Source organism: Panthera pardus, unplaced genomic scaffold, assembly GCF_024362965.1.
Source record: "Panthera pardus isolate Hobbes unplaced genomic scaffold, ASM2436296v1 HiC_scaffold_2, whole genome shotgun sequence".
NCBI lineage: Eukaryota > Metazoa > Chordata > Mammalia > Carnivora > Felidae > Panthera > Panthera pardus.
Window position 1 is genome coordinate 47,390,629 of NW_026526765.1, and position 1,153,433 is coordinate 48,544,061.

Genomic DNA, 1,153,433 nt, shown 5'->3' on the forward strand with positions numbered 1-1,153,433 from the left:
ATGATCTGTCCCCCCTAATAAGCAACCCCAGGTTTCATCTCCACAGTACATTCTCCCAACTCCTGCTGATATGTGTTGGCTATCATGTTGATTATGATTCTTTAATCTGTGCCTATTTTATCCTGTTATGTATCAAATTACCAGATGTTATAAACCATAATCTCTCCAAGTCTCAGCTTTCCATCTATAAAATAAAGTATATTCTTCATGATATTGATTTGAAAATAACAGAACTCCCATGCTAACTAATTTTGGCGGAAAAAGGATTTGCTAAAAGACAGAGTCTTTATGGAGGGCAGACACCCATGCTTGGAGATGATACATCTGAGAAAAATGCCTGAATGACTATGCCTCCTAGTAGAGACTCCTGTGCTGCCACAGTGGCTAGAAACAGATACTAAATCTAGTATCACAGATGATGTGTATGATGCAACCCATGAACCACTGTCTCTGCCTTCAGCCCTCATTTATTCTTCAGGCTCACAAAGTAGATTCCACATGCCTATCCCTACACATTGCTCCCTTCTGAACAGAGTCCCAAGAGAGCATGACTGATTGAAGAAGCTTAGATGAAACGCCTGTGTCCTAGTTGCTAGAGAGTCTGGAAAAAGTGGTTCTGGCTTCTACCTTGTAAAGGAAAGATTCAGAATGTGGGAAAGCCCACAAGCAAAGGAAGGCTTTAAATGACGCTAGGTGGCCACACATATGACAGAAGTGTACTAGAAAAGGAGATCTATAAACAGTAGAAACCTAATACTCAAATAGAGTAAGTAATCAAGATAATCTCTAAGCAGCCCCCAGCTCTTACATTCATTGCTTCTATGATCCTGATGAGAACATGTCTTTGCATTTAGAACATGTGGACGCATAAAATTATGATATTTGTAAAACTCTCTGATATGATTTTATAAATTTTGCTGTCTAATTCCATTTAGTATCAAATGCATGTCACACACACACACACACACACACACACACACACACACAACTAACCTGGTTTATCTGATTTTAAAGCTAACGAAAAAAACTCACTCCCCACTTCCTAATGAGAAACTTTAGATCACCACAAGTAAGATTATTTAAATATGGTAATTTGTAAGGTGAAACAATTCTAGTCTCAATGATTTTTTTCAGACATCTTCTTAAAACCTCTTTCTACCTAGTCAATTAAATGATTTGGAGATTGTTCAAGGAATTTAACCTTTAGGTTACCCTTTTTTTTTTTTTTTTTTTTTTTTTTTACTTACGGTCACTCAAATTTCAGCTCAACATATCTGATCAGTTATCTTGTCTCTGCACTAAAATACCTAAAGATTATGATTTCTTTCTATAAGCAACAAACATTCACTAAAAATACAGTTCTTAACTGGGGAGGGGCCATGCCCACCAGTTGAAAACCATATTTTCACCCATCCTACTTCTTCATCCTTTAGCAGCTTGGCAAATGGGCTTTGGCTTGGCATGGGCTTTGCATCTAGGGCAGACTACACAATATCCATTCTCCCTTTCTTCCTCCTGTTAGATTCTGGAAGCAAAGTGCCCAGCCCCCTTTGTAGCTGGAGGTAGACAAAGCAGGTGGAAGTTTGAAAGTGGAGCTTCTAAGAAGATATCTTAAAAGGAACTGACTTATCTGGGAGGTTTATCCTTTTATATCTTGGCCACCTTCTTTTCTTTTCTCTCTGGGATTTGGAGGTGAGAGCTGGAAGTCTTGCATCCATCTGTGTCCTTGAAGATGAAGGCAGCACCATGGATAGCTAAACAGAAAGGTAGAAAGATTCTGGGTCCATGACAACTTCCTGGAACTGCTGTAATAGTACCATGTAGCTTACCTCTGGACTTTTGTTTTTTTTCTATGAGAGTAAACCACTACTCTTTAAAACAAACAAACAAACAAACAAACAAAAAACCTTTTTTTAAAGGCTACTGTGAAATAAGTCATACAGAAAAAGACAGATACCCTATGTTTTCACTCTTACGTGGATCCTGAGAAACTTACCAGAAGACCATGGGGGAGGGGAAGGAAAAAAAATAGTTAGAGAGGGAGGGAGCCAAACCATACGAGACTCTTAAAAACTGAGAATAAACTGAGAGTTGATGGGGGGTGGGAGGGAGGGGAAAGTGGGTGATGGGCATTGAGGAGGGCACCTGTTGGGATGAGCACTGAGTGTTGTATGGAAATCAATTTGATAGTAAATTTCATATTTAAAAAAATAAAAATAAAAAAATAAAATCTACTGTCTGTATTACTATCAGCCAAACACATTTTTTAAACAATAAAAATCAGATTCAACTTGGTTCAAATCTCTTGGTGCTATGCCTCTCTAGCTATAGAGTTCTGAGTCTGTCATTCACCTCTCTGAGATTCATTTTCATTATGCAGAAAATAAAGATGCCTGTTTTATTGTGTTGCTCTGAGATTCCAATGAGCTAATATGTGGGAAGTACCCTACCCGGTTTCTTGTACAAAGTTGATTCCCAATGAATGTTAATTTCTTCTGACTTTCTCTTTGTAGTTTTTCTCTTAGTGGTAACTTTGGGGGCAATAAAATCTTCCTAAGGGGTTACTGAATCACAGGACAAAAAGAAATTGTATATTATAAAGTCCTATGGGGAGTGTATTTTGTTTAATTTAAAATAGTTGAAAAATTAGTTGTTTTTATACAGGTTGTATTTAAACTTTCTATTAACTAGACTAACCAGACTACCTTTTTAGTTAAGAAACATGACATTGCTAAAAGAATAATAAGTTCTCTGAGACTGAAGGGCCTCAACGGAAGGCAGCTGACCAGGGACCTAATTTAAGCTTGTAGGAGGAATTAAAATTTCAGACCTGGGTTTTACTATACTACTTAGCTTTTCAAAATGTGTGCATCCTAGTGTTTTTCCTCATTTTATCTTCTGTATTCCTTTTACCAACCACAAAAACTTTGCTGACTTTCACTGACCATCAATTGTACTAAACATTATAAGAATAATAAGTATATACACTTATATAGGAATTTATTTCCAGTATAGTACAAGATTAAGAACACAGGTTTGGTGTTAATGAATCTGGATTAATTAGAGATTACTAGATATACACATCTTAAACCACACATATAAATTCTTCTTAAGTTTTTTTAATGTCTATTTATTTTTGAGAAAGGCATAGCATGAGCAGGGGAGGGGCAGAGAGAGAAGGAGACACAGAATCCGAAGCAGACTCCAGGCTCTGAGTTCTCAGCACGGAGTCCGACGCAGGGCTCGAACCCACAAACCATGAGAATATGACCTGAACCGAAGTTGGACCCTTAACTGACTGAGCCACCCAGGTGCCCCACACTGATAAATTTCTAATGGCGAACTATTGGGCAAGGTGGTAAGACCAGTTAAGATACAGAGAACACAACCCGCATTATATCTTTATATAGCAGAGGGCTAGGTTCTAGTACCTTTGTGGGGATTGAGGTTCTGGAGTCTGCTGGAGCCTCCAACTCCTTGTCCTTCACTGAGTAAAAGAACAAATTTAGTAATAGTAGCAGCAGAAACAGCATCAAGGGGAATGGTAACCATCATCATAATACGTTTCTTTAACATTTTCAAAATCCGTTCACTGTGGCCGCTATGGAGACATACCCCCCCACATCCCCCTTCACAGGAGAACCTTCTGTTTGGAGTACAATAAACTGACAGCTTCCAGCCACATACCTTGCAGGATCTGCACACAGCGGTAGAGCCAGGCCATTCCTGCCCAATGGGGCACTTCTCTAACAGGCAGTCTATGCTCCCAGTTCTCCATGGGCCTGCCTGAGACTTTCTCGGAACTGCACTGCAGGACAAGGCTCTTTCTACCCAAGCAGCCTTTCTTCTGTCTTCCCATTTATGGATGTCAGACTTGCACTGTGGCCTGAGGGTTCTCGTTGACCACTCACGTTCTCTTTCTGCTTTATCCTTTTGTATTCGTTTGCAAAGTATCACAGACGGAGTGGCTTATACAACACAAGTTTGTTCTTCCACCAGCCTGGAGAAGAGAAGTCTGAGATCCAGGCGTTGACGGGATTGGTTTCTTCTCAAGTTTCTCAAGTTTCCTCAAGTTTCTTCCTTCTGTGTGCGTGTCTGGGTCCTGATCTCCTCCTCTTCCTCTCAGGACAGCAGCCACCTTGGATTAGGGCCCACGCTAATGACCTTAATCAGTTCTTCAAAGAGCCTATCTCCAAATTCAGTCACATTCTGAGCTCCTGGGATTCAGAGTTCAACAGATGAATTTGGGAGGACTCTAGTTCAGCCCGTAGCATCACCACCAGAATGTCTTTCAATAACTCTCTTGTGCTTCTCATTCGGTCATGCATCTGTTTCCCAAGACCTCAAGTGACCAGTGCCCAAAGGTTATTTCCCCTAATCGCCTGAACAAGCCTGTTTTAGAAGTGAAAGGTGAAATAAGTTCACCAAGCCATCATTACCAGTACACGTGGTGGCCAGAATCTACATCTTCCCTCAGCTGGATGCAATTTTGTCTACGTCTTGCTGGAGTAAACTGTTTGTTTCACATAGTTGAGCTAAGATGCAAAAATTTCCCTCCAGGCCTTCTTACACTGAATTGGCCATAACACTATACAGTTTGGTGCGTCTTTAACAAACTCACGTTTGTTTATCATTTTCTCTGCTTTAATTACTAGTAGCCTTTCCCTTTTTTTTTTTTTTTTTTTTTTTTTTTTTGTTGCAAATGAATCCCATTTCCAGACTCCTGTTTTGAAGGCTGGGATTTTGTTCTTTTTCCTCTCTGTTCTCCTACAGCGCCCAGGGTAGACACTGACTCTGTTCCCCTACAGTATCTAGTAGAGTGACTTCACACAGTAGATGCTCAGTGAAGACAGCTTGTTTGAACAACCACTGCGTGTGCTCGGGTGCCTGTTCTGACCTGCATTCCTAACGCCTAACCCCACACCTAGCGTATGCTACTTCTCAATATAAATGTATTACGTGAAAAATTTGTTACTATTTCCTGAGCAATTACCGTGTGCTAGACGTAGCATTTTCTCACTTAAAACCTGTAACAGTCCCTTAACAGGTGGTACTGCTATTATCTCCATGATTCGGATGTGATCTGAGGAGGTTCTATTGCTTGTTAATGTCACAGAGTTAGTGACAGATCTAGAATGCAAACCAAGGCTGTTCGATTTTCAATTTAACAACTGCTTCACACTGCAGAGTATCTTCAGTTGGTCGATGGCTTTCCCAACACAAAGCTGTAGAAGAAAACGAATTAGAGAGAACTCATTACCTTTCAAAACCTTGAAACTACTCCTTGGCCTCTATTTTCCAGTCATACAAAGTATCATGACTCATTAACAGCAGGAGTCCTGTTGTTGTGTTTGCAGGATTACAGTGTTGTAAGGTATCCTTGAGAGAAACTAAAAATAGTTCTTTAAGACTTTCAGTGGGGGAAAACTTTGGGGAAGGATTTTTAGGAGTCAAAGTTGACCTTTAATACTTTGTTTTTGTTTTGTTTTGTTTGTCATGGATCATTTGATTTGACAACTGATAGACAATTAAAACTATGGTCAGATTTCAAGTTTTTCACTATAAAAGTTACCTTCTCGTGGGCATTGTGAAATAGGACTCTGCCACAGCCGAAAGTAGGAGAGGCAATGTGTTTCATTCAAAATATTTTTTTTTTTGAAGATCTAACTGAAAAGATACAGTGTGGGAGTTAGTGAGAGTCCAAAAAGGAATCACTTAAGAGTCACTATCTTCCAGGAGTTTGAGGTCTTGTGGGAAAGACTGACATGTAAATTAAACATCCAAGCTCTTCCAAAGCATAAGAGACTCTTAAAAACTGAGAACAAACTGAGGGTTGATGGGGGGTGGGAGGGAGGGGAGGTTGGGTGATGGGTATTGAGGAGGGCACCTGTTGGGATGAGCACTGGGTGTTGTATGGAAACCAATTTGACAATAAATTTCATATATTGAAAAAAAAAATAAATGCATTATCCAAGGAAAAACAAAACAAAACAAAACAAAAAACATCCAAGCTCTTTTCTGAGTGCCCTCTGTTTCAGACACTGTGCTAAGTAGGGCAAGGACTAGGGTGAGACAAGTACTCATCTTGGATGTATAATTTACAAGGACAACGCCCCAAACTCAGTATTCAAGATAAATAATATGTCATATTTTAAATAATTTTAAATCAAAGTAAATGCAAGCAAATCCATGATGGGAAAAAAAACAAATTTAAAATAAAGACGGGATCAGTATTACTGATTTTTCCTTTTGCCTCAGGCTCAGCATGGCGCTGGAACTAAGCACTTGACATATACATCAAATGCATATGTTTCTGCCATCCAAACCACTTGCCTCCAATTAATTTCTCAGGCAGATGACTGGAAATTTGGAGAAAGAAGGTTTTCCTTTAATGTAATGGTTAAGAACACAGGTTTCTGGCTCAGGCCCACCTGAGTTCGAAGCTCGTCTCTGATGTTGATTCATTATGCCCTTGGGTGAGGCACTTCATCATCCTAAGCCCTTGATTCCCTTTCTCTAAAATGGAGCTAATAGTACTCAGCTCCTGGAGTTGTTGTTTTAAATGACCTAATACAGAGGCGCCTGGGTGGCTCAGTTGGTTGAGCATCCAACTTCAGATCAGGTCATGATCTCAGGGCTCGTGGGTTCGAGCCCCACGTAGGACTTTGCGCTGACGATGCAGAGCCTGCCTCAGATTCTCTTTCTCTCTCTGCTCTTCCCCCGCTTGTGTGCACGCAGGCCCTCAAAAATAAATAAACATAAAAAAATTACAAAATAAATGAGCTAATACATGTAGAATGCCTAACTAATGTGTTTGATAAATGTTACCTACGACTCTCATATAATAAATGACAGGATGTAGTAAGATATTAGCGATGCAAATATTATGCATCGGGATTGTAAAATTGAGAGTCATTTGTACCAGGGGGTGGGGAGTGGGGTATTATTAAGGGTTTAACAGAGAAAGTTATGTTGAGTCTTGAAGAAACGTGAAGTAAAAATTTAACAAGTGAGGGAATGCATTTGAGACCAAGTCTCTATTATAAGAGAAGCATGAAATCATGAACGTAAACGGCAAATTGTGAGTAGAGCATGTAGTCTACAGAGGATGATAGGAGGGAATAGAGATTAGCCCTCGGAGTTCTGTCTACCATCTATTTAATGGGAAGTGCTAGAAGGTTTTTGAGGAGGGGAGCGCCATATACTGACCTGACTTTTAAAAAGATGACTGGCCCCAGGACGAAAGACTGATGGCTGAGTTGACGTTTTCAGCAGTAATAAAACTTCATATACATGGATATAGAGACTGTTTCATGGATTACATGAAAGAAGAAACTGGTTTGCAGTTACATTTACAGCAAGTGATATTTTTGAATGTCCCACTGAGGAGAATAGTAGATCATATTTTCAAAATGTAATCCTAACTGGAGAATTCAGGAAGACTCAAAAGTCCTGTTGCAAAGAGCTCCGCTGTATCTTGAGGAAGATATGGTACTGGAGATGTCCTGTAATTAACCTGGATCCTACAACCCAGGGCTCAAGCAATGATTCTTCCTAAAGCAATCAGTTTGTGGGCACGTCGTAATTTGTTTTACTGCACTTGTATTTTTCAAGTCTTAGTTATTCTTAAAATAAGGTTGTAGCAAAATTAAGCAAAGTGTGAAGAAAATTAGCCATAGTCTCACCATTCTGATACAACTGTTTTATTCTCCGGGCTTCCTGCTGGTTCATTTGTATGTATGTGAATTTTCACTCAGTGTAATCAAAGCACATGTATAATTTTGCAGTCTTTTTTTGAAGCCTAATGTTAGAGTACCATTTTCATTATTCTTTTGCCAAAATGTACACCATTCAATAATAATCCACTCCCTCCTCACTAAAAGATGGAGAGTCTATCATAGGAAAGAGAAGAGGTTAAAACACCTGAGATTAGAGTCGTAGAAATTAGGGTTGGAAACCTAGCTCACTTCTTCTAGATGGCTGAATTTGGCAAAGTTATTTACGCCTCAGTTTCTTTGTCTGTAATGTAAGTAATGGCACATTTTGCACGTGCTGGGAGGTAGAAATGAGGCGTAAGGTTCATAAAGTGTACATATGTAAACATAAGTTAAATACTCAATAAAAGGTAGCAACACTTATTATTCCTGTCAGTCACTATACCAGTAGTCTGGTATATTTTTTTTATTAAAAAAAAAAAAAAGTTTGTTAAAGACTTACTCTATACTAGATACTGTGCTGATCGCTGTGGTGCAAAACTCAGGGTCCCTGCTTTCTAGGGGCTCTCAGTTGAGTAGGGGTGATAGTTCTGTAAATGGATGACTGCAATGAAGCCTGTTAAGTTTATTTTTTGTATCTCTGTCCTGCTTCACAGGTACTAACATCCCGGTTTTTGTGTTGTCTTCACTATGAGCTGCTGGGTCTTTCTAAATCCCTTTGCAAATTTCTTAGTCGGATTAGCATGGGTCCAGGGCCTACCGGCCTTACCCCGAGCACTTTCTGTGAGTGGGGCTGCTCCAGAAGGTAGCTCTGTGACCAGAAAAGTAGGCACGACCGTCAGACAATCAGCTTGCGAACGCCAGCTTGGCCACGTGTGAGACTTTGAGAGAATTCCCTAACCTCTCTGAGTCTCAGTTTCCCCAAGTGCTCATTGAATGGGGGTAATGCCTGCCTCGAGGGGTAATTGTGAGTATTAAGTGAGATAATATTTGTGATGCTCTTAGCTCATGCCTGGCCCATAGTCAGCACTGTGTAAATGGAAGCTCTTATAATCAGTGTTTATCTTGTAGCTCTGTGAACCATCATTGGCTTCACCTCATCTGTACTTTGCTGACTCATGAAATGCCAGTGCCTTGAGAGGTAATGAGAGAGGTCCAACCAAACCCCAAAAAAGACATCTGACACCCACTGTGTTTGGCAAATACTACCTTAACTACCTTAACTTGACTTCCTCCATGATTTCCTGTTTATAACCTGTATCTTTCTCAAATTTATGCTTCTTCACATGATTAGCTGTCCCTCCATCCTCTCCACCTGTCCACTGTCCCTCTGGTCAAAATCTGATATCTGTGGGTCTGCTAAGCAACTCCATCTACAGTCTGGCCAAATCTGCCATTGGCTTCGCAGAGCACACTGGATATTCTGGATGCACGTCTCAGATTCCACACATGGTCCATGCACCCACCAGAGCCTCTTCTTGGCCTGACAGGCCCTCTCAATACCATCTGCTTCTCTGCCTGACGGAGGTTGCTTTCTTATTTCTACTTTTGATGTTTTAGGTGGCAAAGAAAAACTGAGTGGCAGAGTATCAATAGGGAGTTGGTTCTCCTAGGAAAAAAAACAAAAACAGCTCTTTTTCTCAGTATTCTTTTGCCTGTACAGTGTCTACTCTTTCTGTTTGCTAATCCCCTCTACTCTTCACATGAACACTATTTGTTACAATTGGACAAGGCTGGTGGTTCAGTGTACAGGTGCTTTGTAACATGCTTCCTCGTGATATGCATGCACACGTATACATTTGTGTTGATATTAAATTCATGTAACATGCCATTCACCATTGTAACCATTTCCAAATCTATAATCCAATGACTTTTAGTTCATCCACAATGTTGGGCAACCATCACCACTATCAGGTTCTAGAACATTTCTACCTCCCACAGGAAGAAATCACTTCCCATTTCTCACTTGCTCCAGTCCCTCCAAACCACTATCTGCTTTACATCTCCATGAATTTGCCTATTCTGGACATTTTAAGTAAATGGAATCGTACAATATATGACCTTTTAAGTCTGACTTCTTTCTTTTTTTCCTTTTTTATTTTTTTAATGTTGATTTACTTTTGAGAGAGAAAGAGCAAGAGAGAGAGAGAGAGAGAGAGAGAGAGAGAGAGAGAAAGTGGGGGAGGGGCAGAGAGAGAGAGGAAGACACAGAATCCGAAGCAGGCTCCAGGCTCTGAGCTGTCAGCACAGAGCCCGACGCGGGGCTCGAATTCACAAACCGTGAGATCATGACTTGAGCCAAAGTCAGACTCAACCAACTGAGCTGGCCAGGCTCCCCCTGACTTCTTTCATTTAGCATTATGTTTTCAAGGCTCATTCATGCTGTAGCATGTATCACTCCTTTTATGGAAGAATAATATTCCATTTTATAGATATACCACATTTTGTTTATGCACTCATCAATTGGTGAACATCTGAGTTGATGTCACCTTTTGGCTACAGGGAACAGTGCTGCTGTGAACATTCCCGTATACATTTTTGTTTCAATACCAGTTTGGGGATGTATAGCTACAAATGGAATTGCTGGGTCATACTTTATGCAATTTCACTTCAATATTTTGTCACAATTAATCAGGTTTGCTAAAGTCACAAAGTTCATATCTTATTACATATATAATTTAATCTCATGAGATTCCAGGGTACTAAAGTAAATATTTGGTTCTATTGGTATGCTGGGTCTCAAATTTTCATTCTGGAAAAATTTTCCGGGAGAGTCAATATCTTGCATTGAAGTAATATTTGTGTTACTCAAAACTACAACAACAACAAAAAGAACTCACATAAAACATGCTTTCCAAAGAAAATACTGTATGGAGAAAGCATTGGTGAAAAAAATTATACAGCTTTGGAAGCCCAAAAGAATAGTTCAGTTCTGCCTGGTTTGCCATAGAGGGTGAATAATGAAATACAGAATCCTTTCTTTTAGTAATTTGGAACTGGCTGGCAATCTTCATTTTGCTGTTCTCTCCTCCAAAAGCCAATGAATAGATGAGGAAAATGGATGGAAATGAGGATTTGAATCACCTCCTAATTGTTTTACTCCGTTCAAATGGCCACAGTTACCATCCACACATTTTTGTCTACTAAGGAATCACCAGATGATAGAAAACAGTCATCTTTTTAAAGGATTCCCTTATTCCCTCTATTTTTGTCCCATATATAAACTGGCACACAGTCTTCTAAATGCACACTTGCACTTTGTTATTGGTATCTAAACCTAAATCAAACTCTCCTCATCAAGTTTGATTTTATCCGCTTCATTGAGATTGAATCTAATAGCCACCGAATACATGCTGTGGGCAAAATAACATTAATGTGCACCGAGGCAAATGCCTATGCAATGAAGGGACATTTTAATAGTGGCATGCTGAATAATCAATTCCACTTTAAGACACAGATCAATATTATCTTTGAGATGTCTAAATAGCCATCAAATATGAACAGAACAGGTCTAGAAAGCAGAAAAATGAGAAAGAAGATTGTTTTTGACAACAACATGAGGCTTCTAATGATTTTGAATAGGGCAATTGGCTTGTCTGGAAAATTAACTGTTATATTTTTCCCATTGACGAGTCTAAATTAGTTAAGTTTTGTTTTCATTTTTGTTTTCGTTTTGGATTTTTTTTTTTATGCTTTAAATATTTTATTATGTGAGAAAAGGATACTATGTATTTCCTGTAGCCTATCTCCTGGGGCTTTACATTTGTTTTCGGTTGTTGTTGTTGTTGTTTAATTTTTTGAAAAGCTTGTTTACTTTTCAATAGTTTTAGATTTATAAAATCTATACAATTTATACAATTACCAAACTAGTAAGAGAGTTCCCATATACTTGTATACATCATACCTACTTCCCCCTATTATTAGATCTTAATTAGTATGGTAGCCTTGTCACAATTAATGAGTCAATACATTATGGTTAACTAAGGCCCATTTTGTTCATACATCTTAGTTTTTAAGTTAATGCCCTTTTTCTGTCTCAAGATTGCATTAGGGTATACATTGCATTTAGTTGTCATGTTTCCTTAGATGCATCTTGGCTGTGATAGCTACTCAAACTTTCTGTGTTTGATCATTTTTGACAGTGTTAGGTGCACTGCTCAGTATTTTGCAGAATATCCCTCAAATGGGATTTGTTTGCTGTTTTCCTCATGATTACACTGTGGTTGTGGGTCCTTGGGAAGAAGATTATAGATGTAAAATGCTGTTCTCATCACATCATATCAAAAGTACATATCCTCAACATGACATCACTGCTGATCTTAACCTTGATCGCTTGGCTGAGGCAGGGTTTTTCAGCCTTCTCCATTGTAAAGTTCCTCTTTTATCCCACTTTGCATACTGTGCTCTTGGAAGGAAGTGACAACACCCATCCCACACTTACAGGAGGAAGAGTTAGGCTTCATCTCCTTGAGGGAGGTATGTACATAAAACATTTGGAATTCTTCCATATGGGATATTTGTTCTTATTTATTTATTCAGCCAGTTGTTTACTTATATCAGTGTGGACGTCTTAATATTTATTTTAGACATAGACCTATGTCTAAAGGAGTCTTGGCTCCTTTGTCCATTTGACATATTCCCCTAATACTGTGTGTGTGTGTGTGTGTGTGTGTGTGTGCGCGCACATGTGCGCATGTTGAGTACATCCTTGCTTTCTGGCACTACAAGATGATCCAGGCTCATTTTGTACATTTCCCACCCTAATTGTAGGATAAGCCATTTCTCTAAGATGCTGTGGGTTTTTTAAAATGGAAAATGGTATTAGAAACTAGGATCTGGGTGCTAGGTATACTCATTTTTACTGTGTCATTGCTTTTAGGCCCTCTAAGATGACAGAACAAGGAAATATACATGTGTATACTAATCTGTATGTGTTCACGTATCTGTAATGATTTCTGTATGTATCCATCTGATCTGTATGTTCAAACTGATCTCTCCAACTCTAATCCGTTACCACATGGATTGTTCTAACCTTCGCTCATTGCTTATCTGAAATCTCCCACTCCAAGGGTGAGAAACCAGACTCCCACTATCATTCCTTTACATAATTGTTCAATTCCAGCAGACATGGATGGTGGTTTCATAATTGTTAACGTGCACCTGCACAAGAAACAACCTGATCAGCCAGGAAACAGTGCATATGTACATTTCCTTTACCTTTGGTCTTACAGACTCCACTCATTTTTAGTTATTTAGGTCAACAACTTCTTCCTTCGCTTCTTCCAGTGACAGTGTTTCATATATTTGTAATGTGATTAAGAGTCTCTTGTCAGAGTCTGCATTCCTTCCTGAGATTGCGTAAATGATTCCTTACATTTGCATACATTAAGGTTTACTCTTTGTGCTGTAATGTTCTATGGATTTTGACAAACGCACAGTGTCATATCCTACACAATAGTTTTGCCACCCTGAAAAATCCTCTGTGCTTCACTCTTCAGCCCTCCTTCCACCAAAGCCCCTGGCAACTACTTATGTTTACCCCCTCTCTAGTTTTGCCTTCTCTGGAGTGTTCCACAAATGGAATCGTATAGGAAGTAGCCCTTTCAAGCTATCTTCTTTCACTTCTCAATACGCATTTAAGATTCTTCCATGCCTTTGCATAAATGGGTAGCTCATTCTTTTTCATTGATGAATACCATTGTATCATATATATCATATGCATATACTACAGTTTATCCATTTCCTTATTGAAAGACATTTTGGTTGCTTCCAGTTTGGGGCGATGAATAAAACTGTAATAAACATACGCCTGCAGGTTTTTGTGTGGACATTTCTTCAAATTAATTGGGTAAATACCTAAGAGTGCAATTTCTCAGTCGCATGGTAACACTATGTTTAGCTTTTAAGGAACTGCCAGACTATCTTCGTTTTTTTTTAATTTTTTTTATGTTTATTTTTGACAGAGAGAGAGAGAGAGAGAGAGAGACAGAGCATGAGCAGGGGAGGGGCAGAGAGAGAGAGGGAGACACAGAATCTGAAACAGGCTCCAGGCTCTGAGCTGTCAGCACAGAGCCCGACGCGGGGCTCAAACTCACAGACCGCTAGATCATGACCTGAGCCGCAGTCGGTCGCTCAACTGACTGAGCCACCCAGGTGCCCCCAGACTATCTTCTAAGTGGCTGTACCATTCTGCATTTCCATTAGCAATAAATGGACATTCTTGTCACTTAGCACCTTCACCAATAATTGGTATTGTTATTTAAAAATCCATTTTAGGAGTGCCTGGGTGGCTCAGTCGGTTGAGCGTCTGACTTCGGCTCAGGTCATGATCTCACAGCTCATAGGTTCGAGCCCTGCATCAGGCTCTGTGCTGACTTTTCAGAGCCTGGAGTCTGCTTTGGATTCTGTGTCTCCTTATCTCTCTGCCTCTCCTCCACTCATGCTCTGTCTTTCTCTGTCTCTCAAAAATAAGTAAAATGTAAAAAAATAAAATAAATCCATTTTAGGGCCACGTGGGTGGCTCAGACTCTTGGTTTTGGCTCGAGTCATGACCCCAGAGTCATGGGATTGAGCCCCTGCCTTGGACTCTGTGCTAAGCGTGGAGTCTGCTTGGGGTTCTCTATTTTTCTCTCCTTGCCCCCTCCCCTGCTCATGTTCACTCTCTCTCTCTCTCAAAACAAACAAATAAAAAACAAAAATCTATTTTAATAGGTGTGTTGTCATCAAAGTACTTAAATTTTGTTTAGTGACCATATATTCATCAGAAAAATATACACATCAAAAATGTATGTGGATTTATGACTGGATAGTTTTGATTGTTAGAGGCTTCCTTTTTTTTTATTTTAAAGAGAGGATGTGAGTGGGAGAGAGGGATGGGGAGGGAGGGAAGGAGGGAGAGAGAGAGAGAGAGAGAGAGAGAGAGAGAGAGAGAGAATCTTAAGCAGGCTGCATGCTCAGCACGGAGCCCAACAAGGGGCTTGATCCCACAACCCTGGAATCATGACCTGAGCCGAAATCAAGAGTCAGATATTCAACCAACTGAGCCACCCAGCTGCCCTGAGGCTTCCCTTTTTATAATACGTTTTGCACCACCAAAACTTTACATTTATCTCACATTTCTTCCTGAGGATATAAAATGCAGAATAGTGTAGTAGTTACTTACTTTAACTTTGGAATGAAGTAAATCAAATTTTAATCTGGACTCTCCGACTTAGTACTTCTGAGACTGTGGGTAACTATTAACTTGCTCTGCTTCAGTTTTCTCTTTCTAAACCAGAGACAAAAATGGAACTCAGCTAAGAAGGTTATATGAATTTAATGAGCAAATGCGTGGAAAGCATTTAGCACAAGGCCTAGAACATGGCAACCATATGGTTATCATGGTCATTGCTGTATTGCCGCTGTAACTATTCCTACTACTGCTACTGAAAGCTCAAGTTATTTCTTAAAAACTGTACACTTTCAATCCTTCACTTTTGAGCTGCACTGATCTTTTTCACCCAACCATGGCTCATAAAAATAGAATAAACACACTTCACATTCATTACATTTCTTGCAGCATGATTTTTTTTCTACTCCAAAGAGCATGGTGGAATAGATATTTGCAAAGGTAACCTAAGTGTTACAACTCATTGGCTTCCTGTTATTTCTTGTATTACTAATAATCTCTTACATTTTCTCAGTGCTTGAGATTTTACATAGTGTTAGCTTCACAGATATTATCTCATTTGCTTCTTGAAGAGCTTTCTGAGGTAGGCAGGGTATGCTTGTTAACCCCCAGTGAGGTAACTTGTCTAACAGGTAGGCGCAGAGCCTGGGTTTGAATCAGGGTTCTCTGATTCCTGACTTAGTGTACTTCCCGGTAAACTAAAATGAATCCAAATGAATTGAAACATTAATATCCAGATCAATGTGCCTGGGACAGTCATTGGTTCCCATTAATTTTGGCTCATCTGTACAGGATCATGGGTGGCAAGGATCTTTAAAATAGTCTCCATTGCATTTTGGGCTTAAATCAGTGGTAACATCACTAGATCTCATGTCCCGCTAGTGATCTCCTACATACAATCTAGTGTGTGCATACTGAGATCCCTCACACCATTTCTAAAGCACTTGACTGTTCATGTTAAGTGTAGTAGTCTGGGGCGCCTGGGTGGGTCGGTGGGTTAAGCTAAGCATTTGACTTCAGCTCAGGTCATGATCTCAAGTCATGAGATCAAGCCCTGCAATGGGCTCTCTACTGTCAGCACAGATCCTGCTTTGAATTCCCTGTCACCCCTCTCTCTTTGCTCCTCCCCACTCTCTCTCTTTCTCAAAAATAAATAAACATTTAAAAAAATTTTTAAAAAAGGAGTGTCATAGCCACATTTCTGCATTCTGTCTGGGATTGATTCTAACCTACCTTCTCCACTTCATATCTGAATCACAGGGCTAAGCTCCTAGCAGCTTTGTTACTGTTATGAGTACATCCTCCTGGTTCTGTCTGATGGACCACAGGTGAACATTTGACCAATGAGATACCCTCTCCTGAGGGAGATCCAGAGACAAGTCAAGAAATGCATGGGATGGATATTATCTTGTACAGGAGCAGAGAAGCAGTCAGGTCTTTTGCAGGAAGGGAAGAAAGGAGAAGCAGAGCAAGACAATGAGATGAAAAAGAGATACAGAGAGAGAGAGGGGGGGGGAGAGAGAGAGAGAGAGAGAGAGAGAGAGAGAGAGAGAGAGAGAATATATGCGTTCTAGCAGGATTCTATTCTCACTTTCCAGTCCCTTCCAGAGGTCTTGCTTCATTACTTTCCATGGATTTCTTGAGTCCCTTGATTCTTTAAAGTCAGTTTCCTGCCCCACGCCTCAATCTAGCTTAGGTTGGTGTCTGTTACTCCAAACAACAGAAGAGCACTAATTTACACTGGGAGTGAAATTCCCCTGATGCACAAACTTCCTTTTGAGTTTCAGCCAAAGCAGCTTTCAACAGCAGCATTAACTTTCAAGTGTAATGGACCACCACTGAGTCAGTTTGTGGATTCTGCACAGCGGGGGGTACTCAAAGTACTTAATAGTATTTCCACCTTGGTGTGAACAACCTTTCAAAGCATCCCAGAATCTCAGCACAAGGGGCCCCCTTTCAAGTCAGCCATTCAGTCCTTTGCCCCAATCAGAACTCTGTCCTTCCATCTTCCAGCCAGTTTTTGCTGGAAATCTTCCGTGGCGGGGCTGCAAAGCGCAAGAAAAGAGGGAGAACGGATTTGGGAGTAACACAGGCTTTTGTTCAAAACCTGATCTGGAACTTTGTAACCTTAAAATCTTAGGCAGATTATTTACCCTTCTGGATGATCCTGCCTTTCCTCACTTGCAAAATGGAGATTAAAACCTCCTACTTCATGGATTTTTGTGAAAGGGGATTTTATGAAATTCAAGCATGAGAAATAGCAGCTCCAGTGCCTAGTCCATAGTAGATACTCAATAAATATATCCACTCCAGCCTTTTCAGGTAACTCATTGATCATTTTCACCTTGAGATTCCTTAGAGATTCCTTAGAGAATCTTTCACCTTAGAGATTCCTCCCGTGTCATCTGTGGCATTCCTGTGTAAAATATATATGCCTGCGTTTGAAAGTCCGAGATGAAATACTTCAGCTATAGCTTTCTTAGATATCTCATGATAAGGAACTCTGTGATAACTTCCACAGATTCCTTTAAAATTTTTTTTAATGTTTTTAAATTTATTTTTGAGACAGAGAGAGACAGAGCATGAGCAGGGGAGGGACAGAGAGAGGGAGACACAGAAGCCGAAGCAGGCTCCAGGCTGTCAGCACAGAGCCCGATGTGGGGCTCGAACTCACAGAGTGTGAGATCATGACCTAAGCCAAAGTCAGAAGCAAACTGACTGAGCCACCCAGGCACCCCGTATGGATTCCTTTAAAATAGGGGGTTGAACTGGTGGACACTTGAGATGTCTATACCACGAGATACTGTAACTCTACTGTGCACATTTTAGGTTATGATTTCATTTATATGAAATAAATCATAATACTCTCCACTCCGTCTAAGAACAGCAAGCACTTCTTCATTCTCTGTGGTCTCTTTCCTGTGGCAGGGAAATGATTGCCTCCAAAAGAATCTATTTCGTTTTGGAAAGATATCATTGCCAAGCATCTCTGTGTATTCGAACAAAATCCACTCCCAGTTATTTTCTTCTCTTTGTCAGAGACCCTGGTCCCAGGACGACAAGACCATGTGAAGCTTCCCTCTTTTCATGTCAGGTTTGTACGGATATGTCTTCCTCATTTCCCCATTTCTTTTCCTTTTCTAAGATTCTGTGTTCGCTACTCAGCTTCTTTCCCTCCTACTCAAGTCCCCAACGTTTCGAATTTTGTGAAGCAACAAAGGTGAACACCATTGGCAAAGAAGATTCTGGCCAACAGTGGAGCATTTGGAATGCATGACTGTTTTAGAAATGACCTTCTGTGCTCATAGTCCATTGATATTGCTTTAGGGAACTGGAGTTTTGGGTAAATATTTTCCTGGCTTAGGTTCTTCTACACTCCAAGCTTTGTTCTCTTCTTCCCTCGGCTTGCCCCCAGTCCCTGGCTTCCATCGGTTTATGCATTAATGGATTCACTCATTGAATAGTTATTGAGTTGCTACCTCATACAGAACCCTCCGTTAACTCTGATCTATAGTTCAATGATAAAAAATCTGAACATTGCCTCAAGGAATTCACTGTCTAATGGAGGAGATAAGATACACACACATGCAAACAAAACCCAAGATAAAATAATTGATAGCATGGCTCAATATTTCTCAAGCCCCAAATTACAGCTCTTTAGCAGGTCATGGAATCTATTAGTAGGGCATGGCCAGCGTTTTTTTTTTTTTTTCTTTAATGAAATAAATTGAATAGAAAATATTGAAGTGAACTGTACGTTAAAGATATGTGTTGTTTTATGAAACATTTACTTAAATTATAAGTAAGTGTGTGTGCGTGTGTGTGTGTCGCTGTGGTGTAATATATGGCTTTTGAAAAAACATGCATCACACTCAAAAGTTTGAAGAACACTAGCTTAGGAGAGGAACAGATAGAGAAAGGAATCTTAATGTATCAGCTAGGAATCTTAAGACAAAAATTCTGATTGATTGGGAATCAGAGGGTGGGACCTCCGATTCTGTGCCTGGTAAGCCTGAGATGCTGTTGGTGCTGGTCCACATCGTGGGTTGCTGCACAGAGAAACTATTTCCACTGGAAGAACCCGAGGAGGCCCTTGAAGTCATTCATTTGTGACTTCAAGAGCCTCCAAGGAATAAAAGAAAACACGATTTCCCCTTCCCTTTCTGGTTTTCTGTTTTGGTTGATTGATAGAAATCCTAACTTAGCCCATTCTTCTCTAAAGGCTGTTGCTGTTCAGCTCCCCAGTGTTGAATGTTAAAACTAAGGGACCAGATAAGCTTCAGATCAGTTTCAGTACTGTGAAAAGCTCCACTTCAGTCTCTGAGGGTTGGCGCCCAGTTTTCCATTGTATCTCAAACACATGCCCCTTTCCATACAGTGTCCCCTGCAATTAACAGCAGAGTACTTCCTATAAAGGAGGCTTAAAAGAACAGAGTTAGGAAGTTTCATTGATTTCAGCTTTACCTGCCACCACATTTCATCAGGCTTCTACCACTTGCATCTGGATAGCTGCCTTGACCTCCTAATGGTTCTCTCTGCCTGCAATTCCTTCGCTTTCCACCTGCCCCCCCACTCCGTCTCCTTCCTCCTCCCTCATCTCTTCCCCCCCCCACTTTTTTTTTTTTTTATCCATTCTGTACAGGACGTATAGATTATCATAAAATGAAGCTCTCATTTTCTTTTACTGCTTAAAACCCTTCAGTGGCTCCCATCACCCAGGCAAGCTCTCTGCTCCTGCCAAACTTGTTTGCTGCTCTTGTAACACGTCCTTCTTCATCTTTCATTGTGACCTCTCTCCCTCCCCTTGCATGGTCTGGCTTTTCCAGATATCTGAATCCTGCCTACTGTTTAGGGTTTAGCTTAAATCCCAACACTTTTACGAAGCCTTTTTTTTTTTTTGGAAACCCAGAGGAAACAAACGTCTCCCCCTTTTTGCTGATGTCTCCTCACAATACTGCTGAGTATAATCTGTGTCCTGGTGTGTGGCAGAGAAAGCACTGGTTTGCCAGTAGAAGACCAGACTAACCAAATTGGATTATGTGTGACCTTGGACAAGCCATTTGTCTTTTCTGAGCTTCAATGTTTCCGCTTAAATAATGACAAGATTGGAGACAAAGATCTCTAAGTAACTGCACATGTGCCCAATAATAGGTGCATTTTGCTAGTTTTTGTTTCCCTAGAGATCTATTTTGTAACTTTATAAAAAAATAATCACGTTTCTTGTTAATATCAAATTATTTATTACATATCTTTTGAAGTGTCTTCTAATTTAAAATTTCTCACAGGTATTTGTTTTGTCTTTCTTACTCCAATGAGGAAGGAGCCTCATTTTCTGGTTGGAGCCAGGAGGCCCAGGGAGGGCCTGCTAAAGGGCGCGCAGAACAGAGAACACAACTTGAAACCCGGGAGGGCCCGACGATTCAGGACACTGCCCGGGCATCACTCAAAGTGAGTGCTCAGTAATTATTTGTCACTTGATTGGAGGTTGTCAGGCCCATCTTGCAAGACAACTCCTTTCTCCCGGGAAGGAGGAGCCCCTTGGAGTCTGTTGGTTAACGGGAAAAGTGCTCACTCTGGGAGGAAGGCGGGGCCAGCCGGAACAAGCTCTCTCTGGGAACCCGCATATTCTCTCACTCGGTGTTTCTGAACCCTATTCTTCTCCCCGGAGAGGTGAGGGGGTTCAAGGATACTTGGAACCCGTCCCTTTGGTGGAGACACGTAGCCGCCTCCGGCCGCGGCTCCCGGCTGATCCTGCGGAGTGGAGCGCCCCCCCCCCCCCCCACACCTCCCGCCCCGGGTTTAGCTCAGGCTCCCTCCGTTCTGCAAACGGAGGGGGGAGCTGGGGGAACCTTGCACACCAGTCTTCCCGGAGCTGCAGACCAGAAGCCCTGCGCCCCAGGGAGCCTCTCGGCGGCTTCCCCTCCGCTGCGCGGGTGTGCAGGCTCTCCCCGCCACCCCCACCCGCGGCTCGCCCCAGCTCCCTCCCTCCAGCCCGGCCGGCCGGAGCGCGCACACCGGGGCTCCGGCACGTGGGCGCGCGGGAGGCGGCGGCCGCTGCTGCCGCTGCCGGAGCCCAAGCCCGAGCCCGAGCCCGAGCCCTAGCCGGCGAGATCGCCCTCCATGCTGCGGGCTCTGCGGTCGCCTTCCACTCAGCCTCTGGCCCAAGCCCAGCCCCGCGAGCCCTGCGAGCTGGTGAAACAGCGGAGGGGAGGAGGACTCGGGCAGGAGGAGGGGCGCGGCGGGCTGGGGCGAGCCGGGCTCTGAGCTAGGGGCGCCCGCAACCGGGAGGAGGCAGCCCGGCTCTCTCGCTCGCTCTGTGCTCCAGCCGCTGCTGGGGGTTCCAGGCGGTGCGATGCCGCTGTGCTCCTTCTAGGCGGCGGCCAGCGGAGGCTTCCTGCAGCCTCACGGCCCACGCCTGCCCCCATTCCACCGGCGAGTCCCTTGTCTATCCCAGAGGACGCGCTCGGCCGCTCGAGCCGAAGCGAGCGCGAAGTCCGAAGTCCACCCTCAGCGCCGCCAACTTCCCCGGGAGCCCCTCTCCCCACTGCAGCCTGCGCCAGCCCTGGGAGCGATGCGCCCCCAGCCGGGCGGCGCGCCCTCTGCCAACTCGCCACCCATGGGATCGACTGCCCTCGGCTGCCCCGCTTGGAGCGCGTAGCCTTCGCCGCGTGGCCCGGGAGACGAGCGAGACACCCAGGCGTTCCACGGATTCCACGCGCGTCAGTCTGTTGGGGTCCCCTGCGGGGGCAGCGTTCATACCCAGGGGTGAGTAGCCCGTTCGTGGCGGCGAACCTTTCCCCCCAGCTAGTTGCTTGCAGGGAAGGCAGGGAGACACCAGAAAGTTGAGCCCCTTTGCACCTATCCTGGGATTTGGCTGCGAAACGCAACATTGTTTCCCCCAATCCGATTGCCTTCGGGGTTTCCCCGAATGCCTTCATTTCTGAACTGAGGAAGGAGACCCCTTCCGGTTCCCTAGGAGCAAGGGGGCTCCCTAGAGCAGGCCACGGACTGTTCCCCCTCGATGTGCCATTTGGGGCTTTTCTGCCGCCCGCGCATTAAGCAGACACCCAGCTAAGCGCTTGGAGATCCGCTGCCGCCTGGGCGCGCTCGGAGATCACGGGCAACCCGGGCCCCTAGGGGAGGCTAAGCGCGCTTCATTAAAGAGTAGTGACTGATGGAATATTAAGGAAGTGTGTATGTGTGTGATTGGGAGCAGGAAAGATAGCCATAGGAGGAGGGCGCAAGTGAATTTTTCTGTTGCTGATGGATTGGGTACCTTGGAAGCCCTGCTCCTCAGTGCGGGTTTGAGGGCGCAAGATCTAGGGCGGCCGGACAGAGTCCAACAGGTGGCCTGCACGGGCTTCCTGTGGCCAGGCACGCGGGAAGGGAACCGCAACTGAACCGCATCCAGGGGCGCATCTGAACATGGGTAAGGAAATGCGCTCTGCTCTCAGGCCCGATTTGGGCTGAGTGTGTGAGGCATCCAAATGCCTCCTGTCGGAAAACAGCGGCCTCATTGTGTGCCTGACTGAGGTTTCAACTTGCAGGCAACTGAGGGGCCATTCAGCTGGGGCGACGCGGACTTGGCTGGTCCTCGGACGCGAGCCCCTGCCTTCTGCGGTCCCTGGTGGCGGGTATTCCTGCTCCCTTGGCTGGGCAGCGGGCCAAACCTCAGCATTTTGCCCCTCTATACTCCACCAAGGGGAGGGGGGAGTTGCGGGAGCATTAGGAGCCATGGCCTGAGTTTATTCTTCTTTACCGGCCTGGCCTCCTACACTTTCATCCTAAGACCCAGGGAGAGGGCTCAGGGTCGGGGAAAGCGCGTGTACAGGTGATGGGCGCGGATTAGCGTGCGGACCCGTCGAGTTTGAGAGCTGCACCGGAAGAAACTAGGAACGAAGTTCTGCCCCTGCTGACGGAGATTCACATTGAGAGAGGCTGTGGTTCAGCCTTGAAAAAAGTTTCTTCTGAATTCACCATCCTCTGGTGTTTTCCAGTATGCAAAATACTCTGGGTCCTGATAGCAGCGGCACTCCAGAGGAACATCTTCTGGAGCCTGCTGTGCAACTTCTCTGTCCCTCAATTTGCCTAACTGCAGATCCGGAAAGTTACCCCTGCTCCTGGCAGGAGCTCTGGTATGTCTATAAAAGAGGTGCTTAGAGATGGGTTAGGGTTGGTAGATGGAGGGGCAGCTGAGGGGTTGTAGGGGGTTGTAGCGTGGTCTGGAGGCTACATGCAAAGCGGACACACAATTTTTATTTAGAGTTTGTGTTTTGAGGAGGTTAGTGGGCTCTGAGAAGACTGATAGAAATTTTAAGAGGCTGAAGCTTTCCCAACCACCCCCTTGGCACCCCCACTGCACTGCCTGCCCTCGTGAGTATCTTGGAAATGAAGTGATAGACAAACCAAACTGCAGAAGAACCCTCCACTGCTAGGCTTGGCCCTGTGACTTCCCGTGCGGGAGACACTCCAGGTACTAGAGCCGTCGGGCCCTCCTGTTTCTACTCCGTAGTTGCTGCTGCATCTTCCCGGCCCAGATTTCCTTTCTATTCCTTTGAAGGACCCTCCTCAGTGGGGGTCTCTGGCAGCAGATATCCAAGAACTTGTAAGTAGACCGAACCTCTTATAGAGGGCGCTGGCTGACTTAGCATGGGGCACAGGGTTGCCTGCCCAGAAGTGTGCCCCCTGGAGGCTCCTTGGTGAGAGGGGAGCCAAGAGCCAGGCATCAAGTGGAGGAAGGGGCAATGAGGTATTGTGTGTGATAGAAAGACAGGGAGAGGCCCACAGACAGAGGCACAACAGGAGGGGAATCAGAGAGAGACACACATATACCCCTGGGGCAAAACGAGAGAGAGAAAGAGGCAAAAGAGAGAAGGAAAACTGCAGGGTAGAGGGGGCAAACATAGGAGAGAGGAGTGGAAGGAAGGGAGAAAAAATAAATCTGAACAAAAGAGCCTGAGCACAGAAAGCATAAAGGGAAAGCAGTGGAAACAGGGGTGAAGTCAGTGGGGGAGGAAAGACAGGGTGGGAGAGCAGAGCAGAGGAAGGGGAAGGCAGAGGAAGTGGAGAGGCACTCACTGCTTGTATTTAATTTTTACAAACCATGCTGCCATTCTAAGGAAGTTGACATAATCCACATCCATAAGTAGCCAGCCCTTGGCTAGTGTTTGTTTCTCTGGGGAGTTGTGAATTATGCACAAATTGGACACTTGCTTGGAACCCAGCTGCACTGGAGATGACAAGAATGTAAGAAGTTTAGATTCTTGGTAAATGCACAGATGCACAAGTTCATTTGCCTTCACTGTGTTGTTCCCCCCTCCCCCCACCCGGGTAAACACAGGACTGGAGAATTAGGGGGAGGATTTTTTTCATCAACTATATTTGCCAGTGATCCTCCAACTCCTGTGTAGCTCGTGAGAAAAACAGATTGCTGGACCCACCCTCTTGGGAGTCTGATCCAGTAGGGACAGGAATAGGCTTCTTTAATGACTGCCAGGTTGGTTCTACAGCACATCATCCCTGAACCACACTTTGATAAACATGGTATAGATTGTATAATGCCTTTCTCAAATTTGTTCCCACGTTTCCTCTTAAGAGGCGTGACTTAATGCCCTCCCTCCAATATCCCACCCTTTCCCAAAAAGCTCATTTCCTTTGAATTTCTCTTGATAAAAGGACAAGACCAAGGATTGTGCAGCCAGGGTTACCTTTACCTGAACCTCATTAATCACAGTAGCTCCAGGGGACAGCAGGAAGCTCTTCTGGCTGACCTTGGCAGGGGTATCCACAACTAACAGCTATTGAGCACTCAGCAGGGCACTGTCCTGGGCACTCTTCATGCACTGCCTATTTCACACAAAACTATTTAATCACAAAAAACTATGCCGTAAGTGCTGTTTTTTTTTTATCATCAGTATTTAAAAAAAAATCTTTTTAAATGTTTGTTTATTTTTGAGACAGAAAGAGACAGAGCATGAGCAGAGGAGGAGTAGAGAGAGAGGGAGACACAGAATCTGAAGCAGCCTCCAGGCTCTGAGCTGTCAGCATGGGGCTATAACTCACAAGCTGTGAAATCATGACCTGAGCCGAAGTCGGGAGCTTAACCGACTGAGCCACCCAGGTGCCCCTATCATTGGGATTTTATACTTACAGTTGAGGAAACCTAGAGTTAGAAATTATATTACTTGTCCTGGAGAAATGATAGAAGTTGTCCGGCAACTGGAGAGCAGCAGTGCTGAAACGGGGACCAAGGTTCGGTACCTTGAGGGTCTAAGGTCCTAATTATGCTCCGTGGTGGCCCCTAACCCCTACACTATGTTCGAGACTGATGGAGCGAGAGATCCTTGGAGATCTTTCCCACGGACTCTCTCTCCCCCGCCTTATCAATTGAGGGAAAGGAGAAGTGGCTGAAAAAACAAAGAAGTGACTTCCCAGAGATCCCACACCCAGGAGGTACCAGAACTGGGACTAGCACCCTGATAGCTTGAGTCTCAGTCCAGCCTTTTCCCCATCAGACCAGTGCTCATTGCACCTGGCTGATCATCAAGGTCACATGAGCATCTCAATCGGAACTCAAGCTCTTGGAACCCAACAGAGGCTTACTGAATCCAAACCTTGGGGCAAAGAGCCCATTTCATCGGTGCCCCAAGTCTGCATCTGCACATTACCATTTGCCCCAGTTATTCCGTAGCTCCTGGATTCTGACTTTCAAATGGCTTCAAGAGCTCTCCAAGTCCCTCCCCCTTCCAGCAAAGCGGACACACAAAAAGTAGTATCCTCTGTGTGTTCTGCAGCTCTTGCTAATGTTCCATGGGTAAGGAAACAAGCTGGTCAACCCAGAGGCAACTTTGAAAGCTCTTTGAGAGGTATAGCAATCACATTGATGTTTGTTACACTTGGTTTTTCTTGTGCCAAGTCGGAAACCATTTAAGGAAACATCAAATGCTCCTTCAATGCATCAGTGTCGGTATTTGTACTAATACTTGACACAAAATGACACCATGAGCCAGGCCAATGTGCTGCTGTGTCAAAAAGTGTCAAGCTCCGTCTCCCAATTTAGTGGATCTAGCTGTGGTGTAAGAAAAACCCCTTTCCTCCTCTTCATTATTACGCTTTTGACTGCCTCAGACTATGTCAGTGTCTCCTGCAGGTGAAAAGGAGCCATCACACACACTGTGTCTCTTTCTGGCCCACTTAAATTGTTTTCTCAGTGACCTCAACATCTTTTCCCTTCCATTTCATTGAAAAGTGGCCAAAGGGGCCAGACATCTTGTCCAGCAAACTGTTTTGTCATCTTTCCCTTTTCAGATCCAGATTTATCCTCTGGATCTGTTGCTTTTAACCCTGACCTCTTATTGAAGAATCCTAATGGAGACTCAGGTGGCTTTGATAAGCAATTGTCTGATAACATGTGTTTTAAATAATGGCAGGCAGGCGTTTGAATAGAACACAGACCAAGGAATATACAGGTAGTTACTGTGTCTTTAATACACTGGGAATATTTTGTCATTTCAGTGGGGAAAACCTACTTTTCTGGCATGGCTGGCAACGGAGAAGTAGAAGGTAGAAACGCCGTTAGTGGTTAAGACTGGGGCTTAGAATGCAGACAACTAGGGATTAAGGCTTGCCTCCAACTTGCTGGCTGTCGTGACCTCCATCGGCTTATAGAATTTCCCTAAGCCTCTGTCTCTTCCCCTGGACATTGAAGACAGTAACGGGATGCTCCTTCTGTGCATGCTGCTAGGACTTATCTTCGTCAGGGACTGAAGTGTTGAGCGCAGCATCTGGCATGTGGTAAGGACTCATCTATTAGGTGGTACTTGTTAAACATTTGTCCTGTGCCAGGCTCCATTTAACTGTGGATGAAACCGACAACACAGAGGTTAAGCAACTTGCCCATGTCACCCAGATCCTGAGTAACAGACGGAGACTTGAAATCCAGATCTGTCCTTTTAAACTTCCCCGGAGTCTTACTGTTACATTGGTTTGAGTCCCTGTTGTTTTCTTACATGTTAAGAAATGATGCTGTGTATGCAACATATTCTGGTTTGTATTTTAATTAAATCCATTACATAGAACATGATGTAGAACAGTTCTAGGTGGGGATCTTTTGAATTGGGGGGGATAACTTTTAGGTAGTTACTTTACCTCCCCAAATTTTCTTGTGCTTTTCCAGGAATTGGTACGAGTTTCATGGATTAGTAAGAGTTCCCTGACTCCTCAACGGCTGGGTTACGAGTCTTTATAATGTGTTCCTCTACTTAAACTGTAGTGTATGTACATTTCTCTTTACTTTTCTCTATATGCTACTTAGTCTATGTATAGGCTTCTTGAGTTCAGGAATCTTGTCTTAATTGAAGTTGTATCTACAGGGGCCAGGACAGTACATGACATACAGAAAACTCACACAATACTTTTGAATGATCAATTGTAACTTCGAGCTAATTCTTGGTGGCCCAGAAAAAGTGACCATTGTGTTTAAACTCTAAAAGACAAACATCCAACCACTGGAACTGCAAACCATAAAGTAGAATATGTTCCCAGAGGCAGCAGTTCTTCAGATAGAAGGAGTGTAATGGTATCAGAGTTGTTGATTAACTATGTTGGTAGCTCTGGGCAAGTTCCATTGTGATGTTGCTGAAGATATAATTAGAAGGGACATTCTGATATATAAGTTAACATGATTTTATCTGTACAGTTAATTAGCTGCTCAGAAAAACACTTTTGTTTCTCAGCCCAAAAGTTTGAAAAATAGACTTCTGGGGTTAGAACCAAAGATAGAGATAATCTAGTTCTACCAGCTTGTAGGAGAGAAAACTGAGGCCCGGAGAAGGAAAGGACTTTTCTGAGGTTATCCAGCAAATAGGTGCTAGAGCCATCGTGAGCTCCAGAGGCTTCTGGTTGCTAGCTCAGGACTCTTAATGCACAGCTGAGAGTCGTTAACACATCTGTGGTAAGCTACTTGTTTGCTTCGAAGGCATTCTTGCAAGCCGTCTGCACAGACACAGCCTGGCCTCTGCAGAATTCCAAGATCAAGCCCATGCTGGAAAGGAGGAAAGCAAGATTGAGGTAGTGTGTAGCTAGGACAAACCCCAAGTTTCAGAGAAGTTTGCAGGAGAGCATGGTAGCAGGCCCTGTGTTGCCAAGGTCATATGGGCTTCTGGGATTCCCAGTCTGCTTTTCAAACAAGGAAATGAGGCTTGACAGGGATCTTCCTCTGATGTTCAAACATAATATTTCAGGGAGATTTAAGGATATGTGGAAGTGCATTGCCAAACCCCTGGCTGAGGGTTGCTGGCAAAATAGTGGTTCAGATAAGGCTCCTCTTTCTTCTTGACTGTTTTTTTTTTTTTTTTTTTTTTTAAATGTGGGATGTAGTCACCTTAGGACCTCTGTGTCTCCCTCCAGGATGCTTTGGTGTCTGACTAAATGGACCAGCCTAAATACATCCACAGGCACAGAAGTGTGGGCAGTTACTCTGACATTGTTAACACACAGATCTTTATCACATGGTGTCAATATCATGGAGACAGTAAGACACAGATCATTGGTGCGATGTATTGTGGATGATCTTTTGGAAACATTATAATCAGTGCTGACAAGGCAGCAGAAATCTCTCAACATAGCACCTTCCCCGCATCCCAAAGTGTTTGCCCAAACCAACCAAAAGTAACAAAATTGTGATTATTCAAGGAGAGAAGGTCGTCGTTAAGAATTCTCTTTCCTCTCAACCGCAATCAGTCTGAGATGATTGGTGCTATTTATGATTTGGTCTTCAAGGACTGGGTGCAAGGGAGAGGCATCTTTCTTTGTATCCCTACCACCAGAATGAATTACTCTCTTCCCTACCTTGTCTGGATTCCTAAAGTCCCTCCATGAAGGAGTAATTCCTATGGTATTTGTCTTTCTCTGACTGATTTCATTTAGCATAGTACACTCTAGTTCCATCCACGTCATTGCAAATGGTACGATTTCACTACCATATGATTTTACTCATGTGGAATTTAGGAAACACAACAGATGAACATAGGGGAAGAGAAGGGAAGGAAAAATAAAATAACCTAGAGGGTGGTAAGCCATAAGAGACTATTAATTACAGAGGGCAAACTGATATTGCTGGAGGGAAGGTGGGTGGGAGATGTGCTAAATGGGTGATGGGCATTAAGGAGGGCACTTGTTGTGATGAGCATGGGGTGTTATATGAAAGTGATGAATCACTAGATTCTACTCCTGAAATGAACGCTACACTCTATGTTAACCAACTTGGATTTAAATACAATCTTGGAAGAAAAAAAAAGTAATTACTTTGGGATTCAAATAATTTGGAATATTTTGTGGTCCTCTATTAAAATGTAAAACTTTTTGAGCAGGATATCATTTAGTTACTTCATCCGTTTAGACCTACTATCTCATCCATATGTCTGACCCTACTGGAGGCATTTTGATAGCCATTAAGGATAAACTCGATCATTACTACCACCACCACCTGTTACTATGGCTTCTAATTCCACTATTACTCTTGCCATTTATTGAGGTCCTACTATGTACTGAGGTGGTCCTAAGTTCCTTCCATGTTTTTTTTTTTTTTTTTTCCTCATTTCATATGCCCAGTAGCCCAGTGTTGTAGTTACAGGTACGGGACTCGCGATGTTACCATAGATTGACAGATATACCCCCAAATTGGGCAGGAGCTGCCTAGAATTGTAAGAAAGAAAGTAGTAGTCTGAGCAGGAAAATATTGGGGAGCAGCAATGCAAAAGGGCAGGAGGGAACGTGATCTCTTCCTATTCCCGGGCCTCACGGGGATCCCTATTCCTGTCTCCAAGTGGGATCTTCAGAGAAAGCTAAGGAAGCTGACACTTGAAAGGTTAATGTGCACCAAATCGTCACCACTGACAGTGTAGAACAGGGCTTTGAACCCAGGCTTTTCTTAGGTTCGAAGTTCACTAGGTCATACTGTCTCCAGTTGACTTAGAAAATTCCTAGCTTGAAAGGAGCTTAGAGAATATCTGTCTTGTCCTGTGGCTTTCAAATGACTATAATGTACATGAAGAAACATTTTACATCCTTATCTAGTATATAGCCACACACAACGGACACAGAGGTTTTTAAAAAAAAAAATAACACTTACCTTGACTGTGTTTATTTTGTGGTATTTCCTGCTCTATTACTGTGCACATATCCACATACAGATATACTCACAAATATACACAAAACAAAAGTTTCAAAAAATGATACTTACCCTTAACATGGGTGATATACTCTGATGCTTACCATTCTATTCTAGTTAATTTTTTAAAAAAAATTTGCTGTGACCCATAAAATTGATTTCACAACTAATGGTGTGAAACCCACTATCTGAAAACTGCTTACCTAATCAGCCACTATAGATTTTTAGAGGTGGAGAAAGTGAGGCCCGGGGAAGGATAACCATTTTCCCTGGTCCAAGGTACCATGACAAGCTAGTACAGAGCCAGTGTTAGACCTGGTCTCCCGGTGCCCACTCACACCTATGAGTAAAGGCATCTTTGATTGTGGGTGCTGGACCATAATTTAGCATCAGTCTGATAGTGGATTTTTGTCATTGATTGCTCATGATATCTGCCTTCTGACTTAGCCTTGACTCACTCCCTTCGTTTAGAGACTTTTTGTGAGATTTGAGTGACAGTTGATCTGTGATGCATGAGTTTGGTGGTGGGTGTTTGTGGCTTAAAGGGTCTTTGGAGAGGCAGAGAGCTGGTGGTGGCTCCTCCGTGGACCTCCACAGACGTATTGATCATATGATTAAGGCTATGATACTGGAGGATGGAAGAAGCATTAATGCCACCTAAGAGGTCCTCTCTCCCTATACCCCTCTCTCTCTGGCCACTCCCCCTTCTCAACTCAGAGGCCATTACTCTTAGGTTTAAAGACATTAATACGAAGAGCTTATGAGAGCCTGGCTTTGCTGTTCTTGGTGTACAAAGAACTCTTTCTGGAAGCTCTGATGAGTCCTGGGATGGGGGGCAGACCTTTTAAAAAATGGTAAGTTTTAACTTAACACTGTGTGCAAATGGTAAAATGCTAACCTATACAAATTGGCAAAAAGGAAGCATTCTCCCATTTCTGATCCCAAGTCCTCAGTTCCCTCTTTCTTGGTACAACCATGATTCTAGTGTGTTCTGCATTTTCCCTACTACATCTGGGGACAATATGCACATGATTTTCCTCTTTCATGTGAATGACAGCCTAAAACAGACTTTGTTTTTTAAAATTTAAATGGTACATCTTGGTGAATGTTGACATATGTTTGTATTGAACTGCCTTTTTATTTTTCTGAGCTGTATAATGGATGTGCTGGGATTTGTTTAGCTGTGGTCAACTGTAGTGATAAAGGGCCTAAAGTCTGGAGTGAACCTGCTTGTGTGTGTGTGTGGCGGGGGGTGGGGGTGGGGTGGGGGTGGGGAGTGAAGCCAGGGAAGGCCCCAGTGAATTGAGCTGAATTTGCACATGTTTTTAAGAAACGATGAGGCACCTGGGTGGCTCAGTTGGTTAAGCATCCAACTCTTCATCTGGGTTGAGATTGTGATCTCATGAATTCTGAGATCAAGCCCTGCATTGGGCTCTGTGCTGACCGCATGGAGCCTGCTTGGGATTCTCTCTCTCTCTCTCTCTCTCTGTCTCTGTCTCTGTCTCTGTCTCTGTCTCTCTGCCTCTCCCCTGCTCTCTCTCTCTTAAAACAAAAGAAAAAGTTTTCACTATTGTATGAACTTTTTTAACACCATGAAACTATGGACAATTATTTGTTGAGGATATTGGCATCCTCTTGTTGAGGATTTGTCTCTGGGATCCTGGGAAGATAGCAGATAAAGACAGACAGTGCTTCTAGTCCTTGATGAATCTGTAAATGGCATTTACTTACTCAAAACAGGTGGAGAATGATAAACAATTGTGTGTTATTGAGACGTAAGCCAGATGTTATCTAGGAGTTATCTGCTAAAAGAACCTTCCAAGCAGAGGGAGAGTGAGTACACAAGCCCTGAGGAGGGATTGTGAGTTTCACAAAAGAGAACCTGCAAGGAAGCTAGTGGTACTTGAAGTAGAAACTATAGTAGTTCATCTCGGTTCCTAGGAAAGAGGTGCATTAGGCCAATGGATAGGTGTGCTGCACCAATAGAAATGTTCCAACTAGGGTTCTCTAGAAGGTTTGAAGAAGGCTCTACATGGCGATTTCTCAATTATAAGAAAATAGATTTTCCTATCTATGAATATATTAGAGTTCAGGAGTTTTCAGTGAAACTCTTGCCTATAGTTCTGGCGAGTTCAAAGGAAACAGCAAAGGACCCAGTAAATGTTCAGTGAAGGAACATACACTTGAATAAATGAATGAATCAGAAAGCAAACTCACTAGGTTGGCTAGTGTGAAAATAACGGGGCAGCTCCCTCCTAATGGGCGTGCAGAGAACTCAGTGAAATTTGTAAAACAGCCAGTTTTAAGGGAATTTCCATACCAGCCAAAGGAGGGAGGAATTTTTACTTTGTATTCAAAGTTGTGAGGTTTTTGTCAGCTTTAAGATCTGTTGTTTTGAATGAAATAGAATGAAATGAAATAGCCCAGAGTTAATACCAGCCAGTTCTTCTGTCCCCACCCTGCCTTAATGTGTTCCTTCCATGCTACCCCCACCAGCTCAAAAGACAGAGATAAAAGCAGACTGTATCAAAATGCTTGAAATGTGTTAATATATTTTTATTGAAGGACACACATTTTTAACAGCAAAAATATCTCAACTCTTAGCAAGATTTTTATTTTTATACATCCCAGGGAAGAGTGTTATGGAAATATATATATAGGACTACTTGATTTTGAGAAAATATTTATATTGGATGTTTACTGTGCATTTATTTCTGTTAAGAAAATAACATAGCCGTGAAAAACACTATCAGTCCGGTGGTTCCTTTTCAGATGCAAAATCCCTCAAACTGAAAACCCTTTTGTACTCAAATTGAACCTGCCAGCTTTAAAAGAGGGCAGTCGGGAGAATATGATAAACTGGCCCTTGCGTTCAATCTTAGCTCATCAAGGCTGCGCCAGAATTGACATTTTCGTACAGTATGGCTTGATGCTCTGATTACAAATTGAACCCGAGTAGCTAGACTCTTTGTAATTTTATTCACTAAGGGATTGTGCTTGTATCATTAGGTCTGTTTTGGTTGTTCCTCTTGGAGGAGGAAATAGATTTCTGCTTCCCATCACTTGTTTAAGAATGTGATAGAGAGGGAGATTCATACAGAAACAAATGCAATTTATTATGTGCAAAGTTAAGAGTTTCATTTTCCCTCAAGGCATTGGTGGTACCCTTTCCCCTCCCACCTCCTCCAGGAAGTTTTGCTGTGAACAGTTTAAATTGTAGTTTTAAGAAGGGGGCTGGGTATTTATATTTCTCATCATTGATTTTACTTGTGATAAATGGATGAATTATTTTGGAAAAGAGAAGATCTGTAATTGTGTCTCTTTTGTGCTTGTTTTCAAGAATTCTATTTTTAACTCAATTGTGTGAACTTTTCTTTTTTAACACATGAAATTACCAACAATTATTTTTTGGTCAAAGAACTTTTGTCCTTGAGGTCCTGAGAGAATAGAAGACAAGTAAAGACCATGCTTTCTGTCTTTGGAGAACTTAGAGATTGCATACACTTACCCAGAGCATATTGAGAACGATAAACTATTGTTTATAGTTAAGACTTAAACTGGATGCTTGTAGACAGTGAATTCTCTAGGATCCAAAGAAGGAAGTGATTAGGTAGGAGTGACATAATTGGATGGCATTTCTAATGTGTCATCAGAGAGCCACCATATAATGGATAGTGAACAGTTTTATATGACCCGGATTATATCAACTGAACTCTTACAACAGTAAATTAAAAAGTTATTTTATGCTTTCACTTGGCAGACTGTCTCAAAGGGTCTAAGTATAAAATACCTAGATCATGGTTAAACCTAGGTTTAATGCACTGCTAGATTTGGAGTAAGGGAAATCCCTAACCCTCCAAATACCCAACCACCACCCCAAAGAAAACAAACACAAAGCTTGAGCAGAAATTCAAGTAGAACGTACTGAGCAAGGAACAAGTGAGGATGACGAGAATTGTTCTGAGGCAAATACCCATAAAGCTCTGTATCTGAGGATCAGCCTTGAGTAAGCCGGTTGGAAACAAGAAATGAGAACTTGACCCCTGCATGAAATCAGGACCAGAAGGGGACCAAATGGTCCTAGGTTGGTAGCCTCCTGCGGCTTTCAGCAAAAGCAACCGCAAATCCTCTCTAAGGAAAGCATGCCTTATTTGAGACTACAGGAATCCCACGGGTAAAGATAAAGAAGTGATCCGACAATCAAAGATGATAAAAATACACAAGAAAACCAGCCATTATCAGAGATATCATAAAACAAAGCAGAAAATACCCCCCCCCTTTTTTAGTTATTGGAATTAGCACATGTAGAATATAAAATAAAGAGAGATGAATCCTCAAAGGAATAAAGGCAGTTATTTATTTATTTATTTCAAGAGAGACAGAGATAGAGAGCAAGCAAGGGAGGGGCAGAGAGAGAGGGAGACAGAGAATCCCAAGCACTGACAGCGTGGAACCCCACGTAGGCTCAATCCCATGAATCGTGAGATCATGACCTGAGCTGAAACCAAGAGATGCTTAACAGACTGAGCCACCCGGGGAACCCCTAAAGGCAGTTATTTAAAATGGTAGCCTGCAACAACAGACTAAATTTGTTATATGCTTAATCGGAGCCCCAGAAAAGGAACAAAATGGAGGAGAGACACATTTGAAGAGATAATGTCTGAGAATTTTCTAAAACCGATGGATGATGTCAATCCCCAGATACAGAAAGGACAAGCAAGGAAAATAAAGAATGAGTCCATACCAAGACATGTTGTGGTGAAATTGCAAAACATAGCGAAACGTAAACATACAAATGGTAGAAGGTTTTAGAAGCATCTAGAGAGCAAAGACAGGTCATCTACAAAGGAACCACAATCAACATGGACGGGAGGCTGTTCCTTGACAGCAGCAGAAGAGGAAGACCTGGAAGGGTCTCTTCAAACACCTGAGAGAAAATAAGCCATCAAGCAAGACTTGTTACCCTTTTAATAATAAGAACAAAATGAACGACATTTCTAGACAAATAGAGCTTCACTATGGAAACTGTACAAAGGAAAAGCATCCTAGAAAGAAGGTATGATACAGAGAAGGTGGAATGGGAGGTAAAATAAATTGGTAAATTTTAAACAAGGTTAAATAATAGGCTGTTTTTCCTCACCTGTGTATTTTTTGAAGAAAATAAACAAAATACTAGACAATAGGAATGTGTGTCTAATCAACCACAGAATCAAACTCCCAGACAGCTTTATAATCTGCCTTCCATCTTCCTCTCTCCTGCCCCCCTCCCTCATGGATCCCATTAGCTGCTTACCAGTTTTATTAGACATTGCAAAAGAAACCATTGACTTTATAGTTCCTTTGTTTTATATTACTTCAAATATATGTAAAGTGAGGAGATCAGCCACAAACTGGAAAGTTGTTATTTTTTATTTTCTTGCAACACATGTAAATGATGAAGAAGTAGTGAATAGCATATGTAAAAAGCTACTACAAAAGAATAAGATAACCTAATGGCAAAATGGCCAAAGGACTTTAGTAGGAGGTACTCTGAAAAGGAAGGACATATGGTAAATTTTTTTTTACATTTATTTATTTTTTGAGAGACATAGAGACAGTGTACAAGTTGGGGAGGGGCAGAGAGGGAAGGAGACACAGACTCTGAAACCGGCTCCAGACTCTGGGCTACCAGCACAGAGCCCCATGCAGGGCTTGAACTCACAAACCATGAGATCATGACCTGAGCCGAAGTCGGACGCCCAACTGACTGAGCCACCCAGGCGCCCCAGGAAGGACATATGATAACAAATGTATGAAAAGTTGCAAAACCTCATTAGTAACTGGGGGAATGAAAAATGAGACATCAATAAAATGTTGTTTATGCTTGCTTGATTAGAACAGATAAAGATGCCTTAACATATGAAGCCTTGGGGAGGACTTTAATACATTGCTTTGAGTGTATCATCGGCCATCATTTAGAAATGTGGCATTTTCTTGTGAAGTTAGACATTGGTGTCCTCTCTGACCCAGCGGTTCTGCTACTCTGTGTATGTTTTCTAGATATTCTTGCTTATGTGCTGCAGCTAACACATACCAGAATATTCATGCAAGCATTATTTATAATAGTAAAAAAATGGAAATAACCAAACTGCCCATCATTAGGAGGGTGAATAAATAAGTTGTAGAATATTTATGCAGTGGATGACATGGCAGAGAAAACACGTGAGTTGTGACTACATACGCTAACCTAGAGATGAGTAGTGAGATCAAAACATTGAATAATAATTACATTATTTATGGGGTGCCTGCGTGGCTCAGTTGGTTGAGCATCCAGCTCTTGATTTCAGCTCAGGTCATGATCCCAGGGTCATGGGATTGAGTCCATCGTTGGGCTCTGAGCCGAGCATGAAGCCTGCTTGGGATTCTCTCTCTCTCCCTCTGCCCCTCCCCTGCTCATGCATGTGTGCACACTCTCTTTCAAAAATAAAAAAAGAAATACATTATTTATGGTATGATATTTATAATAACATTTTTGCATTTTGCTCGAGAATAAGCACCCCTGAATTGCTTATATGTGTATAATATATTTGAGAGGAAGGAAAATAAATGAAGTTCAAAGTCGTGTATGATCGCGGTCTTCTTGAGGGAGAGGCAGGGAATGCATTAGGAGAGGTGCATGGCCAGTGGGGTCCAGAGATTACCTGGCTTTGAGAAGCAGAGGGTTTAGGTAGTTGGCTACCCTTTATCTGAGAAAGTGTGGTTATTGGAGTTGATTGATGTTGGGAAGGGGAGACTCTCACTGATTAGCTGGCTTTTAAATTTTGCTTGCTTAATTTGTATGAGTTTCAAACCAGTTCCTTCTAATGACGGATGCAGAATAGTCAGTCTTTTCCTTCCTTTTATTCTCACTTGTGAAGTCTGAATCTTTCCATTTTGAAGGTGTTGTGGTTAACTACTAGCTTGAGTTACCAGGTACGAAATGGCGGAGCTGGGATTTGAACCTCCGTATTCTGGCTTCACAGTCTACCATAACATAAGGTAGTTATATCTAAATTATAGCACTTATCATATTCTGTGTTACAAGCTTATAACAAGATTATTCTTATCCAAAGTCTTAGAGTTTTTCCCTAGCTTAGTGTTGCTACTCTCCACTTCTCTATCTCGGTAAAATGGCTCCAGTTAGGCAAATCAAAAACCCAGGCTTCTCCCGGACATTTCTCAGAATTTCTCCCTACCTCTAATTAACTAGAGTCTTAACATTCCTAAACACTGTACAACCTGACCATTTATTGCTGTGGTAAAGAAAAGGCAAATCTGATCCTGTCACTTTTGGCTACCTTAACATTATTCTGTTCTTTTTATTTTGTCTTCGGGTAAGAATCAAATCCTTCCCCTACTTCTTCATCTTGTCTCACACCTGTCTCTCCCCCTCACTGGTTGTGCTGGCCTTTGTTTTTTTTTTTTTTTCCAACCTCTTGTTCTTTCTGAGGATAGGGCCTTTCTATGTGCTGTTTGATTTAAAGTTTGAACCCTTGACTATTACCAGCTACCGTCCCTGGGTATGGTAGTTCACAGATCCCCAGGTCATGGCTCTTAAATTCTTAAAGATTTTAGATCCTGGTTGGCTCACTGTCTTTCCTCAAAACACCTCCGGTTATAGTTCTTGATGATTGCAGTTTCTACGCAGAAAATTCTACTCTGTAGCTCACTTCCTTCTAGTAGCTTCACTCCAGTGATTCTCTGACAATCCCCATCTCTAATCAGATATAAGAAAATGGAGAGTTTTGTAATGATCCAGTGCATGTGATGTATGCAGCAATTAGCATGAGTCATTCAGGAGTGGTGTTATTTTCTCGGTGTCAAGTTTGTTTGAAATTTCCGGAAATTGTCACAGTGTTCTGCCTGCCTTTCTCCATGTATATTAGTCTAACTTAAAAAAAAAAAAAGTCAAGTTGTTAAGCTCCTGTAGGCAAAGTGGTATAAAGCAGATACTAAATACATTAATAAACTTTGTTCAACTTAAAGATGTGAAACACACACACACACACACACACACACAATTTACTGCAGGATTTTTATTGTTTTCATCAGGCCTTCTAGTAATTTCATCTAGGTCCTTTCACATCATAGGTATTTCAGATATTTATCAAATCTGTTTTTATTTTAAGAAAATATCTAAAGCCATATCATTCTGTTCCTGAAATGAATAAGGAAGCCATCTGTGTGTTTGGTGATAGTATCTTACATTGATAAGCGCTGTGGTGTTGCTTGGGGAAATGATTTCATATCATTCTTAACTGCAATCCTATGAGATGGTGGGGAAACGCATCGTACCCCTATTAGAAAAACACAGACTGGAGGACTCCAGCAGCCTGTCCAGGGACACAAACTCAGTCAATTTGGACAACATATGGACCTTCTGGTTCAAAATCCAGAGTTCTTCCCATTTGGATTACAGAATCGTGCTGGGTCAAGAAGATCCAGAGATCATTTAATTTAGGAGTCCCAAGGAGATATGAAAGCAAATGGCATCAGCCACAGAGTATGATAAAGACCATCAAAATCAGACTCCAGCTGATTGTCACGGTCTGGCTATGAGTATTGCCTCATCTTCTGATTTTCAAAGGAAGCTGGAAGTATGGAGTTTTACTTATATGTTTTAAATTTAAATATGTTTACACAACTCATCTTAGGAGGAAAATAGCATGGAGGGCCAAACTGAACATAATCTGATCTGTCTGTGGGGGTGTTTGGTTGAAACCTGTGATCTAAAATTATATTGTGGGTGGGAGGTATTCGTTCTACAACAGTCTTAGCATGTGGTAGTTTGGCCTTTGCTCAGATATTTCTAGTGATGTAGAATTTTCTAGAACTTAATGTGCTTGGTTCCATTCTTGGTCACCTCACTGTTCTTAGGTTACTTATCCAGAGCTCCTTCCTCCTGCTTATAGCCTGTGTTCAGCTATTCATGATTCCACAGGGAATCCTTTCAGACATTTTGAGAGAGTGCCCTTTTTTCCTCAATTCTTCCCTACCCCAACCAGGCTTCATAAGTTGTACATTCATAGCCTTTAAACTATTCATCCTAAGATATGGTGTTTAGAGCCTTTATAATCCCAGCTACCTTCTTCTGAATGTTCTCTAAATTAAATGTTCTCCCAATGTTAAATTTCACCTGATCAGAGTAGCCCAAAGTGTTCCAAAATAATATCTCTTACCCAATAGATAAAAATTAAGTTTTAATTCACTGTAACATCACTCAGACCCACATAGATTTCTGACATATTTTTGAGGTTATGTTGGGAACAATACGACCAAAAATGTGGTCTATGTCATAATATTAAATTCATTCTTCCAAGTACCCCTACATGATAAAGGTCAAGAGGCATATGTGATCATCCACTGAGAAAGTCTTGCCATACTTCCTGAGCCCTCATGAGCAGAGAAAATAAACCGTTCTAAAGAAGGGCCCTACATTAAAAGGTTCAGAAATTCTAGACATGACTTGTGATAGAACTGGTCCCCACAAGGGCCAGGGTCTCTGGGGCTTGCTGCAGATACTGGAATCTGGAGTCGAGAGTCAGGAACTTTGGGGATGTTTTAATGACATGCTTATGAGTGATTCTCCCAGATAACGTTGTAAGGCCAACTAGTTCATAATGGGAGCCATAGTTTATTAGACACCCGCTCTGTGCCAAACACTGTAACAGAAGACAGATTAATGTGATAGTGCCTGTAATTAATGATTCAACTAGGTGATAGATGCTATTATCATTATTATTAATATCCCTAGTATGTTCACTATGTTATTTAGTCATTATTCTTTAAGCAATAATTATTATCGCCATTTGATAGAGAAGGAAACTGACTTAAGTGAAGTTCGGGGAACACCTAGCTTGCAAGCCTCACAGCTGGGGGGTCTTAAACTCTGCCCCACATGTTCCTCCTTCCCCCTCATGCTGCCTTCTCCCTTGCAGCCTAAGATGGGCTTGGATCCATGTGTAACCCTCCGTTCCTTCTGAGTAATTATCCAATTATTTCTCTGTGTGATGATTTGGCAATGGATTTAATTTTGAGCTCGGATGTAGAAATAGGCGTTTACCTTATCAAGCATTTATTTGTGGTATTGGCCCTGTATTCTAATCTATTTAGATCACTTTGATACTCCAAAATTTTAATCATTTTATGAAACTTGTGCCATGCATACATTTGACAAGCAGGATTGGACTTCTAGGACTTTTTCCTACTCTTTAATTAAAAGATTTTTTAAAGTTTATGTTGAGAGAGAGAGAGAGCACAAGAGTGTGCACATGTCCACTTGTGCGGGAGAGGGGCAGACGCGGGGTGGGGGAGGGAAGAGAGAATCCTAAGCAGGCTTATGCTGTCCGTGCAGAGCCTGACGCAGGGCTCAATCCTATGAACTGAACCGTGAGATCATGACCTGAGCCAAAATCAAGAGTCGGATTTTTAAGTGACTGAGTCACCCAGGTGCCCCAAAAGATTTTTTAAAGAGGATGCACAATAGGGGGAGGCAGCAAAACAGAGTCTTGGGGCACACTCTGAGAGATGCTTTCATTCTTGTAAGCTCTGATCTTTGTATTAGTCATAAATTGAAGTTCTTTGTCTATGGTGGGTTGACCTGATATACATTTACCACCCTAATCTTATCATAATCTACCCTACGTTTTTTCCTTCTTGTCCGTAAATTTATCACAAAGTATTTTGGCAGCTTTGTTACCAAAACCTATAGATTTCACAATTATGGAATTCTATTACTCTGCAAGACAAGTAAGCTTATTTAAAATTCAGGTGACTTTGGCATGAATTGTTTTTGTTGAAATTATAATGACTTTAGTTATTGCTGCTTTTTGATATTGATTCATGCTTGTTTGGACTGAGAGAGTAACATTTCTTTCACTTAAAGATTCTAAAATGATTCCAGCTTTTAAACTGACTTTGGGAAGAAGAGGGCTAGGAACCTGAAAAGTTTTGAAGCAAACCATCATTGTTACAATTAGAATCTGGGTGCTTGTAATGATTTTGTATAATCACATGCCATCAAAATGAACGTACAGATGTACTGCAAATAGAAAAGATATTTTTTACATGATTTAGATAAATAATAGTTTTGGTGTGGGAGGATTGTTCCAAGAATGTACAGAAAATAAATGTATTACTCATTCCTTTACATCTTGTCCCACCATAGGGCAGAGAGTTTATTTAAACATAGACCAGAGCTGGCATGTTCCACATGTAATTTTCCCATATCTGCTAGATGGTAAAAGGAAACCACCCTGGAGAGATGCATTAAAGGCTGCATTTCGTTCAGGAGGAAAAAAAAATAACCCATATTTGTCCCTTTTAATTAATGTATGAAGAACAGTATTTCTCTAAAGATTCCGTTTCTAGTCTGTATTTATAGAACAGCATCTTAAAATGACAGTTTTCTTGAAGAATGAGAATTTTAAAACAGCTTCATACTTTACATTACAAAATACATTTTAAAAGATACTGCGCTTAATGGTTTGTGAACAGTGAAGGATTCTTCTCAGTTTAACACCTTGGTGTTCGTGGGCTACTTTTGGCCCTTGGCCAGAGTTACATGTAAGTCCGAGAAGCTGTTCAGCGGAGGGAAGTGTGTTTCAGTGAAACGGGATTGCCCTTTAGGTGGGACGTGTGCTCACTGGCTTATAACAGCCCTTACTCCTCCAGACTGTTGTATACATTTGCTGTCCCTGATGGGGCTCTGTAAGCATTTGAATTTGTAACCTCTCAGGTAAAAGGAACAGGGGTGGTCTTGTGAATGTAGTTGAGATGATGTAATTGAGATGTAATTGAGATGGTAACACCTTTGTGGATTAACTAAAACCCTTTCACATTTAGAATTTTCTCTTTCTTTCTTTCTTTCTCCCTCCCTCCCTTCCTTTCTCTCTCTCTCTCTTTCTTTCTTTCTTTCTTTCTTTCTTTCTTTCTTTCTTTCTTTCTTTCTTTCTTTCTTTCTTTCTTTCTCTTTCTTTCTTTTCTTTCTTCCAAAGTGGTTCTTTGATAGTTTTAGACCTGCTTAGCACCTCACTATGTAAATTCAACTACAAAATGTCTTGATAAAATGCACACAAAATTAGGGGGCACCTGGGTGGCTCAGTCTGTTAAGTGTCTGACTTTTGGTTTCTGCTCAGGTCATGATCCCACAGCTTCGTGGGTTCGAGCCCTGCAGCGGGCTCTGTGCTGGCAGCACGGAGCCTGCTTGGGATTCTCTCTCTCCCTGTCTCTCTGATCTTCCCCCACTTGTGCTGTCTCTGTCTCTCTCAAAATCAAGAAATAAAAACGTAAAAAAATGTACACAAAATTAAATCATGGCTACATTTATTTTCAATGATGATAATAAGAAACCATTGCATGGTTTTAGGGAAGTGGGTGGTAAAAATATTCACCAACAGGAGTTCTACATTTTTGAATTTGACAAATTGTCAGTGGATAGGAGTGCACATGTTTTGTTTTGTTTTTGGTACTCTTTGATCTATGTACATGAGCACCCTGACAGCTTCTGTCTCAAAATTGCTATGTAACTTTGAAATGACTATATTTTTTTGTGATACAGATCAAGGCTCTAAAATTAAAAAAAAAACAAAAAACATTCTTTTCAAATAAAAGCCAAGATTCAACCCTTTCTTATATTTTTTAAGTTTTATTTTTATTTATTTTGAGAGAGAGGGTACTTGAGAGAGAGATTGAGAGCAAGTGGGGGAGGGGCAGACAGACAGAGGGACAGACCCCCAAGCAGGCCCCATATATCAGCACAGAGCCCGATGTGGGGCTCAAACTCACAAACCGTGAGAACATGACCTGATCTGAAATCAAGAGTTGGATGCTTAACCGAGTGAGCCACCCAGGCGCCCTTCTTATGTTACAGTTTTGACTCACTTGGTGCCATCTTCTAAGGCATTACTACCTTTATTTTGTAGCCTGCCTGTCCAAAGGCAATTTGGGATAGTACAGAGTACTTTGAAGTCAAGCCTATGGGCAACCATTTGACCCCGAGCAAACCACATGATCTCTTCAAGATCTTGTTTTCTCTATACTTAATGAGACTAGTGGTCTTCCCTACTGAGATTTTATGAGGATTAAATGAGATAATGCATGTAATATCTGTAACAGCAATAATAACAAGGGTTATTTAAGTAACACTAAGCCCTATTCCGCTTACTTCATCTCATTGCCAAGACTATAGCCTAAAGGACCACTTGTTATTATCTGGTGGAACATAATGTCCATTTAACTTCCCGCCCCCCCCCCCCCCCCCATGCCTAATTCTCCACATGCCATATAGCTAGAGTGATAGATTTCTGAAGTTAATAGGATCTGACCAGGTCCAAGGCTCTTCATTGCTCATACTCCAGGGCGCCTGGGTGGCTCAGTCATTTGAACGTCTGACTTTAGCTCAGGTCATGATCTCGTGGCTGTGAGTTCGAGCCCCGCGTCCAACTCTGTGCTGACAGCTCAGAGCCTGGACCCTGCTTCAGATTCTGTGTGTGTCTCTCTCTGTGCCCTGCCCACCCCCCACTCTCTCTCTCAAAAATAAACATACAAAAAAGCAATAGTCCACAGGTTTCTGCGTGGTGTGGTCTCTGCTACCTAACCTCAGTATTATCAGCCATGCTCCCCATGGCTTGCATCACTCAAGTATTCTAACTTTGTTATAATTTATGTGTCCTGCTCTGACTCACTGTCTCCCAGGGGACCCTCACTGAGGCTGTGTTTCTGCTCAGTCTTTTCTCCTGTTCCCAACTGATGAATGCCTACTCATTTTTCAGATTTCTCCTGCTCTCCAGCTACTTCCTTTTTTTAATCGTTAAAGAAATGTTTTTAAAGTTTATTTATTTTTGAGAGAAACAGAGACAGTGTGAGCAGAGGAGGGGCAGAGAGAGAGGGAGAGAGAGAATCCCAAACAGGCTCTGCATTGTCAGCACAGAATCCAATGCGGGGCTTGAACTCATGAACCCGTGAGATCATGACCTGAGCCCAAACCAAGAGTCGGACACGTAACCGACTGAGCCACCCAGGTACCCTCAGCTATTTCCTTTTTTTCCCTGACCCTTAGCCTCCCCAGTCAGGTCTGATTCCCCCACCCCCAACCTCATAGGGCCATAAATGTCTCCCTCAAAACACTTATCACGGTTATAATTTTGTATTGATTTGTGTGATTATTTAATCAATCTCCATCTGATCTGCTGGAATGAAAACTGCATGAGGTCAAGGACTAGCCCTGTATCCTCTGCACCTAGTAGTTGCCTTAAGATCATAGACGCTCCATCAATATTTGCTGAATGAATTAAATCATGAATGAAGGGAACACTTACTCTACACTGAATCCTTGTGATGGCACTGTGAGGTGGGCATCATTATTCCTTTCTTATGGAAGAGGAAAATGAGGCGCGGAGCATTTTTAGAGCCTTTGCTTACTATAACGCAGCACATTGGAACCGGTGCCGTAATTTGCATTCAGGTTTCCTCGCCTCTAATACCATGCCCTTAACCTCTAGCCTTTGCTGCATCTTGAAGAACCTACAATAAGTGCTCAGTGTCGTCGCTCCTCTTACAGCCAGAAACCGTCTCATCTTAACTACCTCTCTTCCTTTTGTTTGTTTGCCTTCAGAGGACTTGAGTTTTATCGAAACCTTCTGTAATTCACGGTCAAACATTATTGAGTGCCAGGAAGGCTTTATGCTAAGGTAAGTTTAGAAGCAAAATCGCTACACAGTTTCTCTTGCATTGCACACAGAATTATTTCTCATGCCAGGGTGTGCAAAGGGCTAGGAGAGTTCCGAAGAAAACCTGCCTAACTCTGACTGGGAGGAGTTGAAGAGTGGCTTCCCTGAGGGGGTGATGTTTTGATGGGTCTGCCCATCATTTCTCAGTAGACTGTGAAGCCTCAAGACCAAGGACAGGTTTCCTATTGGGAATTCATTTCTCAGTTGTTGGAGGAATATGGTTCCCAGGTGTGCCTCTGTGTGCATTGGGAGCTTTTATTCCTTAGATACGTACTGACAAATACGTATAATGCAGGAATCACCACCGCCTGCTCAAGGTCCAGATTTACGGCCACTTCTACCCATCCTTAAGTGTGTTGTCTTTTGACCCATATCCTATTTAAAATTGTTTTGAATTGGCATGCTTTTTTAGACAGAGTTCTCCCCAAATGCTTACCACTTTGCCACAGTCCCCACCATTCCCTGCTGTCTTGCACCGATATGATTCAGTCATAATATTCACTCATATTCATTACTTGAGTTTACAGACAATGCGTGAAGTACCAGGGTAAAACACTTCTTGAATTACGAGGCACGCAACATATTCTAGAAAAAACTGAACTGGCATCTTCAATCCCAAGCTTGCTGTTCACCTAACATGGCCTTGAGTGCTCCTCTCATCTTCTGTCCCCTCATCTCTAAACTGAGAATCATAATCTCTGCCCTGTCTTTCTCATGGAGATGTTGTGAAAGCCAGATGAGATCATGGACAATGAGAACATTGAGTAAATGGAGAAAGGTTCAAGTAAAAGGGACTATAATTAAGTGTGAGTTTGGCTTGAGACAGAGCAAGCTGGCCATGGACAGCCTGCCCTACAATTTTTGACACCCACCACAGAAAGAGGACTAATTAAACGGGCAAGAGTTGCAGAGTTAAGACACAGGCACAGAGGGAGGAGATCCCCTGCTTCCAATCACCAGCATGAGGGAGTAGGAGAGAGGAGGGAACATGAGTTTGAACGGAGTCCCAGAGAACTATACAATTATGCAAATGATCACACTGCAGTGTATTGTGTTGGCTCTGGAGCAGTGTATGTTACGACATCAGTTATAAAGTGGACCATTAAACACTCTATTTTTAAACCACTTCTTAGCGTTAAAAAACTTTGTTCAAAAGCGAGCTTCATTTATGCTTTTCAACAGACAGGCGAGAGGCAATGGAGTTTTTCTAGCCTTAATTGATAACTGAAAGTTTATCAATAATGCGTTTCATTGCATACGGCTTAATTTCATGCTTAGTAGTAGTTGTAATTATTTCTAACCTTCTACTTACAATTCTCCCTCGACTTTCTGCATTTGATGTCTTTCTAGATAGGATTTTTGGCTTACTGTCAGTCCAGTTTTGCAGCCATGACAGCTGGATAGAATCCAGAGAAGTGGGCGACATACAGCCACCTACCTCTGAACTGTGATGAGAACACACGTTAACCTTTGTGTCCTCGAGGTGAGAGACTGGCAGGGTGCACGAGGCTCCTGTTGGTACCTTTCCATACAACTCAGTGCATTTTCCTTGTGACTCACCACGAGATGTTATCATAGCTCATGGAGAAATGTTATTAACTTTAATTTACCAAAATTGAGTGCTCTATGAGACATTGAATCAAGCTGCATTCTCCTAGCTGGTAAACACATTTATTAAAACATAAAGATTAGCAACTTACCGTGCCCTACCTGGGCGGATTCACATAAACTATGAAAATAACATTCTCATATCCTGGGACTCGATACTTTATTTCATTTCTGTTTGTACTGTTCTGAGACCTATTCTATGAGACTAATAGAAGAATCAGACCTCTCCAATCTAACATCATGAAACACATTATCATGAAGTCACTTAATTTGTGGGGAAAACATATACTTGGCCCTTCTCTGTAAGACAGGAGATCATCCAACGTGTTGTCCTAGCTGAGGATGCTGTAGCTAATGCATAGTGATGGGTAAATTAAAAAAGGACTATCTCTTATGGTTCTTTTTTATGGCTAGACTTGCACTGAGCCTTTCTTTTCCTTCTGTGTTCATGGGCATGCCTGGGGGGTAGGCCAGGTCTTTCTGTGTTCTTGTAACCCTGACAAGATTTCTGAGAACACACTGATTTCCTTTTATATAACTTTTTTTTTACAGCGATTTATCCACCTCCAGACTGTGAATTACTCAGGAGCTGGCACTTGGTTTGTTAATGTTTATGGTCCTGATATGAGCAGAGTGCTGGGTAGATATTTGGTGCACAATTGATGGTGGTTAAACACATGAATGATATTTGCATCTTTCCTTTTCATAGTCACGGCGGAAAAAAACCCCAAAAAACAATAGAACTACAGTTTGGTGATTTAAACTTAGGAATAATTTTCACCACCTGGCTGGTATTCACATCTTGCCATTTGTTCAATTACAGAGTGTGTATCTAATGATGAAGAGTGTGGGCTCTGGAGTCAACCACCCCGGGGTTCGGGTGCTCCTTCTGGCACTTACCAGCTATGTGGCCTTGTGAACTTCCTGCCTCAGTGTTTCATTTATAAAGTGGGGGGCAGCAATAATAAAGAATGCTGATCTCACTTATATAAAACAACGCTGGCCATTCTTAGATCTGCACGCAGAAGCGTGTGTGGACTGAGGCATTTTCCTGAGAAATGCGGTGCACCCATTGAGACACATGTGAAGGTCACCTGGAGGTCCGGAAAGGGGGAGGGGAGTTTGAGCTGTACTTGGAATGAGACTTACTATTTTTTTTGTTTGTTTGTTTAATGTTTATTCAGTTTTGAGAGAGAGAGAGCACGAGCAGGGGAGGGGCAGAGAGAGTGGGAGACAGAGGATCCGAAGCAGGCTCTGTGCTGTCAGTGCAGTGCCTGATGTGGGGCTCGAATTCACAAAGGGTGAGATCATGACCTGAGCCAAAGTCAGACCATTAACCGACTGAGCCACCCAGGTGCCCTGAGACTTATTTTTATTATAAAAAGCTCTTGCCTTGTTGCTAGGTGATAGTCTTTTATTGCACAGGTTGGTCTTTTCTCCTCTTCCCATGGCCCCCTGGGTGGAAACCCCCCATGGTGGGGGGAAGAACCCCACACCCCACAAAAATTGTTGATATGTTGGTCAATAAAAAGTCCTGCAAATGTCACTTGAAGCCTGGTAAGTTTCAGCACCGGCTCCCTCGAGTTGGTGTAGGGATTGAGTGTGATTATGTTGAAAATAAAGTTTCTGGCCCACAATTAACCATTCAGTAAGGATTAGCTATTGTTTTGATCACTGTGGCCCATCTACTATTGCAGCTGTATGTGATGAGAATTAGTCTAAAACATTACCGGTTTATGAGAAACGCCGAGCATTTTTTAAGTATAGCTCATTAATATTGAGCACGTCCTGGAGCAGCTGTCCAAGAAATGGCATTTACCTCACCCCGAAGCTTTTGCCTGAGATAGGCGTGAGTTGCACACACTGGTGTGGTGAGCTGTCAACCACAAAGGTGGCACGGGTGTAGCATCAACCTGACCCTTCCTCAAAGCGTCTCAAACCTCAATTACATCTCAGGTTTCCGGGGTAAATGCCAGAACTGGATGTGTGTGTCTGTCCGTCCTTTTCCACAGGAAGTGGTGCCCGATACCAGGGCTGTCCGTCAGCTGTGGACTGCAGGCTGCGATGGAAGGCCTTGTGCAGGGGTAGGTGGGAAGCTGGTCCTCAGCACCTCACTGGGGCTTCTGACTTGGGGTTGTGTGTTCTGACTCAGTTTCTAAGCAGGGTGGGAGCCAACATTCTGGGCTGGGAGACAGGAAACCCAGGTTGAAGTTTAAGTAACAAGAAACAAAGGTTACCTAATCATGGAAGGCTTAGAGCCTTGTACAGTTAGTTCTCATTGTATTATAGCAGTTCTTCTAATACTTAGTTCTTTATTCTATTTTCAACTTGGTAGCAGCCATGTGTATTTCTTTAGGCCTCAGGAGCACCCCGGGTAGGTGAGTGAGATTCCATGTCAAGGGCTTGTTATGTCTATATAGTAACAATGAGCTAGTATTTATTGAGTATCTACTATAGGGTAGGCACTGCATTACAACTTATTTAATTCTTACAATAGCCCCACAAATTAAGCAGTCTTTTATCTGTCTTCCTATGTGCCAGATCCATGCTGAAGGTTTTGTATAAATTACCCCATTTAATCTTGATAACTGTCAGTGGGGCTCGTGATAGTAAATTCGGAAATGGAAAGGTCTCAGATCTTGGAGATCTCAGATGCCTCATTTAGCCACAAGCAGTTTCTAAATGGCAAAGCCGGGTGGCGAAATCAAGTATCTCTGAGAGCAAAAGGTGAACACTGCTGTTTCTTGTCTCATCCTTTGCTTACTGTGGTTGACAACAATAGCTGTAAGGAACCTGCCCCAAATTGTACAGGGTGTTGGGTGCATCTTCTTTAGGATCTGAGTTCTTTCTCTGTTCTCAAACTCTCCAGTAGATTTGTATGACCTCTACAGCCCATCCAGCTCTGGTCTGGTGTTGTGTGTCTGCTTCTCATTCAGCTGTTGAGTCTCCTACGTGAACACCTTGAAGTTCCCCATCATGTTTAGGTTGGTTCTGAGTTACATGTAGGGCCAGGATAGAACATCGGTGGCAAAGTGACTTTCCTCATTGCTAATCACCTCTGTAGATGTGTGCTCACCCCTAAATTTACTGTTTCCTCCGCTGTTGGCAGGGGAAGGACAGTCTTTGTATCCAACTTTGATACATCTTGATGATTGAAGTCATCGAGAGTTTTGTCATTACATGAGTAAAATTTGCAGAAAGATAATTTGCCAAGTGTAGTTTCTCATTTCATGTGGTCTAGAGTGATTGTGGCTTTTTCCCCCCTCTCTCCTTATGAATATGATCCATTCTGAAAGGCTAATAGCCTTCTATTTTACGCTTTCATTGTCTTCAGGGAGTTGGTGGTCCATTTACTGTGGTATTTGGTCATGGAACTATGGCTGAGAAACTTTTCAAGATGTGACGTAGCCTCCAATTTGTCCCAAACTTTCTTGTACTGAATTTGCATGGTACTATTTAGACATCAACCTTGGCAGAGAAAATATTTTTTGTATCATAGCCAAGGGGCTGAAATTAATATTTTATTTATGTCTAATACAGAACATTACTGTGTTACAAGTGATTCATATCACCTCTCTCTCTATCCCGTCTCCTGCCTCTTTTTCTCTCCAGTGCTTATTTGTTTTACTTTTTCTGTTTTCTTCTTCCTTCCAGAGTGTAACACATTCTTCACAGGCTATAATGATGCAAAATAATGATGCTTGTCTTTATTAATTACTTAGGACTTTCTGTGTACAGGAGTGCATGTGGACAAGGGTGTCCTATTCTTTGAATCCATGAGTCAGCAGTGTGCATATTTCACTGACAAGAGTAATTATGGTGAGATGTTCACCATCAGGAAGTAAATGATCAGATGTATTATTAACTAGTGAAGTACTATGTTTTAACACACACTTTTGCCTTTCTTATCTTCTCTTGAACCCACTGGAGAGGTCACTGGGTTTCAACTCCCAGCCCTTTGTTGATCTCCAGATCTTAGTTGCCATCAATTACTCCTCAGCTATTATCAAATTCATTGGGTCAAACAGCTTCCAGCTTTTCTGCCAGGACCAGGAAACTTTTTTGTGAGGTAACTGCTATCCTGTCTGTGTACATGAATTTTATTAATCTGCCTTAAGACAAAGCAACTTCTGGGAAGAGACCCACGAGCAGTTTCCACTGTTCTCCTTAGCCTCCTCCCTGTTAGCCTCTCTATGATCCTCTCCATCACCACCGGCATCATAATGGTCATCGTGCCTGCCAATTGCTGAGCCCTCATTATATAGCACACATGAGACACCTGAGTCTCAGGAAAGTGAAATTAACTTGGCCAAGTCCAAGTCCAAACAGTCACTAAATGGCCGAGCTGGGGTGGGGGCATCTCTTGTGTCTGGCTCTGAAGCCTGGTCAAGGTGTCACTATACAACTATACTCCTCCTGACTGGCTCCTTCCCTTTCCTGGGCACACCCAAGCTGGTTGGGGATGGACAAAACAAATCCAGGGCCTGACCACTGTGAAAGATTACCACGTAGCTCAAGCGCTGACCAGCTGGTGGCGATGTACAAGTCACATCTGGACTTTAGGTTTACCCAGATGGAAAAAAAAAAAGAAAAAAAAAAGACATTTGAATGAAATGAAGCTTAATGTCCCTTCCCATAAAAATTTCGGTGATTTTTCTGACCTGTCTGCTAACCCACTATAAAAAACACTAACATCTTTGATTTTCACAAAATTGCTCTCTCTTAATAATAAAGTTATCATCTATGGTACTTTACAGTTTGCAGAATAATAATAATAGTAGTAATCATAATACTAGGTATCTGCTATTTAGCACTTACCATGTGCCGGGGGCTCATTTAATCTTTATGGTGGCTCTAAAGGTTTTTGTTAAGCTGTATCACTTTTTTTAAAATTTATTTATTTTTTAACATTTATTTACTCTTGAGAGAGAGAGAGAGAGGTGTGAGTGGGGGAGGGACAGAGAGAGGGAGACACAGAATCTGAAGCAGGCTCTAGGCTCTGAGCTGTCAGCACAGAGCCCAGTGCAAGGACCCTGAACTCACAAACTGTGAGATCATGACCTGAGCTGAAGTCTGTGGCTTAACCATGGACTGAGCCTCCCAGGCGCCCCCAGCTGTATCACAGTCTTGAAACATACCTGTGTATTGTGATAAAGTTCATTGTATTACAGAAGTTCTCCCAATACTTAGTTCTTCATTCTATTTTCAGCTTGGTAGCAGCCATGTGTATTTCTTTAGGCGTCAGGAGCACCCCGGGTAGGTGAGTGAGATTCATGTTGTCAGGAGCAGAGCAAAGGTGAAGAGACAGTTGATTTGCAGTTTCTCCTTTCCCCTCCTCCCTGCAGACACTGCCGGTAGAGGAGCTGAATTGGCACCCAGAGCTTGCTCACTGGTGTTGAAAAGATAACATGCCCAGAGCAGAAATCTGCCTCACGTGTGCTTAGAATTGATTCTTTGTTCTTTTTACTTAGTTTTGTTTGGGGTCATTTAATTCTTCAGTTAAACTCTCTTGTTATTGGGATTAAAACCATTGTAGCTGGCCCTGGTGTTTTGATCACGGTGCTCTTTGAAGAGGAGGGAGTACAGGACTTTCTAATCTCTGGGCTGAAGGAATTACAATGGAACCTGATGTTTCCCAGTAGCAATTCTCAACCAGGGAGGCTGGCTTTTTAGAGGGTTAGAGGGAGGAGGGGCTGCCAATGGATGAAAAGACTCATATGCAATATTCTGAAAATAATATTATAGCTAAGAAATGAGAAATAATGAATATTGTTAACCAAGCTATAGAGAGTTAAGCCTTGTAAAATCTTCTCAACTGGTAGGGCACAAAAGTTAGATATTCCCAACAAGATGTGTTCCTCCTCTCTCCAGGCCAGAGTTTCAGAATGTCACTGGTGTGATGGGCTATATCTCCGTTCAGGAGAAATATGCAAGGTTGTTTTCAGAAGCATCATTTGTAATAACAGAACCAAATAGAACTGGAAAAAAAAAAGACTCATTAAAGGCAGAGTGGCTGAATTAAGTCAGTGGGGTACGTTGTGCCATTGATGTGAACAAACAGCAGTGTGGATATTGGAAGATCTCCAACATATATTTCAAGTTAAAACAACAACAACATGAAGGGCACAGCGAATAGTGTTAAAAAGAAAACCACAAAGCCCCAAATGGTGTCACTTTAAGGCCTCAAGTTAGTAAACCAATTAATACCTAACCTGACTGCAGTTTCAGCCCCCCAGAAATGTAACCTTTACCCAGTCGACCTGGGAATTTCCTGGTCAGCGCTAGGAAATTTACTCATAGACCCCTTCCGTTTCCCTTAGGGTGACCTTGCCTAAAACAATGGATTCTTTGTTAATAATTTCCTTTTTTCACTCCCTCTTTCACTTTAAAACCCTTTCCTTTTCTGTAGCCCTTTGGAGCTCCCCTCTCCTTGCTAGACAGGCTTGCTGTTCAATTCATGAATTGATTAATAAAGCCAATTAGATCTTTAAAATTTACTCAGTTGCATTTTTGTTATTTAACAATAGTGTGATCCCGTTAGTATGGAAACAGCCCCCGAAACCTTATAAAAACAATAAACATCCCTCTCTCTCAATTATGACCCCCTCCCCCTCTCCCTTGTGCTTATATATGTACATAGACTTTTCTTTTCTCCTGGAAGGATACCTAAAAATTATTCTAGAAAGGCTACCTTGGGGAGAGAAACCACAGGAAGGGAGACTTAAACTTTCACTTAGTACTTACTGGTTTTTAAAGTTGCATAACTAATCATCCAGTCATTTATTCCACAAATATTTTTTGAAAGGTTACTATGCCGGGCAATGTAATGCTCTCTATAAGAATGGCAAGATCCCAACTTTCAGAAAGCGAAGTCTACTGAAGAAACGTAAAGTAATAAGAAAACACAGAAAAGAAAACACCAGAGAGTTCTAAGAGCTAAAAAAAAAATAACAAAATGAGTTAAAGATTAATAGAGGGAAGACCATTTTAGATAGCATAACCATCAACTCTTGCCCCTTAAATGCTCCGTACAATAAACAAAACAAAACCAAAACACCCTAAATGATGCCTTAACACAAGCATTTATCCTGTTGTTCAATTCTGCTAGTCAACTGTGACTCAGCAGATCTAGGCTGGGCATGGCTGGGAAGTTGTGGGTCAGTCATCTGGGTTTGCAGGTTGCAGATTGCACTCAAGTCTGCTCTGTATTTGTTCATTCTGGGTCCCAGGTGGAAAGCACAACAGCTCTTCTGGGAGACTCTTTTCATGATAAATCACTAGAGTGCAAAAGAGCCAAGCCCAACTGTGCAAGCCCGGTGAAGGCCTTTGTTTGCATCATTGTCTGCTCATGTCCCACAGCCAAAGCAAGTCCTGTGGCCAAGCCAAGTGAACAGTGGGGTGGAGAGTTATATTCGATGCCTGGGGACAGTGCATGCAAGTGAATATGTGCTACAAAATAACTGACACTATAAGTCAAGGCCACTCTGATAGTTGAGCTGGAAACTGAACAGCAGTGAGCCCAGACATGCTTAAAACCATGCTAAGACCTAGGAGTGAGGGTGAAGGGATCATTCCAGGGAGAGAAAACAATAAGTGCATAGAGTTAGTATCTAAGCCATCAACTAGAATGGACTGATCAGATCATAGGCCATTTTTTTCTTTAAACTTTCCCTTAAAAGTAAATGCAAATAAATGTTCATTCATAAAGGAGTGGTCTGAGTTGAAAAAACTCTAAGAAACACTGGCTGAATCTGGAGCCTTATAGGCTATCTAATTTTCTATATAGAAGAACTTTTGTGGTCATGAATGTAACAGGACATGAAATTCACCAATTCTGAGGCACCAAGATGCAACAGGGGCAAAGGAGGCGCTGGTCCATATGCAGGATTCCAAAGTGGATAACCCAAAATCAGTTGGATGGCCATTACACCCCCCACTCACAAGGGGGGTTAATATAAAAAACAATAAAAAGATATTTTTGTAAGGGTTTCTTTGAAAATGTTGTGCTGAGATTCCCGGCTCCTGCCTACCACCAAGTGGGAGTGACAGAGAATGTCTCCCTCTCACCTCAAGTCCAGCAGGAAGGTCATCAGTGGTACCACTTTGGGCAGAGGTCTGGAGCCAGACCCACATCTAAGAAAACTCAAGCAGCCTGTGGAGAAGGGGGCTGCTCTTGGGTGTGTCTGCCCTCCCCTCTCATGGGGTCCAAGGGGTGCAAAGTCCTGGAGAGATATATAGAACTTGTGGCATGCCTATTGGCAGGGGTCATTTTAAAGGGTTCCTGCTTAAGAGGGCAGCATGCCAGGGTGAGGGCTCTGCGCTACTGGAAGAGGCTGGGATGCTTCCCCAGGGGCAAAAGCTCAGCCACCCAAGAGAAGTCGTAGTGGAGGCACCTAGCAGGGAGAACCCATGACCTTACGCATGAGAGAGAGAGAGAGAGAGAGGGAGTGCTTTAAAAATCTGCCTGGTGCAGGCAACAGGAAACCATCAAAGGACAGTAGGATCCATGAAAGAGTTTTCATCCCTCTTAATTCTCCAACCCCTCCCACATGGACTTTAAACAGGTCACACACAGCAGCTACCTAGAGGGGAAGGAGGTAAGCAAGAGAGAGAAGCCTCGGGGAACCACAACCCATTGTCAAAGGCAGATGTCAAAGGCAAAGGCTGTGGCTTGTGTGGGAGGGGAGAGAGGCCCTGCCTTGAAGAGAAGAATGTTGTGTGTTTTGCCTGGTCGAGTGGACTTGCTGATTTCTCAGTAAGGAGTTAGAGTGACGGCAAAGCTTTCTAAGAGTGGTGAGAAATATCACTGGAACTGTTTACATTTTTATCCAGGATAGGGCTTCAGCTAAACCATGGCAGATTTTAGGGACAGTGGCAGTCAAAATGGATTTGCTTTTATGATGACGTCTTTTGAATCTTGTCCAGGCTACTAGCTGCATGAACATTTATTGAAAGGTAGAGATTGAAGCATTGTGTTGAGTTTTGTAGATATTAACTCGTTCCTGCAAACTCTGTAAGGCAATTATCATTATGCCCATTTTACAGATATGCAGTTTGAAGCCAAGGGGAGGTTGAGTGATGGTCCATCTTATGGCATGGTTTCAGTCTTTACCCATCCTGCTCACTCTCATGACCTTATTCCCATGAGTCATGTGTAGCCTCTCTGCATGTGGGAATACTAAAAATTGTATTTGATCACATGTGTGTCACTTGGCTGATGCTTCAGCTCCTGACCAACAGCAGTTGCACGGAGGTAGGCTAGGGCCTGATGGATGCACTTTGCACAGGGTCTCCTGCTGTGATTTTCACCAGGGTGACTGAGGCACACACCCTCCATGTGGCAGTCCTTAGAAGGCATAGCGATTACCTCTTTATATAGATCTCCAGTTCCTTGAGTTTTATGAGATGCAGTGAGAATCTGATAGTGGCAGAGCATTAAAGCAACAACAACAGCAGCTCTCTTTCCCCCTAAATGCTTTCTAATAATACTGGAAATAGTTTTACTGTGTGGCCTCTCATGTATTCACTCACTTATACATTTGTCCAAGCGTTCATTCATACAGTAGATGCTTATTGAGAGTTTACTCTGCATTAGACACTGAGATACAGTAATGGGTAAGGCAGGGTCCCTGTTCCTGGGAAGCTCAGAATCTAGACTGGGAAGTGGGTAAATAAATCAATTGTCATGCTCTGGTGGGAAAAGTACTAAGTTGAGGTGTGAACCAAACACTGCAAGAGCACCCAGGAGCAGGTAACTAGGATCGTTCGGGAATGTCACACAGTGTTAGTCATGGTGTTGGGCCTAAATTAGAAAACCAAAAAAAAAAAAAAAAGAAAAAAAGAAAAACTCTGAGAGGTCTTTCTTTCAAGTTCTGGCTTTATTTTACAGAAAACTGTTCATCTTCTGAAGGGCTGGGGTGACAAATGCTGTATCTTTTGTACAGAAAGACCTATTTGACCTTGCAGTGAATCACCCCAGATATTCCTCTTGATTTGCATGTTATCCTCTCATAAAGGAAGGCCTGAGTTGCTGGGCCCCAGGCTGTGTCCCTGATGCCCTTCTTAATTCTGCTGACCCTCCTGTAAGTGCTTTCCAGAAAAGTGGACCCATTCACTACTTCTGCTATGTGCTTGCAGAAATGAACAAAACAGCTGCACAAAGATGTATATTCAAGGGTGTTCCCTGAGGTATTGCTTACAATAGTAACAAATGAAAGTATCTTAAAGAGCCCCCAGTAGGAGACTGACTGAATGTATTAAAGGCCATACCACAATGAAAGACCAAATTGCTGCCTTAAAAAGATGAGTAGGATCTCTATATATATTCACAATACACAAATATATATATATATATATGTATATGTATATGTATATGTGTATATATATATGTATACATATATATATATACACATATACATATACATATACATATATATATATATATATATATATATATGATGGGTATATATATTCTGGGCTGTGAATGGAGGTTTTATAAATTTTATAAATTATTTTTATAAATATATTTTTATAAATATACATATTTTATAAAAAACTAAATGCATATTCAATTACAGAAAGAAAAAAAGAATAACGTAGAAGAGAGAGTTGTATAGCAGAATGAGAACATGGCTGCAGGTAACAAACTCATGGAGTCTGGCTCTTCTGTTTGGCTTTAAATGGTAGCCAGGGTTGAACTCACTGTCTCCCTTATCTAACCCAGAACCTTCACTCTTTCCAGATTTTCCCGTTTTCAACCTTGGCATAGCCCGGGAGGACCTACTTCTTCTTCTCTTGCTTTCTGTTGTCTAATCAATTGCAAAGGTTCTTTTGTGTAGTTTCACTTTTTCCTTTGACCCTTTTTTTTAAAATTAAAAAATTTTACAGTTTAATTTTGAGAGAGAGACAGAGTATGAGCAGGGGAGGGGCAGAGAAAGAGGAAGACACAGAATCCAAAGCAGGGTCAAGGCTCTGAGCTGTCAGCACAGAGCGTGACGTGGGGCTTGAACCCATGAACAGTGAGATCATGACCTGAGCTGAAGTCGGCCGCTTAAATGACCGAGCCACCCAGGAACCCCTGGTCTGACTCTTTTATTCTTCTGTGATACACTGGCCTGGCCTATTGGTATGACTCTCTTCTGGTCTCTATCCTTCATACATTTGTACCGACGATAAGACAGATTCTTCTAAAGCACAGATGTAACAATTTTACTCTCCTTATCAGAAACTTTAAACAAATCCCCATTACTCATGGAATAAATACAGATTCCCTTGTTTAGCCCTCAAGACTGTACAAGATGCAGTCTCACCAGCTATGTCGTTTCGCATACCTCACGGAAGACCGAACTTGCGCTTTTCTCTTTCGTGATTTTGCTTGAAACACCTGCTTCTCATTTTTTTCCTACCCTGTAAACACTTAATATATACTCCCTGATGTTACAGCTATTGCATTTCTGTGAATCTTCTTTTTTCATTCACTCATTAATTCTGTAAATCTTCATGGCGTGACTCCTGTGTATCTGGTACTGTGCTGGGGACTGAAGGTACGGCAGTGGATAAAACAGACCTCCACACCCCTGCCCCCTCCCCACACCCGGGCAGAGCCAAAGGAGACAAGCAGATACAAGTACCACTTGGGGAAAGCCATGGTAAGAGAACGAACACGGGGCTGAGAAAGAGAATAACAGTGATGACGGTGGGGTGCAGGAGGAGAGAGGGTGTGATTGGGAAAAAGTCGCCTTTACTTCCCACCTCACGAACAGGAGGGAAGGAGCCAGCCAGCCATGGCGCGAGTGGGAGTAGAACATTCCAGGCAGATGGAATATCAAGTAGGAGTATATTCAAAGTTCCTGAAGCAAGAAAGTGCTTGGCTGTACTGGGATCTGAAATAGGACTTGGGAGGAGGGAGGTTGAGGGAGAGAGTGGCAGAAGATGCTCGGAAGGTGGGAGTCTTCAAAGTCAGGCCTTAAAGGTCATGTAACGAACGTGGATTTCCATCCAAGTGCAATGCTGTTGTCGGGGGAGGGGGGACTCTAAGCAGGGAGGTGAGATTATAAATCCAGTTTATCCCTTCCTGCCTTCCCCTCAGCACCTGTCACAGTGTCCTGTATATAATTGTTGCTCAGTGAGTACTTGTTGCCATATTGAAGGATGCGGCTGTGATTGATTATAGAATTAGCCACACTTCAGCAGGGGATGAATTTAGTTCTCTTTATCGGTTTTTATCCAGCAAGCTAGATAAGTTCATAAAAAGGTAACTTTCCTGGTAATCTCCTATTTTCGGTTCATTAATCATATACTGAATGATGGCTCTGGTTTTGCCTTAAAAAAACTGTGAAATGATCTCTTAAGCATTCGGGATATTTGAACTTTCATTTAAATCCCGTGGAGAAGTTCTTTCATTTTTCTTTACTAAAAGACATTTAAATTTTCGACGTTAAAAAAAAAGTTCTGGAAGTGCTGCTGTATTCTGAACCACACAATATATGTTTGTTGGTAGTTTAGAACATAGACGGATCCTGGCATCTTCTGGATGAAAAAACAAGGTCCAGAGGGTCAAAGTCCCTTGTCTGAAGGCATCCTTTAACATTCGGATTTCCTGGATTCCTGCCATGCTCTGCCATGTTGCTACTCTTATTATATGGAAGTGTTTGTCTTTCTCCAGATTCATCTGTAATGCAGTATAATGTTTGTAAGCACAAGGCCTGATAAATATTCGTACTATGCTCCTTAAAAAATAGCTTGAGAAACCTATTCATTTGAGTGTTGTGAAGAAATAATTTGAGGGATTTGCTCCTCTTTACTTTGTGGTGAAGGACGTTAGTCAGGAATCTCTTTGTTCCAAGAGACAGAAACCAAATTCAGAAGCAGGAATATATTGATGTACGTTGGTAAGCCGTGGGAGATAGAGTGGGCCTCAGGTCCCACAGGGTCCCCCACACTTCAGAACCTGCCCTTTCTGGCTCTTGCTTCTGCCTGGGACAAGGCAACACCTCCTGTTTGTTTGGACCAATGAATAGGGAGGGAGAGGGGAGCTATTAACTGCCCCAGAATCAGAAGGTGCTGCTTCCAGGGGAAGGAAGGGCATTGACAGAGTAAGTTGGCTACCCCATATTATAAAGACTGGCTATTTGGGCTAGCCATCATGGTAGCAACTATCTGTGTTACACTTTGATATTTCCAAATGCTTTTGTGCCTATTATCTCATTTTATCTTCAGGAAAACCTGGTAGGTTTCCAGGAGGGGCAACACTTTGGAGGCAAGTAAATGAGGGAAAGAGATGAAGTCAAAAGGATGTAAGAAGAGTCAGGTCATGGAGGCTGTGGCAGAGGTGGATTGAGTGGGGGTCTGTCTAAGTCCGGAAGCCAAGCTTTTAGTCACACACCGTTTTGTAGATTCTCCACTGTGGCAACTTTTTCTCAAGCATACGTTTTTTAGAAACAAATGTTTTTTGGAGTCAAGTCTTGAAGATATACAGTAGACAATGGAGATAGGTGTAAGTTATTGAGACTGGTTTCCTGACGTTGCTACATTGATGCTTTGATTTCTTTAACCAACATTTGTCACGCCCATTATGTGCCAGGCACAGTGGTGAGCATTTAGGATTCAGAGAGGAATAGGGGCATAGTCATTGCCCAGGAGAGGCCTCCAGGTAGTTGGGGGAACAGATGCATAGACAAGTAATCAGAACAGTGGCATAGCTCCTAATGATACTCTGTCCCAAGATGGCACGTGGAGCAAAAAGCAGGGAGCTGGTCTAGGGCTTAGAGTCAAAGAAACCTAATGAAGGAGACAAGATTTGAATTGAGTCTTAAAAATATATATATAAAATTGAATGCCTTTTACTAGGTCTTGGGGTTAATAAATGGAAGAGGGACACCGCAAGCGAGGAAACAGCATGTGCAAAGGCAGGCAGTGGAAAAGGTGATCATGTGACCTATGCATGGGATATGGGTGGAGAGGTGACGGTGGTCCAGAAATAGTAGAATGAGTGTGTTCCTGTCTCCTCACTCCAGAGTCGACTTTAAAGATTACAACAGGCACGTGGATGATGGACTTCTAGAGTGCTTCGTAAAAAATTGGACTCCTTTATGATTATGTATTACCTCTCCAGTTCTCAACTTAGGTTTGGAATGCATTTTCTTATAAAGTTAACATGTAAGAATGGAGACAATGAGAAAATTTCTTTCAGCTTGAGGATGTTGGATTTTAACTTTGCTCAAAATCCTGGGTCACTTCCAAGATATTTTTGTGCTTTTGGAAGTTAGCCTTTTAGCTTTTTTTTTTTTTTTTAGGAAATTGTTGTGGTAGAAAGCTCTTCTCAGAATTTTCACCCAGTTGCTACCCATCTGTAAATGAACTCTCAGTTGGGAGTCATCTGGGTGCTTTGTAACATTCTTTCTCATTAAAAATAAGAGCCGAAATCAAAGAACAGGGGTCACTTTTTCCTGTCTCTGTTGTCATTTCCTGCGGCTGTTTTAAGGAATCATCAGAAACTTAGTGGGTTACCCAATACAAGTTTACTTTATTAACAGTTCTGGAGGTCAGAAGTCCAAATGCAGTTTCACTGAGCTAAAGTCAAGGTGTCAGTGGGGCTAGTTCCTTCTAGACACTCAAAGGGAAGAATTTGATTACTTGCAATTACTTGCACATCTAGTCGTCACCTGTATTTCTTGGCGTATGTTCTCTTCCTCCATTCAAGACACATCACTGTAATCACTGCTTCTATTATCACATGGTCTTCTCTCTCTGTCTGTCTTTTAAAGTTGTATTTATTTATTTTTGAGAGAGAGAAAGTGTGAGAGAGAATGTGGGAGTGGAGAAGGGGCAGAGGGGCAGGGAAGACTGAGAATCCCAAGCAGCCTCCATGCTGTCAATGCAGAGCCCAACACTGGGCTCAATCTCCTGATGAGATCAAGCCTTGAGCTGAAATTAAGAGTCAGACACTCAAAAGACTCAGCCACCCGGTAGGCACCCCTATGGCTTTCTCTTTTGACTCCTGTGTTTATCGTATAAGCGCCCCTGTGATTCTATCAGGCCCCCCCTAGATGATCCACGATAATCTCCCCATCTCTAGATCCTTAACTTGATCACATATGCAAAATCACATATGCAAAAATATTTGCCATGTAAGGTAATATTCACAGACTCCAGAGATTAGATGAAGGACATTTTTGGAGGCTATTATTTCACCCTGCCAAGGTCCCCTGGCAGTTTATGAATCCTTTGATGGTAGCAGCAATTTGAAGACAAGTCAATGAGGAAAAAGAATAATAGGAGATGAAGTCAAAAGGATATAAGAACAAGATCACTTAGGCAGAGATGTCCATATTGAAGCCATGCACGTATTTTTTTTTTTTTTTTAGTTTGTATACAGTTTTTCTAATTTCCATCTAAATGCTTTTGGGTTTACTATATAGAACAATGTCAATAGGAGATTCAGTGGTTGAAGCTTAATATCATTGTTTCTAAGAGTTTCTTATGACTTGCTTGATGATGAAGATACTACTTTGTATGAAGATACTTTAGTAACTTCAGAAAGAGAAAAATGTTTACTTTTAAAGGACTAGAGAGAGCCACTACTGGGAATTTACCCAAAGAAAATGAAAACACTAATTCAAAAAAATGTATGTACTTCTATGTTTATTGCAGTGTTATTTACAATATCCAAAATATGGAAGCAACCCAGAGTTCCCCTGATAGATGAATAAAGAAAATGTGGTATATAAGTACACAGTGGAATATTACTCAGCCATTAAAATAATGAGATCTTTCCATTTGTGACAATGTGGATGGACCTAGAGGGTATTTTTCTAAGTGAAGTGAGTCAAACAGATAAAGACAAATACTGTATCATTTCACTTGTATGTGGAATCTAAAACAAACAAATGAACAACAGCAACAAAAAACAGAAACAGACTCATAAATAAAGAGAACAAACTGGTGGTTCCCAGAGCAGGCAGGGTGGGGGTGGGGTGGATGAAATAGGTGATGGGGATTAAAAGGTACAAACTACCAGTTATGAAATAAATAAGTCATGGGGATAAAAAGTACAGAATAGGGAACACAGTCCATGATATTATAACAACATTGCGTGGTAACAGATGGTAACTAATACTCATCCTGGTGAGCGTAGCATAATGTATAGAATTGTTGAATCACTATGTTGTGTATCTGAAACTAACGTAATATTGCACATCAACTATAATAATTATTAAAAATTTTTAAAATGTTTGTTTATTTTTGAGACAGGGAGAGAGACAGAGCATGAACAGGGGAGGGTCAGAGAGAGGGAGGCACAGAATCTGAAACAGGCTCCAGGCTCTGAGCTGTCAGCACAGAGCCCGATGCGGGGCTCGAACTCAGACTGTGAGATCATGACCTGAGCCAAAGTCTGACGCTTAACCGACTGAGCCACTCAGGCGCCCCTATAATAATAATTTTTTTAAGGTAATACATTAAAAAAGGCAGAAAAAAAAACTGGCGTGATTGACTTCTCATGATCCTCTGTGACGTCTTATAGCACTTCATAGCTCTTTTAGGGCACCCACTTTGTCTTATGTTCAAGTTGTTTATATACATGATTTGTCTTCTTTTTTTTTTTTTTTAATTTTTGTTTTAACGTTTATTTATTTTTGAGACAGAGAGAGACAGAGCATGAACAGGGGAGGGTCAGAGAGAGGGAGGCACAGAATCTGAAACAGGCTCCAGGCTCTGAGCTGTCAGCACAGAGCCCGACGCGGGGCTTGAACTCACGGACCGCGAGATCATGACCTGAGCCGAAGTCGGACGCTTAACTGACTGAGCCACCCAGGCGCCCCCATGATTTGTCTTCTTACTAGACTGTAAGCTTCTTTTTTTAAAAAAAAATTTTTTTAATATTTTATTTATTTTTAAGACAGAGACAGAGCATGAGTGGGGATGGGGCAGAGAGAGAGGGAGACAGAATCTGGAGCAGGCTCCAGGCTCTGAGCTGTCAGCACAGAGCCTGACGCAGGGCTCGAACTCGCGAACTGTGAGATCATGACCTGAACCGGAGTCGGATGCTTAACCAACTGAGCCACCCAGGTGCCCCTAGACTGTAAGTTTCTTGGGGACAGAATCCTTTTTTGCTTTATCAGTGTATCTGATAGAGCACATAGCATACCTAAAATATAATTAAGGTGCTTTGAATGTGTTAACTTTTTTAATGCTCACAAAACCCTGAGACAGGCTCAGAGAAGATATATAAACTTGTTTCAAATTAGGCAGCTACTAAGATACAGTGCTACTATTCCAGTCCACTCTGACTTCTGCACCCATGCTTTTATCAACTCCATTATGTTCCTCTTTACTAGGGCACCAAAGTATATGCTGAATGAATAATAATTATTGCTTCAGAGCTAACACAGCACTTTCACATGCATTAGATTATGAGATCCCCATTAAAAAAAAGGCAGGCAACAATCACCTGCTTTTTTATTTTAGAGATGAGCAAACAGGCTCTGAGTGGTCCAGTGTTCACTCATTCAGTCTTCATTTGTTAAACATACATTCACTGAACCTTCATGAGGCGCTAATGCTGGGCGAGGTCTTGGGAAATTGTGGTAAACAGACAAAAATCTCTACCCTCAAGGAATTTATGGTGCTCTGGGGAATCCAGAACCATTACCTGTGCCATGACTTCTCCACAAGAGAAGTAGAGTGTTTTGTAGAACAGATAATAGGGGAGTGTCGGATCTGTGGCATTGCAAAAGGCGTCTCTGAGCAGCATATATTAATCAATGCACTTTTGGTTTCCCAGTAACAGAAACTCTATTTAAAATAGCTAAAACTTTTAGGTACATATTGGCTCAGGTTGCTAAAAAAAAATCTCCGCATATAAACTAGCTTCTAAATTAGCTCCGGAAATTTCTATGATGTTATTAAAACTCTGTGTTGGATTTATTCTTCATTCCTGGTTACAAAGATGGCTGCTAGGCAGTGAGATGTTTTTGTTTTTCTTACTGTTAGAGACCCAGAAGAAATAAGGACAGTTCTTTTCTGGTAGCTCCAGGAAACATAGTTCTTTAGGAGGACTCCATTTGGCTCTATTTGGACCTCATGTTCAAATATGATGATGGCCCAGGGTTCAAGGTACTCTGGTTGGCTGGATGGGGTCATGTGTCTCTTTCTACTGTGGAGAAATCAAATTTCATGCCTGATATTGGGGAAGTGACAGTTTTTTGAATGGCAGATTTATTCAGTAGATCAAATTAACAGGTATTCCCTGCATGGTGACATAGGGGGTCACATACAGGCAGTTATGCAATAATATGAAATACAAAACAATATGAACTCACAATAACCACACTATGCAAATTTAAACAATAAAAGTCATGGGCTTATGGTAAAAATGGGGTTAGGGGCATCACAAGCAAAGGGTAGAAACATAACAAAAACGGCAGCACAGCCATGTCCACAAATACTTCAGTAAATATGGCACTTTATCTTGAAAAAGATCTGGAATTTGCTTTTGAAGATGGACGACGAATGGGTTCCTCCTGATGAGTTATTGTGAAGTGGTTTAAGGAGGGTAATACACATTTGCTATCTTTTACAGCCTTACATCCTGGAGCATATTTTTCTGCTGTTGAGACTAGGGCCTTAGAGGCATATGTTTATAACTGATAACTTGTTTCATCAGATCAAAAATTGATCCGATGGATAGCTTTATTCTGTAATTAATTTTGGTAGCACTGCTACAAATTTTTACAGCGTTTTTGTCTTCACTTGTGGTTTCACCCAACAGCTGACAGTTTTGGAAATTTGTAGAGATGTTTGAGGCCACCACACCTGCCACTACTAGTGCTAAAATGAGCCATTTGTGCTGGATTTGGCAATTTCTGTTTTAGCTTAAGGTCTTCTTAGATAGATGGTGCTTTCTCTTTGATCATGAAAAGGGTTGTTTCTGATTTTTTTTCCTGTTTGTTATTTGCTGTATTTGCTCAATATTCTCTTCATCTACTTCTGTGTCCTTATGAATTCACAACAGTTGAATTGTTCTATCTGTAGAGTTTTCCGCCCCCTCACATTGATTCTGATGGTCTGCAATCCTGATTTATTCATGCCCATTACTCAGGAGAGCAACATGTTCCCTTGCTTTCAAAATTATTATTTCGAGTTTAAAAAAAAAAATTAATGTTTATTTCTTTTTGAGGGAGGGAGGGGGAGAGAGAGAAAGAGAGAGAGTAGGGAAGGGGCAGAGAGAGAGGCAGACACAGAATCCGAAGCAGGCTCCAGGCTCTGAATTGTCAGCACAGAGCCTGATGTGGGGCTCGAACCTATGAACTGTAAGATCGCGACCTGAGCTAAAGTTGGACATTTAATGGGCTGAGCCACCCAGATGCCTCAAAATTTTTATTTCAAGTTTTTTCTCAAGATTTAAGACTTACCTTCTGCATATACTTTGTGGCATTTTTGAATCCGGATACTTTGACATAAATAGGACATTGAAAGAGTGTTTTTTCATACAGGCAAGTTCACAGTTACCAAAGAACAGTGAAACACAGCATTGTGGGATAATGCACACAGTGAACTAGTTGCTGTTAGATATTTGAGATGCGTGCCTTTTGTGTCTTCTTGTATGGCTGCGTTCACCTGGATGGAGTTTCTATGTTTACCTAGTATAGTGTTTCTGGTGGACAAAATTGTGCCTATGCAAATGCAAAACTTGTGTTACATGCAAATTGTTTTCTAACGTATCAATTACATTACAACACATCTGCAGAAGCAGAATAAGCATTATAGAAGAACTTACTATAATTAGAAGAGAAGAGAATATAACCGAGACCTTCAAGCTTTGCCACTTTTTGCTCTACGCAGCAGTGTTATTAGATCTAGCAGTTGTGTGAACACTCTTGAGTTTTCAAATATAATGAAGTTAACACAGAAATACCAGAGCCTAAGTGTCTAATCTTGTTACCTTAGATGTTAGGTCTTTACATTTATTTTTAGGCTGTTGCAGCCATTGTTTAAAATGAATTTGGAACAATTTTGCTTTTGCCTTTGCCTGTAGAGCCATTTCATGGCATATTAAGAAATCATTTTCACTGTTTTATTACCAAGTCTCTATCAAGTATCCCTACTTGATCATTATTTTTTTTCTCTGTCTGATTGTGAAACACATTGCCAAAATAGAGTTTATGAGAATACTCTATAAAGCCTAAAGAACTGCGCTCATAGAAGTTGTTATTTTATGGCTTGGCAATACTTACCAAAACATGAACTACATCTTTCAAATATAAGCTTTGCCACCATTGAGGATTTCCAAAATAAAGTGCCAGAGACTTTGAAGGTAGTTCCAAAAGAGGAGCTCTTAAAATGAATTGAGCTGTGCTGGGAAAAGTTGTATGGCAAGCTTAGTTTGAATAAGCTTTCTTGATCTCTACTGTAATGTATGTGTACTTTCACCGTTTTATAATCTCTGCATAGATTTCTGAGTTTTTTAAAACCCAGCGAAACCAAAGTGACAGAACTTGAGGAGTGGGTTCATATTTTAATCCTTTGTCCAATCTGGTATCTCGTACACGTGAGTACACAACTGACGATCGCCTGTGGGCTAGTTTGTCGATGCCTTTCTAGTAGTGTCCTATGCCTAGAAGTTACTCAATGAGGATTTGATGCTCTGAATTTTTTGTTTTACTCTTAATGTTGACTATGGTATTTCATAAGTAGGAAGGATTAATTTAAGTGAAACGATCAGCGGCATAGAAGAAACTTTTTATTATTATTTTTTTGTTTCCTCCTTTGGAATCTTGATTGCAGAAATGTGAGCTTATAACACGCCTCAACACATAGTGAATTTCTGTTATTGGGCCCAACAACTCCTGTCACTTGTGTTAGTATGTTATTTCCTTTCAGCTCCAAACCCCAGGCTTATTCTCTTCCTCCTGAAGATTCTATGTATCTCTACATTTACAGGTATTCTTATGAAATGCATAGTACTGCTTTGGAGGCTGTAGGCTTTTAATTTATATAAAAATCATGTGCTATTATTTATCTTGTTTTGTGTTTCTTTTTTTCAACTCAGCAATGTTTTTGATGTCTGTCCAAGTTATTGTTAGAAACCGAGTGTGTTGTTTCTGAATTATATTCTATACAGAGTTTTCCACAGCTTCAGTTATCCACTTGCTTACTGATAGACCTCTAGCTTGTCTCCAGATCACTGTTGCCACAGAAGTGCTGCCTTTGTTGAGTATCCTTGTATATGTCCCCTTATAAGCCTCTTAGGAATCAATGTGAGATATTCTATGGGCCAGATATTTAAATATGAGACTTCTGACCCATAGTGAATATTCATGCTTAATTTATCTAGAAATGACCAGATTGACTTTGGATATAGCTGTTCCAATTTACACTCTCCAAATCAGTGCTTGTCCTCTCACATCCTTGCCAATGCTTGGTATGATCTGATTTTCCATATTTGCCTCTATAGTGGGTATGAAGGGATATCATATTCATGATTTTTAAATTTTTTTAAGTTTTGCATTTATTAGAGAGAGAGAGAGAGAGAGAGAGAGAGAGAGAATGAGCGGGGGAGGGGCAGAGAGAGACAGGGGGACAGAGGATCCAAAGCAGGCTCCATGCTGACAGCAGAGAGCCTGTTGTAGGGCTCAAACTCATGAACCATGAAATCATGGCCGAAGCCAAATGCTAAACTGACTGAGCCACACAGGTGTCCCTATATTAATTATTTTAGTATTTTAGTATGCACTTTTCTGACTAAGGGTAAACCTGAGTACTTTCTCATAGGTAGCGGACACTCATGTTTTCCCTTTTGTGAATTTTGTATTCATGTGTTTTGGGGAAGTTTTTAAGCATTTTTAAAGGGCATACATTAATTCACTGGAAAAAAAAATGCTACTCTTAGATTTGCAGGGATTCAGACCCTGAAATAAAATATAGGTAATCTCTTAGTAGATTTGGGTCATTATATTCACTTTTTTTCTAGATGCACAGCAACAGTATAGATAAATTCTGGATTCCTGGTTTCTCTGTCTGATTACGGCATGAAGGGTTATCTGATTGTGCGACACTTAGGTCCTTCCCCTAAACAACTTGGTAGTGTCACTTTCTGAAAAGACACTTGGGAAGCATTGTGGCATTCAGAGTCATATTGTGTGGTCTACACAACTGAGTACATTTTATGCATCCTGGCAGGATTTGATTTCAAATGGTTAGAAAATGCTCTCTTTGTGGAGCCAATTAAAATAGTGACATGGATAGTGCATTATTTTTCTTCCTCTGGAGTGGAACTTCTGTCAGAGTTCCTGTATCTTAATTGGCTCTATTTGAAAGGAAAATTTGAAATCCCCCACTGCACTATAAATGTACTTATTTTTCCCATGAATTTCCATCTGGTGCCTTTACAATGATTGTTGACAATTACTTGTCTTGCTACTCCTTTGGGGAATGAGGTACAGCGTCATTTGAATGCAGGAGAGCACTCCCGCCTCAGACGAGGTTGTGTTCCGTAATGGTGGGAGGTGACATGTGGTTCCACTAGGTACAAAGGTGAAAACGTGATTTCTAGAAATGCACATTTCAGTATGAATTCACAGTAAATGGTTAACATTGATGTATAGCAGTGATTCTCAAACTTGTTGTGTTCACAAGGAACTATGAAATATTTTTTGCCCCCGCGTTTGAAGAGAATAAAAGACCCCAAAGGACTTGGATCAAGATAACAGTATGTGAAATCATCAGACTTATCAAAGTGTTTCACAGACTTTCTCAGGCACCTAGAGTTAGCACAGTACTGACTTGGCCATTCTTCTGACCAGCGCTATAGTTTGAGTATTAAGGTTCACATACTTCTGGCTTGTCTATTTATTTACTTATTTATTTTTGAGAGAGAGAGAGAGAGAGAGAGAGAGAGAGAGAGAGACGACGGGAGGGGCAGAGAGGGAGGAGAACAGAGGATCTGAAGTGGGCTCCATGCTGACAGCAGGGAGACTGAGGTGGGGCTTGAGCTCACGAACTGTGAGATCATGACCTGAGCCAAAGTCCCATGCTTAACTGACTGAGCCACCCAGGCAACCCTGTCTGTATATTTAAAATAAAATCATGGAATGACTTCAGCTTTTATTGTGTATTCAGCTTCCTTGAGAGGTAAAGTCTAACTTTCAATTTGATTAAATGATGAACTGTTAGTTGTAGAAATGGCCCTATTCATCATCTAGCTTGATCGTGTTTGAGATGAGGAAACTGAGACTCAGAGAAATCCTATTCTTAAGTTTTAGGAACCTCTCAAAAGAGAAATCTCTCCTCTCTCTGTTGTTTTTTTTTTTTTTTTTTTTTTTTTTTTTTTGGAGACTTTCCTGATAAATAGGTCATGGAGTCATACGGGTCTTTTTATCTCAGGTTCTTTGGTAATTTTCATCCATCATAGAGCCCAACAAACTCTCCAGTGAAAGAACATGGCAATAAATGGCTCTTTCGAGTGATTTTTAGTTTGTTGATGTCCAGATAGGTTATAAACTGACTGATAAACTAATAGATATTTTTGATGAATTATCCTAAATGTTTGTATTCCTTAGATTACTTGATCATTAGACTCAGTCCAGCACATCTGCCTAGAGAAAGATGAAAAGAGTATTAGTAGTTAGTGGCTTGTACCCACATACCATGAAGCCCAGAGATTCCTTGTTTGTTACTTGAAATGGAGGTCTTATGGGAAGGAAGGGCTAAGTGGATGGAGAGGGGGTGTCTTAGAGATGAACTCCAGATGTTTCACATTCGTTTCAGTCAGAGCCATAGCATTTTATCTTTTTTTTTTTTTTTCTTAATGTGCATTTGGGTTTCGTTTTTCACAAAGGGTTTGCCTGCCACAGAATGTTTGAAAAATCACTGCTAAAGCTCATTTAGGGAGACGGTAAGTTAAACAAGCAGAGACTAGTTCATTATTAGTAGTAATTTTAGCAACTGACTGAGGTGAGTATGGATCTCTTGCATGGCAAGAGCTCTTGTGCACAAGAGGGTCTTGTTCCTGAATGTTCTAAGGGATAAAATAAAGCCTAACGTCTCATTTTTTTTTTTTTGGAAAAACAGTACACAGGGAAATAGATTCCAGCTCCATATATGTAATAATTGTCTAAAATCACAGGATTCATCCCAGAGTTAGAAGGAGTAGACAGTAAAGGAGAGACGGAGGGAGGGCAGCAAGAAGGGGGTTGGAAAGGGAGAGAACTTGACGTCTCCGAGCCTCAGGTCTGTCATCTGAAAATTTAAAGATGGGCATCTGCTCTTGTGAGATGTTCTGAAGATGAAATGATACAGTGTATGTGAATCATGTCTGGAAGTACTGGTATGAGTGGAAGGGAACTTCCATCAGTGCAAATGCTCTTGGTGGGAAATTAAAAACACCACTTCCTATCCTGTGAAAGCTTGAAGAGGCGCGCAAGGACAAATGAAAGAAATGCCAACATTTTAAACATTTTAAAGTGATATGGAGCTAAACTATAAAAAAAGTTGAAGGGCAGTTTATATGAATTCATAAATGAATATTGAGCTCTTAAGTGATACTACAGTCATATTCCTGATTCCAGTGACCTTTGGTGTTGCTGTTTAGGACAGAAAATCTAGCTGCTTGGTGACTGGTTTGGCCAATTACAGAATTGCTATATTTTTAAAAGTTAAGAAATGCAATCAAAGAAATGCAAATCAAAACCACAATGAGAGGGGTGCCCGGGTGGCTCAGTTGGTTAAGCATTCAACTGTTGATTTTGGCTCAGGTCATGATCTTGTGGTTCATGAGATTAAGCCCTGAGCTGACAGGGCGCTGAGGCTCTGAGATGACAGCATGGAGCCTGCTTGGGATCCTCTCTGTCCCTTCCTTTCTGTTCCCTCCCCTGCTTTCTCTCTCTCTCTCAAAAGAAATACATAAACTTAAAAAAACCCCAACACAATGAGATGCCACCTCAAAACTATCAGATGGCTAAAATTGATGGCTTAGGAAACAACAGATGTTGGCAAGGACACAGAGAAAGGGGATCCCTTTTGCACCGTTGGTGGGAATGCACACTTATACAGCCACTCTGGCCAACGGTATGGAGGTTCCTCAAAAAATTAAAAATAGGACTTCCCTCCAGCCCAGCATTTGTACTATTAGGTATTTATCAAAAGCATACGAAAATGAAGGGGGCACATGCACTCTAACAATGTTTATAGCAGCACTAGCCGAAGTATGGAAGGAGTCCAAATGTCTATTGGCTGACAAGTGGGTAAAGAAGATGTGATGTACACGCATGCATGCACGCACGCACTGGAATATTACTCAGCTCTAACAAAAAATGAAATCTTGCGATTTGCAACAACGCGGATGGAACTAGAGGGTATTATGCTAAGCGAAATAAGTCAGAGAATGACAAATACCATATGATTTCATTCATATGTGGAACTTAAAAAACAAAACAGATAAACATAGGGGAAAGGAAGGCAAAATAAGATGAAAACAGAGAGGGACGCAAACCCCAAGAGAGGCTTAAATACAAAGAACAAACAGGTTGCTGGAGGGGAGGTAGGTGGGGAGATGGGCTAAATGGGTGATGGGCATTAAGGAGGGCACTTTTCAGCATGAGCATTGGATGTTATATGTAAGTGATGAATTCTAAATTCTCCTGAAACCAATAAAAATTTAAAAACTAAGTGAGAAAAAAGGATCTGGAAGGGATTTTTTTTTCATGGACTCTAAAAGCAGAGTCACTGAAAGCATCCTGTATTTGTCACAGTGGAAACTAGTAGCACATGATAAAACCAAGCAACCTAGAATAGGACTGATTAATTGCCCCAGATTAATAACAACACTTGTTCAGTCTAGAATTAATTCATGCTGAAAATAACATTGCAACAATATCAAGCATCTCCCTCTCCAGACCTCAAATACCAGGGAAGCTAGGCTAAAACATTCTATCCCCTGTGTGGAAATGAAGAGTATGAATTATTTTGAATACAATGTATGATAGCAACAAAGCTACAGGAATAATCTGCAGCTGTATCTATGACAAACCGAAGAAACAAGAAAAGTAGAACACAAAAGAGATAAAATCGAGTTAGCAACTTTGTTTGGTCTTGCTTTCTCATGATGTCCCTTCTCTGGCTCAGGCTATCATGAGTATGATAGTGGTGAGTTAACCAGCCTGGGTTCCTGCTCTAGAAAGGCTCCCAATCCAGTGGGGAGAAATATACAGATGAGGCAAGTGTGCTCTTGTAAGGACTAGGTGCCAGGCTTGCTGGAGTAGAGTGCTCTGTGTGCCTTTGACATGCCCCCCCTTTCCATATTTGGGGAGTTGTAGTAGGTTTTCTGGAAGGAGTCCTAGCTAAGCTGTAAACTCAAAAAGGGAATAGAAGTTAGCCTGGAGCAAGTAGATAGAAGTGGACAGGGAGACATTTCCAGGCAGGTCTGAAGACCTGTGAGGAAAAAGCAGAACTAATAGCTATTGAGTAATGTTGGAGCGAGGAGAGTTTCAGGGTCAGGGCAAGAGGTGATGCTAGGAAGGTAAATGTGGCAGGCAGACAGTATCCAGCAATGTTAAAAGGATTTGGATTGAGTGGGTAGTTAGGTGTTTGAAGCAGAGGAGAGTCATGATCCAACTGGATTAGAAGGACCACCGGCTGTAGCTGGGAGAGACCAGTTAGAAGGTGGTTGTGGTTGGGGTGCCTGGGTGGCTCCATCGGTTCCAACTTGGCTCAGGTCATGATCTTGCCGTTTGCAAGTTTGAGCCCCATGTTGGGCTTTGTGCTGACAGCTCAGAGCCTGGAGCCTGTTTCGGATTCTGTGTCTCCCTCTCTCTCTCTCTGCCCCTCCCCTGCTCTCTTTGTCTAAAATAAATAAACACTAAAAAAAAAAAAAAAAAAAAGAAGAAGAAGAAGGTGGTTGTGGTAATCTGGGCTAGGAACATGATGTGACGGTATTTTTGTGGGGCAATGTTGATCCTGGCTATAAAATAAGATGTTAGAGACCATTTTTTATTTATGTTTTTTATCCTTTTTCCTGATCCCTTATTTCTAGCATCTACAAAAAAGTCGTATGTTAAAAGTTGTTTGAAAATTATAAAGATATACACAAATATCAGCTATTAACAAGAAAGGATGAAATGGGCCAGGTTATACATAGTGCTTTTAAGTCAGGTATTCCTAATTCTTTCACTGTTGTGAGATTTTTCACATGAATTTATTTTCTTTTTGTTTATTCACATAGGATTCTATTTTTCTCAATTGTCAGGATATTCAAATTGCTGGTGGGAATATAAAATGGGTCTGTCCAGTTTGTAGACCAATCTGTTATGACATAATGAATTTGAAGTTGTATATGGCTCCTATATCCACTTCTGGCTATATGCTTCAGAGAAATTCTCACACAGGTTGCATATAAGGGATGTGTGTATTACTGGGGTATTCATCATAATACTGTTCTAATGAATGATTGATGAATGAAAACACCTAACAGGCCATTATAGAGAAACTGATAAATTGTGATTTATTTGTATAATGAAATGCCTAAGAAATCTTGAAGTGAAATATATATTTATGTATATAAGTCATATATAATTTATTAATATAAATCATATATATATATGATTTATTTGTGTACAGGGACAAATTAAAAAAATTAATTCAGGCCAACAAAGGGAAGTTGTAAAAGGATATACTATGATACCATGAATGTAGATTTTAAAACTCATAAACCATTATACCTTATTACTTCTGCATGTGTACATATGTGGTAAAATACACACAAAGGCATAAGAAAACTCAGACCGACTTCACCAGTCTCTTTAAAAACATCCTGATAGTCTTTAGGATATTTATCTATAAATAGCAAGATAAGTTCCACCGTAAGATCAATAGAGCTGTAAATTAAGCCTTTCTCAGTATAAATAACCTGAGTGTTCCAGATATTACTATGATTGCTGCTAGTTTCCATTTATTTAGTGCTTCCCATATACTTTTCCATTTATGTGCTGGACTGGCCCTTTGGGAGTTAACTGATGTTACCTTGGGGGATGTGAAAGCAATATTTGTCATTGATGACAACATCTGTTTGGAGTATGTGATCATATTTTCTCTCTTTCTCTATACGTGTACTACTTAGGAAATGTTCAATAAAGAAAAAGGAGGACGGATAGTGGTGCTCTTCTGAAGAAAACACTTTGTTCCATTTGCAATAATGTCTCTTTTTAGTTTGGACTCATTCTGTTGCAAATGTCAGAAACTGGAGTCCCCCTAGCTTAAGACAAAATGAGGATTATGGGCTTGACTCCCAAAAGCCTGGGTGATGTTTCGTTAGGCATGGCTAGACCTAGACACTTTCACCTTTTTTGTGAGCTCTGTTCCTCTGTTTGGCAGTGCTCCCAGGCAGACAGCCCCAGACTCACTCACTCCCGGCATAGCCACCTAACCAGCCAGAGAACATCTCTCCTGCAGGAGAGTCTTGAGGAGGCTTTGGATTGGTTTGCCTCGGCTCACAAGCCCCTTTCTGAAACAATCACTGTGGTGCAGAAATTAGTTGGTGTATTTGGTTCCGGCAAAGGAAGTGTGAGACACCAGGTAGAAGGAATAAGGAAGGAGTATTTCATTAAAGGGACTGTGGGGTGATGTTGCCAGGGGCCAGGTCCAGAGGGCATGCTAAAACTGGAGATGCCATAGAACACCTTCGATTCTCTTCTTTCATATTTCTCTCTCACACACCTAAAAGAAAATGCATAAGAAATAGGCTATGCAGGCTTTAAGCACTCTTGAATTTTGCTGAAGCATAATTGACTCCTAAGAATGAATGGCCTTTCCTCAGGTGAAACTCTCCTTTCCCACCCTAATATTCCTCATCAGTAGCATCTGGCTGAGTGAAAATGAGGGAAGCTCCTCTAAGAGATGTACCAGAAATTGCCTTGTTCAGCGATAGGCTCAAAGATGAAACCCGTGCTTTCCCACTTTGAGAACATTAGCGATTGGAGCTAGTTCATTAGCTGCCTTAATTTGTCCCGATCCTGATGGAAGACGGGAGGACCCACCTTCATCAGAATGCTGCCAGAGTGTGATCTGAGTGAGCGCGAGTGAGCTTTTGCTATTAAAGGCCCAGTAATGACTTGTGTCGGTTTATGCAGATTTGCACTGCTGGGTTACTCTGTGCCCGGCACTTGGCAATGCCCAGATAACATTTAAATCAGGCACTAAGTGTAATTAAGTACTACCCTCAGCACAGCTCTCCTTTTAAGACATTTTTATTCACCATGATTTAGAACATGACAATTGGGTGAGATTAAAGCAGCAAATTGTGCCTATAAAACAAACCCCTGAAAATAGCAAGGGACTATAAAATTTTATAAAGGGAATACTGCACATGCCTCCAATCCGATAAAACTTTTGTGAGCTGCGAGATTAACTGTGAAATAAAAGTAAGCCCATACAGTATGTGCCACATCCAGACTATAAATCGCATATTATTGTTTAGTATAACTTTTATATTCCCTCCCCAAATGACGCCTTAGCATCTCGAGAATACCCCAGACAGCAAGCAGTTAATTAACCTTCAAGGGAATCAACTCAAGAGACAGGGGGCCATTCTGTGAGTGTAAGGAATCTGGGTGACAGTGTTGTAATGCGATGGTATTTGGTCTTTGGGGGATTTCTGTGGTTCTTGCAGTTGCTACTTTGGTTTCCTTATTTACTTGGTTCATGTTTATATCCTGTCTTGTTGTAAAGGATGGAACTGATTTCCGAGGCTCTTGAAGGCTATCTGCTTTTTGCTTAGAGTTCCAGGGTTTTATGGCTTCATGGCTCGTGAGCGCTCATCTACCCAAGCACCTCTTTTTAAAAATGAAGAGGCTGAGGTTGCAAGCATCAAATGGCTTTTAGGTTCACATAGTAAGGTAGGGGGACACTGGATTCTCCTTCCGGGATAATCATGCCCCGTTCTTTTTGCGTGAGACTTTGAAGGTTTTCTTTCGTTAAATGGAAATAATGTATAGGCATTTTTTCCTGATTGTAATAACAGAAGACTCTTTTTTTTATGACATTGAGAAAGTCCAGAAAATATTTTGAATTAAAAAAAAATTCACCTGTAATCTAACCAACCAAAGATAACTGCTTGTATATTGTTCATCACATTCTATTGTGTATTCTTCTAGCTTTTTATCTATGTACATGAAGGCAGAAATATAGGTAAAACTGTTTACTCAGAAAAGTAAGGAATATTCTGTTTTATTCACTTAATACATTTCTTGGGAAGATATTTCAAAAGCATGATTTTTGGTAATTTTATGTTACCTCAAAGTTATATGGCTAAATAACACTTTGTTTAGTTACTGCACTGTTGTTTTATTGCTGGTCCCTTTTTCCCCTGGGTCCAGGTACTAGAGACTTTTGAAAATAAAAAATGACTTGGAGACACATGAAAAATGACAGATTATTGATGGAACATAAATCTTTTTAATGGTTCGTATCCACAGTAGTTTTATGTGAACAATTGAATCAAGTTTTATGTGATAATATCCAAGATATTCATACCAGATAAGATTGGATAATATTATTTCTACATCAGGATAGATTTATAAGTTAGGTAGATTTTTTTTTTTATAATTTGAATTTGCTCTCCTGCCAAGTGTATGCTAGCTTATAGGTATCAATCTGTAGAACTTTAAAATACTGTGTCTGTCACTTGGCCTTCTGTAGGATCTAGCCATTCATTGATTCATTCATCCATTTTTTGCTTTCACATCCTTGCCTTTTAAGGATATGCCAAATTCTAGCGTGCCATGGACAATAGGAAGATGAATATGGCATTGTTTTTGTCTTTAGGGAGTTTATACTTTAGTTGAAGAGGCAGGTACGTGAATAATTTACCATTACTAGGCCGAACATTCGGTGGAATGATGGCAAGGCATGGCTTCACAGCCCGAAGATGAGGGAGGGTTTTGGTGGACATTGGACAGTCCAGGCCAAGAGAATAGCAAAGACACAGAAGAGGCAAGCTTCCTGGAGTGCTCAAGAAATGCTGGTGTATTTGGGGAAGGGGGAATGTGGAAGGGGAGAAACGAGGTGTCAGGCCATAAAGATATGCTTCTTTTATTTTCCGTATTTAGATACATTTAAATACAAGGAGATAAATATCTTTTTACCTGATTCTCTTCGTGTCCGTAATTCAGGTGGGCTGGGCATTGAGGGATTATCAAGACTGTAAAATGAGCTGGAGACCAGGGAGTTGTAAGTTCTAGTCTCTTCATGTTACTCAATATTATATAGTGATGTTTCTTGAACTTAACCTTCTTTTTTTTAAACATAGGCTGTTTCTCGAGTGTGAAATGGAAATTGCAGAATATAGCATAAAGCATGTCCATAATATTTAGATATTGTCACCAAAGAGAGTGTCAGTAACTATTGGAATTTGCACTGAACTTATGTCACAAATGTAGGCTTTCCTCTCTCACAATCAGAAAGCATACAATTTAGAGTAATACTTCAGTTAGTTGGATTAATGGAGACTCTTTGAAATTATTATTGAAAGAGAAATGCAGCTTTATTACTTTCATATACATAATTTGAATTAAGCTAATAAAGAATTGCTTAATAGATGCCCTGATGAACCTGCTTTAATGAATACATGAAAATAATTTGTAATTAGAATAATAATTTTATGCAAACGAAAGCTGGCAAGGTTTTCAAGTGCCTGAAGATAGTTTGTTTTCTGAAATAGGATAAAAATACCTCTTAGAGTTACACAAATACTGATTCTTAAACATTTGCATAGTGCTTTCTCATTTTCAAGTATAATACTTTAAAAAACACCTTCTCAGGGCGCCTGGGTGGCTCAGTCGGTTAAGTGGCTGACTTCAGGTCAGGTCACGATCTTGTGGTCTGTGAGTTCGAGCCCCGCGTCGGGCTCTGGGCTGATGGCTCAGAGCCCGGAGCCTGCTTCCGATTCTGTGTCTCCCTCTCTCTCTGCCCCTCCCCCGTTCATGCTCTGTCTCTCTCTGTCTCAAAAATAAATAAACGTTTAAAAAAATAAATAAATAAATAAAAAATAAAAAACACCTTCTCGTTTGGTCCTCACAACAACTATGATCCCCATAAAATATGTTAGGAATTTTTAAGCCTCATTTTATAGATAAGAAGTCGTGGAGCTACAGAAGTTAAATGATTTGCTGGAGCTAACAAAATTAGTAATTGATAGAACCAGGCCTAGAGCCTAGGGCCTTTGATAATTAGTCTATGGTTCTATATCTCAGTTTATGCTATTAATTTTCTTAGTATTTCCTCATTTTCCTGCTGTAGTATAGATGACCATCAGTACCATATGTTTTGGACTTTGCATAAATTCAGAAATCCATAAGCATCAAGGAACCTCGCTCATATTTCTAGAAGCAAAACGTATGGTATGATGTTCCTTATGACTGCCTCAGTAATTTGAAACAAACCCATAAAATCCAAACTCTAGAAACAATGTTTTACTCCTATGTTTTTAAGTTGAAATTCTCCAGTTTTAGAGGCTATCACCATTGATCTTCAGTTACTAGCAAGATGGGAACTCTTTAATTATATAATAAAGACTGGGTCTTTTGAAAAGTTGGAAGGTCATCCCAGATATCACGTTTGTTAAGAATATATCCCAGAAAGAAAGAGATAACTTTATATTCTTACTTTACATTGGCTGCTTTCATGAATGAATATGGAAAAGTTAAACTTTGAAGTTGCAAAAATTTCCAGGCTTTCATTTAGATACTAGTATGGGGACTGATGAGATCCATTATGGCAAGATTAAGTAATAAGATATAAGAATAGGCACTTCAAATGGAATGGTTTTTAAAGAATTTCGTACATATAAGGACAGTTATATCAAAGTGATTTTACATGTTTTAGGAAAAATATTGCTGTCATCTTCTAAGTATATAGATCCCAAAGAAAAAGCAAATCCATACCCCCAAAAACATGAACAACATGGAACATCACTGTGTCATTTCCTTGTTATATTATAGAATTGCTGTAACACACCTCTTCCTTCAGGGCTATGCATCAAGATTTGCTGCTGGAAATAAGAGGTATATTGCTTGTTCTTCTTTGTCTTTTATATAAAATCTGGTGACATGCATACTCATTGCGGCGTTATGCTTAGGCTGCAATACAGTGATTTTGCAGTATTCTAAGTAGCATTTTAAATTCCTTTGCACTGTACAAAGCTCTTCTCAGCTACTTAATATAATACTTCCCCATCTGTCTGTCTTCCATGACAACTTTTGAAGGGACTGGTGGAATTTATTTTACAATGAACAAAAATATGACTAGGGTTCTGGATAGGGTGGAGTGACTTGGGGGGTAGAATATTACTGTTGTTTGTAACAACTGGAAAATATGGATAACCGTGTAAAAAGTTAAGCTTAAATGCATCAGAGAATTTTTGATCTAATGAGAACTAGAATGGCTAAAATTTCAGAGATGGTAACAACCATGGAAATATGAGCTGATGATTGATAGATACCTTTTCTCTGGGGAAATGCCCTACTTTTGGCGATGGGTAGGAAGTAAAGAATAAAAACTCAAAAAAAAAAAATCAAAACAACAACAAAACCAGGCTTAAGGAAGTAGAGAATAGGGCCTCTGCCCAGGTAGAGGCTGCTGTTACTATAAAAAGAAATGTACAGAATTTTGGTCATCTCAAAGGAGTGGAGTAAAAAATTAAAAACAAAAAAGTGATTCAAAACACAGCCTACTTTTTCCTTATTACCTTTGTTAAATTCTGAAAATGAATGAAGGGCTGGGGCGGGGGGAGGGAAACAAAACAAAAACAAAGTCAAGAGCTTCTGGGAAGCAGCATTGAAGCAACAAAGATTAGTGTTCAAGAACTATTGGGATAATGATCCTGGTGATCATATTAGCTATTCAGTTGGAAGCGTACAAGACTGCACCCTAGGGGGAGTAAACTTCTAGAGGTTCATTGAGCCTTAGTAAAACTACAGCCCAGCCTCCAAGCAGATTATTCCTTGGTTGGATAAGGATGATCAACTCTGACTCTATCTGCCTAGCAGAAAAAAGGGCAATTTTTCTCTGGAGGAAGATAATGTAATCTGGAACCTCTACAATTTTTAACACAGTGCCTGACATTCATTTAACTCTAATTGGCCGAAAAATATATATCGGGACAAAAAAAAAAAAAAAGGTCAATAGAACATATTCACAGGTGATAACAATTGATGTTATAAGACAAATATTTAAAAATGGCTATGATTAGTGTATTCAAGAAGATAGAGAAACTGAGTAGCAATGGATAAAAAACATGGATACTTTTACCACAGAAGTACCATCTATAAAAGGAATCAAATGGACATTGTAGAACGGAACAATATGATATCTTAAGTTAATTACTTAGTAAGTGTATTTGACAGTTGAATGCAGGAACAATAATCTGGTAGACAGCTCAACAGAACCTGTCCAACTGAAGCACAGAGAGGAAATAAAAGAATGTATAATAGGTACAGGAAGGATAAGAATTGTAGAATATAATGTAAATGTCTAACATACAAGTAATTGGAGTATCAGAATTAAAGCAAAGAGTTCAAGATGGTGGCATAGAAGGATCCTGAACTCACCTCCTCCCATGAACACAACAAATCTACAGCTACATATGGAACAGTTCCCTCTGAAAATGACCTGAAATCTAGCTGAACAGCACCTCTACAACAAAGGACAAAAGGACCACATCAAGACAGGTAGGAGAAGCAGACACATGGTCTTGGAAGAAACCACACGAGGTGTAGTGACCCACATTTGGGAGGGATTTTGTAATATGGAGCTTGCCCCTGAAGAATGAGGTGTTTGTGCCCCACACAGGCACCCCAGTCATTGGGAACTGCATTGGAGAGATGAGATGGCCTTGAAAACCAGCAGGGCTTACTTTAAGAAGAACTATATGATTATAGGGAATGGAAAATCTACACTTAAAGGCATCCTGTGTAGACCCACTCACCCCATGACCTAGCCCGGAAGCAATAGTTTGAAAGGCACGTGGCCCATATGAGAAGGAGACTCATTTGTTAATCTTAAAGTGTCTGCCTGGAAGGCAGGAACCTGTTAGGACTCTTGCCAGGGATGGAGGTGCTGGTAGGCACCATTTTTGCATTCTTTTCTTGCCTAAGGGGGTTTTCAACCCCCTCTTTCTAGCCTGTGGCTCTGGTGGGAGCACCCCACCCTGCAGTGTCATAGCCACAGCCTGCCCCACCACAGCTGGTGGGCTTGTACAGCCTACCCCCAGGAATGCTCCTTGAGTGCCCAGCCCTGGTGGCCAGGGGAGATTGTGTTTCGGGGACCCATGGGTTTGAAACACTTGAAGAAATAGTCCTTGGCAGGCTACCACCTCCAGGCACTGCACAAATATCAGACTGAAACATCCCCCCATTCTTTATTTCTTCATTAATTTCTTGTCCTGGAGCTTTAGCCTGAGGGACAGGCTTCAGGTTTGCCACAAATCCCAGAGGTTACAGAGTTGCCCCCAGGGAACGTGGGCAGGGAGACACCACATTAGTACCCTCCCTTAGCCTTTCCATAGCTCACTGATATTTCCAAGAAAGAAGCTTACATCTAAAGCCATGATTTTTGCAACGGTTACTCAGGAGATGCCTTCAGATCTCCTTGTCTGAGGCCAGCAGGGTTTATGATAGTAGACTCCTATGACTCTATATATTTACATGCCTTAAAAGCTTCTGCCTGCAGATCTGACTTACAGCTAAACTAGGCATTATCTGTTCCTTTGTGATACTGACTCATCTTGGCACACCTTCAACAACTTGGATCTATCAAGAACAAATCAGGGGGCACCTGGGTGGCTTAGTCAGTTAAATGTCTTAGACTTAGGTCATGATTTTGTGGTTTGTGAATTTGAGCTTTGCTCTGGACTCTGTTGACAGCTCAGAGCCTGGAGCCTGCTTTGGATTCTGTGTCTCCCTCTCTCTCTGCCCCTCCTCTACTCATGTGCGTGCATTCTCTCTCTCTCTCTCTGTCTCTCTCAAAAATAAATGTTAAAAATTAAAAAAAAAAGAAGAAATCAGGCTACTTAGAAAATCACAAAGGTTTGAGAAACAACAAGAATAGGGCAAAGTTGAATGATAAGGTCCATCTCCTACACAAGTCCACTCCTTTAAGACTGGGAGAAATAGCTGTTTTGCCTAATACATAGAAACAAACACAGAGATGTGGGTTCGGCTTTCAGCTTTGTCCAGAAAAGCTGAGGACTGCAGAAAGGATTACTCAAGACTCCGCGCAAGTCAAGAGAGGTGAGAGGGAGGCTAAGGGAACTCTCCCCGAGCTGTTCTCAAGCTCCCATATTTATTGAGAATACATTCAGGGAAACATTATACAATATATCAGTGGGCTACATGACAGTCAGAATGTATATAAAGCATGAAAAACAAGACAGGATAAAATATTCCATTCGATAACATGGTCTAAGGAATTTATGAGCATAGGCAGGACCTAACCCCTAGATACACATTAACTAAATAAGCAAAACGTGGCCTGCTGTTTTAAGCAAGACCAGAAAGCAATGTTCTGCTTTGCAGTGAGTTCCCTATAATCTCCTAACCCAGGACATAGCTATTTGATTTCCCACACAGAGAGCCACTCAAAATGAGGACACAGTGATATGTTCCAAATGAAAGAAAAAGACAGAAACTCAGAAAATAACCTTATGATATGGAGATAAATAATGTACCTGATAAAGAGTTCAAAGTAATGGTCATAAAGATGCTCACTGAACTTTAGTGAAGACAGGATGAACACAGTGAAAACTTCAACAGAGACAGAACATATGAGAAAGTACCAAACTGAAGTCAGAGCTGAAGAATACAGTAACTGAACTGAAAAATACACTAGAGAGTTTCCGCAGGAGATGAGATGCAGTAGAAGAATGGATTAGCAACTTGGAAGACAGGGCAGTAGAAATCACACAGAGCAGAAAAAAAAAAGTGAAGATAGTTTAAGGACTTGTAGGACATCAAGCAGAATAACATTTATATTATAGGGGTGCCAGAAAAAAAAATAAGAGAAAGGAGTAGGAAACTTGTTTGAAGAAATAATGGCTGGAAACTTTTCTAACCCAGGTAGGAAAACAGACATCCAGATCCAGAAAGCACAGAGAATTCTAAATAACATGAACTCAAAGAGATCCACACCAAGACATATTATACTTAAAATTTAAACCAAGAGTATTAAAAGCAGAAGGAGAGAAACAACTTGTTATGTACAAGGGAATTGCCATATGGCTATCAGTTGATTTTTCAGCAGAAATTGTGCAGGCATAAGGGAAAGGTATGATATACTGAAAGTGCTGAGAGGAAAAAGTCCAAGAATACTATACTCAGCAAGGTTATCATTCAGAATTAAAGAAGAGATAAAAAGTTTTCCAGTCAAGCAAAAGTAAAGAAGTTTATCACCACTTGGGGCGCCTGGGTGGCTCAGTCGGTTGAGCGTCAGACTTCAGCTCAGGTCACCATCTCGCGGTCCGCGAGTTCGAGCCCCGCGTTGGGCTCTGGGCTGATGGCTCAGAGCCTGGAGCCTGCTTCCCATTCTGTGTCTCCCTCTCTCTCTGCCCCTCCCCCGTTCATGCTCTGTCTCTCTCTGTCTCAAAAATAAATAAATGTTAAAAAAAAATTAAAAAAAAAAAAGTTTATCACCACTAAACCAGCCCTCAAGAAATGTTAAAGTGACTTCATTAAGCTGAAAAGAAATGGCACTGGCTAGTAACAAGAAAATATGTACAAATAAAAATCTTACTATAAATGCAAATATGTAGTTAAGGTAGTATATTATTCACTTATAAAGCTAATATGAAGGTTAAAATAAAAGTAGTAAAGTTAGGGTGCCTGGGTGGCTCAGTTGGTTAAATGCTCGACTTCAGCTCAGGTCATGATCTCATGGTTCATGAGTTCGAGCCCCACATCAGGCTCTGTGCTGACAGCTCAGAGCCTGTACCCTGCTAAGGATTCTGTGTCTCCCTCTGTCTCTGCCCCTCCCTTGCTCATGCTCTGTCTCTCTCTTAAACATTAAAAAATTTTAAAAAAGTAGTAAAGTTAACAATAACATAGTAATTAAAATAAAACATAATTAAATAATTAAACAAAAAATAAAAAGATGTAAAATATGACATCAAAACCACAACATTTTCAGGGGGAATAAATATGTAGTGGTGTACAGTGTGCTCAAATGTAAGTTATTATCAACTTAAAATAGACTTCTGTATATACAATATTATATATGAATCCCATGGTAACCACAAGCAAAAATCTATAGAGGAACATGAACGTAACACTGAAGAAAATTACCAAACCAGAAGCGAAGTGATCAAGAGAAGAAGAAAGGAACAGAGAGGAACTATTGAAAATAAGCAGAAAACAATCAAGAAAATGGCAATAAGGGCATATCTCTCAATAGTTACTTTAAATGTAAGTGGACTAAGTTCTCCAAAAGACGTAGAGTGGCTGAATGGATAAAAAAAATGCAACTCACTTATATGGTGTCTTGAAGAGACTCACTTCAGAACTGAGGACACACTAAGAGTGACAGTAAAGGGATGGAAAAAGATACTCCATGCAAATGGGGAATCAAAAAGAAAGCTGGTGTAGCTATACTTACATCAGACAAAATAGACCTTAAAGCAGAGACTCTAATAAAAGACAAAGAAGAACATTACATAATGATAAAGAGAATATAACAAAAGGATACAATAAAAGGATATAAACAATTATGTATATTTATGCACCCACCATAAAAGCACCTAAATATATAAAGCAAATATTAACAGACCTAAAGGAAGAAATTGGGAGCAATACAATAGTAGTAGGAGAACTTAATACCCCTTGTACATCAATGGATATGGATGGATCATCTAGACAGAAAATCAATAAGGGAACATTGGGCTTAAATTGCACATTAGACCAAATGGATTTAATAGATATAGATAGAACATTCCATCCAAAAGCAGCAGAAAATACATATTCTTCTCTAGTGTACATGGAACATTCTCAAGGATAGATCACGTTAGGCCATAAAACAAGTCTCAGTAAATTTAAGAAGATTGAAATCCTATCTAGCATCTTTTCCAATCACAATTATATGAAACTAGAAATCAATTTTGGGAATAAAACTGGAAAAATAAAAAAAATATGTAGAGATTAAACAACATGCTACTGAGAAACCGATGGGTCAATGAAGAAATCAAAAGATAAATCAACCCCCCCCCACACACACACAAAAAGACTTGAAAATGGAAATACAAAAGTCTCAAATCTATGGGATGAGCAAAAGCATTTTTTTTTCAGTAAAGTTGTAGGATACAAAATCAGTTTACAGAACTCTCTTGCATTTCTGTAAACTAATGATCAGAAATTAAGAAAACAATCCAATTTACAATTGCATAAAAAAGAATAGAATACCTATGAATAAATTCAATGAATGAGGTGAAATATCTGTAAATTGAAAACTACAAGACCCTGGTAAAGAAGACACAAATAAAGTGAATGATATTCCATTCTCATGGGTTAGAAGAATTAACATTGTTAAAATGCTCACACTGCTCAAAGCAATCTACACATTCATTGCGGTCCCTATTAAAATCCCAAAGGCGTTTTTCACAGAACTAGAACAGATAATTCTAGTAATTATATGGAACCACAAAAGACCCTGGATCACAAAAGTGATCTTGAGAAAGAACAAAACTAGAGGCATCACTCTTTCTGATTTCAAAGAATACTACTAAGAGCTAGTCATCAAAAAAGTGTGGTATTGGCATAAAAACAGACCCATACATCCATGGAACAGACTGGAGAGTCCAGAAATAAACCCAGACATTTATGGTCAATTGATTTATGACAAAAGAGTCAGGAATATACATTGGTGAAAAACAGTCTTCAGTAACTCAAAATTAACTCAAAATGAATTAAAGACTGGCATGTCAGACCTGAAGTCATAATACTCCTAGAAGAAAATATAGGCAGTAAGCTTCTTGACATTGGTCTTAGTGATATTTTTTTGGATCTGACTTCAAAGGCAAGAGAAACACAAATAAACAAGGGACTATGTCAAATTAAAAAGCCTCTACATAGTGAAGAAAGCATCAACCAAATGAAAGAACAATCCTGAATGGGAGATTTATGTAAATCATGTATCTGATAAAGGGTTAATATCCAAAATATATAAAAAACTCCTGCACCTCAACAACAACAAAAAACAAACAATCCAATTAAATAGGCAGAGGACCTGAGTAAACATTTCCCCAAAGAAGGTACAGATTCAATAGGCACAAGAAAAGATGTTCAACATCACTAAATATCAGGTACATGCAAATCAAAACCACAATGAGATATCACTTCACACCTGTTAGAATGGCTATTCTCAAAAAAACAAACAAAAAAACAAGTGTTGGAGAGGATGTGGAGAAAAGAAAACTCTTAGACACTTTTGGTGGGAATGTAAATTGGTGTAGCTAAAATAATTGTGGAGGGCTAAATAAATTGTATGTATGATATATATATACATACATACATACATGTATACATATATACATACATATATACATACATATATATATACACATACATACACACACATATATACACACATGCATAGCATTTATATATACACATACACATGTTTATATGTATGTATTAACCATAAAAAGGAGGAAATCTTGCTATTTGCAACAACATGGATGGGCCTTGATGGTATTATGCTAAGTGAAAGAACTCAGATGGAAAAAAATGCCATGTGATTTCACTTATATGTGGAACCAAAAAACCTCCCCACAAATGAACAAATAAAACAGAACTGATGAATATTCATAATCTTTTCTAGATAAAAGGAAAAGAAGGTATATTATCTTTATTTCATGATTCTTTATTTTTTTTTTTTTACATTTACTTATCTTTGATAGAGACAGAGCACAAGTGGGGGAGGGGCAGAGAGAGAAGGAGACACAGAATCGGAAGCAGGTTCCAGGCTCCGAGCCGTCAGCACAGAGCCCGGTGCGGGGCTCGCACCCACAAACCGCGAGATCATGACCTGAGCCGAAGTCGGACACTCAACCGAGCCACCCAGGCGCCCCTTATTTCATGATTTCTTTAATGCAAAGATTACAAGAAGTTTAATAAAGTCAGAAACCTAGGTATTATAGTGTGTTATAAAATAATTCAAGAGGTGTTTCAGTCCTTATAACAATCTTTATTAGAATAATAAAAATTATTCCATATATGTATTAGAAATGCATAATCATACTACTCAAGACTGATTTGTAAGTGTCTATCATCTTCAAAAAGAGGCCAATATAATTGTTATTGGATGTGGTCAGCAGTACAGAGCTGTACTTCCATTGAGTTTTATGATTTAAAGATCTTTTGATGATAAATGTCTAACAGTGCAAAGTAAATTGGTTTGGGATTTAGAAGAACTAGGTAAAAATTTTGTTGCAAACTGCTTGTGACCTTAGACAAATAAGCTAATATCTCACAGCCAAATTGTTTCTTCATCTGTCCAATGAAGGCTTTGGGCTTGAAAATCTTAAAGACTCTTGGCAAATCTGATGAAATCTGAGTTGTCTTTCCTTTCTACCCTATTGAGAAAGGCAAGTGGCAAGACGTAGAGATTTTTTAGGCATTGACTTGCCACAATTTTTACACCCCGTGAAAGTTATCCCAGGGGTGAGTGATACCACTGATTTCCTCTGTACAGGGATGCTGACAAGTGGGCCTTGTGTGACTGTGTGAGTTCACAAACTCTGGGTTTATTTACCCGGTTGTTACTAAGCCCTTGGGAAAACAAGCAGGCACCAGAGGTAACACATTCTCTAGGTCACAATCTCAAGGCACCTGCTCTGACTTAAACCCTTCTCTGTATGTTCTAAGACATTTTTCTCTGCCCATATACCGCCCCCCCCCCATACTCCCATACACAGTTCTTTTTCTTTTGTTGTCATAAGAATGTCAAAACTATTGAGTCTCTTCATTTTTATTATGCCAGTGTCTCCAAGTAACTTGCTGTTGGCCACCTGTTATAACTGACTAATGTTCCCTGATTTCAGATATTTTATTTTGAACTAAGTGACACAAAAGATTTCCAAACATACCCGAACCACGTGGTTATGCATTCTCCTTAATGATACCTCAAACCAAAAATATTTCATAGACTATTTAACAATACTTTTTCCAACTTCAGGACAATAGGTTTGCATCCAACCAGTACCGTCTTTCACACTATTTCCATGGAAAAAAATTGCACAAATTTTACTATCAGTCTTTTTAAACAGTAGTAATTGTGTGTGTTTTGACTCATTTTACCAGGTTACACTAGAGTCTCTTCCATAATCGGAATGCACATTACTAACGTGCTTTCCTTAGACACATTTTCTTTTCTAATGACACATGTCATGGAGGCACTGTTTTCGTGAATGATCTCAGCCTCTGTCTGTAGGAGGTGATAGACACAGAGATGCCAAAAACATCTGTGTGAGGGATGTTTTCAGAGGAGTACATTTAAAGCTAAGGAAATGAGACGATTTTGGCTCTGCCCTTTTCCTGGGGGATTTCTAGGGGAAAACAGTCGGTTTCACCATAGTTCCTAAGTCATTGCAGTGACATGCATGTGATACAGATGTTCATTCCAGATGCATATTAAATGATCTGTAGAGGAAACCTAGGGAAGAAATGCATGCATGTATGTAAACATTAGTTTGTCCTTTTATTTGTTTTCTAGGTAATTCCTGAGTGATTTTTAGATGTTACTTTACTGCAACAATATATTCAGGACATATTCACTGGACAATTCATCACTACAGTCTGTATCTCATCACTGTTCAAGGGACACAAGCCTCTCTCTTTGGCCAAATATCTGTCCGTGTACCTTGTAAAGATACATTTAATAAGCAGTCCATAATTCACATATCTGTTTGATATGCATTTTACACTAAAAGGAATCAAACTGAGATTCGAACAATTGTCTTATTGACATGGAGGTTCAACTGTCATCCGATAATAATTACAAGTCCCCTTTTTGCTGGTTCACACATAGATGACTGCTATTCCTTGGTAGCAAAATACAGTCCCACCCACAGTACATTTTTTTTTCTTCATTATCATCATAATTTTACTCCCTTTCTACTTCCCTGTTACTTCCCACAAAGGATAATAATGTTTATTTCCACATCTTCTTCCATATATGCAACATGTATGCCTTTGATGCATGCAGTATAATGCTTTCCAAATGTTTTTATCTTCTTCTTATTTCTACCTCCTGCTTCTTTTTAATCCCCCCCCCCGCCCCCCCCCCCCCAAGAGTTTAAGAAAATGTATCTCTAAGTGTCTGTTGTGTTTCAAATATCCCTCCCTGGTACTCATATTACACGTGCCCACTGAATTACAATTCAGTGCTCACTGGTGTATCCCCTTTAGTGTATCCTCCCTTCTATATATTTTTTTAAACTCAGCTTGGGCTCATTTGTTGTTTGTTTAGGATACTTTTTTTCAGGTATTTCAGATTAGGCATGCATATGATATGCTTTCTCAGTTACTGCAAGCCCTAGATGTTCTTTCTTCCACTCTGATTGGTGAATTATATCTTGGCTGGTAGAAGGTTCTTGAGTTGCAGACCTTTTATGAATGTGGTCTATAGGTGCTTTAGCTTCTAATACTGCAGATGAAAAGTCTGATACCTGTCTGTGTTTTGTTTTCTTTTTAGGTCGACTTTTTTTTTTTTTTTTTTGTCTGACAGTTTAACCATTTGTTTTAATCCTAAAACTTCATACATTGTATCAAAATAAGACTGGGACCCCCCCCCCCCCCCCCATCAGCACAGCCTGGAACTCACAAGCCCTTTCAGTTTCAGATTCAGATCTTTGCCCAGTTCAGGGAAGTACTTTTTGTTTTTGTCTTTGTATTGTTAAAAATTTCTTTTAATGTTTATTTATTTTTGAGAGAGAGACAGAGCACCAGCAGGGGAGAGGCAGAGAGAGAGACAGAATCTGAAGCAGGCTTCAGGCTCTGAGCTGTCAGCACAGAGCCTGACACAGGGCTAGAACTCACAAGCCTTGATATCATTACCCTATCATGACCTGAGCGGAAGTCAGATGCCTAACTGGGCCACCCAGGCACCCCTTTGTCTTTGTATTGTTTTTCCTAGTATTGGTTTCTAGGCATTAATCACTATTATTGCCTTTATGCCATCTGTTTCTTTTTCTCCATTTGTATTATGTTGCATCTGTCATCTTAATTTCTTAGTCTTTTCCTTTGTGATTTCCTTGTTTTTTTCTTTTCTTTTTGTTTTGTGCCTTGAGAGATATTTCCTATATTCAATCTTTTGGGCCACTGATTATTATCTCAGGAGTCAACCTATTCTCATTTTTAATTCTTTTACTGAATTTTATCGTTCAAAATCATATATTTAAGTTCCAGGAAGTCTATTAAGGTTTGCACTCGAATCTCTCTGGAACCTTTATTATTTTACATTCGGGTGCACCCCTCTCTTCCAGGAGTGCACGTTTACCTGGCCCACTTCTTTGCTTGCTTGGCCTCCCAAGAAGGTAAGGTATTTTCCTCTGTTGACTCCCTGGGACTCAAGTTTAGTTGTGAGGATATTCTTAACTGTAGATACCCTGTATTTGGTGGGGGCAGGAAAAAGAGATTTCTTGCCTTGTGGGTAAGGGGCTTAGGACTGTTAAATTCCTTTTACCACAGTAGATAAGCACAGTAGAAAGTCACTTTCTGATCTGATCTCCCTCCACACTCTAAACCATGGGAATAGGGAAGATGTGTTATGTTCATTTAGTTCCCTCCTGGACATTGAAGGCTCGGGGAGACCGTATTCTCAAAATGGATGAAGTTGAACTTCCCTTACCCTACTCTGCCGAGCTCTGTGGACGTGGCATTACCATGCTTTATTTAGGGCTCTGAGGCTCTCTGGCGCTTGCACAGAATTTGTTCCAAGTTCTTGCCACAGGTATTTCACTAGATTCTGAGTCCTACTAAACATCTCATAGCAGCTGCTGCCTTTAGAGAGGCAGATGGCTGAGCTGATGGAGGTAGACAAATAGTATAGGTGATGATTTTGGAACACTTGCTTGTTCCTTTAGAATTATGGTTATTTGTAAGTTTATGCTTTTATGCCACTTTGGTATAAAAATAATAAGTAATAGTGGTGGTAGTGGTAGCAGTAGGCTCTCACTTTCCATATTTTGCCTGCTACAGATTATATGATATAGGTGTTAACTTAGAATTGAGGAGAAAGAATTCTGGAGTCTGGAGTGGCTCAGACATTAATCAACTGTGAGATATTGGACAAGTGATTTAACCCCTCTGTGCCTGTTTCTTTTCTGAAAATTCACAATAATTATAATAATGCCCTTTTGTATTGTTTTTGGGGTTGATATGCTTAAGGGGTGCCTACTTATCCCATTCCTCTCTTCTTCCCTTCAACCTCGTCTCTTAGAACTGCTTTGCCAACAGGGCTAGTCTAGCAGTCCTACTCATACTAAATGACCTTGTTTCCCCAGGAGTGGCTGAGGGAGTCTGCTGACCTTGGACCCACGCTGTGTCAGATGAAAGTGATTTGCCTTGAATTGGGGATTTAGAGAATCCTTAGTCCCATCAGGGCCACCTGAACCAAGGACAGGCTAACATAGATGCTGAGGATAGCATTGTGGGGTGGCCAGCCATCTCAGCCATACATAAAGAGAAGCCAGAGAGTCCACTGGCACGCAGATGAGAGCAGATAAATCGTAGATGGAGAGAGAATGACATAGGAAGAATATTTCCTTGGTTCCTGATGATTTTCTAGTTCTTGGCTTTATTCTTCCTCCATAGGCTTGCCTGAAGTTTTTCTCCTTGGAACTCATGAGTTTGCTTCTAGATTAGTAACAAATTCTGCCCATTTTCTGTGTCATTCAGTTAGTTTGGGTGAGTATCTGTTCCTAAGAACTAGAGGATTCCTAAGGCACTTATCATTGTAACTGACCAAGTATACATAGAAAATGATAATGGAAAGATGGGTTGGGAAATAAGCAGATTCAGGAAGACAACTTCTTGCTCTCCTGGCCAAATATGTTCATGTATCAATAATTTAGATAACTTCTGGATATTTTTATTCATTTATTTTTTATTTGTATGTGTTTTTACAGCTTCTACACTTTATTTTTATTTATTATTTATTTATTTATTATTTTATTTATTAAAAATCTTTTTTTAATGTTTATTTATTATTGAGAGAGAGAGAGAGCGAGCGAGCACAAGCAGGGGAAAAGCAGAGAGAGGGACACACAATTTGAAGCAGGCTCCAGGCTCTGAGCTATCAGCACAGAGCTGGATGCGGGGCTCGAACTCACCAACTATGAGATCATGACCTGAACGAAAGTGGGATGCTCAACCGACTGAGCCACTCAGACACCCTAGCTTCTACACTTTAAATTAGGGCTGTTAGTCTTGTATCTAAGGTATTTCAGTCAGAAGTTGGAGCATTTTTTAGCACTAATTGGGGTGGATTTTGGTCACATTTTGGAATCAGTCTCCTTTTTCTTTCTCCTGTATTTCTAGAGTTGGAGTGAAAGTGGGGGAAAGAAATAAGCCAATATGCTGTCTCTTTGAAGTCCAGCCTCCATCTACTACTCACAGAGATTTCCTGTCTGAGGAATCAGTCTCCTTTGGGGAAATGGTGAATTTTTCCACAAAGGAAAGCATGTCCATGAGGAGAAAAGTAGTTTCAGCTTTGACAGTTTCTTCTACACTTATATCCCTAGGAGATAAAACATCACAAAATTCATGTTTCCTTTAGAGTCACTGCATTATGAGGCACCTGGGTGGCTTGGTTGGTTAGGCATCTGACTTCAGCTCAGGTCATGATCTCACTGTTCATAGGTTCGAGTACTGCTTTGGGCTCTGTGCTGACAGCTCAGAGCCTGGAGCCTGCTTCAGATTATGTGTCTCCCTCTCTCTCTGCCCCACCCCTGCTCATCCTCTGTCTCTCCTTCTCTCTCTCAAAAAACAGACATTAAAAAAAAAACAAAACAAAAAACAAGAGTCACTATATTACTTCTCCATAAGCAATGAAAAAAAAAATGTCAGAAATAATCTGTTCCTCTAACTACTCTTTTCAGTCATTCATCCAAGGTAAAAATAGGAAAAAAGACATCATTCCTATCTTTGTGTCTGTCAGTGTCCAATCAGGAAAACAGAAACTCCTCAGTGTATTTCAACAGAAGGGATTTAATGGTGCAGAAAATTCATTACATAGGTGACAGAAAAGTTGAAAGAGAAACCAGGGGCATGAGGCCATGTAGAGAGTAAGAAGAGGCTTGAAGAGACCAGAGGAGGGAGTATTATCAAAGCCCCAAGGCCAGAGTTCACAGGGGCAGGAACATGGGCAGGGCTACCCTTGCAGGAATTTGGCCTATGGAGAGAAGGGCTCTTGGATCCAGGAGGACTGGTGCCTTCTAGAGAAGGGACACTACACAAGGCAGAGTAAGAAAACACTCTGACTTCTCTCCTTTTCCCACATGACAGTACCTTTCATTGGATGAACCCACCTAGAAGGCAGCTGGCCAAAGAGCTCTGGGGATGTCATTCCTTGAGATACAGAGCATGAGAAGGAGGGGAAATGGATCTGGGAGCTAGCAGGCAAAGTCTACCATATAGCTCATGGAACTCCTGAAATACCAGTCCTCTCTGAGCATTCCTGTTTATTTTTTTCAAGCTTACATCTAGGAGGGAGATTTTAGCCATGGAAATAGTTTTTAGCAGCTGATAGTACTACTGCCTTTATAGGGAACATGGGAAACATATAAGGACATTTTGTTGTTGGGGGAGGGGAAAGTGGGTGATGGGCATTGAGGAGGGCACCTGTTGGGATGAGCACTGGGGGTTGTATGGAAACCAATTTGACAATAAATTTCATATGAAAAATAATAAAATAAATAAAATACCTAGATTGTACAGTAAAAAAAAAAGACATTTTGTTGTTTCTACAGTGATTTTGTGTGTGTGTGTGTGTGTGTGTGTGTGTGCGCACATGCATGTGCACAAGCTACTGGTATCTAGAGGGCTGGAGATGCTCCATGTCCTGTAATACATGGGACAGCACAGTATCATAAAAAAAAAAAAAATGCCACATCCATGTGCTAATAGTGAGTGTCTCATGGAGAAACATTGTGATTTTATGTTAGAGTCATCTGCCATGGAAAGAATTGCCTCAAGAAGCAGTAAGTTCATGGTCATTAAATGATGTCAATTAGAGACTGAGCAATCCTTGGCAAGAATATTGTAAAGAGGATAAGGAAAGGGGCGCCTCGGTGGCTCATTCGGTTAAGCGTCCGATTTCAGCTCAGGTCACGATCTCACGGTTCGTGGGTTTGAGCCCCATGTTGGGCTCTGTGCTGACAGCTCAGAGCCTGGAGCCTGCTTCGATTCTGTCTCTCTCTCTCCTCTCTCTCTCTGCCCCTCCCCCACTCCTGTTCTGTCTCTCGCTCTCTCAAAAATAAATAAACATTAAAAAAATAAGTGAGAGAGTGAAGACAGAAGATAGGGTTGGAGTTGGATTGACCTCTTGGTCTCTTCTGTCTTTAAAGATTACTTTTGATAATTATGAAAATAGCAATATTTATTCATTGCCTGTTAGGTATGTTTCTGTTGAGCGCATCATACATTATCTCATAATCTCTTCAATAAAACAGTGAGGAAGGTAAATATTACCGTTACCCACATTTTATAGATAAGGAAACTAAAGTTCAAAGGAGTCAACTGACTTGCCCAAATTACCTGATTAGAAAATGACAGGAGGAACAGGAGCCCAGACTTGTCTGACTCTAAAATCTGTGTCCGTAGCCAGTCAGTATGCTCTGAGGCTTTCCTGTTCTAGTTTCTATGTCCCCGTTGTCTCTCCAGAGTTTGAATTTTCCCCTTGGGATCTGTGTGCATTATAATTGTATCATCTATATCGTTGCTGTCGCAGGATTCAGCTGTTCCAGGAAGCCAGTCAGGATAGACTCAGTCTGGGCAACTGTCACTTGGCTTCTGGAATGTTAATTTTCTGACATATGACCCTTCTGTTTGTCCTGATGCCCTGGATTTTATTCATTACTCACCCTGACCATATTTTGCCACTCTTGACTGAAAACTCTCTGTGCTGACCAGTAGCAAACTGCAATTTTCAGAGCCTTTCAGTCTTGGCTTTGCTTTTATTTTTTCATGCAAATAGACCAAATGGAAGTTAGCACCCCCAGGATCCCTGTACCTTAATTCATTCATGTAAATATTTATGGAATACCCACTGTGTACCAGGCATGTGTATGAATATAGATATAGCCCCTCACTCTCTTGAATTTCTAGTCTAGATGCTGTGCTGCTCAGTGGAACCTTCTACACTTTCCAGTACGGTAGCTACTAGGCACATGTGTCTATTGAGCTGTAATGTGGCTAGTGGAACTGAAAAACAGAATTTTCAATTTTGTGAAATTTAAATTTAAATACTGTATTTGGGCAGTGCAGGTCTAGAGGGAAAAGTAGAATATTATGAGAAGGGATGTACACTCATTTAACATTTATGGAGTATCTACAGCAGGCAAATCAAGGGGTAGAAAGAAGAATAAGACTTGGCGGATTGGAGTTCACAGAAGGGGAAGATACAAACACTGAAGTAGATATCTAGTATATGTGTAGGTTGAAACATAGCTTAAGCAAATTGGGTTGGGAGAGAGTGAGGGAGTTACTGGCAACCTGGAAAATCAGGGGCTGTTTCAAGGACAAGGTGAATTCTGAGTTGGACCTTGACAAATTGAGGAGTTGGCTGGCTGGAGGGAAGTCCTTTCTGGTAGGACAGAGTCCTTCAATATGGATACTACTTTAGGCTAGGTTATATTTAGTAATAGATATTTGGGGCTGGATAGTTCTTTTCCATGGGTGACTGTCCTCTGTGCATTGCAGAGTGTTTAGCAGCAGCCGTGGCCTCTACCCACTAGATGCCAATGGCACTATCACACTCCTTTGTGATACTCCAAAATGCCTCCGGTCATTGTGAAATAGTGTCTGGAGAACAGACTAACCACTGGCTGAGAACCTCTGATGGAGAGGAAACACTGTGTGAAAACCACAGGTGTTCAATACGGGGATGTGAGTCACTTAAGGGGGGAGCATGGGTAGGGAGGATGGTGCTAATGAGAAGGAGCACATTGATGGGGGTGGGGCCAAATATGAAGCGCTTCAGACAGCATCCGTGGAGTGAGAGGGATTTCATAAGCAACAGAAAGCCAGTGGAGACTTTTATGGTAGAAGAGGGAGAGGATCAATTTCGTTATTTTGGAAGGCAAACCTGAAGTGGGGTGTTCTCCCGCACATTGTGCTGAGTGGGAAACCAGCCAGGTTGGGGAGCCATTGGAAGCAGACCATATCAGGGCTGATGTCACGGCTTGTGCCAGCACATAGCAAGGGCTTGACCAAAGGCTGTGATAGTTTTCAACTATCAGCCACTCAACAACATTTAAATAAATCAAGTCTTCCACTGCGTACAAACTCACAAATACATTTTTGGAAGGACAGATTTTGAGAAAATTTATGTGATTTTTTTTTTTTGTAATTCCATGCTTTTTGCATTTTGTATTTTCATTAGAAATGGAATTCTTTTCTTCTTAAAAAATTTATTTTTTAAAAACTTATTTCAAGAGATAGAGAGTGAGCGGGGGAGGAGCAGAGAGAGAGAGAGAGAGAGAGAGAGAGAGAGAGAATCCCAAGCAGGCTCCATGATGTCAGTGCAGAGCCTGATGTGGGGCTCGAACTCACCAACAATGAGATCATGACCTGAGCTGACACCAAGAGTTGGATGGGTAAGCGACTCAGCCAGCCAGGTGCCCCAGAAATGAAAGTTTTCTAGAATGATTTTACATGTAGATTTTTTGAATGAAGTGTCAGAAAATGTTATTTTCCTATTTTCATTTTTATTGTGATATTGAGATAGGGAAGGTAAGAATATGATTTTCATCTTCATTTATAATAAATTCTGAATAATTTGAATATATTAAATATATATGTATTTATATATTGTGATATGTGGGTATGGTAAGATAAATGTTAGCTATTTTTATGAGCAGTTTGAGTATTAGGGATTAACACTTATAATTACTTGATATAAATGTCTTGAATCAGAGAAGACAGCAATGAAAGAATAGAAATGTTGTGGTTTTTAGGTCACTGCTTCTTTTAGACAGCACTTTGCTATTGTATTAATTTCACTTGTAAGTCATGTGATTAGTTCATTTAAACAATCTACTGTATTTAGAACATAGAGTAATTAGCACAGAAGGGCTTTATAAGTTGAGGTTCTGAATATGCAGGGCTAGATTGATCTCGAGGGAACATACTATCGAGATCAGGATTGAGACTAGCAGTGAATGGGCAAGAGGACGGATAAATAAAAACAATGTGCCTAGTGTACAGATACATACATATACAAACCAAACTGTCTGCCTGATTTTCTTACGTTAAGTGCGGGAAAGAAATGCCCCTAGAGATGTTTCTCTTTTCCAAGACTTCATGTTTAATGGTAGATGCTTTTAAGAGCATGTTTAATGCTCTTAAGGGTTTAAGAGCAGCCCTCCCTGACTGAATTCCTATTATTTTCCCATTAGTCCAGTGGTTTAGCTCTTAATTTATTCTATCTTGTATATTTAAATCCTTGTGAGATTAAACCATGTACTGTATACATGAGCACATGAGAAGTTGTGTTTGGGACCATTGTTTCCCTTATTTGGATTTTGCTTCTACACTAAGAGAGTAAGCTCCTTGAAGGCAGGGACCAGATCCAATATGTTTTTATACAAACTTTGTAGAAATAAATTGGGATTCATTTGTGTTTCAATTCCTCTAATGACCCAGCTTGTGGTTAATATACTTCAGTGTTGGTCCAGCCAGTAGGTTCTGTGTGTAGAAGTTAAAACAAACCCAAATACCAAACCGTCATTAAATTGTGTGTGTGTGTGTGTGTGTGTGTGTGTGTGTGTGTGTGTGTGTTTAATGGTAGAACTATGACCTGTTGATTGAGATAAGTCCATAAACCCCATAAAGCATTCCCTTTGAGCTTTCTTAGATTATTTTAGTGCAGCCCATAAAATATTTCTTGGTCATTTCCATTATTTCTGTTCAAAAGAAAGTTTTCCTTGTTTTATGATATAAAGCATTTGGTATATTTTTGTGGGAAACTGGAGTTTATCTGTTTGTTTGTTTGTTTGTTTGTTTGTAGCAGAAGATGTTTCAGAACGTTTGGAATGCCAGATGCGACTCCAAGAAGACTCCTTTTATTGAGAGAGGATAGTTTGTTTGTTTGTTTGTTTATTTATTTATTTATTTTTGTTTTTGTTTTTGTTTTTGTTTTTACCTTTGAGGCTTGGAGTTGGGTGGGTAGGGTCCCATGGGCCAAACATAGCTAGTTAGGAAAGAAAGCTGGATTTATTACCAGAGGCAAAAATAGTACCTTATATTAGTAATATGTTGGCTCCTTTGGATGTATTTAACTAAAGTTGCTATGTCAGCCACCTGATAAAAAATGGGATGAATAAAAATTGAGATTTGGGTGAATGAACTTGCACTGGCACTTAAAGGCCCCTGTAGGAGTTCTGAGGGTTCTGTCCTGCTTTTATTTCATTTCCCTGGCTTGTTTACAGCTAGGCCACATATCCCATGGGCTTCCTTGTTTCTACTCAGAACAAGAACTTAGAGTTGGTATCTTGCCACTTTGTGGTTTAATCCCCCCCCCGCCTTGTTCTGGCATTTAACAAATTTCCATTTATTTCCAAATCTTTCTCGCCACTGAAAAGCAGCACCCACCAGAATACTGTTCTAAAAGGTGCTTGTGTAGCATAAACGGTTGATGGACAGAAAATCAACCTGGTTGCATTTTGTTTTCATTAAACCTTTGCCCCCACCCCTGTTGGTAGGTAGAGTGGAGAAGACTCATGTGAGGCAGACAGAGGCACAGACACTGTGCTGTTGGGGAGAATCTGTTCTCTTCATGTAGTAGTTACCGAGTCACTTTTCTATCCCGTAAGTTCCTCCGGCTCAGGAAAATCCAGTGGAGATTAGATGATGCTGAGCAAGCTATCCCATCTGTGAGAAATAGATAAAACACAGAGTCATTTATTTGAAAATGAAAAAAGCATAGAGATTATCCAGCTCCTGGGTTATCATTTTGATTTCAGTAGAACTCTTGAGTGGGTAAAATCTTTCATAAAGTAGTGATGTTTGAGACAATAATGATAATGATAGAAAAATTTATCAAGTGCTGTCCAACACCATGGGTGTTCTCACAAGAAACTGGAGGGTATGAGAAATTACGTATATGCTAAAGTCACACAGTTACTAAGAGACAGCTCTGGGTCCTTGCTGTCCTAGAGCCACAGTCACCCACCCTGACACTCTGTACTTGTAGACTTCTTTATAAGGAGGTTGATGGCATGTTTTTATTGCATTAGCTGTTGCCACTCAGATATCTTATATGAGCTGAATACCTCTTAAGTATGTTTCAAGAGAACTCAGCTACCTAGTTGTGGACTCACAAGTCTAGAGCTGATAATTGCCTTTTACCTGCAAGTCTCTGAACTATTTCTGAGGGTCAGCCAGGCACAGTGCTAGGAGCTGAGGTACATCTCTGCCAGTCTCAGGAAATTCATAGACTGGTACCAGGGACGATGTGATACATTTTGACTAGAGTGGTTACACTAGGAAATAAGAGAGACAGTATGTAGAGGAGTGTTTGTCTACATCATTGTGATTAGTCTGTTCAGGCTTCTATAACAAAATATCACAGACTGGGCGGCTGGTAAACAAGTTTATTTCTCACAGTTCTGGAGGCTGGGAAGTTCAAGATCATGGTGCCTGCAGAGATGGTGTCAGATGAGAGCCTGTTTTCTGGTTCATAGATGGCTGTCTTCTCTCTGTGTCCTCACATGGGGGAAGGGGCAGGGGAGCTCTCTGGGGTCCCTTTTATAAGGGCACTAATTCCATTCATGAGGGCTCTACCCTCGTGATCAAATTACCTCCTGAAGAACCCACCTCCTGATATCATCATGTTGGGCATTAGGTTTAAACATAGCAATTTTGGAGGGGCATGAACATTCAGTCTGTAGCACACTGTTAACTGTAAATGAAAAGAACTTGGTTGTGTATTTAAAATTATTGAGAAGAACCAAAAGATGATGAATGTAGTGTGTTTAGTAGGAAACTAGTGTGTTCCGAGATATTCTTGCCTAAAGTTTGAGGTTAATATCTCCAGCCGTTTTCAACAAGGGTCTTCGTATTGCTGTTGCCTTGAGTAGGTGAACAATCTTGCTGACTTGCTCACCTTCCTAGTGCCTGAATGTATGATTGTAAGTTCTCGGTTGGCAGACAGAAAGAATGGGGAGTGGGAGGGAACAGAGGAATAGAGCCGGGGAAAAGAAAAGTGAAGATAGAGAGGGGAGAGGAAGGAGGAGGGTGGAAGAAAGGGCTACCATCTTTAGGAAGGATAAGGATCTTGTGGAGAATACATAAGTGGTAAAAGAAAAGAGTCAACATTTTGGGCCCTGAATGAACGTCAATGCATACGCATGGCAACAGATAGTTAGGATTACTTCATGAAAGCATTATCTGTCCTTCCTGAAGACTTTATCAATGAACACAGAACTCTGTAATAGCCATATGATGGATGACTTTCTGGAATGTGTGATCCTGGCAAGTGAATAGACGTCTTTGGACCTCAGTTGTCTCTTGTGTAAAATGAAAGAGGATAATAAAATGAACCTCCCTTTTCAGTGCAAATATTCTCTTCTGTTTTCTTCCTATTGGCTTAAAGGTTGGTCATTTATTGCTGGAACAGTTAATTTATCCAGGGTTATTACTTTCATTAGATGTAATTAACAAAGAATGCATATACTTTGATGTTTTTATTTTCACTAAAGATAATGGGGATATTAATTTAAGACTGTGCAATCTCCAATAAAATAAGCCATTATAAATTTTAATGCCGTTGCTTTAAACTAACTAAACCATGTGTTCCTGTACTTAATTTTTTTTCTTGTCAGATGCTCTTTCCGTATGTTCCTTTATTTCTGTGCAGAAGCCAGCACACCTTTTAATAATTTGAGCTTTTGTCTTGCTCTTTAAAAACAAACCTGTAGCTTTGCAAGATATTTTGCTTTTAGAAGGTTGTATTTGTTATTTCATTGTTGTTTTCCTCTTATTCCAAACATCAAGCCAATTTTTGAGAGCATTTTTAAGTGTTATAGATGTCTTTATCTGTCTATCCCTGTATCTACCTATCTAATAATAGTGTAGGTATCTCCCTTTGATTGCATCAGTTATGTTAGTTTACTTTCATACAGTTACAGTTAACCTTCCTAACTTCAATAAAGATAAAATGAAGAACTAAATGTTGATTAAGTCCATAAAAAATGTTGGGAATGGGAAAACAATCATTCGATGAAAATTAGATCTACGAAAAGTTTTGCAGTAAAGCGTGGATAAAAAGATTTGCCTTAAAAAGATCAATCGTGACTTTGTGGAGCAAAGGGGTTTTCTCTCAGTAATTTTCCTTTAATGTCTGCTTTTTACTGATAAATTCCATTCCATGCTAGATTCTTGGTCCCACGGAACTACCAATAAATCATTATGTTTTCCAGAAATACTCTTTTCTGTTGTCATTTAGGCTGATGCTGGATAAAATAATCATCTGTGAAAGTATGGCGTAGGATGTCTATTTCACAGAACCAGAAACAATGGCAGGATTTTAAAACTAGCCCCCAGTTCCATGGCTGGAAATTGGCAGACCCTCAAAAAGGTATTTGTGTAATAAACCTGGATTCTTATGAAGAGACATGTCCCTTAGAGAATAAATTGGGCCAAGAAGGAAGTACTAATCCATGGTCTATTGTTCAGAATGCCGCTCCAATGTCAGTCTGACCTCACCCTGATAATTTCTTATTGAAGGCATTAAGCTGGGAACGAGCATCCTCAGATCATGAAAAACCAAATAAACCACCATACATTTAATACTCTAAAGTTATTGTCAGTTCCTAATTTCCTTCAAAAATTCCTATCACCAGAAACAGGTACTCAGCTGAATTCTTCCATTAGCATGTCAATAGAGAAATATAATGAATTAGAAGAGCAGTCTGTTTGAAATGTAGGAAGTCCACCTCAACACTGCAGAAACACTGAAGTATTTATTTCTCAAAGTATTTCTCCAAGTATCACTTTAGGACCATTGAAATCAGAACCAGGTCTGGTGCTTGTTATCGGGTGGATTCCCCGGATCCACCAGACTATTTCAACACAGTATTTTGAAGCCCGCTCAGGAATCTGCGTGTTTAACTAGTTTTCCCAGGACGTCTTCAACTGCTTCAATTAAATCATCTTCCCCATGGAGTACCATTACTGTGGCTTTAGTTGTGCAGCCATCCTGGGAACAAACCAGGAATCATCATGATTGTACTTGGTACAAGAAAGTAATATTTTCACTGGGAGAACTGGAAAGTTTGTTTTTGTTCTAGATGCCCATGACTCCTGTGTCTTTAGGCATCTTGACTTGCATTGCAGAGGTAACTGATGGTGGGATTAAAAGAAAATGAAAGGAAGAAACAAAGGAAGGACATCAGGATGCTTGAGACTGGTTGTCTTTGTCATTGCATCTAATAAGCAGAACAGTGGTTTGATCATGGTGAATATGTAGAGGGGAAGTGAGAAGGGGTTAGAGAAGCATGTGGGGCATGTAGGAGGTATGGGATGTCATGTGGCAGGCTTAGAAGTTTTTATTCTATTCTTCAGGGCATGGTGAGCCACTGAAGGTGGGGCAGGGCGGAGCGGGGTGGGGGTGAGATGATCAAAGCTTGTTTTCAAAAAGCAAAGAAAGAAAGGCAAACTATCAAGTGGACTGCAAGGGAGAGGGCAGTGCGTTTGAAACTGCAAGAGATTTTTGTTTGCATGCTTGAAAAGAAAAGACCTGTTCATGCATGAATTCAGCGGAGAGCAAAGGGCTAGCTAGAGAATAAAAACAAAGCATCCCCAGGTCAGAAGAACACCCTGTGAGCAGGTCCTAATCAAAGCCCCCAGTCTCATCACTTCACATCACCCTCCCAGGTCACTGTTGGAGGACAGTTTTCCTCTAGGTATTTTCTGTGTTGTTGAGCTGGCATCCTCTTTGGGATTCTTCTGAAGGCTTGTTGGTTGACTCCGTAACCTCAGAACATTTGCTTGTGATTTGATAGTTTTCCAGGGAGACTTTGTTAGGGTCCTGCCCTGACCAGACTTTGGCTTTGATTATGGAGCAGTTCACTTGTCTGGTAGCCTCTTATCCCATTCGTTTAGACATCAGTTGCACTGGATGTATTTTTAAATGCCACTGTGAGAGGATAGGCAGGGAAACAGTAGTGGCTGGAGTCTTCCCTCCCGCCACCCTCGTTAAATCTTCCTCAGTAACTCAGAATCTCTTAATTCTTTGAGGAGAGGCAGAAGATCATTCGTTCATTCTTCAGTCCTCCAACAAACATTGAATGCCCACTGTGTGTCAGGTGCTCCCCAAGATTCTGGGACTATGGGATTATGAAACAAGAACATTCGCTGTCACATGTGGAGGGACAGGCATTTACATGCCTCAGTATTAGTTACTATTATTCTTAGGGTAATGTCACACATTCTTCATCTGGCTTCTCAGGCCCTGTGCCTTCTGTCCCCTACATAGTTTCCAGGTACATCTTGCTCTACTCTTTTCATGTTAAATGTGCCAGCCAAACTTCTCTTGTTTGCACCAGCACCCCGTGCCTGCCAAGATCCTCTCCACCTCGGAGCTTGCCCGTTTGCCCGTTCTGCTTCCAGGAGTGTTCTTCTAGCTCCCATTTGTCTGGCCAGATTCCAGTCATCCTTCAGCATTTGACTGTAAACCGTTACTTTTCCCTTCTTTGTCCTTCAAGACCAGATGTTTATCTCTTGCTGTATATTCTCATCACTCCCTCATCACAAATACCTTTTCTTTTTTACAGCACTTATCAGCAATATAACTGATTGTTTGCACGATGCTAAATTTCTATTTCTTATTCTAGACTCTAAGCTTCATGCGAGAAGGCATGGAGGTTAAGTCATTCATTGCGGTAACGTCAACACATTGTCTGGGCCATAAATGGCACTCCGTGAACATTGTTTGGATAACTGAATGAATGAATGAATGAATGAATATAAGGTGGTAAGAGCAATCACTGCATATGCACGGAACATAGGAGGGACATACTAAACTCAGTTTTGGAAGGATCAGGGAAAACCCTGAGGCCAATACTTTAAACCTAATATATACTTACCATACAAAATAATGCCCTGTTTCTCTTTAAGATCCCAAATCATCCACCACAAACTAAACCCTATTTCTTGACTCTACTTCCTAAGATGGTAAAAGCCACACTGTTTTAGAAAGAGAATCCATGACAGTTAAACCCAAATGGTTTTTCATGTAAGTCTTAATTATAAGAAAATAAAATAACGAAAAGGCTTTCAGTCAGTGGATATTTCCTAGAGAGTAAACACAATGATCAATGATTGTTTCTTGTGGCTCATCAATGTAATCCTTTCTGATATTAAGTAAACTGTCTACTACCCAGTTTAATAAGTTTAACACAATTCTTAGAGATTGGTGTTATTATTTGCTTCATTTAATCTTAATTTTATATTAGTACACCTGTACTAATTTGTATTAGTAACTTATGTATCTCACTTATTAAAATTTTTTTTATGTTTATTTATTTTTGAGACAGAAACAGAGAATGAGTGGGGGAGGACAGAGAGAGAGGGAGACACAGAATACGAAGCAGGCTCCAGGCGCTGAGCTGTCAGCATAGAGCCCTATGCGGGGCTTGAACCCACCAACCATGAGATCATGACCTGACCCAAAGTCGGATGCTTACCCGACTGAGCCACCCAGGCGCCCCTGTATCTCATTTATTTTAAAAATTTTAAACGTATCTGTGTTATTGTCCACCAGTTCAAATCATATTTTAACCAGACTCTATATTTGAAGCTCCTGTGTTCGTTCGTTCTCTCTCTTTCTTTCTTTCTTTCTTTCTTTCTTTCTTTCTTTCTTTCTTTCTTTCTTATTTAAATTCTAGTTAACATACAGTGCAGTATTGGTTTCAGGAGTAGAATTCGGTGATTCATCACTCACATACAACACCCAGTAGTTATCACAAGTGCCCTCCTTAATACCCATCACCCATCCAGCCCATCTCTCATTCACCTCCCTGGATCAACTCTCGGTTCTCTATCAGTAAGAATATTTTGTGGTTTGTTTCCCTCTCTTCTCTCCCCCGCTTCCCCGCCCTTACCATAGGTTCTTCTGTTTTGTTTCTTTCTCATTTTTTAATGTTTACTTATTTATTTTTGACAGAGAGAAAGAGAAACCCAACACAAACAAGGAGGGGAGGGGCAGAAAGACAGGGACACAAAGAATCTGAAGCAGGCTCCAGGCTCTGAGCTGTCAGCACAGAGCCTAACATGGGGCTTGAACCCATGAACTGTGAGATCATGACCTGAGCTGAAGTTGGACGGTTAACAGGCTGAGCCACCCAGGCACTCCTTGTTTCTTAAATTGTTAATAGTCTTTGTCATTTTTGTTCTTTACTAATTTTTGCCTGTTTGTTATACATCCATGAAAGTAGTTCATAGAGAAAATTGTAACTCACATTCATGAAGTGGAGACATATTTGCTGCTCTCAACATAAAGTTAGAATCCATGGGATCTATCTAGAATATTAGTTGGACAAAGTATGAAGCCATATACATGATATATAATAAAAGCAAATTCATTTGAACCATTATTCTGAGTTATCACAGACATGTCCATAATTAATAAAAATTGGCAATAAGTAAAGACTGAGAGGCAAAGAGAGAAGGCAAGGGTAGACAGATTTAGCACACTGGAAAACATTTATTGATGGTTGTATTTATAATACAACTGCTATAATACAATGGCTAACTGACTAGCTATTTTGAAGTTGAAAACTTAGGGTTCCATTCATTGAGCAAATTTGCTGAGTATTCCCTGTGTAAAAACCTTTTTCCTGGGCTTAATTGGAACTAGTGAAAAAAAAAAATGGATGAGGACTGGTTTTTTCTTTTGAGAACCTGAAAATTGTGTAGAAAGGTAAAAACACATATCATCTAGCAATTGGTGGATGCTTAGAACATGATGTAGTAACTAATGAAAATAATTGTCACAAAGATAGTGGGTAAATGACTCTGTGAGAAATCACTGAAGGAAAGCTTCCTAGAGATGAGTTTTGGGCAAAATGTTGAAATTGTAGAGCTTATAGATTTGTAGGCACAAGGCAGGTCCATGACTTCCTTGAACATGCCTTTCATGGAATAATTCATATACAGGTCTCAGTGAGCATATTAGCTTAGCTAATAAGGTCACAGTGGAGAAAAATTATGTGAGTGGGCTGAACAAATGGTTGATGTAAAAGTAGGATGGATAATAAAAATTACTAATTTTTAAGAAGTTCTGAGGATTTATACATTTTAAAAAAGCAAGTCCCTTATTTACTTCATGCCTGAACACAACTATTGTGGACCTGTTTCCATTTTTATATATTGCTTTCCAAATTTTCGCTGCATCTGTATATTTTACGTTGTTGCTCTCATAGTGCATACAGCATTTTGTATTTTGCATTTCTCATTTAACTGTGCATCGTAAACATTTTCTACATTTCCTTCTAGTTACAATAATTTTAACAGTATACAATTTCATCATGTTGATCTATTGCAATTTACTAAATCATTGCCTTATTGTTGCATACTTAGATTGCCTGCTGGTTTTCTTTTATTTTTAGTAATGCTGCAATAAATACTGTTGTGCATACACTATTTTTCCTTCCATTCAATTATTTTTAGAGTACATATTCACAAAAATAGATTTATTGGATCTGAAGGTTAGAACATTTTTATAGCACTTGCTTTTTACCATTCTGATTTTGGAAGGATGCTACCAATTTTACGCAGCTGCAAACAACGTATATAGGAACTGCTTGTCCTCGGGTCTGTGTCAACAATAAGTTTAATCATGAGAAATGTTTTTGTTAATTTTATAGGCTTAAAATTACACTTTAAGATTGATTTAATTATGGTTTCTTTCTTCCTTGTGAAGATGGTAATTTTCTTAATTTGTTTGCTTATTATTTGTATTTTCATTCATGTAAATTATGTATTCCTATCATTTGGCCTTTTAGCTAATGAACTCTTTTTTTCCCCCAGATATGAGAATTATTTATAGGACATGAGATTTTATATAGAGCCATTATTAGCTCAAGGTCAGAACAGGAAAACGTCTTTGTTCTTCCCATATGAAGCCTGAGCATATCTAAATAAATAAATAAATAAATAAGCAAGCTAATGCCATATCTGGTTGAAAGGCTGGTATTGGGTCCACTTTCTTGGACTTCTCATTCTCTTGGCTACAGAAGCACCTCAGAAGATTGAGCATTAACATTATTTCAAAAAACTTTAAAATAGAACTACCCTACGGCCTAGTAGTTGCACCACTAGGAATTTATCTGAAGGATACAAAGATGCTGATTTGAAGAGGCCCATGCACCTTCGAGGCACGTGGGCATGCTATCAATGATAGCCCAAATGTCCATCAACTGATGAATGGATAAAAAAAGATGTGGTCTATATATACAATGCAATACTACTCAGCAATGAAAAAGAACAAAATCTTGTCATTTGCAATAACATGGTTGGAGCTAGAGGGTATTATGCTAAGTGAAATCAGTCAGAGAAAGATACCATATGATTTCACTCATGTGGAATTTGAGAAACTCAACAGATGAACGTAGGGGAAGGGTAGAAAGAATAAGATAAAAACGAAGAGGGAGGCAAACCATAAAAGACTCTTAAACACAAAGGACAAACTGAGGTTGTTGGAGGGGGTGTAGTAGGGGGATGGGTTAAATGGGTGATGGGCATTAAGGAGCATACTTTTCGGGATAAACCCTGGGTGTCATATGTAGGAGATGAAGCCAAGACTACCTTGTATGTTAACTAACTTGAATTTAAATTAAAAAAATAAAAAATACAATGTTAATTTATAGTAGGAAATGCACGTATTGGAAAAAACAGCCCATGACTGGCATTCAGATCACAAGTTATGGTAAAGATGTTTTAGAATTGAGAGGCTATAAAGAAAGTTTTACTGTAGACTTTCTGAAGAGTCAGGCATGCAGAATATATTTTTCCTTATTCAGTTCAGTAAACACTTCATAAAGAGAACATGCTGATTGCTGGGAAGAATACAAAAATGAACCAGGTTATGATTGAACCCTGTCTCTAACTGGACAACAAGTACATTTCATTTTTATGTACAAAAGCAAGATAATTACTTTTGTGAGGTTGCGTGGGGCGTGGAGCAGAGGTTATCTCAAAGTGTTAATGAGATGTCAGTAGGGAAAATACGGAGTTGGAAGGAGGGTATTCCAAGAAGAAAGGAAGAGGCAAGAGGCAGGTTGTGGCTACAGATAGAGGAGGGGAGTTGGAAGGGATGGGCGGAGTTCAGATTAGGTTGAACATCCTCCGGGGAGAGGGACAAGGCAGGAACAGTCATAGCGAGGCAGAGGGGGGCATGCTTAGGAATTTTATACTCCTTACTTTGGGAATAAACGTATTTAAGGAGGAGGGTGCCAAGATCAGAGCTGTCTTTACACCACTTCTAGCTTTTTTTTTTTTTTTTGAGATAATGGATTTTCCTTTTGCAGCTTCCGTATTTACACAGTTTCTCAAGAATGTTCTGTAAATTGTTAATAGACAGGAGAATAACATGATGTAGTAGAAAGAGAACTACACAGAGAGTCGTGAAGCTGGATTATAATCACAGCATACTGCAGCCTTAGGGGTAGGTAACCCCATCCCTCTGGGGTTGAGCTTTTCAACATGTATTGTACACTTCATTTATTTATTTAAAGTAGGCTCCACATCCAATGTGGGGCTTGAACACATGACCCTGAGATCAAGAGTTGCATGTTCTACTGACTGAGCCAGTCAGGCACTCTCAGCTTTTTCACGTGTTCAAGGGAAGAAAAGACTGTATATTTTCAAAGTTCCTTATAACATGAATGTTCTAAAATCCCAGATATGCTTCAAGAAACCTTAAAGACCTGTTTTCTTTAAATTCCTTCCTTCCTTCCCTCCCTCCCTCCTTCCTTCCTTCATTTTCTTCCTTTTCTTCTACCCTTTCTTCTTCCCTTTCTTTTCTATCAATCACATGTATCTTCATTTGTATGTATATACACCTGAAATTTTATCTCGAGAGTTTAATTTCATTGTATTTCAGCTTCTCAGTATTCACTAGTTTTCTCCCCATGTGCAAACAACACAGGGGTAATATACCAAATCAGTTGGTTATTATGAGTTCAGAAGGATTTAATTATATCAACTATTCTCTCACTTGACAGCTGGAGGAGTAGGGATGTGTCATGTGAGAAGGGACTGGTGACTGGAGGGAATAATAAACAAAGAAACACTTACATGGTATTACCATGTGCATTTCCATTTATTAAATTGCTTAATCACAACAATCCTACAACATCTATACTATTAAAATCTTTATTACAAGATGAGGATGCTGAGGCATGGAGACTTTATTATTTCCTTAAAGGCACACAGCTCATTAGTGGCCGAGCCAGGATTTGAACCCAGGAATTCTGAGTCCACACTTCTAGCCACCATATGCCACTTCTTCTTGAGGGTCTGTGGAGAGAAACATCTGTGGATCTGGATTCTGTCCATGGAAAGCACAAAGATCTCAGTCTCCATGGGAAATGGGGAGACGAGTTTTGAAAAGGGAGATAGAAATGTGCCAGTGATACTCCTGTGACTTCAACATTTTGCTCAGGAATGTCGCGATCAGGAGTTTAAATAACTGATGAAGACAGTGTAAGCCTTTCCCTTCCCTGAATGTATTTTAAAATGTAGATTCATGGTCATACAATTGTAGCCTGCATTGATTTCACTTAGATCTGTGATTGCACAGATTTGGTTGTTTTCTTGAGCAAGGCTAGAATGTCCAAGCACCATGGCTGTGAGAATGAGCCACATCAGTTGGTTTTGAAGTTCCTGGGTCATATTCAGGGGCCAGTGCTCCGTTATGTATTTCCCAGCACTGGGTCTTTGAAAGGTCAAGCTGTAATCAAACCTCCTAGTCTTTTGCCAGTTCCCTCTAAGTAACAGTTTTGCCACAGACTCCCTGAGAAATACTATTTTGCTTTTGTTTTCTTTGAGTTTGGCTCTTCAGCGTATCATAGATAGGTAACAATGGAAAGAAAGGTCTAGTCTTCGATATATAGGGGTGATTTGGTCATCAGTTAAAATAATGCATGTGGATGTGCTTTGTGTCCTATAAACTGCCATACAGATAAAAGGGTTATAGTTATAGCAGCCTTAGTATTTATATTGCAAGTGACCGTTACTTGTGAGTTTCCTCTGTTAAAAGGTGCTGGTTGAGTGGTCAAGGTCACAGCTTTGACAAGGAACAGACCAAAGCTTCAGTTCCTAGCTTTATTCTTAACATTTGTGTGGTCGTCATGGACAAAATGGCTTGTTGTAAAGCTTAAATGGGATAGTGCATGCAAATTGCTGAGCCCAGCCCCACGTGAGGACTCCATGCATCTTGGCTTTTAATGGTAGTGGTAGTGATAGTAATAGAAATATTATTCTAAAGCAAAAGTCAGAAAAAAAGCAGTAGAACAAATTGAGTGTATAACCCAGAACACACCTGAAATCTAAACCTATCACTTTTAAGCAGAAAACACATACAAGATAAATTTTCAGAAAACAGATTTGTGTCCCGAGTCTTTAGAAGCTCATTCTCTTTGACCCAGTTTTTTCCCCCCACATCTAGGACTCTGTTCTCAGTTAATAATCAGGGATTAAGGCAAAGGCTTATATACTAAAAGAGTCATTGGAAGTTATTTTTAACAGTGAAAATTATAGTCTAAATGTCCATCCATAGGAGAATGCTTTAATACTTTGATATGATAGGATATTTTGTAGAATATTAAAAAAGTTATAATTCAAGAGAATATGTAATGACAAGTAACAATGTTTATTTACTATTTCAGAGAAAAGGCAAGATCATATTGTAATACTATTAAATATATTAATATCAATTAATATGCAAAATAAACATATTTAAATACATTTTTGTTCTTCAGCTGGAAATGGGGCTAAAATAGTAATGGTATTGCCTATATTTTAGGGATTTTGTAAGGACTATATGATGATTACTACATGCCTGATATATCTATCATATCATATACATATCATATACATATCATATACATATATCATATACATATACATACATATATATGTATCATTAGATGTTGACTAAGTTAAATTTTCCAAATTTTACTTAAATGTCATGTGTATTAACCATCTTTTACTGAGAATCTATTATGTTCCAACCACTGAAAAAGATGCTGGCAATACAGAAATGGTTAAATGAAGCTCACATTCCAGTAAGGAGGGAGAGGTATATAAATAAAGGACCAGTGGACTTATATCTAACTATTTAAATTTATAAAGTCAGCTTCTAAAGTAGCCCCTTTCTGGACAAATGAATTGCAAAAAGGTACCTTTTCATCCCAGCTGAATCAGCTAAACAGTAAGGAACAGGTGGGTTTAAGCCCCCTTGCCCTCTCAGGGTGCTGGTTTCAACCTGCTTAAGTTTACACAGAGGCCCCTGAAAATAACCTTGAAATGTCCTGAAATTGACCATGAAGCACAGTAAATAAGATTTGGTGTCTATAACCCTGGACAATGATTATTTTGCACATTGAGGTTTGAGAAATCCTGAACTAGATTAAATAATGGAACAAAGAAAAAATCTATAGGCAGTTGTCTGGATAATCCCTAGCACTGAGTGAGTGATGGATGCAGAATTCTAAAATGTTTCTGCTCTACTGTAGGATTTTATCCGTTATGTTTTAGTATTCAGTCTCTGTAACAATGCACACTGATATTTTTACTTGTCCTTATGAGAATTGCATAAAATAACATGTAGGAAAGCATGTAGCTCAGGGACTGGCACATAGTAGATGTTTACTAAATATTAATTGATCTATATATCAAACTTGCTTGATCATATCTGAAACACATTGTCCTTTGAAAACTTCTGGAGTGGAGATTTCCTCCTGCTTTTTGTCTTTCCTCACTGATGTCCTGCTAAATAACTCTGAGTAGCAGTCCCTCCCAAACACGTGGCCATCTGTCTCCCCCTTTTTCCAAAGTTAGGGAATCAACCCATGAGCTAAATGGTGTGTGGAGTGATTCCCCTGAGATACAATGGATGTTAGCACAGGGTTCCGGACAGAAGTCTAAGGTGCCCAGAAGAGAGGCAGAATCTTTCCTGATAGCTAGCTGCACATTCACTCTTTTGCTCTAAATTAAAAAATGTAAGCAGTGGCTGCAAACAATAGGCTTCAGAATGCTGAAGAAGTATCACCTGGTGCTTGTTTCTTCGGGCATCATTACTACCATTTTGCCTGTATCTGACCATTTCTACCTGGGAGTTCGGAACTCTTCAGCTGCGAATTCATAGTTGATGTTTCTGTTCTAATCCCAGATTACCACACCAGGACAACTGGAACGGACTGAAATCGAGAAACTCTTAGGGGGAAGGAAATCATTAGCCTGTCGTGAGTCACCAGGACTGATGAAAAGTCAGATTAGGAAGGGTTTAAACTGCTATGGAAAGCCTACGATAGGCTGCCGGAGTATTAATCTTGAATATTTCCATTCTGCTAAACTTGCCTGGAAGTATTTTTAACATTTATCAGAGACATAGGTATCCCCTGTTCAAGAATTGATACCTTTCTATAAACAAAAACAAAAACAAAAACAAAAACAAAAACAAAACCTGGATTATGTGAAGACTGATTTTCAGTATGCGCTATAGGCCTGTATAGTAGTTAAATGTGGGCAGGGATCAAGGCTGTCTGGATTCACATCCTAACATTTCACCTGACAAGTTACCGTCACCTCTCTGTGCCTCTATTTGCTTATTTGTTAACTGGAGACTATGGTAACACCTGCCTTCTAGAGATTTTGGAGAATTAATGAGTTAACACTTAAAACACAGTCTTGCAAAGGCTAAACACTTAATAACTGTGTTGTTATTATTGTCATTATTATCGTAGGTTGAGAGCTTTCCAGTACTGGTGGGTTTAATTAGTATCAAATCTCCGATTATTAAAGCTTTTCTACTATTAAATACTTGAGAAATGTTTTTAACAGGCAAGTTACTTGTAGGGAAAATAAATCCAGTTTATTTTATATGCGTCATCATTTGCTTGTTTGAATTTTATTTTGTTTTTAAAATTTATAATGATCTGTTATAAAATTTATAGTTTATAAAATACCTTCACAGGCATTACTCTCTAAGTCCTTGTAAGGATGCTGAAGCCGAGGCCCTGGGAAATTGGGTTCTTTGATTAAATAACCTCTAAAGAGATTATTTAATCTCTGAAGATCGTGAGGGGTTAAGACTTGAATCCATGTTTTCGGACCCCATGTTCATCTCTCTGTTATGCTGAGTGGAGGGGAGCCTGAGAGAGCAGAAGTGCACAGGCTTTGGGGCTGTTAGAATCTTGCTTTGAATTGTAGCACGGCACTCGCTATAGGTTGTGGTCCACAAATTGCCTGGTTTCACTGAGCCTCGCTTTCCTTATCTGCAAGAGTTAGAGGACCATACCTTCTCTAAACTTGCCGTGCAGATTGAAAACCAACCAGCTCACATGTAGGAAAGGCCCAGGTCCATGGCCATGACATGGTTGAAGACAGTTTTTGAAAAAATAAATAAAGAGGAATTCTGCCTTTACTTCTTGAGCATTGATAACGTACTGGGTACAGCGCTGAACTCATTTGTTTTTGTAACCAAATATGTATTTCATCAGTGAGGGCCTGTGTCAGAGTTTGATTCTAGTTGCACCAAGACATCCTGTGATCCATATGATTCCATTTCCAGCCACTCATGATGATTAATGCACTTCTGTGAAAAAGGAGAAGGGACAGGAGGGGAATGAAGGTAAGAGGGAGCAGAGAAAGAAAAGCCGGCCTCCTCTAGGCTTAGGGAACTTGTAAAATTCATTAGCAGCTAAGCAGCAAGGGGAAAGGTCCCTAAACAGTGGCTTCATCTCTTTGCTCCTGTGAACTAGGTGTTCCAGACTTCCAAATAGAGGGAAGGCGAGAACCGTGTGCTCGGTGGGTAAATGGTGTACTGTGTTACACCATCCGGGTCATGTTTTCTAATTATTCAGAATTAACATTTGAAGGTGAAACACGTGCTTGGTCTAAGGGGTCTTTGGATTTGATGGTGTGCTCCTGGTTCTTCATTAGCGTATGGTGCTAGGATTCGAAGGTGAAATGATAGAAAAAGCAGGAGGATGTTATAGTTGCCACAAACATGTCAGACAGGTGCAAGGTATTGCCTCTTCATACAGTGGAGATGATTCTGTACATTGATTTTTGGGGAGGGTCCGTACCGGGTCAAAAAAAGCAAGTAAATTATTTCTCAGATGCTTGATTTCGAAAAATATCCCAGTGAAGTTTGAAGGAAGCTCCACTGAACAGATCCATAAATACAGAGAACAAACGGTTGCCAGAGGGGATGGGGGCAAGGGGATGGGCAGAATGGGGGAAGGGGAGTGGGAGGTACAGGCTTCCAGTGATGGAATGAGCAAATCATAGGGCTGAGAGGCACTGCGTGTAGTCAGCGGTATTATAATAGTATGGTGACAATGATGGGTTGTGGTGAGCATAGCATGACATGTGGAAAGTTGAATCACTGTGTTGTACACCTGAAACTAATGTGACATATTGTGTGTCAATCATCCTCCCCCCGCCAAAAAAAAAAAAAAAAAAAAAAAAGGAAAAAGATAATGGAAGCTCCACTGAAAAGGTGAATCCTGTTGCTGGTGCAAAATGCCATCCATTAGCCAGTCAAGCGATTATAGCTCTAAAATGTCCCCCAGATCTGCCTGTCCCTCTCCAAGTTGGGTGCTGCCACACCATGGCAGCCATCTTTGTTTCTTAACTGGATTACAGCATTGGGCTCCCAACCGAACTCCTCGTGGCCGCTCTTTTAGCCTCATAATTCATTTTCTACCCAGCAATTGGAGTGATTTTTTTTTTAAAGCATAGATCTTATTCTCTGCTTTAGAATCTTCCATTGGCTTCCTATTTTACTTATTGCACTTAAAATAAAATCTAAATCTACTGTCATGGTCTATAGGATCTGATAGAATCAGACCCTTCTATCTTTCTGACTTCTCTCTTACTATCCTCACCCTTGCTCCAGGCATTTCTCTCTCTGTTTAGTTTTCTTTCTGATCCTAGAATCAGCCAGATTTCCTCCTGGCTTGTGTCTTTACATTTGCTGTGCTCTGGATGAATCACTGGGTCTTTCTTGGCATGCAGCTCTCACTCTCTAGATAACACCTCTTCAGATAGATTTCCCTTTCTGCTGCTCAGTGTCCAGAACTTTATCTGAAGAATCCTAGGTGAATTTATGTTGTTCATTTATTCACTTTTGTATTCTCTCTCTCTCTCTCTCTCTCTCTCTCCCTTGACCACAATGCAAGCTCCATAGGAGTAAGAATGATGTTCATTTCTTGCTGTTGTCATACCTGGTATGTAGAAGGAACTCTTAAGAATGTTTGCTGACTGGCTGATTGAATGAATGAATGAATGAATGAATACAACTAGACAATGGGGATCTGTGAATGAATGAATAAATATGACTCCAGAGCGCAGGATCCATGGATGAATGAGTGAATGAAACTATATTTAATGAATGAATCAGTGAATGAATAAGCCATGAATAAGTGAGTGCATGAATGAATGAATGAGTGAATGAATATAATCCTCAGGATCCTCAGGGCCAGCAGTGGGCCTTGTCTTTTTTCCTCTATACTGTTTTGCATGTAGGTACTCAGTATCTGTTGAATTGGATTCAACCAAAAAATTTATCTTCCTGTTCAGTGAGAAAAAGTGTAAGATGAAATTTAAAAACATGTTTTGATAGTACTCTTCAGGGAGGAAACCTGCTTTTTGGATAACTAACCATCCAACCATCCCAGTTTGCCTGGAATTGATTTCCAGGATGCAGGGTTAGTAGGTTACCCTATGTGCTTTCCCTGGCTTTAGAATCAGAAAGACCTAACATATCAATGAGGCATTGTACTTAGCTGCTCATAACAGAAGCCAGAAGTGACATTATTTTACACAGGAAGAGTTATTCTTTCACATAAAATGAATTCAAATGTGGGCACACCAGGGCTGTATGGCAGCGTGAAGGTCATCGGTGACCCAGGTTCCTTGAGTCTTGGAGCTTCACCATCCCTAGTACATGGCGTTCATTCTCAGAGCAAGCTTGCGTGCTATCACGGCAGCTTGGAGCCTTCAGCTCTCACATCTACAATCCACACAGGCACTGTGCCCACTATCTGGCCTCTTAAGGAGACTTTCTGTGTGTTCCATCTAAACTCTTGTGTTTGCATTTCACTGGCTCTCTGTAGCTAAAAGAGAGGCTGAATAATATGAGATGATCTTTCAGCTGCGCAGATTGCCTCTCTGAATAATTTTTAGTAACATGTTACTGAGAGAGACTGGTTAATGAGTAATAGACACTTAGCACTTAGCCACTCCTGCCATATCTGGATTCATCACTTTATTGATATTGTGACCTCATGAAGGCTGCTTCATTTCTCTGTGCCTATTTCTAGGTCTACCCTATGGTCATGAAAATAATGGTAGTAACGTCTATCTACATATTGGATTCTGGTACTTGTCAGGCAATGTATATACAGAATGGTCTGTTCTGCAAGGGGTGTGTTATTCTCATTTAGATGAGAAGAGTGAGGTTAGCTGGTGGAGATAAATCTGGAATACAACCCAGAGCAGTTTGACTCAACATCCATTCTTTCTGTTATACTTCACGTTCTACCTCATTGGCTGTAGAGATTAAATGAGAAAATGAATATGAACTGAAGTGCTTGACATGTAAATTTTTGATATAAACCAAAGCAATATCTCCGTAAAGAAGATACTTGTGAGTTTTCTACAAGAGAATGTCTATGGTAGATGCATATGGAAAACGTTTTGATGTCATCTCTAAACCAAGTGAATCTGATGAACAACCCCTCACCCTCGTCACCCACCACCCCATCCTTTCTCCACCCCAGCCTCTTCTGGTGTTAAAGAACTCTCCCTACAGGAAGTGCTTCTTGTAGTCAGTACAGATTGTTTTTTTTTGTTTGTTTTGTTTTTTGTTTGTTTGTTTGTGGTTTTTTTTTTTTTTTTTTTAGTTCTGTCTCCAGTGGAAAGCTGGAAGACCTGGCCACGATTTTTGAAATGCCACTTGAGGGGAATGATCAAGTCATTTTTCACTCTCTTTCAATGTAATTTAGAGGCGAAAGAAGTCTCTGAACTGGTCAAAGGAGATGATAATCCCCTGGTACTAGGGGTGGATGACCATATCCTTCCTTAGCACTGGCAGTAAACATTTAGGTAATGCAGTGTATTCCTTTGGCATTCGTGTGCCTCTGAGCCTGTAGCCTAGCAAAAGGCCCCGCCCCTCACCATTGCTCTTTGTTCAACGGGGTCAAATTTTTTGAAAATGCATGAAGTTTTAAAATAGCTTTTTCCCCCCTGAAACTGGCTATAGGCATTATTCTCCCTAATAATGTCTTGTCAATAGCTGATGTCTGATTTCCCTAAATTGCACTAGACTTTTCTCATCCCAAAACCCTTACAAGGGATCTCCCCCCAGACACATTTCAGAGTGTGATGGCTGTCTGTGTTTCCAGGGAATAATAAATGAGAAGAGAGCAGGGAGACTATATACATTCTTGGGCCTCAAAGGAGGCTGCTAACAAGCAAAATAAAGACACCTGGTTTTGGAAAGCTAACTCAGCCAGTTTGGGAGGCCACTATGGAGGAAATTGAATAGGAGATTTAGAAGCCAAAGTAGCAATTTATTTACCTTGTCATTTCTCATCATTTTACCCTTTTTTTTTTTTTAACTGTCTTGGTTTAGGAAAAAATGTGGATGGCACATAATCCTAGGGGTAAAATTTCATGCAAGAGTAGTAGATGAGTGAGTGAGAAGAGCCCTGGATTGGAAACTTAAGTTGTATTAGTGATTCTGAATCACAAGAATCATAATTCAGGTTAATACTTATCAAGGGCTTCTACATGCCTGACATTGTTGCTAAGATCTTTAAATGCGTTCTTACACTGAATTCTCCAAGTAGCCAAAATAATGATGTGTACTGGACGGTGACATCATCTCTCTTCACAGATGAGGGAATGGGAGGCCTGGAGTGGCTTCATATTTTGCCCCAAGTCACTCCATTAGCAAGCGGTTGAGCCTGAATTTAGACCCACTTTTGTCTGTCAGGGATTGTAGTATATTAATCTGCCAGGACTGTCATAACACGAAATACCGGAGACTGGGTCACTGCGACAACAGAAATTTATTTTCTTACAGTTCGGGAGGAACCAGGAGCAAGGTGAAGTGGTGAGTTTCTCCCGTGGCCTCTCTCCTTGATTGCAGATGGCCACCTTCTCACTCTGTCCTCACGTGGCCTTTTCTGTGGGCACGTGCGCTCTCTCTTCCTCTCCTCATAAGGACACCAACCCTATTAGATTAGGGCACCACTGCTATGACCCTGTTTAATCTTAATTACCTTCTTAAAGGCCCCATTTCCAAATACAGTCACACGGGGAATTAAGGCTTCGATATATGAATTTTGGTGGCAGTGGGGACCCAATTCACTCCATAACTAGAGCCCATGAACTTAACTAGTGTCCTCAGCTATTCTGATAATAGGACTTTGCTCAAAATCATTATAACTTCTCTGGCTGCAAGTCTGTCATAGATTTAAAAAAAAAAGTCCTTATTTTTTGAAAATAACTTTGTTGAGGTATTATTGATATACAATAAAAACTGCACTGATTATTCAGTTTTTAAAGACTTCTCCCACTCTAAAAAAGCTTATGATTAAGAAATAAATAGCATATAATTCATCAGCAAATCGAGGCATTATTGGCATAAAATTAAAATGGGGCCATTCTCATGGTGTAACTCTTGTGAAGGTGGGGAAGTATTGCGACTTTCTTTGGGGCCATGTCGTTACTTCAGTCTATTATTACCATCTTCCTATCGTGTTATTGGCTATCCTTTTTTTCAAACACAAAAGAATTCAGTTTCTCTTCTTGCTTCTTTATGACTTTCCCCAGCAAACAATTATTGCTAGTTTGGTGTATGCTAGGCTTTCTTTTTTCAAGCTTAAGCTCACTGAATGCTTGTTATATGTGAGACACTCTTTGAAGGCCATATGCTCCTTGTGTCTGATTTAGTCTTTGAATAAGCCTGGAGGGTGGCACAGGTGGGGAAATTGAACCTTTTGGTGCTTAAATAATTTCCCTGAGGTCAGTCAGCTAGAAATGGGAGAGCTGGTATTTGACTTCAGGTCTGATTCACAAGCCTGGGTCTTTAGCTCTTAAGCCACTGAGATGAACAGCCTCTTGTGCTCTTGTAAGACTCTTACGCTTTTACTGGCTCTTGTGGCTTTGATTTTTGTTCCTATTGACTGCCTCTTCTGGGTACCCCTTCTTTCCCCCTTACTGCCCCCTCCTAGTTCATTTTATCTTGGATGGTGTACACAATATGAATGAGGGAGTTCTGCCTCTGTTTCACTCCCAAGTTTAATTGCATTGCCTGCTTTAACCTCTTGCTGATTAAGTAGTGGCAAATGTAGAAACCATTGTCAGATTTATAGGAGAAAGCAGGTTGAGAAGTGCCCTTGCTTTTTGAAGGATGCTTTCTTTTTTCACTGACATTACCTGGACTTTTGTATGCAATTGTTTTGTGCCTTCCATTATTTTTAATTTCAGTTTACAATTAGAGCTTGCAAATTGAATTGCTTTCTCCAAGGAGCAACGATTTCTCTATTTGGCAAGTACCAGTGTTCCCCCCGACTCCTCTCTTGCTCAGCTGAAATTAACATGGTTGATTTTGTTTCCTTGTACTGCAAACCCGCCTGATCAGTAGAATCATGACCGCACTTAGTAATTGCTTCCACGGAGTCTATGGGGAGATTAGATATCAGCAGTGCTCGGTCTGATGAGGAGAACGGAGGTTCTTGAGGGAAGTACACAAGGAGCTTTAGGCAATGATCTTGGGGATTAGAGAGAGCTGTTCCTTTTCAGTTGCGCTCAGAAGTCTTGTGGCGTTTACAAAAGCCATGAAGGGCCCTGCTGTTGGAGGCGTCTTCTTCAGAGTCAGAATAAATTCAGAGACTTGGTTATTTACTGTGGCTCACAGATGCTGCAAAGGGGGCCACATCAACCCTGGATATTCTAGCTCACCCTCAGCTCAGCTCTGATTATATTTATTCGTGAAAATTTAATATCTAGCCAATTCTTCAGGACTTCGTGTTTCATCTCAAAAAAGTTGAACTGATTTTAGTTCCAGGAGTGAGAGGGGGATTAAGTGTATACCGAGAGACCACAGGGTGCAAAATGAGAGCCGGGATAGCTGTGTGGGTGGTCAGTGCTGGGTTCCTGAAAGTGCTCTGGAATCTAGACGCAGATGACCTGTAATATCCTTTCAGCTCCTGAGATTCGAGATCCACCCCCTACTCTGAGCCTTACCTCTCAACATGCCCCATAGGGTAGCACCCCGTATCTCTGTAATAGTTATGAACCTGGTAGTCCCTTAATACCCCAGGCATTTTTATGTCTCTGTGCCTTTGTACCTCTTCTTACCTATTTCTGGGAAACTGTTTTCTCTGGTCTCCTGCATGGTTGATTCCTAGCTCGTCTTCAGAATACAATCCGAGCATTACCACCTTTCTGTATATGAACATCTATCTCGAGGATTGAGTATAGGCTCTGTTCTGCACCCCTTCGTACTGCCCCTGTAGTCCTGGGCACATTGTTTTGTAAGTGTTGGCTGACATACTCTTCTCCCCTTATTGAGATCCATGACAATGCCGTATTTATTTTGTAAATCACAGGTTGAAGATGTAACAGACTTGCGAAAAATGTTGTTGAATAGGTGAATGAAACACAATAGCAACGATGTTTTGGTGTATATGGAACCGTAGATTTTTATTTTTATTTTTTAAAATATCTTTCTAACGTTTATTTATTTTTGAGAGAGAGAGAGAGAGAGAGAAGACAGAGAGAGAGAGACAAGAGTGTGAGCAGGCAGGGCAGAGAGAGAGGCAGACACAGAATCCAAAGCAGGCTCCAAGCTCTGAGCTGTCAGCAGAGAGCCTGATGCAGGGCTCAAACTCACGAGCTGAGAGATCATGACCTGAGCTGGAGTCGGACACCCAGCCGATGGAGCCACCCAGGCACCCCACGAACTGTAGATTTTTAAAAGACGTTATTTTTGTTAACATTGAAAAATATATTTTATTTCATTAGTTTTTTTAGTGAGAGAGAGCATGTGCAAGAGGGGCAGCAGGAGAAAGAGAAAGAGAGGGAGAGAGAATCTTAAACAGTCTCCACACTCAGCACGGAGCTGATGCGGGGCCCATTCCCATGACCCTACGATCGTGACCTGAGCTGAAATCAAGGGTCAGATGCTCAACTGACTGAGCCAGTGCGGGGCCCCTCAAAATTTCAATGAGACTATTTTTTATCCTTACAGTACCTAGTTTTCTCTTTTACGTACTTCGTAGGAATTATATATATATTTTGTGGGGTGTTGTCAGTGAGCATGTATATCAGTTTTTAAGAAAGTCACAAGGCACTGAACTAAAATTTAATAGTTAATATAAAGAAATAACCATTATGTAACGCTTATTTCTGTAGAAAGAAACAGATTTTGTGTTTGTACTATCAAATACAATGGGTAAGGAAATCTCTTCACTGGTGAATGGTTTGATGAATCCAATGGAGCAACTCCCCCTTTTTATTTGCAAATTGGAGAGGTTTTTCTGGTAATCCTGGGCATTCAGGAGACCTCCTTTCCAATAGAGGGCGCTGCTACTCCACAAGCTATGATGGACCCCAACGGATGAAGACATCAAAAGAATTGTTCTAAATGCATCACAGCTGGCTACTTGAAATTATGATTTATGTTCAGCTGGAGCCCAATTTGAAGAATTTTTAACCAAGGGGGAAAATGTCTACCTGCTCATTTTGCAAGCTCCAGTCTTGTTACACTCTATGTTTCGGCACTTTTCAGGTTCACTGGGGAAACCACAGTGAGTCTCATGAAGCCATGTTTAAGAGCCTCCCACGTCGCCTCTGCATGATGTACGAGCACCTCTACCTTTCAAGGAACCCATGTGTGCTGAACGCATTTCTACTTCACTTTCTCTTTCTAATAAATTTAGGCTAGGTCTGCCTACTTGGCCTCTGGCTACAGGAGGAAAGTGAATATGGGATGCACATGATTAATAACCTCAATGAAGAGTGTAGAGAATGCATTTTCTTAGAGATCTGGTGCTGAGATGTGGAAGGACCTCAGCCTTTCTTTCATGCTTCCTCACTTTCGTTCACGCTGTTCTCTTAGCCTTGACTGCCCTTGCCCCTTCTCTGCCTGCTACATCCTCACCGTTCTCTGACAGCCAGCCCAAACACCCGGGTAGAATTCAATACTCATACTCATGTACCACCCACCCCAGCTACTTTCTTGTAATTATGAGTGGCACTTGCTTCATTTTGCCTTATATGATTATTAGCTGTTTATGTATTTGTCTCTCCTCTAAGACTGTAAATGCCCCATGGCCGGAGCTGGGTTGTATTCATCTCTGCACCTCGGGCACCAATAGACTGCACAGCATAGTGCCCAACAAACATTTGTTGATTTGAAATACGTGTTTCTGAGGTCTGTATTACATGCAAACACTGAATTTACAGTAATGAATGGTCACAGCTTTATGGAATTTCTAGAAGTGTGGCTGTCTATATGTATTGATAAAAAATAAAAAGGGGCGCCTGGGTGGCTCAGTCACTTGAGCGTCTGACTTCAGTTCAGGTCATGATTTCATGGTGTGTAAATTCAAGCCCTGCATTGGGCTCACTGCTCTCAGTGCAGAGCCGGCTTGGGATCCCTCAGGGATCCTCCTCTCTCTGCCACTCTCCTGCTCTTGCTTTCTCTCTCTCTCTCTCTCTGTCTCTCTCTCTGTCTCAAAAACGAATAAACATTTATTAAAAAAATAAATAAAAAGGATAAAAAAGCATATGATGGATGAAATACGACGAATTGTGTGGTGCGGATACAGATGATACTGCAATTTAGGAAGGAGATGGTCTTTTGTAGACTTTGGCTACAGTGGCACTCGGGGGTTTTCCTTTTTACTATATTTTCTGTTTTCATGAAAAATCCGTCTTTAGATGATTCCTAGAAAGGCAGTGCTGTGACATGTGATACACCCCAGATAGCTCTTGCCAAGTACTTTTGACATTTCTTTAATGTTTTTACGCAGTTACACCTTTTCTTCCTTGTGACGTGAACAGTCACCCAGGTCTCCCTTTTCCTCATGTCTGACACCATGTTTACAATGAAGCCACAGTGTCACACGGTGAACACATGAGGGAAGATGCCCCGCCGGTTGTCCACAGAACTGTTTGTGAGAACCTTTGGCTTCCGTCGTTGTTTCTTACAAACCAGAAACCTTTATCACAGGACTAACGTGCTTGATGTGAAAAACGGAAATAATTTCTACAAGTACAAATGGCATGAAAAGTGAGATTCTCTTCCTTCATGTGTTCTCCAAACTCTATTCTGACCCCCAAAGAACCACAGTTTCTAGTCACTTATATGTTTATACACACACACACACACACACACACACACACAATTTTTCTTTAGAGGTACTATTTTGATTTCCCATTTTACCTAGTGACAGACAATAGGATTCTAGCCAATCCTAGCAAGACTCTTCTTACAAGTTTAAGTTCTGATAGTTCTGTTTGCCTGTCTTTTTCCCCCATGGCTTATCTAAATGCTGGGCACTTAAGGAGGGTCATGGCTTCTGGAGTGAAAAAACAGCTGGACTCTATGGGGTATGTTCACCTTAGAATTTTCTGTGGCATGTATTGTCCTCCCTGGTTCCTGGTTCCCTGAGCACCCAGTAAGGTATTGGCATTCCTATTTGGTCCTTGGCTGCACTGTGTATGTCACTACCTTCTGGTCTGTATAAGAGCCCTTCAGGCGTATAGACTTTCTTCTGTGCTGATGAGGAACAGTTCTTCAAGATACGGGGAGCAAGGTGGGGCTTCCTTTACCTTTCACATTCCCCTTCCCCGTACAAGCATCCCAGGCATCTTTCCTGAGTGAGTGAGAGCCCTCTTTGGAAGTGCTTGCCCCAGGGAAAACAGGCAGCAGGCATCTCTGCTATGAAACCCTGTATATAGCAGAAGGTTCTGTTTCTCCCATACCCTTGAAGCTAACCTTGGGGGAGAGAGCAGAAGTATCTCTCCCTTCTTCTACTACCCAGGGAGAGGTATTCCGCCCACCCACGTCTTCTAGGATAGGAAACAAACAAAGAAATGGTGTTGCAAGTGTTGTACACATGGATCTCAGCTTTTAAAAACTGAAATGTCAGGAGTTGGATGTCTTTTTCTATCTGCAGTTCTGCAGTGACATCTTTATCTTAACAAGCGACGGAGTACCCGAAGTGGGGTTACAGTGCAAAAAGGAGTTTGGGGGAAAGTGTACTCATTCACTGGTCCCAGAATCACCCAGACCCCCATAAGACACACATGCACACCTGCATAGTTGTTTTACCGTTTCCTTTCTGTTGGTCCTTTACGTAAATGGGATCATACTTCACATATTGTCTGTGATGTGCTCTTTTTTTTTTTTTCTTTAGTGATATATCCTGCACATATTTTAATTGCTGCATAGTGTCTCTTAGTGTATTAGCCTAATCTGGTGGCCATAAAAAAATCCTGTATTTCTTGTGGTTAAAACCACAGGAGTTTATCTCTCACAGTTCTGGAGGCTGGAAGCCAGATCAAGGTGCAGCAGGGTTTGATTTCTGGTGAGATCCCTTTTGCTGACTTTCACATAGTCACTTGGCCTTTCTTGAGTGCACATAGAGGGGGAGTTCTCCGGTGTCTCTTCTTTTAAGGACACTAATCCTACTGGATCAAGACCCCACCCTTAAGGCCCCATGTAACTTTTATTACCTCTTTATAGGCCCTATCTCCAAATACAGTCACATTGTGTATTAGGCCTTCAATATATGAATTTTGGGGAGACACAGTTCAGTCCATAGCACTTAATGTGATGATAAATGCATTCTATAGGAGGAATATTAACCATTGGTTACATATATTTTAATAGTTTTCTAATCTTTCACTTGATTAAAACATTGTGGTAGTTTTCATTCCATAAACTTTTCAAATATATAATTTTTGATTTGGTAGGGGCATCATAAAATGTTCTCATAATCCAGTGCTTCCCACAATTTACACAAGGAGAGACCTAGTCATGGCATTCATAGTTCTTCTTCTCTCCGTGCACCCCCCATCCTCACAGTGCCCGCCCCCCCCACCAGGTCACACCTCCTGGACTGTGGTACAGAGAAGAAATGCTTAGAGTGCCTGTTGTCATAAAAACCATCAGGATAAAAGCAAAGTGAATGTAATTCAGCCCGCTTTCCTTATGCAGAAATCAGCAAAAACCGTCTTACGTCTCCTTGAATTGTCATTTCTGAGTTAGTGACTCTTTTGTGGGCCGTTGAACTGTCTCAGCTCTCATTTAGAATTGCATTTGGAGACTTCTAAAAGGCATTTGGCCCACTGAGCACCGAGTTCCAGTGGACATATCCGGAGAAGTCATCTTATTTGTTTGTTTCTTTCTTTCTTTTTTTCTTATTTTTTTTTTATGAAAAAATAGAAACACAAAAAATTAGGAAAATAGTGTTATGAGATTTGTGACCTCAAGGCCTAGCCTTGGCTCCCCCTGACCTTCTCTCCTCCATTTCATTGGATTCTTTTGAAGCAGGTCCAAGTGTTGCATTATTTTATCTACAACTGTTTCGTCCTGTAGTTGCCCATATTCTGTATTTTGCTGGCACTCTCCCTATGGTGTCATTTAACATGTTCCTCCGTATATCTTGTAAATGGGCTGTCAGTTCTAGAGCAGCAATTCTCAAAGGGTGGTCTGGGGTCACGTGGCAGGGGGTTTCTGAGGCACTCTCAAGGGATGTATGGGATCTAGACTGTTTTTGCAATAATACTAAGGTGCAAATTGTCTTTTTTTAAAGTTTATTTACTTATTTTGAGAGAGAGAGAGACAGAGCCAGTGTTGGGGTCGGGGAGAGGGAGAGAGAGAACTGACACAGAGCCTGATATGGAGCCCAAACTCATAAACTGTGAGGTCATGACCTGAGCTGAAATCAAATCCAGAGTCAGACGCTTAACTGACTGAGCTGCTCAGGTGCCCGTTGCTACGTGATTCTTTAGGCTCATGTATTTCCTGCCTCAAGTTTGCGGTCAGCCATTTCTCCTAGGAGCTCTGGTTCCTTTTATTGGAGAATAATATTAAAAACCACAATCTGGGTGCTAGGTATGCTCATTGTTACTCAGATGCTGTTTCTTTCAGATATCAGCTAAGTGAGCATAGAAATATGTATCTAACCTGTGTACACATGTAACTCAATATTTCTTCATATAACCATCTGCACCTATATTAATCTAAATATGAGTTTATACCCGTGTCTCCAATTGTGTTCCCACGTGGATCATTCTAGCCTCTACCCCTTGCTTATCTGTAAATTTCCACTGTTAACAGTGAGAAACGTGGCTTCTAACATCCACCATCCACTTACTTAATTGTTCTGTTCTAGTATACATGTGTAGCTGTATCAGAATTAACCCATAGTCTCTTGGGAAACAACGTTATCAACTAGAATACAGTGTGTTACCTGCAGTTCCTTTGACCTTTAGTCAGCACTTTTCCCCTCCCCCGAAGTTCCCTTCTCCCCAGTTGTATTTGTGATACAGTTAGATTCTCCTCACAGAATACATTGTTTCCTGGGATCCCCCTAGGTCCTAAATGAGTTTTGGAAATTTATATACATTAAGGTTTGCTCTCTGTGCAGTAAAATTTTGTGGATTTTGATAAATGTATTCACCATGGTAAAAATCCCCTATGCTTCACCTATTCAACCTTTGCCACCTTTTATTTATCACATATATAGTTTGCAAATATTTTCCCCAAGCTTTTGAACTGCTCTTTGATTTTTTTTAACAATGTCTTTCACAGAGTAGAAGATTTTAAGTGCTATAAAGGCTGAGTTATCAGTCTTTTCTTTCATGGATTATGCTTTGGGTGTTGTATCTAAAAACTCATTGCCAAACCCAAGATCATGTAGAGTTTCTCCTATGTTTTCTCCTAAAAATTTTAAAATATTGCATTTTATATTTGGGGATATGATCCATTTTGAGTTAACTCTTTGTGAAAGGTGGAAGGTCTGAGTGTAGATTCAGAGTTTTATATACCACATCCAGTTGTTTTAGCCCCTTTTGTTGAAAAGACTATCTTTGTTCTTTGCTCTTCTGTCAAAGATCCGTTGGCTATATTTGTGGGTTACCTATTTCTGGGCTTTCTATTATATTCTGTTGATTTGTGCATCGATACTGTGCTGTCTTGATTATGGTAGCTTCAAGTAACTCTTGAAGTTGGGTTGTGTCAGTCTTCCAATTTTGTTCTTCAGTATTGTGTTAGAACTGGATCTTTTGACTTTCCATATAAACCGTAGAATCAAAATAGCTTTCTATTTCAAGATTATGTTTTGTAATTAAAAAAAAGAATTATAGAACATTCATGTGATGCAAAAGTCAAATCTACAAAATGCCCATTTTTGTCCTCTCCATTCTTTTTGCTACATGCCCTAGTAGATATATTTAAATACACACACCTGTGTATGTACATCTATTGCATATGTACATGTGTGTGTGTGTGTGTGTGAGTCTGTTTCCTCACTACTTTGCCAATATCCTTTTCAAACTTGTGGATTTTTTCTAATTTGATAGGTGAGAAACAGCATCTCAGTGTAGTTGTAATTCACACATTTCTTATGAGCAAGGTTCAACATCTTTTCAAATGTTTAAAATCCATTTGTATTTGATTTTTTGTGAATTCTCTGCTCATGTCTCTGCTCATTTTTCTATGTTGATGGTTTCATTCTTTTTTATTTTATAAGCTCTTTCTTTATTAGGGACATCAACCATTTGCCAGTCAGGTGTATTGCAAATATTTTTTCATAGTGTGTCACTTCTGAAAGTTTATCTTGAAGTTTCCAGAAAGCATGATATTTTTTTTCATTCCATAAGTCCTGTGGGAGAACTATCTCTTCGTCACTTTATAATAGTCATGTTTAGTTGATGTGGTTTGGGAGTATGTGACTACCCTTTCTTCCCCAAATGTCCAGGGGAAGAAAGAAAACCCAGAGGTGGTTGTGTGATTTCTGTCCTTCTGGGCTGTCAGGTAGCACATCCTTCTAGACACATTAGTTTTTCTGGCAATGGAGTCCGGCATGGTCCAACCAAGACCAACAGGAATGCTTTTTTGGGTTTGTGAAATGCTGTTGGAAAGGCCTCCCTGATTTTATCATCATGAGTGTGGGCTGCTGGGAGAAAATGTCTTCTGTCTTTTTGAAAGAGTAGACTTGAAAATGACGCCAAAATAGAGAAGAGAAGAGAGACAGGTGAAGAAAGAGAGAGAGATGCCTGAAGATAATGAACCTCTGCACCTAGCTGGGCCTCCATTTCGGCCACTTTATCGTATGAGCAAGAGAATTACTTATTTTTGTTTAAACTAGTTTGAGATTGTTTTTTCTTAATAACCAAACTATGACCAACTACTACAAAGTTGCTTGTTTTCAAGGGATGCTTGTTGCTATCTAGTGGTTCTAGGTAATATCAGTTCAGAGAAGCAACTGTGTAATCATGGAAACTGACACATAGAATTTTAATAAAATTAACACAGCGTTACAAAAAGTCTTCCAGTTAGTGGGTAGAAGTGTCTAATTATGTTTGTCATTAATTCAGCTTTCTGGGAAGTATAAAAGTAAAACAAAAACAAAATAGAAATCTCCAAACTACTTGCCTGTTCTTCTGTAAAAATGATTAATTATAAATATCAGGGCATCGTTTATCTTCTGCTAACACTTTGATTGTAATGATGTCTGATCAGTTGTTATATGAATCTTTTTACCAAACTGACTCCAAATTTATAAACTCCCCATAAAAGCTTCCAGTTTCCCAGAGTCCATGTTCTTTGTAGTCACCTTGAAAGCTGTGTCTTTATTGCTTCCTCCCTCCAGTTTTCAAATAATCAACTTCTGTCCTCAAGAACGGGTCTGGTAGAAGAGAGATGTTTGTACAAAGATATTATGTCTTAAGTGAGGATTATGTTAGAAAGTCTACACATAAGACAAAAAACACATATGCTCATAGTTGACCTTGAAAAACAAAGAGGAAGTTTGCATTGGGAAAATAGCAAATTGCCCATCACTGTGTTGGGCATAGCCACTTTTTCCTTCGGTTTTGCATCCGGTGGCTATTTCTTCAATTAGATAATGTACTTGGCCTTGGTCTAAGGGGCATTTTTTAGGGAAAATTTGTATCTTTAAATACTAGAATAGCACTTACACAGCAAGATACTCCACTGAGGTGACAGAAGATTTGTGTTTTCCAAATCATGCACACACTAGGAATATGTTCACTGAGTCCGTCAGCAGACAGAATCCTCAGTTTCAAAATCATTTATCTTTCTCTCAAGTGTGTGCATTGAAGTCTCAAATTTATATGCACAATGGATTGAATGTTTGTGAGGTCCCCCACCCCAAATCATGTATGTTCAAGCCCTGACCGCCTTCCTCCCCGCCCCCCCCCCCACCATGTCCTGGCATTTGGAAATGGGACCTTTGAAGGTGATTAGGGGTTAGATTACTTCTAACTTCCACCCTCATGATGGGATTAGTGGCCTTAAGGGGAAGAGAGTGAGGGAGAGCCCTATACATACACTGAGGAGAGGCCATGTGAGTACACAGAGATAAGGTGACAGTCCACAAGGCAGGAAGGAAGCTCTTGCCAGAACACAAGCATGTTTGTACCCTCATCTCAGACTTCCAACCCCAGAATGGTGAAGCATGTTCTTTAGTCCACCTAGTCTATTGTTATTTTTTTGTGACAATCCAAGTGATAGGAGTTAATTGAAGTATGTGACCCGTTCCTTCTACCCAGGGCAAGACCAAAATAGAACAGGAGAGGTGACTTCTGACTCAAAGCAAGACAGTCTGATTCTCTTTCTTGTAAGTGTAGAACTCAGATTCACAAGGGAGATACTGACTGGGGATGCTCCAGCTAGGACATGATGTGGCCCCAAGGTTCACCTGTACCTTTGACTCTCAGTGGCTTCCTACTGCTCTGTCCAAGTCTCTCACAAAGCACAAAGCATTTCTTCTCCTGACTCCATCTCAGTGGACACATGTAGACCCTTCTAATAAATTCTGCACCATCAACTCTTCTCCCAAACACGTAGTTCGGCTCAATCTACCTTGAAGTGAGTTTCCGTTATGTACCAAAGTCCTTGATTTATGGAGTGCTACACTTACAACAAACACAACCCATTATTCTTACGGTGGTGTGAATAACTTATAGTAGGGCTGATACTTTGAAACTCAGAATTCATTTCCTCTGCAATTTAGAATGAATGTCAATAATATGAATTCAAAAAACACAGCTCACGAAGGCCTTGTGTATTGAGCTTGAGTTTGTGTTTCCCTTGATTTTACATTCCTTCTTTGCACGTAGCCCTGCCCCTTCAACTGGCTATGGCAGCTTCCCACTTTACTGGATTTCTAAAATCTTGTATTTTTTTTAACGACAATATGTTGTCCTATATTTCCCTTCTTCATTGTAAATTCTCCATCTTCCTTAATTAGGTTCTTCCCACACTTACTGCATAAAAACTCATCTTAAGCAAGTTTGTTAATTGCCAGAGGGTGTTGCTAAGACTTAGAATGTGGTTTTATTTTTATAAATAAGGCTGTTTATAACATATTAGAATAAAGTTGTGACTCAGGGATCCTGGAAAGAGGCATCATTCATTAATAGAAGCCTTCTTACGATGATGGAGGGAAAGAGGAGATTCTATAGTAAATGTAAAGGAAAGACGGCAATAACCATACAGCACTGTCATCTACTTCCTCTTAATTGTTACTTACCAAAACTTAATTGAGGAAGCTTCGTGCTGTCATCCTCGTGTTGTTAGTGCTGGCAATGGAACAGAGCATAAAGGTAGTGACTCACCTAAGTTCACCTGCTCAGTTAAAATCAGCATCATAAGGAGCAGTTTGATGACTCTTAAGAGTATTATAGGAAGGGTGGAAGCCGTGTCCTCCGATCCATGCTACTTGATGACTAGGTGACATTGGTTATTTCACCTTTCTGTGTTTCCATCATCTTATCATCAAAATGTACTAACTCGTCTTGGTTTCAATGAGACAATATGTAGGAAACGCTTGCTACACAGTCTTAAAACTGTTACCAAATTTCAATCAGCCAATTGCACATCCTGCTGCCTTCCACACTGTCTTTGTGGCTGAGTAATTTGATAATTATAGTAGAAAGGTGTGGGATATGTGCCTTCTTCTCGATGGAGTTTGAAGAAAAATTAAAGGGCCGAGTTGTAAGGCCCATACCTGGTTTTACACATTATCTTCCCTCACGTTTAATTTTGCCCAAATAAGGCCATAACAATGAACAATTTTATTACAACTCCTTTCTCCATAAATGTGTAACGTCTCCACCCTACTTAACTTCCCACTGAAAAATAGAGCTCAGAAATATTTCATGGATGTAATCATAGTGGCGATAAGGTGGGAGACTTATAGGAAGACACCAGATAACTTTTTATGTGTCATACAGCCTCCCAGACGTTGGAGGCTCAGAGTCCCTGGCAAAGCTAATTCACGGTCTGCAAACCCATTTTTTGTGTGTGCAAACCTAGGGTTCACAGAGGACCAGGAAAGACTCCTGTAGGAATTATGCTGACTCTTCAGAACATTGCTGCCTCTCTCTTATCTTGGATGTTCTCCTATCTGGAATCTTCACTTTCCTTTTAATTTTTTGTAATACTTTATTAATTGTTTTAATGTTTATTTTTCTGAGAGGGAGAGAGTGCAAGCAGCGGGGTATGCAGAGAAAGAGGGAGACACAATCCGAAGCAGGCTCCAGGCTCTGAGCTGTCAGCACAGAGCCCGATGTGGGGCTCAAACCCACGACCTGTGAGATCATGACCTGAACCGAAGTTGGACACCTAACCGACTGAGCCACCCAGATGCCCCTTTCTTATTTTAATTCCAGTGTAGTTAGCATACAGTATTATGTTAGTTTCAGGTGTACGTATAGTGACTCAGCAATTCTATACATTATTCAGTGCTCATCATGGTAAGTGTACTCTTAATCCCCTTCAACTGTTTCAACCATCCCCTCCCCACCTTGAAACCATCAGTTTGTTCTTTATAGTTAAGTGTCTGTTTCTTGGTTTGTCTCTTTTTCTCTTTGTTCATTTGTTTTGTTTCTTTAATTCCACATGAGTGAAATTATATGGTATTTGTCTTTCTCTGACTGACTTATTTTACTTAGCATTGTACTCTTTAGCTCTGTCCATGTTATTGCAAATGGCAGGATTTCATTCTTTCTTAGGGATGAGTAATATTCCATTGAATATATGTACCACTTCTTGTATATCCATTCATCTATGATGGATACTTGGGCTGCTTGCACAATTTGCTATTGTGAATCATGCTGCAGTAAACACAGGGGCCCATGTATCTTTCAATTAGGAATAATTGCAGCTCGGATAAACCTCATTGGCTTCGATACTACCACTGCACAAGGCTGCATGTATCTTTTCAGATTAGTGTTTTCCTATTCTTTGGGAAAATATCCAATACTGGATCATCTGGTAATTCTGTTTTTAATGTTTTGGACCAGTTTGCATTCCCACCAACAAACAGTGCACACGTATTGTTTTCTGTGTTTTTTGATTTTAGTCAGTCTGACAGGTGTGAGGTGATAGCTCATTGTTGTTTTGATTTGTATTTCCCTAATGATTATTGACGTTGAGCATCTTTGCATGTGTCTGCCTGCCATCTGTATGTCTTTTTGGTGAAATGTCTTCTGCCATTAAAATATCCATTTAATTGGATTATTTGTGTGTGTGTGTGTGTGTGTGTGTGTGTGTGTGTGTGTTGAGTTGTATAAGTTCTTTGTATATTTTGGATACTAAGCCTTTATCCAATTTGTCATCTGCAAATATCTTCTCCCACTCAGTAGATTGTCTTTGAGTTTTGTTGATTTTTTTTATTTTTATGCTGTGCAGAAGCTTTTTAATTTGATGTAGTCCTAATAGTTTATTTTTGCTTTTGTTTCCCTTGCCTCAGGAGACATATCCAGAAAAATGTTGGTATGACCAATGTCAGAGAAATTATTGCCCGTGCTCTCTTCTAGGATTTTTATGGTTTGGGTCTGACATTTAGGTCCTTAATCCATCTTGAGTTTATTTTTGTGTATTCTGTAAGAGAGTGGTCCAGTTTCATTCTTTTGCATATAGCTGTCCAGTTTTCCCAAAACCCTTTGTTGAACAGACTTTTTCCCATTGTATACTCTTTCCTCCTTTGTTGAAGATTAATTGGCCGTATAATCAGGGGTTTGTTTTTGGACTTTCTATTGTGTTCCATTGATCTATGTGTCTGTTTTTCTGCCACTACCAAACTGTTTTGGTTACTACAGATTTGTAGTATATCCTGAAATCTGAGATTGTGATATCCCCAGTTCAGTCCTTCCTTTTCAAGATTGCTTTGGATATTTAGGATCTTTTATGGTTCCGTACAGATTTTAGGATTATTTATACTAGTTCTGTGAAAAGTGCTCTTGGTATTTTGATAAGAATTGCATTAAATCTGTAGATTGCTTTGGGTAGCATAGACATTTTAACAATATTTGTTCTTCCAGTTCTTGAGCATAGGATATCTTTCCATTTGTTTGAGTGGTCTTGACTTTCTTTTATCAGTGTTTTATACTTTTCAGAGTATAGGTCTTTCACTACTTTGGTTAGGTTTATTCCTTAGTATCTTATTATTTTTGGTATAGTTGTAAATGGGATTGTTTTCTTAATTTCCCTTTCTGCCACTTTGTTATTAGTGTATAGAAATGCAAGATATTTCTGTACATCGATTTTGTATCCTATGACCTTACTGAATTCATTTATGAGTTCTGGGAGTTTCTGGTGGGGTCTTTAGGACTATATATATGTACATATATATGTACATATGTCTCTATATATGTAAATATATATATGTATATATATGTATAATCACATCATTTGCAAATAGTGAATATTTTTTTCTTCTTCCTTACTAATTTGGATGTCTTCGTTGTTGTCTGATTGCTGTGACAAGGGCTTCTAGTACTGTGTTGAATAAAAGTGGTGAGAGTGGACATCTTTGTCTTATTCCCAATCTTAAGGGAAAAGCTCTCAGTTTTTCCCCATTGAGTATGATATTAGCTGTGGCTTTTTAATATATGGGCTTTATTATGTTGAGGTGTGTTCCCTCTAAACTTCCTTTGCTGAGGGTTTTTATCTTGAATGGATGCTATACTTTGTTAAATGCTTTTCTGCATCTATTTAAATGACCCTATGGCTTTTAATCCTTTGTCTTGTTGGTGTGATATATCAATCACCTTGATTGATTTGCGAATATCGAACCACCCTTGCATCCTGGGAATAAATTTGGCTTGATCATGGTAAGTGATTTTTTTTAAGTTTATTTATTTATTTTGTGAGGGGTGGGGAGGGGCAGAGAGAGAGAGGGAGAGAGAGAATCCAAAGCAGGCTTCATGCTCAGCACAAGTCCAAAAAGAGGTTCAGCCTTGTGACTGCAGGATCATGACCTGAGCCGAAAGCAAGAGTCAGATGCTTAACTGACTGAGCCACCCAGGTGACCCATTGTGGGAAATGATTTTTTAAATGTATTGTTGGATTTTGTTTGCTAATATTTTGTTGATATTTGCTAACACTTGCATCTGTGTTCATCAGAGATATTGGCCTATAGTTTTCTTTTTTTGTAGTGTCTTTATCTGGTTTTGGTATCAGGATAATGCTGGCTTCAGAGAATGAATTTTGAAGTGTTCCCTTCTCTTCTAATTGTTGGAATAGTTTGAGAAGAATAGGTACTAGCTCTTCTTTAAATGTTTGATGGAATTCACCTGTGAAGTCATCTGGTCCTAGACTTTTGTTTATTGGGAGTTAGTTTTTTTTTTTTAATTAATTAATTAATTAATTAATTTCTGATTCCATTTCATTGCTGTTCAGATTTTCTATTTCTTCCTGATTCCGTTTTAGGAGGTTATGTGTTTCTAGGAATTTATCCATGTCTTTGGAATTCTCACTTTTCTTGGCCTCTTGCCCACATGCTTTGGTCTGAATAGGTTTGCTTTTTTAATTTCACATACAAACCTGAGAAGAGCTGAACAAGTTTTCTTGGTTGGGAAAACAATTCTCTTTGTAGCTTCCCATGAAAGATAATGCCCATGGGCAGTATGGGAATTCTCATTGTCATCTCCGGCAGGAAGTAATGACCGGAACTTTGCATCCTCTCTTAAGAATTTTATTGATGATAACTTTTAGTGACTTGAGGAAATCAGAGTATTTTTCATGAAGGTAAGAATTTGATGTTGTATGGGAACCAATTTGTCAATAAATTATGTTTAAAAAAACAGCTTTACCCTCCAAAAAGGGGAAAAAAAGAATTTGGTGATGTTAATTTTATTATAATTTCACTTAGAGTACATACTAGATAATCGGTCAACCTATTTGCCTGGATACACCATTCAGCCTACAAATCAGAAATCAGCCACTTTGTAGTGGTTTCCTTTAGATTTTTGGTAATATAGATTTTTAAGTGAGTAAAGTTCTAAAATGAAGGGCTTATACTTTATTGCTCTTTGAGTGCCTTATGGGTTTGTTGTAGTAACAGATATAAATTGAGTGGAGCCTTTTCTGCTATACCTTCTCTGTGTTTCACCCATTGTCTGTCCTTGTGGTTAGTGAAGGACCTCCCTCCATGTTGTTATGTTCTGATTCCCTGTAAACCTTGAAGGTGATTTTTAAGAGTCATTTGTCTGATTCACCATATTTCTCTTTGGTTCTAACAGTTTATACTCTGACCACAAACCCACAACTGCCATCTAATTGTGCCAGATTTTTTTTTTATCTCTTAAAGAATTGGCTCAGAATCTCTGCATAATATAAACTGCTATGGGAAATAATATTTTGCTTTAATGTTACTGCCTTCTGAGATCTATTTTATTTCTTCTAGGGCCCTGTGATTTAGACTAGTAATTATTTTCTTGCCTCTTAATGTTTTTTATTTTTTATTTTTTTAAATTTTCTGTTTAACCTTCAACCTCTCCTTCTTGAGCTGCTGGTAACTCAGTTTAATTTTTTTTTTAATTTTTTAATGTTTTATTTATTTTTGAGAGAGAGAGAGAGAGAGAGAGACAGAGGGTGAGCAGGGGAGGGGCAGAGAGAGAGGGAGACTCAGAATCCGAAGGAGGCTCCAGGCTCTGAGCTGTCAGCACAGAGCCCGATGCGGGGCTCGAACCCACAAACCGTGAGATCATGACCTGAGCTGAAGTCAGACACTTAACCGACTGAGCCACCCAGGCACCCCAACTCAGTTTGATTTTTTGCTCAAAAGGAATGTCCACTGTTTTCTGTCATCTTTGTAGATGTGATTACTTCAAAAGCACATATTTGAAAATATGAAATATAAAATTATGGAGACATGAAATGGTCATATTTACTCAATTGTACCATTGTTAATGAGAATAGCAACTAACCTTCCCCGAGTGTCTGCCATGTCCCAATGCCTGGGCCAGGTGTCTGCTCTGTGTGTGTGCATACTCCTCTGTGGGTGTGTATGTATGTGTCTGCAAGTGCCTGTGGGTGTTTGTGTGTTGAATGAAATCTCATTTAATTATTAAAAATCAGAGGCGCCTGGGTGGCTCAGTTGGTTAAGCGTGCGACTTTGGCTCAGGTCATGATCTCGCGGTCTGTGAGTTCGAGCCCCGCGTCAGCTCTGGGCTGACAGCTCAGAGCCTGGAACCTGTTGCAGATTCTGTGTCTTCCTCTCTGTACTACCCACCCCCCACCCCCCGCCCGCCATCTCTCTCTCTCTCTCTCAAAAAATAAAATAAACATTAAAAAATTTAAAAAATTCATCCATCTGGGTAGAAGTATTAGCCTCCCTTTTCAGAGGAGAAAACAAAAATTCGGAGTGGCTAAGTCGCTTATCCAGTGTCACATTCCTAGGATACAGTGGAATCAGGACTGAAAACCATGTCTGTGAGACAACCAAGTCTTGCTTTTGATGACAGCATGTTGCTGTGTTGGTGCTTTGTATTTTACCTCATGGCACAGTAATTTGGGATTCGGCTTGGCTCACTGCAAATTCTTTGACACTTTTCCCATTGAGGGATGGGTCTCTTTCCCCTTTCCTCCAGCTTGGACTGTGACTTTGTGGACAAATGGAGGGTGATGGAATTGATGCTAGGGCAGTTCTGGCCTCACCTTTAAGAGGATTGGCAGGTTCCACTTTGATCTCCAGGGACCATGAGCCAGTGTTAGAGATCCAAGTACCCTGAGGCGTCCTTGCTGTAAGGAAGCTCAAGCCACGCAAATGGAAAGGCCATATGGACAGGGAAAGCTGCCCAGTCAGCCCTCAGTTGTTCAGACCCTGGCTGCATAAACCATTTTAGCTCAGATCCCAGACTTCAATGGAGGAGAAATGAGCTTATTCCTGCTATGGTCTGTCTTAATTCTTCTTTTTTAGTTTAAAAAAAAATTTAATATTTATGTATTTTTGAGAGAGAGAGAGTGCGAGCAGGGGAGGGTCAGAGAGAGAGGGAGACACAGAATCTGAAGCAGAATCTGAGCTGTCAGCACAGAGCCCAATGCAGGACTCGAACTCACAAACTGCAGGATCATGACTTGAGCCCAAGTCGGACGCTTAACCTACTGAGCCACCCAGGCGCCCCAGGTCTGTCCTAATTCTTGACCAGTAGAATTATGAAATATAATCATAATAGGTTGTACCAAGCCATTACGTTTTGGAGTAGATCGTTACAGAAGAATAGATAATTGAACGCCCACCTTTGTGAATGACATCCTCTTTCAAAGCAGGGATGCCGTCTCATCCATCTTTATACTTCTAATTTCTAGTACAGGTTCATTCTTGGAGTTGTGGCTCAATTCATTTTAGTTGATTAAATGAGAAAATGAATGGATGGAAGGAAGCGACAGGGAAGACAAGCACACCGGTCCCCTGGAGCTTCTGTTCCAGATAGTGTGGAGGGAGACAGACGGACAAAGAGATACTCTGAGGTGGTGGGTATGCTGTGAAGACAAATAAGGTAGAATAAGAGGACATTTCTGCAGAAATGTGCCTGCAGTGAGTCAGACACTACCTGTATGCCACCGAGCCTGTGGCTCTGGGGTCAAAACATCAAGGATTTGGCATCAGTGTTCTCGGTTTCCACACACACTGCCACTGTTGGCAACCTCACACCTCAGGGCCTGAAAGGCGGAAGGTGCCAGAACAAAAAGGAAGTCTGGGTGGAAAAAGTGCCAATTAGGATATCGCTCAACAAAATCGCTCCCTGAGCGTGTACAGCCTCCACTTCCAAGCCCTTGCAGATGTAGTCCTTCACATGGAATGTTCTTTGCTGTTGAAAGCCGTCTCCTTTTTTTCTGGTCAAGTTCAGTGTTCCATTCTCAGACACCGAAATCTCTTCTTCTACTGCATTGCAGATCTTTGCTTTGACAGCACCTTTCGCTAATGCTTGCTCACCCTCCCTAATGTAAAAGCTGTTTATGTAGTGTTTCCCCCAGTTGTTTGAGAAATCAGTTAGAGCAAGGAATGTCTTGCATCATATCCGCCATAGTGCTTGCCCTAGTGTTTTGCCATAGAAGCTGCTTAATAAAATGCTTGTTCAAAGCAAGAAAAAGAGGAGAGAAATAAGGGGGAAAAAGGCCTGCCTCCTTATTTATGTAAGGTCTGGGCATAGAATGTATTCAATAAATAATTGATGAATGAATGAATGAATGAGTGAATGAGTTTGTGAATGCATTAATTAGTGCATGGCTAACATAACGCCATTTTCAGTATTTTTAATCACGAACGAGTTCATTTTTTTGTCATAAAACATCCCCTATTGAATTATTAATGGCAAACATATGTCTGTAAATGTTTTTGTAATGGATGAGAAAAACCGCAGATCATCCAGCGATGTGAAAAAATGGTCACCAGACCATGTCCTCAAGTTTTGTCCATTTACTTTAATTAATGTTGTAACGGAAATCAGATTTTTCCAATGTGAAAGCTGTTCCTGGGAAGTAATAGGAATTTTGAGAAGCCTAATGCCCCCCCACCCCCCTTTCTCATGTCCACCATCAGGGCGTAACTTACAACTATTTAAGTCCATTAACTAAAATACTACTGAGCAGAAAATGCCATTTTTAATACTAAGATGCCCAATTTATATCTAGGAAACACTTTATGGAGTGAGATGCCTTAATGTGCTGTATCTTATCTATCTATCTTATTTAGATATAAGATATAAGATATCTTATTAGATATAAGATATAATAAGATATAAGATATCTTATTTGAATAGCAAATTGGATTACATAGCATAAGGGAGTATGGTAAGAGTATGGTAAAGTAAGAGTATCGTAAAATAAGAGTATGGTAAAAAGATATTAGCTATGTTGTTTTGCATTAAAATGGAAATGGACTTTGTTTATGTCATTCCATTATGTCAGGTAGAATTGAATGGTTTAGATATATTAGCAGACACCCCAAATGCCACCTCTCCTTTTAAACATCATAACTGGCCAAAGCACACATCTTAGTGAAAGTACAAATATCTGATTCAGTGGGAGAAAATGACCTTGAATGAGTTGACAGAGTTAAAAAAAAAAAAAAAGATTCTGATTCAATACATTTGAAGAATTAAGCCAGAAACTTTAAGCTGGGACATTAGAATGAATGACCATATCATTTGCTATACAAATATCAGGAATGGAATGCTTGTTATTTGCTGTTTGCTTAATTGGTTGGTTTCTGGCTGTAAAGAGAGTGTTGGGCTCATCCTAATTGATTAAATACCTTGTTTCCCCATATTCTTTAATTTTGGATTCAAGGCTTGTATGTAATCCATTTGATGGTTTTATTTGCTTTTTTCTCTAGTGCAACTTTGCTGACTAGGAATTGGTTTACTCTTTCATGTCTGAAAGCTCTGATCAATTGAGGAGCTTGGGCAGACAGCTCTTTTATCCGAGAGCCCTTACTGGGCTGGTGATATTGCTGAAACCTGTCTTGACTTAAGAGCCTGCAGGGAGGAAGAAACAAGGGAAATTTTTTGCAATGACCTTAAGAAAAAAAAATACAAAACAAAACCAGAATTCACTCATGCAGCAGTCTGTGCCAAAGTAAGAGGGTGAGAGTAGGCCTCCTTTTGTTCTGCTTTGGCTGATGAAAGGATGGTGAATTGATAAAATGATCAAAAGTGACATTGCAGGCCAACTAAGAAATATCAAAGGAGACTATACGCCGACCAGTCACGGGACTCGAGTCCACCAGGGAACAGCCCCACAAACGTTTGCTGAGTGATTATGTAGAAACCGTAGTAGGTGATGTGGCAGGTACAGCGATAACACTCCCTAGGTCTGTCGTCCCCTTGCTGCTCTTGCCTTTTCTGTTGACTTTGCCCCTCACCCTGCCCTTCTCCCTCCTTTTGCATGGACATCAGACCCATTCTGGGGGTTCCAGAGATGCATGTGACACAGTTCCTGCCTTCAAGGAAGTCTCAGTCTGTTGGAAGAGATGGGAGTAGAACTAGAAATGATTATCTGAACTTTTGTTTTGCTTGAAAGCAGCTTCTGATAAAATCACAGGAAATCAGTGGGGTGTGGAGGCCTTGTTACATTAATAAATGAGCTGTGATTTTTATGATTGTCAGAGGATATATATTGTATCTGATTTCTTCTATTTTTAGAGTGCCAGTTAATTAGAAGCTTTACTAATTACAGTTCCAAGCAGCTGGTATCTTTCTTTCTGAGAAATTCATTTTCCATCCCGTCTTTTGCCTGTGTTAGTCATACATATCAACTTTAGGCTATGACTTACAAATCTGACATGAATATGGCAAAACACAGTGTGTTCTTTGGGATTAATCTGTAATATTTTCAAGATCCACATCAGTTGAATGATCTGAGCTTATGAAAAGACTGTATCTTCCAGCTTTCCAGAGGAACACAAGAATACCTGGGGAGCTCATTGTGTTCTTGGATGAAAGAGAAAGGAGTTTGTTGTCAGGATCAAGCAAAAAAAGCAGTTTCAATTGTGAGCTGATACTTTTTCTTTCTTCCCCCCCCCCCCCCCCCCCCCCGGCTGCTTTGAGCAATTCATCATTAGAGGGTCCAGCAGTGCCTTTGGTCTTTCTTGTGATGGAACAGTGGAACAGTGGAGGAATACAATGTTAATGACCAATGCTAATGGTCAGTGCTGACTTCTGCTAGTTTTGACGTTCTGGTGCTGGCTGTCTACCTGCATGTCAGTGCCAAGTGGCCCCAGTGCTACTGTTGCAGAAGCACAGTTCATTATAAAATGCTCTCCCTTTGTCTATAAAGGTCTGCCCTACATATTCTATGTGAATAAATCATTCTGGCTTCCCGGACATCTGCTGATTTTGCCTGCCTAGAAGCTATCCCTTTTTCCTGTACCACCATCTTGATTTTACTTTGGAGAGCTGCTTCTTCCTTCCTTAGTGTGAATCTATGGGAAACAGCGTCACGTGGTGTTGAACTGGGTGGTGTCTAGAGGCACCGTCCAGGGTTTGTATCCCACCTAGGGTTTGGATCCTAGCCCCGTCCACAATACTCCCCAGGTATCCTGTTCATATGCCCATCATCCATTGTGACCACACTCATTCGCTCTTATTGATCTACCTGGATCTGCTCCCAAATGACTGAGAATCTCGGGAGCTCTTTGAGTTGTCATTTTCATTTGGACAACCTCAGCTACTCGCCCAAAGCCTGGGTCAGGATAGGAGCTCAGAGCACTAAATGCAAGAGCTCCTGTCCTGGATAATGACATGACTTGTGGCAGAGCGTGCGTGGCATTGTTCGTGCTCCGTCTAGACTCTTCAGAGTTGAATGAAAAAATATTTTCAGAGTTTGATGTTTAAAGAACTATGTCTTCTTCCACTTAAAAATAATCCTGTTATTTCTCAAGTTGCTTTTTCCCTGTGTTATCTTTTCCCCAAACATGCTGTAACTTGGCGTCAGATCATTGAATGAATGGAGAGTGTTTAAGGTAGTCCACTCTTTAGAAATTGTTAATAGGCTTGACCATGTGGTGATTATTGTCTTGTTATTAATTTGATGTTTTTGTTCAGTGTAGTGAAGGTCTTTTTGAAAAGCTGAAGATGTATGAACTCATGTGCTTCGTGTTTTTTGGCGTATTTGTGATGGGGACTTCTTGAAGGTATTAGAACTTTCATCATGACTTCTCTTATTGTAATACAATTGCAGTGAGATCTTATTGTAAATAAGATTATTTTAAAGAAGTATTTTTCCCCTTCACCAATGAAGGATTACGGTCAAAGACAAAGGAGAATGGAACAGATTTGGATGTGAATTTTTCCTGCAGGAGAAAAGTTAACATGTAGTTCATTGAAAGCTGTTGTGGTCAAATGCATGGATGTTGTCTTTGGGGAAGAAGAAAGTAAGGGAGAAAGAAATTCAGAAAAATGTTAATTCACCCCTTTACACTTGTAGAATAGTAAACTTTCTGCATACCTCTTTTCATTGTTGTTTATAGGCCTTGATGTGCTGATGTCTTACATCACAGATGCTAAATCACAACTTGGTGCAGTATTATGGACTCGTGTCAGAGTTGCCCAGGTAATGGGGGAAGAGTTCCAGTTCATAGGTTCTGAATCTTGATTTCAGAATAACACTTTGCTTCTTACTGTTATTTACATTTTGTAGGAATTGACAGATGCTTTTAGTAATTCTTCTCTGACTTGCATCTGTTGATTTCATCTTGGGTTTTGGTATGCTAAATGTCCAAACCTTAAGATTGGAATAATTCCAGTGATAGTGTAATGAATAGAAACATCAGGGAAATGAAAACGGTTTTAGTGCTGTTATTTAAGAGTTTATTATTAGCATGCATTAACATATATTTAGTAAATTGAAAACTCAGTGTGCTTACATGCTTGGGTCTCATCTTATTTAGCTTGTTTAGGGAAGAAAATGTGTTTTCAGCTCTTTAGTTTTGCTACAACTGTGCTGTAACAAAGCAATTTTAGTAGAAAAAATGGATTTGGATCACAGTTTCTTGTGGAGTTGGGTGGAATTTGTCAGTTAGAAAAAAAATTGCCTTGCTGAAAATGCGTTTGCTTCTCTGCTTACATGTTCTAATCTTGGTTCTGATGTTATTTGAACAATTGTTGACAAGCCTCTTTACCTTCCAATAGTTGGAAGTAAAAACACTCATTCTCAATTTTTATTTTGTTCTTGTACCTTTAAAACTTGATTAAAAGTCGGCAGGTTGCTCAGAGTTCTAAGTGAATAGGCATTGTCATTAGCTCTTTGATAATGTTCTCTGTGTTCTATAAACCAAGTAATCAGGTTTAGCTTGTACTTGTTGTGTTAAAGTTCCCAGAGGGTTTGCTAATGAAAACAAAAAGGCAATGCATGTTGTTGTAATAAACCGTCATTTCGCTTAAAATAATTTGTAAAAGAAAATTTTAGCCCCATGTGCCATAGCTTTGACCTTAGAAATCCCTGCGTTCTTCTCTGTCATCATTTTAGCTATTACAAGTTGGGGTGAATTAACCAAGGTCATGTCTATACCAACATTGTAATTACCTGGCTTTGTGGATGGCTTGTTGAAATTGCTTTCATCTGGCAGGTTGAAACACAACAAATTTATGGTAGGGAGAGCTGCTCAGGGTTCAAGGCTTCTTGATGTGTGCTTCTTGTCATAGGAAGCCTTTTTTTTAACATTTAAAAAATATACAATATTTTATGATTTAAGAAAACACTTACGTATCAGAAGTGTTTATTGTTTCGAGACTCCAGTGATTTATGGCATTACTATGTAAACTGTAAATCAGGATTCCTCAAAGTGGGCACAGCCTTCGTTGTGGGGGGCTGTTTGTATTGTGGGGTGTTTGACGACATCTCTGGCCTTTTGTCACTAGATGCCAGTAGCATAATACAACCCCTCCCGAATTCTGACAGTAAACTGTCACCAGACACTGCCAAATGTCCTCTGGGGAGGTGGGAACAAAAAAATCATCCTAGATTGAGAGCCACGCCTCAGAATTATCATTTTATCCAGATTTTATGTTATTATTTTACTTCACTTTTGTAACCCATTGGTGTGCTTCTATGGCAGAGACAGTCAAGATTTACATAGTTTTCCCCTAAGAAGTGATTTTTTTCCTTGGATAAAAAAAAAAAATAAGTTTAATCTTTATAGATAGTTTGCCTTGGAGTATAGCTCCTTATATTTTATTTAACTTGATTTGATTATAGGTAGATTTTACAGATTCAAATTTTTGGAAAGCGTGTTTTTGCTATTAAGAACAAAACAATACATTATTTCTATATGGTGAAAACTTTTGTGTAGCACTTTCGGTAACATTGGAATTGAAACCCAGAATAAAGATGCTCTAGTGAGACCTTCCCATATTGATACCCCGTTACCTCCTAATGTGAATAGCATGCATCATAAAAAATTCACAATTTGGTGGGCGCCTGGGTGGCTCAGTCAGTTGAGCATCTGACTCTTGGTTTCGGCTCATATCATGATCTCTGTCATGAGAGTGAGATCTAGTGCCACATCAGGCTCTGCACTGATAGCACGGAGCCTGCTTGGGGTTCTCTCTCTCCGTCTCACTGCCCCTCAACACCCACCCCCCTCAAAATAAATAAATAAACTTAAAAAATTCACATTTTAGGTATAGTATTAATAGAAATTATTATAATAGTGGCTGGCATTGATTGTGCCAGGCACTGTGATAAAGCTTTACTTACAGTGAGTCTTAAAATGCTTGTAAGTACCCTGAGGGTCAGTATTGCTGTTGTCATTATTCCCTGTAGAGAGAAAAGCTTTAGAAAAGTTTAGTTACTAGACCAGTGTAAACTATTGTTCAGGGTTGGCACTAGGGCTTGAACCAAGGGTTTCTGATTCTTAAAGATCTTGCTCTCAACTTCTGTGCTGTTATGCCCACCACTTTCTTTTTTTTTTTAAATATAATTTTTTTGTCAAATTGGCTTCCATATAACACCCAGTGCTCATCCCAACAAGTGCCCTCCTCCCTGTCCATCATCCACTTTCCCCTCTCCCCCACCCCCCATCTACTCTTAGTTTGTTCTCGGTCCTTAAGAGTCTCTTATGGTTTGCCTCCCTCCCTCTCTGTAACCTTTTTTTTCCCCCTTTCCCTCCCCCATGGTCTTCTATTAAGTTTCTCAAGATCCACCACTTTCTTTTCTCTGCACCACCTCGGGCTTACTGTTGTAAAACCCTCTGGACTGCCTTTAACTGCTAATATCTACGTCTTGGCTTGAGGGTCTGCCTTGCTTCCTCTGGGACTATCCTATCCATACTGGAAGCAAGAAGTTTCGGTGAATTAACACCCATGCTCCTTTAGCAACTCTCAGTTAATGACTGGTGGGAGTGGTTGTATACATATACATACCCTAGGTCTCTGACCCTAAAACGAGATAGCTCTGAGACTGCTACACTGGGCTCCAGAGTTTCCCAGGACCATTAAGCCCATGTTGACAGTGTATTTGCTGGCTAATATACCCGTTATTAGCTGCCTTCCCCTTCCCTATAGTGCTCCTTTCCTCCCCTACCAGTGGTTCACTTCCCAGGTAAACTACTTGCCCTTGAAATCTTGCCTCAAGGTTGATTTCTGGGGAAACCCAAGCTAAGTTGGTTATCTTTCCCAAAATTTGCTTTGATGGAGAAGATGATACATGATTGGTGTTGAATCCACACTAGAGTTCAACATTAATGGAAGAAAAACTTGTACATTTATATAGTGGTAGAGCAGCAGTTGAGATATTTTCAGCTGATGTATCGCAATGTGTTTCTTATGTTATAATATATTTATATATTACATTGAAATTTAATCTCCTGAAGTGTATAGCCATATGTTGAGCTTAAATAATATGCCATATGGAGACTCAGTCTCATTAACAATCAGTTTCTCAACTTCCAGAAGGTCTTTGGTGACTTTGACATTTTTTATGAGCTTTATTTATATCCTATTTCAATCTATAGTATCTGAATACATTGTATGTTTTCAACTAATTCATTCAAGGACTATGCTGGGTGTTGTGGGCTTCTTACCCTTAAGAAGCTTGCAGCCAATTACAGGAAACAAAATTTGTACTCTTGAAGCAAATTGAAGAACAATATAAATAATAACATAAAATTTCGAAGTTTTACAATTTACAAAGCACACAGAGTATTAGAGAAGACAACTGTATAATGGAAAGACTCTTGGACAGCAACCTGGCATATTAGTTTTCTAGGGATGCCATAACAAAATACCACAAATTTGGTGGTTTAAAGACAATAATTTCTTGCCTCACAGTTTTGGAGGCTAGAAGTCCAAAATCACAGTATTGGCAGGGCTATACTCTCTCTTAAGGCTCTAGGGGAGAATCCTTTCTTGCCTCTTCCTAGCTTCTGGTGGTTTGCCAGCAGTCTTGGCTTATAGATGTATCACTCCAATCCTTTATTGCCAAATGGCATTCTCTTTGTGTCCTTGACCTCAAACGGCCCTCTTCTTCTAAGGACACTAGCTGTATTGGGTCAAGGGCTAATTTTACTCTATAAACTTCATCTTAACTAATTGCAGCATTTTGTCCAAAGAAGGTCACATTTTCAAGTAGTGAGGGCTAGGACTTCAATACATCTTCTTTTGGGGGACATAGTTCCACCCATAGCGCCTGGGTTGTGGTTTTGGTTCTGTTTTTTTTTTTTTTTTTTTTTTTTTTTTTTAACGTTTATTTATTTTTGAGACAGAGAGAGACAGAGCATGAACAGGGGAGGAGCAGAGAGAGAGGGAGACACAGAATCCGAAAGAGGCTCCAGGCTCTGAGCTGTCAGCACAGAGCCCGACGCAGGGCTCGAACTCACAGACTGCGAGATCGTGACCTGAGCCAAAGTCGGCCACTTAACCGACTGAGCCACCCAGGCGCCCCTTGGTTCTGTTTTTAAACAGCCATGAATTGCCTTGGAAAAATCCATTACCTCTCTGACCTCAGTTTCATCATCTATCAGAGAAGAGGCATAATTAGAAGTCTCTGCTCTGAGATTCTTATTTCTCCTAACCATCTTGATTTGTAAGCAGAAAAATTATTGTTTTGCTACTTTACACACTCAGACTCAAGAAAGTCAAGTGACTTGACCAATGCCACACTACTTCTTGATTGCAGATGGTGGATTAGAGCCCACCAGTACTCTTGCCCAATAACAAATAATTTCTCTATATGACAATCTACTTTCCGTGTCCATGATACAAATATTAATAACTCTCATTCACTGAGCACCTACTAAGATCTGAGTCTGTAAATCTCAACTCTGAAAGTATGTCCAAATCACCTGGGGACCTTTCTAAAAAGCCCCAATGTCAGGGCTAGTCATCAGGGACTATAATTCAAATGGTTTGAGGTAGGGCTCAGGCACTGAAACATCTTTTTAAGGTTCTCTAGGGGATGCTAAGATGCAACCACAGCTGGGAACCACTGATCTAGTCACTGTGCTAGACTTTTGTATTTGAATTAAATATAATCTTGGCAAAAAATCTTGATATATGTTAGTTTAAAATCTTTCACCTGACATAATCCACAATAGTTGATGGAACAATCAAACATGCTGTATTGATACATTAAATATTTTAATTTAATTTGACACATATATATGTACATATACTTACCATTCTTTAGATACACAGTCAGGGCCTTTTCTTTGAGGATATGTCTGTTTATCGGGCACAGTGTTTTTGTTTTTTTTTTTCTTTTTCTTGCTTGTATTATATCCATAATGAATCATCTGCCATGTTCGTCTTTGGTGTCTTAAAGTATAGCAAAAAATTAAGACATTTACAAAGACTTCCAATACCAGCCAAGATGGAGTAACAAGAATGAGATTTACTCTCCCATTTGAAACAACTAAGGGAACATACAAAATGTATGAAACGGGTTTTTAAGATGTTGGACCTTGCGCCATGAGTGATGATTATCCCTGAGGAACAGGAAACAAGTAAGCCAGCCCCACGTGTGCCCCAGGTTACTACCTGGAGTGAATTTCCAGGCTGAAGTTCACGGAGGGAAAAACTAGGCAGAGTAAGTGTGGGGAGATAGAGCCCGGAGCCCAGTGAGGCCAAGGCAGCTCAAATTTGCAGGGTAGAGTACAGGACAGAAGAAAGCTGCACAGAGAGGGAAAAACTCCAGGGATCTTCAGTAGATTAGTACATTAAAACAATTTTAACTGTATTCCATATATTCAAGAGGCAAGAGAAAAGATTGATCATATCAAAATATGGAAAAGATTAAGGGTGCCTGTGTGGCTCAGTGGGTTGAACATCTGACTCTTGATTTCTGCTCAGGTCATGATCCCAGAGTCATGGGATCCAGCCTTCAATCCAAACTGTCCCTGTCTCTCCTTCTGCCTCTCTCCCCGATTTGTGCTCTCTCTCTATCGGAATGATATGGACAAGATTTTGTAAATCTATAATATCTATAATATCTATTAATATATATTGTATATTATATACATTATGTTATATATTATACAATTAATAATGTATTATAATATAATACATAATAATAACATTATATTATGTTATATATATAATATAGCCAAAACTTGGAGACAAGGAAATTAAAATGTTGGAGACGCAAAATGTAATAGATGGGATTAGCAATAGTTTAAACATGGCAGAAAAAAATTTAATGAACTTGAAAATAAAAATAAAAACTATCTAAAATGAAACAGAAAATAAACTAAATAAGAAATCAAAACAACACCCAAAAATGTATATAGACACTATACATCTTAAAGAAACAACTAAAATATCTCAGGTTACAGTTAAGAAGACAACACAAGATCATATAGAATCATCACAAACATTATCCACCCCCCCCCAAAAAAAAAACAGAGAAAAAGGGAAAGAATAACAAAGAAAGGATGACACAAATATTAAGAAGGTATACTTAGACTCAACCATATAAATAATCATATTAAATGTAAAGTGTCTAAAAACTCCAAAGATATTGTTAAGTTTCGGTTTATAAAGTAGGATCCAGGGATGCCTGGGTGGCTCAGTTGGTTGAGCTTCTGACTCTTGATTTTGGCTTAGGTCATGATCCCAGGGTCCTGGGACTGAGCTCTGCATCAGTGTGGAGCCCTCTTGAGAATCTCTGCCTCTGTCTCTCTGTCTCTGTCTCTGTCTCTCTCTCTCTCTCTCTCTCTCTCTCTCTCTCTCTGAGACCTCACTCCCCTGCTCATGCTCTCAGTCTCTCTAGGAAAAAAAAAAAAGATCCAATTGCATACTGCCTGCAGGAAAACCACTTTAAATATAAAGACACAAAAGGAAGAAAACCCAAAAAAGGAAGAAAGAGATACATTAGACTTTATCATAATTAAGAACTTCTCCTGTTTGAAAGACACCGTTAATTAAGAAAGCATAAAAACAAGCCTTAAGTGGGAGAAAACATTTGTAAATTGCATCTGTGCTAAAGGACCTGTATCCAGAGTATATAAAAATCTCTTAAATCTTGGTAAAACACTCAGGTAAAAAAAATGGGTGCAAAATTTAAACAGACATTTCACCAAAAAAAAAAAAACGCATAAAAGAAGCAAGAAGGATATGAAAAGATTATTAGATTGGTCCTTAGAGAATTACAAATTAAAGCCATGAGATACCTCTACACACATATTAGAGTGGCAAAAATTTTATTTTATTTTATTTTTAACGTTACTTATTTTTGAGACAGAGAGAGACAGAGCATGAACGGGGGAGGGTCAGAGAGAGGGGGAGACACAGAATCTGAAACAGGCTCCAGGCTCCGAGCTGTCAGCACAGAGCCTGACGCGGGGCTCGAACTCACAGACTGTGAGATCATGACCTGAGCTGAAGTCGGCCGCTTAACCAACTAAGCCACCCAGGCGCCCCATAGAGTGGCAGAAATTTTAAAAAGAATGTGCCAATGTTTGTCAAGGACATATAGCAACACAACTTTCATACACTGTCAGTAAAATATAAAATGGTGCAACCACTTTGGAAAACAGCTTGGCAGTTTTGAAAGAAGTTAAACATGTATCCACTATGTGACTCAGTCGTTCAACTCCAGAGCGTTTAGTCAGAGGGAATCAAAATATATGTTAATGGAAATGGTTGTACAGAAACGTTAATGGCAGCTTCTTTGTTATGTACAGAAATTGGAAACAAGTCAATGTCTATCAGCAGGTAAGTAGATAAAATGTGGCATATCCATGGGAATATCAATCAGCAATAAAAGGAATGAAATCTTACACAGGAAAACACAGATGAATCTCAACATAATTATGCTGAAAGAAGACAGCACCTCAAAAAGAACATATATTTTATGATTACATTTAGAAAAGAAATCTAGAAAATGCAATCTATCCACTGGGTTTTGCTAGGGAGTAGAAGAGATGGGACCTGGGAGGTAGAGGCAGGAGGGCGAGATTACAGAGAGACACAAGGAAACACTGGTGTAGGACAGGTAGGTTCGTTATGCCTGTGATGATGGTTTCAAGCATATCTGCATTTGCAAAACTCATCTAATGGTACTATTTAAATATCTGTACTGTATTTAATGTCAGTTATACTTCTACATTTATATAATCTTTTATCGTTGTCCACACAACATCGAGAGTACTGGTTTTATAAACTCACCCTTACTGAGTCTTTACAAAGCACCCAGCTTTTGGCATTTCAGCTCTTTTCACTCTCAAAATACATTGTGTTATGTAATATTTAATTGTATTATCTAATTAAGATAGCAAGCAAAATTTAAGATATGCTAGCAAAATCGGCATTCGCTGTGTAGGGAACGAACATGATGACTGGTAAAGCAGTCAACGTTTCTGTTAGCAGGAGAAGCTGTGGGTCTTTTATAGCCTTGTTCAATGTCTGCCCATGGACCAGCAACATCAATGTCCCCTTGGAGCTTTTTAGAAATGCAGAATCTCAGGCCCCAGCCTTAATTACCTAGGTGATACCTATGCATATGAAAGGTTGACAAGTGTTCCATTTGGGAATAACCCTGTAGCTTGGAGAATTCAATATGGTCTGACTATCAGGCAATACATTTTTTCTTTTATGGAAATGGAGGACTTTTTTTTTTTTTGTTTATTTTATTTTGAGAGCTACAGAGCCCGAGTGGGGCAAAGGCAGAGAGAGAGGGAGACACAGAAACAGAAGCAGGCTCCAGGCTCTGAGCTGTCAGCACAGAGCCTGACGTGGGGCTCGAACGCATGAACCGTGAGATCATGACCTGGGCCGAGGTCGGACGCTTAACCGACTACTGAACCACCCAGGCGCCCCGAAATGGAGGGCTTTAATTCCAAGTATTAGTTAAATAGAGAGTGATTTGCTTACTTTCTGTGGTTATAATTTTTATTATTTTCAGATCAGGCCTTAATGAGGAATAGTTTACATTCATTAATGGTCAACAAGTCTGAGTTTTGAAAAGTATATATGGTCCACAATTTCCACAGTCAGAATATAAATATTTCCATTTCCTCACAAGGTCTCCTTGGGCCCCTTTGAAGTCAGTCCTCTCCCCTTAATCCTTGGCCTTTGGAATCACTGATCTGCTTTTCTACTATTAGAGTTTTGCCTTTTCTAGAATTTCATGGACATGAAATGACCTAGTATTTAATGTTTTTTTTTTTTCCCCACTTAGCCTGTGCTTTTGAGATTCATCCCTGCTGTTGGATCAATAGTATATACCTTTTATTGCTGAGTAGTATTCCATTGTGTGGATGTATCTTAAAACTGGCGGTAGGAGGCAGGCGTGAGCCCAGTGGTCAGGGAACCCAGAGAGAGCCATGGGACCGACCCTGTGTGGCTGCCGAGGCTGTAATGGTTATGGTCTGAGAAATGAGCACGCCCCTCCCACTGAGCCCAAAAGTTGGAAACGTGGGTGTACACATTTGGCCCTGTCCGAAAAATCCAGGTGATATCCACATCTCAGAAGTGGGAGCTGGTCAGGCCATCCATTCATCACAGGGCTCTGAGAATCCAGAAGTTTCTCTGAAAATTATGAAATCCTCTTGTCTCTGGCCACTGAGAGATCGCTCCAGGTACAGCCCTTCTCTCCATACATTTAATGCCCTTTGGAGAGGAAGATGAGGCGGGGGAGGGACAGAACAATTTACTTGAAGTGCTGAACTTAGTGTTATGTACTGTGTAGCATTATGTGCGTAGAGGTATGTGTTGGAGACTGGGCCAGTTGGTAAGGAAACAAAGATGTGTTGTTTTCTTAGGAAACTTGTCACCCAGTGTAAATTTTGGACCGATTTGCTTCTAAGTGCTTCTCATAGAAGTTATTTGAGAAGGTTAGCCTGGAGACTCAACTGGTTATTTCCTGCTTTTAACTGACAATCCTGACATGTAAACATTTTTATAGTGTTGGTAACATTTGATCATTTTAGAAAAGTTGCATCTTGGTTTCATCATGATTTTCAGTTGAGAAACTGAGTCAAACCTCAATTCAGGTTCACTGAAGTCTTTTTTTTTTTTTTTAAAGAGCAGATGTTTATTTATTTTGAGAAAGAGAGAGAGAGAGAGAGAGAGAGAGAGTGAGAGAGAGAGTGAGTGTGGGCAGGGGGAGGGGCAGAGAGAGAGGGAGAGATAATCCCAACCAGGCTCTGTGCTGACAGCCCCCTGCCCACACATGGGCTTGATCCCACGAACTGGGAGATTGTGACCTGAGCAGAAGTCAAGAGTTGGACACTTAACCGACTGAGCCACCCAGGCGCTCCAACTTCACTAACATACTTTCCCAAGCACCCTCTTGTAGTGATAATAATTAGCCACTAGACAACCCCAGCAGAAGTACAAGATTAGTGCTGAAACAAGAAAGGTGAAAATAATCAGAGGATTTGCAAACAACTGAGACACTGAATTTGAGGTCTGTCTTTGAAAGATTTGCTTCCTTTTGCAAGCTGTTGATATCTCACTTCCCTAGATGTCTTGCAAAGTATTCTTGATGAAATGCATGCTTCACAGAAATCATTTTCCCTGTGTTTGGGAATACCCATTTTGATATTTTGGAATGCCCTGTATTTGAGAGCCCACTTTGAGACTCTCAAGCGATTCACTTAAGATTTTCAAGATTTCTGCTTTAGTTATTTTTAAAGAGTAAAATAAAATCCAGGGAATATAGCTTTTGATGTGGAAAGTCTGAAACAAAAACAATTTGATAACTGTCACAGACAAAGCAGCAAAACCCTAAAGTAGAATTCAAGGTTTTTATCAACTCCAAGTTATAGGTTATTCTTTGGCAAATAAAATGAGTTCTGAGTCTAGAAATGGTTTAATTTGAAAACTTAAGTTGAGGAAAAGAGCAGAGAATCTGCACATTCATATAGCTAAGATATACATACACTTTTCAGTATATGCATATACAGAACGATCATTTATCATTTATCCAACAAATGTTTGTCACGCACCTCTATTTTTTTTTTTAATCTTATTTATTTTGAGAGAGGGAGAGAAATAGAGAGCAAGCAAGCACAGGGAAGGGGCGGAGAGAGAGGGAGAGAGAGAATCCCAAACAGGCTCTGCACTGTCAGCGCAGAGCCCATTGTGGGGCTTGAAACCATGAACCACGAGATCCTGACTTGAGCCAAAATCAAGAGTCAGACACTTAACTGACTGAGCCACCCAGGCACCCTGTCATGTACCTTTAATGTGCCAAACTTAGTCCTTGCTCTTGTTGAACTTACAGGGTAGTGGGAAAGACTTACAATAAACAAGTAATCGGAACAAGTGCCTGCTGGTACAGGAACATATATCGGGAGGAAATAGCTTAGTTGAGTCAAAAAAGTCCTCCTTCAAGAAGTGATGTTTATATATATTGTTTCCATATAACATCTTCATCTTATTTAACTTCTGACCCCTTGGAGAGGGGGGAGGGTCATTCAGGGCTCTGTTTCCCATTCCTCTGGGACCTGTGGGCCATGGAGAACTCCTAGCCCTGCCTCTCTGTGTGTGGTCTTTCTGGCTTATTCTTCGATTCTGTGGGATCTGAGAGCTAGAGGATTTTACCAGCAGGTGGGGGTATCCTATTTAAGTTCTCTGATGGAATCCATAGTTTTGTTGTCTCTCCTGATTATTTTCCCGCTAGTAGAAGACTTGCTAGTTGGCTCCCACAGACCCCATGAATTCTTCTGTGGCAACCCCTCCCCCAGCCTTATGTTAAGTAGTTAAATAATCGGAAACTAATTAATAACGATGGCCAGCCCGTGGAGTGTTTGCTTTGTACCAGCCACGAAAGCTGTGCATGTGACACAAGAGTCCCATGGTTATGTGCTTTTAGCAGTATTTACTTGTTCTCCTCCCCATCTCTTCCCAGGAGAAGGAGACAGCAAGAAATAAAAACATAAGCAACTTGGGTAATGCTGCTAGTGATTCCTCTCAGTGAGCCATGGTCCAGAGAGACCTGTCTTAAGTGACTTGGCACATGTCCCGTGGCACCTGCATAGTTTGAGCATCTTGCTGAGAACTGTGTGTGACTTCTAGGGTGCAAATGGTATTTTGACCTATGCATACATTCACCTCATTCACCCACACTGGAACACAGCCCTAGTTGTTCACACCCCACTCCCTGCCTTATTTCAGTGAATTCTTCCAGCAATTCTATAAGATAGAGACACATATGATCTCTCTTCTGAGGGTCGGTGGAAATACAGCAGAGAGGGAAATAACTTGTCTATAAACCTAGTAAGTGGCAGGGGCAAGATTTACGCCCCACAGATCCCCAAGGTGTGCCTCCTGTGATGCTACCTTCTTACTGTCAGCAGTTTGTTCAGAAGCCTGGAGACATTTGTTTGGGACTCTAATACTGCCTTTCACAACAGTGGAGAGAGAAGACCCAGAGGTGTCCTTTGGTACCATTTTAAAAAATGTTATCAGGGAAGCAGGGAGCTCTATCTTTGCTGAACCAGGGACGTTTTGAAAGAACCGTCGAGAGGTCTGAATGTATTTTGGAGTGGACAACGGGTGTCCTCTGACTTGACTGACAGAGAGGCGGGGGAGTTGCCACCTGAAGCCAGCAGCCAGATGACTTATAACAATATTGGACCCTAGTCATCCCCCCAGGGCATGGCTGCTCCATCCAGATGTAGAGCTGTCTTCATGGCCGCTTCCTACAGCCCGACTCCCACCTGGCTGCAGTTTGATGCAGCAGGTTCTCATTATGCTTTAATTTTTTAAAAATGTGTTCTTGAAATTGAATTAAAGTTGCTTCCTTCATGGTGTGTGTTGATTTTGAAATGACTTCCTGGTGGGTTTTCTTCAAGATCTTCAGCCGCAATGCAAAGGTTCTCAGGGTAAAATGAGAGATCCAACCGGATGAGAAAACAATGTATGATTTTCTTACCTTTAAGTTTAACTCAAAGATGCTGCGTTTTGACCAATCACAGTCTTTATTTCCTCAAGTGTTTTTGCTTTCCCTGCTGGGATGGCCTAAGTCAATTACCCTTCTCTCCCTGAGGTGTTGTTAGACCTCATTCGCAGAACAAAAAAATTCCTACTCTCCTCCAACAAAATTGCCAATCTTCTTGAAACGATTGCATTTTCCATGGATACTGAAATTCTCTCTCCATGGGAGATTTGGAGATGAGGGTCAGGATCCCCTTTCAGTGTATCCCAGGGATCATGTTCATAAAAATGCCTTCTTCCCTTAAATTCTCGAGAAAGCCTCAGAATCAATAAGGCCTAAATAGCTGTCATTTGTTTATGCATTCATTTCTCCATTCAACAAATACGGGATGGAGCGTATACTGTGTGTCAGGTGCATAATAGGAAAAACAGACAAAAATCCTTCCCTCAATGAAATTGTGCATCAACGGAGAGACAGTCACCAAACAGATAATCAAACAAGTATGTTAGCCAGAGGAAATTGCCAAAGAGAATAATAATACATGCACAGAGGGAAGGGGAGTGGGGGCGGTCAGGTGGGATGTGGGTGTGTGGGAAAGGGGGCTGCTGGCTAATGGCAATTTCAGTTAGGTATCCAGGGAGAGTTTCCCTGAAAAAAAGTGAGGGCTCCCTGTAGGAACATTTTCCGGAGGTGAAAATAATAAGTGGATGGAGGTCTGGTGTGTCAGGAGAATAGCCCGGAGACTGGGGGGCCAGAGCAGAGTGGCCTGATCAGGAAGGGGCACAGTAGGAGGTGAGCTCAGAGAGGAGGTGGGAGCAAGATGTGGGTGTCACAGCAAGGACACTGGTTGTGCTGTGAGCTGGATGGCGGTGCTACAGGGGAGGTGCTCCTAGCTAATGGCTGTAGTACAAAGCTGTAGAAAAATTTTGTGCAGAGTAGAGGCATGATCTCAGTTCTGTTTTATTTTTATAAAGGTTATTTATGTCTCGGAGAAACCGAGACAGCACGAGGAAGGGAAGGGCAGAGAGAGGGAGAGAGAGAATCCTAAGCAGGCTCTGTCCTGGCAGTGAGAGCCTGATGTGGGGCTTGAACCCACGAAACTTTGAGATCATGCCCTGAGCCTAAACCAAAAGTCTGATGCTTGACCGACTGAGCCACCCAGATGCCCCTCAGTTCTGTTTCAACAGGACGGCTCTGGCTGCTATGTTGCTAATTCTAAAGGGTGGCAAGGGTGAGGACAGGGAGGTCTTTCAGTAGAGGGTTGAAGTAATCCTGGCCAGAGATGGGTTTGGCTTGGATTGGTAAACAGAAAAGTGGTTTCCAGGGCTGGGTTATTGGAGTGATTGGAAGTATTATCTTTAAAGGTAAATGAAAATGTTTCAAATGCAGAGGCATTTGAAATTTACTATTGCAATCTTGATGAATGACATTTTTAAAAATGGAATTTGAGGGGCACCTGAGTGGCTCAGCTGGTTAAGCGTCTGACTTCGGCTCAGGTCATGATCTCACGGTTCGTGGGTTCAAGCCCTGTGTCAGGCTCTATGCTGACAACTCAGAGCCTGGAGCCTACTTCAGATTCTGTGTCTCCCTCTCTCTCTGCTCCTCCCCTGCTCGCTCTCTCTCTCTCTCTCTCTCTCTCTCTCTCCCCCTCTCTCTCTCTCAAAAATAAATAAACATTAAAAAATATTAAACCAAATAAGATTTAAAAAAATGGAATTTGAATACAGCTTTAGCCACCGAAATAGTTAATGAAGCACTTACTAAATAAAACCCAGCTAAATAAATGGTAGGATTCCTGATCTTCTCCCGAACAAGTTACTTTAATCTCGTTGGATAAACTACAAAAACATGTGAACATATGTTCTGGTATAAATTATGCTTAAATGTTTGCGAGAAACCTAATGTTACTGAGTGCCCACCATCTACCAGAGTTAGTGCTGGGATTTTTCCTTAAGCAAGCACATTTAAACCTTCAAAACAACCTGTGCCAGCAATTTTCAAAAATCTTGGTTCCAGGACCTCTTTAGACTTTTAAAAATCACTGTGATGCTGGGGCACCTGGGTGACTCCATCATTAAGCACCCAAATCTTGATTTTGGCTCAGGTACTCATCTCATTGTGGTGAGATCAAGCCCCACTTCAGGCTGTCAGGCTCGTGCTGGGTGTTGAAACTTAAGATTCTCTCATTTGCCTTCTCTCCCTCTGCCCCTCCCCAGCCTGGGCGTGCTCTCTCTCCCCCTAAGAAAAAAACGTTGAGACCCCGAAAGAGCTTTTGTTTATGTGGGTTACAGATATTGATGTTTAATTGCTATATTAAGAATTAATGAGGAGGGGCGCCTGGGTGGCTCAGTCAGTTAAGTGTCCAACTTCAGCTCAGGTCATGATCTCGCGGTCCGTGAGTTCGAGCCCCGCGTTGGGCTCCGTGCTGACCGCTCAGAGCCTGGAGCCTGCTTCAGATTCTGTGTCTCCCCCTTCTCTCTGCCCCTCCCCTGCTCATGCTCTGTCTCTCTCTGTCTCAAAAATAAATAAAAACATTAAAAAAAATAAAAAAGAATTAATGAAGGGAATTAAAACTATTAAGATTTAAAACCAAAACATTTAACAATGATTAATTTAAAATAATACCCTTTGTATGTTAACAGATAACATACATTTCATGAAAATACTATCATTTACAAAGTTTTAAAATGTGGAAGGAATGGCACTGATGTACTTTTTTGCATGTCTCTTTCACGTCTAGCTTGATAGAAGATGTCTGAATTGTCACATTTGTCTCTTGTGATGTATGGTTGTGGTTAAAGTATATGAAGAGAATCTGACCTCACACACATATAGAGTGGAAAAGGAAGGCGTTCTTTAATATTCTTTTTAGATCATTGTGGATATTGTCCTTGGATACTAAACTAAAACTCAACAAGTGGAGGCTTCTAGAAAGTGAGTTGTAATGGGGAATCTGAGGTAATATTAGCTGTTTTATTCTGGTAACTTAACATCCACTGATCACTTTGCATGTTACCCAGGCACAATGTTGTAACATCGTACATTTGTCATTTGGAAAATACTGACTCCCTGAATGATGCAGATATCCAACTGCTGACATATTTTATTAGCTAGTTTTTAAATGTCACCTGTGTTAGTATTGCCACCTGTCTCATCAGAGAAGTCTTTCTGTTTTAGGAAGCTCTCAAGCCATTAGAGTGTCAAATGCAGGTTTTCCAAAATCGGTGATGAATGTTGTCGATTGTTTTCCTTGAAGGGACAGGCTTGCTTCTTTCATTTTTAAGAAAATGTCTACCACGTATCCAGGTCCCGGTAACCACAGTATGCATGTCGCTACTTCAAGTGAACAGGAGGCTGTGTGGCCAAGACTGCCAGTTTAACTTCACAACTCAAACCGTTGCCCAGACGCTTTTCCTTGGGACGGTCATAGTGCTTCACTGAGCGAAGGAAGTGCCTTCTGTAACATCCAGCTGGTCACAGAGCATATTAAAAGATGAGCATCCAAGGGCCCAGGTTTAATATTATCAATCATATTTACTACTTCATCAAGGCAGTATGTGCAAGAAAACTTTGCTCTTCTCTCTCTCTCTCTCTTGCTCTCTCGCTCTCCTGCTCTGTCTGTTGGCACTGAGTGGTGATGAGTACAATGATTGCTATGCTACTTTCATGCCACTGCTTATGTTGCTGTGTTACTTTTGGTGTCCAGGCTGAAGTGCCAGCAGTTTTCTCTTCCGTTACTTTTGCACCATCAGGGCGAGTGTCAAAGCAGGGACAAAAGCCAACATCTTAGTGTTATTATACAGAGGTTTTTTTCACTGCAGACTCCTTGAGAGGATCTGGGGACACGGAGCCCATCTCCTACCCCAGCCTGATGGGTCTGTGGGCCACAATTTGAGAACCGCTGCCGCTTGCAATGTGTGTTTCCTGGATGAAGCAAGATGAGCCGCAGAGAAGTGAGGCAGCTTGTCTCGGATCACATGGGTTTGTTGGAAGCACAATCAGGACTCCAACACAGGCCTGTCAGACCCAAAGTTGTCTGGAAAGTTGGTCTCCCCTGCGCCCCGCCCTCTCCTGGCACACATGAGAGTAGAATTTGTGTAGAACTCGGAAGGGAGTATGAACTGGATTGTTCGGAAGGACACAGGGGTCTGGATGAGAAGACTAAAAAAGTGCAACAGTGAGGACTGGAATGGGCACAGTTTATGTGGTGGATAAAGGAAAGACGGAGCCTAAAGCAGAGCACCCATTGGTCATCTCTAAAGACGGTTTTGGATGGGAGGATGGGATGAATGGATTGAGGAGCTGAATGTCAGAGTGAGGAGCCTGACCTTAACTCATAAAGAAGCTTTTAAGTTCTTAAACAGCACCGGTGATGAAAGTAACATGAAACCGGCCTTGGTGGTGGATGTTTTACCAAAGAAAAGAGGACAGAGTCAGAGAAAGTCTTGAAGGTCATTGTGGTTCATCAGCACGTGGTAGTTGTTTGAACCACCATCAAAGGGAAAGAAGAATAATAAAAAAAAAAAAAAAAATAGAGCCAAGATAAAGCATCCAGAGTGTAGTCATTGGTGATGGGGGAATGCAGAGGAAAATGATCTCCCTGGATTCCCAGCTTTCAAGTGTGAGCCTTCAAGGGAGACGTGATATTTCTCAGAGATTGGTGGTGAATATGTGGACAGTTTATGGTGAGCTGGTGGTGGTGATATCAGTGTAGCCGACCGAAGACATTCCGAAAATAGTTTTTTGTGCCTCACGTCAAGGTTATGGTAGACGCAAAGATGGATTCCCTGAGAGTGGGTGGCTGAGGGCTTATAATGGAAGATGCCTTCCCTTAGGATGGAATGAAGAAGAGCCAACTTAGGAGAAGGAGCTTGTGACTTGAGAGGTGGAAGCACATCAACGGCCACCGTAGCTGTCGCTGTCATCATCAGCCTACGTTAGTGATAGTAATAATGGTGGTGGCTGACATGTACCGAGATCTTATCATGTGCCGGGCTTGTCATGCAGTGGGTGATTGGATTCTCAGAACAATTTAATGAATGAGAATAGGTTTTAGTCCCAGTTTGGGGGATGGAGACAATAGGGTTTAGAAACATTAAACATCTGTCCAGGGTCGCACGGCTAGGGAGCTGGTTCAGCTGGTCTTAGACTCCCGCTCTCTCGGACTCCAGCACCCCTCGTCCACCTGAATGCAGTCTTAGGGAATTCAAGGAGCGGAATGTGCTCAAAAAGGTCTATGTAAAATTGCCAAGCGAAGTTGGAGATGATGAAAACTGAAGAAGACCGTCATCGGACTTTATGCGAGGTGTCAGTAGAGTGGTGATGTTGGAAGCAAATGACAGGACGTGGTGACAGTAACTATGAGAGTACAGAAAGTGGACGGCTTGTGGGAGAGGTTTGTGCATAAAAGAAGGAAAAAAAAACCTAAAATAGCTTAAAGTTGGCATGGATTTTTAACTGAGGTGACTGAAGGTGTACGTGAGAGGAGGCTGAAGTTCGTGGAAGGTGCATGGGAATGATGTGTCAGATGATAAAGAGGTTGTTGGTAGGAGGGGAGACAGGTTTGGGAGAAGCAGACTCGGGGGAATAGGATGCAGGGTGCAGGGAGCAACTTTGGCAGGGAGGGGGGCCCTTCTCCCGAAACAGCACGAAGAGTAATTATTATAGAAAGTAGAATTTGCCACAATGAGTAAAAGTCATCTGGTAACCCTAAACAGGCGGTCTCAGAATTAAGGAAACATAGAGGTTATCTGTTCTCTTGAGGCTTAACACAGAGCTATAAATCTCAGGGTTGGAGGGGACTTTGGATGTTAATACTTTAGATTGTCTCTCTCTACTGTAATTAATCATTTCATCGTACACGTTTAAGGGATCTGCTAGTTAAGAAACATGACTTTCATGTCCCTTTCAGTCTTGTCTTTGTAGGCCAGAAGGAGCCCTGCAACAAGACAGAGACCCCACTGATTGTTTCTGGGCACCGTTGAGCACCTAGCACCCAGGCTGTTGCCTGGTGCAGAGTAGGGGCTCAAAAATAGTTGTTGCATGAATGAATGGATGTGGTCTCAGTCATCTGATGCTTCCTTTACCTTTGTTACTTCATTCTTTCTTCACGTTTGGGTAAAGCTCTGCAATTTCTAAAATGAGTTTACTCTTTTCAGTCACGATAATGATACTGTGTTAGGAACACTGTTAGCATTCCCGTTTGATAGATGTGGACACTGACTGTCCTGTCTAAGGTTACAGCACATTGTAGCTGTTTGGAGCCTGGACTTTGGAGTCAGACCTGGTCTGAGAACCACTCTGCCATTTATAAGCTATATTCCTTTGGCAATTTTCTTTACCTCTCCTAGTCTTAGTGTTCTTATCTATAAAAAGGAGGCATACAACTGTCTTGTACAGTGATTGAAAAGATTAAATAACATAGTGCCTATAAACTGAGTTATAACACAAAACTAGGTAGGTATGTGCAGTGGTTAAAAGCACAGACTGTGAAGTCAGACAGCCTGGGCTTGAACCTGAGCTCTTGAGTTTACTGCTGTGTGATCTTGGGCAAGTTATCTATCCTTTCTGTGTCTCAGTTTTCTCATCTGCAAAATGGGGGTAATGAAGGGTCACAGTATCAGGGAATTGTCCCCTAATTTCTTCTGACCAATCACTGCTGGATCACAGTTAACTCTCCAAATCGTATTATCTTATTTTTTTGAATGTTTATTTTTGAGAAAGAGAGAGACAGAGCGAAAATGGGGGAGGAACAGAGAGAGAGGGAGACACAGAATCCGAAGCAGGCTCCAGGCTCCAAGCTGTCAGCACAGAGCCCGACACAGAGCTTGAACCTGTGAACTGTGAGATCATGACCGGAGCCAAAGTTGGACGCCTAACTGACTGAGCCCCAGGCACCCCATCCAAATCTTATGATCTTATTTATGTTATTTGCCTTTGCCTCATCCCTTGCCAAATACTCTAAGAGGATCTGTTATTTACTAAACATGGCTTTCATCCCCCTTTCTTCCTTCCTTCCTTTCTTCCATGCCCAGCATGGAACCCAACATGGGGCTTGAACTTACAACCTTGAGATCAAGAACTGAACTGAGATCAAGAGTCATACGCTTAACCAACTGAGCTACCCAGGGGCCCCTCATGTCCCTTTCTTTTTCTTTCTTTCTTTCTTTCTTTCTTTCTTTCTTTCTTTCTTTCTTTCTTTCTTTCTTTCTTTTTACTTTGTTTGCCAGAATGAGCCCCAAAATACCTAATGATGGACAGAAAAGGAGAAATATCCAGGATTTTAATATTCTGATGATTATGTCATCTGCCCTGTCCTTGTAAAGGATACCTTAAAATGATATTTACCCCAAATCACACTTTATTAGACCCCTTCTCCACCTGCCCTGAATTCTTCCTACTGAGAAACCCACCCTGTGGGTGTCCTGCTCCCATGTTGGAAACAAAAGAAAAACCCAAAAGTGGTTTCGGAGGAGACATCTGAAAACATCCTGTTGAAATGTTCTCAAGACGATGCCTTTTTTTGTAGGTGACCCTTGTTCCATCTCTGCTGCTTCAACCAAGAGGTTGCTGTACCCGATTATTATTTTAGCTTATCACTATCAACAAAATGAATAGAGTCCATTTGCACAATTGTTGCTTTCAAAATAAATTACTCAGGATGAAAATCTTTGCAGGGTCAGAAAAATAGATAAATATTCTCAGCAGGATGTAAATAAAGGTGGGGATGGAGTATCCCAGACTGTTGATTAGCTTTGCAACTTGTGCAGAGGCTCTGGGAAGCAAAATGTCTGGATTCAGAGAGGGGACCCAACAGAGGCATTTGTTGGGAACTCCTACTACATCATACGAGAGACTGTTCCTGCTAATCAAAATGACATTCCCCCTTGATTTTTGGAGCCCTCATTTACAGAATTATAGCATTTTGGTGCTAAAATCTTTTAGTGGAATAAATCTCTCCTGGACAAATGAGATGTCCATTGTCATAGACCATTGCTGAAACTGCAGGGCTCGAGCACGTCCAGAATGTGGTCCGGGAAACTCAAGGCCTGTGTTTGTGTCTTTAGGGTGTGCTACCTGTCTGCCAAAGTCCTTATTTCTTCAGAAAACTTTTGCTAGGGACTGTGGTATGCTGGATGTCATGCCAGGCCATGAGATGGTAAGAAATGCCCGGGTGGGTATCTCGGTCTGCCTGGGGAGCCAGATAAATGAGCAACTGTGATTTAAAGGTGTGTTAGGTCGGGGCGCCTGGGTGGCTCGGTCGGTTAAGCGTCCGACTTCGGCTCAGGTCATGATCTCACGGTCCGTGAGTTCGAGCCCCGCATTGGGCTCTGTGCTGACCGCTCAGAGCCTGGAGCCTGTTTCAGATTCTGTGTCTCCCTCTCTCTGCCCCTCCCCTGTTCATGCTCTGTCTCTCTCTGTCTCAAAAATAAATAAACGTTAAAAAAATATATTTAAAAAAAATAAAGGTGTGTTAGGTCATAAACAAAATGCTGTGGGAACACGTGCAAAAAGGTAAGAAGAGAAATTGCTGTTCTGAGCATGTGCCGTGAGCCAGGCATGGTGCCGTTCAGTGGCGGGACCAAGAGGAAGGTAGGGAACTGGGCATTTGGGAGGTAGGGAGGCTGTGATGGAAAATTTCACCTGGAGGTGAACATGTCCAAGAATGACTGGCCAGGCCATGGGTTGTTGAGGGAGGGCTGGTAGCGACGGGCTGGAGGTGAAGCTGAGAACACTTTGGGGATTATTCTGCCTGTAAGTGGGAACCACCCACGTCTCAAACACGGAAGAAGTACATCATTAGATTCGTGATCTTAAAGCTCTGAGGGTAGCGTGTAGGATGAGGTGGAGAGCAAGCGCCCGAGTTAGAAAGTCTTGTTAGGAGAAGATGACAGTTGCCAAGGCAAGAAATAATGAGAGCTGGACAGTTGTGTTAGGGGAGAGAAAGGCAAGAGATCCAGTGGATTGGAGCAGTGGGACCTGTGACAGAATCACAACAGCTCCTGGAAAGGGGGAGGGCCATCTGCCTTTTCTAGCACCTCTTACTTCATGTATGTTACTTAAGATGACGCTAAGGAAGGAGAAGGGGAACTTAATAAGTTGCTACATCCTGGGGGAGTGGGTGCCTGTAGTATTAACTTCCATCCCTACAAGGAGTATGAGAATGTCTACGGCCAAGATGGTAGTGAGGATTAAATGAGAAAATTTATGTGGAATCTTCAGCATAATGCCCAGGACATAACACCTCATAATAAGTATCGTCTCCTCAAATTCTCTGTCTCATGCACACACATACACACATATACACACACAGAAAACTCCATAGCCTATTGACATCTTTAAAATCTTGCCCCATATGTAATCATATTTTTAATCCTTACAACATAATTTTTAAAGTCCAAAAGCATTGCTGTTAAAATCGAGAGGCAGCCAGCATACATGTGACCTTGAACGGAATTCTTTCCCAGAATATTGTAAAGGTTGCTATGTGTTTGTAAGAAAAAGGTTAATGTACATCATGTGCATTCCTTTTGCCCACTACTGAGTAGTTTGTCCTAAGTTTTTTTTTAAGAGGTACTTCTCTGAGTGCCATGTAATGCCAGATGCTGTCCCAAGAGAATCAACTGCTATGGCTGTGAAATTTCTTTCCTGCTCTGGTAGCGGACTGCCATTAACATGGAAAATATAGCCAGTCTGGTGTGGGCAAGATGTAGGTTGATAATGCATAATCCAGGAAAACGATGAGATCCAGCATCTGTCGTTACTTGAAGTGTTCTTATAATTAGAGCAACACACCCATATCAAAACTTTATGGGTACAAAAAGAAACCTGTTGTGAAAAACCCTGGGCGTCTTTTTCAAAACTAAGTAGATATCCCCTTCCTAGAAGCCAGTGTCTGGGCAGGTCTCCAAGAGGTTACAGCTTCCCAAGAGCCTGTCCTTACCCTGGTCAAGGGAACGGTGCACTGAATACTCCTCCGGGTGCCTGAGCAAAGGCTACATGCCTCTAGGGCACCTTCTTTGGTTTCAGCTGTCCTACATGGGGCCCTCCCTCCCCAAGAGAATGCTAAGCTTCACTTGGTGGATGTCCAAGCCAGTTACCATCATTTCAACGTGCTTCACTTTAGCCAAGGTTTCCATTAGCAGTCTTGCTTCTCCACTCAGGAATGTTAGTGCCCCTCTCTTCCCCCTGGGACTTCTCTCTTAGCACCTGATATTGCCTGTGTAATCAGGATCTCATGGAAATGAAAATTGGAGTGCCATGATAATAAATTCTTTAGGAGTCATAAAAGCTGAATTATAATGAGACTTATTAGCTGTGTGACCTTGGGCAAGGCAAACCCCTCTGAATCCTCGTTTGATTACCTCTAAAATGTGGATAATGATGCCTAATACTCAAGATTGTTGGGAAATTTAAATGAGATACTGTATATATGAGCTCCTAGGACAATGCCTGGCACATGTAATTGCTCAACAAATGTTGATTCACAAAGAGTTAAAAAAAAATCCCTATTTAAGGATTTGCATGTTAGAGAATCAAGGTGAAAATTCTTTGTGAGCTTCCTACGTTATGAATGTCAGACTTCTTTGGAAAGAAGCCTGAATTCTGAGTTAACAGATCGTTTGGAATGGAGACTTCTAAATATTCATTCACAGTTGTCCTTTGGGCTTCAAAAATTTTAACTTGCAAAATACCATGCTAGTGAGGCAAAATGCCTTATTATGGCAACAAATTCAGTAGTGCAAATACTTGGCAGTTTATCCATCAATAAATGTTCTTAAAAGTAGCATGCATGAGAGTTATAGCAACTGCCAGTTTTGAGAGCTTTTTCTGCTTTAGGGATGGTGCTAAACTCTGCGTACAACTTCCTACTTAATCTTTGCAACACGCTGAGAAGGACGTTCCTCTCCTAGTTTTACAGCTCAGAGAGGCTGATTAAATTACTCAAAGTCATATAGATAACACAAGTAAAATTTGAACATCAAGATGTGTGATCCTTTCTGACCTATTGAGCCTCTGCCTTGTACCCAGAACTGCAGAGAGAGGTACCCACAGGGCAGGGGACGCTCTGTATAGAAATTCAGCCTGGGTTAGACTGTAGTTGCTATTGGGGCCTGGGTAGTGGTTGAATGAGGCCAGATGCTGTATGAGACTTGGGAAGGATGGCTGAATGGAAGACAGATGTGGCTAGTATTGCTCTCAAGGCCTCTGTGCGTATGTTATGCCCAGGGATATTGTATGAAGGGGTGAGCGGTGTTGAGTCCTATTTGCACTCTGTTTACTAGGTTGGGCACCTGCAGGGCTGTGGCTGCCATGGCGATGGGAAGCATTTCCTCACTGGCACAGAGGCACCAAATGGGCTGACAGCAACCCGGCATCAGCTCATTTCCCATCCACGCCAGCCAGTGCTCCATCAGCGCAAAGGGCCTGCAGTCCCAAGAAGTGGGAGGGAAGAAGGCTGGAGAGGGAACATAGACCCATTCCTTAGCAAGTGGAGTTCAAAGGAAGGTCACGATAAAACAAAACATTTTGGAAAGAAGAATCAAAGGCAATTAGATGTCTGCAAGGACTATAAACCCACTGCGTAGAATATTGATCTATTATTTGAAAGGTCCATGACAAAGCTGGGGGGGAAATTGCCCCTTACAGTAGAAACGTGCTCAGATACCCAGTAAGTAACCACCAGCATATGAGAAACTGTAAATATTAATGAAGTGACAGGGCCAGCATTTTAAAAGGAGCTTTTTGCTCTGAGTATCTTTTGTACAGGGGGAAACAGATCTTTAAACTTTAAAGGGATGAATTTTCTCTACTGTATACTGGAGTTTTATAAAGCACTGCCTCCTGCCAGACTCTCTACCGTGGACTTTATATTCTTTTGGAGAGAGGCATTTGAGAACCTGTAAAGGCAGGTCAGGCCTACAGCGTTAGGAATTTATAGTAACAAAGGAAAGAAAAAAGAGACCAAGTGAGACAATAGAAGAAGATGAGTTAAGACTACCTTATTTTGTGGCATGATGGGATTATCAGGAAAAAATGAAAGAGCAGTAGGCTGATGTTCGGGGACACTGAGCGTAAGGCAGGGTCTTGTGAATGAAGACCTAATCACAAGGGGAAGATCGAATTCATGTTTTGACTTCTCCTGCTTGTGAAAAATAATCTGCACACAGGAGTGGTTCTTAAGAAAACATTCTAGGTAATTAGCTAAGTAAATCTTTGTTTAAATCTTTATTTCTATATATTTAAAAAAATATTTATATGCCTTGACCCTTATTCTAGCGTTGAAAATAATTAACTGTGCGATTGCCTACAAGTCAACTTGCAGTACCAATGATTTCCTTATATTTATTGAATAAATAGGCATCCAAGTGTTTGAGCTTCAGGTTTATTACCTGTTAAATGGCAACAATCGTATAATGATATAAGTCTGCTTTCTCTTTGGGGTTGTTGTGCAATTAAATGGCACCGTGAACTCGTGAAATGTTAGAGCTAGGAGAGACCTTTTGGACTATTACGTCCATGTTCTATGTTGGAAGCACGATCCAAGGGTGAGGCACTTTTGTTTATCCTCGTCTCGTGGCACGGCCGTGCTCTTACACGTTGGCAAATCAGAGTAGTAAGTGGTACGTGGTTTCAAGGTAGGGCTCACTAGTTTCTGAGCCGCGTTTGGGCATTTCGTGGTAGTGGTTCTTTTGCAAAACGTGTCACTGGGAGATGATTGGAAACAGGCAGACCTACCTAATGATACAGGTCCCGATGGGACGGGGGGAATAAAAAACCAAACACCTGCTGCTAAGCATGTTAACTTATCTTGCAATATAGCAAATTAAGATTAATTCACATACCACGTACAGTTCACTTACTTAAATAGTGTGGAGTTCAGTGGTGTATAGGATATTTATAGCTGCACAGTTTTAGAACATTTTCATTGCTTAAAAAAGAAACCCTGTACCCATTAGCCATCAGTCCCCATTTCCTCCCCCGCTCCAAGCCCATGGCAACCACTCATCTCCTTTATATCTCTACGGATTTGCCTGTTCTGGATATTCTGTATACATGGAATCATATAATATGTGATCTTTTACAAAAAGCTTCTTTTACTTAGCATGATGTTTTCGAGGTTCATATATGTCTTAACAGGTATCAGTACTTTGTTCTTTGTCATGGCTGAACAATGTTCTATCATATAGATATACCGTATTTCATTTAGCCACTTATGAGTTGATCGACATTAGTTTGTTTCCACTTTTGCCTGTTACGAATAATGCTGTTATGAACATTTGTATACAGGTTTTTGTGTGGGCATGTTTTCATTTCTCTTGGGTGTATACCTAGGGTTACAGTCGCAGGGTCATATGATAACTCTGCTTTCAACTTTTTAAGAAACCGATTGACTTCTTTTTCAAGCGGTAGCACCATTTTGCATTCACACTAACGTCATCTGCTTTCTGCTTTATTAATTTTCATCCTCTTAAAATTTATCTTCTTTCTATTTTCTTTCTTCTGTTTGATTTGGGTATTATTGCTCTGCTTTTTTAGTTTATAATGATGGGAGTTGGGAGCATTGATTTGAGACCTTTTTTGTTTTCTAATGTAGGGGTTTTGTGCTATAGATTTCCCTCTCAGTATTTTAAATGCATCCCACAAATTTTGCCACATGGGTTTTCATTTTCATCTGGTTAGAACTACTTTTTAAATTTCTTTTTAGATTTCTTTTTCATTTAATCAAGCATTATTTAGAAGTATATAATTTGGTTTCCAAATATTTGGGGAATTTTTACTTATCTGTTATTCATTTATAATTGAATTCTGTATTAGGCAGAAAATGTACTTGGTATGACATGAATCGCTTTAAGTTTATTCAGACTTTTTAATGGCCCATATATAGTCTATCTTGGTACATACTTTGTGCACACTTGAGAAGGAAGTGTATCCTCCTATTCTTGGGTGGAATGTTCTATAAATACTAATTAGGTCAGGTTAGTTGATAGTGTTGTTCATGTCTTCTGTAGCATTACCGATTTCTGCCTGTTTTGTCATTTATTGAGAGGGAGTGTTGAATTCTCTGGCTGTAATTGTGGATTGAATACTAGCATTTTAAAGGTACAGATAACGTTCATTTCTGCAGTACCTCATAGTGCTAATTGCTGGAGATGCAAAGATGAATAAGAGACGTGTGGCTCCTGTAATCATGGAGTGAAAAACAGAGTGCATCCTTAAAATAGCTTGGATTCACTTTTTTTTTTTTTTTAATTCTATTTCCACTGGTCCTTTCTAACCTGGTCTCTCTTCATTTTATACTCAAGTTCCTGCAGATAGTTCTTTGCTTTATTCCTAACTGTCTCTGAGCCATTTTTTCCCTACTAGGTCTGGCTTAATCTTCTAAGGACAATTGTCATTGTATTCCTTCATCCTTGTTGATGTGGGCTGTAGCACAGTGACTCATGGAATGTGTCATGATGCTCGGTTATCATTGACACCTTGCATCTGATAAAAGAGTTTTCTATTTGGTCCCTTTGTCTTTTTCTAGTACTTCATGTCCAAACTCCTCCTTGTTACTTTTTGAGGTAATCCTTAAACTAGCTATGCTCTATTAATCCTAACTTTCCAACACTTCTTGATATAAAAGATTTGTCTGTTCCCTCTAGATGCAAATCATTTCCCCACTTCCTAATCTTTGCATTAGGTGTGGTGTACCTGAGGTTAACATCCTTCCAACTAATAAGACACCTGTAGGAAGTTAATATTTTTAGGGGCAGACTTCATTAATCATTTGGTTTTTTATCTCCTCGGGGCCACCACTGGTGGTTTGCTCATCACTTGGTTATGACCATAGTAGGAAAACCAATAACATTTTCATTGAGTTTAATTGAGATACTGTTCTTTCTGATTTTTAAATTGTGTGCCACCATTTTGCTTCGAAAAGCCATTACCAAAAGAATACACACATAATATTTATATTTCAGTAAGAGCATACCTCTTAAAAAGTTAAAAAAGCACACCATTTTGCAGTTATAATTTTATGACTCACCAGGGGAAAAAAGTACTTCTAAAAGGAAGAGATGAAGCCACTCATCCAAGGTTTTAAATTAGTCGGTCTTCAGTTTTAAACACCATCTCAGAAAATTTAACATGGCATCTATTTTTCGTTTTTAAAATCGTTCTTTTCAGCCGGGATCAATTTTTATATCATCCTCCCCCACTACAAGGAAACAGTTCGCTATACCGTAGGCTTTTTTGAACATTTACATCATTGCTCATATCAGCGGGAGGCTTCTTGGAATTCCACAGCAATTTTTGTGACCATATATGCTTTGTACAGTGTTGCACATTTTTTTCTTCTTATTCTGCCGTCGGTTTTCAAAACCTGCCTTAGGTTTTGTATATACAAAATGAGCATCACCCTCTGGCCTAACTCAATTGCAGGGAACACATTTTCACGATGTGACGAGAAAAAGAACATTTTTTACAGTTTACCACAGTGTGAGTACAGATGTATATTAAAAATAATAGCAACAACAACAAATCTATGGGATTTCTAGAAACTTCTTGAAACAGGACAAAAAGCTTAGTGACTTTGGGTTTGTCAAAGATTTTTAATATGACACAAAAAAGTAAAAAAGTTTAAGATTAAAAAAATTACGTTTGCTTTTTTGAAAAAGCGTGGTTAAGAAAATGAAAAGGCAGGGCACAGGCTGAGAGAAAATATTTGCACGACAGCCATCAAACAAAGGAGTTGTATCTAGACTATATAAAGAACTTTTATAATTCAATAATAATAAGAAAAGCAAACGAATGCACATGGGACAAAGATTTAAACATGGTACTAGAGAACATATGCAAATGGAAAATAAACTTATGAAAAAAATGCTCAACATTGCTAGTCATTAGGGACATGCACATTTAAGCCACAAGGAGCAATCATTACACATCCCTAGAAAGGCTAAAGTTAAATAAGAACAACCATGGACATACCAGGTGTTTTTGAATATGTGAAGCAACCGGAAGTCTCATTCATAACTGGTGGGACTGCAAAATGGTCCCGCTGCTTTGGGAAAGAGCTTAACAGTTTCCTAAGAAGCTAAACATACAACCATTTAACATATGGCCCAGCCATTGTACTGCTAGGTATTTACCCAAGAGTAAAGAAAGCATCTGTCCACACAAAAGAACTACACATGAATATTCACTGGAGCTTTATTTCTAGTAGCCAAAAACTGCAAAAAATGTCTAACAAGAAATGAATGGATAAGCAAATTGTGATATATACGTACAATGGAGAGCTTCTTGGCAAAGAACAGACTCTTGGTGGATGCGACACCATGGATGAAAATCAAAATGCTATGGTGAGTGTTCTTTGCCAGGCAAATAGATGAGTGCCTACCGTGGGATTCCACTGATATAAAATGTCAGAAAATGCAAGTTATATAGTGATTGTGTAATTCATGTCATTATTGCCTGGTTTGGAAGAGGGTGATTGGAGAGAGGTAGGAAAGGGAGATGACAGAGGGATACATGGAAATTACTGGGTCTGATGGATATGTTCATCTTCCTCATTGTAGAAATATTTCCATAGCATGAATATATGCCCCGAATTACCAAACTTTACTCTTGGAATATATGTGGTTTAATTTATGTCAATTATAACTCAAGAGATCTTTGAAAAAAAAAACCCACAAAACAATATAAAGATGAAAGAAATGAGCACCTTGTAGAACCTTTTACTTGGGAAACTTCTATCAAACTTAACAACCTTGTACATTTGCTCTTAAGGACTCTTGCAAAACTTGTGATATTTCTCTAGGTCTCCATCTGCCTTCTACCAAGCTGCAGCAATTTAAAGATGTTTCTATATTCTCAGAAACTGATGTATTATTTTTAACCAGAGTTTAGAATTTAGTCAAGATGGCTTGACTTTTTTTTTTTAAGTGGTTAATGGCTTTTTTTTTTTTTTTAACTTTCCTTTCAAAGCCATGATGGCATCTTCCCCGGGCCAGAGGCAAGGATGTCTGGCAGTCCTGTGACAGTTCTGTCACAACCTTCTAAGGAGTGGGCAGAATCTCCTAACACCCCCTGCTGTCTGTTATAAATTGATGGCACTTTGGGTGGCCTGATGGAGTTGGAGAGATGTGGCTAATAAAGAATTCACATCATTGCAATGTTCCAAGAATTGATGAGCGAATAAAAATTGAAAGCATGTTAAACATCATCTGAGAGGGGCACCTGGGTGGCTCAGTCGGTTTAGCGTCTGACTTTGGCTCAGGTCACAATCTCACAATTTGTGCGTTTGAGCCCCACATTGAGCTCTGTGCTGACCGCAGGAAACCTGATGCCTGCTTCAGGTTCTGTGTCTCCCTCTCCATGTGCCCCTCTCCTGCTCATGCTCTGTCTCTCTCTCTCAAAAATAAGTAAACATTAAAAATATTTTTAAAAATCTGCAAACTAGCTTTGATCATCTCCACCCCTTCTGTAGCATCCAGCTTGATTTTCAAAAATGTTTTGAGACTGACATGGATAAGAACACTTCATTTCTCTCTACATTTGGAGTGACATCAGTATAAGAACATCTGTATATCTTCCCATTTTGGGGAACAGTATCACACTTTTTAAAAATAAAAAAAAATGCAAAACACATTGGAAAGCACCACACGAATGGAGGTGGTTGTGTTATAGTTAATAAAATGTACCTTCCTTTTGAAGTGCCTTAATAACAACACTTCGTGTGAAAGAACTTTTTAGAATTTAATTTGAAAAGTAATACACTTCTTAAGCCAAGCCTTTTGACCTTTGAAGAAAATTTACATAATTTGTTTTGAAGCGTTGTAAGTTATAATTTTAAGTGTTTTTGTCTACAACTTAGCTGTCTTTCTTAATGTCCTCCTTTTGTGATGATAGAAATACTTGGGCAGATACCCCTCTCCATGGTGTGTGGTTATGTAGGCTACTTTAGAATATTAAAATGACATTTCATCATTTGATTGCTAGTCAAAGGACAAGAGGCTATTAAAAAAAATTAAGGCCTTTTACCTCTTTCGTTAGTTTTATTTCTAGGTATCTTAATTGGTTTTGGTTCAATTGTAAATGGGGTCGATTCCTGGATTTCTTTTTCTGCTGCTTCCTTATGGTGTATAGAAATGCAGCAGATTTCTGTATGTTAATTTTTTTATCCTGCAATTTGCTAAATTCATGTAGTAGTTCTAGTAATTTTGGGGGGGGGGAGTCTTTCAGGTTTTCCACATAGACTATCATGTTGTCTGGATATAGTGAAAGTTTGACTTCTTCCTTGCCAGTTTGGATGCCTTTCATTTCTTTTTGTTGTCTCATTACTGAGGCTAGGACTTCTAGTACTATGTTAAATAAAGGTAGGGGCGCCTGGGTGGCTCAGTCAGTTGAGCCTGTGACTCTTGATTTCGGCTCAGGTCATGATCTCAGTTTTGTGAGTTTAGACCCTGCGCCGGGCTCTGTGCTGACATTGTGGAACCTGCTTGAGATTCTCCCTTTCACTCTGTCCCTCCCCCACTCACGCTGTCTCTCTCAAAATAAATAAACTTAAAAAAAATAAAAACAAATAATGGTGGAAGTGGACATCCCTGTCTCGTTCTTGACTGCAGAGGAAAAACTCTCAGTTTTTCCCCACTGAGGATGATATTAGCTGTGGGTCTTTCATATATGGCCTTTGTGAGGTTGAGGTATGTTCCTCAACCATTTTGTTGAGGGTTTTTATCAAGAATGGATGCTGCATCTTGTCAAATGCTTTTTCTGCATCTACTGAAAACTATAGGACACTTATGAAAGACATTGAAGAGGACACAGAGAAAAGGAAAAACATTCCATGCTCACAGGTTGGAAGAACAAACATTGTTAAATATACTGCCCAAAGCTATGTACACATTTAATGCAATCTCTATAAAAATACCACCAGCATTTTTCACAGAACAAACAATCCTAAAATTTATGTGGAATCACGAAAGACCCTGAATAGCCAAAGCAATCCTGAAGAAGAGAAGCAAAGCTGGAGGCGTCATGATTTCAGACTTGAAGCTATATTACCAAACTGTCGTCATCAAGACAGTATGGCACTGGCACAAAAACAGACACATAGATCAGGAGAGCAGAATAGAAAACCCAGAAATGGACCCACAACTGTATGATTAACTAATCTTCGACAAAGCAGGAAGGAATATCCAGTGGAAAAAAGACAGTCTCTTCAACAAATGATGTTGGGAAAACTAAACAGCGACATGTAAGAAGTGAAATTGGATTACTTTCTTACACCAAACATAAACGTAAATCTGAAATGGATGAAAACCTACATGTGAAACAGGAAACCACCAAAATCTTAGAGGAGAACACAGGCTACAACTTCTTTGACCTTGGCCACAGCAGCTTCTTACTAGACCGTCTCTGGAGGCAAGGGAAACAAAAGCAAACATGAACTCTTGGGACTTCATCAAGATAAAATCTTCTGAACAGCAAAGGAAACAATTAACAAAACTGACAGACAAACTATGGAATGGGAGAAGATATTTACAAATGACATATCTGATAAAGGGTAAGTATCCACAATCATTAAAGGACTTCTCAAACTCAACACCCCTCCCCCTCCAAGTAATCCAGTTAAGAAATGGGCAGAAGACATGAACAGACGTTTTTCTAAAGAAGACATCTAGATGGCTAACAGACAAATCAAAAGATGCTCAACATCATGCATCATCAGGGAAATATAAATCAAAACCACAATGAGATACAACCTCAAAACTTTCAGAATGTCTAAAACTAACAACACAGGAAACAACAGATGTTGGCCAGGATGTGGAGGAACGGGAGCCCTCTTAGGCTGTTGGTGGGAGTACAGACTGGTGCAGCCACTTCGAGAACAGTCTGGAGGTTCCTCAAAAAGTTAAAAATAGAACTACCCTATGTCCCAGCAGTTGCACTACTAGGTATTTACCCAAAGGATACAAGCATATTGATTCAAAGGGGCACTTGCAACCTGATGTTTATAGCGTGTTATCAGCAATAGCCTAACTATGGAGAGAGCCCGAATGTTCATTCACTGATGAATGAATAAAGAAGAAGATACCATTCAGCCATCAAAGAGAATGAAATCTTGCTGTTTGCGATGATGTGGATGGAGCTAGAGTGTATTACTCTAAGTGAAATAAGTCAGAAAAAGACAGATACCACATGATTTTGCTCTTATGTGGAAGTTAAGAAACAAAACAGATGAAAATATGTGAAGGGGAAAAAAAAGCAAGACAAAAGAGAGAGGGAATCAAACCAGAAGAGACTCTTAACTGTAGAGAACAAACTGAGTGTTGATGGAGGAAGTTGGGTGGGGGATGGGCCAGATGGGTGATGGATATTAAGGAGGGTGCTTATGATGATGAGCACTGGGTGTGGTATGTAAGTGATGGGTCACTAAATTCTACACCTGAAGCCAAATTTACCACGTCTGTTAACTAACTAGAATTTAAACAAAAACTTAAAACAATCTGGGGCGCCTGGGTGGTTCAGTCAGTTGAGCGTCCGACTTCGGCTCAGGTCACCATCTCACGGTTCGTGAGTTCAAGCCCCGCGTCAGGCTCTGGGCTGATGGCTCAGAGCCTGGAGCCTGCTTCCGATTCTGTGTCCCCCTCTCTCTCTGCCCCTCCCCCATTCATGCTCTGTCTCTCTCTGTCTCAAAAATAAACATTAAAAAAAAAATTAAAAAAAAAACCTTAAAACAATCAAAAGCAAAAAAAAAAGTAAGGTGTTTTAAGGACACAGATATTCTGCCTTTGTATGATCTGCACTGTACTTAAATAAGAAGATATATTTCTACATGACAATTAAGTGAAAATACTAAGTAAAGGCTATACTAGTTTGATAGATTCTAAGAAAAAACGTGGGACAGTAGAAACTAACAGACAGATTTAACTTGTATGACTACTATATACTCTGTATTTTGGAATACCTTCATTGTCTTCAAGAAACTTATGGCTGTGTTGAGATGCTCAGAAAACCTTCTCAACTTCAATAATCTTTTATTTGTGAGTGATCTGTCAACGTCTTATGGGCTTAAAAAAATTAAAGCCTAAAGAATCCCAAAGGATTTCTGCAAATGCAAATGTTGTTAAGAAGAAGGCTGTGGCTGTTTGTGCCAGGATTAAATTAAATCCAACTGTGTCTTTAAATAGAAGTGTCTCCAGATCATATCAACACTACTGCATCCTGAAGCCATCAACCTAGGTTTTAAAATGCTCACTGACACTCAGCACCCACATAGCATTCTGGTGAGGTTTGCCAAGTTACTCACGGCCAATTTCAGTCAGTATGAAGAGTGCATGTCTAGCAATAGAATCTGGCTAGTAGTTTTAAGTGTAGGATGAAGTTCTTTTCAGGAACTGTGAAGAGTGTGAGTCATCTAAATCACAGCATAACAGGGCCCATTGTCTTTCTGGGCCTCCCTTTTCTCATCTGTTAAGTGGGTTTAAAATTTTTTACCATTTTATTTATTTATTTATTTATTTATTTATTTATTTATTTATTTATTTAATTATTTTTTTTTGAGAGACGGAGAGAAACAGAGTACGAGCAGGGGAGGGGCAGAGAGACAGGGAGACACAGAATCCGAAGCAGGCTCCAGGCTCTAGGCTCTGAGCTGTCAGCACAGAGCCTGACGTGGAGTTCGAACCTGTGAATAGCAGACCATGACCTGGGCGGAAGTCAGACACTCAACCCACTGAGCCACCAGGCACCCTGGTTAAGTTATAACAATAGTATCTGCAATTGATGAGTTAAAGGGTTTTCTGACAGCACTCAGTCCAGAGTAAGCATTCAATAATTGTGAGCTATTCTCACTTAAAAATGGTTTTTACTGCAAATAGACAAGCTTAAATGGTGAAGTTTCTTCAATACATTTTGTTCCAATGTACTTGTTTAAAAATTCTTGGGGTTAAGTTAATGCTTCTCAAAGTATGTTTGGAAAAACATTCATCCTCCTGGATTAATTAATATATTTTAGGCGCGAAAAAAGGGTTCTGTGATTAGATAAGCTTGGGAAACAAACCCCTGATTAAGCACAATAAAGTTAATTAGGTTTTATTGCTGCAAGACTTCTTAGAGTGTTGAATATGATAGTAAGCAGTATGACTCAAAAGGGTTGTTATGGAGAACTTATGTATTAAGGTCAAACTCTTTCGGATACTATTTTTCTTGCTACCTTAGTAAACTAAGAATCACATTTTATTTAGCAGACAAGGGACGATTTCTAAAATCACCATATCTTCAATGTCCACATATTTTCCCCAGTCCTGTAACGCAGAGGAAGCCATTAATATGAGTGACTCCGAATTTATTTGAGACTGTGTGCTCAGCAGTGGGCTTATGGCAGAAGTGGCATTTTTGGTGTTCAGGTGGAAGTTTGTAGCAATTCACGTACTCTTGGATGCAAGTAATAGAAACCCATAATCAAAAATGGCAAACTGCAAGAATATTTATTATCTCATAAGCAGTCTAGAGATAGGTTCCAAAATTGGTTAATCCAGCAGTAAGTGACTTTTCATGGACCCAGGTTTTTCCCTTTTTTTTCTCTCTACCATCCTCAGAATGTTGGCTGGTAGTCTTACATGGACTACCAAGTTCAAAGCGGTTCAAAACATGCGAAAGAAAGAGAGAAAAGAAAAGAAAAGAAAAAAGAAAACAGTGGCCAATAGAACACTGGAGCATCTGGTATTTTTTCTTTATTCCAAGTAAAAAGATATTTCCAGAAATCCTCAAACAGATGTTGCCTTACATTTTTTGGTCAATGTTGGGTAACAAGTCCACACCAAAAACAATTTCTTTGCTAGGAGACTAAAATATGCATTTTGCTAACCCATATGATATTATGCATCACAAAATAAGCATTTTGTTAACCCATATGACATTATGGGTGCTATTTTCAGATCCAGTAGAATTAAAATAGTCACATGAGAATATGCAAAAGTGGAGTCTGTCACATTTGAAAAGGTATGAAGCAAGTTCAATACTGGGGCCTCATGTTATACTTTATTTTTTTATTTTATTTTTTATTTTTTTGTATATATTGTATTTTATTTTTTCTTTTATATATGAAATTTATTGTCAAATGGGTTTCCATACAACACCCAGTGCTCATCCTAACAGGTTTCCTCCTCAATACCCATCACCCATCAACCCTCTGTTCTCAGTTGTTGAGAGTCTGTTATGTTTTGGCTCCCTCCCTCTCTAACCTCTTTTTTTTTTCTTCCCCTCCCCCCATGGTCTTCTGTTAAGTTTCTCAGGATCCACATAAGAGTGAAAACATATGGTATCTGTCTTTCTCTGTGTGACTTATTTCACTTAGCATAACACTCTCCGGTTCCATCCACGTTGCTACAAAAGGCCATATTTCATTCTTTCTCATTGCCGCGTAGTATTCCATTATGTATATAAACCACAGTTTCTTTATCCATTTGTCAGTTGATGGACTTTTAGGCTCCCCATGTTATACTTTAAACCGAAGTACATGTTCTTACTTTTTGCTCCTTCGAGCAAGTTTGACTGGGTTTTGGTTTATTAGTGACTACTGGCAAATAAAACTGAGTTTGCATTTTTTTAATTGAGTTGAAGATGTGTAAGTTCTGCATTTCACCCCACACAGCCAAACCCACTCAATACACTAAAGGAGATAGCTGTGGTCACCAGGCACTACATCTGCAACTTAGAAAAAGTATTTGGGGCTGGAGGTAAGACAAATTGAATTTACTCATCTTTCATCCCCTGCTATAAAAATAACATGGCTTGGGGCGCCTGGGTGGCGCAGTCGGTTAAGCGTCCGACTTCAGCCAGGTCACGATCTTGCGGTCCGTGAGTTCGAGCCCCGCGTCAGGCTCTGGGCTGATGGCTCGGAGCCTGGAGCCTGTTTCCGATTCTGTGTCTCCCTCTCTCTCTGCCCCTCCCCCGTTCATGCTCTGTCTCTCTCTGTCCCAAAAATAAATAAAAAACGTTGAAAAAAAAATTAAAAAAAAAAAATAACATGGCTTTTAGCCAATACCTATATACTTTTCATTCTAAGCATCAAATGTCCTAGCATGTATAAACTGCAAAGTTAGAACTCACGGATGTGGCATGTATTTAATTAAGCACATAAAACAGCAAACTGTATTTATGAAACTGTAACCTGCTCATTTTGTACATCAGAATGATTTTTCTGTGGGTGCAGCTGGATTCTTCATGCTTCCTATCGGTGAAGCAGGTATGAAGGCTCAGAATTAGGCGTTGCTGGTTGTCTCACCGTCTGGGTCAAAACGATGCTAACTGAAAGCTTTTTTGACAGCTTCTGCCGATAACTGTTGTCCCCTCCAAGTTTACCCCTCAGAGATGCGTGATTGAGACAATTGAATCATCACAGAATTTCCTTTGGATGCAAATGTTCTTTCTTGCAAAAACACCCTTTCTGGCTTCTGACGTTCCTTATCATATGCAGTACAGTTTTGGAGGAGGATATTTTTTAAATAAAATATAGGAATACAGGATTCTTTTTTTGAATTTCCAACCACTACATTTTATCTTATTATGTTCAAATGATGATGGAAATAATGAAAACAAATTGTCTATAGGTTTTCAATTTTCCCAAGAATTTTCACATTAAAAAAAATGTCATCCTCACCACAACTCTGTATACTAAGGCAGTTGTTTTAACAAATTGGTAGATTAGAAGACCCAGGCATGAAAACAGAAACAGTCTTGCCACTACTCTCATAGGCATTGCATAGTTTGGCTTAATTTAAAATTTTATTTATTTACTTATTTATTTTTAATACTTTATTTATTTTTGGGAAAGTGCAAGTGGAGGAGAGGCAGAGAGAGGGGGGCAGAGGATGTGATATGGGCTCTGCCCTGACAGGCTGACAGCAGTGAGCCTGATGTGGGGCTAGAACTCTCGAACCATGAGATCATGACCTGAGTCAAAGTCGGACACTCAAATGACTGAGGCACCTAGGTGCCCCTACTTTTATTTTTTTTTTAATTTTATTTAAATCAAAGCTAGTTAAAATATAGTGATTCATGCCTTACATACAACATCCAGTGCTCATCCCAGCAAGTGCCCTTCTTATCCACTTAGCCCCATCCCCCGCCTACCTCCCCTCCAGCAACGCTTAGTTTGTTCTCTGGATTTGAGTCTCTTACAGTTCACTCTTTTCTCTGTTTTTATCTTATTTGTCCTTCCCTTCCTCTATGTTCATCTGTTTTGGTTTTATATTTTATGTTGTCCTTTATAGTAAGAAAGACAAAGAGGTTATACTGTCATTTTTTGCTACCCATTTTCTGGCTGGAAAAGCTGAATTGGGGAGTTTTGCAGTAACTTATCCAAATTTGTATAGCAACTAAATAGCAGAACTGTAGGAACTCTAAGAGAGCAGCAACTATGTGGTAGTGAAGACCTCTGAAATCAGCCACACCTCAGTTCAAAAGCCAACCGGGCTGTTAAATGTATGTGCGTCCTGGGGCAAAGAACTTAACAACGCTGAGTTTCAGTTTCCTTAACCGTTAAAATAGGAGTAAGGTCATACAACCCTCTAGACGATTGAGGATTTAATGAGAACGTGCCTAGCACGCGCGCACACACACACACACACACACACACACACACTGGTAGGCGCACACACACACACACACACACACACACGCACACACTGGTGGGCACACGTGCAAGCCATGTTATAGAAGAGGAGATGGTGGGATAAAGGGGTGTTTATGCCTGATTTTGTGCCCATGCATGTCTTCCAGCCGCTCTGACCTTGTGACTCTCCACAGCTCTGACTCCAGCCAGCAAACCTGCATTTGCATTTGCATTCCCACCAGGAATGTTGTGGGAATGTGTTTTTTTTGTTTTTTTTTTTTTTCTGATTCCTTCTCTAAAAAATCCAGACTGTACATTTCCCCTGCGGATAAGGACATAGATTTGTTAGTCTTGTCAGAACCTGATCTATCCTTCTGCTGTTTTTATTTCAGAATTTTACTTGTATTCAACTCCTGGGGAAGCAGAAAAAATTCCTTATTGGAGGTGAAATGATCACCCGTGGTATTTTCGAAAGTTAATATTCTGAGATTCAGAAATGCAGAGTCAAAGACCTCTGCAGCTAAAAGCAGTGTTGGAGACTGTCTAATGAGACGTCTTATTTTAGAGATGGGGAAACTGAGGCTCGTGGGGGAGAGGGGAGAGAATCCTCAGTTGAGTAGTCAGACTAAATAACAGCCAGGTGTTCTGACTTTCAATCTACCAGAAATCCCATAAATAAAATGCTTCCACCTGTAGTCAATACCAGTTAAAAATTAAGAATTTAAGGGTTCATCGGCTAAGTATTTATTTGATAAATGGAGACATGAAGGCTCATAGCATTTCAGCACAATCCTACAGGATAGTTAGTGGCAGAACTGGGAAACGAGTCCAGATTTCTAGACTCCCGTTTCAGTGCTCTCTCCAATCACATGGTTTGTGCCAATATGCCCATAATGGGAATTCACTCTCACCAATGGTTTTGAATGCTGTTACTGCCCTATTCTTCTTGGCTTTTTGTATCTCTGATATAAGCCATCCTGCACACAACTGAAAACCTCTGTTATGGCCCAGGTGACACCTAAAGATGATGAATCCTTTACCAAGGTGATTCATAGCTCTTTTGTGCGAGGTGAGGGAGCTTGAGAGACCTGCTTTCGTTTACTTTCAAGCCACTTGTTTGTCTTTCTGTGTCTCTGGAAGAGTCCACAGTAGTCACTCTGCTGATTTATGATCTGATTAGTGGTTCTGGGGCTGCTGCTCTCCTCAGGAACAATAAATTCCACACAAGTCCTGCCCCATTCCCTGTCGTGATGCCTGGGAGCCTTCCAATGTAACCTTTGGCAGTAAATTCGGCTCATCATCAAGCTTTCAACTATTATAAAAACTGTTTACCATTATTTAAGGGCTTTTCTTAAGAAAGATTACTTCCAACTGTTATAATTTCATAATCTGTGTACATGCCTTATGCCTAAGTAAGGATTCTCAGGTTGAAATACTCCGAAACATAGCAAGGGTTTTCTTCTTTAAAAAAATTTTTTTTTTGAGAAAGAGAGAGAGGGGGAAAGAGAGAGAACCCCTAGCAGACTCCACTCTGTCAGCACAGAGCCCGATGTGGGGCTTGAACTTATACACTGTGAGATCATGACCTGAGCAGAAACCAAGAGCTGGGCACTTAATTGAGCCACCCAGGCACCCCAGCAATTTTCTTTATCAGGCCTCATTGTTCTATCCCTTCACTATACAATTAGTGCCCTTCAAATTGGTATCATTGTCTCTGGCATCTAGTTAGTATTAACTGTAGAGACTGGCCAACTTGAGTTCAAAACTCTGTTCTGCCACTTATTAGCTGGGTGGCCTGGAGCAAATTACTTAAAACTTTGTGGACCCCAGCTTCTCAACCGGTAAAGTGGGAATAGTTAAGAGCACCTAGCTGGTAAAGGCTTCTGATCATGAAATGAGATAATGCATGTACAGAACTTAACATAATACCTGATATATAATAAGGGATTGAATGATAGGCTGCTTCTGCTGACAATAGGTCTGACAGGTTTCAAAGGATATAAACTTTCAGTTGTGGGAAGAGTAAGTTCTGGAGACCTAATGTACAACATGGTGACTGTCTTGAGTAGTAATGTATTATATAACTAAAATCTGCCAAGAGAGGAGATTTCAAGTGTTGTCAGCATATACCTATGTGCAGAGGCATAGCTATGTGAGGTGATGGCTTGTGGTAATCATTTTACATTGTATGCCTTAAATATATATAATTTTTATTTGCCAATCATATCTCAGTAATGCAGGAAACATAGTCATGACATGTTTTATAGAAGTACTTTCTCTCTAGCCTCCATCAAATTAATAATGTCTTATGCTTTTTTTAAAAGTTTATTTATTTATTTTGAGAGAGAGAGAGAGAGAGACCGAGCGAGCGCACAAGCAGGGGAGGAGCAGAGAGAGGAAGAGACAGAATCCCAAGCAGAATCTTGGGGAAGAGGAAGAGATAGAATGCGCTGACAGCTCAGAGCCTGACCCTGGGCTTGAATTCATGAACCGTGAGATCATGACCTGAACTGAGATGGAGAGTTGGACAGTTAACTAACTGAGCCACCCAGGTGCCCCTATCTTATGCTTTTTTCTCCATCCTTCTCCTCCCCCTAGCACTTAGCCTAGATGTATATCATGAGTGAAAGATCATGTACTTAATTAGTAAACACGAATTTACACCCATAGAGTCCAAAGTGACATGCTTCTGGGATACATATAGTTTATTTGGGTGGATAATATATGCCCACTTTTTACCATACAATGGTAGTTAATAATTGCTTACGTACTAGAGATTGTACTAGGTGTTGAGAATACAAAGGACAAAATTTCCTGCCCTTAATAAGTTCCCAGCCTAGTGTAGCTAAACAGGTGTTAATGCAACATAATATTTGTTGACATAGAGGCAAGCATAAAAATTCAGATGTTATGAAAGCCCAGAGAAGCGAGATAGGAGGTGGTAAGGGAAGGGCAGTCGGTAGGTGGAGAGAAACCACTTGAAAACATACCAGATTATTAAGTTAGGAGATACAGCATTATGTCTGGATAGGACCAAAGTAAAAAATAATAGTAATAATAGGGTGCATACATTCTCATGTTCTTGCAAATGTTATGAACAAAATGCTTATTTTTTGTATTTTGAATTTTGTGCAGCCACTAATCTGCATATTAAATGCAAGCTTGGGTGTTTGACAACATGAACAACTGCTCTCTAAACGGAAAACTTGAATGTGTATCATTTTCTCTGTAAGCAAGTCCCAGGGAATTTAATTTTCTCTGTTACTCTCTTTAATTTTCTCTGTTTTTTTTTTATTAAAATTTTTTTTAATGTTTGTTTATTTTTGGGAGAAAGAGAGAAAGAGAGAGAGAGAGAGAGAATGAGCAGGGGAGGAGCAGAGAGAGAGGGAGACACAGAATCTGAAGCAGGCTCCAGGCTCTGAGCCATCTGCATAGAGCCCAATGCAGGGCTCAAACTCATGAACCATGAGATCATGACTTGAGCCAAAGTCAGACGCTTAGCAGACTGAGCCACCCAGGAACCCCTCTCTGTTACTTTCAAGAAGAGAAAAGAGTAAGTGATGATTAGCCTTTTATAATCAGTGATCTGTCCATCTCAAAAATAGTATAAATCTTCAAACCGCTTATTCCAAACATGGGTACATTGGAGATCCAAGAATGCAGAAAAGTTAGAACAGATGTTGATGTTTCCTTATGTTTTAGTTTCTCCATCTATGAGTAGGGTCTGAAATGCCACACCAACAGTCATGATTAAATAACACACTATTGGGGTGACTGGGTGGCTCAGTCTGTTGAGCGTCCGACTTCAGCTCAGGTCATGATCTCGCGGTTCGTGGGTTCGAGCCCCACGTCAGGCTCTGTGCTGACAGCTTGGAGCCTGGAGCCTGCCTCAGATTCTGTGCCTCCCTCTCTCTCTGCCTCTTGCCTGCTCACACTCTGTCTCTCTCTCTCAAAAATAAATAAATATAAAAAAATTTAACACACTATTTGTAGGCCTACTTTGAGAAAAACACTGTTTATTATCATTATTATTTTTCTTACAAATTTATTACAGAGAGAAAGTCCTTGCTTCTGCCTTATCTTGGGCTTCTGGAGAGTGAAATTTCCAGCAATATTTGCATTGATATAAAATTCCTTTGCTGCATGTCTTAGTGGAGGCTTTTAAGTTATAAGTAACAAGTACTTGTTTTAACTAACCAAATCCCAGAAGAGGTAATTTTTTTGAAAAAATACAGGGGTATTTCGGGCAGTTTAAAAGAAGGAAGTTCAGTGAGGCCTTGGAAGGGGCTGGATGACCATCTGTAGCTCCCACGTGTCCACTCCCTGCTTCTTGCTACACTGGAAAGGTGCTCCCCCAAACGCTGCCCTTGGCTCCCAGCTCATATTAGCACACACCATCCAGAGATTCCAAATTCCCAAATGAGAGAATCTGATTGATGTACCTTGAGTCATTTGTCTGTCCTTGGTTCAATGAGAACCAGAAGGATGGGTTCATTCCACACAAACACGATGGCAGAGGCGCGTGTGTGTGTGTGCGCGCGCCCATGTGTGTGCGTGTGCATAGGCCCATGTATTACATGCATGTGAACAGCCGTAGAACGAGTGAATAAGTCATGGGACCGGCAGATTACACAGATATTGTCTACTCTAGAGGAAAGTATTCTGAATACCAGGCATAGTTACAAAAGGATGTTCCTGCACTGAAGATGGAAAGAAAATACATGGGCTTTAAAGAGTAAAGACACGTTCATGGTGGGTAGGGATTTATTTAGGCAAGCTTCCAGGACTAGCAGCTGAGATTCCTACTTCCCTGCAGCCTTCTGTGACTGCTCTGTCAGGGAGTGTGCCCAGGGGCCAAATCACTCAGTAGGAAGCCTCACTGATTCGGATGTTCTCCTCAGAAGCAGCTGCGGAGTTAGCTCTGTCATTCAGAACCAGATAGAACATACAGGCTGCAGATTTCCCAAAAGCCTCTGGTGGAGCTCTTGGCGGAGAAACCACAACCTTCCTTTCTCTTGCCATCGAAAATCTCCTGATGGGCAGTCCCAACAGGAAAATTCCTGGCTTCCCTTTTATTTCACTGAGACAGCCCTGCTCACGGATCAACACTAGGGCTCTAACCGCATATCACGGTTGACGCTGGGAATGCAAGCATTGGGAGGATGGCGTCATAAAGATACTTCTCTCCTCACACATGGGTTGCTTCCTGAGAAGTCGCACAGAAATCAAACTTGTGTTACTCGAGTGGTATTTTCTCTCTGCCTTGCAAAGCGATTTTTGAGACACTTTTGCATTTCTGATTAATCTTCTGCTAGCAATAGTTCTTCATGCTTTCCTGTCTCAGGTTCTCTGTTACTTGGTCTTTCTTTTGAGTAGAAAAATGATTTATGAACACACCACATTTCCAACTCCACTACTCTAGTCCATTTTAGTGTCTCTGAGCTTGTTAAACGAATGATACCTTTCTCCCCTTACCAAGGTACCTTTGCCCTATCCCAGAACTTCCCTTGCCTTCTGAGAGTGTTGGTGTTCAGACTCTATGTTCCTTTACTTATTAGCTATGTCACTCAAGCTACTTCTTTGCGCTTCAGTTTTTACAGCTGTAAATGTGAATAATGATATCTGGGTTTCTTACAAGTACTAAAAGAGATCATGTATATGAACCTCCCAGAATACTGGTGGCATTTGGTAAACTCTGAATAAGTGTTACTTTTTCAATTAATAGTGTATTTCTGTCTTTTAATTTTTTTATTATTATTTATTTTTGAAAGAGAGAGAGAGAGAGACAGACAGAGTGTGAGTCGGGGAGGGACAGAGGAAGAGAGGAAGACACAGAATCTGAAGCAGGCTCCAGGCGCTGAGCCCAATGTGGAGCTCGAACTCAGGAACTGCGAGATCATGACCTAAGCTGAAGTCGGATGCTTAACCAACTGAGCCATCCAAGGTGCCCTGATTAGTAGCATATTTCAGTCAATAGCATTGTCATTAGAAGACTCCCAAGCTAGACGGTTATTTCTGTTTCTCTTCCCTGCCATCTCCCATGAATTATTCATTACATATTTGTAGTAATAATGGTAGTAATAGTGTCACTGTTCAGGGAGCATTGAGCATTTAATATGTGCTTTAATTTATACTAAGTGCTTTACACCGTTAGCTTATTTGGTCCTCTCAATTGCACTGTCTTTCTTCCTTTCTCTCCTTCATTCTTTCTTTAATGTTTATTTTTGAGAGAGAGAGAGAGAGAGAGAGAGAGACCAAGACCACACACATGTGTGAGCGGGAGAGGAGCAGAGAGTGAGGCCCGTGATGACAGCAGAGAGCCTGATGCGGGGTTCGAACTCATGAACTGTGAGAGCATGACCTGAGCCGAAGTCGGACGCTTAACTGACTGAGCCACCCAGGATCCCCAACACTGTCTATATTTTAAAGATGAGAAAGGGGAGGCTCGGAGAGATGGGATGACTTGTGTGATGTTGTATGGCTAGTGAGTGGCAGAGCTTCAGCTTATAATCAGGTTAGTCTTATTCCCAAACTCATGCTATTGACACCTACAAGTCTCTTTAACCAAATACAGCCCATTTTGGTTCTGAAATATTTCTGGAATGGTTTGCTCCTCTCCATCCCAGCTTCTACAGATTTCTCTTCTGATCATAAGGCAGTTTTCTGTCTCCCATCCTGCCCCCAACTTCTCCTTCCACAAACCATCCTCCAGCCTCCTCTCAAAGTTATTTTTCTAAAACATTTAGTAGATATGAGCTTTCAGTGGGTGTCCATTTATGAAACATGCCGGTCCTTCATAATCCGTAATCCCAGTTCCACCATGGTGGTCCAGTCTTACCATATTGCCATTGATTCTTCTAATGTCTGTGGTGTCCTTAGTTTCTGTTCTTCTACACAGGCTGTTGGGTCTGTCTTAAATGGCCTCCACTCTCCTCACTGGGTTAACTTGCTGGCCTATCAGACGCTTCTCAGATTCCTGTCTTTTCTCTTCCCCACTCCTCTCAGAACAAATTGACTGGTTTCTTTCCTCTACTCTTATAACTCTATATTCATACACCTGTACAGGAATTCTCATAGTGTATTTTTTCCTCTTTTTCGGTATCTGTCTCCACCACTGGACTCTGGGTTCTTCAAAAGCAAGGAGCATGTGTCCATCATCTCCTGTCCTAGGTTCCCAAAAGTTTTGTATGCAGAAGGAAGCCAGTAACTGAACTCACCTACAAAGAGACTGATTAAGTAAACTCCCAGGCACAACTATATGTTTTTGGTAGACTAATTTTTAAAAATAAGAAGGTTTCCTTTCCCATTTGTAATCTTTGTAAGTTTGGGCACTTGGGTCATATGTTTCCTTAAAAATAGGATCTAGTCTAATAACGTAAGACCTAATGTTCCTATGAAGAAGTTTAGGGCCCTACATGAAAGCATTATCATTCTCTGGGAGGTAGGGTTTTTTGTGTTTTCACTGCATAGAAGATTCAGGAGGTGGTAATTAAAGTGATTAACAAAAGAATATGGGTGTTTAAGTAATCAGCCTAACAATTATTCATTAGAGGTCTGTAACTCCTAGGTAGGAGAATTGTTAATTTAAACACCTTTCATTATATCTTGGATCTTATTGTCAAAAGATGAATAATGTCAGAGAGACCTTGTAAATGGAGGGTGGTCAGAGGCAAAAAGTACTGGAAAGTTAGCCAGAAACCTGCTTTCTTAATCAGGGGTCTTGCAACATCAAATACGTTGTCCAACACTCATAGCCTTTTATGAGTAAAACCGTACCACCGATCCTATATCAGGGATGGCTCCAAGTGGACCTTGTGACCTTGTCACACCCCCATATCCCCATCACTTGGCCAGTTGGGCAGAGAGTAGTCACCTAAACTATTCCATAGACTGGTTAAACCAGGCATGTGAAGAAGACTGGGGTCAAATAGCCTTTTTCTCTCAGAAACGTGAACTAAGAAATATTCAGACAAGAAAGTCAGCCTAGTAGGAGCAAATGCTGAGAGTTTATGATACAGAGCATCATATTTAGTTTTTTAATGTTTTTGTTTATTTTTGAGAGAGAGAGAGAGAGAGAGAGAGAGAGAGAGAGCAAGCAGGGGAAGGGCAGAGAGAGAAGGAGACACAGAATGTCGAGCACGCTCCAGGCTCTGATCTGTCAGCACAGAGCCTGAAGCGGAGCTTGAACCCACGGACCATGAGATCATGACCTGGGCCAAAGTTGGACACTTAACCAACTGAGCCACCCAGGATCCCCCAGAGCAGCATATTTAGAGACTACCTGCACCAGAATTAACTGGAACTCTTATTAAAATGCAGATTCTCAGGCCCCATCTCCAGATTTCAGATTCATGGATGACACAGATGGGAAAGAATGTTTAAGAAACACTCTATCTTACTTACATTAAGGTTTACCAATCAAGGCTGTATAGTGAAGCTTGGAAAACCATGATGAGCCATGGGCAAGCTAAAGTTGCTGAAGAACAAGTGTCAAGAATAAAAGAGAAGCTCTGTGGAGACAGACACATATCCTTTATAATTTGTTGATGTAGGTTCTTCGGATATAGGAAATCTGTTATGGCCAAACTTAAAGAGTCCATTGGAAGGATATAAAATAGTTCACAGATTATAAGGGGAGGGTGGAAAATGAGGCTCAGAAAAGGAAAGGACACAGAGAAGTTATGGAGTAGCCTTGGGATAGCATTAACTAATTACCTTAATAAGACTGGTTTCACTGGAATGAGCTCCAACCTATATTTTCCCATCTTTGTGTCACTCAGCTCAAGATTCATCATATGGAGTGGTGGTGCTGGTAGAGTATGACTTCATGTTGGCCAAGCTTAGGTCATATGCCCATCCCACAGTCAAGCGAGGGCAGAACAACCTGATTATCAGCCTTATTATGTTTATCTACCAGGCAGGATAGGCCTTCCAAAAAAAAGATTGGGGTATCCCAAAAGCATAAGAAAAAGGTTGCTAAATATCTCCTAAAATAATAAATATCCTGTGGAGGATCAAAACCCATATTGAGGGGTGCCTGGTTTGTTCAGTCTCTTGAGCGCCTGACTCTTGATTTTGGCTCAGGTCATGATCTCATGGCCTTGGAATAGAGCCCTGAGTCGTGCTCTGTGCTAGATGTGGAACCTGCTTGGGTTGGGATTCTCTCTCTCTCTCTCTCTCTCTCTCATCCTGCCCCTCTCTCCAAGCACCCCCTCTCTAAAAGTAAAATAAAATCGTGGGGTGCCTGGGTGGCTTAGTTGGTTGAGCATCCGACTTCAGCTCAGGTCATGACCCTGTGATTCGTGAGTTCGAGCCCCGCATCAGGCTCCGTGATGGCAGCTCACAGCCTGGAGCCTACTTCAGATTCTGTGTCTCCCTCTCTCTCTGCCCCTCCCTTGCTTGCACTCTATCTCTCTAAAAAATAAATAGACATTAAAAAAATAAAATAAAATCTTAAACAACACAACACAAAATAAAACCCCTCATATTGAAAGAGAAAAGAGAAAGGCCAATATATAAAGAATAATATAAATGAAGAAAAGTCTTCAAACTCCTACTGCTCATATTCCTAGATAGATTCTGGATATAGAACCACCTCTGGGGGCCTACTGTTCTAGAGGCCCAGTTGTTGAGCTTTTCCTTATTTCTCATTTATGTGTCTCATTCTCGTCACCACTCACTCAGCCCAAGTGTGTCTTTCAATTTATTTGTGGCTAAAAGTGAAATAAAACTTTTGAGCTCTTTTTTTAAATTTTTTTTAATGTTTATTTATTTCTGAGACAGAGAGAGACAGAGCATGGGTGGGGGAGGGGCAGAGAGAGGAGGAGACACAGAATCAGAAGCAGGCTCCAGGCTGTGAGCTGTCAGCACAGAGCCGGAGGCGGGGCTCAAACTCACAAACCGTGAGATCATGACCTGAGCTGAAGTCGCTCAACCTACTGAGCCACCCAGGCACCCCCTTTTGAGCTCTGTCTTAAAGAGCTAAGTGGTCCTGGGCAGTAAATGCCTCTCTCCTTGGGCCTCAGTTTTTTCCATTTATAAAATGAGGAGGTGGGCTTATTAAGCAGTTTTTCTAATCTCTGCAACAATAATACTCATCTCCCCTCCCTCCCCATCCTTCTATTCCTGATGAATATAAACGTGGTAAAGGAGTTGTCAAATTCAAGAGGAAAATAATTTTAAGAGTGTTTTGTTTTGAATATGCATTACCTGGTTACACTCTCAATTTGTCCTTCAAAATAGAAATGAAAACAATACGGCAGTGCTCCACGCTGACCTTAAGTACTCTGGCACATATATTCCATGTCTGGCCGATAAGTGACATTCATGTTGGATGTCAATGCTTACAGAATTCCCATGTTGGAGAAATCTTAGGAATTAAAACCCCCAATTAGCCACCCCAGTGTTAAGGCACAATCTAATTATACAATGCTTACTTGTATTTTTCTAGTTGAGAGAAAGATCCTTAAACGTGTTTTCCCCTGCTTTTAGTGGCAACAGAATTGAGACCTGTATCTGTTTCTTGAGTTTCTCTTGAGAATTATAAAAATAATCTATGAAATGAGATAATACTCTAGTGTGTATTATTTCCACTGCAAAAAGTACACTTTCTTCGGGGACTGAAAGATTACTTAGCTCTGTTATGTTTTTGGACATAGGTTATTGCTTTTTTTGAACTGTATTTTGATCTTTTTGGAGGAACAAAACAGTCATGGAATCTATCCTGTGTCTAAGGCAGGGATTATAAACTTTGATGCTTACAGTGGCTAGGCATGTCCTGCCTGGGACATGAAAGAATGACTTAGTTGGTTCTATAGGGAATGGACAGATCTGTGGAGGACACATACCCCATGTAAAGGCATACCTGGGGGTTCAGTGCTAGTCAATTCTTGCCCTTTGAAAATGCAGGTTTTTGTATCGCCCCATCTTCTGATTTTTCAAGATGACTTAGAATTTGGGATATTTGTATAAATTCTTATGATTTTTAAATGTTGGCAACTATTTTACTTAAAAAGGGAAATATTTAGGTCAAATAATACGCATCCACAGTGTGGATGTCACCAATTGCAAACTCTATTCTAAAGGATCCCTAACATGTGGAGTAGAATAATGAAAAAAATCTTGGTCTTCCAAGTGTTGACATAAACTGTGTTAAAACTTGACTCATGGGAATTAAGAATACACTTACCTTGATGAGCACTGAGCAATGTATAGAATTATTGAATCATGTTGTAACCTGAAACTAATTAACACTATATGTTAATTATACTTGAATTAAAAAAAAAAACTGAACTATTTCTCATTATCCGGATATTCAGCATGATTCAGTTGAATTATATGAATGGTTGACTATTTTTTTTGTGTGTGTGCGTTTGATTATTAAGACCAGTTGTCAGAGAAAGGCATGATGAAAGAGAGACATAGATTGGCCTTTATAGTCCCAAGGCCAGTATTTGAGTCCCAGCAGATGGTAAATTACCCAGATAAACAAGGGTAACTTACATGACTTCATTAATTTTTTTTCTTTCTTTATAAAATGTGACAGTAGTTCAAACACCCTGGATTTAGGTAAATATTAAATGAGGTAATGTACATGCAACGTGTATGTCATTTGAACTTTTTTTGCCCTTGGCCTGACTCCGTTTCTAAAGCTTGGGCCAACTCAAAGCCCACCCCAATTCTTTTCAGATTAGGATTGTCAGACCTCACTTGTGCTTTCATTCCAACAGATTGTAGTCCCCCTGGCCTTTTCTCTCTTAGACTCGCACTGTGCCCCGAAACAGAACCTGGTACTAATGTATTTTCCTTAAAAATCCATTCACACTTAATATTCTATAGACTGGTAACTTTGATTCAGATACTTGGAGGTCCCAGGCCAAGGCTCCCATGTATTTCCCTGTTCCTTTGTCTCTCTCTTACTCTCCATCTCATCTCCCTCCTTGAGTCCTTGCATTTTACCCTTGACTCACCCCACCATGTACAGATCCTGCGCAGGATTCCTGTAGTATAATCCCTCCTCCTCTTCTGTTTTTTGTTTTGTATTGTGTTGTGTTGTTGTGTTGTGTTTTAACACAGAAAGTGGCCTTGCTTGGCTAGTCTGCCTTCCCTGTCCCCTCTGGAACTCTGATGATGAAAATGTTTCTCCACCTGACTGCTCACTATTCCTACAAGGTTCTATACACATTATGTCCTCTCTCTACCTCTCTGCATTTCTTTGAGCTGATAATTGCTGGGATCTCTGATTATTCCCTTTTCCCCTGAGACATGCTTGGAAGCTTAATTGTGGGGCTCACTTCCCGATTGATCTCATCAGTTTTGAGGTTTTAATTATAGGTCTCCATACTGGTTACTCCCCAGTATTGATTTCCAGATTGTACTCATGTCCTGCACTCCATGTTGTTTACATAACATCTCCCTTTGGATATCTAATAATATGCATCTCAAATTTTAGATGTCCAAAGCTGAACTGAACTTCAGAAGTTTCTCACAAAAACTTTTCAGTGTTTCCAGTTAGACAGGATGTCAGATAGTGTCAAATGCTGATAATAGGTCAAGATACATGATGACAGAGAACAGACTCTTGGATTTACCAATGTGGGTGGCATTAACCAGTGGGGAAACCATCTAAAGCCTGATTGGATTTAAGAGAAAATAGGATTGAAGAAGGATTGGAGACAATGGTAGTGACAGCTTTTAAGAGTTTTGCAGTAAAGGGAAGTAGTCACTGGGAAGAGAAGTGGGCTCAAGCAATTTTTTTTTAAGAGATTACTAATGATAACATGTTTGTATGCTGATGGAATCGATCCAATAGGGAGGAATAAATTTGAGGGAGGAGAACTGCTGGAGTTGTGTCTTTGAGTAGGTGGGAGGGGGCTGGGTCTAGTACACAAGCCGAATGTGTTGGCCTTAGGTAGACGTACAAGTAGTGCATGTATCGCCACAGGCAATAAAATAAAATAAAGCATACAGACCACGTACAAGTGGTATGAGATTAGAGATAGATGGGAAACTGAGGTGGCTCTTTGGAAATTCTCTTCCAGTTGCTTTGGTTTTTCCATGTAGGTCGGAGGAAAGGTCTATCAGCTAAGAGTGAGGGTAGAGGAAGAGGTGTTGAAGGTGAAGAGAGAGAAGTGTTAAGAATTAAATAGCTGTCTAAGAAGGTGAAAGAATAATCAAGAAGGGAAATACAGAATAGTTGCCTTGTGGTGTTGAGGGCCCCTTGAGTTTTCTACACAACAATTGACACTACGGTTGTATGCTTGTCTGCATCCACAGCAACCTGGGACATATGGTCACCCTACTTATAGGGATTAAAATATGGAGGTGAGGAGATGCTGGGAATATGGGGGTTCCTTGTGATGACACGTAATCGGGGATAAAAGGCATAATGAGATTTGTATCTGGGCTTGAGTCAGATGGAGGTGGATGAAAGTCTGAGTGCTGGGAGGACCAGGGCCAGCCTTCCAGCTTGAGCCCTAAAAATGGAAGCTGGGGCAGGGAACTCTGAGGCTAAGGGCTTCTGTCTTGACTCCTGTTGATGGTGTGAAGGGCCTGGGGAGTTGTAATCTCAGGCACTGAGTTCACCAGTTGGAGGCAAGATAGTCAGAGGAAGGTGGGTCTTATGCAAGTGCATGGATTTTCTCCTGAAAATCCATGGAGGCATGCCAATGGAGGCAAACAGAGGCCATGGGACTTTGAAGCTTCACAGGAAAACAGTCTTCCTGCCTCCACACAATAAGGTGCAAGAATGCCACATCCACATGACTTTGTTCCCTCCACAAGTAGGATTGACATGTTGGGTTCAGTTCTCAGGTGGCCAACAATCTGGGGGAGGTTTGAGATCTGGTTAACAAAGTGCTGCCTGATTGGGTCGTTGGTCTTCAGATACATTTGAAAACCTGTTCCTAGCGTATGTTTTTCTTTCACCCTTTAATGTGTTTGCTAAGTGAATTAAACTGAGTTCTTTGAATGGCTGGAAGGGAGATTGTAGTTGAAAGTCCTCTTTAATGGGTTCATATTTGAAGCTAAAATATTTGAGCATGGTGGTTCATAGTTAGGGGTTCGGGCAATAACAATAGTACAGACATCACACCCTGCTGTCATCTTTCAGCCTTCACTAATGTCCTGCTGGTAAGTGACACCTTGCATTTAAATAAATACATTTGGACCTAAGTTCTGCCTGTCACGCTGTGAAAGAACTGTCAAATTCGAAGTGTAATGACTGTATGATTTCTTGTGATGGCACCAAAAAAACCGCCCTGAAAAACAGATTTGAATGTCATCTAAGTAAATTCTCTGTGGGATGCAGACCCATTTAGAGATTACTTTGCCTTTTGGCTTTTATACAACAAAGCAGGAGCACATTGCAAGGATATGGGTAGAAAGTGGTATCTCAGGGAGTAATATGCAGAGTGAAGCCTTACAGTGCCCGGAAAATTAAAATCGTTGATATTATTTTACTTGAACTACCCCATTTCCATAAGAGAACTGACCCACAGTGTTATCTGAGATGTATGGCCTTTGGCTTAAATGAATTCTCTCTCTTACACTTTGACTTACCTGGTGAAACAACCAGAAATCCTCAATTTTCCCAAACGGATTGGTTTTCCTGTGTTCTACTCCATTTTCCCTGTGGTATCTTAGTATGTTCTAGAAATTCTAATGTTTTAACATCCATACAAGATCATTGGTCCTTCATCAGATCTCTCTTGGCTTTCATATTCAGTAAGTCAGTTGAACATGGAATAGAAGAGAATGTGCTGGAATGGAGAGGCAAAGGATCTGAGTTCTAATACCAGCTTAGAGGTGTTAAGTGGAACATCTTAAACTTTTGGACTTTATTTTCCTCCCTCTTAAAATGAAGGAGTTGGAATAAATTAGGCAATTTTCAAACTGTGCTCCCTGGAGTCCCTGGGTTTTTTCTGAGACAGCCCAGCAGTCACCATGGGGTTTGCCAGCCTAACAGGCAGGGTCTTATGCCCAGTCATGGCACAAGTTTGTGTTTGGACAAAAACCCTCCAAAACTTAAAGTTTGAAATCAGTATCTTGGATAATCTGTGAGAATTTCTTCTAAGTTAACATCACATGGGTGTGATTCTTTGTTTTTTCATAAAAAACAATTTCAGCAAAAGCACACACTGTTATTCAGGTGTGTATTTGTGTGACGTGTTGACGACGTTGCATGGTGCATTTCCTAGGAGGCGATGAGATACTTGCAATGACTTATTCCTTCTATTCTGTAAGGTCCATGAGGGCAAGGCTCATGTCTACCTCAATCATACTAAATTGCTAGCATGTAGTCCCTGCCGTGATACACAGCAGATGCTTAGTAAGTTCTGGATGGGTGAAGGAATAGGTAGATGAATGAACACCTGAGCCCCTTTCTGATACTTTTGGTTTGAATTCTTATATTCAACTTTGAAGCCACTTCCATTGGCACTTATATCAGCCCCTTTTCCTTCTGCTCTCTTCTCAGTTGGTAACTTCTAAGAATTGTGCCTGGGATACTTTGAGCAGTTGCCTTGTGGGTGAACTGTCCTGATGTCCCAGGTGAATATCAGAAGACTTTGGAACCACTGTAAGCTACCATTTGGGGAACACTTTTCTTTAATAGCAGATATGAAAAAAAAATAATAGAGAAGTAAATGTGCCAAGAATAGCACCAAGTACTTTTCTTATGTCTCTGTATATGTTTATTAATTTATCTATTCACTTATTCATTCATATTCTCACTTAATAGACTTGTATTTTCTTCTCTGTGCTTAATCCTATGCTAGGGAATGGAGAGTTCGCAGTCTTTGTTTTTAAATTTATTTCTGTTGAGATATAATTGCTGAACAACATTGAGGAATTTCAAGGTGTACAATGTATTGATTTGGTACACTTTTGTGTGGCAATATGATTACCACTGTGGTGGAGCTAACACCTCTCTCACATCACATAGTTATCGTTTCCTTTTTGTGGTGTGAACAATTAAGGTCTAGTCTCTAAGTAGCTTTAAAATTTATAATATAGTATTGTTATCTATAATCACCATGCTGTACATTGTATCTCCAGGATTTATTTATTTACTAGTTGCAAGTTTTTACCCTTAAAAAACATATCCCCATTTCCCCCAGCCACCAGACCCTGGTAACCACCATTCTACTCTCTGGTTTTATGAGTCAGCTTTTTAAGATTCCATATATGAGTGGTATCATACAGCATTTGTTTTTCTCTAACTTATTTCACTTAGCATAATGCCCTCAAGGTCTACCCATTTGTTGTCACAAAAGGCAGGGGTCCTGCTTTTTCATGGCTGAATAATATTCCTCTGTGTGTGTGTGTGTGTGTGTGTGTGTGTGTGCACAAAACAATGTCTTTATTCATTCATCCATTGATCATCCATTGATGCATACTAATGTTGTTTCCATATCTTGGCAATTGTGAATAATGCTATAAGGAACATGGGAGTGCAGATATCTCTTCACTATCCTGTTTTCATTTCCTTTAGATGTATACCCAGAAGTGAAATTCCTGGATATATGATAGTTCTATTTTTAATTTTTTGGGGAACCACCGTCATGTTTTCCATAGTGGCTGTGCCAATTTACATTCCTACCAACAGTGTGCAAGGGCTCTGTTACCTTCACATACTTGCCAACACTTGTTTTCCCTTCAGTCTTTTAAATGAGCCATATATTTGTGAAGATATTGTACCAATATGAATAGATGCCTTTAGAAAGATATCATAAGAATGTTTTGGGAGCCACATGGGTGAGTATTCCCCCCTGGCTAGGAATATCTGTAAGATGCTCTGAAAAGCAGTTAACCAATAATACTTAAACAATTCCAGCCTTTATAGTAGGCATTCCAGGGTTGGTACAGTATCCGCCGTGATATCCTAAACAGGCATTTCCCCAATTCTTCCTCTTGGGTGCCAGCCTCACGACCTCAGCAGTCTCTTCTCGCAGTTGTGGAATGCTCCAGAGCTCAGGAATACCAGGCTTTCTGAGGTTGCTTTTGAAGGAGACAAAGCAGCCACGGTGGTGAACAGAAGCAGTTCTCTTGACACACTTCTTAATCAGGATGGGTAGTTATTCCTAGAGACCTCTAAGCAGATACCTCATACCTCATTGGTTAGAACTGGGTCACATGACTACCTCAAGCTGCAGTGGAAACTGGGAAACTAAGTATCTAACTTTCAGCTTCTTAAATGGAGGCCAGCAAGGAAGGAAGAGATTAGGAATGACTATTGAGCAGACCACCGCTAGAATCTGACAAATTAGAGGAGTCAGGGAAGATATTACCAGAAAAGGCGCTACTGGATTTGTTGTGAAGGACTTACTAGAGCTTGCCTGGAGGAAAATGGGGGAAGCTTCTAGGCAGAGAAATGGAAAGACTTGCAAGGAGATGGGGCTATAGAAAGTGTCCATGTGTTTGAGAACGGGAGGAAAGTTAAGTGTGGCTATGGGAAGTTGTCGTGGGGAAGAAGGCATGAAAGAACACTGAAAAAAGAGAGACGTGTAGATTTGTATACTGTGCTAATGACTTTATAGGCCATTGTGCTTATAACTTCAAAGTGAAGTCTGTTCCTGTTGATAACCCTAGGAAAACACGGGGGGAATTATGTGGATGAAAAACCATCACAGCTTGCCCCCCTAGAAATCGATTTTGATGAGAGATAAATGAATTAGTTGAAACGCGAATACACATAAATAATATCTGCGTAACATGATTTTATTTTAACCAATCAGCATATTTTTAGCTCAAATCCTAGGGCTTTGAGAAAGTTAACTAACATGAAAGAGCATTGTTTCAAAAATCCTCTATTTTTAGAAATGCTATTAGCGAAACCATCAGCTCTAACCTTTTCCTTGTTCTCTCTATGTCATGCACATTAATTAACACTTCCACCCGAAAAGAATGTGTTTCTTTCATGCACTGGGCATGATATTTGAGAAGAATGCTTTAGATTAGAAACCTCAAGAAAAATAAATAAGGATCATTTAAAAATGTTCTTTGCTGCACGTAATTTCCTGTTTAGATTTTTTTTCTTCAGATCATGACTAGTTAGAATTTATGATCTGCTTTATGGAGGGCAATGAGGTTGAAACTTAACTTTTGCAAGATCTTTGAAAAATAATTTCCTTTTATCATTTAACCAATTAAATGGTACACAAAAATGTAGGAGAACTATCATAAATACCAAGACGAATAAAGTTTTAAACATTTTGGAAATTCTTTTTTTGCAGGCAATTTACATGGAATATAGAGAGAATTCTTAGCTGTTAGAAAATCAGAATTATCAAAAAATCCTGTCAAGGAAAAATATAGCATGGTTAAAAGGCTGTTTATACTTGAAACGATGACTCTTCTTTGTAAGATTCCTGTTCTACTCTACTAATTTAGGTTTGCTTTTCCTAAGTTGGTCAAAAGATGGTATCTGTTTCCTTCTTACCCACACATAAACTGCTAAAAGTTAATTTGCTTTGTTCATTTGGGGTCTTCCATGATATTGGAGATTTTGGTTTTCTATTCATATTGCAGAATAATCAAACTACTGTAAATTTTTCCCATTCTTTGAATGCCTGAAACTAAACTTTTCTAGAAGATTCTTGCGATTGAGAGCTGGTAAATGCCCCCTCTTCATACCAATTAATAATGGCTTCATAAACTACAATACAGAGAAAGCTGATTTAAACAACAGCAGAAATAAGATAACTAACCATTGCTCTTCCATCAATGACCCGCCACACAATTTCTTATCTTTTTGCAAGCAGACTTTTGAGTGGATGTTAGGGTCTGTTCTAGGTAATAGTTCAAAAGGCAGAAATAAGATTTTTGCTAGGGTGTTTTACAAGAGCATACTAAACTCTTTGAAAATAATGGTAACTCAATTATGTTTTCACTTTTCAAGAAAGGGCTTAAGGAACTATTTAGCACTCTGTTTTGTTACCAAATGCTGGAATTTGGGGCTACAACCCATGTTTCAAAAGTTGGTATAAAATACAAAAGGAAACCAGAAGCTGAGTTGGTTTTAAGTGGCTAGATGGATATGACAATCAAAAAGTGACAACATAAATGACATTGCTAGGGTTTCTGGGACCTCTGAAATTGAGATTCAGAAATTGCATCTGAAATTCTGGGCTGGAAGCAGACCAGCTCTGACCCGGGAAAACGCAGCCCGGAGAAGCTCAGTGATTCACCCCTGTTCCTTGAATCACAAGTGGCACACGTGGATCATGTATGGAGCACTCTGAATATGGTGAGAAAGTTAACTAAGTTCAGTGCTCTTTGTATAAAGCCACCTGGTAAGGGAATAAATTCACATTTAGTTTTTCAAACAGGCCTGACCTCACACATCTGAAAGCTTCAGGAAGGAGTCTCTTATTTGGCACCTAGCCAGGAGGATGAACCTTTTAGAACGTTGAAAAAGAAACCCTTGCATTTGTATTGAACTCTGACTCTCAAATGGCTTCCATATCTCCTTTAACATTTAACCTTCTTACTTCTGAACCTTATTACCTACTTGTAGCTGGTAGTTTATCCCTGCTTTTATGGATCTGGGAACAGAAATGAGACAGTAATGGCTTAGTGGGATTTTACCCAAAATAACAGATTTCTCATTTACAACTATTTGTAGATTTCCTAGAATCTTTCCTCCCTCTCTCTTGGTTCATAGATTGGTATTAAAAAAATAATCTGATACTAAAGATTTAACCAACCTGAAATTGTATACCCACAGTTTTTATCTTCTCTGTCAAGGTCGAATATTTTGATTTGAGACTTCCTGCGTTGAAGCCACTGCTATCACTTACTTTGTGCCTTTTAAGCAAGTCACTTTTCCTAAGGATTAATTCCTACAGTTGGGAAAAGGGACTGGTAGCAGTAACTATCTTATAAGTGTAAGGATTAAATATGATAATATGTTTACTAAGGCTAGTATTTTTTTTTTATTCATTCAGCTGATATTTAATTGGACACCTACTGGGTGTGAAACTGTGCTCATAGAGAGGGCTTATATAAATGTTAGTTGGTATTGGTAATAATACTCCCTTTCCAAACTTAAAAGTTATTTATTTGAAAAATAGCATTTTCAAGCCAGAAGCAATTTTGGTCATTATCTATGCCAATACTCTCATTTTACAGATGAGGAAGCACAGGGTGGTTAATTGGTTTCTCAGGATCATACAGTACGTAATTGGCAGATGACGATAACAATTAAAATATAGTCCTTATAGACATGCCAACCTGGTCAGGATCCCCAGCTTGGCCCCTTAGTTGTTCTGTGACCTGGGCTGCTGACCTTCAGTATTCTTATTTGCAGTTTGGAGACAATTATGGTTCCCATGGAATTATTATCAAGATCAAATTTGACAATTTAGCATAGTGCTCAGTAGACATTAACTATTACTCTGCTCTTCCTGAGTTTTCTTGAAATTAAGCGTATTATAATTGTTCATTCATAAGCATTTGTAGCAATAGAATTCTCCACATAGGTGCCCAGATCTGTTTTGTTCTCCATACTAGCGCATAAGAGAGGTCTATTCAATGTCAGGCTATTTGATGACGTTTTGTAGAGAAGAGTTATTTACAGGCAATCTCATTTCTCTGGAGCCCTGTCTGTACTTCCAAGTATTTTCAAACCAAATCTTTGGACTATGATTATGTATGTAGTTGAACTAGCTAAGCATTACTGAAAAATGAAAAATGAAGATTAGAATTTTTCTCACAATCAGGTTTTGTTAATCGTGTGAATTCAGGTATTCTGTGCTGTAAGAAACAGAGAAGGGCTTTCTGTAAGGATGTGGGCCCGGCTCTTCCCAAGCATGCTGCAACTATGTTTCTCTGTGCCTTCTTCCCATGGGTTATTCTGGGTTCTCAGCCATTCTCTCTCTTTCTCTTTCTCTCCTGCAATGTCTTCAGCTTCTCCTTTATTGTTTTATTAACAACTGGCTGGTTCCCTCCGTATACCCTTATACAGACTCCACAGGAGAAAATCTTTTTTGGGCCAGATAATTACCACTGTTTTCATGGAACAGAGTTTTTTGTTGTTTTGTTGCATTTCCACGTTCTCCTTGTAGGTCTCTAAACTTCCTGTCTTATGGTTGCCCTTGAATGAGTTAAACTCCAGTGGTTCTGCCAGGGTCCACCCATTGTTCGGAGTAACAGTGTAGAAGAAGCCTAAGTGCTTCTTCTTCTTTTTTTTTTTTTTCCAAAATTTTTAAGTTTATTTATTTGTTTTGAGAGAGAGAGAGAGAGAGCGAGAGCGACAGCGAGCGCACAGTCGGGGGAAAGTCAGAGAGAAGGAGAGACAGGATCCCAGGCAGGCTCTGCACCATCAGTGCGAAGCCCGATGTGGGGCTTGAACTCACAAACTGCGAGATCCTGACCTGAGCCGAGATCAAGAGTTGGACGCTCAACCAATGCACCGCCCAGGTGCCCCATAAAAGCCCAGTTGCTTCTTTACTAAGCAGGAGTCTCTGAGTGAAGCAGCTTCCTACCCTTGAGACATTGAGTAAAGTTGGGGCTCTGATAGGTATGAATTACATATTTGTATATTTTAAAAAAACCTCTTTTGGACTAGCCAGTCGATTATGAACTAATTTCTAATGGTTGATAATGGTAGAATACAATCGAATAAATAGGTGGCAAAACACCTATTATGTGTGGGGTTCAGGGCTACAAAGGAGTTGTAGAGAAATATGAATTCTGGGCACAGTGTATTCGTTTCTCTTAATTCAGTTTCAGTTAAATATGTACTTTCTCCTTGGCTCGAATAGAAAACAACTTTCAACTCACTGTGGATCTTCTCTTAGAACCAAAGGGCTTTGGGAGCTTCAGCAGCACAAAGACCTCAGCAGGGCTTTGGAACTTGAGCTTTGTGTCATAAGGACTTTTGCCGCTGACTTCATTCCAGCCTTGACTCACCGGCTCTCAGAGAGGTGATGGCCTGATTGCTCCCAGTGAATTTCTCCCTCTGACACATGTGAGTGCTAATGTGGGACTGTGCACGTGTGTGAGAACGTGTAAAAATCTGTATGTGCGTGTGCCTTTAGAAAGAATGTCCTTCCTTGTTTCCTGTGACCTGGTTTAAATTAAAAGAAGAAAGGGTTTTGGGAAATATTCCTGATATATTTCTGTAGCTGTTGAATATTTTCTTCCAATGAGGACCCAGTTTCCTTGGTAACCATGTTGTAAGTCACTTATGGCCTTGCCCAATCTTGATAGAATAGAACTCACTGCTAACAAGTGTCATAGGCTTAGTTGAAGAATTTTAGCCTCCTCTTTTTTATTGTGGTAAAATTCATATAAAATTACCCAGTTTAACCATTTAAATGTGTACAATTCTGGGGCACCTGGGTGGCTCAGTCAGTTAGGTGTCCGAATCTTGGTTTCGGCCTAGGTCATGATCTCATACTTCATGGGTTTGAGCCCCGAGTCGGACTCCATGCCGACAGCACAGAGCCTGCTTGGGATTCTCTCTCTCCCTCTCTCTCTGCCTTTCCCCAGCTTGTGTTCTCTCTCTCTCTTAAAATAATAAAAAAAAAGTGTACAATCCAGCGATATTTAGAATATTTACTTTATTATACAACCATCAATACTATACCCTTTAACATTTTTTTAATGTTTATTTAGTTTTGAGAGAGAGAGAGAGAGAGAGAAGGGGAGGGGCAGAGAAAGAGAAGAAGGCACAGAATCTGAAGCAAGCTCCAGGCTCTGAGCTGTCAGCACAGAGCCCGACGTGGGGCTCGAACTCACAAACCCCGAGATCATGACCTGAGCTGAAGTCAGACATTTAACTGACTGAGCCACCCAGGTGCCCCCTATACCCTTGTTTTTAATGATTAAAAAAACACACTTTATTTACCTATATATTTTGTTTATTCATATGTTTTACTTTTATATGTATTGTGGAATATCTTTTAAACAGAGTAATACCTCCTCCATAACCTTAAATGCTTATGTAGAATGTAGGTGAAAGAGTTTTTTAAACATTTTTTTAATGTAAATGGTTGTACTGTGACCTACTAAGATGAGAGAGAAGGGGAGAAAAAGAGAGAGAGCAAGCAAGCTGTTTACTGTGGACTTGCTTTTTGATTTGTGATTTTTATAATTTTAGGGTTTTTTTTAACTAAACCATATTATCAAAGAAGTAGCATGGAATGTAGCCTTTTATTTTGACCTAATATACTTCACTTATGTGTTAAATACCACTAACTGTTTTAATTGTAACTATACAATGTTTAATCTTCTTGGGCAAAAAGCAGCAGTTAGGGATCTCTGCCACCTACTGATTTGACAACCTTGAGTATGACAGTTTCTTTCTCTGAGTTTTCAGTTTCCTCATCTATAAAAGGAATGAGTTTTAGCCACTCAACAAAGATCTGACTCTGTCCCTGGCACTGTGTCATACATTGGAGATAATGGAAAAATAACGGCACTTACGCTGTCTTCTCAAAGGGTTGTGGAGAAAATGGTGTTATAATGAAAGAATTTCTTCATAATATAGCATTGTGCTGATTCAAAATATACCCCTGATCATCACCCTCATCATTATTCCCTTGTGAGTTTCAAGGTGAAAAAGAGAAAAACAACAACAACAACAATTTGCCCAAGACGATAGAGATGATAGTCTTTACTCTGACCACCTAGAATATGTGTATAGGGATAAACATGGTCATATGACCTTCACGCCCCCTAGGATGGCTATCTTCAAAAAGACAGGTGATAGCAAGTGTTGGTGAATATGTGAAGATACTAGAACCTTGAGCACTCTTGGTGGGGATGTAAAAAAGAAATGAAATACTGATATATACTATAACATGGATGAGCTTTGAAAACATGCTGAAGGAAAGAAGCCAGACACAAGGTCTATAAATTGTATTATTTCATGTATATGAAATATCCAAGAGAGGCAAATATATAGAGACAGAAAGCAGGTTGATGGTAGCCATGAGTTGAAGGGATGGAGAAATGAGGAGTGACTGCCAGTAGATACAGGGTTTTTTGGGGGCGGTGATGGAAATATCCTAGAGTTAGATATCTTGATAGTTTCACAACTTCGTAAATGTATGAAAACCCATGGTGTTGTGCAGTTTAAAAGGGAACTTCTATGGTATGTGAGTTATGTCTTAATAAAAATATTCTAAAAACCAATAAAGGAATGGGATTCATCACAGTGGTTTTACCCTTCATCCATCTTTGCAGGAACTTTGAAAAGATGGCACCTACCCTTAGAGGAAGGTTTTGAAATGAACACTATGTCAATCAGAATTCAATGAGAGAAGCAGAAACCCTAGCCAAGATGGATAAGATTTATAGAGAGATTCCTCTTTCACAGTTTTAAGGGTTGGTTACCTGGGAAGCTGTTGTTTTGGTGTCTTATATTGGAGTCTGAGTTGGCTAAGTGGGAGTCAGCAAGGAAAGATGGATGTGAATTGGGGAAGTGAGGACAATCTAGAGCCTGCAGGATGGGCCAGAGTCCATGAGAGCAGATGGACCCAGGTAGGTTTCTCATTGCTTCTATCTCTCGGGTGAGACGTCTCATGTAGCCCGTACTGCGGGAATGAGAGTTCTAGGTGGCATAATTCTGGTTTACCTTACCTGGTGCACAAAGAAATATACCACAATAATAACTGAATTAAAGAAAACAGGTGGAAAAATTATGTTAGGGAGAAGGCCTCATCCCTAGCCAGAGTGAAGTCATTTTATCCAGCACGTGGTATATGCTTAGTAATTATTAACTAGTATTAGCTTTTTGAATATGCATGTTGAGTGCAGCTCTCAGTCAGAAGGGACATTGTACAACAAAAGAGTCTTAAAAATGAATCACAGAGGGGAACTCAACAGGACCCAACCTGCTTACTTGATAGGTAACCCCTCTGACTACACCTGGCTGTGTGAAGCAGGCAGCTAATTCCCCTTTTACTAATGGATGACAACTTTCTCTTTATTTCTCATATATACATATGAGAAATAAAGAACATACATGAAACATATATACATATATACATGAAACATATATATATATATGCTTATGTATGTGTGTATATATGTGTGTATACATACATATACATGTGTATATGTATGTATACACATATACATATATTTACATGTGTATGTGTGTGTGTGTATATATATGAAGCATATATATATATGCTTATGTATGTGGGTATATATATGTATGTGTATACATATTTAATGTTTATTTATTTTGGGGAGGGAGAGAGAGAGAGACAAAGCATGAGCAGGGAAGGGGCAGAAAAAGAGGGAGACACAGAATCTGAAGTAGGCTCCAGTCTCTGAGCTGTCAGCACAGAGCCCTATGTGGGGCTCGAACTCACGCACCATGAGATCATGACCTGAGCCAAATTTGGATGCTTAACCAACTGAGCTACCCAGGAGCCCCTCTATTTCACTTCACTTGTCTCCAAAAGCCCATTTGATTCATTCACTGCTGTATCTGCTCTGTTTAGTATGATATCTGGTACGTAGTGTGTGCTCAGTACATATTTACTGAGTTAATAAGTAATAAATGCCATTTAAAGTTTATTTCACTTAATAGCAACAATTTTATGGAGTAGGTTTTGATTCATTGAGGATCTAAGAGTTTGCTAAACTTGCACAAAGTCAGGGAGCAAGTGACAGATTTTGAACCTTTTTTCACATAATTCTGAAGAGCACATTGATTGGAATACACTTTACAAATCCTTGGTCCACTTTGCAGTCATTTTTCTTACTTGTTTATGCATCAATTTCTTGTGAGCTTTACTTCTTTAAGTCAGCATCAACAAGAACCGATATATCTAGGAATTAGGCAGTATCATTTCTAAACTTCTTTGGGCTGAGAGTCCGACCGCCAACTGTGACAACTTCAGCAAATTAATTACCTTGTGGGTATGTCTGTCTCCTTTGTCAGGCAGCAGCTTTCCATCTTTAAACTTCAAAAGATGCAGTTTATCTTGTATCATAGTAGGTGATCAAGAAATTCTTGTGAAATGAAGGAAGGAATGGGTAGATAACTTACTTTCCAAATGTGTTATAATAGAACACATGTCCTACTGCTGATAAATCATTAGTGGCTTCTTCATTCATGAAGGACACAGGAAGCATGATTTCATTTTTTAAATCATTGATTACCTTGAGGCTAATCATCTGGTGACTAGTAGGCTCTGAGAAGGTGCAAGATAATCTTTCTGCAATTGTGTGCAATTCTCCTCCAGATGCTCCAAACAGGTCCCCTGCTGAACTCTTTTAAGGAACAAAGTGTATCTTCCTTCTCTCGTCTCTAAAAGGAAGTCTAGTTTCAGCCTGTGAATCATTAAGTGCCTTTTATGCCATAGCTATCTTATTCCAATAAACCTTAAAAACAGTTGGTTTGCTTAGTAAATATTCACAAGATAGAAAGTGTGCATTTTCCGGGGGATCTTCTTTATTACTTGGTGATAAGTGGGGTCCTGATGGAACAGGGCTGTAAATATCTCTATAAATAACTGTCATTTTCTCCTTTATTCGCTGCTATTGCACAATGCCTTTATGTGGAGAACATTCTCATGTTATTGAAGAAGAGCTTTATCTGGTAGTTAAGAATCTGTCTGCAGATCACCAGAATGCCCCTTCTAGGATGGCATGCATTTGAAAAATAAGATTATAAGAACTAAAGCAGAGATTATAAAGTCTTTTTGACTGGGATGAATAAATAATAGCAGTTGCTTCCACGGACATCAGAGTATGTCTTTTTAGAGAGATCAGCTCTTCAGCTTCCAAGAATCACTGTGTACTTCCTCCAGGTTTCCCCAGGCCCTTAACAAAGTGAGAGGCACTTGAACTTTGTCTTAAATCTTTTGTAGTGGACTGCAGGCGAAAATATTAAAATTCTTAGCAGTATTGAGTGCATTCCATTTTTTCAACAGTTTAGCAAATGAAGGCAACATTTTTCCAAATTTTAGGATTTTTCCCCCCAGGGTATTTTGGATAAAAATCTCACAATTTACAGTTTACTCCTAGAGATGAATATTGTTGGGATTAAATCACAATATGTTTTAATAGTCTAAGAACAAAAGGTAATCAACAGCCATATTTATAGCCCATTGGTGATATCAGGTGTAACTCATTTTCCCCCCAAATGGAATATATTCAACCATTTTCAATTTAAATATTCTTTAAAATGGAAAGTTGTGTAATGTTGTGAGTTAATGGTTTTCAAATTTTGTACTCTGGAAGATACAGAAGGTGGTAGTTGGGTGAGGAGGAGAAATATCTTGTGGATGGTGGTCTAGACCCATTATCACCATCTTTTACTATTTTGTAGACTGGGGTTCTGCCCAGTATGTCATTAACGAGCATGAAGTTTCTTCCACTCAGCAAGGAAGTTTAAAAACCAGTGATGAAGAGAAAAATGCAAGAGACTTAAATCTTCCTTTCTCATTTTTTGGTAATAGGGTTGCAGGATTCTAGTGACAGATTTCAGTAAAAGAAGAAGTGTAAGAAATCCAGCAGTGAGAAGTTAGATGACAGACAAGTGAAATTAGGGAAGAAAGCCAGTCTTGGGCTTTGGTCCCAAGAAGGTCATTAGATCCCCCAGCACAGAGAGTTTTAGCCAAGATAGTAGCTTGGTGATTACATATCATGTCAATTCTCATAGTGAAAAATATCCACAGAGGGCCCTGAAGAAGCACAACACTAGGATGACAAATTTACGTGAGTCTGTGCAAAAGAACCGACGGAAAGGTTGGCTATACTCTGGCCTCTGAGAGAATTATTTTTTCTCCTCGAGGAAAAGAGGAATAAATGGTAACTAATCTGTCACTTGGTAATAGAGAAGAGAAAATGAATCATGTACATAGAGTTTTCCCAATTTTAGGGGAGTATGCTGTCAAAATGGAAGATACCCTGCAACCTGATGGTATATTTGCTTTCTGTTCATTCCTTCAATTGCTTTATGACCTGCTACATAAATATTTGGGCTTTGTTGTTCAGAAGAAAGAGCTGTACATCTTCTGCATGGAAATTGTGGGAGGATGATTTCAGGGTCTAATTTGGCATTTAGATGTCCGTTCCATCACAGAGCAGGCTTCGCTGGCTGTCTTTCCAAGGTATGTTAGGATGAATGCCGGCTGGAGAGGGATGCGTTATTTGTAATTACCTGTATGATCACAGACATGATGTCGCTGTTTTCAGAAGGGCCATGGCCCATCTCAGTCTATAAAATCGGAGATTTATAGGGCCTCAGAATATCCAGGTTCTTGAATTTTAACTGCCATCTTTAAATGTTGTTTATTGCATGTGAATTTCCAAATCTTTTCCAACTGCTTCATTTCTAGATTTAATTTTTTTTTAATTTATTGAAGATAATCTTATTTATATGAGAATATCACGTCTCTTCTCCCAGAGGAATTCTTTAGCAGGGCCTACCTAAGATTACCAAATCATAAGCAAAGAAAAATGGAATGAAATCTAAACATCTTGACTTTAATAGCCTCTGGGTACAAATAAGTTCACAATGGGATTTGCATTTCATGCTTTATGATTCCTGCTCATAACTCTACTGTCCACTGGAAAGTCTTTTCCTGAGAGTTCTAAAAGTGCTTCAATGGCTTCTTAGCCAGCTACATTCATGATGTGGTAGCCGCCTTGTTTTTCTTCTTTTTCTCCTATTCTGGTATTAGTGTCCTTTGCTTGTGAATTCACTTGTTGTTGCCTCTGTCCTCCTGCTAGCATCCACCATGGGAACATGAAATGTTACAAAGTGATGTGTCCTGAAACTCTGGAAGTATCTTGTCAAGGGATTAGATCAGAGCTGTATGGCATGAAAAAATAGAATGGCCCTCTCCTCCAATCAGTGTCACTTCTGTCCACTTCTGTCACTTGGGAGCTACACCTGCTCTGTTGTGTGTTCTGTATCTCTCAGGGCCTCATGTGAGAACAACCTCTTTTGCTACTGCCCACAGCCTTCTCCCTAAAGGAGTAGCCCCAGTCTGGGGAGCTAGACAGACTTCACCACACTTCCTCCTCAATCTCTGGCCCAAGGACTTTGTGCATAAAAACTTCCTTTATTCCAAGTGTCTTTCTTGCCCATGAGTTGGACTTAGATGGAAAGTGTGGACAGTGGCTTCACTTACTCATTCTCACCTTTGATGGAACTGATACCTTCTTTGTCTCTGGAATTTCACAAGTAGTATGTGATAGGAGAGCTCTTGGATATTGGAGGGCTGAAAAGACACCACACCCGGGTGAATCCCCAGGTGTGCTCATGCATGCCATCTCCACAGAGGGAGTTGGAGAGGGATTCAGGACACTTGGGATACTTGAGGAAGGGAAGAGGTGGGAAGAGTACCGCTTGTGTTTATCACTGTGCTTTGTTAGCTTTTTGCCCACCTTTTAAGTATTTCTCGTGCTGGCAGCACCATTGAGAAATTACACACCAACATGGCAACTGCCTTCAAGATTTTTCTTTTAACGATTTGTGCTTCTTGTTGGGGCATGAACACCTTGGGTTCTGTCCAAATGGTGTTCAGATCAAGTTTCTTCAAATAGTACCAGGATGAAGCTGTACAACCTGCTCTGTGCACAGGAACCACACAGTAAGTCATTTTGTTCCAATTCACGTGGCTTTCGTGGCTATATTTTAAACACAACTTGGAAGTGAGGTTGTTGTATTGGAAGTATTTTTCCCGTCACACTAATTTTCTTTGGGAGACTGTGTGACAGCCAATTTAACTTTGTCTTGACTGGCATGCGTTCCTCCCTCCCTCCTTGCTGTTTCCCACAGTCTTTCTTTCTTTCTAATAGTGTCCTTCTTCCCTAGATTCTTTCCATCCCATTTCCCTCCCTAACATCTTTATTGCTAACGTCCTCAATTCCTTACGTATTTCTTCCCAAATTCCTTGCTTCCTAATTTTATTCCTTCCACTTTCCATTTGTTCTTGACACTTACTTTTAGAAAAATAATTTCTAAGAATTTTCTTTTTAAGGATTTTTATACGTCTGAATCTATACTCTTAGTCATGAATTTCTTCATGCTATTGTATTGTGATATTTTCTGCAGTGGTGACATGGTAAATACCTTTCCAAACTTCTCTTTTTAACAAGATTCCTGACGGTCTTTCCTACTCCTGAGTTATTCAAGTTTAGGTTAATCACATCAAAGAGGCTTAGGAAAGAGGGCTGCCTTTTGAACAGGGACAGGGATGGGGAGTGGGGCTGGAATGGGTACAGACTAAACAAAGTCACGTGAGGGAAATGGTAGAAGGAACTGGGAATAATTGCCCAGGTGAAGACAGAGGGTGAGCTGAGCCCTGCCTGTAAGTGACTTAAAATGTTTCAATTGGAAGAGGAATCTACTTGATCTGTGGGACTCCAGAAAATAGACTATGGAAAGAAGAGCAAAAGAAAAGTCAGCTTTAGGTCACCACAAGGCAAACTGTGTAATAAGAATGGATGAGTGAGACAGAAATGGACTGTCTAATGTAATGAACTGTTGGCTTCTCCGTCTGTAGCAACATTTATCTGGATAATGCTGCTAAATGGTAACGCAGCTCGATGGTATAGGGAGGTGAAATGCTCTACGGAGAATGGTTAAGTTACGTCTCAGGCCCCTTGCAGTCCAGGATGCTATGCTTCCAAAGCACTGCCTCCTTCACTGAACCTCTTGGGAATTCCATGAACATTGACCAATCTCTGCCCATTTTGACCACTCTTAGCTCTAGTTATCGGCACATTATATTTTTGCTGTTGAGCACATTCAGTAAAAAAGTTGAATACATATTATTTCTTGTTGTTATTTGTTATATATGCCTACTTTTTTTTTCTTCAGTAATTCTAAGCACCTGGAGAATCAGGAAATTATCATTCCTTTCCTCAGGCAAAACTTGGACTTGTTATACTGAGTTACATTTGAAGTAGGGTTCCTTTTGTTTTTTTAAAAAATAGACCAAAGGCCATAATACTGTGGAAATGTGGTTGAGTTTAGTAGGCCTCCCCTGATGAGTGGAAGATTCTTGCACAGTCTGTGCTCACCATGCAAAATTCAAAAGCAGAGATATTAAGACTGTTGAAAGAGTTTCCTTGATGCTAACCTTTTTGGGCACAGGAATATAAGCTATAAATTCAAACCCAGCATGGGCTATGAGAAATTGCTGGTGAACTTTTATTGAGCATAAAACTCACACAGTTTTACGGTTAAAATGATGGCCTTTTGGTATCACTTGTCCAGGGCCTTCAGTGTATGAATGGGGAAGTCAAGGTACAGGGACACAAGCAACTTTCCCAAAGTGTCAATGCGAGAAAATGGAGGAAAACCCTGAACTCGTATCTTCTCATTACCTTCCCATTGTTGTGCCTTATTTTACTGTTATGGTTTTCATGGTGTACTGCCAGCCCTTCACAGGTTTGCCATCAAATTTTGATGAAGTTGTAAATGTATGTCTGTAATGAAGGGGGATGTATACTGTCATCACAATGGGTATTTGGTTGTCTTTGAGCATGACCAAGAACTTATCTTACATCCATTTAACAAATAACTCATTTTCACTTCTCTGTGCTACCCGCTAGACCAGGTGCTGAGAGCCCAGTGTTCTAGATGACTTTAAGGTATGCCTCTTGGCTCTTTCACTCATAGTTGCCAGTGCTAGATGTATCATAAAGTCTATTCAGATCAGTATTCCAAATGACAGAAAACCAAGCCACAGTGATAACCATTCCGTTGATCACAGGCAATATAGAGGAATGAATATGATAATTTAATGACCAAAATATGCCCTGCTGGTTGACTTTATGTATAACAGTTAAACAGATTTTTTTTCAAACATCTCCAAACTTGCTATGTACATATCTGTATATAGTTGTATATTATGTATGTAATTAAATGTACACATATAATTGTTATATATTAAGTTCCTGCAAGTATGCTCCAACAGATTCTAGCGTACAAATTCATTTTATTGGAGAGAAGTGTTCCTACAGACTTCACATAATTTGTTCCCTACAAAAGATGGAGAGAATTTCTATGCCCACAATGCTACCACCTGGCAGTAAACACAATTAACAATGCACTTGCCTTGCCAGATTTGAAATCAGGCAATTCTTGGCAAATTTTTAATTTGAAGAAATTTGCATTATTTCACATTTTGAACCCTGGGTGTTTATTATGACATGTTTTCAAATTTGCATAATTTAGAGTTGCATAAAATTAGACCACAGTGTTTTCCCAGGAGGGTGAAAACCAAAAATTGTTAGGAACTTTGAGCAGGTGGTGTAAACATTCAGAAGTAGAAGATATAATCCTTGTTCTTATATAGCTTCAACTTTGTTAGGAAAACCAAATGAATACATATAAAGCATATGAAAACAATCCAAAGCAATGTCTTTATGCCATTAGCACCCCTTCTAAAGAACCTTTTTAGACTTTTATTGTAATTGCCCTTCTACCCCCTGAAAATGTGTACCACACATATACTGTATCTCTGCTTATGTACTGTGTGTATATATATCTGTGCTTCACTCATAATTAGATTTTCATTTTCCAAGAACCCGTTTTCATCCCCATAGGAGAATTATTTCCATATTGAGAATGTATGATTTAACATAATCCCTGCTTATCTATTTGGCAATACAAGACAGATTTATGATATACAAGACCCTGAAAGATCAGAGTAATAGACCCAGGGCCTGAAAGAAAAAAATTTAGATCAATGGCTATGGAATGGAAGATGCAAAATCAAAATTCATCAATATTTAACTAAATATCTATAAAACATTGTATCAATTTCAATTTTAAGCTCTTAAAAATTGGGTTACATTTGAAAACAATTTGTAGGTTGGGTTTTTTTTTTTTCACTTCTTACTAATCCCTGAGCCTGAATCAGATCCTTAAGCACATCAAATGAGTTACTCATAACCAGCGAAGTTCAGAAGCTAAATTATTTAAACACTTCAAAAACTTTCTAGCAAACATATATTTAAAGTGGTGTATGGGTACATTTAATATGTGTGAGATCATGTTGGGTGGCACTTCTAAAAATAGTCTCAGGAAGATTTCCTGATAAAAATGAAATTTGAATCACACCTTGACTGCCCAGAAATGACATGTAGATGAGAAAGAAGGTAATAGGATAAAAAGCAAAAAGGTGGCAGTTCCCTTTGGTGCTTAAGTGGTTGTTATCTTTATATATATGTAAAAGAAAAATACTTGACAGGATTAATTGTCTTCAGTTAAGCAGCTCTTTTTACAATCCCCGCCGCCCCCCCCCCCCCACCGCCAAAGGCCATATGCTCATTGCAGAAACTGAGTTCTTAGCAAGCCTGAAACATACTAAGATGTACACACAGACCTAACCACCATGCCAGCAAGGAAAATAAGGAAGTCTTGTTGATGTTTCCCAGCAGAAGCCTGTTGCTTCTCACAAGCCCTATTAAAGGAGGTTTTTCATTAGGGGGAGTTTTGGGGAAAAGTATAAAATCTTATGATTTATAAGAAAGGATAAAACAAAAACTGGATGTAATATAATTTCTTTCAGAAATAACCCTTGGCTTTATTCTGTGTATAATTTAGTGGATTAGTTTAGTGTCTGTTTTAAAGTTCCTAAAAATCGTAAGTTATGATTTTTAGGGCAGTTTGATGTGAAGTCTCTGATCTTGAGTTTCTCCCAGAGATTGGTCCAGCATCCTCGTCACCATGGCTGGTGATGATCATGGTTTTGACAGGTGGGGGGTGGGAGTTGTCCCAAATTGAACTTGGTTTGAGTATGAACGTCGGGTCGGTATTGATCTTCGTTTTAACAATCTCATTTTTTATTTCTTTGAAGTTGTTTCTGGGCTGACTGTAGTATTATAGCTAAAGTACAAAGGATACATTGTGTTTGAGAAAAGCGTAGGAAGTTTGCTGCGATTATTTTTGAAGTTTACTATCCTAGAATTTCAGGTAAATGAAGTTGAACTGAATTAGAGGGATGGTAATAATTATGGCTTGCAGTTACAAGTCAGGCTTTTTCAAATTCTTTCGGGATTATTATCTCCTATGAATCTTGCAGATGCCCCCAGGAATGGAAAAGGCAAGGAGTAATATGTGAATTCTACACCCAGTGAAGAGTAAACATGGAGGTGAAGTAACTTGCTCAAGTTACTTGGCTGGCTTGTTTCTTGAATTCATTCCCTTTGCTTTTTCCTGAACTATGACTTTATCTCCCATATTTCTCCTTGTCCTCTTAAAAAGTACATTTATACTGAGTATGCCCAAGGGTGATATAATGAAAGCAAAATCAGTCATTTACATAAAAGGTGGCTTGTATTTGAATTTGACATTTGGCCCTAACCTCATCTTTCAACCCACGGATATGCACCACTCTTAAATTTCCAGCGATCCTTTGTTGCCTTTCTCACCTCTAATTCCATTTGATCAGGGCCAGATGGAGAACTTTTCACTTACTACTACCCGAGAGGGACAACTTTAGCACCCTCCAGGCAAGTGGTGGAACATACATGAGGGTCAGCCTAGATTGCCGCAGTGTGAAATGAGGTTGACTGTGGTATATACCGACCTCATAGGACTGTTGTAAAGAGTGAAAGGAAAGTTTGCATGTAAAACACCTAAAATGGGGTCTGGCCCATAGGAAGTAAGCAATTTAATGCTAGCTATTCTCAGTAGGCATTACTGGAACATAGAATAGTGTTACTAAGCAAAATTGAGAATCGTGTTTTGAGAATTAAAGAATGAGTTTTCAGTGGAAACATCACCTGTAGCCTAGTCACCTGGAAAGAAACCTTTTCTAGATAGCAAACAGAATGTCCTTAGGAACTTGGCTCCTAGACCAAGATGCCAGTCTCAAAGGAGAGGACTCACCCTGCTCTTAAAGCAGAGAACCTGCACTGGTGGAAAGATGGCCAAGAATGTGCACCTCTACAGATGTTAGCTGTGATCCGCATCTATTCCCAAAGAAGGATCTGTCTTTCTAAAGGGTTAGGACTGTTCGAATGTGACCACAAGAAGACTTTTTCAAAGAGCCCTGGGGCTTATTTCAGTGGATCTGGTCACAGAGGAGAATTACCTAGAAGTAGGAATTAATGGTTTCATTTCATTCGTTAGGAATAACGTATGTTTGTGTTATATGTTCTGTCTCCATTTCTCTTGATCTCTAACTCATACTGTGCTTTCTGATCTCTAATGCCCTGGGACATTTGCTAAATGGCCAAATATTACAAATGGTCTGATTTTTTTAAATTTCTTTTTTACATTTATTTATTTTTGAGAGACAGAGAGACAGGGCACAAGTGGGGAGGGGCAGAGAGAGAAGGAGACAGAATCCAAAGCAGGCTCCAGGCTCTGAGCTGTCAGCACAGAGCCAGATGTGGGGCTCAAACTCACGAACTGTGAAATCATGACCTGAGCCGTAGTCAGACCCTAAACCAACTGAGCCACCCAGGTGTCCCTGGTCTGATTTTTTAATCAGGTGATTTTCTTTCAGAGTCTACCTGCCTCAAAAGAATGGAGAATGTATCAGCCCATGTTACTAAAACTCTGATATGAATGTCCCTCTCCTTTAAACAAGAGGAAAAGAAAATAGCAGTAATGGGTCTCCTGAAAAGACCAAGAATGGGTCTCCTACATCCAATTAATGTAGATCACCAGAATAGAGTTTAAAAGTGTGTGAAGTGATATAATACTTCCAGGATATCGTGGCACCACATACTTCTAGAACATCAGACTTGCCTTCATACCTCATCATATATTTTTTCTTCTCCTAATTTAAGCAAGGTAGTGGGAGAGAGGCGAATTATTGGATAGATCCACTTAGTGCTGGCCAGTAGTCCTTGGATTGCCATTTCTGATCCAGTTTCTCGGACTTTTCTGTGCGATTTCCAGCAACTCAGCAGTTGCCTAAATTTCCATGTTTTGTCTTCTCCCTCCTCCTCCTCTTCCGTAGGTCGACTTGGTAAATAAGTATGTATGTTTGCTCATTATCTCTTTCCTATTTAAAGCACATATAAAAGGTGAAGAAGAACAAGGCTGAAAATGGTTCTGTAGAATGCTTTCAGCTTGCTGACGTGCATTGTTTTCGCGGAGTAGTTTCCTGGTTTCTGTTTTAAAGTTTATTTTTGGCTAAGTCTAATAAAAAATAGCCAGTTTGAATTCATTTTCCAGTTTGCGGAACACACTGGATTGACAGACATTGAGAAAGTTAAAAATAACATAGGACAGAATGGAATAGAATTTGAGAGCTAGAAGTGGACATGAGCACCAACAAGTCCAGTCCTTTATCCCTACAGACAGAGAAGTACAAGTTCACAGGAGTTAAGTGCCTAACCCAAGGTCACACCACTAGTTTGTGATTGAGCTAGGAGATGAACACTTATTTTTCCACTTGTTGACTCTGTTTTTCCAGTATCGAAAATAATTATAATGGAACAGGCAGGACGGGTGGTATAAAACTTCCATTCCAGAGAAAGATTTGCTTGCTTAGCCATTCTAGTCCTGTCCTCCACCTACTTATTCCTCCATAATTATTATCATCAATTAGTATTTATTGATTTTTCTCTGTTGAGTAAACTACTTCATTGCACAGACTGGTATTATAAGCCCTCTTGGAGATTACAAATTAAAAGGTACAAAATGGGAAAATGTAGCTATAATTTAAAACCTTGTTCTTCAGAACTTTACCAACATTCCTCTTACCTTCTAACGTAGATCATTTATCATGACAATCAATTCAACACCAGGTACTAGACTCTTGGAAGGATGAAAAACTGGTTTCTTTTCCTTTCCCTTTCTTGTTTTCATTATTGCCTCCTTTCCTTTCCCTTTGATTCATTACTTCTTATGGACTGATTGATGAGTTTTTTGATTTATTCAACAAATACATGGTGAGTGTCAACTATATGTCAGTCTTAGGCTAAACACTGGGAAGTGGAAAGACAGGAAATACAGAGTCCCCATCTTCAAAGAACTTAACCACCTAGCACAGCAAAGGGGAGACACTCAGCAGGGTGACCAATTGGGACCTTATAGCAATAGCAGTGTTTTCTGTGTTTTTCACAGTGTGACATACCCAGGCAATGATAATATTGAATGACAAATTGTAAGACCCCAGTAGTAATTCGGAATCCTGGATGAGGTTATTCTTGCATACAGGCAAATAAATGGTCTGTCCTGGCTGCCTTGGCTCCATACAGCCACCCTCGGGATGAGATAATTAACTGGTTGGGCTGCACTGAAATGACTGGGGAGAGGAGACATCTTCCTGAACTGGGGAAATTATAGTAAAAGTAGAGAAAAGATTAACCTGGAAGATATTTGGGAAGAAGAATTGACACGACTCGGTGAGTGGCTGATATGTAGGGGAAAAGTATGTGTCCTAAGCAACTGGGTGGATGACGGTGCCATTTACTGAGATGGTGAATATTGGAGGAGGAGGGAAAGGAGGAGAAAGAAACCATGACTACCCTTGGACTAGGTCCTCGGGAAGAGTGCAGCCTGTTTGTAACCAACAAAACTGGAGCCAGAATATGGATAGCATAGGGTGTGGCCATAGTTTGAGTTGGTCTGGCTTGGTTTAAACTCTCCTCAAGTCTGACAAGTTAAGGAAAATCCAGCTCTTTTGGGATTTCTGCCTTTGCCTCTGAGTCCTAATGTGTTCATTTTTTATAGAGTTGATAATTAAAGAATAAAGTTTTAAATAAGTAAAAAAAAGTTTTTATAAATTCATAGAGGAGTGTGATGAGTTTTCTTTTGATGTAGACTGTGGTTCCCTAACCTAGAGAGTTGGATACTGAAGATGTATTGGGGAGTTCTCATAGGAGATACCCCTATAGGGGAGTAATAAATGGAGGAATGAGCCAAGAGACAAGGTGAGAAATGGGGTTGCAACTGAGATGTCAGCCAGCTATGCCCTGAGCTGAGGGTCTGGTCTTTTTATCCCCACTGACTGGTCATTTACTGTGGGCTTCCTGCTTGGAGAAAATGTGACTGAGGGACACAGCTGTGAACAGTCAGCAGCTGATACCCCTGGCAGTCATGAAGAAGAGATCTAGGGAGAGCACTGGAGTATCCACCACTCTGGTAAGTGAAGCTATCTGGGAGGCAGTTTACATATGAGTCTGGAGGTAAGAAGAAAAGCTTGGGGTTGGAGAAGTGAACTTGGCATTCATTACAGTGTAGAAGATGGTTGGAGTCCTGGATAACCGTGAAGAGAGAAGGACTAGACCAGAACCTTGGGCAATACCAAAACTTAGTGGGTAAGGTGAAGAAAAGGAGCCCTGAGGATGAAGAAAAAGTGTCTACAGAGGTTGGAAACCCAAGGGAGATTGGTTCTAGAAGCCAGGAAGAAAGGTACATCTCTGGGGTCCAGTGTTGCAGAAAGGGCTTGAAAATGTCTGCTGGATTTAGCCACCAAGAGAGTCATTGTGATTTGAGGGAGACCAGCTTTTGTAGAACTCTGGAGGCAGAAACCAGGTTGTAGTAGAGAGAAAAGAGAAAAGAAAAGAGAAGACGAGAAAGTGCCACCCAGTGTATGCAGACAGCCCTCTTCCGAAGTTTAGCTCTTGAAGGAAGGAGATGGGGTGAAGTGGAGGGAGTGCACACGATGGAAGGTTCTGTCTAGTTTTATTTTGAGAAAGGAAAGATTTGAGCATGTGAGAGTGCTCATAGGGAGTAGTGGTAGTGGGGTGGCGGGTTGAGAATCTGAAAAGAGACGGGCCAGATGAGGAGGCTGAAGAGGGTGGGTATCAGATTGAAAACACAAGTGGAGCGTGTGGCCTCTGAAGATTTTGGCTGCTTAAAATTAGGAAGAAACCTGAACTCACGTAGCGAGCAGCTCTTTTGAGACCTGCATGGTAAACATTGGGTATATCGGCAGATGGAGCTTGATTCACATCTCCATAATCAGAAACAGTGCTGAAAAATACTCCAGATATGCAAACCTCTTTGAAGCCATTGGAAAATACTTAGAAAATGTTTTGAGCTTCAAGAAGCAGTCCTAAGAATGACACCTGTAGTTGCTCGCAAAAGTCATCCTTCAGCTGGAATAATTCAGTTTGTTTTAGCAAGCATGCTTTATGTGCCTACTGTGTGCGAAGGCTAGAGACATGTGTTGCAGAAAGGATGGTGGGCTTGTACTTGGGACACAGGGTTCAGTTCCAGATATATCGAGGACTCTCAGAGAAAATTCTTTTCTTTTGTGAAGCAGTTTTTCTCCTCGAGTAAGAATCATTTCTGGTGTTTAAAAATACTAGCTCTCTGAGTTTGGTAAATCATCCTTTCTGACGCTCTGTTTTGTTATCTTCAGAATGTTGTTTGATGATCTATAGGCCTCCCTTTTTTGAAATCTTTTTTTTAAAAAAACATTGAGGTATTGTCGACACACAATATTAGTTTCAGGTGTACAACAGAGTGAGTCCACAACTCTCCAAGTTATGCTTCGCTTGTGATAAATATACCTGCTACCATTTGTTATCATACAACCTCTTATGGTACATTTCACTATATTCCCTATGCTGGCCCTTTCATCCTTGTGATTTACTTATTCCATACCTGGAAGCCTGGACCTTCCACTCTCCTTTTCCAGGCCTTCTTTGAGTTCTCATGCTCTGGATTTACAGGATGAGATCTTTCAAGTGTGATTTAGAAGGCAGGGTGTTGGCACATGTGAATGGTCCCTGGTTTTCATCATAGGAATTGATATCATTAGATGAGGTTCAGAGAAGTTAAGTGACTTGCCAAAGTCTCATAGGTGGACAGTGGGCAACATGGTGGGGACTTGGTGGATCCCAACCCCCAGCCTTTACTTTTCAGTTGTTGTAACTGGGCCAGCATAATCCTGAATATAATAGGAACACCCACAGCAGCAGGGTAAACATGGACCATCTCCTGGAAGGCATCCATTTATGTGGTTTTCCTGATTTTAAAACATTATTTTCGCATTAAAATTTAAAAAAAATGGCTCAATAAAGAAAAGAAGAGACAATTCAAGTAAAAAAGAACCTTGAAGAAATTGTGCAATTTACAAAATTGCATTTGGTGAGTATTTTCTAATGAATGGCTTCAGAGAAGGTGTAGAGGTGGGTTGGTATTTTGCAGCACTGCCTTTCAGGTTACGATTCCAGACTGTGAGGACATTTATTTCCTCTCTCCTGCTAGAGCAGATATTTCAGTGCAAAAGCTTGCCAGTACTTTCAGTAAAACTGCAATATTGCCAGCCCCCAAAGAAAAGTAAGTTGTAGAGGAAGAGGGCATGTGAGGTTGACTGTTCCATCTGGGAAGACCAATAAATCACCAGCGGCTCCAGCCCAATCAATGCCTACTGAAAAATTTGGACATCAGACAATGCCCCGAGTGCTCCAGTGGGTAATGAACAAACACGTACAATGGCGAATAGATCGATTTCTAGATGAGACCTATTAACATAACCATATAGCATGAGACATAGTTATTATTTGGGACAGGACAGGGCACAAACAGATAATTCTCATCACTATTGACAGTTTATCTCCTTAATCTGATAGAATTATAGTCTTCAAAGTGGGGTTTTCACACTGGATTGAAAGTCAGCAAGACTGTTCAGATGCTGGAGGAAAACATTAACGTTTTATATTTATATTTTTACTTTCATCCATTTAACTTTTTGTGTGTTTTTTAAAATATATGATATATAAATATAATGGAACGTATGGATTTACCAGAAAGTACACATACATGAATTAGGAGTATGTCACAAATTTACTTTACACGTGATAATGTCTAATGGCTGCATTATCAGAACACTTTAGGGACATATCTCTGGAAAAACTTTCTGTGCTTTGACAATAAATTAGTGGAACTCCAATCTTTTGTATGGTACTAATGGTTAAAATCAAAAGTTGTTACCCTAAGCCATGAGTATTCATTTCTTACTTTAACAAAGAGAACTACGATATGGAAAATATGGACATTGATAATTATCTATTTTGTGCTCTTTATATAGTAGGCTTCTCGTGAATGGCCATTTCCACACAAGGCCCTTGGAAAAACCATCACTTGATCGATATGTTATTGTGACAGGCCCTCCAAACTGAGGAATGTCATTGCATTTTCAATTAGAGTTTCAGAGAAGCAAGAAAGGGAATCAAGGAAATTGGACAAACAGATTTGGCTAATGCAAGCAATATTTCTTTACCAGGAACACTTAGTATTTGTTTTGTGCCTTTTACTTTAGGGTTGTTGTTTTGGTTTGGTTTTGTTTTTCTTCATATAACACCTTACAGTTTATAAACACATATATTTCATCCTTACAAACACCCTATTAGGTAAATAGGCTCAATTTGAAATTCCCACACTGTGAATAGACAGACTGAGTCTTAGAAAAATTAAGAACCATATTCCAACTTAAACCGAGGTCTTTAGTGCTCTTGCCTGGGGTGTTTTCTGAAATATGTTGTACTGCAGGGAAAGAGCAGTACAAAGTAGATGATTGAGAAAGTGCTATCTGGTGAGACAAAACAAAAACAAAAACAAAAACAAAAACACCTCCATTCTACTCCCTCGCTCATTCCATCCCTTACCTTTGCCTTTTTGTTTTGTCTTCCTTTTGCTGTAGAAAGGCAACATTATAGTTTTAAAAAGTCCAGAACAACTTTACGATTTTAATCCAACCCAAACGTATCCAGCCACAGCAAACGTGGGAGGAAATACTAATCACTGAAAGCAAAAGGGAAGATAAAACAAGAAAGAGGCTGTCCACAAAGGATCGCGTTGGGGTGGGGGTGGGGGAGAGGGGTCTGATTCAGTTAAAGAGATCACCTTAAGGATGAAGGACGATGCTTCCTACCTGTAGCAGGAGAACTACCCATCACAGATGAAAATAAGCCGCTGCCTGTTTCTTCTCTTCCACATGTGTTGAACAGACGGGCACTGATTGCTTAGCCAGAAGGAGAACCTTGGAAGGATGGCCTTGGACCTCTAAGAGCTTAGCCTTGGGTTGGGGAGGTAAAACACAAAAACGGAAGCCAGGAGAAAACCAACCAAGGCAAAGAATAGCAGAGGAAAGAACTGTAAGTTGGAAGTTAACGGTTATGGTTTCAATCAGTACTAGCTTTGCTACACTGGTTGAGTAGTCACATGTAAGTCTTCCTGCTCCCTGAGCCTCGGCATCTCTTTAGGTTATAGGAACAGATTGAATTGGCATCTCCAGAATTTGTTTCAGGTTCAGATTTTTATGATTTACTCTCTACTAAACCTAAATTGCTTGTACATGTGGAAATATTAAGAAAATGCAAGAGAGTACATTTGATTTCTAGAGAATGTTTGCAGAATGCTGGTGTTTCCTGAGTCCCTTCCTGTGTGCATGGTGATGACGCTCCATAGGGGAGACTGTGAAGGTTGTTGCACTTGTGAATAGACTAGAATTGGCAAGGGTTTAATGAACCCAGGGTGGAATTGTGCTGATCCCTGACTGGATTTTTACCAGTCTTTGGCAAAATGAGGACAGTAAGAAATTATACACATCCTATTTACATTTTGATAATCATCTGAAATTATTGCCAACCTACATTGGTATTAAAATACTCTTGCCTTTATACAATGACAGTGATGGTAATAAACACACACATACACATACCTGCACACATATAACCATTCTTCTGATACCGACAGCTTCCTGCTAAATTTCCCTCGGTGGCTTTTCAGGGACAGAGTAAAGGCCACATCCTGATCCTGGGGTATTAGCTTCCTCAAGCTGCTGCAACAAAGTACCACAAACTGGGGGCCTTACAGCAGCACAGACTGATTTGCTCACAGTTCTGGAGGCCAGAAGTCTGAAAGCTGTCAGTAGGGCCATGTTCCTTCTGCAGACTCGAGGGCAGGACCCTCCCTTCCCACTTCCTAACTGCTGGTGGTTGCTGGCCATCCTTGGTGTAGCTTGGCTTGTGGCAGTGTCTTTGCCTCTGTTCTCACACGGCCTTCTCTGCGTGTGTGTCTGTCCTTGCACTTTCCCTGTGAGCCCAAATTTCCCTCTTATGAGGACGTTTTTCACTGGATTATGCCCCCTCCTCCAATCCAGTATGACCTCATCTTAACTTAATTACATCCACAGAGATCCTATTTCTATATAAGTTCGCGTTCTGAAGTTCTGGGTAGACATGAATTTTGGGGAACTGTCTTCAACCCAGTACATCTGGCATGGGAGATTCTTCACAAGTTTGTTGTTCACAGTCTCATCCCATTCATCCCATATTTTTGTTACCTGCGGTGGCTTTTAAGTATGGATGCTGGATTTCTGGCTCCAAATATGATGCTGTCTGAATATAGCAAAGATTGAGATACATGTATTTCAGCAAAAGGATACAAATGAAACAGGTTGTTCAGAGAGTTGGAAAAGAAACCTGTATCTTGTTTAATTATATTAGTGGAACAAATTGGTGAATAAAAAGAATGTAAAGGGCTGCCACTTTTTGAAAGTAATAAAAAGAAAAATAAAGATCCCCTGTAGTCCAATAATTCCTTTTCCTAATAATTGAGTCGAAGGAGAAAAGTTAGAGGAATTGAAAATAATTTGTGTGCAAAGTTGTTCCTTAGGGAATTATTTAAACAGCAAAAACATTGAAAACAAATGAAATAGTCCATGGTAGGGAATCTGTAAATATATTGTGGTGTAAATATATTTCTGTACCTGTTAAGATTTATGATTTCAGAATTTAAAAAGTATATTAACAGTGGGAAAACAGAATAAAACCTCAAGTGAAAAAAACCTGGAAATAAAATGATGCACAGTATCATCCCAATCATTTAAAGCAATGGTTCTCAACTGGGGCAATTTTGTCTCCAGGGCACTTTTGAGATGTCTCGAGATACTTTTGGTTATTTTAGCTGAGGGAGAGGGGGACATGACTCTGGCAGCTAATGGGTGGAAGTCACGGGTGCTGCTCAACTTCCCGTAATGTACGTGACCATTCCCCACAACAAAAACATATCCAGCCCCAAATATGCCATGGTTGAGAATCCTTGATTTAAAATGCAACTTCTTAATCTTTCCATTTCTGCCTGTCACCGCTAAAAAAGAAATAATCCTACCCACTTCATAGGGTTAAGATGACAGTTGTTGGACAATGTAGGTAAAGCACGAGAACAGTGACTGAAACGCCGTTAATCATTTAGTGTGTGTTAGTTGTTCACTATTATCTGTCACAGTGCAAGGCAAGAAGAGATCCAGCAGAGTGTGACGGTGACAGCACTGTAGGTCTCGTCAGTGCCTTCCAGCCAAAGACTTTTGGGGACATTTCAATAGTTGAACAAGTTAGAGCTGGGGAGGACACAAGCCATGGAAAATCATGGGGTGTCTTGGGAGAAGCGTGTTAGAAAGGACCCATTATAGAATTTGGGCTTTAGTTGAGTGACTTGTGGAAGGTTATAAGGCAGCAAGGGGTTCACTCTGGGTATTACCAGAAAGCGGGGGTAGTTCTGTGATTAGGCATCCTGATCGATCTTACCTCTAGGGAGAGAGCAGACTGGGGTGAGTACAGAGCTGTAACTGGTAAAGAAGTCACTGTCATACATTTTTGGCTGAGAGAGGGAGTGCTTGATTTTTTGTGGGAGGTACAGTGACCTTGTAATAGTCAATGCCTGCACAAAACTCTGAAGTGGCCTGCTTTGTGTCATTTTCTTGTGGTCTCAGAGTAATCATGTGTGAGGTTGGTATTCTGTAAGGTGGCTTAGATCCAGCAGGAGAATAACACGGCCACCTGTGAGTGGCAGGCCAGCTTCTGAAAGTCAGAGGCTACTCTTCCTTTTCTTTCTGAGTCCATTTAATTTTCTTACCACCTTTTGGTATTTTTTGAATCTTTGTACTTTGAATTCATATTACTTTTGTGGTAAGAACAAATACATGTTAATTAAAAAATAATAAAAGGCATGCTCACAGAAAAAGGAGTCAGGTCTGCAATATGATAGAATGAAATCTCATCTCTGCAATACGGGCAAAAGAAGACCATTGTAAATAATTCTCTCTCTTCCCAATAATATGTCATGACCTTTGCTATTAAGGAACTTGGAGAAAAGAAGAAAGAAATGTAGCTACTGTTTCATACCCACTCCTTAGGTGACTCTCTTTATGTAACATAGAAGCAGTAGGAAAGGTTCTTTGTGGTGATGGCTTTTTAAATGAATTACACATACAGAAATTGACTTGCTTCTTCAAAGAGGGATATAAGGTTTGGATGGCATTCTGTATCAATCAATCAAATCTTGATTTATAGAAAACAAAATGTGTTTTGCCTTTATTCTTTTAAAGAAAAGAGAAAAACACAGTGCTTATAAAAGAATATGAATGTCTTCAGGGTCTCACATTCAATAACAAGCAAAGAAAAAAATTGGATTTTCTCTCTTTCAAAGTTTTCAGTAACATTCAGGGCAAGCAAATTAAATTAAGCATATTTATGCAACAACCCAAAGTGAGAATCTTCAAGGGCATCTTTAAAATATACATGAATTCTCTTTATATTTTGAATCCTTTTGAAATTGGGTTTGGGGGCCTATTGAACTTTGTATTTTTAGTTACTTTTTAATCTTTATTGAATTTTTAAATGTTAAAAATAATATTTCCCCATTATAGTAATTTCAAACAGTCCAAAGGGCATAAAGTGTATGGCAAATCTTTTTTTTTTCTTCTAATTTTAATCCCCACAGTAATTCCAGTTCTAATCTAATCTAATTTTATTTTACTGTATTTTATTAAATTTTCATTTATTTTTGAGAGAGAGAGAGAGAGAGAGAGTGCATGTGCAAGTGGGGAGGGGCAGACAGAGAGGGAGACACAGAATCTGAAGCAGGCTTCAGGCTCCCAGCTGTCATCACAGAGCCTGATGTGAGGCTCAAACTCAAACCGCAAGATCGTGACCTGAGCCAAAGTCAAATACTTAACCAACTGAGCCACCAAACTCCCCTAATCTAATGTTAAACTATTACAGGCTTTATAGATTTTTGTCTGGTTTTAACCAGTGTGAATACATTTACTTCCATACTTGAAGTATTGGTCTTCAGTTTGACGTGAGAAGGTGATATGTTTCATGAGGCCAGGATTATGCTGGCTTTCTGTCCCCAATGGGTCATCTCTGCTTCCTAGCGCCATATGTACCTGCTCAGAAGTTTCTATTTTTATTAAAAAAAATTCTTTTTTCAGTTTATTTATTTTAGGAGAGAGAGAAAGAGTCCCAAGCAGGCTCCACCCTGTCATAGTGTGGAGCCTGATGTGGGCCTTGAACTCACGAACTGTGAGATCATGACCTGAGCCGAAATTGAGAGTTGGTCAGTTAACCAACTGAGTCACCCAGGCACCCACAGAAGTTTCAGTGAGAGGCACCTTCAATGGAATTGCAGGGATTTCTTATCTCAGTGAACGCTTTTGTATGAACCTGATATTCAGAAAAGAAACATGTTGTATTCTCCCTTATCCTTTCATAGAGACTTTGCGATTTACTGCCATATTCTCTTCCAAATACCTTCTTTTTTTTTCTTCTATCACTGGTCTATTACACTTACTCATCATATTTAATCTCAATTCTTCAAGTAGCTCAGCCCTTGAGATAGTCTCTCTCCCTAATCTCTTATCCTGCAACCAGTCCCACAGTTTTTTCCCTCAGTTATTTTCTAAAATATGAATCTAGATCATCCTGCCCCTTGTCAAAACTTCAGACTCTCACTGCTCCCCAGATGCCGTCCTTACGTTGCAGCACAGACTTGAAAGCTCTTCTGCACTGACTCTCAAACTCTTTTCCTGGTTTTCTTCACCCTCCTTCACGCCTCCACAGCCTTTACCCTAATAATCATTCATTCAGCCCTTCGTTTTTGTGTGCCTACTGTGCTGCCTGATTACGTGGCATTTCCACTCCATTTCCCGCATCCACTGCCTGCTTATATTCCACTGATTTTTCTCCCTCTTCATGATGTCATTCTCTCTGGTCTCCCTTGGGAAAAGACCTATGTGCCCTTTAAAGCCCAAAGGTCCTCCCTATGCAAAATGTCTAGGGTTCTCCAGATTGACTTCCTTGCTCTGGTTTCTTTGTGCTGATAGTATTTGGCTTACACCACAGTATATGTTCTCCCCCTGCTTTGAAGGTATGGCATACATACATCTTCCCTGTGCCCTTGTGATTCCCCTCCCTTTCTTGCCAAAGAAAACTCGAATGTAAGAGATTCTTTAATTCTTCTGTTCGTCTTCATATTTCTCATGCCACATATCATGATCCCTGGAATGTCCGGATCCCTGGAATGCCCCTGTGTACAACTGGAGAAGGCTTTCACACAGAAAAATGATCACACACGTTCTGTGTCAGTGGGGTACACTTAGAGGATGTGCAAGAGATGGCGAACGTCTGAGATAAATGAGTTGAACAACTTCAGCTACTGAGGCAGAAGGACTTTGCTAATCCATTGGGCATGCTGTAGAGGCAAAGTGTGTTTCCAGTGTCTGCAGGCTAGAGAGGGAGGAAGAGAGAATATTAGACAGCAGAGCACATACTAGGTTCTGTGATATTGTTGGAGCACTGTGGTCAATGGAAACGGTCTTTTGAATATCCTTCCATGGGTCATTGTGCCCCATCCTTGGAGAGTGGGGTAGAAGCAGGTGTGGAGGCCTCCACGGAGGGCCAGAAGTAGTCTCACTCTGGCTCATGGACTTTTCATAACGAACAAATTATGTCCTACATGTATTCTGATGGTCTAAAAATAGCACTAGCCAAATATCATTAATTAGGACGTAGGAAGAGATGACCCAAAGTGTCCCTTCCAATTCAGAAATTCTGCAATCCGATACTTATTTACATTGGTAACTGTTGACAGCTATTGAAAACTTAAGGCTTAAGATATGCTTGCCCTCGTTAGTTGAAATGATTTTGAGGTGAAAGGTCACATTTGAACGAGAACCATCAGAATAAACATAATCCCTGACAGTTCCATCAGGTTTAATGTTAAGCTGTATATAATCTTGTTTTGAAGTTATGAGTCCAGGGCTACTCATTTTTATTTTCCTCTTTTCTGCTTATTTAATGTTGTCAAAGTACTATGATCTTCCATGATTGTTAGAATAGCTTAACATTTGCAAATGGTTGCATATGGATGTTTCTCGTATGCTGCTGGAATATGTTACTAAACTGAATAATCATATGGTATTTGAGACCAGTCACATGAAAAGTAAAATCACTAAGCATCAAGGAAAAATCTCGTTTCATTCTTTATAGTTTTCTTAAAGCTTTTAAAATCAGAAGGCCTTTTTTGGTTAGTTTTAATGGATAAGTTTTATTATATGCTCTGTATTCTGAGTTTCATGGGGAGTTATAAGAAATTAGAAGAAAGTAGAAAACATTCAAATAACTATTTTGTGAAAAATTGCTTCAACACCTTAATGGATTGTTTTTTCTATTTCTTTTGTATTATAAACACTCATCTGTGAATATACTTCAACCTAAACAGACTCAGTTACACATGCACCAGAAGTATTCCAAAGTCTTTGTAGTTCTCTTCATTTAATGTCATTTATGTAATTATTTCTATATGAGGCATAAAAGTTGTGGGTTTTTGCTTTTTAATAGCTTAGGAGCTACTGAAGAGATAAGCAAGATTATCCAGTTGTGTTGAGCCGGTGTTTCTAGTATCCCAGCAAATAATACATTTTCTTAGTTGACATAAAGAAGTATTGTTAGTATTTTGGCACTGAATTCCAGGTTACTATTCAGTCTGGAAGTATGTCAGCTATTCTTAGCATTTCATTTGGTAAGATAATGTATAGCTTCAAAACCAGAAAACCTGGGTTCAGATTTGCTTTCAACCACTTACTGTCTGTTGTTAATGCAGTTCACTTCCTTTCCACAATGTGATAGCTTCATCAGCTTATCACGGACTTCCTTGACACTATCTACTTTATTGTAGCATTTTCCAGACTGTGACTCATATACTTAATTAATTACTTCCCGACCATTGGTTTTCTCTAGAATGTAAGTTTCTTGAAGTAATGAATAGATTTTTTTTGAGCTTTTACATACTGGGTCTAGACATTGTCTGTGCCTTGAACTTATCAGATTGTTGTCCTCCCAAGGTATTCTCCTGGGCCTATTTTACGTAACTAGGGATGCTCATAAGAAATGTGTTTAGGTTCATTTTCCATTATGTATGTGACCGACCGAATTTCATGTATTATTTTGTCTTGTTGTGGTTCAAAGATGATTTGACCCATTCACATCCAAAATAGCTCGTTCTGGGAGCTGTTTCTCTGGAAGATTCAGTAAAATGTAAGCGCTTAATAAATACCTCACCCTGGACCTTCATCAGATTAAAATGTTGCGTCAGAGTGGTGGGCATTTCACTGATTTCCAAAATGTTTCTAATTTCCTTGCTGCAAATGTCAGGGGCATTTGGCTTATCTCCTTCTATTTAATGGATGATGAAACAAACATGTTATCAGATGGGCCTACAATATTTGGAAAGAGTAATTTTATCTATAAACCCTCACATTGACTCACACACAAAGAGATGGAGATGTTCAAGGTGACCACCAGGTGAGGCTGGATTCATTATTCAGTTTTTGTCTTTCCTGTCATCCATTGTGTTCTCTATCTCACCACAGAATGCCAGGGCTAGGAAAGACCTTTCAGGTCCCCTGCTCCTGCGTCTCCATTCTCTTTTTTACAAACCAGGAAACAACCCTGGCAGGGTTAGTGAGTTTCCTGAGGACACACCACTGTTAGAGATAGGACGACCATTGGAAGCCCAACTCCGAAGTTCCCATGGCATCTGGATTCTTCCTGTCAACCTGACTTCAGTTTCCACTCATCTATCCTCTCTCAACTTACTGTAGCCATACAAGCCTTGTGTCTTGTGCACCTTATGCTCACTCCTCCCCCAAGGATGATAGCACTTGACATTTGTGTCTGTCTCAAATGTTCTGTGCCAGGTGTTAGCATGGCTCCGAACTGTTTCACCACACATTAATACCACTTCGGTCCCAGTCTGTTACCTTAGCCCTTAGTCTCCTGCTTGGGAAATGTCTAGTCAATAATTATTGAATGAATGAATGAACGAGTGAATGAATGAATCCCGTTCTTATCATCTAGTGCATAGGAGTCAAGTGCATGGACTTTGGCTTAAGATGGAATGGGTCGTGTAGCCACTCCCATGAGTGTATCCTTGGCTAGGAAGTTAACCTGTGTAAGTTGCAACTTTCTCAACTGCAAGATGGATATAAAATGAGTATCTACTTTGAAGGTTTTGTGAAGGCTAAAATGATATGGTGCTTATAAAGCATTTGCCCCAAAGCCTGCAACATAAAAAGTATTTAATTAAACTTTAATCATTAATTTAATCGTCTTCAGGTTATCTCCAGATGAGACTGTAATTTAAAGCTCATTGTGAGATGACATCAGCAAAATGGCAGAAAAGGAGTTTTCTATTGTCTTCCTCCTTGAAGTAAACTGATTTTGATAATCACCCAAAGATAAAAATGCCTTTGGAAAATTCTAAGAATTCAGCAAAGAAGTCCTAGCACACTGTTGGAATAAAAAAAAAAAAAATCCAAGATTGGACACAGTGAAAAGGGTACGAGGAATAATTTTACTTTACCTCTGTCACCTCTCCCTCAAGTGGCATAGCTCATTCTTTGGCAAGAGAAACCTTCTTGGCCCATACTGTCTCCCATGGGCAAAACTTAGTGAATGCCTGGCTTCCCAACCTGTGTGAGATGCTGCCAGAGAGGCTCATTTTGGTTTTGTCTCATCCAGAAAACAGAGATGTGATACACAACTGGAAGGTAGGGTAGGACTGGGAGGACAACAGCCAGGGCTCTGGGAGGGCATCATAGGGACGCTGGTTCGTGCTAACCAGTTTGCAGACTCCAATCAGGAAGCCCATCCATGAGCCCCTGGGGACATCTCATCTGTGGGTCACTCCAGCCAGCACAAAGGCTCCTCCTGTGCTCCTCATGCCTCATCCTACAACTCCCTTCCCCTTGGCTGACACCCTGTGTGTGCCCCCAGTGGTAGCAAGTGCCAGCCTTTGCAGATGACTGACTGGTCAACATGTACAGAGAGCTCCCCTACTGTGTGGGATTGAGTGAAAACACAGCCACTTGAGCATCATCCTAGGGAAAGCAAATGGGAGGTGGTCAGCACCTAGAGTGACTTTGCAGGATAGAGAGCCAGCAAAAAGAGAGAGAGAGAGAGAGAGAGAGAGAGAGTCTGAGAAGACCCCAGAATCTCTATTTTGAAGCCTACATTGAGAAAAAAGAGAGTTCTCAAGAAAACGACCTAATTTTATACCTTAAGTCCTTAAGGAACAAAAAAAAAAAAGAGGAAACTAGCCCAAAGTTAGCAGTAGAAATAAATGAAATGGAGAGTAGGAAAGCAATAGAAAAGACCAGTGAAAGTAAGTGTTGGGTTTTTGAAAATATAAACAAAATTGACAAACTTTTAACTAATCTTACCAAGAAAAATAGAGATCAGATAAAGAAAATCATAAACAAATGAGGAGACATTACAACTGATACCACAAAGATACCAAAGATCATAAGAGACGACTGTGAACAATTATACACCAACAGATTGGATAACTAGAAGAAATGAATAAATTCCTAGAATCATACAACCTAATAAGACTGAATCGTGGAGAAATAGAAAATCTGAACAGACCAATAATGCATGAAGAGATTGAACGTGTAACAAAAAATCTTCTGACACAGAAAAGGCAAGGAGCAGATGGCATCACTAGTGAATTTTACCAAACATTAAGTAACTAATGCTAATCCTTCTTAAAATCTTTAAAAAAAAACCCTGAAGACAAGAGAACATTCCCAAAATCATTTAATGAGTCCAGTGTTACCCATATATCAAAGCTAGGTGAGGATACTACAGGGAAAGAAGACTGAAAACCCATGTCCCTGGTGAATATGGATGCAAACATTCTCCACAAAATACTAGCAAACTGAATTAAACAGTGATTTAAGAAGATCATATACCATCATCAAATGGGACTTATCCCCAAGGATGGTTCAACAGCTACAAATCAATAAATGTGACACACCGTATATTAGAATAAAACTTAAAACCATATGGACATCCCAATAGATGCATAAAAAGTATTTGAAAATTCAGCACCTTTTCATGATTAAAAACTCAACACATTGGATGCAGAAGGAATGTACCTCAACATAACAAAGGCCACATATATCCAGCCCACAGCTAACATCATTTGTAACAGTGAAAGGTTGAAAGCATTTCCTCCAGGATCAGAAAGAAGGCAAGGATGCCTCTCTCCATTCCTACTCAACATAGTAGCCAGAGAAGTAGGCAAGAAAAAAAAATACAGGGCAGGTGAATCAGAGAGGAAGAAATAAAATGGTCTATGTTTGCAAATGATATGATCTTATATATGGAAAGCCCTAAAGACTTCAGCAAAAGAAAAGCTGTTAGAACTAATAAAGGAATTTAGTAAAGGTGTAGGACACAAAATCAGCATGCACAAATCAGTTACATTTTTACAGACTGACAATGAATTATTCAAAAAGGAAATAAAACAATCCCATTTATAACAGCATCAAAAACAAACAAACAAACAAAACCAATCCATGCTTAGGAGTAAATTTAACCAAGGAGATGAAAGATCTGTATACTGAAAACTATAAGACATTGAAGAAAGAAGTTGAAGGCACATCTAAATGGATTGGAATAATTAGTATCGTTAAAATGTCCATAGTACCCAAAGCTGTAGATGTGGTGTGATCCCTATCAAAATTCCAATGGAATTTTTCTCAGAAATAGAAAAAATAATCCTAAAATTTATATGGAGCCACACAAGCACCTGCATAGCCAAGGCAATCCTGAGAAAAGAAATAGAAATCTAGAAGCATCACACTTCCTGATTTCAAACTATATTGCCAAGTGATAGTAGTTGAAACAGTATGTTACAACAACACATAGACCAGTGGAACAGAATTGAGAGCCCAGAAAGAAATCCATGCATGGATGGTCAACTAATATTTGACAAGGAACCATATCTATTTAATGGAGAAAAGACAGTCTCTTCTTCACTAAATGGTGCTGGAGAAATTAGACCCTTACCTTACACCATTCATAAAAATAACTAGAAATGTATTAAAGACTTAAATGTAAGACTGGAAGCCATAAAACCCCTAGAAGTAAACTTAGGGAAAAAGCTCCTGGACATTGGAATAGGCAATAAGTTTTTACATATGACACCAAAAACAAGCAGCAAATGCAAAAATAAACAAATGGGACTACATCAATTTAGAAAGCTTCAGTACAGCAAAAGAAACCATCAACAAAGTGAAAAGGCACCTTACAGAATGTAAGAAACTATTTACAAGCCATACATCTGATAAGGGTTTAATATCCAAAATATATTAAAGAACTCAGATAACTCAATAGCAGAAAAACAATCAAGATTAAAAAAACGAGCAAAGGACCTGAGTAGACTATTTTTCCAAAGAAGATAGACCAGTAGCCAACAGATACATGAAAAGATATGCAACGTCACTAATCATCAGGGAAATGAAAATCAAAACCAAAGTGAAATAACACCTCATACCTGTTAAAGTAGCTATTATCAAAACGATGAAAAGTAATAAGTGCTGGTGAGAATGTGGAGAAAAGAATGTGCTTCTGTACTGTTGGTAGGAATGTAAATTGGTCTAATTGCTATGAAGAACAGTATGGAGTTTGTCAAAAATTACATCAGATGGTCCATTAATTCCCTCTTCTGGTTATATATTCAAAGAAAATAAAATCACTCTATCAAACAGATATCTGCCTCCCCCTATTCATGTTCATGTAATGCACACACACACACACACACACACACATGCACATTCACTAGTGGAATATTATTCAGCCATAAAAAAACAATGAAATTCTGCCATTTGCAGCAACATGGATGAGATTTGACAGCAGTATGCTAAGTGAAATATGTCAGACAGAGAAAGACAAATACTGTATGATCTCACTTATATGTGGAATCTAAAAAAGCTAAACTCATATAAACAGAGTAGAATGGTGGTTGCCAGCGCTGGGGATAGGAATTTGGAAAGATGATATTTAAGGGTGCAAACTTGGGAGTTACAAGATGAATGAGTTTTGGAGATTCTGATGTCTACCATTAACTATAGTTAATGATATTCTATTGTATACTTGGAAGTTGTTAAGACAGTATATTTGGATGTTTTCAACATACACACACACACACACACACACACACACACACACACACACATTGTTTAAAGCAATAGAATCTGATGATATCTATGAAAAACTCACAGAATTAAGGAAAGCTAAGCACCGGCGTCAAAAAAACAATGGGAATTTGAATGAAACCACGATCTAGGTACCAGGATATTTAGGGAGCGCCATCTCCCATTTTGTTGTTGTTGTATTTCTAGGATATCTGTCAAGATTCACATTCCAGGGAGACTGACTCAAATTGATCAAGTTTGGTTAGGAGTAGCTGGGCGTCTTGATGCATAGTTGCATCAAGTCTGTATCAGATAGGACTGGGCATACCGAAACTAACTCACGTTAGAGAATGTTGCAGAGTTCAGAGCCCCATGAAGTCAGCAGGTGCCTCAGTAAAGAGCCTTTGACATCTGCATTTTTGGAAAACAGTTGAAGGTTCTTTCCGTGGTGAGCAGCAGGCCACAAAAATGGCCTGGCGTCTTTGGGAGCAAGCTTGCATCCCCAGAGCTGTGGCGGAGAGAAACCTCTTTAATGATTTTGCGTGTGTGCTGTGTATAGCACCGAACTATGTAGGACAAGAGTTCCCTCAAATCAATACGCAAGCACATTTAATATCCAGCTAGTTGACAAACTGAATAACTCATGAAGACGTTGCAAAGTGTGTGTTTCCAACTTGGTCCCGCTTTAGAGAATTAAGCAGTAGGTTTTTCTGTGCCTTCCCCTTTTCAAAAAATTGACTGTCAGTTGCTTGCTAAAAGGGAAGCTCTTGGTAATCGGATTGTTTTGTGGTTAATATTTATTGAGCATTGTAATGGAAATTTGTCGTCACTGTTGACTGTTCAGCGTCTGAACCTCATTCCTGTGTTTGGAAAACTCACTTGCTTATTCAAGGTGGGAGTGATAGCCTTTCTTCCATTACAGAAGCTGAAATTGTTGGCCACTTGCTTTCTCCACACCCTAGTAATAGGGTGGGCATCTGGCCTACAGTCTGCCAGTTGGCTACACCTGCTGCAGACTTGGACTGTGAGCTGATGACTTGATGCTGGGGCCCAGGGACTGTTGTGGGGACAGCGTTTGTGCCCAGAGGATTCCCGGATCAACAGTGTCAGCACCTGCGTTCACCGCCGCTACCGCTCCCAACCATTAGACGTTCCTGTGGCACAAGCTGCCTTGTCTGGTGCCTGGGGGCAGTCGTAGCAGTGATGTTCTTACCACATCATTCTGTGACTGGATTTGGGTTGTAAATACTTGGTTTTCAGCCTGTAGCAGATTCTGAATCCTCCCGGGAATTCTTTGAATTAACTAATACCCTTCAATCAAATCCTTTTTGTGCTTAGATCAGCCACAGTTGGTTTCTCTTGCTTGTAACTGGGAACCCTGGCTGACGCAAGACCACGTTTTCACTTTTTTGTTGTTGTTACTTAATCTTTACTGTACTCTAGTGACTTTTGTTCATTCATTCATTTACTTATGAATTCATTTGTTGCTTCATTCATGTATTCAAATCTATTTGGTGAAAGGACAGTTATTTGCCAGGCACTGTCCTCGGGGCTGGGCTACTGTGGTTAACAAGATGAGAGAGGTAACTGTCCTCATGGAACTTCTCTGTTGCAGGGGGAGACTGAGGCTAAACAAGTAAGCAGATGAGATCATATTATCCAGCAGTTAAGTGCCATGGAGGTAACTTAAAAGGATAATGGGATCGTGAGTGATGGGTATGGGCTCAGGGAAAGCCTCGCTGAGGAGTTGTGTTTGACCTGAACCTTCAGAAAGAGACTGCCAGGAAAAGATTCAGGTGAAGGGCATTGCAGGCCTGGAACACTAAGTGCAAACTAGCTTTCCATCAAGGTCCTAGACAGAGAGGGCCAATGTGTCCAACATCTTGCCCAAGGTCTTACATCTAGGAAGTGCCGGGCCCAGGCTTAAATCCAGGTAATCTCCTATGAAGGTTTATTTTCTCAAAAACTACAATCTGGAAAATACGGAAACAGAACCAGGGAAGCCAAAAGGTTAAACTGATTTCCACAAAAAAAGGTCAGGGGGATACGTGATGGAGAAAAGCCTGGGTCTGTAAAAGAAGAGGAGTGAGAAAGGAAAAAAAAAAAAAAAAAACAACAGCAAGGGATGAGTTTTGGAGAAAGGTCTTTGGGGAGTCTGGAGCACATGGAATGAAATATTTGGGGATGAACAGACTTAGGGGAGATGAATGTGCAAGGCAGATTGGCTTTGACAAGAAAGATGCAGTCTCAGCTCTCATGGAGTTGATAATTTAGTGGGAAGATAGGCATTGAGTTCATAAGTAATCAGCACTTATCTAATTACAAGTGTGATGTGAACACCATGCAAGGTGTTATTCAACTATATTATAAGGGGATTGAAACTGGTCTGGGAGTGGGGCTGATCAGGGAATGATTCTCTGAGGAAATGGCATTTAACTGCTCAGCACGCAGAAAGGAGATGAGAAGGATGCAAGCTGAGGTTCGCAAGATTAATGACTTACCCTTGGCCCCATCACTCATCAGTGGCCAAGTCAGCATTGGAACCCAGCTTTCCTGTGCTCCAGATCCTGTGCTCTTTCTTTGAGCCATGGCGTTGGGAACCATCTCCAGTCACACACACACACACAGGTCTGTATATATGGACACCCAGGGGCTACATTCTCTGTTGCCTTCTTGGCCCATGGGGTGCTTTCTACAGGGGAAGCAGTGATTGCTAATGACATTCTTGGTGCCTGTGATACTTAGATCACTTTATCAATCAAATGTGGCATTTGGTGGCAGCCCTGCCACCTGTCTCTTTTCATCAGTGTCAGAGAGTATTTCACTGCAGGCCACAGGTGCCAGCTGTCAGCCTGAAATAAAGTGGGGTCTGCCCCAGGATCAGTGTGCCTAGGGAATCGCTTCAGATTGAATTTCTCATCTGACAGTGCTTTCTGAGTTTGGGACTCAAAAAGGAAAAGTAAACAAATTATGGATGAGTAAACAAACATGTGGTTGTTTATGAGGCATCAGGCTGGCTGTTTCTGGGGCTTCATTAATCACTCTGCCTTTTTCTCTCCTCCATTGGCCCTGGTATCATGTATGGGCTATTGAAATATACATGAATTTAATAGGCATTAGCGTAATTGGGCCACTAACCAGAGTGCTGATACTCTGGCAATGATTTTTCTCATAAGGCAGTAGCTGTTCCCTGTAGGGGATGTTTTGATTTGAGAACTTTAGAAAGAAGGGGAAGGGGAAGGAAATTGAACAGTTTTGTTCCCTCACAATGCTGGGCACCCTATTAGGTGCATGATATATCTCTGTACTATCTCATTTAATCCTACCGATATACCTGTGAAGTAGACATTATTATTCCCGTTTCACAGATGAGAAAACGATCCCAATGAGAGTTTAAATAGTTTGTCTAAGGACCCGACTAATAAGTGTCAAAATTAGCATTTAAACGTGAAATCCTCTTATTTTCTCCCCTTTCTCATCGTGCCTCATGGTTCTTGTTATCTGTTTTACAGTCAGAGTCGCCATCACCACCCAGATGAAGCTGCACTGGTTTGAGAGTCAATGTCAGTATGGTATCATGTTTAGCAGAGACAAAAATATCTCATGCCCCAAACTAAAAAAAAAAAAAAAAAAAAAAAGAAAAAATTTAAAGCGACCTAAGTCTTTATCTCAGGTCAAAACAAAGCATGTTGCACGGCAACATAGCTAAAGGTATACATTCCATCCATCTTCCCCAAATCTGTTCATCCCCAGAGTTCTCAGCTGAGTGCCTCAGACTCCAGAGATCTTGCTCCAAAATTCATCCCTTTCCAGACTTTCCTTTTTGCCTCCTCCTCTCTTACAGATCCAAGTTTTTCTCCATCAGGTGGTCCCCTGTTTCTTTTAGAGTAAATTATTTTGACCTTTTTGTTTTCCTCAGTTCTGTTTCTTTACTCTTCAGATTACAATTGTTGAGAAAGCTGATCTTGGTAACACATTCCCTGGATTCATATCTTGCCTCCAGCCCTTTCTAACTGTTTAATTTTGGGCAAAATATTTGACCAATCTGAGTCTCAATTTCCTCTTTGGTAAAAAAAAAAAAAAAAAAAAAAAAGTGGTAATAATGGCAGTATCATGATACTGATTTGAGGAATAAACAAGTTTCTATGTATAAAGTGCTTAGAACAGTACCTGATATAGCAATGCTCTAGAAAATAAGGTAGTGTTGGAAAATTAGCTCTCATTCTTACTGATTTTATCTTTATCAGTTCATTAGGAGCCAGATACAGGAACCAGGAACCTAATAAGCAGACACATTTTCCTTACAAGGTGGAGGAAGAGACTCATGAATAGTCTCATGAATAGAGACTATGAATAGTCTCATGTAATTTGGGGTGGCATACTCCTATTACAGTTAGAGTACCATTAATAATCAGTGATATTATTTAAATCACCAAAGTTAGAGTTACATTGGCATTAGTAGTTATTAATAATTTAAAAATAAACAATATTAGTATCATATCAAGTTTTTATGAATGCCTGTATATTCATTATCTCACATATTACCTACCATTACCTACATTATCTTATTTAATCCTTAAAATACTACTATTTCGGGTAGATATCATTATTATCCCTATTTGATGGGAAAAAGTCAGGCTGTAAAGAGGTAAAAGGTAGAGTAGCTTTGTTTAAGATGGTGTTTTTAAATCTTTTCCATGGTATGGCACACTTAGAAAATGAAAATGCTGTATATTGGGCTAAACTGTGGTGGAGATAAATGGCTGTAAGTGCTGAGAAGTCACTCATAATCCATTATCAGCACCATGGTTAGAACGCTCTAAGGGAAAGTCAGGGCAGTGACTCGAGTCTGCCAGACCTCAAAGTGTATAAACTTTGTGGACACAATGGAGAGTGACCTGAAGAAGGCAGAAATGGGCTGGGAGTTGACACTTGGAAGAAGAGAATGGCACTGGGTGAGTGTCCTGTTTTTATGACTTTTACTTAATGGTTTCTTACTGCTGTGTGAGCTAAAACCTGTAGTCTTATTGGTATGAGGAATTGGAAGAAAGAATTTGAGGCTACTTGAGAAGCTGGAAAGTGAAGAAGAGAATCTAGAAGGGAGAGCACCCCAAGGGGAAGCCTTGTAATAAGCTCTGCCCAAATCACTAGATGATCCCTGAGCTATGCAAGTGTGAAAGCTACAAGAATCAAACAGGATTCAGCTGATGCCATAACACAGGCAGAATTTGGACTCTAAGTCCAGCTGAATGTCTGCTAAAATAAGCAGATGGCACCAACTATAAACACACCTATTCAGAGGAACATAATAGAAGCCAGCACAAACTGTCATGCACAATATCCAGGATACTATCCCAAATTACTGGATATAAATGTGAGGAAATAGAAAAAAATGTAGACATACTCAAGGCAATAAACAGAGGTAACCCCAAGGTGACCCAGCTGTTAGAACTGGCAGATTTCAAAGCAAATATTATAATTATTATCAAGTGTGTAGAGTAAAATGTGCTAATAATGAATAAACACAGCCCATGCTCTGTATCATGCTATGCCGTCTCCCAGATTTTTCTTAGTATACTGTTGTCACATGACAAATGTGAAAAATAAAGGGTAGAGAAGTACCTTGCCTAAATTTTTCACACAGCTGTGACAGAGGTGACACCAACATCCAGGTATTATTATTAGACTCTCAGTAGAATTTTCCATAGAAGTGAAGAGCTCACATGCTGTAGTTGATCTGCCTTGATGTGAATCGCTTCCTAGATATATAACCTTGGTAAATCATTTAATTCATCTAAGCCTCATTTTCCTTAAATAGTTGCTGTGAGAATTATTCATGCTATTACAAATAAAAAGCTTAATGAAGTGCTTGACACATAGTACATGCTTAATAACATTTTAGTTATCATTACTGTCGTTATGATCATTCCACCACTACCGATTCCTATATGGAATTCTGCCCTACTGATGTAATTACTACATCAAGCAGTCAAAAGGGAAAATTCTCTCATAGAAATGTGCTCCTATATTGCTTCGTGTATTTATTCAACATTTACTAAGCACCTACTTCGTACAAGAAGCTGTGTTTGCTATAGAGGAAAAAGAGCCCTATGTGAGACATAGTCCTTGCCTTCAATAAACTGTCATATGTAATTTTGAACGTTACATAATTTGTATAGAGGGAGAACCAAGAAACTCTGGAACTGTACTTTTTTTTTTTCTAATTTTTCATATTTGCTATAGATGAGATGATGAAGATTTTTCAAGAGTACATGAATCCCCTTGCTCTCTGGAATGATACGTAGTTATCCTGTCCCTGCGAGTGCTTCTTTATTTTGGGGCCACTGAATCTTACAGGAAGTTGAAGCAAGTTACGGAACTGCTCCTCTGAAAAATGTCTACACGCACACCGTTTTGAACTTACTGTTAGGGATTCACTGACCCCTGAAATTTATTCACAGACTCTCTTTTGCAGAGATCTCTGTTTCTCTGATGTCAAACTGGCTACCTCAAAGCAGCTCATTTTTCTGTTGAATAGCTCAAAGGTGGGAAAGAACTTTTCCTCACTGCAGTTGGCTGACATTTGCATCTTGAGCCTTCTGTTCATTCAGTGATCCTCATTCTTCCCTGCAGAGGGCACTCGGCTGCTTCCTGCATACCGACAGCCCTCCAAGAGTTTGAAGGCAGTTATTGTGTTCTGCCTTGGCCTTCTCTAGGCCGAATGTCTCCATTTCTTTGTGGTTATTCCTTTCCCATGGTATCCAGACCCTTTATCAGCCTGATCACTTTGCTCTCCATAATAACTCTGTAAGTTGTTTCTTTTAATCACAGAAGTAATATATACTTATTGTAAATTAAGGTAAAACCAAATCAAAATCCAGACAAATCCAAAACCGTACAGTTTGGTATGAAATGAAAAGTAAATGTGTTTGTGTGCCCCACTTAGGCAAATCAATTCCTACAAACACCTACCTGTTAAGGGTTTGTGGATATCAGACAATGTGTAGGCATATGCTGTGCATCTATCTCTGGGCACATATGTGTTTTTTCCCCATTCTCAAATGGAATCACACTATGTGTACTGTTTTATAACTTAAAAAGAAACAATCTATTTTAGATATTATTCTATCTCAAGATACTGATTACCTCATTTGCCCACATGACATCAAAAGTTAGAGTCCAGAATAAAACACAGGTTTTCGTTGTTCAACTTGAAAAAAGAAAGCTACTGTAATAGCCATCATTGTTGCATTTGTTCAACAACTTTGTATTGAGGGCATTCTGTACTAAGTGCTAGGCCAAGACATACACTATGAAGATATAAACTTACCCTCAAGAAACTCATGTTTTAGTGGCAAAGATGGATAGTCTAACCAAAAATTACAAGAGTATGATGAATCTATGATTGTAGATTTGTAAATTTGTCCCTAAGTTTCAGTTATATTTGCCTCTCCTATTTTCTGTCTTTGCAGGCTGATAGTTAACATACATTTATGACATCAGGGTAATTTTTTAAATAGATTTCCTTTTGTCTGCCTTTGGTCATGCTATTGAAGATGTAGGAACCACGAAGCGGAGGATGAATCTCACCATATTGGTGGTAGCCCGAGGTAGCAAACACATACCAAGAGTTTTGTAAACATCAATGGTTTTATTCTGATTTTGAGTGCAAAACTTAAGCCACATGTACAAATGAATAGAAGCTGCATAGAGATAAATTTTATAAAGTTCTTGTTTTGAAAAAGAGCTATCAGAACTGTCCCCACAAGAAGATTTGGGGGAGTAATGAGGTACATGTTACTGGAAATATTCAGAGCTTGGAAAAGAATGTTAAGAGCAAGCAATGGAGTAACTGGCATATTGTGAATATTTAGTAAATATTTGTAGAAGGTTGAGAGGGAAGGACATCAGGGAAAGGAAGAAAAGAAAGGGAGAGAATCATCACTGATTCAAAAATATTTATTGAGCGGTATCTGGTGCCCCTCATTCATTTAAGTGTCTGACTTTTTTTTTAAGTTTATTTGTTTACTGTGAGAGAGAGAAAGAAGGGGAGGGGCAGAGAGAGAGGGAGAGGGAATCCCAAGCAGGCTCCATACTGCCATCACACAGCCCGATATGGGGCTCAAACTCATGAACTGTGAGATCATGACCTGAGCTAAAATGAAGAGTCAGGCACTTAACCAACTGACCCGCCCAGGTTCCCCAAGTGTCTTACTCTTGATCCCAGCTCAGGTCTTGATCTCAAGGTGGTGAGCTCAAGCCTTGCACTGGGCTCCCTGCTGGGTGTGAATCCTAGTTTAAAAAAAAAAAAAAAAAGAATTAAACAAATATTTATTGAACACCTACTCTGGGCCTCGCTCTATACTAGTTACCAGAAAAACGACAGTAAGAACAGAAATGATCCCATCTGCCCACTGAATTTATAAATTTTAGTGCGAGGCCTGTGCAAGCAAAGCATCACACCAGTGTTTAAGTGCAAGTGATTGTAGGTTGTAAGGAAAAGCCTGAGAAGCCATGAAAGCATGTGCAGAGGGCTGACTCAACCTCAGGTGTCAGGAGTGACTTCCCTTAGGAGTAGAGGTATATGGGGGCCCCTGGGTTGCTCAGTCGGTTAAGAATCTGACTTTGGCTCCGGTCATAATCTCCCAGTTTGTGAGTTCAAGCCCCACACCAGGCTCTGTGCTGACAGCTCAGAGTCTGGAGCCTGCTTTGGATTCTATGTCTCCCTCTCTCTCTCTGCTCCTTTCCACCTTGTGCTCTTTCTCTCTCTCTCTTAAAAAGAAATAAACATAAAAAAAAAGAATAGAGGTATATATACATGCTGGTAAGGGGAGTATTCAAGCATCAGTACCAATCGTGTGGCTGGAGAGCACCAGGAACCCTCCAGGCATACAAGAAAGGCCAGTGTTACCAAAACCCAGAGGACAAGGTGGATGGTGAGTTAAGATGGAGCTGAAGACATGGCCAGGGGCCAGCTCAGGCAGAGCCTTGAAGATCACAGTGAGAAATTTGGTCACATCCTAGGTGTATGAGGGAACCCAGAGGGCTGAATGGCAAGGAGGGACATGTGGGGATTTGCTTTTTAAAAGATCATTTTGGATGTTTTGTGGAGAGTCAACTGGAGGGGAGACAGAGACAGATGTGAAGAGGCCAGTTCAGGTGGGATAATACAGTTCAGATCGACAGGGTGGGAGCATGAAGAGTGACAGTGGAAATGGATCGAAGGGGGCTGCATTCGAGAAATTGAAGAGGTAAGCAGATGAGAAGGGGGATGTTATAAGCAGTAGGAGGGTGATGAGGAAATCTAAGGCTTTTGGTTGGTGCATCTGAGTGACTGCTGATGTCCACTGAGGCAGAAAACACTGGAATGCAAACCGCTGGTTTGTAGAAGAAAACAATTCTTATTTCTGTTTAGGGTATGTTGACTTTGAGGTACTGTGAGTCATAGGCACTGTTAGATGCTTTGCATATTTTATTTCATTCATCATCATAATCATCTTGTAAGTTAGTTCTCATTATACTCGTGTTCTAATTGAGGATATCAAGATACTAAAGATTAGATTAATGACCCAAAATCATCCAGTGACTTAGGGCAGAGCTGGGATTTGAAGCCAGGTGTAGCCAGCTTCCAAGTCTCTGATGTTTCTATTGTATTTTTCTTGCTGAGAGAGTTTAATCAAATGTTTGCCAAGTAGTTAGACTTTTGATAAATATGAAAGCTCTTTTCCTAATAGTATTTTGAAACCTTAAAAAATACAACATTATTTTAGTACTAATAGGGTTATGCCCTCCCTGATTTCTTCTTTTTCAATCTTTCTAGAGATTTAAATAGAGCTTGATACTTCTAGCTTAAACAGAGCACGTTTTAATATCCAGACAATACAGCCTTGGTGGCTTGAAAGTTACTGTTTATATAACCACAGTGAAATCATCAGCCACTGCCCAGACTAGTTACAGCTTTTTAAAATTTACAAAAAAAAATTTTAATGCTTATTTATTTTTGAGAGAGAGACAGAGCATGTGCAGGGGAGGGGCAGAGAGAGGCAGAATCGGAAGCAGGCTCCAGGCTCTGGGCTGTCAGCACAGAGCCTGACATGGGACTTGAACTCATGGACTGTGAGATCATGACCGGAGCCAAAGTCAGCTGCTTAACCGACTGAGCCACCCAGGCACCCCTAATTATAGCTTTCTTTGGAATATGTGGTCACCCAAACCAGCTGAATCATGAGGACAGAACTGCACATGATTTTGCCCCTTGCCTGGTGCTCTGGGAAACTGAAGGTAGTGGTAACCTAGGGTGATGGAGTACTAGGGCAATGATGAACTTGTATGGAGTCTGAGAATATTGGGCATTTTAGGGATGATCCAGCAAAACCCTTCATTTTATGGATGGGGGCCACAGAGCCTGGCAGAGATGACTAGAGCAGTAGATCTGGTAATGGAGGTGGGCCAGGAAACCAGCTTTCCACACCATTGCCTTTTCATTCTGTCAGCAAACATATGCGATGGATGGATAGTGAGAAGGAGAGGTAGATGTGTGGGGAGTGGGTGGACACAGATGGAAAGATAGACAGGCTTCTTTTTAATAGCCATTAGAGTACTGATGGTTTAATTATTTCCTTATTTAATCCTTCTAACAACCTAGTAGTATTGGTATTGTTAGCCACATTTAGCAGATGAAGAAACTGAGGCTCAGATTATTAGCTTAATATTAGCATAAACCCCTAAACTATATATATATAGTTTACATAGGCATACATTTTTAAGGATCTCGGAAATGATTTATAATGTGTATTTATTTTTATATAGTTGTTTCCAAGAAGATGGAACTTTCTATATAAGAATGGGGATACACGGGCACCTGGGTAGTTTAGTCAATTAAGTGTCTGATTCCTGATTTCGGCTCAGGTCATGATTTCACAGTTCATGGGACTGAGTCCCGCATTGGGCTCTGTGATGACAGTGTGGAACCTGCTTGGGATTCTCTCTCTCCCTCTCTCAGAATAAATAAATAAACATTAAAAAAAAGAATGGGGATACAGAGGGAACCTTTATGACTTTCCTCAAAGTCTTAGAATCTTAGAAATACTGTGATCTTTGGACCCAGATCTAGGTAGCAATAGAGCTCATTCGTCCACTACTTTGGGACTTTGAGCAAGTTACTTTACCTCCCCCAGGCTTACTTTCTTCATCTGTAAAATGGGTATAAGAGTATTCAGCTCCCAGAGGGAGAGAAACTACTTACAGAGGTACTTTGGAAAATTAATGCAATCAAGATTAAGTTAAAGAATAGCATGTGAGACATAGAGGTGGAAGAGAGCAGGAAGGACCAATTTTTAACTGACTGCCTACTACCCCCCGCTGGCACCTGTTGGTTTGGAACACAGTGCTGTTGTTCACTGCGACCCCAAGAGTGGGCAAAGAGATATGCAGGAGAGATGGAGAGGAGAGTACAGGCTCCCCAGCTCTAGGAACTTGAGCGAGAGCATGATCTTTCTGAGCCTGACCTTTATTACCTGTAAAGCTGGGAAAATGGGACCTACCTCATAGGGTAATTGTAAAGATTTCCTAAGACAATACATTGCAAGTTCTAGTGCAGTTCCTGACATGCATACTCAATAAAGACATGCTGCTTACCTGGTGACTGCCTGCCTGAGAGGCAAGAGTTTGAGAAAAATATACACCTTCAATTGTAGGTGCATTGCTATTAATATGGATCCCAGTCTTTTGCCTTAACAAATTTATTCAACCAAATTACACTGTTTTTTGTTTGCACCCCTCAAGCAAAAGCAAACTGTCATTGGTTTCCCTGTAGCCTGGACCAGAGAAATCAAACTGGCTTGGTGCCCTCTTATACAATGAGCCGCAAACCTTCTCTAAGTCGTCTCATTAGCTCCCCTGTGATATTTATGAAGATTGGGATTTGCTAATGATCTTAAACGGGGTTAGGATCTTTAGTGTGTGCTGGAGAGAATCAGAGGACCTTAAGAGACCTTAAATGCAAATCTTTACTGAACCATTTTTTGGTTATCAGTTACCCAGTGGGGTGTCTGACAAACAGAGTATGGGGTCTTATTCCCCATCATCTGTGTGATGGGGTACCATCTGGGCTCATAGAAAGAGACATAGTCTCTAAGATTTGGCTGAACTAATTAGTCAATGAATAAATTATCTAAACTGACGAATGCAGTTCAAACCAGAAGTGACCGTGGGTTTTAAAATTTTTATTAGCTCAGCTGAGTCTCTGCGAAAGAATTTTTTTCTAAAGAAATGCATGACGTAGGACTGGAAGCAGGGTACCCTCTTCTCACACACACACAAAAAATTATGACCTCTTTTTTTAAAAAACAGTGAGCGCAGAGGCTCCTGGGTGGCTTAGTTGGTTAAGCGTCTGACTTGGTTTCGGCTCAGGTCATGATCTTACGGTTCCTGAATTTGAGCCCTGTGTCAGGCTTGTATTGTCAGTGCAGAGCCTGCTTGGGATTCTCTCTCTCTTTCTCCCTCTCTCTGCCCCTCTCCTGTTCTCTCTCTCTCTCTTTCTGTCTGTCTCTCAAAATAACTAAATAAACAAACAAAACACACACACACACACACACACACACACACACACACACACACACACACTGAATATTGCACTGAAATGAAAAGCAACATGCTAATAAACATCTGCATTCCCTAAACTAGAAATGCACCTTATGAGTTACCTTAAATAGGTCCTTACTTTCTCATCTGTCCTTCTGACAATTTGCTAAGGATTCCTTTTTAAAAAAAATGTTTATTTATTTATTTTGAGAGAGAGGGGACATGAATCAGGGAGGGGGAGAGAGAGATGGAGAGAGAGAATCCCAAGCAGGCTACTTGCTGTCAGCACATGAAGCCCAATGTGGGGATCTCGATCCCATGAACCCTGAGATCATGACCTGAGCCCATATCAAGTGTCATTCGCTTAACCAACTGAGCTTACCCAGGCACCCCATTGCTAAGCATTTCTGTATGCATTAGATTATTTTATTCTTGGAACAAATTTATGGGTTATGACCTATAATGGTCCCTATCGTTTCAATGAAGTTACAGGCTTAGAGAGATTAAGTAATTTGTCCAGTGTTAGGTACCTAACATATGGTCGAAGAAGAATATGAATATAGAAGTTTTGTGTTCTCTCTACCTCAGGGGTCCACAAATTATGGCCCATGAGCTAAGGATGATTCTGCACTTTCAAATGATTGAAGAAACCAAAATGAGGGCAGTACCTCGTGGCATGTGGCAGTTATGTGAAATTCAAGTCTAGTGTCCATCAATGAAGCTTCACTGGAATGTGCTCATTTGTTTACGTATTGACTGTGGCTGGTTTCATACCACAGTGGCAGAGCTGAGTAGTTGTGACACAAGTCATCTGGCCTGCAAAACTGAAAATATTTACAAACACAACAATTTTTGCTGACGTCTGATCTGTCTTAATCCAACGCAAAATACAGTCTCCCACCTTGCTGTGGTGCCTTTCTTGACTTGGGTTTGCCCACAGATCCTCCTTTACTGCCTTCATCCTACTGTGCTTACTCTTGGAACACGATTTCATGCCAGCTCTACCTGTCGAATGCCTCTTATCCTTTCCACGTCCAGATCAGCCCTTGCTTATTTCACTTTGTGGAAGTTTAGGTTGCAAGCAAGTCAAAAACCAAACTCAAATTGGATTTTTAAAAAGAGGATCCACAGGGTGCCTGAGGTGGCTCAGTAGGTTAAATGTGCGACTTGATTTCAGCTCAGGTCATGATCTCATGGTTCATGGGGTTGAGCCCCATGTCTGGCTCTGCACTGACAATGTGGAGCCTGCTTGGGATTCTCTCTCACCCTCCCTCTCTGCCTGTCCCCCATTTATGCTCTCTCTCCTCCTTCCCTCCCTCTCTCCCTCTCTGTCTCTCTGTCTCTCTCTCTCTCAAAATAAGTGAATAAACTTAAAAAATAACAAAAAGAGGGTCTATTAACCTGTGTAAGACACATCTGGAAATTCGTCTTACATCACTTACAGTTCCGTCTGAGACAAAAACGATATTATCAGAACATGATTCATGCCCCTCCTGCCATATCCAACTTTTCTCTCCAAAGCTTCTATTTCACACCACTTAGGCCAGAATGGAGTAGTATAGGAGTCTGTGCTTTAACCTTCACCAAAAAGACTGCACGTCACAGTGATTGAATTATCTTACTAGGTCATGTGTCCTACTGGCCTCAGGCTAATGTCTGTGACCAAGAGAAGGAATTCTGTGGATTGGTTTGGAAGTGGATTAAACACATCTCTGAACCAGTAACTAGGCTACAAACATGAGATATCCTGGTTGGATTAAGTCAGTCTGTGTCCACCCTTAAAGCCAGCGATTGGTTAAGTACCACTGTAATCACTAGATGAGAAATTTGGGATGTGATTCAGAAAGAAAGGGAGAATCATTGCTAAGAAGCCCTGACAAATGCTCACTGCATCTCCCTGCCCCAAAGCCTTTCACCCTTCTGTCTCCCTGAGCCTGCTCCTGGCAGGCAGAATTTATCTTTTTTTCCTCTCTATTTCTATAGCCTTTCCTGTCTGAGGGCTTGAATTATAGGGAGTTGTATATATTCTCTCTCTTTTAACAACTGCTAGCACATGATACTCTTCAAATTGTCAGAGTCTGTTGTAATTATTGATTCTTGTGCCGGAGGCAGGAAACCCTCTTACCTAAAATTTCTTCTTTAAGGAATCCTTACGTGGTTTTGAAAGCATATTTTGTTCTCTCTTTTAGGTGGGTGATTTAATATTGTATGTGATCTGCCAGGCTTCTTAAGTGTTCATTTCTGTGTATTTCTCCTCAGTCTCAGCCCCTTGAACTAGACAGGATCGTGGGGGACAGGGACGGACTTGAGGATGGACCATGTAAACCAGGAATGTCTCCTTCATACATTAGCCTAAACAAAAGAAGGGGATGTCGCATTTTAACAGGACAAATTTGACATTGCCCTGTCAAAATGCCATGCCACCATGTTTTTTCCCACATCAAAGTGGCAAATCAAAATCTGCCACGCTCACCAAAAGGCATGGCAAGCACTATTTTTGAAAGCCCAAAGCGGGAAATAACCCAAGCTACCACCAGTAGTAGAATAGATGAATACATTGTGGTATATTCACATAATGGTAATCTATTCAGCGACAAGGAAGATCCGGCTACAGTTAGACTAAATGATATGCATAAATCTCACAAACTTAATTTGGGCCCAAAGAATCCAGACATAATAGGCTATACTATATGATTCCATTTGTGCAAGAATACAAGCCGTGCAAAACTACCTTATTTGTTCGAAGTCAGGGCAGTGGTCATCCTTAAAGAGGGTATGAGGGTAACTTCTGGTGCTAAAGTAATTATATGATTTTTTTTTTCCCTAGTTGTTTGCTACACAGGTATATTCATGGTGATCATGATGTGTGCACTTTTGTGTAGGTATATTGTATTTCATTATAATTGAAATTAAATGGAAAAAAAAACCATGTGAGGCAGGCTATATCAAAACATCCTACTGTGCTCTAGTTTTTCCCCTTGTCTGTGAGGTGGGATGGTACTCTGAACTGAATGCCACATTTGGGGTAGTGTTCCATCTGCCTAGGTCTGCAGGCAGCCTGGCTAAGGATGAGCGTCCTTCCTGTATGAGGAATAGAATGAGGACGTTAGCCTATTGTAGAGTGACGCCTTTGCTGAGCTAACCAGCTCTGGTTCCAGAACTAGTGAACTTCCCTGGTCAGAAGCTCTTGGTTGAGAGATCCACACGCACTCTGGCCGCAGATCTAAAAGCGTCTGCAACCTTGAACTTTGTGGAGACCCTAAACCTCAGCATGCTGTTGGTGGTGCTTTCACAGGGTGAAATGCTTTCCCCGAAATCCTGAAGTTAAGCTTTTCTTCTCTCCCTGATGGTAAAGAGTGAACTAACTCTTTTAGTATGTACCACTCTCTCCCATTTGGACTATTATTGCTTTTCACTTTGGGGTCTGTAGATTCATAAAATGTGTGCTGCGCCTTGTTCTTCCAAGGTGAAAGACCCACGTGACTGGGAATGCAGTGCTTCTGAGAGTTTCTGTGGACCCTAGGAGGAAGATGCTGATTTCCATTAAGGTCACTTTCATTCTCTTACTGGGCACACCCCCAACATACATTATGCTGTCTCAACGGGGGGTGTTTTCTGATTCCTGAGAATATTTTTTTTTTTTAACATACTTTAATTTGCCTGTGAATGCTTTATGTTAATCGGCCTTTAGGTGTTCCTATTCCTATCTTTGAACAGGTCAGTCCCTCCTAGCTTTTCATCATTTTCTTGGCCACACTGTAAATGTCCTCCATTTATCAATGCCTGCCTTGGTCTTGCCGGTCCAGAGGATGCATCCTGGTTCAAAATGTGGTTTCAGTGATGCTGAAAAAGGAAACGGGGATGGCTGTTTGCTTTCTGCTATTTGGTATTTTCACTTCCGTTTGCATCCTGGTGCTGTAATGAAGTATCATGTAGAGTTCCTATAGGGCTGATAAGCCACCCTCAGCCCCTAAAGATAGCTCTGTCTGTGCATCACTGCTTTCCAAGAAAATCCCTGTCATTATGCAGAGTGTTATGCATTTCCTTTCAAACCTAGTCATTTGCATTTTTCGCCTTTGAAAAGGCAAATTTGCTTTGAAAAGTGTAATGAAATGTGCCCAAATGAAAAATGGGCCCTGAGGATGGCTGGTGCCAGCATGGGGCTTTAATTAAATGATTAGATGGCAATTTGATATGACCAGCTTTTGAACTGCATCATGTTATCATTTAGCTTTGGGAGGGGAAACGCAGCTCGACCTTTAGAAATACCGAAAGATAATATGAACTTGGCTTCGAACCACCACAGAGCTATGTGCAGAAAGGCTTTTTCTAAATCTCTGCTCATTTTTCTCTGACCCCATTCTCCCAGTTCTCATGGTACCTCACTCTTCTGGAACAAGCCGTGTCCTTTAACGCTTCCATGACTTTGCCCTGTCATTCCCACTGCCAGGAGGTACCTTTTCTCTTTTCCCTTCTGACTTTCTAGGGAGCCTTGTTTCTTCAAAGCACTGCTCACTTAGCAACCCCTCCCCCCTCCCGGTTTTAGTGAAGCTCTTCTTAATTCCCCAAGGCTGTGAGTTACTTGCTTCTTCCACTACCCAGGGATCTTCAAACTGCAGCCTGCCGGTCTCCTGTTTTTGCAAGTAAAGCTTTATTGGAATGCAGGCATGCTTTTTGTTTACATATTGTCTGGAGCTTCCTTGTGTTACAGTGGCAAAGTAGAATATTGCATCAGAGACCACTGCCTCCAAAACCTAAAATATTCACTCTCCGGCTCTTGACCGACAAAGCTTGCCCAGATAAGCATTTCATCCAATTGGTCGTTACCGATTAGTTACTGACTAGAAATTCTATAAGACCAGGAGCTCCTAATTTTACTCATCACTGACATGTGGCACCAAACACGGGCCTGGATCACAGAAGCTATTCAGACAAACATCAGCTGCACATTGTGGCTATGAGAATGAGGTGTGCTGATTGAGCTGTGTTGTCTGTGACGTGCCTGATACAGACTGGACACCTAGTAAGTGTTCATTTGCTGAATATCTGTGCTCCCACCCTGATACCCAGGTGACCAAGTCATCTTGTACTGTGGATTCACAAAATGGGTGCTGTGTTTTCATCTTTCAAGGCGAAAGGTACAAGTAATTCATGTTTTTCCTGTCTGCCAGGCTTAATATTAATTTTGCACATATGCCTTAAATTGATGCCTGAGTTTAGCCGCATTATCTCTGTTCATCATTTTTACCTAATACCTAGTGAGGGCTTTGTCTGGTCTAGGTATTGTGCCCAGAACTTTCTATCTGTTACTTCACCAGATTGCTAGTGCCTTTGGAGGCAAATATTCTTTTTTTTTTTTTTAACGTTTATTTATTTTTGAGACAGAGAGAGACAGAGCATGAATGGGGGAGGGGCAGAGAGAGAGGGAGGCACATAATCCGAAGCAGGCTCCAGGCTCTGAGCCATCAGCCCAGAGCCCGACGCGGGGCTCGAACTCACGGACCGCGAGATCGTGACCTGAACTGAAGTCGGACGCTTAACCTACTGAGCCACCCAGGCGCCCCAGCAAATATTCTTTTTATCCCCACTTTGCAGGTCAGAAATGGAGGCACCATTGGGGTAAGCAGATAGGCCAGTTTCACAAGTCTGGTCAAACTGAGACCTAAAACTGTGACTGCTGACGGCCAAACCTTCATACTTCTCTACCATATGGACTATGGACATCCCGCCCGACTCTTCTGTCTGTGAAAGATAACAAAGCATTATTTCAAAGAGTGTTTGAAAGTATCTCTGGCTCATCAGTAATTTTAGACTGTTTTTTGGTTGAAGTTTATTGCTTCTTAAACTTTAACTCCTGAAGAAAAGGCCCACTTTTGCTTCCTACCTACCTTGTAACACCACATTTGACTGAACTTGCAGAAGGAAGTGTACTTATATGGCACACGCACATGCAGATGTGTATCCACACAGCATGTGTTTGCTAAACCGAGGAGACATGAATCAATAAAATCAGAGATTAAAATGGACCTTGCTAAGATGTACTAGGTTAATGTGATAGCAACTGGAATCCACTTGGTTACTGACCCAGGTCTGGCGTTAAGGCAATTCTTTGTGTCCTATTTGTAAAACAGGGATAAAAAAAACTGTTAGTAGGGCTATATTACGGTTCTCCTTTCAGATTCAGTGATAGATTGTAAAGCCTCTGAGACATGGATTTTGTTTGACTAAATTTCTAAGTTTCCCTTGGCTCAGTCAAGTTGACATAAAATTAACCATCACAAACTCCATAAATATTTGATGATTTAATAAATAAGTGAGTTCAATGAACATAAGGCATTTAGAACTATGGCTGAACCAGAATAACCACTAAATTAACATTATTATTATGAATTTTCTTAAAATTTTTTGAAGTATTCTGAAGCCAGGGTTGGCTTATAACTAATTATACACAGTGCAATGTGTAATATTTCAGATTGGGACACTTGAATATTTTGGTTCTAATATTATCTGTGCAAACACTCCATTGTCTGTTATATTGAAGATATTTTCATCTTTCTTGTTCTCCTTTGTGAAAAATAATTACCTAACATATTACTAGAACTCTCAGATATGATGATAGTTGTTATCAGAACTGCTTTGGGGTCAAATGCTTCTGCTTCATGTTAGCATGTGTGTGTTGGGGTATCTGCTGTGTAGACACACGTATATGAACATGCTACCTATATATATGTATTTTTTAGATCTACTGATACACTGACATAGCAATGCTTCAACATTCATTAGGAAGAATAGTTATAATATTGGGGTGGAAGCTTATGACTAGGAAAATAAAGTTAAAAATCAATTAATAGCTATCTCTTAATTATCTCCTCTTTTTACTCAGCCCTGAAAAGAAACTGGGGATATAAGAAAGGAAAATAGGAGATAGTCTCTAGACTAAAACAGCTCACAGGGTGAGTTATAAAGACAGTTGTGTAACAATTAACTGGCAGGTGTAAAACTATAGGGAATTAAGTATAAAATGTGTTAAGTTGATGGTGAGCACCAACATAATTCAAAAGAGAAGGAATCAGTATTACTTGTAATACTGGAGAAGGCAAACATTGAAATAATTGCATTTCCACTTTAAAAATTAATAATGTTGTTTTCAGTATCCCACTGAAATTGCCTCCTTGCTATTCTTTCCTTACGTCTTCTGCCTTCCACGGCCTTGGCATTCCCTCTGGTTCATCTAGGGTGGGCGTGCTATAGGCTGAAGTGTTTGTGTTCATGATTTAGACCCTTCTTGCTGCTTCTTGTAAATCTATCACAGATATTACCAGCTTGCAAGAGGTGATTTTATTGACTTGGCATCTGGCTTGTTTAACACTAGGTTATTTTTGAAGTTAGGAACCTCTATGACCAATGGAACACTGAGTTAAAAAAAAAGGATTTAATCAACTCTGAGGAAAAGAAATCAAAACTCTACATGGAGATTCTCCTCTGACAGGTGATGGCAGCCTGTATCTTGAGCTTGCACAGAAGATAATGAGCTTCCTTTTTCTTGATCCCTGGAATATTTACTGTATTTGTTTCCTAAGGCTGCCATAATAAATTATGACAAACTGGATTGTTTAAAACAAGAAATTTAGGGGTGCCTGGGTGGCTCAGTCGGTTGGGCATCCGACTCCTGATTTCAGCTCAGGTCATGATCTCATGATTCATGAGATCAAGCCCCGCATTAGGCTGTGTGCTGACAGCTCAGAGTGTGGAGCCTACTTTGGATTATGTTCCTCCCTCTCTTTCTGCCCCTCCCACACTTGTGCTCTATTTTTCTCTCTCTCAAAAATAAATAAACATTAAAAGCATTAAAAAAAAACCCAGAAATTTATTCTTCCATAGTTCTAGAGGCCAGAAATCAAGAAGTAAGGTGTCTGCATGGCTGTCCTCCCTTGCCTCTTTTAGCTTACGTGGCTTCCAAACATTCCTTGGCTGTGGCACCGTAAACTCCGTCTCAGCCTCTGTCTTCAGTTGGCTTTCTCTGTGTGTTTCTGTGCTTCTCCTCAGGGAGTCCTCAGCCTCAGAAGATACATCGTGTCTTTTCTTCTTTTTATAAGGACGTTTGTCACTGGAGTCAGGGTCCATCTCATTAATCCAGGATGATCTCACCTTGAGATTTTCCACTTAATTACATCTGTAAAGACCCCTCTTCCAAATTAGGTCACATTCACAGGTGCCAAGGCTTAGGACTTGGACAAATATTTGGGGAGCTGCAATTGAACCCTGTTCACTTATTCTCCCTGCTTCTTGGTCCATGCGGGCTTTGGAGAAGAGCTGCTGTGTCGCTAGCACAGCCTTGCTGAAACCTGGAGGTTAAGTGGCATCCGTGGGATGAAATGGAGGGGCTTGACTAAGTAATTTGCCGAATAGCTTTAAAAACTTATGTTAGTTGTTCCTCTCTTGCTAGGGAAGGTCTGGGTAAAGGCCACAGTGAACATAAGAAGGAAAAACATTTTCTAGTTTTTATAATTCAAGTCACTTCTGGGAAATTAACATTTTATCAAGATAGTCACTGACTTTTTACTTTTGCCAAAATACTAGTTCTCTCCATTACTTGAGATACCATGTAGAACACGAGCTGTGCAATGTTTATTTTTTTCCCTCCACTAGATATCAAATCTTAAGAGGAAGTTTGATTTCCAATCAATAGCGTTCTTCCATTTGATACACACAGATCTTCTTGCCTAGGTATATATTATAGGACAAGGCTGTCAGAAGTCCAGGAGGTGACAGACATGTCTACTTTATTTCATCAACTGTATCTCCAGAGCTCGGCTCAGTACCGGATATATAACTGATTACTCAGGGGCACCTGGATGGCTCAGGCGGTTAAGTACCTGCCTATTGGTTTTGGCTCAGGTCATGATCTCATGGTTTCATGAGTTTGAGCCCCGCATCGGGCTCTGTGCTGACAGCTTGGAGTCTGCTTGGGATTCTCTCTCCCCCTCTTTCTGTTGCTGCCTCTCCCCCATTCACGCTGTCTCTTCCTCAAAAATTAATTTAAAAAATTAAATAAAAATAACTGATACTCAGCACTTTTGTTGCATGAATAATGTTCTGTGATGATCACATTTTAAAATGGATTAAATGGTATGTTTTGAGTCAAAATGTGGTTACTCATTATTGATTATACCCCAGTGTTGTTTCCCTCTCCCCAGTGATTTCACTCTTTATTCAGAAATCTACCAGGCCATCCTGATCAATTCTACATCTTTGATTTTGTTCTTCACAATATACGAAGAGAGATCAGGGAGGATGTCTTGTTGTTCAGCAAAATTTTAGAGCACTAGGCATAGAGTCGAAAAACTCTGATTGATGTCCAGAATCTTGCTAGTTTTTCACACTTATTTGTGACCTTGGGCAAGTACTCAGTGTCTCTCATCCTGTGTGATCTCCTAGCTCTCCTCCATTCATTCAACAAATATTTATTGAGTTTTTTCCAGAGGCCAGGTACTATTCTGAGGGCTGGGCATAAAACAGTGAATAATACAGGCAAGAGTCCTTGCCCTTGGAGATTTCAACCTAATGTAAGGAAGGAGATTATAAATATAAAAATAATAAACTATTGAAGTGCATCAGATGAGTGCTCTGGGGAAAACAGATCAGGAAGGGGATGGAGAACTTTGGAGTGGAAAGGTGATGCGTTTTGAGTAAGGTGGTCAAGAAAGGCATCACTCAGCAGTGATATCTGATAAAGTCTGAAAGGGTTGAATATAGGAGCTTACATGTATCTGGAGGGCAGCATTTCAGGTAGAGGAAAGGATGGTGGGAGGTGCCTGTAGTGGATGCTGTGATGTGCTGTGCCGAGGGACTCATCCCCAAAGCTTCTGGCTACTCCACTGAATCCTCTGGAAAATGCCCTTGACCTAGGAGTGCTGCCTTCTCCAAGGTCACGCTGCCTTCCTGGGGCAGCCTGCATGTAAGGATTAGTTCATATGAGGTTATAAAGCTGGGTTCCCTTGCCTCAAGGCAGGACTACGTTTCTGGAGGTCAGATGTCTGGAACGGGATTCCATGGGCCAAAATTGAGGTGTCAGCAGTGCTGTGTTCCTTTCTGGGTGCTCCAGGGGAGAATCCAGTTCCTTCTGTTTTCCAGCTTTGATGACTGCCCTCCTTCCTTCGTGGTGGCCCTCTTCTTTCATCTTCAAGGACGGTGACCGTGGGGCCAGTCCTTCTGCCATCAGATCACTCCCACCTGTCTCTTCTGCCTCCCCATTTCCTATTTTTAAGGACCCTTGTGATTACACTGGCTCTGCCCAGGTAATCAAGAATCATCTCCCTGTTGTAAGATCAGCTCAATGATAACCTTAACTCCATCTGCTCGTTTAGCTCCCCTTTGTCACGTAATACAACATATTCACAGGGCCTGGTGTGGGATGAGGCCAGTATTCTGCCTACCACAGATGGGCACACGAACACTTCATCCGTGCCAATGCGGAAGGCAAGAACGGGCACAGATGAGTGGAGGTAGGTAAATTCAATACTGGGAACTTGTAGAAGTTCTTTTCTGATGACTTCACTTTTCCTGGTAAAGTAGTAATGGAGGTCAATAGCTGAGAGGTACCAAGGGCTTGAGCAGAGACGTTATGAGAGTCCTCTAAGAGTGGGGCATGAGTTTGCCAGGATAGTGACATCGCTAGGCTCCTACCTGCCTCACAGGATTGTGGTGAGGGCTGCAGTGAACAGCGTGGATAGAAGCAGTCTTTAAACACTTGGCACAAAAGCTAACATCCAATGGCTGCTTATCCTGGGTGGCTACTTCCTGGTCCATGTATTATACATGTATGAGCTAAACTAATCCTCACAAAACAAAAGGAGCTAGGTATTGTTATTATTGCCATCCCCATTTTACAGATGGAATGACTGAGGCCTTAAAGGAATGAAATGCCCAAGGTCCCACAGCTGGGGAAAGGCAGAGTCAGGGAATAAACCCAGGCAGAAACTCAGACATTCCACGCCTCACCATTGCTCCCTTCTGCCGTCCACTTCTTGTATCTGATTCCCAGCCAGAGTTTGTGTTCCCCTAGGAGTAAGACCCGCGTCTTCCACTCATAAGGAAATGCTGTTACTTACCGCACTTAACATAGGCAGACAGTGAATATCGAGGAATGTGTATAAGCATGGTGACAATAATAAAAATAGTTAAAAACATATATCTTGAGAGCACCATTTGAGTCCCGCTCCAACCATCTACTAGAAATACTGTGCACTTAGCAAGTCTAAGCCCAGATGTCTTCCTCTGTGAGATGGAGATCATATCTGCCCCAGGGATTGCTGTGAGGTTGAAAGGAAACCACACCCAGAGGACCCCTGTGCCTGTGGCTAAGAAAGCACTCATAAGCAGAAAGGGCTATTTCCATACATAAATGCCGTGTTGAGAAGGAGGAGGTCTCTCATCCTAATGCCAAACAAAACTCTTCACACAGTCCTATGCCAGGACCTTGCTTGTCCTCAGGGCCCCCATAGTTTGGGAGTATATTCCCCAAGACCAAATCCTTCACTCTTCCTTCTCTCTGCCCTTTATCTTCCACAACAGAACTCCAGTGAGTGTAATTCGAGGTCGGCCAAACTACAAGTTTGCTGCAAACGCTGGACGTCGTATTGTACCACTTAGCTACGGTGAGGTCATTTATGGGTCCCTGGCCTCATTTCTCAGTTTAATGGGACATAGCTTAGCACATTCATCAGCCTCTCTCAGTCACCTGTAGTTTTTCTTCTCATCCCTTCGTTCATTCGTTTATCTCGCTTACATTTATGAGCCAGGACCTTCTCCAGGTGCCCTGAGCCAGCGCTGTGTCTTTCATCCTTATTCTCAGCTCCTGCCCTGGGGTTTCTCCAAGTTTTAATTCCAAGTTCCGCCTGGAGAGCGTGCCAGTGGCCTTGCTTGGTGTGTTCCAGATGTCATGCACCTTATACAGGGGGGATCCGGGACGTACTTCCCTTGGTGGAATGCTCCTCTTTGTCTGGATGTTCTGTATTGTCTTGAGACAGTCCGCCTTTACGGTGTACAGAGACTTATATTTTGTTTCCTTGTTTTGGTTTTTGAGAAGATTTTGTGGGGCTGCCCTTAGAGTAACTTTCGGGTGCTAGAATTTAAGGAACTGATGAATAACATTTTCCATATGCGATCAGTGTTTTCGGAGATATTTTTTAAAATACGGTTGGAAGGTGTTAAATAGCATTCTTGTCATAGAGATATTTCCTAATTAGCACCACGTACTAGCTATGTGTCAGACAGGACGCTTAGCATGGTATATATTGACTTGCCTAACTCTCCTAACAGCTCCAAGGAAAATGGATTTATTATCTTTTTTTTTGTTTGTTTTTCATTTGAGGAAACTGAAACTTAGATGAACAGATCACATCAAGGTCGTACAGTAGTCAGTTTCAGAAGGCTCCCATCTACACTTTCAAACTGACATTTGACGCCCAAGTCCTTGCCCTAACCCCAGGATTAGAGAGAGAGAGAGAAACCCATTATAGTAGAAAACAAACAAAAGTCAGCAATTGTGGATCAGAAGCAATGATTTTGTGGTAGAGTTTCCCAGGGCATAATATATGATCTGGTTTTCTCTTCCCCTACCCTCTCCACCCCTCCCACCTCTACCTTCCCTTCTCCTTTTTCTTCTCCTTCTTCCTTCTTTTCTCTCCCTTACCCCCTCCCTCCTATCCCCTCCCTCTCTCTCCCTGCCTCCTTCTCTCTCCTCTTTTCTTTCCAATTCCCCTTTGTTGCTTCCACAACCAATAGTGCTAACATCCATTTCCTTGAGGGGATCCCAGCCCCGGCCACTCTCTTGACCTGGTCTGTCAAGGCCCAGGGGAGGCCCTCACAGGAGCTGACAGAACATTTACTCACTTCTGAGTTCTTGCTTATGTCAGGGGTAGGACACCAAGAGTCTTGACCCTGGCCAGGCACCAAGGCTAGGCACTTCCCAGCATGCGGTGAAGAGAGTTCAGACCTGTGTCTTTCTCCTGTCAGGCTCCAGCTTCATGATCTCCTCTGAGAAAATCCTCTGACAAAAATAGTAAAAGCCTACACATATCCCCTACCTCACCCCAAACAATAATTTTCAAGGTAGTCTGGTGAAAATTCATAGAAGAAAATTAAATGTGGCCAGAAGGGGAGAGCCCTAAGGAAGATGAACCCATTTCTGACAAAGATGAACCCGTTTTCTTTCACTAGGCTGAAAACCTGACATCTTAGGGGCACCTGTGCTTGGGTTGCTCCCCAGATTTAAGACTTCTGCAAGAATAGCAAGACTTCTGCAAGAACAGTATATCTACTTATCTAAATGGGCTCACATAAGAGCTTCCCTACAGGGCAGAATCGCAGTCTCCCCAAGGAAGCTCCAGTTTCTCTCCCCAAAGGCTGAAACTGACACACATAAGGAGTAGTAGTAGTTTTCCACTTCTGCTCTGGGTCTGGGGCCCCTGTTCTTAAGTCTACCCTGGAACTCCACATCTCGCGTGGGAGAACTCAAGCGTTTTGAATATGTGATGATGGGAGAAATACGACGAGGGCTAACAATGGCTTTGGAGAAAAGGGAAGTAAGAAATGCATCCAGGATTATTGGTAATACACTTCTTTCCATCAGTTTCCCGATCTGAAATTTCTGACGTTCTATTCATGTGTCAGGATCATCAAATAACAACCCAGTTTTCCTTTTGCTTGCTTTGGCTTCCTCCTGCTTCTGTTGGTAACTAGCTAATATTTGGAGAATTTTGCCTTGCTTAAAGACACAGATAAATATGCTCCCCTTTATTTGCTTTAAAATTTATCTTCATTTTCTATTTTATTATTCTGTATATTTTATTTTAATTTTTGAGCAATTACATCTCAATTAGTCTTTAAAAATGATCTTCCACAGCTGATGAGTATTTACGTTTCTTATTTTAATTCAGCGGCAGCTTTAATTTGTATACTTTTTATGGGAAATAATTTAAAATGTTTCCCTGAAAATAAAGTGTGACTCTCACTATAAATAGCCAGGTAACAGTTGCTCCCTTTGGCCTTTAATTGGCTGGCAATTTAACATGGTAGCCGACAAATAGACATTGCTGGATATGGGTTGCTGAAGACTAGTGAAGATTAAAAATCCAATCAGCCATCCTATATGTTGCTCACCTGCTGTCCCCTGGCAAGCTTTAATCTCCATTGGCTAGAAATGAAAACTAAGAGTTATCAGTTCCTTCCTAAAGTAGGCAAGTACGGCATTTATTAAACCAAATGTCGGTGTTTTGTTTGGGTGTTTTTAGGTCTATTGCAGAATCATTTTTTAAAACCTTTAATCCCAGCCTTTTTGGAAAAGTACAGGTTTTCAATGAGAAGAGTAAGTTGTTTTCTTTTTTTAATACATGGAAACAATGGCATTTGGTATGGTAGAGGTTTTCTGCACATACATTGGTAAGTATGTATTTCTTATGAAGAAAAACATGCAGTTTAACAGATTGATAGAAAAGGGGATAAGCAAATACTTATGGTCTGAATACTTTCTTTTTTTAAATTTTTTAACATTTATTTATTTTCAAGAGACAGAGAGTGCAAGTGGGGGATGGGCAGAGAGAGGGAGACACAGAATCCGAAGCAGGCTCCAGGCTCTGAGCTGTCAGTGCAGAGCCCGATGCAGGGCTCAAACCGACTAACCGTGAGATCATGACCTGAGCTGAAGTTGGACGCTCAACCAACTGAGCCACCCAGGCGCCCCCTGAAAACTTTCTAATCAATAATAATAACTACAACTATTTTTACATGGTTACTATGTGTCAGATGCTTTATTGCATTTTTATCATTGCGACATCTAATGAGTTAGGGACTATTAGAATCCCTACGTTATAGATAAGAAAACTGAGGCTCTCAGAGATATATGATCTGTATCTGGTGACATAGCAATCAGAGGGTAGAGTCACACTTTAACCCAAAATCTGTCTAAGAGATTATTTTTTTAATCATGATATTTACTGACTATAAACCCACTATGCCTATGGAGCTTGGGTAAATCATTCTGTCAGCGTCTGTGAGAACCTAGAAAGTGTATTTACCTTTGGAAATGTACGTGAGTCATTCCCTCCAGAGCCCTCATGTTTTTGCTAATCTAGGGTATATGTAGGCTTTGGCATTCAGATGGCCCTGACATAACTCTTCCTGTCCTTCCACTAAACTGAATCATAGTCAGGACTCTCAGTGCCCTCTACTAGATACTACTAGAAACTCTACTGGTTTCTTTACAACGACTGTACCTCGAAGGAGCCCTGCAAGCTCGCATCATAGGAAGCCTTTGGAGGTAGTAGGGGGAAGAGCAGGAAATACAATTTTAGCAGAAAGCAGTGGGTTATGCTTCAGTTGAGTGTGGCAAGACTGAAATGAGAAAGTGTCCTGAACCATCTAGAGAAATTAGGGGGGCAAAGGCGTGGGTCACCACCTAGGGACATCTTTCACAGTTGGTAGAATAGGTGCTTGATTGAGCTTGCACCGTGTCTGCAAAGCCGTACTAAGTGACACAGGAAGACGCAAAGGGACAGGAAATCTTGGCTCTGCTGCAGGGAGTGTTTTAAGAGACTGATTTCTGACAAAACCACCGGGTCTTACATATTGAAATCATAATGCTGTCTTTTTCAAAGTAGTCACCTTAGTGAACCATGCACTCATTTCAGCAATGCTGCCAATGCTCCATTGCAAAGCCCTTTGAAAATTACTTTCAGAATTATATGGAGGCATACAAGGAAATCTGACTCCACTCAGAGCAAGCCTCAGTTTTATTACCCAGCTTAGTCACCTGCCTAGACTTGGCCCTGAACCAATTTGGTCTGTTTCCAATAATCAGTGCTAACATTCAAGGACAAAGGCTTTCTGCCATCATGGGTATGGACAAGAGTGCCTTACGTACCATGAGGCAATGCCTAAGCTTGTCTTGGTATCCTCTGTAGTGATGAGCTCATCAGCCAGCTTCTCATACATATTCAACAAAAGTTTATTGACTTGAACTGGAAAATAAACCAAAAAAATTTTTTTTGAAATGCTGGTATTATCTCTGGAATAACTTAGTATCTGAAGACACATGCTTTTCATCAACAAGCTTTGAAATTTATGTTTATAATTTTATTATATCAGTTATTTGATATCTCCCTGCATTGGTTATCTCATTATAACTATACCTGATTAAAATTAGGCAAAAAGTCTTTAAAGCCCCTGTACTATGAATATCTCCCTGAGTCTTTTTTTGTGCTTAAGAGTTGCCCTTGTTGGCTCCCAAGATGATCTTATAAACCCTGGTGGTGATGATGACATTTTTTGAGCACTTACTTCATACTAGGCCTTGTTCTAATTATTTTTTTAAATTCTTAAAGTTTTATTAATATATTCATTTTGAGAGAGAGGAAGAGAGAGAGGAGTGGGGGGCAGAGAGAGGGAGAGAATCCCAAGCAGGCTATGCAGTAGTAGTACAGAGCCTAATGTGGGGCTCGACCTCAAGAACAGTGAGATCATTACCTGAGCTGAGGCCAAGAGTCGGATGCTTAACTGACTGAGCCCCCCAGGTGCCCTGGCCTTGTTCTCATCATATGCCATGTATTGTCTCATTCAATCTACACAACTACTGTTATGATGAAAAACATCATAATTCTTCTCTTCTCATTTTGGAGATAGAAAAATTGAGACTCCAGGAGTGGCCTGTATAAAATTCTGTGACTGAGTGATCTGTTACCCAGGGAGAACCCCGGCCTTCCTTATTCTTCTCGTGGCTGTAGCAATGATGTAGGTGCTCTGTTAAAAACAAACAAATAAGCAAACAGACAAAAACCAAAAAAGAAAACCCTAAAAGTTTAGTGTTTTATTCTATTTTCGTAAATAATTCATATCCCTCATATCAGAAAGTGAGCCTAAAACTCGCCTGAAATTGAAGCACCAGAAAGTTGATGCTTTGGGGCACGTCATTTCAGGGACTTAGTTTTTGTTCGTATTTCATGCCCCACAACATTCATGGAGCTTGTCCTGATTGCCACAGAATCTGTCCATGAAGATATCTGTAAAAGCAAATGGCTTCTCTCATAGTTACCCATTACTATCGTCAGAGAAAACTGCCTGCACAAGTTCTAGATCTATTTTGCTTTCCTGTGATTTTACGACCAGGGTGGTGTTGCTTCTTAAGACTTATGGGCATTTCCTTTTGGCCTAAACATGCCTCCTCATCTTTTTCACCACAAAGGAGAGAAGGGGAGGAAAGAAGACAAACCCACTTTTCTTGGCATCTATGATGGGCTGGCTTTTGCATTCAGTGATAAATACAGATTCGTTCATCTCATCCATAAACAGCCTATTACAATTCCTCATGGCATAGATCAGAGTGCTGGGCCTCCAAGAAGGGAACTAAGAATGCGGAGAATCTGTGACAGAGCTCAGATGGTATGCTAAAAGTTATGACTCCAAACCCCAATTCCCCTACATCTTGTGGCTAGGACTCCTGCATTTCTGCTGATGAGCCAATATCTGGGATATTGGCCCAACTCCACTAAATAAATTCAACCCCCACCTGTATGCTCAACTTTCCCCAGCTACTCATACAGGTGAGTATCAGTGCAGATTTAGCATTCCTTCCGGGTCCCAAGACACCCAACCCTAGGGCACTGTAGTGGACCTCTCTGGCCAAAAAAGTAAGTTCCAGAATTGTTCAAGGCTGCCTGAGTGCAAGACATGAAAACTCTTGGAAGCAGCTTTCAGGGAACGGGCCCAGAGTCCCCGTTACCGACTCTCACAGTGTTCAGACACTCCATTTGGTGCACCTCTGCTCCATATGACAGGAAAAGTTGAGTGTGGTGGTCCTAAATTCTTTCTGATTTCTGCAAGTGTAAAGTTAGACCTTGCTTCAAAATCCTTCCCTTTGTCTTCAGCAGACTTCCATGGTATACAGTGCTGCTCAGAACCAGATACTTCACAGTTCCTTCCTCTAATGCTTTCTAGCCCTTAGCCTTCTTCATGAGTACCGGAAGCACTTGGTCCATCACCCTGGCCCACCCCCAGCAGAAGAGAGAGCTCCCTGCTAAGGATGGCCTTGTCCTCTACATCTGCCACAGTTCAGTTCCTGCCTGTGGCTGATGCTGTACTGTCGATAACATCCCCCAACCATCAAAATAGGGAAGTTCTTCCTTATGTCTCATGCTAATTCTCTTTGTACGTCTCTTAGTTAATTTTAATAAATATGAGTAGTAGGACTTGAGGAAAAGGGAATTTCTCTGCCTGGTGCTTTCTGTTCATTTATTCTTTGAATAAAACCATTAAAAAAAATCATTAGGGCCACCTAGGTGGCTCAGTCGGTTAAGTGTCCAACTCTTGATTTTGGCTCAGGTCATGATCTCACAGTGAATTTGCACTCCAAGTGAGCCTGCTTAGGATTCTCTGTCTCTCTCTCTTTCTGCCCCCTCCTCAAAAATAAAGAAATATTTAAAAAATCATCATTAAACACTTCCAAATCTTATAAACCTCTTAAAACACAGCATGTACTCACTTCAAACACAGACCTCAACAAATTTCTTGATGCCAAGAGAAATATCTGGAAATCCTGCCTTTCCATAAATTCTTGTCAAATCCAAATAGAATCACCACTCTTTTAATAAGTGCTCACTGTGTCCATGTGAGTCCAACTTGATTTCAGCCTCCTGAATGGCAACATGCATCGCAGTCTTAGAGCTACAGGGAAAGCAAATTTTGGTGTCCAGCTCCGAGTTCAAGTTTTGTATCTCCCCTTGTCAGTTGTGCAGCTTCGTGCAAGTCTCTTGACTGATTTGAGTCTCAGTGTCCTCATCTATGAAATGAGGATAAACCCTTTCTGACTGTAAAATTTGAAATAATAAACTACTAAGGCAATGCGTGGGATAGTACTTTATAAACGTTGGGCAGAAGCCAAAAGTTTCCATGAGAACATTTTGAAAAGAGTCCTTTGAGCCACGTCTGCAGGTTGCAGGAGACTGTGGGGTGCTCAGACTCTGGATCACTCTGTCAGGGTCTGAACTGCCTGCTCAACCTCTGACCAGCTGTGTGACTTTGTGTGGTCTGAAACCTCTCTGAAACTCATTTCTCACATTTCGAACACAGGGGTGACAATAATGGTTCTCAACTCCTGGAATTATGAGAATTCAGTGTAGTTGGTTAGCACAGGGTGAGTGCTCACTCAGAATTGCCCAGTATAAGTATTAATATCAGTCTTAACTCGGGGGTTTGCATCAAATAGCATCAGAATGTAGCAGGTCACTGAGTGTTAACTTCCTATTCTTCTGTCTACTGAGCAAATTTTAATCCATGGTTGCCTTGAGCAGTTTTGTATTCTATTTTCAGTTCTTTTATAAGGGACAGTTTCTAATTGTCTATATATCGATATCTACATCTGTAATACATTTTGTGCAGTTCTGCCTTTATTGTCTTATGTATTGGAGATTGCGATAATCGGTGGGCACTTTTTCCCGGAGAACTTCTTCTAGAATACTCGATCGCTTCACACACACCATTGAGAGAGTAAGAACTTGCCGCTAGCCTGGGCACCCAGTGGGTATCGGGCTGCCTGGGGAACCGAGACTGAGTTGCCCGTTGTCTGCGATGAGTGTCTCTGTCCATGTAAAGTCCACTTCTTGTCTTGAGCCCTGGACTTAGCCAGGGAAGAGTTGCTGCGCTGGGAGGGAAGTTTCCTATGTCATAGGCAAAGGGAGAGGAGCATGTTGTGAAACCAGCTGCCATGAAATTGAATTACAGGTGTCGTATTCTTCCAGCCTTAAATTGCTCCATTTTACCAAGGGCCTTTCTGTTTGTTTGGAACAAATAACTGCAATTTACTAGGATGCTAAGAGATGAGGGGAGAAGCAGTCAGAGGTTGTTTAAGGTTTCTATAATGATGGAAAATTACCCCTATCCATTTCAAGTATGGTTTCTCTCCCAGGCCACCACATTTAAATGTGAAGAGAGGAAATGCCTCACTTTTTAATTCTCTTCTCTCAGCACAACACTCTTTAAAGGCGCTCCAGGTTTCTCTAATGTTCTTAACCACACACATCCAATCAGTTTTATTTATTATCCCATGGAATACGTTCAGTAATGACTTCTGAGGCGGCCAGGAGTGAATGGACAATTTGCTTTCACTGCCTCCATCTCCTCAACCCATTTCCTCTTAATTTGGTGGAGATGGTGTGGAGCTTCTGGAAATAGGAGGCACACAGACACTTTAAGGAGGAAAACGCTAAGACACCTTTTTTCTTCCTCATAATTGAACATTGTCAGAAGTGATTTCTGTGTCTCGCCTTCTTCCTTCAGTGCATTTTAGCTTTCCAGGGAGTGTTCTTGCTTTCTTTTCAGGCAGGAATGTAAATAATTGTAATTTGTTTACCTGGGACTGTTCTCAAACGGGTAACTGCCTCAGCGTTATGGGATGGTGGGCTGAGGTGGTGGAGGTGATGGTGATCGTTTTCGTGTGATACAGTCATGAAAGTGATCATCATTTTCTCAAAGCCGAGCCGAGGCAGTGTGGGAAGTTGATCAAAATGTGTATTTTGTGTGGTGGTTCTAAATTTAAATTGTTGAGTTTCCTAAATGGAAACAGTCTGTCAGTAGTATTTGAGACATTTCTAATGGAAGGACACTTGCAATTAGGTGGGGGGGGGGGGAGGGGGGGGTTGGTATTTGCTTCAGTTGCAAGGCTCAGCGGGTTGATGCTTTTGGAATCTATTCTTGGGATACTAATGGTTTCAGTAATTTCTTTTGCTATACAAATGTAAATGAACCCATTCTTTTTGTAAAATTCCCATAATAAAGAGCAGAGGGATTTTATGCTTTCATCTCCACCCTTCAACCTATTTCTTGCCCCATTATTACTAGTTAGGCGTGTGTGTGTGTGTGTGTGTGTGTGTGTGTGTGTGTCTTCCAGATGTTTTTGCATGAATGCACGTATGTAAATTAGTGCAGAGAGTAATACATAGTTTTGCTTTGTGATTACTTGAAGTAAATGGGGCATATTTTATTGTTTTTTAAAATCATTTTGTTGTTGCTGTTGTTTTTTACTTAACACCATATTTTGTAGCTTTATCCTCATCTGTACATATAGATCTAGGTCATTCTTTCTAAGAGCTGATAAGTCTTTCATGTTATGGATATACCACAATTTATTTAACATATTGATGGATACTTAAATTACATTATTTTACATTCACAAAAAAGACGTTGCTATGAACATCTGTGTATGTGTCTTTTTTTCAAAATTTTTTAAATGTTTATTTTTGCCAGAGAAGAAAGCAGGAAAGAAAGCAGACTGGACAGATGCGCCCCCTGCAGTTGGGCTGATCAGTGTCCCCAGGCTGCCCTTTGGTATGAGGAAGACTGAGGCAGCGAGCGTTTAGCTCTTACAATCTCTCTAGTGGAAGAAAGTAAGGAACAAAGTGGAAGGGAGTGCTGGCTTCGTGTTTACTCTGCTGTGAGTTACATCCCCAGTGGCACAGCTCTGGTAAACCAGGTCTGTCTGGCAGCAAAGTTTTATTTATTTATTTTTTAATCTCTCTTTGTCTGATTCCTTTGGAGTGGTCATTGTCTCTTACAGGATCTAAAGGAGGTGACTAATGTCAGTGACAGCTCCTTCCAAAACACTAGCAGCAGCACCAACGGTGGCTGTGTGGCTAATATTGGTACTATCCCTCTCTGTTCTTTCAAGTATAATTTCCAGGCGTTGGAATTTGTCGGGCTCAACTTTTCCTCTGATCAATCTGTTGTTTCATAAGAGTTTTCCTACAATTGATGCAGTTTGTTGCAAATCCAGAGACCAAAACCATGCTTGCAGGTGCGATGTAGATACTGGATTACAGGAAAAGTATTTAATTTATCTTCTGAAGAAACACTGCTATATTATTACTTGGGTGTTGTCCAGAGTCACAGAACCCTTCATACATGTTGAGGGTCCTCCACTTTACATGTATTTTTTTTTTTACCTGCATTGATTCATCTGCTTTGCATAGCTTTCCTGGGAATAATGCAGGAATCCTTATTGCCATTCTTATGTGGGTAAAGGGATACCTAGAAAAAAACCAAAAGACTTCAGGTGTTAAAACAAAGTTAATATTTCCTAGTCATGTGCTCCTCACTCTTATAAACAAATAAACAAGAGAAAACATTCTACTAAAGCAGATTCAGTTACCTCCCTTCAAACAGATGACTGCCTCGAATTCCGTCCTATATAGCAATTCTGAACTTGCCTCGGTTAGGTACAGAATCATCATTTTGCAATGTACATGTAATCATTGGCTCTACCCTACTCATGAAGCCCTTTGAAGTGAATGATTAGATCATAAAGTCTTAAAAATACTTTCTGGCATTTCCTAATTGGAGGAAAGAATAATACGTGTTAATTGCCAAAGATACAAACAATACAGAAATGTTTACACGACACAGTGAAATTTCTCTTTAGTCCTAACTCCAAAAGATAACTACCGTTAGAGATGAGTTTATATCCTTTCAAACGTTTTTCAGTAACTGTTTGCAGTGGTTATTATTTTTGTAATTATTATTGTTGTCATTATTAATGGAATGTAATAATGTGTTACTTCTGTTGCCTAGCACTATAAATGAAAATATATTGTGATCTTTTCATACCAGTATATCTACACGTACCTAATTATTTTTAACAGGTAGTATTATTTAAGAATGAATTACAATTCTTACAGCCCACCCCCCAATAAGGGCCACTTCATCTTTTCCCGAAATGTTTAATATTATAATAGACATTCTTAAGAACTGCCTGTATCTTTAAGCAGATATTTAGTATTTCCATAAGAATACCACCCAGACATGGTCCCGATTGATGAGAAGGTAGGCATACTGGATATTTTTATAGATATTACAAAATTACCCTCCACCAGCCGTGTCGGAGTGCCTGTTTCCTTACATTCTCACCAGCACTAGGTAGCATGCATTTTTAGTTCTCATTAATCTGAAAGACGAAACAATTACATGTTTGTTTTAATTTGCATTTATTGGATAAGCAGTGATTTCAGGAATCTTTCCTATGGTTGTTGGTCACTCTTTCTTTTGTTGTCTTTATGATTTTGCCCACTTTTCAATTAGGTTGTTTCATTTTTGGATGGATTTTTTAGATATTTTAGGTATTAACCCTACATGGGCACCTGTGTTGTCAATCCGCTCTTCTCTGTCCTTTGTCTTTTGACTGTGTTTGTGGTCTCTTGACATCCCAATTTAAAAATATTTCTGCAGTCAAATGTGTCCTCTTTTTCTTTCTTAGTTTCTGGCCTTATTGCAGTGAAAAGTCAGAAACAGTCTGAGTATACAGAATTTCAAGTTGGAAATCTACTTGGCAGGGAGCTTTGACTGTGTGGGGCCTCGTCAGACTTGAGTAATTATCATTACGCAGCTGATATTTACCCACACCCATTTGCAGTATAGTCCAAACCAGGATTTAATAACCCATAGCATATTTGCACAGACTTTCTCATTTTCTAACCATTTAAAATTAGTTCTGAGAAATGAATGACTTATTTTTTAATATAGTCCCCTTTGAATCCAGCTATACCCTGAGAAGGTTTTTAAGAGAGAGCCTGTGGCTAGGTTACAACAGCACAGGTGTAACTTAACTTCTGTGAAAGTTTCTGGCTTTTGTTTTGCCCAGATGTTCTCTCTAATGAATGCAATTGTAGGTGCAACCCAAACTTGTCAATGGTGATGGGTTTTGTAAATGAAGGGGATTGGAATGAAAATGATCAGGAGAGAGAAAAAAGAAATGCTTTGGTATTTGGCCATTCAACTAAATCAGCAAGTTACCCACACAATATGGCTATAAATGGCACATGCAACGTGTAGAGTAAATGTATAGAGTTTGTACCTGGATATTCTCTGATTATGAGTGTGGTCTTTGAAATCCTGAAGGCCCGGCCCTGAATTCTGGCTTCTCCACTTAATATTTATGGAGGACAAGTTATTTGACTTCTCAAAGCTTGGATAAGGATAAAGCTTTATCCAAGAAACAAGGGTCATATCTGTAATGGCCCTTTCCTTAAGATCACTTATTTTATCATTTCTGATGTGCATTTCACTGTTGATTATAAAAATCTGGGTGATCTGTTTTAATGTCAGTGTGCTTTGGCCTCAGGTGTAGGCACTATTTAAAAATCATAGCAGATGAAAGTAAGAGAGGTGAATAAAAACTGAGCCAAACTGCCATTAATTTGGCATTTTATAAGCAAGTTCTCTGTGGCGCTCAATTCATACTGTCTGCTAAAGTAGCCCAACTTCTCATTTTTATTTTATTTTTTACATCTCAATCTTTCGTGACTTAAAACTGATGACATCTGAATATTTCTCAAGCAGTTACTACATATTTATGAAGAACAGTTAATCTGTGCAAAAGTAGAGGGAGAGGAATCATAAAATTTTAGAACTGAGTAATTTCAGGCTCACATACAGTAGAGGAAATTGAGACTCAGTCAAGTTACGTTACTTGCCCAGCATCAAATATGAGTAATAATGATAAAAAGTAACTTCTACAAAATTGTAGTGTAACATGGGAGTCTTGGGTTGGTTCCTGTCTATTGCATCCAATGGTGAGGCATGGGTGCTAGATGATTTTTTCTTCCACACACTCTTTTTCTCCAGGTGTCAAGGGCCATCAAGGTGTCCAGGAAAGGTGTTCCCACAGGTCACAATACATGGGTTATCCAACAAGGTCCAGTGTGCAACAGTATTCCCCTGGCCAGCCAGCAGTGGTGAGTGCATGGTGTGCTGAAAGTAGATATGGCATTCCCTCCCTGCTGGACCCAGTCTGGGAGCCCAGCTTCTAGAAGCCTCAGTGAGATGATAAGCACTATTTATGGTAACAGAGTAGATGGGATGTGGGAGCTCACCTCTTCTCATGTGTGGGGGGGACAGAGTACCCCTGATGGGATGCCCCCCAGAAGACAGGAGGCCTCTGGAGGTAGCCCCTTCCCCTTTGGCATGTGCCCTTCAAGTCTGATCCTCCTATTTAGGACCCCTCTGACTTCTAATCCTCCTGGGAACACCCATCTCTTCTTTTCAGCCCAGGATGTCAGTTCTAGACCACAGTGGGAAATTTGTATGTTTGCAGATACTTTCTTAAATCCATGAGATCCTACCTATTCTAATCCATGAGATATCTAATCCCATATCCAATCCATAAGATACCACCCATTCCTGGGGCTGGCAGTTGACTCCTCATCATTGTCTCTGTGCATTTCTGCTGTCATCCCTTCTGGAGGAAATGACTGCAGAAGGCCTCAGTGATGAATGAAGAGGGCCCAAGAGAAAGAAGAGAATCCTGAGAATGAAAAACACATTTGTGTGTATTTCAACAACATTCTCATGTCCTCATCGACGTTGACATCCCCACCATCACCACAACCACCATCAGCCAAGTGTACTTACTGACATCTTATTGTGAAATTGCTAGCCAGTATGATAAATGCATTATATCGTGTTATTGCAGATTCCTATAGCGTTGCTCCTATTATTTTCTCCATTTTGTAAGGGATAAAACTGAATCTTACACGGATTAATAACTTGCCTAACACAGTGGTTCTCAATCAAGGGATATTTTGTCCCTAGCGGACATTTGACAATGTCTGGAGACATTTTTGATTGTAAGGAATAGGAGGGTACTACAGGCTAAACATTCTACCGTAACACATAGCCCCCACAACAAGGAATTTTCTAGCCCCAAATATCAGTCATGCCCAGGTTAAGAAACCCTGGCCTAACATAATACATTAGCAAGTTGAAGAGAGTTTTATTATGAATGGGTAGGGAAGTATTTATCAAATACTTGTGCTATATCCAGATAAGCATGTGTCATATCCTTAGTAATCTGTTTATGTGATAAATTCTATCCATAGAATTTTAAATGTTAAAATTATTCTTTCATTCCTGGGATAAATCCTATCTAAGTCCAGTATGATGTGATTTATGTGAAATTTTTAAGCAAACAAAAAAAAAATACCATGTATATTTTGTGGACATTTACATATGTAGTACAAGTATTGAAAACCTGTAGGAGAGAGATACACACATTGTAGAATAATGGTCACTTCTTGTGAAGGAAAGAAATGGAAATGGAGAGAGTTCTTTAATTGGATCTTACACCATTTTATTTCTTTAAAATTAGGTCTGAAACACCTTGTAAACATTTGTTAAATCTAGGAGTGTGCACGGGATGCCTGACACTTTATTTTCTATATTGGATTGATTGAAATATTTTATATTTGGAAAAAGAAATGAAAAACAAACCCAGAGCTACAAAGAAATTTTCAGAAAGTAGAGATAAAGTGATAGAAATGGCTAAACAGTAAATAGAAACTAAATGCCAGATCCAGGATTCATAGTTAGATATAAATGTCTCTAGAGCCCCCACTCTGAATTAGCATACCTGGCTATTCTACAGCGTGAGCCAGTGTGAGACTAGGTTGTAGTGACTGGAGCCTGTCGTCTTCCAGGTACTGTTCTCTGTAACTGATGTGTTTTAACTCATTTAATCCACCCTCAAATCCCACACAATAAACACAGACCGTCCCGAATTTGTGATGTTTCAATTTATGATCTTTTGACTCCACAATGGCGTGAAAGTGATACTCATTCAGTAGATACCATACTTCAGATGGTGAGTTTTGATCTTTACCAGGCTGGTGATACATGCTGTATGATCCTCTCTCATGCTGTGGGGATGGGGCAGTGGCCGCTCGTGGCCGGCCACAAGGGTCCACAACCCATAGGCTTCCAACCATTCTGCACCCATATAACCATTCTGGTTTTCACCTTCAGTACGGTGTTCAGTAAATTACATGAGGCATTCAACACTTTATTATAAAATAAGCTATGTGTTAGATGCTTTTGCCCAACTGTGGGCTAATCTAATGTCCTGAGCATGTTTAAGGTAGGCTAGACTAAGCTCTGGTGTTCAGCAGGTTAGGTGTTTTAAATGCATTTTTGACTTATGATATCTTCAACTTATGCTGGGCTTATTGGGACAGAACCCCATTCTAAGTCCAGAAGGATCCATACTCTTATTTTCTTCTTGTTGTAGACAAAGACAGCAAGACCCGTGCAGAGCGCATGCCATTTGGAGGGTGTGCACTCAGTGCCATGTCTTCCTCCCCTTCTCCAGAGGAGAGACCATGAATCAGGATTCACAAGGGCCAAGGGAAGAGTGCTACGTGCATTCTCTGGGCATCCTCCTCAACACTGCCTCCTCGTCTCATATTTTTCTCAAGCACCAAATTTTCCTGAGTCCTCAAAGTACCCACCTCTCTCCCCCTCCCCCTCCACTTTCGTCATCTCATCTCCTCAGCATCTTACTGTTCCTCGTTTGTTTCTTGACAGCTCCCCTTTTTGCTCTTCCCATTTGTCTTCCATGCCCAACCAGAGTGTTTGAAATGCAGTTTGGAATTCCTAACTCCCCTTCTCAGAGCTTTGCACGGTTCTTAGAGTAAGAAGACAATCTTCAGTGTAAAGATCAAGTATGATCTTAGGATATGAGCCCCTTTCTTGTCCTTGTCTTAGCTTTCCAGCCATTTCGCTGAGCACCTTTATACCTCAGGGTCTTGACACACGGCCTCCCATGCATTGCCTTGGCATTGCCTCTGGCCCCACGCCATCCACATCTCATGCCCCTGGCCAAGATATTGATGCCTGCTCGCTGTATAATGTCCATGTCAAGTATTATTTCCTCAAGGGCTTTCCTGTCTCTTCCAAATCTAGGTAGATTCACTGATGTATGTCCCCCATAGAACGTCATAATTATTCTTCAGAGCTCTCACAAGTTTAAATATACAACCCATTACATAATCACTTTAAAGTTTGTTCAAATATAACCCTGTAACATGAATTCTAAGCCTGTTTTTATTTGTTTATTTTTTAATTGCTGTATCCTCAGGACATAGTATAGTTCCTGGCATGTAATTGGTGTATGTTGAATTACTATATGTTGAATAAGAGAAGGAGTAAATGAGTGAGTGAATGAATGCATTTTTCTCTATTGATGTTGTCACAGGGCTGGGACAGGACTCAGCTCTTCCATTATCTGTGGCCTCAGTTTGTCTGTTACCTGTGTCATGGTGCATGGATCTGAGGGATGAAAAACTATTCTGGAGTGGCCACCAGGAAAGGGACTGTCAGGCTGCTGTTAGGAGTCAAGTTATGGAGCCCAATGGACCAGGAAACCAAGGAGTTAAACGATGAAGGGTTACAGGTGAAGGAGGAGGTCTTCACGGGTGGGGCCGCCCCACAGAAAGTGGTCAGAATGCACACATCTATGAGAAGACCAGAAGGTGGCATAGTTCATTTGTATTTGGGGGTTCCAACTGTGATTTCACTTGTCAGAACAACTAATTCCAGACATTATGGCGCATAACGATCCCATTGTGCTTGCTAAAAATTCAGATTCTTGAGCGTCTCTAGAAACAGATTCTGAATCCGAAGGATCAGACCAGATCCCAAGTGTCTGCAGGAGAATAGTAAATTAGAGAGTTGGGTTGGCAGGGCGTGGAGTGAGGGTGTTGGGAGGTGATGGGGTGTGGAGTAAAGGAAAAACAGTTCAAAACTTCCTGGCCATTTACGCTTTTTTGAACTAATGAAAACACAAGTCATGGTGAACGTGACATCGTGGCAGCTATGTCAATGGAGTCCCTTTAAGCAGGAAGGATGATGCAGTTCTCGCACCAATGAAATGTGTTCTCCTGTTGTGCATGGTGGTTCCTGCTTTTAACTCATCCACGACCGAGATTAATGTTGATTTTGCTCCCCTTGTCTAGACTCGGGGCCCACAAGATATCAGTAGCACCCCTGGATTCGCATGCTGACCCCTTCTTAATTAAGATCTTAATTAAGATTTAATATCTCTTAACAACGAGATATTGTTAGTATGCAAACCTGTAAATATAAGCATTTTGTGTTATTTTTACTAAATTAATCTTCAGGAGCAGAACTGTTTCTTTAGAGATAATATGAGGGGAGAAAACGTTGGAGTTAAAAAAACTGAGTTAAAGTAAAAAATGATAGAGCTACCCAGCTGCCTTAAAAAAGGCAGTGTATTTACAGCAAGAAAATCACTATTTAAAGACCTGGTTAAAAAAACCAGCCTCTCAGATGACCAATTAGACCATAAAGCTGGCCTCTTCCTGATTTCATTAGCATGTAGCACAGGGTGTCTCCGAGGGGACTTGTATTTTCTTAGTCAGCCAGTGCTTCACAGCTGGGCTGGAAATGCTGCCACATTATTTTTGAATGCAAGAAACTTGTGATTCCAGACTCTCCCAGGATTTTAACTCTCTTGCCTGAACAGATTGACACAACAACAGATGGTCCACGTTGAATCATTGCAACTACCTTGGATATTAAAGATCAAACTCTTTGGAATAACAACTAGTGCATTCGGCTTTGTAGATGAGTGTGTAGTATATGTTCACCTGTGAAAAAGACTGCTTTCTAGAGGAGACCTGCAGACTTCTTACGGGGACCCAGTGCCCAGCACACAGCAGTGCTCAATAAGTGGGAGAATCTGCATTACAGATCCAACAGTCTCTGGGTAGGGTAGCTCAGGTTTCAGGAAACAGACCCCGAGGTGGCAAATTAGCATGTGGGACTTCTACTCAAGAGGGCTGTGGAATCATTACCTGTACAAGAGAGCAGCAAGGGCTGTGCGTTGAAAGGATTGCAAGGAGAAGCTGGGACAGACTGCCATTTGCAAGAAGCCTCTGCAGATCCCATGGAGAGTTGTAAAGCGGGGATGCTTCACTGCAATTATCCCTAGTTGAGATGAGGAAACTGGGCCTTACTACCCCTGCCTGGAAGAGGCATTGGATGTAGGGTAGCTCACAAGGACAATTCTTAGAGAGGATATATAGCCGAGGGCTGTCTGCTGGCCTCAGTCTTGGCAGCTAGAGGAATCAGTACTCTTCCTAAAAGGGGATCTGGTAGTGCTGATTGCTCTGTGCTCTGTGCTGGTACTGAGGTACCCACTGGGGCTGGCTCAGATGAGAGTGTATAAGGCTGTAATGTGTACTCCTGGTGATCATGGCTGATGTAGACCTCTCAAGATTCTTATCAACTGCACAGACACCTCTCAAAGGCTACTCGGTGCATGGAGTATGAGCGTGATCACTCTTTTCATAATTCCTTTTAGCCTGTTTTAAAACTTACTCAGATTTGAAAAAAAAACTTAATTATATTTGGATGGAGGGTGCAGAAATAATTCTCGCAAAGGAACACAGAAACAAAATTACATCAGCAGAAGGTATCAGTACCACGTATTGGGTACGCTGGGATCCGGATGGTCTCCGAGCTGAGAAGGAAGAATGGTCAGCTGCAGGGAAGCAACCATTAAGGATGGTACCACATGAGAAACCAGTGGTCCAACTCACAAAATCCACAGGTGCAGAGCAAACTCAGGCTCGCTCTGGATTCTTGTCTATCTCTGGAGGATTCTGTCTGGCTCGGAAGGGAGGTGTAGCAGCGGGAGGCGGGATCACTATAGTCCAGTGGGTGGAGGAGAGGGAATCCAGTTGGAAGGGCTCCAGCCCACCAGGGAAAGGGTTGGATCTGAGCAGAGAGATTGCAAGAGCCGGGGAGGGGCTGTGTGTCCCAGCCCAAGTGGAGCACGCTCAATGCTGGGTTTGTGGTCAGTGGAAGCCTGGAGAACCTGGGGAACCTGGTCATTAGTTGGTGCTCTGTTATATGCTCTTTGGCACTGTTTATCAGTGTTTCACATGCACATAGGCTTTGCTGCCCTGCTGAAATTAAAAAAAAATTTTTTTTTAGAAGGCAAGGACAAGGTTTCACTTCTTTTACACCCTCCTTAGTACCTAAAAGAGATGGGTTATTCTCAACCCATGGTGGGCTGCCTGGCTGGCTGGATGCATGGAAGGAAAGACAGAAAGAAGGAAAGTAAGGGAAATGGGGACCCTGAAACCATTCCTGCTCCTGGAATGCTTCTCTACTCTTTCTTCATATACTGAATGTCTATTTTGCTGTAGTCCAAAGCTTAAATATCCCCTCCTTTCACTTTCTCTCCCAATCCAGATGATGTCCTCTGCCCCAAACCTGTATGTCTCCCCTACCACCTTATTCTTTTCCTTTAAGACGCTTACCACAATTCATCATGACCGTTTGATGTGTGTGTTTTTGCTTGTTTTCTGTTTTTCTTCCAAGTGTCAGTGGTGTGAGGGCAGAGCTTAGTCTATTTCTCCAGGCTGGGTTTTGTGTCTGATGGGTGTCCTTTTCCAGTAAATGCTTAAACGAGTGAGTGAAATGCAAGCAGACTGTAAAGAATTTCTTGTCTTGGTGAGTAAGTGCATCAAATCTTCGAAAGTTCTCGGTTGCTGGTTCTGTAGTATATTTCGGCTTCCTGTGAATGAACCCAACATGCCTCTACTTGGACCCTGAAAACACTCTTTTCTGATCCCAGCAGACTCACGTGCACTTGTGGGGCTGGTAGGGTTGGGTGTACACAGAGACCAGCTCTGGACGCGGCTGCTCGCTGCCCTTCCTCTGGCCATCTCTCTCCAGGTTACCGCTGGCCTCCCAGTGTATCTGCTCTGTCATTTCATGTGCAATTAATGCTCCCATGATAAGAATTTCTTTGACAGGTTTCCCAGTCAGTTGAGTAAATTTAGAGACCTAATTACCACATGCCTGAATTCTGGGCTTTGCTTTGAGGCCTCAGCTATGATACTGTGGATGAATGACTCGGTCTGCTCTGCTTTCTTGGGGTAAGTCTTTTTGGAAATTATGATGACTCCTGTCTCCAAAGTATTTCAAATGCCAACAATCGAGATTGATCTCTGAAGCACGGATGTTCTGCTGTCTGTACTTAATGCAGCCCCGAGTTTGGCTCTTTCATTGCTGCCTGGGAGAGCCACCCTCTTCAGCCCCCCAGTAAAGCTCAGCTAGGAAATCTTCTGTAGGATGATTTCTGTTGTTTTTGCTTTTGTTTTTCTATTTTACTGGTAGGGAGAAAAGACATAGGCTGTGGAACAATTAGTGAGATACTAATTGCATTTGTGAAATACTGTCTTTTTGTCTTAAAGCGATTTGAGCTTTCAGAGTGTCACAGGAGACACGGATTGATAGTGATAATAGGATTTGCCAAATAGTTTTATGCAGTAGGCATGCACAAAGCTCAAGCATGCGTGTTAGGTCATCCTACTGTTCCTATTTTGCTGATGGGCAAACTGAGTCGTAATGGTGAAGTAACTTCCCTACTGTCAGCCAGGGCTGTGATGAAACACAGTTCTCTTGGGACTTCAAAGCTCAGGCTTCCAACACTGTGATGTTCTCTCTGTGATAGGGAACTATGTAGGCTCTAATTCCCGGCCAGAATTAAGAGCTCGGAAAGAGAGCCCCCAGAGAAACAAAATGCTCTCAAGTTTCCAAGGAAGGATTCTGGCAGACATGGAAACATTATGTTTTAAAAGAATGTCAAATTTGTACCGATTGCAATTTTTGGCAGATTTGACTCTAATGATAACCACATGTTGCGTTAGTAGCCCGTAGAGTTACTGGGCCCTTGTTCTAGTTAGAGCAGGTTTACCTAGAAACCTAGGACTCAGGAAACCTCGCCTGGTCTAATTCCTGTTCCCTCTGCCGACCTCCCCCTAATCTGCTGCTGGCCACTGGCGGCTATTCCAGGCATGAGTGCTTGAACATTCTATGACCTTCTTCACTGACCTGTTCCTTTCATTTGTCAGTTACTCTTATTTCTCTTTAGAAGCATAAGCCATCTTTCCTTTTTGAAGACATTGTTGGATTAATAGTATTAGTATTCACATTTGTGAAACATACTCCACTTTACAAAGCACATTCACATACTTGGTTTTCGTTTGATCCTGAGTCAAGCAGGGCAGGAATTTATTTACCTAGCTTCTCAGCAAGTATTTATTGTGTCTCCTATTTGCATTAAAATACCATTTCCATTCTGTAGGTGAGTAAATTGAGCCTTAGAGAGAATAAATCACTTTTTATACATCTCTGTCTCATAATGCCAAGTTTAGGGCTTTTTCTAAACCTGTCGGAGATCTGATGTTTAAAGGTCATGCCCTTGGGCCACCGGGTGGCTCAGTCAATTGAGTGTCTGCCTCTTGATTTCAACTCAGGTCATGATCCCAGGATCGTGGGCTCAAGCCCTGTGTCTAGTTTCAAATTAAGCATGGAGCCTGCTTGAGATTTTCTCTCTCTCTCTCTCCTTCTGCCCCTCCCTTGCTTGCACTTTCTCTAAAAATAAAGTAATAAAAATAAAAAATTTAAAGGTCACTCCCTGTACTCCATTTCCTAAGCTACGGATTACAACCTTGAAAGCCTGTAGCTCACAGGGACAGCCTGAGTATCATTTCATGTATGTAACAGTTTCTATAATTCTATAATCATTAATCAGTGAGACATTCCTTTGCTTAATGCAATTTTAAGCAAAGGAATTTTGCGTTAAATTTTGTTAAAATTTATTTATTTTGAGAGAGAGAGAGCGCACGGTGGTGAGAGGGTGGGGGAGGGGCAGAGAGAGAGAGAGAGAGAGAGAGAGGGAGGGAGAGAATCCCAAGCAGGTTTTGCACTGTCAGCATGGATCCCAGCGCGGGCTCGAACCCACAAACTGTGAGACTGTGACCTGAGCCGAAATCAAGAGTTGGACGCTTAACTGACTGAGCCACCTAGGCGCCCCTAGTGCTTAAAAAAAAACCCAAAAAACAACAAACATGATGCATGTTTTTATTTTCTTTATGGAAAATCCTTAGAAAGCAGTCACAATTTCACCATTGTCTGTCTCTTCAGCCCAAACTGCTAGCCCAGCATTTTCACTGTCTCACACTCCTCATGTTCCCTCTTGCTTCAACATCTCTGCTGGTCTTTCTGCCCCCAAATCCCTGCACCTTCACATCCTTCCTACCTATACTGCAGATCTCTGTTTCACTGTCAAGAGTGAAGGGAAGTCTTCATTAGCACACCCCCACCGGAACCCCTGATATAGGCTCTCCTCGCACCGGGCACCTCCTCTCCATTTTATCCGTCACAGTCTAATATGACATCTGTATTTATGTGAATGTTGTTTAATATTAATGTCCCCAGCTGGCATGAAAGCACTGGAGGGGAGACCTGTTTTTGCTCGTCACTGTGAGCTTACCTGTTACAAGAGTTTCCACCACGTATCTGACCAGAGGAGGTGAGTTGCTCCAAAAAGAGATCCTTGGGTGGGTGAATCAACTAATGTTAACCAATGTTGAAATTTTAATATCCTTAGGTTACTTGAACAAATCCTGTATTATTGTTCTAGGGCCTCTATAACAAATTCGCATAAATTCGATGGCCTAAAATAGCATCCATTTCCTATCCCACTGTTTCTATGGATCATGAAGCCTGGGCACTGGGTGACTCCGTTGAGTTCTCTGCTTAAGTTTCACGAGATCAAAGTCAAGGCATCAGTAGGTCTGGGCTATTTATTATCTGTGGGAGAATCTGCGTCGAGGCTTATTCAGGTTACTGGCAGAATTCAGTTCTGTGGCTGCTGGCTGTTGACCCGAGGCCACTCTCAGCTCTTGGAGCGGGCATTCCTCAGCCCACGATGAGATTCCTCTCTGTGCTTATCTCTTGCCTTCCCCTTCTGCCTCATGTCTCTGATTTCTTTGTCTCCTTTTCTGCTTTTCAGAGCTTGTGTGATTGCATTGGATTTACCAGGACACTCTGGGATAATCTCAACATGTTGCTATATGCTAGGATTTAGGACATGGACATATTTGGGGAACCATTTTTCTGCCTACCATAAATCCCAAGTGCCTATAAATTTGTGTGATTTATCATAATGAAGAGCATGGCATTTGAGATAGAAAGGCATTTGTGTAGATTTCCCCCCACTTCTGTGATGCCAGAGAATTTGGTAGATAGGTTCCTAAGAAATAGAGCTAATGAAATTGGGGACTGCATGGCCTCAAACAATTTAAAATAATGGTATTCTCACTCCATTACTTTTGAGTGGTAGCACTCCACATTAACGCACTCGTTTTTGTGGAGCAGGAGTGCTGAGTGAATCAGATTTACAAAATGGACAAAGGAGAAGAGTGTATTTTCTGGCAGACAGCTGCCAGCCCCAATAGATGGCTGTCCCTTTGGAGCTGTCCCTTACTTACTTTTTTTTTTTAAGTTTATTTAATTATTTTGGGAAAGACACAGCATGAGTAGAGGAAGGGCAGAGAGAGAGGGGAAGAGAGAGAATCCCAAGCGGGCTCAATGCTCCCAGCACAGAGCCCGACCTGGGTCTCAAACTCACGAAACCATCAGATCATGACCTGAGCCAAAACCAAGAGTTGTACGCTTAACCCACTGAGCCACCCAGGCACCCCTGTCCCTTACTTGCAAATGCTTTCTCTCTTTTGTGTGACCACTTCCTGAGCTGTTTTTGTCCAATGCAATACTTTTTCTCTAAAAGGGAATCTCCTTACTTTCGACATCTCAGAATTTCCCCACGGGGAAATAATTTTCAGAGAAAACATATTGGTAATTCGTTCATTCCATTGATTTTGTTAATTTCATTCATTCATGCATTTTCTATATGAAATCTTAGGGCCAAAGATTTGAAAATACTCTTTCCTTTGTTCTTTTGTTTATCCATCCTGGAGATGGTGCATTCACCTGGATAATGGATAATATCATTATCAGGTCAGTGTTGGAAATATTATAAAGGTTCTTCTGCTTCTGATTATTTTCAGTGCATGGTAATGTATCAAAAGGATCAGCTGTTTACCAAACTTATTTCTCTATGATCACACCACCCTAACCTGTGTGACACCTAATTAACATGTATGGAACCAGGGCTCTAGGGAGCACGTGGGCCATGGTGGGTGAGAACACGGACCAAGTGAAGTTAAGGATACCAAAAAGTATAGGAGGAGTCCTGGCAGCCAGGGAGGAGCACAGCATCAAACCTGCTAGGGCCGATGCATGGAGCACATGCCCTGGAACAACTTGCAACACTAATGCACCATTTTGAGGGATGGGAAGGATACGAATTGTAACGAGCAAGCAAAGCCTGGTCAAAGATTGAGAACTGACCATGGGTTGTTGGTCAGAGACACTGAAAAAGTTTAGGGCTCAGGCCAGAGAATGCCATATTTTATCTCTATGATGCTGTAGCCAAATCACCAAGAGCCTAGATTCACGCAAATAGCTCCATGCCCTAACGTCTAAGACTCCTTCCACAGTGGTCTCTTTGGAGCATCCACAATGATCATCAAAGACTTTAAGTGGCCCCTTAAGGAGTTTGATTTCACATCAGATCAAAGGAATAGCCACTTTTGGGGCACTTACATTTGCAAGGTCCTACTTTGGGCGTGGCGGCAGCGGGCTGCTGGGGTGGATAATAGGAAAATTGAACCATGTATCCTGACTGCAAAATCTTCATGGAATTGTTGGTGAAGAGGCTGGAAGTTCTATTTCTCATCAGTGTGCATTCACAACTGTTTTATGATGGCTTTTTAAGAACAGAACACAGCCATTCCTTATTCCTGTGGTCTGATGTCCCTAGAGACAGCAGGCCTGGGTGGTGTTGAAGGAGAATTAGGTGAGACTTTAGTAAGGACTTGACAGAAACAGTGAACTTCCAGAAAGACCATATTATAATTTGAACTTTCGTTTATTAGTACACTTCCTGAATATTCCTATCTCTGGTAATAGCATTTAATGGGCTCTCAACCCTCCAATCAGAACAACTCAGAGTCTACTTTGAGTCTTTAATTTTTGTACCCTTCCAAAGCTCACCGATCCTTTTTCTCCCTCCAAAATGTCTCTCCAAACTACCCTCCTCCACCTTCTCTGGCAACGCTACCCTAGTTTGGTTCCTCATTATTCTGTGGCTGGTTTATAGAAATACCTTCTAATGGTTCTTGTTACTTATACTTTCTACCAACTCCAGCCCAAACTCCCATTCTGCTGCCAGTTATCCACCTGAGAGACCTGATTATGTCACTTCCTTGCTTACAACCCTTCAGAGACTTCTTGCTTGTGGGATGAAGCACCGGACTCAGTGTGGTATTTATGAGGCCCTTCACGATCTGGCTCCAGCCTGGACTTTCCTTCCCATCACCTGCCAGCTCTTAAGGCTCACCACGGTCTTTATTCCATCTGCCACTTCTGCCAAACTCTCCCCTTAAGGCAGTTATCTATGCCCCAAACGTTCTGCTTTCCCTCTGATTTCTTCTCCAGCAAACTCCTAAGCATCTTCCCAGACAGCCTTCTCTGGTTCATGCCGGCCCTCCTCTACCACTTCTCCTTCCCTCACCAGTATTTAAATATATGTTGTTTACACCTCTGTGTGCTGCTGATAATAATAATGGCAACTTCTGTTAATTGGCTGTGTGTCCTGTGTGTTTGATTGCACTGTCTTGAACAGCCTTCCACAGTGTATGATAGCAGAAATGATCCCTGGCAGTTAGACTTTCTGGTGCAAATGACTCTTGGCCTTTCTGAATTCTAAGGTTTTCTTTGCCACAAGCGTGTATAACAGTGCCTGGTCCATAGTAATAAGATTCTTAGAGGTTTTTTTTTTTTTTTTTGAGTGAGAGAATGAAGGAACAAATGCATGACTGTTAGAATTTACTGAAGGCTTAGCTGGGTTACATATAGAGTTTATATATTTATTGTTATGAAATATCATATGAATTTGAGTTTTTGTGTGTGTTGGGAGCCATGCATCCAGGAAATAGGATGGACTGAATGCAGAGATGAGCTCAATGTATGTTGCCTTATTGTGTATCTCTGTCAGTTAGGAATGGCTACAAGTAATGACTATGTGAAGGAATGTGAGGATGGCAATTGCCGTCATTGGTTCCAGAGCAGCCTCTCTACAATTCTTTGTTTTACTCCTGTGTATGTTGCCTCATGATTACAAAATGACTGCTCTAACACCAGACATCACATCTACTTTTAAAGCACGGAGACAGAGAAAACAGGAGTGGTTCCAGTTATATCTTTGACTTTTATAAGGAAAAAGGGTTTTCTAAGAGCCCCCGGCAACTCTTTCATGGGCCTGCCTGCCTTTCCTTGGCCAGAATCATGTTCTAGAGTCACTCTGGCTGTCAGGGAGATCTGTATCCCACCTGGGACTAGGTGCAATGAAGGTGAATGACTTCTTTGCCACCTTGAATGAAGTCAAGTTCTGTGAACAGAAACTGAGAGGAGCTAGGTACTAAGTGGACCGCTACTTGGGCCAGCCACAGCATGTATTGCCATTCTTCTCAAGTGGTCCGATTGACTTCCTGCTTCAGATGCCCTCATGGTGTACTTACTTACGCGTTTTCTAGCGTCCAACAAGAAAGGAGATATTCAAAATCAGAAGCAATGGAACGAGCAATAATTTGAAGATTTGATCATGTTTGTGGGGGGTGTGAATGAGCCCTAAATCATTAAGTAGACAGGTTATGTAAACTCCTTAAACTCCGGTGTCCTCCTCCTTAAAATGGGAATGATGACAGTGACACCAGAAGGTTCATGTCAGGATTCAGAGAAATAATGCACATTCACTCGGAACACTGGAGGCATTCAGTTATCTTAGCTGTTGCTGTGCAATTATTGTAGTTTTTGAAGTTTAACAGTGAAAGATAGAACCAGCAGACCTAGCCTCTCCTTCCCATTGTTAACTGCGTAAGAATGTTGAGTATTTACTTATTGACTGTCTGCCAAGATGCTCCTTTTTTTCTTCTAGAGGGATTTTGAACTGTTGTCAGTTTTGTTGATTCACTAATCCTAAGCAAAATACCCATCTAGGGGCTTGTAGTTAGAGTTGAGCCCACTGAAGTCAGTTTCTATTCATTTATCAGTGTTGGCAAACTTTCTCTATAAACAGCCAAATAGCAAATATCCTAGGCTTTATGGAGGCGGTCCTGTCTCTGTCGTTGTAACCTCAAAAAGCCATAGACAATATGTATACATATGTCTTATGGACATTGAAATGTGAATTTCATGTAATTTACATTTACATGTTATGTAATGTTACATGTTACATGTTATGAAGTATTATTCTTAGATTTTTTTAAAAGCATTTAAAAATATGAAAACCACTCGTAGCTCATGGGCCATATGAAAATCCATGGCTAGGTGAGTTTGGGCTGTGGGCCGTTGTTCACCACCCCTAGTTTTACTTAATGTCATTGCCATCTTTTCTGTCATATTAGGTTAAAGCTATCATCTTCTCTGTCACCCTGGAACCCACTTCCTAATTAAGTACTGTGACTTTTAATATTGCCAAGTGCAATTTTAATGCACAAAGTACTAGCTCCTATTACTGGAATGATAGTACACAATTCAAAAGCATTGAAATTTATTTTGTCTTCTGTAAGTAGATAAGGCAGCTTTGAACAAATATAACTCAGCATAATGAGAATGTTCTTAGTTTATGAGGAAGCAAGAAATAACATCACACCCTCAAACAGGTGATGATCAAGATTCGTCTGATTAGCCATAGCCACGCGTCCACCTCATCTCTTGTGTTGTTAGGCTGGGCCTGTAGAATTCAGGACTAAAATACCCTTGCATATTTGGTCACATGAAAAATCACGGTTTGACTTGTAAAATTCCACCGGGAGTAAATAAATGCCAGCCTGGTAGCTCGAGAATAAAAATGAGACCACGTTTGTTCCTTCCTTTTGTTCAATTCCTTTACTCTTTCAATCCAATTACTCAGGCCCCACCACTACTTCTGGGCAGCAGCCTTGAAGTCTTGAAACTCATTATGTCAGGTTGAAAATGAGAGACAACAGGTGTCAGAGCCAGCGTTTGATGCCTTTGACTTGTTTCCTTGTAGCAAAAAAAAAAAAAAAACAAAAAAAAAACAAAACGTGCTTGCAAAGTGTACAATTGAGAGGATTCACCATTTCTTAAGCTAAGGGTTCTGAGCAACTCTCAGCCTTGCTTTCCCCTAAGCTGTTTTGCACAAAAACATACCTGTTTTATTTTTCCAGTGTGTTTAATATCAATAGGGTACTGAAACAAGGCAGCCACAGAATTTCTGAATAGGACATAGAAAGATTTGAAAAATAGCAGTGCTTTTGTAAAGATGTAAAGATATATCAATGTTTATTCTTCCATCTGTATTAGAGAAGGAAAGTGCATGTGCGAACTTATATAGTATTATTATAGGTAATTTGATGTTTCTGGGGTAGAGTGGGATTTCCACATGGATCAAGTATGAAAGTAAGACTGACGGCAGTGGGTGCCTGCATTATCATTTTATTTATTTGTAGGCTTTATCCTTTTTTCAGTCACATATAGTTTTAGAACTTTTCTGCCCTCTTGGCCATAAGGCCTTTCTGAATCTCTGGCCTCTGTGTTTAAGGGACCTGCCCCATTCAACACTTGTAACATTTATTGAACACTACACTAAGCACTTTATGAATCTCACCGGTTAATTCTTGCAACAACCTTTTGTGATAATAATTGTTCCCATTTTTAAGATGGGGGAACTGAGACAATGTCAGTGAATAATTTGCTGAAGTAAACAGAGGAGCCAGGTGTCAACCCCAGCTCTCAGTGACCATTTTCAAGGAAGACATCCAGATGGCCAACCGACACATGAAAAGAGGCTCAACATCACTCATCATCAGGGAGACACAAATCAAAACCACAATGAGACACCACCTGACACCTGTCAGAATGGCTACCATTAACAACTCAGGCAACGACAGATGTTGGCGAGGATGTGGAGAAAGAGGATCTCTTTTGCACTGTTGGTGGGAATGCAAGCTGGTGCAGCCACTCTGGAAAACAGGATGGAGGCTCCTCAAAAAAACTAAAAATAGAACTACCCTACGACCCAGCAATTGCACTACTAGGCATTTTCTGCACTCTTAACCACCACTGTACTAAATCTTCTATGCTTTTCTCTCAAGATAGCACTTCTCAAACTTGAGAATGTCTCAGAATCACATGGAGGACTTATATATACACTTAGAAACTCCAAAGTTTGTGATTTAGTAGTTCTGGCCTAGGACCCAGGGATATGCATTTCTAATAAGTTCCTGGATGATGCTGATGTTTCTGCCTCTAGGCCCACACTTTGAGAACAGCAGTTTAAGTCACCTCTCAAGTCAACGGCATTATTCTCTTTGTCCGTTGTCTAACATCTGTGCAAAGGCTTTGAAGATATAACGTGCTACCTTAATGCAAAAAAGCACTATGTTCTTTAGAGCATTATATGAGCCAAGCAAGTGCCATATATATATATTGCATTCCCATATATATCTGCATAAACACACACAAGTATAAATTGTTTGATACTTCAAAGTTCTGTTGAAAGGCTTTCGCTGCTTTGTACAGCTCGTCTGCCCCGGGTGAGTATGAGGCATCTTCCTGGGATTGGCAGGTTAATCTCTTAAGGACCAAGCTGTTTTTTGGAAACAGCATAATGAGGTGCAGGGCCCTGAGTGTGAATTCAGACTCAAAGAGATCACACTGAAGGGAGTTCACAGCCAGCAGCGGGTGGCCGCTGCAGAAGATTGCTGTTTCACGGGTGGAACCCTCAGCTCGGGAGGGAGCAGGAAGTGTGATCAAGATGCTTAAAAAAGATTACATGATATGCTAAAGGGGGAAAAAAAAGCAGTAGCTAGAAAGAAACACTTTTGAATAAAGATTATTTTTCACAGATGATGTTCAATGTGTGATGATAAGCATTCTTTTAGACTCTCTCTTCATGTATAACTATCATCTACCTTCCTTCGGAAACTTTTTTTTATATCCAGTTATAGAATTCTAGAAATACTTGCAAGGTGATAAAAAGAAAAAGGTGATTATGTGCCTCATTGCTTTTCAGTCTTGCTGCATACATTGAAAATATTAAGGGGGCGCCTGGCTGGCTCAGTCAGTTGAGCGTCTGACTTTGGCTTACTTAGGTCATGATCTCACGGCTTGTGAGTTCGAGCCCTGAGACAGGCTCTGTGCTGACAGCTCAGGGCCTGGACCCTGCTTGGATTCTTTGTCCCTCTCTCACTCTGCCACTCCCTTGCTCATGCTCTCTCTCTCTCTCTCTCTGTCAAGGATAAATAAAACATTAAAAAATATATATTGTCAGCCAAGGCAGACAATTATTTTGACTTTCTTATTTATTTGTTTGTTTGTTTATTTATGAAGTATACCTGACATACACTGTTATATAAGTTTCAGGTGTAAAACATAATAGACTCCACAATTCTGTGCATTATGCTGTGCTCACCACGATAGGTATAGTTGCCGTCTGTCAGCATACAAAGTTACTATGGTATTATTGACTGTATTCCAAATGCTGTATGTTACATCCTCATGACTCATTTTATAACTGAAAGTTTGTACCTTTTAATACTTTCAACAATTTCTCTCATCCCCCAACCCTCTCCCCTCTGGCAACTACCAGTTCTCTGTATTGAAGAGTCTATTTCTGTTTTTTTGTTTGGTTGGTTTTTTTGGATTCCACAAAAAAAATGAATTGATATGGTATTGGTCTTTGTCTATCTGACTTACTTCACTTAGCTTAATGCCTTCTAGGTTCATCTTCGTTGTCACAAATGGCAAGATTTCATTCTTTTTTATGGCTGGGTAATAGTCCCCTGTGTGTGTGTGTGTGTGTGTGTGTGTGTGTGTGTGTGTACTATATCATCTTTATTCATTCATCTGTTGATGGACATTTAGGTTTCATCCATGTCCTGGCTATTGTAAATAATGCTGCAACAAACATAGCGGTTCGTGTATCTTTTCGAGTTAGTGTTTTCATTTTCCCACTATTTCCAGTAGTGGAATTATTGGATCATATGGTATTTCTATTTTTAACTTTTTGAGGAATCTTCATACCATTTTCCACAGTGGCTGTACCAGTTTACATTCCCACCAACAGTACAAGAAGCTTCCTTTTTCTCTACATCCTTGCCAACACTTGTTATTTACTGTTGTTTTGTTTTGTTTTGAATACTAGCCATTCTGACAGTTGTAAGGTGATATCCCATTGTGGTTCTGATTTGCATTTCCCTGATGATGAGTGATGTCAAGCATCTTTTCATGTGACTGTTGGCCATCTGGACATTTTTGGAAAAATGCCTACTGAGTCCTCATCTCATTTTTAAAACAGATTATTATTATTTTTTTTTTGGTGTTGAGTTGTGGGAGTTCTTTATATATTTTGGATATTAACCCCTTATTGGAAATGTCATTTGCAAATATCTTCTTTCATTTCGTAGGTCATCTTTTGGTTTCCTTTATGGTTTCCTTTGCTGTGTAAAAGCTTTTTAGTTTGATGGTTTTGACTTTTGACACTTTACATGTTTATGTTAAAATATCAGTCTTGTTTCCTCATTGCCTCCAGCATAGAGAATGTAGTTAATAATATTATAACAACTTCACATGGTGACAGACGGAAACTGGATTATTGTGGTAAACATTTTATAATGTATATAAATGTTGAATCACTATGTTACATACCTGAAATGAATACAAATACTGTATGTCCCTTGTTCTTCAATTGAAAACAATTGAAACTACTGTGTTAGGTATACCAGACATATATTGAGCTCTTACCAAGATGTCAGGGATTATGGCAGGCACTGCCCTTAAATAGATACGTTACATTCTTTTCCTGTACTTATGGTCTCAACCTAGAGGACTTGAGGTTTTACATAGGGGATTGTTAATAAAAGTTTTCCAGAGAAGACAGAATTTGAACTCAGTGTGGAAAGTAAGTGATGTGGCACAAGAAGAAGTGATTTTCATGTTTGCTTTCCATATTTACTAAGCATCTACTAGGAGGCTAGGTGCTCTTTCCATTGCTGGGATGAGTACGTTATAAGCCATGGCATCTGCCATTTTGGAGTTCAGGGTTTGTTGGAGGACAGAAGATTCCACAAATAATTACTCTATTCCCATAACAATATGAGATGGATAAAAAGGAAATGCAGGGCCTGATGACAACATAGCACAGTGAGAGGATGACATAATCTCTGAGGTCAGAAAGGGTCTGCCCCCAGCCAAGACCTGAAGAAAGGGAACAGTCGACTGGATCATGGATGAAAGAAGAGGCTCCAGAATGAGCAAAGCCTTACGATTTGAAAGAGCTTAGTGCTTTGGGAGAAGTAAAAGGAGGCCTGTGTTGCTAGAGGAAAAGGGCATGAGGCTGACAGGCAGGCGGGGCCGAATTGGGCACGGGGGGCAAAGAGAGCTAGGTACAAATTTTAAGGAAGATGAAAAATAAATGTGGTCAGTGGTCCTCAGAGGCATTTTAGGTATGGGATAATCTGAAAGTTCTGTTTTTATTTATTTTTGTCAGCTTTATTGAGATATAATTGACATATAACATTCTGTAAGTTTAAGGTATACCACATGTTGATATATATATATATATATATATATATATATATATATATATATATACATACATATATATGTTTATATATACATATATATAAAATTTTATTTATTGTATATAAAATAAATATATTTATTTTACTTATTATATATGTGTGTGTATGTGTGTGTGTGTATATATATATATGTGTATATATATATACATATATATGTGTGTATATGTATATGTATATGTATATGTATATATACATATATATAAATATATATATATATATATATATATATATATATATATATATATAAAATATATGTAGCAACATGATTACCACTATAACATTAGTTACCTCTTCCTTCCATCTCATCATATAATTATCATTTCTTTTTGGAAGTGAGAATATTTAAGATCTACTCTCTTAGCACCATTTGAGTGTATAAGGCAGTATTATTAGCTATAATCACCATGCCAAAACGTTCTTTTTTTAATCCAAATTTTGCTGCTATTATTATTATCATTATTAATTTGGTTTTCTCTTGATATAGAAGAACATTGTTCTGAAAATTAGAGCTTGTCTCATCTGTACTGAGGGGAACCAGTATCTTTCTATACATCCCTTTCCGTAGGATTTCCTGATGATCCAGATGGCCTATCTGAGAATCACTGGACCTAAATACTTTTGTCACATGGCAGAGTCTGTGTTTGAGTCTGTGAATGAACAAACTGACCGATTGTTCTTGGATGGCTCTGTCGGCACAGGAGTAGCATACACTCGAGGAAGCCTGCCTGTGTTGAAGCGAAGTGCCCATCATTTTGCAGCGCCATGTATAATGGTAGGCGTGACTATTGTAAATGTGGATAAAGTCAAAAACACTTTGCAGGCTTCTCTGACTCATACTTTTATATTCTGAACCCCCAAACAACTTCTGGATTTCAGGACCAAAAATACTGCTAACCATGAGGTAGTATATTGTTGGGATCCAGTAGGAGTTGCACATTGTTCTATACCTGCCATTACTTGGTGGCTGGGGCCTGGAAAACCTGTGACTGGCATCACTTTCAGTCCACTCCATAAGGAGGTTTTTTCCTATCATGTTAAGTTTCCCTTTCATTTTTGTCTTCATGTTACTTATTTTTGAGAGAGAGCGAGAGCGAGAGCGAGCATGAGCAGGGGAGGGTCAGAGAGAGAGGGAGACACAGAATCCAAAGCAGCCCCCAGGCTCCAAGCTGTCAGAACAGAGCCCCATGTGGGGCTCGAACTCACAGACTGGGCTCGATCTCACGGACCGCGAGATCATGACCTGAACTGAAGTTGGCCGCTTAACCGAGCCACCCACACACTCCTTAATTTTCCTTTTCAAAAGGGGATTGTATTCTGAACTGTACAGAGGCATGCTTTTGGACAAGGTTGAGGGAAGAGACATCCAACTTTCTCTCATTTTTCCCTTCTCATTTCTGTCTGTATATTAACATGGACATTGTTGTATCATTCCTCCACCTCCCTTGTAGTTGAACCTTCAAAGCCCTCAGAGACTCCTTTCAAATTGGTACATGCCTTTGAATTTTAATTTTTATCATCTTCCCACGAAATATGTGAGGTTTTTTTTCCCCTCATTTGGGTTGGATGCTACTTTCAAATTAAGATCAGACTAGTTCTGTCATTATAAAAAGCAAACTGAATCGGCAGGAAATAGACCTCTTGGAACCCTGCTTGTCCCTTTCTTCTTGTTCTGTGCACGCTCTGGAGAAGTGATCCTTTTGGCTGGGTACAAGTTACATCCATAAAAAGGGAACTTCCTATGAGAAGCAATATTATACATATCCCAGCCTTCTTGAGGTTAAAGAATTTCAAAATCTTTAAATGTTAGCTTTGCACCCAACATTTACTAGATAAATACAAATCAAAACCAAAATGAAATATCACCTTACACCTGTCACAATGGCTAAAATCAACAACATAGGAAGCAACAAGTGTTGGTGAGGATGCAGAGAAAAAGCAACTCTAGTGTAGTGTTGGTGGGAATGTAAATTGGTGCAGCCACTGTGGAAAACAGTGTGGAGGTGCCTCAAAAAATAAAAAATAGGAATACCATGTGATCTAGTAATTCTGCTACTGAGTATTTACCCAAAGAAAAGAAAAACATTAATTTTAAAAGGTATCTGCACCCTTATGTTTATCACAGCAATATTTACAATAGTCAAGATATGGAAGCAATCGAAGGTACCTTGAGACACACACACGCACACACACTGGATTATTACTCAGCCATAAAAAAAAACGAGATCTTGCCATTGCCAACAATATGATGGACCCAGAGTATATTGAGTAGGGCTCAATAAGTCAGACTGAGAAAGACAAATATGAATTCACTTACATGCGGAATCTAAAGAACAAAACAAATGAGCCAACAAAAGGTAGAAACAGACCCATGAACACAGAGAACTGGTGGTAAGCAGAAGAGGGATAGGGAGACTGGCAAAATGCGTAAAGGGGAAGCCTATACAGGCTTTCAGTTTTGGGATGTTGAAGCCATGGAATGAAAGGTACAATATAGGGTATATGGTCCATGATATTATAATAATGTGAAATCGTGACAGACGGTAGCGACACGTATAGTGAGCACAGCATAACATATAGAGTCGTCCATGCACTGTGTTGCACACCTGAACTGATGTAACATTGCATGTCAACTCTACTTCAGTAAAAAAAGAGAGATTGGGGCATCTGAGTACACTAAAAATAATAAAGTTTTCATGTGTCAATTATACCTCAGTAAAGCTGGGGAAGAAGTTTTCTCATGCAAGAAAAAATATAAACAAAGTCAAAATGCAAATAAAAAATTAGGAGAAAGTATTTGCAAAAATACTCCTATTACTATTTTTTTACCAATTTTTTAAGTTTGTTTATTTATTTATTTATTTATTTATTTATTTATTTATTTATTTTGTGAGAGAGAGAGAGAGAGAGACAGTGCATGCAAGTTCACGCAGACACATGCTGCTGGGGAGAGGGGCAGAGAGAGAGGAGGGAGAGAGAATCCCAAGCTGGATTCTGGGCTCTATCTCACAAGCCATGACATGACCTGAGCCAAAATTAAGAATTGGGAGCTTAACTAACTGAGCCACCCAGGCACCCCTAACATGTGTAATTTTCAAACATCGAGGAAATACTAATATTTATTTAAAGTGTCAGTGTTCTGGGGTGCCTGGGTGGCTTGGTCAGTTAAGCGTCCGACTTCAGCTCAGGTCATGATCTCACAGTTCGTGAGTTCAAGCCCCGCATCGGGCTCTGTGCTGACGGCTCAGAGCCTGGAGCCTGCTTCAGATTCTGTGTCTCCCTCTCTCTCAGACCCTCCCCCACTTGTGCTCTGTCTCTCTCCCTCTCAAAACTAAATAAAACATTAAAAAAATAAAATAAAAATATAAATAAAGTGTCAGTGTTCATTTGGGAAAAAAATAGAGAATATTTCTTTTTTATTGGAAAATTAGATTATCTCTCAACTAAACTTATGAAAGAAAAGATGAGGAAATGAAAAAACAAATATTTTATAGAAAAGGCAAAAGATATTTTACAAAAGAATTCAAAATGATTTTTAAACATATGAAAAGATTTCAATTTCACTTTTAAGTAAGAGAAATGCAAACTTCTCAACCATAATTCAAAGATTCAAAGTGTAACCATATAGTGTGTTGGTAAGGCCATGGGAAAATAGTCACTCTCATATACTGATGGTGGAACCTTGAAGGTACCACCCCAACAGAAGAGAATGTGCACATGTCTTATAACCTCTACATGCTTTTATTATTTGATACACCAATCACATATCTGAAAATATACCTGAACAAACCTCTTCCAACCATACGAAAGCATATATTTACAAGGTCAAGGTCATTCACTACAACAGCATGTGTAACTACAAAATATTGATAATAATCTTAAGTGCCCATAAAGGTGATTAGTTGAATCAACTATAGTATATATACAAATGGGGAACACAGTACCCATAAGGAAGACGAAGGAAGGTCTCTGTGCACTGATATAGAATAATTATCAAGATGTATTTCAGCAAACAGAGCAAAGTAAAAGAGATTATAAATAATACGCTACCTTTGTGTAATAAACAAAGGAAAATAAGAAAACCTATGTACGTCTGCTTATTTTTCAAAAAAAAATAGAGGAAAAATAAATCAGAAACCAGTCAAACTGGTTACCAATCCAGGATGGGGGAGAGGCTACAGATAACAAGAGATAACGGATGGAGAGACCCTTTTCTGGTAGCTTTGACTTTTAGAATCATGGTAATATTCTACATATGAAAACAATAATATTAAAGCAGCAAGAATAGAAATAAAACACTAAAACTAAATATAGACAGAAATAAATGAACCCCAACTGCATTTTAAATGAATAACAACAGAAAAGGAAAGAAAGAAAACAAATCCAGGTAACTTTTAAACACAGTATTTTGACATATATCTTCAGTCTAGTGAAAAAAAAAAAGAACTAATATCAAATCTTGAACTCTTTTTAGACAGTTTGGTTTTTAGAGAGGTATGGTGAAACTTTTATACATGGATTGTAGAACTGGGCAAATGAGTGAATGTGTTAACGATGGGATCAGGATTCTCACTGTGAAAGAAGGGAGATTAAAATACTGAAATATGAAAGTGTTATTAGTTTCCCTTTTTGTTTCAAAAATCAGTTTATTGTACCAAAAGACGTCAGTGATTTGTTGAAGTAAGAAACCTTTGGGACTGAATTGGTTTTGAATAGGCTTGGAACCAATAATGCCCTACAACCACCTAGAAGCCAGATTTTTTTGCTAAATACCATTCCCCACGAAAAGAACCAGAGTACTCTTTGAAGAAACATCTAACTCCAGAGCTGGAACATCTGGTTAATGTAGAATGTGAGAAAATACATTCTCTGATTACAAAAAAATTCATGGAAATAAAGAAATAAAATTTAATCAACTTTGTTATCCCAAACTAGGTAGGATTACATATCTCTTTCTATAGTACCAGTATCATTAACTACTTGTTTTTCAGTGAAGATTACCCATACATATTTTTTTCACAAGTGTAATTACCATCTGATACCATACAATGCTATTATTATACCATTGATTGTATTTCGTAAGCTGTGTCTTTTAACCCGTAACTTATGTGAATACCCATACTTTTAATAAGATAAATTCTACATTTTCCCAATTTCTGGGATCAGCCTATAGTACAAAACTTTGTTATGAAGTACTTGATTGGACAATTAACTATTACAGAATAGAATATATATGCTTTCACAAGTGTAATTTATGTTTTTTTCCTAGAAGTTGACATTCATATGGTTGAAAATAATTTTACAATACAGATACAGTATAAAAATCTCACCACCACCACCTTTGTCTTCAGTGGTTATTTTGTCTGCTACCTGTGGGTAACCACTTTCTATATTCTTGGGTATTATACAGAAAATCCTTATGAAGAAATAAGCAAATATATATATTATTTTTTCCATTTTCTTCACAATGGTAGAATACTATATATATATATATTTTTTTTTTTTTTCCGTACCTTGCTTTCTTTCACTTAGCAATGTATCATGAAGGTTTTTAACAATCACCATACACATATCTACCTCATTAAGAAAAAATACATGCTCAAAGGGTGACAGAGACATAACAAAAAGACACAAGAATCACCTTCAACTGATTCCAACTGGGTGAATCTGGGACAGATTTAGTGTCAACATGGTTAAGATCACTAAGATATTTTAATCTACAGAATAAATAAGAATCCATGGGTCCATATCGAAAATAAATGTGTAAATCAATCAATACGTAAGAGAAGAGTCAGGGCTCACCCTTATGTTAGAGTACCAGCTAATAAATATGGAGAAGAGGGAGTTAAAAAACCACCACTTTGCAACCAAGTGAGGGTTGGTTCATACCATAACTATCAAAAATAGAGGTTTTGAAGTGTCTCCTTGAAGAATGCTTCTTAGTTGCAAGGGAAAAAGTAGAATACGTAGTAGAGAAATGGACAGTACCCTGACTGGTGCCACAATAAACATTATCCATTGAAGGTCAGGTACACATCATGTGCCCCTGATGTGATGTGCTGGAAAGCACACATTACTTACATAGTATTCTGACTAGAAATGTGACATGAATCTTATGAGAGACCATCTTCAAACCTCAAATGTAGAACACTATAGAAAGTAACTGATCTTTACTTGTTAAAAAATGTCAATATCATGAAAGCCAAAGAAAGGTTGAGAAATTGTCCTAGACTGAAGAAGACTAAGCAGACAGGACAAATGTAACGATCCAGACTAGATTCTCTACTGGAGGGAAAAAAATGCCATAAAGGAAATTATTGGGATAATATTGGGCAAATTGGGACAAATCTGAATATGGACTGTAGATTAGATAAAAACATTGTGTATTAATTTCTTGAAGTTGATAAATTATTTACTATGATTATAAAAGAATATCCTCATTCTTAGAAAGGAAACACTGAAATATTAAGTTTTAACATATACAGTCTACCTTAAGTAAAAATTATAAATAATAAAAATACATCATTTTCTCAAATGAAAAAAATAAATACATACATGTGGATAATAGAGTAAATATGGGAAATGCTAAAGAAAATTAAATCTTATATATACTTCTTTGTATTATTCTTGTAAGTTTCTAGAGATTTAAAATGATTTCAAATAAAAGAAAAGATTCTATATTTCACTGGAAGAAATAAATAGTAAGACAAGCCAAGGAACCTTTGAAAGAATAGAGTAACAAGGAGAGTCATACTCTACCAGTATTGAATCTCATTAGAAAGTTCTAAAATATTAGTCTTATGCTAGTCTAAGGATTGACGAATAGGTAGAAGAAAGAGATCTAAAGGCCCCAAAAGAGACACTAGAAATACATATGTTAAAGTTGGAATTTCTATGTCTTGGCAAAGGACTCATATTTCTAATAAGTTAATGCTGGAACAACTTTATAACAGTTTGAGAAAAAAAATCAAATTCAATCTTTATCTCAAAAATAACCAAAACATGCATGAGGTACAAATAAGCAGAAACAAATGAAAACCCACACACATGCAATGGAAGAAAAATGCCAAAGAATAACTATCTAATTTAAGAATGAGCAGTGCCTTTTAAAGAATAAAGACAGGGGCGCCTGGGTGGCGCAGTCGGTTAAGCGTCCGACTTCAGCCAGGTCACGATCTCGCGGTCCGTGAGTTCGAGCCCCGCGTCAGGCTCTGGGCCGATGGCTCGGAGCCTGGAGCCTGTTTCCGATTCTGTGTCTCCCTCTCTCTCTGCCCCTCCCCCGTTCATGCTCTGTCTCTCTCTGTCCCAAAAATAAATAAAAAACGTTGAAAAAAAAAATTTAAAGAATAAAGACAAATGAGAGAACAATTAAGGAAAATGTTAATATGATATAGAAATGAGAGATTGCTATATGTAAAAGAAATACCGTAAATAAAAATAAGGACAAATAAAAAATCAAAAAATATATCTGTTGTGGCCTATAAAAGTTTAACCAAGAGTGATACAATTTTTCATTGTTAAATTTGCAAAAATTTATTTTTTATTTTTTTTATTTTTTTATTTTTTTGTTTTTTTTTTTTGTTTTTTTTTAATATGAAATTTATTGTCAAATTGGTTTCCATACAACACCCGGTGCTCATCCCAACAGGTGCCCTCCTCAATGCCCATCACCCGCCCTACCCTCCCTCCCACCCCCCATCAACCCTCAGTTTGTTCTCAGTTTTTAAGAGTCTCTTGTGTTTTGGCTTCCTCCCTCTAACCTCTTTTTTTTTTTTTTTCCTTCCTCTCCCCCATGGTCTTCTGTTAAGTTTCTCAGGATCCACATAAGAGTGAAAACATATGGTATCTGTCTTTCTCTGTATGACTTATTTCACTTAGCATAACACTCTCCAGTTCCATCCACGTTGCTACAAAAGGCCATATTTCATTCTTTCTCATTGCCATGTAGTATTCCATTGTGTATATAAACCACAGTTTCTTTATCCATTCATCAGTTGATGGACATTTAGGCTCTTTCCATAATTTGGCTATTGTTGAAAGTGCTGCTATAAACATTGGGGTACAAGTGCCCCTATGCATCAGCACTCCTGTATTCCTTGGGTAAATTCCTAGCAGTGCTATTGCTGGGTCATAGGGTAGATCTGTTTTTAATTTTTTGAGGAACCTCCACACTGTTTTCCAGAGCGGCTGCACCAGTTTGCATTCCCACCGACAGTGCAAGAGGGTTCCCCTTTCTCCACATCCTCACCAGCATCTATAGTCTCCTGATTTGTTCATTTTGGCCACTCTGACTGGCGTGAGGTGGTATCTCAGTGTGGTTTTGATTTGTATTTCCCTGATGAGGAGTGATGTTGAGCATCTTCTCATGTGCCTGTTGGCCATCTGGATGTCTTCTTTAGAGAAGTGTCTATTCATGTTTTCTTCCCATTTCTTCACTGGATTATTTGTTTTTTGGGTGTGGAGTTTGGTGAGTTCTTTATAGATTTTGGATACTAGCCCTTTGTCCGATATGTCATTTGCAAACATCTTTTCCCATTCCATTGGTTGCCTTTTAGTTTTGTTGATTGTTTCCTTTGCAGGGCAGAAGCTTTTTATCTTCATGAGGTTCCAATAGTTCATTTTGCTTCTAATTCCCTTGCCTTTGGGGATGTGTCAAGTAAGAAATTGCTGCAGCTGATGTCAGAGAGGTTTTTTCCTGCTTTCTCCTCTAGGGTTTTGATGGTTTCCTGTCTCACATTCAGGTCCTTCATCCATTTTGAGTTTATTTTTGTAAATGGTGTGAGAAAGTGGTCTAGTTTCATTCTTCTGCATGTTGCTGTCCAGTTCTCCCAGAACCATTTGTTAAAGGGACTGTCTCTTTTCCATTGGATATTCTTTCCTGCTTTGTCAAAGATTAGTTGGCCATACTTTTGTGGGTCTAATTGTGGGGTTTCTATTCTATTCCATTGGTCTATGTGTCTGTTTTTGTGCCAATACCATGCTGTCTTGATGATTAGAGCTTCGTAGTAGAGGCTAAAGTCTGGGATTGTGATGCTAAATTCACAAAAATTTAAAAGAAAAACTGGTAGTGTCCCACTTCTAACAAACTAATGCAAGAATAAGTTGACATGAAGTCTTTTGAGTAAAATTTGGTATGCTTATTAATAGGCTTAAAATATTTCTTTTTTAAAAATTTTAATGTTTACTTATTTTTGAGAGAGAGGGAGACAGAGTGCAAATGGGAGAGGGTCAGAGAGAGAGGGAGACACAGAATGTGAAGCAGGCTCCAGGCCCTTGAGTTGTCAGCACAGAGCCCGAAGCAAGGCTCAAAGCCATGAACAGTGAGATCATGACCTGAGCTGAAGTCAGATACTTTACCAACTAAGCCACCCAGGCACCCCAATAGCCTTAAATTTTTCTAATCTCACTTTGATTTTAAATCAGACATGAAGGAAGACAGCAACACGTGAAAAACACATAAATGTCCAGCTATAGGGCAATGGAAAAGCACTGCATGGCCTTAGATATGAGGGAATGCTATGAACCCATTAAAAGTGAAGCCTTCCTGGATACTGAATGATAATGGAAAATGCTCATGATCTGTTTTCAACTACAAGTATAAAACTCTTTCTTTTAGATAATAGGTAGATAAATAATAATCTATACTTTGTTGATTTAAAAATGATTATCTGCTAAAACAGTATATAACATCTGGAGAACCATAGTAAAAGGAGCAAATAGAAAACAGATACAAATGTATAATTAATAGTATGAAATACATACAGTTTTTATGACATATACAGTTGATAGTGACATATCTCTCATCCCTCAAGTTCTTTAAATTTTTTTTTTCATGTTTATTTTTGAGAGAGAGACAGAGAGAGCACGAGCAGGGGAGGAACAGAGAGAGAGGAAGACACAGAATCTGAAACAGGCTCCAGGCTCTGAGCCATCAGCACAGAGCCTGACGCGGGGCTCGAACTCACAAACCGTGAGATCATGATCTGAGAAGAAGCCAGACGCTCAACCGACTGAGCCACCCAGGCGCCCCTCACCCCTCAAGTTCTTAATATGGTATTCAGTAAACACTAAATAATTAAGCTCCACCTCCTTGTAAGGTTAAATATATTTGAGAGGGATATGTTTTTGTATCTACAATTGGAATGGAACCTATCCAGGGGTAGAGGTAGAGTTTATTATAAATGGGGGCAATATTTTCAAAGTTATTAATGTGTTTTTTTTGTCCTTTGCCTTTCTGTGTATGTGACCTTGGTCCAAAGCAAGTACCTGGTAAAGAATCCAGATTTACAAAAAGAAATCTAGAGAAGTAACTAAGTGTTAGTCATATTTTACAATTAAAAATAGAATTATGATGGGGCACCTAGGTAACTCAGTTGGTTGCGCATCCGACTCTTGATTTCTGCTCAGGTCATGATCCCAAGGGTTGTGGGATGGACTCTGCATCAGGCTCTGTGCTGAGTATAGAGCCTGCTTGAGATTCTCTCTCTCTCTCTCTCTCTCTCTCTCAATCTCTCTCTCTTCTTCTTCTCTCCCTCCCTCCCTCACTCCCTCTTCCCCACTCACATGATCTCACTCTCTAAATTAAAAAAAAATTAATAGAATTATTCAGATGAGTTCTCATTGAATCTATCAAACACTACATCAAGAAAACTCAACTTATACATGCCCCCATGGTATGGAGCAGTGTAGGCACCTCTTCCTTAAAGGTCCAGGTGGTGAATATTTTGGTTTATAGGACACAGTCTCTGACATAACTATTCAATTCTGCACCTTGAGATGTGGAGGTATTTTAGGTAAGTTGAGATCTGCGGAGGGTGGAGGGGCAGGGGGCTCTGGCATCCACACCCAGTATGATACACTTGAAAGAGGTCCCTTGCAATTTCCCTCTCAAATCCTGAAATGTAGTTACATAATATTAAACGTGGCTCATTGTGCTCAGATGGAAGTTTTAGTATGCCAACACAGAGCACCTTCAGTTCTTGAATGGCATGGATTCCCAGTTGAGAGTCAGTGAGAGTTAGTTGATAAGAGGCAGCATGCAGGCCTGAGGGTCTTTAGCAAATAAGAGCCCACATGGGCCCATCCAGCCATAAAGGTTCATGAAATTGTTACCAAGGCAGCATACGGAGACCAGGATACGGATTATACTAATCAAAGACTCTAACACCAAACCCAGGTGACTCTAATACCAAGCCCACCACAGCAAATTGATAAATGAGGAATTCTGCCTTGGAGACGAAAGGAATAGAGGACTTCTACTTTGACCTAATCTTCATTCAGTCACCTAAGCCATTGATACTCAAAATGTGGGTCCATGGACCTGTAGCATCACCTGGGAGCTTGTGAGAAATGCACCATCTCAGGTTTGTCCCACACCTACTGACCTATTTAATGCATTTTAACAGGATCCCAGAAGATTTGTAAGCATCTTAAAATTTGAGTACTGAATGAGGGCACACCCTCAACTCCTACCTCAAGGCACTATCTCAGAAAGAGAAATGTGGGGCAGGGTGATGAGATACAGACTACTATAACCCAGGAATGATCAGAGCCATTCCTGGTTCGCTGGGGAAATTATTAACTAAATGTCTAATCTAATTTAAAGCCTAGGCCGTAATTTCAAGAATCTATTCATGCCCATGTATCTGTGTGTTCTTCCAGGGTTGGTGTGTCAGCAAGAAAGGCACAGAGTGTGGTGGGGCACATGCAGGCCAGGTCATCAGCAGGATCAGAGGAAATGAGCAAGACCTTGCACAATACTGAGCTTGTACACCTTGCTGAATCCCCTGGGGAAGCCTGAGTGAAGGCTGGATTTGCTTAGCAACTCAGGGCCATAAGAGCATGGTGCTGGTAGAAACTTAATTCTCCTTCTGCATCCTGAAGGACATTTACAAAAAGAGACCATGGAAATCAAGTGGAGACCCTCACTTGAACAAGATCTAGGTTCCAATTCTTGTTCCACTGTTTATGAGCCATGTGACCAAAGTACAAGTCACTGGAGTTGTCTCAGCCACACTTTCCTGATCTATGTGTGTGGGTAATACAAATCCACATGCCATAGTCCATGATTCTGAAATCAAAAGCTCAAAAACTAAAAGGTTTTCAGAATGTATTTGGTAGCAAACCTGACCTGACATGAACTCATCTAACTGTAAAATGTGATCTGAACCAACATGGGACCAAGGATTGCCTTTATTTATTCCATTTGGCTTATGTGTCACATGTTTTGTTGCCATCAAAAAAGTGCATGTTCAATGTACAGGTTTCTAAACAAACAAATCTAAATTTCAAAACACATCCGGCTTGAATGATTTGGATAAGTGATTGAAGATGGCAAGCCATTATAGGGATTTAATTTGTGAAGTGTCTAGGCTACTTCAATATCTAGATGAGAATAGAGGCCCCAAATAAATTAATTTCCTTCTCTCTCTTTCTTCGTTCCTAAATATCTTACTTAAAAAAGAAAGAAAAAAGTCACCATGATAAAGATACATAAATATGGATATTTTAAGTTTATACTTTTAATGTCTTTCTCTAAGGTATGTAGGGTAACCATGATTGTGTTTTGTAAAGAACTGAAACACAGCAAAATGAAACTCAGTGAATGAGCATAAAATCAGCCATAGCAATATATATCATGAGTAGCATTTTCTGGAAAGGGCAGGGATTAGTGGTAGTTAAGAACATGAGATTTGGTATCAGGCAACTCTGGGGTCAAGTCCAGGCTTTGTTTCAGACCACCTTCATGAAATAGCGTGTTACTTGGATAACTAGGTTGACTTCACAGACCCTCAGTTTTCCAAACTATAAAATAGGTATTAAACCTTTACCTCCGTCCTAGGTTTATGCCAAAGATTATATATATATATATATATATATATATATATATATATATATATATACATATATATATATATATTTTTTTTAATTTATTTATGAGATGTATGTAGATCACTTAGCACATAAACTTAGGTTTATGCCAAAGATTATATATATATATATATATATATTTATGAGATGTATGTAGATCACTTAGCACAATGCCTGTCAAATTCCTATTTGGTAATAGTAATAACTTAATAATTGAAACAATTATTATTATAGATTAAAGCTACAGTTGACTAGATACTAAATCACCTAGATTCATTAGACATCAAAAGTCTGAAAAATTATTTCAGTTCCACATTTGATTATGCATTCGGTAAAAATATATTTAAAGTTAATTTATACATTAATTGGGTTTTAACACTAACAAACAGGTTGTATGAGCTGCCTAACATGTTTTGACATGCTAACAGCTACAGGGCATATTCTCACACTAAATTATAATTTTGTAAATATTTAGTTTGTCAAAGCCACAAAATAATTACTGCATGAGACTTCTAACTGTTAAATCTTACCCTGAAGATTAATATACTATGTAATAAACAGAATCTAATTGCTACTGTGTGTAGAATTTCTATAACACCCCCAAAGTTATGGTAAGTACCATTAATTCACTCCATCTGAACTTGGGAAAAATTAAGAAACCATTGACGCACAGTTGATTTTACACATTAGCACATTTTAATTAAATCTCTCAGAGTCTATAACAATATATGTGGGTCTCATTAACTAACTCATCAAGCTTCTAAGTGGACAAAAGAGTAAAATATTTGAACTTAGGCAAAATCATTAAAGAGGAAAATTTGCCAAAACTGGTTTAAGTCTATAAAGAAAACTGGCCTTTTAGTCTATGCTGATTCTTGGCTTTCTGCAAATATGCATTCCTAGGGAAGCATGAGGGCATTCATTTCAAAGGTAGTAGGTTAACAATTCAGACAGTTGTTAGCCTACGAGCAGACTCTGATTCAAAAGTTCAAAGAGGTATCAGAGCCATAATTCTAGACTGGGCCAGTTTAAGAGAGCATTAAAAGCCTGGCCAGGAGAAGCTGAAAATTCTTAAAGATCTATGTCAAAGATAAGAGTCTGAAGGAGCAAGGGGATTACTGGCAGCATCTGGGCCAACTGTAACCTGCTTACTCCTTTATTCAAATAGTTGTTGTGTCTCTAATGTGTGCTGAACACTGTACTAGCAATGAATATCTAGGAGGCCTGGCTACAGGGAATATGAGACCAAAGAGGCAAAGAACACAAGGATTAACATCCCTAAAGATCGGATCTAGGATGACTATGACTAAATTCAATCATGAGAAGTGTAGTCCAGCAGCAGGGAAATAGGCTGAGACACCTACCTAAGATCTCACATGTGTGCAGGTAGTTATCATAGAAGAGATCAAGCTAAGTCAGCATCCCCAGCCATGGGGACTGGTGGGTTGACAGGGTGATTTGGCAAGGCATTACAATTTGTGAACTAGATTATTTGGATCCCACAGGGTTATTTTGCTTGTGAAAAAGTCCACAAACATGAATATCCCATGATAAAACTCATGTCATAATCTAACAATGGTGTTACAGAACCTTCCCTGTGTTTGTAAGTGTTTTATAGGTAGGGGAAGGTATGTGGTGTCAGGGGACATATCTTCTACTTCCTGCTGAACTGACCTGACAGTGGGGTTGGAGACATCTCTTCCTTTTCTCCAGTCGCTGGTCAAGATCCAATATCCACAGACTTTCTAGCTGATCTCACACATGTCCTTTATTCCAACATCCTCATTAGCCTCCAAAGACAGTCAGAGCATAGTTTCCAAAATGTTAAAGACATGATTCTAATATATATAAGCATAGGATTAACATATACTAAAGGCATTATTTAACTCATTAATGACAGGACAAGCAAGATGGTTGCTATGGGTTGTTTCGCCCAAAATGATATGTTGAAATCCAAATGCTGAGTACTTCAGGATGCGGACTTCCTGGGAAACAGGGTCATTGCAGATGTGATGAGTTAAAGTGAGACCATTCTGGAATAGAGTGAGCCCTTAATGCATGGTGACCACTGTCCTTACAAGAGACAATCTGAAGACACAGGCAGATGCCGAGTGACAATGGAGGCAAAGATCGGAGTGATACAGCTCAAGCCAAGAAACACCAAAGACCACTGTGCAACCCCCAGAAGCCATCAAGGGGCAAGGAAGGCCGCCCTCAACAGGTTTCAGAGGGAGCATGACTCTGCCAACACCCGGATTTGAGATGAGAAGACATGATTTTAGACTCCAGACCATGACAGGTCTCCTGTTCTCCAGTTCTGCTGCCGTAAGCCACCAAAGTTGTGGTCATTTGTTATGGCAACTCTAGGAAACTATCCCCTGGGTAAACCTGGCTCAAATAGCATTTGAGAAGTTGGGTATATACTGTCATTTTGGAAAAAAAAATCTTAGAATAGCCTTGTTAAAGACACAAAACTGATTTATATCCTAGAGAGCAGCCAAATCATTATCTTGGAGGAGAGAAACTACCTCTCCTGGACAAATGTCTACAAGCTATCACATAACACCACAAAGCCTGAGCTTTTAGTGAAATGTGCATGGTAAGTCAAACAAAAGTATGTCCCTTAGATAATTCAAAACCCCATGGGTAGCCCATTAAATAAAGTTCCAATAGGACGTATTAAAAGGGCTTATTCCCCACTTCCAGCCCTTTTGCATGATCCCCAAGATTTGTATCTTTTTTTTTTTTTTTTTCCGACAAGTCCCCTACTCATATGTCTGCCCACTTGAATTTGTTGTTTTACTAGCATGCTTACCTGGCCATGCCCCACCTACTTGCCGAATGTTTGCAAATGAAGTTTGTCATCCTGTCCACTACTCTAGAACTCTGTTTTTGTTCCAGTTCTGATAATTATCAAGCTCCTCCCATTTTAATACACCAGCGCTTGAATGAGTCTGTTCCACTAAGCCAGACTAGAGGCTTAGTGAGATGCAGCTCACTTCAGTAGAAAACAAACAAGTTCCTCTGGCAAAAATCTCAAAGGAGGTTCAGACAACTTTCATATGAAAACTTAACTCCTTTGTTCTTTGATGCACTAGAAAGGAGAAATGAAATAGTTTTCATCACCTTCTAGGAGGGTTTGAAGATTACGCCCACCCTGCTCTCTAAGAAAGGAAACAGAGATCCTATCTTGCTAAGAACTTGGACTCAAGGTTTAATAGGCCAGAAAGGTCTTCGTAAGAGAAGAAGAAACTGGGGTGAGGTATAATCAACCTAGGTACCACCACCTAGCTCCCAAGCCCAACCTCACCTTCCATCACAGGGAAGGACCACAGCCCCGCCAAAGTGCCTCCTCTCTCTTGCCTCCATAGTATGCATGTGCTACTACCTCAGTTTGGAACACTTTTCTCTCTCCCCCTCAAGACTCTGGCCCCTCTTCTCAGAAAGGTTTCTTAGAAGGGTTGCCAAGAGAACTTCCCAAGCAGAATGGAATTGGTGGTACAGAACTGAAGCAGAGTCTGGAGGTCTCCTGCCCTGCCAGGGGTCAACACTTCAGTTAAAGGATTGGTGGAGGGAGGGAAGGGGATCCTGGGAAAGAGATCAGGCAGTGGAAGGGGCACTTGAAGGGGGTGGGTTCTTGAATAGAGGCTATTGATTATTTCAACAGATCTAAAAATGGACCGCTGGATCCGCATGCACCTGCAAAGTATCAGCCCTGAAAAAGATAAAAGTTGAACAGAAAGAGGAAAACAAAATGACTTGATGAAACTAAGAAGGAAGAAAGGACAGCCTTCCTGCATTCCTCCAGGACAGCCAAGAATCCAAGGAAGGTATTAGAGCCCTTGACTTGTGCGGGGAGGGAGTCAGAACTCCCCCTCAATCCACATCGTTCTGGTGGTTGGACAGTGCGAGTTGGAGAACACTCCAGCTGGAAGAATGTTAAATGACACCCTAGTACAGATTTCCATTTTAGGACCTAAAATAAAATTGAATCCATTCATTTGTCATCCCCTTCCCCCCTACCAGGTGATGCAACCCAAATTGAAGGGTGAAAACCTAGGAAACGTGTTTATATTTTATCTCAGGGTGGTGGAAGTTAGGGAGAATGATTTCTCCTTTCTAGCATCAAGTGAACAGAACCAGATTTTTTCTGGCTCTCAGCTATGGTAAATGATTGGATACATGGCCTGGCTCAGTAAAGTGGTGCCGTTTCATTTCCTGAAAGGAAGAGAGGTTTAAATCCGCCAGACAACTCATTTGTAACAAGCTTGCAAGTGCCTGTGAGAATGCAGTAACCATCAGCCCTGCTTGAACGAGTCAGTGAATGAAACAAAGGCTTTTGACCGCCAATGAAAAAAAATTAAAGGGATTTGTCACTTGGATTTTGGTTCTGAATTCAAAATCAGTGCCAAGGTAGAAAACGCCATAACACATAGAAATGCTGCCGGTGACCTTCTTTAGAAAATGGGGTGAAATATTAGCAGTCACTGGATGAATGTGGGTCCTACACACGATCAATAGGGGTCCTTCATTCCAACAGCAACAACAACAACAACACCAGCTCACGTCGATTGAATGTACCCTCTGTGCCAGAGATGTGCTAAGGGATAAATCTGAACTCTCTGAAATTGATTTTCACAATAGCCACCCAAAGTCCTTATCATGCCTACCCTGGTTTACAGAGGAGGAAAGTGCAGCTATGAGAGGTTATGCAACTCTCCATCAATAAATGGAGAAGCTGGAATTCAAACCCAGGCCCATCTGACACTAGAGCCCGTGAGCTTAAATACAATGGTGCCATCATATCACCTAATAGCCCAGAAAAAAAAGTGGGGCGCCTAGGTGGCTCAGTGAGTTAAGTGTCCAACTCTTGATTTGGGCTCAGGTGATGACCTCGTGGTTCGTGGTTTCGCGCCCCACATCAGACTCCAGTGCAGAGCCACCTTGGAGGCTCTCCTTCTCTCTCCTTCTCTCTCTGCCCCTCCCCTGCTTGTCCTCTCACGCTCAAAATAAACGTGGGGGAAGGGGCACCCAATGATGCATCCTGGACTCTGAGTCCAAGAGACTTTGTGCACCAGAGAAGCTGCCCCTGGGGATTAAAACAAACAAACAACAACAGCCACAACAAAAATAGCAACCAGAAAAGAAAATAGAAGACTATTCTTGAAAGCTACCTAACTTTTGTTTTAGTATGATTTGATTTCCTTCCTTGAGATATTTCTTAATTCTGTTAGAATACCTTCCGTGAAATACAGACTGGGAAGAAACTGCCCTAATGCAAGCTAGAAAGCAAGATCAATCAGAAGGCCATTAGAAGAAGAATGAGGGCAAGTGGCTGAACACAGCCAATGCCAAGAGGATATCAGGATCCTTCTGAAATGTTTCAGATGTCTTCAATGTCAGTTGCTTCCTGAAATGCTATAACTCTGGAGTCAATTTCCCATTATCCACCTGTGAATTCCCCACTCTGCAGATTTATATTGAGGCCTTTGAAGCTTTATGCCTAAAGTGACTCTAATCTCCATGTAACTGACTTCGGAGGTGTGACTCCCACCTGCCAGTGAGGGCTCACCCCTGGGTGGAATGCCAGCTAACTGGGCTGTGGTTCCTTCCCCTAGTACCCCAGTTATTCCTCAGCTGCCAACAATGGCCTTTCTTTTATCTCTGTGTAGGTGACTGCCGCGAGTGCTCCTGGAACGGGAAGTAGGAATGGGCACAATCTGGGGAACAGGAATTGATTCAATTTGGCTGGAGGCAAGAATGTATGTATTTTAGTGTAAGAGGTGGATTCACTCACCCAGCTAATAGAGCATTTGTATTACATAAAAATGGTTTAAAATCCTCTGAAAAGAAGGGGTGCCTGAGTGGCTCAGTCAGTTAAGCATCCAACTTCGGCTCAGGTCAGGATCTCACGGTTTGTGAGTTCCAGCCCTGCCTCCGGCTCTGGGCTGACAGCTCTGAGCCTGGAGCCCCCTTCAGATAAGGGGCGTCTGGGTGGCTCAGTTGGTTAGGCGTCCCACTTCGGCTCAGGTCATGGTCTCGCGGTTTGTGGGTTCGAGCCCCGCATCAGGACTCTGTGCTGACAGCCTGGAGCCTGCTTCGGATTCTGTGCCCCCCACCCCTTCTCTGCTCCTCCCCGACTCGTGCTCTGTCTGTCTCTCTTTCTCTCTCTCTCTCAAAATGTTTTTTCAAAACATTGAAAAAATATTTAAAATCCTCTGAAAAGGTAGTATGACAGAAAAGTATAAAAGAAGATCAGACACCAAGCTTTGCTTTATGTAAATGTTGTTACCTGCCTTTCCTATTAAAGACATCCTGGAGGACTTGAAGGAGCTTGACCTTTCTACTGAAGCTAATCTGGGCGTGAGTTGAGGGTCCATCGCTCATTGGCTGGGTGACCTTGGGCAAATTACTACTTCTTTCTGCCACTCTCTTAGTGTGCAAGAGGGACAGTGATGGTGCTGATCTTAGGGTTGTTTTGATTATACGAGCACCTCATACAAGACTAGGAACACTGTCGTTTTGAGTTGGTTGGAGGGCTCATCGTTCTCATGGTCATAAATAGCAGTAAAAGCACCAGGATTACTAGTGGTAGGAGCATTTTCGGTCATAGAAATACCAGTAGTAGTAGTAGAAGTATTAACAGGGTAGCAGCAGCACCGTTGTAGAAAGGAGCAACTTACAAGTGTTGGATACGTTTCGAATACGAGTTACCCCCAAAACACAAATATTATGTTTAAGAACCACACATATTTGTGTTTTTTAAAATGCCTTGCCTCTAGCTATGAGTATCAAATAACATCTCACCCCGCAATAAGTACTGGCATAACAAATTAAGATGCTTTCCATTATTCTTTGAAGATATTAATTCAAGAGAATTGCTTAATCTTCCTCTTTCTTAATCTATTTAAGCATGCAAAACATAAATGGACTTCCCTGAGACCCTAATAACATGAAATAGAAGATAAGGCCACTTGCTTTCAAATTAAAACAAAATCTATGTTTCTATCTTTGTTCCTAATACAGTGACTAATGGAGCCCTAACACTTTGATCTTACACTTGAAAAATATCAAAACGTCTTTACTGTGCAAATCAAGGCAAGAGCTTGTGGGGTCATCTTCAGCAGGTTTTTCCCCCTTATAATAGTAACTGGAAAACCTGTGGGTCCCTGAGGATCATTATTTTAAAAATAATTCTACCTCTAGCAAAAATCCACTAGCTTATCCTTAGTCACATTCTGAAATGAAATTTAGATATTAAATAGTATTGATCTCCATTCAAAAGCTGCTTTGACCACCTCTATATCAATCCCACTGACTTGGAATGAGAATTGGTGGAAATCATTAAGTCATTTATCTTGTCAAAAATCTTGGCAATGTGCCCAGATGTATCAAACACTGGACAAGGCTACTTCTAGTCCCCATTTCTGCAGGGTAACTGACTTCCCATAAGCCCTTCAGTCAGCCTCTTCCCAGGTCAGACAGCTCTGGGGAGGAGGGAAAGGGAATTTGAAAATACACATCATCAGAACTGATGACACGGACCTTTTAAGATGGATGGGAGGTGGGGGTGAGCATCACATATCCTTCCAAGCGATATGATGACCTCCAAAGCCCTTGTTCACACTCCCTGGGGTTTTCAACACATACTTCTTCCTTTCTCCATTCAGCAAACACTCATGTAGCTTTTATCTTGTGCTGGGCATGCTACTTGCTGCTGGATGACAGCAATGAACCCACACAAAACAAAGCCCTGTAGAGCTTATAGGCTATTGGGGGAGGCAGGAAGTAAATAATCATTTGTGCAAATAAATCCACAAGTGTACATTATGATACCTTCTAGGAGGAAAATAATAACAGAGTGCTGTAAAAGGGAGGAATACGAGAACTGATGAGAGGAGAGGAAATGACATTTAAGCTAAATTATGGGGTAAGTGGGATTTGGCCGGGAAGGAAAACCATTCTAGGCAGAAGGAACCCGTATGGCAACAGATTGGAAGTCAGGAGAGGGTAGCTTCAGTGATTCCACAGGGATGATATCACCCCATGATTTCGGTGTTTGGGTATAGACTCTTCTGCTGAACTGTCTTTGGCATGGCAAAGATGGAGTTTATACTAAGTGCAATGGAATGATTTTAAGCAGGGAGGTAACATAAGTGAAATAAACATAATTAAAATCTAATGAAAGTGTACAAGAGTGTCCCATTTTTTTTTGTTTTGTTTTGTTTTGTTTCCCTGGAAAATCTCTAGGATTCAGCTTTTCCTCTTGCTTAGGGTGGTCTAAGGCAGTTATTAATCAAGAGCGGTTCCCCTACATCTCCTGCAGAGTCGACCAAGGGGGTTGTTAAAAGTGTAGAAGAACCTCACTGCAGACCTACTGGATCAGAATCTTTGGGTACAAGTCTAGGAATCTGCTTCTTCAAGTATCATTCTTATTCCAGTGTCCTGTGCACCAGCATGGGCCCGGCAGGTGCGCCACGGGGAGGGCAGAGAGGAGTTAGTGTCATCACAGGGATGACATGACAGAGACCAGACAAGTACTAGAAGAGGGGCCTGAATGGGAGAGCTGTGTCTCTGGTCAGTGAGCATGGAAGGAGCACAGGACATTTCATCCCCAAAACACAACCTCTAGGAGACCTGTCTGTATTAGTTTGCTAGGGCAGTAATAACCAAGTGCCACAGGTGGCTTGAAGAGCAGAAAATTACTGTCTTACAATTCTAGAGACTAGAAGTCCAAGATCAAGGTGTCTGCAGGGTTGGCCTCTCCTGAGGCTCCTCTCCTTGGCTTGTAGATGCCACCTTCTCCCTGTGCCCTCACATGGTCTTCCCTCCATATGTGTCTGTGTCCTGATCTCTTCTTCTAATAAAGAAGAGATTTTTTTTTCTTTTCTTATTCTTTTTTTTAAAGAGTATTAAGGGAGGGGGGGGGGAGAGAGGGAGAGAGAGAGAGAGAGAGGGAGAGAGAGAGAGAGAGAGAGAGAGAGAGAGAGAGAGAGAGAGAGAGAAAGGGATGCACTAGGGAGAACGCGGTCCTTTCTTCAGCATTAAGTGACAGTGGATGGTCTGGATTCACTTCTTGGCCGGAACAAACTTGGGCTGTGGCTTCAGTGTCAATTCATACCACACCAGTGCTTTTCCACTTATACCAGATCAGGATCCAACCTAATTCTCCTCATTTTAACTAAATTAGCTCTTTAAAGACCCAGTCTCCAAATGCAGTCACACTCTTTAGTACTGGGGTTAGGATTTCAACAGAGGAATGTGGGGTGGGGTCAGAGGGGCGTAATTTTGCCCACAACACCACCATGTTACTCTTTTTTCACTTCATGGCCAGTTTAGAGCCCACAGAGCAAGAGAATCTTTCTCTGTCTCTTTCAGCTTGGGGTCTCATTGTCAAGTACACCAGTCATATTTTCTGACTTACCATAGGCTCCTCACAAGTACAGAGCTGTAAAGAGCCTGCCAGGCTTCCTGGGAGTGTTTCTGGCCGGTACCTTCCTCCTCAGTGGATCCTCTGGATCAGCCATGAGGACGGAGCTATGCTTGAGTTTCCATCCTCATGTACATGCATGTATTTGTTTCTACTTTTAGTCAAATAAACCAGTTGCTTCTGTTCTTTCTTTACTAATAATTCCTCAACTCGATACATTGCACTTAAAAATGTAATTGCTGGCCAAAGCAATATGTTTATATACTAGGAACATAATACTCAGCTGAAGCAAATTTAATGTTCAATAATACCTCTTACAGAACATAAGTATTTGGAAATTGGATGGTTAATTACCAAGAATATTCTTTAAATGTTAGGAGTTCAAAATTGGGAATATGAGGTAGAGATACACTATTCAGACCCCAAGTTGCTCTCAACAGTATGAAAGTAAAATATAATTATAACATTTTTCAATGAATTGATAGAATATAAAACACATCTTTCTAACTAAAAATAAAATTTTAATGAATCATTGGCAAGATTTTGAAATTCAGCCAGGTTCCCCATAAATTAGTCTCTATTTCTTGACTTAGAAAGTAGTGACAAAAAGCTTTCTCCCTGTTCAAGTGCATTTCATTCTGAAGATTTTGTTTTCTAATCTTAAAAGAATTTATTTAAACAGCTGTTTCAGATGTTTTATTCTAAATGCAGAATGTGCTGGCCTTTTCCAACTGCCACACATAACCATTTATATAATCAGCTCCCACTCTGTGTCACTGGCATCGAGAAGCAAGATGATGAGAAGACAATTATTGCAAATACCAACCAAATAGTAGGCCTTGCAGTTTGCCCAACACAGCCCTCTCCTATTTTATTATTCTACATGACATGTAAATCTTAGGCATCATTTGGTGGTTCCAGTGAAAGACAACAAGCCCCAAAAGTTTTCATGGGAATTAGCACGAACAGGATTCTGAGTCATCATTTCTGATCCAGTGGTCCTCAAAGTCTGGTCTCTGGATCAGCAGCCTTATCAGTGCCTGGGAATTTATTAGAAATGCAAATTCTCAGGCTCCCCATCCCATATTTTCTGAAATGGAAACTCTAGGAGTGGGAAGGGCGGCCATCTGTGTTTTAATCAGCCCTCTAGTAGAATCTGATTCCCGTTCAAGTTTCAGAACCACTGGTCTAGTCCAAAGTCAGAGCCCTAATGTTCCTCAAAGGCACATCTGACATTGAGTATGGGGATGGGGTGGGAATAAGGAGAGTGGGGAGAGATATAGAAAGGGAAGAGGGAAGGCAGAATGTGAACCCAAAGAAGAAAACCAGTCAGGGCTCATTTTAAGCTTCAGGTACTGACATCAATATAAGTACCTTTCTCTTACCTGTTTCATATATAGCTTTGTTGAAAATATCATTTTTATGCTAATTTTTTTTTGTATTTAAAAACCTTGTTCCAGGAAGAATTCCCTTAGAACACAGAAAGAGGTGCCTCGTGCTATAGACATCCTATGCTCAGCCCTCTTCCAGTGACCTCCCTTTTCACAGGGACATGGGAACATGCCAACCTGGGGCCCAAGACCTTCCAGACTCTGCTCTGCCTTTGAGGTCCCAGAACTGCCTGCCCAAATATGCCCAAGTCCATTTCCCAGACCTGTGTTGCTGGCCTCTTGCCCAGGACCATCTTCTGGAAGGTGAACTGTGCCACCTGTGTGCACTGTAGTCCCAAGAAGTCATGTATTGTAAATAATTTTTAAATCTGTTTTTATTTTTTAAGTATTCTATATATTATGGTATTTTGACATCTTAAAAAAAAAAACAAAACTTCTGGCTGGAGGGAGACTGTCTCTACTGAGGCAAGCCAGTTTCTACAGAAAACAAAGGACCCAACCCTTTGCACACCTTTGACATGCAAACAAACCAATCTTGAGTTTATACTCCAAACACTTCCTTATCTAACTCTTACACACTACACCCTAAATCATCCCAGGGCCAGGTGCCAAGTGACTGGAGACAATTTCTGTAGCTTAGAGCCCTCAGAAATTCTTCAAAATAGCCAATCCCAAACTGTTAACCCAGTCCTGGGTCCTGCCTTCACTTTCCTGAGAAAACTCCAATAAAGGCCATGATTATTAGTCTAAGCTCTCCCTCTCATTCTCGTATTCTGCTTCCTGACCACCCTGGTGTTTTCCCCTGTGGCCCTGCACACCATGCAGTGACTCCCTCTTTGGGCTGTGAGAGAATAATAAACCCTGCAAGCCTCACTCTCATAATCTCCTGCGGCTCCACCAACTTGACCTTGCAACAGCCAACACATGCATTCTTAAAACAGGGCACCAAATAGCAGCTGTGTAGATGGAAGAGGGGTGGTGGTGCACAGGGCTGGCAGAGCCTAGAAATGTTGACTTGGGTGTTCACCCATGGGTATACAAAAGTCCCTCACAGTGTGGGATGTGCCCAAGCTGGAAAGAGAAGCCTGTGGCCCCAGGTTGAAGCAACATGGATGTCCATGGTCCAGACTCCAAACTCCAAGGAGTCCAAGAAACTTAAATTTAGAGCTGGCCCTTCAAGTCATTATGAAGGTATATTTGTCAAGATAGAAAGATAAAACCAACTCTAATTAACAGTTTGTTTACTTGATTTATAACTTTAAATTTTTATACACTCCATTTGTACTTTTTTCAAGTACCCAAAGGTCAAGAGAGAACCTGGTTACAGGGTAGGAAAAGTAAATGTGTTTTGCTTGGGTGGGTGGTTGCTTGCAATGCAACTAAAACTAAAATTTATCTTATCTTATCTATCTTATCTTATCTTATCTCATCTCATCTTACCTGTTTATTTTATGCAGTAGCTTCTGGAAAAGAAGTTTTCCCATCTATCTTGAGGAAGAGTGAATATCTAGAGGAAATGAAAACATTTCTGTATTCCACCTGTGCCATTTTACTTCTAAGGAAGAGTAAAACTACTTTTGTGTTGTCAAGGATTTAAAGTCGAGTTCTAATGAATTAATCAGTTCTTCAGAGGGACCTGTGTGGGATTCCATTATTGGGATAGGAATTTTGTCTTGTTTATCACTGTGTCCTTAGTGTCTACCCAAAAGCCTGGCACAGAATATGTTCTTTCTTCCCCTCCTAATCCATTGTAATTATTATTATTATTATTATTATTATTATTATTATTATATTCTTATTATTATTCAAATCATTTTTAAGATACAACTTACAGGTAAAAACCTATATATATACATACAACTCATGAGCTTATGAATAAGTATACACCCTACACACATGAAACCATCACTACCATCAAGGTTGTAAACCTGTCACCTCCAAAAGCTTCCTTCCACCCGCTTATCTTATTATTTATGAGTATGTGGTAAGAATATTGAACATAAGATCTGCTGTCTTAGCAGATTTTAAGTATACAGTAGAGTATTGTTCCCTAGGTACTTCTCCAGACTTATTTTTCTTGTGTAACTGAAAATCTGTACCCTTTGACCATCACCTTCCCATATTACCCCTCCCCCCAAGCCCTGGAAACCACATTCTATTCTATGTTTCTATGAGTCTGATTATTTTTTAAAAATTTTTAATGCTTTATTTATTTTTGAGACAGAGAGAATATGAGCAGGGGAGGGGCAGAGAAAGAGGGAGACACAGAATCTGAAGCAGGCTCTAGACTCTGAGCTATCAGCACAGAGCCCGACCTGGGGCTCAAATTCACGAACCACAAGATCATGACATGAGCTGAAGTCAGATTCTTAACTGACTGAGCCACCCAGGCACCCCAAGTTTGATTATTTTAGATTCCACATAGTAGTAAGTTCATACAGTATTTGTTTTTCTGTGTCTGGCTTATTTCACTTAGAATAATACTTCCCTGGTCTATGCATATTGCTGCAAATAGTAGGATTTCTTTCTATTTTACGGTTGAATAATATTCCATTCCATGTATATATCATATTATCTTTATTCATCCAGTGATGGACACTTAGGTTGTTTTCATATCTTGGTTATCATGAATAATATTGCAGGCATCTCTTTGAGATCTGGATATATATATCCAGGAGTGGCGTTGCTGAATCATATAGTAGTTCTGTTTAATTTTTCGAGGACCCTCCATACTGTTTTCCCCAATGGCTGTATCAGTTTACATGCCCTTTTCTCCACATCCTTGCCAGCACTTGTTATCTCTTGTTTTTGTCGTTATTGTTCTTGTTCTTGTTGTTAATAATAGTCACCCTAACAGGTGTGAAATGATAGCTCATTGACATTTTGATTTGCATTTCCATGATGATTAGTGATATTCCTGATAAATGTTTGTTGAAAAAATGAAAGAAAAACAAATCACTGAAGGAACCAGTTTTAAAAAATCCAACTTTCCAAAGTATATTAAGTGTACCTTAACAATCATTTATTGGCCCCCTGCTGTATGCTGGGCAGGAGACACCAAGATATGGAGGGCATCAAACCCATCCTTGAAGAATTTACAGTTTGGGGGAGACAAATACACAAACCAATGATTTCCGCAGGAGCTGGCAAAGGCATAACTGTTCATCTTGTCTTTGCAGGGCAACTTTTTATCAGAGTTTTTGTATTTAAAATTCACCGAAAACCCTGTGGTAACACCTCCAAGGGGACTAAGCGGGCAGAGCCCCTGAATGTTGGCAAACTAGTCATAGACACTAAGGTTTCTCTTATCCAGAAGTCTCAGTTCATTTGCTCACTTTGGGTGTGGGGCGAGGATGTTAGTTGCAGGTGAAGGTATCATAAAAACAGAGATGCCACATCTCTACACACAGGTCTTATTTCACATTGTTCACTTGCTTCATGTCAGAGTGTGATCCCACAGCTGCAAATAAGACAGGGTCGCTGCTCAGACATTTACTTCTAATGAGATCATCAAAGTGAAACTAACAAAGAATGTCTATACTTTGTCCATTTTACAGTCATCTTCCATTGTATGCCCTGTCATTAGGGGATCCCAGCAAGGAAGTCATGAACAGTGTGAGCTGGTGTTGTACTAAGCTTTCTGCAAAATTCCAGGACTTAACAAGCCTGATAGGATAGAAAGGCATTTTCTATACACTGGCTTGTACACCACAGGTGTTTTCCTGCATGAAACCCTGCAAGGTGCAGTTATCCAAAGGGCAAGACCTGCAATTTAAGGTCTATAAGACGGATCAACACCACAGAGTAAGATGTGCCACCAACAGATGATGAAATAAGTGGATCATGTTTTGTGGCAATGCCATCAATGAAAATTCTTCACATTTTTCTGATTACAATGTAGACCAATAGAAGAAGCCAGCAAGCAGAGGGAACTTGCCCTAGTCAGCAAATTTCTCAGGAAACACCCACACAGAATTTTAAATCAGCTTTGAATTCAACAAAAAATTGCCTTTTCCTAAGTTACTTCCTTGCTGACAATGAAAGGTATTTTTTAAATTATTTTAAAAATAAGACTATGTGTAGGTAACATGACCAGATTTGTCAGACCAGACGGCATAGCTGATTAGCTGACATTGGAGTTCTACATTTGGCCAACCCCTGTTGATTTTCTAAAATGGAGAAAGTTTTATAAAGCTTTGCTTATTATGTTAAACTGCAATAACTTTATCACTTTTTAAAATTATTATGCTACATGGATCCTCCTATTTATGAAAAGCATCCAGCATCTTCAATGCCTGAGGCAATGACTGTCATCATAATACATATGAAAATCTAGTCCTACATAGAGGCAGCCCCTGACACATGCACATTCAGTGCTTATAAGTTTCCTTCTGAACCATATATTCTAAGATTTTACATTTTTAAGTGATCTGTACTGTGCATGGGCAATAGGAAAGTTCAAATTCAATGTTAAGACACCATGAATGTCAATAGTGGAAAGATTGACCTAATGGTAGTTCTGTTTAATTTTTCGAGGACCCTCCATACTGTTTTCCTCAATGGCTGTATCAATTTACATTCCCTTTTCTCCACATCCTTGCCAACACTTGGTATTTCTGTAATGGGGTTCTCTGTAATGGAACTGTAGAATCAACAATGGGAGCCTGGGTGTCTCAGTCAGTTAAGTGTCCAACTCTTGGTTTTGGCTCAGGTCATCTCACAACTCATGACTTCGAGCCCCACATCGGACTCTGTGCTGACAGCACAAAGCCTGCTTAGGATTCTGTCTCCCTCTCTTTCTGCCTCTCCCCTGCTCACACTCTTTCTCTGTCTCGAAAGTAAATAAATAAACATTTAAAAACAAAGATTCAACAATACATTGGTAGTTTGAAGAGCACTTCTCCACAGTGTCCCCCTATGTTACCAGGGAAGGTAGCTGCGTTCTAGGTATCCATAATTAGGGATTATAATATTCTCCCCATGGGGAAATGTCTTCTAAGACTCAAACAAATGACATATATTTTGGAACACAATGTATCTGTACCTAGGTTAAAGAAGTTCCAGTAGGGTTAGGACTTCTTTGGAAGTATACACAACGGCCTTTCTGGCAGAAAGAGTAAATTCTCTGGTAAGAGCTGAGAGGACCCACTTAAAATGAAGACAGAAACAAATTCCCATACAGTCTACTTTTTGTTGTTGTTGAAGTATGTTTCATGTTGAATGGCATGCTCCACAATGAAAAGATTCACTTATAGGAACATTGCTCTAACTCCTGTATCAGGAGCCAAACAGGCTGATGATAAAAATCTGAGGGATGCCAAAGTCACTCAAGCAAGTGTCCCAAACTTAACAGCCAAATGCAGAACATCCCTAACTCTTGCTTAGAATGGATAAAATACCCTAGCCCTTTCACTATACCAGGAGTCAGCATAGACTAGTGAAAAGAAACGGACTATAAGCTCTACCCCTTAATAGCTGTGTGACCTTCAGCTTTTTTTTAAGTTTATTTATTTATTTTGAGAGAGAGAGAGAGAGAGAGAGAGAGAGAGCATGCAGGGGAGGGGCAGAGAGAGAGGGAGAGAGAATCCCAAGCAGGATTTGTACCGTCAGCATGGAGCCCAGCATGGGGCTCAAACCCACAAATCATGACCTGAGCCGAAACCAAGAGTTGGACTTTAATCGACTTAGCCACCCATGTGCCCCTGACCTTTAGCTTTCTTGCTGTGAAGTGGGATTAATAATAGTAAATATCTCCTTGGGTTGTTGTAAGAATTAAGTTAGTCATTACTTGCATTGTGCTTAGCATGGTACCGAACACACAGTCAACATTCAATAATGGCTCATCAATTACTATTATATTTATAGGATTATTTTCCCATGTAATCATTGTCCTAACACAATCTCTCAACCAGAAAGACCGACGAGTTATAAATTTTAACTCCTTCCAAAATCATGGATAAAAATAACTTCGCTTGCTGTTAAAAAAATGGAAACATAACATTAAGGCAAATCTGTACATATATATATATACACGTATATATGTATATATATATATACACACGTATATACGTATATATATACATATATATACATATATATATGTATGTATGTACATACATATACATATATATACACATATATACATATGTATACATACGTATATATACATATATACGTATATATATACATATATATGTATATGCATATATATACGTATACATATACATACATACACCTCTGATTTACCTTTTGGCAGCCTTTGCTTTTCCAGTGCCCCTTAAATAAAATTAAACCCATTCATTAAATAAACACAGAAGACAGGACACACTGCTGGCTTTGAATCCATTTTATCACTGAATGCTAACATAGAGGGACAGATCATGGCTTGCTGTCATGCAAATAAAGCTAGTTAAGAAATCAGCAGACCCCACACCCTTGTCAGGCTGCTGTAAAGGAATGTGCTCCTGATCTCCTTCTCTGGTGCAGAAAGGGCATTCTGGAGTTCTTTCTTTATGAAGGAGGCGTTCTCACTCTCCATGTGCTGCCAGATTGCTTTTAGGTAATAGGGATGGACAACGTCCACAGAGCCTAACTCTTGCCAATGCAAGTACCTGTAAGAAGCCTGGATGAGGACCAGCATCAGTGTGGCTTTTCAGGACCAGAGGCTCCGGTGCAGAGGATGAAATGTGGGCTATTGGGTCAGAGGGCTTGAATTCAAATTCAGGCTCTATCCCTTAAGGCTGTGTGGCCTTTGATAAGTTACTCTCCGTGCCCCAGCATTCCCATCTAATATACAGCTGTGAATGGAAATGGCACCCACAGTCAACCTGAATCTAGGGAAGTGCTCAGCACAGCGGCTGCTACCTAGTTGGTGTTGAAACAAGCTCTGAGGTCTCAACTGCACTTGTTGTTGTCAGCCTTGTTGACCCTGTGGTCAACCAAGATTCCCATGACAGGCTGCATTCACATAATTATAATGCGGTTACAGAACCGTTCACAAATTATATCCAGCTTCAAAGTTCATTTGAGGACAGAAGGACAGGGAAGCAATTATTGATCATGTCTTATAGATAAAGAAACCAGGTGGTTGGCTATCTGAGGCCTCAAAGCTATTTGACAGTAGGGCTAGAACTTGATTCCAAGCATCGTGACCAGAACGTTTCCCGCTCAAAACCTGTAACTTATCACGTCTTCAACAAATATGACTTTGCTTCCTGCCATTTGTGGTGAGAGTGGCGTCTCATTGTCTTTCAAAGTGCAAGTCCTAGAAGAGGGAAGATACAGATGCAGAGTCCCCCAGCACAATAAGAACAGGGTTCACTTGCCTGTGTTAGATGTGACTTAGTGCTTTACATGGGAGGTCATATTTCATGTTCAAGGATTCTTGTCCAAAATATATTAGATCTTTCATGCCTCCAGTGTGTGGTGGTCCTTTCTGGTCTCCTCTCACTAGTATGGTCTCCATTACTTCTCAGGAAAGATACATGCAATATCTTGGGGCAGAGTGTGTTTTCCAAATAGGATCACCATCGTATCTCTCATTCCACATTTTGCTTTTTTCAATGTGACCTGATACTTTTCCCATTTAGGGGTGGAACCTCTGTTCCCTCCACTTGAACCCGGGTGGACCTTGTGTCTGATTCAACCAGAAGTAGCATCGTGGCAGAAGTGATGCTGTGGTACTTCCGTGGCTAGATCAGAAAATGTCGTGTACTTCTGCCTTGTTCTATGAAGAAGCTTGCTCTAGGGACTCAGCCACCATGCTGCAAGACAATCCAAACTGGCACATGCATTGCAACCACAGACGGTCCGTGGGCAAGATATTCTGACCTACAGCCAATATCAACCACTAGACATGAAAGGGAAGCTACATTGAGTTTGCTTTAAAATGTATGCAAGATTTGTTTTAGCCGAGTATGGTATGACACACAGACATGAAAGTGACTGTCACCAAGGAAGAAGCTTGCACTCACAAATCCCTAGAAACAGGAGGCATGGCCACACCATGCTGGAGGACCACACAGGGAAGCTTCAGCGTTGCTCAGGAGGCAGAGAGAATAAGAAGAAAATGTGAGCAAGAACCTTTATTGTGGCTTCTACAGAGGGAACAGGCATGGTGGGCTTAGAATTGTCTAGTTTGAAAAACTTCAGTGGGCTCAGGGGTATGAGTATTGTCTCTCGTTGTCTGGTACCCACACCTGAGGTGATTAGGGCAGGCTAGTGGCCAGGGGTAGGAGAGTCTGATAGACCAGATGGTTGGGGTAATGCCTCTGGATTGCTTAGTTTGCATATGAAAGGGGCACTCTTGGGTGGGACAAGTGTCAGCTATCTCTACAAATGAGCTAAGACAGGCAGTCCCCCAGTATCAGGAAGGCCTTGGATGTCAAAGCATCACAAATATGGAAATTAAAAAGGCATGAGTCCCACAGATTATTCCAGCCCCAGCCATCAATTCAACCCCCGAATTATAGTCTTTCCAGCTGAGGCTCCGGACAGCTTATAGCAGAGAAAATCCATTCTTACTATGCTCTGTCCGAATTCAGAACCATAAGTAGAGTCACCACCTGGTTGCTTTATGCCACTGTGTTTTAGACTGGCTTGTTATGCAGCGGTAGATGACTAATACAAAGTTTTGGCTTACATGGTGATAATTCCGATCAACCCTAGTTTATTTTACCATGTAGAAGGGGGAATCCCTGATCATTCTGTGTCTCTTGACATTACATTTTCACCAATTAGTGCTTATGAATGATATGGAACTGTGTTTAGGTTATGTTTCCCTCTGTCTAAAGAAAGGGCTAGCTGAGATGAGCGATGCTAATTTTTCAATGTCCTCGTGAAATTTCTCCTTATTAAGAGACAAGCTGCGATTCCTAAATCTGTACCACCCGAGGCTGCCCCCGTGAAAAACACACACACTGCCCTTTGTTGGCAAAAAGAATAAAGTTGCTGTCATTTGTATAGTACTTCAGCATTCATACACAGATGTTTATTTTTTTTCTCACCAAGGCACCGATGGCAATTTCCCTAGTGGTAACAGATAAATAGAAAACTTAAATCTTCGCAGTTGATGCTACATAATATTTCCAAGTCTTTCATCGAGCTGTAACCATGTAATTTCATTTACCTATAATTCAAAGGTTCATTGTCTTTTTTGCGGAAAAAAATCTGCCAGACAGGGAAATACATAATGTCCACAGAGAGACATTAAATTTTTCACTGGAAAGACACAATTCCTGCCATTAATCTATCACCTATTTCCCTAGCTCATCCTTATTTGACATATTTAATGAAAATCACTGATGGCTCCTAGTATCATTAACTAATCTCTAAAATAAAGCAGAGAAGTTGCATATTTCACATTGGAAGAAGGATGAAAACTTCACTTGAGACATTTATTTTGTGATTTCAATAAGCATAGTTAAAATGTTAGCGATGGAGCAGGAAATCACCATATGCACTGTTACTTCTAGGCTTGGACTCAGAACCTTGGATGTTGACAGAATTAACATATTAATTTGAGCTTTTCCTGGATGTTTCAGTTTGACTTTTGATATTTTTTTTCCCCAAAGACTTAAAAAAAGCCTTTCATTTAAAATGCATTACTTAGGGAACTATTTTAATGATCTCACTTCCTTTCCTTAAATGGGCAAAATCACATTTCTTTGAAATATGATATCTGCCCAGAATTTGATTATTGAATGGAGATCAGTAATTTGGGGATGTGTGGAACATCTGTCAGGAATTTTGGAAAGGAATTGCCAGCTCCATTCATGTGACATTTCTTATGAAAGCAGCAAAAACATTCTATCAGGAAGTAAAATTGGAGCTGTATCAATATGGCAGCTATAAAATGCAGAGGGAAAAACTGGACAACTTGTGGTAGCAGCCTAAATGCCTACTCGTGCTTTGCCCCCTCCACCCCTTAGCACATACTCCTCCACATGACCAGCCCTCATGTGCAACTCTGATCTTATCATTCCTTTCTTCACAAATCTTTCTAATTTTCCAACACCTACCAGGCAAAGTCCAGAGGCCTAGATCTGCCATTTAAAATCCTGCGCAAGCAGCCTGACTCTTGTCTGGCATCTCACATCTCACGTCTGTGCACTTTCCGTGACTCTTTGTCTCTCTAGTAGCTGCAAACTCCCACCTCTCCCCGGGCAAGCCCACCTCCAAGCCCGCGTGCCTGCGTGGCCCTGCTTTCCTTAGCCTGCAATTAATTCCCTTCTCAAGTTTTCCATCTCGAATTTCCCAAATCCCTTGTAAAATAGTCCCTGATTTTTCCGACTAGATACACCTACTATGTGTGCTCATTTTTATATTTTTTATAGACTCAAGAGGATTTATGTTGTACATACTGCGTTATTCTTTATCTTTCCTTTTAATGATGTTTAAATATCAACTGAGCACGTATACCTCTTTTTCATTTTTAATATGCGTGTCTTTATTCAATGATTTTCAAGAATAAATGAGGAATGCTGTTCCTTTTTTCTCCTTAATTAAAGATGAAACTAAAGCCTTAAGAGAAAATTGAGGGAGCTGAGAAGAGGGCTGCTCTGTGCCTTAGTTTTTAAAGAGTTGGCTTCATACTTTAACAGCCACATTTTATCACATCGCATGGGCACTCCATAATTTAATTAACCGATCCTATTGTAATGGATATGTCAGTTGTTTCTAGTTGAATTTTTTTAATCTATTAAAAAATAGCATCTATTATAAACACTCTTTTTAAATTTTTTAAATGTTTTTATTTTATTTTTGAGAGACAGTGTGAGTGGGGGAGGGGCAGAGAGAAAGGGAGACAGAATCTGAAGCAGGCTCCCGCTCTGAGCTGTCAGCACAGAGCCCTATGCGGGGCTTGAACCCACGAACTGCGATATCATGACCTGAGCTGAAGTCAGACCCTTAACCGACTGAGCCACCCCAGGCACCCCATATTATAAACACTCTTAAATGTTTATATTGGAGAGCTCTTGCAAGAGTTATCAGTGGGATTAATTCATAGCAGTAAAATTGTTTCCTATCTTGAATTATAATGGTTTATAGTGAGGCCTCTTCACTGTATCCTCTTCTGGAGGCTATTGGTTTCCTGATTGTAGAATGAACCATCATCATTATGTATTTATTGATCAGGCTTTATGCAGAGTACTTTATTTTTATTATTATTTTTAATGTTTATTTTTGAGAGAGAGAGAGAGAGAGAGCAGGGGAAGGACAGAGATAGAGGGAGACACAACATTTGAAGCAGGCTCCAGCCTCTGAGCTGTCAGTGCAGAGCCTAACTGGGGACTCGAGCTCAGGAACCATGAGATCATGACCTGAACCTAAGTCGGATGCTTAACCTCCTGAGCCACCCAGTTGCCCCTAGGCAGAGTGCTTTATAGATATATGCCATTTAGTCCTCAGACCAACCCTCTGGTGCTGGGTATTGTTATTTTAATTCCACAGATGAGGAAACTGAAGCTAAAGTCAAGTAACTTGCAAAAGCAGGTTGTATTTGCACTCCATTTAGGAGGCTGTGTGCAAGCTGACTCCTAACCACCCTGCACTCCCACAGGCAGCTGATCCTCTGAGATATTTGCTCAGTGGTTATGCCTGGAACAAAGCAAAAGGCAGACTTGCCCAGAAAAGAAAACAAAAGTTGTTTAAAGAAAAAGGGTTTCTTCCTTAGGCCACAAATTGTTCTAGCAATTCTATTGGGTATTTTCCTTGAGGGCATTTATCTTCTGGAAGAAATCACTTAAAAAAAAAAAATCTGTTTTGTGTTTGGTTAATAGCCATGGTTCCATTCGTACTTCCCTGAATCGACAGTTTATTTGCAAGTTTTTAAGAGAAATTCTAACTATATTTCTTTGCTAGAAAAACAGACAGGGAAAAGGAAGCCTTTTGTGATAAAAAAAAAAGTTTGACAAAAAATTCGTTCATTTCTAAAATTTGTATCAAGCTTGTACTGTATGCCCGCTGTTGTGCTACCAGCTAGAGGGACAAGCAGGATCAAAACCCCTGAAAAAATTCAAAGTTTAAACAAATGTGTGGATGTATAAGGGGATCATGTGTGATTTTCAGAGATTATTCTGGAGGGTCAGGGGAGGCTTCCTTTGGCCACATGAGAGGGGCAATCTGACAAGAGTGAGAGTTAACCAGGTCGGGCTGACATGTGGTGGGTTAGAGGTAGCAGCAGAGGTGGAAGGGGGAGGCTGGACGTTGGCGGCGGCATGAACAGCAGGTTCAAAGGCCTGGTGTGGGGTCCTGGCACGTCTGGTCTCAGGAGCCAGAGGAAGCCGTGTGATCTCAGTGCTAAGAAAGAGAAGAGCAGTTCAAAGAGAGGCTGTCTTTGGACACTGCTGGTAATGATTCTTCATAGGGTAGCTTTATTGACCCCTAATTCACATACTATGTAGTTTACTCATTTACAATGTACAATTCAGGCATGCCTGGGGGGCTCAGTCCGTTAAGCATCTGACTCTTGGTTTTGGCTCAGGTCACCATCTTGCGGTTTTGTGAGTTTGAGCCCTTCGCTGGGCTCTGCACTGACAGTGTGGTGCCTGCTTGGGATTCTCTCTCTCTCTCTCTCTCTCTCTCTCTGCCCCCCATTCTCTCAAAATAAATAAATCAACTTTAAAATTATGTAATACACGGTTTGCAGAGTTGTGCAACCATCACCTCAGTGAATTCCAGAATATTTTTATTACTCCCCAAGAAACCCAGTACTCATCATCCTCTATTTCCACGTACTCACTCCCCCATCCCCTTGCAACCACTGATATACTTTCTTCCTCTATGGATTTGCCTCTGTTGGACATTTCATATACATGGAATCATACAGCATGTGACCTTTATTTCTGGCTTCTTTCACGTAGCGTGATGTTTTCAAGATCCAGCCATGATATAGCTTGTATCAGTACTTCTTGCCTTTTTATTTTTGCCAAATACTTCTTGAATTTTAGTGCTGAGTAAATTGTTCGTGATGTTTTATCTTTGTTGTTGTGTAGCGATTTTAGCAGCGTCTAAAATACCTCAGAGATTTGAAGTCCTAAAACAAGCTCACCTTGAAGACAGTAGAAACATGAAATTATATCCTGGTTATTAATTGTTATTCTTAAAACATATAACTATCATGCAATAGCATTTTTGCAAATGGCCAACTGTGACCTCTAAAATAGGATAGTATGTATTTTCTCCTTTGAAGAAATAAGAACTCCAGCATTTTTAGTGCCTAATTTTTTGCAATGCAATATTATGAGAGCATGTAAACATGACACATTTTATAATTTCAATTAAAGAACAAGGGCTTATATAGATTTCTTATACTTTCCCAATAATGGATAGAAATTTGTTTGAGGGATGGTATGTAGGGAATTTTTTTGTGTGGAAACGTTTGAACATAGTTATTCCTATTGGAAGAAATCAGTGGAATAACATTACCTTCCAGCAAATGTTTTAATTGTTTTAGAACATAATACTGTAATACTATAATAATCTTGCCAGGTTTGTTCTACCCTCTTTTTTTTTTTTTTCCAGTCATGCCAAAATAAAAAGATAGAAGTAGAATCAGATAGTAATTACTTTTCTTCCCTTGCTATATGAGAAACTCACTCTGGAAAATAATCTTCTGCTGTCAGATTACTATGAATCGCCCCGCAAAAAGATAGTACAACAATGTACCTTGCCACCTCAGCTGTCACTTCTTTGTTCCTTGGCTAAAAAGCTCATCCTGTTTTTTTTTCCCTAAGTGTAGAACAGTGGGATGAGCATAGACTTAGAAAGAGCCAGGGAAAAACGAAATTTGAATTGGGACTCCATGCCCACACACTGCGAGGCTTTGGGCAAGTTACTTAGACTCTCTGAGCCTCTACTTCCTCATGGGTGAATTAGGAATGATGACATCTCTATCATGGGGTTCTTGGAAGGACTGAATTAGATAGCATCTGTAAGCAAGCAGTAGTGTGCCTGGCACACAGGAGAAGCTCATGAAGTGGCAGTTATTAAATAAGGAGGATTTTTAAAAATTTATTTATTTAAGTTCAAGTTAGTTAACAGTGCAGTACTGCTTTCAGGAGTAGAACCCAGTGACTCGTCTCTTACATACACCCCCCCAGTGCTCATCCCAACGAGTGTCCTCCTTAATGCCCATCGCCCATTTAGCCCATATCTCCACCCAGCACCCCTCTAGCAACCCCCAGTTTGTTCCCTGTATTTAAGAGACTCTTATGGTTTGCCTCTCTCTCTGTTTTTGTCTTATTTTCCTTCCCTTCCCCTATGTTCATCTGTTTTGTTTCTTAAATTCCATATATGAGTGAAGTCATATGGTATTTGTCTTTCTCTGACTTATTCTCTTAGCATAATACACTCTAGTTCCATCCACATTGTTGTAAATGGCAAGAGTTCATCTTTTTCATCACCAAGTAATATTCCTATATATATATATATATATATATATATATATATATATATATGTATATGTATATACCACATCTTCTGTATCCATTCATCAGTCAATGGATATTTGGGTTCTTTCCATAATTTGGCTATAGGGCTGTTACAATTTATATATAGTGCTGTTATAAACATTGGGGTGCTTGTGCCCCCTTCAAATCAGCATTTTTATATCCTTTGGATAAATAGTAGTGCACATGCTGGGTCGTAGGGTAGTTCTATTTGTAATTTTTTGAGGAACCTCCATACTGTTTTCCAGAGTGGCTGACCAGCTTGCATTCCCACCAGCAGTGCAAAAGAGATCCTCTTTCTCCACATCCTCACCAACATCTGTTGTTGCCTGAGTTGTTAATGTGAGCCATTCTGACAGGTGTGAGGTGGTATCTCATTGTGGGTTTGAATTGTATTTCCCTGATGATGAGTGATGTTGAGCATCTTTTCATGTGCCTGTTGGCCATCTGGGTATCTTCTTTGGAAAAGTGTCTATTGATGTCTTCTGCCCATTTCTTCACTGGATTATTTACTTTTGTGTGTTGAGTTTAACAAGTTCTTTATAGATTTTGGATATTAACCCTTTATCTGATAAGTAATTTTGATTCCACAGGACACAAATGGTCCTTTAGTTGTTTTAGGTCTTGGCTTCCATGTTAATGTAGTGTCCCTATGTTGCCAAGAGTTACACTTACTATTCTTGTCATCCAACCAACCATTAAAAATAAAGTTAAAATTAAAATTAAAGTATTGCAATTAGAATTAGAATTAGAATTAGAATTAGAATTAGAATTAGAATTAGAATATGAGCTCCAAGAGGCCAAGAACTTTTCTGCCTTGTTAAATGCTGCCTGCAGCTGAGGTATGAGTAGGTGTCTCATTAAATATTACAGAAATTAATAAGTTGTGCATCTTCTAGGTCCCAGACTCTATGGTTAGCACTATGGAGGATGTAATAAAATACATGAGCACCCGGTCATTGTTCTCAAGCAATGTGGAATATGAGTTTGAGTAGTATTCGCTAAGTTCCTTCAGGGATTGAGATAGGCCGAGTTACATAGAGGAAGTGTGAGAACATTCAGGCAGCTGTCAGAGCTGCCCAGTAAGGGGCCATGGAGACCTGGACCACCATTCAGGATGCACGATAGCCTTATTGACCCTGTGTGTCTTTAGCTCTCTAACAAGGCTAACATTGCAATAGACTTTGCCATTCTCACGTCTTCTGTCTTCATCTCAGCTTCCACTCTGATCACAATTGGTTCTTCTTCTTCTTTTTTAATATTTACTTATTTATTTATTATGAGAGAGAGAGAGGGTGAGAGTGTGAGCATACATATGAGTAGGGGAGGGGTAGAGAGAGAGGGAAATAGAGAATCCCAAACAGGCTCCATGTTCAGCATCAAGACTGACGCAGGGCTCGATCTCACAACTGTGAGCTCATGACCAGAGCCGAAATCAAGAGTCTGACGCTTAAACGACTGAACCACCCAGGTGCCCCACAATTGTTTCTTCTATTGATACAGCTTATTGGGCTACCCTTCTGACTTTGAAGCCTCTCCAGAGAGAAGGTCTAGCTAACTTTCTGGTTGGAATCCAGTTTAGAATATTCCTATAGGAAGGCTTTTTGGGACCAATCTTCTGTGGTTTGTTGCTGCTACCTTTGGCTTCCCCAGTGATCATGATTCCATCAGCTGTGGCCAATGCCAGGGATTATTGGTTACAAGCATGGCAACCTGAGTATTGGGAAGTGTAGGAAACCTAGACATTTCCAGCCTTTTCTCTGCAGAAGTGAATGGATAGCTATCAATAAAGGGTCGTTTGAACTAAATGTCAAGAGACAGAGACAGACAATGCAAACCTTGTAGAGAAGATAGCCCACCAGGGTGAGTAATCAGGGTAGAAGGAGGTAGAGTGTAAATCACAAACCGCATCTCATGCTATTTGGTGCCCTCAGGATACATTCAGTAAATGTTTACTAAGTGATTTATTGAAGGAAGAGATATTTGGGCTATAATATTGAGAGAGTTAGTAGAGGAGAAAGAAGCACAAAGAACTGTGATTTTTAGTACCTGTCTTCCACTTTTGAATTGGCTCTCTGGATTCTCCCTCTGTCTTTCTTGCAGATTCAGGTATATTTATTTGTTTACAGAATCTCAAAATGCTGCAGCCAGGGTTCCTGGGAAAACTATTTTAGATGGCATAGGGATCCCCCAAGTGTTTCCCTGTAAGAAGTTTTCTGTATGATATTTATTATTTTTATGAGAACAAGGAACTCTATGCTCAAATGAATTTAGAAAAAATGCTAGGATAGACCATGCAGTGGTAACAAGTTAGTCCCCAAATATCAGTGGCTAAACTTGGAAAATATTTCTTTCTTGCTTTTGAAAAGTCCTACGTACCTGGAGAACTTTCTGGGGAAGTTAGCTTTTATGTGTTGACTTAGAGGTCCATGGCACCCCCCTCACATGGTTCTGACATTATCATAGCATGGTATTCATGATCTCCTCATAAGAATTGAGAAAGCTGGAAGATGACCCAGGAACTTTTCCCTGCCTCCCCTGGAAGTCACACCCAGGCACATTTCATTGGTTGGAACTAGTCCTAAGGCATTGCCTAATGGCAAGGGCTGAGAATCTTTCTTTGTCCAGTAGCGGTAGGATAACCCAGATGTGAAAGAAGGCTAGCAATCTCCACTACTCTGAGTCAAATTGTATCATATTTTCATAACTGCAGGGAAGTTTTCCATTTTTTTTTTCCTTTTTTGGAGGTTTGAAGTGGTAACATACTTTACCCATCTTCAAGATGGGTTAATTTTTTGCAGTTTTTCCCAAATTCGTTTGTACATAGAACTCTTCCTTCAAGGAGCACCTTGCACCACTACTATTCCATGGAACATACTTTGATCAATATCGCAATAGGTAATTTATACATCTCCTTTGTCACTGCTGCTATAAGCATCAATTCTCATCTCCCTGGTGGCCGTCTTCCTTGTAAACCTTTATTTTCACGGAAATTGCTCTAAGTGTGCTACTTGCCACTACAATTTATAGCCTGATCTCAATATCTGCAAAGAGCACATGCTAGAAAGGCAAAGCAAACAGACTGTTGGAATATAGCAGAAGTGATTACTGGGTGATGAGGAAAGGCTTGCCAGTCTACTGGTAGTTTTGTTTGTGTTGTTTTAACAGCCCACTGGCCCTTTATTTTAGAAGGATGGGAGATGAAAATATTATCACTCATGTGAAATAACAGCTGCCACCAAGTTTCTTTGAACTGCTAAATGACATCATCATCTATAAAGTAAGTAAGTAGCACAGACAGTGGCTCTAGTCAGCTGTTGTTAGATCAAATTTGGTTGGCTTTCAATTCCTACAAGAAACAGGTGCTGAATTCCTGTTAAATGGAAGTTCGAATGCTGGGCTCTGAGGTCAAAGAAGTATGCAGCCTAGTATTGTGTGGGAAAAGCAGCAGTGAATACTTACTACTACATAGATAATAAGCATCAGTCAACAAATACTTATTGAAGATATACTCTGTGCCCCCAAACTATAGTAAACTCTAGGAATATGTCAGGGAGACAGAAATAGACATAGTAGTGGTAATTCTCATAAAGGTTACAGTTTATTAGAGACAAATGTTAATCAAATAATCACAAGTGTATAAAATAACTTGAGATGAATATTCTGGGTGAAAGGGATGTATGAATTTCCCAAACCAGCCTGATGGAATATAGGGGTGCAATATGTAGTCTGAACTCCAAGGACAAGGAGGAGCCAGAAATCTTAGAGGTGGCAAGGCCTGAATTTAAACTTATTACTATGTGAAACCATACACTTTAAATTATGCAAATTATTCTTTTTTAAAAATGTTTTTAAATATTTATTTTTGAGAGTGGGAGAGAGAGAGAGAGAGAGAGAGAGAGAGAGAGAGAGAGAGGGAATGAGTGGGGGAGGGGCAGAGAGAGAGGGAGACACAGAATCCAAAGCAGGCTCCAGGCTCCGAGCTGTCAGCACAGAGCCCGACGTGGGGCTCGAACTCACGAACCGGGAGATCATGACCTGAGCCGAAGCCTGATGCTCAACCAACTGGGCCACCTGGCTGCCTGCCATATGAAAGAGTTTTTGAGCCTTAGCTGTTCAGGGACTTCTGAGACAAGAATGACTTCTGAGAAAGACCTAAGTGAAATCAGTTAACTTCAATCGTGGGCCTCTCGGTGGTATCAGCCCCACATCACAACTAATTCCAAGAATAATATGGCCTTGTCTTCCCTAATATCTGGATTCTGTTGGAGTTCCCATGGTAACCTACCTGAAGGGACAGTTGCAAGAGGGCCCATGCATAGTGGTATATGGCTCTTTGGGAAGAATCTGACTGATGGTTTAGACCAGAATTTGGCAAACTTTTTTTTTTTTTTTTTTTAGGCCAGATAGTAAATATTTTAGATTTTGCCTGCCACATAGCCATGACCCAGCTCTGTCACTGTAGTGCAAAACCAGTGATAAATAATACATAAATGCATAGGTGAGGCTACCAATAAAACTTTATTTATAAAATCAAATAGCAGGCTGGATTTGGCTCATGGGTCATCATTTGCAGACCAGTAGCTTAATGCACAATCCACATATACCTGATTTGATCTGCTATCAACCAGTGGGATTTTTTTTCCTTAAATGAAGAAAGGCATTTTGGTGACATCCTTTTGGTATTTCAAGCAGGTCAGCAAATGCAGTGCAATTTTAGGAATATCAGAAAAGATTTTGGCCCTTCCCATCAAAAATGATCCTTATTCATTCTCATGTGATGTTTCAAATTCCCCTGCTGGTACATTATCTATTTTAAGTATTCAAATCCAAGTTGGACACCAAGTTTTCTGAAAGGGAGGTACTTAAAGATAATTCAGTTTTAACACCTTGATGTGAAGGAAGGATTTAAGAATGAGTTTGGAATAAATGGAAAGGCTCTCTAAAGACCTGTCCACTTTAGATCAGATGAAATGGAATGTTGCCAGTAAGAGTATGGCTCCTGCTTCACAGCTTTTATGGATCTGACACTGATCCCCATTTTACTAGAATTTGATGACAGTTAAATAGCAAATATCATGATTACAGTTATTTCAGCTTCTTCTTAGATGGAAGTGATCACATTTCAAATTGCTATGCATTCCCCGTAAAACTTCACTCATGGTTGGTGCTCAATATGCTGAATATATATTTTAAAAATTAATAAATGAATGAATGAACACATAAGGGCAAAGACTCTGCTACTTTTTTGTCAATATCAGTCACTTCAGAATTCAGATGAAAAGAAATAGTTGTATTGCTGAAACACGTGTGTGTGTATCTGTATCTATCTATATAGATACACACACACACACACACACACACACACATACACCTTATATAAGCATTTTTTTTTTGATGACAGGTGAACTTGTCTAGAAAGACAATGGGTAGTTTTACTTCAGTTTCTTCTGAGTCTGGTATAATTTCTGGGTTCAGTGACTGTTGTTGATGGCCATGATGGCAGTATGAACGATGGGGTGGAGTGTGCACTCACCCCAGAAATAGTCCTTGAACATTGCTCTGTGATGAGTTTTTTTCTAAGATCAGTTGCTTTTTTTATGACTTACCTTTTTCTGTTAAAAAAATGAATGCAACATGACTGAGTAAATTGCACATACATTCTAGAGTGAGCCAGAACTGAATTATAATCTGACTCTTCAAATTACTAACTGTGTGACCTTGGGCAAGTTATTTTTCTTCTGATATCTCAATTTTTTTCATGTGTGAAATGATAATAATCACAATTTTTAGTTCACAGCATCTTCGTGATGTTTAAATTAGAGAACGTGGTGCTTTGCCTTAATGAGTACTAAAAGCTCTACCTAGAATATAAGAATTGCTCAACAAATATTTGCTACGATGATAATGACAGTGAGGTTCTACACTTTCTTAAGCCTCTGTACATAACGAAGGCGTGGGTATGAGATGAGTCATTCAGATGTATGTACCACACATTGTGAGATCTGAGAAAGTTATGGAGATTTTTTTTTTCCTTGAAAGCGATTTAATATTTCATTTGAATTACAAGATAAAAATTTAATAATCATCCTTCACAAGGAAGAGAATAAAGCATGATGCTGTCCCAAACCTACTGTTGCTTGTCAAAGAAAACCTGTCAGTGTTAATGCTCCCCATTGCGAGGACATACCCCTCCGTGCAAAAGTGCAAGCTGTATACACTGCTTGTTTCATTGACTTTGCTATGTGTGCACTGGAGGGAGTTGGAAGGAAAGCTGTGAAAAAATCACACATTTTCTGTATAGCTTTTAGGCTGTTCTGACCTTTTTTTATACCACAATTAAAGAATTAATTTATTGAGGCCACCATTTTCAACCTCATCATCTGCTTTGAATTTGAACACAAGCAGATTCTGCATAAGCCTTGTCTGGTATATCTGATGTTGGTTAAGCAAAGTACTGTGTTAAAATAGATACAAAACAGATATAAGCTAAAGCCCTGTTTAATGAATGAATATAAACAAGATTGGGGACTATACAGGGAAAAAAATCGAGTTAAATAAGCAATTCACACTATTTAGGAACCCAAGGTGTCAATTGAATGATTGTTTTCCAGTGACCAGGAAGCTAGAGTTCATGGACTGTAATAGCCACTGATAAATGCACCTATATACACATACGTGCATACCCACATACGTGCATACATATGTATATTGTTATAATTGCCCTTTGTCATTCAGTCATCTGTTCAAGATGTATTTACTGAGACTGTTCTGCATGGTGAGTGTTGAAGATACTATAGTCACCAAAGCAGATGTGGTCCTCATCCTACTCTGTAGCTTGCCCTCTAGCACAGGAAGATGATTAGTGTCAGGAGAATGAAGTCCAGGGTTCCATGGGCACATTAAGCTGCCAACTCAATTATCTTCTCTCAGACATGAATTTAGAAGCCAGCTAGGGAATAATAAACAAGTAGGAAAAATAGAGAAGAGAACAAACAATGATCATTGAACTAACAAGAAGAACAAGCGATGGGTTGTTTCCCATTTCTGCCCATCCTCCTCCTTCTGTTCCAGACCCACTTGCTAGGGCTCTGGTTCTACTAACACAGAATTTTTTTTTTTAATTAAATTTCCACAGTCTTTTGTTCATACTGTTTCTCTACCTGGAAAGTTACACTCTGTTTTCTCTCTCTCCCTATATCTTGTCCATTCATTAAAAAGCCCTTCTTCCTCCATGAAGCCTTAGCTAAGCACTGCCACCCTCATAGACCTTGCTTTCAACCTCCCAATTCTGCACAGTTGGATAGACCATATAACGCAAGTTACTGTTTAGTTACTAGTTAATATAACTACCACTTAGCTGTATTCTGCCACATGTTTTTAGTTTTCCATTCATTAAACTACAATATGTCAAAGGAGTTATTTTTCTCAATTAGGTCCTCTAGGGGGAGTGGGTGGGTGGCTAGGAGAGACGCACAGGGAAGGGAAAATGGGAATGAACTACAGTACCTGTCTGTAAGGAGCTTGCTATTGATGAGGGGCCATATGTCAAATGTGTAAATGACAATGGGTTGAATTGTGTTTCTCTAAAAGATGGGTTGAAGTCCTAACCTTGGAGTATACAAGAATGTGGCTTTATTTGTAAATAGGGTCTTTTACAAATGTAATCAAGTTGGGATGAGGTCATATTGGATTAGAGTGGGCCCTAATCCAATATGACTGGTGTTCTTAGAAAATGAGAATAAAATGCAGAAACATTAAGGAAATGGCATGTAACTATGGAGACAAAGATTGTAGTGATGTGTTTGTGAGCCAAGGAATACCCAGAATTTCTGGCAACATGAGATACTAAGAGATAAGACCCAGCCCTGATGACACCTTGATTTCAAACTTCTCATCTACAGACCTATGAGGGAGTAAAGGTGTATGGCTTTGAGCCACTCTGTGGTTTTTTGTTATGGCAGCCCTAGGGAACGAATACACCATGATGATACCAAGGAAGGACATGAGGGAAACATGGACTAGGGTGTTCTTAGGAGAAAGCAGTCATTTCTATAGGGCACTGGTGGTATATTGAGAGAAGTTTCATGGGTGGGCCTGGGCCTTGCGGTTTAGCAGGGTGTGCACATCTAAGATAGGAAGAAAGTTGAAATTATATTATACTTTTGGGAATTAGTAGGAGTAAAGGCATAGGAACGTATTAGTAGAATCATAACACGAATCGTGTCCAGAGAGAATTAGGGGCGTTGGTTTTGCTAGAGCATTTTGTGAGTAGTAGAAGTGGTAGATGAACCTGGCAAAGGAGACTGAGCTTAGACCGTAGAGGGAAGAGTTTGAGCAGCAGCATATGAGGATGTATTACCATTGCTCAGTAGCTAGAGAGAATCATAGAGCATATATACATCAGATGTATGTATGCTTTGGGAAGACTGATCTGACAGTAAAGGTTCTCAAGCTTGAGTGTGCCCATGACCCCTTGGAGGACTTGTTATAACACAGATTATAGCGCTCCATCCTTAGAGTTTCTGATCCAGTAGCTCTTGAGCGAGCACAAGCATTTGCATTTCTAACAAGTGCTCGGGTAATCCTGATCCTACTAGTCCAGGAACCACCTTTTAAGGACCACTGTTGTTGAGAGATGGGGATTTGAAGAGACAGGAGGCCAGGAGACCCTTTGGAGCTTAACATAATGAGCAGACAAAAGATAGACATGGGCTGAAGGAGTGTCAGTAGGTATGAAGATGGGGCAAGAGATTTCTACCAGGTGGGTCTCAGGCATCTCATTGGAGAGAGAGGTTCAGGGAGAGAGAAGGCATTAGTTCTAAATCCTTGACTCTGGGAAGTTACTATGGTGCTTTCTTTTTGTTTCTTGTGTGTTAGTCTTATTATTCTCACCAAATTAAAAGTCTCTTGAGGAAAATGACTACGTCATTTTGGCAGGTTTATAAAACACACACACACACACACACACACATACACACACACACACACACACACGTAAAAACTACCTCTTTGTATTTGGTATGATAATAATAACTAACATTTATCAAATGTATGATGTATGCCAGACACTTGGCATAGATTACCTATTTTAACCTTTACCAGCAATCAATCAGTTGGGTATTACTATTTGTTTTATACGGTGGGAAACTGAAGCTCAGAGAAGTTGAGTAACTTACCTTAGGTCACACAGTAATTAAGGGGCTTAACCAGGATTTAGACCAGGCTGTCTGATTCCAGAGTCCCTGTGCTAACTCCCACATTATAGTACCTCATTAGTGATGAGCTAGGTGCCTAGTAGATGCTGGGTCATTATATCTATTTATATTATGTAACAGCCCATAGTCATAGAGCAAAATTAGCTGATACAGATAATAATAATGTTAATAATAATAAATTCTTCCGTATATCCACTACCTAGTGATAGGCATTGCCAAACATGTTACTGTATATCTTTTTAGATCTCTCTCTAAGCCTGAATATTTATACATGTATGGGGTGTACTACAATGTTTATGCTATGTTGTAACTTTTAAAAATTAAAGTACCCCGAGCAATTTCCTTGTCAATAAATATACTCCTATAATGTCAATGTTAACGACGATTTATTTTTTTATGCTATAATTTATTTAACTTCTTTTCTCTAGATGGGCATCTAGAAATATGTCCTGACATTGAGACTCATTCTATGAATGGATTCTTAACCTGTATCCCTTGGGACATAGAATTCTGAATTTTGTTGGAAGAGATAAAAGTCATATATTTGAATTCTCCCATTTATTAGATGAGAAGGGCAAGGTTCAAGGGAGGTAAAATAGCTTTCCTAGATTCACAAATTAGAGCTAGAACTCTTATCTTGCCATCCTTGCATCCATACAGACATCTCCATCCATCCTTCTGTCCATCCGTCCGTCCATCCATCCATCCATCTACTGACCCACCCAGTAATTATTAATGACTTTCTACTTTGTGCAAGGTACTGTTCTGTGTATAGGGAATACGGCAGTGGCCAAAACAGCCCAAAGATCCTTCTGTCATTGGAGCAAACATAATGGGGTTGAGAGGGTATTGCTAACCCAGTTTCTTTTTATTGGCCAATGTTGCCAATTTTCAAGACTGCTTTGTTTCATATCTTTTGTCAAGGATGCCAGCTAAATAAAGCTGCTTAATGCTAGACATGATCTTTTCCTCACTGAATGTCCACCAAGGGAAAACTGTATCTTTCTAACCAAAATGAGCTGGTGTAGTCTGCTGAAACACCCTTCTGGGGTATTTTTCACCCACTGCTCAGAGGTATTTAGGTGTGCCCTACCAATTTTTAACAGCCCTTCTCTCCTACCCAACTCCTCACACTTGAAGAAACATAATTTGTTTCTCACAAAAGACTGCAGTCAAGCTGAAAAATGCTTTCTTTTGTTTGTCCATGAGCTACCCACAGCTGAAAGATGGGGATGGCAGAGGGTGTGCAGGTGTTTCTTTTGTCATGCATTTCCAGCAAGGACAGAAGTACGTTCAGAATCCAGACCCAAGGGATTTGCTCTAAAATCTTGCTCTCCTTGTTCTGATGGCCACTCCTCTCCCAAACCTTTTGGAAGCATTTCATCAATTAGAGCAAGTCTAGATTGCTACTCTTAAGTATAAAGTATCAGAAGACATTTTATCAACTCGTACGTGGCATCAGGCTGTGTGGGAGTCAGAACAACTAGGTTTCAGCTCCCTACTTTACTAAATACAGACTTTTAACTTTTTAAAAGCTTGGTTTCTTCATCTGCATGTAAACACACATAGTTCATATAACTCTGAACTTTTTAATAGTAGTGCTTATTATATTTAATTACATCGTGTGTCACTTTTCTAGGGGACCAACTCTACCCCTTTGCCCAGAACTGGGGGAAGACTTCGGGGATGTGAAAATTTCAGTGCTAACACAAGGAAAGTCCTAGACAAACCAGGATATGTTGGTCACCCTAAGTTAGGCAGTAAACGTTAAGAAACTGTTTAATGTATAAAGTGCCAAGGTCAGGAGAGATAAGGAAAGATGGAGAAACTGCCTTTGATTGGGGGAAACTAAGGAGTTTAGACAATGCAGTGAGATGAACTGAATTACATCCTGGAGCACAAAAGAGATGTTAGTGCAAAAGGTAATAAAATTTGCCTAAAGTTTGCCATGTAGCAAAAAGTATTATGCCAATGGTGATTTATCAGTATTCATACATATACCATAGTTATGTAAATATTTTTAAATGTTTATTTTTGAGAGAGAGAGAGAGAGAGACAGATCACAAGCAGAGGAGGGGCAGAGAGAGGGAGATAACAGAATCTGAAGCAGGCTCCAGGGTCTGAGCTGTCAGCACAGAGCCTGATGCGGGACTTGAAGCCACGAACTGCGAGATCATGACCTGAGCTGACGTCGAACACTTAACCGACTGAACCACCCAGGTGCCTCTACCATAGTTAAGTAACATGTTGATATGTGAGGAAGTGGGATAGGGTATAAACAGATATTCTATACTGTATCTATAGTGTTTCTCCCCTGCTGGACTGCATGCTTTGTGTGGGCAGGGATCTGGTGTTTCTTGAACTAAGCCCTGTGTCTGATGTATTGTAAGCACTTGATAAATATTTGTTGAATAAATGTTGAATAAATGCATGAAAATTAAATTAGTTAAAATGTCTAGTTCAGAGAATAGCATATCGTAAGTGCTTAATAAATGTAAGTAAGTGAGTTATGCTTTTTTCTTTCTGTGAGCACTCTTTAGTCTCACGTATTTTATTGGCAACTTTTATTTTTCGAGACTGCCTTCTACATGTTTCCAATGTAAATTTTATAAGGTAATTAGTAGGACATAATGGATACCATTAGATAACCATTCTGTTATTTGGGGGATTAAGAAACTTCAAAGGAATTTTATCTTAAGGTGTTTCTTATACTTTTCCTTTGTGAGTCTTTCTGTTTGCTTTCCTACTTTGAAATGCTAATGTCATGATTCCCTTTTGTCTTGTGCATCTTTTAATTTGGGTTTCAATTCTACCAGTTATCAGTACAACTTAAACATTCTGCCAAAGCTTTATCAAAGTGGTTAGGCAGGTAGGTTTATAAGCCAGAAGAGTAGAATGGGGTGACAGTTGGGTGACTTTGTAAGAACAGAACAGCAATGCAATTTGCCTCTCTGGTAGTCTAATAAAATGGACTGTAAAGTGATTATTTCCTGTTGATTTCCACTAGGCAACTGTTCCCCTGCCCATTAATAAACCTGTCTTCATTCTTGAAATAACATCAAAGAACCCAAAATGGTTATCTTGAAGCATAACATTTTAGTGTGCACGGTGTCCAAATCATGTCTAAGAAGATTGGTAGTATCGTAAGGGAAATCATCTAAAGAAATATTAGAATGCTAAGAAATACATTTTTAGTAGAATAGAGAAGCTAGCACCTATTCAGCATATAATTCATGCAGGGCATGATTCTGTGCTTTCAGCTATATTATCTAATTTAATTCCCTTACAGGTTTTTGTGATGAGGTTTTCTTATCTCAGGTGGATGAGGACATGAAGAGTAAGAAATATGAAATAAGCTGTCCAAGTTTACAGAGCGAGCCAATCACAAAAATGAGATTTGAACCTCACTGTGTCTAACTCTGAAACACGTTTTCCCTGCTACATCATGCTGCTGTCATTGGCTTAATAAATATGTACCATGATTTTTTTTTTTCTTTCTAAGATCTTTGCCAACACGGGTGATTCCGGGGAGAGCGAAACAAACACAGAACGCACCCACAGGCCACTTACAGTTTGCTGGAGTGCCAGGCATTTATCTAGTTGTACCTCCAACTCCTCAGGGTTTGATTTTGAAAAGTGAATGAGAGGTACAGTGCTTGGCGTAGACAGAGAGCTCTCAGTAGTTGTTAGCTGACCATGTTTTTATTAGATGATGGCACAGATACGCAAGTATGAAGTTTGTTAAGTGCTATGAAGGAAAGGCACGTGGAATTGTGAAAACATATGAAGGAAAACCTGACCTAGTCTGGAAGGGGGGTGAAGACTGTTCTGAGGAAGGCCAAAAAGAAGGTGGGGAGGAGAGTTATCTAGGCAGCAAGAGCAATGTGTGCAAAGGCCCTAAGGCAGAAGAGGACGTAATGTGTTTAAGGAAGTGGACCCAAGTGTGATGGAGCTTGTAAAACAGGGTGACTTGCAGTAATTTTCTCCTCAGTGTTTCCCCGACACCAGGCATTTCTCCAAGTCTTTGACTTCCCCTGTTAGCACCTTCACAGTTCCCAGTACCTAATTTCCTAACTCTGTAAGGAGGCAATTCTGCCCGTCAAATTTATCTAAACTGAAGGGTACTTATACAAACTTACTTAGTGACTTATCTTAGGACACAAAGAAATCTTGCTCCTATTGTGTTCCATCTTTGCAGATTCCATCCATAGATTAGGTAGCACGTTGATGGGTGTGATTTAAATTCAGGGAGACAGCTCTGTTGTCAAGAGAAGATAATTGGGAATGAGTCATTGTCTTTTTACAAAGCAAACAGTAAAGTTTAGAGAATTTGCAGGCATGGGTCTGGCAAGAGCTAATTCCCTGCCAGTGTAGATAGAGTATGCTACCTAGAAAGGGATGTCCTGGGGGCATTAGAGACCAAAAATTATCATGTTAAAAGAAAATTCTTTTAAGGAACATAATACTTATCTTGTTACTGTAGACATATTGCATCTGTGGTGGCTTCAGGGGACAGAGGGAAGGAGAAAATGTAGGAAATGACTAGAACAAATACTGTTTGAGGAGGGTTAAAGACTAATGATGTTCCCAAAAAGAAGATGGGATAGAACACAGGCCTTCCAGTGACTATCATATCTTAAGCTTCATTCAGGTCTGATGTGCAGATTATGCTGGGCCTGGTTGAATAAAGAAGATAGAGGCCAGACTTTTTTTTTCTTTTTTTTTAATAAAGTTTAGAGCGGGTGGAACACTCACAATATGGCTGATGAGAGGGTGTTCTTCCCCAAAGGACATCTTGAGTCTAACCATGAGAAAACATTAGACAAGCCCAAGGGGAGAGACATTCTACAAAATACTTGACCACTGCTTTTCAAAAGTGTCAAGGTCATGAGAGACAAGGAAAGATGGAGAACTATCTTTGATTTGGGGGAGACTAAAGAAATATGGCAACTAAATGCAGGAAGATGACCTGAGTTGCATCCTGGACCACAAAAGAGGTGTTACTGGAAAAATTAATGAAATCTTCATAAAGTTTGTTGTGTAGTGAAAAGTTTTATGCCAATGTGGATTTCTCAGTTTTCATATAGATACCGTAGTTATGTAAGAATATTGATATTAGGAGAAGCAGGGTAGAGTTTCAACAGGAATTCTATAGTGTAAATGTATAAAAATGTAAAAAATTTCTGTAAATTTAAAATTATTTCAAAATCCATAGTTTAAAAAAATGTGGCACACACACACACACACACACACACACACGCAGACACACAGACAAACACGCCATATGGCCAAAGTTTTCACTTTATAGACAAAGGAACTGAAACTTAACAGAGGCAACATGGCCACTTGGAGCCTTACTTGGTTACTTACTCTGTTAGACTTGGAGATGCGAAATATTTCCCACCTTGGAGGATCTATTCTGGGTTCCTACAAAAGTCTTCGAGGATCCTAAAAAGGGGTCGTTCCACCATACTACACATTGAGGCCGCTTTAATGTATATATTTTTTATCTATAGTTTTACAAATGTACAAAATGGCATATATTAGGTAAAAGGCCAGATCTTTAGCATGGTCTATAGAGCACTTCATGGCGGTCTCACCACTTCCCCAGACTTACTTCTCTACAATCCAGCCATCGTTGCTTCCCCCAAATGAGTCATGTACTTTCCTGCCTCAGGACCTTTTCATCTGCCTGTAGAGTGGCATCCCTGCCCTTATACACACATAGTACTCAGATTCCATCATCCGGTCACACCTTCCCCAAGGGACCCTCCATCAACCTCCTACTCCTAAGAACCAATTAGGCTACCTTTTTTTTTTTTTTTTTTTTTTTGCTTACAGTATCCTGTGCCTCTCCAGTGAATCAGTCAGTGAAGTTTGTCCGATGTGTTCAGTTTTGCCCTCTACAATACCACTATTAATACATACATTTGTAGCTGAACAATCTTTATTCCCGATTTTAAAACAGCATCTCTATGGTCATACCCCCCTCAACATACCTGATATTGTCTATTTGTTATTTTTAATCCTGGTCTGCCTTCATCCCTGCCCCTTAGCATCCTGAAACCCAAATGTCTGCAATGTATCTACCTTAATAAAGAGAGTAGTATGCGGGGCGCCCGGGTGGCTCAGTTGGTTGAGCGCCGACTTCGGCTCAGGTCATTATCTCGCGGTCCGTGAGTTCGAGCCCCGCATCAGGCCCCTGTGCTGACCGCTCAGAGCCCGGAGCCTGTTTCAGATTCTGTGTCTCCCTCTCTCTGACCCTCCCCCATTCATGCTCTGTCTCTCTCTGTCTCAAAAATAAATAAACGTTAAAAAAAAAATTAAAAAAAAAGAGTAGTATGCTTCTTGGGGGAGTTTTCTTTTTGCATAATGATATTTAGGCATGTGCCATTTATCATAAATTCATGGCTAGATGTCTGGTCTCTACCGTATAGGCACATGATAGACATTTAAACTATCTTTGAACAAATCAATTATGAGATGAAAACTAGACAATGGAAACAATCATCTGGAAACCAACTGGGGAGTTAAGGAAAAGCAATATTTGGAAATCCAACTTAACTAGATCGAAATACTCATGTGTTTTCTCCTCTCAGCCTTTGAGCCTTGTCGGTTACCCATTGAATCTCCTTTTACTATAGAGAGAGTAGTTTCCCTTTTCTGCTTCACAGTCATGAGAGAGAAAAGGAAGTAGCATATCACAGGCGATATATTTGCAGAAAAGCTTCAGTTGGCTCTTGTCATGACTCCTCTATAAAAAGAAAAAATAAATTCTCTAAACCTCTCTAGAAATGACAGAGATTGATGTGCAGTCCCTTCCTATTCTTCTGAGTGGTGCCCTTGTGAGGATAAGTTACAGTGAGTGTCAGGCCATTTGTAGGAGCAGCAGGTCCCAGACGAAGGGTTATACGTGGGAGAGAGTAGCAGGGAGTAGAGCCACAAGACAATGGAGAGGGCTGTCATCTAGGCTTCTGATGGGGTTTCCATTGGCCAGTGGCAAGAGCATGAAGTAATATAGACGTGTGCTCTGTATAAATCTTTCTCTCCCTCTTCCGTCTTCATCATCATCACCATCACCATTATCTTCGTCTTCATCACCCCATCATCATTTGTTCCATCACTTACATGGTCATTTGGCAAACAGCGAGCAGACCGTTAATGGAGGGTTTTACAGGGACAAGCACTGCTGTGCTATAATCAGAGGAGGATTTCCTGAAGTTTGTGAATCTTAAGCCTCACTGCCCCTGGCTTATAAGAGTCTCTTTCAAGAATGTCCTCTTGCTTTTGTGTATATAAATTTGTGTCCATTTTCTTAAGGGCATACCCTCAAATTACATAAGCTTCAAGGCCTCACAAAATCTGGATCTCCCCCTGATCATAATTATCCAATAGAGGAACTCAAACAAAAATTCCTGTATTGAGGATACAACAAACTGGATGACGTGTTTTTATGCCTTGGAGGAGCTCGCTCCACTAGCATACTGCACCCCAAGTAGAAACTTAGGAGATTCTTGTGAAATTAAAGCCAAATCACGGTGAAAAGCTACCACTTTACACTCTTCTGCATTTGCTGTTGGGGTGACTGCATTCAAATATCTGGATGGTGTGGTGTTGTGCTCAGGATCTCTCCAGCTGTTTGTGACTGTCTCATGAGTGTGGGCAGATGCATTCCTTCATTTTCATTTGGATGACAGTTTTAATCTCTTGTAGTGGGCCATCTACTGTTAAGTTTGTATCAAATTATTTTAGGACTTTTAACATCCTCTGCTGAACCTAGTTCCGTCCTGGTCCTGGTGGAGCTCGTTCCAGTGAGGTGTCAGCCTCTAATTTAGGAATGCACTGGCCGGAGGCCCATTTCAGTTTTATAGTGGCCTATTAATAAAACATCTTCGGATTTAGAATCTTGATTCAGAGAAGGATGATAGCTTCTTGGGATTTTTCTCTAATACTTCTGATGTATAAACTGTAGAATGTTCTGTATTTCCTTTTGAAGTATCCTATTTAGAAATATTGTTTTTTCTTGGCATCTTTCCCCACATCAGCTCAATGTTAGAATTTGTGAGTATTATCAGATGTGTATGTGGGGCTGTCATCCTTATTTTCCTTCTATAAATAATGGACCAATTAAAAAGTCCGTCTAGGACTCATAGACAAGCTGGACCAGCACTGGTGGCCTATACCAAGAGTGCCTCCAAATCAGGCTGACTCACCCATGTGGTGACATCTGAGCCTCTGGAATAAGTTGATTGCCTTATGGTTGGGCCCCTCTCTTAACCTTACTGGTAACATTACTTCTTCCTCCTCATTTGGCTATGAATAAGGAGAGGTGGGAGGACAGACAAATTTTTCTTACCAATACTTCCAAAAGAGTGGATGTTGCTGTTTTATGGAGAAAGGTAAAAATGCTAGAAGAAGAATGATGGAAATTAGTGGGGGGAGGCCGCTGCTCTTAGAGTATAGGTCAAGTTCTTTCGTTGATTCAAGAATAGGCTTGAAGCCACTCGTTTATTTATTCATTTATTAACTATTTATTGAGTACCTATGTAAAATTTTCTAGACTTGTGTATCTTTCATGTGTGTATCTTTTCACACTTTCTAGGTGTGAAAAGATACACATTTGACAAGGATGTAATTTCTATAAAAAGATACATCCTTGAGAAATGAGACATTTGCTGCTGCTGGGGATACAAGAAGGTCTCCTAGAAAACAAATAATCTAAGGTAAAATGGAATGAAATAAACGTGAAAGGGAGGAAATATCCAAGTATTTTGGTTGGGGAGGGGGGCAGTTCCAGATAATAGTGGTAGCTTCTGACTGTAGATTACATGATTTCTTGGAGGTAGTAACCTTTGGACTAAGGCTTCAAGAGTGACAGGATTTAGTTATATTGACAATGGCAGCCAATGGAATGCTAGGGATAGGGAATAGTTGAGAAGACAAAGATATAAAAGGTTTGATCAAAGTAAGGAATAATGGCTCGTTTGGTACACTTGTTGAAATGAAATGAGTCAACATCAAGATCCTTGGGTGCAACCATTCCAATGATACTAAAGTGCTCTGGTCTTCTGTAGAACTGTCCCAGGTAGACCATTTCCTCTAAAGCTGGACTCAGAATTTTTAATTTATAGTTAAAAGAGTTTCCCTGATGTGGTAGAGAATAATAATAGAAATTCTACTTTTTAAAAAGTATATGTCAGATGCCCTGAAAGAAGTGTTATTTGCCTTAGCCTATTGTTTTTTATATATATATATATATGTGTAATATACACATATATTATATATAATATATCATATATATGGTTTATTATATATGATATATATGATTTATTGTATATTACATATGGTTTATTATATTATATAATATATATATATATATAAAACAATAGGCTAAGGCAAATTACACTTCTTTCAGGGCATCTGACATACTTCTAAAAAAGTACAGTTTCTATTATTATATATTATATATTGTATATTATATATTATATTTCTATTCTACATATATATGTATATATATTTGTATTTGTGTGTGTGTGTGTGTGTGTCACTATGATAGTGCCCATTTTACAGATGACAAAACTGAGGAACAGATAGGAATACTTGCTCAGGGTCACACAGGTAAAATTTGGCAAAGCTAGGAATTTAACACAAATCTGTAAGACTCCACAGCCCATATCTTACCTGTGACCAGTTTTTGTTGCACAGTAGAATAGCTTAAAAGTTAACATACTCTAAGTGTCTTTCTGGAAGAACAAGAGTCAAGACATGATGCTTCCCATGTTTCTAATTGCTCCCTTGGACCGTGGAGCAGAGACATCTTGTTGCAAAGATCCATTGCCTTAAGAAAATGAAATTGGATGGCACCTGCCTTTCGCTCAGTCACACAAATCGGGGCCCAACTGTTTCACCTTGATTTTTTTTCTTCAACCAGATGGAAAATTGGGCAATTCCTCAATTAAATGTCACCAACCTTCTTGCATCCCCAGCAGCAAATGCCTCATTTCTCAGGGGTTTGGCAAAATTTCACTTCTCTGCGATCTCATTTTCCTGGCTCAGGACTAGAAAAGCGAGGACAAAGACACAACTTTCAGCCTGGCTGTTTCTTGATTCTTAAGACAATCTCTTAGCAGAGAAAAAGCAGTTTCACTACTTGGAAAAAGCTCCTTTCTTGTCACCTGGTGCATGACTGTGGAGACCTTCAGTTCTCATTCACTATTTCAAACCACCCATCTGGCACAGACTGGAAGGAAGAGATTTCTTCTTTGTATTGTAAATTAACAAACCAGCCCTACCCTTTTTAGAGCCAGTTAGAAAACAGGGTGAAATCCAAGACTCTTTAGAAAGGGATCATTACCATGTTTAGAGACCAAGGATTGGCATCCGTTTCAATAAATATTAACTGTATGCTAGCAGTTTTGCACTACAGCTTTAGAGCAAGCGAAAGGAAATCCCAGATGTGTCAGTTCACCAACAAACATTTGTTCAGTGTCTACCAACTGGAAAACACTGTGGAGAATACAGAGGATTTTTAAAGAGGTCTCTACCCCTCAAGGCCCTATAGTCGATCTATGAAAAGAGGGAGAGAAGTTAAACATATTGAAAAAACCAAGGACTCGTTCTTATGTGCTCAAAGAGACACTGAGCACTTTGCAGTTTCAAACAAGGGGGATATTTGCTGTGGCCTAGACACATCAGATAAGACATCTTGGAGAAATTGGAATTGGGTCTTCGAGAAGAGGTAAAATCCAGGTATTTGGTGAGGAAGAAAGAAGAGAACATGTCATGTAAGAAGGAGGGTGTGTCCCAGCCTAGAGATTTGAGCACATGAGATGCTTGGTGAAGGTTGTTGAATGGATTAGAATTAAAACTTAATTAAAACACTTAGCATCAATTAAAAAAGTAATATTTCATTTTTACAGAAGTACTACATGTGTATTATAGAAAATTTGTGAATACAGACAAGCAAAATAAAAATTTATCATATTCCTACCACCGAAAGGTCCAAACTATAACACTTTAGTGTATACCTTTCCATGTATATTTTATATACATATAAAATGTATATGTATATATATGCACACACACATTTTTGAATTTTTTTCTTAGCATGAGATAATACTATACGTATTGTTTGATAATCTTGCAGTTTTGGTTCATAATCTTCACTTTACGGGTAGATATTCATCTTATCTACTACACAGACCTCATTCTGATTTCCCCAGTTGACTCAAAAATGTCCATTAAAAGGCTACTTTTCCTAAATCAGTGTCCAGTTCAAGACCACACATGCATCTGGTTGTTGCAGCCCTATCTTACTCAGTTCAGGCTGGCATAACAAAGTACCACAGGATGGGTGTCCTAAATAACAGGACTTTATTTTCTAGAGCTCCAGAGGCTAGAAGTCCCAGGTCAAGATTTGGCAGGGTCAGTTTTTGGTGGTGGCTCTCTTCCTGGCTTGCAGATGACTACCTTCTTGCTGTGTGCTCACATGGCCTTTCTGCATGTGCTCACAGGGAGAGAGCCCCGGTGCTAGCTCACTGGTGTCTTTTGTAAGAACAGTAACCCCACCTGTATGACATCATTTAACTTTGACTTCTTCCTTAGGAGCCCCATCTTCAAATATGGCCACACTGGGGTTAGGGCTTCAATATGAATTCTGGGAGCACCCAAAATGGGTCCATAATAGATCCTTCTGAGTCTTTAGTCCAGCATAGCCCCCTCTCATTTTTATTTAGGACTTTGCTGAAACTTCTTAATCTTTAAAAATCAAAAAATTACGTTGTGATCCCTGTATATTGCTTATAAGGCCCTTGCTGTCAGTATAAGAGCTCAGTGTGGAACTGTAATCTTGGTACTAACAGTTGGAAAATCAGAGTTTTGCACCTGTCCAGCTATTGACTCTCATTGAGGCCTTAAGAACACCATTCTCTCTTTCTTAAGCTTCATTTTCTGTATTGGACCAGAATTCTTGAATCAGAATGTCCAAGGAAGGAGCATGAGATAGCATGTTCATGATAAATTCCTCACTTGACTCTGATCCCTAGACAACGTTAGGAAATAGTAGGGTAGATAATATTTTATGACTTTTTTTTAAAACTTGTGCTTCTGTTCCATGCTATATATGAAAATATAAACTATATAACTCTCATTATAATAAACCATATTGGTTTTTTATGGCTTCTGTAATAATGTGCCACCAATTTAGTGGCTTAAAACAACAACAGTTCTGGAGGACAGAAGTCCTAAAATCAAGGTCTCAATAGGGATGTCTTGCTTCTGGAGGCTCTAGGGGAAAGTCCATTTTCTTGCCTTTTCTAAGCTTCTAGAGGCCACTTTCATTCCTTGGCTTATGTCCCTATCCTGCATCTTCAAAATCAGCAGGGTAGCAACTTCCAATATCTCTGGATTGGACCCTCTTATAAAAACATTTTCATTACATTGGTTTGAACTAGATAATCCAGGTCAATCTCTTCATCCAAGATCTTTAATGTAGTCACATTGCAAAGTCCTTTTGGCTGTGTAGTATGATATTTTCAAAGTCCCAGGGATTGTAACCTGAACCACTTTGGGTGATAACTATTCTGCCTATCACAAACTTTTACCAGAGACTAAAAAAGCTGAATAAGTATTAAACATTTCATTTAAAAAGAATTTTTATTTGCCTTCTTAAACTTTATTATAAAATTTGAGGGATGAGTATTATGGACTGTGATTAAAAAGGAAACATGGAAGGAAGGAAGGAAGGAAGGAAGGAAGGAAGGAAGGAAGGAAGGAAGGAAAGAAGGAAGGAAGGGAGGGAAGGAGGGGAGGAGAAAAATTGCCCAGGCAAGTTTGATTTTGAGTTTATCTCTCTAGATAATTTCCAATAAATCCCAAAATTTAGCTTACTCTTCTAAAGTAACACTGTACTTCCTTTCTTCCATGAATATAAGACCCATACGTACCATGGTCAACAGTCCAATGATTGGGTTGAGGCTTGAAAATTAATATGCAAATTTGTATTAATCTACATGCTTTCTGGTAAACTGAATATCCATTGTATACCCAAGTTTCCAACTTTCAAAGGCTCCAAACTGATATGATATAATAGTACCTTAAATACTATCACCGTAATGAGTATTTATTCATTTAATAAATAATTGTTGAGCACTAAACTTCAAGTACTCAGATAGGCTCCTGATACAGATTGGTTGAGAAAACAGACATAGTTTTCTATGCAGCCTAGAGAGGAGGAGGCAGACAGAACCTCATGAACCTTGCAGCCTAGAGAGGAGGAGGCAGACAGAAAAAAAGTTTAAAAATAAGCAAATGAATAAAACAGCATACAGGGCATGAAGGGGACAGCACAGTGTAGGAGGAAGACTTAGGAAGGAGATCTGGGAGGTCTCTCTGAGGATGGGCTGTAGCATGGGAAGCAGCCAGCCTGGCCTGTAAGCCTTCGTGCCTGCTGTGGGTGCTGGGGGGCAGTGCTCAGCCTTGACCCTCTGTGTACCTGCTCTTGGCTCCCCATTGAGGGTGAAGGGCTAGAGAAAAATGCAGTGTCCTACCTGCCACCAGTGCCAAATGGTCACAGTCCTGGATAGAGGGGAGCACCTGCCACTGGGCAGTGACACGGAGGAGAAAACTGGGTGAGACTCCAGATGCTAGGGGACAGGCAACGGGAGGCTGAAAACCTGTCCTGGGAGGCAGGAAGATGGTAGGAGGTAGGACCACATGTGAGCCAAACTCTAAGCCCTTGCCATGCTCCATTGTTTATTGCCACACTTCACTTACGAAACACAAATTGGAAGATCCAATTAAGAAATTAAAGACAGCAACCACAGAGTTTTAAACTCCAAGTGCAGGACCCTCCAGAGTGAGAGGCTCTGTATGAAGGCGCTGGGCATATACCCATCAAGCTGGCCCAGACTCCCAAGTTTTTAACTTAGGCATCTTGGTAGATATTGGGGCTGTGTTCTGAGGTTAGGGAAGACTGAAAACCATTCATTTTGCAAGGGGAAATTAGTTCTTCAGTTTCACCATGCTAAAGTCCAGATGCCTTTGATGGATCTGGGGGAAGATGTCAAAGAAGGAATTGTAAATATAAGTCTAGAGGTTATAGAAGTTCTAAAAGCTTTGAAATGTTCAGGGTCATATTCTGATAATTTCACTGACTCTTTTTCAAAAAAAAAAAAGAACATCTATAAGCATCTAGATGTTTGGATGCTAGGTAATCACAAATATTCTGTACAGTTGAACAATGGGGGGCTAGAGGCACTGATCCCCATGTTCTTGAAAATCAACATATGACTTTTGAGTCCCCACAGTGTAAATACTAATAGCCTACTGATGACCAGAAGCCTTACCAATAACATAAACAGTGATTGACAAGTATTTTGTATGTGAGATGTATCATATACTGTATTCTTAAAGTAAAATGAACTAGAGAAAATGTTTTTAAGAAAATCATAAGGAGGAGAAAGTACATTTGCAGTATTGTACATTGTACTGTATTTATTGGAAAAAGTCCATGTATAAGTGGCCCTGTACATTTCAGAGTATTTTCTTCAAGAATCAATTATATTTTAATATCTCAAATATTTTTGGCAGACCTTCATATTTATTTGCTCACATAAATGCCTTTTCAAAGGTCTTTCTTTTTCATATAATTACCTATATTCATTTTCCATTTTATTATCCCAGAAAACCAATTTTCTGATTTCTAAATAGTATTTTTATTTTTCAAGTAAACATTAACTCAAATTATTCTGATTCTCAGTATATGAAATTCTGTATTGTATTTTGAATACACAAAGAGAGACACTGGGCCTTTCTTTTTTCTTAGAATAAAAATGTGCAGCTGGGCTAGATCCCCTTGCCTCAAATATAGTTCAAGTTAGAAAACTCTGGCCAACATATCTGTCTTTGTTTCCCTCCATACATTCTACATTTCAAAATCAAGTTATTTGGACCACCCTCCCCTCCTCCTGTTATATGTGAGATGGCGTCAAAAATAATCTAAAGTAAGAGTCCTGTGGTCAAAGAAGTTACGAGATGTTTGACTGCTGGTGATGTGTGAGAACAATCTTTCTCCAGTGATTTGCCTCTGGCACTGCCAGCTTCCATTTATTTATTTCCTTCACCACCCACCCCCCTAACCCCCCCACCCCCCCGCACTGACCCCCAGAAGAATTCACCCCCTAGGCTCTTCCTTTCCTTTCCTTTCCTTTCCTTTCCTTTCCTTTCCTTTCCTTTCCTTTCCTTTCCTTTCCTTTCCTTTCCTCTTCTTCCTTTTTTTCTTTCTTTCTTTTCTTAAAGAATAAAAGAAGGGAGTGTCTGATAGACACTAGACAGACTGGGGAGACCAAACCTCTGGTAGCTGGATTACAGACATGGCTCCTCGTTACATCAGACTGTGTCTTTGATATCTAGGGAGAGCACCTCTAAATTGGGTCTCTTCCAAATGACGTCAGAGAAAACTAGAAATGTCTTTATGGAAGGCCCAGGATTATTATTGTCTCTACTTCCAGCTAATGCTTCAGGCAGCCTGTTGAGAGCAGGGACATAATTAGAAATTATGTTAAAGATAAATTTCTTCTGTAGATGAATATGGATATGAAGATTGTTAACTATGTTCACCCAGTCCTAGTGGCCTAGTTTTAAAGAACTCCCTGTCTCTTGTACCAGTTCTGTGGTCAGATGGTAAAGAAACGATATTTCAGGGGACAGTTTTTAGGCTATATATTTTCAAGTGAACTTACTTTTCTTTTCTTTTTTTTTTCATAATTTTTTTTTAAACGTTTATTTATTTTTGAGACAGAGAGAGACAGAGCATGAACGGGGGAGGGGCAGAGAGAGAGGGAGACACAGAATCGGAAGCAGGCTCCAGGCTCTGAGCCATCAGCCCAGAGCCCGACCGGGGCTGGAACTCACGGACCCGCGAGATCGTGACCTGAGCTGAAGTCGGACGCTTAACTGACTGAGCCACCCAGGCGCCCCGTGAACTTACTTTTCTAACAAACTTAATTTATCTAAAAATTACACTTAAACAAGCATGGTGGCTTGTAAATAAGAGGCAGTCAATAAATATTTGTAGTACTTAAATTAGGCATGAATCTTTTCTAGACTCAGAGCCATACACTCTAGTTCAACAGCCAGGAGGGAGTCTGAAAAGTTAATTCAGCACGCAGGTAATAAAACTCACCAAGAGTAAAGAGTGATATTAGATGCTTAGTGGAATAATAATAATAAAAGAAGAATAAATAGGTAGAATAACAGCCCTGACTTCTGAAGAATGCCGAAGAACACGAAAGCATATGAAACTCCTTAGAATTATACTCATTTTTAAAGCTGGAAGAAAATTTATTAAATAAAATCATCTAATCTAACGCTTCTCTTTTATAAATGACAGTGTGGACTAGATTCATCAATCAGAATTAGTGATGAAGTTGAGGTCAGATGCTGTTCTACATCGGCTATTCAGTTGTATCAATTGGGCTTTCTTTGAAACTAGCTTTGAAAGTGCTGTTTTGGCAGTATCCCTGGAATGTGATGACTGATACTTGCTTAGCGTAAGAGGTTGTTCAAAGCAGTTTCATCAAGTGAAGGTGCAAACTAGCTCCTAAGGAAGTAGGTCTGAAACCGTGCAAGTGGCTTATCTACACGGATAGTCATTAAAATGATTGAAACTGTGATCCATAGAAAACAGGTTGGATGACTAGTAATCAGGGAATGATTAAAAAGTCTATCTCCTAGCCATCAAAAATAAAACTGTAGAAGATTATTTAATGATGTAAAAAAATGTTCACAATGTAACGTTATGTGAAAATACACACTGCATTATAGTAGCATCCCATTAGTATATGTATTGCCTATCATTTGACACAGCAATCACTTCTTCAAACCTATCCGAAGATGAATCTGCCAAACAAAAGATGCAAACAAAAGGCTATTTATTGCAACAGTATTTGTAATAGCAAAAATAGGAAACTACCTCGAAGTCCATCATTAGGGACAAATGAGGAATTATGTTGATGTCACTGAGATCCAGGGTGTTTGGTGTATGAGAATTGAAAACCGACTGTAAGACAAATGGGTTTAAATAAAATCACGATCATTCTGAATTTGATTTGTAAGTATCATTTTGAACTTGTGATGACTCTTTCTGGAAACAAAACATATTTAGTAAGCCTGTCCTCTGAAAAGAGCTAGAAAAAAATGACTGTCGTTAAGTCAGTCTTCTTGGGAACATGAGGGATCCTGCTAGCCAAAGATGCAAGGATTTTAGCTTCAATAAGATAATAATTGAGATGATTGGAAAATATCAACTATGTGTAAATCCATGCATTCCTAATAATGCTAAAAAAAAAAAAAAAAAAAAAAGAAAAATCCCAAAAGCTTTTTGGTCACCCCTAGAGTCTGATTGAGAACCAACTCAGTATTCTGAAAACTAATAAAGGGAAAGAATTGAAGAGTCATCTTGTCTTTCTTGTACAGATGATGCCTCAGAGGAATCCTAGAGCTGATAAAGAAAAGATGCTCTTAGAAATGTTAACGCTGTACAAGAGGGAGAAAGATAGAATGTCACCATGTTACAATGCCTAATGAAATAATAGTTCTACAGAATGATCTTTAAGGCTACTAACATCACAAAAAGGGGCAATTGAACTGTATGTGCCTCTTGATAGAAGCCACCACTGCCAGTGATGTATTCTTCCTCCCTAATATCGAACCTGATTCTAATCAAGGCTTTAGATAAATTCCTCATTTATGTTAAATTACATACAGGAGACAGGAGCTGGTTAAACAATACCATGAGGATAACATTAGCTACACTGTGTGAAACTTGAGGAGACCTACAAGCTAGTTTTTTTTTTTTTTTTTTCCTGGAAAGATTTACTAAATGAAAAGGTGAAACAAGAATGGGAAACCATAGATTAAAAGAGACTTAAAACCAGTGAGCCTCAAACTTTAATGTGCATGTAAATCACCTGAGGTCTTGTTAGAATGCATATTCTGCTTTGGTTGGTCTGGGTTGGGGGGGGAATGGGGGAGGTTGAGGTTCTGCATTTCTGACAAGCTCCCAGGTGATGCCTCTGCCACTCCCTTCCACCCCACCTCCCAACACACTTTGAGGAGGTAAGATTTAAGAAACGCACTGACCCATAGCAATTTGTGGACCTAAATTTTATTCTGATTCAAACAAGTAACCTAAAAAGAAATGCTTGGGGTCTCCTGGGTGGCTCAGTCAGTCAAGCGTCTGACTTCAGCTCAGGTCATGATCTCACGGTTCGTGGGTTCAAGCCCTGCATTGGGTTCTGTGCTGACAGCGCAGGGCCTGGAGCCTGCTTGGGATTCTGTGTCTCCCTCTCTCTCTGCCCCTCCCCTGCTTGTGCATGCTTGCTTGCTCACTCTCTCTCTCTCAAAATAAATAAATAAATAAATAAACACTTAAGAAACCCTATTAAAAAGAAATGCATGAGAAATTGGAAATACAGCCATTAAATGGGGATATTTAATGATATGAAGGAACCATTGTTAAATTTGTAGGTAAAATAATGCTATCAGATTATGATTAATGAAAAGCACATTTATTTTACACAAGTACATAATGGAACATTTACATTTGAAAGGATATGATGTCTGAGATGAGAGGAAGGGGGAAATGGTAGGGATGTAGATGAAATGACATTGGCCATGATTAATAATTGTGCTGAATGATGGGCACATTGGATTTCTTTATATTCCAGTCTGCCTACTTTTGTGTATTTTTGAAATTTGCCATGAGAAAAGTTAGTTTATAAATATCTATTGCCTATGCATAGAAACAAGGTTAGAAGTGTATACTGGAAATTCTAAGAGTGGTTATAGGTGATCTTTATTTTCTTCTTGGTGCTGTCCCATAGTTTTCCAAATTTCTACCAGTGTGTGTGTTATTTTGAAAATCAAGGAAGTTGTTTTATTTTGTTGAGGGAGAGTCCCCTGCTAATTGGCCCAGCTGAAAATGACTAGGTTTAACAAGCAAACCCACACCCTGGCTAGAGGAGCACAAGTTAAATAAATTAAGGTTGTTTCCCAGCAGAGAAAGCGAGAAGGGGGAAGGGGAGGGCAGGTTCATTTCATTTCTCCTTCTGCTCCGGGAGTCCTGCGCCCTGAGAGAGTTTGAGGGGCATTTCAAGGATACAGCCCTTCAGGACTAAGGACTGGAGAGCTGGGGGAGAAAGGTTGAGGAATCTGAGTGCAGCTATTTTAACTTCTGTCAGAAGCGGTGTCTTAGAAACCCAAACGGGCTGCAAACATCAGACCCTGCTGGAAAGGAACACCACCTGGATTTGGCTGTCTTTACGCGTGTGTTGGCAGTGGCTCGGCAAGGCGTGCTAGGTAAAAGAGTCTAATGTGTTTCTAAGCCCCACACACTTTGGAGTCAACACAGTTTGAGTTCAAATCCCAGCTTTGCGGTTTAGCTGTTCTGTGGCTCTGACAGAGTGCTTTGTCTTTTTTCAGCCTGAATTTCTCCATTTGCAAAACAAAGAAACAATACTCCTACTTCCCAGGTTTAGGAATATAGTGCCTTTGGAAACAGTTCCCGGGCAATAACTAGAAATTGTTTCTGGGCTATTGTTGGTAGAAAAGAAAATATCCACACCTGCCATTTCAACCAATCCGTGAATCATTTCCCACTTCACTGGTTTTTTAGCAGTTATTTTTCTTGCTTTCTCCTTTTGAGATGTTAATGGACCCCACATTTGGCTCTTCTCCCCAAAGGAGCGCTGCGATATTCTCAGATCATCATTTTCTTTACGCGTATGGTTGTCACCAAACCATTCAAGTCATATATTCTGCCAAGAAGCTAGTGAATAAAATCCTATATAAAATTCAAACTCTTGTTACAGAAAAACTATCCTGAAATCGTAGCTTGGGTTTATTGTTGTAAGTAATTTTAAAAGTTAGGCTTTTGGAGCACCATGCAATCCACTGCCTGTTTAAGTAACTTCCTGGAATATAAGGTGGGCAGGACTAGAAGCCGTGGAAAAATGAGAATAGATGGGAAATCTGGGGTCAGTTCCTACATGTCCTTGAATGCCGTGCTAAGTAGTATGGATTTAAGTTATTATGCAGTGAGGTACCTATTGAAAAATTTTGAGCAGGAATATAATCTGGTAAGAATCTAAGGTATGATTTCTTTGTATTGGGTTTGGTGGGGGATGACTGGATTGTAGAGAAGATTTGGAGCAGCCCAAAAGATATCCCTGCCTTTGAGGCCAGAGGACTGTAGACCCAAAATAAGACAATAGAAGAGAGGATTGTGTGGGTGATATCGAAGGTCATTCCAATGTTTAGTTGTTTGTTTTTTAACGACGGTTTCGATGAGACACCTTGGGAGCAGAACTGATAGCATTGGATATATGGAGAATGGGTGTTGGCAAGGAAAATGGTGTAGTTAACGCTGGGCTCCATGTTGGTTTAATGAATGGAAATAGTAAGATCAAGAAGTTTGGAACTGTGGGCAATGTGACGAATTCAAGGTACATTCAAGTATAGCATGAGTACAGTTGTTTTAGTCTTGATAGGTATAATCTGGGTGTTATAACTGGAAAGGATGTTTTTAATACCAAAAAATAAGAGTGACATATAGTAATTTTGATTAAGTTAACTTAATTGTAGTAGAAAATTAGTGTCACAGTGTTGCTCTGGGAGCAAAATGAAGTTACAGGAGAGGGCCCCGGCAGGGACAGTGCTGGGGTGCTCGCCTGGTTAAGTGTCTGACTTCAGCTCAGGTCATGATCTCATGGTTCCTGAGTTTGAGCCCCGCCTTGAGCTCTGTGCTGACAGCTCAGAGCCTGGAGTCTGCTTTGGATTCTGTGTCTCCCTGTCTGTCTCCCCTCCCCTGCTTGTGCTCTGTCTCAAAAATAAACATTTAAAAAATTAAAAAAAGAAGGCCACCAAGAAAAACACTGCCTGTGTCTTTGCACTATGTCTGGGTTCCTGGAAGAATTGATTTAAAATCTGTTCAAGTCTTCATCCTCACCTAAACCGAAGCACTAGTCTTAAAGACACATTTTAAATTTATGTGTGATTGTCAATAGCAAATAAAATATTCCATAAAAATGTGTCTATAAGAACTGTACTCCCTGCAAAAAACAAAAACAAAAACTGTACCGTAGTCAAATTTTCCAAGAGCTTATCCATATTATTTCACACTATACAGATTACGCCTAATCTATTATTCTTTAAGGCTAAGAGAACATAATCCTTGGCCTTAAACTGAGGACCTGGAGTTAAAAAAACAAAACAAACAAACAAACAAAAAACCCTGCTAAAACCAATATAAAACAAAAACACGGGGCGGGGAACAACTAGTAAAAGAGACAGGAAGTCAATTATATCTGTTAGGTACTATACCTGTATTCTATAGGCTTGCTTCCTGATCACTTTTAGGATTTACTCGTTTCTTTTCAGGCTTGACCTTAGAAGATTGAACTAAATCTTTCCTCAGAATAGCAAAGCTGGAGAGATGATATTTTCCACATCTGAACTCTGAGTCTAGGATGAGAAGGTTTTATTTTCAGCATACATAATAAAAGAAGTAAAAGAAAAAAAAGGGGGGGGCCTTTTTGCAAGGGAAGTTGTTTTATCTATTAATTGAGGCTGAGGGAGCAAACACCATTTGTGTCATGTTTGTAGATTACAGGTGCTTTCTAGCTCTTACTATACCCTTACACTGCTGAACTGTTGTGGACCAGAGAAACCCAATACGGCTGGCTAAAGCATGGGCTGAAATTTACAGAACTAGTCTACTGAGAACCAGGATTTCCTGTCATTTTAGTTTCACCCCTTAAAGGATGGGAGGCAAAGATCTAAAAATGAACCCATTGCATAAATATTAATGGATTGGACCCCTGAGTAGAAAAATAAAGCTATTGTCAGGGAGTATTGTTAAAATGTAGGAATCAGTATAAATTTGAGCTATACCAGGTGGTGGTAGAAGGACAAGGCACATAATTGCTCTTAAATAATTGCTAAGAGAAAAAAAAAAACAAAAAAACTAGGAGCACGAAGAAGTTATGTTTAAAGTAAAGGCAAGGTAAGAAGCAAAGGCAACAAATATCTAGTGGGTTATCTGGATGATTCCATAGACCCAACAGATGGGGACATGGCTACGTCAAAATGTGTTTTAGAAGAACTCCTTCATAGAAGCTTGCAGCTCTAAGAGACTTAGTGTAATCTATTCCTGGCATTTTCAGTTTTTATTATAAATAGTCTATAAGTATTCTTGATCTATAAATACCAGATCATTATGTTGTATAAACTAAGTTATGTTATATGTCAATTGTAACTCAAAAACAACAACAACAAAAACAACAACAACAAAATCCCATTGAAACAGGTGTCTTTCCACCTGTTCCTCCTGGAACAGCCTTCCTTTTCCAACGTCTCCGCTTGCCATGGTCTGAAATGCCTCTTGAACTGTAAAGGTTCCTAAGAAATGGCCATAATGCCCCACCTTCCATTTTTGCTTCATTTCATAAATGAAATTCAAAAGCCTGTTTTGTAGAAAATTCAGGAAGGAGCAGGTGGCTTATCTCCTGTATCTCCTCTGATCTCACCTCCATTACATCACATTGCCACCCCAGGTCTCTGTGTTCTGTCCCTGGACAGATCCACTGGGTGGGAGAATCCAATTCTTGGTGCTTAGTGCTCTGATAAATACAAGAGAAGGAGACCTGTGTCTGCCCATGAAGAGCATACCAATTAAATGAGCAGACAAGGGACAGAAATAAAACAGGGGAAGGAAGTCAATTTTGCCTGTGCTTTTAGCCACAGCTGTTTTCTTCATAAAACGTGCTTCAAAGCCCCATATGTTCAGTGGAAAAGCTGCTCGGAGGCTCTGTGGAGTCTCGGAGCTTGTAAAGTCGAAAACGTTAGAGAAGAGAGAAGTTACCAAGGACTAGAATTGGGGAAGGGAAAGGTTTCAGGAGGCATTTCATGGAAGAAAGAGGACTGGGCTAGTTCTTGAAGGGTGGTAGGATTCGGGTAAATGGATAGAAAAGACTTCCTTATCAGAGCCCGAAAAGTGAAGGAGGAGGGAGAGTAGAGGGATGATATGAACAAATGGGCTTATTTTCTTAATGGCCTTGGCTTTCTGAAATTGTCTGGTTTATCTAATTATTTACTTATTTATTGTCTGTCTCTTGCAGCCAGAATGTAAACAATGTGTGGTGCAGTGACTTTGTGTTATCTCAACGGTAGCCCAAGCATGTCTACAGAGGATTTTGTGCTGTGAATGAAAGATTGAGTTTAGGGAGTTTATGGAGGTTAGACTGGACTGTTGCCATGTGGTCCAATTGAGGGACTAGGGTCACCAGCATTCAGGGTTTGAAATTAACCTATCAAAAGGTTACTGAATAGAGAGGAGAAAAATTCTGTTGATGTGGGTCAGTGATAATATGAAAGTGGAATTTTGATGGACTTGGGACAGAAAAAATGGTAATCAAGGAAGACTTAGTAAGAGCCCTTTGTAATATTCCAAAAATGAGGTGATTAAGGTGGGTATTAGGGTAATAGGAGTAAGAAGAGTACAAAACATTTGATAAGGAAAATCTCAGAGGCAGTGTTTGTGAGATCTTGTGGCTGGACGCGATAATTTGAAAAGACTATTGGATCATCTTGACCTTCATCATTTTCAACCTGTAATTCCTCTCCAGATTCATTTTTATTTTTTTAAGTTTATTTAATATGAGAGAGAGAGACAGAGAGAGAGAGAGACAGTGAGAGAGACAGAGAGCAAGTGCAAACAGGGAAGGGGCAGAGAAGGGGAGAGAGAGAATTCCAAGCAGCACAGAGTCTGATGTGGGGCTTGAACTCAGGAACCTTGAGATCATGACCTGAGCCAAGATCAAGAATGAGATGCTTAATCAACGGAGCCCCCCAGTCCTCTGGAGAGGCTCTTCCTCCCCAGATTTAAACTGGGCTGACAATCTGCATACCAAGTCAAAAGCAATTGTGGGCTTTGGGACTCCCACACAGATGGCATCCTAAATGAATCTGTTTCACTATTTAAAAACCTGGAACCTTTTCTGGATATGTCCTTTTCATGTGCAAAATATCATAGACCAGTAGACCCTATTCTAGATTTGGGTGCTTGTTTTAAAATAAATTCCACCAAGGGACAGAACTACTCTTTTGTGGTCCATGTGCTGAAATACAGAGAGAATTAGATCCCTTGAGTAATCCAAGTAATCCAAATGTCATTTCCTGCCATTTCTCTATTGTTTTGGTTGATTCAAAATGCACAGGTTTCTTTTTGTATGCTTTCTTCCTTCCTCCACCTGTCTTCACCTTGATACAGGGGGTGGGTGTTTTCCTCCAGCTCTCACGGCTCTTTTTGTCCTCATTGGTCTTTCTCTAAAAGGTTCTGGGAGTCCTCATCATTTCCAATCTTCCAGTTGGTGCTTAGTTTACCGTAATTTTATGCAGCATATGATATAAAAGTTTACCACCTTGTTCAGTTCAAAATTAAACCTCTCAATCAAAAGGAGAATTCAAATGAATCTCGAAGAAATTTGAGGAGGATGGAAATGAGGAAAATGATTACATCCCTGAAGCAATGTCAGACTCTGAAACCAGTTCTGGATTTTCTTAAAATTGCTCGCTGGCTGTGTGATAAAGCTTGGCATTTGGCATTTCTTGATGATTTGAGGTGGGTGTTACATCAACAGTAGATAACCCTACTCTTCACCAGTTCCCTCCCACCTCTCACGTATTTTAACTTTTGCTCAACACTGTGTTGAGCTGTACAATAATGGAGCACTCTGAACATGGACACTGTCTGCGTAATAAGCTGTAAAAGGGTTAGAAAAAATAGGTTGGTCATGGCTCTAATTTGGGCATTTGCTAGAGACCCACTGTGATATAAGTCCGGAGCTTCCTTACAAGATACACAGTGACTTTACAGAAGAACCAGTGAATAAAATAACTGCCACTTATTCAGTGTTTACCATGGGCTCAACATTGGGATAAATGCTTTACCTGCGATATATCTTTTAATACTTCTAAGACCCTGTAGGAGCAGTATAATTAGTAACCTTACATTTGGGGAAAATATGTTTTAGAAGGGTCAAGTTGCTCAAGCCACAGATCTCGTTTGTTGGCCTGGGTTCTCCTGAAAGCAATACCAGAAACAAAGATTTGTGGGTTGTAGTTTTCTTGGGAGATGATTGTGTTGAGCAAGAGTGGAATGATCAGGAATGAAGGAGGGAATTTGTATGTAGAATGTTACTGATTTGGACACTACTAGAAATCTGTTGTTTGCTCTTCTTGGAAGGGTGTTATGAGAGACTCCAGGGAGGGCATCTCAAAACCATCCTCCTTGGGGATGAGAAGGAAACATTTTTCTATTAGCTGTTGTCACTCACTTCACGTAGTACATTTCTGAGGGCCAAGCAGCTTCTCATTGGTGTTCCTCAACGTGGTGTCCAAGAAGGTCTGAGACAGGTACTTAAGACAACTCTGTGTCAAGGGCCCAAAGTAACATGCTGTTAGTTTGCCCCATTCTTAAGCTGGCTGATGGCTGCTAGAAAGTGTTCCAGCCATGGCTGGAATAAAAGGTGGGTGAAGTGGCCATTCACAGAAAGAACCCGGTCCAGCTGGTTCCAAAAGGAACCAAGTTTTGAACCCAAGCCAATCTGATTCCAAGTCCTGTGTACTTCACCACTATACATTGTTATCTTTACAAGCAGTATTGGACTCACTAGATTGGCTCTCCTCGAATGTGTTGTAAGGATTTGATCATCTATCTTGTTGGAAAAGAAGGCCTTGACGGAAATGTAGCCTAAGTGAAGTTCGCCTTCAGTTCTCCCAATGCTGCACTCAGGGCCCTGGTGCTGCCCTGCCATTTTAGCACCCATGTGCTCCAGTCCTGTTAAGTGATACACATACCACATGTGACCTGTCCCTTCTTGTAATGACATCTATTGCTGTCACAGTGTGTTTGTCCTGGAAAGAGCGTGGAGTCTGGAGTCCAACCTGCGTTTGAAATATTGTACTTTAAGCAGTGTGACATTGGGCGAGTCGTTTCTCCACTTCTTATTTTCCATGTTTTATTTGCCAGAGGGGAGCTGTAATACCCACATAATAAGGCTAATGCATGAAAGGAAAAAGGATTAAAGGGGGGAAAAGTCAATGAAAACACTTCGATAATTGCCCTTCCCTCTCCCTTCCCTCAGTCCTTTGGTTCTTTCTTTTCTGGATCTTTAGGTGATGGAAGTTAATTAAGCAGATTCCAAATACATGAATGGCTTAATGTAACTTCTCTCATAATAATTTGGCTTTAACGACTGCTGCACCGAAAAGAGGTAGTAAGAATAAGTCACCACCCGGCGATCTCCTCCCTATCCTTGAAGAACCATCCCAGATGTTGGCGCTCTGTGGAATCCTCCAGATGAGTAACCTCAGAGCACAATCAACCGCCCTCTTCCTTTTCCCAGTAACTAACCTCTATCACCACAGTCCCACAATACTGAGAGGGAAGGAGAACAATTGAGCACCAAAATGTCTCTGCTGTTAGCAATCAGGCTCAGGTAAATCCCAGGGAATACCCAGTATATCATTTCCTTCACCATCAAAATTTCTCTTCCGACTCAGAGTCCAGAACTGTAGAAATCTGAGAGTGACTTCTCTTGCCAACTCAACTTGTCCCAGTGGTATGTCCCCGCGTGCCATTTGCTATTGTGAAACCCTCCGCTTTGACTCTAGGATCATTTAGTAATTCCTGCCCTTAGGTACTACCTGTACTTGTTCATCAGAGGTTCTTTATTCCCCCTTACCAAGGTTATCAAATCTTCATTTGCCCATGCCCCTAGCCATTCTCTACTTTCTAAGAATTTGTCTTCTTGAAATCCCATCTCCCTTTGTGTCTTACCACTACAGGGTACTCACAGGCATCCTCATTCAGGTCAGTTTCTCTTCTCGGACAGAAGATTGGCTCTGAGTGTTGGCAGTAAAGAAGAGGGTGTAAGTTCTGACATGATTTGTAAGGTTGCTGTGGTTTGGCCTCCGGGTAAAGCATCTAAAAGACAACTCATCTTTAGAAGTTATAAAGATTAACTTTTCACTGTCAGTTTAAATATACCTTCTTACATTAAACATCTGGGTGTCTTTTTAAGCTTGGAGTTACTGCCTCGCAGGAAAAAAACCTTTGTTACATTATTCTAGAGAGTGCCTAACTCTAGGGAAGGTAGCAGAAGAGAACATTTCTTGCCTTGTCTCTCTTGAAACACTTTCCTATACTATAGCTTGTACACTATAGTTTACTTTTTTTTTATTTGAAAATTTTATTAAGATAATACCCATGCAGTTGTAAGAAATAATGCAGAAAGATTCCCTGTATACTTGGCCAACTTGCATTCATTCAGTAGTAATGTTTTTCAAAACCGTAGTATAATTTTGCAACAAGGGTTATTGCCATTGATACAATCCCCTAGTCTTAGATTTATGCAGTTCTATGTGTACTCACTGTGTATGTGTGTGTGTGTGCATGCGTGCACTGAGTTCAGTACAATTTTATTACCTGGGTGGGTTCATGTATCACCTCCCCAGGCAAGATGCTGAAAAATTTCAGCCTCACTATAGTCCTTCGTATTGCCCTTTTGTAAACATAACCTCCTGTTCCCTCTGTGTCCCCCTGTACTTCACCCCTGAAAACTCTTCACCTTCTCTAATTTTTTTTTTTTAATTTTAAAAGTGTTTTATAAATCGAATCATATAGTTTGTGACACTTGGGATTGGCTCTAATTCAGTACAATTCCACATGGATCCACGCAAGTCTGCTATGGTATGTAGCACAGTTTGTTGAACTCTTCATCCCTAAGGACATCCAGGATGATGCAAATTTATACCTACTACCACTAAAGCCACTGTGAATATTCATGTGTGAGTGTTTGTATGAACAAATGTTTTGAATTCTCTACAATATGCAAGGTATATATATAAAAGGGGATAAATGCCAAGGAGTGTAATTGCTGAGTCATGTGATAGTTGTTACATTTATTAAAAAAGAAAAAAAAAATAAAGACATTTTTTCAAAGTAGCTGTGCCAGATAAAAAAAAAAGGCAAAAAAAAAAAAAATCCCACCAGCAACGTATGAATGATTTGATTTCTCAGTATCTTTTCAGCATTTAGTGTTGTCACTTTTTTTTTTTTTTTAAGTTTTAGCCATCTCATACATGCCTGCATAACTCATCGTGGTTTCATTTGTATTTCCCTAATGGCTAATGATGCTGAACATCTTTTAATGTGCTTATTTGCCATCTGTATACCTTTGCCAGTGAAATATCTGTTTGCCTTTTGCCCATTTTTTCTAATTGTATTGCCTGGCACGTGTGTTTACTATTGATTTATGAGACTTTATATATTTAAGATACTAATCTTTTGTTGGGTGTGTGGTTTGCAAATATTTTCTCTCCATCTGTAACTTGTCTTTAAATCCTCTTTCAAATGCAGTTTCACATAACCAAAGCTATTAGTTTTAATAAGCGCCAGTATACCAACTTTTCTTTTCATGGCTTATGTTTTTGGTATCAAATTTAAGAACTATTGTCCTAGTCCTAGACTCCAAAGACTTTTTTTCCTTTTTATTCCCCCTAAATTTTTCACATATTTGTTTTACATTTCAGTCTGTAATCCATTTTATTTTGAGTTAGTTTTTGTAAAAGGTGTGAGGTTTAGGTCAAGATTCATTTATTTGCTTGTGGATGTCCTGTTGTTTCAGTAACCTTTGACCAAAAGGCTCGCTCTCGCTAGCTCTCTCTCGCTCTCTATTTTCTTTTCTTTTTTTTCTTTTCTTTTCTTTTCTTTTTTTTTTTTTTTTTTTTTTTTTTTTGCCCCCGATGAGCTGTACTTTGGTCAAAAATCAGGATATTTCTTTGGATTTTTTTCTGGGTTCTCTGTGTTGATGTTGAATGGTGTCCCCCCTCCCCCCCCCCCCCCCCCCAGCAATACCATGTTGTCATGATTACTGTAGCTTCTAGCAAGCCTTAGTGTCAGGTAGACTAATTCTTTCTACTTTGACTTCCATTATTATTATTATATGTATTTTTTTAGGTACTCAAGAGCCTGAGTCTTTTCAATCAAATTTTAAAATAAACTCTCCTGTGTCTACAAAAAAAGAACTTGGGAGTTTGACAGGGATTGCCTTAAACCTGTAGATGAATATGGGGAGAATTGACACCCTTACTATATAGAGTATTCTGATCCATGAATATGGTATTTTTAAAATTAAGACATCTTAAATTTCTTCAGCATTTTGTAAGGTTTCATTTTGTTTTTAGGGTACGCATACTGATGAAATAGATGACGCCTAAGTGTTTTATTTTCTTCGGAGTGATTGTAGGTGATGGCATGTGTTCAGTTCCAACTACTGCATGTTAATTGTTAGTAAATAGAAATGTGATTGATCTTAAAACCTACGACCTTGCATTTATTACTTCTAGTATGGGGGGGGGGAGTTGGGGAGATACCTTGAGGTTTTCTTCATTATTGTCTCTTACTTTGCCATCTGTCTGCTCTTTATTTCTTTTATTTGTCTTATTGCAGTGTCTGGAAGTTCTAGTACCATGTTCATTAAGATTGGTAAGAGTGGGCATCACCAAAATTGAACACTTCTGTGCTTTGAAAGACATCCTTTCAAAGGAAAGAGAGAAGACAATGTACAGAATGGAGAGAAAAAAATTTGTAACTCCTGTCTGAAAAAGAACTTGTATCTAGAATATATAAAGAACTATAAGAACTCAATGATAGAAGCACTTTTAAAATGGTCAAATGATTTGGATAGAGAGAAGGGAAAAAGATGGCCAATAAGCACGTGAAAAGATGTTTATCATTAGGGAAATGCAAATGAAAACCAGGGTAAGATAATGCTTCGTAATGACTGGACTGGAAATAATTATTTAAAAAAAAATGACAAGGATCGGCAAGGACGTAGAGAAATTGGAACTTTCATATGCTGCTAGTGAGAATTTAAAATGGTACAACTGCTTTAGAAAGCAGTCTGGCAGTTTCTCAAATGGTTAAACATAGCCACTCCTAGGTATGTGTATATCCAAGAGAATGAAAACCTAAAACATGTCCTTATAAAAACTATGCAAGTGCTCATAGTAGCATTGTTTATAATAGCCTAAAAAGTTGATGCAATCTGAGTATTCATTAACTGATGAATAGATAGATAAAATGTAGTATATCAATACAATGGAAAATTATTTGGGAATCAATAGAAATGAAGTACGGATACATGCTACAATATGGATGAACTTTGGAAACATTACACTAGTTGAAAGAATCCAGTCACAAAGGATGAACCATGGCATAATTCCAGTTATATGAAATTTCAAGACTATGAATATTTATAGATAGAGATAATGGGTACCTAGGGCTGAGGAAGATAAGCATTTTGGGAGATGACAGCCAGGTGATCAGTTTGCTTTGGAGTACTGAAAATACTTTAAATTTATAATGGATACACAACTCTGAATATACTAATACCCATTGAATAGTATGCTTTAAAAGGATAAAGTTGATGATATGTGAATTCTATCTGAATACAGCTGTTACGTGCATAGGAACTTGCAAAAATTAATATGAGTGCATAAGTATGCCATCTTTAAACTTATTTTTTCATACATTTTTTCTTGCCTTGCTATAGATTAATTGAAATTTTTCTTTTTATTCCCTCTTAATTTGTTTGTAGTGGGTTAGAATGTATCTTTTTTTGCATGTGTAGATTTTGTAGTAGTCGTTCTAGGTATTATAATAACTAGAAAAAAGTAGACTTGTAACAGTCTACAGTTACCAGCACTTACCACTTAAAATGAGATGTGTAGAACTTCACCTCTATCTTGGTCTCTTCAACTTTACCACTTTTATTAATTTTGTTAAATGTTTGTTTATTTTTGAGAGAGAGAGCACAAGCAGGGGAGGGGCAGAGAGCGAGAGGGAGGCAGAAAATCCAAAGCAGCCTCAGTGCACTGTCAGTGCAAAGCCAGCCCGATGGGGGGCTCCAACCCAAGAACCATGAGATAGTGACCTGAGCTGAAGTTGGACACTCAATGGACTGAGCTACCCAGGCACCCCACCTTACCCCTTTTAAATAGCATTATCTTGTGTATCAGATGGTACTCTAGTTTTTATTGATGAAACTTTGGCAAGGGATGGTTCATGGTCTTCCATCTTTGTGTTCTTGTTCCTTCTTCCTGATACAGCCTGATACTCCCAAGAGTTCTTACCTCTTTTCCTTCTCTTTGAAGCCTCCTTTAGTCATTATGTAGGGGTATTTTTGCTAATAACAAAAATATTTTCATGTTTCTTAATATCCTAATGTTCTTATTTCCCTTTCTCAGAGGATCAATGTGCCTGATACAGATTTCATGGTTAATAGTTCTTTTAGCACCTGAAAAAATGTTGTGCTACTTTCTTTGTCCTTTATGGTTTCAGGAGAAAAATCTGTTGTTTCTCTCCTTGGTATTGCCCTCTAGGCAAAGTCCTGTTTCTCTTTGGTTGCTTTTACAATTTTATCTTGAGTATACACAAGTTTAATTATGATGTGTCTTGTTCTGAATTTCTCTGATTTTACCCTGCTTAAGGTACACTTACTTCATGGGTGTGTTGTTTTGTGTCTTTCCACAAATTTGAGAAGTTTTGAGCCTTTTTCCCCCCAATACTCTTTTGTTTCCTCCATTTCTAGGACTAGATAAAAATGTTGCTTCTTTCATCATTATTCTTTAGATAGAGGGTCTCTGAGGCGCCCTTTTTGTTTTGTTTTGTTTTTTCCTGTTGTTTTTAAATTGTTAAGATGGGGGTGAATTCTATTAATCTGTCCTCAAGTTTATGGATTCTATCCTTTGTCATTTCCATTCAGCTATTGTCATTTCAATTTTGCCATCTAGGCAGAATTTTTCATTTCTGTTGCTGTCTTTTTTTTCAGTTCTAGAATTTCTGTACGTTCTGCTCTGTAATTTCTTTGAGATTTCCTATTAATTTGTTTCAAGAGTTTGTAATTGATAGTTGAAGCTTTTTTATGACAACTGCTACAAAATCCTTGTCACAGAACTCCAACTTTGGATTTATCTTGTTGTTAGCATCATTTGATGGTCTTTTCTCATTCAGGTTGTGATTTTCTTGGTATGATAGGCAATGTTTCACTGTACCCTGGACCTTTTGTTGATTATGTCAGATTCTAGGTTCTATTTAAAATTTTTTTTATTTTTATTTTTATTGTTGAGAGAGAGCAAGAGAGACAGACAGAAGACAGACATGGAGCACCAGTGCGGGAGGGGCAGAGAGAGGGAGACACAGAATCCAAAGCAGGCTCTGGGCCCTTGAGTTGTCAGCACAGACCCCGAAGCAAGGCTCAAACCAACGGAATGCGAGATCATGACCTGAGCAGAAGTTGGACGCCCAACTGACTGAGCCACCCAGGCACGCCTCGAGGTTCTATTTAAATTCCTAATTTGGTAGGCAGTTACCTTGGTTTATTTGAATACACAGGTGTTGGTTAAATTTTGTAGGCTGTAGTTCCAGTGACAGTGGAATTTCCAGAGTGTTTGTGGTAACACTCCGCTTTGCTTGGCTTGTCTGGTGCCCCTGGAATTCCCACTTTTTCCAGTTCTTACTGCCTGCTGGGGCAGAAGGGCTTTCTCTAGGTTGGGCTGTCTCACTACTCAGACTTGATCTCTTTCAGAGGAGCTAGGAGTTCATGGTATGCCTCCCCCATGTCTGTAGGCAACTGAGGGGAGTTGGGTACACAGGAATAAAGCAGCTTCTCAGTGTAGGCCACTTTCAGTGATTGTTTTCATTTTCTTAGTTCTGACCATGCGTCCTGGTGTTTCTGGGTGGGGGAGAGGGTCATGGGCCCATGAGGACAAAGGGGTTTCCTCGACTATGCTCCTTGCTATAGCTGAGTTTTTTTCTGCCAGTTCTGCACCCTGCCTTCCTAGTTCTTGGTAGGAAGAGGATGTCTCAGGCCCATGTTTCCCTTGGCTGCTCTTTCTCTGGCTGGACTCCCAATGAATCCCTCTTGCTGTTTGCTTTCACTTCACCTTATATTGTCAGAAAAACTTTCCTTTGGTTGTAGGGAAGAATGAGTTTACCGGGCTGCTTTTCACCCCCTCGACCCCTGTCCAAGGTTGGAGGTTCTTGTGAATACCAGGTCTGGGTAGTATTCCTCCTTTAGGATAATTAAGAAACAAGACATCTGGCCACTGCGCTGTCCCTCTTATCCTGGGATACTGCTTCTCACCTTCTTATTGCCTATCAGTGTTCTCCTTTATCTCTCATAGCAGAGTTTACAGTTTATAGGGTTTTAAAATTTGTGCTTTGCATGAATGAAGCATGGAGAAATACTTGTGCCACTTTGTCCTGAAGGGAGTAATGTGTACTATACCTATTGTTTGTTTACACATCGAATTTTTCCATCTAAATACATTTCTCCATATCTTACAGATAATTGGTATTATAACTCCTCTTTTACCAATCAAGTTTTTTTCTGGTACTTAACACAGTCCTGACTTACAGTATATTCTCAGTTACAAACTTTTGCACATGAAATGAAACAAACACTTACGGTGGCAATATCAGCCTTGTACTTAGACTCTTAGGTGTGATGATGGCCAAATGGAGCCTTTTGAACCTATCTATAATTTTACCAGGTGAACAACTGCCTTCACTTAGATAGAAGACTATGTACATTCTGTAGTGTGTAAAGCCTAAAATTCTTAGAAGAAACGTAACTGTAGTCACTTCCCCAAGGAAAGTGAGTTGCTTCCTCTTTCCTTTCCTAAAGTTGATGCAAAATTTTTGTTGGAATGAACACAAGTGGACTTGTGGAATCACCGGGTCTCTATCTTTTTCAGTGTCTGTATCATTCCTGGAGAAATTTCTGAAGAAATTAAACTTGACCAATATCTGTACCTTCCTGTGATGTTTGGAATCATTCTATGTGTCTTGCGGATCCTTAGTAAGTTGAAATAGTAACATAACCTAAATAAGTTGCTTGTTGGGAGTAATCTGCTATAATCTGAAAATCTAAAATCATCTCTGATCTCTGGGGCTGGGGATGAAAATCCAAGAAGAAATGGAAACACTTGAAAAGATATAGCATTGGAAACTAGAATGGTAAATTAGCCTTGATACAGTGAATAAAACAGAATTGCCAAAGTGCATGTAGAAGATGAACCTCCATATTTGTTTACATACCTCGTATGGCATGCATAGCTGAGATGACCTCTAACGATCCCATATTCTGTGTGTGATTGCTTCCCCTTAAGTATGGGCTGCCCTACTGACTCGCTTATAACCACAATTTTGTCTAAGGTGATGAGATGTCATCACTACGATGGAGAAACAAGAAATTGTAACTTTTATCTTTCTAGCCGACTTGGTTGACTCTGTCTGTCCTTTAATGGCTTCGGTAACTGCCATATATAGAGGAACACATGGCAAGGAAGTTCAATAGCCTGAAAGGAACTGAATTCTGCAAGCCACCACCTGAACTTGGAAGTGGATCCTACCCCGGTTGAGTGTCAAATGAGACTCCCAATCCTAACCAACATCTTTATTACAGTCTTGTAAAAGATGATGAAGCAGAGGATTCAGTTGAGCTGTGCCCATATCCCTGGCCCCTAAAATTGTGAGACTATAAATGGGTGTTGTTTTAAGCCAGTAAGTTTTTAGTATTTTTTTTTTTTTTATGCAGCAATAGACAGCTAATATAGCTACCTACTTTTTATATTAGTATAAGTAGTGGAAAAGTTGTTATTTTTTACTTTGTACTTTTCTATGTGGTAAAGATTTTCACAAGAATATTTATGTACTTTTCATGAATACATGTTCACATACATGTAATAGGCTGTATGTGTATTCTGACTCTCTTTGTGTCTAATCTGTATAGCATCATACTGGAGCAGAGTGTTCTCCAAATGATGCACTGACATAGTATGAAATAATGGCAAAGAAGGGAGAGGAGAAATTCTGAAAGAATTCTTTTCAGAGTTGTTCACATGGAAGTGTCATTAGGGGAAATAATGGTACATCTTAGTATGCCTAACAGTCTAGAGCCAAAGAAAACACTCACTCTTTCTTTTTTATTATTATTTTCTAATATTTATTTATTTTTGAGAGGGAGAGAGGGAGGGAGGGAGAGAACAGGGGAGGAGCAGAGAGAGAGGGAGACACAGAGTCTGAAGCAGGCTCCAGGCTCCAACCTATCAGGACAGATCCTGACATGGGGCTCGAACTCATAAACTGAGAGATCATGACCTGAGCTGAAGTCAGACACTCAACCGACCGGGCCACCCAGGCTCCTCAACACTCATTGTTTCTTAATGCATTTAGGAAGTGAACAAAGAATAGGATTGGCTTAAAACAGAATAAAACATGAAAGAGGATATGATTTTTATATTTTATCAGAGGGTTATCTCCTGGGAATATCAAAACACTAATAATTATCAAGGAGGTGAGAAATATGTCCGTTAGCAGATGTCTTTAATACATGTGTGCATGGAGGTGTATTTTTTAATTTTCCTTAGTGTAAGATGGGCAACATGAAGCAATTTAATTTCTTATACAAGTTTTTCCTTGTTAGAAATCCAAAAAATGTTTGTCATTCTGGTATCTAATGATTCAGCATCTTCATTTTTCCCTATTACAGTAGTGTTTTTTCTTTAACCATGCCTGTTAGATCAAAACCACAGCTTTTACAAAAGAGAAATTAGGAATTTGCACATCATTTCCTAACAGATATTAATTGAGCAACCTACAGAGGAGGGGGATATGAATATGGGCTCTGCCGATAATTGAGAGATTTTTTTATTTTTATTTTTTTAGTGTTTATTAATTTTTTTTGAGAGAGAGAGAGAGAGAGAGAGGGAGAGAATATATGAGTGGGGGAGGGGCAGAGAGAAGGGGAGACACAGAATCTGAAACAGGCTCCAGGCTCCGAGCTGTCAGCACACAGGTCTCCAACTCCTGGCCCATGAGATCATGACCTAAGCCGAAGCCAGATGCTTAACCGACTGAGCCACCCAGCTGCCCCTAATTTAAAAAATATATATTTATGTTTTCAGAGGGAGGTTATTTTTTAAAGAATATCTTTTGGTAGGTATTATTTTGATGAGATTTTTGAATATTTGCCTGTTCAGAGCAGCTTGTATCCTAGTAGATTAGGCAAAAACTGCCACAGTCTACCTTGATTTTAAAGACAAAGCACTGAAATTCTTTCTGAATTCAGAAAAGTGAAGTTCAGAAGATGGCCTGGCCTGTTCAAGATTCTGTTTAGTCATTTTCCTATGATGTAGCATGTGTCATTTTGAGCTAATCAGTTGGATACATGGGAGGAAACGTATTTGGGTTCTTGCAGTGAAATTTCTCCTTTTATATAGGCTCTTACCTCTCGGGTGTGCCAGGAGTAGAGAGGAATATTCTATGTGAGTAGTCAGGGAAAGCTGTGTGTTTGGTGGAGGGAATCTTGTTTTAGCATAAGAGTGGTGCCCAGAGTATGGGAACATACCTTGTCCTTAGCTAGAATGTTCTCCTCTGATGAATCCTGATTTCTCCTTTGAGGTGCTTATAAACATCTTTATCTTTTATATTTGAAAACACAAGTTTGTTTGAAGTCTACCATTGTGCCATTTTGGTAAGTGTATTTTAATTACTCAAATTACACAGCCGTTCCTAACAAATAGTTCTGTGTATTGTGATGTTTGGTGACTCAAGCCAGCTGATATATGTATCCATATTTTAGGAGTTTCTGAGGATTTTCAGAAGTTACACATGTAAACAAGTGTTGATGCATATTTGCTTGGCAGTATTCCATCAGTTCTGTAGATCCTCTGCAGGGCTGGTGCTTTGTCTAGTAAAACAGACCATTTTTTTTCCATGTATTTTTCATAATGCCATTATAGTTTTATAGAGTAATACACGGAGTTGTAAAAATCTTAATTATTTAAGTAATGTCTACACCCAACATGGGGCTCGAACTTACAACCTAGAGACCAAGAGTTGCATCTTCTACTGACTGAACTAGTTAGGCTCTCCAACAGTAACACATGAAGTTTTAATTAACATTTCCTTCAGGAACTCAATGAGAGTCCACTATTGTATGAATTTATTTATTTTTTTCCTCGATGACAGGTCTCCTTTGATAAACTTATAATTCAAAAGAGGCAAAACTAAGTTGGATTATTTCACTTAGCATAACACTCTCCAGTTCCATCCATGTTGCTACAAAAGGCCGTATTTCATTCTTTCTCATTGCCATGTAGTACTCCATTGTGTATATAAACCACAATTTCTTTATCCATTCATCAGTGGATGGACATTTAGGCTCTTTCCATAATTTGGCTATTGTTGAGAGTGCTGCTATAAACATTGGGATACAAGTGCCCCTATGCATCAGCACTCCTGTATCCCTTGGGGAGATTCCTAGCAGTGTTATTGCTGGGTCATAGGGTAGATCTATTTTTAATTTTTTGATCCTGAGAAACTTAACAGAAGACCATGGGGGGAGAGGAAGGAAAAAAAATAAAAGGTTAGAGAGGGAGGGACCCAAAACATAAGAGCCTCTTAAAAACTGAGAACAAACTGAGGGTTGATGGGGGGTGGGAGGGTGGGGAGGGTGGGTGATGGGTATTGAGTAGGGCACCTGTTGGGATGAGCACTGGGTGTTGTATGGAAGCCAATTTGAGAATAAATTTCATATTAAAAATAATAAAATAAAATGGGGAAGAAAATGTAAAAGAACTAAGTTGGATTAAATGCTTTATTTATTTATTTATTTATTACCAATGCTCAATGTGTTCTAACAAGTAAAAGTAATTTAGGAGTTGACTAAAAGGCCACATCTACTACTTTAGTTCATGACAAGGTTTTTGTGCAATTCTTAACAAATCAGTATATAAAATTCAATAATTGAATTGGATTTTCTGGATTTGGTAAGTTTTAGCTACTTGTAGTTGAATCTCAAGGACTTACTGCTATTACAAATCCAGATCCTTGATGTCAGAATAATCAGCTGAGGTTGGATAGAAAGTAATGTGTAAGCTCCCCACTTCTGCTCTAGACTTGATAAATGAAAAGTGAAATATTGGCCTATAGGATATCATGCCCAGTTCTGATGTTGAATAATGTTATTCTGCTGTGGGTAGTGGTGATGTTATTTTGACATTACAAAGAGCCTTTTTTATTTGAAATTTCATGATTTGAAATTTCTTTTAGCACTTAGTGGGCTCTCACTAGATGCTGGGTGCATTGATCCATGTCTTTATTTCATAGTTTAACACACAAAAAATTCAATTTTTCCATTTTAATGATGTGAGGCATATAAAAATGTGTGAATATCTCTTCCTTTATTTAGAAATAATCCATGCCTTCCCCCAGACACAACATAACAATGCTTAAATATTGAATAAAAACAAAAGACCCAAAGTATAATTTAAACTTCATTAGATGATTTTAGTTTTCTAGCTCTCAGCAAAACTCCATCATAATGAATGATAGGAGGTGTTCCACAGCAGTGTTAGAAGATAATTTATTATGGTACAGTAGGTCTGGAACTGCTATAGATGATCTCTAAAATTATTAGGCTACATTTGGAAAAGTTTCAGGAAGTCAGTGAAGACGGAATATTGTTGTCCTTCCTAGTAGACTTGCAGACATTCAAATGTATTTGAAATCTCTTAGAAAATGCTCAAAATCAGGGGCGCCTGGGTGGCGCAGTCGGTTAAGCGTCCGACTTCAGCCAGGTCACGATCTCGCGGCCCGTGAGTTCGAGCCCCGCGTCAGGCTCTGGGCTGATGGCTCGGAGCCTGGAGCCTGTTTCCGATTCTGTGTCTCCCTCTCTCTCTGCCCCTCCCCCGTTCATGCTCTGTCTCTCTCTGTCCCAAAAATAAATAAAAAAAAAAAAAAACGTTGAAAAAAAAAAATTAAAAAAAAAAAAAAAAGAAAATGCTCAAAATCACTTTTCGGTACATATTAAAATGTCCTTAACTGCTCTATAACCATTAGCAGTTTAGTTGTATGATGTAAAGTGCGCATGAGTAAATACATGGTTAATATTTTGGTGTTTCCTGGATATAAAAAAATGTACAATATTAATACATTGGCCCAAGCCGTTTTGAACACAGTTTTATTTCACAATATTTCATGGGGTATTAATTAAAAACTGCTAATTGTAACTTGTTGAGGTCACATTAATGACATTTTTGCTTGACAAAATATTAGCTAAATTTTATAGGAGAGAAATTTTAGAAGCCTTCAAGTTGCAAGAGAATATAGCTAAATTTTAGTCTCCGTGTAAACTCAGACTAAGTTCCGTGGAAATTCTTTAGGTGCAAAACCATCTAACACTAATTGTACTCACTTGGATTTGCATAATGCTTGCTAATTTTCATAGCTCTTTCTTATCCCGTTTCACATTTGATCTGCACACTGTGCCCAAGAGGATAGTAAGATGGGTATTATCCTCTCTAATTTGTAATCCCCTTGTTGAGTTGTGGTCTAAGTGGAACCTGCCTAATACTGAATCCCACTGTAGAGATAAGGTTCGAGAGTATTTGCTGGACTTTCTCCTTGTGCTATTTTGATTTTAGGTCACTGGAGTACAGACTCCTCTGTGATTTCTGTGCTTTGGATTGGGCTCTACGGTTATTTTTATGCCAATATCCATATGGGGTTATGGTTAACTTTTTCACTAAAGTAGTTGATTTTGACGTCAAAGCAAGTTTTTTCCCTTAGGGAATCATGCTGAGTTAGCAAGTGTCCCATCTGCTGTGAATAACAGGTATTAAAACGGTACAGCATAAATGTTAAGATCTTGGTTCTTTCTAGAGCAAGTCCTGGATTTAGGTATTTTGGCCCTTGCCTTGGCAAACTTTTTAATCTCTCCAAACCTTGGTTTCTTCAACTTTAAACGGGAAATAATGCTAGTTAGTATGTTATTCAGTTCTGAGATTCAACAGGATGATTCATATATGGTATGATACAGAATAAGCATTGAGTAAATGTTCATTGCCTCTATTTTTCCTTTAAAATGTGTTTTAGCCCAAGAAGGAAGGAAGAAGCTATGTGGAATATTGTATAGATGAAGTGTTTTACACATATTTTCATGTAATCCAATAAGGAACAAGTAACCCACTGAGAATATGTATACCTTTCCCATATAAATCAGTGCACAAACTTGTTTTTAATTTTTTGGCAGACTTATGAAACCAATTAGCTTGGTAATATATATTCAACTTTAATGGGAAAGTAAATAATTAATGTTATTGCCTTTGTAAATTTAGCTTTTCAGTTATAAATTAACATAATTAAAAGAGTAATGTTTCAGTATGCATTCTACTAGCCAAATTTAAATCAGGCAATTAAACTGTAGGTTTTCTGCACCAAATGAGCTCAGCTCATAATGAGACAGACGACAGACGTAAATTTGTTTTTTCATGGTCAGGTTCATTACAAAAACATGAAGGAAAATACTTGTAGTACGTGTAATCAAGTAAATTATTCCAAGCACCATAAATTGTTTTTTCTGGGTCTTCTACCTGAAATTCAGAACTTAAACACTGTCTTTTTTTTTCCCCCTCTCTCCTGAAGAATGAGCTCTATTTGCAAAAGAACACTTAGGTTTTTGTCAGAATATTTTTGTGTTGGTAACTGCCTGCAGGAATCCAAATCTCTGAAGAGGATAGGCTTACGCGTGGGGGACAGGACCTCAGAACCAGAGCTGAGACCATTTACGTAAAAGATGAACCATTTTGCGTGACTTGAATTTGAAAGGCCAGCTGTGTGATAATTGTGTGGCGGTGGTGATGGGGAGAAATGTCTGAGGGGGTCACTGCTCTGCTCTGAATCCATCCAACATGAATGGAGAAAGGTATAAAGCAGTAGCTGGTATTCTCCCTGGGAAGTGAAGCAGGTGTATATTTCCCCCTTTGAAATCAGCCCGGTGGAGTACTATCAGAAAGATTTTAATCTAAAACCATATATTTTGTGACTACGTTGTTCCAAGCTGAATGAATACAAAATGGGACTTGCCTTGTGAGGATAATTGAACTGCAGACATTTTTAATCTTCAAGAAATACTGGTATGTAATTAAACATGCGCTGACTAATGATCTATATTTAACAGCTCACCACTTTGAAGAACACTAGTAAAAGTAAAATTCCGGGGCATATTAGAATGGGCACATGTATCCCATTAATCTCCTTCTGGAGATAAACACAACTGCTTCTTTGTGCCCACTGATACATACGTAAAGTTAACCCCCCTCCTCCTTTAGTAATGAGTTTATGAAAACATCCCGTTTTGATATTTATTTTTAATTAGTTACATCTCTAGTGATGCATTATTTTAGTGTATAATATCTTAAGAAAGACTTGAATTCTTTGCTAGTAACTTTTGGGAAATGTGTATCCTATTGATTATGGCCTTTTTGATTACATAACACATTTCTTCCCCTTGATTACCATGTGATATGGTCCTAGTCCCCTCAGGTCCAATTAAGAGTTTTTCTAAGTGCTCTATCTGATCACTCCATTTTGTTTTTCTGGATAGCGTTTTTCTTTTCTTGTCTTTTCTTTTTCCAGCATCATTGTCAATTTACTTCTTATACCTGTTATGGATATTTAAAAGTAAATAAAGTTGGAAATCACAGCTAACTTTTATTTCTCATTCGCCCATCAAATTACCTTGGAATAAGTCTAGAGGTCACTGGTTCTAAATCTTATTTTGGATCAGAAGCTGTGGGCCTTCTCCTTAGGAAGATGGAAATAACAAAAGGTTTTGCATAAAGTGCTGGGGGTTCATGGAACACCAAGGAAGTCATCCCTGGCTTCAAGTTCAAACCTCGATGATTAGAATTATCAAGACTGGCAGTTCTCCCGTTACTGTTCTGTTCCAATGGAGTAGTTCTCTCTAAAATGTTCTAAATTAGAACCCTTATTGTTCTAAATTAGATTCTATTAATGGTCCATATTGGTCATATTAACTTGCATTTGTGTGGTTTCTGCTTTGTAAAATTCTGGTTACTTTTCCAAGCTAAACCCAACACCCCTTGTGCCATGAAGCTCCCTGTCTTCTCCTGAACCTTCATGTGAACCAAAAGTAGGTAGCCTTTCTCTGTCATTCCCACATTCAACTCCCGTCCCACTTTATAGTTGTATCTCTCATTCAAGTTTGTGTGTTTGACTATGTCATAGTTGTATTTCTGCCACTATGTTCAACTTCTTCCTGGAAACAGAAATTCTGGTTTTTTTCATCACATATTTTTGTTCACATAGTGTTAATAGTAAATACTGAAGAGACATGGGCTTTTATCAACAAGAATGACCAAAATAGGTTTGGGAGCTAACCCGGTTGCCTCTCAAAATGTGCACTGCCCTACTTCTGGAATAGAAATGTGTGAGATGTAATAAAGTAGTCGAGTAGCTTCAATTATTTATCATGATGTGGGCAATGGTTGCTACATTTGATAAAAATAATGAAGAGCGTTGTCTAATTTGATGAATTGGTGTATTGTAGGCCACTTTAGACTGTTTTGCAACAGGGGAACTAATCCACTCTGATTGTATCAGTTATTATGACAGAAAAATAGGAGCAAACAAGACGCATGCCTTCTAGTAGCTTTCATTACTTAATTTTAATGTTAACCTTGAAAGTTATAAGTTAATGATGTTCTACTCTTTGCATTCTGTAGTATTATCAACAGATGTTAAAATATCTTTGTGAAGCAGCTAGGTATAGATTTTAAGAGCTATTCATGTGGAATCAGTAGGTAGTAACTCTTGCCTCTTAATAGCTATACAATGTTGGGCAACCTGTTTAGTTTATGACTGAATTCTCACAAGTGTAAAATGGGGATAATAGTCATAACTGAGTATAGTTTGTTATGAGACTGGATGCCTTGTACATATACCACACATTAAATAAATATGATCTGTTAATAGGGAAAGTTGCTGGGTATTTACTTTCCATAATTCTTTCCATAAATTTTATTTAATTTCGAAAATTCTAAAGAATATAATTCTTTCCATAATTCATTATAATTTTATAATTACTTTATAATATATCCTTATGATATGTCCTTAATTTTATTTATTTGAAACAGCCTTTTAAAGCTCCTAGTTGTATTTCCTTTAAGGATCTTGAGGGCACTGATAATTACCTTGGGCAGTATTCACATCCACAGATGAAGTTTCTACCAAGACCTTATTGCCTTTCTAAGCAAATGTTTGTTTTTATTTAATAAATTTTGTTGAGCTGTGTATATACAAATATGGAAACTCTTGGGTATGAGGGCTCATCAATTTCAGTATTTAGTTTCACTGTGAGTGCATCAAGCCAACATGGTGGTGGGGGTGGCAGTGAAATGAACCAGTTTATTATTTCAGGCTTGTTACTCTCTGATACCTTAAGAGTCCATAGGGTAATGGAAAGTAACTCCTTTTGTAGTAGTCTAGTTATTTCCTTCCAACAATAGTAATAATGCCACCAAATCCTCACTGAGTGTGCTGATAAACCAGATCTCCAGAAATGAACACCTTGTGTTACAGTATTGGCCAATGTTAAGAGTATAAATACTCCCAACATGTTTGATTTCAAGGTACATAACTTAACAGCCAGTTTACAAAATTCCTGGAAATTGAGCAGGACTCTTGTTAGTTGGCTTCAGCTTACCAGGACAGATTCTTTGATCTCATCTCTCAGAGCTGCCCTCTAGTTGATTGCCTTCCGGTAAAGTAAAATTCCCCTTCTTTAGGATACCCTCTTTCTTTTCTCCCCCCACCCCCCCCTTGTCTTGCTGACTTCTTAGGTTTCCTTTCAGATGCTGTGCAGATTTTATTGACTTAGTTTTGGTCCTTGTCTGATTTTTCAGTAGTAGGGTGGTGCAGTGGGGAAGCAGAGGGAGAGGGAGGGGGAGCCATGCAACATAGAAGTCTTGCTCATTCCTTAACATACAAATGGTTTAGTCTGTTGTAATTCCTTAATGTAGCCTTCATGGTTCTGTGTGGTCTCATCCCAATTTATTTTTCCATTGTGAGTGGTTATAACGTTCCATCCTGAAAATGTGTAACGCCTTCATCCATATACAACTTATTTAAGTTCCTTGAAAGTACAACGTTCTCTCTTCCAGGATCTCCTACAAGGAGCTCTCTCTCTGCCTAGGAAGCTCTTCACCTTTCTTCCCCTCTTCTTCAGTTTTCATCCAGGTAAACACTCTTCAGCCTCACAGCTCAAGAACACTCCCCTCCCTGTGATGACCCAAATTAAGGTTATCCTTTGGTGATCTTGCACACCCTGATACTTAACTCTGTCAAACCATTTTTTGTATCTCAGTCATTTCTCAACACAGAGATGAGTGCTTGAAAGGCACTACATGTATATTTGCCAAATGAGAAACCATGGCCTTTGAGGGCACTTAGAGATTAGGAATCGGGAGATCGTGCATCATTTGGGGCAAGTCAGAAGATCTTTAAGACTTTGTTTTTTTTCATCTATACAAACTTGTTTCTGTTTTTACGTTTTCAGGAACTCCCAGCTCACATGTGCTTTGATGATCAGTGTCAAAGTGTAACATTTAACATAGCCCTTTGGGCCTGAATTCCTTTAAGACCTGAGAGGCAACCTTGTGCCATGGTTTGTAAGTGTGGACTCTGGATTTAAACTGTCTCAATACAAATCCCAGCACTGTTACTTCTGACAAGGTGCTTGGTGTCCTCTCCTATGAAGTAGAGATGATGATAGAACCTTCCTAATAAGTTAGGGAGAAGAACTGAGTCAGTGCATATAAACAGGACTTCCATCTTTTTCACTCACTGATAGTGTTCTTTCCCTCCTCTCCTGATAACACTACTTGGTGTAATTCCTTCTCTGCCTTCTGGGAGATAGTACAGCATTGGATTGGCTGCCGGCCGTTAGCACAATGATTTTGAGAAAGCATGGAACGTTTTTTTTTGTTCTCCTATTTCCTCTTAGCATTGAGCTGCTTCGTGTACATTGGCAATTTTATTTTTCAAACAAGTACTCTTGCCCTGTATCCAAAATAACTTTTCGAATTAAGGTAGTGATGTGTTCCATTCTCAGGGGTAATTATCTGTAATGCTTTATTTTTAGAGTAATATCCAGTAATTTTCAGAAGCTGGAGCTTGTCATAAAATCATTGAAAGATAAGTAATTTTCTTCTAACTACTCCAGGAGAGTAGCTCAATTGATTCCAATCATGCTTGAGAAGGGAGTTTAGCATTCAGGTTGCCAGTTTATACACACAGTGAGGATAAGTATGTTATGAACTGTCTGAGATTTGGGGTGGGGAGGGAACTATGAGGAAATAGGCAAATGAGAGAAACTTACTAGAAAATCCGGTTCCAGTAAATAGGACATACTTCTGCTACTGAAGGAAGGAAATGACTTTTACATCCGTGGAACATCTGAAACTTCTCTAAGCCAGGGAACCCGACCTCCTCATGAATGAGGCGGGGAGAAAAGAGAGTCCATGTCTTCGACAAATCACCTCCAAATTATTGTGGTATCTTTTTGAGGGCATGGGGAACAAAGATCACACCTTCTATTTACAGTGTGCTAAAGACTAGAGACCAGAAGGGGCATGGCTGGTGCCTCACAAACAGAAGACTGGCCAGTATGGGCAGCACACGTTAAGTAGGTAGAAGTGTAGAATACAAGATGAGACCAGTGAAACGGGCCAGACCTCGGATCTTCTAAACCACAGTGAGGATTTGAGATTGTGTTATAAAAGTCGTGGGAAACCTTCGGAAAATTTAGGCAGAGGAGTGGAAGTGACTTAGGTTTAAAAGCTCATTCCTGCTCTAGGGAAGAAAAAGGGGTGGGGTCAGCCCAAGATGGGTTGATGAGAGACCGTTGAGAAGGTTGTAGAAATATTCAGACAAGTGGAGATGTGCTTTTAGGGGCTCCTTCTAGGAGAGGAGAGTGGACAGTAGATGGAGAAGCCACCACCATGTGAGAGGCATTGCAGATAAGCTGCTGAGTGGCAGTTGTCCTGGATGCTTAGCAGGATTATGTGTGGCTCTTCATGTGAAAACATTGAGAAAAGCAGCGTGTATTCTGTGTGTATGCACGCACGTGCGTGTATTGACGAGGTAGAGTGTATAACCTTGCCTTAACTGTATTTGTTAAAACTGGAGGCTACATGTAGAATTGTTTTTATGCTTTCTTATGTAATTGTGAAGGAGTTCAAGGATTGATCCATTTATTCTCCTTTTTAATAAACCATTTTTCCTCTTAGAAATTTCTCAACTTAGAACTTTCAGTAAGCAAGCTATAAAATTGAGATAGAAGTTTTTGGACTTCAGCCAAATGGTTCATGTAAGTTCATGAACGTCACTTGGTGCCAGATGGCTAAGAACAATTATCAGGCATTGCTTTCAACTGTGATGTTTTCAGAGAACTTTATGATAAGCGACTAATTTAACTTCACATTTGCCTAGTAAGAAGTGAAGGGAAAAAATAATAGCTATCTAAGGCACAATTATGTAACTCATACAGCTCTGTGGGTTCTTAAAAAATATTAAGTGTAGTGACTTAGCTTCTACTGTGGTGGGAAATAGATGGTTCGGAAAGGCTTAGGACCAGCAAACCTGTATTTCCCCGTACTTCATGCCTAGACTTATGGAATTGTTTGGATTTTGTGTTTGTTTTGAAAATCCAAACAGGATGCTAGACCTGTCTTGTACTCTTTTCTCCTTTCAAAACTGCGGGTATTCTTATGCCTCCTTCACAGTGTGGAAAACTGAGGCTGGATGAGTAGGTCGATTGCTTTAAGTTTGAGGAACAGGGATTTGATTCAAAGGTTTGAGTGACTCTGTAGTCTTTGTTTTGAAATTAGATGACAGCTTTCCTCTCCTTGCTGAGGCTACAAGGCTCTTCCTCTCCCTAGCCAGGCCCTTGGCTGGCCCACAATGTATATCTGTGTTGTTTTATAAACTTTCCATAATCTACCTCTTGATGGGGCTAAATATGTTTCTAAATCTAATCTTTCTGGTTTCTAATGTGATTTCAGTGAAAGCTTATTTCCAATGCAATGGTTTTGCAATTATAGTGGAGTCTCAGCTTATGTGCATTTAATTTATGCAAATTCAACTGTACGTGCATAGCAAATAAAAAGAGAGCCATTTACATAGTGCAGAGGATTCTGTCCCCTGTTCCATGCAGTGGGCACATGCCACAGAAGAAGAGAGACTGTATTCTGCTGTTTTCAGTGTCTGTCCCAGTCTTTGGCCCCCCTGTAGGGTGAGAATTTGGTCTGAGTGAAGTTCTATCCCTTAATCATACTTACTTTTCACACTCTAAGGCCCGTAAGATGAGTCTTCACTTTGATTGTTCAACTAAAGAAGTCTGTGGTACAAAACAGAAGGAAGGCTTTTTTGTTTTCCCCTCTGGATCTGTTCATTTAACAAATACTAAATCAGCATTTATTATGTAGCAGCACTGTTCTAGGCGCTAGGAATACTACTGCGGATACAGTGAACTACTAGAATAGATCACCTGCCCTCACAGAAATTAGAGCGTAATGGCTTCTGAAATCTATCAGTTAATGTGCCACCTTCCTAAGATATTTTGAAGAATGATGTTGGTTTTATGTGGTTTTCACTTTGCTGATTTTTAACATTAAATCCCTCTGTCCAGCCAGTTTGAAGACACTTGGGCACTTTTTTAGAAACCTAAACATATTCTTACTTCATGATCTAGTGATTATGCTCCAAAGAGTGAAAACTTAAGTCCATAATACAGAAACCTGCTCCTGAGTGTTTAGAGAAGAGTTATTCATGATTGCCCAAACTTGGAAGCAACCAAGATGCCTTTCCGGAGGTGAATGGGTACAGAAACTGTGGTACATCCAGACAATGGAATATGACTCAGTGCTCTAATGAAATGAGCTGTCAAACCATGAAAAGAACTGGAGAAGACTTAAATGTGGATTACTAAATGACAGAAACCAATTTGAAAAGGCTACGTACTGTGGGATTCCAACCAAATGACATTCTGGAAAAAGTAAAACTATAGCGATATTTAAAATCTTAGTGGTTGTCAGGGATTAGAGGGAAGGGAGGGACAGACAGATGGAGCGCAGGGGATTTTTAGGACGATGGAAATATTCTGTATAAATACCTGCCATGAAACATTTGTCAAAGCCTATGAATGTGTAAAACCAAGAGGGAAGCCTATGGTAACCTATTGACCTGGGGTGGTGATGATGTATCAGTGTAATGGCTCATTGATAGGAACAGATGGACCACTGATTCAGGATGTTGCGGATGGGAGTGGCCATGTGTGCTTAGGAGGAGGAAACATATGAGAACTCTCTGCACTCCCTGCTCCAGTTTGTTGTCAGCCTAAAACTGCTGTTATAGTCTCTCTCTCTCTCTCCCTCCACCCCCCCCCCCCCACTGGTACTCTTTCTCAACAAATAAGCATTAAAAAAATAAACCCCTTGTTCCTCTCAGGCACCCCCACATAAGCCACAACTCCTTATGTGTCCTGTATATTCTTACTAGTTTTTTGATAATAGATAGAATGCAGGTGTATAGTTGTGCCAGTATCATAGAAACATTTGGAAAGATGCTATTTGGTAAGACATGGTCCTTCAAGATGGGAATCGGGCAGTAGAGAACTGGATCCTTGTTGCTCATCTGGCCCCAATCACTTTTGTGACTTTGGACAAGCCACTTAAGTCATCTGCAAAGTAGTAGATCCGACTGGCTGGTCCCTATGATCCTGTCCAGTCCTTTTCTTTGAAATATTTTTAACTGGATGATTTCGACTTGGTCCTAATTATTTAACAGTGTTACGGTAACATCGCTCCAATGTCACGAATTACAGGTCATATTTTTATTCCTTTAAAAAGTAAAAATATTTAAAGGTATAAAGGTGGATAGTATTACAGTGCGCTCTTCTGTGGGCTTCCTCATAGGGTGGATTCCTACTACCTCTTACATAATTCTTTGGAAATGGCTACAAAATTGTTCTTACATTTATGGTGAGAGTAAAACTATTTTACATTGTGGGACACCCTTTGCTTTTAGAGGTCACTTTGGAGAAAGTATTCAATATGACCTAACAGAGATCACAGGACAGTCCATTTATTTTCAGTTTTTATAATATTTTATTGATTAAGGTTACATTTTTTTAAATTAAGGAAAATCATAAAATGAACAGTTGTGTGTCTATCACCCAGCATGGCAAATCCTAAGATTTTGCAATATTTGCTTCCCAATTGTTGAAGTAATAAAATACTAATGGTTAAAGTTTCATATGCAAAAAAAATTTTTTTAAAGATTTTTGAAAACATTATTTTGAGAGAGAGCAAGCCAGAGAGAGGGGGAGAGGGAGAGAATCTCAAGCAGGCTTCACACTCAGTGTGGAGCCTGATATGGGACTTGATCCCACGACACTGGGGTCATGGCCTGAGCCAAAATCAAGAGTCCAACACTCAACCAACAGAGCCACCCAGGTGCCCTGGAAAAAAATTGTTTTTAAAATGAATTTCCCAGGGAGCCTGGGTGGCTCTGTCAGTTAAGCATCCGACTTCTGCTCAGGTCATCATCTCAAGGTTCATGAATTCAAGCCCCGCGTCAGGCTCTCTGCTGACAGCTCAGAGCCTGGATCCTGCTTTGGATTCTGTGTCTCCCTCTCTCTCTGCCCTCCCCTACTCCTGCTCTGTCTCTCTCTCAAAAATAAATAAAACTAAACAATTAAAAATAAAATGAATTTCCCATTTCTGTTTGTAAGTGTGTCACACACTCATTAAGAGGAAAAAAATAATGAGAATTAAAGAGGTCAAAATCCTACATAATTTTACCACCTAGAGACAACTAGTACCATTTTTATCACATTCCTTTGTTTAAAAAGTTGCTCTATGTTGGGGAACCCGGGTGGCGCAGTCGGTTAAGCATCTGACTCTTGATCTTGGCCCAAGTCATGATCTTGCAGTTCGTGGTTTCAAGCCCCGCATCGGCCTCTGCGCTGATAGTGCAGAGCTTGGTTGGGATTCTGTCTCTCTCTGCTCCTCTCTCTCTGCTCCTCCCCTGCTTGTGCTCTCTCTCTCTCTCTCTCAAAATAAATAAATAAACTTAAATATTTTTTTTTAAGTTGCTCTATATGGTTTTATCTGGCAAATAGTTCCCCTTATTTTATTATGGAAACTTAAATTTTAAAATAGAGGGAACAGGGTAATGAACCATAAATGAACTGTAAGACTTGCAAATTCATTAGCAGTCTTGTTTCATACATCACCCAGACCTCACTCGAGCAAATTCCTACCCATAACCTTCTTCCTTCAATATTGCTGTGTTCATCTCTAAATGGTAACATCCTTTTTATAAATTAAACAATGTCATTCTTATACCAAAGATATTATTTTGTACTAGCAAATACCTAGTCTTTTTTGAAGTGACTGCTGACATTTTTTTTCTTTCACTTTGTGTCTCAAGATCCAAATCCCTTTCAGCCCTCAAAAGTGACTGTCTTTCTGAAGTTTCTCTTAATCCATAGGTTCCCATCACTCTTCTCCTTGTGATTTATTTGTTGAAGATGATCTTGTTCTTGATCCTGCAGACAGTTCCACAGCCTGGATGCTGCTCATTGTATCCCTCTGTTGTGTAAGCAAATTCCTTGGTCATGTGCATTTCCTTTAAGCTAGCAAGTTTAATTCAGGTCACATGTTTTTGGCTAGACTGCTTCCTAGGTGAAGCTATTGTGCCTCCATAAGGAGGCACCTTTTATCTTTCTTTTGTAATATTAGCACCCATTGGTGATTATTACCTGGATGCATTATTTCATTAGGGGTTAAACAGTGGAGACACTCTACTTTTTTTATTTTGTTTTCATTTTTTGGTGAGAAACTTCTACAAATGGTAACTTCTTTTCTTCAGTATTTGATTATACGTCCTAAGGAAAGGCAGGACAGAAGGTTGATTTCCATTTATTTACTATTTTCAAAGTAATGATGTGGTTCTCCAGTGTCTTCCAAAGATGACCAGTAAGATTTTTTTTCTTCTTAGTATCATTATAAACTCACTGATTTAAATATATCTGTGGTATTTTCATTCTTTGCAGTATTAGGATCATTTATGTTCTAATTTTCTCATGTGTAATTTGGATTTCTTTTTATGAGTGTTGCTGAGTTCATGGGCTATTTGCATGTTTTTTTCTTGTAAACTTCCTGTTGATATCCCTTGCCTATTTTTCTAGACACTTATTAGTATTTTTCTTTTCTATCTTTATAAGGTATTTAGATTGGGAATAGTAACTCTTTTATCCTACAAAATGAAAAGATTACCCCTCAAAAACTCATGTAAGCAATATAAGGAGAAAAACATGGGCAGTTTTTATCATAGACAAACATGAGTTCATGACCCATCAGGAAAGACTCTAGGGTTGGTTGGAAGCCCAGAGCTTAGACTCACTGTCCAGGGTTCCAATCCATACTCTGTACTGTGGCATAACTTGCTTGAATACTCTGAGCCTTCTCCTTCTCCATATGCAAAAAGAGAATCCCAATAGCACTGCTTCATTTTGGAGCATTTCTTGAACAAATGTAAGCTCAGAACAGTGTTGGTACCTATGAGCTCAATAGCTAATCATTTCTGAGACTTTGATTACTTAACAAAACCAATGATAATGTGTTATGCTTTTATTAACATCTTGGGGGTTGGACAATAATTCTGCCCCTCTCATTCTCAGGTGATTTGGGTTTATCCAATGCCTCAGTCATTCCCTAGACTGGCCTTCCCTCTTTGCCACCACAGAATTAGCAAGGAAAAGGTATAACTTGCTTTGGAGATCAATCAGTGAAGGAGATCAAACATAAATGGCTAATATATGTCCACACACAGATATAATGCCTATGCAATGTCTCCATGTTACATTCTTACTCTGTTCCTCAAAGAAAGAAACATGACACAGATAGATTTGATGTTCTCAATGTCTTGTTCTAGTAGTTAAGGCACGAACGTAATGTTGCACGTAATATTTTTCACCTCCTAAAATCCTTGTAAGAGCTAGGTGAGGTGTTGTTATGCCCTTTTAATAAGAAAATTCATACCACTATGAATTATAACATAAGTACATTATATTAATTCAAACGTACCATCATTGTATTAAAGTTATTCCTCAAAAAGAACGCTTTGAGGTATGTATTATGACTTCTGTCTTGCAGATGAAGCACTGAGACGTAAAAAGCATGTCCAAAGATACAGATAGTGGGCAGCTGAGCCAGGAATCAAACCCATGCAGGGATCTGATACTTTCAGCCAGTATGACCTTTGCAGTTTATGGTAACAAGGCAAGACAGTGTCCATGTTTACAGCCTCTTAGAATGACACGTTTTTGCTGAGCACCCTTGAGTGTTCGTGGTGTCATAATCTTGTGGATCCAACTTCTATATGTCACCAAGAGCAGGAGATCAGAGACTGGGGTTCCAGGGATGAGGTGATGCTTTCTTATATTTTCTTTACTGTGTTAGTATCTAGAGGTAGATGGAAAGCTGCCACTTAAAATGGCCCCTGGTAACTTAACTACTGGTTCACTGAGGCATGTACTCAAGCTGTGTCTCCATGCTAACATATAAGAGGGGTGTGATAAATTCACCACTGGCTGGGTTTGAGGTGGCTTAGGAAGCCTGCTGTCTGGATTTGAGACCACGTGAGGTACTGTGCTGCCACTGTGAATTTTGTTGGGATCTACAAGGTCGGATGGTCCATAGACCTGTGTGGAAGTTGATGGAGAGTTTGAATACATGAGTCATGCAAAGAGCAGGTGTATTTAAGGAATCGTATATATACTTGCTATTAGGCTGGGAACAAAGACGGCTTCTCTGGTGACAGTGATACATTTCCTAAAGCAAAGGTGAACCTGTATTTGTAGATAGCGAAAATAGCAAATGTCAGACTGGGAGAAATAGTGGATAGGTGCATATGGAAAGGGGTGAGGGTGGGCATCTATCCTTCGATGAATGTTAAATTTTAAAAGCACATCTTGTGGGCCACCGCTGTTTCTGTCTACAGACTGTCAGTGTCTGACCCTCTTGATGAAGTTGGAGATAAATCATTTGTTAACTAGCCAAAGAAAAATGCAGATGAACAATGAGCCCAAAAGCTAGCAAATTCTTTCAAGTTTCATTATAATGTTCAGTGGCATTTCTTCTAGAGTCCCTTTGATTTCACTATTCAATTCTTTTAAATGTTTATTTTGAGAGAGCAAGTGAGCATAGCATGCACGTAAGCAGGGGCATAGACGAGAGTCCCAAGCAGGCTCCATGCTGCCAGCACAGAGCCTGACAACTGGGGCACAATCTCACTAGCCGTGAGATCATGACCTGAGCCGAAATCAAGAGCTGGACACTCAACCGATTGAGCCGCCCAGGCTCTCCTCACCATTCAATGCAAAAGGCTCACCAGGTAAGAAAATGAGGTGTTAATGAGTTGGCAAGAGATCAGGTATCTGAAAGTCATTAGATATATCCTATTATCCTTAAAATCCAGTGACACAAATATTCTTCATTTATTCCCTAGTAATTTCATGGTTTGGTGTCCAGATTAGGAATAAATAGAAGACTTCCAGATTTAGCCCAAAGGTAGTGATTGCAGTTACAGATGAGCACCCAGATCTCCAAAATATTTTATGTTTCACCGACCCAAAGCTGTTTCAATAAAGTTAGCTGGTAGGAAGTGTAATTAATATTTTAGAAACTGAGTCCACTACCAGTGGTGACTGGGTGCAGGGCATCTGCTGTTCAGGAGGCAACTGTTCCAACATGGGGTGTGACCTCCTCTATGGCTTTGGAAGAAACCTGCCCTCTCCTGTATCAGGGTGTTTTCACTCTGTCTAGCAGAAACCCAGCCGGGCCAGTCTTCCCACTTAGGTGCTTAGGAGACTGACTGAATTCTTTCCTTGAAGATCAGACTACGGCATTTCTGAGCGTCAAAACTCCCCTTGACCAGATCTAAAATCTAGGAAAGAATCCTTTGTGATTTTCAGTGTATTTGGAGAACACCGCGAAGCTCCAGGGTTGGTTCTGAGTTAAATCCTGTCACTTTCTAGTTGCGGGATCCCACGCACATTACTTTAATGATGTCTTCGTATGCAAATGGAGGTAATGAACATGTGACGCATTGCTGGCAAACATGAATGCCACGTGTATGTCTGTGAGGTGCAGCCTTGGACACATACATGGTTTGTGTATAATCACAGTGCTTCTCCTTGACAGGGAAGTCTTCTAGGGCAGTGCTTCTCCAGTTCCTGGTAAAACCCAGCCTAGTTCATTGGATTTAAATTCACAGTTCATCCCTTCCCCCTGGCCCGCTTCCACTCAGAAATCTTATTCTAGATACACAGTTCCTAGTATCTTTATGTCCCTCTCCTACTCTGCCTCGTCCTGCCCTCTCTGGCGAGTGTGTCTGGGTGCATTTGTGTTGTGTTGTACACTCACAGGAATCGTTATTAACTCAGCCCAATCATTAGAGAGGTGTGGTTCACACTCTGCCATCAGAACAGCCACTAATTGATGCCTCTTGAAAAATGACATATTCCCTGAAGCATTCAAGGCTGCCCAACAGGCAGAGATTACACCCACCTCTGTGATTAGCACTCTAACCATGCAGACATTGGTGATTGAAGACACATGTTGTTCTTTCTTGACATTATTCCCTTTGGCAATATTCCTAGTATATCCTTTCTCAGTTTATTTTGCCATATAACAGCATTAATCCCATCACATTCCCGAAGATTTCAAAAAACGCTGATTTCTGCAGCTGTGTCCTTTGAGCCCAGTACCTTCTTTCCATACCATCCGTGTAGCATTTTGTTAATGAATGGAATGCATACTTGTGGATTTGGTGAATACTTTTTGTTTCTTTGCTGCAGGAGGGAAATAAACCAGGATCAACTGAGAAGAGGTGTGTGTTGGATGGGGGCTGGGCAGCAAACTAAGGAAATGAGCTTAATTCTTGAGAAAACCAAGAATTAGAGAGTTCTCTACAAAATCAGCAGAAATTAGGCTCTGTATAGCAGGACACTCTCTGTCACTACTTGAGACAATCCACAGCTTTGGAGGAATTTGTCCAATCTTCCCATATCTGGGCAGAAGTTAAAAAATGGGAAAAGACAACAAAAAACTGCTGGAGTAAAAGCTTCATGAGGATAGGAATGAAATCCTTAATCTTCCCTGCCCTTAACAAAGTGCATGTCAATATTGTGTATTCAAAAAACATGTGTTCGTAAATGCATTTCTGGGCAAGTCCTTCAGTGACTTAGTATGGAGTATACGTAACTTGTCCCTGAAGCATCCTAACTTATTATTGGGTTGTAGTGTAGTTAAACCTGAAAAGTAAGTGACATTTTCATGTTGTTACTACCTGCGCATAGTTTCCTAATATCAGTTAGGAAAAAAAAGGAAGAAAGATGAATCCAGATAGAGACTCAAATTCTCAAAGCAGTCAGCACAATTTTCTTCATAACTCCATGTATCATTGTGCCAAATGATAGCATTGTGTGCCTTCCAAATTGGGTTTCTTGGCTTTGGAATGCAGGAATAATTGTAGACTGTGGCTTTATGATTATCAGCCTAAAAGAATTCTAGGGACAAGATCATCCTCAGATTGCTGGTCATCAGCAAGAGGATAAGAAAAGAACCAGAGAACTTGAGTGTCTCATGTCGCAGATTTCTGCCATCTGCCCTTAGAAAATAGGAGCAGTTGGGGTAAAGCCTTTCCAGAGAAAGTCATCAGGGGCCACAAAAGCAGTTGCGTGTGATGAAAGATGGAGAAGATTAAGACTCTGCAGGCAGGTAGAGAAAAACTTGAAATTTCATGCAGGATGGTGGCCTGCAATCATGCAAAATAAAAATTAAGAGCAACAAATATTGAGTCCTTAGGCTCTGCACAGTAACAGGTGATTCACCTATGTTACCTTGTTTGATTTCCATAAACCCCCTATAGAGACAGATATTTCTATCCACTCGCTTTGATAGAAAAATGATTTTTAGACAGGTGGAGTGTCTTGGTTCAGAGTTTCACTGTGGTGGAAACAGGATGTGAATGCTAGCACTGTCCTGAACCCTAGTTCTTAAATATTGCACCATGCTTCGTAACCAGTCTTCGACTACTCAGAATGACGAAGCCTTTTACTAATTACAAAGGAAAGCAATCAATTTTGGGGGAGAGAGAACCTCTTTGAAGGGCATGTATTTTAGCTCAGCGAGCATCAGGATCTCAGGAAGGGGAAAGGATCCCACTAAAGGCACTCGGTGCGTTGGTGGCCCAACTAGCCTCAGATCCATAGTCCTTTGATTCCTGCCCCACACCTTTTCCCTAAACCTATTTCTCCTCTTGCCTTTATCTAATCTTGGATCCCTTTTCCTCATATTCACTCAAGAAAGGCAGGGACTGAAATTTGAGGGAGGGACAAAAAATAAGTGTAGAGGAAAGGCAGTGGAAACTGAGAAAGATGAGGTGAAGGTTAATAGTGAGAATGCTACATAAGGGTGAAAGCAGAACCATCCCACTATGTGAAATATATTCTCTTGAGTTTCTAGAAAACCTTTGGGCTCTTCAAATATAAAATACATCTTCTGTTTCACCTGCCGGGCTGTACTGAACCTATTCCTAATGCCAACACTAATCGGTCCTCATGTAGCTGTGATTACATAGTATCAGGAATACTGGAGACAGATGCTTTTGGTTTAAACCTGGCTCAGCCATTTATCATCTGAGTGGCCTCGAGAAGGTTTATGTAACCTTCCTGTTCGTTCGTTTGTGCGTTCGTTCATTCATTCATTCATTCAAAAATATATGTTGAGCTCCATGTTGGTGCTAGGCTGTACATGAAGTGCTGGAGATCCAGCAGGATACCAGGGATAAAATGTCTTGTCTGCATGGAACTTGTGTGTTACTGGGAAAAGGTAGATAACTGAGTAAACCATGTAGTATATGAGCAGGTCTTTACCAATTTGTAAACAGTGAAGGGGGATGAGGAGATGTTGTCAGGGTTTACTATTACCAGCAATTGTGAAAAGGTCACACTGGAAGGAAGATATAAAGTAATGAGGGGAGAAAAAGCCTTCCAGGTAAGGGGAAGGTGCCCAAGTCTGCAGTACAGCTAGAGGAATAGTTGGGAGGCCAAGGTGGCTGGAGAGGAGTCAGTGAGAGTGAGGGTAGGAGATAAAGACGGTGGTAACAGAGCTGTGTCATGTGGAGCCTTTTCGGCCGGTATAATGACTTTGACTTTGGTTCTGAGTGAGGTGGAAGGTTTTGAGCAGGGGAGTGTCATGATCTTACTCAGGGGTCTAGTTGAGAGTGACAGCCATGGCTTGAGCATACCTGCTGTGCAACCTTATAGATCTATAATGATGCCAGGAAGCAGTGTGAGTGAAGGAGAAGGTAAAGTGGTCAGCTTTTGGATTTATCCTGATGATAAAACCACTGAATTTTGAAGAGAACATGGGGTATGTATGAGAGAGAGGAGTCAAGGTTGACTGGCAGGGTTTGCACCTGACCAGCAGGGTGAATAAAATTGCCTTTGAGAAGGAATAAATTAGGAAGAGTGTGAGCCTCACTTTTTTTATTCAGAGGGTGTTGTATGGGTAATAGAATCAGGACTTCACTTTGGGCATGTCCTGACATGTCTGTCAGAATTCCAAGCAGAGTTGTGGATAGGCCGTCGATCTGAGAGTCTGGAGTTCAGTGAAGTACCTGGGCCAGGAGATGATCTCAGAGTTGTCAGGGTATAAATAGTTTCCTGAGCCTTGGAGTTCGGGGATGCCCCTGCTGAGTCAGTTCACAGAGAAGATAGTTTCAGGACTGAGTTCCAAGATGCTCTTATCTTGAACATTGTAAGAGAGGGGACTCACAGAGGTAGCCACGATGGAGCGGCCAGTGATGACAGGCAAGTTTGGTATCTTAAAAGCCAGGGGAGGGAACTGTCTCAAAGTGAAGAAGGGATGCATTGTCCCCTTTTGTCTCATTTTAACATAGACCACAGTGTGAAGCACGTTTGCTTGTTTTTATTCAAGATTTGCTTGATTCACTGGTGCAAATATGCCACCAGTAATGAATTATCTTGGGAAAAAAATCTCTTTTTTAGTTTCCCTATGAAGTGAAATGAGCAAATTTGGTTATTTGTGTCCTAAAAAATCTGCCAGCCTTGATGCAGTGTGACCTTTTCTGCTTTTGTATGATTACTCAAGTCTAATCAAGACTGAATCCATTCAGGTATTATTTGTATTTATGCCAATCAGAATTTAATGTGTCTTCTGTTTAGTCTATTCAAGTCAAATGCTTTAGAATTTAATATCCTTGTTGAAGGTCCGGTTTAGGTTTCATTTATGAATATCTTCTTTCTCTTATGATGTTTTGTGTTTTTTTTTGTTTTTTTTTTTTTTGCTGTTGTTGTTTTTGTAGCCGTGGAAGAAACCTCCATCTTCAGAAGGCAGTACTGGAACCCGTGTGGAGGTTAAGAACACTATCCCGTTGGTGGTGGCCTGAGGAGACTATCTCAACCCCAATGTTGCCCTGAAATTTGTGTTCAAGATTCAAGAAGATTAGGACTGCTAAGGTATGGAACTTTGATCTTGAGATCTATATGTATATATACACATACATTTAAGGAGATATATATATATATATATATATATATATATATATGTATATGTATATGTATATATATACACACACACACACACCCATACACGTGTGTGTATATATATATATGTGTGTGTGTGTGTGTGTGTGTGTATATATGTGTATATATATTTATATATGTGTATATATGTATATACACATACCCCTCTTCATACCCCATTTCTCTTTCCTTTCTCCTTTCCTCTTTTCGAGCAATGATCTTCTCTCTTGCTACTAACTTTTGGGATGTGGTGGGATGAATAAAGGTACAGTGAGAGAAGCCAAAGTCCACGTGGTCTCCATAATAATGAAGTGACCAGAGGGGAGTGAGACCAGGCATGGGGAGAGGTGTGTGCAGGTGTCTGTGATAGAAAGAAAAGTGAAATGGATCCAGGCGCCTATGTGATAGGACTTCAGGTACAGAGATGAATGAAGAAGGTGTGCTGTGGAATACACTGGTAATTCCTACTTTCAGTGTCCACAGGACACTTTTGGCAAAGCTTTGTATTATTTCTTAAGATCTTTGGGAGGACCTGCCTTAATATTTATTTTGGATACATACCAATGTTGAGGCAAGTTTGAATAAGGAGATTCCATTTTTTTTTTATGGTTGCAGTGATAATCACTGTGTACATATACAGGCATATGTGTAATACATATGTATTATATGTATTATATATACATATGTATTATATATGTATATTGTATTATAATATAATACATATGTATATATATTATAACACATATATATTATAATACATATGTATACATACATATGTATTATAATATATATATACTATATATATATATATATATATATACATATATATATATATAATTTGTGGAGTGGTGTGTAAACTCTCTCTCTCTCTCATTCTCTCTCTCTCTGGATGGTGAGAGAGGAACAGATGGAGGGAGGAGAGAGAGAAACCTACAGAAACTACCATTAATGGCACGTTTACTGTGTTAGGCATTGTTCTGTAAGCTCGGGGGGAAAATCACAAGTATAAGTGATAACAGCCATCTGGAATAGGGATTTCTGTTCTGGGAAAACAAAAGAACTATAAGTAAAAAGGTTTTCTGAGACTCTGTACCAAGGAAGGGCCAATGGGCAGACACTCTCAGACATATTGGAGTTTACATCTCTATGCTCACTACTGTAGAGAATAGTAGTACAGCACACACAGCTGGGTATGCCCTGTGGAAATGCGGTTTAACAGCCTGGGGCCACATGACATGTCTAAGAGAAACTGGAGAACATCTCCGACAATTCCATTGATAACTCATTGCTGTCATTTTAATTGCCTTCAAAGACAAAACCCTCATACCCCAAAGGCTTTGGAAATGGGGAGAACAGTTGTAGCTAAGGTGTTGGTTGGTTCCCTTCTCTGGCACAGAGGACTCCCCATAGGTCAACAGCTGGGCAAGGTAGAGTTCTAGAGCTGATGAAAATCAAACACGTTCCAGCCTTAGGCCTGCTTTCAATGTATCTTCGACTTTCTCGCTGCTGAAAGAAATGTGGTAGATACTTTGCGTTGATTCTGAAAAGACCTTCTTTTAAGGAGGAAGTACATTTACTTTCTCTCCAGTTTTCGTAAAATCCTCCAAGGCCCGTGCAGAAATGATTAAGGTCTGATGCTCACGCTGCTCACAGCACCTCTGAAAAGAGTGCTGAGGGGCTGGTGACAGTGGGAGGGTGGCATTTGAAACTCCTCTCTTCCCTTTATTCGGGGGATTTGTTATGTTTTTCAAAGAAGGAAAAATAATTTATCTCCTTCACGAAGGGCACCTTCAAAGCAGTTCACATCTAAATATTATTTATGAATTAATTTCCCATTAACATGGTTTCAAAGGCTAACTAGGTAATTGAACAATCAGAAAAAGAAGTAACATCCCTTCTTTGGGTTCTTGCACAAATCCCAACATTCTGCCTAAGAGATGCATCATTGTGGTATGGCCCTCTGCTCGCATGTGCTTGATCTGTTGGAAAGAAAAGCTCAAAAAGCTGTTCTGTGCTAGTCATAAAAATCTAGAGAAGCGTGGGGGTTTGGGTTGGGATTTTGATGACTGAGTTCTTTGAGTGTGTTGATCTTCAGAACCTGCCTCTGTTCTGTCAGTAATATTCACCTAGACGCTAACCACTTAAAACATAAATTCAGAGAAAGTTTTAAAGGACTTGGCTGTAAAAATGTTCCTGGTTTAGAGACCAATCAACTCTTCAGGGGAAAATAAAACTTTCTCTGATTGTTGGCGGAGGCCACAGGGAGAAGAATGCGCTTTGCGGTGCGGGTACATCACGGGGCTAGATTCAGCTGTAGCGTGCGCAGGTATGTGCGTGCCCCTGCTCACAGACCAAAATTGAATTTCCAGGAAGGAAGGAGGAAATGAGGCAGTGTTGGTACATCAATCTACTGTAATGTTTCCTGGCTCCCATGCTCCAGTGCATTCGGCAGATTTTTCAGATGTCTTTTCAAGTGAAGACAGTGTAAATTAGTGGCTGTGGTCACACACTTTAGAAAAGGCAAATCAAGCTTCTGTATGAACATTAGGAAAGCCATTTAATTTTTTTTTTTTTGAAACCAGTGCTGCTCAAAGTGCAGCCCAGACACCAGCAGCCTCCACGTCACCTAAGCTTGTGAGCCATGCAAATTCTCAGGCCTTTCCCTAGACTTACTAAATCAGAACATCTTAAATTGAGGTCCAGGAATGTATGTTTCAACAAGTCTTCAAGAGAATTCATATGTCTTGCTAAAATTTGAAAACCACTGCTAACCCTGTTCCTTGAGCTCTGAAAAAAGAGTTTTAGAAAATCTTGGGTCTAAAAACTGGGGTACTCTCAGAAAATCGGTACACCTAAGTGTATGTGTATATGCGTATGTAAACACTCACACACATGTATTTATAAATACATCCATATGGCAATGAAAGAGAGAATAAAACCTTTATCAAATGCCAAAAGCAAAGTGTACTTGGCTTTCATTATTGCATCTGACATAAGGAAAAGTTAAAAAATAGATAATAATAAAAAGTAATGTTAGATTGGCTGCCATTGTAAATAAATGGATCAGTAGACCAGAATTCTGCATTAGACCCACACATGTGCAATCAGCTGGCCTTCAACAAGAGCACCACATGAGTTCAGTGGGATAAGAAAACTGCTTTAAGAAATAGTGCTGGAATACCTGGATATTTACTTGAAAAAATAAAGAATCTAAACCCCCACCTAGTCCCGGACATAAAAAGCAACTTGAGTCAAATTGCACACTGAACAATGAAAGCTAAAACAACAAACATAGTAGAAGAAAAATGAAAATACCTTTCTAACTTCAGAAGGCAGGTTTTCTTTTTTAAAGGACACAAAAGCACAAGACATAAGAGGGAAAAAATACACTGAACTTCATGAAAACTAAAAACATCTATTCACTGAAAAAAATTAAGAAAATAAAGAGATGCCCCACAAGACTGGGAGAGCATATTTGTAACACATATATCTAACATGTACATAAAAAGCACTTCATACAGTAAGATATAGAATGGCCAATGAACAGAAGCAATGGCATCTGACATAACGTGTCATCAGTGTGATGCAAATTAAAAACGTAAGATCCCACTACATTACCTGTCAGAATGGCTAAGATTCAAGGCGTGCCAACACCAAAACTTAATCAGTCTTGACAAATGTTTTTCAAGACACAGAACCTTCTGTCACTGCAGAAATTTCCCTCATGTATGAGCAAATGGAGCTCTCATATGTAAAATGTTCCAACCACTTGGAAGAATTATCTGGCAGTTTCTTAGAAAGTTACACAACTGTCTTCCCCGAGGGCCAGATATTCTAGTCCTAAATATTTATTCAAGAGGCTTGAAAACCTTTGTTTACACCTGTTAATAGCAGCATTTTTAATAATAATTTCATGCTGAAAGTGACTCAGATGTCCACCAACAGGAAATTGGATCAGCTCTGGTATATTTGGAAAATGAAATGCTATTTAGCGATAAAAAGGAACATTCTACAGATAAACATAATAACATGAATGGATCTCAAAAATAGCATGATTAAAATTAAATAACAAAAAATACTTATTTTAGGATTTATGTGAAGTTGTAGAATGATCAGAACTCACCAATGATAGAAATTGTTCAGTGCTCAGTTCTGGTGTGATATGATTACCTACCTAATTTAGAATGGTACATGAGGGAAATTTCTGGAATGACAGAAAGGTTCTGTGTCTTGACAAACATTTATCAAAACTGATTAAATGGCACATTCACTAAGCATTTCACTATAGGTAAATCACGTATGTAAAAATGCATAAAATATTGTTTTTAAACTCCCATTTATTAAGTGCTTAGTCAGAAGTGCTATTTTTAGTATGTGGCCTCATTTAATCCTTGAAACAATTCTAGGCTTGGTGTGACTTTTCCTAATTGACAGATGGGGAAGTGCATCCTAAGAAATGATAATTAATTCCAAGACCTACTGCTTGGTTGCAGAAGCTGAATTCAAGGGTAGGTCCTGTTGTCTCCAAAACTCATCTTAGCCATCATGTTATACCTTCAGCGTAAGTGTCTCTGGCTCCATTTTAATTCTAGATCCACTGTGAAGGCAGTCTTCCCCTGGAAGAAGTTTCCAGAATGCCCAATGAAGGACACTAGTTATTAAATACATGAATTTGTTATTTTCTTGATAACTTTTCACAAAGTGAATAGAAAATATTATTTGCACCCTCAGGGATCCTTGCTTTAGAGTATTCTAAAAAAGGCCTGTTTTGTCAGTGTGATCTTTCTTGATTATGGAACATAATGTAAAGCAGTACCACAAAGTGTAAAATATGTGGTTTAGGAAACACTATGTAATGACAGGTAGAAGCACTGTCATTTAATCAAGAGCCCTAGAGTGAGCCTGCCTGGGTTCAAGTGTGGGCTCCTCCTCTTTCTGAATAAAGGACCAGTGGTGAGTCACTTAGCTCTCAGCCTCAGTTTCTTCATTTGTGGGATGGGGATGATTCTCATGTATTTTTGGTAGAGTTACAGTGACGATTAAGTGAAATCATGCTTGTAAAGTGCTAGTATGTGTTGGTTTCTTTTAATCCATATAAATATGAAGCTGCTGTTTTTGGTTTAAAGATCACATGAGCAATGACCCTCCTGAGTAAGAGAATTAGCATTACCTTCCATTTAATGTGGCCTCTCTGAGTCAGTGTGTGTATTCCTGTGTACACTTAACTAAAGCTGAAAGCAAACTACTGTAGTTTTCTAACAACTGGATCATTTTAATTATAAAAATTGAGAAACTCTGGAAAAAGTTGATCCTGTTGTCAAAAAAAAAAGTTTAAATAGTATGTAGGAAATTGTATTGACAGAGAGCTGTCATTAAATGTGGATGTTACAGTTTGTCCAGAGTGATTGAAAGGAAATCTGAAGCTACTTAACATGGCTAATGGATATCAGCAAGGTTAATTATCATGGGAACACTGAAGAGCTGAATTTCTCTGTGTACATCTCTGATTTGTGGTACTGTCATATTATTATTATTTTTTTTTTTTTGTGATACTTGGACATCAGTCTGTATTTTAGCTGTGCTCTTGAAAGTCTCAATTTCCATGGTCAAATTTAAAATCCAGAGATACTACAAATAGGTGCAAGCTAACAGTGCTTTTCCTACAAAATACAAATTAGTTTATTACCACCTGCCTATGTCAGTAGAAAATCTCTACACACTTCTGAAAGATGTTATGAAAGGGAAATTTAAAACTGCTTTTGAGGATAGTTTTTGGTCATTGTTTCTGATTGTCACCACTAAGTGTGGGAAGGTGGGTGGCTTAGGAAAACTCTTCAGAAATTGTCAGGGTGTGTGTGATGTGTGTGTGTTTGTGTCTGTGTGTGTACAAACATGTATTTCCCTTTTGGGATATTTTTCCCCAATAAAGTCTTATGCCGGTTTTTGTACAAGTGTGAGTATTGATGTGGATCACTTGGGCACTTACCTGTTTCCTTCAGAAGTGGAAATGGTGGTTTCTGTATTTTGTGTGCCTCCCAGCACATTAGCAGAAAGGTGGCTAACTTATCAAGTCTTCTGATGGCCCTTCTCATGGTTTGCTTCAGCTCTCATTGGATTGCCTTTAACATTCATCACACATCAACATTTCATCTCTGGTAATAAACATCTTGCTGTCAGAAATGAAAGCATTAGCAGAGATACTTCCTTGTGAAAGAAAGAGAATCTTGCTGGAGAGCCCAAGTGTTGCTTTCTGAAGCTGGCTTTATCTCTTTAAGCAATTTATTCCAACCACATTCTTGAGCAGAGGCGTCCTGCCGAGTTTGCTACTTGGTATCTGTAGGACACCTACCCACTTTTGCCGTTGGTTCTCAGTTTCCTCATATGGAAAATGGGGGTTCAGATCACATAAGCCTAAGGATATTCTCAATTTCAGTAAGTAGTCCAGTTTCACTTCAAATAAATGAGTAATTAATGGTATTACAGCTACATACTCTAGACCTGTTTGACACCTGTCTGTAAGGCTCAATTCTAAGATGGAATATGAAGGTCCAAACAGCTGGAGACGAAGAAATTTAAAACTTCTTCACCAAACTTCTTGTTGAATTTTGTTTTTGTGTAAGTTGTTACACATTTTTACTGGGTTCATTTAAACTAAACAAAACGGTTCAACCGTTCTCCCACCTCTCACTCCCTGCCTCTTACAATCGCCAATCTGTTCTCCATGAGCTTGGGTGGTGGTTGTTGTTGTTGTTGTTGTTATTTTTTAAGTGAGATTATGCAGCGTTTGTCTTTCTGTGCCTCACTCATTTTCATTTGGTATAATGCCCTCAGTCTCTATTCACGTTGTTGCAAATGACAAAATGTCATTCTTTTATATGGCTGAGTGATGTTCCATTATGTATTGCTACCATAGCTTCTTCATCTGTGTATCCACTGACACTTGGGTTGTTTCCTTATCTTGACTATTGGAAATAATGCTGCAGTGAACATGGGGGGTGCACATGTCTTTTCCAATTATCTGGTTTTCTTCAGATAAACTCAGAAGTAGAATTGTTGGATCATAGGGTATTTCTTTTTTTATTTACTTTTTTAATGCTTATTTATTTTTGAGAGAGTGAGGGAACATGCAAGGGGCAGAGAGAGAGGGAGGCATAGCATCTGAAGCAGGCTCTATGCTATCAGCCCAGAGCCCAATGCGGGCCCTCGATCCCATGATCTGTGAGATCATGACCTGAGCTGAAACCAAGAGTCGGATGTTTAACTGACTGAGCCACTCAGGTGCCCTGGTATTTCTATTTTTAATTGTTTGAGCAATTTCCATACTGTTTTCCATATAGTTTGCACCAGTTTGCATTTCCATCAATAGTGCACAAGGGTTATCTTTTTTCCACATCCTCACCAATGCTTGATGTATCTTGTCTTTTTGGTAATAAGCATTCCAACAGATGGGAGGTGGTGTCATCTTCTTGTGGTTTTGATTTGTATTTCCCTGATGATTAGTGACCTTAAGGATGTTTTTGTGCCCCCATTGGGCATCTAGGTCTTTGGAAGAATGTTTATTCAGATCCGCCCATTTTTTAAATGAGATTTTTTGTGTGTTTGTTGTTGATTTGTAGAGGTTTTTTTTTTTTTAATCTCTTTTGAATATTAGTCCCATATCAGTCACATGATTTGTAATGATTTTCTCCCATTCAGCCTGTTGCCTTTTTATTTTGTTGATGGTTTCTTTGCTATGTAGGAGATTGTTAATTTGATGTCATCGTACTTGTTTGTTTTTGCTTTTGCTGCACTTGTTCTTGGCGTTAGTTTTGAAAACATCATCACCGAGCTCTATGTCAAGGTGTCTTTTGGTTGGCAGTCAAAGAATTGGGGCTCCAGACTAGTACCTAAGCTCCTTCCTGGGAGACACTGGCAAGCTGGAGCGAGCAAGAGGCTACCAAGACAGTGTCCACAGCTTATGTTGTTTGAGAGGAACTCCCTAGGCCACTCAGTTGTGCCAAACCTGAAGTCTGCCTCTGCATCTGAAGCTCCATAACAAGGAAAACAGCCTCCTTCACAACAAGACTAGTGGCTATGCCTCAGTCCACTCTGCGCTACCCTGGGAGCAGTAGCCTACCAAGAGCCATCTTGCCGATTACTACAGTCTTGTGGGACTTAGGAATGCAAGCCCCTCTGACCGCTAGGACCAGTGATCAAGGGGAGTCTCCTGGGTGTTAGCTGAAAAAAACCGGCACTAGATGCATACAAATCTCTCCCCTTCCATAGATGTGTTCTGGAACACAACAAGGTGAGCATGAAGATTGCGCCCACCCTTCAAGGTCTGTGGAAGGCCTTGTGAGTTTAATTAGAAGCCTGTTCCTCAGACCACAGTCATGATGATTAGCAGTAGACCTCCACAGAAAAGACCAGGCTGATGGGTCTGGTGCCTCTTGGTGTGCCCTGGGGGTGGCAGCTGTTTAAGAGCTCTTTCTCTGTTGGTTACAGTCCTTGGGGACCTATAAGCATAAACCCTACTAGCCACAAGGTAGGCAATGTAGAGGGGCCCCCTGGCAGCAGTCACACTAATTAGGGTGCCGGAAGGGGTTATGAGCTCCTTTCTGGGTGATGCAAATTATATTCTCATGTGACCAGGAATACAAGCTCCCCATGGCATCCAGTGCTAGACAGTCTATCCCCTGAGCAGCAGCTGCCAAAATCAGGGCACCAGCTGCATGAAAAAGGCTCCCTTCTGGGTGCTCTAGCACAGCAAAGGGAGAGCATAAAGATGGGCACCTTCCAGTCTCAATCCACAGAGCGTTTTCCAGCACGTCTCAGACATGTGTGTTAAACTAGATGTCTGCCCTCCAGTCCAAGGTTTTAGTATAAGCAGGTAAGCCTCCTTCACTTGAAGTCCAGGTGCCATCAGCTGCCTCTGAGTTGGGCCCTGGGGAAAGTGAGTCAGAGCCCACTTTGTGGCCCTTTAAGAGATGTTTCTCAGATGCCACTCTCTTGAGAGTCTCTAGATATGAGTCGTGTTGGATTTCAAAACGACATGTTTTTGGCTTGACTCTTGAGTGCATGTCTTGAAAGTTGATGTGCATGATGGAGAGTTTGAATCCTTTGCTCCTCAGGGAGAAGCTTTGGGTTTTGGGTTAGCTTCCAGTGCCAGGGATGGCGTTGATGGTGAGATAGTGTCTCAGCATCTCTGACCGGCTTTCACGTAGTTTTCTTCTCATTTTCCTGATGTACGGTCATCACTCAGCCAGGCTGTAGGTATTTTAAGAGGAAATTGTTTCATATGTAGCTGTAGACTCCGTGTGTTCATGACAGGAGGTTCAGAATCTTCCTGTGTCACCATCTTGAATGGGAACCTAGTTGTTGAATTTTTGCTCTCACTGTATACCCTGAGATGTTAGAATACCATTCAGAAAGTCTTCTTTGGGATATTTTACAGAGGGGGAAATTGAGGAACCAAGATATTAAGTAACTTTCTGGAAACCATCCCGGTAGAATAAGAAACTCTCTGATCTTTGGGTTAGGCCCTTAAAATGTGCGATGGGCCCAACTCCATTCACAGAATGTTTCATCCTGCCCTGAAGCTTACCCATTACAAGAAACCTGCTTCACTGCTCTTTGATTCTGCTTCCCAATGTGGTAGCACCTTTTTGCCTGTATGTTTTGTTTCTAATTCAAAGAGCTACCGTTTTAGGAATAGTCTCCTTTTGACAGTTGCTGAGGAAAAGATGTGTGTTTCTCCCCTTGAGCATGATGTTTTGCAGTCTGTCTGTTTACTTGAGCTGAATTTTACCCAAGGCCTTTGAAACTAACAAAATCTGAGTCGTTGCCGTGTTCAGAATCTTGTACAGATTGAGGTCGCCTTTGCCAGGTTAAAACACCTACACAAGCCCACCACTCTCACCAACAATGACAATGACAAAATGGCCCTTTTAACTTTTCCTGCAACTGGGCACGGTGTTTTTATAACTATGCAGATATAACCTAGGTTAGGAATCTACGAACTGCAAATTCGCAACTACCGATGATCTTTCTTCTCAGAAGGACTTTCTCTTCCACTTGCTTCTTCTTCCCCTTTGCTGCTAAACCTACCCCCCACTTTGCCATTTCTTTTTCATGACAGTTTTTCATATGTTCACACCAGCATTTTCTTGATCTTGAGCTTGAGTTGCAAAGGTGATCTATGCCTATCCCATGTTTGTTGTGAGGATCAGATGGGAATAATTGTGAAAATACTTTGAAAATCCCCCCTGAAGAACTGTCCAAAGACCTTGATGTGCAATACACAATCTTCCTGCTCGATTCTGTCTGTGCAGCAGCTCTTTCTGCTGTTCGCTCACCCTCTCCGTACCCCCAGCCTTTGCACCTGCTGCAGTGACCTCTGTTTTCCTAGAAATGTGCTCTGTCTTTTTAAACTACCACTTCTTTGTACCTACTGGTCCTTTTGCCTATAGTGGCCATCCCTACTCCCCCACCAAAAAACAATCTGAAGCGTTACTCATTTTTTAAGATCCAATTCACTGGAAGCCTTCTGGGACTCCCCTGAGCCATGTGTCAGTTCTTCTCTGACTCCTTGGCACTTTATTTCAAGGCTTCATTATCACTGTTAGGATGAAAGAGGTCACTGTGCTTGTGTTTGGAAATCACTCTCCTTCAGTGGAATCCATCCTTGCTTTTCTGAATGTATCTGCAGCTTCCCAACTCTTCCCATAAAATGGTGAGTACTTAACAGGCATGGGAATGGATAGAGGGTGCTTAAGTATATCATAGAATGGATTCAGTTTAAACATAGGTCAGTTTCTCCTGGATGATTGGTTACTTTTGGATTGCTAAATTTTCTTTTTGGTTGTTTTCTATTTTTGTTGTTGGTTTCTATCTACTTCTGATTTTTCCATCCGTATAATCTTTTTTGGAGGTCTTCTATTATTTTCTTTCTAGCTACACTACCTACTCTGATTATTTGTCTCTCTTACACAGCACTGTGCATGGCAGCCTTTCTCAAGTCTTCACTCTGACTACAGGATTGGTGCCCATGTTGCATGTGCTCCAACTGTCCTTTCCTGTGCCCTGTGCAAACATCACTCACCAATCCCAGCTCAGAGCCCTAGAATCCTACATCACTCCAGAAAACAACTGATCATAGCATGGAAAGCAAAACCTATTTGCCAGTTCTGGACTGGGAGATTTCCTTTCCAGAGCTTCCATTTACTCTTTGCAAGGTTGGGACCTGGTTGCTTAAAGACTGAATGCATTTAATTACTCCTTGCCTTCCATGTATCTAAACCATAGCTCCTTCCTTGAGAGATTATAGGTTTTAGGATTTGGGAAAAGTTTAACAAGCTATCAATTTGCTCCATTGGACTTGAGAAGCCAAGAAGCACTTGTGAACATTTGGAATATCTGAAGAGCTGTTTCTGTAGTTTGAATTTGATAGAAATCAATGTTAATGTCCCTGGAGATTATTCAGGTTTTTGAAGAAAAATTACTCTTTTAACAGAGGGTTTTCAAAATATTTTAGACTCATGAGGCTAGATTTAGTGGTAGAGACCTCTTCATTGTGTTTTCTGACAGGTGATGGTCTCATCTGCAAATAACATTTTGATGTCATTATTGTGGGTCTAACAAAGAATATAGGAAAGTCTGATGAAAAATTGATTTATAACTATAATAGAGCTGATAAAAGCTCCCTTCCCCAGAAACAGAAATATAATCCATTCATTGTAGTCTCTAATTTTCTGACATCTTTCTTCAATCACATTCCCTTCTATCCATGACTATGATTAAGCCACAAAATTTCTTCCCCCAAACAATGACCACATGTAAATATAGATGGTGCTTATGTAATTTCAGGATGTGTTTGTATCCACTTAGCCCCATCAATGGATTAAAAGTTCAGAACTCAACCTATATTTATGTAGAAGGTATTCTCACCCTAGTTAATTAGTTTGTGGCTTTAATCTCCTCCTTTAGGAGTGAAAATACACACATAAAATAGGAAGAGAGGCCAAGTTCCCATGAAAGCAAGTATGTGACCTATAGGAGGGATAATAAACATAGAAAGCCACCAGAAATAATCTTTGGCATTTAATGATATTCACAACATTGATATCTAGGGTTTTACTGGAAGCTGTAGGATTGAGCTCAACCAAATGTGTCTGCTTCCCTCTATATAGTTAAACCCCAATTGGGAAAAAGGATGGGAGAAGGGATAAACAGTATATAAAACTTCAAAATATCTTTGGAAGATTTATAAAGGAAATGCAGTGTTTTGATATATAAAACATAGCTCAGTAAAGATATCAGAGGAAAACGCTCAGTAGAGCTCTAAAAATGGGAAATACGCCAAAGTACGGGCATAAAGGAGGAAAGAAGGGAAAAGAAGGGCATAATTAAAAATCTGCCTGTGGTGTGAATTTTGGTTTGTCTCTTCTCTATTGCTTCTCATTAACAGAGCTGATAAAATCATTTTAACCTTAAGCAAAACAAACTGGAAAGGATCCTTTCTGAAGACACTGAGTGAGCTTCCTATGTAGAGCTCTTCAATTGGATGGGTGTCCTAGGAAGGAAGGTCCTTTGCCTTAAACCTTTCAAAGGCATCCTAAGCCTGAGATGAATTTCCTGCTTGTCCAGCTTTGAGGAAACCCAGGCAGTGCTGTGGCTCTGTCATACCCATAGAATGGCCAGCCAGGTAGCCATCTTATTCATGGGTAGAATCTAGTAGTAAGACTTGAACATAAAAGAGTGTTATAGAGTATGTACATTAAACTTACCTCAATTCAATTATGTGTGGTCAGAATATTGAGAAAAATAATTTAACCGTTCTTCTCAATGAGAGCATGTTCTAGGCTGACCGTGAGATGGGGCACATATTTGCTAATTTATTAAATCTCACTTCTTTCATGATTTTATTTATTTTTTAATGTTTGTTTATTTATTTTGAGAGAGGGAGAGAGCATGTACAGAGGAGGGTCAGGGAGATAGTGAGAGACAGAGAGAGAGAATCCCAAGCAGGTTCCCTCCTGTCAGCTCAGAGCCTGAGCGGAGCTCCATCTCACATACCACAAGATCATGACCTGAGCCAAATCAAGAGTCAGATGCTTAACCAACTAAGCCACCCAGGTGCCCTTCATGGTTTTCAGAGGGTGGCCATCTCCCTGTACTGAATATAACTCGACTTCTAAAAATACATAAGGTAATTATTTCATATTGTGTTCAATTTGATTTCTTCCCTAGAGGAAGACCTTTGTGATATATTTATTGTGAAATATTGGACACTTTTCTACTGGCATTCCAAGGGTTATTTTCACTGTAAATGAATTTCGCCTCAAATACGGGTTCTGTATTCTAATCCTTATGTAAGATGACTACACTGTAAAACAGAGGAAAGTTTATCTATAATAAAATAGTTAACTCACTCTCCCCATTCCTTTTTTAAAATCCGTTTTCCTGAGAAAACATATTGTGAGTGAATAGTTTGGATTTTGAACATACACATTCCTATAACCACAGCCACAATCAAGATGTTGAAACATTTGTATCACTAGAAAGTTCCATCAGTCCTGATGTTTCCCTCCTCATGTTTCTGAGGCAACAGTAATCTCCACCTTCAATATTTCTTAAAAATGGCCATCTATGCAATATTCTCTTGTCTCTTGCTTCTTTCATTCAGTGTGATGATTTGGGGAAATACTCATGTTTTTAGGTGTATTAGTAGGTTGTTCACTATTATTTATCATCAGTATCATTGTATGAATATATCTTATCTTGTTCTTTCTTTGATAGATGTCTGGGCTGATATCAGTTTGGAAATATTATGAATCAGGTTCTTATGAACATTTGTGAACCAATCTTGGGAGATGAATCTTAATTTCATAGGGTAAATATAAAGGAATGGAATTTCTAAGTCATGGGATACATGTATATTTACTTTTATAAGGAACCACCAAATTGTTCTTCAGTGTACTTCACTCCCACTTTTTATTCTCACAAGAAATGCGTGAGATCCAGTTGTTCTGTCGGCTAACAATTGTATTCTTAGCCTTGTTAATTTTAACTGTTCTAGTTAATGTGAAATTATACCTCCTTTTAACTTGCATTTCTGTGTTGACTAATAATGTTAAGCACTTAAGTTTCTGCTTCTTGGTCATTTGTATCTCTTTTGTAAAGGGTCTGTCGAAGTCTTTCGTCCAATTTTTAATTGCATTGTCTTTTTAATTATTATAAGAATTCTTTATTTTTTTTACATTTTATTTTTTAGAGAGAGTGTGTGAGTGGGGGAGGGACAGGGAAGAGGGAGTGACTGAGAGAGAGAGAGAGACAGACAGAGAGAGAGAGAGAGAGAGAGAGAGAGAATATATCTCAAGCAGGCTTCATGCTCAGCTCAGAGGCAAATGTGGGGCTCCATCCCAGGACCCTGGGACCATGACCTGAGCTGAAATCAAAAGTTGGGAGCTCAACTGACTGAGCCACTCAGGTGCTCATAGTTGTAGGAATTCTTCAAGTGGTCTGGATATAAATTCTGTGTCTTTTATATTCTGCAGATAGGTTCTTTCAGTTTGTTACTTTTCATTTTCTTTGTGGTGTCTTCTGAAGGGCAGGAGTTTTTCATTTGGATGAAGGGTCCGTTTATTCACATTTTCATTTTATGGTCTCTGCTTCTTATGTCCTGCTTATGAAATCTTGGCCTGACTTAAAAACACTAAGATATTCTTCTAAGTTTTCTTCTAGAAGTTTTATGGCTCTAGCTTTTACATTTAGGGGCATGGAATGAATTTGTGCATTTTGGGTATTTCTAGTTTCAAATCCAACACAGTAGCTTACAGGTTCATCAACATTTGGCTAGTTTCTCCCCATCAAAAAAAGGCTAGCCTTCTCTAGGAGACTTGTTGCTCTGATCCCCCTTCCTCCAACCTCTCAAGTATGAAATCATTCTCTGGAGTTTGATTCTTTTAGAGCTCTTCAAATCTATAGCTCTTTAGTGAAGATCTTTAAAGAAAGGTTTATCTGGCTAGTTCATGTAGTTGTAGCAGGGGTGACATTGAATTATGCTTTTTGATATCGTAACTATAAGTGAAACTTCATTTTTGTATTTTTAAACCAAAAACTGACAATCACACTAATGAAGAAAACCACTTGTAAAGGAGAAACCATGAAAGAAGGACAAAAGTTAACAAAGGTTACTACTAAAATGTGTAACCATTGCAAAAATAGATAATGTGAGGGACAAAAGAGTGTATTTAAAACCTTCTTATCTTTATCCTTAAAACTAGTAAAAAAATCTGTTCATAAAATAAGTACAGAACAGTATTAAAAAACACTGAGAGTAAGAACTATCTCTTGTAAATTAAGTTAAAGGGTTATGAAATAAAGTATAGATCTAAGACCTAGAAAAGAGAATATTTAGTGGAAATCAAGAGTCAAATATTGTAGATAAATCATTGAAGAATCTCCAAAGACACCAGATAAATTTGGGAGGTGGGGCTATTTGATTATCAAAATTTTTAAATATTACTCAAGTGAGGCAATAGGTTGAATTTACACATCATAAACCAGTGACCTAAATGGGAATTAAACACAAGGTCCTGATGTGTATCAGATTCAATTTTCAAAATTCTAAGAATAAAAGAATCTTAAAAGCTTCTGGATGGGGGTAAAAAACTTATACAAAAGTTACTATTTTTAAAATGCTATCAAACTTCTCATCAACAACACTAGAGTCAGGAAGACATTGGATAGTTTCTTATATTTCTGAGAAAAAACTCTTTTGAATCTAGAATTCAGTTCTAAACCAAATTATAAGTGAAAACAATGTCAAGGAATTAAAAAAAAATTAAAAACATTAAGGTATATAGACCTCTCATTTACCCTTTCTGGATATATTTATATGAATTGACCATGGAAATTTAATATTTCTGAAGATACCAAGAAATGGTGAAACTAAAGTCAAAAATCCTTCAAAAAGTGGAAGATAAGGCAGTACAGCAGGTATGGAAAGTACTTGGTCAAAACTGGAGAAATCAGGAACTCTAAGAAGGATATCTTCAAGAAGAAAGTTGGAGCAGATTACATGAAGAGAGTTTTGCCCGTGAATCAAGTGATGTGATGGGAAGGAGAGCGTGTGGGTCTTTAAAGAAAAGGCAGGGGCTCCTGGGTGGCGCAGTCGGTTAAGCGTCCGACTTCAGCCAGGTCACGATCTTGCTGTCCGTGAGTTCGAGCCCCGCGTCAGGCTCTGGGCTGATGGCTCGGAGCCTGGAGCCTGTTTCCGATTCTGTGTCTCCCTCTCTCTCTGCCCCTCCCCAGTTCATGCTCTGTCTCTCTCTGTCCCAAAAATAAAATAAAAAAAAAAAAGTTGAAAAAAAAAATAAAGAAAAGGCAGACATTTGGAAATAAGTCTCAACAAGAACAATGGCAAGAACTACATGAGGAGACCATGGCCCAAATAAGCATAAAAATAAAAAAGAATCCACTTGACTACTATAGTCTGGGGGTATGGCATTTAATCCAAAGAGAACTAAGTGCTATCTTAGTATGCTACTTGCTTCTCCAATGGACAATTTATGTCGTCATAATAAACTCTTCCAACTTTAGAATCCTCCTATAAAGCAAACATACAAGCAAGTTAAGCAAATGTTATAACCCTTGAATAAAGGAAATAAGAGCAAGGTTGGCAGATAGTGGATACAGAGTCGAAGAACAGAAAAGAGTAGCGGATACAGAGACAAGAGAGGCATGAAGATCTTTAACAAATGGGAAGATGGATTTTTTTTTTTCTTCTGAGGTTAATGAAGCAAGACAAAGTTTAGATGTATTATTTCAGCTACAAGTAAAACTGCGGAAGAATAAAAGCTGGGGGAGGGAAGAATAGGCTAAAACCTTACATTTCATAGAGTTAATAGATTATATCATAAAAAGGTAAATTATGAGAGAGGAATATAAGCCTAAAAAGGAGAGTGAGATAATCATTAGAGAATTAAGCATTGAGTCAGTTAAATATTGTTGATTTGCTTTTGGGAAGCCGAGGTTGGAGAAAGAGGAAGGCAACTGTTGTGTTTCAACAGAGTATTTGCTTTTTACTCTGTACTTGTCTTCTTTTGGGGAAGACATTAAAAAGAAGGAATTCACCCTGACTTCTTGGTAGATGTTTACTGATCCTTAAAGACTCCCTTTTTCCAAGTATAATATTCAGAAAGTATAAACATGACTCATCCAAATAGGTAATGGATATATTTCAAAGGTTTTATTTAACTCATTAATAAATGTGAATAAAAGGAAAATAGAAATCTAGATCAAAGAGCATTTTAAGAAGCAGTGTAACTATAGTATACCATAAAAGGTGTTTGGAGATGAATTTGATCAGTGACAACAGGGTTAGTACTAGAGAGAAAGCAAGCTATAACCTTGAAATTACCTTTTCTACAGGTTATAAGTCTACATGTTAACAAGAAGCTTCTCAAAGTCTCAGCTCTAATGAACTAGTAAAGAGCAAAGTCAAACACTAGTGAATTCTCCTAGAGGGTTAAATACCTCTTGGATGAGTTTGTTGAACAATGTCTATCTAAGTCTGCCTTTTCATTTCATAGCAGACATTTCATACTCTTAATTGACAAGTTTTAGATAGCTTTTGTTTCTAAAAGATCTCAAATATTCCTCTGAAATTTTCCCTAACCCTCTCAGCATCTGACTTTTCTCTCTCCGTGTCTGTTTCTGTAGCCTACCTCTAGTACAAGGACAACATTTAAAAATTTTTCCTTATTCTTTGCTCACTTCACGCCCCCACTAGAAAGGAAGATTTCTGTGCCCAGGCCTACATAGTAGATTCTCAAGACATTTGTTGAATTAATGATTTAAGTCATTAAATCACTGGGGCAGAGAGAGAGAGAGGGAGACAGAGAACCCCATGCAGGCTCCACCCTGTCAAGGCAGAGCCCAATGCGGGGCTAGACCTGATGAATTATGAGATCATAACCTGAGTGGAAACCAACAGTTGAAGGCTCAAACAACTGAGCCACCCAGGTGCCCCTGATGATTTAACTTTAGAAAAATATTGGCTGACTTTATAATGCAATGATGGGAAATTAGAGATAACATAGGAAGAGAAAGATCAGTAAATAAATATCTGGAAGGGGAAACTTAAATCTACAAAATCTGTTGATATGGCAGTTTGCAAGTTGTTTAATAAATAGCTGGGAGAAATTCTACTGTCTTTTAATGCAGTTACATTCAGATGTGAAGGGAAATAGAGTTAAGATAGAAGTATTGTCAGGTTAAATGACTTATTAAAGCCTTCTCTATTTCTTAGATCTTTCATAAATTTCATCTTAATTGCAAACATACTCCTGAATGAAACAAAAAAGGAAGATTTCAGGGAGGAAATGTCCTCCTATTTATTTTATAGTTGGGGTTAAGAAATGGTTGCTACTTGCACTTTCTTAAAACCCATAATCATAAGCCTTTCCCCCCCGCCCCCCACTACTGGATTGGCCTCTTTCCCACACAGACCACATACAAACAGTATCTGGAAACTGGGATGCTTTTTGGCTAGTCCTGTTTCAAAGAATGTTGGGGTTGTATCAGCCTCAAAAGTCTGAAATGTTCTATCCAATCAGGAGAAGTGGAGGGGTCCTGGCAGATGTTTGGCCTCTATATTTTCGTCATCTTGCTAGTAGAGGACTTCCTACCCCACAAATCCAGTGTCTTTATTTGAAGCAGCTTAGAATTGACTCCTGTCGATACAACTGGACCATAGTCTTTCTTTTCTTTTCTTTTCTTTTCTTTTCTTTTCTTTTCTTTTCTTTTCTTTTCTTTTCTTTTCTTTTCTTTTTTTTAATACTTATTTATTTTGAGAGAGAGAGCATGAGCAGGGGAGGGTCAGAGAGAGAGGGAGAGACAGAATCCCCAGCAGGCTCCGCACTGTCAGCATAGAGCCTGGTGTCTGGCTTGATCCCACAGACCATGAGATCATGACCTGAGCTGAAATCAAGAGTCGGACTCAACTGACTGAGCCACCCAAGTGCCCCTGCACCATGGTCTTTCAAGTTGAGCTTACAGCATACTCTGATAAATGTACTACGTCATGATTTGCATGATACTGTTCAGATGGTCTGTTGCATCATCGTCAGCATTTTTATGTATTTCAGGATGCTGGAGCCTCTGATGGCTCCTGGGCACCCCTTTCCCAGTTGTGGTAGCCTCATGATGGACTGCTTGCCAGTTTAGCCCTGGAGGCACAGGCCCTTTAATTTCTCCCTGTCTTGAGTTTGATCACTAGATGGTTCTACTCTGGAGGTCAAGTTTCTATATAGGAGCCAGAAATGAAGTTGTGTGGTGAGACAGGGACCTTGAGAAACTGGAGGCCTGTGGCCCTGCCTGAAAGAGGTTGGCACTCCTCAGCTCCAGCTGGTTGTTTGGGATACCTACGTGAGTGAACCTACAGTTGCCAAGGCTATCTTTTAAGAGATGCTGGAAAGGCAGGTTTTTACATGCAAACATCTAATTTTCAGAATGGTTTGTGGACTAAATGAGATGTATTGGCAGGCTCCATTCACTTGGGAGCTAGTTTACCACCCAAGCCTGGACCTTGAATGCAGGGACCCTTCTAGATCCCTAAATGGTCTCCCTGCAACCATTCACAGTCCCTCCTCTGTTTTCCACACTACAGCTAGAATGATCTTTTTAAAGAGCAGACGTAATCACATATTTTCTGTGTGTAAAACCCTTTGATAGCTTCCTATTAGAGCTGGGGTAAATGCCAGAACTTTATCAGGGTTCCTGAGGGCTCTCCCCATTACTATACCTCCTCTTTCTTTCTGTCATTCCCTCTCTCTGTGACTCTTTTTGGTTTGTCTAGTCTAAACCACCACACCAGCAACTCTGGCTTTTGTCAGTCCTAGCATGCCTCTTGGGATGCTTCTCTACCCTCCTAGGTTTGTTCATTTAGGGAACTTTTGGATACCTTTCAAGGCTCAGCTTATGCTCTAAGGGGCCTTCATTAACCCCCTTTACTGGGCTGGTTTCATTTCCTTTATATGCAGCCAACATGACCTCATTGCCCTACATCATCATGTACATCAAACCCTAAATTATAATCATAATTTCCTATCACACAGTAATTTTCCTTAATGGACAGGATGATGTTTGTCTTGTTCGTGGTTTATCTTCATGTGGTATAGTGTAACGAGCATAGTAAAGAGCTTGATAAATAGGCATTGATTTGGCATTGAATTAACATTGCCTGTAGTAAGTGTGGAATGTCATGAGGATATAGGATTTTATACAGGGGGAAAGATGATCTTCAGCCTGGTGGTTTCTCTGAGTCTGTTAAAGCCTCTGATTTTGAGAGAGGAGGCAGTTCCATGCAGAGATTTTGCTGGTTCTAAATAATGAACTTGTTTCGTGTTCTGAAAGATAGGTCGTTAATTTTTTTGTTTTTGTTCTGAAAGGCTGCCACTGGTCTTTAGATTTCTGTTGTGACCTAATGAAGAACCGGAAGGACTCTAAACAAAAACTCAAATGCATAGTTAATTTCATGTAGGACAGTGGTTAAAAAACTTCTGTACCTCAAGGGCTCTTAACATAACTGGAATAGAAAAATACGATGCTGTCAGTAGGTAAACATTTCCTGAAAAGAAAGACATAAAACATTTCATTACTCTGCATTCAAACTGAGAACAGAGAGGAACATAAACCATTCGGCCACACAATAATATGAGCTGAGATACATCAAGGGCAGCCAGTGGGGAAAGGTGGTAAACAGAAGGGAAGCCAGAGAGCCGCTGAGAAACAGATACAAGAAATTCTTGCTTTTGCCTCTTTTTATCTCTTTGCTCCCGTGAGTAACATAGAAGATGAAGGGATGAAGTTCTGAAAATTTTAAATACTGTTTACTGAGAGCATCTTCAGATAGAGAAGTGAGCAAAAGAGGAGATAGCCTAAATGTGCATGATAGTTCTTTTGCGTACGTCATGATTGTACATGTGAATCATTTAAGTCAGGTATCCAGTGTAGTGGCCACTGGCTATGTCTGGCTATAAAATACTGGAAATACATGTGACAGGTATAAACTGATAGGTCGTATAAGTGTAAAAAACACATGAGATTTCCAAGACATGGTATTTAAAAAATGTATAATATCTATAATCATTTTAACATTATGTTGATCTATAATTCACCTACCTGTATAATTCACCTGTTTCTGATATAATAAATATTGATTATATGTTGAAATGACAATTTTTTGATATAGCAGGTTAAAATGTATCAAAACTCATTTTACCCTTTCTTTTTACATATTAACGTGGCTGTTCATTTCAAATGTCTGTCATGTTCTTCTTTTCGACAGCACTGACTTCAGTAATGGCTTGTGAATATATAATTTGTTGAAGAAAATGTGATAAAAGTACTCTTTGACCAGTTAATATATATCTTTTTCAAAACTGGAAATGCTATGGGTCTGTATCTCCTTGTGTTTTATTTACCAAAAATATGTCAGGAGATCTCGCTCTCTCTCTCTCTCTCTCTGAGACTGTTAGAAATTGATCTTGGTGGGTTTTGATTAGCCAAAGTAGGGGAAGGAAAATGCTCTAATCCTCTTTTTCCAAAGATGATAAACCTCCCTTGGTTTAAACACAATTTAATACGTATTTGTCAGTTAATTGTTCATAGCCAAGTTGCTGTATTATCTTGTTCAAGTGTTCCAAACGATGTTTTTGTAACCCTGCTGGTGTATACCTTTCTATTTGCTCTTTGAACTAAAATGTTTCATTTTACCACAAAGCCCTACTAAAATAACCTGTTAAAGGAACTGTCATAGCGAAGTGAATCAAAATTAATTTTTTCTTCTGGCAAAAGTAGAACTTTAACTCCTTATAAACTGAGTGGGAATCTAGGCTGTGATTGGAATTTTTTTTTTTTTTTTTTTAATGCAGACCTTGGTTTTATAGAACTCCTTTAAAACTGAATTTACATTTTATTTTACTATCTCCATGAAAGAAAGTAATTAGAAATCAGGTCTTCAGGAAAATAAGTAAACATCACTGGCATTCTTTAATGATCTGAACTCTTCCCAAATCATGCTCCTTATGGGATTGTTTTTTTTTTTTTTTTATTTTATTTCCTTACATAAGCTTCCTGGGATTTCTGCATTGAAAAGACTGAGGGCAGACCAGTGGGTAACCTTGGTCTTGTCTTGGCTAATATTTTCAAGGTCAAATCATTGGAGAAGATTTTGCACATCTGGACATCCAGGCCACCCTTATGACCATTTAAATCGGTCCTGAGCTAAGTCCCATGCATCAGTATTTTCATAGGTCCTTGGAGTGATTCCAACAGGCAGCCAAATTGGAGAACCACTGTTTTTAAGATTTGCAAGCCCCATTGTTTGGAACACTTGGGAAGCAGCACAACACTTTCGCACATGATCTATTATGAGGAACCTCTGTAAAAGCTGTTCTCTCTAAAGCGAGGCTGGATCTGAAACCCAGCCACTTGGTCTGCCCCTAACTCCCTACCCAAATGTTCCCCAGGGAGCACAGAAAGCCCTGGATCTAATGTGAAATCCTCACTTTCTCAGCTAATCCCTGTTCAGTGACTTGCCCCAGGACACTTGCTTTTTCTTCTCCCTTTTCTACTTGTACCTCCACTTTGTTTCATTTGAGAGAAGATGGTGGCCAGTTTGGGAGCAAAAACATAATTGAAGCCTAATGTCTTGAACTGGATTAGTGACTTTGCCTCTCTCTACCCTCTTAACCTTTGACCTCAAAGTCCCTGGAGACAGTGAGGAAGACTGAACTGCCAAAGCAGTTCGTATGGTTGGTGAACAGAATAATGTCCGACAAATACATACACTACTATTTTTCATATGCATGCAGATGCCACTAGGATTAATGCAAAATAAATCCATTTCAAAATAATGTACATATACCAGCTTTATGTTATGCATTTTATCTGTCAATAATGGCAATATTAATAACCCTTATTGAGCATTTACCATATGCCAGATACCACATTTAGTGCTTTATATGAATACTTGATTCAAGCATCATAAGAACCCTAAGAGACAAGGATTATTAATTATCTCCATGTGAGAAACAGAGAGGCAAAAAGGGTAAGTAACTAGATCATTTTTATATTAAGCTGTCTGACTCTGAAACTTTGCCCTTAACCATTCAACTGACTGCCTCTCAACAAATAGCCAGTAGAAATCTTTTTTTTTTTTTCCAACATTCATTTTCCTTTTAAGGGATCTTCATCGCAAGGGGCCTGAACACCCCTACCCTGCAACATGCTGCTTCTTACACAGTCCCCTGGTTTCTTAGTGAGCTTTGGACATAGCTCTTGTTACCAGACTCGCGTCCTTGGACTCAGCAATGGTAGGAATGAGGCTGGACCCAAAATGTACAAACACAGGCAAAGCTTTAATGGGGCAATGGTTCTAGCTGAAGAGAGACACAGTCACAGCTGGAGTGTCAGACTGGCTCCCAAGAATAATAGCCAGGGAAAGTTTTAACGGGCCTGACGCAGGAAAGGAGTGACATCTAAGCATAAAAGGGTGAAGAAATACAGGGAATTGGGTACAGAGGTGAAGTTGACATGACGACATGAAGTTGACATGCTTCTTCATATGTCATATGCTTCATTTGCATGTTAAGTCTCCAACTCGAGGCATGATTTTTAGTATTATAGTGAAAGAAGTGGTTAGTGACAGATCAAACTTGATGGCCATCTTATTTGTGGACTAGTCTGAACCAGTCCGGGCTTCTGTGTTTGGCACTTCAAAACTCCTTCCTCTGTGTTTAGCGCTTAAAAACAAACAAACAAAAAAAGCTGTAAACCAACAGGGTTAGAGGTGCACAGGGGCTTGTTCCCAAGGTCCCTGACTGTCTCAGCTCAACCTTTCTATTAATGAAGGGGTTACAAATTCAGGGTCTAGAGGAACAAGGTGGGGGATGCTAATCAGTGAATTGGGTCAGGTCTGCATGTTTAGCATTTACAAAAGCTGTGTATCCTCATCCTAGTTTTCTGAAACCTACCAGTCACTGACACCAGCTTTTTTTTCCACACCCTGGCTTTTGTTGGAAATGTAGCTGCCAAAGTATTTGTCTATTTAAAAACAAACAAGGGAGGTGTGCCTGGGAGGTTCAGTGGGTGAAGCAACTGACTCTAGAGTTTGGCTCAGGTTATGTTCTCAAAGCTGATGAGTCCAAGCCCCGTGTCGGGCTCCGTGATGACGGTGTGGAGCCTACTAGGGATTCATTCTCTCCCTCTCTCTCTCTCTCTCTCTCTCTCTCTCTCTCTCTGTCTCCCCCCCCCCCCGCTGCAGCTCCTACTCTCTGTCTCTCTCTCAAAATAAATAAAAACATAGAACTTTCAAAAAAATTTAAAAAAAATTAAAAAAAAATAAAAAGATACCAGGAGCAAGGTAGGAACCAACCATGGATGTTAGACTTCTGTCTATATAGTAGGGAGTGGTAGGGTCTGGGGGTAGCCTGGGTTATACATGTTCCCTCTAAATGGGAGCAGTTACTGGCTGTGAGAGCAGTTACTCAGCTCTCACAGATGATGGGTTGGCCTTTTTTTTTTGCCTAACATTTAGGATTTTTCATGGGAATCTGGAAAATTGGATTTTTATGTGGCATATTCCAATTTTCCAAAAGTTGACTTAAATGGTATAAAGAGACTGCAGTAGGCCAAACAAATTAGGTTTTCAATCTAGTTCTGGGTCTGGGCCTCCAGATCACAAGCTTTTACTTTCAGTGGAGAAGAAACAAACCAAAACCAAATAGTGAAAAGCGGGACAAACCTATTAATGTCGTGAGCTAGCTCTAGAACCAAAAGCACCCAGGGTTTGCTCCTGCAGAATTTCTACAGCTTCCGGTACATCCATCAGCTTCTTGGCGGCTCAGCAGCAGTGTCAGGAGGCAGCCAATGGAGCCAAGTGGCTCTCTTCCCTCTTTGCAGACTGACTTGTGCTCTCTTGCCAGTGACCAGGAGAGTTGGGGTAGCAGTGGGCTTCCTGCCAAGGCTCAGTTTCTCATTAATTTTAACTTGATAAACACTTTGGTATGCAGGAAACTGGCAGCTTTGTTGCGGAGGCAGCAAGCCTTCCAGATAAGAAGAAACAGAAGGTTGTGGATAACGTTTTTGCTCTGAGTGGCGGGAAAGCCTTTTAAAGAGCTGTCCAAAAGACTACTTGACCTGCCAAAATTCTCCCTGATTGGCCAAATGTGCATTGACCTTTTCACACTTACCGTGATATTTCCTCTTTCTAGTTGTTTCCGTTTACTTTTAGCCTTCCAAGTAAAATGGCAGATTCCAGAAGAGATCTTACAGATGCTATCGATGCAACCCATTTGTGTTGCAAATTTATGAATTGAGGCCATGAGAGGAGAGTGAAGTTGCAAAAGGGCACTCTAAAGTTAGCAGAATAGAACTTGAGTCTTCATGACTCAGTTCATTGACTTTCCAGGGATTCCCAAATCTGGCCAGGCAACAGAACACCATGAAGAGCATTAAAACCCAGCTATGCAGCTCAGCCCAGACCTGCTGATTTAGAATTCTGGGAGTGAGGACCAAGAAGGTCTATTTTCCCAGGTCCCTGGGTCACTCTCAGGTAATTCTTCCATGGACAGGTAGTTGGGAATCATTGGCTTTTGCTGGACTCCATACCCAGATGGGTCACAACTGAATTCTACTGTAGATATTCTTAGAACTCTTGGTATTCATGTGTCTTGGTAATACTTGACTCTAAGGCAGATTAGTTTACTTTTGCCTTCAGAGATAAATTCAAGAGTATAGAAATTGTTATACATTGTATAGGAGTGTTCCTCATGGATCCCTGATGCTTGACAAATTTGAGTTGAAGCGTGCTCAAAGATTTACTGCATTCGGGAGTCCAAATGATGATGTGAACAACATTCCCAGAATCTCTAAGGCAAGAATGATGAAATATACCAAAGTTACTGGAAAGCAGGTTTTTTATAAGATGCTTAACTTTGGTCATGGAGATATTTAATGTCTTCTCTGGCCATGAATGATTAGCTGCTGTCAATATAGTAACAGTCATTAAACAGGAAGTACAGTTTACGGACTCCAGACCAGGTGCTGGTACTGGACTGAATGCTGTTTTAAACATCATTGTCTAGTCCTCACATGAACTCACATGAGGTGTATTATTTTTACCATCTTACACATGACAAAACTAAGACTCAGATTGTAAAATTTGCCCTGGGAAACAGAGTTAAGAATACACAGAGCCAGGTGTTGGGCTTAAGAGATGGCCCCTCAGCTTTGTGCCGAGGTCCAGTGGGTGACTGTCCCCTCAACTTCCTTAAAAAAACCCTCCAATCCCACTTGCTCAAAACCTCCATCCATCACTATTCCTCACCTCCAGTTGGCCATGGACTCTGCAAGTACTAGAATGTGGTGTTTAGTTGGAGGCAAAACATTTTTCCACAGAGGATGCAATTGGAAATGTAAACTGTTGTCTGTGTAATATAAACAAGAGACTTGATTCATTCTGGCTGTCTTCACTGTGGGAGCAAAACATTGTTCTGTAGCTTTGTTTCACTAACATATTCATAACTTTTACAATTCGTACTGTAACACAATGGATTTTGAAAATGGAACTTTTAATTAAGGATATATTGAAAGGAACTATACTTAGTGTAATAGTTAAGTGCATTTACTCGGTCTTTTGTACAACTTATTGTTTGCTAAGAACTGTGGTACAACTGGTTTTTTGAGCATTTGAATTTGGGGATTTTGAAATTGTATATCAAAATAGAAGCTTCTGAATTCATATTCAAAGTTTGAAACAATGTAAATCATCCAGATTAATATTCACCAAGGGGTGCAGAATAACAAAGTTGGTGATCCTTGTGAACACTAAAGTTTGTGTTCTGAAGTGACTCACACTCTGTTCCACCATTTCCACATCTGTAGAGCTAGGGTATTGAACTACACTGGATAGTCTCTGGGACTCCTCCTTTCTGTAACCTTCTCGGAATCCCCATCAATCCTAGACACTGTTTGACATTCCCCATTTGGAAAAGAATGACTCCCCCCCACTCTCCCCCTGTGGAGACAAATTGGGCGTAGGAGTTTCCCTTCTTTTTCCAAATAACAAATCAGGACACAGATGATATATTCAGACTGAGAATGTAGGAAGGTTTAGGAAACTGTGGATAGTGCACCACTCAGGCCCAGTAACTAAAGGGGGCTACAACTGCTTCTAGCCCTGAAGGAGCAAGGAAAGGAAGCCAGATGACTAGTTAACCTAATGACCCAACTCTTCTGCTCCCTGATCTCCTAATGCCCCATTTGGAGCAAATCCAACTGGAAGGGTTGAGGACCAGTTGTTCCATTGATGATGCCATACAGACTGGCTCTCTGAGCCTCATTTCCATCATTAAAGGAATGGTAATAACTGTCCTGCCTATTTCACAAGATTATTTTGAAGATCAAATAATCGAAGAGCCTGATAAAATGTCATGTGCTATCTATACAAAAATTTATAGTTGTTAATCATTCAGAGTAGATTTCTAAGTAAAACTATGAATCTATGTTAAAGAATAAAACTATGTGAATTTCACCAATTTTTTTAATGCTCTGAATATTTACTGAATATTTGGAATAATTTCAACTTTCACTTTTAAAAAGATCATTTTTAAATTATTCTTTGATATTAGGTTTTAGACGAATGAAAAAAAAAAACATTCAAGCCACAACAAATTAGAGTCCAACCACTATGTATATTATATATTTTTTTCTCCCAACTACCTATTAAAATGAAACTTGTCATACCTTATGCTTCAGGAGGGTGTTAATTTTTTTGTTTGTAATAATCAGTTTCTTGTGGTAAATACTATTTATGAAATGTTTAATAGAATTATTTCTCCTGTTAACTACAGATGGCATAAACATTGAACAAATAAAATCTATAAAATATAAAAGTAAGGGAAATTAAGTAACTAATAATCTCCCAACTCCAGAAAGAATCACTCTATTAAATATTTACACACTTTTTTCTAACATTTATTTATTTTTGAGGCAGAGAGAGACAGAGCATGAGCAGGGGAGGGTCAGAGAGAGAGGGAGACACAGAATCCGAAACAGGCTCCAGGCTCTGAGCTGTCAGCCCAGAGCCCGTTGCGGGGCTCGAACTCATGGACCGCGAGATCATGACCTGAGCCGAAGTCGGACACCCAACCGACTGAGCCACCCAGGCGCCCCTACACATGTTTCTTATAAAATGGGAATTCATTGTTGTAACATTTTCCTTTTTTTTTAAAGTTCACATTTTCTTTTAATATATTTTTGTCATTCAATATTGTAATTGCAATGGCCATATAAGAATTCCTTAATTTCTTAAATCCATCTCATGCTGCTAAATGTGTATATTTTTGAAAAGTGTCTTTTTAAAAAAATAATGTTTATTTTTGAGAGAGACAGACAGAGAGACAGAGTACAAGTGGGGAGGGGCAGAGAGAGGGAGACACAGAATCCAAAGCAGGCTCCAGGCTCTGAACTGTTTACAGAGAGCCTGACATGGGGCTTGAAATCGTGAACCACAAGATGATGACCTGAGCCGAAGTCAGATGCTTAATGGACTGAACCACCTAGGCGCCCTGAAAAGTGTCTTTGATGATTAAGAAAAGGTGACATTTTTCCTCAAGTATTTATGGAAGACTGGGGCTTGAAAAACAATAAGGAATTGTATTTTTTAAATGTTTTATAAATGAGTTCTTCAGCAAATTTAGTTTGCAGTAAGTGTTTGAGTCCATGTGATTCCCTGCATTAAATCAGTTTAAACATATTTTTAAATCTTTAACTCATTTTCTGCAAGTGCCTCACAATAAGATACAATAATTACATAAAGAATAAAACTATCTCAAAAAAGAAAATGTGTCATCTTAAATAATCTAATTTTTTTAAAGACTATAATATGAAACTGGAAGGAAATTATCTTTTTAATAGGGACGTATTGATGTGCAGATAAAGATCTAGTCCAGCATCAATCTTATATACACTAATTTCAAAGTGTTAAATAATTGATATTTTGAGTTTTTCTATTAGATAAATCCCTCCACTTCCTGTATTTTCTTCATTCAATTCATTTAATGAAGTAATAAAAATGCTACAGAATTACATATATTTCAACATATCTTCTTTATAGTCTCAAAGATGTTTTGGTAATAATCCTATAAATCAACAGCCAAAACAAATTAAATCCAATTTTTGTTGCATTTAGTTCACACAAAAGGCTATCTGTGAACTTACATGTGCTTTTTAAAAACTGTATTTCCTGAAATGTTACATCTTTAAGACCCTGGGAGAGAAATACCTGAACATTCTTGGTTCCAACATTTAGCTGTAAGTAGCATTTATGCCATTAGTCTTCTGCTAATACTGAGCTTGATTTATGTGTATTATTTCTTGGGCTCTTCCCCATTTGAGCCCATCCTCATGTGGGAAATAGGAGCTTATCATCTGAAGCCACCTCACTTGATATTTTCTCAATTTTCCTTTCAGCTTGTCTTTAGGATTCTTGCCTCTTCCCTCAGGTTCCCCCTTAGATCAAAGGTCAGCAGACTTGTTCTCTAAAGAGCCAGATAGTAAATGTTTTAGGCTTTGTGGACCCTAACCTTTCTCTTTGTGTGAGAGAAGCTTTAGACAATATGTAAATGAATGGGTGAAGGTAAGTTCTAGTTAGACTTTATTTGCAAAGACAAATCTCACACTGTATTTGCCTTTGGACCTTGTATTAGATGTTGGCATATTTCTTTACATACATATATATATATATATATATATATATATATATATATATATATATACACACACACACATATATATATATATACACACATATATATATATATATATGAATATGAATATCTATAAAATTCTGTGTCTACTGTGAATAGTTTTGAAACTAAGGGAATCAGTGGCCAAACATACCAGAGGGTGGGATTTTTGTTCTATCCCGAAGACCCCCCTATTGATTTGAATGTTGCAGCGTGGAGGGATAAGCTCATTAAGATGGAGAACAGTAAAAACTTTATTTCTTCTTCTAATTCTGAAAAGAGGAATATTCTCTTTATTAAGTTGATGAATTTTTCAGATTGCACTCAACCAAACACTTTGATATTAATAATCGTAGCGCACATGCAGTAAGTCCTCACTCTTTTCTAGGTGCAGTACTAGGGACTGTATGTTTGCCCTCAAAGCCCATGTCAGACGTATGTGCTCTTGTCTCTATTTTATGGATAAGGAGACAGAGTGTCAGTCCGTTGCCCAAGGTCACAATGCTGATGAATTGCAGGAAAAATACTAAGACTGCCTGCCTTTGACATCAGAATCCATGCTCTTCCATGCTCAGCTACTGCTTGAACTTATCCTACATACCATAAAATGAGGAATGAGTGATAGGGAAGGGTGGGGAGCTACTGTATATAGACTGTCATAGACTAAACACGCTCCTTTTCTCTCTCCTGTGTGGCCCTGAATTTTGGGTTTTCTGTCTCCAGCCTTTAGGCAAAAGATATTCATGAAGTTCAATTTTTTTATATTTCTAAATATAACAGCTATTTAATTCATAAGCTGCAAAGTTAGATGTACAAAGACGTAACTGTTTTTTCTTTCTATGACTTTAATTCCTTTGTCAGCCTCCTAGTTGAGTCCAGAGTGTTAATTTCAAGTTAATTTTAGATGTTTTCTCCCCTCTTCTTTCCCTTCCTGGAGTTAATGTTAAATACCGCTACTTACCCCACATTCTCTAGGAAACAAAGTGTGAGACAACATCTACATATTAATGACAAGCCCAGTGTGCAGTTCCAGGGTGGTGAAAGAAGTGCCCGAGGAAGGAAGGAAGCAAATACAAATTTGGAGATTACAGAACACAGATGGCTGCCTCCCATTGGTCAAATCTTCATCTACGTTTCTGGGTTTTGTCAGCCCCCTTCACCAGGCAGCTGTTGGGGAAGCCACAGCCCGTGTCCCATGAGCGGTGTTGCACTTGAGTCTAGAAGAGAAGAGGCAGAGCCTCTTGGATCTGATGGCTTTGGGTTTGGGAGCCAGAGATGCTGGATCTTCTTTGATGTGGTGTGTTGGAGGGTGGCTGCAGCCCCACTCTCATGCGGGATGAAGTCAGATGTTAATAGATGAGGCCACATGGTTGTGGACACAGCTCTCCACTGAGCACATGGCCAATGACAGGGAGACAGGGCGGGCTGAGTAAATCTGATGAGGACCATAAACCAGGTCCGTGAAGCAGGAGTTCCCGGTATGTTGGCATTTGCAGAAAAGTAGCCAGACTCCTTTTTAGATTAGATTCCTTTTTATTCTGGCTTGTTCTACTGAAATGTCATCCTCTCAAGTCCTACTGTGGTCTCTGAAGAAATGTGCATGTTACCCTTTACTATTTCTCCTTCATTTTGACCAGGAGGACTGTTCACACCTCTGCTTTATCTCTCAACTGATGTCTCTTACCAGCTCAGGAGATGGGAAGATTTTACTGTTTGTCCAAGCTGCTCCTGGTCTATGGGAGGTGATTCATTCATGTGCACACCAAAACACTGATTTAGGGCAGATCTAAAACACTCTGCCATCCTAATCCCATGCAGGTTATGGACCACAATTGTCCTCTACTGTAAAATTCTTAAAACTGAATTGGATTTTGTAATGTCCACATCTGTAGGGCCTGGGGGAGGGGCCAGGTGGGAGTTTATTATCCCATCAACAACTACTTGTGTTTTTAATCACGCTTCTGTCCTGTCCCTCTCCTCAGCTAAGAGGTTCGCTTTTCTAGATTTGGCTGGTAGAGATTGGAATGGGAATATAGCCAAGCTTCTCTCTCAATTTTTCCTGTCATAAGCTAGATTTCAGACACTTTTAAATATGACAGTCAACAACTTGATTTTTTTTTTTTCTCAAAAATTATGGTATACTTTCTTGTATTTGCAGAATGCTGGATTCCATTTTGCTAATGACAGATTGCAAGGAAATACTAAGGTAACTGGAGTTGAGAGAGATAATATATAATCTCACCACTTGAGGTATGCAAATTGAGGAGTGAAATCCACTCCTATTGAGGAACCAGGTGAGGGCTTCTATTTCTATGAGAACCCATCATTTTTCCTGGAAGTGTCTATTAGTTTGCAGTAACCTTGGCTTCTTGTCTCAGAGTCCATGACAGACACCATCATTAACCACACACAGTTTTCTCCACAGAGAGGTGTCTTCAGTCCTCATTCTTGTTCACTGTGATTTCTCCACCCAGCATATAAGGTCTTTTGGGTTTGAGGAACATATGGTACTAGTGTAATTGTTACCCCCTCCCTCTGCCCCCCCCCACACACTTTCTGACCTCAGGTACTATGTACTATATTCCATTGACTCTTTATGCTGCAAGTTACTCCCTTAGCACAAAGCCATGACCAGGCATCACTCAACAGGCTCTCAGAAATAAGCATGAGCTGATTTCTGGGTTTAGAATCTACCAGTGCTATTATCAAAAGAAATCATTCACATTTTCTCCACGTCTGAACTTTGCCTGCCTTGGAGAATGGCAGGGAAGGAAAGCTAATACAATTTGATAAAATGGCTAAAATGAGTCTATTTACAGTCCTGCAGGTTTTAGAGCTGTGAATTTAAATATAGCCACATAGTCACCCATAAATGTAAATGTATGTGTATTTGGGTAGAGAATGGGAGCTGAGAGTCGATTTTAGACTTGAGGTTCAATTTTCCTGCTGGAATAAATATTGAAGCTTAGGCTGACTGCATTGAAAATTCTATCAGTTGTTGGATTGGCTTCTTACTCTCCTTTCATTGGATTTTTAATCCACAGGATGTGAATGTCTGTTTTTTTTTTTCCCTCTTTCTTTCTTTTTCTTTTCTCCCTGCCTTTTCAGCTTTGTTCTCCACTCCTGCCCTTGCAGCTCCCTTCATGAAATGGCACTGAACCCTGGTGTCAGCATCATTGTTTTACAATGAGGGAGCCTGCATTTTCCACTCTGCTCCTGCCCAGGCTGGAAATACCAAAAGAATGGCAGACATGGAAATGCCTCCCATTTATATTCATTTGGTATTTGGTTCTAGTACCGAATATGAATGGGTATTGAATTTTACTTCCAAGTCAATATTGAACTCAAATGTCAGTCATTTGCAGAGGGTACATTTTAAGAAAGCATTACCTCTCTGGTCTTTTCGATATCAAATCAAAATACATTGGCATATGTAAGTTAATGTGCACAAGACGGTGTGCTAGGCTTTCCGAGTGACACAGAATTACAGCAGGTCCCGTCTCTCCAAAGTCTCAGAACTATTGGAAGAGGCAAGACACGTGCAAGCATCTTCATAAATTCATAAGTAACTCACTTTGTAATGGGGGATAAGGAAATTTTGTCATTTTAGTCCTCCGGAAAATGGACATGATGAGGTTTTCTATTTCTTAGAGTTGTGGTAATTAATTAAAAAAATGTGAGGACATTCGATTAGGACCTAAAATAGAATAACTGCTCAATACACTTGATATATGTGCATATATATGTGTGTGTATATGTACCTACGTGTATGTATATACACATATGAATATATAAAATGCATTTGGATAATTGTCAAATGGGGATCTTGTAATTTATGTAATTGTAATGTGTGTGTACACAGTTTTCATCTGAGAGACCTCACCAGACAGTGTATTCTTAAGAGTTAAATTGACAGAGGGGCACCTGGGTGGCTCAGTCGGTTAAGCAACTGACTTCAGCTCAGGTCATGATCTCACGGTTTGTGGGTTCGAGCCCCACATCCGGCTCTGTGCTGACGGCTCAGAGCCTGGATGGAGCCTGCTTCAGATTCTGTGTCTCCCTCTCTCTCTGCCCTTCCCCTGCTTGTACTCTGTCTCTCTCTGTCTCTCAAAAATACATAAACGTTAAAAAAATGTTTTTAAACAGAGTTACATCGATGGGCATTGAGGAAAGCATTTCTTGGGATGAGCACTGGGTGTTGTAGGTAAGCAGTGAATCACGGGAATCTACCCCCAAAACCAAGAGCACACTGTATACACTGTATGTTAGCCAACTTGACAATAAATTATATTGGAAAAATGAAAAAAATCAATTAAAAAATAAAACTAAATAAAATGACTAAAGGAAAAAAAAAGTTAAATTGATGTGCAAGCAGGGAATTCAGGTGTTCAAGAGGGAAGGTGTTAATGTTCCCCTTCTGCAAGTTTCATGGAGGTCATAGGAATTTAGTTGGGCCATTAAGAGTGGAGGAGGGGCAGAAAAAAGACTTGCCAGTGGACATTCTCAGGGGTAGCACAACATCCCCTTATGTTCTTTTTGTCCTTTCTCTTATTTCTTGACAGCGTGTGACATAAAGACTCACGGGGGAAAATAAAAACAAAAACAGGGCCTGAAGTTGAACCTCTGTCAGAGATACCCAGCTTAGCAAGGAAATTGTTCAGCCTATATCCTCTAGGAAAGGTAGCACTTCTTTACTTGACTTTAGGACGCTATGTTTGTGTTGCCCAAAATGCAAGATGATGGAGCCTGTGTACTTCAGTCCATACAACACACTGCCTGGACACCTGTTGTGCTTTCTGGTTGTGTCTGCAAGTCTTTACACAGGTCAAGTTGTGAGAGTGCTTCAGACCTGGGTGGTATTGACAGTTGCCTTTGGCCTTTGTATATAAGTTTAAGGTATCTTTCAAATACTGACATCTAAATGCTTCAGACTGTTTGAAAGTTGCAGGTAGACAATTTTAGGAAGAAGTGCCATTATTTTCTCTAGTTTGCTTACTGTCTTTTGTCTCCAGTACTGCCTAATTGTAAAAATTTGGTAGTAAGTATTTTTCAAATAAAAGAAAAAAAAAATCACTTAGGTGTGCCTAAAGAATTTGGGACCAGTGTATCTTGCAAGGTTTTTCAGGAAGAGTTCAGGAAATAGCACAAACATTTTGGAGAAAGTTGTTAAAAGGATGGCAAGGCAGTATGTTTTTTTTCCTCTTTGACTTAGCGTTGTGTGAAAAATGTTTCTCTCATAATCTGCACTTGGCAGTTCCTTAAATTCTTAGATTCTAGCTTCTCTTTCTCTTCCCATGTCTGTTGTGTATATTCCCTCTTTGGAACTATCATAGGCTTAGGCTTCTGGAATTTAGTTTGTGGACTTTTTTTTTTTTTTTTTTTTTTACATGTACCTGTTCCCCTTAATATGTCAGTGAAGTATATCACTTGAATGTGTTTTTTTTTTTTTAAATAGTACTAATTGTTGCTTTATAGGGACATAAAATAAACTACATAGGAGAGACTACAGTCTCTCCAGGGTGTGTTGATAAAGCTGAGTTCATCCCCAGCCACCCGAGAGCAGACCTCTGCCACATTTGGCTTTTGGACTGAACCAAGGATCTGGGCCCAACCTGTCCTACTGACTTCGGAAATAGGCTTGCGAGAAGTTTGGGAGAAGGATTTTTAGACAACTTTGGACTTTCTCTGCCCTTAGTGCTTATCCACACACTACTCAAATCCTTTCCAGTGAAAAATGAACTTAGTCACACCCAGAAAATAGTGTTCTTCATTGCCATTGTGTCCATCCCCCCCCCCCAATTTGTAAACGGTTCCCCAAACTGCCCCATGAAGGCAATTATACCCCACAGTGATCCAGCAATTTTAAAGCTTTTCTCTAGCAGGCTGCCCACCCCCCACTCTGATTCTGCATACGGACTTTTCTCCACTCTTTTCTGAACTCTGGTGTTTGCTTCTGTCATTTTGAGGCCCGACTTTTTCTCCAATTAAGCATCTCCGTAGACACCTGGCTCTAGCAGAACATACCCTGCCCTCTCAGCTCACCTGTCAAGTTCATTTTGGAGGATCCTTCCCTGACAATCCACATTTGTACCCTGGTCACTCACTCTTGTGGTGTCCGATATTGTCATAGTTCCCTGAAATTTTCCTTCCTGGCACTTACTGTAATTAGTAATTATGTGCTCATTTGCTTGGATCCTTGTTTAATGCCATTATCCTACACTGGATTTCAAGTGTCTCAAGGGCAGAACTGTTTCTCTTTATTCTCTGTTACTTTTCTCAGCAGCTACTACCAGGCCTTGTGCGCGGTAGATGCTTATCCATCTTTGTTGGATGGATGGATGGATGGATGGATGGATGGATGGATGGATGGACGGACGCCTGGGTGCCTGAATGGAAGGGTGGATGGATGGTTCATCTTGGTCAATTTTAGAGAGGCAGAATGGTGGTGCATTTTTCACATCACAGCACATGTGTTGATTATCCGCTCCATCTCTGCTGTGTGACCTTGAGCAAAGTGGTTGAAGTTCTCTGTGCCTCAGAGAAATGGAAGAAACACACATGACGATGAGGAACAAAGAGGTTATCTATACAAAGCACTGTAAAAAATGCCTAGCACCTAGTAAATTATAAAATGGTAACTAAGATAAAATCATTTTTTCAGACTCTCTGGTTAGAATAAGTAAATACTAGGTATTAGATTAATGTAGAACAATATTATTCATTCAATTTGCAACATGTTTTTTGTGATCAGATTGAACAAATTAGAATATTTATGAATTCGTTGGTGAATGTAGAATTTAATTTCCTTCCTCTGATGTTGTGTCAACACCACCCCCCGCCGAATGAATAAGTAGCTCCAATAAAAATCTGAACTTTCCCTTTCTAAAACTGTGTTTTATGACAAGTGAGATAATGTCATGCCCCCTAAAAGGCTCAGAACATGTTTGTTTTACCTTTTAAACTTAAAACCAATACATCTTGTGGATGCTATTAAGAAAAAAAAATCCATTTGATTTCACTTGTTCATCTAATAATCCTTGTAGAGAGCTTTACTCTCCCCATTTGACAGATAAGAAAAACAGACCTGGACCTGATTAAATGAACTGCCAATTCAACATAACAGAGATTTATTGAGGACCTGCTCTGTGCCAGGTGCTCTGAGAGATAGAAAGAGGAGTGAGGCTCCGGTTGGACTCCCAAGTGGTTGGGGTTCAACAGGAAGAAATATACACGTGTAATCTGCAGTCACTGGACTGCTGACTAAGAGCCTTTCCCCTCACCCTCTGCGTATCCTGGAGGCAATGAGCCTGTTCATGGAGAAAGTGAGCCTAAGAGCTTCAGCTCTTGTAAGTGGAAATCAAAATGGCTGACACAAGAAACCTCTGATCTTCAGGCCTAGTAAAAAGCTTTCCAAGCATGACAACAATTCCTAAATCGCTGAGGCTTTCCCACTTCCTCACTGTCAAAACGTTAAAACTAATTGCCCCCAGGCTCCTTGATGATCTGCGGCCCAGCTGCTGCTTTGACCACTTGAAAAATGAACAGGCTTCCCCGAAGGAGGTTTGTGTCCAGGAAATGGTGGAGTTACTGCTGAGTAGATACCTGGCTGCTTACTGTAGCTGTTCAGTCCTCCCCTTGGGCCGCTGGTGCTCTGTGACCCTGGGTCAGTTGCTAGCAGTCTTCTTGTCCCATTCCCTCCTTTACATGACCATTCGTTTTGTAAACTTTTTTCTCCCTTGAGGGGGAAAGACAACAATTTTCATTATTTGAGCTTCTGCAAATCACTTAGGCTCACTGAACTTAATTTCCTCACCTGTACCATGGAAATAATAACAGTCTTAAAATCTCTAAGGGTTGTTGTCCATGGGTCATTAATGGAGTTTTTGCTTTTTTTCCCTCTCTTGATGTATATTCTCCCTGGAGGAGAACAAACTTTAAACAAGCAAACAACTATATAAGATGTTTGATGGTGAAGTGCTATGAAGAAAATACAGCAGGGGCTGGAGAGAAGAGGGGTGGGGTGCTCTTCCAGATAGGGTGAGCATCAGGTCACCCTGAGACAGTGACATATCAGCAGGTGAGCTCTGGAGGGAACTGTTTCAAGGTAGACCTAAAAAGAGAGTAGTCTGTGCAAAGGCCCTAAGGTGGGGGTGTGTTTGGCTTGTTGCAAAAATAAGAAGGAAGTCAGTGTGACTGGAGCTGAATGAGCAAAGGGGAGTAGGTAGGTGAGTCATCATGGGAAGAGGGATTAGGGGGGAGGCTTGGACCACAGAGAACCTATTAGGTCTTGGCAAGAATCGTGGGTTTCATTCGAAGCAGAGAACCATGGAGGGTTCTGGGCAGTGGGGTACGTGATCTGATTGACCCTTTAAAAGTGTCACTCTGTCTGCTTGCTGGGGAGTGTATTGTGAGGAGGTGAAATAGAATCAGAGCAGTTTTTATGTATGTGATAGGTATGTTGCTTCTGAGATGTTAACTGAGTAGTCTACTGGGAATCTGGAATTTCTAAAGGTCTCAGAGAGCCAAAGATGGATGAATGAATATATATATATATATATATATATATATATATATATATATATATATATATATTCATATATGAATATATATATATATTGGATGGTACATTCTCCACAGGTGGATTACCAGGGGCTTTACAGCCAGGACCTGGAAAATCAGCGCAAGCAAAGTCTGAAGGGAGATAGAGTCACAAAGCAGGAGCCATCAGGCCTTGAGCCTGTTAATGAACAATCCATATAGGACACCATCAGAGACACTAAAGATCCTGAGAGGAAGGACCCTTTCTGTCAGGTTGTCAAGTAAGGGTTCTTCCGGAGCCAGTCCATGATGAAGGAAAATCTCTAAAATAAGATATCATTGTTTAAAGAAAACCAAGTTGCAAATCAGGAGAAAGATGAATTTCTATCACAAAAGGAAGATTTGGTAGTCTTCTTCGAGATGGGGACTAGAAATAAGGTGAGATAAATAATGGAAAATAGTCAAATTTTCTTTTGCCCACCTGACTTGTAGTGGGTACATTTTGACCATGGTAAATAACAGACACTTTTGGCAGAGATCAGGGCATAGTTAGTGCCCAGTAAATGGTAGAGGAAAAAAAACGGAATAGCAGGGGTATGACGCCACTCAGCAGCACTTCCCCAGAGAGCCAGAGCTTCTGTGATACTCAGGACTCCCAGAAATCGCAGGTGTCCCTAGTGTCCTCTCGCTCCAACTTCTGATAATCCAGTGGTTCCAGAAAGCCTATTTGTGGTGCTTCTTGTTCCTCTGGAGCTCCATTGCAGTGCCAGGTAAAACAGATAAAGAGAAGGTGTGATGGATCATCGGTCACATCAGGAAAGCCATTTGTTAATGTAGGTGGAGACCAGCACCCTGTTATCCTTTTGCCCTGGCTCAGGTACAGGCCATAATCACATCCTCTCCCCTCCATAAATTCCCATGTGGCTCTTGCAGTAGAAGAAATTGCTGCTTTTCCAGACTTGGCCACAAGTACTTTCTCTTTGCAGTGCTTGGAATTAGTATTTGGAAGCCTATAGGCATTTATAACATGTTCCCAGACACTATCCGTTAGGTATGCTCTTAAGCCATCTCCAAGCTGGCGAAGAACCTCCTTCCTCTCTGAATGAGAGGCCTGTCTTAGGATCTGTCTGATTTCTCTGGGAAGGATTTTTTTCTTCTTTATTTAAAGTTATTATGTCTTTGTGGCTTAGGCATTAGAAACAGAAATTTGTAACGCCTCATGGATGAAAATCAGGTACCAAAGCAGGTTAATCAGCAATGCCCATATCTGCTTTTTTAAACTTGGTACCACAAGACTTAAAACCAAAAGGCAGAGCATAGCTCTGTGCTATGCTAAGTAGGTTCTCGAACTGATGGCATTTCAATTTTTGTGGATTGGTTAATGCAACCCTGTGGCACTTACTCTAATGATGAAGTGGGTATTTTGACAGTGTTCTCTGCTTACCTGTGAGCCCCTTGATTTTGATAAATAGAGCTAAGCTGCTACATTCTTAATTAGAGCAATATAGGGTCTGATTTAAGGCCTAGGTTATACTAAATGAAGTGTGATCTCCTGGATTGAATCTTGGAACAGAAGGAAGACAATAGTAGATAAATTGGGGAAAATCCCAATAATCTATTTAGTTAGTGGTAACCTTTCAATTAAAAGCATTGTACCAATGCTCATTCTTAGTTGTGTTGAACATAACATGGTTATGCGAGATACAAACCAGTAGAAGAAGCTGGGTGACAGGTATACCATAGCAGACTGCACTATATGCAACTCTACTGTAAATCTAAAATGTTTTCAAAATAAAAAGCTAAATTAAAAAAAAGGTATAATAGGGAGATGGTTTGTCGATCTCTCTTGTGCCTTTCAAATCCAGCCCTAGAAGCAGTGTCCCAGTGTACATATAGTTCACTGAGAATCATCTTTAGCAGTATAATAATGCAACTGTTGGAAACCATGAAGCCAACCCATAAGTAGTAAGTAACCCTGTGTGGCTGGTATCGTTTGATCTGCAGTGCATGGGTGAGGAAACTAAGGCTCATAGTAGGGAAGTAACTCCTCCAAAATCCACAGTTAGTGATAAGGGACCAGAATTGTAGCCCCTGCTCCTTAATGCACATACCTGCTCCAACCCAGAGAGTTTGGATGCGTGTGTATCAATCATGGCCCTGCCATTTATTAACTGTGATATTGCCCAGTTCCTACACTTCTCTGGCTGTCCATTTCCTCCTTATAAAACAAGGAGTTAGGGTTTGACGACCCTTAAGGATTTTTCCAGCTTCAAATTTCTCTGACTTGCTGACCTATATAGAGTACTTTTTAATTGAAATGTTACCATTCAACTTTTCTATCCAGTGGAATCCTTTCCAGACTTATGGAAAATAACCTTTTGATCTGCAGGGGACTTATGTGACATTTGAGCTCTTATCCACATGATTTTTTTTCCCTTTGAATAATCCTCCAGTTCTTTCTTTCCGACAAAATATCCACCAATCCCAGAAAGTGTGAGCTCTTGAAAGAGAAGTGTTTTCATAATTTATTGTAAAAATTTTAATACAGACTTTTTGCATGTATTTGCCTTATTTCTTTTTTATCTTCAATACATTATTGGCAACACTGGAATGAGAAGAAATTGATAGAGATAAGCTGTTCTGAATGTAGTTAAACATCATCGTTTGAGTTTATAAGGGAAGAACCGCTATTACCTTACCAAATTTTATGTGAATTAATGAAGATTAACATGAATTTGATCCTGTTTATTTAAGTTCAAACATCGCCTTAAGAACCCATTAGCTATTCTTAAAATCTTTGACATGGCAAGTCAGTATTAAGCAAATTAGGATCGACTAGTAGTAAAAATTGAAATTTCTGAATCCTGGAAAATTTTGGGCCAATATGAGTCAGTTTTTAAAATTTCAATAGTACTGGGGCACCTGGGTGGCTCAGCCAGTTAGGCGTCTGACTTCAGCTCAGGTCATGATCTTATGGTTTGTGGGTTCGAGCCCTGTGTCAGGCTCTGTGCAAACAGCTCAGAGCCTGGAGTGTGCTTCATATTCTTTGTCTCCCTCTTTCCATACCCCTTCCCCTCCCCTGCTCATGCTGTGTCTCTATGTCTCTCTCAAAAATAAATAAACATTAAAAATTTAAAGAAAAATTTCAGTACTACTGGATTATAACCCGCTTTATTATATAAACCAAAATTAAAAGACCAAGAAAGAATCATGTTCACTTGCCAAAAATGTCATTTCCTGGTATGCAATAGAAAATTATTTTTAAGTTTTTTTTTTTTACTAATCTTCCTTGCAAGATCTTGAGGATAGCTATAGTTCTCTAGAGGATTAGTGCCCACACAAATACACCAAATACCCAAATTAATGTCATTTTTTTTCTCTTGACCAAAATAAATGAAAGAAGCACAAATAAGCAGCTACTCAACTAAAAAGAATAAAAGTGAAAAGAAAAGTGATCGTCATTTTGCTAAATGCTATAACATCCAGGAAAAAGGGGATAAATCAGTCCAGTAAGTTCATAAGCATTTACATGTGTTTCAATACACAGACTCAAGTGATGTCTTCAACATTGTTGCTTTTGTGCATAGAATCATTTCTGATTCCCCCATTCTAATGCCCTTTTAACTAATTTTGATGCAGAAATCTTAGTGAAATCCTAAAATTCCCCAAACTATGTTAAATAGCTAAATTTATTTCCTTTTCTTTAGAATAATGAAGTAATAACTTCTTTCATGGATAACTTGACCTTTAATCATTATCCCTTTGATAGTAAATTTTAAAAAGTCTGTAGTTTTTAAATGATGATCAATCATATGGAAAATTAAGTTCTTTGTATTGCACCTGCAATTAATAGTTATGTGACTTTACAAAGTCAGGAAACCTTGTTAAGTCTCAGTTTCCTTATGCATACAATGAGCTTAAATTCTTGCTGAATTTATATCAGGGGCTTAATGGATATCGAAGTGCATTATAAAGTACACAGAGCTATGTTCTGGGCAGTTGAAACAGTTCGGTATTTATTGTGTGCTTACTATGTGCCAGGCACTGCATTCATGGTGTAGTAGTGAGCAAAGCAAAAAACGGTGTGTGTGTGTGTGTGTGTGTGTGTGTGTGTGTGTGTGTGTGTCTTTACTCGTGGAGTTCAAATTACAATTAAGACAACCAATGGAAAACAAAATACTTTTGATAGAGATGAGAATTATGAAATAAATTGAAGAGGGTAATGGGTTTGTAGAAGGGAGAGGCTTGCTTTATTTAGGTAAATGGTTGCAGAAAGCCTCTTGGAGAAGGGGAACTTTGAGTTAAGAGCCAGTAGTAAGGGAGTATAAGGAAAGAGCATTCCATTGGAGGAACACGTCAGGTTGAAGGAACAAATGGTAGGTCGGGGCCGATGGAGCATGGTGAATTATGTGGAAGAGGAATACAAGATGGAACCAGAGATGTGGGCAGGGGCCAGATCACACTGAGCCATATACACCATGCTGTTCTGGAGGCCTGGGTAAGCTTTGTGATTGTTTTAAGAATTGAAGTGAATCCATAAATGTTCTCAAGAGCAAAGGCAATAGTCATATATGGCAGTTTCCTCTCACGATTTGTTCATGGATTGTTTTCTCTTAACACTTTATTTCCTAGTAGCCACAAAGTTAGAGACAGAATATGTAGATGAAAGCATAGTATTCCAATATAAATATTTGGCCTCTTTCTAGATTCTTCCATCATAACTCATAGTTAATTGATGATCTCAATCATTATTTCCGTCTTTTAAATATCTCTTTCTTCTATCCCATTGTTTTGCTTCCCACTTCCAGTATTTTCGTTCAGGCCATCATCATTTCCCTCTTGTACTAATACAGACTCCAAAGTTGCCCTTTGCGATCTGTCTTCCAAATAACTTCTAAAGTGCTTGGTTCTAGAATCAAATCTGATCATGCTCGTGACTTCTCCTTTCATCCGTGCCCATCCCTCCTAACTGCTTAAAAACCTTGTGTGATTTCTCATCACTCATGAAAGTCCGATTGACTTCATTTGGGACATGAAATGTCTTTTTTCTTCTTTCATTTTCAGACTTGTCACCACTAACCCCAGGCGTTTATATGGGATCTTTTTGTGCTTCCCTAAGTGGCCTACTGTGCCCTTCCCACCCTCCCCCACACCTCTGCCTGTATTCTTCCTTCTACCTAGAATGCTTTGTGATGTCCATTCACCCTCCCAAAATCCTGTTCTTCTGTGTTTCCGCAGCACCAAGGATCTAATGTGACAGCAATCAAATACTCCTGTTATTTGGTTAATTTTTTAGATTGCCAACTAAAACCACAATCATCTCAAGGTCAGGGACCAGGTCCTGCTTAATCTTTAAAGCTATAGTACCTGGCACAGTGCTATCACAAAACAGACTGTTAAAAAATGCTTAGTGATGGGATGCGTTTTAGATCATGCTATTATGCCTTTGGCTCTGGCTAGGTTATAGAAGTAAATTTTAAAAGCATGAAAACACCTGTTCAGTGCATTGCTCTCTGTTTAATAACCCTTCCTGCTTTTGTTCCCTTGCCTCTAAAAGGGAGATGGAAACTCCTTTCTGGCAATGTTAAAATGATCGCCTGCATCAACTGTATTAAAAATGATAAGTACAGTGCCTGATGACTGTTGTCACTAACAGCACTAATATAATCATTGGAGGAGGAACAAAGAATTGAGGACATGGTTTCTGCCCTTAAAACTTTAACTCACTGGCAAAGCAAGATCTGTATACAAAATGAACTAGCAGCCTACCTGATTTTAAATTAAGAAGTTCCAGAATACTTTGAAATGTTGATGTATTATAGCAATTCATAGAAGAAGGAAAACACTCAGGGATGGGGAGAAAAATAACGATGCTAATGACAATGTCTGACAGGTATTAAGCTCATATTTTGTGCCAGGCTAAGTGCTCAGCTTTTCAAATGGATTATCTCATTGAAGATTTTTTTTTTTTTAAATCATTCTTTTCTACTTTCACAGGTCTTTCTTTCTTTCTTTCTTTCTTTCTTTCTTTCTTTCTTTCTTTCTTTTGTAAATGTTTTTTTTTAAGAGAAAGATAGCAGGGGAGGGGCAGAGAGTGAATATTTGGAGTAACCCTTGAATTGGATACTTTTTATACCTCCCACCCCTGCCACATTTTTTTTTTTAACAGATAAAGAATACGAAGCTCAGAGAAGTCTAGTAACTTGCCCTACACCACACTGTACGACATAGGGGAAACAACTTCTGAACCCAGGCATTCTGGGTACGCAGATCTAGTTTATAACATCTTTGCTCGGTGGCTTCTGTGACGCTCTCTGGGAGGAGGTTAAGATTTGTCACAGGCCATGAGATGTAAGACTTGAACTTTTCATTTAAAAAAAGGGGTGTGGTAGGAAGGAATGGTGTTCCTTATGAATGGGAAGATGAAAGTAGGTTACTGGGGAGTATAGCAGAGAAATTGAATGAGTCGGGGTAGCAGCATTAGAAATTAATCTGAGTATCGGGACGGCTGGGTGGCTCAGTCGGTTGAGCCTCCGACTTCGGCTCAGGTCATGATCTCGCGGTTCGTGAGTTCGAGCCCCGTGTTGGGCTCTGCGCTGACAGCTCGGAACCTGGAGCCTGCTTCGGATTCTGTGTCTCCTCCTCTCTCTGCCCTTCCCCTGCTCACGCTCTGTCTTTGTCTCTCAATAATAAATAGATGTTAAAAAAAATTAGAAATTAATCTGAGTAGAATAAAGAGATCTATGAAACAGTAATGGACACATGATTATCAAACATTACTTCCCAGGCCTTCATCATATTCTGCCTAGTTTACTCTCTGGTAGTCCGGCTTTTCCACTTGTCAGTGAATGTTCGATCCATTGTATAAAACTGGAGGGATAGGTATTCCAGTGATGGTATTTTCAACGTCTTGAGGTCCTGCAAAAGATGCTGCTACTGTGGCCTCCTGCTGCCTACCTCACCCGCTCACGGGTTTAGCCCCTGTGGTTGGACAGGGCTTTTGACCCATCTATAGTTTTCACTATTGCATTTGTCATCCAAGAGGTTTGTGGTAATTCAGGTATGAGACACAAACTGAGGGATGTAGTTTGAAGTCTGAAATTTTGGTATTTCCACAGTATTTTGAGTTTCAGATGGTGGGACAGTATTGGGTTATGGTGCTGAGAATGGGGAGAATGGGAAGAGCATGGTTGCAATTATATTGTGAAGGACTCACCAGGGGACCTTAAAATTCCACATGTGAGTGAGTGGTGAAAAAAAGGCATCCAACAAGCCTTCATGGTTTCTCGTCTGAAGTTCCAGAAGGGCACAGATAACAGTTGAGGTTGTAAGAATAGCTTTTGTGGGAGGGAATGCAGACTCAGGGTGAGTTATGGCTGAAAATTGACTATTTGGAGATGCCTTGTGCCAAGGGTTTGGGACTAGGAGTGGAAAGATCAAAAAGTGATGAGGAAGGAAAAACAGGGAACCTATCGGGAGAGATTAATAAGTCCAGGGCAAGAGCTTGATTTAGTTAAGATGGGATGTATTAAATGAAGCAACATTATAAAATCAGTTGATGAAAGGCCAATATGTCAATAATACCAACAAACTTGGTGGCCTAGAATTGATTTGGCTGGTGAGTAAGGAAAAGACACTATAAAAATAACCAAGAATATTTATGGTGAACTGTATTTAGGTGTAATCACTAAGTATTCATTAGTCATATAATCATGAATTTTCTTGGTATCTAGGCAGTCTTTGAAGAGTTTATTTTAGACATTTGTCCATTTTGAATGCAGAGAAAAACAAACAAAAGGAGTAAAGAAAGTAGTAAAAAAAATCAACTGAAGAAGTAGAATAAAAATACAAACGCATCTAGCTCTTTGTGAGAGCATTTTATTCAGAAAAATAAGTATTTTGTGTGCCATACTGTCTACCAAATCATCAACTACAATAGGTTTTTATCACCAATATAGTCTCATTTCTGTTGTGCACACAGAGCCAGTTTTAATCATATTCTTGTTCTCCTGGAAAGAATATTATCCAAAGATGTAATAATTAATCTAGGATAATGCATCATTCTAAGAGACTGACTCTGTGGAAAAGAAAACACAACAAGGAGTTTCTGGTTTTAATTTATCTTTTGAAAAAATAAATAGGGAGTCAGCAACTACTTATATGTGAAAGAAAAATGGAAATGTGCTCCAAATAAATTCACTTGGAAGTCATGGGCCCTAGAAAGATATGCTGCTATTTAGACTTCTTATGAAGGTCAATTAATATAATTTTGTTGGAACTAATAAATAATGAGGAAAATACATTACGTTATACTTAAAGGATACAAAATTACTTTGCTCTCAATTGGAAGAGTAAAGATTAGTGCTCGTTTCAAATGTATTTAGTTAAGGATGTTCCTTTAGCTAAGGATGTTCCTTAGCTAAATACACACTTAAGTGCTACTTTTCACTGGATCATTACTCTTATTTTGAGGATAACTAAAAGAAATTATTTGACTAGTATATGTAGAACTGCTATCCCATGTCAGATGAACCACTTTCGGAAAGATGGTTGCAATCTTGTTATTTTCTTTTGGTTTTAGCATAGTGTGGTGGGTATGGAATTCAGGTTGTTACCTGAACATTGTTTTTAGCGGTGGTGGTGGCTTAGTGCTTGGTGACAGCATGTCTGACTCTACCTGCTCACAGATTTCGGATGTCAGTTGTGCATTCTCCTATTTTATCAACTGCAACCAGGCAAACCGTCTAGTTTTAGAGATGCTGGAGTCAAATCTAAGGACAAAGTACATAGAGTTATTTACTTATGGGCTTTGTTCAAATAGAAATACACTACAGATGTGAAGAATGGCAAGGAAAAATGGATGTATCCCCAAGGAATACCTTATGCCATTTTTTTATAGGCCAGGAGATAAAGAATCTTGAAGGAAAAAAAAAAGTCTTGCTCACCCATAGCAAGCTATGTTCTGTTTTAAAATCTTAATTTCAATGTAATTGTAATATTTTAGTTATCTTTAGTTACTTTTTTTAAGAAAATGATGTGTCCTGTTTTGTTTACTTTGGGGAGCAGGTGAAGAACACCATGTGTTTATCCTTCAAACATCAGGAATTATTTGTAATATAAAATAATCATTCTGACTGATTTCACAGACCTTTAGAAGTCTGAGGGCTTTCTTTATCTTATGTTGGAGTCTGCAAAAGATTGTGGTAATATGTTTTGTAATTATATGTGAAAAATCAATTACTTATGGTTTTTTTCATTTTAAATATGTCTGCCTTCAAAAAACATTATTTTTGCATCAATACCCACTCCCTTTTAATCCTTATTTGACTTCAGCTTGGGATAGTTACAAGGTGATAGGTTGTGAAGGATGATGCTTTAAAAGAAGATACTGGGACCTTTAGTTCTTTATCTCTGAACAACAATATATACTATAAATAGGTGTAAAATATAAACTATAAACAGGTGCCAGTTCTAAAACAAAAATAAATGAATTCCAGATAACCTTTTCTAAACTGAGATATTTAAAATGGAATATACCTGGATGGTCTGGAAAGTGGCTTTTGGGTCTATTACTGGGTCTCATAGTCAACAGAAGCTTCAGAAAGTATAGAAAGAGAAAGAGTTGCTACGTGACCATTAAGTTCTCCTGAGGTACAGGAATTATTTCGCGAGTTTATTTATTTAACCAACTTTGTTAAGATATAATTTACATGCAATTCGCTGCTTTTATTTTAAGTGTGCAATTCTGTTTAGTCAGACATACGCATGCATGAAATTACTACTCCCACCATCAAGATAGAGAACCCTTGCACCACACCCGAAAGATTCCTTAAGTCCTTACGAAGCCTATACCTCTCCTAAGCTCCTCTCCAAATTCTCGGTGATCAGTGATCTGATTCTTGTCACTGATTAACTTGGCAGGGCAGTCTTGTGAACACGGTATTTGTTCAATGCAGAGCATTGACCAGTTTGAGAAGATACAGAGAAGAGCGATGACATTAAGAGTAGGGAAAGCTTAGCATGAATTTTATACCCTTTGTCTAAATAGTAACTAAAGGGAATGCTATTTGATAATGTTTCAAGGGCAGCAACATGGACTGAAAAGATTTATAATGAAATAGCTTGCCCTGTTCTGTTACAGCCTCAGTTCATCACCGGCATGTCCAAACCTTAGTTCTTTGAGCGCACTTCAAAACAGGAATAGATGAATATGAAAGAAGTCACAGCAAACCCCTTTGGCCTTAGAGAGGTACATCTGTCTATACATCCAGGTTAATTTTCTTTGACTTGCTATATACATACAACAAATGTGTAAGTGAATTTCTTAATGCAATTTTATATATAAAAGTAAATGATACATATTAGTCCCCAGAGCCTTAGTTTTCCTCTTCCACGGAATGCTAGGGACAACTAATAGGTGCAAAATACTTAGCAAATGTCAGGCCATATACATGCTTAACAGATGGTAATCCTCATGAAGACAGGCGGTATAACAGAGATCAGATCCCACACTTAATTGAATTTATTAATGGTTGTCAATATATATATTGTTTGAGCTTCTAACAGTGTCTAAAATTTCCTACCACTAATGTTTCTCTAACGGGTCCAGTGCTCAGTTACTCTTTTTGGAAGTGAATAACCAAAGCTAAACCTCAGTCTTAGGCTGATAAATAACAACTTTTCAGAATCAAGTAGAAATAAAGGCTATTGACCTCTTTCCTGCTTTCATCATTGTTTCCTTGTGGTGCTATTTTTAACACCTATATAAGTTTATATTTTATAGACATTTTGTGTAGTTCACCAGATGTTGACTAGTAACATTTTAATATGTGCTTTCATATTTTAAATGCATGTATACACATATAAATGTTTCCAACAAAAATTTTATGTGTGGTTTTATTTTTTAAAAATCTAATGTACTGATACCATATTTAGCAATGAATATAGTTGTATTTATCCATTCCTCTTTTGTTGGAGAATTGAACTGTTTCCTTTTTTCCTCTATTGAAAACAATGCTTGTGTAAATCTTCCAGTATATACATAATTGCATACTTAGTGAGTTTAGTGCCTGAAAACATCACTTCTAAGAAAATATCTTTGGTCAAATTATGGATGTGTGAGGCATATAATGATATTCATGATTTTTCCTCTATAAAGATTATACATTTTATTCTATCCCTCCCACGTGAGTGGTTGAATATTAATAAGTTCCTGATTTTCCAACTTTTTCAGATGATACTATAGTTGAACATGCAAACATATAAAAAAAACACAAGGGATGTATATATCCATTTTTTCCGGATTAGTCACTGAGTGCAAAGAGATCAGTGCATCATTTCTGAATCAAAGAAATGGTAATTTTGAGGGTCTGTATCTGGATTTGTCCTGGGTAAATAAGGTGGGCACCTCTGAATCTTCTTCAAGTCATGTAAGGGAAGATAATTCTTTGAAGTAAGCTCTTTTTTTGGAACAAAAGGGTAGGGAGATATCTTGACCTTTGCTATTTTCCAGGAGCACAGGGTTCAGGTAAAGTTCCACATTGGCAGTTCAGTGCAATCCCAATTAAAATCCCAAGAGATACTTTTACAGAAATTAGCAAAACTGGATTCTAAAATTTATATGGAAATGAAAAGAGCCAAAAATAGTCCAGGCTATTATCAAGAACAACAAATTCTAAGATTTAACATTACAAGTGTTAAATAACAAAATTCAGCCAAGGAAATTTGAAGGTTTAATTGGCTTTATTAAATGATTCATGAATCCAGCAGTACCCCATCTAACAAGTCAACAGTCCAAGGAGTTGCACCAAATGGAAGCAGGAGGGGGCAAAGAAATTGAAGCAAAAGAAAAAGATTGTTTCAGGCAACGCATCTTATAGGGTGCAGGTCATCTCCTCTTTGAGGGATGGGGAGGACCCATGTGGTACAGTTTGGTGCTGCTGAACAATTTCTGACTGACTGTTAAGACTGTAGTTCTGGGGGACTTTGAAACTGATTATGTAGTAAGCACTGGTTGGGGTGCTTTTCTAACTGATAGCATTTTCGGCCTGTGGGTTTTTTTGTTTTTGTTTTTGAACACAAATTATTAAGGTGTATTACAGAGCTCCACTAATTCAGATGGAGTATTGACTTGAGTAGGACAAATGAAAAGAAGAAGCTAGAGAATCAGAAACAGACCCATTCAGAATATGGTCACCTGATTCATGACTGTGAAAGGCCAGTTAAAGTAATGGTCCTTGTTCTTCCTCCCTTCCTTTGTCTGTAGTCATTTGCCATGTGATGGCAGTTTTCCTGCCAAAGGTTCAGAGTCTATTTTCTTGCCCCTTGAATTTGAGTTTGGCTTTGTGACTTGTCTTGACCAGTGAGATGTTAGCAAATGTAACAGAAGTAAAGGCTAGGCAAATCATTCAAACAAAGAGTTGGACATCTCTACTGCTTTTTTTTTCCCCCCCTGGCCAACCCAAGACGACACATTTGGGCTAATCCATTGGAAGAACTACATGGAGCAGGTGCCATATTACCCCAGTTGTTCCAGCTGAGGCCATTGTCCTAGAGGTCAATAACTGGACTGTCAGGCAAATGTTAGTCACATTTCAAAGAAAGACAAACATATAAAGAATAAAAGAGGCAATTAACTCAAGGAAAAATAGAGTGTTGAAATGGAATGCAATTGAAATAGTATTTGACATAGCTTAGTAATGACAAATATTTACATAGTCATTATCATGTTTTTATTTTATTTTATTTTATTTTATTTTTTATTTTTTATTTTTTTCATTATCATGTTTTTAAAAGCCACATATGGATTTTATTGAAGATGTGATTGAATTATACCAAGAGGAAGAAGGAGAGGGAAACTAGTGGGGGTGTGAAGGTGGCTGGTGGTAGTAGAGAGTTAAACTGCCATCTTACTTAGTAACAAATCAATGAGTAATAACTAAACGTGGAAGATTGATAACTGAAATATACTCATGTGAATTGAAAACATGAAGGCAAATACTAGAAGGAAAAACTAAAAGGGTTGAAAATTGTGTCTCTGGGATGTGGGAGGCTAGGGAAGGATGGATGACTAGGGCACAGATGTTTTTCATTCTAGTCATCTTATTAGTTGATTTTTAAATGATGAAATAATTTTTAAAAATAGTTGGAATTAAGAAGCTATCCCTGCCTCAGTCCTCCTGAAATGCTGCTATTGTAATGTGCCCTCATATTTTTATTGATTTTCCTTTTCCTCTCCTGTCTGAAACTCATGAGATTTCTCAAAAATATCCCAAATCTGGAGTATCTTACTAATGAGGCTTTGATTAAATACAAATCCAAAAGAATACAGCTTGTTCTGAAGACCATGCCATCCCTACCCCTTGAGGTCGTCCTCCATTGCTGCTAGTTTGCTGCAGCCAATAATTCATCATGTCTACAAGCAGGAGACAAAACCCCCAGGATAAGAAAACAAATAACATGAGGACCACTAGCCCATGGTGATGCCAGTTACATCAAAAACACCTAAGTGACCTAGTGCTTCCTGATGTTGTCCTAAGGCTGAGATCAGGTCCCGCATCTTATTTCTTTGGAAAGGTTAATTATACAAAACAACAAATTTACAAAGTAAGCTAGGTTTGGGATGCATACTCCAATGTTCAGTATTCTTAAGTCCTCTGATAAGCTTTCAACACCCATTCAAGGAATTGTTATTTCCCATGGAGTCTCACTTTTCACATATCTTTTAACTCAGTCTCTGAATTTTATTTTATTCGTAAAATTGAAATCTAAGTCTTTTGATTCAAATGTTCCAATGGTGGTAGCGGTCAGAAAGTAAGATGACTTGGTTTATTATATAGTGTGTCTATTTCTTTTTCCTTTCATTTTTTTTTTTTCCTATCCTCATTTCAGCTACGTATTCCTTTTTTAAAAAGAAAATCTATACATTGGGGCACCCAGGTGGCTCAGTCATTTGGGCATCCAACTTCGGTTCAGGTCATGATCTCACAGCTCATGAGTTCGAACCCTGCATCGGGCTCTGTGCTGGCAGCTCGGAGCCTGGAGCTTGCTTCAGATTCTGTGTGCGCGCGCGTGCGCGTGTGTGCGTGTGTGTCTGTCTGTCTCTCTCTCTCTCTCTGTCTCTCCCCTGCTCATACTCTGTCTCTCTGTGTCTCTCAAAAATAAATAAATGTCTAAAAAAATCTATACATTGATATATATATTTTTTCCCTTGATCAAAAAATGAAGGCCTTCAGTTGTCTGAAATGTATAAATTACCTTGAAGTTAAGGATATTCCAACATCTAACTTTCCCCAAGGAAAACTCACCAGAAACTGTGTTTCATTTTTTTTTTTTTTTAATTTTAAAGAGGCCCTCTCTGGTGGAGCCTCAGCAAATGTCACTGTTTTGTGGGTCTTTTAAGAATTCATTGGACTCTGATTTTTACAAACCAAAATAAAACAGCTGTATCTCTCACGTGCTTTCTTTATACTGTTTGTTACTGCTGCGTATTCCAGAACTCGGGATGTGGGGGTGTTTTTGATCTGAACCAAACAGCTATGATTAGACAGCCATGATAGAGGTATCCACTTCTCAGATCTTGTCATTGGCCACTCTAATGACTATTCATGTCATTAGAGGGTTTTCCTGGCAAAAATATCCATTTTCAAATTTATGAGATTCATATACATAAACGTGTCGAGCACGCCCTGTGCCACGGCTTGAGCCAGGGAGCTGATCATAATAAAGGGAAACTTTGTGGTACAAAGGGAATGTAAGATATAAACATGGGGACAACTGTCCCAAGTTCTAAAGTGTCAGGATCATGGCTGGTGGAGGATGGGTCATGAAAATGGACTGGTCATGATCTGTCAGTGCTGATACATGCATGATACTCTTGTTGCCATGTGGCTCATTGGCCATTCTAGACACTATGGAATCACTCATCATCCCTACCATTCAAGAACAGCTTTTCCTCAGATCTTGGCAAACTGCTTTGGGGCATGTGAAATCATTTTGCTGCTTAAATGCCACCTTAGTCTAAGAAAGCACTTTTAACACTAAGGCACTGTCTTGTTTGATACTGCTTCGGGCAAAATTAGTTGATTTGTTACCCTGAGTCATGCTCTGTGTGCATCATGCCCCCTCTGCCTGCATGTACAGCCACAGGTTTTCTCTAGAGTTTTGCTGCTTTCTTGGGCTCCAGTCTACAATTGATGTACAGGTCCTTGCTGCTCTCCTGTCTTTCTAAACTAATAAGATTTGTCACATCTGCACTTGTTGTGGGGCTCCCCTTCTTTATGAACCTAAAATCTCTGTTTATTCCTTGCCTTCCCCTCTACTTCTCATCCAAGTTGGGGATTTTTTATCTAACTAGGTGGGTGGAATTACAAGTCATCCAGAAAGCTGAGGCCTCTACTCATCAAAATATTTCTCTAACTGATGGCCTTTGCTCATGAGTAATTTCTTCTCTAGGAGAATGTGCTGGACTTTTGAAACTCAAGAGCCAAGAGTTACTTACTTACTTACTTATTTTTTTTTCTTCATGGTGATTTTTTTCTTCAGGAGCAGGGAGTATAGAATAGCATGGGGGGTGCTTTAATGAGAGAAAGGGACAACACGTGGAGGAAATAAGGCTTGATAAGGGCTAGTGTGTCAAAATATTTAATCAGATCTGGTTAGTTCTGCATCAAACCTAATTTAGGGTAAACAAGAGAGAAACCAAGTTAAATGGCCACAAGAAAGGGAAGGGTACTTCACACCACAGTGTTTGAAGATGGATTCCTGAAGAAACTGGAATTTTACTTGGATAATGGAGAATGGGTGTGATTTTAATGGGGTTGATTTTGGCAGAAATGAGTGGAAAAGCTTTCTCAATAAGGAGAATACATGAGTAAAGAAGAAATCTGAGAGGATCTAGGAATTGCATGACAGCAATTCCCTGGAAGCTAGAATATTGAAAGAATTCTGTCTAGAATGTAGTCTCTATGAATCTGCATGACCACAGGTGACTTACTTGTAACCTTTCTGTGCCATAAGTTCTTCATATGTGAGTGGCAATGGTGGTACATATCAAACGGCATTTTATGACAGGTGCGGTATATACAGTCATGTTGGGAGCAGTGTTCTGGGCCATGAAAAGATGATGCATTAGCTACTATCAGAGTTCTGTCAGGGAAAAGAGGGCAAAGCTAAGCTACACAAAATTCATGAAGGGCCTTGAATGAAATGAAAGAACTGGCTCAAGATGGTTTAGGGACAAAGTCTTCTTGGCAGTGCTGCTGAATTTAAAGTGCTGATTCTCAAATAAAATTGTGTGTAGGAATGACCAAGTAGCTCATGACATGTGAAATTCCAGGCCACCATTTTTCCCACAATGGTTGTGATTTAATAGGTACAGGGTGTGGTGGGAAAAATAATGTGTATTTTTAATAATGATGGTTGTCAGATCTTGGATTGGGGCAAGGCAAGTGAGGTGCCTGAGATGCAAAATTGAGGGAGTCCTCTTGACTCCCTGAGGGTGTGTTTGGGTAGTGTTGGCCCTGAGGGTGAGTGCCTCCTTAAATTTTGCACCCTAGAGGCCTCATTCACTTCATTCTGGGCTGGACCCTGAGATTCGGATCCTGGTGGAGGAAGAAATCATTCATTTCTTTATTAGACCTATTTCTTGAGTACCTGCTGTGTGCCTGGCATTATTCCAGATGCTTGGCGCGTGTCGGTGACCTCCATAGACAGAACTTGCGGGCCTTGGAAAGTTTGTATTTTAGCAGGAGAGACAAAATAATAAATATAATAACTAAGTAAATTATGTGTTATGTTAAAATGTAATATGTTCTGTGGAAAAGTAAAAATAGAGCAGGAAAAAGACAGTAACTCATCCTTGGAGAAGTTTGTTTTAAAGGCTGACTCAAGCCCGTTCTCAGGTCTCATTTCCAGTTACCTACTCACATTCATTAGGAATGGTTTCCTGACGCCTCCTATATGGTAAAAGTATTCTGAGATTACTTCCTTCCTCAGCTGGAAGTGTTTTCTAGAAGCCATGGGCCCTGTCTGCCATGGGTTCAGTCAGGAAGAAGGTGGTTATCATGGCTGTCTATGTGCCTCCTCTAACATATGATACACCAAAAGTTCTAGCTCTTTCAACACCTACTATTAAGGCAGCCTATGGTGAACTTGCCAGTGACACAGATGTTCTGTGTTTTTGGAAGCTAAAAAACCCCCAGTTGTTGGAAAAGATTCTGTGAGAAAAATCTGAAGGCAAATTGACTGTAAAATATCACTGAAATGAGAAAGCAGGCTGTAATACTAAAAAAAATTAGAAGAGAATGATGAATTCTATGATCTCCTTAGTATTTGTCACACACAAATGTCATAGAATTTTAGAACTGGAAGGGGACCTTGGTGATCATCTAGCAAAGCAGATATGAAATGAGAGTTAGGAAATGACGAGTGCAAAGATCATTTAATTAGGAAAATCTCCTTTGTAAAAAGAGTGATAAAGGGAGAGAGCTGCTATTACTGAAAACAGGAGCCCACAGCCAGGCTTATCCATCAGAACACATGGCAATTAGATGTTTGAAGACAAAGCAGAGGAGACTAAGGGCACGAAAGGACAAGAATAAATCAGGAAAATAAATGAGGCCAAAAAAAAAAAAAAGAGCCATAAAGCACTGGAGTTTTGAAGTTTGTTAGATTCTGTTGTATGCCATTTCTAATGTACAAACAGAAGAACATGTCATTGAGTGCAGGATATCTCAAAGCTCCACATGACAGCAGTTTTTGTTTTTTTGTTTTTTTTTTTTTAATACTACATTAAGTAAATGAGTCACAATTAAAGGCCGTTGGTTCTGTGATTGGAGGCCTTGGGGGAAAAGCATTAGAGCATTTTCTCATTCACTCAATGGTTGTTCATTGCAACTGGGTTTCCTTTGGAAGATAGTGACAAAAATAGAACCATACCTGCAATCTACATAAGTATAGGTCTAGTTAATTTCCTTCCTCATATTTATGAAAGATCAGCGTTTGGGCTTCATGCCATATTCTATTAACCTCGGGTAGAGTGGAAGCTGGCTCAGACAGGATTACATTGCCTGACTAGTTCAGTTATCTTATACAAATGGTGATGTGCACCTGAAAGTTTGTCTTACAATGTAAATCTTCTGCATTTGTAGTAGCAACCCAGGAGTCCATAATCAGGCTTGGACAGAGAGAATGTAATTGAGGAAATCATCTAGAAAAGGGCTTAGTGCATAGTAGGTGCTAAATAAATATTGATTAAATAATTCAATAAGTTGGCGACCCATCTACCGTGTATTTCAGACAGTTCCAAAATGAACAAAAAGGCACCTGCCTAGAAATAACTCCTTTGGAAGGTATTAGGCTTATGAGGGCCTGAATAAAGATGAACGTCTTATAGGGTATGTTTTACCCTATATAACTTAATGATAACTACTTGGGTTAGATAAAAATTGGCGAAATTGGTAGTATCTGCTGTCATACCTACTATGTGCTTGACATTATTCCAGGGGCTTGGCATATATCAGTGAACATGATAGACAATGAGACCCATTCATGAGGAGCTAAACGGGAGAGACAAAAACTAAAAAAAAAACACAATTGCTAAGTAAATCATATTATGTTAGAAGGCGATAGGTGCTATGGGAAAGAAGGGTAGAGCAGGATACAGATAGGAGTTCACACTTTAAGATGCCCACGTTAAAGGACCCAGGCCAGCTCTAAGAACTTGTCTCCTGTACTAGTTCAAATCCATTAGGAGTGGTAACTGCTGTTGCCTTCTGTAAGGCTTGAAAACCTGATAAAAACTGTTAACCTGATAGAGTTAATTTTGGGAAAAAAAATGTTTCAAGTAATACCACTTTGAATATGTATGATTTTTTATACTTTTCATGGGAATGTCCTATACTAAATAACGGATCATTGATTTTCGCAATAGTTCTATGAATTAGGCATGTCAAAAGGTGAATTCATTTTTCCTCATTTTTTTTTTTAACCTGGCAAAATACACGTAACAAAAAACTTACCATCTTAACACTCAAGTGCACAGTTCAGTGGTATTAAGTACATTCACAGTGATGCACATCCTTTGTCATCATCTATCTCCATATCCTTTTCATCTAGTAAAACTAAAACCCTGTGCTCATTAAATAGCAACCCCATTCTTCCCTCCCCCAGTCCCTGGCAACTACCATTCCACTTCTGCCTCTATCATTTTGCCTGTTCTAAGTACCTCACATGATTGGAATCATACAATATTTGTTCTCTTGGGACTGGCTTATTTCACTCAGCATAATGTTCAGGTCCATGTATAGTGTAATAGATGTTACAATTTCCTTACATTTTAAGGCTTCATCATCGTTGTAGGTACATACCACAGTCTGTTTATCCATTCATCTTTTGGCGGATAGTTGGGTTGTTTCCTTATTTTCACCACTGTGAGTAATACGGCTACATACCTGGGTGTATAGATACCATAGGTGTGCAAATACAAATATTTGAGGTCCTACTTTCAATTCAATTGGGTATATATCCAAAAATGGAATTGCTGGATTATAGGGTAATTTTCTTTCTATTATCTGAGGAACCCACCTCACTGTTGTCCGCAGTGGGTATACCATTTATATTTACATCAATAGTAAGCAGGCCTTCCAGTTTCTTCATATCCTTGCTAACCCATTTGTTTAAATAATAGCTATTCCAAAGGATATGAGGTCATATCTCACTGTAGTTTTGATTTGTATGTCCTAATAAGTAGTAACATTGAGCATCTTTTCATGTGCTTATTGGCCATATTCTATTTGAAGAAATGTTTATTGAAGTCTTTTGCCCATTTCAAAATTGTGTGTTTGTTTTCTTATTGAGTTTTAGGAGTTCTGTATAAATTCTAGACGTTAATCCCTTATGAAATACATGATTTGCAAATATTTTCTCCTATTTGATGACTTGTCTTTTTACTCTGTTGATAGTGTACTCTGATGCACAAAATTTTTTATGAAGTCCAATTTCTCGACTTTTTAAAATTTTCTTGCTTGTGCCTTTTATGTCTTATTCAAGAAATTCTTGCCAAGTCCAATGGTATACAGTTTTAATCTTATGTTTTCTTCTGAAAGTTTTATAGTTTCTGTTTTTACATTTAGGTCTTTGGTCCATTTTGAGTTACATTTTATACTGGGATCAATTAGGGATCCCAATTAGGGACTAGCATTGTAGTACAAGTTGAAATCAGCAAGTATGAGTCTTTCTGTGTTGTTCTTTTTTAGTATTATTTTGGCTATTTGGGATCCTTTAAGATTCCACATGAATTCTGGCATGGGATTGTTTCATTTTTATTTATTTTTTATTTTTACTTTTTAGAGAGAGAGCATGTACATGAGTGAGTGGGGGAAAGGGAGAGAATCCTAAGCAGACTGGGGGTCAGGGCAGGGGCAGAGTGAGAGGCTTGATCTCACGACTGTGAGGTCATGACCTGAGCCAAAATCCAGAGTTGGACGCTTAACTAACTACGCAGGCACCGTGGGAGGTTTTTTTTTTTTTTTTTTTTTTCTTTTCATTTATTCAAATAAAAATTATTGGGATTTGATCGGGATTGCATTGAATTTATAGATTGTTTCGGGTAGTATTGACTGACATCTTAACAGTATTAACACTAGTATGTCCTTCAGCCCATGAACATAAGTTGTGTTTCCATTTATTGAGATTTTCTTTGCTTTAGCAGTGTTTTGTAGTTTTTATTGTACAAGTTTTGCACCTCCTTGGTTAAGTAAGATGAATTAATTTTTATTTAGAAGATGGGAGCTATGTGGTAGGATCTTGGTTTTATAGAATAGTACAGAGAAGATGATGGTTAGGATGATAATTCAGAATCACCTGATTCCTATTACAGTAATTGAAACTATGCTTTGTAGAGATGACAAAAGAAAAGATTATCAGGCTCCCGAAATCAAGATCCCAAAGTGGGGATCTTGAAGACATCAAGGTATAATCCCACTTTGGAGTCCAGATTTTAGATTCTTATCAGTTAATCTACTGCTGGGGGATTAAGCACGGAGGGATGGATTTCATCACATCAAAATAACAAAAGGTAAATTAATAAAGGTGACAGTTTAATGATTTATAATATGAATACATATTTGCAGTTTCCAGAATGTATGTATCTAAAGTCTAGGGCGACATCTTCCCAAGACTCTTAAGTTACCATTCAAAATATGTTAAATATGTTATTAGATTGAGTCTAAAACCCAAAGTTTGTAGGATATTAATTTCATATGCCCAATAATTTGTTTTGCATATGTAGTTCTCTCCTTTTTTTATTGCTAGAGTTCCCTTCCTCCTCCCACCTATTTCCTTGAGAGAACACAAAGGACACAAAACTTTGAGATGTGGCTCATGACTCTCATTTCCACTCTTAGCAGCTATGCAGGTGCACTGCTAAAGGCAAGAAATAACAGACAAAGCCCAGGGAGTGAGATTGTGAAGCTGTCAATCAGGATCACAGCTCAGTGGGAAGCAACCAATGGGTCTTGGGGCTCAGTGGGAACCAGCCAATCACTTTCACAGCTCAGCTGCAGGAGAGCCTGGCTGGCAACCAACAGCCAACAGAGGGTTTTGGGATTCCCTGTTTAAGTTCCATCTGTCTCTCCTTCAGAAAACTGTAAAAATAAACAAAATGATATGCTTTAATACAATTTAAAAGTGAATTATGATGGAGGAGTTTGTCAGATTACATAAATTGTAGAAAGTGACTTCTAAGGATCCAAGATAGAAAAAAACCAAAAAACAAAAAATAGCTGCCTCCACATCTCCTTTTTCAGTGGGTTATTAGTCTACAAGAAAGGTGAACATAAAGGAAATAGGGCCTATATTTGATCACTTTGGGGAAATTTCTCTAAAAAGGAGAGATCTCATAATCTGATGGTGATGTATTTGGATACTTGACAGATGCCCTAGAGGTGATATATCTGTGAAATTTTAGCATTATCAATCAGACAATTCTAATAATGGGCACACATCCTTAAAGAGCTCTATTGGTTATCTGTGTTAATAGGGATTGATGATTTTTTCTATAATAGGCCCGAGAGTGTGTATATATATTTTAATATTTATTTATTTTTGAGAGAGAGAGAGCATGAGCAAGGAAAGGGCAGAGAGAGAGGGAGGCAGAGAATCCCAAGTCGGCTCCGTGCTGTCACCACAGAGCCTGATGTGGGGCTCAAACTCACGAACTGGGAGACCATGACCTGAGCTGAAACCAAGAGTGGGATGCTTAACTGACTGAGCCACCCAGGCTCAGCATAAAAATTAATTCATCTTACTTAACCAGCATAGCTTATTTTGAGCATTCAAGCTACATTTATTTCTCTTTTCCAGCATTCTTTGTTATTTTGTGAAAATAGATAACCTGGCTCACAAGGTAGTAGATATGTCTTCATTTAGTCATCTCTACAGGATGTGTGGCTCTCCCGTGGCTCTGGCAAAGAACACATTCCTCCTGCTCATGCAACAGGTCCTGATATGTCTGACCACCTTACAGGCTGGTCATAGTAGCATCTCAGAGAGAGTGTGGGGGGTCCTCTTGACCACCAATTTAAGGCTTAATTTCCAAGTCTTGTCACAGGATCTTCTTTTGACCAAAGGTATACCAGAACGTCTACTCCCTTCACAGGAAAACAAATCAGCCACCCACAGAGAAGGAGCCTCATTCTCTGATCTGAACAACTAAGAAGTTTCATCTTTTATACTTAATCTGATTAATCAAGAGTGCTTTTGGGGGGACATTGTGTCACATATTGATTTTACTATTTTTTTAGCTTTATCGAGTTAAAATTGGCAAATGAAATTGTGATATATTTAGAGTACAAAGTGATGATTTATTACATATATACATTGTGAAAGGATCCCCAACATTGAGTTAATTGACATTTTCATCTCCTCACATATTTACCTCTTTGGTATGTGTGAGAACATTTATTTTCTACTCCCTTAGTAAATTCTGGTTGTACATCACAGTGTTATTAACTGCATTCACCAGGTTTTACATTAGACCCTCAGACCGTATTCAGGTAAAATTGAAAGTTTGTATCCTTTGACCAGCCTCTCTGTGTCCCCCTGCCTGCCCATCCTAGGCGACAATTATTCTGTTTCTGTGAATTCAAATTTTATTTTTATTTTTTTTTTTAGATTCCACATATAAATTATGCCACACTGTATTTGTTTTTCCCTGGGTTATTTCACTTAGCATAATTCCCTGCAGGTCCATCTGTGTTCCCACAAATGGCAGGGTTTTCTTCTTTTTTAATGTTGAATAATATTTGTGTGTGTGTGTGTGTGTGTGTGTGTGTGTGTGTGTGAGAGAGAGAGAGAGAGAGAGAGAGAGAGAGAGAGAGAGAGAATCCCACATTTTCTTGTTATTCAACTGTCAACACTTAGTTGTTTCCAAACGTTGGCTATTGCGAATAATGATGAATGCGAGAGTATGGATTTCTCTTTCAGATAGCATTTTTTCTTTTTTTATTGGAATATAGGTACCCAGAAGTGGAACTGCTAGATCACAGGGTAGTTCTATTTTTGATTTTTTGAGCAACCTCCATATTTCCTAGTGCTGTACCAGTTTACATTCCCACCAACAGTGTATAAGGGTTCCCTTTTCTGCACATCTTCACTGGCATTTGTTATTTCTTGTCTTTTTTTTTTTTTTTTTTTTTTTTTTACATTTTATTTATTTTTGAGAGAGAGAGAGCACAAATGGGGGAAAGGCAGAGAGAGAGGGAGACACAGAATCCGAAGCAGGTTCCAGGCTCTGAGCTGTCAGCACAGAGCCTGACGTGGGGCTCGAACTCACAAACTGTGAGATTATGACCTGAGCCCAAGTCGGATGCTTAACCAACTGAGCCACTCAGGCACCTCATATTGTCTTTTTTTTTTTTTTTTTAATTTAAATCCAAGTTAGTTAACATGTAGTGTAATAATGGTTTCAGGAGTAGAATTTAGTGATTCATCTCTTAAATATAACACCCTGTGCTCATCCCAGCAAGTGTCCTCCTTAATCCCCATCCTCCATTTAGCCTATCTCCCCACCCACCTCCCCTACAGCCACCGTCAGTTTGTTCTATTTAAGAGTCTATTATGGTTTGCCTTCCTCTCTGTTTTTCTAATTTTTCCTTCCCTTTCCCTATGATCATCTGTTATGTTTCTGAAATACCACATATGAGTGAAATCATATATTTATCTTTCTCTGCCTGACTTCTTTCGCTTAGCATAATACACTCTAGTTCTTTCCACATTTTGGTATATGGCAACATTTCATTCTTTTTGATCTCTGAGTAATATACCATTGTATATATATACCACATCTTCCATATCCATTCATCAGTCAGTGGACATTTGGGCTCTTTCTACAATTTGGCTATTGTTGATAACGCTGCTGTAAGCTTTGTGGGTGCATGTGCCCCTTCGAATCAGCATTTTAGTATCCTTTGGATAAATTCCTAGTAATGCAATTGCTGGGTCATAAAAATAGCTGTATTTTTAATTTTTTGAGGAAACTCCACACTTTTCCAGAGTGGCTGCACCAGTTTGCATTCCCACCAAAAGTGAAGATTTGTTCCCCCTTTTCTACATCCTTGCCAATATCTGTTATTTCTTGACTTTTTGATAAAAGCCATCTTAACAGGTATGAGGTAATATCTCATTGTGGTTTTGGTTTTCATTTCCCTAATGATTGATGATGTTGATTGAGCATCTTTTCATGTACCTGTTGGCCATTTTTTTGTGTCTTCTTTGAAAAAATATCTTTTCAGATCTTTTGTTCATTTTCTAATTGGTTTGTTTTTGTGTGATTGAGTTGTATGAGTTTCTGATATGTTTTAGGTATTAGCTCCTTATTGGAAAAGTGGGTCACAAATATTTTCTCTCATTCCATAAATTGCCTTTTGTTGATGATTTCCTTTGCTGCAGTAAAGGTTCTTAGTTTGGAATAGTCCTTCTTTTTATTTTTTTTCTTTTTTTGCCATTGCTTTTGGTATAAAATTTAAACAAATCTTCATTGAGACTAATGTCACAGAACTTACCCCATATTTTTTTCCCCTAGGAATTTTGTGGTTTCTGGTCTTATATTTAAAATTTTTACTGTATTTCAAGTTGACTTCTTTGGAGTAAGGGTCGAATTTAATTTAATATTTTTTTACTGTGACTATCCAGTTTCCCAGCACCATTTATTGAAAAGGTTATCCTTTCTCTTTGCATATTCTTGGCTCCTGTGTGTTAGCTTTATTGACCATATATGCATAGGTTTAATTCTGCACTCTTTTTCTGTTCCATTCATCTATGAATCTGTTTTTATGCCGATACCATACTGTTTTGATAACTATAGTTTCATAATATAGGTTGAAATTAGGTAGCGTGATGCCTTCAGCTTTGTTCTTTTTTCTCAAGATTGCTTTGGCTTTTTAAGGTGTGGCTCCATACAAATTTTAGGATTATTTTTCCTGTTTCTATGAAGAATAACATTAGAATTTTGGTAGAGTGCATGAATCTGCATATTACTTTGAGTAGTATGGACATCTTAACAATATTCTTCCAGACCTTGCATACAGAATATCTTTCCATTTATTTGTGTCATCTTTGATTTATTTTATCAGTGTGTTACAGCTTTTGGTGTTTAAGACTTTTGCCTCTTTGGTTAAATTTATTCCTAGGCATTTTATTCTTTTTGATGTATTGTAAATTAGATTATTTTCTTAATTTCTCTTTCTGATAATTCATTATTAGTATATGAAAATGGAACTCAGTTTCGTACATTGATTTCATATCCTATAACTTTACTGAATTTGTTTATTAGTTCTAACAGTTATGTTGGTGGAGTCTGAGGGTTCTTTTTATGTGTAATATTTTATCTTTGGCAAATAGCGACAATTTTACTCCTATTCTGATATGATACGTTTCTTTAATTTTTCCTGCTGAAAAGCTCTGGCTATAACTTCCATTGCAATGTTGAATATAAGTAGTAAGAATGGATATCCTTGTCTTGTTCCTGACCTTAAAATAAAAGCTTTCAGCTTTTCACCATTAAGAAGGATATTAGCTGTGGGCTAGTGATATATGGACTTTAATATGTTGGTGTACATTCCCTCTATGCCCACTTAGTTGAGCATTTTTATCATAAATGGTTATTGAATTTTGTTAAATGCTTTTTCTAAATGTATTGAGATGATATGATTTTAACCCTTGTTTTGTGAAGAAAAAACCCTTGTTTTTAATTTTTTTAATGCTTATTTTTATTTTTGAGTGGAGGGGGGGAGAGAGAGGAGGAGGGAGGGAGGGAGGGAGAGAGAATGAGCAGGGGAGGGGCAGAGAGAGAGGGAGACAGAGAATCCAAAGCGGGCTTCAGGATCTGAGCTGTCAGCACAGAGCCTGATGCGGGGCTGGAACCCATGAACTGTGAGATCATGATCTGAGCTAAAGTCGGATGCTTAGCCAACTGAGCCACCCAGTGCTCCAGTGTGATTCTTTTAATGTGTTGTTGAATTTTGTTTCTTAATTTTGTTGAATATTTTTGCATCTATGTTCAATAGGGATATTGGCCTCTAATCTTATTGTATCCTTGTCTGGTTTTGGTATCAGGGTAATGTTCGCCTCAGAAAAATATGTTTGGAAGTGTTCCTCCTCTTCTGTTTTTTGGAAAAGGTTGAGAAGGTTTGGTATTAATTTTTCTTTAAATGTTTGGTAAAACTCATCAGTGAAACCATCTGGCCCTGGACTTTTGTTTGTTGGGAGGTTTTGAATACTTACTTAATGTCTTTACTAGTGATCAGCCTATCAGATTTTCTGTTTATTCATGACTCAGTTTTGGTAGGTTGTATATTTCTAATATTTTTCCCCATTTATTCTAGGTTGTCCAGTTAATTGGCCTTAAAGTTATTCATAGTATCCCTTAATGGTCCTTTGTATTTCTGTAGCATCAGTTATAAAGTCTCCTCTTTTATTTCTGATTTTGAGCACTCTCTCTTCTTGGTAAATCTAGCTGAAGTTTGTCTATTTTGTTTATTTTTAAAGAAAAATAGCTTTTAGTTTCACTGATCTTTTCTATTACCTTTTTCTTTTGTCTATGTTTCAATGATTTCTATCCTCCACTTCCTTTTTTTTTCCTACTAATTTTGGGCTTAGTTTGCTCTTGTTTTTCTAGTATGTTAGGTATAAAGTTAGGTTCTTCATTTGAGATCTTTTTTCCTCGTAATTAACCATTTATCTCTCCAAATTTCTCTCTTAGGATGGCTTTTGCTGTATCACATAAGTTTTGGTATATTGTGTTTTCATTTTCATTTGTCTTATTTGTCTTTGAAATCAAATCAAAAAAATCAAATTGTTTTGATTTTTAATTTGATTTCCTCGTTGACCATTGATTGTTCAAGAGAATGTTGTTTAATCTCCACACATTTGTGAATTTTTCAGTTTTCTTCTTGTTATTTATTTCTAGTTTCATACATTAGTGATCAGAAAAAAAATCCTTGATATGATTTTAATCTTCCTGAATTCATTAATGCTTGCTTTTTTTTGCCTAACATGATCTCTCCTGGAGATGTTCCATTGTACCTGAGAAGAATGTACATTATGCTACTGTTAGGTGGAATTTTCCCTATATGTCTGTTGGGCCCATTTAGTCTAAGGTATAGTTGAAGTCCGGTGTTTCTTTATATTTCTGAAGACATAATCTATCCATTGTTGGGAGTTATGTATAAGTTCCCTGCTATTACTGTATTGCTATTTATTTCTCCCATCAGATCTGTTAATATGTGCTGTATATATTTAGGTGCTCAGTGTTGGGTGCATAAATATTTACAGTTGCTAGATCTTATTGATTAATGGGCCCTTTTATCATTATAAAATGATCATCTCTTGGGGCACCTGGTGGCTCAGTCAGTTAAGTGTCCGACTTTGGCTTAGGTCATGATCTCGCGGTTTGTGAGTTCGAGCCCCGTGTCATGCTCTGTGCTGACAGCTCAGAGCCTGGAGCCTGCTTCAGATTCTGTGTCTCCCTCTCTCTCTCTGCCCCTCCCCTGTTCATGCTCTTGTCTCTCTCCATCTCAAAAATAAATAAAACATTAAAAAGAATTTTAAATGATCATCTCTGCCTCTTATTACAGTTTTTGGTATAAAGCCTATATTGTTTGATGCCAATATTGTGACCCCTGTTTTCTTTTGGTTTCCATTTGAGTGGAAAATCTTTTTCCTTGTCCTCATTTTGTCTGTGTATGTCCTTAAAGCTGAAGCAAGTGTCTTGTAGACAGGGTATGGTTGGATCTTGTGTTATTATCCATTCAGCCACTCTGTGACTTCTCTTGGAGGGTTTCTTCTGTTCACATTTACAGTAATTATTGATAAGTATGGACTTACAATTACCATTCTATTAATTATTGTCTGTTTTTTGTTTTTGTTTTCGTAGTTCTTTTGTTTCTTTATTCCTTTCTTGGTCTCTTCCTGTATTTTTGATGATTTTTATGTAGTGTTGTGTCTTGATTCCTTTCCTTGTATATGGTATGTGTTTGCTATAGGTTTTTGCCTTGTAGTTGCCAGAAGGCTTATGTAAAATATCTTATAATGGTTTCTTCTAACCTGAGAAAAACTTAACTCTGAATGCATACAGAAGCTCTACACTGTTACACTCCTTCCCGACATTTTGTTTTTGATGTCACAATTACATTTTACATTTTGATATTGTGTATCTAACAGATTACTGTAGTTATGCTTTTAAATTTTATTTATTTATTTATTTGTTTATTTATCCATTTATTTTTTATTTATTTACTTATTTTCAGAAAGAGAGTGTGTGTGCAAGCAGGGGTGGAACTGTGGGAGAGGGAGAGAAAGAATCTGAAGCAGGCTCCGTGCCCAGTGTTGAGCCTGATGCAGGGTTTGATCTCATGACTGTGAGATCATGACCTGAGCTGAAATCAAGAGTAGAGTCCTTAAGTGACTGAGCTACCCAGGCATTCCTACAAATTATTTTAGTTATGGTTGTTTTTTAATATTTTTCTCTTTTGATCTTTATACTGGTGTTATACTTTACTTTTCACCATTTACTTGGTTAACGTGTCAGAATTACAATATATTCTGATTTTAACTGTATGTTTACTAGCAAGTTTTATAATTTCCTGTTTTCCTGCTAGTAATTAGCAGCCTATATTTTAGCCCTCTGTTAACATTTTATGTAAAGCTGGTCTAGTGGTAATGGGGTCCTTCAGCTTTTGCTTGTCTAGAAAACTATATCTCTTTGAATTCTGAAGGGCAACTTTGTTGGCAGTGTATTGGGAGAGTAGCTTGGTTGGCAGTCTTTTTCTTTCAGGACTTTGAATGTGTCATGCCACTCCCTTCTGGCTCTACTTACTTCTTTTAAGATTCTCTCCTTGTCTTTAACTTTTGGCAATTTAAGTATAATGTGTTCAGGATGGATCTCTTTGGATTTATCTTTTTTTTTTTTTTTTTTTTTTTTTTTTTTAATTTCTGTACTTTCTGGATCTGGATATCTTTTTCTTTCCCTAAATTGGTAAAATGTTCACCCATTTTCTTTGGATTAGTTTTCTGTTCCTTTATCTTCTCCTTCTGTGACCCCTGTAATGCACATACTGGTCTATAGGGTTGTATCTTATAGGTCTCTTAAGCTGTATTTACTCCTTTTATTTTATTATTATTTTTTTTTCATTTTGTTCCCCTGATTGGAATACTTCCATTGCCCTGTCTTTAATTTTACTGATCCTTTCTTTTACTTGATCTAGGCTGCTATTGAAACCTCCCTACCAGCTTGTGAAGTTTTCAGTTTAGTTATTATATTCTTCAGTTTTATTTCTGTTTGATAGTTTCTCATATTTTTCTCTTTGTTGAAATTCTCACTTTGTTTATGCATTGTCTTCCTGACCTTGGCAAGCACCTTTATGACCATTATTTTACATGGAGACCTTTGAGATTGATTTTATTTATGAGGTGAGTTAGAGGTTAAAGTCATGGGAAGTGCCTCCTGGCTCTTTTGGACTCCAAGGAGGATCCCATTGCGGCACCTAGATGTGTTCCAATTAGGAGCTGGATCCTCAGGCAGCAGCTTGTAAATCAGACACTCAAACTTCATTTAGGGAAAGGTTGGGAGATGAATGCTTATGCCTATTCCTTATGCCCTGAGCCCTGTGGGGATAGCCATGGCAAGGGCTCGTGCATTCCTGCTAATAGTCCTTTTTTGTTGGCTAGAGTCCTGATGGACTGACTTGTGAACGCAAACTGTATTGTTTTTCAAAGTTAGGTGTTTTGGGGGCCCATCCCTTGGGTGGGAGCCTTAAATGTTGGGGTTCTAGATATGCAATCCAAACCTTTAACTCGCCAAAGAGAAGCTGGGAGTTGGATATTGCCTCCTAATTGTACGGTGCTATGCCATGAGTTGGGTTTATGGCAAGAGTGTGCCTCAGCCTTTCTTACCCATTTTGATAGAGGTATTTTCACATTTGCCTGATGTGTAGGAGTCACTCAGCCAGTTTCTGGAATTCTCTCAGAGAAAATTTTTTGCTATGTGTAGCTGTAATTTTGATGTTACCTTAGGAGAAGGGAAAGTCAGGAGCCTCTTGGGTTGCCATCTTGGTGTTTGGTTAAGCCCTTCCCCCAAATAGGCTTTTATTTCCACTAATATGTTTACTAGTTTATTTAAAAAGATGCAAAGTCAGAAATATCCAAATAGAACAGAATCATAGAATAATGTGTGGAGTGAGGTGGGGACATTCTGTTCTCCTGGCACCTCTGTGTGTTCACCAAACCTGGAAGCTCCATGTGTTGTTAGATTTTGAAGTCACGAAAGGTTCCTATGGAAATGAAAACAGTGATTAGTTGTTTTTTTTTTTATGTTTATTTATTAGAGAGAGAGAGAGAGCGAGAGAGAGCAAGAGAGCATGAGTGGGGGAGGGACGGAGGGAGACACAGAATCCGAAGCAGGCTCCAGGCTCTGAGCTGTCAGCACAGAGCCCAATGGGGGCTGGAGGCCACAAACCCTGAGATCATGACCTGGGCTGAAGTCTGGGCCTAAACCCACTGAGTCAGCCAGGTGCCCTCCAGTGATTAGTTTTAGTGGCTGCAGCATGGAAGAATGGCAGTGCTCCTGTTGCAAACATCCCAGCCAGGCATATATCCTGAAGAAACTACTATTATCAACCCCCCAAAAAAAGAGAGTACCAGAGGCACTTTCAATATCAAATAAGATCATATATAATAAGGATAGACCATTCCTTGAACATATTAAGATTTCAAATTTTAAATAGGTATTTGTTTGAGGTAAAATATTTGAGCATTAATACTCTCTGTGAAAGGTACGTTTAAAACATGAAGCTCTCGGGGTGCCTGGGTGGCTCAGTCGGTTGGGCGTCTGGCTTCTGCTCGGGTCGTGATCTCGCGGTCCGTGAGTTTGAGCCCCGCGTTGGGCTCTGTGCTGGCGGCTCAGAGCCTGGAGCCTGCTTTGGATTCTGTGTCTCTCTGTCTCTCTCTCTGCCCCTCCCCTGCTCATGCTATGTCTCTCTCTGTCTCAAAAATAGATTAATAAAAAAAAAAAAAATTAAAAAAATTTAAAAAAACACATGAAGCTCTCATAGTTTTATTGTTTTTGGAATATTATCAACCATGTTGTAATTTAAATAATATAAATTGGCATGGGGAGAGATGAAGGTATTATATTCTATTTTAGGAATTTAAGGTATTTTACATATTTGGACCACAGATAAAGTAATACAGCAACAAAATAAATAATTAGAATTTGAATTGATATACCTTGAAGTTATTAATATAGTATTTAAATTTATTAGTAACAATATACTTTACATTGATAATATAATAATAACCTGAAGAAATTAAACTATTTTTTAAATTATTTTTGATGTTTATTTATATTTGAGGACGGGGGAGAGAAGGGGCAGAGAGACAGAGACAGAATCTGAAGCAGGCTCCAGGTTCTGAGCTGTCGGCACAGATACTGATGTGGGACTTGAAGTCATGAACAGTGAGATCACAACCTGAGCCACAGTCAGACACTCAACCCATGGAACTATCCAGGCACCCCCAAATTAAACTCCTTTTAAAGTTCTGGCTCTGCCTTTATTGATTGTTTGATTTTCGGCAAGATAGTTAAACCATTTATGGCTCAATTTTCTGAACTCAAAAATGGGAATTATAACATACAGGATTGTTGTGAGGAAACGAAGTAATTCTGTAACACACATTAAGCATATAGTAAATGGTCAATAATAATGGCAGTGGTGGTGGTGGTAGAGATGATGATGATTACAATCGAGAAGTCACAGGGGAAACTGGAACCTGCCACTGAAACAGAATAAGATAATATCCAGTATTGCGATATTTAATGTTCTTTAGGAAATGCTTATTTCCTTAATAATTATTTTATCCTATTTTTATTGCCAATGGTTGTTGCCAAAATTATTAACCAGTTGATTAATCTTTGGTTTTGATCTAGTAACCTCATTTAAACCCAGCGCTAGCCAATTTCACGAAACGATTTCCATGTTCAAACAGAGAAACTATTCATTAGTCTTACCATGTGTTTCCATATGCTTAGCATTAATCATTGTTTAGCTGGGTAAACAGGGGCTCGCGTTTTATTCTTGATGCCATTAGGGAAATTAGTGTAAATGAGAAATTTCATTCTGAAAAGCCCTCAAACATACCAGAGGCTTTCACATCCAAATGTTACATGATATCATTTAACATTCTTTTAATCAGAAGTCGTCTTTTTTGTATAAGAGAATTGCTATGACTTATTTTTTTTATGGAAGAATTGGAAAATGAAGGAAAGCACCAAGGGAATTAAATCATTCATAGCCTCTCACCATCTAGTAATAACTACTGCCAGCATATTGATGATTATGCTTTTTTTGTTCCCTGTGCGTATATTTCCATGTGTTTTTTTTTTTTTTTTTTTTTTTTCTCTAAGTTCCTATCACTCAACTCCAAATCTGTTCTGGTGTACCTTGTTTTGTGATACTATGGCTATGACTGGACAAACCATAATCCTCCTTTGTTTTTGGTTCTCTGATAGTTCTTGCCAACTATCAGTTGGTTCTTGCCAACTGAGAGAGTAAGAGGTAAATTGGAGGAGAGTAGGTGGGCAAAGGAATTCGTTTTTTAAAAAATATTTCCTCATTATTCGGTTGACTGTGGCTCACCAAGGGCTTACTACCCATGGCAGCAGTTGATTCCTGTGTTGGCTGGTGTTAGTTTCCATATTATTCTCATATTCCCAGAGTGAAATTGATGCACCCTTTTCTGAGGGCTGTGGTTTTTAGCTTTGTGGAGACCCCACCCCTACCCCCCCAGAGCCCTGAAGTCACCAGCACTAGCGAAGGAGGGCCCTTCTTCAGAATTCTAGATCCTAGATCCCTTGGGGGCTTCCTTGGGTGTTCTCCTTTCTTTCTTTTTCTTTCTTTCTTTCTTTCTTTCTTTCTTTCTTTCTTTCTTTCTTTCTTTTTTTTTATTGTTTATGTCATTTATTTCAGTCCAATTACTCTGTTATCAGCCAGTCTGAATACATCCCCAAATTAGTAATGTTTTTCTTTGGGGGGGGGAGGGGGTAAAACTCATTTTTATTATACTATGTTCTAAAATTGTATAATCCCATTAGTAATTTTATCTTGGGTTGCTAATCACATTGCGCACATGTCCTCTTGAGATTTCTAGTGTTCTTTTTTTAATATGAAATTTATTGTCAAATTGGTTCCCATACCACACCCAGTGCTGATCCCAACAGGTGTGCTCCTCAATGCCCATTACCCACCCTCCACCCTCCCACCCCCCCATCAATCTAGTGTTTTTATAATCCATGCAAGCTGTATATTGCCATGTTATTCGTGAAAAATTGATACTTGGGAAAATATTTTTATTTGAGGGATTCTCAGAGATAGAAATCCTTTGAGTCCTATCAGCCATGAGACATTTCCTTTACCGTTGCCAGAATAGGAAACAGATCAGTTTCATGGTTATCAATAGAACAACAGAAATTTGGTCAAAAGTGCTCCTAAGAATATAGCTGTGGACAAAATTAGACACAAAGTGTGGAGTATCAATAAAATGGTTCCTGTTCTCATTTCTGATACTTCCAATTTCATTTTGTGTTTGTCTCGCCCTAGGGGCTGCACCTTTTGTGTATGGTTTCTACCATTGTGATACCTACATATTGCCCTTTGCCTCTCCAGTGCTCCTATATCTCTTGAACAGTTTTCATAGATTAAATTATATGTGTTACGAGAATTGATGGACCCTGACTGATATGCTCACATATCATATTTCTTCACTCTTTGAATTTTCATCCTTTGCTTGAACATTACTCACGAGACCCCAAAGTATCTTTCACAAACCAAATGTAGACTTGATGCATCCCTGAAGTACTGACATTTAGACTCTAGTATCAAGATGCTGCTGTCTACCAGGCAACTGATCAATCATTTCAGGATTGCAATCTCTGTACGTCACTATTTGATGCAGCTGTTTAATAGTGTGGGCATTTACTCCTCATTTAAAACTCAATGTTAAGACTAAAATATACCTGTTGGCCATGAGTTTAAGGATACATAATTTGGGGAGAATTTGGAGCTCAGGAAAATGTAAAAATGGCATTTTGAGGGAAAGAACAAAAATTAGTAATGTGACCCGAATGCTAGAAATATATTATCGAAGATTATGTGTGAAAGACTACATTCAATTAGGAGTATAAGACATATTTTAGTTTGATGGAAATAAAACCTGTGTCAGCACACCTAACTATGGATAAAACAGTTTTTCAGATTTAAACCTTATAAGAAATTTGCATTTATCAAAAAAGGACCTTCCGTATTTTTTATTAAAATGTCATATGGGGTGTTCAATGCCTCATGATCTATCCTGTGTACTTAATCTATTATGAACATCTACACATGGCATGAATCCTCTCTCAATACCTGGTTCTAAAAAGCAATTTATTTAAATATTCCTCCACTGTCAGACATTTATAATGTCTGGTCCTAATTTTTCAATATAAAAGTTAAGCCTTTTACATCTGCTTGTAGGTAAATCTTTGCATAAATTATTAATGGATCCCTTAGAAAATTTTCCCTAAAGGTATAATTGAAGGGTCAAAGTGTACAGATCTTTTTTTAGCCTTTTCATGTGCACTGCCAATTTGCCCTCAAGAAATGGTGTCTCAGTGACATTTCCACTAGCAATGAGTAGGGATACACATTTCCCAGCCCTCACTAATTAATTTGAAACAACCATATGAAGAGTTGGAAAACAGTTTTCTCACCTATTTCACAGCATTCTCTTGGATTATATTTTAAAAATTATCTGTTGAACTACTGTTTGTTCCCACCTACTAAAATCTCCATTAATTATTTAGAACTGAATAATTTTTATTTCCATGTTTCTTTTTTTTTCTTTTTCTTTTTTATAGCTGTACTAGGGCTGAAAGAAAGCCAAAGGAGTAAAAGTGATTAATAAGAGATGGAGAGTGGAAAATCAAGGCCAAGTAGAAAGATGAAGCATTATATTGTTCAATGAATTTTAAGCCTACAGCTATGAAAATTGTACTTTTTTTCTTTTGCTTGTAAATATTAATTACATATGATTTTTGTGCCTGTTTACTTGGGTGTGTTGGTTCTTTCCTCTCTCATGTTCTCTTTCTCTTATTCTTTTTTTTTTTTTACATTTATTTATTTTTGAGAGACAGAGACAGAGCATGAGTGGTGGAGGGGTAGAGAGAGAGGGAGACACAGAATCTGAAGCAGGCCCCAGGGTCTGAGCTGTCAGCCCAGAGCCCAACATTGGGCTCAAACCCACAAACCGTAAGATCATGACCTGAGCCAAAGTGGGACGCTTAACCGACTGAGCCACCCAGGTGCCCTGTTCTCTTATTCTTTAAATAATCAATGTGAATTACGATTACCCCCAAGACACAGCCAGAAAGGAAGGAAAAAGTGAGGAAGGATGTGTCATGGGACTGCTATAACAAAACAACACAGGGGTACCTAGGGGGCTCAGTTGGTTATACATCTGATGTTGGCTCAGGTCATGTCAGGTTCCTAACTGGCTCCCTCTTGCTGTGTTCTTACATGGTAGAAAGTCCTGGGAGGGGGGGGGCTGTGGAGTCTCTTTTATAAGAACATTAATCTTACCTAGTAGTAGGGGTCTCCTCTCATGAGATAAATGTCTCCAAAAGACCTCACCTCTAATACTGTCGTCCTTGGGAGTTAGGATATCAACATATGAATTTTGAGTGGACAGACTATAGCAGGACAGAAAGGATGAGCGGAGGAAGGAGAGAAAGAAGGAAGGTAAACCTCTCCTTTTTCTGATCCCAAACATGTTGGCTTTCACTTCTTCCCTCCTCACCTCACTATTCCCTCCCCCGCTTCATCTTACATTCCCTTTGTAAATGTAACACAAACATTGAAATTCAGGTAGATATTTTCTATGTTAAGAACACCAACATCTGTTTTTCTTTTTCCTTCTTCTTTAGGGCTGTGTTTATTCTTACATTCATTTTAAAAAAAGTAGTGTTTTTTGTTTGTTTTGTTTTGTTTTTTGAGAGAGAGAGAGCAAGCGAGCACGAGTTGGAGAGGGGCAGAGAGAGAGGTTGAGAGAGAGAATCCCAAGCAGGCTCCATGCTGTCAGCACAGAGCCCAATGTGAGGCTCAAATCCCATGAACCATGAGATCATGACCTGAGCTGAAATCAAGAGTTAGATCTTTAACAGATTGAGTCACCCAGGTGCCTCTGTTCTTACATTCTTTCTTAGACAACTGTGAAAGAAGCAAAGGAAACGTAAAAGATGATCTTTACTCATAAGGAGAGATGCAGACAGTAGAGGTAGATAAGTAGTCTAGGAGTTCTTGGAGCAGATCCAAGTAGAAACTTGGCCTTGTGCAAATGGTATAATTTGGGTATACATAATGTTTTTTGTACTCACATTAGAAATAAATGTATTCTTCTTTATTCAGTAATAATTTACTGAATACTTGGATTGTGAGATACTGTATTAGGCGCTTTGTATTTATTAACTTAATTTTCCCAACTTTCATATGGAATATGTGCTTTTATGTTCCCCACTGTGTTGATAAGGATTCTGAGGCTTGGAGTGGTTGGAATCAGTGAGTGAGTAGTTTGGGATTTGGCTCTAGCTTTCCGCCTCTTGCTCTCTACTCTGTTACCTTCCAGAAATGTCTCTTTGTGTGGCCCATGGCCGTCTATGTGAATGGGCTAATGGTTTCCTTTTAGTTGTTCACTGAGAACTCAAATGGCACAAATATTTATTATTACTGGCATTTTAATTGACATTGCTAGGAAATCTTTCGCAGTCTTATTTGAGGTGTGACAGAGTCCTCATCTTTGCTTCGATTTTGAGAAAGTTAAAGACTTGTAGTACATGAGTGTGGTATATAAGTTTAGAATTGGGACTTTCCAGTGAATGAGGGCTGCAATATCTCTTTGGCATGAAAAAAATGTAGCACACGGGCAGTAACCCTACTATACAGACACACATGTATCTCATGTGTGAGGGCAGTAACCTCAATACAGACACACATGCCTTCCCATATACATGCACACACACCTCTTATAGGCTCAGTGGAAAAAAATAATAAATCTGAACTTTTTGCTTGTGAGCCTAGATATGATCTTTGAGGGCTTTTCAACACTTAGCTTCAGAGGGCTATGCCATTTGAGTGGACCAAGAGTTTGAGATCAAGCTGGCTTACTGTCCTTTGTCTAGTCCAGTCACTTCCAAAGAAGAAGGTCAAATTGAGACCCAAAGAGATTTCTGATTTGTTTACTTTAGTTGTTGGCTCAAAAGCAACCTTCTGGCAATTTTTGACTCAAGAACAGAAATGGTGTCTGCCTCGCAGAGTCTTGAAGGAGTAAATTAAATGAGGTACTCATAGTCTTTATTTAGTACCCCACACACATGGGTTTCAGGAAATGGCCTCTCTTAGGCAAGTTGCTATCTCACCAACCTGTACTCCTTTGTGAGTGCTCCTATTAGTAGAATCACAGGTACAAGTAAGAAAGAACACTGAACTGGGAGTCTGGAAACTTCCCATTTCAAAGTTTTATTGCTGGCTTTTGGGTTTCTCACATTTGGGAAATTACTTTACCTTCTCATGCCTTGATTCCGTCCTTTTTGAAAAATGACACTGGAGAATAAAGCACTACTACAATGGTATATGGATTCAGGGAAGACAGAAATGGAGGGGAAAGGGAAGAGGAAGAATTAGCAGCAAAGGGAATTCAATTCAAATTTGCATGATTTTATTTAAAGCCAGCAATATTGATGATTGTTGGTGACTGCAAGAAAAGAAAGACATTTTACTTTCAATATGGGCAGGATTTAATTGTAAAAAGAAATAATGGCATTGGATTAGCAATAATTTTGAGCTTTTATAGATCATTTACCCACAGAAAATCCAGAAACTTTATGAAGGCAGGACTCTCACTGTGACTTCAGTATCCCAAGTACCATGCACATGAGATGTACCATGCACATTAGATGCTTTAGTGCTGAATGAATATAAGACTCATTAATGAATGCCATTGATCTTTTTATCTTACTCCATGGGATACATAAACTAAAAATTGTGTCTATTTCATGAGTGTGTGTGTGTGTGTGTGTTCATCGATTTTCAAAGCTTCTTGGACCTCAGCTAATGGGGTTTTGGATTAAGAATCATATTGCCTACAGATTTACTTTAATATTCTAGGAATTTACTAAAGGATTATTAAAATGATATAATGTAAACACTATAAAAGAAAACATAAATAAATGGAAAGACAACCTGTGCTCATGGATTGAAAGACTTAACATGGTTAAAATGTCCATACTACCTAAAATGATCTACAGATTCAGTGCAACACCTGCCAAAATCCCAGTGATGTCTTTTGCAGAGATAGAGAAAAGCATACTAAATTCATAGGGAATCTCAAGGGACCCCAAATAGTCAAAGCACTCTTGAAAGAGAATAACAAAGTTGGAGGTCTCATATTTGCTGATTTCAAAACCTAAGACCCAACTATAATAATAAATATTTGTACTGGCATAAAGATAGATATGTAGACCGATGGAACAGAATAGAGTCCAGAAGTAAACTTTAACATATATGGCCAAATGATTTTCAATGAAGGTACCAAGACTACAATGGGAAAGGAAGATCTCTTCAATAAATGGTGCTGAGAAAATTGGGTATCTATATGCAGAAAACTGAAATTGGATCCTTATGACATATACATAGATACACACACACACACACACACACACACACACACACACACACACGTGTATTAATGACCTAAACATAAAACCCACAATTCTAAAAATCCCAGAAGAAAATATAGGGGAAATGTTCAGGACTTTGGATTTGGCAGTGATTTCTTGAAATGACACCAAAGCCAAGGAAATAGACAATAGACAAATGGGACTGCATCAACTTAAAATTTCTGTGCATCAAAGGAAATATCAAGAGAGTGAAAAGGAAATCTATGGAGTGAGAGAAAATATTTGCAAATTATATATCTCATAAGAGTTAGTATGCAGAATATATGGAGAACTTCTAAACCTCAATAACAACAATAAAAATATCCATATTAAAAAATGGGCAAAGGACTTGAATAGATACTTCTCCAAAGAAGGTATATAAATGGCCAAAGCATATGAAAAGATGCTTAACATAAATAATCATAAGAGAAATAGAAATCAAAACCACTATGAGATATCATTTAAGTCCCTTAGGATGGCCACAATCAAGAAGACAGAACAAATGTTGGAAAAGATGCATATTTTTAGAATCCTACACTTTTGGTGGGAATGAAAACTGGTGCAGCCATTATGGTAAATAGCATGAAGTTTTCTCAGAAAAAAAAAAAAAAGCAACCTAAAAGTAGAATTACCATATGATCTAGCAATGTTACTTCTGGGTATACAGCCAAAAGAATTCAAAGAAAGATCTTGAAGAGATATTTGCACACCTGTGTTCATTGTTGCATTATTCATAATAGCCTTAAGGTGGAAACAATCCAAATATCTATTGGCAGATGAATGTATAAAGAAAATGTAATATGTGCAATATTCCTGTGGGGGGGGGTTGTGTATGTAGATCATGATATATACACCACACACATACATGAATATCATATAGCCTTTACAAAGTAGGAGAGTAAAAACTCCTGTCACATGTTACAACATAAATGAACCTTGAGGACAGTGTGCTCAATGAAACAAGGCAGTCACAAAAGGCCAAATACCGTATTATTCTGTTCATAAAGTGTATCTAAAGTCTCCCAAATCATAGACACAAAAAGCAGAAAGGTGGTTTCCAAGGGCTAGGGGAGACAAAGGGGTAACTAGTATTTAATGGGTGTACAATTTGAGTTTTGTTTGTTTTTTTTTGTTTGTTTTTTAGATAGCACCACAGGGGGGGTGGGGCATAGAGCCAGGGAGACAGAGGATCAGAAGCAGACTCTGGCCTGCTGCGTGCTGACAGCAGTGAGCCTGATGTGGGGCTCGAACTCACGAACTGTGAGATAATGACCTGAGCTGAAGGTGGATGCTCAACCAGCTGAGCCACCCAGTCACCCCTGAATTTTACAGGATGAAAAAAGTTCTAGAGATCGGTTGCACAACAGTGTGAAAATACTTGACTGATTCGTACACCTAAAAATTAAGATAGTTAATGTAATGTGTTTTTTACCACGATAAAAAATAATGACGGGGCATGGCACGTAAGTACACAATAAACTTCGGCTATCATGTTTATGTTTAAAAACGGTATGTTCACTATTTTGAAAAACTAAGAAACCCAGAGTATCATCTTTGTGCAAGCAGCAGCCCAGAACATAGTTTCAGTAAACACATTGCCACACATTCTTCACGCCCACTCTAGCAATGAGGAAGGCTCCAGTCACTGTACAACGTGACACCAAGATGTCTCCCACTGACGTTCAAGTGTAGCCACAGGAGATTTTGGTTGGAAGCCCACAGTTTAACAGGAAAGCCGCCGTCTGTTGGTAAATGTGCCAATATCATAGGACCATAGTAATTGCAGATGAGTCCAGTTTGGGAGGTAAAATGCAATGAGCCTTTGCTAAGGAGAAAATGTGTTATTAAAACCAAGTAAACGCTTCGTGCTGCAGGAGGCAAGTGGAAAAGCCCATAATCCCCAAGGTGTGTGTGTGTGTGTATGTGTGTGTGTCCGCACGCGCGTGCACGCGTGTGTGTTTTTAAATCTAATAAGTGCTTTATCACTTTTCAGTTTCTCAGCCTGAGCCAGGCATGTTTGGGAGTTGTTATGAGATTTGAAAGAATGCTGAGTTTTTGATCTTGTCAGGACTGCAAGTGCTTTATAAATGTCAGAGTTGGTGTGTGGGAATCTAGGACACTGCTTCTGTGTGTACCTTATGAGAGTCCGCTAATGAGGCCACAGGGGAGCCGCCCTCTGAGCGACTCCTGGAGCAGTCCTGACTTCGAAAACGCCTCTCTGGGTCCACTCAGTGAAAGAATTTCATGGTGTTGTTGTTGCTGTTGTTGTAGTTGCTGTATTGCAAACAGTATCCAGGTTTAAATGACCTAATTCTAAACAGTACTCATTTACAAACTTCAAAACATTATTAATACTCTGAGCACCTCCTTGTTAGAGGAAAGACATCACCTAGGGGTTTCCTTTTTAAGCCTTACTATTTAAACAGTCTCTTGGGGTGCCTGGGTGGCTCAGTCAGTTAAGCATCTGCCTTTGGCTCTGGTCATGATCTCGTGATTTCTGAGTTCAAGCCCCATTTCTGGCTCTCTGTTCAGTGCAGAACCCTCTTTGGATCCTCTGTCTCCCTCTCTCTCTGCCCCTTCCCCATGCGTGTGTGCTCTCTCTTTGTCAAAAATAAACAAACATACATTAAAAAAAACAGTCTCTTGATTGTGACCTTCCTCAGTGTTGAACTTGTCATACTGCGTTAATGTTTCTTTGATTCCTCAGAATTCAGTACTGTTTTCAGTTCAGTTACCAGCACATACTTACTAGGCTTACAATAAATACTTTTGCAGTGAATGAACGAAAGCCAAACTGGCTCACAGGTTTGAGTTTACCACTATGATTCTTGCTTATATAGCCTCTGAGTTGTGAATGATTCTGATCTTTATTATGGCTCTTGAGTTAATTGAAAGAGGTGTGAAGCTAATGATATAGTCTTGCAGTTGTAATTTGTTTTTAGCACCGAGATTCCTTGACCCTCAGTGATGAAACTAAGGCCTTAGAGAAACATTCATATTGGAAGAGTCCTTCAAAGTCTCTGGTAAATCATTCCATTTAGAGAAGAGGTCTGTGGTTCAAAATAATGTTATATCTCCAAGATTTTGAAGACACAGATTTACTGTCTATATCATGTAAGGTCACCCAGGGGTGTCAGGATCAAGATAGAAAGTGGAGACTAGATATATTCATGGATAATATAATGAAATAGAGGTTCTTTTGTTTATTTTTAATTAAAAGGACTGCAGTTTAAGAGTGGCTTTAATGCATTTGGTCAAGGGTAAGGATGTGCTCTGCTAGGTTTTTTTTTATGTCTTGTGCTTAGTAGTGTGTTCTATTAAATAGTGGTTGAAAATATTTTAATTGTTGTCTTCTATAGAAAGTAGATTCTATGGTCAAGCAAGTTTGAGAAATAATACATTTAACGAAGTGAGATTTTTCAAAGCTTTCATACACTTATAATGCTTCAGGACTTTCCAGAAGGTTATAAAATGATACATCATATCCCAAAGAATCTGATCATAAAAATCTTTTTTTATGGGAATTTTCTAGAACAGTGTGCTGTGGAGGCCACCTGGGGAAACCATACTCTAATTTTGCATATAAATGCCCATGTAATTTTATCTACGTATAGTTTCTATATTTTCTGTGGCATTTCCACTTCCTTGTTTGCTCACATTATGTCAACATTCTCCTTTAAAAAAAATCTATTTGGAGATCAAGTCTAGATTGTAGGTACTTAGAATTTAAATTTTTGTAAATCACTAAGTTAGTTAGGACCACATTGTAATCATATTCGTCTATTGACCCCATAAGTAAAGAAGTACAAAGAAGTACTTCTTGTGCAGTTTGATATTTGACATGGATAAACAGGGTAGCATCAAAAGGACAGGTTTGGACAAATTTCCATGTTCGTTTGTGAGACTATACACTTAGAAATTCATGGGGCGCCTGGGTGGCTCGGTCGGTTAAGCATCCGACTTCGGCTCAGGTCATGATCTCACGGTCTGTGAGTTCAAGCCCCGCGTCGGGCTCTGTGCTGACAGCTCAGAGCCTGGAGCCTGTTTCGGATTCTATGTCTCCCTCTCTCTCTCTGCCCCTCCCCTGTTCATGCTCTGTCTCTCTCTGTCTCAAAACTAAATAAACGTTAAAAAAAAAATAAAAATAAAAAAGAAATTCATGAAAGTGTAAAGATCTTTAATGGTTCTATATTCCAGCCATGTATTCACTCACTCATACATATGGTCATCCCATGTTTATTGAACATACGCTACAAGACAGTATGCTTTACACTAGAAAAGTGAAGGTGGAAATTATGTAATCTCTGTTGCCATTTTATTTCTGAACTCCCTCAAAATAATACAGTATTCAGGAAGACTTCCAGTTAGGAGTAAGATTTTCAGTTTTTTGGTGCAAATGTCTCCGTTTATCCAGTAGGATACCAAAAACCCAAGTAATGAAATAACTTGTCCAATATCACAGTTAACTAATGGAAGTATACACTATAGGACCTAGGTATTTGGAATTGAGCCCCGTGCTCCATTTAGTACTGTAACATAACATAAGCATGAAGGGGTAATTGTTTTTAACGTAATGATTACATTTGTATGACTGGAAATAGAAACTTGTTAAAGTGGGAAAAAATACTGAGAAAGATCCCAAGATAAGAATATCATGTGTTATTTTGAAGACTAAGTCCCCATTGAGCTTACATTCTTGGGGCTTCCACATTGCTTACAACTATAGACTTAATCTCAAAACTAAAGTGTTGGCTAATGGAGAGTTGACTTAATTTCATAGCTACAGTGATGGCTATTGGAGATACCCATAAAAGCAAAAAGTGTGGTTTGTGGGAAGTTGTCATCTCCTTGTGTCTTTTAATTCTGATGTTCTGATCCTAATTTACTGGGTCATGGATAGTGAGGTGGCTTTCTTCCTAAACAACTGTGATTAAGCCTGAATCTTCAGAAATTAAACCCACTTAAAAGTGAGAGGTTTAACCTTTCTCTAACAGGGCTGACCAGCGGATATCTTGTGTTATATAATAAGAATAGAAATTCCATTCCAAAAATATGGTTATGATGCTGACTTTATACCTCAAGTGAATCATGTATTAGTCAGAATCACCTCTTAATGGCTTATAATGTTTTCAGTAATATGCTAAGCATGGTAGATGATGTAATATGTACATAAGGCACATATTATTGAAATACTCTTATTGAAAGAGGTTCCACTTTAATGAAGGAGGTAACACACACTCACTATAGGACATGAACTAGAGTGGTTCCTGGATTGATGCCACATGATGATATGCCAAGAAGATGGTGTAGACAGTGGATCAAGTTTAATTCCCTACCTTGTTAAAACCTCCTTTGCGTGTGTCAGCATATGTAGCCTTCACCAGTTATATTACTTCCCTGAGCCTTAGTTTCTTTGAGAAAAAGGAACAGCAGTCACTGCCTCATGGAATTACTGTCAAGAATAAATGCAATTATACATATTATCATAAATGACATGTTGGATACTTGTTGAATGAGACAACTTTGAATTGTCTTTTCCTTTATCTGTAAAACAATGTACGTTTGGAAAGGTATCATCTCAATTAAAGAGGAAGATACGGTTTAAGTAACCACTCAAAAAAATCAGTGGATGAGTTTGATAATGACAGTGTAAGTTTGTGTCAGATGTGTTCTTTAGCAATGAGCGATATAGGAATAGAGATTTCCAGAACTGTGATCTCCAAAGACCACGAAAATTCCTAGAATACACAGGAAGGCTGAATCTTGAGATATTCATTGGGTACGTGTAATTTTTACCTAAGTTACATTCATACTGCTCAATAGATTTTTGCTGCTGTAAATTGCCCTTCCTGCATCCACAGAAGGAGGTGAAGCAAAAGCTCATAATGCACACTCAGTATAGACTGTTAAGAACTGCCAGACACGCATCTTCACCAGCCACCCGGGTTACAGCCTTTCTAAAGGCTTAGAATCTGAGAGCTACTCCATGATCTTTCATTATATTCTTTTGAGGTTGGGCTAGTGAGAGGATTCTTCAGTGGGAAACAACAGGAACTAAAGAAGCAAAGAGTGGTACAAAGGCAACAAAATGAATATTTACAATGAGTAGATCAGGGTAATGAGCAGAATTTATGTTGAAGAATAGTAGAAGACAAGGTTTAAAGAGTCAGATGAAGCTAGATTGTTTAGGACTTTGTAAAATAATCACACAGGTTCCATTGCATAAAACGGTACTCTATTATAATGTCAGAAATGTATTGAGAGAGAAACGTCTATAAATTTTATTTTTCCCTGTGTTGGTGCTTCTGTGAGTTTCCGAATCAACGTACACCATGCCCTAGATTCTGTAGAGCAAACTGTATCTTCTGAGACCTTACTTGAAAATATTTTCTATAAAGGGGCAGGAGAGTCACCTTTCTCCTAAATGAAATACAACAAATTCGTAACATTTTTGCAAAGCCAATACCTTGTTAACTTAAATAGATCCTAATCCCCTATGTATAGGTGAGGATGTAGCATGTGTCAGGAAGAACAATGGGCTAGGAGGGAGTAGGATTCTAGTCCTAACTTTATTACAAATGAGCTGTGTGAACAAGAACAAGTATTTAATCATCTCTAGACCCCTGTTTGCTTATTTGTTCAAGGGAGATGTCCTGGCCTGCCCTATCTATTTTGCTGAGTCACTGTGAGGCTTTTGTAGGGTAATGTGTGAATCTCCCCTGAAAACAGTAAGGAGTTACTTCTCTTCTTATATATGTCTGTATACATATAAATGTAATACCTTATAGAGAGTATAATTATAAGGTAATTTTGGAAAATGATCTCTGAGTATGGTTGAATGATTTTATGATGCTTGATCTCATGACTCAGAAATTGTTGAATGTACTATGTCACACAAAATTTAATGCCCACCCCCAAAAATCTATCAGAATGCAATAACAAAACAATAGTCGTGACAACATTAAGTGCTCAGTGAGTGTTCACTATCTTTGAGATATTTGATTTTTTTTAGATCAAGTATTTCTTCTATGTCAAATATTATACTTAGTTCTTCTGCATATGCACTTATTTTTCCTTAAGTAAACTTATTTCTTTAGATAAATTTCCTTATTTTAGAACAATTTTAGATTTCAGAAGAATTGAAAGATTCTACTATTCCACTATTCTAAAGATAGTAGAAAGGATTCTCATATACCCCACAAGATAAGTTTCCCTTATCTTGTACATATTTTTAAAATGTAATTCTAAGAACAAACCCACCAGATTGGTATTGTGATTTTGTTATTGATACTAAGTTTTAGATTTCTTTGCAGTGTCTTTGTCTTTAGAATGTTTCTCACCAAGAAAGTTACTTGGATTAACTACTTTTTATATATAGTTATGTCATCAATTTGATATGGAGTTAAGTTTCTTTGCTCTTTGTCTTTTATATTAGGTATGATTTTTAAACCTTTTTAAGGTAGTTTTTTTGAAAGTGTAAAATGCTTCTAAGTTTAGAATTAAAACTAAATGAAAAGTTGTGCTCGGACAAATCTTATTCTCATCTTTATTTTTTCTACTTTGTTCTGACTTTCCCATAAGTAGATTTTGTTATTTTCTCATTTATCCATATTGTGTACATTCAAATGCATGCTACAAATATATACACATACTTACGTGTCTACATACACTTGAATAAGTGCATTTATGTACATTCATATGTATACATACACTTACATTTACCCTTTTTTACTCAAAAAGTAAATACAATAGTCATTCATACCTTGATATTTTTACTTACCAGCCTATTTTAGAAATCACGCCATATTTGTTCATAAAGATTTTCTCATTTCTGTTGTACATCTAATACTCTGTAGTATGAAGTTATTATAGTGTATTTAACCAGTCTTCTGTGATTAGACATTTTAGTTTTTCCCAATATTCTGCTGTCACAATTAATGCTACAATGAATATGCCACAAGGTTTTGTGCATATGTTTAATTCTTGTGGAAATACATTTTTAGATAAACTCCTAGATTGCTGGGTCAGAAGATGAATGCATATAGAGTTTTGCTAGATATGTAGAGTTTTTCTTCATTAAGGTTGAATCATTATGCCCTCCAACTAACAGTATATGAGCTTATTGGTTTCTCTACAGACTCAGCAACAGCATAATTTTTGGTTAGGCTGTTACATGTGGACGGTCTTATAGGTATGAAATATTAAAAATACTTTTTAAATGTTTTTGAGAGAGTGTTTCTGAGAGGGGCAGAGAGCAGGGGACAGAGGATCTGAAGCAGGCTCTGCTCTGACAGGCTAACAGCAGCGAGCCTGATATGGGGCTCACACTCACAAACTGCGAGATCATGAGCTGAGCCAAAGTCGGACACTCAACTGACGGAACCACCCAGGTGCCCCTAAAAATATTTTTTAATTAGTATATGATGAGTATGGTTAAATGGTTTTATGTGGCATTTTAGAAATTAAATTTTTGCCAAGTCAAGTACAGGACACTTCTGCATTTAACCTGAAAGTGTAATAGATCTTGTGTACTGTAGCTTTGAGAATAGATAATTTTGTTCATTTGAAGGAAGACTTTTTCTTTGTGTCGCTCTTTCTTAGAGCATTTGTGTAGTGCATATGATATAGACACATGTCCAAAGGGAAAAAGCTGGTTTTTACATAAAAATGCATCATATTATTCAAAGGTGACTCACTAGGCCCTTGAAAAGATTGAGTTTTTTTTTTCTTCAAATGCACTTAGTCACATGTTTATAGGCATTATTATCAGGACAACTGAATGATAAGACCTAAATTGAAATGTTTATTGTATCAAAAAGATTTTAATAAAACATACTTTTATTGGTGAACATGACCCTTGGAGCTTGCCAACTGTGGTTTTTTTGTTTTGTTTTGTTTTGTTTTGTTTTTTTTGAAATGTGTTTAGAAAGAATGATTTAGGGGACGCCTGGGTGGCTCAGTCGGTTGAGCATCTGACTTCGGCTCAGGTCATGATCTCACGGTTTGTGAATTTGAGCCCTGCATCGGGCTCTGTGCTGGTGGCTCAGAGCCTGCCTGGAGCCTGCTTCAGATTCTGTGTCTCCCTCTCTCTGCCTCTCCCATGCTCATGCTGTCTATCTCTCTCAAGGAATGAATAAACATTAAAATTTTTTTAAAAAAAGAAATAATGATTTAGATCAGAGTAGTCTCTTCTTGCAAATGTCTTTTGAACATTTTAGTTTCCGCCATTTTGAAAAAGGCAAAAATCAGCTGACAAAGTATGACACCTTCTACTCTTCATCAGAGATAATTGTACTTATGCTCTGATGGCTTTAAGATGCTTGTGACTCCGTCAATATAATTTTTTTAAAAGCCACAAATTATAAAAGGAAAATATTCAGAAAAGAAAAGTAGCAAGGAAGAGGCATGACTTTTGGTTGGTCCTAGCACTGTTCTTTGTAACTTAAAGCAAGTCATTTTATATTTCTGGATCTTAATATTTCCCAGTTCTAAAATATAAGCAGTTTGGATTAGCTGATCTTTAATGCTGTTTATAGATTTAAAATATATTCCTTTTTATTAATTTATTTTTATTTTTTAGACAACACAATTTGGGGAGAGGGGCAGAGGGAGAGAGAGAGAGAGAGAGAGAGAGAGAGAGCGAGAGCGCACGCAAGAGAGAATCCTAAGTAGTTTCCATGCTCAGCACAGAGCCCAACGCTGGGCTTGAGCCCATGGCTCCCTACAATCATGACCTGAGCCAAAATCCAGAGTTAGACGCTCAACCAACTGAGCCACCCAGGTGCCCCTAAAATGCTTTCTTGATTCTAATTACACTATCAGTTTTTACCTTCTACATTTAAGCTTTGGCACTTCTGTAGGGAATATCTAAATCTACATCAAAATTAGATTATTGCTGAGCTTTCCAAATCTTTTCCCAAATTATTTCAATATCAATTGCATATAGACTCTTGATTATAATGTACCATAGGTGTTTTAAAACTGTGGAATAAAGAGGCTACCATTTCCTAAAATTATAGGTAGAAACCAGAGGTAGAGGGGAAATTTTTGTCTGTTGATCCATCTGCATTTGTTGCACTTATCACTCTAGCAACTGGTCATTTTGACAGTTGTCTTCTGTCATTGAGAAAAATAAAAAAGTTAAGAAAAGTGGTCACTGTGTTTCTTTTCTATCAATTTATTCATTAAAGCATTTTTGAGACCCTCCATAAAAACATGATTTTAGATAATAAAAAGTTAGCTATAAAACTCAACATTATTAATAAGCATGAAATTCAACTTGAGAGACATAAAATACATGGGAAGAGTTGTGAGCATAAATTATAAAAATGCCGTTTATAACTTACTGTTTAAAGGAATACGTAGAATAGGTGGAATTAGGGCCTCCTGGGTGGCTCAGTTGGTTAAGTGTCTGACTTCAGCTCAGGTCATGTTCTTGTGGCTTGTGGGTTCCAGCCCTGCATTGGGCTCTGTGCTGACAGCTCAGAGCCTGGACCCTGCTTTGGATTCTGTGTCTCCTTCTCTCTCTGCCCCTCGCCCACTCGTGCTCTGTCTCTCCCTGTAAAAAGTAAATAAAACATTAAAAAGAAAAAAGAAGAGGTGGAATTAATCCAAGAAGACTTCTTACATGAGAACACCTTTAATACAAGACTTGTTATGCAGAACTTGAAGTGAGTCTGTCTGCTTCTCACTACAAACTAAGGCTCCATTTTTTTCTCTCCTCGAGAGTTTGGTTATACAGTGATCCAGTAGAAAGCAAATGCAATCAACTTTACATCTATTCTAGATTTTAGATATTATATATTGATAAATAATCAATATATGGTCATTTGTATCAAATGAGTCTGAAACTCTCCTGATTCCCTGTAGCTCTTCTGCCTTTTGGAGTTGACTCACATAGCCTTCATTTTAAGTAGTTCTTAGTTATGATTAGAAGCACTTATATTTCAGCACATTGGAGAGCTACCAGTGGATGTGGGTTGTGTAGTTCAATCCATTGGCTGTGTAGTTTAACCCATTAGCTATTCAAAGGATTTGGGACAATCTGGCTTCAATGAAAATGTTGACTGGACTTCTTGAAGGACAGTTTCTTGTGACTCTCCACACCTAACAACTGTAGATGTGCCTTAAAATATTTAACAATTTCTCTACTGATAAATACCATTTCATTGTTGCTGCTTTTAGAATTATATCTCCACTAGTCATGTTTTGTATATATATATTCTTCTGCCATATTTCTTTTACTTCTGTAAAATTAAACTCTTAAATTTGAAATACTAGATTAGTTTGTTTATGGAAGTATCTCTATAAAGCTAAGGCAATACTTATTTTATTCCCAGCTGTCTCTTATGCCACCACCCATAAGGTGCTACATTATACCTAGCACTTTCAAAATGAAGTATGAGCTTTTTCAAGAGTAGAGACATGCACTTGATGCAGTTTTGTAACTTGTATTCTGTCATGATAGTCTCGGGCTCTTAAACACATTTGTCATAGGGACAAGGTAAATATATTTGGAGAAATTCCAGAAAAAAAGAATACTTTAATGATGTGAGTTCTGGAGAAAAAAATTAAAGCAAGTATAATCATAGGAATGTAATATTTTAATATTAAGACCACAAGAGTATTAACATGATTGAAAACAGAATGCATGTTGTTTTAAACAATAGCATCTCTGAAAATGGCATGGCATTATAAATATACTTATGTGAAGTGTATTGATGTCAGGCTTAATTTATGCAGTCATGAAGAAAAATTTAATTTGATTTTTAATAGTATAGTGAAATATTTTGGTTTTAAAGATTACCTAAAAATAAAATCCTAATCTTCTAAAAGAGTATAATATTACCACACATTCACAGACCAGCAAGAAGAAATACTAGCCATGAGTTTTCTAAGCTAACCATTAACTCTTTTTTTTTCCCCTTTGGCTTTTCTTCTTCCGTAGAATTTCTAATACAGGGAATAGGTGTGGGGCAGCCTTAAAATGGATTTTAAATCCCCTTAACTTTAAATATTATTACTTTTGTACAAAAATTAGTTCTGGCTTATCTTTCTTTGCATAGGTAATAGCTAAGAAAGGTTTAACCTACAGTTGCTTGACCTTCTGAACTATGCCAAATTTAACTCCCCCAATTTTTTTTTCAGTGAAGTAAAACATAAATAAATTTAAAAGTGAAGATGTTAATCTTTTGACCAATACATACCAAGTAACAGAGAAAATAACAGCTAATAATGTAAAATAAAAATAAGTATGTATCACCATGGCTTTGGGGGGATTTTTTTTTACTGTTTCTTCATCTTTTTATTTGCTCTATTTGTCATCAAAATAATGGCAAAAATATTACAGTGATTAGCCTAATGAAAGAAAGAAGCTATTAATAGAACTTTTAACATTAATAACAGTGTTATATTTTCTAAAATGTAATATTGTCATTCAAACAACATGAAAGATATTACATACACCACTGTCTGAAGAAGAAAAAGAAAAAAAAGAGACGAGGAGTCAGATTTACTTTAAGGCTGGAACAGAAAGAAAATTGCCATATGTTTGCTAGCACCTGACTCTTGTAAGCTGGCAACAGTTTAATAGAACTTAACCTCATCAGATTTTCAGCCTGCGATGGAATAATGTTATGGCCAACATTTTCTATTTGGCAAAACTTAGTTTATCCAACTACAATTTACTAAATTGGCATTTTGCTGAAATGGCTATTGTTGCCTGAATACTTTTCTAAACTCTTGGTGAAGTTGACCCGAGTCTTGTGTGAAAAGGCCAGAGTCACGAGTTGGTTTGCAGAACTATGACAGTTTTTATTTTGTAGTTTTAAAAACTCTACCAGTGGGTAAAAGAATAGCTTATTCCCTATTCTTTCTGTGTGTACATTCATTCTGCTAATATAAATAAGTGTGTTAGTATATTTATATGGTTTTCATGCTTATGCCTATTAGACCATAAATTTCATTAAAGAAAAGAACTATGTCCTATTTTTTACCAGCTTCATTGAGATATGATTAACATATAACATTGTGTAAGTTTATAGTGTATACACATGTTGATTTAATACACATATATTTTGAAAAGATAACCATCATAGCGTTAGCTAACACCTCAGTCACTTCAAATAATTACCATTTCTTATTGGTTATGAGAAAATTTAAGATGATTTTCTTAGGAACTTTCAAGTATGTAATACAATATTATTAACTATAACCACTATGCTGTATATTAGATCCCCGGATCTTATCCTATTTATAACTGGAAGTTTGTAATCTTTGACCAACATCTCCCCATTTCCCCTACCTCTGTGTGTCTGGTAACCACTATTCTACTCTCTGACTTCAGCTCTTTCAGATTCAATGTATAAGTGACAGGATGCAGTATTTTTCTTTCTCTGACTTATTTCACTTAGCGCAGTGTCCTCAAGTTCCATCCATGTTGTCACAGATGCAATGCTGTCTTTATATTTAAACTACTCACATTTCCATCTTCATTCCACAGGACCTCGCAGAGTGTTTTCCAAGTAGTATATTCACCCATGTCCACTCACTGATACACTTATTCACTGTCTTGTCTTGCCATTATCCTAAAATAGATGCTTGGTCAAAAGAAATGAGATAGCCACAAGGAAGAAATGTACTTCAATCATATAAATGTTTCTGAGTAGAGTCTCTTTCCCTCTTTCACTCTTTTTATCTCTCTATCTGCTTCTCTCCTTACCTCCTTTTCTCTTTTTTTCTTGCTGCCTCTTTTCTCTCTTTTTAAATACTATCTAGTTGAGATTTCCAAAGCTGTAGGTCAAGAGACCTGTGTCTTCCTTTGTGACCAGGTGAAATGTATTGGATCTTTATCTACTTTAATTTCTTCATCTTTGAAGGGCACTCACATCTATTCACCTCTTCCATATATAGGAGCATACATAGTAAGGATAAAATTAGATAAGAGTTGTGAAAGTACTGTAAAAATATTTAAAAAGTTAATTTGGTAAAATTAAAAAGCTAAACACACTGATGATATACATAGACAAGTGAACACATACATAAATGTATGTATGGGTGCATATATATGCAAATTTCTTCAATTGAGAGAGAATTTCCATTCTGGTAGTTGGAATACAAGTTAAACTGAGTTAATGTATCATAAAAGCATTCTGAATCTTATTTTTTTTGCATAATCCCTACACATTAAAAAAAACCATAACACTTCACACATGCTTTAGGATCACCAAGTCTGTTAAAATGAGACCTTGTGATTTGAATAGCTAATCAAATCATTGAGAAGCAGCTGTAACTCTGTAATACTTTATTGAGGTCAAACTAAAAATAGAAGCCAGAGCCTTATTTATGTTGCTATCTCTTAGTGATAGAGCTACAAATACCATTCCTGCCATCTAGACCTTAGTTGATATAATGACAACTAAGGCCAGCCATAAGATTTAGTAATGGTGGAAATAATTGATTATTTTGTCTGCTTCTGTAGTTTTCAAAGTTTTAACCCTATATATGAGAAGTATTTTAGATCAAAACATGCAGAGGTACAATTCACAAAATGCCAAGTTAATTAATGTACATTTTGCTATGGTAACAACGCTGCCAGTTTATTTCATTTTTATCTATTTTTTTTTAATTTCGTTTTTATTTTTATTTATTTATTTTTTTTAATGAAATTTATTATCAGATTGGTTTCCACACAACACCCAGTGCTCATCCCAACAGGTGCCCTCCTCAATACCCATCACCCACCCTCCCCTCCCTCCCACCCCCCATCAACCCTCAGTTTGTTCTTAGTTTTTAAGAGTCTCTTATGTTTTGGCCCCCTCCCTCTCTACCCTTTTTTTTTCTTCCCCTCCCCCATGGTCTTCTGTTAAATTTCTCAGGATCCACATAAGAGTGAAAACATATGGTATCTGTCTTTCTCTCTATGACTTATTTCACTTAGCATAACACTCTCTGGTTTTGTAGCAACGTGGATGGAACTGGAGAGTGTAACACTGCCATTTTAGCACACGATCTTTGTCTTTAAATTCCCAGGGGTAGGATTACCATGTTTGAAATCTTAGGCTGCTTCTATTCTTCTACAGATTTTCAATGAATTCTGGAGACAAAAATATAGGACAAAATAAATATTCACATATTTCTGCCTTCAGTTAAAATCTGGTATCATTTTTATAAGTATTTGAGAATTCACACATACTGGAGCTGTCATGGTAATTCAAGGTTTGGAGAAGAAGGAACATTTCTGGTTTTGTTATTTGCTTTGCAAAGCTCGGCCTTTATGAATACATATTTTTGGAGTTTTGCCACAGAATCTGTACCTTAGATTTCCGATTCATACCTCAGAGTATTAGCTAGATAAGGGAGTTTGTTCCATTTTGATATTGTGCATGTTTGCGTGTGCTTAAATCTTAACATGTCCTGATGTTATTTAATTTACTCGTGTGTCCAATAGAGTCTATCAAGTAGACCAGCTTTTTGTGATTTTTATCACTATAAATCAAAAACTTCAGATACAGGCATGAAGTATGTATTGAAAATAATCAGAAAATAGAATTGTTTCTTAAATTGTTAGTACGTGATAGTACGAATGGTAGACTGGGTATCTAACTGTAGTAATCTCAATAATAATAGGAATTTTATTATGTTTATTAGACTCATTTATTTTTGGAGATTTATCAGCTTATAGGGAAGTACATCCCAAGAGACGATGGTAAAACAAAACCATTATGAAAATATCAACGCTTTCTTCCAAGTTTTTGTGTGTTTTAAGCAAATTACATACAGGATCTACTAATCTTAATAACAAAATTTGTGAATTAAATGGTGTTATTCCCAGATGAAAACAAGTTTCATAGAGATTAAATATCTTGCCCAAGGACCTGCAACTCATGTAGGACAGGGCTGGTACTGAGAGCTCGATCAGACTGATTTTCAGCCTCATTATTTTAACTCCTCTCATTTTCTCAACAAGAATGGTTGGAACAATTGGCAGCTTAGAGAACTGAAGACTTTGAAATGTGTATGAAATGGAATTGTTGTAGGATCTATGATGGTGAAATGGATGAGCTCATTTTTCATGGCTCCATATGGCCTAGTTAGAACCAATGAATAGATGTAAGCATGAAAGTTTCAGTTCTGATACTTTCATTTAAGAAAATGACGAGGCTTCTTCCAGGACGAATGAACTCACTGTCATTGGAAACAACTGTTCTCAGACTGCAGACAAAAGTCAAGTAGAAAAGGTTCTCATGGGAACAAAGGTATTGTTCTAGACGATTTCTAAAGTTCTATCCACTGCTAAGATTCCACATTTTAAGTATTTGCAAGTGTTTATGGGTTGAGACAGAGGAAATATTAACAATTTCTACTTTTTGAGATTCCTACATGTAGAGAATTCACCTTATGCTAGTTACTCTGTTGAATTTGTTAATATTTTCTTTTCAAGGAAGAGAGAGGCAAGTTTTAACAAGTTCTTATACTCAACATCATCTATTGGTTTTTATTCTGTAGGAGGTGAGGTACATTTGATTTTTTTGGTAATAAATAATTTCAGGTAGAAGTTGGTACTTTAAAGAACCCTTGAGTGAAGTAAAATGGTTAGCTTTTGAAATGGGATTCATTCTGGACTTGTTTTTCTGAAATTTTTACAAATCTCACATCTTCTTATGGAGCATAAAAATGGACTGCTCTCCTTTGAATGTTCATTGAAGTTTCAAAGCAAATAACATAATAATGTATTTTTAAAAACATACTAGAGCAGGAAGAAGATAGTTATTTGACTTTTATTTTTTTAAGACCTCAAGTATTTATTTTTTAAATATTTATTCATTTAAATTCAAATTAGTTAGCATATAGTGTAGTATTGGTTTCAGGAGTAGAACCGAGTGATTCAAGACTTACGTAAAATACCCAGTGCTCATCCCAACAAGTGCCCTCCTTAATGCCCATCACTCATTTAGACTGTCCCTCCACTAAACACCCCTCCAGTTTGTTCCTGTATTTAAGAGTCTCTTATGGTTTGCCTCCCTCTCTCTTTTCATATTATTTTTCCTTCCTTTCTACTTTGTTCATCTGTTTTGTTTCTTACATTCTACAAATGAGTGAAATCGCATGATATTTGTCTTGCTCTGACTTGTTTCACTTAGCGTAATACACTCTAGTTCCATCCACGTTGTTGCAAATGGCAAGATTTAATTCTTTTTGATTGCTGAATGATATTCTAGTGTGTGTGTGTGTGTGTGTGTGCGCACACACATCTTCTTTATCCATTCATCAGTCACTGGACAGTTATTTGACTTTTAAAGAGACAGAAGTAGCAAAAACTATACATTATTTGATTGCTTTGAAAATTGTTGGGTGCATCTGCTTAAAATATTTTTTTCTACTTAGTATGAAAAATAAAGCACCATTTAGGTAACCCTTCTTGTCAATCATGTTTTACTTGTATTTTTAGTGGGCGTATTCCATCTTGAAGATTCTGATATGCCTCCCTGGTCAACCTTCACCAGCAACCTCCAATCTTCCCATGTACTATTATGAAGATGTATTGCTGTCAATGTAAATAATAAACTAATTATTATAGCTATGAAATTAATCGCTTCTCGGCCTTTTGGCTAAGATCACGTGTAGTATCTGTTCTTATCAGTTTAAAACTATGAAATTAGTCCTTGTATTTATTTGGAAGAATGTAAAGAGGGAGTAAGTGGTAGGCAATGGGCAGTTTCTTCTTACTTTGAATGTATAAGTTTTATCAGATGAGGCAGGAAGAGTTGATAAAGTTTATGGGAAGTAACTAATTTTGACTCTTTGGACTGAAAGTAATAGCATTCACAATATAGGATTGTGAAAACTCAGGGCCATTTGGATAGATAGCCTCTGAAGAAGTTGAATTTTCTTAGGTGATCAATGGAGATTGTTGCATGGGTGCTGAGAAGGATGGGACTATGTAGAACTAGTTCTATGAGAGATCGATAATATTGTATAAGCAAACAGAGTTACCCTGGTGTTGGTTTAACATAGGAGAACAATACCCAGAATTCCAAAATGAGACTGTTGGGGGAAGTGAGTACGTGGTTTTTGTTTGCTCATGGTTTGAATTGAAAGCTTATAGTGCAGGATTTCATAAATTGGACAAGACTTTGGACCTGTTGATTTTCTAAAGAAATAGTTGATGCAGTGAGGTAGAATCCTGGGAAATAAGTTGGATTTTGTTTGTGCAGACAATGGCTGGAATGCTGTGTTTCCAAGAATGGAGAGCATGGGGCTGACATTAGTGATGCCATGGAAGAGTGAACAGCAGGATGTGGTGACAGATTGAATGCAGAGGGGGAACCTAAATGACATGACTGGCTTGTGGCTAACGTGACAACAAAGCAGCAGGATGTAGATTGTGTGACAGTTGCTTTCTGTCCAAGGACAGCCACAAATGGAACAGTAATCACAACAGGGCATGTCTTTTTAGATAAATCAACATATGTGATAAGGTATGCATCCAATGAAGGGAAAATTAAAATTGGTGCATAAATTAATGAATCCAATTATGATCCATATCTTCTTTCAATTCTGGGTTTTTATAACAAATGTCAACATAGAGAAGTTATGAATTTGTGTTAACATGATAACAGTTCTCTTTTGTTGATTGCTCACTTACTATAAAATAGGCACTGTGCTGTTTCATCTGCATTGGTTTGTTCAGTCTATATATGTACAGTTTTCACCCCCAGTGTATAGATGGCAACACTGAGGTTTAGGAAGGTTAGAGACATGTGTCCAACATTACACAGCCAGTAAATGGTAGGGCCAAGGTTCAATTTTCATCACTCAGACCCAGATCTGTTCTCTTAAAAATTTGGCATTCTATGTCATGATTAACTTTCTGATGGTGACCTACCCCGGAGACAACCATTATTCTTCAATTACCTTTTAAAGTGGACAAAACATGAAGAATAGTGTCCCAGACAAAAGAGGGAGGTATTTGAGCCTAAAAACAAGGATACAAACTATCAGAAGCACAGATAGGTTTTTAGTGTCCCAACATGACCTTATCATCATTATTAATAACAACTACATTCCAATGAGATTTATTTCCAAATTATATTTTAGTCCCAATTGGCTACATTTTCATTTCGTGAAATGGCAGTTTTATAAGAACCAGTAGGTCTTGTTGTAACTAGTCTAACTCAAATTAACCACAGAAATCACTTTGGGGAAAATATTGTTATCAAGCAAAAACCAGACAAAACAAAAAATCTGCACGACTTCACCTCTTGGTAGAAATCCCCTGAGTTATCATTTAAACCAGAAAATAAGAATATAAGGATAAGTTAAATTTTATGTTAGGCTTTTTCACTTTTAGTGAGCAAGTCACTTAACCTCTTTGTTTTATCATTTCTGTGAAATTATCTTAATCATTGACCACTTAATTGATAACTTCCCATGCAAGCCTTTTAAAGCCACTAGAAACCAATCCAGTGCTAGCTAGGTGTCAAAGGTGACAGTTTGCTTTTTTTTTTTTTTTTTTTTTTAACCTTGGTGTTTCACAGTTCAGAGCTTGTTCAACTTTAGTGAAGTTCAACTTTAGTAAAATAACTCTCTCTTGACTGAAAATATTCCTCAGTGGTAAGCAATCTAGCTATCAATCTGCCTTAAAATATTAATTACTTACCACACATAAAAATGTCACACTGTGAAGATTAATAGGGTATTTTCTAAACATATGAGATGACAGAAAAACTCTTATTAGCACAATCTGCCGAAAAGACTATTACTTTTATTATCATTAGAATTACAATCATATATCCCAGTAAATACTAAAGAATGCACACTGCCCTTTGAAAATCTAAACTAGAATATACGGTGCCATGAAATGACATTTTGAGTCTCTCTTAATTTTGTCTTCAGGACCTCTTACTCAGCATTCTATGTGCTTGCTGCTATTGCTAGACCAGAAATCAACAGTTTGTTAAGAGAATGGATGCCAAATTTTCCTATAGTTTCAAAACACAATTTGAGTTTTGATTTTTTCAGTGGTGTCATTTATATTTCTACTGAAATAAAGAGATTGAGAATCAGTATTTACTATAACTGACAGAAGATAATTTTCAATTGAGACACAAAAACAGGGAGAAGAGCACAAATGATAAAAGAAAACTGGAAAGCCAGGAGAGACTCTCTAATCTTTTTACTCAAAAGAGTTTGCCTCAGTCTTTTAATTGATTTTTATTTTTGATTATTTATATTTCAGGTAGTTAACATATGGTGCAACATTGGTTTCAGGAGTAGAATTCAGTGATTCATCACTTACATACAGGACCCAGTGCTCATCATAACAAGTGTTCCAAGTGTTCTCCATAATACCCATCGCCCATGTAACCCATCTGCCACCCACCTCCCTTCATCAACCCTTCATTTGTTCTCTATTGTTAAGAGTCTCTTATGGTTTGTTTCCCTTTCTTCTCTTTTCCCTCTCCTTCCTATATGTTAACGTGTTTTGTTTCTTAAAGTCCACATGAGTGAAATCATATGATAGTTGTCTTTGTCTGATTGACTTATTTCACTAAGCAGAATACATCCTAGATCCATCTATGTCATTGCAAATGGCAAGATTTAATTTTTCTGATAGCTTAGTCATATTCCATTGTTTATATATACCACATCTTCTTTATCCATTCATTAGTCTATGGACATTTGGGCTCTCTCCAAAGTTTGGCTATTGTTCATAATGCTGTACATTGGGGATCATGTACCTCTTTGAATCTGTATTTTTGTGTCCTTTGGGTAAATATCTAATAGTACAATTGCTGGATCGTAGGGTAGTTCTCATTTTTAGTTTCTTGAGGAACCTCCATACTCCAGATTGGCTGCATGAGTTTACATTCCCACCAGCAGTGCAAGAGGGTTCCCCTTTCTCTGCATCTCGCCAACACCTGTTGTTTCTTGTGTTGTTAATTTTAGCCATTCTGATAGATGATATAAGGAAAGTAGAAAGCTAGGAGAGACTCTCTCATCTGTTTACTCAAGAGTTTGCCTAAGTTTTGTGGAAAAGTAACACTTATACCACCTGATTTACCCAGTTGAATGATTTCTACTTTGATAAGGAAAATAAATGGTAAGCTGTTAGGCATTTAGGACACTTATTTGAAATGATTTCAAATACAAGTACTGCAATCAGGGTATAAGCAGCAACATTCACTTGTTTTATCTCCAGTACTTTGCATAGTGATGGGCTTGTAGTATGTGTAGTGTGTAGCTTAGTAAATGTTTAGTGGTCAAGTAAATAGTTGTGTAAGCCCAGCACAGTTACTTATTATCACCTGTATTATCAATACTCGTAATACTCATACAAGGTATTGGGATATATAAATATTTCTTAAAGTATAAATATCAGCTTATGCGTATACATTGCATAAAAGTAATCAGCTGTGTACAATCTGTCCTGAGAAAAACAGAAGTCAAGCTGAATTTGAAGTTTTGAGTGGAAATTATTGAGGATAGACAAGGAAATAAGTAGCTTGGAAGAGGGGTTGTTTCAGTAGGAAAGATACAGGAAAAATTATAGAAAGGAAGGGTAATGAATTTGGTTTGGAACACAATGAGAAGAAGAAGCCACCATGATATCTGAGAAGAAACTAGTAGGTGGTTGCTGATGGTTAGACTTAGCAATAATTGATAGAACTGAGGCCATTTCCTTGGAAATTCTCTTCCATACTTTGTTGAAAGGTGGGTTCTGGGAACCCATTATTAATATCGAATACAAGGTAAACTTGGGAAAGTTTATTGGACTAGAAGATTTACTAACCCAGGATTAGCTTCTCAGATTATCTTGATAATTTGGACTAAGAGTTAGAAACTAGATCCATGAGAAAAGGTACAAGAGCTGTAGATTCACAGAGTTGAGAAGAAGGTTAGTACCACGGTAACCCAAATTGCTGGCTTAAGTTTGTTTGGTGAGAGCAGGAATTGTGTACCATTCAGACATGCCAATCAGGAGGAAGCAAGGATTGCTTTAGAACTTGACTGTTTTACTATTCCCCATTCCAGGTCTCATAGATCACCATCAACCTCCTGTGTTGGGCTTCTGAGGTATCCTTGTCTTTTCTTGACAGCTTAAGGTATAGCTTCAGTAATGAACTTCAGAGGCACTATTGGGAGCTTTAGGAATGCCCCTCAGAGGCAATGCCAGTAGCCATTAGAGCATAAGATTGGGCAACAGAAAAAGTCAGTCCCCTAATCTTGGCTAATAAGAAGAGTGAGTATTTCAAACAGTTCTACCAAGAAAAATGAAAACCAAGAGGAGAGCCAACATTAGTCTACATTTAAAGTTAGTAGAATGTACCCAGAAATTTTCTTTAAAACCTCCATAAGCCTCCATTTAAAATCCTCAGCTTTGCCACCATTAACTTAAGTATTCATGATTTTTTAAGATCACTAACAACAGATTAGAACTGTCTTAGATGAAACAACAATCCAATGAGTGAAACCCGTTAGCATCTTAAGTATCTCTGCTTAAGCACCTCAAATACCTGTTTCTAAAAACAATTTCACCCTCAGTTTCAACTGTTGGACAGATGCCTAAAATTGAAGCAGAAACCCATCTCTATGTGTTTACCCATGGATTCTTGTTCTACTTCTTTCGAGGTCACTATTTAACAACCCATCTGATACTGGTGAGTCTTTCACATTCCATCTGAGGATTTAACATTAGTAACTCTGCTTCTCTGAGAAACGAATGGCAACAAACTGTTTCTTTAACTTATACAAGCTGTGTTGTGACTGACATATACAGCATGTATCATTAGGTCTCTACATATTCCAAACCTGGGATGATTTGGCAGACTCTGAAAGCCTAATGGAATCGTAGCTCCTTCTGAGTATATTAGCATGCCTATTAGTATCTCCTATAATAAATATGCCACGTTTTATTTTAGGCAGTTCTGGGACTTTGTATTGCCTTTATTCGCACTTCACTCCATGTATATTTATTGAGTAATATTGTCTGGGGCTCTTCCTGTACATTTCCCTAGATCCCCAGTGTTTTCTCTCCTATTAAAAGGACCATTTATCCCATCAGAAAAATATAAAGACAAAGATACAGGAATTGTCTCTTTACACAAAATAAAGGCCTTTTAACTCATCTCTGATGTATCATAGCTGGAGATGAAGAACTGGTATGGGATTGCCTGAAAGGACTTCTTTGATGCATTGTTTTCCCTCTTTGGAGGATCATAGGAATATCCTCCTGACAACAGGAAACCAGAGAAAGCTTGATCAATTACAATTTATTTTGCCTATCCTAATGGAAGCATGGAAAAATTTGTGGCCAAATATAAAAATAGCCCATAGGAAAAATGAATATAGGCTATATCCATTGTCTATGTAAAATGCTAAGATTTGCTCTCCAGATTTTATTCAGAGAAGGGCAGTTATTTGTGCAATGCCTTTGTAATAAAGTATCATAAAACAGAGTAATAAATGTTACATTTGAAAGCTCCTATAACTTCCAGTAATTAAACAGCATAATGGGAATGCTCCAACCATAACTTGACTGTCAGTTATTCTGTGTATGGATTTCCACTTACTTCAGGTGCCACTGTTGATGAGCAAGGGTGTGTTCAAGAGACAAACATTAAAAAGCTACGGTATTTAATACTAGTGAAGGGAAAAAGAAAGTTTAGAAAGCGTTTACAGGTGCTTCAGATAATTTATTCAACTTAAATCAAGTCAGAGCATTGATAGATGCAAGAAATTGAGAGGAATGGAAATTGGAAACAATAATTTTAGAGTGTCAACATTTATGTGCACCTAAAAGGAACATGTGTCTGTGTTTTGGTTCAGTCAGATAATAACACATTACCCTGATTCAAAGGAGTTTAGAAGTAGTTGCTTAAGTTTCCAAAGGCAAGTGTGTTTGTTCGACCAGAAATATTGGCAAAAAATTGTGAAACTGTGCCATTTTGCATTCCTGACAGCAATGTGTGAGTGTTCCTATTGCCCCATATCCTTCCCAGCATTTGGTGTCCTCAATGTTTTGGATTTTAGCCATTCTAATAAATGTTCCATGGCATCTCATTGCTGTTTCAGTTTGCAGTTCTCTAATGACATATGATGCTGAGTGTCTTTTCATATGATTATTTACTATTTGCAGGTCTTCTTTAGTGAGCTCGATGTACATGTTTTTTGCCCAGTTTTTACTTGGTTTGTCCATTTTCCTTCTATACATATAGTACTATTATTTATATTACATATAAATATTATATTCATTTACTTTCCATATGAGATATGTCATATTGATACATGTGTGTCTTATTATATATGATATAAATATTACATCTATATACTTGCAAATTTGTGTATTTGTAAACATAAATTCATATATGTACTTCACATATAACATTATATTAGTTTTAGGTGTGTAGAAGATAGTGATTCAATATTTGTATATGTCATGAAATGATCACAGTAAGTCTAGTTAACACATGCTACCTCACATAGTTAGAAAAATCTTTCTTGGGGCGCCTGGGTGGCTCAGTCGGTTAAGCGTCTGACTTCAGCTCAGGTTGCGATCTCGCGGTCCGTGAGTTCAAGCCCCGCGTCGGGCTCTGGGCTGATGGCTCAGAGCCTGGAGCCTGCTTCCAATTCTGTGTCTCCCTGTCTTTCTGCCCCTCCCCCGTTCATGCTCTGTCTTTCTCTGTCTCAAAAATAAATAAACGTTAAAAAAAATTAAAAACAAAGAAAGAAAAATCTTTCTTGTGATGAGAACTTTCAACATCTATCTTAGCAACTTTAAAATATGTAATACAATATTAATATAATTGGCTTGTCTGTTTTCTTTTTATTCTAAGATTTTTTTAAATGTTTATTTATTTTTGAGAAAGAAAGAGAGAGACAGAGTGTGAGGAGGAGGAGTAGAGAGAGAGGGAGACACAGAATCGGAAGCAGGCTCTGGGCTCCAACTTGTCAGCACAGAGCCCAACATGGGGCTTGAACTCACAAACCATGAGATCATGACCTGAGCCAAAGTTGGATGCTTAACCGACGGAGCCACCCAGGTGCCCCGGCTCGTCTGTTTTCTTGTTGAGTTTTAAGAGTTATTTGTGTATGTTGGAGTCCACTATTTTATGAAGCAGGTGTTGTGCAAATATTTTCTCTGAGACTGTGGCTTGTCTTTTTATTCTCTTAACCCACATTTTTATAATAAAATTTAAATTTAAATTCTAAACCAGGAGCTTAAATTAATATCCTAGATTAAAGCAGAATCATAGATGGGAGGCATGAGCCCAACCCAGTAGTGTCCCACCCCACCTCCCCCATGGGGGTATCATTACAACTTTGCACTGTGCTACACAGCTTGAAAATAATAATAATAATACTGTTGTAACACTTAATGAGGACAATATTTGAAGAGAATTCATTTTGATAGCTAGAAGTACTTTCTGGAATTTTAAGCCTTGGCATAAGGAAGAACTTTTAAATTGTCAGAATAATCCAAAAAGGGAATGGTACTTATGGATAGCAGATAGATAAGCCAAATTTAGCAAATACAATTCAGGCCACTCAATTACATTAGAATTTCAAAGGTACAACATATATCTACATATATATTAGAATAGCTGTGGCCCATGGAATATTTGGATCATCTTTATACAAAACCATAGTCATTAGTTGTTTGAAATTCCAGCTTAACAGCCTCCTGTATTATTTGGCAATCCTAGCACTAGATACTTTTTAGTCCTAAGCATGTGCAGAGTCGAGTGTCCATTGAATAGAAATCTTGTTGAGTTCCAGGATTCAAAGGAGTGCTTTCAAGGATCTTCCAAGTGATTAGGACTACTTCTATTCTTACATCTACAACTTCTCTTGAAGAATCTGACCTAATATAAATTCTTTCAAAAAAACAGTCATAGTTTAAGTGTCCCTATCAATGAGCATCTTCATTTAATCTAAAAGACTGATATATTAATTTGTGGGGGGGGGGGGATTTTCAGTAATAATTTCTGGTATTTGGTATTATCAAAAAAAAAAAAAGATGACTGAACATGTGATTTAGGGGTAAGAAAACAATGATTTAGGTGTAAGAAAACTTTCCTCAGATCTGAAGTGTGATACATTTATAGAGTGTCTCCAGCGTCAGTTACCAATTTTTGTACTAATACTTGATTTTGCTTTATAAAAACATCCTATCTGTGCTTTTGGTTCATGAGGTTAATATGAACATGGCACTCAGGTCTGGCTGCCACAATCACAGATTTGATTCTATTTGCTTCAGTGATTGGCTCATAGATGAGAATATGGTCAATCAGTGACCATTTGTAGACTCTTGCTAGATTACTTTAACTCCTACATCTCTGCTGGGTTTAGACCTGGGCAAATGTTATTATAGCGCTTCTGGAAGCCACAGTGCTACCACGTGGGATCTGAGTATAATGCCTTTTGGAGAGGAACAAAGCCAAGAGATGGACGAACCAGGTGGGGTTATCATAGTCTGGTCCCTTCGGTCACCACCTATACTTGATCTTTCTCTCACTTCCACAAGAGTTCTGATATAAGAACAGGTGGGTATATTTTACCAGTGGATAACTCATATCTGATAATGGAGATTTATGGATCTGACTAGATTTTTCTATAATACCAGCGAGAACTGTTTATAAACCAAAGTCTCTACCTTGACAACACATAGCCTTTCCCCTCCCTAGCCCTCTCTGGTAGGTTTTACATAGAGAAAACATTGAATGACATAGAGGAACTATCACTGGCAGTGACTGAAGCATACAGTTTGGAAAAAGAACATGGGGCCACTACTGCAAATCAAATTGAGATGACTGTGCATATGGCCTAGTTGACCTGGGCTTGATAATGTCACTTGGTGCACAGCTTTTATTCTCTGGCAGAAGATCAATCATGTTGTACCATGTAACTCTTGGATGACTTATATCAGATTAAAAAAAAAAAAAAACACAACAAAAACAAAAATGAGCCAGCAAGAGAACATGGTTATCCATATCTTAAAATGTATTTGACTCTTTGGCTTGTTATCTCTATAAGCTACTTTGTGATAGGGAAGTAAGGAAATGGGACTAGAGAAATACAGCCATGTGTAAATATGTAATTGCTGAGCACAAATGTAGCTCAGAGCTTTGTCAAAGGTAGATTTCTTCTATTGATTATGAATTAACTTTACTTCTTAATGAAAGAAACAACTCTTCTCTCCTCTACAGATAATTTAGGTTAGAGTGCAACAGTCTGTCCTCTGCTGGAAACCAATGTAATTAAATAATTCAGTCTTAAGGATTTTGATGACCATGAATTTATTATGTAAAAGTTCATTAGAAAGCTGGAGGTTCTTCAGATAACATGATTATAAATTAGATACTGTTTTGTGTGAGGTATTTTATTTTCCTGAATGCTTCATAAATCAGAGAGTTCAATGGTCTCTCCTCTATTTCTTCTATTAGGGAAATTAGGAAATCTGGAGAGGAAGAGAGAGGTTTTCATTAAATCAGTCTATTCTATCTCACCTTCTCATCAAATGTGTCTTGAAGTAAACACACAATTTGGTGCATAAGGCAGAAACATGGTGTGAAATGTTTCTCTCTTGTGGAAAAAAAAAAAAAGACATGCTTGTTGACACGATAATACACCCAACCCCCTTCTTGGAAGAAAGTTCATTTTAGAAAATGATTATAAAAGATTATAAAGGAGCAAATGTTGACTGATACTATCTTTAAAATATGTCCTTCCTATGCTCTCTGCCCCTACCCAGAAATTTGCAGATCACTAATTGATTAAAATATGAGTAATATTTTCTTCCCCATGATGTACTGGGAAATCAGGCAAGATCAGTGTGTGTCCTATTATACACTGCAGGCAAACCTCATTTAGTTTGTTGTATTACTCCTTTGGGTTTAGTGCAAGGACAGTCATTTCTGCTCTAGTGAGTTCTTAGCCTCCAGTAGTTAACTTTGGCACCACCTGAAGTTAATGATACCAGTGGATCATTTTAGCCATACAACTTGATTATCAGTGTATGTTGCTAAGTGTATATTCATTTTGAGGGCTCCCCCTCCCAATACAAAAAAAAAAAGGTTATAACCAGAAATACAATGAATGCACTTATGAGCCAATTTAAAAAAAAAAAACCATTTTTTAGTAAAATGTAAACATTTTATCTCTAAAGGGAGAACCTGCACTGACAAATGTCTGATGTATGGGCACACTGAGAAAGTTAACAGAAGTAGCTACTGAAGTCACTCAGCCTCTTCTCACGGTTGTCCTGGCACCTTGACTAGCGGTCCTTTAAACTAGAAGGACCACAAAATGTGTAAAACGAACTACAGCTCTTTTGAAAAGAAGGGGGAATTCTGTTAATAACTACAGTAGAGCAACTGGCATAAACTAGAATGGAGGTGGCAAAACAGGATCTGTGCTCACCTTAATTGTAACGCTTTTAAAGATAGTTGTTAAATTCAGTACTCATTCTGTAAATATTTAGTGAGCACCTAACACGTGCCAGATGCCGGAGATACATGGTACAAAAGAGCAGCTCCTGCCTCTGGGAGATTACAGTCAGGTGGGGAAGTTGGGAACCGGTAAAGTTCCCACTAGTAGAAGGAAATGTTCATGGAGAAGAAGAGGAATGATTTTACGTGCTCATTATTTTCCTTGCGATGCTATGTTTTTGTCGGTTTTATTTGGTGAAAGAATACAACCTGTAGCCTTCTGTAGTAGAGAGTCCTAGAACCTAGATTCTCCACTGGATGAGGGATCCATCTCCCAGGCATGTCAGCAGCTTAGGCTCGAAACTGCCCCGCTGTCTGTACCCACATGAGGCTGGGCCCTGTGGTTCCGGCTCCCTTTGGATCAGGCCAAGGCCAGACTTCATGTGACATTGCCCCTTATCACTACAGAGTGTTTGAGATGTGGCTAGGAACTATATTTTTAACCTTATCTAATACTAATTTAAATTTAAACAGCCACATAGAGATGGTGGTTACCCTGTAGAGCTGCACACTTTTCTAATAAGATGTGCATAGCCATGTTTTTCCACATGCTAAAGTGACCCCCCCATCCCCTTCCCCCTCATCAAGACTATAGAGAGTCAAGAGACCTTATTTAGGCTGGAGCTCAACTATGGTTTGATGGTCCATGTGTTATGATCCCAAAGTATTAGTGTCCTACAATCTACTCTGGAGGGTTATTAATGGGAATTTGGAGTTGCTTCTTTTGCTGTGATAATAGGCTTATGGAAGAATTTCTGATCAGTGATTTCCTAAGTTTTTTTGAGTGAGATGCTGAGGTTTGGTCTGTCAGGAAGGTGACGTTTCTTTTGGGCCAAAGGCATTCCAAATGACAGCCTAGAAGAGTTTTCAACAAAAAAAAAACAAAAAAAAAAAAATGAAAATGTGAGGCCTCTTTGAGGACATCACCCGTTCCTGGAACCATTCCAGCGGAGCATCTTTGATTTGGATCAAAATAAAGGATCAGATTTGGTTAGTGCACTGGAGAACAGTATAGCATAAAATAGTGGATGAGAATTGTTGTGAAAAAGAATCTGATTAGTATGAAGCTAAAAAACAAAAACAAAAACAAAAAATAAATAAACAAACAAAACCCCCCAAATTGCTATCACAGATCTGCTGTGAATGTTGAATGGATACTTGTAAAAACAGATTTGTGTACATTAGAAAAAAAAAGTTTTATGGCCATGTGTATGGAAAATGCTTAGGAAAGAAAACCACTGCGACTAGTTCATGAGTGTGCAGTGTAGTGCGGCCTAGAGACACTGGCTCTGAGTCCACAGGCTTTTTAGCCTGCTTGCTGTGAAGTCTGAAAAAAGTTACTTATCCTTTGAGCCTCAGCTTTCTTGCTGATGAATGGAAACAATTACCTTATCTCCTCCTCTCGTGTGGTCTTGTGAGCTTTGAATGGGGTAACAAAATGCTTTGGTCCTATGCACTGTTAGAGACACAAGCTTCTGTAGTAGTGTATTGGGGGCTCTTTTGTTTGTTCTTTATTTGTGTTCTGTAAGGTTCATTGACCTCAATTTTATTAATGTGGGGTGTTGCGATTTCAAAAGGCTAAAGGTTCCACGCAGGTAACTTTAATAACTGGATGAACCAAGTAAGGTCGTGGGGAACTTGAGAAGCTCACGCAGTCTGGAAGGTGCAGCCCCACATGGCGCCTTTTTGATAAGTTAAAGGCTGACTTTTAATAGATCTGTGGGACAAACAAACTCAATTATTGTCCATATCTAGCCTGCAGGCCACCAGTTTGCAACATGTGCCTCCTTCCAAAAAGGATTTAAAATGAATTATATTCAAAGAGAATATAATAGGGGAGAAAAGCAGAGGAGGGAATCAAAAGAGTAGAATAAGCTGTCTTCTGTTGATCGATAAGAATTTATTAAGCTCTATCAGGTGGATGCTTTGGGAGATGCTAACAAAATAGAAAACATTGTCTTTGACCTAGAGATACATGCAAATGCATGAAGTCTTAGAGAATGAGAAAAAGCCAATATGTAATTAGGTGTGAGATGGGGTCAGATAGACCAGTGCCACACCGAGTATGGTCTGCAGACTGGCACCAGGCTGTGGTGATTGTTACTCATCCCGGATGAGATAAGGGCCGAAATTGAGAGTAAGTGCTTAGAAACTTCCAGACCAATTTGACAGAGGGCTTTTTAGTTCATTTAATATGGTGAAGTATTGAGACTTAGGTTTTATGGACCTTTGTCTTATTTCTTAATTTTCCTTTTCCTTATAATTCATGTTCATTATATTTTACCAAACTATTAATCAGCGGCCAGTTGACACACACACACACACACACACACACACACAAAATGACAACAAATTGTTGATTCTTCACTCTGGGTATGTTTAGAGTCGCTGGTAGATACTCATATTTGTGAAGTTGGAGAAGAAATAATTTGCTCTTAGATGAGAATTGTTGGCTCTAGTTATTTCACTAAATTATTGATTCTGTAAAAACTAATGAAGAAGAGTCACCTTAAAATGGGTTTATGATATTTCACCAAAGTTGTTTCACTGTGAGAGGCAGCATAAGATGACAAATATAAAGTCAATTGTATTTAAGGGAAAACGGAACCAATTACTTAGCAGACCATTGAGAGGTTGAGATCAGCTGAAAGTTGGAAATTTGAAACATTTGAGAAACAGACATTCTTCTCAGTGACCCTGATGAGTTCATAGCTAACTGGCCATTGGAGATGCATCATAAGATCAAAACTTTTTGGGGAGATGGAAAGTGTCCTTAATTATTTATCTAATGGATCAGAAAATCAATTATTCAGAAAGTTGATTTACAGTGATTCAACTTAATTCCAGTATTAGAGAAAGTTTTGTTAAGAAGCTGTGGTAAATAACAATTTTTTGTTTCCTTACCACATTAACATGGAGGGTGACTGACTCATTGTGGGCTTACAGAGAACATGTATTCATAGATTGTGAGATATAGATGGAGGGAGGGAGTAGCTAGGACAAAACCATAGGTCAGCTCCACACTGCTGTCCATTCCAAAGTTTCCTTCTTTAAAAAACTTTCCTAACACTTCCTTCCATTCTTCTCTCTTTTACAGAATCATTTATTCTTACCCCTAAGAATTTAACATTCATCAATTATTAAATTAAGAAATTTCCAGTTTGTCTGTTGAGGAAGCACATTCTCAAATGTGCCTTCCCTCGTTCACAGACATCCACTGAGTGCTTAACTGGCTCCAGTCACTATAGTAGTAGGTGCTGGAAATATGTTCTCTGAAGTATCCTTTGCATAGTGCTTATGATCACTTAAGCTCCTGTGTATTCACCTCTCATACTATTCTGTCCTAAATCCAGTAAGTAGGGCAGAGTAAAGAAGACACTGCTACTTGGGGCTGGGAGGGATGTGCTGTGTCTCCATACGATGACCTGTAGTGAGAGCACTCAACCCACTCCCAGGGTTTCTGTGAAGGGATGCAGGCCAGTGTAAGGTGTGAGGGGCCAAGTAAGGTGTTAACACAAAAAGCCTGAACACACATGTTCATAGAAGCTTTATTCATAATGGCCCCAAATGAAAGCAACCTAGATGTTCTACAACAGCTGAATGGTTGGGGTGCCTAAGTGGCTCAGTCGGTTGAGCGCCAGATTCTTGATTTCATCTCAGGTCATGATCCCAGGGTCATGGGATCAAGCCCCACATTGAGCTTAGTGCTGAGCGTGGAGACTGCTTAAGATTGTCTCTCTCTCTCCTTCTTCCCCTCTCTCCCTCCCTCCCTCCCTTCCTCCCTCTCTCTCTCTTTCTCTCTCTCTCCCCCTCCCTCCCTCCCTTACACATTAAAAACAAACAAACAAACAAACAAACAAAAAAGCACATGGGTGCCTGGATGGCTCAGTAGGTTAAGCATCTGACTTTGGCTCAGGTCATGATCTCGCAGTTCATGAGTTTGAGCCCCACCTTTGGCTCTGTGCTGACAGCTAGCTCGAAGACTGGATCCTGCTTTGGATTCTGTGTCTCCCTCTCTTTCTGCCCCTCCCCTACCCATGCTATGTCCCTCTCTCTCAAAAAATAAAATGTTAATTCTTTTTAAAGCAGGTGAATGGTTAAATAAACTGTGGTACATCTATATTTTTGGAATACTACTCAACAATTGAAAAACAAAAAAACCCAACTTTGATATATCTCCAGGAAATTAGACTAAGTAAAAAAAAATCTCAAATGACCACATGCTTTAGGATACCGTTTACACAATATACTTTATGTAACAAAACCATAGACATGGAGGTCACGTGTGTGGTTGCCAGGAGTCATACGTGGTGGTGGATGGGAGTGGGAGGAGGTTGTATCAGACTATGAAAGTATAACATGAAGGATGTTCTGTACTGATTCGGGTGGTATTCACATGATTCACATGATTTGATACATGTGATAAAGCTGTATGGAGCTCCATATATCTGCACATGCCTGTAAAATAGATACCTGAATAATATTGGTGCATTTTATTAATGTAAGTCTTCTATTTTGAAATATACTCTTGCAAACTGTTACTTTTAGGGAAAATTGAGTAAAGGGTATGTGGGATTTCTATTAGTTCTTATACGTGTATATGTAAATCTGCCATGACCTTAAAATAAAACATTTTTCAACTTTATGAAGATAGTATTGACATACAATATATGTTAAATTTGAGGTACACAATGTAATTATTTCCTATAGATAAATACTGTGAAATGATTACTGCAACAAGGTTACTTAATACCTTAACTACACTCGCATAATTATCATTTGTGTATGGTATGTGGTAGAAACGTTTAAGATTTACTCTCTTAACTTTCACGTATAGGACACAGTTTTGTTAATAATTAACTATGCTGTACACAGATCTCTATAACTTATCTTTCTTATAGCTGAATGTTTGTGCTCTTTAAACATTATCTTCTCATTTTCCATCACCTCCTGGCCCTTGAAAGCCACCATTCTACTTTGTCTGGTTTATTTCACTTGGGATGATGTCTTCAGGGTCAATCAGTGTTGTCACAAATGGCAAGATTTCCTTTTTTGTGGATGACTAATATTCCACTGTATGTATTTACCATATTTGTTTTATTAATTCATTTGTCAATGGGCATTTAAGTTGTTCCCCTGTCTTGGCTTTTGTGAATAATGCTGTAACGAACATGGTGGGGTGCAGATATCTCTTTAAGATAGTGATTTCATTTTCTTTGGATATATGCTCAGAAGTGTACTTGCTTGATCATGTAGTACTTCTATTTTTAATTTTTGAGGATGCTCCATACTGTTTCTTACTGTGTCTGCACCCGTTCTACATCCCTACCAACAGGGCACCAGGGTTCCCTTTTCTCTAAAGGCTTCTCAGCATTTTTTTTTTTTTTGATCTCTTGTCTTCTTGATAATGGTGATAAAATAACAGGACGAAGTAAAAGAGGAACCAACTAGAGTGAGGAGGGCATTCGTGTAGGAGCATTGCCCACTGCACGGTGTCAGAATCAAGCGAGCTGTGGAGGGCGTTGAATAGAATGACTGCCTAGCACGTGGTGTTGGAGCCTGAGAAGATGAGAAGGAAGTCTGTAATTGCCCAGGGGAAGGGGTGACTCTGCCCAGGAGCTCAGAGCCTAAGGGGCAAAAGGAAGGTGTATACATGGGGTGATAAGGATGTCGAGGTCAAAGTAGAAGCAAAATGAGAAAGCTGTTCCCATGAAGAAATGGCCTGGTGTGTTAGGCAAGGTAAGGAAGGTTCACGCTGGGAGCCTTCTGTGTGGCGAGAGTGAAGAGGGTGGGTGACTGTGTGTGAGGGTGGTCCGCAAGATGTCAGAACATTAGCGGATTGAGGACTGTGTCTGTGCCAAGGCAGCCTGGCATGGGGTATGGAACCCAAGCAAGGTGAAGAGTGTGTCTCTGTGGGAGGGAGGCATGGAATGGGGAATCATGTGAGGAAGGCTTCCATGTGGCACAGTGCTGCATGCAGGGTGAGGTAGGGACCAGGAATCCAGTAGCTAGGTGCAGTGTCAGGAGGTCATCCACGTGCGGGAGAAAGTCGTGGCAGTGATGGGCTATTGGTTACGTTCAGGAAAATTATCAAAGGAGTGAATATATTACGGATAATAAGAGCTTGGGGGCACCTGGCTCAGTTCATGGTCATGAGATCAAACTCTGTATGGGGCTCTTGGCTGAGCATCGAGCCTGCATGGGATTCTGTCTCTCTCCCTCTCTGCCACTCCTCTGTGCGCTCTCTCTCTCTCTCTCTCTCTCTCTCTCTGTATGTCTCTCTCTGTATCCCTCTCTCTCTCTCTCTGTCTCTTCTTTTTGTTTGTTTGTGTGTCCTGTTTTTTTGGCTTTTGCGTGTGCGTGTGTGTGTGTGTGTATGTATCTTTAAGTTTTTATTTATATTCCAGTTATACAGTGTAATATTAGTTTCAGGTGTGTAATTTAGTGATTCTTCACTTACATACAACACCCAGTGCTCTTCACAAGTGCCCTCCTTAATACCCATCACCTGTTTAATGTATTCTCCCCTCCGCTTACCTTCCCTCCAGTACCCTCAGTTTTTTCTCTATAGTTAAGAGTCTCTTATGGTTTGCCTCCCTCTCTATTTTTTTCTTTCCCATATGTTCATTTGTTTTGTTTTTTATATTCCAAATATGAATGAAATCATATGCTATTTGTTTTTGACTGACTTATTTCACTTAGCTTAATACTCTCTAGCTCCATTTATGTCATTGCAGTAGCAAGATTTCATTCTTGTTTATGGCTGAGTAATATTCCTACACACACACACACACACACACACACACACACACACACACACACATATGTGTATATAAGACACACACACACACGCACACCACATTTTCTGTATCCATTCATTAGTCAGTGGACATTTGGGCTCTTTCCATAATTTGGCTATTGTTGATAATGCCGCTATAAACATTGGGGTGCATGTACCCCTTCAAATCTGTATTTTTGTATCTTTGGGGTAAATACGTAGTGGTACAATTGCTGGATCATAGGGTAGTTCTACTTTTAACTTTTTGAAACCTCTGTACTGTTTCCAGAGTGGCTGCTGCACCAGTTTGCATTTCCACTGTTGGTGGAAAATTTCAATCACAGTATGAGAAGCAGTATAATCAACCCCTAGGTACCTGTTGTCTAGTTTCAACAATTATGAACACATGGACAATCTTGTTGCATCTAATCCTCCTCTTCCTCCAAAAAGATTATTTAAAAGCAACTCCAGACATCATGAGTAAACATTCTGGTGTACATCTTTATATAATAACATCTCATATATTTTTCAGATATAACCACAATACCACTACTATATTTTCTTTAGGTTCTTTTAATATTTAATTTTAAGAGAGAGAGAGAATGCGCATGCGTGAGTGGGGGAGGGGCAGAGAGAGAGGGAGACACAGAATCCCAAGCAGGCTCCAGGCTCTGGGCTGTTAGCACCGAGTCTGATGTGGGGCTTGAACTCACGGACCACAAGATCATGACCTGACCCAAAGTCTGAAGTTGGATGCTTAACCTGGAAGTCATGCCCCCTACTACTATACTTTAAATGCAAGGTTGATAATTTCTCAGTATCTTCAAATAAAGTGTTAAAATTTCTCCGTTTGTCTCATAAATGACCATTATGTTGCCTTGTTCAAAATAATCAAGGTCCACACACTGCATTTGTTTAATATATTAGATGTCATTTCATGGTAATCCTTTCCTCTTTATTTTTTTTTTAAAGATTATTTATTGTGTTCTAGAATTTCTCATGTTCTAGATGATTTTTGGTGAGTTTCAACTGTAGTATTATTTAATGTACTCATTTATCCCTCATATTTCTTGTAAACTGCCCTTTAGACTAGAGGCTTTGTCAGATTCAGGTTCAAGTTCTTGGCTTATCTTGAAAGTGGTTCATGTATGTCTTATTGCTCTACATTAGAGTATACATAATGTCTGGTTGTCTTTTTTTATTTTTTATTTTTTGCTAAAATTAATCATCAGTTTTGTTTTTGTTTTGTTTTGTTTTGTTTTGTTTGTTTATCAGTTTGGTTTCTCCTTTTTAAAACTCCTCACAAGATTTTTCACCTTCTCGTTTTACAAGCCATACTTATTACCTGGATTCATTATTTCAAAAGGAAATGTAAAATGGTGGTGTTCAAATTTTATCACTTCTCATTCATTTATTAGCTGGGGATTTTCTCTGAAGAATAACTTTTTCTGAACACCTATTTGATTACCCTAAAGTGTCATTCAAACAAGAAAGAATAAACGTCTGACTTTCCCTTTATGGATCATCATCAAGTTTTTTAAAAGTAATGTGATGTAGAATAATTGTTAAAAGTGATGAAAATATACTAGAGGAATATACTAGCATGAAGTAAATGCGAGAGAGAAGGGTATGAAAGGGTGCATGATGTCTTTTTTTTTTTTATGGACTTACTTTCTTACTAGCTAGCCTCCCAGTGTAGTCATGCCCCTCTCACCCCTCCCATCCATGATGTTAGCACCTGTCTGTTACTCTCACTGGGGATACAGTGGTGAGTCAAATGTGTGTTCTCCATCAGCTTTCAAAAAGAGTTACCACACATATCCTCTAAGTTAAACATTTAAGACTTTATTAATGTGGGACAGAATGGATATTGATCAGTGAAGCTTGGGGAAAAAATGCACATCACTCACACAACCACAGTGACAGGATTCAGATTAGAATATGTTTATATCCAGTACATTTTCAATGGTGGCTGCCTTTCCAACCTGCCAGATTTCTAGCTTTTTATTCTGAACTGCGGTTTGTCTCCATTGTCTGTAAAAATGTTGGAGGATTATCAGCTTCTCGCTGTTCCATAGATGATCTGTCCACTAAATATAATTCATGCCCATCACCAAAATCGCTCTTAATGTTTCTGTGATCTAAATATTTTATGTTGTTTACATTTGTTTGCTCTGCTTCCACGGAGCGCTCCCTAGTCAGCTGTGCTAGCATAAAATCAGCACATTTTCATCTCTGCCTTACAGACAGTGGCAGCAGACTGATGTCTGAGAGGGAAAAGAACTCTAAACGAGTAAAAATCTGTTGAAAAAAATCAATAGTTTGTTTTCTGTTTGGGCAAAAAATAGGATTATGGATTTTTTCCCCACTAACACACAATATTGATGGGTTCCATTAAAGCCCATGAGAAATTTGATTTTTAATGGAGTTGTTCTTTCACATATGCTGAGCAGATTGATTTAGGAAGTTGTTATTCACACCAACTGAGGAGAGGTGTGTTAACTGCTTCATACAAACAAGGGGTATGCTAACGCTAAGAAAACTTTCTCAAACCCACGTGCAAAGGATATAGTGTCACTCTATTCCAATATGTTTAATATGTGAAACTGTATTTAAAATAGTTTTGTTTAAAAGATGATGTCTTTTTTTGTGTGCTTCATTTGAGCCAGTAGGTAGTGAAATACCATAATATAATCCAGTGTATCTTTCCATAAAAATGGCTTTGCACATTGCAGGAGTTTCCACATGCCAGACCCAGAAGCACTGAGAATAGCATCCAATCCCTGGATATTGCCTGCTCAATGACCACTTTAGGCCTAAAACATATAATTAAGCTTGAGGACTGAGCATCTCAATGAAGGATATTGCTAAGTAACCAGTCTGCAACCTACTTAATTAGCATAAATAACAACAAAAAAAGCACCACTTAGACTCACAGTCCTGGGGCACCAGTGGGCCCCTTTTCATTTGAAGCATTTCATGAGCAGTTTTGAAAAGAGGAAGAGATAATGAAGATTATTACCCTGTTGCCCTGTTAGCTACACGTTCCAGTCCTCATGCTAAGTCAGGACTGGAAAGGACAAGAAATTAGAGGATCACGTTATCCTTCCTTCATATGAATTCTGAAAGTAATGAATTGCTCAGTAGATTTTATTCAAGATATAATAAGCATTCTGTGGGGTCCTAATCATTAGAAGTCATTTCTGGGCAGCTTCTTGACTTCCTGGGCTTCTCAAAGCTCACAGTAAGACTCAGAGTAAAGGGAGCCCCTGACTTTTTTCAGTAAGCATACTCTTGCAAAATGTCCTGAAAGGGGATTTTGGCAAAATAGGTCACAGTCAACACACATTCAAGAATTTAACAATAGCTCTTAACACCTACTAAGTGGCTGTGAGAATAGGTGCACACATCAGGTGCTTGCCCTCATGAGGTTTACATTCTTTTTTTTTTTTAACACGTTTTTAATGTTTATTTATTTTTGAGAGAGAGAGAGAGTGCGAGCAGGAGAGAGGCAGAGAGAGAGGGAGACACAGAACCTGAAGCAGGCTCCAGGCTCCGAGCCATTAACACAGAGCCCAACGCAGGGCCCGAACTCACGAATGGCAAGATCAGACCTGAACCGAAGTCGGACGCCCAACTGACTGAGCCACCCAGGTGCCCCGAGGTTTACATTCTTGTTGGAGCCAGACAGAAAATCATCAGACAGTATCATTTGATGAGAGGAATAAAGTAGTGATATGACAAAGGATAATGGTTTTGGAAAGAGGTGTTTTTTGTTTTTTGTTTTTCTGTAATATTATGAGTTTTTAAACTGGGAATTGAAGCAATCTGATTTATTCATTTTCAATAATCATCTTAACCTCTGAGTAGAGAAATAATTTTAGGAGAACAGGGGAAAGCAGGAAGACTAGTTAAGAGGCAATTGCAGTAATTCCAGTAGGAGATAGGGTGCCTTAGACTGAATGATTTTGGCGATGCTAGAGAGAAGAGAAGGGGAAGGCCCCTGCTGGCCTTTAGAGATAAACACAGCAGATTTAGGGGAAGAATGGAATCAGAATGATTGTTAGGCTTCTAGCATAGACAACTTGGTATGTTATGGCACTACCCATGCAATGAAAATACCCAAAAGGGAGGTTAGTAATTGAAAATAGAAATTTGGAAACAATTAACCTTTTCATTTTTAGTGTTGTGCCTTGTCCCTCGTTCTCACATTGAATCCTTTCTGAAGCAGAAGTTGATTCACTCATTCATATTTATTGAGTACCTACAATGCCTTGTGCCTCAGTAGGGCCCAGGGATCATCCCCTACTTCATGAAGGAAGTGGCATTAAACAAAGAGCCACTCTAATAAAGCCATAACTATAAACTGAAATAAGTGTCCCGAAGGAACAGAACATGGTTTTCTGGGAGTCTGTAACTAATGAACCTGCCAGAGGCAGGGGTGGGGTAGGCCCATTAAAAAGGGTTCCCTGAAGAAGCTTCCTTTGAGCTCAGTTCTAAAGGGTAAGAGTTAAGTACAATGAAGAGTGTAGCATAGTGTGTGTGCATGGGCAGGCACGTGTGTTAGAGCAAGAGAGAATGTGGGTGGGATAGGGAGGACTGGAGTATTCCAGGTAGAGGGACCAGAACCTGCTAAGGCCCTTTGGCCAAAAGGGAGTATGAGCTCTAGAAATTAAAACCTAGGTCAGGGAAATGCAGAGAGCAAAAGGAGAAAAGTACAGGAGGAACTCATGATAAATAGAAGTTCGCTCATGCTGGGCTATGTAGGACAATAATACACACTTAGGACTTTATCCTAAGATAGCAGCAAGCCACCAAAGTGTGAAAAGATGACTCAGGTCACTGGGTGAAGAATGAATTGGAATCTGTTTGGGAGACCAGTTAAGAGGCAATGGGAGCCCTTGGGCAGGAGAGAAAAAATGGAGGAGACAAGGTGGTAGCAAATGAGAAGGAAAGGAGCCACTTTTGGTAGGACTTGGTATGATGGAGTGGTAGGGCTGGTGGCTTGAAACTAGAGTTCAAGGTGATTCCAGGCTTCTTGTGAAATTAATTGGATGAAGTTGCCACTCACCAGTTATTTAAGCCTGGAAGGAGACTGTGTTTGGAGAAGGGAGACATCAATACTTTTGAGACTTAATGAGTTCTGAGGTACCCGTGAGACATTGAATCGAAAATTTGACGATTCCTTTGAGTATATGTGTTCAGACTGCAGATAAGAGCTCCTGAGTGCACCTGTGCAAAAAAGTAGAAATCACAGCTTTGGGTGTGAATGGTGACCTATGAAGTGACAGGACAAAGGATGCTTGGACTAAGCCTCTGGGAGCTCTAACATTCATGGTGGAGTGGAGGAAGGGACACGTGTATGGCAAGAAGGAAGGATGGGCAGAGAAGTAGGAAGTGAACAGCAGAGTAGATATCATAGAAGCAGTGGGATGCGAGTGTTTCAATTAAGAAGGAAGGGTAGCAGCCTCAGAGGGGGTCAGGTAGGATGAGGAAATGGATACCATATTACAGTGCAGTGATAATCCTCAGAGTGGTATCAGCAAATTTCTAGAACCTTTGATGTTCCCTGTGTTCTGAGCCTACAGGTTCCAAGACAGGTGATATAAGGCAAAAAGCTCTGGATTTGATATTAAAGGACTTGAATTAAAGTCCTGGTGTTCTGTTTATTACCTGTATATTCTTACACAAGTAATTTTCTTTCTCCCAGCCTCAGTAATGAAGTTCCATAGGAATTAGTATAAAAATTGCTTCCTAAGGTTATTATTCTCTAAAAAGCACATTATTACTCTTTCAGTCATAGAAAAATGATTCATAAAGGTTATTTTTAGGAAGGAAGTGTGTAACAAAATGTATGTGTGACAAATATGGCTGTCTACTTGGTAAGAAACATTTCCTGACCAAGCGCCCATACAGGTTTCAAATTGCATGTCTGTAGATTTTACACATTAAAAATGATAACATTAAGAATCATTTTATGTGATGTGGCTCTCTCTAGGCTCTTGTGGAATTTTATAACTATAATGAGCATTGAAATTTTGATTCATTCTCCCATTGGAATTTCTTACATGGCCATGAAAATCAACAGTATCAATTTGAATTTCCTCTTTTTTGGAATTTATTCTGAAGTCAGATATAATTTGTAAAGAAACATTGAAGACTACCTTTGTCACCACTGGTATTTCCCAAAGACAGTAAGAGACCTTTATACGATGACATTTGATGTATATACAAAGGAGACGTGGTAGTTCTTTTTATGATCGATACAGAAAGTGTGTGAGCATCATAAGGACCTCAGATAAAATTAATGATGTCAAAATCCAATACATAAAACCCCAAATAATTTGCAGAGGCAAGGAAGCAAAATGTCCTGGGCTGGCAATTCGTGTCCAGATCCTGCCCTACTACTAATGAGCTACGGGACCCTGAAACAAGGTTCTCACTGCTCCAGTTCCACTTGCTGGGGGGGGAAAAAAAAAAGATAAATAAGATAAATAAAAAAGAAAAAGAGTTTTAACCAGTTTTCATTTTGCCTATAAAATTCACCAACTGCAAGATTGTGTAACAAAATCTAGAAATCTCTTTAAGGAAGACTCAAGTGTGTTTTAGGGTTTGTTTACAGATTATTAACTGTCTGACACAAAACTGGAAGTTGGGAGCTAGTGATCAGGGAAAATTAAAATGTGCTTTTTTTTTTTCCCTTTGAGTCAATTCCAACAGAAAATGAATCCAGACTGAAAATAAAGTATATCTGAAATTACCAAGTAAGCCAATGGGGAAGTAATGGTAATAAAGACACAACTAAATATCTTGTGGCTCTTTTTTATAGACACTTAACCAAAAGCTTGGAAACAGGCATTGCTCTGGAGAGAGTTTAATGATTTCTTTTGCTTCAGTTTATTGAATTTAGCTTAATTTTATGGTTTACCAAATTACTCTTACTGTCGAAAACTTAGGTTAAAATGTTATTAAAATATAAACACATTTTACATTAATAAACTTTCTGTATAAATTAGGAAAGCAAATCATTAAAGGATCTCTTAATGTCTTAAAAAAGCAAACATATATCACATCTTCCTTCCCCCTCCCCTTCCCCTTCCCCATCCCCTTCCCCTTCCCCTTCCCCTTCCCCATCCCCTTCCCCATCCCCATCCCCATCCCCTTCCCCTTCCCCTTCCCCATCCCCATCCCCATCCCCATCCCCTTCCCCTTCCCATTTCCCTTCCCCTTTCCCTTTTCTTTCCCCTTCCCCATCCACTTCCCCATCCCCATCCCCATCCCCTTCCCCTTCCCCATCCACTTCCCCATCCCCTTCCCCTTCCTCATCCCCTTCCCCTTCCCCTTCCCCATCCACTTCCCCATCCCCTTCCCCTTCCCCTTCCCCATCCCCTTCCCCTTCCCCTTCCCCTTCCCCTTCCCCATCCCCTTCCCCTTCCCATTTCCCTTCCCCTTTTCCTTTCCCTTTCCCTTTCCCTTTCCCTTCCCCTTCCACATCCCCATCCCCTTCCCCATACCCATCCCCTTCCCCATCCCCATCCCCATCCCCATCCACTTCCCCATCCCCATCCCCTTCCCCTTGCCATTTCCCTTTCCCTTTCCCTTTCCCTTTCCCTTTCCCTTTCCCTTCCCCATCCCCTTCCTTTCCCCTTCCCCTTCCCCTTCCCCTTTCCCTTCCCCTTCCCCTTCCCCTTTCCCTTCCCCATCCCCTTCCCCTTTCCCTTCCCCATCCCCTTCCTTTCCCCTTCCCTTTCCCCTTCCCCTTCCCCTTCCCCTTCCCCATCCCCATCCCCATCCCCTTCCCCTTCCCCATCCCCTTCCCCTTCCCCTTCCCCTTCCCCTTCCCTTTCCCCTTCCCCATCCCCTTTCCCCTTCCCCATCCCCTTTCCCCTTCCCCATCCCCTTTCCCCTTCCCCATCCCCTTTCCCTTTCCCTTTCCCTTTCCCTTTCCCTTTCCCTTTCCCTTCCCCCTCCCCTTCCCCCTCCCCTTCCCCTTCCCTATATAGGTTGTATTTGTGTATTTTGGGCAGCAATGTTACACATTTTTTTCTATTTCTCTTAGCAATGCCCAAAGCAGATCTTGAAACATTGTGGTTGTATAATAATTGTCTTGAAAAGGGAAGACCATCTTTGCATGCAAAGGAATGTGACAGAGATGTTAATAGGTGTTCTGACATTTCCCCTAGACCTCTTCTATTCTCTCAGAGGTAGCTACTATTACCAGTTGGGAGTGGATCTTTCCAGACCATTTGCTATGTTGCTATGGATTTCTTTCTTTCTTTCTTTCTTTCTTTCTTTCTTTCTTTCTTTCTTTCTTTCTTTCTTTCTTTCTTTTTCTTTCTTTCTCTTCCTTCCTTCCTTCCTTCCTTCCTTCCTTCCTTCCTTCCTCTCTCTTTCTCTCTTTCTGTCTTCTCAGTACCATGTATTGAACTTATCCCATTAAGATTTACCTTATTCTATTTATGCTATTCCCCATTACCCTTAAACCATAGTTTATTTAACCTTTCTTCTCAGTAAAATCAGTGTTTTAAAATGGCCTTAAGTTTAGGTATAAAGGTAGTGAACTTGTTTTACTTTAGAATTTTAGTTTGAATATGTTTATACACATTAGTATGACATTCATTTTGGTATTAGTATTTTAGGTCTAGTAATGTAAATATGTGGAAAGGGAGTGAGTAAATAATGCAGAATGTTGCACAGAAGCTGCTCTGGACCTCCAAATAATCTGCCCTTTTATAAAAGTAATAATAAAATGAGAAGTTTAATTGTGAAGAGAATCTGAGACTAAATTATGCATGTTGGCAAATGGAATTATTTTTTGGACTGTTCTAGTTATTGGTATTATAATGCATGAGTATTCAAACGTTTCTTCTAAAGAACCCCTAATGGCAGAGGAAAGCAATGGGCGACCCCATGAGGCTCAAACTTGGCCTCAAGCAGTCTGCCAACAAGCAGAAATGTCTTTGAAGTCTGGTATTTTATCTTAAATATTCATACAAAGTCTTAGTTTAATAATAAAAAAAAAGATCTTAAATTACATAATATGTAATAAATTGGACACTGTGGGAAGATGCAACACGTTTATCCTGTGGCTTTGGATAGTGGCTAGTGTGCTACTTACATGCCCTTGGAGTCTATGCCCCTAGTTAGAAACAGGCGCAAATTGTTCTCTTAGAAGGTGCTAAGATGAGAAGTATCTGAAAAAGTCACTAATACCTAGTCTTTTCAAATAGAATAGCCTTCTAATGCATTAAAACCCTGTTTTTCCACATACCTTTGTCAACGCTTCATTCTTGAAAGTAGCAGAAACCCACAGAACTAACTTTGTTATCTCATAAAACTGATGTCAGAGAGTAGAATTGGAACAGGAACGAGTGCAGAAGCCAGGTGACTTGGATTCTGTGCCTTTCTAAGCCTGACTCCTTGTCTTGTCTTTTCTCTGAGCACATGGCCCGTACTTGTCTATCCCTTTGCTGACTGTCTCCCAAGATGTGGTACCTCCCCACACCTCCTGCAGTAACTTCTCCTCCATTCAAGTAACAGGAGAAGTAAACTAGCATTATCAATACCAGCTTTACATGCTCAAGAAAGACATCGTGTGCCAAAATCAGTCCCCAGTCACGAGTATCCTTGAATTGGGGTGAAAATTCAAAACGAGGAAAAAAGCCACAAAGATGAGAAATGTATTATGACCGTATTTTCACTCTCTTGTACTTGACTCCATTGTCTCCTGTTGCGATGGTTCTTCCCATCATCCAGAATATTTAGTTTGAATACTTATCTAATGCCTAGTAAATTAATTCATCTAAAACATACCTGGCCTGTGTTGTATTATTTACATCCCTCAGGTCACAGAAACTATAATTAGTCAGTTAACCTCAGTTAAACAAGGGGAGGTGGTATAACTGAACTGTCCTCTAGCTGAAAGTCAGGTTCAGTATGGTATTCTGAATACAATTCTGCAATAAATACTATTTCTACTTGGACAACTTACTCAAGGGAAAACTTACCAATGTTTTCCCTAACTCCAAAAGAATCTACGCTTTCTTCCAGTGGTTAAATTGCATAGAGCAAGATCCAGGAGTCCCAGTCAGTAAGTAAAATAATAAAAGCCACCTTACTAAACTCTTGTATTGTTTTCAATGAACTGTCTCTGTATATATTTGAGGAAGTAGAGGTCTATGTAAACTATCCTATTATCTGCAAGTCCTATCAGTTTTATTTCCTTCTTTTCACTTTTCTTTAAAATCTCTAGTTCTATTATAAAGGCTGGGAATCCAACATCACTATCGAGTAGTACACTGATGGTTGGCATGTACCTCATTCCGAATTTTAAAGAGAATGTTTCAGGGGCGCTTGGGTGGCTCAGTCAGTTAAGCGTCCGACTTCGGTTCAGGTCATGATCTCTCGGTTTGTGAGTTCAAGCCCTACGTGGGGCTCTGTGCTGACAGCACAGAGCCTGGAGCCTGCTTCAGATTCTTTGTTTCCCTGTCTCTCGGCCCCTCCCATGCTCATGCTCATGCTCTGTCTCTCAATAATAAATAAACATTAACAAAAATTTTTTTAAAGAGTGTTTCTAAGACTGAACCATTTATGACAATGTTTTCTCTGGTTATTGTTTTCAAAAGATACTGTTTATCAGGTTACGGAACTTTTTGTTTCTAATTAGAAACAACAAATGGTAGGGTTTTTGTTTTGTTTTTCTCCCCCTAAATGCATGTTAAATTCTGTCATTTTTTTTGGTACCAGCTGAAATAATCATGTGATTTTTCTTCTCTTTAAATCCGATATTGTGAAAAGCATTTATGAATTTTCTAGCAATAAGCCACTCTTGCACAATTGGGAGCAACCCAATTCTCGTGTGGTTATTATATTACACTGATGGGTTTATTTTAGTAAGCTTTTAGAAGGAACATCTAATTTTTCTTTCTTGTGATACTTTGATAAATTTGGTGTCAGTCTCCTATTGAATTGTACCTCCTTTTCTGTTAATTGAAAACGTATGTGTGAAATTTGGATCTGTTCTTTGAGATTTTGGTAGTACTCATCTGTAAAATCACCATCTGATTTTGTTTTCAAGGAGTGGAGGTGGGTTCCTAAATAAGTTTCAGTGAACTATTTTTCTAGATATTCCATTTAGGTTTTCAAAATTATTGACATATAGTTACAGGTAGTGTTTCTCTCTCTCTCTCTGCCTTCACTACTCTCATTTTTTGTTTTGTTTTGTTTTGTTTTGTTTTTGTCACTCTATCCTGTTTTCATTCATAATAGTTTCTTTTTCTCTTTCCTGATCTATCTTGCCAGAGGTTTATTTTGTTTTCTCCAAGCATCAACTTTTGGCTTTATTGATCTTCTGCATTCTGTTTTATTAATATCTAGTATTTAGTACTTCTTTCTTCCTGTTTTATATTCTTATTTTTACTAAAATTGTAGGTCAGACACCCAATTCAATAATTGAGACTTCTAGTATGTAATTCTTTGCAGAAGTTTCACGGAGATATAATCAACATGCAATAAAATGTACAAATCTTAAACATTCCATTCAGTGAGTTTTGGAAATTAAATATACCTAAACAAAGCTATAGAACATTTTTTCCTCCAGAAATGTTCCTTCAGTCCCTTTCTAGTCCTACCTCCTCAGGAACACCCACACAGTATATACTCATTTATGTCTTGCTTCCCTCACTAGACAGAATGTTTTGGACAAAAACACCCAGTTGTCGCAGCTATCATTCTTCTTTTTCTTTATTATCCGCTACAGTTCCATTCTATAGATACATGACACATTGTTTGTCTTCTCTCCTTTTGATGGATATTAGTTTTGTTTCCAGTTCTGGGCAATTTTGAATGAGTTTGCTATAAACTTGTTATCTAGTATTTTGGTAGATGCACATTTTCATTTCTTTCGTGTAAGGATCTAGGAGTAAAACTGCTGGGTCAGAGGGTAGGTTGATCCTTAAATTTTTAACAGTGGTTCTCAGGCTATGGTCCATGGACCCCTGAGGAGCATCAGACTATTGTAGGTTTTTTGTGATAATTCTAACATGATGTTTACGTTTTACACTACTGATACAGAAAGCAATGTTGGATAAAAAATGAATGGAGCCTTAAGTACTCATGGTAATCCTGCATTATTCTACACCAAACACTCTTTTTAGTATAGCAGTTTCAGTTAAGAATGTTCTTGGGGTGCCTGGGTGGCTCAGTTGGGTAAGCGGCCGACTTCAGCTCAGGTCATGATCTCATGGTCCTTGAGTTTGAGTCCCGCATCAGGCTCTGTGCTGACCCCTCAGGAACCTGGAGCCTGCTTCGGATTCTGTGTCTCCCTCTCTCTCTGCCCCTCCCCCATTTGCTCTCTGTCTCCCTCTGCCTTTCAAAAATTAATAAATGCTAAAAAAAAATCTTTGAAAAAGAATGTCCTTGATGAATCAGTAAAAAATTATTAATTTTATTAAATCTCTACTTTAGATTACTCATATTTTCAATGATTTGTACGATGGAATGGTATTACACAAAAGGCACTTCTGCATACCAAGGTATGCTGTTGAGTTCAAGGAAACATAGTTGTGCAATTGTTTGAGTTACAAGCTGAACTAGCTAATTTTTTCATGGAGCATCATTTTTTATTTACACACAGACTGATTATTCAGACTGGGGTACATGGCAGATATTTTCTTTTAAATTAATTAATTAATTTATTTATTTATGTAATTCTTTTTTTAAAAAACTTATTTTTTAAGTTTATTTACCTTGAGAGAGAGATTAAGGGAGGGGCAGAGAGAGAGGGAGAGAGACATAATCACAAGCAGGCTCCGTGCTGTCACCTCAGAGCCTGATGCGGGGCTCGAACCCTCAAACTGTGAGATCATGACTTGAGCTGAAACCAAGAGTCTGATGCTTCACTGACTGAGCCACCCAGGCACCCCCAATATTTTCTTTCTAAAAATCTTATATTAAGCTTATTTTCAGAGAGAGAGAATGAGTGGGGTAGAGGTAGAAACAGACAGAGAGAGAATCCCAAGGAGGCTCCATGCTCAGACCAAAGCCCGGCACATGGCTCAAACTTGAACCATGAGATCATGACCTGAGCCGAAGTCAAGAGTCAGATGCTCAACCATGAGCCACCCAGGCACCCCAGATATTTTCTTGTAAACGAACAAAGTAAGTCCGTCACTTTACGAAAAATAACTGGCTGTGTTTGTTGTTAGTGAAAAATTGGAGCTTCCAAACAAAAATTAGAATTTCAGAAAACATGTTTTAGCCATGAGCTTAATAACTTTTCAGGATTATGCTCTTTTCTGATGAGATTAGTGGTAGTATTAACAAATGTGATATCAAAAGATTGTGTAATTTGGAAGATCCACATCATTCAGAGGACTAATGTTTTCCAAATGGTCACTGCCTAATGTCACAACATCATGCATGAGATAAAGATCAATCTATATAACAAGATAGACCAATGGCTTTTAAAGTAACTGACCACAAAAGTTTATTGACGTGGTTTGATTCCACTTTCAAAAATCTGCCCCTGGATGTTGGTTTAGTGACAACAAAAATACCCACAATTATCTCAAAAAGGCCATTAAAACGGTCCTTTCTTTTCCAATGACTTTTCTATTGTAAGGCAAGATTTCCTTCACATACTTCAACCTAAAATAACATCAAGAGAATGCAGAGAAAGTTTAAAGAATATAGCTGTCTACTCTTAATCCAGATTTTTAAGAGATTTATAATCACGTAGAAGTTTTATTAATTCTTTTTGTTTTGACATATACTGCATAGTTCTCATTAAAATATTAAATATGTTGTCATTTCAAGTGCACTGATAAGGAAATACTTAAAATTTTTATGTTATAATTTCTAATATGGTAGCTATTGATTTATAATTACTGTATAAACAAAGGCTCTGGGCTTCTTCATAATTAAAAGAGTAAAGGGGTCCTGACTAAAAATTTCAAGGAACAACTTTTTATAAGAACCTGCCAAACTAGTCTTACTTGTGATTGTACCATTTTATATTCTTATCAGCAGTTTATGTTTCTTTCTATATGTTCTCCAACATTTGCTATTTTTCTTTAAACACTAAAAACATTCTGGTGGTGTAAAGTCTTATTTTATTTTGGTTTCATTTTGGTTTTCTCTGATTGCTAATGATGTTGAGCATCTTTTCATCCCTAATAGCCATTCCTATAACCTTTATAATTTGTGTTTTCAAGTTTGTGCCTATTGTTTTATTGGATTTGTCACTAATTTATTGTTTTGTAGAGTTTTGTGTCTATTCTGGATATAACTTTTTCTTTAGACAAGTTGTATAAATGTCTTCTTTCCTATTCTATACCTTACCTACTCATTTCCATAATGATACCTTTTGAGGAGCAATATTTTACATTTTGATTAAGTCTAATATATATATATATATTTATTTTAGGGTTTCTGTCTGTCTACTCAGACATCACAAATGTATTATTTATTTTCTCTAAAAGCTTTAAGGTTCTCAGGTTTCTATTTAGATTGGTGATCCATATTGAATTAACTTTTTATGTATGGAGTAAGAAAAAAGACAAGAATTTTTTTTTTGTATACCTGTCCAATTTTTTCTAGCAATAGATACATAACTTTTCTAATTGAATTGATGGTAACTTGAATTGCTTATTTTTTTTGTATGCATCTATTTTATATTAATACACATGGTCTTGTGTATTGTAGCCTTTTAACAAGTTTTGAAATCAGAGAGCCTAAGTGATCTAAATTTGTTCCTTTTTAAAGACTGTTTGGTTATCCAATATTATTTGCATTTCCAAAACAATTTTTGAATAGTTGCTGAGTGCCAGCTTTCAGAGTTGAATCCCCCCAAATTGAGTAACTTTCCATGGTCACTTAGTTATCTATTGAGGCCACAATAGGATGAAGACTTCTCAAGCACACGGTGTGTTTGGTAAAGGTAAGACTTGAGAGCCTGGAGCCAGAGGACCTAGGTTGAATTTTCAATGCTCCACTTATTAGCTGTGCAATGCAAAGATCGTCACTTCCTGTCTTGAAGCCTCAGTGTCCTCATCTGTGCAATAGAGATAGTGACAGTACCTCCTAGGGTAGGACTGTGGGAAGAACCAAGTCACATTGAGCAGCGAGAGCACTTTATAAAGCACCTGGTACTCAGTAAATGTTAGCTGTTGTTAGTTTTGGTCCACAGTTGCCTAGATGGTGGGAGACACGATGCTCTTTTCTTCATACTGCCTTTATCAAAACAAAACCCAAAAACACCAACAGAAAACACTGGTGGCGGCGTTGTCTTCTCCTCCTCCTCTTCCTCTTCTCCTCCTCCTCCTTCCCCTCCTCCTTCCCCTCCTCCTCCTCCTCCCTCTCCTCCTCCTCCTCCCCCTCCTCCTCCTTTTTCTGGTAAGTTTATGTATTTATTTTGAGAGAGAGTAAGTGTAAGAAGGGGAGGGACAGGAAGAGAGGCAGAAAGAGAATCAGAAGCAGGCTTTATGCTGTCAGCGCAGTGCCCCACATGGGGCTGGATCCCCTGAACCCTGAGATCATGACCTGAGCCAAAATCAAGAGTCCACAGCTTAACTGACTGAGCCACTCAGGCACTCTGCTCTTCCTTTTTAATATCAACCTAATACAGGCAACATTTGAATAACATTAGATTTAAACATGTTGTCTCCATCACTGGCATTGATAAAGTAGCTTAAGTTAAAATAAGGGATTTCTAATGGAGGTAATTTTTGGAAGGAAAGGGACCCCTCTCAACTCCTCTCAAATTACTCCACAGATGTAAACACCTGCTCTAATTGTCATCCCTGTGAAGAGTCCATGGGTAATAGCTTTTTGAGAAAAATATTTCCAGTGCCAGCATGTTTTTAGAGAACAACAAGGATAGAGATGTTGTATCAGAACTGACTTGTCCTAGAAAGCTCTTGGCACTTAGGACTGAGATTCCGTGAACCTTTTTTGTTGGGAAAAGGATTTCCATGCTACCATCCTGCCTGGATGAGTGTTGGATCTTGTCTAGGCAGTCCACTTTTTCCCCAACATTTGTTTTGGTCTTACTAGATTCCAGGCAAAATCTTAATTTCTCTGAAGTAGGGCTTTCTTATCCTGGGATCTGGGGGGAGGCCTGGGCAGGGAGGAAACGGTGTTAAAATTATATATATATATATATTTTTTTTCCCCCCACTGACATAGTATGTAGCTTTTATCACATACTTGAATTAGTCTGTTTCCAAAATATTAAAAAGTAATATTTTGGAGTGTCTTTTAGCTTAATAATAAAAGACATGTATGTATGTGTGTGACTTTATGTTTGCCAAGGAGAACAGTCCTTGGAAGCTATTTTGGTAAATAGACCATGATCCAACAGGCATGTCCCAGAGAACGTGATGGATTCCTCCTCCTCCCTTGCTCATAGTCTAAAGTTAGCATGCTTTTTGCAGCAGCCCCTCAGGGAAATTTTGCAACAGGTGCAGTGGGTAAGCCTGTGAGTTGCAATATTTTCCAGCTAACTTCTGCGCAGGCAGAACGCCGTCACAGAATGTGACTTACGGCAACACATGTCTAAAAGAGAAAGGATGAGATTCAATTTAAAGTTTTGTTTGATTTTTTGCAGCAAAAGCAAAATCCCACTTGACTTTAGTTCCCTACTGTAACGACATCCACAAGAAGAACACAGGTGCTTGGTTCCAAAGCTCAGGAATGCCTTGGATTCTTGCGAAGAACTGAGTTCTTTTTTGCTTTCTGCTAAAGACAGTCTATTTCTGTTTCTTGGCAGTAGGGTGTTTGCTTGCTTGCTTGTTTTTAATGTTCAAGACTCAGGAGAGATTTGATGCCAGTTGCCTTTTAGATCAGGGGAAGGCAAACTATGACCCAGGGCCTATTTTTGTAATAAAGCTGTTTTTGCCTTGAATACAGCCACATCCATTTACTTATTGTCTCTTGCCACTTTAGAGCGCTATAATGGTGATGTTAATAGTTGCAAAGAGATGATATGGCCTACAAAGCCAGAAATGCTCAGTTTGGGGCCCTTTAGAGAAAAATGTTTTCTGACCCCGTTTTAGAGGGTGAAAGATAGCCCTAGAGGAATTTGACTTTTTCTTTCCTTAGACCTTTCTTAGAATGAGCTCTTCTAGCTTCTCTGCTTAGAAGAATCAGAAAAGTGGGGTCAGTGAGGAGGATGTCAGAGTGAGGGAAAGCTAGGGAGCACAGCAGGACGTAGGATCATTTACTTCTTTTTACCCACATGTCTTTGTTCAGGTTGACAAGTCCTAGGGTCCCCTTCTTTCCTTAGCATTCCCTTAACTTGCAAGAAGCAAATGCAAAATAATTGCTGTGCTTGTTATATATATTTATAGTATGTCTTTCCTCACATATAGAAGAAAGAACAAAAACACCAGCAGGCTGATTTGAATTCATTTTTCTTGCAAGTCAGTAGGGAGCACTGCCAAGATTAGTGTGAGAGAGAGCTTTTGACAACATGGGAATCCCCCTCCCAGCACATTGTCAGCTCTCAGATGCCTGTGACTTCTCGCATTTTGGATCAATAGGGCAGTCTTCTCCAACATAACTTATTAATCGGGTGCTTGTGTAACTCTGTGATGGGATCTTTCCATTTTATTGCCTGAGCTAAATTTATTTCTCCTCTGACCTTTCAAAGGGTCTAATCGTCTAGAAGAAAAGAATTTTTAGCACCCTTTCTACAACTGGGAGAAGAGTTGTCTTGGTTATTTGCCATGCAAGACACTTTGAAATTTTGGCTTTGGAATTTTTTAAAGTGGGAAAGGACTCAGTGCTGGCCAGTGGAGGTGAGTCACTTGGGGGTTATCATAGGATCCCAGAAGAGTGAGAAAAATTGATAAAAACATTTTTAAAAAAGTCCCTGTAGCTAAAATTAGCAGCCCGAGTGCTGCTGCTGCTGCATTTGTAAGGTTGTCATGTTCTCCTTGGGATTGTAGGGAAATAGGAGACCCAGTTCTGTCCTCAGTGAGGATTGAACATAATTTCAAGGCTATGTACAACGTGGGTCAATCGGGTCATGTTGGAGCCCCATTGGCATCCCCAGGGTGTGGGCACTGGCCTGGGTGTGGGGATGCTGCTGGGGGCCTGCTCTGAGTGAGTTAAAAACCTAGCTTCTACAGTGGGTCCCTAGCAGAAGAGAGAGACCTATTACCTGGACCAGGCTAGGACCATGGGGAGGGGATAAGACTCTTGTTTCAGACACAGAGTTTCAGGGGATGCCTAAAGTTCGGATAAATCCTATTTTAATGCCATATTTTTAAGAATTGTTAATGTCCCCCAAACGTTTTCTCTTTCTCTCAAATGGTTGTGAACAGATGCAGCCACGTGGGACTCTTTAATGGAGTCATGTTCTTTATTAGCAGAGTTCAGTGACTTTTTACACTTGGTTCAAAATACAAGAGGTTATATTGGTAAGTGCTTATAGGAATGCACCATTTTCCTTTGCCTGAGACTCTGCTGTGACTACAGAGCCCTGGCTGATGCTGTCAGTACAAACCGGTCCTGCTCTTAGTTGGACAAGCGAAACACATAGATCAAGAAGAATATTCAGGGCGCATCAGTTGTTGAAGCGTCTGATTCTTGCTTTTAGCTCAGGTCATGATCTCATGGTCCATTTGTGACATCGAGCCCCTGCCTCAGGCTCGCTGACAGTGGGAAGCCTGCTTGGGATTCTCTCTCTCCCTTTCTCTGTGCCCCTCCCCTGCTCGTGGGTGCCCACTCTTGATCTGCCTCTCTCAGAATAAATAAACAAACATTTAACAACAGGAAACGAATTTTTAGATAGTCCTCTCTTCTGGATTCCGGTGCCAGAGCAAAATGAGCACAGATCACAGCGGCTAAAAACCCAGCCTGGTTTCTGCACTATTCAGTTCCACCATGCTCTTCCTTTGACAGACATGGAGACTTGGCCAGTCAAGAAGTTTCCCCCACGTTAGACATGTTCCTCTTCTTTTCCTGTGGCCCCGAGGCCCCACAGTCTATATAGCACTGCAAGCTCAAATACCTATAGAATTAGAGCAAGTTTTGCAAATGGGAGAAATCAGTTTGGCAAGAACTATATTAAAGGATGTTGTGTGACTGCTACTCAGGTCCAACAAAAGTGTCAGCGGACTCAGGAGCCCAGTGTTTTGGACTTGCTATTTCTTTAGGTAAAAGAAACGTCCTGATTGTAAAATGCTGACAACTAAAGCAAAAAATAACTCAAGCCAAGTAAAACGTATGTGAAGGCAGAGTTGACACCTTGTCTTAACCCTTTGCCCCCCCAGCTCTGACCCCCTCCTTTGGCAAGGATGGGGAAGGAGGGAAGCTTTCCATCCTGAGGGTGCCAAGAGTGCACAGAGGATGGTCCAAAACGACGTGACTTTTCTCGTCCCTTTACAATGTCTCTTTTTCAAATTGATAGTGTACATACTGTATGAGGACAGGGTACATGTGTATAATTTATAAATAAATACCCGTATGTTGGAGATACATGCTTCAGACACTGGAAGTGGCACACCTAAAGCAAGTGAGGAGGGGACCAAGGTGAATGAGATGAGGTCTTCCCAGTGCCTGTGTCTCCTGGTGCTGGCGTGTCTCTTACACATCATGATGCTTTCAAGAGTGTCTCCTCTTTTTATTTTCATTCTTATTTAAGTTTTTAAATGTTTATTTATTTTTGAGAGAGAGAGAGAGTGAGCATGAGCAGGGGAGGAGCAGAGACAGAGAGAGACACAGAATCTGAAGCAGGCTCCAGGCTCCGAGCTGTCAGCACAGAGCCCAACGTGGGGCTTGAACCCACAAACCGCGAGATCATGATCTGAGCCAAAGTCAGATACTCAACCGACTGAACCACCCAGGTGCCTAGAGTGTCTCCCCTTCTTTATTGGGTAGCGTTACCAAAGACTCCACCTTGTTGTGCTAGCTTCAGTATGTATGCACCAAGTTCTGGGATGGAAAGGCAGTAAGGATGGGGAGTGACCAAACATTCTTTCCTAACTGGCATGCTTGGAATTACTTTTAAGGAATGAAAATAAGTTTGAATGAGCCATCCCTAACTCCGCTCATGTTGCCCCTTCTTTGTGAATAGATGTCACTGTTGAGGTGCCATATTGGTTCAGTCAGTGGCTCGAAAATATAGCAGCACTCAGTGGGCTCTCCGAATGTAAAACTCCTTGTCTGAACCTCCAATAAAACTGCATAACTATGATTTATTCAACGCTTGGTGCACCAGGTGCTGTCCTAAATTCCTTATGTACGTTGTAATTCTTAAAATCATCATGTGTCCGTTGGAGGTGCTATTCCTGTTCTTTAAGGTGGTGACACTGAGCCTCAGAAGGATGTGACTTGCCTGAGGTTCTGTAGCTAGGAAGTGGTTACCACCCAGCTCCACCAGAATGTCAAGCCTATCTCAGAACCATTTCATTCCATCATCTTCTATGTCCCAGCTGGCTCAGTACCGGACATAGACCCCTAGGCGCGTGGCAGTTGACACAGAATCTTTCTGGTTTCTAGGGAGGCTTAACACCTTTTGGAATCTTTTTCTAAAAGGCGCTTTCATGTGGTTATTAGATACCAAACAGGTCACTTACAGGCAGGTCAAAATGACAAGAGAAGACTGGCAATATTCGTTTGTTTTTATAAAAGTCTTTGATTTCAAACCTGCAACCAAAGTTTTTAATTTCTCATCAGGGTAAATATGTTCACCTTGAAAAGGATGTGGTAGCTTAACACCCTGTATCAGTTTCTCCCCCTTTCTGGTATGCCTTTGAATGCTGCTCAGGTACCTTTCCCAGATTGTCATGTGTACCACATTTCCCCAGTATTTTTTTTAAAACAACTAAGAGCAGTTTTAAACCCTCTGTAAAAGTTTATAGGAACTCACTGTCCTCTTTTAATGGTGTCAGAGTATATATTAACTCATCATAGTTTCTACAAACATTTTTAGTGAACCTCATACTGTTCAAGGAATGAGGGCTCTTGCCCCAGTGGGCTTACACTTTAGTAATGGGAATGAGAAATGAGTCCACTTATAAATGGGCGATAGATATGTATGATAAAATGTATGCAATGTCAGCTCACAATTTTGCGCATCAACAGTAGTGATGTAATAACATTCTAAGGCATGGATGTGCCAAAATTTACATGACATTCCTCTAGCAATAAACAGGTGTTTTCAGGTTTTTGTTAATAATGCACGAAGCATTGATTATCCTTGTGGATACCCCTTTCCTTCCATGTACAAATACATGGTTGTGAAAGAACTCTGAAAAGTTACAAAATGGTGGGTTATGCTGTTTATAAGAAATTAACACCTCACGGTCATTTGGCCTTATCCTATGTAAGGTCCTGTCACGCTATGACATTTTTCTAAGATTTAATACCTTAAAGGATTTCGGTTCAGAGGGTAAGGAAACAGAGAGTGAGATGGGTCACAGCCCTGGGCATATGTCATCCACCCCGGGACATTGTCTCTGCTGGGTTCCAAAGAGGCTTCTTTCCTCCCCTGTCTCTTCCTCACTTTCTCTCCCTGTTATTATTAATGGCAAACTGGCTGCAGTACAAGCAGTGTTATTGTTACCTCTCTTGGCCCTTGTCATATTTTATTCTGAGCCTGAGGTTTTGCCGATTGTTAGCAGCTAACAGGTATAAAAATAGCCCACTTGTTGTAATGAAGGACATGAAAATGCAAAGCGGGTTGTGGGCTCTCTGAGCTGGCCTATTAGCCTTTGCAGGATTCGCTGCAGAGTATTGACCACAGCCTAATAAAACTTCGGTGAGTAGAAGGAGGGTGACAAATGATAGATCAGTTTTACCCTTTGAAGAGGTGAGGAGACCCTGAGTGGTTTTGCAATCAAGCTCATTTATTTCCCTGCCTCTGCTTTGAGAAGTAGCAGGCTGGGTTTTTTCTTTTCTCTGGGATAATTGGGTTGTTTTAATCTCCGTGAGGGACGCTCACCTTTGTGGGCAAGCTGGCATTTGCTATTATGCTGAAGAGATGTAAGGGTGATTGAGAATTAGTGGATCATTCATATCTCCAGTCACTTGTATCTTGTGCTGTGGGTGAGGCGCTGTGTTGTCCCCACAAATAAGGCACGCGTTGTCCCTGACACATGGAACTGTACCCAGATCTGGAAATCTTAAGCATACAATTATATACATGGTAAATGAAGCATTGGACTGAGATGTGTGTTATTGAGGAAAAGAACAGGAGGGTAGAGAGAGGGAGAAAAGCAGGGGGCGGGGTGGAAGCATCTAATTGGAACATCAGGGAAGGTGATGCTGAAAGCGAGAAGGAGCCAGTCATGTGAAGAGGGGAGCAAGAGCATTCTGGCAGAGGGGAGGGAGTATGTCCAGGGAATTAAGGTGGAGGAGAGGCCGAAAGAAGGTCATGGTGACTGAGGTATAGGGAGCAAGGGAAGAGGTGACAAGAAGTAACATGCTTGGGTGAGTTGTGGTGAGAGCCTTGGTGCTAAAGCCCTGGGCTATTACTGAAGAGTTTTAGATGCAGGGCGAACATGACAGAATTTTTCCCGGGGGTTCTTCTGGCTGCTCTTGCCTGTGTCCGCTGCAGCAGGACTGGGTGGATGCAAGAAAACCACTTGGGAGACTTTCACTATCACAGAGATGGTGAGAGCCTGATCTAGGAGGGCGGTGACAGACATGCAAACAGAAACAACTCAAAATGTGTTTTCTTCTGGCAAAATCAGGAAGACTTGGTGATGGGTTGGAAGTGAGAAATATGTAAGAGGGGGCCTTCTGGGACGTGGGACTCACATCACTATCATTTTATGAGGTAATTCTTGATACAGTCATTTTGCGGCAGTTTCACAAATACTTTACAAATCTATCCTCGTGGAGATGGTGGGTTGCTTTTTTTTTATTTACGTTTTTCATGGAAGTAGAGCCACACAGCACACCGTGTAATGAACAGTTGATTCTTGAACAGCACAGAGGTTAGGGGCTGACACCCGTATGCAGTAAAAAATATGTATATATCCTTTAACTCACCCAAATGTAACTACTAATAGCCTATTATTAACAGAAACCCTTACTGAAAACAAAAGCAATTGATTAGTATAAATTTTGTATGTTATATGTATTAGGTACTCTATTCTTACAATAAAGTAAGCTAAAGAAAAGAAAATTAAGAATTTCACTGGGGCGCCTGGTTAAGCTTCCAACTTCGGCTCAGGTCATGCATGATCTCATGGCTTATGAGTTCAAGCCCTGCATGGGGCTCTGTGCTGGCAGCTCAGAGCCTGGAGTCTGCTTTGCATTCTGTCTCCCTCTCTCTCTCTGCCCCTCCCCCACTTGCACTCAGTCTCTCTCTGTCTCTCAAAATAAAGATTAATTTTTTTTTAAGTCCATAAGGGGTCACCTGGGTGGCTTAGTTGGCTGAGCGTCCAACTTGATTTTGGCTCAGGTCATGACCCCAGGGTTGTCAGAAGGAGCCTGAATCAGACTCTGCATTGAGCATGGAGCCTGCTTGGGATCCTCACTCTCTCTCCTTCTTCCCTTCTGTCCCTCTCCCCTTCTCGCCCCCAATCTCTTCCTCTCTCTCTCTCTCTCTGTCTCTCTTGCTAAAAAACCCATATATATATATATATATGGAGGAAAAACATATAGTACTATATTTATTGATACCATAAGTTTATGTCTCTTGTTCATAAGATGAATCCTCTGTCCGAACCTAGCTATATCAATTTTATATGCCACAGAACACCATAGATGTTATTCATCTTGCTAACACGAGACATCAAAAATGAATAGATAATGTGAAAAATAAACTCATATTTATTTACAAGTCTAACAATTCATGCATTGATGATGAAGAAGCATCCATATGATAACTTTATGGTAGTCTAGTATAATTGTATGATTCTTTCACAGTAGCCTAGTCTGTACACTAGTGAATGAATCGTTATAAAAATTTTGTGGCATACAGTATTACAGTCATATTCATAATGCAGCCCTGGAAGCATTGTTACTTTTTTTTTTAAAAACCACTTACCTGTGATGATAAGCTGATGTGCAGTTTCTCCAATTATGAAAGAAAAAAAGGCATACTGTATGGTAATATAATTCTTTGAAAGCACCATTATAAAACAGTAATAAAATGAACACATTGTTAATTTTATGTTAAATATCACTCACCTTATACTTGTGGTATATGACAGGCTGTTTACGTTCATACAAGTCTTGCATAAGATGTTCTACGTGATGAATACGTAGGTGGTGGTGATGATGCCGAAATATCTCCTACAGTTCTTGCCGTTCAGTTATTAGATTTTCATGTGAACACACAACTTACACCATGTAAGTTCATTAACTGTACAGTGTGATGATTATTTCCTATTCATAAAGTGGAAGTGGAACACCATGAAGGTCTTCGTCCTCATTGTCTTTATGTTGAGTAGGCAGAGAGAGATGAAAGGGTTGTCTTCTTGTTCCAGGGGTGGCAGAGGCAGAAGAGGTGAAGGGGGTGGAAAGGAAGGCAGAGGGGCAGGTATGCTAGGTGTAACTTTATGGAAATATAGTATAATTTCTGTCTGACTTCTCTGCTTTTTCATTTCTCTAAAAAAGTTGCTACCTGTACCAATCGTTCTTCTATTAGTGGCTTTAGTTTCAGTGCCCTTACTCTAGATTGGTTCACGTTGTGAAATAAGTCAAAAGATGTCCTGAATAATCAAAACCCTTGCGTTGGAGTGTCTAATGTCATTCTGTTTTCTGACACTGGCTCTTCTAAGTCTTTGTTTTCCTCGTCTGGCACTGGCTCAGAAGTAGTCATCCTCTGGTGTACTATCTGCTAGCTCTTGAATTTATCCCAGGGCCATATCTTGAAACCATTCACTCCCACCATTTTTCCATACCCACACTTTTTCATGATTTCGTGATTTCCTTGATTGACTCTTGTAAATCCTGTCAAGTCATATAAACAACGTCTGGACAGTTTCCTGGCAGGAATTGCTTGGCTGGATGGCTTTCATTGTTGCTTCTGTAACAACAATGGCATCTTCAATGGTGTCATCCTTCTAGACTCACATGATGTCTTTTCTCTTGAGGTTCTCTTCCATATTTCTGGCAATCCTCTCCATAGAGTACCTTAAGAGTCCTTAAGATCCCCTGGTCTAGGGGCTGGATTAAAGACATTGTGTTTGGGGCGTGGGGGGGCGCCGCCTGGGTGGCTCAGTCAGTTGAGCGTCCGACTTCAGCTCGGGTCATGATCTCACAGTCTGTGAGTTCGAGCCCCGTGTCGGGCTCTGTGCTGACAGCTCAGAGCCCGGAGCCTGTTTCAGATTCTGTGTCTCCCTCTCTCTCTGACCCTCCCCCGTTCATGCTCTGTCTCTCTCTGTCTCAAAAATAAATAAACGTTAAAAAAAAAAAAAAAGACATTGTGTTTGGAGGCAAGTAGACCACTTCCACACCTTCACTGTTGAACTCATGGTATTCTGGGTAGCCAGGTACATTGGCTGATACCAAAAGAACTTTAAAAGGCATTTCCTTACTGACAAGTACTTCCTAACTCCAAGGATAAAACATCAATGGAACCAATGCAGAAAAAATGATTCCCATTGTCCAGACCTTCGTGTACAACCAAAAGATGGCAGCTGATGTTTGTCTTTTCTCTCAAGGCTTGGGGGTTGGCACTTTATAGATAAGGGCTGTTCTGATCATAAACTCAACTGCATTTGCACAAAACAGCAAAGGTAGCCTATCTATTCTTGCCCTAAATCTTGGTGCTCATTTGCCTTCCTTACTAATAAACATCCTTGTGGCATCCCCCTCCCCAGAATATGACACTTTTGCTTCCATTAAAAACCTGTTCTGGCAGATACCTTTTCTTTTCAATGATTTCTTTCTTTCTTTCTTTCTTTCTTTCTTTCTTTCTTTCTTTCTTTCTTTCTTTCTTTCTTTGTAATATTTATTTATTTTTGAGAGACAGCATGAGCAGGGGAGGGACAGAGGGGGAGGTGCAGAGAGAGAGAGGGACAGAGGATATGAAGCAGGCTCTGTACTAACAGCAGTGAGCCCAATGTGGGGCTCAAACCCATGAACCATGAGATCATGACAGGAACTGAAGTTGGATGCTCAACCACTGGAGCCACTCAGGCACCCCTCAAAGATTTTCTTAATGGCATCTGAGAACTTGTCTGCTGCCACTTGGTTGGCAGAAGCTGCTTCTACTGTTGTCTAGAATTTTTTAAGCCTAACTTTTTTCTAAAATTATCAAACCATCCTTTTCTGGCATTAAATTCTCCAGCTTTAGATCCTTAATTTTCCTTCTGCTTTAAGTTATAAAATAACTGTGCTTTTTCTTGACTCTGAATCTACAGGGATGCCTTTCTTATAGCAACCCTGCACTCACAAAACAAGCTGCATTTTCAATACAAGATAAAAAGGTATATTGCAAAAAGCATAAGGTCTTTGTACCTGCTGGCATGGCAGCAGTGATGGCTTCACAAATTTCCTCTACTTTTTTTTTTTTTTTTTTTTTTTTTTTTTACAATCGTCCTTAGGCTGGATCCATTTATCTTGAAATGGCAAACAACTGCAGCTGCAGATTTCAATCTACCAGTACATATCAAGCAATTCAACTTTCTTGTGTCATGTCATGACTTCTCTCTGCTGCTTGGAGCATTTCCAGCCTCGCTATTGGCAGTTTGTATGTCCAATAGTGTGATTTCTAAGGTTTATGCTACTACACTAAACACGATGAAAACTATGCAAGAACTGGGAAGTTTCACTTTTTACTGCATTGGGCAATTAACTGGAGAGAAAAAGGTAAAGATGATTAGCATCACGTGGCATTTTAAGGGGACACTTATAACAGTTGAGCTCCCTCCAAGAGTAACAGCAGATGGTTATGAAATTATTACAGTGGTGCAATTTGTACTCTAGTCAACCTTATGCAGTTATTTACAACATAAGACTGCATCTTCACTGTTACTTACATTTCTCTCAGAAACAAACAGCAACGTGTATGGTTGGTTAAGTATGTACGTTTTGATAAATTTTAATTTTTAAATAGAATTGTGTACATGTTATGGTGCCAAATGATAAAATAGACTAGTATGTGCATACGTGGATTCATGACCTACTTTTTACATTTTCAAATTTCTAGGCTGTGTGGCTCATCAGTAAGTTTTCTCAAAATGTCACAGATCTCAAAACAGTCCCAGTATACTTATTGAAAAAAAGTCTATGCGTAAGTGGACCCACACACATGTTCAAACCCATGTTGTTCAAGGGTCAACTAGAGTCAACTTTTCAAAAGTTATGAGCAATATACACCCAACATTCTACTCTGGCACTCTCTTCCATGGTCATGTTGCTTGACTTCGATGTTTCTCTTGCATTCAGAAGAATGGCTGGCCTTGGCAGAGACTGAGTTTTCACTTTGAAGACTATAAAAAAATTGTATTCCATGTATACATTAAACCAGTCATTTTCAACTGAAGGCAATTTTGGTTGGAAACTATTAAAGATTTCTGTATGGGGCACCTAGATGGCATTGTCGGTTAAGCATATGACTCTTGATTTCAGTTCAGGTTATGATCTTGTAGTCATGAGAGGGAGCTCCACATCAGGCTCCATGCTGGGCGTGCAGCCTCTTGAGAGTCTCTCCCTCCTGCTTCCTCTGCCCCTCCCTGGCTAGTGCTCACTCTCTCTCAAAAAATAAAAAAAATGAATGAATCAATGAATCAATGAATGAATAAGATTTATATGAATAAGCTAGACCGCTAGTATTGAAATGGAGAAAATTTTGTCCCTCAGAGGACATTTGGGCCATGTCTGGAGGTGATTATCACAACTGAGGAGGTGCTACAGGCATCTAGCGGAAAAAGGCCAGGTAAACATGATACACACAGGGTTGCCCCCGCAACAAGGAGTTACCCAGTTGAAAATGTCAGTAATGCCAAGGTTAAGGAAACTTGAACTAGAAGGATATTTACTAGCTTGTCGTTCTGCATGGAGCTAGAAAGGGCTTCACCAGTGTCACTGATCAATCATAGTCCATTATGGTCAGGGTAGGAAACACAAAGGGTCCTAAGTTCTTGTAAATAACCAGAAACCTGTAACATCGTCCCAAGTGTCCAATTCTATAGCCTTTCAAATACAAATTTTAAAAATTACATGTGGGAGATCAAATATAGAGCTGTAGACTCTTAAGAAAAATTTAAATATTTAATTAATAGCTTGCATTTAAAATTTAGATCATGGTGTTAGCAAATCTAGTGCTTAGAGTATACACCTGATAGATACTACTTAAGATTTCTCCCAAATGAGATCTCTACTTTTTTTTCTAGTTGTTAACATGACATCATAAGAAATACTTCCCTAAAATAACCCAATGATGAAATGGGCAAAGTAAATAAATAGACAGGTCAAAAAAGAAGAAATTCATAAAACCAACAAACATGAAAAATATATTTGATTTTCTTTCTATATGTTGCTATCTGAACTGGTAAAAAAAAAACTGGTAAAAAAATGTATTTGAGAGCTTCAGTAATATGAGATACAAAATCAAAAGTTTTTGCCCATCATGGGGTGTCTGGGTGGCTCAGTGGATTAAGCACCCAGCTCTTGATCTTGGCTCAGGTTATGATGTGACAGCTCCTGAGATTGAGCTCCATATCAGGCTCTCTGCTGACAGCGTAGAGTTGGGATATTCTCTCTCTCTGTCTCTCTCTCTCTCTCTCTCTCTCTCTCTCTCTCTCTCTCTCTCTCCCCCTCTCTCCCCCTCCCTCACTCATGTACTCTAAACAAACAAACAAATATTAAAATTAAAACAACTTAAAATTTTGTACATCAAATTCACCTACAGTTTTATTTTAAAAAAAGGGGCGCCTGGGTGGCGCAGTCGGTTGAGCGTCCGACTTCAGCCAGGTCACGATCTCGCGGTCCGTGAGTTCGAGCCCCGCGTCGGGCTCTGGGCTGATGGCTCGGAGCCTGTTTCCGATTCTGTGTCTCCCTCTCTCACTGCCCCTCCCCCGTTCATGCTCTGTCTCTCTCTGTCCCAAAAATAAATAAAAAACGTTGAAAAAAAAATTTTAAAAATATATCTAGACAGTAGGAATGGATGTGGTGACTGATGTTTGCTTTTTGTATCCACCAGAATCTGTTTTTCTTTGATTTGGGAACAGTGGTCATAGAAAGTGCTGGGAAAATGCAAGTGCCAAGTTTTTCCATGAGAAAGGACTATTTTATGCTGTATCCAAAGTCATCTTATTAGTGGAAAATACAGAGACAGAAAGTGATGAAAGCAAAGAGGGGCTACCTTCTACATTAATTACCTTGGATAAGAACCTTGAAGAAGCTACTCCAAGGGGGAGGGTGTGGCTGCACATTTTGGCAAAAAGGATGTCCAAGTCATGATGGCAGACCAGGAAATAATCCACATAGGAATCTTCTCTGTGAAATGGTTGGAACCTAATTTATATACTAATTAGTACTATTGAGGAGCATACAAAATAAGGATTATTTTCTTCCTTTAAAAAAAAAATGTTGTACTGCTGGTGTGTTCTCTGAGGCTTTATCTAGTCTTTTCTTTCTCCCAGGTAAGATGAGATATTGCATTGACCAATATATATCAATTTCAGCAGTTGTTCGTGTTTTAATGAGAATGAAAAATCCACATTGGCCCACAACTGGCAACAGCATTGTGCCCCCAGTTTGCCTCTTGTGATGCTGAGAACAGCTCATCCAACAGATTGGCTTTTCAATGGCATTGTATTAATACGCATCCAATGCCATGATCACTGGAAACCCATAGAGGGTGTCTGATTTGGGAATAGGGGCACACACACATAACAATGTGCAATTAGAGTGGAAACTTTTAAAACATTCACCTACAGGTTTAAGCCTGAAAGGCAGTTTCAGGAATCCTTCCTGAGCTGGAGAGAGAGACTTTTGAATATTTTATATTTCAGAAGACCTCATAATGGCATTTTTGTTTACTGGTTTTCAAGTTGACGTTTATTCAATGTAATGGAAAGGCAGATTTGGGGAAATGTTCCTTCTCTCTTTGGGTTCTGCAGTTACACAGGGCAAAGAAGAAACAGTTTTAATACTCCACTGGATATTTACAGTTGGATGATATTTTTCTTGTTCGGGGGCTGAATATACCCTGGTGTGCTGTTTTAAAAATCAATCATAGATACATTTACATAGTTAGTACAAGCACAGGCAATTCACAGAAGGGGCACATTTCAGTGTTGGGAAAAAAGAATTAAGAATACAATTCCTGCCAGTAGCATTTTGGACCCAATCTGCTTCACCCTTTTTTTTTCCCTTTAATGGGGAGAAATTTTTACAGTGAACTAGTTTTCCCACTGCATTGTATTAATTGGAATCAAAAGTCGTTATTAGAGCAAACCTATGGAGTAAGGTCATTTAATTAGGAGACAGTTCTCAGAAGTAAAGATATAGGTGTTAGTAAAAACTTAATATAGTGATACAAAATGAAAATTTAACCTGTTAATTTATATCTATTCAACATACAGTAGACATGTATGTGTACATACAGAATACTAGAGACTATCTTGATGGAAACATAAAAGGTGGGGGAGAGGAAGAGGAGTTCACATGTTTGTATTTTCCAGAGTGTTACATTTAGAAATACAAATGTTGAGCTTTATTCCCACCATATTCATTTAGGAAACAGGTTATTAATTTATAAGCCTAGTTTTCCTGATACATGACAAAAAAAATAATCTACTTAATTGTTACATCTTTTTTTGCAATGATTAAGATCAAGAAAGGAATGATTAGCCAATGAAAATTTAGGATGCTCTAGCAGTATCGCTAAGTAGGTATCCTATGTGTATGTACCTGGGAAAAGGGTTAGTGGTAACAGTGGAAAGGAAGATTAGGAACAAAGTAATTCCTATTTTTAATTCTTTTACTTGAATATAATTTACACACAATGTTACAATAGTTTCAGGTGTAGAACATAGTGATTCCATTTCTCTATATGTTATGCTCACCACAAATGTAGCTACCATCTGTCACCATACAATGCTATTAGAATATCTTTGACTATTCTCCCTATGCTGTGTCTTTTATTTCTATGACTTACTCGTTCCATGGTTGGAAGCCTGTAACCCTCATTCCCCTTCACCTATTTTTCCCATTCTCCCATCTCCCTTTCCTTTGACAATCTTTGGTTCATTCTCCATATTTATAGGTCTGATTCTGCCTTTGGTTTGTTGATTCATTTGTCATTTAGGTTCCACATATGAGTTAAATTGTATAGGATTTGTCTTTCTTAGTCTGACTTATTTCACTTAGAATAATACCTTTTAGGTCCATTGTATGTTGTCACAAATGGCCAGATTTCATCCTTTTATGGCTGTGTAATATTGTGTGTGTGTGTGTGTGTGTGTGTGTGTGTGTGTGTGTGCGCGCGCGCGCGTGCGCGTATCACATTTTCCTTATCCATTCACCTGTCAATGGACTCTGAGATTCTATTTCCATGTCTTTGCTATTGTTTCCTATTTATTTTTTGAAAAATAGTGACTGCCATGTGCTAGGCCCCATTCCAGATGCAGAAACATGATAGTGAACAAAATAGATACTCCCCCCCCCCAAAAAAAAAAGGGTTTCAAGAACCTTATATTCTATGGGAGTGGAAGGATCTTGACAGAAAATAAATATCTAAAGTATGTAGAGTGTCAGATTTAAAAATAATAATAAAGCAGGAAGAATAATATGGAGTGTGTATATGTGCTTTCTAATGTAAACTAGAGGTTACTTCTAGCTTCAGGCATGGCTTGATACAGGAAATGGATCAAGCAATGTAATTCACAGTCTGTTTCTCCATCTCGTGTTGATTTCCTCAGTGTACCATAGATTGTGTCACTATAGTAACTCCAAGAGTTCTGAGCTTACATTGTCCAAAAAACTACCAGTTTCAGCAGATAAGGTATCTGTTTTCCTGTAGCTCTAAGATAAACCACACACATGCATCTCATTGTGGTTTGAATCCTACCTCTATAATAAAGTACGCTACCTCTAAATAGAGTACGCTGAATAAAGTAGGACTGAGTCATGTGACCAGTTCTGGTACTCAGTGGTAGAATCAGCCCCAGTCAAACCAAGTAAACTGAAACATGGTAGGGTTCTCTAAGGAAAGTGAGGGCTCTCCTACAAGAGGACGGCAGGATGAGTGAAAGACAAGAGCCATGGGCATCTAATACATTTGGACTCACTTATTAGAATTTTGCTTTCTGAAGCCCCAGAAAATAGAACCAGAGGTGTATTGCTGTGTGTGTGTGTGTGGGTGGGGGGGGAGGGCTGTTTATCCTGTGGAGTATCCTATCTCCCACAGTTATCATCATCCTGGAATGTGGTAGGCCCTCAAACTTTTACTAAAGGAATGAGCCAGTGAATACATGAATGACTTAGACACATGATTTTGGCTGCCTTGGTTAAATAATACTTTCTATTATTCTATTCTATTGCCAGCACAAGGAAAAATGTAAGGCAGCTGTATGTATTTAACTGCCTTATAGAATGAGCAAAGAAAAGTAACTCAATTAGCTGTAATTTGGTTGGGTACTGTTAGATACTTAATTGAATAATTACTGGTTTGGGCAAAGGGGTGTTTTTATCCTGTACTCTGATTCTCTAAACGTAGCTTATATTCATTCTTAATTTTTTTTTCTTGTAGAAAGGGAAAGGACATTCTCTTCCAAAGAGGGAAACTGGTATGCTTGTACCTGTCTACACTGTCTGAGATACTCAATTGAATACTTAAAAATACTTATTTTAATAAAAGTAGATTAAACTGGTAAATATCTTAAGTATGGAAAATATATAATTTTTGGACATTTCTGCACATGATATCATTGTCTGATATTTCTAGTGTTTTTCTGTACTTCAAAAATTATTTGGAGGTGAGTAAATTAGTGTTGCTAGAAGGATAAGAAGGGACACTTTCTACTATGTCCAATAAGAGATTCTACATTTCTAAAGTTATTCTCCAGAGAACATTGTATATAATAGGGACATTTAATTAGAAGCAAATTCACACAAAATGCTTATAGCGGACCATAGTTATTATTTCTTCATGATCATGTAATCCATTGAAAGAAGATGATTGGTATTGGTCCTAAGGACAGAGCTATATAAACACTTCATGCATGCATGGTATTTAGAAACTTAAAAACTAACTTGTATTTTTTTGCTTCAAATTGGGCTCTACTGTGGTTTAACATTATTAGAAGATCAGTCTCGTTCCCCTCTTCTTCTCTTTCTTCTTTTTATTATTGAAGTGTAGTTGACACACAATGTTACATTAGTTTCAGGCGTACAGCATAGTAATTTGACAAGTTTATACATTACACTCTGTTCATCACAAGTGTAGCAACCGTCTGCACCATCCAATGCTATTGCTGTACCTTTAACTATATTGCCAATTCTGTACCTTTTATCCCCATGACTTATTCATTCCATAACTGGGAGCCCCTACCCCTCTCTCTCCTTCACTTATTTTGCCCATCCCCCATCACCCTCCACTCTGGCAACTGCTAGTTTGTTTACTATATTCATGGGTCTGTGTTACGTTTTCTTTGTTCATTTGTTTTCTTAGGTTTCCTATATTAAGTGAAAACGTGGTATTTGTCCCAATCTGAGTTATTTCAGGTAGCATATTGCTGTCTAATTCCATCCATGTTGTGGCAAATGGCAGGATCTCATTCTTTTTTATGGCTGAGTAATATTTGATTGTGTATATGTGTGTGTATACATCCCATACCATACCTTCTTTATCCATCCATGTACCTTTGGACACTTATGTTGTTTCCATATATTAGCTATTATAAGTGATGCTACAATAAACACAGAGGTGCATATATCTTTTTTTGAATTAATGTTTTTGTTTTTCTTTGGATAAATACCCAGTAGTGGAATTACTGGATTATGTTATTTCTGGTTTTGAATTTTCAGGGAAGTTCTATACTGTTTTTCACAATGGTTGTGCCAGTTTGTATTTCCACCAACAGAACACAAGGCCTTCTTTTTTTTCCACATCCTTGCCAAGACTTGTTATTTCTTGTCTTTTTGATAATAGCCATTCCGACTGGTGTGAGATGAGAACTCATTGTGGTTTTGACTTGCATTTCCCTGTTGATTAGTGATGTTGCGCATCTTTTCATGTGTCTGTTGGTCATATATATGTCATCTTTGGAAAAATGTGTATTAGGTCTTCTTGATTTTTAGTTAATTTTTGTTGTTACTTGGTTCTGTGTGTTCTTAATATATTTTGGGTATTAAAATCTTATTAGATGTATCATTTGCAAATATCTTCTATCAATCAGTGGGTTGTTCTTTCAGAAATGTTCTGTCCAGAAGTTTGGTTTTTTTTTTGTTTTTTTTTTGTTTGTTTGTTTGTTTTTTAAGTTTTGGTGTAGTCCCAACAATTTATTTTTGTGTTTGTTTCCTTTGCCTGAGGAGACTTATCTAGAAAAATGTTCCTAAGCCTGATGTCAAAGAGATGACGGCCTACGTTTTCTTTTAGTAGTTTTATGGTTTCAGGTCTCAACATTTAGCTCTTTAAATTCATTTTGAGTTTATTTTGTGTATAGTATAAGCAGGTGGTCCAGTTTCATTCTTTTGTATGTAGCTGTCCAGTTTGCTCAGCACCATTTATTCATTTATTGAAGAGACTTTCTTTTCCCCACTGTATATTCTTGCCTCCTTTGTCTTAGATTAATTGGCCATATAAATATGGGTTTATGTCTGGGCTCTCTATTCTGTTGAGTTGATCTATGTGTCTATTTTATGCCATATTGTTTTGATTACAACAGCTTTGTAGTATATCTTGAAATCTGGAATTATGATACCTTCAGCTTTGTGTTTCTTTCTCAAGATTGATTATTCACGGTCTTTTGTGATTCCAAACAAATTTTAGGGTTATTTTTTCTAGTTCTGTGAAAAATGACTTTGGTATTTTGTTCGTGATTGCCTTGAATCTGGAGGTTGCTTTGTGTAGTATGAACATTTTAATAGTTCTTCCAGTCCATGATAATGTTTTGTCTTTCCATTTGTTTGCATCAATTTCAATTTTTGCATCAGTGTTTTATAGTTTTCAGTATACATGTCTTTCACCTAATTGGTTAAGTTAATATTAGGTATTTTATTATTTTCGGTGCAATTGTAAATGAAATTGTTTTCTTAATTTTTCTGCTACTTTGTTATAATGTATATAAATACAACAGATGTCTGTACATTAATTTTATAACTTGCAATTTTACCAAATTCATTTATTAGTTCTAATGTTGTTTTTCATTTTTGTTTTGTTTTCATCATGGAGTCTTGAGGGTATTTACGGTATCATGTCATCTGCATATAGTGACAGTTTTACTACTTCTTTACCAATATGGTTGATTTTTATTTCTTGTCTGATTTCCGTGTCTAGAATTTCCAGTACTATGTTGAAAAAAAGTGGTGAGAGTAGACATCCTTGTCTTGTTCCTGACCTTAGGGAAAAAGCTCTAAGTTTCTCACCACTGGGGATAATATTAGCTGTGGGTTTGTCAGATATGTCCTTCATTATGCTAAAGTATATTTCCTCTAATACTGCTTTGTTGAAGGTTTTTGTAATGAATATATGTCAAATTTTATCAACTGTTATTTTCTGCAACAATTTGGATGATCATACGATTTTTTATCTTTAATTTTTTAAATGTGGAGTATCACATTGATTAATTTGTGGATATTGAACAATCTTTGCATCCTCAGAATAAATCCCACCTAATCTTGGTGAATAATCCTTTTAATGTATTGTTGAATGTGATTTGTTAATATTTTGTTGAATATTTTTTGCATCCTTATTTATCAGGAATATTGACCCATAGTTTTCATCTTCATCTTTTGTAGTGTCTTATTTTGGAATCAAGGTTATTCTGGCCTCATAGAATAAATTTGGGAGTTTCCCTCCCTTCCTTCCTTTTTTTTTTTTTTTTTTTTTTTTTTGGAATAGTTTGAGGAGAATAGGAATTAACTTATTTTTAATGTGTGGTAGAAATCACCTGTGAATCCATCTGGTCCTGGACTTGTTTTTTGGCAGTTTTTTTTTTTTTTTTACTGATTCAATCTCATTACTAATAATCGATCTATTCAAATTTTCTATTCACTTTTGGAAGATTGTATGTTTCCAGGAATTTATCCATTTTTTTCTAGGTTATCTAATTTGTTGGCATACAATTTTTCACAGCAGTTTCTTACAATCCTTTGTGTATTTGTGGTTACCCTCTTTTAAAATATTTGTGTAACTTTACTTGTTATGTCATTCATTTTCCCTAGCATTTTGGGGCACATTTACTATGAAATAGAAGATAGGCCAAGTATTTTACCCATTATCTCCTTCTGTTGTGATATCTGCTAATTTTACAAAAAGTTCTTTCTCTGTGTTGCTTATTAGTGATGATTGCTCAGTGCATTCTCCTTTACAAACAGCTTTTTTCTTTATTTAAAATGTTTACATTTTAGAGAGAATACACAGAGAGAACGAGAACACATGAGCAGGGGAGGGGTAGAGAGAAAGAGAGAGAATCTCAAGTAGGGCCCACATTGTCAGTGCAGAGCTAAATGTAGGGCTTGGTCACAGGAACCAGTGAGTTCATGACCTGAGCCAAAATCAAGAGTTGGATGCTTAACCAACTGAGCCACCCAGGTGCCCCAAGAGCTTTTCCCTTTTAACAGTCTTTTTTGTTTTGTTTTGTTTTGTTTTGTTTTGTTTTGTTTTTTGTTGTAATTCAGTGGTTCTAAATTTGAATGTGCACCAGAATCACTTAGAAGACTTGTTAAAACAAATCACGGGGCTCCTTTGCAGAGTTTCTGACTTATTATGTCTGGGGTCATGTCTAAATATTGGGATTTGTAACAAATTCTCAATTGATGCTGATGGCCGGGGACCATTCTTTGAGAATCACTGCTCAACCTCAAACCTCAAATAAGTAGTTGGTTATGATGCATATCTGCTTGGTATTGTGAGGAAAAAGTGAAATGTGGAATGAGAAGTGCTGAGTTCCACCACAGATCTTTCATTTAGGGAATAGATTGCTCACATAACTTTGAGTTTTGTTTTCCTGCATTGTTGCATTGTGTGTATGTATGCATATCTTCTTAGGGCATCTTGTAAGGATGAAAGTCAGGGACAATGTGATATGCTTTTGAGTTGAAAATATCATATAGAAGAAGGGTGGTGAAAAATGATTGATAGAGCATTTAAATTGCTGACAGGACCAGTTAGTGGGAGTCTGCTGTGGATGGAGTTTAAGTATGGAATGATTCCCTTTCCTTCATTTATTCAATAAATATTTATTGATCACGAAGTAGATGCTAATGGAGAGAGTTAGGAATGAAGAAAAGAGACAAAAACCTATGCTTATGTAGAGTTCACATTGTAGAAGGAAAACACAACAAAGAGGATAAGCACACAGCCCATTCTGAGGGAAGAAGTGAAATGAAGAAAAGTAAGATGGAGGGGGCTTGGTGATAGGTGCATGAAGAGAAGCAGTTTTGATATGCACATAATACATAGACTAATCTCTCAGGGAGGTTAACCAAAATTCACGTGCCCAAACTCCACCCCCAGATATTCCTATTCTGTCTATTGTTTGGGCTGGAGCCTGGGCTGGGAGTTACCTGTTGACTGAAAGGTGGTTCCAAAGCTAATGGATTGGACTTTGGAATCTGATTAAGAAACAGTAAGCTAGAGGGTAGTAAAGAAGGAAGTTTAGCAATGTAGCTAGAGAGAGAATTAGAAAGGAAGGTGGACAGGAACTGGAAGGACAGACACAAGGAGAAAGAAGGGAAAACTAAAACCTTTATGGGAGAGAGGTAGTGAGAAGCTCAGGCAAACAGACTGTGTGGAAAGACTGTAGGGGTAGTTACGAGAGACCCATGTGTGATTCTGGCTCTTCCTTACCAGCTTGGTGGTCTTGGGCATGTTACTTAACTTCCTGAAACCTTAGTTCCACAAAGAGGTGTGTGTGTGTGTGTGTGTGTGTGTGTGTGTGTGTGTGTGTGTGTGTGTACACCCACGTATATATACATATCTTCATTGTTGGTAGTTTTAGGTTACAGATTATATATGCCAAAGTCCATCCCCTCCATTTGGGCCATATATGGTGGTGGCGGTGATGCTGATTTGAAGGCATTGAAGCTAAGGTAGAATGAATTCTTAAAACATTACATACAGACTAAGATGACCCAAAAGTCTAAAAGCTATACTGGGTGGATCTTGCCACTCAGTTGTGTGCCCCACAATATTTTGCAAATAGAGGCTTGTGTCAGGAAAGGTGTCCTGATAGGAAACAGTTTCAAAACAGTCATTTGCGTAGAACTCCGGGAGTTTTCTGTCACTCGATTTTTTTCCCCTGTGTTTTATCAGTTGCTTTCAAAGACACAAGGAAACCAATAGTTGTGAGTTCATCACTTGGTGCATACAATATCTAACATAGTAGAACTAAGAGTCTTACACGGTTTCATTTCTACCACTTGGCCTGATTTCTATTCCCAACCAAATCCTAGGATGAAAGAAACATTTCTCTACCTACCTGAAGTTAACTTCATTTGGCAGCCCTTCTGGGTTTTATTGCCTGTTCAGAGGGTTTACTTTACAATAAGCATTATGTGGTATCCTGAAGAGCACTATTCTGTTTGGTGTTTGTCCAAAGGAGAACCAACTGGACTTTTTACTTCTGGGACTCATTGCATCTCAAACATGGTAAACATCGTAGAATGGTAATCTCAGTGTGTTTGTGATTTTGTGGGATTGAAGACCAAAAGAAGTGCTCTTAGTTTGTTTGTTTTTTTTTTCCCATACGTGAATAAAATTCCAATTTGGATTCTCGAATTAACATGTCCTCAGTCCACTTCTTTTTTCCTGACATGTTTTGAGGTATTCAGCATTTGCTACATGGTTCATGCTTCAATTCTGACTATGAGAGTATCACTCGATGATAAATTCTCTTGGATCTACAGTCTGGCTGCTGGGATTCCATTTTCAGAACTTCCACCATGGTTTCTTTACTTAGCATGTCTATTTTTCTCCTATGGAGAAAGACAGGCAGACAGTTCTCTTTTTTTTTTTTTTTTTTTTGTCTCCATGGCCTCCTAGTATAGAATTGGGCACATTATTGGTGTTAGGTAATTACTTGATTAGATTGCACTGATTAAAACAAGGAGTTAGAGTTCTTGTTAGCTTGCCTTATTTCCTCTGCAGTGAAATTTTCCAAAATGCATTCTATAGAACATTAGTCCTATAAAATGCTCCATTAAGAATCTGTGGTCATATAAGCTTAGGAAATGCTCTGTGTACTAGATGGCTCCTGGAGGTTCATAATATACATTGGATTTGAACTCTGAAAAATCCAGCATCTAGCATTCTATTTAAATTAGTTAGCTCCCCACATGATTTTGACTAAAGATGCCCTTTCTACTGCTTTGTTTTGTTTTGTTTTTGTTTTTTACTGTGAGAACTGCTTGGGAAATGCGGTTTTGCTACTGTTTTATTCTTTAACTCATTCAAGCATTTCAGCCTCACCTCTGAAAAAAGTGTTTTCTCTTAGGGCACCTGAGTGGCTCAGTCAGTTAAGTGTCCAACTTCAGCTCAGGTCATGATCTCACAGTTGTGAGTTCAAGCCCCATGTTGGGCTCTGTGCTGACAGCTCAGAGCCTGGAGCTGGCTTCAGATTCTTTATCTCCCTTTCTCTATCTGTCTCTCCCCTGCTCACGCTGTCTTTGTCTCTCTCTCTCTCTCTCAAAAATAAACAAACATTAAAAAAATATTTTTAAAAAAAGTGTTTTCTCCTTTCACAAAATCTCATCATTGCACTCTGTGGTTTTCTGGGACCAGCTTTTAGTTGTTGGTGAGAATATCTCTGATGAAGCATACATCTCTTCCCAGCTCCATGTTGACATCACATAGGGTGATGTCACCCTATGCACAACCCAGTTAACCAACCCATGGATAAAAATGGAGGTAGTCTATCAACACCATGCCACAGCTGGCTAAGGGCATGATTGAAAAAAGAACCTAGATTTTCCAACTCTGATTCAGGATTTTTCTTTGTTTTGTTTTGTTTTGTTTTGTTTTTCTAGCTTTATTGATGTATCGTTGACAAATAAATTGTGTAGATATTTAAAGTATACCGCATGATGATTTGATGTGCATATACTCAGCGTTGGTTGGTTTGTTTTAGAAACTCAGTATCACAGGCAGGTAAAGGAGATCTGCATGTTATATGCCTACATATACCAAAGGCATTTGCGTAGGTTAAAGAATATTCTGCTGTGAAAGACTCTGAGAGGTAAATGTTCTATCTCCATTTTTTCAGTTGTAGATGCTGGAGTTGGAAAGGGTATGTTTGTCCAAAGATGTTGATCCCGTGGGTGGCAGAGTCAGAGTTCCCAGATACATAGATAGAGCCAGCTCTTTGCCTTCTACCACACCAGTATTTTCCAGCCCTGTGACCTTGAACAGGTCACTTCTTTGTGCATAAATTTCCTCACTGATACACTTAGAAGAAGATAATCCTAAATTACCACACAGGGATATTGTGGAACTCTAGTGAAACATTGTGTGTGTGAATGCATTTTATAAATTACAAAGAGCTATTAAAATTATATTAGTCCATTACTCATATAAAATATTAAATCGTGACATCACTCTACTTCAATTTCATATTCATTAATAGGAATGAGAAGCAGTTGAGGATAGCAATTAAGAATGCGGACTTTGTCATCAGGCAGGCCTGAGTTAATCCTATCTTTATCTCTTACCCACTGGGTGATTTGGGGGCAGTTACTTAACTTCTCTGTACCTCAGTTCCCTCACTTATAAAATGTAGGCAATTCCAGCACCTAACTTGTAAAGTTGTCTAAAGATTAAAATTCTACATGAAAAGCACTTAAGACAGTGCAGGTAGCAACTCAGAGCTTTAAAAAAAAATAACTGGAATTAGATTTATCTTATTTCTCTGCCAATTTAACTAGCCTTATAAGAGAATTGTCTAAGCTCTCATTTCCCATAGATACTGGTTAGGGGACTACTCTTTTTTTCTTTAATCCCAAGTTTAATTTCTTTTTCTTTCTTTCTTTTTTTTTTTTTTTTTTTTTTTCGTTTGAGGTATAATTGACATGTAACATGATATTAGTTTCAGGTGCACAGCATGATGATTTGATATTCATGTACATTGTGAAATGATCACCACAATAAGTACAGTAGACACTTGTCACCATACCTAGTTGAAATTTCTGTACAAAGCTGTTCTACAAGCTCAGTTTCTTTACAAAGCCCTTGAGAGCTCCTCTCTCCCAATCCAGTTTTGTTTTCAACTTCTACACTTTCTTCCCTCCCTCATCTCATTTTAGCGATGTGTACCAGGTCCATATGTATCTCTCTTTACTTCTCATGGCTGAAACATTCCTTCCTTCTTCTCTCCTTCTCCCCCTCCACCTTCCCTCTTATTCTCTTGCTTGGGAATGTGTTGCCTGATGTCGTAGCCCTTCCACAAATAATGGTTGGTTGTTGATTCATGGTGCTTGAAGTTCCTGATTTGTCTTGGAAGCTGGAAAGATACTGCTCTTGAATTTTAAGAGACACATTTAAAAGGAATATTAAATGGAATCTAATTTATACTTGATTTCCCACACTTTTTCTTTCTTACTTTATTTTCCTCCTTTTCTCAAGAACTTGGTTCTAATAGTCTCTTGAGTTTTTAACCAAAATGTTGCTTACCAATTGGAGAACATATAAATAAAATACAGAGCAATAGGGAAGCTAACTTGTTTTTATGGTAAGGACCAACGAGTAACTACAAGCATAATTTATTAGGTTTGATTTGCCAGAACCACTTGCTTTCCAAATGAGATGAAAAGCTCCACTGAAGAGAATGGTCTGTGGTTGAATTCATTGTTACTTGAAGAAGAAAGCTATCAACTCAGTCATAATCCACTTACTTGTCAGTCATGTTAAGATCTTGGCTAGAGGAAGATTTTAGCCTTTCCATTAAATATGAGCCATAATACAGACAGAAGCACATAAATCAAAAGGAGAAGGAACCATCCAGTCAGAATTATCTCCACTTAATTTTTTTTAAGTTTATTTATTTTGAGAGAGAGAGAGAGAGAGGGAGAGAGAGCACAAATGGGGAAGGGGAGGGGGAGAGAGACTCTTAAGCAGGCTCCACTCCCAGCACGGAGCCCGATGTAGGGCTGGATCCCGGGACCCTAGATCATGACTTGAGCCAAAATCAAGAGCCAGACACTTAGCTGACTGAGCCACCCAGGTGCCCCTCTCTGCTTCTTTTTTTTTTTTTTTTAAACATTTATTTATTTTTGAGACAGAGAGAGACAGAGCATGAATGGGGGAGGGTCAGAGAGAGAGGGAGACACAGAATCCGAAACAGGCTCCAGGCTCTGAGCTGTCAGCACAGAGCCCGATGCGGGGCTCGAACTCACAGACCGCGAGATCATGACCAGAGCTGAAGTCGGCCGCTTAACCGACTGAGCCACCCAGGCGCCCCTCTCTGCTTCTTATTAGTAACTGTCTCTCTGAGCTTTAATCCTCTGCCCCAATATTTAGATAATGCAGAAGTTGGCAAACTACGGCCCTCCCTGAGAAAAATCTGGCCTGCCACGTGTTTTTACAAGGTTCATGAGCTAAGAATGGCTTGCTTTTTTTTTTTTTAATAAGTGAAACAAGAAAAAAGTTTTGACGCATAAAAAAAAGAAAAACTGTATGAAATTCAAAATTCAGTGTTCATAAAAAGTTTTATGAGAATGAGACACACCCACTCATTTATGCATATCTATGGCTGCTTTCTTGCCATAACTGCCAAGCTGCAAAATTGCAACAGACTGTGCAGCCTGCAAAGCCTAACATATTCACTATCTGGCCTTTTACAGAGAAAGTCTGCCAAACCCTGAGATCAGACTAACTACACAGGGTTTTTGTGAGATGAAGACAGAAACTATAATTAAAGCATCTGGCACACAGTGGGCACTCAATAAATCTTGGCTGCTAGGATTATATGTAAATATTATGTTAATAAAAAGAGTCTGTGCATCTTATCCAATTCTGGTTACAAAACATAATGTCCTCTAAGGTCAGGTTTCCTGAAATAAAGCCAAGTGCCTCAGAATTGCTGTAGAAATCGGGTGTAGAAATTGAGGGGGTGAAGCTCTCTGAGTAGGAAGGGCTGAAGGATGTTGTTGTTTCAGTGGCTTATGCAGTTGGTACTTAACATTGTGGGGTTGGGAGCAGGGACTGTTAAGGTAGTTGCTGTCTTCATTGAGTAACTTCTCAGGGATAGATTTCCATTCCTCAGTGCAGACTCCACATTCCAATTTATCTTTTCTCTGTTCATACAACTCATTCTTGAATTTATGAAGGCTGTTTGACTTAGCTTCAGTGAAAATGTGCATAAGAAATGCTGCACAAGCCATAGAATCCTGATTTTTTTTCTACTAAATAGTTAGGTATCTGTTCTAACATTGTCTTTCCATACATCATGGAAATCTTGGCTAACAGTTCCTGAAATTCTTCTGAAATGGCAAGCCTGTGATCACTGAGTTTGTGATGAGATGCCTCAGTTTCCTCCTAAGTAAGTACAATAAAGAGTTTTCAGGGAAAAGCCAATTTAGTCAAACATTTAAAAGTAATTAAACATAAAAGTATAAATCTAGAGGAAGGTTACTCTATTGGTGATGAGTTTATTCCAATTGAACTTCAAGGATATAATGTTCAGGATATTAATTAATGTAGCAGTTTAAAACTTTTATTTTTGAAAGTCTACAAAGACTGAGCCAGAGAATAAAGTTAGATGGAAATTTCACTGGTCAGTAAGCACTTGAGGTATTTAGACAGAACACAGAGTAAATCAACATTTAGGGAGCATTGGTGGTAGAGTGGGTAGCATAGCTGCCTTCCAGAATAAATAAACATTTTAAGATTAAGCTTTATGAATAAAAATTATTAACTCTATCATAAATGTTATTTTGTATTAAGTTCTCCAATACACTAGTACTGTCTCTGTCACTACCACCTTTCTGGGTACAATTTTCATATCCTCCCTTCCACCTTCATCCAGCAATTACTATAGTATCTACTCTGGCCCAGGCCCTGTTGATGGCTTTTGTGATAACTGATGAATGGGACAGACATAGTGTGTACCCTTAAGAGCTGACAATGTAGTTGAACATTCAGACAATAACAATAAAGAAGGGCATGTAGTATGACAGGAAAATTCAAAGAATGTTGTGGAGCACACAACAGAGGACTTAAGGTTTGGCGGAGTACATGAGGAGGAGAAGAAACAGAGGAACCCTATAAGCTGTTTCCTGGATGTCCTATAGGAGGTTCCAGGTCCATGTCGTCCAACGCCTTATAATCTGTGTTAGGAAGTTCACATCGTATCCTAAGAGAAATGAGAAGCTTTGAACTATTTATATTACGAATGAGACTAACAGTGAGTGTCTAAAGATTAAAGAATGCATGGTTTTTGTTGTTGTTGTTGTTGTTGTTGTTTTTACTTTAATTCTAGTATTGTTAACATACAGCATTATATTAGCTTCAGTTGTACAATACAGTGATTCAAAAATGCTATATCTTAGTCCTCATCATGAAAAGTGTACTCTTAATCCCCATCACCTGTTTTACCCACTGACCCTCTGTTTCTTGGTTTCTCTCTTTCTCTCTCTCTCTTTCTTTGTTCATTTGTTTCACTACTTAAATTCCACATGAGTGAAATCATATGGTATTTGTCTTTCTCTGATTGACTTATTTCACTTAGCATTATACTCTTTAGCTCTATCTATGTTGTTGCAAATGGCAAGATTTCATTATTTTTTTATGGTTGAGTAACATTCCAGTGTGTGTGTGTGTGTGTGTGTGTGTGTGTGCGCGCGCGCGCGCACACGTGCACACGGGTGCCAATTTTTTATCCATTCATCAATAGATGGATACTTGGGCTGCTTCCATAGTTTGGCTGTTGTAAATAATCCTATAATAAAGCATACCTGTGTCTTGAATGTATTTAAATACCAAGTAAGGGGATGGCTAAAAAGAAAAAAAAAATCCACGTGCAGAATTTAGCAATATCTGCTAATATTTGCGCATTTACTAAGCTGAAGCATGGTAAGCACTCAGTGCGTGTTAGTTATTGCTATGTATGTTCAAGCCACTTTTACTAGTACTATTTTATTAAACCCTCGTACAATCTCATGAGATAGCTGCTCTTATTCCGACTTTACACGTGAGGACTGAAGGATAAGAGAGTTTGTGTAGCTTACCATCTCCTCCTGGCTTAGAGTACCAGCATCAGTATAATAAGCCAGGTCTGTCAAATTCCATGCCAGGGCAAACAGTTTCTAACTCCAGAAAATCATAAGCATGGTGGCAAGTACAAAGTTTTCCCTTTAACCAATTTTTCATACCTAGCTGTAAAGAATACTTTGAAGTTCATGGTATTAAAACTAAAAGACTACAGTTCCCAAGTCAATAGACTCCTCACCTAAAATCTGTTTAGAACCTCAAATGCATTTATTCAATGTGGACATGTTTTATACTTTGACTTAAGTTCCTAAACAGTGGAGATTTTTATTGATATTAATTATATCCTTACAAACTCAAGAAGTTTGACTTCACCTTTCACATTGAGCCTCGTTGCTGCTGTCGCTCATCTAACAATAGAATCTTTAAGTGTTTCTTGGAAATAAAATATTGATGTACGATAATATCTCAGCAAGAGAGGATTAAATGAAGTGGCTCACTTCCCATGATCTCTTATCAACATGTTAAATGGAATGGTTAAAGAATTGACCCATTTCTCTAACTATAAATACAAACCTTGGCCAATTCATTATTCTTCATCCCAGGTCTGGAAATTTGTAGATGCTATGGTGATTATTGATGGGCAGATCTTTTCCTTAGAGTCTTCACAGAATGTCTTTCATAACTTCAGCCTTAGGAAGCTGATTCTATCAGCTCAGCAAGAGAGGCTTTATCTCTCAATTGCAGACTCCCTCTAACCAACCTCATGAGATTGATGTCTACATTAAAAATATCACTTTGTAAATTTACAATGAAAAATAAGTGTTGCATGGATCAAGAGAGCTACATCTTCACTCCCTTTAGAAAGGTCTACTTAAAAAGGGAACATAATGAGAAAGATAATTATGATAATTAATATAATGGAAATCAAAACAAGTTAGGTAGCAAGGATTCTTTAGTGGCAGCAGACTAGGTCAGCCCAACAGAGGCAGTCTTGTCAGTGGTCCCAGACGACAAAGTTCTCCCAACAAAACGTGTAAAGCCTTGAGGGTAAGGACCCCATCTGCCTTATATCTGTCATATCTGCAAAGCCTGGCACAGAACAGCCACTCCTCAAATGAGAGTAGATTCCATTGAACTAAGACTCCTGTATTTAGTGTTTGAATGAACTCTGCCTCCTTTTTCCCTTTTGTGACCCTCCTTTCTTCTGTGCATTCATGGATGGCCTTTTGAACACTACATTCTTTCATTAGATATGCCAACACAGTATAGTGAGAGGCGAATATGCTGGTCAGGTAGCCAATTTGTGTTTTCATGCTGACTTGTGCATTTATATTTTCATCCATTTAGTGTTTTTGCCTCTTGCTGCTTCCAGAATTGGGAAGTGAGATACAAGGCATACAGGGTACAGCCACTAAGTACATTTTACATAAAGTTTATTTCTACAAACCTGTTACATCGACACTCCATGCTCACCTCTTAAGATAGGATAGTAATGCAGCTCAGCCAGATTGGCCCAGTCTATTGTTTCTAATAGTTTCTGCTAATCACTAGAGATGAGGCTCAAGGTATTAAAAGACTGTTAAAGTTGATCAAAATGGAAGACTTGGGGAAAGCCACCTTGTCATTGAACCCTGCAATCTACTGAAACTACAAATGTGTTTTACTTCCATCCATTTCCATGGATAGTTAATGAGCCCTTGCTCTGTTAAGGGCAAGGTTGGAGGTATACAAGACAATGTTTTGCCTGCATTTAACTTCGAAAGATAACATTCTATCTTTGGACTTATGTGTTAATTTTTCAAACAGCCTTATCTATTTCCATTTAGTTTTATTAACATAATACTTAGAAATCCTTAGAAGGATCTCCAGATTGCATAAGAGGAGGTAAGGAGAAAAGTAGGTAACCAAGCAGTGCAACTTGGTGCATAAACTGTGTCTTAGGAATTGATTCCCAGCGGAAATTACCCAAGAGAGTAAAGAAGTGGTACAGTAAATCATGTCCTAGAACCACATTTATTGGCCCTAGGAGGCAACATAGGTATCAGAAATTGTGAGTCTTCTGTCAGCTCCTACATTATCTGTCTACGTGACTCTCGCCATGTCATTTCAGGTCTTAGTTTTTCATGTAAGTAATGAAAAAATTGGACTGACCATCCATCTCCTTCTAGATCAGAATATGCTACAGCTCACAATTTGTGAGCTTTAAAAATTACGTAAAATTCTCTTGCCTGCAATCTGCAAAAATGGCACCAGAATATTTTTTATTCTGTTGATCTGGTTTGTGCTTTATTTTTTTCCAGCTTTAGTGAGATATAATTGACAAAGAAATATTACATATACATAAAGTATAAAACATGATGTTTGATATATCTATACATTGTGAAATGATTAAGTCTTTAATCCATTTTGAGTTAATTTTTGTTTAGACCCAGGTTTGAGTTCAACTCCATTCTGCACGTGGATATCCAGTTTTTTCAGGACAATTTATTTAAGAGATTATCCTTACCCCATCGTGTATTCTTGGCACCCTTTGAGATGATAAATTGACTGCATATGTGTGGGTTTATTTCTGTGCTTTCTTCTGTTGCATTGGTCTGTGCATCTGTTTTTATTCCAGTACCACACAATTTTGATTACTATAACTCTATAGTATGAAATCAGGAAGTGTGATACCTTCAGCTTTGTCCTTCTGTTTGACAATGCTTTGGTTTTTCAGGGTCTTTTGTGGTTCTGTACAAACTTTAGTATTGTTTGTTCTATTTCTGTAAAAAAAAATCATTGGAATTTTGATAGGGATTACATTGAATCATTAGTTTGCTTTGGGTAGTGTGAACATTTTAACAATATTAATTTTTAAAAACTGTAAATTTGATCTTTCCATTTATTTTTATATCTTCTTCAGTTTCTTTCATCAGTGCTTTATATTTTTCAGTGCAAAAATCTTTCCTTTCCTGAAATTTGTTTCTAAGCATTTCATTCTTTTTGATGATAAGGTAAATGGGATTATTTTCTTAATTTTTGATCATTTTCTTAATTTTTGATCATTTGTTGTTAGTATATAAATACAACTGATTTTTGTGTATTTTTGCAACTTTGCAACTTCCCTGAATTGATTAATTATAACAATATTTTGTTACAATCTTTAGGGTTACAAAACCATTTATATAAAATCATATCATCTGCAACAAGGCAGTTTAGTTTCTTCCTTTCCAATTTGGATGACCTTTATTTCTTTTTCTTACCTAATTGCTGTGGTTAGGACTTTCAGTAGTTTATTAGGAGTGGACACTTTTGCCTTGTGTTTTTTTTTGGGGGGGGGTGGGTGAGTCCTCTGATATATTTTATTGAGTATAGTCGACACACGATGTCACATTAGTTTCAAGTGTACAACATAGTGATGCAACAACTCAGTATTATGCTGAGGTACCACGTGTCACCATGAAAGACTATTGCAATACCATTAACTATTTTCCCTATGCTATACCTTTTATCCCCATGCCTTCTTTATTCCATAACTGGAAGCCTGTATTTCACACTTCCCTTCACCCTTTTTGCCCATCCCCCCATTCTCTTCCCTCTAGTTGGGCACCCTTGTCTTATTCCTAATTTTAAAGGGAAAGCTTTCAGTTTTTCACTGTGGAACATGATGTTGGCTATGGGATTGTCCTGTGTGGCTTTATTAAGTGGAGGTACATTGCTTTTATACTTTTTTCTTTCTTTCTTTTCTTTTTTTTTTGGCCAATGTGATATATTTTTTTTTTCAGGGGTAGTATTTAGTGATTTCTCACTTATATATAACACAGAGTATTCATCCCAACAAGTGCCCTCTTTAATCCCCATCACCCATTTAGCCCATCCACCCATCCAACACCCTCCAGCAACTCTCAGTTTGTTCTCTTTATTTAGGAGTCTCTTACGGTTTGCCTCCCTCTCTCTTTATTTTTCCTTCTCTTCCTCTTTTGTTCATCTGTTTTGTTTCTTAAATTCTGCATATGAGTGAAATCATATGATATTTATCTTTCTCTGACTTGATTTGCTTACCATAATACACTCTAGTTCCATCCACATTGTTGGAAATGGCAAGATTTCATTCTTTTTGACTGTTGAATAATATCCCATTGTGTGTGTGTGTGTATATATGTGTGTGTGTATATATATATATATATATATATATATACACACACACACACACACACATATATGTATATATATGTGTATATATATATGTATATAAATCTTATGATATTTGTCTTTCTCTGCCTGACTTATTTTTCTTAGCATTTCTTAGCATTTTTCTTAGCATTTTTCTTAGCATTTCTTAGCACTCAGTTGTATTCACATTGTGGCAAATGTCAAGATTTCACTCTTTTTGACTGCCGAGTAATATTCTATTGTATATATGTACCACATCTTCTTTATCCATTTGTCATTTGATGGACATTTGGGCTCTTTCAATAATTTGGCTATTGTTGATGGTGCTGCTATAAACATGGTGGTGCATGTGCCCCTTCAAATCAGCATTTTTGTGTCCTTTGGATAAATACTAAGTAGTGCAGTTGATAGGTCATAGGGTGGTTCTATTGTTGACTTCTTATCATGAAAACATATTGATTTTTTATCAGGTGTTTTTCTGTGTTTATTGAGATAATATTTTTATTTTCTATTCTGTTAACGTGGTGTGTCATTTTCATTAATTTACTCTGATGAACCATTCTTGCATCCCAGGGATGAATCCCACTTGATCATAATGTATGGTCCTTTTAACGTGCTGTTAGGTTCAGTTGGCTAATATTTTTTTTTAATTTTTTTAACGTTTATTTATTTTTGGGACAGAGAGAGACAGAGCATGAACGGGGGAGGGGCAAAGAGAGAGGGAGACACAGAATCGGAAGCAGGCTCCAGGCTCTGAGCCATCAGCCCAGAGCCCGACGCGGGGCTCGAACTCACGAACCGCGAGATCGTGACCTGAGCTGAAGTCGGATGCTTAACCGACTGAGCCACCCAGGCACCCCTCAGTTGGCTAATATTTTGTTGAAGATTTTTTGTAACTGTATTTATCAGGGATTTGGGCCTGTTTCTGTTTTTACAGTGGCCTTATCTGGCTTTGGTTTGAGAGTAGTGCTGGCCTTGTTAAATACATTTGGAAGTGCTTCCTCTTCTTTAAAGTTTTGGAAGAGTTTGAGAAGGATTGGTATTCCTTTTTTTTTTTTTTAATTTTTGGTATAATTTTCCCATGAAACCGTCTGGTTCTGGGCTTTTGTTTGAGGTTTTTGATTACTACTTCAGTCTTCTTACTAATAATTATCTGTTTTGATTTTCACTTTCTTTATGATTCAGTCTGGGTAAGTTCTATGTTTTTTGGAATTTATCCATTTTCTTCTAGGTTGCCAAATTTATCCATGGATAATTTGTCAAGATAGTGTCTTATCCTTTGTATTTCTGTGGGATCAGTTGTAATATCTTCTCTTTGATTTATAATTTTATTTATTTGAGTCTTCTGTATTAGTCTAGCCCAAGGTTTCTCAGTTTTATCTTTAAAAGAAAAACCACAACTCTTCATTTCATTGTTCTTTTCTCATGTTTTTCTGGTCTTTCTTTCATTTGTTTGTATTCTATTCTTTGTTATTCCTTGTCTTCTGTTAACTTTGGGCTTAGTTTGTTCTTTTTCTCGTCGTCTTATATGTCAAGTTAGGTTGTTAAAGATGTTTTCCCCCTAGTGTAGATATTTAGCATTGTAAACATTCCTCTTAAAACCACTTTGCTGCATCCCATCATTTTCAGTACATTGTGTTTCCATGTTTGTCCGCCTCAAGATACTTTTATGGTTTTCCTTGTGAATTCTTCCTTGACCGATTTGTTGCTCAGGAGTGTGTGGTATAGTTTCTACATATTTGTGAGTTTTTCAGCTTTTGCCCTGTTACTGATTTCTAATTTTATGCCACTGTGGTCAGAAAAAATGCTTGATATGAATTTAATCTTCTTAAATTTGTTAAGACTAGTTTTATGGCCCAACATACGATCTATCCTGGAAAATGTTCTGTGAACACATGTGCAAAGCATGTATTTTGTTGCCTGGAATGTTCTGTGTATGTCTACTGGGTCCACTTGATTTATAACATTATTTGAAACCACTGTTTTCTTATTGGTTTTCTGTCTGGATAATTTATTCATTGTTGAAAGTGGGGTACTGAAGCTTTCCTACTGTTACTGTATTGCTCTCTATTTCTCTCATCAATTCTGTTAATACTAGCTTTATATATTGAGATGCTCCAATGTTGGGTGCATATATGTTTACAATGGTTAAATGCTGATAATTAATAGACCGCTTTATTATTATACAGTGACAGATTTTGACTGAAAGTCTATTTTGTCTGATGTGACTATAACCACTCCTGATGTCTTATGGTTACCGTTTACATGGAATACCTTTTATTTTTAATCCCTTCTCTGTCAATGTACATGTCTTCTCAAAGCTAAAATGTGTCTCTTGTAGGCAGCATATTGTGGCATTTTGTTTTTTCTGTTTATTCAGCCACTTTGTGTCTTCTGATCAGAGAATTTAATTCATGTACATTTAAAATGATTATTGATAAGGACTTATTATTGCCATTTTTTGTTTTGCTTTCTGATTCTTTTGTAGTTCCTTTGTTCTTCTCTTCCTGTCTCACTGTCTCTTGTGATGTGTGTGTGTGTGTGTGTGTGTGTGTGTTTGTGTGTGGTAGTATGTTTTGATTCCTTTTTATCATTTGTGTATCTAGTAGAGGTTTTATTGTCTATGGTTAACACAAAGCTTATATAAAACATCTTACAGTTATAACAGTATATTTTAAGCTGATAACTACTTAACTTTAATTGCATACAAAATCACTCTACGCTTTTACTTGTCCCCCCCCCCACATTTTATGCTTTTGATTTCATGCTTGACATTTTTATATTATTCACCCATTAACAAATGATGGTAGCTATAGCTGTTTCTATGCTTTTATCTCTTAACTTTGAAATTAGAGTTAAGAAGGATTTATGTACCACCATTACATTATTAGAGTATTCTGGAATTTGACTATGTGTTTTCCTTTATCAGTGACTTTCTATACTTTGATTTTTCACGTTGTTATTTATGTTTTCATGTTGTTTTGTTTCTACCTGAACTCTGATTATCATTTCTCGTAAGGCAAGTTTAATGGTGATGAACTCCCTCAGCTTTTATTTGTTGGTAATGTCAAAATCTTATTTGTTACTGGCAATGTTTATTATTAGTAAAACACTAAACATATATTAAGCAACTATTATATGCCAAACACTATGCTAGTTGTGAGTTTGCCCAACTGTGTATCTTTCACATATTTAAGTGAATTCCTTCTAAAGATCAAATAATTTGAAATGTATAACATTGCATTTTCTCTTGTTGGCAACTTTTATTTTATTTTATTTTTTTGGTGTATGGTTGCTGGAAGTTGGTGTTGAGGCCTTTGGTCTCAAGGATTCAGGGATTCAGGCAGCTAATAATTAGCATGGAATTCCCACATCAGACAGTTGTATTTTGTACCACTGAGTACTGATGGACTATCAAAATAAAGATGAGCAGTGCTAACATTTTTCATGTACAGACCTTATTTATTTCTGCCTACCACGGGGTGCCTATCGTGAAGTCTGGCCCATTTTTATTGATCAATAAATTTTACTTCCAAATAAAAATATGATATTTCAAGAATTTTACTTTCAGCAAGCAGTAATACAGTGAGATATTTTGGCCAAAAAGAATTTGGGGAGAATTGATTAGTGTTTGGTGCTGAAAAGGAAAGAATGCATGGAACCATTTGTGTAACTATACCAGTATTTGTTTTACAGTACTTAATTAATTTCTTTTAAAAAGATAGATCTACAGTGAATTTTATTACTAGTCATATTAATTACCAAGTGCGTCAATTCCTTCTCAAAGTACTGACATAGCTTGAGAAACCTTCATTCTGTACCATGCATAGATTTGAATTTCCAAAACAGAAAATGATTTCAGATTTAGACACTAGGGCCAATGGAGATATTCTCAAAACTGTGGGTCACTGATTTGTCACTGAGCTAGACTTCCTCCAAAGATAAAGTCTCTTCTGAATCAACCAGATAATGTTGTCTTTGGCAAATGAAAAGCAGAGCTGTATTTGTTCTGTTTGGAAGGGCCAAAGCTGGGTGAGTGTCATTTTGCATCAGGTATTATTTGTGAAATGAACGGCTAGCATAATGTTACTCTTGTAATCACCTGCTATTAGATTAACTCAAATGCTCAGGGATTGGAAGAACAAATAGTAAATGCTTTTCTATCCTTAAATTAAATGTTGTTTCAGAACACTTCTTAAAGAACTTTCCCTGGGCAAGATTATGAATATGTCTTGGGTGCCCTATCATCCATAGTGCATATGGGACTTTTTTCTGCCTTCCACTTTTTCTCAATTCCCTCATTAGCCTACTGAGTCCATGTGGTGCATATGGAGCTGATTTCTTCCTTTTAGTCTCTGGGATTGTCATATGAGCCAAATATGAACAACACGAGTACGTCATCCCTCAACCATAGAGATTTGTTCAGGGATAAGCATGTGGCTCAAGCTGGGTTACTTAGAATGCTTTCTGGAAAAGATCTTTTATTTTTCCATGTAAGACTGAGATCACCTGTGGACGTTTTATGTCCCAGTAAAGCAAAACTAAGAATGAAACCATGAGAAGCCTAGAGAAGAGGGAAATAGAGCCTTGATTGTATTAGAACTATTGTGCTGCACCCACCTTAAGATTAGAGTTACATGATTTAGGAACCCCCTCTTTTTCCCGGATGCTAATTTGAATGAGTTCTGACTGCTGTAACCAAAAGATTCTTGGCAAATACCTCTTTTCAGATTTGTGCCGTAACTACTTTGTGCCTCTTGATGACCCCAAAGTAGTATCTCAGCCTGCCCTCCCAAGTAAGTGACACAACAAACACTCTACCCTATAATCATAGCCATTCTACCTTGTATCTCAGACCTTAAGGTCTTTGCTAGAAACCTGACTTGGTAATTTTGCACAAAGTCTTGTAGATAAACATGTAAAAGGCTTGTTAGTTTTGGGGGAATATTTACATTGTATAAGAGAACTCCATATCCTGAGTACAATACAATGTTTTAGCATGTCAGAAAGATTAAATGAAGTCTGAAACTTGAAGATAAAGTGGAGTTGTGTGCATATTCTTGCACTTGGGTTAAAAAAACAAAACCAAACCCTGCATTCACATACTTAAAAGTATATTTTGTGCACTTCCTTTGAGCTAGGCACAGTGGAAGGAACTAGGACCCAATAGAGAGTAAGAGGTTTCTGCTCTCATGGAAAAGATTCATTTTGTATCAGGACATTTTGACATGGATCCAATAAAAATACAAATAAGTGTGTAATCAAATCTATGATAAGTATTGGTCTTTGGGCATAGGTAATGGGGGGCTGTTGTGTTCAGGGATAACTAAATCCTAGAGGAAGTGATAATGGAGTATACATTTGAAGGTTGAATAGGAGTTAAAGAACTGAAAACATGAGAGTGAGGGTAACTTCTAGGAAAAAGAAAAGTCTTTCCAGAAGGAGAAAACAGCTTTGTAAAAGATTCTCAAGTGGGAAGATACACGATTTCTTTGAAGAAGAGAGAGTGGCAGCAGATGAGACAGAAGATGTAGACAAGGGACCAGATGAAGCCAGGCCTTTCAAGTCATGGTGACAGTTGTTGTCTTTACCTTTCAGGAAATAGTAAGAAAGACATTTAAGGATTTTAGTTCGCAAAGTGACATGCTTAGGATTATGTTTTAGAAGTTATCGCTGCAACTTCATGATTTTGAGGTCTGGCTGGTATTAGAATCACCTGGATTACGGGGTTCCTGTCCCATTCCAGTAGAATCAAAGTCTCAGGTATGTGCCCCTGGATCTGGTCATTTTAAAAGCTCCCTCCAGATGATTCTAACGTAAAGGTAGGCTGGAGAATCACAGATGTAAACCAGGTAGGAGATGTAAGCGCATCTGTGATAGAGGCTCTGCGAGCTGGCTTCTCTGTATGACTCAAGGTTACCGCCACCAAAGCTAAGATTATCATGGACTGCGTTAATAGAAACATAGTTCCTAAATGAGAGAGAGTTTTGTTCCTCTGCCCCCAAATTAGACCTAGCACACCTGAAGAGTTTGTTCAACTCTCGGCATCAGATTTTAAGAGAAAACTAGCCAAACTGAAGCATTCCTAGAAGAGGCAAATGAGGTGGTAAGAGGAATCTGCACTGTCATGAGCAGAAATGATCCAATGGCACCAGAGAAGTTGAAATTGTAGTCAAGTAGTTCTTCACAAAGGATGATTTAGGACCTCCCTTTTCAAGGAAGTCCAAGGCTTCCATTGATTCAGAGGGTAAATACGAGGTCCAACTACTTCCCAGTCATAGACATTGGAAACAATGGCAGGAGATGGTGTAGACAAGAATCCGTGTCCTCATGGAGTTGATGTTCTAGTTGAGAATGAAGTTTTCTCACTCACATGATTCTTAAAGTCGGAATTTTAAATTGACCTTTATAGTTAGTGGCTTTAGAATTGGGACGTGTCATAGGGAGATGTATTTTCAGTTGTTAATTTTAGAACATTAAAAGTAGAAGTTTCTGAGAAGCTAGGAGGTCAACATCCATGGAAGAATTCTAGCAGAAGTGGCCATTGTAGAATCTAAAGACAGGATTGGAAGATGTAATAGGAAGGAGATTATTGAGTGATCTAGTCTAGTAATCCCTAGAGTCGTTTACAAAACTAAAAAAAAAAAAACAAATATTACACCTTAAGTGCTTTATTATGCATTATCTCACGAGATTTATAACACTCATCATGCAGATGGGGAAAATGAAACCACATCACACTATCATTTTGGAAGTTAAAAACATGACTTTACAAGAGTAAAAAGATGTCAGAAATTTAATTTGACTCATTAATTGATGAGGACATCAGTATGATGGTAAGACTGGGTCCAAGAACATTTGAGGAGCTCTTTGTTTATGAGTGTGTTAATAAAAGAATGTTAGTACAAGATTACTAGCTGGGACACAAAACGGATTAATGTTTCACAGGGCAGTAAACCACATGGGATTATTTTTTTTTCTACTGGATAAAAATAATTTGTACCTTTCACAGAAAAAAGTCTTTAAAGTAACATAACTTCACTAAATTCTGGACCTTTATTTAGTAGCAAGTAGTAAATGGAGCAAAGCACATTTCCTTTAGATAATTCTTGAGAGAGCATGTGACAAGCACCACATAAAACATTGAAAGCACATGATTATCTTTTGGCCTTCTTTTCAAGTTTTGGATAATTTTTCTTACCATTAGAACAGGTAAATAACTTTTCAGGATTTTTGAGTTTCAGTGATGAGGCTGGTCACAACCGATCCATCTTTCTCCAAATATCCCCCCTGAAATGAGCCATGTAGCAAGTATTTTGGGGGGAAAGGTACTGGGGACGCACCTTTTGAATCACATCACCATTGTCCAGCCTTTGTATAAGTCGGAGCTTGTTTTTTCCAGCTGCTTTATGTTGGTTTGTTTACCCGATTCCTAAAACATTTGTAAACCTCTCAAATTTAACTTCTCGACCTATTTTGTTTCTGCGAAAGTAGTTTGGCACACTAAACATGATTAATAAGTAGCTAGTGGTTCATTAACTGCTTGCTGCTGTTGGCTCTAAGACAAAGACTCTGGAACCCCAGGTAGACATCTGATTCTTTAGAATTTATTGCAGCTGTTTGCTCAGTAAGTTTTCTTTCTCAGTTTCTGGAGTGTGTGGGGGATGGGGTGGCGGGCGGGGGGAGGGATGGTTGTTGTTAATTGAGGATGTCACAGTTACCAAACAGGGAATTGTAATTGTTAGTGGTTTCCTATTTTTAGAGTGGTAATCTTGAGCTCTTCAGGTTCCAGACCAAGTCCAGTTCTCTGCAAATGGCACTTTGTTCAGCCTCATGTAAGTGACGGCAGATTTGGTCTCACTGTTTTCCTTTCCTGTGAGTTAATCTTGAGGAAAGCCTTGAGTGTTAAGTTCAGGGAGTAAATGAAAAGTAGGTATGCGGTGGGCTTAATGTTCCAAGAAGGTATTAGGATACTTGCCTATGTTTAAGGAGATAGGCCCTTATTACGTAAAGGTAAAGTGGCAGAAAACTAGACAAATAGCTTATTTTAAGAGCTCAAACTAGATGTAAGAGCACAGTTTTGCTTTTTGAGTTAAGAGAAAGAGTCCAATATTTGCCCCATTGAGAGAAAACTAAGTTGAAATTTATAGGCATTGTAATAATATTTCATAAATATAATTAATTATATATATAATTATATATATATATATAAATATATAATTAAATATCATATTTAATGTATCTTATAGGCCACTTTACGTGAGTTATCTCACCAAATTCCTCAACAATTCCACGAGGTAGAATCTATCATTGTTTCCATTTTATAGATGAGGAAACTGAGGCCCTTAGGGGTTAAGCAAGCTGGCCAAGATTCACAGTAAGAGAGACAAAGTTAAGATTAGACCAAGGTGAACTGATTGCAAGCCTATTCCTGGGAAGGTTAGATGGCATTGCCCTTCCCCAATGATGCTGGTATGGAGAAAGCACATAGAAAATTAGCCAAAAGCGCATTTTCCAACCTCAGCTCCAGCATTAACTGTCTTTGCATCTCTGGATGAGTCATCTCATCTGTCTGGGTCTCCATTTCCCTCTACAAAATGAAGGGTAGAAACAATTTGGATTGGATGGTCTCTGGGGTTCCTTCCAACTCTGGAGTCCTCGGATTCTATAATTGCATCCTGACTGTAGAGGTGCACATGCTCCCCTCCCCACACACATACATACACTGCTTCCCAAAGCAAAAATCTAATCCTGCTGTGAGCACCCATTGCAATTTGATGCTAAATTCAAGACCCCACCAGATCCTGTTATTTACAACAGCCCCTCAGGAACACACGACACTTTCTAAAATCTGGTGAGCCCGTTCTTTAAAATAAGTTGCTAATGGGACGTGATTTTAGGACATAAAATATTAATTAAAAAAACCCCCTCAAAACAGATGAGGCTTTCTCTATAAATCATCCCTTTCCTACAGTGTTACCTTGACAACTTAGCTTTGACTCTTTATAAATGGGGTTTTCAGTGTAGGAGAAGAGGGGTGTCCTCATGGTATCTTTCAAGATTTTCTCGTGTTTGATGGTAAAAGGAAACGTCAAAAGTCGATCACGAAATCCAGCAGAGTGTACACAGGACATCTTGATGGAATGTCATCCGGAAATAATCACAGGTGCACAGAATTAGGCCCTATCCTGATTAAAGGTACGTTATTTTCTCCTTTCTGTTCCCTGTAACCATCACACGTCTCAAGAGCATGGGAAATGTTACATTCCTGGACCAGCACAGTTACAGAGCAGACAGCAACTAAAATGCCTGAAAAATAATTGCATTATTTTTAGTTGCAGCAGCCAAGATGCACATACTAGGATGAGGGGAGAACTCTGAAGTACTGAACCAAAATCTAGAAATACTAAAAATACTGTTCCCCCTCCAGCAATTGAGATTTTGAGCAATGACTGAGGCAAAGGCAGGTAGGGAGATTCAATTAGAATTCGCATCTCTCAGCTGTAAATAGGCTCGTTATCAGGGCTGGCAAGAGCTCAGTGGGCTCACAGGGCTGAGCCCAGGCCTGCCAGGGGAAGAAGTTAAAAATGGGCAGTGCTGAGCAGCAGAAGACTCCTCTCCGGCATCTGGCAGCACAGAGCAGAACCTGGAGAATGGCTGAACGATCCGAATTGGTTCTAGAAGCCCTTTCCCTTGGGGTTGTGAACGTGAGCCCAGCAGACGCCACGGACGCTGTTGCAGGGGAGCGAGTCTGTGCTTGACACATGTGTTTCCCATTGATAGCTGGAGACAGACCAGTAGCTCTGAGTTGGCCTGACAAAGCCTTATTGAAGTACAGACAGAGTACGGTTTCAAAGCCGTCAGAGAAAGAACGGGAATGCTGTTCAGGAAATTCTTCAGGCATGGGCAGGGACTTGGCTGCAATTCTGCAGTTGGAAAATCTGACTGGGGCAGCTTCTGAACACAGGCTGGGCCTGCTCACGCTCGGCGGGCTGAGCGGCCGCCTCCTTCAGAGCCTCTCGGCTCACTCTGGGCTTGTGGGCGATTTTCATCAGGCGCTTTGTGAAGCAGACAAGCGAGGTAGGGCACTGTTAAGTTTTTACATTTCCATGCTTCTTTTCACTTTCTCAGCCTGCTGTTTGTTTGCAAGTACTGGGAGTTTTTGGCCGGTGTGCGTGTGTGTTGCAAGTTAGAACTCCATCCCTTCAAACGTTCGGTGTGGACTTGTAATCATTTTTTTTTTCCTCCCCCATACCCTCTTTAAGTTCTGATTTCCAGCAGGACTGAGACACTTTTGAAAGTTGGGATTTAGCTAGCAACACAAACGGGAAAAGAAAAGTTTGCGAATCCTTGGGCGGTCACCCTGTTCCCACCTTCTGTAACTTATCTGCGTGGAAGGACGGTTCGTTGGCACGAAAGATCATTTGAGATGAAACTATCTGTGTTCTTTGTTTCATGAGAGCTTTGAGAGGGGTGTTTTTAGCAGAAAATAGCTTTCATTTTAGCAAGGAATCAGAATTGGAAGTTTCTATTTTGGATTACATTTTCAGAGTGTGGGAGCAGATATGTGTGTATGAGTTCCTGGCATCTCTTATTATTCTACGGGATTTGGGCTGTCATTAAGGAGCCCACTGATAGGTTTGCCTAGAAATATGCTGGATCAACATTTGTAATTCTGTTTCTATAATAGTTTTCAACTATCCTGAGTTGAAAAGTTAGTGGCAGTTTTACTCTCAAAAACTACTTCTGTATTTTGGAAATAGAGACAACTAAAGGGAAACAGAAAACAGTAGTTTCTTCATAATCATTGCTATAAGACACATAGGATGGGGTGAATTTTAGCTCCTTAATTGATTTTATTTTGCACTTTACTGGAAAGAGTGCTTTAAAAAAACCCAACTTTTTAAATAATCCTTCCTCATATGTATCAGCTATAATGCAATACAGGTTTTTATACCCCACCCCGGGAAAGCTCTACCTTATTCTGTGCTTAGCATTTGGAAAATACACTGTGTAATTGCACTTAAGAAACTCGTTCAGCTCAGGAAGGGCTGGGCAAAATCTCACTCCAGCTTTGTGATTACTGGCAGAGCAATTGGTGACAGCTCTTGTGCTCTCCAAAGGGTCTTGGCCAAGAGTCAAGCTGGAGAAAGAGTTGAATGAATGGATTCAGGTGCATGTTTACTTTAGTTTTAAAATCTCTCAGGAGCTAACAGTCCAGATTGATGGGTGAATGAGGGATACAGGGCTGGAGCTCTTCATCTTCTGTGTAAGACGTCTGTGCAGGCCGACCTCTGTCCTCTCGGTGGAAAGTCCACACTCTCAGCCCTCATTTTCTCCACAGTTGTGCACTTGGAGGAAGGAATTGGGAAATGGGGGCCAGCAGGGGTGCTTACTCGAAGAGTGGAATGCAAACATTTTTTTCATCAGTCTTATCTCTGTGTTATGTTGGGTGGCGAGGGTTTGGGACGCACAGGATGTGGGACAGAAACAAATGTGCATTTGGAAGTCAGCATAGACAGTGACTACATTGGTGTTTTTCCTAAGTGCCTACTGGGTGAGCAGAATGCCAGGACACATTAGGAACCGACATGAGCCATAGCCAAGCCCACTGCCAGTGAAAAAGGAGACTCAAGTGAGCTCTAATGTCATACTTGTCTAAATTTAGCCTGTGTCAAGCACTGAGCAGAGCAGGCGTGAAATGGCAGCTCCGGGTTACAGAATTTTGAACGGCAGCGCCTAAAACTTGGAAGAAACTTTATAGTTTCCCTTTTTTGGAAGTATAGGAGGGGCGAATCAAGCTCCCTTGACATTTGAAAAGAAAAAGAAGGGGTGGGAGGGTAGAGGAGAAGGAATCAGGGCAGAGGTGCAGGCAACAGGGTAGAGGAGTGGCCACTCCGCACAGGGGGCAGCGAGGGCAGAGGGAGGAGACGGTGACCAGGAATGAAGCCTGCGGACTAGAAACAGCACAAACCAGCAGGCACCAATTCATTCGCTTGAAGTGCGTGGATAAACCACGGTCTCGGCGAGAATCATTTTACCCTCTAACACGCTGGGAGACCCTGTGGCCAGTCTACCCCGCTGTGCCTTCTGGAAGCAATCAGAAAGCACATTTTGTAAGAACGGCAACGCCCAGGGGTTCAGATTTCCCAAGCAGCGAGGGAGCAGGCTCTTAAGGCTTTATTTTTAACCCCTCTTTCTTCCATCCAGAGGTATTCCCACTGGGGGTATTGAGTGAATGGACCAGGTGCAGATGGGTGAGTGATTGTGGTGACCAGTTGGTTCTAGGCCTTGCCCATGGACACTTTGTCGTAAAAACAAAGTTTTTCAGAGGAAGATAAAAGGATACATAGACTTTATTGTGATGAATGAAATTATTTAAATTATTTCTAATTAAAAAAAAAACATCTCTAAGGTCATACCTGTACCATTTATTGGTGAAAGTGTTTAATTCTACTTTCATAAGGTTAGGAGGTTCATAGAATCTTGGATTTGACCATCCAGAAGAGACCTGGGCCATCCTGTAGTGCAGAATTTCTTGAGTATGAGTAATATGGAAACCCCTTTCATAACAGGGTGTTTGTGGGGGAAATCAATGCCCTCATTATCGACTTAATTATTTTATTGTACTGTCACATATGTACAAACCAAAAATACCCACCTAGATACTACCTCTCTGTTTTAATCATTCTTGAATAAACATAGTCCTAAAACAAAATTTTGCATTAAATACAGAGAAATATATCTCATAACATTCAGATTATTAACTTTGGTTTCTTATGTAGAAGATGCATTATTGGAATTTTAAAAAAAAATTGTTAATGTTTATTTATTTATTTTTTTTTTGAGACAGAGAGACAGAGCATGAACGGGGGAGGGTCAGAGAGAGGGAGACACAGAATCTGAAACAGGTTCCAGGCTCTGAACTGTCAGCACAGAGCCCGACGTGGGGCTCGAACTCACAGACCGCGAGATCACGACCTGAGCCGAAGTCGGATGCTTAACCAACTGAGCCACCCAGGCACCCCATGGAATTTAATAAGGTTTACACCATGAATATGGGACTAACACGTACCCAGAGATTACTTTGATCCCAGCACACTTACATTTCTATATCCTGGACAGACACTTGATTCTTCAACAGCTGTTTTCTCTTCCCATCTACCTTCACTCTGTCCTTTTATTTGCACCTTGAAGGAATATGCCATTTTATGTTGTGTCACATTCTTCTCCTTTCTCTCTTCATAAAAATTAGAATGGAGTCATTTGTCACCCACACGATCACATGGTTAATACAAATACAGACACCAAAGCTGTGTGGTAGTAGGCATTAGTTGTGAATCTGACCTATATTTTCTAGGAAAAAATTTACACCAAATAATCACATCAAAAAAAAAAAAAGAAAGAAAGAAAAAGACAAGAACAGATTTGGTGAAGAACTCTCAGGTCTCAGGGAAGATTTGAGGATCTCTCATGGGGTCTCCACATTAAGAGATGCTGGTCCTGGCTGGTTTTGGTTCCGTGGAAGAACCTTGTCAGGAATCTGGGGAAGGATGGTTCTGGAACTGGAAACACCCTCTCCGTATTTCTACTGTAGCCCAGCTACTTTGACTTGTTTTCTGTATTGGGGTTTTGCAGGAGATTTCGTCTGAAAAGGGAGTTCTAAGGCAGTACCTGTGAAACTTGTGTTTGGCTACAGTAATAGAAACTCTGCTCACAGAAGTCTGAAGGTATAAGGTGTTGCTTTTGGTGTGGACAGGTATAGGTCATGCTTGGACAGTCCAGGGCTAGTGTGACAACTGAGCACTGTCCCCAGTGAACACAGCTTCCTTTCTGCTTCCCCATCTTCTGCCCTTTAGCTGACCTTCCTGTGCTCATGTCCGTGCATCGTGTCTAAGTCAGGGCACAGGTGGCAGGGCATGAAGGGGAAAACACCTTTCCTCATGAGACTTTGTCCCTTTCATCAGGAAGGGATCCTGTCCCATGTAGACTTCCCCTCGCATCTCAGAATACACACCCAGAACTGGATTGTGTACCCACTGGTCCCATGCGATGATACTACCATACTGGGTTACAGCCAACCATGCTTCACCCTCTGGGTATGGAGTAGGAACCCACAAATTCAGATCGAGATTTCTGCCAGATGATGAGCCTATAAGAGCCTATCTATTATCAGTGAACACCAGGGAGGATGCCTGTAGGACAGGCATGGACAGTTGGGGCCACAAATGCTTAAAAACAAAAAACAAAACAAGAACAGCAACAACAACAACAAAATCAAATAAACAAATACATTTGAAAAACACTGCCTAAATAATCTATGCCTTCCACTTTATGGAAGCAGACACTGAGATCTGGAAAGTGAACACTGAGATCAAAAGACTGTCTAAGGGACACAGGCAGTCTGCGACAATGGCAATGCTTCTTGTTTCTTGACTATGAGTCTGGTGTGGACTACATGTTATATGCATCACCTCAGTAATGATAACTTAGTGATACTTTGGAAGGCAAGCCTCAAAAGCAAAAAAAAAAAAAAAAAAAAAAAAAAAAAAAAAAAGAAACATACTGGAATCTTAGTATTGGAAGTTTCCTCAGAAATCGCCAGCCTCCATGGTTTCTCAAAACCTCCTGAATCAGAATTTCAGAGATTAGAGTTGGAGAGTCTCTATATTTTTAAAGCTCTCTGAGTGATTCTTTTGAAGCCAGCCAGACACTGTGCACAGAACTGGGTTTGTTTAAGATGTGGTTAAATCAGTATCCACTGCAGGGATGCCATTTATAGCATTGCTGACAGATATCAGCCACATGGGTTGGCAGTGCCTTCAATGATGGAGAACCTCTCTACTCTGCAAGGCAGCTGGGGTGTCATTTCTCACCTCAGGTCTCCTCAAATTGAGCCAATGTTCATGTCTGTGTTTTGTAACCAATGCCCTTTGTCATGTACTCTGGAGCCACATTTGAGATGGGTGATGGTACTTGGTGCAGAAGTGAGGTGGAGAAAGGGAGTAAAGATAGAAGTGGTCAGAAATCTTGGGATAGGTCCTGACTTCACTAATTGCTGGATCTCAGTTTTCCCACCTGTACAATGGAATCCAATGCCACTAGAGTGTTTTCTGTTTCTCATAATCTATCGTTTTTGGAATTCTAAAGCTCTCCCATTACTTTATGAAGGTCCAAGTCTTCCTTTCCCAAGGATGAGCATCTTGAATTATTTCATATGTCCCTCCTCTTTTCCTGTGCTATTCTCCTTACCTTTCTTGAACACATTCTACTTAAACTCCTCTTGACAAAAATATGATTCCCTGAAGTCAGTTCCAGTCATCTGCCAGGTGCATATTCCATGAACAGAACACCAAACGTCTATTAACCTAAGGGGAAGAGAGTGATTTTATGGGAGAAGTGGCACAGTAAGAAGGAAGAGTGGGAGGTGAGATGATCTTATAGCAGAAGGAGATACACACACACACACACACACACACACACACACACACATTTAATATTGACTAAGACAGCATGAGACAGACTGGCAAAGAATGAAATAGGCAAACCAAGATAAAAAGAAGTATGGGCACAATCAGCAGAGGAAAGAATATTTTACCCTGAGTTATCTAAGTTACTTTTTCTGCGTTGCCTGAATTTCTCTCCAGATTCCACTGTGCTTTTTCACCTTTGCTGCCACACAAAGAAGTGATTGTCTTCATTATTATTTCAAATTCCAATTGCCAAGTGTGAACCACTTTATATAAAGAAGCCTTGTAATCTGTGGCCCCTGGCCTGCTGTCAGAGAGGTTTGTAGGACTTGGGGAGGAAGGTGTCACCACGGTTCACTAAGTGTATAAATCCTGTGAGATTGGCTTGCTTGAAAACCTTTGCTGGTGGCTGTCCTAATGGAGCTCTGGGTGTGTAGGTGAATGTGGAGCTAAGGCTTTATTCTTCTTTGTAACTGATAATGCAGTGGCACCTATTAACACAAGCACAGTTTCCTGATAAAAAACTATATTGCCAGGGATTAGAAACTCCCTCCTTGTTCAGCCCACTTTCCTTTGCGAGGTAATAGGATCAGACTCTCTCATGAGCACCCTGAATTCTAAATAACATATTTCTGAACTCTTGGAAACCCTGCAGTTAGTTACCAGCTGGGGTTGAAGTATTTAGCCACGGAAACTGTACTTCTTGAGCTCAGTGAATAAATATCAGCTGTTAGCTCCTTCATCCAAGCAAACATTAGACACCACCCTGTTGTCCTAACTCCGGTTAGGGTTGTGGTAGTGGGAGTGGCATGTTCCATGAAAGAAGACTACTTAGAACTTAGGAATAGCGGACAGGCAGAGTCACACTGTGTTCCTTTCTTTCCTGTTCTTACCTGTGGTTGTCCACCATCATCTCTCTTGTCCTATACTCGTTCCAGCTCGCTCTCTCTCTAAATTTCATTCCATTTTCCTGTTGCCAGTTCTTCTCTCTATTAAGGATGTTTCTTAATATCCTTAAGTAATGACCACATAATGACACACATTAACTCCCAAAGTTGGCCCTGATCTTCAAAGGCTTGTGGCATCACTTCTGTTGTAGGCAAAACTACACCTGGTATTCACTAGGCCAAGGATGCGAACAGCAGATCCCAGTCTAAGGGCTGGCCTAAAGGCACATTTTGGATTACCAAGTGTTTTTTTCTTAACTAATTACAAAGGATTTAGACATTCTGAGATATTATCTATAAATCTAGATAATCTAGAAAGAGGTAAAGAAGGGTGTCACTAGTCTGGTCTCCCACAGCATGGCAAGTAGTAGGATCTGAGTTGTTTCCATTACTTTGAGAGGGTTATGTGTCCACTTTATTCACTAACCCCACCCTCCTGATCTATAGGTGTTTTCAATAGCATTCTTTCAGTAGGGTTTCTTTTCTGAACCTCAGAACATAGAAAATGATTTGAGGGACACCTAGTTAGTGTCTGGTTAAGTGGTTGGTTAAGTGTCTGACTCTTGATTTCAGCTCACAGTTGTGAGATCAAGCCTTGCATTGGCCTCTGTGCTGGGTGTGGAACTTGCTTAAGATATGTTCTCTCTCTCTCCCTCCCCCTACCTCTCCCCCGCTCTCCTTCTCCCTTTCCCTCTCCCTGCCCCTCCCCTGCTCTGGTGCTCTTGCTCTCTCTCTCTCTCAAAAAAAAAAAAAAAAAAAAAAAAAAAAGATTTGAATCACCTTTCTTTTATAGTTCTTTTAAGGGTGGTACGTAAAGTACCATTCTAGATGCATAGGAAAGAAATTAAAGCATTATGACCTGACTCTCTTAGAGGGCACTGTCGAGTAGGTCATGGGTAGGTATCTACTGAGCAAAAATGCAGTAGGACAGCATGCCTAGTGTACAGGTTTTGAAGTCAGATATTCCTTGGAGTAATCACATCATAGTATTGTACATGGAATTAAATTTTTTATTGTGCTAGGAATCAGAACAGTCACTGCCTCTAGGGATGGGGATTAATTAGGAAGGGGCATAAGGGAACTTTCTAGGGTTCTGGAAACATTCCCTGCCTTGATCAGATATTGTTTACACAGATGTACAGATTTGTAAAACTTGAGCTGAATACTTAATATTTGTGTTTTTCACTGGAAGTAAATTATAGCTTAATAGACATACATGCATACATATATGGAGGCATGCCAGGTACTTATCCAAGTACGTAATAACTTCCCTATTATTGTTAGCGTGTTTGTTTCTGGATGCCTTGATTTAAAACAAAACAAAAAAATGTAAATACCTCCTTACATACATACATACATACAAATAACATAACTAAAAATGAGGTAAATAGCATTTCCTTTCAGACCACAGATTTCATTGCAAATATTTGAGAGCACAGCAAAAGATCATTACCAAACACAATTGTCAAGGGAAAATCTACTGGATCAATTTTAATTTTATGGAACTATTGAATCACTATTAAAAGATGCACCTAATTTGTTGTAGCTGTTTTTCATGATGCTGTAAAAGTTTGTGGGTTCCAGAGACATATCAAAGATGGCTTATTACCTGGGAAAGATGCCTGTACTTAAGGAACATGTACCCCAGCAACTCCTGTTGCTGTAGTATTTGTAGTATCGATGAATTGTCTTACAGTTCATATCCATGTTGAGAAATTCATGCTCAAACTGTCACAAAAACATGTTTTTCATTAGTCATCATGCTGCTCTGACCAAGTAGACACTTCTATGTGGGATCATTTAACATGAGTTAGGAGGATTGGTTTTTCAGCCAGACAATCTAAATTCAAATTCTTGCTTTAACACTCCAACTGTGTTTGGGTCGATGACTTAACCTCTCTGTTTCTCAGTTGCCTCAGCTGTAAAGTGGGGATAATAATAGTGCCTTCCTCATAATTACATGACTGTGAGAATTATATAGGTTCAGTAAAGCATCTAGAACAGTGTCTGGCACATGGTAACCATTAAACAAGCATTTGTCATCAGATTTGCATGCTTTCTTTGGGCTAGCAAACCAATAGGTTTCTTGTGATTTGCCGTTGGGTTTTGTTCTGAAGGTGTGCCCGTGGTGGTTGATGAAAGTGATGTCAAACAGCTGAAAAGACCAAAGCCTGGATTTGTGGGAAGCCTGTGGTTCTCTGGCCCACTTTGGCCTTATTTCTGACTTACTCTCTGGTCTCCCTGAACCTGGTTTTCTCCTGTTAAATAATGATTTCAACTTTATATTGCTTGTGTCCCCTTCCAGCTTGCATCTCATTGTCCGGTCTTAAGTATTTGAGTCATGTTCATTATTATTACATGGCTTGATCCCCAAGTCACAGAAGAGTTCTAGACGCTCAACTGGGATCCTCATTACTGATTCTGGTTGGAGTCATCACAGGGATTTAAGAAACATTGGTCTTGTATGACACAGCTGGTTTGCTGCAAAGGACTGTCACTCCTGTTAAGAAAGGTGGCCATGGGGGCGCCTGGGTTGCTCAGTAGATTAAGCATCCAACTTCAGCTCAGGTTATATCTTGTGGTTTGTGAGTTCAGGCCCTACATCTGCCTCTATGCTGTCAGCACGGAGCCTGCTTTGGATCCTCTGTCTCCCTCTCTTCTGCCCCTCCCTCACTGTTCACATAAACATTAAAAAGTCACATTCTTTAAAAACAAAATCTGACCATAGGTGAGGCTCTGATGGGTAGATGCATGCCAAGTGCACATGTGAAAATGATACGATGAAAGTTGTGGTCAGGTGTTTGAAATTATCTTTCCTCTTTAAGGGTGTTCAGTTTACATGTTCTCTTTTAGTCATCACTTTGGAGCATCAAGAACCACGTTACAATGATGTCCACGTTTTATGCACAGCCAAAGCTTCAGTGGCTCTCCAGATTCCTTCAAGTCTCTTAAGATAGTACCTTCTCCATGAGTTTAACCCTTCCCATGCTTTTAAGAATCGAACCTGCTCTGATTCCCCCAACCCCCATACTTCTGATCCCCCTTTTCCTGTCTTTTGATCGGGGGGAGTCCTTTACCTCTAGTACTTGTCCCCTGTAACATAAGTGTAATATACTTTGGTTTCATATTTGTTATCTGTCTCCCACTTCACTGCCTCTCACCAGTGCCGTGAGATTAGGCATCTGTGTTTCAGCTCACTGATGTATTCCAAATGCCCTGAACAGTAGCTTGGGAGGATCTGAAGGAAAACACAGACTTGTCAGGCGGTGGCCATGAATACGCCATTTTAAGCACATGCGGCACTAAGTACACAAGGATGGTAATTCTAAACACCTCATGTTACATTCAGGGAAAGGCAAGTCTTTGCCACATTCCATATGCGGTGGAAAGAAAACTGGGCCTCACTCTGAGTCCAGACCCTAACCAGCATACTAATTAGAGCTGTCCTTGAGGACTTTCCTTCACTCCGTAGTACCTCAGAATCTTAATTTATGAAATGATTTTAATAATATTCACCTTCCAGGGTATTGCCAAGAATGTATTAGCTCATGTATCTAATGGTCCCTAGTACAAATATGTGTGTGTGTTTCAAAAATATATTCCATTTAAAACTACCTCAGCTGGCACTTCATACTTCTAACTCTCAGAGATGGTGAGAAATAATGGTCACAATTATACTGAAATATCTTACAGTTGATCAGAAATAAACCTTTTGAATGTAAGTATAAGGCATATTATACATTGGAAGAGAACTTTGGTAATATCTATAAGAAACACTGTCCCCTCCCCCCCACCCCCACTCCCCACACATGCGCAGCTTGATCTAGCAATTCAATTTCTCAGGACTTCTCTGAGGCACATTTGGGCATAGATGAAACATGCATGCTACGTTACTGGGGCTTTAAATAACATTCATATACAGGAGACTTGAATATTTAATCTCTAAGCCCAGTCTTTCCCCTGAATTCCAGACTCCTTTCAAAGTGCCTTTGGGACTCCACCCCCATGGAATCAACTTGACCTCTCTCTCTCCCCTCTGTACACTCCATCCACCACCTGCCAGCGAGCCCACTATTCTCCTAGTGTTCCCCATCATGACGAATGGTACCATCCTTCACCCAGCTGTTCACACCAGACCCTTGGCATTCCCCAGCTCCTCTCCTTTTCTTACCCTCACCCTGTGTCTCTGGCAGCAGCGAATGCTGTTAGCTCTACTTTCCAAAAATACAGTCGTACCTCACCAACTTCTCTCTCACTGCTGCTACAGTCTGGGCTACTGCCCCCACCAGCCCCTGAGCAATAGCAGTAATCACAGGTGCCTGGTTTCTCTATCTGCATTCTTGTTGCAGTGCTCTCTTCCTTACAGATCCCGAAGCGAAGATCGGACCCTCTTCCTCTGATGCCTCGGTTCTCAGATAGTTAACAGCATAATCAGTACCCTCCTTAGGATTTTCACAGTGGCTTATAAGACCCAGTGTGCACCTCTCTGCCTGCACTCCCAAATTGGTTCTCAAACACTTTCCCTCTTCTTCGCTCTGGTCTAGCCACGCTGTCCTTCAAACTTGCCCATTGAATTCCCACCTCAGTGCCTTTGCATGTGCTTATACCGTTTCCTCTGACCAGAGTGCTTCCCCCAGATGTCTTCATGCTTTGCTCTCTCACTTGATGCTTTTGTCACAAATCTTTCCACTATAGAGTTTTTTCCTGACCATCCTTGAGACAAGAGGCTCCCACTCATTATCCTTTCCTCCTACTTTCTTTCTTTCTTTTTTTTTCTTCCTAAACCTTCTTCTCAAGGATAAGTTTAAAATTTCATTTTGGTTTGTTTATCTGTTGATTGTTTTCCCCACTAGAATGGAAGGTCCAAGAAACAGGGCATCTTTTTACTGCTAATGTCATGAGAATCACTGATAAGTACTTCTTTGTTAAAATAAGCCTTGGTAACAGAAAATTATTGGAAACAACCTCAATGCTCATAACTAACATGTTGGCTAGGTAAAATATCATGTATCCATATAATTTCAAACTGTTTAACTTAAAAAATACAAATTTATGTATATTTTCATGGGACTATCCCTTGGCTATATTAAGTTGGATTCAGAATCTAACCAAGTTAGATTCGGAACAATAAAGAGCCTTAAATATGCCATTCTTTGTGTAAAAAGGGAAAATCTAAACATGTGTGTATATATTGAATAAAGCTTGCATATTTATTCAACATTTCTATAAAGATAAAAAAACTAGTAATAGTCTTCCCTTCTGTGGAGGGAAACTGGAAGTGTGAACAACAACAAAAAAAGGTTTTAAATGTGTACTCTTAAGCTTTTTTTAAATACATGCACTCGTCTAGTTTTTTCAGTAAAAATTGTTCAACACTTACATATTCCAATTCTTAGAAAACTAAACTGTGGAATACCTAACTTTTAAATTAATCCACATACGTGTTTAAACGGAAGATGCCATTCTTAGACTGTTTCACATAAACAAGCATTTGTTCTTACAGATGAATTTTTATAAGAAAAAACGTGCTGATTGTTAAATCACAACCAAAAGTGATGAGTTTGTTACAATTGTCTAAATTGTGCCAAATATTAACAAACCAAGACTAATGTGCTATCTGGATGGCTGATGGAAAACAACCCTGGAAAGCAGATAGTTTGAAATCAGAGACCTCAAAATTAACATGGCTAATGGAAAACTATTTTCGTGCCAAGATAATCCAAAATGACTGTGATTTCACACAAACCCTAGATATTGTGATGCAGCTGTGGGGGAATGCAGTCCTGCTATTTACATAAACTGGTTAGATTCGTACACAGTGATGTGATTCATGTTTACTTGTAAATGTACTGGAAATATTAACATGCAGCATCATTATCAACAAACCCTATCTCCTGTGATTTGTCTTATTGGTCTTATTTCTAAATAAGATGGTAGTTATTCATTGGCCCATTTTAAGTCATTACTCCTTTTCATAACTTACAAGGTGTCCAGGTGGGCCAGAGTCTCTGTCTGCAAACTAGTCTGTCCACTGAGCTCATTCAGCACCGGCTTTGCCACCAACCCTGCTTAATTTAAACAGGCTGTTATGGCCAGAATGCTTGCTGCGTCTTCTGCTGAAAAATGTGTTCTCCTTTTTAATTGTCCCTTTGTCAGAATGGCCTTCCATGATCAGAGTGGATCACTCTCCATCCTCTCCTAAGGAACCCTCTTCATTTCCTTCTTAACACCTAACTTAGATCGAATGGCTTAATCTGTTGGCAAGAGTATTGTCCATCTCTCCCATGAAAGTACAAGCTTGAAGAAAGCAGAAATACGATCCTCCTCCTTCATTTGAAGACCTACGTATCTCTAGGACCTGCTGTGGTACTTGGAACTTAGTGGCCAAAATATTTTTTCTTGCTGAAAAAATAGATTGTGATTGGGAATTCCCTTTGAAGGCCAGGTCCGTGCTCTGCCATGTTTCTTCCCTCTTATGCATAACTTTACAGACTTGCACTCATTGGCATCCCTATAAATTCCCTTATGGAACAAGATATTTATAAAGCCTAGTGGGCAGAAGAGTCTGGCAAGCAGGAGTGAAATGCATGCCAGTACCTCCTTGTTCTCAACTCTACCTTGTTAGTAGAGCAGATCATAGTCTAAAATTTTACAGGCCCAAAAGAAAAATCATCAGGAAACTTGGTGGCCTTATATGTGTCTTTAGAAAGTTTACTAGTTATTTTAAAATCAGCTCTCAAAACATAATGCATTCCTCCATAGCAGATTGATAATGCAGATGCTCTAACTATTCTCTAGGTATCTCTTTTATTTGGGGAGAGAAAAGGACAACATTTGTTCTTCTCCTGAAGAAGATCTCTGCGGAAATAAAAACACTGAGTGCAGACAAATGAGGACTTACAGCAGTATTAGATTCGAATATGTACTCAGCCTCACAAAGTATGCCAGCTGTATGGGGTTCTGCCCCAGGACCTTCCATCCACCTTATAGCAACTGATGAAATCTAAGAACTGGGGCAGTTTGAGATTGGCTAGTAGCTATTTGATGTCAATTAGATTGAGGAAGGGAACTCAACATGTATGAAATGTATGATCACTTGAGTATGATTGTCTTTCCGTGTTAGGATGTCAAAGGTTTGTCAAAGAAGTGGGGCTCATCACTCTGAAGCTTAGTGTTGGTGACCTTAAGCTGAACATATAATTCAGCTTCCTCGGGAGCAATAGCTACAGGGTTCAGGGGCCAGCTAGTCTGGCCTGGCTTAAAAGTCTTTGTAATGACTTCACCATAAACTTGGGATTTGTACAAATCCTCCAGTGGCTCCTATGACTGGTGTTGGGCATTTGTGAGTCCATTCAGAAAAGCTTCATGGCTATCAGAAAGTCACTAAGCTATTGGTGATGGCTGCAATGGCAACAGGAAAACAAATAGGGCTATACACCCCAAGAAGAGGTCTTGTGAAAGGTTATTGTCCTTAAGGCTGACAAATTAGGATCAGGCCTTGATTCTCTAGTGTTACGTGATCCCAGGTAAGAATGTTTGAATGTGTGAGACCATGAGACTGCAGCTTTCAAAACCATGCTTTAGTAATATGTGCATCCAAAATGACCTTTTTTTGGAAACTCAGCATCTATTATATTTAGCAGCTACTTAATTAACCCGTGATGATATTTGGTTATTATATTATGGTATTACCTTGACTGTAGTTCCTTCCTATCTAAGGGCAAAACAACAGTAAGTTCCACTATATTCATTCTATGAGAAATACAATTCCCTTGCATTTTGTGTGCAAGGCATAGATGATCTATAAGTCAACTGGATTTGTTTATAAACAAATGAACACTGAAAATGGGATAGAATAAAGGAATAGAATAATGCTTTAGATCTAAGCCTACTTTTAACATCAGTATAATCACATGTGTATTTGGAAAGGGAGTCAAATTGTGTAAATTTACTTTCTTTTACTAGTGATCTTATAGATTTGTGTTACTGGAGGATGTGCATTGGTTATGTCATTTTGGCTTCATTTTTATTCATTGAATAAGTGTATGCATGTACGCACACATGTACACATATTTTATATAATTACATACACACATAAACATACCATTGTTTAGTTGCTCTTGGAGTTCAAAGTTTTACATACGTAAAAGCATTTAGGATATATTCAGAGAGATTACACATATCACTGTAAAATATGTTGTATAACAATTAAAGAGGTTCCCAAAGACTGATGGAAGGTCCTAGTCTTATGATTCTCAAGAAGACGGTATTGGGATAGAGGGACCCCTTTTTAAAATTCACATGTGCAGTACAATAGATATAGATGCACGTAAGCTGAGATTTCTTTCTCATGGCAGAAAAGATACCTGCACGTTTAAAAACCAAGACACCAAAGGTTGTAAAGAGCATAATATTCAGTATCCTGCTGAAAGAGGGTGGTGGAAATGGAAGCACCAGTGTAGGAAAGCAGTGAAAATGTGAAGGATGACACAGTAAAAAAATATGACTCTTTCTCCCTCCCTCTCCCTCCCTCTCCCTCCCTCTCCCTCCCTCTCCCTCCCTCTCCCTCCCTCTCCCTCCCTCTCCCTCCCTCTCCCTCCCTCTCCCTCCCTCTCCCTCCCTCTCCCTCCCTCTCTCTCCCTCTCTCTCCCTCTCTCTCTGTCTATACACACACACACACACACACACACACACACACATATACATACACATATATGTGTGTGTATATATATATATATATATATATATATATATATATATTTTTATTCTGCCAGCCTTCATATTTATATATGTATATTTATATATACTCTATATAGACATGGGAGGAAAATGGGTGAGCCAATGACTGGGCCAGGGATGTATCTCTATGTTAGATCTAAATTCATGTTCTCAAAGCATGGTCTCTGAGCCACATCTATCAAAATCATTCGGTGCTTGTTAATAAACACAGGTTCCTGAGATGCCCTACTGAATTAGGGCATAAATGCACCTAGGAATGTGCATTTATTCAATTACCCTGGAGTGGTTCTTATCCACTGCGAAGTCCAAAAGTCACTCCTAATGGAAGACCGATAACAGTACCTTGCAGTGTGTTCAGCTAAGCAGTGATGTCCCACAGTGGTGTCCCACTGAGGGCTTGCCGTATGCCTAGGGTCCTTTATGGCAGGCGCTAGGGGAGGATCCAGGTTTTGTGAGGCCTGAAGCCTAAATAATTTGGGGGGATGTTTTAATGGGAAAAATAAACTAAAAAAATATAAATACAAACAAATTAAAAACATGAATATGTTTAGGGTGAGAAAAGAAATCATTAATTTTTAAAAGACCTATCATAAAATCCAGAAAAATGATATTGTTAGTAATTAACTGACATACTTTTTCCATACTTTTTGGTTGTATAGCCGTAGATTGCCTCTTCATATGACAGCTGTTTAGCACTATCACTTTCTTGTATAGACAATAGAAAGATCGTTGCTTCCTATGGCAATTTCAACAGAACTGAGACTTTATTACTGCTGATGGTGATGTGTAAAGCATGCAACTTTACAAACAGAATATAAACACACAGTGCACATAACCTGCAAACGTAAGAATTCTGGTTCATTCTATTTTCCATGATTCTCATAAAAAATAAAAACTGTATGGAGCACCTATAATTTTATATGCTGAATTGGATATATTCATGTCAAGAGAGAATTTCTGTTTTGACTAAGTGTCAGTGAGAATTGGATCTCACTTGAAATTTTACATATATAATGATTGAAAAAAAAAAAAAAGTCCAGCTGGCATCTGGCTCTTTACTACCCAGATATTTCTGGTGCTGGCCATCACAGGATACGTTTACATCACAAGGTGTACTTGGGTTCTTTACCTTCATGACCCCATACTCGGTGAGTTGGCACCAAGGGTGGAAGAAGAATTTCTGGAAGACATTGCTACATGAGGAGGACTAGAAATAATGTACCCTCTACAAGGAAGTGTCTGCAAGTGACGTAAATACTTATTACTGTACCCAAACTATATGAACCCCCAATTCACCTTCCTGTTAATTGGACCTCCAAACTTAATGTAAATCCTCCAAAGCCACCCAACATAAAGGGAATTTGAAAAATACACAGCCTTAACTAGCTGTAATTAAAACATCTTAACTTTAGCCCATTTGACAAAAATTGTATGGTGCTATTAATGTATTACTAGGGTGCCTCCCAGAGTCATGAAAGGAACCTGGACAAGAGAGGACTTGAAACTTGATTCCCTGGAAGGATTTCTACTGGGGAGGATCAAGAAGAAACACAGATTGGAGACTATCTTTCTTTTTATATTTTTATCATCTCAACATGTTTCAGTTTTTGACTAGAAAAATTAGTGTACTCAGCATATCTAAATTTTCCCTTTCTCTGCAGGATTATTGGTAACAGATGTATGCATTTCCTTATGTTTGGTTGGCTTCGCTTCCTGTTGTAACCATTCATACAAAATTGCTCACTCCCTTCCCTGTTCTTTCCTTCTTCCCTTACCATCTGAGTTGCAAACTGGAGTATTCTGTTTTATGTGGCTTATTTAAGTAGGCAGTTGGTGTGGTAGAGATTTAAGAGCCCTCGTTACATACAGAATAGGCCACTACGTCGTTCACGAGGGGTCCGAATTCTGATCCCCACTCAGCCTTTAATTTGTTGTGTGACTTGAAAGAGAACTACTTCTCCTTCCTGGCTTCAAGCTCCTCAGCTAGTCAGTAAACATGGTGGTCAGTATCAGTGGTCCCTAGGAGCGCAAGAGTCCTGCCAAGCCCTCAGAGAAGCTCTGCTTTTTTGCTGTTGCGTATTCTAGAATTTGTTGCAATCTTTTTTCTCTTGCAGTGGTCATACTATTGAAAAATATATTGAAGGCCAGTTTTTAGAGAAGTAGTCCCAAATGCTTGGAACAGCCTAGGGAGTTGTTTTAATTAATTAATTAATTTATTTTATTTATTTATTTTTTTAGCAATTATAACTCCATCATAGAGCTCAGAACTTGTATTTGTTAAAAGTTTGTTTTTGAGCCTGATGCATAGTCAAGGCTGAGGGAGATTATTCTGGACAAGTGGTATGCAACCTTGTCTATACCAAATTACGTGGGACACTTTAAAAATGCTGATGCCTGAGTTCTACCTTTGTGATTATTATTTAATAGACACCTATTATTTAATAGGTGTTTTTAAAGCTATCTGATACGTATCCAGGATTGAGAAACCCTAATAGAGACAGTCACTGCATTTCGTCAAAGTCTAACAATCTTTGTATGAAAAAAAAATCACAAGTGTGATATCCATATCTCTAGAGTCTTCTAAATATTTATTGAACATGTTGTTTCCACTTTATAGCTAATACATAATTCCCACATTGGTTGTGGCAAATGTCAAAGAAAAAGCAGCTGGTGTGGTGGCAATATGTCTAGCTTCCGTACTCTTATTTCTCATTGTTCATCATACCTACTAGAGTCCAGTACAGTTATTCTTGTCCTTGCCCTGCTATAAGCCCTGTATTCCTGCACAAGTTGGTCAACTCTAGGCTTAAATCAGCTCATTCATAAAATTAGTTCATTGGAGTTAAAGGACCTTGCAGATACGATTTTACAATTATGTGATCATTTCTTTAATTTATAGAATATGTTTTAATAGGAAATAAAGGCCTAATTTCCTTCAAACTTTTAAAACATTCTTTCTCCTTCTAAGGGATCTTGGTGTGTAAAAAAGTTAGCGAGAAATGACTTTGTTGCATTTCTATGTTGTTACAATACAGCCCTGATCTATAGAATCATAAGGAGCTGAGTTATGAAATGGAGATCCTCTTGTAGCGTAAATTTCACTGCTTGGTTGAGAACCCAGTGCTTTGGAAGCCTAAGTGAAAATGTGCAGGGATACTAAAAATTAATTTTCCTGTGGTGTTGGACTTAAGCTTCTATACACTCCCAGATGGCAGAGGATTTCATATTAGATGAGAAATCATTCATTTGTCATTTATGTATTTGTTTTTTCACTCATTCATTCCATACACATATATTTAAATAAATATTTATATTAGGACCTGATTTTGGCACTAGGATAGTGTCCAAAACAAGACAGATGTCATGTAGGACTTCATTGAGCATTTCCATTGATCATAAATAAGAATTCACTAGGCTTTTCAGAATACCAGCGATGTTTAAAGGCCTTGAGTTCTCAAGGGGATTTTTAGATTTTATGTGTACATTTTAATGATTATCTAAAAACTATAAAGTAATCATATTCCAGCCCATCTGGAATATGAATTAATAACCAATGATGTGATTTCAGAGCCCACGTTTTGTTTGTCACCATGGTCACTTTGGTACTGCATACAACACATTTCATTGATCTTGACCAAGATGAAAATAAAAAGAGGCAAGCTTTATTCTTAGGGGATGGAGTATGCTTACGTGAAGGACAAATGAAGTAAAAAATCCCAAAAGAAAGGTTGTGCAAGTATTTGAATAGAGAAAAGCAGTAGGGGCCATTTTGTCACATGGCTCATGGCAGAATAGGGATGTTAGACTCAGAAGATGCTGTGCTAAAGTCCTTGGTACCACATTATGTCACTTAGTTTTAGGAAATCATCAATCTTTGTAGAACTCAGTTATTGTCCATTTTGATTGACACACATTGGTTGATTTGTTTGTATTTAATTTTAAATTCACTTTTGGTTTTAGAATTTTATTGAAATAAGTTTACTTAGATTCGTGTTGATACTTAAGCAGTAGTGGTAGGAGAAAGATCTTTCGTGTCACCAGCAGGGTTTAAGGAAAGCTTCCTTACTTTAAGGAGGATTAATATATTACTTAACTTTGACAAATATTTTTCTAACTTATCTCACTGTGCTGTAATCACTACTTAATGAGTTCTTTCCTCCCATTAACCTGCAAGCTCCTGGAAGGCATTTTCTTACCTTCCTTGACTTTGAGCCTCTTTAATGTTTATTAAATAAGTGAATTGATTGATCACAATTGGAATCCTGTAACTCCTAAGGACTAATTCAGCATGTAATGAGGTTACTGTTAAGGGAGGCATTTAAGCACCAGCTACCATTTGAAGATTTCTGAGTCCGGTGGGGCTTAATCTATGCCTATAAGCATCACTTTGAACTCTGAAATAGGGAGAAGATAAAAATTGTTACTTTTCCCCGACTTTTTGGCAGTACAGAATGACTGCATTTGAGATCATTTAGCACCCCCACACACACCAAATAAATTAGTTGAATAGCATTTATTATACCACCGCGATGAACTGTTGGGGTTCATTTATTTTCTCAGACAAATTCTAAATTTTGCCCTCAGGACTTTGGTAGGTGGTTGAGCATCTCCCTCATGAAGAGGTTGGAATTCTAAGAATCATTTGGAAAATGGCTTCCTAAGGATCTCTTCCTCCCAGGGTATGCGCACCTGTGGATGTCTCGGTATATACATCATGCGAGATGACTGTGTAAAATGAGGGGACTAACACAGTGTCCAGAGGAGATACTTTTGTCCAGGGGAAACTGACTTTTGGAGTTGTCAGGAGGATGGAAACGTACAGACGGCAGCCAGCCATATCTCTTCATCTGTTGATTTTTTTCTTTCTTTTGTTTTTTTCTTCCTCTCAGCAGTTTAACGTGAGTGCGTCTCTCTTGCCTTGTCTATTTCAGATGCCTCAGGAGCAGTACACACACCACCGGAGCTCCATGCCCAGCTCTGAGGGGCCACAAGTATACAAGGTGGGCATTTATGGCTGGCGGAAAAGATGCCTGTATTTCTTTGTCCTACTCCTGATGATTTTAATACTGGTGAACTTGGCCATGACCATCTGGATTCTCAAAGTCATGAACTTCACAATTGTAAGTAAAAACACATGTTTCTTCAGCCCTTCTTGGGGGAAGGGAAGGGAACGTGTGGACAAAGAAAAAGGAATGTGGAAAAGTAGTGGTAGTAGGATTCAAAAGATCTTGTAGCCTGGCATTTGGTTAAAAGTATTTCTGTTCACATTACTTTTGGGGATCCACCTCTATCTCATCTCTAGTTCCCAAAGGCTGGTAATTCAGTTTGGAGGCATTTCCCTCCTTTACAGTCTCTCATATGATTTCCCTTCATTTTGATAACTGTGTCTCTGTATCCTGTAGTTTCTAAGCCCTCTGAGTAAATAATGCAGGAAGAGATATGGGAAAAATTCAAAGTACTAAGTTTCCCCAAATTTTAGTAGTGATTGTGAAAGATTTTGTGAAGTGGAGGGTAGAAATATCTGAGTAAAATGAGGCTTTGTGAATTATTTAAGAGTTTTAACGGTCTGTATATGCCGGGTAGCTCATTACTATGTTTAATTGAGATTCTCCTTGATTTTTAGAAGGGCAATTCTCTTTGCCATTGCCAGAGCAGGATGGAAATGAGAGCAGAGCCATGTTTCATTTTTTGTAGTAAAAATTGTGTTTATGCTTCTTTGAAGAAATTCTTGCTATAGGTACTTAAGGGTACTATACACATTGAACATTTACTTGTTGAAGTTCAAATGAAAAGAAAATCCTGGAAATACGATTTCTGGAGTCATTCTGAGGGTTTTTTTTCCCTTTAGATTTCCTAGAGATTCTGGCATTGTAAGTACTTTCACTTTTAGTGAAAGCATAGTGGATAGTAATCTGCCTTGAGATTACTTTCCTTTCTTGTGATGTCAAAAGTAAATAATTAGATTGGCCATAAAAATAAATCCCATTGTATAGAGCAATGTGACCATATTACAGTAAGTTACCAGTAAGATTTTCATGTGAAAATCCCAAATAAGATAGTGGATTTTTGCCTTTTCTGGATTATAAAGTTTATTTTTATCCTTAATACACAGTGCAGAGGCATGCTTCCCTGCCTTTTTGGGGGAAGTATCTTCTGTTTGGGCTACTTTTCTCCATCTGCCTGATGCTCCTATAGCTGCCTGGGAAAACCCTGGATCCTCCTGTAACTCCATTTCTCTGTATCTTATTACACTCATTACCCAAGATAAGAATTTTTGCCTGTACTTCCCAGACAGACTCCCTTTGAGAAGACTGAGTGCTGAATCTTTTTAGAGATTATGGTTCTAAGAGATATCCAGGGTCCCTTCCTAAGTCCAAGTGACCACAATTGCCATTTGTTGATGTGCATGTTCTGTGATGTTTTTATTTTGTAATTCATGAACTTACAAAGTGGAGAAACTTTTGTTTTGCAGTGTTAAATAAGACTGAGGCTAGGGCAGTAGAATGGAGAATAAAGATGGAAAAGACATTTAAAAGATGGTGTTGAATAAATACCTCAACTACTGGTTGGGTGTAGGAGACAAGGGGTTGGAAGATATTCTGGAACATTCTCAGGTTCTGGCTGGTGAGATAGTTGGATGGTGGGGGGTCCAAAGAGCAAGATAGAATTGATTACTTTCCCATTGGAACCTAGCTGCAACTCATGTACCCCCTAACCCCCTATTTCTGTGTTTTTTACCTAATCTCTTATGAAGTTAATTTATAGAACCTGAAAGATTTTGGGGTTAATGTGGTGGAGAATATGAACTCAAATCTTTAAAACTGGCATCATACACATATGGCTTCTAGAGTGTGTTTTATTTGGCAAGCTTAATAGGGAAAGGTATATGTAAATGTATATTGAGTGACAATTCACTTTGATTGTATGTGAGCTTGGGGAGCAATATGACAGTAAGGTAATAACCTATTTGAAATAGGCTATTTCCTGTAGTTAACTAAATTGATTGCCAAAGTTGAGAGTTCTTAAAGCTTTACCAAACCAAGTACTTACTGAGTTGAGAATAATGCCATTATTAGCCATATTGGTGCTTTATAATAGTAATGCATTTGAGCAAATAGAGCTGAAGTGTCAGAAAATTGATCTTTCCCTGCAAGTTAAAAGCATATTTTTCCATCAATCACAGTATAAAACCTATTCTTTTAGAATTATAATTCTATTCCACAAATAGTAATTTACTGACAGTGAAGATCGTGAGAAAGAGTAAGGTATTAACCAATTTTATATTGGAGAATGTGGGGTGAAAGAGCAAAGGAAATCAGTGGGATAAGAGTCAAGCATTTTATGCATGGATTTTAAAATATCATCAACAGAAAAGAGTGATTATTTTGTACATCTAAAATGTTCAATAATTTGCAATTTGGGAAAGTTGACAGTATAATCAAACCTTCTGAGTAAGAATGAACCAAGAGAATGATGTCGTATGAAGGTATTTCTGGGACTTGGCAATTTATCCAAGATTGGATATCCAGAATTTTACTCTGTAGTCAGACTTCTATGCCATCCCCAAGGATATACGCTGCAAGAACCCTTCCGTTAGAGCAATCTGGACAAACATCTAGCCAAGTTTTCTTGATCCCAGATGTAAACCAGAAGACAAGTGGTTTTGCTCTCCTATGCTCTTAGCAGAATATTCTGATGTTCGTTATAAGGCAGGTGGGCAAGGTTACACTTTTATTCTCAGTTTTCCCCTCCATGGAAGAGTGTATGGTTTACCAATACTGTGAACACCCATAAGTCAAACTGTCCTAGTTCATCGCACACTGTGCCGCCCCAGGGAACTACTATTTGCTATATGTTTATTCTTTTAGTTCATTCTCTTAGTCACTGTGCTTGGCCTTAAAATATATATCTCATTTAATTCTCACAACAACTATAAATTAAGTATTATCTCCATTTTAATAAAAAAAATGCTCAGAGAAGTTAAGTGACATGTTGGAAGACACACAGCTAAGATGTAAAAGAGCTAGTGTTTGCCTTCAAAGCCCAACCCTTTCCACTACATTGAACCTCCTCCTTCTTTTTTCTTTAATATGAAATTTATTGTCAAATTGGTTTCCATACAACACCCAGTGCTCATCCCAACAGGTGCCCTCCTCAGTGCTCATCACCCACCCTCCCCTCCCTCCCATCCCCCATCAACCCTCAGTTTATTCTCAGTTTTTAAGAGTCTCTTATGAACTTCCTCCTTCTAATTGCACTAGTGATCTGGCTCTTCAACAAAACTCTAAAGCTGGCAAAATGGGCACTATCTTTGTTGCCCACCCTCTCTCATCTGAACCACAAACGTCCCTCCCATCTAGATAGCCATTGGTGTTTGCTGTGCCAAGTAGTTCCCTGATAGTCATGAATGTTCAGTCCTCATCTTCTTTCTCTTGGCACTGTCTCTTATGACCCTCTCCATCTACTGTCTCAACCTTCTGATTTATTCCCTTGTTGTATTCATGTAAACATTTAATATAAACTTAATAATGACTTCTGTGTCATAAGTTGACATGGAGACTCAGTGAGTTCATTTGTGTTAAGCATTTATGGCAGCCTCTGACCCACAGAAAGGCTCGATATTGGCAACAGAAAGTCGTGAGAGACCCTACATCATAGTGGAGTGGTTAAGGGCTCACACACTCTGGAGAGAGATGCTCTGGATACAGATCTGGTGTCTGTTTCTTACTTTGTCAGGTTCCTCGGCCTTCTGTGCTGCAGCCTCCTCGGAGTAAGAGCACCTACCTCTTCATAGGATTCTTGTGAATAATACATGAGGTGATGAGTCCAAGCTATTTAGAATGGAGCTTGGCACATGTTAAGTTATGGTAGCGGTTGCTATCACCATCATCATCATAACTTTTTGAAGGCTTATTTTGTGCCAGGCACTGTACTGTTGTAATTTGTAAGCATTACCTAACTTAACCCTTCTGTGAGTAGATGATAATAGGGTACCAACTTCACAAGGTGGTAGCTTGATCTGTGATCACACAGCTCTAAGGCAGCAGAGTAAAGATTTGAATCCAAGCAGTCTGCCTCTGAAACCTGGTCTGTTAGCCAATGTGGGGCAACACAAGAAGTTCTAGCATGAGGGGGATCCTGGCTGGCTCAGTTGGTGGAGCAGGGGACTCTTGATCTCATGGTTGTGCGTTCAAGCCCCACACTGGGTGAAGAGATGATTACTTTAAAAAGTAGGAGAGCACCTGGGTGGCTCAGTCAAGCATCGGACTTTTGATCTCCGCTCAAGTCTTGATCTCAGGGTTGTGAGTTCGGGCCCCACTTAGGACTCCATGTTGGACATGGAGCCTACTTAGATACTAATAATAAAAAATAATTAAAAAAAAATCTTAACATGAATGTCAGGGAACTAGATGCCTAGCCGGCAATGAACTACATCACTTCCCCCCCTCCCCCGAGACTCAGTATAGAAATGAATGCATTGAAGTAGGTATCTATAAGACCATAGGTTTCTTTCTGTTAGAACACTATGGTTTTGTCTTTTGGATTTTGCCTTGACCATGTGTGATCTCATTCTGTAGAAGACTACTGCTACTGCCAGTACATTCTAACAACCCAGTCCAAATAATGTGGCTCTGAAGACCTCCCAAAATACTCAGTATTGATCATCTAAAATATCATTTAGCAGAAGTGGTTAGTAAGTGATAAAATTTTAAAGGTTTGGGAATTATGAATAGATGGCCTGATCTCTTAGCACAATTGAGTATGAAATCATTCATTGTTAGACAAAATAAAAGCTTAGGAGTCACCTCATCAGACCTCCTCATTTTGCAGATGATGGAACCAAAGTGGAGAGTGAGGTTGCCTGACCCAGCTGCATTGCCCTAACCATGCCAGGGAACTTCTCAGGAGCAGGGATTATGTTCTACTTATCTTTGTAACCTCAACCCGGTTCCAGTACCCAGTCAGCTTTCAGTATGTGCTTGTCAAATTTATTTATTTATTTATTTATTTATTTATTTATTTATTTATTATTATTTTTTTTTTAATTTTTTTTTAACGTTTATTTATTTTTGAGACAGAGAGAGACAGAGCATGAACAGGGGAGGGGCAGAGAGAGAGGGAGACACAGAATCCAAAACAGGCTCCAGGCTCTGAACGGTCAGCACAGAGCCCGACGCGGGGCTCGAACTCACGGACCATGAGATCATGACCTGAGCCGAAGTCGGACGCTTAACCGACCGAGCCACCCAGGCGCCCCTGTGCTTGTCAAATTTAAATTGCCTTTGTGCCGATACATGCACAAGATACTGGATGTCCAGTACCTGGTCAGTGCAGGTCACATGGTAGGTCCTCAGTAAATTATAGTTTTCTATACCTTGTTTAATAGATACCTTAACTTCTATTTCTCTTTTCCTTCATTAAAATGATAAAAGTCAAACCATTTTATACATGGTTATATAAGAAATGAAATGTCTATTTGTTTAATAAAAACTCGGAACTTAATATTTTTCCCATATAATCTTCATAAACACCCTATGAGTTTGGCACCACTTTTACCCCTGTTTTACAGGTGGGGGAGCAGAGAGTCCAGGAAGTATGGTAACTTGCCCCAAGGTCATGCTGTCAGTAAGCCGTGAAGCTGGGGTTGGGTCACAGGGAGTCTGGCTCTCGAGCCCATACTCTTAATCAGGACACTACACTGTCCATTTCCCAAGTGCTATTTTTCATGAAGACAAATTGAATTTGTTCAGTGCAATGTCTAAAACATGATTTATTTACCCCAAAGTAAGATAAAGATCCACTGAGGGTCAGAGGAAGGCATTCTAATACTTGTAAATTGGACACATTGTAAAACAGTAAAAGCCAGAGAGAACGGCCAGTGTGTTCCTTAACTCAGAGTGCCGACATATCATCCGTTTGGAGAAAGCCCAAGGAACTGGGACCTAGTCAAACTAACTCAAGTAGACAGGAGTGAGGACACACATGCTCTGGGGAGGAGACAGGAATCTCATGGGTAGATGGGAGCACCTCACAGCAGAGAGACCTAGAGTGCTGTCAGGAACCAAGCCTGCTCTGGGGATGTCCACCCTCTGGCTTTACAGGGCCACATGACATCCATCTTGCCCTGAGACATTCGTTGCTATTTGCAGGCCAGAGTCCTTCTGCCTTGGCTGTGCCATCGCGTTTTCTGCTTCTTTGCAACTTAAGCACACATCTGCCCTTGTCCTTCCCTTTAAAATGGCCCTTCCTCCAGCTCCCGCCTGTACCTGCCCCAGTCTCTTGTCACCCAGGTGGAATCCCAGAGAGGGAAGTGCATTGGCCCAGCAGATGCTGCACATCACATTGTGACTTGTTTGCATGCCTAGAGACTCAGTAAGATGCCCCATCAGCTGTGTCCTGGCAGCACAAAGTCACGCAGTTCTTAGAGTTCAGCTCTTTCAGCAGCCTGGCCAGGATTCCCTCCCATTAGGTCGGAAATACACTTGAAAAGCCTATCTACCTTGGATCTTCGGTAAACATTGCCTCTTTTAAGCTTTTCTCTTTCTTCTCCTTTATTCTCTGGAATCTTCCCCTATTAAGCTGATGACTCTTTCTTTTGTGTTGTGCTTTCCCTGCTGTCAAGCAGTGGGGGGCGGGGGGGGGGCATGCAGTCCTGTACTTATTTATTTTCCTGTCCCTCCCTCCTACTAGGCTACGAGCTCCAGAAGACAGGAACCTTAAACTATTCATATTTGAGCCCACAAGTTTAAGCACCGTGCTTAGCACATAGTCTTTAAAATGTTTATTGAATAAATGAATGGGAAAAAATCATGAATAGCCTGTCACTTTAAATTAAAATGTGTAAAGATGGGTTAATAGAGCTTTATATGGCTTTTAAAATGAACTATTAGTTCATTTATTAAGGTAGACAGATCATAAATGAGATGAGTACTCGAATTTGATTATGAAAAGGTATGTTTAATACAGACACTCCCTCCTGTGTATCAGCTACCTGCTACATTTTAATTACATGAGAAGAGAAGGGTAATAATGGAATGTGAAACAGAACTGAAGTAGGAGATGTCATCCTAGTTAATATACAGATTTGCTCAGCAAATGAAAGAAAATGATATTATTGGCTTCAGTTAGACTTTTCGTTTAATGCTGTTAGTGAATATACCGTGTGTGTGAATAGCATCCACTTCAGTTTCTATATTGAAAACATCATGCTTCTGACTCTCAGTGCTTTGACTCCTGTGGTCACTTTTTATCCATTAGCTCAAATTCATCGGCCTGAAAGTTGCCAAAATGTTATTTTTTTTTAAGGCAGCATGAAAACTGTGAAGCAGAAAAACAAAAGACAAAAGTCACCTGTTCTATCAGTCCTGGGATATGGCTCCATAATGTCCTATTTGCTTTGAAGCCTGCTGTGTTTTGTACCTTTATAAGAATGAAAATCTTCGAGGATGATTTTAGTCATTGTGACTGCTGCAAAATGCTATAAGCCAAGCTTGTTACAAATTTATGTTCTAAACATAACATGTTTAGACTTCTGGGGACTTCTGAGTCATGTTGAAAGCAGAGAACCCCATGATGGCAGCCTGGAAGCGGTGTGTTAAGCCTGGTTGGGAAACCTCAGATACTAGGGCTCCAGCTTTGAGAGCTCAGGCCCCTGGAGACAAAAGATGGGGTGGGGAAGGAAAAGAGTGGAAGCTGATGCTCAAAACGTCCAAAAGAATGCAAATCATAGACACTCTCAATGCAAATTGTAGACACTCTCGAGAGGTCACAATGAGAAACTTGAGCTCTAATTACAAACAAATGACTATGTAATGTTAGCCTAGGATAATACCCATGACCTTTGCCACTTACTACTATTTTCACATACTCAGAATTTGTTGTGAATGATTCTGGAATTGAGAAAAATTGAGAATGTCCGCAATCGCCCTGGAAATATTTTTGTCTTCATACATCACGCGTAGCTGCTCACACATGGAGTTTCAGATCTTATAGGTCGTGTGGCTGTTACCGTTCTGTTACTCAGAACTCTGAATTACTCTCAAAATCGGAAGTTATGGCCAGATCTTAGAGCACTGCTCACTGTCACTGAGGCACTAAGCAATCATAGGAGAGAAGTTTTGAATCTCAAGGGAGTATGTTACTACAGAGAACTTGATTGAAGGACTCTTCCATCATAGGCAGGGGCTATTCAGACTGAAGAAGAAAACATGGTAACTACGAGGAGGTTTCAGGACACTTGAGTTGCCTGAGAGTTATTACTTAGGGTACTCTGAGCTCAGAGTAGTTTTGTAAATGCTTTGTCTAGAACTGTACTGTCTGATATGGAATTAAAATTAAATAGCATTAAAAATTCAGTTCCTTGTGGGGCGCCTGGGTGGCTCAGTCAGTTAAGCGGCCGACTTTGGCTCAGGTCATGATCTCGCGGTCCGTGAGTTCAAGCCCCGCGTCGGGCTCTGTGGTGACAGCCCAGAGCCTGGAGCCTGTTTCAGATTCTGTCTCCCTCTCTCTGACCCTCCCCCATTCATGCTCTCTCTCTGTCTCAAAAATAAATAAATGTTAAAAAAATTCAGTTCCTTGGTCACACGGGCCACATCACAAATATGCAACAGCTACACGGGCTAGTAGCTACTCTCATCAACAGAGCAGATAGAAGACATTGCCATCATTGCAGAAAGTTCTTTGTTATAAAACAGGTCTAGAATCTACTAACCTGCCTTTTGGATAGGTCAGATCTTTGAACAAAAAAGTTTTTTATTTTTCTCTGTACAGTAATTTTTGCTTTTTATTTCTGTGTCCTAGACAATGTTTAGGACCTGGAGCCATGGGAGTAGGGTAGAAAAAAAGCAACAAATAAAACTCAATTCAACAGAAAGAGAAGAAAGTGTCTTATAATCTGATGAGCAAATGGCTCCAAATAACTGGTTAAAACATCCTTGTTCCTTTTCCACACCCCCCACTCTCAGTCCCCTCTCCTCCTTTCAGTACTCCTAACTGGGAAGGTAGTAAGACTATGATAGATTTTCCATCTTGTTTTGAAGATCAGGGTGGCTCTTTGTTGGGCAAAAAGCTCTGTTGAGAGGGGAGGGTCTGGACCATTTCTGAGCCTTATTGTCTCAATCTGTAAAATATGCAGTTCGGACCAGATGAAATACAAGGTCCTTCCTCCAGACCTTAGATAGTTTCTATATATTTTTAAAATTTTTTTTTAATGTTTATTTATTTTTGAGAGAGATTGAGAGAGAGAGAGAGAGAGAGAGAGAGAGAGAGCAAGAGAGAGCACGCACACACAAGTTGAGAGAGAGAGGGAGACACGGAGTCTGAAGCAGGCTCCAGGCTCTGAGCTATCAGCACAGAGTCCTATGTGGGGCTCAAACCCATGAACCTCTCAAGATCATGACCTGAGCTGAAGTTGGAGGCTTAACCGACTGAGCCACTCAGGTGCCCCAGACAGTTTCCATAATTAATGACTGCTTCCTCCCACTCTTTGACTCAGAATGAAAGAGATTTAACCATTTTTTTTTCCTTTAGAAGTGTGTGTGTGTGTGTGTGTGTGTGTGTGTGTGTGTGTGTGTGTGTGTGAGTGTGCTCACACTATATTTAGATAAAAATCCAAGATGCTAAGTGTCAGGGAGTATATCTCATGGGCCTTTAAAATTTTTTAAATTTTCATTCATTCAATTATTTAATGAATGGATTTACTGGATTATTTAATTGGTCTCATTATCTTTTGCTACCCAACAAACCACCCCCGAACCCAATGGCTTAATGTAATAGCAGGAATTAATTTTGTTCAGGAATCTCCAATTTGAATGGGGGTCAAGGGGAATGGATTCTTTCTGCTCCCTGATATCTGGCATCTGAGTTGAGAGGACTCAAAGGCTGGGCTTGGCTGAAGAGCTATAGCTGGAATCATCTAGAGGCATATTTACTCCCTGTGTGGCCACATCTGTGAACTTGGACCTCAGCAAGCCAGAAAATCTGTACACGGCCCACCATATAGGCTAATTTGGGCTTTTAATCCATGTGGCAGCTGGGTTCCAGAATGTGTGTTTTACTTACACAAGATGGGAGTGTGTATTGCTTTTAGGACCTAGACTCAGATGCTGGGTAGCATCACTTGTGATTTAGTCTGTTGGTGAAGGCAGACACAAAACCCTGTTTAGATTCAAGGGAAGGGCACACGGATGGTACCTTTCCATGGGGGAGCTGCAAGGTTCTAGAAGAGAATGTCGGATGGGAGATTGTAGTGGATTGAATGGTGGCCCCCAGATGATATGCCCTTGGCTTAATCCCTGGAACCTGTACATGTTACCATATTTGACTTTATCTCAATTAAAGATCTTAATATGAGGAGATCATTCTGTATTACGTAGTTGGGCCCTAAATCCAGTGACACATATCCTTATAAGAGGCAGGCAGAGGAAGATTTGGCACAGAAGAGGAGCAGGCAGTACGACCACAGAGGCAGAGATTGGAATGATGCCCCCACGTGGGACGTCAATAGCCTCTGGAAGATGAAAAAGTCAACGAATGAATTCTCCTCTAGGCATCCAGTGGAAGGACAGCCCTGCTGACACCTTGGTGTCAGACTTCTAGCTTCTAGAACTGTGAGGTAGTATTTTTTTTCAATGTGTTAAGCCATCGGGTTTATGGTAATTTGTTATGACAGTCACAGGAAACCAGTACAGATTGTGTTGTGGCCATCCTTGGAAAGTAGTTTGTCATAACAGCACACACAACAACTGACAATAACCATGCAAACACCATAGCTTGTATTGAGCACAGTGAGAAGTGCCTACTCTGTTATCTCTTATTCTTCACACTGACCCTTTGAGGAAGTCCTCTTATCTCTCCTTTATATATGATGCAGCAAAAGCATAGACAGCTTGCTTAACCTGCCAACTTCATCAGCTAGTGAGTAGCAGGGGCAGCCTATGGATCCAGGTGTGTCTGACTTCAGAGTCTTGGCTTTTCACTTTGTCTGGTGATGTTTGCTGTCAAAAAAAGTAGACGTGTCATTAGCTAGTAATGTATTTAGTTGTATAATGTTTAATGGCAGTGATGGTTAGTGTGTAGCTACAAGTGATAAGGAATGGCATTTTAAATTTTTTTTTTTCAACGTTTTTTATTTATTTTTGGGACAGAGAGAGACAGAGCATGAATGGGGGAGGGGCAGAGAGAGAGGGAGACACAGAATCGGAAACAGGCTCCAGGCTCCGAGCCATCAGCCCAGAGCCTGACGCGGGGCTCGAACTCACGGACCGCGAGATCGTGACCTGGCTGAAGTCGGACGCTCAACCGACTGCGCCACCCAGGCGCCCCAGGAATGGCATTTTAAAACTACTTCGGTACTGGTTCAGCCATTGACTACTCAAGCAGTTTTATCCTCATAAATATCTACGTATCTATACATCTATATAGATCGATATAAGTCTATATATAGATATAGATATATTTTAGAGAGAGAGAGCACGTGAGTGAGGGAGAGGGGCGGAGGGAGAGAGAGAGACTCCTAAGCAGGTGGAGCCAAACACACGGGTCTGTCCCACAGCACGGGGATCATGACCCGAGCCAAAATCAAGAGCCAGGCGCTCAACCCATTGAGACACCCAGGCATCCCTGTATTCGTGAATATTTTAGGGAGTCATAGTAACTCCATAACTGGTTCTTGTGGTATAAGAATCATTTTTGGTTGCTTTTGTGAGTTACTTTTTTGCCTTCACTAAGTCACATGTAAATTACCACTTGGTGCTTTGAGAAATACGGAGTTACACTAGAAAGAAATTTCTTGGTAGGAGCATAGCCCTTCTATTTCATGGAGAAACCTTTTGGTTGGAATGCTTATAAACATAAAATTATACATTTTGACCAGGTTTTAATTATCAATCAACTTTGTTAAACTGAGGCCTCTTTAGCATCTCATAAAACTTGATTTTCTAATAGTAGATGCTCTGTGTTTATTATTTAAAAAATTTTAATGTTCACTTGTTTTTGAGAGAGAGCACAAATGGGAGAGGAGCAGAGAGAGCAGGAGACACAGAATCCAAAGCAGGCTCCAGGCTCTGAGCTGTCAGCACAGAGCTCAACGTGGGGCTCAAACTCACAAACTGCAAGATCATGACCTGAGCTGAAGTTGGATGCTTAACCTACTGAGCCACCCATGCACCCTGCTCTGTTCATTGTTAAAGAATGAGTTAGTGAGTGAAATTTAGAACCAGTTTAAGCCTTTTTTAGAAATGTTTTTATTTATTTTTGAAAGAGAAAAAGAGAGACAGAGTGTGTGTGGGAGAGGATCAGAGAGAAGGGGAGACACAGAATCCAAAGCAGGCTCGAACTCACAAACCGTGAGATCATGAACTGAGCTGCAGTCAGATGCTTAACTACCCGAGCCACCCAGCACCCCAGCCTTTTATTTATTTTATTTTATTTTATTTTATTTTATTTTATTTTATTTTATTTTATTTTATTTTATTTGTTTGTGGTGGGGGGGGGGAGAGAGAGAGAGAAAGCGAGAGAGAGAGAGAGCACGAGCATGAGTTGGCAAGAGGAGCAGAGGGAGAGAGAGAGGGAACCTTAAACAGGTTCCAAACTCAGCTCAGAGCCCGATGCAGGGCTCAGTCCCACAACCTTAGGATCAGGACCTGACTGAAATGAAGAGTTAGATGCTCAGCCTACTGAGCCCCTGGTGTAAAATACTATGGAAGGACATGAGTCATTTAATACCTACTTATGAAGTACTTGGTATGACCAGACACTGTGATGGAGCTCCTCGTGTGTAATTCCCTCCTCAAAAAACTAATAGTAAAGAGATTCATGAAATCATTACCATGTTGACATAATCATCATTTTATTTCAACGGGTATTTTTAGATGCCTACTATATTCCAAAGGACACAATAAAAGAAAACAGAGCTTCATTCTATCCCCATAACATCCTTATGCTTTTAAAAGTTCTTTCTGCCTTAGAAAGCCTGTTCACATCTACTGCATTATGTGGTCCTTTGCAAATATCCTCCCAGGAAAGACATGGCAGGGGTAATTGACTTTTACCCTTTGATTGAAGGGGCAACCAAGGCTCGGTGATCTGCTTAAGGTCTCCTGTCTATTAAGTGCTATAGTCAACCTCCCAACTTTAGAATACATGAGAATGGATAATGAGCAATAGAACACAGCAGTTAACTTTTCCAGATTCAGGCAAGTCATAGAACCATTGTTTGTGGGATAAATGGGAAGAGGCTCAGCACATTCTTGTTCCTTGTGTGGCCATTAAATTTGGGTTGGCCAATGTCGAGGAGTTTGAGCCATTAATGCAGAAGAGTGTAATCAGCCATGTTAAGTAAGCATATATTCTCTCTCTGACAAATCTCTTCATTCCAAGATAAGAGGGGGACATATGTCCCTAAAACCCAGAGATAGAGGAAAATGATCATTTGGGTCACTCCATCACTCACTGGGTTAAACCAGCTTCATGTCATGCCTCGTTGGTTGCTCGTGCATCATTTTAGAAATGAATGCTTTATACTTCACATAAGCAATGTCAGATATTCTCATTTGAAACCTGCCTTGCAGTTTGGCAAGGAGGATTTCATGAGAGTGGGGATAATTTGTGTCTTGTTTATTTACCGATGGAGAGCCTTGTGCTTCTGACTTTCGTGGTTTTCTTTGAAAAATAGTTTCCTGGTCCCAATTAGGTGAATGGTTCCTATTTGAAATTCTCAGCTCTTCAAATCTGTTGCCAGTCTAGTTGCTATCTGGTTATAGCCTAGTGAATGAATAACCGTTATTTACTCAGTACATGTTTATCAATCTCTTCCTGTTGTCTAAGCACTGTACTAGGTGCTAGAGGTACAACAGTGAACAATAGCAAATGCAGTCCCTGCCTCAAGGAGCTTGCTGTCTGGTCAGGGAGATAAGCAGTAATCACGTGGTCAGACAAATAAATGTAAAAATAACCCTGTGATAAGTGGATGCTGTAAAAATTTATGAAGGGGAGAGGCACCTGGGTGGCTCAGTCCATTGATCATCTGACTCTTGATCTCGGTGCAGGTCATGATCTCATAGTTTGTGAGTTCAATCCCTGTGTTGGGCTCTGCGCTGACAGTACAAAATCTGCTTCCTGCTTGGGATTCTCTCTCCCTCTCCCTCTCTCCCTCTCTCCCTTACTCCCTTTCTCCCCTGCCTCTGTCTGTTTCTCTCTCTCTCTCCATCTCTCTCTCCCTCTCTCCCTCTCTCCCTCTCCCTCTCCCTCTCCCTCTCCCTCTCCCTCTCCCTCTCTCCCTCTCCCTCTCCCTCTCCCTCTCTCCCTCTCCCTCTCTCCCTCTCCCTCTCTCCCTCTCCCTCTCTCCCTCTCTCCCTCTCTCCCTCTCTCCCTCTCTCCCTCTCTCCCTCTCTCCCTCTCTCCCTCTCTCCCTCTCTCCCCTGCTTGTGCTATCTCTCTCTTTCTCTCTCTCTTTCTCTCTCTCTCTTTCTCTCAAAACTAAATACATAAACTTTAAAAATGTATAATGTATGAAGGGTGATTTGGCATAATCAAAGAGGGGACTTTCAGGACAAGGTGAGCACATAGATGCTAAAGGTGAAACTGAACAAAGCAAGAAAATGGAAAAAGATAAAAGCAATCTAGTAATGTTGTATGAGGATCCCTAGAAAATCTGAGAGCAATGGTTCCCTTTGAGGGGAGAGTTGGATGGTGGTAGGGGGTGGGGTGGCAAGGTGAGTGCGAGAGGCTGATGGAAGGTGCCTTTCCTTGTCATGGTATTTTGTTGAACATTTTTCAAGGAATGTGTGCTTATGTAATATTTGTGGGGCTCAAAAGTAAAAATAAGGAGGTAAAAGGAAAAAGAGAAGAAAAGTCATAAATAGAAAAAAAGGTATAGAATATACTTACTTTCTTTAAGGACAATTTAGCATCTTCATGGTTGAATTAGGGACCTCAGTTGTTAGGATGAATACAGACTGTAGTTCCCCACGCTTAATACAAATACTGAATTCCAAACGGTAGCCTGTTTATAATAGGACTTTGCTTTTTTCATTGGCACAAAGCAGTATTTGGCTACTCACAGGTACATTGTAGATTTCCAAATGGATTATTGCCACTAGTACAATGGACATGTATTGAGATTATTATTGTTATTTGTGCCAGGCATGGTACTGGGCACTTAACGTGGGTACTTACTGTGCACTTAAACATAAAATTTAATTGTACCCTTTCCCAGATGAGGAAGTTGAGGTTTCGAAGAGAGGTCAAGTCACTTTCTCATGGTTACAATCAGTGACAGACCTGGAACATGAAGGCAATATGAACCCAGAATGCCTCATAACTATGCCATATATTCTCCCATGATACCCTGCAAGCTGAAAGGTCACTGTCTTTGTTCCTCAGGGCCCCCAGTCCCCAGGCTTGTGACATTACTGTAATGGTTCAAAGAGTCAACAGCAGAGTGCATGAAGAATGCTGATGGTCTGCAGTATCTCAAAGATGAACCAATCTCTACAACCTTCTAAATGTCTGTACATTAGGATGAATACTTTTCGTTCCCAACTGGTGGTATGCCTCCCACACAGTTTATTGAGAAATTGTCTTCTCTTTGTTTTCTAATGGACTTTATTGATTCTTTTCTCTCATATGGGACGAATCACTTATTGAACTTAGAGAGGTTAAGAGGCCTCACAACCAGCAACCTTAATTATGTTGGAGCAAATCCTCTCAGTCCATCCAGACTGCCAAGCTTCTTGGCTCATTTTCCATCACACAATGATTGGCCACAGTTGTTCTGAAGCAATGGCACCAGCCGATGATTTAGAAGGATGCTGATGTGTGAAAAAAATGTGGTGTTAGAGGCAGTGTGGTTTAATGGCTTTAGAGAAGACAGACCTGGATTTAAACCTCAACTCTGGTACTGATGAGCCGGGGTGATATTGGCAAAGTAGCTTAACATCTCTGAGCCTTGATTTTCTCATCTGTGGTAGTGGGACTCATAATACCTGCTTTACAGAGTTGTGAGGAAGATTGAACCTGAAGGTAGAGCTAGGTAGACAACCAGTAAATGCTTGCGATTATTAATGTCAACTTGAGTGCTTGGAGAATTGCCTTGCAAAGAGGAGATTTGGTTGCTAAAATTTAGCCTAGAGTCATGAGCTCCCTTTTAAAGAAATGACTAATGGAGCCTTAAAAGCATATTTAACTTGGGTGTGGCTGAAAAATCATTATTGCTGTAAGAGTTACAGTCGCTCCAGTATTTTATATGTGCGCATTATTGCTGATTCAACTTAGAACTGCATGAAACACAGGAAACTATAACCATTCTCATGGATGAGACAGCCTATAAAGGAGCAGACGACTAAATAAACAAAGTAATCGTGTATCACGAGGTGTCCTCTGAACAAAATAAAGAGATACAACAATGTGCTTGAGATACAGGTGAGCCTATGTCTCTCTGAAGAGGTAGATTTGAGTAGAAGCCTGAAGAACAAGATCAAGACAGCCATGGAAAGGGCTGAGGGAGCTTGCAGCCAGACCCTGAGGGGGAAAGGCGTGAGCCAGACAGTCTCTGTGTGGTGGGAAGTGGGAGTGGCTCTTCAACCTTCACTGTGGGAAATTAGACTTCCGGTGGGACACAGAGAAGGAACAAACACTTGTGCTCAGGTTCCTGCTCTGCGCTGTGTCCTTCATAAGGGACCAGTTGATCTTTAACGACTCTTTCCTGATGGGTATGATGTGATGCTTACACAAGGTGATTCAAAAGTCCTATCCTCTTGGAGGCCCGGTGCCTGCCACTGGTCTACTCCAAGCCAGTATCCCTATGTGTCATTGAAGATGGCGTGTCCAAATGCCCTAGAAGTAGTGGTGATGGAGTGACAGCTGCTGACCTCATAGATCGTCTTGGAGATGGAGCCACTGTAGGAAACGGTTCAATAATGGATGCACTGGGGGACGATTTATGAATATACACTCCATTTGGTTTTTCTCAGAGTCCACAGCAACCTTAAAGTATTGTAAATGGGTTCCACTATCTAATCAGGGAATTATAGCAATCTATTAATTGCCATTTCTGATGATTTGCATTTAATTAAGGGGTACTCTTGAGAAAATGAAGGGCAGCGTAACCTCAAAATATGGCTTTACATCTTGGATAATTGACTATAATTTCTGTTTTTACAGCTTTTCTAAATTGTTTATTTCTCCAGATGTTTCCTAAAACTATGATTTTACCTCTTTCCTTTCAATGGGTGAGCAGTAGTTTCTCATAAAATGGTTTAGTTTTCTCAACTAGATTAAAGCTTAATTAGCCAAAAATCCAGATCTGGGATGTGTTTATAAAATTTATACAAGCATAATTAATTTCAGTTAATTGCAGAAGTAGCTTTTCCATGCAAACAATAACCTTTTCTCTGCTGACCTCTAAACATCAGATTTCAGGTTATCTACATTCCTGCCTTTCCATGGTAATACTAAATCAACTTGCGTAATTCTCAAAATATTACTCTTTCCTTTGATTTATGACTTTTATCACAGAAGTCAGTGATTACCTCTATAACCCATGTTTCATGTTTTGAAACTGCAATGAAAAAAGTGTGCTAGAATAGCATTGCTTTTGTTTTGATGAAAGCCAAAAAGAAAAATTAGAAATATGATTTTGATATGTTCTCCAAAGCCGACTACTTCTCATAAAGTTACCTAGGCTTTTTTAGTCTATTTGAATGACAGTTCAAATTACATTGATCAGCTAACTGTCAAAAAGAATAGCTATTATTTTTTAAATCTCCTGATATTTCCAGGATTTGTCTTCCTGAGAAGAATGATAACTTTACTATACACTGAGCCAGATTCTCTTGCTGTAGAAGCTGTTCCCTTTGCAGAGATCTTTAGAAAACCATATTTAATCCTAAGGAATTATTCTCTGAAAACATGCCTTCTCACTTGATTGGCAATTAAACTTCTTATTAGTTCCCTTATCATCTCCCTAATAAGTCTTGCATAAAACCAAAGGTAGTGAAATTCTCCCTTTTTCTCTCGTTCTTCTGTGTTCATTGTCTGGAAGTGGGTGGGTGATGCTTTTGAAGCTCTTTCAGAAGACCCAGGGGGTTCTTTCCCAGGAGCACCAGGCAAAAATCACCACCTGTCTCACTGGCCTGAATAGTGTCACGTGCTCATCTCTGGACCAGTAACTGTGGCCATGGAGTGTTATTATCATCATTGGCTTGGACCTGATTCACAAGTCTGAGGACTGGTACCCCAAGCCAATAGGCTGTGCAGGGAGTTATGGAAGCAGGAAGAAAATTAGGGTCACACCAAGTGAAGGGATGGAGATTATTGGGAAGGCATTCACAGGTGCATCTCACAGAGCTGAATGTACTGCATTTTAATGGCTTTGTAACAGCAGAAGCCTGGTGAACCTCTTGACTTTAGAGTGACTTTTTCTTCAAGATGGTCAGTGTATGTGCATTTTGAATCTGAAAAGTGCTCCTCCTTGCTATATCTCTCCAAGGTTCATTAACAACCAGTATTATAGAACCAATTCAAAAGGAACATGTTTTCAGTGCCTATCTTATTATTAGCTTCAGGGCTACATTTTTTTAAATGCATAATGAAATCCATGGAATATTTAGAAAGAACGTGGCACTTTGCAAAATTGGCTTTGGGGGCTGTGCATGGCTTAGAGTGAGATGGAAAAGTGTCTGGCAATTGCATGAATTGAAAAACCTTTGGTCCGTCTCTAGGCAGCCGTTAGCCGTTAGCACTTGGAAAAAAAGAGCAATCCAGTTTGTGACTTTCAGAGGATCTATAGAGGTCCAGTACCTTTTGAGTCTTGTACATAGACTCTAGGAAGGTCATTTTCCTCTGTGCGTATGAAGTCAGCCTCCCTACCTTTGTGGAATTTTTGCTCATTTCAGAGGATAAGAAATGGGAACTGGCTATTGTTAGTGACAGGACAGTGCTTCAAGAATAATGAGAGTCACTCCTCCTTTCCCCCAAGGACTGGGAAAGCTAAGGTACACACAGACTGGGTAGCTTTTTTTAAATAGCTATCATTATCATTTTCTCTCTAGAATCATGTAGAGTCTCATCATTATTAAAGTCAGGAAACTTGAGTTATGGTCTGGGCTTTGTCACAAGCTTTGGGACCTTGGGCACACGACTCGTCCCCTCTGGGCATCATGGTACATGTTGATAAAATGGAGAGTTTCAAAGGCATACAGAACCAAGTTCTGTCTCAGATAGCTTTTAATCTTTTAAGTTGTAAACATCTGGAATGGGGAGATGTAAAACAGGGACTTTTGGATTAAAAGTGGCATCTTACTTAGTCTCTCTTCACAATCTACTAAAATGTAGAAGATAAAACAGAGAATGAGGAATTATTCTATCATCAAAAGCTAGGAATGGCAGTAGTCTCTTACCAAACTCTTGGAGGGATTGTCAGGAATCTTCAAGGTTTATGAAACTGCCTTAAAGGACACAGTTAAAGACACTGTTAGGCCATTGGAAAGACAGGATTCCTTTCCTCACCAGAAAGGAGATGCTTTCCATTTGGACCCATATCTGTGCCTTGAATGTGAAATCCATTATCAGCAGAAACAGAGAAGACAAAAATGTCCCCCTCTGTTCTTTGTGGGTGCTGTTTTGGAGTCAGTGTGCTTTTCTGTTTTCTTCCCCTGCAGAGAATAAACACTCACACATGTGTATATATACCTATGCACACTTACTTAATATATGCATATATCTATCTATAGATATACGAGCACAAGTACATGTACATATGTACACACACATACATGCATACACACACACACACACACATATATATATATATATATATATATATATATATACACACACACACATATATACATACACAAGCTAGTGAGAGGCTACAATCCCAAAACGACAGCAGCCAGAAGTAGGACAGAGCCAAGACATCTGTATCTTGAGAGGTACATTTCCATGTACAAAGCTCCTGAAGCAAGAGAAGGTACAAGGAGACATGAGTAGCCATGCAAACTGGAAAATGTCCTTCGTGAATTTCATCTGTTCAGAGTATGAAAGATAAGTGCCTTCCCAACGCCTGGAGGAACAGCTAAACGGCGATGTGAGAAGGGCATTCAACCCATGGGGACAGTGAGCATCCAGGAGCAGTGCGTCCACAGAGCTCTTTTCTCTTTGCATCAATAGAGGCAATATAGAGCCTTTGGAGAAAACTCTAGAGTAAGGAACACAAGCATCATCCTGAAGATGGGGAGAAAAAAAACACACTTCTAAAAATGATTTACTTTACAAATCAGAAGAAAGATTTAGGGGGGTGGGGGTGGGGAGTGGTGGATCAGGGAAAGGTCATTGTGACTTCTCCATGGCAGAAGAATAGAAATCCGTAAAGACAGGTCAGGCTGACAAAAAGGTCATGGACTCAAGGGAAATGACATAGGAAACATTGCGAGGGAACTAAAAAGGCAGTCAGAGAATTAAAACCCACTTCAGCATCAGCACAGATTTCATACTGAGTAAAAGTAAATCAGCCAAGTAAAGAATAAAATTGAGTGCTTTCACGGAAATGAATAAGGAAGCCAAGTGATAAAGCAGGAGAAAGTAAGATGATTACGATGGTGGATAGAGACTGAGTTATAGAAATTTCTAAGAACTATAGAAATTCCTGAGGAAAAGACTAGACCTGAGACTAACACTTCAAAGACATAATCGAATTTTCCTGAGCTGGATTTACTGAAAGATTACATAGAGAGCCACATGAAATACGTGAAAAGACAACCAAACCCCCTCAGTAACACTGAGCAAAATATGTTTCCAGTGTGAAAACAGAAAAGTCTTACAAAAGAACTGAAGTTATGTTTATTAGAGAGTTCTTCTTTAGAGGAATGAAGATTGGAAGGGAAAAGTGAATCACCTGAAAGTTATGGTCAGAGAAGTTGTCTGCCTTCTGAGAGGACAACGGAGATGCCTTCTCACGTGTTCTAAGCCTCACCAGACACACCTTCCCTTCCCTGTTTGCTCCAGCCAAGTGAAAAACTTCCACAAATTAAGAACCCTAGTGAGAGACTTATGATATAAAATGGCTGCTGGGTAAGCTTTGGAACTGTGTGTATATGAAAGATTTGCTAAAATTATAAAACATTCTAAACACTTGCTAAAAATTATGAAATACAGTTATAGGCAGATAAGAAGAGGTGCAATATGTTAAATAGTCTAAAAACCAATATCCAAGATGCCAGATTACATCCACGAAGACCAAAAAGAGGAAACCAGAGGTGCATTTATAAGGGCACAAAGATGAAAATTTGGGCAAAATTCTGTGTATTATATATGAGCAATAAAAATTTATGATTTCTGTCTTCACTTTGATAGTAGGTAAAACTTAAGTAAACAAAAGAATATTAAAAAAAAAAGAGAAGAAGAAAACCTTAAGAATGAATGTCTTTTAAACCTGAGGGCAGAGGAGGAAGAAATTGTAACTCTAAGGCAACAGACAGCTCTAAATGGACAAAAAAGCATGAAGGGATTTCCGATTAATTTAAAAGACTCAGTTTAATTATTTGTTAATTGTAACATGGAAGCAGTCATGTAGCTTCCTGACATATGTGAACATGCGGAATGTCCTAGATCTTTGACAAGGACACTTAGACATTCCTCCACCACACCTGATATAATATGGTAGGTCCCCACTGGATCATGGTAAGCGCCAGCCCTGGTGATTGGTCCCAACTAATCCCAGAGTGATTGATCCACCCTGCTCTGGTTGCTGTTGTAAATAAAGTTGTTTCTGGTGATGCCATGCAGGCTTCTTGACACAGCATGAGCATTGTGCCAGGGATAAACAGCATGACTTACCCAAGTCTGACCTTCAGAAATGCTGTGGAATCTTTACCCGAATGGCGAAACCAGTGTTTGTAGTTCTTGGGCACTTTAACCACTTTTTTTCCCCCTTAAATAAGGAGCTTCCTGGGATGTACTAAGAGCTGTTGCAGCTTTTACTGACCACTGACCAGCATCCAGGGACTTCTCTTCACTGTCTTCAGTATACATAGTCTGTACTGTATGCGTTAGCGCATATGTATATTTATTTTTTTATCTTATGGTTTGGAATGTCTCTTCCAGGGTAAACCTCTATCCTAAAGAGCAAAAAGGCTAGCTTCTTTGTTATGGTAAATTTCTCATTTTCCCAGGGCCTTTGTAACTTTATTGTTTAAATGGCATCTAATACTTTATCTCCTTGAAGGCAGGGGGTGAACTGGATAAGTCCCTGAAATTCCTTTCAGCTCTAAGATCTGTGTTTGTGGGCGCCTGTGCGTGTGAGAGAGAGGATTTAGACTTAACAGAAGAAGTAACAGATTATTACTGTCTTCAGGACAAGGGCTATAAACTGATGATTTCTTTATCCACCCCAGGGCTTAGAACTGAGTCGTGAACACAGTTGATGCTCTATAGAGACTTGGGTTTATGGTGTTGTAGTTCCTCATGTCACCTCAGGATACAGGAGTACATTGAAGATGAAATTGGGGGCTTTGGATCAGGAGGCATGGGATCCCACTGGCAGCTCTCTGTCTACTGTGGCCTAAGACAATCCACTTAGAGTTCTCTAGGCTAAATTTCTGTTTGTGAATGGAAAGGTTTGAATTAGATCAGGAGTTGTGGATCAGTAGTTGGCCCAACTGCCTAGCAGAACGTGTCATTGGGCCTTGAGGGTGTTGACACTTGTTGTTGTTCACATGAAAAGCCTTTACAGGGTGTGCCTTCTGCCACAGCCCTTCACTCTCTGTGACATCACCCCAGTTCAACTGCTCCTTTATGCTTGCCTTATTGGCCTGTATAGGCATTGGATAGTAACCTGGGAGGGGGGGAGAAAAAGGAGAATTCAATTTTGTTTCTAACATTAGCTTTTCTGCTCTGCAGACTCAGGACAGCCAGTGTGTAAAGGTATTTTTTTAGTAGACTTTGGAGGTTAAAAACTATTTGACTAATTAGAATGGATTGATGTGGAAAAAAATGTCAACCTAGGAAGACACACCAGAGAAATTCCGAATGGGTTTTAAAATGGAAATAGAAAAGCTGAATCAGTCTACTTGTTTTCAGGTGCCTTCTCTTCACAGTCATTAGTTTGGCCTGAACTACACCAAAATGGTCCTAATGGCCCCAGTCACAAGAGCTATTACAGGTTGTCTAACTTGGTTAAATTCTTTTCTGCTTTAAATTGTTAATGATTCAGCATTTCATGGCTTGAGTCAGGTGCTCTCAGAGGGCGCCTTTCTTAAAGGTCACTCACTCTCCAAAAATCAACATCCAAGATTAAGATTGCAGATTTTGCTCAGTGACCTTGGGAGAATAATTATTTATTAGAGACAAGACTCAGAAGGCACAGCTCTGTAGCAGGAGACCCCTGGTTGGTGATGTCGGGAAAAGCAAAGAGGCTGCTGAAAGACAAGGGCTGAGAGAGGGAAGGACGGTGGTGGGACTGAGGACCCCTCTCTAAAAAGAGGGATGTGTGCTGCTAACAAAGAGGGTGGAAAATTTCTTGTATGCCAAACCCGCTTAGGAGCTGCATGAGACTTACCTCATTTCAACCTCACAAGGGGCCTGGGAAGTAAACCCTGTTGTCACAAGGTAACAGATAAGGAAACTGAGGCTCGGATAGGTGATGGAACCTGCCTGTATTAGAGATTTGAGGGTTTGCACATGTTTCGTGAAGGGCATAGAACTATTTTCTGCACACTGGTGCCTGATGAATGATTCATGCATGTGATTCATTTATTATGATGTTATGATATCTGAAAATCAGTTTCCAGTAAATGTTGACATGGGAACCTCTTGTCACCTGCATAGGATTGTCACTAGGAAGTCTGTAAGGCTGAAACACCCACATTCCAAGAGTGAGTGCAGCGGTTGCAAGCTAATGTATGTATGTTTGTGTGCATGTATTAAAATTTTTAAGGGATCACTTCATGGCATTCATAGAAACAAAGATGGGGAGGGGAGATCTTGAGAGGCAACAGAACAAGAGTGATGAGAATGTGGAATACTAAAATAGTCGGCAAAGCAGTGTGCATTTCAAAGTAATTGGACTCTAATGCCTGAGATTCTGCGGGAGGTCAATAGAGGATTTATTGTATTTTTTTCTCTTTCCTGCTTGCACACCAGCAAGTAGATGATTCATGTACTGGGGGAAAAAAACAATGATTTTTTTTATGACATTTAGTTACCAGCTTAGCTTTCTATTTTTACCCTCTTCTAGTCCCTGAGAGTGTTTTTCCCTTATTTAGGAAACCTGCAACTACAAATATGTTCAGTTCGTTTTCTTACCTTTCTGCCAAATATAGGGTGTGATGCCTATATTGCTATGTCTAGAGATTAAACAGGATTGAGAGCAGCTCAAACAGCTGGTCCTCTGGTGCTTGCATCCCACAAAACCAGATTTTTTTTTAACTCATTCTGGGAGGTTTTTATTTTTAGGAGTCATTTTTTATACTGTAAATTGAGGGATAAAATAATCTTTACGATTGTTTTATATTAAGGCACAGAGCTTGTATGTACCTTACAAACTATGTAGGGATGGATGTAGGGAACACTGTCCCTTACATGATGCTTACAGAAAGTCGCAAGGAGAAAAGCAGTAAGTCTAGGACACGGGTGGCATGAGTTAAGTTTCCTTCTTAGAAGCTGGAGAGAAGAGAGACACCCAGTGTCAGGAGTGTGATAGCCTTGGTTGTCAGAGTGTCCCATTAGGGAAGTAGGGAGATTCAAAGTGCAAACTTCGCCCTTGCACACTCACAAGCTTTCTCAAGAACCCAAGGTGTGTAAAGCTGACTCTGAGTCAGCATTTTATCTCCCATAGCACTGGAGAAACTAATCTCCTTTTGAATGTTCTTCCTGTTCCTTCTTGCCTGCCTTCTCCATCTTCATGGCTACCCCTGTAATTCAGGCCTGCTACTAACTAACCCCTACTAGCTCCTGCGGGCCCAGCCTTGCCCAACTAATCCTTCCTAAATGCTGCTTTTGTGTGTCGCTCCCCCCATTCAAAATGGTCATCAGTTCCCCATTGCCATCTGTATAAAGAGGAAATTCTTCTGCCTAATTTGGAGGGATCTCTAATCACGTCACCCTTGGAACTGTCCTGTGGACTTTTCAAACTCTCCAAGGGACGCTCCCCCATTCCTCTTCTGGGGACATGATCACCATCCCGTGGGGGTGCTCTTCTAATCTCCACACCTTTGAGCCTGAAGCTTGCAGTCTTTAACAGAGGACAGGAATCTACCTTTCATATGTTGAATTTTGGCTTTCATTGTTTCAAGCTCCCATAGGATGAGTGCCACTTTTATTTCTCTGTCAGTGTGCCATCAGTATCAAAATGCCCTGTGTTTTCCTTCATTCTTGAAATAATTAGAAGATAAAACACTATTAATGATGACCAGCAGAGGTCTCAAGGCAGTTGAGGCAACGTTGGGCCTCTTGAGGTGTATTGACAGCAGTGAAACTGTGTTCTCTTCCAGGACCTAGTTGAACTTGAGCTAGCTGATTGTGTGAAATTCTAATGGAAAACAGCAAAAGTAAAGAATGTTGTGAAATGTAGGAAATGCATCACTGAAGGCTGTTCAAAAGCTGTGGGATAATGGGCTTTTTGTAGTGTCTTTATGCTGTGTTAATCTGTTATTTGAGTTGTATAATTTCCTTTGGTGCCTGAAGCAGTGAGAGGAGATGGTCTGCAGTCTTCAGTAATAGGTAGCTTGTACTATTGTTCTCACCTGTAATATCCAACTACCTTAAGCCCATCACACTATTAGGGCTCCTTTGATTTAACTTCCCCAGGAAGTCACCTTCAGTTGCCTCTTACCTCTTCCCTTTGGGATGCTCAGAAATCAGAGTAGTATAGATCATCACAGTTCACATTTACTTGTAGCCTCTTTTGTGCTTATTTCTTGCCGACGATGTGTATACATCAACCAAGATATGAATTCCTTGAAGGCGGGAGTAACAGTTTACCCAGAAAAACGCATGCTTTGGGAGACCAAGGGCTATTTTAGCTAGTTACTGCAGAACTGTGGTACTTAACTTGCCTCCTATGAATTAAGTACCTTGAAGCTTTTAAAACAGCGTTCAGCATTTTGTCGTGGTACTGGAGCCCTTAGGTTTGCTACAGATTGGGTGTTAAAGTTTATTTTGTTCATTCTCAATACGTCTCTTTCAAGCTAAAAGCACTTGTGCATTTATGTTCCTCTTCTATTCCCTTCAGGTCTTTGTAGATTCCAATCATGTATCACTCCTTTGCCCTCGTGTTATCAGCCTGAGATACCCTAATGAAGATGACATTTTATAAAATGTCCAGAAATGTAGTGATTTGCATCTTCTTTTGTATCATCCCAGAGAGACAGAGTAGAGATTCTTGATCATTAGAGGTTTTTGGTGTTTAACTGAATAGTTAACAGTCTATCATAATTTAGCTGTCTAGACATTGGAGTAGGTTTCATTTATGTTGGTGTTAGCATTCATGTCTTTTAGATAATTTACAGGAGAAGAGTATAATTTCCTCTAAAAGAGATCTGTAAGGGAGGACACTTGCCAATCCAATTACATATCCAATTTCTCATTTCATTTTCTTTAACCTCCAATAATTCCGTTGGACTTTTAAATAAAAACATGATCTCATATTATTTTTATATCTAGCCTCAGTTAATGCTAATTTCAGTTTTACTGTTCCCTCTTTAGTATCTCTTCTATTGATTTGGTAGGAGTTACCTTTAATCACTTAAAAGTAAGTAATGCATTAAGACCGCCCAAGGCTAGCCTATATTTGGAAAAATCACTCCATTTAAGAATTAGTTTAACAAGAGCCTACTGCACATTTTGCTTTGGAAATTCACCAGGATTCTTTCCATCTCTGTGAAAGCATTTATTATCCAGAAGAAATTAGACCTAATTTTAAAGAATGCCACAGTGAGCAAAACTTCCTTAAATTTCCAGAAATTGCCATAGCTCTGATTATAATAATGTTTAAGATTCACAGAATTACAGCACTGAGAGAAAGTGAATGGATAGTGGTTGTAATTAGAATGGTACTTCCTTCTGAAACCTTAAAATTGTTTAAACATTAAAATGAGGCACTGACACAGAGGCAGGGGGCAGGGGGTGGCTGTTACTGACTCAGGCCAAGAGGTGTCATCCTTTCATAGACCTTTTTATTAGGGTCTGTGTTGCGTTTGTGGCTGCTGAGAACAACACATCATCCAGTGATCAACATGGAAGGATAGGTATGGAAAGACCAATCACACTGTGTTGCATTGGTGAGGAAGTAGACACCAGGCTTAGTTACCTCTTTTTCAAGATATGTTTTTTGAGAAGGGGACTTGAAAAATTTGATAGAAACTGGAAGAGGAGATGTGCTATCAACTGATATTTTTATTGGAGGTAGGCAGTAACTATGATGAAAATGGTATCCAATGAGGGAAGAGAAAGAGAGAGAGAAAACCAGAGAGAGAGAGAAAGAAAGAATGCAAGAGAAAGAGGGAACAAAGACCAAGCAGGGAAGAAAGTGTTCAGAGTGCAGAAGTACATATTGGTACCTCAGTGTTCAAGTAACTGACAACACTTCCTAGCTTAAATACATTTTTCAAATGTTTATTTATTTTTGAAACAGAGACAGAACATGAGTGGGGGGGAGGGGCAGAGAGAGAGGGAGACACAGAATCCCAAGCAGGCTCCAGGCTCTGAGCTGTCAGCACAGAGCCCGACATCAGGCTGGAACCCATGAACCTTAAGATCATGACCTGAGACAAAGTCAGACGCTTAACTGACTGAGCCACGCAGCTGCCCCCAAATACATTTTTGACTCTAAGGGGCTGACTTATGCAGAAACTGTATCACAGATAGTTACAGAAGGAGCCCATCCATGTCTGGCTTGAAAACAGTAACTGGCATCCTGGATCTTCCTTGCAGTGGAAAAAGTAACAAATAGCCAACTACAGCACAACACAAAAGTAATCTGTGGGGTAATTACTGCCAGTCAGCTTGACTTGGCAAAATATTAATAGTTTCCTTGATCAGCAGCTACTGAGTTTCCAATTCTTTTCCTCCAGGAGCAACAGAAACCTAGCAAATTGTCTATGACCTTTATTTTTCAGCACGTGGCTTATTCATTGATGGAAAAAAAAAAATGAGAGGCTGCAATTCTCACTAAAGAGGCAAAAAAAGAGAGAGAGAGAGTTTGAATTGTTTCTTAAAGCAGAAGCCTCCTAAATGAATAAACAGTACAGAGCAACACTCACTTTTTGCCCACCAACCAGGGACAGCAACCACCAGTTCAGCCAGAGATAAGAGCCACTTTAAGTCAAAACTCACAGATTCAGGTGCCATTCAGTTCTGAAAAAAGGCAATTTTAAATAGCCATGTATGACATATTAGAAATGAGACACAGCCAAACTGAGTATTGAATTCACTAACTACAGGGCATCGCTCTTTCTTTTTCTAGTAGTGTGTGTGTGTGTGTGTGTGTAAGTAAAATACCAAGCATAGAAAAATGACAAGAGTATGGAGGAACTCCTGAAGTTGTTTAACTGAAATTCACCGAGTACTTACATTTTACTCTATGTTCATGTAATGCTCCTGTCCCTTCCCCTCTCCTCCCTGCCTTTATATTACTTTCTCTCTTCCTTTTCCACTCCCTCTATTTCTCTCCACCCCCTATATGTGCTTTCTTTAAAACAATAGGTTGAGAGTAAGTTGAAGATATCATGCCTCTTTGATCTTAAATATTTCCGTGCACATTTCCTAAGAAACAAGAACATTCTTAGGGCACCTGGGTGGTTCATTTGGTAAGCATCTGACTCTTGATTTCGGCTCAGGTCATGATCTCACAGGTAGTGAGTTCGGGCCTCACATCTCCACTGAGAGTGTGGAACCTCCTTGGGATTCTCTCTCTCTTCCTCTTTCTCTACCCCTCCCCCTGCTCATGCCCTCTCTCTCTCTCTCAAAATAAATAAAACTTAAAAAAAAAAATAAATACTAAAAAAAAAAAAACATTTCTTACATAAACACAGTAAGATAATCAAACCTCAGGACCCTTACAATTGCTACAATTCTATTATCTAACCCACAGTTCATATTCAGACTTCATCCACTGAACCAGTAAGATCCTTCATCCTCTTTAAGAACTTCCGAAACCATTAGTAATGTTGCCTGTCCCCTCGCCTGGGTCCTTAGAAAGACACTCAGAAACCTTGAGAGAGAGCATGATGGCCGCTCTTCTATAATAATCTCAAGATTGTGTGTTACATCAGCATTTCCCAAGACATGCTTCATGAAATGCTTCTTCCAGGAAATGCTATGGAAAGTAAAGATTTTGAGTTCAAAGTTGGGGAAAACTTTAAACAGTACTTACCCACCTCCATTCGTTCACTCCTTGGAGATTTACAGAATGCATGGGCTTATAATAGGCTCTGAGTATTCACATATTTACACCGTGAGGAGATGTTATTTGTTTATCCCAGAATTTCCCTTAGTGACCACAGACCATCCATCTGATGGTTATCTATATTGTTCAATTTGGGAAATGCTGTTACCTATTTTCACAGTATGTTTTTCACCTCAAAAAGTCTTTTCTCTTTAATTGTTTTTTTCAATTGTGGGCTAGTCAGCCTTCTTTTGAAACATTGAAAATGACTGTAATATAACAAAAAAATGTAAGATTTATGTTTACAATATTCATTTTTCCTATAAATGCAATAGTCATGCAATAAGATCTATGACTTCACACCAGTGTCTTACTGTATGAGTCAAAATCTAGAAACTGTAGCAGATGATAAACCCCATATCAGTGATTAACAAAACAGATAGTTTCTCACTCACCTAGAATACAGTGGCAGAGACGGGGGTGAGGGCTCTGCTCCTCACATTCACTCATGAACCCAGACGGAAGGTGGTTTTGTCATTTTTTATTGCAGTGGCTCCCAAAATCACCTTGGGTGCTACACCCAGCCAGCGCAAAGGAAGCTATAAAGAATTCTGAGGGAAATTTGCAAGGGACTGGCCCCTATCATTTACAGGCACATTCCTCAGACAAGGATTCATGGCCCCAGGGTCATGACTGGTGGGAGAAGGCTGGGGAGGGTTCTTATTCCTGGCAGGGCACTGCTTTCAGGAAGCAACTCCAGAATAAGAAAGGTGAATATAAATGTTTTGTGAAAAACTAGCTGTCTCTAGAAACCTGTATTTGGCATATGTGTATTTGGCATTCACAAGTTTAATTTAGTCGTTTTGTGTTAATCTCATGTCCTCTCATTTGATTCTTGCACAGACTCTCTTGAGATCACCCGCGCAGGTAATAAATACCCTCATTTTACAAATGGAGTCACTGAGTCCCAGCATAACTGATTGGAATAGAATAAAATGGTTTCTGTGTGTTAGATTTATTTGGGGGGGGGATTCTTAATAAAGCATTTTTGTGATTTTTTTAAATATTTTTAACCCGAATCCTACTTTTTTTGAGGAAATTAATACTTTCAGGAGAAGGGATTTGTTGAACTTGAAACATTCTCCTAGTTTATTAAGGAATTATCAGTGTCCCAAGGTGCTCTGGGTTAAAATAGTTTTATAAAAATAGTGTTTTTTTGATGTTTAAATAATATCCTCTTCGTGACAGGTGATGGTGAAAAGTAGGTAACGTTTGGCTTTTAAATCTCCCAGTTCTACTTTAGTCCTATACTGGCCTTGTAACAGAAGAGAACCAAAACAGATTATCACTGAAAAATAATGGCAAAAAGAAAGTAAGATAGAGCTCACTTATCCAACAGTTTCCTATTATATATAATATATATAAATAATATATAATAATATAAATTATATATATATAATATATAATAATATAAATTATATATATAAATACATATATATATATATATATATATATATATATATATATATCACTGAAATAGAAAATACAACATTATGGAGGAAAATAATTATATGTAAAATCCCAAACCACTACTTTAAAAAATAAATCAGTGTTATGGGGATAATGAACTTAATAGCTACTATTTAATTAAACTTTAGGCTAATTAGTCTAATTAATTCATCTGATGAGCATCTGAATATTGCCAACATTATTCTGAATCTTCAGAGTATGGTTCTGAAATTTGGAGGGAGTAATTTAATGATGCTCAACACCAGTTGTTTACTCTGCAAAATAAATGTGATATTTCATGGGTGCTCAACTCCCCTTTGCATGATAAAACTTACCCTGATTCTTGCAGAAGTCTCCTTTATCTCCGTCCTGATGTTCTCACAACACACTGTGTTTTCTCATTGAAGCATGTATCACAGTCATAAAGTGATGATTTGTTATGATTTGTGCAATATCTGCCTGACTTCCCAGTTGATGGCAAGCCCTATGATGAAAGCAAGGTCACCACCAAGCCCAGTGAATGGAAGACATTCAGTAGATGATGGGCTATGTGAGTGGCTGTTCTTGGTGAAAATAAAGCCAGCAATGCACTTTGGGATGGAAACGGTGTGCACTGGCTTGTTCGTGTGTTCAGGTCCAGTGAAGTGTAGGCTTAAGCAGCCGCTCGCTAGCAATGATGTCTATCAGTTATTGTCAATCTTTGTTATAAAAATAAGCTTTTAATTTCCATGTGATCCCATAATTCCCCTTCTAGGGATATACCCAAGAAGAGGGAAGACAGGAACCTCAAATAGATATTTGTACACTGGTGTTGAAGGCAGCTTTATCTGCCGTAGCCTAAGGCTGGGACCAAGCCCAACTGCCCATCCACAGATAAATAGATAAGCAAAGGGTTATATATACATACCATAGAATATCATTCAGCCTTAAGAAGGAAAGCAGTTCTGACATATGTTGCTATGGGGATAAACCTTGAAGATGTGCTAAGTGCCATAAGCTGGTCACGAAAAGACAAATCTGATTCACTTAAATAAGGTATGTAGTCAGATTCGTAAGAGAAAGAAAGTAGAATTGTGGTTGCCAGAGGTTATGGGGAAGGGGGAATGAACAGTTATTTTTTAATGGGTATAGAGTTTCACTTTTGCAAGATGAAAAGGGTTGTGGGGATAGACGGTGGGGATGTTTGCGTAAGAGTGTCCATGTACTTAATGCCACTGATCTGTACACATAACATAAAACTTACCGTCTTGACTTTTTTATGCGTATTTTACCATCATTTAAAGTATTTTTTTTTTCATTTTTCTGCCCAGCATTATATAAATCCTCAAGTGTAGGCTCAAGTCTAGATGCCTCTAACTTATTATCAGCATCGAGCTCCTAGTGTGTTGAAATTTTGATAGAAGCATACTTAAAACAAAACAAAGACTTTTCCTGTCATTTTTCAGTCACTTTACATAAACAAAAGAATAAATGCCTTCCAATTTTTCTATCCTTGTCACTTACTAGCTGTGAGTTCATGGATAATCAGTTTATTTTCTCTCTGCTTTAGGTCTTCACATGTAAAAGGCAGTATAATCCTATTTGGTGTACCACCCAGAGATGAAAACAAGATGTGGTATATGGAAACATTTTGTTAACTAAAGTCCTATATGAGTGAAATATAATTGTAAAAATTTATCATGTATAAATGAGTGATATAGTTAATCCTAAAGAATAAAATACAGTCACCTGTAATGTCACCATCCCAGATACTACCCCATGTTATGATTCATCCATGTTTTTAATCTTTTAAATCACTGAGTGTCTACTTTGTACCAAGTAGTTGCATCTACTTCTATTCCATTTGCTTACTTATTTGTCCCCAAACATACACATTAATTATGTTTTAGTTACTCTTTTAACAATTAATCACTAAGAGTAATTATCATGTGTCACACACTATTCTAGGTTCCAAAGATGTAAAAGAAATAAAAAAGACACTTCCCTGAATATAGCTTGCATTCTAATATGGTATCTGACAGTAAGCAAGATGTAAAGAAATACATAGTATTTTTGATATTGATAATTGCTAAGGAGGAAAAAAAGAACTCCTAGATGAAGGTTGGAGAATGTCACTGGAGTGATGGAATTATCATGTAGCTAGTCCAGAAAAACCTCATATAGGTGATTTTGAGGAACGATCTCCAAGAAGTGAAGAAGTTAAGCAGGCAGATATCTGGGCAAAGAGCATTCCATCAGAGGAACCAGCATGTGCAAAGATCTTGTGGTAAGGTGTGGATAGCATGCTCAAGAAGCAAAGAGGAGTGTTTTACTGTGTGGCTGAGGCACAGGGTGTGATGACAGATAGGATAATAGGGATAAGATCAGAGGGTCAGCAGGGGCCAAATCATGGAGTATCTGTAAATCAGAAGAAGGTAGGAGTTTTTATTCTGAAAGTTTACTTCTGAGCCACTTCTTAAGCAGAAGAACGATGGCCAGATTTTTTAATTTACTGGCATGGCTATGACTGCCGTGGTAAGAAGGCACTGCAGAAGGGCAGGGGAGAGACAGAGCTGAGGTAGAAGGCTATTACAATAATCCAGGTGTGCAATAATAGTGATGTGAGCCAGGATGAGGCGAGGTAGGGAGGAAGATATTTTTGGGGAGATATTTTTGGCAGGATGTGTGGCTGGGGTAGGATGCTGCTTGTGAGGAAGAAAAGAGCAATCCAACATGACACCCATTCCTTTACTTTGCAAGTTTCTCCAGAAGAGTTGAGAACATTATCTTAGATAAAGAGAAAAAAGAAAAACCTGAGTACAGATGACAAATGGTCCATTGAAAGAGCTGTTTTTAGTCTTAATGCATCTGTTGTTTAAAATGATTTCCCCGTGTTTGAACAAAAGCAAACAGTTCCAAAGTGTGGGCTCATCCAGGTCTAGAGCCCATTCTGGGAGCCACATTTATGGTCTTGTGTGTTCCCTAAAGCTTTTAGTGGTTGGGTCTTAAACCCTACCCTTTAATTTTCTGTTCTCAGTAGAAATTACATGGCAGACATCTGCTTTCAACTCTCCTTTCAGGGTCCTGTGGGCACATCTCTGTTCCCTCTGGGTCTCAAAGAGAATTGCTACAGTAATGAAGAAGTTAATGTACTGTGCAGACTTTACCAAAGTCAAATTCAGACATCAAAAATGCTCTCCTACGTAACCATATCTTAGAGAACCCTAATTTGATTGCTGCATTGTATTTTCTATTTATTTTTCTTACTTAAAAATTGTAAACACAACCTTCTTCTTCCAACATATAGCAGAAGTGGTTGACAGGGCTGAATTTACAAAAGCCAGAGAAGTGTGCTCTTCAGGCACTCCTCGTCCAAACAAAACCTTGCCAGATAACGTCGATGAAGCATTATGATTTATAAGCCTAGAAGGTTTATTTTTTGTGTGTTTAGTCGTGCTAACATTTGAGAAGAAGACATTTAGAATATGGCTTAGCTGTTAAGATGGATGTGGGTTAAATTCCATTTCTGCTGCTTCCTAGTCATGTTATTAAATATATCTTTAAACGTCTATGGACTTCAGTTTCCTTATCTGTAAAATGGGGAGAAGAGTACGAATCTCACAAGATTTTTTAATGTTTGTTATTTATTTTTGAGAGAGAAAGAGAGAGTGCAAGCCAGGGAGGGCAGAGAGAAAGAAAGAGAATCCGAAGCAGGCTCCATGCTGTCAGCTCAAATCCCGACGTGGGGCTTAAGCCCATGAACCAGGAGATCATAACCTGAGCCAAAGTTGGACGCCCAAGTGACTGAGCCACCCAGGCGCCCCTCACAAGGTTTCTGAGTGAAGCAGAGGAATTAGCGTAGAGAAAGTGTGTAGCAGAGGCTGAAATTGTATATAGACTGCTCATGGTTTTCATCTCAATCTTAAAATTTGAGGAGCCACGTGAGGACAAAGCAAAGATAAGGGCTATGGTGGGCTCTCTGTCTTGTAAGTCCAGTAGGAGCACTATGCAGTTCTGGGGTGGCAGTAACACTGGAGTTTGAGGTACCGTTTCAGTAGCTCAGGTGGCTTGGGTGTCTGGGCACGGGGCCACGGTGGAAATGTTTTCATTACAATTCTCCCAGAAGCATTAGGTTCCCACCTGAGCGTGGTGCTTGCTCGGACAGATACGGGCCTTCACCTTTAAACGCATATGTTTATTTAGGATCGAAAGGTATCTTAACGTTTTGTGCCGCTCTGTGCCACAACTAGCTAGGTCTTCTGTGTCTGTGTTAAAAGGCACACTTTGCTATAGAAGTCATAGGATCATAGCATTTGAAGGCTGAAGGGGACCCGTAGAAAGTTTGGTACTTAACAGTGAGGGAGTGCAGTTAATAGTTGTGAGTGTGGCTCTAGAGGCAGTCTGCTCAGGAATGGACCCCATCTCCCCCCAAGTCAGCCTCTGATTCTGGCTGTTACTCTCTGTGCCTTAGTTTGCTTATCCACAAAATGGAATTGTAAGAGTGGATTCTTCCTAAGGTTGTCGCGAGGACTGCGTGATATAATCTGTGTACAACGCTTAGCACATTGTAAGCGCTCAATGCATCTCTTTTTATTACTATGGTAAATACTATTTTTATATCATCTCCTTCTGGTCCCACAACAAGTTAAAGTATGTATGGTCTTCATCCTTACTTTATAGCTGTTAAACCGAAGGGTCAGGAATGTTAAATTACACAAGCGATGATAGTGGGGGCAGGAATCGAACTGAGGTGTCTTGTTCCAAATCCCATGCTCTTGGGCCACACGGCGCTCACTGGTCTCTCTCCAGATGTTTAATTAGTGCCTCTCAGATATTCATCTGGCGTATTTCCATGTCCTGGGTCAACGGTTCCTCTGCCAAAAGAAGCTGGCTACAGACTGGCAACATTGTTTTGCAGCCTTCAGAGACTTGCTCACTCATGTTGTTGTGTGTCAGAAACAAGATGCCTATCAAGGGAATATACAAACATGAACACCAAGAAGAGGGTGAGGGCTGGGTCTAATAGAATAATGGGAAGATCACTTTTGTGTCTTGATTCACTAGCAAATCGGGGTTGAATTTTATGAAGTGATTCTGTCTCATTTCATTCAAATGCCAGTTGGTTGTTACCCAAAGCCTAAAACCTAAAAATTATTTTCAAGAGCTGCAGTGGAGGCCGGTGGGGGGGGGGGGGCGCTAAAACAAGAAGCAATAAAAATTAGGAATGCTCAGTTTTACTTGTAATAATAGCAGTAGGAATACAACGTTTTCTAAATCCAGTTGAGGATATATTGGCACTCATGTTTAGTTTGCTAACTTGCCAAAGTCTGCTCACTGAAACATGTAAACAGAAAAGTTTCTCTCCTCTTACTCGAGGCTGCTGGAACTGGTGATTCACATAAGAAATTGTGTGGACTTTCAAAGATGGTGGTGCAGTTTTAAGAGGAAAACATCATTACCTTTTCATCTAGTTGATAAGGGCATTCCAGGCACTCACATCATGGTGAATAGCTATATTTAGTGTAATTGATTACATTCTCAGCAACCACCAAGCTCTTTCCTGTAGGTTACAAGCCCACCAGCCATTTTGTTAGGTAGGCTGTTAGAGGATAAACATTCATGAATGCCACCTGATTCCAAAGACTGGTATTTTAGGAAAAAAGAAGGCATGGAGTCTGAAAGGGTAACTATGATCCTATCATGAAGCTTGGGCCAAGATCTTCTGTGCTTGCCTCCGAAATTCATCTGTAAGAATAGGATGCTTGGACAAAGGGGTATTTCCTGGAAGGATAAGATTCCCGGAAGCTGTGCTGCCCCTGATCTGGCGTGGGCTTGGACAACTCACTGTTCCTCTTAGTGACCTTGATTCTCACATCTTTAGAAGGGAACTTTTCACTGGGGTCTAAAGAGAGGTTGATCCAGGGCCTATAATGCAAAACATGGATGTGCTCGTGGCCCTGGGACTTTTGCTTCACATTAGAAATATTAGGTGACATGTATGTCACCTCTCCAGAGGTCTGAAACAGCCGTTTATTCTGCCAGTGATGGAACAGATCATGGTTCCTCAGATTAAGCACCAGATGCCAGATACAGTCATTGACTTGTGTTTGGCGAGGAGTTGGGGGGTAATCATATATTTTTTAAAAATGTATTGTAAAATGCCAGATTTGTATGAATGTGGCAAGAGAGTCAGCATGTGTGAGAAAGACGTGGGGACTGAGTATCAAATCTCTTAATCTCTCTTGCTCGTTCTGGAGTGCATGGATGTTTACAGCATGTATGGCTACATATTTTACATGCATGTCTGTGTATACATTTAGTGGCTGAGGTTGGATTATTTGGATCAGAATATAAGTTAAATATGTGCATATGCAATAGACCTTAGTAAGAGCCAAAGAAGAAGGGCCAAGGGGTATAGATACTTCCAGTACTCAAATGGACCAGGTTCTTCATTACTTGCAAGGCTTTGAGTATATCGTCTCTCTTCTGATAATGCTGGTTTAATTGAAATTTTCTTTACTTCCCTAGCTTGTATGCTTCCACTAGCTGTTAGCATAGAAATCCCTACTTCCAGGAAGTTCTTGGAACTTTCTTGACCCCTTAAATCTAAGTTAGATGTCTCTCCTGTAAGCTCCTAAAGCATCATAGATGTTTCTGATTAAAGCCTTTCTCACACTTTACAAAACTGTTTGGTGACTTGGCCCTTTCCTATCAGAAGAAGAATTCTATGAGACTAAGAACCTTATCTGTCCTGTTTATTGAGCATCTCTTGTGTGCCTGACACTGTTCTAGGCAGGAAGATAGAACGGGAAACATGTGTTTAATAACTGAATAAACACACACAATTTTTTTCAGAAAAGTTAAATGCCAAGAAACAATAAAATCCTCAGAGTTTTACCTATAGAGGAGAACACTAAAAAGGATCCCTTAATAAATGCAATTAACAAAATGCCCAGTTGTTTTCTTTCCCCTCCACTGTTACAGTCAATGACATCAGATGTGATGTGGTAGATGCTAAGAATTCTAGATTCTAGGATAATGTTCTTGAATATAAGGCTATGTGAGTACAAGTTATACCATATTTATGTGCAAACTCTGATAGTCACTCTAGGCCTTGGGTGACGAGAGAAGGGGCCTGGCCTGGACAACAAGTCATACTTGAGTGCAGACTTGTAGGTGTTGAAAACCAGTGGCCCAAATGTGGAGCTGCAGTTTTCAGGTGCGGTGGGAGGAGTCAGGGTTTGGAGACAGCAGGTAGGCGAGGCAGGGAAAGAAAACACACTGTAGCTCTGGGCAGGCTTAATGCCTTCTGGTGCATCGTGGGAAGATTCGGGGATCCAGCCCAATGTGGTAGACTGTTGAAAATACCAGAAGCTTACTCAAAAGTCTGGGTAGTCAGGGATCTGTGCTCAGATAGTGGCCTGCAATGGAAAGAGCAGTAACCCAGGAATTCACAGACCTGAGGTCTAATTCCAGCCTGCCTAGTAGCCAGTCCTATGACCCTGGGCAAAGCACCTTGCTTGTTGAGCTCCATTTTCTCTACCTGCAAAATGAGTGGATTGGCTCACCCCTAAATGTGTCTCAGCTTCAATCTGGGCAGTAGGCAATGTGACGCCCTGTCACATGTTGGCCAGTGGGAGTTTTTGAAACAAGGACCCCCTAAACAACCATTTTTTTTTGCCTTCCAAATGTCTCTTTATTTTTTTATTTTTTTAATATGAAATTTATTGTCAAATTGGTTTCCATGCAACACCCAGTGCTCCTCCCAAAAGGTGCTCTCCTCAATACCCATCACCTAACAACCCTTTCTGCTAGCACCCCAAGTGAATCTCAAGTTTGGGCAGTCTCGAGCCTAGGAGTAAGGGAGAATAAAGCGAATTGGGAAGTGAGGTGAGAAAGGAGAGACTAAGAACTCATATAGTTCTTCACAAGGGTGCTACACTTAAAGTCAAAACTGAAATCAGTGGGGGTAGGGGGAGTTACTTTAAGTTGGACAATCATTATTATTGTTTTCACAATATATTTGGGTTGACGTCTGAAAGAGTGAATCAGAAAAGTGTGTGGGAATATCAGAGCAAGAGAAGAGAAAGGGTCAGTGCCTTGTGGGTACTCTCTGGAGGAGGTAAGAGCGTATGTTGGCCTGCCAGAAATGAAGGGACTTTGACCAATGAATGTCAGGTGGCAATGGAGGTGAACTGTGTCTTTCAGGATGCGGGAAGACCTGAGCATGGAACTAGAGCTTTATAAGTCAATGTGATGGAGTTGGATGGATCCTCAAATTAAAAAGAAAACAAAACTATAGACATCCCCATCTGTTGAGTACTTGGCAATCTCTAGGCACTCTGATAAGTGACTTCTATCCATGATCTCATAAGGTTGCCTGAACTACCCCGTGGGTCTTTTCCATCCCTGTCACTAAGGTATGAGTGAGGAAAACTGAAGAATTAGGGAGAGTAAGTGATTTTCCCAGGAACATAGAGCTAATTAGAGTCAGAGTGTGAACTCCGATTGTTTAGAGCCAGATGGCCTTCTAGCAGGAAATGATGACTAACATATTTTTTTTCTTCTATTAGGTGTAAAATTGGTCAGGAAACCTCCTCATGCATGTTAGTGATACTACCGTTATTTGACCTCCCTTAGTTTATGATTCATGAATATTCTTTAAGTCCTCATTGCTAAATCCAGTGGTCAGGGAGCAGTATGATCTGGGGGACCATGCACTGTGGATGGTAAAGCAGAGTGGGGACTCTATAGCCAGACTGTCAGGTGTTACCTTCTGGCTTCTGACTGTGTGACACAGGGCAAGCCCCCTTCCTCTTGAGTCTAGATTTCCCTATCCATAACATGGAGCGGTGAGGATTACTGAGTTAATGTAGTTAAAAATTTAATACAGATAGTACATGGCACACAGTGAAAATGTAACACATGTGACCAAATGTTACAATCATCACCCACATTATCACGTTTGATGGATTTACGTATAAACATCTGAGGTTGTGACTTTTAAAATGTGCATTGTTTAAAAAGTCAGATAAAATTCAGGAAATTCAGTGTCTCAATTGCCAACCAGTGGTCATAGTACCTCCTCAGAATGTTGTTATCTGCCTAAATGAAATGAAGTATGTAGAAATGGTTTCTGAAACACAAAGCCCCATACAGATATTGGTGATACCTGGCTGATGATGAGCTGTTCAGGGCTCCTTCACGACTGATATTGAGAGTGTTCCAGATCGTGGAGGGGCGGGGTGCTCCCGTGAAAGAAGGCTGGTTGCTCCGTGTTTGATGGTCATTACTTCAGGATCACTGAAAACCATCTGAGGCTCATCCTAGGATTTCAAAAACTTTAGTGCACCCCAAATTATGTCAGAATGGTCAACCAAGTTCATGTATGTTTATCCATTGTTTCTTGTTTTTATTGTATTTGAGGGGTATACACAGCAATTAAAATTGTGCTTTTAAAGTAATGCATTTATAGGGCACCTGGGTGGCTCTGTCAGTTAAGCGTCTGACTTCAGCTCAGGCCATGATCTTGTGGTTCGTGGTTCGAGTCCCGTGTCAGGCTGTTTGCTGAAAGCTCAGAGCCTGGAGCCTGCTTCGGATTCTGTGTCTCCCTCTCTCTCTGACCCTCCCCTGCTTGCTTGCTCTCTCTCTCTCTTCCTCAAAAATAAATATTTTTGTTTTAATTTTAAGTAATGTCACTTATGAACACTCAGGAATAAACATTCCAGAATACCTAACAGATTCTGGGATCTTACAGCATCTGAGAATGCCTAACATTGGCTTTCAAATCAAGAAGGCTTATGGGAATGAGCTCGATTCCCCTTTGCTTCTTGTTCATGCTCAGTAATAAATGGTCTTATCGTGAAGCGGGTTAACATGAAAGCCCAGAGCCTCACGCTTTGGGTATGTGACAGCTCCAAATGGTGCTGTTTAAAAAAGAGCATGCTGTGTTTAAGTGTACGTATAATCAATGTATGGTGACATGTCAAGGTTGTGAAAATTCAGATTACGTTTCCGTGTGCAGTATTAAACACTGCATACAGAAACAACTGCTGTCTCTATTGTACTACACCCTGCAGGATGATTAATGTGCTTTTAGCTTAAATAATTGGGAGGGGTGGCACCTCAGGGAATGCTAAACATATTTTTAATTGCTATATAAATATGTCATTTCCTTGCTAATTCACGTTATGCATGGGAGGTTATATAATACCAGAGGGCCTCCAGGCATGATGTATTGCACCTATAAGCTGAGTTGAAGGACTAACAGGGCCCAACTGAAGATAAAATATTCCTTGCTAACTCTGTCTTAGCAGATTAAAAATAGATGTTGAAGCCTGGCATTACTTTATAAAAACAGAATTACTATTTGGCCTAGAGTATGGTCTCTAAATAACTTTCTGAAACGCTGGAAGGAAAATGTATTTTCAATAAGAAAAAAAGGTACCTCCAAACAATCCCAAGAACAATTTCCTCATTTAGGAGAACGTACATATTGAAGGAGACATGAGCATTGTCTTTGGCATGAAGTAAAAAATACACAAAGTGGTGGAGGATGTTAGTTATCCATTGCTCACATTCACATTACAGTCTAAAACTGACCTCATCACTTGTGATACCTCGGAAAGCAAACATTCCTTTAACTACAATTCTTTTGCTCTGCTCTTTCCATTCTAACTTTTCTTAGAAGAACAGAGGGAGAAGAAAAAGAAAGACTCTAAATAAAACTCAATAGGTATGAAGTTGGGCTAAGTTATCTTTTCAGGATCAGTGGATATTGATGGATTCCTTAGCCAGAAGAGCTATGTAAGTTGGATTTTACATTCTGAGTCTGCGAAGAACCAATTTTTGGTTGTCAGAACCGCCAACCTGTAATTCTGAATTACCATTAGAAACAATTGTGTGATTTGTATTTCCCTGATGGTGAGTGATGTTGAGCATCTTTTCATGTCTGTTAGCCCTCCTGAAACCATTATTACACTATATGTTAACTAACTTGGATTTAAATTAAAACAATAAAGTAAAAAAATACATATTAAAAAGAAACACTTGCATGAAGGAAAGTTGAGGTGGCTATTGAGAAATTCAGGATGGGAGTACAAGAACCGTCTGCTTGTACTGCTGTTTTTAAAAGGCTCCTGGTGATAGTTTCCTTGAATACTTCTGTTTGTGTCATGGACTCTGGATCATTAACAGAAAGACAGTCGATGGGTTAAATGTGGAAGGCAGGTTCATTCAGTGACCAGGTGCCAGGCAAATGGCAGTCGTTGGCAAGCCCAGTAGTCCGATATGGACAGCAATCAAATTGCTATCAGATGTGCCCAATCACTGATTATTATTTTATTTGCAAGGACATAGAGGTGTCCTTTAATTTAAAGCTAAATGGAATCAGAAATCAATTATTGACTGATTGCTGTTTCTTCTACAAATTGATTTTGGATTTGGCAGCCTGAAGACCATATTATGCCAGAATCCACACATGGACTACATTAAAATACAGCTAGGGGCTTGGATCAGTTAATTAGACCAATTCCTCCTCCTCCAGCAAAGCTCTGTTTTTTCTTAACAAAATAAATATAACTTGTAAATTTTCCTCACTCCCAATCTTGGTATCCTTCCATGATTTTATTAATCTCTTACTTTTAGCAGCTGAAAAATGAATGATGGAGACCCATTTGTATTTTAAGTAATTCCCTAAACATTTCTGGAAGTGAGAACATAATACAGATAATATTTTGAAATATAAACTACTTGAAACCAGAAGGTCCCAATGCTAGCCTTGTAAAAACAAACAAACAAACAAACAAGCAAACAAACAAACAGCGATGCTATGTGCACATCTACTGAACTGTCCTCACATATACATACCTGAATTGTTGATTTGACTCTGTAACGGGGCTCAGAGAGGAAGGAAGTCACGGTTCTTATCTAGCATGAGCCTGTCACAATGCTTGCACATTCCCACCACCCTGCCACAAAGGCACACAAATGCTGACATATTTGAAAAGCACAAATTTCTGAAGCTTCCTCTCCCCAACCCTGCACAAAGATCAGCTTTTCTTGTGTCTTACTACCATGGGACTTCTCTTGGCTACCTAATCTGGGGGGACAAACAGAGGCTTAGCAAATTCTTCCTTCTGTAAGACATATCTCCATTTGAAATGATACACTGAAGAGCTTGCCCAAATCTAGGCAGCTAGTAGGAATTCCTGATCCTCTTTCTACTGGTAGGGGAGACATTTATGTGTCCCCAAACTAGGGTGGTCCCTCCTCTCATCCAGAGATCAGATGCCTACCCTAGAGATCTCCTAAGATTAAAACTCTTGCTTATGACAATTAGGACTAACTCCAGAAAGATAAAACTCCAAGGACATTTTGGACATTCTGGACATTGTTTGTTTTGTCAGCTGTAGTATAGCATAATGATGAAGGGCAGAGACTCTGGAGCCAGACTGCCATTACTTTCTAACTATGTGACCTTGGGCAAGTTACTTAAATTCCTAGTGTCTCAGTTTTCTTATAATAATAACAGTGCATACATTAGAGAGTTGTCATATGACTAAAGGAATTAATGGTTCCTGGAACATAGGAATTTTATACACACAGATAGGATACACACACACACACACACACACACACACACACACACACACACACACACTGTTACCGTTATCATTTATTTTGAAATTATACAGGGCAAAACATTTTTAAAAATCCAAGTCTTACATGTTCTTCTTTGATGACACTTCTTTCTTAAATTGGGGACAAAAATAGTGTTTTGTGCAATATTACTTTAGTTTGTGTGTTATTATCTGCTGTTCTGCCTTTTACTTCATAGTTGATATCTAGCACTTAGTATAAACCGCTCAAGAAAGCGTAGCAGGTTACCCCTATTTGCAGCCTTGGTCCTTTTAGCACACATATACTCAGTGTTGTCTTGGGGTTTTCTTAAATGTAAGCAACATTAGGTCACACTAAGTAAAGACTTTCCCTTTCGTGGTTCCTGTTTGAAACCCTGAGTCACTTGACATCTGTCTTATAGCATCACTTTATACTTTATACTTATCACTTTATACTTATCATGTCAGTATAAAAAATCAAGTGGCAATAAGATTCTCACATGTTTACTCATCCACATATTCAACAAATGTTTATTGAGGTCCTGACACCAGAAATAAAGCGGTGAAGAATAGACAGGGCCTTCTACCTCACAGAGTCCGTGGTATGCTGGGGATAGGTAAGCATGGAACACATATAATAAAACAGAAGCATGTCCTAGAAAAGCCCAGGAAAGGGACAGAGAAGATCTACCTGAATAAATGAAATAGAATCTAAGCGGTGCCTTTATTATATTATTGATCTATTTTTTAATATTAAATATAATTTATTGGCAAATTGGTTTCCATACAACACCCAGTGCTCCTCCCACCAGGTGCCTTCCTCAGTGCCCATCATCCACTTTCCCCTCTCCCCCACCCCCCATCAACCCTCAGTTTGTTCTCAGTATTTAAGAGTCTCTTATGGTTTGCCTCCCTCCCTCTCTGTAACATTTTTCCCCCTTCCCCTCCCCCATGGTCTTCTGTTAAGTGTCTCCGGATCCAGGTATAAGTGAAAACATATGGTATCTGTCTTTCTCTGCCTAATTTTTTTCACTTAGCATAATACCCTCAAGTTCCATCCACATTGCTGCAAATGGAAGGATTTCATTCTTTCTCATTGCCAAGTGGTATTCCGTTGTATATAAAAACCACATCTTCTTTGTCCATTCATCAGTTGATGGGCACTTAAGCTCTTTCCATAATTTGGCTATTGTTGAAAATGCCGCTATAAATATTGGGGTACAAGTGCCCCTATGCATCAGCACTCCTGTATCCCTTGGGTAAATTCCTAGCAGTGCTATTGCTGGGTCATAGGGTAGATCTAAACCCTCGAATACTATGGGTGTTTGTCTTTGGCGCTCCTTTAGGCTACATCTGAAAAAACTCCATGCTGCCTGTGGTGCAGATGAGACAGCTTGTACTGACTCATAGGAGCAGATTGTTACATTCTCAGAAATTTTCAAGTGGAGCTAGTTACTAACCCATTATTAAAATTAAGTTCTTTATAAATATACAGTTAAATTAATTGAAATAAAGGTAATGGGTACTCAAAAATCATCACTTCTTAATTATTTTTACTAGATTCTGTGGTTATTTAGGCTATGGCATTTACAAAATGGAAATACTACATAATGGTATGCCCCTGTGCATCTCTCCCTAATTCCGTGTTCAGTGAAGTCATGTTGATGGTTGATAGCTTGAAATTGGCCATGATGGGACTATTTACACAAGGGAAAATTGGCAGACACTGTAAATCAAAGGAGTTGTTTTTTGTTGTTCTTTAGTCTTTTCCTGGTGAGCCTGTTTTTTAAATATTCGTTAGCACTACACTGTTGTACTTCAGTGCTTGACGTCTGGAGCACCTGTCCGCCTCCCTGGTCTGACTGGCTAGTGTTAAGATGTTGTATGATGAACTGGAAGGCAAAACTAGGAGACTGGTGACTTAGCTTCTAATACCAACTTTGCTACTGGTGAGTTTTACATTCCGGGGATGTTGTTTAATAAATGTCAGTTCCGGGCATCAATGAAAGACAGGGATAAGCGGCGCTTGGGTGGCTCAGTTGGTTAAGCATTCAACTTCAGCTCAGGTCATGGTCTCATGCATGGTTCGTGGGTTCGAGCCCTGCATCGAGCCCCTGTGCTGACCGCTCAGAGCCTGGAGCCTGATTCAGATTCTGTGTCTGCCTCTCTCTCTGCCCCTCTCCCCTCCCTCCCTCCCTCCCTTCCTCCCTCCCTTTCTCTCTCTCTCTCTCTCTCTCTCTCTCAAAAATAAATAAACATTAAATAAAAAGATAGGGATAAGATCTCATTCCTGCCCTCAACAGGGCCATATTCTAAGACAGATGTATATCTAACTAATTACAGTTAATTTTGATCTCATGGTGGTTTGGGAGTGAGACAAAGGAACACCTCAGATGGGACACCTGAGAGAAGTTCATTGAGAATGTGATATGTAAAGCCAGATGTGAGCAGAATGCACCGGCTCTCAGCAGGTGGAGGAACACCTGGGCAGGTGTGGCATAGTCATGCCTAGATCAAGGATGGGGAACTTCTGGGGCGCCTGGGTGGCGCAGTCGGTTAAGCGTCCGACTTCAGCCGGGTCACGATCTCGCGGTCCGTGAGTTCGAGCCCCGCATCAGGCTCTGGGCTGATGGCTCGGAGCCTGGAGCCTGTTTCCGATTCTGTGTCTCCCTCTCTCTCTGCCCCTCCCCCGTTCATGCTCTGTCACTCTCTGTCCCAAAAATAAAAAAAAAAAAAAAAATTTAAAAAAAAGGATGGGGAACTTCTGTGGGTGGCAGAAGTGGGTAAAACAGACTATAAATTAGAATCATATTGTGATCCTGAACGTGGGGTGCCAGCAAAGTTTTTAAGTGATTTTTCTACAAGTTGGGTAATGTTCTCTCCTGTGTTTTGAACACATTATGTTTGACAGCTGAAGAAAGGATGAATTAAGAGGATCAGTGCACCAGAAAATAGACAGAAGACCAATCTGAGACTTACCAAAATATAGAATAGAGATCACGGGTGGGTGGAGATGCTGATATAGGTAAGTGATAGCTGACCATTGATTTATTCATCCACAAAAAGGGCAAATGTTATTTTTTCTCACCAGGGCTGCAACATGACTTTTGAAGACTCTATACATTTTTGCTTTTATTGGCCCTTTCCTCCACAAAAATGTATTAAAATTATATTTTACAGCACTGTGGTATAAAATCTGAGATACTTAGAGTATGTATAAATTATTTTTTTTCCACCTAAAAGTTTGGGGTTTTTTTCCTTCTGATTTTATAAGAAATGAAACCATTTTTTGTGAGCCTCTCAAAATGTTGTGGGCCCTTCGCCTGGTTCTTAATGTTCTTAACGGAGAAGTTGACTGTGTCTCTGTTCCATTCATAAAGTCAATGAATGAATGAGGGAACAGTTGGGTAAACTCACAGAAGATTAAACACTATACAAACTTAGAGCCTTTTTAGAATTCTTACTGGATAGAACAAGCTTGAGTAGTGATTCTATGGTCATTACTTCCTTTGTGATGGTACATCAGCAAATTGAAAAGCACCACGCTGATTTTCAAGACTTTTCTTGATTCACTATATGGTAATGTGTATGGTTATGCAAACAATGTGTGGGGTAGGTACGCATGTGCATTGTGGAAGTAAAGGAAGACCAACTAAATGGGAACAAGCAAAGTCTATCTATTCAGAGCTGGCTACAGCAAGGGAAACAGCCACCATGACTTGTCTTTTGGCGAAGACTCATAGGCAGACAGAGGAGTAGGAAACTTCAGGTGAACCCAGATTCCAGGCTGTTGGCATGGGCAGATTGTAGGCAGGCTAACTAGATGCAGGGTATTTATGTGATTGGTTAGGGGAGTATATTGGGTTTTCTCTGATTTGATCTCAGTTGGGAGCAGGGACAGAATTAGGGAAGCTGTCAGTTATTAATTAAGTTCTGGCCATGTGGAGCTGATTGTTAAAGAAGTTATTGTCGGGGCGCCTGGGTGGCTCAGTCGGTTAAGCAGCCGACTTCGGCTCAGGTCGTGATCTTGCGGTCCATGAGTTCGAGCCCCGCATTGGGCTCTGTGCTGACAGCTCAGAGCCTGGAGCCTGTTTCAGATTCTGTGTCTCCCTCTCTCTGACCCTCCCCCGTTCATTCTCTCTCTCTCTCTCTCTCTCTCAAAAATAAATAAACGTTAAAAAAAAATTTAAAGAAGTTATTGTCTAACCTCCTGCATTGTCACTGGAGACAGGAATCTGACTCCCTGTGCATCCAACCTATAGAAGGCTGGCCTCCTGAGTTTATTGTAATCAAGAGGTTGGTTTTCTGGGCAGCTTGCTGCAGTTGTGGGTCAAAGTTGTATTCCCTCTTTGGTTCATATGTACCAAGTCCTGTGCTACACTGTATCTTTAATCCTGTTACTAACCCTGTGAAGAAGGTACTGTAACATTTGCAGAGAAGAAGAGAATTGTAAAAAGGTTAGGCAATTTGGTAACAAGATGCGGAATTTCAAATACGTTGTGTGTCTACCTCCAAAACCTGTGAGTTTACAGCTTTCTCATTCCCAACATGAGGAGATGAACAGGATGATCTCTGGAGTCTCCTCAGGTAGAATTTCTTGTTTCAAAACTTGATCACAGGAGTCTGCCTTCTCAGTCATAAACTTAGTTGGCCCACCAGAGCAGCTATTTCCTGTCAACCCAGTGACACCATGACACCGGGAGTTTAATTTTGGCACAGCCACAGGACCTCAAGTATATTCCTGGTGCTTCACCTGGAACTGGAGAATCTCAAAAGAACTGAAATCAACCTCCGTGGTCGACGGAACACTTCCCATGACACCAGAGCCCTGAAGGATCTAGGCTTCCACACCTTCCCTACCAGAGCAAGCCATTTTCCCCTGGAACGATTCAATTTCCTGCACAGACAGAGATTGGGCGTGGGTGAAGAGAATGCACTATCATGTCATTCAGTCATGTCTGCGATTTCTCAGCTTCTCCCCAGTGCTGTAGAAGTGATTCATTCCTTGGGAAAGAAGCCAAGAAAATCATGAAAATAGCAAAAATATTTCGACTGCAATTGTAGAGCTCATTAACTTGTCACGGAAGTGGTGGGAAAACTGCTGGGTTGCCTCTCATTAGCAGCAAAATCTTTTATTTATATATGCCGTTTTTTGTGCGTTATTATTGCTGCCGTGCAGAGGGTATCTGGAGGGCTTTGGGCTCGGGTAAGCCAGGTGATGCAGACACTCAAGAGAAGATATTTCATGCCCTTGTTGGGCTTCTCATCTGTGAGATGCAGAGCCCTTTGCCAACAGTAGTGATTGTATAACAGGTATCACGTGTTCCCTGGTGTGGGGCGTGGTGGGGGTACTTTCCCATGTGGGGCTTTTTGACCTCCGAACAGTATTAACTGGGACTGTTTCAAAAGGCAGGCATGTGCAGGAGACAGGAGTGGATTATCACAACAATAATGAGTTTCCATTGATACATTAGCATGTTGCCAGCCTTCTCATGCACTATTCCCATGTAAACTTTACCACAATAAAGCGTTCCTATCATGACTCCCACTTTAGGTAACTGAGATTTGGAAAGGTTAAGTGACTTACCAAGGTAATAAGAGATAACTCCGGGACTCAGCCTGAATATCCTGACTCCTAAGCTTAAGCACTAACTGCTAACTGTACAGACTCCCTGAAACAGAGTATGGTTAGGCCAAAACGGGATTTTATGGATCACTCTGGCCTGAGGCTTTCAGACTGTACAACAGAAGCCTCAGGGGTTTGCCCTAAAGGAAGGGGTATTGGTCGAGTTTCCACTCATGCACCAACCTCAGTGGCTTGCCATTGTGTTATATATTCACTGCTTGGAGTCCCTGTAAATTCTTCAGAGATACGGTTTTCATAAGATGGTGGGGGAAAAAAATAAAGTGTAATAGAAGAAAAACATTTTTTTTCTACTTTACTGTCTTCATTTTAGTGCAGAGGTTGGCCAACTTTTTCTATAAAAAGCCAGATAGTAACACTTTTAGGCTCTGGGGCCCACACTTGGTTTCAGTTGCATATTCTTGTTTTTATAAATCTTTAAAAAATATAAAAATCATTGTTAGCTGATAAACTGTATAAAAACAGACCAGAAAGATAGTTTGGCCTATAGAAAAGATGATTTGGCCTACAGCTGGTAGTTTCCTGAAGTCTCTTTTAGAAGATAATGACAAAGTTCAGAGAAGGAAAGTGATTTGCCTAAGGCCACACATCCGGGACTGGAACCCGCATTGACCAGAATAGCTTAGTGACCCTGTTGACCCAACTGAACAGGTGTAAGTTCACTACGTGCTGTGGCTTACCAGCCATAGAGCTAAGTGGCTGAGGGATTCACACATGTAGAATGAACTCCCTGCCTTCACTAGCAGCTTAAAGTCTCCACAGACAAGACCCAGAATACAAGATAAGTTAACCAGCAATACAGAACTCTCCCTAAAGTAGTACATAAATTATTGCCAGGAAAGTGGCTGTCACCTTAAATGTTGAGTTCCAGTAAAATAGGGTGAAGTGATTTCTGTAAGCTCCCAACCAAGGGCGGGCACACCTTGGATGCATTTCTGGGCAAAGAGATCTGTTGCTCTCCTTTATCTTACCTATTGAGAAATGGTTTGGAATCTCTCTGGAGGCTGGCCCGGGAAGGATTTATTAACATAATGCCCTTACCGTTTTGAGCCAACATTCAAACTTTTTAACCCCTTTTTACAAATGTTCCAGGAAATTTAAGAGCTAGTCCTACCTGTTAGATAAATATCTCCCCCAAGGCCCTACTTGAAGTTCTTCTCTTGGTCGTTCCTTCTGCCTAGACATTGAAGTCCTTAATTTAATGTGCAGCTCTGTATGCAGGAAACTGGGGAGGGTCAGGTGCAAATGTTAATGAGATTAATGCCACCATCCAGACAGGCTCTAAGAGAAGGGGCAGTTATATTCGACTTGAAGTGAAAGAGAAATAGAAAGTCTGGAGTGAGGAATGGGGGTGGGGCAGGCCCCCCTGCAGGTTCTTCAGGAAAGTCCCTGTTTATAACTGGAAAGGGTGTCACAGGGAACGTTCTAGCATGAACTGCCTGAACATCTGATTGACAGTTGAATGAAGTTTTTACCTAATTCTAATATTCTGTAACTAGGATTGAATGTTCTATATTGAGTATAGTGGAGCCCTCATTAGTCTGGGTCATATACTTCTCGCATGTTGTCTAAATGGGAGAGCTACATAAGGCTCTTCAAAGTAATTATAATTAAAACCCTAGTTCCTCAGGGCACCTGGGTGGCTCAGTCAGTTAAGCGTCCGTCTCTTGGTTTTGACTCAGGTCGTGATCTCTTAGTTTGTGAGTTGGAGCCCCGCATTGGGTTCTGCACTGACAGTGCAAAGCCTGCTTTGGATTCTCTATCTCTGACCCTCCCTGCCTCTCTCTCTCTCAAAATAAATAAAGTTAAAAAAAAAATAAAAGAACAAGCTCCAGTTCCTTGGTCATAGTAGCCACATTTCCTATGTTTGATAGCTGCGTGGCTGTCCTATCAGACAACACATAGAAAATGTCCGTAACTTCAGAAAGTTGTATTGGATATTTCCTCTCTATTACATTTGAGCTTTTGATACTAATTTAAGTTAGCCTCCCCTTACTAATATAGAGGTCAGAATAAGCTTGGCACAGAGGGTTTGCTGAACTGTAAAACGCAGGTATTTGTTGAGTGCCGACTGCGATGTCACTGTCTTTTACCAGTTTCCCCCCATACCTCAGCTACATTCTAAGCAGCAGGCCCACCAAACCAGAGGCGTGACTTTGGAGGTTCAGAGGACCCAGTGAGAAACAGCAGCCTAAGAGAAGACAAGCCTGTCTGTGAGCCTGTGTGCTGTAGCTTTGCTGGCCAGCATTGGTGGTCTGTTGGGGTTGCTATAACAGAATACCACAGTTTATGGGGCTTATAAACAATAGAAGTTTATTTCTCACTGTACTAGAGGCTGGGAAGTTCAGGATCTTGGTGCTGACCGATTCAGTGTCCGATAAAAAACTTCTGGGATGCATACTGCCAAAGTTTTGCTACTTCCCTCACATGGTGGAAGGGGTGAGGGATCTCTGTGGAATCTTGTGTAGGTCACTAATCTCATTGATGAGGGCTCCAACCTCATGATACCAGCTCTGCCCAGAAGCCTTACTTACTATAATACCATCACCTTTAGGAATTAGAATTTCAACATAAGAATATAGGGGGTGGGGACACAAACATCCAGACCATAGTGCCAGTCTTGTTGATGACCATGACTTTCTAAAGCCCTTATACTTGGAACATGCTACAAGTAGTCTGATTATACCTGCTGTAGACAGGTGCCTTAGTCACCATGGCCTAGGCAGTGTGGACAAGAGAATGACGAGAATGGCTTGCAGAGCAACTTTAATGACCAAAGTCATGCTGAACCATCCATTGGCCCTCTTAATGCACTTCACATCGTTCTGCACAGTGTGCACTTCATATATAATATTTCCATATGTTCATTGTTTATCCGTCTTCGCTACTAGTCCATATATCCTGGGGAGGAAGGGATCACGTGTGTCAAATCTCTCACAGTGTTCCTGGGGTCTGGCACATAGTATAACACAATAAATATTTTTTTTCTTAACATTTTATGTTGCCAATTGTGCAGTGAATATATTTTGCTTTTCCATAGACTTGCATAGCAGTTTTTAATGTATATCTTGTCCACCACAGATTCCGTGGAAATCGATAGCTGTTACGTAAAAAAGAGGTGTGGAGGCAAATATGTTTGAGTAATGCTGCTTAAAATAAGCAGGTTTCACTGCCTCAGGCCTTGTTATACCATTAATGTGTTAATACAGTGGTTGTCAAACTTCACTGAGCATCAGACTCACCTGTGTTTTAACAGATCAGGGACTCTACCTCCAGAGTTTCTGATTCCCTAGGCTGGGGATGGGCCTGAAAATTTGCACTGTTACCAAGTTTTCAAGCGAGGTTGGTATGTTTTGTCCAGTGGCCACATTTTCAGAACGACTGTACAAGTGCATTTTTGACTCTTGGAGAAAAGGTACAGTTTTCACCCATTCCCAAACTATACAACTAAAGGGCTCCTTAAATCAAGAACTCTGGCTAACTTTAGGATATGCTGACCTAGTTCATAGTTACGTGTCAATGAATTATAAATTAATGCATGCACATTATAAAAAGGACATGTAGGCAGAAAACGATCTAAAGCACAAATAACGTGTTGCTGCTGGTAGAATTTAGACCTCATTCCAAAATAGTGACATACTCTTTGGGTGGAGTATAAAAAAAATCACCTACTCCTCCTAGTTATAAAGTGGGGTTGATCACAATGCTATATTGCCTGGGAAAGCACTGTTTATAACTCAAATCGTTGACTTTATTATTGTTTCAAGCAACCCTGATGCTTTGTATCTGCAGCTGTTCTAGTTTAAACACACATTGCTTGGCCCTGACAGCATGCAGCTTTTTGCCTCTTGGACTCTCCTGTGACTTGAAATGTGATATCCATAAGTCTGCTGAATTCCAAGTATTTGAAAGAACAGATGAGGACCTAAAGGAATAATCAACTCTTGCTGGTATTGTTCCAAAAGGCAATAGATTTATGTGTATTGATACTTCAATTTATATGTTTTGCTGTGTTAGAATGAAGAGCTGCATCTGGGTCTTTAGGTTTAGGGAAGTGTTTGGAAGGACAGCAGCGACTGTAGGATAGCCCAGTCCTGGGCGCAGTTTTATGCTTTTAGGGATATTATTAATCACGCAGCTTGGCACTTATTAATTTCCTAGATGTTCTGGGTGACACACAAAACGTAGAAGGCATATTTCTTGCCCTCATGGGCAAGGTCTTATCATTTGGGAAGCAAGACAGACGCATGAAGTAATTAGAGCAGAGATTTCCAAATGTATTTTCACAGGAGCTTAAGCAAATAAACAAACACTCAGATTCCCAGGGCCCATTCTAGACCTACTAAATCAGATATTGAAAGGGCGCTACCAGAGAATATGTAGTTTCCATAAGCTCTCCAGTTGTTGCTGATGACCAGGTAGCCTGGAATCCATTGGGTTTCATTAAAATGCTTGACTATGACAAGATGTTGTCTTGTACACTATTGCTAGAAGTTCTTCCTAGTCTAGATGTCCTATTTGGTAGAGTCTGTCCTATTCAGTCTTGTTCTCTTATTGGTCAACAGACCGAAAGGCAGGAAAGCTGAGCAAAGCTCTTTTAGTCCAGCTACAGAGAGCTGCCTAGTCTAGAGAGGGTGAGCTACAAATAGAGCTAAGAGACAATGACTGACTTGTCACAAAGCAAGGTACTGTGACAGAGGAAGCCACCAGTGGTGCCACTCCAGAAGAGTGGCCGGGGTTGGTTTACTCACTTAACAAATATCAGGGTGTCTGGGTGGCTCAGTCTTAAGGTTAAGCATCCGACGTTAGCTCAGGTCATGATCTCCTGATTCATGAGTTCGAGCCCCACGTGCTGACAGCTCAGAGTCTGGAGCCTTCTTTGGATTCTGTGTCTTCCTCTATTTCTGCTCTTCCCCCACTTGCACCCTATCTCTCATAAACAAACAAACAAACAAACAAACATTAAAAAGGAATCTTAAACATTTATCTAGAACTTACTTTGTGTGGTCCTGTGCAAGGTACTGGGAATATCAGAAGCAAAACATTGTGGCCCCTGTCATCACAGGCCTTATGATTAGTGGAGATGTACACAGGAATAAGCAGTCATGGTCTTCTTTTCTCCCTCTAAAAAAATTGTGGCAAAATACACACAACATAAAATGTGCCATTTTAACCCAATTCCAATTGTACAATGTCCAAGTGGCATTAAGTTGATCTGCACTCTTGTGCAACCATCATCACCACCCATCTCCAGCACTCCATTCTCCCAAACTGAAGCTCTATTCCCATTTAACAATAACTCCCTATTTCTCCCTCTCCCAGCCCCTGGCAAACCACCATTCTACTTTCTGTCTCTGTAAATTTGACTACTCTAGGAACCTCGCATAAAGTAGGATGATGTAGTATTTGCCCTTTTGTGAGTGGCTTATTTCACAAAGCCTAATATCTTCAAGGTTTATCGATGTCATTGCATGCATCCAAAGTTGCATCCTTTTTAAGGCTGAATCATATTCCACTGTTGGGCATTTACCAAATTTAGTTTATCCATTCATCCCTCAGTAGACAGGAGTCCTCTCCACCTATTGGCTATTGTAGACAATGTTGCTGTGAACATTTGTATACAAGTCTCTCTCCTGACCCCTGCTTTGCGTTCCTTTGAGTAAATACCTGGATGTGGAATTACTGGGTTATATGGTCATTCTATGTTTACTTGTTCAAGGAAGTAAGCCCCTCACCATGCTTTCCCCTGATCATTCTTCAGTCCATTGCCCCGGTAAAGAAAAGCTACAATGCTGCATTTTTGCCTCCAGTATAAGAAATCAAGACAAGATTTTAAACCCAAGGTCAGGTGGCCTCTAATGTGTCCCTGTGAATCACAGTTGTTCCATCTTGGTACCATCTTCCATGATCCTATCACCATGCTCCAGAGAAAAAGCTGATGATTTTAGAGAACTCTAACTCTGTTAAGGTTGAGCAAAGGCCTGGGGCATAGGTACTGGGGAGTTCTCAGCTCAGCTTTGCCCCATATTGAGCAGCAGCCCCGGGCAGGTCATTAACCCCCACAATTTTCTGTATCTTCTGACTCCCTGAAATGATTATAACAAACTCCCTTTGGAGCTGGTTGTAAGGAAATGCATCATGATAGAGGAAGGTGTGTTTCCAAAGCCTTTTGCTGGATGTTCACTTGGCTGCAAAAGACTTGGATTTGACTTTCTGGCTCCTGTGTCTTTGAGTCCATATCTAGAGCTATGATCCTCAAGTAGGTCACTCCCACGAATCCCTTCCTGCTCTGTAAGGATTGAGCACTAGCCCTTGATGTTCAGCTGTGGTCCTTGTGCTAAAACTTCTGGTCTGTGGATAATTTTTTTCTTCCAGATCTTTGGGGAGAAGATAGAAAGGCACCTATAGGAGAAGAGTTTAAGATGTCCTGCCATCTCTCATTTTCCCAAAGTATTCAAAATTGAGCACAAATACCATTAAGAATGTTGCTTCTATTGCCTTCAGCTTCCTTCCGTGTGTGTGTATGTGTGTGCATGTGAGCAGTGTTGCTGTCTTCATATGAGTTCTCTGTTTTTTCCACACCATCCCTCTCTGATGCACAACTTAACACTTCTTTGCATCTTTCAGGGAAATTCCAGTCACACAGAGAACATTAGAGAGGAATTCAGATGCTACTAAAGATTTCGTACGGGAGCCAGAGTGAGGACATCTTCTGTAGCAAAGACCTTGATGTTTGCATCAACTCTATCTTCCCTACTAAGTCAGTTCGTCCCCTCCAAATCACACTGGGGTTTGCCCCTGTTCCTCTGCCTTTCTCCCCTGGCACACCCAAGGTCTCTTTTCTAACCTCTCCCTCCTGAATTTTACCTCTTTCCTCTCATATTGTCCCTCTCTGCCACTCCCCATGTCATTCAGAGCAGCTCAATTTCTCCAGCTTCCAACTCAAAGAAAGGGCTTTTCCATCTGCATCCTCTCTCTGAGGGTAGTGGTAGATTTTATACATTTTTCTTTTGTACATGTAAAAATGGAGCTATGCAACACTGATTATTTTTCTTCAGTTAAGAATTTTTGAAGATATCCTGGGGCGCCTGGTTGGCTCAGTTGATTGAGTGTCCAACTCTTAATTTCGGCTCAGGTCATGATCTCACAGTTCCTGAGATCGAGCCCTGCATTGGGCTCTGCTCTGACAATGCAGAACTTGCTTAGGATTCACTCTTTCCTTCTCTCTTTCTCTGCCCTTCCCCCACTTGCACACACATGCACTCTCTTTCCCCCTCAAAAATAAATCAACTTAAAAAAAAAAGAACTTTTAAAGATATCCTGTATAATATCTTGATATAAATATGTGCTTCTTCCTTTTTGGGAAAAAAATGCATGCTGGTAGAAATCCAAGACATCCCCCCAAATCTTCACCCTCTATGCATGCCCTATGTAATTTCCTCTGTTTCAGTGAGGGAAGAACTTATAGTATATGATGAGCTCTCCCCGCTATAAATGTGTTATGTTCCACCATCTAAGGGAATTTGCAGAGGTAAGGTGGGTTGCTAATCATCTGGCTCTGAGTTGATCAAAAGGGACATTATCTGGGTGGGCCTGACCCATTCTCAAGGGCACCTTGATTTTCTTAATCTTTTTTAATGTTTATTCATTTTGGGGAGAGAGAGAGAGAATGAATGAATGAATGAATGAATGAATGAATGAATACAGGGGAGGGCAGAGAGAGATGGAGACACAGAATCCAAAGCAGGCTTTAGGCTCTGAGCTGTCATCACAGAGCCCTAAGCGGGGCTCAAATCCACGAATCGTGAGATCGTGACCTGAGCTGAAGTCGGACGCTTAACCAACTGAGCCACCCAAGCGCCCCTCAAAGGCACCTTTAAATTGAAGTATGGAGGTCAGAGACTGGAGGTGTGAGGGGGTACAGGAAGGGACCACATGGCAAAGAACTAACGTAGCTTCCAAGACCCGAGAGTAGTCCCCAGCAGTTAGAAAGCAAGACATCAGTAACCTCCATTCTATAGCTACAAAATGCTGATTTCCCCCACAACCACCTGAGTTGAAAATTATCTGAATCTCAGAAAGGGACACAGCCCAACTTAGTCCCAGACTTGTGAGACCCTGGAAAGTGAACCCAGTTCTGTGCCTGGATTTTGAACTTCGAGAATCGTGAGATAATAAATGGGTGTTGACTTCAGCCACTAAACTTGTAGTAATGGGTAACACAGCCATAGATGATTACTAGGTGCCCTTTATTTGGGGCTGGTTTTCTTTTCATTGCGCTTGTTAAAATAGTCTCACCTTTTTGAAATGATGGTGGTAGTAAAGGAGAGGTTTTTATATGTTTAATAAAAGGTTCTTTCTTTGGCAAAACAAAAAGTTGATCTGTCCAAGTCAGCTCTCACCTGCCTTCTATGGCTTGACTGTGGACAGTTATATCACCAAGTCTAGGAATCAGAGTGAAATGTGCCCCCCTTCCGTCACTGAAGGTATCCCCTTTTCCAAGGCTCACTTCAACTCAACTTTTTCACCAGGGTTCCTAGGGATGTCCTGCCCCTGAGACATCCCCTTCTTCCTAGCAGTGAGTTCTTAGAACCTGTGCCCAAGTAATGACTTTGATTTTGTTATCAAGGTGGCTTTGAATCCTGTGTCCTTCTGTGCTCTCCACTTTTTGTCTTGCCTTCCCAGCTAGGGGCCTGAGGGCAGGACTCCAGTGTGTAGCTCCCGTGTCCCCACTGAGCCTAGCCAAATGCTCCATACACAGTCGGTCCTCCACACACTCATGCATGGATTGATTTTACAAGTCAAGGACCAGCACTCCCTATTAATAAAGTCAGTCAACTCACCTTTTGATTCTTCACCCGCTCCTGTGTTTAGATATCACCTGCTGTATTTGGCCCCATCTTTGCTAACGAAAAAAAAAAAAAGAAGAAGAAGAAGAATGAAAAAGAAAAGACCTCTGGGCATAAATCCCTCTTTCAGAGAGAGAAATAATTTGAGCAGCAGCTGGTCCGTGGCATTAAAGATTGAATGACTGTAATGTGTTCAGACCATGGTTGGCTTGTTAGGAGTTCTGTGTAAGGCAAGAAATAACCTGAGAGCCACAGGCCTCGGACACAGCAGGGAAGGGGATTGTCAGTGGTGGTGTCCTTCCTTGAGGCAACCTGTTATAATTCCTGGGCCGTTAGCACAGACACCCTTCAATAGCTTCTCATTAACCGCAGGAAAACATCGACCATCTCTGGTACACTGTGCTCTCAGCCCCTTGCAGCCTCATCCCCACTGCTGTCCTTGTGCGGGCTTCTCATCTAGTTTCGCTCACCTGCTGGCGGCTCTTCTGTGCCCTGGGGTTTCCTTCCCCTCCAGATTTGGTCTATGCAGTTGCCTGTTCTGGAGTGAACGTTCCTACAGCCCCTCCCCACAATCTGTGCAGTTTTCCTTCAAGATGCCCGTCAAATGTCACCTCCACACACCCTTCCCTGACCTCCCCGGGCAGCGGACTTCTTCACAAACATGTACCGAATACACTCCCTGTGCCGAGCACTTTATAGGAGTTATCTTACATAGTGCTCACAACAGCTCAGGAGGCAGACGTTGTCCTCATGTTTACAGAGGATGAAGCCAGGTGTTTAGGAGTTACCTGCCCGAAACCCCTGCTTATCATGACAAGGCCCTTTGCCTTGCCTCCATGCTATGCTGCCATCTGGGTCCCCAGAGCTTATGCCTGGGCTGTGGGGGAGCTCTCATGGCTTCCTGTCACTGTTGATTCAAATATTTCTCCCCAGTTGGTCTTTGAACTTCAGGAAGATCGGGATCACATCCCCTCCATCTTAATACACACCTCATAAAATATGGGACTCGCCTGAGCTTCATAAATGAGCGGTCGGAAAAATAGCAAGAGGAAACAGGTACGAAGGAGAGAAACATTTAAGAGAAATTCTCATCTACTCAGAATTAAATTTTCTATGGTAAGGCCAATCACTAATGGCCACATTAGAAGGGCCTGCCTTCCTTCCGCTTTTGTTTCAAAGAAGGGAAAAGGAAAATTGCAATAAAAAGCCACACACAGAGCAGGGGAAATAATGGAGGAAGGAGAGCAAGTCTGCTTCTTGCTCCATAATATGGGTTTTATTGGATCATCGATGTTTAATATGCTTATTTAATAAATATTGGATGAAGTCCGCGATCTGCCACTGTGGGCATTCAGAGCAATGGTTTTAAGATATTCCGCTCCCAAAGCTCATTTTCACAAACTTTCTGCCTTATGGCGTCATATATAACACATGTGGAGAAGAAAGATCTTTTCCTTGAAGCAGAGGCTGGTGGCATTTAATGCTTGGTTTGGTGAATATAAATGGCCAGCTCTCGGGGATGGTGATGTGGGGAGAGAGGAGGGGCACAAGGTAACATTTACATGCTCCTTTATGTTACTGTTGAATATGTAATGAGAGATTATAAAGCCGTACACAGCTTAATAAAAGTTTATCACTGTCCCCTAAACCCTTTTATCTTTTCAGTCTCAATGTTTCTTGACATTCTTTCCTGAATTCAGCATTTTACAAGGGCTAAGAGGCATCCGGTAAAAGCAACCTGATGCAGCCATCTCTACATTCTGTGGACTTACACATAGCAGACTTGCGAGCTGACAAACTTTGAAAGCTTTTCTTTTTAGCTCATCTGCTTCCTGAGCAGGAATCCACACTTGGTTTTCATTTGCTCAATGCTTCTTGTTCCTCTTGGTTCCCCTTCCTCCTCTGTGTTCACCTTCTCCTTACATCCTCAAAGCATCTCTCGCTTTGAGTCATTCTCTCCTCCTTTTCCATGACAGAGGAAGCTGTGCCCTTCCTTTCCAAGGTCAAGACCTTTGTGTCTGGGGAAGAGGTACAGGTGAAAGCTGAGAGTTCCATGGTCAGGTGCACTGCTTGCACACGGCGATTTTAAGCAGGTCCCGTACTTCTCTGTGCCTTGGTTTCTGCAGAGTTGCAGAGGAGACCATGGCCCTTCTCTTGCTTGCCTCCCTGGTCACTGTTGCTGTATATTTCTCCCCAATTAAAGGAGTGTATACCCTCTTGGCAGTAGAAAGACAAACAGGAAACAGTACCGTAATAAAAACTACCTAAAATGTACTCGAGATTCCTTTGTCCTTAGAAAGAGATTACCTTTCTTTGACTCTGGCTCTGTGTCCCGAAGCCATGCTTATTTCTCTGTTTGTCTGCACTGCAAGACAAGCCCTTCTTCTCAGTCCCCACTGCCTCCCCACCAATTCCCTTACCCCTTAACCCACTACAAACCCCATTCTTCCTTCCTGTCTTTTCAGAATTGTTCTCTTGAGGGTCACCGATGACCTACTGTTTATATCCAATAGCCTTTATTCCTTTTTCCTTCTTGATGTCCCTGTGGTAGTTTTTACTACATTGGTCAAATTCTTGTCTTTGAAAGCAACTATGAACATTTTTGGACATTATGTCCAACTAAGGGCTTCCTCCTTGTTTTTTCGCTTTGTTTTTGTTTTTTGTAAGATAACACACTTCTGGTCTCCCGAGCTTCAGACCATAGCCTAGACTTGGAGTTGCTCATTGCCTTTATTTGCTCACTCCCAGCATCTCCAGGCCCTACTAGAACCTTGACTGCAGTTGTTTTTCCTTCCTCCCCTTCTGCAGACACATTAGTTGTGTTGTGTCTGTGCCCAGCCTCTTAAGATTTATGTGGCCTTTGACCACTAAACTTGTCTCAGCTTTGCCTTCCTCATCTGTAATATGGATAATAATCATAATAGTTTCTATGTCCAAGAGTTATTGTGAACATCAAACAGGGTGGTAGATAATCTTATCTCTTCTTGTACTAAGCAGTCCTTTTATCTGCAGCACGCTATCCCAACCCTCGGGGTTAGGTTTTCTTGTTTGTTTGTTTTTTTGTTTTACTAGAACAAGAGGTAGTCTTTTCATTTTCAATCCTTTTTGCTATATACATCTTCCACCCCATCCCTCATCTACTGCAAATACTAGACCCCACACACAAATACTAGATCAGTTTTACTACTGTGCAGTGGGGAGGCCTCAGAAAGTAAGATGTTACAACAAGTGTATAGGCTTTGGAGTTGGCAGACCTTAGGTTAAATCCTCGTTCTGCTACTTCTTAGCTAGATAACTTTCGTCTGACTACTGAAACTCTTTGAGTTTCAATTGCCTCAAGTTAAAGACCAAAATATCACAGACGCCCTGCAGAGGTGGTGTAGGAATTAAAAATATCAAGGCCTTAGTACAGAGGTCATACTCAGTAAATGGGAGCAGCAGGATATTAAATCAGTCCCTGTTCTCTTTAACCTAAAGAATGAACTCCTAAAAGCTTTGGTGGACAGTCAAGTTCATCTACAGCCCAGCCTCAACCTGACCTTTTAGCTGCCATTGCTGTCGTACCTCCCAGTATCCTCCTGTATGAGCTGCTTGACCCACATAAGGGGCCACATTTTTCTCAGCCTCTGTCCTGCTATTTTTCTTAGTCTTCCTTTCTGGAATCCCAATCTTTTCTCCTTCTCTCTTGACCAGTCCCTCTTGTTCTCCCAGGATGGGATAAAGTCTTACTTCATGAATAAAAAGAAGGGATCTAGACCTTACCATGCCAGTTTAGTTGGAACTTTGTCACATTTAGTGTATCGATGCCTTACATTAGCAAATGATTTTACAGTATTTGACATTATTTTTTATTTTTATTTTATTTTATTTTATTTTATTTTATTTTATTTTTTTTTTTTTAGCACGATAGTCTATTCCTATATTTTAGGTTTTTTCTTTTTGACATTATTTTTTAAATGACCAGTTTTTAAGTCATTTTTTTAACATTTATTTATTATTTTTGAGAGAAACAGAGTGCCACTGGGGGAGAGGCAAAGAGAGGGGGAGACATAGAATCCGAAGCAGATTCCATCCAGGCTCTGAACTGTCAGCACAGAGCCTGATGTGGGGCTCAAATCCACGAACCGTGAGATCATGACCTGAACTGAAGTCGTATTAACTGACTGAACCACCCAGGCGCCCCTTGACAACATTATTTTAGAATAGTATTGTATATACACCTCTCTCTCTCCCCCCACCCTCTCTCTCTCTCTCTCTCTCTCTCTCTCTCTCTCTCTCACACACACACACACACACACACACTTTTTTTTTGGATGGATTTTTCTTTGTTGCCTGTGTTTCCTTTATAATGCCGAGACGGATGTTGAGCAGTTACACACTAAAAGCTTAGTAAACTCTCATTGGTGATTTCCTAGGTTGATTTTCATGGAATTTTCAGCTTATGTACCATCTGATCCTTAGGACGCACCATTTATTTCTTGGCCCCTGCACAGAACCTTTCCCTCCAAGAGGTTCCATCTGCTTTGCAGAAATTAGCTCATGAGTCATTTCCTTTCCCACCCTCCTTGTAAACTGCAAAAGCAGGTGGGCAGCCCCTCTGGGGGAGGTGGGAAGTAAGGGTCAGATGGAGCACTGGGGAGTTGAAAGTAGGCTCAAGTTAGTCAAATCCTGGTTCAGATTATCATCCCCCAAGGCACATTGAGAAATGAAGCAGGGAGATCTCTCTACAGTGGAAAGAATAAGGTGCTTTGGAGCCAGACAAGACTGGGCTCAGATCCGGACTCTGTCTGTTGTGTACTTTGAGACCTAGGGCGAGTTGCTCATCCTCTCTGAATCTTTGTTTATCAATCTAGAAAGTGAGAGTAACAATATCTGCCTACTGGACTGTTGTAAGATGCGAGAAATTGTATAAAAAGCTCCTAGCATGGTTCTTGGCCCAGCATAGACATTTAATACAATTATTCTTCAGTCCCAGAGGTGTTTGGAATGCCTCCCAGAGAGAGAGCTGCTGAAATTATGGATGCATGTGCCAAACACTTGGCGAACAACTTCTCATCTACATTCAGGCCTGTTGTCAAATCATTTTTAAAAGTTGATTATTTTGTTCTTCTTGCTTAACAGGAGGAAAATTTGATAAAATACACCTGTGAGTTAGGGCTGTTTTTGTTATTTCCTACCTGACAGCCAGAAGGAAAAGTCTGAAAATTGCCTTTGTCCCTTTACTTTGAATTTTCAAGAACTGATCAATTTTTATGCTCCCTAAAGAGAGGAAAGTTCAATAAGGCAGTCTGGAATTTGGCTAATATTTTTTAGTCAGGCATTCAGGATGGACCTTGATAGGATGTTTGTTTCACCTTCGTGTATTACATTCACCTTTTTAAAGTGACTTAGGGAAATGGAATGTGGAAACATTGTACTATGTGGGGGGCCAGGGTGGCACCGAACTTGCCCACATCCTACCTGAGTGAGACACGTTCGTGAGGAGGCCTTTAATTTCTCACCATTTCCCCTCAAAATGATTAGCATGATCACTCAGCCTACCAGATTTATTAAGCATTTCTTCATATAAAATTAGTGTACATCAGGACGCCTGGGTAGCTCAGTCGGTTAAGCCTCTGACTTCACCTCAGGTCATGATCTCGCGGTTTGTGAGTTCGAGCCCCGCATCGGGCTCTGTGCTGAGAGCTTGGAAACTGGAGCCTGCTTTGGATTCTGTGTCTCCCTCTCTTTCTGCCCCTCCCCGACTTGCTCTTTCTCTCTCTCTCTCCCTCTCTCTCTCTCTCTCTCTCTCTCAAAATAAATATTAATTTCTTTAAACATTATAAAATTAGTGTACATATATAAAAGGACTTCTAAGAACTGTAGTACTCTGGGAGTATATACAACATAACAGCTATTTTTTCCTACCCGTTTTTATAAACTGAAGAAGAGCATAGTAATAAAAACAGCAACAGACATAGGTGTTTTGTGCTTTGTAGCTTAATTAATTTGAGCCTTAAAAATCCTATGAACTCGGTTGTTTGTTTTTCCTTATGAATAAGCACAGGGAGGCACAGATATGAAGTTAAAATTGACTGAAGTCTCCGGTTATAATCAGAGGTATTAGTGTTCATATGTGGGCAGTCTGTCTCCAGAGTCCATGAACATAATGGCCATATAGAGAAACTTCATATTCTGTGACTTACTCGTTCCTTCCTGTAGTACATCTGTATTAATCATCTACTGTGTGTCAGGTGGGGCAGACCATCTACTGTGTGTCAGGTGGGGCAGACAGAATCATCTACTGTGTGTCAGGTGGGGCAGGTGGGGTGAGGGCTGGGGGGCAGGTGGTGCTAGGGGGAACTGGAAGGGCTTGCTTCTTGCTCTCATGGAGTTCATAGCCTGGTGGGTAGGTAAATACACATGTGAATGAGGAGGTAACTAATTGCACATGGAAATGGATAAGTGTTGTAACTAAAACCAGCAACCACTGAGATGGAGAATGAAGGATCAAGGGAAACCTCTCTCTGAATTGGACGATCAAGGAAGACTTCTCAGAAGGGGTGACGTTTAATCTAAGATGCAAGAAATAAGGAGGTAGCCTGACACATCTGTGACACCTCAACTTTGTTGTTACATAGAAACCCAGGGCAGAGAGAAGACCAAATCTAACACATTACTTTAGACTAAAAAGGGATTTCATCCTTTAAACCCAGCAAGGCAGACAAAAACATCCTGCAACAGGATGGAGGTAGAGGGTTTTTTCCTCACAGTTAAAATCTTGAATTTCTTGCAGTAGCTGCACAGTCCTATCCCATTTACCTCATTCTTGGGCTTTCTCAGTGTGGACAACAGATGTTGTCTTTGCTGGCCAGGACTTTCACAATGGATTTCTCATAGGTTAGTCTCCTGGAACTGAAGCTAGAAAACTGAGTAAAGGAAGCCTTTTTTAATAGAAGCAAGTACCTTAGCAAAGAGCTTGGGACTCAGAAATGGTGAATACAGAACATAGAGTTCAAGGATGGAGGAATATGGGCTGCTTCCTTAAAATGGGCCTGGATGAGAGAGAATACCGCTTCCTTTGGATTTAGGTCATGCAGGATTTGTGAACTTTCAGAAAGGCTAACAAACGTCGCTTCGCAGCACATGTCCTCCTTAAGAGTATAATGTGGCATCCTGGCAGCCCCTTTTTCTGCTCCCACGATTTTTGAAAGAATATTTTAAATACTTTGAGTAATTTTAGTGTTAAACTGTGCCCAAGAACTGAAGGGACAACCCATTATTAGAAGACTCCACACACGTTTTTCATTACAGTTTTCTAAAGCGAGGTGCTTGTAGGTTTCTACCACCCACCACTTTTAAAGCTTCACTGATTCTCTTTCTTGAATTTATAAACTCAACCTATAAAAACAATTTTAAATGTCTATCAATAGGGCATTAGTTAAACTATTAAAATTCCATACAATTTAATAATATGTGTCTTTTGAAAAGAATAAGCTAAACCATCAGATAACATCATAAAAGGATATTCCTGATGCAAAGTTGACAGGAAATATAGGTTACAGAAGAGGGGCCAGCATATCACATACAGTTTCTGTAAAGGACTGGATAGTAAGTATTTCAGGCTTTGAAAGCCATATGGCTTCTATCACAACTTCTCTTCTCTGCTGCGTTGGCGTGAAAGCAGCCACAGACAATACGTAAACAAATGAATGTGGCGGTATTCCAATACAACTTTATATATGAAACCAGGCAGTGGGCCCGCGGGCTGTGGTTTATAGACCTTTATTATACACTACGGAGAGTGTGACATAATTTGTTATTAAATAGTAATTAAATATTTGGAAGGCTGTCTACCAGATTGTTTAATGTTGATTATATTTTAGGAATGGGAAAATGGTGTGATATAAGCACTTGATAGCTTCAAATAAACAATAATTGATTGCCCTTATAATCAACAGAAACAATGAAGATACTTCAATTTTGAAGAAAAAAAATTCAGACTTTTCACTCATTCTGGGTGGTTCAGCCCAAATAAATAATCTTTAACTATATTCTTACTATGGCATTAGAGCAGTTGCTGGTGTTTTATTCATTGGAGACAGCAACCAGAAGTATAAAATTAAACTAATTAAATTTACACAAGAACAGAGCATAATTACCCTCAATCATGAACAAGTTTTCAGTCTTGAAGAGTGTTTGGATATCAAGTGAAGTTCTGGCTTTAGTTATACTCTGATCTCGTATTCTAGACAAAGATAAACATTGATGCAAATCCTTAGGGAAAGCAAATTTTAAAACATAACAAAACCTGAGGAATATACCTGGTCTGGTATTTCTCAGCAACCTGAATTTTGCATTATCAGAGCATTGGCCATCTTTTGCATATTGCACTAGATTAGAAGGTACCCTTACTTGCTTTTATCAAATTACATTAATAAACACAACTGAAAGAGAAGGAAGATTAACCATCTGTTTTGAACACAATTTACATTTGAGATACATCGTCCAAGTCCAGTTGATACGATAGGACGATTAACATGTAGTGTAGGTTAGAGGTTATTTTAATGAAAATGGAAGCAGAAACTCAACTTGTAGGCATTGAATGACCTACCCTCTGTGTGACTCCAGAATACCAGGGTAGACACTACCCCCATCTTGTAATGTTTCTGTAACTGTGAAGTCTGCATTCTGTGGATTTTCAAAATCAGTTAAATGAAGCAAAGCTATGGTTTCTAATTTACTCCTAATTAGAGAAAATTCTTTTTAAAACTTTCAACTAAAATAGCTTTGTATTTTCAAATGCAGAATCATGGGTTGGCAAATATATATTTAGTAAATATACATCTCATTATTTATCAAGTTACTAGAAAGAAATGAATTCTTTTCCTATTTTAGGGAGATTACAATCATTCCATTATCTCCCCACAGTTACAATGAACTCTCCATTAAACATCACTGGGCATTTATGTTTTTCCTCCTTTTAACTATCCTGGAGAAATTTCTAGGAGGGTTAGGATAAAGTACTTTAACATCTAAATTTGTTTGTTTGTTCACAAACACTTAACAAACGCCCCACAGTATGACATGTCCTATGTTAACGTATTTGGGAGTACAGGAGTCAACCTGTGTGTCATCTCAGGCAAACTACTTCATGTCTCTGGTCTCCTTTGCCCTGTTTGTCTTATAAGGAAATCATTTACGGGAAGTTCCCAGTCTCAGGCAGATCCTGGGAATCCATATTGTCAAGTTGCTTTCCAAACCTTTATGGAAATTTGCAACACTATCAGCAGTCTTAGGGTACACTAATGACCATCAAAACTTTATCAGCAAGGGCTTTGTGTCCTTTTAAATTTTTAGTCATTGAAATGAGTGAGAAATGGCACCTGATTTATTTATTTTTCCTCCCTGTGTCATTAGTGAGTTTGAAGAAGGCACAATTTTGGCTCTAAGTCAAATGCAGTTTCAATTCTGTATCTTATTCTTAGATTTTTTTTGCTTAAAAAAATCATTTTGTAGTGGCAGGAAGTAGAAGAAAGGGCATAGGAGAACAATGTTTTTTAAAAAATTCATTTTAGGGGGGAAAACTGAGAAAACTATTTCCACAACACATTGTACATTGCACATTGTGATAATGCAGTGATGCTTCAAATGTTTCGATTGAATTACTTCATCTCATTCCCCCAAGTAAAATCCTCAATTTCTCTGTGTTTATCTTTGTTCCAAACATCACATGTTTATTTCCATCCCAGTTTCATGTTCAGAGACAAGATCCTAAGCAATAAGGCAGTAGCATACCTCTCTACTGATTAATAAATGATTGTGAGCACCTCTAAATGCAAAATGCTCTATAAATGCTTTGGGATGATGATGATAAGAATGCCTCACAGGGAAATGGAGAAAGCAAATGAATTTTGGGAAGTTTGCTTAATATTTACAAGTGATTTTCAGAGAATGTCTTAGGTGTTGTCTCAGTCAGCTTGGGTTGCTGTAACAAAATACCACTGACTGAATGACTTAATAAAAATTTGTTTTCTCACAGTTCTGGAGGCTTGTAAGTCCAAGGTCAAGGTCCAGCAGAGTTTGGTTTCTGGTGAGGCCCCTCTTCCCAACTTGGAGACAGCAGCCTTCCTTCTGTGTCCTCACATGACAGGGGAGGAACAGAGAACTCTGGTTTTTCTTGCTCTTTTTTTTTTTTTTTTTTTTTTTTTTTTAATTTTATAAAGGCACCAGTTCTGTAGGGTCAGAGCTTCACAGCTATGACCTCATTTAACTGTCATCACCTCCTTAAATGTCCAGTCTCCAATACAGTCATGTATTTGGGGGGATAAGCCTTCAGCATATGAGTTTGGGGAAGTCACAATTGCATTCATGGCAATGTACACTCAGAAATTGAACCATTGCTGGTCTGGAGCTCAGTTGTCAATTTAACAGTATGATTTCTTGCCCTCAGCATTTGTCATGGTTGGTCCACAAATATCAGAAGTACTTCCACTCTTCTGCACCATGAGAAGCGTGAAGTAGATGGAAACATTCAAGACTGGGTTTGGATGACATCTGTCCATTGATTTGTTAACATACAAGGCAGTAATGAGGATCAACAAGATCGCAGACTCACAGATCTCAAAAATCACCCACACAAAACTCACACCCAGATATTCAGGTGGAAAAATTGAGGTTCAAAAAGTTGAAGAGCTTTTCCATAGGTCATTCTGATAATTCATTATCGATATGATCCTAGAGGCCTTGTGACAACCGTCAGAGTGCTTAGTATGGTGATACATGGGATTGTATTTCAAATGAAAGCTTATATGAAAATTAACTCCAATCTTATGGGATAAGTCAACATAGATTAGGATATTTGTGGTTGCACAAAATGTAAATTGACTCTGATCTTAATCAAAAGGATGTTGGAGGCTCACAGAATCAGTGAGGAGGACAGGGCTTTTGTTGGTGACTAGGGGTGTGAATCCCAACAGCCACTGGGTGGGAAGTACCCCCAGAATCATTTACTGGGCACCCATCCCTGCTGCTGGAGGGCACAGTCTCCACCACAATCACTCTGAGTGAATTCAAACTATCCTTCATCTTAAAGGGACTGTATAGAATGTCACAGTGCTAGGAAGGATGTTTCCAGTTATCTTTGATCATGCACTCACGACTCCTCCGCATGGGACCAAAAAGGAAAGATCTTGGCCCCTATATCTTCCACCAGGGAACATAGGCCCCATCTCCACATATAAATGGGGGAGACCTCAAAATAGAAAGTTGTTAGATGCAGGATATCCAAAGAACAAAACAAAAACTAATATCTGCTACAGTTTCTGACCTAAGAGCTTCTACAGCTGAAAATATTTTGTGCTGAGGTAAGTTCATTTCAAGTTCATGTTTCAGCTCTCCCTAGGGGCCTCTGGTGTGCTGCTAGAGACTAGTGTACGTTTGGCATTACCATTTATTTTCCCATTATATTCCCATTCAGACTGAAATCTAGTGTTGACTTCTCTCCTTTTATCAGCATTCGGTTCCCATTGTGGTTCTAGAGATACATAGCAACTTGGCTGCCTCAGAATGAAAATAAACTTTATTAACCTACTTTGTTAGCTTACTATTATTAAGGGACATATATCAGTGCATTCTTTAGGTTATTTTTCCAACCACCCGTAGAATCCAGACACACTTGTCATTCATGATCTTGCCACCAAAAAAATGAAACGGTATTTGATCACATGGGTTCACTTTTTCATTTGTGGGCTTGATTAAAATAAAAGTAACAATCACAATTACCTGTCCCTTAAGCAACAAGAGATCTTAACCAAAAGAATGGGAGTTTGTTGGTAACAAAGTTATGGTCCCAGATCATGTCTCTCTAGAGAATTCTTAGTATCCTACCTTTTGCTGTACAACCCATGGCCATCACCCATTGCCGGGAACGTAGCCACAATAGGGAGTTGAAGTTTAAGAACGGATGTTCTGTTGGTGAAATAGCATATGCATCTTTATTTAGTCCATGGCACTTGCACCTCCATCACTTTCTTTCTTTTTTTTTTTTAGGATCAGATTTATACTTTTTACGAAACAGGAATACTGCCACTCAGAATGGAGTCTGGCTGATGTTTGTGGATCACTTAAAGAATGTGATAAAGTTGTCCTAGTCGGCAAGCAGTAATGACAGGATGGTTATGGGTCAGCAACAGGCTGGCCCTCAAGAAGCAAGGGGAGATAGGGATTCGTAGCTGTCATTTGTATCATGTATTGATTTCACAAAAGGACAAGAAAAAACAGAAGGCTGTCATGACCGGTGTTCTTGATCTTTTACTGAAACATTTTAAAAACATCTTTCTTGACTAAGATCTAAACCCATTTCCATGGTTACACAGCAGAATGGTCTTCCCATTTCCATAACTGATAGTTACCGGGGTTAGTACATATGTCTCTAAGTGTGCACTAAGCATGGAGAATAAACTTGTATACTAATACAGTAGTCTTTTTTTCTTTATCCTTGCCAGGGGTGACTGCATACCAGCAGATATCAGAATGTTTAGTTCTGCTGAGATGGTAAGACTCTGATGACATGGTTTTGTCCCCTTCCCCCACCTCAGTCTCTCCCTTCCCAAACACTGGTCCTAGTGTATCTTGCTTTAGTTTTCTCAGCATCCTCCCACAGTAAATAATTTGCCAAAATATCTACTCAGACTTGGCCCTCAACCTCACCATTTTTTTTTTTCTTCACAACGCTCAAGTCTTCTAAGTGTTATTTACATCATACTTCAGTTTGAGTCCAGAGCACTGATGGACCTATCAGTATGGTTTGAACAGAGTCAGATATAAAATGTCCAAGAAATTCCTGCCATGTGAGTTTACATATGAAAATGTTTAGTATATTATAAATGCAAGGGAAGCTATTTCAAAGGGGAAGCACATAATATATATGTGAAGCATGACAGAACTACCAAATGAAATTTGTTCTTGGGTAGTTTTTACTAAACCCAGACAATTAGGACTTCAGAGAATATTGGAAGAATGTTCTATAATATTCCAAATAACTCACATAACTAATCTATGTGAATTTATCAGGGCTGTGAACTTCTTTGCCTGATCATTTCCATAAGATTTACGTAAAACTCCATCTCACCTGAGGCCAGATTCTAATTTCAATTCCTACCTTACAAAGAAACTTACGCTGCCTCTTCTCAACCTGCTGGGCAATGGTGTTCAGGTTTTTTGCTGAGATAAGAGACCAACATGGTATTTCCATGGTGGTTTTTTTTAAAAGAGATTCTATGCTGTGTAATTGCCAAGACAATGAGCTGCAAGGTACAGTTACTATCTCTTAGAAATGAAAGCTCCTTCCCACTGTAAGAATTATGTTATTCTTCAGTAGTGTTGACAAGATGAAGAGCCATTTTGGATGTTATGATTCTAAAATGGCTATCTGTTGGTGAACCATGCTTCAAAGTGGTTATGATTCAATTCCAGTCAACTGACATTTATGGCTTTCAGGGTCTAGGTTGGGGCTCTCAATTCCGCTCAAGCAGGTGTCTGCAAACAAGCATCTGTTATGTTTAAGTTTCCTGATATCTTTCTTTGAAACCTGCTATTTCCCCTAAATCAAATGCTTAGTTCAGCAAAACCTTTAAAAACAAAACAAAACAAAACAAAAAACACAAAATGGTCCCAATGGGACACTTGACAGAAAACTTACAGAAAGAAAGGCACAATGAAAGTACATGGAGGGGTATAGAACAGAAATGTCCAAATTTCTCTCATGCCCCCTAAACTATTATCAATACTGGGGTAATAACGCGGCCTAGATGGCATAGCATCTTCAAGCATTTTCTACTAGATGGGCAAATGAAAGCATCATAATAGTTAGGTTGCAGAACTAGAATGTTTTGTGGTGTGGTGGAAAGAGCAACCCTTTGACACCTTGCGTCTGCATCCTGACCCTGAATCTACAAACTCTATGACCTTGAATGAATTTCTGATCTCATATTAGCATTGGCTTCTATATCTGTAAATTCAGGGTACTTCTATTAGATGAAGGAACTTTTCATCCATACACAAGTATTTACTGAGTCCCAGCTACGTGTGAGGTACTGCGTAAATCATTGGGCACTTAGGTGACAAGACAAAACAACAAAAATCAGGTCATATCTTTGCCCTTATGAAGCTTATATTCTAAAAAGGCCTAGTGTAAATCACATTGGTTTTAGGTCCCAGATGTCTGCTAGAGCAGACTGCCCTTTGAGATATTAAATAAATGTAATCCTACTGTTATGTGCCCACTGAGTAATTCAGCACCCCTCCAGGTAGCCTCAGCAATTCCTGGGAGAAGGAGAGATGTCTTTATTTTTTCCACTTCTGGGTTTGAATTCTTGCTTTTGCTATATTAGTTCAGGTGATGGATCTTCGCATTTTTCAGCTCCTACTATCCCTGTTTTGTACACCCAACACATTTCAAACTCTCAGTGCCCATAATTCCACCAACATGAGACTACTGGTCAAGCATTTGTTAGGTGGTGTGATTTAGGATGATAGAGGGGGCTTACATCACAAATCATTGAAAGTTTAAATTTGTGTGTGTGAAAAGTTCTTTGGCTGTAGCCCCACCAGAAATTCCCAGCTGACTCCATTTCTCCACAGAGCCTGCCTTCCACCATATTGCTAAGCACCCCCCGCCCTCCTTCAGTCCTGATGTCTGAGGCCTTACCTGCCAACCCATAACTGTCTACTGAGCATTGTATCACTTGGAGACCTGTGTCTCGTTGAAGCAACTCTGTTACTTGTTGTTAAAGTAACACGTTTTCCCTGCCCGTTCGTTATGTTGGTGTTGGTGTTTGGCATTACGAACAATTGAGTTATCTTTGCTTTATTCTAAAACTGCTGACAGCTTTCTTCACAACAGCTGATGAATTTTACAAACACAGATCCATAGGACTGCCCCTGTGACAAGACATTCGGCCACACATGTACTTTTAGTCCAATAACATCATCTTCCCACTTGTACAATTGCCTTTGAAGTGGAGACGCGGAGGTGTAGTATGAAGGGGAAGTAACTTGAGAGGGGAAGTAACTTGAGAGGGGAAGAATGGGTGACAACAGGGGCAGACGGGGCACATCTCAACAGCCATAGAGTTTGAATTGCTAACATGGTCTTTACGTAAATGAGAGTCTTTGGTAGCACTTGAAGCTCTCAGCGGTGTCCTGAAAAGGCCCATTATGAAATCATAGGTGCTACTTGCAGAAACCTGGGGGATTCCTTCCCTTACTCAGCACTGCCTTTGGGAAGTTTTCGGACTGGCCCTGGTTTAAGGATAAACCCTAAAACCCAGTGAGTGAAGCTTTCCCAGGACTAGCACTTGGGATAAATGTGCAATGACAGCGTGTGCCCTCTGCAAATTACAGAGATAAGTAAGCCTGGTATGATGCTAAGCCAGTGAGTCCACAAAGTGCTTTTGGAAACATACACCTTCCGCCCACCAGCTCGAAGTGTTTTATCAGCACTTTACTAATGTGGTTTCCCATGAAGGTCAGAAAGTTAAACTTATCACCCAGAAGCCAGGGTTGATAGTTCATATCTTGATCTTATCACTGGGCCTCTTTTTCCCATTCCAATTGCTTTTCAAGGACTTAGAACTGCTCGCTTGGGGGAACTGTTTGCAGTGAGTAGGAACCTAAGTAAAAATAAAAATCAGGCTGTGTAAGGCAGAAGCAAAGTGTCCAAAACAATACCACAGTTTGCTCCCCAAATGTGGGATTTGAGCCATCCATTTCTGTCAATCTTTTTCTTCTTCCTTTGGTTCCTGTTTCTCAGACATCAGAGTGAAGCCTGTTTTCCAAAAGGCAGCTGTCAAAGTGATCCTTTTTTGCTTTTCTGGCCTTCCATTCACGTATAATTGATGACAGCAGCATCACAGCAGCCTTTTAAAGGAATCAACACTTGAAATAGAAAGGGAATCACTGAAAATGTAAATGCAGCTTTACACCCTTGATATTCATAAGCAAGATAACTTGATGTGTTCCCAATTCTCCAAGTTCGTGAATACCATAGGCTATAATTTCTTCAATTTCCTTATAATAAAGCAGAGTATGTCAGCAGCATTATTGATATTTCGGGCTGGGTGATTCTTTGTTTTAGGGATTTGTCCCTAAAACGCGTTATAGCGTGTTAGCATCCCTCACCTCTACCCCATGAGTTGCCCAGTAACACAGTCTCGTACCTGATTGTGGTAACCAAAATTGGTTGAGACACTGCCACATGTTCCTGTGGGGCAAATTCTCCCCTTGTTCTGGTTGAGAACCCGTGATGTCAAGTGAGACTAACACATCCTTCTGTAGGTTGCTAGGGTTACAGGAAATTGTGTGCAAGGTGAGACCAAGAAATCCCCACGTTGTGAATACTAAAAGGCCAGCAGTGTTTACTCACAAACTGATTGATTTACACGGACACCAAACTCATGATACAGGATTGGTCTTAAGAAAAGTATGTAAGCCTCCATTTCACAAGGGTCTTTAGAAACAGTTGAAACAGGCAAAGGGTACAGGTCTTCTGGATTCCCAGGTACCTTGGAGGTGAAGGTATGTCTAGTATCTTATATCCTTTCTTTCTTGAATGTCACAATTTAGATTGTGAGGATTTTGTTTCTCTTTCTGGAGTATGGCTTAGCCTGTGGGGTGTGTGTGTGTGTGTGTGTGTGTGTGTGTGTGTGTGTGTGTGTTTAGATGTTAAAGGGAAAGGAAAAAAGAGGGAGGAGAGCATCTCAAGAACGGTACCAAAACCATCAGCCCCAGAGGTCCAAGCTAAACCTCAGCATCCTTGAATTCACTTAATGGTCGTGTGCCAAGCTGCTGTTCAGGTTTTGATTCTGAAAGCCTCTGAGCTGCTTTCAGAGCTTGTAGCCTTGCAAAGTTGCTTTTCTGCTCTGAGCCTTAGCTTCCTCATCTATAAGGTGGGCGTGTTAACAATACATACGCAGTAGAATTGCAGAGAGGATTGAATAAGATAATATTAAAAAGTGTGTACCTGGTATATCATGCTTAATTAATGTTATCTAGTAAGATTATTGTCAGCGTCATCATTGTCCATATAATGTGAGAAATAGATGTATCTTGGATCCCAGGTGCAGGAGGCTGTGTTAATCATACTCTTCTATAAATGGCACGTTTTCATTATGGATCTGTGCAAGGTTGTCTTATTATCAGTTTGTATGAATTTACTTCCTTTTATTACCACACCCCACTTCTCTCCCTCTTCCCTACTATTGACAATCATTCTGATATAGTTATTGAATGTCTTGTTTAAGTGTTCTTACAAATAGATATTGGTTTTTTTTTTAAGTTGATTTATTATTGACAGACAGAGACAGCATGAGCATAGGAGGGGCAGAGAGAGGGGGAGACATAGAATCTGAAGCAGGGTCCAGGCTCTGAGCTGTCAGCACAGAGCCCGAGGTGGGGCTCGAACTCACAAACCGTGAGATGATGACCTGAGCGAAATTCAGACACTTAACTGACTGAGCCACCCAGGCACCCCAATAAATATTGTTTTATATGCAGATATCTTTAATTCATGTAAGGGATATTGTGCTCTAATCAGTTTTTTTCCTCCTCTTCACCCAGCCTGTGGCTGCTTGTTCCTGAACTCCTTTACACTTACATGATGGTCAGGGATCAACACATCTTACCTTCGCATTCTCCCAGTACTAAGAACCCAATGGCCTCCAGCTCTCCACAAATAGCATCATCATGAATATCCTCATTTATAAACCTTTAAGAGCCATGTGAGAATTTATTTGGATATATACTGTTCACACATTCCTGTCAGACAGAAGCTGAACTAGGAGAGCATTTCAGGTTTCCAGTCTTGCTACATCAATACCTCTATTGCCTTCAGTTTCATTCAGAGCAAAAAATAAATTAAAAAATCAATATATCAAGAGGATGACCATGCTAAGCACATCTATTTGTTGTATGTTTTTATATGCTGGATGTTACGATAGATGTTTAATCTATTGAGAGCTCCCGAGACCACCAACAAGTCAGGTTTGTTAATTCTCTGGGAAGACTCAGCATATAGTGACACTATGGTGTTCCTCGGCAAAAGCGAACTAAGCCCATGAAATCAGCAAAGGAAAAGGTGCATGGGACAAAGGCCAGAGGAAACCAGATGCCAACACCCAGAGTTCTCTCACGGATGGCCCACCAAATGCATTTGCTTCTCCCAGCCACCAGCTCTGACACCTATCTAATATGTTCCCACTCAGGGAAAGCTCATTAGAGACTTAATGAGCAGGGCTTTTATGGGGGGGGGGGGTGTGGGCACATAGGCAGCCTGTATGGGGGATATATCAAAATTCCAGAAAGAAAGATATTTAGCATAAACCGTATTGCCTGTACAAACAGTTTGGAAATAGTGACACATTCTTACCAGTTCTGGGAATGGTGGGAACGCTCCCCAAGTATAAGTTCCCAGACACCAGCCAAGAGCCAACTTTATCAGCAGGGCTTCTAAATGATAGCAGTCAAGCCTGCTATGTTAAGTCTTTTCTGCATATTTGTTTTCATTGTCATTCCGTGCATGCATTGGCAGGAAAGAAAATGAAACTATCTCTTGTTAAAATAAGGTGACTGATGGGGCGCCCGGGTGGTTCAGTCGGTTGAGCATCTGACTTTTTTTTTTTTTGTAAGTTTTCAGTCATTTTTCTTCTTTTACAATTATTTTTTAAATTTACATCCGAGTTAACATATAGTGTAATAACGATTTCAGGAATAGAATTTAGTGATTCATCACTTACATGTAACACCCGGTGCTCATCCCAACGAGTGTCCTCCTTAATGCCCCTTTCCCATTTAGTCCATCCCATCCACCCAATTCCCCTCCAGCAACCCTCAGTTTGTTCTCTGTATTTAAGAGTCTCTTATGGTTTGTCTCCCTCCCTGTTTTTATGTTAGTTTTTCTTCGCTTCCTTTAGGTTCACTTGTTTTGTATCTTAAATTCCACATATAAGTGACTGACTCTTGATGTAGGCTCAGGTCGTGATCTTGAAATTCTGAGATCGAGCCCCAAGTCAGGCTTCTTGCAGAACATGGAGCCTTCTGTGGATTCTCTCTGTCCCCCTTTCTCCCTGCCCCTACTCTGTATGCACACGCAGGTGTTTAATGTTAATAAACATTAAAAAATAAAATAAGGCAACTGAGGCTTAGAGAAGTAACCTGCTCCAGGTCACAGAGCTAAAAACAGAAAGAGCCGAAATGTACCTCAAGCTTCCTGGAAAGCAATTTATTTTTTAGATCACAGATTGGCATACTCTCTGTCATTAATTTAGGTTTGTTCCAGTAATTAGACACAGAGGATTTGACAGATTTCCCCCCCCCCCCCCCGAAAATAGCTTGACCTGTTATTTTCTTGTTTTTGGAAGAAGCTCCTGAGAAAAACCTTATATAATTAACTTGACATAAGTATAGGATGTGGCTATCGCTACAGTCCTGAGCAAGGGGCGTTTCTCTTAAACTGGGTAGGTGATGGCTATTTTGAACCACAGAGAGCAAAACCTAAAATTTTTGTTACGGTGAATACAAAGCTGGGCTAATTCCTATGTGACAATCAGTTTAAAACATTAAAGTTACCTCTTTTCTGCCGTTTTCTCTGGTCGAGAAAGAACTATTCACTCTGTGCTGAGCATGCTATGTGCTTTATTCCCATTGTAGATACAGACACCAATGCTTATATATGTTGAACTCGCTAAGTGTCACCTGACTGGTAAATGGCGGAGCCACAATTTGAATCAGGCAGACGCCAGAATCTGAGCTCTGTTGTCATCCCCAAGCGCTATACCAGTGGTGGTCAGAGTGATTCAGGTGAGGGGAACAAGACACCATGAACTAAGCAGGAAAATAATGGACCAAGTTGGTGGACCAAATTTAGCACTGGCTTGGATGTTAGTGAGCTCTGGTCTCTTTGTGCCTTAGTCCTCTTGTTTCCAAAATGAAGCTAACAGTTCCTGCCCTATCAACTGCCCAGTGTCATTCTGGAGGCCACGTAAGGTATCAGATGTAAATGTATGTTGAGTAGTTAAAAAGGGACTATGCCAAGTATTGCCTCTTTGGTTGCATGTGTCTTTTGGCAAAAGGTCTTTTATCAAGGGCGTAAAACTGAGAATTCGGAGTATGTCTGTCAATGTGGGGAGCTTGGATAAAAGAGCCAAAATGATGTCAACACAAGTTGATTCCTCCCTGGCCAGCTTTAGGCTCTATTTGCCTTCATGTAAGCCCCTTTCTCGAAAGTGCCTCTGGTTGTGTTTGCAGGGTGGCTATAGCACTCATAGACCTTGATGTCTCTGAGTGTCACATGTCTCAGGAAAGACAGTGACAGCTTCTTACATAGCTCAAACTGAGATTCCCAGAATTAAGGATCATTGCCTGGGATTGACCTCACTGGGTAACACACCTGGCCGTAAATCATTTCTACTAGGAAACGCTGGATCCTCATTGGCTGGGACCCAGCCATATGCCACCTTGCAGCTGCAGGTGGAGCCAACACCATCAGCACCACTTGGAAAGGCAGTGTGGTGGCTCTCCAAGTGGCCAGTACTCAAGAACGGTGATTACATTGGTAATGAAGATTTAGTGGCATCTTCTCAGTGTGTTGTATGCACAAAATAATCTTTTTAAAACATCATAGGTAGAAGAAAGCAATGTGTTCCGCAGCGTGGCTGGTTTGTAACAGGCCAAAGTGAGAAATGCGTTTCTGAACGTTGTGTTTAGCGGGAGGGATGGCTCCCCATACACTCATACCATTTATTAAACATGCAGACAGGAAGTGCAGTTCACCATGCAGGGACTCCCTCCCTCTCCAGTCGTATTTAGGGCTTTACTTTTCAGCTCTTATCATATTGGCCCACTTAGGGAAGGGTAACTATATAAGGTAATTACGAAGATAGTATTTAATTAGTTTTGGTTTCAAATCAAGGTATTTGCTGCAAACCTGGCTAGCAATGCTGATGGACATTAATGAATGAAACCCTGTGATTAAAACATCTGTCACTGTCAAGCAGGGTCAATTCAGGGTGGGGATTGGCTCATCACTGGGAACGTGATGATGGCCACAGAAAGCCAAATTAGCCAAACTTAATGTTCCCCTAATCATTAGGCGATTGAGCTGACAGTGATTGGTCACAAACATGCACCGATGAGCAGTAATGAAGTTGCGACCAGATCAGTTCAGCATAGGTTTTTCAGGCTAATTAGCTAGACAAAAATGTTAATTTAATCAAAGAAACATGTATTCATTAAAGGTGTGTAAGAGAGCTGGAGGAGAAAATTGGCTCAGTCATTGAGAAGGTAAAATTATAGCTGCCAAGCCAGTCATCTGGGCTTCGCAAAAATCATTCCTCAATTTACTGTATCTCTTAGAAAACAGTCTGGTTACACTTGGGCATGTCACGTGGCCTTTTCTTTTCAGATCTGATTATTGTAAAGGAGAGATCATCTGCAGAGCAATGTAGAATAAAAGCAAATGCTTATCTCATTTTATCCCCTGGGGATTAATTAATTCCTGTGGAAATGTTCTTTTACTTTGATTCAAGGACTGTAGAAATAGAAACAGTTCTTAGGAGTTATCTAAGCCATGCCATTCTATTTTCCTGAAGAAAAATGAGGCCCAGAGAGGCCGTACCACTTGTTCAAGATCACACAGCTTAGCACACTTTAATTTGTGCCTTTGATACAAGACTATGTAGTCAACGGAGTGTAACTTGTGAATTAAATATTGCAGAAGGTATTACCCCCTTTTGTCACTAGGCTAAAGACATCCTGTGACATTTTTACAGAGAGACAATTATCGCACAAGACTGTGATCTAGCCATACATGTAATTGTGAGGAAAATGGAAAATCTGCCTGATGGACAAATACAATTTAGACTGTTTATGTTGGCATAGGATGGTATGTGTAACAGTGCTGGAAGTAACAAGGGCTATTGAGATATAAGCTCCTGCTACATCAAGTACTAAAATTATTTTCTGTGTGTACTCTAGAATATCTCTGGCAAGTGATGTAGAGATATACACATTCCTTTACAATTCTGTATCCGGTTCCCAGCATACATCACCAGAGTCCAAGTATGCTAACATCCATGAGTTGTTAGCCACTAAAGTTACTTTATCCATTCCTCTACCCATTTACTAATCCTACAGATACTTCTGAAGAGGAGTTTGCAGGGGTAAACACTATTAATTTAGGCTTTTGGAGACTTCTCTCTGTGTTGAAAAGGAGACACAGGGCTCCCAATGTTTGTCTCAGCCTCTTTTCTGTCCAAAATGCCTTTCATCCTCACCTTGAGCTGGTGAAATTCAATTCATCTCTAAGTGTTTGTTTGAATCTTCTTTCCTCTAAGTAGGCAACCCTGGGTCCCATGACAACTAGGGAGTCTTTGTGCCTGCCACGGCGCCATAACCTTACATTATCATGGCAGCTGTCTTTCAGATTTCAAGTATCCTGCTTGATTACCTGCCTCTCTCAACAGACTACAGTTTTTCCAAATGTGGTCCAGGCATACTCACATCAAAATCACCTGGATTTTCTGTTAACAATTCAAATTTCTTGGCTGTTACCCAGATATAATCAGAGGGGAAGAACTATAAAGTGGATTTTAGCAAGTTGCTTAGGTGATTCTTATGCACTGTAAATTCTGAAAATACTTTCTTACGCTCTTGGCTCTCTGAAAAAATAGACAAGTACACTAAGTATTCAGTATGCACTTATCAGATGAATGAATGCACGAGTAAATGAATTCTGATCATAAGAAAAAGGGAAAAAAATCATGTAATAAGAATGTCCCTAGGGGCTCCTGGGTGGCTCAGTCAGTTAAGCGTCCCACCTCAGCTCAGGTCATGATCCTGTGGTTCTTGAGCTCGAGCCCTGCATGGGGATCTGCACTGGGGGTACAGAACCTGCTTGGGATTCTCTCTCCCTCTCTCTCTCTCTCTCTCTCTCTCACTCAAAATAAAGAAAGAAACTTTAAAAAAAGAGAATGTTCCTAAAGACTTTGACTTACAGTTTTGCTAGCATAGGCTTCCATTTCTTATGCCTGTTGCTGCAGAAGTTTAGAAGTAATAAATTTCCTGAGTTAAAAGGTTCTTCCAGATCCTCCAATCAACCGTTGTTGCTCAGATGAGCAGATAGAGAGAGATTTGCCTGAGGTCACCGAGCACGTTCATGGCAGAGACCGAATCAGAACCCATGCTTTCAAACAAGCCCATTGCCTTCCTTATTACACCGTGCCCCCACTGCCGTGTTCTACCCAGTGGGGCGTAAAGCTAGTCTTGCTGCCCTGTCTCTCAAGCAAAGATCCAAACTCTCTGCAGTTTTATAAAGAATTAGAAACAAATCCAATTTTGTACAGTGCGTGGATAACTAGCATCCAGTCCTCCTAGAGATTTCTGCTTTATAGTTAAGCAACTCAGCCAAATCTAATTCATGGAGAGGTTCTTATCAAAATGTCAGGGTGCTGGTGATGTCAGGTTGTCACTGTTAGGAAGCTCTGCTTCCTGGAGCTTAGTCCATTATCGTTTCATCTGTGCCCTAGTTTTTGTTTGTTCCCATTCATTTGTCACAATTTTCGCTGTATTCAAATTCTAAACATTTTCCTTTGAGCTTTTAAAAAATATTGGATTCGGGGCGCCTGGGTGGCTCAGTCAGTTAAGTGGCCGACTTCGGCTCAGGTCATGATCTCACAGTCCGTGAGTTCGAGCCCCGCGTCGGGCTCTGTGCTGATGGCTCAGAGCCTGGAGCCTGTTTCGGATTCTGTGTCTCCCTCTCTCTGACCCTCCCCTGTTCATGCTCTGTCTCTCCCTGTCTCAAAAATAAATAAAAATATTTAAAAAAAAATTTTTTTAAATAAAAAAATAAAATAAAAAATATTGGATTCATCCTAAATAGTAATACATGTATATGGAATCTCAGGTTTGATGCCCAAGGTTTTTTCCTCTAATGCACACACTTGAAAATATTATTTTAAATGTCATCCTTGTACCATGTAAGCCATCTTTAGTATAATCAGTGATATGTGCATCGCACTTTGGGATACAACCTACTCATTATTTTAGCTGGATTCTGTGATCTTCCCATCATGCCCCAAAGGGGAGCATTCATAAATTCCCCAAAGAAATCTTTTTATAGTCTAATTTAAGTGAAAATAAAGATACTATCCTAAAGTCATCTTAATTCCTCTGCAGTATTATCTCTGGCAAGGCACGTTTGACAGTCTTCTATGTTAATATCATGCCCAGAGCTCTTTGGTTATTTTAAAGAAATGACAGATGGCACAAAGGTTGCTAAGGTAGAAATTGAATTTTCTTTGTATGTCTGGCGAATTTTATAGCATATAAAGGCTGTTTCGTTGCTGTGATTAAACAATGCAGATAGTGTTGCATTCACATCTAAATTTCACAGTATTTTCAAGAAAACAAGAGACTTGGTAACAGATGGAAATGATTTATAGTTATCTAGCAACAAAGGGAAATCCTAATTTGACTGGTAGATCTTTAAATCTGGACTAAGAGGAGATGGCAATTCAGGGAAAGATAAAGAGCATATAGCTGGGGCACCTGGGTGGTCCAGTTGTTAAGCATCTGACTTTGACTCAGGTCGTTATCTCATGGTTCATGAGCTCCAGCCCCACTTAGCGTGAGTTCAAGCCTCGCTTTGAGTGAGCCCTGCTTCTCTCTCTCTCTGCCCCTCCAGGAGTTCTGTCTCTCTGCTCCTTGCTCATTTGTGCGCTCTCTCTCTCAGAAAAAAAAAAAAAAAAAAGGAATGGGTAATGTCACTCTTTTGGAGAAGGAAGGAACTATATATATATATATATATATATATATATATATATATATATATATGTGTGTGCATATGTAAAAACAAATATATAGAAGTATAGGAAATAAATATGAATTTAAAAATAGGTATATATATGCATATTTATATTTTTATATATGTATGTATATTTTAACTTTTGGAACTGATAACCAAGTTCAAGTTTTAGGATCACTACTTGGCCCCATTACAAGGGGTTGTTGGAATGAGCACTCCAAAGTGTTTCCAGCTGCACATTTTCTAGGTTTGAAACAGAGAAGCTACGAGTCCTGGCAGCCTAAAGAAACCTATGTTGAGGGGGATTGAAGGCTTACGCCTAAGTGTGCTATCTAGAGGATGCGTCCTGAAGGCTGGATTTGCAACCTGGAAATGGCACCAGACTCAATTGGGAGTTTAAGGATCTCCATGAGGGTTTTGAATGAGGAGAACTTATTTGTTGGATTTAGGGACAGTAGGAAATTGAGCATTTTTGGAAAACCATAAATGAGTTAATGTAGTGTTCAGGACAAGCTGTGAATTGGCCTCTCTAAGGAGGTTTGTAGTAATAACCTGCTGTAAAAATTACCACTGCCTTTTCGGCCGTTTTCACCATATGCTCCTGCTTTGAGAGCTTGCATTTTCTGGCAGTCACTGTAGCTGAAGGACCTATTATTCTGTGAGGTGGACTTTGGCTCTGTTTTCTATGGGTTTTCAGGTGGGCAATTTGCAGCAAGAGAGGAAAGCCTGTGGGAAACCGTATAAAGATGGAAAGATCTCTTTCCAACGATTTTCATGTGCAGCTGCAAGAAGACCAGAGCTAAAGGGAGGTTTTTATACTTGTGCGTGATGGAAAAGAAAGTTCACCTTAGCTCCCATCTCTCCCAGGAAGCTTTCTTGAGCTTTTCCAGCTCATGCTGGGCTCTCCTGTTTATATAGTTGTGGAGTACCAACCATCTCTCCGGTGGTGTTGAGCAATTCATCATTTCCTACCATCTCTTTTCTCCTCATTTCGCACAGGGAACCCCAACCCCGTGGTCCCACTGTAAATGGTCTACATTTTTAAAAGTCTTTTGTACCTGTTGTACCTAATTTAATTATGATGGCCAGATAGGCTACTAATCACAATAGCTGCCAGAGTAATCATGGCAGTAATAATGGTCATACAACTTTCATTTATTGAATGCTTTTTAGGTGGCAGACGCCATTGTAGCTTTCCAGGTACTGACCCCTTATTCAGTCTTCAAACAACCCTGAGAGTTACTTTTATTTCCTTCATTGGAAAGGTTTTGAAGACCAGGCATGTTTAGTAAATCGTCCAAAGTCAGAGCGAATACTTCAGCCCAGGTCATCTGTCTCCGTGGCCCTCTCTCACTACTGGGCTTTCTTTCCTATGGTAGTGGGAGATAAGGAAGGTCATCTCACCTTTATAGGGAAGGTAGACTGTGCCGGGCACTATTCTAAGTCCCCTTGAGATATAATCCTAGGTAATACAATAACCCGTTCAAGTGGGAGCTCTTTCCAGTCCCCTTTTCCATTGGAGGAAACTTGGGTTCACAAAGGTGATTAGTTGCTCAGTGCCATGCAGCTAGTAAGGGGAACAGCCAGGGAATCACTTCTCTTAAGTACTGTTAAGACATCGTCTTCAAGATGTACTTGATATTTACCTGGGTGGTGAACAAGTACTATTTACTTGCAGATGCCTCCATGGGGAAGCTTACCCATTTCTCAAGAGAAATGAATTGTTCCTGGTTTTCTTTAGGGCAGGGCTTGTCAATTATTCTCTCATTATTGTTCCCCAAAGGAGCCTATTTGGGTCTTTTTTCATAATCACCACCCTCCCCATCTGGTGTTAATACCACAGATATACTGTATATCTGTTTATATACTATGTATATACCTTTGCTTTATGCATGAAAGGAATAAGAAAATTAAACTACCACAAACCAATTTGCATTCTGTTGGCAATTATATACAATCTAGCCCCCAGTCAGAATATGTGCCTGAGTGTCTCCAGGTCCCCATGTTAAAGCTGTTTGGCATGGGCTCTTGGAAAAGCAGTGCACAGTAGAATTTTGGCTCAACTTAAAAACTCACTGTACAGCATGCCGCACTTAATTAAACAAGAATCCTTTAAGTTTGTGCCCTTAATGAATACCTTGCCTGGTTGTATCAGATCATGATAGATAGATAGATAGATAGATAGATAGATAGATAGATAAAAGAAATGAGTAGATTTGCTTTTCATGTCTTTCATTCAATCTTTTGAGGTCCAGAACTCATAGGAGACCCCTCCTTTAGAAAATTGGTTGTTTTATTTTTACTGAGGTCAAGGCATTCACATAACCTAAAACCAACCATTTCTACATGAACAGTTCAGTGGCATTTAGTATATTCAAAATGTTACACAACTGCCATTTCTGCCTAGTTCCAAAACATTCTTATCCTCTCAGAGCAAAACCCTGTATCCATTAAGCAGTCATTCCTCATTCCCGCTTCCTTCCAGCCCCTGACAACCACCAGTCTGCATTTGTCTTTGTGGATTTACTTCTTCCAAATGCTTCACACTGAATGCAGTCTATATAGTATGTCGCCTTTTGTGTCTGGTTTTTTTAACCTCCCATGTTTCTTACACGTTGTAGCATTGCATCAGTATTTCAATCCTTTTTGTGGTTAGATGATATTCCTTCTTATGGCTAATGCCACATTTTGCTTATCCATTTATCAGTTGATGGACATACAGGTTGTTTCCACATTTTGTGGCTATTAGGAATGATGCTGCTATGAATAATTTGTTTGAGAATTTCTCTGTGGGCATGTTTTCAGTTCTCTTGTGTATAGAGTAGAATTGATAGATCACATGGGAACTCTAGGTTTAACATTTTGAGCAACTGCCAAACTCTTTCCGTAGTAGCTGTACTATTTTGCATTTCTACTAGCAACATAAGAAGCGTCCCCATTTTCCCACATCCTCAGCAATGCTCATTGTTCATCTTGTTTATTATTGCCATCTTACTGGGTATACAGTGATACCTCATTGTGGTTTTGATTTGCATATCCCTAGTGTCTAATGATGTTGAACAGCATTTCATGTGCTTATTGGCCATTTGATAGGTCTTCTTTGGAGAAGTGTCTTTTCTAATCCCTCCTCATTTAAAGAAAATCAAGTTATTTATATCTTTTTATTGTTTTAAGAATTGATTATACATTCTGGATACCAGATCCTCATCAGATAAATCATTTCTAAATATTTTCTCCTATTCTGTAAGTTTGTCTCTTCACTTTCTTCATGGTGTCCTTTGATGAACATTTTTTTTTTTAATTTTGGTGAAGTACAATTTATTGATCATTTTCTTTTGTTGCTTGTGCTTTGGGTATTATATCTAAGATGCACTGGCATTTTAATGGGCTTCTTAAGCTATTAAATCCTTAACCTAAAAAATTGAAACATGAATCGTATGCTTTCAGGCCCTGTAATAAGTTGAGTCAATACTAATTTTGGTGGGAGTGACCTTGTAGCAACTTACTTTTTTTTTTCTTTTTCTTCGTGTGTGTGTGTGTGTGTGTGTGTGTGTGTGTGTGTGCGCGTGTGTGTGTGTGTTAACTATTTTATCAGGAAGGCTTCCAGTCAACAGTAAGCTATTAGTTTGGGGAGAGTCGAAAGTTACATTGTATTTTCCACTGCACAGACAGGTCAGTGCCCTTGGCCTCCACATTGTTAAAAGGTCCAACTGTACCTTCCATATGCAAGCAGATTGACAGAAGTTGTCATATGACACATCTTTTTATATTACAATACATTATAAACAACTTACTGTGAAAACAAACATTAATTTTAATGATGTGCATGCCAGATATTTAATTGCATTTTTGAACATCAGGGTTGTTGCAATGTAAAATTGAAATACTTCTATATATAACTTTTAAAACAAATTATAATGATAAACACTTTATCATCTACCTGTGACATCAGATAAATCTATATTTTATTTTATTTTGTTTTTTATCTTTAGAAGGAATTTACTTATTTAATTTATTTATTTTTAATATAATTTATTGTCAAGTTGACTAACATACAGTGTATACAGTGTGTTCCTGGTTTTGGGGGCAGATTCCTGTGAATCGCTTACATACAACACCCAGTGTAGCAACGTATTTCAAGTTGACACATCATCAGCTATCTAATCTGAACATAGTAAAGCTACTCTGAGCACAGAGAAGTTGAATCTCTAACAAGTGTAGCATACTTGTCATAGGTACAGCTTTAGAGGCAAACAGCAGTTTGAATCCAGGACTTGATTCTAAGTTTGAATCCAGGACTTACTTGCTGGCTCTGTGACATGGGACAAGTTAATGAACCTTTTAGTGTTCTTTTTCTGTAAAAGAAGGATGATAATACTCTCCTTCATGAGGACATTTTATAAATAGCTTAATACAGCATGTGGTACATAGTGAATGCTTGATAAATGTTATTGTTAGCTATATTATTAATAGGTATCACTTTATTCTTTACTAATCACTACATATGATACAAAACTAGAATGAATGATCATTCCCACATTGAGTGGTTCTGCATTATCTGTGCAACTGTTCCTCTCTTTTACTGTGACTAATTGAAAGATGATTGCACAGATAAACCTCCTGCATTTGCAATCAAAATTTGCCATTGCCATGTAGCTCAATGCCTCTCCCCATGGATTTTAAAATAAGAAACCTGTTGGTCACCTGTGTAAGTACAGGGCAAGTTCACCTAGAAACGTGCCGGGAATCCAGCCGAGGCTGTTCTCTGACCTCACTTCCCTGCAATGTATTCTCAGGCTGTCATCAGGCCTTGGGGTTAATCTTATGCACTCCCTGAGTGCTGCAAATGGGCGAGTTGCTCACAACCACCCACATTAGAAATGACTGATTTGGATGGAATGTATGACTTGTGACTCTGTGCACTGCCATCAGAGCATCTCCCTAACTGTGAAATGTATTCCTTATCCAAGGAGGGAGGAAGCAGGTTACCATTTGAGAGTAGAAAGCCCTTAAATGTGCAAATCATGGTGCACTTTTGCGGATGACAGAAAAAAAATCGAACGGTGCTTGGTAAGAGGAAATAATAGATTTAACTCAAGATGTGGCACTGTGGTTCTTTGGGGATGGAGGGATGGTAGTGATTGAGAAGATGTGTATTGTTTTACTTTATCTTCCAAGCTAATGAAATAGATTCAGAAGAGTTGTCCATGTTCTGTGAGTGTGTCTGACTCAAGAAGTAAGGACTGTGCCAATACTCAACCCTAGGAATCTTGCCAGTAAAGTAGAAGACATTCAAATAGAATTGGACTACCCCGTTTTAAACCTCATCTCTAACCTTCCTCATCTCTAGACATTTTTGAATAGCCCCACATCTCTGGAAGTCAGTTTTCTTAACTGTATGACGAGAAAATTGAAGGGAAAAATTGTGTGGTTGTTAAATTATTTGATTTTTCAACGGCAATTCATAAGCACCACAGGATAAAATTCACAGGTGTAAGAGTGTATTTGAGCCCACAGTACACATGCAGCTTCGTTACCTGCACCCTTCTCTTTCCATTCTATGAGCATTTTCCTAAGTTTTCAGGTCATCTTTGCAAGCATCATTTATAATCTTGCCTTACATGCCCTCTTCCTCTGGCTGTCTGTCTAGGTAAAAGCCCTCTGTCTTCTGTTACAAATGCTCTGAGTTTTACTCATTATTTAAGTTAACAGATACAGTTTAAGCACTCACCCTTACTAGGTATTGGGGATATGATAGAGAATAAGACTGAAGTATCCCTGCCCTCATAGGGCTTACATCCTAGAAGAGGACAGTAAACAGGACAGCAAATGTAAGTGATTTCAGAACGTGGTTGGTATTTCTGAAGGAAATAGACATCTGCAATGGATTGAAAGAGGGAATGGACCTACTTTATAGAGGAGGCATACTGTGATGCATGGAACCTTCTTTCCACCTTCTGGTGGACTATTTGCTTATAACCTATCCACACATTTGAGACTAATATTGCAAAGGATAATAACAATTTCCCAGACCCTTGGTAGAATGCATGGCTAAATCCCTATTGGAAACACTTTTGTCAGCATGAGTCAGCCATATGCCTGCTTCTGCAGTGACTTTATCCAGGGAGTCATTAGACTGAGCCTCTTGTCTGGGACTGTGAGTGTTAGAGGGTGGATCAGGCTGACTAGAAACTGAACTTGCGGTCATCTCTTGCAGTTCAGTTTGCAGGGTCATGTTTTACTACACTCTGCATCACTGCTGATTGCAAATAACACTCTTGAGACATGTAAAGTCTCCATAACCAGGAAGGGGAAACCCTTGGGATACATTCCAGTCTCTGACACTAACTTGCTGTGTGTCATTGAGAGAGTCACTAAACTTCTCTGGGATTCAGTTTCTCATATATAAAAATTAAGGGACTATTTGATGTGTAGTGGCTTTTCGATTTCATCCCAAGTGCCATCAGTAGTGTGGAGCACTGAATCAGGGCCCAGTGACAAAGTCTGCCACAGTTGATTACGTCCACCATGGGCAAGGGAGAGGTGAACTTTGAACTCCTGACTTGCATTTGCAGACCCCAAATTAGATCATCTTTCATGTTCGTCATCTAGCTATAAAACTCTTCCACCTTTATAAATAAGAATCTCAGTTAACTGAGATTATCTGCATTTTAAAGATTAGCCTAAACAAAACAAGATACTTGCTGGTTTTGAATGTCTCACCAAGTTTTCAAAACTTTTTCTTTCTGTTTGTATATGTTTGCTGGCTTTTATTTCCAGCTGTCAACTAATCATTATTAAAGGAATGACTAGTAACTGTCAGGCTTTGTAAAGCCCCTCAAGAGCCTGGGAACCCTGCTCAGAAAATAACGTGTCTCTCCTCTGGGATAGACAGGCTGCCTCTGATGAAATGCTTAGCTTAGAAGCTAGCGAGGCTTCCAGATGTGTTCTGACACAGGAGACAGTTTGCATTTTCAAAGCTGGTCCCCCAACCGTGCCAGTTGAAGGAACGCAGCTGGTTCCATGGGCTCAGAGGCTTGCACTCTGCTGAGAGATGATTTTAGTTGGAAAGGTTGATGGCGCTGAGCATGGGGATCTCTCTGTGCCTCCCCCACCCCCAACCCCTCCTTCAGACATCCCTGCCACTGGAACAAATGCTTCTATTAGAGGAGGGAAGTAGTCTTCCTCTGCAGCTATCATAAATCGTTTTTCCTTCTGAAGAGATTGTGGTTAATTTCATTATCGGATATAATGGATGAAGAACATTCAGCATGAAAATGTATCTATCCGCTGTAATTACATCAACATTTTTAAGCTTAAAAAAAGTGCTACCGAAAGAACTCATTTCGCATGTATAACCAAGAAAGCTCCATGTGTTTTTACAAGAGGATAATAAAGACATAAATGGGATAGATGGGGCTAAGTAGTTTTACAGATGGTAGTTGCATATTAAAGATTAAATTGCTGTCTATAAATAAAACCACTTTTACAGTAACTAGGTTACTGCTTTATCTTAATTTAGGTATAATTGAGAGCATTAGCGTTCTTCATAATAGCCCAATGAATGTTCCTGCATACTGTAAACAGGACCCCGTGGAATGCTAACTGATGAATTTGCTTTGCCACAGAAAGGCCCTAACTTAAAAGGTTACTGGGGAAACTCTCCTGGTTTCCAGGCTGATCTTTGACTTCTGTGAGCCAGAGTATTTTACAAAGATCTTATGGGGGTCCCTAAGGAGGAGACAAATATCTCACTCTCCATTGTGTTACGTGGGCACTGATGATGTGTTTTGATCCCTCTCACTGGTTGTTTCTTCTCTATTTTTATCAAAATTATTGTACTTGGCCCAAACTAGAGGTCTTTACATCTTGATCTTCCATCTTCCTGGCAAAATGAGAACCATAGAGTCACAGTTTACTTTCAAGTGTATTTATTTGATTTGAGGATGAGAAGAAAATGTAAAATACAAAATACCACCTTTCAGATGGGAAAGAGAAAGGTCATGCTTCCTACCGTGATCGTATTGTCACTGCCCTCAGTCGGGCGTCCATGATTGAGAATGAGACGACAAAGGAGCATGATTATAACTGTCATCTAAGGAGCCAACTGCTGGCTTTCCATCCTCTATCAACTGTCTGCTGCCTCTCTGACCTTGGGCAAGTCCCTTAATCTCTCTGTGCATTCTTTCCCGCCTCTGCAAACTAGCATCATAATAACATCAATCACATAGGATTGCTGTAAAGATTAAATCAATTTACTCGTGTAAAACTGTAGGAGTGATCGTGATACAATCGTAGAGCCCTACCACAATGTCATATGTGTTGCATACACACACCAATACATGATGTTTTTACCATCCCATGCACTTGAGATGTTTCCTTTAATACCTTAACCGGTTGTTTGGGAGGTGTGTACTGTGTGCTAGGTAGTATGCTAGTTGCTAGGGATGGCAAAATGAAAAATCACTCTGATCTCTAGGAGCTCTTATACAAGTGTAAGTTCCAAGCAAGAGCCTTGTCATTCTAGTCCAGCATCCTCAGGGTCTGTCACATTGTTGGTACTGAAAAAGAGATTTGCTGACTGGATGAATTGGGTCAGCTCACCCAAGGTCCTGAGCTCCACCCCAGAGCTCCAGAAAACATGGACATAGAAGATGTTTTCCCAAAAGCAAATGGTCTTTGTTTTGTCAAAAGTTGGGGGAAAAGGTGCTGGGCCACAAAAATAAATGTCCTTTACAGACACACAAAAAATTAGGGACGTTTGGGAGAGGGTGTTGTAAGACAAAGTAAATCACAAAGGCATTTGCAATGGGGCAGGGGGCATGAAGATTCTGGTAGACCTTAGGGATGGGGAGGTATCTGATGACTGGAGATGACCAGGACAATGCTATTAATAATGCAAGGTGAAAAAGAAGGAAAAGCCCAGGCTTTGGGCCAACTTCAGGATTGTAGAAGTAAACAAATCTTACTCAAAAGTCCCTTTTATTTTCTAGTTTTTCAATGAATGTATTTTGTGATTTTTCCCAACAGGTTTACTTGCCTAATTAAATTTATCCTAGGTGACCATTCAGAAACGTCGTCTGTAGTGTAGAGAGACAGATGGCCAGAGTTCTACCTCCTTTCTTGGTCAAAAGAGCTGGATCCAGGAAAAGGCTGGCAGGGTAGAAATAATTGTTGTGCAAATTAGCCCTTGGTAAAATTCCTGGGATGGAATGATTTTATGAGGATGAGATAATGTGGGAAAGAACATGAATCCCAGGTTCCTCATATTAGAACCCAGCTATAGAATTAGGGAATTTTAGAGTTGGCCAAGATCTGGAAGGCCTCCACTCCAACTCCTTCATTTTTATAGATAGGAGACTGAGGACTGGGTAAATTAAACATGTATCTTAAGATTATGCATCAAATAGTGGCAGGCCTAGGGTTTTAGCCCCCAGGTCTCCACAAGCAATTAACAGAGACCACATGCACTGTTCCCAGAACAGTACCCAGAACACATGACAGGTATTGAACAAACATAGATAAGATTCCAGAGATGAGATAAGGTAGCTTTTATAAATGTCCACAAAGAATTTTACAGCGTTTTATTGGGAGTCCTGTGGAATTACATAGATAAATATTTCAATGAAGTTAATTTACTTCTATCTACCAACAAATATTTCTTTAGAACATAAGATGGGGAGGTATGATTTGGGGGATATGATCCCCATAGAGATAGAAATTGTCAGTATCTGACCATTTTGGACATAATGAAATGGAAATTTCTGTAACATTGAATATAATGCAATATAACACACAAATGAGTGCTTATTTGATATTCTAAGAACACAGCAGTGTGACCAGGAATAATTCATACTTCCTGAATCCCCTAAACAAATTTTCTACTCCTGTTAGGGTGATGTTGCCTTCATCGAAATTCATCTTTCTCTTATAATGTTGGCATGCCTTGTCAAATATAAATACCCTAATGGACAACCTGGATGTCATATATAAAAAAAAGTAGTAACATTAAAAAATATTTTAAAGTGGGGCACCTGGGTGGTTCAGTTGGTTAAGCATCTGCCTTTTGATTTCTGCTCACGTCACGATCTTGCAGTTCGTGAGATCAAGCTTCGTGTCAGGTTCTGTGCTGACAGCGCAGAGCCTGCTTGGGATTCTCTGCCTGTGTCTCTGTTCTGCCCCCTCCATCATGCATATGTGCACATTCTTTGTCTCTCCTCCCTCCCTCCCCCCCTCCCTCCCTCTCCCTCCTTCCCTCCCTTCCTCTCTCTCTCTCTCTCTCTCTCTCAAAATAAATAAACATTAAAAAAATTTTTAAAGTAATAATCACTACCTTTTACTGAGTGCTTATCATAAGTCACGTACCATGCTAAATGCTTTATCTCCATTGTTGTATTTAATTTTCATTACTGCCCTATGAGGTGTAGATATATTTTTGACTTTATTTTTTAGGGATATTTAAGATTCCCAGCAAAACTGAGGGGAAGGTACAGAGATTTCCCTCATACCTCTGCCCCCACATTTGCACTGCCCCCACCACTACCAACATCCTCTACGAGAGGGTACCTTCACCACAATTAATGAACATAGATTCACACATCATAATCACCCAAAGTTCATAGTTTATAGCACAGTTCATTCTTGGTGTTGTACATTCTATGGGTTTGGACAAATGTGTAATGACACGTATATGGTATTACTGCCCTAAAAATCCTCTGTAGGCTTCCTATCCATCCCTCACCTCTTCCCACCCCCAACCCCTGGCAAACACTGATCTTTTTACTATCTCAGTAGTTGTACCCTTTTCTAGAATGTCATAGAGTTGGAATCATATACTATGTAGTCTTTTCAGATTGACTTTTATTTAGTAATATGCATGTAAGTTTCCTCGATATCTTTTCATGGTTTGACAGCTTATTTCTCTTTAGCACTAAATTTCATCCCATTGTCTCAATGTACCACAGTTTCTTTATCCATTCATTACTGAAGGATATCTTAGGTTGCTTCCAAGATTTGGCAGTTATGAATAAAGCCTCTATGAATGTCCTTGTAAGTCTGTGTGTGAATGTGTGTGTGTGTGTGTGTGTGTGTGTGTGTGTACCTATGGATGTAGTTTTGTAACTTCTTTGGGTAAATACCATGAAGCATCATTGGTGGATCATGTATAATAAGAGAATGTTTAGTTTTTTAAGAAACCACCAAACTGTCTTCCAATGTGGCCCTGCCATTCTGTATTCCTACCAGCAGTGAATGAAAATTTCTTTTGCTCTACATCTTTGCCTGTTATTTGAGGCTGTCACTTCTGGATTTTGGCCATTCTAATAGATCTGTAGTGGTATCTCATTGTTTGTCTGTTTGTTTTTAATTTTCATTTCCCTGATGACATATGTGGAGCATCTTTTCATATGCTTATTTGCCATCTGTAGATCTTATTTGGTGACTGTTGAGGTCTTTGGTCCATTTTTTAATCAGGTTGTTTTCTTAGACATTGTTTTTAATTTCTGCTTTATGGGAGAGGGAAATATGAGGGTCAATGAGCTTAAGCAGTTTTTCTCCAGGTCAAACTAGTTTTCAAACCTAGGAGATAGAATTCAAACCTAGGTCTACCTAAATATAAATGTATATGTTTGGTGTCCACTCTGTTCTACATTTGCAAAATCTCATTCAACAGCACCCTCAACACTACTCAATCCTTTCTCTGTTTGAAGTCCCCCAGTGACTGGGACTGAAAACTTCCTGCAGCACAACTAAAATCTGTCTCAGTTTCACACTCCTAACTGCCCCTCATTTGCTTTCCAGCTGTGCTCATTGCCTAATCCCTGTGCCTTGTTACATGAACCTCCATTTCAGTTTGACCAGCTACGCGAGTCTACACAAAGTTACAATGAGATCACATTGTATTGATGAATTATATTGACTTCTCAATCAGAGCATGATGCTGGAAAGAAGTTGTTTAATTTCTTCCTTAGTATGGTCTGTGTACAACACTAAACAGCAAGCTCTCTGTGGGTCACCTTAGACAGTTCTGTCTTTTCACACAGCACAGCACCATGGACTGGAAAGACATGCTTCAGGTAGCCTCACATTGCCTGTACCTTTTCAGGACACTTCATCACATACACAAATTTAAAGTCTTGGCAGTTGCCCATTCTACAGACAGGTACCTGACCATGGGGATGGAAATGGGCGGGCACATTCCTCATTCACAGGAATGCTTCAAATGTACAAGAAGGTTTCAAGTCCTTACTTTGCCTTTCTTATCTTTTTAAAAATATAATTTATTGTCAAGTTAGCTTCCATGCAACACCCAGTGCTCATCCCAACAAGTGCCCTCCTCCATGCCCATTACCTACTTTCCCCTCTCCCCCAACCTCCATCAACCCTCAGTTTGTTGCTTTTCTGAAAGGGCCTTAAGAAAGCACTCCAAACACCTATACATGATTGAGTCCTCAGTTCCTAAAGTGTGTCTGAAAGATCAGTTCTGTGGGATTGAGTAGGTCTTACTCTAAAAAGGGTTGCATGATCAGATAAGTTATGAAACTAAACAAATCTGGTTTCTTTACTATTCTCAATTTCTCATTTATCCTTGTTTGTCAGATTGTTTGGGTCATGTTTGTTTCAAACCAGATCTTAAGTTTTGTAAGGGCAGAACTGAGTCTGAATTTCTTCACCAGTGAATCTCCAGTAACTAGTACAACACCTGGCTCATTTGAGATGTGTTTGAAAATGAATGAATGAATGAATGAGTTTATAAAGGAATGAAGAAAAGGGAGTTAGGCAAAGAAGGATAAGGAGGAGGCCTAACAACCCACCTGGAAGAAGGAAATAAGAAGAGTGAGAGAATAAAAAAGAAACTTCACTAACTACATAATTTCTCCAAAGCTGGGCCTGCTCCAAACTCTGTATGTACAAGGCTGGGGTTATTTAGGTCTGTTAAGATGGATGGTTATATTTATTTTTAGGTTCTGAAAGCTTGAAATGGTATGTTCTCCAGATGGGAGGGAGGATGAGAGCATCTGGGAGCCAATGTACTCTGAGCTCCCTCTTTTCACTACCCTTCACACCCTGGCAGCTGGTCAGATGAGCCCTGTAAACACTTGCTACTATATTTCAATATTGCTCTGTCTTATACCTCTCAGAAAATTTCAATGGCCTGCAATTTTGATTGCCCATATATTTTGTTTTTCCTGGAGATTGAATTTGCCTCCTTTGCTGGCAGCTTGGCTGTTTTGATTGCCCAAAACAGTCCATTTTTCATGTCCACACCATCAATAGGAACCCAGGTGCAGAACAAGGAAATGTGGACAGGTGTTTAAAGACTGGCGGGGCTCTCACAGGGTGTGCTTTGCACACTGGATAGTAAGGCTTGCTGAGAATAAAGCTACTAAAGGCAGGATATTTGATTCATAGGGTTCTTAAGCCTGTATTAAAAAGTCCTCCAAAACTTACTCTCCATTTTCCCTGCGAATGTAAATAACTCAGATAACAAAGATAGTATACAGCGAGCTGAGACATTCACCAAAAGATCACTTGGATTAACTGTGAATCCTCTTTGGAAAGAATTATTGTGTTCCAGATCAAGAGATTAGAAAAATAGCATTCTGGTTTCTTTCTGTTATTATTTGAGGTGTGAGGGGAATCTCATTCCTCACAAAGCCCTGGCATTTGTTGTCAAATCATATAATTTAAATACTTTGTGAAATTTCCATTTTTAAATGAAAACTATTTAAGAGGGGTGTAGCTGGAACTTAAATCAATGGTAGAAGCAAATTCTATCTATCTATCTATCTATCTATCTATCTATAATTTGGAGGAAACTTTCTTTTTATATTAAGGTAATGCAGATATACTGGGGGAAATTCTGAAAAATGAACAAAACATAAATAAAAATTTGCTCAATTTCCTCATTCCTGAAATTAGCCTTTTTTTCTAGAGATAGGCAGACAGATTGTGTAATCTGATTTTTCTCTTTTTCCTTCCTTTTTTTTTTTTTTTAAAGTGGGACCATACTCTTTTCCGACAACATATCTCAGCTAAGAATTGGTGGACTTGATTAGTAGATCAGTTTAATGCCATAGATGTTTTGGGTCTAGGCTTAGTGAAGCATTTGACAAAGCCTCTTATTACATACTGTGGATAAGAGGGAGAGATATGGTCTAGATGGCAGGACAATTAGGTAAGTTCACAGTTGGCTGAGGAGTTGTACCCTAAGGGCCTTGATTAATGCATGGATGGCAACCAACAGGGAGGTCCCAGTGGTGTTGGGACAAGTATGTTTAGCAGGTATTATGTTCAGTCACTTCCCAGGAATACACCTTGTTAAGGAATTGTTGAGACCCGTTGCATCTGTAAGTTCTGATTACCAAAATCTTAACAGCAGTTTTTCAGTGAAAGTCCATTCGCCAATGATGAAGCAGTTTTCTAGGAATGGAATCATAAAAGGGCAACTGGTGGGCTTGGAAATGCTGTGGACACAGTCACGGACACGACTGGTCTGGAGTTTGCTGTGACTTTGTACAAAATCTGGAGGAGCTTTTATAACAAAGGATTCTACCAATAAGACCAGGGGCTGAAGTTAGTTGAATTGGTGCTGAGTAGTGTAGTACTGAGTTTAATAAATAGCTTACCTGACTGTGAACTAGAACATCAAACTACAACATGGTACATGGTGATTATTTACACTCCATTTTATCTGCACACAGAAGTCATTGACACACTCAGCTAGGTATGGCTGGCATGAATGTCTGTACCTTGTTCCTTGGTCGGTAACAAAACACTTGACCTTTGTGGAGCTTTTAATCTGTACCAGGAACTGCCAAAGACTTTAATGACTTACCTCATTTATTCTCCCAACAACCCTGTAGGACAGGTATTCTGGGTTTATAGATGAGAGAACTAGGGCAGAGAGAGGCTACTTAACTCACCAGAGGTCACAAAGCTGGTATGGGGTGTGGCACAGATTTGATTCCAAGCATCGGTCACTACATACAGTCACAGTACCTACCCTTTGCCTCCTCATTCTGCCTTACTCACCATTTTTCAGCTCTGTTGCCGATGCTGGCAGCTGGTTGCATGCTCATCTGGGTTCCAAGGTCTGCCTCTTGGCATCGTAGTTTTTCATTCTCATTGCAGACAGCGCATGGCCCCTGCACTTCTTCAGAAGTCATGCTCTAGGTATATCCTCTCATTAAGTTTTTCTAGCATTTAATTCTTACACAATGCTTGCACTTTGTATAACACAAGCTGCAGCTCTCTGCATTTGTCTCAGACCACATGATCCACTTGCCTTCTACCTATTTTTCAGATTGTGCCACACAGTTAAGAGGCTTTTGAAGCTACTAGCTTTTTGACAGGAAAAAACCAAAATTCCCTCTTTGGCTTATACATGGAAAACAGTGCCTTAATTCTGCAGGAACCAAATGTTCAATGACAGTTTCTAAGTGACTGTGACAATAGCCTCTCCTGCCTTTAATCACCATGGTTTTTAGAAAACATACCAAATCATTGGAAGCCAACAGGGTCCTTGGCTTTCCATCTTCAACATTTATCTTAAAACACAGAAGAATTAGAAATTATTTTAGATAATTTCTGAATGCCACAAAGCTTAGGTACTGCACTGAATGGCACAATCAAGATTTCAATGAACAATGACTTGTTGAGATGAGGGTTGACATGAACAAGGTGAAAGGTAACTTAGAGAAATGTGAAATCTTATAGTTGCGCTGTCTCCAAAATAATTGTGGAAGAATGGGATAAAAGAGACCCTAATTTACTTTACATGGAAAAAAAAAAAAAAAAGACTGACTTACCCATAAGTTATTATGAACCATCTCAATCCTGAAATACATTAATTAGGATAATTTTACTTAATGACTATGAACATTCATCCTTTTATTTATACTACTAAATAGAATTTGGTGTTTTGTTTTTTTTTTACTTCATTTTGAATATTGCATACTAAAAGTACTCTTGCTACGTTGAAGTTGATCCTGGAAAAGACAAACAGAATAGCACTATGGTATATGAAGGAAGGCTGAACAAACTAGAAATTTTTATCCTGAAGAGAAAGAAAAAAATCAGAGGAGAAATAAGATAGTTCACATAGTTCTATGTGAAACACTGTCACATAGAAGAAGAAAGAGCATCATCTGTAGTTGCCTGTAGTGTAGAGCAAATGGGTAGATTTTCCCATCATGTAGAACAGACACATTAATGGGAACCACACTGCAGTGTCCAGTTATATGACTAGCTGTTTTGCAGAGTAGTGAGTACCCTCACCATCAAAAGTGTTCAGTTAGAGCCTGGAAAATTATGTATCATGAGTGCTAAGAAAGGAAGCATTATACTTGAACATGAATGTCACAGTAGCCAAAACTGGAACAACCTAACTGTCCATTATTTGGGTGGGTAGATAAGTCAATATTCTCAGCCAGGTGGTTTTGCTCAAGGGAGACATTTGGCAATGGCTAGAGACATTTTTGTTTGTCACAGTGTGGAAAGGGAATACTGTTGGCATCCATTGGTTTGAAGTGGGAGGTGCTGCTAAATGTCCTGTGATACAGAGGACACGGGAATTATCCAGCCCAAATGACAGTACTGCCCAGGGTGAAAGTCTCCAGGATAAACAAAAGATGGCACATCCATACAGTGGAATTGCTCGGCCATAAAAAGTAACAAAATGCTGATATATGCAACAGTATGGAGGAATTCTAAAGTTGTGACACTGTGTAAAAGCAGCCAGACACAAAAGGATAAATACATGTTGCATTATTTCATTTGCACAAAATTCTAGTAAATATAAACTACTGTATAGTGACAGCAGATCAGTGGTTACCTTGGCCCAAGGGTGGTAGGAGGGAATGGATTGGAAAAGGTCATGAAGAATCTGTTGGGATAAAAATGTTCTGCATCTTGATTGTGGTATTTTCATGGGTATATGTAGTTGTCAAAACTCACTGAATTGTTTGTTTTAAAAAATGCACGTGAATGGATGTAAATCATACCTGAATAAAAAAATTTTTTTAAAGATGTGGTACATCAGAAGCGATTGCACTCAAGATCTTTAATTTTGCTTCCCAACTTCAAAGTGCTATTATTTTGTTTAGATCCATTGTGCTGCCCATCTAGCGAACATAGAAAAAAATCTACAAAAGCTTGCTATATCATTATGGGTCCAATCATGAGATAAAGACCATGCAGGAAGCTAAAGAGGAGAAGATATAAAGAATGATTAAATACTAATGAAAGAGAAACTCAAAGACATAAGGAAACTCCACATGGTACCCTAGAGCTAAGGGAAAGAACCCAAGGAATGTCAAACTTGGAAGGGAACCCTCTTCCCAAGTTAGCATCAGACTTTGTTGGACGGTGTATAGTTCTGACCCCTAGGTAGCAGAGAAGTTTGCTAATTGGTTCAGATCAGAGCTGCTCTGTGGTCACTGGTCAAGCAACAGGCAGCCTTCCGGAGTCTAGATGGGGTGCATTCAGTCAATGGCTGCACACAGAGGAGATCCCAGGGTACAGGTGAACCAACCACGGACCTACGGAAAGAGTGATGACACAATGGTAAGAGTGTGGACCTAACTGGTTGCGAGAAAGCCGAGTGTGGGCCTACAGAGAGAATTGGAGTTCTCTGAGGGCAGGAGACCTCATATATAGTGTCCCTGTCAAAAGAGCTGCTGATGGGCTATTGTCAGGCCAGGGAGAGGCTGCAATACTGCCCAGCGACTAAGTACTCCGGAGATACGGCTGGCTCTGAACTCCACTGGAAGTCCTTACACCCACAGTGCCGATCCCCTGTGAAGCAGGCAAAGGGAGCAAAAGACCTTCCTCCCTTACTGCCCCTCCAGGAAAAATCTCAACATCAACTTCACCATAAAGAAGGGATGCTGAAAGAAGTTATGGCCATTATTAAAAAGCGTGTACAGACAGTGAATCTGGAGTTGAGGGAGACTTCATTGATACTTGGCACGCTCATTGTTATGAGTTGAATTATGCCCCTCCGTCTCCCTCCCCCCCCCCCAAAAAAAAATATGCTGAAGGCCTAATTCCTCCCAGTACTTGTGGTTGGGACCTTATTTGGAAATAGGGTCTTCGAGAATGTAATCAAGTTCAGCTGAGGTCTTACAGTGGGCCCTAATCCAGTATGACTGGCATCCTTACGAGAAGATAAAAATGCCAAGTGAAGACAGCCATGCAGGAGGAACAGCATGTGTCTACGGAGGCAGGGGGTGGACTGATAGAGGAGTGGAGCTCCACCCACCAGAACCATGGGAGGAGTCTCCTCAGAGTTTCAGAGGATGCCTGATTTTGCTGACACCAGTCTCCAAAACTGTGAAGTTAAATTTCTGTTGTTTTGAGCCACCCAGTTTGTGTTACTTTGTTTCAGCAACCCTCGGACAGCAATACAGATTTTGGCACCAATAGGTGGGGTGCTGCTGTAAACAAGAATCTAAAAGTGCAAAAGTAGCTTTGGGATTGGGTAATAGATAGAGGCTAGAAGAGGTTGCAGGTACTTGACATAAAAAGTCTAGATTGCCTTGAAAAGAGTGTTGGTAGAAATATGGCTATTAAAGATAACCCAGTTAAGAGCTTATACAGAAGAAAGGAGATCTGTAGAGAAAGCTTTTACTGTTCTTGAAAATGCCTATAATGTCATGAACAGTGTGTTGCTGAAAACATGAATGTTAAAGGTGCTTCTGGTGAGATCTGAGAAATGAGGGACATACCGTTATACCCTACAGGAAAGATGAGTCTTGCCATAAAGTGATGTGGAACTCAGCTGAATTATGTTCTGCTATTGCAAGAAAAGTAGAACTTAAAAGCACTGAGCTTGGATGTGGAGGCAAAGAGATTTCCAAGCAACGTTTGGAAGGTGTATTGTGGCGGCTTCTTGCTGCTTATATTAACGTGCAAAAGGAAATAAACTGAGAAATGAACCATGAAGCAAAAGGGAACGCCTAGGGTAACTGGAAGCCAGAAGAGGCAAGGAAGCTTCTCCCCTCCATGTTTCGGAAGGCGCATGGCCCTACTAACACCTTCATTTGGGGCTTGTACCCTACACCCATTTCTGCTGTGTTAAGGCACCCAGGGTATAGTTGCTTTGTTCTGGCAGCTCTAGAAGACGAATACACTTGGCAAGTTTCATTCAGCAATTCAAATTTTGAATTAAAGCACATTTAGTAATTATATGCTTTGTTAGAATATAGACAAAATTGCAGTTTATAAAAAAACTACATCAATCCAAAAATAATTTGGTCCTAGTGAACATGTCTTGATTGGAGCCTCAGCCTGAGGAAATATTTTCAGTATCTAGGTTTTTGCATTGTTCATTTATCTACAATTTACTGGAACACAGACCACAAGCACATTTGGTAACTTTCTTATTTGCTTTCTCATGTGTGACAGTCTGTGTTTAATGATTATACCCCACTTACAAGCTGTATTTTTTCTAAATAGTAAAGACTTCAGTATGGGCACCTTGTTTTCCTTTGATAATACAAATAGTTCTGTAAAAATCCTTTAAAAAAAATCCTGCTTGCTTTAAGTTGGTTGCTATTGATATACTTTCGGTCCCCTAAAATAATTTTTGGCATATATAAGAAGCTTATTTGACATTTAAGAATTAAATATACAGTAGTTACTGAAATGAAGTTTAATTACTTTACGATCTTAAAAAGTTAAGTAAACAAGAAACCATTGCAATAAAAAGCACAAAACAGTAAATAATTGACCCATTCATCCAAAAATGTATCAAATATTGCATCCCTGCTTGGCGGCTTTATACCATTGTTTTGGCTCATACTGAAGAAAACACAGGAGCAAAATAAAATTCTTTCCATCTTAACACCCATGTCATATTTATGCCTTAATGTCCCTTGGGGTATCTGAGCCTGGGGCACACAGAGGAACCTCAGAAGATTCAAGAACAGAACGCTTGCCCTATGACTATCTTAGGTAGTGATAGAAAAGGGTAAGTGTCCCTTATGCCCTACTTCCTGGTTTCCTGGGAGACATGTATTCCCCATCGGGGAGCTCAGAATGTGGGAGGCCACTGACCCCCTCCTCACCTTTGTTTCTTATTTGGGGTATGTGTGTGCAAGTAATGGAGATTGACCCACAGTCTTTGCCAGGCTTCCCTACAACCTAGGTGGGTGGCTTTTTGGCACCTTGACAGGTCTCTAATCCTCAGATTTTTATTTGTAAAATATTATAAATATATACGTGTATGTGTGTATATATAAATATATATTTAAATATTCCTGCAGATGTTGTACAAATTAGATGAGATGACTTATGTAAAGGGTAAACACGGCCACCTTATAAAAGCACACTCACCATCATCACCATCATGTGTAAGATAGAGACAGAGGTGATCTACTAACCTCAAGGGTATCATGGCTATCGCATGGGAGAACCTTTGTAATGTGCTGTACCCAGTGACTGGCACATGGTAGGCTTTCAGTACAGTTTGATTTCTTACTTTCTCTCAAAACTTGAGACTTTTTAGGAAGATGCCAGTTTTAGCAGGGGTTATTAGAGGCTAAGATAAGGTATGTTTTTTTTAAGAGATTTAACCTGAATTATGAAGAATAAAATTAAGTCCTTTCAAAAAATACTGACATTATCTTATTTTTTATTCAACTGATAGCACATAAGAGGGGGGGAAACTTTTGATTGGATGACAAACTCAAGAATAAAAAAATCAACCTTGTCCAAGCATCTCTGATGAAATAATGTCTTATGCCCTTTCTCACCCCCTTCTGTCTTTTGTTCTTCCTTGCTCCCATTCACCATTTTATAAGTACTATGTATAATTATGTGCACATTATAGAGTTCCCACTCTTCTGAGTGCTTAGACATATAGACATAAGACAGACAAGCTCCCTGCACTCAAGTGCCCTATTATTTACAAGAAAGGTTATAGTCTAAGTAGAGAATTTATATTCCGTTTTACCCTCTCAGTCATTCTGATTCTTCAAAATAACACTTCTCAAACTTTGGTGTGCACAAGAACCACTTGGAAGACTTGTTTAAAAATACCATCTTAATTTGAGAGACATTGGACAAAGTGAGAGTCCAGACATATGACAGGTGTTTCCCATTTTGTCTGTGTGTCCTTGGAGAACTTATAGTCTTCTCTGGGCCTCTCTTGCTCATTGGCCACATTTTACATTGGGAGAAACTGGCAGCCTTTTGTGTGTCTATAAAGATCCCGTTTCCCTTGTCTTCTCTCAGCTGTGTCTGTGTTTGCAAGAACTGTTGGTAAATACTTATTAGCTCTTTGATAACTACTTGGTGATTTAAAGGAGGAGATAAAATGCATTTAATGCACCATGACTGTTTTGAAAGTTAGCATAGGCCAGTTAACATCTTGACAATTTTTTCTTAAGTGAGGCAGTTTTTAAGGATTAACTACACTGATTTGGAAACGCCTAGGTTCAAGTGGATAGCACGCATTTACCTACTTTTGTTTCCTTCTGCAAGTTAGCTAGGATTTCCTTTCTATGTTCCCTGGAGGTTTGAATTCAAGCAAGAAATAGGCTTTGGCCTAAAAGGTTCTCTGCTCCTTTAGAGGGAAACCTGTTTTAGAGACACCCTTCCTCCCCCGCCAATCCAGATTACTGAAATGTGTTTCTTTATTGCATACGGTACCATTATAATGAAACCAAAAGCACCACTAATGGATTGATACCATCAATAAAGCCTCTTATTTGGCTGAGGTCTTTCCTTTCAAACCTGAGCTGAAGGTCAATTAGAACAATGATGGAAGGCAGTTAATTTCCTGTTTATAAATACAGAGTAGGAAATGCGGTATTGATTGCTGCATTTCAAGGTGGGGGGGGGGACAACTGTCCTCAGCTGTGGGTAATCCAGGGTGATGTCATTTATAAGGTTAGAGAGTTCAGTTTTCTGCATATGTTAAGTGAACAATGACTTACTAAACCAAGATGACATTAGGTCTGTAAGTCTGAAGTATATGAAATATAGTCCCTGCCTTTTAAGAGCTTAAAAAAATTTAGGTATCAAATCAAGACTTAAAAACATTAAAAGATCTAGAAATCATTATCATAATTGTGGGTATGCTAAATTCTTTTGGAGTTCAAAGAAAAAGTCCATTCTCTAATGGGCCATGCAATAGAATTCACTGAGGAAATTGGATCTGACCAGGACTTTGAAGAAGGAGAAAGGTCAGCAGTGCTGTCTCAGTGTTGTTGAAGGAGTGAATGAGTGAATGAATGATAGGTATTCTGGGAATCACAAATGGATATGAGCCCATTCGTTCCATAGGCTAAAATGGTTGAGCTAAGGGACTGTTCAATCTAGGATACTGTAAGTTCAGACTTTCTAATTTTGAGGTATGTCATAATAGCATTTTCTGTGGTGTTCTCTGTAGGATAATAAAGATGGATCATGAAAAGGAGTTCTGCAGCCAGATACATTTTCAAAGCACTGGGATAAAGTTAAACCAATCACTTTTATTTTAGCCTTCTGAGAACCTTGAACAGACTACTGTGTCTTGTCATTTTCTAAGAAGTTAATAGAGTGTAGAGCATTTCCCAAGATGATTCGGCCAAGAAAGAAAGAAATTCATGACACGTTTGTGTATTTATACACACATATACCAATATATAGGTAGATAGATACAGAGTACAGATTTCATTTTTCCAGGTCATCTCATAGGGAAAGTGTTTCTAGGGAATGCTTTGAGAAGTGTTCACAAAAAAAAGTTTTCTTGTGCTAGTTTCTTTTACTAAATATCCTACTACCTTTCACAGTGAGCTTTCTCCCAGTCCAGATTTTTCATTTCTTATGACAATTCTTCCCCTTCCTTGTGTCAATTCTAAGAAGCCTCTGAAAATGTCAGCATATGTGACAGCTGATGTGTATTGCGTTCTCAAAAACATATTTTTTTGATGCTAAAAAATTACATATATTTAAGCAATTTTATGTGTCTGGACTTTCTTGTCTAGTCAACCCAACGAATGTCAAAATAAACACCCTCTTCTCATTGGAGTTTCTGTAACAGCATAGCATTATCAAAAATTCTGGCAGAAAGAAAATGAGAACGTTGTATCATCACTCCAAATGAGAGTGAAGTTTAAAAACAAAACAAAAATAAAAAAATGGCTACAATAAAATAATTTTTTAAATACTTATTTATTTTTGAGAGAGAAAGTGGGGCGAGGGGCAGAGAAAATCCTAAGCAGGCTCTGCTTTGTCAGCACAGAGCCCAACTCGGGGCATGATCTCTCAAACCATAAGATCATGACTTGAGCTAAAATCAAGAATCAGGTGCTTAACCAACTGAGCTGCCCAGGTGCCCCAAAATAACTTTAATCTCTGACTAAAAACAGCTGTAATGAAATTAAATTTCCTTAGGGGGGAAAAAGCCTCCACCGTACAAATTACTTTTCTTATATAAGATATTGTTAGGAAATCATTTTTGCCCTGGGTTTTCACTCTCTTTTTCTTGATCCTTTGCCCTCTTATTTTTTTGGATAGACACAGACTGTACTGTGGAGTTATTTTTGCAATCATATTTCAAATAATTAAATTTCAAGTCACCTTTACTGTAATATACTTTGGGCCTTTCAGTTCCACTTAAGAGGGAGGGAATCATAAAGTGGGAATCTGGTATTTATTTGACTTTCTTCTCCTGAAAATACCCTTTGTGATTGACCAAGTGCATTTCTAATTTCCTTCCTTCATGGATAAATCCATTTTGAATTACCATTAGAGTTCTATGTTAAATCAAGGAAATTTGGACCCTAATTGTACCTTAAGACCTCGAGCTAGCCACCTATACAGTTCTTGCAAATATTACAGATTTGGGCCATGCGTAGAACTTCAGTTGAAGGAAGAAACATATGAAAAGCTGTAAATAGTAGAGTAACATCATACACAAATTTTATATAGCCAAGTTCAACTATATAATGCATAGAGGGATAGATAGGGTTGGAGGAGGAGGTAAGAAGAGGGAAACAAATAGCCTGTGTCCCTCCCCCTGTTAAGATGAGACTTTGGCCTTTGTTCTGTGGACCAGGAACCCTTGGACAAAATGCAAATAGAAATGAAAAAAACCTAATCCTGAACTTTTATGTTCCTAAAAGTCCAGCTCCTGGCTTTAAGGGGAAGTTAAAGAAAATGTCAGAGTTACCTTAGACTATATATGTATGTCCTTTTTGCTTTCATCTTATCTGCTCACTTCTGATACCTATCCTTCTTTGGGGTGTCCCTCTACTGAAATCCATAGGATTGCATAATTACAGAACTGAAGGAAACCCAGGACATTATTTAGTTTAACCATCCTTGTTTACTATCGGGAAAATCAAGACCCAAAGAGAGAAAATGACTTAAGAAGCTTACCATATCTGACCAAGGTAGATAGAATTTTTGACTCCTTAATTATAACGTAGTGTCCTTTCCCCTGTGTTCAGAAATCAGATACAAAGCTTGTTAGCATTTTGTATAAAGAAATATCAAGCAGACTTTGAGTGTCTGGGATGGACGTGGTTGCTGAGATAGTAGTAAGGAATGTATTCTTACATGAATGAAGCACAAATGTTTAGAATATGCACACTTTTAGTTTCACAGAAATGTTCCCAAAGAAAGGAAGGCTGTAATGTAGTTTTTTTAGGCTGTGAGCTTATGCAGAATTGTGACTAATACACAATCATAAGTAATATGCGTTCTTATTATATTCTGATTTCATCAAGAATTTATTATTTTTGAGAAAAGTTAAGCGTGATCTATTAGGCCCATCTTCTCTTCTTTCAAATGCTTCCCTTCACTTGAAAAGTTTGTACAGACATGTTGGAAGAGAGCGACCGGCCCTGGGAAACATCAGAGTAAAATGTGTATTAACAGTGGCAAAATGTGTTGACTTTCCCCAGAGAAGCCCTTTTCAGGGAGCGGACATACAGTTCTTGGTATTATGATACCAAATGATGAGTTCGTAATAAGTTTCTATGATAGGTTTTGAGGCACAGTTTTGTTTACCTGAACTGTATATCTCTTTGGGTGAATTTACATAGAGACAGTACCGTTTGGATTGAGGTCAGTGTTCTGTTACGAGAGGGAACGCTAAGGAAGAAGTAAGATTGTTGCTCCCCTGTTCCTAAAAGCATAGGACCGTGCATGGGTCACTGAGCTTCTCTCTGTTTCATTCTCTGGACTCAAAGTGAAGTTCGCAAAAATTGCTTAGCTCATGACAGTAGGTACATTTTAGCTACGTTTGTTATGTGCCAGGTGTTGTGCTCATCACTTGATATGTACTACCTCATTTAAAACTCACAACAAATCTGTGAAGTAGCTACTACTGTGACACTCATTTTACAGATGAGGGAGTAGAGACCAAGGCAAATTATATAGTTTGCCCCCAAATCATACTGCCAGGAAGTGGAAGAGCCAGATTTGAAGTGATGCTAGGACCACCATTTTATACACGGAAATGTTTTGAGGACGGATGTATACAGAAATACAGGGCATGTTTCCTTTGCAGCAGCCTTAAATACTCTTGTTGAAATCAAAGCAGTGGCAAGAAATGCTACTCGATTTACCATAGCTCTTTTCAGCGACAACCTGGGAATAATGGAAAAATGGTGCCTTGAAGCCTGAATGCCATAGAACCTGATGACAGTTCTGTCCTCTGCTGTTACTTCCTCCTCCAGCTACCTCTCCCCTGAGCACACATGGGTTGTACAATACACTACAGTTCATGCATGTTTCATGTTATGTGTGTCAAATAACATAATGACATTTAGGAGTGGGCAGAGTGTCACAGAGGTGTCTTGGCCCCCAAATGCTTGAAAGGCTTTTGTATTGCTATTGATTTTTTTTTAAGTCAAAACTCCAACAGTTCTCGGGCGCTAACATTAATTACAGCATTTTTATGCAGTAGAACCAAAATGCTACATAGGATAAGGTCATTCTGCACGTTTTAGATTTGTTGAGCTCTGTTTGAGGCAGTCTCCAGTGCCTCAGATGCAATGTGAGTATGAATTGGATGTTACTGGATGCAGGAAATTTATGGAGACATGTGTTCAACAAAAGGGGGGTCAGGGGATCCCTCCAGGATCCCCCTCCAGGAACAACCATCCTACTTCTTCAAAGAGCTTCTAGTGTGTCTTTAATGCTTCCAAAGCAGTGATGTGTGCATCTGTCACTGAGAGTGAAATGTACATGCGAATTCGGTGAGTGTGGCTAGAGCCTGGTGATGCTGATACTCTGGTGTATACACTGTATTTTGAGAATCAAGATAGTTGAAGGGCCTTTCTATATCTTACTAGAAGCAATTGATACAGCATGTCAGCTTGGGAAAGAGATAATCCTTGGACACTATAAGTAGTTGTTGGAAAGTTCTCAGGAATATTAGGAAATTGGCAAAATTTAGGTAGACATCTCCTGAAATACAGACATACCCCCCACATGGTCATCTCTCTGGTTTTTTTTTTTTTGTTTTTTTTTTTTTGTTTTTTTTTTTTTGTTTTTGGTAACTCTTATTCCCGGAGTCATTAAGTCTTTAAGTTGTTCTCCCGTAGAACAGGCCTCCAAGAGGCCTCCAAGAGAATCTGTCTTCCTTTTCCATATGGCCCAGTATTTCTAAGACTTCTCCTTCTTTCTCTTTCTTAACTCATGTCAAAAGCTAACTGTGGCCTGACCCGTACCCTCACAACCTTACCCTCATTGTGGTGCCAATGTGACCGATTCAAAGCCTTGATCCAAAAGCAAATGATTTGGAGAAATTGGATGGAGAGGGATTTGGGAGCAGAGATGGTTCCTGGCATCCCTGAGATGATGGCCCATGAATGTTGGTGAAGATACACAGCTATGGGGCTCACTGAGGAACTGCTTTCTCCACTCAGCGGACAGTCCCTTGTACTTGCTACTCTAGACTCTCAGGCTTCTATGCTAACAGACATTTTCTTTTTGTTTCAGAAGTTCTTAGCTGGTACATGTTTGTAAAGAAAAAGAAAGTAATATACTTATTCCTTCCCCTTTGGGACAATATCTTTCAAATCTCTCATTTCTGTGTAGTCTCCTGAGCTTTCTCTGCAGCCAGCAATGTCCTGTACAAGTTGTAGATAACACTGGAAGGCAGCTTAAATTATTTTTCAATATATTCTGAGAGTGAAAATGCCAAGTCATATATTTTAGTGAACAGATACAACTATAAAAATTCAGTGTTTCCTTAACTGGAGAACTATAGGGGAGGGACTACATGACAAGAGAAGTCATCTCATCTCTGTTCCTGGTAAGACTCTAGGGAGCAAAAACATTCCGAGAAATAATCTTTTTTAACCCTATCTACAACTGTTTACAAGTACTAATTAAAATGCCTACTAGTTTTAAGAGTAATGAGGATCACAAGGCACTTAAGTAACCCGAGTGCTCTAATGGAAAAGCTTCTTTTCTTTTCTGGTGGTTCTTGGGTCATTTTACCTAACTGTCCCCATGATCATGGCAGGGAAGGGGAGGCAGTGAAAATGTATGACAAAGGGATTAAGAGTTCACTCTCCTGGGTCTGACAAAACCTGAGTCTGAGTTCTTGCTACATGTGTGGGCTTGTATTGCACAGAGGACCTCAGATGCTCGAAGATCTGGTTTCCTCATCTTCTCTAACAGGGCTTCTAAGAAGTATAAATCCTATCTATGATGTAGGCCGGGCTGATGTTTTTTAAGCACTGTGGGCACAGTGCTCACAATATTTTTGGAGCATCACAAAAGTATTTTAATTTCTTTTAAAATTAGACAATAAAATGAACTTTAAAATCAAAGAAAATGTTTTCATATGTAATATATTTATATTTATATCATAGTAGTCACAAAATATAATTTTGATCATTTTTTATGGAGGAAGAAACCACAAAGGCAAAAATGCCTAGAACCTCCCAAAAGTCACAATGAGCCCTAAATGTATGTATGTATGTGTGTGTGTGTATATATATATATATATATATATATATATATATATATATATATATATATCACTTAGCACAGTGACCATCACACAGGAAGTATATTGAAGGTTGGCAGACATTTTCTGCAAAGGCCATATCGTAAACATTTTAGGCTTTGTAGGGGGGATGGTCTCTATTGTGTTGTAACTACTCATCCTTGCTATCATAGTGCAAAAACACCCATAGATAATATATAAACTAATGGGCATGGTTGTGTTCCAATAAAACTTTATTTATAACAGGCAACAAGCAGTCTGGACTTTTTTGTAGGACTTAGTTTGCTGACTTCTGATTTAAATAAATTTTTATTTTATTCATTCAATTGTCTATGAACTATCCTGTGGAAAATGTGAGCACAAGGCAAAAGAAATATGTGATATACTTTGGGGTATTGGAGATAGCCAAATAGAAGTCTCAGCTATACAGGTTTCCTCTAACTAAAACAGGCCATCACATTTTTCTTCACTATACGGAAGAAGGAAGCCAAGCATAAGGTAACAAAATACTGTGGTCACACCTCGATGTTCCCAGAGACTGCTTTGTGTGGAAAATAAAACACTCATAAAGCAGTCTCTATTGAGGAGCGATACATGTCTGTATAGAAATCCATAAACAGAAATGGTATATGACAACATAGTTATGCTCTGCAACTCTCTGTTGTAATTTGAAGCTGCTTTCCCTGTGATTCCTTTGGCAGCTCAGGTAATTGCTTTTAAAGACAGAGGATGTTTAATAATTTTGTAGGAGGGGCAGCAAGATCTTCCCAAAGACTAGCGTTAGCTCAGTACAAAGAACAGTGAGCCCCTGAAGAGGTGAGCAAGACCTCATACATTAAGGATGCATACTTGACTGTAGAAAAAATTTTAAAAAGCCCCTATACAGTCTCTTGAAGCCAGACTCTTAGTTCACATCAGTTTGGGCCTAAGAAACAAATGGCTACATTTGTTGGTGGTGCATATGAAACAGGGATAGCTTTTAGAAGGAAGTGGGAGGGGAAAGACCATAGTCTTTGGGAGTAAATCTGGACTCAAATCTGGTGTTAGGCAGATTAAGTCTCAGTTTTTGTAATTATTAGTTGGAGTTAAGAATACTTATTTATACATCATGCATGGCAACTTGAGAGGGTTAACTGAGATTTTACATATAAAGGTTCTCTGTCATTGATTGACTTGAGATAGGTTCTCAATGAATGGTTTCACTTTAACCCCTATTAGAGATAGGTATAATAATTGCTGGGGGAGAAAGGATAACAGAGAAGGGATGAACTAGAAAACACAGGTGTTACAACATTGGACTCTAGAATTTGAAGCTCCTCTCTGTTCAATTATTATATTATACCACATATTCTTCTGATCTTGAGTTTCCTCATCTGAGAAGTTAGTATAAATGGGTGTAAATAGAATATATCTCATGAGGCTGTTGGGAATATTAAATATGATCATGCATATAAAGCCTGGTAGAGTGCAAAATGCTGGCATGTTGTAAAGTTTTATCTCCTTCCTCTCGCTCCTTTTCCACATCATTGCTTAGTGTGAGGCATGAGGTTTTTGGGGTCTCCTTGGAGACTTGTGCCGTTTAAGGGCACATGAATCCTCTTAAAACTTGTATATGCCAGAGCTTGTTTTGTTTTGTTTTTAATTTTTGCTCCATGTGTGCATTTTTCTGGAGCAAATGTTCATAGTTTCACTCCGCTTCTCAGAGAGATCCACAACAAATCATGTGATTATACAAACAGTCCATGTGATTTGAGGGCCTCTGTTGTAGCCTGTATCATAATTGCTTATGATGATAATCCTAGTTATCAAGAACTTGTTCCCTTAAATTAGTATGGCGTATTTAAGATGCCCAAGGATATATAGTAATATATTTTAGTGAGATTTCCAGATAGTAAGGAACCAATTCTCATGTAAAAGGATAAAATTAATCTAGAGGTGGGAATTTCAGTACTTTGGAAAATCAATATAAGTGAAATAACTCCTACCTTGCTGATTCCGGGTGATTATCACCATGGTAAAAACATAAAATCCAATAGCTAATATGTATTTACTATTTTCCAGGGTACTAAAGAGTAACTTATGTGTGGTATGCCGTTTAGTCCTTGCCACAACCCCAGGATAATTCACAAATGTGCCTGGTTTCTTGATTGAAATCAGTCCTTTCATGGGTTGATATCAAGTGACACTAGACATCCATTTAATGGGGACTGAAAGCAGCTGCAGAAAACAGGAGTGACTCCAACAGCTATTGTTAGTAATGACACCTTGACTCAGCTTGCTATAAGGAGAGAGATGCTCCAGGGGTCCAAGATGTGGAAAAAGCCACTCAGAGAAGTATGGACATGGCAGGTGAAGCGGAGGTCTGTAATGCTGCTAGGTCTGGAGTCTCTTGGGTTCATATCGCTTAAGAAATCCAGAAAGTATGATGGTCATAGAGGGAGGCACATGCACATTTTCTGAAGTAATCAGCTTCTACCAGGGAATTACCTGTAAGTTACATGCAGTGAGTGCTTTGAAGCCAGGCTAGGGAACTGAGGGCTTTGGGAAAAGAAGTTGGCTTCTATAGGGAAGTACCCTCTTTCTGGATGTGATCAGGTTCTTTCTAAATTTAAATGCATTTATTTCTTGAGCATCTTGGAAGAAACGAAAATAATTGTATGTTCACTATTATCTTCTCAGCTCCCTTCTAGGATATTACTTGAGACAAATGTTAAAATAGAAGAATTATTCCACAGGCTATGCTTCCAATTAACTCTGAATGATTAGTATATAATTCATGAAATGACTGATGTTTTAAGATTTTTTATATCGCTTCTGTTGCTCTGAATTTTTCCAAAAAGTCATTTTTGCTTAGGGTACAAATTGGTATCATATCAAAAAATTTGAACATGAACCAACAGAGAATATCTTAAAAGCAATTATAATATGGATTAATTTAATTCAAATTATGTTCATCTATAATAATGTTAAAAGTCACATTAGAGTTTTTTGGCCATAAGCAACAGTGTACCTTCCTGAAAGAAATGTTTAAAAGGATATTGAATAACTTACTAAATTAAAGAAAAAGCCTAACAGCTGAAGTCTACAGAAATGCAGGAGCTAGATCATCTTTGGAAAACTCAAAAAACCCCAAACCTTATTTTTTTGGATATTGAATCTGAAGAATTCACCTCCTCAAATTTAAATTCCTAAAAGAGGAAATTAAATGAACCATGTTAGCTGGGAGACTTCTCACCGTTTGCTAACCTATGAATGTCAGTACGATAGCCAAACACAGAAAGACCTACCTGTGATGGGAGACAGACTACTCTTTAGAAGAGAAATTAAATACGTATATCTTAGACTGGAAAACTGAGTATTACTGTATCATAATGCCATTTCTCCATTTTCCCTCTAATTTATAGTTTTAATGGAATCACAGTCCACATGCCAAAGAGACTTTTTTTTTTTTTTGTAGATACACATTATTTCTAAATTTATGTGGAAATGCAGAGGAGTAAGAATAGCCAAAAGAGTCTTGAAAAAGAAAAAAGTTGAATATCTCCTAGTACCAAATTTGGTATAAAGCTGCAGAATCAACATGATATGGTACTTGGTGAAAGAACTGAAAAATTGAAGGATAGGACAGAAAAGAAAATCCAGAAATGCACTCAAGTATATATAGTCAACACCTATATAGTGAACTGATTTTTGACATGGGTAGCAAGGCAGTTCAGGTGGGAGAGAGGAGAGGTTTTTTTTTTTTTGTTTTTGTTTTTGTTTTTGTTTTTGTTTTTTTACAAGTGGTGCTAGCAAAAGCAAACTTAGGTTTTAAAAAGAGGATATTCAGGGGTGCCTGGGTGGCTCAGTCGGTTAAGCATACGACTTTGGCTCAGGTCATGATCTCACGGTTCGTGAGTTCAAGCCCCGCATCGGGCTCTGTGCTGACAGCTCAGAGCCTGGAGCCTGTTTCAGATTCTGTGTCTCCCTCTCTCTCTCTGACCCTCCCCCATTCATGCTCTGTCTCTCTCTGTCTCAAAAATAAATAAACGTTAAAAAAAATAAAAATTAAAAAAAAAAAAAAAAAAAAGAGGATATTCAGGGGTCCCGGGGTGGCTCACTTGGTTAAGCCTCCAACTTCAGCTCAGGTCATGATCTCACATTTCGTGAGTTTGAGCCCTGCATCGGGCTCTGTGCTGACAGCTCAGAGCCTGGAGCCTGCTTCGGATTCTGTGTCTCCCTCCCTCTCTCTGCTCCTGCCCTGATAGCACTCTGTCTCTGTCTCTCAAAAAGTGAATAAATCGTAAAAAAAAAAAAAAAAATTAAGAGGAAATTCAGCCCCTTCCTTACCCTACACAGCAAAATTAATTTGAAATGGATCACAGACTAAGACTATTGAATTTCTGGAAGAAAATATACAAGGTTATCTTCATGAGTATAGGATAGCAAGGATTTCTTAGGGCATAAGAAGCACATAAACATAAAAGAGTATATAATTAATTGGATTTTTTCAATATAAAAGCGTCTACTCATCAAAAGACAGCATTAAGGAGAAGAAAAGACAAGCAAGAGACAGAAAATATCTGCATTATAGAGATTTGATAAATGATTTATATCAATACATGAAGAGTTACTATAATCACCAATAAAAGACACCTCAAAAAAATGGGGAAAAAAAACCCACAAGCATTGCACAAAAGAAGATTTATGAATGACCAGTAGCACATGAAATGGTCTTCAAAATCATTGGTCATAGTGATAGGAAGGTTTGAGTGGTATTTCAGCCATTGCCTCTCCTTCTGGCAACTTCCTGGTACTTACCATCTTTAAAGATGTATGGATTTTCACGTTTTAAAATTTGGTTTCTGTATCTTCAAAGAGATTGCAGATTCCTTGGGAACATCATCTATATCTGTAGTTGTCAGACTTTAATATGCACAATATTACTCAGGGAGTGTATTAAAATACAGATTTCCAGGCCTCACTCTGCAGGTATAATGGTTATAATGATTCATTAGATTTGGTATTGACCGAGGAATCTTATTTTTTTAAATAGTATTTTGTGTGACTGTCCCATGACTGCCTTTTGAGGAACACTGATCTGTATTATATTTGAATCATTCCTGTGGTATCCACAAGGCTTAATTTGTGTTTGCCAAGAAATAAGCTGTTTAATCAATAAACCAGATGGGTTGGAATGACTCCCTCCGACACCAGTTTTGAACTGCGGCTAGTTGCTCTGTTTTGTTTTGTATGACACTATTAGAGACTTCAGATAGCATGGAAGGAAGGTTTCCTAAATTAAAAGATCATTCTTCTCAACCCTGTAATTTTACAGATCTGGAAACTGAGGCCCAGAGAACAACAGAGAGTTTCTCAGTGCCATTTAGGAAGAGCTAAATGGAGCCTGGACCTCATGTCTCCTGACTCCTAGCCTCATCCAGTTCTCCCTATCCAACCACTGCTTTGTGAAGATGGGAAAGTGAAATGGTTCTCAAGTGGGGGCGATTTTGTCCCCTAAGGGACATTTGGCAACGTCTGAAGATATTTTTGGAGATGACAAGTTGGGTTAGGGGGAGTGGTGGCTACCATCTAGTGAGTAGAGGCCACAGATGCTGCTAGAGGCTCTACAGTGCACAGGACAACCCACATAGCAAAGAACTGTTAGCCAATAATGCAAGGTGGAGAAACTATAGGACACTGAAGGTGGAGATGTAGGCCCGGGTAGTCTTCAAAATGCTTCACCCTTGTGTAGGCATCACGTGTCAGGGTCTCCTGCAAACACTCTGGAGGCCACCTACCCTGTATGCCTTTGCACACTCACAATGGCTCTAAACCTGGCTGCAGACATTCCTCTCCTGTAGGCAGCTCAGATGTACTCCTTAGCACTTCCATAGCAGTTTGTGTCCTCTCTCTGACATAGTATCTGCCAGTGGCAAGCCGGGGCGTCCTGAAGATGGGCCACCGCAGCCCTGCTGACAGCTCTCTGGTGAGGTAGGGGGGTGCTCCAGCTGGTCGCAGAAAGAACAGCCAGCTGGGTTTGAAAGGAAACAGATTTAATTTGGGTCCTGATTGAAGCTGAAACTGGTTTAGAGATGTGTCCTCTCAAATTTGAGATTCTTAAAAGGATAATTGGGGTAACAGGTAGAAAGTAAACCTCATAACTCAGGGTATAAGGAAAGATGGATGTTCACTGTGTGCCCAGAGTCCATTTTGCTGTGCTATTAGGGTAATATTAACTTTCCATAAGTGCATGGGGTCTCAGGGGCTCAGGACTTTCTAGCTATGACCTCAGGAATTTACTAAACTGCTCTAACCCCTAGTTTCCCCAACTATGAAATGGTGATGATAAGAGTGCCAATGCTAGAGGGTTGTTACAAAGATTAAGCTAATGCATGTGGAGAAAGATTGCAAGGTAGTGACTGGCATACAGGAAGCACTAAGTAAATGATAGCTATTAGCTATATTATCCTGCACCATTAACTTGCAAACTATGCCAGGCTCCACCAGCCCCTGGCAATGCGGGATGTCCTCTCCCAACTTCCTTTTTATATCAACAGTATGTTGGCGCAGGTTTTCCCTGCCTTAATTACTGCAAGCTATAGGCTCTCTCTACAGTACCCATCCATTGTTTTAACCATCTACAAAGGGGTCCCTTGCTTGTCCCCATAAACCAGTCTTTCAGCTGCAGCCACCATTACCCCTATTATCCTGTCTCACTTGAGCTGACTTCCCCTACCCACAAGCCCATTTAGAGATGTCCCCCCCCCCATCCTCTCCCACCCCATCATGGAATGTCTTCAGATGTCAAAGCTCATACTGGTGGTTCAGGCTATAGCTTCTCCTGAGGTTAGTGGTGATGGAAGAGGTCAGAGCACATCTGAGATCCTTGCAGAAAAAGAAGAAAAATCTCCTTGCAACTTTGTGTCTCTTTTGTTCCTCATGGGCCACAAAGCAGCCTATCTCTTATTTAGAAATCTGTGCAGACTTGTTCTAACAGCGTCTTCCCCTAGTCTGTCTCTCCCAAGAGGCTTCAATCCATCCAAAAGATAGGAAGGGACAAGAATACACTATGACTCCCCTATCCTCCAGTCCCTTCTGCAAGCCGACACTTGTAGCCAATCCCACTGCAACAAAGCAAACACTCCCAGGTATACCAACAGCTGCAGACAGCTCCTAGAGAAGTGTATATTTCCCTGGAAGCTTCTGGTCCCCAATTCAGCATGTTAGGATTATGAGGAAGCCTGATAGAATCCTAGAGGACTAAATCAGGGGCACAGGAACAGAAACCAGGAAGCCCTTGGGGAAGGAGGTGGCCAAATCTGAGACAGGCAGAAAGGAGAAAAGAAAGACACACAGGAGAAATAGAACATTTCTTGGAATAGGATGCACTGGGGCCTGAAGGTTAAGTTCCCTGGGGCCTCAGAGTGAGAAATTGGAGGGAGAGAGGCAATCCATCTGCGTAGTTGTGATTTGCCTTGCCTGCAGGCAACAGTCAGCTATGGCCTCTTCCTCATCACTAATGTCCGAGCAGGCTGGGCTAGCCCCAGTCTCCCCATGATTTATCACCAAACCAAGCCAAGAACTGGATAACTTCCAAGAAATCTGCATGGCTGGTTCTTGAACTTGAAGTGTAGGAGGATGGCATGGGGATCTTTAGGGATCTGCAGATCTATGTGTTGGCACCTTCCAGATGCAGTTCTGTGTTTGCTTTTTAACCAAGTAAGGGCAGTGAGTTTTGAGTTAATCTTTGAAAAATTAGTAAAAAATCTATAAATAAGGTGGGAGGGGAGCATTCCAGTTATGAATTGAATGTACATAGACAGGAGCAGCCAAAGCAGAAGCAGAATTAATTTGATAGAGTAGCTGTGGAAGGGAGTGGATTAGAAGCAATAAAACACTCAGTGAACATCATTTTTCACCCCACCATCCAGAAAGACCAAATTGTAATCATTATATTCGAACAAGGCCATAAAAAGACCTGAAGTTTAAAACTTTTGAAGAAAGGCATTTGAACTTCATTTCAAGATCAGGACATAGAAGAACCATATCTGAAACTGGAGAAAAGAAATATGCCTTCAAGAAAATAGGGCATACTGTAATGCTTCTGTAGCTAAATGTTGCACGCAGGGGAATTGGAACACAGTGAATGGTAAATCCCGAACTTCTTCAGCAGGATCATTGTAGAGGAAAATTGCTACCCGAGGGAGGAACCCATCCTGGCTGCTTCAGTTATAACGATGACTCTGGGAACCCTAATCAAGTACCATCTGATAGGTAAACTAAATCCTTTTGTTTTAAAAATACACACCTGGACCAGAAGAAATTGCCAATTTAAGTAACAGGTTAGTCCCAACATAGATCTTAGCACCATGATCTCAGCAGGGATTTTTTTTAAGAGAAAGATATTTTATGGGTTCACAAGAAGCTTCGTTGGAACTCACAATATCCTTGAACTACAAGCAATAGCTATTTTAGACATTGAGTGTTAATTCAGTGAACTTAGAAAGAAAAAAAGAAGAAAGAAGAAAGGAAAACCCATACAATTGTCAGTGTTAAATGAACTGAAAAGTACTTTGAAAGAACATTTCAGACTCCATGCTTTCTATATTCTGTTTTTACTTTTAAGGAATCCTTTGGTATTGTTGAGCCCCACTGAGTAGAATGTAGCCAACAAAATATGGTATTTGTTTAGATATGTGTATGTTTTTGTACAATGCTATGGTAGAACCAGTACATTGAGCAAGTGAGAATCATAACATGCAATCAGACAGCAAGATTATCCTCTCATACACAATATAACCTGTTCAAACCCCCTCAATACACCCAGAGTTTCCCCTTTCGCTGAATAAATGTAGGGCCGACCCTATGACTTTTCTGGAGACACTCTGATAGTGAAGTATCATCTGGGCAATTTTAGTCCCCAAAACAGTCTCATTTCGGTAATTCCAAGGGAGAAGAGAACAAGGGCAGAAAAGTCTCTCTCGACTAGTACTATCGTAGTTGGCGCCAGTGTTCTTTGCACTTGGCCTCTGTTGACAGGACTTACTTTCATGAGGACCTCCTGGGGATCTCCCACTGGCTGTTGACTTCAATCTGACAACCGCATGTTCGGTTGCCATGAATTTTGAAGAGCGTTTTTATTTAGATTTTGTATCCATTTAAAACAAGGCCACTTATATTAACTGTATTCTCTTATTTTCACTATGCTTGATGCTCTCGCATTTGGGGACTTCACAAACCCAGAGCTAGCTAATTCCTAAGGACAGTACCACCTCGCTGGGGAGCATACCTCCTGTGGGCAAATCAACCAGTCCGAAATCAGGTCCCAGCCACCTCCTTATCTAACTCTCTAATGACACCATTCTTGTTTCCCCTGTCCTAAATCATCTAATGTTTTAGATTAGATGTAGCCCAGAGATCATTGGAATCATTCAGGCTGGCCAATCCTAAACCATTTATTTTTAATATGGAATTTATTGTCAAATTGGTTTCCATGCAACACCCAGTGCTCATCCCAACAGGTGCCCTCCTCAAGGCCCATCACCTACTTTCCCCTCCCTCCCACCTCCCATTAACCCTCAGTTTATTCTCAGTTTTTAATTCTCTTATGGCTTGGCTCCCTCCCTCTCTACCTTTTTTTTTTCTTCCTTCCCTTCCCCCATGGTCTTCTGTTACGTTTCTCAGGATCCACATAAGAGTGAAAACATATGGTATACAGAGAAAGATAAACCGTTTACTCTGCCTGGCCTTCCCTTTCCTGGGGAAAACCCACTGAAGGCTTTTGTCCAGCCTCCACCCCACTCCCCCTTCTGCCTGCCCAAACCTGGTGCTTCTGCACATTGCCCTGCACAGCATGGCAGCCCCTTTCCCTCAGGAAATGGCATTGGCCTCGGCATGTCATCAGTCCATCACCTCCATAAATTAACATCCCGTGGGTTCGAATTTCAGAGCACATGGTATTCCACAATTTGAGAGAGCTTCTTCTAGAAACTGGCTTTGATTACGTAGTAACTGGACTTAGTATCTCACAAAAAAGGATTTAAAAATATTCAAGAGCAACCAAAAAATGGGATGTCATGGCCATAGACACTTCATCTAAATTTTGTTTTAATGGACTGAAATAATATTAATGGCGGTAAAACGGGCAATGGAAATTTACCTTGAAATCATTTATTTTCTATACCATTAGGTGCATAATGCAGCATTTCTCAAAGTATGTCCTCTGGAATGTTCATTCCATACACAGTTAACAGATAGTAGAGAAAAAAAAATATTTTAGTCAAATACTCTTGGAATTTCTGGATCAGACTGCTACTGCTATCTAGATAGTATACAAAATGTAAACAACAGTGAAAAAAAGGGGGGGTTCAGTATGGGAAGAACACCTGGAGAAGCAGCCTGGATCCGAGGGGACTTGGGACTGGAGTCTAGGGTTTGAGTGCACCTGAGGCGTTCACCAGCTTTGTGAACCTTGAGTGTTGGAGAACACTCATGATTTTTTTTTTTCATGTGGAAATGACAGTCCCCACCATAGCAGTTATGACTACTCTGTGGCATGTCAGATGTCTTCATTTTTGTTATTTACCTTTCTCTAATTCCTAAGAGTACTTCACTAAGATTGATGAGAAGCACATATCAGGAATTTCAGTGGGCTCCCTTCCCCAAGCTGGGAGACAGCCTCAGCTACAGACCCTGACAGTGGTCACTGGTACCATCTATTCCCCATGAGGTCATTTTGAGATCAAGTAGCTATGCCCGTGGCTCTGTTCTCTGCTGCTACTTTTGGTCACAGGAATCATTGTGGAATCTCCCAACAGTAGTACGGTTAGCTTCGGTCCTGACAGGAGTCTATGTAGCCATCCCAATGGAAACCCTGTGCCCTGAGGTGTCTGTGTCTAACCTATGTGGGGGAGCCACAGCCCTCCATCCACTTTCCCCACCTCATTCAGTCACTCTCCACTTGGATTCCTTAGAACCAAAAAGCTACCACCTCTTATTCCTTTCTGGTAATCCAGCCAGCTCCCTCAATTGTCTTTAGTGTGAGGGCCAAATCCACCCTCCTACGTGTTTCATTTAATCTTGTCAGTGTTGAGAGAGGAAAAAAATGAATGAAAATTTCACATTAAAGAAATTTTACATTTAAAAAAACACATTTCAAGATTCTTGTCAGAAATGTTCAACTGGAGCTAAGTAGACATGTCCCTATCAGGATCTACAGTCCCCAGACTTCTACTTGGGTGTCCATTCGTTAAAGTCACCTGCCAGCCTCTGTAGGCATTTGAGTTTGGGACCCCTGTCTTAAACTTTAAAGCACTAAGACTTGAGGAGGATTCACTCATTTTGTTCATATCCATTGTGGTGTCTTACCCATGCTCACAGTTTCAAGAACCCCTATGGCTCCCTTTTCACCCCAATACAATGGCATAAGAATAGAAAATATAAAAAGCACTCAGGAAACAGTCCTGGCTTTTCTGAAAGTCTTGGCATGATCCACTCCTTTTCTTTCTTTGTATAATTGTGTTCCTCTAGGGAAGGTGGAAGGCACAGTTGACACAAACCACCCACTCATAGGTAGGTCACTGACTGATATTACAACAAGTGCCAGATTCTGGTCTTCTGGGTCTCCCAACACTTTGCATGAAGAAAGTGCCTGCTTTGACCCAAATATATGAAGTTACTCTGACTTCAAAGCCAATGCTATCAGCTGCTGTCTTGATGAGTGTGGTAGCCCAGGAGGAGCCTCTGTAGATGGAAGGGCCAGCTCTCCAGCTGCCTTGCCTCATACTACTTCTCCATCCCCACTGGGATGGCTGAATCACTGGAATGACAAGTTGCTGTTACAAGTATGCTAGCCAGTCAGTAGGAGAGTACATTGGTTAGCATGGTCCCCTGATATTCGTTATCTTGGACTTAAATAAATTGAAAGCACCAGAAGAGTGCTTTCAACTATACCTAACAGCTGTGTCTGGATTAGGGTGAATGCTCTCAGCTGCTAGATAATGTAAAAGTCCAGAAAGAACGAGGCTTTGACTGGAGTTTTGATCCATTTTTTTTTTTCTGGGATTCCCTCAGTTTTGTAGGAACTCGAAGTTGGCTTCTCCTCACATGGTTTCACTCACAGTTGCAAAATGGCAGCAGCTGTTCCAATAGTATATTGCACATCCAGAATCTACAATAGCCTCTTTTTTTTCCCCCACCCCCTCACCTCAAACAAAACCTGGGGATTCACTCTGAGTGGACCAACTTATTTCACACGTCTAACCTGAGCCAATCACTGTGCAGGTGGAATCAGATGACCCTGATGGGGTTGAATTAAGCAGGGTCTTCTCTTGGAATGGAGAGAGGAGTCACATCTACTCATGGCTATGAGCACACATGGTAGATGGGCAATTACAGGAACTGCTCTAACAGCTTATTTAGTTAAGTAGATTGGGGGGGGGAGGGAAATCAGCATTTTCTGAACCTGTACTCTCCCCCAAGCATACCTCCCAATTTCCACTGCTGAAAATGTGTTGTGCTATTTAGAAAATTCTGAATCTCAAGAGGTTAAGGAACTTGTATAAGATTTTAGGAGGCCCATTAGATATTACGACTCAAATTGTGTTGCTTTCTGGGGCACGTGGCTCAGTTCATTAAGCCTCTGAGTCTTGCTTTTGGCTCAGGTCATAATCTCACAGTCTGTGAGTTCAAGCCCCATGTCAGGCTCTGAGCTAACAGCACAGAGGCTGCTTGGGATCCTCTCTGTCTCTCTCTCCTCTCTGTCTTTGTCTCTCTCTCTCTCTCTCTCTCTCTCTCTTTCGGTCTCTCTCTCTGTTTCACCTCTCCGTCTTTGTCTCTCGCTCTCTCTCAAAAATAAGTAATTTAAAAAAAATTGTATTTCTTTCAAAGGCTTTATCTAAAGAACACTGTGTAGGGAAAAGGTCACAGTATTTCTTGAGAATTGAGTGAGAGGAACACTATAAAGGAATAGAAAGATGGCAAATGGGGCTCATTGCAACCTACCCACTAACAGTTTACATGATCATGGTTTTGAGCACCGTTCTCGGTCTCTGTGCATTGGTGTTGTCATCTAATAAATGGAAAACATAATAAGATGGATTCCATAATGTTGGCAAGAAGACTGAGATAACGCACATGGTATCAAAGCCTAGAGAAGGGCCATAACAAAAATAAGTATTTCCCTCTCCCCTAGAGTATTGGTGTTTGAATTTCTGCCGTGGGCCTTTATTTATGTAGCTTAAAGTTTCCTCCATTTAAAAAATGTACATATCATTGGGGTGCCTGGATGGCTCAGCCAGTTAAGCATCCAACTGTTGGTTTTGCCTCAGGTCATGATCTCCCAGTTTGTGAGTTCGAGCCCTGCATCAGGTTTCACGCTGACAAAACAGAGCCTGCTTTAGATTCTCTCTACCTCTCTCTCTCTGCCCTTTCTCTTCTCTCACTTTTTTTTCTCTCTCTCAAAATAAATACAGAAAGAAAGAAAGAAAGAAAGAAAGAAAGAAAAAAAGAAAGAAAGAAATGTACATACCCTTAAAGTCTAATGCATTAAGCCAAGGCCCCAAATTCAAAGATCTACAAGGACTGACAAGTAATGAATAAATAAAGAGGCACAGGGGTAAGATGGTTGGGGGTTCAGGGGACTGTGATGCTCTGGACCTAGAGTCCCTGATGGCATGAAAAGCAAAGTGACTACTCAGCCTTAGCCAGTTGTAATCATGTAGGAATTTGGGCCTCGTTGCTAAATCTTACGATTTGCAAGAGAAATCCACAATCCAAATGCCTGAGTTTTTATTTATTTATTTTTTTAATTTAAAACTCTAGGTAAATCCCCAAAACTGCATCTGCTGGCCCCAAATAGCCCACAGGCTCCTACTTTGAAACTTTTGTTATTATATGTCTCTTGATGTCCACAAGTCTGGGGTTTTCTTATCTGCATCTGTCAGAAGAGGGAAATAATAATAGTACCTGCCTCCCCAGGAATTTAGGGAGAAGAAAAATGGGAATGTTTCTACAGTGAGTCTCAGATCTGTTCCAAAGGCAAATTATAAGAAGACACTGTTAAAGAGGTGTCTGTTATAGATCACCTGAGGTGTGGGGCACACTTGGGCACAGAAGCCAGGGTGGGGCCCCAAGATCAGCTTTCTCTGCTCCCCTTGGCCTCTACCAGCAAATCTGTGAAGAGGCTTAGGCTTTCTTTTGCCTCATTAACCCTGACTTATCACACACCACCTGCTTGGGCCCCCTGCTAGAGCCTTTGCATCTGGTGACTCAGGAACCAGCACAGCCCACAGAGCAGGCCATCTGGTCCCGGGCCTCTCAAAGGAGACACTTCCTCCTCCCCACTTCTAAGCCTGGCCACCACCGTCTGACTAGTGAGGCTTTAATGAGGTGTTGAACTGGGGAGACCAGAACAGCTGCTGGGACTGTGTATCAGTCTTTGAGACAAGATCAACTCCAGGGGATCCAGTCTGAGATTCCAGTGCTGTGGGGTAAACAAGACTGTGCAGGCCACCACAGCCCAAATGATCACAGTGATTTGGGTGCTTACTAGAAGTTTTCATTAATTAAAATCTGGGAAAAAAATGCCAAAGGGTAGAAAAGGCTTAAATCTGCACTGATACAGGAAATGTGGTAGCCACGGGCCACATTAAAGCTCTGGAGTGCTTGAAATGTGGCTTGCCCAGATCTAGATATGCTTTAAATATAAAATATATACCAGATTTTGAAGTCTTAATACAAAAACCCCAACTATCTCATTTATATTTTTTAGTATGGTTATGTGATGAATTGATAGTAGTTTGGGTATATTGAGTTAAACAAAATTTTATTAAATTTAATTTCACCTGTTTCTCTTTACTTTTTAATGTAGCTATTCCAAAATTTTAAATTGCACCTACATCTTGCATTATATCTCTTTTGGACAACACCGGTTTAGTCCTGTTGATACAAAGAAGTTATTTCAAATGCACTTTTAACTCACATTTCTTTAATTATTCAGACTCTCACATAATTAAGAACAATCTATTTTGTGTCATCTTTATTGAAAACTATACACTACAGTAAGCATCATATATTTACATGCACACACCATGTTGGGTCAAAAAAATACTGTGCATTCCATATTTTACTTATGGGAAACCAAAGAGATTTTCAAGACTAATTTTTATTTTTGACTTAATCCCACTTTATGCGTTGACCTTAGAATTTAACTTCACTCTTGTCCATTTGAAAGAGCATTCTATTAATTCTTAGACATTAAGTGTCTAAGAATTTTCCATTACTTACAGGCCTATCTTCCAAAAGCACATTCTAGAGCTGTTTTTTTTTTTCTCGTTGTTTTTTTCTTTTTCTTTCTTTCCTTTTTTTTTTCCCACTATCAGGGATGAGTTTGAAATTAGCCATACACACACTCTCAGAGATGGCCTCCTCATGGTCAAAGGCACATGTCACAATGCAGCTTCCCTGAGACTGGCTCTTTTGTTCATCAATTCACCTCAAATACTTTTTTCTAAAATGGATGCCCTATGTTAACGGTTACTCAGTTTTCCTTACATAAGGACTCATGCAGCAGGATGTTTGTGTGATTCAGTGCTATCTAAAAGGGAAAAAAAATATAATTATTTCCTTGTTCAGAAAATGGCAGTGATATCCCCTACTAGTATTTCCCTTCTTGCCATGACTGCCAGGAAACTTAGAGGTAAATCCAGTCCTTAATAATAGTAAACTCTTAAGTTTAACAGAAAATTACCCTCTGCTAAAAGACTTGGGTGTTTTTAAACTTTTTTTAATTTCATTTTTTAATGTTTATTCATTTTTGAGAGACAGGGAGACAGAGCATGAGTGGGGGAGACAAGAGAGAGAGGGAGACACAGAATCTGAAGCAGGCTCTGAGCTGTCAGTACAGCCCAGAGCCCAACACGGGGCTCAAACTCACAAACCGTGAGAGCATGACCTGATCTGAAGTCGGATGCTTTACTGACTGAGCTACCCAGGCACCCCAAGATTTGGGTCTTTTTCAATATTAGAATCATAATTTATTGTACTATAGATTAGAAAAATTAACTGGCATATATGAAATATTTTATAAAAACCTTGCTTTGAATGAGGCTATCTTTATTTTTTTAATTTTAATTCCAGTGTAGTTAACATACAATGTTATATTTGTTTCAGGTGTACAATACAGTGATTCACCAATTCCATATATTACTCTATGCTCATTAAGATAATTGTACTCTCAATTCCCATCACCTGTTTTACCCCTCCCCTCCCCCCCAACCTCTCCTTGGTAACCATCTGTTTGTTTTCTATAGTTAAGAGTCTGTTTTTGCTTTGTCTCTTTATTTTTCTTTGTTCATTTATTTCTTAAATTCCAAATATGGGTGAAATCATATGGTATTTGTCTTTCTCTCAGTGACTTATTTTACTTAGAATTATACCTCTCTAGATCCATCTATTTTGCTGCAAATGGCAAGATTCCATTAGTTTTTATGGATGAATAATATTCCATTGTATATGTATAGCACATCTTCTTTAAGATTTGGATCCTTTTTTGACCTTAATTTTGTTTTTTTAAGTTTATTTATTTATTTTGAGAAAGAGAGAGAAAGCACAAGTGGGAGAGGGGCAGAGAGAGAGAGAGAGAGAGAGAGAGAGAGAATCCCAAGCAGGCTCCACACTGTCACTGCACAGCCTAATGCAGGGCTCAAACCCACTAACTGTGAGATCATGACCTGAGCCCAAGTTGGATGCTTAACCAATTGGGTTATGCAGGCAATCCCCCCCACTTTTTTTAATGTTTACCTATTTATTTTTGAGATTGAGCACAAGCAGTGGAGGAGCAGAAAGAGGGAGACAGAATCCAAAGCAGGCTCCAGGCCCTGAGCTGTCAGCGCAGAGCCCAATGGGAGGCTCAAACTCAAAAAACTGTGAGATCATGACCTGAGCTGAAGTCCAACACCTAACCCACTGAGCCACCCAGGTGTGCCTTTGACCTTAATGTTAACTGCCCTGTCTCAGGGACTCCATGTTTTTCAACCCTCCTGTTTTACCTAATGCTATTTATATCCCACCTACAAATGTTTCTGTAAAGGAGGTATAGCATACAGATAGAAAAAAAACCCAGAGAGGTGAAATAGGTTTTAGTTCATGTGCTATTTAACTACGTTAATGACTGGGGAAGAAGTTTAAGAAGGACTCTGAGACTTTTCCCAACGACATAGGGAAAGGTACTGTGGCCTATTTATGACATTTGATCTGTATTTCAGTGGAGCAGTGGCATCACACACGGCCACATTTGCCATCCTTGATTGAGTACGTGGCCTTGAATTGTGGCAAAAGGAACTTATCCCCGGGAAGGTGACCCAGTGACTCGGATCTCATCATCATCGTGTTCAAATCAGTATAAGCTGGACTATCAGAGTTTAGAGCAGTTCTGTAAGCACTAAAAGTAATGAAGCACTGCTCTCTACCTGAGGAACCTTGCCTGGGTGCCTCCTTTCCATTGTTTTATTTTTTCCCTAATTCTTATTTCAGTACTTAGAATCCGTATGCCTCAAGCTCTCAATTTTAGAGTTCCATTCTGGAAGGTCATTGGCACATCTTTGACACTTATTACTGTCTCCCCTTGTATTTGCTTCTGATCTCCTCCAGGAGACTGCTAGCTAATAAGGGCAGCATCCACATCTGATTCATACTTTTATTCCCTTCCTCCCGACCCCTAGGATGCACATTCAGTGCCAAGCACAATATGGCATGGTGTTTACTAGCAGCATTTGCATTACACAGGGCTGGATTCCATTCCAAGCCTCACCATTTACTGGTTATTTGTCCTTGGGCAAATAGTTTGCTCCGAAGACTTAATTTTATCTTCTACGTATGTGGATAATAATAGGATCTACCACAGGGGTAAGCTGTCAGTGTATATAAAGCATTTAGCATTTAGCAGTTGTAAGGGATTGATAATAATCTTTTTTGTTATATCATTGTTACTGTTTTATACATATTAACATCAAATAATTATCAAACCAATGAACAAAATAATTATAACTCCTGTTGTTGTTGTTTGTTTGTTTCCTGAGGAAAGGGTCAGATGTTCCTTCTACCAGTTCTTTTATCTCAAAAAACAGGGATGGTAATGCTTGCTCTGTAGACTTTGATAAATAAAAAGCTCCACTCTGTGTTCTCTTTAGAATAAAGACCCTCTCTTAAAATCAAAGTACAAAGATTGTACTATAAATGAGTAAGATTTATAAGCACCTTTTAAGCCTCCTCATATAATCTGAAAAAGTATCAAGAGCTAAAAAGAAAAGTAGCATGTATAAAGTACTTTCAAAACACTTATGTGCACATTACCAATCTATCCTCCATGCAAGAGAGTGAGTTAGGAATCGCAGGTAAGTATTCTCTTTTTGGCCAGTTAGAAAACCGAGACCTAGAAATATTTGAATTATCTAGGACAGAGTTTCTTAACCTCAGCACTTTGGATATTTGGAACCAAATAATTCTTTATAGGGGCAGGAGGGGGTGTTGTCCTATGCATCTTAGTTGTTTACTAGCAACTCCGGCCTCTATCCACCAAATACCATTACCTTTGCTTTAAGGACCCCTCTCCCCTATTATTTCCAGACATTGCTAAATTTCCATTTGAGGAACAAAATCACCCCTGGTTGAGAACCACTAATGTAGGGCCATATAACAGTGAGTGGAAGAGCTTGTCGTAGAAGACTTCTCTCTTTCTTTTGATATTCATAGGAATAAACTAGAGTGGGACCAAAAAGGCAGAAAGTGTACTATTATTTGGGTGTGGGAGCTAGAGGAAGGGCTATGCAGGTGAATGGAATGAGAATTTCCCAGAAAGGAGGATGAATGAGGAAGTGCTAATGCTGCTAAGCAAAGAAATAAGTGCATTTCTTTAAAATCTTGGGCTGAAGGTGTTCATATCTTTAATAATGTTTGGCAAGCCTTCAGTGGCAACTAGATAGGTGTAATAGGCACACGTTCTTGCATGGAGTCTTACAAACGTGTACCCATATTTGTCACGGGTGGCTTCTTGAATATGATGGGAATCAGCTCTTCCATGATTGTCACAGCCAGTCCAGGTATCCATTCTTGTCATCACCCTCTGGCTATCCTACTGTGGCCTTCTGAACAATCCACAGAAATTGACCCCCCTGATTGGTTTTTGTTCCATTCTTAGCCTTATGGTAAAATTTGTATATCCTAATATCAGAACATTTGGGGACAAGATCACTTACTTGTTTGAAATTCTGTAGCCAAAGACCAGTTAAAGTGATTTCAGACCATCTGGTCTGAAATGTGACTTTCCGGCTATTCACTTAGTAAATTCAAGGGTTAGATTTACCCCAGCAAGGTCTTTGGTTTGTACCCCCTCTGCCCCATGCACCATATCAATTATTACATTACAGACATTACTTCTTCATTTGAACTAATTAATGGTTCAGGTTGAACCCCTGGTTTGGGGGCATTTTTTGAGGTGTCTGATTTGGGGTCTTTGTGCACTCATCTGTTACCTTATCCAGTGTTTTTATTCCAGCATTTTAATTCCCAGCTTCATGAATCAAATAACACTGGCTCCCTTTCCTTTTCTTTTATATCTCTACTATAGGCCTTTTACTTACTGTGTTCATCCACTTATCCATCTATCCATCCACCAAGAATCTATTAGGTTGTCTACTCTAGATCAAGCCATGGGAAAGTCCCCCAGTGCCTTGAGCCCCATATTATATACTGGTTTGGGGAATTGCGTTTAACCTAGGTATGTTTCACATGTCAGACAAAAAAATGTAATTGTTTTTCAGTTGTTATAGAGCAAATGGCATCACCTCTAGAGTGTTTTTCTAATACAATGGAAATGTACCATTTTCTGCACGCATGTCCATTTGGTTTGATGAGAATGACAAGGGATTTTTTCATAGCATCCCAGGGACCCATTCCCAGAGTTGAGACCACCTGTATAGAATAGCATAAGAATCATTTTATGAAATTATTGGGTCATTTTAACCAGATCTATGCTACTGGGAAACTAACCTCTCTAAGATATAGTTCATCATCTGTAAAATTGGGGAATTGTAGTTAATGATTGCTAGGGGGCCTTCTGGCTCTAAAATATGTTTTAAATTATTGGAGGAATCTTGAGATTTTTATATATCTGGGATGTTTTTGCTGATGACTTAAATTTCTGGGTTTCTGCAAACACAACTCTGGAGTGAGGGGAAGGCCCTGTTTTAATTTATTGCTTGGCATTTTGCATTGTTTGGTTTGATGGCCATTTTCAAAGGGTCTGACTGACTTAGTTATTATTCAGGACTAACAGAATGGTGAAGTGGAAAGAGCACCAGATGAGGAGTCAAGAGATTTAAATCATGGTTCCCATCCTGCCAGTAAGTACTTGCGTGACTGTAAGCAAGTCAATGTAGACCCTGAGCCCCAGTTTCTTTTCCTATTCACTGGTAAGGTTGGGTTCCATGCCCTCCAAGGTTTCTTTTTGCTCTAAAATTCTTTAGTTTTATGCCTAGATATACGTTCAGTTCACTTCTGATCTAATCTGTCTTTGTGAAACAAAATCACTGACCATAAGTTGTTGGCATGAATGGGTCTCCCATATTTACTATGGACTTCCTGAAACAGGAGAACTAAATGTGATTAGAGACATGTGCATTTTACTGAGTGAGTTCTGTAGTGCCCAGACCCATGCATGGCTGACTCCACTGCCATTTCTGACCACATACTGGTAGTCCCAGTTACAGCAGCTTATTTCCTTCCATCCTAGTGAAATGCCCTCGCTGGTAGCTTCAGACCTTCGGCTGCCCATGTCATTAGGTTCAGGAATTTCTGTCTCGCCCTAGGGCCTTGTATTTGTTGTCATTTAACAGAGTGGATTCATGACTCAGGTTTGACCTCCTGTTTATGAACAGTTGATTAATGATGACAGTTTTATTGATTTGGGGCCAGTGATTCAGCTTGGACCTCTGGATTGGGGTCCAGCCCAGGCACTCTTCAGGGTGCTAGTCTATTACCATATCCAGTGTTTTGTCTTAATCCCCAGCTTCATGAGTCAGAACTGTACACTTGGCCCCATCTCGTTTCCTTTGCTAAGGCATTTTATTTACTTCATCCATCCATTTATCCGACAGGAATTTATTGTGTCTACTTTAAGTCAGGCCTAAAGAGAAAAACAATGAAATATGATTACTACTTTCAAGGAGTTCACCCACTCTTGGACAAGTTTATAAATCAAGCCAAAGCTTCAAAATCCATTATTTACCTGGTGCTCTGATAGAAGAGCTAGTTAACAGTAAAGAGGATCATAGTGATTACTAATACTTCAGTGCTTTTTATGGTTTATTGAGTAGTTTTCAAAGTATATTAGTTCCTTTGCAAAACTTTATGATGTCAGGTATCATTATTTCAGCTTATAAATGAGGGAAAAAAATGACTTGGCTTTAGTGCTTTGTCAAGGATAACACATTTACTTAGAAAAATTATTTATTGACCTCCTGCTATACGTCAGATATTGTTCCAGCAGTAAGCGAAGCAATGTCTTTCTCTCCATGGAGCTATGATCTAGATAGGGGTACCAACCATGCACAGGTAAACAAAAAGAATGTTAGATATCAAGCAGTGGGCTGGTATAGATGGAGCAAGTGTGCTAATTTAGATAGCATGGTCAGGGAAAGCCTTCTGAGAAAGATAATGTTTGAGCAGAGACTCAAATTAAGTGAAGAAGCCAACTGTGCAAGGAATATGGGGAAGAGTACACAGGCAGAAGGAACAGCAGGTATGAAGGCTCTGAGGTCGGACCTGTTTAATGTGTCCAGATAAGCAAGAAGGCCAGAGTGGCTGCAGTAGACTTTGCCTCAGACCCCCCAAGATCATGGACGTGCCTTAGAAGTCTCTCTTTTCTAAGATGCATGCTTGATATTTAACAGGAATCAGACCGTGACATTTCTAGAAGACAACAAATCTTAGATGTCTGCTTGTTAAAGGAATCCCCCTGAGGTTGAGGAGAAAGAACTAATATGAGTCGAAGTTGACACAGTATGCCCATCTTACATGCTTACTGACTGCTGCTCCCCACAAGGGTTCGTTTATATGTTCCCTCTCTTCTGTCTTGGTGTGGGCACAACCAAACAGAGAGGGAAGTCCTCGAGTTCCACGGCTTCATTTATATATGGAGTTGACCTCAGGGGAAATTCAGGTTCTTTCTTCTGTATTTTTTAACCTCTTTCCTGAGAGTAGTAGCCTCTATACCTAGCCTGGCACCTTATATGTGCTGGTTGGTGAATAGACTGTGTTGTGACCCTCAACATAGGAGCCAAATGCCAATTTGTCCATTTGAACTGAGAGGCACTCTTCTCTGCCTACCAGGCCAGCCATTTTGTTTCACATGTCTAGTTGGGATGTTACTTTTTGTGTTTTGAGATAATTCATACAGCAAGCACATTTCTAGGTACTGAGCTTCAGTAAACCCCTGCTGTTCATTATAGTGTTTCTCCACTTCAAGATTGCAAAATTGGCATCATCCAGGAGATTAGAGTGAGCTTTGGAACATCTCCACTAACATCCTTATCAACTTGAGGACAGGGCTTAGAGTAAGTGTCACCACACTATAACCCAGATCTTAGAGCTAAATCCAGGTGAGAGAGAGGATAACCCGATGCCAGTTAGAATGGCCATCAGGGCCTGGATTTTACTGCTTCAGGATTTGAAGCTTAAATCTGAGGCAACAGGGAGAAACTTTGTGAATACTTCCTCTAGTCTGAAATTGACATCCCAGAAGCCAGGTCTTTCTAATATACAGAAACTAACTCCGGTGAGGCCCACATGTCAGGCCTGGACCTAAGGGAAATAACTCTGTGGGCTTCAGTCTAGATCCACTAAAGAACCCATTCTCTAGTGCCTGATGTTATTATGAAAGAAAGGGAAAACCTGCAATTATCCTAGCCTTAAAAATCTCTACTCTTAACAGAAGGCCTTTTGTTCCCCCCTAAAAAGAGCACATTAAGGCCAAATCTTTTTCTACTTTTAACTGAAATAAGAGCAGTAACATTTACAGAGCACCTATAGCTTGCCATTTCCTATGCCTGGCAACTTAAACACATTTTTATATGCTCACGCCCATCTTCTAGGCAACGTGTTCATATTTTATAGAAGAGGCAACTGAGGTGCAAAATAGTTAGTGACCTGCCCAAGGTCATACATGCAATAAAGAGTACAAGTGGCATATGAGTAAGGGTCTGTTGATTCTATGGCAACTGTACTTCTCTGTCAAAAAGAGAGAGAAAAAAAAAAGACATCTTTAAATCTGAAGTCAAGGAAGAAAGTATTGAGTTATTCCCTAAGCTGATATCTTCATTGTTTAATTACTTGTTAGACTGTGTATTTTTTCAAACTATTCTTATTCCCCTCTTATTCAGACACTCCAAATGGCTTTTTTGTGTTTCCCAGACCTGGTCTCATTGTTAAACATACATCAGTGATGGTGACATGTCCTTTATTATTTTTTTTAAGTCTTGCCCATTACAAGGCATTGTGTGATGAGAAAGGTGGCTTAGATGATAAAAAAAAAAAAAAAAAAAAAAAAAGATTGGCGAGTTTTCCCAGCACACGGTGGATGGAATGAACAACGCATGGCCGTTTATGTTAAAAGGTTTCCTTTTACCTTAGTTTGGCAATTTCCAGGGTCATCTTGGTGAAATTAGATTTTAATTCTGAAATATTGTTGCTGGAAATGTTCCCAGTGGCCAATTCGCATCTCCTGAATAATAGGATTTGAGCCAAAATTGAAAGTGCTAGTAAAGTATGAGGAATATCTGCCACATAACCTTTGGGAACACGTTATCTTTTTCTTTCTTTTTTCTTTTCTTTTCTTTTGTTTTTTTGTTGTTGTTGTTGTTGTTTAATATAAAGAGTTTTACAAGTGTAAGGAGTTATTACCATGTTGCATGTATCTGACATTCCTGAAAAACAGAAGTGCACCTTAGATGAATGTTTTCCAGTCAACTTGAGATCTCCTCCATTGTACCTTTTAAGTGCGACCTGAGGGATTCTGTGTCATTCCTGTTCATCTTTTACATCTCTTCCTTTCTGCTGTGTTTTGAGCACAAGAGAGCGAGGTTTCTTGCTAACCTCTCTGACATACTTGTGTTGTAGACAATGCAGGAAAAAGTGATTCTTACTATGTCTTCCCAATAACCAAAGTATGTAGAGAGCCATTAATAAATAAAGGCAAATCCATTAAGACCCTTGTATAAGCACATGGATTCCACACCCAACACACAGAAGCGCCTTCCAACTTCTAGTCGGCCGTAGTAAGTGTAAACTCTGACCAAACGATGCCCAACAAGTTTATTGTATTAAGGAGTTAATTTCTCCGTATGTGTGGTAGCCCCATTGCCATCAAGGTCAAGATTACCGTAAGCTCTTTGTAGTTGTGGCATAGCTCATTCTCACTTAACCCACATTGTCATGTTAAGCCTGGCTTCCAATTCTGGGAACTATGAGAGGAAAAGTTCTAACTTTGTAACGTGGTGCTTGAGAACTGAATCTGTCACATAATGGGGTTTCCCTGTCACAGGAAGCAGAAGGGGCACTGGTGACTCTTGTCCCCAACAGCTTTCAAAGGTGAGTGGTACAGGCAGAGATTTTCAAACATGGGCGAATTCTTTCCAAAGGTTTCTTTTAATTCAAAGTCATGCTCACTTTGTTTCTTGTTACACTTTAGTAATCTGAATTTAGGGATAGACTTCCCTACTACCATATTCGCCAGTGTTCTCCAGAGAAACAGAAGCAGTAGGATGTGTCCACATGTGCATGTACGTGTGTATGGATACTGAGATTTATTATAAGGAATTGGCTCACACAATAATGGAGACAGACCAGGCCCATTGTCTACAGTTAGCAAGCTGGAGACCCAGGAAAGCCAATGATGTAGTTAGTTCCAGTCTCAGTCCTAAGACTTGAGAATCAGGAGAGATGATGTTTAAATTCCAGTCTAAAGGCCAGCAGCCTGGAGACCTAGGAAGAGGCAACATTCCAGTTGGAATCTGAAAAAAAAATCCCTCTTCCTTGAGAGAGGGTGAGCCTTTTTGTTCTACTCAGGCCTTCACCTGATTGGATGAGGGCTGTCCACAGTAGGGACCACAATCTGCTTTACTTGGTCTACCAATTCCAATGTTAATTGCATCCAGAAACACTCTCACAGACACACCCAGAGTCATGTTTGACTATCTGGTCACCCCACAGCCCAGTCAAATTGACATATAAAACGAACTGTCACAACTGCTATGCTAAATAAGATTTAAAGAATAGTTGTGATTCAGTTTGCTATGGATTTTTAATCTCCTCTGCCGTCTTCCCTTCTTGCCCAGAGAATTACCCTAGTTCTTGGTCTCTGAAGGTGTTCAGAGTTTAAAGATTCCCTTCTAAGAAGTAGATGGACGCATGAGGGTAATATCTAGCATGGTAATTAAAAGGGAATAAGAGGTAAATGGAAACGCTTTAACCAATTTCAGTCTCTTATTATTTGATGACTTGATTACTTATAGTTAAAATCATTCAGGTACTCTCTTGTCCATACTGGGAGGCAGTCTCAATTCTGGCAAACCCTAGAACACCCCTGCTCCTTTTCTTTCCTCCCACATTGCTAGCTGTAAGACACTGGGTGAATGCCAATCCCTTCACTTTCTGCTACAAACTCTAAGACAACTTCAGTGGCAAACTTTTTTTGCTTCTTCATCCTGCCCCTTACCTCCTGCATTGACCCTCTTTCTGCTTCCTCTTACACAGGCCTCTCAGAGCATATCAAATCAACTATGTGCTAAACTGTGTGTGGCAGAGTGTGACTGACTGGTGTGGATAAGAGAAGGTAGTCAGAAAAGGAAGGAAGGAGGAGATGGAGGTAGGAGCCACGGGCTGGGCTGGTGGAGGGTTCAGTGTAGGGCTCTGCTGAGTATTTACAGTGCACCAGGCATGGTGCTGAGAAGATCAAATGCACGCACACACACACACACACACACACACACACACACACACAATCCTCAAAAATGGTCCCTGTTTTACGGACATTAAAGTCTCAAGGAACATCTGATGACTAGTAAGTGGTGGGATCTGAACCCCAAAACAGGTCTTTATGATTCCCAAACACATCGTCACGTTCATTGTGCATTCTGAATTTGGTCACAGGCAAAGGAAGCAGAGAGTATGTTCCAAAACATTATTTAAGTTGAACAAAATCACAGAATCTGCTATCAGCAAGTTCTTTATTAGAAAATTATTTTTGGAATTAATTCTGAAGTAGTGAATTTATCAATGTTGGGTTCAGTACTTTCATGAAAGTTTTATTGGAATTTATCTAAATTAGAATGTAAATCACTTCCCATTATTCCCTTCCTTAATGCATGCCATTGACATAAAATGGGTATAAAACAAAGATCAGATTTTGAAAAGCATCTTCTCCAAGATGTTCTGTTGATCTGGTCGCTTCCCACCTGTCTGAATGCATCTCGTACTGTCCTCTATCTTATGTAGAGGTAAATGTGACACCACTGCAGTCACATTGGACTTCTTTGTGTTCCTCAGATGGGCCACACCCATCCCCCTCTCCTTGGATCTTCCCATGGCTGACTCCCTAGCTTCATTTGGGTTTCTGTTCAGAGGCAACTTCTTCAACCCTCTGTCAAAAGTGCACCCACCCTCCCTCCTCACCCTCTACCCTCTTGCACTGCCTCCTTCTTCACAGAATTTCATGGTTCTGACTGGCTAATGCTCCAGTAATAAGAGACAGATGCATTGCTTTATTCTCTGAGCAGACAGGATTTTCCAAGGCTTCAATTTTCCAAGGGTGCTGTGTTCAGCTGCTATACTCTTTTGAGAATACATGCATGAAATGTGGGAAGAATATTAGCCTTAGGGGTACACACCAGGGAAGCGGCAACAGATATCACCTCTGGAAGACTACTTTTGCTTGTTAGTTTAAGGCTAAAAGTAATTGTGGAAATTGGTGACACATCTGAAAGACGGAGAGTGCATGTGATACCATCCTTTGGAAGGCCAATTTGGACATCAAAACTTGAACAGAAGGGCCAAATTAATAGGTAAGACAGCTCCAGTGCCGGGGGTACAAGGACTAGCCTTCTTTTTTTCTGAACTTGTCCTCAAAACCTTTCTCACAAGTATCAAAAAGGCCCTGGGTCCTTTGAAGCTGTAACTTGAAGTCTCATAAAAGACACCGTCGTGTACAACTGACAACTTTTCCTAATGAAACAGAGAGCAGGCAGGACAGGTAGCTCCCTCGGGGTGTATACCCCGGTGAAAGAATCTATTTTGGGAGGGATTTTCACAGCGTGCATTTTTAATATCATTCAGGCCAACGTCTTAATCGGGCTTTACTGGTGGGGAGTGCTCCCTGCGCAGCAAGGATTGCCACGGCGGGAATTTAATCTGAACACTTGGCATAGGCCTAATCATACTTCACTTATTTTCCTTTATGTGTCTGCTTAAGATAAATGAGTCCCCTCCTTTATCAACAATAGCTCAGGATTCATAAGCTCACATATTTCACCTGGGACAGGGGATGTAGCAACTTGTACTTTATTATCCATCTCTCATTTTCTTCCCTTCAAACGATCGATAAGTTCTCCACCGAGGTCTCTTTTTAAAGGTTGCTTACAAGTTTCTGTTTCAGAACAACGTGCTGGCAGTGGTGTTCGTGCCTAAATCCTCCCCAAATCTGGGTGTGCATCTGTAGTAATTTGCGAGAGTTTTTGCAAGAATTTCCTTGACAAAACTTCAAGTCACATAAGACGCCCTAATTGCAGCTCCTCGGATTTGTGGGCACCAGTTCCCAATGACAGCTGTGATTTGTTGTCATCCAGAGAGCATCCCATTTCCTGGGCCTCATAATACAGGACTTTTTTAAGTGGAAGAGACTTTAATGTTTATGCTGTCCAACTACCCACGATGATGTAGGACAAAATAGGCTCAGACTGGCCAGGCTTGTCCAAGTTTGCATTAAGACCTAGCAGAAGGGTCAAGGCCAGCACCCAAGTGCTATACTCTTATGATTCCATGAGATGTACTTACATTTCCTTGCAAACAATCTTGCACGATAATCTTTGATATCTAGAGGTATACCTCAATCCCCATGGTGATCTGTTTGCCTGGGTGGCCACCCAGCACAGTACTGGTCTGGATAGATGGTACCTTGGGCTTGTTGACTTTTCAGCCAGGCCTGACTTCATTTGCAAGCCATACTCATGGTTCTTTATGGTTGACAGAGGACTTTTCATCCAGTCAGTCAAAATTTACTGTCTATCTACTCAGCGTAAGGGTTCTGACAGGTCATTGGGGATAAAAATACAGCTAAAATACTGCCGTTGCCTGCTAGAAGCTTTCAGTTGAGAGAGAGAGAGAGAGAGAGAGAGAGAGAGAGAGAGAGAGAGAAGAAGAAGGAGAAGAAAGAGAAGAAAGAGAAAAGCATGGTCAGGCATGCCCTGGCTGTTATAGCATCTGCTCTGAATTGACTTACGCTCACATTTCACAAGCTACAACAAATCTCAGGGCCAAAGCACCATACATGGGTGGGGAAATATAACCCTGCATGTGCCCAAAGTCAGAGAGCAGCACAATTTTCAAAATCATGGCTGCTCTATCCTCTGATATCCCTGGCTGACTCTGCTGTTATGCTTCCATGGACATATAACTTGGGTGAGAAATGAATCTTTGTTGTTTGAAGCCACTGAGCATTTTGTTGTTTTTATCATGGTACAACCTAACCTCTTCTGACTGATGCACATGGATTGTCTGATTTAATCCTCAGTTTAGAAGATATAATTACCTTGGTTATCGAAGTATTTATATAAGGAAGAGTGAGATATAGAAAGTTAAGTGGAAGAACTAACACTTAACCCGTGACTATGATTGCAGAACTCGTATTCTTAGCCCTACTGAAATGCTCTGTGTATCTATCTGTCTGTGTCTGTGTGTTCCAGTTACTGAAGAAAGGTTGCTTCTAAAGCATTTAAGAATCAGGGAAGATTTCCTAAAGAAACTAATAGGTATGCCCTGAAGGACAAGTAGGTATAAAGCAATTTGAAAATAAAGAGAATTAGGCTCATAGATAGATAGTTAGATAGGTGTGTGTGTGTGTGTGTGTGTGTGTGTGTAACCCTTCTCTTTGGCTGATTAACTCACCCCCAGGAAAGTATACAGCAAAGAATGTCCATCCATACATTACTACTGTCAACCAGGAAATATAGAATGCTTCAGATATCATGGCCTTGGATCTATAAATCATTAAAAGCAACTTTATGGAGTGTTATAAAACATAAGTGAGGAATCACAATTTCTGACCCACTGAGGCACCAAAGCAATTTGGCACCTATGTGTGTCTTATACCCCCACTTTGTCTCTGTCTCCTCTTTTTTCTTCCCTCCTCCTCCTGCTCCTCATTCTCATTCTTTTCTTTCTCCCTCTCTCTCCTCTCTGCCCCTCTATACTTCTCTTTCTCTCTCTCTCTTTCTCTCTCTCTCTTTCTCTCTCTCTCTTTCTCTCTCTCTCTCTTTCTCTCTCTCTCTCTCTCTTCTCTCTCTCTCTCTCACGCGCGCAGCGCACACACACACACACACACACACACACACACACACACTGTTCTAACCAATCTATGAACTTTTAGCTTTGTGGTAACTTTGCAGTAGGAAGGAAAAGAAAGAAAAACTACAAGATAAATTGACATCAGTGGTAAAAGAAAAGGAATACGGATGCATTTGAGATTCTGTAGCATTTCAAACAAAGGATCAGAAGCTCTGACCTAGACACTGAGCAGTCATCTGGGCCTCTGTCTTGCTGTTGTGTTACTCATCAAGCACTGATATTTTTAATGCTCCCTGGAAAAGAAGACCACCACTTACCACCATAGCTTAGCTCACAATGTGATTGCCTTGACTACAGACACACGTCCTATGTCTAATTCAGCTCTGTCTTCCTTCCTGCTACTCCTCCCACCCTCACCTTGGTCCTTGATGACCGATACTTGCCACCCTGTCCCTTTAGTAACTCCATACCAGGTATAGGCACATAATAGGGTTGTCTCTTACTGGCACTCTCTCTAACCTCCTATGTCCTTCCCCTGGCATGCATCTCTAAACCGGTTCTCTTTGCTGATTTTGGGAATTCCAGAGCACATAATACTGTGTCTCTGAAACCGGATTCCTCTTTTCTGTGAACATTATTAGATGTCTGTTACTCCTTAAAAAAAAAAAAAAACTTGTTAAATTTCGTACTATAAGATTCCCTCTTTTAAATATATGTTTCAATGACTTCAAAAAATTTTAATGTTTATTTATTTTTGAGAGAGAGACAGAGCATGAGCAGGGGAGAAGCAGAGAGAGAGGGAGACACAGAATCTGAAGCAGGCTCCAGGCTGTGAGCTTTCAGCACAGAGCCCGACGTGGTGCTCGAACCCATTAACCGTGAGATCATGACCTGAGCTGAAGTCAGATGCTTAACTGACTGAGCCACCCAGGCGCCTCAAAGCTTACACTGAATGTTTCAATGACTTTTAATAAATTTACTCAGTTATGCATCTGTCACTACAATCTGATTTCGGAGAATTTGTGTGACCCCGATAAATTCATCTAGCCTATTTCTGGTAACACTTTACTGCCAATCCCAGATGACCACTCATCTACTTTCTGCATCAGTTTACTTCACTGGATATCATATATGAGCACAGTCATACAATACATGGTCTCTTGTGTCTGAGGCCAAAAACTTAGCATGTTTTTGAGGTCCATCCGTGTTGCAGCACATACCAGCATTTAATCTTTTTTATTGCTGAAATGTATCCCATTGCACACCTAGAGAATATTTTTTATATCTCTTCATCACTTAATAGATATTAGAGTTGTTTCCACCTTTTGGTTATTGTGAATCTTACTCCAGGGAACATTTGCATGCGGGTCTTTGTGCGAACATACATTTTTACTTATCTTTGGCAAGTAGCTAAGAGTGGAATTTCTGGGTCATATGGTAATTCCAGCTTTAACTTTTTAACAGTCAAACCTTTTTCCAAAGTTTTGCCCCATGTTGTGTTCCTGTTAGTGGTATGTGAGAGTTCCTGTGCATCTACATCCTTGCCATCATGTACGTCACTCATGTGTTTTTCCTTTAGCCTAGAAGCTCCTAGAAGGGAGAGACTCTATCTACATGCCTCCTCACTTGGCTTCTAGCACAGGGCTAGGCACCCACTAAGAGCTTAGCAGTGCCACATGGAGTGTAGTGATGAAGGACTTTTATTTTCGAGTTAGGGTATGTCAGCATGTCTGAGCAACAGTTTCCTTAACTGTGCAATGGGTAAACCGTGCCTACTGCCAGTAAGGATTAATGGAGATAATGTCAATAGGGTGCTTTGTCTAATGCATATGGAAACGGTAGCTTTGATATTACGGTTTTATATTTGTATGGATTCATGCTTTCTGAACCATCCCTGGGTTAGCCTATTTCTCTTTTGCTCTCACAGTCACGTATTTAGATAGTGTGTGCTGGGCCATGGAGATTGAATAGCGAGTGACACAGTATTTCTCATCTCAAAGGATATTGACGTCTGGCAAGGAAGGACATAGATGGAAATGGATCCCTGTAGTGCCATGTGATAAATGCTCTAATGGAGATGCGCACAGGATATAAGGAGACCTCAGACAGGGACCCCAGACCAGGAAAAGACATCTAACAAGAACCAAAGGGCTGGGGAGAGGGCCAGAAGGGTTAGAAAGAGCATTACTGCCCAAGGAAGGACATATGCAAAGACTTGAAAAGGGGAAGAGTTGGGAGAAATTGCTAGCATATTTTGTGCCGGAGAGAAGGGAGACTGGCAGGAGACGAGGCTCGAGAAGTGTGCAGGTGCCAGATGAAGACGGTGTTAAATATTACATTAAGGAGTTTCTCCTTACCTGTGCTGCTCTGTTCTGTCACATTTTACAGGCTGAGGAACTCCAAAGAAGATGGTTCAATACGTGAATGGCAGAAGTGACCATTTATAGATAGACTAAAGGGGAAAAAATTAGAGCAGTCTCCATATCTCTGACACTCTGATTCAATATTTATCAATCTTTTTTTTATTGCCTCCTCTCCCCCAGAACATTTTTAGATATATTTTTCCCTAATTGTTCCCCCACTCATGAATTTTTCATACTACACATATACTGTATATGCACTCTATACCTAGTCATGATTTGTGCTTTATACATAAAAAAACTAAGATTTTTCTTAACTCCCTCCAGTCACCAAATTTCACCCACTGGGGACACTATCACCTTTGTTGAGAATGCATGTTCTGATCTATTGGACTCTGCTCAAGAGATAAGCCTAGGTTTTAACATTTTGTAATCGCCACAGTGCTCTTCAAAATGCACCCTTTAGAAGGAAGAAATTCTGTCATCAAATAAATATTTGCTGAGCCAAGCATTATTTTAAGAATTGAGACTATAGGGGTACCTGGGTGGCTCAGTCGGTTGAGTATCCGACTCTTGATTTTTGGCTCAGGTTATGATCTTATGGTTCTTGAGATGGAGTCCCATGTCAGGCTCTGCGCTGACAGCAGGAGCCAGCTTGGGATTCCCTGTTTCCCTCTCTCTGTGCCCCTCATACTTGCACTTTCTCTTTCTCTCTTTCAAAAATAAATAAATATAAAAAAAAAAGAATTGAGACTACAGTGAACAAAACTCCCGCCCCTCATACAGCTTACATTCTGAAGCAACCTGTGTATAGATAAAAATGGTTCACCCTTCAACAAAACCAAGTAATGCCTGCCATTAAAATTGCTTAGCAGGAGATAGGCTTGCAACTTGATTACTAAAATAGAACTTGACAGTACTTCCAGCTTAGAAATATGCTGAAGGAATTAAAAACTTGTTTGATGCTAATGCAGAAGGAAAATCAGAAGAGCAAGAAATAGCAAGATCTTTAAATCAACATAATACTAATTCCCAGCCCTCCTCCCCCCCCACAAAAGGCAGCAGAGTGTTTCACATCTCAGGAATTTGGGGACACCGCAGTGTTTTGCCAGCACCAGTGGGAAGGCCTCTGGGGACACTGGTGACTGTCTTTCATTGGCAGTGACTGAGAGAACCGTGGTCCCAAGCATGTGGTCCTTTTAAGTCTGGGAAGGGGACCTCTCTGCCATTGCTGTGGAAAGGAGACTTTGGGGAAGCTGGAACCCCACAGCCACTTCCTTCTAAGGTCGTATCCCCTCCTGGGGACCCTGGAAGACAGTGGCCTCTAGAATTCATTGCCTTGACAAATCTCTTGTCCACCCACCCCCCCCACCTTTGGAAAACCTCTCTTTCTCACCTCCCTTCCTAACATAGTCCATTCAGTGAGAGTTACCTTTCACAAAAGATAAGAAACCCCACTGCTTTCAGGCTGCCTATGCTCCTTTGCTCTCAAAATCTCTAAGCCTCATATTTACAAAGCCTAGGAACCTATTTGAAATGGCAGTGAAAGTAGCCAGGGGTCAGCATGAGAGCTGGGAAGAAAGAAACAAATTAATATTTCAGTCCATTGTCCTGCCCCTCGGAAATCTCTTTATTTATTCTGTACTCATTTTGTAGAAAACTGTCCATTTGAAACAACCAACCAGTCTCGACCGCATAAAAAAGAAGAAATGTCATCATTCTTGGACCAGCCCAAAGGGAGAGTCTCTGGATTGTACCCACCTCTGCTCCCATCCCCACCCCCAACCCCTCTTTCCCTCAAAAGACCTTACAGGGAGGCCATTCTAAATTTGAGAGAATACTGAGATTTCCTCATGTACGTGTGAAAAGCCCTGTGTGCCAGGCATGTGGGTAGACAGTGGTGTGCTGCAATATATAGGACAGGAGAGGCCCTGCCCCAACTGGGATGACAGTGGGATCCTGACCCCCTACTTTTGTTTTGAGCATGCTTTATAGACTTTAGGACCACTAACTGGACAGATCTGGCCCTGTGGAGCCCAGCTTTCTGGCTGCTAGAATTTTTATGCTTGCCTTTAAGAATACTGAAGTTTTACCATTTGAACAGGGGAACATAAAGCTCTGTTTCCTCCTAATTACTTTTGAAATGACTGTGAATCTTCCATCTAAATGCCTCTTTTGCATCTTACTGGGAGGAAAATTTTGCTTTAAAACTGACCTAAAGCTCCTATCTTAATAATACTGATAGCTTCTTATGTTTGCAGTTAAAGGTGAAATGTTTTAAATAAGGCTATTCTCAAGTTGTTTTGATGTGTATCAATCCAGTCTAATTGTTCCAAAGCCATAAAGAAGATTCTAATGTGGGAACATATATAATTGGACACTCTAATTTGTATTATATTTAGAATATAGGTGCCAATAACAAAAAATTATACTACTTGTAGACCTTTCCCGCTAATACTTTAGGCAGACCTAGGGATTGGGAAGAAGACTGGAAAAATGAAGTGATGATTCACAAGAATAGGAAGAACTGATAACTGAATGAAATGGTAGAGATCTGGCAAGTTTATGTTAAGTTTCCTACCAAAAGAGGTATTAAAGTAAATGTCAAATTACTGTTGCAAAGGAATCCATTGCCTGTTGGATGACATGAGCATTTCTCAGATGTTGGTCATCTGGCTTCTCCTTCACTCTGGCTGTGTGCCACCTGTATTATAAACTGTCTCTGAGGAAGGATAAAGAGAGGCCTTCTTTTTTTCTGACTCCCCATGGTTTGTAGCACACGATTATGTACACAGCAGTCTTTCCAGAAATAGCAGATGATTCATTTTGCTTATGCTCCTTGGCATGGAAAATAGTTGGGTTATAATAAAGAAATTCTGGACCCCGGAAAGAGAGAATAGAGGTGTTTGACCATAAGAACAGATGGCATTATTCTTGCAGTTGGAGAGGGCCCTCTGTACCATCACCGAGCGCTCTCACCAAGTAAGTGATAATCAAAATGGCAGAATGCAATCCAGCAGATACTTACATATATTACTTTTGCAAACATTAGATGAGGTTAGAATAATGAGTAGAGCATATAGTCTGAACTGGAAAGACTTGGGTTCAAATTCCTGATCCTGTAATTAACTAGCTGTGCAATTATGAGCAAGTTATGGATCAGTATATTTTTTCACCTGTAAAATAAGGAAAATAAAGACTATATCATAGGATCATTAAGAAGATGGCATGAGATGATATGTGTATAGCACTTAGTATATGACATGGGTTATTGACACATGTTACTTTTTAAAGCAACTTACTATTTTGTAAATAAATCAGTGAGAACTTACTATTTTATAACAAGTTTTCTCATTACAATTGCTATTTATAGAAAATGACACACTACAGACAAGCAAAAAGAAGAAAATAAAACACTCATATCTTAGGCATGTAAAGATTTTCATTATTAACATTTAAGTATATTTCTCTCTAGAATTTTTCCCCTATGAAATTTCTTTGAGAATTTTTCCTATGTGCACATATGATTGTATGTGTGTATCTGTATGAATATTTATATATAGTTACATAAAAATGGTAAAAATGCACATATATTTCTTTATTGAGTTATTATTTCATTAATAATGGATTATGCAGCAGCGCCTGGGTGGCTTAGTTGGTTGAGCGACCAACTATTCATTTCAACCCAGGTTCATGAGTTTGAGCCCTGCATCAGGCTCTGCATTAACAGTGAAACTTTTGGGTAGTTTTTAAGTTTTAATTTTTTTTCTCATAACTGGCAAGGTGATGAGCAACTCAATAAATAGCCAAATAATTTTGCATTTATAGTTTTATTTCCTTATGACTAAATTCATGAAGAAACATGGTAGTTTTCAGTAGAAATTCAGAAAAATGAAATAAAGCATGGAAAACACAGAGTATAGTAATAAGCACATAGTAAGTTACCACTAAATATTAAGAATGGCAGATCTATACACTTTAATAAGAGGGGAGGGAGATAGATTTTATCTAAATAGGCTTGCTAAATTACCCCAAATATAATTTTCTATATAAGAATGTTTAGCCGTTCTTATCTAACACACATCACACAAACAAACCAGTTTAGTTGGTTTATAGATGTCAGGTTTAGTATGTGTTTCTATGAAAAGGTCTGTTTCTCCAACTAACAAAAATCATCAAGAATAAACCAAAACAAGATAATTGACATATACTTTGGGGGGTGGGGATTGGGTGGATGTCAACTTTTTCTTTTTTTTTCTTTGGTTGTGGATTCTACCTGCTGCTAGTGTGATATGAACATACCCTCAGCCCATTGCTTCTCACACTGGGTTTGAATGCCCAGTCTGGGACCCTTTTGGCAGAGCTGTCCCCGCAAGTACCAAAAATAGAAATATACAGATGGCATGCTATCCATGAAAGGACAATATTGACCTGAAAAATCTGTTCTCATCCACAGGCTGAAGTGCTGTTATGAAGGAGGGATGGGGAAAAGTGCCCATTTCCCACATGGTCATTCAATACCCCCCAATGTGGTGTCTGTCCTGAATATATTGATGGACAGACCCTGTGGCAGTGCCAGAGAGAAGAAATGGTAGACTCAATAGGAACTTGAGGAATCTGAGAAAATGTAACTTAGTGAAATAGGCTGGGTGTGAACTGGCAAACTGAAGAGTATATGGTCCCTAGCATAGCCTAGGTCAGCTACTCACTTCCAGCCAGTGGTGACTATGAGAGAAGGCAGGCTCAGGTTTCCCAAGGCTTCCAGCTTCACAGGAAGCTGAAAACCTGGAATTTTTATTTAAATCTTTCAGTTTTCACATGTTTGGGAAAATGTAGGAATAAATTTTTAAAAAGTGTGTGTGTGTGTATGTGTTTTTATATATGTCTGTGTATATTGTTTTATTAAAATGGGTCTCTGGCTTGTTAACTGCAGATATTGAAACTTGTCAGCCTCCATAATTGCTAAAGCCAGTTCTTTAAAATGAATGTGAGTGTGTGTGTGTGTGTGTGTGTGTGTGTGTGTGTGTGTGTGTGTTCATTCTGTTTCCCTGGAGAACACTGAGTGATACAGATACACACCCACACTTATTTGGAAAAAAGGAAACATGGTGGAAGGACAAGGAAAGAAGCTAGACTTCTTTGAATACATCTTGATTTGTAGATTTGACTTTGGTGCCACCTAACAGTTCACAGAACTATAATACAAAATTGAACCTTAAAACATTCATGAAAAATTGAGAGGTGGTGGGGAATGAAATGATTAAACCTTACCAGACAACAGGTTGGTGGCATAACCTAACCATACATAATGGAATTGTTTCAAGTGGTTTTGAAATCCGGTCATTTGACCGTACCTTCCTAGTAGGATGTGCTGTAAGGTTGTTTTAAGACAAATTTTAAATTGCTCTGCTTAATCATAATGTTAGAATAGTAGTAACTGTATATTGTAGGTTAAAGCAAATGAGTAATCATTTTCTTGTTATTGAGAACACAGATTTTTGGTTTGAAAGAAAGGTAATAACATTGTCAGATCTATGATATTAAATGGAAACATTCAAGTCCTAAATTTGAATTGAACTTTAATGAGAATTCATAGTTTATTCTATTAAAAAAAACAACATTCAGAACTTATTCTCCAGCTGTGTCCACAGACACAAGGATCAACCCAGTAGCAATGAGCACCCGAAGCTCTCAGTTTGTGGTTTCTAATTACTACTTACCACAAAAAGGTGCCACAGGTGTTCTTAGTAGAAATGACTAGTTCCAGGCCTGGGACAGGATGTTCTGTGAAATAACTCTAGATCATTTTGTCATACCAGAAGCATAAGGTCCATCAAAGACTACTGGGTCATATTAAAATAACCTAGACACCAACTTGAAGAGGTTCCTGCTGACCAAGGGTAGCACAGTTAGAACTTCAATAGCAATAAAAACTACACTGGAATGACGCAAGTAAAAAATGTCCATAATGATTCTTAGAAAAGAAAAAAGAAGCACTCATTGGTTATCTTTGGAGGATACTAGGTGATCAATATTTTGAGGATCAATAAATAAAGGAGGAAAAATCAAGCACCTTTCAGGTTTTTGTAAACCATAATTTAGGGTAACAGTTGATGAAATGCACTTTTTCCTGATAGAATACCCCAGCTAATACATTAAGAAATAATAGAATTAGTTTATCACCAATTTGAAATCTCTAGTGAAGTAATATATCCTCTGGGCAAAGACCACCAGTGGCTGATGACATCACCATGGAAGACATTGTATGTCTCCTGACAGAGCATGTATTAGAAAAATAACCTCCAGTTCAAAGATGTCATTGTCCCAATCTCAAAACCCCTGAATATGTCACATTGCATGGCAAAAGAGAAATAACATTATGGATAGAATTATGGTTGCTAATCAGATGAGTTTAAAATGAAGAGATTGTCCTGAATTATCCAGGTGTGCTCAGTGAAATTGCAAGGATCTTTAAAAGTGGAAGAGGGAGGTGGAAGATTCATTGTCAGAGTCATCCAGTCAATGTGAACTTTGAGGATGAAAGAGGCCATGAGCCCAGGAGTGTGGGCAGCCTCAAGGGCCTAGAAAAAGTCAAGAACTGGATTCTCCCTTAAAGCCTCCAGGAAGGGGTGCAACAGGCCTGCTGGCACCTTGATTTTTGCCCTTTGAGTCCTGAATCAGACACGTACAAAACTGTAAGATAATTAATTTGTGTTGTTTTAAGCCACTGAGTTCGTGGTTATTTGTGATAGTAGCAATAGAATACTAATATATTCCATTTCTTAGAATGTGTTCTTCCTATAAAACTGAGTTCTCAAGGCTCTTGATCTAACTACCAATTTATAGGTAATACAGGAGACAGAAGAACACATTGTGTGAAATTATGGGAATGCTCAACAAAATGTAAACTCTGGGCAATGCTATCACAAAAATGATATGTTTTCTTTATCAAATAAAGTATGTATATGTGTATGGATGTGAGAGAGAAACTGACTGACTTAGGAGACTTTCAGGATATGACCTAGTATTTCATGTACCAACTAATTATAGCAGGGAACTTGATCCAAATAAGCAAATGTAAGGAGAGAAAATTTAAATGAATGAAATTTGAACATTGACACTGAGCATTAAATGATATTAATGATTTTATTTATTTTTTGTTGTGATGGTGGTAGTGATGGTTATATTTAACCAAATGAGATGAGTGTGGTAGGTAAAGTAATAAGGATAGCCATAAATGGATCATTGTTGAAGACAAATGACAGGTACACAGGTGTGTGCTATTTACACTTTCTATTTTTGTATACATTTTAATATCTCTGTAATAAAATGTTGGTAAAAATGTTGGTAACTAATTTGACTTCTTAAATATTTTGTGAGAAAAACATACCGTGTCCAAAAACTGGATTCGACCATGAGGCTACCAGTTAACAATTTCTGCATCAAGTTTTGGAAATTGGACCTTTTTCTTTAACCTGGGGAATTATCTTTTTCTTCTATCCCACTCACCTCCTGGCTCCCTTCTTTCTGCACTTCCTAGCAAAAGGGCTTCCTTCATCTGTGCTAGTAAATGACTAGGGGGCATTACAGATTGCTTGGAATAGAATTTTCCCAGAATAAGTGAGCAAAGAGGGTAATATGCATAATTGCATTTAACAATACTTCCTAGTATTTTATTGGACCTCCTCTCATTTCACCCTCTCAAAAAAAGGGGGGCAATACTTTCTGTTTTTGAAAGCCTGAGGTTTTTTCGAAATATTGGCTAATTGCATTTTCTATGTTATCTCTGTGCTTCTATTTCAGGATGGAATGGGGAACTTGAGAATCACAGACAAAGGTCTAAAACTAGAAGGAGACTCCGAATTCTTGCAACCTCTCTACGCCAAAGAAATCCAGTCCCGACCAGTAAGTTTCTGCTGCAGGAAAAAGGAATGGTTGTTTCTCTTGACTCTAGATCTAGGGAAATTTATCATCAGCCATCAGCAGAGTATAGAGGATTATGGGAAGGAATGGTAATATAGGTAGTGAGATATGCTCATATCTGAAGTCTCAAGCATAAGCACTGCTGTGGTACCGTAAACGATGATGATGACCTCTCCGAGCCTTTCTCTATTCCTGCCAAAAAGAGGGTAATAACCTCTGTTAATGAACTTTTCTAGATTCTGCTGCAAATAAACCAAGAAAATAAATGTGGATGTGCGCTAGGTACTATACAAATCCCAAAAGTATTGCTATCATTTTTTAATTGCCAAGTGCTTTAGATACTATCTTTAGAAACACAGAACTAAAGAACTAGAATTTTGTTTTTCATTAAGAATTTGGACAAGGTAGCCAAGGTTGGTTAGAATCAATTCGGTAATCAGCAACCATGCTCTGAAATGGTACTAATTACTCTGATCTGGTATTAATCTGGTATTAATGCTCTCTGTTCCATGTACTTTGCTGCTTTGCAGGCATTACCATTACCTAATTTAGTAACTGATTTGTCAAAAACACAGATTTGTCCATAGGGTTGGCAATTATTGTCACCTCAATTTTACAGATTAAAGAATTGAGCCTGAGTGAGGTACTGTGTTCAAAGCCACACACTTACGAAGTAGTAGACCAGGGACTCCAGTGCAGGAAATCGAATTCCAAAATGTTTCTATTAACCAGAGTCTCCTACTTAAGCTTTTTCTCTCATCTGTTATTTTTGTCACAATAGAAGTGATTTCTGGTTTGCTTTTATTAAGCAATACGATCAGAATTAATTTTTGCTTTTGAGTGTTTTTTTCTTCTCGGTTGTTTCTTTGGCTTTGTTTCTGTGTTCCTCTTTTTGGTGGGGTGGTGGAATTTGCTGTCTGAAAAGGATTGTTAATGCATTTGCTCTTCTGGGATTGGTTCATGCCCACCTGCAAACAAAGAGTAATGTGAAAGCTCCCCAAAGCGTTATTTGCATGGCGTGCATCAATGGGCATAATTAATGAAATTCAGCAACTTTATGCAGTGGGTACTTTTATCTGAATGCTGTCTAAACTACTGAATTCTGTTAAACTGGATGCAACTACTGAATTGCCAATAAGTTTACTTCCTTGTGTGCCTAGTAAAACGGAGGGAGTCGTGATGTTAAAATTATCAAAAAGAGAAAATCACTTCAGCAGCCCAATCAGTGATTATAAAATTTAACTGGAACTCATAGCACACTGAGTTAGCACTAAAGTACAAAGAGTACTATATTTATAGTATCTCTCATCTTTGAAGAAATTACATCCTAGAAGGAATCATGAGATAAGATTATAATAAGGAGGGCTGAGTGATGATTCCATGTTTAACTGAATGGAAATAGTCAATTTCCAGCATTTAAGAAATCACTCTTAGAAGCATTGCTTCGATCTGTATTTATTTCTCCCAGCCTGGCAAGTTGGTTAAATTATCTTTTGAGTTACTAGTTGTACTTTAGATTAATCTTACCTGTATTAAACTTGTTTTGAGTATTGTTGGCACAATGTTCTATTAGTTTCAGGTTAAAAAAAGTGATTCAACAAGCGTATATATTACTCTATGTTCACTGCAAGTGTATCTACCATCTGACACTGTACAACATTATTATAATATCATTGACTATATTGTTTATGCTGTATTTTTTATTCCTGTGGCTTACTCATTCCATAACTGGAAGCCTGTGTCTTCTAATCCCTTTCACTCATTTTGCCCATCCCGACTCACCGGCTTTCTGGCAAACGGAGTTGTTCTCTGTATTTATAGGTATGATTTGATTTTTTGTTAGTTTGTTTAATCATTTGTTTTTTTCAGATTTCACATCTGAGTGAAATCATATGGTATTTCTTTCTCATCTGACTTAGCTCACTAAGCAGAATACCCTCTTAAGTCCATCTATGTTGTCACAAATGGCATGATCTCATTCTTTTTATGGCTGCATAGTATTTCAGTGTGTGTATGAGTATGTGTGTGTGTGTGTACCAATCTTCTTATTCTGGATTAAACTTTTTAAGTCACTAGTTTTGACTTATAATTTCCTTCTACTGGTGATGACCTCTTTATTTGTAAAGGGCCAGATATTTAAATATTTTAGACTTCTGTTTTTTTTTTCTTCTTTACAACTCTTTGAAAATGAAACAATGTTCTTACCTTGAGGGCCACCAAAAAATAGCCTGTAGGATAAAGCTTGCCAAGCCTTCTATATTAGTGATATTTCTGTAAATATATAAATGATCTGGCTAAGCAACATATGGTACAAGAGAGCAGATTTTTTAAATGTTTTTAATATTTTATTTAATATTTTATTTTATTTAATATTTTATTTTATTTTACTTTACTTTACTTTACTTTACTTTATTTTATTTTATTTTATTTTATTTTATTTTATTTTATTTTATTTTATTTTATTTTATTTATTTTTGAGAGACAGAGTGCGAGTCAGGGAGGGGCAAAGAGAAAGGGAGACACAGATTCCAAAGCAGGCTTCAGTCTCTGATCTGTCAGCACAGAGTCCGATGTGGGGCTCCAACTCATGAACTGTGAGATCATGACCTGAGCCAAAGTCAGATGCTTTACCAACTGAACCACCCAGATTTTAAGATCTGGGTAGAATAATTGATTTTTTGCATAAAATATCCTGACGTAAGTTTCCTTGGTGTAGAATTAGAGTCATATAAAGGAATTGAAAAGTGTGTTTCAGAAGACTTGAAAGGGGATACAAGTACATCTCTTAGGCCCACGTGCAGGAATTGAACTTTTTGCAAATTTTTAGCCAGCGTATCTGAAAATCAATGGCCATATGATACCAAGTCAAAGATATACTTGACAGAAACCTTAAAAAGTAATGATAACTTCAAAAGTCTTATTTTAATATTGAAAAATCAGTGAGCTAAATTCCATGCTTTCTTGTCATCACTTAGGGAAACCAGAGTGTCAGAATTGACTGTCTTTCATTGTCCTTAGAAAGTATTCTCCTTTCAAAAAATAAATAGTGAATAGAGCTCTTTAGCTATTCTGACAACAAAATAAATATCTTCTCACTGAAGAAAAGAAAGACCTACAGATATGCATATATTACAAAATCTGTCCGTAAATCACATGAGCTGTTGCTGAAACAGTGCCCGTACCTATTCTTCTCCGTCACGCGCTACCTGCAGGTTGCGGCCATCATCCTATCCTCCTTCACCTACACCCTTGCAATGTCCATCTCTCTCTGCTACCTTTCTCTCTTAGCCTCACATCTACATTATAGCCAAAGTGGGTGTTTCAAAATGTCAAGTCTCTCCACCTCTTCCCAAAGGATTCTCCATCCTCTTGCCATTGCACCCGGAATAAACTCCTGACTCCTCACGAAGGCCTAGAAAATTCTCTCCTAGATGTTTTTCATAGAGGGCTCCTTCTGGTCATCCTGTTCACAGTTCACATGTTACCATTTTAGAAAGACCTTCCTCATTTAGTGTAACAGCATATGTGAAACATCACCCTGGTTTTTTTTTTCTCCTTGTAACTGTCATCATTTGACATTCTTTCTTGCTTAAGAATATAAATTAGGAAGAGCAGGAGATTGTGCAGATTTCCCCCACTATATACCCTAACCCTATTGCCATTTCCAGCACATGGTATATGCTCAGTAGATATTTGTAAAATTGAATAATAAATCATTCAAAATAAAGTATCACTTAAATCTGTTTTGCAGAGGAAGCACTCTTAACAGTTTTGCATACCAGGGCGGCCGGGTGACTCAGGTAAGTGCTCAACTTCAGCTCAGGTCATGATGTCACGGTTTGTGGGTTTGAGCCCCCATCTGGCTCCACACTGAATGTGCAGAGCCTGCTTGGGATTCCCTCTCGCTCCCTCTCTCTCTGCCCGTCCCCCATTTGTGCTTTCTGTCTCTCTCAAAAATAAATGAATAAACATTTTTTTTTTGAAAAACACCAGGTTAGGCACACCTGGGTGACTCAGTCTGTTAAGCGTCTGAATTTGGCTCAGGTCATGATCTCACAGTTTGTTGGTTCAAGCCCTGCGTTGGGCTCTGTGCTGACAGCTCAGAGCCTGGAGCCTGCTTCGGATTCTGTGTCTCCCTCTCTCTCTTCCCCTCCCCTGCTCATGCTCTGTCTCTGTCTCTCAAAAAGTGAATAAACGTTAAAAAAAATTTTTTTAAATATCAGTTCAGTGTACATTTTTAGGCATTTCCTACAAGTATATGTTTTAAATAAAACCATACTTTGCATACTCTTTTGTACCTTTTTTTCTTCCAAATAATATACTAACAGTAAATTTTCTGTATCTAAATAATTTTTAATAGTTTAAGAGCTTTTTTGAAGCATAATTGATATGGAATAAACTACACCTATTTAAAGTGTGTACATTGAAGTGTTTTTGCATACACACACACACACACACACACACACATGAAGTCATCACCACAATGAAGATAATGAATATATCTTTCACCCCTAAGAGTTTCTCCCTTACCCCTTCATAGTCCCTCAACCAACTACCAATATGCTTTCGGTCCTGCATGTTACTTTGCATTTCTTAGAACTTTACTTAAATGGAATCATACAATTTGTGTATATGAATAATTTTAAGAATACATTGTCCACATCACTTTATCAAGATCTTTCAACCATTTATTTAATATTCAACTTAAAGAAGATTGTGTGTGTGTGTGTGTGTGTGTGTGTGTGTGCGCGCGCGCATTCGCATGTGTGTGTTTGCTTGTCTGCAATTGCTTTGTCTTGGTTGGGCTGGGGAGAGATAGTGGAAGTGGTTCAGGGCATAGACCTTGAGTATTTCCCTTTTGGATGATATCAGAGCAATGAGAAGGGACTAGAGAATAACACACTAAGCATGGCATCCAAGGTAGAATTGGTATCTCTTTGGATGTTCACAAAAAGTAAAAGCAGATATGCTAGATCCAAAAGGCAGAAGAGCGATATTGGAAGCTGGTGACTTAATCTATAGGGCTCCCCTTCTTTCAAGCACAGGGGCAATTGCCCACTGAACAAAACTGGGGTTCTGGTAGCAAGGAATGTGTGGAGGGCCTGTTGGATAGGCAACCAATAGACTTTGCCATCCCTACTGAGTTGTAACCTTGCAGGGCACTCGCATGAACCTCACACGTAGCAACTTCCCTTCCTTTCTCCATTCTGGCAGTTTCAGCTTATTGGTTTTTTGCTGATGCACCTGACTATTGCTTCAGCCACCCCTGGGAGGGTCTTTTCAGAAGAAGTATCTGCAGTATCATTTCCCTGTAGATTACACCTGCCTTTATTTCTTCTGCCCATTGAGAAGAGATCAGTGCCCTGTTGAAGAAGATTACTCAACCCCTCTAAGTGAGGATAACTAATGGAAGTATTGCTTTTGTGTTTCATTGATCTGAAAGGAATTGGGATTGGTTAAGCAATCCACACAACGTTCAATACTATATCTAATTTCATTATTGAAGGTTGCAACCCTGTAAAGTCACTACAAATTGATTAGTGTGATAGCAATCACTTTGGAAGATAAATTAATGAGAAAATGTTCATCCCTACAAAAACTTGCATCTGGGAATTAAATGAAAGTCCCAGGACATGCTAGCATTAGCCACATGGATGCATAGCTTCTGTAAGTATCGTGCCACTCAGAAAATAGATTGAAAAGGGCACACACTAAATTAACTATTCTACCATGACATCCAAAGACCAGCCTGTCTCTAGAAATACTACTTGAATGCATTAGCACAGAATTTTGTAAAGTTAAGGGATATAATGCCAAAAACATTCTGCGTTTAAATGACCATTTCAACATGATGGCACTTTTTTCTTCTTAATTATATTTAAATCCATGTTAATTAACATATAGTGTAATAATGATTTCAGGAGTAGAATCTACTGATTCATCACGTACATATAACACCCAGTGCTCATCCCAACAAGTGTCCTCCTTAATGCCCATCACCCATTTAGCCCATTCCCCCCACCTACCTCCCCTCTAGCAACCCTTAGTTCTCTTTATTTAAGAATCTCTTATGGTTTGCCTCCCTCTCCGTTTTTATCTTATTTTTCCTTCCCTTCCCCTATGTTCATCTGTTTCGTATCCCGAATCCCACATGAATGAAATCATATGATATTTGTCTTTCTCATCCTGCTGGTTTTGCTTAGGATAATACACTCTAGTTCCATCCACATAATTGCAAATGGCAAGATTCCATTCTTTTTGATTACCAAGTACTATTCCATTGTGTATATATACCACAGCTGCTTTATCCATTCATAATTCAATGGACATTTGGGCTCTTTCCGTACTTTGGTTGTTGTCAGTAGTGTTGCCGTATACTAATAGTGCTGGCTATTGGGGAGCATGTGCCCCTTTAAATCAGCATGTTTGTATCCGTTGGATAAATACCTAGTAGTGCAGTTGCTGGGTCATAAGGTAGTTCTATTTTTAATTTTTTGAGGAATCTCCATACTGTTCTCCAAAGTGGCTAAACCAGTTTGCATTCCCACCAACAGTGCAAAAGTGTTCGCCCCACACTCATCAACATTTATTGTTGCCTGAGTTGTTAATTTTAGCCATTCTAACAGGTGTGAGGTGGTATCTCATTGTGGTTGTGACTTGTATTACCCTGATAATGAGTGATGTTGAGCATCTTTTCATGTGTCTGTTAGCCATCTGGATGTCTTTGGAAAAGTGTATGCTCATATCTTTTGCTCGTTTCTTTACTGGAGTATTTGTTTTTTGAGTGTTGTGTTTGATAGGCTCCTTTTTAATTCGTAAATACAGTTACAAAGTTTTGGCAAGTGCTACTAGTAGATAGGTTGAATGAACTAATACTAAGGAAAGCTTTAACCATAAAGAATCAATTTGGACAAAAGTAGCAGATCCCTACTTTGGAGAGACTGCTCATCTTACTTTGCAGAATGATGCAACTAGATGGTGCTTTTACATAACTTCCCGTGAAGTGACAAAGGAAGGGACACTAACTACTCTGGGTAGCTACTCTTATAAGTATGTTGTGCCAGGCCTACAGCAATGGGAAAGTTGCAAGTGAATTTCTTTCTTTCTTTTTTTTTTAAGTGAATTTATTTCTATACTCACTTCCAACTGTACTTGGGCTGGGCATAGGGGTCCTAGCCCATTACTATATGGAATTTAGAAGTTTAGGAGAGGAGAGGCAGAAAAAGAAGTTGGAGGAAGATAAAAAAATCAGTTTACTTTAAGAGAATAAAGTAGAAAATTATTATATTAGACTTGAGATTTATATGTCTTTTAAATTTCCTTATAAAAACTCACATATTTTTAAGATGTCTTTACTTACTAAAACCTGTGTGTAGAATTATGATATCAAAACTAAATGTGGTTTTTAAAAGTTGCCTGTTCCAAGAGACGGTATCACACCATGGCTAAACCCCTGTGCTATATTGTTGAACTTGGATGGCAGCAAGTGCTACCATTTGACATATGAGTGATCTTTGAGAACCTTCATAATTTGGCAAATTCTTGTTTTCTTGCTTGTAACATTGGTATTCATGGCTACATCATGGTGGTTGCAAGTAAGATAATGTTTGTGAAGTGCTTAATACAGAACTTGTCATGAAGTAAGTGTTCCAGGAATGGCGACTCCTGCTCTCACCCGTTGCTGATGATGATGACGACAGTGATGATGACCATAACAGTGACAGTAATTTCCACTACCAGCATCATCGTCATGTGGCCCGCATAGCACCTGATGTTTGAACTTGCTCTGAACCAGATGGTCTTTCCTCCTCTTCTCAAATGTCATCTTAATGACAAACTCATTGCCCTCCAAGGAAATCTATTTCCTGTTAAATAGCTTTTAATTTTAATTTTTTCCTTCAGTGAATTATACTCTTCCAATGTTCAGTTCATTTGTTTCTCATCTTCTGCTTAAATTGTTTTAGTACTGGCACAGTCTTTATTTTTTCTTTGTCCAACCTTTCTGAAAAAAAAAAATACTTTTATAGCACATATCAATTACCTTACAAATGCTTATACATTTTGATCCAGTAATGACATTTCCACTCATTTTATGATCTATAAAGAGCCAAATGTAATAAAATATTTAAATATTAAAACACAAACACTGGTGTTGTACAAAAATCAGGCTAAGTGTTGGTTCATATTAAAGTCTGAACTCCACATATAAAATGGGCTTTGAGGGTATACCACCTTATCAATATTCATGCAAGTTGAGAACATACTGCATTCTCCTTGAAAGTCTGAGCTGGTCATTCTCACTGTGGACTTCTACATTTGGATCTTTCATCTCTTTGTTTTATGGAAAGATGAGTTTTTTTTAATTCCATTCTGATTTTAGTATTATATGAATTAAGAGTTTTTCCACCAGCTAGAATTCCCAAGATCTATCTGGGGTGGAAGTTGAAGCCCCTAAGAGGTCAGTTAGACCATCACTGCATTTAATGGATGGAGTCCCAAAGGCTCAGAAAGGAGGTAGGGATGTACCCAAGTTCTACCAAGCCAAAGTCAGAATAAAAATCCAGAATTTTAGTCTTCTTCTATATCAACACACTATTTTTATGGTAAATTATTTTCTCATGACACTGTTCAGTACAATAAGTTGAGTGATGCTGGCCATTTCCCTCTCATGGGGAGTAACTTCCTGGAAGGTATGTTAAGTTCTGGAGGGAATATAAAGCTCTAAAAGAAAGAAAGGGAGGGAGGGAGGGAGGAAAGAACGAACGAATGAACGAACGAACTGGAGACAACAGTGGATAATGCAATAAGACCAGACTTAATTATGGCTGATCTCATCACTGAGATAATATTCTCTACTTCAGAAATCTACTATGAGAGTTAAATGAAGTAACTTCAGTGACCCACCTTGTGAACTATCAAGTAAGCTGTTGGTATGAAAACCTATGACAGAAGTTGTACCCTGAATCCAGCTCATAGATCTAGTTTATTTGCCTCACACAGTATTTTTTTTTCTCTTAGTATGAATTTTTATCATATTTAAATGTTTGAAGATTACACACTTTTTTAAAAAAATCTACATTTTCTAATTCTTGTTTAAAAGACATTTGGCAGAGTAGTTTGATACTTCTAAGGGCTGGAGCTGAGTAGAAGTTGCCTTCTTCAGATGGACATTTGTTCTCTGGTTTGCCACAGTCTCCACCAGGTACTATTGTATCATACCCAAACTGGTATAAGGCATTTATTTATATGATGAGGCTCTGAAGTCCCTTGAGGGTACAGCCCTTGGTTTACGGAATAGAGAATGTATAAATCTCGCCATGCAGAGTTCAGAAATTAGGTTGGCTTCTTAAGATTCTTAGCCATTTATGATTCACTGTTCCTTAATATTTCTTTTTTGTTTTGGTTCTCTTTTGTGCCCCAGTTTCCCCAAGCAGTCTGGCTCCTGTGGGTTTTGAAATCATATGCAAGCACAGCGGCAAAAGAGAGCAGCATCAGAGCTTCTGGAGGCTGAGGCTCTGCCCTGCTACAGCCACACTCTCCCCTCCCTGAGGCTCCTAAAGCATGCTTTCTTTGGGTCTCTATTCTCTGACCACTACAGAACATTACTGGGGAAGAGGCAGATTGGGAAAAGAAAGTTGAAAATTTGGATTCAGCATTCTCTACATGAGACAAAGAAAAGGTGGGGGGTGGCAGAATGTGGGATGGCAGACAAGTACAAGATTTGTCTGAAGAGGCTCTGTTACAATTTAGTTGCGACGAGAAGAGCCATGTCTCTGGTTAGTTGAGGAACCAAATGAAGGCTGCGGTGGTTTCTCCTCAGCAAGCAAAACAGCTTCAACTCCCAGCTGAACATATTGCACATAAAACAGTATTTTCCATGCCACTTGCATGGAACATGAGCATCTTGCTGTCTTTAATTAAGAAGTTAACTGGACCATGAAGTATTGCCCGAGTAAATAAAAGTGATTTGTACTAAGTCAGAGGGGTGCATAAGGCATCTTTGCATTTCTTTGTTCACACATAAATTATGGAGATTATTAAAAGATGGAAGGGTCATCTATAAGCCCATCTGCACTGGGAAGCTGATTGCCGTTCCCAAAATGTATCTCTCTTTTTGTGTGTTGTAATTTGTTGTGGACAATAGTGTGAACCAGCTGCTTACTCATTTTTTTTTAAAGCAGACAAACAGTCTTGAGTAGATCGATGCTTAATACTATGGTTGGTGTGTTTGCTTGTTTATCCTGGGAAACAGAGATAGTTACTCGGAGGCTTTTGGTTGCCGTAGAATTAAAATGGGCTGATAGGGTTCATGTTCTTCTTTTAATTTGGGAGCGATTGACTGTGTATACTTTTCTTAAATGAAGGTCATGCTGCAAATATAAGAGTTACTGAGGGCTTTGGTCAGATGTTCCTTAGAACTGTAATGGCCAGTTTTAGTAGTAGTTCCAAACTTCACATACAATCTGGCTAAGAACATCTGATTGTATGACTTGAGGGCCATTGGTCAGGGAGGCTGCCCCAAATTCTTTCTTACTGCCTGTTGTGATGCCCACAGGTCCACCATGCAGATCTCATTAATTCAAAGACTCAGAAATGTATATTCACGCCAACGCCCTACTGCAAATATTCCTTCTCCCCACGTGCATGCAAACTTCCACAAGGATTTGAGGTAGCTCATAACTACTTACAGTAACATAGTAACAACAGCTATAATGGGTTAAGATCAGGAAAAATATAAACTGGAATAGATGGCAGAGGTGGAGACAGTGTAATAAAATACATGAGACAAACTAGAGCACCTGTGTACTTCCTCTTGCTAAGCCTGGAGTTTGATTATGGAGTTTCCAAACAGAGAGACACAGCCTGTTGGATGAAACCCTCTACGTTTACCCTCCAGAGACTATACAATGTCCTGGATAGGAAGGGGAGTTAAGGCTGGCAGTTCGGTGTTCTAGAAAGTACACCAGATTCCAATTTAAGGAATCTGAATTTTCTTCTTAACTGTCTTGCTGATCAACACTGAGCCCTCAGTTCTTTATCTGTGAGCTAAAGAGGTTGGACATGATCAGTGGTTTTCTGTAATTATTTTTTTAAGTCATGGAATCTTTTTATAAGCCAAATTTATCTGAAACCCCCAAATCCAGACAAAATGGAAGTTCAGCTGCTATGTCTGTGCCATGGCTGGAGCCCTGCAGCCTGTTTTCTTACCTACCCAGTGTCCCTGTCACCAGCCGCACGATGCCTACGTGCCAGGAGGGTTCCACAAACCACGGTCTGAAAACTACCAGACTGGATGAAAACCTGGCCTTGCTTCAGCTAGGTCTCTGCTCAGATGGCACTTTCTCATGGATACCTTCCTTGATCACTCTGTCAAGAATATATCCCTTACCTACTAGCTTTGTTTTCCTCATGGTGTTATCATATGAATTACACAGGTATATCTATTTCTATCTTTATATTCTATGTATTCTGTCATATAATTATATATTTATATACTTAACCTCTTTGCCACCGCTATTACTTTATGATCTCCATGATGGCAGGGACATCGAAAGGCACTTACTAAGGGATATTTAAGAGCAGGCTCTGGAACACCACCTTCCTGGAATAAAATCCTGACTCCTGAGCAAATTCTTTGACCTTTTCTCTGCTTCACTTTCCTTATTTATAAAATGGGCATAGGAATAGCACTACCTCATAAGCGTATTATAGGATCATAGGAGTTCATTTCTTTCACATAATTATGTAAATTTTGCTGCTTATAGAACAGTACCTGGGTAGAGCACTATATAAAATTTCAGTATAATAATTTATTTTTTGCTTTGTTTCCCATTGCATCCCTGTTTCTAGACTAGTGCATGTCCCAGGGAAATAAAGCAGATTGTATGATTGTGTGTGGGTGTGTTTAAGTAAGTGAATGGATGTTTTCTTAGGATACTGCTGGCTCAAAGATTCTCTAAAAGCTTCTTGTCTCAGGTAGAGAGACAAAGACAAGTTCTCTTTTATGGGGCCTTATAGATTGATTGCCTGAACCAGCCACACACCACATATTCTATTATGTAGACGAGGACATGAATGGCTATGTGGCATGAGGCCACAGGCAAGTGGGGCCAACTAGGTGCAAGAGATAAAAGTGATATGAAATGTACTAAAAGCCCTTCTTCCCCTACTTTGCAGTTTGGCCCTGCTGTACGTCTTGATTCATGCCATCCACAGGCCAATGTGAGCTCCCAAGGGTGGAGCTGTGTGTTACAGACAGGAAAGTTTAAGAGAATGAAATTAGCCCTTCCAGCCCTTCAAATCTTTGAGCTTCTCTTCATCATCACTATGGCATATCAGCGTTGTCTAACTCCTCGTTTCACGAACATCCCAGCAGCCGATAATGACTAGTCAGTGCAGGGACATTTCGTGCTTATCTCATAAACAACATTTAGGAGGGCACCAGAGTCTCCTGTGGTTTGGTTTATGTTCCTTTAATGGTAGGAAGAGTCCTACTTGAGCTAGGTGGCATCTCTTAGCCAATGATATTTGCTAAGTTTTGGGGAGTATGATGGAGAGAGGAGCAAACTGTAAGGAAGAAGAATGTAATGCATTCATAAAAGTTTTATTGTTCTTCACTCCGAAAGGGTTGGCAAAAATATCACTTAAAAAAAATTGCCTCAATCAAAACATACTCCTCTCCTGACAACTTTTGTCATACCCAGCACTTTATAATTGCAGTGGATATGTTGCACTGCTAGTCTCAATTTAAAAAAAAAAAATGTTCATTTGTCATAAACGGTGATAATTTTTCAGGAGATATAATTTCCGAGGCTGGAAAAAAAAATGCTTGTTTCCCATATGAAGATACAAGCAACTACTTCCTCTTACTTTGATTCTTTGATCCCCATCAGCAGCTGAGCATAGCCTTTTTGATGCCGTGCTCGGTAAATTATCACCAGCGATGTTTTAAATGGCAGTTGCCTAAATTATGAGTGCAGGACGTTCCATTTCCATGAATGATTCTGTTTTTATCAGCAGTGATTCTGCCTCTAGGCAAATACCAAATGGTCCACCAAGTAAATGAGGCTTTTAAGACTAATAAATATTTTGTAGATGTACTTGTTGCATTTTGGAGAAAGTGGAAGAAGAAGCAGTAGACTGATTAAAAAAAAAACAACAACAAAAAAACAAAAAAACACCATGTTGAAAAAATGAGACAAGTAGACTACTCTGTTTTTTTTTCCCCTTGTTTTGTGCAATAAGGTAGATTTCTCTCTACCTCGTAAGCCACAGCTTTCATTTTGTAATATCAGAGTCCTGGAAATAAAAAGCAACATCTCTACAGTAATAGATAAGTACAGATGGCCCGATAATTGCAGTTTTCCAATTTTAAACTGTGTAGATTGGTTTTAGCACTCTGTTAAGGCTCCAACAGTTATGTTAAGAAATATGAGAGGAATGTTACAGAACGATGAATTATCCTTAAGTAGCACCCCATTAATAGTTGAGAAATACATGAATACTCATATCATTGGATGGATGTATAGTTTCAGTGTTTGTTAACAGAGGTTTTTCATTTATTTCTCAGCATTCTCAATAATGTTTTTCTTGTCTTCCCGTGTGAGTTTCCTGAGACGTGGAATCCTCCCCATGCTTTTGACTGTTGCCACAAAGAGTTCACTGCATCACAAAATGTTTCTTTCATCATATCTAAGCAGCACTCTAGTTAGGGAGATACAGGAAGAAGTTTAATGAAAAGAAAACCAAATTTGACATTGTATCAGAGTTAGGATATAAAGATGGCCAGTGCCAGCTGGATTGTGCAAGACAATTACCCACCCTCTGTGGGTGAAGTAGTGGGAACTGTTTCTGTCAGGGTTCCTACAACCCCAGCTGGACCCTGGGCTCATTATCGTGTGGAATCCAGCAATGTGGATTATATGGACAGGTTACCTGGTTTTGACTTTTAAGTTGGCTCATATGGCAAAAAGTGCATCTACTTGAAAATCACCCCTGAAAAGTCCTTAACACCACCACAAAGTATAGTATCCATGGCTTCATGTACATAACCTTACACAATAAACTTAAGGCCAGGAAAACCACTGAGGCTAGGCTAAGTAGAGGAATAAAAGACTACAGATGCCGGGAGTATTCTGTTGAGGAACTAACAAATTGCTACCAGGAATTTGAGAGTGGTTAGACAATTTTAGTATTGCTGAGGATATGCAAGGTTTCACTGTGTTCTTTTAATATTGACTATCTGTAACTTTAATACATATTAAAAGATTTGCTGTTCTGGAGATTAAGCGAACTAATAGGTACCAAATCGCCTAGCAGAGATTTTTGCCCATAGTAATTGCCCATATATGTGGGCTGAATTTGAATCTATATAATGTGTTTAGGCCCTCATGTTGTAATAGCTAACGGCCACAGTTCTAATGTAAAATTATATTTTGTTCCTTATAGTAACCATAGAAGGAACCTATCATTTTGATCCTCTCTTTAGAGATGAGCAAATACAAGGGTTAATGGAGAACACACCCCTGACATTCCAACCCATGTTGTCGTGACCACCCATATTCTCGACTGGGATGCATATTACCTTGGATGGTAAATGGTACTTAGATGTAAGCCGGTGCTGTTTACCTGACCTGCTTTCCCTCCAACCCATATAGAAACATTCAGGAACCTTGCCAGTTGCATGAAAAGGAGAGCGTCTTATTTCCTTTTCCTGCCAACTGCTGTCTGGCCATTCCTTAGTCCCTTTCAGATGGCCTCTGTTCTCTAGGCTTGCTTCACATAGTCACAGCTTCCTTCGGAAGCCATTATTTTCCCCAAGGCACTCGTCTCCCACTACACCATTACTTTTCCCTGGCCATGCCTTGTGTTAGAATGTTATTAAAGTGTCTGTTTAGAAATAACCAAGGATCCATGTGCAGAATTAGTCTGACTCTGGGAAAATGCCAGGATATTCCCAAAATCTTAAGTTCTATAGCTCTGACTTTGTCCAGAAGCTTAGACTACAAGTTACCGGTTCGTCATCCTGAGCCCATCAAAATGAAACAAATATAAAGTTGTAAAGATCTCTAGATATTTCAGATTTCCAAAGATCTGGCCTTTCTTAACTCTGGTTCTTGATGTGAAACTACAGAACACAGAAAATATGATTGACTGTGTCCCCAGTTCTTCCTTTTCATCGAATAGCTGGTAGCATCATAGATTCATAGGAGAGAATTAATTTGTTACATGTAATGGATGTCTTAGGGCGTTAGGGCTTAATCACCTCTGGGAACCCCTTTGGAGATAGGATTCTGTCTTCTTTATTATAAATTCAACTTCTCTTACAAGTTCTTCAAATAAAGTACGTACAAGATCCCACTACCATTCTTATTCCTTGAACTGTTTCTTCATTTCTTATCAACCTCAGCTGATACTTGCTGTAGTACCCCTACAGTGCAATAAGGAGTTTTGAGTTGCTTTTCCCTGTCTTGTTTGTTTCTTTTTGAGAGAGAACTTGCACATGCTCATGCAAGAGGGAGGTGGGGGTGGGTGGAGACTGGGAGACACAGAATCCGAAGCAGGCTTCGCACTGTCAGCGCAGAGCCTGATGTTGGGCTCGAACTCACAAACAGTGAGATCATGACCTGAGCCAAAGTTGGATGCTTAACCAACTGAGCCACCCAGGCACCCATGCAGTAAGTGTTTTTGGATAGAATTTTCTTCTTCTTTTAAGATGAACACTAATCTTTCTTCACCTTCAGGTATTATAGTGGGTGTGCATGGCAGTCAGTGTAAGAATGTACACTGTTAATTTCTATGTTTTCTTGATCCAGTAGTCATTAATGGCAGGCTAGAGAATAAATGAATTGTTTTCCTGATCTTTTGTATAATTGGCAATTAAATGCAGACACTGTATTTGGACACCATCTATCTGTCCATCATTCTGTGTTTTTTTTACAGTGAAGGTTTACATGATGAACTTGTCTGGTCCTACCCACCTCCATCAAGCCATCTGGTGTGTCCCACACTACACCAGCAGTGCACAAAAGTGGAACTCTGACTTTCCCATGTGTTCACAGTCTTGGTGTAACTAACCTTTCTGTGTGTTCAGTCTTAGTGTCACACTGCTTGCCTTTGCTCGGCCTCTACTCCATTTCTGAATTGCTCTTGGCTTTCCCCACATCTAAATCATCCTTCTGTTGTGGCCTTGCCCTGAGCTGGTTCATTAGACTCAGTTCTGCTTCTCCAACTTTGACGTATACATTCTTCTTTGACGGTGGTGAGTGAGTTCTCCCTATTTGATTCTGCAGCCTTCAACTATCCTGGATTATCATCCTACCTCCTCTCCTCTAGACCCTATGTGGAAATGTCTCCATCTTGGGAAATCTTGAAACATGGTGATCATGAAGGCAATACAACATAGTAGCAAAGTACATGTGATTGAAAGTCAGAGTAAAATGAAGTTTGAAGCTTGGCTCTGCTATTTCACCACTTTGTAACTTGGGCCATAATACTTGATGTCTTAAGCTTTAATTTCTCTGTCCATAATATGGAGTAACTATAGTATCATACAGTTATTTTAAAAATATCATGAGAAGACAGTGCTCAGAGCACTGCCCAGCACTTCGGCCCTATAAACCCACACTATTATAATTAAAAGCTTTAAGGATAGAAGAGAACCTGGAGGTAGGTCTTGAAGGATTGGTAACTTGGGTACCATTGTCATTGAAAATATAAATAAGGTTCCTTATATTCATCTCCATTTATTAATTCCACTAACATTGGTCAGAAGACTGATTTTGAATCTTACCAAAATTGCACTCTCTGAGCTGAAGCAAAAGGAAAGGGAAATCTCTTTCCCAGAAGCCAAAAGCCATTTCCTGAGAGGTGTCTGTCCAACCCATAAATACAAACGCTGCTGTGATGGTTTCATCAGAGGTTGTTGAGAATATCACACACCAATGTTAGCCTTAAAGAATGGTACTGGGGCTATTGCCTCCTGGTTCACGGGGTGTACCCACAAGGAAAAATAGAAACAAAAGCAAAGGTAGGTAGCCCCACTTGGCACAGTTGATTGACTTTAATAGGTCCTGATTAGGCTGCTCATATTCCATGAAATTAAAAAGCTTACAAATGTTATGAGCCATTACCCTTCCATTTAAGGGAGCTTATGACATGTTAGCAACATTTAATGAAATTCTTTTCAAAATGCCATCGGCAGACTCAATAAGATTCCATGTTGAAATTCAACTTGAAGAATGTTTGAGAAAGTTTATTCTCCGCCTACCTGTCTTTGTAATGTATGGAACCCACCTCAATACCAAAAGTAGTTTCTCTTCAGTCAGAAGGTGATTTGCAGGTACCAAGAAGTGTTTCTGCTTTGGCCAGGAGAGTATTTGCCAGTTTAAGAGGAGATTACAGAGATTGCCTTATTTGTGTTTGTGCTTACAGTGGGAGCTCTGAATAGCCTGCATTTTCAGACACTGACAAATTTTAAAACTTAAGTCCTTTCTGTTTAATTCTATTTGCTGAAGATCTACAGTAGTCTAGCAAATGCTCCAAAATGTTATTGCCTGCCCTGTCTTCAGTGAGCTCTTACAATATAATTTGGGAGATAAGACTTTGTGCAAGAAGACAATTAAAGCATAGGAAATGAGATGATTAAATCCTAGATTATATGGCACTGATTATTTATATAATAAAAGTTCAGAAAATAAAAATATTATAGTCAGTTGAGTGGGACTTTTTATAGAGTGTAAGAAAGATGAGTAGTGAGACACAAGTGATTTGGGAAGAATACTTTCTGCTAAATCTTGCATTTTAACTTTTATGATGGGATATTTAATAGCAATATCCATAATTTTGTCTGTTTGATTCTAAAGGATTACTAGCCATATGTACTTCGTATACATTTTCCTTAAATCCTCTTGGCGGTCTTTAAAGGCAGATCATTTGATCTTCATTTTATAGGTGAAAGCTAGAGCGCAAAATAATTAGGTAATTCTCTCCAGCTGGTATGTGGAGTGGTTGGAATTCACATCCAGATATGAACTATCCCAAAGTGTGTTTTCTATCTCAGTATCAATCTGCTTCGGAGAACAGGCTATTTCAAGGCAGCCCCCATTCCATCCCTCTGCTTTATGAGCTCCTTGCAGGCAAGAGCCCTGGTGTAGGATTTATTCACCATTGTATTCATTTGTCTATCGCAGCCCTTGGCACTCAACAAATCTTTGTTGAGCAAATAGGTAACTGATCTGTTAAATAAGCACAACTCATAATTAAAATGCAACTTTATTTTTGTCTTTGCTTTTTCTTTGAAACATCGGCTAGGTGTGGTCTTCCCCTCTATCCCTCCTCTGAAAACTTGGCCAATCCCTAGTGGATTTTCTGCTTATTTAAAAATTATAAGCATTGTGTTGGTATTTTAAATGACAAAGGCTCAGTTCAGCAATTTTAAATATCTCATCTAAGGTATTTATCAATGCTTTAAACCTCATTCGGAATTAAATGTTTGGTTTTCTTCCCTGGATATCCTTTGTTGGTGGCTTCCTACTTTGGGGAAGAGGAGCATGACTCCAGCTGTGTCTACTCTCACCTTCTGATCTGCCAAGCTGCCGGCTATAGTTTTAGAACCTTCTTGGGGTAGTGGTGGTGGTACAGGGTGAGAGAGTTGTTCCTTGTCTGGGTGACTCTGTGCCCTCTGGGAGTAGTAGATGGTTAAGCTGACTTCTTCCCTCATGAGGCATTTTCTGGATTCTTTTTAGCTTCTCAGTCCTGGAAGTACAATGCATCTCTTACAACCCCTATGAAAAAAATAGGCGAAACATTCCATTCCTGGACAGGCTCCTTCATCCCCCTTCCATTCCACACAGAAACCTCTTGTCTCCCAGAACGTTGTCTCCCTCCCCTTGGGTAGGGCTTCTGATATCACCAGGACAGCTCTCTCTCCCACTTGGCCCATGTCTTGTTTCTTAAAAATAATCTACATCCTTTCCTTGACAGATTCGGAGAGCACACACTCGTTTTGAGTTAGCAGCTCTCTTCTACCTCCAGTACCTACACATCCCTCTCGTGCTAGGACACCCATGGCAAGATCTCAGATAGGATTCATTCCAGGCTCTTATTATTGAACTTAAGGTTAAAAAGTAGCAGCCCCCTCCAGAACTGTCTATTTGCAAATGCCTTCTCCTCCACCCCTTTGACCTTTGCATCTTTTTGAAACAGTATGGTGTTCTTGGATGTTTCCTCCATCGATTCTGCTTATTCTTCTCTGAAATCTTACTTTGGAATCACACATCAGTTATAGTCTGGTGCCTGGTTGAAACCTTTTTTTTTTTAATTGAAATATAATTGACATTAGTTTAAGGTGTATGCCATTTTGATGTTTTATTTATTTTTGAGACAGACAGAGCATGAGCAGGGGAGGGGCAGAGAGAGAGGGAGACACAGAATCCGAAGCAGGCTCCAGGTTCTGAGCTGTCAGCACAGAGCCTGACACAAGGCCCGAACTCACAAACCATGAGATCATGACCTGAGCCAAAGTCAGACGCTTAACTGACTGCGCCACCCAGGCGCCCCAGGTGTATGCCATTTTGATGGGACATTAATGTACGTTGCAAAATAATCACCACAATAAGTCTGGGTATCATTTGTTACATAGTCACAATGTCTTCTCCTGTGGTGGGAACTTTTAAATTTTATACACTCTTAGCAACTTTCAAATATGCAATCCAATATAACTGTATTATGGTCCCCATGTACTGTGTTACATCCCTATGACTTATTTATAGCTAGAAGTTATACCTCTTTATCCCCTTCACTTCAGCTATCCCCCAACCACCCTTGTCTCTGGTAACCAATTTATATTCTCTGTATCTATGAATTTTGTTTATTTGTTCTGTTTTCTAATTTATACATATAAGTGAGTCATATGGTATTTGTCTATCTCTGCCTGCCTTACTTTACTTACCATAATGCCCTCAGGGTTTATCCATGTTGTCATAAATGGCAGGACATTGTTCTTTTTTATGGCTGAGTAGTTTTCCATTGTAAATATATGCCTCATCTTCTTTATCTGTTCATCCATCAGTAGACACTTAGATGACTTTCCTATTTTGGCTACCATAAATGATGCTGCAGTGAACATAGGGGTGCATATATATCTTTGAATTAGTGTTTTCATGTTTTTGATAAATACCTAAAAGTGAAATTGGTAGATAATATATTTGTACTTTTAATTTTTTTAATGTTTATGTAATTTAAATAATTTAATGTTACATAAAATATAATATTTGAGTGAGAGAAAAAAGAGCATGAGAGGGGAAGGGACAGAGAGAGAGAGACAAAGGATCTGAAGCAGGCTCTGCACTGACAGCAAAGAGCCTGATGCGGAGCTTGAACTCATGAACTGTGAGATCATGACCTGAGATGAAGTTGGATGCTTAACCAACTAAGGCACCCAGGAGCTCCTTTTTGAAAAACTTCCATAGTGGCTGTAACAGTTTGCATTTCCACCAACAGTGCACAAAGGTTCTCTTTACTCCATATCCTCACCAACACTTGTTATTTCTTATTGATAATAGCCATCTGACAGCTATGAGGTGATATATCATTGTGGTTTCGATTCACATTTCCCTGATGATTAGTGATACTGAGCACCTTTACATGTACCTGTTGGCCATCTGTGTGTCTTCTTTGGAAAAATATTTGTTCATATCATCTGTCCATCTTTTGAATCAGATTATTTTTCATTACTGAGTTGTGTGAGTTCTTCGTATTTTTTGGAGATTAACTCTTTATCAGAAACATGATTTCAGAATATCTTCTCCTGTTCAGTAGATTGCCTTTTCATTTGGTTGATGGTTTCTTTCTCTTGGCAGATGCTTTTTAGTTTGATCTAGTCTCACTTGTTTAGTTTTGCTTCGTTTGCTCTTGCCTTTGGAGTCAGATCCAAATAACCATCACCAAGACCAGTATCAAGAAGCTTACTGTCTATATTTTCTTCTAGGAGCTTTATGATTTCAGGTCTTACATTAAGGTCATGAATACATTTTGAATTCATTTTTGTATATGGTGTAAGATAGTGGTCCACCTTAATTCTTTTTCATATAGCTGTCCAGTTTTCCCAATACCACCTACTAAAGACACTGTCTTTCCCATTTTATATTCTTGGTTCCTTTGTTCCTAGTAAATTAATTATCCATATATGCATGGGTTTATTTTTGGGCTCTCTATTCTGTTCCATTGATGTATGTATCTATGTTTAGGACAATACCAGACTGTTTTTATCATTGTACCTTTGTAATATAGTTTAAGATCAGGAAGCATGATGCCTCCAGATGTGTTCATCTTTCTCAACATTGCTTTGACTTTTCAGGATCTTTTGTGGCTCTGTACAAATTTTATGACTGTTCTAATACTGTAAAAAAAAAGCCATTGGAATTTTGATAGGGACTGCATTGAATCTGTAGATTGCTTGGGGTTACTATGGACATTTTAATTATATTAATTGTTTTGAGTCATGAGCATGGAATATTTTTCCATTTCCATCTGTGTCTTCAGTTACTTTCATTAATGTCTTACAGTTTTCATCATCTTACATCTCTTCAGTTAAATTTATTCCTAGATATTTTATTCTTTTTCTTGCAATAGTAAATGAGATTGGTTTCCTAATTTCTTTTTCCAGTAGTTCATTGTTAGTGTATAAAACCACAACCAAGTTTTGTATATTGCTTTTGTACCTTCCAGCGACCATATCTGTTTAGTAATTCTAATGGTTTTTCAGTGGAATCTTTAGTGTTTTATGTATCAAATCATGTCATCCTCAAATAGTGACAGTTTTACTTGTTTTTTAATCTGGATACCTTTTATGTTTTTTTTCCCGTATCTAACTGATAAGACTAGGACTCTCAATACTGTGTTGAATAAATGGGGCATGGGTGTGCATCCTTGTCTCATTCCTGATCTAAAAGCTTTCAGCTCTTTACCATTGAGTATGACGTTGGCTGTGTGCTATATTATATGGAGGTATATTCTGTCTATATCTGATTTTTGGGGGTTGTTGAATTTTGTAAAATGTTTTTTCTGCTTTTATTAAGAAGATTACAAGGGGCGCCTGGGTGTCTCAGTCAGCTGAACATCTGACTTCGGCTCAGATCATAATCTCATGGTCTGTGAGTTTAAGCCCCACATTGGGCTCTGTGCTGACAGGTCAGAGCCTGGAGCCTGCTTCAGATTCTGTGTCTCCCTCTCTCTCTGCCCCTCCCCCGCTCATGCTCTGTCTCTCTCTCTCTGTCAAAAATGAATAAACATTAAAAAAATTTAAAAAAAAAAGAAGAATACATGGTTTTTGTCCTTCATTTTGTTAATGTTGTGTATCACATTGATTGATTTGTGGATGTTGAACCACTTTTGCATCCCTGGAATAAATTGCATTTGATTATGGTGCAAGATCCTTTTAATTGCTGAATTGTGTTTTTGAATTTGGTTTGCTAGTATTTTGTTGAGGATTTTTGCATCTATATCCATCAGGAATATTGGCTTGTAATTCTTTTATGGTGTCCTTGTCTAGTTTTGGGGTCAAGGTAATGCTGGCCTCATAAAATAAGTTTGGAAGAGTCCCTTCCACTTCAACTTTTTGGAAGAGTTGGAAAAGAATAGGTATTAAATCTTCTTTGTGTGTTTGGTAGAATTCACCAGTGATGTGAAGCCATCTGGTCCTGGAGATTTGTTTGTTGGGAGTTTTTAAATTACTGATTTAATATCCGTACTACTAATCTGTCTACTCAGATTTCCATTTTCCATGAAACTGTATTTTTAGTATCTTCTTAAAAATTTTCCTTGATTGTCTAACAGGGTAAAATGAGTAGGAGTGCTGCCTTAGCTAGTCGTATTCTATCCTGTAAATAGCTTCTTGACAGCAGGATGGAAGGAAAAAAATATTTATACCCACTCAGGATGCCCAAGTGAGTAGAAAGTGAAACAGTAATGTCAGTGTCCAGAAAAGAGGTGTTTCTGCTTTTATGACTTTTCTCACCCTCTCACTGCTCTAGGCCTGGAGAAGCACACTGGCTTTTTTTCTTGTAGGACTTAACTAACTGAAAGATGGTATGTTGTTCCTTGCTGCTGAGCTTCTATGGGCCTATTTTGGCATAGTTCCAGAAGGAATTCTTGGTTAATAAATTTTTCTCGGCTTTTTCAGATCCCCATGTATTTAGAATAACTCATTTGGTGTAACTGCCTTTGAATAAGGTAAGCTCAGTGGTTGGCAGAAGGTAATTCCACTGGATGTTAGGGTGATGTCATTTAGAGCAATTCAGTTTATATTTTTAAAGGAAAAAAGCAAGTATATAAAGAGCAGATGAGAAAAATTACAATGAAAAGTTGTTGTTTCCAATAGAACTGACCAGAATTTGGAATTGAATATGCTTTGCTTTGTGATTGTTGCTTTCTTTTGATACCTTATTTTGCTGACTCTGTTATCTTGGAGTATTCAAGGATGAGGGTCCAGAGTGACTTTTACTTCCTATACCTAGAGACTTCCCTTTCATGATTGCCTGGAGATAGCCTATGAGTTTCCTACCATTTCAATCTCTTATCTCTGTTCTTAGAGCTCAGTGATTGCTCTGTTCCCAGTATCTTATACAGAACAGGCACTGAGCAAGTGCTTATGAACTTAATGTGAATTAAGTTTGAGGACTTCATGTGAATTGAGGCACCTTTGTTTCTTCTTGCCCTGTGTCTTCTCTTATGTAACACTTAAAAGTCTCATAGCTCTTTCTGTTTGTTTAGCACTGTGTTAAACATTTGGATATGTTTTATGGCACAGAGCAGGTGCTCCATAAATTATTATTATTGAATAAATTGACAGAGGAAACAAGAAGGGGAGTTAAGAATGGAGAAAGGAAAGGAAGGAAGGAATTTGGAAAGAGACATGCCTTCTACTGTGGTGTCCTGCCTTAGCCCCGTTTTTCAAGGTTTGTCCTATCCCTTTATCTTTGTCAGTTTCTCTTTTCCATTCTTAGTTCTTTTCTAAGTAATTCCTAATTGGAATTTAATTCTAATCAAGCTATAAGTAACAGCTAATAATTTCATGTATTAAACTAAGTTGGTATGTGTATTATGGCAAAGGACCATAGGGGCCTCAAAAATCAAAATAGTAATTTGTGGGCCTTTAGCAGAGCCTTTGGGGAGACCCTGACAAAGAGCACCATGTGGTCCTTCTTAAGTAATAGCAAAGAAGGCCCCACTTACACTGCCCATATTTGTGTCCAACCTTTGTGTGTTGAGTGGTGATTCTGGGGGCTGTAGGAAAAAAAGGAAAATGTACCTGCTGGACTTGGTACACGTGGGTCACCCTCTTTTTGTGTGTTCCAACTCTGCCACATTTCAAAAGATGGATTTCCTTTGAAGGGCATAAAGTTATATTGGAAAAACCATAGTCTTTGGGACAATGTAGATCTCAGATAAATTGCTGAAGCTGTCAAAGCTTCATTTTACTCAATTGTAAAATGTGAACATGAGCTCATAGAGTCAAGAATCCTATAAGTACCATGTAGAACATTAACTGAATAATACATTTTCTCTTTTACATGTACAGCCCCCCTTCAAAATGTGGGTAACAGGTTTTGAGAGATTTTTAATTTGCCCAAAGCTTTATAAACAGCTAGGATTTTATCCCCAGACTCCCAGCTCTCAAGTCCATAACCTTGACATGGTGTCATATTGTTTAACTATCACACACTTGATATGGCTACAAATAAGGTAGAAAAAACACATCTAAAACACTTAGCACAGTCTTTAGCACATTCTTGGCATTCAGATGATAGGAAGATATTATAATTGTTATTTATTTTATTTATGATTTATCCCTATATTTAATAGCAAGTTATTTAAAGGAGAGGTAAGAATTGCAAATTTTTTCTGAGGAAGGTCATTGATACACTAAATGTTTTTTGTGGTTGTTTTTTGTTTTGTTTTTTCCTCCAACCAATATTTGTGACAGTACTTGGGTATCCATCTTCCAGGAGATGTCTTCCCTTTTGTTTGTATACCCTTAGCCAGGCCACATTACTTTTATTTATTTATTCTTTTAAGTAATCTCTTCATCTATGATGGGGCTTATACTCATGACCCAGAGATTAAGAGTCGCATACTCTACCAACTGAGGGAGCCAGGAGCCCCTAAGCCACATCACTTAAATACACATTTAACGCCTATTTCCCTCTGAATATTCACTTGATAATCCTAGACCCTAAATGCTTCTTTGCATTGGTGGACCTTAAACTCACGATCAGTTTAAAAAGTATCAATCATTACTTTGCATCAGAGTTTGCTGTCTCGTCACATACCAAAGTGCTGGCCAAATCCTGATGGGCCATATTCTGCATAATAGAAGCAGTAATGCAGTAGTGTGTATTCACCCATTTGCCTTCTCACCAGCATGCTGGCCCTACAGAATTTAATGGCAATCAATTGTTCACATTTTCCACAAAGATGTCTTGAGCACCCCCTGGGTGCTGGGCAGGAAACTATGAGCTTCGAAGTACAATTTTTCCAAAGATTCACATTTTCTTAGTTCCGTGGAGTTAATAATCTAGTCTGGGAGATAAACAAAACAACAACAACAACAACAACAACAACAACAACAACAAAACAAATGTCAATTGTTCTTAAGAGCTATGAAGAAGACAGAGTATGAAGAGATGGTAACAGATGACAGAGAAGGGTCTAATTTAGATGTTGTTATAGAGAATATTTCTGAGACCCAAAGAAGCCAGCCATGGCAAGAGAAAGGAGGAAGATGTTTCAAACCAAAGGAATATGGATGCAAGGTTCTAAAGCTTGACATGTTTGAGGAGTAGAAAGAAGGCTAATGCAGTTGGAAAGGAAATTTGTACAAGCTGAGTACAACTAGTTGATTATGACAGCTACAACCAAAGCTGTATTGGTAATGTTGATAGGCTGGGGTTTTATCCTAAATGAGCTAGAGAGTCAGAGATAGGATTTTTTTTTAAGTTCATTTATTTAATTTAAGGGAGAAAGAGAGATTGCGAGTGAGGGAGAGACAGAGAGGGAGAATCCCAAGCAGGCTCCCGTTGCGCAGAGCCTGATATGGAGCTTAAACACATGAAACCATGAGATCAGGACCTGAGCTGAAATCAAGAGTGGGATGTTCAACCGGCTGAGCCACCCAGGCACCCCTCAGGGAGAATTTTAAGCTGGGAGAGGATGTGTGTTGTTTTTGTGACTGATGTGTAAAAAATGGATCACAGGAAGGAACAACAGCGGTATCAGGGACATTGGGGGAGACCTGTACAATGGTCCAACAGAGACATAATGGCAACTCCAAATGGGATGGTGGCAGAGAAGATGGGAGTAGAGAGACTTGGAAAGTATTTTGAAGGTACAGTTGACTGGAGCTACTGAGACAACTACTGGGAACACAAAGAGAGGAGAAAGAGAGGACTCAGTTTTGATTCTTGTATTTCTGTTGGAATGGTTGTGTGTGTGTGTGTGTGTGTGTGTGTGTGTGTGTGTGTGTGTTTTCATCTTGCCACGATCATAAATTAAATTCTTAGCGTGAATGGAGGGCGGTGAAGGAGGACACCACGAGAAGGAGAGGGAAATGAAATCTACTATTAATGGAGCCCCTAATGTGTGTCAGGAACTCTGCTAACCTTGCATTTGCTATTTAATCTTCTACTTCATGGCAACACTATGCAGTAAAACTCATGACATGTACATTTTACATAGAAGGAAATGAAGGCTTAGAAAAGTTAAATAATTCACCAAAGGTTACAGAGTTGGCAAATGAGGAAACCAGAAATGGAAACCAGATCTTTCTGTTCCTAAAGTCTCATTTCTTTCTACAACATCAAGCTATTTCTGAGGACTGAGCTAATGCCACATCACTCCATATTTTATTCCTTGAGAAGTGACTTGTATTATGGTAGGCATCTGTTGAATATTCATTATATACTGGTTAAGTGATAGATTTTAATCATCAGTGAAAACATTTGCCTTTAGTGAAATGCCACAGGTTTCAAACGCTGGTGAATGTAAAAAACCCAGTGTATTTAAAGATGGGTTGATCATAACAGTAGACAGAATATTAATGGCAAAGTTAGGGAGAAAAAACAGGTTTATTTGCCTGCCTACTGTGTGCAAACACTCCCTCCTCTCCCCATTATGCTTGGAGCCAAACTGGTGATGTGAAACATACATTTTCCCCATCCCCCCAGAATACTTAAAACTTTAAATACAAGCCATACTGAAGGATGCTAACAGAAGTTCTAGGATTGATTGCCAAATAGTTGGTGTTAGAAGAGTTGAAAAGGAAGGAAGAGAATTCACTGTCTGCTAAGTTAGAGGATTCCATTCGGGGTTTGGAAAGATGACTTCTGTTCTGTTTGGCTTTGTATGTGTGTGTTTATCACACTTTGTGAGTCCGACTACTCTGGGCCTCGGCTACTTACAGTTTGAGCAACTTTACCTTGGGCAAGTGACTATATGTACCTTATATGGAAACGAGGATACCTGTATAGACTAAATGTTATCAAAACTTTGGGGAGGAGTTAACAAATTATAAAACAGCAAGCTCACTTTGGAGGGTTTGTGTGTGTGTGTGTGTGTGTGTGTGTGTGTGTGTGTGTGCATGCACGTGTGAGTGAACACTTACAGGCATATGCAAATGTATGTATGTGTTTTAGGAAGAAGTAGATGATGTTAATTTTTTTAATGCTTTTTGGCAAGGAACACCATTCCCAGGTTGACACAGCCCCCACTACTTCTCTTTGTCTTAAGCCAACCATTTCTCCTCTAGACAATAACTGGCTTACCTTTCAAGGTAGTTTAGTTTGCATTGCATCTATTAAATATAATCACCTTTGAATTCTATATCTAAATGCAAGAATTTATCAGGATGATATATCTGCATTATGGAAGTGCAATCTGACTTTCTGAAACCAGCTTGTGTAAGTGCGACCGGCTTTCTGGAAAAAAATAAGTTAAGCATTCCTTCATATACTGTCAAGGTAATATGCATTACACATATTAATTCGTGTATTGCTTCTAGCAATCCAGTGGAAGTAGGCACTATTATTATTCCTCTATTACAGGTAAGAAACAGTGAGGTGAGCCTCAGAGAGGTGGAGTAACTTGTCTTAAAGCTGATAAGCTACACAACCAGCATTCCCATGCAGGCACTCTGAATTTAAAGCAAGCCTTAACCTCGAGTCCGTACTCTCTCCTTAATAGTAAGCAACCTCATGACTTCTGCTTGGCTGCCTCAAAGCACTGACTCACCAGAAGGAATTGCCCAGAGAATCACAGCAAATCAGGGGCAACTACAGAGCAAGAATTCCAAAACAGGAGATCTGACTACTAGTCCTCCATCTTTGGAGAGTGGAACCTGCAGACCATATGACCTAGATCTGTGAATTCAGGACTATAGAGGCAGGTATGTAAGACGTAGACCAAAGCCTGAAATCCAGATGAAGGCAAGGCAGAGTCCTAGATCTAGAAACCAAAGGAGATTCTCAGTCTAAGAAATGTCTCCAGGAAGAAGAAGCTGCTTATATATCAACAGGAACCCTGGCTGCCTTTGTCTAGACTAGGACATCTCAACTTCAGCATCATTGACATTTGGGATTGGAAAGTCCTTTATTATGAGGACCTCTCCAGTGCACTGTAGGATCACTGCCCTTTACCCAGTAGATGCTGGTAGCACCAAATATATACACCAGTCATGACACCCTCGAGTGCCTTTGTTGACAACCACTGATGTAGAAGAAGAAAGAATGCAAGAGAATCCATTCATTCATTCATTCAACAAATGCTTGCCAAATGCTTGCCAAATGCTAGTCAGTTTTAAATATCATGTGAGTTCAGATCCCTTTCATTTAAAAGTTGAGTAAAACAGCACTCCTGAATCACAGTACTTGTCTGGAAACTGGACAGTATCACAGTGCTGTGGAGGACATGTGCTGTAAGTCTAATCCATTTAGAGTTTGGGCATCTTTATTTTGGGCAAGTCACTAACTCTCTTTGAGCCACAGGAGCCCTGTCTGCAAACTAGAGATAATAATAATACCCAACACATGGGTTGGTTGTGAGGATTAAATGGGATAATAAAAGTAAGAGTCTAGGCCATAATGCCAGTCTCATGGGTTCATACATAGTAAGTACTTGAGTGATCTTTATCATAGGTGATGTCTGTCATAACCCCTGGGACCCAAAGGTAGTCTTTGATGCTCTGAGCTGGCACTTGCTGGACCCACTTCTATGGCTTTACTCTCAGGACAAACATCCAAAACATGTCCAGTCAAGTGGCTGTTCTGTGATTATAGGGAAACTTCCATAAACTGTGGTAGACCCTGTGGAGTCCATCCAAAGAGTGGACTGGCTCCATTTCCAGTGCAATTTTGTCATTAAAGGATTTAAGAGATTAACAGCATCTCTTCAAGAAGCAGCTTGGAAAGCTCAGCTGGGTGTATTCCAGTGAAGAGGGATTTTCTAAATTAATTCTCCTCTTTGGGGAACAAGATGAGTGTGTATTACAGAAATAAAGAGGGGGACCTGAACGTCAAACTAACAAGGAGTGGTTATTTAGTCAAAGTGATATCCCCTAGTCTAGTTGACGTTAGCAAGAAAATCAAAGAGAAGCAGCAGGCAAGATGTATCATTATCTTGTCTTTCCATAGTCCAGGGAGAAATTTGAATATTGTTCAGTAAAGAGCCAGCCTGGCTAGTAAAGAGTGGCCTTCTAATCCTTAACCCTGTAAGTAATTTCCTGTGGGAACTTTGGGTGGATCACTCAACCTACCTGGATATCAGTTTATCTCTCAAATAAGAAAATTACTTGAGGGCTGCCAGATTATGAAATTCAGTTTTCAGTCATTTCTTCCCTACAAGTCTGGAATGTCCAGACATGGATGGTAGTCTCCCTACACTCCACATTTCTCCGTCTGAGCCTTCCACATAAACTCAGTGAGGGCTTCTGAAGGTTTCAGAGCAAGGGGTGGGCTAGAGTAACCAGACACAGCATTTTCTTCATTCCCTAAAATTAGAATTTTCTGAATTCCAACTCCCCCCACCCCTCCCAAATTGGGACAGGACACTATTGTAATAACAGTTGCTTAGGGACTGGGAAAAGAATCCAGTAAGATATTGGGAGAAAATAAAAGGACATTTATCAAGGGTGATGGTAATAATGGCCTGTTCTACATTATTAGACATCTCGTGTTCAACCACTACACGACGTTCTTGCAAAGTGTGTTTGCCATCCCACTGTCTTCAGAACATTGAATAGAAAGGTTTTTGGTTAACGGGTATACTCCCATCAATCCCAGGCATCACCACTCACTGTTATTTGGCCCATGAGGTAGGTCATTTGAGTTTTGTTCCCACCCAGTATGAAATAAATACAGTGTTGGCATGTTAGCTGGAGCAAAACAAAAATAAAGGTCAGATTGGTTTTACACTTGGCCAAGAAGGTAAAAGGTAGGTTTCTGAAAAGGCCAAAGAAAAAGCAACTATTCTAGATAAGGGCATTTCCCCCATAACTATGGGCACTGGGATATTTCATCAGGAAGTAATAGCAGTGATGATATTTGTTGATATTATTATGAGTTCTGAATTTCAATATGTATATGCATAAAGTGATATTAGTAACTGCTGTTATCACTGACCGTGTTAGGTTGCCATTCCATTATTTCCCTTAATCTTAACCCATTGAGAAGTGGATATGAATAGCCTCACCTTTTAGGAAAAGAAAGATTCTAGCAAGGTGAGGTGACTTGCCTGAGGTCACAGAGCTGGCCCATGGAGTCTTTTAACTGTGTGAGCTATTCAGGTGCCAGCTCAGCTGTGAACTCTGTAAGCTGTGTCTCCTTTTAGCACATCACTTCCTTTGACCGTGAAATAAGGAGGTTGGATCAGATAGTTCTTGAAATCCATCCTTGTTTTAATATTCCATTATTCTGGATAGTAAATGTTTTATTTAGGTATGTATCCCATGAAATGAAAATACTTAATAATGTAATGAGAATGAGACTACTGTGTGTTTTAATACCAGGGGACAGTAGATTCTATGTCCCCACACCCAGGCTTTATCGAAGTCATTTCAGGGCACTGGGTGACACAGTTGGTTAAATGTCCAACTCTTGATTTTAGCTCAGGTCATGATCTCACCATTTGTGAGTTGGAGCCCTGTACAGACAGTGTGGAGCCTACTTGGGATATTCTTTCTCTCTCTCTCTCTCTCTCTCTCTCTCTCTCTCTCTCTCTCTCTCTCTCTCTTTCTGCCCCTTCCTTGCTCATGTGTGCACACATACATTCTGTCTCTCTCAGAATAAATAAATAAACATTTTTAAAAAGTCGTTTCAGGGGTGCCTGGGTGGTTCAGTCAGTTAAGTATCTGATGCTTGGTTTTTGCTCAGGTCATGATCTCACTGTCTGTGAGTTCAAGCCCTGTGTCAGGCTTTACACTGACAGTGTGGAGCCTCCTTGGAATTCTCTCTCTCCCCCCTGTCTCTGCCTCTTCTGCACTTGCTCGCTCTCTCTCTCTTGCAAAATAAATAAATATATATTTTTTTAAAAAAAGGGTAATTTCTGTTGCTGCAGAGAAAAGAAAGAGAAATGTACTAAGAGCAATGGATTAACATGGGGTCAAGAGCCTTGGGCTATGACCAAGACTGTAAGCGTCTTGAGACCTTAGTTTTGTCATCTAGCAAATGGGGATCACACATGCTTAGCTTGTCATGTAGGTTCAGAGGTGGAAGCTTGTGTGGGTGGCAGAGTTGTACACTGGAGGATACTGAGAGAGTTGAGGTGACAAAATAAAGGCGATGAGGAAGGAGTCCACAGCAGGAAACCCAGCTTCAGATCCTGGTTCTGTAACTAACCAGCGTGTCACATGAGTGCCAGCTTCTCAATTTTAAAAATGAAAGCATTAGTTTAGATTAGAATTTTTAAAACTATCTGTCAAGGATTCTTTAAAAATGTCTGAGAGGTATCCATCTTAAAAATATGGCATACTCTGTCCCCCCTTAGATATTGATGTTAGGGTATTCTAAGATGCTCTGCAATAGAGAAACACATTTGATTTTATTTAATTTCTTTGCCAAATTAGATTGACCATGGAACTCCTTTTTTCAGGAATACTTATTACCATATCATAAAACATAACTGGAAAATTCAGAATTAGATGGTGTGGTTCTCTAAAAAAATTATTTATGGAAGGAGATTCTGATGTATCTACCGTATCTTTGTTACATATACAAGTGTTGAGGGTCCTTTTTATTCTCTTCTTTTTTTCTCACATAAAATTAAGTTTGCCTCATTAGTTGGAGGGCCAGCAGGCATGTATACATTTGTATGTGCATGTGTGTATTTTATTAGAAAGTTTTTGAAGGCCAGTGTGCCTACCACTTTGGTATATTCTATGGACAATGGAAGAACAATGTAAAATATAGTTATTTAACCTCCACTGTGGACTTTATTATCCATGGGAGAATTCCTAATGCTGAATGATTTTTAGATTATTCCATTGAATTCTGTGGCACTAAATGCAATAGAGGCAAAAAAAAAAAAATAGATTATCATGGACTGAAGTTGTTAGAGAAAACTTTATGGAACAAATGAAAATTGTCTAGACCTTGAAAATTTGCGAAATGTGTTGTTTTCAGGTAGGAATAATATGGAATAGACAGGAATGGAGCCAGGATTTGAAGGGCAAGAAAAGTATCATAAGTTATTCAGCAAAGAAATCACATGGGGCAAAATATACTTTAGTGGAGACAGATCTGGGAGGTGAAATCAGCAGGAGGCCATTGGTATAATCCCAGGACAGGTGACTGGATAAAGTGTGGCATTGTCTTGCAGGAAGAAATACACTGGTTTTCAAACAAGAAAAATCACATTTGTTTCTTAATGAGTAAAAATCCCCCACCTTTATAAACACATCATAATTAATTCAATGATTTATTTTAAAGTAATTGTTTAGTTTTTGGCACTATCTGCTGCAGCTACCCATTTCCCCTCCACAGAGACAGTCATAATGACCAGTGTGCATCCTTCAAGAGCAAGTTTCTCAACCTTGGCACTGTTGATATTTGGAGATGGAGAAGTCGTTGTGGGGACAGTCCTGTGCATTGTAGGATGTTTAGCAGCATCCTTAGCCACTACCCACCATATGACAGCAGCATTCCCCCCTTCCTCAGTTGTGACAACTGAAAACAACCTCTGACAATGCCATATATCCCTTGGGGGACAAAAACCATTCTGGTTGAGAACCACTGTTACAGACATGTTTTATAAAGAAGAATCACTGTACAAAAAGATGGAGGTGATGCTGGTAGGATTTTTATATAAATAAAGAAGAGGAAAACTGAGAATTAGCTTCAAGGACTCAGGCATATGTAAATGGAAAAAGACTAAAATCTCTGTCCATTATCATGCCTTTTGTGGAAAAGATCAAAATATGCAGACTTAAACCGGCTTGAACAGGAAGGAAACCTATTTGCTCCTCTGACAGATGATCTTGAGGCAAGTCACATTCCAGGTATGGGTGACTCAGTAGCTCTTGGTGTCATCATGGACTTGATTCTTCCTGGACTTTGGGGCCTGTCACCCATGGCATTGTGCTGATTCCCTTCTGGGCTATAGGACGGTGATTGGCAGCAACTGTGTCTAACTGCTTCCTTATTTTGTCCAGTGATAGACAAATAGCCTGACTCACTTTCCCAAAAACCATCACAAACCTTCTCTTCATGTATTGTTGACCCCAGTTGACTTAGCACCTCTACTCTACACCCCAGTCCCTGAGCCTCTCACTGACAGTATGGATAAGATCAGATTGGTGGAGTGGATGTCGGGTTTTTAACCATGGTATCCACTGCACAATCTTTGAAAGAAAAGAGATAGATAAGTATGGCCTATCGTGAATTGGGGGTCGTACCTCCTACATTTTGAGCTAATCACCATTCATATAAATTTAGTGTTTGGGTTAGCAAAAATTCCAAATTGAATAGAAGCTGGTTCGTGAAAACATCCAAGGATGAATTTGCTGAGCAAGCAAGGAAGACAAAAAGAAAGCATAAAAGGCCAAAGACTATAATTGTGGAAGAAATTGAATATTGATAATTAAGTCATAGTTTGAGAGGTTTGGTCTTCCTTGTAAAGGGAGCTGGCTCAACTACCTGCTGAGCATGTGATCTCAGCCAAGTCACTTTTCCTCTCTGATTGTCTTCCTTATTTGTAAGATTGGGAAAATAAGACCTGCCTCATAACTCTGGTGGGATGATTAAGTGAGGCGGTGTGCCCCCACAAGTGATGTGTGTTGGAAAGCATCAGTGAATGGTCACTGGTAGGGGCAGCTGAGGTGACTGTCCCTGAGCTGGGGAGTAAACAGAGTGAGTGTGAGGAGTAGAAGAGAGGCCACTGGACAAGCAGATCCTGTGAGCTTGCAGGAGGCGGTGACTGCTCCAAAGTTTCCAGAAGAACCTTAAATAATGTTTTAAAATTCCCTATCTCTGGGTAAGCATCACAGCACTTTAAAATTTACTTCTGCCTTGAGCTATTTAAGGAGCATTCAACTTAGAAAATTGCCAGCTCAGACAGGAAGTTATTTAGACCATCTCTTTTTTCACCACCCCATTCCCTTCCCTATGTCAAAAGTCAAAAATCAATTGCTTAAACTCCTAGGTGAATAAGTAAATAAACCCAAATATGAGAAATACATATGTTTAACATTTTGGGGAATATTTATTACTCCATGAGCATTTAGGTATGGTATTACCTTGTACAAGGTGCACTATCATCTTTGATCACAGATTGTTGCTAAAGGAAAACATCTGTTCCATGGGATTTTTTTCTCAGTAAAACAGGATGTAGAAGATGTATGTCCATCAGCAAAGCAGGATATGCTCAGATCATCAGCCTAGATGCAAATGTGGTGGTACTTTATAGCCCTGTATTTTATATGCCTGTTTACAATTTAACGTACTTTGCTATAAATTTTCATTCATTCCATCAAACACACAATTGTCAAGCACTTGTTACATGCAGGATATGGACTTGGCTTGGCGTCTGTACAGACATTCCCAGGTGGGGTAGAGGATAGAGACCTAGAAGTGTTAGCATCTACTAGGCATATATTCTACTCAAGTAAAATGAGCTAGAAATAGGATATGCTAGATAGAAATATGTGTGTTATTTTGTCTCATCCGCTTAACCACCTCGTTGCACTATGCCAAGGTCACTATGTCTGCTGTGAATGGAGGCATCGGTTTTTCTTTGGTGACATGATCTTTAGGTACTTTGTTCAAACACTAAATATTCATTAATTGCTGCTCAAGCTCTTGGCTATCTGTGCCATTGCCTAAACTCAGAGCTGATGGGCTGTTGGACTGAAATTCTCATGTCTAATTCTGACTGTGGTGCCCAGACTCTTTCTGCTAAATGACCCTACTTCACAGGTGGACAAAATCATCACTGCCATCAAGAAATTTACTGCCTCATAGGCGAGTGAAAACTGAACACAAATAACCGTTATCATCATCATAAAAACAAGCAGCATATTGCAGCCAGGAAGCAGTACAAATGTTGTACATACATTGACCCACTCCATCTTCACAATACAGCCCATGAGGTTTCTACCATGATTAGATCAATGTTACAGATGGCGGAAACTGAGGTGCGGAAAATATAAGTAAAAACTCATGTACAGAATTAGAAGTGAATCCAGGATTTAAAACCACTCATCTCTCTCTTATAACTCATAACCACTGTGCTTTGTCTCATAACCGTACTACAAGGTTATAAGTGCACATATCCTAAGAGAGAAGCACAGATAAATTGTATTTCTTAGCTGAGTAAATGGGCATCCAGTCTTTAAGGAACGGGGAGGATTTGGTCATACAGAACTGGGGAAATGGGCATTCCAGATAAGAGTGTTTCAGCTGTTAGGGGGCACCCAGGTGGCTCAGTCGGTTAAGTGTCTGACTTTGGTTCAGGTCATGATCTCACGGTTCGTGGGTTCCAGCCCCACATAGGGCTCTGTGCTGACAGCTCACAGCCTGGAGCCTGCTTCAGATTCTGTGTCTCCTTCTCTCTCTGCTCCTCTCCCACTCGTGCTGTCTCTCTCTCTCTCTCTCTCTCTCTCTCTCTCTCTCTCTCTCTCTCAAAAATAAACATTAAACAAATTAAAAAAAAAAAGAGTGTTTCAGCTGTGAGCAGGCAGGGAAGATGCTGGTGATTTCTTCACACTCTAGTTGCTTTGGTGATAAGTTGTAAGATGGCTTTACTCCCCCCCCCCCTCCATTCTCCCCCAAACTTCTGCCATCATTAATGCCTGTGGAGGGTGAGCCTGGGACATGCCGACAGCCCCGTGAGAGCTGACTTTATGTCCACTGATTTATCCTCAGATTCCTCAGACCACAGATACATCACCAAGCACTCCTGTTCCCAGAGTCAGTGAAGGGAGGTTTATGACTCGATTTTATTCGTTTGCTTGTGCAGACAAGTGGCTTCAGTTGTGGAGGAGTCATTGAAATAAAACATCACTATTAAATTCCCTCGTTTGGCCCCATGGTTACCTCTGAGTTAAAGCCCAAGCCAGGGCGTGCTGGAGAACTTCTCCTCTGTGGAGAAAAGAAGGTTCCTTATTGGCAAGTAGGACTTTAATAATTGGGGCACAATACTTTTTAGGTGTGGTATCGAAGATCCACGAATTAGCATGCTGCATGGAGATGGTGCTTGACTTTTCACTTTGTTTTTCTGCCTTTGTGACTCATCTTTGCTTCACTGGAGAAAATAGTTATGAGATAAAGAAAGGCATTTTTCAAGAGAGGCACCTCACTTAGTATTCATGTTCCTCCCTGAGTTGACCATCTTGTCCTTCCACTCTTTCTTCTTATACTCAGCTATTAGACTTCTTCCTCATACCTAAGCATGATGGTGCCCCCAGATCTTTTCTGACCTTGTCCCTGTACTCACCTCATCAGTCCTTAGCCCCGCGCCCTCCAAAAATGCAAGCAATCTCAGCCTCAGGGTCTTGGCACTTTTCTAGCTGCCTGGAATATTTTAACTGCAGTGTGTATCTTTCTCATCCCCTCCCTGTGTACACACACACACACACACACACACAGCTGCTGGATCTTCTCTGATCTTCCAGACGATTGCTCTCATGATGTCACAGGCAAGTCTGCCCTTCCTGGTTCCTCCCCTTGATGTATATGTCCATGGGGAAGTGGGCAGGGACTTCGCTGTTTTGTGTTCTTTATCTCTAATGCCTAGAAATACCTGGCACGTGGTCAAATCTGGTAGTCATTTAATGAATACAAGTGTGAAATGGAAAGAAATGAAGGATAAAGGGGAGAGACAAGAAGGAAATAAAAAGGAAGAAAGATGAAAACAATATATGTTTAAGTTGACCTTCTCACAGTGACTTCTAGTTCTCAGAGACATCTCTCCTGGTCTAGCAACCTCTCCATCGATGCTTGCCAATATCTGCCCTGCCACCCTTGATACAGATCACCATTTCCTCACTTGTCCATTCCATGCGTTCTCACATTCTGCTTCTCCCCAACGTTTCTACCACTTTTCCCCTTTCTTCAAAGGCCCGATGAAAATGTCATCTCACCACAAAGCTGTTCCTGACTAACAGGAGTGAAAAGAGTTCTCTATTTGCTCTTCACTTGACCTGACCAGTCACAATGGGGCGTCTCTCTTGGCCTGTTTAACCCTAAGAGGCAGCTTCTGGGATGCATTGCCAGGCTTTTTTCCACAGCACGGACACGTGAAAGCGAGTCTTCCCCTATATGGTTCTGCCATTCAAATATTGAAAGTAAACTAGAACTTATGCCGCAGACAGACAAGCGCACGTTTCTAACACTGTGCTTCTCTGTTCATTCCCCCGATGTCATCGGGAGGAGAGCCTACAGGGCAAATGTGTAAATCAGTTTCCTTGTGGTTACCAACTCTGTGGGCTATGTCCTTTCTGCCTGGATTGCTGCGCTAAGAGAAACTGGGAAACTGATGCTGAGCCCAAGGGAGAAAGTGTTCAGTTAGCAGTTAGCAATGCTGCCTTAGGCACAAGAGTAGGAGGACTGGTGGTACCAGCTTCAGGTTTGCGGTCTTGCCCCTAGTGGGATCTAACATCCTATACTCTTGGTTCTGACTAACTAGTTCGAAGCAAGCATGCCCTTTTTAGAACCAATTGCACACAGAAGACGCTTCCTATCTGTGATAGGTAGGTAGGTAGATAGGTAGATATGGTTCAAGTACAGTTGGATTTGAGGCCCTGTGAATGGGGAGAAGCTCCTGCCCTACTCAAGAGTGAGGATCAGCTCATTAGAAAATAAGAATGTCCTCCTGCTGTCAAGCCTGGGATATCCCCATCTCTTATTTCTCTCTGAGATAGCAGTGATATTACTGATGATGACAATGAAAGCACAGGTCATTTCACGGTAGAGCATAGCTGTGCTCTGTGTTTGCCGTCAGCCCAAAATATTTTAGTTTTTTGTTTTGTTCTTTTTTTTTTTTCCTTGCTTGTTTTTTCAGAATTCCCTTTCACATCTGTTAGTTTATCTAAAGCCTTAGCAAACCTAACTTTATATTTAGGTCATTCCACCTTAAAGGATACTAAGCTATACAAATGTATTTCTTCTTTTATTTACTTTTTTTATTTCTTGTTTTGGATGCCCTTAATCATTTGTTAGCACACTTCGAAGAAGGTCCTCATTTTTTCCATTTGAGGACCAACATTCCTTCATAATCCTCTGTTTATAAAGATGCCAGTCACATAAACCTAAGATTTGCCATTTTGAAGGATATACTTCAGTGGTTTTTAGTATATTCACTCTATTGTGCAACCATTGCTACTGTCATTCCAGGACATTTACTTTACCCCAAAAAAGAAACTCCAGACCCATCAGCACTTACCCTCTATTCTCTCCCCACCCCCGCCCCATTCCCTGACAACCACTAATCTGCTTTGTGTCTCTATAGATTTGTCTGTTCTGTATATTTCATATAAATGGAAACATATAATCTATGACTTTTAGTGTCTGACTCCTACCGCTTAGCATAATGTTCTCCAGGCTCATCCGTATTAATGCACGTACCAGGACTTTCTTCCTTTTATGGCGGCATTGAATTTCTGTTGTTTAGATGCCCCTCATTTTGTTTATAGATCATCAGTTCGCGGACATTTGAGTTCTTTCCACATCTTGGTTACTCTAAATAACATTGCTACACGTATCCATTTACAAGTTTCTTTGTGTGTGAACGTATGTTTTCTTGGGTGTATCCCTGGGAGTGGAATTGCTGAGTCATACGGTAATTTTATGTTTAACTCATTAAGGAACCACCTGCCAAACTGTTTCCAAAAGTGGCGGGTACCACTTTACATTCCACTAATAATGTATGATGCCCCATGTCCTCACCACTTCATGTTTTCTGGTTGTTGTTTTTCTAACCACCACCCTAGTGGGTGTGAAGCAGTATCCCATTACACTTTTCTCTCTGCATTTCCCTAATGACCAATGATACTGAACATCTTTTTGTGTACTTATTAGCCATTTGTATATCTTCTTTGGAGGAATGTGTCTTCAAATCCTTTGTCCACTTTTTAATTGGCTTTGTCATCACATTGTTTAGTTATAAGAGTTCTGTGTATGTTCTGGATACGAGACTCTTAAGAAAGGTGACTTGGAAATATTTACTCTTATTCTGTGAGTTGTCTTTTCACTTTCTTGATGGTGTCCTTTGGCACAAAAACATTTTTATTCTTTGATGGAGTCCAGTGCATCTATTTTTTCTTTGATTGCTTATGTTTTTAGTGTCCTATCTAAGAAGTCTAATACCTTGTCATTTACGTCTACACCTTATGTTTGGTTATAATTATTTATAATTTTAGCTCTTACATTAGGTTTTCAGTCCATTTTTAGTTGATCTTCATATATGGTTGGAGGCTGGGAGCTAAATTCATTCTTTTGCATGTGGATATCCAATTGTCTTGGCAACTTTTGTTGAAAAGACCCTTCTTCCCCACTGAATGGTTTGGACATTCTTGTCGAAAAACCTTCACAGCGTATGGGTTTATTTCCTGAGTCGCAGTTCTGTTCCTTTAGTCTACGTGTCTATTCTTGAGCCGACACCAAACTGGGTTATAGTAGCTTTGTTAGTAAGTTTTGAAATAAGGAAGTATGAGGCCTCAAAATTTGTTCTTTTTCAGGATTATTTAAATATTTGGGATCTTTTGCCTTTTCTTATGAATTTTAAGATTAGTGTATCTATTTCTGATAAAAAAGAAGCAGTTGGAACTTCTGATAAGGATTGTGCGGAATCTGTAGATCAATTTGGGGAGCATTGCCATCTTAACAATATCAAGTCTTCCAATTAATGAAAATCAGATTTTTTTCCTTTTATTTAGATCTTTAATTTATTTCAATAGTGTTTTATATTTTTCAGTATTATGCATGTCTTAAGATTCTTTGATTAAATTTAGCACTAAGTGTTTTTATTATTATTATTATTATTATTATCATCAGGAGCAAAATTGTTTCCCATAATCTTTTAAATATTTTTTTATGTTTACTTATTTCTGAAACAGAGAGAGACTGAGCATGAGTGGGGGAGGGGCAGAGAGAGAGGGAGACAGAGAATCCGAAGCAGGCTCCAGGCTCTGAGCTGTCAGCACAGAGCCTGACGCAGGGCTCGAACCCACAAACTGTGAGATCATGACCTGAGCTGAAGTCAGACACTCAACCAGCTGAGCCACCAGGCACCCCAAGTTTTCCATAATCTTTTAAGCTTTAGGTATTTCTCCTTTTGAAAATTGATATTTTCTGCCTAAAATTTCCCATTTACTAAATCAATAATATATTTGTTTAATTGCCTAAACAGTGAATTACACATCTGATATCTAAAACACTTTAATATAGATGATGAGGAAAAACAAAACAAAACAGCTACCAGGGATGGGCTTAGACATAAACTCATGTCCCTCCCTCCAAATAAGCTAAGCCTAGTTGATCTTACTATTGTTCCTTAGAGTAGAGAACACCTTAAGAAGATGACATTATTCATGGTTATGTGTCACTTAAAATCTTCTCTATCCTTTTTGTCACTGTCTCTCCTTTGAAGGATCTTTTACCAGACTTTATCCTTTTCTGTGATTTTCCAGTCAACTGTCCTCCCTTGCTACCCTCCTGCTGCCTTGTTGTCCCCATTCACTGTGTCTCTCTGTGTACCAGAGGAATCTAATGCTGATCTATAGAGCAGGGGGGATTGCACATGGTCAGCAATGACCCAAAATGGTGTCTAGCTAATGAAGAGGTTCTAATGGATTGTAACTTCATTTAGTTAATGCTTATACCCCTGTAGCTCTTCTCATTTGTTGGCCTGTGTCCTAAATAAATATTTCAGAAATGAACAAGCTAAGAGTCATCTCTTTGGACCTAAGCTAGTTTAAGGTAAGTTAAGAATCAATGCAAAGCCAAACTATACACATTTTGTTCTTGGCTCGGCTGAGAAATAATGTTAGACCGTCCTTAAACGTTTTCTTTGTAGATGGACACCTACAAAAACAAGGACTTAGTATAAGAACTTTTGCAAACTTAGAGGAGGTTTATCACTTTTCTGAAACGGCAGTTATAGGTTATACACCAAAGGGTCTATTTATAAATACAGAGCTATATGATTTTACTATATCATAATTTCTATTGTTTAGATACCCAGTTTTACAGGGTCTTAAATTGAGACGACCCTGTGAATGATAATGTCATCTTGGTGTGGCTACTCTTAATTGCCCCTACCTTCCCTACTTTTGGTGGTTTTCTAGCTGTGTAGTATGAGTGCCTTTGATTTATTTTATTATTATTATTTTTTTTACTAGTGGGTACTCTTGATTTGAGAAAATCAACCATGGCTCTGAATTTACTATCTGAAGAATGTTTCTATCTTTTAAGTATTTTCCCAAGAAGCCATCGCTTGGTTGATCATTTTCAGCCTGCAACCCGCATAGTTACATCTGCAGCTGAGGAGGATGTTGAAGACTCCATAGCAACACCATCTGTTGTTCACAGAATGTTTTCCCTCAGATAAAAATGGGAGGTGTTAGTCATAATTAGGCATGTTGCATGCTGGGATCAGAAGCTGATCTGATTTTCTATAGTTTCTGTACCAAATAAGTACTACCGGTCATGTGAGTGTTCTTAAACTTGGGGAAAGTTAACACTGATACAGCCGTCAACGGGTTCTAGTTTTACACAGTAGAACAGAGGTCAGCAAACTACAGACCATGGGCAAATTCAGCCTGTGGCCTGGGTTTATAAGTAAAGTTTTACCGCAACGCTGCCATGCCCATTCGATTTTGTATTGTCTATGACTACTTTCAGGATATACCAGAACTGAATAGTTGTGACAGCCTGTATGGCCTGCAGAGACTGAAATATTTACTATCTGATCCTTTACAAAGTTTTCCTCCCCTTGTAGCAGAAAATGTTTAGAAGAAGATTTTGTACTGTCACTAGGTCTACATGACCTTCATGTGAGGCCCATGTCCACTTTAGATTTGCAACTGTTAGCTAAGAACACAGTATCACCACCTCCAGGTAGCCTTCCATGACACTTTCCTGTGCTCTCCATCAATCTGGGCGTATTGCCCTGTGACACTGTGGGTAGGTCTCAATTACTGCATATATCTTATATCTTTCATAATTTAATATCCAAAACAAATAATTTCTGTGACTTCTGTTTTCTCTAAGCCTGTGAAAATTCTCACATTATGTCCTGATTTAGATAGTGGTCCATCAAAACAGGAAACATGGTCATTCATGGGGAAGGATTCTGTCTTATTTATATTCCTAGTGCCTAATGTTAGTACCTAAGGCAAAGAGCACACTCAAAACATTGTTGAATGAGTGAATGAATTAATTGAATGATTTATTAATTTTTTTTTTTAAAAGCTATTATGTGGCTCCCCTTAATTTTTTTTAGGGGCACCTGGGTGGCTCAGTCGGCTGAGCATCCGACTTTGGCTCAGGTCATGATCTCACAGTTTGTGAGTTTGAGCCCCACATCGGGCTCTGTGCTGACAGCTCAGAGCCTGGAGCCTGTTTCAGATTCTGTGTCTCCCTCTCTCTGACCCTCCCCTGTTCATGCTCTGTCTCTCTGTGTCAAAATAAATGTTAAAATTTATTTTTTTTAATTTTTTAAAGTTGATTTATTTTTGAGAGAGACAGAGACAGAATGTGAGTGGGTTGGGGCAGAGATAGAGGGAGACACAGAATCCGAAGCAGGCTCCAGGCTCTGAACCATCAGCACAGAGGCCGATGTGGGGCTCGAACTCACAGAGTTGTGAGATCATGACCTGAGCCAAAGTCAGAAACTCAACCAACTGAGCCACCTAGGTGCCCCAATGTGGCTCCCTTTTAAAGGCAGTGGTTAGGGATGCCTGGGTGGCTCAGTTGGTTAAGTGTTTGACTCTTGATTTCAGCCCAGGTCATGATTTCCTGGGTCATGAGTTAGGGCCCCACATCAGGCTCTGTGCTGCCAGTGTGAAGCCTGCTTGAGATTCTCTCCCCTCCTTCTCTCTCTGCCCCTTCCCCACTTTCTCTCTCTCTCAAAATAAATAAATAAACTTAAAAAAATAAATAAGCAAAGGCAGTGGTTAAATGTATGGTCTCTGGACTCCAGTTACTTGACATAAAACTACATTTCCACCACTGTGAGCTCCAAGTCTTAGGTCAAGTTATTTATTCGCTCCCATTTCACCTTTCTCAACTGCAGATGGAGATAGAAATATTAAGTCCCTCCTATGTCGTTGTTGGGCACACTTCATATTATCCATGTGAAGCGTCAGCACAGCATCTGATGTGTACTAAGTATTCAACATATGGCCGCCATTACTGGTGATTCTCACCCTTTTCTTTCATCAAAAGTCAGCTCTCTGTCATGTCACAAACTTCCAAGTTATTATTTGCATAGAAATACTCATGTACTTGTATAGACACATCCTTCATACAAATTACCAAATATTTTAACTCCTACTCTGTGTCAGACGCACCACACCAGTCACTGTGGATAGAGAGATGGATCTCATATCATTATGATCCTTAAGTTTTTCATCATCTGTACATGGAGCTTAAATCTGACACTTAGCAAATGATACGTACCACTCAGTCTCAAAGGGGGTGGGGGCGTCAGAGATTGGTAATCACTGAGGATGATTGCCTTTCCTGGTACATTTGTCTGATGAGAGAACAAAACCCTAGGCAAATGAAATGTTGCTCTGTCTGAGGAATTTCAGAAACCAGCCAAGGAGCCCAATGTTGTGAATAGAGAAAAGTCCCAAATCCTCGCTGTGCCTGAAGACAGCTTCTGTCTGCACTTGCAGATGGTCCTAGTAAAACAAAACACAACAAAATCACTCAGGTTTCCTGACTTGATTAAAAGTTTGGTACTCATTGGTCTTTGATTATGTGATATGACTAACAGTACTCTGGAAAACAAAAGTAGGCATTTAGCAGATGGATGCCAGAGCCATTTGCCATACAAAGAATAGGGCTGAGAGCTCCTTTTCTGGAATCTGACAGCAGTTCAATCCCAGTTCTGGTTTTCATGAGCTAGATGACCTTGGGAAGACCCTTTGCCTTCTCTCTCTCTGTTTCATTTTTCCTATCTGTAAAATGTTAATGGTTGTATTAATTTTACAGGTAGTTGTGGGATTAAATGTGATAACACGAAGTGTTAAATAGCGCCTGGTGGATAGTACGACCTCAGTAAAATTAGCTGTGAAATGGGGACCGAAGCTCCATATGGAGGAGAGCAAAGGCCATTTCTAGATTTTGTTTAATTCTGCAAAGTAGGAATGTATTAAGGTGGACCTTTGTCTAGTAGAAGAAAGATGAGTGTTGGCGTGGGTTTTAGCCTCTAGCCTTAGAAACCCTGGTTCATTTTCAAAAGCTGCCCTGAATCTCTCAGACCAGGAGGTTTTGCATCATGAAGCCAGCAATCCCGGACTCCACCACCTGCCACTCTCCCCATCCATAGGTTTAGTTTCTGCATGACTTCTCCAGGCTGAGCAGTGTGAGAAGAATATCCATGGGCCAGACAGGAGTGTCTCGTTGGTACTGTTAAGCTTTCAAAGTGGAACTTGGGTTTAATACATGTTGACACATTACAAAAAACAACAACAAAAACTATGTTCTGTCTCAGTAGATAGTGAGGCTACTTCTGCATGGAAAAATCTACGGTGGCCCAGATATTTCCACAAGAAGCAGAATAGAACAATAGTTAAAAACACAGCCTTGAGATTAAGAAGTTTCAGATTTGCTGCTTTCTAACGGTAAGAACAAGAGCAAGTTACCTAACTTGTTCTCAGTTGCCTTATCTGTAAAGTGGGGATACAGAACCTCTCTCTCCAGGGTACCAAAAGAATTAAAGACTTCTGCATAGTTCTCAGTAACAGTGGTCATTAGGCAGGATACTGGCATCCCGAACTTTCTAGTTTTGAGTCTCCTAGAGATGTGTGCCTATATCAAGGGATTTTCTTTCCCCATTTTATGTCAAGAGGATTTAGCTCCAGGATCCAAAGGTACTAACAACATCACATTATTATAAAGCAGTGTGGGTTTCTAGCTAGTGATATTTATCAAGCCTAGGGAGTAAAACTTTTGGATCTCTTTACATTTTTCCCTCCAACAAGAATGCAACAAGGTCAATATCAAACGTTTCTATAAAAAGCCTCCAGTGGTCATAGAGGTCAGAGGTTAGAAATATACATATGCATTACCATGGTGACGGAGTTAAGATTCTGTTATAAGCTTGTTTTATTTATGATTAGTTATTTCTATCAGCTTTCTTTGATCACTTTTTTTTTCTCAAATTACAAAACAAAGAATTTGGCATGGAAATGGAGCCAGATGTAACAGTTTCCTCTTAGATCTCTTAATAGAAGCAAACAAGCTATAATGTAATTTTTCTTACCTCTGCCAGAACTGCAGCCTCCCCCAAATTCCTAGCTGCAGAGCAGTAACAAAACCCCTTGGAAGTGGAAAAGACCGCATCCTACACGAAATGTAATTAAATTTAAATAATGTTGCATCAGCCAGTTGAAGAGGGTGGTCTGGAAAGAAACCCTCCCTTTTCTCAAAGTTATTGTGGGCTACACCCAGAAATCCTGCCAGGTGCTGACATGAGTTTCCATACGATGGTGGCGTTAATACAACTGTGGGCTGTATCTATGCCATGATGGAGGAAGCTCGTGGAATCCATAAAACCAAAAAACTTTATAATAGAAATTCAGAGATGGGCATAACTTACAAGCCATTATTAAGTTAATACTGGATAATTGTTAGAGTTTAGAGTAATACTTCTTATTTTTTCCTCCATCCTCTGTGTTTCAGGCAAGTGAAATTAACTGGAGGTGATTTCAATAAGAGACAATATAGGGTAGTAAAGTGAGTATGAACATTGGTTTTAGAGTTAGACTCCTGACCAGTTCCACTCTGTCTTCTGCCTCTGTTTCTCTAGATGAACTTAGATGAGTCAGTTTATATCCTTGGTCTTCACTTTTCTCATCTAAAAATCAGATGAGGGATAACATCCATAATAAATGAAACTGTTATTAGCTCTTACTCTGGCACATAGCATACACTCAATAATAATAATTGCTATTGCAATTTTTTATTAGCCATGAAAGTTCAATAGGAACCTCATTAATTAGAATTCATTCTGGGGGGGGGGGGTGGAGAGAAACACACAGGTAAGCCAGTCTTAATGAAAGATAAGACTATATTAATGAAAATGTGGAAGACATTCCGTTCTGTAACTCCCACCTGTGTACAGAATATGACATCCTTCTGCTGACAAGTTTCATTCTTCTTCTACAGTTGGTTCTTTCTGGAAGTCATTTGGCAACTCTAGCCCTCAGTTTTCCCCCTCTGCAGCTGATGAAGTAGAGTGGATGACCTCCAAGGACTACTTCAGATCTGGCTTCTAGAGATTCTCTCAGGATTGGTCCAGGCCATTTTTTAAGTCATTGACAGAAATTCTCATCTTTGCCTTAATACGTCAAAAGAGAGAATGATTTTTCATTTGAAAAGACTTAACCAACACCAATAGAAAAAGACTGGCTAAAATTTATCCAACATTATGTTAGTCCAATCAGCAAAAGAGTGAAACTCTTAGGAAGGTTTTTCTGACTGTTCAGGCTTAGATAACTTAGTTTTGATGAGTTAGAAACATAGATCAGAATTGTTCCTATTAGTTTAGGGGTCACTGGCGCTTGCTTCTCTGAAGGTAGACATAATCAATCTAATGGTATTGAATGGACTTAAGTGGCTTTCCAGTGTCTGAGCAGGTTCCTTGGGTCACTCCTTCCAGCAGGGCTACAATCTGCAAATGGACTGATTTTTGTTACACATCACATACTTTTTCTATTGTCATATTAAGATGTGGTATTATGGAAAGAATGCTAAATTTAGAGTCAAGAACTTACATCTAAATCCCAGCTCCCATGTCCACGATCTTGGAAAACTTGTTATACTTCTTTCATTGAATTGAAACTGCTTTGTCTTAAAAATAGTGATAGTATTACTCCTATTAAAGGATCAACATGAGGATTAATTAAGATAAGTCATGCAGAGCCCCAAGTATATATGTTTTACTTGGCAGCCATTCAATAGATGGATGGATGGATGGGTGGATGAATGGATGGATGGATGGATGGATGGATAGATAGATATGCATTTATTATTTTATTCAGCAAGTATGTACTGAGTATTATGTGTCAGACACTGTTTTAGCCACTTGGGATACATTAGAGACTAAAACAGACCAAGACCCTGAACCCATAAAGCTTAACTTCTGGTGGATGGAAACAGAAATAAACAATAAACATAAGGAAAATGAGTAAATTACGTACTACATGAGATAGTAATTACCATGGGGGAAAAAGAAAAATGTAGCACAGTATGCAGGATATGAAGGGCCAGGCTGAATGGGAGAGGTTGTAGAATTAAGTAGAGTCGTCAGGGTGGGCCTCTTGAAAAGTTGACATTTGAGCAATGCCAAGAAGGAAGTGAGGGAATGCGCCACAAGGATATTTGTTGGAAGAGGGTTTTTGGCTAAAGTGCAAAGGCCCTGAGAAGGGAGAATGTTTGTCATGTTGAGGAACAACAAGGAGGCCAGTGTGAACGAAGCAGTGACCAAGGAGACAGCATTAGGAGATGAGGTCAGACAAGTGATGGGACTAGACCCATCTCATGCTTTGCAGACCATTGTTAAGGCTTTAGCTTTTACTCTTGAGGATAAGGGGAGGAGACATTGAAAGATTATAGGAACATATAAAGATTATAGGAATATATATAGACATTGATAAGGGGAGGAGACATTGAAAGATTATAGGAACATATAAAGATTATAGGAACATATATAGACATTGAAAGGAAACATGTTATCTGACACAGTTTCAAAAGAGCCACTCAAGTTACTATTTTAGAAAGCAGCAGGAAATGGGAAGAAGGCAGCAAGGATAAAAGCAGGGAGACCAGATAGAAGCTGTATAGAATTCCAGATAACAGATGATGGTGGTCTGAGCCATGGGATGGTAAGAAGGGATCAGATCCTGAATAAAACATAAAGACCCTTCTTTCCACTTAAACTTTAGTTCTTGGATTATAGTAACAATATTTAACTATTTAACTTGAGAGAGTTATTAACAGGAGGAAGACAGTATATAGACAATTATTAACACTCTGAAGTAGACACTATATGAAGCAATCATAAACCCTAAGAAGTAGATATAACTCTTTGAAGTTTTCTGTAACAGATAAGGAATCTGAGTGATATAGCGGAGAGCTCATATCTCCTGAGTAGTAGAGCTGGGAGACAAACCCAGTGGGTCTGGTTCTGGGGCCCTGATGTGAGGATGGTCCATGCAGTGTGAAAAGTTCTATAAAGACTGTTCTCTCCTCACTGCCTCAACTTTTTCAGACTAAATCAAAGATAGATTTCCCACACTCAGTATCTTTCTTGTCTGGAATCATTATCAAAGAATGAGTAAGCTAAATGTGATGATTAATGGTAGAGTAAATTTGTCCTTTGAGATGCTAGTGTATTGGTTAGTTGGCAAATTGATTGATTGAAAAATAAGACAAAATAAGGAACAAGAAATTCTATCGAAATAGTTTTTTAACTCTTTCAAGGTCACATTGTTTTTTAAAATATTTAATTGTGGTAAAATACATATATGCCACTTTGAAATGTACACATCAGTGGCATTAAGCCTACCCGCATCGTCCTGCAGCCTTCTCCACCACCCATGTCTGCACATTTTTTGCAAAACTGAATCTCTGTACCCATTAAACACTAAACCCTCTCCCACTCCCACTCCCCCACCTGCTGGCAGCCACCACTCTCCTTCCTATCTGAATTTTACTTCTTTAGGTACCTCGTATAAGTGAAATCATACATTATTTGTACTTTTGTAACTAGCTTGTTTTATTCACACAGTATCTTCAAGCTCCATCCATTCTGTGGCGTGTCAAGATTTATTTTCTTATAAAGGATGAATAATATACCATTGTTTGTGTATACCACATTTTGTTTGCCCATTTATCTGTTGATGAGCCAAAACACATTTTAAGAGCCTTATGGCACAATGACTTAACTGCTTGAATTTTAGAGGTCGTATCATTTTGTAATCAAGTAAAGACTTAGAGTAGAAAGTCTCTTTCATGCTCCAACACTATGTAGAAGAGAGATCTGAAGGCTCACAGACTCAGGAACTGATTTTTCTAAATAAACAGGACAGTCCCACAGTTCACAGAACAGAAATTTCTGTTGACTTTTCTTCCATAGACTCATAAATACAAAATGCTTCCCACTGTACATTTTCATCTCATTTGTCCTCAATTAAGCTAATCATTTTGTTTGAACAACGGTTTGCTTTTTTAGGTTGTATTTAGGTTTTGTGAATATTTTACTTTCCACAGCAAGTAATAGATTTGTTGAAATACTAACCTTGGGGAACACGATTTGACAGTTCTTCAAAGAACATATAAAACTAATTATAAGTGAAAGTCATTTCAATTTCAATAATTAAAGAAAAACCTGCCAGCCCTGGATTATTCTCTTTCAACTCATATCATAGACCTGTCCGTCATTATGGTCCCACACATGCCCGTTGACCAAATTACATGAATCAAAGAAGTGAACATCTTTCTCTCTCTCTTTTTTTCAGTGTTTTATTCACCCTTTATTTTAAAATAAAATTTGCATAAACTCAGTTTTAAAAAACTGAGATGTCTACCAAAATAAGGATATTTCTAGTGTTTACTTCTAAAAGTTAGTTACATGGCTTATTTTACATGTTTTAAATAATAGCATGCTATTTATTATTAGGATAATATAAGGATTATTAGGATAATTATTAGGATAAACACCAACTTTAAAGGACCTACCATGTTATGGAATCATCAAATCTCAGATTGGAAGGAACGTATCTTAAAACTTATCTGGTCCCCACACTCAACCTGGACTGGATCCATGTGGTGGTCTGGTCCTTCAGCCTTTGCTGGAATACCCTCTGCCCTTTTTAACTCGAATTTTAGTCCTCTGTGTACCCTTGGCATAATTCAGGTCCTCCTTCCTAGTTTTACTTAATATTTTCCTTTTATATGACTCCTGTTTTCCTTTGATATTTTAAAAGACAAATTTAACACTACGTGAAAAACCAGCATGATGTCCCATGAATAGAAGCCTGACATAGAGAATAACTATAAATAGTGAGAGAATAAGATTAAGATCAACTCTGTCTTTGATAAAAATGGAAATGTAGAAGTATTGCAGATGTATTAATGTCAGTGGGGGCCCAAAATTAGACATTGTCTTTAACATCATGAAAGGTAGAAGAGAGTTGAAAGGCAGTGACTTTCATATATGTAGCACCATGCTCTATGACCCCCCTCAAGTCATCTTATATACCGCTGAGTCCCAAACTTCGAATATAAATTTCATCCAAAATACTGTCCAAGTTGACATAAAAGTAACAATCACACTGCCATTTGTATAGGGACCATGCATTAAGTATCATGTTTAACAAAATAAAATGAGAATAGGTAAATATTCAAAGTATGATATACACCTTTTTGAAATGTGTAGACCCCTGCATGTGGCAAATTCAATATTGTCCTGAAATTTTGAACTAAGCTCAGAGATGGTGGTCCATCACTGATGGGTGTTGGATAGTGATAATGATATTACATTTATTATTAGCCATGTCAAAATAATAGCTAATGTAGCTTTGGGGTGTGCTATCTGCCAGACATAATTTTCATGGTTTTCTGACATTATCTAATCCTCATAATGATCTAGAAAGCAGGGTCACATTTCTATTGTATGGATGTAGAAGCTGTACAGTAGAGGAGTGAAGTAATGTGTTTAGGTTTATGTGAGGCTTCTAAGAGGTAAGGGTAGAATTCAAACTCACATAGTCTGATTCCAGAGTCTATATCATAATGACCCTAATCTCTAGTGCACCCCCATTGAACCAATGAAAAGCATTGTAAAATATATGGGGTGACCGTAAATTCTGCAAACAGAGGTGACTAATTGACGTATCTGAATATTTAAGTGACCAATTAATACCCATATTTGCCTAGTTAGAAGGTCACTCAGATTGGTTCCAACAGGATGGCCACTGTCCTGTTGGAGGTGGTGATGGACTGCCTTGTCAATCATGTCTTAAGCTAAACTGGATGTGCAAACATGTGCAGCAACCTGCCTGTATCCCATATTTGGACCCTTCTGATAGGCAAGAAGTGCAGGTTTCTTCAAGAAAAAAACATACAAACCATCTGAGACAATGCAGCAAAGATACAACAGTACGGTTAAGGAAAATTTGTTAATACACCACATGTATTGCAGTTTTCCAGTTCTTTGAATTCTGCATTGCTAGCAAGGAACACCACAATGAACATTCATAATGTCATTGAGCACATCATGTATTATAAAATAATACCATGAAGCTAATTTTAAGTATATACATCAATGTTTATATACTTCAGGATCATATTGTATTTACTGTCTTAGCTGTTGGCCTCTTTCTGTCTCCTGCTTGCAAGCATAGGGTCTGGATCTGAATATAGTATTCCAGAAGTACTCTGATTATACATGGTAAAGTAGGAATATTTTCCTGTCTTCAGCATTTGAGGTACCACAATCTAAGAGTATTGACCTTTCCAGCAACCACTTAATTCAAAACTCATGTTGACTTTGACATTCATCTGATAGACATTTTTCACACCTACCTTGTACAAGACTCTGTTTTAGGCACTGATGGCACAATGGTGAACAAAACAAAGGCCCTGCCCTCCTGGATCTTTTATTGTAGTAGGAGGAGACAGATCACAAAAACACCATCAAATAGACATATAATACACATTAGGCTGTGCTAAGTTAAAGAGAAATCATCTATGTTCTTTCTCTGAAGGGTAGAGAATGAAGAGGCTGCTGTGACTATCGGGGGGGGGGGGGGTGGTGACTATCTGGGGGGAGGTAATTGCTGCCACAGGGAACAGGAGGTACAAATGGCCCCAGGCTGAAGGAGAGGAAGGCACCTGACTTGTTTGAAGAATAGGAGGCCAAAGTCACTGGAGTAGAAATGACAATGGGTTTGAGGAGAACCTGGTAGGGAATAAAGATTAGAGAAATAGTGGCAGACCAGATCATATGGAGTCTCATAGTACGAGTCTTAATTTAAGCCTTAGTTGTGATAGAAAGCCACTGAAGGATTTCCCACCCACCCACCCCCCCCCATGGGAGTGACATAATATGTTTGAATTTGAAAAGGATTACTCTAGCCACTTTGGAACTGGTAGACATTAAGAGAGCAAGAGCGAAAGGGAAATCAATATAGACAGAAACAGCTATTTTTATTTTTCATATGTCCAAGATAGATTGGCTTAATTATATGTTTTCTTTGATTTATAATTTAATTGCACTGCAGTCTGAAAATGTGTTCTACATGACCCTGTTTTTTTTTAATTCCTTTGTGAACTAGCCCAACATTAATTTTTGTGAACGCTTTCGTGTATTTGAAAATAATGGAGAACCGCTATTTGTTGGGGGCAGAGTTCTCATATCCATTAAATTAAACAAGTTAAATATTATTATTCAGATTAGCATCCTAGTGCTATTATTTGGTCGACGGAGTCTATAATTTTCTAATAGATTTTTGTTAAAATATCACACTAGGGTTTGCCAAATTTACTTCATGCTTCTGACAACTTTTAATTAATATTTCTAAGCTACAATGATAGTTACATGTCTGGTCATGATTTGTATAGCTTCCTGTTAGATTTTTAGTTTTACATGTAGTTCCTACTTATGCATTACTGCTTTTTGCTTTGTCTGAATTAATATTGATACATCAGCTTGCTCTTAGTGTTTACATGGGATATCTTTTGGTCCTATCTTTATCTTCAACCTTTCCATATGGTTTTGTTTTAACTACTTCTTTTATAAATAGTATTTTCTTTGATTTTTATATACATAGTATAGATTTGTTTTAATTTCTACCATCTGGGTTTGTGTTTCTTCTCTATTCTCTTTGCTTTCTATTTTATTTTTTTTAACTTTTCCCTTTCTCTCTTTCTCTTTTCCTTCTTTCTCTATTTCTCTTTTTTTAACTTTTTCTTTATTTTCAGAGGATTAGTGACAATGACAAAATCACTTCTCCCCCTTTGACCTGCCCTAGAAATTAGAAATGTTTGACCTGGCAAGAATATTAAAAGCACACAAGAATAATTTAGAAACTTACATATTGCCTACCTTTTCAATATTTTTTATTTAATAATATGTTGTTATTTTAACATATTTTTGTTTTATATTCATGATATTCATTATTAGAATATTATATATTCATGATTTTTTATGGTTGTGAAAATAATACAAACACATCTTTTTTTTTTTTTGAGCAAGAAAATTAAAATCACATGTTATCTGCCACTACTTAAGAGCTGTAAGGACTCCGTGGTCATGGCATGAAGGTCCCAGCATTATATACATTTGAATTATGAGCCTATGTCTAGGTCAGGTTTTGTGTGACCTGGGGATCATTCCTATTTCACCTTTATGTGAATTTGATAATTACATGGATACAAAGTACAGACACCTTGCCTCAAGTATGAAGTATTTTGTTTGAATACTCTCTCTTATCTTCTGCCTATCCTTCATGAATTCCCCACACAAGCACACTTGGTCTAGGACCCCACATGGAATTAGTGCTTCCTGTCCTCACTTTAAATCAAGAGTTTCCCCCCGTGTATCAGGGGGGAAAGATTTCCATGAATCAACAGTCTCCACTCTTCACAAGCCAGGTTCTTCATGGCAGTGGGTAAGGAAGGCTTACATGTAAGGAGCAGCCTCTATCATAGGATCTTTAGACACCTTTTGTAGTCGAGGTGTCTTTCGATACCTCCCTATACACACCAGACAGCTATCTACCCTACCTAGACACAAAATGCTATGCAGGACCTTCTTCTTTAATGTCAGGTATGGTTACCACATATGACCGTACCATATGCTGTACGTTGTGCATATATTATCTTTCTACTCACAGCAACCTGAGGTGGACGCTTTTCTCCCCACACTCTACATGAGAAGACAGAGACACAGGTTAAGTTACCCACTGCCAGCATGTAGAAGAGCTGAGTTCCATGTCTTGCTCACCTTCCCCCAATCAGGCTTTTAACCACCATGGACAAAGCAGAAACATTTCACTTCCTAATATCTCTGCCATTTTCCTAGGGCTGACAGAGCTTATCAGTCATCAATATCAATGATCTAACACCCTTTCAAAAAATACATGTTTGAGGAAACAAATATGATGCTAAATTCCTTGTATGTGCTATTTTAGTTCATCTTTTAAGTTCTGTAAAGGAGGTACTGTTCTTATCCCTATGTTGCCCATTGTTATTATTCCCATTTTGCAGTTGAGAAATTGAGGCTGTGTGGTCTACACAGACTAGCTCAAAAATGGGGTCTCAGACAGGGGCTGTGTGCCCCCGCACACCCAACATAACCATGACAGCACATCACAAAGAAGGGCTCGAGTCACCCCAAGGTTAGCAGTTTGGGCTATGTCACTCGACTGATTTTTTGAGAGGCAAAGCCTCCACCAAGTCAGTCGGCATTAGGCTGAGCTTGTATCTCTAGATACAAGGACATTGCCACTCTCCCACAACAGAAGCCAGTCCTGTGCAACAATTGTCTTTCTTTCCATGTGAGCAATTCCAGCCTCCGCTTGCCCTTGTTTCTTTGTGAGAGACTCACGTCATCTTCGCTCAGACTCTTCCTGAGAGATGCTTTTTTTGACTCCATAGAATGCCATGCACCCTTCTGTGAAAGGTCAAGATCCAAAGCAGTTAGGCCTTCGCTGATGGAGGGAGGGAAACATGAGCAGACAGAGCTGAGGAATGTGTGGGGGCCAGCCACAAAGCCTGGACTTGTGCTCCCAGATCCGGGGGTGCTCTCGGGCCATCATAAGGACACCATGGGTAGAAGGGCCCTGTTTGCAAATGTGGCCAAAAGCCAGACAAGTTTGGCCTATAGCATTTCTGCAGCAAAGAACAGCATGGAACAATTTTCGTCTATATTACTTTGTGTATCAGGGGGAATGAAATTTCCATGAGGAAAGCCTATCTGGGTCTTGTGGCTGCTGAGTTTTAATGCTGTGCTATCAGAATCCACTTGACCTCACAGGGGAAACCCTGAGCTGTCTCCTTGCACTGAAGTCTCTCTCTGTGTCACGTGTCTCCCTCTGTGAAGATTCCCCTAACTGTGCCAACCAGAACCAAAGTATTCCTTCCATTACTTACAGCTCAGACTGTACATCCCAGGGCAGTGGAACAGGAGCCAAGTGCTCAGGTCTGGAATCCTGAGTCCTCTCTCTCTGCAGCTCACCAGCATGCAGGTGCAGACTACTCATGCCCCACAATTATCCTCAATCTTCTCATCTATAAAATGGCCATAACACCTGCTCGCTAGGATTGTATCCATTAGCCAGCCAGCAGGTATTATTGAGAACCCATCATGCGTCAGACCCTCTGCTAAGCCCGTTCATGGTCTTAAAGAGAGGAAGCCAGAGATAATCTAGGTCTTAATGTATGTATTTAAAGCAGTCGATAAAGTAGGATTTCCCAAAATGAGTCCTGCAGTGTTTTGTGTTAACATGTGGTTTAAGGAAAAATAATCCATTATTAAGTAAATCTTAGAATTGTTACTGCACAGAGCTAACCAAATTATGTTGATATAGGACTTCTCAGAACTGATAATGTAGTAACTTGTACTGTGCAGCTAGAAGGAGGGGAGAGGTATGTTGAATTTCCTAGACTTTTTTGCCCCCCCCCCAAAAAAAAACCCTTTCTTGGTCAGTTTTTTTTTTTTTTTTACATTTGTTTATTTTTGAGAGACAGAACATGAGCAGGGGAGGGGAAGACAGAGAGGGAGACACAGAATCTGAAGCAGGCTCCAGGCTCCGAGCTGTCAGCACAGAGCCCAACGCAGGGCTCAAACCCACGAATGTCAAGATCATGACTTTTGCCGAAGTCGGATCCTTACCCAACTGAGCCACCCAGGTGCCCCAGTTTTTTATTTTTAAAAAATAATGGGTACTCACATGTTATGGAAGAGTTTTCTACAGAACACTGGGAAATCTTAGGAAGAAGGTTCAGACAGCTACTCAGGTATTATTTTATATAGTGTGAAGATGAAATTGTCACCCAAGATAATATTAGAGGACAGTGAACATTTTCAAGTGCCGCCTGTGTAGTCTGTCTCTGATCTCATAATGGTTTTGAATTATTACTTGAATGTTAATGTTGTCTTTCTAAATATAGAAATATCATTTAAATGGCCCATAAAAGAGCAAGGAGGGTGGACAGATATTTAGGCATATCACAAACCACAGAAATAAAACAGTACATATTGGTATAGGAACAGGCAGAAAATGAAGAGACCAGAAGTCTCTAAGACAGACTCCTGTATATTTGGGAATTAATGTATGATGAAGGTGGCACCACATATCAATGGAGAAATTAACATTCTCTTGGTAAGTAGCATTAAGGAAAATGGCTTTCATTTGGGTTCTCACCTAAACTATGTACAAAAGGGGATTCCAGGGACAATGAAGATTTAGTATGAGAAATAAAACTGAAGTGTTTTTTAGAAGAGAATATAAAGAATGAACTAGGACAGGAAAGGGTTTCTTTATGAAACCCCAAGAAACTATCGTTAAGAAGAAACAAATGAGTTTTCTTACATCAAACTAAACATTGCCGTTCATCAGAGGACTGCATGGGCAGAGGTAACAGAGCTGATGGCAACACCGGGGGATTGGTTTCCCTCCATCCCTTGATCATCAGTCTCCAACCACATGGGCCTTTCTCTCTGCCCCTTTTATTTATTTTTTTTAATTTTTTTCTACATTTATTTATTTTTGAGAAACAGAGTGAGACAAAACGTGAGCAGGGGAGGGACAGAGAGAGAAGGAGACACAGAATTTGAAGCAGGCCCCAGGCTCTGAGCTATCAGCATAGAGCCTGACGCGGGGCTCGAATCCATGAACTGTGAGATCATGACCTGAGCTGCAATTGGACGCTCAACCAACTGAGCCACCCAGGCACCCCTTCTCTGCCCCTTTTATGTACCAACCTCCTTTCTGCCTCAGGGCTTGTATACTTGTCTATTGCTCTGTCTAAAAAGTTCTCTCTCTTCTCAATTCACCTAACATCTACTTAACCCTGTGTTCTCAGCCAAAATGTCTCTCCCTTAGAAAGACCTTCCCTGACTGCTCTCATTTCACCTACAACTTTGTGTTCACTGCACTCATTGCAACGGCAAGGATATAATCATTTATGGGACTCTTAATTTCCTGTCCATGTCCCCTTCCAGGTGGTATGTACACTCCAGGAGAGCAGAGGCCACCTGCTCATACTTGGCACACTGTTTTATGCCTAGAACATATACCTTTAAAATGTTAGTGGAATGAGTTGATTAGGGGCAGTTGAAAGAGGATATATTCCATAGCTCAGGTTAGATGGATGCTGCAAGCCCAGGGAAGATTCAAGCATAATTTAACCTTTATGTCAGTAAGAATTTGGGGTAATTATTTGTGCCCCTGCTTCCCTCTGTCATCTAGAGACTCAACATCTCAAATCTCATTTGTATTACCTGCAGCTCGTTGCATTCCATAAGGTGGTACACAGATATTCGTTGATTATATATCTACACTGCTTCCTCCCACTGTGCTTGGTTTTCTGTGTGTGGACTATCACTTCAACCATGCTTAATGACTTGCCTTTTGAAAACTCTCTTTGACAGTTGGTGTCAACCTCCATTTAATTACTTCTTTTGTTGACAGCTCTCACTCTCTGTTGACTCTTAATTTGATCTGGGCATTCAGTTATTCAGCAAATATTTATTGAAAATCTAGTGGGTGCCAGGAATGTGCCAGGCACTAGAAAATCTGGCAGTCCCCTTCCACTGGTGACATGCTAACATGATACCTCAAAGGAGTCATTGAACAGAGCAGCTCAACTTAGTTAAATATTGAGAGAGACCTAAATGCACCCAAATTGGGGCACAGTGCAGAGAGTGGCTGAACAGGAACACTACAATGGAAAAACTGGACCAGTTCCCAGCTTATTTTGAGTAAGCACTTCAGAGTGTAGCTTCATTATTCATGACTGGAAAACTTTTCAAGACAATAGAAATCTACCCAAGCATCATTATAAAAAGATATTCTAAAGTAAAATAAAAACTAACCATACTCTATTTTTTTAAAAATACTTCTCATGCTTTGCAAAGGGTCGATTCAGAGACAACTAAAGCATCCTCTTGACATTAATAATAGATAATAGATAATAGAGGATTTTGAGGCTTACTAAAGATAAACTTACAAACTATCCTTCGGAAATGATTTTAATACAAATCTAAGTTGGTGTCAGCTTAAATTTTTCTAGTATTACTTAATGAACTTTGGTCACTGGAGCCAGTACATTGTGAAACCTATGGCAAAGAAATGGTTACTTGTGATTACAGTGTTTTCTGTAGGCTGAGCAGGGAAGGAATGATAATGGATAGAGAGCCATGTGTGAAGAACTATCTGTGAGAGACCTCTACACTATTGTTTATTTTAGTATTCCTTTTTTTTAATGTTCTGTATTTATTTTGAGGCAGAGACAGCAAGCAGGGAGGGGCAGAAAGAGCAGGAGAGAGAGAATCCTAAGCAGGCTCTGTGCTGCCAGCACAATGCCTGATGTGGGGCTCAATCCCACGGACTGTAAGACTGTGACCTGAGCCAAAATCAAGAGTTGGACCCTTAACCAACTGAGCCACCCAGGTGCCCCTATTTTAGTATTCCTAATGGCAAAATCCCATGGAAATATACTTAGGGGAGACTTTCCCATTAATGTTATCAACATCAAAGTGAAATCACACGTCCATAATGTAGTAAGCTTCCTGCCTCCTCAGAGATTGGCTGGCTTCCCAAGGTCTCTTCCTGAAGTTCTGAATCTTAGAATTTGGCAGCCTAATATAGCTTACAAAAAAATTGCAACTTAAAAAAAATAGTTGTATATATGCAGAAAAGTTGCAAAGATAGTGCAGAGTGTTCTTATATACCTCACAGTATCCCTATTACTAACATCCAAAATTAATATGGTATATTTATCAAAATTAATGAACCAGTATTGATACCTTATTAGTAACTACAGTCCATTCTTTATTTCGATTTCCTTGGTTTTTACCTACTGTCCTTTTTATGCCCAAGGGTCTTCTCCAAAGTACCATATCACATTTAGTCTTCATTGTTTCTTCAAAAGGCTCTTCTTAGCTGTGATGGTTTCTTGGACTTTCCTCGGTTTTGATGACCTTACCAATTTTGAAGAGTCCTGGTCAAGTACTTTACAAAATTACTTTCAACTGAGATTCATATGGTGTTTTCCTCATTATTAGTGGGTGTTACAGGTTTTGAAGAGAAAGGCCACAGAGGTAAAGCATCATTTTCTTCACCTCTATCAGAGGTGCAGCTATCAACGTGACTTATCACTGCTGATGTTGACCTGGATCCCCCTGGCTGAGGCAGTGTTTGTCAAGTTTCTCCACTGGGAAGTTACCATTCTCCATTCCATCCTGTACTCGTTGAAAGAAAGTCACCTTTAAAGAGTAGGCAGTTAACATAGTTAACTATGAAAATTGTTTGGAATTCTTATACATGAAAGACTTATTTATTCTATCACATTTATCTATTCAGTCACTTATTTTTATCAGTCTGGACTAATGGATGATGCAAAGTTAGATTGCTTATTTGATTTCTTTTATAGTTCTTGATGTAGGCATTTATTACTATGAATGTTACACACTTATCACTCTGAATTTCCTACCATTATTCTTAAATTTAGTGAATATTTAGCCATAGAGGCTATGTAGAAAGGTGTGTTTGGGTTATAATTCAATACTTCATCCTATTATTTTGTTGAAATTCTTTCAGCTTTGGCCATTACACCCACTTTCAGTTGTCTCCTGTGTCCCTTCAACATGTTTCCATGATTAAGAAGTGTTTTTCTGTTTGGTTTTTTATTTGTTTTTTTTTCAGCACTTCCTTTCTTTCTGTCACTACAGGATGCTCCAGGTTCTTCTTGCCTCAGTCCTAGAATCAGCTATTTTTCAAGGGGCCCTCCTCATGTAGGTTTTGTGTAGTTTTTGTTATAGTTAATGAAGTATTTTGGTAGCCATTATGTAAGGCACTTGATATGTTTTGTCTTTCTTAATCTTCATTTCAACACTATTATATGTAGCCTTTAACTTCATTTCATAAGCATAGAAACTGGGGCTCAAAGAATGTAATGACTTACCTAAGGCCCCACAGTTAGCAAAAAAAAAGCAGAGCTTGTGATTCAAGCCCAAATCTGTCTGACTCCAAAGCTCATACCCTGAACCCTCATTCCACAAGAGCCAGACTCCCCTGTGAGCTAAGTTAACACTGGATGCAATCTGTGCTATTGCAGACCACCCTTAAGATACAGAAGCCAGTGAACTGTGCTCTCGGAAGACTCCTCAGAACTCTAGCCACACTGGTCCCTTCCCTCTCTGAACTTTGCACTGAGTGGAAAGCCTTCCCTGAACATGGAAGGTGCTTATGTTCTGTATTATGGTTTTCTCTGTTTATCTAAATTCCCAGATCAGATTGTTAGCTCCTCAGGGAGCAAGGAAAATATACTACCATGTAAGATTATCAAGAGAAGTAACTTCTAGAGGCCATATCACTTTAGAACTGATTGTGGTGATACAGCTGCCATCAAAGGCACATATTAAAATCACTGCCTTTTATACCAGGAAAGGATAGATCTCCACTGAAGTGATATCACATCATTGTTATGATAATTTTGCATCAGTTCAGTCTTCTCCTGGGTGAGGAGCTTTCTCAAAGATAAAGGCCGTATCTTTCTCATTCTCCAGGGCATAGGACAGTGTATATGTTGTAGGCACTCACACAGTGTATGTAAAATGTTTAATTTAAGAAAGCTTTTGAGTCCTGGACAGAGACTACGTGTTCTTGATTTATACACAATTTTAACCTGCTTTCCTTTTAATAAGGCAATAGTACTTATAGAACTTAATGGTTCTTAAGAAGGTGGTTCTAGAGGTAGACACACAACAGCAGTGAGAAATGGTAGGTCTCTGTTTCATTCAAAAACCCCACTGAAAAATACAGTAAATGGAGAACAAAAGTGAAAAGGGGTAAATGTACATCGTCACAGAGAAAGGGAGAGGAAACCATGGAGACAGAATGACGGAAAGAGGGTAGATGAGAGCTAAACATGCCTGTAGGATTGAAAGTCACTCTGTGAAGTGAGTGGGACAGGGCCACTTATCCATGAGGTATTTTAAGTGCAGTGTCTTTACCCACAGAAGTCAAAATGCACCTGGACTGGTCAAAAATCTGCATAAAGACCATACACTTAGACTCTCCATCTATTCCCAGTTGACCCAGTTAGGTAATAAGTACCTCTTCCCAACCTCACAGAAGATAGGAAGATTGTTTTCTAGAAAGTTTGACCAGAGGACCTCTGGTCATATGAAGTCAGGAATAAGGCATGAAATCAGGTTTAACTGAAAGTCTGTCCCTGAAGAGCAAAATGCCCAGACCTCTTCCCCTCTGACATTCAGAACTCCTGTATCAAAAGTTATACCCATCAGTTTCCTGGCAGGAGTTAGAGAACTATTCTTTGATGAAATTAGCCACGGGTACTAACTGCCCACTGGTACTGACATCTGGAAACTCTCCATTGAATTAGCCAAACCCCTACTACTGTACCCTATGGCAAGGTTCACCCATCTAGAAGCACACAGCTTCCAACCAGTTTTTTTATTCTCATGTAAGAGAGAATAGTGCATCAATCAAACAACGAAGGGATGGCATAAAAAGGAAGGGTCAAAGAATAAGAAAATGCTCTTGAAAATGATGAGTATGATGATACAAGTGTTTAAAAAAAATCAACAGAAGAGATGCCTCTGGGTCAGTCAGTTGAGCATCTAACTTCAGCTCAGGTCACGATCTCACAGTTCGGTTCATGTGTTCAAGCCTCGTGTCAAGCTCTGTGCTAACAGCTGGGAGCCTGGAGCCTGCTTTGGATTCTGTGTCTCCCTCTCTTTCTGCCCCTTCCCTGCTCGGTCTCTGTCTCTCTGTCTCTCTCTCAAAAAAATAAACATTAAAAAAGTGAAATAAATGAATAAAATAAATAAAACTCAACAGAAAAATTGGATCTTAAAGTTGAGGATATTCTTCCCCCCCCACACACACACACAAAAAGAAATAAAGAAAAAGGATTAAACGGAAGGAGGATAAAAGAAAACTTAGAAAATGAAGCATTTTTTAAATGATGCATTTATTGTCTTCAGGAAAAGAAAAAAATGTGCAAGACAGCAAAGGACATGTAGTTAAAGAATACTACTTGGCTCAGCTGTGGACAGTACACACATAATCATAATGTAGCTTCTGAATATTGATTTTACCAGAGTTGTATGAAAGAGTCCATATGATTGCAGAAGTCCAATGGATAATGTCTAAAGGTTGATAAATCAAGAGATATGGTGGAAGCCTATTTCAGGCCATGGGAAGAGAAATACATGAAGGAGCATTCTGGCAAATTGAAAGCTCTGGGGGTGGTAGGGGGTATGAGCCATTGCTCTCAGATTATAAGCTTTATAATATTTGACATTTCATATTCGTTTTGGTAAAGAATAAATAATACATTTAAAAAAGTAAGATACACTCATTCAAAAATGGAGCCATTTGGCATTCAAACGTGCGTCTTACAGCCCCCTGAGGACATCATAGAACAAATAATGTTCGCTTCAGTGGTCTTGGATGGTCAAGAAAAGGTTTGATTTTGCTCTGCATGTTCTGCTTTAGAGAGACAGAGGTGATCCGTCTCCATCAAAATGCGCATAGTTATTTGGGGGAGAGTACTGATGTAGACTGTCCTCCTCTCCCTATATGGGAAAAAGGGTTGTTTACCTCCCTTCCTCATCTCCCAGTCAGTCTCATCCCGTGTCCAGAAGAATGAAGGGCTGACTGGCCTCAGACTGACTTGACCTGGTCCAGAGCTCTTATCTTCATCAGAAGCCATGGATCTGTCACACTCTTTTCTTCCAGGCAGAAGGGACCCGCAGTCAGTTTCCTGCAAGCCCCTTATCCTCAGATGGTTGCATTGAGGTCAGTTAGTGAAAGTCACCAGTCCCCAGAGCAGATTCCTCTGTGGCAGAAATTAACCTCCCCAGGCCCAGAGGCTGCAGTGGTGAGTGGGAAGGACACAGGAGAGCATTTCCTTTACTTGTTCTAATACTATAGAGACCCCAGTGTTTTGCAGTGGCTGGTATTTTCCTGGTTGGGTGTCAGTAAGCAGGGACAGCCAAATAAAAGTCACACTGACCAGTTGCCACAAGAGTTGCTTCAGAGTTTGTTAGCTGGTTTGTGCATTTTACTTGGTAATCTTTTTGTTATCAGGTATATGGAAGGGGGGATTATAGCATCACGTCCCAGGCTAGAATGAGGCTTTTTGTTTAAACCATGACATACCAAAGACTGTGTTTCCCAGGATTTTAGCGTATTAGAACAATTAATGCTAAATGATAATATTTTGACATGGCATTATAAAGGAATGGGTGGCTCTTGTGTCTCTGGTTATAAACCTTGAGCAGAGCTGTTGGGAGATTTTTTTTTTTTTTCTGCAGTGGAATTGTTTGAATAACATTCAGGGCAAGCAAGTAGCATTTGAGAAATTGGGATTTGGAAGATAATAGTGAGCCAGCCACATATAGGGAAGTCCTTTGACATGTGGAAACAGAAGTTGCTGGAAATGGAAGAAGCCCCTGACTCAGTGCACAGATGGATTGTGAAGATTGGTAATGCAAAGGAAAGTCTTCCTCATTTCTCTCCATCTTACCCTCCCCATTTACCAGCCCCCCCCCCCGCCTCCTTCCTTCCTTTCTTCCCTCTCCTTCCTTCCTTTCTTCCCCTACTGCTCCTGCCTCATTCCCTCCCTCTCCCCTCCCCCAATTACCGCAACAACTTTGCAAGTCTTACTGTGTGCCTGGCACTGGACCGCATGTGTTTTAATAATTACATATAGAATTTAATAATTTCAGTAATATGTGAGTTTTAATATTTCAATAATATTTGCACCATTATACATATCAAAAAAAAAAAAAAACAACAAACTGAGGCTTAGAACGATTAAGTAACTTGCCTAGAGTAGCCTAACTAGCTAGTGGTAGAGCAGGGATAGTAAATTAGGCAGGCAGACTTCAGGGCTTCTGCATGTGCAGCACATCATGAGCACACAGGTCTGTTAGCCATGAACTTCCTGATCATACCCATGTTGGTGGTGGGGAATGCACAGAATGAACCACAGAGCAGTGAAGTGATTCACTCAAGGTCACACACTGGTCAATGGCAACAGAGTCTATCCTGTTCTCTCACTCCAGGTAGCTCCTCTCTTTGGTGCCAGCATGCTGAATATAAAAATTAGTACATTAACTTCTAGAAACATAGAACTTCCTGTCTGGGTTCCAGGTTCTGAATCCTTACATTACTTGAGTTGATTTTAAGTTTTAAGTAGAACTCTTAAGTACTGCCAAAAGCAATGCCAAAGAATCTCTTTGAGGCTAATATTTGTTATGTAATGGACAGAAGATGGAAGCCTATGACAATATTGAATTTCTTCTTCTCTTACCTAATCAAAAAACAAAACAAAGCAAAAAGTTTACCATTAGGCAGAATTTTTATCTTAAGTCATTATGGGGGATTCCAGTGAATCAGTGGTTGCCCTGATGAAACAGAAGGTAAACCATTCTGGGGCCCCTGGGTGGCTCAGTCAGTTAAGTGTCAGACTTTGGCTCAGGTGATGATCTCACGGTTCTTGAGTTTGACCCCACATTGGGCTCTGTGCTGACAGCTTGAAGCCTGGAAACTGCTTCAGATTCTGTGTCTCCCTCTCTCTCTGCCCCTCCCCCATTCACTCTCTGTCTCTCTCTCAAAAATAAATAAACATTGAAAAACTTTTTAAAAATAAGGTAAACCGTTCTTTCCTCAGGGCCTGGGTGGGATATAGGTATTAATTATCCATTTTAGAAGTTCACCTTGGGCAAGAGCTCCTGTCCTAGTGTGGGGGAGAGAGATGATGACTTCTTCATCAGGGCAACCACTGATTCACTGGAATCTCCCACAAAGGATTGGGTGATGGAGACCATGACTTCAGATCTTCAGTCTATGGAAAGAATGCCTTCATGGAGGCTGCCTGTCAGCACTGGCCGGCCACTCTGCCACATGCAGGTGCTAGGCTGGGCTCATGAATCTTCTCCTATTCCCCGCCTGTTTTAGAAGGAAAAAGACATCAACCATCCCACAACCTTTCTACCTCCTTGACCTCGTTTTTTTTCATTTCACCTTGGTGAAGCCTATCTATAGTCTTTTCAAGGCTCAGTTTAAGCTTTAACAAACATCTTTGCTTCCCACTCAACAGCCTCAAGCTATGAATACCCTTACCATTCAGGAAAGTTCCCCACAGGCTTTGTGCCAGCTCCTTAATTATCTGTATTGTTCTCTGCCTGGTATTATTTGTGTGCCCATCGTATTGTTCCCATTAGAATCTAAGGCTTTAAAGAGGAGTCTTGCTTATCTTTGCTTTCCGCACAGCTCTGGAGACAATGTTTTTCTGGGTTTGGGACTCCATGCGTAGTGGTGTTATAGAGTTTTCAGGCAGATAAGTGCCATGTGGTAACAAAGGTTTGGAACAATGAGAATGACTACACACATCCTTTTTCTAACAACAACTATCTGGATACTGACATGTTCTGGCAGCAATTCTTATTTCAGTTTATGGCTTTAGTTTACTCCAGGAAAGAGAGAACATCTAAGCCAGAGGTTGACAAACTGTGGCCACATCTGGCCCTCTGCCTGTTCACTTATGGCCAATGAAATAAGAATAGTTTTTATATCTTTAAACGATCAGGGGAGAAAAGGAAAAATAATATTTTATGACACAGTGAGATCATGTTAAATTTAAAATTATTTGGAATTCAAATGTCACTGTCCGTGAATAAAGTGTTACTGGAATACGGCCATACCCATTTGTCTGTGTACTGTCTATGGCTGTTTTGCACCAAAACAGCAGTTACCAGTTGAGTAGTTACCACAGAGACTGTACATCCCACAAAACCTAAAATATTACCATCAGACCCTTTGTAGAAAAAGTGTGCCAGCCCCTATTTCAAGTCATTTTCAGAAATACCCTCCACAGTGTGGAAATGGATTGGGGTGCCCTTTTTGACAAAGGAAAACTGGATGAAGGCACAAAATATCTGAAGGAGGAGAAATTTGGGAACAAGAAAGGGGAGGCAGAGGCCTACTCGAAGAAGCCACATCTCCTGGGTCTGGTATACATATATGGCAAGTATCTCCACAAAGAGACTATTTCAGTCTGAATTGTACCCGGCTTCTCTCAGCAGGTGGACGTGCCAGAGGGGTTGACCTCAGGTATTTTATACAAGTTTTCTGCACTCCATGAAGTATTTTTCATGGTTCTTTTGAAGAAATTATAATTGAGAAAGGGTGAAATTAGGAGATTACTGATCATTCCTGATCATTCTGTATACCAAGGGTAACTAACACCTGTCGTAAGACCTAAAGGACTCTTTATCGCCGGGTTATCTCTGAGTCGAGTGTGTGTGTGTGTGTTAGTGAAATCTATTTTAAGTATGTGTTGGTCTCTGTGGGTCTCTTTGGAAGAAATCCATTTTGGATGAATTCCAATTAATTATGTATGTGGGGATCATTAAACACTTGGAGTATTCAAATAAATACACATCAGTTAGAACTTAGTGAAAGCCAGTTCAGGTCCTTGGAGAGTTGTGGTTACAGTTTTTCATTTAGAAATCTGCCATTTTCATGTGTTTCTCTTATTTTCTTATTACAGGGTAATGCCCTGTACTTCAAATCAGCCAGAAATGTTACAGTGAACATTCTCAATGACCAGACTAAAGTGCTAACTCAGCTGATAACAGGTAAGACAATAAAGAACGTAGCAGTACCTGGTCCACGCAAAGCACTCAGAAAACATTAGAACCAAAGATTGAATGAAATATCACATAAACTAAAGAAAGAAATGTCTGCTAAGACATTTTAGAGTAGAGAAAGAGAAGGTAGCATGTGTTGCATGATTCCACTGGAGGGTAGAGTCTCATCATATGCACACATTTAACTTATGCAAATCCAACAATACTTGTTTAGAGGGGCAATAAACTATTTTTTCACGTAACATGGCCCCTAAACATAAGCCAGCTGCTTCATCTGGTGCTCAACAACAGAAAAGCTCTCTGCTCCAATGCTGGAGGAAAAGCTGGCTGTGTTGGATTAATTGAGAGCACAGTATACAAAAAAAAACTATGTGCACGTACTTTATGAGGTATAAAGGGGATTTTTAAAGTTAATTTGAATCCATGCCATGTTTGTGATAGGTGCTGACTTTGAGCCTGACCCAACTGCAAAATGCCAATGTACTGCCATTGATTATGGTTGCAAGGTTCCTTTCAATATAGCAGATCTGCTCCTAACAGTTGTGGAAAGCACCCACTGGGCTTTAAGCTGCATATTCCTAAAATTTAAACAAGGATTGGTTATTCACTATAATGATTATAATGATAAACGTGGGCCTTATGGTCACGGTAATGTGTTGAATGGCATGACCAACGCCCCCAGTGTAGATTATGGGCCGCAGTAAACAGGAGCCATTATGCACCCCGCCAGTGGAGGGGAAAAAGGGGTATGTATCTGAATGGCACTGTTACACTTCCAGAGAGAAAATGCCATTTGTTTGGCTTCGGGGCTGAGAGAGAAGTATACAGATGGACATTTTGAGAAGCCAGTTGCCCAAATGCCCTGAAACATAAACTGTGACTAAAACATCTGGAGCCCCACTAATAAACATGCCACAAGAAAACAGGTGCTTTGTGCCCAGAGTCTTGCTGGGGAGAGAGTCTCTGTTCCCCACAGGAGCACCACATCTGATATCTGGAGATTCACAGCCAGTGGGTGTATTAGACCATCTACCAAGGCTGGAAGGGATTGCCGCACGGCAAAGCCCATAATCCATAAACATGTTGTTCCAGTGTGTGACTGGATTGTCGGCCTTGCTTATATAACATCTGGCCTGTAGTCACAATGCTAAATAATTAAATAAACAGCTTCAGTAAGCAATGATTTAAGCAGCATGTGTGAAAATTGCCTCCAGGAGGGAAATAAATCCAAACTCCCCGTTCCTGATTCCTCTGTTCAAAAGGAACCTACTTAGCCTGTTGATCATTTGCCATTTATTTGCCATGGGAGATTTGGTTTACTTGAGAGATTTTGTTTTGATAAAGCTGGAAGTGCCCAAATGACTATTCTTCAGTCAGTGTCTCTTCCCCTCCCTCTCCCTCCTTAACCTTCTCCTTTCCCTGCTTTCCCCCTAATTCCTCTACTTTCCTCCCCATCCTCTCCCCCTCCTTGTCTCCTCTCCTGCACCCTTGCTTTCCATCGTCCTCACCCTTCTCCCTTCCCTCCCCTACCCTCTTCTCTTATTTCTCTCAGCCTCTGTCTTTCCCTCTCCTTCTTCCTCCCCCATCTCTCCATTCTCTCTCTCCTTTTTCTCTTCCGTTTGCTCCTCTCTCCCTCCTTCCTTGTCTTCTGTCTTCCCATCTCCCCTGCCCAAATTAGACCCTCCTGGAAGCTGAGATACCTACCCAGAGCTCTCAGGGTGAGGCATGACATAGCTCCTGTTATAATGAGATGGGCAAAAAGCCACTCTAACACCAGCTGGCAGGAGCCTTCCAAGATGATCTCTAGAGAAGATGATAGATGCATTTAAGTATAATTCTGAGTACGTATACATATGCACACTCACCCCTAAAGTTTCCCTTCAGGCTTCTCCTTTTACATTTAAGCATGTGGTAGAAAGCACAGAGCAGTTCCAGGAGACAGGATCTTCTAAAACCTCTTATACTTGCTGTTATACTTACCCGAGAGCAAATGACTGCTCTCATCCCGGTAGCCAGGTTCACCAAAACAATCCTGAGGATCAAGAATTCTCCTGCTTACCTCACCAAGGTCTCAAAAGCCCAGAAGAAATTCCAATGTTAGAAATTCAGGTAAATTTTTCACATGATAGAGTGCTTTAAGTGATAGTTAAGTTCTCAGGCAAGGCCGTAAAAGCACATCTGGCCAACGCTGCTGCCGATTTAGTGTCCTCTCAGTAGTGGCCTGAACAGAAAGCCCTCTGGCCTGCAAGGAGGAAAGCTGTAGGCAAGTCTTCCGCAGAGTGGGCAACAGTCTCAGCTTCAAGGGAGCTGAGAAAGGAGATTAGGCGAGATGGCCCCTTTCCAGCTCCCAGATCCGTAGCATTGGCATGACTGGGAAACTGCTGGTATGTCCCGATGGTTTCCAGTTCTTCCCGTGTAGGAGATTCATTAAGGAAGTAGTTGACACATACTACCCAGCACCGAGGGAGATTAATTGGAGTAGTTTTGGGCTTCAAATAATGATTTTTTTCCATCCTAGAGAGGAAGAGTGGGTTCCCTGACGGACCTCCTGAGCAGTCTCCAGACCTATTTCCCATTTTCATTTCCTCCAGGACCCTTGTTTTTTTGGCGGGGGTTTTGTTTTGTTTTGTTTTGTTTTTAAAGATTTTAGCCACATCCAGGACATTTGGCAGCCCCAGGTAAAATCAACAAAAGAACAAGCCATCTGCACCATTGAGCCAGCAGTTGCTCTGTGGGGTTTTGGCTAGAACTTCCAACTACAGAGCTTTATATGTGCAAATGGTTCTGGCCCTTGATAAATTCCTTTGTGTTCTGAGAAGCTCTGAAAAACAAGATAACTTAATTGTGTTTTGAGTTATCTGATTGTTTTGGTGTTTTTAGGACATTCTCTTGTACGTTTCAGGAACCAGTCATAAGTTCAGAGCAAACTTGCTTTAAACAGGCAGGTGTTCTCAACCATATCTCCAGGGCCATATCTCATGAAACTGCCTAGATTCATGGAGGCAAAGGCCAAGCAGTTTTGTCTCCCAGTCATACCCCCATTTTGCCATTGACTAGATCCAGAGTGTCAAACTGTGCTCACCCCATGCCTATCCCAAGGTCATTCATTCATTCATTAACACTTCTTCACCTCCTGGTACCCAGTCTCCCCACTCTGGTATGACCAGAGAGTCTTCAGTATGACCAAGTAGATACCTGCATCTTCGCCCTCCAAGAATCACCTAATCAAAAGCCTCACTGTCCATCCCTGTTCTTTCAGGATTGTTTTCTGGTCTTTGTCTGTATCTTTCGACGCCCCCTCTCCCTATCCTCCAAAAGGTCCCCTCCTCACTGCTCCTCCTGTGTTGACTCCAGCTGTCTTCTCCTCTCTAGACAATCACACATCACTTTTCTTCTATGGAACAATTCTGAGAGCTCAATTCCAGACCCAGATCTTCCATTAGCTGACCTCATGACCTTGAGAGAGCCCTTAGCTCTGCTGCCACTTGTTTTCACCTACGCATGAAGGCCATTGGAGAAGATAATGCCTCGGTCCCATGCCATTTAGAAAGTCTCTGCTGTGTCTGCTGTTTCCATTTCCTATTCATTCAGGAGCCTTTCCAATGCCCTTCTTTTTGTCAGAGGGCTGGTGTGGATGTACTAGTGGGAGATCACACTTCCAAATTGGCAGGATTATGTGAATGAGGCAATTGCACTAAGAGGTGATTGTCATTAATTATTTTCAATGTGTTGGGACCACTGTATTAGAAACTTGGTGACAGGTCATGATCACAATGACGATAGTCATGATTTCGCAGCACTTTCCCACCTACAGAGTGCTTTTTATAAATATAGTATAATTTGATCCTTTTAATCTTTCTATAAGGTAATAGAAGAGATGGTGATAGTACAGTTCTACAGATGCAGAAAAATGAGGTTCAGAAAGATCAGAGGATTTTCCCCAAGTCACATAACCAGAAAATGAGAGAGTTGGAACATAATTCTTGTCTTCTGATTCTTAGTCTGATAGTCTTGTCATTGAGGAAAACACCCCTAGACGTCCAGGAGTAGTCCTGGCAATATAAGCCAGGCTTCTGTGTTCTCCTGTTTGAACATAATCCATTTCGCAGAACATCAGCACCAGACAAGGCAACGTGGCGGTCATGAAGGATCAAGACAAAACAGAAAACAAAGACAACTCTAATCATGTCTGAAAACAGATAAAAATGGAAACACCTATCCAAACCAGCAAAATGACTGAACTTCTTCAATCCTGGTTAATATCAGTGACTTCTGTTTTTTATCCATTCCAGGTTTAGCATTGCTCTGATCTTGCCCACCTCTAGATAAGATTTATTAACATGCCAATTGTAAAATTACACCCACTTCCTGTCAGCACCTTATCCAAAGCAAAGCCTTGCTTCCTTAAATTCAGCCCCAAAATAACTTAACATAAAACCAAATACTATAGTAAGGTCTTTCTTACTGAGATGCCCTGAGTGGTTGCCCCTGGTGTGTGTTCTCTATCACAACAATGAATAATAAACTCAACTTGTTCACCTACATGTTTGTTCTGTTTGGTCTATACCTGGAAGGCATTGAGGGCCCTTTCATTACTGCTTTTTATAATTAAATGACACTGTCTTGAAAATAACTTGAAACAGAAATGCTCTATCAGAATCTCCTGATCAGCTTTGGGAAAATATAAAATTTTTAGACTCTTTCCTCCATTTTTTTTCTTTATGAATTTCTGGACCAAAAGATAAATTCTTTTTGATCTGAGTGAGGTTCTGTGAAGATGATTATACCTCCCAGGTTATTCTGATTAATTTCTGCAGACCAGCTTTTGAGAGCCACCTGAACTTGAGATATTCAGTTAGTTCTAGTTCAGATAAACTACAATACCTTCTGTTTGTTTTTTTGTTTGTTTAAGGAATTCTAACACATTAGTTTGTCTTATTTTTTCCATGGTACCCAAAACTCTGCAGTCTTCTGATTTACTAATAAATGTCTAAACTTCTATTTGGGTACATCAGAAGATGCCACTACAATAGCTTCCCTTCAAGGATAGCATTTGTTGCCATATGATAAATCCTCTAAAATTTATTTTTTATTGAGTGAAATTCTAGCATAAAAGATTCAATAACTTTCTGGTAATTAATTGCAATATATTTTCTGGCCTTTTCTGCCAGGAAATGATCTATATATACTGAGGAAATAGACTTGTCTGGTATCAAATACAGCCAATGGTTTAAGGGTACCGTCTGAGACAGACATCAATTGAATTTAAAGGCACCCTTTCCAAGAGTTAGAGCTGGCCATAGATATTCCGATTACTTCAAGAGGTGGTGAACTTTCTATGCCTTGATACTTTCAAGCCAAAATCTACAAGTATTTGATAGTAATTTGGTAGTTAGCTAAGGGAAACCTCATTCAAGCATTAGTTTGAAGAAGGGACACGATGGTCTTTAAAATCAGCCTGAGAGCACATGATTAAAAGTAATTGACAAGACATGGCCAGAGTCACAAGACTAATTTTCATGATTGGCTCCTGAAAAACAATCCACTTATATTAAAGTCCCACATAACCTCATCAGATGCATGTGTCCTGTGAAAAACACTTTGTAATTGAATGCAATGAGACTAATGTCTCTCTCTCTTTCTCTCCCTCTCCCTCTCCCTCTATCTCTCCCCCCCCCCCCCATTCTAGGTCCAAAAGCCGTAGAAGCTTATGGCAAAAAGTTTGAAGTAAAGACAGTTTCTGGAAAATTGCTCTTTTCTGCAGATAACGATGAAGTGGTAGTAGGAGCTGAGAGATTAAGAGTTTTAGGTAAGGAAACTTTGATCATATAATTGATATGATACCAATGTATACATTTTAGAGGAAAAGGGAAATGTTGCCTTGAAGAGAGATTTAGGCCAATTACCTGGATTCTCTTAAAGTAAGGTAGATGAACTCCCCCACCCCCTAAACTCAGAATTTGGTACCCCAGTGAAAAGTTCTCAAGTCAGGAGGTTTTGTGGCATGACTACCAACACGGAGCTTCATTTGGGGAAGCATGTTCATGCCAACAAATACGCATGAACACATACTGTCCTCGCAGGCAGTTTTGGTAGAAGCAGTCAAGATCTACATACATGATACGGAGATTCCTAAACTGGATTATAAATTAAGAATTGCCTAGGGAACTTCTGAAAAGTCACATGGATCCAACTGTGACATGCTGAATTAGAAGTTCTGGTGGAAAGACCCAAGAATTAATTGGTGAAAACATTTGCAGGAATATCTATGGTGCCACTGTTGGAATCACTGGATTGGGACACACAACAAATTAGTCTTCTGTAGTTACAGCGAAATGGTCTAATATGGTGGTTTCAGAGTCCTGGTGCTGGAGCTGATCTGTCTTGTGTCCCTGCTCTGTCACCAATTAGCTGTGTGACTTTGGGCAAGGTATTGACCTCACTGAGCCAGTTTTCTGTCCTGCTCAGTGGGGCTATGAACACCTACCATCTCAAGTTGTCCCTAGGATTAAATGACTTCATGTTTTATCAATCAGGTATTTTGAATTCAGCATGCTTGACTTTAAAGCATTATACCTTGCTACCTCCTCAAATTTGTCCCAATTTCAGATAAGTACACAAATGCTTACCAACAGTAAAGAAAATGGTCTAAGATCAAGCTACCAGTTGAAATCCTTGCCCAAGGACTCCAGACTCAGCATACCTAAATGCCTATAAATATGTTCTAAGACCTTGGCCAACCCTTAGTATTAATGTTTTTCTCTGTTACTTGTAGAAATAGCACTTCCCACATGAGTTCTACGTTTTGGGGGGTGGTGGAGGAAACAAACACAAAAATTTCTGGCTCTCCTTTTGTTAAAGAATACTTAGCTATATGAGCTATAAAATAATTGCCCAGGGGAAAAGTGATGGTCCTCCTGCTAAGATAATTGTGTACAAATGGAGTTTGGTACCTCCCGTTAGTTCTTCGGCACTTTGTGAGTCACCTCACTTCTTTAAAATCTGAATCTTCAAAGATTCAGAATAATTTTAGATGTCCAAATACTTTGGCTTTACCTTCCTGTGCAAAACTCTGTGATGGTATCATTTAAGAACTTTCCTCTTCCCCACCCTACAGTTAAGTAGGACTAGAAGATTATTGTAATTTTTGGTCATCTGAAAGCAGGTGGATATTTTGTTGTTGTTGTTGCTGCTGTCATTGCTTATGCTTTTGATATTTTACTTAGAGAACAATTTAGGACAAGATCTATCTCTCTCCATCATCAGGAACATTTGCTTTTTCATGTTAAAATGTAGAAAGGAAGCATCATGATAAATACCACTGTTGCTATCAATGCTAAAAAGATTAGGAAATGACCACCCTACAAATCTCGCATCAACCTACTCAGTGAAATGAGCTTAGTGTGTTGCAGAAATGAGCTTCCTGTCAGCTGGGATTCAGCCATATGGTGTGGAACGAGAAGTTTAGGCAATTTCATTTTCTGCTTAATGAGAAGTTTGTCTTTTTGAGTCATCAGACTGAGCAAGTTCTCAGGAGCTTTGAATCTGGATGCATATTTCATGATGGAGTCTAACGTAGCTGGATTTGAATTCTTGCTCAGACATTTAGGATTAGAGTGACCCTACCCAAATCTGTTTTTCTCTCTAACATTTAGTTTCCACATATACAAAACAAAGAGGGTGGAGTGGTTCCGCTTGTTAAGCGTCCGACTTTGGCTCAGGTCATGATCTCACACTTCCTGATTTCAAGCCCCACGGCAGGCTCTGTGCTGACAGCTCAGAGCCTGGAGCCTGCTTCAGATTCTGTCTCTGTCTTTTTCTGCCCCTCCCCAGCTCATACTCTGCCTCTTTCTCTCTAAAAAATAAACAAACACTTAAAAATAAATTTAAAACAGGGTGGAACAAAATAAAGAATGGAAGGATAAATGAATATAATAAGAAACATACATAACTAAGTTATTTCTACTGATAGTTGAATAGGAATAGCAGTAGAAAATAATAAGGAATAAGCCTAAGAAGATCATGCCTCCTAAATATAGAAACTTTGTTGTTTAAATTCTTCTCTGGATAATCACACCCACCTATTCAGTTTTTAGGACAATGACTTCCTCAAGCACACTCAAAGGACCCTGAATAGTTTGACAAAGGGATTAGAAGCCATGCCTCATACAGAATAATTATCCAGGAAGAGATACGGGGGCAGGGAGAAGGGTATCATTGTAGACAGATTGTAATTGCTGATGCACATCTTTCCTGAGGAAAAGAGAGAAGGCAAGAACCACTTAGATGAGTGGCTGAGAGCATAGGTTTTGTAGTTGACACTGGCCAATAATCCTGGTTTCTGTCATTCATCAGCCAAGTCCTTATGATGTCACTTCACCTTTCTAGGCATCCTTCTACTCTGTGCCATTGCATGATAATGCTTGACTGTCACAGTAGTTGGGAGAACTGGATGGTAAAGTGTATGTAGAGTGAATAGCACAGTGGTGGCACATGGTAAGCCATCCATACATGCTAACCATCATGTTGGTGATGGTTTCAATTGGTCCACTTGGATTTCAGGGGACCCATCACATTCTGAAATTTTACACAGCCCTCTCTGTCCATGAAAGAAAGTACTCAGAGAAATTGGCAGAGAACTTGCAGAAGTATCCATATATCAGTTAAGTTTGGACTAGCCGATTTCCTGGACATAGGAAGGGCCAGAATAGAAAGAGCCTTTAAGAGCTAAGAAGTACTCCACTGCCCACTTCACCCACGTGCACATGAAACTAATATTGCTAGCATGTGTGTTCTCAAGTTGAACTTAAAAGAGGTTGAAGGCCTGGACTGGATTCCCAGATTTGTAGAGTCTTTTCCTGTACTCATGAAGACAGTGGTTCTGAAAGTGTGGGTCCCTGAATGGAGAGCATCAGCTATAGTGTACTTGTTAGGCTTGCAAATTCTCAAGCCCCACCCAGACCTACTGAACCAGAAACTCAGGATTGGGGGCCAGCAAAGCTTCCAGGTGGCTCTAATGCATGCCAAAGTTTGAGAACCATGACCTAAGACACTCAACTTCGCCACAACTTTGCTGGTAACTTTCAGTTGAGTGTAGGCTCAGCTTTTATCACTTTGCTCCAGAAAAGTCACAGTTTGGATATAGCTAACACATGTTAAGGGTTTACTCTGTGCAAAATACCAAACAAATCACCGTGAATGAACACATTTGCTTCTCACAACAACCTTCAAAGAGTCAAGAAGGGCACTGGCTTATCACCTTGATGTACAGAAGAGCAAACTGAGGCACAGAGTAATGTAAAACTTGCCCAAATTTCCACAGAGAGAAACTGAGGGAGTCAGGATCTGAATCCAGGCAGTCTTCCCACTACACATGTGACTTCTATCACAATAGTCTGTACCTTCCCTGAGCTCCATAGCATACTAGTACCACAAGGAGAGGAAAAGAAAACTAGGCAACTCTTTTTCAACAATTCCTCCCGTTTTGGATTCTGGATACTCTGCTGTTCCCACCATTGTCCCCAGGTCTCTGACTTTTCTCTGACTTTTTCTCTGCTTCCCTCACTAACCCTTCTTTCATCTTGTATAAGTAGCCTGGACTCACACTTGGCATCGGGTGTAGACTCTCTCCAGGTCCAGTCCTTGTTTTCCTCTTTTTTGCATTTCTGTGGGAAATCCCACACTTCTATATGGCTTCAACACTTGCTTCTTTTCAGATGACCTTCTCAATCAGTATTCACTTTGAACTGCCTTCTCAATTCTAAATCCAAGTTCTCAGCAGTTAGCCTGCATTTTTCTGCATAGAGGTCTTTCTAGAAGTTTCACTTCTGTAGCTGAACTTAGGTGTCTTCCAGCAACCTCCCTGGCTCTCCAGAACCCACTTCCCTAATTCCACTGATGGGGCTGTTGTTCTCCTAGGCTAGGAGTCTCCTAGTTCCCTGGTCTTCTAGTCTCTTTGCTTTCATGAAGGTATCGGCCCTGTGTCTCTTCATATGGTCTTGGTATCTTTGTCACCCTTGGGTTTTCCATACTGCAGAGTTATCTCTTTAGGCTTGACGTGAGAGAATTCAGGTTTGTAGTCAAATGCATCTGCTTAATTACCAAAAAGGTGTAAGTTAGTGTGCACAATAAGGCATGGTATTGTTCAGCTTTAATTAAAGAATAAAGTTATTAAATATTGGACAGGAATGGCCTTTAAAAAACACCAAGAAAATAGGCAGCATAAAAGCCAGTGCATCTAAGAGGCATCTTCATGGAGACACCAGGGAAAAATAATTTTGATTTTCATTAATGACCAATTTCATTGAACAATGAATCGGACATTCTAGCATTTATAAACAAAGCAAAATTATAAAGTGTTATTCTAATTGTTAATTAGGTCTGTACTCTAGATTAGTTTTTTTAAATATGTCCTCTAGATGCTACTTGATGCTAATTATCTGAGTTACATTATTATCAATTGAAAAACATTTTTAATTAATTCTAAATCCATTTAAATTAGCAGAAGATTTATAGAAATTTAAATGTGGTCTGATGCTATTTTTTTTTCCTTAGGAAGACATCAGATGATACATTTAGCCTTTTGAATTAGTTTTTGATGAAACTTTCTACTGCATCCTGGCGATGGATAATTATGATGAAAGGAGTGCAGTATTCTTAGTGGTAGTCTTTCATGAAATAGATGTGTGTGTGTGTGTGTGTGTGTGTGTGTGTGTGTGTGTGTATCATATATCCACTTCTATACCTAAAGCTCTAAATTGCGACTTCTGGCTTCATGGAGATACAGAGATGTGTGTACCTGTCCCTGTCCCTGCTCTCTCAGGGAGCTCTGTCTCTTCAGGAAGATGAGACACACATCCCAAAAACAAGCTGCTTAGAAGGATAGAAACAGAGTGACTAGAATTCCAGAATCCAGCTAGAGTGCAGTGGGGTGGTGTGCTAGAGAGAGTTTAGAAAGCTTCATAAATGGGGAAGCATTTGAACTAGGTCTTGAGTACACGTTGGCAAATCAAAACATAGACGGGGAGAGCTTGCTTGGTGAATGGAACAGCATGTGTTTTTCAATAAGGATTCACTTGGTCGTGAGGTGGGGAGATTGATTGCCTTGTGATGGAAAAGTCCATTGGTAGTTGGCTTGAGGCTAGATTCAGTAGCTCAAATAATGTAAGTGAAATTCAGTCACTCTCTTTCTCTTAACACTTCTCAGCTCTGTTACAGAATCATGGCTTTTGTCTTCAAAAGCAGAAATAGTGCTTACCTTCCGAATATAAATCCAACAAAGGCCTAAGTTTTTCCTCTAACTAGATTGGTGTGGGCCATATGCCCATCCCCGACTAGTCATTATGACCTCAGTGATGGAATTTGCTGGTGAGCAAGGCGTGATTCATATCTCCACTGCCACCGCTGAGGTTGGAAATGACCAAGAATGAGCTACAGGGGACAGTTGTCCAAAGGGAAACTGGGGTGTTGTGTCCAGAAGAGAGAATGGATGCTGGGCAAGAAACAACAAATATTCATTATTGTAATCAAAGGTATGACCATGGAAAATTCTGAAAACTGAGCCTGAGACCATGAACCCAGGAATTGTGAAGATCACCAGAAGACGCTTTACAAATTCTCATCCTCTTGATTACTCAGCTCCACAGTCACTGGATTTTCATCACCTCACTCCTCACTTCATCACCAAGCATGCTCTCGTCTCCCAGCATTTGTGTCTACTCTTCCCTCCACATAGAATGCTCTTTTCCAGTCTACATATAAAGGTTCTCTCCTTTTATGGCTTAAATGCCACTTCATCTCAAAGGTCTTCCTTGGCCACCTTATAAAAATAGCACACTCCTGCTTGCACTTTCTGTACCAAGAGCTGGCAAAGTAAGCCTCTGGGCCAATGAGGCTGAAAGCACTGCCTGGTTTTGTAATGTTTATTGGAACACAGCCATGCTCATTTTTTAAGTATTATCCATGGTCGCTTTCACACTCCAACAGCAGGATTGAGTAGTTGAGACAGATCATGTGACCCACAAAGCCTAAAATATTTATTATTTGACACTTCCTGGAAAAAGTTTGCATATTCCTAATCTGTATCTTTGCTCTATTCCTCTTCATGGCAGATATCACAGTACGCATTGTTGTGATAAAATGTTTATTTTATGTAAAAATATGTTTATTCATATCATATCTTCCTCACTAGAATGTAAGCTTTATGACAGAAGGCACTTTTGTTTTTCAGGTTCTAGGATAGTGCCTGGTACTTAGTAAGTGCTCAGTAATATTTTTTTTTGCAAGAATGGATTGAAAGATTTTGAACATTGCAATATTTGACAACCAACCTGATTGCATAGAGAATGGGAGGGAGGGAGAATATGCAGCTAAGTTAAGAGAGTATTATTATGCTTTTGCTGAGGATTCATAAGACCCTAAACCAGGATGGAAAGAGAAGAGAGAACAAATGGGAAAGAGCATCTTAAAGTAAAACTGATGACACTTGGTAACTAAGTGCATGTGGAGGGTCAAGAGAGGGAAGTCTGGGATGGCTCTGGTGTTGGGTACTTTGTCAGATACTTGTAGAATCATTAATAGAACTAGATAGGAGCAGGTTTGAGATTGGAGAGAAATGGTTCAGCTTCAGTTTCCCTGGGTCTTAATGCTTGAGCACCTAAAGGAGAAGCCAAGTGTCCAGTGGCCACAAGAGATGTTCCATTTGCAGAGGGCCAGAGAGTCATCCATACACATTGAACAGATGGACTCCAGAAAGGAGTGCTTAGGCTTAGGAGGGCATCCCAGAGGAAGAACTAAGAGATGCCTTTCAAACAGAGCATCAGCAAACAGCCACTTGCCCATTTCTTCCTATGAACAAAACTCCAGGGCTGGTTTGTCACGTCTGTGACTCACAGACACATCCTCACACGTTGAAGTCCCCATCCCGTGTTCTTAGGCTTTCCCTTATCTACTCTGCCTTTCTCCATGAGAAGGAACCCAATGCTTTAGAATGTGATGAACTTGTTCTGCCATACCTACCAGCCATGTGATGTTGGCTATTTGGCTCTGATCAAATCACTCCTTAGGCGGTGTGTGTAGATTCTAAACAACCTCTCCCCCTTTTTCTTTGCCCTCCATCTTTGTCTGTTTCTTTTCCTTTCTGAAATATCTTATCCATGAGTGGAAGGAAGCATGAGAGAGGCCGAAAGGTTATAGTAAAAATGGAACACAATTCCTCTTAAATGATGATGAATTCATACATTGATTTTTGAGAGATGAGAACCCCCCAGTCTAATAGGAACATTTGTGTAACAAATCAGAAGAGCCTGGAACCTGCCAGCGCCCTCTTTCTGCTCTCTGTTATCATTATCAGAGATAATCTGCAGGAGATTCAACTATTTAAAAAGAATTGCTTCTTGTAGAGTTGTCTGGCATCTCATTCCAAACTTGGTTTATTATTTACAGGAATGCAGGAATAATGTATTTGATCATAAAGATATATTTCCCATAAATAATGCAGTGAGAAAGCCAAGTATAAAAGAGTCTCGGATGAACAACTCCAACCTTAATAAACCAGAGATACTTAATGAGAAAAAGCACAATTCTACAATAGAGGAGCAAGAGTGGGGTTTCATCTGAAATGCTGCGGAGTAGAACTGTCGTAATTCTCCCAAAACTAACAAAAGCCTAGATGATTCCACCACCTCATTTCATGCACCCACCCACCCATGCGCACAGGCCTCAATGAGCTGCCACGGTTCAAGGTGCATCTTCATCCCCCAAGCTTGAGGGGTTGATTCCTGATGCAAAAGCATTTGCTGGGCCCCACACACTGTTCCATTTGGCAAGAGGGATGTGATTTAATATCAGCATGACGGATTCATTGTACTGTGTAAACGTTGCCAGCTGTCCCAGAAGCAATGCCTTAGCAGACCTCCCCAGTTGCTGAGCCGTGGTCTCCCTCACTTGCACGTGATGGGGTGGGAAGAGGGGGAAAGGCAGTTGGGAGACATTTGTCAGCTTTCTAGTTTGATTAAAGAGTTGATGAGGTTCACTCTTTGTCTGCTTTCAAGAGAACCAATTCCAGCACTTAGGGAGGGGTACGTCTCAGCTTTTTTGTCTGCGGAACCAACACGACTTGAAATTCTCTATCAAGCTACAGCTAATGTGCTTTCAGGCATCTGTTGGTTTGTTTTTATCATCAAAGTTTTCTTCTTGGCAGTTAATACCAAGAACAGAGTGTTTTCAAATGAGGGGATAAAGTTCTGCCAGGACATCTTCAATGTCAAAAGCTTGTCCATATAGTGTAGGTTTATTGTCGCCTTTCTCCTTAATTATATTCACTGTTGCAGAATATTCTTATTCAACCAAAAGTCACCTGAGTTGATTTTTTTTCTCTCTTCCCAGCAGAGACCAAGGAGAATGTTGGTGTTTCACAGTGACACTAGGAATTTAATGAGATGACAATGTGAATAAGAAACTCTCAGTGTGCAGACTGGGGAAGGAAATTAACTTCATTCTCCTTTATTGGAGGGACTTGAATTTAATTCTGCTTATTTGAGTGGGAGAAAAGAGTGCTAAAAATACTTCCCTCAGCAACTTATGCTTTCCCTCCCACCTTGCTCTGTGCTTTTTCTCTGTACTACTCTTCTAATCTTAACCCCTTTTGTACCATGTCTTTCCTAGGAATGATGGGTAAGGTGGTGAGGATGAATCTAAACTAAAGAGATCCGGAGAGAGGGAGGGGAGAAATTGTCCAGAACCCCTCAGGGAACAGGATAGAAGCAAATGCCAGAGTTCCCTTTGCGACAGTAGAGTAGGACAGCAGAATGGTTGGATGGGTATGGGGTTTGGAGACCGACTGCCTGGATACCTCTCCTGGCTCTAATGCCACAACTTCGGACAAGTGTCTAAATTCTGAAAGCCTCAGGTTGCTCATATGTAAAGTGAGGGTGGTCAGAGTACCTACATAATATATGAAAAGTTCCTGGCACAGTGCTAAGTGCATGATAAGTGCCCACTGTTACTGATGCATATTACTATCGTTCCTTCTACAGGTTCCTCTTGAGCACCATTTGTACAGCTATTGCCAATCAAATCTCAATGCGGGGATGTAAGGACACAGCACAGAAGTTTCTTAATCTCAAATAGGTTATGGTCCAATAGGGCTGTCAGTGCACCCAGTGAAATCTTAAATATCAGTGGAAATGTTTCTTACAAACTCAGGTAGAATACAGAAGTCGGCACTTAGCTACTCTATGTGCTAATAGGACTTGCCCATAGTGCTCCACTCTTGACAGCATACTGTAGAGGATGTGGCTGAATTGTTAATGGAAGTATTTAATGTGATTCTGATTCTGTAAGCCAAAGAGAAAAGTATACTTAGACAATTGGAAGTTATTCGTGATGCAAGAACTTTCATGGGTCCAAAAAAGAAAAAAAGAAAGAAAGGGAGTGACATCAACAAGAAGGTTCTTGGCACTATTTAAGCCATAGTGTAGGAGTTCTCACTTAAAAAGAAATTCAGGGGTACTCAACAAATTGAGCACCTACTGTGGCCAGCTGCTTTGCCGACCAAAGGGCACTGGGGCCCCCACCTTTCTGGATTCCATAGCCAAGCAAGAAAGACAGCTATTGTTAACATTTACATGAGAAGAATGTGACTTATCATGAGGGAAGTACGACATCATGGAAACATAAAATTAGGAGATCTTAACCTAATTTTGCCCGTAAGGGAGTCTTCCCGAAGGAAATGATGTTTCAGTGGAGACTGGAGGAATAAATGGGAGTTAGTCAAGGAAAGGGGGTCAAGAGGCTGAGTGTGGAGTGACATGTACAAAGTCCTGGAGAAGCGTGACCTTTTAGAAAAAGTTTTGCAACTCCAGCAGGGCCAGAGGGTGGAGGTCAAGGAGCAGAGTGCCCAGATGTGAAAAGAGACCCGCTGTAATTATGATAGTTAACATTTATTAAAAGCTTACCCTATACCAGATACCATTCAAATCTCAAGATAACTCATGTTAACTCAATTTAACTCAAGTTAACTCAATTCTCAAGACAGCCCTGTAATATAAGTTTTGTTGTTATGCTCATTTTACATACAAACAGACTGACAAGCACAGAAGCAGGTTCTCCAACGTTATGTGGAAATTAAATGGCTGAGGTTAGATGCAAACCCAATAATCAGATTTCAAGTCTATATTTTGTTTGTTTTTGTACCTTTATTGAGATATAATTCCCATATCATACAATTCGTCCATTTAAAGTGTGCAATTCAGTATTTTAGTATAAAGAGCCTGTGAGTTTAACATGTATCACAGACCTATAGCAACAAATACACACATATATATATTTCAAATGTATGTATATATTTGTTGTATATGTCATGTGGCCTATATTATATGTTATATAAATATATAGATAAACATATATACATGGATCATTATGGAGATGTGCGCATATGCATCTATTATAAAACCATACTATTACCTTGGTCACTGTGTGTCATTATTAAGGTACTTAGACTTAAGGGTAATGGAAAGACATTAAAGAGCTTCAAATAGGGGAGTGACAAGATCTGATTTGTGATTTACAGGATGGTGTGATGGAGGATGAGCTGGGGAGTGGGTCAGACAGACCCACTATTTATGGGACCAGACACATCTGTGAGGTCTCTGCTTGGAGGTTTAATTCAAAAAGACATTCCAAAAAGAAAGTTATGCGGCCTGCTCTCCAAGACCTTCAGTGTTCACAGACAGCTCACCTTTCTCGTGTTCACACTCAGCCCAAGGGCAACAGGTTGAGCCTATGCGGAAGGGCAGTTTTATCCCAGTTGGACAGGGCACAAGCATGGCGGATGAATTCTGAACGCAGTTCATTGTTCTTCCCGCTAAGGTGCTTGATGGGAGCTGATCAGAGGTCAGAGCACATCTAAAGTACTTGTATTGTATCACAGGCTTGTGGCAGAGATTGCATTTAACCAAACAAAGGAGAGAGCTGATATGAAATCAATATGCAGAGTGCCTATGAGCTATGGAGGAAGGTAATGTGCTTTTCTTCTTTGGCTGTTAAATGCATCGCAGCTGCCAAGGAAAATGACTTTCCCTCTCAACTTCCTATCTGTCTAGCTGACTGGTTATTGGGAAGTGTTCAGGCTCTAGTGCTTTAGCTGTGTTTAATGAGGGAATCCTTGCATGAAAGCCTAAGTTCCTGTGGCCTAATTCTTCCTCCCGGACTCTGAAAAGATGTTTCTCCTTAGCAGACTCTGATCATAGATGTCTGGCGGAGCAAGGAAGGGTGCCAGGGCCTTGGATTTATAAGGCATGGTTTCTACTTGCGTTTGCGAATTTAGGCTAGAATATAAGATGTGAAAAATGTACCAGAGAAACCCATGTGCAAGGCTGTGCTCCCTTAAAGTGCCCAGAACACTGGGGCCACACATGGTCCAAAGAGAGGCCTTCACTGAGAAGTAGAGGTCTGAGTTAACCCTTGAAGGATTTCAATGGATGAAGTTAGAGCAATCAGAAGAAGCTGTTCTCTTTGAAAGGAGATGTCAAAAGCCACTCTTATTCTTGCAGTCCAGCCTGGTAACTGAAGTTCAGTTTAAAAACTTAGTCCTGTCACTTGAACAGCTGGGGGATAAAAAATGAATTACAGGATGGGAGTTGAATTGACTGGTGGTTAAAATGAGCCCTTTCCTCTTTCTCTCTCCATCTTCTTCCTGCCGCCTTTCCTTCTGCGATCCACAGACAGACCAATTACAAGTGTGAGAAATCAGTGTGGGGGACTGTCTTTGCTACCACAAGTCACAAGTGAGGTGACACAAAACAGCTAATTCAGTCCTTGAGAACTGAATGTATAATCACCCTCTGCGTAGTAGCATTTAGTTAGATCAAAATACTTCCACGGGGTTTCTATTTTGTTTTTGTTTTTGCCATCTCATTTGATTTTCAAAACCACCCTTAAAGGTGCTCAGGATGAGGGGGGAAAAAAGAAAAGAAATCTCCATCTGAGAAATTAAGAGATGGAAGAATGTGGAAGTAAGCTTCCCCAAGTTTACACAGTGAGTGTGTATTTCTACTCTGACGCCATGCCCTGTGGTGGGACCAGTCACCCACCTCTCATACTGCTCGCTGACAGTGGTTAGGCCTCTGCTGTAAGCATGGCTCTCCCCCAAGCATCACTGCAGATGATATAGAAAGTTCTAAGAGATTGATTATGGTCTCTGAACATTTGCCTGATATTTCTGTTAGGTGGTCATTCTAAAGCACAGTTTTTCTTTTTTCTGAAGATCATGGGCCTCCTCTCAGAATGTTTTTTTTTAGCCCATTTATGAGTTAAACCCATTGTACCCATTCAATCCAAGGCATTTAAAAATTTTTTTTTAATGTCTTTATATTTCAGAGAGAGAGAGAGAGAGCATGAGCAGGGTATGAGCAGAGAGACAGAGACAGAAACAGAATCTGAAGCAGGCCCTAGGCTCTGAGCTGTCAGCACAGAACCTGACATGGGGCTCAGACTCACAAGCTATGAGATCATGACCTGAGCCGAAGTCGGAATCTCAACCCATGGAGCCACTCAGCTGCCCCAAATCTGAGGCATTTAAAATGGCAAATGCTAGGGCACCTGGGTGGCTCAGTCAGTTAAGCCTCTGACCAAAGCAAGACAATGACATAGTTATCAACATATAAAACACGGTTTTGTGACACAATATTTGAGGTCTTCATTATACACATCTAAAAAGATCTAGTTGTAGGCCGAGGAATTACCATCATTTCAAAGTACTGATGAGTATAAATGATGGCTTTGCGATGCGTACAACTTCACTGTGATAGGAAATCTGTGATTTCTGTTGGTGAAAGAGTCACAGAGTAATCATTAATACGGACCATTTTCTACACTCCAATCAAAGGAATGATGTATCTCAGTTAAAGATGAGAGGAAATAATGATGTAAAATCTGCCCTTTCACAGTTCACGGACCTATGTGAATTCTATCTATTCATGAATCCCTAGCATCTCCAGGTGAGGTCCCCTGTCTTAATGTTAATGCTTAGTGAGCACTTAATGTGCAGTCTCTCCATTAAGCTGGGGATTTAGCTAGGATGTAACAAGACTCAGACACCGTTCCAGACTCTGAGGTATGTCTGTATCATTTCATGTTCAGTATCATGGACAAGATGAAAGGGCCTCCTACCTCACGTGGAGCTCTATCATTAAGTTCTGGAAATGGAGTTAGCCTGGAATGGGTAGGAGGAAGATGCCGCGATACACCAGGACTAGACAGTGGTTCTCAACATGGGCAATTTTGCACACACACACCCATTCAGAGATAAATGACAATGTCTAAAGATATCTTTGATTGTCACAAATGTGGGTGACTGGGGTTGCTACTGGCATCTAATGGGTAGAGGGCAGGGATCCTGCTCAACACCCTGCAATGCACAAGACAGCCATTCACAACAAAGAATTATCTGGCCCCAAATGCAGAGTTTGAGAAGCCCCAGACCAGCAGAAAGGTCTATTGAACACTGAAGTCCCATTGTAAATAAACTTGAGTGTCTCTGGTTCTGTGCTCTCCATCCCATGTAATGTTGTATGTCCTTTCTGATTTCTCCAGGTTTTGTATAGATTACATTCTCCCCCCACCCCCAAATGCTGCCATAGTGCCTGATGTCAGGTCATACATACAGCAGGTTGCACTATGTTAGCCACCGATGAGGGGTGACCCTGCTGCCTCCCTAACTTAAGGCTTCACTCCAAAGTAATGGCAGAAGCAAGGAACTACAGATAGGAGCTCTGCAAGAGATGGTTTTTGGGAGTGGGGACTAAAAGAAATGACACAAGTCGGGTTTGAATCTTTGCCTCCTATTCAGAGTAGTGTGATGACATACTTTTATCTGTGAAGTCGGGGGTGAAACAGCTGGGGGAAGACACCCCTAATAGGAAGTTCTGTTTCTTCTTGATACAGCATAAAGTATGCTTGTCATACAGGATGGATATCCCTTCCTTTATTTATATAATCTTGTAGTAGAAATTGACCTTAAAAGGCATTTATGAAATCACTGACATTAGTTAAGCACCTAATATGTACTTTTATCACTTCCCATGTTTTTGATGCGTCCCCCACATTCCTTTCCATTGAGAACCAGGGTTGTTTCCTCTATTACAAAAACCTATTACTAGGACAAAGGGTAGGCTGCATCTGTTATCTGAGGCATTGAAAATGCAAATGCTGGGGCACCTGGGTGGCTCAGTCAGTAAAGCATCTAACTCTTGATTTTGGCTCAGGCCATGGTTTCACAGTTCCTGACTGCACAGAGCCTGCTTGGGATTCTCCCTCTCCCTCTCCCTCAGGCCATGGTCTCACAGTTCCTGACAGCACAGAGCCTGCTTAAGATTCTCCCTCCCCCCCCCCTCCTGTTTTCTCCCTCTCAAAATAAACAAACATTTAAATAGATAGGTAGGTAGGTAGGTAGCAGGTGCTAAGTTGTGTGTTACATGTTACAAGCATGCCCTGTAAACTACCATAGTAATATGGGTATGATCTCATAGTTGGATCTGTTGCTTTAAAATCCTGAGATGTGCTGAAATCGGTGGCATTTCCTTCTCCTTTAAGGTGATTTGGCCCAATCCTGAATGATTCTTCAAGGTATGATCAATTGCCTGGTGGAAGGATGATTTCTGTGGGGTCCCTGGGCCTCTGAAAGTCCTTTGCTCTAATGGATTAGAGGGATGTCAGCTTCATCCATTTAGTGAGCTTTCTCCTTGAGCTGTTTCCATTTGTCATGAAAATCTGGAAGGAGTTTTTGCATTGCCTGAGCAAGAACATTGAGAAAAAAAATGAGACTAGGTTTATTGATTTGTTAGTGTCCACTGTCCCTAAAATGGGACCTTGGGGTGGGACCTTTGGGGAACTTTGGAGAGTTTAATATAGAGAGTTTAATGACTTAGATGGAAGTCTTGCTTTTAATCTTAAATTAATCCTATTTAGTTTACTAATCTGACTTTAAGAAGACATACTTACAAAAGGGGCAGTTTTTAAAAAGTGAAAAGGAGTCTTGATTTGATCCAGGGAGATTCCCTGATCCGGGACCATTTGTCACTAGCATTTGTACTTTGCCATGCAGGTTAAAAAGCTTGCTCTCCTCTCATTTGGACTTCATGATAAACTAGCCATAGGTTGGACAGAGGATTGTGCTCACTTAATAATGCAGCAACTAAGCCCAGAACAGTTAAAAGGTCTAGAATCACACGGTAAGTTTGGTGGGAAATCCAACATGAGGATGGTAGAGGATATATTTCTTAATGTGCAGGAGTTTTAGTACTATTCTTCCATTACCGATGAGAACTTGGACTAGGGTTTATTTTTAATTACTTTGAATTTTCTTTTTTTTTCTTTTTTTTAATGTTTATTATTTATTTTTGCGAGGTGGCAGAGGGGCAGAGAAGGAAACACAGAATCTGAAACAGGCTCCAGACTCTGAGATGTCAGCTCAGAGCCTGACAAGGGACTCGAACTCGTGAACCGTGAGATCACGACCTGAGCTGGAGTCGGACACACCCAGGTGCCCCTTGGGTTTATTTTTAAAATAAGAGATGACGAAAAAAAATAACAGATCGGGCATCCTTGGGAGCTTAAAGCGGATTCACATTAGGCAGAAGGGACCACCGTGACAGCTGCTGTCTTTTCGTTCTGCCATTCTCTCAGCTCCAGTCACCCAAGCACAGAAAAGAAGTAACCAGAATGTTTTAAAGTCCTTTATTCAAATGAGGGAGCTATGTGCAGGCCCCATATTTGATTAAAAGGGGAGGAAGAGGGAGGACCTGGATGTGTTTGAATGCATCACAGGACAGGCTTTCCATGGGAGTCCTCAGAACATACCTTCCTAGCCTCAGTCAGATCTCGGTATCAAGTCTTGGTGTCCCTGCTTACCTGAAGCAGGATTATGAGCAAGTCCACAACCCCTCGGAGCCCTTCTGTGCACAATGAGGGTTGGTGGGCAGTCCTGTCTTTCTAGGCAGTCGCTGTAGGAATTAAGTAACACAATCCATGTACAGCTTACCATAGTTCCCGAAAGGCACTACATTCTCAATAAATAAAATATTTTTTTATCATTAAAAACAATTACATTTGTCAAAACCTCAGTTTCCTCAGCTGCACATAAAGAAAATAATAGTGTCTAATTTGTGTTATTGTTGCAGGGATTAAAAAGCATAATATAGTGGAAGCACCTGAAAGTAATGTTGTCAATTGTTGTTCTTAGAATCTTGAACATTTCCTATAATCCAATAGTTAATATTTAAAATACCCCTGAAAAATAGCATTTAAAAAAATTCTTAACTGCTCAGTAAATCAGCCAGCACAAACTTGAGCATAAAAGTCAAAGTAATACTGATTAAAAAAAAAAAAAAAAAAAAAAAGAATTCTAGCAAAGAAACACAAGAATGGTGTTCTCTGCCCAGTGAGTCACATAATGGGAAAAAGTTGGGCCAAGCATGAGATCATAAGGGAGCTGAGGATTGATAAATACATTTGGGCCATAATAAGGAGACAATAAATAGGAAGAGAGCAGTAGGGCCACAGAAGAATGAGTTCATGCTCTAGAGGAAAATATTCACAAGGTTATCCAGCTGCCCATAGAGGGCGATAGAAAGGATTCCCCTGGGAAAATCAGTATCAAAATCATAAACTACCTTTATGCGTTTAGGGTATATCAGATGAAAGCAAGCTTATTGGCCCATAGAAGGTAAGCCGTCATCTTTTATTTCTTAAGTTCCAAGGGATATTAAGGTAAAACAGCTGAAAGAATGCAAAGATACAATAATCCAGGCCAGGGATCTTTGGTCTTAAAGACGCAGATAGTAGATATTTTAGATTTGGGAACCCCAGGATCTTTATCCCAACTCCTGAGCTTTGCCATTATAGTGGAAAAACAACCACAGACAACATGAAATGAAATTTTGCTTGACTATTTTCTCACAAAACTTTATCAAAAAAAAACCCAAAACAGATGGGGGGATAGATTTCGCCCTAGGGTTGTAGTTCACCAGTCCCCGGTCTAGTCTGTATTTCTGTTACCTTTTCATCACTCAGTCTGTGACATCTGATACTGAATACAAATTCCAAAGACTGAAAATCTTCCCCCAGACTGTGAGAGGGTTGAGAGTGTGGGCTCATTCAACACTGAGTCTTCAGCATCTTTGTAGTGCTTGACACACAAGAAAGGATGGGTGGATAGGTGGATGGGTGGATAGATGGAACAACACACAGATGGACAGATTGACAGTAGTTTATGTCTGTTTCTAAACAGGAACATCATCATCACCATTAACATTCACTGCACTTCCTTACTGTGTTCTAGGCACTTGCAAAGTGCTATACGTATGTTCTCTTAAGAACAGCAAGGCCTTACAGTAAACTATGAGGTAGATATTCTCATAGCTCATCAGTTCTAGTAGTATGGTATAGTCCTGGACATGTTAGATGCTCAACCTTGAGTCACTTACACTCATCTCCCCAATCCCTTCATATAGGTGTTTGTTAGAATTTAAAAGTATGTAGGAAAATCTCCATAAATATTAAAGTGATATTAAAAGATTAGGTCACTGAGGGGGCACCTGGGTCGCTCAGTTGGTTAAACCTCCGACTTTGGCTCAGCTCATGATCTCACGGTTTGAGTTCAAGCCCCATATTGGGCTCTGTGTTGACAGCTCAGAGCCTTGAAGCCTGCTTCGGACTCTGTGTCTCCCTCTGTCTCTGCCCCTCCCCTGCTCATGTTCTGTCTCTCTCTCAAAAATAAATAAACATTAAAAAAGAGAATAATAAAAAATAAAAGACTTTTACCAAGCTTTGAGCAAGCACTGGTGTACATGAACAGGCTGAAGTGGTCCCACATTGGAACGTTTGACCCTATGTGTGTACTGCCCCAGGTGACTGTGGAGAAATTAGACAATATTAGGGCAGTTTGGGGGTGGAGGTCTGTGGATCATTGTTCACCATCTTCTCTCTAGTGCCTTGGGCATTGCCTAACCTACAGTAGGTACTAAAGAAAATTGACTTAAAGGAGTAATGATGGCATAAACAAACTAACAGAGGAAAAAAATAAGTAAAAAATCTACCTGCCCAGCCCAGGAAGGACAATATGTCCATAAAATATTCTAAGTGTTAACTTAATAGGTATCCCCACAGAGACGGGCATATAGATCATAATATAAAATAATGGGAAATGCCTGATCTACTTACTACTGCCTTGAAAGCTGAAATATTTTCATAATGGATCAGAAAGGCATTTTTCAGGACAACTTGGTAATTCATCTTTATTTTCTTGTATACACAGTGCATCCATTTAAAAAGAGACGCTAATGCATTTATGTTAAAGCATATGGATTTACAGCCCGGAATAAAGTATATTCATAAGTAGTATACCTTAATCCTGTTTATGGAAAGGGAAGAATCAACTGGCATCAGATTAGTATTGATTAACTGTCACTTGGATTGACAAAGCAGCACAAGATACACTTAGCAAATACCCAAACCAAGCTATAAAGCTCTGCAGATTTGGATTTTGACACTTGCCTTTTTTTCCCCCTCTAAAACATAATCAGTTCAACATTTAAGAATATACTCTTTGGCACTGAATAATTCAGACCTCATCGACACCGTTTTTTTCCCCTTGCTGTATGACATCAGCACCATTTATAGGAATAGAGGAAAAAGCTATAAAAAGCTCAGAAAAAGTCCTTGCCCCTGGATTGTTAAATAGAAAGACAGAGAGAGAGAGAGAGAGAGAGAAAGAGAGAGATGCTAAATGCCCTCAAAGCTGTATTACACCAATTCAGCCCCAAAGGCCACTTGAGCATACTCGCTTTCACAACTCTTGTCTGGTAGGGAAAATCGACTGGCTTCTGTTGCCCTGTGGATTTCCATTTCATATTGAGCAGGCGTTTGAAGTAGAGCTGTATAGGAATAATGATCTCTCTCAAAAGACAGGCTTGTTTGTAGGCTCGAGAGAGCAGTTCTCCTTGCTTTAGTGATGCTGAGTGGGAGGGACAGTCGTGACATAGACTTCTCCACTCAAGAGGAAAAGAATGCATTATTCAGGTTGCTTCCAATTATCAGTGACAGAAAGCAAAAATTAATCAGACTTAAGGAACGTTTGTTTTTGTTTTTGTTTTTGTTTTTGTTTTTGTTTTAAAAAGGGAACCTCCTCACTCACATCATTGGAAATTCCAGATAGGGCCAACTCTGGTGTTTTTAACATCTCCTCCCCAGCCCAGGTTTTCTTCAGGCAGCTCCTTAGCAGACATTACCTTAAGAGAAAGATGGAAACATCCTTGTATGGACAGACATAGCTGCCATTGGAGGGAAGTGATCAGCCCCACATGGGTAATATGCTCTCACAGCAACTACTCTTTCTGGGGAATCAGATACTCTCAATTGGCCACCCTGCATCACATTCCCTTTTTCGTGTTTGTGGGGTATGTGGGGAGGAACATGTGATGAGCAGCCCTCAAAGACTTACCCAAAGCAAATAATAGTTCTATTGAAAGGAGAGTGAGGGAATATTAAACAGGTAAAGCCATTGTCACCATTCAACCTTTTCCCTTGCCTCATGTGTGGGTGTGACATCTTCCTTTGAAATTCTTTCTTCAGACTTTATTTCTTGCTAAAGTCTCAAAGATTTGCAATGACAAAGGACATGGGTGAAAATGAAACTTCATTTTTTTTTTAAATTCCCCTTGTCTTTTCTCCATAGCTGTATTGCCTAACCCTGGTTGAGTTGTAACAGGTTTGATGCCTGTTACAAAACTTTGAAGGCAGAGGGCAATAGGAACTCAAGATTGTTGCAGGTGCCATGGCTCCAGTTTAATGTAGCAAAGTAAATGACCTGGAATATCTCCACCATTCACAAATGAAGAACTGCCTCCTGAGTGGTATTTTCTCTTCAAAGGGCCCAAGCTCACTTAAAGCTGCTTATCTACATTCAGTCAGGTGTTCGGAGATCTGTGCCAGGGAAACCCTAGAATGCAGGTATTCCCTCCACACCTCAGAGGCCACGTGACCTCCTTTTTCCCTGCTTGCTCACATTTTCTCATGAAGATGCTACTTCTTGCACACTTTCAATATGGCTGCCAGCCTTGCATCTCTATTTGAAAGTTAAAAGTGTAAGCCTGGGGGATTGGTTGGTCTAGTTTCTTATCACAGGTCTATTATTAATTATCTTTGTAATAGTGGGTAAGTTATCACTTAGCCTGCAGAAGCCTCATATTTCTTAACCAGAGGGTTGTCACGAAGATGAAAGGGACTGTCTCTGTAAAAGCACTTAGCATGACTGTCAGTTAAGTGTTAGTTGTTATTGGTCAGTACCTGTCACTCACTGAACCTCTCCTCTGGGTTGCTTAGTTTCAGTTTTCAAGCCAGAATCTGATTGGTCAGGTATGGACAGGTGGCAATTCTAACAGGACCACCTAGATAGCCCTTTAGCAGAGAATCTCGTCTAACCAATCATCACTACTTCTTGGTGGTCTTTTCCTGGAGGAGGAGACTTTTGGAATATGTCTCAATTCCCAGGCTTATGATGGAATAAATAGCACCTTCAGCAAGAAGTTAAGAAGGTGCTCTGCAGCTAGATTTGCCTAAGTTCTGATTCTGGTTCCACCGTCACTCTCTGAAACCTTTCTGTGTTTTAGCTGTGTTGTATGAAAACAGGGAGATAAAAATAGCATGTGCCTCATAGGGGTGGAGTCAGAATTAAGTGAGTTCATCCATGTGAAATGCTTAGAAGCATGCCTGGCAAATAGTAAGCACTTAATAGATATCAGCCAATGAAATGGCTTTTTACTCGTGTAACTCTGAGCTCCCACAATAGTCTGGTAGGAAACTCTATCTCCATCATTACTGGGTTGCTCAAGAATCAGGGTAGCACATAGAGTGTCAAGAAAATGTGGGCAAGCCTGTTAATCCTTGGTCCATTAAGATCACCTCTGCTATCTTCATTTTTCCAGCCTATATAGTCACTGAAAGTATGTAGTCTCCCAACTTGCATGCCACAGAGAGGGCTAAGGAATCTTCGCTGAGGCTGTGGACCATTGTGCCAAGGGGCATGACACAGCTGTGCCCTCTGAGAGTTTCCCACCTCCCTAGGGATGATTCTGGTCCCCAGAGGACCTTACATCTCACAATTACTCTAAATCGGGGGCAAAATCTGCCTCTCCTCTGGGCTTCCCTCCAAGGCACTCTTCTCTTTTCCCTCCCTGGGAGAGTAGCCAGCACACTCTCCACTCAGATTAGGCCTTCACTAAGGGCAGGAATAGCTGTCGATTTGAGGCAGCTTTGCTTTTGATCCGCTGAAAACCTTCCATCATTGAACTTAAATGCATTTTGCTAAGCGAAAGCAGCAAACCCAAAAACTCTCTACTGAATGATTCCATTTATATGACGTTCTGGCTAAGGCAACACTGTAGGGCCTGAGGACAGTGGGAGCCAGGAGTAAGGGGCTTGAGGGAGAGATTGACTACAGAAGGGCAGTGCAAGGGAAGCAGATTTTCAGAGCGATAAAATTGTGCCGTGTTTGCTTACGGTGATAGATACATGACTGTACCTATTTATCAAAACTTGCAGAATGATAGATCACAAATAATAGTACATTTCACTTGCTGGAAACAAACATCAAAGAAATGCAGAGGGTCTTACTATCTGCTTGAAGTTGAGGAGAGATAAAAATATGGGGAGAACAAACACAAATCAATCGTTCTAAAAATCATCAAGCCACAGATGAAGATAAAGAGGGGGGCTAAGCCTGATCATGTCATGTTCAAATGTTGGGCTTTTTGTTGTAGGGAACAGGAGCTCATCACATACTGTGAACCAGACAGGAAACCTGAGACACTTGGGTTCTGGGAAGTTTCACTGACTGAAGTAAATTGGAGAGGTTACAAGAGAGCTGCTAGAGAAGAAGGGAGACTGTACCACTGAGACCGAATAGCTAAAGCCCTAACCATTTCCGTTCCTGTACAAAGATGTGTCAGGCTGTCACAGTGGTGTAGCAGATACTGACCAGCTCAAACCTCTTCCCTCTATAAGTTTCTGTTTCATTCCACAACTTTTACTACCTAGGAAATTGAATTCAAAGCATCTGAGTTTGCGCATCTTGTTTAGAAAAGAACAAAGAATCCCATGACGTTGTCTTTATATGACAGTGAAGGCAGCATACACTCAATGGACTGTCTCACAAGATAGAATAAAATGAGTGTTCATCCAGCATTTCGAAGCACAAAAGAAGGAGCAATTAGTGATAACTGAGAGAGGACCAGGAAAAGATTCGTTATGGAGGAGGTATTTGAGCTGGGCCTTAAAGAATTTGATACACTTAAAAAAGAAAAAAGCTTTCTGGCTGAGAACATAGAATTGCAATCAGCGATCAATGAAAAAGTGCTTCAATATCATATGAAGGTCTAGTAAGAGTGGTTTCCAACTTTTGATCATTTGGCTTATGGCAAAAAAAAAAAAAAAATTCTAGGTGAAGAGTATGATCATCTTAAAGGGTCTGTTTGCTTCTCTCTCCTTGGTCTTGGGTAGAATGGTATTGACTCTTATGCAGGGAGGGGTGAATAACAGAATTCTCACAAGGTGGCTCAAATGAATAATAACTAGGGACTTGGTTTTCTCTCATAAGAAGTAGTCTATTGATAGACACTTGCTGGTAGCTTAGTGGTGTCTGGGTCAATATATCTGAAATCCACCTGGCTTTTGTCTCATGGTTGGAAGATGGCTCTCACAGCTCCATATTATACTGATAATCAGAAATAAGAGTGGTACCAGACATATCTGTCCCTTCCTACTAGAACAGAAAAAGCTCACCCCATACTCATCCCCAGTAGGCTTCTACCTACATGGCATTAGACAAACCCATGTCATAATGGCCACCCCTAGCTTCAAGAGAGTCTGGGAAAGCAAGTATTTAGCTGAGTACTTTGCTTCCATGAATAATACCAATATTTTGTTGGCAAAGGAATGGATGTTGATAAGTGACATGCTGGCCATACTAGGAATAAAGATAAAAGAAATCTATACAGTGTGTAAGGTGAAAATCATACAGTCAAAATTACCTCTTTAAAAACTTTATTTCTAATGTTTATTTATTTTTGAGAGAGGAAGAGGCAGAGTGTCAGCAGGGGAGAGGCAGGGAGAGGGAGACACAGAATCTGAAGCAGGCGCCAGGCTCTGAGTTTTCATCACAGAGCCCGATGTGGGGCTCAAACCCACAAACCGTGAAATCATGACCTGAGCCAAAGTTGGACGCTTAACCGACTGAGCCAGCCAGGTGCCCCAAATCAAAATTATGTTTAAGTCACCTGTAAAGTATCCCCATTTTGAGGCTTACTTTCATATAAGATTGTATTCTGAAAGTAAAGCATTCAAGTGTTCTAATGCTTTGAGACATCCAGGACTTTTATTAAGATTTCAATTTGCTGGTCCTCACTTTTCAAGTCGTCATCTTGATCTCCTGTAAATGACTTTATACGTTTCTCCAATTATTTTTGAGACAGTGTTTCTCCATGGTCCTCAATTAATGTTTTAATTTCCTTCTCTATAGGAAAGCATCACCCCCCAGCTGCTTGGCTACAGGCACAGAGTGTTCCACTTCTTTTTCAATGACCAGGAAGCCCTTAAAATCATGTATGTGTTGTTTTCTTGGGTCTCACCAGCGTCCATTGAGCCTCAGAGTCTTGATTTGCTCTCACACTGTGAGACAGACACTTGGGAACTGAGTCTTGCCTAAGAAAGCTGTGTATTCGGGGCTTTCATTTTGCACTCACTCCCAAGAGGAAGGGCAGGCAGAACGAGTGCTGTCCTTAACTTGATCGTGCAGTTCTTATCCATTCTCTCCCCCATCTCCCTGAACTGTTGGCCTGATTCTGGCCATCTGTCCCACAAAGACCTGGAGGGGAACATGGGTGGAGTGCCACATTCATGTCATTCATGAGACACACAGTGCATCATCTTTGAGAACACAGAACATGGAGTCTCTCTCGTGCCCAGGTGTGCTGTCCTTGCCAAGCAGCCTTCTTGGCTTGTTGATGATGCTCCATTGTTCATATACCATCCTAACTTAGAGGCTGCCTTTTTCCAGCATTCCGTCTGTTACACAAATCCAGTGAGTTGAAGTTCTTTGTTTTATTGTGTAGTTTTATTTACTATCAAAAATAGTGCAGTCATAAGAAACTAAAATGAGGTTGCTTGCTGCTTGGATGGTTCCTTTTATATTTTCCAGTTTTGGCTTAATGATACACCGAGCATGAGTTCTGGTCTATTGGTTTCTAGAGTTTGTTTAATTAAACTACTTGTCTCTTCATATCTTGCCAGAATATTTTTATACGTGGATCTTTAAATTGCTCTGCAGTTTCACATTCTACAAAAATATATAAAATGTGCACCTTGATGGTATGGCCAGTTCAGTTAAATTGTCTTATTTTATTTTTCTCCATGGTTACCATTCAAATTATTTAATGATATTCTTCTGTATTACTGGCCTAATCTTCTATTATCATAAATAATGATATCTGTTGTTTGGTGACACTTTAGTGTTCAAGGACATGTAACCTTATATATATACTTTTATAATCCCCATTCCACAAAGCCGGAAACTGAGGCTTGAAAAAGCTAAATAATTTGCCCAGTATAATATTCCTCTTCACAGTCTTCCTGTACAACCCTGAACTTGTTACACTTTACCCAGTGTACATGTCTATTAAAGTCCCCCATCTACATGAACCTGAATATCCACATTATGCACACGGACATTCAGGTAGCTGAGCACATGTGCCTCTACCCAGCAGGTGCCATAGAGCAGACCAATGCCCCTATAAAAGTTTGGTTACCAACCAGAGCTGGAACTTTAAACTCTGATATCTAATATCCGATATCCAATATTCAGCTATCTTACTATATTTCTCTTGTCAAAAAGTAGTAGCTCTTGCTTATAACAATTTCTTCCCTTCCCACTTACTCCTGCCCACAAGAATCTGCCTCCATTTCTTGATAGAATGACTCTGATTATATAAGTGATCTGCATGTTGCTAAATGTCATGGGCATTCTTTTTTAAGTTTATGTGTTTATTTTGAGAGAGAAAGCAAAAGGAAGGGAAGGGTTGGAGAGAGAGGGAGAGAATGAGAATCCCAAGCAGGATCTGCATTGTCAGCTCAGAGCCCGATGCAGGGCTCAGTCTCACAAACTGTGAGATCATGACCTGAGCTGAAATCAAGAGTCAGACTGAGCCACCCAGGTGCCCCTTCATGAGCATTTTAATTTCGCTTCTTGCCTCTAAGTACCAATTAACATGGGTAACTCCTCCCACTTTTTAGAAGTACTTTTTTTCTCTTAACTTCCTATGTTACCCCATTCCTGGTCTTCTTCCAACCACACAAGCCATTTCTTTTCAGTTTCCTTTGATAGTTCATGCTCCGATAGCAAAACTTGAAATGTTGGAATCCCTTAAAATTCTGACGCTGGCTATCTTTGTCTATCACTCTCACCATTTCTTGGATCAGACCACCCATCCCATTTTCTTAGTTTCCATAATCATCTGTATTCCAAAAATCTCTATGCCAGTGGTTTAGAACTCTGCCTTGAGTAATATACCTCTGTATCCAGCTGCCTACATAAACATCTGAATTTGGAAAACCCACAGATACCTTAAATTCATCATAGCCAAAACTAAATTTTTGCTCTTCCCCCAAACCTGAACATTTCTTACCCCTTTACCCCTCATATCATACTACCAGGTTGTTTCAACTCTACCTCTTCAGTACCTGTCACGTTCACCTTTCCCGTTTTTTTTCACTATGGGTTACATAGTCTAGGCCTCCATCATTTCTTACCTGGCTACTAAAATAGCCATCTAACTGATTTGCATGCATTTGCTCTTGATCCCTTGTACTACATTTTATACAGTATAGTCAGATCCTGTAACTATTGGAATTCGATTTTGTTGGAAATAACAGACAGCCTAACCAGTAGTGGCTTAAACAAGTTGGGGATTTGTTATTATGTAATAATAATTCTGGATGTATGCTGTCCAAGGCTTATAGCAGAACAATGTTATAAAGAGACCAAATTCCTTCAACCTTCTTCCTTTCGCACCTTTAGCAATATGGCTTTTACTCACATGGTCTCATAGGGCTGCTGTGCCTCAAAGCATTGCTTCTCTATTTCAGAAAGGGAAGAGTAAAGAACAAAAATCCTTCTTTGTTAGGCTTTGGGTTTTTTTGTTTGTTTGTTTGTTTGTTTGTTTGTTTTTAATTTGGGAAGAAAATATCTCCCCAGACACTTTTTCCTACATCTCCCTGGCCAAGGCTGTATCACACAGCCACCTAACACTGCAAAGGGAGTCTGAGAAGTTGAGTAGTTTGGGTTTCCAGGCTGTATCATAGACAAATGCAAGAGGGGATGCACTGTGCTTAAAATGTGACCAGCCGACAGTCCTTAATATCTGCCCCAGAGTATTTAAAAAAACATACCTGATCATCTCATTCTCCTCTCTATAGCCTTTCAATGTCTTCCTTTTCCTATTAGGATAAAATTCTCAAACATGCTCATGGACCAAATGCTCCTACGTGACCTTGCCCCGACTGCCTCAGAAATCTTATGGCGGTCTTGCTCTTTCCACTCCAGCTACAGTCCTCTCCTTACTCTTCCTTAAAAGCAGCAAGCCATGTTATGCACAGTGTGTGTATCTATGCGCAGAGAAAGATTTATTGTGCCTTTACGAACCAGTGTTTGGGGGCACCTGGGTGGCTCACTCAGTTAAGCATCTGACTCTTGTTTTCGGCTCGGGTCTTGATCTCATGGTTTGTGAGATAGAGCCCTAGCTGGGCTCCAGCACAGAGCCTGCTTGGGATTTTCTGTCTCCCTCTCCCCCCTTTCTGTCCCCCACTTGCACACGTTCACTGTCTCTCTCTCTAAATAAATAAACTTGAAAAAGAGAACCAGTGTTTGTACCCTTGGGGGCTACATTGACCCCACTGAGGATACATGATTTACAATAATTGTCATTATAAAAATCAGTATCTGTCTAGCCACCATAAAAGTTCATAAGGGCAGACGTTAGATCTTCATAGCCAGGATTGCCTTAATACAGTGCTGGCCACAGTGTAGGTAATTGTTAAATGTTGCTAGACAATGAATGTTACAACACTTAGGATGGCTAGAGATTTTATATATTTTTTGAAAATTGTACTTGTGATCTCATAAATAAGAAAAGCCTGAATCTGTTTTCCCCCCAAAATCATTTATGGAATAGGTCCTCCATAAATATTTGTTGAATGAATTAATTATCTGTACATTTTGGTCAGGAGAATTGTCCCTAATTCCTGAAAAGAAAATATTTGGTATATATCCTGGAAATGACTTGTAATGACTACAAATGTTTTGCATGAGCAGTTTATTAAATGCTACCAGCAGCCAGAGAGACACAATGGGATTAAATTACTTCAAGTGACTTTATCCACTCAAAGTTTCTGTTTGTTGCTCATGTTGGGAAGGTTTTCAGAAGCTGACAGCCGCCTTCAAAGTGCTTAGCCCTGAAATTCGTGGAAACTCTGCAATCTCACTGATTACTCAGTTCATTTTAAATCCCAGATTAGACATAACCCAACCCACTTCCTTAAAAAGAATTTTTCACTGCGCATTACCATTAGGAGAAAGCCAAAAATTCTTGTTATGAAATAAATAGAAAACTACTGTTTCTGAGGAATTTCCTGTGATCAGCACTCCCACGAAACACTTTTATGGATAACATGATATTGGAATTGCTATTCAGGAAAATAGGCCTCTAAGGAATATTTAAATATTAAAATGTAACTGTGTTCTCTAGCCTGGACTTACAAGGCAAAAACCATTTCTCCTGTATCTAGAAAGCTTTTAAACAGTAGCAGATATGTGAAATGTGAAACGTGCTTAGCTACAATTTTGGAGTAACTAGAAAGTTATCTTGCAAGGAAGACAATGTTCATTATTCAAGAAATTACTATACTGTTCATAGTTTTTTAAAAAAATATTTCCTGTTTATAAATACTTTGGGAGACTGTAAGTTTCCTTGTCACATTGCCTACACCTTCATAAGAAAAACGTAGTCAGATTCAGAGCAGCTTCTTTTACTAAGTAAAGGCAATTTTAGTTGTAATTAAAATATCAAATATGAAAAACTAGATTTCATTGGAGATGTAGAAGGTCGCCATGGGCACCACTGGCTTTGAGTATTAATCACCTGGTTTTGACCATCCATGTCAGCTCTTCCCCTGGGCCCTCTGATACCCATTGTTCTCTGTCTTGTCCAGTGCCTCACCAGATCCCATTGGCTTTCCACTTAAATATCTCCTAAACCCATCCACTTTTCTCCATCTGTGCTGCCAATTCTCTGGTTCAACCTCCCACCATCCCTCTCTCTGCCCCACTGCATCTATCCTTACCCTCCTCAAGTGTCTTTTCCATGATACAGTGCCTCAGTCAGCTGCTGGTGCTGCTGCTATAACAGAATACCATAGACTGGACAGCTTAATCAATAAGAATTTCTCACTGTTCTGGAGGCTGGGAGCCTGAGATCAGGGTGCCAGCATGGTGAGGTTCCAATGACGATTAGAGTTTCAATGTATGAGTTTTAGGAGGATACAAACATGCAGACGATAGCATGTTGGCTCAGTGATCTTGAAAAATGCCAGTTGGATCGAGCCAGATCCCTGCTTAAAACCTTCACCGTGACCTATAAGGTTCTGAATTACCCAGATCAGCCCACCTTTCCAGTCTCATCCCATGCTGCTGACCCTTGCAAAAAATTGTCTGGCCACACAGATCTTTAATATCTTCAACTTCCCAACCCTGATGTTTTTTCATTATCTTTTCAACTGCCACTTCCCCCTCTTAACTAGTTTGTTCCTAATCACTTTACAAATACCAACAGAATTTCACTTTCTCAGAGAAACTTATCTGCCAGACCAAGTTATGACCCCAAGTTGTATTTCAAAGACATTTTTTTTATTTTCCTTTCAAGTCTTTATCACTATTTGTAACTATTAGGTATTTTTATTTGAAAATAGCATTCAGGGGTGCCTGGGCAGCTCAGTCGGTTCAGCATCCAACTCTAGATTTCAGCTCAGGTTGTGATCTCACAGATTGCGGGTATGAGCCCCGCATAGGGCTCCACACTACCAGTGTGGAGCCTGCTTGGGATTCTCTGTCTCTCTCCCTCTCTCTCTTCCCATCCCCAGTCCACATGATCACTCTTTCTCAAAGTAAATAAATAAACTTAAAAATAAATAAACAAACTAATAGCACACACTACTGGAATACACTGTGCTCTCCTATACTATGGACTCCATGTCTGTTTGGCTCATTTCTAGACCTTCCTGCTCAAAACATGTTGAATGTCGGGTTTTTCAAACCTACCAGCCTCCTTTTCTGGTCCCTTTCCTGGTCCATTGGGTTTATCCAGCCAGGTTATCTGGAGGATTGTAAAACAGCAGATCTGGAAACAACCTTATAGATCATCTAACTTCCACCCCCATTTTGTATAACAAATGGGGAAATAAGACTAGAAAACAAATTGCCAAAGGCCATATAATAAACTAACTCATAGAAGAGCAGCACTAAAAATCAGGTCTTTGGTTTGTCGGTTCTCTGATATTTCAGGAGATTAAATCATTCCTTCTCCCATTTTTCTTATCACCATTTTTTAGATTGAAATCCGTTGTCGATTTTATAACCTAATATTGGTATAAAAATATATCCTTTTCAAGTAAAATATGGTTCTTGTTTAGGGTTATCATTCAGGTTATATCTACCCAAGCAACACGGATTAGAACACTTAAAATGTTTTGACTTCAAACAATGGTGATTAGATATTTTGACTCGGCATTTTGACTATTTTGGCCCCATGATTCAAGCCCAAAGATGAGTTTTAGTCTATGTTCATTAATACAAAAGCATTAATCATAATTGTGCCAATCTTAATGCATGCACATCAAGAAAGAATTACCAGAGCAAACTCCATTAAGCCAGCTTAACTCCTTAATCAATGTTCTAAACAGCACACTTAAACCATTTCTGACCTTTTTGAAAGTTTTCCTTGAAATTACTTCTGAAAGATCAGTTCTTCGTGTACAACAAAAATTTGATTCATCATCCAATTTTTCTGGCTCCTATTATTATAACATCTAGTATAGTATTTCTTCCTTTGTGTCTAATGCTTCTCTCAAGTCCAATTTTCTTGTAGCGTGTTTTGCAGATGTGAATCTGCCTTTCAGGATTTGGTTCATGGCTTTATTTAACATATGCAGGTTTAGGCACTTTAGTGTTTTTTATTTTTTACAAAATTGAATTTTCCCCAATTTTTTTGGAGTTTAAAGACTTATGAACCAGGGTTTTGTTTTTGCAGTTAGCTTCCTCTATAATAAATTTTTCCATCTACTGTTTTATCTCTTATGAAATTTATTTTCTAGCGAGCAGTTCTGCCAGTTAAATGCAGTTTGAAATTGGACAAAAGTCTGTTTGCTATTATTTGATTCCTCCTTAAACACAGAAAAGTTTTAGCATTTTTTCTTTGGATATTTCAAGGTTTCTTTCTTTTTTTTTTTTTCCTGGTAGGGAATGGAAGTGGCCCAAGACAATCATCTGTTTAAATTGTTACCTGATGAAATATTTGATTTGAGGGGAAAACTATTTAGCTCTGACACTTCTTATCCCATCCCTTGTTTTATATCTGGGGAAATCAAGGGTCAGAGAGGTCTTCTGATTTGCATAGGATCACAGAGATAGGACTGGATTTCAGGTCTCTTGACATCTGGGACACTTTGAGGGGAAAGCCTCCGAAGTTGAGTATGCTTTCCCGAGAGGAGAAGCTGACTTTTTGTTACTATGGCAATGGAGGGGATTTGAGATTTTTTGACAAGTTTACCCCCTACCTGTACTGCAAGGAAAAAAGAACCACTGAGCTAATCTTTAAATCTTTATGGTGATTCAAAACACTTTAGATAGATCCTGTCACATGCTTTATAAGTTCCTAATTGATTGTGTGGAATTAAGTTATTGGGCAGAGAACCATCTAATGGAAACACATTGATGAAATCATTTTTGAGGGACATTAATGGAACTTAAAATAAAACTGAAATGGCTTTATGGATTTTTCACTCAAACTGTTTATGAACATTTATTGCCAGTAAATTATATTGTGTCAGAAGAGGGAATCAGTAGGTATGGCTTTAATAGAAACCTTTTTGAAATAATAAAATCGAGAATAATTTATTATCTAAGAACAGATAGGGGATGGGAGAATTCATCCTGATGGATGTTTGTCCACTCTGCAGCTTCTAGAAGAGTGAAAAATGGTGTTAAAAGCAGAAGCCTGATAGGACTTGGAAATAAATGGTGTTTTTGAAAAGTATTAATATCTCATCTCATTGTGCATGTGGATTGTTTTCAGAAGAGAGGTGAGGGGAGATTTAGCAAGTGTTACTTGAGGGTATAAACATTGGGATTTGTTCATATCTCATAAAAAGCTGAACAAGTAGAGAATGATTTAATATAATGAAAGAGACAGTCTAGAATAGTAGTCACAGACATTGGTTCCAGGGCCAAAAGATGAGAGTTCGGGTTCTGACACCTCCTTTTCACTGTGCAACCATAGGAAAATATCCTGACTTCCCTGAGTGTCAGATTCCACATCCGTAGCAACAGACATGCATAGTCTCTACCTCATAATAATGATCAAATTAAAACAATTTCCATAATTTCTAGTTTCTAGTATGTGCTTTAAAAATGTCACTTTTAAGAGTCATAGAGGACCTGGATAAGGGGAGGAAAAAATAGGTTTCATAAATATTTTAGTACTATAAGCAGTATCTTATTGACTATCATCTGCTGATTTCTATGTGCCAAAGATCTCGTTCAATCTTCCAAGACCCCTAGGAGATAAAGTTACCATTAATATCCTTTCTTTTCAGAGAAGAAAACTGAGCATCATAGAGATTGGGTTTCATGCCCAAGGACACTCAGATAATGAGAAATTCTGGTACATTCCCCTGAGAAGTCATATCTGTGAGTCTGTTTTCCAGTATGGATGGCACGTATGGGCCCCTGTGGCAAAGTGCATCAAAAACAAAATCAGAGGGCATCTGGTTGGATGGTGGGAGCAAAAGGAGCCTTAGTGAGTGTCTTGCCCTTCACTTTGACCCCACATCCAGAGCCCGTCAACCACCCAGATCCTCTATGAGAGCCTAGACCCCTGGGTTTTGCTGTCTTGCCACCTTATGGGTGCCACATTCTCCTGGCATTCAGAAAACAAGACACTGGGGTATAGTGGCTAAAAGTAGGGCCTTGGTTAAGATGCCTGCATATGAATCTCAGCTCAGGCATTCACTAGCCATGTGACTGTGAGCCCCCTCTTTTTTAGCCCCACTTGTCTTGTAGGACAATTAGTTTTCTTGGTCTGGGGAAGAAACTACAGACCTTTGATCTCATTTTATTTTAAAGCAATATTTGTATTTAGCCCAAATAATATTCTCTTCTTAGCATAGCTCTTTTATTTTAAGAGGCACAGTTAAAAGGAGTTGGATTTTGGACATTCATTAAAAATGCAATGTGATACATGAGGAGTTTTATGACAGTAAATTAGTACTGCCATAGGAGTATTAGTACCAATTGGAAATAAGTAGTACCAAATTGGACCCCAATAAGGCATCCGGTGGAAGCCTAGGGAACCTAAAATTGAATCTGTCTGTATTCTGTGTGTGACCTTCGGAGACCATGGTTGTTCCACAAGCATATGGTGAGCACCCATAATGTATTAGATGACTTCATATAACCTTTTTTATCCCCCTTGGAATTTCTTTAAAAGGGTGGCAGAGCGAGGGGCCACTGGCTGTGGTACAGCACTTCCTTCCTGAGCTTAGTACAGCCAGATGTTAAGAAGTGGCAAATGAGGTTTGGTCAGTGTATCTGACAAATGGAGAAACAGACGCAGCACAAAACTTGAATAAAATAAAGAAAATAGTGCATGCTTTTGAGGTTCATTTTAAGAAAATGGCATTCTTCATTTTTGGACAATTGAACTGAATAAATGTAGTATATATCCTTATATATGTATGTATTTTGCATAGTCCTAAGAAGTAGGTATTCTTGGGCTTCAAGGGGCCTTATAAAACGATAGGAGGATACAGGAGATATCAGTGAAACACAAAGCCTCACAGCATTGTAATACCAGTTCAAATAATGAAGGTTGTCTATGAGCAGTACTAATTGTTGTATCGGTAAGTCAGACAATTAGGGCTGATTTTAAGGGAGGTAATGCTCTTTCTCATGCAGTTTTCATAGTTTTCTTAGTAGAGGAAGGGGAGATATGAGCTGGTACTAAAGAGTCAACACAGTGTATGTAAACAGAAATAACTTTCCTAGCCTTAGTCAGGTGTATAATTGTTCCTTTTAATCGTTAAAAACAACAACAACAACAACAACAAAATAGGTTCCAGTGGCTCAGAACTAAGCATCTCTAAGGAATAGAAAGGGAAGGGATTTCAAGGGAAGCCCCTGTTAACTGCAGTAGTGACAGATGGGAATTGCTCAATAACAGGTTTGAGATGGTACTGAGAGGTGACTAAGGCCATGCTCTTGGGTCAGACACTTTAGAGCCACGTCCCAATGTGTCACTCATTGTCCCGTGATTTCTCCTGGCCTATTTTACCTACTAGGCACCCTCTACAGTATCTTTCGTCTAGGCGCTCTTCAAAGGATCACAAAAATCTTGGAGATGTGGATTGTATGCTCTGCAAAACAAAATTTAATACATGTGTAACAAAAGCCACATTATAGTCTATAATCCAGCCCAATCTTATTCAGTTATTGTGTTAGTCAGGATTCTTCAGAGAAACAGAGCCAATATGGATCTACCTATGGGAAGAAAGTCATTATAAGAAACTGGCTCAAGTCATTATAGAAGCTAAGGAGTCCCACAATCTGCTGTCTATAAGATGGAGACCCAGGAAAGTTCATGACATAATTCAGAATGAGTCCCAAGGCTCACTGAGAACCAGTGCAGTCAATGGTGTAGATTCCAGTCTGGGTATTAAGGCCTGAGAACAAGGAGCACTGATGGCAGGAGAAGACTGATATCCCAATTCAAGCAGTTAGACAGGAAGAACCTAATTCTTCCTTCCTCTGCCTTCTAGTCAGGCCCTCAACAGGATTGACTGATGCTCACCCACACTGGGGAGGGCACACTGCTCTGCTAAGTCCTTTGATTCTACTCTCATCTGGAAACACCCTCACACCCAGATGTTGTGTTTAGCTCAGTATCTGATTACCTCATGATCCAAGTCAAGCTGACACATAAAATGAACCGCCACATTTATAAAGAACATAATAAAGTTTAAATCACTAGGGCAAAATAGTGTATGCATAATAAAACAACATGCTTGGGAAATTTACATTAAAAAATGTTGTATATAATTGAGACTGTGGGTACATTTTGATATATTTGAAAGGTGGTGTGTTGGTGTCTTGAAAGGCAAAAGTGTCTTATGGGCAGAAAAAGATCTTTAATGTCCCCACACTAAACGTCTCTTTGCCTACTGCAACTGTTGGTAGGGTGGTTGCAGGCAATAAATGAGCTAGTACATATGATGTGTACATGATGGTATCTGGCTTTTAGTAGTCACTCAAAATGCTAGCTCAGATTAATAGTTATCATTTACCAGGATACTTTAGTGACCATCCATGATGTTAAAATTTGAGGCATTGTTTGCTGATTTTACTTGCAGTAGTCTTACTTGTATCAAAAAGATTAAATATTTTTACAGTTGCTACAAAAGTCAAGAAACCATTTCATTTTCCTAGACTTAGCTAAGATAAATCTGGATTTGTAATATCAGTGGTTAATGGAGGAATTCTAGACATCATAGCAATGCAAGAGGATTCTAGAAATTCACACATGCATACAAGGTATTATTCTGCCCCTTTTTGTGGCTTCAAAGAACTACACCAAAAAATGTATAAAAATCAACACCTTTACTTCAGAGTACAGGATACTGCCTAGCTAAGTTTAATTGAAAAACTAATATTCAGTGCAATTGTCTGTGATAAACTAAGGTGTAAATGAGTTGAAAAACACTTTGGGAGCAGACAAATCAGATAATCACCACCTCTATGGCTGGGAAGGTTCAGCTGGTGATAACAAGTTGTAAAGATAAAAGCTTGTAGCAAGGTCAAGAGCTAACTGTCTAGATTGGGTTGGGGATCAATGTTGAATAATACTCAAAGTGTGAAAGCACTGAACTTCAAATGATCTCTCACAGTGTTCTGTTTTGTTTAACTTTTCAAGATAATAGTGTAGAACTTTAGGGAAAAATGTTTTTGCTAGATTTTATTAGGTGAGTAGTTTACAGTGTTACAGTGTTCTCCACCATCCACCCACTGCTGAGATGTTGTATGTGTTCTATGATTTGTGCCCCACACTGAAATAAGAGGGCTTCAGCTGCTGTTTTTCAAAACATTTCCAGTTGGGTAACTATTAATAGTTGATGAGAGACAAGAGTTAGACTGTGCCATTTCTAGGCTTTTTTTTTTTTTTTTTTTTTTTTTTTTAATGTTAACATTGTATTTGCCTCATGGCCTCACTCTGATCTCAGCAAGAACACTTTCAAAAGAAGCTCCTTGTTTTTTCACAGGCTGTTTGCATGATTTGATTCAGTGCCCCCCCCCTCCCCCAAAGGTAGGAAGCTAAAGCCAATGGCAAAATGTGTGCTTTGGGTTGTGTGAAGGATTCACTACATTTAGCTCCACTCATTGTGCTGATCGTGTCCCCAGGTGACATGCAAAGTCTCCAACCTCTGTTTGCTTTTTTCTTTTGTTTACAGGAGCGGAGGGCACAGTGTTCCCTAAATCTATAGAGACACCTAATGTCAGGGCAGACCCCTTCAAGGAACTAAGGTAAATTTCTGACTATGCTTTGCATTGATTAGTGGCTGTTTCCTTTGTCTGAGAAACTGGCTGATGATCCATTTTGACTATAAGGAATGTAACAGCGTCACAACATGAATATACAAACTGGGAGAGATTAGAAAGGACAAGAAGATAAGCTACAGCCAAGGGAAAATTTTCTCTGAGAACTTAAGAAGATTGAGGGTTTGGAGGAAGAGGTTGCCAGCCTTGTAATTAGGAGATGCAGGATTCATTCATTTGCATTGCCTGTTTCCTGCTGTATTTTGTGGGACCAAAAAACCTAACCAGTTACAGCACTAGTCAGTAATTGGTGCTGATCAGCCCAAAGAAAAGTGGTATCTGAAAGAAACTGGACTCTAATATGATACAGATTTTTGTTTGTATGTAATAATCTCTCCATTACTTGGAGTGTTATGGTACTAGAACTACTTTCTGTGGATATTCCCTGTACTGGTGTTAATCTTCAAATATCTATAATTGTGCTGCCTTTAGCAGAAAAAGACTCTGAGATCCTGTATATTTACCACCAACAACTAAGGAAACAAAAAAGAACAATAGATATACCTATAGATAAACAGACAAACAGAGATAGATATAACCTAAAAACCATTACAGCCACCAAAGGACCATCCCTGGCTCCAAAAAGGAACCCATAAAAAGTGGTATGTTGACACAAATATAACTATAATTTTTACCATATACTTATGATATAGGCAGGCTGGGACCCAGAGGGGTCTCCCGCAGGACCAGTAAGAGGGTCCTGGGCTTCATGCAGGAAGAAATCAAATATAATCTGGAGAAAGTGAAAGCAGAATTTATTGAATAGCATGAGTGACAGACAGAAAATAGCAGATGGAGTGTCTGGGAGACTCAGAAAGGAAAGGAGAATGAGTTTCAGCATCGCTTGGGATTAGGGTTTTATACGGGAAAGGGGCCTGAGGTTTGTGTTTCTCCAGGAATCCAGGGTAGGGTCTGATCAACTGCAAGTGTCGGGTGACCAATAGCTGTTATTCCATAAATCACTGAAGGTAGGGGGTGTTGATGCCAGTGTAGGCTGTGGTTTGTTGGAAGATAATGTCCTAGAACATGTTTGGGTTTTGGCTCTTCTTAGATGTTATCAGATGTTTGGGACCTAGAACAAAATTCAGATTAACTTTCTTGCTCCCCCTTGGAAGTGGGAACATAGCTCCTTTGGCTTATTCAGAAATGGGGTCTAGTAGAAAAACAGCAGAGATGGAGCCTTTCTAAAATGGAGTCTCTACTGCTTCCCTACCTCATTTACAGCCATGAAGAATTCAGTGAATGCTGGATTTCTTCATTTCTTGTAGTTCTTCTAACATAAATCATCATAAATAATGTTGAATATTTAATAGTAGACATCAAACATAAGCAAATGTGTTTGTATCACACAAGCCATATCTACTTTTTCAAGATGCAGCCCCGAGATCTATGTCTTGCTAAAATGGCAACAGCCATGTTGGCGTTTGGATTTCCCTGAACAGAAACACATTCTCAGTAAGTGGAGAATATATCTCCTCATTACAAAATGCCTAGCATTCTTGCAAAGCTTGTAAGGCTTTATGACTATAGGGAAATAAATTGGGCCAAAGGAAGAGGATAGTTGGTGAAGAAAGAGAACATTTACTTCTCCAAATCCCGTATACCATGGGCTGTATTTTTAATATTATATGCTACATTGCAAGGTTTTATTTTTTCCTTGAATAGTTGCTTCCATCTCAGGGCTTCTTCCTGACAGAAGTTACCTGACCGTCAGCTAGATCCTTTGTTTCATCTTAGGTACTAAGCAGGAATCTTTTCAGCAAATCCACCCAAAGAAACCTGTATTTCAGGACTCTGAGAGCAAGCTCATTCTCTGAGAGTGCAGCGAATCCTCGTGTCTGTGATATAAGAGCTCTTTTTTGAGACAAGCTAATGTGTGACCTGTTTCCCTTTCTTTTCACAGACCTATTAAGGAACAGAGTTATTTTTTAACACAACTGGTCAGTAATTAGTGCTGATCAGTCCAAAGAAAGGTGCTGTCTAGAAGAAGTTGACCTCTAAATATGACCCAGTAATTCCTCCCCTCCCCCATGGAACAAGTGCTCCATTACCTGGAAGGCATGGAAAATATGAGAGTCAAAAATTTAGGCTAACTTTGCTTTAAATAGAAAAATAAGGGCGCCTGAGTGGCTCAGTCAGTTAAGCGTCCGACTTCAGCTCAGGTCATGATCCCACAGCTCCTCAGTTCGAACCCCGTGTTGGGCTCTGTGCTGGCGGCTCAGAGACTGGAGCCTGCTTCAGATTCTGTGTCTCCCTCTCTCTCTGCCCCTTCCCACTCATACTCTGCCTCTCTCTGTGTCTCAAAAATAAATAAATGCAAAAATAATTTTTTAATAGAAAAATAAATCTTACGTGGTTAAAAACAAACCCAGCCCACATCAAATAAAAAGACAAATTATCCAAGCATCAGCGCACTTTAGAGATCTATATTCTGAAAACTTTAGAGCACAGTAATTGCTCATATAAGGTTGTAGACTATGGTCCTCTGTTGACACCAATGGAAAACCCTGGGACCTTGCCTTAAAAAAATTAAATCTCCAAAATTTACAAGTGAATCTCCTGAGTCAAAGTGCAACAAAATAAGGACTTCTGCTCATTGCTACCTTCCCATTGTTTATTTTAAAGTTGTAAGCATATCCTACAGAAACAAGAAATAAAATTTTCTTGCAGGACACATAAAAAGACTTTCATACGTCATTCTACAACTGGAATGTAGAATGTTTGCCCCTATTCAAATTGTGTTGATGGTTGATAGCCTGAATGGAGTCAGGGCCTAGAATGTGATAATTAGCTCCTTCATCCTTATGATTTTTTTTTTATTTTAATGGCACTTTGTAGGAGAATCTCTGACCAATTGAAAGATAATGAAATGTAGCTGATATATTAGCCCAGACCAGTGCTTCTGTGGATGTTTCACCTTTGTCATCTAATGGTACTACACTTTACTCTGTGCTATTGAACGGTATTGACCTTGAATATTGAGTAAATAGGTAATGAACTTGGTGACTAAGTCTTCTGGCCTCTGGCTTTACAGTTGGATCAGTTTTACTGATCCAGTGCATTTGTGCTGGGATGTCTTCTCATCTTAGGAAAGTAGAATAACCTAAGGAAGATCCCTGGATTTGTGCCAGCAGATAGCACTGAGTGAGCTGTTCAGGTGAATAAGAATTGGTCCACTCCTCAGGAGCAACACAACTGAGGGGAAGAATATCGAGCTGGGGGTCAGATACCTACAGCAAACACACTATATAGCCTTGAGCTAATCCTGGAGCCCTGATATCTATAAAAAGCCAGGTCTCTTCAGGCTCCAAACAGCTAATCCCCTTATATTATTTTACTTTTTATTATAAAGTAATTTTAGATTAACAGAATAGTTGCAGGGGACCTCAGTGGCTCAGTGGTTAAGAATTGGACTCTTGATTTTGGCTCAGGTCATCATCTTGTGGTTTGTAGATGGAGTCCCAAGTCAGATTCATATATTCTCTCTCTCTCTCTCTCTCTCCTTCTCTCTCTCTTTCTTTCTTTCTTTCTCTCTCTCTCTCTCTTTCTTTCTTTCTCTCTCTCCTTCTCTCTCTTTCTCTCTCACTCTCTCTCTCACTCTCTCTCTCTGCCTAAATAAATAAATAAACAAGTAAATAAATCTTTGCAAAAAAAAAAAAAGAAGAGTTGCAATATTCCTGCAGATTATCCCTCTATACCCTTTACCTGGTATTTCTGATGTTAACATCTTACATATCCACGGTATATTTATCAAAACTAAAAAATTAACATTGTAGCCCCATAAAATATCTTAATTTTATGTAAGATTTGCTTAAAAACGTGCAATCACCTGAATGCATTACAGATCCAAAAAATATGTAAAGAAGAGTTTAACAGAAAAACTATTTGTTTATACGTGAATTAATGCATCTTTAAAACTCCCACTGCAGTTGTTAGAATGTTTTTAATGAGAGTTGTTTTTTTTAATTTTTTTTTACTTTAACTTGTTTTATTTTTTATTTTTTAAAATTTACATCCAAATGAGTTAGCATATAGTGCAACAATGATTTCAGGAGTAGATTCCTTAGTGGCCCTTACCCATTTAGTCCATCCCCCCTCCCACAACTCCTCCCATAACGCTCAGTTTGTTCTCCATATTTATGAGTCTCTTCTGTTTTGTCCCCCCCCCTTATTTTTATATTATTTTTGCTTCCCTTCCCTTATGTTCATCTGTTTTGCATCTTAAAGTCCTCATATGAGTGAAGTCATGATATTTGTCTCTCTGACTAATTTCACTTAGCATCATACCCTCCAGTTCCATCCATGTAGTTGCAAGTGGCAAGATTTCATTCTTTTTGATTGCTGAGTAATACTCCATTGTATGTATATATACCACATCTTCTTTATCCATTCATCCATCGATGGACATTTGGGCTCTTTCCATACTTTGGTTATTGTTGAGAGTGCTGCTATAAACATGGGGGTGCATGTGTCCCTTCGAAACAGCACACCTGTATCCTTTGGATAAATACCTAGTAGTGCAATTGCTGGGTCATAGGGTAGTTCTATTTTTAGTTTCTTGAGGAACCTCCATATTGTTCTCCAGAGTGGCTGCACCAGCTTGCATTCCCACCAACAGTGCAAAAGAGATCCTCTTTCTCCACATCCTCGCCAACATCTGTTGTTGCCTGAGTTGTTAATGTTAGTCATTCTGACAGGTGTAAGGTAGTAAGTATCTCATTGTGGTTTTGATTTGTATTTCCCTGATGATGAGTAGAGAGTTGTTTTTTTAAATAATGTTCTATACCCAGATTTTCTTTGCCTTACTTGTCAGTGGGAACTGAGTTTAAAAAACTACAGGTTATTTTTCCATACACCATCTTCTGAACTGAACAAGCAAAATTTAAATATCCATCCATGTCCTTCACTTACCCCGAATATCAAACATGGGAAAATAGCATCTATTTTAGAGACCTTGTCTGTTGGTATAACTTGTTTCCTCCAACATCAGTTTGTATTTTGAAGGTTTTTTTTGTTCTTTTATTGTTGTTTGTTTGCTTGTTAATGAGAGGCAGATGTTAGGCCTCCAGCACATCTTCCTAGAAGATCTCAATCCTCGGCTCAAAAAGTAGTAGCTTCCTCTGCTAGAGTTTCGGTTGACTGCTTTCTTTTTCAGAGTTACTATCGTTACTGTATTCACAGTGTTCACTTAAGATGTTTGTAAATAATCCAGAGTTGAGTTGAAAAATCACAAAAGAGGGTTGCTTCTCTCCAGACAAATAATGAGGGTTAGCAAGGTCTGAGCCCAATATCCAAGTTGGGTGGTTTGTTGACTTTGCCCCTGAAGGACAATTCTGAAATAATGACATGTTGCTCTAGATTCAAGACTCTACTGAAAAAAATCTACCAGTCACTATGCCTATCTCTTGAAATAAGAAAAACTAACTTGGAACAGAAACTGGATTTTAATAAATTCACGATCTGAAATTCATAATCTGACTATATTAAATGTTCACTTGTTCATTATCTTTTTTCCTGGTGTCTGTGTATAAAGACAATTGGAAAGTTCCCTGATCTCAGGCTGTGCATGATCTGAGACAGGAAATAGGCCATTTAGTTTTGCATATGTATTTTCTGTAAGAACAGAAGCTACCTTTGAAGGTCTACCTTGCTCTAAGGATTCTTTTCAACTATGAAGCTCTCTGTAAGATTCTGATCCTACAGGAACAGGAAATAGACTGTGAGATCTTATTTCCCAGACATATGCCAGGGCAAATGTAAAACATAGGAGAAGGTTACCTAGACCACTAAACATATATAGCCAATTCTGTTCCTCTGGATATCACTAAAAGCTTGGAAGGGACCAAAAAACAGCAAGAAACCAAAAGATCTTTACAAAAGAATTTTTCATCAACTAATGTGCGGATGTGGTCTTACTCTACATACAGTTATGATAAGGGTGGTGACCTGATTTCCATTTCATCATAGGTCAGTCACTCTTGGCCAGTTTTTTTTTGTTTGTTTTGTTTTGTTTTGTTTTTTGTTTTGTTTTGTTTTTTTTTTTTTTGGACACTAGGAGTCAAGGCATGTGCTAAATATTTGGACTAAAGAGATAAATGAGTACTCAAATAATTTATAGTTAAGGAGAATAAGATAGACATGCAACCCAAATATAAGGTAGAATGATAAGTGATGGACTAGATATATGAACAAAGTCAGAGGACACACAGAGAATGACACAGAGAATTCTACCTGAGAGGGTTAGGTATGGGATATTTTAGTCGCAAGATGAAAGAAAAAGCCGGTAAGTGGGCCTCAGAATTTAAAAAGCATGGTTCTCTAGGTCCACTTAATGTAAAGGCAAATAGGCCAATGTATTTCTGTAGCTCCCAAGAATATTACCGTGTCATTTCTAAAAATGAGGTGCTATAATTTCCTTATGACCATTGTGTTATTTAATAAATTGTGAAGGCAATCTCAAATATGATCACAGAGGACTTTAAGGATTGTTACAAGTTTCAGAGTTTAGTACATAATTCAGAACTGTAAGAGTCATTACTATCAAACCCATTCTGCCTCTTCAAATAAACAAGGCATTTCTTTGCTACTGTGTTTTTTTCCCCACAGCATTACCAGACTTTTAATAATAAAGCAGAAAGATGCATCTGTTACTCCCAATATGCACTTGAGTATTCTGTAGGATCTTTTTTTAATGGATAGATACTAATCTAAACTCCTTTGGGAACGTTTGAGATTTAAAGTCTGTGTATATCATAAGAAAACAAGAATTAGACACTTCCAAATTGACAAAAAATGAATTTATTTCTTTAATTTTATTTTAAAACGGCTGTAGCCAACTAAATGTTTATTTGACTGGCAGCAGTTTATAAATGTAAGCCACCGGAACAGTCTGTTAAAGCATCAGAGTTCTATTAATTAGAGACTTAGTAATACTTCTCCCTTCCCGTGTCCACCTCAAAAGTCAAAATAGCAAAAATACTGGATAGGTGGTCACATTTTTAATGATAAGTGTAATATATATATTATATATACATGGATATATATCATTTTATACACATATGACATTTTTACATATATGCATATATACATATACACATACATATGTATTTTATATATATATATGCAGGTAGAGGAGGGAGAGGCTATATATTATGCTTCTTATAGCTATGGGTGCATGGTATATGGGGGAATACCATTGTAAGAGAAATCCTTAAATGTTCTCCTTTTTAAACATTTTGCAGACGTGTTCTGTAATTTTGTTTATCTTCCCTCTCCTCTAACTTCCAATTCCATGTACTTAGACTAGGTTTTTCAGTTTTATTTTGCACATATGAAATTCACAATTGTCTGATCACAGATCATGAATACTGAAGTGATTCAAAGGAGAAATGAAAATGTACAATGGCCAGATAATGTCATAGATACTCACAAGCCTTACAAAACAGAAGGATCATGACACAATGTTCATGTTGGTCAAGAGTCATGCTTTGAAGGTATCCTGCATTGTGTTTGAGTTTGGCCCCAAATCCTATCTTCTTTGTGAACTTGGACAAGTCTCCTAAGCTATCCTCACCCAGTGCCTAGAACATGGGAAAAGCTCAGTGAACATTAATTCAACAAATGTTAGCTACTGGGAGGAGCAAGCAGCTCATTTTCATGGGGCTCCAGCCCTCAGACACGAGTCCCTAAAGTTTTAAATTTCATCAACCAGTAAAAAGTTTCTATGAAACCTGGGTGACTAATAATTCTTTTTCAATAAAGGACAAAACCAAAAAGCTTTTGTGTATCTACATCTACTGTTGACTAAGACATAGCCTTAGAATGAAAGCCCCATAAACTGCATGCATGTAATAATATTAGCATATAATTGCGGAGGCTCCATTTTCTCATTTTGCCTAAGATGCTAGGGACTGTATCACAATTTTTCACCAACCTACAGTGCCCACCCAGAAAAAATGAACATCTGAAAGCCACAGGCAAGAGCTTAAAGAAGTCCACTTTAAGGTTGCAAACCTGTCTGAAAACCCAAAGTAATACATCTTGTCCATCTTTCAAGACCATATATGTCCCTTTTCTCCCTCCTTCCCTTCTTCCTGCATTCCAGAATCCTATCATCCCCCCCTCCCCTTTTTTCATTAATACCAAAACAGAGTTTGGATTTATCTACCTATTTATTTTGTTCCCTTATCCCCAACCTTTTCTCTAGGTGCCCTTTTCACCATGGTTCTCTAAGTATATAGGAGAAACAAAGGGGTAAAGGTAAAGGGATCCTGCCATATTTGAGGTATTTCCATCTTTCCCTTTGCCATATTTATCTAAGGCTTTTTTGTTTTACAAATATGATAGAGATTATATTTTAAAGCTACCAAACCTTTGTGATCTGCCGACATCTCCTCTGTACAGTATAATTCTACCATCGGAGGCCAAGGAAGGATAAATGGAAGATAACATCATGGGGGAAACGGAGTCTACGGCATAGAGGAATTCCCACTCAGGAAGAGGAAATGGAAAATCCATCTTTTCTGATCTCTGGTGAAATGTAGTAAGAAGATAGGAAATGTAGGGAAAGCGAGTGGTAAAATATACTACAGCCTGTTGACCTTTGTTCTCTGATTCATGGAAAGGGGAAACCAATTAGATTTCAAGGAAAGTCAGAAGCAGAGGGTCATTGTGCATTTTCATTTGGGACTCTAGGAGGAAACCAGCTTATAGAGCTGGTTGGTCTCACAACCCTCTGGATTGTCATGTGGCTAGAGAGGAAGAGGGGACTTGGGTCAGCACTCTCAAATCTCCTTCAGCTCCTGGGGGTTGGCAATGCCAGGGCAGGAAGGAATCCACGTGGTATCCTGTTGAGCCCGGCAGATTGATGACTGATGGGGCAGACTAGTGGGCTCCTGGGCAGCTTCCCTGCAGTGGGTCTGTGGGCTCCAAAGCAGACAGTCCGATTTGGTGGTACAGTGGAAAACCTACCCAGGCCTCAGGGCCTGCAAACACCATTCAGACTTCACTCAGCGAGCATTAAATGAGCCCAGTGAGCAGTAACCAGAATTCACCCCGTGAGAACTTAAGTGTGGGCTGCTAACCTGATGTCAATCAGGACAACATCTTATGGAATCTGAACTGTCTTTGTTCCTGTTACCACAAGGTCACATAAGCCCCATCCTCCCCATATCCATTATGATATAAAGTGGGAGAAGAAAATTGAAAGATTAATTATTTATCCTAATGGGAAAGAATACTTTGTAATCACAGAGAAGATGCCACAAGAAGTGTAATTTTTTTCTAACAATCCATAAGGGTAAATTTGAGAGAACAATTAAGTCAAGTAAGAACAACAAAGAAATGCCATTTGCTATCACTGATGAACACAGTTTGTAAATTGGGAAGCCTGCAATACAAGGTATTATGTCAGTCACAATATCTGAGCTGACCATCAGGCTTCAGAAGCCATGAGTCTTCCCCTGTGTGTCTTGTAGGGAACACCGGGTATGATCAAAAGGAAAAAAAAAATGCTTTCAGAATCCATCACCGGCACCTGCTATTAGTGATTTAGTTTCTCTGTAAGTCTTGAACTGGCATTGATTGACACTCATACTCCCCAAAATGCTCCTAGATTTATAAACTCTTAAACCAACAAAATACTGGAGGAAATGCCTTAATAACCAAAACATTTACATGTGTCTCTCAAAATGATTACTCGACTATCTCTGACAGCTAAAACCATCAACCATGTGAAATGAGGCACCTTAGTACCTATGTGGTTGTCCCTTAATGGCTGGCCCATTTTCATCTGAACCCAAGAAAGGCAATGTGATACATGATTATCATTATCCAGGACAAGTGGCTTTTACTTAAGAATTAAAATTATATCTTTTAAATTAATTTTTAATGTAAGAGTTCAAAATGTGAAAAAATTACTCAGAAGATTAACTCATGATTGGGGGGGGTTGCGGTTTGAAATGGCACTTTCGTCCATGTTGTCAGGGCAGGTATGAGATCCTAAATTAAGTGCTAACCTCTCAGCCTTTTAGAACAGAATGGGCATGAGTATAGGTTTGCCAAAATTCCTGAGTTGGGACTACCTTCTGCCTCAAAAGGAGCATTGTGACTTTATTATTGTTTTTATCTTGATTAAAATGTCAGCAGCTGCCATTTATTATGTAAAGTGTGTGGGGTAGATTGTTCTATTATTCTTGAAAAACACACAATTGCTTTGTGATTCTCCGTTTTTTCTCCCCCTCAGTAGGATGGCTCTGCTGGGTGCATAGACAGAAAATCTTGCTTAATTACACCCTTCATGATTTTGGCTCAAAGCCAGCCTTGTTTTATTCCAATTATAACCTTTTCAAAACAAAGAGTAATGGGAGTTGAAAGGAACAAGCTGACAACAGTTTTTTACCTGAAATAAGTTGAGAACTAGAAGTGAATCATAAAAAGAAAAAAAAATCAGCCAATGGATGTCATTTTGTTTCTTACTCCAGAATTTTCCATGGATTGTTAGAATATAATATAAATGAGATCAAGACCATCCGATCTCAGAGAGAATTCTATAAACTCACTGGATTTCCTGGCCAGGGACTATGTGCCAACTTGGGTCAAATGTCAATCCCTTGTTTGCTATCCTTTGGTGGCTCCCACTGACTTGAAGATAAAATTTCAAAACCAGAGTACTCACAAGTAACCTTCAAGTAGTTGATCTGGCCCTGGGTGATGTCCTGGCTTCTTGTCTCTGATCACCCTTACCCCCCTTCCAATATTTTCTTTCTTTTTTTTTTTTTTTAAATAATTTGTTGTCAAGTTAGCTAGCACACAGTGTATACAGTGTGCTCTTGGCTTCGGGAGTAGATTCCCATGATTCATCATTTACATACAACACCCATTGCTCATCCCAACAAGTGCCCTCCTCAATGCCCACCACCCATTTTCCCCACTCCCCCCAACCCCACCCCCATCAGCTTGTTCTCTGTATTTAAGAGTCTCTTATGGTTTGCCTCCCTCTGTGTGTAACTTATCTTTCCTTCCCTTCCCCTATGGTCTTCTGTTAAATTTCTCAAATTCCACATTTTGTTTCTCTCTCTGTTCTCCTCCTCTCCATTGCCTGTTCCTCCCACTGAACTTTTAATTCCTGTGCTCACATTTCAGTTTCTAAACATATTTTACTCTATAGCTGTTCCCTTCTGTAGCACCCTGTATTAATTTTGCAGGTGTATTATCGTCTCTTTATTCTTTGATGATATTAGTGATCATTTCAAATTTCTCCCGTTCTTACTTTTTAAAATTATGTTTCAGGTCACTGGCTTTTTGATTGGGACTTTTTCAAATGGCTGGTGATTCTCAGATGTCTGTTTATGTTTTAGCATGAAGCACTAAGAATCTTTTGGGAAGTTTTGTGTGCATGAATGGAGCTTGTTGGATGTTGGGCTTCGAAGTAAGTAGCATGGTCAGGCTGGGATTTTTAGGTGGGTGACTCCAAATATGAGACTCTATATGCCTTTTTTCTCTTGGGCTGGTCAGTTTCCCCAGGCCACTGATTAGTGTCCTAATTCCTTGCTGGGAATGAAGCTCGTGTTCAGGTGGAGCCTACAAGGTGTCATTCTTCAACATGTAGATTTTCACTTAATTCCCTGTTTTCAGTATAGCACTGCCTTAGCTGTCCTTGTCTCACAGAATTCAAGTCTTCCATAGTGAGTGTCCTAGTCCATTTGGACTGCTATAATAGAATATCATAGACTGTATAGCTTATAAACAACAAAAATATTTTTTAGAGTTCTGGAGGCTGGGAAATCCAAGATCAAGGTGCTGGCATGTTCCTGCTGAGGGCTTGCTTCCTGGTTCATAGACAGCCATCTTCTTGTTGTGTGCTCATATGGCAGAAGTGGCTAGGGAGCTCTGGGGTCTCTAAGGGCACTAATCTCATTTGTGACGGCTTCCCCTAATCACCTCCCTCGAGCCCCACTTCCTGTAACCATCACATTGAGGATTAGTGTTTCACCATGTGAATTTGGCAGGAAATGCGGTGGGGGGCACATTTAGTCCATAATGGTAAAGGTGGCCTGGTCCCCTGGGTATGTACAGTGGAGAGACATCTAGTCTGAGAGTTTCCCATGGAGACCTCAACCAGCCTTCCTGAAAACAGTCCCACCAGACTATCAGTCACAGTGATGCCGGCATGTTTCCATGCCTGCGCCTTGCAGGGATTATGCAGCCTGAATTTACTTTTGGCTAGGTCTTCCCCAAACCCACAGGCTCTTAGCTTTCAGTTTTCTGTCATCTGCTAGTGACGTCACCTCTGTTTGCTTTTCAACTTCCAAAACTTGATCAATACCTTTCTTCTACCCGCGCTGCTTCTCTTTTCATTGTGGGTGTGTGCCTTTTGGGGGGGTCATTTTACAGTTATTGCATTGGCATTTCAGAAGGAACAAAGGTAGACCTTTGTTGAGCTCAGTCAGAACTCCATGTGACTTCAGCACTTGTACCTTCTCTTTGTTTCCTCTGCTGTACCTTGGTGCCTTCCCTTAGAGCTTTGTTATTCCCTTGCCTTGAAACATTCTTCTGTACTCTCTGTCTACATAATCATGTTTCAACTCTCAGCTTAAATCGCACTTCCTAAGGAAACCCCTTGGGGCACACCCCTGGCTCATATGACCTACCTGTTACAGACACACAAAAGCCCCTACATTTCTTCCTTTTTGGAGTCACTGGCTGAGATGTCTTCCATGTTTGCCGTTGCCCACACTCACAAAGGGGTTTAGGTTAGATGGATCATTACAAATGTATCCTCTCCAAAGGTATGTGCTCAATCAGCACAAACATGAGTAGTTGCCTCCTTCACATTTGTTTGTAAAGGAGAGCCCATCAAAGTCTCCTGGATTTTGTCTAAGCACTTATTATCCCATGCTTTTGTTTCTTCTGTCCACATGAAGTCATTTCCAAAAGAGAATAATTCAGTCTTCTTTCTCTTACAAGCAGTGTCAAAACTTTTGATTCTGTTTTCACCCTGGTTGTAGAGTCGTCACACTCCGGCAGAGCCATGCTTAACTGGAAGCCTCTGGCCTGTAGTTTCTCTCCATTTTCTCAACCATGGTTATTATCGTTCCTAGAGGAATGCGAAGTCCCCTTTTGCCCAGTTTTGCATGTCATTGTCCCTTCCTATTCACAAAGGGAAATGAGTTTCCAGGTCTTTGAGATTTTTTTTTTCCAAAAAATAAAACCTGAGTCATTAATGATTATTTTCCTTGCCTGACATCTGAGCTCAGGCATACTCACTCCAGAATAACAGCACAGAGCCATTTGAATCCTGTGACTGTACAGGCACCATACTCCTAACCTTGAATAGAACATTGATGCTAATAAATTCCGGGGCTTAAAAATGTGAATTATAGTCATTTCACACTTCGTGGCAGCTTCATGCTGAAGAAATAGCTTCAAACTTAATTATAATGCTTGTCCCTTCATTAAGTGCAGATGACATTCCTCAGATAGATTTCTGCAATGACATCTGAGGGAAGAAGTTCAGAAACTTATTAGTTATTCATGATGGAGAATATTGACTGTGTACTGATTAAAGGAAAGTGTTGACACCCTTCTTAACATGATGCATCTGTCTGTTAGTTTATGGTTCTCCCTGTGGTCCTCATGGAAATCTCTTTGGGAAATGAAGAAAATACCCTTCAGCCTCTGAGTGCAAATATCTATGGAAAATATGCTTGATATGTGGGATTAAAAAGGAGAGCAGGAGGCCTCGGGCCTCTGATTACCCACCCCCACAAATGACTGAGCTATACTTTGAGGACCATTTGTGAGACACAACCATAATGAATTGGACACATCCCCCTCTCCATGTTTGAGGAGCTATTACAATACATTCAGCACATTACTGAGTGATTCTCAAGCTAGAAGTCAGTTGTTAAAGAAGGATGCATGGAGAGTTTTGCCTCCTGTCATATACTAATACTATATCTTGAGTCATGCAGTGACTAAGTCAAATGAACAAGTAAAGGCACAATGTTCCTCTCTCTGCACAATGTGTGATATTCTTACAAAAAGAGAATTTTGCTATTCTAATGATGTGGGATGTCTAAGGAGTGAGGGCAATAGAACCCAAAGTGAGGAATCCCAACATAAGGAAGCAGTTTCTAATGGTCTGCAGTGGTAAATTATCTCCCTTGATACTCATGAGAGACTCAACATAAGCAGGGGGCTGCCAGACCAAGACTATTATAGAGATGTGTCATGCATCAAAAGATGGGAAGATTTTAACTAAATGACCTTTCAGATATGCTTTAACACCAACATTCTAAGACTCAGCCTTCAAAGTACTGCTCATGGATGTGATGTTACCAGGGTCCTCTCATTACATTTAAATTCCTTTTAAAGCATTCAGTGAGCTAATCTTGACTGTAACCTTGAAGGACACAGTCTGTGACCAACATTGATTGATTCCTTTTTATTTTTGCTTGCACTATGAGTGTTTGGAGTACAATTCAAATTCTTCACATTCCTGTGGTGCTTTGTAAATTTCAAAGCATTTTTATAAATACTCCCTCAGAAACAACCTAAAGTAGGACAAGAGGGATTGGCTTCATCCCCCATGGTACCCATGAGGAGACTGAGGGGTTAATGTTTGGCATAAGAAAAATGTTACTTTCTCAGAGCTCAGTAAGATTTTGAGGTTTTAGTCTATGGGCAGAATCCCTCACACTGGCAGCAGTACAGAGTAAAGGTGAGGGGAAGATTCTAGAGCCTGACTACTAGACCCTAGATCCCCGTGTTGTCCTTCACTGCTAGGATATGCCTCTGGACAAGGTTTTAAAACCTCTTTCTATGCCAGCTGCCTCATTTGTGAACAGGGGGATGAGAACAGCACCAATTCAGAAAGGCTTGTGAGACCCAAATAGCATGATGTATACGAACAACTTCACACATACCTAGAATGTAGGGACTCAGATGTTAGTTTTGAGGACTTTGTTGTTGAAGCAACAGACCATTACTCATTCTGGATTATGCCCACAGGACCTGTCCCAGTGATAGGGGTAATTTTGCTCTGTCATTTGCCTCTCAAAGAAAATGGTCAGCAGTGGGTTCCTAGCCTATTTTATACAAGTCAATATAATCAAAACAACAATAAAACAAAGTGTAAGGCAATCAAAGTAACAAACATTAATAGTGAACTTTAACCCAACTTTGGAAATTTTCTTAGAGCAAAGCCATTTGCCATTTGTATTCATGCATTAGAGAGGCAAACCTTGTCCTAAGGAGAGGGAAACTGAGAGGTTGCACTACACAGACAGGATGAAGTGGTTAAGTGTTGTGGTTATGCATGAAAAGCTGAATGTTTTAAGCACTCATACAGCAAATAGCTTTTGACCTTTTTCTGAATTTCCTTGCAATATGGTGAGGATGGAGGTGGAAACATTGTTTAAAAAGGAAAAACAAATTAGCTCATAAGTTTTAAAATGTTTTAAAATCCACTAACTCTAACACTGCCTTGACGAAAACACTGCCCCTCCTAGCTTCTTCAACCATTTCGAGAAAGGAGACAGAAGCTTAGACCAGCTTCCCTGGGGGACAAACCAGGTAGAAAATCCCAGAAATAAGAAGCCTCATCTGGGTACCTTTCATCCTGGTTGTCAACTGCCACCAGGAATCAATGGCTCTCTCATAAGCCCAGCAGGAGAATGAAATTACACATGAAATCCTAATGAGATTTCTTTTAAAATTTTTCACATTGACTCTTTTGTACCATCCTAGAGCTCACCCATTTATTCTCACATACCTTCATAAAGGTTTTGATCCTTCATTAAATTGCACCCTTATGAGTTACAGTGTTTTCTTCCCCCAAAGGCCAGAATGGGTACCTCTTTTTCACTTGGCTTACATGGATTTTTATCTAATAACCTTAGGTTGCCGTCATTGAACACTTGCTTCTTGCCTGCAGCCTATTACCAGGCCAGATGAACCTGCAAGACAGAGTGAGTGCTGTGGTTTTGCCAATCAAATGAATTCTCTTTGGTAATAATAGTTAGATACCACCATGGTCATGAAAAGCAAACCTTAGCAGTATTTTTCAAAGGACTGGCATCACTTGACCAGACAATACTAATGAGGTCCCGTGGATGAATAGCACATAGGTTGAAACAGTTTTCATGTACTCTCTGGGGTAGCACTTAAGACAGAGCCTGGGACCTCAGGATAAGCTAAGCAATGCTGATCCTTTGGTTCACCAACACTCCCATGTTCCAAGGGAAAAACTTGATAAGATCTGGGGACACGGCCTATAAAGTAGGACAATGTGAAGCAGACGTAGAGCACAATTTGACAAGTTGAACCTGTTCAAGAGTCTTTCTTTTTTGAAATTTATTGTCAAATTGGTTTCCATACAACACCCAGTGCTCATCCCAAAAGGTGCCCTCCTCAATACCCATCACCCACCCACCATCAGCCCTCCACACTGTTTTCCAGAGCGGCTGCACCAGTTTGCATTCCCACCAACAGTGCAAGAGGGTTCCCGTTTCTCCACATCCTCGCCAGCATCTATAGTCTCCTGATTTGTTCATTTTGGCCACTCTGACTGGCGTGAGGTGATATCTGAGTGTGGTTTTGATTTGTATTTCCCTGATGAGGAGCGACACTGAGCATCTTTTCATGTGCTTGTTGGCCATCCGGATGTCTTCTTTAGAGAAGTGTCTGTTCATGTTTTCTGCCCATTTCTTCACTGGATTATTTGTTTTTCGGGTGTGGAGTTTGGTGAGCTCTTTACAAATTTTGGATACTAGCCCTTTGTCCGATGTGTCATTTGCAAATATCTTTTCCCATTCCGTTGGTTGCCTTTTAGTTTTGTTGGTTGTTTCCTTTGCTGTGCAGAAGCTTTTTATCTTCATAAGGTCCCAGTAATTCACTTTTGCTTTTAATTCCCTTGCCTTTGGGGATGTGCCGAGTAAGAGATTGCTACGGCTGAGGTCAGAGAGGTCTTTTCCTGCTTTCTCCTCTAAGGTTTTGATGGTTTCCTGTCTCACATTCAGGTCCTTTATCCATTTTGAGTTTATTTTTGTGAATGGTGTGAGAAAGTGGTCTAGTTTCAACCTTCTGCATGTTGCTGTCCAGTTCTCCCAGCACCATTTGTTAAAGAGACTGTCTTTTTTCCATTGGATGTTCTTTCCTGCTTTGTCAAAGATGAGTTTCCATACGTTTGTGGGTCTAGTTCTGGGGTATCTATTCTATTCCATTCGTCTCTGTGTCTGTTTTTGTGCCAATACCATGCTGTCTTGATGATTACAGCTTTGTAGTAGAGGATAAAGTCTGGGATTGTGATGCCTCCTCCTTTGATCTTCTTCAAAATTACTTTGGCTATTCGGGGCCTTTTGTGGTTCCATATGAATTTTAGGATTGCTTGTTCTAGCTTCGAGAAGAATGCTGGTGCAATTTTGATTCGGATTGCATTGAACGTGTAGATAGCTTTGGATAGTATTGACATTTTGACAATATTTATTCTTCCAATCCATGAGCACGGAATGTTTTTCCATTTCTTTATATCTTCTTCAATTTCCTTCATAAGCTTTCTAAAGTTTTCAGTATACAGATGTTTTACATCTTTGGTTAGATTTATCCCCAGGTATTTTATGCTTCTTGGTGCAATTGTGAATGGGATCAGTTTCTGTATTTGTCTTTCTGTTACTTCATTATTAGTGTATAAGAATGCAACTGATTTCTGTACATTGATTTTGTATCCTGCAACTTTCCTAAATTCATGTATCAGTTCTAGCAGACTTTTAGTGGAGTCTATCGGATTTTCCATGTATAATATCATGTCATCTGCATAAAGTGAAAGCTTGACTTCATCTTTGCCAATTTTGATGCCTTTGATTTCCTTTTGTTGTCTGATTGCTGATGCTAGCTAGCACTTCCAACACTATGTTAAACAACAACGGTGAGAGTGGGCATCCCTGTCGTGTTCCTGATCTCAGGGAAAAGCTCTCAGTTTTTCCCCATTGAGGATGATGTTAGCTGTGGGTTTTTCAGAAATGGCTTTTATGATGTTTAAGTATGTTCCTTCTATCCCGACTTTCTCGAGTGTTTTTTTTAAGAAACATTGCTGAATTTTGTCAAATGCCTTTTCTGCATCGATTGACAGGATCATATGGTTCTTATCTTTTCTTTTATTAATGTGATGTATCACGTTGATTGATTTGCGAATGTTGAACCAGCCCTGCGTCCCAGGAATGAATCCCACTTGATCATGGTGGATAATTCTTGTTATATGCTGTTGAATTTGATTTGCTAGTATCTTATTGAGAATTTTTGCATCCATATTCATCAGGGAGATTGGCCTGTAGTTCTCTTTTTTTACTGGGTCTCTGTCTGGTTTAGGAATCAAAGTAATACTGGCTTCATAGAATGAGTCTGGAAGTTTTCCTTCCCTTTCTATTTTTTGGAATAGCTTGAGAAGAATAGGTATTATCTCTGCTTTAAACGTCTGGTAGAACTCCCCAGGGAAGCCATCTGGTCCTGGACTCTTATTTGTTGGGAGATGTTTGATAACTGATTCAATTTCCTAGCTGATTACGGGTCTGTTCAAGCTTTCTATTTCCTCCTGATTGAGTTTTAGAAGTGTGAGTGTTTAGGAATTTGTCCATTTCTTCCAGGTTGTCCAGTTTGTTAGCATATAATTTTTCATAGTATTCCCTGATAATTGCTTGTATCTCTGAGGGATTGGTTGTAATCATTCCATTTTCATTCATGATTTTATCTATTTGGGTCATCTCCCTTTTCTTTTTGAGAAGCATGGCTAAAGGTTTATCAATTTTGTTTATTTTTTTCAAAACAACTCTTGGTTTCGTTGATCTGCTCTACAGTTTTTTTTGGATTCTATATTGTTTATTTCTGCTCTGATCTTTATTATTTCTCTTCTTCTGCTGGGTTTAGGCTGTCTTTGCTGTTCTGCTTCTATTTCCTTTAGGTGTGCTGTTAGATTTTGTATTTGGGATTTTTCTTGTTTCTTGAGATAGGCCTGGATTGCAATGTATTTTCCTCTCAGGACTGCCTTCGCTGCACCCCAAAGCATTTGGATTGTTGTATTTTCATTTTCGTTTGTTTCCATATATTTTTTAATTTCTTCTCTAATTGCCTGGTTGACCCATTCATTCTTTAGTAGGGTGTTCTTTAACCTCCATGCTTTTGGAGGTTTTCCAGACTTTTTCCTGTGGTTGATTTCAAGCTTCATAACATTGTGGTCTGAAAGTATGCATGGTATGATCTCAATTCTTGTATACTTATGAAGGGCTGTTTTGTGACCCAGTATGTGATCTATCTTGGAGAATGTTCCATGTGCACTTCAGAAGAAAGTATATTCTGTTGCTTTGGGATGCAGAGTTCTAAATATATCTGTCAAGTCCATCTGATCCAATGTATCATTCAGGGCCCTTGTTTGTTTATTGATCGTGTGTCTAGATGATCTATCCATTTCTGTAAGTGGAGTGTTAAAGTCCCCTGCAATGACCACATTCTTATCAATAAGGTTGCTTATGTTTGTGAGTAATTGTTTTATATATTTAGGGGCTCCCGTATTCGATGCATAGACATTTATAATTGTTAGCTCTTCCTGATGGATAGACCCTGTAATTATTATATAATGCCCTTCTTCATCTCTTGTTACAGCCTTTAATTTAAAGTCTAGTTTGTCTGATATAAGTATGGCTACTTCAGCTTTCTTTTGCCTTCCAGTAGCATGATAAATAGTTCTCCATCCCCTCACTTTCAATCTGAAGGTGTCCTCATGTCTAAAATGAGTCTCTTGTAGACAGCAAATAGATGGGTCTTGTTTTTTTATCCATTCTGATACCCTATGTCTTTTGGTTGGTGCATTTAGTCCATTTATGTTCAGTGTTATTATAGAAAGATATGGGTTTAGAGTCATTGTGATGTCTGTAGGGTTTCATGCTTGTAGTGATGTCTCTGGTACTTTGTCTCACAGGATCCCCCTTAGGATCTCTTGTAGGGCTGGTTTAGTGGTGACGAATTCCTCCAGTTTTTGTTTGTTTGGGAAGACCTTTATCTCTCCTTCTATTCTAAATGACAGACTTGCTGGATAAACGATTCTCGGCTGCATATTATTTCTGTTGATCACATGGAAGATTTCCTGCCATTCCTTTCTGGCCTGCCAAGTTTCAGTAGAGAGATCAGTCACGAATCTTATCGGTCTCCCTTTATATGTTAGAGCACGTTTATCCCTAGCTGCTTTCAGAATTTTCTCTTTATCCTTGTATTCTGCCAGTTTTACTATGATATGTTGTGCAGAAGATCAATTCAAGTTACGTCTGAAGGGAGTTCTCTGTGCCTCTTGGATTTCGATGCCTTTTTCCTTCCCCAGATCAGGGAAGTTCTCAGCTATTATTTCTTCAAGTACACCTTCAGCACCTTTCCCTCTCTCTTCCTCCTCTGGAATACCAATTATGTGTAGATTATTTCTCTTTAGTGCATCACTTAGTTCTCTAATTTTCCCCTCATACTCCTGGATTTTTTTTTCTCTCTCTCTCTCAGCTTCCTCTTTTTCCATAATTTTATCTTCTAGTTCACCTATTCTCTCCTCTGCCTCTTCAATCCGAGCTGTGGTCATCTCCATTTTATTTTGCAGTTCATTTATAGCATTTTTTAGCTCCTCCTGGCTGTTCCTTAGTCCCTTGATCTCTGTAGCAATAGATTCTCTGCTGTCCTCCATACTGTTTTCAAGCCCAGCAATTAATTTTATGACTATTATTCTAAATTCACTTTCCGTTATATTGTTTAGATCGTTTTTGATCAGTTCGTTAGTTGTTGTTATTTCCTGGAGGTTTTTTTGAGGAGAATTCTTCCGTTTCGTCATTTTGGATAGTCCCTGGAGTGGTGTGGAACTGCAGGGCACTTCCCCTGTGCTGTCTTGAATAACTTGCGTTGGTGGGCGGGGCCTCAGTCAGACCTGATGTCTGCCCCCAGTGCACCGCTGGGGCCACAGTCAGACTTGTGTGTACCTTCTCTTCCCCTCTCCTAGGGGCGGGATTCACTGTGGGGTGGCGTGGCCCGTCTGGGCTACTTGCACACTGTCAGACTTGTGGTGCTGGGGATCTGGCGTATTAGCTGGGGTGGATCGGCAAGGTGCACAGGGGTGGGAGGGGCAGGCTCAGCTCACTTCTCCTTCGGAGATCCACTTCAGAAGGGGCCCCACAGCACCGGGAGGGAGTCAGACCTGCCGGAGGGATGGATCCGCAGAAGCACAGCGTTGGGTGTTTGCGCGGTGCGAGCAAGTTCCCTGGCAGGAACTGGTTCCCTTTGGGCTTTTGGTGGGGGGATGGGCGAAGGAGATGGCACTCGTGAGCGCCTTTGTTCCCCACCAAGCTGCTCTGTCATCCGGGGCTCAACAACTCTCCCTCCTGTTGTCCTTCAGCCCTCCTGCTCTTCGAGCAGAGCTGTTAGCTTATAACCTTCCAGATGTTAAGTCCCGCTTGCTGTCAGAACACACTCCATCCAGCCCCTCCGCTCTTGCCAGCCAGCCTCAGGGCCTCTGCTTGGCCAGCGGGCCACCCCTCTGCCCTGGCTCCCTCCTGCCAGTCCATGGAGTGCGCACCGCCTCTCCGCCCTTCCTACCTTCTTCCGTGGGCCTCTCGTCTGTGCTTGGCTCTGGAGAGTCCGTTCTGCTAGTCTTCTAGCGGTTTTCTGGGTTACTTAGGCAGGTGTAGGTGGAATCTAAGTGACCAGCAGGACGCGGTGAGCCCATCGTCCTCCTACGCCGCCATCTTCCCCATTAGGCCTTGTTCAAGAATCTTTGAGGTGACAGTTGCTGCTCGAATCTGGGCACTTTACTAGGCAGGGTTCTAGCTGGAGTTACTGAACTAAACATGTAAATATAACCCAAATGAATGTATTCCTTCTACGAATATTTGAATGCATGCTGTGCATTGGACCTAGGTGCTAGGGATGCAATGACAACCAAGACAGGTATGGTCTTTGCCCTCATGGAGTTTATTGTCTAGAAGGGGAGACTTTGAATACTCAGGCAAAGTGGTCAGTATTTATGGAGAACATCCTATGCCTAGAACCAGCTTAGTTCCTTGTGTGTCTTATGTCATTTAATCTTCATATCAGAAGAAGCACCTCTGGGAAGAAGCCACATCCATGATCATCCCTGTTTTATGGGTAAGGAGCCAGAAACTCATAGAAGTTCAGGAGCTTGTATGAAGATATTCAGGGAGCCAGGAAGAATAATAGCACTTGGCCTGACTTTATACTCTTTCTGCTAAACCATACAACCATGCAAAAGGAATCTGTCCTCAGAGAACAAAAGGAATTTCAGTCTCCCTATTTCATTTCTTATGCCTTCAATTGCATTCAAAAGCAAAAGCTTTCAGATTTTCTGATCAGAACAAGTAACTTGACACAGCAAGAAAAGCCGAACGTTCAGCATCCTGGCCATTGCCTCATTGATAATCTGCCACAAGGGTAATGTCTGTTATAAACACAACCTCACCATGGAAAAAAATGTGGGAAGACACAGATCCACAAAATTTAGTTTTCAGTCACAGCCTACTAACCCTTGGACCTTATCTCAGAATGGAGATTTGTTGGAGCTAACCAGAAAGCACAAAACACCACTCTTCATGGCCTTTTTTTCCATGTAATTATTATTATTTTGTTCACTTACTTATTCTTTGTCTGCCTGACTGAGTTGTAAACTCTAAGTCAGTGATCCTCAACCTTTGCTTCATATTCAAACCACCTGAGAAGTTTAAAAATGACCCTGACTCCTAGTCGCCATCCCAGGACAATTAAATCAGAATCTCTAGAGGTGCCACTTAAGCCTTGGTATTGTTTAGAGCATGCCTGGTGATTCCAGAGTGTAGCCAAGGTTGATCACTGAGTTTCCAGAGGACAGCTCTTGTGTCACATGCCCCCATCACTGTCCACGCTCTGAGTATTATGAACTCTGAAAGAGTGCCTCACACATTAGTGGATATTCAATAAAGTTTTGCTGAATAATTTGGTAGGTGGAGCGGTGGATGAATGGGTGAGTGAGTGAGTGAAGAAACTAATGATTATAACAATTATTGGAGTTGAGTAAGTTCTTAGAATAACTGTTACTAGATAGTAGCTGACAGTTGATCTTATAGGGTTCGGGTTCTACATACGACTGTGGGGATAAAAAGGTTTTAGATAAGTATATGAAAAAGTATACAGTAAACTGCGGAGTGTTTGCACCATCTAGAAGTGAAATGTACTCTGCCTTCCTTAATACCACATTAATCTCCAGTCTGGGCACACTCCCATTTCGACAATGCAGGCAGCCGTTACATCAGAGGTAATGGCTCATTATTATTTCTTCGGTGAATCATGTTTGTCTGAAGGAAGCAAAGATAACAAAGAGGAAATTACAGTTTGTGTGTGGTGATATGAATGCTTGTAAACTGAGCAGTGAAAGGGAAATGTATGCAAGCAATTGAGAATTCTCTCTCTGTCCTCCAAATGCAAAAAAAAATTAAAATTAAAATTAAAAAATGCTCAGAGGGAGCAGTTTATGCCCTATTCACATTTTAATTGGGGGTGAGAGAAAGACGCTGAAGTATCTTCCACACGTGAGCAACCCGCAATTTCCTTGTTACATCCTTGATAACACCACTGGATAATTCTGTGGGATGCCAGTACCACATTGGGCACTCCAATTTTTCTTCCTCCTCTTCTTCATGTAAAAGTTCAAGCAAGTATGTGTATATAATAGAGAGCAGTGGAGAAAGTAGCATTTGTATGGGTTTCTGTTGATGTACCTAGTACCACTTTGTCACTATGTGAGTTGGACGTCTGCCGAAATCCTGCCCTCTAATATCTACTTACGAGTGATTGCTTCAAAACTCTTTTTGACAGTTTGAGAAAACTGTAATGTCTGTCCTACGGTCCTCTGTCAAGTTTCCTGATGACCTCTGATCACCTCTGATTTTGAACTTCTATTCTGTGAGTGTATTTGGTTTAAGAGTGAGTACCACCAAGAGACCAGACATCACTTTTGTGCAGAATAGAAAAAGGCATCCCTTCCTCCAACATGTCCATCTGTCAGACATTTGTCATAACATGGTGATTTTTTTTTTTTATGAACAGGACCCTTATTTCCATGTATTGGAAAATTATAAGTCCACAAACCTACTACACCTAGGATTTGAATTGCCTCTGCACTGTGTGCACACGTCACCCTTGAGCGCTGCATGAACTACATACCATGTACTCTGAAAGGGCATCTCGTTATCCAGCTCAAGTGGTCTGTTTCTTAAGACATTGATTTAAACTTGGATCTCCACATTTTTCATTTAATTTCCACCAAAAATACTACTCGCAAATGGCTCTGGTGTGTACAGATTTCCCTAAAGTTTTAAGAAAGCAAAACGAGCTAAGATTCAGTAGTACGTGAATATTCTTTTTCCCAACAGTCTCCAGATCACATTTCCTGGTCCCTGTGTCTTCTCTGGCAGTCTTTCCTTCTTTCTTCTCTCCCTACTGTCTACTCCTCCATCCGCCGACAATCTGGATTCTGTCTGATAACTATCACTTTAGTTACACTCTTGGTAACTCACGTTCCTGTTGACCTGTGCCCTTGGGGTCTTGTCTTTCCCTCAATTATCAAAATAATTTCCCAAACAAAGAAAATTTCTTCCCTAAGATAAATTCTGGAGCAAGCACTAAGAATTTTTTTTTTTTTAATCTTGCCACACATATTTAATCTGGAATTAGGAATTGTTCAGTATGCAGCTGGTTTCTACTTAGTAACCATTCTGTAGGCTGTATGTAGGGAGGAGCCTTTCAGGGAGGAGAATTCTTAAGAGTTAAAGATACAAATAGCCCATGGCAATTACCAGGTCTAGTCCTCTCATGTTACCGGAGGAAGTCTAGGCCCAGAAAGAGACAGTGGCCTGCCTCAAGCCCCACAGCTAAGTGGGGTGGTCAGCACTGGAAACAAAATATCCTGATTCCCAGGCCTGGGTTCTTTTGGGTACTAGACTACTTCTTACAAGTTTTAATCCATACTTTATATTCTGCTCACATGCCAGACTGATATCATAAGTATTAGAATCTTGACATTAGACTCAGACAGTCCTGAGTCTACCACTTAGGGCCAGGGACTTACCCCTCCCTGGCTTCCTGTTTTCCCATTTGCAAAATGGGTGTGCTAATACCATTAAGTAAGACAATCCAGGTTGAAATGCACTCTGTGGGTTTCAGAAGGCCTTTACAGCTTTAGAGTCCTGTACTTCATTCAGTCAACTAACTAAGCATATATTATGAATGCTTAGATATTCGGAGAACAAAGATGAATAAAATCATCGTCCCCATCTCAATGAATACATCACTCACTAAACGTGTAGTCTTATAACAGGCTTACATAAAAGGCACAGAAACACCACAGATGGTTAGTCATGTGTGCTTAGGCTCAAAGATGAGTAGGAATTCACCAGAGGTGAGAGCCATCCAGCAGGGAGAGGCAGCAGCACGTGGTCCAGCATGGAGACAAGAAAGCACATGTATGGTACAGGAGAAGTGTAATGACAATATCGACAGAGCATTTGGGACAGGAAGCAATAGGAGACAGTGCTGGAGGGATACGTGAGGAATGGATGATGGAAATAATTGAATGCCATGGTAATAAATTTGGATCTCAACCTATAGATGATGGGGGAGAGCAAACATAATCATTAAATAAAAGAAGCACTACAATATTAATCATCACAGTGATGTTTTTAATGTTTGACTGTTATCCATATTCTTGATTGATTTCTCAATTTGGGATTACTGATGAAAAATATTCCAGTTCGAAGCTGTCCACCTGAAAATGGATCGCCTCAAATAAAGTAGCCAAACCAAATGCTGTCACGAAGGTGAAAATATAATCTCAGCAGGCTTTCATTTAATTGAGGGCTTGCGTAATGAAGGAGTTCATTGTAGCTAAAGTAACATGTTCCCTGGCACTGGATTTAATGAAAACCTGCTTAAAGTATATATAAAAAGGGTGAAAAACTAGGTGCATTTTCTATCTGGTACATTTCCTAGGACTTTACTTACTGAGGATCAAATATGACACATGTTGCTGATTTATTCGAGGATATGTAATTTTAAAAAGGGAAAAGATAATTGTGGGATGTCAGTCAAAAATAGATGTCAAAAACAGGTGCACCACCACGGTTTTAATGGTATGAAACATCTAAGTAGTAAATTTGTAGATCCCTTCTCATTGAGAAATAAAATCTTACATTTTCTCACAAGACGTGACAGCCACCTGAAAACTTCTAAAATAAAATTTCAGAAGGTGTCTGGACAAGTGTACATGTCAAATAGATTCTGATGTGGGCAGGTAGCAAGAAATAATTCTTTAGAAAACATTTACACTGGAACAAAAAAATTGTTGACTTTTGCTTCACCCCTCTTCAAAATCAAACTGCATAAATGTAAAAATCTTTTCAGCTTCTACCAAATGCCAAAAAGGCATTATCTTCAGGCTGTCCTCTAGCTGCTTTAGAGTTTTAACACAGGGACCAAGACATGAGCAAGGAACGTTAAAGTACTAGGCAGAAAACTAATTGGAAATGGAGGAAGAAACCAGCATGTGCAACTCGTAAGAGAGACAGAGGACATCATCTGACCAGCAGGGGTTGGGTTCTCTATGGCACTGAAGTATGAAGGGTCAAGGACTGGGGGAAGCTTAGTTTTACACTCCACAGCACTTAATGGCTGGGCACAGTATCAGCACCGAGAGTCTCAAAAGTACTGACACAGAATGTATACACATACAACACACACAGAGGATTAATGGGTGTTTAAAGTCCTTCCCTTCCCTGTGCATCCTTCTGCCAGCACACATTTACATGGGTTTAACTTAGAATCCCCAAGAAGGTGAAAGGTATTAAAACAATTGACACATTTCAGTGCAGGAGGTAAGTGCCAAAAACAGTGATAAAATATAGAAGGAAAAGGCACCACTCCACTTGTGTTCCTCTGATAGCAGGGAGTGGGGGGCATCTGGGTGAATGACAGTCAAGCATAAGTCTCAAAAGAACTTATGCCCAGTATGTAAAGATGTTTACATCTAAGGGAACCACATGAGATGGTAGGAAATATCAGAATATCTTCATTCTGTAAGGTTTTACTGAGTTTGTAAATTTTGTAAGCTCATGAAACAGACACAGATCTTCCCATCAATGACTCCATAGATTCCTTTCCTTTTGCCTGATTAAATTCCATGCTGCGCTTAAACATCATCTCCTTATACTTTACCCCATACCCTAAGCTTTTAGAGCCCTCACATTTCTCCTCCATTGCATTTACTTCTGTTTTGTATTGCCCATTCACTTTTAAGCATGTTTTATTCATCTTTGTATCCCTGGTGAGCCAAAAGTACCATGAAAGCAGGGCAACTTTCTTTTTTTTATCATCAGGGTCTAACACAGTGCCTAACACATAGTAGTTATTCAATAAATAGTTGTTGAATGCAAAATAAATAAATGAGAATAAATCAGAGCCATATGGTATGGTTAACCCTAAGAAAGGAGAAGGAGATGTGTAATCCTGTAGGCACAGTTATATTTTGCTAGATTATAGAACCTCACACACTTCATTGTACCTGACATAGGTTCAAATGTCTTTACTCAACCAAAAAACCCAAGTCCCTAAGAATTTAATTAACAAGAACAACAAAGCCAGCACTTATGAAGCACCAAAACATCTGCACAATATTCTCAACCTTGAACTCATACAGACTAGAGTTATGACTTTGGTTCAGTCCTGAAATCGTACTAGTTGTGTGATCTTCAACAAATCACCTAACAACTTGGATGCCTTATTTATAAAAGGAAAAAAATGTGACTCATTTCATAAGGCCTGTGTGAGGTTTGATATATAAACCATAGTGCTAGTAGAGACATTTAAAATAGTAAAATAACAACAAATTATAAGTTACTTGTTTACCAGTTGATTGTCTCCTGCCAAAACTCTAAGTTCATAACCCAGGGACAAACTTTGTTTTGTTTACTCCCCTGTACTATGAAGCATGGGGCTGGCACACAGTAGGTCATTAATAAACATTGGACAGATGGAGAGATGAGTGGGTGAGTTAGGTGGATGAATGAATGAGTAAATGCATAAATTCCCAGGTAAGACGTTATGAACTGCCAAACTATGTACTAGTTAGAGTAATCTATGGTCCACATTGGAGTACTAGTTACAACACTAGTTAGACCACTTTATGGTCTGCCCTAGACTTCAGACCATCAAGGGTGAGCACAAGAAAAGGTGAGGTAAGATGAGGAAGTAAGAATGCTGTGACAAGAAAGAAAGCATAACATGGTGGGCTTCCACATCCATGTGGTCATCATGGATACTTTTGATGGTGACTAAATAGTCTTTCATGCCCTGACCTATTTTGCTTTCCTGCTCTATGAACTCCAGAAATGGTGAATTCTTTCCAGATTCTCAAATTCCTTTTCTTCCCACTTGGTCTTTCAATAGTCTTCTGCCTGGAACACTTTGGTATCCTGCCTGGGACCCTTCCTGCTCCTTGTTCTCTGAGTCTGAGTTTAGACATCTTTTCTTCCTGTACAACTTTACTGAACCCTCAAAGTGGTTCCAGTCTTTAACACAATCATAGCAATTATTCTTGTGTTGTGTGTCCATGTTGAAATATTCCTCTCCCCCAGTAGGCTGAGAAGAGACATGGATAGCCATGCCTCATTCACACTAACCATCCTCAAGGACATATTAGTGATATTCATTGAATGAATAACATTGTTCTAAGATGTAAATCCTGAAAGAATGATCAGAATGTTGCTAGAGGGGTGCCTGGGTGGCTCAGTTGGTTAAGCATATAACTTTGGTTCAGGTCACGATCTCATGGTTAGTGGGTTTGAGCCCTCTGTCGAGCTCTGTGCTGACAGCTCAGGGCCTGGAGCCTGATTCAATTCTGTCTCCCTCTGTCTCTCTCTCTGCCCCTCCCCAACTCATGCTGTCACTCTCTCGCTCTCTCTCTCAAAAATAAAATAAACATTAAAAACCCAACTCATGCTCTCATTCTCTCTCTCTCTCAAAAATAAAATAAACATTTTAAAAAAGGCATGTTCCTAGAGAAATAAGAAGGTTAGGGATGGTTGGGGCTTAAAGTGGAATCATTTCAGGTTTTAGTCTTCTTTGAAGGAACAGAGAGCCAGATGAATAAAAATACCTAGTAAGCAAAAGATCAGAAGTGCAGAAGAGCAAAGGCGGGGGTGCAGTGGATGACATCTCCAGAGAAGAACAAAGGGTGAAAAAGACATACATACACTTAGGGACTAGAAGGAAGAAAAGAAGCTGACAAGGGAGTTATGTTACAGAAGCCAAGAAGGAAAAAAATGTTTCTAAAAGGAGTAGACATGGCCAAACCCTGCAAGTGGAATTTTAAAAAGCCATTGAAGCCAAGGACATGTGCTAAAGGAATTGGATGCTGGAGTAGAGACAACTGCTCCAGCACACCGGAGCAGGGAGAAGAGTGGGATGAGAACTCGATGGGCTACTTGGCCAAGGGCAGCTGATATGGTGACAAGGTAGACTCCTGCCCGTCAACAGCAATGAATGTGGCGAGATGGAAGACAGTAGAGAAAACGCCAAGGGAGGGAAGAGTGAGCTAGAAAGTCACTGGTATTATTCTGTCTCTGAATCTTCTTTTTTCCTAATGCTCCTTGGAAAGTTGGGCATGTTGTTGTATAGAATGCTTTTGTGGTTTCCCAAACATTTGATGAAGCATGCTCTGGAATGGTTGGAAAGGAAAAGACCATCAGCACTCCTTCATGAATATCTTTGTACTTTGTTGTGTAGCTCCTAGGAATTTCAGTATCGCCCTGTCCACCGAAGTGCCAGCTTGCTTGTGTGCTGTCTTGGAACCCTTCCTGATTTCTTCATGCATGCATGCCTTGTCAAGAAGTTTATAGTACAGTTTGGGAAGACAACAGGGATATTGTCATTTGCTTTAGTGTCTTGGCAGTAACGAGTTTCCACATTAGCTACTTAACTAATGTCTACTGAAGTTAAATCAAGCTGGGCTAATGTTCTTTCATGCCATGAGGCTTGACTTTCACACTCTTTCTTCCAAGTGGGTGAAAAACACTTTAGAAAGAAGATCACCTTTCCATGAATTATTAAGAATAGTGGCTAATCTACACGGAGCACTGTACAAAACACTTTATTTACATTTGATCTTCAAGACAATTCTAACAGGTACAAGTTTTATCCCCATTTCATTGATAAGGAAATTGAGACCTGGGAGGTTAAGGAACTTATTAATCCAAAGTTATGCTGTAAGTAAATGACCCAGCTGCCATTTAAATTCAGACTTGTCTGAGTCCAAAGACCAGTAGGCTAGACTATCTCTTATTTGGTCAACTATTTTCTCATCTCCCTAAAACACATACCCAGAGAAAGCAGGGTTATGGTAATCTGCAAAGGAACTTTTCTCATACCTTCATCCTCATTTTCCCTCCAGCCCCAATAGAAGCCGGCGCTTTTGGTGTATTTAGCATGGACACTGCCTCATTTGCAGTGGAACCCAGAGAGTGTCTCTAGACAGGCTTGTATCTTCCACACCAGGGGTCCTCAGCTATCTTCCTCCTTAAACAGAATCTCTGCTGAACACAGAACAGCCACCATTCTTGGCACAAAGCTCACCCACTTGCTAACAGGTTTATGTCCAGGGGACAAAGTTCTACCTGATTATTCTATTTGCTTCAGATGCACTGAGCAATATAAGCATGGTACTTCAAGATTAACCACTTTGATTAACTTCTCTGAGTAACTGGGGATGGCTCTTCTCGAGTCTCTGAGCAGCTGTGCTTTAGGGAATTTTATAGGCAAAGGCAAAGCCACAAGGGAATTTAATCTTAAGGACTTCCCAGGGCCAGTCCTTAAAACTGACCATATCTTCTTCTCATTGTGAACCTCTGTCAGGATTTAACAGCTGTGGCTGTGATTTATTAATGTGTCTGATTCCTGCTGGGGGCAGTTTTTTTTAAAGATTTTTAAAGATCTCCCATGCTTCAAGCAGCTCTTTGCAGTGACTGTCCATCACAGGCACCTGCTCCAGCAATCAGCAGCTCCAGATGTGTTCACACCTCATGAGACAGTGCAACAATCTCCTAGGAGTTGGCAGAGGAATGATGGATTTAGAGAAATGCATTACTGTGACAAAGTGAGAAGGCAGATTAACAGAAAAGGCAGGGATGACCAGAGGGTGAGGAACATGGAGACAAAATTTCAGGAAACTAAGCCACATGATGGTAGCACTTTATGTGGCTGTAGCATTTTGACACTCCCCCTACCCTCCCCCCCGCCCTAGCAAGAGGAATTGACATTTGAGCAACCTGGGGGTACAGCGGGGTGGGGGATGTTTCTCAAGGACTGTGAGATGGTTTTAGATCTGGATTGAGGCAATCTGGAAATCAGTAGAATTAAAAAGACAAACATTTAAGTGGAACAAACTTTCCTTGCTTCCCATCTTTTCTTTCCATGTTACTTTCTTTTCCTCTTTAAAAACTATTTAGAAAGGATCATGAAACATAACGAAGAAAAAGGAGGTGGTGAGTTGTTTATTGGAGGTAGAAAATTCAACTTGTGCCAGCATTGAATAGCTATCTGAGACTCTCTTTCCTCAACTTTGAATGGAAGCAAAATGTCACTGTTATCAAAGCTGCACATTGAAGAAGGCAGAGATAATGTGTCTGGTAAAACAGGCAGCCCCAGCCAGGAAAATATATAACACTTCCATTCACTGACCCTCCTTTCCCTCTGCATCAGTGTCTGTCATAAATCGCTATTTGGTGACAGGTTGTGCTGATATGAACTCAAGGCTGGTTCCAGCACAAGAGAAATGTGCCATTCACTTAGTGCCAGTGACTGTAGGTCCTGCCCATCCCAAGCTGATCACCATTTTGCTGCCTAATAGAGGGTAGAAAGGTGACAACCATGATCATTACAAGACCAATTCCCAGATATATGCTTCAACACATTAGTGACTGGAAGAGAGAGATTCAGCCACTATAGGAACTATGAGACATTCTGCTGACATCTACTCCCAGCCCCTTCCCGACACCCCCAACATGCACACACATGCACTCACCATGTCACTTCAGAACAGGAAGAGCTACAGGACATTTCAGCCTTGAATCCTGTTAATAATTATTTTGAAACATGTGCTATTTTTAGCACAGCTCTGGCACATATAGATATTTGGTATTTATTTTTTTAATGTTTATTTTTGAGAGACAAACAGAGTGCGAGTGGAGGAGGGGCAGAGAGAGAGGTAGACACAGGATCTGCAGCAGGCTCCAGGCTCTGAGCTGTCAGCACAGAGCCTGACACGGGGCTCGAACTCATGAACCGCAAGATCATGACTTGAGCCGAAGTCGTACACTCAACCGACTGAGCCACCCAGGTGCCCCAGGTATTTGGTATTTAAATCTTTATTGAGTGATAGCTCTCCTTAGTCTTCTTTGGGGCAAAGCAACACACACTTATGGATCACCGTCTATATGCAAAGCACTATGGAATTCCCAAAACTGGAAATCTCAGCCTCTGTACCAAGGAAAAAATTGTTTAGAAAGAGCAGTAGCCATACAAGAAAGGAAGAGGATGGACATGCAGGATATTCAGAAAGGTCAGACAAGGCAAGAAAACTAGGGGGCAGAACTGTGGAAGGGTGGTATTCAGGTTGGTCATGAAAAAAGGTGAAATTTGGCTCCCCAAGGAGTAGGAAGTAGAAAGCATATCCCTGGTTCATAAGAGGAGATGGAGAGTGAAATGGGGAGTAGGAAAGGCACATGGAAGACCTTGCATGAGTGGTATTTCATCAAGAATGTGGGGTCTCCTCCTCTCTGCTGGCAGTTAGATGGTGTCATTGAAGCTCTCTTTTGGAAGGCATACTCCAATTTGATATGTAGGAGAGGTTCTCATTAGAGAAGCCACAGGCAGGAAATGGGGTGGGAAGATGATTCAGAACTCAAGATAAGAGATCATTCAAATCGGTCCTGTGTCTTAAGCACAGAAATAGTCATCAGTGAAAGTCTATGCTTATCCAAATAACCAGAAATATCTGACAGAGGCACCAAACACTTGCTACTATTTATGGCAGCTTGGAGAAGCCAACTGGAAGTGGAATTTGGCTCATGGCTTGTAGTCATCTGTGATGTCTTGGTAAAAGGTTACCAAAAGTTTATCACCTCTTTTATTGTATCAAATAGCAGTTATCATTCCCAAAACATAATTTTTATATTCAAAAAATATTAAATTTTTATTTAAATGCAAACTTAAAATTAGTATCTACCAGGCAGTGTCCTAAATGTTTCACAAACATGTTTCCATTTAATCCTCTATTGTACATTCTTATGAAGTAACTACCATATTAGCCCTATTCTGCAGATAAGGGAACCAAGGAACAGAGAGGTCAGGTAAATTACCTGAAGTCATAGAGCTAATAAAGGTCAGAGCTGAGATTCAAACCCAGACATCCTGGCTTGAGTCCTTGCTCTTAATCAATATACTGTTTTATACTATTTTTTAAAAATTGTAATCCAAGCAAAACAGATCATGCTCGAACAACAGTGGAAATAGGAGGAATGAATGGGAGAGATTGTATAAAGACTATGGCAACTCCTTGAAGACAAGTAGGGATGGAGGGGGGGAAACTAAAGGGTGACTCCAAGCATGTGAGCCTTGCAACTGGAAGTTTTTCTGGAACATTAAGAGAGACCGAAAGGGGGTGGCCAAAAATGAGCTGGAGCTTGTACGTTGGTGAGTTGTTTAAATAGAGACGTACAGCAGGCAGACTTGTGGGAACACCACTCAGATATGAAAGCCATCTGCTTAGTCATGACAGTTGGTGCCACAAGAGTGGAAGTTATTGTCAGGAAAACAATTATAAATAGAAGACTGGCCAAGTCGTTGGTAAATGCCTACTTTTAAGGGAAAAAGAGCCCACAATAGAGATAGGAAGACATTTCAGAAGCACAGGAAGGAGAAAATAACTGGTTTCAAGTGGAAGAAATGCCAAGGAAAATGAACATCACCAATGGTACACTGTATTTGGTAACGTGAAGGTCAGTTGTATGGGGAAAACTAGGATGAATGATGAAGTCAGAAGGTTAAGGAGATGGCGGGACACTATACTCTTTGAAGGTCAAAATGGGACCCAAATTGCCATCATGGACAGACAAGAACTGTACTGTCTACTAGGTCCATGTGGCTATTTAAGTAAAATTACATTTAAAAATTCAGCTCCTCAGGCACACTAGGTACATAATGTGCTACATGTGGCCACTGTATTGGACCACTGTATTCCCATCATTGCAGAAAGTCCTGTTATACAGCCTTGAACTGAAATTAGGGTCAGGAAACTTTTTCTGGGAAAGCTCAGAAGGCCACATGTTCTGTGTCAGTTATTCAGCCCTCCCATTGTAGCTTGAAAACAGCCACAGTAAATACATGGACAAATGGATGTGCCTGTGTTCCAGTAAAACTTTACTTTTGGACAATGATACCTGAATTTCGTGATTTTTTTCATCATGAGATGTTACTCTCCTTTTGATTTAATTTTAACCACTTGAAAATGTAAAAGCCATTGTGTGCTTGTATACAAACACAGGTGTCAGGTCAGATTTAGCCAATGGGCCACAGTCTACCATCCTCTTGACAAGAACGCCGTGGATCTCAGGAACAGAAGCAGCACATGTATTTACTGTATTTACTGAGCATCTGTGTGTGCTAGATTGGCTGGACAAGAATAAAGTATAAAATAAATACAGATCAGCACTGAGTTTCCTCTGGAAACACTGAGTTTTTCATCATCCAAATAGATAATGCAAGTCAGATAAAAACACATCAAAATTACATGAGCTGTGTTAGAATATAAAAAGGGAGATCTTTAATAATATAATGATGAAAAGGAAATTTTGATGTGTGGAGTTCATATTAATATGCTGGAATCTCAACTTGTGACTAGCTTATTAGATGTGTTGCCATATAGAAATCAAATTAGATGGTCACTGTAAAAGAAAAATAGCCTACTTTCCTGAAATATCAGTATTTACAGTCTTAACCACTAATCGTGCCAAGACTCAACAAGGTCTTCAAAAAGGAAAAAGAAAAATTCAGTTAAGTACACTAATGACCTTTCTTATTTATTAGACGTTGGTAATAAAGGGTTTCATTTTATTCTACCAACTTTCACTAATTGACAGTAGCTGCCTAGAGCCTGGAGATAAGGAGTGTCATGACTGACTGCTAATGTCTGCCATGGGTGAGGGAGTGGAGACATGTGGCATAAGTATCTGCCATTCCTGTGTGAGCACTGAGATAGAGGGTGTTGGAAAGATACTAGATTTTGAAATATTCAAAGATCTAACTCTACTGTACATGAGCTCATTCGTTTGCCTTTTAGTAGAGAAAAATGTAAATATATATGGAAGACAGAATGCTATAATGAGCCTCTATGTACCTATGACTCAGCGTCAGCAATTATCAACTCATAGCCAATCTGTACTTCACTTCCCCATCCCCATGTTATGTAGAAGCAAATCACAGACATCATAGTATTCAACAGCTATTTTTTGACCACTTTTGAGTCCTGCCTCACATGTTTCTGTCTAAATGCTTTTAGATTGTTCTGCGTTGTTTAGTGTGTAATGTTAAGGCAACATCAGACTAAGCTACTTTTGAAAGGGCTAAAAATGGTTGGTTAAAAAGAAACTTGAGTGAACTGCACTGTAGTCTAATAACCCTCGCATGCCTGTATGTACGTGTTCAAAGCCCTGATTTATCATGTGTGCAATTCTCAGTACGCTGTATCCTCAGGCTCCGCTAGCAGTTACCATGTGCCAACCAGGTGCCAAACATCATGCTCAGCCTACTCCCCTCCTTTCGCCCAGAGCTGTGTAAGATGTGGTTACCACAAGGCAAGCTGAAGCACAAGTATGTTAAGTGATGGATCTGAGGCCAATCAGCCAGAGGGGAGGCGATTAAAGGAATAATTTATTGATTTAATGAAACATGGCTTCCAATACACCTAAGCTTCTTCTACCTTATCCAACATAACACTCATGTTCCCTTTGGTAGATTTTACTTTTTCTACTCAAGTTGTCTTTGAAATCTTGTCCAGTAGCTATGCAAAGTTTGGATCCATCTAACAAAAACCATGGAGAGAGATGTGGAGGGGAACAAGTGAGTTCAAGCTAATATTTATGACCATGGAATTAAGGAAGGCAGGAAATCTTGTTACATGCTCTGACTCACTGGAGAAAAAGAAACCAGTGCATCCTGCATCCCCAGACTTGAGCAAAGAAAATTGCGTGGGTCTCTCTCTGCTTTTCTCCACCATTGTGGTGTATGCAATTGACTGTTCCTTGCCATGTATGCTCACAAAACTTTGAATGATCAAGTGATTCCTGTTCGAGAAACAAAAGCACAATCATCCCATTCCCCAGTGGATTCTGATGAAATCTGGTAATAAAATCAGGTACAACTCCAAGAGGAGGCACTGGAGAAGAACAAAGCTGGGTCCGTAAGGGCTCATACATGACATGGCACACATATTTATGCTGCGTGAAGGTCACATGCTCCTATCCTGTCACTCTGTAAACAGCCCTACTACCTGAACAATACACTTGTTTTATTGGGGAAATGATTTTTCTCTGTTACTTTGCTTCTGCAACAGTAGGTTAGTTCAGGAATAAATGTATGAAACCTTTTGTTTGGGGGTGGGAGAAGAAGTGCATGGATCTGACCTCAAACCCATCTTGAGGATCTTCCACAATAGTTTTCATTTCTGTCTTGAGAAGTGGGTAGGAAGATGGAAAAGAGAGTGTGAAAATATTCTCAACTTCAGGAATATTTGGAGGCAGTTACACATTTATGTTGAATAATCAAACTGTTGGGGACATCAATGCATCTGCCCAGTGTAGCCCAGTGTAGTAAACACAAGAAAATGGTATAGAGACCAGAGCCCCTAGCTGCTGACTGACTGGTGTCCCCCACGTGGTCACTTCTCTGTGCTCTTATTTCTTGTCAGGAAAATCAGAAGGATAGGCTATCAGAAATTGCAAAAATTTTAATGAGGTATAATTGACATAGAACATTATATTAGTTTCAAGTGTACAACATAATGATTCAGTGTTTGTATATAGTGCAGAATGATCACCACAGTAAGTCTAGTGAACGTCTGTCACCCTACACAGCTACAAATGATTTTTCTTGTGATGAGAACTTTTAAGATCTACTCTGTTAGCAACTTTTAAATGTACAGCAAAGTATTATTGACTGTAGTCACCATGCTATACATTACCTCCCTATGACTTGCTCATTTTAAGAAATTGCAATTTATAGCCTATAAATGTTTGGCTTAACATATGGACTATGGAGAGTTTTTTCTTGTGGTTTTTAAAATCTAGGGTAGCTGCCAGTATTTGAAAATTGGGAAGTTTCACATTTCTTCTGGACCCTCATTCTAACATGGCAAGAGTGAGGGAATCTCCAAATAGAGCTGCTGCCTTCAGAAAGGATGAGTGGCCTCTTATTCTCCGCAGTCCCCACCACTCCTTATCATTTTCCCAACAATGAGGCTGAGGTCCAGCTGCCATTTAACACCATACTTGCAGTGACTTCCCTCACATTCCTTGCCTCATCCCTGGAGACATTTGCAGTTATAACCTGGACTTTATGAACTCTAAGGTCTCAGAGGTTCTCCAGTTGTCTGGTAAAATAGAACATTCCCCACAGCGAAGGTTGCAATATGTTGTCTAATTAAAGTGGGAGCTTTGGTGTCCAAATTTCAGGATGAACCTTTTCACCCAGGTCACTGTAATTTTCAGAGGAAGTGCTGACTCCTGGATCTGGGAATTTAGGTGAGCGTGGTGGAGTCCTGTGCTCTGCTGAATTACATCTCCCTGGCTTTTGCTTTGCTTTGGTCTTCAGCCATTCACTGAAGATTTTTTTTTTAACTTCTTGCGTACTGATATTCAAATCCAAACTATAGGCAACTAGCGTGTTCTGACCCCCTTGCTTTATAAGCTTCTGTTTGTACAGTCTTTTATAATTTTCAAGAATTTCTCCGAAATAGTTGCTTTTCACACTCACCCTGAGAGATAGGGCATGTATCACTCGACCTATTTTACAAAAGTGAGGGGAAAATAGCATGTTCTTAAAATAGACTTTTTACATTCAGCCTTTTCCCTTAAAATCGGACCCTGATACATTGTTTTTAAAGTGGTTCCCTAAATGCAAAAATAAAAATGTGTTTATTCAATTAAAACATCATTCTCCAATGCCTAAAGACTTCTAGGTTGCACTAGTCTCCCTCCCCACTGAGACGTAATTGAAGATTGATATGATACATTTTATTAATTAGGCCCGTCTGGTTTTCCCACAGAGAAAAAAGGGAATGTGTCATCTTTTATGCCAGCTGATTTGAACAAAAATCCATTTGGATTTAGCCTTTACATGCTGGTGCTACACCAAAGGACCGGGATGTGAAATGGGAAACATTTACCTTGATTTCATTCTCTAGAAGAAAATTTGAATTTTTGTAGCAAAAATGTATTCTTTCTCAAAGTCTGAGGAAATGAGCACTGTGCAGGGTCATGTATTCTCTTCCTGATTGACTACAAACCAATACCGAGAAGTTGAGTGAGATCTTTAGATAGAATACAGATAGCATTGTGTTTTCACAGGGCACCGCTGCAGGTGTATGTGTGCATGCACGTGTGCGATGGTTAATTTTAAGTGTCAATTAGTAGGCCATAGTACCCAGATATTTGGTCAAACATTAGTCTAGATGTTTTTGTGAAGGTATATTTTTAGATGAGATTAACATTTAAATTAGTAGACTTTGAATAAAGCAAAATGCGTGTGGGCCTCATTTAATCAGTCAGAGGCCTTAATAGAAAAAGATTGACCTTCCCAGAAAAAGGGAGAATTCTGCCAGGAGACTGCCTTTGGACTCAAATGGCAAGTCTTCTCCAGCCTGCCAGCCTACCCTGCAGAATTTGGGCTTGTCAGTTTTCATAATCTCATGAGCCAATTCCTTAAACACACACACATAGATAGATACACACATCCTATCGGTTCTTTTCTCTGAGGAAACCTGACTAATGGCTAATACGAGCCTGTGTGCTATATCCTAAAGCAATCAAGATTCTAATCAGAAGTCAGCAAATGTTTCATATAAAGGGCAAAAGAGTAAATATTTTAGGTTTTGAGGGCCATTGGATCTCTGTTGCAACTACTCAGCTCTGCTATAGCTCGAAAGCAGTCACAGACAATGTGAAAACACAATGAGCATGACTGTATTCCAATAAAGCTTTATTTATATAAACAGAGGGTAAGTCAGATTTGATCTGCCACAGTTTGCAGACCTCCCATCTATACTCCAGAGGGTTTGTGTAACATAACAATTCTAACAGTTATTGATTGACGGATAAAATATTTAGAATTCATCATATACCCAAGCATTTTATGGCATGTAATGTGTATACATTTGAACCACAACTCAAATATACAAATATAGAAGATACAGAATCCTTATTCTTCTGTAGCAACTTAATATGTAATTTTAGTTTTCATTCCACCAGAGGGGAACAGAGTGACAGAACTTAAACTACCAGCTGGGACACCCAGAATAATTTCCTCAGGGCTTATCCTGTACAAAAGGAGCATGTCCATATGGCACTTTATATCTTCATCCTGCTGATATCCAATGTGGTGTCCGTTGTCTCATCTGATTCCTGGTCATCACAGATCACTAATGGGATATCCTGTGTTCTTGTCTGTAAGACATCAAGCCCAAAGATGCTTTCTGCTATCTGCATGCCTATCTTGATAATTGTTCTGTTCTTGCATCACATGGGAGCAGAGAAAACTCCTTAAGACAGTTTCTGGTCTTACTTTCTGAACACACCAGTTCGTTAATCTTACCCAGAATCTTGCCCCTCCTAGGTTCTTTCCAACATTGGGATACACTGGATACCATAAACTTTTCTCTTTTTTTTCCCTCTTCTCTAGGCTCACCTCATGGAACAGGGTGCAGGAACTGGCCAATGCCTAATTTGTCACCCCCTGCCTCTGCCTTTTATCTGTCCCCAAGTGTGGTCAACTTTTTTTCTGGTCCAGAAATGAGGAAAGCTCGCTCTTCCTCATCATGTCTTGAGGCATTTCCAGTACCCTCCCCACTAAGTTTTTCAAACCCAAAAGTCACCAAAAGACTCCTGTTTTCTCTGTTTTCTCTCATGGTATCTCTTCTCTGAGACAGTGAGCAAACCAGCCTGGCTCCTAGATGAGAGGAATAGCCATGGTGAGAAAGAAAATACCCAGATAAAACACTGGTAAATGTTTGACCATACTACCCTGTCACATTCAATCCTCACAACACCCAGAGTAAAATGACTAACTTTACCTGTTTTTAGAACTAGAAAACTAGAACTGAGAGAAACTGGATCATTTGCTGGCATAGTAGATCTAAGATTCAAAAGAAGGTCATCCTGACTGCAAAGCCAGGATTCTGAACCGTCAGTGGGTTTTGTTGATCCCGTATTTCCACAGGACATTCTGCTGTTGAAGGGGACTACAATCTATGGAATCACAATTAGTTTGTGAGTCAGTATCAAAAGAGAAGGAGCACAACAGAGTAGTCCCTTTGTGGGAACTAAGTCATATAGTTAAGGGCTACAAGTTTATAGAAAGCAGAGATTACTGTGAGTTAGGGTAAAGCTTTCATAAAGAAATGGTAGTTCAGTCTTCAAGGATTTGAACTTATAGGATTCAGTTGACAGGGACGTATAATTTATGAGGAGGAATTCTGAATCTTCCTGCCTTGGAGGAAGATGTCTAATCCATGGCCATCAGTACGTGTCCAGTCTCTTGAGATGAGCCACTAGTTTTAGTCACCAGCACCTATCCCTGGGACCTGAAATACTGATACTTTCTTCAACCGTGAGACCTCTAAGTAATACCAGTCAATTCTTCACTATATATCCCCTCTTTGGGATGCTTGGGAAATTTTAAGATGCTCTTCTCCTTGAGACTGTATGGAACTGTCAAGTGTGGCCAGGAAAGAGGGAGATTATTTCTCTAGTTATACCATTTGGTAATTGCCACTCGGACACCAGAAAGACCTGGAATTTTTCATTGGGATCTTTAGTTTACTCTAGTGCTATCTAGAACTAAGCTATCTAAAACTAAGCAATGTTAATTTTTCTTTGTAAGCCTTCCCCAAGACCTATGTGGAGTTTGACTTGGCTGACCCTATGTTCATTGGTCCAGCATCCTGGAGCCTTGGGCCATAGGCAAGATCTAAACTTTGAATATGCTTTCCCTGAAATTCTTGTCTTGACAGCTATTTGTTCAGTTGCTTGGGGTAGGAAAACTGTCCTTATGCATGCTTGGAGTCTCCAAACTTCCTCTTACAATTCCATGTTTTTTGCTTAACAAATAGACGAACAAACAAAAGACAAACCCCTTTCTCCAAAGATCAGTTGCCATAAGTAAATACCTCTGCTTTCATGAGCCTATCTTAGAGCTAAAAATGAAGCATCTGACTCATTACTCTAGGGTCTCTTAAAATCCTCTTCTCTCCCCTGCCCCCTACCCTCCATACACATATACACACAAGCAGACTTCACCACCACAGAAGGCATAGAAGCCATTCTTGATTCCACAAGTTGAGTTTCTGGCTGTTTGTTTTCTGGACAACAGATGGCAATTGACAGGCACGCCTTTTTTACTTCTGAAGGGCACTTGCATGTTTAAAAACTGATTGCCTTAGGGGATGACAGCTAAGGAGGATGGGATTTCTTTTTGAAATGATGAAAATGTTCCAAAACGGACTATAGTGAAGGTTGCACAATTCTGTAAGTACAATAAAAGTCATTGAATTGGACACTTTAAATCAGTGAATCATATGGTATGTGAATTATATCTCAATATAGCTGTTTTTAATCATATTGAAAGAAAAAAAGAAAGAAAGAAATGACCCAGCTCTCTAAGACCCTTGACTGTATGTCTGAGGAGATGCATGAAAACGACTAGATGTTCTGTTGCCAAAACCCTGCACTTTGTTGTCTTCCTCACATGTTTCCTAAACTGTGAAACTCTCTAGGCATCCCTTATCCTTTCCCTTAAATCTCATATGTATGTACTGGGTCTAGAGAATTCAAACTTATCCTTTGGGAAACAATTTAGACATTAGTTATTTCTATGAAATTTTCCTTGATCAGCTAAATGTGAATTAAGAGCCCCTGCCGCGTACTCATATTATAACATTAAATTTCCCTACCATAGCCTGTTTCATGTTTTGCCACAATTGCCTCCTCACTAGACAGTGACCTTTGTAAGAGCAAGACTCCTTTTCACTGTGTCCCGCTATTATATCCCCAGGGCCCAGAACAGTGCCTAGTAGAAAGTACAGAGTGGATGGGTAGTTGATGGATGGATGGATGGATAATAGATAGATGGATGACCTAACTACTAATGTGCAGTTTAGTTAGGATTTTACTTTCGTGGAGTAAGAACTGATGGAAGCTACAATTCCTCACTTAAGTGAGGAAAAAGAGGTGAGGATGTTAGCATTCAGATCGGTCATTTTGTTTTTTCAGAATCTTAATTTTTTTGAGTGGTGTGTAATGAAGGCTTACTCTGGAGATAGTGGCTCATCCACATTTGCTATTATAATTGACCTAGCTCTGCTGTCCTGCTGTTCTCCCTGCTTGTTTATAAATTAGAGAACATCTTTCAACTTGGTGGGGGAGCTGTATATTCATACAGAAGAGTAAGATGGCAGTACATGTAGGACCATTTAGAGACATCGTTGTAGCTCAAATGGGGTGCTCCACATTTTCTTTAAAGGCATAACATCGCTCACCAACTCACCAGGACGGGACCAAACAGAATGAGAACTTATTTGCAGGACTGACAATTTTTAAGCAGGCTAGAAGCAGGGATAACATGAAAAAATGACGAATTCTCTTCATTTCCTTCTGTGTCTTTCCTTCCCATCTGTTCCTTCCCTTATGACACCTACAATGGCCTACTCAGTATCCCAAACCCAACTCTAAAAATATGCCAACTTTTTACCACAATGTATCCCTTGGAAGGCACTTCAGAGGGTACCTGGTCCAACTTGCTACTTAATGAAATAGTGCCTTCTGCAGTGTTCTGAACAGATGGTATTCAGTTTGTTCTTTGTGCATCTCTAGTGATGATTACTCATTACTGCAGGAGACAACTGATTTCCCTGTTGGATGATGGCATAGAAAGTTCATTTCAGAGGAGCAGAGTCTTAAAGTACACAGGTCTGGAGACACAGCTCTGCTCCTGACCAGCTGGGTATCCTTGGGAGAATTACTTAACCTCTCTAGTCCTTATTTTTCTAAGTATACAAAAGGGGGATCAATTATACCTAACTCATTATATTATGAGGATTAAATAAGAAAATATATGCAAAGCATTCAGTGTGTTGCCTGGAATATAGCAAATATCCAATAAGTAGTAGCTTAAAAATCAAACCATGAAAATTCTCAAAGGTTCTCAGACTAATAATTGCATATAAGGGCCAAGAACAGAATAAGCCACAGCTACCATTATCGCCCAAGTCATGCCAGTATCTTATGCTAACATGTATGGCATCACATGACTATACCTGGATTTGAAATGAAGGACCCTGAACTCATTCTGAATTAAAGAAATTTAGGAATGAGGAATTACTAACCAGGGACAGGTATGCATGGGAAATTGCTGGACAGTTGTCGAGAGAGAGAGAGAGAGAGAGAGAATGAATCATGACACAGAATGGGCTACTCAATTTTTTTAAGAAAAAGTGGAACAGAAAAATGAAAACTTCTTAAAGGTTCTGTCTGTGCCCCTTGGTCATCTTGCTTGCCAAGCTCTGTTCCTACTATACCAGGTGGTGAGTACCATTACACAATATAAAATCAAACAAATCATCCGCTTGAGAGAAAAGGCCATTTCTTTATTAGCAATACCTGCATGCAGAGTTTGATGACTTTAATTGTGAGTTAGGATTGTTGTTGTTGTTTTTTCTATTGCTAAGCTTGAAATTACCTAGCTCATCAAGTTGATAATTGGAATCTCTGCCTGATCTCTAAAAGCAATTGTCTCCTTCTTCCCAAACAAAAGACCATTGTTCTTGAGACTTTTCTAAATTATCTTGCATTATAATCAAGAGTTATCCTTACAAGTAAGAGGCCAAGGGTTAAGGCCCAGCTCTCAGTTCAGCAAACCAAGAAAGAAATAAGGTTTTGATGAAAGATGAATTAGCACCAAAACTTTTTCCTCAAAGTAGCTATGTACTACAGTAGACAGAGCTCCTGAGAAATATGTGAGAGTACTTCTTAGGTTGCCATGTACTTCTCAACGGGCATTGATCCAGATCTCATTCAGAGTCACCTACCTAATTTAAAGCACATCTTGTGCATGTGAGCTGAACATGAGGTTGACATGAAATGGGCTTCCCAATAACCCAAGAGTAGGGCCACAGAGTTTTTTGAAGGACCATGAGGTTATTACTTTCTGGTCACCAGCTTTTCATCTTGTTATATCACTGGCTCCAAATGAAAAAAACCATTTGGGTCTGATTCTTTTTGATGGAGGCATCTTCAAGCTCAGGAAGAAGATGAAGGCTTGGCTTTCTTTTCTTTGCTTTGCTTTGCTTTGCTTGCTTTCTTTCTGTCTGTCTTTCTTTCTTTATTTCTTTTTCTTTCTTTCTAAGGGAAGAAATCCAAAGTTTTTTTCTTTAAATGAATTAAGCCAATTCCTAGAACAATTGTAATGCTGGTTTTATTTGTCCTTAACTCTGTCCTTTGGAGCCCATTATTCCCTTACCTGGAATACCTGTAGTTCCACTCCCTGATTCTCTTTATCAGGCTAACTCTTGCTTATCCTAAAACATCACCCATTCCTGGAATTCTCCCAGCATCTTAGTTCTGTATCTTCCAGGTAGCCTGTACTGTTACCTTGTAACCTACTTGCTTGCTCACCTGTCCCCAGGAGACTGTGTGCTCCACTTTTGTACTCTCAGGTTCATGGCACTTAATAACTTTCCAGTAATGGTTTTGTTGAGTACCTCTGATATCAAACTACTCTTATTGAGGTATTTTTTTCACTCAACACATATTTATTGAGTTATTATACCTAAGGAATATAAAATTATAAGGGAATGAGGTTTCAAAATCAGCAGAACCAAGAGAACAAGTTATATTTTAAAAATAACCTTAGAAATCTTTTAAATTGTACCTATAGTACCTGGTTTTATAGGTTCAAACCTGTGCAGTAATTCTAATGCACTCAAAGGTTTGGTATCCATTGAGTAAAAAGAAGGAACAAAAGGCTATCTCAGTGCACATATATGAGCAGCCAAACTATTCTGCATTTAAGTAACTATTAAATTTCTAAAGATGAATCAGTGAGTGAATGTTATGTTCATGCTCACCTGAGGGGTTTTTTTAATGTTAAGTCTCTATAGTCTTAATACATATAAGGATATTTAAAAATTACATGATATAGTAATTATAAAAACATATAGCATAGGTCCTAGTACCACGTGAATGCTCAATAAATGTTTGCTCAACTTAAATTTAAATCTTACTTGATTGGAACTGTTTGGGAAAGTTATACAAAAGAAGATAGCCACTTGCTTCTTGGCCATTCTTACTGTGGCTTCACTGGTTGTCACTGTTAGTTCTGGACCTCAGCATCCTGGAGCCCAAGAGGCAGAGAGTTTGGTTCTAATGACAGTGTTTATGTTGGATGCATGAATCATGTGACTGCACCATATGTAACTAGGCTTTGTGCCAGCAATGGAGGCAAGATAGGTGGGTGAGGCAGATGTATCTCTGGCCTTGGGAAACTTTAGGTCATGTATGAAAGACATAGGTTGAACAGATACTTAACAAGGAGTGTCTTGTATGGAAGAAAGAAGTCAGAATAGAAGAGAACCTTCTTACAATCTAGTCTCTGTAAGTGAAGACTTCCTTGAGGAAGTAGCATCAAGATCATTAGTAATTAGCCAAGGCACAGTGGGAGGCAGAGTTTAGTAGGGGAGTGGAGGAAGATCTAGAGAAAATAGGGAGCATGAAGAAATGAAAAAGTCGAGTCTGGTTGATATGTTGAAGGTGGCCTCCCCAACCCTGTCATGAATGCCCCATTCTTTGTTAATCTAATGATTTGCCTACCATCTATCTTTACTGGGGCAGCAGAAAATAGCAGAAATAGAGAAATAGAGAAAAATATACACTCATAGTAGCCAGCCTTTCTCTAAGATCGCAAGCCCTAACTAACCGCAAGAGGAATGTAAGTAAAGTCCAGAAATCCTCCAACATGTCTTTAGTCCATTCCCTGTCATAGTCCCCTAGAGAATTACTTCCTATGTCTTTTTCTCCAAACCTTCATACACCTGACTATACCTCCCTGTCTTCTGATGTTTTTGTTTCCTTTTCCCTGGAAAAAAAATTAGAAGCAATAAAAAGAGAACTTCCACACATTCCATCCACATCTACCTGTGTATATCATCTACCTTCCTTCATTTTCCAGGATAGACTGTCTGTGTGCTTCTCTTCAAAGCATCCCTTCCACTCCTGCAATGGATCCCATTTCTCTTGCACCATTTCACAGATATTAACCCAACAATTGACCACCATCTCCTCATCTTCATCTTCAACTTTATATATCATCTCCTAGCAAAGAAAAACGAAAGAAAAAGAAACCTTCTCTTAACTTCCATATTACTCCTGAATACCACCCTATTTCTGCCCCTCCCCATTAGAAAACGCCTTCAGAACACTGTCTCTACTCTCTGTCTTCATTTCCTTCCCTCCCATTCTTTCCAGATTCACAATACTAGGCTCTCCCAAACACTCCAGAGTACACTTTCCACATGCATCAGAGACCATCAACAGAGGTGGCTTCGCTTTGGAACTAGTAAAGCTTATGCTTCAGTGATCCTCATTTCCACAAGACCTTTTGAGGTGCTGTACCTAGGTCCCAAGAGCTAAAGCCCTATGCATAATTCCAAGAGTCCCTAAATTGTATATGCTTTGGATCCCACAAAACCTGGATCTACCCCTCACTTCCACATTGCCATTGCCATATTAATGGTCAGTGTCTTTAGTCCTTTTTTTTTTTTTTAATTAAATCAGTCAGCAGCATGTAACATGGTATGGCTCCCTCATTCTTAAAGATTTCCTTGCTTCAAGTGCTCCTTTTGTAGGTTCCTCTCCAATTTTGCTGGCCTCTTCTTCTCAGTGTCTTTGCCTATTTCTCATCTTCTTGTCTGCTAATGTTCCCCAGGACTCAACCCAAGATATTACCTACATTCATTCCCTTGATGGTTTCTTCCAGTTTAATGGTTTTAAATGTTATCTCTCTTCTGAAAACTCTCAATTATTTACCTTTAGTCCAGACTTTTCCCCTAAACTCCAAACTTGTGCCCAAGTAGTTACTTGCTTTCCCTGTTGGGTGTCTGATAGATATCTCAAATGCTAACTTTCAACTCCTGATTTTTTCCACCAGCTTGAATTCTTATGGTCTGTCCTATCTCAGTATGTAGAAATGCCATTCTTCCAGTTGCTTGAGACACAATAAGAAACAAACAAGCAGAGGTGCCTGGGTGGCTCAGTCAGTTAAGCATCCAACTTCAGATCAGGTCACAATCTCACAATTGGTGGGTTCGAGCCCCACGTCGAGCTCTGCACTGACAGCTCAGAGCCTGGAGCCTACTTCAGATTCTGTGTCTCCCTCTCTGCCCCTCCTCGGTTTGCTCTCTCTCTCTCTCTCTCTCAAAAATAAACAAACATTTAAAAAAAGAAACAAACAAAACTTCTTTTTTTCATGCTTTACATACAGTTTATCAGAAAAATCCTGTTGCTTCTCTTAAAAATAATGTCTAGCATCTGACTAGCACCCATCATTTTCACCACTGCTCCTGCCCCATGCTGCCTGGATTATTTTTTTATGTTTATTTATTTTTGAGAGAGAGAGGGAGAAAGAAAGGAAGCAAGCAAGCAAGCAAGCTGGGGTGGGGCAGAGAGAGAGAAAAAGGACACAGAGTCCCAAGCAGACTCCACAGTGCCAGTGCAGATCCCGACACAGGGCTCAAACTCACAACTCATAAACCATGTGATCATGACCTGAGCCAAAACCAAGAGTCAGACGCTTAACCTACTGAGCCACCCAGTTGCCCCTTTCCTGAATTATTATAATAGTCTGGTAACTCATCCTCCTGCTTTATACAATTGACTGCTTATATTTTCAACATTTCAATCAAAGTCAGACCATATCCCTTCTTTGCCTGAAATCATCTAATGAAGGTGAGGCAAGGTACCTAGGGAAGACCAGCTATTGAAAGGGCCCATTAATGCTTTTAAGGAGATAGGTAGCCTCTGAAGAGATTTAAAAGGGTACTTAACCCAGATTATCATTTTAAAATGATGTTTTGATAATACATTCAGACCCAGAAAAAACAGTCACAGGATTTCTTGTACCCTCTGGAATTTGAGAACTTGGAGATATGCAGTAACTAATATTGTCATTTATGTTTACAAAGAAAGCTAAAAATGATAGCTTTTCATGTGTTGGCTATGTTTGTTTTTTTTTAATTAAAGTGTTAAGTAGATTCACTCTTTCGCAATTATTTATACTTTTACAAAATGTAAAATCAAACAAAAAATTTCACATAGGTAAATAGAAATTCATAGAACCAGTTCAGCCTTTTTTTTTTTTTTTAGATTTTATTAAGGTTTGTATGTGATTTGAGTCTCAAACTTAACTTGTGCCCTCTGTTTACCTTACTTATGAAAAAGGCATATTCAGGCAGAGGTCTTTTCAGTTTAAATTGCCTGATCCTTGTCTGGCCCTAGATGTACTTGTGTTGGATATTACAGAATAGTATGAGTAGTAAAATGTGGACTTACACTTCAAGTCTTGTTTACAACAGTGTTTAAGGGCTAGATAACTAAAATTTACTTTATTCAAGCCAATGGGCCTCTTCTTGGCTTGAATAGAAGCCTCCTTTTCTGAACTCTTTTACCCTTTTATCATAAATTCTATATTAGGCATTAACGTTCTAGCAAATATTGTGGATATATTCCCTCCCTAAGTCCTCCCCAAACAAATACAGAGGGAAATGTATTGAAACAACCTAGAGTTGCAATCAAACCCAAAAGAGTATAACTTCCTTTGGAAAATGATTCTCAATAAAAAAGCAATATGTTTCTTGCTTTTTGTTCTTCAGGATGCTTCAGGGTCAAATTGGCTTTGTATAGCTTCTGTTTCTGAGATGGTAGAAGTTCTATTTGAGAGGAAGTTAAATATCTAAAATTTAATAAGGTCATACTTTAATCTTTTAATTTAGGTTTTCTGTTATTTCTGCTACTATTGATGAGAGGTAATTCTCATGGGTCTCCTATGTTGCTGTGTGTCTTGTGTTTAGCTTTTGATTCCAAACTGTCTTCTCAAGAAAGTTCATAAGGTGAACAGCTTTAGGAAATAGATAACATCTCCTCCAGAGCAGAAAGGAGCCATACTTATTTTCCGGTATGTAACCATATGTCTCTCCAGAGCAAAACATAGGCAAGTTATTGCCCATTAAAAAAGCTTTGGGTTCCCTAGGTTCAGGGTTCCACTCCTGTAACCTAAGCCACTGCATTTGCAGACATCCATCTCAGCCCGTCTATATTGTCCCACACCCATGGGATTTGTGACAAGAAAAATTGACAATGACATGTTGATGCTTATGCTGATTTCTGTTCCATGAATAAGAGAGTCCTTTTACTCTGATCTAGGAATCTCATGTCTTCCATGAAACTGTAGCAGGCTATCTAATTAGCTTGCAATTAGGGTAAAATCTCAGATTATTGTTATTGACAACTGTGGAAAAGATACTTTTAAATAATTTTTAAAAAGGAAAAAAACTGCTTTAAAATTTATAGTGGGTGATTCTGGAACAGGAAATATATGTCTCTAAGTTTACCCAGACTTCTTTGTTTTACTTTATTCAAGCTATCTCTTCTTCCTGGAATTTCCTGCCTTCCACATATTTATCCAAGTCATTCAACAGCAGGCATTTGGAGAGTTTTGTAAATAGGATTACTACTTAATATACATTTAATAACCAATGGCTTATGCTACAACTTTGATGGCATTTTTTACTATGGTAGGCATCAATTTTAATATGGAATATTAATGCATTCCTTTGTTCAACCATTTATTACATACCTAATTTGTGCCAGGTACAGCATTGGATCTTGAGGATACAGAAATAGGGAATTCTTTGTACTATAAAGCACAGGATTAAATGAATATAAAATAATGAATAATGAATATAAAATAATGAGACAGTATCCATACTAGTATGGATTTTATTCTTCCACTGTAAATGCTTCACAGAAAGCAAGGTCTCTAAACACTATGGCTTTGTACTGCTTTTATGATCTACACAGAATGATACGGTACCCTGTGATTCTGAATTACCATCCCTTCTTGAAACATTATCATATACAGAGAGGGGAATGGCTATGTCTACCAGAAGGACAAGTATATTGGTAAGAACTTTAGTCACAAGTGGAAGAACACTTAACTCAAATAGACTTTTGAAAAGATAGTGGGTGCCTGGGTGGCTCAATTAGTTAAGCATCCAGCTTTGGCTCATGTCATTATCTTATGGTTTGTGAGTTTGAGCCATGCATGGGGCTCTCTGCTGTCAGTTCAGAGCCTGCTTTGAATCCTCTCTTCTCCCTCTCTCTCTGTCCCTCTCTCACTCGTACTCAGTCTCTCTCACAAAAATAAATAAACTTTGAAATTCAATTTCTCTTCTAAAAAATAAAAATAAAAGGATTGTGCAGTGTAAGGGGGTAGTAATGATTGGCTCACATAACTGAAAATTCCAGAGAATAATATGCTTCAGAAATATTTTTGGATCCAGGCACCCAAATGTTATAACGACACTCCACTTTACTCTTTCCATTTTTGAGCTGTTTTTCCTTTGTGTAAGTTCCATTCTCAGGAAAGCTTTCCTGTGGTTCTGTCAAGATGCCACCCTTTCATTCACTCCAGAAGAAGAAAGAAATAATCTTTTCTCAACAGTTCTAATAAAAATCCTGGAATTAAACCCTAGCAGCCTAACCTGGACCACATGCTTATTCCTGAACCAATAATAAGTAGCCAAGAGTATATAATACTCAGATTGGCTAGGTATGGGTCATGTGACTTTTTCTGGGTTGGAGGTAAAGGTAGAGCCATCCAAATCTTATTGTCTGAATATATGTAAGAGATGGATACTCAAATTTTGGTCACTGTAACCAGATGAAAGGAGGCACACAGAAACAACAAATGTCTATTGTCTACCTAAAGATCTTTCTTTCCTTTAAATATACAGTTCAATATAGAAACTGTAAACATTTCTTGAAATCACCAAATATTTATAATAGGAAAGTAGGTTACTCAAGTCTGTTAGTAAAGCAGCTATCAATTAAACAATGATTGACAAAATAAAGAACAGTATCTTCAAGTTTATATTGCTATAAATGTTGGTCTAAATTGCATAACATCATTCAAATACCCTGGGAGCTAGCTGCACATTTTCCCACATTTTATTATTTTTTTTTAACACAGCTAACAATGCCTCTAGGATGCCTATGTAGTTACCCTTCAGGTATGACCATTCACCCGGTGGTAGCTTACCTAGGTTAAAAAAATTCTGAAGTACTAGCCTCAAAATCACACACACTTCTCTCTGTTAACATAACCCAAAGAACCAACTCTGATGTGAAAGTTTGAGATGATTGGAAGAAAATAAGTGATATTTTAGTTCTTTCTTGAAGATCTTTATAATAATCCATGCATAGTAATGATTCAGCAAACTTTTATTAAAAATTTCAACCTATCACATGCTGTTGTAAGCATCCTTAATATGATAGTCAATCAAAGTAGGTACTTCTTTTTTCACAAGTTGAAGTGCTAACTTATAAATCAAGCCATCTTCTTCTTACAATAATTTTATAGGTAAGTTGCTAAAAAAATCCAAAATAATAGAAATATGTATGGCAAATTGTATTATTATAAAAAATATTTGCTGTCCTTCCCTGGAGGAGATTTGCACTGCCCTGCCCATGTCAGGAATCACATGATTTGCTTTGACCAATGAAGTATGAATAGACTTTAGGAGCCATTGCTTGATTTTGCCACTTTCTCTCTTCCTTTCTGCCATGATACCAGCACATTGTTTTTGTGAGCCATTAAAATTCTGGGTTCTTGTTACTGCATCATACCTTAACCTAAACCAACTGATAACAAATCCACAGATTTAAAAGGATATTGTATCAGCTTAAATGCGATTACTGTTTTGATCTAGAAATCAAAAGAATCTTGTTAGCCCCCCCACCCACCTGGAAGTCAGAGAGCTATAGCCTATACTAATTAGGAAGAACTCAATATTTTGAGTGTTGGCAATGAGCTGTGTGTAACTAGTTTGCATCGATTCTGCCTAGGCATTGCCTACCTCTCAAAGAAGAGTTTCTTTGTAATGACTCTGTGATCACAGGTATTGAATAGCCCCTTATTAATTTACTTTAAAGAACTCTAATATTTGATTTTGTGTCTTAGCCAGTCCTTTAATAGTGATGTGACTTATATCTTGCCCTTCACCGCTATTTTGTAGTGCCTTGTTTTTATTCGTGGTGAGTTCAAATATGTTTACTAAAATACTCCAAGCTGGGGCAATCATATTCAATTTTGTCAGAAATTCTAAAGTAAAAGTCACTTGAAGGATATATTTAAACCCTTTTTTCTCCCATTTCTATAGAGGATGCAGTGGTATAATGTATTATCTATCTTCTGGGTGTAAAATCTCAAATTATATGTATCTATAGCAGGTACAATTCAATCTGGGATGAAAAAACAAATGGCCTTTTTTTTTTTCATTGATGTAGAACAGCTATTGTTTTAGATAGCATAGATCTATTATTTAATTCAGTGTGTAACTATCTTCCATCCTTCTCACTCTGGTTATATATCTGTTTTGGTCAGAGTAGTAATATCATGACAAGCCTTCTGGGTGGTGGCAGTTGAGTCCTTGTCATTCTGCACACACAATGACGTCTGCCAAGATGCCTTTATTTCTTCTGATCCTCACTCATTTGTTCTGGCAGTATCTTATGGCCTCCCTCTAATCCTGACAATTGGACTTGCACTCCATCCATTCTCTGTGTTACTTTCCTACTTCACTTACATGGTAGAAAAAGTCTTGCTCCTCCCTGTGCCCTGATCAGAGGCACACTGAAATGCTCTCACTCAGTCTCTTGGTTCCATTAGGCAACCATTTCTTCTTGGGTTGTTGACACTTTGCTAGCCTTTCCTGGGAAAAGAATGAGGGTACATTTCCTTCTGTTCTCAGAGTCTCCAAACTTAATTGGAGGTTTCAATGGTCTTCCCCTTCTTGTACTTCAACTTTCCTGGGGCATGAAATAGGCACTAGGGCCCATTCTCAGGAATTCCTCATTGCCTAAACTTTCTTCTTTTCTTATGACTTACCCTTTTCTTCCTTCATGTGGGAGAGTGTTGATCAAGTTTGATGATATGTTACTTTGACTCTTCAACTGGTTTTTAAGAACCCATTGTTAACAGCCTGACCTCACCCTTTTGATATGCAAAAGACAAGAATTTGTCTCATTACTTGCATACCACTGTGTTATCTCTTTCTTGAAATAGTTTGCATAGAATACAATACCTATTACCTGAAGAGGGAGAAGAGTTACAGAATGACAGGAAGTAGCATGTGTTCCAAAAAAGCACTACCATTATTATATCAAGATATTATTCTATCAGATACATATATAAATACATATACGTAGTCATAAAACACAAACTTTGGGCTCTTGGTAGAGCATTTTTGATCAAAGGCTAGACATTTTTATATGAATATTAATATTTGTTTTCACTTGTCTTTCCATCTGTCCTGTCTGAAGACTAGGGTGTTAACAGTATATGTCTATGCTAACCAGCACATCATGGAACACATTGGTTTCATGCCTCTTCAATAGAATTATTTTTTTAGCCTCACATCCTCTTTATTCATTGTAATTATTACTCTCAGTAAAGAATGCTTGAATATACTCAAATTTTGCACATTTTTGTGCATTATCAGATCTTACAGTATGCCCCACTTTTTTCTCTTTTAAAAAAGAAAATTTCCTGGTTATACTAGATAACAGGCCCTTGAGCTAACCCAAAACAACAAAACCAAAATGAATACAATCAAATGAATGTGAAGTATTTGTTCCTTGTTTATGAATATTTCATATTTATCTTTGAAAATAAAGAAGTATTTCTTTCCTTTTATAGATGATCTTAACATGAGAATTCTGAGCTACATTATTGGACAAAACCATTAATGATGTAGATTGAATCAATATGATAAGCGATCATGACAGGGATACCAACAAATAATGTTTACATGTCATTTTTTCCCCTCAAATGAGAATCATTTTGTACTTGAAAAAGCACTTAATTAAGGGCCTAAAAGGGATTCTAAGATTTGCTCTGCCATTAATAAGCAATTCATTTAATTTCTCTGAGCTGTTATTTTCATCAACACTAGTAGAAGGAATAGCACTGTCAATGTTTCCCAAAGTGTAGAAAGCATACCACTGGTGTCACTGGAGATCATGTTAGGTGGGATATTAAATAATAGAGTAACAGCCCATTCCAGTTTCAACTCTACCATTCTAATTAAGGCAAAGATGAAGTCTTGTTAGTGCTAGTTTTGTGAATTAACTTGGCGTTACTTCTACTTTTTTAAAAAATTGAGTTACAGCTAACACACAATGTTACATTAGTTTCAGATGTATAACATAGGGATTTGACAATTCTGTACATTATGCTACACCACAAATAGCTACCACCTGTCATCATACATTGCTATTACAATATCATTGATTCTATTCTCTATGCTGTAACTTTCATCCCCATGATTTAGTCATTCCCTAACTGGAAGCCTGTGTCTCCCACTCCCTGTCACCCATTTTGCCCACCCCACCCCTCTGGCAGCCATCAACAGTTGGTCCTCTGTATTTGTGGGTCTCTGCTTTTTTTTTTTTTTTTGTAGATTCCACATGTAAGTGAAATTATATAGTATTTGTCTTTCTCTGACTTAGTTCTCTTAGTATAACACCCACTAGGTCCATCCATTGTCACAAATGGCAACATCTCATTCTTTTTTTATGGCTGAGTAATATTTCCTTATATATACTTTTTAAACAAAGATCTTTAAATTCAGAAATTATTAGTATGTAACAGTTTCTAGATAAAATATTGTTGTGTTTTTATTGTATTAATTCTTTGGTTATCTTCTTTGGGACAAGGAATATTGATTTCCCATTAATGGTAGTAGAACAGAGTAGCCTTTTAAAATTTAAGAAAAGAATTCATTAAAAAAAGAATAAGGACAGGCACCTGGGTGACTTAGTCAGTTAAGCGTCCAGCTTCAGCTCAGGTCATGATCTCACAGTTTGTGGGTTTGAACCCTTCATCGGGCTCTGTGCTGACAGATTGGAGCCTAGAGCCTGCTTCAGATTCTGTCTCCCTCTCTCTCTTTGCCCCTCCCCTGTTCAAGCTCTGTCTGTCTCTCTCTCTCTCTCAAAATAAATAAATAAATACATACATAAATAAATAAATAAATAATAAGTAAACAAACATTAAAAATTTTTTAAAAATAATAATGAAATATTAGGGCAGGTAGAGTATACCTGAATGAACTTTTGGCACCACTGGCTGAGTGATCTGAAAGGACTTTTCAAAGAGTCTAATTTTATGTTTTGTTTTATCCTGGTTTGGGTCAAGGTGAAAGACAACATGGTATAAGCTGGTTTCTCCTCCTTCGGCCTACAGATCAGAGTGCAAAGTAGTAAAATAATCTTCAGAATATAAACAAGACATGTCTTCTAGAACATCAGCCTTACTTGAAGATTACAGCAGCTGGATACACACACACACACAAATATATAAATATAAATAGATGTAATATAAATAGATGTATTCAGGAACTGATGCTAAATTTGCATTAATTTGCAGGATAAAGCACTGGTTTTCAAACACATTTCTTGCTTGTTTTTGTATGAGCAGAATTGAGCAGATGGCAAAGTCACCAGAGTGGATTAGTAGGTATACAATACAGAGTGTCTCTAAATTTTTGGGTCAATATGCAGAGATCACCAAGACCACTTGGTGACCAAAAACAACAACAACAACAACTGGAAGAGTTTGAAATTGCAGAGTATTTCCATTGTGAACACAGAAGTGAACTAGCCACAAATATACTTTGATATTTGATCAAAAAGGGCAGGGGTTTCAGTAAGGTTGGGTTATTCCTACTTCCCCACTCTGTCAGGCACATGGTAATGTACCTCCTCTCCCTGCAAACAGTATTGTAGTGAAAGAATCTACATGCATGGGTAAGTACATAACAATTAGAAAAAGAGTAACTTGAAGGCTCACCATCTCTACTTCGGGAGAAAGTCTGGAAAGAGGCAGAATGGGAAGGGATTTGTCCTGAAGACAGAAATTGAGAAGACTAAGCTCATGGGGGAAAGAATTCAGAGTAGTATGATAAGGATTAAAATGATCCTGTATATTTGAAAGCTTTTGGGGGAACTGGGCTTGTCTTCACCTGATCCACAACTTGTATAAACAATGGATTATGTTCTTGCACACCTATTTTTTCTCCCCTTTTTTTATTGATCAGCAACACAGTGAGGAAACAAACTTAGGGTTTAGAAAGAGTAGAAATCCATTCTTTTGGTGATCTATGTTATGTGCAAAGTCTGGAGCAACTGAAACTTCCTATCACTTGTATTATTTCCCCCCTACTCTAGGAAGTCAAGAAGGGAGTCAGAATGAAAAGCAGACTACATCTCTAAACTCCACCTTCACAGCCTGCCAACCATTAGGGACTTTAGACAGAAGAGTTTGAGAGGCACAGAGAAAGGATTCAGGTTTTTCCCTTTAAAGCCTTCCAGTCGCATTGCAGCTATGGCATCTGGGGAAAGTGTGCTTGCTTCAATATCTTGCTTCTCCTTGTCAGTCTTCTCCATCAGGAATTACAGGAACTAATCTGGGCATGATGAACAGGAAGTGCCTGGGATATGGAGATTCTTCTCTCTGGCCTTCTATCACTGGCTTCTTGAGTATTGGTAGAAAAAGCCAGGAAGCTTACACTCCGCCCCCCCTCCCCCACCCAAGAAGATGTGCACATTTCTATATAGACCAAGTTGTGACAGAGATCAAATGCTCAGTAAATACTCAGTGAATGAGTGAATGCTGTTCCCAGTTCTAACACCCTTGGAAAAACAAGCCGAAGTATTGCCTCTCTGAGAGAAACATTTTTTTTAGCCTGGGGGCAATATCACTTGGTTACACCAAGCACTTACAAAAGTACCTTCACTTTCCAAACTTTGAGCCAGATTCTAAGAGGCTTTACAGAGTTTGTCCCATAGACAAGGAGTTCTAGAATGTCCTACTTTAGTAAACACTGCTAAGGCAATACAGATGGCTTCCTGCCAAGTTAACATTAAGTTCCTGCAAATGTATCTTTCGATATCTCCCTCACAGAGCAGTCAGAGATAAGAGGGAAAATGAAGCTGGGAGGAGGGGGAATAAATTTTGATGTAAGCAGCTCTGGCAGCCATCAGCATCAACATAAGTGCTTTTTAATCCTCTGTATTTTGCCAGAGGATGACCCTCTCTGTTAGGAGTGGTAATTGCTGAACTTTACTTCTTGCTGTGACTTCAGGGAAAGGTTGTCCCCAGGCCCTGACCTGATTTTGCTTAGTGAGAGATCCCTGGGAGCTAATATTTTAGCTTTAATCCAGTATATGCACTTTTTTTTTATCAGGTTTTATATTTTAATGACTTCCCAAAACTCCCCAAAGTGAAATACATCAAAAATACGTATCTCTGCAGAGGTGTGATAGCCTAATAGTCTGGCCAGTTACTGCAAAAGAGGGTAACACTACAGGGGTTGGCAGATCTTTAAGAGACATTTAAGATGAGCTGTTGGTATGCAGGCATGCTATGGGAATCAGATAAAATAGTCATTATTTTATCAATTCATATTGATAAATTAAAGTTTACTTTTTCCAGCTGAGGTAATGTTCCCACTTACCTATTCCAATCAACTTTCCTACTAGGTAAGAAAGCATCAGATGCAATTATTAGAAACTAGACGGACTGAGGTTATGGGAGAAAAATATTATAAGCTTACTGAGTTTCTCAGAGACTCCAAAAACCAGCATCCAATTTCTTAGGAAACACTGGACCTAGGGTCTGGGCTCTGATCTCCCACATGGCATAATGAGCCCATGTCTTGATGATGGGCACTAAGCCCTTGTTCCCTTCCTTGCTTTTACACATGCTCTTTCCTTAGGTTGGCATGCCCTTTCCTGGGCTCTTTCAGATAGGCATTCCCCAACATTTTTTTTTCCAGAATAGCTTTGTTTTCCTATTGTTCTCTATCCTCTCATTATTTCTTTCATAGCACTTAAAATAATGGGAAACAAACTGGTTAGTTTATTACCCCCAAACTTGGGAGGTAAGCTTCATGAGCACCTAGTTTACCAGTATATTCCCATCACCTGAACGTTGCCTCCCACACAGTACTCACTAAATGTTGCCCGAATTAATATATAAATATAGGTTTAGTTTCGGTTAAGGGTGATCAGGCAGTTAAAAGAGATCATTGTGAGCTAGGAGAGACTCCCTCAAATGTCCACCACCACTTGGCACCTTAACCAATTTCTAGTATTTTCTTAACTAAGCAGGAGGATGTGCATCACACACTGATTGATGCTGATCTTTGCACTGATCCCACATCAATTCAAGGAGCTAATAATTGTGCCATTCATAGGAGAAGAGGGTGTAGGTCCAGAATCATGTCAAATAAATGTTTCAATTACAATTCCTTCCAACACACATGAAGGGAATCTCAAGCCAAAAGCAAGAGGTTAATATTCATAATTTTCATTATTCGCAGATCCCATAATTGTTAATTCACCTATTCAATGAAATGACTTCCTGAAACTCCCCAAAGTGAAATACATCAAAAATACATATCCCCAAATACATACCAAAAAATAAATACAAAAAAAAAATGTAACCCCAAAATCAATACTTGCTATTGTTTTTATGGTCATTCATGGACATGGGCAGAATGGTGACAAATTTGAGTCATTCAAGGTGCTATTCCCAGTTGAGATTTAACAGAACTCTGCCTTATTGTTTCAGCTCTTATGCTATAAACAAGTATCCTTTTTGTGGTTTAGTTACTGATACTTTTTTTGTGTCATTTAAAATGGTGCCCAGGCAAGTGTTGAACTGCTGTCTGGTATTCCTAAGCAGAAGAAGGCTGTGCTTTGCCTTATGGAGAAAATACGTGTGTTAGGAAGCCTCATCAGACATGAGTTATAGTGCTCCTCATGAGATCACTGCTAATGAATCAACAGTATGCATATTAAATGTCTTTAAACATAAAACAGGGTTATTGATCACTTGACAAAAATGTTATGACCAGAGGCTTGCGAGAACATAACCTTACTTCCCCTAAGAGTAACAGTTCAGTATTTGCTATTTGAGTGTTCATAGTGACTTTTTAGAACATAACTATAGTGAATAATGAGAATAGAATAGAATAATTAATGTATTAATTTAGTGAGACTTCAAGAGATTTTTATACCTATTTGATTATATCATATCACATAGATGATCTAGTCAGTAAGTATACATAGACATATATAGACCTATAGTCTATATATACTTAGATATATGGAGATATATATATATATATATATATATATATATATATACACACACACACACACACACACTTATATAGTGTCTAATATATACTTATACAGACATGTAGACATATGTCTATACATGTCTGTGTATACTTACTGTGTGTGTATATGTGTGTATATACACACATACATACATCTAGATGTTTGCTTGAAGCACAGTGTTTTTTTTCAAACAAGCCATTCAAAAAACAAATCTTTGATGAAGAATGTGCATCCTTTCAATAAGTCATTTTTTTTATCACTTGTCTAAATTCATCTCAGATCATTGGTGTCAGGCTTGTGAGAACTATATATATATCTGTGAATACTTGGGGCTGAACATCTATGCCATTCTGCTCACTGGAGAAGAAGAGCTTGTATTTCTTATAGTTCACTGTTGACAGGCCTGGGAAAGGGCTCACTGAGCTGTGACAGTTGACATTGGGTACACAGCCACTCAGCCTTCATGGTGGTGAAGCGCCATGGAAGTATGTTACATTCTTTCTAACATGTCTGGTCAGTCATCGTATTGCCTGTCATTTGTCTTGGACTGAAAATTAATTAAGAAGCAATAATGGAAAGGGAAGGCAGGGAATAGATAAGATGAATAATGAAGATTAAGTTCAATGGAATTATTATAAATTGACTGACTCTAGGCTAAATGGAAAGGACAGGGGATTAGAGCCTTTGAGGCTTGTAGACGCTCATCTGCAAAGGGCAATCTGGCTGATCGAGTCGAACTTCACACTCAATGAGGATTATGCAAGGGGACAACTGAAGAGAGAGGTAGGCCCATCACGCTAGCACATTTAGGATTTACAAATTGTCTCTTTTGTCGTCCAGACTTGGCTTGCTCATCATGCTGGCTTCTCCCAGTCCTCAGTGACTAATCCATGTTCCCACGTCGCATCAATCTGGCCTCATTCGACAAACGTTTCCTTGGAGTGGTGAGGAGAGCCAAGCAAGGTCAAACTTTGGGAATGTGGTAGAGTGGAAAGTTTGAGTGTTTGTACCATGGTGCAGAAGTGCCACGGTTTGAATTACCGCTTCACCCATTAACTATGTTGTCTTAGGCCAGTTAGTTAACCTGTCAGGGCCTCACTTTCCACGACTGTAAAGCACAGATAACACTAGTACCCACCTCATAAGGCTGTTTTGAGGATTAAATGAGCTAATCCGCATATCGGAGTTTAGCACAGTGCCTGGCAAAGATTGAGTACTTGTCTGAGAAACAGAAGGGTGGCCACTGTGCCAAGATATCCTTAGCAGAGAAAGAGTGGTACAAGATGAGGTAGGTGAGCCAAATCCTACAGGGCCTCACAGGTAGCCAAGGTGAGGATTTTAAAACTAATTCTTAAGTGCATTTAGGAAGCTTTGCATGGATTTAAGTAGGACACTGACGTTGTTTAGAAGAAAACAATGTTGGTTCTAAATATGCTTTCTGCAATATACTGTCCTTTTCTTTTAACTGGAAACATTTTCAGCACAGTCTCAGTATTTTAATTCCCTTCAGTGCTGACTGGCCTCTGAGCTACTGTCCCCCATAATGCTCCTAAATACTCTGTCATAAAATTCTGCAGGGACCCACTAACAGATTGGATGTTGATGCTGGAAGTACTGGTGTAGGTATCCATAGATCCAACTGCTGTCGATAGTGTGCCTTCCCATGTCAAGCTCACGTGCATTATTTTATTCAAACCTCACATCTACCTTCCCAGGTCTTATTAACCGCCTTTTCATGGATGAGCAACTGAGGCTTGAAATCCCACAGCTAGGGTTCCAGTGCAGGTGTTCTGCTCCGGGGCTCATTGGCTTCTCACCCATCTCCAGAGACAACTTGGAGAGAGGGCCCCAAGGTCAGACAAGCTGTCTTAGCTCTGCCTCGCTCCTCTGTGCCTCGGTTTCCATGTTTGAAAAATGGGAATAATGGCACCTTTCCACAGACTCGTGAGCAATTGCTGTGGTATTAACACAAAGTGGCCAGCATGGCTTTGGACATAGAGTAAGCACTCCACACAGGTTCCGCCACTCTCTTTATCTTGCTCTGTTGCCCGTCTGCCAGGGGGCATCTGGTCAACTGAAGTAGTAGAATGTTTTGTTTCCAGCTACTCCTTACCATGAACTGGTTCCCTTGTTGTCTCTCAGACAGTGTGTCATGCATGAGGAAGGCACAGCCCATCGCTCTGCAAAGGGTTGGTCCTGATGTTGTGCATGTGGCTGTCTCTTCCACCCTCACTGGAGGTTGAACAGGGAAGCTCTGTGTGTACACATTCACGATGCTAAGCCCCAATTCCTCCCAAACTAGTTTTCTCCAAATTATGCTTTTTAATTAAACCTTTCAAGGTTTAATTAGGAAATGACATGAGTCATCTTTGTTTCTGAAAATGTAGTTGTGGTTTGGCTAATTATGTAGCGAGATTTGATATGGTTTCTCTTCATGTGTGAAATTAATACACTGAATATTTTAAAAAGGAAAACATCTAAAGCATTTTACCTGGGCTTTAGGTTGACAGCAAATAGATAGTTCAAAGGAGTCCCGCTGGAAGCAATGCTGGGAAAAGCTGGGCTGGTTTTCAATGGCCACTAGATGTGGGATATCTCTGGGATATGCCGTTGGTCTCTTAACCAGTACATCTGGTTGTGTAGCTTTAATGGTGCCTCATTGCTTAGAGATCAAATCTGATTTCCTCACTGAGATATTTTAACTCCAATTCCATCTTTCCCCAACCTCATGCGGATTGTTCTCCAGCTACATCACACTCTATCATTTCCCAAACTGCCTTGCTCCTTTATGCCTCGGTGGCTCTGTATATGGTATGGCCTTCCCCATAGGGCCTCATCCCATCCTTATGCATGTATATTAACCCTATCTTGCTCTGTATTCTGATGCTTTGACATCAAGGGGCCTTGCTGGGAGGGACCACCCCACCAGGAATTAGCTAATTCTTAAGGATAGCACACAATTCACCTGCCTGCAGGCACACCTATCGTGGGCAAACCAACCAATCCAGAGTCCACACTACCCACCCCCCCCCCCCCACACACACACACACCTTCTTTGTAAGGCTTTCACACTCTAGAGCACTATTTCCCTGCCATATCACCCTAGGGCCAGGTACCCAACAGCTAGGGACAGTGCCTATACCCCAGAGCCTACTAGTTATCCAAGCTAGCTAAGCCTACCCCACCTACACCATTCCTTCCCATGGAAACCACACTAAAGGCTCTTGCTCCCAGAGTGACCCTGATGCTAACCCACGTGGCCCTCCTGCATCGCATGCCTCGTGTTTCTAGGGCTCTTTGGCTAAAACTCTTCCTTCATGACCGTCATTTCTGTGTTTCCACACCTGATTAAAACAGTATGTTTCAGAGTGCAGCTCAAAAGGTGTTTTTTTTCTGTGACACCTTCCCCTTGCAAATGTGGTTACTTCTGTGCAAGCAAACATGTCTGTTCCTTCATGTGACTGAACTTTCCCAGATCCCATGTTACATTTATCTCAACTCCCAACACTTAGGACAAGACCCAGGAAATTTTTGTGCCTAGTACACATGAAGAGTAAGTAGATGAATTGCAAATAATGCAGCCTTCTATCCAAGTCCATCAGTAGCAGATGAGTCAGAAAACAGTTCCATATGTGTGCTGCCATGTTGTTTTTCCTCCTGGATTGACTGGGGCACTACAGCTTGATGGCTATGAGCACAGGCTTGGAATCCAGTGTGGATCCTCCAATACCATTTCTGCTATCCTAGCCACATGGCTTCGGACAAGATATTTCTGCTCTACATGCTTTGGTTTTCTTGTCTATAAAATAAGGACAATAATATTATCTACCTCCAAGTGCTAGAAAGATTAAAAGAAAGAAGCCCCCAATTCTTTTTTTTAGTGTTTATTTTTGAGAGAGAGGCAGAATGTGAGTGGGGGAGGGGCAGAGAGAGAGGGAGACACAGAATCTGGAGTAGACGCCAAGCTCTGAGCTGTCAGCACAGAGCCCTACATGGGACTCGAACTCAGGAACTGTGAGATCGTGACCTAAGCTGAAGTCAGACACTTAACCCGACTGAGCCACCAGGGGCTCCAAACTGCCCCAAGTCTTTTTACAAACTCTTGCCTCTGTCTATAACGTTGTTTTCTGCTTCCTGAGCTCTCCTTACCCTTGACACATGGCAACTCAAGAGCCACTCCTTCAGTGAACCTTTCTGACTGCCCTAACTAGAGAAACATCCCCCGAGTTGAGACTTCCTTTACCCCGTGCACTTCCCCTCAGTGGCATTTTCTGTGATAATTCTTCACTGACAGTTGTGACTTTTGAATAATGTGTATCTTTCCTATCAGACTGTGTGTGAGTCAGGGTTCTCCAGAGAAACTGTACCAATGGGATGTACATGCATACATAGAGAGGGGTGTTCTTAGCAGTTGGTTCACACAATTGTGGAGGCTTAACAGTTGCAAAATCTGCAGGGTAGGCTAGCAGACAGGAGACCCGGGGGAATTATTGTTAGTGTCCAAAGGCAGTCTGCTGGCAGAATTCCCTCTTCTTCTGGGGAGATCAGTGATTTTCTATTAAGGCCATTGACTGATCAGATAAGGCCCACTCACGAAGGATAATCTACTTAGAGTCTACTGGTATGTTAGCCTAAAAATATGAGAGGAGGAGTCAGTCTACTAGTGCTACCTGGTGCAGTATGAGTGAACATACAGCACCGCCAAGTGCTATACCTAAATGCCCAAGCAGTGGCAGATGGCGGTTTTTGTTACAATCGAAACTTTTAGCAGTGTTAAGATACATATGGATAGGAGAGAGCTAGATCCCAGGATTTTAAATAAGGAGACAAAAGGAGAGATCTCACACCATCCACTAGGCAAAGCTATCCCCATCAGGTCTCTAAGGGAGGTAGGTGTGGAGGATGGATGGATGGATACAAACAGTGAGGAGACTTGTATAGCATAGGCCCAAGGCACAGAGGACAAGGGCAGTCACAGGAACATTTTATTTCTAGCTCTAAGTGTTTCCAAACCCCGAATTAGACTTTAATAAACAGAACTGGATCACAGTTGGGTCACAAGATCCCTTATTTACCTCCAAATTTAAAGGTACCCTTTGATTCCTTTTTTCCAGAGTTCTTTCTGGAGAGAAACACCTTCCAAGGGAAGGGGGAGGGGATTCAGATGTGTTACTGATCCAGCCACACTGATTCCACACATTTTGCTCCCTGCCCTGGTTATCCCAGAAGCTTCACCCCCCCACCAACTTCTCAGTGAGAGGGAGCGAAGAAGAGAGGCAGAACTTGGAGATCTCACATTTGTATCCATTACTTTTATCAAAGCCTTTCAATGACCAGTCACTGAGCATTAATTCAACAGATATTTAGTGAACATTATGTGTCAAGTAGAAGCTATAGACTATAAAACTAATAAACAGATGTCAGGTAAGTAATAGGAAAAATAGTAGGATAAGCAGGGTGGTGACTGCCTGGGGGAGAATCCTATTGTGAGTGGTGGTCAGAGAAGCCCTCTAATCCCCTGGGCATTTTGAGCAGGCACCAGAAGTAAGGAACAAGCCCTGTGTATATTGTTGGCCTGGCGGGTAAGTGCGGTCCAGGCAGAGAAAACACAGTCCACAGGTCCTTGTGCTTGCATGCCTTGTATGTTTAGGGAACAGCAGGTAACTAAGGCAGCTAACAGGAGTGAGCACAGGGGAGACTGTTCAGAGAGGAGGATGGAATGCAGCTGGGGGCCAGGGGTGGGGAGGCATTCTAGATGGTTGTGTAAACTGGAGCTTTAACTCAGGCTGACATAGTTACCACCTGTGGGGTTTCAGCCACACAGTGAAATGAGGGCTTCCAAGAATGGAAGGCAATCCAGCAAAGGGTGGTATTCTCCTAAAGAGAGGTTTATTTTCTTTCTTTTTTAAAAATAATTTATTGTCAAATTGGCTAACATACAGTGTATACAGTGTGTTCTTGGTTTCTGGGGTAGATTCCTGTGGTTCATCGCTTACATACAACCCCCAGTGCTCATCCCAACAAGTGCCCATCACCCATTTTCCCCTCTCCCCCACCCTCCCATCCACCCTTAGTTTGTTCTCTGTATTTAAGAGTCTCTTACGGTTTGCCTCCCTCCCTCTCTTTGTAACTATTTTTTTTTCCCCTTCCCTTCCCCCATGGTTTATTTTCTAATTCACTCAAAGGGAACTTTGGCTCATAAGGCTAGTATTCCAAGGATTGTTTTGGCCTAGATGTGCTACCTTTAAAAATTATTTGGCTTTTGTGAGGAGAAAAGACTGAAGGTCAGGGGGCAAAGCAAGGAGACCAGGTAAAGAGGCTCTTGCAAAATCCAGGGAGGATAAGGGGCACCTGGGTGACTCAGTAACTGGGTGACTGCATCAGTCTCTGTGCTGATAGCTCAGAACCTGCTTTGGATTCTGTCTCTTTCTCTCTCTGCCCCTCCCCCAATGGCTCTCTCTCTCTCTCTAAATGAATAAACTTAAAAAACACACACAGGGAGGATAAGACGGGGAACACAGCTGGAGTGGTAGAACTAGGCATTTTGAGAAGAGCTGGGATTCTGAATATATATTGAAAGCACAGATAAGCAGCATAGTGTGTAAGACAAAGAAAGGAATTGTTGATGACCCCAATGATTATGGCCTGAGTAACTAGAAAAATGAGGTTGCAGTCAACAGAGATGGAGAAGGCTACAAGAGGGGAATGGCATAGAGGCTGGGGGAACAATAATAAGGAGTTTTGGTTGAATGTGTTGTGTTTGAGATATCTGAGGAATCCAGGTGGAGAAATTCCATAGGCAACTATCCAAGTCCAGAGTAGAGGCCCAGTCAGGAGATGTTGATGTGGAAGTCATCCACTTAGAGATGGGAACCAGACCATGACACTGGTTAAAATCCCCTGGGTAGCAGGTCTTAAGATCAGACAGAGGAGGAGAAACTGCCAGTGAGTTAAGAAAAGAATTAATAGAACTGTCCTAGAAGCTAAGTGTTGGAACACTCAAGAAGGAGGGAAGGATGACCAGTGTCAAACACTGCTGAGAGATTGACTAATGAGACTAATACTGGCCCATCGACTTTGTCTTCATAATAGAAATGGAATGAGCATTAATGATCAAATGTCTTAGGATTTTTGATATCAGAGTGAGAGAAATTAAGGAGCAAGTCTGAATGCGTATGAAAATAATGCAAGAGAAAAAGGGAAATTTAGGTTACAAAGGAGGAGAGAGAATAGCAAGATGATTTACTTAAGTAGGGCACAGGTCTAGAGGGTAAGGTCAGAGTTTAACCCCGGGAGCATGGGAGTCCATGCACAGTGAAAATAGGGAAGACAAAGTATTCCCAGAGTACAGATGTAGGTTAGTTCGGTGGTGGGGACGTATGCAAGTTCTCTTCTGACTGTTGTCTTTTTCTTAGTGAAATAGGAAGCAAAGTCATTAGCAAAAAAAAAAAGACATGATTCACTTTCACATTTGATTCCTGTATCTCCCATGCTCGACTCCTGCTGAACAGGAGCCATTGATCACAGAAGTTAATAGGCATCTGAAAAATGGGAGCAATGGATCACAGAAGCAATTATTAGTTTGAGAATGCCTGTATAATCCTTATAAGACTTGAGTACACTATAGGTTGTTCCTAGAGTAGAATCACATTGGGCAGGCAAGGGTAATTGAGAAGAAATTCCATAATGGGTCTCACAGTCTATACCATCACGTATTGTCACCCCCATGAGGCAGCTATTCCACACCTATTTCCAACCCACTCTGCTAAGACTGCTGTCCACAGGGTGGCCAATCCTTCCACACCTCTCTGTGTCTGGTTTTTATTAGGTAAGACAAATTCTGTTGGGTAAGGAGAAAGGACAGAGGAGAGAATCTGAGCAGGCAAGGCCACGTTTATTTTTGGACAGATGTGGGGAGGAGGGAAAGCTGTGAACTCTCACACATTAATACATTTTTGTCTTGTCAAAACTATAATCAAAGCCCTGATAACAGTGTTGTCATAAAATCTATACAGCCACTACTCTGGGCTTTGGGTTGACTCTCTTTCCTGGGCTACAGGCTCAGAATTCACCACAATAAATTCTTCTGTGGCTGTTCAGCTCCCCTTATCATACTATGTTTTACTACCTCCTCCCAAGCTTAAAATGCAACATCTACTTTATACCAAATATAGAATCTCAGAGAAGGAAGCTTGGAGGTCATCTTATCCAACGTTACATCCAGTTCTGGAGTTATTCTTGTCACTTCCCTGACAACTAGCCATTCGGACTTTATAAACAACTTCAGCTGTAGGCTTCACCCTATCATAAGTCAGCCCATTCCATTTATGGAATTTTTTATGTTACAACAAATTAAATCTCTCCCATCTTCTAACCCTTGATTCTCTAACTTCCAGGACTATACAGAACAAACACACTCTGTCCCCTTTTTGAAGAGAACCAGCCATCTTTTTTTTTTCTCTCACCTTGCCCACTAAATGTCCAGTCAGCTTCTGAATCAAATATGTCCACATTCAGAGTAAAAGCTTTTTGCATAGTCCTTACCTGCTAGTAAATTAAACATTAAAGAAAGAGAATACACCTACTTGGCATCAAGTTCCAAATAGCCCTTTGCTTAGAGAGGATTAAAGCTCCTTTAATGCCAGTACTGTCAAATCTAATGGAAAGATTAGAGCTAAATGAAATGAAATTATATTTTGAAACCCTGTATCTCTCCAGACTTCTACAAGATATGAAAGGGAAGGCAAACCACGATTATCTGAAATTGAGAGGCAAAATGAGGGAGGGGGTCTTTCACATTCATCCCACTGAACTGTAATCTTACTCCTCCTGTGCATCCTTATTCCTTCATGTACTTATCCAGTGCCTGAAGATTCCAGTGTTTGAGCTAGGTCTTAGGTTTGCAACATTGAGCATCTTTCTTCTCTTTTCCTTAGCAAATGTTGATTTTGGACCCACAAGTTGCTAGCACCATCCCCCCTATGGGATATAATAGCAAATAAAATAATCAGGTAAAAATCCTTCCCTTTTTCCCAAGTAAGGGGGTAAGACCTAATTGAATAATCCCACAAATATATGTAAACTTGTAGTAGTTACAAACACTATGATGAAAAGATTCAAGATGCTACATGAGTATGTCATAGGGAATTGAACCAGTCACATGATTAGGGAGGCCTCTCAAGGATGTGCAGAAGGTCCTTAGCAGAGGAGTGCATGGGTGAGCAGTCTGGGGGAAGAGGAGCATGGCATATATGAGAGCTGGAAGGAAGGCAGTATAGAAGGTCAAGGTCTTAAATGAAACTTGAGAGTTAAGAAGTATCAAGATAATGTAGGGATCAGTGGGCCATATTAAGAATTTCCATCTTTAGCCTACAAGCAGTGAGGATCCACTGAAAGTGTTTTGGGCCAGGCATGGGTCTGTGTATATAACATGATCTAGTTTCTATTTAGAAGAGATCACTCTCCTTGAAATGTAGAGAAATGGATTGGAGGTGACCATGGTGCAGATAGAGTTAGGAAACTATACAGTGGTCCACAGGAAAGATTTTAGTGACTTGGGCCAGGATGATAGCAATAGTTACCAGTGACTTGAATATGGAAGTCAAGAGAGCACAAGACAAATCCCTCACCAGGCCTACCAACTGTACCCCCTGCTGGTCATCTATCATGGAAGATAGCTTACTGCGAGGCACTGGCCATTGTTACTGAACTGAATGTGATGCTCATCTAGGATGCTTCATCACTAGTGTGTAACTTCTGGATAGGGGAGCAGAATGCAACTGTAGCATAGGAAAGTATCATAACCGGATGGTGATAGGGCTTTCTAAAAGTCCTTTTCAAATATGTAATTGTGCTAGAATTTTAGACTGGTAATATTTAGAGGATCTAAGTATTTAAGTCCCCATTTGGGGCTTTCTGCGCACTGATAGGACATGACACTCAACAGAGAAAACCACAGTTACTAGCCCATGCCCATTCTCTGGGGAGATCTGAAGAGACTTGAGAAATCTCTCTTCTTAATAAACATCCACCAGTTTGAGATCTCACAGAGAACTTTGCTGAGAATGTGTCCTTTGTGCATATCACAGTAAAATATAACTTCTTCAAGAGTCATATGCTAAGGTGCTAATTTCTACTAAGCCTTTCACACAGTGTTCTGCAGAACTTCTGCAGTGTCTGGAATGGATCCTAGATGGTGACTAAGAGTGGTGGTGCCACTCATTGTAATAGTGAGCACTGTAAGAGAACCAGACTTGAGGAGGAGCTACCATGCTTAAACTGGGGACATGTTGAATCTGGATGTCTGATTTTAAACACAATAATGGAAGTGTGGATAAACAAAGTCCAGAGTTCTAAGGAATTGTCTAGCATGGTGATGCCAAGAATGATAGGCTATCTCAGGGGAGGGTCAAGCTTGATTGAGGAGTACTACATATTGGAGGCATGGTCTTACAAAACCATTTATCCAAGGAAGACTGGGCTACAGACTAATAGAGGGCCTTAGGACCACTGGGACATCTGCTTAAAGCTCTCTTAGCATAGAATCAATTGGTTAGAAAGTCCACTGCAGTTACAAGTCTACTGAAGGCAGGTTATGGAAATGTATTAAAAAGAAATGGGAGTATCAGATTCAAAAGGCCTAAATGGTTCCATAAATAGGAATTGGGTCTCCATCTAGAAATAAGGAACTTATCCCTTTCTCTGTAGATGACACAAACTGGCCCACCTCACTCCAGATACCTCAGTGCAGGGAATTTTCACACGGCCCATGGCAGAGATTGTGGGAGCAGACATAAGCAGGCCTGACCAACAGACTAATGTGTCTGCAACACAATATAATTAATCTTCCAATCTTTGAAGAAAAAAAACTTTCTGCTTTATAATCAACTCTTAATTATCTTGATAGTTATTAATTTACATATCCATATCTCTCCTTGGTTAATTATTAATATTACCCTTTCTGTCTACTCTATTTGCTAACTGTCACTGACTTGGCATCTCATAAAATCCAATACTTGGTCTTGAGATTTTCTTTTCAAATTTTAGTCTTCTCCCAAGAGTTTTCGCTTCTCAGTTGTATTTATGTCTGTATTTGATTTTGTTTTCTAAGTATTATCTTCATGCACAGTACATCTTGAAGATGGCTATGCTTAAAAGTTCTGAAAATCCCTAAAATATTTCAGACATATTTGTATCCTTAGTTCTCTTTCACACACCTTACCTATCACAGTAATTCTATGGGTGGTGAACCTCAGACCCTAATACAACTGCCCACTAAGATATCTATCTTTCCTGAGAGTACCACAGTGCGGCCCCTTAACTCCATCCCACTCCCATCCCTGCTTCTCATGCTTAAAGACATAAATCTGGATGTCATCTCCCTCATCAATAACCCCTTCATCTATCTGATCACTTTCCATCTTGCCTATTACCTCTTGCAATGTCTTCTCCTCCCTGAAATCAGATGGTCTCACTAAACACAGTCCTACCATGTCATGTCCTGTTTAGCCCCCTTCAGAGAACAGATTCCACACTCCCTTCCTTGGTCCATAAGGTCTCGATGGTATTTCCTCACCTCTGCCCATGCCTACCCCATCCTATTCTCCAGGAGTAACAAAGACCTTGTGCTACATCACCTGGAGAAGTCTCTTTCCCTCTCATCTCCTGTGACTTTCTCTGTGGGACACTTTTCTAAGGTCCCCGATTCACAGCTCCCATCTTCCTCTTCATTCTATTTCTCTTTCAGTAAATGCTTTCTGCTGGTTTCCAGTTGTTAGTTTACAGGTTTGTCTTCTTCAGGATAGGTAGTAAAATGAGCACCAACGTAAGAATCAGAGTGCTTAGGTTCAAATCCAAGTTTTGCTACCTACCAAGCTGTGTGAACGTGAGCAAGTTACTTAACCTCTCTGTGCCTTAGTTTCCTCTTTGAAAAAGAAGAATAGTAATAAAATCTCTTAAACAGTACTTTATTATAGTCTCGATACAATGCATAATACACAGATAACAAGGTCGCAGTAAATACCTATAGAAGAGACAGCCGATCATCAGCGTTCAACATCTGATTAATATAGGTAAAGGCAGATGTGACAGAATGTAGATAGACATCTACTATCTCTTGGTCTGATAACTCAAGAACCTCTGGGTTCTTAAGCCATTTAGTAGAGGTTGACAAAAGAATGCCAGCATATTGTTACTTCCATTTTTTATTATTGAGAGAGCGTGAGCATGGGAAGGGCAGAGAGAGGGGAAGACACAGAATCCAAAGCAGGCTCTGAGCTGTCAGCACAGAGCCCAACGCAGGGCTCGAACTCAAAATCTGCAAGATCATGACACTTAACTGACTGAGCCACCCAGGCGCCCTTCCTAGAAGCTAAATTCTTAAGCACACTAAAAGAATACAGTAAAGTTAGATTTAGGTTTGAATCCATCTCTGCTACTTACCTATGTGTTCCATAATATAAATCTCTTCTTTTTCTATGTCTCAATTCCTTCACATATAAAACGGGAGTTAAGAGTATTTGTATAGCTCCAAGGGGTACCTGGGTGACTCAGTCGGTTAAGCATCTGACTTTTGGTTTCAGCTTAGGTCATGATCTCATGGTTCATGAATTCAAGCCCTGCATTAGGCTCTGCACTGACAGTGAGGGGCCTGCTTGGGATTTTCTCTCTCCTTTCTCTGCCTCTCTCAAAATAAATAAACTTTTAAAAATTTTTTTAAAAAAGAGTATATGTATAAATTACTCATCACCATGGTAAATAGGAAAGGTAGTCCATGTATTTCCCTTTATAAATCACCTTCCATCTTTTACACAAGTTTCCTTTCATTGTAAAATATAAAGGGTAGTTAGAGAAAACTTTTACTTGTTTTTATTTCCTCAATCTCATGAATATTAAATTGTTTGACTCCATCAATGATAAAATAGCTAACATCTTTGAACTGTGGAAATGAGCCAGGCATGAAGTATCTTACATTCAAATTCCCCAGATCCTATAAGGCCAGTACTGGTGTCATCCTCATATAACAGATGGGTAAACCAAAGCTTGGAGAAGGTTTAGAAGACCAAAAGATGAACAGAAATGAGGAAGAATGACTTCATGGAAAATCCCTGTTTTGAAACCAGTAGTGACATGGTATCATAGAACGGGAAGGAAGTGGTCTCAACAGGAATGAAAGATTTTCCTTTGCTGGGAAACTGGGCTTCTCTCTCACACTAATCGTACTTTCTTCCTGCTCCCCTCCCAGTTCCTCACTAAAATAAAAGCCCATTCAAGACAAAGTTAGTCCAAAAGGTGGAGGCACTTCACAGGCTTGGTACAGGTGAAAGCCTAGTTCATTCTTCTCAACAGCCCCCAGAAATAGCAGTGGACATTTTCCTGTAGTAGTTATGCATTTGTTAGCCAACAGCAACTAGTCTACTAGTTGCTTAAGAGCATTATTTTGTCACTGTCACTATGTACAACAACTATAGGACTTCTTCCCTGGGTTTCCCAGAATTCAACCATATTAATAAACATGCTCCAAAATCAGCTGGCTCACAGAAACATACCCTTTATAGCAGAGTTGCACCATAACTGTTGGAAATTACCTGATGATGAATGTCATCTAACCCAGAGAACTATATTGCAATGAGGTTGAGGATTTATCGATAAATATGATAATAATCCTCTATCTTTGTTTACATCAGTAATTAATGTAGTTCAGGAGGGAGCCCTTGAAACCTTGTATAAGCAAGATTTATCCCCACTGGGATTGATTACAGCCATATGTCACCATTCAAAAGGTAATTGGAACATTTCATTAGAAAGTAATTGAAAAAAAGATTTATTTAATGCCTCGTAATAAATAATCTTGATAAATACCATTGTTAACAGAGATATCTGCACCATGTAAAGAATTTGCTTTACATAAAAATATGGTATATGCTACATAAGATTCTTGGATTTTTCTAAGAAACTTTTACTTACTGTTTTTGTGACTGAGTAAAGAATAGCACATTATTATATTATGACCTTTCCTTTGTGAGAACAAGACCTTCTCTTTATGGCCACATGCCTTTACTATTCTCGTGATTTACCTTGCAACAAGACTCTGGTTTATTCTATATTTCTCAATCTCCTACATGTATGAGCAGAAATGTTTGGAGCAAAGCCCTAAAAGACAGTGATTCTAGGCTGTGAAGTCTATCACTTTGGCTAAATGGAGATGATGATAGGACACATCTCTTAAGGTCATAGCAAGCATTAAATGGGATGAAACACATAAAAGATTTGAGCCAATACTTGGAATACAAGAAGCACTCAATGAATATTACAAATAGAGATGATAGAGTAGGAAGACCTTGAAAGTACTATTGATAGTTTAAATTGATATTTTAAGGAAACATTCTGAGTTCTAGGGCAAGCTTTTATTTAAATCACGTTGTAAAAGCATTTTTGTCTGCATTTTCATTTGTTTTGTGATCAAATTAAACACATGCGAACAGAGAAATATGCCATATTCTCGATACCAGCCGTAGTCACTACTAGAGTGGACTTCCATCCCCCACCCCCTGCCCTAAAGGCTCTGAAATAGATCGAGTTTTGTAACTCTGTGAGCTTCTGTATAGATTAAACCCATTCGATTTAGTTCTTCAACAAACTGAGATGAAGAGCAAAAATATCCTGAAAGGCCATATGCTGATCGAAATTAAATCATACTCCTAACAGGGAATCAATTGAAATATCAAAGCAGTGGCAGAAGAGAAGTATGCAAGTATTTTCATTCTACATCTCCAATAATTAACCATAGTTGAGAGCTTTTCTTGTCCTACTTTCACAACTGAATCATGGCAGAATAGGCCAGACCTGTACTGAGAACTCAATGGACATACATTTTTTGGTAACAGCTCTATAAAGGGTCTATTAGAATCATCATTACCTTTATTTTGTAGATGAGTAAGTTGAGGTCAGAGAAGGTTAGCACTAATCCAAGATCACACAGCTACAGAGTGGAATGTCAGACCCCAGAATCTGTGTTTACTCACTCTGCTTTATTCCAGTGCAGTGTTTCTCCAGTTAGGATACAGAAAGCCACAGGACAAAATTGACACATCTTCCTGGAGAATGTTTTGCCTAAGGATTTTAAGGGAGAAGTCAAGTCATTTAGCCCATGATGAATCAAATCATTATTTTTTCCACTACATAGAGATATTATATGCTGCAGAACACTAAATCATATGACTTTTTAAGCTGACTCCAGGAGACTTCAAAGAAACACTGGCCTTTCAGTGGGTCCTGTGCCCCACAGGAACATCTGAATCTTCTAGAGTAATTGCTAATTCCGTGGAAGGTTTTGAGAAAGCTACTTTGAAGCCAAGTAGTCCTGGTTATATGAGGCTCACCTCTGTGAGTCAGTGACTGGGTGGTGTTCGGTGAGCCTCATCTGTTCAGTAGGGATTTGACCTGTAGATTCCCTGGACCACATGGAAGTCCAAAACCTAATAGGGTCTCAATATATGATGATATTTAATAAATCTGCACAAATCGCTCTGAAATGTGCCCTCGGTTTTGGTCAGCCACTGGTATACCTAGAATCCTCCAGCTAATCGTACTGAGCCTGAGACCGAACCATTCACCTCTCTCTCCGTTTAGCTCTCAAATACAATTTCAGGCTTCCCGTGTTACCAATTTAACAAGAAAGGATCCTAGAATGGGTTGGGGGAAAAAAAAAAAAACCCACAAAGTACGTGGCTAGATATTAACCAAATTATCTATTTCATGGCTGGGCCCAAAATAGAAATTTTGAATTAATGTAAAACAGACACTACTTGACCTTCATTTTCATTGAATGCCTTCATACTATCCAAAGTGTCTCTTAGCATAGCTAAGGTACTCCTTAAGTTTCCGTAGAAGTTACTTTTTCTTTAGAGCCCTAAAACTTCGTCTTGTTACTGTAACACGTGCTCATTCTTGGTAAATAGAAGCAGTTTTAGGGCAGCCTTTAAGAGAATGGGTTCTGATAATAGAGCTGTGTTCGCTTGGAACACCCACTCTGCCACTTCCTCCTCAAATTGTTTTAATTAGCACAGTACCTCGTATCTAGTAAGTATGCAATAATTTTTAGCTGTAGTTTTGTAGTAAGTAGTTTTTCCAGTATTAAACTTGAGTGAAATGTAATTATTTACACCTGAGACATTAATTTTCACTTCTCAGCCTTTTAGAGTGAGGTAGCTCACCTAATTCGGTCCCCACAGACAGGAATTACTGTACAACATATAAACAAACAAACGCAGGGTATTCCTTAGGGTGTCTCTGACTGTGGACATTGAGGGTGGACAGAAATCATCATGGCCCCTTGATTCAGTGATGGGGTCACTTACAGTAGAATCTTATGGCAGACAGACCATACATTCATTTGCTATTAATCTTTCAAAATATGTATACTGATGGGGACCAGGATTTGTTTTTTAGGGCTGGGACAAGTACCCTTTCACTTGCTCTCCTAACCCTTTCGTTGTGTAGAGGAGAGTGGATCTCCATGGTAAGTGAGTGGCAAACCTGGTAACAAGAATCCACTCATGTTGGTGCTCCTTCCTGAGCTGAGTTGACTTCAAAACTAGCAATTTAATTTAAAGGAGAAATCTAAATAACATTTGTTAATTACTTAACTTTCATTTTTAATTAAAATAGTTGACAGCCTAGCTCTGCTACACATGGAGTCAGGTTAGTTGCATGGGTCATTAAATGTTCTGAGAGCATTAGGTCTTATTGGGAAGACTTGAAAATTATTACTGTCATTAATGAGAACTGGGAGTGTGGAAATGTACATCATTTCTTTGATATTCAAATCAATTATTTAGTTTCCATCTGACTTGAGAAAGAATCTCTCAGAGCGAAAAATGTGATGGTTTGGAGATGGGAGGGCACAGGAAGAACTATTGAAAGACTTCCTGTGGAAACTGCAATTATGATGTCTGTACTTTCATATGCAGTCACCTTGGAAACGCAGGTTCTGAGAAATACAATTTGCTACAAAATCCAAACTCTAAGCACCATTACAGAGCCCATTTTAGACTACTAAGGCATGGTATTTGTGATCAGTTTTTCCCTTAGCAAATGTAATGGACAGATTATACAGAACCTGTCGAGATATTCCCGTCAAAGCCATTGACATTTTACTAAATCTTATAACAGTCTGAAACGTACTATGGAGGAAAAATGGACTTCTTCAGCCAACCTGCCTTTGAACATCTTGGATTTAAATTACGCTTGGCATGCAAGCTTTTTGCAAAGTCTGTTATATTGCCACTGTGTAAGCCAGGATACCTCTCATGGATGGTGAGAATGCCAGAGGGTGGGGCGCCTGGGTGGCTCAGTTAAGCGTCTGACTCTTGATTTCAGCTGAGGTTGTGATCCCAGGGTCATGAGATCAAGCCTCAAATGAGGCTCCATGCTGAGTGTGGAGCCTGCTCAGGACTGTCTCTCTCTCTCAATAAACAAATAAATAAGTATTTAAAAGTGTCTGAGGTGGTTAGAGATGAGGAAGAAACATGATCATCCATCCTAACCAGAAGAGAGGAGGGAATGAACAGGTGTGACAGAATTTTTATCTGGATGACTACAGTAATAAAACTATTGTTTGTCACCACTTTCTGTATGCCATATCCTTGACTAAGGCACCCCTACATTTCCACATTCCAGCTTCATAACAGTCCTTTGAAAGAGATATTGTTATCCCTACTGAACACCTCAAAAACACTTCGTCCCTTTTCTGAGATCAAACATCCAGCAGATGGCGGTGCTTGGACGTAAATCCTGATGCTGAATATCAAGCTTTATATTCCTTCACAAGATATTTAGATTAATATATTTTGGGGAGGGGAACTATGGACCTCAAAGAAAATCTAAAAGGTAACATATTACAAGGGGCAAAATGTGGCCCTAAAAGCACAAATACAGAATGAGGTAGTTACCAGCCAAACGGGTCACACATTGAGGGATTTGGAGGTTTTTTTTGGTTTAAATTCAGTACAACACTAACATGACCACAAATTGTAATGTCATTAGACTGCAGTAAGTGGTCCAGAGTCATACCAAGGAGGGAAGGGGAGAGACTGGTTCTTTTGGTCCTGAACCTTGCTCAGAATATAGTAGGAGCGCTGTATTCAATAATAGGTGGCAGAATCTAAGAGGAAATCCATTCAACAAAAAGTTATTGAGCAACAGTCAGTGTCCTTGATGCTAGACATAAATCTAGGGGAATTACTGCCCTTACAGAGCTTATGCTAGAGGAAAAGATTAAATCAAGTAAACAGACAAATTATTACAAATTGTGTTCAGTGGCATTCCTTCAGTGACAGAAGGGGTGGTCAGGGAAGGCCTCTCTAAAGAGGTGGCATTTAAGGGAAACCAGACATAGGAAGAGGAAGATGAGAAAATGGGGCAGGTGGCCCTACCATCTGCTGCAGGCAGGATGACCAGGAGTGTTGCTCAAGTATACTCCCTGGAACATCTGCTGAAGATCTTCTTTAGCCTGGATAAAGAAAACCTCAGAATAACTAGGGTGCTTGTCTTTACAAATTTGGAATATAAACCTATGGGAACTTTAGATTACTTAGCATGCCATAGAATGAGACTTCCAACCAATATGTGGAACCACTTTTCAGCAAGCAAAACCATGGAATATTACAAAACATACTGGCTAGAAATCAGGATGCCTGGGTTTGGTATACAACTCTTAAGGCACGTGGTCTGGACCATGACATTTAACCTCTCTGACCCTCTATTGCTTTCTCTCACAAATGAGGTTGTAACTGAATACCACATGGAACAAAATACATGAAAAGCGCTCAATGTGCAGGGCATATAATATGCCTTCATTAATGGTATGTGAATCTAAATCTGTCCCTGGTTTTCACTTGAGGCCGCTGAGGCTCCTTTGAAACAGACGATGTAAAAACTTAACTCAAAAATACAGAATGAATCACAGGGGTTGTAGGAGAATAAGGTCAGAGGGAATACTATTAATTTTTAAGCTAAAAACTGAAGAGTCACCATGTTAAACATGATGGTAGCTAATACCATGCTCTTAAAGTTATCTGCCATCAAAATTTCACTCCACGTTACTTTAAGTGGTCCATTATACTGATACAAGTCAACTTCTTTAAATTGGCTGTTGGTTCATTAGTGTTTATCAAGCATACAACTAAAATATGAGAGCAATTTTTAAAGCACTTTTCTTGAAATAGGAATTTGACTTTGAGCTCTTGAAGATTCAAAGAGAGCTAATGAACTTAAGATCAATGAAGAAACTGTTCAAGAAATATACACATTCCTTGGGTAAAGAATCCCACTGATTTGCTAAAGGTGTATATACACAGTATCATTACATCAGCAACACAGAAATACAGTTGGCCAGGGTAGTACGTTGGACCCACAGGGTCGGTACTGCAGGTCTCAGTTTTATCAAGTATATTATCTTAGCTGCCATCGTCATAGTTCGGGTTCCTTTTCCACCAAAAGCAATACCACAACTATTCTATTCTCATTAGTGGGATGGTAGCATTCCATATTAAAGTTTCTCTACCTATATCACACGCATAGATCTGCTAAGTCAATCTAAGCCAGTAGTTTTCAACCATCACTACATAAAGAAGTGTTTTAAATATATAAATGTTCTGGCACTTTTATTTAGTTTGTGTGGGATCTGACCCAAGTTTTGTTTTGTTTTGTTTTTCATTCAAGTTAGTTAACATACAGTGTAGTGTTGGTTTCAGGATTTGAACCCAATGATTCATGACTTACATAGTATACCCAGTGCTCATCCCAACAAGTGCCCTCCTTAATGCCCATCGCTCATTTATTCTATCCCCGCACCACCTCCCCTCCAGCAAGCTTTGAAAGTTCCCCTTGTGATTCTGACTGAATTGAAATTTCCCAGCTATTGGCTTCAGCCAATTCAAGAACTCTTCAAAAGCAGCCATTATAATTAACAAAAGCACCAGAAACTTTTCAACCCCACCCGCTAGTTTTTTTCTAAATTATGTCCCTTTCAAACATAATTTTTTTCTATTTCATTTTTTGCCTCAAACTTAGAACACACAGAGTAATCCTAGGTATTGGTGTTAGCATGAATATGCTATTTCCTAGATGTTGGCATTAGCCCTCTTCTATTTCAGTTACCACATATAGTACCTGGTTTTTATGATGTTTTGAAGGTCGCTCCCCAAAGTAACAAAAGCGATTGTCTTCATTCTCTGAGGATGAGAGCAAAATATGATCTAAAGGCTTGTCTAGGTTTGGAAGTGATTAATGTAGATTCTTATGATGAAGGAAATGAAAACGAGAAATCTGGATAAGTAATCACTGTTTCCACAAAAACAATTTCAACAAAAAATGAGGTTGAAACGGAGAGAACAAACTGATAATGCCAACGGCAAATAAATTATTCTCTGAGTTTTAAAAACAGACCTTGTGATAGCATTTAAAGTTTTGTGGGGTTTTTTGATTCATGACACTTCTGAGTATAACCGAGGAAGAAAGGGACACTATTGCTGCCCCATGTTTTACAGGTATTTGGAATGAAATTTGAGCAGAGAAGGAAAGCTTACAAATGAATGCAGAATGTGCCAAGAAATGATGGTTCAATAAAGAAAACATTTCTCCAGGGCTTTATAAATCTAAGAGACACAATCACATTTCTCCTTGTCATATTCCCTGGGCCACACCACAGCTGGGAAACCACCTCAGAGGGCAGCAGAGTCTGGGTGCTGTGGAACTCTGGTCAGGACTTTGCTTTGTATCTGGCTATTGAAAGAGAATATTTCAGAGAAGATGTTCACCCTCATGGGATGCCACCATCATTACTTGGCTGAGACAGTCCTTGGGGTGTACCTACCTAGTCTCACCAGTCAAAACACGTCCATAGGATCTGACTAGGTTTTCAAATATTTCTTTTGAGTTGTATATACATAGTACCATTAACTCAGCAATACAGAAATACACTGCCAACCATGATCAAACATACCTCCTACTTTTCTGTCTCTAGCCCTACATGTTCACATTTCCACCTGACACCTCAGACCCCTCCGATCTGACATGTCTGGGACTCAATTCATGATACTCTAGAAGTGCTCTGTTTCTACTCTTCCCTACATCAGTGTCTGACCCACAATACTGGGAATCATCCTGGAGTCATTCCACCATCAAATCCAAGTCACCGTCTTCTCGTACCTGGATAACCTTAGACTTCTGTCTGCTCTCTTTGCAATCCTCTTGCCCCGCCCATATGCACTCCATAGCCAGATTTATAAATAATAATTGTGTGTGTGTGTGTGTCACACACACACACACACACACACACACACACACACAGTATTAGAGTTTCCTAAATAAACAGAATCAAGAGGAAATATATATCCAATAAGGAATTGGTTAACACAATTATAGAGGCTGAGCAGTCCCAAGCTCTGCAGGCAGCAAGCTAGAGACTCAAGAGAGCCAGTTGTGTAAGTTCCATTCTGAGGGCAGGAAAAATCCCTTTTTAGCCTTTGTGTTCTATTCAGGTCTTCAGCTGATTGCATAAGGCCCACTCACATTAGGGAAGGTAGTCTACCAATTTAAATGTTAATCTCATCCAGGAACACCCTTACAGACTCACTCAGAATAATGTCTGACCAACTGTCTAGGCATCCCATAGCCCAGTCATGCTGACACATAAAATTAATTACCACAGTAATCTCTGCCGCATGGACATTTGATCATGCTGTCCATTATCATTTTACTCCCCTATACCACCTCTCCATTTTAAATCCTTTATTGTCTCACCATATTCTGCCAGGCCAGGCCTGACTTACCTCTTCTTATTGATACCACATTTCTATCAGCTGCCCTTCAATTTCTTTTAACCGAAACTATTTTCCTCCTAAAAGTCTTCAGGCATGCTGTTCCCTCTGCTTGAAACATTCATCTTTTACCAGGCTAACACCTTCTCATCCTTCAGATGTCAGCATAAGCTTTCCTAGGCTCCAGCTTTTCCCGTGACCCAGCCTCCAGTTATAAGTCCTAATAGCTTCTCCATTAAGGACTCTTCACCACCATAAACAAGTTGCTTAATGTATCTCATCCTCACTAGCACATAAACTCACTAGGGCAAGGATTAGGATTACCTTGTTTACACCTGTAACCCCAGAATCTTGCATATACTAAGAATTCAATAAATGTTTCTTAAGCAAATAAATGAGCCAATTCTTAAAGGACCTTCAAGACCAACCCAGACTCTGCCAATCAGGGATACAGGCCACTTCACTGTGTCCCCTTAGACCTAGTGTTATAAACGTTTATTAAATATATCAGCAATCTCTACACTGGAAAAGAAGGGTTGATTCAAAAGAATGTTTTGTGATGGCCTGACATGCCTTTTATAGAAGGAAACTTCAAAACAGTTTTGCCCTAGAGGACAGAATATCACTGCTTTTGTAAGAGAAATGGCCTTCAAATGAGAATATCCAGTCCATTTCTTAAATCTTCAGAGCAGAACCCTAGAATATTCTGCTTAGATTTTTCAACTCAGGATTTAAAGACAGATCTAACTCTAAAAATTCAGCAGCTTCATTGGTAAAATTTAAATCCCTACTGCAGATATAAGGGGCTTGAATTTCAAAGTAAAACTCACCCAACTTAAAAGTAGACCTTATATAATTAGAAAAGCCCAAGTTTCTTAGTTTTTTCAGGTACTTATTTTATTTCAACCAGTTTCTGTATTGGAAGTTGATTCTGTATTTGGAAGTTCAAGCCAAAGTAGCCATTTAAAACAGGATCATGTGGGTGGATTTGTATTGTACCAATTTGGCTATGCTAGAACTACGTTTCACTGACCTACAGGAAAACAATGGGTCGTTTGCTTACAGAATTCATTTCCCAATTTATTCTTGGCAAATGCAGTATTCACTTGGTCCAGATATTAGAAATTTGAGCATATCTAAACACAAACTGACTTGAAAATCAAACTGGTTTAATTTAGAGACTGGTTTCTTAGACAGCAACGGATCTATAAGTGATTATTAACCAAATAATTTTTTAAAGAAGCACATTATCACAGTGTGATTCCAAGGTGATGCATGTTAACTAGACTTTGATATACAAATATCAAATCATTCTTCTGTACACCTGAGACTAATATGTCAATTATATCTCAATTTTAAAAAGTAATAAAATGAAATAACATAGTACAATTAAAAAAAAAGAACTATGTTTCCTGTAATTCCCTTCACTGAGTTAGCATGGCTGCATGAGGACTGAAGGGTGGCATTAAATAGCAGATATAGTCCTTTTACCCCCGAAGGTCAGTGCAGGGCACCAGGCACTGTTGGAAATCACCTGCCAGCTCACCTTCTTAGTGTGGGGCAGCAGCCAAGTCTTTAACCCCTCCAGCTCATGTGCCAGGTCCATGCTTTCTCCACAAAGAGCAGCAGGGGTGTCCAGGTGGCTCAGTTGGTTAAGCGTCCTACTTCGGCTCAGGTCATGATCTCACAGTTCATAGGTTCAAGCCCTGTGTCAGGCTCTGTGCTGACAGCTTAGAGCCAGGAGCCTGCTTCTGATTCTGTGTCTCCCTCTGTCTCTGCCCCTTCCCCGCTCGTGCTTTCTGTCTCTCAAAATTGAATTTTAAAAAAACATTTTAAAAATGTTAAAAAAAGTGGGGGGAAGCAGCTTTTCTTTCACTCAGAGACTTTGAACTGGTACTTGTTGGCGATCTCTTACCGCTTCTTCCTGGTAGGTTCCAGCTCATCCTCTCCCTCCACTTCACATCCATCTCCCCTTCCTGACTGCCTGTCCTGCTGACTTAAGACCCAAGATCAGACACAAAGACACATTAAATTCCTACAAGGTGTCTATATATTTTCTATTTATAGAGGTTCTCTTTCTCTGATTGAACATTGATCAATAAACTTCTAGAGAGTTTTCTAGCAAACTGGCAACACTTAGACCAAACCCTTAGACCTTAACCTTAGATCTAGCTCTTAAAAAGTTGGCACATTCATGGTATAGAATAGTAATAGGCTACCAAGTTTTAAAATTGAGGTGATTTCACTGTAATTTCAATTTCCATCTTCTTTGAAAAATCAGAAATTTGGACCTCTAGTGCAGTAGAATGGTAGTCTAAGTATCCTAACCAGCACACCCACTGAAAAAACCTAAAATTGGAAATTAGGATTTTTCAGAATCCAAGAACTAAAACAGCATGGGAATCTAGAGAAGTAACCTGAGTATCAAGTCCAGCTATTACTTTACAGATTTTGCTGAACTAGATGAAACTCAGCTACAGTTTTAATGTCCTAGTAGTCATAGGAGCAAAACAGATCTCAGGGCCAACCTGAAACAGTCTAATTAGAGATCCCACAATGAAACTTGGACCCCAGTGTACCCAACTCTCATCCAGTGGATTGCAAGGGAAGTTACCTATTTTGAATCTCAGCACTGAATGGAAGGGAAAGAAAAAATGATTCCAAAGTTTGGTAACTCCAAACTGACCCTCACTGTGGCTTATAGCCTGAATATGTATTACTTAGGTGGTTCTAAAACCTCAAGCAAAAAAATTAGTTTACAGTTGGCCCAAGCTGATGGTGGCACCAGTGACTGATGACAAATGCAAATCCTCTCTAGAAAAAGCACCCTAAATGCAGGTCTCAATTTCTACAGATAAAGAAAAATATGAACCCACAAATGAGAAACATTAAACACTTAAATGAGGCACCATGAGCAGGAGAGCAAGCAGGAAAATGAGGCAGCCAATTTAGACCTACTGAAGCTTCGAATATAGGAATTAGTAGAGAAAGAATATAAAACAAGTATATTTACTCTGAGTAAAGAAACAAAAGAATGAATTGAAAGAGTAAAAGATAGGGGTGCCTGGGTGGCTCAGTTAGTTGCACATCCAACTTCAGCTCAGGTCATGATTTCCCAGTCAATGAGTTCGAGGCCCATGTTAGGCTCTGTACTGACAGTTCAGAGCCTGAAGCCTGCTTCAAATTCTGTGCCTCCCTCTCTCTCTGCCCCTCCCCCCACTTGCACTGTTTCTCTCTCAAAAAATAAACATCAAAAAAAGTTTTTTTAAAGACAGAGTAAAAGATAAAGACATATAAAAATGACTAATTAGAACATGAACCAAACAGAATTTTTAGAAATGAAAATATTATCTCAAAAAGTAAAACTCCAATGGATATTGAGAGATAGGTGAAAAATAAGTGAACGTGAAAATATATCTGAGAATTATCCAAGGAGATGCAGTAACAGGAAAGCTGGAGTGAGAGTGTCTAGTCCAAGTTTCAGAATGAAAAGAGCAAAAGAATGGAGCAAAAACAATTTTCAAAGAATATCAGGTGACTATTACTCACACATGATGAAAGATACAAAACTACAAATTTAGAGATGCAAAAAAAAAAAAATTCAAGTAGAGTAAATAAAATGAAATCCACATCGAGACACATCAGAATAACATACCAAAATACCAAATATAAAAAGCAACAGGAAAGGAAAGAACCAAATAGAAGTTCTAGAACTGAAATTAGACTGACAGCTGATCTCTTAACAACAACTGTGAGAATGGGAATACAAAGGAATGATATCTTCAGTTCTCAGACAAAATAACTATCAGCATAGTTGTGCATCCAGCCAAAATTCCTCCCACAGGGTAGGGCACGAAATTTAAAGATTTATTCCAGAAAAATAAAAGTAAAGATTTGGCCCAGCAGACCATCACTGAAAGAAAATACTAAGAATTTTGTTTTATGTTAAAAACAAAGGGAATTTTAAGATGACAGAATAACTGAATAAAGTAGAAACTACGTAGACATATATAAATAGTATATACACAGTAATCTTGCTGGATTAAAAAATACAAGCCAAAATATGTAATAATAGCACATAAATGAAGAATGGTGAATTTGGGCAGCTAGATTTAAAAAGAAAATCCATTAAAGAATCAATATTGTTAAGATATCAACTCTCCCCAAAATTGTTTTATGGGTTCACAATCAAAATCCCAACAGGCTTTAACATTTCATATGGAAAAGGAAAGGCTATAGAATAGCCAAAAGAATCTGTTTTCCTTTTACAAAGGTTAAAGGACTGACACTACCTGATTTTGAGACTTATCATGAAGCTTTCGCAGTCAGGACAATCTGGTATTAGCATAAGGTTAGACATAGATAGATAAACAGAACAGAATAGAGACTTTAGAAATAGATCTATCAAAATGGTTAATTGATTTTCAACCAAACAGTGCTATTCAGTGGGGAAAGGGGTATCTTTTCAACAAATGTTGCTGCAGCAACAGGGTAAATCTCTTGGGAGAGTACTCAGTACTATTCTTAAAAACTAATTCAAGATGGATCATAAATCTAATATAAGAGCTAAAACTATAAAGCTTCTAGAAGAAAATATAAGAAGCTATCTTTGTGACCCTGGTGTAGGTGTTGGTTTATTAGACAAGGTGCAAAAAGTACTCAACATAAATTCATCAAGATAGTGTTGGAAAGGAAAGGAGGGAGGGAGGGAGAGGAAGAAAAAGAAACAGAAAAGCCCAATCATGGAGTAGGAGAAAATACTGGATATATACCATATCCTATATATATATATATCTGAAAAAGAACTTTTACACAAAATATATAGTAAATCAATAATAAAAATACAAATAACACAACTGTATAAAAAAAAAAGTTGGGCATGAGATTTAAAAGATCCCTCTTGGGGCGCCTGGGTGGCTCAGTCAGTTAAGCGTCTGACTTCAGCTCAGGTCACGATCTCACGGTCCGTGAGTTCGAGCCCTGTGTCAGGCTCTGGGCTGATGGCTCAGAGCCTGGAGCCTGCTTCCGATTCTGTGTCTCCCTCTCTCTCTGCCCCTCCCCCGTTCATGCTCTGTCTCTCTCTGTCTCAAAAATAAATAAAAAATTTAAAAGATCCCTCTCAAAAGAACATCTGTGAATAGCCAATAAGCACATGAAAAGCTGCTTAAAGTAATTAGTCATCAGAAAGATGATGACTAAAGTACCGATTCATAGCCACCAGAATAGTTTTACTTACATCAATATTGGTAGTAGGGATGTAAAACTGTGCATCTTTGAAAATGGTTTGGCAGTTTCTTATTGTATTATTCTACTGCTATATGGCACATTACCCTAAAGCTTAAAAACTTAAAGCAATAGACGTTATCTCACTGTTTCTGTGGGTCAGAAATCTGATTGCAATGTAGTGATGCCTCTAACTCAAGATCAGTTGTGAGGCTACATTTAAGCTGTTGGTCAAGGCTGTGTCTTTTCAAATGCTTGGCTTGGGGAGGATCTACTTCCAAAAACACTCCTGTGGTTGGCAAGATTCATTTTCCTGTAGACTGTTGGATTGAGAGTCTTGATTCCTCATAGGCTAGTGGGCTTCCTCAGTTTCTTAGATATCTCCATAGGACAGCTCTCAAGATAGCAGATGGCATACCGCAGAGTGAGGGAATGAGAGCACTAACCCAATATGGAAGTCTTAGCCTTTTTTAAACTAATATCGTAAGTGACATCTCATTGCTTTTGTCATGGTCTACTTGTGTAGAACACTTCAAACCTAAAGGCACATTCAGACTATAAGTGAAAAGATGAAAAAATATATTGCATGCAAATTGAGGTCAAAAAAAGCCAAGGTAGCACTACTTATATAAGACAAAATAGACTTTAAAACAAAGACTCCAACTAAAGACAAAGAATGGCATTACATAATTATAAAGGGGTCAATTCAACAAGAGGATAAAACAGTTGTATATATCTAGGCACCCAACATAGGAACACCTAAATACATAAAAAAAATTTTCAGAGACATAAAGGGAGAAATTGACAACAATATAATAATAGTAGGGGACTGTCACTGGGTAAATCATCTAGACAGAAAATCAAGAAGGAAATATTATCTTTGAATGACAGACTAGATAGACTTAATGGATATATACAGAACATCCCATCCCATCATATATAACAGATATATACAAAACAACACAATACACATTTTTTTCAAGTGCACATGGAACATTCTCCAGGATAGATTACATGTTAGACCACAAAACAAGTCTCCATAAATTTAAGAAAACTGAAATCATAGCAGGCATCTTTCCTGGCCACAACGGTATAAAACTAGAAATCAATCACAATAACAAAACAAAACAAAACAAATCTGGAAAAAAACCACAAATATGTGGAGACTAAACAACATGCTACCAAACAGCCAGTGACCAATGAAAAAATCAAAGAGGAAATCAAAAAATACAGGGAGACAAATGAAAATGAAAACACAATGCTCCAAAATCTTTGGGACACAGTGAAAAAAGTTCTAAGAGGGGAATTTATAGTGATTAAAGGCTATCAAGAAATAATAAAAGTCTCAAATAAACAATATAACCCTACTCTTAAAGGAATTAGAAAAAAAGAACAAAGCTCAAGGTTTAGAGAAGGGAGGAAATAACAAAAATGAGAGCAATAATAAATGAAATAAAGACTAAAAAAATCCCAATAGAATAAGATCTATGAAACCAAGAGCTGGTTCTTTGAAAAGGTAAAATTGATAATCCTTTACCCAAACTCATCAAGAAAAAAAGAGAGGGCACAAATGAAATAAGAAATGGAGCAGAAACAACCAACACCACAGAAATACACAGGATTATGAAACTACTATGAAAAATTATATGCCGACAAATTGAACAACCTGGAAAAAATGGATAAATCGCTAGAAAAATACAATCTTCCAAAACTGAATCAGAAAGAAATAGAAAATCTGAACAAAACAAAATTGAATCAATAATCAAAAAAACTCCCAAGAAATAAAAGTCCAGGCTAGATGGATTCACAAGGTGAATTCTATGAAACATTTCAGGAAAAGTTAATACCCATTCTCCTCAAACTATTTCAAAAAATACAAGAGGAAAGAAAGCTTCCCAATACATTTCACAAGGCCGAAAATACCCTGGATACCAAAACTAGACAAAGACACTGCCAAAAAAGAAAACTACAGGCCAATATCCCTAATGAACATAGATGCAAAACTCCTGAACAAATTATTGGCACACCACATTCAACAGTACCTTAAAAAGATTATTCTCCACAATCTAGTGAGATTTATTCTGGGGATGCAAGGATGGTTCAGTATTCTCAAATCAATCAATGTGATACACCACATCAACAAAAAGAATAAAAATCATCTTATCCCAATAGATGGAGAAAAACGTTTGACAAAATTGAATGTATGTTCATGATAAAAATCTCAGTGAAGTGGGTTTAGAAGGAATGTATCTCATTATAATAAAAGCCATATATTAAAAACCCACAGCTAATATCATCCTCAATGGTGAAAAACTGAGAATGTTTCCTCTATAAGATCAGGAACAAAACGTGGCTATCCATTCTCACCACTTTTACTGAACATAGTACTGGAAGTTTTAGCCATAGCACTCAGATAAGAAGAAGAAATAAAAGTCATCCATATTGAAAAAAAAAAAAAAAAAAAAAGCATTATTTGCAGATGACATGAGACCCACCAAAAAACTACTAGAAACAATAAATGAATTCAGGAAAGTTTTAGGATACAAAATTAATATACAGAAATCCACTGCATTTCTATACCCTGAAAGTATAAGAGAAATTAAGAAAACAATTCCATTTATAATTGTACCAAAAAAATAAAATATATAGGAATCAACTTAACCAAGAAGGTGAAACACCTGTACTGTAAAAACTATAAAGCACTGATGAAAGAAATTGAACATGACACAAATATAAAGACATACTATGCTCATGAATTGGAAGAATTAATATTGTTAAAATGTCCATACTGCCCCAAGAAACCTACAGATTTGATACAATCCCTATCAAAATATCAATAGCATTTTTCACAAGACTAGAAGAAATAATCCTAAAATTTGTATGGAAGCACAAAAAAGCCCAAACAGCCAAATCAATATTGAAAAAAATGAATGGAGATGGAGGTATCACAATCCCAGACTTCAAGATATATTACAAAGCTGTAGTATGCAAAACAGTGTGGCACTGGCACGAAAATAGACACAGAGATCAATGGAACAGAGAGCCGAGAAATAAACCCATATTTGCATGGTCAATTAATATACTACAAAGGAGGCAAGAATATATTATGGGGAAAAGACAGTTTCTTCAATAAATGGTGCTGATAAAAATTGGACAGCTTTGGGGCGCCTGGGTGGCGCAGTCGGTTAAGCGTCCGACTTCAGCCAGGTCACGATCTTGCGGTCCGTGAGTCCGTGAGTTCGAGCCCCGCGTCAGGCTCTGGGCTGATGGCTCGGAGCCTGGAGCCTGTTTCCAATTCTGTGTCTCCCTCTCTCTCTGCCCCTCCCCCGCTCATGCTGTGTCTCTCTCTGTCCCAAAAATAAATAAAAAACGTTGAAAAAAAAAAATTAAAATTGGACAGCTTTGTGCAAAATAATGAACTGGACCACTTTATTACACCATACACAAAAATAAACTCAAAATAGATTAAAGAACTAAGTGTGAGACATGACCATAAAAATCCTAGAAGAAAACAGACACTATTTCCTTGATATCAGCCTTAGCAACATTTTTTTTTTTTTCTAGCTATGTCTCCTCAGACAAAAAGCAAAAATAAACTGTTGGAACTATGTCAAACTAAAAAGTTTTGCCCAGAAAAGGAAACCATGAACAAAATTAAAAGGCAACTTATTGGGCGGGATAAGATCATTTTCAAATGATATTTCTGACAAGGGGTTAATATCTAAAATATATAAATAACTGATACAATTCAATACCAAAAGCCCCACAAATAACCCAATTTAAAAAATGGACAGAGGACCTGAATAATAAATATTATTTTAAAGAAGACATACAGATGGTCAACAGTCATGTGAGAAATGCTCAACATCACTAATCATCAGGGAAATGCAAATCAAAACCACAATGAGATACCACCATAAACCTATCAGAATGGCTAGAATCAAAAAGACAAGAAATAACAAATGTTGGCAAGGATGTGGAGAAAAAGGAACCCTTAGGCACTGTTGGTGAGAATGTAAATTGGTGCAGCCACTGTGGAAAACAGTGTGGAGATTCCTCAAAAAATTAAAAATAGAAATACCATACAATTCAGTAATTCCACTACTGGTTATTTATGCAAAGAAAATGAAAATGCTAATTTGAAAATATGCCTCCATGTTTATTGCAGCATTGTTTACATAGTCAAGATATAGAAGCAACCAAAGTGTCCATCCATAGATGAAAGGATAAAGATGATGTCACACACACACACACACACACACACACACACACACACACAAATGGAATATTACTCAGCCACAAAAAAGGATGAGATCTTGCCATTTCTGACATGAATGGACCTAGAGGGTATTATGCCAAGTGAAATAAGTCAGAGAAAGACACATACCATGTGATTTCAGTTATATGAGGAATCTAAAAAACAAATGAATAAACAAACAAAATCAGACCCATAAATACAGAGAACAAACTGATGGCTGCCAGAGAGTAAAGGAGTAGTGGGGGTTAGCAAAATAGGTCATGGAGAGGAGATACAGACTCCAGTAGTTATGGAATGAATAAGAGTGTTCTATGGTGACAGATGGTAGCTGCATTGTGGTGAGTATAACATAACATATAGTCTTTGAATCACTACGTTGTACACCTGAAAAATGTTAACATTATGTGTAAACTATGCTTCAGTTAAGGAAAAAAGCACATGACCCTCTCCCAAAGGTCACACTGTACACCTTCAATATATATGTTTGTCAATAAAATAAAAAGATCTGTGCATTTCACTGTATGTAGATTTCAATAAAAAATCATCAGAAAGAAAAAATAATCCAGTTACATGAGAAAATCTAAAACATAACCATACAGAATAGTTGCTATTTAAAAGTATGAAAAAAATGTGTCCAAGATAGAAACTAATATAAACAGAGTGAGAACAACTATACTAATAGACAAAATTAATTTTAAGGCAAAAAAACATTTTAAGAAATAAAGAGGACCACTACACAATATAAGAAGAAAAGACATAACAGTTCTATGCTGGAATGTATTTAACAACATACTGCTTTTAGTAACTGACCTAACAAGTATGTGTGTGTGTGTTTAACTGTTCTTTTTAAATATATATATCTATACACACATATATATCTTATGTATATGGAATTAATAACCACATATAGAAGATAGCACCAACAATTGCAATAACACAGTCTTTTCAAACAGGCATGAATATTTGTAAAAATTGACACATACTAAGCCAAAAACCTAATCTTGATTTTTAAAGACTTGATTTTATAAAGAAAATATTTTCTATTATAAGATTATCAGTTCAAAACCAATCAAGAAAATACATACTAAAAATACAGTCTAGAAAATCTTACATGCTTAGAAATTAAGGATAACACTCTATAAAACTCATAAACAACAGCAAAAATTGTACTAAAATTTTAAAAAAACATATTTGCACCCATATTATAAATACTCCACAGGGACACTGCCCCCAAAAAAGTGCATAACCTTAAATTCATATATTAAAAATTAGGGAAGGCAACATATTTCAGAACTTAGAACAACTGCCGATTTATCCTTATTTATCTAGAACAAAAGAAGAAGAAATTCAAGAAATAGGAAAAAATTTGAAAAATAAGATGGGCATCTGAGTGGTTCAGCAGGTTGGGTGTCCAACTCTTGATTTTGACTCAGGTCATGATCTCACGGTTCATGGGTTCAAGTCCCGCATAGTACTCTGCACTGACAACATGGAGCCCGCTTGGGATTTTCATTTTCCCTCTCTGCCCCTCCCCCAGTCATATGCAGGCTCGCACTCTCTCTCAAACAAACTTTAAAATAAAGTAAGATAGAGAAACCCAAAGTTAGTTCTTTGAAAAGAAAAATTGGCAATACTGTTCAAGGGGGAAAAGATGTGAAAAAAAAATATTTGAGACCCAAAATTACAAAACTACAAATGCAAGGGTATTTGAAGATATTATGAAAAGCTCTGCCAACAAATTTAAATCTTTATATGAAATGGAAAAATACCAACAAAAAATATAACTTACCAAAACCCAACCTGCCAAAAAACACAAAGCCTAGCTAATCCTGTAAATATTTTAATAAAAATGTCTTTCTGTGCCCAAAGGAGGGTTGTCCTTTAAGTGAGTTTAAATAGGCCAGATACAAATCAGTCTAATTTTTCATAAGAAATCCAGAATATAGAAAAGTGATGGAACCTGACAAAAAAACTATAGGATAAACTCACTTATGAGCTAACACAGGTACAAAATCCTAAAAAAAATATTAACAAATAGTTTCAGAAGTAAAAAAAAAAAAAAAAGATACTCTGTAATTACAATGTTGGGTTAAGGCCAAAAAAATAGAAATGAGTTATTATCGGAAAATTAATATAATTCACCACATTAATATATTAAAGAGAAATAGTACTTGATAAAAATTCATATTGTATGACAGAAACTACTAACAAAATAAGAATAGAAAGGAACTATCATATCTTGATAAAAAGTATTATTTTTAAAAATGCTGAGAACGAAATATCATACTAGTAGATTGTTGAAAGTTTTCCCTTTAAAGTTAGGAAAAAGGAAGATTGCCATTTCTTGACTTCTGGTCAACACTATATGAGATAGTCTTATACAATAAGTACAACATGAAAAGAAAAAGAAATGGCTTAGGAAATAGAAAGATATAAAACTCTTGTAAATTAACATAATTAGTGCCTACAAACAAACAAAAAAAAAAAAACTTAGAACAACCTGTGCACAAAAAATGAAAAATAACATAGGTATTGATTATAAGATCAGCACACAAAAAATATTGGATATCAATACAACAGGAGAGAGGAATAGGGATAAGAGATATACTTTATAAAAATACCATTTTCAGTAGCCACACAAGTATACTAATCCCACATAGAATTGTAAAACTTTATTGAAATACACCAAAGAAAACATAACTAAATAGAGACAGATGCAATGGCAATAGAATGAACATAAGACCTTGAAGACCAAGGTAAGAGGACTTGCCTTGTGAAATATACAGACTTTAAAACTGTAATAAATAAGCTAAAACAATTGATTATTGTCACAGGAGTAGACAAAAAATAGTGAAACAGACTAGAAAGTCCCCAAAGAGACCCATAGGTATATGGCAATGCCATATGGCAAAGCTAAATATGGGCTTTTCAATATATGATAAGATCATGGATATACATCTGTTTGGACCCCAACCTCAGACCATACACCAAAGGTTATACTGATGAATTAGAAACTTCATGAAAAAGCAAAGCTTGAAAGTTTTGAAAACAGTATATTAGATCTTTATGACCTCAGTGTAGGGAAGGATTGCTCAAATAAGACATAGCACAAGCCCTAGAGGAAAAGACCATAAATTTGTCACTATTAAAATATAAAATATAAAATATAAAATCCATTCTTGAAAACATGCTAAGCACAGAGTGAAAAGACAAAAACCACAGACTCAAAGAGAAATTGTAAATACATCAAACTTCTAAATACTTCTTTTTCAGAATATGAAGTATGGCTACAATTCACACACAAAATAACAATAAAAACAATTAAAATAGACAAAAGACATTTCACTGAAGGAGAATCCCAAATGGCTTCCAAACAAATGAAAAGATGCTTAACTCCATTACGAATCTGGGCAATGCAAACTTGGAAGATAATAGCATCCCATTTCATACTCGTGTCATACTAAAACGTTATCAAATGCTGGCAAGAGAGAAGAAGAACCAGAACTCCATATAGTACTGGTGGGACCTATACACACTACACTACTATGAGCTACTAGTATCTACAAAAGCTGTAATTATGCATCGTCCAGAAGCTAGCAATTCCACTCTTCACATATGTGTCCTCAAGAAAATTACACACGTGTACCAGGAGCCGCATACAGAATGTGCTGAGATGTACTGTTGATAGACAAAAACCTAGAAGCAACCGAAATGTCCAAAAGAGGGATGGACAAATTAAGAGGACACCGGGGAAACTGAATAAATCACAGCTATGTGCTATAGCATAGCTGCACCTCAGGAATATAATGTTGAGGTGGGGGAGAAGTCGCTGAAGAATACCTAAGTGGAATTGTTTTATGCGTCAAGTTTAAAAACATGCGCTGGTACACAATGGTATAAGGATGCAAACATGTAGTAATACTATAAAGAGAAGCAAGAAAATAGTCAACACAAAATTCATAATAGTAGTTACTCTTCAGAAAAGGCAATGGGTGGGAATAGGAAACAAAAACAGCTCAGGACATTACAAACGTCATCAGTAATCAGCCAAATTAGAATAGGAGCCGCCTCCTATGGAAAGCATTTTCATCACTTGCCTTATATTGCTGTGCAGAGACTGTTTTCCTCACAGCTTTCTTATGGGTCACTGATTTACATCACCTGCATAGTCTTTGTGGGCACCTGAGATTATGACCTTTGCTTTAGGGCAGTGGTTCTCAAAGTGTGATCCCAGAACCAGCAGCTTCAACTTGCCACGAGTACTTTCTGCATCCAAACTCTGGGGGTGGAGCCCAGCAATCTGTATTTTAACAAGCCCTCCAGGTGATTCCGATGCCCACTGTTGAGAACCCTTGTTTCTGAGGACCTGGCCCAGCCCATGGACCTCCCTGCCTGGCCATTCTTCAGTTCTGAGTCTGTTCAGTCCTGCCATAAGACGGTTGCACTCTCTTCTAATGGAAGCAGCATTTCTTTCCAAGAACCAGCGGGACCCTCAAATGCCCCCCATCAGAATGGAGCCGCCTCCCATTTTTCCTTCCTCAATGCCATTTTAGCCACTGTGCTGTGACTGGTTATCTAGTGTCAGAAATTGACATCACAGGAGTGCTCTATGCAGGCTCCCAGGGCTCTGGTAGGAGCTTTTTACCACAAGGGAAAGATTAACATGTGAACGAACTTAACTATTAAGTCTGCCTAACAGCAAAAGATATCAAGATAGATAGGCTACAAAGCAGAATGCAGTTACCTTTTTGTCTCTGCTTCCAGGAAATTGCCATTTCTACCCTTATTGTAGTTTTTCACAATAAAAGACAGTTTCAGAGTAGTGCCCTTTCTCAGCTCCCTGATACTTTCAAGACTGAGAGGGGAGAAAAACATAGCAGTCATTCTGAGTCCACTTCTCTGGCCATGGAGCCCACCTGCTGATCTCAGAGCCCACAGGAGGTGCACAAGAGTAAAGCGAATTCTAACGTCCATCTGAAATGCCAGCACGCCATCTGATCAAGTTCTCCTAGCTCTAAACATTATTTTCTATGTTAAATTGTTTTTACCCCAGCTATCTATTTGTATGATCAGTCTGTTTGAATGCTGCATACCAAATATGAACACATTCACCATGTCCTGAACTTGATGTCACTAATGTCAGTTATTTAAGTTTTGAGAAATATTACATACCAGGAAGTATGTATCACTGAGCTATATGCAATACTATCACCTTACCCTTATTTATAGATACTGGCTTTGGAAATACAGGTGCTAATTCCATGAAGAGGTGGACTTTAACTACAAAGAATGGTGTGAAGGGGCACCTGGTGGCTAAGTTGATTAAGTGTTCAACTTCAACTCAGGTCATGATCTCACAGTTCGTGAGTTCAAGCCCCACATCGGGTTATGCACTGACTTTGTGGAGCCTGCTCAGAATTCTCTCTCCCCTCTGTCTCTGCCTGCCCCAATCTCTCTCTCTCTCTCTCTCTCTCTCTCTCTCTCAAACAAAATTTAAAGAATGGTGTGAAGATATAATAGACAAGAAAGAAGTCCAATTTTTCTGTAAGTGGTAAGATATAGTGGAAAACATACTGGCTTTGGTATTCCACTAAACCTGGGTTTGAATCTCACCTATGCCCTTTTACTAGATGTACAACCCTGAGCAAGTCTCTTACCTTTGCATCCTTCTGTGCACTATCAAGACTAAGAGAGTATATCGAAATCATAGGGTTTTTGTGAAGGATTAAATGAGGTAATATGTATAAAGCACTTTGCACGGTGCCCATCACCTACTGATACAAGAAGTGACATATTCAAAATGCACTTCAGGAGGTAGACCCATTTGTGAAGTACACTGGAAAGAAAGGAAGAATGAGAGACAAAACTTGTGAGGCAGTCAAATAGCCCAGGTTAGAGATACATTAGTATACTGAGTAGGGAGAAACTGTAGGTTAACTGGTCAAATAAGAGGGGGAGGGAAGAAGAAGGAAGCGGAAAGAGAAGACGGCATGAGACTGTCACCTGGAGAAGACGGATGACAGCTGTGCCATTGAGAATTGGGTGAAGGAAGCTGGAGTTGAACAAAAATATTACCAGATGGGAATCTTATGCCCTTCTGAAGGGTAAAAGGTATCAACGTTAGTACCAAGAAAAGACGTTACAAAATGCAGGATAAACTGTAAGCCAGCCAGACTTTGCAGGAGAGAAACAAAGAAAATGGCACAAAACCACCTTCATGTTTCAAAAGTGAGAGTATCAAGAGCGCAGGAGGAGCTGAATGGAGATGGATTAAGGTCCTAGGCAAGACTGCGCTGCACAGACGTCACTCCCCATTGCTCTGGTGTCAAGACCCCCTTCTTTGTATTGAGGGCAAAGTGAGAGAAACCACGTGCAAATGAAGTAAATTGTAGTTAGAGGGGGCTCAGCCCCAACTTGGGGAAGATCTTATGAGGAGCCAGGAGGGATGGGGGATTTTTTCCATTACAAGGGCTGAGATGGAAAAGGGAAAAATGAGAGTTCCACAGAAGCTCAAGTCAATCTTTCACCAGTGCTACAGACCTGTCATTTTTCTTTGGGACTCTGGTTGAGTCACTGCAGGGGAAATACAAACATCAGTGGAGAACGCTGCTGCCTAGAAGCAAACCTCAGGAACCCAGACTGAGAAGCATAGAAAAGCCCTCTCTTGACACCTGTGGGATGAGGCTTGGGATTGCTCCATGGCGGTGTCCCCCCTGGTCAGCTCATTCTTCCTGCCACTTGCTGAAACCCGAGAGGGTTTGCAAGGAGTGGTGGATGCAGTACAGGGAGCCAGCAGTTGGCAGAGAGGATGCTGTTCCCTGTGAACATGTTCCAGGTGTCTGAAAGTTGGGAGCATATGAATAAAACACAGGAGACTGGTCTGAATCAGAGCAGTTGAGAGCCATGCTGAGGTCTGTGCTTCCTAAGTTGGGGTACTTTCTTGGTAAACAGAGAAGATCTTCATTCATTTCTATTTGGCAATAATACTAAAATCTAGACTATTCTGGGGATGGTCAATATTTCTCACGTTAAATGAGTTAGGCAAAGATCTTTCTAAGGAGTATTATCATGTTGGGTCATAATAATTAACATAAGCGTAGCTGATTCACCTTCTCTCCTTTTTTAATTACATATAATAAAATCCACTCTTTGAGGGTACAGTTATGTGAGCTTTCCCAAACACGGAGTGTCATGTGACCACCGCTACAATCAAGATACAAAAAAAAGTTTATCACTAAAAACCTCTCCTTGCCATTCTGCCCCTTTGTAGTCAAATTCCTTACCTTCTCCCTCCCCCAGCAACCAAGGATCATTTCAGCTCTTCTTTTGACAACTATTTGAGTAAGGCCGGAGATTTCTTTATGATTCCATGGTATAAAAACAACAGCAGCAGCGGTAATAGGAACAGTTAATACATACACTGCATTTCCAATGTGCCAAGCACCATTTGAGGCACTTTATGGATGAGAAAACTAAGGAGAAATCGAGAAATTTTGGAAAAGAAAGAAGTGAGGAGAGAAGTCTTGTGAAAGTCACCTACTACTGGCAGCCCCGGGGCTTGAGTCAGGCATGTCTAACTGGTAGGTCTCTTGCTTTAACCTCTGATGCTGCTTCTTTCGACAAAGTAGAAGGAGCATCTACCAATTTTAGAAAGCTCAGTTTAGACCTGAGATAGCCTTACTCTAAAAATAAATAAAAGTTATGTGAGAACTTGGTTAACTACACCAATAAAGCAATAATTAGCTGGGTGTGAGATAAAATGAAGCCAGGATCCTAGAACACCTTCTTTATAATCTTCATTATATGCAATGAAGACCATGCCCAGGTAGGTTACATCCTCTGTCATAAACCTGACCAGGTTTGTAAAACAAAGCTAGAAGAATTTCCAGCACGAATACAGAAATGCTGTTTTGTTTCAATGCTCTGAGCAGCAACTCCCTCTCAAATTTACCAAAAACAAAACAAAACAAAACAACGAATGGGATTTTTAGTGTTAGTCTTGTGTGTATTTCAGGTTGGAGTCCCCGACCCGGTCTCTGGTGATGGAGGCCCCAAAAGGAGTTGAAATAAATGCAGAAGCCGGCAACATGGAAGCCACCTGCAGAACAGAGCTGAGGCTGGAGTCCAAAGATGGAGAGGTAGGGGTGAGAAGGACACAAATTCAGAGAGATCCAGCTCCAAACAAGCCAACCTTTCCCACACCTTTCCCAGACTCCCATGGCACTGAAGTTGATCCCACTTTCAAACAAGAGGAGCCAATCAGGTTTTGTTTCGGGAACAAATATGTTGAACAGCACAGTTATAAGCTTAACCCACAACACAGAAGAGTTATGTCTCATTGTTTGTAAGCGCTGAAGTAATAGCATGTACTACAAGTAGAGAATTATACACACGGCTATAAAAATGAATGCTATTTCTAAATTCTCTCTCTCGTCACGCGAAAATAAGATTTAGGTAGCTGGCATGATTAAGCTGTATATCATGTACATCTAACTCAAGCTGAGCTTAATTTACTCACAGTTACTTTCAAAGTTTACATTGTATGGTTCTACTTTGAGAATGGAGAGTGTGATCCAACAGCTATCCCAAATCAGAACAAGGCAAACCTCAAATAGGGTAAGACTAGGCAAGAAGACGTTGGAGGACTGAAGATATGAATTCTTCTACCCAACATAATCCTACTTTGGTGAATAGAATAGCTACTTGGGTTTGTGTAGACAAGGTAAGGCAAATCTCCAAGAAAATAAGATTGAACTGCAAACTTTTAAAAATGTCTCCATCACATGCATAGGTGAACTTTTCCACTTAAGAGTTTTTAAATAGATGGAAAAAATGTGTATTTTTTTAAATCAAAACTGTATTCCACTTTTCATATCTACTTAGAGATTTCCCATCCCCACCTGCTTCTGTGTACCTAATCCACCTCTTTATGGGTTTGGCATTTGCTATATTTGTTTTAAAAGAGCTAGTTAGATAAAGTATTCAGTTATCAAAATGGTCTCTTCAAACAGCCACAAACCCCAAATCATATACGTGTAGAAATAGTGGCTATATCACATATGCAGATTATAGCTCTCAGAATCCAGACTCTGGAGGAATTGATTATAATCTTAACAGTCATTCAAGACCAGAAAGCACTGCATATTCTTGCAGTCTTCCCATGCACACAGACAGAGCTGGGGTGTGAAGGCCCATCCATAGTAAATTATCAACCTTGCATTTCCAAATTCATTTCACTCTAGGACTCTCTTCATATTCTACATGATATACTTTTTGTAAAATGCTAATATAGACCAGTGAGACATTGTCTTGGTAGAATATATGCTTCCCTGAGGATAGAGACTTTATCTGTCACGTTCGTCTCTGAATTCCCAGGGCCTAGAATACTCAACACAGCAGTTGAACTTCATCTACTGTTTCTGAATGTCAAGAGAATAAAGGGCAGCTTCTAACTCCTCTTTCCTTCCTGTTCACTTTCTTTAGATTAAGTTAGATGCTGCGAAAATCAAACTACCTAGACTGCCTCACGGATCCTACACGCCTACAGGAACGAGGCAGAAGGTCTTCGAGATCTGCGTCTGCGCCAATGGGAGATTATTCCTGTCCCAGGCAGGAACTGGTTCCACTTGTCAGATAAACACAAGTGTCTGCCTTTGAGAGACCATCCATAGTGGACCTTGTTGGCAGCATAAAGGCCATTTTTGGCTTTAGACACTGGCTGCCAGCTATTTTTACTAGAACACAGAAAGCCTATCAAAGACCTTGTGTGTGTGTGTGGGTGTGGGTGTGGGTGTGGACGTGGGTGTATGCGTATGCGTGTGGGTGGCTATAAATATATATAAATATATATAAATAAATATATATATCCTCTGTATAAAATGAGGTTTCAGTACAAAAGGAACCACGGGTGACCCTGTGATATCCACCATCATTTCCATTTCAACCCTACCACCTACATGATAAAATCAAAACACTAATTCAGGCCCAATATTCCCCAGACCCTTCAAAACCACACAGTGTATCGGACTCTTACCGAATAGTCACCTACATGTTTAAGCAGCCACGCATCTTCCCCTTTAGTGTCATTACAAGGCAGTGATGGCGGGAATCTCTAAGTCACACTCAAGCACTGAGACCCTTGTATTGCAGTAGATACTTCGTTTCCGTTTTTAGCTTTCATAAGGCTCGCCAACTTCCCCTTCTTCAAGTTAGGGATGGGGCAGTGCCATAGAAGTTGGCTGTGGGAACTCAAAATGGTGTTCTCCCTTCACAGCCAAATGTACTGGGGCCTTTGTAGTTGGATGAATGTGGAGGATGAATTTTAGCAAAGTTTGAACTGCCCACCCAACTCCTGCTATGTTCCTTCAAAATTACATATTATCCCACAGTCAAAATAGGAGTTGTAAATCAGCACAAAATAGGATAACAGCTGCTCCTCAGTCGGCTGGAAGCTACTCAGTGGCCTGACAGGAAAAGAATAAATGGGTGATATGTCTCCGTTTAAAGGAAAAAAAAATGGCTCAAAGTCTGTTTCATCCTCACTTGTGACTTTATCCAGTGGACTCCAGCCTCAAAATCCTTAAGAGAGGAACCCCCACCCCAAGAGAAACCATTTGGGAATGGAAACCTAATTAAGAGGAGCCTAGAAAACCTAATTAATTTTTATATATTTCCTGGGATTGGTAGGTAATTGGGAGACTTGCCTTTTTATTTCTAAAGACACGCACAAACTCTAGCTTCAATATCCTTATATATATTTTTGTTGGGATATTTATATTCCTACATCCACCATTATATTTTCTCCAAGAATACTGACCCAGCAATCACTGATCTAAAATACCTGCCCCCAGAAATGGTCACTGGAAATTAATATAAACTGAGTCAAGTGTCTCTCTCAGACTCACCATGTCCCCAACGGCCCAGCAAAACCACTCCCCCATACGTGGAGGCATCTCCCTAGTTCCCGCCATCAGCTACCTCTCATCCCTCCACCTTCATCGTCATGCTCCAGGGTCACCCTGGCCAGCTCTTGTGCTGGGACAGGGGATTACACCATCTCTGTTCAAAGAGGGAGAAATGTGCCTATGCCTTAAGTCAATGCACTCAGCAAGGAGAAGCACATCCTATTTATCTTGTTGTTACCTGTAGTTTATTTTGGGCGATTGGAGGGGGAATGGTTTAGTCATGAGTGGGCATCTTAAAAACTGGTAGACAAACCAGGTGGCTGACAGACATGGACTCTCACGAGCCCGTATGGAGTTGTAACTGGCTTAGACAGTCCTGGATGCCATTTGGCAAGCAGCGGCCCCACAATCCTAAATGAGGTCATATTGGTAGGCCTGGATGGCATTTGTGGGTTTTTTTTTCTTCAACAAGGTTTTAATTTTTCTTCACAAGCAGGGGAAGTTTTGGAAACAAATGTGAGGTTTGATATTTTTGAGATGACACTCAAGCATCAGGCTGAGGTTTGTATACAAAGGATGTATAAAGCAAGCTGTGTGTTGCTTTAGGAGTGGGGCAGGGGGTGGGGAGGGGTGGTTTCCTAGCTTGACCAGCGGCCCTGCTGGCTTCCAGACCCCATACCCCCTCCAGTCACTCCTTCTCGGTATCCCATGTAGAGGAATTGAGTTGTTCACGGGCAAGACTACTTAGTTTGCAACACTAAGAGTCTAAAAAGGAAAACCCTAAAAACATGTTAAGTTGCTCTCCATCGGTATTCTTTCCTGTAGGATCATACTGACAGAATCTGCATGTACTATATACAGGGTTTTGCCAAATAGAAGAAGCCCCCCTTGGCCCCGAGGAGCATCCCCTGCCCTGTCATTCAGATAAACAGTAGTAGCTGTGAGGCCCTCCATGGCTAATTACCTTAAGACTAAGTGTTTTTAAGCAGAGAGACCATCTTTGTATTTTACCATCTCAAGTACACTATCTATGGATGACAAGAAAACAGAAGGTTCCCTGAACCTCTTTCCTCTGAGTTTGTTCTAATCGTTATATGAAAGTCTAAGATGAGCCCCTTGGTAATTTTATGCCAATAAAAAAAAAAAAAAAAGAGTAATGGGATCCCACTTGCAGAATTTAATCCTAAAGGTAATCAGATCACAAATAGGATAAAAATAATAATAGCGAACCAAGAATAGAAATGAAGCACCTGTGGGGGACAGACATGATAAAAAATTCTGGTTTTCATTTGTGCTAAGTGACCACAGTATACCAGGTAATAAGCAGGAAACTTAGCATAGATTAAATCATGTATTTCAGTTCTGACTGCAGAATTCGGTAAAATGCATTTTAAGTTCTTAAGTGTATATATTTTTTTTCTCCCAACTTCCTCCAACTAGAAAATTTGTCCATGGTCATGAGAAAAAGTTTTAATTCTGGAAAAAAAAAATCTTTTACATTAAAATCTGATAAACTTTAATTTTAGAAATTGAGATTCTTTCTCATCTTTATATATAGTATCTTCTAGACAATCACATCTTTGAGGATATTAAGGAGCAGGGGGTATAACAAAGAGTTCAAATGAATCGTCAATATTCTAGAAGTTCTAGTATGCTAATATTCTTCAGAAGATTTTTAAAAATTAAAGTGATCTCCAAACGTTTAGCCCTCATTTATATTTGTTATCTGTTCAATAAGTCATAAAAGTTCAGTGGTAACCTACTAACATATGACAAAGGTTGTCAAAAGGCCTTATGGTGGCATCTCTGTAGGTGGAAACTCGGTGTGAGGCTTTTTAATTGTTCTTTTTCCCAAGGGATAGATCTTATAAACTTGAATTGGCTTTAACTTCCTTTAGGTCAGTTTCCTTTGGATGGTTTTCATTGTACATCCATCAACCATAGACCAAAGACTGCTTAAAGTTTAACTCTAGAGCAGGTGTCAGCAAATTGTGGTCCCTAGACCAAACCTGGGTCATCACCAGTCTTTGTAGATAAAGTTTTATTGTAACACAGACACATTTATTCATTTCCTTGATGTCTGTGGCTGATTTCATTCTGTGACAGCAGGGCCAAGTAACTGTGTCAGAGACTTCATGGCCTGCAAAGCATAAAATCCAACTTGGATCTTTACAGAAAAAGTTTGCCGACCCCTGATGTAGAGGTCATTTGTGCCATGTGTTAGACCTGGAAGGAAAACGAATTCCAAGGAAGCATGGAGTAACCCTACATTTCCCTGGATGCTTGGAAATATAAATACTTGCCTACAGAAAAAAAAGATTAGCCCTACGCTATGAATAAAAGTGATCCACTTGTCTTAGAAATCCAAGTTCACAGGATTCTTGAGAAAAGGGAAGATGGAATCAGAGGAAGCCTTAGTGCAAAAGGAAAGCTGTGATTCTCCAAGAGTTGTCTTAGAACCCTTAATGGAGAAGTGCTTTCTCTGGTCAGCATTGTGTAAGACAAGAAGAGAAGCAAAGGTCCTATAATTAAATTTAGAATCTTTCTCCTGAAGAGACTGTTCTGCAGTTTCATAGGTTCCAGCTCACCATCACCTGTTCCAGAAAAACGCACATTCCATGGTCCTCCAGAGAACACTTTTGACCTAACATATCTTGTTGACGTCCATCACCTCAGTTATTTATACCTCCAGTGTGCTTGCCATTCCTATGTCCCCACCAGGCCTGAATGGTTGGTGGGACCAATAAATAATGTTGAAAGAATAATAAGAAATTTTGGAGGCAGCATCTGAAAATATGCGGGAAGAAAAAAATACAGTAAAAGTCTTTTATGAAGGTGTTTTGAGGGGGAAACCAGATCAATACCAGTTTGATTTTGTTTCCAAGGAGTTGGGTCTGTGTTCTTTGGTGTAGCAGGAGTGCAAAAAAAGACCTATTTTGAATTCTATCGTGTCTACCTCTGTGTAGTAAGGCAAGTTCCTACCAGAGATTTCTCCCTTCAGTCAATAGCCTATTGCTAAGTCCATACTTATATTCAATATTGTTAAAATAGCATCAATAACGAATGACTCTTTGTAAGCATGAATGTTCATGTCAGAAAGATTTTTTTAAGGAAATCGACCACCATTTATCAGACCCTAATCAATGTCACAGAAAGAGCCCTTTTGCATTTTATCTGGATTCAACCAAAAGGGGATTAAATTGGCAACACTGCCCTCCACAGAAGCAGCTCCATGAGAATATCTTGCTTTTGTTTATTTTAGGCAAAAGGTAGCATGATGTTTGGACCAAAGAGACAAACAGATCCATATAAGCACCTGATCCTTATTTTTTAAGGCTCTGTGAAAGGTGAGCACCTCATTTAAGTAAGTTACAAACAAGACTATTTGCTCTCTTTCCCCAGCACTAGGAAATCTTAGGCATAAAAAGGATAACGAAGCAGTTTCTGGAATGATACATTTGCATGGTGCTCCAGTAGCAGGTGGGGGAAAAAGTTATAATAAAAGAAACAACCTTAGAAAACAGGCTTTTTATCTCAAAGATTAAAAATGTATCTCTTCTGGTCTTTTATCACTTTCTCCTCAGGGGAAGGTTCCCCCCCTTCCAACATATTTCCAGTGAAATAGTCAAAACTACTGCATTGGGATGTCAGATGCATCTCTTTCTTTGTGGCAATCTGAATTTAAAATTGTACGGTTGCCTCTGAATTTCTCATTCACAAAGCTAAACCCACTGATAGGAGATAAAGCAGTCTGAAGCCTGCTGCTTCCACTAGCACACCACACACATTAGCACTTTCTAACGCAATGGGATTTCTATGGTTCTGAAAAGCTTTCTTCATAATGGAGTCCTTGACATTTCTCAAGGCAGGTCTGAATGGCAAAGGAAAAATAATTATTTGTGGGAAGTCCTTGTTTTGAGTATTGTTAGAGCACAAGTGTGGAAAAAAATAACAAGTTTGGGGTGACTCATGCTCACAGAAGTTATTTGCTTTGGTTTTACCCCCCCCACACACACACACACTTACACTTACTGTTGCAGATACTGATAGAGTACAAAATTAGCATCTTCCTGGGAGAAAAGACAGCAGTTCAAGAATGTGAGGCCCCTTGATGCAATAGGCAGTGTGATGTCATCAACAGTGTTGATGATGTCATCAGATCCATTACTGAACAGTCTCAGAAGGTCAACAGCAATGCTAACTGCTACTCCTCACTGTCAGCCCAGCAAGTGTGAATATCAGTTCCATGTCCATGAATTTTGCAGTTAGAATAGAACAAAGGAAAACTTGCTGTAAGCAAGAAGTATTTTTAGAATCTAAAGCCACCTGTCATAATAGGAAGCCAAAGTAGTCCAAGATGCCTCATTAGGCATGTAGACATCCTCAGTAGTGAATGAGGGGATTTTGCTTCATTGCTGAGCCCTAGCTGAGGCCAGATAAATACAACAAACATGAAGAAGGAAACATCTGTTTTACCTAAAATCTACTCTGCCCCTGCTAGACTTGCCTAGTGGTCTCTCGTCTGCCATTGTCTTCACAGCCTACTTCTCCATTTGGGTTATTTGGGGACAGTCAGAGTTAGCTCAGATTACATCATGTGAGAAATTCCCAGCTGACAAGTTTGGTTACATAGGAACAGTATAGCAAAGGAGTGTCCTAAGGCAGGAAAACGACAATTGTTAACGAGGAAGATGTTTGCGATGATATTGAATTTGAGGGTTATAGATTCTTTTGAGAATCTGAGCAAAGTTCTCAACCTTCTCTCCAAAAAGTATCACACCCTCAAAATTTAACATAAAATGGAAGTGAATTTTATGGATCTGAAGACTTCTCTAAGATATGTCAAATGTTGGATTCTATTCTCCAGTTAAAACAATTTTCATTGACTGATGTTCATTAAGCACTATATGTTAGGCACAATGCTGAGTGTTTTATATGCACTCACTTATTTCATCCTCAAAACAATCCTTTGAGTTAAGTTCTATTGTAGTTCCAATTTACAGATGTGGAGACTGAGGCTTAAAGAGATTAGGAAACTTGCCCAAAGCCACTCGTTAGAAAATGGCAGAGCTAGAATGTGGGTCTAACTCCAACCCACTATGCTATGAAGTCACCAATATGTCAAACTATTTTTCAAGGTGTTGAGAAGTGTCTCCTACCAGCTGTTAGACTAGACCTTCTTGGGTGGATGAGGCTATAAAACTTTTATCTCTATAGTCTCTCATCCATGACAGCATCCAGTACTAAAGTAGAGATACCTTCAGTGAAAATACAAGTGATCTGTCTGAACAATAGAATCTGGAACCAAAAAAAGCTTTTTTTTTTTTTTTGCTCTGTTTGATTCTTGTTAAGTCAGACTTCTTATCCTTACAAATTGAAAGATGCCTGGGGTGTCAGCATTACAGTTAAGAGAAAATTGTAATACTTAGTGATTTATAGGCATAGGCTAAGCAAGTTAGCATTTCTGCACACATACATTTCCTTCTCCTATTCCTCACTTCAAAAGACAAAGATCTTATTTTAGATGAGGTCTTGATTATCATACTTCCTGACCTTTACCTGTGGCAAAACTTAAGGAAAGAATCAAATAGAAGGGAGCTCAATCTCTGCCCTTGTAGCAAGAACTCAGCATTATGCATTCAATACCCAAGGTGGCCACTTAGGCTCTAATAATGGCTGGAGACCCACATGCCATACCTTGTCAACCATTACTAATGGGCCATACCCCTCCCTGTGAGCAGAATTCTTCTTGACAAAGCACTCAGACCATCACAAACATTGATCTGAGTTGGAAATGGGACCTATTTGCCAATTCTTGTCTGAACAGTGGCTCTCTTTAACCTTGAACCTATACATTTTAACTGGTGTCCTAGATTCAGCAATGAGATTGGTGGCATTCTAACTACTGAAGGAGAAGATGAGTACATCTGAAGTCCCTTACAACTTGGTGGCTTTGGAGCACTTTCATCTTTTGAGCAAAGGGATGAAGGTTTGATATGTAAGAGTTAAAAGACCTAAAATCATTTTGAAGAATTAACTTAGCCAGGGACCATCTGAACGGGTTATAAACCAGTATGCCCATATTAAGGTCCTATGATCAATCTGCCCCCACCCAGAGCTGAGAGAACACAGCAGCAAAGAGACTGGGGTTCATCCTGCTTTTCTTGCTTTCTCAACAGCACATATCTGATCTATTGGGTGTTTGTAGACAGAACTTCCCACTGCTGCCAACAGACACAGACCCAGTACGAGCCAGAGTCCTATAATCACCTCTGGCTCAACCTTACCCCATAAAACCTTAATAAAGGGATGAGTTCAAAAATGTCAAAAGCCCTGTTTCAGGGTAAGTCATTCAGTAATTTTCTTTTACTGATCAATGTGTCCCAATGGCAAATCAGAAATGGGTACCCTTAATGAGTCTCATGGAACTAACATCACCAGAGCCAAAAATTAGGTTCCCTGATAAGGAGGGGTGGGGGGGGAGGTTTAAGCAGCAAAGGGAAGAGTTGGCACACCTGAATTTTGGATAGACACAAAATTGTCTTATTTTGTATGCAGTGTTTTGGTGAGGGGTGGGGTTGGAGTTTTCTATGTATTAACCACCTACCTCCTCAGTAAATTTTCTCCCTTTGAGGCCATGAAGGAAAAACACACCTCTTAAGGAGGTCATATTTTAAAGGGAAAAGTTAGAGACCATCCGTCATTGTTCTGGCTAGATATGCCCCTGGAGAAGCCAGGTTCTGGTGCTTTTCACAGAAAAGAGGACAAAGAAGTCCCACTTGCTTGGAGACTTTGAAAAAGGAACCCCATTCCCATAAAGCAATTGAGTTCAGCCTTTGGGTTATTTTGGGCTTTGTTTTGTTTTTCTCTGGGTTTGGGTTTGATGTAAGAGGAAGAGCCTTTTAGTTTAGTTTTGTTTTGTTTTGTTTTAAATAACATCGATCCTTGCACACTCTATGCAAAAATTTTGTAAGCATTGCAATAATGCTATGAACTACAAGGAACTATTTTAACTTTATTACACTTTCTGTATAAAAAAATTTGTATTTAATATTATTTCAACTGCAGTCTTGTAAAATATATTAATAAAAATAATGATTGGTAAGAAGGAAAGCACCCTTGTCCACTTCTTTAGGGACTTCCTCTTTCACAGTTGATAAGTCAGTCACTCCTATTGACTCTACCTCAGAAATAAATTTTCAGATGAACTTCTCTTCCGCATTTCTTTGATCAGTGGCCTGACATGTTGATTAAGCCACTTTTGGCTCTCAGAAGAGATTCACACAGGCTGCCTCATAAAAGAGAGCTTATTTTTACAGTAATACATGGCCTGGAATTGGGAAGTCCCCAGGATTTGAAGCAGGTCAGGAAAACAGCTTCGACCGCTCCCCTGATGTCCTGCATAGGCTCCTTTTGCTACGTTATACTACACCCCCTTCTGAATCCAATGTGACTGGTCAATTTTAGGTAAAACCTTTTTAATCAGACTACCTTAGCATTCCTGGTCTGCCTATGAATAAGCCACGTTTGAGCCAGGGGCCCATTCTTGACCTAATCACCTTTCATTGTCTTCCAAAGAATACCCTAGCATCACTGCCCTAGATGGGGCCGTGAGTGAAACAATTTATGATAGAAGGCATCTCATCAGAACCACTCCAATCTACCCACCACAGTCAATCCTCTATGTTGAGCATCTCCTGTCTCCTGGCCTTCCACAATGCTAAGTTTTCACACATACTACCATCCGCCTAGAATGCCCTTCCATCTAGTACCACCCAGCCCCAGGACATCATCCTTCAGGATCCTATTCCCATATCATCTTGTCTCAGTGGCCTTCATTATTCTTCCTCAAATCCCCTATGAATTTGTTCTGATTTCTCCTATAATTCTACATTGTACTGTGCTTTATTTATTTACCTTCCAACCTGGAGCCGTAGAATGCTTATATTCATTTTTAAACTTTATAAAAGAGTAATGACATTTAAATTGATCCTCATAATATGTTTTAAGGTAGATAAGTCATTTTCTCATCTAGGAAATCTAAGATAAATTTTACATAACCAATACATGACAGAACTGGTGTCCATTCCCAACTATATGTTTCATGATAGGCTACATCTCAACAAATTTAGCTCCTGATTACAAATGACACCAAAGCAGTATTATTGAATTCTCAAGGTAAAAGGCTAAGATAAAAATTTGATTCCCATGCAGGGTATAGTTTGTCTGGGGGTATTGGGAGGTGGGAATATACCACACACAAAAAAATCTAAATCAAAGAGAGTTAAATCAGAGAAATCACCATTCAAGAGACCTGATGCATTGATGGACAAAAATGAAGTGTCTCTAAAATGATAAAGAAACACTAATAGAGGGAAAGACACTAATGAGTCAAATTAATTGACATCAATGTTGATACAAAATTGGAAAGCAGAAAAAATAACCAGGAAACTAAAAAGAATTCTATTCCTTTACTTCTTTGAAAGGAAAAATTTGTAAGTGGGAAATAAGTATAAATCAGCAACTTTTACATTTCCTCTGATCATGACTCCTTAAAAAAAGATGTAAGATTCTGTAACCCACTTAATAACCCAGCCTTGCTTTGTCAGAGTTAAAAGACCCAAAGGTGGGGAACAGGCATCACGGTGCAGAGACATACATTGTGAACAATAGGTTTGAATTGGCTTCTCCAATTAAGTCCAATGATGGGTTCATTTTGGTTCGTGAATGCCAAATTTTAATTACTCTTAATAATGCCAAACACTTAAAATTTATGATTAATTTACAGGCCCCACGGAAGGCTCTCATGACCTATTAATGGACAGACAGCATATAAGCCTTTGGAACTCCCTAGCACAAGAATTAAACATGAATATAAAATGCTTGTGAAATATTTCAAGATAACTCTTAATAGAATTTAAAGTGGGCATACAAAATATGAGGACAGAATCTTCCAAATTATAATATATTTTAACAGGAAGTAAGAATTTTCAAGTGGCAAAATTTAGGAAATAGATACTAAATCAAAAGTAGAAGCTACAACACTAAATCATCTGTTTTAACTTATGAGACTTAGGTCAAAAGTTGCATTTAAAACAGGCTGGGCAAAAATTAACCCATACAACTTGAATAAAAGTAAAATCATTTTTTAAAGTAGACTTTATGATAAAAAATATTAGGAGACATTCAGATGAACAATGTATGATGATGAAATTAGTCTTACTGATATACATGATTAAACCATTATACTGATCAGACGAGTAATAAAAACAAAAACCTACAACTTTGAAATATAAGAAGAAAATTGACAAATATTATTGTAGTAGGAAATTTTTTCCACTCTTTATCTTCTAAATTGCAACTTGGCAAAGCACAAAACAAGTAAATAAATAATAAACATGCACACACACCCTTAAACGTGGCACCAAAGAAACAACTTCTCTTTGACAGTCTATGATCATATAGAAGAAATAAATATCTCAAAATGAAAAAAGTTAAAACAACCTTTGTTTTTAGGCTAAGTTCTCTGAAAGTATAAATAGATGATATATTTTATATTAACAGAAAATCCTAGGAATTTCCTAATTGAAAAAAACTTCCCTAACTAATCTATGATTTGGGAAAAGAACCCAGCCCATCTACAGCTTAATAATTTAAAACAGTACAAATTATTAAATTTGGCCAAAGAAGACTTCTGAAATGAAAGCATTTAAACATATCAATTGAGAAATGAATAAATAAAGCACTGAAGTTTCCAAAACAACCAACAAAACAACAAAATCAACAATAAATGTAAGGGGGCATAAATAATTCTGCATCCTACCTCTTTAAAAAGTCAAAAACAAAAATCTAAAATAGATTTTTGAACAAACCTGCTCAGAAATGTTGAAAAACATAAAAATAAGTTTGAGACACACATGTAAAATTTTAAATATGTTCTAGCATGTTTTACAACATGATTTTTTCCTTATGAAAAAACAGAAAAACTCTATAAAGTGTACAATTTATAAAAAATTAACCTAAATTAACAAGGTAAAAGTTAGTGCTGGTTTCTTAAGTGCAAGTAAAATAGTTTTGTGTAGGAAATGCCATCCAAGATATAACTTTTCCAGTATCAACACATTATTGCTTATATTTTATTTATAATATACATGCAAACATATATTCATAAATTATGTATACAGAAAAAAAATACTGTGAGATCTGTTGCAACCTATACAAAAAAATATTAAAAACTTTAAGAGAGATAAATCAGATAAATCTAAAAGGAAGAGATCAACGCTTAGCTGAACAGACTAACACTGGTAAAGATTTTGTCTTCTTTCAAGTTAACTTACACATTTAACAAAATTCCATCAAAATCCCAACAGAAATTTTCTGGGAAGTAAACAAAATAAATCTAAAGTTTATTGAGCAAAATAAAATAGAAAAAAAAGTTAAGGAATATTCTCCACAAAAAAAAGGCGCTAAAATGATGGACTATTTCAAAACACAAAATAGCAATAATGAAAATAGTGATATTTCAAAAATAGATACACAGATCAATTGCATTTAGTATTATTTCTCTATTAGGCAAACATCCTTCTCTTTTCTTTAGGTGGTCATTCAGCTCAAAAACGGGCAATCTTGACAATGAAACAAACAGCTGCAGATATTAAATACGCAATGAGGGTGTGTGTCTGGCGCCAGGGAAGCAGATAGTTGGAATATTACTACAAACCAAAGAAAAATATATTGAGTATTTGACTGCTATTAGGAAAGCTGATCAGCAAATTTATGGGTGAAGATAGAGAGAGGGAGCTTTAGACTTACACTTTAAATGACCTCCACGGAACCAGGGTTAAATGTATTTGCTCATCTAGCATCTATTAAATGTTTATTCTCTTCTAAATAAATAACACACTCTCCTTTGCCTTTGAATATCCCAGAGTCCAGTGGGGTGGACAGAGATCTAAAAAGGCCAATTACAACATAGTATGAAGAGCTATGAAAAAGATAAGAAAAAAATTAACAGGAAATTGCCTACCCAGGATCTGAGGAAGAATAACAAGAAATTGCAAAGAGGAGAGAATAGCAAATTGAAGCATATGCAATTTTGTAGTTCCTGCTTCCCCATCCCACCCCCAAACACAAGAGAACATTTTAAAAAAAAAGAATAATAGAATAGCAAAAAACAGGAGAAATGGTTAAAAATGTTATGCTTTTAGGAGTTCAAATTAATAAGAAAATCATCAAGAAATCACTAAATAAATGAACAAAAGAGATGATAAGCACATTATTCACACAAGAAAAAAATATATATTTTTCATTCTAAAAACACTGGAAGATGTAACAGAGAATTAATAACCACTTTTCAAGGAGAACAAAAGAATGCCTACTATATTAAATATTTACTTTGACTTTAAAATACAATCTGATTTCAGAAATGTTAAAAAGTCCAACCTAGATCCTACTAAATAAAATGTGGTTAAATCTATCAAATAAATGTGGTTAAACATGCTCATACCCTTGCAAAGAAAATGGAATTAAATCAATGAGATTTTTTAACATACCAAATGGGTTAAATACTGACTATTTAAGGGCCCTGTAATTAGGTTGTATTTTATACTCTATGTTTAACCCTCTAAGGTAGATATTATCTCCATTTTACAGAAATAATGTTCAAACAAATTAAGGAACTTGCCTAGGGCAATTCTACTAGCAAATGTCAATGCTGAGTTTTAACTTCAACTAAAATTCTTTCCATTTTATGAAGTTGCCTACCTTTGCTAAGAAAAATAGTTGAGACAAATGCATATCTGCACACTGGAGAAGTGGACATTAGTGTAGACTTTCAGGAAGTAGTGGGTTATAAAAATGTTCATACCCTTTGGCCTAGTAATCCCATTTTCAAAATTCATCCAAATTCAAAATTCAACAGTATTTAAATAGAAAAAAAGTTGTTGGCAATAGTGATAGCATTATAGTCGAATTTAATGATGGGAAAAATTAGCAACACTACCTAACCAGATGAAAGGGAAGGCTAATTAGATCATGGTTATTTTAACTTTATGAAATATCATGCTGCCTTTAAAAAGAGTTGTAAGGATTTTGTTTCATATGGAAAAATAATGTTAAATATATAAAAATTATGTATACACATAAAGCAAGACTTCTAGAAAAACTGAAAAATGAAGAAAGCTGTTTTATTTGGATGGTGGTATTATAGGTATATTTTTCTTATTATCATTCTTGTGTTTATAATATTTGTATAATAAACTTTTTCAAAAAAGACTAATATCTGCTCTTTTTCTATTAAACAGAATTAACAACATATCTTTGATCCTATAAATAGTCTACAGGAAGAAAAATGTATAGATCCAAAATTATTTATAGCAATGTATATTTACAAAAAAAAATATGGAATTTGTCTTTTCTCCAATAATAGAGGCAATAGGTAAATAAATTATGGCACATCAAATCAATGGAATATTTTATATATTAATTTTGGAAACTATAGAATATCACTTGTTTCAAATAATTTAAAAAGGCCTAGTGTTGCAATGAAAGTTAATTGCCACTATATGAAAAAAATATTTATTTATTTATTTATTTATTTATTTATTTATTTATTTATTTTAAGAATGACAAAGAACCACTGATAATTTTAAGTTATGATGTATGATGTTCAGGTAATATGAATATGGCTGTTCATATCTGTTTTCCTAAACTGTTAAGTATAGTCAACTTTATAACCATTAATTTTACAAAATGGATGAACAAAAATCATTTTTAAGCTTAGCCAAAAAAATTATTTAATTTTCAATTTTCAGTCCATTTATTCAAGTCTGCCAATGGGTCAAATTTGAAAAGACCTCTGAACACAGAATACCTAGGGATTTAAGGTGGCCTCTCCTTCCATTCCACAGAAGAATAAGATCTTTGAAAATGTTCTTCGGGTCCCTGTGATGGTTACAAAGCTCTACTACAGATTTGACATCAAAGAATAGGCCACACATCTAAGCTTTATTTGGACACCAAGGTTGTACGAATGTGGCTCCCCTACTGGATTTCAAGCAAAGACTAGGTGAGGAAGGGCCCAACCCTTCCCACTTTTAAGAGACATAAAAAGAAACCAAAGAAAACTTTTACCACAACTTGAGATGGATAGCTACCTTAAGTTGTGACTGTATAATTGATGCTCTCTGCTCTTGAAGATTGTTTCTGATCACTGCTACCTTCATTCACTCTCATCTTTCGAATGCACATAATTCCTTCCTACCTCAACAGTCCAGATTTCTTTTGTCAAGTTAGAAGACCTTATATTCTCTAATTTCAAATAGTTTCATACAGATTTGATATATCTACAAGCCATCCTTCCCATGATTTCTAGGCACCATAACCCACCTCCCTTAGCTTTCATGATACTGCAGTTTATGATTTCTCCTCCAACATCTGACTGTTCCTCTCCTTTCTGTAAAGACTCCATAATAGATAATCCTCCAAGGTCCCCAGAACCCAATAATTAACCCCGACTCTAGTACCATGGATAGTTACCACAAAGATCTTTCTTTATTCTTTAAAAGCTCAAACTCTGAGATATCCTGTAATCTGGTCCAACTAATTTATCTCCCTCATCTTTACCCCCCTGGCCAAATTGATATTCTCCAACCAAATATGTTTCTTAATAGAAAAGGCACTTAACAGACTGATGGGTGCAGACATTGAGGAGGGATGTTGATTTTGGTGTCAATTAGATGTGTATTTAAGCATCTAAAACCAGATTCCCTTATAAAGAATACCAGTAAATTCTGATCTCAACAAACTGGGTTCTTGATACCTTCAACTCTCCCCACTCAAGTTTTTTTCTTTAGTCTTCATTAGCATCGCATGTGTATCTTACTCTCTTCCTTGAAGAAACATTTTTTTTTCCTTGAGCCTCTTTTTCCCCCTAGATTTTGCCATATTTTGCTTACCAACAAATCTTCCTTATAACAAAAGTGTTCTCTCAACTCTGCACACCTCAAGAAAATTCACCACTCACATTCTTGAAAATAGTCTATACTCTTTTCTTCAGTTTGCACACTTACAAATATCCTCCAATCTAAATTTTGCTCATTCCTCTAATATGATGCTGCTCTCTAAAAAGGTTGCCATTGACTTCCTAGTGGTCAAATCAGGACATTTTCCAGTAGTTATTTCTCCATTTTAAAACTATCCAGTCGTTAATCCATGCTATAGAAGACCATGATGGTTGGCCTACTCAGCATCCACTGACCCATCCTATTCTTTCCAGATCCCCATCTGACTCAGGTACCCAGACTGCCCCATGACATCCACCACACTCAGGGAAACATGAACTATTACCAATGAATGTTAGATAAATTAAACCAAAGCACTCAGAATTCCTTTCTTTTTCCATTTTGATGAAAATTTGGTGATTTCACAGCATCCTAGACAGATATCTAACATAAAAATTTTGCATTACTGGTTTCATTCCTCTGGCAGTTCTATCATGATTCTGATAGTTACAAAACTATTTTCACAGAGAAACAGAAAGGGGCCCACTCTCCAACTCTTACTGCCATGATGGTGAGTTTATATCACCAGCCTCTATTCATATTTTCTCTTTGTCTGCTAAGTCTTTCTTTAGGTCTTATGTCTCTTGCCCCAAATCTTGAACATCAATCTCTCTGTCTTCATAATAAGTGCAGTTGGCACAAGGGCAGTGACCTTCCTTTTATGCTTCCTTTTCTTTCTGCGACTGCCAAGCAGGATCGCCACATGGATTGCCAAATAATCCCTTAAAAGTATTCCACTTAGGGGTGCCTGGGTGGCTCAGTTGCTTAAGTGTCTATCTTCAGGTCAGGTCAAGATATCATGGTTCATGAGCTCAAGCCCGATATTGGGCTCTGTGCAGACAGCTCAGAGCCTGGACCCTACTTCGGATTCTGTGTCTCCCTCTCTCTCTGCCCCTCCCCCAGTTTTCTTCCTCTCTCTCTCAAAAATAAACATTATTTTTTTTAATTATCCCACTAAATTATCACAGTAACCCTATAAAATAAGACACATATCATCTTGCAAATAGAGAAACTGAGTTCCACAAAGACTTGACTATCCAAATTTACATATGTAAAAGTAACAGAGGTCAATCTAGAATCTAGTCAGTGCATCTATATTTGCTGAGCACCAGCATTCAGCAGGGGCTCCAACCCTACTTTCAGAATCTGTTGATATAGCATGGATGAAAGAAAATCAACTTCATTTTCTTTCCAGCCACAAGTTGGGTAAGCATGTTACGCCTTAAGCCTCAGCTCTTTCCTCTATAAAATAAAGGTGTCAGGTGAATAATCTCCACTAACCTTCACATCTGGTGATGTCACACAGTGCTCTGTAAACTATCATCAGAGTGACCAGCTCTGAATCATGGACAAAACTAATCCACTTGTTCATTGGCCAAGTATTTAATGAATACATGCTGAGTGCTGTACATGTTTTTAGGTATTTGGAGATCATAAGAAACAACAAGGCAGACATGCCTCCTCTGTCATGGAGTTTCCAATCTAGTAGGAAGGGACAATACAGAAATATAATAACAATCAAGATAATTTCCAGACACTGAAAAGTACAGTTAATTGAATTATTAACCCCTTCCCTGAGGACATGACATCCGAGGTGAGATTTAATGGAAAGTCAGGCACATAAAAATATTCAGCAGAGGAAACAAAGTTCTTAGAAAAGTGTGGCACATCATTAGTTTCATTACTTAGGAAGACTGAACACTTAGTGCTTTGTTCTTCTTCATTTTCTTCTGTGATTAGACATATGGAATGTAATTATTGCCTTTCACCTGCCAGGAGGGTGTGAATATTAATCTGTCCTCAGGAGTACATTTTTTTAGGTGCTAAGAATGGCTTCTTTAATCAACCATCAAGGACTATAATGAAAGAACTGAAGGATACAGGGAGTGCCTTCGAGACTGACAAGAAAGGAGAGTATAGGGATCCTATAAGGTTAATGAAAAAGGGACAGAAGTCAGAGGCCACTTGTAGTCACAGACATTACATCCTACACCATGCCAAGAAAGGGCTAAAATTTTAGAAGCCAAGATATGGCATATCATGAATTACCAAATGAGGTTGGATCCCAGGGAAAAGAATCCCGAACTTAGGAGAGATTCCTGTGCTTCAAAATCCAGTCAAGGTGATGTAATAAGCTTACATGTTAAGGCCCACACTTTATTTTTTTTTTAAGTTTATTAATTTTTTTTAATTTTTTTTAACGTTTATTTATTTTTGAGACAGAGAGAGACACAGAATCTGAAACAGGCTTCAGGCTCTGAGCCGTCAGCACAGAGCCCGACGCGGGGCTCGAACTCACGGACCTTGAGATCATGACCTGAGCCGAAGTCGGCCGCTCAACCGACTGAGCCACCCAGACACCCCTAAGTTTATTAATTTTGAGGGAGAGAGAGAGAGAGAGAGGGAGAGAGAGCATGAGCAAGGGGAGGGGCAGAGAGAGAGACTGGAGAGAGAATCCTAAGGAGGATCTGCGTTGTCAGTGCAGAGCCCGATGTGGGGTTCAGTCTCAGGAACTGGGAGATCATGACCTGAGCCGAAATCAGCAGCCAGATGCTTAACCAAATAAGCCACGCAGGTGCCCCTACACTTTGATTTAAACACCTATCAAAATTAAATATAAATAAATATATGAAAAGTTATAAAATGATCTCTAAAAGAAGACAAATAGTGTAAAGCAGAAACTAATGAAAATGCAAAGCATATAAAATTAACACTTTAGGATTGCTGAGGCCCAGGACCAGAGAGACAGAGGTTGCCTGAGGGCCATGCGCTCACTGCTTAAAACTTAGGACAGGAAAGGTAAAGGAGAGGAGAAAAGCCTGCAGTTGACTGCTATCTTCATAATAGAATGAGAAACTTCCTTTCTACAGCTTAAAAAGATTAGATACTGCCTCATTACCAGTACCTAGAAGTATCCAGAATTTCCTTGATGTTGCTCTGGGTGACGTAGCAAGTAATATAAAACCTAGTTCTGGACTAAAAACCTTTATAGGTCCTAGAGAAGCTAAGATTAAAAGAAAAAAAATTCATTTCAGTCAGAGAAAATCACTAAGACAAAAATCTCAAGCTGAGGGGGGAAAAATCTCTAAAACATATGACAGAAACTAACAGGAAGATAGGCAAACAATAAATCAACAACTTACAAAATTCAATTCAGATGAATTAATATTATCGAATAGTCTGAAAAAGACTTCAAAATAAGTAATGATAAGATCCTCAAAATAAAAATATCTTTAAAATGGAAGAAGACATATGAAGCAAAAAGAAAAGTTATCTGTATATATGAAAGTATCAGGTGTAACTTTCGTAAATAAAAAGTAGTCATGAAGTAAAGTCAATGGAACAGATAAACTCCAGAATGGACACAGTCAAAAACAGAGTCAGTAAATTTGACAAAAGTATTAAAGAATTCAGCTAGAGTGCATGAAAAAGGAGTAATCATTCTTAAAGAATTAAGAAGAGACAGACGGATTAGATACATTAGAGGTACCCATATATGTCTGATTGGAGTGGCAGAAGGATAGAAAAGGACGTTAGAGAAGGAATATTCAAAAATATACACACTAAATATTTTCTAGAATAAAAGATAAGCAAGAATTCTCAATTTCAACATGCAGAGTACTGAGCAGGATAAAAAAAAAATTCATATGTAGACATATTTAAATAAAACTGCAGAAATTGTGTATGAAGAGAAAAAAACCCTATCTGATAAACATAAAAAAGGTTACAATGCACAAAGAGATAACAATAAACACCATCAGCTTATATCACGTAGAGTGCTGGCTGAACACAATTATCAAGATAAAATTGTTTACAGAGCTAAACTGCCATTAGAGATAAAGCAGAAAAAACATTAACACAAAATTTTACATACATAATGACTAAGAAGATGGGAAACCCTCTAGAAGACCTCTGGGAAAACTACCAAATGATGATCTCATAGAAGAAAGGTTACCCTAGGAGGAGGAAGGCAGGCAAAAAGGTAGGAAATAAAGAACAGAGAATAAATTTCCCAGTTACAAACTGACTAAAGGTTTAAAACAAGTATTCCTCTGAGCAGGATATAAAAGTAACCAGCAAGCACTTGAAAGATGTTCAATAGCGTTAGTCATTAGGGAATTGTAACTCAAAAGCAAGAGATACCATTTTACACCCAATAAAATGGTTATAATAGATAAGACAATAGCAAGTGTTGGTGAGGATATGGAGAAATTAGAACCCTCATAGCATTGTTGCTGGGATGGCACTTTGGAAAATACTTTGGCAGTTCTCTCAAAATATTAAACAGAGTTACCATTTAACCTAGCCATTTTACTTGGAAGTGAATACCCAAGAGAAATAAAAACATATGCCTACACAAAAATTGTTACACCAGTTTTCATAGCAACATTATTCTAACAGACAAAAATGTAGAATCAAACCAATTGTCCATCAACTGGTCAATGGGTAAAATTAATGTGGTATCAACAATATTCATACTATAATGGAATATTATTTGTTTGGTAATGAAAAAGGAATGTTTTACTGATACACGCTACAACATGGATGAACCTTGAAAAAAATTCTGTAAAATGAAAAAAGCCAGACACAAAAGGTCACATATCACATGATGCCATTTATATGAAATGTACAGAATAGGCAACTCTATAGAAACATAAAGCAGATTAGTGATTGACAGGGGCTAGGAATGGGGAGAATGGAGAGTGACTGCTAATGGATATGGAGTTTCTCCTTGGGGTGATGAAAATGTTCTGGAATCAGATGGTGGTGATGGTGGCACAACCCTGTGAATATACCAAACTACCAAATTGTACACTTCAAAAAACAATTTTTTTGGTATGCGAATTATCTCTAAATAAAGCTGTTATTTTTAAAGTTTGGGTGCATGGATACAGCTAAAACAGTGTTTATGTGAAAATTTGTAAACTTAAGCTCATACTTTAGAAAAGAAAAAAGCCCGAAATCTAAATACCTAAACATCTGCCACAAGAAGCTAGAACAGCAAATCAAAGCTAAGAAATAAAAACAGAAATCAATGAAATAGAATACAAATATGCATAGAAACAATACCTGGACAATTGCTCTTATGAAAAGATTAATATGAAAAGAGTAATAAATTGATAATAATTTATAAAATTAAGGGAATAAAGAGGGAAAACACAAATTAACAATATTTAAAGTCAAGTGAGGTTATTACTACAGAATCTACAAATATAAAAATGTTAACAAGAGGATATTATGAATGACTTTATACTAATAAATTGACTATCTGGATGAAATGGAAAATTCCTCAAAAAGCAGTTTACCAAAGCTGACCAAAGGAAATATAAATTCTGAATAATTTAATACTGCTTAAAGAAATTGAATCCATGATTGTAAACTTCCCACCAAGAACACTCAAGGCCCACAGGTTTTCATCACTGAATTCTTTTAAACATATAAGGAAGAAATAATTCTAAACTTTTGCAAAACTTTCTAGAAAATAGTAAAGAGAGGAAGCTATCCTTTTTGTGATGCCAGCACAACTTTGTTTCCAAAATATAACTTTCATTTCTCATGATCATAAATGCAAAATTCTTAGCAAAGTATCCGTAATCCTATGACACCAAAAGCACAAGTAACAAAAGAAAATAGATAAATTGAACTTCATCACAATAAAAACTAGTTATGCAAAGGACATTATCAAGAAAGGAATAAGACAACTCCCAAAATGGGTGAAAATATTTCTAAATCATATATCAATAAGAATCTAGTATCCAGAATATATTTAAAAACACAGTTCAAAAACAACAAATCACCAACCCAATTTAAAAAAGGATAAACATTTGAATAGACATTTCTCCAAAGAAAATAATCAAATGGCCAAGAAGCACATGAAAAGATGCTCAACATCATAGTCATTAGGGATATGCAAATAAAAACCATAAAGAGGTATCACCTCATACCCACTAGAATGTCTATGACCAAAGAAATAGAAAGCACATGTGTTGGTAAGGATGTGGAGGAATTCTTACCCTGTTACATTGCTCATGGGAATATAAAATGGTGCCACCACTGTGGAAAATGATTTGGTGGTTCCCCCAACCCTTTAAATATATAATTACCATATGACTATGTAATTCTACCCCTAGATATATATCCACCAGAATTAAAGGCAGTTGCTCAAATAAAACCTGTACACAAACAATTCACAGCAGCACTATTCACAATAGCCAAAAGATGGAAATAACCCAAGGGTCTTTCAACTGATGAATGGAGAAACAAAATTGGGTATATGCATGTATATATGCATGTGGCCATAAAAAGTACTTACACATGCTACAATGTGAATGAATCTTGCTCAGTGAAAGAAGCCAGATACAAAGGACCACTTACTCTATGATTCCATTTATAGGAAATGTCCAGATAGACAAATCCATAGAGATGGAGGGTAGATTAATGATTGCCAGGGCCTAGAGACAAGGGGGAATAGGAAGTGGTTGCTTAATGGGTACAGGATTTCCTTTTGTAGTGATAACAATGCTCTGGGACTAGACAGTGGTGATAATTGCACAACATTGTGAGTGTTATTAAACACTGCTGAATTTTACATCTTGAAATTGTTAAGATGGTGAATGACATTACATAAATTGCACCACAGTAAACAAAATGCAAATCGAATCTAGTGATACATAAAAAAGCAAATATATCCAGCATCAAATAGAGTTTATTCCAGGTATGAAAAGATGTTTTAACATTTAAAAAGATATCACTGTAACTCGTCACAGTAACTGAAAGAGAGAGAACATACATTTGATCATCTGATAGATTCAGAAAAGTAATTTATAGTTAATTTTAAAATGCTACAGTCCTTTGCAATAAAGTTAATGAGAATACAGCAAACTTCCTGGACACATGATTTCAAAATAAAGTGAATAGTGTCCTACACATTAGCAACAGACAATTAGAAAAGATAATAGGATGAACTATCCCATTTAACCTAATAATGAAATTTGTCAAGTACTTAAATATAAATCTAACCAAAAATGCATAAATTCTACTTAAAGGAAATTACCAAATGTTATTGTAGAACAGAAGAATCTTGAATACATGGAGAGATATTCCATGCTTTTACATGGGCAGATTCAATATCATAAAAATGTCGATTTTCCCCAAAGTAATCTATTATTTCTTAATACAATTTTGATAAAAGTCCTGGAGCTCTCATGGAACTTGACAAGCTGATACTAAAATTTATAGAAGATTAATGGGCCAAAAATATCTGAAACAATTTTGAAGAATAATAAGGTAGAAGTCTACCTACCAGATAGCAGGAGTCACTATAAAGCTGCAGTGATTAAAATAGTGCTGGATGGAAGCAGAGATAGAAAAATACACCAGTGGAAGAGAATTTTCTGTTTTTCCCAGAAGCAAATGCACAAGTATATGGAAAACTGGGTGTATGACAGAAGTGGCATTTCAAAGTGGTAGGAAAAAGTGTCTAGTATTCAATAAATGATAATGGGAACATTGTTTCCTATATTAAAGTATTAAATAAAGTTAAATTTATGCCTCAGAAAATTTATGAAATATACTTTCAAGAGATGAAGATCTAAATGGGAGCATCAAACCTTAAAATGCTTAACAGAAACTATAGGAATATGTTTTCTTTTACACAGAATAAAAAGGATTTCTTATGTTAACAATAAGAAAAAAACTCACAAGTTGATTCATTTAAAAATTAAAACTTCTACACAACAAATAATTCCATAAATAAACTAAAAAGACAAGCCACAAACTGAAACAAAAAAGATATTAAAAAGTCTTTACCCAGCAAAGAATTTATGAAGGCCCTGTAAGTTAAAAAGTGCATGACAGGGGCACCTGGGTGGCTCAGTCAGTTAAGTAGCCAACTTCGGCTCAGGTCATGATCTCACTGGTTGGTGAGTTTGAGCCCTGTGTCGGGCTCTTTGCTGCCAGCTCAAGCCTGGAGCCTGCTTCGGATTCTGTCTCTCTCTCTCTCTCTCTCTCTCTCTCTCTCTCTCTCTGCCCCTCCCCTACTCACACTCTGTCTCTCTCAAAAATAAAATGGACACTAAAAAAATATTTTTTGAAGTGAATGACAGACAATACAACAGGAAAGGAAGAAAAAAAAAAAGGTTGAGGGCAAGATGCTCCATGACACCAGTAACACCAGTAATAAAGTAAATGCAAATTTAATTTTCAAATAAATAGCACAGCATCCCCCTCAGATTGGCTAGAAACGGGAAATCTGCCAACGCGAAGTGTGAACAAGGATGAGGAAAGATAGTAGTCGTCGTACAAGGGCAGTAGGAAGTAATAGGCTACCGTCACTATGGGAAAAGGTCCAGCAGTAGACAGCCAGTTTGCAGGGCTGTGCGTCCTTTAACACAGCAAACCCACTTGGAGGTCTGCACCCGGGAGAAAAACGCACATATCAAAATGAGACATGCACGAAGATAGTTACCAAGCACCGATTTGTCACAGAAAAACAAAAGAGGAGAAAAGCTACCCATCAGTAAGACAATGGGTAAATAGATTATAGTATTTTATATAACAAGGATATCACACAGTAGTTAAAATAACAGAGTCTCAGTTAAACATCCCAAAACATAATCTGAAGTAAAACATAAGGTTGATACATACAACCTGACAGCGCTAAAATAAAAAAATTCAAATCCACAAAAGAATACTATTTATCATTTGTGAATACCTGCATATCTGAAAAAAAGGAAGTAAAAAAAAATATGAGTAGATAGACAGGAAGAATTCTTACCAACTTTAGGATTGTGGTTACTTTCTGGGAAAGGGGAAAAATTGAGCTCAGACTGTATTTGTATGGTTTGGTTTCTTAAACAAACAAACCAAATAGCTAAAGCAAATGTAAGAAAATGTTAAGGTTTGGTAAATCTGAATGGGTATTTGTTATGTAAGCTCCTGACCTTTAAATAAAAGTTTGCAATGTTTCAAAGAAGTGTTTTTTTTTTTAAAAAACAAAGTTTTCCTGCCTCAAGAATGTCTCGATTCTCAACTTTCCCTGTTTCTGTCAGCTCTAGACGAACATGGCCCTTGAGTTGGAACTAGATTGATTTAACATTTTACAAATATTCCTCAAAAGGCTGAATTTTAGGCTTCATGTCCATTATACATTCATATCATAGAAGTGGGAGGTAAAACAGTAACTCAAAGGGCAAAGGCACCAGATTTAGTCCTTAAGAGGCTGAGAAAAAGCTTAAAACCACATCAAGGTCCAGCGTCGGAAAAATAATAAATTATCATAGTACAACCAAAATACAATACATAGTAATTAAAAATTATGTTTTCTAAGAATGTGAATGGCAGGACACAGTAGCAAATCTTACAATTTTATGTTAACTGAAAAACATAGAATGAAAAATTAACACAGTAGCATGTTTTGAACCATGTAAACACACACAATAGGAAAAAAAAAAAAGGCCTAGAAAGATCCCTCAAGCTTAGTGTTTCTTACTTCTAATTCACTGTTTTATACTTACCCAAACTTTTTCAAATGTGCGTTTATTCCTTTTATATTTAGATATAAATCCATTAAAGACACATTAAAATGAAGAACGGCAATTCACCACTTCTCTAACATAAAAAGAAATTATCGTTTACTAAAGGTGCTTTTCTCTAGCTCTCAGACGTGAACTGGTATTTTCTCTTCTGTTCTGACACATGGTGCATCTGCTTCACATTTTAATCTTGATCAAAAATATGATATGCTGCTTATTTACTTAGACATTAGAATGCTCAGCCCCTGGCATTGCTCTCTCTTCCTTTAAACAGAATCATTTTCTTGTCTGATCTTCATAGAATCTCTCACTAAGCTTCCCAGGTAGACCCTGGCTCCCGGGCAGGTGGATACTTCACTGTTAAGACATTCAGCACTTAACAAATGTTCAAATGTTATTCTTTAAAAAAAAAAAAAAAGGAAAGGTAAACTGAAGAATGTAATTAGGTAAGAGTTGTGTTCTCTCTCCTCAGCTATTTTCTTAGGAACATAGAAAACGAGAAAGGAAACAAGCAAGTGGAAGGAAGGGAGTCGGAGGGGGGCAGACTAGATAAACTATCATAATTAAAATACTCTCCTGGGCACCTGGGTGGCTCAGCCTATTAAGTAACTGACTTAAGCTCAGGTCATGATCTCCCAGTTTGCAGATTCGGGTCCTGCGTCAGGGTCTCTGCTATCAGTGGGGAGCCTGCATTAAATCCTTCGTTCCCCCCCCCCCCCCCCCCGCTTGTCCTTTCTCTCAAAAATAAGTAAGCCATATAAAAAAATTAAAATACTCTCCAAAATCCCTGGTTACATTTGCATAGAGACTGCAGCAGACTGGTCGTTTGAAACTGGTAAGAAAATGAGGGCATCACACAGAGATTAAGAAATGGGTTTGAGGTTAGTTCACACTGGACAGGTTACGACTAGGAAACTTATTTAATATCTTGGGTCTCAGTTTCTTCATGCATAAAATGGAGCTATAATAATCACAAAGTGAACATGAATTGTTTCTCTTTTGTCCAACATTGGTGCCTATTTCTCTATGGTTCTGAAAGGGTTGCCAGCCACAGGAAGGAAGGAAAGTCTTGCTACTATTAGCACTCACACCCCTGGCCAGCATGATCAATCCAGACATGAGCAGACATACAAGCCAAGACTGGCCAACCATAGTCCATCCATGGGATTCTTCAATTTGAAGTGGCAGGGGGGAAAAAAAAGAGGTCTTGCCCTTGGGTCCTGTGTGTGGACATAAGATGCCATCTTCATCGACCTGAAGAGAAAGATGAGCTGTGGTAGAAAAGAAAGAAGACAACACACATATAGAAGGCGATTACGAAAAACCATGAGTGAGGGCAAGAGAGGCAGGGGGCCCTGGGGCAGGGCCAAGGGTCTCAAGCAGGAAGCAAGGGGACAGGGGACAACAGGGAGTAAGACATCTAATAGCACTGCCATACCTACAGAGTAAGATGAGAAGCTGAACAAAAGCAAGCTGTGGAGAGATATGACAGATCTTAAAGGATATTCGATTGAGGAAACAGAGTTGGTGAGATAGAGGCTACTCTGGGCGCCTGGGTGACTCAGTCAGTTAACTGCCTGACTCTTGATTCTGGCTCAGGTCATGATCTCATGGATTCGTGAGACTGAGCTCCACCCCTACCCTCCCCACCCCTGCCCCCATCAAGCTCTGCTTGGACAGCATCAAGCCTGCTTGGGATTCTCTCTCCGCCCCTCCTCCACTCGTGTTGTCTCTGCCTCTCTCAAAACAAACAAACGAACAAACAAATAGAAAGAAAGAAAGAAAGAAAGAAAGAAAGAAAGAAAGAAAGAAAGAAAGAAAGAAAGAAAAAGAAAGAGAAAGAAAGAAAGAATTTAAAAATATAAGAATTAAATCTGTGTACTCACTGTACACAGAATAAAATCCAGAACTCTCTTTTGGTATTCCAAGTACATAATGCTTTGATCTGTATCCAACTTTTCAGCCTCCTTCCTCACTATTCATACCAGCTACATGTGTCTACTGGCATTTTGGGCACAAACTTGGACCTTTTCTACTTCTTTGCCCTTGGTTCATGCTATTTCTTCACTATTGATGCTTTCCCCCATACCCATTCCCCTTTTGACATATTAGCCTTGTTTTAGCACAAAATTCAAACACACCACCCTCCAGAAGCTTTTGGAGACACCCTAGTTAATTCTTTCCCTCAAAACTATCTTGAAGATATTGGGGCACCTGGGTGGCGCAGTCGGTTAAGCGTCCGACTTCAGCCAGGTCACGATCTCGCAGTCTGTGAGTTCGAGCCCCGCGTCAGGCTCTGGGCTGATGGCTCGGAGCCTGGAGCCTGTTTCCGATTCTGTGTCTCCCTCTCTCTCTGCCCCTCCCCCGTTCATGCTCTGTCTCTCTCTGTCCCAAAAATACATAAAAAACGTTGAAAAAAAAAATTAGAAAACTATCTTGAAGATATTACTTTATTATGGCACTTACTTGCTTTTATGCCTCCATCACTTTGTGAGGATTCAGAGAACAGGAGATTTGTCTTACTCATCGTTTGAGCCCTTCCACTGAAGTTCTAAGTGATTACACATAAACAGCATCCACAAAATGTTGGTTGTATTCACCCGAACTTAAAATTACATAGCTCAGTAGCTGTTGACATTGTCATATAGAGTGGCTCCCCCCAAATATCTCCCAAACAACCTAAGACAAAACTGAGTTTCTTCTTACTGTGGGAAAGTACTACCTTGAAAGAGTCTTCATATCCTCATTAGTTGGGAAAAACAAAGTGGAGACATTTATGTTACCTAATGTCTACTTTTAAGTATGAATTTCAATGTGGGGAGCTTAGTTAGGATTGGGTAAGAATCATGATATGGTAGTTTGATATTGATGGACACAGTATAGTGAGCATTTTGAAGGGACACGTTCAAAGGGTATTAAAATATAAACTTGTTTAATATTTTTTATCTATTGGAGGGGTGCCTGAGTGGCTCAGTCGGTTAAGCGTCTGACTCTTGATTTTGGCTCAGGTCATGATCTCACAGTTCATGAGTTTGAGCCTCATGTCAGGTTCTGCACTGGCAGTGCAGAGTCTGCTTGGGAATCTCTCTCTCTCTGCCCTTCCCCACTTGTATTGTCTCTGTCTCTCTCAAAATAAATAAATGCTAAAAAAAAAAAATACCAAAAGATTTTGTTTTTCTGTTGGAGAGTTGATGGGTCGTCAGAATGCAACATAAAATCATTCATTATATGTATCTTCTTGGGCGAGCTTTTTCTGAAAGAGTAAAGTTATATTGATGAAGACAGTATAATAGTAGGATCATGTTAATGTGGATAGTAAGCTGTGTAGGAGGTAGATGGCTTCTTTCTTCACATCAAGGAAAATTTGCCAGGCATCCAGTAACAGTATTTTAAGGATAGATTTTAGATGAAAGTGAACAGAAATAAAACATCCAAAGCTTCTTTATTGTTTCATCATCCTATGTCTCTTCCAATAACCAATTGCCTCATTCTTTCAAATGAGACGAAACAGCTGGAGCACTGTCTTCTGATTCCAACACATAGTCCCTACTAGGAAATTTATATTCACCTGTTTTTAGAACTTTCAATATGCCCCTAAGGTTCTTAATGTTGGAGAATAAGACAGAATGATAAAGTATGGAGAATTCGGGATTGTGTCAGGGATGGTAAACAAGCTTATTTTGCATATCAGTATTGAGTTCTTAGAGGGTTCTTCTGAAAGGATTCTGAGGCCAGGTCTGGGCTTACCAGAAATAGCAGTAATGATTGATTAATAATATCTGCCATGAGCACAGTAAGGCAAGTGTCCACATGCTAAGTATTTGCCATTTCTGGGTTACTGAGTTGAGAAGACTATATTGCTGTTTCATCCTATTCAGACTTCTTGTTTGGTTTTGCTTCGAGTTTTGCTTCCTCTTCTTCCTAATAGAGCCATCCCAAGTAGACTCTAGGTCTTTTTTTGCCAAAATCTTTGGATGAAAGCTCTGGTGGGATCCATAAAAGTGCAGGTATTATTTCAGAGAAGTAAAATAGTAAAGTACCATTCAGCCAGAATATACTCAGTCAATGAAAATCTCCAGAGAATTGGGGTAAATGCTAAGAATATTCTGACAGGGATACAAGACTAAAAATAATACCTTCATACTTCCTAACCACTGAGAGGCCCACATATGGGGATGTGACCCAAACCAGCCAAGAAAACCCTTCCCTGGAATGGTATAATCTGGTGTTAGTAAAAGAAACTATCTTCTTACTTCTGCAGTTGCTAAGTAGGGTTGTTGGTTTAAAAGCATGAAACTGTTGCAAGCAATGCTTTTCCCCACAACTAGCCCTGTATCTGATGTCTGGAGAAATCCAATGTGAAGAAGGAAAAATTGAGACCAACTCAGAGAAAAATCACACAGAAAGCAAGAATGACAGAAACTGGAGGATATTATGTGAACCTTGAAGATCGCCCTACTCCCAGACTTTTCAGTTATGTCAACCAAAAAATTCCTTTTGTGTATGCCAGTGTCTGAGTCATTTCAAACTAAAACACTCCTGACTAGGATTCATTAAACCCAGGTCTAATGATCATTCTCAAATTCCAGACACATGCATAATTTTGTGGTTCCTGGGGCATCCTCCTCTTCCTTGCAGTCCTATACCAATATGCCATACATTTCATAAACAGAGACAAAGTTTTTCACTTCACTTTGTACACACAGATTTTATACCAGTCAGCTATATCTCTTGTATTGCATGGAACCCAGACTAAAATTCAAAGAAATTCACAAGAGGCCAAATATACCCTTTAGTGATGCCTGCATCAGAGTGGATAGAATAAGAGAGAAATAACACTGAACTATTTGGGGAGATGAAAAAGTAGAAAACTATTCACATGATCCCTATTAAACTCTTTCACACTCTTAAAATGTTCTGGGGTTCTATGATAATAGAAATAAAAAATTCAAAAATCATCAAATCTTTCTGGAGAAAAATAAATTTCTTGAAAAGAAAGACTACAGGAAGAGCACCTATCTCCTAATAACTGTGTTACTTAAATTGACCTCTAGAGGTCACGTCTAGCCAATGCGATCCTCTTCTGATAATGCAAATGTTTCACTGGCCTCTTTAGTGTCTTGCAAACTGTTTCCTGGAGCACCTGGGGTACTGGTGAAATGCAGCAGGGACTTCATCAGGGGGAAGGAGATGATAAGGGACAGATTTCAGGCTATATCTTTCATCAACCAGAATCTTATTTTAAAATTATCTTCTGTGTGCTGGTCACCCAGAGAAACCTTATGTGCAAAAAGGTTTTCACTGCTTAAACACTTAGAAGCTAAATGCTTTTAACTATATAGATAGCATGAATCCAAGTATTGAGTTCTTAGATATTGAGGATCTTAGACAATGGAAGAAGGTATCAGTGATTTCCCATATACAGAGGTAACCTCTAGTACTCAAAGTTGTGTGCAATGTATTAATCTAAAAGGATCATCCTTTTTGCCAATTCTTTATTAGAAAATTAGTTTCTGTTCATCTTACTCTTCAGAGCATGCACCGACTGATGAGCACTGTTTGTTAGAAAGTAAAATAAAGTTTGAGGTTTCAGGGTAGTAGTGCTGCCTCTGGGGTTTAATAACTTGGACTTCTCAGACAGTCTCAATGTGAAATTCTACCATTTGAGATCAAAAGTTCACCATACAAATAGATCTCTATTGTTGCAACACAGAGACCCCCATATGCAAAGTAACATTCCTTCAAGACATCCCCTTTACATATGATCAATAATTCAAAACACACCTGTGCTCGCACTATGGTGCAAAGGACACATAAAAAAAGACTATTAAGAAGCACTGGTAAAATAAGGATATAAATGTATTGTGACTTTATAGAATTATTCCCTAACACATCAAAGACTAACACTGTTGTGACCTTGTTAATTTTATAATTCTGTCCTTTTCCATAACCAGAAAAGGCCTCAAAAGAGTGAAGACCTCTAATTCTTTCTCCTCCTCTCCATCTTCAAAGTGGGATTTCTTTTTCTTTTTTGCAGTTAGATTCCATTCTTCTGCTTGAGGTAGTAAGTTCAGGGAATTTTCAGAGAAAAAGCTACTCAAAAGAATATAAATGTCAAACACATGTAAATTTCTCCTGCTCCATTTTCCCCCAACTCAGGAATGTCCTTTGTTTTCTCTTGGTATGTTTCAGCTGGCTGACATCTCTGGATGAGGCAACATCTTTACAATGTAATGACAATCAGTTACCAAAAATGTGCAGGCACTGATAACGGAATTCAGAAGGGTCAGAAATGAGTGGAAGAAAATAGGCATTTCAAACAAGTGCACTGCAGCTGCTGCTGACCTTGGCTTAAGATTGCATCCAAAGCATTTATTAATTTTCTGTTGTAAAATAGAGGGAAGCCAAGTGAAATCCTGATAAAAGATCATTCTGGAAAGGAGGGGAGAACACTTTACTGTTTAAATGGTATCCTGCAGTTACATTATTTCAGAAACATCTTTGCTCCCACTTATGTCAGTAGACCAAGATAAAGGAGTTACTAAGGAGTAGACACGACATGTCTTCAGATTTATACTTTCTTTGAGTATGATCCTATAGTTTTATGGAATTGGGTAACTAAACTGGGCACATGTAAAAAACATGCACCAAAAATTCTGGCAAATTTGTAAATGAACAATTTATCCCACAAAAATGCTTTCTCCAGAAGACAGCAAGTATACAAATATGAAAGCAGCTGTAGCAGCTACCTTTTATTGAATGACTAGTATAATCCGGGTGTTCTTTCAATTCACAAGGACTCTGCAAGCTGGGTAACATTCTCTACCTTACAAAGGAAATATCAAAGGCTTAAATTAACTTGTTCATGGTCAAGCAGTTAATGAGACAGACCTAGGATTTAAAAGTAATCTTTTTTTTACTCTAAAACCAGGAGTCCTAATCTTTATGCCCTCCACTTAAAAATGGAGAACCAGAATGGTGAGGGGTCAGAAGATTATGTCACATGAGCTAAAGAATCTTAGCCATTCAATGTATAAAAAAACAAGAGGGGCCCTGGGTGGCTCAGTCCGTTAAGTGTTCAACTTCAACTCAGGTCATGACATGACCTCATGGTCCGTAAGTTCTAGCCCACATTGCGCTCTGTGCTGACAGCTCAGAGCCTAGAGCCTGCTTACAATTCTGTGTCTCCCTCTCTTCCTACCCCTCCCCTGCTCATGCTGTCTCAAAAATGAATAAACATTAAAAAAAAATTTTTAATTGGTTTAATCTATAAAAAAAACAAAAAACAAAGAGGCTCAATGGGCTTTATAGGACATCTGGGAAAATATCTAAAAGGTCATCATTTGCATGAGAACAGACTTTTTTTTCATCCATGTTTTATTAAAAATAAACAAGAATTTGTGGGTGCTACTTCTAACTATGTCAAAGAAGCTTGATTCAGACTCACCTTCTTATATAAAACAATTATAAAAGCTAGAGAAAATAAATAGGGGAAAAAAACAACTGTTTATATTTTATCAGAGAGCAATTAAAGCAGACAGACTTCAATACATCAAGATATCAAAGAAAAAAATATATCGAGAAAATCTTGTATTTGTGGGGTATTTTCCCCCTCCACTTTAGAGAAAATAATAGGGCAGATCAGAAAATAGGAATTAAGAGGTTCTGTCTCACTGGGTTGGGAAGACCAAAGTAAATTAGTTCAAGGCTACCAAGAAAACCAGTATTTAAGAGAAAACAAAAATGTTTCTAGATAATCCCCACTAAAAGTCAAATAATTTGTCACTAGCACAATGATATTAGAGAAATACTAAAAGAAGTTCTTCAGTCAGAGGGAAGATGATCCCTGGTAGAAAAAGAACACTAATGGAGAAATAAATTAAGAGCACCAGAAAGGGTAAAAACTGAGAACAAACTGAGGGTTGATGCAAGGTGGGAGGGAGGAGAGGGTAGGTGATGGGAATTGAAGAGGGCATCTTTTGGGATGAGCACTGGGTGTCATATGGAAACCAATTTGGCAATAAATTTCATATATTAAAAAAAATAAAAAAATAAAAATAAATAAAAAATAAATAAAAATTTAAATTTAAATTTAAAAAATCTTGAAAAAAAAATAAAATAAATAAAACAAATAAAATAAAAAAATAGTAAATATTGAATATTCAATAAAATACATCTTGTGCAAATAAATTTTATATATACACATATACACATATGCTTGAATGTATTTTATGCATAATTTTAATATGTGACAAAAATAACACAAAAGATAGGAGAATGGTAAATGGAGTTAATATTTTTAAGCTTTGATTTACCCTAGAAGTGGCAAAAGTAAAATTTAAGTTGGAATAAGTAAAAGTTTCATATTGTAATCTTTAAGATAAAACCTAAAGTGAAATAAAGAATTTATAGTTAATAAAAAAATATAGGGAAAAGAGAATATATAAAAATTTTATCAATTTAAAAGAAGGCAACAAGAGCAGAAAAAATATGTGGGGAAAATAGAAAACATAGTAAAAATAATAGATTTAAACTCAAATATATTATCAATTACATTAAACATAAATGGCGTAAACATTCAATAAAAATAAACAAATTGGGAAATAAAGAATAAAACTCTACCATATATTACTTCCAAAAGACACACCTAAGATATGAGAACCAGAATGAGTGAAAATAAAAGGTTATATATCCTGAAAATACTAATCAAAATAAGGTTGATATTAGTATACTAATATAACATGGTGATTTTAAGGAAAGAAGTATTAATAGAGGCATAGCTTATAATAGTAAAAGATAAATTCGACTGGAATGTAAATATGTACACACCTAATAACACTGGCTCAAGAGATACAAATCACAAACTTACCAAACTAAAAGGAGAAACAAAAATATATATTTATAGCTTGAAAACAACTCACATCTTTCAGTAATTAATAGAACAGAAAAATAAAAAATAAGATATTTTTGAACAACCCAATAAACTAACTTGACCTAATAGATATGTATATACATAGAACATTCTTCTAAACAACTGCAGAATACATGATCCTTTCAAACAGACATAGTATCTTTGTCCAAAATGGTCCATAAAGCAAGAATATGTCTTTGACCACAGTGAATTAAGTGGAAATTAGTAACCGACAGATAACTAAAAATTCCCGAAATATTTATAAAGTAGCAACTGTTTTCTAGATAATTTATGAGTCAGAGAAGAAATTACAAAGGCAAATTAGAAAATATTATCAACTAATTATGAAAACATAGATATACGACTTTGTGGAACACAGCCAGGGCATACTGGTGGCTCAGTCAGTTAAGCACCCAACTCTTGATGTCTGCTCAAGTCATGATTTCACCGTTCTTCAGATCAAGCTCCGCTGTGCTGTTAGCACAGAGCCTGCTTGGGATTCTCTCTCTATGCCCCTCCACTGTTCATGCATGATCTCTCTTTTAAAGTAAATAAATAAACCTAAAAATAATAATAATTTGTGGAATGCAGCCATAGTAGTGTTTACAGAGAAATTTTGAGTTAAATACACATTTTAGAAAAAAAACCTGAAAAATTATGTAACTGTCTCCTAGGAAACTAGAAAAAAAAACAGCCAATTAAATATTAAAGATAAGCGCAAAAATTAATGAAAGAGAAAACATAATTAAAAAGAAAAATTTGCTTTTCTGAAGAGATTAACAAAATTTATAAATATCTAACAATACTGATTACAAAGAAAAAATTTCAAGAATTTAAAAAGAATATCATTATAGATTTTAGAGATATTTAAAAGATGGTAACTTCCAGCTTTCAGACAAGATGGAAAAGATTTTAAGGGATAATTGTTCTCATCATATATACTAGAAATATAATAATTCCCACCCCTCCCCACCATATTTAAGATACTGAAGAGTTACAGACACAAAGTTGTCTAAAGAAATTAAATAAAGGAGGAGTGTGAGATCTTTCTAGGTGAGCAGATTATCAGTGTAGTCTTACCCGCCAAATTTCCTCCATGGAACAGTTGCTGAATGTGTGGAAGTGGCATGGAAGCTGAATTGGAAAGCAGAGAGAACATTCTGTAGTTTTATAGTGCTTAGATCCCCAACTTCTACTAGGGGGAGTGGCTTGTAGTATACACAAGGATGGAACAAGTTAATTCCAAAGACATTTGAAAACACAGGTGAAGTGAACCTCACTAAAACTGTAACCCAGCTACAAATCAGCTCAAATTTTGACTGGATATAAAAATTGCCCATTCTCCCTAATTTAATGACAGGGGGAAGTACCTACCCTCTCTTGTAGAGGACAGTATCTACCCTAGGGCTACAGCTTTTTCATTACGAAATTCGTGATATACAATAAAAAGTTACAAAAAAATGAAGAAATGGTATGACAGGACTCCAAATTGAGAGAAAAAAACTGTCAGTAGAAGCAGATTCACAAATGGCTCAGTTATTAGAATTAGCAAAGACCTTAAAATAACTATTAAAATACATTAAGAGAAAATCATAAAATTAATAAAAAGAAAATTTTAAGAGAAAAATAAAATATAAAATAAGACCAAGTGGAAATTCTTTTTTTTATTAATGTTTATTTTTTGAGAGAAGGAGAGAGAGAGTATGAGTGGGGAAGGGGCAAAGTGAGAGGGGGAGAGAGGATCTGAAGCAGGCTCTATGCTGACAGCAGAGAGCCAAATGTGGGGCTCAAACTCACGAACCAAACCTGAGCCAAAGCTGAATGTTTAACCACTGAGCCACCCAGAGGCCCCCCCAAGTGGAAATTCTAAAAGTGACAAAATACAAAATATGAAATTAAGAATTTATTTAATGGATTTAGAGCAGAATGGATGCAGTAAAGAAAAAAATATCATTTCATCCAAGTCATCATAGTCAAACTGGTTAAGTACCAAAGATAAAGGAAAAACTGTTAAATGCAGACACAAAATAAATTCTTGATTGACGACAAAGGAAATAGGCAAATTATAATCAGGACAGCAAGAATAAAAATGATAGCTGACTTCATCAGAAAACAATGAAAGACAAAAGACAGTAGAATTGGTATTTTTAAACTACTAAAAGAAAAAATTTATAATTCAAAAACGAACTCTACATAAAGACATTTTTAGACAAACAAAAACTGTGACAATATGTTACCAGGTTTTCACCAGGCTGAAAAGGAATAATCTATGATGGCAGCACAGATATGCACGAAGAAATGAACACCAAAAACATCAACTATGTGCACAAATATAAAAGAACATTTTTAAAAAGCCAAAGAAAGTTATTGGCTATTAAAAACCACACTAAGAACATACATTGAGGGGGTTCATAAAACATGTAGAAATAAAATATAGGACATCAACAGCATGATGCGGCAGAGGGAATGGAACCATACTCTTAGAAAGTTTTGAGTATGCGCATATGTGGGAGTGGAGGAGCCAAGATGGCAGAACAGCATGGAAGATTTTTGTGTATCTCGCATCCAAGAAATACAGCCAGACCAACACTAAACCATCCTGCACACCTAGAAAACTAATTGGAGGATTAACACAACAATCTGCACAACCTGAACCACAGAATTCACAGGTACGCGGCGCGGAGAGGTGAACTTGGTGAGAAGGCGTGGGAAGGGAGGTGCTTTTGAGAGCAGAGAGAGGATGGAGACCGGGGTGGGGGAGAATACATGAGAAAGCTCCCCAAAAGCAGCTGGAGAGAAAGTGGAAAATTGGAAACAGCCACAGGAACTAAACTAAAAAGGGAGAAAGGAGAAAGGAGAGGGTTTAAGTTCCATTAAGACCCTAAACAAGGGGAGCACAAAGTCTGCAACTTCGCAGCTCGATACCTGGTGGTGCTCTGGTGGGAAGGGTGAATCCCCAGGAACAGAGTGGGGCCCAGGAGGTTGTCAGGCCATACGGGGAAATGTGGTTCCACTGCTGGAAGCACATTTGGTAGAGACTGTTGAAGCCACCCAGTCCCAGCAGACCCCAGAAGGTGGCCACATTCGCTGATGTTGGAACAAGGTCATTAAGGGTGAAGCCTGGTGCCAGATGTGTGTTGTGATTTTCCATAATACCTGAAAAGCTGCTGCTACACTATCTCACAAACTTTTTCTGGGGCGGGCTGGCACCTGGCCGCAGTCTCGGGGCACCAGCAGCAGCAGGCTCCAGCAAGCGTTCCTGGGTGCAGCCAACATTCGGCCATTGCTCATTTGGCCATTGCTCGGTGAGACTCTCCCACAGAGGGGCGGAATGGGTCAAAGCCACTGTCCTTCAGAAGTAAGAGGCTGGGGAAAACAGCCATATCTGAGACAAAACTCGGGAGAGAGGAACTGCCTGGGACCTGGTCACGGAGAGTGAAGAAGTGGGAAGTGGATGAAAGCTGAAGACAGAGGACGGGTGCACGATTGCTGATCCAGGAGAACAGAGTTCTCATACTAAAGACTGGGTGGCTGGGTGGCACCATTTTCACCACTCCCACATATGCGCATACACACCTACGAGTGCCACAACACTTCACCCCCATAGGCTAGCAGCACTATCTAGTGGAGAGTGGAGCTGTTACACTGAGCCCTGCCCAACTGGGCCAACCTTGCTCTTCAAAAACACAAGCCTCACCACCTGCTTAGTTTATGGACTATAAAGTGCTACATAGTCTGACTTCTAGGGGAAAACTAAGTAATTTCAGTCCTACTTCAATCTGTTAGCAGGTCCATCTATTCAATTTTCTTTCTCTTTTTTTTTTTTCTTTTCTCTTTTATACTTCTTTTCTTTTTGTTGAATACAGAAAGAGAAAAAATTCATTTTTATTTTCAATTTTTATTAAAAATATTCTTCAATTTTTATTACTCTATTTTTTACTTTTGTGTAAATTTTTTCCAATTCTATTTTACTTCCATCATTTTATTTTATTCTAATTCAGTGTATTCACCTTTTCAAATTTTCAAATGATTTGTTTTTTTCTTTTCTGTTTCTTTTTTTCTCTTTTTCATTCTTTTTTTCTTGAATGCAGAAAGAGAAAAACTTCATTTTTACTTTCAATTTCTATTAAAAATATTTTTTAATATTTTTACTCTATTTTTGCTTTTATGTAAATTTTTTCAAATTCTATTTTACTTCCATCATTTTATTTTAGTCTACTACAGTGTATTCACTTTCTCAAATTTTCAAACAATTTCCTTTTTTTTCTTTTTTCTCTTTTTTCTCTTTTTCACTTATTTTCATTCTTGAATACAGAAAGAGAAAAAATTCATTTTTATTTTTAATTTTTATTAAAAATATTTTTCTTGAATTTTTTACTATATTCTTTACTTTTATGTGTATTTTTTCAAATTCTATTTTATTCACATCATCTCCTTCTAGTCTACTTCAGTGTTTTCATTTTTTCAAATTCTCAAAAGATTGCCTTTTTTCTCCTTCCCTCCGTGCTTTGTTTTGCTAATCTGTCAAACCACTTTCAACACACTGACCAAAACACACCTAGGATCTAGCATCATTTATTCAATTTGTGTGTGTGTGTGTGTGTGTTTAATTTTTTAATTTTAATATTTTTTAATTTTAATTTTAAATTTTCTAATTAATTCCTTTCTTAAAAAGGAATTTTAATTTTAAAAAAATTAAAAATTTAATTTTTCTCATTAATTCCTTTTTTCCCTTCAAAATGACACAACGAAGGAATTCACCCCAAAAGAAAGAGCATGAAGAAATGACAGCCAGGGATTTAACCAACACAGATACAAGCAAGATGTCTGAACCAGAATTTAGAATCACGATAATACGAATACTAGCTGAAGTCGAAAATAGATTAGAATCCCTTTCTGCAGAGATAAAAGAAGTAAAAAATAGGCAGAATGAAATTAAAAACGCTATAACTGAGCTGCAATCATGGATGGATGCAGCGGCAGCAAGGATTGGATGAGGCAGAACAGAGAATCAGCAATATAGAGGACAAACTTATAGAGACTAATGAAGCAGAAAAAAAGAGGAAGATTAAGGCAAAATAACACAATTTAAGAATTAGAGAAATCAGTGACTCATTAAAAAGGAACAACATCAGAAGCATAGGGGTCCTAGAAGAGGAAGAGAGAGAAATAGGGGTAGAAGGGTTATGTGAACAAATCATAGCAGAAAACTTTCCTGACCTGGGGAAAGACACAGACATCAAAATCCAGGAAGCAGAGGATCCCCCATTAGATTCAACAAAAACCGACCATCAGCAAGGCATATGATAGTCAAATTCACAAAACACTCAGGCAAGGAGAGAATCATGAAAGCAGCAAGGGAAAAAAAGTCCCTAACCTACAAAGGAAGACAGATCAGGTTTGCAACAGACATGTTGCAACTTGGCAGGCCAGAGAGGAGTGGCAGGATATATTCAGTGTGCTGAATTAGAAAAATATGCAGCCAAGAATTCTTTATCCAGCAAGGCTGTCATTTAAAATATGAGGAGAGATCAAAAGTTTCCCAGACTAACAAAAATTAAAGGAGCTTGTGACCACTAAACCAGCCCTGCAAGAAATTTTAAGGGGGACTTTCTGAGGGGAGAAAAGATTTTATATATATGTATACATACACACACACACACACACACACACACACACATATATATATATCAAAAGCAACAAAGATTAGAAAGGACCAGAGAACACCACTAGAAACTCCAATTCTACAAGCATCATAATGGCAATAAATTCATATCTTTCAGTACTCACTCTAAACGTCAATGGACTCAATGCTCCAATCAAAAGACATAGGGTAACAGAATGGATAAGAAAACAAGATCAATCTATATGTTGTTTACAAGAGACCCACTTTAGACCTAAACATACCTTCAGATTGAAATAGGGGATGGAGAACCATCTATCATGCTAACAGTCAACAAAAGAAAGCCAGAGTAGCCATACTTATATCAGATAACCTAGATTTTAAAATAAAGACTGTATCAAGAGATGCAGAAGGGCATTATATAATAATCAAGGGGGCTATCCACCAAGAAGACCTAACAATTGTAAATATTTATGCGCCAAATGTGAGAGCCCCCAAATATATACATCAATTAATCACAAACATAAAGAAACTTGTCAATAGTAATACCATAATAGTAGGAGACTTCAACACCCTACTCACAGCAATGGACAGATCATCTAATCAAAAAATCAACAAGGAAACAATGGCTTTGAATGACACACTGGACCAGATGGACTTAACAGATATATTCAGAACATTTCATCCTAAAGAAGCAGAATATACATTCTTCTCCAGTGCACATGGAATGTTCTCCAGAATAGACCATACACTGGGACACAAATCAGCCCCAAGTACAAAAAGATCGAGATCATACTGTGCATATTTTCAGACCCCAACACTATGAAACTCGAAATCAACCACAAGAAAAAATTTGGAAAGGTAACAAATACTTGGAGACTGAAGAACATCCTACTAAAGAATGAATGGGCTAACCAACAAGTTAAAGAGGAAATTAAAAAGTATATGGAAGTCAATGAAAATGATAACACCACAACCCAAAACCTCTGGGACACAGCAAAGGCGGTCATAAGAGGAAAGTATATAGCAATCCAGGCCTTCCCAAAGAAGGAAGAAAGATCTGATATACAACCTAAGCTTACACCTTAAGAAGCTGGAAAAAGAACATCAAATAAAACCCAAAACCAACAGAAGAAAGGAAATAATAAAGATTAGACCAGAAATTAATGCTATTGAAACAAAACAAACAAACAAAAAAACAGAACAGATCAATGAAACCAGAAGCTGGTTCTTTGAAAGAATTAACAAAACTGATAAACCACTAGCCAGTTTGGTCAAAAAGAAAAAGGAAAGATCCCAAATAAATAAAATCAACAATGAAAGAGGAGAGATCACAAACAACACAGCAGAAATAAAAAACAGTAATAAGAGAATATTTTGAGCAACTATATGTGAATAAAATGGGCAATATGGAAGAAATGGACAAATTCCTAGAAATATATACACTACCAAAACTGAAACAGGAAGAAATAGAAAATTTGAACTGACCATAACCAGTAAGGAAATCAAGTGAGTAATCAAAAATCTGCCAAAACACAAGAGTCCAGAGCCAGATGGCTTTCCAGGGGAATTCTACCAAACATTTAAGAAAGAGTTAACACGTATTTTCTTGAAGCTGTTCCAAAAAATAGAAATGGAAGGAAAACTTCCAAACTCTTTCTATGAAGCCAGCATTACCTTGATTCCAAAACCAGACAGAGACCCCACTAAAAAGAACTATAGACCAATTTCCCTGATGAACATGGATGCAAAAATTCTCAACAATATATCAGCCAACCGGATCCAACAACACATTAAAAAAATTATTCACCACAACCAAGTGGGATTTATACCTGAGATGTAGGGCTGGTTCAATATCCACAAAACAATGAACGTGATTCATCACATCAATAAAAGAAAGGACAAGAACCATATGATCCTCTCAATAGACGCAGAGAAAACATTTGACAAAATACACCACCCTTTCTTGATAAAAACTTTCAAGAAAGTAGGGATAGAAGGAGCATACCTCGAGATCATAAAAGCCACATACGAGTGACCCAACGCTAATGTCATCCTCAATGGGGAAAAACTGAGAGCTTTCCCCCTAAGGTCAGGAACAAGACAAGGATGTCCTCTCTCACCACTGTTAAAAGGCATCCAAACTGGCCAGGAGGAGGTCAAACTTTCACTCTTCCCAGATGATATGATACTCTATATGGAAAACCCAAAAGATTCCACCAAAAAACTGCTAGATTTGATTCATGAATTCAGCAAAGTTTCAGGATATAAAATCAACGCACAGAAATCGGTTGCATTCCTATACATCAACAATGAAGCAACAAAAAGAGAAATCAAGGAATTGATCCCATTTACAGTTGCACAGAAAAACATAAAATACCTAGGAATAAATCTAACCAAAGAGGTGAAAAATCTATACACTGAAGACTATAGAAAGCTTATGAAAGAAATCAAAGATGACACAAAAAAAATGGAAAAAAGATTCCACGCTCCTGGATAGGAAGAACAAATATTGTTAAAGTGTCCATACTACCCAAAGCAATCTACACATTCAATGCAATCCTTATCAAAATAACACAAGCATTCTTCACAGAGCTAGAATACATAATCCTAAAATTTGTATGGAACCAGAAAAGACCCCAAATAGCCATAGCAATCTTGAAAAAGAAAACCAAAGCCAGAGGCATCACAATCCCAGACTTCAAGCTATACTACAAAGCTGTAATCATCAAGACACTATGGTACTGGCACAAAAACAGACACTCAGATCAATGGAACAGAATAGAGAACCCAGAAATGGACCCACAAATGTATGGCCAACTAATCTTTGACAAAGCAGGAAAGAATATCCAATGGAATAAAGACAGTCTCTTTAGCAAGTGGTGCTGGGAAAACTGGACAGCAACATGCAGAAGAATGAACCTGGACCCTTTTCTTACACCATATACAAAAATAAAATGGATGAAACACCTAAATGTAAGACAGGAAGCCATCAAAATCCTTGAGGAAAAAGCAGGCAAAAACCTCTTTGACCTTGGCTGCAGCAACTTCTTACTCAACATGTCTCCGGAGGCAAGGGAAAGAAAAGCAAAAATGAACTACTGGGACCTCATCATAAGAAAAGGCTTCTGCACAGCAAAAGGAAACATTCAGCAAAACTAAAAGGCAACCGACAGAATGGGAGAAGATATTTGCAAATGACATATCAGATGAAGGGTTAGTATCCAAAATCTATAAAGCACTGATCAAACTCAACACCCAAAAAACAAATCATCCAGTGAAGAAATGGACAAAAGACATGAATAGACACTTCTCCAAAGAAGACATCCAGATGGCCAACCAACCTATGAAAAAATGCTCAACATCACTCATCATCAGGGAAGTACAAATCAAAACCACAACGAAATATCACCTTATACCTGTCAGAATGGCTAACATTAACAACTCAGGCAACAACAGATGTTGGCGAGGATGTGGAGAAAGAGGATCTCTTTTGCATTGGTGGGAATGCAAGCTGGTGCAGCCACTCTGGAAAACAGTATGGAGGTTCCTCAAAAAACTAAAAATAGAACTACCTTATAACCCAGCAATTGCACTACTAGGCATTTATCCAACGTATACAGGTGTGCTGTTTTGAGGGACACGTGCACCCCCATGTTTATAGCAGCACTATCAATAATACCAAAGCATGGAAAGAGCCCAAATGTCCATCGATGGATGAACAGATAAAGAAGATGTGGTATATATATACAATGGAGTATCACTCAGCAGTCAAAAAGAATGAAATCTTGCCGTTTGCAACTATGTGGATGGAACTGGAGGGTATTATGCTAAATGAAATTAGTCAGAGAAAGACAAAAATCATATGACTTCACTCATATGAAGACTTTAAGAGACAAAACAGGAACATAAGGGAAGGGAAACAAAAATAATATAAAAACAGGGAGGGGGACAAAACAGAAGAGACTCATAAATATGGAGAACAAACTCAGGGTTACTGGAGGGGTTGTGGGAGGAGGGATGGGCTAAATGGGTAAGGGGAATTAAGGAATCTACTCTTGAAATCATTGTTGCACTATATGCTAACTAATTTGGATGTAAATTTAAAAAAATAAAAAATAAAAATAAAATAGCAGACATCCAAAAAATTTTTTTAATTAAAAAAAAAGTTTTGACATTACTCATGAAATAATAAAATACCAATTATCTTGAGAAGTTGGGGTAATAAATTGAGGATGCATATAGTGATCACTAGAGCAGTGATTCTCACCTTTGGTAATTTTTCCCCCAAAGGGATAGTTGGTTGTCTCAACTGGGGCTGGAGTTTGGGGAAGGGGTTGGAGGAATGGAGGTTGGGGATAGCTACTGTCCAGAGATGCTGCTAAACATTCTACGATGCATAAAACAGCTCCTACAACAAAAAATTACCTGTCCCCAAAAGTCAATATTGCTGAGATTGAGAAAGCCAAAGTACTAAATGCTTACCAAAATAACCATTAAAAACAAACAAAAAATCCAAAAACCAAAAACAAAACCCAAAAAGCCAAAAAAAAGCCCAAGATGTTAGAGCTTAACCTGAGTGATTTAAAACCACATGACTAATCAGAAAGAAGGTAAATACAGAGAAAAATAAAGATGGGATAAATAAAAAATAATAAGCCACTATACACAAAAGGAAATATATCAATGATTACATTTGATTTTTTAACAAATACTCCATCTATTGGCATAAAGTGGTTCATAATAAGACAGATTGTCAAATAATCTGGCAGACAATTTTTCCAGACAGATTGGAAAAAATAAAGCACAACTATATTTTTTTATAAGAAACATACCTATATAAATGCAGAGATAGGTTGAAAGCAAAATGGTTTGAAAAAATATATACCATACACCCTCTAACCATAATGTTGGTGTGGCTGTATAAATATCAGAAAAAGTAGACATCAAGACATGGAGTATTATTAGAGATAAAGGGGGATTTCATAATAACAAAAATGGTTGGCTAATAGAGGACACCATTCCAAATGTGTATGTAATGAACAGCATCACTTCAAAATACATGAAGCAAAAATTAAAGCTAGATTTGATAGAACTAAGAAAAAAGACAAATCTATAGTGATAGTTGGAGGTAGTAACATCTCTCTCTCAGTAATTCATAAAACTAGCAGTAATCAATCAATGAAACAAAATTATTCAGTAATATTCAGTATTGGCAAAGATTTTGCACAACCCCTTAGCAAATTTGACACAGTTGATATGTATTAAATATGATAAACAATAACTACAGAATGTGGAACATTCTCCAGAATAGACCAGAATGCTTGGTAAAGCACATCTCAAAAGTTTAAAAGCAATGAAACCAAAAAAGAAGTTCTCTGTCCATAATTGAATTAAACCAGAAGTCAATTATAAAGACAACTAGAAAATCTCCAAATGCTTGACAAATAGATAATGCATTTCCCAATAACCCATGAGATAAAGAAATATTACTTAAAATTTGAAAATAATTTGAAGAAAAACAAATGAAATTTCAACATGTCAAAATTTGTGAAATGGAACTAAAGCAGAGTGTAGAAAAAATTTTATAGCTTTGAATATATATATATATATATATATATACATATATATATGCATACACACACATACATACATATATTTTGTATGTATATTTTTTGTATATATTTGTATATTTGTATATTTTGTATGTATATATTTTGTATGTATATTTTGTAAGTAGGCTTCACACCCAGCACAGAGCCCAATGCGGGGCTTGAACTCATGACCTGAGATCAAGACCTGAGCTGAGATCAAGAGCCAGACACTTAACTAACTGAGCCACCCCAGGCACCCCACTTTAAATGTATATATTGGAAAATGTTTAAAATAAATTATTTAAGCTTACTTGTCATGAAGCTAAAACTAAAATGGGGAGTAGAAATGAACAGAAATCAATGAAATAGAAAATCAACAATGCAAAAAATTGGTTCTTTGAGCAATTAAAAAAAATTTTTTTTAATCTTTAGTTAATTTTGAGAGAGAGACAGAGTGTGAGCAGAGGAGGAGCAGAGAGAGAGGGTGACACAGAATCCGAAGCAGGCTCCAAGCCCTGAGCTGTCAGCACAGAGCCTGACTGGGGGCGCGAACTCACGGACCACAAGATCATGACCTGAGCCGATGTCAGACGCTTGACTGATGGAACCACCCAGGTGCCCCATATTTTAGCAATTTTTAAAATAACTTCCTTACAAGACTAATCAAGAAAAGAAATACATAGGGCACTTGGGTGACTCAGTTGGTTAAGCATCCAACTCCTGGTTTTGGCTCAGTTCATGATTTCATGGTTCCATGAGTTCAAGTCCCATGTTAGGCTCCATGCTGACAGTGCAGAACCTGCTTGGGATTCTCTCTCTCCCTCTCTTCCTTTCAAAATAAATAAATAAACTAAAAAAAAAGAAAAATACATAAACCACCACTATCAGAAATTAAAAATGAACATCACCTCAGATATTAAATAATAACAAGAGAATATTATGAACAATTTTACATTAATAAATTTGCCCAGGGAGATGAATAAACAAGTTGATTAAAAACACATCTTACCAAAACTGACACAGAAAAATAAATAAAAACAAAATATTTCTGTATTGGTTAAAGAATTAAAATCTATAATTTAAAACCTTTCCACAAAGTAAATTACTCACCAGATGGTTTCAGTGGTGAATTCTCCCAAACACTCAAATATACAAATAATACCAATATTATTGGTACAAAGTCTTTCAGAATAAAAAGACCAAAGAAACAATTCCTAACTCATTTTATGAGGCCAACAATATCCTGATACCAACAAAGTTTTTAAAGAAAAGTAACAGACAGAGATATAAAATGTCTAAAACATACCAGCAAGTCAAAAAGAGAAATATGTGAAAAAGGATAATACATCATGACCAGGTGGGCTTTATTCCAGAAATGCAAGCTTAGTTTAAGCTTTAAATTTAAGCTTCAAATATCCATTGAATAGAAATTTACTCTAGAGTCATGAACTGGAAGATTCATTAAAATAACAATTACCGGGGCGCCTGGGTGGCTCGGTCGGTTAAGCAGCCGACTTAGGCTCAGGTCATGATCTCGCGGTCTGTGAGTTCGAGCCCCGCGTCGGGCTCTGTGCTGACAGCTCAGAGCCTGGAGCCTGTTTCAGATTCTGTGTCTCCCTCTCTCTGACCCTCCCCTGTTCATGCTCTGTCTCTCTCTGTGTCAAAAATAAATAAACGTTAAAAAAAAAAAAATTACCTTGCACCAAAAATTAATGTATACATTCAATGTGATCCCTACCAAAATCCAAATAATTATTTGTTTTTGCAGAAATCTACAAGATTGCACTAAAATTTGTATAAAATATATCTAGTCTAGCTATAAAAATCTTAAGGAAAAATAAATGTAAGCATACAATACTAAATTTTAAGAATTTCAGTAATGCTATAGCAATTAAGACAGTGTGACAGTGTGGTATTGGGAGCAAGACTAGACAACTAGATCAATGGGGCAGACTATACAGTCAGGAATAGATTTATACACAAAAGGTTGCTTTATTTTGCTAGAGCAATTCAACCAAGAAAGGAAGACTTTTAGATGTTAAACATCTGAGAAAAAAACAAACAAAAAAAACCTTAACCTTTACTTCATACTATATATAAAAGTTAATTTGAAGTAGATTGTGAATTTAAAGAAATCTATAAAGTTTCTAAAATAAAACTTTTGTGAATGTCTTCATTTACTGAAGTAAATTTCTTAAGCAAGACACAAAGAACACAAATCAAAGTTTTCTTTTTCTAAAGGATACAACAGACTTCATTAAAACTAAGATATTTTAAAACACCTAAAAGGAAACATAGCACTAATCTCCTAACATTGGCCTTTGCAGCATTTTTCTGGATATGATTCCTCAGACAAGGGAAACAAAAGCAAAAATCAACTATTGAGATTATGTAAAACTAGAAATCTTTTGCAAAGCAAATGAAACCATCAACAAAATGAAAAGATAACGTCCTGAATGGAAGAAGACACTTGCCAATGATCTATCTAATCTGGGGTTAATATCTAAAATATGTAAAAAACTCAAACAATTTACACCAAAAATCTCCTTTTAATCTGATTTGCAAATGGGCAGAGGACCTGAATCCAAAGTAGACATACAGATGGCCAAAAAACACATGAAAAGATGCACTAATCATCAGGGAAATGTAAATCGAAACCACAATGAGATCACTTCACACCCCTAAGAATGGCCAGTGTCAAAAAGATAAGTAAGTGTTGATGAGATGTGGAGAAAAAAGAATCCTCATGCACTGTTGGTGGGAATGTAAATTGACTCAGCCACTATGGTAAACAGTATGGAGACTCCTCAAAAAGTTAAATATAGAAATATCACTTGACCCAATAATTACACTACTGGCTATTTCCCAAAGAAAATGAAACCACTAATTAGAAAAGATATGTACCCCTATGTTTACTGCAACATTATTTACAATAGCCAAGATATGGGAGCAATCTAAGTGTCCACTGATAGATGAATGGATAAAGAAGATATGATATATGTATATACAATAGAATATTACTCAGCTATAAAAAATGAGATCTTGTTATTTGTAACAACATGGATGGACTTAGAGGTATGCTAAGTGAAATAAGTCAGACAGACAAAGATAAATACCATGAGTTCACTTCCATGTGGAATCTAAAGAACAAAACAAATGAACAAACAAACAAATGCTTATAAATACTGAGAACAAACTGGCAGTTGCCAGAGGAGAGAAACATAATAGATAAAGGAGATAAAGAGGTAAAAATTTCCAGCTATAAAATAAGTAAGTCAAGGGGATGGAAACTACAGCATAGGGAATATAGCCAATAATATTGCAATAACTTTGTGTGGTGACAGATGGGAACTATACTTATTATGGTGAGCATTGCATAATGTATAGGATTGTTGAATCACTATGCTGTGCACCTGAAACTAATATAGCATTGTACATCAAGTATATTTCAAAATAAATAAATAAATAAAAAGGAAAGAAGAAAACCTAAATCTACTGCCCATCAATGATATCTTTACCAAAGTGAAAAGGCAAGCCACAGACTAGGAGAAAATATTATATAGAGATATATAAATATATGACAACAGACTCATATGTATAATGTGCCACAATTCCTATAAATCACTAAAAAAAAAAGGTAAATAGTCCAACTATTTGGAAATGAGCACATGGCTTGAAAAGACATCTTTCAATAGAAGATTTTCAAAAGGTCAATAAGAACATGAAAGATTCTCAACGTGTAACTCAACAGGGGAATTCAAATCAACTAAGCCATACTCACTAGTAGGGCTAAAATTAAAAAGGATGACAAAACCATACCTTGGAGGGAGTGTGGAGCAGCTTTGACCATTATACATTACTGGTAGAATGTAAAATGGTTCAACCATATTTGACAACTACCTGGTGGTTTCTCATATTGTTAAATATATATCCTACCCTATGGCCTACCAATTCTATGCCTAGATATATACCAAAAAGACCTAAGTACATATATCTATAAAAATACTTGTATAAGACCATTCATAGTGGGGGACCTGGCTGGCTCAATCAGTAGAGCATGCAACTCTTAATCTCAGGGTCCTTGAGTTCAAGAATGGAGCCTACCTAAAAAAAATAAATAAATACAAAATAAAATAAAATGGGTTGTTTGTCTTTTTTTGAAGACAGAGGGTCCATACCAACTTTATATTCATAACAGCTTAAAATAAAAAAAAAAAAAATTGTCCACCAACACAAAAATAGATTAAAAATTGTGGTAAATTTGGGGCACCTGGGTGGCTCAGTCAGTTGAGCGTCCAACTTTGGCTCAGGTCATTATCTGATGGTTCATGAGTTCAAGCCCCATGTCAGGCTCTGTGCGGACAGCAAAGAGTGGGGACCCTGCTTTGGATTCTGTGTCTCCCTCTCTCTCGGCCCCTCCCCCAAGGACACTCTGTCTCTCTCTCAAAAATAAATAAATATTTTTAAAAATTTTAAAAAACTGTGGTAAATTCATACAATGGAATGTCACACTGCAATAAAGATAAAATACACTCCCAACCAACGTAACAACACAGGTGACTATCAAAAATATTGTAATCAGCGAAAGAAACCAAATACTATATATATATACATATACATATATACAATACATATATATATATATATATATATATATATATATATATATATATATATATACAGAATATGGTATGATTCTGTTTATATGAAGTCCAAGAACAGATGCAACTAATCTACTCTGATATATGAGAACAGTGCTTACTTTGGGAATACGAGAGATTCATTGGAAAGGAGTATGATGGAACTTTCTCAAATGATCTGTAACTTTCTCTGAGTGAATCTTATACAGGTATAATCATAAAAACTTACTGAGCTGTACACTTAAGACTTGCACATTTTACTTCATTTAAATTATACTCAATATCAAAAAGATAAGTGGATGTTATAAACAACTTTATGCCGATATATTTGAAAATCTAGTTGAAATGTAAATATCCTTTAAAAATCACATGTAACAAAAACTGAAAAGTCTCATATCTATTAAAGAAATTTAATCCATAATTTAATATCTCTGACAAATGAAACTCTAAGCCCAGGTGAGAGGGTGTTTTTCTCACAAACATTTAAAGAATAAATAACAATAATACCACACAAATTGCACCAGGAAGTGGAAAAAGGCTAACACTTTTAAACTGGTTTTAGAAAGTCAGAATAGTATGAGTGCCAAAACTTGACAAGGACATTACTAGTAAGCCAGACATAAGGCCAGCTCTTTCTTATGTTTAAGCTTTTAGTCATAGAAATCTTAACAAAATGTTAACAAAATCAAACTTACCAATCAGTATATAGAAGATAAATACTTCATGATTAAGTTATATTTATTCCAGGAATATAACTTTGGCTTAACATTTGACCCTCAATCATTATAATGTCCACATTAACAGAAAAATTATCTGATCAACTCAATAGCTGAGCAAAGCTTTTGAAAAAATTCAATACCCATTCATAATTTCAAAAAAACTTTAACAAACTAGAAATAAAAGGAAACTTCCTTTATCTGGTATTATATCTAATATTTTACTGATAAAATTCTGAAAGAGTCTTCCTGCTTTATAGAAAGGTAGAAGGATACCAGCTATAACCTCTTCTATTAACCATTGTAAAAGGAGTCCTGGCTAATGAAATATTACATAAAGAAGAATAAATAGCATGGGATTTGCAAGCGGAGAACTAAAATTATTATGTCAAACATCATAGTTGTATATATGGAAAATACAAAAGCATCTATATACTAATAGAATTACTGAGCGGATTTAGCAAGATCACTGAGTATGAGATCAATATACAAAATTTAATTGTATTTTTCATATAAGCAAAGAACAATAAGATGTAAATACATAATTATATACTATTTTATAACAACATCAGAAAATATTGTTATCTAGGGAAAGATTTTAACAACGGATATGCAAATCTTCTACAGAGTAAACTATAAAACTATTTTCTTGGTAATACTAAGAAAAACTTCAGAAGATGTAAATAAGAGGGTATATAGCATGTTCCTGCACTGGAAGCTTAAATGTAGAGATGTTACTTCCCCCCAAATTTATCTATAAATTCAAGGCAATCCAGTGATTTTTTTTTTGAAAATTGACAAACATTTCTAATATATATATGCAAATGCAAAGGATCAAGCTAAACTCAAAGAAAAAAGAACAAAGTTAGAAAACTTACACTATAGGGTACCAAGATTTATTTAAAGTTTAGTAATTAAAACCATATGTAATTGGCACAAGAATATGGACACAAACCAAAGAAAGAAAAGAGAATTCTTGGGGTGCTTGGGTGGCTCAGTCAGTTGAGCATCTGACTTCAGCTAAGTCATGATCTCACAGTTCACGAGTTCGAGCCCTGCGTCGGGCTCCATGCTGACAGCTCAGAACCTGGAGCTTGATTCAGATTCTGTGTGTCCCTCTCTCTCTGCCCCTCCCTGGCTTACACTCTGTCTCTCTCTCTCTCAAAAATAAACACTAAAAAAAATTTTTTTTGAAAGAGAAGAGAATTCTTAAACAGACCTACACATGTTTTGTTCACTTGATTTATGACAAAGTTATCACTGTGATTCAAAGAAATTGATTGTCCTTTAATGTACTTTACTGGATTAAATGGATATTCATATTAATAAAACATGACAGTTGATATTCTTTCCCCCATGTTATAGAAGATGACACTGGGACTCCAAGAGGTAAATGGTGTCACTAAGATCACATAACTAATAAACCAGAGCTACATAAGATGTTGTTCATCCTGGTTATGACCCAAGAACATATACATTGTTTCATTTGATTCCTCCAAATATTGTTTTTATCAAAATTTTGTAGATAAGGGAACATACTCCCAGAAATTAAATAACTCCTAAGACTACATGTGATAAGCAGAATAGTGACACCCTCCTCACAAAGATGTCCACCTTTTAATCTGCAGAACCTGTGGATATGTTATCTTACATAGCTAAAGGAACCTTGCAGATGTTAAAATTTTTGAGATGGGGAGATTATCCTGGATTATCTGGATGGGATAAATGCAATCACAAGGGTCCTTATAAAAGGGAGGCAGGAGGGTCAGAATCAGAGAGGAGATGTGATAATGGAATAAGAGGTCACAGAAGGAGATTTGAAGATTTGAAGCCACATTGCTGGCTTTGAAGATGAGGATGTAGCCTTCAGCCCAGGAATACAGGTGACCTCTAGAAGGTGGAGAAGACAGGGAAATGGATTTTTCCTTGGAGCCTCTGGAAGTAGCACAGCTTTGCTGACACTTGGATATCAGCCCACTGAAAACCATTTCAGATTCCTCACCTCCAGAATTATAAAGTAACAAAATTGTGTTTTAAGTCACTAAGTTTGTGGTAATATGTTACAGTGGCAATAGGAAGCTAATACACATACCCAACTAGGATTTGCCTCTAGGTTTTCCTGTGTCCACAGTTTATGCATTTAATCAAAATATGAGCATAGTTACCATAATGGGAAGCAAAGCTAAAGCATCTATCAGAAAGGTTTGCCCTGCAGAGATCTTTGGTATGGCCTATTTGATCATGATATCTCTAAAATTGAAATACACAGGCAAACTACTAAAGCCTATTTGATTTGCATAAGCATACAAACATACGTAGCAACTGGCAGAATCCTCATGGAGTGAGAGTTCCCTGAGTCGTCTTGGACTTTATTCTCCAATCTATGTATAGATGTAAGTATACACACACAGATGTATAATGTATAGATATGTAAACATACTTATATGTGTATGTGTATGGGTAACATACTCTATACATGTTTATGAATATCTTTATAGATATGCACACATATACACACATATATTTGCATGTATATGAATAAAATATCCGTGAAAGAATATATTAAGAAACTGTTTAGAAAATTTTGCTTCCAAGAAGGGGAACTGAGTTCTTAGGGAATATGTTTGAGAGGATTTTAATTTTACAATTAGATATCCTTTTGTATATTTTAAATGTCAACCCAATAGAAGTGTTTGCCTATTAAAAATACACACTTAAAATTTAAAAATTATAGAAATTCTCCTATTGTGCTTCCATCAGCAAGAGTCAAAAGAGGTTCTAGGTATTTTTTCCTAGGACTCTCAACCATTTCTCCCATCTGATACTCACTGCATTTTCTCCACTCTACCCTGAGACTGTGAGGCCTCATGTGGCTATGGCCTTTATCCTTGTCCACATAGACAGCTCAGGCCCTCCAGGTCAGTTCCCAGTCCCTATGGCCCTCCATATAAGTAGAGTTCCTCCTCCTGCCCACCCCTTTCTTTCTCTCCATAATATTTACCACTAGCTGGTACAGTTTCTATTTTACACCTTATCTTGATCATTGCTTATTTGCCCCCACTGTAAAGTAAACTCCATTAGGGTACAGATTCTTGTCTGCCTTGTTCATTCCTGTGAACCAGAACATATAAGAGTACCTGGATACAATAGGCTCTCAATAGATATTTAATAAGGGAATGAGAGAGGGAGTGAGAGAAGGAATGAGCGACTGTCTAGTACTCTGCTGGGAACCTCAGCTTCACCAGCAACAATGTGAAGAAGAGATGAGCAGAGGGAAGTCTGTTCCTTATGGGCAGGACTGGACACAAAGAAGAAATTCTACTGAGGAATGTCCCCTCTGTTAGTTGCCCCTGGAGACAGGTCTTCTGCACCCACTTGTGCCCCATATTACTTGCTGCAGCAGGAGCTTAGGGGGGAGAAAGGCTGGAAGCCAACTAATTGGGCACGAGGCTGAGTTGAAGCATTAGGGCCCTCATGGCTGCAAGGCCACTGATGTGAGAAAGGGACACAATGACAGTCATGCTTGCAGCAGGTAGTAGAGCACAATGAACATCTTAAGAAAATTTTACGATTTCCTAAAGGACCTTCCAAGAAAAACCTGCATAAAGAATAATGAAAGATACTTGGAACTTACTGCATGATTTGTGTGAATCATGGACAGTTTTCAGGAGATGAGGCCCTAGCCTTTTATATATATATATATATATATATATATATATATATATATATATATATATATATATGCATACATACACACACACACACACAAATATATCCCTAGAATAGGTTTATGAGAATATCACCTATGAAAAATTACTGAATCATTCAATAAATATTTACCAAGTTCTCATCTGTATACTAGGCACGGTGCTGGTCCCTGGGGAAGCAACACTCAGTAAGACAGATAGAGCCCTCATGGAGCTTATATTCTAATGAGGAAGACCAACCACCATTCTAATGTTGGAAGACCAACATGTCACTGGTCACATGTCACATGTGGCCCCAACCACAAATACTGCTGTTGCAGGCTATGCTTTGCCGCACAAAGGAAATAAACTGAGAGAACCCGAGGAGACCTTAGTCTAGACTGAAGATATTCCCAACTGTTTGGAAACATTCACACAACCACTACTAGCTTACTGTTGACCACAAGTCTTCACTAACATCAAAAGTCAATTAAATGTACTTTGTCATATGTGTTAAGTACTGTATTCTTACAATAAAGCAAGCTGGAAAAAAATTAAATGTTAAGAAAATCATTAGAGAAAATATATACAGTATTGTACTGTATTTACAGAAAAAAAATTCACATATCAGTGAACCTGCACAGTTCAAACTCATGTTGTTCAAGGGTCAGTTGTACTTATTTATTTGAGGAAAAGCTCGATAGGGCTGGAGCCCTAGGTGATGGGGCAGTAGTTCCCAAGCCTGTTTCACTGAGTGATTTATACCGTTTTCTTAATTTCAGGATTCCTCAAAGACTTTCATATGTGCTTAGTGATTCTGCACAAGAAAAGCATGATATGTCAGATTTCCTAATCTTATTTGATAAAGATCATGCTTTTTGATGTTTTCAATTTTTAAAGAAACATTTAGATTACCTCCAGATAAGAAATATCGTCTTAGATCACATTATGAAGTGACTTGTGAGTCAAACCCAGGAAATGACAATAAGAAAGTAAGAAGCTTTTAAGAAGGGACCATTAATATAATCGTATTGATGTTTTAGAAAGCTAATTCTCATAGTAGAGACCATTTGCTTGAACTGATAGCTACAATAATAGGATTTTAAGTGATCACATAACCTCTGCTAACAACACATCCTAATCTTAAAAAATTCTTCTTGTCAAGTTCTTCAGTGCATCTAACCTAAATCCTTCTTGCTGCAGATTGAGTCCACCTATAATCCCTGTATTCTCCTATATCATTCATGTTATTCTTCCAGATTATAACAGAATATTTTCCTCTTTTGCTGACTCCAGCACAACTCATTAAATACACCAGAGAAACACAGATGGTGAACATAAGAATCAGAGGATTTCCAAACTCAAACTTTTTTAAAAATAGCAAATAGTTCAGCTGCCTATGCATTTGTTCTGGAGTCTATTCCTTTGTAGAAATAAATATCTAGATATGAATAGGTTCTTTCTTGCAGAAACCATCCTATTTTGCCTCCTGAACACTATAGTTTGTGAATATTTGTACGGAACACTGTGCTATCCAATGACTGGATGATTGCTTTTTCTCATCAACCTCCTGTGAGAATCCCAGATTAAGACTAAAGACAGTTTGGGCACCTGGGTGGCTCAGTCAGTTAAGCATCCAAATCTTGATCTCAGCTCAGGCCATGATCTCACAGTTCCTACGTTCAAGTCCCATGCCAGGCTCAGTGCTGACAGCATGGAGCCTGCTTGGGGATTCTCTCTTCTCTCTCTCTGCCTCTCTCTTTCTCTCTCTACCCCACCCCTGCTCACACATGCAATCTCTCTCAAGATAAATAAACTTTAAAAAAAAAAACTGAAGAGAGCTAGAATCAGGAGTCTCCTGCGACCAGCTATGTGACCTTGAGTAGGGCACTGTCCCCTCTGTGTTTTACCTTTTTGATGTATGATATGAAAACCTACAGGCTTGTCCATGACCCTGAAAACTTTTCTCTCATCCTCTTAGGTCTCCAGTCTACAAAAGAGGCAAATTCCTAGGATTGGAGAGACGTCTAAATGCTTTCCCTCTCAAGGCCCAGCTCTACCACATTCATGACAGAAAATGAGACAGCACTGAAAGTTTAGTAATAATCAAACTCTTCCAGTCTCTCCTGGATCAAGCGAAGTTAAGTATAGATACATAAATTTTATGGCTTATACTACCCCTCAAAGTGCTGCACAGAACATTTCCTTTTCCTTGGAATGAAAACGTGACACAGTTTCTCAAATTCTACCTATGAATGATATACAAGGAAACCCTATACATGTCTCAGGGGACCTTCCCTCATCATGTCAGAGCCGATCAGTTAGCTCAAACTAGAAAATGCAGGCAAAAGAATCCGAGTCTGAGAGGAAAACTTTCAAGTTTTAGTGTAATGATTATAGCTTGTTAAACTAGAAATCTCATATCTACCCACAGATTTTTTTTTTATGTTTGAGCAAGCTTACGAAAATGAGAATAACTCACCAAAAAAAATCCAGATTTCCCATTTCTCTTAAAAAATCTTAGGATCCACCTATGCTAGGACCCCATCACCTTGCTGGCATGTAACACAGCTGGTCCCTTATTCATTCTCATTGTTTCCCTGACACACAGCCAAGGGCCTTCATCAGGCTTTTGCAGTCTTGCTGTTGTTTAAAAACAGAAGAAATTTTCTCTGTATCAGTATTGGGGAAACAAGAGATACATCAAGTGGCCTGATCAAGAAAAATGGAAAACAGCTTATCTGGGGAAGAAGAGGACATAGCTTTTCGTTCAGACAAATGTGAGCTCACTTGACCCTTTCATTTGCCCGGCCCTGTGGGCATTTATGTTTGAGACAGTTTGGGAAGCCTAAGGTGGGGAAACCATCCCGAACAAGAAATCACCTATCCCTTCTCCATGACTCCGTCTCTCCATCTGTGAAGTAAGCTACTTGGACTGGTCCTTCCTGGCTTGTACAGAAAGTCTAATATCCTGTATTCCAACAAAGTCAATAAGCTTCTGATAAGCACAAGACAACCCCATGTGGGTTCTGCTAGGGTAAGAAAAGACAATACTGACACCCAGTGGTCCATTAACCAGCTCCCATCTGATGCCCTGAAGTTCCTGAGGACTGCTGTGGGAACTCAGTCTCAGATAGAACCTTCTTCACGTCCTGGAAGCTTAGGAAACAAAAGACTACATAAAGTCAAGGACAAGAATAATAGTAATAAAAAAAAAAAAATAGCATGTTCTGGCTTGTTTTCCAAACCCTTCTGATGGAGATCTGAGGGAATCTTGGTTTGGCTTAAATATATCCATTATATCACAAGCATTTGTATTCAACAATGTATTTGCCTTACATAATGGAAACAAATATGCTTTTGAAAATGCAAGACTTATTTCCCAGGAGGTAAAAGCCCAAACACACTGAACTGCTCTATAATGATTTCTTTGATTTATTAATTAGTCTTCTGAGCCCTGAAAAGTAAATGATAAATATCTGAGATGATGAGGACAGGGACTCTGTTTGACTAGTTTGTGAACCTCTCAGCATGACCTCAAACCCTTCAATTTGGAATAATAATGAGGTTACTGCAAGTGGGAGGGCTGAGGCAGAATTGGCAGGAAAAACACATTCTGAGAGCTTCTTTCACTTTCAATGGACTGATAGTTACCAGAGTTTTAAAACCAGCAAGATCTAAAATGTAACCTTTGGTGACATTTAGTCTGACTGCTGAATAAAAGAAAGTAAGTGAAAAATGTATGTTAGTAATTATCATTTCACATCTAAAGCCCTTGATTTTGGAGGTTTAAATTTTTTTTTTTTTAAAAAAAGGACCAGCAACCAGGCCTTCCAATCATAATGTAAGCTGACATCTGGATGCAATACTCTAAACCAGGAGCCAGAATCATAGTACCAGCAAGAAGTGTCAGAAGACTCAATGCTGTTACAAAAATATCTAGGGATCTTGTCTTTTTTATTAGTGGTGGAATCACCAGCTGGCATCATGGCATAACCGAAAGGCTCAAGATGCACACAGAAGAAAGGATAGAGTGAACTGGTTCATAGATTCTCCCCTCCTCTTATAAACAACAAAATCAAGGGAAAAAAATACCAGGAAAAAAAAATCTGCCACAACAAAACAAGGAAATCGAATGCCATAATCTCTAAAAGGTAAAAGAAAGGAGAAGACTGGCCCATATCTTATCCCCAGAGGATACTAAAAGTCCTGAGACTATCCCTCAAATACTCCCAAATTAGCAAGAATGTATGAAGAATGGTATCCATGTTGTCTCTTTTGACCTCAAGGTAGTACTGACGAAATGGTCTGGGAGTGAGGAGAAATGAAAAGTGGACAGTTGCATTGACCCACTTGTGCAAAGGCATAGGCTACTGGACTCCATGCTGAATTGGGAGAACCATCTAGAAGATATTAAGTGGAGTAGTCCCCGGCGCAAGACAAAAACAAAATTTAGGAAAAAGGAACAGAAACCAGTTCCTCTAAGAAAGATTGTACATAACCCCAATGGAACTCTCCCTTCCCCCACCATGACCACGGGCTAGAGAGAGGACGATGGAACGTAACACCTGGGTCTTCTAGCTGTAGCTAGAAACTAAGGCAAGTCTCCAGTAATGGTGGAAAGAGGGCTAGGGAGAATTCTTTCAAACTGACAGACAAGCTAGGTAGTCTACAGAGCAGCTCTCTCAAGCAGGAGTAATGTAAAAAGTAGCAAGGTGTTAACCTGAAAATACAGCATGAAAAAGCAGTTAAAAAGATTAATATCTTTGTTTCATGGAAAACGTACCCCAAGGATCAATCCTAAATGCTTTGCCCAGTAGAATACATTAATAAGAGTACTTAAGAGCAATAAGCAATAAATTAAACCTCTCAAAAGTCTAGCCAAATAAACTACAGAATCAAGTATAAAAAGCTACAGCAAAGGAAGTGAATAAGAACCAAACTAAAATAATGCCATTTAAAAACTAATGAATAAATTAGAAGCAGCAAGAAAGGGAATAAATACAATCGAAAATGAAATTCAGGAAAGAAGTTTTGAGATAATCACAGTAGATAAGGAGAAGGAAAAGGTAAGGAAAGGCAAATAATAGATATAAAACAGGAAGTTATTATATTTTAAAAAGAGAAAATCTCTGAAGTAGCTGTGTAGGTTGAATTATGTCCTCCCAAAAGATATATTGAAGTGCTAACTCCCAGGACCTATGAATGTGAACTTACTTGTAAATAGCATCTTTGCAGGTTTAATGAAGTTAAGATGAAGCCACACTTCTTAGGTGGACCGTAATCCAATATGATTAGTGTCCTTATAAGAGAAAACAAATGTTAAGAGAAGTTCATGTGATGGGACGCCTGGATGGCTCAGTCGGTTAAGTGTCTGACTTCGGCTCAGGTTGCGATGCCACAGTTTGTGAGTCCTAGCCCCACATCAGGCTCTGTGCTGACAGCTCAGAGCCTGGAGCCTGCTTCAAATTCTGCATCTCCCTCTCTCTCTGCCCCTAGCCTGCTCGTGCTCTCTCTCAAAAATAATAAATGAAACATTTTTAAAACTCAGAGAGAGAAAAGGTCATGTGAAGACAAAGAGACACACAGGGAAAGATCACCAAATGAAATCAAAGCAGAGATTTGAGTGATATGGCTACAAATCAGTGAACCTCCAGGACTGCCAGCCTTCACCAGAAGCCAAGAGAGGGGCATAGAACAGATTCTCCATCACAGCCATCAGGGAGAATTGACCCTGCTGAAATCCTGATTTTGAACTAGTAGCTTCTGGAACTGTGCAAAAATAAACTTCTGCTGTTTTAAGCTACTCTGCTTGTGTGGTACCTTGTTAAAGCTGCACTAGAAATGAAAACAAGCAGCAAATTCTACAAATAGAACACATGAACAACTCATTTAAAGTATTAGCAGGAATTTTTAATGATATTAAAGCAATAGGAAAACTACAGACTGTGTTCCAGGAAACATTGAAATAGCTGATTGACACCAAGGCTACCATGGTTAAACAAATACACTTCAAGAATAAAAAGAAATTTTAAGCTTAGAGACAGAAAAATAACTCAGGGACTCTGGTAACCTATGATAATGCTTTAAAAAGAAGAATGAAAGAAAAGAAATTGTTTTTGATGAAGTGATAAAATCCAGCCAATTAAGACAGAAATCAAAATAGAGACCTCAGCTATGCAGAAGCACAGATAAAATAACTTGGGATGAGCACTGAATCAACTTAAATATAGTATTAATAAAAAATAACACCAGGAACTAAGATTGAGAAATGGAATAGAATATTGTAAATCTTAGCAAAAGAGGACTTTTACTACCTCCACTTTGACCTCAAACTTTTTAAATAACGAAGTTCCTCCCTCCAGCTTATCTCTTAACTCAAGAAAAATACCTCATGGGCCAACATCCCCTGATGGGAACCAAAACTACTAAGGACTGCCCTGGGCCATCAAGACATAGCCCATGATTGACTCCAAGACAATGATCACCTGAATTTTACTGCCCACCTGCATGTTCCCACCAACCTTCGCCCCATTTTCTTTATATAAACCTGGACGTATCTTTAGCACTTTTGACACAATCTTTGAGACGCTAGTCAATGGTCTTCCAGGTGTTAGCCTCACGGCAATAAATTCCTATCTAATTTCACTGACACTTGTTTCTCTGCCTTTGGATTTTGTCAGGGGCCAGTAGCCAAACCTGGTCTGCTCAGGACCCATGGAGCTGGTGCTCTTGCACTCTGTGCCCCAGCTACATTGGTACAAATATTTAAATTTAATAAAAGTACAAAAGAGTAACTACTGGGGCACGTGGGTGGCTCAGTCAGTTAAGTGTTCAATTCTTGATTTCAGTTCAGGTCATGATCTCACGGTTTGTGGTTCTGAGCCCTGCATCAGACTCTGTGCTGACAGTGTGGAGCCTGCTTGGGATTCTCTCTCTCCCTTTCTCTCTGCCTGCCTCTCTCTCTCTCTCTCTCTCTCTCTCTCTCTCTCTCTCTCTCTCTCTCAAAATAAATACACATTTAATAATAAAAGTAACTACTGGGTGCCTGGGTGGTTCAGTCGGTTAGGCGTCTGACTTTGGCTCAGGTCATGATCTTGCAGTTGGTGAGTTCGAGCCCCGTGTCGGTCTCTGTACTGACAGCTCAGAGCCTGGAGCCTGCTTTGGATTCTGTGTCCCCCCTCTCTCTCTGCCCCTTGTCCACTCACGTTCTGTCTTCCTCTCTCAAAAATAAATGTTAAAAAAAAACAACACAGAAAACATTTAAAAATAAAAGTAACTACTAATAGTTTGAGAGAAGGACACAAATTAATAAGTACCAGGTATAATTTAGTCATGACGTTTAAAAGAGAATGAATGCAAACTGTTCAATATTTTACCTCTTTTTTCTCAACATTCAACACTCTTAACAATGATAGAGATCTACATGGGAACCACTATACTGAATATCAGGAACCCAGTATGAATAAGACATGGTGCCTCCTTTCCAAGATTTATAATCTTGTCACAAAAGTAAAGCTGCTATTTGCACACTTTATTAGACTTTTACATTGGCATCATCATAGGTAGCTCCCATCCTTTTATGAAATAGGCATTGATCAAGCTGCTTAATATGCATGTCATGGATTCCATGCAGCAGACCTATAAGGTACATTATTATCCTCATTACACATTTTACGAGAAAGAAATGTTTATCTAAAAGTTATTAACTTTAATTGCACTTTCATTTCTTTTTGCCTGTTAAATTAGAGTAAAATTATAATTAATAGTTTTCTGGGGGTGAAAGAAAAAAAAAGAGGGGTGAACGGAATCCATTTTCAGTCCAAGAGTTAACTAGCTGTGTGTGATAGTTAATTTTATGTGTCATCTTCACTGGGGATGCCCACAGAGCTGATAAAATATTTCTGAGCTTGTCTGTGAGGATGTCTATGGAACAGACTAGCAACTGAATCAGTAGACTAAGTAGAAGAAAATCACCCTCACCAATTCAGGTGAGCACCATCCAATCTGTTGCTGGCCTGAAAGCAAAAAAAGCAGAGGAACGATGAATTTACTCACTGACATCGGTCTTCTCCAGCTCTCAGACCTCTGCACTCCTGGTTCTCAGGCTTTGGGACTCAGATCAGGATTTATACCTTTGGCCCCTCAATTCTCAGATGTTTTTACTCAGACTGAATTACACCCCTGGGTTTGCTCCTCTCTAGCTTGTAGGGCAGGTCACGGGACTTCTCAGCCTCCCATGACCCAATTCTTACAATAAATCAATCAGTTGATCAACCTATCTCTTACTCTCTCAGTATATGTATACGTATATGGATTTGGATATATCCTATTGGTCTCTGGAGAAACCTCATACACTGTGTGACCTTGGACACATGACTATTATTTTGTCTCATACCAGAGGGATGATACTAGGTGTCCCCATATCAGTTTCCCTTTTTTTCCTCAAATTATAGAATTCCTGGATTTTAGGTGGGCACATATAGAATGAGAACTATAATTCTCAGCCTCTTTAGCAGCTGAGTGTGACTATGTTACTATGACACAGCCCAATTACTAGATTTGGGGCACTTTATGGAGAGTAACTTCAAAGGGAAAGGGTGTGTCCCCCCCGCCCCCCACCTCACTTCCAACCTCCTGTTGCTGCTTAGAATATCAATGTGATGACTGGAGTTTTTTATATCAGGAGGTTGGGCTTCCTTCTAAGGAGGCAGGAGCAGAAAGCTGGAAGAGGCATAGATCTCTAGATGATTCTGGAACCACTACATCAGCTCTGGTATGTCCACATCTGAACTTTACAGAAGAGAAAAACAAATACCTATCTTATTTAAGCCACTATTTTTGCATTTCAGTTACAGCTAATCTAATCTCACAGAGGCAAATGACTTTCCTTTTTATTTTTAAAGCAGTAAAAGCCCTTTATCCATATTAAAACAATTAGAATGTAATTCTCTGGTTGAAGCAGGGGTAGGGAACAGAGCCACATTTTACCATGAGCAAGATGAAGCTTAGAGAAGAAAAATAACTTAAATGCCAAAAGGAAAGTTCAGACCTGGATTACACGAACTTCTGCAGGTATTGGCTGGCAAAACAAAAGTTCCATTTTGGGCATTTTCCCCCTGTTGACTCAATATACTCTGTTCCCCTGAATCCTCCCCTCCACATGAGAAGAGTAAAAGCAATTTTATTCCTCATCAAGTGTGGCAAACTGCCCAAATATTTTAAATCATGCAAAAATAAAAAGGCCAAAAAGACAATGGATGTCTCTTTCAAAAGCTGTCATATAATTTTTGACCAGGAAAGAAAAGTAAATGAAGGAGAGAGGTCAGGGAGGAGCTATTGACCAATTTTGAGGACTTACAGAGCTCCCTCTTTCTCCACCTGGAGAATGACTTCTAATTGCCTCCCAAACTTTTGTTTCCAGCCCCCTCTGTCTCCCCAGCTTCTGTTAGAAATTCAAAGGCATCCATTCAACAGAGTCATAAAGATCTATATGGGTGGGGCACCTGGGGGGCTCAGTGGGTTGAGTCTGGCTTGAGCTCAGGTCATGATCTCATCGTTCATGCGTTTGAGCCCCACATCAGGCTCTGTGCTGACAGCTCAGAGCCTGGAGCCTTCTTCGGATTCTGTGTCTCCTTTTCTCTCTGCCCCTCCCCTGCTCATTCATTCTCTCTCTCTCTCTCTCTCTCTCTCTCTCTCTCTCAAATAAATAAAACATTAAAAAAATTAAAAAATAAAAAGATCTAAATGGGAGTCACAATGCTAGATACCAGGGAATCCAATATGAGTAAAATATGGTTCCTGCCTTCCAAATTTGTAGCTTTCTCACACAAATAATAACTATATATTTGAATACCTTATTAGTTGTGTTACATTCGTATCAGCATAGCAGCTCACATCCTAGTGTGAATTAGACATTGCTTAAGATGCTTGGCATGTGTATTATGAGTTCTATGCAATAAATCTACACGAAATCTCTATTATTCTCATTTTACAGATGAGAAAGTGAAGCACAGAGCAATTAAATAATTTACCCAAGATGACACAGCAAGCTGCAAATGCCTCCTCATTTAAGACTCACAAGAGTCCCAGTTATCAGCACCAGTGTAATACCTCAAGTATCATCACACTTATTGTTGGCAAAAATGTGGGGAAATGGACAAACAAGAGTTGAGAGTGTGAGCGAAGACAGTTTTAGTGGAAGAAATACAAAACAAGATGCAGAGAAATAAAATTTACATGACACTTAATAGGTATTAAAACCCGAGCATGAGCGCAGGTAAACTGAACTCTGTATTGAAGCTCTTCTAAAACCTTGCAATGCAACATGTGCTATGATATAGGTAAGCAGGGTGCCCTTTGGAAGCAGCACTCAGAAAAGACATGTGAGGAAGTGAGTAGGGGAGCATTCATAAAATGCTTTCCTTTTTTTTTTTTTTTTTAAGTATTTATTTATTTCTTGGGAGACAGAGTGCAAGCAGGGGAGGAGCAGAGAGAGAGGGAGACACAGAATCTGAAGCGGGCTCCAGGCTCTGAGCTGTCAGCACAGAGCCTGATGTGGGGCTTGAACCCACGAAGTGTGGGATCATGACCTGGGCGGAAGTCAGATGCCTAACAGATTGAGCCACCCAGGCACCCCATGAAATGCTGCTTAATGGAAAGAGACAATTGCTTGTTCGCCTGATTCAACCTCCGTCCTTTCTCCCTTCCTTGGAGGTCAAGGTCAGGGGCATGGGACTGAAATTCCAAGCTAAGCCCCAAAGGGTGATTAGGTCCAGGTGGGGAAAGGCTTTCTTTGTTGGTAGAGTTAAGTGCAAAATCCTACGGGCAGAGAACTTGCTTCCTTGGGGGAAATGCCAGCCCTGTGACTGGAGGTTCAAATGGTAAGGATGAAATGGAGAAAGATGTAACTGGAAATGGCATTTCAGTCTCCAAGTGTCCATCACTAAAGCCAATCTTTCTCTAAACATTTGTTCTTTCCCTGGCTCCTCTGACTCAGTCATTGTCTTAATAATTCAGGTTCTAAGTCTTCACATCACCTCTGACATCCCTTGCCTCTGCATTCAAATCCTTATCACCTTTTGTTAAATGATCTGATATACATGCCTTTTTGTTATTCCCATTACCACACCTTGGGCACACCCCAATTCACCTCAAGCCTAGACACTAGCAATTACTCACCAGTCTACAATTTTCAGCCCAGCTTTTTAAAACCCACATGCCACACAAGATCTTGGGATCTCATGAGCACATGGCAAAATCAGGCATTTCACTCTTACATGCAAATATCCATACAAATAGCACCAGATATGTGGAAAGACATTCAGCCTTACTGGCAACCAAAATAAGTGCTAGGGGTTAATTCTTACTTGGATCAAGGGCAATCCCATGTATCATGCTAAACACTTCTTACACCTTCTTTCCCTTTTTTTCTCTGTTCTCACTATGCACAGAACCCTTCATCTCCCTCCATTACATATTCCCTACCATCTACCAAAATATCTGAGTCATACTGTGATATTGCAATGTATATTAAAAAAATGTATATTTGGTATTTATCTGTTTCTGGCACCCTTGGAATTTCCTGAGTGATAAGAGGACAAAGGTGCCTTTTGTTACATTAATGACAACTTTTGGACCACACCTAAGGATAGGGGCTGGTTGCCAGGAAAACCAACCATGTGATTAAAGGGTTGGAACTTTCAGCTCCATGCCCCTGACCTTGACCTCCAAGGAAGGGAGAAAGGACAGAGGTTGAATCAGGCGAACAAGCAAGGATTTAACTAATCATGCCTCTATAATGAAGCCTCCATAAAAACAAACAAAAAAATAAATAACAAAACAAAACCAAAAAAAAGAAAAGAAAAAGAAAAAAAAAAAAGAAAAGTCAGGGTTCCGAGAGATTCCAGGTTGGTGAACACATGGAGATTCAAAGAGAGTGACTCCTCCACAGAGCATGGAGGCTCCCCACCCCTTCCCCGTACCTTGTCCTATACATCTCTTCCATCTGGCTGTTCCTGAGTTATATCCTTATTAGTAAACAGGCTATCTAGTAAATAAAAACATTTCTGAGTTCTGTGAGCCGCTCTATCAAATTAATGGAACCCAAGGAGAAGGTCGTTGCAACCTCCAATCTATAGCCAGTTGGGCAGAAGCACAGGTGACAAACTGGACTTGAAACTGGCATCCAAAGTAGGGGGCTGAGAGCAGTCCTGTGGGACTGAGCTCTTAAAATGTGGAGTCTGATGCTATCTCACACTAGACAGTGTCAGAATTGGATTGAATTGTAGGACACCCAGCTGCTTGGTGTCCACCCGCCCCCAACCATGAATCAGAATTGGTAACCAGAACACTTATAGGCTTTCTTTCCTCCACTTGTATTTATACATAGATCTCCACTCCTACTTTTTTTTTTAAGCCCTCTTCCAAGTTGGTCATGTTCCTCTTCAAATAATCCTTCTCCAAAGACCATCCTGGTCTCTGGTGATCCCCCTACTGATAAGGAAGGGAAAGAGAAGAGATGAGGAAAGGGAGAGGGAGGTTTGGAAGAAGGGGAGGGGGGAATTCTCAGAAGGCATTATCAAAATATTTATTAGATATAAGGCTACTGAATGAAAATTATTGCAACTACAGTTGACCCTTGAACAACATGGGTTTGAACTGTGCTGGTCCACTTATATGAGGGCATTTTTTTCAATAAATATGGTTCATCGCTGTAAATGTATTTTCTCTTTCTTATGTTTTAATAACATTTTCTCTGGCTTTATTGTAAGAATATAGCATATAACACATATAACATACAAAATATATCTTGCCTGACTGTTTATGTTATCAGTAAGGCTTCCAATCAACAGTAGGCTATAAATCAAGTTTGTTAAAGTTAATATTCAGACTTTAGACTGCTTGGGGGTTGGCACCCTTAACCTCCAGGTTGTTCAAGAATCCACTACATTTTCCTGATCAAAAGGGACTGGTATAAAATTCAGAGAGACATAAAATAGATGTAGGGTGGGCTCGGAGAGAAGAGGAATGCAAGTTACTGTTTAAGTTACTACTGGAGTCATAAAAACATAGATACTGGTGATGGTTGCACAATATTATGAGTGCCATTAACGCCACTGAATTACACACTTAAAAATGGTCACAATGGCAAATTTTATGTTATATGTATTTTGCTACAATAAAAACAGAAGGGACTGGCACATCTTTGGCTGGTTTTGCCTCCTTGGCCCCTTCTTTCTGCCCAGAGTAGAGATAATGGCCACCATAGGAGTAGAGATAATGCCCACTATGTTGGTACAAGAGCCAACTAGACACCATGAGGTGACAAGCAGCAGGATGAAAGCCAAGATAGTAAAAATGGTAGACAGAAACCTAGACAGTATCAAGGCCCCTGTGGGCATGAGCAGCTTCACAGTCCCAAACTGATTAGCCCCAGATTTCTTATTGTGAGAGAAACTCAAAGTCCTCATTGTGTACAGTACTTAAGTTTTCGGTTACTTGCTGCTATATACACTCCTAACAGACACAGCTCCCCAGGGCAGGCAGTTGTGCACGGATACTGGGAAATGGAGTATCTGAACATGGTCCTTAAGATCCTCCCAGTCTGGCCCTAAATTCCCCTTGCAGACTCATCTCACCCTTTTTCCTCATGTGCACTCCAGACTCCAGCTTTGCCTTTCTCTAAATAGAATGTTTACCTTTCTACTTCCATGCCTTTGCTCATATCAGCTCCTGATTTAGAATGTCCTCCCCTGCCAGCTCTTCTTAGCAACATTTCAACCCTACCTTTCCCAGGAAAACTTTACACCAGCTAGGAGACTCTCCTTCTGAAATCCCTGCCCCCTGTGTGTCCCATTTATCGCCAGTATGCTCCAATCCATTGGCAAGTCTTTTTAGATCTGCTTTTAAACCGCATCCTACAGAAAACCATTTCCAACCATGACCACTGGCCCCACCCTACTGCAGGCCATGCTCAGCCTTCATGTGGACAGTCAAAATTGTCTCCAGCTGGCCTCCTTATTCAATTCTTCCCTCCTTTCCTCCAGTCAATTTCTAGCGCAGATGCCAGAATAAGGTTCTGAAAAATGTACGTTGGATCATATTATCTCCCTGTTCAAACCCTCCAGGTGGCTTCCTAACACATTAGAAGAAAATCCAAGTTCCTTTCTTTGCTTGGCCTACCTGCCTTTTCCAATACTTGGTCCCTGTCTCCTCCTCCAAACTCAATTTTTATCCCTCTCTGCTGCTTACTCTAACCATGCTGGCCTTCTTCTGTTCCTTCTTCTGTACCAACCTAACTCCTGCCTTCAGACATTTGCACTTATGTTTCATCTACCTGGAATGTTCTCCTCCCAAATCTACTCATAGCTGGTTCCTTCACTAGCAAGAAATCTCTCCCCAAATGTCCCCACCCCAGAGAGCCCTGTTCTGACCACTTTATGTAAAATAGATACAATATCCCTTTCTAATATGTATTCCTTTCCTTCACAGCATTTCTCTGTCCCCTCTCCCCCAACCCTACTCTGAGTCTAAAGCTATTTTTGTTTTCTTTATCTATTATAGGATCTCACTAGGGCAGGGGCTGTGTTCTGTTTGTCACTGTATTTCTGGCATGTATCACAGTACCAGGCACAGAGTAGACCTGACACTTTAATGTGTCCTGTTTGTGCACAATCCGCATACCTGCTTCATTGTCACTACCAGGTGGGTACTTGCAACCCAAGTCACCTTCAACATTTCCTCCAGCTGAGCCTCCACTTCCTTCCATCCTGCTGTTTACCCCAGTGTCTACTGCAAAGTTCAGAATATCCCAATACTGGTGTAATGAGCGAATCTTTCAGTTTCTGGTTTTATTTTACGTCTGTCAGCAAACTCTTGCTTCATCTGTGATTTTACTGAAACTAACAAAATTTGCCTGTCACCAATGAACTATTGCAAAATAATTCTTGATGTTAATGATTAAATCATTTAGTTTTCCATTTCATTAGAAAAGAACACCACCACTCTGAATCCTTCCTGCAGACAGAGGGAGATACAAAATACATTTTCAAAATACAAGATATGCAAGATGAAATAAAGCCTAAAATCAAAACAGAAATAGTGGTGTGCTATTCAAAAAGAATCACTAGCAATGACAAGCCTGTACATCTAAACAATAGCGAGCTACTCTAGTTATAGCTGCTCTAAATCATACAGCTAAAGGACCACCACCAAAGTCTATGTTTCCAAGTTTCTTGAGAATACCACCCCCCAGGTGCCAGCCTCATTCGGACAGCAGACCTCATGGAACCAGACCCTTGACTGAGGTTCTGATAATTAAAGTCTTCAGCAGCAATAGTACTTCAGATAAAATTATTAAAACCACAGTCTCCTTTTAATGCCTATTGGTTAGCAAAAGAGGCCAGTCTGAAAAGGCTAAATACCATAGGACTCCAAATATACAATAACATTCTAGAAAAGGCCAAAGTATAGAGATAATAAAAAAGATCAGTGGTTAAATGTAGTTAGTGGAACAAAATTATACATTTAAAAATGATTAAAAGGATAAGTTGCTTATAACAGCAACTTATTTTATCATAATAAAAAAAAGGCAAAGAAAGAAACATCAGTGGTTACCAAGAGGTTCATTAGGAGAGGTGAGAGTGAACAGGGGAAGCACATAGGGTTTTTAGGTCAGTGAAACTATTCTGTATGATATTGTAACAGTGGATGCGTGTCATTATGCACCTGTCAAAACCCATAAAGCACGTACCAGCAAGAGTTAGCCCCAATATTAACTGTGGACTTAATTATAATAATGTATCAATATTAGTTCTTCAATTACAAAAAAAAAAAAAAAAAAACAAAAACGTACACCACGGATGCAAGATGTCACTAACAGGGAACTGAAAGGAAGTGGGAAAAGGGGGTGTGTGGGAACTCTCTTCACTTGCTGCTCAATTTGTATAAGCCTGAAACATGATGTCTATTAATTTTTTTAAACATCCCTCTTCTGGTCACCAGTGTCTGCTCAAATAAAATTTTAAAGAAAGTCCTTAGGGGTAAATTGTAGATTTAAGTTGCCATTATTTAAAAAGTTGTTTTCAATGTTTATTTTTTTTTGACAGAGACAGAGTGTGAGCGGGGTGAGGGGCAGAGAGAGAGGGAGACACAGAATCTGAAGCAGGCTTCAGGCTCTGAGCTGTCAGCACACAGAGCCTGATGTGGGGCCTGAACCCACCAACCATGAGATCATGACCCGAGCTGAAGTCGGACACTCAACCGACTGAGCCACCCAGGCGCCCAAAGTTGCCATTATTTTAAATACATGTTCACATTTCTCAATTACTCGATGAGTTTTCTGTTTAATAAGTATCCTTAAATATCAAACAACTATTTTGGGTAGATGTTTAAGTGTCTACTATTTGCAAGGTTCTGTGGTAGGCACTCATGTACATTTAAATAAATAAACCAAAATATTTATTTGAAATCACCCTGGGGAAAGGAAATGAAAGATTTCCATAGGATTTCCCGAAAGCTTTTTTCTGGGTGCACAGATCACCTTGCTCCTTAATCATTCACCCCAGCAAGCTCAGAGGATCTCTCTCTCCTATCTTCTGCACATCTTTATGGATTCTTCACCTCCTCTCAACAGAAAGAAGATAATTTCTCAGAGCAAATGGCCACATTGATATTCATGGGATAAACGGTTTGTAACTGAACAGCAACACCCTGCTAATGTAAATTTCATACACAGCTTCCAAAAGGTTAAACAATGCTGCTTCACTCTACTGTGCCCAGAAAGCAAATGACAGCAAGAGGCTCAACCCTGGTGCCAGGCTGGGCTAAGTCCTTAAGCAGAAAGTTCTCCCAGCAATAAGGTCTTGCTCTCTGCTTAGGAGAGATGGTCCATGCCCTTTAACAGAGTTCCCTGAAAACTAATGACTCAGTGCACACACACATACAACACCCACTCAACTTTCTGGACTCAAAAGTGAAGATGGTGGTAGAGGATGGGGAAAGCAGAGATGGAATTATTTGCATGTTTACTTTATTAATATGTATTTTTAAACAACTTTAGCAAATATGCTTGCTGCATATCATTGTCCTCTCTCACTCGTCCTCAACTTAGCATGCTGACTCCACCTCCTCTCATTCAATCAATTTGTATTGAGTGCCTACTGTATGATAAGCACCCCTAAAGGTAGTAAGGGTATAACAATGAAGAATTCAGTTAACTGCTTTGCCCCCAGGAAGTTTATATTCTTGGAGAAGCTGACATTAAGCTTAGTTTGGACTGTGTTGAATGTTATGGAGAAAACTAAAATGAGGTGATGGTATAACAAGAAGAAAGATGGGAGGTGATGGTATAACAAGCAGAGAGATGGGGGTGGAGCATTTGGTGTATAAAATTTAGAGAATGAGTTGTGGAGACCTCCATAAAGAGGGGATATTTAAACTAACAATAGGATGACCAGCAGGGGTCAACTATCTAAAGATGTGTAAAGGCCCCAGGCAGCAGGACTAATCTTGCATGTTCAAGGCTAGGTAGGAGGCTAGTGTGTCCAGAAAGAGTGAGAGTGGAAAAAGTGATGATCAGGGGCTGGGTAGTGGAAGGCCTCATAACCATTCTGGGTTTTATGGTCCATACAATAGGGAAGCAAAGAAGGATTTTAATCAGGAAAGCACAATGATCTGATGTAGACTTTGAGAAGATCAATTTGATCATAGTGTGTAGAACGGACTGTAGAGAAACAAGATTATAGACAGAGAGATGCATCCAGAGAGGATTAGAACAGACCAAATGACAGAGAATGGTAGCTTGGACCAGCAGGCTATTGTGTGCTTGTGCACAGACTCTACTACAAATATGTCCAAGCCAGAGGGCAAATGGGAGTCAAAATCTAGCCTTCACTCATCTTGCCAAGCCCTGGAATCCAGCTAGACAAGGGCTAATGCAGGCTGAAAGGGGAACCGCTTTGACAATTTGTCCATTCCAAGGGAACACCTTTTTCCCTATACATGGAGTTGACTTATTAGCTTGGGGAGCCCCTTAACCAGGATAGCCCCAGTACAATGGAGAGAAGAGCTTCAGTGGAGGAAATACCATAAAAAGTGACCTGAATAGAACTTGGTAATGAATTCAATTGGAGGTGAGTGGAAAGAGAAAAATTTAAAGTGACTCATAGCTTTTGGCATTGAGTATCAAAGTGAGTTGTTCCACTTACTGAGATGGGGAAGTCTGGAAAAGAAGCACTTTGTAGTGCTAAAAAACCAGAAGTTTTCTTTCAAACACATTAATTGAACTTTCCATTAGACATCAGATGAACAGTCAGGTAGGAGAGAGTTTGGAAATAGAGGAGAGGGCTAAAATCAGTTGGAAGGCGGTAACAATTAGAGGTCAGACAGAAGAAAGGAGCCAGCAAGTTTCATGCTTGACTCATTTAGCCTCTAACATGCACTTATGCAATGAAACAGGACATGGAGACCATTTGTTCCAGAAATGGCTGCCTGGCAGGTGGAGGCTGGGTGGTGCTCACTCAACATGTGTTTTATAGTTCATTTTCAATCAAGGGCTCCCATATAAATCCAGACAGTAGATCATCTACAAATTTAATTAACTGTATTTTTGCAGAATCTCAATTTGACCATAAAAATTTAATGCTTAATATAGTTTAAGGTTCAATGGCCTTTCTTTTTACAAGGAGACAAATGAAATGGCCACAGATTAATTTTTCCGGTCATCCCCAATATATCAGGGTTATGAAGACAACTAGAAGAGTGGATATTACAAGTCTAAGCCTGAATATTGGATAAAATAAAGGATTCAACTATCTTCTACTAAACTTTCCTTAAACAAGAATTATTTACTGGTTTGCTCAGAGTAACATCTAACTAGTGCTTCCTGCAGCTAGTCTCAGAAGCCAAGTAGCTCATACCCAGGTGGAACGACTGCATCACCTTCTAATACCCTTTGCCTTTGGGTACAGACAGGTACTATGTGCAGTTGCTATTAATAATGAAAACAAAACACTCTGCAATAATTTTGGCCAGAGCCATAAATATTTATAAGGACCAGGGTGAATTCATTCACATTTTTAGATCTGCTAATTTAAGGAGAGTTGTCATGAGAACATTGGACCAAGATTTCAGTCTTGCTCTGTCGTTTGCTAGTTGTGACTATGGGCAAAACAGTTACCATCAGTTTCTTCAGCTATAAAAGGGGGATAGGAATGCCTAATCTGGCTACTTCACAGGGGCATTGAGCAAATTAAATGAAACAAGGGTATGTAAATTTACCTGACATTTCTATTGCTAGGAAAAGTGAATTCAGGTACACTACAAACTCAGGTTTGTGTCTGACCTTATCATTGCTGGAATAATCAGAAATCAAATCAGTATCTGATACTGACACAAAACAAAGTTTAGGACACAGTATTTGATCAACAGATATTCGTTTCTTTCTGTCCATGCTTCCTCCATTGCTCACCAGAAGAGCATACAGAGATTAGTTAGTTCAAGCTTGCTTCAGATATGAGGAAAACAAAGCCCAGGGAGGTGAAATGGCATACTTCTGGTTTCACACTAAATGTCTCTCAGCCCAACTTTTCCCATCTGTTAAGTAAGAGATTAGAATAGATAGGTCATTTAAAAACCGTGTTATATGGCAGATCCCACCCACAGCAGGGGAGAAGGAGACAAAATATGGCTCCATTCACCCAGGGCAGATCTGCTTTCAGGGTACTATATATTCTAGTTCTGCATAAGATGAATTAGAAAAGAGGTCTGCTGCTAACAAAAACAACATATTTTAAAGCAACTCTTAGGTTATGAGAATCGACACACTGGCTTGGCGATTGCAGACTCTTTGAGGGCGAGAATATTGTTGAAATGTTAATATCTCCAGGCAGGGCACAGCTCTACAATTCACCTGGTCCCCTCAGCTTTCTTTTGCCTTATACCAGCCTATTTCATTCAATCAACTTACCTGCTGAGTCCCAGAATCGCCCCCCTCCTCGCCATCACCATATTTTAAAATCGTGTATAAAATCCTATGGTTCACTTGCTTAAGTTCTTATTTCCATACTTAGGATGCCAATATGGCTGTTATGAAATATAACACCAGTGTATTATACATAGCAGTGTAAGCAGTCCAGGGCTAATGTGGCAGTTCCATGGTATCTGGGAATAATATACTTCCTGGCTTGTTGTCCTGCCATTCTTAACCTGCCATTAGGCATCCTTGAGCCCAGATAAAGCTCAAGATTGGTAAAGAGAAAAGAGGAGAATGTGTACTGGGAGACAGTTGTGGGTTTATGCCAAATTTTTCCTATTAAATTTTAAATTATGGGAGCGCCTGGGTGGCTCAGTCGGGTGAGTGTCCGACCTCGGCTCAGGTCATGATCTCACAGCTCATGAGTTCGAGCCCCATGTCAGGCTCTGTGCTGACAGGTCAGAGCCTGGAGCCTGCTTCAGATTCTGTGTCTCCCTCTCTCTCTGCCCCTAACCCACTCGCATTCTGTCTCTGTCTCTCTCAAAAATAAATAAACATTAAAAAAATTTTTTAATTATGAGGGCAGAGGCCATGAGATAAACATCTGCATACCCTACATGATGCCCAGTTATGTGCAAAATTTGTGCAAGTAGCTGCATAACACTCATATACAGTAAGAAGGAAATTAATAGATAAAGGAAAGATCTAGGAAAAGCAGGTTGACTAAGTGGGAGAAATTTAATTTTAGACATGATTAACTTGAATACTTGCTAGGCATTAAGTGGAGAGGTCAAGTTGACAATTGTTTAGACCAATCTTCAGTGTGAAGCAAAGACTTGGCTAGGAATGCAAATTTGGAGGAATCAACATACAGATGAGATCTAGAGATTTAAATGAAATTTTAGGGGAATGGGTGTAGATAGAGTAAAAGCTCTAAGAACCAGATGCATGCACATTGAGAGGTTGAGGAGATAAGAAGAAAGAAACCAAGGAGGCTGAGAAATACCCTTTATAGTATTAGAGAGACCTGTTATTTCAGATACCAAGTGAAGGGTTTTAAGAAGGTGGTTGGTAATGATCAATTGTGTCAAATACTGCTAATAAGTAGAAAATCAGTAATCAAAAAATGAATATGAGATTTAGCAAGAAGTCATCAGCCATTGATCATTAATGGAACAGAATGTTACAAGCAAAAGCATGATTGGAACAGACTCGGGAAAGAATCAAAGGAGAATTTTGCTATAAAGGGAAAAAAGTGGAGTGTCAGCTGACAGGGAAACAGAGGGGGGGCAAGAAAACTTTTTTTGGTTAAGATGTGAGAAATACTAGCCTATTTCATTTCTAATAGGAATGATGTATTAAAGAGATAAAATTTAAAGATATGGAAAAGAGGGAATAATTGTAGCAATGTCCTTTAGTAGATGAGAGGTGATTGGATTTCTTATAGAAGTGAAAGAACCAATACTTAGGTAGGGGCATGGACACTCCATCCTTGGTCATAGTTGGGAAGGCACAGTACATGGGTGTCCATGCTGGCAAATGAGTAGATATGATGGAGGAGTGAGTGAAGATCTTTGCTCTTACTTCAACTTATTTCAGTGGAATAGGAACGAAATCGTCATTGAGAATGAGGGTCAGGAGGAGGTATTGGAGCTTTTGAAGAAGAAAATGAGATATAAAATGGTTATCTAGAAATGGGAGAGTGAATGGACCGAGATTGTATAGTATGCTTGCCTGGCAGCATCAAGAATCCCCTAAAGATTTATGCTCATGAATTTAAAATGAACCAAATCAGACCAGTTATGTGTTTTATTCAAGCCACATTCAACTGTACAGATGCAGGCACAAGGTAATGAAAGTGAGTCAAGGGTAATGTGAAAGGTAATGACTGATCTTGGAATTTAGGAAGGAAAGTGAGGTCATTTTGATGATAAAGTATAGTGAAAGGCAGTAAGATTAATAAACTGAATGTCCAAGTGGGCTTGAAGGACTATTGGGGTTGAGAGGTAGAAGTAGTGAGCAGAAAGATGGAGACGGTGGTCAGAGAGTGAGTTATAGGAAATTAGGATTTTTAGGATTAGGCTTAGGTTATAGGAAATTAGAAAGGGGTACAGTCATTTGTAACGGTACAGGCTGGAGTAGGGCTGGGTAAATGACCAACCAATCGATGAAAAGGAAGCCTGGAACTAGGACAAAAATCACACTTCTCCTAGGTCTTTACCCCAATTATCAAGGCCTAAGACAAGCCTCTGCTCTTGGAATAACACCCAGCTCCTCCACAAGTCAGTCGTCAAGGTCAAGATGAGTGTGCATAGCAGGGATTAAGAAGAGACCAGTGCATGAGGACTAAAATCCCTTAAACCCCTACCCCCATTCCAAGTGTTAAGAGGGAACTCCAAACCCTCTGATACACGTAGCTTTGCCAATGTTAAATGCTTTGAATCCACCAACCTGAATCGTAACATGCTATTCATTAGACCATTACTACACAGAGCCCCAAACCATCCCTCATCTTCCATATTCTAAACTTCATGTGGTTCTGCAGATCGCCTGTTTTGCCCTCAATATCCCATTCATTGTATTACTCTATGTGTAAGATCTGGCTCTCTCCTAAGAATAAAGATGCCCTAGGTGGCTCTTTTTTCCCCATACTTCTTGACCAGTGGGCATAGAAGTAGGGTTGTCTTTCTCTTTGCTTCTTATTGTGGCTTCCAAACAATTTCCCTTCCTTCCACTGTTGAAAAAATAAACAATGATCAAACCTCATGTTATCAGATTATACCAAACATTATCTCTACCTGATGCTATCATCAAACACCCCTACGTCACTTCCTAAATTCTCCAACACTTTCAGTTCCTGGCTCACTGTCATTTTCTTCATTGCTATTCCTGCCTTAGCTCATGCAACTTTAATATAAATATGAATGAATTATGTAGCACTTAACTTTCTTAATTCCATGGTCTACTACTCTCCATTTTGTGTATTCATCCACCAGTTTTAGCTACTCACTCCCACGAGTACACCTAGATCTGGTCACTACCTCTGTTAGTGAAGTCTGTAAAGGTTCTTAAACAGTATGCTTTACTGCCTTCCCCTTGACATTCATGAAAAGGATGTGGACCTATGAATTTGATCCATGTTCTAATTTAGACTTCTCTACTGACTGAACTCAAGCAAACTCAAACTTTGACTTAATTTTTTATTGGTAAAGGGAAAATAATATCGCTTTCTTCACAGGGTGGTTTTAAGGATTAGATGACATTATATATGGTAACCCATAAAAGTATGACTTTTTTGCTACCTTTTGTACTGAAGAGGGAATATGACACACTGCTCAAGAACATAGATACTGCAGGTTGACTGCCACAGTTCAAAGCCAAATTCTAGTGCTTTAGTCACAAGATCTTGAGAAAATTTCTTAGTTGTTTTCTGCCCTTGTATCCATATCTGTAAAATGAGGATAATAACCGTACCTGCATAAGATTGTATGCCAGAAAATGAAAATACTAACTTGAAAAGATACCTGCACCCCTATGCCATTGCAGTGTTATTTACAATAGCCAAGACATGGAAACAACCTAGGTATCAGTCTAGGAAAGAGTGAATAAGATGAATAAAGAAGAATAAAGTACACACACACAATGGAATATTACTTACCCACAAAAAAGAATGAAATCTTACCATTTGCATAGCATGGATGGACCTTGAGGGATTTATGCTAAAAGAAATAAGTCAGACAGAGAAAGACAAATACCATATGATCTCACTTCTTTGTAGAATCTAAAAATAACACCAAAACTGAGCTCAAAGATGCAGCGAGTGTATTAGTGGATGCTAGAGATAGGCATGGGGGTTAGGTAAATGGATAAAGAAGGTCAAAATGTACAAACTACCAGTTACAAAAAAAAATAAATCATGGGGATTTAAATTCTAACTTGGTGACTCCCGATAATACTGTATTGCATATTTGAACGTTGCTAAGAGAGATCTTAAAAGTTTTCATCACAAGAAAAATTTTTGTAACTATGTATGATGAGAGATGTTAACTAGACTCACTGTGGTGATTATTTCACAATAAACACAAATAGCAAATCATTATGTTGCCCACCTGAAACTAATGTAATATTATAGGTCAATTATGCCTCAATTATGAAGAAAAAAAAGAGCGTATGTTAAGGATTAGCAAACCACAGCCACAGGTCAAATGTCTGCTTTTATAAATAAAGTTTTATTGGAATGCAATCACACTCATTTAAGTATGGTTTCTGCTTTCCAGTTCCAACTGCAGAGTTGCGTAGTTGCAACAGACACCATGTGGAATGCTAATTCTAAAACACTGACCATATTGCTCTTTATAGACGTTTGCAGACCGCCGGTATACCCCATCATTTAAGAGTCTAGTACGTGTAAGCTTCTAATTAGCAATAATATATTTATTCTATGTAAAAGTCTATTTCAAGTTGTTCAACAATTATGGAAGATACTGGGTGTGGCAGGGCAAATAGAATAAACCACTTGCATTGTAAAGTTCTGTAGTAAAACTCTATTGCACATAGCCCTGTACAGAAGCTCAGAGTTCCCTGGGGTCAGTGGCAGAATTTTTACATTGGGCATAGGGCTCACTTGGACTTTTACTGGATTTGCATGTCACTGCTGATGTTGTGACCAGCGTACCTCATGCCAAGGACAAAATATACTTCCAAGGCTATCATTTACATAAGATGCCTAACTGAACCCAAGATTTGCACAGCAAGTCGGGGAGGATAAGCCTACTAGTTAAACTAAGAAGTTCTCACAGAATACAATCATTCAAAAATAGTTTATTATATGTCTCTGGCCACTTTAGAAGCTGAATAATGCATTAAGAGAATAATAAAGGATGTCTAAATGGTATCTTCTACTTTATTGGATAAAATGCATAGAAATAGATTGTTGTCTTGAGTTGTACAAGGAAATTAAAGCACTTTATAAAAACGTGCTTATGTGCCACACATTGTAACACTTGAAAACAAAACAAAACAAAACGTGAACTTTAATACTTCGAATTGCTTCAATGCTTCTACTGGATATAACACATAGTATTAACTAGCACCAGCACTTACATGAAATGCATTCCCTTATTCTGTGTATTAACTCATGACAAAAGGCCCAAAGGTTTTCTCAATAAAGTTGGGAAACCAGAAGACTGTTAATTGTAGAGATGTGGTAGAGTGGTTACCAGTCAGGTTTAGCTGAACACCTCAGGCTTGAATGCCAGCGTTGGTCACTTACTCCCCTACAAAAGGAAATAGGATGATTTCAATGTCTTTATCCTCCCTCTATTAAGTAGTCATGAAGACTCAATGAGGTGATGAATTTAAAGCACTTAGCACAGAGTACTATGCTAAATGAAATAAGTAAAAGAAAAAAAAGATACCATATGAACTCACATGTAAAATCTAAAAAACAAACAAACAAACAAACACCAGAAACAGACTCATAAATACAGACTGGTAACTCCCAGAGGAAAGGGAATAGGGGGATGGACAAATGGGTAAAGGAGATTAAGAAGTATAAACTTCGAGTATAAAATAAAGAAGTCATGGGGATTAAAAGTATGCGTAGGGAATATAGGTCAATGTAGTTGCAATAATATTGTACGGTGACAGATGGTAGCTATACTTATCATGGTGAGCACTGTGTAATGTATAGAATTGTTGAATCATTGTTGTACTTCTGAAATTAATATAACATTTGTCAACTCTAATAAAAATGGGGGGCACTCTGCACAGTACCTGTTGCATAAGTTCTCAAATGTCAGCTGGTCATAGTAGCTGTTGTCATTGCTATTGTATTGTAAAAATTATAAGACACAGAATTACAGGCCTTTGGAGACGAATTTCAGTTATGGATGACTTCATATCTAGTATGGCTGAGGATTCTAAATCCACAGTCAGTATTGTTTGATAAACCGGAAAATAAAAGGATTAACACCTAATAGACCTTAGCATTCCTGAAAACTAGATTTACATCAAAGTTTAGGTGTTTGGTGTTGACTTTCGTAAGAGTTTGTGTCTATTTATTTATTTTTTTTAATGTTTATTTTATTTTATTTATTTTTTTTTTTTAATTTTTTTTTTCAACGTTTTTTATTTATTTTTGGGACAGAGAGAGACAGAGCATGAACGGGGGAGGGGCAGAGAGAGAGGGAGACACAGAATCGGAAACAGGCTCCAGGCTCCGAGCCATCAGCCCAGAGCCTGACGCGGGGCTCGAACTCACGGACCGCGAGATCGTGACCTGGCTGAAGTCGGACGCTTAACCGACTGCGCCACCCAGGCGCCCCTTTAATGTTTATTTTAGAGAGAGAGAGTGTGAGCAGGGGGGAGGGGCAGAGAGAGAAAGGGACACACAAACTGAAACAGACTCGAGGCTCTGAGCTATCAACAGAAAGCCTGATGCGGGGCTCGAACTCACAAACTATGAGATCACAACCTGCACCAACGCTGCATACTTAACTGACTGAGCCAGCCAGGTCCCCCATAACAGTATGTATCTAAAGAAAAATACCACTCTTTCTAAAAGCCTAAGTAAACTTTAGTTATTATTTAATGAAATACAGCCTTTTATAGAGATAACTGCATCAATGGATCTTAGACATTCTCTAAAAAAAGCTCCATATAGGAAAACACTATTAGAGGTTAAAATAAAATGATAATTGAAAGATTTAATTAAAATTCCATATCTGAATATTAAGGAATTGTTTTTGGCTTTTGTTTTAATGGAGATATAATCCACACATAAATTTTACCCTTTGATTATGTACAATTCAGTTGTTTTTAATAGGCTCACAAAGTTGTGCAACCATCAACCACTCTATAATTCTGGAATTTTTTTTTTTTTGAGAGAGAGACAGACAGCAAGCAGGGGAGGGACAGAGAGTGAGGGAGACAGAATCCCAAGCAGGCTCTGCACTGCCAGCACAGAGCCTGATGTGGGGCTTGAACTCACAAACCGTGAAATCATGACCAGAACTGAAGTCAAGAGTCGGATGCTTAACTGACTGAGCCACCCAGGACCCCCTATAATTCTGGAATATTTTTTTCATTCTACAGAGGAACTCCATACCTATTAGCAACCACTCTCCAGAATGTACATGTAGACACTGTTTATTTTTTAGTGCATGGTAATAGTATTATGATTATTTTAAAGAGTTCCTATATTTTGTGATATATCCTAAGATAAAGATAAAATTACATGATATCTGGGAATTGTGCAAAATAATCCACAAGTGAAGATATAGTTAAGACAAGATTAACCATGTGCTAACAATTTTAATTCAAGATCATTATTTCTATTTTAGTATTTGTTTGAAACTCTCCATAATAAAAAAAAAAAAAAAAACTTAAACAAATATAACACAAAAATTTCAGGTAAGAATTTTAACCAAATCTACCTAAGACATACCTTTCTGATATAAGTCTTTAACACTAAAAATAATTAGAATAAGGACTCTCAACTACAAAAGATGAAATAAAAATATTACATTCCCATGTCACATAAACATGAAACATTTTATCTTTAACCAGTTCTTATTCAATCTTTGTGCACCCTTTTATCAGTGTCTTTTGTAAGTCACATGCAGTTTTGGAAGTAGCATAATAATATAGGAAACTGTCAGTAGCATAAAGCTTCTCCATTCAGAGAAGCATTGACTTTTGATTAGAGATATTTAGTCCATTTACATTTAATCACTGATGATTGGATTTAAATATACAATTTTCCTAATTTTTTATTTCACCTGTTCTAGGTTCCCCTTTTTCTCCTTTCATACATTTTTTTAAAATCAAATATATTTTTATTATTCCACTTTTTTTCTCATTTGTTAGTTTTCCCTGTTCATTTAACACCAACCTTAGAGATGACAACATTCATCCCTAACTTACTGAGTTTAATGTAAATTAATTCATGTTACTATTTCCCAGATAATACAGAACTTTTGAACACTTTATCTCTATGTCTCTCCCACATTTTACACTAATGTTGACATGTATTTTATTTCTATTTTAAACCCCATTAGCCATTATTATTGTGGTATATAGTCAATATTCCTGCAGATTTACCCACATATTTATCATTTTTGTTCTTAATTTTTTCCTATATTTCTAGGCCTGTAAGATTATATTCTATATTTCTTAAGTTTTTTAGTTTCTCTTTTAGTATAGGTTTCCTAGTGATGAACTATCTCATTTTTTATTTGAAATGTCTTTATATTTGACTTCATAATTGAAGCATATCTCTGATTCTTCAATGGGTATAGTTAATTTTTTAGCACCTTAAAGATGTCATTTTATTGTCTTTTGGATTTATTTAGGTCCCTGGATACTTTCATGATTTTCTCTGTGTCATTGGCTTTTAGTGATTTTACTATGATGTGTCTAAGCATGGTTTTCTTTATATTTATTCTGATTGTTCGAATTTGTGGTTTGACATGTTTAATCTCTTTGGAGAAATTTTCTACCAATATTTTTCAAATGCTTCTTCTGCCCCTTTCTTACCTTCCCTCTCTTTCTATCACAAGTATGTTAGACTTTCCACATGTCTTATGTCTTTTCTCTATTTTCTATCTTTTTTTTTTCCTCACCGTAGCTGAGTGTGGATTTATTTTTTAATATCTTTCAGATGAGCTATGTCTAATCTGGTATTAAATCTATCAATTGTGTCCTTGATTTCACTTACTGTAACTTTCAATTCTAGTATTTCTATATGATACAGAAATGAATAAATCCAAGTTTTTGATGAAATTTCCCATATTTTAAAGTCTGCACCTAGTACCACCCAATCTCTGGATCACCAGTCTGTTTCTATTGTCTATTTTCTCACTTGGATCTCTGGGTAATGTTTTAATTCTCCAGAAAAGAGGTGGTTTTTTGTTTTGTTTTGTTTTGTTTTTTTAAGTCTCTGGGAGGTAACTAAACCTTCCCACCTTCACCCAATAAAGAACTAAGTAAATCAAAGTAGAATTTCATTCTTTGCAAAACTGATATATTTCTGCTTCATCTTTCCTCCTAGGGTATGGTCCTTCAGGGGTCCCAATAGAAAGTCTCAAGTATTTACTAAAGCACCTTTACCTTCACAGGTCCTGAATTACAGTTTTTATTCTCTGCAACATAAAGAGATTGCTGACAATTCTGCTTGCTTTTTAGTTTCTTTGCAGCTACACTTTGCAAGCTGGCAAACACTCCAAGGAGAAACAGGTACAGAATATTGGATTCATGATATTTTTCCATTTCTCTGAGATCTTGGCCTCTCAACTCCTAGCTGACTTATCAGCCTCAAAATCCAATTTTGTCTCACCATGCCCCTAAGATTGTTAAAAGCTCTACTCAGTTTCTCAACCTCTCTCCTCAAGGCAACTATGAATCAACAGATGCTTTGAGGAATAAAGCATCATAGAATGTCAAAACCCATTCAGTGTATTTCCCTTCTCTCTTGAATCCTGGCACCTCAATTCCTAGCTGACTTGGTAGTTCTCTGATTCTTTCAAGCATATTATTGTTTTTGTATTTTGTTGAGTTTTCTAGTTATTCTAGGCATGAGCAATGGATTGTTACAAACTATTCCTTTCAATCTAGAGACAGATCTTACATGTTTGGATGTAATAAAGTACATATATAAAGCAATGGGATAAGGGGACAGGGGAACAAATGAGGAAAGACAGAGAAAGGGGGAGAATCTCTAGAAGGCTCCATGCTCAGCACAGAGTCCAACACGGGGCTCAATTCCATGACCCTGGGATCATAACGTGAGCTAAAATCAAGAGTTGGATGCTAAACTAACTGACTGAGCCACCCAGGTGCCCTGGTCCTTAACTCTTAATCTCAGGGACTCTTTAATTTCTTTTTTTTTTTTAATTTTTAAATATTTATTTATTTTTGAGAGAGAGAGACAGAGAGACAGAACACAAGCAGAGGAGGGGCAGAGAGAGAGAGGGAGACACAGAATCTGAAGTAGGCTCCAGGCTCTGAGCAGTCAGCACAGAGCCCGATGTGGGGCTCGAACTCGTGAACTATGATATCGTGACCTGAGCCAAAATCGGGTGCTTAACCCACTGAGTCACTCAGGTGCTCCTTTACTTTCTTAATTCTTAAAGACTGCAAAGAACATTTGTTTAGGTGGGTTAGATCTATTAACATTGACCATATTAGAAATTAAAACTATAATTCTAATTTTTTAAAAATATTTTAAGTGTTTATTAATTTTAAATAGCAATAATAAACTCATTACAGATTAACAAGTAATTTTATGAAAAGAATCTACTTTCCATAACAAAAAAATGGGTAGAAGAGTGGCAATGTTGTTCATTTTTGCAAATCTCTTTAGTGACTATATTAATAGGATAGAGCTGGATTGTCTGTTATCTGATTCTGTATTCAGTCTATTACCATATATTGTTTTGGTCGAAATATATGAAGAAAATGTAGCCTCACACACAGGTGAGGGTTAAAAAAAAAGTTTCCATTATCAAACAAATTTATTTAAAATATCAATGTCTGCCTTAAAAATACATCTGCATTTGCCTGATACTGTGCATATGAATTTTGCTATTGTTACTTTATATTTATTTATATAGATAAAAAGCAGAAGAGTGTTGTTTTAATAGTCTTTTCAGATAATTGTGGATTTCCTTCTTTGACAGTATACCTATACTCAAAGAGGAACAGTTTCTATCCATTCTGATACCCTATGTCTTTTGGTTGGCGCATTTAATCCATTTACATTCAGTGTTATTATAGAAAGATACAGGTTTAGAGTCATTGTGATGTCTGTATGTTTTATGCTTGTAGTGATGTCTCTGGTACTTTGTCTCACAGGATCCCCCTTAGGATCTCTTGTAGGGCTGGTTTAGTGGTGACAAATTCCTTCAGTTTTTGTTTGTTTGGGAAGACCTTTATCTCTCCTTCTATTCTAAATGACAGACTTGCTGGATAAAGGATTCTCGGCTGCATATTTTTTCTGTTTAGCACACTGAAGATCTCGTGCCAATCCTTTCTGGCCTGCCAAGTTTCAAAAGAGAGATCAGTCATGAGTCTCCCTTTATATGTGAGGTCTCCCTTTATATATTAGGGCACGTTTATCCCTTGCTGCTTTCAGAATTTTCTCTTTATCCTTGTATTTTGCCAGTTTCACTATGATATGTCGTGCAGAAGATCGATTCAAGTTACGTCTGAAGGGAGTTCTCTGTGCCTCTTGGATTTCAATGCCTTTTTCCTTCCCCAGTTCAGGGAAGTTCTCAGCTATTATTTCTTCAAGTACCCCTTCAGCACCTTTCCCTCTCTCTTCCTCCTCTGGGATACCAATTATGCATATATTATTTCTTTTTAGTGTATCACTTAGTTCTCTAATTTTCCCCTCATACTCCTGGATTTTTTTATCTCTCTTTTTCTCAGCTAAAGAGGAACAGTTTCTTAAACATTAGTTGCAGTGTAAAATCTTAAATTATATCAATGAAAGTTTTTTACTTTGTCACATTTAAATCCAGTGGTCTATTTTGCACTTCAAGTGGATTTTTTACTCATGGATGATTTGTTAACATTAGGCACCAGTCATCTGAGAAATATTGGTTGACCAAACTATACAGACCATTTCAATGTTGAAATATTTCATTATATAAAGTTAAAAAGCACACTCATTAATATTACCATCATTCTTATCCTAGAAGTCTAACTGCTGAGAATCTATCATATTTGTGGTGTCAGAAACATGCTTGTCAAAACTTGATTTGTATCAATGGCAATAAACACTGTCAATATGTTTTTTTGAGTAACAGGCTCACTTCTTTTTTCATTTTTAAGACAATATTTACCAAATAATCATAATTGAAAAATAATAGCTGTATGGTATTCTCTCAAGAATGGTATTCCATGAAATCAGCGGTCAGTTCAGCCTGCAACCCAATAACATACATGTTTTTGATATCCAGCAAAACTGTTCTATGCATGTTACCATTTTTTACATACAATATACATATAATCAATCATCATTATTCACAGATTTTTATTTGTGAACTGCTTACTCACTAAAACTTATTTGTAACTCCAAAGTCAATACTTGTGCTGCTTTCATGGTCATTCAGACATGCACAGTGGGGTGAAAATTTGGGCCATCTGATGTACACATTCCCAGATGGGCAGGAACAAGGCAACACCTGTCTCAGCTGTCATAATGTAAACAGGTATCCTTTCACAGTCTATTTACTGCCATGTTTTTGCATTTTTATGCTTTTTGTTGGTGATTTTGCTGTTTGAAATGGCCTCAAGCATAAGGTGAAAAATCTCTGGTATTCCTTAGTACAAGAAGACTGTAACACGACTTATAAAAAAAAAAAACCAAAAAAGCAAAAAAACTAACCAAATAAACATATATGTTAGACAAGCTTCCTTCAAGCATGAGTTATAATTCTGTTTTCCATGCGTTCAATGTTTATGAATCAGTAATACATATTAAATAAAGTGTCTTTAAACAGAAAACACATAAAACAAGTTTATATACTGATTGGTTGACAAAAATGTGATGAGAGACTCACAGGAATCTAATATTGGATTTCCCCTAAGAGCAATGGCACAGTGTTCACTAACTCATCTTTATAATAACTTTATAGAATAGAATTATGGCAAATAATGAGCATGAATTATATATACATATGCATATATGTATACATGTGTATAATATACATTATACACATGTATATATGTATACATACATGTGTAGTTGTAAAGATTTTAATGATTACTAAAGAGGATTTGGTGCCACTGCCTCCATTGGTTCTAAGGCACCAGTTTTTATACCATTACTTTTGTACCATCAGTACGAAAGGCAAATGCTATAGAAAATAACATCTTAGTATCATTATGAAAATATTGTGATATTCCCCAAGGGTTAAAAAAAAAGTTTTCATTATCAAACAGATTTATTTAAAATATTAATGTCTGCCTTAAAAATACATCTGCATTTGCCTGATATGTGCATATGAATTTTGCTGTTGTTACTTTTTATACATCCATGGAAATAGAGTTTACAAATGCTTTAAACATTGCCAATTCCTCAGGATCGTAATAATAATTTGACAACAAATACTTACAAAATATTCGCGCCTTTTCTTTTTTTATTTGTTAGTGTTTTTTTTTTTTTGTTAATTCCCATAATATTATTAACTGCTCTTATGGTATCTCTGAATTACATTTTTTGAGATAAATATTAAAGAGTTTATAGATTACCCATTTACACATTTTAAGGCAGAAGATGATTATATCCAGGGACGGACTTGAGGGAGTTATAAATGGAAGAGATAAACCTGGTTTGAGGTGATGGCAAAATAAAATTGTTAAAGGGAAGAGAGACATTTTTTATTTTTAAATTACACATATTATTGCCCAAAGGGAGGGACAGACAAATAGGTCACTTATATTGCTTTCATGTCTAAAGTATAATTTCATGGGAGAAAAAGAAAAAGGATTATGATTTATAAACAAAAGGGAAAGGATAGGTAATATGAATGGATAAAAGAGAAGATAAATTGGAAATATAGATTAAAAGTGAAGAAAGATTGAGGCAATTGTACAGGAGACCATCTTTCAATAAATCCTATCATTCCAGCCTGGTGGAGACTATTCTCTTACCCCTTCCTCATGTACCAGTTATTTTCTAAGGCTATTAAAGATGGGATTTGAATCTTTGAGGAGAAGAGGCTGCAAAAACACTGGACTGAGTTGATATTGCCCCTTGTAGGGCTCACAGAGTGCTCTTCAAGACTAAATAACCCAGACTATGGGAAAGGCACTTAAAGCCATAGAATGCATGAATGTTCATTCTTTCAATTATCCTGTAAAAATACTAATTATAGGGGCACCTGGGTGGCTCAGTCGGTTAAGCATCCGACTTCAGCTCAGGTCATGATCTCGCGGTAGGTGAGTTCCAGCCCCAGTGTCGGGCTCTGTGCTGACAGCTCAGAACCTGGAGCCTGTTTCGGATTCTGTGTCTCCCGTCTCTCTCTGACCCTCCCCCGTTCATGCTGTCTCTCCCTGTCTCAAAAATAATAAATAAACGTTCAAAAAAATTACTAATTATAGAGTAGGAATTAAGGAAATTTCGTCTTCTCTCTTTGAAGTTTTAAAGAGAGAGAGAAAAAAAAAGAAGGAACAGTGGGGCATCAATTTGACCTCGACTCTGCAGCCCAAAGTTTCACAGTTTCCCAATCATGGGAAATAAACTAGCTCTGGCCACACGGACTTGAGCCAAGCACAAGTCAAGGACACATGCTGGCTAATGGTAGACTGTGCAGTTGTTACTCTCTGGGTATTTTCCAAATTCCTTCAGTTACTGCTAAACAGTATAAATTTGCCTCGGTTGTACGGGGTTGGGGGGTGGGAGGTAGGAGAGTCTAAGCCCACAGTTAACGCAGAAGACAGTAGGCCCGCTCTTGAGCTTGAGAAATGATAGCAGCAGCAGTCACTGGTGGATGAAGGTAGACCCAGTGGAACCATGATACGTTGAGGGCCACCAGCATCACAGCCAGCGATGTAGCTGTTTGGGAAGGAGGACAACATGGCAGAACCTAAAGACTTATTTCTGAGTAGGAGGCCTGGGTGGCTCAGTCCGTTAAGCGTCTGACTCTTGATTTCTGCTCAGCTCATGATCTCACATTTTGTGGGCTGAGCACCATGTTGGCCCTGCACTAATGATGTGGAGCCCGCTTGGGATTCTCTCTTTCTCCTTCTCTCTCTGCCCTTTCCCCACTTGAGCTCGCTCTCTGTCTCTCAAAATAAATAAGTAAACTTAAGAAAATCATTAAAAAAGATGTATTTCTTCATAAATGCGGAAAAAGATGCAGGCTTTTTGAGAATTAATTTTAAGCAGCAAAGCAAGTAGGTGATCATGTTACATAAAAGCTATTAACTTCCTTAGTAGCTCTAGGGTCAGCAGGTTAAAAGACAAACTTGGGCTAAATTTTAATGTTTATGTTTCCTAAAAATTGTCTTTTAATTAGTGTTTTGAGACTTTCCCCTGAAATCAGCAAGTGATACAAGAAAGAGGGGCCTTTTATTTGTTACGGAAACATTGCCTATTGCTTAGTTCACTATTCTACCCCTTCTGCGGGACTTGCCCTAGAGGATGTTTCCCATTAACATCTTGGCTTTGTCCTTTCTCTACTAGTTTTACTAAAGCCAGGATTAGTCTAGCCCAGTATAACACACAGCCCTGTGTGAAATTGTAACTTTATTTCTCCAACTTTGAAAATGGCTAGCAGCCCTTATCAGAAATAAACACCTCCTACTGCAGACAAGTAAAGTGATTGAGAAACCCATAAAAAGCCAAGGAAACAAAGCCCAATGAAGTTAAAACAAATTTTGGTGCTAGGTCTCCATTGATCTCAACAGTAAATACAAAAAGCAAACATGTTTATAGGCCCTCTTTTGATTATAAGTCAGTATTATCGCACTGTTTTCACATCTAATAGTACCTTCTTACTTGGAATCTTCCAGTAAAACACTCAAAATGGGCATTTTTAGAGAGAGAGAGGCACAACTACTCAGATTCTAACTCATAAAATTGTGGGTTTTCTAGGGCTTACTTAGAATGATACCATACATGTGAATAATAGAGTTCTAAAAACCGAACTCCAGCTTTATAAAACACATGTTTAAATTTTGTTGGATAAAGAAAACAGGCATCTCCAAATTGGAACAAAATATTTAGAATGCTCTTTCAAGAAATAACAGTCTAGTTAAATATAACTAATTAAATAGAGCACAAAGACTCATTCCTATAATGTGATCACGTATTAAACTGCATTTCTATACCTGGCAGCAATAAAAAGTTTGAAAAAAATCATTTACCCTGAAAAAGAGAACACTTGTGATCATGATTGCTAATCATCAAATACTGTAAAACCCAGTAGCTAGAAAGTTTATACTTGATCTACGTAATCTCAAAGGTCTGAATTTAGATACTATCAGCAAAACCTACAGAGAGAAATATTTTGTCTAGAGACAAGTGAGGGTCCAAGTGTAGGATGAGCCTGAACTCACCTCCTACCCAGACACACCAAATCTACACTTAGATATAGCACAATTCCCCCTGAAGAAGAACTGAGGATTGATTGAACAGTCTGTACAACAGATGCTAGAGGGGCCACATAGAGAAAGGTGGGAGAGACAGAGACATGGTAATGAGAGGAACACCATCTCTCATGCAAGGACCTAAAGTAGGGAGGGATGTCACTGAGCCCATGCACAGAGTCACCCACCCTGGGCACAGTGAAAACAACAGTGGTTTAAGGAGCAACTAGACTATAAGTGAAGGAAATCCATTTACTAGCCCTAGAATGCCTGCCAAATGGGTTGAGAACTGCTGGAACTCTCTCCAGGGTCAGAGGCCCCAGCCAGCACAATATTTTATTTTCCATCCACCCTGATAATGTCGGCAAGAGCAGGACCCAGATGTTCTAGCTGGTCAGTTAGGGCCATCCCAGTATGCTCCAGGCCCCTCATCTGCCCCAACTCAACTGTCCCACCAAGGAAGCCCCAGCACAGTGTGCTCCAAGACTCCCCTGCTTGCACCTCACCCAGCCATTCCATCAAGGCAACCCCAGTGCAGTGTGCCTCAAGACTCCCCAGCCTACACCTGCTCCAACTCCAACTGTCCCATCATGGTGGCCCTGGCACAGCCACTGGCCCACACCCACTCCAGATGTCCTGTCACAATGGTCCTAGGACTGAATGCCCCCAAACACCAGAGCTAGGAACCGCTCTAGTTCCAGCCATCCAGTCAAGGTAGCTTGCATGTGGAGTGCCTGGGGACCCCACCAGCCCACATCTGCACCAGCTAGCTGGTCTGCCAAAGCCTCCAGGTACATCCAATCTACACAGGGAATAGTCCTACACAAGGCTACTTCTTCAAGACCAGAAGACGAAGCTCTCCCACCTAATGCATAGAAACAAACAGAAAGTCAAATAAAATGAGGAGACAGGGAAATATGTTCCAGACAAAAGAACAAGATAAAACCCAAGGGGAAGAGGGACCCAATGAAGTGGAGAAAAGTAATTTACCTGATAAAGAGTTAAAATTAAGGGCCATCGAGATCTACCAAACTCAGGAGGAGAAGAATGGAAGAACAGAGTGAGAACCTCAACAGAGTTAGAAAATATAATAAAAAAACAATTATAACTAAAGAACCCAATAACAAAAATTAAAAATACACTAGGAGGAATTAATAGCAGATTAGATGATTCAGGACAGATCAACTTTGTGGAAGACAGAAGAGTGGAAATCAGCCAATCAGAAGAACAAGACAAAACAAAATGTTTTTAAACTAGGATAGTTTAAGGAAAATCTGGGACAACATGAAGTGTGCTGATATTCATATTACAAAGATCCCAGAAGGAGAAGAGAGAGAGAGACCAAAAAAAAAAAAAAAAAAAAAAAAAAATCTATGAAGAAATAATGGCTGAAAATTCCCTTAACCTGGAGAAGAAAACAGACATACAGGTCCAGGGAATGCAAAATTTCAACTAAGATGAACTCAAAAATATCCACACCTAGACATACTATAAACTAAAATGGCAAAATTTAAAGAGAGAATCTTAAAGGCAGCAAGAGAAAAACAATCATATACAAGGGAAATCCCATAAGGCTATCAGGTGATTTTTCTGAAGAAATTTTGCAGACCAGAAGGGAGTGGCAGGATATATTTAAAGTGTTGAAAAGGAAAAACTTACAATGAAGAATACTCTGGCTGGAAAGGTTATCATTTGGAATTGAAGGAGAGATAAGAGTTTCCAGATAAACAAAAACTAAAGAAATTAATCACCAGTAAACTGGCCTTACAAGAAATGTTAAAGGGTTGGTCTTCTTTAAGCAGAAAAAAAAAGCCCTTAACCAGAAATAAGAAAATATATTAAGGAAAGAATCTCACTGGTAAAGGCAAGTATATAGTAAAGGCAGTGGACCAGGCATTTAAAAAGCTAGTTAGAATATAGTAAAATCAACTATAACTACAGTAAGTAGTTAAGGGATACACAAAAAGATGTAAAATGTGATCTCAAAACAAAACGTGGTGGTGGTGGGGGTGGATAGAAATGTAGTGCTTTTAGAATGCATTTGAACTTAAACAACTGTCACCTTAAAATAGACTGCTAAATATATAGATCAATATATATAAACCTTACAGTAACTAAAACCCAAAACCCTATATTAGATACACAAAATATTAAAGAGAAAGGAACCCAAACACTAAAGAAAACCACCAAACCACTAGAGATGAAGAGAAGAAGAAAAACAATAAAAGACAACAGAGAAGAATTACAAAAAGAATCAGAAAACAATTAACAAAATGGCAATAAGTACATATCTATCAATAGTTACTTTAAGTATAAATGCACTAAATGTTCCAAGGAAAAGACACAGGGTGGCTGAATGGATAAAAATACAAGATCCTTTTATATGCTGTGTACAAAAGACTCACTTGAGATCTAAAGACATACACAGGAGTGCTTGGGTGACTCAATCAGTTAAGTGTCAGACTCTTGATTTTGGCTCAGGTCAGGCTCTCAGGTCATGGTTCATGATTCATGATTCATGGTCCATGAGGTTGAGCTCCATGAGGACAGCATGGAGCCTGCTTGAGATTCTCTCTCTCTCTCCCTCTCTCTCCCCAATCTTTGCTCTCTTTCTCTCTCTCTCTCAAAATAAATAAATAAACAAACATGAAAAAAATCTTAAAAACACACACTGAAAGTGAAGGGATGGAGAAAGATACCCCATGCAAATGGAAACAAAAAGAAAACTGAAGTAACAATACTACTTAAGACAAAATAGACTTTAATTTTTTTTTAATTTTTTAAAGTTTAATTTATTTATTTTGAGAGACAGACAAGGAAAGCGGGGGGTGGGGGGTGCAGAGAGAGAGAGTCCCAAGAAGGCTCTGCACTGTCAGCATGGAGCCTAATGCAGAGCTCAAACTAACAACCTGTGAGATCATGACCTGAGCCAAATCAAGAGCCATTGCTTAACCAGCTGAGCCACCCAGGCACCCCTAAGACAAAATAGAGTTTAAAGAAGACTGTAACGAAATATAAGAAAGGGCATTACATAATAGTAAAAGGATCAATCCAAGAATAGGAAATAGCATTCATAAATATTTATGGACCCAACACAGGATAATCTAAACATATAAAGCAAATATTAACAGACATAAAGGGAGACATTGACAGCAATATAATAATAGTAGGAGAATTTAATACTACACTATCAATGGATAGATCATTCAGACAGAAAAACAATAATGATACATTGGCCTTAAGGGACATTAGACTGGATGGACTTAATAGACATATACAGAACAGTTAATCCCAAAACTGCACAATAACTATCTTTTCAAATGCACATAAAACATCTTCTAGGAGAAATCACATGTTAGTCCACAAAACAAGGTTCAAAAAATTCAAGAAGATAAGGATCATATCAAGAATCTTTTCTAACCGCAATGATATGAAACTGGAAATCAATTACAAGAAGAAACTAGGATAACACAAACATATGGAAAATAAACAATATCCTACTAAAAACCAAGGAGTTGATGAATAAATCAAAGAAAAGATAAAAAATACCTGGCAAGAAATGAAAATGCAAACAGAACTTTCGAAAATCTATAGGACACAGCAAAAGCAGTTCTAAGAGGAAAATTCATAGTGACATAAGCTTACTTCAAGAAACAAGATAAATCCCAAATAAACAATCTTACTTTACACATGAAGGAACTAGAAAAAGAAAAAAAAAAAAACAAATTCCAAAGTTAGTGGAAGGAAGGAAATAAAAAGATCAGAGTGGGAATAAACAAAATAGAGACTAAAAGAAACAATAGAAAAGATCAATGAATCTAAAGCTCGTTTGCTGAAAATACAAACAAAACCAATAAACTTCTAGCCAGATTCATCAAGAAAAAAAGGGAAAGAGAGAGGGATCCAAAATAAAATTAGAAATGAAAGAGGAGAAGTTACAACTGATACCCTAGATATATACAAAGGATCATAAGAAACTACTCAGAACAATCATTTGCCAACAAGTTGGTAAACCTAGAAAAAATAAATTCCTAGAAATACTCAACCTTCCAAGACTGAATCACAAAGAAATAGAAAATCTGAATAGACCTATTACAAGTAATAAAATTGAAACAGTAATTTAAAAACTCTCCCAAACCAAAATTCAGGACAAGATTGATTGACAGGTGAATTCTACCTGTCACATAACCTTGGCACATAACCTTCCCACATTCTACCAAAAAATTGAAGAGGAAAGAATGTTTCCAAACTCATTTTATAAGGCCAGACTTACTCTGATGCCAAAACCAGACATACCTCCCCACAAACATACACATACGCACACACACACACACACACACACATGCACACACAAATTTAAAAAAAAAAAAAAAGGAAAATGAGGGAAAAAATAAAATTACAGGCAAATATCCCTCATGAACATAGATGCAAAAATCCAGAAAAAATATTAGGAAACTGAATTTAACAATACATTTAAAGGATTATACATCACAATCAAGTGGAATTTATTCCAAGAATGCAATAATGGTTCAACACCCATAAATCAACCAACATGATACAACACATTTACAGAAGATAAAGAGTGTATGATTAACTCACTAGATGCAAAAAAAAAAAATGCATTGGACAAAATCCAAATTTTTTTCATGATAAAAACTCAACAACATAGGTATAAAAGGTACATACCTCAATAGAATAAAGGCCATATGTGACAAACCCACAGCTAACATCACACTCAATGGTGAAAAACTGAAGGCTTTTTCTTTAATATCAGAAACAAGACAACAATGCCCACTCTCACCATTTTTATTCGACATAATCCTAACCACAACAATTAGGCAAGAAAAAGAAATAATAGGCATCTAAAATGGAACAGCAGTAAAACTGTCATTATTTACAGACAGGATACTACCTACATAAAATCATAAAGACTCCACCACAAAACTATTAGAATAAACAAATTCAATGGAGTCACAGGGTACAAAATTAGCATACAGATATTGATTGTGTCTCTATACACTATTAATTAGCTATCAGAAATAAAAATAAGAAAACAGTCCAGTTTACAACTGTATCAAATAAAATTCCTAGGAATACATTTAACCATGGGGGTGAAAGACCTGTACACTGAAGACTATAAGACATTCATGGAAAAAAAAATGAAGACAATACAAATAAATGGAATGATATACAATATTTGTGTATTGGAAGAATATCATTAAAATGTCCATGCTACCAATAGCAATCTACAGATTCAATTCAATCTCTACTAAAATTCCAATGGCATTGTTCACAGAACTAGAGCAAAGAGATCCAAAATTTGTATGCAACCATAAAACACCTCAAACAGACAAAGCAATCTTGAGAAAGAGCAACAAAGCTGGAGATATCATGCTCCCTGATTTCATAATCTACTACAAAGCTATGGTGATCAAAACAGTATGGTACTGGAGCAAAATCAGACCCATAGATCAGTGGAACAGAATAGAAAGCCCAGAAATAAACCCATGCCTAATATGGTCAATTAATTTACTATAAAGAAGCCAACACTATAGGATGTAGAAAAATGGTCTTTTCAATAAATAGAAAAGGATGAAACAATTATGGGTATGAAATAGAATATTTGAAATTCTAAGTTAATAAAAAAAATTTCCAGATATTAAACAAGACCTGAATTTATATATTCAAAAGGCCAATTCTGTATATGGAAAAATAGACAAAGAATGATCAACTAAAGTAAATGAATTCAATTCTCAACATAAAAGACAAATACAATAAAGGAAACAGAAGAAAGCAGAAGGAAAGGAAAAATAAACTATAAATCTTAAAATGCTGGTTTACAGAAAATATCAACAAAATAGACAAACCACTAACTCTCAATCAAGAAATAAAAAGAAAGAGTGGGGGAAAAACAAATATAACAAATATAACAAAGTATAACAAAAAACAAAAGAAATCACAAGGGCGGTAGCAAGGCCTGAAATAGAAATTCTTAAAAGATCTTCAAACATTACTTCACACAACTTTACAGAAAATAGAAAATTTACATAAAATTGCTAGTTTCCAAGGAAAATATAATTTCCCAAAATTGGACCAGTAAAGTTAAAAATACTCAGGCAAATTTCTATAGAGGAAATTGAGGAAATTATCAAAGTCCTACCCTTCAAAAACACCAAGGAGTGGATAGTACAAGATGGCAGTGTAGGAGGAACCTGAACTCACCTCTTCCTACAGACATACCAAATCTACAACTTCATGTAGAATAATTCCCACTCAAAGTATAAACTCAAAACTAGCTGAACAGCTCCCTCCACAACAAGGGATAAAACAGTGTATCAAGGTGGGAGGAGGGCAGAGATATGGTCCTGACAAAAACTCTATCCCCAATGCATCAACATACAATAGGAAGGAATCACAGAGGCTCAGAGCCTCTTCCCAAGTGAGGAGGAGTTTGTTTGTGCTCCATATGGATTATCCCAACCTTGGGGAAATGAGGCCCCCAAAACATATTGCTTTGGAAATCAATAGGACTCCTGTCCAGAGGACCCAGAGAGCTAGGAGGGATCTGAGATACTTCTTTTGAGGGTTTTGTGTGCTCTCAAAACAAAATAAACAAACAGAAAAATAAAAACCAAAATTCAGATACAGAAAACCGATCAGTGGTTATCAGCGGGGAAAAGAGAGTAGGCTAAAAAGGTGAAGGGGATAAATATGGCAATGCATGATAACCAGGCATATTTGCTGATCACTTTGTAACGTATACAAATATTGACTTATTATGTTGTATACCTGAAACTAGATGTTCTATATTGTTTTTTAAGAATAAAAAAAAGGAAAAAACAAACTCAGATGTTTCACAGAGGAATTTTATCGGAACTTCTACATCTGGATAATCACATTGTCACATAAATTATTCCAGAAGAAAAAAAAATGAAGACTTCCCCCTTTTTTTGTTTTATAAAGGAAGTAACATTGATACCTAAATCTGATAAATACATCATAAGGGCATGACAAATATCATAATCCAGTTTCACTTACACACACACACACACACACACAAACACAAAGAGAACAAAGTATTAGCAAAAAGAACCCAACACTGTTTATAAAAATCTTCCAAGAATGGAAGATTATTATAATATTAGTTAATCCAATAATTTAAATTGCCGTCTTAATAGAGGTAAGAAGGAAAATAATATAAATGGATTAGATGTTAAATTTCAAAATAATCATTCAAATAGAATAGGAATTGATATATACTTCCTTAACATAATAATGTAGTTTAAAGCATACACCTGCGCGCGCACACACACACACACACACACACACACACACACAGCTCCATCATAAACCATTACCTTACCTAATGGGGAAATATTAGAGGCACTCACAGTAAAATCAAGAAGGCAGGAATGCCCAATGTCTTCAATACTATTAATTTGGAGGAATCAGTCAATACGATTGATAAAAGAAAGTAATGAAAAGCATAAGAAATAGAAATATAATTACTTCTTTCACAGATGACACAAGATGATAGTATAAATGGAAAGACCAAAAGGCTAAAAGATAAAATTAACACAAGCAATAAAATAATATAGTAACATAGTAGAATGTAAAATGGTCATTAAAAAAACCACAGCTTTACATTTGCAAGTGATATCCTGTTAGATGAAATGAGGAAAGGGAAGATGTCAGAATAGGATGTGCCAGAAATCCCTATCTTCACTTAGACAACAATTGCACAGGCAGAATCTGTCTGATGTAACTATTCTGGAACTGTGGAGTCTAGTGAAGGATTACAACTTTCAGAGAAAAGCTTGGAATGTAAATTGTGCCAAAACTCTGGCAATTTTAGCTCTTAGAAGCTTATACATAGTTTGCAATATCCAGGGTAGGCAAAAAGGACTTTGTCTTCCTAGTAGTTGGAGTCTGTGCTCTGATTACTTGCTGCTTCTGACCACAGAAGTACAGACCAAGAGGCAGGCACCCATTCATTTTTGCACTTCCTCCATTGTTGCAAGGACCTCTCTCCCTCCAACTGAAATGGACTTCCAGGGGATTTAAAGTGCTGGCACCCCACCCCACCCCCACCCTTTTGGGAGCTTGACTTTAAAGACTAAGACATTCAAAAACAACTGTATATATGGGAAGAACTAGAAAGTGACTGCACATCCAGGGGAAAACTCAAAACACTGGAGAAGACCTTAAGTTTACACCTCAGGCTGATCCTTGGCAAAGACACAGCCTACAACAACAACAACAACAATAACAAACAAGAAGAAACAACAGTAACACAAAACAGAAAACCCTGGGGAAGGGGGAGACTCTGGTTTCAGAGTTACCATGTTATAAATTCAAAAGTCCAGCTTCAACAAAAAACACCACAAAACATACAAAGAAATGGAAAACTATAGTCCGTCTAAAGGAAAAAATATAGACAGAAAATGTCCTTGAAAAAGACGTGATGGCAGATATACTAGATAAAGATTTTTTTTAATGTCTGAAATATGCTCAAAGAAGTAAAGAATGATAATGGAGAAAATCAAGAAATTTAACGTGTGAACAAAATGAAAACATCAATAAAGAGACATAGAACCTAAGAAACCAAAAAGAAATCTTGGAGCTGAAAAGTACAATAATTGAAATAAAAAATTCACTAGAAATATCCAAAGGCAGATTTGAACAGGCAGAAGACAGTCAGTCAACTTGAATATAGGACAATTGAAATTCTTGAAACTGAATAACAGAAAGAAAAAAAGAATTAAAAGTGAACAGAGTCCATGGAACTTGTAGGACACCATTAAGTGGACCAGTATATGCACTGTGGGAGTTCCAGGAGGAAAGACAGAGAAAGAATGTGGCAGAGAGAATATCTGAAGAAATACTAACTAAAAATTCCCATATTTGATGAAGTGCATAAGCATCAATATTCAAGAAGCTCAATGAACTCCAAGTAAGATGAATTCTAAGAGACTCACACTGAGACACATATAACCAAACTGTTGAAACACAAAGAAAGAATCTTAAAAGCAGGAAGAGAAAAGTGATTCATGATATGTAAGGGAGTGTCAATAATATTATCAAATTTCTCATTAGAAATTTGGAGACCAGAGGGCAATAGGCCCATATATTCAAACTGCTAAAAGAAGAAAACTGTCAATCAAGCGTCCTATCTCGCAAAGCTGTTCTTCCAAAGTGAAGGAGAAAATAAGAAATTTCCAGAAGAATAAAGGCTGAGAAATTTCTTACCACTTGACCCACCTTGCAAGATATGCTCAAAGGAGTCCTACAGGGTGAAATGAAAGGACTCTAGAGAGTAACATGTAGCTGTATGAGGAAATATAAGTTTTAATAAAGGCAAATATATGGGTAATGATAATAGGCAGTATTATAACAATTGTTTGTAACTTTTTGTTTTCTGTATGATTTCAGAGACTAAAGCATTTTAAAGAAACAATTAGCCTAAAAGCTAATATTATTATAATAATGGTTTGTAACTCCAAATTTTGTCTTCTACATAATTTAAGAGACTAATGCATTTAAAAGACTAGTTTATGTTTTGGGGCACACATGTATAAAGAAATAATTTTGTGATATCAAAGGCCAAAAGGGGTAAAGATGGAGATGTAAAGGAGCACAGTCTTTGTATGTTACTGAAGTTAAACTGCTGTAAATTCAAATTGGAGTGTTATAACTTGAGGACGTTAAATGTAATCTACATCATAATCACAATGAAAATATTTATAGAACATATAGCAAAAAAAATGAGAAAGAGATTTAAACATTTTACAACAGAAAATTAACCACAAAAGGCAGAACTAATGTAGCAATGGAGGCACAGAAAAGCTGCAAACATATAGAAAACAAATAGCAAAATGACAGAAGTAACCCCCTCCTTTTTAAAAAAAAATTTTTTTAACATTTATTTATTATTGAGAGATAGAGGAGAGGAGAGACAGAGCATGAGCATGGGAGGGGCAGAGAGAGGAGGAGACAAAGAAAGGAGGAGACACAGAATCCCAAGGAGGCTCCAGGCTCTGAGCTGAACTTGAACTCACAAACTCACAAACTCCCTATCAATTATTACTTCAAAGGTAGATAGATTAAACTTTCAGAGAAAGAGAAAAAGAGATTGAATGTGTGAATACAAACACAATATCCAACTATATGCTGTCTGTAGAAAGGTCACTTTAGTTTTTTAAATGTTTATTTATTTTGAAAGAGAGGGAGAAAGGGAGAGGGCCTGTAAGTCGGGGAGGGGCAGACAAAGAGGGAGAGAGAGAATCCCAAGCAGACTCCAAGCTGACAATGCAGAGCCCTACTCAGAGCTACATCTCTCTTACAAACCATGAGACCATGACTCGAGCCGAAATTGAGTCAGACGCTTAACTGACTGAGCCACCCCAGTGCCCTGAGACTCATTTTAGATCTAGAGACACAACTCAGTTGAAAGTGAAAGGATGTAAGAAGACATTTCGTGCAAACAGTAACTAATACTAACTATACTAATATCAGAAAAAGATAGACTGCAATAACAAGGTTACAAGAGACAAAGGATGATATTACATATTAATAAAGAGTTCAATGCAGCAAGAAGATCTAACAGTTATAAATTTTTACACACTTAATGACCAACTGACAAAATATATGATGCAAACACTAACAGAAATAGTTCTAAAATCACAGTTGGAGACTTCAACACCCACTCTCCATATGGTTAGAACAACCAGACAGAAGATAAGGAAATAGAGGACTTAACGGTCAAACCAACTAGCTCCAACAGGAGCTACAGAATAACAGCATACACATATTTCCCAACTGCACAGGAAACATTCTCCAGGATAGATCATATACTAGGCTACACATTAAGTCTCAATAGATTTTAAACGTTAGGTAGGTACCATACAAAGTATCTTCTCCAATCACAGTGGGATGAAGTTAAAAAACAATCACAGAAACAAAACTGAGAAACTTGAAAATTTGTGGAAATTAAATAAGACTCTCTTTAACAACCAAGGGGTCAAAAAAGAAATCACAGGGGAAATTAGAAAATACTAAGAGAATGAAAATGAAAATACAACATATCAAAGTTATGGGACACAATGAAAACACTGTTAAGTGGGAAATTTATAGCTATAAATGCTTACATTAAAAAGCAAAAAAGATCCAAATCCACAACTTAACACTTTAAGGAATTAGAAAAAGATGAATAAACTAAACAGAAACCTAGCAAAAGTAAGGAAATAATAGACATTGGAGAAAAGATAAAGTAGAAAATAGAGAAAAACACAGAAAGTTAATAAAACAAAAATTTGGTTATTTCAAAAGATATTAAAAATGACAAATATTTACCTAGATAGACTAAAAAAAGGTAATGCTCAAAATACTAAAATCATAAATGAACATGCGGACATTATTGATTCTATAAGAATACAAAGAATGTAAAAGATTACTCTGAACAACTATATGCCAACAAATTGGATAACCTAGATGAAATGGACATAGTTCTAGAAACTTAACACCTACCAAGACTAAATCACCAGGAAATACAAAATCTTAATAGATTTATCACCAGTAAAGAGATTGAATACACAATCAAAAATCTCCTCCTGACAGGAGGAGAGGCGTCAACATGGTGGAGAAATAGGGGGACCCGAAGTTCCCTTGTCCCTCAAACACAGCAGTATTGAGGCCAGAAGACAGAATTCCAGTAATCTGGGCTACATAGTGACAGACACATCTCCAGGGGCCCATGTGGACAACCTGGCGGCCATAGGTGCATGATTGCGAATTGGGAGAGATAAAACGGGCACAGTAGGCACAGAAGGAAGGGATCGATCCCCTTCTGTAGAGATGTAAAAGGAAGAGAAAGAGAGGCTGGGGAAGTATAGGATTGTATTTGGACAAGAGAAAAACCACAGACCGGGGAACAGAAAAAAACAGAGAAAGAACCAATTTCTAACACAATCCAGCATTGTGAGGCTTTTTTTGGACAGGCCTGCCACCCTGTACACACACCTGGTGGGGAGGGGGAACCAGCCTGGGGTCAGTAGCAACCTCAGAGGTGCAGTCAGAGAGAGGTCCCCTCCCTTGAGTGCTGTGGGAAGAAGGCATATAGCCACTCTAAGGACAAAAAAATCCTGCAGGTGCCTGCCAGCCAGAGGCCCTTTGTTGCCTGGGCAGAGTGGCACTACCCCAGAACCCTGGTGCGTGGAGTGGGATCCTTTAAGCATCAGGGTTTGGATCCCAGCCAAGGGCCTGGGAGGTACAGGAGACTGTGGAGCTCGACAAACTGGCCCACTGATGCCCACATGGGACTGTGAGGAAGGCCTGAACAGACTGGTCTGGGACACCCAGTCAGGGAAGGAGAGACTGGGATGTTGCCATTTTCCCCCCCTTCATCAACAAGGTGGGGCTTCAGGGACCAGACAATGTGCCCACAGTGGAGGCAGGACCCGCCTACATCCAAAACATGCCCCTATGTGCCTGGTAACTGGGAACCTACTAGAACAAGATGGACACTGACCTAACCAGAGGGCCCCTCCTCCAGACCAGCGCATGAAGATTAAAGAACGTCCTACTAAAGAATGAATGGGTCAACCGGGCAATTAAAGAAGAAATTTTAAAGAATTTATATGAAAGCATACGAAAATGAAAACACAACAGTCCAAACCCTTTGGGATGCAGCAAAGGCAGTCCTAAGAGGAAAATACATGGTAATCCATGCCTAATTCAAGAAATAAGAAAAATCCTAAATACAAAATCTAACTGCACACCTAAAGGAACTAGAAGCATAATAGTAAAGAAACCCCAAAGCCAACAGAAGAGAAACAATAAAAATTAGAGCAGAAATACACAGTATAGAATACCAAAAAAAAAAAACCAAAAAAAAAAACCACCCAAAAAACAGTAGAACACATCAATAAATCTAACAGCTGGTTTTTTGAAAAAATAAAACAAAATCAATAAACCCCTAGCCAGACTTTTCAAAAAGAGAAAAGAGAGAACCCAAATAGATAAAATCACAAATGACAGAGAAGAGATCACAACCAACACAACAGAAATACAAACAATTATTAGAGAATACTATGAAAAATTATGTGCCAACAAACTGGACAACCTGGAAGAAATGGACAAATTCCTAGACACCCACACACTACCAAAACTCAAATGGGAAGAAATAGAAAATTTGAACAGACCCATAACCAGCAAAGAAATTGAATCACTTATCAAAAATCTCCCAACACATGAGTCCTGGGCCAGAGGACTTCCCAGGGGAACTCTACCAGACATTTAAAGCAGAGTTAATACCTATCCTTCTCAAGCTGTTCCAAAAAATAAAAATGGAAGGAAAGCTTCTGGACTCATTCTATGAAGTCAGCATTACCTTGATTCCCAAATCAGACACAGACCCCACTAAAAAGGAGAATTACAGGCCAATATCCCTGATGAACATGGATGTAAAAATTCTCAACAAGATACTAGCAAATCGAATTCAACAGTATATTAAAAGAATTATTCACCATGATCAAGTGTGATTCATTTTTGGACTACAGGGCTGGTACAATATTATCAAATCAATCAATGTGATACATCACATTAATAGAAGAAAGGAGAAGAACCATATGATCATGTCAATAGATACAGAAAAAGTATTTGACAAAATACAGCATCCTCTCTTAATAAAAACCCTTAAGAAAGTTGGAATAGAAGGAACATACCTACACATCAAAAAAGCTATATATGAAAAGCCCACAGATAAGGTCATCCTCAATGGGGAAAACCTGAGAGCTTTCCCCATAAGACCAGGGATGTCCACTCTCACCACTGTTGTTTAACATAGTGTTAGAAGTCCTAGCCTCAGCAATCAGACAACGAAATGAAATAAAAAGCATTCAAATTGGCAAAAAAAGAGTCAAAATTTAACTTTTTGCAGATGAGATGATACTCTACATGGAAAACCTGAAAGACTCCACCAAGAAGCTGCTAGAACTGATACATGAATTCAGCAAAGTCTCAGGATATGAAATCAATGTACAGAAATCAGTTGCATTTCTATACACCAATAATGCAGCAACAGAAAAAGAAATCAAGGAATCGATCCCATTTACAATTGCACCAAGAACCATAAAATACCGAGGAATAAACCTAACCAAAGATGTGAAAGGTCTGCATCTGAAAGCTATAGAAAACTTATGAAAGAAATTGAAGAAGACACAAAGAAATGGGAAACATTCCATGCTCATGGATTGGAAGAACAAATATTGTTAAAATGTCAATAATACCCAAAGCAATCTACACATTAAGTGAAGTCCCAGTCAAAATTGCACCAGCATTCTTCTCAGAGCTAGAACAAACAATGCTAAAATTTATATGGAACCACAAAAGACCCTGAATAGCAAAGTAATGTTGAAAAAGAAAACCAAAGTGGAAGGCATCAAAATCCCAGACTTTAGCCTCTACTACAAAGCTGTAATCATCAAGACAGTATGGTATTGGCACAAGAACAGACATATAGACCAATGGAATAGAATATAGAACCCAGAATTGGATCCACAAGTGTATGACCAACTAATCTTTGACAAAGCAGGAAAGAGTATCCAATGGAAAAAGACAGTCTCTTTAGCAAATGGTGCTGGGAGAACTGGACAGCAACATGCAGAAGAATGAAACTGGACCACTTTCTTACACCATACACAAAAATAAACTCAAAATGGATGAAAGACCTAAATGTGAGACAGGAAACCATCAAAACCTTAGAGGAGAAGCAGGAAAAAAATTCTTTGATCTCGGCCTCAGCAATTTCTTACTCAACACATCTCCAAAGGCAGGGGAATTAAAAGCAAAAATGAACTATTGGGACCTCGTCAAGATAAAAAGCTTCTACACTGCAAAGGAAACAATCAGCAAAACTAAAAGGCAATCGGCAGAATGGGAAAAGATATTTGCAAATGACATATCGGATAAAGGGCTAGTATCCAAAATCTATAAAGAACTCACCAAACTCCACATCCAGAAAACAAATAATCCAGTGAAGAAATGAGCAAAGACATGAATAGACACTTTTCCAAAGAGAAGACAGCCAGATGGCCAACAGACACATGAAAAGATTCTCAACATTGATCATCATCAGGGAAATACAAATCAAAACCACATTGAGATACCACCTCACACCAGTCAGAGTGGCTAAAATTAACAACTCAGGAAAGAAAAGATGTTGGTGAGGATGTGGAGAAATGGAAAGCCTCTTGCACTGTTGGTGGGAATGCAAACTGGTGCAGCCACTCTGGAAAACAGTGTGGAGGTCCCTCAAAAATTTAAAAATAGAATTACCCTGTGACCCATCAACAGCACTACTAGGAATTTATCCAAAGCATGTGGAATGCTGAATCATAGGGGCACATGTACTCCAATGTTTACTGCAGCACTATCAACAATAACCAAATTATGGAAAGAGCACAAATGTCTATCAACTGACAGATCGATAAAGAAGATGTGGTTTATATGTATAAAGGAATACTACTTGGCAATAAGAATGAAATCTTCACACTTGCAACAACATGGATGGAACTGGAGGGTATTATGCTAATTGAAATAAGTCAGTCAGATAAAACAGATATATGTTTTCACTCATATATAGAATTTAAGAAACTTAACAGAAGACCATGGGGGAAGGGAAGGGGAAAAAATAGTTTCAAACAGAGAGGGAGGCAAACCATAAGAGACTCTTAAATACAAAGAACAAACTGAGGGTGGATGAGGGTGTGGGGGAAAGGGGGGAAATGGGTGATGGGCATTGAGGAGGGTACTTGTTGGGATGAGCACTGGGTGTTATATGTGAGTGATGAATCATGGGAATCTACTCCCAAAGTCAAGAGCACACTGTATACACTGTATACACTAACTTGATAATAAATTATTAAAAAAAAAAAAGTCACCTGACAAGGAAAAGCCCCGGTCCTTATGGTTTCACTGGTGAATTTTACCAAACATTTTAAAAAGAACTAATTTTCATCCTTCTCAAAATTTTCCAGAAAGTTGAACAGGAATGAAAATTTCCTAATGTTCATACATTCTATGAGGCCAGCATTATCACCTGATAGTAAACCCAGACAAAGGCACTACAGGAAAACTACAGACTAATATCCTTTATGAACATTGATGCAAAGCTCAACAAAATACTAGCAAACCAAATTCACCAGCATAGTAAAAGGATTATACACCATGACCAATGGGATTCATTTCCAGAATGCAAGAATGTTTCAATATATGAAAATTAATCAATTTAATATAACACATTAACAAAATTTTAAAAAAACCCTCATGATCATCTCAGCTGATACAAAAAAAATTAGACAAAATTCAATAGCCTTTATGATAAAAAAAAAATCTAGAAATAGGTTGAAAGAGTAAAAGTTTTTCCTCTATTATTAGGAAAAAGACAAGGATGCCCATTTTTGCCACTTCTATTTAACATTGTACAGCAAGTTCCAGCTAGAACAATTAGGCAAGAAATAGGTGTAAAAGTCACCCAAACTGAAACAGAAGTAAAATTGTCTCTGTTCATAGACAATATGACCTTATGTATAGAAAACTCTAAACATTCCCAAAAAAACTATTATAGCTAATAAATGAATTCAGCAAAGTAGCATGATACCAAGTCAACACACAAAATAAGTTGCATTTCTATACACTAATAATGATCAAAGAATAAATTATGAAAACAATTCCAATTATAATTCCATTTTTAAAATATTTGGAATTAACCAAGGAGGTGATGGACTTATACAATGCCAACTACAAAAAGTTGCTAAGAGCAATTTATGAAGACATAAATAAAAATACATCTATGTTCATGGATTGGAAGACTTAATACTGTTAAGATGCCAAATATGGCCCAAAGCAACCTACATATTCAATGCAATCTCTCTGGAAATCCTAATAATGTTTCTTTCAGAAAAAGAAAATTCCATCCTAAAATTCATTTACAATCTCAATAGACCCTTGGTAGCCAAAACAATGTTGAAAAAGAACAAATCTGGAGGACTTTAAACACTCTCCTATATGGTCAAACGATTTTTTGACAAGGATGCTAAGACCACTTAATGTGGACAGAATAGTCTTTTTAATAAGTGGTTCTGGGAAAACTGTCACAGACTGGCACAAGAATGAAGTTGGACCCTTACCTAATATCATACATAAAAATTGTTCAAAATGGATCAAAGACCTAAATGTGAGACCTATAAACCAAAACTATAAAGCTCTAGAAGAAAACACAGGGTAAAATCTTCATGACATTAGATTCAACAATGATTTCTTAGATATGAAACCATAAGGCACAAACAAAAACAAAAGACAGGCAAATTGAAGTTCATGAGATTTTTAGAATTTTGTGCATCATAAGACAATAGCAACAGAGTAAAAAGACAACCCACAGAACAGGAGAAAAAATATTTGCAAATCATTGATCTGATAAGAGATTAATCTTCAGAATATATACAGAACTAAAACTCAACAACAACAAAATCCAATTTAAATATGGGCACAGGAATTGAATAATACATTTCTTCAAAGAAGACATACAAATGGCTAACACGCACATAAAAAGATGTTTAAGATCAGTAATCATTAGGAAAACGCAAATCAAAATTACAATTAAATTCACTCCACACCCATTAAAACTGCTATCAAAGAAAAACAAAACAGCAAGTGTCAACGAAGATGTGGAGAAATTAGAACCTTTGTGCATTGCTGGTGAGAATATAAAATGGTAGAGTCTCTATGAAAAACAGTTTGGCAGTCCTTCAAATAATTAAAATAGAACTACCATATGATCCAGCAATTGTACCTCTGGGTATATTCCCAAAAGAACTGAAAACAGGACCTTGAAGGAATACTTACATACCCATGTTCATAACAGTATTATTCACAATAGTAAAAACATGGAAGCAACTCAAGTATCCACTAACGGACAAATGAATAAGCAAAATGTGGTATATGCATACAATGGAATATTATTCAACCTTAAAAAGGAAGAAAATTCTCACATATTCTACAATACAGATGAACCTTGAGGACACTATACTAAGTTAAATACACCAGTCACAAAAAGACAAATACTGTATGATTCCAATAATATGAGCTAGTTAGAATAGTCAAAATCATAGCGATGGAAGGTAGAAGGGGGGTTGCCAGGGGCTGGAGAGAGGGAGAAATGGGAAACTATTGTTCAATGAGCATAGAGTTTCAGTTTTACAAGAGTTATGGAGATGGATGATGGTAATGGTTGCTCAACATCATGAATGTATTTAATACCTCTAAACTGTACACTTGAAAATGGGTTAGGATAAAGGCAAATTTTATGGGTGTTTCATCATAGTAAAAATTTTTTTGCACTAGGCAGATAAAATACTTAGAAACTACCTTAAAATTAATGCAGGAAACTTGTAGGAGGAGAATTTTAATACATTTTTGAAAGACACAAAAGTAGACTTGAACAAATGGAAAGATATATCCTATTACAGGATAAGATTAACCAAATTCCTAAACTTTGGATGGCAATTCTCCCACTTAATTTTATAAATGCAAATGTGATCTCAGTTTTAAACTAACAAGTTTGTTTCTGGAGCCACACAGGCTGATTTTTAGCTTTAAAGTTCCTGTGGAAAAAATAATCATGCAAAATAAGAAAAATAATTTTTAACTTGGGAGAAAAATGGGGATTAGCCCTGTCAGATATGAAAACATATTATTAAACTTCCACAATTAGGGGTGCCTGGCTGACTCAGTCAGTTAAGCGTACAACTTTGGCTCAGGTCATGATCTCGTGACCAGTGAGTTGGAGCCCCGCATCGAGCTCTGTGCTGATAGCTCAGAGCTGGAGCCTGTTTTTGGATTCTGTGTGCCTCTCTCTTTCTCTGCCCCTTCCTTGCTCACACTCTGTCTCTGTCTCTCAAAAATGAATAAATGTTAAAAAAAAAAAAACTCCCATAATTAAAAGAATATGTTTCGAACACCTAAATAAATAATAAGACAATGGTATAGGAAAAAAAAAATCCAATACACCAGAACAGACCCAAAAAGATATGGACATCTAGCATCTCAAATCACTGGGAAAAGAAAAATAGATGTTTTTAATAAATGGTGTGGGATAGCCATCTGGGAGGGAAATTGTGGGTCCATTTCTCACATATATACCAGGAGACACTTCAGGCAGTTTTTAGGCAGTTTATTTATTTGTTTATTTTTTAAATTATTTTTCAGAGAGAGAGTGCATGTGTGAGCAGGGGAGAGAGGAAGAGGGGCAAAGAGAATCTTAAGCAGGCTCCATACTCAGCCTGGAGCCCCTCGATCCCACAACCCTGGGGTCATGACCTGAGCCAAAATCAAGAGTCAGAGCTCAACCACTGAGCCACCCAGTCATCTCTGCCAGGATACACTTCAAATGTATCAGAGATCTAAACCAAAATAGCGTAACCATACAAACATTAGAAGAAAACCTGGTGAATGTCTTTATAATCTGACTGTGAGGAAAATTCAGACGCAATGAAAGAAAACATTGTTAAACTCAATTCCATAAAACAACAATTGAATAGCAAAAATCATACTAATAAAAGTAAAAAGCAAATGCATGTTAGGAGAAAATATTTGCAATATCTATCACAGTTAGAAGCTTAATTTCCAACTCTCTAAGGAACTCTTGAGGGAGAGATAGAGAAAACTGACTTGATAGAAAAATGGACAGAAGACTTAAGAACACAATTGACAGAAAAATAGGTGTACAAGTGCCCTTCAAATCTTTAAGATTTATGTCTTTCACTGTGATGAAATATGTTAACGTATGCAGCATAGCTGATTACTGTTCTTATGAAAAGTTCTTCACCTGAATTTCATCATGAGTAAAAAATAGAATAAATTCAGAAGACATATATAAGACAACTGATTTTAGTTATAAAAGTTCCAGGGGAGAAAAAAGGTAGAAAAACATTCTAGATTAAAGGGATGAAAGAGAAAGGACAATGGTGGTAGGGAGCTTCTGAAATGACTTCCACTAATCTTCCCTCTTCCTATTCACACCTTTATGTAATCTATTCGGCATGTATGCATAAGCTCAAAATCCTACATGTGCCTGCGGTCAGGTTTATCAGGGAGGTTGGACTCAGAGGCTTGCTCCTGATGAACAGAGCACAGCAAAAGTGATGGGTTATCACTCACAAAATTAGTCTGCAAGCAGCAATTTCTTACTTGACACATCTCCAAAGGCAAGGGAATTAAAAGCAAAAATGAACTATTGGGACATCAAGATAAGAAGTTTCTGCACTGCAAAGGAAACAATCAACAAAACTAAAAGGCAGTTGACAGAATGGGAAAAGATATTTGCAAATGGCATATTGGATAAAGGGCTAGTATCCAAAATCTATAAAGAACTCGCCAAACTCCACACCCGAAAAACAGTGAAGAAATGGGCAGAAGACATGAATAGACACTTTTCCAAAGAAGACACCTAGATGGCCAACAGACACATGAAAAGATGCTCAATATCACTCATCATCAAGGAAATACAAATCAAACCTACAATGAGATATCACCTCACACCGGTCAGAGTGGCTAAAATGAACAAATCAGGAGACTATAGGTGCTGACGAGGATGTGGAGAAATGGGAACCGTCTTGGACTGTTGGTAGGAATGCAAACTGGTGCAGCTGCTCTGGAAAACAGTCTGGAGGTGCCTCAAAAAATTAAAAATAGAACTACCCTATAACCTAGTGATAGCACTGCTAGGAATTTACCCAAGGGATACAGGAGTGCTGATGCATAGGGGAACATGTACCCCAATGTTTATAGCAGCACTTTCAACAATAGCCAAATTATGGAAAGAGTCTAAATGTCTGTCAACTGACAAATGGATAAAGAAGATGTGGTTTATATATGCAATGGAATACTACTTGGCAATGACAAAGAATGAAATCTGGCCATTTGCAGCAATGTGGATAGAACTGGAGGGTATTATGCTAAGTGAAATAAGCCAGGCAGAGAAAGACAGATACCATATGTTTTCACTCATATGTGGATCTTGAGAAACATAACAGAAGACCATGGGGGAGGGGAAGGGGGAAAAGAAAGTTACAGAGAGGAAAGGAGGCAAACCATAAGAGACGTTTAAGGACTGAGAACAAACTAAGGGTAGATGGGGGGTGGGGGAGAAAGGACAGTGGGTGATGGGCATTGAGGAGGGCACTTGTTGGGATGAGCACTGGGTGTTGTATAGAAACCAACTTGACAATAAATTATATTTAAAAGAAAATATTAGTCTGCAAGCAATGGTGACTTCCATCTTGCTGCAGTCTGGCTCCTCTAGCTTCCTGCTCTGAAGAAGCAGAATGCGATGATCATAGTCTGCCCAGATGGAGAGGCCCACGTGGCAAGGAACTTAGGATGGTATAATAGTCTTCTATCAGTAGGTAAGAAACTATTGCAAACTTAGTGACTTTTAAAAAAAGAACACATTTTATGATTTCACACTTTCTGTGTATCAGAAGTGGAGGCATGGGTTAGTTAGGTCCTCTGCTCAGGGTCTCACAAGACTATCCCCCTGGGGATTAGCTGGGCTGTGTTCCCTCCTGAGGTTCAGGGTCCTCTTCCAAGTTTAGGTGGTGTTTGCAAAATTCAGTTTCTTGTAGCTGTAAGAAAGAGGTCTTCACTCTTAGCCCGTAGATGACCTTGCAATTCTTTGCCAGGTAGCCCTCTCAAAGGCCCTTGACAACATGCAGCTTACTTCTTCCTAGCCAGAAGAATCTCTGGATCTCATCTACTTAGATAGTCTTATGTACCAAAACCTAATGGAGAGCATGACTATCCCATCACATTTGCCATATTTAATTGGCTAGAGGCAAGTCACAGATTCCACTTGTATTAAACGGGAGAAGTTGTACCAACGTGTGACTCACTGGGGTCCTTTCCTTTTAGAATTCTGCCTACCATAGGCAGCCTCTAGCCAAGGAGCTGAATCCTACCAACAACCACTTGAAAGACTTGAGCCTTGAGATAACTAGTGACCCATTTGAAATCTTGACTGTGGCCTGTACAAGACCCTGAAGCAGAAGATTCAGTTAAGCCGCGTCCAGATTTCCCAATTTACAGATGGTGAGATAATAAAGTTTGGGCTAAGCCACTAAGTTTTGTGGTAACATGTTACACAGCAATAGATAGTGAGTAAGTAAATATAATCTTGAATTTTATTTGGATCCAGAAGGGGAAACACGGACACAAGATACAAGACATTACTGGGTCAATTAGAGAAATAGGAATATGTAGTACCAAGGTGAAATTTCTTTGAGGTAATGTTACTATTAGTGCTATATAAGAAAATGGCAGTTCTTAGGAGACCTGTACTGAAGTATTTAGGGGAAAAATGGCATGTTATCTGCCATTCACTTTCAAGTGGTTCAGTAAGCAAAAGCACAAACATACCCATAAACAACCATATGGCTGAGTGTGTGTGTGTGTGTGTGTGTGTGTGTGTGTGTGTGGTGACAAAATGCTAATAAATTATAAATGTACATGATCTATACAAATTATGTAATTTAAAAATGACATTGTATAAGCTAAGATGGTCAACTCTTCTGTAGGTTTTCAATTCTTCAAACTAAAAGGTTACCTTTTTGAGATGAATATTGATGGAATTCTCAGTATATAAATAGAATTTTTTAAAATGTCTCCATAGTAATGGAGATAGGTGCTGTGACTAATTCCAGAGCCTTGCCATTCAGCCCTCAGCCTGGCATGGGACACTCTGGGAATAAGGTTTCATGAGGAACACAGAAAATAACTAAAATAAATCCATTTGAAGGTCTTATCCCATCCTGAGCATCTACAGTTTTATGCTTCTTGGCTCATCGTAAAATTTGATCATAAGTCAATTGTTTTGCCTTTATGTAGGAACCAGCTTCAGCCATTTGAAATTCTATACCTTCCAAGGAAAGTTACTAGCGAGCTAATTAAGTGTTTTGAGTTAAAATAAAGCTCTCCTACCTCCAATTTTATTGCCTTAGAGAGTGCATAGGAATCACCTGAGAATCTCGTTAAAATGCAGAATTCTAATTCATTACGTGTGGAGTGGGGCTTAAAAGTTTGCATTTCTAATAAGCTCCCAGGTAATGCCACTGCTGATCCAAGGACCACGTTTTGAGTTGCAAGGCCTTGGAGCAACTTCCCAGCAGACAGTAATTTAAAGCGAAGTTCAACCCTGAGTCAATCATTCCAGTGCTTGTAATTCATCTGTCGATTCACTTTCTCAGGAAAGCAGAAATGCGTGTGTGTGTGTGTGTGTGTACATATATATATGAGGCTTGCTATAACAAACTTATAATTGCAAAAAAAAATCTAAATGTCCATCAACAGGAAATGATTACAGTTTATCTATATAAGGCAATGGGTATGTCTTCTTAAAAAGCTGCCTACCCTGTGACTAAGCACTTCTAGTTTTATGAATTTTCATTAGAGGAATTAAATAGGCCTACAAAAAGAGTTATACATGTGTGTTTGTAGCAGATTTCTCATAATTGCCAAAAACTGCTAATGGCCTGGGTGTCTATGAATAGAAAACTGGATAAACAGACTGTAGTATATTCAAACTGTGTAATACTATTCAGTAGTAATAAAGGAACATATATTTGCTATCCTCAACAACATGGATGAATCTCAGAAACATCATATGAACTGAAAGAAGCCTTATACCAAAGAGTACATCCTTTCTGAGGCTGTGATAATTTTCTATTTCCTCATAGGGTTTTGAGTCACACAGGAAGATATATTCATTGAAACTCAGCAAATGTTACACTTAAGATACATTTTATATACAATGAAATTAATGAATCTCCCAAGAGGAAACATGTAAGCAAACCCTGAACTCTCCTTAAGGATATGAATAGGAAGTATTTAAGGGAACATGCACCAGTATCTGCAACCTACTTTGAATGCATCAAAAACATAAGACGGAAAAAGAAAATGGATAGGGAAATGAGTATGTGATAATGCAAGCAACAGTACAAGGCTAATGTGGGATTTGTATAGTGGGAGAAATTTCTTAATCTTCATGTTTAAATCTGTTTCATAGTGAACTGTTGGGAAAAGTGAGATAGAGGTATATGTTGACACAGAAAGATGAGCAAGCCATACCGTTATGTGGAGAAAAATAAGTTACACAGATAAATCCAATTGGACATATGTTAGATTTCTGGCTAGATAGACAGGCACTTACTTTCTATATCTCTGAGGAATAGAAAAATATGCTGGTAGTAGAGATACGGAGAGTTTCACTTTCTGAAAGTGAAGAAATGGCAATACTGTCAAAAATAAAATGACATAAGCTGAGGAAGTAATGACCCAGAGCAGCCAGAAGTGAGCTCAGTGTTGTATGTAATGATATGTGTGTTGGAACACAGAACAAGCGTGTATGTCTGCTCTGGCCTTTACAACTCAAACAGAAAAATTAAACTAACCTCCCTTGATCCTGTCCCTGTGTGCGATCAACTTTTATGATGCTGAGAAGAATCTAATTTTTTAAACTAAAATCAACACTAGGTGCTGGGATATAATAAAAAAAGTTATTTTCTTCCTGATCCTTCTGAGAGAGTGAATGTTCAGATACTCAAATATGTTAAAGACTCATTTGCAGTGCTGGATGCAAGGGGAAGCTTTGGGAGGTCCCCTTCTCTGGGGGCGGGGGTGCTTCACACAGGGGTATAATCCCAAGTGTGTACTTCCTCCATTTGACCCCCAACCTCCAGCTGTGGCTAACTGGATTAGGATGAGCACCTATATCCAAGATGGTCTAATCAAACTCTTTCTCCCACGAGTTCAGAATTAGATTAGCACTTACTCATTTTTGTTAGTGCTGGATCTGGAAGGACATGCAAGCCCAGGAACTATGGAGATGCTGTTTTTCACCATGTACAGTTGAGAAGCAAAGGAACCTGGCCTGCTGAAAGGGAAAGCATGGGGGTTATGCAGAGAAGAGTAAAGATGAGACTCAGGGAAGCCCCCAGAGACCTAAAGAGCACAGCTACCTGATTTCTACTCACACCCTTGCACTTTTGTGTCTGATACCTTATAAAGCACACTTGCAGGTCATTGCCCTTAAGATCCATGAGACAACCCTGAAGCTCTTCACAAAATTTCTTATTTTCTTAAACCAGTGTGAATAATTTCTCTTGCAGCCAAGAAAGCTACAACAAAGGCAATTACCACAGAAGAATGTGCAAAGTGCAATTCAGGAGTCCAGAGGAGATACCATCCAAGAGCTCTGAGAATTCAGAAAACTTCATCCTGACTGGAAATTACCAGGGACAGGACTCCATAGACCGTGGTTCTCTAAACCTTGAGACTTCTTGTTTTGTGACTCCCCTCATCCATCATTCCTAGCTGGAGGTCCAGAAGTAGAAAGTGGCATGGAGATGATAAAATCTTTATTAGTCATCACTCCTAAATTAATTTTCAATCTTGGTTTGCCAACACAACCTCAGGATAATCTCCTAACCCCCGCTTGCAAGTAAATTTTTACCCCAAATCTTTCCTAGATAGAAGTTTCTATGACTGCAGAAATTCTGGGTCATTAAAAAGCAGCCTCAACATATTACCTATGAAACCTGATTTTTATTTCTCATGTTTCTGTATTGTACTGATGGAAGAATAACAAGTAGCTGTAGGTTTAGACAAGGGGAGACTTAGGGTCTTGTGATATGAGGTTCCTCAAGAATTAAGAAAAAAATGCCAGCTGCTGCATCCATTGTTTTGGACGTACATTCATGAAAACAATGGGAGCTGGCTGTCACCTGATGACTTTTCAGGTCCTGGTAAGTATCATGCCTTCTCTGCTTTCTAGTCCAACACTCCCTCCATTCTGCAAATAACATCTCTTCTGCAGACACGAACACCCACGAAAGCAAAGTTAACGTTCTTGGGACTCAAGGTCTGGTTCACACTTTCCTGAGACAGAGGAAAGCAAAAAAATAGATAGATTGATGACAGATTGATGATAGATAGAGAGAGAGGTAGGTAGGTAGGTAGGTAGGTAGGTAGGTAGGTAGGTAGGTAGATAGATTCAGTACTTTGGTTTAAAATGAAGAAATTTCAAACCTCCTTCCATTTCAGCAGCTTCTACATTGTACACTGATAATAAGCAGTTAAGATAAGGAGATGGCAATGAGTTTATTCATTCAGCAAATATTTAAGTGTTTGGGTGTCAGGCCATATTTTATGGGCTAAGCTTGTGGAGCTCATAGGGAGGTCAGAATAAATATATGTCAGGGAGCAATGTGTTCTTTGATGAAGAATAACACAAAGTAAGAGTACATTTTAGGTAGACTTGCCAGAAAAGACCACTATGGTAGGGGACATTTGGACAGAAGCCTGAAGAACATGAGGGAGCAGCTATCTCAGAAAAGAGCATCATAGGCAGCAGTAAAGCAGTGCAAAGGCCCTGAGGATTGACAATGCCAACAAAGTAGTCTCCACGAAGAGAAGATAATGTCACAGAGAAAGTGAAGACAGGCCTTGATCTGTAAGAGTAAGGCACACTGTGAATGATGAACTGCTTTGAGTCCTTAACACTTCACTGAGCTTCATAAATCCCTTCACTGTCTATGTGCCCCATTACCTTTTATCAAAGTTCTAAGGTAATTTATTAGCAGACAATAGTTAATAGTTACTTGGAAGTAAAGTGATTCTTTTTTCCCATTTTACCCCTTCTGTGTCATCTGCCAGGTCAAATGTTAAATCTGTCACATAAGCACATTACTTACTGATTTCATACAAAACAACCAGAGGGTGGCAAGATAATAATAAAGCAGGCTTGATGTCTTTTATAAGATTTGTACCATCAACAAAATTAAGGTGTAAACTTGGGATCAAGATTAGCCAGTACATGCAACTTTCGAACTGTGGCTTTTCCAGAAAAAGACAGATCAATGGAACAGAAATGAAAGTCCAAGGTCCACCAATGCCCCCTCTCTCCTCACATACATAGAGAATTCCTTACAAGATGAAAGGTAGCCTTTATAAGCAATGGGACAATGTGGATTGTTCAATTAATGGTGATGGGACAACTGATCAGAACATGAGAGAAAAAATACAGATGTCTCACAACTTACACCAAATCAGATCCCAGTGTATCAAAAGGTAAGAAAATAAAATTGTAAAAGTCACAAAAAGAACATTGCAATTCAAAAAATAATAATATTGGAGTGGAGAAAGCTAAAGCAAGGTATGTAAATCAAAAGCCTCAAAACACAAGATTAATAACTATTACTACATTAAAATTTCAAAATCATAAAACAGCAAGAAGACAAATATGGTGGGAAAATGCAACATGATGTAATAGGTAAATGCCTCCATCCATAAAAAGTTCTGACAAATCAGTAGTAAAGATACAAATTATCTCTTACTCCCCCCAAAGTACAAAATGCGGATAGACACGTGGCAGGAAGAAAAATGTAAATGACTTTTAAACGAATGTGCAGGGGCGCCTGGGTGGCCCTGTCTGTTAAGCATCTGCCTTCACTCAGGTCATGATCTCACAGTTCGGTTCGTGAGTTGGAGTCCTGCATCAGACTCTCTGCTGGCAGTGCAGAGCCCTCTTCAGATCCTCTGTCCCCCTCTCTCTCTCTGCTCCTCCCCCGCTCACATTCTCTCTCTCGCTCTGTCTCTCTCCCTCCCCTCAAAAAAAAAAAGGTATTTGTGAATGCACATTCAAAATGAAATTAAATTTAAAACCATTAAATAACTTTGTATCATATATCATATTAAGTACCAAAATGTTTGAAAGCAAAAGTGTTGGTGAGGGTGTAAGAAATAGCCCCTCCTATGTGATTTGGTAGAAGTGGAAACTGGTACGACCTTTTTAGTGGACAATTTGTCTACACCCCTAACGATTTAAAATACACATGCCCTTTAGCCATTATACTTCAAGAAATATATCCTAATAAATATGTTCCCATATGCATGTAAAAAGAAATATCTAAGGCTGCAGTACAATTTGTAACAGTAAAAATTTGGAAACAATCTAAACATTCACTGACGAGGAATGGGCTAAATAAAGGACAGCACAATCATGTTTTGTAATACTGTGCCACCATTAAAAAGATTGAGGCCGACTTACTTGGGCTGATAAGAAAGGACTTTCAAGATATAATGGTAAGTAATAAAAGCAGGACAAAGGTATTATAGATATTATATGTACATACCCGCACATATAAGAAAAATGTACTAGTAAGGACTCACCCTGGAAAATATCTATCATACCCAGTATGGCCAGAGTTCATTGGCTTTATTAGCCCATGATCATACTGCTAGTGAATACCAACGCAAGAACTCAAACCCAGATCTGTCAGACTCCAAAGCTCATGCTGTTCATCATGATGCTATACACCATTTGATGATGCTTAAAGGACAAAAGTAGCAAGAAAACAAATGGCAAGATATTTCCTACTTTCTGCTTCCCAAACAACCAGGTGTAAAAATAAACAGACCCATAATGGAGGAAAATAATGGAATTTCACACAAGAAAGGCATATTCATCTTTAAGTCCTTCAAGGGAAAAGGCTGATACGGTAGGAGAATATTTAGCTCTGTCTCCCCTTTCCATGGATAATCCAAAAAGACACCAGAATTCGTCAACATTAAGAACATTTTGTCGCTTACGTGAGTTTTGGGTACAAAGCCCACTTGGCTAGAATTCTTACCTTCTGGCTATCCAGGAGACCTGGTGTTTTCCTTACTGGCTTCCACCAAATTCCACCCAGTTTAAACATTAAATAAATCCCCAGTTTGTTTGACAGCACTGAGTGTCAAATAAACCTACGTATCTACAGCCAGATATATAAACATCCTTTCAACATGCTGCCTACTCATTGGGAAGAAATGAAAAGTCCCAGATGAGTTCTGAAATCTGCAGTCTTAGAATCTGCAAAACTGCATCCCAGTCCTTGTGTTAATGTTTTCCATGCCAAGACCAATCATAATAACTGCCTCACTCTCAAGAATTGCCTTTCCTTTGGGAACAAATTCTAATACACAGGGGTAGGCCAGAGCCCAAATGCTGTCCCTATGCCCCATGATCCTATCACCCACATGATGCCCAGGGAGCCAGGGAGACCAGAATCCTTAGCTGATCCAATCAAATGCTCTATCCCAAGTATCTGAAGTTTAGAACAAAGTCACCAGGAGCCTGTTTCATTACTGAGTCAGTTAAATGGCAGCACCCTGGAGAGCAAGTTCATGATTCCTTGCTGCTGAAGTTTCCAGAGCTCCCCTGGAGTCTGCCTTCTTCAGACTTCAACCGTATTCCTTCCATTCTCTGAGCAAGGTCAGTGTCCTTTTTCTCAAGTTGCCCAGAGTCAGTCTCCATTGTTTTCAAGAACAACAAAACAATATGAACCATATGCCTCCGCTTGATGCTTGCCCAATATCCATCTCCCATTTCCTTTACTGACATAATCCTGATTTTGTTTGGCATAACAGTACATCCAGTTTAATACTTTATTGCTCATCCTTCATTGCAGCAACAGGTAGTCATGTGACCCCATGTTGGCCAGTGAAACAAGTGGAAGGCACTGGTGGAGCTTCCTAAGCACTTCCTCAAAAGTGATGGAATGCTGGGGACTTTCATCCTTTGTCCTTTGCACTCTTTCTTTCTTGGCTAGAAAGCAGATGTGATGCCCAGAGATGGACCCACTGTCTTGTAACCCTGTGGTTGGGATCCACACACTGAAGATGCCAGCACAGAAACAGAGAAGAAGCCTGTGTTCCTAAAGACACCCTTGAACAACTGTGCCAGCCTCACCTCATGACTACATCCTTTTTTTAAGTTTTATTTTTTTAGATAGAGCATGCAGTCTGGGTAGAGGGGCAGAGGGGGGTGGGGAGAGAGAGAGAGAGAGAGAGAGAGAGAGAGAGAGAGAGAGACCCAAACAAGCTCCACATTCAACACAGAGCCTGACATGGGGCTTGATCCCATGACCCTGGGATGATGATCTGAACTGAAATCAAGAGTAAGATGCTCAACGGACTGAGCCACCCGGGCACCTCTCATGACTTTTTATGTGAGAAAAATAAAACCTCATCCATTTAAGCAGTTTGGACAGGTCTCTGAAATAGACAAACACAATCCCAAGGGATACACCACCTGTCCTTTGGTGAAATCTCCTATATGTGTTCAATCCAATGCAAGTAGGATTGGAGAGGATCTACTACAAGGAGAGGATCTACTATTAGGAGAGGATCTACTAGTACCAATTGAGGCAGGAAAGAAAATAATGACAAATAAGGACCGGTCAGTCTCTTGCAGGTAAAACACACAGAAACATGACTCACCCTAATTAAAGGTTAAGTTAAATAAGTGATGAACGCAAGTATAAACAACAGCTGTGGAAACACAGAGGGGAAAACAAACAGCAACCAGAGAAGAAGAAAAGTTTAAGAGCAGACATGGTGACTCTTCTCAGCCTTGAAAAAATAAACAGAATCTTGACAGGCAAGGGTCTACAGGCCAGGGATAGAGTGTGAACAAGGGCTTGTAGGTGTGTTTAAAGAATTAAAGAACTCATTGACTATGATCATCGAAACCCTTACTAATGATGATAGCTGTCAATTACTCAGTGCTCACCCTGTACCAGTTGTTCTACGTGAATTTTCCCACCAAATCCTCATTATAAGCCACAAAAGAAATTCTTATACAAGCCCATTTTACAGATGAAGAAATTGAAGCATCAAAAAGTTAAGTAATGTCTTCAGGATAACAGAGCTAATAAGTCACAGAAAAAAGATACTGGTCTAAATCAGTCTGCCTCTAGAGCCCAGCCTCTAAAGTCTCTTTGCCTGAATGCTAGATAATAACAATCTTATAGAGGTTATTAAAAAGTCAAGAGTGGCTACTGGCACATAGAACTGAGTGGAATCCAGTAGCTAAGACTACTTAGTCTTCAAGAGCATTGCATTGTCAAGATCCTGGACTAAATAAAAGTAACTGGCTACTTAAAACTGAAAAACATGTGCAGGTCCCCAATGTCACTGGTCAAGAAAGCTGAGCCAGCGTCCATGTAAGGTATATATCACCTATGCTCACAACACTACTGGTCGAGGAGAATAAAGGAAACAGAAGAATACCAAAGAGCAGTGCCAGAAGCCAGGAAGGATAATTTACAATAGAAATACTCCCAGGGATGTGGCGCCTGAGTGGCTCAGTCAGTTAAGCGGCTGCCTTCATCTCAGGTCATGATCTCATGGTTTGTGGGTTCAAGCCCCGCATTTGGCTTTCTGCTGTCCATGCAGAGCCCACTCCAGATCCTCTGTCCCTCTTTCTCTCTGCCCCTCCTCCACTTTTGCTCTCTCTCTCTCAAAAATAAATAAATTTAAAAAATTTATTTAAAAAAATAAAATAAAAAGAAATATTCCCAGGGAGCAGAATGGAAACCTCAAGAAGGAATATCTACCAACAAGCTAATGTGAGGCCAGGGGAATTTGGAATTGCTTCCAACCAGCAATTGCTATTTAACTCCTAGTCTTTTCCAGTATAAATAGGAACAATTACTAAATTTATCCTGATACTCCTTCTTTCATCACTGTATGTGGCAGACTTAGATGTAGAGGAATTTTTTTTTTTTTAATTCAGCAAAATAGAATCAAGAATTACAATCTTCAGTTTCCAGCAGTGTTATGGATAGGCTCAAACAGCCCCTCAAAACAACTAGATTGAACATAAAGCCTATGTTTAATTCCACTGCTGGACTCACAGAAATAAGAGTAATTCACAAAGAGAATGCAACACACATGTGCACTCCACCTTAAAAAATCTGAGATGGAACTAGAACCATGAGCAGGAAGCACATAGGAACAGCATGGTTACAGTAAGGGTGAGGTGTTTTACACAGCATTTCAATTGTAAGACCAGACCTTATGGTAATAGTAATTTGGGGTGGAAGATATTCTGAATTTCATAAAATAAGCTAAGGAGTCTGACATGAACTCAAGGGGTCCCCATAGTGGTAGTGCTCCATTCTGTAGCATTAGGAAAACAATTGCAAGTCATTTCTGGATGCAATTATCTTTAATTGAAAATCAGCCTCATATGCTCTTTTAACCAAAGATTACCAGACATACAAGGAAATGAACCACCATTAGGGAGAGTCAGCACAAAAAGAACCAACAGATTTAGACTCTTCTTTCCCCAAGGACTTGAGATATTAGAATCAGATTGATAATTTAAAATTCCAGTTTATGAAATTATTTAAAAAATAAGAAATGGAAACAGAAGACTACCAAAACTGGTAATTTTCAAAATGAACCAAATAACTCTTAGAAATAAAAATATATAATACATATTTATTATGTAAATAGTATATATTTATTACATATTATTATCAATGGGTGGGACAAATAGAGATTAAACATCCTTAATGAGAAAATTTGTTGGTTGGAAGGTAGATATAAAGAAATTACTCAGAATGCAGCCCAGAAAGACAAATGAAAATTCCCAAAATAGAGACTTGCAGGATTAAAAAAAAAAAAAAAAAAAAAAAAAGAGCAAAATTCCTAAACAAAGTATTAACAAGTTGATTTTATCACATAATCAACCATGTCTATATGAATACAGGAATTATTTAATATACAGAAAAAATACATACATATCAATATTTATAAAGCCAAGCAGCAAAATAAGAATAGAAATTCCTTAATCTGGTAAAAGACACACATCAAAAACTTCTAATAAATATTACACGTAGTAGTGAAAGGATAAGACACCTGCTTTAAAGTCAGGAGTAAAATTCATCACTGTTTCTATTATAAAAAATAAAATCAAAGGTCTGCCCTGTCTGTTGAAATGATCAAAAAGTAAAGACTTCTCACTAGCAACAGGCATACCTAACACTCAGATATTGGTTTCTAACACCATTCTCCATTGAAAGAAACATGGGTTCCTAAGAGAAATGACCACCTGCATGATTCCAAAGTTTAGGCCAGTTTCGGACAAGATGAGCCTGGCATTTCCCGGAATATTCCAAAAAGTTAGGAGGTATTCAAAAAGCGACAAGGGCATTTACAAGGACACGGGAGCCAGCTTTAGACACCAAAACAATTTAGGCAGTAATGAATTATAAACCACCAAGAGAAAATATAAGGATTCATGAGTTCATGCCTATAATAAGTAGACAGGTAAATAAAGTAGAATTATTATAGTAAAATGCTAAGGGATGACTGGTGAATATGGACGGCAAGCTGGAGTTAGAAAATTAGCATTTTGCAACTATCCTAATAAAGATTGGATCAGGCAGGAAGTATCAATAAACGTTAAATCCGTAGGGAAATTCTGATGAGGAACAAGATATTTACATGGTCATTATTATTAGTTGCAAAGGAAAAACATACCTAATGGTAGAGTGGAGAAATCAGACAGCATCTTAATTGGGTGATCAAAATTAACATTACCAAAGAAGGACAGATGAGTATCAGGTGCTGCCAGATTTCATACCCTCAGAAATATATACCACTTACGCAGTGTTCTGGCCAAGAATGTGCACCCCAAATGCAATCACAAGGAACCATCAGGCAAACCCAAACTGGGAAACATTCTCTTAAGAATGTGTCGAGTGGTAGAGGGTCGAGGGGAAGAGGGGTCAGGTGTCAGGGAGAAGAACTGAAATGCAATGTGGTATCCTGCATTGGATTTTGAAACAGAAAAAAGACATCAGTGGAAAAACTAGTGCGTCTGATTAAAGTCTGTAGTTAATAGTATCATATCAATGTTAATTTTTCAGTTTTGACAAATGTACCATAGTTATAGAAGATACTAACACTAGGGGAAGTTTGGTCAAGTATATATGGGAACTCTGTACTAACTTCACCACTGCTTTGTAAATTTAATATTATTTCAAAATAAAAAGTTTTAAGAAAAAACGGTGACAAAAAACATTTTCAAAATTGCTTATGTTTTAGAAGGCAAAGGAAAGCTATGGAAATGTTTTAAAAAATGTTTAAAGTTAAGGAGACAGGACAACTAAATGTAATATCTGACCCTAGACCACATTCTGTATTGGTAGATAAAATTGCTATAAAAGATATTGAGTCAACTGACAAAATTGGAATATGGATTTTAGAGTATAGTATCAATGTTAAATTCACTGATGTTGAGAATTATATTGTGGTTGTGTAAGAGAATATAGTCTTCAGAAATATCACTGAAGTATTTAGGGGAAATGAGAAGGAGTACCCAAATAATAAAGCAAAGAGTAAGAGATTAACAATATATAAACCTGGGTAATAGGCACTGAAATGCAATTCTCATACTAACTAGCCAGAATTAACAAGATTGCGCTCAGTTCAGATGCCATCCATAAGCTCTAGGGTCCCAGACCTCCTGAGCCAAGATGAGGTCAAGGAGCCTTTTTATATTTTCCTCTAGGAGTCTTACGGTTTCAGTCTTCTGTTTATGTTTTTAATCTGTTTGTTATTTTTTGTGAGTGCTGTAACACAGGGGTTCAATTTTATTTTCTTTCATGTGAATATCGAGTTTCCCCAACACTATTTATTGAAGACACTATCCTTTCCCCATTGTAAATTCTTGCCTCCTTTGTAGAAAATTAGTTGACCATATATATGTGTGAGTTTATTTCTGGGCTGTCAATTCTGTCCCATTGGTTTATTTGTTTTTATGCCAACACCATACTGTTTGGTCACCTATAGCTTTGTAGTACGGTTTGAAATCAGGAAGCATGATGCCTCCAGCTTTGTGGTTTCTCGTAAGGTTTCTTTGTTCTTTCACAAGGCTGCTTTGGCTTTTGGGGGTCTTTTGTGGTTTCATAAGAATTTTAGGATTGTTTTTCTAATTCTGTAAAAGTGCCATTGGAAATTTGACAGGAACTACATTGACTCTATAGCTCATAGATCATAGGAGCATTTTAACGATATTAACTCTTCTGATCCATGAACATGGGTATCTTTCCATTTATCTGTATCATCCATTTCTTACACTGATGTCTTAGACTGCAGACCTTTCACTTCCTTGGTTAAATTTATTCCTAAATGTGTTATTGTTTTTGATGCTACTGTAAATAGGGTTATTAAGTTTCTTTTTCAGATAGTTCACTGTTAGCATATAAAAATGCATCTGCTTTTTATATCCTGGAACTTCACTGAATGCACTTTTAGTTCTAACAGGGTTTTGGTGGAGACTCTAGGATTTTTCCATATACCAGATCATGTCATCACCATGTCATCTTGCTCTGGCTAGGACTTCCAATATTATGTTCAATAGGAGTGGTAAGAGGCATCCTCGCCTTGTTCCTGACCTTAGAGGAAGTGCTTTCAAGCTTTCATCATTGAGTATGATGCTAGCCATGGCTTTTTTGTATGTAACCTTTATTAGATTGATGTATATTCCTTCTATACCCAATTTGTTATGAGTTTTTATCAGGAAACAATGTTGAATTTAGTCAAATGCTTTTTTGCATCTATTGAGACAATCCTAGGATTTTTATATTTCATTCTATTAATGGAGTATATCACATTTACTGATTGGCATATTTTGAACTATCCTTGCATCCCAGAAACAAATCACATTTCATCATGGTGTATTATCCTTTTAATCGGCTGTTGAACTAGGTTTGCTAGTATTAAGATTTTTTGTATCTATATTCATCAGGGATATTGAGCTGTACTTTTATTTTTTTTATTTTTATTTTTGGTAATGTCCTTATCTGGCATTGGTATCAGGAGAATGCTGGCCTCCTAAAATGAATTTGGGAGTTCTCTCTTTGATTTTTTGGAAGAGTTTGAAATGAATTGGCATTAACTCTTCTTTAAATGTTTGGTAGAATTCACCCATGAAGTCATGTGGCCCTGGGCTTCTTTGTGTTGGGAGATTTTTGATTTCTCATTCAATCTCCTTACTAGTAATTGGTCTATCAAGATTCTCTATGTTTTCATGCCTCAGTCTTGGTATGTTGTATTTTTCTAGGAACGTATCCATTTCTTATTGGTGGCCCAATCTGTTGTCACATAATTATTCACAGTGGTCTATTATGATTCGTTATATTTGTATTATCTGCTGTAATCTCTATTTCATTTATAATTTTTTTCTTGATAAGCCTAGGTAAAGGTTTATTGATTTTATCTTTAAAAACAAACAAAAAAAACCTTGTAGTTTTGTTGATCTTTTTTAAAAATTTCTTTAATGTTTATTTTTGAAAGAAACAGAGCACAAACAGGGTAGAGGAAGAGAGAGAGGAAGACACAGAATGTGAAGCAGGCTGCCGGCGCCGAGCTGTCAGCAAAGAGCCTGATGTGGGGCTCAAACCCACAAACCATGAGATCATGACCTGAGCTGAAGTCGGATGCTTAACTGAATGAGCCACCCAGGCTCCCCTTGTTGATCTTGTCTATTGTGTTTCCATTCTCTATTGCTGCTCTGATCTTTGTTATCTCCTTTCTGCTAACTTTGGTCTCAGTTGATACTCTGTGAGGTGTGAAGTTAGGTTGCTTATTTTCATTCTTTTTTTTTTTTAATTTAGGCTTTTATCTCTATAAATTTCTTTCTTAGCAGTGCTTTTCACGCATCTCACAAATTTTGGTATGTTGTGTTTCCATCTTTGTTTCAAGAGATCTTTTTATTTTCCTTTTTATTTTATCTTTGACCCATTAGTTTTTTAGGAGTGTGTTGTGTACTTCCCACATATTTGTGAATTTTCCAGGTTTTCTATTATTGATTTTTAGTTTCATACCATTGTGGTGGCAAAAGATACTTGGTATGGTTTCAATCTTTTTAAATTTGCTAAGACTTGTTTGTGACCTAAAATATGATGTCTCCTGGAGAATGTTCTGCGTGTGCTTGAGAAGAATGTGTATTCTGCTGTTAGATGGAATGTTCTGTAGGTCTCTCAGATCCATTTGGTCTAAAGTATGCTTCAAGTCCATGGTTTCCTGATTTTCTGTCGGATCTACCCATTGTCAAAAATAGGGTATGGAAGTCCCCTATTATTATGTTGCCACCTCTTCCTTCATATCAATTAGTATTTAATATATTTATGTGCTCTGATTTGGGTGCATATATATTTACAACTGTTATATTCTCTTGATAATTAAATTGGGCCTTTCTTTTTTTAAATCCATTCAGCCACTCTATGCCTTCTGATTGGAGGATTTAATCCACTAATCTCTTAATTATTGATAGGTAAGGGACTCGATACTGTCATCTTATTTTCTAGCTGTTGTATTCCCTTTGTTCCTTTCTTCTTCTCATGCTGTCTTCCTTTGTGAGTTGATGATTTTCCATAGTATATTTTGATTCTCTTCTCTTTATCTTGGGTGTATTTCTTATAGGTTCATGTTGTGTGATTACCCTGAGCTTAGTTAAAATACCTCATAGCTATAACAATCTACTCTAAGTTGAAAACCTTGGCCACATACAAAAACTGTATTCTTTAACTCTTCTTCCATTTTTTTTAATGTCATAATTTCTATCTTTATATTGTGTATCCAGTAACAAGTCGTTGTATCTATAGCTGTTTTTAATACATTTATCCTTTAACCTTTATACTAGAGTCACATAGTTAACACCACAATATTACAGTATTGGAGTATTCTGATTCTGACTAAATGCTCATCTTTACCAGGGTGTTGCATATTTTCATATGTTTTCATGTTCCTTATTAGCATATTTTTGTTTCAGCTTGAAAACTCCTTTCACTATTTCTTGCAAGACAAGTCTAGAGGTGATGGCTCCCTCAGTTTTTGAAGGACAACTTTGCCAGGTAAAGCATCTTGATTGGCAGTTTTTTTTTTTTCTTTTAGCACTTTGAATGTATCATCACCCTCTCTCCAGGCCTTAAAGTTTTCACTAGGAATCCCCTGATAGTCTTATCAGCCAATTTCTCTATTATACACTATATGTAAGCATACTTGTACTTTATTAATTTTGGAACTTTTCTATAAATTTTCCAAAGAAAATGTTTATATACTACATATGTATACCATATATACACACTATACTATATATAATATATAGTGTGTATATATATTTATGTTGTATATATATTATAAAGATGGTCTAGGAAGAACTAATAAAACTCACAGGAAATGTGTTGTTTATATATACATTTTCTGAAAACTTAAGCTATAAAACATTAAAGACTTCAATTTAATTTATATATATATACATATATACATACATTTATGTATATATAAATACTATAAACCTGATATATTTTATTATCAAGATACTATAAACATGATATATTATCACAGTATCAGTTCTCCTCCAAATTGTCCAGACAGGGCTGTTGTTAATGTTCTAATTGTTATTGTTGCTTTTTAAAAGTGTGCGTGTTTGTGTGTCTGCGTGTGTGTGCATGCACACGTGCATTTATAAAATGGAAAAGCTGAATCTTAAATTTATATGAAGAAGCAATGAACCAAGTATAACCAAAAAGAATAAAAAGACTATCCCTACCAGGTATCAGGACTTACAGTTAAGCCATATTAATTAACACAATGTATAATTTGGTGCAAGGATAGATAGAGAAAATGTTAGTAATTACTGTAACAAATAGATGCTTTTGGCTGCAAATAATGTGACTCAAATGGCTTAACTGATTTAACAGAAAATTCAAAAGCAGAGTTACTTTTAGGGTTGATTAACTTTGTAGTTTGACAGCATCATCGAAAAAACAGGTTTGTTCTCTATTTGTTTTGCCATTCTGAGTGTGGTGGCTTTGCCCCTCAGGCTGATCCCCTTTACAGCCCACAAGATGGCTGCCACATCTCTAGGTATCACATCAAGATACAGTCATGACAGAAGCAGAAAGGGTAAATATCTTCTAAGTTAGGAAACCTTTCTAGAAATCCCCAAACAAGTTTACCCTCATGCTTTCATGGCCACTGTTGCAGTATTCACTCAATTCTCAAACTAATATACTCATCCCTAAATTAAACACTGGCAAGGGGATTGAGATCGGCAAGGGGATTGAGCCTCAGACACGTAATTTTATGTAGAATGCATGTTGAGATGTCAACCATCAAAACAATAATGTTAATTCTGGTTGATGAGAAAGACTTTTGATGTTATTCTTTAGACTTATTCCCCTAAAACAAAAAAAGCTAAATTAATCCATCACTAAATGGAACTCAGATGTCCTACTTAAAAACCATCGTATTCAATCGTCTCTTTAACTAGATACAGACTGTTGAAAAACATTTGTTGAGTTTCTACCGAATACCAGACACTGCTCTAAGTACACCATCAAATTCAATCCTCACAACCCCCTTTGAGCCTCAGTAATTCTCATTCTATGAATGGAGCAACTAAGCCCAGGGAAGAAAAAGGACTTTTGTGGAGTCTCCTGTTGACTAAGTGGTAGATCTAAAACTAGACACTGACCTTTGAACAAGTGCCCTGTTCTTCAACCTAGAACTTGTTCTTTACCCATATCGTATGGGGAGAAATTACAACTTGAGATAAAGATTTGTGTACCGAGAAGAGTTGTCAAAAATCTCCTGAGAATAAGGTTTTCTTCTCCAAAACTCTAAGATGAATAAGAATTCTTAGGACCTACTCTCAACCATCAGACATTGTGTTAGAGCAGGGTGGTGGATCGCTTCATAGGAAATAGCTCAATCTGTCAAATGAGCCTGAAAGAATTTAAGAAACGCAGAAAGTCTGTGTGTGAGAAAAACACTCCTGTGTGTCTCCCTTACTCTCCCACTACCCTCCACACTCACAATAGTTCGAACACCAGGTAGATGGATTTTCCACACATCAAACAATTCTCTGTGACACCAGCTGAGTGTCCTGTAACACAATTCTAATACTAACTGAAGTTAACACACACTCCAAGGTCAAGGGATCTGTCCCCAGAGACTGTCTCTCACTTCAGATGCCAATCTCAAATAATATGTCCCAGGTTACCCACAGCTTTGGTCTGACGTGGCGACAAATCAGAGGTTCCCGTGACCACTCCCCCACCTTGGATTCCATTATTTGTTAGAACATCTCACAGAACTCAGGGAAAACTTACCTGCACTTCCTGGTCTATTATATAATTAAGGATATGATAAAGATTACAGATGAACAGTGAGATGAAGAAGTTGATATGGCAAGGTCCAGAAGGGTCCTGAGCACCGGAGCTTCTGTCCCTGTGGGGTTGAGGTGTGCCACCCTCCAGCATGTAGATGTGTTTACCAACCCAGAAGCTCCCTGAACCTGTACTATTGGGATTTTTATGAAAGATTTCTCATGGAGGCACAATCAATTATCAACTCCATTTCAAACCCCTCTTTCTTCCCTGGAGAATGGCAGTTAGGGGTGAAAATTCCAAGCTTCTAATTCTGGCTTGATCTTTCCAGTAACCAGCCCCCTTTTGGGAGCACAGTCACCTCCTTAGAACAAAAGACTCTGCTACCAACCAGGAAGTTCCAAGGAATTAGGAGCCCTATGTCAGGAACCTGGATCAAAGACCAAATATTAGAACAAATGACACTCCTGGTCCTCTTCTCACTTACAAAATTCTAAGTGTTTTAGCAGGTCTGCATCAGGAACTGGGGTCAAAGACTAAATGTTAGCACAAAACATTCTCATGGCCCCTATTTATAAGGGTTTGGGGGAGCTCTGCATTAGGAACTGGCAGGAAAGACCTCTATACATATAGTCATTATTACTGTTATCTTATAGTTCGGCATTCCCATCATGCCCGTTCATGCAAATCAACTTTCAGAAACATCGGGACACTTTGGCTTCCTTAAAGGAAGGGATGTCAACAATCCCAGGGGATTAGGGATGTCAACAATCCAAGGTGACAGGGTCAGGTGACGAAGGGCAGAGCAGCAGTGTGGCAGGGAAAAACTTTGAGAAGAAAAAAAAGATCAACCTGGAGGGTCAGGCGGAAACTGAACAGCCCTGTGCCACAGAGAGTCACCAGGCACTGGTGCAGGTGTGATGGATAGGCCCCTCTGAGGCTGCCTGTGATTGAAGCCAGATTGTCAAAAACAGACAGTAAACCAGGAGAGGAAAGCAAGAAGTTAGATGGTGCTGTCAACTTGCCAGGGGATAGGAGGCAAAGAGTATGGACTTGCATGAAGAGCGAGGAGGAGACAAAGGGGCCGAGGTGGTGGATGGGATGTTTTAAACTCCAAGGACACCTGTGAGAAAATCTGCACCATCTGATGTCCTAACAACGATGAGTTTGCAAAAAAGGTAATCTCATCACCTCTCAGGAAAGGAGGTTCTCTGCTGATATGCAACCCAAGTGGAACCAGCTGAGGGCCTCCACCATCCAACATACCCAGGAGACTCTGAAGTAACACTGTGGAAGACAAGAGGGTCCCAGAGCGGGCTCATTAGGCCCTGAACAACAGTGGGCCAGCCAGAATTGTTGGCCAGTCCACCCCCATTCCACCCAGGAAGGAAAGGATGATTCAGAGCCATGAGGAAGGCTTGGCTCTGTTCTGGAGCCACGGCTATTGATTCCTGAGAATCATGGGGCAGCAGCTTCATTAATTTCACCTTAAATTTTATCGTGGAAGGACAAGCCTGTTAGTCTGCAGCAGACCAAGGAATCCAAAAACCCCCAGGGGAAAACCAGCAAGTCCGGGGTGCTCACAATGTGCTCTACAAAATGTGCTCTACAAAGTCCTAGGCATTCTGTGAAAATACCTCAGGAGAAGTAGTGGGCAGTGGGGAGAAACAGCAGGCAGGGCTCCACACGAAACAGCTTCCCTTCCATGGGTGTCAAGTCACAGTTACCATTTATCAAGGCTTTCCATATGCCAGGCACTGTGCTGAGCATTTCGTATGTGCTCTCTCCTAATATACAGAAGAGGAAACGGAAAGCACAGAGAGGTGAAGTAACTGGTGCAGAGTCACCCAGCTAGCAATTGGCTGCGGTGGGATTTGAACCGAGCTCATCGCCACTGTGTTATACGGAGGTCCTCTGTAAGACTTCCTGGGATGGAAGGGTTTTCTGCCCCCCCACAGAGGACCATCTATTTCACAGGCAGCCTCCTTAAGACGGACAGCCTGAGGTTTATCAAAAATCTTGGATGGCAGCTCTGAAGATGCAAGAATCACAGCTGCTCTGTAGTTTACTCGGCCATCTGTGAAAATGAGGAGGATGTTAAATATTGACCTCTTGGGGATCAGGCAGTCTTTGTGCCTTTTAAGGATTTAACGTCTGAAAAGCACCTCCTGCGGTGAAATCAGGCACCTTACAGCAACTCACCTCTTCCACAACATCAGGCTTTTCCTCTTTCTCACACCCAGAGCTGAGGAAGGAGCCGAAGCAGATCCCAGGGCTTTAACCAGACAGTTGCCTCGAAGATGACCGTTGAGGGAAAGGAGGCAGGAGGGAAACGGACAGACAGGGGGCTAGGGGTGGAGATGTTGAAGAAAACTCCGTAAACACGGGAGATGGACAAATAGATGTTGTCTTTTATGCTAAAAAAAGGAAACAGTTTGTCTTCTCAAGCGTGGGTGTGTTTTTATGAGACCTTTCAAAGATGGCCCAGCTTTTTCCAGCTTGCCTGTAAGAAGACTCAGTTAAGTTTTTTTCTTGATTTTGATCTATTTCCTTAGCATAGGATTTTGGCAAGCAGCTTCGTGGACAATAAAATAAAAAACTATCCAAAAGTAGGGAACTGTGCCTTGTGATGATCTGGCTTCGTATTCTTTTTGGGGAAGTGGGCAGAAGGTAATAAATTGTTATGCTAAAGATAGAAGAGAGTTCTCCCTGGCCCAGGGAACATGTGCTAAAAAAGATGCCGTCCTTGCTCACCCAGGATTTTCTCAGAAACCATTCCCACTGCAGGAAACAGTCTGAGAAAAATATAAGTTGCTTTTTAAAAATTTTGCATTTAATTTTAAAGTGTTTAAAATTTTTAAATTAACTTAAAATGTTGATAACACAGAATGAATCTGAAATAAACATGGAAATATTAGCATCTGGGGGTAGGCACATGGCTCTTTTTCTGTGCCTTTGAAATATATCATACTCTTGAAAATAAACCCAAGTTGCTGAGAGAGGAGACCAGCTGGCAGGAGAATTAGAAGCTCTGGGCAGTCTGGTTTTTGTGATATAAACAGCTCATAATTTGAATCTGAAGTTGAGTGAGATTGAGGGAAGGAACAAAATCCTGAACAATCAGAAGACTGCAGATTAAATCATCCACAGACATTTATAGAACTCTACTGTATACCTGGGACTTTTCCAGGACTTGAGGACAAAACATTGAACAGAATAGATATGGTCCCTAATTCTGAGCTTGCTGTCTAGTAGAAGACCAGACAAGAAGTAAGCAAATGAGTGAAGAATTACACACTGTGATAGGTGTTCTGAAAAAAAAGCAAGTAGTGTTGAGATAGACAGTGGTGAAGGGCTTTGCCCAATTTAGACAAGGTGATTACAGATGGCCTCTATGAACAAGTTCTATCTAGCTAAGAACCAAAGAAAAAAGAACAAGAGAAGAATAATCCATAGTGAAGTTCCTGGATATACACATGCCCTGAAGCAGGATTGTGTCGTTTAAATCCCAGGGACAGAAGATGACCAAAGTGGCTGGTGCACATTCTTGAGGAGGGAGAGGGGCAGAGATAGTCAGGGGCCAGACCAGCATAGCTTTGGGCGCTTGGAAAACGTTGGCCTTTTATCCGAAACAAATATGACAGCCGCCGCACATCTTAGTTACAAAAGGAGTGATGGGTTCTGAATATACCTTGAAAAAGATGACTCTGGCTGCTCTTGTGAAGAATTGGCTTGGAGACTGGGAAGAGTGGAAGTAGAGAAGGGAGAACAGGGATTATCCAATTGCAGCCTGTAAGCCGATTCTGGTGCACTGCATTGCCTTTTTTGTAAATACAATTTTATTGCAACACTATACACTCATTTGTTTACATATAGCCTATGGCTGCTCTCACACTACAACAGCAGAGTTCAGTGGCTGAGACAGAGGCTGTATGGCCCACAAACCCAAAAATATTTACTATCTGGCCCTTTACAGGAAAAATGTGCTGACCCCTGAGTTTGAAGGTTGTGGCACTCACCTCTGTACTAGGTAGCCAGTGATGGTAGCCAATCAGCTTTAACCCAACAAGAATTATTGCACATCTCCTGTGTGCTCAGGAGAAACATAGGAAACATATAAATACTGTGTAAGACCAGGTGTCCTCTTTGATAACTGTCCATCCCATTAGATCTGTCCCCTTATTTACCCTTATATAATCCTACTCTTTCAATGCCTTCACCTTCCCTTCTGAACCTTCCAATTTGGCTCAAGTCCTGCACCCTCCATAAAGCTTTCCCCAGCTTATACCTTACTCTGTACTTTTGAACTCCAGCCCTATCTCCTATGTTACATACGCAGCCCTTGATTATACTGTGTATACTTAAGGCTTTGGATGACAAGAACATTTTCCCCATGGTTATGAAAACATGAACTATCCCCAACTTGTCCCCTAACCTCTGAGGTACCACTCAAGCCTCTCAGCCAGTGAGAGAAGAACCCTAGTTGCAAGGTGACAGCAGTTGGTTCAGGGATAGAACATGACCCTAACATAAATTTTCCTCCAGGGACATCTGCTGGAACCAGTGAAAAAGGTCATCTCTTGTCTTTTTGCTGTGATGGTACTAAAAGATTCTAAGTCTAGGATTACCAACATCCCTACCAAATGTGCACAGTTAGATACAAACAAATAGCCCACCTTTGGTAGGGGAGAGGCAGTGATGAGAGAAACCGACAAGGTGGGGAGTGGTGATGGATTTCCCTGAACCCTGCATCTCCTAACACCTTTCATTCTTACTCATTACAAGCCAATACATCCTTATTATTTAAGCTGATTGAGTTTCTGCCACTTACAACAGAAATCCTGACCATTATAATAGCTTTCATCAACTCTGCCAAAAGAAGACCAAGTCAAGGCCATTTGGTATTGCCTGGTCCCAGGGAAAAGCAAATTGCTAGTACACTAAATGCTGGCTGGTTGGTGGGCACACAGGTCCTTTACACTTTGGTCTTTGCTGTTAAAGTCTTGCCTACAATCAGACTTTGCTAAGAAGGAAGGCATAGGGAACGTTTAGTGAAAAACCAGGGTACTCAGCCTACCATTACCTCTGGGGCTGGTTTGGCCATGAACTTGCTGTGTGATCTCAGGTAAGTCCTTAATACCCTCAAGTTAAAATGAGGAAATTGGGCTTTCTGAAAAAACCACTCCAGTGCTGATTCCTGAGCTTTTATCTGCCCAATTCCTCCAGGAAAATGAGCATTTCTCTCCCATCATTTTGGGACCAAGGTGACTGTTTTCACATAGGATTATTTGATTTTGTTCCAGAAAATTTAATCTGAGCCACGCATAGAAGCAGGAGTCTGTATTCACATTGGACTTCTCATTCCACCCAGCTTGGGCAGCATGCGCACACAAGGCAGTGACAGGCTAAGGAAAATGGGAACACTTTGTGTTTTACTGTGGTTACCTCATGTATCTCATGAAATACCTCAAGTGCTTCTTGAAAAATGTAACAAAAAATATGAAAAGAAGATTTACAAATGTCCTAGAGGGCAGCATGATCTAGGAGGAATTCTTTTAAAATGTTTTTATTTGTTTTTTGAGAGAGAGAGAGAGAGAGAGAGAGCGTGCACAAGCAGGGGAGGGGCAGAGAGAAAGAGAGGGAGACACAGAATCAGAACCAGGCTCCAGGCTCTGAGCTGTAAGCACAGAGTCCAACTTGGGGTTCACACTTGTGAACCATGAAATCATGACCTGAGCTGAAGTCAGATGCTTAACCAACTGAGCCACCCAGATGCCCATAGGAGGAATTCTAAAACTGGCTGGAAATGTTATTTTCTCGTTTCCTGTAAAGGCACCTTATTTAAAACAAAACAAAACAAAACAAAAGAAAAGAAAAGAAAAGAAAAAAGAAAAGAAAAGAAAAGAAAAAACAAATCAAGAAGATCTCTGGCAATGCTTTGTTTCTGCCCTTAGCTGCATTTTCTCATGAACTCTGTTAGTCATGGACTAGCCTGGTTATAATACAGGTCAAGATCATCACAGTGTTTCTCAGCTGGAGCGCCATTAACATTTTAAATGAGATTTTTCTTTGTGCTTCAAGGTCCCCTGCATTTCAAGACATTTACCATCCCAGCAAAATGCCAGAAGTCCGATCCCCTATCATTGTGATGCACAGTCCACAAAGACCCCTTTTCATTTCCAGGAACCCGAGGAGGCAGGTATTACCTCCTAGCAAGCTTTCATTTTACAAAGGAGTTAACTGAGCCCAGAGATGTGATGTGATTTCCCAAGATCACACATGTGAGAAAGGACTAAGGGATGAATTTAAAGCCACATATCTTGACATCCAATCCTAGTAATCTTTATCCTATCTTAACCCATCTCTGATAGTTGTGGGTTCTACTTCTACAGCTGATACTATTATAAAACTCACAACCAAGCTATTAATATCAATACCAACCATTACCTTCCAATTGTGCTTTGATTGCATTTGATATACTCTCATACTATAGTTCAGCAAGTGTTTTCATATTCATGAGAGACTTCATTACCATAAGTAGCTCATAATACTTGCACTTGTAAGCAGATAAAAAAGTAGCCTATCAGAACCCAAAAGCAGCCTTCTAATTCTTGCCCATTGGTCCTCAAGGAGCAGAGAGAGGAAACGTGGGCATACACCCAGAAGGCAGTGATCAAAAGATGGTCATCAACTGAGGAAGCTACTCTGTCCATAAAATCCTAGCATTTCTGACATTTGGAGCACTGTTTGGTCAATGCTTATGTTTTCTCATGAGTTGCTCCTACTGAGTGATTCCACAAGTGCCCTAGGGTACTCAGAGAGAGGTGGGTCTAGGTTTCTAGCAGTAATAAGGTATCAGGGCAAAATACGCTCATCTCCTGTCCATTACAGCTCCCCAAATCCCATCCCATTACTAAGTTCTAGAGGAGGAGATAAATAGATAGGAAAAGAAAGATGTTACATTATTATGGTTACTGGTTTGCATTGCAATGTCCTGCTACAATAGGGTCACTGGCAACAAGGACGGAAAAGCCTGCCTGCATATCATCTGTCTCAGACGCCTCCTCACGCTCATGCACAGCAGATCCATCAATACTGCAGGAAGGTGAAAGAGGACAGAGCCTCAGGACTCTATGTTCTCATGGTATTTTCAGTGCAATTCATGAGGCTCTTTTAATGCATTTGCCTCCTCAAGATGTGCTTCAGACAAGCCCACATGATCAATGATCGAGTGATGCCCAGTCACTTTTTCATAGTTTGGTAAACCAACAGGTCTGGAGTTGCATTTTAATAGCACCTCTCTCTTATAATCCAGGCTTTTTTTTTTCTGCCCAAGAAATTTGAAGACAGAAAATAGATTCAAAAGTTTAACACAAAAACAAAGCTAAGGTCCCAGGTTTGTAAACTTTTTAGTCAAAAGTATTTAGAGCAGTAAATATAATGTCATCGGAATACCAATTTAAAGCTAATAACGATCAGGGGAAAATGATAATAAATGCACAAATCTCAAAGAAAAATGTAGTAGTGGCAAAGAGTTTTTCTTTTTGAGTCTTCAGCAATGTTATTAGAAACTCATTAGGAGTCAATTACCATTTAATTTCTCTACAACTTCCAATTACGGTGTTGCTGTCCAAATGTTCCTGCATATCACATTGGCCATTTAAAATTAAAATTTTGGGGGTGCCTGGGTAGCTCAGTCAGTGTCTGACTTCCGCCCAGGTCATGATCTCACAGTTCATGAGTTTGAGCCCCACGTTGGGTTCTATGCTGACATCTCAGAGCCTGGAGCTCTGTGTCTCTCTCTCTCTCTCTCTACCCCTCTCCTACTCATGCTCACTTGATCTCTCTCTCAAAAATAAATAAATATTTTTTAAAAATTAAATACCTTTAAAAAAAAAAACAACTTAATTTTGCCATTCCCCCTCCCTGCCACCAAAAGAGGGTCAATTTTGAAATACAAATTCCAAAATCCCTTTTTTGACAACTATCATCCAGGGAAAGCAGAGAAGCTAGGTGAGTCCTATAAAAATGCTGGCAGCTAAGAACAAGGATGCCCTCTCAATCTCCCCTCCCTTTGTAAAGCTGAGAGCAATCCAAAGTGTTTATCCAAATCTATTCTTCAACAAATACCTGTTGCAAACAAGTAAAATGTATGCAGAAATACTGTCAGCAAGGCAAGTGGGGTGGGGGTAGGGGGTGGGGCAAACACCATATTTGTGACAGAAAAAAAGAGACCCTAAAAAATGCAATTATCTGGCATGCCTTAAAGCTAGTCATAACTATTTTAAATTACTTTGTATGTAAATATCAGTTATCCCAATGGGAAAATACAAAACCCAAGAGGAAATGCCTAGAAATGATGGAGTTATAAATCTGGTATTATAGTTAGTAAAGTTATACAGTACAGAAAAGCCTAACTCCTTTTCCACACCCCCAACTCACCTTCAATTCTTTCCTGTGAAGCATATTTGCAAAGTAGAGCTTTCTGAAAGTGGGGGTGGGTGGATGGGGAATAACTTGGAAGCAAATCAAAATAACAGCATCAGACAAAAACCACTAAGACCTATCTTCAAATCAATTATTTGCCCTCTGGGGATGAGGAGCTCTCAGGACAAGGTATTTGTAAATATTCTACTGGAAATATATATTGGAGAGAGAGAGAGAGAAATCACGCACAAGTGGGAAAGGGGCAGATAGAAAAAGAATCCCAAGCAGGCTCCATGCTCAGCACAGAGCAGGACTCAGGACTCGAACTCATGAACAATGAGATCATGACTTGAGCTGAAATCAAGAGTCCAGATGCTTAACCGACTGAGCCACCCAGGCGCCCCGTTTATTGGTATATATTTGGTTTGCTTAAACATAGCATTGTATCTCAGTCTTTGCTGTCATTTCATTCTTCTCCCAAGACCTCACCTTCATCCTCAAGAGGTCCCAACCAGGAAATATTCAGGGAGAAGGTTGTTGTCTTGCCATAAACTGCAGATGGTAAAGAAGCAATAGATCTTATTTTGAAAATCTTGACTACAATATAGACAGGAGAATTTTCAAAGTAGAAGTGAATAAACTTTGATTATTTTGGCTCCAATATTCTTTGGCCAATAAAGGAGAATCTCAAGTCCTCTGATCCTAAATAGTCAAAATCCTCAAGCAATAGAAAAAATACACACACACACACACACACACACGCACACACACACACACACACACAAGTGGGATGATTGTTTAAAAAATCTTAAGGGCAGAGACATTTTGGAAGAGAGATCATCAGAAATGCTGCAGATGAAAACGACAAGAAGCTAACAGAGATTCTCTCCTTAACCAAACATTAGACTTCTCAAACCCGTTTTGATGAGGCTTCCTTGTTGGGCCTTGTTTTTGAATGCAAGAATCCCCAACTGTCAGAAGGGAATTGATAATCTGACCAAATTCCTCGTCCCTCCCCATTCCCAGGATACCCCATCACTCTGGCCCACCTTAAGCAAGACTCCTGGGATGTTGGCTCCACTAGAAACTCCCCATTAGCAATTTCCCATCCACTGACCCCCAGCCTGCTCCTTGGTTCTAAATCCCTTCTTGTTCATGTTATATTTGGAATTGAACCCAGTTCTGTATTGAGGTCTCTATTCCCCTATTGCAATACTTCCTGAGTAAATCTGTTTTTACCACTTTCACCGCTGTTCAGCTCTGGTTCACCTTGACAAAAATCACAGAAGCACAACAAATAATAAAAAGTGTCCATGGGAGGGCATTTCTGGGGGTGGATTGCATGTTTGTGAGCACCTCCTGTCTTTTGTGGGGTTTTGGTTTTGCAACAATTGACCTTTAGTGTTCAAGCATGAATGCAGTTGTGTCTTTTCTTTTTGTTTTAAAGTATTAGCTCAGAAATTCTCTCCTTCTAACTCTTCCACAAACATGGGTGCTGGCTGTACAAACTCAGGGATTCCTGTGCCTTGTAGGCACCAAGTCGTAAAAGTGACTCTTTTAATCAGAAAGGGAGCCAAACTGGGGGAAAAAAGTTACCATTCTGAGTAACTGATCTAAAAAGAAACTTTCAAGGTGGTCAGGTCACTTTGAACCTAACTGGCTCAACTTTTTTTCTTCAGCCTATAGTCTTCAGTGACTAGTGAATTTCAGAATGTTACCCTAATTACACTTTCTCTTCTTCATCTTAGCAATTACTAAGAGTAGAAACAAACATTTGGAAATAGTTTTAACAAAATCCAGGAGAGTTATTTGTGATTTCAGGGTGGGTCAAGGAAAAAAAAAATTAATGATACAGGAAATGCGGTTACCCCAGAAAATGCCAATCCCCATGCTTTCTATTCTGTTTTCTTAGTGATGTGGAGCTTGTGTTTGAAATTGTCTTAAAGGGCAAAAAATAGTGACGTAAACTAGAAAGGCAGTGATGAGGATCTGGATTCCAGCCTCTATTTTGGCAAAACAGAGGGCACTCATGGGAAATGGCAGGAGCTACATGTGGAAAGGGAGGTGGGGGGCGAGGGGGAGGGGATGTACAGCCCACAGAACCCACTAAATGCCCAGCCAAGGAATGACAATGGAATCCTCTGGGCACAGTGACCTGAAGATTTTGAAGAAAGGGAAGGCCTTGATTGGAGTTGTGATTTAGAAAACTCCCTGGAAGCACTGGTCCTTGATGAACTGACAGCAGAAGAACACCATAGGCAGAGAAACCAGTTAGGAGGCTATTGTGACCATGCAGACAGAGGATAATGAGGGCCTAAACTGGACAAGGCAGTAGGGATGGGAGATGATGGATACCAGGAAGCCCTGGAAAGAGAAGCAAGACAACAACATGCTCGGTTTGGAACATGCTGGCTTCCATGAATGGCCTTTGGAACAGAGCTGTTTGGAACAGCGGGACACAAGGGCACAAATGGGTGGCAAGAACCAGAGAATCAGAACCAGCTAATATTCATTGAGTTCCTGCCAGGTACCAGACCCCTTGACCTATATATGAGGTATTGAAACCGCAAATTCGTCTATACAGCTAAACACATCCAGCATACTGCAAAAACAAACCTAAAAGCACAAATGGAGCTTAGGAGCAGCTCTGCTCAATCAGCTAGGACTGCAAATGGCTTCACATATGCCTCCCCAACCTGGTAAATTCTTTCTCCCACATACTCAGGTTCCTTAGCCACAGGGTCTGGCCAGTTTCTGGGTTAATCCAGTAGCCCATGGCATCTCTCCTGAGGTTGGAGTATTGTTAGCTCGTAAATGCTGCTGCTGGAACAAGGCACCGGCTCACCCTGACCCCAAGAGACGTTTGTATTCTGCCGCTTCCTTTCCGTGCATCTCAGAGAACTTGAACAAGAGTAAATTGTTCCTCTGCCTTGGTAATAGCCTTCTTAAATTATCCCCCATTGTCATGGCCCCCAATCTGGGAGAAAAGTCCTCCTCTCAGGAAAAAGACTAAAGTAGACCTTAACATTCAGGCCTGTTTCACTCACTCTTCTGGCTTCAGGAAAGCAGGAAATTTCTTCCCTCTGTTCCACTCCCTACATAGTAAAACTGCAAGTTAACAATGGTGGGAAACATCCTACGTGCCCGCCAATATGTGACTGGTCAATAAATTATGGATCCTTCATGCAGCTAAGCACCATTTGACACTTAAAAATTCAAAACTTGGGGCACCTAGGTGTGGCAGGGTGTAGCCTTTAATGCAATTTCTACTTCTTTGTCACCTATATATGGTGACACATAGAGTCTGATTGGACACAGTCCAAGTTACAGGGTCATGTCAGAGCTAGGCATTGGTGTATAGGAGTTGATGGGGCCACCCTGCCTTCCTTTGTTCTGAGGAGGCCTCCACCACATTCCTTAGGGAGGGGCTCTCCCTCTACCACACGGGTCCAACACTGTTTTTAAGTTACAAGCAATCAATCTCAGAATATAGTACCCATAGTTTTGTCCCAGGAGTGGGTGAGTCAGGAGAAAACGAATTTACAATGAAAGGACTCTATTCGCCACTTGACTTCTTCTATCCTATGGAAATTGGTAAAAACAAGTTTTCTGTTAATGTCTTGTTACCAGGATACCATTTTTCCAATTACTCACAAAGAGCAGAGATGATTAACCCTGTGATTTTCTTCCAGCAGGACTGTTCAAAATTGCACTTCCTGCTATCCACGGAGGTTAAATAATGAATTATGAATGGCACAATGATAATGAAATTCTCAGAATGAACTTTTGTAAGCTTCAAATAGGTTTTCTTGGTAGGGTGGAAGGGGGCAAAGAGAGGAAAGGGAACTATTAATAGTGCGAAGTTCTGATGTACTCAATTTGATTTTATAAAGCAGTGAGAAAGTCCCCAGAGCCTCTTGAGAATTTACCCTAATTCCATTCAACAAACATCAAGCCACCGTTCTGGGAGATTTCAGAATCAAATGCTGTAGGAACCAATTGCAATGGTGCCTGCTGCCATATTACCTTTGGAAGAGCCTCTGGAATTTCCACCAAAACAGGATTCGTTACCAAACTCTGGCCTCAGCAGCTTTCCCTACACAGAATGGGAATCCGTCTGGAAACACCTACCCTGCGCCATTTTCCCTTATATTGAGTTCACAGGAGATCTGTGCGGCCCTCAGGTGAGCCCGCCAGGTGCAAATCATTGAGAGGCAAAAGGGGGTGCAGCCAGTCCTAGGAGTGTCTGAAGGCTGAGGCTGGGCTCTGCTTGCAGCCCCACCATGCCAGCAAGCCAAGGAAAAGCCATAGCAGCCCTTGAGAGCTTGTTAAAAAATGCTGAATCATGGGCCCTACCCCAGAGCTTCAGAATCTGCAATTTAACAAGATCCCCAGGTTATTCATATGCACAATTGAGTAGCACTAGTGTTAAGTAGGTAATGAGAAATACTGGCTGCATTGAATACAAAGCAGCAGAGGAAAAAAAAAAAAAACCCTCCCTTTTCAGCCTAGACTTGCAAAATATTCAAAACTTATTGTTTTCTCAAATTTTGGCATGACACTGATGCCCTTGGGAAGATACTCCTGCAGAGAAGCATGGCCTCCCTAGTTTACTCTGTGCCAAGGAGTAGAAGGTATAATAAGACTGCAGTGAAGGTTCTGTTCTAGGTTGAATTGCTAATTTTGTTTTGATCTCATGCAAGTTCACTGCCCTTTCTGCCTCTCCTTTTCACCACCTGGGACATGAAGACTTTAGAAGTAGACCATCTTCTCAGCCCCCTCCTGGGCAGTGACAGTCTATAGTTCTATCCATGACACGAAGTGTCTGCTGTGAAGTCTTCAGATCACAGAAAGAAAGAAATGTCCTCCAATTTCTCCCCTTCATTGACCCCTAGATTAGACAAGGCCCTCTTGCCAGAGCCTGTTGTGATCTTTCAGGCTTTCTTGGTTGTGCTTAGCAGCCTATCAGTCTGCCAGAACTCAGATTTACCTTGAGGCCAGCCTGGTCTGCATTTCCAAGACTCTTTTCTAGGGGGTTCCTCTTAGTCACTCAAAGACACAGATATGTAGAAGTCTAAGCTTCTCTCAGGACAAGGATAACGTATATACAGAGAGAGAGAGACAGAGACAGAGTTTATGAAGATGAATAGTTTAGCTTCTTTGGTATTTGCTATGTAGGGATAACTAAGATCAATTTAGCACAACCCACATAAGCACAGCTGATTACTCTTACACAGAATCCCAGGGTAAAAGGTCTCCTTAAAGATCAAGCACCCCAAATTATATTTAAATATCCCCTTTAAAACACAATGACAAACACATCTTTCAGTCTCTGTTTTAATATCCCTATTTTAAGGAAAACTAATGACCTCTAAGGCAGCCCATACCATTCCACCTGCTTTCTTCTAGAAGTTTCCCTCGGCTTATGCATCATAGATCTGACATCTTGTCACTCTGCCTACTGGGACTATTTTTCCTCATAATGCTCCATAACCCCTCTTCTTCAGGGTAGCCTTCCAGCTACTGTTCTCTAATTAAGAATTCCCAGTTCCTCCCAAGACATTGCTCCAAATCTCTTTAGTAGGTTCATGTAGCTTTTCAAGAGCAGCAGCTGGACTTGAAATCTGTATTTTGGACGTGGAAGAGCAAGACTCATTGTGGCTGTGTTGCTGGTTCTCTTTTTCAAGAAGGAAGTGAAAAGGCACATGCCGTGGCAGGATGATTTATTGAGATAGGGTTTATGTTTTGTTCTTCCTATTTGTCTCACCAGGCTACCCAGACCAGGTAGTGGGACCTTTGTGCTCCTGTACTTCTGGGGAGGTTTGTATTACAAAGTTCAGAACAGCAGTTGCTCTCAGAACACTCTTGGCTTTTGTTTTCCAGGATCTTTTTTTTTTAAGTTTATTTATTGTAAGAGAGACAGAGTGAGTGAGCCAGGGAGGGACCTAGAGAGAGGGAAACAGAGGATCTGAAGCGGGTTCCATGCTGACAGCAGACATGCAGGGCTCGAACTCATGAACTGCAAGATCATGATCTGAGCCCAAGTGGGATGCTTAACTGACTGAACCACTCAGGTGCCCCTGTTTTCAGGATCTTATACTCCTGGACAAACTCGGAGAACAGAGAGAGGGGAGTGCCCTTGAAGCAGGAAGGTTGAAGCAAAAGATAAAAAAGAGGGGATGCTCCAAAAATGAAAGGGGATGGAGATAAACCATAAAGTAGCGATGTCCTTTGCCATGTGGTGCTGAAAAGATGTGGCATCCCATGCAGATAGTGATATTACATTTTCAGTAGCCATGCGATATATTGCTTAGGATATGGTTTAAAAGCTTCAGCTCCAGGGTCAGAACATCTGGGTTAACACTCTGACTCTAACTCTGGGCGAGCTTGTGACCTGCCAACATTTCAATTTCTTTATCTATAAAATGGAGATGATAATAGCAGCTAGTTTGTAAGGTTTTGTGAAAATTAAATAATATAATCCATGTAATGCTCCTAGCAATGTGTGTGGTGCATTCTAAGTCCTAATTAACTATAATACATTGACGAAGTTGAGGTGAAAACATTTGACAAAATTCAACACATCATAAAAATGTAAGTCATCATCATTAAGAACTTGGTGTTTCAGTTGGCTTGGAAAGAAATTTCCCCATTTCTTAAAATAAATTAAACACCTGTATCTAAACACATAGAATTATAACAACAAAAGGAGAGAAAACATTTACATCCACAGATGGGGAGTATTAGTTATTTGGGCCTAAAAATAACCCGACACTGTCATATAACTCAGATCCTGTTCCATAAATAATCCTGGGAAGATTAAGTGATGGAGCATTAAAGTACAGTGCTCAAAACTTCTTTTCTGCATATACATCTGAATACGAACATCTTTAAAATTAAATAGTTTTCCTTCATCTGCCAGGCAGATGATACAAAGGTCTAATCAATAATTCATCCTGGCAAAGAAACTCATTACTCAGCCAAGGTTATGACGAAAATCCTGTCAGGAAGTCTTGTTTTGGCTAAATAAGACAACTTAATTTAGTGCAAAGTGAATAATCCAACTCTAAATCATTCATTCTGGGATTCAACATTATGGATTTGTCCATTAAATATGCATCCCAGGCCTGGACATGTATTAACTTCTGTATTGCTTGGCCCTGAGGGATGGCCAACACAGTGTTTTTGGATTCTCTTTGAACTTACCAGGTCTCCTGGGCAGAACAAAACACCAAGTAAAAGAGACTTTTGGAGAAACCAAGAACTTCAAGTTGGAAGTCCTCAAAGCCAACTTTCCAGATATTCTGGTGTCCCCTCCAAAACTACTCCAAAGGCTGGTCATCCTCTTCTGCAAAAACACTACTGTTAATGAGGAGTTTACTACCCATTTGAGTTAAAACTCTTAACATTTCAAGAGCAGAAAGCCCAAATCAAGCTAGCTTAAGCAAAATGGCAATTTATTTCCTCTTATCACACAGCATGAACAGTCTTTTAAGTTCATACTAAACGTTTAGCTTTTACTTTTAGCTTTATACTTTTAGTCTTGGCATGATCAGGACTCAACCAATATCACCAGGGTTTGTTTTTTATTCCCCTATCTGGGTTCCACTTCCTCTTGAATAGTCTCCCTTTGTGGTGGCACAACAGTGGCCACCTATTCTCTCGTAGCGGGAAAAGATCAACATCCTGCATAATGGAAACAAAAGTCTTAGAATCAGGTCTTTTTGGCTCCCGTTGGCATCACTTGGGCCTTGTGCACATCCCTGACCGACCCGTTATTGTGGGGAGTGGGGTGATGTAGTGCTCTGATTCTCCAGGCTCAGTTTACATGCCATGGTTGGATAGGGGATGAGTCAGGTGCAAGGGAACTACAAATAATTAAAGGGCAGAAGAGAAGTATCAAAGAAATCAGTCCAAAATGAAAGGCAGAACAAATGAATGCTAGGTAACCAAAATCCTACTCACCGCAATATTCTAAATTATTCTGGCAAAGCGTTCCTTTGCTTAGAAACTAATTTTTAGAATTTAAAATTTCCAGTCCTAAATTTGCCTTCTGGAGTAACATAGAACAAGACTACTTCCTCTTTCCAGTGGCAGTTCCTCAACCATTTGTACACGGACATCAAATCTCCCTTGGTCTGTTCTCCTCCAGGTTAAATGTACATACCAGGAAGTATACTTTTGGGATTGGAAACAATTCAATGCAGGCTATTAAGTAGACACTAATCTTACTGATACTTACAAGACACTAATTGTATCATGGAACTAAATATTTTTTGTTGTATTCATCTTTGTTTCAAAGAAAATGGTTTTATTAGTAATTTGATAATGATTAGCATTGGCAAGGCTATTGGGAAAATAGACATTTTCAAGAACAATTGGTACTGACCATATTGATTAGGTAATTTAGACTAATCATTGAAGACACAGAAGCCTCAACAAAATATTTTTCAGTGTTCTTTAATATGTCAAAAAGCTAACAAAATAATGACAAATCACTAGGACTCAACCCAAAGAAAATGCTAAATCAGAAAGGTAAGTCTAGAACTCAAAGTTGCCTTTGTTTTGAAAGTGTTTTCTAATCTGGAAGGAATATCTGCAAAGTTGAATGGTGGTTTTGGCTACCTCATGAAGTTAGATGAAAAGTGTCAAGGTTTAGGGGCATCTGGGTGGCTCAGTCGGTTAAGGAACTGACTCTTGATTTTGCTTCAGGTCATGACCTCTCAGTTTCATGAGTTCGAGCTCCACATCAGGCTCTGTGCTAGCAGCACAAAGCCTGCTTGTGATCCTCTCCTTCCCTCTCTCTATGCCCCTCCCCCATTTACACTGTCTCTGTGTCTCTCAAAATAAATAAATAAGCTTAAAAAAATCTTTTTTAAAGTGTCAAAGTTTGGAACTCACAAAGTTAGGGACTTTGATGAACCACTACTTAGCATTAGCTAGGTCAAAAAGGGCTGTCCCCTCAGGTTAAAGGTGAACCAGTAGTAACTCTGGTCTCTCATGAACTTGCAACCTGGCTTCAAGTCATCTAAGTAAACCATGGAACCGTGAACAGTAAACTAGAGTTTTGGTGGTCTGAGACTGATGACACACAAAAGCACCTGGCAGAAGCAAATGCAAGTTCTTTCTGGAGTAAATCACATTATGCTGGGACTCAAATTATTCCTGCAAATAATTTTCAAGTGCAATAACCTTTATACAATCAAGGTAGCCAGGCACACAAGAAATTAAGACACCATGAGCAAGAACATGCAGAGACAAAGGACAACAGAAACACAGCCCAAAAGACCCAAAGGAGTGGAATTTTCAGACAAACATGCTTCATATTTTCAGAGAAATAAAGTTAAGCTTGAGTTTCAGGTCCATTCAATGGAGAAAAGGAGCATCTCTTCAATAAATGGTGCCAGCAAAACTGGATTTTCACATTCAAAAAGAATAAAGTTGGACTCCCTACCTCACATCATAAACAAGTCAAAATGAACCAATGACTTGGGGTGCCTGGGTGGCTCAGTCGGTTAAGCATCCGACACTTGATTTCAGTTCAGGTCATGGTATCGTGGTTCCTGAGATTGAGCCCCACATCAAGATCTGTGCTGACAGTGTGGAGCCTGCTTGGGATCCTCTCTCTCCCTCTCTCTTTTCCCTTCCTTCACCCTGCTCATGCTCTCTCTCTCTCTCTCTCTCTCTCTCTCTCTCTTTTTCTCTGTCTCAAAATAAATAAATAAACATGAAAAAAATGAATCAATGACCTATAAGACTAAACCAAAACACTCTTAGAAAAAAACATAGAGGTGGGGCGCCTGGGTGGTTCAGTCAGTTAAGCGTCTGACTTCAGCTCAGGTCATGATCTCACTGTGTTTGTGAGTTGGAGCCCTGCGTCGGGCTCTGTGCTAACAGCTCAGAGCCTGGAGCCTCCTTCAGATTCTGTGTCTCCTCCTCTCTCTGCCCCTCCCATGCTCATGCCCTGTCTCTCTCTGTCTCTCAATAATAAAAAAATAAACGTTAAAAAAAAAAGAAGAAAACATAGAGGTATATTTTCATGACTTTGTATTTAGAAATAGATTCTTAGATATGACACTAAGGTAATAAGCAACAAAAGGAAAAATACATAAAATGGACTTCATTAAAATTAAAAACTTTTGTGCAAAGGACATTATCAAGAAATCAAAAGACAACCTATAGAATGGGAGAGATTTTCCTATCATATAACTGATAAGAAATCGATATCCAGAATATATAAAGAACTCCCACAACTCACAACAAAAAGACAAACAACCCAATTTAAAAATGAGCAAAGGGCTTGAATACACATATGTTCACAGAATATATACAAATGACCAAATAAGCACATGAAAAGATGTTCTACGCTATTAGTCATTAGTGAAGTGTAAATCAAAACCAGGAGATTCCACTTCATACCGACTAGGATGGCTATAAGGTTTTTTAAACAGGTGAATAACAAGTGTTGGTGAGGATACAGAAAAATTGTAACCCTCATACACTGCTAGTGGGAATTTTAAAAGGTAGCCACTGTGGAAAACAGCGTGGTGGCTCTTCAAAAAACTAAATATGTAGCATTACCATATGACCCAGTAATTCCACTCTTGGGCATATATGCCACAAAATTCAAAAGCAGAGACTTGAACAAATACTTGTATGCCAATGTTTGCTGCAGCATTATTCGCAACAACCAAAACATGGAAACAACCCAGTTGTCCATCAACGGATAAATGGATAAACAAAATGTGGTATATGCATACAATGGGGATGTTATTCATCCTTACAAAAGGAATGGGGTTCTGATACATGCTACGACGCAGACAAACCTTGGAAACATTATGCCGTGTGAAATAAGCCATACATAAATGGACAAATAGGATTTAATTCCACTTACATGAAATATCTAGAAGAGGCAAATTCATAGAGACAGAAAGTAGAATGGTAGTTACCAGGGGCTGAGGGAAGGGCGAATAGAGAGTTATTGCTTAATAATTACGGAGGTTTTGTTTGGGATGATGAAAAAATTTTGGAAATAGATCATGGTGATGGTTATACAACATTATAAATGTAATTAATACCACTGAGTCATACACTGAAAGTGGTTAAAATGGTGAATTTCATGTTTTTTCTTATATATCCATAGTTTTAAAAATTATCTATTTATCTATCTAATATAGCCACAATTCAGAAAGGAGAAGAAATCCAGATAGAAACCAGAGCATTTTTCTTTTTTTTTTTTTTTCAGAGCATACTTCTTATATTCTTCATCATTTCACAGGGGTGGAAAACCCCCACATGAACCAAGATATATGAGATGGATTTAAAATTGAAATAAAAAATAGCCCAGCATATATTTTAAGGGCAATAAAAATTCAGTACATGGTCCACTCTCCACATTCCCAGTGTTTTAAAATCATAATTCAAGTTCAAAATGGTGCCCTTGCCATCTTCCTAGATTCTTCATCACATTGGAAGTCCAAAGGGGTGTCTGGTACCAAAGGCATGAATGAAAGGCAGGAGAGGATGGCGAATGATAACCGTAACTGGCGCACAGAAGCTGTAGGAGTGAGTGATGGCATCACTCAGGAACAATTTAGCATGTAATGCAGGATTCAGCCAGAGCCAGACCTCGGGCAGGTGGGGGAAGCTGAGGCTAAGAACCAGAGGGTAAGAATGCCCTGGGGTTGACCACGGTGAACCAAGAAAGAACAAAATCAGAGCAAAACTGGAGCTGAGACCAGGGTCCAAAGACAAAGGTAAAGCAGAATCAGAATCGAGGAAGGTGGCAGGACAGAGTGATTAGCAACCAGGCTAGCTGCCATGAGCACTGTTTGAATGTGAGCCTCTGAACCACACTCTCAGAGGGTCCACTGCTCCCTGCTTCAGAACTGCTTCAGAACTCTACCACAGTCATAAAAAATTCAGGTAGTAGGGCCCCAATTCCAAGTCACTGAATCTGCATCTCTGGGGGTTGAACCCAGGTATATGCATTTTAACATGTTCTCAGATGGGTCTTAGGGTGTCTAAAGTATGAGAACCCCAGATCAGGGGACATATGTGCAGCTTCTGAGATAGACCAGAAGCCCACAGTTTCGACATGCCTGTTCTCCAAGTGCGCTGTAGGTACCTTCCTGGGGGACTCTGCAGGTCCTGCCAGCAACTCTCAACTAACATAGACAGGTAACTCTAAACTTGCCGGGGCTGCAGAGTGCACTAACAACAGTGCCTGCTAGTCTTAGAGCACCTACCCTGTGCCAAGCACTGTACCAACTGCTTTACTGGCATTGCTACATTGAATGCTTACTTATGAGGGTCCTGTTACTATTCCATGTTTATAAATGATAAAGCTGAGACTAAGAGAAGCCAAAGCAACTTGTCCTGGGCCACCCAGGTGGGCAAGAACAGCTTCAGGTTCTAGGCCAGTTTGACCCAGAGAGCTCGGTTCTTTCCATACACCAACATGTTACAAAATTTTCAACAATAGTTTAAATTAAAAAAAAAAAAAAAAAAAAAAAAAAAAGCAGGGGGCTGGTCGTGGAGGTTGTAGCATTAATTGATGGTGAGACTTTGGTTAATTAAAAAAACTTTTCTCAGCACAACATACCAAAGGCATGGTAGTAAAGTAAGAAAGATTCTGCTGTCTTTTCTAATCATCTTGATCCCCGAGCCAGAAGGTTTTGTCAGGTAATGTAATCTCGTTCTGGCCTTTTTTTTCATCTAAGTGAAGAAGGGTCTGAGATTAAGTTTGGGAGGAGATTGAAAACCAAAGCTCGGAGGAACAGATTAAAATGATTCCAGGCATCCCGAAGCAGGAGGAAAAAATGATAGGACTTTGTTGATGGAACTGCTGAAGGGAGATAAGACGCATCTCAGAGGGACCAGGGAAGAGAAGGAAAGAAGCTGAGGAGGGAACAGAGATAAACAAGGTAGAGAGAGGAGATAAGAGGCATCATGAGGACTGAGGGCCAGGCAGAGAAGAGGAAGGCAGGACCAGAGGCTCTGCAGGAGAGTAGGACCCAGGCCCTTTGCTTTCTCTTTTACCCAGGTATGTATTTAAAGGGGAAGGGAGCCAGATTCATAGAATATTTTAAGTGCCAGATTCTGATTAGTCAATCTTTGAGCCTGAACAGATAGCCCCATTGAAAGTAAAGCTAAACTTGAGTCCCTTCAAGAATGGGAGACTCTTTGGGCTTCATGCCCTCCACACTGTCCCATCCATTTCCAGGTTGGTCTAATCAGACAAACTTAGAGAGGGAAGACATTGAACCTCACTAAGATGATCAGGGGAAACCCTAAGACCCCCAGTCCAACCCCATCCACCTTACACAGGATTACAGTCATGAAGAGATCACTAAGGCACTTTATATACCTGGAAGGGCCAGAGCACAGGGGTTGAGGACATGAGCTCTGAAGCTGCTCCAGAGTTTGAATCCAAGCTCAACTGCAGATTAGCTACTTTACGATCTGAACTTTCATTTCCTCATCTGTCCAACAGGGTAAAACTGGCAACCCCCCTCATAGATTAAATAATGCATGTAAAGTGCTTAGGGTAGTGCCTGACATACAGAACGTGCTCAAATAATATTAGTGATGACTGCCAGCCCTGTTATTAGGTTCAAGCACAAAGCCAGGTGCACACATGAAAATACTTATCCATTGGATTGAGGAGGAATCAGGACATTTGATTCCCACTCTTGTGGGAACGCAGGCAGTGACTTTGTCTCTCTGTTCTTGCATTTTCTCCCCCATCAAATGGAGATATCCTCCTCTTCTGACACAGAATACCATAGGTTTGGAGATGCTTAGAAACAAAAATGGGAAAACGGCACAGAAATACACAAGAGGTTATTTCCCTTACTGCACCATTGCTCTTATACCAAATTGTCTACTCTCTGCCATGTTTATGAAGCTTCACTGCAGCTAAGAATTTTTGCTATAATTTTCTTTCACCTACTAGGGCTGAATGTTTCTGCCTCATTCCTCTATTGACTTCCGATACTCACATGAAAGGCACAGTTCCCCAGCTTCAAGAAGGTGTGTCTGCAGAATTTCTAAACTTTTATCCTTTTTAAATCTCTTCAATCTTTTTGCCTCTCGGATACATTAAAGACAATCCAAATATTTGGAATCATGAAATGTGTAACACAGATGAAATGGTTCTGGAGACTGTAAGCTATCTGGGAAGAGAGACTAGGTCTGTCCAATTCATTACTATACCCCAGCACCCAAAATGGCTCTTTGGCACATAGGAGACACATTAGAGCGATGACAGCCATCTTGCAACCATGAAGAATGAGCCAAAAGAAGTCACAGAGACTCTACTATCTCAACATAAATCTGGATTTCTAGGTATGTGAAATAATTCAAAGTCTTTAAGCCACTATATTTAAGTATTCTCTTACTTGCAGCTGAATACATTCTTACTAAGATAATGAGTAACTCTGCCCTGAGGAGGGTCTCCCATTATTTTTAGGTACAAGAGGGCAGATAGTTCCTTTTTACCAAGTTCCTTACTCTACAACAAAGGTTTCCATTTAACCAATCTCCCATGTTTCTTTTATAATCTTAGCGTCATCTCCTCATTATCCCCCTGATGTCTCTGAAAGATTAATAGCACCACCTTGACCCCTAGACATTCTTTCTCCGTTTATCTTTTCTGTTTTCTCATTATCACTTTCCACAGACCAAATATTATATCTTGATTTTTAATTACTTTAATGGGCCTCATCCATAGTAATTGGGACATTTAGGTCATTATCTTGTCTCCTCAGATCTTCTTGGACAATTTTATTGATCATTTCTTTGAGCAAAATCATGTGGGGGTACTAGACCCACATAAACTTGTAACTTAGGCCAAAAGCTGTCCTGATTAATTAGCAACATTACCTTCTGGCGCAAAGCTGCCCTGTCTTTAGAATCGTGGCTCATAGTCATTGCTGAGTATTAGCATTATCCGAGGTGGCATAAAAACTCTTGATAGCCAGGTCTCTCCCCCCTCCCCATGCCCATTAAAATCAGGATTTCAGAGGGGAGTTGGACATCAGTAGTTTTTAATACTGAAATCCCCATACGATTTCAACGTGCTGTCGACTTTGAAAATCAATGCTTTAGGCCAGTACTTCTCAACCTAATGTTTGTATGAATAACATGGAGACCTTGTTAAAATGCAGATTCTGATTCTCTGGCTCCGCTTGAGGTGGGGGAATGACATTCCGCATTTCTAACAAGCTCCCATGTGATGACAGCAGCATGGTCTGAGCCCCACATTCTGAATAACAAAGGTCTAGAATCTAGAGTTAGTAGTCCATTTTAAGACGGGATCTAAACAAATTAAACTCCACTTGGGTCCCACTGTGGTGAAAACATCATCGCTGCAAGAAAGCCAAGAGCAGGTGATTGAAAGAACTCCAAGGGTGGTTGTTTTCAGCTCTAGTTTAGTTACGGACTCAGGTGGACCAATCATCCCAGTTTGCCCAGGACTGAGGGGGTTCCCAGCATGCAGGACAAGGACAAGTCGCCCTAGTTATGGTAGTGTTCTTCAAAGAGCAACAGAACAGCCAAGTTTTACACTTCTACATTCTGATTCCTCTTTCTGGGAGTGTCAGTCACCCTAGAGTCAAGGGTTTGCTGGGAAAGATGGGTCAAGGGAAAGAAATGCATGCACCAAGAATGTAATGTTACTTCAGAAGGGTAAATAATCAGGCAGATCCAGGTGGACCTAGAAAAATCCAACGACAGGTTTGTGACATGGCCACAGAGGTAAGTCCAGGCGAGATGGTTTAGGTCTGTGCTCTAGCACTGGTTTATTGTGTAGCCTGGGGTAACTAAGGTCCCCTGTCAGGGCCTCGGTTTCATCAGCTAAAACATGGGAGTTGAATTGTTGGATACGTGGGTGTCTTCCCTGCACCCACCCCCCACTCCACGTGCAGCACCTCATAAAGCATACAACTGCAGAACAGCACCTTTCCAGCTCAGTTGGAAAGTAAACCCACCTTCCATTTTGTGAGCAGCCACCTCCAGCACATTCCAAGACCCTCATAAAAACATCAGCATTAATCATACTCCATCTAGTACATTTCTCTTCGCTGTCCTTTGATGTTCAGAGAGCTGAGAACTCACAGAGCCTTTTTTTTTTTTAACGACTATAACATGTTTACAAATCCAATGAAATTCTATTTTGAGACCCAGGCTTTTGGTTACAAGTGGCTTCCTCCTTCTGATTCTGCCTCCACCCAGGGAGCTCACTTCTCAACTTTTTGTTTTCTTTAGAGAGACAAAGAGTCTCCCCAGCCACCCATTGCTGGATTCCTGTTAACCTTTCATTAAGCCTGCTGACAGCTTGGCTCCAACTCTTCATGAGTTAGTTCAACACATTCCCATTTAAATGTGTCCCACCTGGCTTCATTAAGGTTCCTGCCAGGTTCTCCACTTGCAGCTTCCTCTGCAAATGCAAATAAGATTCTGAGTAAATAATATGGGGACCAGGGAAGATTGAGCTATAAAGGATTGGGGGTTGGAGAACCATCAAAACACCCAGGTTGCCATGGATTTGAGCAAACTAAAATCCATCTGGGACCAACACAGGCCAATATCGCAATTCTGTATGCACAAAGTGTTAAATTAAGGCCCTCGCTGTGAAGCACAGGGTAGTGGTTAAGAGTGTAGAGTCCTTCCAGCCTGGTTCAAAGCCCTGCTCTGTCATAGGGATGTTGGTCCATGTGACCTTGGACAAGTTTCTTCACCTCTCCCTGCTTCTGTTTTCTCAGCTCCAAAAGCAGGAGTAATTTACCTGTTTCACTGGGCTGCCGTGATAATCCAATGAGAAATTGCCTTGAAACACTTGGTAGAGTACCTAGACCATAGCGAATGCTTTTTAAGGACTGGATGTTATCTCATTTAGCCTAGAAAGACCAAGGTCCAGGTTGCAGAATTAGGTTGTTCTAAATCCTCAAGGTTTGATGGTGGACCCACTATGTAAATATCAGCTGTAAGAAGGATGTCTCCATCAAAGCCCTTCCTTGTGCAAATGGAAAATCAACACTGATTCCATTCTGTTGCATTTCCCATACGTGTTTTGTCTCATTTAGATTTTTAAGCTCTGTAAGGGAAGTGATTCTCTCTCCTGGGCTCAAGATACTAGGAAGTTATTTGTAGGTGGCTACCAATTCATCCTGATTGCACAGAGAGGGAGAGAAAGGAAAAACTAGATCAACAATCTCTTCTGATCAGGAAGTCTCAGCATAAGAATTGTATATTTATTAAGTCATCATTTGGCAAAACCCCACCCTACCCCCTGGACTTTGGAGTCTCAGGCCAGTTGCCTTCCTCTAGCCCATGGCCATGTGTTGCTTGGCCAGGCCATTATTCTAAGTTGGAGTGTTAATGCCTTCAAGTGGACACAGACACATTCCACTTTGTAATGGCCCAGCACTTCCCCTTGCCTCACTCATCTATGTCGGCTGCCTAGCCTCTGAAGTCCCAGCCACCCAGCCACCCAGCCTCAGGCAGAGCCCACATGCTTTCTCTATGCCAAAAGTAGAAGTCAGGAGACAGGAATCTACGATCTGTATTTAGAAAAGGATATCTCTGCCACAGCATGGAGAACCAATCGAGAAGGGAAGGGGTATAGATTGGGAGGCAGCTTGGAAGTTGCTGTATGAGTCCAGGGAAATTCCAGCTTAAATGAGGTCTCTGACAACCACCTCCACCTGGACCTTTGCCTCCTGTTGCAGGAAACTCCTGACTCTGTGCGACCACACACCCACCACTGCAGAGCACTCCTTAAGGGAGAATCTTCTCTTTAAAAAAACAAAACAAAACAAAACAGGGGGTGAGCCGAAATTATGGTGTGGTTCCACATTACTTCCTGAATTATTGATGAGACCCAGGGCTGCTCATACCATACCTGGAGTGGGGCACTGAACTCCGTAAGCTGGGCATAAAGAGAGAGATACAAATGCATACAAGGCAAAGGCAACTAGAGTAGAGAAGGGACCAGAAATCATGTCCCAGGAGCAAGGTACTTTGGAGAGACATGAAGCTCTCCTTCCAATATCTGGAGCGCTGCCAGAGAGGAGAGAGATTATACATGTTCTGGGTAAACACGGTAAATTCAACTAGGACCGCCAGGCAGGTGCTTTCTGGAGACAGCTTTGTTTTAAATATTTCTGTCTCAGAACTGCCCTGAGATTGAATGATCTCCTTTAGGTGTGGTAGTGAGCTCACCATCACTGAAATTATTCAAGCGTAGTCTGGAAGATCCCTTAGCCTGGTGCTACAGAGGAGATTAAAGCACCTGGCAGGGAAGGTTCGGTCTCTAAAATACCTTGCACTTGTGAAATTAATGCAAGACTGAATGGATGACACCAATGGAATAGATGGGGCTTTAAAAACAAAACATTCTAGGACTTATTTTGACAATTCCCACATGCTGCCCCCATCCTCAATCTTAAGAAAAGGTGGCCTGTTAGAGTGTGAAAAGACCATCTTCAACTTCCCCTCCATGCTGCATATCTTCAGAGGTGTTTTTACACTCTCCAACATTGTCAAGCCTGTAAAGAGAAAAGAGAGGCTGAAAATGGGAAACACCAGGACCAGGAATAAATGGATGCTGCTAAATCACAAGGCCACTAACCATGGCTGTTACAGTTAAAAGAGCTCAAACTCCATCCGGTCCAAGCCTCTCCATTCACATATGGGTAAACTGAGGCTTCAGGAGATAAAGGGCTTTTGCAAATCTATTCTAATAAGGGAATTAAAAGTTTCTATATTGGCAAAATATAAAATTGTGATCTAAATGTGTTTATGACCTTGGAAAGTCACCTTGCTAAGCCCCAGTTTCCCCACTTGTTAATATTTATTTGTTAATTGATATTTTGGTATTGATGTAATTGTTAATGAAAGCACAGTCTTCATCAGTTGACACCAGATCTTTTCATTTCTTTCCCAAAAAGCTATAAAACAGGACAGATATTCAAAATCTCTTTCCAGAGACTCTTTAGACTATTAAAAAAAAAAACAAAACTGTTACAATGATCTAATTGGGCAGAGGCACCAAATCCCAGGAATGATATTCTACATGTTTTCATTTTCCCCACTGCCAGCTCTCTTCTCTGGAAACTCCTGTTTAACAATGTCCTTTTAAAATGAATTGCCCAGAGTTGAACAAAAAATTCTGAACACAGAGGAAAGTGACATATCACCTTCTCTCTTTTGCATGCCATGCTTCTATTAATGCAACCTGCCTTTGTATTTATATTTCGGACAAACATAACACAGTGTTAACCAGGACAGAGGTTAATGTGAGCTAAATCCCACATCTTTTTCACCTCTAATGCCACATTTCTCCAACCCTGTATTTCATCAGAACACAAGAACAAGTCATTAAACCACTGAGTAGTATCTAATCATTTGTAACAGCTTGTACAATCATTACGACAATCAGTCATGCAAGATGAATTACCTTGTGTGTTTCTGGAAACAATTGGTTTTCATGACTTTCCCTGAAAAGACAAGGCCATGGTATAAGCAGAGTAGCTGTGTTAGGACATGTGAAATGCTGGGTTAAGCCAGGAGCTGCCTTCCCAAGAGCAGAGGTGGACCAAAGGTGAGAATTTAGGGACTGGTTTAGGCAGGGAAATGCATTCCTTTTCCCAGATCTACTGACTGCCTCTATGGGTCCCGAGGCAGTGCCCATCACTTACACAGTTGTTCCCATGTGTGGGCAATAGTGTTAAGCCGCTTCATTTTTAAGTCACTGCCCACTCATAATTCAAGCACTCACTCAAGTTTTAAAACACTTCCTTATGAGACATACTCAGAATTTCCAAAACTGTCTGAGGACCAATGGCCTCTGCCTTTACGAGGGCTTTGCATGAAGGCTAAAGACAGGCTTCCACTGAGTTTCCAATTCCCTTTGGCGGTGTTCACTAGGGACAGGTGCTGAAATGTACAAGTTTCACTACTGCTGCTCAAACCAGTTGAGATGGTTACCAGTCTTATCTCCTTATCTACCACCTCGAAACAGTTTCTGTTGATGACTACAGAACAGTTTTCCCCATTTTACAACAGGACGAGATGCCACATGCCTATACTTTGCATGACAACTTAAAACCCTGTTTCATGACTCCTTTTTGCTGTGTTTCAAAACTATTGTTTTGAAAGTGAGGAGTGGTGATGGGAAGGAGGGGTGCAAGGTCACAGACCGGCTGGAGAATCTAATAACAATTATGGATGCTGCCCCTTGAAAAATGCAGATATCAACATGCAAGTACCTTTACACATGATTTCAAGGGATTCACTTTCCCCCGAGGTCTCTCTGTGGAACCCAGGTAAGGAAAACTTGCTTTAAGGAGATAATAAGGCCAAGATCCTTCATGGCTTTCTTCCTGGGGCAGTCCTAGTCAGAGGAGGAGGCCAGGCCACGACTTCCTCCACCCCAGACAATGATAATAATAGCACTTTCCACTTAAGGCAGTAATGAGGGAGAAAAGAGGCACATCAAGAGCATAGCATCAGAACTGTCACAGGTTATGCATCCAGTAAATGAAAGTACTCTTTTTTTTTTTCTTTTCCAAAATATAACTCCATCAGGAAGATGATACATGAAGGCTTTAGCATCTTAGGGAGAATGAGTTTCCCTTGACCAGGATAGGGACCGGATGGAAAGAGGACTCTGGGGGATGGAGACAGGGGCAGAAAGCAGAATCTGTTCACTTTCAGGCCCTCCTGGAGCCTCCACAGCTCTGAGGGCTCCGTCCCACATGGGCCTGCCCTCCTTACCTCGAAGGAAAAATGCCACAAGCAACACCAACAGCACAAATCCCACGGAGGGAGCAATGATCATTAGCAGGTCAGGGTTGATGACCATTTTTACCTGGTGAGACACAGGGAAGGTGAGGGGGCCACTCGTTTCTGAACTTCATACTCACACAGCTTCCAGTCCCAATCATATCTTCCCTCCATCAGCAGCCTCACTGCTTCTCACCCCATTTTGCCTGACATGTCTCAAGATCAAGACAAGGCAGCCTTACAAATCAGAAGTTTTTAAAAATAACCTCCGAAAATCTCCGACATCAGGCATATGAGCTGTGGGGCTCAGGGGTCTGAAGATAGGAAAGAACTGTGCTGTGAGCCCTGTGTTCTCCATGGTCAAGTCTCTTCATTGGCTACCACCTAAATCCTTTGAGTTCTTCCCAGTTCTGTGCAGCTCAGGACCTCAGCTGACTTAGACCTCCAGAGGCAACAAGATAGAAGAGGAAAATGGAACTCAATTTCAACTTTTTGACAGCAGTGGTTCTCAAAGTGTAGCCAGGGGACCCATGAGATCAAAACGATTTTCATGAGACATTATTTGCCCTTTTCACTGTCATTCTCTCACAAGATGGAAGGTAGGGTTTCCCAGAGGTTACGTGACAAGTAATGGACTACTGTCACCATTCCGATGATAGAATATGCAAGCAGATAAGAGTATCTTTCTGTCTCCTAGCAAGCCAGACATTAATGAGATTTGCAGAAATGTCAAACAATGCCACTAATGCCACTTCTCTCGCTAATATATTTTCGTTCAGGGAAAATAGAGTTATTTTTCATAAAACGTTATTTAGGTCAACAAGTAATGGATTTGCTTTCTTTGCTTTTAAATGAATTAATTAACATCACTTTAAATTTGTTTTAATTTTTATGAGTGTACAGGACTTCTGACACCAAATCATTTGAGGAGTTTTGCTCTGCAGGCAGCACCTAGTTCTAGTAGGGGCTCAATGCCACCTCTGCTGCCCAGGTCATGCTCCATTGCCTCACCTTCCTGTCCCTTTCTCCAACACAGCAGCAAGGAGGGACAACAATCTCTCTCTGCAGAGGGAGAAGGGAAGGAAGAAAGAAGGGATGGGGACGCTTTTCCCTTTTCCCTTATAGGTGTCTATGCTGCTGACAGTTTTTACTTGATGCAGCTTGAACCACTTTTGTGATGATAAAAATTAATGAAAGGCACGGTCAGCAAATAAGAAATATGCCGGTGGCAAGGGTTGATTCTGCAGGATGTCACTAACCCTGGGCCATGCAGAAGGAACACATATTGATCTTTCCATGTTTTTGTATGGTTTTTTTTCTTATTGGTTTCCAAAGCATCTGCACATATAGAAGTAACAATATGAAAGTTAGTTCTGCCAAGAGCACAAGTCTACAGATTCCTCAGCTAACTCACAACCGTTGCTGCTTAGATAGATCTGTCCTCCCCAGTTCATTTCTGCAAACCTCTATTGTGGATTTTAAAAATGGAAGTCACATGCTTCAAATACTTCACAAAAATTTTACCTCTTCTGATTGAGCTTCATTCTGCACAACCATTGCTGTCTCAGATTCTGGGGAGGAAAAGTGAGGGGAAATGTTTATATTTTCTGTGGAGGAATAAAATACCACATCCTGAAATAGGCATTTCAAACCTCATCTGGAATTTTAGTTGATGTGTTTAATCTTTCAATCCCATCTTTTCTTTTTGTATAATTTATTTACAACACATTTGTTTTGAGATGGTTTTATCTGATACTCAGCTGCTATCCAACATTATGCCACAGGAACATCTCCATTTTATAGATGGGTAGAGTGGGGCATTAGGTCAGCAGGCAATTGGGTCTACATTTTCTGTAGGTCCCAGCAACACATTCAGGATTTTTATCCAGCCAAAAAATGTGCCAATCCATTAGTTAACAAATATCTATTATGCATTTATTATAGGCCATGTACTGTGCTAGCCTGACCATCAACCTGGCTGATCAAATTTACAACTTAAGGTGGAAAACCAAATTTTTTTAAACAATTTTTTTCTAATTTTTTGTTTTATTGTTGAGAGAGACAGAGCTTGAGGTAGGGTGGGGGGAGAAAGAGAGGCAGATGCAGAATCTGAAGCAGGCTCCAAGCTCTGAACTGTCAGCACTGAGTTTGATGCGGGGCTCGAACTCACAAACTGTGAGATCATGCCCTGAGCCGAATTTAAATGCTTAGCCGACTGAGCCACCCAGGCGCCCTCAGGAAATCAAATTGAAACAACAACAACAACAAAAAAAAGTGAGTGGTTGAAAAAATAATGTCCTAATTGTGCAAAATTCTGGGAATAAATAATGCAAGATATAGGGGCATATCACAAGGATGGCTGACCTGTTCTGGAGGACCAAGGGTAAGTGTTCTCCAGAAGGTGAAGGTCTCATGAGACATGGATGTTTTTATGTTATAAACAATAGTTGAGTTCATCAAGGAAAACATACTGAGAATCTACCAAACGCTAAGTACTATTCCAGGCACTAAGAATGCTAAGATGAACACGGCATGGCCCCACCATCATGAAATTTACAGTACATTACAGAAGGAAGACCAGTGGCCCCACGGGCCAAGGTAATGATGGACCATGGAAGGTTGCTGATGAGGGCAGGCACAGGGAGAGGCATGTAGCCTACCATCATAGTTCAGTGAGAACTTCTAGAATTAAGCTCCATGAGGACAGTGTCCCTCTGCCTGCTCAACAATGGGACCCCAACACTGCCTGGCACACACTCGTTGCTCAATAAGTGTTTGTTGAATGAGTAACACCTGAACTGAGTTAAGGTTGGGTAAGAATTAGCAATGAAAGATAGTAAGGGCCTTTTAGGTAGAGCAGCATCAGCAAAGCCATGAAGCATGGAACAGTGTGGTTCCAAGTGGTATGGCAAGAGGCTGTGAAGGTAGAAAATGAGAAATGTGGAGTAGCAGAGGATGACACAGAGATGGGCAGGAACCAGTCATGCTGGTAAATCTCCGTTTAATGCTGTAGGCAGTGGGAAACTATGGAAACATCTTAAGTTTGTTATGGTCTAGTTAAGAGGATAAGGAAATAACCAGATGAGATGATCAGTTATCATCTGGTCCCAGGTCCGAAATTCAGAGCCAGTAGAAACAAAGGGAGAGAGACAGATTCCACAAATGCTTAGCAGGGAGATCAAGAGGAAGGACGTTCAAGGACATTGAACGTGAGGGTGAGAAAGAAACAAGTCTTAGATAATTTGCAGATTCCTTCTTGAGACTCTGGGCCATTGCCCAGCTGTCTGCTAAGACTGGGCACAGAAGAAGCAGAGCAGAAGTGTCCATCTCGGTGAAAAGGATGAGGAGTTCAAATTTATAGTCGGTGAGGAAGGCACCTGAGGGACACACACACACAACACTGGCCTAACGTGCAGTTGGCAGATTGAAATCTGAATCAAACTCAGGAAAAGTTGGAGTTGCAGATACTGATTTGGGAGTCATCGGTCTCCAAGGAGAGTTAAAATCCTCAGAGCATATAAGAAATCCAAGGTCTGCGTGTCCAGAGAGAGAAGAGCAGGAATCCTAAGAAACCCCAGCACTTAAAAGGTGGGCAGAGAAGGTAAGGGAGAAGGAAGCAGAAGAAACAAATGGCAGAGAGTAGAAAGTGAGAACTGTGTCAAGGAATCCAGGCCAGGAGAAAATGCCAAGGAAGAATGCAAAATCACATGTACAACAAAACCTGCTGATAGAAACAGAACGTAAAGCCACACATAGACGAGGCCTGAATATAATAAAAATCTAGGCCAATAATTACTGAAATTGATCATTGTTTCTCCCAGACTTCCTTGCACTCAAGGCATAAGAAAAAACATGATGGGTTTTCTAAGGCTCATAATTTGGTACAAGAGTTTATTTCTTCGACAGGAAAAGTGACCTGTTGAATGCCTAGGAGCATAAACTCTGAGGAGAAAATTCAGCATGTTTTCATATCCTACAACTCAGTTATTGTTGTTTTTCTCTCTGCTATTATCCCCTAGAGCTGGAAATTGCAGGTAAGAATTCAAATCTCCTACCCCTGTTTTGTCAAAATCCTATAGTATTACAATCATTTGTGATGGATAAGCTGGAAATTGAAACCATCAAAGAGAAAAGCCATCCCAGGTCAGTTTTGTCACAGCTAATCTGTATTTTACATTGGAATTGTCTAATGGGAGAGACGTTTTGTAAACACAAACACTGCTGAGTGATACCAAACAATACTCCTCCTTCTCCTCCTTCTCCTTCTCCTCCTCCTCCTCATCTTCCTTCTCTTCTTTAGAAATTGCCAAAAGGCCCAATGGAGGCACTCCAAACCCAGTGTTAGATAGAGTTAGATACCGAATAAATGGCTGGCGACATTTGTTCCCCATGAAACACAGTGACGCTAACAGCTAGGGGATGGGGTAGGCAAGTGAAGACTACTCACTTCTGTGTTTTCTGTGCTACCTTGGTCCTTCCACTCTCAAGACCCTGACCTCTTACACAAGCACATTCAGGCAAAGGCAGGAGCCCCCCAGAACTTGCAAGAAAAGCAATTCTGTGAGAGGGGAACTGTGGTAGATTAAGTATGGTCTTCCTCAAAATTATGTGTACTCAGAACCTCAGACTGTGACCTTTTAGAAATAGGGCATCTTTGCAGATGTAATTAGTTTAAAGATATTGAGATGAAACCATCCTAGATTTAGGATAGGTCTTAAATCCAATGGCAGGCATCCTCGTAAGGAGAGAAGAAGACACAGAGGGACACACAGGGAAGGCCACGTAAAGATGGGCAGAGAGGGGCGCCTGGGTGGCTCAGTCCGTTAAGCGGCCGACTTCGGCTCAGGTCATGATCTCACAGTCCGTGAGTTTGAGCCCCGCGTCGGGTTCTGTGCTGACAGCTCAGAGCCTGGAGCCTGTTTCAGATTCTGTGTCTCCCTCTCTCTCTGACCCTCCCCTATTCATGCTCTGTCTCTCTCTGTCTCAAAAATAAATTAAAAAAATTAAAAAAAAAAAAAAAAAAGATGGGCAGAGATTGAAGGCATGTGGCTTCAAGCCAAGGAATCTCTGAGGCGCCAGAAGCTGGAAGAGACGAGAAGGGATCTTCCCTTAGAGCCTTCAGAGAGAACATGGCCCTGCTGACACCTCAATTTTAGGACTTCTGACCTCCTGCACAATAAGACAATAAATTTGTGTTGGTCTATGCCACTACATTTCTGGTAAATTTTTACAGCATCCTTGGGAATTCAAAAGAGACACAGTGATCACTAAGGTCTTCCACAGGAACAGCGGCTCTGGGGACGGGCACAAGGGATGACAGGAAGACTGACTCTCATTTAAAATGTTTTTGCACGCTTTGTACTTTCACCATATATGTATGGTTATCTACCTAAAAGAAATTCATCACCAGGTAATAACAACGATAAAAGAATCTTCAACTTAACCACACTTTTCCCAGGTCTATGGACTCACTGACACTTCTGATTAATATTAGACTTCCCTACAGGGTGAGAATGCATTTATATTAAAAAAAATATGAAAATATGGACAGTCTTGGCAGAGTTGTCATTGTAAATCAGTAAATTGGCTTATGGGTACTCTGGCAAAGTGGAATTCCTGTGGGATTCCACCCCAGTCCTTGGAGCACTGTGAGAACACACCTGGGTCTCCCCAACGCTGCACTGCCATCTCTGAATATGTATCTACCCCAGGTTTCCTGGCTGTGTGACCTTGGGCATGATATTTGCTCTCTCTGAGCCACAGTTTACTCATCCCAAAATGCTGATATTGCCCCAACCAATCTCCTATGTCCTTTTCAACCTTTAAATTTCTGGATGCCTTTGTAAAAAAGAATTTGAATGACCTGAGAAAATGATTATTTTTCATGGTAATTTTTTAAAAAGGATGTAAAGCTATGCTTAGTATAGAAAATCAGTATGTAAATACTTAAGAACATACAACAAACACATGCATACCTCTTGCTTCACAAGGAAAACTGAAAAGAAATACTGAAAGACTAGATACATCTGACATTGAATGGAAATATTATAGGCAATTAAAAATTTTTTAATTAGTACTTTTTTATAATTTCTAGATTTTCTCAAATGAGAAAATTTTAACTGTAAAATATATATCATATGTTAATTCCTGAAAACTCTCCAAGATGCCTGAGTCAAGAGCAAACTCTCAAGGTTTCGCTGAAGCACTGCCACAGTGACCTTCTAAGTGAAACTTTGAAGATCACTGTTAGAAACACATCAACTCACAGCTGAAAAAGAACTCAGTGATGCTCTTAGTAAAAGACACCCCCCCTAGATACGAGTACTGGTGTACAAAGATGTTCAGGAGATATATACACACACACACACACACATATATATGTATGTATATTATATATTATATATCATATATATGTGTATATTACATATTATATATCATGTGTGTATATTACATATTATATATGTATGGAATATGTATGTGTGTATTATGTATGTATGTATATTACATGTTATATATATGTATATTACATATTATATGTGTGTATGTAATATGTGCATAATATACATATATATGTAATACATATAAGTCTCTAGAGCAAGAATATGGACTTATAAATAGGCAGAGAGACTTTTCTATATCAAAAATGGTTTGTTTGTTTGCTTTTAGATAATGAATGCATGTAAAAACTGGTGAAATCCAAGTAGAGTTTGTAGACTTGTTAATTGCATCATGCCAATGTCCATTTCCTACTTTGACCACGTGCTACAGTTATGTAAGATGTTTGGGGGGGGGCGGGAAACTGGAGGAACATATAGATTTCTCTGTACTATTTTTGCAAGTTTGTGTTGAGTCTAAAACTGTTTCAAAATAAAAAGCTTTTAAAAAGTGGTTTAAATATCAGCATTTCATATGGTTCAAACTAATACATGCATAGTGGCTTTGTAATAAAGATTTATTGAAAAAAATGTTGAATACATTTTAAAGTACGTTTAAAAATGATTTTGTAAAATTTTTTGTGTGAAAAAAAATGATAGACGTTACTCTGTCGTGAGAAAAAAAAAATGATCTGAAAAGATATAGCCCAAACTGTTATGGTAATTATTTCTTCATCTTGGTCATTTGGGGTGAGGGCTTGGGAAGAATTTTTAGAATACAAGGACATTTCACTTTACAGTGTTTTGCTGTTTTCTTTTACAAGAGCATGTATTTATTTTATAACATAAAAATATAAAGTGTAAATGTTAAAACCACAACATAAAAATATTGCCTTTTCTTTTATCATCTAGTAGGATAGGAAGCAGTATTCATTGCATATGCTGGAAGAGCTCTGTTGAAGGAGACTCACATCTGCCCTTTCTAAAGAATGTGTCCTGTATCTGGATGAGGTTGAATCCAACCTGCTGCCTGTTTTTGTACAGCCTGAGAGCTAGGAATCATTTTAATATTTATTGGGGAAAAATCAAAAGAAGAATAACTCATAACACATACAAACTACAGGCAATTCATATTGAATGCCCATCAGTAAAGTTTTATTGAAGTGCCCATTTGTTCATGTGTTATCTGGGGCTGCTTTTGTACTACAAGGGCAGAGCGGAGTAGTTGAGACCACCAGCATGGCTGGTAGGACCGAAAATATGTACAGTCTGGCCCTTTACAGAAGAGTTTGCTGACTTCTGGTATAGTTAGTCCCCGGATGCAAAAACAACACCCATGGAGTCAGGGAATTAAATGTGTTATATCAGAGCACAATTTTAATGCTAAAACCTTCAGACCTTCAGACCCTAGAGTGATGAGACTTCCCCTAAAGATAGTTATGCCTAAGGTAGTGGATTCGAATTTACTCACTGAAATAAAACTACATGCTATGTGCAGATCTGGAATGGCATTGAATTTTGAGTTAAGAAAATCTTTCAAAATCCATTTTGAACATCACCCCTTTTGCCATCCCACTGGTGGAAATTTGCTTCAAAATTACTTGGAACTCCCTGTAAAAGTCAACTTATTGAGCACTACAGTATGCCTGGCAGAGCGATAAGCACTTCATATAAATTATCTCACTTAACGCTTATACCATCCATTCTACAGACATAAACTGAGGCTGAATAAGTTTAAATCACTCTTTCAAGGTAGCACAGATAATAAAAGGAAATTTGAACTCAACTCTGAATGACTCAAAAAAATCATGATTATAACCACTCTGAGAGGAAAGAAAAAGAGCATATTAGCATCCTATTTGAAAATACAAACTCTAACCAGTGGGCTACATGCCAGAAATCAACTGGAAATAAAAGCACTCTATATTCTCAGTGGGTCTGTTTAAAAACTGATAACTAAGTAATTTGACTCATTAAATTCATAGACACAGGACTCATCTGTAAGTACTTTTAAAGCAAATTTAGTTCTGATATAAGTCAACTCAATGATACAATCTTAGCACAATCCTAGGACTTTAAAAGTGACAACTTCAAGCCTTCAGGTGTTCTTCCATAGGTAGCATCTGGCTTATGCTGCCCCCTTCTGGACCACTGGTGGTATGGCCTTAAAAATTCAAAGGCAAGATAAAAAAGATCCTTCTGAGAGTATTTTAGACTTGAAAAGAATTCGAAATTATCTCCTCTGATCCCCCCCTTTTTAAGGAAAAACTAAATTCTAGAGACAGTTTCACTCATTCAGGGTTTCATAGTAATGAGTAACGAAGGAAGTGACTAGGACCCATATTTTTTGTACTTGCCTGGCAGCACTAATGCAGATCTGGAATTTCAAAACGGCTTTTGAAAACAGAAACACAACTTTCTTCAATTCACATACTTGCTTTAAAATTTTGGAGACCTCTGAATGTTTTTAATATGTGCAATGATCAAAAGAGCACCATACACTGAAATAAATCAATCATTCCATATGTGAGTCAGGTGTTCCTTAGCACCAAGGGCAAAATTGAGTAAGGACCTTTTTTTTTTTTTTTTTTTTTTTTAATTTTGAAAGGGAACAGACAGCAAATTGGGTTGGCACCCAATGTGGTTCATAAAGAAGGAATGGTAAGATGACTTCACATTTCATGCAGATGAGTTAACAGAAGGAAACTCTAGAACACCATTATTTAAGAGTCACTGAGTTCCGGGGCACCTGGGTGGCTCAGTTGGTTGAACATCTGACTTCAGCTCAGGTCATGACCTCACAATTTCTGAGTTCCAGCCCCACATTGGGCTCGTTGCTGTCAGCATGGAACCAGCTTCAGATCCTCTACTCCCCCCACCCTCTCTCTCTCTGCCCCTCCCCTGCTCACTCTCTCTCTCTCAAAAAAGTATATATATATTGTATATATGATATAAATTTTATATCACATATATATCTATATATTTTTATATATTAATATCACATATTTATATATTTATATATGTGATATAAATTTTATATCATATATATATTTTTTTTTAAGTCACTGAGTTCCAAACTTTGCGTCAAACTTCCACTGCCTCCAAGGATGCCCCACCAACAAAAATGTCGTCATCATTATGAGAGCCCAGAGTTGTCACCTCAAGTCACTACTCTCACGTGCCAATATGAAGTGAAACAGAGTTAAGACCTCATCCCTAATCCACCATCCCCGCCCCCCCCAACCCTGGACTCCTCTCTGCAGGGCAATGCTCTTCCTACACCAGCTGATTGATTTTGGTTGAGGGAGGTGGCAAAGTCCTCACTTTACCAAGGAACCTCAGAAATGCTAACAACAACAATAATAATAAGTGGATACCATATACCAAGCACTTAACTATATTGCATGCCAGACACAATGCAAAGTACTTCCATGTCAAAGCACTTCCATGTTTGAGCTCAGAAAATGCTCTGCAGTCAGGCACCTGGTGGCTCAGTCGGTTAAGCACCCAACTCTTGATTTCAGCTCAGGTCATGATCTCACGGCTTGTGAGTTCAAGCCCTGCACTGGACTCTGCACTGACTGTGTGGAGCCTGCTTCAGAGTCTCTGTCTCCCTTTCTCTCTTTCTCTCTCAAAAATAAGTAAACCTTAAAAAAAATTTTTTTTTAAAGAAAATGCTTTGCAATAGACACCGTTGGTTTTCTCACTGCCCAGTGAGAATCCTGTGGCCTAGAGATGTCAGGTGACTTGCCCAAGTCATGTAGCTAGGAAAGGAAAGAGCAAATCTCAGAGCCAGGATTATCTACCTGCAGAGGCCAAACTCTTATCCTCTGAGCTCTACAGTCTTTGGAAAATATGGCAAATGCTCACATACAGTTGCCATAGAAAGTTCAGTGGTGGAGAGTGAATGATCTTGCTATTTTGCGGCAAAACAGGAAGAAATCCATTTGGAATGGAACCCTAACCTTTTTGCTGCTTTGATGGGTGCAGTTTTTGGAAAGGAGATCTTTCTAACTATTACTTTAATATTTTAATATTAATAATATAATTTTTATAATTTATAATAATATTAATATATAAATAACTATATATTTCTAACTATTATTATTGATGATGATGATAATGAGCACAATGTAAGCAGCTGAAAGTGCACAAAACACTTTCACATTATCACTCTTGAACTTCAAAATAAATCTACCGAGGGAAGTAAACTTCAGCAGAGTGCTTGAAAGAGGAGGCAACTGAAACTTAGGGAGGTCCCATCTCTTGCCCAGGACTGCACAGCTAGTAATGGTCACTAGTCAAGCAGTGGCAGTATCAGAGCCAGTGAGATTTATCTGAGGCACGATTCTTATTGATTGAAAACTCTTCACAATGTTAGAGCAATGTTATCTGATGCCACCTTCCATGTCTGCCCCCCTCTGCTGGGCTGCTGAGCACCCCAGAGTTCAACAGGCGGCCATGCCAAAGGGCGTTGGTGGCTTCAGTCAATGACTTGTTCACAGTGGGAGAACCGATACCTTGCCTCATCACAGAACCTGCTGAGGTATGTCATTACCCTTCCCCCTGTGACACCAAAGATCTCTCCAGGGCCTAGATCAGTGTCGGAGGAACATTTTGGTGTGCAGAGTGGTCACCCAGCTCACTGGGTTATCCGTCAATGAGGCCCCATCTTAAGACTGGCCCCATGGTCTATTTCAGTGGCTGAAATAGACACCTTACTTCTTTTTCCCTTTGTTTGCTTTACCACAAACATACTTCTCTTAAAGCTTGGCAACTCCCTTTGTTTTTATTTGGTTGACCTTTCTGAAGGTGAGCTGTTAGATGCTAGAATTACACAGATTCAATCCCAGCTTTATTAATGAAAAAATATCATTTGTACGGTTGGTAGAATATAATGCTATTGTGAGAAGAATCATGAAAATCCATTTTTTGTCCTTTGCCTTTATCCCCAGACTGCCAGCCTACAACTGATTCGAGCCTGTGAACAGCGTGGGCATGAGAGATAAAACAAATCGGCTAATGCCTCACGAAAGATGTTGACTTTGAAATCAACTGCATCCAATTTCTTTCCTCCTAACAACGGCATTTGTGAGTGAAAATGAGCTTTGCTTCATTCCCCTGCCTTCCTCTGTTCCTTCTGCTGAACTTGTACTGAAAACAGCAATTCCCCCTACAACTTCTTTATGTCCTTGATCAACTGAGGACCTAGAAAAAATGTTAAGTTCTAACATGGCTCAGCTTTGTCTTTAATAAAATAGTGCAATGTAGGGGAAAGAGCTCTGATTTGAGAGCCAGAAGAGAGTCCTATCTGGGGCCTCGTTCCCACTTCTCTTTGAACTTTTTTATGCCTGTGTGCCTCAGTTTCTTTCTATGTAGAACGAAGTGTGCACACTACACCAGCAACTCCTAAATGTCTTCTTGGGGCCAGGGATGGGATGGCTTCAAAAGAATTTCCTGAGGAAGTTTGCTAAGCATACAATTTCTTAGACCCACCCCCAGGGTAGGTTCTAATTCTTCAAGCCTTGGGTAGAGTAAAGCAATCTATATTTTTACTAAGCACCCTGTGTTTTCAACCCATGGCCAGGTCTGATATATACATGAACTGGATGACCTTGAAGTTCAAGGTCTTGGTTCCATCCCCTGGGAAGTCAACATGAGATCAGATTGCTCCACACTTTCATTTATTCTATCCTCACTCCCTTTTCTCTTACCACCATTTCTAGACCAAACCCTACCTCTCTCATTTTTGACTGATCCCCTTCTGCTACACCAGGACCAACCTTGCTCCATTCACTATCTCCTTCTCTAAATATCCATCCTCAAACTTCTTGAAAGAACACCTAATATTCACTCTCTAACAATTGCTTGTCTTGGACTTCAGAGCATCCACCCAGAGAGCTAACACTGTTCACCTAATGGTTCACAGCCACCTAAGGGCCTCATCCTTCTTGACCAGCGTTCTGAATTTCCCAGTATTTGACTATACCCTCCATAACTTTTGTCAGCTCAGCCCTCTCTGCACTCATGCTCTGCTGGATCCCTTCCTACTTTTTCTGTCTTCATCCCTGCCTCCTCTTGCAATGTAGTTGTCCCTTTATGGGGTTGTACCTTTTCATTTCTCCCTCCATCTCACACAATATCTTTAAGTGATTTCACAGGAGCTTTCCATTATCCCTCTCCTAATGAGAAAATATAATAAAGTGCTTAAGAGCTGAGTTTCAAGAGCCAAGAGACCCAGGGTTCAAACTCTGGCAAATCTAACTTCTCCAAACCTCAGTTTCTTTTCCTTTATAATGGAAGTAATGATAGCATCTTTCACACAGATGCAGACAATGCCTCACAATGAGACACTGTGCCCAAGCCTGGTATATAAAAAGCATTTGGTAAGTGTCATTTATTATCAGTGATTCCCCAAATCGTATCTAGAGCCCTGAACTGTCCCTTATGAGATAACATGTATTAAATTATTGGTGTATTTTTAAGTTCCTGTTCAGCAATTGTAACCTGAATCATGGTAATTATTATTTGATCAGAGGTAGGTGCCAATCATCAAAGACACCCATTCTCACCCAGGCATCCATAAGTCAACCCAGCCCCATATTCCCAACTGCCCATTAGACATTCCTCAGGGGCCCTTCAAACTCCAGCTCTCCCAAACAAATTCACCCTTTTTCCTGGGGTTCCTTACTAGTTAACCTGTCACATCAATCTAACCTCCCAAGTACAGAGAATGAGTCATCCTTCATTCTTACTCTGGTCACTGTCCTCCCAATCCTAACTCCTAAGTGGCTTTGACTCTGTCCCCTCTCTGTAGTTACTGCTGCCATTATTCTACTCTAGACATTCATCTCTGGTATGAATTATTACAAAAGGTTCCTGGGTAGCCTCTCTGCCCCCAGGCTTGCTCCTTCTCATACATCTCCCACACTCTTACCAGAGCAATGTTTCCTAAAACAGAACTGGAAATATCATTCCCTACCCAGAAAACATGAATGGTTTCTCATGACCCTGGAATAAAATCTAAATTCTTCAGCCTATCAATCAAGTCCCTTAAGAACCTAGACCATTCCCAGCTTCTTGTCTCTATTAGATTAAACTAGACTATTAGACAAGCTCCAAAGATTTCATACTCTTATCAAGTTCCCTTCTTTTTGTTCATGCTCTTCTTCCTGCCTGTTCACCCTTCCCTGCACAATGAAATGTTCTCATCCTTGAAGAACCAATTCAAAGATTATTAAGTTAAATTATGCTAGCCATCCTTTCCAGGATAGAATCCATCTTTCCCTTCTTTGGGCCCCCAGGAAAACTTTCCATACTTCTATCCCAAAACTAAACCCACTGGATGATTGTTTGCTATACATAGCCTGTCTATCTTACTAAAGTGTGACCCCTTTTAGGACAGATGTCATGACTTATTTATTCCCATGCCATGTATAGAAAATCAATTCAATAAGCCATGTTTAAGTAATGATGGATTTGAAACGCCTTTACCAAAAAATGATATTACCTATTTCCAAGTACCCAAAACAAATTCCAAGATAAAGAGAAAAGTCTCATCTCCAACCACTTTGTCCTCTGAGAATCTTTTGGCTCCTTGGAAAGGCCAGCTTGCTCTGGACCATGAAGCTTTGGATGACTTTGTCAAACAGAAAGACACGGTAATAGAGCAGCTGTTTCTAAAAGCATTCCCTCCCATTTTCTGGGCCCCAGTTTCTAATCTTCTCAGTTTCCCAGATTTCCATAGATAATACTCCTCCCTGGGAGTTAATGAACACAAGTTTAAACCCCCTGAAACCTGGGTGTGAGTCTCAGATCTCTCTCTCTGTCTAGCTGTGCAATCTCAGGCAAGTCACTTCACATCTCTGAGCTCCATTTCTAGGCAGCCTTAGAGTGGAGGCAAGGATTTGCCACCCTAGGTAGGCCTTTTCACATGATGTCTACAGCAAATGCCTTAAAAGTAGAATAAGCACTGAAGCAGGAGATAACCTACTTGGAGTTGTCCTATGAAATGAATAACATGAATCTGGAAGTTCTTGCTTGGCACACTCAACCACAGCTCTTTTTCAGGCATGACTTGAATTCCACGCCTACATTGTAGAGTGGAGCCTCTACAGACTGAACAGTATGAGAAGGACAAAACAATTCAGAGGCAGCAGGAGATGAAATGTGTCCATAAGCAGGAATAAAACCAATGATTAAGAATTCTGTAGAGCCATCTAAAAGGGAGTCAGTGAAGAGCTTTCAGAATCTCAGATTTACTCCAGTAACAAGTAGAGAATTACTACCGTGAGATTTTAAAAGCTCTTGTAACTTTCCCAGGTTTGTAATTTTGTCACTCATTGGCTGTTTCCCTGGTGCAATTAACAGATTTAAAAAAATCATAAAACCAAAAGTGTCTGTGTGCTTATAAGGAACAGCAAGTCAGTTGGGAGCTGGTGAAAGTGGCCTCTTGTTACCCTGCCAGAGAGACCTAAAAATGAAGGTGTGTGAGTAGGAATAATAGATGTGTGAAGAAGAAAGGAAATGGGGATAGGGCATAGGGACTATCGTTTACTAGCCAGTAATTAGGTACCAGGTATGTTTCTTATGCGTTTCCTCACTTAACAGTCCTATGAAATAAGTACTAATATCATCATCACTGTACGTTTTGGGGAAACTGAGATTTAGAGAAGAACAGAACAAATAACTCACCTGAGGATCTAAAAGAAAACAGAAACACAAAAATGGCAGAGCTGGGATATAAGCCTGAGCCTTCAGACTCCCCAGTGAGCTTTTTCAACCCCCACCCAGAGCTACCCTGGAGGCTGTGAGGATAGAAGACTAGAAAGAAAGGATCTGAGATGTTACTGAGGCAGTAAAAGAACGGAAGGCATAATCAATGGCAGACTTAATCCCAGGCCATCAGATTATGACTTCAGAGTCCCTCCCCATAGAGGGAACAAATTGGAACAAATTTGAGGGAGGGAACAAATTTGTCTTGAGGGAACAAATTGGAACCATTTCACAAATTCCTGCTGCCATGCAAGAAATGAAATGAACCCTCAGGCTGGATGGAATGCTTTGAGTTCCTAGGTACCTGAAGGGGTCAGAGTTTGCATTCTTCAAACAGACTCTTTAGCTCCGGGGTGGGGGGAGGGGAGAAACCTATGCAAGTTTTTGTTGTTGTTTGTTTGTTTGTTTGTTTGTTTGTGTTTGAATGATGGTTCCAAACCACTTGGAGCTTTGCAGAATTCTTGGAGAATCTAAAGATATGTCCTAGGCTTTTCCCTCAGAAAAATGCATGTGCACATATACACACATAATTATATATGTAATTTCAGGGGGTTCATACCACCCCCAGCCCGTCCACAGACAACTCCACCCAGGAGACCACAGACATTTAAAATTTAAAATCTCCGAGGCCTGGTGTGAGTCCCAGCTCTCCTTCTGCCCAGCTCTATGATCTTGGGTAAGTCACTCCACGTCTCCAAACTCCATTCTAGGGAGCCATGGAGTGGGGGTGAAGAACTATCACTCTGGGTAATGCTGACTTTAGGGAATAATAATTTTGACCAGATCTTCTTGAAGAATTGAAACCAGCTGTCATCCATGGAAGGCTTGCCATCCAAAATTACATGAAGAAATGAGGAAGGAATCAGGGATATTTGGCCAGGGAAAGAAACCCCACAGAGTCACGTGAGCTCTCTGAAAGGAGTTGAAAGCACTTTCATGTGAATGAAGAAGTAACACTTATCCTGACTTATTCTGTAAAATGGCTCCAGACTGGGGAGTGAGGGGTGGGGAGAAGCAGCACAGTATGATGTCAGAATGGCAGCAGAGTTGAACCGACATGGGTTAAACCCGGGTCATCATTTACCAGATAAGTTATATAACCTTCATGAACTCTAAAATGGAGGTGATAATGGTATCTATCTCATAGGATTTTGTGAGAAGCCAGATAAAATAATGCGCTTAACGTGAGCAGTATTGAAACAAAGAGAGATTTCAGTAGATGTCAGCTACTCTAATAAACTCTCTGACCCTCCATTTCTTTATCTCTAAAATAGGTATAATATCTGTACCCGATCAGGAGGTCACTATGAGATTTAAATAAGAAAATACACATTAAATACCCTTAGTACAGCACCTAACACATAATTAAGTCTTCGGCAATAGAAAGTACAATTATTGTTACAAATGTTTCATTACAACCAGTGGGATGAGAGGACAGTAAATGGAAAGAATACCACCATTTATTTCAGACAGGAAGACAAGACAAAATAAAATAATATCTAAGAGCTTGGACTCAGAGCTAGACTTCCTGCATCAGGAACCTGAGAGCAGTGTGGCCTTGGAAAAGTTGCACAAAATAGGGGTATGAGCATCTGCTAAAAAGGGATTGAATGAAGTGGCCCATGAGAACAGCTTCGCACTGCACCACATATAATATGCGTTCAATAAGTCCTGGTTTCTTCCATAATGAGTAAAGGTTACACAGAGATAGACCTTCTTACAGCAAGCTCCTTCTCAGCAATGCAGCCTCTAGATGTTGCTGCAAATATTCTCTCTCCTCCAGGATTTATCAAGGAGGAGTGAAATAACAATTATCTGGGGTATTACAGAAGAGGGTGAAACATCAAGATGACCTCTTGTTTCCTTGCAGTTGAATGTAAAATAGCCTGAGATTTAAATGGAATGAATGATAACATTTTGAGAACTCCTTGCCCACTCTCCATCATTTTTCTCGTTGCTACCTTCTCTTCTGCCAGGAAACAGCCCCCACTTTTACCCCATGCCACAGACAAAGAAGGTTTGGATCTTTGGCATCTAGTTTCACCTAAGTTAACAACAACTAGTCCAAATTCCCCGTCTTCCCGCTGAATGAGATAGCGCCAAAAAAAAAAAAAAAAAAAGCCAAAACTTTTCAACATTAGGTCACCCTTGCATTTCACCTTGATTTATAGTCTTCCTTCAAAATGTATCCTTTTTCCACTTACTCTTGCCCATCCTCTCCAATTCTATCTGCTGAGCCTTTGTGAGTGATGTTACACTGCCTCCTTCACAGAGTTACAGGACCATCGTTTGGCTAATAAACATATGGAAAGACACTCAAACGCCTTGTTAATCAACAAAAAATGAGACAAAAAAAAATGAACAACAAAAAAATGGGACAGAATTTTCTTCTCAGGAGATTGAAAAAAAATTAAATAAATGGTCATATCAAGTATAGGGGAGATGTAGGAAAGCAGACACTGTGGGTGGGAAAATAAATTGGCAAAGCCTTTCCAGAAGACAATTTTGTAATGGTTAGTAAACTTAAAGTGTACATTTCTTTCAGCCTAGGATTTCTCCTTCTTAGTCACCACCCTAGACCGTTAGACATAGACACTTAAGGAGGCTCTCACATACAAGGATGCCCCTGCAAACTACCTATGGTAATGAAATATTAGAACACTTCAATGTCCCTTCGTGGGCATTGGATATTATAAGTATCCACAGTATAAAATTCTATACAGCAATTTAACATAATGATATATATCTACATGGATTGGAAAGGAAAGTAGTCCAGTATATAATGCTAGGTAAATAAACAAAATACAGAAGGCTGCATACAGTATAATAGAATTTTTTTTAATTCACACAACAGAACAAAACTGCATATTTCTATACACACACATAAGGAAATAGAAAAAGATCTAGGAATGGTCCTCTTTAACTAATAGCAGTGATTATATCACAGGAAGGGCTGGGATTAAAGACAGGGAGTCAAAGAGATTTTTTTTCCTACTTTTTATGTATCCCTAACAAAAATACATTAGTGTAATATTTGTGTAATTTACAATAAATTACTAATTTTTTTAAATGAATGGATGATTTTCTGGCAATTCTAGCTTCAAGACAGAAACAACTAAGGAAGAAGGGGAATCCCAACACAGGGGTTTCAGAAAAGAGGCAGAAGAGGGAAGAAGCAAACATGGCTGCTATTAGCTGGTTTCACTTTCCCAGCTTGTGGGAAGATGTAGGATGTGACCACAGTGGAACCAAAATAGCCAAATCCCAAGACAAACAGGCAGATGGCAGATGACAGATTGTTCCCACGGTCAAAGACAAAATCACCCTCACGAGCACAGCCCCTTACCTCTTGGCTGAAGAAAAGTCACTGACTCACTCATTTCCCACATTGATGTCTGGGACGTTGACTGGAGACCCCAACCTTCAGATTCTGAAAAAAAAAACAAAACAAAACAGAACAAAACAAAAACAAAGGAAAAGAGAAAACAAACTTAGGTAAAAACTTGTCTTTTTTATTTTTGGTGCCCCACTGTCCCCTAAACTAACTTCTGTCATAAAAAAAATAAAAGAAGAATGGGGCGCTTGGGTGGCTCAGTTGGTTGAGCATCTGACAGCTCAGAGCTTGGAGCCTACTTCAGATTCTGTGTCTCCCTCTCTCTCTGCTCATGCTCTGTCTCTCTCTCTCTGTCAAAAATAAACATTAAAAAATATCTTTTTTAAATAAAAAATAATAATAAAAGAAGAAGAAGAAGAAGAAGAAGAAGAAGAAGAAGAAGAAGAGCTAATGTTTACAGAGCATTCAGTTCATGCTGTTCTAAGTGATCTACAAGTATCCTCTCATTTAATCTTCAGAAAGAGACACAGGATAGGTGTTATTATTATTCCCATTTTATCAATGAGGAAGCCAAGACCCAAAGAGATTAAATAACTTTCCCAGAGTCATACAACAGTTAAGAAGTGGGTCTTGTACCCAGGCAGTGTAACACCAGAGCACACACCCTGTGCCATACTGCCTCCCTATATTGTACTAACACAAGAACGGAATCATTTATTTACCCCATAGATATCTGTTTTCTTCTACTTGACTATAAGCCCCATTAAGTAAAATCTGCCATTTGAGCACTTACTAACATGCCAGGCACTCACCTAAGGCCATTATATCCATGAAGTTATTCAACTCTCCAACTCACCTGGGAAATCAGCCGAGACCAGAAACCCCTGGCAAAAAGGAATAAAACAGAGAGCCCAGCCTGGGCACTTCTCTCTAGCACCCCCCATGGATGTAAACCGTGCCTTATTTTAGGGTATTCTCTGCCCTTGGACCCCTATTAAATACCTAAAGAAGTCTTGATGGATGAAAGATCACATGAATGAATTTCTCTCTCTACTACAGAAAGCCAATGATCAAGTGAGGACGTCCCTCAAGGAAGTCAACAAAGATCATTGTACTGGGAATTAGGATGAGACGGCTAAGCACTGCCTCACCTGGAATGGAAAGGCAAATATTCCAGAAATGTGCTACCATGAGGAATTGCTTAAACAAATCAAGGTCAGTCTCTCTCCCCACCCCCCTTTCTCTCTCAAAGCCACAAGAATGAATGAACCACAAATGTGGTCCAATTTGTCCTAGCTAGGGTTCATGGCACACAGGACCCAAAATTCATCTTCAGTTATCTCATTCAATAGCATTTTACTCTCCTCAACCTAAGAAATGAGGAAAAGAAAGAGAAAGAAAGTGTCCTCATACCTCTGGATGTAAGCAAGGCAATGTTTCCAGAGGTCACCTCGGTACTTCTCTCAGAGTCACTGGAGAGAAAGAAACTTTCTGATTCTGGAATATAAAAAAAGTTTGATAAAAGAGAGCTGCAAAAATAAGTGTTTGTGCCGAGTGGTGGGATCCAGGGCTATTTTTATACTTGTCTTTGAGCCTTTTTATATATTTCAGGTTTTCTTCAAGGATTGCAAGTAATTTTTTAGGATCAAGAAAACTACAAATGTCATAGTTTAAGGTGATTATTTTAAACACCAAAAACCATTAAAAATACATACAAAAATTGGCTGGTTTATGGTTCATGAACTTTAGGTGACAACCCAGAGTATAACAGAATTAGCTGATTCAATATTATAAAGCTATTTAAATTATCCAAGCCTTACTGAGGCAGCTGAGACAGCTAAGAAAGCCTTCACACTATCTCTTAATGAGTTTCCAATAGCATTACCTTGGTATCAGAGGTTGAAACATGGTGGGCACTTTGATAAGCCCTATAAGTAATGAAGCTAGTAAGTCAGTGAGGGTCCAAGATGGAGGATCAAAAACGACTTGGGGGGGGGGGGCAGGAAGGAAAGAAAAAGAAAAGAATGGAAGGGAGGGAGGAAGGGATTGAGAGAAGAAGGGAAGGAAAGAGGAAGGAAGAAACAAAGGTAGAACTAGTTCATCATCAAGGGATATTTTAAGGCATCTGGAGGCCTTTCCTCAACCAATCTCTAATGCCAAGGCAGAGACTTAACCCCTGGAAGAATAAAACTGGGGTCTGACCCCAGGTGACATATCCTAGCTGTTGCATAAATATCTCTAAGATTCCTGGAAGGTCAACTGGAGAACCAAAATATCTGACTTTCAAAAAACAGAAAAAATAGGGGGAAAAAAAGGAAACCATAAAACAAAGGAAAGGAACAGATTGATGAAACCACATCCTCACTCAGACACACGCACATACATACAGTTATAAACTGAACTATATTCCCAAAAATTCATATGTTGAAATTCTAACCCCCAATACAGGAAATTGTGCCCTTATTTGGAGAAAGAAATAATTAAGTAAAATGAAGTTATATGGATGGACCCTAATTCAATATGACTGGTGTCCTTATGAGAAGATAAGATTAGGACAGAGACACAGAGGGAAGACCATGTGAAGACACAGAAAGAAGGTAGCCATTTATAAGCCAAGAAATCAGTCGTACTGACACCTTTGTCTCATACTTCTGGCCTCCAGAATTATGAGAAAATAAATTTCTGTTGTTTAAGCCCCCCGCTCTGTGGCATTTGTTATGACAACCCTAGCAAACCAGAATGCACACACACAAGAGCAAGTCTCTGAACTGCCCCATTCAGTAAAAGAACCCTGTTGCAAGGGACCCAAGATACATCTGACCAGCAGAAGGGAAAGAATGGCCAAATGTACCATGTACCTGTAGTGAAGGTGGGTGCTCCCATTGAAGGCTCAGTGGTCTCAAGAACTAGGGTTGCTTCAGGAAGAAAGGTTGATATTGTTGGGGGGCATGTGGTTGCCACAGCTGTGAGGGTAGTCTGAAGTGGTGTTCTGGTTGTGAGTTCAGGTGTAGTCACAGCTGTTGTTGGAAGCACAGCTATGGTTGTCGTCATGGCAGTAGTGGTTGTTGGGCGCTTGGTTGTTGGAGCTGTAACCGATATAAGATACATTGTACAAATATATGTGGGATCTGTCCATTTCTCTGTTTCTGCTGCCCTCACCTGGTCCACTGGCCTGGACCACTGGAATGCCCATGAAAGTTGGGTTTCTTGCCCCTACTCTTGACCTTTCCGATATGCTTTTTACACATTGGCTAGAACAATCTTTTAAAATGACAAATAATTATGTTGGTCCCCTGCTTAAAAGATTTTACTGGGTCCTCCTTGCCCTTGAGATAAAGGACCCAACCCCAAAGTTGGCCCACAAAAATTCCACTTGATCTGGCTCTTTCTTTACAATCTCAGGTCTCCACTTTACTCTTCTCACTTGTCTCCAGCCCACTGGCTTTTCTTCACCTCTCTAAACAGTGACCTCACACTGGAGGGACTTTGTACCTGTTGCTTCCGAGCCTCTCTCTTCATTAAGCTGACTCCTACTGAACCCTCATGTCTCAGCTAAAAGGACACTGTTGTAAGGAGGTCACACATATTCTGCAATCAATTAGGTTTCTGGGTTTTGCACTCTATACTTTACCTTCACTTTTATTTTATGATTATGGTTTAACACCTGCTTCTCCCACCAGACTGTAAGCTCCATAAGGGAAAATCTGCTATTTATTTTGTTCTCTGCTACAAATCTAATACCTACCACAATGTTGGGCACATGGTAGATATTCCAAAAAGATTGCATAAGTGAGCAAATGAACAATTGCATCAAAAGTGAGCCCAAACATGAAATTTTAGTCAAGCAAGATGAAGAAGCTCAAGTTCTGTTGTACAACTCATACCTAAAGTTAACAATAATAAGTTGTATACTTGAAAATTTGTTAAGTGAGCAGAACTCACCATAGGTGTTCTTTCCACAATGAAATAAAATTAAAATCTGTAATAAAAATGAATCCAAGGTGTTCAACATGGGATGAGAATGTAGTCTCTTTCATATATTAACGACAAGTTCATGCTGACACCACTCACCCCCTAACATTTGAGTTTGGGTTCATCAGCCACAGTTATTCTACATATGCTACCATCTCTTAAATATGTCAAATTTTGATTAACTCTAACAGATTTCAGTGAGCTTAGAAATGACCCATAGATATTGAGTTCAACAAGTATTTTATAAAATAATAGCTGGTTATATCAGGCTTGAAAATAGAAGACTTGGATTAGCCTCATTTAACTTTAATAAAACTTCAGTAAATCAGAAAAATACCTTTTCTATCACAAAGTCGCTTTTAAAGAAAAATATACTAAAGTATATGAAAGTTCTGAAATAAGAAGCATCCACATAAGTCGTTCCCAAATTTTAGAGTACGTTGGTGTCACCTGAGAATTCTGTTAGACATGTGGCTATTAAGCATACGATCCTACCTTCCAAGATGCCTACCCAGTCAGGAACAAAGCACAAGAATCCCCCATCTTTTTTTTTTTTAAGTTTATTTATTTATTTTGAGAGAGACGGAGAGAGCGTGAGTGGGGGAGGGGCAGAGAGAGAGAGAGAATCCCAAGCAGGCCCATCCTGGCAGTGCAGAGCTGATGTAGGGTTTGAACTCACAAAACCATGAGATCATGACCTGAGCCAAAACCAAGAGTTGGACTTTCAGCTGACTGAGCCACTGAGGTGCCCCGATAACCCTCCATCTTCGATGCAGTTTGAACATAGAGCTTACTCTGAGAGACACCATTCCCAACAAGCAGGAAAGGTGATTACTGTTAGCATAATTCAACCAGAGGCTGCCTTCTATGCAGCTCAAATCTTTAAGAATCCCACCATATTCCAGTTTCATCAAAAGCAACTGACAGTAACAGACAGAAAGGCCACCTGAAAACTGCTGTGATTGTCTCCAAGTCTCATGCCCTTTCCCCTTTGCTGGAAGTTGCAAACTTTGGCTTATGGGCTGAAGCTGACCCATGGACACATTTTATTTAATTTATATGGTATTTTTTAAAAAATCTTTGCCAACATATAAAAATCAATGTCATACACGTAAAAATTGCGAAATCTGAAAACACTGTGCACAAAGCAACAATCTCGTAATAAGAAGCAGATGTCTTTTGCAGACTGACCCTCCAATTCACTGGTTCCCTTCCCATGCACCCCCCACCCATTCATTTCTGTGGTCTTCTTGGCCCCTATGGGTATTTGCTCCATACTGTGCCTCCTCTAGTCATAGCAACATATCTTAAAATTAATCTGCCCACTCGTGCTTAAGCACCTACAGCCTCCCCAACACCACCCAGTACATCCATTCCCCATTAACTGTTGAATCTATCCTTCCACAGACACAAGCCCCTTCATGTACACACCTCTCCTCAGCTGCAGGCGAATGTTCTTTTTCACGTCATTGAACCAGCCAGGGACCTCTATGCGGCAGCAGTATACACTGTTGTCACCTTCGTTGGTGTTCAAGATGGTCAAGGAGACATTGCCTTGTCGGATATTGCCCTGAAGTTCATATTTTGATGACTTCCTGGACAACACCGTCATCCCATCAGTGTGGAGAAGCTCATTGTTGCACTTGGATTTGGGACACGGGCCCTTGCCCCAGCACATGCTGTTGCTGTTTTCAGACCAGGATGAGTACTTACAGGGCAAGGTCACCGACTGACCCAAAAACCCTCTCACAGTCTCTGGTGCAGCTGGAACTGTGAGCAAAAATGAGAAAAATTAAGGCTGTGCAGTACTAAAATCTCTCAAATATACTGCATGATGTTTGTGCAGCTAGATGCTTCCAGGAAGATGAGAAGAGTCATTATGTATATTTTTTTTAGCCTAAATTCTGATGTGCCCTTAGCCACTGCTGAGTCCCTAACTCCACACCCTTTTGTCCCCCAGTTGCAGATAGCTGACCCACCTCATGGTCTGAACTCATCTCCATAACAAGCCCTTTTTGCTGATTTAAAAACTCTGTTCTTGAGTACCATTCCAATAAGCCAAAAACTTTTCCAATGAAAAATCCAACTCTTTAATCTAATTCCACTAACTCATGTAAACACATCCAGAACTAGCACTCTACCCAGTGTATCCTCAATAAGCAGTGGCCATGTACTGCTGACCTGACTGCTTGGGACTCCCTCCATTTTCAAACCCAAAGAAGGCTGTGGCAGTAAGATAGGCTGTTGAACTACGTTCCATTGTCCTTCTCTCCTTTCAGTACTGGATCTGGAAATTGATTGCTCTGGACCATTTATTTGTTGTTAGAGAACATGAAGTTAGGTGGAGTTTGAACACTTTTTTAATGTTAAAACTGGAAAGAACCACAAGAATTAGAAAGAATGGCACCTATGACATACAAAAATGCCAAGGGTTAGTTTTACCATATTAGTTGTGTGAGATGGAAGGTATCGCTATTTCTGAAATGAAGCAGTCCTATTTCCCAGCTTTGCCTGCTCATCAGCATGACCTGGGGAAGGTATTGAGAGTGCAAATTTTATTGCCCAACCCTGAATCAGAATGTTTGAGGCCAAGGCCCATGGAAATTCTCCAGGTCATTCTGATATCACTTGCTAGTCACCCAGGATTTGAGGACCAGTGGACAAGCTCTTCTAAGATTACTTCCATCTCTAAGAATCTGGGAAACATTTTCACTGCTGCAAATGTTAAGCCCACTGGGTTAATTGAGCATCAGCAATTGTTCTAACGATTGCTGGTTCTAACCCTCCACTCCCAAAAAATGCTACTTAAGACAGGCTGAAGCTCCAGATCATCAGGACTCCACCTGCTTTCTCTAGGGTACCTAGGTCCTGCTTTGTTTTCTCCAAGGTACCTTCCTGTGAGACTCTACATTCACTGACTTTTTTGGCCCATTGGACTAAGTTGTATAGCACATGGCCAAGAGTACCAGGTTCCTCTCTGACCCAGGTATCAGGAATATCCCCATAACCCTCTCTAAAATAAGGTAAGCACAAACCAAATTCAGACACGCCCTGAAATTTCAGACCCTGAAATCACAGTTTATTCATTTCATTGTAGTAGGAATGTTTCAGTGACCATAAATGCTCTAGAAGTCCATTTAGTCTACCATGAAACAAGGAAAAATAAATACATAAGAAATTCATTGTCATCACCTTCAGCTCTATTACCAACAGAACATATGCACCTAAAACTAGTAACTTTCTCAATATGAGCTTATTCCTATGAATGTTTGGAAAATTAATTCAAAATATATGCAGGAATTATTTCTGCTGGAGATTAAACAGTTTGTTTTTCCAGTATCATACTATAGAAAGAGGCATCCTACTACTCAGTAAGAAAACACCCAATATAAAAATTGACAGAAGACATAACAGGCATAGATAAAGAAATACAAGAAGCCAGTAAATTTCATCTGTAAGACTGGCAAAAATTTAGAATGCCAATAATATCAAAGTTGGCCAGACAGGGACTCAGGAAATGACATAGACTATTGGAGTACACTGGAATGAAATGGGAGTTTAATTGGTATAGCCACACTGTGAGGCAATTTGGCAGTTTCCATTAATATTGAGCATGCATGTATCCTAGCTAAGCCTTAGCAATTCCGTGCTTTGTTATTTACCCTACAAAAAGACATGTGCACAGGGAAATTTGTTTGCAAAAGTTTGGTGCAGCTTTCATATATATGTGAATGAAGTGAACATTGTATGTGGGGAACAGCAAAACTATGGCATACGCATTCCCTGGAAACATAATGAATCATTCATTCCATGCAATCATTCCAAGGTTATTAGAAGTAAATCTTTATCAGTTGACATGAAAACTCCAAGCCTTATTAATGTATGAAAAGGACAAATTCAAAACAACACATAAAATACAAAACCATCTTATAAAACAAATAAAACAGTTTGCATTTTTTTTTTTTTTGTCTGTGGGCACAGACATATGAAGGTATATGCATAGAAAAGTGTCTGGTGGGATATACACCCAACTCACTGTTCCAGTCGCCTTTGCCATCAGAGGAAAGGAACTGGAGAAGGAGGGAGTATTCAAAGGAATTTTAGCTTTATGATGCTGTTATTTTTTTCACCTGGGGTGTTTCTGTATTACTGACTGGATTACAAATTAATATTTAAAAAAAGGAAGCAGGCAATTTGGTGTGGCAGAAAAACACCCATTAGGCTACAGTGTAAACTTCATTCTGCTAGTTACTGCTTTTGTGTTCTTGGGGGAAAGCCACAATAATCCTGACCTCATTATCATTGAAAGCAAAGGGGATATATAATACTTGCTTCAGAAGTATTTCGGAGGTTTATATGCAATGAAGTATCAAATGCCACATGAAATTAATAAAGTATTAGTACAAGTAACCAAGCATTTCAGAATTTAGAAATAGGACAAGAAGCTCTTCCCTGCTGGTACGAAAGTATCTTGGAGCAGAAGAATCACTGATAATCAAATTCCCTTTTTGGGAATTACCTAGGACGGTAGGTACAACCTAGGTTCTGTTGCCAGCTTTGTTCCTTCTCCAGGTGGTGACCTCAGGAAAGGCCCCTTCCCCAGTCAGGGTCTCATTTTCACTATTTACTGAGGAAAGGGTTTCATTCTGCATCTTTTAAGAGCATATCCAGTCCTGATTGATCCTTGCTGATTCTGAGCAATCACTCTCTTCTAAATTGGTCATTTTAGAAAAGGTACAAATGAAAAATGAACAAAAGACAGTTCTCTAGGTGCTGCTTCCTTCACATAGGATTGGAGAAGCCTACCCCATCAGTGTCCAGCCAGGAGCAGGAACATAGACTCCAGCAACCTTCAACACAACGTAAACCTCCACACCTCAACTACTCAGGACAAGATAAAGACCACTGAAAACGCTGATAAAGAAAGTGACAGGGATTGCCTTCATTCCATTAATTCCTACAGAGTATCTAGGAAGAGAGGCAGTTAAATGATCAATTACTACAGGGTGACAAGTTCTCTGATGGATGACTTCATGGAAGATAGGAATTCATAGCAGAAACACCTCACCCCGTCCAGAGGCTCAGAGTGCTCAGGAAAAGCCTGACTTGGGTGGAGACCTGATAATGCATGTAGTTACCGAGAAAAGAAAGGCAGGATGAAAAACAGCATGGCAAAGGTTTGAAGGGTAGAGAGAACACATTTGTTTTCCTTGGAATGGAAGTGCTTTTGCGGGCAGCACATTTGAGAGATCATTTGCAAATAGCTACTAACTTTGAAAACTGCTAGGGATATTAGATACTGTCTAGTTCTAGAATCATGCATTGTTCAAACTGGTCTTATCTGGCTGCCTCATTTCATACATAGAAGAGCCAGAGCAATTTAGACATGTTTCCATTGTTAATGACTAGTGACTGAGACCACTGCAGCTCAGTGAGGAGCATTTTGCCCAAGGCTGCCAGGACACAGAAGTCTAAACTGGCCCAGAATGAGTGTGTACACTTGCATCACCCAACACTTGGACACAACAAACCTCACCTTCTGGTGAGGGATGAAGCGTCATACCCAGCAAAAGAAGACAAACAAAAAGCAAACCAAAACTCCTGAAAATAAAGAGAAAAATACAAATTATAATAAGAGCTCTGCAGAAGAATTCCCGTGGCTCCAACTATGCTAATAACACCTGCAGAGGAAATTTATTTTCCCCATTTCATCTGACCCTTTATTTTGTGTTTCTTCTTAAGTTGTCATTTCTGATTTGAATACAAATTAGCCCACTGTAAAACTCTAAAACCAGTCTCAGAATAAAACCCTATGTAACTAGAAAGGCAGAGACCCTCCAAAGAAAAAAATCTGGAAGGACTCAAGAATGAAGCAGGCTTCTGCTCTACTGAGGCCTGATCGGCTGTGGAAATCTATCACAGGATGCCAAGCTCTCCAGGGACTCCTGCATGGAAGGATTCAGAACACTTACTCAGAGAAAGCCGCCCAAGTTCAATCAGCAGCCAGAGAATAAGAGGCCCTTTGGACATTTTGACTGTTGGCAGGCCCCAGGAGTCAGTCTGTCTGTCCAAAGCCCATTTCTTATACTCTGGTTAGTGCTGACAGGGCAGGACCTTTTAGTTTCATTTCTCTTTCTGCCTCATAACCTTCCCTTTCCTCCCTCCTGAATAGTCTCCCTCAAGAGATGTATGATAAAATGTGCTGAGCTCTTTCTCCTGACCACCAGTGTATGTGGAAACGTGTGGACTGATAGTGAGGTTGCACCTGTATTCCTTTGTCCATACGTATCAAAGGATTTCCTACCCTGTGTGGTAGCATCCATGCATGTGCTTGTGTGTATGTGCATGTGTAAGCTGTGAATGAGCTACAGTCCTTCCCACTCCTGTGCAGCTTGCAGTAAAATGCAATGAACTCACCTCATTGGCTGCTATTTAAACATGGACTCCTCATAGGGGCCAAAGGAAAGTTAGACTGGAAATGGGCTCTGCTCCCTTTACCTGGTTCACCTGGTTCTCCATCACCTGGAACTTTGGCCCCTTTACTCTGATAACTGACAAACAAAAGCAATCAACCATCACATAAGACAAAATCACTATTAGAATTTACTAGACAAGGAAAGAAGAATTCAATAGAGGAAGCATACCGTGGCCATTACAGGACATGCTCAGGTAACAAACAACCCCAAGGTCAAGACCCAATTCTACGAGTTTTTAGTGAAGTCTTCATCACCTAATGATGAAGAGCATAAAAGATAGCTCATGAACCAGACTATAAGGCTTGGGTGAGATGATAGCCCTCTGGACTCTATAGCTTCAGTGATCTATCCAAGACCACAGAACCAGTTAGAGGAGGAATCAAATCAAACAGATATGTTTTCTAACATAGATTTAGGTCATCGTCATTGGTTAATGAATGTTTAGTTATATTCCAAGCACTCTACTACATGATACAGATGTATTATTTAATTCTCACAACACTAAGAAATAGGTATTTTTTCCCATTTAACAGGCAAGGGAATGGAGGCTTAAGGGAGCTACATAAATGACATTGACAGTCAAGAAGGTGAAAACATGACTCAAGCCCAAGTGTCCCTGATCCCAAATCCATGCTCTTGATCATGACACCCTCCTTCAACCTGTGGTCCTTAGGGAACCACAGCTATGAGACACACCATACCAGTGGCCGGCCAAATTATACCCAGCTCCAGAGAGGGAATTTAAGGAAGCACAAATGCTCTAGATTTAAGAAAAAAATCCTCATTTGATTGTAACCAGCCAAATGAGTCTCAGACCTTCAACATTGCTCATAGTAAAAGTATTGGTGAAAATACAATACTGGATGAGTCTCTGCACTCAGAGAATCTAGTAAAACAGGGGGAAGGGATGAAAATAGAAGGATTCAGAGAAAATGTTCCCACTGACTACCCACTGAACTGTGGGATCCTCTTCCTAGGAAGCTGGGAGAGTTAGTCTCCGGACAAATTGGATAGCCCTAATAAAACACTTACAGATATTCATATTTAGGTGCTCCCCGTTAATACCAACAAAATTCCCCTTCAATAAAGCTACCAGTTCATGAGCCTCAGTCATGTATGCAGCATTCCTAATTAGTTTTTAGTGTGTCTTTTAAATATGAATAGGCAACTAAGGATCAGAGACATTTGGGGAAAATATTCAATATGAAAAAGATACAAAGACAACACCCAAGATGACTTTGTACTCACATGTCTAGGAAATTGATTGGATGACTAGAAGACCTAGTGGCTGGACAGGTACCCCTGTGCCTCCACATGGCCTTTCCACAAGGCATCTTGGGCTTCCTTCAGTATAGCAGTCTCAAAGTAAATGAGTTTCTTACATAGTATATGGTTTTCTCAAAAGTGAGCATTCCTCAGGGCTCCTGGGTGGCTCAGTCAGTTGAGTGTTTGACTTCAGCTCAGGTCATGATCTCACACTCCATGAGTTCGAGCCCCATGTCAGGCTCTGTGCTGACAGCTCAGAGCCTGGAGCTTGCTTCGGATTCTGTGTCTCCCTCTCTCTGACCCTCCCCCATTCATGCTCTGTCTCTCTCTGTCTCAAAAATAAATAAAAACATTTAAAAAAAAAAGTGAGCATTCCAACAGACTCAGGAAGAACGGGCAAAGGTTATGACCTAAACTGACATGTGATTCAGTATTATTTCCACTGCATTCTATTGGTCAAGAAGAAGGCCATCCCAGGGGCACCTGGGTGGCTTGGTTGGTTAAGCATCCAATTCTTGATTTCAGCTCAGGTCATGATGTGAGATTGAGCCCTGCATAGGGCCCTGTGCTGAAAGTGCAGAATCTGGTTGGGATTCTCTCTCTCTATCCCTACCCCTCCCCTGCTCCTCCACTCACATGCACTTTCTATCAAATAAATAAACATTAAAAAAAAATAGAAGGCCACCCTGGATTCAAGTAGAAGGAACAATACAAGGGTGTGAGTAGCAGGAAGTGCATTGGAGGTGAAGGGGAAGCATCTTTGCAGACTTGTTACCACAACAAGCAAACCAGGCTGGAGCGGAAGGACAGAGGAGTAAGGCTGGCGGTGGTAGTGGTGAGCGTAACTGATAGATTATCTCATGCATTTAGGTATTTTGAAAATAGATCAAGTCAGTCTTTGATAGAAAGGGCTTGAATCATTTAAGATGAATTTTGATAAACACTTGGGAAATTAAGAAAAGGAAAACAGTAGACAATTATTACAATCAGGAAACACTAAATATTGTACATGAAAGAATATGAAATTACAGTACATTTGCTCAATTGGAAAGATAGTTGTACAGTCATGATAATGTAAACTCTAGCTACTAGTTTAACACAAAATTGTGATAGGAGTACATTGGGAAGATGGGCAGAGAGGAAGGGAAATGGGGGTACTCACCCTTCAGGAGGTCAATAGACAGTAATCAAAATGGTCAATCAAACAGTAACAGTAAAAGCACATTATTAGTAATATGGAAGGAAAAAAAACAGAAGAAAAAAACTCAAAAGAGTTTACATTTTATGGGAAGGAATAGGAAAGGTATTGGCTGTTTTTTTAGTTATAAGCCTTTTATAATAATTTTACTTTAAAAAATGTGTATATTGAGCACATCTCACATCTAGATCTTAGTTTCTAAATACCACTCACCAATAAAAGGAACCAGGCTCCTTGGAGAAATTTCTGGTTCTAGGACTGGGGCAGGAAATACTTAAAATGAGTCTGGAGCATCTTGTGCTAGAAAGTCTGAAAGTGCTCAAAAAGTAAATAAAAAGTAAAATCCACAATGATGTGATTGTTAAATGGACACAGGAGGCAACCAAAAAAGCTACCAATGACCAAAGCAGGAACAACCCAAGCAACAAAATAAACTAGAACTGGATTATAGCCCAAAGTATAAAATTAATGTTGATACTGATACAGTGATCAAATCAATAAATAAGCGAGGAAGGAGAGACAAATCTTCTGTCCAAAAACATTCCAAATAATTTATGTAGTTACTTCCTCCTCAAAGGAAAGGTAGAACATAACTCCTATCCTTAATTGTAGGCTGAACACAGTGACTTCCTTCCCAAACTTCCAGTAAAGACAGTAAGAACAACTAACTTTACAGTGGAGAGATCTGGCAAACACTACCTCTTGCAGGTGATCAAGGCCAGCATCAACAGAGACAAGTCATGTTGATGGTTTGCACCCTTGACATGATGTGGTATAAATGGTACTTTACCCGTGTGGTAAATTCTTCCCAAGAAACATCATCCCAGTACAATTATGAGAAAAACCATCAAACACAGCCAAACTGAGGCAGATTCTACAAAATATTTGACAAATACTTGTCAAAATGTCCAATGTCATGGGGCTCCTGGGTGGCTCAGTCATTTAAGCATCCAACTCTTGATTTCAGCTCAGATCATGATCTCACGGTTTGTGAGATTGAGCCACGTGTTGGGCTCTGAGTTGATAGCACAGAGCCTGCTTGGGATTCTGTTACTCCCCCTCTTTCTCCATCCCTTCTCTACTCTTTCCTGTGCATGCTCTCTCTCTTTCTCTCTCTTTCTCTTTCCAAATAAATTTTAAAAATCTTAAAAAACCTGCCAAGGTCATTAAAAAACCAAGGGAAAATCTGAAAAAATGTTACAGCCAAGAGGAACCTCAGGAGACATGACAACTAAATGTAATGTGGTATCCTAAATAGGCTCCCGGAAGAGAAAAAGGCCTTTAGGTGAAAATTAAGAAAATTTTGGACTTTGGTCAATAATATTAATAGTATTAATATTGGCTTATTAACTGTTACAAGTATACCATTACCATAATGTAAAATGTTAATAATAGGGGAAACTAAGTGTGGGATGTATGGGAACTATCTGTACAATCTTCATCATTTTTCTGTAAACCTAAGGCTATTCTAAAATAAAGCATTTTGAATGCACATATGCTTTTATTTTAGAAATGCAAATTTTAATAATAATTTAGTATCTGTAAGGGGTCACACACTGGAACAAGAGGCTAAGCTTGGTTATCCTCTCTTCCTAAGTTAGGGTCCCTAGACGGTCTTCATCCTAATATTGGATGCTCAATTTGTATTACTGTATTAAAGTATATTATTCTTCAGAGAGGGCCATAGCAGTTTTAGGTAATTCATGTCTTTACCACCTTCCTCTACATATGGAGGTTTGCACCTGGAGAGCCGGTCCTCCCTCATTTTTAGTCAGTGCAGTTTAGATGGTATTGATTTCATTCATGGTCATGGTGTTTGGATCAAGGATGAACAATTGATCCGAATAAAGCCAAGGATACACAACCTTGACACATTTACTAGAATTTTTGAGTTCTAGTTCCCTATTTTCCACTGATTTTTCAGCTATAAGGATACGGGCCTGGATCCAAAGTTATCCATTATGCCACTAATGGGTGAAGCCTGCCTGATGAGAGAACCAATTAGGCAGAAGGCAAGTGGAGAAATAGAGAATCCTAGGTCCTTGACAAGGTTTGAACCTCTGAAACAAGACATGTCAATGTGCCAACAAATGTCCTTTTGAAATAAAGCCCGTTTGTGTGGGGTCTTCAGTCATTTGGAATCAAAAGACCTATGTTCTTAAATCTAGAAGAACTTCTATATCATGGTAATTCAGATGGATGGCTAAGGTTTTTCCAATCATAAGAGTTTACACAATTATCTGGCTCAACTACGTGCTTCACCAAATACCTGCTTTCACCCTGACCTTTCAATCATTCAGCAAGTGGCTTGTCAATCTATTTACTTTTGGAATGTGGAATTCTGCTAGGTTCTGGGGATAAAGACAAATAAGGCATAGATCCTACTCTTAAGAATATGACAGTTTCAAATTTTAAGCAGAGGAGGTATTATTTAAATTACTATTTAAAGATAAGGCTGTTGGAAGCCAAAAGATAAAAGACTGTTAAGTGATATGAAGAAAATAGAATCCATGTTTTCTAATAAAGAGTTCTTTGTGGTAAACAATACTTCCTTTATGGTAAATGAAGTTAAATGTAATCCCACTCATTCATTTTTATTTGTTCATTTCTTCATCAGTTATAGAAGAGTTCAGAAAACTATTGCCCATTGACCAGATCCCACCCACCACCCATCTTTGTAAATAAAGTTATATTGCAACACTGCCATGCCCATATGTTTACATATTGTTTATGGCTGTTTTCATGCTACAATGGCAGAGTTGAGTAAATGCAACAGATACTGTATTTCCCACAAAGCTAAAAATATTTACCATCTGGTCTTAACAGAAAGAGTTCACCAACCTTTGGACTATATATGGAATTCATGCTATGTGCCATGTACTGTGCTAAACACTGAGACAGCAGTATGAGACCAGCCACTCTTATCCTCAATAAGTTCACAAGCTTGTGCCTCCTACTGGCAGACAAGCAAGTTAATAGACAATATAGCACGGTGTGATAAGGAAAGGACAGAATAGCAAGGGAATGTTGAGAAAAGATTCCTAGCCCAGTCTTGAAGATGGAAAAAGAGAGTCAAGAACACTTTTTAAATATAGACCTCAAGGATATTGGAGAGGATTGGGGCAGCATAGAAAAGAATTTCCAGCAGGACAAAGAACATGTAAAAGCTCAGTGACTATAACAGCAAAGCATTTTAGACTAACTGAAGAATTTAAGCTTCACAGATCTTTATCATAGTATTTAAAAGTAAATGTAAAACTTAAATGCTCTGACCAAAAAAAAAAAAAGTAAATGAACAGATAAAATAAAACAGGGCTATGTGTAGACTAACACTGAGACAATATAGTGATCTGAGGATTATGATTGGTGTGTGTGTGTAAATTTCTCTATGGCTAGACCTCAAATCAGGAGGGAAGAAGTGCAAATGAGGGGACGGGGACACAGGCCAAGGGCAGATCATAAAAGTCCTGATCAGCCACATGAAGGAGGGCACTGTCTGAGGGCCAAGAGGAATCCATCTTTTGTGGTGATTACTGAGCCTGTTAGTAAAACCTATAAAAGAAAGAATTCCACAAATGGGAGCATTTTCATTAAAATGTGCCTAGAACTAAGTTGTCACATCTCTAAATCTCCTCCAGCTTTGGCAGTTTATGACTACATATTCTGTTAGGTCAGGAAATGACTTCAACCTGGGAAAGGATATTTTCTGAGTTCTTTTACTGAGGTAGAAGGACAGCCTCTCTTGCTCATTGTCAACCATGGGAGCCTATTTAGCAAGCTCCCCCTCACTCTATGACCCCTGCATCAACTTCTTTATTTTCTATGGGATGGGAAATCGAACTGCCTGGGTTCCATCTTGACCACATACTAGCTGTATGGCTATGAACAATTTACTCAATGTCTCTGTGCTCAATTAACCTTCTATAAAATAGAGATGGTAGTACCTATATCTTGGATTGCTATGAGCACTAAATGAGATGGCCTATGGAAAGCATTTAGCAGAGTACCATGCAGATAGTGAACCCCCAAAAATATTAGTTATTATTCAAGTAGTTATTATGCAGGTAGAGTTAGTAGAACACAAAAGACAGAATGACCTATTGTAGTGGATATATCTTGTTGTTGCCTGTTCAACATCCCTTCCTTTGTGGAACCAACCCTTTTTTAATCTATATGGATCCAGTCTGGCATATGATTAGGGTGGGCATATGCCTTAGGTATAGCCATTCATTTTAACCCATTACCTTGTGGGGACTGATATAAGGCAAAGAAAATAGACTGGTTTGCTTGTCAAAGCTGATTCAGTCAGAGACATGCAGATCCATGGAATCTTGAAATCTTGGGGGGAAAAAAAGGCAAGTAAAGAAAGGATCACTAATTTACTCATCATTCTAAAGCTTGATATGTGTGGTCACACCTCAGCTTTCATACTTCCTTCCAAGTAGTCAGTTCTACTTCTGTACAGCCCTAGTTGTTAGGGAAATAAAAAGGAATTAATATTCACTAAATTGTGGCTATGTGCTAAGCACTGTGCTGGGTGTTGTTCACACATAATCCCAACAAATATAAAAAATATATCTTTTGAACTACAAGGAAAAAGGGATTAAAATACAGCTCTTCTTGTCTAGTATGTTAGTTAGAACTTATTTCAGGACAAGAACAGAGGTTCACTAATATTGCCCCAAGGAAGAAGTAACTCACGACAAGAGCACACATGGTCTGGAATCAATACCCTGTTAGGAATCTCCAAGCCATCACTTTCTCTGCTCTTCTTTTAGGTATCTCTGCCTCTCTCTGAAACTCTCCCCATGACCAACTTCCTCATGATTTCAGCTTGCTCATGATATGTATTATACAACCCAGCCCCAAATCCTTTCAGCTCAACTCTCAGCTCTCTGAGCTCACTGACTTATTATCTCAATTCTAAATTCCAAATTCTTGAAAGAGAACTCCAGTCCCTTAAGTTCTCATTTTCTATGGTAGGCCCAGGCTATAGTTCAAAGGCAGATTGGTAGTTGGCTATCCTAGGATCAGCCTTGTCCATGAGGAGAAAGGGTCCACTGTGCAGAACTCAGTCATTCCATTTGTAATTTAGGAAATTGGAGCTATGGATGGGGTACAGTCCCTCAGAAGTGGCTGGGGTAGACAGGCAAAGACTAAGAACTGTAATACAAATAAGAATTTGTGTATTAGTTGGTCACCAAAATCGTCCATTGAATCACCTGGGAATCCATTCAACTGTGCATAACAGAAATTCCAATCAACAGAAGCCTAAATATTTAAGGTGTTTGTTTTTCCTCTCATAACAAGAAGTCTGGATGTAGGCAACCCAAGAATTCAAAAATATCTCAAGGACTTAGGCCCATGTTGTTTGTCACAACAAGGACATGGAAGGGTTAATATACTTCCAAACATTGAATTCATCTTTGGGAAACGGAAAGGAGAGTCATAGTAGCTTTCAAATCATCATTCCTTGACTTTTATTTGGAAAGGAATGCTCTTCTAAGCAAATTCCCCTTATAACTTATTATCCAGAACGAGACCACCAGTCAACACTCAAATCTATCCTATTACATATTTATGACTGGTTTCAACCAATTAGGGCCATCTGCTGAGCTTCTGGTAGGGACCTAAGGTCTCTGAAATCAAGAAATTGAATATACTGGTTTCCTGCGAAAAAAATTAAAGAAGGAAATTAAAAGAAGGAAAGGCTGTTGGTTGAACAGCAGATAGCATCTTCTTCAACAGAGCGCTCCTCTAGGACAAGGGACTATGTATATACATCCCCTGCAACTGGCCCCATGCCAGGCTTCCAGTAGATAACTAGTTCTTGTTGAGTGAATGAATGAATATTTTGACTTATTAAAGGGCTAAACTGATGACAAAGTAGAAAAAAGACGAGAGAGGCTGTCAGGAGACGAAAATATTTCAGAAATCTCCATGAGACCTTGTCTCACCTCTCTGAACCTCAATTTCTTCATCTTTAAAATAGGATTGAATAATCTCTTCACCACAGAGTTGGTTTAGGGATTAAATGAGACTACTTATGGGCAAGTTCTTTGAAATCATGAAGAATTAGGAATATACTGTTTTGATTTATAAGCTATGGAAACAAAGATAGGAGGAAGCTGGCATGAGTCAATTGGCCTTATAAAGTCATCCTCACAAATAGAAAAGGAGAAATGATGCCTGGGTGGATACATGTTCTGACTGGTTCAAAAAGTCATTGTTACATGGATTTTATCCTCTAAAGATGAAAGAAAGTTTCCATCTGAATAATATGGAGAGTGCTGAAATCTTGGAAACCCAACTCTTGTTTTTTCTGGTAAGGCCAAAACACAGGTTAAGAAATTGAAAGTGGAAGAATTAGATGTAAGAATGAAAAAAGTACATCATTCAACTTCGCTGGGGATATCCTAGTTGGCTCAAATATAAAGAAATAACTATTTCCAGGTCACATTATATTGTAGAAGCTCAGATAAATACAACTGGCTGCCTTTGGCAGTTGAGTTCAATTTAATTTCATATAGCTTAGTGATATTTTTATAGATATTCCAGTTATCTTCCAGGCATATGGTGAAGTAGCACACCCACCCCCATGATGTTAGATATGGCCACAGGACTTGATTTGGCCAGTGCCTGTGGGCAGGAGTGTCATGGGTCACTTATAGGTGGAAGTCTCTATCAATTGGCATACAGTTCACTATTTTCCCTTCCCCTGACAGAGAAACTGGCTCCAAATAGTAAAAGCTCCACAAGTGGGGGTCCCTGAGTGAGAATGACATCAAGCAGGAACCCCTCCCCCAAGGACACCCAATAAAAGCAAGCAAAAACAAAAACAAAATTTCATTGTTCTAATCCACTAAATTGTTTATTTGCTTAATCATAGAATAATGCACCATATCCTAATATCATCTCAGTCCTGTGGAAACAGCAATGAGAAGTGGGTAAGAACATTCAGGTGAGGCAATCCACAATAGGAGGCTCTGATGCTTACTAGCCATATGGCTACCATTTACCCTGCTGTAGCCTTGCTCTTGTTCCTGTAGCAGTCTAGATCTGTGGCACTCAGATCTGGCTGCATCTTAAAATCAAAAGAGAAACTTCTAAATAATATGCCCAGGTTCTACCCCCAGACATTTTGATTTCATTGGTCTTGGGTGGGACTGAGGCATTAATATTGAACATCAAATGTGCAGCTGGGATTGAGAACCACTTGTCTTTAATTTTACTTACCTCATTCATCTCTCAACATTCAGACTGAATAGTCTATAAAAAGTCTTCCTGAATTCAAAGGTCCCACTTGAGTTTCAGTAGTAAGCTGGGCACATCTTATCTCTGTAATTAGAACATCATAATAAGATTATCCATGTCCATATTTACTTTCTAACTGGGTATTAAATCTCCTAGAACACAGGGACTGTACTAGAATCTTCTTATGCCACTACCTCCTATCATACTATATATCAAAGTATATACCCAATAAATGCTTATTTATTTAAACAGAAAACAAGACCACTTGATTAAAACTAAGAAACCATTGGTAATCTTTGAGAAATCATCTGTAAGAGAAGGATAGAATAAATTGTAATAATTCTACACTGAGAAGTGAAGGTAAATTTGGTTATCCATTTGAGAAAACAAAACTGGAGGTATCATGATCCCAGGTTTCAAGCTATACTGCAAAGCGATAGTCCTCAAGACAGTATGATTCTGGCACAAAAACAGACACATAGATCAATGGAGCAGAATGGAAAACCCAGAAATTGACCCACAGCTATATGGTCAACTCATCTTCAACAAAGCAGGAAAGAATATCCAATGGAAAAAAGTCTTCAACAAATGATGTTGGGAAAACAGACAACGAAATGTAGAAGAATGAAACTGGGCCTTTTCTTACACCATACACAAAAATAAATTCAAAATGGATGAAAGACCTAAGTGTGAGACAGACAAAATCCTAGAGGAGAACACAGGCAGCAACCTCTTTGACCTCAGCTGGAGCAACTTCTTACTAGACACATTACCAAAGACAAGGAAAACAAAAGAAAACATGAACTACTGGGACTTCATCAAGATAAAAAGCTTCGGCACAGTGAAGGAAACAACCAAGAAAACTCAAAGGGAGCCTGCAGAATGGGAGAAGATATTAGCAAACGATATATCTGATAAACAGTTGGTATCCAAAATTTATAAAGAATTTATCAGATTCAACACCCAAAAACCAAATAACCCAGTTAAGAAATAGGCAGAAGATGGGGAGCCTGGGTGGTTCAGATGGTTGAGCATCCAACTCTTGGTTTCAGCTCAGATCATGATCTCACAGTTCATGAGTTTGAGCCCTGCCTCAGGTTCTGTGCTGACAGCTTAGAACCTGCTTTGGATTTCTCTCCCTCTCTGCCTCTACCCTGTTTGCACTCTCTCTCTCTCAGAAAATTAAATAAATGGGCAGAAGACACGAATAAACAATTTTCAAAAGACATCCAGATGCGTGAAAAGATGCTCAACATCACTTATCATCAGGGAAATACAAATAAAAACCACAATAAAATACTACCTCACACCTGTCAGAATGGCTAAAATTAACAACACAAGAAACAACAGGTGTTAGCGAGGATGTGGAGAAAGGGGAACCCTCTTGCACTGTTGGTAGGAATGCCATTCTGGAGAACAGTATGGAGGTTTCTCAGAAAACTGAAAATAAAACTACCCCATGATCCAGCAATTGCACTATTAGGTATTTGCCTAAAGGATACAAAAATACAGATTTAAAAGGGTACATGCACCCCAATGTTTATAGCAGCAGCATTATCAACAATAGGCAGACTATGGAGAGAGCCCAAATGTCCATTGACTGATGAATGGATAAAGAATATGTGGCATATACGTATAATCAAATGAAACAAAATTAAAAAAGGAAAAATACATACATATGTAACATACATACATACATACCAAAAAAAAAAAAAAAGTTTGGTTATCTATTTGAAGATGTTGTCTTGACACAAGAAATAGACAAGATGATGACGGTCAAGAGAACGGGTTATTTTTAGGATGGCCAAAAAGCAGTTTTTGTAGCATTTGTAGCATCGTACAAAAGCAGTTTTGTAGAATGAGTTATTTTTAGGATGGCCAAAAAGCAGTTTTGTAGCATCATTCAAAAGGGGAAATGTGTTTCCGCAGAAAAGTTTAATTTTTGTGAGTCAAAGATTCAGAAATAGAAGAAGGGGGTAGGGGAAAAGCACTGGTGTACAGAATGTTGAGTGGCTCTTCTAAATGGTGTGATCCGGGTGATATGTTTTCTTTCACCTCTAGCACATGCTCAATAAGTATTTGTTCAATGAATAAATTTTCTTTGTGTGAGTAAACATGTGCACTTTTTCACAGGTGCAGAGTTAAGTCCACCATACAGCTTAACATCAACATGGTCTGTTACACATCCTCCTATTTTCTCTGTTATCTACATACCTATCCTAACTTTTTCTCTAATGTATTGAGTATATATAAGTATCCTAGATATGTAAGTATCCTTGAAAGATGCATAGTATTGATTTGAATGTTATTTTTTAATTTATAAAACATTTTGCTATAGATTTCATTCTGCTTCTATTTTCATTTAACCCTATGTTCTTAAGATCTGTATTACTGTATGTACATTTATCTTATAGCTTCTAATTGCTGACTATACCATTGTAGGCATATCCCTTATTACACCCATACAGTCTCTTAATGATGAATATCTGTTTGCCTCCAACTTCTCACTAACACAAACAAATATTTCAATGAACAATCTCACACCTATCTCTACATGGACCTGAGAAAGGGTTTCTTAGGGATAGGTACCCAGGAAAAGAATTGTTAAATCATAGGCTAGTCACACACTTAATTTTTGTAAGTGCTACCAAGTCTTTCTCCCAATCAACTGACCAGTTTTGCTCTTACCAGCT

At 39.4% G+C, this 1,153,433-nt stretch overlaps 2 protein-coding genes, 1 long non-coding RNA gene and 1 pseudogene across 7 annotated transcripts; 2 read left to right on the top strand and 2 right to left on the bottom strand.

The window, feature by feature from the left end:
* Nucleotides 1-21,154: 21,154 nt before the first annotated feature.
* On the top strand, nt 21,155-961,093 carry SGCD (sarcoglycan delta). Of its 4 annotated transcripts, XM_019464511.2 has the most exons (9): nt 21,155-21,648; nt 398,861-399,014; nt 591,502-591,690; nt 742,104-742,205; nt 809,756-809,843; nt 815,545-815,664; nt 851,733-851,805; nt 951,091-951,214; nt 952,560-961,093. In XM_019464511.2, exons 3-9 carry the CDS (start codon nt 591,502-591,504, stop codon nt 952,731-952,733), a joined length of 870 nt encoding a protein of 289 aa, XP_019320056.1. In that variant the 5' UTR covers nt 21,155-21,648; nt 398,861-399,014; the 3' UTR covers nt 952,734-961,093. The 4 variants fall into 4 exon arrangements, with proteins under 4 accessions (XP_019320056.1, XP_019320057.1, XP_019320058.1 ...); XM_019464512.2 differs by lacking the exons at nt 21,155-21,648; nt 398,861-399,014 and adding an exon at nt 533,679-533,748; XM_019464510.2 differs by lacking the exons at nt 21,155-21,648; nt 398,861-399,014 and adding an exon at nt 571,048-571,494.
* Nucleotides 494,304-494,401, top strand: LOC128778492 (U2 spliceosomal RNA; annotated as a pseudogene).
* A 147,441-nt stretch (nt 961,094-1,108,534) lies between the features above and the next one.
* Nucleotides 1,108,535-1,140,624, bottom strand: TIMD4 (T cell immunoglobulin and mucin domain containing 4). Of its 2 annotated transcripts, XM_019464515.2 has the most exons (9): nt 1,140,519-1,140,624; nt 1,135,978-1,136,316; nt 1,133,433-1,133,660; nt 1,131,988-1,132,071; nt 1,130,587-1,130,670; nt 1,113,616-1,113,662; nt 1,112,083-1,112,176; nt 1,110,764-1,110,803; nt 1,108,535-1,109,852 (listed from the first exon to the last, which is right to left on the bottom strand). In XM_019464515.2, the coding sequence occupies exons 1-9, from the start codon at nt 1,140,574-1,140,576 to the stop codon at nt 1,109,768-1,109,770; spliced, it is 1,059 nt and encodes a 352-aa protein (XP_019320060.1). In that variant the 5' UTR covers nt 1,140,577-1,140,624; the 3' UTR covers nt 1,108,535-1,109,767. The 2 variants fall into 2 exon arrangements, with proteins under 2 accessions (XP_019320060.1, XP_019320062.1); XM_019464517.2 differs by lacking the exons at nt 1,108,535-1,109,852; nt 1,110,764-1,110,803; nt 1,112,083-1,112,176; nt 1,113,616-1,113,662 and adding an exon at nt 1,120,471-1,120,629.
* A 3,107-nt stretch (nt 1,140,625-1,143,731) lies between these two features.
* Nucleotides 1,143,732-1,148,370, bottom strand: LOC109276048 (uncharacterized). The gene is made up of 3 exons (XR_002084495.2): nt 1,148,188-1,148,370; nt 1,147,731-1,147,824; nt 1,143,732-1,143,795 (listed from the first exon to the last, which is right to left on the bottom strand). It is a non-coding gene; the product is annotated as an uncharacterized LOC109276048 (long non-coding RNA).
* Between the last annotated feature and the right edge of the window lie 5,063 nt (nt 1,148,371-1,153,433).

Coding starts and splice junctions, on each gene's coding strand:
- TIMD4 (XM_019464515.2), bottom strand. CDS start 1,140,576: ATGTCCAAAGGGCCTCTTATTCTCTGGCTGCTGATTGAACTTGGGCGG. Junction 1,132,072..1,133,432: donor AGCACCCACCTTCACTACAG/GTACATGGTACA, acceptor TTTATATTCCAG/AATCAGAAAGTTTCTTTCTC. Junction 1,130,671..1,131,987: donor TGCCTTGCTTACATCCAGAG/GTATGAGGACAC, acceptor TTTTTTTTTCAG/AATCTGAAGGTTGGGGTCTC.
- SGCD (XM_019464511.2), top strand. CDS start 591,502: ATGCCTCAGGAGCAGTACACACACCACCGGAGCTCCATGCCCAGCTCT. Junction 809,844..815,544: donor GCTAACTCAGCTGATAACAG/GTAAGACAATAA, acceptor CCCCCATTCTAG/GTCCAAAAGCCGTAGAAGCT. Junction 851,806..951,090: donor GACCCCTTCAAGGAACTAAG/GTAAATTTCTGA, acceptor TGTGTATTTCAG/GTTGGAGTCCCCGACCCGGT.